At 39.1% G+C, this 1,153,433-nt stretch overlaps 18 protein-coding genes and 4 long non-coding RNA genes across 38 annotated transcripts; 13 read left to right on the top strand and 9 right to left on the bottom strand.

The window, feature by feature from the left end:
• Positions 1–4,303: 4,303 nt before the first annotated feature.
• Positions 4,304–12,364, top strand: LOC143216426 (uncharacterized). The gene is made up of 2 exons (XM_076439454.1): positions 4,304–4,817; positions 6,523–12,364. The coding sequence occupies exons 1-2, from the start codon at positions 4,758–4,760 to the stop codon at positions 7,072–7,074; spliced, it is 612 nt and encodes a 203-aa protein (XP_076295569.1). The 5' UTR covers positions 4,304–4,757; the 3' UTR covers positions 7,075–12,364.
• Positions 12,365–152,566: 140,202 nt separating this feature from the next.
• On the top strand, positions 152,567–166,339 carry LOC143216300 (uncharacterized). 2 transcript variants are annotated; one of them, XR_013010542.1, is made up of 3 exons: positions 152,567–159,462; positions 162,053–162,251; positions 162,840–166,339. It is a non-coding gene; the product is annotated as an uncharacterized LOC143216300 (long non-coding RNA). The 2 variants fall into 2 exon arrangements; XR_013010543.1 differs by having other exon boundaries at positions 152,568–159,433.
• Positions 166,340–177,954: 11,615 nt separating this feature from the next.
• On the bottom strand, positions 177,955–179,582 carry LOC143216299 (uncharacterized). Its single transcript, XM_076439212.1, has 2 exons — positions 179,322–179,582; positions 177,955–178,609 (listed from the first exon to the last, which is right to left on the bottom strand). Exons 1-2 carry the CDS (start codon positions 179,536–179,538, stop codon positions 178,236–178,238), a joined length of 591 nt encoding a protein of 196 aa, XP_076295327.1. The 5' UTR covers positions 179,539–179,582; the 3' UTR covers positions 177,955–178,235.
• A 13,031-nt stretch (positions 179,583–192,613) lies between these two features.
• Positions 192,614–212,066, top strand: LOC143216302 (diacylglycerol lipase-beta). 2 transcript variants are annotated; one of them, XM_076439216.1, is made up of 15 exons: positions 193,390–196,063; positions 196,153–196,241; positions 196,328–196,426; positions 198,654–198,866; positions 201,849–202,165; positions 203,905–204,048; positions 204,388–204,556; positions 205,118–205,241; positions 205,313–205,456; positions 206,022–206,133; positions 206,473–206,565; positions 206,657–206,811; positions 207,939–208,085; positions 209,426–209,550; positions 210,093–212,066. In XM_076439216.1, the coding sequence occupies exons 3-15, from the start codon at positions 196,332–196,334 to the stop codon at positions 210,268–210,270; spliced, it is 2,016 nt and encodes a 671-aa protein (XP_076295331.1). In that variant the 5' UTR covers positions 193,390–196,063; positions 196,153–196,241; positions 196,328–196,331; the 3' UTR covers positions 210,271–212,066. The 2 variants fall into 2 exon arrangements, with proteins under 2 accessions (XP_076295330.1, XP_076295331.1); XM_076439215.1 differs by lacking the exons at positions 193,390–196,063; positions 196,153–196,241 and adding an exon at positions 192,614–193,370 and having other exon boundaries at positions 210,093–212,065.
• Positions 212,067–227,704: 15,638 nt separating this feature from the next.
• LOC143216303 (uncharacterized) lies at positions 227,705–719,171 on the top strand. 11 transcript variants are annotated; one of them, XM_076439218.1, is made up of 8 exons: positions 227,708–228,504; positions 302,766–302,813; positions 362,404–362,466; positions 526,147–526,187; positions 575,456–575,539; positions 608,357–608,377; positions 646,858–646,923; positions 717,504–719,171. In XM_076439218.1, exons 2-8 carry the CDS (start codon positions 302,768–302,770, stop codon positions 719,169–719,171), a joined length of 1,989 nt encoding a protein of 662 aa, XP_076295333.1. In that variant the 5' UTR covers positions 227,708–228,504; positions 302,766–302,767. The 11 variants fall into 11 exon arrangements, with proteins under 11 accessions (XP_076295335.1, XP_076295333.1, XP_076295339.1 ...); XM_076439220.1 differs by lacking the exon at positions 608,357–608,377 and having other exon boundaries at positions 227,705–228,504; XM_076439224.1 differs by lacking the exons at positions 302,766–302,813; positions 526,147–526,187 and adding an exon at positions 301,885–302,057.
• LOC143216308 (uncharacterized) lies at positions 637,258–646,846 on the bottom strand. Of its 2 annotated transcripts, XR_013010545.1 has the most exons (4): positions 641,858–646,846; positions 641,657–641,761; positions 640,300–641,559; positions 637,258–639,789 (listed from the first exon to the last, which is right to left on the bottom strand). It is a non-coding gene; the product is annotated as an uncharacterized LOC143216308 (long non-coding RNA). The 2 variants fall into 2 exon arrangements; XR_013010544.1 differs by having other exon boundaries at positions 637,258–641,559.
• A 111-nt stretch (positions 719,172–719,282) lies between the features above and the next one.
• Positions 719,283–722,670, top strand: LOC143216306 (uncharacterized). The gene has a single exon (XM_076439230.1). It carries the CDS (start codon positions 719,283–719,285, stop codon positions 719,802–719,804), a length of 522 nt encoding a protein of 173 aa, XP_076295345.1. The 3' UTR covers positions 719,805–722,670.
• Positions 722,671–733,851: 11,181 nt separating this feature from the next.
• On the bottom strand, positions 733,852–736,700 carry Fis1 (Mitochondrial fission 1 protein). Its single transcript, XM_076439231.1, has 4 exons — positions 736,510–736,700; positions 735,925–736,134; positions 735,748–735,853; positions 733,852–734,098 (listed from the first exon to the last, which is right to left on the bottom strand). The coding sequence occupies exons 1-4, from the start codon at positions 736,552–736,554 to the stop codon at positions 734,004–734,006; spliced, it is 456 nt and encodes a 151-aa protein (XP_076295346.1). The 5' UTR covers positions 736,555–736,700; the 3' UTR covers positions 733,852–734,003.
• A 160-nt stretch (positions 736,701–736,860) lies between these two features.
• Positions 736,861–738,582, bottom strand: LOC143216305 (dTTP/UTP pyrophosphatase). Its single transcript, XM_076439229.1, has 4 exons — positions 738,351–738,582; positions 737,869–738,110; positions 737,648–737,794; positions 736,861–737,565 (listed from the first exon to the last, which is right to left on the bottom strand). The coding sequence occupies exons 1-4, from the start codon at positions 738,438–738,440 to the stop codon at positions 737,427–737,429; spliced, it is 618 nt and encodes a 205-aa protein (XP_076295344.1). The 5' UTR covers positions 738,441–738,582; the 3' UTR covers positions 736,861–737,426.
• Positions 738,583–746,815: 8,233 nt separating this feature from the next.
• On the top strand, positions 746,816–749,921 carry LOC143216320 (uncharacterized). 2 transcript variants are annotated; one of them, XR_013010550.1, is made up of 4 exons: positions 746,816–747,298; positions 747,553–747,719; positions 749,331–749,587; positions 749,653–749,921. It is a non-coding gene; the product is annotated as an uncharacterized LOC143216320 (long non-coding RNA). The 2 variants fall into 2 exon arrangements; XR_013010549.1 differs by having other exon boundaries at positions 746,816–747,719.
• An 8,374-nt stretch (positions 749,922–758,295) lies between these two features.
• On the top strand, positions 758,296–770,031 carry Cpr14 (cuticular protein 14). The gene is made up of 4 exons (XM_076438867.1): positions 758,296–758,443; positions 766,293–766,426; positions 768,401–768,675; positions 769,627–770,031. The coding sequence occupies exons 1-4, from the start codon at positions 758,429–758,431 to the stop codon at positions 769,629–769,631; spliced, it is 429 nt and encodes a 142-aa protein (XP_076294982.1). The 5' UTR covers positions 758,296–758,428; the 3' UTR covers positions 769,632–770,031.
• Positions 770,032–772,447: 2,416 nt separating this feature from the next.
• Positions 772,448–777,565, top strand: LOC143216541 (uncharacterized). The gene has a single exon (XM_076439691.1). The coding sequence runs from the start codon at positions 772,448–772,450 to the stop codon at positions 777,563–777,565; it is 5,118 nt and encodes a 1,705-aa protein (XP_076295806.1).
• Positions 777,566–781,187: 3,622 nt separating this feature from the next.
• Positions 781,188–783,730, top strand: LOC143216359 (endocuticle structural glycoprotein SgAbd-2). The gene is made up of 2 exons (XM_076439313.1): positions 781,188–781,310; positions 782,937–783,730. Exons 1-2 carry the CDS (start codon positions 781,267–781,269, stop codon positions 783,355–783,357), a joined length of 465 nt encoding a protein of 154 aa, XP_076295428.1. The 5' UTR covers positions 781,188–781,266; the 3' UTR covers positions 783,358–783,730.
• Positions 783,731–793,535: 9,805 nt separating this feature from the next.
• Cpr22 (cuticular protein 22) lies at positions 793,536–798,623 on the bottom strand. The gene is made up of 2 exons (XM_076439145.1): positions 798,480–798,623; positions 793,536–794,276 (listed from the first exon to the last, which is right to left on the bottom strand). The coding sequence occupies exons 1-2, from the start codon at positions 798,492–798,494 to the stop codon at positions 793,890–793,892; spliced, it is 402 nt and encodes a 133-aa protein (XP_076295260.1). The 5' UTR covers positions 798,495–798,623; the 3' UTR covers positions 793,536–793,889.
• Positions 798,624–823,982: 25,359 nt separating this feature from the next.
• Cpr21 (cuticular protein 21) lies at positions 823,983–826,578 on the bottom strand. The gene is made up of 2 exons (XM_076439005.1): positions 826,500–826,578; positions 823,983–825,432 (listed from the first exon to the last, which is right to left on the bottom strand). Exons 1-2 carry the CDS (start codon positions 826,509–826,511, stop codon positions 825,037–825,039), a joined length of 408 nt encoding a protein of 135 aa, XP_076295120.1. The 5' UTR covers positions 826,512–826,578; the 3' UTR covers positions 823,983–825,036.
• Positions 826,579–840,089: 13,511 nt separating this feature from the next.
• Positions 840,090–845,543, top strand: Cpr18 (cuticular protein 18). Its single transcript, XM_076438810.1, has 2 exons — positions 840,090–840,264; positions 841,229–845,543. The coding sequence occupies exons 1-2, from the start codon at positions 840,253–840,255 to the stop codon at positions 841,556–841,558; spliced, it is 342 nt and encodes a 113-aa protein (XP_076294925.1). The 5' UTR covers positions 840,090–840,252; the 3' UTR covers positions 841,559–845,543.
• Cpr17 (cuticular protein 17) lies at positions 841,931–854,620 on the bottom strand. The gene is made up of 2 exons (XM_076438809.1): positions 854,150–854,620; positions 841,931–845,420 (listed from the first exon to the last, which is right to left on the bottom strand). The coding sequence occupies exons 1-2, from the start codon at positions 854,159–854,161 to the stop codon at positions 844,953–844,955; spliced, it is 480 nt and encodes a 159-aa protein (XP_076294924.1). The 5' UTR covers positions 854,162–854,620; the 3' UTR covers positions 841,931–844,952.
• An 8,703-nt stretch (positions 854,621–863,323) lies between these two features.
• Ine (solute carrier family 6 member inebriated) lies at positions 863,324–888,122 on the top strand. Of its 2 annotated transcripts, XM_076438807.1 has the most exons (12): positions 863,324–863,762; positions 864,732–865,566; positions 872,798–872,988; positions 882,562–882,696; positions 883,110–883,335; positions 883,489–883,756; positions 884,729–884,957; positions 885,369–885,481; positions 885,973–886,113; positions 886,189–886,389; positions 887,224–887,400; positions 887,499–888,122. In XM_076438807.1, the coding sequence occupies exons 2-12, from the start codon at positions 864,746–864,748 to the stop codon at positions 887,667–887,669; spliced, it is 2,673 nt and encodes an 890-aa protein (XP_076294922.1). In that variant the 5' UTR covers positions 863,324–863,762; positions 864,732–864,745; the 3' UTR covers positions 887,670–888,122. The 2 variants fall into 2 exon arrangements, with proteins under 2 accessions (XP_076294922.1, XP_076294923.1); XM_076438808.1 differs by lacking the exons at positions 863,324–863,762; positions 864,732–865,566 and adding an exon at positions 866,165–867,187.
• A 3,033-nt stretch (positions 888,123–891,155) lies between these two features.
• LOC143216068 (1-phosphatidylinositol 4,5-bisphosphate phosphodiesterase) lies at positions 891,156–905,115 on the top strand. Of its 2 annotated transcripts, XM_076438806.1 has the most exons (23): positions 891,156–891,876; positions 891,950–892,032; positions 892,796–892,953; positions 893,010–893,291; positions 894,050–894,109; positions 894,455–894,595; positions 894,671–894,750; positions 894,845–894,980; positions 896,607–896,707; positions 897,017–897,183; positions 897,534–897,744; positions 898,252–898,510; positions 899,182–899,358; positions 900,080–900,260; positions 900,372–900,529; positions 900,941–901,144; positions 901,529–901,727; positions 902,131–902,301; positions 902,385–902,525; positions 903,302–903,476; positions 903,573–903,776; positions 904,344–904,590; positions 904,658–905,115. In XM_076438806.1, the coding sequence occupies exons 4-23, from the start codon at positions 893,121–893,123 to the stop codon at positions 904,724–904,726; spliced, it is 3,252 nt and encodes a 1,083-aa protein (XP_076294921.1). In that variant the 5' UTR covers positions 891,156–891,876; positions 891,950–892,032; positions 892,796–892,953; positions 893,010–893,120; the 3' UTR covers positions 904,727–905,115. The 2 variants fall into 2 exon arrangements, with proteins under 2 accessions (XP_076294921.1, XP_076294920.1); XM_076438805.1 differs by having other exon boundaries at positions 892,796–893,291.
• Positions 905,116–1,008,854: 103,739 nt separating this feature from the next.
• On the bottom strand, positions 1,008,855–1,012,409 carry LOC143216540 (uncharacterized). Its single transcript, XM_076439690.1, has one exon. The coding sequence runs from the start codon at positions 1,012,407–1,012,409 to the stop codon at positions 1,008,855–1,008,857; it is 3,555 nt and encodes a 1,184-aa protein (XP_076295805.1).
• Positions 1,012,410–1,014,178: 1,769 nt separating this feature from the next.
• Positions 1,014,179–1,019,734, top strand: LOC143216539 (uncharacterized). Its single transcript, XM_076439689.1, has 3 exons — positions 1,014,179–1,014,257; positions 1,018,462–1,018,592; positions 1,018,917–1,019,734. Exons 1-3 carry the CDS (start codon positions 1,014,179–1,014,181, stop codon positions 1,019,709–1,019,711), a joined length of 1,005 nt encoding a protein of 334 aa, XP_076295804.1. The 3' UTR covers positions 1,019,712–1,019,734.
• Positions 1,019,735–1,068,694: 48,960 nt separating this feature from the next.
• LOC143216319 (uncharacterized) lies at positions 1,068,695–1,070,810 on the bottom strand. Its single transcript, XR_013010548.1, has 3 exons — positions 1,070,590–1,070,810; positions 1,070,453–1,070,521; positions 1,068,695–1,069,842 (listed from the first exon to the last, which is right to left on the bottom strand). It is a non-coding gene; the product is annotated as an uncharacterized LOC143216319 (long non-coding RNA).
• Between the last annotated feature and the right edge of the window lie 82,623 nt (positions 1,070,811–1,153,433).

Genomic DNA, 1,153,433 nt, shown 5'->3' with positions numbered 1-1,153,433 from the left:
ATTTGCATATTTCTAGTTTAGCTAAAAATACTGACATGCATTCTTTTATTTGATTTATTTGGGGGTGAAATTAATATAGAGGTTCGAAAACCTTTTGAGCTCAATAACTCAGAAATTAAGACGCTATTTTTTTATTAATATAATTACTGAATCATTCAGTTGAAAGAGTTTTCGATCCCTCCCTTTCAGGGATAATTTCGCCCCTTAAACCTATTTATCCGTCGATAAAAAATGCGTTGTATTGTACGATAATTGCACATACCAAATTTCTGTAATTTCTTTGGAACAATTGGATTGTTTAGTCTTAAATTATACACATGAAGGCATCTGAGAAAATTTATACAGAATTTCAGAAAGTCCCTAGTACGACACTTCGTATAATCTGAGTAAACACTGTACCACTAAATGGTTAAAAGGCACTATTTATTGGAACAAATTAGGTCTCGAGCGCAGGCGGGCGGTAAAGCTGTGCAGGCAGGGTGCAAGCATTAAGTTAGGGGAGCGTAGTTTGCATCTATCTCGATTTATCCGGCTGTGATGTCGTGTTATCAAATATTCAATTGGCGCTTCGCTCGCTGACCGCTGCCCGCAACGTTTTATCGGTTCCCCGAGTCCAGGACCTTGGGGAACGGGGTAGTAGCAAGTGGGAGGGATTCGGACGGTAGCCGAACCGGGCAGTAAACAGGAGAGGATCACGAGACTCAAAAGGCTACGAGAAGGAGGACCGCAGACGGTTCCCGGAAAGACGCGAAGGAAAGACAAACACAGAACGGCGAAGGCGAAGAGCCGTCACCTTTTCTTAAAACGCGTCCTGCGCTGGCTCCTCCGGCGAATCGTCCTCACACCAGGAGTGTAGCAGATCGCCGAACTCTCTTCGTCGTACCCTTCGTATCCGGCTGCGTGCTCTCATAGGCGCCGAGCGTTGATGAGTCGAGGCAGGAAGACGCGGAGAGGAAACGAGGGCGTGTAGGATACGGGGGAGGGGTAGGAGGGAGGGCGGGTAAAACGGGGGGGGGGCACGAAGAGGGGGTGTCGGGGGGTGGAGATGGTGGTGTGGGTGGAAACGCGCGGAGGAGTTGGAACGACCGCGAAGAGAATGAGAGGGAGCGGGACAAAGAATCAAGGACAGCAGCTAGAAGAAGAAAGAGACCCCGGGCCGGGGTGGAATGAGTGAGAGACGGAGGTGGCGGAGATGGAATTAATGCACGCACCGGGCCACGCACCCAAACCCCTTACAGGCAGCCAGCCTACTTCGTTATACGACAAGTATAAGAGGAGAGCACAGAGACTTTTATTGATCGCCTGGCAAAAACTCAGGAACCCTCATTTCGTGCTCCGTACCCCCGACTCTTACCCAGCAAGCTTCCACCAACCATCCACCCCCTTCCTCCCCCGCTTTCTCGCACCCCCTCCCCCTCTGTACGACGTCCCCCTTTTGAGGAAAAAGTGGGCTGCCGACGTCGTCGTCGCCGTCGTCGTCCTACTCATCGTTGTCGTTGCCTCCGTTGATACCGGTACTCCTCTCTGTCTCCCGATAATCTTTTACGCTCAGGACGTACGTAACCCTTTCCCTTTCGAAAAATCACCCCGCTTACGTGTTGTTCGCCGCCTGCCGACCCCCCTGCACCTTCACTTCTTCAGGTTCTTTCGTACCCGGCCACCGGCCGCAGCACCTATTCACCCCTATTTTGTAGTTTGCTGTCCTCTCCACCCTTTCGCTCTATCGTCTTTCCTTTTCCGCCTTTTCTCTCACAGCCCAGTACCCGGCCGTCACCGTGATCTTTTCGTCTTTCATTTCTGATCCCGTCTCCCTTGATACTTCTTACTCGCGCCATTATCTACCACCTGCGAGGGCCGAAGAATCCCGGGGCTATGAAGCCACGCGGAATTACGTCGACGCGCTCCGCATGGGCCGTCGAGCCACGGGCCGTATACACCAAATTGTAGATTTCTTTCTCCGGATGTATGCAAAGCTTTCCAACTTGCTTTGTTTCTTTCTGCCCCCTCGGTCCCTTGTCCACCCCCTGCCACCCTCCAACACCCTCGGCTTTTTTTTCTACACTATGATCCTTCTGGTAATTCTTTTTTTCTTCGGTCGGGCAACCGGCAACTTATGGAGCACCGGAGACGATAATGCAAGGGGAAGTCGAAAGTTTTCGGGCGGCCGGGCGGAGTTTAAAGTTTATCGTGCCCGATTTAAAGCGAAGCCCCGTAAAAGCGTCGATAGATGGAAATTATGCGACGAGCTTATAGACAATTCGTACTTAGGGTGATTTTCGAATCCTTTGAACGGAACGGCACCGATAACGGCGCGATCGATGATCATTGCTTGCTAAAGACAGATATGCGTTTGTCTCCTGGATTTGAGGTTTTGGCCCTTTATGCGTTCCCAATAAGAATAAATAATGGTATAGTGAGATATCCTAGAATTAATTAATTCTAAAACCTTGTTCGTTATATAGATATGTTTACTTTTTTTATATTTTCTACGTTGCACACAAGTGTAAATTTATAAAGAAATTACAAAGAAGGAGATGAGACAAATCATTAAATCCGCACCTGTTGGATAACATTAACTTTTAAGGATAAACGATAATGAGAACAAAATTACAAAATAGAGTACGAGACATGGCATGTAGTGATGGTGTCTGCAAAAATAAGGAAATAGAACAAAGAAGTTTTTTCAGCTGACGCTTCGTTTACCAAAAAATCGAATTTGAAAATTCGTTGGTTACTCCGCTGTCGAATAGGAATCCTTTCACGCGTCTGACCATGGCCAACCAATTCTACTTCTGGCGAATGCTAGGACACAATGCAAATGATTAACCTTTGCAGCCAGAGATATTTTAACTTGAAAATTAAACATTTCCGACCTAGAATAATTCCATTGCATATGATTTTTTTCATTTGTGGATATGAAATTAATATACTATGTCATATAATACTTAAATGTGTAGTAATTGATTAGATACTAACATATTTAATAATGTAAACAATATTGTGAATAAGAGTCACCCCTCGACTGCTAAGGGTTAATACGACTAATCTGACTAAAACATGGTGCAATATACTAAATAAATTATTGGTTTTTTTTAAATTAAAATGATTTAAAATAATCCACGAACGTAGACGAAAAAATTATAATTTGTTAGAAAATATGAGAAAGAACAGAAAGATGGACAGAGAATAAATGGCGACTGTGTTAAAATGTTTAAACTAAGATCTATAAATGTTAACAAATTTTCAAAATAAGTTGAAGAAATATCTAAATATAAAACGCGATCGATTCCCGAGGAAAAATCGAAATATTCGGGAAGCAAAAAGCTCACGAAATATTCGCCCCGAAAGACACGGTATAAAGCTCGGTGCGATGTAAGATACCGATCGGGGAGAACGTGTTGTTGAAAGAGAGAGGGCGAGACTGTAACAAACAATAGAAAGGTAGTCTTGGCGGACAATAGCTCGTGTGGAACAAACACATCTTACCCGTTCACCGTTTCTTACCCTTCCCCTGTCCGACCGCCCCCACAGCAGCGTCCCCTTGCACACAAACCAGACCATCGTTTCGGGGTACATTCTCCTCTGGACTTCACATACTTACGTTTTTAAGCTTTAAAAGCTCTATTGCCTCTGTGCGTCCTATAGACAACCAGGAACAATAGGATGGACAGGAATTGTACTCACGACAATGTTCCGCCATAATTTTTGTATTTAAACCGGAGATGCGTGAACCGCCGGAGTTTGCAGTTGCGTGCATCCCCGACAATGGGCACTCGTTTTGAGGTTTTTTCACGCTGATTTTCATGCCATTTAGAACATTTATTCTTACGTTAAATGTTTCGAAAAAACATATTGCATACAAAATTACGATAAATATTTCTTTCTCGCTTTTCCTGAACTAACATTGCATAGAAACAGTGGAAAGTTTTTAAAACTGACCCGGTTTTTAAAATTAAGGATTATTTATGCATTTAAAATATTTAGAAGGTTTAAATATACTGTTGTAGTATTTTCAACTTATTCATATGGTTGAGAAGAGAAATAGAGAGACTGTGGATCTTTATGCATGTATGAAGGAATTTGTTGGGTGAAATGTTAAACAGTAAAAGATTTTAAATATTCCAGAATGTTGTATTGTTGCTTTTAATATAACAAAGTCGTTAAGGGATGAAATCAATTTTTATGTTACACCAGCTTTCCACAATCAATACAAAACATTTTTATTTTGCATGAAGATCCGCAGTCTAGAAATAAATGTATTTTTAGACTTATTTTTAAATGTATATTTAAATGTATTTTCAGATAATTTTTATTTTCCATAGAAGTCTACTTTTAAATAGGTACTGTGAAGACATTAGAAGAATTAAGCTATATTGTTACAATATTCTTGACTTACTAAAATTATTACAAGAAGAAACACATGTTTATTTCATTTCTGTGTTTAACATTTGATTTAAAAAATGCGCAGTTTGAGGATCCATAGGCATGAATTTCGGAATCTATGTGCTTTTTAACTTGGGATTTCAAACCTGAAGAGTCCCTAATATATTTTCTCAAATTCTGGTTCTCTTGGCGAGGCTTCCAACAATCCTTTTTTTCGTCCGAGTCTTCAAGTCTCGGTTTACTTAAATTTGAGTCTTCGTGAGTTGTAGATTCGGAAACTCAAGTCTGAGTGATGTGTGCATCGACAGGTCGGAGTAGAATGGAGCTGGTAACAGCGAGTTGAAGAGGACTGAGGTGGACTAAAGCGGTTTGCAATGAACTGGATCGGATTGGTGCGAGTTGAAGCGAGTTGGAGTGGATTGGAGCGAAAGAAGGTAACTCAAAAATTCCAAACTCATTCAGTGCTTTTTGTAGCGAATACGCTGACAATGCTCCCATCGTTCTTTGAACGAACAAAAGGCCTTCTTTAATATTATCTTTGAAATATAGATTTTTAGCGTTTATATTTAGCCAGTAAATTGGCTGACGCGTCTGACCATGATCAGCTAATTCTACTTCTTGTGAACGCTGGGACACGCGAGTCCATCGAACTTTCAAACTCAGTTTTCTTGAAAACGAAGCTTCAATCGACAAAAATGTTGTTCGCACTTTTTTACTTATTTTTGCACATAAAATCATCTCTTGTCCACTTATACCTACTGTCCTGAAACACCCTCTATGTACGCGTTCGTTTACCTGTACTTAAAATGTATGAATACTGTGTTTGTCTATTATGTGATAATAAATATTGCTCATACCGTTCGAGAATAACAGCAAGATTCTAGAGAGGAAATCCTAAACGAAAAAACAGTATTCTTTTTTCTCGACCTATTTGTTCACGTAGATTCACCTCTCTGCGGCTTGTACCACCAGATCGGTGACACTCGGTATAAAAATAATTTAATAAATTCACGGTAAAAACTTTCTACGATCTCTCTCGCCTTATCACGGGCCATCGTAAGAAGCGATTCGGCCGAACCAGAAAAGTCGCGAGTTCCCGGCGTGTGACCGGGAAACTTTGAAAGACGCACGTTGTCTTTCGCCGGAAGTTCTGCTCACGATCAGCGCGGCGTGCACAAGCGTCCCGGTCGTCGTCGCGACCCTACTGCAGATTCTACGTACAGCGTCGAACCACGAATTCCTGGCCGACTAATTACTTAATTTACCGCGGTTGAAGTTCATGGTGTAATTTGATGGTGAACCACGGGGCGAGTGCTTATCTGCGTAGCGTTTACAAATGACAAGCGTCTCCGAAAATCAAACACACAAAGCAAGCCGCGAAAAGCGTTGAAATGCCGGGTAGAGCAGAAACGGGAGGGTAAGAGGAGGTAGTTGGGGGTGGGAAGGCAAGGGGGGTAAGAGCAAAAATGTAGAAAACCACAAAAGATTTCAATCTGTGGGTCTTTGTAGGAGCAAAGCGTTTGCACGTGCACACAGAGTCGGCGTGCTCATTCACGTACGGGACACCCACGCGGCACCGTGCGTACAGAGCGCAACTTGTACCTAGCCGAGCAAAGTACTCTGTCGGTGCTCCTTATTGTCATACACTCGGCTCCCCGGGCTGCTGTAATAATAATTAAAGTTCCGTGCACACAATCATAGTAATGGCCGCCGGTGGCACCGGTGTTGTCCGCCACGGCGTCGACGAACGGCCAGACGCTCGAAACGAGAGGAGCGAACGCGAATAACCCGACGGACGGCGCAGCCCAGTGCCGTCACACTTGAGTGCACGGGCTCACCCCTGCTCTCTCTCTGCCGCGCACCAAACCAAGGAGAACGATGACGACGAAAGGCGCAGGGGTTGAACGTTGTCGACGATAAAGAAAGGAAAAGAGAGATGGACACGGGAGAGAGGCGAAGGTGTAGCTCTGCACCAAGGAGAAGGGATATGGTAGAGGCCACGGAGTGCCGTTCGGCGCGGTGGTGGCGGTGGGACGGGGGGGAGGGCGGGAGGGTGGTAGAGGGGTGGATGCTGGAGGTTGGAGAGGAATACCTCCTGGAAATATTCTAATAAGCAAAATTTTCGCTTTTGTGTTTAAGAAAAGAGAAAGAAGTGGCGGGCGAGCACCGTCGTTCGAGGCCGATGGGAGAAACGGAGCGAGACATAGGAGGTGGGACCGGTGCGAGAAAGAACGAAAGAAAGCTCCGAATGAATCCTGGCGCTCTGGCTGTACTCTTCTGGTAGTCGCGATGTTGATGGTGGTGGATAGCGATACCGGTCTTCAAGGAGTTAGAACGTGGAAGGGGAATAGGAACAAGGAAATGAGAGGCAGAGAAAGGGAGACGGATGGATATAGCGCGGGTAAGAGTTCGACGGATGAAGAAGAGGAAGAAGAAGGCGAAGAAGACGGACCGAGGCAGGGAGTTGAGTTGGTCGTATTGTCTCAGCGGGGTGGTTGCTCGCGGGCCGCGGGGATCGAGGGGACATCGCGGAGAAGCAGGCGAGCGCGCGAGGGGGGTTGGTCGGGTTACCAGAGGGATGAGAACGGGGATGAGGAGGGGCAGGAGGTTAGGCAGCCGAAGGAACGAAGTGGGTGGAAGAAGAAGCAGAGGCAGAAGAAAGAGAAAAGAAGAGGGCGACCGGGAGGGTAGGGTGCGGGGCTTTAGCGGCGAAGGGGGTAAGACGCTGCATGAAGGGTTGGAAATGTAGATAGAATTTCTTCATTTCACGTCCTTCGCCCCACACCCTCCCTGCTCACCCTCGTCGACCGCCACCGCGATCTCTACCCTCCCCCTCCATCCTCTTCACCGCCCTCCTTCTTCGTCTTTTCCTATGCTCCCTTTTCTCTTCTTTCCGCGCCATCCCCTACACACCCGCACCTCCTCGACGCCCTCACCAACCCCCGACCCTCTCCTCTCATTTCACCCATCCCCGCCATTCTTTCTCTTAAGACTCCGCGGCAGAGGAATCGTTAAAATCTGGCCGTACCCTCGGTACCCACCCTACCTTGCTACCCTCCAATGACCTTCTTCTCTCTCGCACTCCGTGCTCATAGGAATTTTTCCTCCTTTCACTCGTTGCCTGCCGACGGAGCTACTGCCGCCCCCCTTTCACCCCCCTCATCCACCCTCCTCCCCCACAGTCGCCAACCCTTGAATGCCGCTCACTCACTACTTACTTTCACGGGTGGTTCAGAGGGATCCGTGGGGGAGGTAGGAGGACCATTGGGTCTCCTGGAGGATAGTGTTCCGGTATTAATCGGATGGAGAGGCTTGTATGGAAATTTTCAAGATATCCTGAACCATTATCTTTCCAAGAGTCGCGTCGATCCGATCGATGATTAGCGATCGGCGTCATTAAACCTCCAACTGCAACTTTCCTCCATATTTTCATATTTTGTGCACGGAATATTCTTCATCTTTCTATTACACTCTCCTCGGAATGCGTAAACTAATGACTAATGGCTTAATTAATGTTACAGCATCATGTAAAAATCATAAAGTCTTTTGCATTACAACATCGTTGACTCTCGTGATAAAGGTTTGAAACAAAAATAAATTCTATTTTGTTGTTGACGTTGTGTGGTCATTCGTGATTGCATATACAATAAAGATAAACTTCTTGCTTCTTCTAAGAAACTATAAAATAAATCGTAGTTCAAGAAGTTGATTTAGGCTCGATAAAAGATAGCTGGAAATTTTATCCAATATTTCTATACTTAAAATATAAGATTTTGATTTCTGGTGTGATTGGCCTTTCATATTTATGTACATTAATTATACAGTTCTCTTTTCAGTAATGGCTGCGACTTCCGTTGTACACTGCACTAAAAATAATTTCATTTAGCTCGTTTGATATGCCAATTATTTGTAAGGTTAGGTGTAACATCGTGATTTAATTAAACTGATAATGTCTCAGGAAATCGAAACGTAACGTAGAACCGCGGGGTAGAATATCTATAAGCAATTACGTAGTGCTAACTTGCCGCGTGCCACCACGTACACTTTCAACACCATTAGAACAAACGACGTCATCAGAGTGCGGAACATTATAATTTTAATTAAGCAGGTTTGCTCTTAGGTGGTTTGAGTTCAACGCGCTGGTTTTCGAAGTAGTAAATCAGTCTCCGAAGTTCACGACGTGGCGCACGGATTTAGGGTCAAAGACGATCGCGTCGTCGGCTCCGCTTCCTCTTTTGCTCCCTCGGAGCAAGGCAAGGGGCAAGGGGTAACCAGAGTGTTTTCGAGCGACGCTCAAGGGTTATTGTTTCGGGTACTGTGAATTTACATTATTTCCTCCGACCGGTCTCATTGTTCGTTCATTTTTGAACATTGCATTCTCAGTCACGAATTCGTCGTTGTTCTTGCGTCTCACGATACATTTGTACAACCGTAATTACTGGTGCGATGCCGTACCGCGTTTTTCGTAATTAAAATCAGTCATCCCCCCCACCTCCCTCTCTCCCTCCCTCCCTCCCGCCCCCCTTCTATCCTTGCGCCCATTTATGCTACTCACATTGTCACGAGCGGAACCTGCTGCCAAATTATCTTTATTATCGCATTCGTTATGTCCTTTAGCGTGAACTGCCTTCGAACGTATTCTTACCGAGGCCTTACCGGGTCTTTTCCAATTTTAGTTACATCCACTTTTCAAGACTTCGCATTTGGAAAATTGGAAATGTGGGTTATCGCGAAAATTTGCATCACTTTTATGCGATAAAAAAATATTCCCATGTAAAAATGAACCAGCCACTGCAATTCGTTAGTTTCAGCTATTTTGCATAAGAAAAGTGTTTTGTTAATGGTCCCAATCTACCGACTTCATCACACAGTGAACAGAATGCTTGTAAAAATATTTATAAGTTTACTCATCTTATTAGAAACGAAGAAAATACAAATTTTATGCTTATGATTTGTTAATTAAGCAAATCATAACATTGGATGCGGTCAATTATACTAAATATGTCTTACCATCGAGTGATGTATAAATTATATTATGTATTTACGACAAAAATGAGTAGCTGCAGGTTGACAGACTATAAGGATTTCAGTTGCATAAAGTGATTAAAGCACGGTAAACATTCTCAAGTGGCTCCTACATAACAAATGCAGAAAACGTTGTAGTTATGAAACATATTGTTTTCAATATACAGACACGTTTCTGCCTTACGTCATAAAACACCGTTCCATTCGATCCGTTTGGTTGGGTTATTTACAACAACGAGTTCCGGCGCAGCGTCACGGTGCAAGCGGGAGGGATGAATAGAAAATAAAAAACGTGTCAAAGTTTGCTATCCCGGCGAGGAACTTGTAAAAGGCTTATTACTTGGCGTAATAAATCAACAACAACTCTCTCGAAACACGTAATCGCCCCGCGAAGAAACCGCCGGCTTTAATATCGCTACAATAAATTTCTGAAGAGCGGATGACATTAATTAAACTCGTCCATGTTCGTAACGCATTCAACAGTCGTCTTTTACATGGGCCAGCCAACAAAAGTGACTTGACGTCGCGTGTAACCCGCGGATGTCGAGATGTCTCGAGCATCTCGCACGACCGATTCTCTCATCTCGGTAGCTGGTGTCCTTTGTCTGAACTTTAACAAAGTCAATTCGCGGTAAAAAGCCTCGGCACCTGTAATTATTTGCGTCTACGCGTGTACAGGCGTTCGCGGAGAGAAAAGAAGATGGCACGACGCGCGAGATCGTGTACAGAGGGTTCAAGGGTGGCGCAGGATTCTCCCTCTCCCGATTTGCGTGAAAAATATGTAAAGTATTGATTGCATTTTATAATTACTTGGGAGTCGTTCGTCTTAGCTACCCTATCCACTCTCGTCCCCCTCGACCTCACCCTCCTTCACGTTCTTGCACCCTTCGCTACCATCCACCCCGTCGATCCTTTTTCTCTCTTTCTCTCTCGCTCTTTCCTTCTCATCCCGGCGTAGCGTTCCCCCTGTCGTGTACTCTTTCAGACGTTTCCTTCTCCTTCGGACAAGCAGAAAACGCGCGCCAACGCTCGCTCGCTCGCTCGCTTGCTCGTTCCTCGTTATATCCGTGTGTACTCTGATGCGTTTATGCCCGAATAAGCGGAGAGATAGTCCTGGCCCCGGCTCCTCTGCTTTCTTAGGTCCGCGTTTCGCGCGGTGCGTGCGTGCGGAGCTCAAGTTAAAGCTGAAGCTCCCCCCGGTGAACCAGAATGTTTGAAAAATCGGGGAGAGCCGCCTTCCAAGCGAGTCGGAAGGCCTGTGCCCGTGTACGTGTAATTAAAACGTTGTTCGCGTGGGCGTTCCGTTCAAGGGCGAGTGTTCCTCCGTACCGTGCTGTCGGCTCGGCATTCCGAGAATCATGCTCCCGCAGATAAAATTACGTTATCACGGCCGATCATTCCGCGAGGGATTCGATCGAGCATTGTTGCCTGCGTTTCGTTTCAAAGCTGCGAACGAAAGTTCACTCTACCTTCCGGCGACGGCGGGGGATTGGATCCGAGCGAGACAAGGACGGAAAGTTCGGCGCAAAGCAGCTCGAAAGGTACAATTAAGATTTATCTAGTAGCGCAAGGCGGACTGATTAAAAGTTGGAATGGTACTTTACAAACACTCCATTAATAAACACGGTTTTAGGAAGACGCCGAGCTCCCGGTAGTTTTTACAGCGCGATCGACGCGCGCGCGCGCCCCTGTCGTTGCACTTGTCAGCCGTTTCGGGTTCGAGAGCTTATTGCGTTTAGCGGGCGCGCGATGGCTGTGCGAAAAATGGTAATGTCTTGGAAGTTCGCTGTGCGTGGTCAGCTGTCTCTCTTCGCGAATTTATAATGAGAATCTCCCGGACAAGCATGTACAATCTATCTACAAAATGTCTATGAAATCTCCGATAGAACGATAACAATAAAATACGATTTTGTTTCAGTTTCATGGAAATTAATAACATACATATATTTAGTAGATTTCGTGCGAAATCCGTATCACGAGTCTGACACGATATTATAGTACTAGGAGTTAGTAGTGATGGAGGGAGGGTTGAGTGTACAACGAATGTAACGTGTGTTGACTATTCATCACTTATTGTGCGAACCATTTCTGTGATACGGAGTTGAAATATTTTTGAATGTGCTGTTTTCTTTGAGGGTGTGTGATGGAAAATGAGGACTCACGTATAACAATTTTATGTCGCATGTAAAATAAATTAATTGATGTTGAACCTGCAAAATTCATTAAATCAATTTCCACAGAATCAATTAAAAACATTTACATATCCAAATGTGTATGTACATGTATTTGTTTGTACCACCGATTACACTAAAATTAGCAAGTTGCGCATAACTTTGGGGTATGATGCCTGCGTACTACCGTTTCCTTATTAATACATTTTGCCCATACATTGTGGGCGATCAATCGGAGTGCAATACAATTCATTAAGGATCGATACAGTCTCATTTCCTCGTTATTTGGCGAGATTCATCGCAAAACCGTGAAACTATAAAACGAGGAGGTCGAGACGGATAATTGAGAGACAGAGCGGGCCCGCGACGGCCGGGCAAATGAATACTAAGTCATTCCCAGGAACAGCTATCGGTGTTAATTACTCGATCACTACGGCGCGGCAGCCCCAATCTTACACGCGGTTATCCAAGTTCCGCGATGGACAACTCCCACCGGGGGGGCCGACGAAGCCGGCGTTCGCCGTGGGGGCGGTCGTCGCGCGCGGAAGAGAACCAGAAACCTATCGCGCGCAATAATTCGTCGCTTCTCCGGGATTTAAGACGAATGAATCTTACGTTTACGCGCGAGACTGCTAGGAGTGGAATATCGGAAAGGTAAGGAAAAGGAGAGAACCGTGGAACAGGAGACAGGAGACGGGAGGGGGTGGGTGAGGGTGGAAGAGAGGAAAGTTGCGGGGGCGGCGGGCAAACGAGAGGAAAGAGAGGAACGAAGCTGCGGGGCGACGCGGCGGAGGGTGAATTCGAGGCGTGAGTAGCGGGCCAGGAGAGTGGCCTCGGGTAGGGGTGCGTGGGGGGCAGGTGCGGGGGAGGAATGGTGGTAGCGAAGGAAAGGGTAGGTAAAGAGGGCCACTGTTTTTACCAACCAACCTGCGACTGCCGCGCACTCATTTACTCTTGGTAAACTAACACCGTCTCACTTGGTCGACGCTCACACCCGTCTATTCCCTCACACGGTTTCCTTGGCAGCGTGCGAGTCGTAGGCCCCTCTGCGAGCCGGGGCTGAGCGCGACCCCCTAACGGAGACAAACGTGGCCACGCATTACGCATCGAATCGGGAGAGATCAACGGTCCAAGTCGCGAAAGTCGAAGTAGAGACCCGGCGGACTGATGGGACCAGCGAAAAGAAGGACCGGATATGCGTCCGAGTGGTTGCGTGGGCGGTCTGGTTGAATGGTCATCGCTCGAATCGTCCGACGGGTACACCTGTCAACGGCATGAGACCAGGTCCGTCGAGGATCCCAGGACTCGTTGGCCCAGGGTTTGTAATGACGCGTACAAGGATAGGCGCAGAGGTTCGCGGACGGGGCGCACAGCGTGTGCTTGTAGCGGGTGGCATCAGGAGGATGTGGGGGTGGAAGGGTGCCGGAAGTAAGAGGAAGAGGCAACGGGAACGCACGTAAGGGTTTTCTCGGTTTCTTACAGCGAAGGAGTGGGAGTTTGGCGGAGGTTGGAGCGCGTGGGGCCAACAGGGGGGCCAAGAGGCGGGCGGGCAAGCGGGCGAGCGGGCTGGCGCGGGGGTGCGGGGTTGCGGAGGGTGGCCAGGGGGGAGAACGAGGGGGTGGGCGAGCGAGTGGGTTGAGGGTAGAGCAGCTCTGCCTAGAAGTTGCGCCCAGCATTTTAATCGATTTCATTTGCGCGCATGTGAGTGAGAGTGAGCGGGCACCGGGGTTGAGACAGAGAACGGAGTCGCGGGCTTTCAAGGGAACGCGAGACGAGTGAGCGGGGCCACGAGCGAGCGAGAAAGAATGAAAGGGAGACAGAGTGAAAGAAAGAGAAAGGGGGAAATAACGGAAAGAGAGAGGGAGAGGAAACGAGCGAATCGAAAGAGCGAGTCTGTTGCCGTACCGAGGGAGACGACGGAAACGAAAGACCGAGGGAAAGAGAGAGCACGCTCGCTCCTCCGGTGTATAAACCTTTCTTTGTTTTGCTTTGCTTGCGTCATTAGGGGTTGGGGATGGATGAGGCGAAGGCGGCGGCCGGGTGGCGGGTGTACCGGTGGGAGGGGGGAGGGGGAGGGGAGAAGGACTCCACGGGAGAGGGCGTGGTTCTTCTGCAATCTACATATAGGCATCCCGTGCAGACGACTTTCGTACGTATGTACGTATGTGTATGTATGTTTGTGGGAATGCACGTGTGTTCCCTCCGTAGGTGCACATGGTATGCCCCGGAATTCCCTGTCCGTGAGACCCGTCGCCATCGCCATCGCCGTCGTCGTCGTTGTTGGCGTGTCCCTACTTATAATTCGCATGATGAGCCGACACACGGTGAAGTTAAAACTTTGCCATGTATCTCGGTGGCTCGAGCGCAGCCAACCCCTCCTTTCCAATTCCTTCTAAAGGTCGTTAGCCATACGAGGGACTCCGCTTCGTATTCGTATTTTGCGTTCGAGGAGAAACTGCGAAACTACAGTCGCGTGTAGTGTTGTCGCCGCGGCACCGTATCCAAATTTATGCCAACTTTTTCCGAGGTTTCGTGCGCGCCCTTGATACACGAGCTGATGAGGATTCGACAAATAAGCGGGATACGTCGGGAACGGCATTCGCTAGCCAGCGAAATTGATCCCGTGACTTCTTACCGATACGCAAACTGCTTTAATAAATCAATATTCGGTTCGGGTCCGATACACCGCAGGCATGCCGGTTTCGGTATATAAGTTGTTCGGTCTCTAACGAGCAGATTGAAATTTTCACTTCATCTTCCGCGACGTCGTGAAACGTTATCTTGTTGGTCCCGCATAAATAGATTGACACTTCGGGGAGTAATATTGCGCGGAGATCCGATTGCGCCGGTAGATTGTAAATAAGTTCGAGTAACTTGTCTGTATTGGATGTCGACGTCGACAGTCTCGGTAAATAGACACCAAACATTAACCCTAATACGAGCGGATAACGGCCGCGGTCTCATAAGTCGCGTACGCGCGTGCCATGGTGCAATTTAAAAATTCAGAACTTCGGAATTAGTCTTCCGCCGCAGGACGCAATCCATCTTCGATCTCTCTGCATAGAACTTCATGTTAGAGTTCACTTCCGCGCCGGGCATAAATTTTCCAATGAAATTTTTCACGAAATTCAAAGTTTTATTCGAGACGTACGACATTCGTGTACATTTGACATTTCATTCATTCATTTATTTCGTTCGCGTAATTGTCTAATCAATCGCGGTAATTACTGTCTTCATATCAAATTGTAACTGCAAGGTTTGTATTGTAGAAGTATTATTTATACGTACGTGGTATTATATAGAAACATGTTGAAATCTTCATCAATCATCTTCTATCTTTCTTTTACTGGAGACCTAACTTTTCACTGTTTTTCTACAATATATAGATTGCCCCTGAATGTTTATTTGCCTTCTTGAGATTTGAAAGCATGTTCACCAAACGCTTTGGCATATGCTGGCAAGGACCCGCTGTACATCTGTCTAAATCCAATATCGGAGGTTAAATGACGCGATACTTAACGCGGAGGAACAACACTCACATCGATGCCGGCGGAAGCATAAGCTGAAGAAGATTAAATGGGAGTGCCGAATAAGTTAGAAAATAGATGTATACTTTCTTTGCGACGTTAATTGGTATATATAGACGTTAACACAAGAATATTAATTGCAATATTAGTAGCTTGATAAGTAAAATTTCCTATTCCATGCGAAACCCGGATTTGCAAATAAACACTGAGAAGAAATGGTTATCCGTATCGAGAATATATTCACATTCGAAAGTACGTAATTTATGTCAACACTATTAATTAACTTTTTTGCTTTCAAAGTTAAGAAGACCGTGATAGGGCATTCCAGAAACTTTCTATCCTAGAGTTCATAGATCTCAAGATTTTCTCGATATAATCATAATAAATGTAAATATGTGTAACTATTTATATTATCATGCAAAATGTTTCATTAAATTTCTTGTATAATCGTGGTGATGAGGTTCTTTACTTGTTAATTTCATTGCACAAGTGATAAACATTTATACAACTCTGCTGTGCATTATAAAATTTCCATAATGATGACAAGTCAATAGTATTTACGTAACACGCTTTCAAACCCAATTGTAATGCCTTATTCATGATTTATTATATTTGTTTGTCCGTTGTATTTCTCTCTCCATATTTCAGCGTTTTTCCCATTACCCACTCTATGTATATTGCTGTTATCATTTATCATGCTAATCGTTTTTTAAAAAATAAAAGTCTGCTGTATGCGTTCTAACTTTCCATAATAGTGTTGATATAAGAAGTAAATACAAAATATCAACAGACTTTAAAAACAATTCCTTGGTGACAAAAGCCAAATAATTGCAGTGATCTCATTAATTTTCTCGTTATGTTAATTAGCAATATTCACCTTATATATTGGAAAGATAAACATTACGTTGTAAAGAATTCAATCACCAAGTAATCGCTAATAAGCTGAGATGTTGATGAAACATATTAATTTCTTATCTTATAATTTACATTGTGATCAAATTCGCAGGAATTATTACTAATCATTTATTAACAATATATATTTATTAACAATATATATTAATAAATTACGTAATCAAGACGATTGCTATTGACATTTGTTTCGGTAGCAGCCTTTATAATCATAGTTACACTGCGGATGTTATGCATTTATGATGAAAGCAGGTGGAATACGAAGTAATGAAAATATCAAAAGAATTTTAAAATATAAAATTCTCAATCTACTAAATTTATTAATGTTGAAAGAAAGTCAATTTTTATCTTACGCTTGTTCGTTACAGTTAAGGGTAGAAAATGTTTACTTTGCATTAAGTTTTTTCAGACCAGTTGTACTAATACAAAATCTTGGTCGCTCATGTCGTTCTGGTAGCGAATCTGTTAACGTAATTATACATTTATCGTAACAGTTTTATATGTACAAGTTTAGAATAGTACCCCACAGCAATTCAAAGAAAAGAATTTAAAGTGTCCACACAGCATCAAGCTAGATATTATGCTTGTGAAAACATAATCTGATTTTTCGATCGTGGTCTTCGCACTATATGTATAGCATCACATATCCCCCTAAAACTATTTTATAATAATTTCTAAGACGCAAAAGAGTTAAAGTAACAATCACTATGAGAAACTTTCTCCTGACCAGGTCTGAAGACCAATTATAGAGACGTATTCAAATAAAATAAATGTCATTAGGATTTCTAGGACGCAAAATATCTGACCAGGTCTGAAGTCTAATTATAGCGACGTAATCTAATAAAATAAATGTTATTAGGATTTCTAGAATGCAAAAGGGTTAAATCAGTAATCGCCATAAGAAATTGTAATTTTGCAGTTTCGGTTTCATCGAGTTGTTGCGAGTCTGTGAGATTTGTTAGGATGGATATCTAACAGTGAACGTGTCAATAACAAATTAATGTAATTGTTGATACCATATAGAATCGCGGTGGCTTCGCGTGGTAGCGGTCAGTGGCGGGAATTCCCGCTCTTTTCGCGGGCCGGTGGAAGAACTCGGGCAAACAGGTAGGTAACGGTCAGCTGACGGGGTAGCACGGGCAGTAGTCACGTGTCGCGTGGCCAGCCGGATCGAGTTGGGTAGCTTATGCCCGGCGAGTGGCCGGCCCACGTGGTGAGGCAGCAAAAACAACGAAAACGAAGAAAGGCTTTCTAACGGGCGAGCGGTGCCCGTGGCGTGGCATGGTTCAGGGGGTGGGAGCGAGGCGGGAGAGTAACGCAGAGATTTTATTGGTGTCGGTGCGGGATGGTCCACTGCGTGGTCAGCTGGCGTCGGCGCGGCATTACGCGCGCGAGTCTCCTCTGACAGGGTGGAGTGCTAGGTGGCCGTGAGAGGGGCTCCTGGGGGTGGGTTGAGAGGGTGCGAGCAGTCGTCGGCACGAAGGGTGGGGCTCGGTCACCACGTGGCTGAGCACGTGGTCTTTACCCTCCGACAAGACCTATCCTTTCTCTTTCGCTCTCCCGTCGCTTCGTTCTCGTCCTCCTCCACCTTTCTCTCTGTCTCTCTTTCGCACTATCGACGATGTCACTCTTTGATACACTTACCTCTGGCCTGTTCGCTCCGCCAGCTCTACTCGTACACCTGTTTCACCTACCTGTATCTTGTTCGCCGGCACACGTACCCACCCGCACCGCGCCGCTTCTTCCTTTGCGTGATCGCCCCTTCCTTTCGTGTCGTTGTTGCGCCCCGATCACAGATCTCGACTTACCGCATCATCGTATGGAAACGTCTCTTTTCTGGTTTTTCGAAGATCCGCGGAAATGAGTCGTGGTTCGGCCGGAACCACTGGCACGAGACGTCGCGTTGCATAACTCTTCTCGGTTTAATGTCTGAGTTGGCGAAGGCCTCCTAGGTGATTAGGAACGATGGGCAATGTTGTTGTTCCTCGTGTAACGGGACTGTTCAACTCTTGTTTTGCTGAAAAAATTGTAGTCATTAGGAAATATTAGAAAGAAGAAAAAGATAAAAAGAGAAACAATCCCGGTGGGATGTGTGCTATAATTTGAGGTAGCGCGCTTCGATAAGAATCTAATCACTTCTATAGAAAGTAGCAGATACTACAATCATGGCAGACACTCAAAGTCACCATTAAAGATTACTGTACCATTAGGCACAATATTGTGCACATTGTTACATATGTTGGTATCTAATCAATTACTAAACATTTAAGTATTGTATGAGTTATTATGTCAATTACATAACTACAAAATTACAAAAATCATATACAATGGAATTATTCTAGGTCGGAAGAAATGTTTAATTTTCAGTTTAATGTTTAGTGAGAAGTTATATGATCGGTAACTTCTGCACGCTACTCCTATTAGAAAGTATGAATAAAAATATACTCTGTCAAAGTACAAAAGACAAAGCATGATCTGTGCACGTGAATCGCAAATAAATTTTAGATTATCTTCTCTATCTGTATTATTGAAGAGACTTGTCATTACTACATGAGTAATAGAAATAATGTGTGAACAATTAGTTCTGGAGCACGATTTACGTATTAATTGCAAGGATCTGACACGTTAAATATTTCACAGCGTGGATATTAATGTTAAGATCGAAAGTATTCTTATTTGAACTCGTGATCGCGCATTATGGGGCGAGTAGACACGCAACGAAGCTAAATGCCGTAGGGAATGATTTGAAGGGTGGAAATCTAACAAAATCCAGCGGCTATAACAGTAAGTCTGACTAATCTCGTACAAAATGTTAAGAATAGAATGTATCTGTAATCTCACGTTGATAAACCCGCGGACAATACAAGAAAAACAAGTCGCAATATTTCAGAACCTGTCAAATTATACTCAACTCTTTCTATTCCAGGGTGATTTTGGCTCACAGCACGCAACAGTTTCCATTCCCAGCGCTGTAATATGTAAATAATATGTCATTAAATATTCATCTACGTCGTCATAGTAAAAATAGTAACAGTTATACATAGTAATGAACGTAGTAATACATTTATGTTTTAATGTAGTCCTTTCAAACAGTCTCCTAGAGCTAAATATTGATAACAAACAAATATAATCGTATTATATTTATGTATCAATATTATGTATATAAAAGGAACGAATAACATAAACATTCAGTAGTTCCTATTCAAAATCTGCAGTACAAGTTTGATTGAATATCATACATATCAAAGGGGTCATCCCCTTGCCTTAAAACGACGTCTCAGAGACGTCATGAGTTTCGTATGCCGAACTTGATCGTTTTTAACCTCTTGTACTATACCATCGAGTCAAACACACGATGATGATTTCGAACACGTTCTACTAAATACGTACGTTATTAATTTCATATATATCGAAATTAAATTCCATTTTGTTGTTGTCGATATATGTGTAGCTCTTGGAGAGAACATAAGCATACAATAAATTTAAACTTCCTTGTCCTTCGAAGAAATTATGAACGAATCACTGTAACCATAAAATATATCGTAGTGCAGGGGTTTAATGGATTTGGCCTGTGAGCGACTCGTTAACTCGGTAGAGTGGGGCGAAAGTAAGGGCAAAATTAAGAGTAAAAGTACGAGCAAGAGCAAGATTAAGAGTAAAAGTAAGAGTAACAGCAAGAGTAGGAGTAAGAGCAAGAGTCAGGGTAAGAGTAAGAGTAAGAGTAAGAGTAAGAGTAAGAGTCAGGGTAAGAGTAAGAGTAAGAGTAAGGTAAGAGTAAGAGTAGTAGTAGAAGTAAGAGTAAGAGTAAGAGTAGGAGATAGGACTAGGCGATGGAGTAGGAGTAAGAGGAAGAGTAAGACTAAGCGTAGAAGGCAAAAGATGGTGAGAGGTGGAGGGCGAGGAAGGTAGGTACACGACATGTCATGCTGTGCCTGGCTCGCCTCCACCTTCTTCCAGCCACCTCAGACCATCGTTCGCCAGCGCTCACCCCTTCCTTCAGAGGCAGAACCTCATCCCCTCGGCGCCGCATCCACTGCCACATCGATCCACCTTAATGAGTGGAAAGAATAAGACAGCCTCCCCTACTGCGAAAGCGGAGTTTCGCCCTCCCCTACGACGGCGAACGAAGTCGTGTATAGGAAAGAAGGGGTCGCGGGAATCGGAGACGGGTGAAGGAAACAGGACTCGAGCCTAGTCGTGGGAAGGCGAGCTGCGGGGGTGGCGCGCGACGCGGGGGGTGGGAAAAGAGCCCGGAGAAAGAGAGAGGGAAAAAGGGAAGGAAAAGAGACTCGAAGAAGAGAGCGAAGGAGAGAGGAGGACCAGAGGGGGCTGAGTTTCAAGAGGTGAGGAGGTGATGGAGTTGGAGGCTGAGGGGTGGTAATGCTCCCGTTGTTTCGCGAGTGAGGGAGGCACGCACGCACCCCCAACTCCCATCTCCTTTTCGTCCAACCGACCCCTTCTTCGTCGGGCCCCCCTCACGGCTCCGAGGAATGTTAATTCCCGGCGCTTTAATTCTTACGAATATTTCCCTCGTGCCTGGGGACGATCGCGGGAAAGCCAGAAAAGACGAGACCCGAAGAGGAACGAGAAGAAGAAGAAGGAGAAGAAGATGATGATGATGAGGAAGTAGCCGAAGAACGAAACGAAGAAGACGGTGCGACGGAGAGAGCACCACCACCAGACAGAGAGAGAGGATTGCGCGAAGAATAAGACGAAGGCGCAGAACCCCTGAAGGCACGTCGTTCCTCACCACTTTGACGTCGGCTTCCTCTCTCTTCTTCCTCTCGGCTGTTCTTCCTTCTCTTTTCACGCGTTTCTATGTTTCCCTGACGCTCATTTTCTATTTTCCACACTCTGCACCCCGATCATTTCGCGCGGATTTTAAGCTTTACGGAAATTTCGGGCGACTAGTCGGCCCGCGGATTTTTCCCTCCGAGTATCGTCATACATACCGCTTGTAGTTCGTTATACTGGCATTCTTCGTTTTCCCATTCGTCTGGCCGGGTATAATTAAGAATTGACTCGGGGAGACAAAGTTTCTGCACTTGCGCATCTTCGGGAATGATTCGAAAATGAAAAAGTTCTGGTGGGAAGGTCTTCAGTAATTAAGTGCCGAGGCAAAGTTCTGCGGCGCGAATTCTACCGGAGTAGATGCGACATTTCTTTGTCCTTATTTAATTTACTGCCACGGCGAAATAGTTATCATTGAACTCGATCATCTTAGCCGGCATTGCGTACTGCGAATATTTCAATTAATATTTGTTCGATATACTTTTTGTTACTACATAAAGTTTTGACGAGTGTGCATCTCTTTCTATTAAAATTACAAATAAATATAATCCATTTTCTTACTCTTATTAGTTTTACTTAATACACCTTTTATCACCACATAAAATTGACGAGTGCACATCTCCTCAGCTTTAACAATAGCTATAATGCACTACATAAATGAGTACACATCTCTTTCCATTAAAACTCCAAATAAAATAATTTTCTTATTTTTATTATACAATAGTTTTGTTTTATTGGAATTGTTTAGCACATTTAACCTCAACAGGTTAGACCAGTCGATCACGTAACATCGGGTAAAAAGATTGCCTCGCTATAATATGTAACAGCACGTAGACGGGTAGGTAATTTCAGGTAAACGTAGGAAGCGCTTTTTTTCTAACGCGATAGAGAAACGATGATCGATTGAACTGGATTTACGGGGAGAGAAGGAAGCCCCCGAGCAAAAACGAAAAATCGGTAAACAGAGATGAATTCCTCGAGGGAGAGGCAAACAGAGAATCCGAGAGAAAAGCGTAACTGCTATGGTTTTTGCGGATTCGTCATATCCGGTCATCTGTCTCTCGTAGCATTTATTCCTCGTCGGGTCATGGCTGAGAGCGTGTTTATTCGGATAAATCATCGATATACTTCGATGCTTCAATATTGCTTTTAATGGTCTCCCTCGCTTCCAATATTGTAATAAACAAATGGCAACGAGGATAGAATTTATTTGGATAATTCTATGGTCCATATAAATGACTACAGATCTAATACATCTGATTAGAATTAAATCAACAAATGACACATACATTTTTTATTTACATTCGTTAAAGAAATATCAGACATCTTGGAGTGTGAATTTGATAGAAAGCAAATGGAACCCCAAGAAATCTATTTCTTCTTTCAATCATTGGAATAAGTTATCTCATTTGATATTTTTACTGTTTTGTGTTTCAACATTTTTTCCACGAATGCATTAAAATCCGCTATATTTATAAGTAACAAAAAAGTAGAATCAAATAATATCCTCAATGGTTTTCATAAGATAATTTGTACGAATCTAAATGTAGGTATATGCATAAAGATCCTAGACGAATGATAAGATGCGAAGGGCAGATTTATGAACATAAATGCGTTCTTTTAACTTTTCGTCTGGGAGCAGCCTGTGCAGAATAAGTCGCAGAAATGTGTCAATGTCACGCATAGAAAGCATTAGGGTCTATTAAGTCAATATTAAAGGGCAGTAAGAAAAGGTTGCAGACTTCATTTGAAGAAAGCAATTCGATCAAATTAGGTTGAAGCATTTCACCAAGAATTTCTTCATATTAACATGATTTCCAATGTGCCTTGTTTCTGCTCGGTTTCCCTTACGGCCGATATTCTAGGTTCCCCTTTATCTTACTCAATTCCACGTCTCGATACATACTCTTACCAGACGAACCAGACCCGCAGTTTTGCGTGATATTAAATTATTAGGGGAAGGCATCCCAGCCTGTTTCACCCTCTAGGGTCGAATCACATATTACATAATCCTTAGTCGTAATTTCCGTTGGAAAGAATTCCGTATGAAAATTTATTGTCGACCATACTGTGATATATTGTTGATTTCGAAATGCTGCTGTTCAATCTTAGTTACCTACTCGGTGTACAAATGCTGAAGCTAACGAATATTAATACCAATACGTAATCACTTTTTATTTAAGTAAAATTGATCTTATATCAGTCCATTTTGTAGCATAAAATACTGTAAAATGGGAGTTAATTTTAATATGTTTAACTATATTTCTTTAGAACAACTGGACCAGTTAGTAATGTTAATTTGCAGCTAAATTAACGTTTAGTTTCCATTTATTTGGCCAACAGTCAATGCTACTGCTATTATAAAATGTGAAAAACGAAGTATTTGTCTGTACTCATTTCTGTCCTCAAGGCACAGTCATAGTTGGCACGAAAAAGTTTTTGCTTATTACGAAATTCTTGTTTGGAAGGTTTAAATGTTAAAAGGATTGAAACAAGAAGAGACGAAAATAATTATAGTAACTACTTGGGGTAACACGAAAGACACTGAATAAATAGAGATTAAACGAAAATAGAAGGCTGATTTGGAATGACATTTCAAGTCTATGCACGATGCGATAATTTTGTAAACCTTGAGGTAAAATTATTGGATATAAGGAATCCTATTTTTATTCACGTTTATGTGATTTTTTACTAATGAAAAATTATAACATATAATGCTGCATAATATTCCAGAACCATTACCCAAATTACAAAGCTTCATTAGAAAGAAGAACTGAAGCGATTGATAACAGTTAACAAAACATCGTAGAATGGGGTACAATTACGGACAATCAGAGATCAGAAAATGGGGCGGAGAACTCGAAAAGCGACAGCTGATCGATGAAAACGGTCGAATTAATTGCTGATGGGGGGCCGAGTACAGAGCGTTCCGTTCGCAAGTGTCTGTCGGCTGGTTGACGGTGTAAATCAAATGGGAAACGGAAAATCGGGAATCTGACGTTAACAATCACGGCGCCGTCATTCTGGCACGCTACCAAGACGCGCGACCGTACCTCGCGCTGACAAACTGGTGTAAAATACCGGCCAGCAATTCGCGTCAGCAGTGAATAGCACCTTAATCTTCGTGCAATCTGGACCATAAACAACGTTGCTCGCGATGCGATGGGCGCACATGCACGGTGAGCGGACACGTTGCACGTATTGAGGGAACGGCCGAGAGGTGCTTGATGCCGTGGCTTGATCTAAAGTCGCTACAGACGATAAATTCAACGAGCGAATAAAATAGATCTCGACTAATTGTGAGAGATTCACGACACACTTGCACGTTTGAACGGTCCTCTCTCTTCCACCACGGGATCGTCTTTGCTTCTCTGCTACCCTTCCACACTATCTTACTCTCTCTTTCTCTTTCTTTCTTTCTCTCTCTCTCTGGACACTTATTTTCGTCTCGTTTCACCTTATCGATCCCTTTCTCTTTCTTTCGTGTACACATCCTACCACCGGTTCCGTCTTCATGCCCTAGAACGTGGTATGCACTCCTTACACTCTATGCTGTCCTATGATGGGGTGGGTGGAGGAGTGCGGGGGATTATAGGGGGAGGTAGGCTTCGATGCTTGGTTAAACCTCTAGGAGATCGGGTTATGCACACCGCAAGTTCGTCTACAGATTTACCGAGTGATGGGTACGAGTGATGAACTAGATATCTGTGATACCTCGCTGGAATGTTTGGGCTGCGGATCTTTGTGCTAATTCCCGTCATGAGCTCCTTCAGAAAAATTAGATTTTGCGAAAAATTTCTTTCACTGGTTAAAAGATTACTTCTAAAGTTCTTGTAGTCGTCAAAAGTGTCTGGACATCTTTCTTGACTCGATTGAAATTCAATAAATATTATATGTTAATGGCATATGTGAAGACAAATTGAAAATTGTTGTGCACGTATCGTTGGTCACTTTGTTTCTTGTTAATGACAGTATTTTCCAAATCTCTCATATTGTGGACCAACAGTTTTAGGAACTTTTTGTTCCATTCCACAAGATAAGAAACTTCGTCCTGAGAATCGGTACTAGGACACATACTATGTGAACAATATTAACCAAATGACTACAATATTAATGCCACCGAAAACAAAATAATAACCATATTAATTAATGTTTAAATCCTGCAGTCCTAATAATTTTGTAATTGGTACATTAAAAAGTAATTGTGAAAGTTCTAAACAGTTGCTTGTAATGTGACTTCATTGTTCATGCTGCCCATAAATGTTCCAAAATATTTCTAGTTTATTAACAAACAAATACAAAATAATAATATATTCATATATCATGATTGCTTAAAATGATTGATTAAAATTGATCGAGTGCGAGCACACCTGTTGAAATACAATTACTTGGTATATCCAAACATTCTCCCAGCAACTTCCAACAACTAGAAAATAATTTTCAGTAGCTAACGTGTTAATATGTTAACATATTATCTACCAGCAATTACTCCATAATTTTTTAAAGTCCGTGGCCCATGGCTAAGGATTTTTTAATAGATCCCTCAGCAGCAATAGCTTCCTCAATCATGAACCAACAAAAAGCACCCTTAGTAACGTAATCTAATAATTTTGTTTGGGATTATTGTGTAAAAGAAGATTTTTAAGCTTCCTTTTGGTACAGCACAATTTTTGGAAAACCTACTAATAGACTTCCGGTAGATAAAGTGTTAAGAACATCCTCTAAACAATCACCAACAAGCAGTACAAAAAAGACAGACTGGTCCCGCTAAGAGTTTGGTGGTAAGGGGCCCGCAAGTGGGCCCCTAGGTCACAGTCGCGGAAAGAGTCACAGTACGAAGAACGAACAAAGCGGAATCTGGACGATGTTCGTAGCCCTCGGTAGGTCTCGTGAGGAACGAGAGATCGCACGAGCGCAAAGATCAAGCAGGATCGTGCGACCCGGACCCCTCGACCTGTGTGCCTCGAACCAAGGAACGAACGAACGAAACGGCCCCCTTTCGCCCTCTTCTGTCCCTGTTGTGTCCGTGTCAGTCGCGGCAGCATCTTGCCCGCTCTCTTACTCTCTCCTTCTTCGTCTCTTAGTTTCTCCCTGTCTTTCTCTCTCGTTCTTTCTCGGGATGGCCACCTTCGTTCGCCTCCCCCGACCACGGCATCCGATGCCTCCTTTGACCACCTCTTTCTCCGTCTCGCGTGGCAGAGATGTGATCCACGCCTGTGATGCAATAGCTTGGATTGTGTTACTTCACCCGGTGTGCCGGAGTCGAATTCTGTCGGATACGGCCCCGCGGTCTCGTATACTTACATTTGTTGCGATCACGTGTCCGCGAGCGCCGAACGAGTCCTCTCCTCTCGCTTCTCCTCTCCGGGATCGGCGAGAGCGGATCGTGGGGACCGGACCCGTCGATAGCGAATCTCGAAAACGGCCTAACCGCTAGCCCACGCCTGGGCCCGTTTAGTAATCATGCCTTGACATTTTTCAAACGGTGTTGTTCGAGGGATATCGACGACCGGGCTGCTGCTCTTCTCGGCTCCTCTACACAAGCTGGGTCAGGAGAGCATCGCGCCGGACTCGATCCTTCAGCATTGATATCTTTTTGCACCGTGATTCATCTTGCTTATGCGCCACGGCAGATAGGATGTGGGATACCGACTGTGACGCAGCCTCCACTATCTCCTCAGGATTTTCCACGTTTCCCGGAGCTGAGAAGTTTCGCCGACGCCACCCCTGCAGTCCGCGATACGTGGGATTAACGTGTACATACGAGCCAACTTCGGATAACGAATGCTAGGCGGGACATGTGTTGCGAGAGTTGCTCGATAAATAAAGGGAAAAAGACAACTGTCGCGTCGTTTTAATACACTGTAATTCACTCCTATAATTTTGCGTCGCCACCAGTCGCTCGACTGTCCTCATTTTGTACAAATAGAAACAATTATTTGCGTTGAAGTCTGAACTCTTTAGGGATGACAAATTTTTTGAAATTTGTTACGCGTGGTCAGATTATTAGATACGATGTGTTTCCGTCTGTTATTTTTGAAGGCGACTATGAAAAGTGTCGGAATGATTATTAATTAACCCTAATGGTTTCTTCTTGAAACAAAATATTTTATTTTTGAAAGCTTCGATATCTCCGTTAAAGTAGCCAATCACACGAAGAAGTGCTCACTGCTGTTTATTATGAAGACCCGTAAAATATCATTTGTTCTTGAACCAACAGTGTCTACCAAACCAAGTAGAGGACGTCACTTCTGTACTACTCGAATCCCTGGTTATTTTCCTGTCCATCATTAAAGCAAAGCAGGCTTCTTCGCTGCACAATAAGAACGCTGCAGATTTCAATAAACCAGCGTTATGTGGTTTCCTTGGTAGACTTAACACCCACCGTGCAGCACGAGCAACATTATTTCGCACAACAATGAAGCGCCTACAATCAGCCACGGATGCAAAACATGTTTCCCGGCTAGTCCTGATGGAAAAGTCCAGGCACACCGGTGAAAATCAACCGAGCAGGAAAAAAAATATTGTCACGCAATTACCGCTAGCTTCAGGGATGTTTCAATTCCTGTGGTTGAAACCAGAACCGTGCAAGTCGCAGCCCCCGGGGCATCGTCGCCTACGTTGCATCTCGCGAATGGCATTAATGCGCTGCAAATATAATCGCTTTTGCAATCTCGTGGGCGAGGGGAGGGAGTGAGCTGGGTAGGTTGGTTCCAGAAGAAGAATAAAAAAAAAAAAGAAGAAAAAGTGTGGTTCGCGCCTCGCAGAACCACCTATTCGGACTCGCCGGCGCGCAGGTACACTTTACGCAGGAGCCCAGAGCAGCAGCAGAAGCAGCACGGGCAGCAGCAGTCGTCACGAGAAGGACGACGATGACGATGAAGAAGAAGGGAAGAAGAGGGGTGGAATGCTGGCAGTAGCGGAAGCTAAGATGGCGTCGTGTTTACTTCGTTAAGGAGTTAATTACTCCTGGAGTCCCGGGTCCTGCCGCTAGCGGAGGACGATGGACGTGGAAGTGGCGGATGGTGGAATTTGATGTAGATGCAGTGAACGTAGGTAGAAGGAGAAAATCTTTCTCTCTTTCCCGGTCTATCTTTCTGCCCCGGCGTCGTTGGAGAAGAGGGTCGCGACTTAAGTGCCCTGCCGCTCGGCAAATCCGATCGAGGCCTTTCCACGGAATCTATTTATCTATTTATCTCGGCCTAGAGGTAATAAGCTGATATTAAAATGAGCAGCTAGGGCAGCGGCGTTCTGATAACTTAGCTAGCCGACGGGAACGCTGCGGAATGATTTGCGGACGTACGCTGCCAATGAGATTTGACGGCGTCGAAGTGGAGCCGAGGCCGATGATAACGCGGACGACCTCGAAACGCGGAGGCACCAGTCTCGTTCGTGCGACTTCCAAACGCTCAGTCAACCTGCGAAATCTTCATCATGGTACGCACAACGTCGAAAAGAATAATGACACTTGCTAACGGATAATTAGATTTTATAAATTCATTGTATTTTGCGGGGATGGAAACGTTAACGGTTTCAAGACTGGTAGCTAAATCGCGAAGGTCATACATATAGCATGGGTATGCTCAGGAGTATGCAGGAGTCTTTCTCAATCGTTCATGGACTTATAATTAGAATGGTTATAATCTTCTACCTTTCCTATTGTTTGTTTGATAACAACGTGTCTAAACAATCAATTTTGTTGTCGACTAGTAATATATACCTTGTATGTTGTGAAAAGATTTAAACTTTTACGTAAATATAATATAATTACATTGATTTTTCATAAGCTAAACCTTAATTCGACATAGGCATTTTGTTCTCTCTCGAGTGTTATATTAGAATCAATCAGGATTAGTGAAAATGTAATAAAAATATAATGAAAAGGATTTATAGAATAAAAGTACGTAAGGTACGAAATATCCGTAAACGTTTAAACAATCTTCTATCGTTTGCAACCTCTGGAGTGATAAATCAAAACTATAATGAGAAAAGTGATTATTCCATTGTCTGAAACCTTCAGTACTATTGTCTCGTGGTTGATTCGGATACCGGTGGGTGTGTGGTGTATTTACTTCGGATCTCTTTGAGAGCGCTCGTTCATGCATAGATCCCACGGCTCCACACGCAGCCGGGGCTTAACCGAGGCGCAAAATTTCACGTTAACGAAATTTTTTCGACATTTCTGAAAGATCTCGAGCTTCCGTCGGTTTTATTTCGGGCTTCGAAAGTCTGCTAACAAGTATATGGCCGCGGTACTTGAAAGTATTTGAAATAAGGAGGCGGAATGCAGCACCTTGTTCACGGACGGGGTAAATGCGGAGGCAAGCGGCAGGAGGGTGTCTGTGCTTCTTATGGATCGTGGTGGTGGTTGCCGGTTGGCGGTGGTGTTGGTGGTGGTGGTGTAGAGCGCACTAGGCACTTCTAGCTTCCATCAGCAAAGTAATTAATTTTTAATGTACTTTGCCTGCTTATTTCTTTCGTATCATGGATTTTTTCCCGTGCCTCCGGGGGTAACGGGGGTGGGCGCCAGTGGTACGGCACGGGGGAGGCGACGGTTATGAATTTCTAATGAGATTCCGCGGAGATCTGCGAGAGATTAGCGTCGCTGGAAGGTGGTACGCCGGAGGTAAAAGTGTGTACCTTGCATGTCTAAGACAGCGGCGACACTAAGGGACTGTTGGACGAAAACAAGATACCGATGATAGCCGCGAAGACTGGTATCAAAGGTGCGAATACCGTCGAATCGTTAAACGCCCGTGCACGGTCGCTGATCCACGCGGAGATACGCTTGTACCCGTTCGAAATCGACTATCTTTCTTCTTCTCCTCCTTTTTATGAAGCTTGCTTTCGCATTTTTATATAATACACCCAATTCCGTGGTCTGCTGCTAGACGCCACCCCAAAGAAATCGTGTGAAACTGTAGTGTGTGTGTGAAGAAGCAAAATGTTTCTTCAAACCGTACAATTTCCATATAGATCATTTTTGTTTTGCAAATACATTATAATAACTATTTACATTGTTTTACAAAACTAACATAAATGTATTTGTTGTCCAACTGGATTTTTCTCGTTGTCCCCTTTTGAGAATAGATTAGTATTACAGAATTAAGTTTATATAGGAACTCTGGACAGATGCCATTTGAACTTTATTAAAATAACCATGTCAATGCGAATGCTTGTGTAAACCGCGTTAAATTAGAATCGTGCAAGAAGATTCGCGTAAAATTATATTTTTTGAAACTTCGTTTTGTGTTGTAATAAGACGATACGAATTTTATGCGCTTATAATTGATGCGACCGAATAAGGCACATTAAAATGTAAACTCTAAGGGAATATAATAGAGGCTACTTTCTTTTATCCCTAATGAACCCATTATCAAAGGAAATAACTTTCTAATTAATTCCTGTCTTCACAAATTAGTCAAGAAGAATTTCAATTTACATTAATCGCTAGAGACTGCTATACCGCGTTAGTCGACATGTACCAAGAACTGTATTAATGTTTGTATTAAGAGATTGATGTACAATAATGTAGATAAATGTACTAAGAACTGTTTCAATGAAACATGTATGTGCACATTTTGGGTTAGGTCATTTACTGATTTATTTATCAATTGTTTAAGCAAATTTGTGAAGTTGAGGGGATTTTCTATTGTGCTGCGTGTCTTTTTATATCTGATTAAAATTGACTACAGTTCTATTTTCTATTTTTTTGTCCTTAAAAGATTGTGGAAAGTCGGAAAATTCCGGCTATAAAAATACATTGATTTTTTAAACCCGACACAGTAGAACCCTTAACAATAACTTTAAATGTGAACCAATTTCCTTGATGTCTAAAAGAAATGAAGTTGATCGCGTTAATTTTAAACATTTTACTCTGTTGTAACCCTCGCAAGGAGTACGCTTTTGTCGATTTAATGGCAACCATGATTAGACCATTTAAATCTTTACTCGTTAATTTAATTTCACGTAATTTTAAACCTCCTTCTTTCGACATTGCCTTTTTTGTTGAGCTAATAGCTGAAGATACGAATTAGCTACTAGAAAATTAGAATTTAGATGCAATGTTGCTAGCTCTGGGTTCAAAAATGAATCCAAGCCTCGCTATTCGAAAATTAAAAGGTGTTCGGACATTAGTCACTGTACCTATATACCTGTCACAATATATATTGTATATGTATATAAATTATGTGCTTCGGTTGGAATGGCAATAAAATCATTATAATAAATCGTAATACTACCGTATAAACAAGCTACCACGCTATACAAAGGCCTTCTCTGATCCTGGACGTTTCGTTCAACAATAGCGAGCTGGAGGTAACAGCCGAATCGTCCGCTCCGTTTGGTTTTCGATCGGTGTGCAGGTGCAAATGACTGTGTCGATGGTCTACAAGCAGAAAGTAACACGCTATAGGAGCACATAGTTACGAGGCCGTGCACTTTGCAGGGTAGTTTCATAAATTTTCTTATTGAACCAGGTAGAAATGCGTCCCGGTGACCACTTGTTCCAGGGAAAGCAGACAGGTAGACGCGCATTTACGGCTGCTCGGTACCTCGCGTAGCGCACGTGCTCACACATCCATCTGCTTGCACACGGATAATAGAGGAGGAAAAGACCTCGGTGTTCCGCCTATGAGAATAACGATGCCTTAAGGATGACCGTCGGTGGTCAGCTGCCCGTGTGTGAGCCCTGGCACCCTGATGGGGCCTAGTCGACCTCTCGACAGGATCCTTGTCGGAGTTTTTCTTCCTGCCACGCCGTTGTTGGTGCAACGTCGTCGAGATGACTCGTGTATTAGGCACTAATTTGTTTGAGTTGATGTATAGTCCGCTTTAACTTGGTTCGTGCGCGTATAAACTGACAACAACGAACACCTGCAATTATATTTTTCTTTTCTTGCAGCCTTCAGGTCTACTCGCTTCAGTTTGCGAATGTCGCTTACTGTACTAGACTTCTTTTAACACTGAAACTACGGGACCTGTTACAAGCATTTTACCTTGCTATTATTCAGATTATAAAGATGTATTTATGAGAGGTTGTTCAATAAACTTATTTTTTAAATATATTTCATGCACAGCGTATGCCGTAATCGAAGCTCTACTGTAATGCGTTTTAACTCCTCGAGTAATTAGGTTGGCGACGAACGCGACAAGTAAATGCAGGACCAGTTGAACTCGCAATTAAATTTATTATAGATTGCGCTCGAGTTTCAATAAGAAGTGGTGCACTCGATTCTGAGTGTGCCTTTATTTATTATACAAAGACTAAATAGTCTGCGGATTTTTATACTAAATAAAAATGTTGTATTTCTTCTCTTGACTTGAAAAGTCAAGCATTGTATAATAAAATGTTTAATTTCCCTTGTGTGAAATCACAGACAAAGCACCGTTTGTTGAATGAAAATTCTAAGAAGCGCACGAAGATTGAACGATGCATTTCTGAGTAATCAAATGTCCAGATTACACTGTCCAACACCAAATTTGATTTCAATATACTGTTGGGTCCTTCTTATAGAGTTTTTTGCGCTGATTCCGAATCTGGTTTTAATTTTTTTCCTATACGTCCAGTTTTTGAGAAAATGGAGTTTTAAAAAAAGACATATTTTTCAACTTTAAACAAATATTGCGATGTTATTATAAAAGATATTGAATTGTTCTTTACAGCAAAAGATTCTGTAGACTTTCCCGAATACAGTGATATCCAATATTAATACATTATGATTGTTTAAACATGTTTAAACAATGATTAAAGACGGAGATGCACCACTTTTGCACCAATTTTTGCGGATATTTTCGAATTTATCTCAAAAAATAAGGGTCCAGCGAAAAATTGAACTATACCACGCGAAAGAGCAGACTTTTATCTTGAGAAACCCCCCTGTGAAGTTTGCATGGTCGACGTTTTTACCGAACCAGAAAGCAAAATATCTTCGCCCGACATGCGTTGACGCCAGTGGTGCTCTTCCACTAGCGCGGTCGTTCGTCGGGATACGGCGCGGCGCGCTGCGGTGAAACGGCGCGTGGCTATAAGCGCGCAATTATGTCAGCTTACTTAAATGTAATATTTTATTAAATGTTATATTATTGTTATTTATTATATATTAGTATATTTATTCTGTATAAATTATTTTATGTATTTTTTAATGTTAGTCTCTCGTTTATAGTATATTTAATACAAAAAATACCTTTTGTAACAAAATAATAATTTATTCACACACTACACTATTACACTATTTACAATGCTAATATATATGTGTACACTATTCAGATATAATACACTATATCGATTTAATATGGAGCAAACTATTTTAATTATGTATTTAAGTCAATAAAAATAGTCCCGTTTATATTGTGTTTGGACTTATTTTACTCGGAAGAATCTCGAGTGTTCATTGGCACTATAATTACAATACATAGATAAGACGACAATTACTGAAAATAAAATTTTTCAGTCATCGCATTGCAGACTTTCCTTACATTGTATGTATTCCGTTGTCCGTAGACCGTCATTTATTTCAAAATATCGTGTTGGTTCTTAAGAAAACTGATGCCAGAGTTCAGTTTCGGCTTTGTGTTTGTTGAAATCAGTCGTGTCAAGCATTTCAAATCTGCATTGCTACGTATAAAACTTCATAAAAAACATTTATAGTTATTTATAGTATTTTAGTTGTTGTGTATATAATATACGTATTTTAGTAGTGTATTATATCTGAATAGTGTACACATATATATTAGCATTGTAAATAGTGTAATAGTGTAGTGTGTGAATAAATTATTATTTTGTTACAAAAGGTATTTTTTGTATTAAATATACTATAAACGAGAGACTAACATTAAAAAATACATAAAATAATTTATACAGAATAAATATACTAATATATAATAAATAACAATAATATAACATTTAATAAAATATTACATTTAAGTAAGCTGACATAATTGCGCGCTTATAGCCACGCGCCGTTTCACCGCAGCGCGCCGCGCCGTATCCCGACGAACGACCGCGCTAGTGGAAGAGCACCACTGGCGTCAACGCATGTCGGGCGAAGATATTTTGCTTTCTGGTTCGGTAAAAACGTCGACCATGCAAACTTCACAGGGGGGTTTCTCAAGATAAAAGTCTGCTCTTTCGCGTGGTATAGTTCAATTTTTCGCTGGACCCTTATTTTTTGAGATAAATTCGAAAATATCCGCAAAAATTGGTGCAAAAGTGGTGCATCTCCGTCTTTAATCATTGTTTAAACATGTTTAAACAATCATAATGTATTAATATTGGATATCACTGTATTCGGGAAAGTCTACAGAATCTTTTGCTGTAAAGAACAATTCAATATCTTTTATAATAACATCGCAATATTTGTTTAAAGTTGAAAAATATGTCTTTTTTTAAAACTCCATTTTCTCAAAAACTGGACGTATAGGAAAAAAATTAAAACCAGATTCGGAATCAGCGCAAAAAACTCTATAAGAAGGACCCAACAGTATATTGAAATCACAAAAAAAGTTGAAATTTGTTGGACAGTGTTATTCATTCGAAGCCGGGAAATTTTCATTTTGTGCATCGCGGGACAGCGATACTTACTTCCCCCCAATAAAAGTGCGCTATTGCGTCTGCAGTCTCATACGACGGGATGGCATTCGAAGGGGGATTTTACGGCAGATAACGAAGAATCTGGTGCAATGAGCAAGCAATTCAGCCTGGCACAAGAGGCTTCCGGTTCTGTTCCGTGAACGTAGGTAAGACGTTGAACATTGGTGATCAGGTGCTCGTGTATGAGTACAAACACCCCAATGGATGCACTCGACCTTTCGTGAGTACTATTCAGCCTCTTCGTCCCTTTACCTGCCCTATTGTTAACCGTGCAACACCGTTACTGCGCCTCCTGCATTAGACACTAATTTTATAATCCTGGTTCCGTCGAGGCATCCATGTGCTTTCTGTTTTTCGTTGTGTCTCCGGTGTATCTCGCCCTCCTGCAGCCAGAGGAAAGCCTGAGAAGTCCTTTACTGCCCAGGCATCATTTCAAATTGTCCACATCTTGCAGCTGTTTACTGACACTGTAGAACCTTCTTGATGAACCTAAAGCTACTTTTTCCTCATTGGAACTGCACACTCGCTTGTATCCAGTGTCATACAAACTCTATAGTATTAGTAATACAAGGAACTGCAAAATATGTATCAGGATGTTTAAGAGTTGAAATGAATAAAAATTTACAGCAAATGATGGAGACAAATAAAAATAAATGATACGTTTAGTGTGTATAAGGTTATTACCTATTACAATCTTTGAAAAATATATAAGTGGAAGTACAATTTGCATTTAATTGTTTTATTAATAGATCTGAAGTCGGATTATCAATATATTTGCTTTGAATTCTCAATTAATAAACTAATATACTTCACAAACTCCCAGTAATAATGAAAGATAAAAAATATCCAAAACCTTTTAAGTTTTGTTATGGTGAATAACAATTTTTACTGCAATCTAATTTTCTATTTTCACTGTGTCTTATTTATGGACAATATGACTGTGGTTCGTTGGCAGCGAACGTGTTAATTCCACAATATTTGAAGCAGATTACGCTCCCAGAAGAGGCCATTACGACTGTGTACAGATCGAATACGCCTCCGTCCGGCCCTTGAACAATCGCAAGTTCGAAGCCAAGACGCGGTGCAGCGAAATTTTCTAATATCCTGAGTTTCTGCCGATCAAACACCAATACCATTCAAGCGGGCAGATAACGATAGACTATGCTTGATGAGAATCATTTATTTCTTCCATCAGGAAACGATCTAGCAATTTCAATGTGCCGCAATACGTCATTCAAATATTTACCGAATACTTGTCCGTATTACGGATGCAATTATCGACGATCTGGAAGAAAAGCGCGTATCATAGCCTCGTCGGTTAGTTTCTCTCCCCTTAGCATCCCCATCCGCCGGCGAAGCATCCTCCTTCTTCGCCGTGAGTCGTTTTTCACGATTCAGCAATTCCAATCTTGCCATTCAGCCTTGCCGATCGGTCAGTCTTCGGGGAACACGTAAACCCTTCCGTTCGTGCGCATTATATGTTTATCCGTCTTTATCCACTTTCCTTTTGTTCTCCCGCACCATTCTCCTCTCCACTCTCTCACCCCTGCCGCCGCCCTTCCGAACGCTGACCAGCCCGACCAAAGCGGCCTTTTCTTGAACGCTCCATCACAGACAAGCAGGTAGTAAGCACGGTTCCGTAGGTACAGGTACAGGTGCATCAACACAAACAGTCGAATACCCCCTCGAGGCGACGGCCTAACCAGAGTGTAGTTCTGTACGCTATTTTTTTTTGTCCCGTTTAGAGGACACGAATCGTTGACGATTTACGAGGAGACGATTCCTCGTTTTCGGAAATGTACTTTATGAGCACCCCTGGCTATGAGGGGTAACGAAGCTGGTAATGTCGTATGGTTTAACCCGTTTAGAGTTTAGACCTGGGAATAATACAGTCGTAATTTTATGGAATTGTCGTAAATGTAATTGAGGACGTTGGAAAAAATATGTTTATATTTGGGGTGCTTGAAACTACCTGTCCCATGTAACGGAACCTGATTAGACGTTGTTTGTACAAAAAATCGATTTTATAGATTTAATTTTCTCAACACTCTAGACATATACGATATTATGTCGAAGTGATCTTTTGCTCGAGATCATATTGTAATAAATAAGAGTAAGCAAATCTCTTCTACGCTGAAGATGTCTGATTTTGTTCGGGAAAACATTTTTCACAAAGTATTTTACAATATATGATTCTAAAATATTTTTAAATATTTTCTAAATTAATTTTTAAAAATTTTTTAACAGGAAGTTTTACTTGTTTTAAATGCATCTGATGTTTTTACTGTTTTCTGCTTGATCTATTCGTTTTCACCATGAATGCATGAAATCCAAAGTTTACTTATCGCACAGATTACTACTTGTAATCAAATTAAATTTTGTAGATATACAAAGAATTGTACAATTGTATTACTCGCATATGACCAACGTGGCACTCAACATGTTGATGATTATGATTACCAAGATTACTCTGAATAGTCAATTACGAAAATAATTACAAAATAATCAATGACTGCCCAACCTTCTTGCTCGGTGTACATCTACTGCTAATGTACGCATATTACAATAAACTGTCACATCCTTACACGATCGCCAAAGGGGTCATTTGCCTTACACGACTCTCGATTCACGGTATTGTAATCGGTCTTGACCTAGACCCCTCTGTATAGGTATCAAAAAACGGCTCGTCAGGTCAGTCGGTTGTAAGAGCACGTCTACGAGAATCGTTGATTACGCTTGCAAGCTAAACAACCAGCGTGGAAGTAACGAGTAGTGAGTACGGGGATGGGGAAGAGAGGAAAAGGAGGACAAGAGGGAACACAGAGCACGAAGAATCGGAGGCAGGGTGTAGGTAGCATGAAATAGGTACAGAGGGGCAATAATTATGAGACATAAAGTGACGAGCTTGGTCAGAGATCGTTCAGGGAATAAGCCTGCCCGCGAGAACGTTGAAAAGATGGACAACGTGCACGCAGAATTCTGGGAAAAGAGCGAAGGGCGAGAGGAGGGCTCGGCTAAGACAATGTTGCGCTTCTCTGAAGGTCCAACAGTCCGAGCCATTAGCGCGAGTTCCATACCGATGGCCGAATGCCAAGTGCCCTTCGTTTCACTAAGCTCTACGAGAGACACGTACCGAGGGAACAAGAGAGAGAGAGAGAGAGAGAGAGAGAGAAAGACAAAAGAAAGAGAGTGACGGAGCTAGGAGGTTAGGGGGAGAGAGATAGAACGATGGCGTAAAACGAAGGCTGAAGAGAAACAAACGGAAGCAGCGAGCAGGAGACGCGATAGACAGAGAGAAGGAAAGAGAAAGAAAGATAGAGGCGTGGGGGGAGAAGAGAAAGTGAAAGAGAGACAGAGAGATTGAGTGCTTAAGGATGGCCCCAAGGCCTCTTGCCTTAACCTTACTCGACGAGGCAATACCTTGCCTCTTCTTTCTTCTTCTGCCTATCCTCCTCTCTTTTTTCCTCCTCCCTTTCCCTTTCGATCGGGGACTTAAATTCCGCGCGCAACGCTTTAAACCCTTTCACGCACTCCTCCACCACGGAAGTCGAGTGGACCCGCGTCGATTCCCCAGAGTTTTTCGAATTCAGATCGTGGGTACTAAGTGGAGAGAGAGAAGTTAATTGTGTATTTAAGTATGCATAATTGCCGAGCTCGCGGGTGAATGGGGATAGCTAATTACCACCAGAGGAGTCTTTTTTACTCTTAAGAATTATATGCGTATTATATGTATAATGCCCTTAATCCGCATGTCCGCGCGGAACCTCCGGCTTCAACATTCCTTTTTCCAGTTTTTTTTATTTACATTCTAGGACTGATGAATCGCGACCATTCAAACGCTCGGCCACGTTACGTGTAGTTAAAGATGTCAGCCAGAAGTATTTGAACGTGTTTGAATGAACCCCCTGGCGGACTGTCTTCTTTGTGAATAAGATGGAAGGCTATTATGAGCTCATTCAACCTTTTAATTTTACGCTTCGTCTGCAATTTGGTCGGTTTTCAGTAATTTTGTATTGTTTATGGAAATCACTCCATTTATTCCTGAAATCGTGTGTTATTTTATTTATCGGCTATTGGGATCCAATTGTATAACTATTTGCCGTAGAGGTGTACTGTGCGTTATTGAAGAATTAATTAACTCATCACACCACGTTTCGTGCCTGATGAAGCCTTTTATGTTTTTCATGAAACTTTCGTAGTAAACCATTGTTCAGTTATACAACTATAAGGTACATACAAGAAAATATTTCTGCAGTTTTTCTGTAAATGCTAAATTTATTTGAATAGATTAGACAAATAGATTTGTAAGTATCAGTTTACAAAACGAGTAACTGAAGAATGGTTTAAGATGTCCCTCTACAGTCAGAGACGAGGAATCGCGTGAACACATGTATTCAAATCCACGTAAAAATATTCAGACGTTATTGGAGTATTCCAGGGTCATATATTCAGGACAAAAACGCGTCTTCCTTCAGTTTTCATAAAATCTTGTTACTGCACTTGTGAACAGGAAAAGTGCACTTGTTTTGCACGACGACACACGGCCCCAGGTTGCCTCTTTAACTCGTCAAAACATAAAAGATGTCGGATAGGAAGTTTTACCACATCTATTTTGTATCCCCTCAGAACTATAACTTATTTGTATGTTCGTCAAACTTCTTCTCAAACAAGCGTTTCGAAGACGACATCGAGCTCACAGCAGCAGTCAGTTTATTGCAAACAAGTTCAATCTTTTTTACACGAACCTACTGTCATCATAAGTTGTTGCGACAATGTGATACATACAGTGAGCCACGAAAGTATTCCAATGCGCTTTAAAACAGAATAACTTTTTTATAATTGTACCAAACGACCTGATTTTTTATAATCAATTAGAAGCATTGATTTGCGAAATGATATGCAACAAAGATTTTCCAAATATTATAATTTACAAGGTTACATGTGAAAAAAATAAGAATGGCATTTTTTAAAACTTTTTTATTTGGGCTCTTAATGAAAATTTAAAATATATGTTTTGTAGAACTATGTTAGTTATACACATGCTAAAAATTTCATCGAAATCTAGATCAGAAACTGATCAAAAGTCGTGTAAAACTACGATATATATTTTCACCATTTTTCTGTGGTTGTCAGGAAGAACGCAGCATGTCGTATACTTTCACTTTCGAGATATTGTCATTTAAAGTTTTCATCACTAATGCTTCGACATACGACATTGGTTAAATTGCATTGTTTTTAAGGCTTTTGAATTTATTTTCATGACTTTTTTCTGGTAAATACGTAAATCCTATACTGTAAAATTCAATTAATGCATAAACTCAAATTTTTTGAAATTGAAACATGCGGCGTTTTTCTTTGAAACCACAGTTTTAACCGCTTGTGGCTCGTGTATGTGTTATTCGATTTCGATGAAATTTTCAGCATGTGTATAACTAACATAGATCTACAAAACAAATATTTTAAATTTTCATTAAGGGACCAAATAAAACAGTTTTAAAAAATGCCTTTTCTATTTTTGCATGTAAGAATCCTTAGAATTACTGCAGTTGGAGGCCGAAAATCGTGAAAAACTGCAATTTTTACCATCATTAAACGTCTGTAGCTCATTACAACGTCGACCGATTTTTATAAAATTTTCAGATATATGTTTGATTGATACGGATCTACGAAACGTGTTTTCTAAATTTTCCATATAAGGCCACATAAAAAGGTTGGAAAATACAGCTTCCAGTATTTTCTCTGCAATTCCGACAACTTGCAGTTTTTTTTCAAAAATTTTTGTCACACTGTGTAGCAAACCAATTGTTCTAACTTCTCAAAAAATTTCAAATCGTATATCCAATATTAAGAAAGTTATGGTCTTTTTAAGAGTGTCCGAATATTAGTGGGAGTCACTTTATGTATAAATAAAAATGAGTAGTATTTTTACTACAAGCAATGTTTCTAAACTTTATTTTTTACCTTTTTGAAAATTAGGTATGGAAATTTTAATTTACATAAAGAATATTTTTAATTAAATAATAGTATTTTTAGTACAGCATAAAACAGATGGAATGAATTCTACGTTTCATTATTTATAATAATAATAATTCATCCTCTATGCATGATGATTTTATCTTACATTGATATTTTAAAAAATCCTACTAAACTTGTGTCATTAGTATCAGATGAAAGTTGTATTCGATATAGAAATATGATACTGGATTATTTATACATCTCTTTTGATCAAATGTGAGAGGTCGAATCGATAGGGAAGCGTTTCTAATTTTCCATACATAATTTATATATACATTTTCTTATCAAAAAGTGTTCTGCATATACTTTTGTGACAGGACATGAAAATAATACGATAATATCAGTGGCTTGCCAATGATTTGAATCGGAGAGAGTAAAATACTTGAATAAAATTTGTATTTCAGACGGTTGAAAATGCAGTGAAACTGTACGAGACGTTATCCAGAAGAACAGAAGAAACGTTGTTTTCGAAAGGTATTATAAGTGAGGTCGCGCAGAATTTTGTAAAAGGTGGTTAGTTTTAGCTGGACGTGTTATTGAATACGATTTACGGTTGTTCGGGCGTCCGCAAGATGCATCTCGCGACAGGTAATGCTGTAAACCAATACAGAGTTTCTTAGAAGGCTGTCCTTCGTGTAAAAGAATTACTTTTGTAGATGTTTGCTCGGCAGACGACAGGGTGTACACGAGGTCGAAAGCGAAAATTTTATGCCCCAATGAGTTTTTGGCGATTTGTAGGTATATACAATACATGCACCTTGCAACGACACACCATAAAATATCCCCTGGGCCTCATTGTTCGACGATTCTTATTTTTAGTTAGGGGTATCGTTTACAGTGGAGTTGCCTCTTTTATACTCGCTGCAAATTATTATGGTGACTTATACACCTGAATATTAATTACTTTATGTTCGATAGCAACAAGTGCATTTTATAGCCGCTCGCAAATTGCCTATAAAAGTCCATCGTGGTGCAACTCCGGATTTGGAGGCTTTGTTGGATTTGAAATCACCGTAAAAAATAACTGTTACACTTACTTGATAAAAATATTAATATATATTTAAATTTTTATATAGATTTAAAAAGGAGCTATAGAAGAAGTAGTACTAAAGAGGGTCTTTCAATAAGAGCGATAGATCTTTCAATTGTCACAGCCGCCATGTTCGTTATTCAATTGTTAGTGTCACATATTATTTGTACAGTAAATGTTCTATAAACGCGAAAATCTTTCAACGATAAACGCGAAAAAAATATCCCCTCCAAACTAATACACTGACTCGACTCGGTATATCGGTGTGAACCACTACAAACGCGACGCGGAGAGTCGCAGTCGTCGGCAGAGTTTAAACGCGCCCGTGAGTCATCATAACGTTACACCACAGTCAAACTTCTTCATTTTCCATGATTCTGTTATGGGATTTTCACTACCTTATTTCTGGCATTTTTCTGATTAGAATGATACCAAACACGATATAATTTAAGCAGAATTTAGTGGTTTCATTGACGTTGAAAGTGTCGAGCGCAAGGAAGGACAGCGTATGTGAAAGAAAGAGACGCAGAGTCGCAGCGCGCCGGCACAGTTCAAACGCCCGTGAGTCATCATAACGTTACACCAACAGTCAAACTTCTTCATTTCCGATGATTCTGTTATGGGACTTTCACTACCTTATTTCTGGCATTTTTCTGATTAAAATGATACCAAACACGATATAATTTGAAAGAATTTAGTGGTTTAATTGACGGTACGTACATATGAAGTGACTTTAGAACATGAAAAAGAAAGAGAAATTGCGATCTCGACGCTATGCAAAGATTAAAAAACGAGAAAAATTACTTTATAAAATATGCTGAACTGTTTTATATTTTTATTATTTAACGTTCGGTTTCGCAAATATAAAGACGCGATGAACTATGACCGATCATGTCGCAAAACCGAACACCGTGTCAAGTCACGCGCGTCGCTCGCTCCATTACAATTTTTTTATAAGAAACAAAATTAAATAAATCTTAAATAAATCTTAAGTACATTACTTAAAACAGTTAAAAAACTACAAAAAGTGTGTCTTTTCCTGACGGATGCAAACGCTCCGATTCGATAGTTTTCCTTCGATGGTATTAAACTGTAGAGGTTTAAATGACGATGGACGTTTCGGGCGCAAGGAAGGATAGCGCGTATAGAAAAGAAAGAGACGCGGAGAGTCGAAGTCGCCGGCACAGTTCAAAGGCCCGCGCGTGGTCTCGCTTTACACGCGCTGTCCTTCTCTACGTTCGGCTCGGCCTTTGAAGCTCGAAAAAAGTAGGACCACGATCGAAAAACGCGAAGAAATCCCCCCGATGCGTTCGCGTTTATAGAACATTTACTGTACTCAGTAATGCTCAGCAAGTCATCATGGATAGATACTCAATGACTCAACGCGTTGAAATTATTAAAATTTATCGCCTTATTGAAATCGAAATTCAACAATAGGATTATATCGAGAAATGCGGCTGTCAATTAGCCTCCAAGATCTTGCGCCTTGACGCTATTAGACTTTTTCTCTTGTGGGGCCATGTTAAGTCTCTTGTTTATTCCAATAAACCACAAACTGTTAATGATCTTAAAGCAAAACATAATTCATGATATCGGTGAGACACGACCTGATTTATGTGCCGGAGTCATCGAAAATTGTGTTTGTCGTATTCACTTCACCAAACGCAATCGTGGTGGTCATTTATATGATACTGTATTTCATGTATAATGACATCGAATATACTTTAAAATAAAGCAGTGAGTACTAGATTATGTGACTTATTTTTCGTTTTATTTCAATTCAAAGTTCTATCGCTCTTATTGAAAGACCCTTTATTACTTTTACACCATTTTACTAAAAATATACAGCATTCATGCACAAGGAAGTCCTATTGAACTTTTACTGTAGCCTCGTCAATAAAATATACATACCTGTAAATACATTTGTATGAAATATTCGAAATAATTTTTCCACTTCTGATCTTGTGTAGCCTTAAATTTGTCTCGACACACGCGCTTCCACTTGATATAAGAAATATATTCCACTTAAACAATTGAAGCTCACCTTCATTTACAAAAGAATAGTTCAAACACAATAAGATTACTGGTTCCTCCTTCGTTTTTTCTAATCATAGACTAAATAGTAATAGCCTGAACACCCTGTATACATCGATTCTCATTGGATGTGAAGTAAGTTTAAAATACTCGATGTTTTAATGATAACCAACCTTTCGTGTCGTCATAATTAAAGGTTGGTATTGGAAATAAATTGATTTGCTATTTCCGAATTCGAGATATTATTTTGGTGACAAAAAACATAGAACTGAATTCAGGATCGAAGAATACGCAATTAATTTCCATTTATTTACGGAAAGAACCGATTAGTACCCACTATAGGTTAGGTAACTCAGATCTCGATTTAGATCCACAGGGGAATAATTAAGTGTACGTAGGTCATCATTATACTAGAAAACGTTGGTCATATTTAGTCAGAATAAGTTTTACATGAACCTCTCTAAGTTCAATAATATTTTTTATTTATTACAGTGTACCCATTTCCAAGTACCGTAAATGTACGAAATCAGTAGTTTGATAATTATCGAATTGATGTGTAAAACACTATCAGAACCTTAGACCATATAATACTTATAGACCCGGCATAGGTATAGGATATGCATAGCACGCTCTGTTCCAAGATAATGGAGTATCTACATCACAAGATAATTCAAAATGATGGATAGCGATATAAAAGTGAGATATGCAAGTATATTTATGCACTGTCTATGCAAAAACATTTCGAAAAATGGTGCAAACTTGTTACTTAAAGAATTGCAAGGAACCACAAATAAGTGATACAAATATGTATATCTTTTCACAAGTATTTTCTACTTAATTTACTTACTAAGTTTAGTAAATTACTTACTAAGTTAGCACTATTGAACATAACAAGAGTAAAGTAAAAAGAACGAGGAATGAAATAAAATCTATATTACAGTTACAGTTTTCATAAATATTAAATTATATAATTATATTAAAAATATAAAAATATTTATGACTTCCCTTTCCCCTCTAACAGTTTAGCTTCGCGGCACCGCGACACAAAGTAATCTTGGAACACAGCATGCTTTCTGATGATATCTGATATCTGGGTCCATAATTATCTATGGTCTAAAATGTGTACCGTGCGGTAGATGGCGCTGCCGTTCGCCGATCGTACAAATCCACAACAGGTGTGTACTAATCTAGCATGTAAATAGTTCTTTGATACGCGCTATTACAGAATTTGATTTTATAATTGTTTTAAATAGTGTGTTACATAAATGTTGATATGATTGGACCAAGTTGACCAGGTAACTCTATCGTGATTCATTTTCCACAATTTTAAACAACTGCTACTCAATTTAGAAATGGTTAAATTTAATTAAATTGCTTTCGAATCCTTAACTATTAATGCGTTATATCCAAAAGATAGTATCAGGTTATTGCATATGAAATGTTAGATTTTAGAATGTCTATAGAATTCCGCCCACATCCGTTATCTGATAGATGAAATAATCTTGGAACGATGAATTAATCTTGAATGGTGTGCAAGTAAACGTAGCAAACAATAGAGAATCAACAAATTAACATTGTCGTTCAAAGCGTCGCTCCGGTGCTATTGTTTAACGGTGCCGACGTGCGTAAGTAGATCAGTATATGTATGTGTTAAACGCTCAGATAGAATGTTCGAGAGAAAATGTAGGGAGGATCATGAATGAACCGTGACAGAACCTCGCGAACTCGACACCGATCCTTGAATGAATCTAACTATTCCTGTGCACGGTTTCACGTAGGTGCAGGATCCGCGTAGCCGTGTTCCATGTATGAATGAACGCAGAAATAGCTCCGCCAGGAAGTGGTGCTATAATAAATACCCCGTCTACCAACTCCTCTCCGGATTTATCCCTTCTCTGTCAACCTAATCATACATCTCCTCTAAATTGAAAGGTTCTTAATAATGATAATAAGGAAGGTCGATCCGTCTCTGTTGAACTCGGCTAATTTAATCGCTCGATTTCCAAGACAGTCTTTCCTTCCCAATCGTTCCCTGGCTGTGTTGTAATAGCTACCGGAGGACTCCAAATATACCCATCAACGAATGACCGTGTTCGAAGCATTGAGATATCGCGACGAGGATCGTTCGCAGGAAACTCGGTTGTTAAAGATTCACGAACCTCAACGCCGCTGGTACAGGTGTATATCTAATGCGTGAACAGTTTATTGTCGGGGACGATTGCGAGCGACGACCTCCGCTGTTCTTTGATATTCAAATCCCAGCCGTCGGAGACTATCTGCAACTTTTACAAGTTTCAATCCAACGACTACCTTTGGCCACTTGATCTTTCTCGAACATAAATATAACATTCTAAGCTATTAAACAGCGAATTACTTGCTCAGCGTAGTGTAAAAATTCAGTTGCACGTTGGATATTTCATTTACCAGGTATAATATTACATCGAAAATGCCTCAAAGTATCGCGTCCTAAATAGATACACTGGATCTAAAAAATAGTACAATATATCTGAACTCATTTTTAAGCTTAGGCACTTTATATTGTATATCCACAAAGTTATTATATAACCCGAAAATGACGAACGGTTTATAGTCATGAACGAAATATCAACGAAATTATGTAATAATTAAAAGTATTTAAAATTTACCAATTAGTTACAGCACGACGCAAGTAAAAACAAAATCAAGAAAACAAAACATAGAAATATCAAATAGATTTGTCTCTATGTGACTTTATCCCATTAAATAAATAATACACTTTAAATTAAAGCTTTAAAAGCTTCTTAAAACTGGACTATATACGTAGAATTATTGTATATTAGCTCCTTTTTTGCCAACCCAACTTCCTGACAGTCAGTTTACATTATTGATTATTTATATTAACCCTGTAATATCAAATGTTTCAAAAGATATTAGGTTGTAATATAAGTTCGGGTGAAAGCATGAAACATGCTCTGATTTTAAGGATTCAGTTATGATTCATTACGCATGTACATAATTGTAATCAACACGAAGCTACTACTAGTGAGTCAGTATACATATAAACGATTGAATATAATTCTGTGCCTAGTTAATACGTAAAAAAGTATGTCGAACACGATTTATTTTTGTACGACCCAATTTTACACCATATCAGACGATTAAATACGGCACACCTTCTTCCACTATTGCATACTTTCTAGAATGTTAAAGTGGTTATAAAACACCTACGTAAAAGTCTACTTAATCAACATAGGGGGACCTGTCCAGTGAATATTAGTATTCACAAATCGTTATGCAACTTCTTGAGTGATATTTCTGTAAAATGGCTGCTCCGTTAAGATTTTACATTCTACAGTATAATTCTAACAGTGTTTGTTCGTTAAAGCTTGTATTTCAAATTTGGCGTAGAAAATTGTTGACTGCGCTGATTACCACTAGGTTTACGGGGCATTAAAAGTGACTATTTTACATTAATTTATAAGAATTTATCTGTCCTAGCCACTTTTTAAGTAGTATACACCCAAAGAAATATGCTGCATCTTTGCAATTTCAATAATCGTGCATTAAAGATATCAAAACCCGTCATTGTACTAGTGTTAAGATCAAGTAGGAGTACGCGACAGAACGTATGTCAGATCGTCGGGGTACGCGTGAGCGTGAAGAATTTCTATTTACACGTCCTCGGGGCAGCAATCTCGGTCCGCGCAACCGGATTCAAGTTACCTTTCAGCGGTTCGTCACCGGACGATCCCGTGACACTAGTTGCCAAGCGAATTTATCGTTCGCAGGACGCCGGGCCGCGCCGGGCCAAGGAGTCGACGGACAGCGGACGGGTTTCTGGGGTATAGTTCCATCGTTAAGGAGCCGGAGTGGTTGTGGGCTGGATAGGGAGATGGTTTAGGGTCCATACATAGAAGGAGCCGGGCACGTATAAGGACGGAACGTGTGGGGTATTGACTAGCCGGCTGGTCCCGGCAAGGGTTGCGGCTAAGACGGAGCAGAAGAGGGACGAAGAGGGCCTGGTGTATCTAAAGGAACGGAAGGAGGTGGACGGTAAGCAAGGGAGAAACACAAGGCGAAAGCGAGAAAGCGAAATCGGAAGAGAAGACCGAGAAGAGGAGGAGGAGGAGGTGAAGGAGGCGGAGAAGGAGGAGGAGGTGGTGGAGATGGAGAAGGAGGAGAACAGCTGGGAGAAGAAGAGGGAGCGAGGAGAGTGATCTCTCTCATTGCTAAAGGTGGTTCTAGGTTGGAGGGATGAGACGCGTAGTATAGGGTGGTCGGGTGGACTACCTAAGACTGATATGGATTGTAGATTATTCTGGACCTCGGGGTGCGGCTTGGCCAAGGGTTAGTATCTCAGAACCCTTGGCGTTTACCTCTACCTCCTCTCTTCTTCTGCCTCTGCCTCGTTCTCATCCCGCGTTACCAAACCTCTCGGCGTCCACTCACACTATCCCTTCAACATCCACCGATCTCTTCGTGCTTCCTACCAACCCTCCGCGCTGTTGCCCACCACCCACCTCGCGGCTTCTCGCAGTAGCAGTTCGTCTGTTCCGACGTGGCTAGGCCTGCGGCCGATTACATGCCTTTCCGTAATCCGATGTTGCGCGAATCCCGCGTTTTAGGTCAATTCCCTGTGTTCTCGAAGATTCAAAACCTACGGAATTTCCGTGGCAGACATTTACTGATAAGATAGCTGCATAACTGATACTGTTGTATATTATATACGGGGTGGCCCATTTTATCCGTTTCCATCGACACTACAGTACCGGACATATGGGGTGTTTGCATTTACTCTTACTCTAACTGTCACAGAAGTTAGAAGTCCGTGCGTTGCGGATTCATGTAGATACAATCATTTTTTCCTTACACAGTGGAACCAGAATGTATTGTATTTAAACACTACATTTCGAATTCTGGATAAATTGTCGATATTTAGACGGGGAACATAGTAATAAATAAATAATTTTTGAAACATCGACGATTTTGTTCGTACATGTTCTTCCGATAAAACATATCTACATAAAAAATTCATTGTTGTGACCTTAATTTCGGCTCGTCATGAATTTTCAACAAGTAATCGATGTATTAAAAGTTTTCCATTATGATCTTAGTCACAAGTTTAGTTACCTAAAAATGTTAAGTCTTCTGAATTATATAGTAATTTTTAAACATACTTTTTTTCTAATGTTTTCCAACGTCACAAAGCCACGAAGATTTTATGGTTTTTGTTAAAGTCACTAATTTTGTGATCTTTATGTCAACTATATAGTTATACTGATTGTAATATGATCATATGAAAACTGTTCATAGAGCAGCATTGTCAAATTATGTTTTAACAAATGTATATATAGCTTATATATTATACATATAGGATTAATAATATTGATAGCATCACTGTATGTAACTTCTCAGAATTTGCTATTTTCATTAAAAAAGTGACTTGCTGTAATGATATAGTATGGTACTGCACATCACCATTATAGGATACACGAAAAGTTTCTATCACAGCAGAATAAAAGATTTTAACCTGTTTTTATAAACTTGGCATCGTTTACATAATTACAGTAGAATGTAACTATGTCACAAGATAGTCAATTGGGACACTGAATTTGTTTTGTTCTCAACTTTCACGACCCGTACATTACATATATCAGTACAAAACAACAGTATACATATACAACGTTCACAATATTTTATGTTCTACGATATTCACTAAGAAACCCTTCTATCTTATTTACCTGTTAAGATCAAGTCTATGGGCATTTGGCTCCCGTTCTTCTGGCTCGCAGCCACTCTAAAGATCCAGTGCTTCAGTTATTGTAATTGAGTAAAAGAAATAGTGTGGACTGTCAAGAGATCTATTAATATTTTTGCATGAGAGACACTCTTGCAGATAATAGAATTTACATATAACCGAGTGCAATCTAATCATAGCATAGCAATAATCGCTGTAGCAGGATAATCCGAATCGAATAAAATCAGAAAATGTATGAACTATTTTAAGATTTATCGGGGGAGAGAGGACAGTAAACTGATATGTCTCAATCTTCATAAATTTCCCTACATAGATTGTCGATACTAAAGTCACCAAAAATTAGATTATTCTTAACCAATGTTTCCGAAAGATGTTCGACCGGTCTGAGGGGCCGCCTAAGGTTATTACGTCGGTTTTCTTTATAGATCACGCATCCCAAGTTCTCCATTTTTACGGTTAGGCCCGCGAAGTAGCGGTGCATTGTTAATGACGGTTGATGACAGTTGTTACAGCTTAGTTGGCGACTATTAGTTTCTCGTGTACCTGGTACGCCTCGGCACACGCTCGGTAATTACGTGTACGTTCCGTCGACCGGTGTTCTAGAACGTAAAGCTGCGTATACACTAGGCAGAACAGGCGGTGGGAGACTTAAGGTAGATGCTTTTTGTTCAAGTAGTGGATGGAATTATCAATGGTTATAAACGAATTATATATTTAACAAAACATATTATGCGTAACACAAACGATGTTCAATCAACGACTGACAAATTTTCATTTCTTCATTTCATTCTATCACTTCATACTAATGGCTTCATACATTCTGCCTCTCACTCATTATGTTTCTTTCTCATTCCCACCACATATATCTACATACTTTTGATAATTTCATGCCTGCCATGGCTTGATTCATGCAAATCTTCACGCGTCAAGTTTTGTTCGCATATTTCTGAACGTATTTCTTGGGATCAATGTTGATCTTCTTATTGGACCTAATATAAATGGCTAGTGATTTGGACTAGCTACTAGGAAATTAGATGTCAATTCGTTAAATTGATGTAATGTAATAATCAATGGTACATTGATATAAGAAATTATAATTTAAATTGAACGTTTGTTATTTGAACCGAACACAGAAGGCTAATGATTTGAACTTTCTACTAAAAAATCACAAGTGGAATTTTTGAAATTATCGATGAAAAGTTCATAGTCTGAAATAAGTACAAAAAGTAAATATACAGAGTGTCCCAAAATTCCTTCAACAGCCGGAAATGGGAGGTTCCTGAGATCATTTGAAGCAACATTTTCCTATGAAAAAATGTTATCTGCGGCTTTGTTTAGCAGTTATTATCAAAAAACACGGACCAATCAGAGCGCGACCTAGACGCGAGTTGGCACACTCGACCAATAGACAGTTGGCTTCAAATGATCTCGGGAACCTCCCATTTCCGACTGTGTAAGGAATTTTGGGACGCCCTGTATATGTATATCATATGTTTCCAAAAACCGAAATCGCAGAATCAAAACTATTTGATCGAATTAGACTTTCAGAATTATTATTCCTTTTTGAATACTTTATCACTTTTAACTCAGGAAGCACTATTCGAGTCACCGTAACTTTATACCAGCCAAGATTCGCACAAAACACTTTACTCGGATTTTAGAGGTATAAGCGCTTCCGTGTATTCTGCAATAGATATACTGGGTGCTTTCTAAATCGTAGTATCATTGGGAAGTCAATGATCTATCATGTTAAAATAAAGTGCAATAGAATCTATTCATACATGCTAATTAATAGGAGTTTGACTGGTGTGTCTGGTCACAAATCACTGTTTCTACTGTAAGTCACAATCCATCCTCAGTTACTAAACTGTATTAAATTTGTTATTATAATGTATGTTAGACTATCGAAATTATATACAAGTTTATAAAACCTATTATTTAGTAATAAGTAGACTGCGGATCTTTATGTATTTATAACAAAATTGAGCTGATGAAATTCAAAATTGTTGGAAAATTAAAAAAATTGAAAATTCCAATAAATGATTTCTACTCCATTAAAATCATTAAGGGAAAAAATAACATTCAATTTGGTTTCTATTTCTTGCAATCGATGCAGACAAGTTTTATTTTGAGTAGTTGTTACTGAGTAGTTGCCATTTAAAACTGTGAAAAAGTTAGAATGATCTAATAACGCCAATCTAGTGTTTGCAGCTTGTTAAGATTATTAAAATGAGAATTAAACGTCTATCTGACTACACTCTTTTGCAAATGATGGAGACAATTTTTATTTCGCAGTCTATTAATAACACACGTGCAGGAACGAAATTGAATTATTCGTGTATTGTATCTTATGTGAAATATTAATGAAAAAAAGTTAGTGGACATTTACTATTGATTGAAAATTGGCATCGCTTTCATTCTTGTGCTACAATTTTTCATGCATGTCAATTTGAATGCACAAATTAAGTGTATGCAAAAACTTTAGTGATCTTTCCAATTTTTGGAATGGATTATTACCATTATATTTCACGAACTATTAAATTAGATTCAAAATTAAGATACAGTCACGTACAAAATGAATCTTGTTTCATTGTATTATGAACAATGATCGTGAACAATGTTCAATGAAACAGTGATCGTCAGCGTGTAAATATTCCCTTTCTGACACAGTACGTCAACTTAGCATTAGACTAAGGTATCGTTTGCATTATACTCTAGTGTGAGCACAGCTTAACGCTCTGGCAAAAGCGGCTCCTGGACGCAGTGACCCGCGTTGTGTACGCCGAATAAAATTAAAAACCGCTTACATAAGACACGGTTTTTTACTTTGCATCCGGGCCCCGCTTGTGCAACATTGTTTGATTTTAGTTTCTTGTCTGTTTCACGTTTAGGCACCACCTCGCGATTCCATTGCAAATTGAATTCCATTGTACGGCTACTTTTACAATTGACACTATTATCAGATCCTCCTGTGCACGACAGTTTTCAAGTATTAGATCGTATCAGGCACTGCGGAACGTTCCCATATCTTTTTGCAGTCAGTTAAGTGGATTTCGCCATTAAAATGATTTCCATTACACTCAACAACCTGTTCCCGGCATCACACGAATCGCATACACTCACCGGCAAAAGTTTAGAAACAAAACAATTTTAACGAATCATACATATCTGTTGACTTTCCCTGAATAGTATGCTCTTGTACATTTCTTTTGTGGAATGATGAGCATACGTGTTTTACTTTTTATTCGAGCGTTCTTCCACGTAAAGAACAAAGGAAAATGTATCATACTAGTGCCTCCTTCAGTACGCTGTGTCTGTACTTCTGACGGAGAATGTATTTGTGCGTGTCTTGACTGCTTGGTTGTAAAGTAATATGTCAAACTACTGAATTGTGGTGTGAATAACGTTCATTTCAGATATTACAGAAGTGACAAGTAGTAATTGTATACCGATAACAGGAAAACTGTTTAAACTCAACCAGAAGGTTAAGAATGATTAGAAGTTTGCAATACGCGTTTGTATAAATATGTTTACCTATTTCATTAGTGACAGTGAAATGTAATATTTGTACAAATATATATGTAATTATCAGACTGCGGATTTTTATGCATTTATGAAGAAATTAACTCGGTGAAATATAAAACATAATATTGTTATGTTGCTTTGAATGTGGAGAGACTATTGAGGGATAAAATTAATTTTTTCTTAACCGTTGCTTTTCTCAAAATCGAATATACTTATTTTGCATGAGGGACCGCAGTCTAATTACTAGACTGCGAATCTTTATGCATTTATGAAGAAATTGGCTAGGTGAAACTAGAAAAATCTAAAAATAGTGTTATGTTGTTTTCAGGTGTGCAAAACTATTAGGGAATGAAATAAATTTTTATTTAACTCCTGCTGCCCACAAGCGCTGATGAACATTTTTATTTTGCATAAAGACCCGCAGTCTAGTAATTACATATTATATTTGCATCTATTTTAATAAAAAAGAAAACCGAGACTCTCATAACAAATCAAGAAATGAATTAGTAAAAGTAAGGGATTAGTGTTCAGGGTTAAATGTTACGCTTAACTATTATGTACATCATTCCAATCAAATTATTTTTTAGACCTATCTGCAATTGATCGTCAGAAGAAAATTTACATAATTCCATTTCTTACAGTAAAAGTTTCCTGTCTGTTTGCAAAACACGTCTTCAATTCAGTCAGCTCACGTATGTCATGAGAATAGACACTGAGAGGTCAGAGTTCAGGGGAGTACCGTTAAAAACCACGTATTAATTTGAAACGTGAAATAACAGAGTACGCGGTTGTCTTAAATCATGTCACAACGCGTTGCAAACTGTATCAAATCCGAATTGTTAACACACATTCATAGCTCCGCGTACACGCTCGTCTGCGGTTAATCGTCGTTTCCAAGTCCACGAAATGAATTAACGTAATCGCTGTATCGCGAAATCATTATTAGGTTCTATCGTGTAGAACGGTGCGCGTACGAGTAATTGTGCATTACATGGTAATCACGCGGGCTCAGCGTACGCGAGGCTATCAATTGGGAGTAAATCCGTGAAAGCCATTATTACTTATCGTGAAATCGTTTATCCTAACCGATTCGTTCCGCCTATAACTCCCTACCAGCGATCCTGGTGTAACAATTACACGTGGCTGTTGCGAATAAAAGATCTACATCACTCAAAGATGCCTGTGTAGAAAGGTTCCGCGCGCGCGCGCGCTCGCGCAGGGTACACACAACAGCGGGTTTACTTTAGCGAGGATTGACCGGCCTAGCACATTGTTACAGGAGATTAATATACTTTAAAAAGGTTGTCGATTAAGAAACACATTGAATGTTAGATACTTATTTATTAATTTATTGGTAATCAATGGAACGAGCTCCGAAACACTCGAGTGACCTCCTTCACGGACTACGGTAAACCATTAGGGGGCTCGGACTCGAAATCGATTGTTTCTACGAGTTATTATTAATCGATGGTCGATTGGTGTATGAGGATCATCTAGAATGGACTCATTTAATTGGTTACTCGAGGCCGAAATAGCTTTTTCTTCTCTTGCGGCACTAACGATTCATTTCCAGTAGTCCTGCACTGTATTATTATGATACTATCGGCTAACTAAATACTCGGGGAATTAATTAAATCTTATCTACGTCGCTTCTGTTAATTATAACTGGCACGCAATTGTTATGATCGTATTGGCGAGGTGCAAATCGCGATTCACTGTTTAAAGACATTTTCTGAAGAGTTAAATAATTTTCTTTTGTGTTATGAGCTCTCTGCTGCACATGTGAATTTTTGTTGATATTTTTAGGTACGATTTTTAAACGATTGATATTTAATTTAGTTAGACAAACAGCTTTCGACAATTATCTTAGATATTCGCGTGAACTGAATTTAAACATTTATTAATCGGCATTTATATGTTAATGGATGCAAGTAATTAGGAAACTATGAGAATCATCAGAGAATTTGTAAATGGAACATTTTCTCGTTTAGTAATTGTGTATTATTAATCCTGCGGATATTGCGGTTCTGAAAATTCATTCTAGTCGACGTGGAACTGAAAGATACATTAATTTGGAATTTGAATTGCAATACTTACCATTCCAGGCAAAATATTTTATTAATATCAAATATATAGAAGGAAGTAGCCTCGAATAACTTGTACCTTCAATTCTTAATAGTTTCATTTTTTAACATTATAATATCCTTTACATATCTATTTCTTCGTGTAACGTTCCAAAACATTTTTTGCATTTCTAAAAAAACTAATGCGAGCCCAGTAAAGTTACATACGCCATTAATAACGATAGTCAAACGTACACGTGTCCGACATGAAGCTACAAACGCTCCTAAATAATCCCAAGATGAATCACGCGGGTAGCAAAGCGATCGAACCTCGAAATGTAAAAAATCCCAAAAACTCGATACCACGTTTCGGAACGTGGAAGTTGCAACCAGGAAGACACACTCAGTCGTGAAACAGCATTGGGACACGAGAGCCAGATAAGGTCGGAGGTAATCCTCGCGTTCGTTCAATTCGAACGAAGGGTTGCTATCCGCGTTCCTGTGCAGAAACGGAGGGGCGAATTTCGCAAGGGTTGAAGTAGCTGAATGCAGCTCGTGAATGGGACAAGAATAGGAAAAGCGTGTTCGGTATCGGCGACTAGGGTGATGCCACGCATGATCGTCGTTCGGAAAACGTTCGAAAGGCCCGTGTGGTTGTACCTGGACGCGGTTCTCACTCTCACGGGGCAATCTTTCACATTCTGCGCATACTTGCGCCCACCCAGGCCATTCTGGCAGATAGGTGGTATAACCGAGAGGCGAGCCTCGAGCCGAGTCAAGTTCGAGCTGCATCGTAGAAGCCTTGGCAGTTTCGCGGAAGCAACAAGCTGTTTATAGCTGCTCCTTGCGCTCCTCCCTCGGCTCCCTCGTTCCCTTCTACGGCCAGCGGACAATGCCGGTGTTGTTGTTGTTGCTGTTGCTCCTTACGCGCAACGTCTTCACAGATCGGTCCTCTTGCACCGACATACTCTCTCTCTCTCTCTCTCTCTCTCTCTCTCTCTCTCTCTCTCTCTCCCTCTCTTTCTGCTAGCTGGAGTACGTTTCAGCGAAAGAGAACGAGGGTAGAAAATAAGGAAGACGGAGTGTCAGGATTGCAGGAGAAGGAGAGCGGAGGGGAGGGATCACGAGGGAGCCCTCCAGGGAGTAACCTTCGGCGCGAACAGCGTGCCAAGTGGCTGTTTACATCAATTTTATCGCCGATTCCTGAACCCCGCTGTCGGGACAGATTTCACGCGCTCACATCTCGTCGCATCGCATAAATTGTCGTGCACGCGCGCGCACAACCGCGTGCCCCAGGAAATACATAGCAGCGACGGTGGGATAAGGATTAATCGCGGTGTGCTAATTGCCGTTAATCAGGTGTTCTATATTTTTGAGCATGGAAAATCGCATTTGAGATTTCACGTTCTCGCAGGATGTTTCTTCCTGGCTTTGTACTATGTGATGACTGGAATGCGGATTTTATGCATGACAGGAATTAATAAATGGAATATAACATTGGGGACAACGGAGAAATTGAAGAATGATGTTAGGGTATATCTGTCTTATTTTAGCCTCAACCCAATAGTAAGCCTTCCTGAAAATAACCTGCTGAAAAATAAATGTTATTGTGAACTGTAAATATTATTTCTGTATCAACGACTTTTACTGTGTTCTAAATTTTGATTAATGAAATATTACTCTTTTCTCATTGTACTATGATTTTACAAATACTCTTTTAAACGTAGATGATAATTGATAAAATTTTTTAAGTAGCATGAGCATTCGACCACGAAAAGGAAAGCAGCGTGTAGCGCGAAGTAGGGATATCTGGTAGTGGGACATAGATCTGTGTGTGGTAGATCCTTCAAGCTTGCATGCTACTTCTTGTCGTGGAAGAATGATGCATACGTTTACTTCTGATAGCTTACGATACCTTCACTCACGAAAGCTATATTACTGCGGTTTTTAAAGTGAGGTTAAATGAAAATGATTTAGAATGCACTGTCATTGACAATTGTGTTACTAGAGAATAGTTTGATTTATTATGCTGAGAGCTTTAACCAACAGAAACTTAGGTTCTCCTTTTATTTTAGTTAGATCGCATTTGAGAATATTTTACCACTCTAATCAACGTTATATTTAGTATATCTTGGCGAATCGCCACATTGCATGACGTATTCAAAGATACGACTCAGATCTGATGTATCTTTTTCTTGGAAAATGTTTTCGTGTCTGGCGATTTGCCCTCGTTCGATTTATTATAGTCATGTTCTGTTTTCAATCTGAGAAGAGTCGCACCCGGTAGAACTTGATTTTAGGACAAAATTTGAGACTTAGGATTATTGAGGACATGGATGATCAAGACCTTGAATTATTGAAATTCGATCTACGTTCTACTGTATCAGATTTAACATATTCGGTATTAAGACTGCTGGTTTTATGCATGTATGATAAGAATGGGCATATGCAATTTCAAACACTAGAATAATTAAACGACTTTGAGAATATTAATATAAATATTATTTTCAATATATTAAAAATATTAATACACATTCCTTCCAGGTCCTGTATCTTACTATTGATATACAAACTTTTTATTTTGCATGAGCAGTTTAGTTATATCTATTTATTTCAGCTACAATTCTCTTAATTCCAAAGCAACTTCTCCATGAATTTATTCTTCAATATCACAACGTGTACTGTTTTTGAATAATATTATGTTCCTAAAATTTATTTGGTTTTCATTCAGATGAATGCGAGATCGCAGTCAGCCAAGAAAATCCACTGTTTAAAAATATTTTAATTCGATAATGCTGCTTCGAAATTATATTTTCTGAACATTTCGCTTACAAATTGATAAAATTAACGAAGTTATAGCCTGCAATAGACGTCTACTCCAGCGGTGTCTATAATAGTGTTTGAGGCCTTAACTGCGTGATTCTCGAAAAGGTGTTCCCAAAATCAGTAAGCAATATTTCTGGAAAGTTAATTAGCCGATTCAAACAAAATGTGACACGTCCTTTATAGACTGATCTAGTTTTCGTCTTCTCAATGAAGGTTTGCAATGAAATTATACTCACATTAATATCTTTATTAATAACATAGATATCTTCACTATCAAACTGAATAATAAAAGATATGTCTTTTTGCACATCGATTTAAATATTAGCAAATGAAACAAAGGTAAACCATCTTCCTTTAGTAATCTGTGTAAATTAAAACTTTCACTATTCGTGCCTGAGAATGATTTTTCCACCCTTACCGTCGTTCTCCCGAACCAGATTGGAAAACATCTTACAGATTAATTGCACGGCTAACATCATTACCCTGAGCTACATGCTAACAGTACGCCAAAAGCGTTCCCGACCGAAATCCGAGTGAAATTTTTAATCTTGTTAGTCCCAATATGCTCTGGTTTCAATCGTGACCTATATAATCGACATTTCAAGCGGTTGCAGGAAATATGTACAACATTCTATAATCTAACTGAATTATCTTATCTCGGATATAGGCAACGTGGACATACGTCCGAATACACGATCCATTCAAAACAATGTTCATCCCTCGCGCGTCATCAGAAAAAGAAAAGTACACAGACAACAATATGTAAGAGAGTCTAGCGAGCCGCATAAAAGGGAGGACGACGTCTTGCGAGGAGACGAAGCCAGAGACAGAGACCGCAGGCCGGGGGTAGATCGTGGATTATTAGTCGCAAAGGAATTCATCCTCCGAAAGGATGAAGCCGGCAGACACGACAATCAAAATCCTTCCCCGAAACTTTATCGATCGGCCGCGCGCCTCGCGTGATTCATGTACTCGACATGCAATTCCAGATCACCCTTGCGGAGTGTCCAGATAACAGAGGGACATGTCCACGGCCGTGGCGTACGGAGAAGCATGCACCGATGACCAGGGAAAGATGATAAAGGGAGACGAAAGGATCGAGGGAAACCGCCGACGGTACGAGCGAGAGGGCCGGCGAGTTTGGTATACGCTCGCATCGCCCGCAACCCGTTGCATCCCTCTATCTCGGAGCTAGTCGCTATCCCCCTAAACCCCCGCTCCCGGCCTGGAACCCGTTGCACCCTGTTTCCACCCCCGCGTACTGCTGCCCGGCCGTTCGTCCTGGTGTACACACCAGCGTCGGGATAGAGGGTTGCTCGGGAGCCGATCTGGGACGTGTGCTGGGCAGAGGCGAATACGAAGGTGGCCGCGTAGCGGGGTAGGTAAGTCGTAAGACGGTGAGCGAGAGGCCAGACCAGGTCCGGAGTGGGACGAGAACAGACGTACAGATATACATGCACACGGTACATATAATAGAGAGACAGAGAAATGGCGAGAAGAAGAGGGACGAGGGAGCGGGGGGGGGGGCGGCCGATGAGACGAATAAGTTGAAGCGAGACGGTATTCCGAAAGACGGCACGGCATGGCATGGGGATCCCGCGGTAAGAGACGGACAAGGAGGAGAGCCCGGCTCGAAGGATGAACGGGAGAAGGAAAGGAGTTGAAGTAGGTGGAGAGAGCGGATCGGCAGAGTAGGAGGACGAGGTGGAGAGGAGGAGGAGGAGGAGGTTGGTGGAGGAGCTGGAGGTTCGGGTAAGAGAGCGAAGGGAGTACCGTTAATTCCCCGATACAATGCTCATATCACCTTCCCCTCTCCCTGACCACCCACCGCCGCCACCTTCGAATCGTCCCTCCCACCTTGCAGGTTCGCCTCGCGGACGTTCCTTGTCTTACTGGCAAACTTAATCGATATTTCACAGTTTCTTACCCCCTCCGGACCCTGATCTGGCATCCTTTGCCTCCTCGGGTCCTTAGACCGGCTCTCCCTCCAGCTCAGCCGCTCTTCGTGTCCGGCCGCAGAAGGCACGAGAAGGAGAACGATACCGTTCGTCGAATAGAGACGGGGCCAGGCATCTTCCTTCCCTCCAATCGCACTTCCGAGAGCAGCATGGGGCAGCGCCGGGCGCGCGGCTGCTGCCTGCGGGAACGCTGTGTACGAGTTGCAAATATCTATCTGCATATTGTATTACACGTCACGATAATGTACGCCCCCGGCTAGGACCTTCCTTCCACCCCCACCCCACCAAACGTCTCCTTTTTCTCCCTCCACCGTTCTTCTTATCTATCCTACACCCTTATCTTTCGTCGCTCTTTTTTCTTTTGTCCAGGCTCCCTTCCCATCCACCGCTGATAGAAATTAGCTCCAGGACTACTGTTAATAAGCTCATCGTCAGTCCTTCCCTATTTTGGTGACGTAAACATAAGGATTTCGTTGCTCTCCGACGTGTTTACCTACGCGGAGGCTGCTAACCCACTGTTGCCCTTTTGGCATGATCAGGTGTACCTCTCGATGAATTTTTAGTCGGGTCTGTGTAGGTGCTGCTTATGTTACAATTGCATCGAGTAGAAACAAAGTGTACTTATGGTACTTTGTAACTAAATTAATCGTCATTTTGTGTTAATTAACCATTTTTTTGCGATCCATTTCACAGTTCAGGCGATTGCAACTTGTTTGTAGTATTTTGCAAAACAATTACTAGCAAGTATTAAGCTAATACTATAGTATATATTTTATGGTTTTGGGTTTCCAATTTATCTATACTTTCTACTAAAAAAAATATAAACAACATTGTTAGTTTTTAAAATTTTATGAATGAATTTATATTTGGAAAACGGGGGAACCTACAATGATGAATGTAGAAATCTACAGTGATGAATGTGCAATGACCAATGTACAATGTAGAAACGTACATTGTGCTTGTTTGAAAATTTAACTTCCTTAATATGAGGGCTAATATCCCGCATTATTTATCTTTCTCTTCTGCCCGATTTCTCCACAGTTTGATATTCAAGTAAGCATAGCATCGTTCATTTAATCGTCAAGAAGGCACGCTTAATTCTTTACTGGTGAACGTAATGACGAGGTTGTCTCATTATCGTAATTGGACGGTACGGGCTCGTGATTGGCCAAATCGGGACGAAGATCAGCATAAAAGGCGGTAATTGATTGTTCTTCAATAGCGAACGCGTTACCCGTTAATAAAATGAATTTCTGATTTATGCGATTCAGGAGTGTTGCGAATTTTTATTTCACTCTTGCTCTGTACATCGTACTCGTTTCTTTCTAAATGGTTTGTAAAGAATAAACAATGAAAGTAAACACAACAAATAAATCGATGACATGTGACTTTACGAAAAATGAAGATTTGATGGTATAAACAAGTTCTATTAGATTAACAAGTTTAGTTCTTGTAAAATCATTTATGAAAGTGAGAATTAATATGAAACTCCACCGTTTATTACTGATTACATTTCACTCAAAATCTGCCTACTTATTTCTAATACAATTACGTAGTATTTATTTCAAATTGTTTTCTTATATTCTGTATACTGTTTTTTTTTTAGAAATTAGAACAGATACATAAGTTCCAGTTCAAATGACAACCATTTGTCAGAAAATAGGAATTTTTAAATTTGGCTTCAGTCGCCTACTTTACAGGAATATTTTGTTCATTTATTCCGGAAGCAATTAACGGAGATATTTTTGGTACCGTGATAAGTTTCCAAAAATCTGTGTCACACGGACCGCTACACCTCAATCATTTTCAGCAATTCTGCCGGGAAACTCGCAAGGATCACTGTTAACAGAGATGACATATATTTCCCTCAGCAACTATTACATTATTATTAATTGAAATATAATTTTCTACATAACAATTCTCCAACTTTATTGTTATTGCTCCAAGATGCAAAACATCGCAACGTCTTTAAATATCGTAAAAATGTAATTTCACGAGGTAATTGTTTAAAGCTGAATAGAAAGGAAAATTCGTTCGCCAGATGAAAGCTCGATGAATAGCAAAACGTGCTGACGGCTAGAAGGGGTTGAACGGCCGATATTCACACCACAGGTTTAATACGCCATTTATAGTATTAAGACATTTAAACGCAATTTCACTCGATTAGCAATATTCCAGAGACGACGTCATATAGGTATTACTAAATATTTCATTGTATTAATGAACACTTCAGTAGACAGACCGCGATATCACCGCTCGTTCTTTAATCAACGTTAATTGAGTTATCATCCGTCAAGAAAATGAAATTCTTATAATGTGTCTTTCGTATTATACCGTTTAACCGATTGTTTTATTTAAATAGTCACTCGTGATACATAGAGCACGGTAAATAAGGCTATTTCGAGCGCACGTGTATTGCGCATTTCAAGGAAGGGGATTAATTGGTCGGACTGCTCGCAGACGTTATCACCGTTTATGTTCAAACATCTTGCGCGCATAGATCAATAGCATTAACAACTCACACTAATGGTCACTAACAGTTTTGTATAAATATTTACGCGTTCTAATCCCTGTAAGCTGCGTTAAACATTATCAGCATTCGCTTGCTCCTGTCGTACGTTACAATGGATGTATCAAGACTGAAAAACATTAAATACGTTCGTAAAGAGATTACATTATTGATTTTAAGAAACTCGATATTTTCATCATGCTCGTCAAATTCCCTTTGGCATTGCGTACAGTATGAATGACTAAACTGGTGTATCTAACGACTAGACTGCGGATTTTTATGCAAAATAAAAATAGTTCCGCAAATCAATTTTAAGAAACCATTAATCTTAACAATTAATATTGGCAAACTGGTTAGAAATAATTAGCATACGTCAATGTTGACTAGACAACGAAGCATTCTTCAACTGAATTTCGTACTGTCGCTACTTTTTAATGGTGCTCGGCAGGTACCGTGCATCGAATGTTTCTGACCAGCAAGCGTCACGGCTGAAATGACCCAATTAACGTATCTACCCGGATCATAGCCGCGTCAGCATGTCAACTTAATTGCGGCTAGCAAATCAATACATCTCGTCGTGTAAAGAACCGGTAACCCAAAAGTTTCCTTATCGGGTAGCACGGTAAAAGTCAAAGTGCTGAACCGTTCCCATTCCGGCGGATTTTGCCGGACACTTAAACGCGGTAGCCTAACTTCAGCGAACTCGGCGATAGAAAGAAACGGAAAGTACAAGGTCCCCGATAGACGTGTCCGTCTAGGCATCCAGCGAACGCGAGAGAAGAAAGACGCAGGACAAGGATGAAGGAGAGAGATGGAGATGGTGGAGAGTGATAGAGAGAGAGAGACAGAGAGAGGGAGGTGGATCGAGATGCGGAAGGGGATGCAAGGGTAGATCCGTTACTGTCAAACAGTGGCGGCCGTCGGTACCGCTTCTACCGAAGCACCTTGTGCACGTGAATCAATAGCATTAACCCATTCCATCCTATCAAAAGGGGTGGGCTGGGTGGTCCGCTGGGCGAAGGAGGAGAGGGTGCAAAGGGGTGGCAATAGTAACAATCCTGAGGTATTTAGCCGCTCGCCCCCAGGACAGCGAGGGAGCCAAGATACCGCTAAGACCGTCCGCGTACTCTGTAGCATCCATCCCATCGCGCAGACCCCTTTCCTCCTTCTCCTTCTCGTTCCTTGTTGCCTCCTCTCTTTCTCCAGCCATCGGTATTTGCTTCTATCTGCCCGGTGGCTCCTTGTCCCACCTCTCTTCCTACACCTCCGCCGACGTATCGTGGTGTATTCTCATACGGACTTACTATCCCTAGGTCTTGGGGAACCGTGTGTTAGATGCACGTAAGTGTGTTCATACCGGGTGATCAGCCGGAAAGCTTGCCCCGGGGCTGGGTCAACGTTTCGAAATTCATGGGAACGTGGTCTGTATTATCAAAATCCCGGACAGAACTTACAGTATTGTTTCGCGTAATTTTCCGAACCGCAATCCCTACGCGATGCGATGCGACGCGACGCGACGGTGCTCCACGACACGACGAAAATCTTGGCTGACCACGGACACTCCTGTCGATTTGCATCCTCTTCGATCGACTCCCGGGAAATTGTATGTTGCGCTATGTGATACGGTCGTTCGCTTTTCTTTATATGAAGATTCCGTACTGATTTGATTTAAAACTTGTTTAATTAAAACGTCAGCTAGGAGTTAAGGATCCAGACATCAACTTCAGAGACGTCTGCCTGCTATACCGAGTCTGAAGAATATTTTGATATTTACTGCACAAGGGGTCATTTTATTAGCTGTAATGTAATCTGAAATTACAATTCTAGAATTTGAACATATGAAAAGTATTAAACGATTTTATGAAGTGTTCTATTTAAGAGAAACGATATTACAATATGTAGTTTTATTATGTGTCACTTGGAGGTATAAAGCTAATCTTTCAACCTCTATCTTCAGTTTCTATTTACATAGTAGTGAGAAAATGAAAATATGTGTATGTTTAATCAAAATATCGTAGTAAATGAACGTCCTCTTAATCAATGACTGAAAGAGCTAAGAAGTGGAAGTGACAATCTCGAAAATGAAGAACGTGAACGACCAAAAAATGTAACTTGTTGACAGAATAATTACAATGGTGCTTGCTTTAATCAATAAGTTTTATTTATAGGAAAGCCACGTTCGTTTCTAATTAACGTTACGAATCGGACATTTCATATGCAACGACCTTCAAAAAGAAATCGATGATCTGCCGCCGTCCCTGAAGGGTTAACGATGCATGTACCACTTTGTTGTACGGCCTTCTGCCGTGTTTTTAGCAACTTAAGTAGTATTGTGTAACGCTTGTGTTTCATGAATTGAAGACATTGTTTTCCTGTTCCAGTGGACCTTTTACGGACTACGGAGCGTTACATCGGTGTTACATCGTGCGACGAGTGACCCTGAACTAGGATAGATATAGGTACAGTGTCTTTGTTACAATGACTATTTTTTTAATATAATTCTCTAAAGAAATCATGGTTCGAAAGATTAACAAATATATTTAACAATTTCTCCTATCTAATTCTCATTCTTTTCTTACTCATTGTGTGTATTATATGATTGCAAAGGAATTTATTCAGCTTTCTTTAAACTCCATAAAATACAGAAGTATATAACGTGTTTAACATTATCCTGTTTACATCTTTATACTTCTTAAATAGACGATTCGAGACGAGCATAATAAATTCCATAAATATCACTCTCGAAAAGGGACAGAAGATTTAGGTCAGAAAACAGAGCGGGCCACTGGACTGGTCGCTCTTGTCTCGTTCATTTTTCATTGAAATTCCGATACAAATGATGGCTGACTTTGACTAAAAAATGAGGTGAAGGTCCGCTCTACCGGTGCCTTATTCACAGACTTTCGCCGAGAGGCGCAACATAAGATGGACAGAAGTTAACATCTGACAGTTTTACTCGACGAAGTTATGTAGTCTTCAACCTTACATTGTCTTAACCCCTCTTCCAGGTGTAGAAAACCTAGCAAAATTAAGCTATAAAAATGGCGAAGACGAAGTAAAAAATTTTACACAGGAAATAGTCAGTTTAAAGATGTTAACATTGTGATAAAGATTTTTTCACAATGTTGCATTTTCGAGATTTCGAATACACTCGTGCTTTGTTCATTTTCAGGACTTTTTTAATGAGTGAGACATTGATAATGTGAAATCGTATTAGACTTTTACGATAATTTAAAAAATACTAGTTCGCTTGATCTCTATTAGAGAAAATAGTCTTCGCGAATTATAGATAAAATACTAAACTTTTACTATTAATACAAATTTACTACTACACTTAAGAATAATAGTGGTTAAGTTATTGAGTTATTCTACCTAAATAACATGTTAGATGTTAGATTGCGCTCTTACAATTAGTTAGATGATTCGCAGCCTCTGTGTTCAACACGACCTTGTTTTTCAGTTACGATTGTTCTTCAGCATACTAACTGCACAGCTATCTATATATTATAGAACAATGCTCTCTATAAACAATAATAAACAATAATTGCATGACTAATTAGAACAAGAAAGATCATTATATTAAGTCGACGAAAGAGAAAAATAAATACAAATGTTTCTGCACACAAGGCAGATTAAAAATAAAAATGATTAAAATAACGAAAAATACTAATGCTTCGCATATCAGAATAAAGCATTGGAACCGTGCACACAAATTTTTGTGCCGGTGGTCGGTCCATTACACCGAGTCGATGAAAAGTAAAAATTGAAACAACGCGAAGCACTAATCAGAATGTTCCCCGTATCACAATAAAGCGTCGAGACCACGCATACAAATTTTTTACGCAAGTTCTACCTCGGGATACCGTGAAATCTCACATCGCTGCTAAAAATATACATCCTCTCGCCGAAAATGTTTCTATCCACAGCCGGCTCGGCTTTTTCGCTGTGGAACGTTATCGAACGTAAAGACAGTCGATTCGCCGAAACGGTTCTCAAAGCGTGGTCTAGAACAAACGGGTAAAAACGCGCGCAGGGAATGAAGGCGATCGTGCAGAATATCGATAATGATAACGCTTCTGATTTTCCCGTCGTTCGGGCCCGGCCCGGCGTCTCGTATCGCGGTTTCCATTAGCGTCGGAGCGGCTCGGCGTTCGCGTACAATTTTTTCGTATCGCGGTTAGTTCGATTTGGATAGAAGGAGCGGTGGAGGGAAAAGCGAGTTAAAAGGAAAACAAGGGGCCAAAGGAAGCAAGAAGGAGGAAACAAGAAAAAAAAGAAGGAAGTGGTAGTGGGAGGAGGAGGAGTAGGAGGAGAGAGAGAGAAAAAAAAGGAAGAAATACTAACGGGACTCGAAAGAATGGGCATTAATGCAGCGATCTGTGCAGTCTGGCAGAGCGCGACGTTTCTGACTGTTGATGCCGCAATACGTTCGCTTTGGTGCGGCCAGTAGAAGCCCGCTATATAGTCGCTTTTGGATTTAACCAAGACCTTCGTTGTTCTGACGAAGTGGAGCCCGCCGGAGCTCAGTAGAGCGCAGTAAAGCGCATAGAGTATTCGGCTCGAGCAAACCACTCGAGTATGACATGAATTTTTTTCACCCTTCCTGTCCCCTAACCCCCCACAGCCCTCCGTCCTCAAACCATCTCCACCTCCACCGTCGGTATGCTGCACTTCTACTGAAAGTATCGCCCGGGCCAACCGTTTTTTTACCTCTCTTGTCGAAAGTTCTCACTCTTTCTTCCTCGACGCGGGTAAACGTCGGAAATTAATTTGCTTTGCTGGCTTTTATTTCCCGCCTTATTGTTCCGCGGAAAAATCGGCTGGTTAATACACAAGATTGACGGAAAAGCGCGGAATGGAACGGCAAATACCGGCGCACCGGCGAAGGAAGCTTCTGCGGTGCACCGTTAGTTGAACAAATTCACCCCCGTATCCCGTTCAACAATCTGCGAAAACGGGCCAAAGATGAATCAACCCCTTGGCGTTCGCATGGCGACTGTGAAACGACACTCGACGGTGCTTGATGCTAGGAGAAACTGTTTTTGCGTTGCTAGGTTTGTCGCTTGTAAAGATTCAGAATAAAGAACACTGTAGGCGACCGTTCTATTATCCGAACACTCACGATCACCGTTCATTCACAATTAGTCATATCAGGACTTGTTAAACCTTGTCATAAAAGTCTACCTCGAAAAGATTTAAATGGAGGTAGACTGGAGAGAAAGTCGATCATCTGTAGTGACACTCGTGAAAAAGGAAAAGTCAGTAGAGGAGATTACGAGGAAAAACAGTGAAAGAAAGTGAGTCGAATGGCATGTGATTTGAAAGGAAAAAATTGTGGAAATGAGAAGAGCAAGAGAAGGAATGAAGAATGTAATTACGAAAAAGGTAAGGAGGACCATTTCCATGCATGCCTCGATTCATGTATGCAAGTGTCATTCCAGCAAGTTGAATGAAAGATCTACATATGTGTAGAGTGTAATAACAGGGCACACGAATACCTGAACAACATGATGTACACGTTTGTCATAATTAAAAAACTCAACGATGATTAGGTAAAAAATAATATACATTTTAAAGAATGTGATTTATATAAAGTATTTCCGTTTTGAAATTTGTTCAAACAAGTCTTCGTTGTCGAGAAAATCAGCTTAAACTTTGTCAGAAGTAGAATTAGTAGGTCATGATCAGACGCACCAGCCGATTGCTACTCAATGCGTTCTTGATAAATCTTGAAATTCTTTTTGGCATAATGTTAATTTTCCTATAATATTTTCCTTGTTTCCTTGTGTAATATTAATTGCATCAGAAAATATTTATGAAAACTGATGAAGAATATTTAGCTGATCCCATAATAGTTTTAAACGCTTCTTCACTGCAAGTAGAAAAGGTCACTAATAGACGAACGGATTAGTCAGTCATATTTCAGTATGATCACTAGTCGAATTGGAATATGCTCAATGTAAACGAACCGAGTAATTTGTTTTCTGTATTTAAAATGAGTTTCTCTGAAAGAAATTGTTTTAAATAATCCAAAACATTAATCAGTTAGCTTAGCATGGTGAATATTATTAAAAAGTACCATAAATTTAATGTTGCTAATTTTCTTTAGAAGCTGAAGTTCCTTTCAGAAGTTCTAGCCAAACACACACCTTTAACGATGTGTAACTCGGAGGAAAGAAAAAGTTTCTGTTCTACAATTACAAAAAGTTTGTTCGTTACTGCGTTTATTAAAATACCCGGGTAAAGTTGTCCATGCGTGTCACTCAAAGCGTGAACATGTAATATAATCTACTGAAACTATGTATGCGCATGAAAATTCAAAGGAAAAATTATGAAAACCTCTCCGCAGTTATCAAATAATTTTCCTTTTACTGAGAGACAAATTCAGAGTTGAATTTAACCTGTGTAATCCATTTTTATTACATATCTTTGAAAGTTACTTTCCACGGTATGCGTAAAAATATTTCATACGCTCTTTATTAATTTATTAAATGTTCTCCACATGTCCTTCATGTACTTCACAAAGTTTCATTCAAGCGTTTATGTTCTAAAGGTGCTTTATAACGTCACGTCAACAAAACCTTATTATAAATTTAATATGTGTGAACGTTTTATAATGACAAACAAAAGCCGATTTTTTAATAGAATAAAAAATATTTATATAAAATTTTTCGGTGCACTTAAAATTTGCAGAACTACAAAAATATGACAAAATAAAAAACCAAACAAATAAAAAAAATAGATTAGTTATAATCTGTACAAACCGCTACAATTTTTCAATTTGTTTAGTATTAATGGGAATACAAAAATATAATAAAATATAGTTAATGAAAAACAGAATAAAAGGACTAAAACAATTAAAATTGGTGTGTAGTGAAAAATATAAATTTCACTATTATTTAGTGTTTCTTTAAAAAATATGATCTCAAACGTTCATCGAACGACTACTTAATTTTACTTTTTTTAGATTAATTTTCACACGTTAATCCTAATATCTAAAACCAGTTTCGAAATTGAATGAAATTGAACCTGTTTTTTAAGAATCAACAAGCTCTACATTTACGGTTTGAAGATAGTAAAAGATGTTTATACAGCTTTGTCCAAAGTATGTAGAACAAATGTAGCATTAAAAAGTCGAAATGATTCATGGCACAAAGGGTTAATTAAAGATTCTCCTGGTGCGTTTGGTATTCTTGGGTAACCAGGCAAATCGAAACGTCCTTGGTTTGAGGAACGCTCTGAAAGTGGACGGATGATAATTCAAGGAAGATGGGAAGGCAGACTATCTGAATTTGCAGGAGACGGTCGATGATGCCGGATGTGGACTGCGGTCTGTGTCATGCATCAGCAATTCACATCTCTCCAGCCTCATTGTTTGTGTCAAGGAAATACTGAAATCCCACGTCTACGATGTTCGTTGCTACTACAAAGAATGCTCTGAGATTCGCCCCATTCCGGAAATGCGTTTTTACGATTTTACTCGTGGACGTCTATTTTCCTTTGTTTCCCGTAATACTTTGTACCCGACATCATCCCCCCCGGTGTAATGCTTGCTCCATAGCTCCACGGTTTCAGCGTTTCGTGCGTGTGGTGTCGATCAAATTCTAAGTAGTGGCGCGTTACCCTATGGGCAACTTGGGCAAATGCCCGGGGCCCCAAAGCAAAAGAGGGCCCCGAACACAAACCAAGATCCAAGATCCAAATTCTACGTTTTTCCCCGGTGCCTCCGAAATTCTACTTTGTCCAAGGCCCCAACTATAACAGTTTTAACGCGCTGAAGTTTAGCAACTTCATTAATATCATTTATTTCGGATATTCTTTTAAAGTGATATTCGTGTTAACGTGAAAATGATTCTTCAATATTAATCTTGAAGGTACACAATGATAATTAATATTTTTAGTACATAATGTTTTTTAATTAATGTCAAAATGATGAATTTTTAAATTTATGGTTATTGAAATTGTAAGGATGTATTTAGGTATATGTATATGTATATGTATGATGTAATGAGAATCAAAATGTACCTTTGTTATTTTTATGTAATAAATAGCAACTTTTAGTGCTCCGTACATCTAAGGGTAAAGAGAAATTAATTAACATTATTATTAACATTATTGTTATTATATGTTGTTAATTGTTGTAACAATTCTAGTTTATATCATTTTTACAATTTGTCTATTTTCTTATAAAGAGATGCAACAATTCTCACTATTGAAGTAAGCAATTGAAGAGCCGATTAAACGGTAATTAAGAGATTTTACACCTGTAAGGCCACGCGTGGGTAGAATTCTGCCCCGAGCGATTTGGTCAAACAAAGATTTTTATGCTTTAGGGGTTCCCTTCTACAAATATTGACATGAAGCTTACTCCGTTAGAGTGTGAATTATATAGATATTGAATTTAATACATATAATAGAACAGAAAAAAGTAGTTAATACTGTTATTAACAATTATTAGTGTTATAACAAAACGTGAAATGAATGAATTAAATTTTGATTGAGATTTCATGCAGGTAATACATGATTATTTACGGCAGTTAAATGAATCTAGATATAGGTTTTATGGAAATGTCATATTATTAATTTCCTGTTTAATGTCTTTTATACGACGTTTTTTGTACCATGGCATTTTGCCCACTGTGCGAGGCGACGGTAAAAGTTTATCCGCGATCTGTGCTGATGCTCACGCATATGGAGTTTCGTGGATTCGTAAACGTAACGAAATTGTGCCGGTTAAACGAACCGAGCAGTGAAATCAAAGTCGGCGAGGAGGTCGGGAAGGTTAATGGTGTACGCATACGTTAAATGTGTAATGGTTGGCACGTAAGCCTGTAAGACTGCCAGCACACGGGCTCCGCAGAGGGGTGAAATTACACGCGAGACGTCGGGTCAGGCACGCGAGGAAACGCTCGCGTGCGTTCATTCTTCGCACATATACGAATTAAAAATCCAGACCGTGCCTTTTGTTCCACCCCGGGGCTAGGCCTTGGCCACACCGATAATTCGATCAATCTCAATCGACCGACAGGGGAGGGCCGCGCGCGATAAAAGACATTCCGAAACCGTGGATACTGTCCAGAGCATTTTCTGAGATTGATCTGCTAACTGTTACGTGGACAACTCGACAATGCGTGTGCAGGACAGGTAAGACTCGTTACATGCTCGAACGAGAAGAAGGTTACCTAAGAGGCATCCGCGTTGAGTGCAGTGCTCGGTAAAATTTATTGGAAAAGTATATCGTAGAATTTTAAGCACAAACAGTTTAAATAACATTGTATATTTTAAACGAAATTTTAGTAAATTAAATGTTTCTAGCTTGACGATTTCAAGTAGTTCAAAACACATTTCTAAAAAAATAGATTACTCTTTGGTAAATTGAATATGTAAATTCTACATCTACATATATCCGGATTCCTACAAAGAAGAATACTGTTGTGACGCCACCATACTTATTATTGGAGCTAGCCACAATTTACAGAAAGTAATAACCACAGTTCTTTTTTTTAAATGAAGTAGGATGTATAACAAAAACTGTGTAAAAAGTAAAGCTGTCTTGGACAGCTGGTGTAGCATTGGAGGCACTGCTATGACCCTGGGCCACCCACGATTCGGAGGTACAGCGAGAATCAGAAAAAGCCCAGTGTAAGAAACTCTAATCCAAAGAAGACAGGACTAAGAAGCTAGAACCGGAACAAGTACGGATCGATGAACTCAAATTAGATCAGCCCAGACCCGATAGACTTTGATCGAGCCAACTTAGAAGTAATAGATTAAATTAGACGAAAGCAGGAACTCAAGTTAGAGCTACCAAAGATTGGGAGACTCAAATTGGGACAAGTCAGGACATAGAAATTGAAATCTGTGTGTGTGTTCGACATGGAACCGAGAGGTCCAAATAGAATAACCTCCAAGGTACTCGTATTAAGTTCTTTCAGGATGGAGATTCTTGAAGCCGTTTACCCTTGAGCTGATCTCAAATAGACAGATATGAGCAAGATCATGACCTAAATAACGTGAATATGGCCGAGGACTTAGGAATCTCAATGACTCTAGTGATACTTTGGCCTGGGGAGAGCAACATTCCTAAGTTCTAGGAGTCTCTGTCTTTATTAACTCTTGAATCTACGTATGCTTAGACATAGCTCCTTAAATTTAGCATTAGATTTGATTTGATATTGAGGACTTCTGACTTGGGTCTTTATGCTGAGAGATCTGCTATACCGAATTCCAGGATCAGTCGACTGGACCCTTCAAACTTTCATTCCACGTGAGCTTCTAAGTTATTTAGTCAGAATTTGAATCTCGAGGTTTGAACTTGGAGATTGGTATAAGATTCTACATTCATATTTCATAATATGTGCGTTATATTTGTTAGAATTGAGTTTGCAAATTGGAAGTTAAGCTTGTTTATTAATCTATTTGGCTTAGCTGTATGATACCTCATAAGCATTAATTTTTAATTTAGAAATCATTTTATAAACTCAAGCCTATGTCATTAAATGAAATTGATTTACAGTTTACTTCCTCAGAATTCATAATATTTTCGAAGCTATTAATTAATAAAGTGTATTTGGCTTGGTATTTCGATTTATAACTTCAAACTTTAAAGCTGGCTTCCTCGAAACAACTTTCTCGCACCTGGTTGATAAACGAAGTATAATTTGCTCTGATTTAAAGTGTACAGTGTACAGCAAAATGAGCGAAACATTATTCTAGGTTCTTTTATGCGACTATTTCTGAGTTGTGTGCGCCGGTTAAAAGCGACATATGGATTTGAAAAACAGTCGAATAATACGTTCAAGATAATGCGAGACACCTGGCTCCGGTATCGAGGAGCAGCGAGAGAACAAATAGCAGATAAAAGATCATTCATTCGACGAATCGCGTGGGATGCGACAGGCACAAGTACCACTTTACTTGCTACACACGTCCGTTACAAGCTTCACACATGCCGTTCATTGTTCCGCAGTACGTTCATGCGGGCATTGTGCATCGGAAAAAACAAGACAACGGTAGAGAAAGAAAAAGGGGGAGGGGGGTACACGTGGAGCCGGTGAAAAGCCGTCACTGGCGAAATTCACGAAAACGTTTCGTGTTTGACGTGGAAAGGTATACGGTTCCCCTCGCATCGTCGGCGTCGGCGCGGTTCCATTTGCGAAATACACATCGACCACGAAATTAAGACGAAGCTGCCGCTCATAAGCCGGGTCCGTCTGCTATTTACGCAATGCTCACGTGTACGCTCCGTAAGTGTTCGAAATACTCATTGTGCCCGGCCTATATTGCAGCGCAAGAAAAGGTAATGGTAGCTTGGGAGGGGGGTTGATGGGGGGTGGACGCGAGTGTACACGTGATGCGTTGCACACTTATGAAATAACCCCCTACTTTCCTCATCCCCTGTTTCGCCTCACCTACCCACGCCAGAAGAAACGTGAAGGGAGAAACGGTTGCTCACGTGCACGCATGTACGTGTACCGACGGATCTCGCGGGGGGTTGAACGGGGAAAACGGTGAGGGCGAAAGGGGGACGAAAGGGGGCGATACAAGGGGTGGGGAAGGGGGACCGAATCGGAGGCGGCGGAAGCGGAGGGAGGGCCAGAGAGGAGCAGGCTGTTTGGCATGAGAAGCGTTCATCAGCCCCGAGGTTTTAAATACGTGGCGAGGAAGGGAACTAAGGAAGAAACCACCCCCGTCTCTACCCTACCAGTGACGGATTGATTAAAAATCTAGGGGGCGAAAATAACATCGGGCGCCTCCCCGGTACAACACGCGCCTCCGCTCTCTTTTCACGGATATCGGATCCGAACATTGCCGCTGTGCACGATTTCCTTGTCTTGTTCTCGATCGGGTGATCCGAGTGTCATCGCGAGCGCTACGGCAAATGTGCCTGCCACTGATTCTTCGTCATCGAGTTCTTCGTCGTGAACGTCGTGTATCGCGTCGATCGCGCGCACAGTTTTCTGTTTTCCGACATATTGTGGAACTCTTCTATCTCATTGTCATTAGCACCTAGCGCCATCGTTTTTCAAACAATGGCGGAACATTGAAATTCTAATAACTTCTTTTAAAAATCAAAATTCTGTTGTATCTGTACTTTGTATAAAGCGTCACTTTTTAATGTATTTTTTAAACAAATTATAACCTAAAATCTGTTTGTGCAGCTGGATTTCTTATTAGAAAAATACACAGCTTTCTCATTTCTTATTTTCTCCAATAGTCTCGGAGATATTCGACCAAATATGATTCCGACCCCAAACTACGAGGGCTGTTTTCACCTCTGCAGTGTGGAGAATGGAAAATAGAGAAATGCGTCCAATATTTTTCTAAGATCTACTTTTCCCGAAAGATTCATCGAAATCATCTTGTATCACATTGCTACGTTCCCTTGTCAGTCAGAAGAGTCTCTGTACACACTGTCACCCTTATGTCTACAAATTGTTCATCTTAGGGTGATCGAACAACGAATCCGATCAAAAATTCTCGAACGCGTCCGTACCACTTCCAGAGTTGTCTTCTCGCCCGCAACAAACTATTGCAGGATATGAATCATTGTTTTTCTTCGGTAACCGCTGCCATTTGCGCGTCTGGAGTCCGTCGGAGAGTAATCGAGGACAGAAGAGAGGGAAAGAAAGAGAGGGGGGAGAGAGGGAAAGAGCAGCGTAACGTCAGTTGAAATAATTACAGCCGTGACACCGGGTGAGTGAACTTCGACGTGTAAAATCAAACGTAGCGTCCAAGATCAAAAGCTTGTAACCGGGGAAAATGGAAAAAGGGAGCGGGGGAGAGGCGAGGGGTGTGGCGGAGCTTACGCAACGGCAACGTGTAATTTTAAATAGTCCGCGCGGGAGCGTGGGTGGACCGAGGCGAAGGCAGGACGAGTATATTCCGCGCTTTCTGGGAACAGGGGTTGATGTGGGTAAGTTGGATGAAGGGCGGGGGGGGGGTGAAGACTAGCAAAGGAACGGGTCTGGTGCACGAGGGAAGTAGAGAGAAAAAGGGCGAAAGAGATAGAGGCCGGAGAGTAGACGACGAGGGCTGTCGGAGATAAGACGCAAACGAACCCCCTTTCGGGTGTCTCGATCGATAGCTCCACACGGAAAATTCGAAAGTAAGATGCAATTAAACAGCGAGCGAGGGTAAGCAAGAAAAGGGGTGAGTTTTCCAGCCCCGTAGGCCCTGTCTTCCCCTCCCACCCCCTCTAGCCACCCTCATCTGCCCCCGTCTGGCTCTGCCTCTCTCTCTGGAAGCCCTCCGACTCCGTTACCACCCCTAAACCGTCCCCCTGCCCCTCGAATCCACCACCTATCCTGCCAAGCTTTCCATCCTCTTTACCTTTCTTCTTCCACGGCATGGCACTGTCCCTCTCTATTGGACAGTGCTCGCGCTGCACTGTCTCTTTTCCATGCTCTCCTCGAGTGTACACGCTCCGGCCTGCGTCGTCGGCCCGAAGGGAAGCAACCCTTTTTCTCAACCCCCTCTAGTATTTATATTGAGCGTCTTAAAGAATCTTCCTCCTTCTCCCCATCCCTCCTTTCCTAGTTTTCTCTCTGTTTCTCTTCTTGTTCGAACAAACCATCCCTAAACCCCCACCCCTCACCTTTTCTCTCATCCTTCTTCTTCTCCTTCTTCTGGTTTCTGCTGTTGCTTCTTCTTCTTCTTCGTCCTCGTCGTCATCCACCTCTTCTTCGTCTCACCCTCGTGACGTCACTTTAAATACTCTTTTCCAGGGTGGTGGGTTGGTGGTTGATGGGTATAATGGAATTGGTAGTCGTTGCCTCCGGAGGAGAGGCAAAATCATTCTGTCTTATTTCTCTTTAGTGTGTTTCTATCTATTCCTTCGCTCCATAGAGATCCTTCACTATGATTCTTTTTCGGTGGACTCTACGGCGTCTCTCGTTCGTCCTGTCTTTTTATTCGTTTTTATTTTCTCTTCTTCGTCTTTCCAATCTCCCCCTTTTTTCCTACTTTGGAGTCTTGGAAAGTACCTGAGTTATAAAACGATTTGTTTAAATAATAGATTAAAAACACCGTTTCTTTGTTAGTATTTCGGACCAATCCACACTTCTGTTCGTTCATGTATGGAAAAACAAATAAGCTAGATTTTGTACTTTTTAATTATACAATGAATTATCATTTCATTTCTCACATAATATGTTTTGGAAATTAAGAATATCAAAAACGTATGAACAATTTTAATTCAATCTTAGAACAGATTATAGTGACAGGTGTATTGAAGACCATTTTTAGATACCATAATCATAGTCAATTTGAAAAGCTTAGTTTTAAATTAAATTAAATTTTTTAATGGTTTAAATGTTTTTAATTAAAATTTAGAAATTTTGGACTGCTGCTTTAAGAATGCTTTTCCGACGCTATCTTTCGAGACAACGCAAAAGACATGCATTTTTCTTAAACTTCTGAAGTAGCCCATCTCCTCGAGTCAACCGGATATTGACATATGTATGAACCACGATATTCTTACCATCGAGTGTTTCGAATGTATCGCTGAATCATACATTTGCAATTTTAAATGAATATGAGGAGTCACTTAAATTAACATAAGGTTGAAAAAAGACTGAGGAAAATATTAAGAAGTATGGATCGACGATCGCCGAGGAGTGGTACGACTGCTCAGGGAGAATATCTTTACTACTGAAAATGTAAATAAAGGTAATCCGTAACAAGATGCATTCATTCTGATGCCGTCTATTAGTTATTCAGATATCGAACACTTGAGATATCGATATTTTACAATATATGTACATAAAGCTGAATAACTGTTAATTCGCGGATCTATGTTTATCACAGTCATTTTAGTTTTTTCTACGAGCCCTCTTCAGGGGTTCCAGAACGATCTACAGTTTGCATTATTAACAATACCTACAAAATTGTTGCGATGTTTATACAAATATTTTTATACAATTAGATAATTGTATACAAGGTGTATAAAAAGTAATTGTCATCCGTCCTAGGGGTGAATATACACCTCTGGATCGTGGTGTACATTTGCAAAAGAAACTTGCCGCAAAATTGTTTATACGAAAGAAAATTGTTCTTAAAGTTTGTTTTTACTTCAACACGTTCTACTCGTCGAGAAGAGAAAATGCGTGAAAGGAGAGAACCATATGTCGCAAACAACTAAAATTTAAATAAAAATTTTTTAGTTATACGTATCGAAAAAATCCCACTACATACTACAGTCTACCTAACCGTGTCGATGAAACAGAACGTAATCGTGTGCGTGCCTCGAGGCAAACGAAATTTAAAGGGACCCTTATATCCATTGTTATACACGAGAATACTAATCCTACATTATAAAATACTAATGTAAAGTATAGGTACTACAAATTTTTCAACATATTTTGCTTGTGGTCGGAGTAACTTCTTCTCGTCCGCTATCAAAATTTCGAAAAGTGTGTTGTGTACGTGTTCGGAACAGGCACAGTTCTTCGGACGTATTCGCGTGAGTAAACAATAGTGGGCTGTGGATCCGACGAAGGAACAGAAGATTCTAAAAAATTTGTAAGTATTTCTCTCATATTTTGCATCTTCAAATTTATTATCTGAATGGCCAGTCGATTACAATGGTACATCGTTGTTTTACAAAGTCCATTTGCTTCCAGTTTTATTAGTTCAATGTCAGATCTTATTGGTATTTGAAATGTATTTTTGATTCATAGTAAATTTTTTCCAAATTAATTTAATTTTGCTAACGCCAACACGATCTTGTTGGACAGACTGTAACTATTCATTTCGATCCCTGAATTTTCGTAATGCATGTGGTTTATGCTAGCTTAGAAAAGGACAAGTTCGGAGCCGGATATAAGCTACTTCTTCACAGCAGTGTCCTTTTATGCACCAATTTCAAGAAGAGAAATCAAGACTGGATAGAGTTAAGTATTTAAATGAAACCGTGTGTCTTTAACGACATGCACTTCGCCGAGCAAAGTCTGCTACAGTTCCGCCTGTAATAGAAGAGTGCCGCGTGCGGTCTGTATTACAGACGCCAGACTCTAACGATAAGAATATTTTCTTTATATTTCTTTCTTAGCCGTTTTGTTACGCGACGGTAATAAATTTATAATTAGACCGCGGTGTACTTTATTGGTCCTAAGTATAGCACTCTCTAAGCATTCTTAATTGCAATGGTGGTCAGGTTAAATTAAAACGGTGAAAGTGTCTCGCTAGACAGAAATAAACTTTTCTAAGTTCCATGCATTTCCCTATATCTTTCATTGGAGTTACGAGTGACTTAAACTTGTTGCATGAAAAGAGTTAGATAGAGTATTTAACGATTATGAACATTGTTTATTCAGAAGGAAAATTATATTTTTCCTGCGTTTGGTAGAACAGAAGACAGATAAATGAATAATGATTAATGGATTTATAGGAAGATGTACAGAGTGTTTCCCAAATAGCGGTAAATTCGGCTGGGTAGTGATTCTAAAAACAAATTGAAGAACAGGAATAAAATGTTTTTGTTTGACGCTCTGTTTTCGAGAAAAAAACGTGGTAAAAATGAGTCCGAAGATCTCGTCGGGTTAGCGTTCTCTAGTATTCGCGGGAAGTAGAACCGGTCGACCATGAACAGACGCATCACTCGAGTCCTATCTTGTAGCATGCGTATTCGAATCTTCAAACTCAATTTTCTCGCAAGCAAGGCGTCAAACAAAACGCACGATATTTCAGAAAACAGAAAATAAAAATCTGCATAACAAAAATTTCATAGAAGTTACTTTGGATTTATATTTTAATAGTTTTTAGAACATTTATTAAAATGGGTTTGTAAGGGAAACATTAGAAACGTTGTCCACCCTGTATAGTTTCCGTTAAAAAGTTTAGTCATAATAACTCCAAAAATTCTCACAAAATAAAAATATTTTAATTAATAAAATTAAACCTAGAAAGTTTATCATAGTAGGTGTGTTAGACTAACCATTTTGCATTCTATAAATGCTATAAAAATTCAATTTGTAAACCTGGTCAAAGTTTAGTGTCGCCTAAATGTTTTTGGCCATTTATTGCATCCTGAAATATTATCATCCGATATTTTTTGGATAACTAAATCATGTAGAATACGCAAACAGTAAAAGCAAAATGTTGTGTATAAAAAATATCGTAAATATGGCACGAAGCATTATAAAATATCGGGAGTATGTATAATAAATTATTCATTTTGCTCCGCAAATGTTTTGAATAAGACGACGATAAGTTAGTTTTAAGTAAGTGCAGTGTATAAAGCTCGATCTATAAAGCCGAAGATCGACGGTTCTTCATTTTCCTTTCCCGCTCGTAAAACTTCTCACGTAAGATCGTAAATGTCTGCCGTCAAAGTGTTACGAAACTTTCCATCGCCATCGATACAAAACTACTGCAGTGTTTTGAACGTGTAATCGGCGATATTTGTTCTGTTTTCGATTCGACATCAACTTGTATACACTTGACATCACAAACAGGGGTAGAATATTAGAAAACATTTTAATCTCCTGCCTGCTTTTACACATAAAATTAATATTCATCATATTACTATAAAAAATAACAATTAAAATGGTAATTGACAAATAATAGGGCAATTTTAATATGACAGTAGAAATCATTTTCAGGCGTTTTTCCGATAACTGTGTTTTTCAAATTTAGTCTCATTCCACGATGCACTCGATCGATTATATCTTCCAGAACTAGTACCATCAGTACACCTGTTGCTGCAGCAGGTATTACAATTTAGTCAAAATGATTTTTTCTCGAATTTTATAGCCCGAGTTAGTTTGAAAATAAAAATGTCACTATTCAATCGTTAATTACCTTAACATGGTATTGGATATAGTATATCCTCATTTTAAATAAAAAACTAGATTATTATTTTATATTACCTAAACAGAATTATATTAATTTTCCCAGACGCATTTGGACTTAATCCGGTTATGAAAACAATTGAAAAGCGTTGTGCTAAATGTTTAAAATGTAGTGGAAACGCGTTTGAGATTCTCCTTGTTGATGCCACTCTTATAAATAATCAGCATAGAAAAACATACAAATTCTTTAAAAACGAAACACCTACTTTGATCCCCGTAAAAATTCCTTAAAGTTAGGTTAAAACATCGTGTCCTAGACCAGAATAGCCTCTGAAAGTGGGGTCCAACGGCGCATCGAGCTAAAGCGATAGCTGTCGTGAAAGATCAACGAAAATCGATCGACATCCGATACGTGGAACTGATTTGCACAAGTTGCGGCACAGCCTGATCCGATTCCCAGTCCCTCTGGCTTCATGGATGACGCGAAAATATCAGCTCAATTGGGATAATACAATGGATCACCCGGCGGAGGGATCGACAGGTTCTCCTTGATCCGTGAAAGTAAACCGTGTGCCCGGGTACAAAAGGTGTAGACCGTAAAGAGCCGAAGACACGCATCGATGTAGGAAGTAAACTCGGTGAATTTTACGATCTGCTACCGGGCTTCTTGATCGACTGCGCAACGCGTATTGCGAACGCGAAACCCGAAGGGGTGAGAGCGAATTCCTCGTTACACGTGCTGTATATTGGGTGAGTGCAAAAGTCCGTGTCCGACTTGAACGTGAAACACAAGCGCTAACAATTTAAAGTGAACAATTTTTAATCGACTATACAGGGTGAGTCACCTGCCGTTAGTACCCCAAATATCTTTGTTGTTTTTGAAGGTATTACGTTAACCCTTTTGGCCATGGCGTCCTCATATGAGGACATACGAAATACATGCTTGGTGTATCTAAATTCGCTAAATTTCATTCTTTGTAAACGTTGTCTTCGCATTGCAAAAAGATAATTCGTGACCGAAAGGGTTAATTGTCTTAAGAACAAAGTTGCCATAAAAATATCAAGGTCACCTTCATTCTCTTTAAATGTCCTTTTCATTATGAATTCAGGGATTATAACTATTCAAGGTCATTCAAGACGTCTGGCGGTCTCGTGTCGGTACTATCTTCCTCTAAAACAAACATCTGTGCCGAATTGCCATGAGGTTTGCGCCACCTCTAAAAATCAAGCACGAACTTTTGCACTCACCCAATACTATACAGCCTCCAGATTCCTTTACCACAGCTCGAACATCGAGACCGTGTTTCCACGCGTATGCCCCAGTAAAATGACGAGGAATGCTTCCCTCTTTCCGGCAGACAGGAGGTATGCGCAAACGTAGTAGCTCTGTTACCTGGTACTCGTGATTTATTCATTCTACATACATAATCGTTCACCCATAAACCGAATGGCAGATACCTCTTGCTTGGCCGCGTACATCCGAAGCGAATAACTTATCCTTCGTAAATCTCTATTTTCTCGGCCGTTTAACCGTCCTACCAGTATATTGGAACCACCGTGTGACTTTTAATAGAACCGCTTCCCTTTTTTTACCAAACGAAAATTACCTTCCTCGATGTAACGCTTCCTAGTGGTTCACTGTACCGATGCTTTACTGCGCCAGACATACATATGTATCTTCATCGTAAAGTTTTTGTTACGTGTATACCTCCTGGCTGCAATGAAAAATTGTAGCGATTGCGAACTTTTAACTAGTCTTCGTGTAATCGCTTTTTATAAAGCTGTGTCTTGGATTTATGTGAATCGATACTTTCTTTTATGGAGTTTAATCAATCGTCGTGTGTCAATGATGAAAAGTCACTTTATTTAGACAAAAAACATTGCATATTATTATTTATCCGTCTAATGGATTGCAGAGCGTTTATATTTTCTTATTTGGTACGTTCTTATATACAAGCTGGTCCATTAGCACATCATTATTTTGAAAATATGAAAAAAACTTTATTAACAAAAGTATCTCAGCACATAAAAGATGATTACAATATGGCAGTAACAGTTCTCTTGTAGGTGAAAGAGTTTCAAAGGTTTCAAGGTCACCTTACTTTTTAAAAATAGAAACATATATTTTTCTATGCATGTTCGATGCAGCTCGTCACTCTCTATGAAAAGTATCAACCTATATGTGTCACAAATGCTTACTTCAACAGATATTTTAACTTTAATTTTGTTGAATTTGAACTTTCAGCATGTGTATCAGAGCTCAGATAGAAGTTTTAAAAAACGTCTTTTTTATTGGTTCATTTTATTGTCTCTTACCGTAGTTCTTACTAATTTCAATTCTTTTAAAATCTTTTTAAAACTGCTTCTAATTGCTAAAAAAAGTCAAGTCGTATAGTGTAATTGTAGAAGTTATATTTTGATTTAATTGATTTATTTAAGGGGGGTTCGATTACTTTGGTGGGCCACTGTGGCACAGTGGGAAGAATGCCCAATCCAGCCGGACAAAAGCTATTTTTCTTATGAAATGAAAAGATACTATAAATTCTTCCACGAGACTTTTTTCCAGCTAGATTGGGCATTTTTCCTACTGTATGCGGTTCGGGAGCGATGTCGGTTTGGGTGCGCAACAAGGACGTCGGACGGGGAGCTGCTCTTTGGCGTGTCGGTGCAAGAAACAAAACGAAACGAATCGGATCGCCGTAGACCGCTCCCACATCAATCATCTTTCGCAGTTTCGTGGTAGAAAGGATCGGTTGCGGAGCAAATCGTTCCATTGGGGGTCAGTCCAGGTTGCGCAACGAGTCAACGTCGGGCCGTTCGGTGAGACGGGATCCGTGGTACCAGCACGAGAGGAATACACCTCGAACGTATAACTGGTCTTGTTGACTTAACGGATCAATTTGATGCAAATCACTCGTTTGCGATATACACGTCTGCTTGTAGCATTCTCGGATCTCTCTATTCGACCTAATGCGGCGCAAAGCGTACCGGGTATAGCTCTGTCTTCGTCATCTATCCTGATCCCCCCTCATTCACCCACCATACCCCCATTGCTTTCCTCCTTGTCGTTGTCGTATCCATGACAGAGCATTTGGAAATTAGCGAATGGGCCAATTATCGGACCGACGACCTGTCTTAGAGTAGGGAGGGCGGCCCCGATTGCGCGAATCGACCGATCGACTCGAGAAACGCGGGACGATCGTGGGTCATGGGGTGACTGTGGGAATCCCCGTAACGCGTCTCGATCGTTTATCGATCGTTACGTCTCCTGATAGTCTGTTAGACGTCGGTGAATCGAGCGAAAATAGCCCTTTTTCGAAAAAAGTCCTTCGGCCATTGATACAGACGAATAATTAACGTCGTAATTAAACTACTGATTTCTAGTTGAATCCCCCTTTTTTATGCGGTATCTTATAGCAAATAGAGTAAGAGAAAATTTATTTCTATTAATAAAACTGCGGATTGTTTTATGTATTTATATGGAAAAAATGAATACGTGAAATTTAACACTGTGGGAAGATCCAAAAAATTCATAAATATTATTATAATATACTCTCTTTGACTTATTAAAATTAACAATAGATCTACAGCTTACTAAAATTGACTGTGTGACATTACTTCGATTTATAAAAACATCACGAATGTGTTTATTCAGATTTAGAAAGATTTGTATCACGATATGTGTCAAAAGCAATAATTTATTAAACAAATTCCCTATAAATGCATCTTTTAAATCTCAATAATAATCGTAAATGAAAAATTTGAATTAGGTCATTTTGATAGGTCTTATTCGATCAGTTAGATGAGAAATTTTTATTGTGTTGATGTTTATGCAAACTAAAATATGTCTACATGCATTGCACGCAGACTAATGATAAAAGAAAAGTAAAAATGCTTGCTAGCTTTATTGATATATGTGCAGCTGTTCCACAAATGCACATGCTATAACTGCATTAAGGTCCGCAGTTTAATCATGATGTTATCATCTTGGAAAAAATTGACAGCGTTCTAAGGTAACATGAGTATTGTTTGAAAAATTTGACAAATTGCAAGGTACGGGTTTTGTTGGTCGAAATATGATTGATGTGTTTATAAAGCAACTAACTTGGTTTATTCAAGATGTAGACGGTTGGCATTACGGTTTCTTTCTAGTGAGACGTCACACAGCTCATATATTTCACTTCATTAATTTAATTTTCATTAAATAACAATTATTGTTTGAAAATTGCTATTACTTTTATTTTAATGAACAATTAATTGTACATTAGTATTGCCCAATCTATTAACTCTGTCGTAAATTCATTTTACACCAAGTCACGTACTCTTATAAAACTTTATAAGAATTATATTTATTTTATTGTATTATAAAACTTTGTAATTATATTGATTTGATTTATCAAATCTATATTTTTTCATGAAATATTATATTCATCACAATAATTTCTTCAATTTTGTGATTATATTGAACTTACTGTCGGAGAAATTTAGTACAGTCGTTATTTCGAAAATTGTTTTTAGAGCTACATAATTTTACTAATTAATTGTCTGAATTAATTTAAGTTATAATTGTGGCAAATGTCAAACACTGTCAGCGAACGTGTTAATTGTCTTCTACCAAAGAGCTTTAGTAGATGAAAAGTCAACCATAAACTCGTCTGTAACGCGTCCCAATAGTTCACTAAAGCAATAAGAGTCCTCAATGCATCATGCTGAACAGGTTACAGTGATCTTTGATCTGACTACAATTTAATCACTCCTGGAGGGGGCTACTTGATCGTTACGATTCGCCTCTACCACATGTCCCCATTTCTATCGTTGCCTTAGGGATCGCGTAAATACAAAAATACACTACACTGAATATGCTATTTGTGTATGTACATTTTACACCGCATATCAAAATTGATCCTCGTACAATTCCAAAAAATGCTAACAGAATATCCAGAGGCATATTTTGCACGTATACTTCAATTTCATACTAAAATTCGACAATTTTGATCAGCTGTAAATTTATATTTTGGAGAAATATATCAATTCCAACAGGTAATTTGACAGTATGTAGAAACAAAAAATAAGGTAATTTTCACCTGAGAGGAGTCTATTCTTTTATCGACTATGACATAGCAGAGTTGGGCATTAATCAATTAAAATTTTAATCAAGATCGATTGATTAATGTGTACGATCCAATCGATTGATGAAGTTAATCGTCAATCGTGGATTAAAAAAGGAAATCATCGAAAAATCGGAGACTGATTTAATCAATTGTTGAAGTTAATCGCCACACGGTCTATCCCAAAATTGTAATGAGGAGGGAGAGAGAGAGACACACAGAGAGCGGAGATGGAGAATTGACAAAAATATATCTCAACAAAAACTCAGTTTATATTTCTTTCAGTATGCATACAGTTTTGATTCCGTATTTCATTTCGAAATTTCAGCAGTTAATCATTAATCAATTATCCGATTGACGATTACAGTGTAATCGTTAACCGCAATTAACGGCTAAAATAGGAATTTAATTGTTAATTGCGATGAACAATTGAAGTAGAAATTTATTCGTCAATCGTTGATTAAATTTTTGCTCAACTCTGTGACATAGTACAATAGTACACTTTTTTTTGTTAAGGACATACGAGATTCCAATAATAATTGTCAACTCGCAAACAACAAAAATTTACAGACATCATTGTCGTATACCTTATTTTATCCGAACATGTTTCGGTCCGCAAAATCGGAATTAAATCGTTGCGCAAGTAGTTAACTTACGTGCTGGGTCATTACACGATGATCGGTCGCGTCCGTGCATCTGCGCCATTTCTGGGCCAGCTGAAAAATGATGTTCATGGCAGAAACAAATGCCACAGAGGGGTGTTTGAGGAAGCTGAACCATCGAAAAGTTAGCCGCGTGTGATGCGAATTCGAAGGTAGTCAGCGCGGCCGAGGAGTATACGAAACGGAGCCGATCCTGAGTGGCCGTGGCGCGGAACAGCGCTCGATGGAGCGGAACTACCAGTCACCTGCTCGCTTCCGGCACGTCGCTGTGGTTGTCCTCCCTCTCTTCTCTGCCTCCTCCGCTATCGCGCGATCCCTCGGACAGTCCTCGAACGTCCCCGCTATTTCCGCTCCCCCTTAACATTGCCTTGTTTTTCCTTCCGCCTCTTAATTTCGACTGATCTCCCGCATTTTCGCGATACAATCCACCCGACTGACCTGTGAATCAATGTGTGCTCATTATTCGAGGAGAAAGTTGCATCTACTGTAGGATGGAGCCACCTTTTTCGATGACCAAAAAATCCTGACAGTGCGGAACAGGTGCCTATCTGGCCCAATAAAACGTTGAACAAATTTCTGCTCGATCGGTTAATTTCTTCTCACCAAAGCGCAAAGGCCCTAATTTTCAAAATTTTAGTAAAAAAGACCGAGAAAGTACAGCTTTCCCAAAGAAACAAGGAAATACTGGTTTCGAAACGACAGAATAACTCTTTCGTGGTAATTTTTTTATCGGCACTTGAAAATATCAAAGCTGCAATTTTTTATTTAATGTGCCGACAAGCCATTCACGCACGTCCAAATCTATGACGAAACAGATCATTTCTGTGATGAAAATTAAAGAAGGCACTGCATAATTTGGAAATTTTGAACATTCACCAAAACTGGTCAATTCTCTTTTTCTACATTCCATTGTTTACACGCATGTCCTATCGTTCGGTCCAATTAATTAGAAAAATTAGTCTAATTCACTCGTGCCACGACGATGCTCACTGGAAACATCCGACAAGCTTGTCACCGTAATCGAACGTGCTAAAAAGTGCTCTAAATTGGAAGAACCAGTTCAATTCAGTAGAAACGATTTCAGAGTTCCAGACTTGACCGCGTTAACAAGAGCACGTTTCCATTATTGCTGTGTCAACAGAAACGAGTAACCGGTTCCTACAAATCAAACTATTTATGTTAATATGCATACCGTATGCGAACACATAAAAAGCATACAAGCGTACAAAATAAAGTTTTATACGGCTCCTGCTTTTACAATTTCAATTGCTCACAGGAAAATTAGCTATTTGTTGCATTATATTTTATTTTGCGGTAACATGGATTGTAACAAATGCAAAATATGCGACTAATATACGCGATGTTCGCTGTCTGTGTCAAAAATGTTTATTTATATTGTATTCTATTTATTCCATAACAGAGTATGATTTGCATACTATTTCCATGGAGTATACCTGCTAAAATATCTGTTCATTGAAAACATTTTTTAAAGAAGTTGTTATGGGTAATTCTTTTGTTATGTATTCCAGAAGAACAGATATTTGATTCAGTAAACTATTATAGATAAATTCAGTCAATCCCTGATTTTAGATTAAAATAACATAACGCACGAAACTAGTGTTCGTTTGGGTCTTCCTATGACGATGCGAAAACACCATATGAGGATTTCTTTCCTATTGTCCTTACGATGAGAAAGGTGGGCGAGGGGTGAACAATGAATCAGATATTCTTAGCGAGCCTTTGTGGTCACATATATAAGTCGTTACGCGAATGAAAAGTTTAACAGGTACGTACCACTACAGAGGTACTCTTACACACGGTGTATACATAGAAATCTCGGTGGCTACACTGCTTGAAGCGTTCCACGCCTGGGAACGTCGAGCATGACTAAGCGTTACGGTTGTTTCGGATCTGGACTGGACAAGCAGATCGAACGATTCGACCGATGGTCGCTCGTTTAATCTGGGTACATTCAAACCCAGCGTATGGAACTTGCGGCTGGCGACGAATACTACCATTTTGGAGGGGCCGTTTACTGTATTCATTGTTCCTCCTCACGGCATTCCTTACCCCAGCTACTAATTAGATCAATTAAACTTGGGGTATGAACAACACTCGCTGGCCAAATCTCCGGAAAATGTAGTTTCCAAGTCCGGAAGAGTGACCTTTTCCACTCTTCTAGAGCGATTAGTACATTGATTTCGAGTGATTCTCGTAAAAGTTTTATTTAGTTGCTTCTAATCACTCGTTAACAACGTTATAGTTAACACATTTCCACTGACTCATTCCAACAAATATTGTTAAAAAAGCTACTTTAACTTCTTAACCAATTAGTATGTATAACTTCCAGAACATCCCTTATAACTAGACAAGATTTCATGCACTTATTATGCATTTAAAGCTTATATTAACGAACTTGTTAATTAATTATTTATTTATCGATGCCATAAACCTAGTTTGGTTTATATAGCATACATAACTATAACGCTTAACGAACTTTGTAGTGATTATTAGACAATTAAAAATTAAAATTTCAAAAGATTATTAGAAAAATGATGGTAGGTGAGGTGTTAAAATGAAAGGAACATTACATTTCGTAAACTGCACTCTGGTAATGCGTATGGGAAATGTCGAACGAATTAAATTACTTTGTGTCGTCTTCCTCTGTTACTAACTGAGTCGTATTATCGACTCATTTATCAAGGAAGGAAAGAACGAGGAACATTTTCCCTGTCCACCCTGTCCTCGTCAAATTATCATGGCGCAGTAAGAATCCGCGCTGTTTCGACCGGTCTTCAATTAGTGGATTTAAATGGAAGGTTTAGGAGGGTTTAAGACAAGAAACAATCTCGTTTAAAGTTTCGGTTTTGCCGACACTAATCTGGAGCTAAGGCTTAACGACTAACCTCCGACTTCCACTCGCCATCCACCTACGTTTATACATATAAATGCAAGCAAATTTTAAATCCAAGAAACGAGAGATTGCTGTGGCGAAAAGATCCAAATCTTAAAAGCTCTTCCTATTTGGACTGTCGGAAGAAGATATGAGGTTGGGATATTTTTAAACGAAACAAATGAGCATATCAAGTTGTGAAGCTTATGGGTTCATTTACTGAAAGTCACAGTGTACCACATCATTGAACTTGTCTTGACACCAGCTACAACACTGTGAAATTAAAAATATTAGATGTGCAAATAAGTTATTTGCCCTTTTTTCTAGATTCATAAAATCAAATACATAAGATATAATAAAATCTTGTCTGGTTGACCCCAATCTTTGCGTCTGGGTCGAATATTCGTTGAGCAATTCCTCTAACTCACCATCATCGAACTTTCTCGGTGCACCCGAACGGTCGTCGTCTTCCAAATTAAAATTTCCGGCTTTAAATCTTTGGTATCACTTTTTGCATGTTCTGTAAGATACACCGTTCTCTCGCAGTGCCGTACAAACCATTTCAGTAGCTTTAACAGCTGATTTCCTAAGCTGGAATGCAAAGAGTAAACAGTGACGCAAATGATGCTTCTCGCACGCCATATTAATGAAATTGTTGCATAGGACTGGAAACTCTTAGAACGCTCATCACGACTCTTCTTAAAACTAAAAGAACGCTCTTTCAGATGGCACCAAAATTGGGGATTAATTCGAATTCAGTCAGAAGTTATGATCGTAGAAAAAAAGAGGAAGGAACTTATTTGCACAACTAATATATGCTGCCATTTAATCACCAGATCTGAAACTTTCGTTTATCCTTCATACTAACAGAGAAATTCAGGTGTTCTGTTTTTCGTGACTCGTCCCGTATACCATTATTATTTAACATAATTATGTTCATTTTTCCAGAAACACCAATCGTTAACTTACTTTCTGTGGCAACTGCGTTGTTGAGAACTCTGCGGTATATCAATCTGATGCAAACGGACGGATAAGTGTTAAGTATTACACGTTGGCACACGTTCGATATCAAACGTTACGATCCGGCGTGCGCGATGCAATTACAAAGTTAGCACGTGCAGCTCGCAGCATGCGTAGGAATTGAGGAACTGTAAAGTGGCGAGCGCGAGGATATTGGGACCTCGGTCTGTATTTCTGCTGGAAGCCCCAAGTAGAGAGGCTAAGGGGCCCATTACGCGGTCGTAAACCTGTAGGCTACGTCTCATGCACTGTTATACGCATCCCGTGCAACCTCCGCAAAAAATACCACATTGTTCTACCCACGACACTCGCATACCTGAAACGGAGAGGGAGAGGGAGAGAGAGAGATAGAGAGGAGAGTGAGGGGCTATTCGGCAAGGGATATTAAGTAAAAAGAAAGGGGCGGGCTTGAGGGACAGGGGGACGAGGGGAAACACACCCGGGGAGTCATCTGCGGAAGCTGCTTCGGGCGTGCTTGATAACTCTTCGAGGATTCTGGAAATCGTGAACCCGCGTAGATTGCTTTGTATCCGTTCGCCTGCTACAGAAGGATGATTCCAGATGCAAAAGAAGAAGATTCGTGAAGGAACGACCTTCTGAGGACGATGCACAGTGATTCACCCGCCCGATCTAGCTGTTCATTTGGTGAAAATCAACGTGATCATATACTGACATTTTTAAAAACACGATAATATTTTTGGAAGTCTATATGCATGGCTCTGGATTTTTTAATAGATCCATCAAAATCAACAGACATTTCAATAATAAACTAACAACGCACCCTCAATAATGTAATGTAATAGTTTCGTTAGGGGTCAATGTGATCCTATTCTGACATTTTTAAAAAGACGATAACATTTTTATCACATTGTCTACCGGCGATATTATTTTTGGAAGTCTATGACACATGGCTCTGGATTTTTTAAAGATCCTTCAAAATGAACAGACACTTTAATAATTAACCAACAATGCACCCTCAATAATGTAATCTAATAATTTCGTTAGGGGTCAACGTGATCCCATTCTGGTATTTTTAAAAAGACGATAACATTTTTATCACATTATCTACCGGCGACATCATTTTTGGAAGTCTTTTAATAGATCCTTCAAAATCACAAAAGACACTTCAATAATTAATCAGCCACGTACCCTCAATAATGTAATCTAATAATTTCATTTGGAATTATTGTGTGAAAGATTTTTAAGCTTCCATTTGGTACAGCACAATTATTGTAAAGTTTATTAACAGGCTTCCGGTAGATAAAATGTTAAGTTTGGACCAAGTAGCATGAAGTTTTTCGAGACGTTAAAAGGATTGGTTCACTAGCCGACGCGTGAAAAGATTGTTTGCATTAATTGCGAAATATAGGTGCTACATAGACGTTTATTTTCTCTTTAAATTATTTTAATGAGTTGATAATAATAGAACAGTGTTTTTCAACTAACTCTTTATAGTTTAACTTAAAACAATGATTTTTCAAAGCCTTTATATTAATCAACAAAACTAAATAGACGCGATAGCCTAAAAATTTGAAATGGGTAAATTTTTTGCGTCACACTCTGTGTATACAAAGAGAAAAATGTCAGTGATTTCGCAACGATTGAGAATCGAGCTTTCTAACTGCTCGTGCACATGTATCACAGAAGGATCAAACGTAGGTTCAAGAGTACGTGTGCACAAAACACGCATCAGATGTTACGCACAATGTAGCATTTTAAGAGCAATGAGAAATATGTGACATTCGAAGCACACAATGCGTCGCGTGGAGCTACACGCGCGTTCCGAATCTGACTAACTACCTGTTAGACGCGTGAAACCGAGGGAGCTTTCGCATTGCCAAGTAACTGACTTCAATCGAAAAAAAACTTTTCTTTTGCCTGTGAAATTAAAAACTTTAATAGTTCGTTTATTTTCTGTACATCTTAAATACATATACAGGTCGATGCTCAATCTTAAAATTATACTCAGAATAAAAAAATGTTCATTTTAACAGATTATACAGTGACTTCAATGTTAAAATAGAATTTACTTTTAAATGAAAAAAGTTATTAAACCGTCAGCTAATTAATTCCAGTCTTTTTACGGTATCCGTGTTATAAACATTAGAAACTTGAAAGATACAAATTCATAAAATTAAAAATGGTAGACTTTGTTACATGAGAAAATGGACTTTGATTTAAAATCTGTTTTACAATTTTTAAATATTATATTTGAGGCTTTCTAATTTGATTTTGCTAGAGCCTATTTATGTAATCCATGACAGTTAATACAACTGTCATTTATTTTGTATGAGATTTACATAATTTCTTATAACGATTCATTACAATGTATTTGTAAAAATAGACTACGAAGAAATATCCAATAACCAAACATACCGATTATTAGGAACTAAGACTTTCTAATTTCATATATCAATTTCGGCAATTTTCCTTAATTAACGTTTCCACTTAATTCCCAGTGGGAGCGGCACGCCGCTTTTACTATTAAAAATATTGTCCAGAGCCCGTGCGCCGAGTCTCCCGAACCGGCAGAAAATGACAAGTGTCGCCGTCGAGGCCGTTCTATCCTAATAATCCAGTGTGAACAATACGTTGAACTGACAATCGCGTCGGTGGCTTTAAAAATATTTTCATTCCCGGCGACGTTCATGTTTCCGGGGCTCGTCGGAAAATTCTGCACCGCTCTTCAAAAACAAAAGCAAATACCTTAATATCAAAAACCTACGACGTTATGCCATGTTAACTCGGGCTATCTCGAATAAAATGATTCCGTCCTCGACGAGAGAGAGAAGATACACAGGGGAGAATGGGGGGTTGGGGCGTATGGGGAGGGTGATGCTGGGAGAGCTGGGCCGAAAGGGAACACGAGGGAAAGAGAGAGAGAGAGAGGGAGAGAAAAAGAGAGACGGCGAATCGGGGGAGAGGAAAGCGAACTGTCGTTGGTAGGGTGCAGGTGCGAGAAAATCGCGGTGCCAGGTATCGCGTTACTAATTCAGCGACCCCTGAAATACATCCATTCATCGGCGCACACCAGGTACGCGGATGTATACAGGAGGAACCGAGGCCTCCTACTTGGATCTCTATTCTATCTCGTCGTCGTCAGCCATGGGGTTCTGGAAACAGAAACGACCCAGTGCAACCGGGACCCACGGAAAAAAGAGGGTTCGCCGTAACGGTGTTTAGGAGAGACGGAGGGAAAAGGAGAGAGAGAGAGAGAGATAGAGAGAGAACACGAATCCGCGAAACCAGCGCCGGCAAGAGAGCAACGCGAAATAGGAGAGAAAGAAATGCGCCTGGGAATAAACCGAGAGGGGACCAACGGAAAAATCGGGGGAAGAAGAGAGAAACAACGTTCCCGTATACGTGGTACACACGTACATAGACACGTGCAAAGAACGAACCGAGCATAGATAGAGACAGAGATCCAGGGATAAATACAGTGCGGAGCGCGAGAGGTGTACGGAAACCGTGGAGAAAGACAGAGGCGTTCATAAACCAGGAAGAAAGGGGTGGAACGAGGAAGGAGAATCGAGTTCGAGATAACAATGCGAGCGACAGAGAGCCGAACCGGAAGCAGAGTCAATGACTCGAGCTTCAAGTCAGTCCATTCGAGGTGACAAGAAAGTGTACGCGCAACTAGACGCCTCCGGGATAAACGCGATGCGGTACGAATTTTATTGGATCAGCCGACGGAAAATAGATCGCAGATTATTTTAACTCTCGAATCTTGACTTTCAAGTAAAGCCAAGATGCTCTGCGTGGGTTTAAGCCGTCCCGAGTGTTAATAACGTTGTCGTTGTTGTTACTATTTATGTCTTATTTGGCTTTTGATCGATAGATTTGCTGTCGTCGCACAGTGTTAACGACTGCTCTTACCAATCCAAAGGGGCGATTTCATTGTATTTATTAATTACTACTAAATCTATCAGTATTGGTCAAATAACCAGTTTCAATAAAATGTTTTTTGTTACATAAAAATTACAAATAATTAATTTGATGTGTTTACAGGAAATTCAATGAATTTCTCAGCTCAATATTATAATACCAACTGGGAAATGTTTAAATAAATTCAATCTTGTCGTTCTCACAAAGCAACACATGCCAGTCACTGATATTCGATATGTTTAGCGTTAAGAGATGTACTTACAATTAGAGTAGTATCAAGTGTGAATAATAATTACTAGATTGAGGATTTTATGCATTTGTGACTAAACCGAGTGGAAGAAACATAAAGCAGTAAAAATATTAGAGAAATCTTAAAATATTGTTCCATTATTTTCAACCTATTAAACTTATCGAAGGAGACAACTTTTACTTCACTCCAGTATGCTGCAATTGAGGTCGAAAGTTTTATTTGCATAGACTAGAACGTTCTCTACAAAATTTTCATTCAGCACACAGCAGAAGTATACATATAACAAAGAAGTAAATAAAAATCATAAAATACTAGAAAGAAAAAGGATAAATAATTCCAACAAGTTGAAAGTCACAGGGAAGAAGCTCTAGATCAAAATCAATTGCATTCCAGCAAGAAAATTCTCGATCAAGCTCGTCGAATCATTCTGATTAGGAGAAAAATGATTGCGTGGAACGTGGAGCGGATGCGACCGGGAAGAAAGAAACGCGAATGGAAGAACGAAAAACTCAAAGGTAATGCGAATTCGTGCACGCAACTTTAGCGGTACTTTATCTCACCACCGATCGATGACCCAACAAGAAACGTAAGCTCCGCCGCGCCGCGCTGCTAAAAATCATCGACTTCCTAACGAAATTAACGATGCTCTGCTGCATCACCTCGAGGAAGAAAGGGATAATCGAAGAATCATCGAAGGAAAATTTAAAAGATGCAGTTTAGCAGCGGGTGCAATTGTTAGCACTACTTAAAGTCAATTTCAACGAGAACAAAGTTTCCGAATGAATATTAACTCGTTTATATTTTTAAATACCAGTTGTATTTCATCAAAAAATCGAAATAGTCGACAATTTCTCGAAAGAAATTTTAAGAAAGGAGGTTCATCATTGAATGCAATTATTAGCACTAGTTAAAGTCCGCGTGGTTAAGATTAAAGCTTTCTAAAACGAAATTAATGGAGATCTGTTTGTTTCACCTATGTAACGAGGTGCAATCGAAGAGTCATCGAAAGAAAATATAAAATGAAAAGTTCAGCAGTGGGTGCAATTATTAGCACAGATTAAAGTCAACCTCGGCGAGATCAAAGCTGAGGATTCACTTGCCGGCGCTGCAGAAAAACTACCGGCGATCGCTTTTGACGCGCAATAATCACGTTTCTACACGGACGTCGATGACTATCACGAGATTTATTTCACGTCAGTTTTCGTCCCGGGCATTTCGCTTCCCACACTTGGCTCGCACGACCTCACATTAACTTCATTCATACCTCGAGGTCCAGTCGAAGATGCGCGACTGATGCGTGTCCAACAGATAGAAGAAGAGAAAGACGCGAGACGAACCATACCGGAATGTATTACAAGAATCGATCCGCTTCCTTCTTGTTCTTCTTCTTCCTCGCCTTCTTCTTTGCCTTCTTCGTCTATCGCGTTCGGACGCCCGAGGATACCTCTTTCTAGCCAACGTATCCTCGCTGAATACTACACTTCGTCGAAACTTCTTGTCCCGTTTGTTTTCTCTGGCCCATCGATACTTTACGCAAATTTTTACCCTGACCGTGGAGAATAGGATTCTTCACTGCGAAAGTGTAGCGAGCCAAACGTATACGCTGCGTGACTGCAAATAATAATTCAGAATTGCAGTCGTTACTGCAACGAGATGTAGAGAAATGTGGAATGAGTACTTTTAACTGCCTCTCATGAATTAATTAATTATTACTAGACTGCGAAGCTTTATGTAAAATAGTAATTTTTTCTGCATCAATTGCAAGAAATGGAAACCAAATAAAATGTTCTTTCTTTATTAATTTGAATAGATGGAGGATATCGATATTCTTAAATTCTTCGAATATTCTTCCGTCTTAAATTTCAATTATTCAATATTGTTATAAATACATAAAAAACCTACAGTCTAGTCATTACTTATTATATGCAATATCTAGCAAGCCTGTTGCAGTCTGTTGTTTTATGCTTTCCAAATTAAATTGAAAAAATAAATACAATAAGCTATATTATTGTTTAAAATGCCTCAATTGTATTCACCTGAATACTTGTATAATTAAATTTCCTATATTTTGTTATTTATGTACATTAATATTAATTTCGAGCTTGAATTAAATAATTCATCATCATATTATAGTCATCATTATCTAATTCCTAGTATAAACTCTTTAAAAGTAGTCATCTGTAAATAGTTTGTAGTAGATTGTTTACATTTTCACCAGTCAGAAACGTTTGTGTTCTCCAAGTTCCACTCCGTTTCAGATACCAAACAGATACTTCGGCTCATGCTACCGGAAGTTCGGGAACGCGGAATAGTTTCCGCGACTTACAGGTGGTACGACTCGCATTTTCTGAGCGTTTAACTCCATAAAAAGGTGGAAAGCTTTGATTTCCTTATCCCTTTGATCTTCGAGCCGAGTACTCGGCTAACTTCGGATCTAGCTTGGACATTTTGCACCGATAACTTGCAGACGACCGATAGTTTCGGCTCTTAAATCCAATCTTTAAAAGTGATCTCATTGAGGCATCCGTTGGTGCCGCGATGACTGATCTAATGAAATCGAAAAAGGAAGAATCGACGAAAACTGAGATCTCGTAGAAAATTGAGAAACCTGCGCGACAGGCTCGCGTTGCGTCTACCTTAATTTGATTAGATGTGTATTTACTTTAACGTGATGCCGTTGCGATGATAAAACTCTTATCGTTGGTTAATGTAATCAAATGAATGTATGAAGAAACCAATAAAATTAAAAGCGATGTATAGACGGTTTTTGTGATTTATTCCATTCTAATACTTAGTCATTGACTTAATTGAAATGTTTGAATTATGTAATTCAGTTACGACGTAATTACAATGTAATTGAGTTAGCACAACTCTGTCTATACATATAGTATCTTACAACGTCATAGGATCTATAATAAGACTATACAATCATTATTAATAATCGAAATGAATAAGTAATACTAGAAAATTAAATTTGCACAAATATTTTATATATAAATATAAAGCGGTACTAATTTTTTTACTAGACCAGCAACTAGAGAAAATGTTGAAAATAGAAAAAACCTGCAAAAGATATGAACTATAAAGGAATTATAGAACGTACAGTTTGTTCGTGCTTCTAGTGATCACAAAAATATTTTCCAAATTACATGTCTCAATTTAATATATTTGTGACCATTTTTCTTTCAAACAACGAAAGAGAGAAGAAGCGCGAATAAAGTAAACTAGAAGCAATAAGGTCCTTTCCATGGTTAACAAGTTAATACCATGCAAGGATCGCGATATAAGTTCTCGTTCGGAATGCGCCAAAACAATCTCGTCCTGATCGAACGATCGATCGAGGAATCCACATGTCCACAAGTGTGAAATTACCCGCTTTCGACGCGCTCCTCCTTTTTTTCGAGCCGCGATTTCACAGTTCGACCACGGGTGTGCGCGTTTGTGCGTATCCCGCACGAATCTACGTAATCGTGACGGATAAAATCCACGGATTCGGCTCACCGTTGCTGCCTGTCAGACCGTGAGAATGTAGAATAAAAACAACCGTGGATATAGATGCATGGGTAGAAGGGGGGAGGCTGAGTTTCTTGTCTTCAGTTCGACGAATCCGCCTACGTTTCAGTGGACACGCAGCTGTCCACGCTCTCCAAACATAAAAGTCTGCGCAGACACCGGAACAAACCGCGTCGACTCGCGTTACACGAAATACACGGGTAAATCACATGTCCTGGTTATTTAATCGTCTAGTCGAGATCCAATAGTGTGAGGTTGCGAACTCTTCTTGATAAAGTTCCTCAAGTTCACATAAAGAGCATAAAGTAAATATTATTGTTTGTACGCTGAACTCACACTTCATTCATGCGCGCGTGTATTGTTCTTTTATTATAAATAAAAAATAATTTATAGAAGGATATATTTTCTATATTTCTGTTGAAATATTTAGGGAATTCTGTCCGAAGTAAGGTAAGAGACAATAATTGTGCATCATGCAATTCCTGTTGAAAAGACAATAAAAATTTCGAAAGAATTATAATAGTGGTCTCCAACGTGTGTGAAACAATGAAAAAAAAATTTCAATGAAAACTCCCATTGTTTAATTTCGAAATACTGCATATATATTATGTTGCACCTTGAAAATTGAATAAGTCTGTTCGGTATTCTTATGAAATCAACTTGCAAATTATTCCACGGTTCTACGGTTTAATTAATGTTGCTCTGTGAATCTCACAGTTTATGCTAGTCCCACCGATAAGACTCGAAACATTTGCGACAACCGTTCACTTTTCGACGATCCGCACACTTTTTCGAAACTCTTCTTCGTTCTGTGTGACTGGATCTCCATTGCTCGCGTTGCAAGTGTTACGATTTTTTGGACAACTGATTGGCTCTTGTAAAGTTTTCGCCTGTAACTTTTTCACGGTTGACCAGCCAGTTTCTCTTTGTCGATTGTTCGGTACAAATGGTACGTGGCACTCGTCGACACGATAACCTAACGATCGAAGAATTGTCTCATGCTTAAAAAAAAGAGCCATTACGTGGACAAAGTTGGAGGAACGGGTTTATATTCGCAGTTCATTAAATCCCGAGTCAGGCAAAGCTGTCGATAAATTGTGAACTACAAACAATGTTCTACACTTTGACTAATAAATGTTTTTCGTAGTTTAAGGTTTTAAACAAACCATCACACCGTATTGATAAACGTTGCTGAACTTCTTGTCTGTTACTAAAGAGTTCAACACTTTACGGGAACATTATAATTGAATTTACTTACAATAAACGTTTAATTACTTTTCATGCTGGGAAATGATTTACAACGAAGTAATTCTTGCGAATTAAGTCGTGAAATAAACTACGAGGCTAGGAGTTCAATGATTTATGTTGTAATCAAGTTTATAAACGTACCATACGAATTTGTGAAGATGATTATATAGGAACTATAAATATTTTTTAATTTATTGTTAACTTCTCTCGAAATTCCTCGTCTTTGATAAGGTACTTTTGAGTTCCAGATAGTGCATTATTACAAATTGTACTATATTCAGTGCACTTTTCCCTATATTATTAATGTTTAAAGCGTATCCATCGCCGCGTCAGGCGGCGTGGCAGGTCGTCATCATTGACACCATGGCGAGATCACAAAGAAGCCATCGGCTGAGTAGGGAACCGAGTTCCGTCATCAGAAGAAAACCACAAAAATGAGAAGTTCGTAGGTAGTCATCCGGCAGAGGATTCTCTGACATGGCAGGGCGTAAGGAGGGAATGAAAGGTTGTAGAAGGAGAGGCAGGACGAGCCGTACAGTTAAATTGTTATGACATAATTAGGGGCGATCCGAGGTACGGTCGGCGGTGGTGGTGATGTTGGTGGAGGCGGTGGTAGTGATGGCGGTGGTGGTAGTGGCCGATGACGGGGCCGAAGACAAGGGCGAGAGAAGAAAAAGAGGATGGCAAAGAAGAAGGACCGCTCGAAGTCGAACTGGAATCGAAACTGCCGGTGCAACCATTCATTCTTCACTCGGCCGTGGTACCATTTGACCAGTTCATTCAGGGATTTAAGACTTTTCCTAGAGCTCGCCCCGTGGTTTTGTTTCATTCCCCGTTTCTTTTTCGTCCACAGATCGCCACTCTCGTTCCTGTCTTGTTCTCTTTCTCTACGCTCTGCTCACAGTGCAGTTACGCTATCCGGGCGTCACGTGAGCGCAATTTTCTGCGCCGATGACGGGTCGTGCAGATCAAGCTACGAACTTCCTTGCATCGCGTTTTACAATCTAGCCGCGCCTTCTCAGAACTTCAGTCTCTCTATCTCTCACTCTCTCTCTCTCTCTCTCTCTCTCTCTCTCTGACTCTCTTTCTCTCTTCTGTCCACCTCCCACCATTTCCCGTAAACACGCCGTCGATATTTTGTTCCCAGTTGGTACCATTTCGTCTGAAACGCGGCCACTGTGTCTTGTGCGACATCAACTCTTAGAAATGTAGAATGGAGGAGAATTTATTGCTTCACAGCAATTCGACGTAAAGGCGGGAAACAATCCTAATCATGACTACATTCTTGTTGCTAATTATATCTGTTCGCGTTAGGAATACTACAAATCGATGCGTCAAGTTAAGGGAGACTGTTCGGTGAAATGCTAGTTATTAATGATGCAGAGTTTTAAATAGTTTAGTTTTACAGAAGGTTAACAATATCTCTCAGAATACCGTCACCTTTAACTCAATTTTTCTTTATTCACGTCTGTATTTTTAATCTTGATATTTATTCTTTAATAATTCTTTATTTCGTTACTCTTTACACAAACTTCACTCTCGCTCCTAATCTTTCACATACACACGGGCATATTCTTAACTTTCGCAAGGTAATGTGGGGTCTCAGAGAACCCAGCTTCAGATTTTTTAAAAGAATTTTTATATGAATAAAATTAAATCTGTTTGTTTACTTTTTATCCTGTGCTATTCTTTATCCCAAATTTATTAAAAACGAGTCTAAGAGACCCCAACTTACTTTTATGTGTTATTAGTAGACAGCGGATCTTTATGCAAAATAAAAATGTTCTTCCTGGATTGCAACAAACTGGAATGAAATAGAAACTTATTTTCTTTCTGAATATGTTTAAATAGGTTGAAAATAATGTAATAGTACTTTATATTCTTCTAATGTTTTTACTGTTTTAAATTATAGCTACTAATTTTTGTCATAAATGCATAAACATCCGCTATCTAGTTATTAGACCTTACCTTGCAAGGGTTAAAAATAACATTTTCATAATATTGGGTTGGCAAATAAGTTCGTTCGGTTTTTGTGATTTATTCCACTGTAAAAAACCCAACGAACTTATTCGCCAACCCAATATTTGCACTCTTACACATCGAGTTTTAAATCTACGTTGGTTTCATCATGATTAGTGAATAAAGACGAACTTTAAAAATTAACTATGTGTACCGCTTACGTCGACAAAATGTAAGCGCAACAAACACAACAAGGTAGCACATGAAACAGTAACAGTGATTGCATTCAGTCCAGCATGTATTCTCTGACGCGCGGTATCCAATGAAAGAAATGACTTGCGCAACGATTACTAAATCCCCCGATGACTGGTAATATGATTGACGATACTGTCGTCGCGCTGATGCGAAAACCACTAACGTCATACTTTCTCTGCACTCTTATCCGTCATTCTACATTGAACATTTTAAAACTTCGGAGAAATAGCGAAGAAAAATGAGCATGGCTTTTTCGTGTGATTTATAAATAAAATGAGACGATGACATTCGATATTATCGATCTTCAACAATATTCTTGCGTGTCATTGTTAAGATCTCCGTATTTCCTTCTCGCAAAATTGAACCCACATTCTCACGCGAGAAAGACGAATTAAGATTCGAATGTGATAATCACTCGGTCTTTTGCTTCGTCACCAATTTCATCTTGGGTAGCGCCATCGTCGCATGAATTAGCTTGCATTATTTTAACCCACAAACATGGGTCGTGACAAAACGCTACAATACCTAGTTTATGTAACTTTTATTTGGTTTTAACTTATTGATTTCACTGTCTCAGAGTGGAGTATTTGGCCCGAAAAGTCGGAAAAAAGTCGATTTCAAAATTTTGCGTAAGTCGTACAATTCGTGCTGTCCGATGTAGTTAACGTAATAGCTTTGGTGCTAATAATATTCATTTGTTACCGTCTTAGTGTCATTAATAGATCGTGAATTTTATGCATTTATGACAGAAATGAATGGGTGAAATTGAAAACGTTAGACTACTGTAATGATTAGACTGCGGCTCTTTATGCATCTGTAGCAAAATTGAGTAGATGAAATTCAAAATTGTTGGAAAATTTTTAAATTGAAAATGTCAATATATAATTTCTCCTCTATTAAAATCATTAAGGGAGAAAATAACATTCAATTTGATTTCTATTTCTTGCAATCGAAGCAGACAATTTTTATTTTGCACAAAGATCCACCCAATCCATTTAAAGGAAGGAATTACTATAATGGTTCTTGTTTCTTACAACTGATACTGAACAGTTTCATTTTGCATAAAGTTTTTTGAGTTAGTCATTACAATATATTAGACTGATTTGTTTGACAAAAATGTTTAGTACAGTTGTCATTGTTGGTCCCGGTGGTATTAACTCTTTTAGTATCGACCGAAAAATTGATTATATTGTTACAAATCTATAAATTAAAATAGAACAATCACTTTTCGCAATGCAACCGACAATGGTACCATACATCGTTGTTCCTCACTGTAAGGATTAAACAATGATACAGCACGACAAACAATCGAAATCAGAATAAACGCATGACTACTGAAGAAAACGTGTACCCTGTCTCGCAGCGAAGTGCCACTTCAGTAACTGAACCAGCATCGAAAGCCATCGGTTGTTTGATTCAAGCTCAATTTGCTCCGAACGCCTAATTATGTATTCTGTTAATTACCGAAAGTTCAAGCTCAACAATCGGTTCGGTTTTTCCTCAATTTAGCCCCTATCACGGCACTCGAAACTTTGGCAAACTCTTTCCTCTCTCTGGCTGCACTCCTCTCCCGCCCCTTTCCGGCGTATTGTGAATTGTGACCCACGCATCGAGACTCGAGATTCGCTTCGCGCGAATCGAGACCGCACAAAAGTCAGTCTCGAAGGTAGCACGGTTGCACGGTTTCAGGGTTGCGCGGAAAAGTCTGCGTTTCGAGCGAAGAGACGAACATCCAAAATCGTAAAATCCCGGACTAAATTCAAATTTTCAATTCCTTTCAAAATTGATGAAGTTGTGGTTACAGATTCCTAAATGTATAATATTATGGTATGCATAAATCTTCCTGTAAGTAACTTAAAATTTGTTGAAAAGCTTTGAATCGGAAACAATGCTCTACAACGTTCATATTTTTTCGAAAGTTGGCACATTCGTGACCTTTTCATTTAATGATGATTTTATCCATTTAAAATTGTCGTATTTATACGCACAAATGTATAATTAGGAGATTTATGGTTTTGGTTAAGGTCTTTACGATTTTCACTGCGCATTGTGCGGCGCAGGGTGACGATAGCGTTGTATTTTATAAATTTACACGCTGCCTAAGCTCTGCCATCGTTAAGCCATCTGCCGAGTCCTCTTTGCATGTAATCACATGGTGAACATCATTGTACGACAAATCGAATCAGATCCGAGGGAGGAAAGAGAAAGAGAGAGAGAGAGAAAACGCTTCTTGGATAGAGGAAGCCGACCGTTAAATAGATAGAGGTGGAGGAACGGGGTGCAAGAAGGCGTATAACTTGGATGAACAGAGATTGTCATCGGAGAAGAGAGAGAGAGGGAGAGGAGAGAAATGATACCTGTTACCAGATTACGGAAGTTTATATAGATTCACATTTTTATAGACAAATTCGTCGAAGCTCAAGTTAAAATTCTATTTTCCGTGAGAATTGTTTTAGTGGTTTAGAAGTGGTATAAGAACCTCACAGATTTTATTGAAATTGCTATTTTATCCCTTCTCGGGGATCTTTATAAGCGATTAATGCATGCAGATTCACTTTCTACTTATTACATATTACTAGATTAGGTTTCATGAATATTCCATGGAAATTAGTAAATGGAAAATGTTACTGTGGAAAATGATTTGTCGACAAGTTGTCAAATTTTCGACACCGTTTCACTAATACATTCAGACTCGTATATATAAAAATTGTTTCATCATGTAGAGACAGAAGTTGAATGAAAATGTTTTTTTTCTTTTAATGATCTTAGTAAATTGAAGAGACTCCAACAATACTCTTAAAATCATCTGATGTTTTTAAAATTTGTCATTTTTATTATAAAATTTGCAGGCTAGTTATTATATGTATTTAAATGAATATCACATTGTCTCTAAACTACATCTACATGTTTATATTCATGCCATGATTTTTAATTTTTAATTCCAAATATTATACAACACGATTTTGGATAATATAGAACCAATTAATTGACTAGTTCAATTTGTATGTACTTAAACGGTACTCATTAGCTAGAAGTGTATCGTCTAATAACGTTTGCGAATAAATATAGTTTAAATACGTTTATGTGCTTAAATATAGCCAAATGTATATTACTGACTTCCTTTGCATTTCGAGCTTCCTAAATAAATTCGTGAACGTATTACTGGCAGCGACCAAATTAATTAATAGCTGTGAGTCATTTATAGTAGTTTATTCGGGAAGACTTAGCAGACATATATTATCAAAATATATATACAGCCATATAAAATATATATTATACATATACAGATAGTCATAAAAGTTTACGTTTTGAATATTTGAACCAAGAAAACCAAATTTTTAACGTTTCATAGACATTAATCAATTATTTAGCTAAAATTCTCCTCATAATTTATTTATTACTATTAATTTTAACTCTAGAAAATTATCTCCTACAGTACTTAGAATTTCTCTCCCTTCGTCATTAAATTTCTTATAGGAAAATTAAGGAAGTAGGAAGTCGTAATAAAACACTATGGAGAGTCAAGAGAACACATATAAAAATGTAATGCAAACCATGTACTTCATAAGAATGCCTCATAAGACGCACTTCACGCGAACATCCGCAGTTTAATTATAAAACAAGAATTTCGGAAGAATCTCGTAAGAATTCCGTTGTTTCCAGAATACGAATGTGGGTTTCACAAGCAATAATTCCTATCAATTCCTCGAAGACATTCGTAGTGATCGAAGGATGTTTAAAAATGATTTAACAACTATGAGCTAAGTATCAAGTAAACGTTATATTGACTGCAATTTTCTCTACATCTAATCGTTTGTCACTCGCGAACTAATTAATCAATTTTGATGAAATTTTCAAAATTCGTATAACTTCGTACAAATTCAAGTCTGATTCATTTATAAAAAGTAATTCTGATTTAAAGCATCAAACCACATCGATGGTTTACACTAAACGTCGGCTTCTGCATTTTTTAACACTAAACCACTGTCGGTCAAATGACCGGTCTTATATCTTTAATTTTATAGTTTTTGAAATTATGACGATGCTCACATGGAAATTGATCCGATAAATTTCTTTACCCAAGCACATATTGTGATCAACATTGCACAAAATCTAAATAAATAGAGCTTTGTCATTTCTGTAAGCTAAAACATCTTAACACTAAACCTACCATCACCGGTCAAAATGACCGGTTCCAGATTTTTTATTTTACGATTATTGATATAATAAAAATAATTCCATAAGAAATGATTGTATAGATATCTTTAGTGCAGCACATATTTCAATAGGAGCTGCACAAAGTCTAAATAAAATCAATCCTGTCATTTTTTTACCACGTTTATACTAGCAATACAATCTTATTTCCGATGTGTACGTATACAGCCTCGCTGTTGTCCGCTGTCGCTCGGGTACACGCTCGAAGGCTGTGAAATCTGAATACGTGCATACGTAGAAGTACCTCTGTGGGGGTCTTTATCGCTGTAATTCGTTTAAAAGGAACTACACGGGCGGGCCGGACCGTGAGTGCCCTCCTAAGTCATGCTACGCGGGCGAATGTGCTTACCTGTGGGCGCGCGCGCGCGCACAAACGTCTGCATGATACACACACACGTGCACGCCCAACACAGAGTATAATTGTACGTCTCACGAGCGGTTCGTGACGCGGTTAAATACATTTTTCGGGCCGGATGATCGATGAAGCCCGATAAGCGTGTTCAATTAGCGTAGCGCCTTTGTACACGAGGGCGACTCACCGAATTTATTTATCACGATGATGCACCGACGCGATCCGAACAGTTATACACGGATGTTTGATATGTCTGTTTAGCGATTATCCAGCGCATCGCTCCCCTTCTTCTTTCCCATTCTCATCGGTAATTGCGAGGTCGGTCAAATATAAACTCGTTCTCTAATTTTGTGAAGGATAGACGGTTAGCCCCAGTCGGTTGAATTAAAGCACAAGAAAAATATATAATCACTAAATTGTAATCATACCTTTCTTTAGAATATAAACGCGAACACTTCTTGATTCACTTTATAGCTAAAAAGAAAACATATTTTTTGAACAATTTTCACAAAAACCATAATGATACACTACAGCCGCATACACCCATTTTATATGATGAACGTGAAGAATCTATGACTGAACATTGTTCATGTCCTCAATATTTACGTTTGCTGCAAGTCTCTTCGAAGATTTCTTCCTAATGATGCATTTGTTTTTCGAGTGAACAAATTTTCTTGCCACTTTGGCCTGCTTATTTTATTTTAAATCCATGTACATGTGATTATGTAAATATTTTATAAATGTTTATAAGCATTTATTATATTTGCCTCATTTAAATGTTTGTCCCTGAGTGCGTTTAAATTCCATCTAGATTAAATAAAGTAACTCGAAAAACTCGCAGCTCGTAAAAGTACTAAATCGCGTACTAAAATCCTCATAACTCTACTTCAGGTTGATTATTTTGAGATCATTATAAAATCATTGAGATCGGATGTCGGCTAGCTTTCTGTGAATGTTCGCTCTCTTTTCTCGGTCCTTTCAAGTCTACATGTCGTTCGTCCGTGGTCTTTCTTTTTTGTCCTTCCATTTACCGATCGATCGACCTAATGAAATGCTAACGATCGTACTGGCGGTAATTAAATTTACACGTGACGATGACGAGTCACCGAACACCGGCGGAATCGTAAATTCGATCCGTCGCGACGCGGTATGGCATGGCGCGCCGCGACGCGACGCAGCGAAACAACCCGCCGAATTTGTATTTGACTCACCGCCGACGGGTTTAATTTACTCTCTCTCCCCCTTTGGTCACCGCAGTGGATCGCAACGAGAGTTGGCGACTCCTGAAGAAAAACTTTGCCTTAGATTTTCCGGCGAAAATAAATATTCACCTGCCACCGCGCTGCGCCGCGCCGCGCCGGGCTGATTTACTCTATCGCAGAATGCGTACGGACTCTCAACGAAAACGGGACGGTGTTAGCCTACTTACCAGAGTTTCTGGCACGCCATCCCTCTTCAATCCTACCCCTCTCATCGAGCATCCAGCCAAATTTCTCTGCACACCGATATTGTCAGTTCGTAACCTGTGATACGGCCTGCTGAACTCTCGTGTCCCTTAGGAGTACAGTAATGTCTCGATACTTAGTCGGGGACAATATTAAGTTCACACCCTTTATATACTTTTTTAAAATTGTACCAATCGACTTGAGCTTTTTTTGAGAAGTTTGAAAAATTAGTTTACTAGGTAATGTATAAAGAAATGAATTAAAAATTACCATTGGTCGAAATTGCGAACAAAAAAATTAAAGGTTGGTCTATTAACTACTATCAACTATTTAATAGCGTCTAATAAGAGAAATTGGTTAAAAATATTTCAAGCAACAGTTCAGTGCTTCTTCATATAGAAGAAATTGGATAAGTTTGTATAACTAAATGAGAATTTATACAATTATTTTGGTGTACAAATGGTTTATTGATAGTAAGAATTTTTGTGCGTTTATTATAAATTATGTTAAGTAATTAAATATGCAACTAGATTTACTGAATCTTATTTGAAGAATTACTATAATCTATCACCAGAAGTTTCTAAAAGAAATGGAACGTATTACAGTGGGAAAAGAAAGTATTCATACACCACTACCTTTTTCCATCAATTGCCACTACAGTTTTTACTATAACACATCCAACCTGAGAGTTATATTCACTGGCCTGTAGAAAGTTATTCATAAAAAGTTAAATTCTTGCGATAAAGTTTAATACAAGTATCTTTACACCGTGTTATAACAAGAACAGCATCGAAAGAAAGAAATAATCGCCGATGTATGAACACTTCCATTACTTACAATAAAAAGAAATAATGTAACAACCGATAAGTTTATTCACGCTAAAAAGCGGAAGCGACATACAATCTCGTCCTGAAGTAACATTTACATCACTAAACGCGAATTAGAACAGACTTGATCTCACGAAATTTTATTTCGTGTTGCAAACAATCTCAAACATTGTTTCACTAATATCTTCGCTAAGTTCAGAAATAACCGAATTGAAATTAATTATGGCAGTCTGACGGCGAATTTCTTAATCCTTTTAGACTAATTTTCCTCTAAACTACTTGTGATCTACTTTAGAAATTTTTCCATGAACTGCGATGTGCTTTTTCACTTTTTTTATCTGATTAGTGGCGCCAATTTTTAACTATAGATGAAATCATTTCTGAAAATATAACACAATCTCAAACTTATAATTACTTATTTATTAAACATAATTCAGACAGTTATTGAAATATAAAATAGTTCATTAAGATTACTCTCTCTGATATTAATATTACTAAGAAATTATTATACATTTGAATGACACAATGATCAGCTTATTTCTGACTTTCCATGTGTGTGTACAGCTTCATGTTTCCACAGTATCAAACATTTAGAAAATAGAGTATTGATGATAACATTACCTAAAATGGCTGACTGGAACAATTATTCTATAGTATAAATTTCAATATCAGGAGGGCATCATAAATGTAACTTTTTCGTTTGATAATACTTATGTGCATTCCTTGACAGGTCACCCTACATAGAGCTGCACAACAATTAATATTTTTTGTAGAGCAACCAAGTGACCGGTGACTCAACGACATAGTCTCGGAATCCCGGATTGAGTTGTCTTCGAGTCTAGAGCAGCGTTGTCTGTATTAATCATCATGGACAGCAGGTGTTATTATCCGTGGCCGGAGAATCGATGCGTAGGCGCAACCTGCATGCAATGAATCGTAAAGTCAGCCATGCTCCGGTAGCGTCGGAACGTGATTACCTCTGATCCTCCAGTCCTCCGAGTTGTTTTTTCACGTTTAAGAGGTATATATTTAGTGACGGGAAGATAGTGACGGAGGCCGAGGAGAAAGAGGATAGGATGACGGCTGTTCCTGATGCGTTAAATTAAAGTTTAACTCCGAAGCAGCTGATGGCTAGGCTGCCGATGGGTTAGAGATGAAATTCGTGATTCCCTCTCTTTCTCCATCTGCGCACACGGTTTTCAAACGATCCGTTTGATGAAGCAGCGCTAGCGACGACGGTGGCAGATGCGAGGAAGTATTTCATGTTTAACTTCATTCATTTTTCTTCGCTCCCCGCCTAGCGAAACGGAACTTCCGCCCGCGAAACGTTTATTTTAATTACTGTTCCAAACGAAGGAACTTTTCGAATTATTGTTCGGGAATTGTTGCTTCTCCTCTCTCCCTGTTACGACCGCCTGGACATCGCGAGCAAATTGTTTCCGTTCAGAGGCGCCGCTGCCTCCGCCGCCGCCGCTGCTCTCCTAGCTTTATCTAGCTACGGCTTTGCAGTGCTTAAAACCAACAAACTCCTCTTCTTTTTTCTCCTTCACCGTCGTACGGACTGTCCAGCATTCGTTCCCTCCGCGGCCTAAGAATCGCGAATCGAAAAAGAGTTCAGCTATCCGAGCAGATTTGCATAATTGAAGTTAATCAGCCGCTTTATATTTGAACGTTCGCGTCCCGTTGGTTTAGAACCGGGAGGGAGGTTCGTACGAAACTTTCAAGTGGCCCGGTTACACATTAACTTCGCATGGAAAATAAATAGTACACGTAAACAGCGAGTCGCGGTGGAACAGTCGGTCTGAAGGACGATACAAGTGGTGGTTCCTTAAATCCATCTATTCAAGCCGGGAGGACGGCACAGCCACAAACAAACATCGTTCCCAGGGAACCGTGGCGGAGTATCGCTTCCGTATTAATCCGGTACTTTGATCATAAAATTTACATTCACGTACCTCGCGCTCCTTCCGTATGCGGCGCGGCATCGTGAAATTCAGCCCCCTCCCCCCTTTTGCCCCCCGCGCGTCCGATCCGGCCGGTTCCGACCGAATCCAGCAGGATCCGACACATCTTACAACCCTTTTCCTTACTTAAATCCAAATAAAGGTTGAGATTCTTGAATCTCCTCTTCCCTGTCCTCCCACCATCCGTCCGACATAGGCGGCGTTCTACGAACCCCTCTGGATCGGAACTGCATCTCCGTCTCTGTTCGTTGCGTTTGCTTTCTAGCCCTTTTCTGCTTTCTCCCCTGTCGCCTCTCTTACTCCCTCCCCTCTTCGTCTTACACCCACCATCTTCCACCTTCCAACTTTTCGTCTCTCTCTCTGTTCCCCTCTTTCTCTCTCTCTCTCTCTCACTCTCTCTCTCTCTTTTTATGCTAACCTCTTGCCGGGGTCTATCCATCTTCGTTCGACTCCCGACCGGCTTCGTCCTTCCCCGGCCGTCTCTTTCCTTCCATCCCTTTCCCGATGGTGCTGGCTCGCTCTCCAGTAACGAGAGGAGAAACACCCTCGCTACTTTTAATCGACCCACGCTTTCTTCTGCTTATACATACCTAGCCAGCCCTGCCCCCACGCCGCCCGTCCTCATCTCCATCCTCCCCGTTCCACGTTCGAGCACTCCCAACCCTCCCCTCCCCCCGTCGCTTCTTACGTCTCATCTTTACCACCAACATCGTATATAAGTACCTAAGGGCGTTGTCTTTGGTCTTTCGCGTATTTTGCGCTCCGTTCACTACGAAATACACGGGGGTAGTTCCAGGATTAAATGCGAAATGAAAGCCTTGCCGAGGAAAAGACGCCGAGACGTTTCCGAAGGATCCATCCTACGATTTTACCGTCTTCGTTTTTGACCACGTAACCCGACCCTTCTCCGCTACCCTCGCGCCCGCCATCCCCTTCACGGAAGCTTTTGCATAATTTCTGCGCAAGGAAACGGATCCCCGGGATACGAATTCACTGATTGCCAGCCTTCCGCGATAGAATTTTAACGTTTATTCGACAGCCGATGCTTATCTCCGATCGGATCTTAAGCGGGGATTAATTATTCTGAAAAACCACGACCATTCGTATTTCAGGAAGAACCCGCCGATGCTTGTGTACGATAATTGCGGATCATTTTCGTGAGGAAACCAATTAGCAGTCGGACTTCATCCGTTTCTGAACGGAAGTACTATATTTGATTGCTAGACCGTATCGGGGATGAGTTTACATTTTTCAGGGACTCGTGTACCATTTTAACCCGGGGTTGCAGACTGTACATTCTGGTATGCGTGACTTTGTAATATTGTTAGTCAGAATTTTGAGGTTTAAGTTTTCGCCGATCTCCTCGAACACGTGCTTCGCTGCTGCGAGACATTAACGATTATATCATCCATGTTATATTCACTCATATCCTTTTAAACACTCCATTTTCTGTTGAAACATGAAATCAATGAAAATGCGTTATAAAAGATTTAGTTTCACATGCAAGAGCTAACCTTTTACGGACGAGGGTTTTTTTGACATTCTTAGGAATGTTTTCCTTGAAAACCTAGATTATGTAGCAGTCTTAAATAATAGGAAAATAAAACTTTCGACACCGTTTCACTTATACATTCAGACTGGTATTTGTAAAAATTGTTCCATCATTTTTTGATGGGCTAAATTCAATAATAATAATCGAATTAAATTTAAATTGATTTTATGTTTGAATCTCCACATGCAAAATAAACATTGAAATGAAACGAAAATATATTTCCTCTTTTAATCATTTCAATAAGTTCAAAAAAGTAAAATAGTAACTTTAACAACTTTTAATGTCGTTGCAAATATATAAATTTACAAAAATTAAGCATTGGGTAAACCGTAATATTTTCTGTATCGTATGTAGCAAGACATATCAAACATTTATAAATTGCACACACAATGAGAAAAAGGGAAAGTAAATGTCATGCTAAGAATTCGTACCTACAGATGTAATTCGCATTACATGATTAAGTACAAATGTCTGGCCTGTAGTCAGACGAAAGAAGGACAGAAGAAACATCAAATGAATCTAATGTTTCTAGTACACACTATTTACAATCTATTAAAATTATTAAGAGAATAAACCAATTTGAGTGTAACTCGTTTTTCTTGAAATTCGAGCAGACAATTTTGATTTTGCATAAAGATTGGCAGTCTATTAGTAGCATACATATTTACTAGATTCTATTCAAAGTCTTCATCAGGAGCATATTATTAGAATGCACTGACGTTGTAACGCAAGGCGTTAATAAAAGAAGTTGTTACAAGAAATAAAACTGCCAATCCGTGTTGGGACTACGCCGAAACATTCAGCCCCGTTACAAAAATCGTTTGTAAACCATAGCTAATGAAAAGCATGCTTTCTAAACTCCGAAAGTCCTGACGATCATCTCGGGGCCTGTTCGCAGTGCCCACAAACGCTTCAGCAGCGCGAATCATCCGATCCTCGAAGTTCCCTGGAAATTATATGATTTCCCGTCTATAAGTGTATACCAATCGAGGAGTTAGAACTCCCACTCTAAAGAAAATAAGCGAAATTATAGCAGGGATCGAGGCAATCAAAACTTCTAACCAGCGAATCCGGCAAATGACTTTCAATCTCGGCGTTGAACCGCGCGATCCGCGTATATACGCGACCCATACCGGAGGACAATGAAACGCTTTGTTTCGATCCTGCGGGACGAAGGAGCCGCGCGCGGCTTCCTTTCTTCTTGCTGCCGCTTCCTTCCTGTATCCAAGAAAACGCCGACGATTCCTATAGACAAAGAAGATTGAGTGCAGGTGCAGGACAGGGGCGGAATACGCAGCCCCGGCCCGCGTATGCAGCGATAGTTTCGCGGTTTATGGCCGATTACCCGGGAAGCCGTAACGTCCCGTATGTACATACGTACGCGCGTAAAGTACATATGTAACGATGTATGTAACAGTTGTTGCACACCAACGAACGCCGGCGAGGATGCATCGCGTTCCTCCGCGCCATCGAACTCGCGCTCGTGCGTGCGCGAATACTGGGCGAATACTGCGCGAGCATGTGCGCGGATACTGCGTGAGCATGTGCGTGTATGCGCCTTGGCGCGGCTCTTCTTCTGCAACAGTCGGCAGGGATACATCACCTTGCACCACACAGACCGTACACTTCAAATACACTGCAAGTCAGTCAGTTAACTCTGAGTCAGACCTTTCACTTCGTGGTCCAGAGAGCACGGTATGGTGCACGATGGTTCCCACAAGTGGAAGCCTTCACCGTCCGATGCTACAGTTTGTTTCTTGTTTCCAAGGAGCACCGAGGAAGGGGGCTGGGACGAGAGTCCATGGACACCCATGGACCATGATGCGCCTGGACCTAGCTCGCCGCCGACGCTATTAGATTCGGTGCGCGACCACCGGTTTATGGATTCGATAATGCCCCTGTAAATATTCAATAGCGAATCTGTTCTTGGGAAAAAGGACGAGTTATTGAACAGATTGTCAATCGGTGAACCACTTTCTATCTGTACTTTAACACTGAATCTACCACGAACGGTCAAATCACCGGTTCTAGATTTTTTATTTTACAATTGTTGAAATTGTGAAGATGCTTTCGTAAGAAGTAATTTAATAAATATCTTTACTGGAGCACATATTATAATAACAACTGTGTAAACTATAAATAAATTAAATCTTGTCACTTTATGAGGCGACACGTGCCTGTTACTTAAAGTGCTACTAAGGAGAAATCATTTCTCGCGGGGAGCGAAGAAGTAGCACATTTTTCTATTACTTCCATTCTTGTGCACTATTACTTTAGGATACGTAACTGAAGAGTGTCTACCAGTTTATGGAAAATATATAGAAACTAATTCCGAAACTACGGAGCAAAATTTTCTCTAATTTTTCTCAATTGCAAGATATAGGAACCGCATAAACGTTTATTTTCTCCGTAATAATATTTCTAAACTTTGCTAATGTTTTTACATTATGTGCATTGAACAAAGTGCATTAAGTGCATTGAACAAAGTCAAGCAAGGTTATTAATAACAGAAGAATTACAAATTTAACAAGGAACTGGTCGAACAACGTACATTTGCATGCCGTGGTTCGGGCATCGTATCGTGATCATGATCATGACGAAAAGCAGGAAACGTTTTCTCTTAATATTCGCGGATCGCATGTGTCGCAACTTGATGGGTTTTTTGCATGATAAATCAGTGGAGAGACAATGACTATGTTATGCCCGGGGTCGTCGAACGATGATGATTCGACGTCGCGAACTGCGAGTTCGTGTCTTAATCATCAGCATGCTAGTTCAGCAGCTAAAGTTCAGCATATTTATGTGCGATCAACCTAAGTGGAGTGAATTTTTCATGCAGCTTCCTTATTCTCTCCTTTCCGAGAAGACGATTGGAAACTGGCCTCGCCGCTAAACCGGAATGTTAACGATCGAATGTGCGTTATATAGGTCAGAATACACAATTTTACGACACACGCCACTCCTCTTATGCTCATGATTATTTATCGATGTATAATAGAAGGCTCGCGGATGGAATGTCGGAAATAATAATTCGAATGAATAAGGATTGCTCGTCGATAAGTTGTGCACGAATAAAGAAACCGCATTCCGATCGATTATTAGTTTCATAATTCATCCTATGAATAAGATATATAGTTGGGCTCTTTATTTCGAACCACGCCGGCGAATATTTTAAAGGAATTTAATATTTCGATTGATCGGCCGACTTCTTGATATAAATATCGAGTACTGGTAATAAAAGTATTGCCCGTACTTTGTTCCTATAACCAATCAAAGACACCGGCACGGCAGTACATGTCTGTATCAAAGATGGATTATTGGCTTTGTGGTCACTTCGATATCCCCCCGATGGTGGTTACACGTAATAAATAAAAAATATCGTTTGAGGTAACCTTTGATGAGTTCAAGCGTCCATTATACAGAGGAACATGATAACCGAAGACAGAGAATAACAGAGGATCATTGTTTATTCTTTTGTAAATTGCGAGCGAATGCATTAAGCCATTAATTAGGATAAATAATTTTATTCAATCCATATTATAGGTTGTTAAGCGTTCCTTCGTTTCACAAAAGGAGCCAATCCGTGTTTCATTTCACTCGATGTAACCAACGTTTATAATAATCAGTTGCGTACGTATCTCAATAGAAATTGCAGTAAATTTTAAATAACAATAATTGCAGTTCAAATGAAACATATTATCTTTCACGCGATTACAATTTTTCACTTAATGTTGTTATTATTATTATTTGATAATAAAACTTACATATTCCAAAAAGTACATTTTTGTAATATTCCAGTTGATATTAAATAAAAAGGAAAATATTTGTGACATGAATAAATACATTTCTGTACAGCCTTGGACAAAGAAAAACAATATGTATAATGAAAATAATAATTTTTCACTCAATATTATCATTATTATTTGATAATAAAACTTACATCTCCCAAAAAATACATTTTCGTAATATTCCAATTGATATTAAATTAAATGCAGCTAAGGAAAATATTTGTGACATTAATGAATACACTTGTGTGCAGCCTTGGAGGAAGAAAAACAATATAACGATGATAATACAATTGTCAATTACATAAATTATAGAGTGCGATACATTGTATCCTCAAGGAGAGTTTCTGCAATATAATGTCTGGTCAGGATCGAAGAACCCGTCAGGAAAGAATCAAGAATGAAGGACGATGATTGCATCGGTCCAGCAAAGAGCAAACATCTACCGATACTTTGTACTTACACGACTTTATGAGCAATCAGCTGGTGCTGGCCAGCGCAAATTGTTTGTTCCCCAAACCCATTTAGCTCCATTCCGTGAAATTCTACTCAAATAATCACAGCTTCAGTTCCTGCCAATTACGTTTTTGCAAGCCACACCGTATACAGCTTGTTACTCATTTCAAAGAAATCTATGCCCTGAACGCGGACACAATACTGTTCGATTCGTCGAAGTTCACCGCTTACGATCTCATTGTTCCATCGCATTTTCGGCTAAATTAATTTCACCTTGGTCATGATTAGATTGCGCATTCTGTGCATCTGTAATAAATATTATTAGACAAAATATACGACGGTGAGAACATTTAAAGGATTTAAAATTCCAGCTCATTAACATTATTGAGAAAAGAAATTATACTTATGTGATCCTTATATCATATATTTTATCGTAGTTTATATACTTGAAAAATAATTATAAACAATCCGGTAACAGCTGTATATAGACAATTAGATTTCCTTTTATATTTACATTGCTATAGCAAATAGGTAATCTATATGCTCGATAAATTTTTGTTTTATAACAATGAAACATTTAAATAATAACTACCTATATCTTATTCAACATTGTATTTAATTTGGACGAAACAAGATTGTCTTAATTACGAAAGTTCCAATTACTCTCAATAATTTTTCAGAAGTCTTTGCTATTAACATGCACTAAGTCTATGTACAATTGAAACAATTTTCATAATAGTGGACATAAATTTTTCAGATTCAAATATTTAGTTTTGACAAATAAAATTGCGAACCATGTCTGGAAGTTTAAAAAAGAGTGATGAAAATGTTAGAATATAAAAATTCACGAATACTACTTGATCTTTTATATTTTTGCAAAATATTGTACAGTTACAATATTTGCTCTTGGACGTATAATACTTGTAGCAAAATAAGCATTTTTACTTGTAGTGTTTCTTCCATTAGGTCTCTGAAAACGCAACAAGTCTCCACAAGCGGAAGTATTACATCGTCTTCAGTAATCTCCTCGTAGTCGGTAATTAAATTTAATCTTATTAATTAGCAGAGTATACGCCTTTGTAGCGTTCAAAATACAAGATGCAACTGAGTAAAGCGCAGCAAGACAGGCTGCACAACCTAACTTTCTCGTTATCTAGTAAACCCACGCATCGATCTGATCTATTTAATTCACGGTTTTACAAATCGCTCCATAAAATACCGAATTACCATGGTCATCCGCGGTCTACTAATTAGATTGTAACAAAGCAAACTGCGATGATTCATCGATACCGAAGCTGTAGTACAGGATCGAAACCATGTGGACCAGAAACAGGTCGATATGTCGGGGATTGAAAGAGTTCTAGAACATTTTAATCGGTCCTATGTAAAACGCGAAAGATGAAACATTTTTTAAAAATTTGATAATCATTTACAAAAAGGCACTCGAGGAACGGAGAAAAAACATTTCTGACTTTAGTAATATACATAAGATGGGCTTTCAATTTCGACATGTTACTGCTGGAATTTCGCATGCGTGGTGGGACACCCTCCCTCCACGACCTAATCACAAGTCGCTCTATTCGCATAATCTTCGCATTGTACCTAACACGTACAAAAGACTGATGTAAAATATAGATAATCCAGACCTAATCCAGAATTAGTCTACGTTCATAACGTTGAAAGCATTTTGAAACCTGTTCTCAAAAATCTATACATCAGCAATAATACGAAAAATGTGACATCATAAAGTGGTAGCAACATGAGACACCGCTAGAATTGAACCAGAGAATGCAAGGGATGCTAGGTGGAATGAAAAAATGCTAGATTAAAAAATAAAATGGGTATTTCATATTGCTACTCTCTCCTCTGAATAGTTGTTCAGCAGTAGAAGGGTTAAACATGGAAAAAAGTCACTGCTCTATCGATTTCGAAGGGTTGGATCCTGATTTAGGACCGGGGACGGCGAAAATACCTGTTGTCCACGGAAAGACGCTGCCGCGAAAAGGGGGAAGGAGCGAGCTCGGCGAAAGAGTAGGCAAGAGACAGTTGGTGGGGATCGATGGGGGAAGCGAAGAGGTGCGAGAGAGGAGAGAGAGGAGAGTCGAGAAAAGAGGAGCTGTCGCGCATTGAAGTCTCCGAAACGGCAGGGTGCTCTCGCCAAGAGTAACACGAACGAACGAACCAACGAACGAACGAATGAACGAACGAACGAACGAACGAACGAACGGACGGACGAACGAACGAACGAACGAACGAACGAACGAACGAACGAACGAACGAACGAACGGACGAACGGAGGAACGAACGAAGTTCAGTCGAAACAACGTATGTGGGGAGGAGACGATGCTTCTTGCGGAGGTGGTTAGAGGGCACGAGGGGTACGGGAAGGTGAAGGGGGACGAGGTTTCCAGGGGGGAAAAAAAGAGGTGGTACGAAGCAGAGCGGAGCGAAGCAGATCGGAGCAAAGCCGAGGCACAGAGCCATTGACCCGTGGAACGAGGGGGTAAGCTGTAGGTACAACAAGAACCCATAGAGGATATATAACACCAACACGTACGTACATGTCCATATAGGATCCATACATATGTAATGTACGTGGTACCGGCGCTGATATTACGGTACAGATAGATCGAGAGCGATTAAGAAATCCGTGACGGCATTGTGTTTGCTCGCTCTCATGACGCCTGTGTCGGAGTCACAAGGACCGCGCTTACAGCTCGACTTACATTCACGTTCTTCTCGTTCACTTGGAACTTCGATGATACACCCGGGATTATTTGACGAGTTCCGAGGGGTACACGAGGCCGCCTACGTCGCCGGGACGCGTTGCACAACGACGAACGTTTCGTCATCGTGTCGCTGGGGGCACCAGGGACGATATTCTTTTTGTTTAACCGTACGATTGCCACGGAACTTTGCGGGAAGCCGGTTGACGTGTTTTAGGCAACGCGATCAGGCAGCTTTTTTAATTTCCCGCCGAAAGATGTTATTATGATGGCGCTTTTCTAGTTAATCAATCGAAATAAGCTACAATGCTTATGACCAGACTGCAGATCTTCGTGTAGAAGAAACCACTCGGTTTAAAGCAATAATAAATGAATGATGAATGATAAAATTGTATGTGAAAACTGTACAAAACAAGAGCCAAAGAGAAATTTAATTCTCTGTTTAATGATCTTGATTAGCTGAAACTGTGTGACACATTGATATGTTCAAGCAGTGTGGATGGAATTATCAATGTTTAAAAACGAACCATGTATTTAGTTCAGAAGAAACAGTGATTTCTTCTTGAACTTCTTGAACTTGATTCTTACGACCCGTTTGGTTTTAACACGATTTGGTGCTCCTTAGTAGCTTTGTATTCCCTAAATAATAATCGGACTGTTAATTATATCTCTTCAAATACGCTTTGTATCGATCGACACCATTTCACTCTGAAATCTTCCATGTAAATAAAAAATGTATCGGTTGCGCTAACTTTTTCGTGACGTCAAGGAGAATCACATTTCTCATCCTTCGGATCACTTTAAATCGCTCGAATAGCTTCGGATTCTTGCTAACTACGTTACCCTTTTTCCATATTCCATGCTAAGAATTACAAGCATAAGTCGTAACAGGGAGTCTATTTTCTGTGATACATTGCGGGTCGCTCATTTAGCACATAATACACTATATCAGTATTGAGAAAGATCAAATGTATCTGAACAACAATCCACGTGCATTGCTCTTACGTTTGTTTCAAAGAATAAATATATTACTATCGTTGAATAGAATATATGTAATTGCAATATAAAATAATTTGTAACTGCATACCAGATAAACAAACAGAATTTAAATTTATTATATAAATTACAAAAATGTTTTTATTACGATTATAATTCATTTTTATTAAACTAAGTGTATAAATGAATCAATCCACCAAATAAATTCTCACGGATGCATTTCTATTTTGTTAATTATTATAATATAAAAGTGGAAATTTAAAATGGAGCAGTTTGACCCCTCTAATAGTTCTAGAATTAATTTGGCTTCTTCATATGTTCCATGTCTATTTTCAGATTCTAGAATGGTCAAAAGTGAATCGACCTAAGACGAGTTAATTCTAACGAGATTTAAGCTCGATCGTGAAAAATCGCTTCGCATAGAAAGGTGGAAATAATTAGTCGTCGAGTAAAAACCAATGGCCAGTTGCCGTACCGATATCAGCTCACACAAATGTGTGTCAATCGTGTGTTCGTGTTCTTACCAGAACGACAATGACAAAATCCATTAACTTTTACCGAATGCACTCCGCTTTCTAAATAACGATAAAATCGACTTTCCTCTGTTCACGGTGCATCAAGCATGAGCCGCGGCGCTCAATAAGCGGAATCAGAACGTAACATATAAATTCGAGCATTGCGGACACTCCAGTGTCGAATTTAAATCTGCGGCGGAGACGGCCTCACAGTGGTCTGGGCGGCCGATCTACCAGTTCATGAAGATTTTAGCACTATTTGAAACTGTTCCAATTTTAAAAAATGCGGAACTATTTGGAACTCAAAAGATGTACCTTGTCAAAGGGAAATAACTTCGCCAACCATCATTAGTCCATTAAGAATTACTTATGTAGTAAATGTCGAACTGTAATTCTACATTTTTGAGGTACGCATTTTCAAGGTAAAGGAAAGCTCTTCATTTCAAAACAAAATTTTTTTAGAAATATTGAATAGGTTCGGCAGGGTTCACACCAAAGAAAATTAGTATTTTTTTCGAACCGAAATCATATTCACAAAATGTCCATTTTTAAATGTTTGTTCTAATCATAATTTTTATTAAATTTCATTAATAGCGACATTTTCGGCATTGATAAACATTTAGAAAGTAACGTAGATGCATTAAATACCGATATAAGTCATTTTTTACCAAATGAACTGCTAGATCGGCCGCTCGGACCACTGTGGGCCTGCCGGCCCACGGATCCGGCGCGATTAAGAAGTCCGTGACGGTACATTGTGTTTCCTTGCTCTTACGAAGCCGCGTGTGGCTTCGGCTTCGGCATCGGTTTATGTTGCTCTTCGAGTGCACGTCGCTTTTGCGGATCGATGCTCGAGAACGAACGTGTGCGTTGCACGTGTGTAGACGGACGAACGTGGATGCAGGCTGCCGCCGTGGTACCGATCTCCGTGGCCGCCCAGGGTCATGCCCTACCCTCTCGCGCTACACAATAATCTTCTTCCTCGTCGTGTGTGCTCTGGTATCTCTACCGCGGACCACTCGATGGGCCCTTCGTTTTTCTTCCCTCCTCGTGCCCCGTCCAGCCTCCTATTGCATCCTCTCAGCACATACGCAAAAGTCCCGTCATCGGTGTTGCGACCGCGTGATTGTCCTTCCATCGTAATTCATCCGATCACCTGCACATTGCTCTGCTCCATAGTGTAGGCATTACTATGCAAGCACTCAGTCGTAATACAAATTTGATCGCTCATCTTCAATATCTTATTTTCATTTATTTATTTATTTATTTTTACTAAGACAACTCCTGGATGGCGGACCACTTTTAGAATTGAACGTTTACAGCGTCTTTGTCAATTTTTTACACCTGTTCTTTAAGGTTATTTATCTAGACGCGTCTTTTATCGATTCGAATGGTACAGTAATTTAACACTAAACATATCACCACCGGTCAGAATGATCGGTTCCAGATTTTTTATTTTACAATTAATGAAATAACAAAAATGATTTCATAAGGAATGGTTGTATAGATATCTTTAGTAGAGCACGTATTAAAATAGGGGCCGCACGAAGTCTAAATAAAATCAATCTTGTAATTTTTATAAGGGAACATGTACCAGTTACTTTTAAGGCCCGGTAGGTTTAGTGTTAAATTACTTACCGCTAACTTAGCAGTGAAACGATTTTTATTTTCTGGGTCAAAATGGACCCAGCCTCGCTGTAGAAGGGTTAAGAGGTGCTTTCTGTGCTCTGCAAGTATACTGTCGAATAATTTAGTTACTTTTAGAAACTTTGATAGATCTTGACGTTTTTTTTTGCCTTCCAAATTGTTCCTGATGATTTCCGTGCAGAAGAATTCAGATGTACATTAGATACATGTCGCAGTTTAATACGAGAATGCCGCAGTAATTTGGCCGCGATGCGTGTCGAGATTTGCAACCTAAATAACTGCATGCATGCTGCGGTCTTCCCTTTTGCAAATCTTACTCAATCGATGCTGCGGCCGTACACTCGCCCCCTTTTCATCCGTTCCGTCCGCTCCATTTCTTTGTTTTTTCGTCCTTCTTGTTTTACAGCCTTGTCTCGATTTTTTGCTTCCGCGGGCAATTTTCTTCGGCAATTCGAACTGTACGTGAGGACGCAATCAGCGGTGAGACGAATGGCACAATTCTGTAAACTATACACACACGTATCAGTGTGTTAATCTACTTTCTGCTGTTTTTCCCCGCGAGCCTCGCCTCGTGCTATTCTTTGTAAATTAACACTGGATCGACGGAACACTAAAAGTGACTATTTTTGTATTATTCTATAAAAATAACAAGAATGTATTTAATTCACATAATACGTGTCGAAAGAAATAAATTGATTGAATAGTTCACAGATTTTTCAAAAGTTTGGAAATATTTTCCTCGGGAAGCTAAATACAATCTAAAATATGTGGGTGTCATTAGACTAATTATATTATTTGTCTGTGCATCGTGAAGATTTAATTATACATGGACCTGATGTTGACAATAGGAGACTGTCAATTTGGTGCAACAAATTCGTAACTTAAGAAAACATTGGACATTGGTATGTCATTTCTTTTTGTCTTATTTAGCATCTTATTTATTAGCATCTTGCCACTGGACCATTCTTTTGATAAAAGACAATATTTCTTAAAACCATTCATATAAATTATTCATTTGATTGTGCTTTTATTTTTCAAAATTAATTCTATGTCACATTTAATGCCACTCTATAGTTTTATATTGTTAGAAACATTATGCTTCTCAGACCTATCCAATTCATCTTCGTGTACAACTGTTTCTTTTCGAGCAGTCTGTTCACATAAAAATTGTTTTTGCAACACTAATAACGATCTACAAGATATAAGCAATACATAATATATGTGAGTTACTTTGGACAATAAATATACGATAGTTTTAATACTTTATAATTAGTATATCCAAGTGTCGTCTCAAAACTTTTTAATGTTAATAATGTTGGCGTAGTAAAACTCCATTTATGGGCACTAATTTTGTCACAGTACCCTGTTTACCCAACATGTAGCTGAGCTCTTATTATCCGAACCCAAGAGGCCACGCGGCGTACCGCTTATGTGAACTCGTGTCTTCACCCCGTACTTAAACATCAAAACAACAGATAGCGTACAAAATAGAGGATACTCAATTTAATTCAATCCTTGCGAATATCGTCAAAATTGTTATCAATACCGAATAATATTTGATACAAAACTTTTTAAATATTTTATATATTATGAATAATTTTGAGGAGCACATAACTCAATGTAAATATCTTTTCGTTGCACGCATGGAAGTCATTTATATAATATAATCATTTATATAATTCAATTATTAAGTACGTAAGATATGTATCACTTATATCACTTCGAAATATCAAAATAAATGTATATTTATAACCGAAATTTTTTTAGCATAATCAGTTCAATATCATCTTATGAAGAATAACGCACTGTATAACTTAAGATAATAAAAACTGAAGAATTTTATATAAAACGCGAAACATAAAACAGGACGTAAAAATTATTTTATATAAACGACAAATTAAAACTAGTGGAAGATAGAATTAGTGGACTCTTATTATTTAAACTCTTCATTCAATTTTCTATAATTCGTTGACAAATTCATTTTCTGAAAATTGTTTTTCAGAAATTTCTAACAACACTTACTCCATACACAATGCTAATGCGTACTTCAAAAATCAAGCTTGTTATCGACGTTAACTGATAAATTATCTTTTTTTCTAATACTAATTTTTGCGCGACAGCACGTAGATTAACTATTATCTTATTAATATTATTATATAGAAATAAATTGCGTACACATTTTCAAGTTTCTTCGTTATCGGTTCGCCTCCCTTTATAGTCCTTTCGCGAATGGTGGCGTACCTTAGAGAGCATTTTTTTTAGATATTCGCTCATAAAACGTTTTTCTTGGGTTAATAAGATGCCGTTAATTATCTCCCTTGATATTTTCGTCCTTTATTATTACAAGATGGCCCGGTCCTTTTAGTCTGTACCACGATTCTTGTAAAGATCCTTTGCTCCTCGTTCATATTTCCCTTTCGCGTACATCTTGTTCTCGGTTCCGTTGAAAAAGTTTTGCTCTGGTAAAAGCCCGTATTGTAACTTGTCTACCTGCAGAGAAGTGCTCTTGTAGATTACGAAAATAATTAGTAGAATAACATTTGTTATAAATTGAACATTCAAACTGTATTGTTCCGTTTAAAGTTGAATACCAACTTATTATGTTTAAAGGTCCTTTTGTTATATTTCAAAGAAGATAAATTATTATTATACATGGAAACACAAAATTGTTGTGAATCACTTTACAATGATTTTTAGAACGAATGAATGAGATTTTTCATATTCATTATACGTAGCAGACATGAAATTGCCAACAAGAATTTAAAAACAATTCCCTTCCTTTCAGAATAGTTAAGGAAATACAATCCGAATCCGACATTTGGACTCCCTCATAACATTGTGAACACCATACGCGTCACCTAACAAATTCAAACTCGAAATAGCTTCTGTAGGATCACGAAAGCAGAGGATGAAAGTTGCCTCAAATCTTCTTGCCCTTTTACAAGGAGATTCTCCCTTGCCGAGTTTCCGGCCGCACGGACACCTTAACAAAGTGGCAGATAAAATCACGGGGGGCGAAAAAAAAGCCTAGCTGCAAAGATCATTGCACCCGTGGATCATCGTTTCACGGATCGCGTCAAATGGAACCGCACGCGGTTCGCCGGGCAGCAGAGACGGGAAGCCGAAACACCCATAGGAGGAGCAGACCGGCTAACTTTGAGGCCTCAAACGAAAAGCAGTTAGATCGTCGCGCGTTGCGGTTTCGCAGATTCGCTGACGCTGCCGCGGAAATTGAGCGGATTCAAGCTTGAACTCACGACGGAATGGAGTTGACAGAGCAAAGGACAGAAGAAAGCGGTGCGGTGCGGCGCGGCGGTCGAAGGAAAAGAAAAAGGAAGAAAGAAGTTGGGAGGAAGAGAACGAAATAGAGAAAGAGAAAAGAATGGCGAGACCGAGTAAACGTCTGGACAGATAGCTGGAGGAACGAGGGGATAAAGACGAGAAACGGATCACGGATGAAGAAGGACGGGCTGGTACGATGGGACAGGGGAAGAAAGAAGAGGCAGCAAACGGCAGAAGCGCTTCAGCAGCCGTCGGTGAAGCGAAAGGGGACACGACGGGCGCCAGCCCAAGAGACACACAGGTGGGCGTGGCGCCTATCCCTACGCGGCGCACCGGGTCGCCAGGATATGAAATTATATACGTTGGTTAAGGGTATATCCCCCTTTTCTTTCTCTCTCTCTTTCCCTCTTTCCCTGGCCGCCTCTTTTTCCTTCGCCGGCGGCTCGCTTCCTCCTCCGTGCGAGCAACTCCCCTGCGTCCGCATTTGGTTGCAGTCGTATTCCGGTTGCAGTCGCAAAGCCAAGCCAGAGTGTGGCCACGGGCACAGTACGAATAAATAAGAAAAGCCCTGTGCGCGCTTGTTCCGTCACGAGCTGCGGTCGACAGGATGGACGCCGCCGTCTCATCTCGCGGCGGCCAATCAGCCTCGTAATCACTGAGCTCTCTGAACGTTCGTTGTTGCCGGTGACTTAGGCTCTACCTACTGGCTTAACGCGCCGCAGCGATGACGGTGGCAGCTCGATGGTCCCCTCTTCCTTATGATCCTCTCCTCTCCTCTGCTATACTATACTCTACTCTACTCTACTCTCCTCTCCTCTCGCGGCTTATCCTATTCGGCTGTTGTCCGATCCGCCGGCGCTACTTGCCCAGAGTGGGTGGAAGATGCAGAAAACTTTGAAAAGTCCTCGTGGCTGTAGAAAAGACTGCTAGAAGGAATATGGGTCTGATTGGTTATCAGAATCACATTACTATGCTGTTGGTCGAAGTGACAATGTCGACGAATCCATCTCTCAACAACTAGGGTCTCCTCTTGCTCCTGTGCCGTCTGTGGAGATGTAGAAAATTTTGAAAGCACTGTCCGTGCCTGTTATGGAGGCAGCTGGAGGTAATGTGGGTCTAATTAGTTATTAAGGACACATTATTTTGCTGTTTGTCGAAGTGACAATGTCGGTGGATCAAATTATGAACCGATAGGGCCTCCTCTTGCCTCTATTCTGTCCTGCCTACTCTTCAGCCACGGACAGTAGAGAGGAATGATCGAGAGAAATCGGCTTCCGTATCGTGACTGTAACTTTCGGTCATGAGGGGTGGTTGTTGACTAGAAGAAGATCCACAGACTGTTCTGAGATGTTGTGGGCAGTGTTGATTTTTATGGAACCTTGGGAATGGAAATTCCTAAAAAATGATGCATTAACTGGATGACTCGATTACAATCGAGAGAAACTAACATAGCGAAGTAACGTAAAAAAAGTATAAGGCACTCGTAAGAAAACTTCCACAATCTGAAAATTTTCAGTGTGTAGTGGAGCTCACAATTGTGCTCTATCCTCGTGAAACAGCTTACGCCCAAACAAGTGAGGCATCTTCGGTGAAGTTCTGATCGAGTTCTCTAGTATTTATGCTAAATAAATTGAATACAGCTTTGTTTTTATATCTGCTAGAAAACGAGTTTAGTAAACAATTGTTGTAAAACTGAATAATAATTATTTCTCTTTCAATGCAAGCATTATTATACAAATTGTATTATTCAGTACGTAAACGCACTTGTTGGAAATACTATAACTAACTTGATTGAATTTCCACGGTTTGTATTTTAAATGAATTCATCAAAATGTATCGTATGCTGTATCAACATGCAATCTTGTAATTTGTATGAAAAACGATGAAATAGCATTCAAAGATCGATCAATAATAAGAAATACGAAAAAGTAATGCAAGCACGAAAATTATAACGTGCAATTTGCATAGTGTGATTCAAGAATAAAATGATTTCGTTTATAAGGTAAAACTTTATCAATAATTACTTTCTTCTTTAATGGTTTTCTGACAAGAGAATGATAACAAACTATTCAGAAATAATTTTTATTTATAAGTTGTCAATACAAATTGTAGTTCTGAAAATGATTTGGTTAAGCAGTTCATTTTAAAATTACTGTTCTTTTAGAGAATTTCAACGGGGGTGTCAACATATCGCCAGAACATGGTAATCAAAATCGAGGCCTTTAAAGTATTCCCCCATACTTTGTACAAATTGATCAGTTAAGAATCTGGGCATAACAACGGTAGTAAAGTCAGGTCGTTGAGTATGCATGCAACCCTATAATAAGTGACGAGAACATACTTGTCATTTCGAGCCTACATAGGTGTTAATTTACGAGCCACTTAACCACAACACTAGAACGAAAAATGTTTAATCTCTGAAAACTAGTCCTCTTGCCAATTAATCTATTACTATTTTCTATCCACTAATTACTGTCGGGTATAATAGTTCTTTGTGCGATAAACAATACATAAAGACAAAATTATTTACTGGTTCGCTCGTAAGAGTGAAATTAATAATAACTGTATCCAAAATGGCAATTATATGTAAAGTAAGCTTTTCTGCTCTAAATTATTGACATTTTTTATAATACCTTCAGAATATTTTAAAGTAGAATGAATAATTGAATATTTGATTTGAGTGTGTGGTGAAAATGTCACTAATGTAGTGACATGATATATTAATTACTAGAACCACTGTGGACGTCAGCGACCGTCACTGACACTTTGGTACGGCTGATTATGTCTGTCATTCGCATTCCTCATCTACTTTGCGTCCGCGTTCAGAATGAAAACCAAAGCACATGTTTATTCTTTTTGATGTGCAGTAGGACCACGATTAACCGGACCCCGATTATAAACAAATATGCGTTTAAATATGATTATATTATGAAGAATAAATTTTAAAAAGTAAAAAATTTATTTTGGAATATAATGTACATTTTAAGTATCTCGTCGGGTCTCTAATTTATCCGGGCTGTTTGTCACCCGATCAAGCCGGTTAATCGAGGTCCTACTGTATTGTTTAGAAATAATTGTGTACTAGTTAAAAAATTTATAACATCATTCGTCACGAGGACAATAAATATTTTTCATACTGTAGTTCTGATAATTTGATCATGTGCTATGATATCAAAATGTAAAACTATTAATAATTGCATATTTCTTATTCTTTCGAAAGTCGTAGTATAATTTAATACCTTCTTCGATAGAATGCCTGTTTGTACGATATTCTTGAATAGGCTGCAGGAAAAGGAAGTTCAATGCACATGAAGTGTGTATTTAATTATTTATCTTCCTCACGTTTTCGTACGGTAATGAAAGTTCACGAGAATAGATGCACCGTGCTATCGATGCTGTAATTGCAGTCTTTAAGCAGTGTTTAAACCGCCTAGTGGAAGCCGCGCCTTTTGCCTTCCGAAAGGAAAACGACCATACCTTCTATCGACACGCAAGTTCTATGTCACGGTCATCTCCTTACAGATTAGGAATAATGTACCTAGTCAATAGAAACTTGCTGTTTTCTAATAATCTAACATTTTACAATAAACAAACTGAATTAGAGTACAATTTTATTACGACATTTTTTAATTTGATATAATCAAGCAGCTGAATATTTTTAATTATTCAGTCTCACATAACTGTCTCATTGTTTTCTAACAATCTAACCTTTTTATAGTAAACAAAAACTGAATAAAAGTACAATTTTATTACAACATTTTTTTAAATCTAATATAATCAAGCAGCTGAATATTTTTAGAATGTTTCCGTCACCGATTTCAGATGTACGTATAAACAATTTAACATAACTATTATACACAAATTGGATAGAAGTACAATTTTATTACAAAATTTTCGAATCTAATATAATCATGTATGCACACGTTATTACTTTTTGAACGTATTAAAGCACTAAATATTTGGCAAAAATATAGAATGAATTTTACATAATCCATCATCGTTCCGCTGAGAGTGCGCCATTTAGAAAAATATACAAGTTCCGAGAAAATTGTACTTGGTCAGGTTTCTGATTATCCTGTAAGCACACCGTGAAAAATACTAATTGCATACTTCGCCGGCGTCACGGCGAGCGTACATTTCGCATCTTTCGTAGGAGAGTTTTCATACGAGCAAGCATTGCTTCATGCTTGGCATGCCATACACTCCTGAAGAGGAAGGCGACAATTAAGGCACTGCGCCTTCTGTCTGCCTGTTTCGCTACTACAAATGTTTAGCGCGTCCCCAATTAACGGTGTTACCTTTTGAAAGGTGCACCTATTGTACCGTATGCATGTGACACAGGAAGAATACGAAAGTGCACGTTGATAGCTGTGGGTGGGTAAGGAAAGAAGAGAGGAAAAACAATAGAGGAAGACGAGCATTCCAGGTGTAATCTGTATGTGAACGCGGCCCAACCCTTGCTCCACCAAGCGAAGCCACCTGCTAAATAGCCTTAGCACAATCGCGATGACCTATGACGTTTGTCAAAATTCTGCAGCTGCGGTTCACCTAACCGAATGCTGTGGTAAGATTTCATTCGTTTTCGCCAATAAGAACGAATTAAATTTGCGAATTCCTACTCGAAATGAAAACACTCTAAGGCAATAGTTTGAAACAAAAATTAAATAAAAATTAATTTTCTCGTCTTCACAAGTTTGTATTTCAGCAATTGATAAATGCATAAAATCAGGTGTCGAAAAATCGAGAAAATTTTATTCTTCAAGTTCTTTTAAAACTATATAAATTTACACAAATGCTTTGATCACTCCATATTACAGATACAAATTGTTATAAAATGGGGTATTAGGTTATAATAAGGAATAATCATGTTCGTAAAAATCATTTTACAACTACTACAGTTAGGAGTAAAACTGATCGCACAGACTTTAAATAACTTTTTTATGAATGGACCAAACGACTTGAATTTACAAAAAATATGTTGAAAAAATGAATTTGATCGGAATTGTGAAAAACAAAAGTAAACATTTATTTTCTCGACTTTTTTAACTGGGCCAATAACGAAAATTTGAAAGATGTAATTGGTCAACTTGTATAAATTATATACGCTCCGAAAATTTCATTGAAATTGGTTAATCGGTTTACGAGTTATAAACGATCAAAAGTGGTAGAAAGGCCGAAAATTTGTAAAATTGCAATTTTTACCACTTTTGATCGTTTATAACTCGTAAACCAATTAACCAATTTCAATGAAATTTTCAGAACGTATATAATTTATACGAGTTGACCAAACACATCTTTTAAATTTTCGTTATTGGCCCAGCCAAAAATGTCGTAAAAATCAATTTTTACTATTGTTTTTCACAATTCCGACCAAATGCATTTTTTTCAACATATTTTTTAGACGTCATTTACTAAACTAATTCTTCTAGCCCTACAGAGAAATTCAAGTCGTTTGATCCATTCATAAAAAGGTTATTCTGCTTTAAAGTGTGTGATCAGTTTTGCTCCTAACTGTATATTAATTCATTTATTTATTGTATTGTATATTTTTAAAATTGCTTTCGAATAAATTTACATGATGTTAAACCATTTTCATTCAACGCATTACGTAAGTTTATTTTCCATTTTCTGGACGTGTCAGCGAAAGAGAGAGAATTTCTTGAAATTTGCCTGGAAGTGTGAAAATTTGCAAAGATTTTCATTGTCTACATATAACTATTCAATCAAGCGAAATCTTCTTTTATCGTCGCATGATTCGCCAACGAATAAATCATTCATTCTATTTGCGACAATACGATACCGGGATGTGGTTCATGTTCGATGAATCCTACGTTCCAGAGATTGGTGTCTACGTAGAACTGCAGCAGAGCTGATATTGAAATAGAATCACGCCCCCGACAGGGCGCCCCCGATCGGGCTACGTTCCATCTCAAGGGTCTTACACGCTTCAAGGTAGCGTACGTACGTGCCGCAGCCACCTCGATTCTTCTATCTACTACCGTGTATTTTCACCGGGTTGCACTCCTTCATTTTCTTGTATGTAGAAGCGCGGGAAGCATCCCCGCAAAAATCAGACTCGTAATTGATACATGCAACCGAGCGGTCGTGCACACCTATTATTTCGGACGATGTCCATGCGTCACGCATTCCATCTACACAGAACCACGAAAGTATTCACCTGAAATCTTTAATACTTTGAATAACGTGTCTACATTACGAATTCCACAATGTGCTCATTCCAGTAGGCAGAGATAAGTGTCGTGATTACACGTGTATAATTTGAAATGTACATGTTTCGACATATGTGAAAAGTTCAGGATTGAAATGTCACTTATGTATTATGTACAGACCCAGTTAAATGTAGGAAAGCGTAAGTAATAAACAAACATCGGGGAGACAGTACTAATCCAGTGATAAATCATTTTTGTTTTTAGTTATTTCTGTACGAAGATTTTGCCGACACAATTGCAACAATATTGTAATTGAAATCACATCAAGTATAGTACAGTTGAGCATAATATGTACATATTTATTTAGAACACGATACTGTAGAACCTCGATTGTCCCTATTAATCAGTGGAACATGAGTGTTCGCATAATGTAACAGTTACCTAGTTACCGTGCTAGATTAAATCGTTACTGATCTGTACAATGAATCGTGTTCTATATGGATCGCTTTAGATTGAACTGTATACATTCAAAACACGTATTCGGATAATGGAGAATTCAGGTATCGTCGGTTCCTATAATCGAGGTTGCACCGAATCGTCAATTGAACATGCAAACATGCTGCGAATTGTGTCATGCTTGGTATCATTTTAATTAGACAAATATCATGATAAATATGTTGGTAAAAGTTTCGTAAGAAAATTATCGAAAACAAAAGAGTTTAGTAAAAAGTGGAGTTGCGTTATTATTGCAGCAAACCCTTAAATTTCAGTTCTGAGCGAAAATCATTTGTTTAATATAAAGAATACAATAATTACAAAAAATCATAACATGAATAATATAAATAAATGTTCTAAACTAGAGTATTACGAAGCTAATCCAGTGTCACTTTAATTTAATAGTATCATCACTTTATTGACCGGGTAATAATGTTGATTTCTTACTGTTAAAAATAGGATGAAAAATGTATATAAATTTTTAACAAATTCTTTGATTTAAACTTTAGAGAAAACAGTAACCGAAAATAGTATTCAATGTGACGGTAGATTGCGGCATCCGTAGATAAAGTGTTAAAAGCTTCTCTAAAGTGCTATGATACTCCCCGATATTATTGCGGTGAGCTTTTGCCGAAGATTTCCCACGTAACAGTCAGGAGACCGTTCGCAATGATTCCACTTACATTTCCACGGTTATTTACATAGACGAAGAACGCGATGGTTTGGTGGGGGCGACTTGTAAATTGCAAGAAGACCGGCAGCCTCGAGTAATTTAAATCAGAGGATACGTGTATTACCATCGATATCGCGCAGATGTGCACCGAGAGATATGCATTCACTTGCGGTGGAAGTTCGTGGTCGCAGCAAATCCTCGCTCAATTTACGATGTTACAGACGAAGATTTTCTGTTATCCCTACCCGCCATTGCTACCTCGCCTTCCCGCCTATTATCTACAACCTTCCCAATCTTTTGCTTTGCTTCATTCCCCCAACCGCGTGAGAAAACGCATCGGAGGTAATACGTGACACGTGGTTTCGAATCGGCTGTAGCGCCAAGAATGCAATTCGATCAAGAGTTACAAGGGGAAGCATTGTCATGGTCGATATACAATTTCGAGACTCCTAGCTTATTACGACCGTCGGAGGTCTCTGGCGGATGTTACAGAACGATAGTGTCGCGTGCTTCCACGGAAATAAAAAGTTAATCAGTTGCTACTAATGCTGCAATTTAGTTTCTAATTTTCTTCGGCTTTAATGAATGCGACATTCTACTGTACACGGTGTATTCGAAGTTCTAGGGTTTGCAGTTGCTGGTGATTCTAAAATTCGAAATATGTCGGCGACAAGGAATAACATGTTTTTTTGTCTGGCACCTCGTTTTCGAGAAAATTGAGTTTGAATATCCAGCGAGTACGCGTGCTAAGTTGTAATTATGCGTCTGTTCGTAACCTACCGAATCTACTTCTTGTGAATAGGCTACTGAAACTTATTTTTATAGGGCTCAAAGTGAACAGTGATATTCTGTTTTTTAAAACATTTTTCCTGTCCCTGCGGAATTTCGATAGAAAGATTTTTAACACTGAAACTTTTCAAAAAAATTCAGTGAACAGAGCATTTTATAATCTGTACAATAAAAGCTCTATAGAAATAATTAAAAGTTCTCCTGTTATTATTATTATCTTTTTTATTTATTTTCGAAGTGTTCCCACACTTTATTTTGCCATTTAATAATTTTTATTATTAAAAGAACATTGGTTACATTATTGTAATAATACAATATGCTGCTCATATTTCGTTTCATGGATCAAAAATTCGATTTTCTGTCACTTGTCCAAATTCAAGTATTAACAGGGCTATATCAGGGACGAAGGTTTCCCACACAGCAATAAAAAGCAATAAAGCAGCAGTGTAATTTCTCTCTGAATATAATTTCTTTTATGACTATGCTGGCGTTTGGGGAAGTAAAATATTTATTTTAGATCGATGGATTTAATGAGCATGGATATAAATTTGATAGTTAGTGGATTGTAAAGCGTTATAAAAATTTATATGACCAATTTCGTTCAAACTTGACAAGAATATTCAGTGAACGAGTAGACGAGTCTCTCTACAGAAAAAGAGCTAGAATTACATTACCTATAAACATTGAACGAAGCAGGTGTCGTCGTTCTTCTAAATGCAAAAGTAGCAACAATCGTATACATACAAAATGTTTGGTTGGTTCCATAAACAATTGAACAAAGTTACATAAAAATATTGTTGAATTATAGTCTCGTATAGACTGTGTCCAGGAATAAAACCGATAGTTTTTATCTACTTTAATACTTTACGTATCGGAAACCCATAAGACATTATTCTATAACGTTACCACAAGAATAATTTATTAGTTCTTTATTGAAGTCGTTACTGGCTAGTGAAAAATAAAAAGACCACAAACGGTGAATAATATATTTTTGGAAATTATTAAATAATTGTCGCAGGCATTGTGTTAACCTTTCATAAGCTCTTCAAGCACAGTCGTATAAAATATTTTCTTATTCTTAACTCCATATTTTAAACAAATGCATTAAATTACAATTCAATTGTAACATTTAAAAAATTTTACGATACGGACAGAGATTGAGGATTGACCCTAGTATGGTAGTAGTAAAACGAGAAAGATATTTTATGTTTAACGTTAGCTAATCCCCATCCTGTACACCCGAAAATCTTTCAAAAAATTATCAAATTCTTCGAAGAAGAATCCACTGCACAAAAAATTAACACCATAACAGAATCTTTGAATACAAAGGAATCCGGATACAGTAATTTCTCGTTCGTTGCGAAACTGCCGGGGGTTTGAGTTCGCAACGAGCAAATAGGGAAGCCTTTTGTGATTTATGACTGCGTCCAGATACACGCCGACCGCGCCGAGCGAGACTTCAATAGGGAGCCGAACATAGAGAAGGACAGAATGAAATACGGATCGGGTGACCGAAGCGTGTCGCCGTCGCCGTCGCCGGCACAATTTAAAGGCCCGTGAGTTCTTACAATGTATGTAATGGCAGTGATGGAATTGTTAATTTTCCAATAGGCTTTTATGGGACTTTCACTAACTCATTTCTGGCATTTTTCTGATTAAAATGATACCAAACACGATATAATTTGGCCAATATTTAGTGGTTTAATCGACGATGAAAGTTTCGAACGCAACGAAGAAGAGCGTATGGGAAAGAAAGGGACAGCGGACAGTCGTTGCCGCCGTGCGGAGCGACTCGGCCGACTCGGCGTTGACAGGCGGTGGAGTGGGTAGGCACGTCGCAACGAGCGCGTAGTACATTATTCGCAACGAACGAGAAATTACTGTAGTAGGGGTGGGCGGGTACCCGGGTTCCCGGCATACCTACCGGATATTATGTGTTCGAATACGAGAGGTTTTGCTAAAAGAAATCGTTGTCCCCTTAGATCCACTTGATTATGAATTAGATTCATCAATTTCTTTTATGAATTAGATTCATCAATTTCGTTTAAGAATTAGATTCATCAATTTCGTTTATGAATTGGATTCATCAATTTCATTAATGAATAAATTACATGTTAGATGACTCACTTTGTACACCTAAAAGAATTTCAATTTTTTATTTTAAGGTTAACATTTCGGGGTTACCATGGGTTCGTCGACAACTCATTTGAACGACACTGTTTTGATCGACACGATTTGACCGACAATAACTTTCGTCGACACCATGTTTTCCTCGACATTGTGAAATCGTCGACAAATGATTTGACCGACACTATGTTTTCGTCGACAACGTAGCATTCGTTCTGTTCATTCAAATTATGTTATTTACACAATTATGTTTGAAATTAAATGAAATATTATGATTTTTGTTCATTTGTGTGTACCTATTAATAAAGTTTGTTTACTTGAAGAAATGCTTTGTACTTCTCTTTATTTTTTATTCTACAAGCAGCTAAATGCGTCTAGAACATAACAGTGATAATAACGATTAGTCAACATTAGCAAATACGAATCAAACCTGTCGCTAAACACGGACTGTCGATGAAAACATAGTGTCGGTCAAATTATTTGTCGACGATTTCACAATGTCGACGAAAGTCACTGTCGGTCAAATCGTGTCGATCAAATGAGTTGTCGACGAACCCATGGTAAGTGGTTGTAAGTGTCCCCTCCCATTAGAATCCGAGTTATCGCATTTCTTAATTTATGAATCAGTAGTGATGGACGGCGTGGCACAGTGCGGTAATAATTTTTATCGTCGCCCGGTTCCATCCGGTGAACACGGGTAAAGGTGATGATTGAGGCCGATAATAATTTTTATCGTCACCAGGCGAGGTAAATTTGTTTGCCAGGTCGGCGCGGCGAGGATGATGATCGCCAGTAGTGTAATCGCCGGGGTAACCGAACGCCGCGTGGAAAGTCCGTGGCAGCCGGGGGGAGAGATGTATGTATAACGTGAGCGTGTATGTCACGCGCCGTCACGACCGCAAATACGGCCTCATCTTTCTCTCCGGATCCGTTCCTCTCTTTCCTTCGCCGCGCCGATTCACCGGCTCCGGCACCGGCGCTGCACTGTACTGCACTGGTGCAACAACATACGGATGCATCTGCCGAGGAGGAGATGCCCGAGCAACCCTGAACAAGCCTGGCAGGCCGGTTGCAACCACACGATCACGTCCGCGTATGTTACGTAGACGAGAACCCCATATGTACGTCCATATACGAACAGTTTAAGGTGTTATGTTACACAAGGCGGACCCGTGATAACCTTTATGGCGGATGAAAGGGTTTTAGAGATCCCTGGCTCTCAGATCCTCCCGGCCAAGTATATTCGCGATTAGCTTCACTCGATTTTTCAAACCCCCGTGATTGATGCATCTGCTATGCTACGGGTCACTGCAACTGTGATCCTTGTTCTTCTTTTCTTGAGGCGGTAGACTCGTTTCCAGGATGGCAAGGGTGCGAGATTCGCCTTCTCATTTCTCGATAATACACTCCTCGACGAAATAATAAGACACCTAGCATATTTTTAAATTTCTTATGTCTAAAGGTAGGAAATGTACACTCCGTTGTATCCTGTATATGTATAACCAAACATTTTTCTGTTAGTGTCTTATATTTTTGTCAAATTAATGGAGGACCGTGTTCACATATCTTTCTCCAATTTTACTACGGCATCCGATACAATCCTAAGATTTTGCGTGTTTACTTTGGAGATAGTAGGGTAAAGTGCCCAAATATGAACCACTTTTTGTTGATGTCATTTCTTGATTATTTTAGAATGCTCTTTTTCGACAAACAAATTACCAGTTGTACATAGATGCATTTCCTCCCTATAAGATTTTGGGGTCAAGTTTGTTAAAAAATTAATACAGCTTGGGAAAAATATATTTTTTTTTGTGGTGTGTCATTTGCAGGTTCCAGCGAAATTGGTTCTTATTATGGTACACCTTAAGTCCCTAATATGACACCTAGTGCCATATTCGGCACCCACACCAAGAATGTCAATATAGCTATACCCATATTAGGGAACCCTTGGTAGTGCCATATTGGGAACTCCACTTGGACTGATATTACTAGCTACTGACAAAGAAAAAATGAATTTCAGCCCAAACCAACAGTTGGCAAACATTAATATAAATAAACTGAAACTACAGATATGTTCAAACATTTCAAAATCACTTACCATCCTAATCAAGATTTTTGGGGTCTACAAATTTCAAGACAAAAAATTTTTTTTTAAATGTTCATTTTATACAAAAATTTAATGTCATCTTTAATTTTTAAAGATCAATATATATTTTTCACTTCGTAATATTGTTGCTGATGTCAATTATGTATGACCGAAAATGAATGTTACTACTGTTATCATATATTATATTATTACCTATACCACGTCTCATTCAGGAACAGACTAGGCTTCACCCCCATTAAGTATAATCATGAAATCCCATAGATTGTTATTAGTTTTCATTACATTTATTAAATCCGCGAGAGGTTTTACCGGCACGAATAGAAATATGACACTGGTAATTGTGCAGTTCATTGTATATGTAATGGCTCAATGTAATCTGGACGTAGATCATTCATACGAACATACATATATGGGTTCAAGGTGTTATGTTACACGTGCCGGGAGCCCGTTTATCGTAGATAAAACCGTTTAGGTGGTGCTGCTGTTTGCTGTGATAAATGATACTGCAGTTTCTACTCATTATTTACATATGTGATGTGCCCACGCAACATCCCGGCGTTGATCTCTCCGAAATACCAGGACCATCATATGCATTTCGCATTAATCATATTCAGAGCTCTTTTTGTCCATGTCGTGCCATAACTAAGCCGATTTTACAGAACCAGTAAATATAGAAACGCATCCATTATGTCTTTGTATTTTGTCTTTGTGACTGGTATTTTGTGCATACCTTCGGTCTTGCCATCTTTGACGAAAGTTCCAAAATCTGTTATGCTGCGTTATCATTTAAAAATGTTTTGTAGAACTTGAAATATATTTAACCAAGTATATTATGTATATCTAACCACGAGATGGATTTTCATTGACACATCATGGTTCAGATAAATGCAGGCACACTTATGAGAGAACACGCAGTATTATTATTAGACTGCGGATCTTTATGCAAAATAAAACTTGTCTGCATCAATTGTAAGAAATAGAAACTAAATTCAATGTTATTTCTTCCCTTAATGATTTTAATAAAGGAGAAATCATATATTGACATCTTCAATTTTTAAAATTTTTCAACAATTTTCAATTTCATCTTCTCAATTCTGCTATAAGTGCATAAAGATCCGCAGTCTAGTTATTACTAACGTCATTTCATTGCGTATAGCAGCTCATACATCATAACTAAAGGGTCTTCCATTAAGAGGTGTCATTTTAAATTTCGCGCTATTTTTATTTGTGAAGATTTGAAATGCCACTCTTCGACACATGGTTAGTAAAATTGCTAATAGAACTGTACGTTGTAAAATATTGTTAATTGTAAAAGAAACAGCGTTTCCGATAATTTATAATAACACTTCTTACAAAGTGGAAGACCCTGTATGTTGGACACATGTAATAATTACCTTCTATTTAACAGTTTTATGGCGGAAGATGTTATATACAAATGTCATTTCATATCTGAAATAGGACATATACATATGTAGATACACAACTTCCTGTTTTTCACTCAGATATCTCAATATCTTCCAAACACCAAACGATTTCACCCTTGATTTACTCACCCCCAAACTTTGTCTCATCGTCGACCTCTGTCTCGGCCGCATCATGCTCGAACCTTATCCTAGTTCGTTATCCTGAAACTCTGACTTCACTGGTACTAGCCCTTACGATTCCTAAACCAAGCCGCTCAAGTTTATTATAGAACCTAACACATATACCGTTTTCCCTCAACTCCAGGAAGCGAATTCTACGAAAGAACTTTTCTGTGATAGCTTTCGTCGTCGACAGTTCAGAAACATGGTCATCCTTTATTCTCCTTTTAACATTATTAGTTTAGACAAACCAAAATTCGAGCAGTAGTCCTCTATTAACACTTTAGAGAAACATTTCAAATGACGTAGAAATAGTGTAGATATTCTCATTTTTATTTTAAATTCATGTTTTAAAATTTAGATATTCTAATAGGTTTTCTATATTTTTTCATTTATTTGTCGTTGACCAAAGTGGAACTTTTTGCCCCTTTCATAACCAAAACATCTAAAAACGTATTGCGCGGTCTTTTCCTTTTTACCACGCTTATATTAGTTGCTGTATGCGTCAAATCTTGTAATAGAATTTTAAACCACTTCCCGATGAACTAGAGACTTGAAACTTTAAACATAGCTCAGAACTGGACGACAATGCAATATTAAAAAACAAATTTAAAAAAAAACTGTGCGCCTAGGAGAAAAAAATTTAAATGTTAACCGTTACACCTCGCCGCGCGACGCTCGGTAGTACATCATCGCGTTCAGCGATCCCCACTCCGCGCGCCAGCGCTCCCTACTCCACTACGCGTTCCCACTTCGACTCATCCCCACTCCACTGATCCACTTCGCACCGAAGGAGCTCAGTAAGTGTGGTGTTCCGTTTATTCAGTTCCATTTTGGACAATTTCGTACTCCATCAAGAGACGTCGTCTCTCGGAGTTTATCTTGCTTCCATATCTTGCGTGTCTATATCTTACTATTTCGTACTAGTATTACTATATCTTGCATTCCATTTAAAAAAGACTAAAAAGTAGAAAATAAAAAAATATATAAAAGGAACTTGTTAAAAACCACGCTTATATTAAAATGCACTAAAAGGAGAAAATAATTTTTTTAGACATTGGTCACTATAAATAAAAGCGTAGAGCGCCCACGAAGATTACGTCAATATAGTTTAGCGCTCCACGCTTTTATTTCTAAGCGTGGTTCTTAAAAAGTTTTTTTTTATATATTTATTTTTATAAATAATGATTGGAACAACTTACCTCGGTAACTTTTAGCCCCGGTCTCCCCTATACTCTCGCGTTCATGTCCAAATATCGTTGAGGCAAAGCATATTTTACGTGTTGTTATAGTATTAGTTTAGGCTAAGATTAAAACATAAGGTGTTCACCTTGCACATTCAAATGGAGAAAGTACTGACTCCGAAGTTATCGAACCGCGTTAAATTCACTAACACCGTTAATTGCGGGTAGCTTTTCGTCGTTTTCCGACACAGTGTACTCGGAGATCGAGTATCTGGCCGGGCGTAAGTCGGAATATTTAAGAAGCGTGCACGCACCCATCTTCAGGTGTTAAGTTACCCCTGCAGGCTCGGTCTTGCTCGCTATCGCAGATAAAAGCTCCGTTTCGCGATGGCTGCCGTAGCGGCGGCGGCGATGCTCGACGCGTAAACGTGCGTAACAGCCCGATGAGATACGCCGACCGTTAAACGCGCACATGATATCCAAATAAAATCAGAGGGGAGCCTATGCGAAATAAATATTACGTAGACGATCCTCCGGGATAAGCGAGGCACGAAGGAGAGGCGGGCCGGACTGGGCCGGGTGTGAGAGGCCTTCAGGTCGTGGCCGCGGGAGATACAAATGATATCAGCTCGAAAACCTGCTCGGAGCCACCTTGCCTCCTGGATAGATATACACGATTCGTGTCTTGTTGATTCTTAGGCAGCTAACTGCGCGTGCAGCCACCAGAAGGATAGACGGATTTTTCTGCGGGAAAACCCCAATGGGACGGGAAAGTAGTGATTGATCTACGTGCACGCTAACCTTTCTGTGCCCCGGTCATTGTGGATAAAGCGACGGAGGATTTCTTTCCCGAAAAAGAATACACCGATTACAAAATTCATGGCTATTGTAACAACGCTCGGAAATAATCTCGCCCGGTGATCTCGACATTCGCGAGATAAATACATGACGCGTCGTGTTTCTGGGAATAGAGGATCGCGTCGAGATACCTCGCGATCGTTCGGGTTTAATTTCTAGATACATACTTCTTTTTCAGAGGTCTCGGTGCACAGGCTCGCCGTGTAATCTGCCTAAACGTCCGTCACTCCTGTGTCCTTTCGTGGGAGTGGAAAGCGAAAGGAATTTCAGAAAATCGCACACCGGCCTAGAGTTCGGTGCAAAACGCTTCGCCAGTAAATAAGGGATATATTGCTTGGGAGGAGAGAGATTACTACTTGCGAACGACGGCAATTTCTTTCGCGGTTATGTGTACCGTCCGCTGATGGCGGGCTTTTTCGTTTCAGCGAACGCGGATTTCCTGTTGCGTTCGTGGATGAACTACTGTTGGTGATTTGCCGATTTTTTGCCTTTTGCATTTTTGTATCCGAGACCGTCTCTCCTGAAAATAAACGCTATTCTTGCGGTATCGTTCCCAATAGAATCAAACGGTTTCAGAAATGTCTTTCTTCTGTAATATACAACATAATCTTCAAATTATTCTATCTCGATATATCCAGAGTAATTCTTGATAATTACAGAGCGGGTATATCCGTGGTTAACGAAGTTGTACGAACCGCTTAATTGTTTCTGCCGGCAAGAAAAGTGAGAACGATTTCTCAATATTTCATTGCGTTTAAATTACTCTTCATTAGATGTGTCCTGGCCCGATGTTATCGCGATTCCTCCGCCCATTATTACATAGCAGAAACATCATTAACCATCGTCAAACCGGCATAAATCATTGTCAGGGTAACCGGGCGAATGTTCTTAACTTACAAAGTAACCCACACGTCCAATTAGCGTGTGATGCCTTGATTACACACCTTGTCGGGGAACTGAAAGCACTCACGACAGGCGATTTTAATGATCCTAATTAATAAATCCTTGAAAGCAACGCGACTGTTTATTCGTGTGAGTCCCCGGCGAAGTCCGAAGTGTCCGGGTTTCTGAAGCGTGCATGAGCCTCGGACCCCACGCTGGCCTGGCATCAACATTTTTTACTCCGTCCCGGGGAATAGGTACGCCGGCACGGCGCTCCAGTAATGATGGATTCGAGCGAGTGCCCATTTCGCGCGATCAAACCCGCGTATCGCGATCTCATCGCCCGATTAAACGGTAATAAACCTAAATCAAAAGGACCACCATTCGACTCACTCCACAAAATAAAAAAACTTTTTCATTGCTGTACTCGTTTCGTGCTTCTTATTGTTCTTTTATATCTCTCGCTGTTCTTGTTGTTCCTATTACTATATTCATCTTTGTGTTCTTCTTGTTGTTCCTTTTGTTGTATTCATCTTTTTGTTCTATTTATCGTTTTATTCATTGTAACCTGCACAATCATGTTTTATCGTTGTGTTGTTTTGTTCTTCTCATTGTTTCAATCCAGTGTATTCATTGTATGTATCTTGAGCATCACGTTTTATTGCTGTATTCCTCTTGTTCTACTTGTTCCTTTTACTGTATTCAAATCTCCGTTCTTCTTATTGTATTAATTTGTCTGTTCCTTTTATTGTATGCATCTTTCTGTGCTTCTTCTTGTTTTTCTTATTGAATTCATTTTTTATCTTTCTTACTGTTCCTTTCAACCAGAAATTTATTTAAAATTGAATTCAATAGCAACATTTCATACTTGTTATTTCATCTTCATCGCCGCTGTATGTTTTCATAATATTAATTTCGATGATCGCATAAATATGATGCTTACATATTTATCCAGTAAAATACAAAATAACTCTACATGAAATCGTCTTAAACGCAAAGGTCAGTACACGAAAATCTATAAACCAGTATTTGTCGCGATATATTTTTACAGGATCTGATCTTACAGGATTCCGTTTCTCAATAACGATAAAAATAATAAATAATCTTCTTACATAGAATCAGATTTAAAGGAGAGTGAGCGTTAAAACTAAAGTTTACAAAGCTTGTTGCGCTCGAGAAGCTAGTCCGTGAGTTAGATACTCGGTTATACGTAGACGCCACCATTGGCACGATTATGTGAGGGTGCCATGTACGTGCACGGCGAAATACACTGAAATAGATGTAACACGGGGGGTATATATCTACTGCCGGTAGATATATACCTGGAGCCTCCAAATACACTTTATGAAATTCCATTTTATGGTATCTCGTCGGAGCCGAGGCCTTCGATTTGGTGCTAAGAACTGAAGCAACAGGTGTGACGCTCTAGCCTTCGCGTCGTTGCTCCCAGAAGCTCATGTAATACGTACGTTGTCGAGGCAAATCATTTTAAGAAATCTTTTATTCACCTTGGTTCGGCGGCATGTATAGCTCCCTGTATCTATTATGCCCCTGCATTCGATATCTTGCGCACTGATTTTATTTACAACCGGAGTATCGGAAATTGCGGGGTTTTAGCTTCACGCGAAGCAAATTTTTCAGATGACCAGACACTATGATACTTTTCAAACAGACACATACGTCAACGAACTTTAAAGAGAAATTTCGTTTTGTTAAAATATGCTTTGCTCTTGTTGCTCATTTTATTCGACAACTTTTTGCCAGCCTTCAGTGCACTGATTCATTTGGTCATTTATAGACTGTGGATCTTTATGCAAAATAAAAATTGCCTGTGCTAATTGCAAGAACTGGGAGTCAAATAAAAGTTTCTCGTCTATTATAATAGTTTCAAATTGATAATGATACATCGATTGTTCTAAATTCTTTAATAAAGTCCACATCCTAGTCATTTATATTAATACAAATATTACATTGAAAAAGAACAAGAAGGTATGTTTTTATAACAAAGATGAGTAAGTAAAATTTAAAACAATAAACAAATAAATAAATACATCATTCTCATCTAAGCAAAATTATTGAACAAGGAAATACATTCCCATGTATCCTCCTGTTTGTAGTAATCAATTCAGAAAATATTGATTTTGCATAAAGATCTACAATCTAATTGTGACACAGAAACTTGTTCAAAGTATAGCAGTAAAACTAGAAGTAAAAATCCTGTACATGAAATAAAATATAACTGCACTACAAAAACTATTTATAAGCAGATACTTAATTCTGTACGAATTACGAATAATTTCCTTAAGATTATCATGTTTCTCATAATTTTCGTATAGTAGTTTCCACCTCAAACAAAATTTTGTTTTCATGTTAGTAGTTTATTTATGGGTAAATCGTAATTTGTTAATTCGTGTAATGCAGCTAGATAGTTTACACTTGATCGTATTGTTCGATCGAGCTTGCGCGATGTCGTGGAGCCATCGCTGTGCTCATGTCTCGGATCTTTTAAGCGGCGGGCAAACCACTCACGCGGCGCAGCGGACCGCGAAATCGACGCTCACATATGAACCGAGTACGAGAGGTCTTCTGTTCTTCTCTTTTGCTTCTTTATCTCAACGTAGGAACGAAGAAAGAACGGCCGAGCCGTGCACATTCTCCACAGCCAGATTTCCACGACCTTTTCCCCGCCTTTTCAAATATATTTTAACGCCCGCTTTCACTTCCGGCCTCCTTTGTGCGCTGAAATCCCATCCTTCGAAATCAAAATTTCGCTTGTTTGAATTATAAAGCCGTTTTGTTCGTAATGGAGCAGGGCAAATTTTATCTGATCGTTACGTGCCACGGAATCGTGACACCCTTCTACTAAGGGGTTACGAAAAACAAATTGCTTTGCCAATATGATTAATTAGAATGGGAAAACGAATCGATATAACCACGACATTGGCATGTTAATGCCTGACTGGAAATAGTGCGAGATTTAACAATATTTCATGTAATTTTGCTTGTGTCTTAATTTAGTGAAATCATTCGGTAGAAATACCAAATTGTTTTATTTAATGTCGGTATCTTTATGTTTGTTCTGTGCGAGTATGTATTAGGTTGTCCCAAAAGTTTCTTTCGAAATGTGCTCCTTTAATATTGCTAAATAGTTATCAGGTTGTCCCAAAAGTTGGTTTTTGATTCGTGCACATAATGCAAATTCATGTTAGGAAGTACTAAAACATTAACATAAAGATTATCGCATTGTTTGTATTTATTTAGTAACATTAAAGGAACACATTCCGAAAGAAACTTTTGGAGCTGAGTCTGTATTATTATGAGCCGAGTTTTCCTATTATATTTATAAGAATTCAAATAATAGATCTAAAAAATGCACACTACTAAATGAACAAAAGCTAAATATTACTCCACAAGAATAACAATTCTTCTCATATAATATCTGACATCTGACATCTTATTTCAACATATGTATTGGGATAAGTAGCCTGTACATTTACAATATACTTAATTATTCTTGCATAAGTTAAGATCAGCTAATGACACAGATGGCAAACAATTTCTGACCTAAAGTTAATATTTTACACGTTCGGAAATTAATTTTATTACGTGTTTTCAGTTTCGTCATCTTAGCACATTTCTGTTTCTATCAATTTACATAGTGATTTTAAACTTTCGATAGTTAGAGAATGTACTTGTGTTTTAATATTAATAGTCCGACAGAATCATCGTTTTATCAGAAGTTTTAATCACTATTTCCAATCAAATTTGCGATGCAATAATACCTCAATTTGATATGTCAAAATTGGTTAAGATAATTAGTATTTCAACTACGATTCCCATTTTTATGTACAAGCAAGTCCTTTTCACTGCTGAATACTTCTAGCATTAAAATCTTTAATGCCCCACAAATTATGCTTACATCCTATAAATATCATTTATTTGTCAGAATGGCAAATATTATTGATGATAAGTGTTATTAATTCAATAATGCTATTTTGAATTTACACTATTATCTAATTAACACTGGAACAGGGGAGCACTAAAAGCGGCCGATATTTATTGCCTTTTAAAAATAACATACCACACATTCATCGAGACAGTGCATACCTTCTACAAACTACATTTGAATAAACAAATGTATCCAGTAAAGTGTCCACAAAGCATTTTTACAATTTCAGTAATTGCAAAATAAAGAATCTAAAATTTGACATTCGGTATAATTTTTCTAAATTTACGATTATTCGGATTGTAAAGGAGCAATTATGGAGAACAATCAATAAACCTATTCCGGAAGAAATAACGTCTTTTAATATTTTTACACAACACTGTAAAATGATCACTGGTACTGGTACTTTACAACTCCCACAAGTCTAAGTTAATAAAAAAGTGAAACAAATAAATATAAAGGAAAAAACCATCTCAATCGTTTTCATGCGACTCACTGGTAGTGATCATCGGTGACATCCGTGAACGTGACGGACTAGAATCGACGCAATTAAAAAAAGAAATGTCCGTGTGAGCATAACGAGGGCAGACAGTCGTCAGTCGCCGAGAAGGAAGTTCATTCGGAAGACACGTATGCGAACGGTTTCATTCGAAAAAGGGGGGAAGAAGATAGATTTATGTTTGAACGCCAGGCACCGCCGTGTTCGTGTCGCCCCTGCAGGGAACAGTGACTAAGAAGAAGGGGTGGAAGCCGAACGGGGGAGAGAGACAAAGAGGGAGTTTTAATGTATGCCTACCGAGAGAGGCTATAAAAATCAATACCTCAAATTACCAGGCAGTACTTAATTTTCTTGGAGCAACCAGCCCCGGCACGCTTCCTCTGTATTCCCCTTTGCCGCCGTCGTAGCCCCCTCCCCCTCCACCCGCCCGCCCACTCCTCCTTCCACGAAACTCTGTTCCGTTAGCAGGGAATCGACAAACGAGACGGATTTCCCTGCATTCACGTGCATTTTACTTCCAGTGGGTCCTGCAATTACGCAGCGCGGAAGCATTTTTAAATTTTAAAGGGGAGAAAGCGGTATTAAAAATGCAGGAACGACGACAAGAGCCACTCCTCTTTCTCCGCCCTTTTTCTCTTTTCACCCCCCCCCCACCCCTTTCCTCTTTTCACTCTTATTTCTTTCTTTTCCTCGCCTTTTTTTGTCTTAATCATTAAATCGCGGGAAAGGCAGACCAGTGGCAAATCTGAATTACTTATAAATAAGTGCCGATCTCGGATGTTCTTAAAACTTGTATTGAAAGGGGCAGGAATTATTGGAGATACGAGTTGAGGACGCTCTCCTCTCTGCCTTATTCAATTACATAAATTAAAGTTCATTTACGCTGGAGCGGTATGATATAATTCATGTATAGCAGAACCGCTGAAAACGCTTCCCGCTGAAACACCCGCTCCCTGTCGTCGTAATCGTGTGTCTCCTTGCAACGTTGCGAGCTCGTATAATGACCACGATTCGCCGTTGATAAAATTTTCACGCGATGAAACTGTGCGCGTCGCTCGTTTCGCATGAATCGAAACGCTACTGGGCCGAACAGCCATTCTGGGTAATGCAACAACAAAGGTTGAATGGTCTTAGAAACGAAAATTTTTTGATTTACGTGTCGGTGATTATCTTCTTAGGGTAAAACAAGCACCTGATGTAAAGGTTTTCCTGTACATACTATGTATAAACACGACAAAAATATTTATTGCGTGTATCTGGAAATACGCAAGTACATAACTATTTTATAGTACTTCCTTTCAAAATTCCTTTCGTGAGCTCTTAATAACAAAAACATAATTTTTATTAGATATATTACAACGGTTCCAATTTTCCAGGTAATATACATAGAAGCTACCATTTTTGTTTGCACTATTTCTATGACTCGTTTCAATTTTTTATCAATCAGAAATAAGCTAGACGGATTTGTAAATAATTAATATGTATACTGGATTTTTTAGTTTCAATATAAACTGGCCCTTGTATAATTTTTAAAAGGGATGCGCGTCCCTCGAGTTTTGCGATTGGTCGTTTTAGCCTGTAATTGAGAATTCAAGTTTTTCAGCTGTCTAGCGATTAGTGCCTTAAATCTGTGGTTGTCAGGAAAAACGCCGCATGTCACAATTTCAAAAAATTTGAGTTTATGCATTAATTCAGCGTTAGAGTATAGGATTTACGTATTTACCAGAAAAGAATCATGAAAACACATTCGAAAGGCTCAGAAAACAATGCAATTTAACCAACGTCCTATGTCAAAGCATTAGTGATTAAAACTTTAAACGGCAATATCTCGGAAGTGAAAGTATGCGACATGCGGCGTTCTTCTCGACAACCACAGAAATAACAACTCTAAAAATCTATTAGTAAATTCAGGGGGGGGGTCCGGTCGTCGTCCCAGAGCTTAAATAGGAAGGTGGAATAAAATCGATCACGCGCGATTCGTTTTCAAATGCCGACGAAAAATTGTGAGAGGGTGGGAGACCTCCCTCTCAACCGAAAAGTTCGAATACACCAATTTTTAAAATCAAAGGCTACGCCTATAGCCCCGTTTTAAGATTTTGGACCACCTTTTTTCGGAAAATCCTGTATTTTACCGAAAATTACCAAGAGAGATTGGCTAATTGATTAGTATAAGTAAAGTGTGCGAATAGTTCAAACAGCATAGATTAAGCGGTAGTACATAAAATAAAATTAGGTTTATGCGATTAAATAAACGGCAAGAAATAATTCCAAGCAAGGCCCTTATATAATTTGGCCCTACTCTTAGGTTGAACCATGTAAAGAATTATTTTGAAAACTATTTTGGTATAAAATCCGCAGTCTAACTGTAAATTATGCCTTTGGTTTAGTTTAGCCGTATACCGTGCAGAAGAAATAACATGTTTGCAGTGCCACAAGTGGCACTAATTGACTATGAATTGTAGATTATGTCCCATCCAGGCGCTGGTCCAAATTTGACTACTCTCACCTCATTCAAGCGACTGTAAATTGCTTAAAAACATTTTCCAAAATAAATAATATGTGCATCGATTACAGGAAGCAGAAACTAAATAAAAAGTTCTGTCTTTCTTCCTAAAAAAGTTGATTAAATTATATTAATCTGCCTCTTGTGTCAAATTGTACCTGCTCATTTTTGTCATAAATGTATAAAATCCGCAAACAATCAATTTATTAATTCCGTAATTGGTTAGATTATACAATGAAACATCATTATATCAAGTAACTAACAGTTGCTATGAATAAAATAAGTGAAACTCGTATGAGACGCACGAAATTCTCGCAGCATTCACCGTGCTAATAAATATGATTTTTTATTAACTAGAATCCGCGTCTGACGTTTTTATCTAGCTACGCAAACGTGAAACTCGTGCACGCGACACGTGTGCGATTTCGCAGCGTAACGCAAATTAATTGCGTTGATCAAAACCGAGAAAAAAATCGGTGAAAATAAAGTCTCGTAGGCCTCGACCCCCTAGTCACAAGCAAGATTACGACTGAACTCCGGCGGAAGGGTTGGAACCCCACCGCTTGATTTTATTGCCCGCCCTCTCTTCCTTATCCACTCTAGCTTCGTCCTCCTGCTTTCCTTCCTTTCCAAGTCGGAGTCCCTCGTTTCTTTTTCTTCCTTTCCCTTTCGTCGAGTATACTGGTTACCGGTGGTAGGAAAGTTTCCTCTTCGTATTCGGTTATGTGAGAGAATCTCCGGTATACGTACGCTCGCGCCTACGTGTTGGTGTCTCCGATCAACTGACCCGCGCAAGACTGACCGAAAGAAAGTGTTTCCGCGCCAAAGGTCAAGGCGCTGCACATCCGAAATTAAATGCTGCTGGGGGCAGCTCCACGAGTACCGACCACATAAAGCTTTTAAAATCGGAATAACTTTTTTAAAATTGCACCAAACGCTTCGACTTCTTTTTAGCAATCAGAAATATTCATTTACTGAATGACGTGCCAAAGAGATTTTGAAAAAATTGCAATTGGTAGATAATTATATGAAAAAAGGCACTTTTGAAAATCTTTTTATTTCATGATTTCTTTATTGAGACCATCATACAAATATACATCCAGTTCAAAAGGTAATAACGCGGACAGATCGGAAATGAAAAATCACTTTTTCATGCACGCTAGTTTACTCGACAGTTTCTAGGTTGACGGTAGCTGTTACAACCACAGAAAGTGATTTATTCTGTTCAAGGACACATGCATATTTTAATTACATTGTCATTAATTTGCGAATAGTGACATTATTCCAAGAAACATAAGGTCCTTTTAATATACATGTAGATTAGTGATAGAGAGACTAAAACCTGAAAAATTGATTTAAGTAAAGGAAGTTGCAATACGTGCATCATATACCCAAAAATGACTGAAGGGGTTATACTTGGAGACTCATATAACCAAATTAAATAAACAAAGAATTTAACACTGTGTTCCCTATAAAAATGACAAGATCGATTTTATGTAGACTTTGTGCAGTTTCTATTATAATACGTGCTCTACGAAAGATATTTACACAATCAATTCTTATAAAATCATTTTTATTATTTCAATAATTGTGAGATAATAAATGTGGAACCAGTCATTTTGACCAGTGGTGGTAGGTTTAGTGTTAAGTTTATCTTTCATAAAATGGCGTTACATTAAACCGTAGTATTAATTCCAGAACGACCGAGTATTAAAAATGACTAATTTGTATTGCCTTTTTAAAACAATTAGATTGCATCTATCGAGACATTGCACTATTATTTCTAGAGAATCTGTGTGAACAAATACGTATCCACAGAAAATAGCGTTACAAGTGTAAAACAAAATCTGCAATTTTAACGACTGCTAGTTCTAATGTTAACCAATTAAAAGTGTAACCAGTTAAGACTTGACCCAACAACATATGTATACATATTGAGGAGTGGCCCTTTCTTCCCCTACAAAGGGCAGCAGTTTTCACGCAGAGCGGCCTCCGTTTAGTGTGCAATGAGTCGAAAAGCAAATGAACTGGTCCCAGCCCGGAGTATATACGAGGCATGATCCTACAACGCGAACTGACCACCACTAGATTGCGCTGGTCATGGTTGTTTCGACTCCCTCTGGTTCCCCCTTCACACTATCCCCCTCTCTTTCTCTCGTTGGGTCGGTGTCCCACCTTTTTCTCTTATTTTACGACGGTCTTTCTTTCTCGCCGCTGCCCTCTTCCTCTCGCAGACTATAACCCCCTTGTTCCCCCTTTTCAGAGAACAGATTCTGGGTTGAAAAAGGAGGAGATCACGGGGGATAGCGAGGGAGAGGGAGAAGGTGGACGACCCGAGAAAAGAGGGAAAACGAGAACGAGGTCCGAGAGGGAAAGTTGTGAGGGTGGGTGATAAATTGATAGTGGACGTGCGCCACGCGCCCTTCTCCAGGCCAACAGACCGACAGACCAGCAGACCGAATGACACCCTCACCCCAATGAACTGCCCCCGACTGTTGATACTCTTCCCGAACTGGAATTAAATGATCTCCACGGTCGTTCGGTCACGTAAGCTATCGCTTTACCGCAGAATCGGGTATATTTGATTGAGAGCATCGTATCCGATAAGGTCGGTCCGTTTTCTTCCAATTGTTGCGCGCCGAGACAACAGAGATGCTTCCGAGTCAATCACATACAATTATTGACACGTTAACTGCTGCACCATAAAATCCTGTCCACAAAAATCGTGCCGTATCACAATTTATTTGACACGTTGAATGCCGCAGGGGTCATTGGTCACCCTCATACGTTCCTTAGGGTGAAAACTCACCCTTGTACGTTCTTTGCATATTGGAAAACAATAATGTGTTAAGTGCCATACTCTAATAGAGGTAGTCACCCATTCTGAAAAATATAATTATTCTACGTAATGTATTCCTTGATATGGCATTTGTGACGGGCAGAAATGTATATTAATTATACTGCGTTATTAGTGTCACGATCAGAATTTCTTCATCTGATTATTTAATTACGTCTATTGACTATGTAACTCAAATATTTCTCCATTAATGTACAAATTAATTGAGTCTAATATTAACAAGTTAGTATCCACAAATATGATTCGTGGTTAAACAATTCTCTTACAAAACTATCTTAGCTTTCTGCACAATAAAATGATTATCGTTCCATATCTCGGTATCTAGTTAATTAATAAAATTCGCGATATAGAGATACGACAAACTTCTATAAACACGTATCGCTTATGCGCACGCAGTGAATTCTATTCGATCGATAAATCGAAAACTTGATCCACCTTAATGGTGCTCGGGACGCGTTGGATTAATCGACCGTGGAAGATCGTAAAATTATGTCGTAAGATGCGTTACGCGTAGAACCAACGAAAGCTGAAGTTTATAGTCAGAAGTAAAGAGGGGTGAACGGGGCTAGAAAGGGAGAGAGAGAAAGTGAATAGTAAATCCGAGCCCAAGTTTCTGACCTTGTTCAGCTTATTTACATAAAGTATCTTCGAACAGGTGTATTATTCACTACGAAATGATTATCACAAACGGAAAGTCGATTATTAATGACAGTTATAGAACTAAAAATGAAACATACGGTAAAATAAAATTTTGCTTGCCTTTTGTCAAGGAAATACTGAAAAGAATCACTGAATTTTGTTCGTAAGATATACTACTGTGCAAAAGAATGATACACCCGGCCATATTTAATAGAAAAGCGTAAAAAATCAAATAAGAACAAGGTAAGTTTTGAGAAAGGATTCCGCTGTTCAATTGAATAGTTCTGAGAATATATGTGTTATTGCGGATTATGTAATACTGTAAATGCAATAAATACATAAAGATATTGTTTGTCATTATATCTTATAATTATACTGGGTGCTTCTTTCTTTTGCACAGTAGTGTATTTCAGAAAGTGTATTGCGAAATTACTGTGTACCTACGATGAGAGACTACTCACGTTTTCATCTGATCGAACAAAATATCCCGTTACGTTGTTGATGCCATTAGAGCTGAAATTACATATGCCTGTGGAGATGTCTCTTGTCTGATATATTTGACTTTTTCTCTCAACGAGATGCAATGACAATTATAGTAACGTATTTAATCATTTGCTTTCCAGCAAAATATTTAATTTGTCTGTATAAGTTTAAGTTTTCTTCTGCAATGTATGAATCAGTAACTTAATCCTTGTGCTTTATGCAGAATTTAAAGTAGATAGAATTCTATTCCTGACAAGGAAGAACTATGTAAAACATAGCCGAGTTGTTAGAATAAATAATCTGCATGTTGACCATTATGCTAATCTGATCGACAATGTAGAAACTAAACATAAAAAAATGACTGATTCCTAATTTTTCCTTTCACAATTACTGAAATTATGAAAATGTTCTCATGAGAAACTATCGAATCAACTTCTCTATTGAAAATTGTACTATGTTTTGCCATGATTACAAAGCAATATACAGGGTGTCTCAGCTGAAGGAGACCACCTAAATATCTCCTTTATTTTTAATGGCACAAAAAAATATTTTTGGCATAATTTAAATGGTATCGAAGGAGGAATATATAGAAGAACAATTTTTTTTGTCCGGTTATTTTTTCATAGCTTTTTCAAGGTCATCGTTATTTTTTATCGGGAAAACTTTATTTATTCCATCTTGTTAATGACTTTAGCATATTCAAATGTATTTTTTCAGCCGCTATAAGATGGAATGAAAAAAAAGGTTTCCCGATAAAAAATAACGATGACCTTGAAAAACCCTGGGTATGAAAAACGTCATTCAATTTCTCAATTTTGTGGCGAATTAATAAAATGATCAGCTGAGGCATTAGGAACAATAAAAAGATTAACATCGGAAGATTGATAAATAAAACAGTGAATGGTCCTAAACATTCTCGATTATACGGGGTGAAAACGGTCGACAACAACTTTGGTACAATTACTTTACAGCTCTCCTTGAATCACGTTATTTTAGCTAACAAAACTTCATGGTCCACCCTGTATATTTATATGAGTGGTCCGCCGTCCGAGCGTTAAGAATAGAAAATGAATATCGTTAATTCGACGCGTTTCTCGACAAGTTAATTAACAGTATATGTAAACTAAACAAAATTATGAGGAAGTGTTATAGGAGATGATCCGCCGTCTCTCCCGAAGAAGAGTATAAATTAAAAAGGAATAAGTACACAGTGGCAAAATATTGAAGTAACCGTGGTAGTAGCGGCCGAATGGAAGACGCGACTTCCGTTTTAATCAGTACGAATCCAAGTTATTAAAATTCCAGCGGAAATTTTCACGGTTGAATAGAGTCGGGCTAGAGGGGGAACGGGGCGGCCGGGCCAGGACCGTGGACGCAGCTACGGCGTCCAAACGAAAAAGAAGCCCATTCATTCCAATTGACGAAAGATACAGAACGCCCGTCTTGGCCGCATCGGACAGAATATCGGCAAACTAAAAACGTTAATTTATTCAATGGCAAAGGGGCATGAAGACATGAGAGTACTGCACCCTAAGAGATGAGCTTGAGAACGAGGAAGAACAGAGAGAACTCCAGAGGAAGGCTGACTGAGGAAGGACTTTCCTGAGGGTGGAACGAGAGGTGGAGAAGGGTGGCTTAAGGGAGAGGGTGAAGGGGGAGTGGGAGCCGATGAAGGGGTGAAGGGACTTTAGAGTCAAACGAAAGCCTCCGGCAGTTTTTCTACTGGCTTCGCCCGAACTCTTGAATTTCGCAAGTTTTTTCTTTCTGATTTTTCTAATTAATTATCGGTATTGATTGGTTCTCGATTTGACTGTGGAACGCCTTTGGCTACAGACCGAAGAGATGGAAATGACCGCATAGAATAACCGTAAAAGGGAGGAGAAGCCAAGCGAATTAACTGTCCATGATTTTCCTGGACTCTTGATTAAAGAGTGGCTTTACACTGAAAGCTAAGGAAAGGATTTTCGATACCCAGCCTTTCTTTCTTCGTCGTTCGTCGTCCTCCCTGCTACTTCGGGGAGAAGCGTTCCAGCTGCGTATAGCCTTCAGATTTATGACTTTGCTTTTCATAAGGCCAATATCGCAATGTATCATTTATACTCGTTAGGCCTCCTGTAGGGGTACATTCAAACTTATTTATATAAACACACTTTACGTGAATCTCTGATGTTTCATTTGAAAACAGTATTTTTAACTCATTAAAACATCATTCAAACATTCTTACAACTGACTTGGACAATTTTCATTTTCGCATACCGAAGTCTACATATTATTATTATTTATTTAAAGTTCTTTTTTAACGTGGTCACATTAACAGCGAGGTCATTAGCGTCCACATTGTCTACACACTAACAACAAGAACATTCAAATCGAAACATTTTTTTTAGAAATATTAAATAGGTTTCGGCAGGGTTCACAAAAGAAAATTAGTATTTTCTTCGATCCAAAATCATATTCACAAAATGTTCAATTTAAATGCTTGTTCTAATTATATAATGTGTAGTAAATTTCATTAATATCGCCATTTACGGCCAAACATCCAGAAAGTAATGTAGATGCATTAAATACCGATATGAGACAAGTGTCATTTTGTACCAAATGAACCGCTAGATCGTCAGCCCGGACCACTGTGCGCCACCCCGTCGCGTCGCGTCGCGTCGTAAAAGTGGAGCGGTCACTTTCCATCACGCACGGGCCTTTCCTTTCGATCGGTCATCGCCGGGACAACGTCGAAACAGAGCAAAATCTAGTGCACGCTATCCAGCGAACCGACGATTAACCATTCACGACTTTTTCCTCAAATCCATCTGGCCGCGAGAGCCCAGTAGAAGTTTCTCGGAAGGTGGTCAGTACGTTGTAAGACAGAGGATTGATTGCCTCCGAGGTTTCACGATGAAGCGGCAGGAAGAGAGAACGAAGAGAACGACGGAAGAACCGTGATGGAAAGCAAGAGAGATAACAACAGAGTTAAGCAGAGGGTAGGGGTGTAAGGAAGGTGTGCCAGAGCGAGAGGAGGATAGGTGAAACGGTTGAAGGGGTGAGTCAAGGGTGAACCATCGGGCTGAGAATGCGGCCAAAGTACGTGAGCAGGGGAATGACTTGTGGTTGTGTGTCGCAAGATAGGGTTGCTATATACCACGTGCTCTGTTCCTGCGTCCGTTGGTCCGTTCGTTTCTCGCCGTACCGTCCGTTCCTAACCACTTCTCTTCTATCCTCTTCCTTTAAGGTCCTTTCCAAGACTGCCCTAGGAGAGGATGGACGAGGCGGTCGAGGGTGGCTTGCAGGGACCAGCGAGATGTTCTTGCACTTCGGACGGTTTAGTTGTGTGTGCGCACTACCGTCCTGGTGAAATTGTGTGTGAACCCGCACGTGCTTCGTGTGAGTAGCTATACGTATGCACATGTGCACGTGCGCACGTGGCTTCACCTTAGGCCCCCGTACCGCGCAAACGTCTGCAAGAAGGACCAAACGCCGGCCAAGGAATTACGTACCACTACATAGCTCCGCCATTTATTTCGAACAAGAACATTAGCGGCAGCGGATCTATCAGGTGGCACGGACTGCTTAAACGCAACCTGCTGACATGGACAGGTACATATTGCACGGGCACACGTGCCAATCCATCTTCACCTATTCAAGCCGTTGAATTTTTACCTGTGGGTCCGTCTTCGCGAGTGTCCTAAATCGATCGTACCTCAAAAGTATTAGAGCTAGCTAATTCGAAAGGTAATTAAACCGCGACTTTCGACTACGCGCACTTTTAATTAGAATGTTTAACACAGTCCGTCGTTGCTTTCGTACCGGTGAATGCGAATGGTTTGCGTCGTCGAACGCGAAGAAGAGGATATAGAGGCGCAGATATAGAGATTGACGAAGAGTTCACGGAATAATCTCCATTCACACGGAACGCGGATCATAGAAAAGCTTTCTCGGTGGATGGACTCGCGGTTACGGTACTGCACAATAAGTTATTCGTATCTGTTCAAGAGGTATAGAAGTTCACTTTACAGGATGACACCCGTTAAATGCCGTGCCTCGCTATAGGGACTATCGGACAAAGCATGTAAGGAACTCGGATATACACGTACAGGATCTTTCGAAGCGTGTATGCGCATTCGCACGCATACCACCGTGCGCGAAATCTCACGACAAATACACACATGTGAGAAGCACAATAATTACTATAGGTAGTAAGGAGGGTACCCCGCGGGGTAGCTTGGCCAGCAATCGATATATACACACACGCATAGGGGACACGCATACACACACACACACACACACACACAGTGCGCTCTCGGTAGTGTGAACACACGCAGCAGTCGAGTGCGCACACCTTTACACGGTTTACATAAGTGAAGTTCCTTGGCCACCACCCTCAGTCACCACCTCTTATATACCCCCTTCCAGCCAGTACCACCCTCTCTCTATCCTCCCACGCTACCCTGGCCCTCTTCCTCCTGCTTTCTGCCCAAGCGTTTCTAATTTGCATTCCCCTCCGTTTGCACTCCTCACCCCTTCTCTCGCTTTCTCTCGCACTCTTACCGGCTCGTTCTCTCTCCCTCTCTCGCGGCTCCCTCTCTATCCATCTCGCTCTGCGTCCCCCTTGCAACCACCCCCGCCTTCTTCTCATCCTACACCTTCAAGCCATCCACCCAACAACCCCGTTGTCCGTCTTGCGAGGTTTCACGCACACGCGTGCTTTCGTTCGTGTACCACGCATACGATGGGAACTCGGAGGGTGAGAAGTGGGGCGGGGGGAGGAGGCGAGACAAAGAGACCACCCTTAACTTCGGGCCAGGGAGTAAGACGGCCAGGGAGTGCGGGCAAGGAGGATGAGGATCGGTCCAGGGCTGCTGCAGTTAGGTTAGGGCTGCCGGTACCTTCTTAATTCCTTTCGTCGGGCTAGCCTGTATACCTATACGCTTTGGATCTTGATCGTTAAAGGTGCCGGGACGACCCGCGTCTTCTATAATTTCCTGGACGGTCCTCGTCGTCCATCCTAATCATATTTTTAACAGAAACACAATCTCCCTTCGAGACGAGATCCTCCCACCCGGTTAATTCGTCGGATACCAAGATTGTATCGATCATTCTGTCGGACGTGTGCCACAACGGCCATACTCCCGAGTTCGTCATCGGACAACGGGTCTACATTCTTCGCGCGACCGGTCTAATATTTCTGATTTCTAATTAGCAAGTCAATTAGCGGGCCGCGAATCGCGCTCTTGTAAATTTATCGCGCTCCCTTTCCGCGGCCTTTTTTGCGCTAACTTCGCCCCCGGATTATGAATACATAGATGGCGAATTTAATAGTAAGAGTTGCATCGCGCGCTGTCCTGCAGCAGTTCTTGATCCGGAGTTGAGATTTATGTTTGCATAAATTAGAAGTTAGCGATTCGAATTATCGTGACAATACCAATCACGAGTCACGAAACACAGCCGAGTGGCATTCTTGAGTGACACTATCTGAGCCGACCTTGCGTCCAGACCAATATTTATACACGCGTGGCTGCTCGTTACGCAGGGAACGAATTAAAAGTCGTATTGCTGACGAATTAGAATTTTCTCCGTTCATGTATCAAATATATTGCTGAAAGTGTATTGTAGGGTAAATGTGCCTTGCTTCAGCCCTTACCCAGTAGTCTATCCTGTAATAAATTATTTGTATACGAGCACACAATGACCAGCAGAGGCTCGCTTCCAATGTGTAACACACACACATACGATACAACATTTATATAAATATATACATATAACAGTAACAAATATAAATTTTCTTTCCTCTTCTGTGAAATGATCAATGAAGAATTTGTAGTGACTGTAGCCTGGGTGAAAATCGTCCGGCAAGTGGTTAACAATAACAACCCTTAAGATGGCTGACTGCTGGCCTCAACCCTTCGAAAACGACGGTCGATCGTTGGCTTTTCTGTGTATGATCAACGTTAACTGTGTATGATGTTAGGCACGTTACCATAACCCATCGGTGATTTGGACTTCGATATTTCTCATAGCTGTGTTCAAACTGTAGGAAGTAACCACTAGCTGACCCTGTATAATCAATTTTTCAATATTCATCGGAGTCAGTATGGTGTGCTGATGTCGATGTTAATTGGCCGAGTATAGGAACGATTACCGTAGTTGAAGGTAAACGAAACAATATCGAGAAACATCCTGTAATTAAAGTAAAACTGATGCACAGTATTGGCCGAATACGGAAGGCCTTCGGATAGGACAATGGCAGCAATGAAGATAAAGAAGGGTCGTGCCGGGCATAATTCCGAAGTGCGTTAAGAGATCCAACTGACTGACGTATCTGTTAGGGATGGATGGCAGTAAGGGTTACGAGCATCACTCATCAGTAGCGGCCATATTGCCTGCCGGTACCCCCAACCCTTCGCGGGGAGCGCGAGCCCTGATAATTCCCCAACCCCCTTGCGCTTTCTATCTCCCTTTCTTGGGGCTGTTCTTCTCGCTCGCTCGGCTGTTCGCTAGCCTGCTCACCCTTAGTGCCTTAGTCTTACCGGTTTCTTCTCCTTTTCTCCCTTCTTCTTCCAGCAACGCTTCTTCTTCTTATTTAAACCCCAGCGCGCGGTGCCCGGGCTGCTTAATGAGAACCTCCACCTCTTCGTACCACCACCACCACCACCACCATCGTCGCCACCACCACCGCTACCACCGCCTCCACCACCGCCGCTCGCCACTCTTGTCCCCTTTCGGCCCCTTTCACCCCCGTTTCAACCCCCGGCAGCCAGCCTTCTCGTTTTCCACCACGCTCTCGTTTCAACCAGTAACGTGGGGTTCACCCAACTCCCGACGTCGAGCTACGACCCTTACACGCGGCCAGCCTGCCACACACGCGAGACATTTTAGACTTTTAATATTGATTATATGATGAAGATGAACGCTTCGACTTGCCAACAATCATGATACACCCGAGCGCGATCATTCCGCGCGGCTTGTCTACTGAGCACTCGGCGAATCCACCGGTCAGCTGACGTTGATGACAGCTACTCAAGCTGATCGATACTGGATCGAAATTTAGTGCGTCCAGACGACGGAATACTTCGAAGATACGTCGATCTCTTCCGAGAACATTCTTCATGCGAGGGAGCAAGAGGGAGCATTTGTTACCATCTTGGACGTTGAGTTAGTGAGGACACTGATGAGTCGAACTTTTGGGAAAATGTCTTGAGTAATGTGAGATTTGATTGTTACTGTTCAGTTTTGTAAGTTTCATGAGCTGCTACGTCTGTTCCAATGTTGTGACTATAATTCTGTTGCTTTACAACCCACTTATGAAGTGTTCATTGTTACCAGCGTGCTGGAGTACATTGTTTTTTGCATATATACCTCAAACTTCAATTACTTGAGCGCAACAGACTAAAGTTTGATGTAGTAATGAGATTGATCTATTGTGGTTGTGGAAGATAGGTTTTGAAAATTCTATGGATATTAATAAGAGTCGCCTTGAATATTTATTATGATTATAATGAATTTAGGCACAACAATACTATATATCTATATTACATAGTATTGTTGTGGTTAAATTCATTATTATCATAATACATATTATAAATATTGAAGAGACATTCAAATATTATCTATTCAACTATATAATATAACTATATATTATATAGTTGCTGAGTTTGAAAACACTTCTTTTAAATTTAAAACTTTACCCTGTGGTTTTGTTTATATTTTTATATAAACAAATGTAACAAACCTCGTACCTTCATTCGAACCTGTTCAATTTTATTAGGCAGCTTAAATCCGTCAAAGTTGCAAAAACATTGGTTTGATTCTTAAAGTTTAGAAATCTTTTGTATCTGAAGCTACTTTTAACCCTTAGCTGTTGAGGGATGGCTCAGAGTCACCACTAAAAATTGCTGTACCATTCTTCACAATATTGTTTACATTACTGAATACGTTTAAGTATTGTGTAAGGTATTTATATCAATTTCATATCCATAAAATGAAAAAGAAACATATACAATGGAATTATTCTAGGTCGGTAGAAATATTTAATTTTCAAGTTAAACTAGCTCCGCGTCTGCAAAGGGTTGACTCTAATAACCAAATACGGAAATTTCATTTCCAATAAAACATTTTATAGAAGAAAATATTGAAATAAATTTCCAATCTAATTGTGTCAATTAATTCTCCAATTGTATAATTGTCTAATTGTGTAATATCAAAATACCTTACGTAAATGCTAGGAGGGAAAGTTCACCGAGAGTTTTAGAAATTAAGCTCGTATCGTATCTCATTTTTGTCGATAACGACCCCATTGCTATGTTCAGCAGGGTGGCGCGTATTTTAAAGAACCGGGATCGTTGACTTTCGGCTTTCGTGATGTATACGACCCCCCTTACGTTAAATTTGGTCTAGGAGGAGTTATTACCGTTTCGTGTGTAGTTAACCAAATCAGAGTTTCAATCTGATTTGTACGTCCTGACCATTGATTACATTTGGACGAATTAGGTCACATGTAAATGAAACACATAAATCTTTCCTTTCCCTTTCTTGACTCTTTTCGAATTGTTTGGGAGCAGAACGTACGGTACCGGCAGACACGACCAAAGTCATTCGCGTTCAACCATTCATTAAGTGCCACATGATAATGGTCATTTGATTTCAATCGTGCATTGGCCTTTTACAACAGAACATGGGCTTTGTTCTCCACATTATATTTAGAATACCCACTACCTATTTTGCATGTGCATTGTTGCACACATAACGCAACAGTTTTACGGTACAAAGTTTTTTAACTTATGAGTAGATGAAATCGAACGTGAGAAACTGATGAAATAATTAAGAGAAAAGGAGAAAACAATGTAACTAGTTATAAGTTATTACCTTTCGTCGCAATTCTGTTTATCTTCTCTCAGTACATTTTATATAAAAACATAGAGATCATTTTTTGAGTAGAAGTTTACCAAAGCGAAATAAAAACCCTAGTCACTAATAAATTAACAAACAAAATATCGCTCATTCTATTTTCAGCGAATCATGAGCTGTCGCGTGATCTAATTGTAAGGCACACTATATACATATATACATATTTTTATAACATACTTATCAGTTGTTACACGTGACGCAAAGTGTATGGTTGCCACTATAGATAAGAGTATAAAATAAGTACTAGTATAAACAAGTCTCGAAGTATAAATATATATTCGTATTATTATCTTATTTTGTATTACATACATTTTTCGGAAGAATGCAAACGTCAAATACTTTTAATTTGCACAGCATAGTAGTTTATTATTCGTATTCAGTATGTAAGTATGTATTCCTACTTTCACTTTACATTTTGAATTAACAAATTAATTTTCATTAACATGTCACGTTTCAAAGAAATACATCTTAGAATACGAACAGAATAAATATTTTACAGTATTTACAACAAGAAAATAAGTGAATGTTTAACCTGAGGAACGTATGAGGATCTTCCTTACAAGATAAGCAAAGCACACGGTTTTTATTATTATTAGCGACACAAATGTATGCTATATAATTATATTCATCTTTACATGATCAATTAAGAAAATCTATTAATGCTTGTTACAAGAATACAGACAAAAATGATACAGTTATGAGAGGAGATAATAGAATAATGTGTACACAGAATAAAAGTTTGACACAGATCTACAGATACAAGAGTCACGAAGAATATCTTTCTCTGTCCACCTACTTGCATAGCACAATATATCTAGGACATATTTACGACTGTTTTCTCTGTTGGCAATTGATCAGCAGGCTAACGGTTCATTGTGTAGCATACCAATAAATAACTAACGTTTTTCCTTGGCTCAGGATCTACCTCTACAATCGTACGAGAAGATTTTCGCTGCAGGAATGTGATCGATGACACGGAGGAACAGTATGAAAGCAGTTATCAGACTTTCGACACGAAAATTTCTGCAAACCGTTTGCTGCCCATAAATCTACTCTCAATTGCTCTAATATGAATCCATCCTACAGAAACAATTCGATTAGGCTACTGCTCTTCACGGTAAGTACATGATGTAACTTGAAATCACTATAATGCCGATGTAATAGATAGCAATGCAACATAATTTTGTCGGTAATACTTGAACTAAGCGATTGAACAACTTACAATTCGCGCGCGAGTAAGTTTTATAAATGAAATAATAATATTTCTGCCGTGTTTATTCATTTTTATTTTAATTAGTTTCTTCATTTAATTTATCAGGGGAACGTGTGTATATTTACATTTTGTTTCCAATGTTACTAGACATTAACAAATAACATAAATTCTCCTACAGTTCTTAATTTTCAATTTTCTCGTATATTTATGTTTACAATTTTGCACCGGAATAAAGTTAAATGTATACATTTTAGAAATGCATCACTCGTTTAACATTAGCACAATAAAAAAAAAAGGATAATATAATAATAGAAAACAACAATTGTGTGAAGGAATTATCGATTGTTTACAGCAATGCGATAACAAAACGAATTATACTGCATTCGTCAAACAGACACGTTCTTTGTCGCCACCCTAACATTCATTGTACCTCCGCGTCGCTTCTGCGAAGAAGCTATTTTCTCCACTGTACATAGACAACTTTTCTCGCAGTTATGTTAATTTTCATTGATTCGCCATGTTACCCGGACAATGGTATCCGTCAGCAACAATGGCATGCGATTCAAACATCTAATTCAACTACGTCGCGAGGACGAAAAATATAAACGATACACAAAGATAATACGAGAGAAGCATGGGGCATCTACAAAGGGTCGTTTGATATGGATTCAGCAGATCGATTCGGATGCAAGATTCAAAAGCCGAGCGGTGAGATCGTTCGTGAGACTTGTCGGGATGCAGAAAAATCGCTAACAAGCAACGGCCGTTTCGCAACGGTCTGCCAAAATCGCGGGAAAACGAGCCGGCCGGGTATAAGCGAGCAATTTACCGTATTAAAATCTGCGTAGCAACATCGTTCTACGTTCGCTTCTGGTCTAATCGCGACGCTAAGGCACCCCCCGTCCGCTAAAAGCCGGTCTCTGCATATATACATACATTCGCAGGCTATTACAGGGACGACATTTGTATTTCTTTGTGTCGGGCAAAGCGAATAATAGAATGAACGTGGATTAAGACTGTACGGATAAGATCGTTTCAAGGATCCACTCGAAAGGCAGGACCATTGTCCCGATCGAAACGATCTACTAACCGATCGTCTCCTCCTCGCTCGTCAACCCTCTCTTCGTTTCCCTCCCCCGACGCAACTCTTTCGCTGTCCTTCTCTCTAGATACCGATAACCACCGTATCCCTCTGCCTATGGTCTCATCTCAGCCGTGCAGTCACGTCTTCAAGGGAGCACGACGAAGAGGGACCGAGAGAGAATCTGAGCCGAGATGAGGAAAAAGAGGGAGTAAGAGAGAAAAATGGAGGGAGATGAAGAGGGCGAGAGCGAGAGAGAAAGAGAGAAAAAGAGAGACAGAGAGACGGAGATAGAGAGGGAAAAGGAGAAAGAACCGACGAAAGCTTAAAGGACAGAAAGAAAGAGTAAAGAAGACAGAGGGATAGACAGAGGATAGTGGACGGGGTGGTAAGGAGCGAAGACAGAGGGGAAAGAAGCGAACCGGAGCGAGAAAGAACGAAGGGGTGGGGGAGTCGCGTTCAGAAGAAGAAGGAAAGACGAACGGCCGGTGGGTCGTTATTTTTGTGCCTGCTTCGTCTTTAATTTCTCCCCTCCTTTTGCGCCACGGCGCGGACGCCGCGACGCCGAGCAGAGGAGCCGTGGCTGGTTGGTGTGCGGTTGTCTTAGTTCGTATGCATATCTCAGTGCCTCACATATTGATTCAGGGCGTCATTACGCGTCTTAGCTCGGCCCACTCCCACCACCGCCTAAACCACCCTCCTCCTCATCCACCTACTCCACAAACCTCCACCTTCACCTCTTCCTCCTTCTTCACCTCCAGTCCTCCTGTGGCTCTCCTTCGCCGACCCAACCACCCACCTACCCTTGCTCGAACCTTTACTACCCCCAGCTGGAAGAATCTTCTTGCAGACCGGTCCTTCCTCCCTCCAACCCTCCTTGCTTAACGACACGCAAATCTCTCTGTCTCCCTCTCTCTTTCTTTCTTTCTTCTCCGCGTCTACGTGTCTTTGGCCCTCCGTTTCTCCTTCCCCTTCTCTCTCACCCTCACCCTGTCTCTCTCACTCTTTCTCGCTCCTTCAATCCCCACCCCCGTCTCTCGCATGTTTGCGTGTTGTATTGTTCTCCCGTACACGTGTCCACGAACACATGTGTGGCCCCCCGCGAAACGCGAACACACGTATCTCGTAAAGGACACGCGGAGCACGGAACGCGGAACCATAATCGATATCCGATTAATTTGGGTCGAGAAGAAATCTCTTAGCCGGAGTTCCTTTCCGTGGCAAAGACGGTGGTTCGTCTTTGGCGACCAGCGAGAAACTCGATCGCTTCTTGGGGCCGCGGATGCATTAGAACAGCGACGAGAGATTGTTGTGCGCTTTTAATATCCGAAGACGACGATGATTACGTATACTAGACACTGCATAGGCTCCCTCCACTTCTTCGCGATAGATTGGAGCTTCTGTTCGGCCGGCTTTGAGGGCTGTGTCAGGTAAGATCGATCGGTGATCCAGGACGAGGGAAAATCTGGGACCGTGTCGTGATCTTCTAGACAGTAGTTCGAAGCTGTAATTGATCAGACCGAGAAAATCGGGACAGTAGATTGCGACGCTAACTGGTTACTCGTCATTCTTGAAGGGTCCTAACAGCAACGAAGTTATTGTAAGTATAGGTATATATACATAGTACATAGACTGCGAATTTTGTACATTTATGACAAAAATGTGTGGACGTAATTTGAGACAGTAGGATGATTAAAAGAATTGAGTAGCATCAATTTTCGACGTACTAAAACTATTAAAGAATGAAAGAAACTTGTATATGGCTAATAAGCCTTGCACTTCGTGCTGCCAATTTTTATTTTCTGTAAATCCGCAGTCTAGTGATTATATAAATAAGTAGACAGCGGATTTTATGCATTTAGGACAAAAATGGATTAGGAGAAACACAGATAAGTAAAAACATTCGAACAATTTAGAACTAGTGTTATGTTATTTTCAACTTATTGAATCTATTACGAAAGGAAATTAATTTGTATTTTATTCTAGATTTCTGCAATCGAGCAGAGAACTTTCATTTTGCATTAAAATCTGCTGTCTAATAACAAGGTGATAATAATATTAAAAAGTTGTAATTAAATTGGATATTTATAGTAGTGTTAGAATTATATTTGGTAAACTAGATTCACATTCGTTTTATTATTCATTAAGAAATATAAATTGTGTGCTAGCAGAGTTATATTGTACCAAGTTAGTAATTTATATTCGGTCTGTTGTTGAGACTATCTACATGATATTTATACGTTAATTATATGAGATTGTGATTCTATAAGTAAATGCAGAAAACAGTACATTGAGATCAATTTGTGTAGATTTACATAGTTGTTTTTAATACTTCGTCCGTTCAATTTAATTTCATCTCCTACGTTTCAATTTAAAGTTGCCACTGGCCTCTGAAGAGTTGTTTACTATGCAAAAATAAACGGTATTATAATTTGTGTTATTTCCGTTTACAGGGAACTTTCTGCCGACATTTTATATAAGCTTCTAACGTAAAAAAGGAGACAGTTTAATGTAAATAGATGATTTACATGTACCATGCACCTAACGCCACCTACCTGCCAATTCCTGCAGTGAAAATACTGTTGAGATGATGGTACATATCGGTATTGTCAGGAATGTAAAATTTTAAAAAAGTCTATTAAAATATGATATTCCGTAAAGAAAAAAAAAGGAAAATTAATTAATTGTTTTACTCGTGTGTGTTTGTTATTTTCGCAAATTAAAAAGAAAACCTATGACACCGACGAGAATCGGAGGAGGTATGAGAGACTCATTTGTAGTGCTGCCACCGACGAGATACTATTAAAGACTGCCAGCTCCTGTCACCGACGAGATACTGTTAAAGACTGCCAGCCTTACGGGAGTTGGCGGGACTCGAATTTTTCGGTGTTCTCTTACGCCCTCTAGGATATATTCTGACTGGAGTGAGAAACAGGAGGCCAACGACGGCAACGACGGCATTTCGTCGGTGCAGAAGACACTGTATTGGTATCGTGTTAGCAACGCGCCCGCGCGCTACACTCACCAGCGTACCTTTACTATATCCGTGTGCGCTGCTTGTGCGAGCCACAATCTATTTTTAGAACTTGCCATGTTGCCATGCTTTACGGCTTACGGAAACGAAACTGAAATTCGACTGTCGAGCCGTCGAGCGTATGAATCGCAATCTGGAGCTAGCCTTCGGGTCCCCGTGCAGCGAGGATTTTTTTTTTATTTTTATTTTTCATTACTTTTTTAATTACATTTTTTAACCTTCCAAAAAATTAAAAATGTTAAAACTATGTTCAGAATATGTATTCATTTTAAATAGAAACGTTTTGTTACTGTCATAATTGCATTAATAAAAATTGGTATATGATCGAGAACAGGTTGATGGTATTTATTTGGACTGATTGGAGAATACGAAAATGCAGGAAGTACTTTTTAGTTTATGAAACAATTTGTAGATTTATTAGTTGTCAAACAAATAATAAAATAAATTGTATAATATATATAAATTGATTTTATACTAGCATACACACAATTTGATCTTCTGTCTTCCTATAATATAAAAATACAGTCATAACTATAATTATAATAGAATTTCATAAAATATTGAGGTTATTGCAAACTCATCTTTTTTCGCGATAATGCTCTAATTTTATTGCTTCTCTCGAATGTCCATTTCCTTCCGAGACAGTGCGTTTCTAAGTGTAAATAAAAAATGTTGATATAAAATGTATCATAATTAAACTACAATTATTCTAATAACGTAGAATGTAGTACATATTAAGTTTTAATTACCAGGATTTTCATCTTCGACGTTAAGCACCTTTTACTGCTTCTCGTAATTTACGTATATGGACATTAGGGTATATCGTAGATATCGTAGTATATCGTAGACGTTATGATATATCGTTGAATTTGTCTATTTTCTCTTTAAGAATCCGTATGTAGCATAAACAGTTGTTGATAGAAAAAACATCCGTGACTTTGAAAACTTGAAATAATTACTTTGAAAAAAAATTTTTTCTCTGATACTATATCCACCTCCTCATATACTACAATTTTTGTTTGAAGAGTTTTTTTATATATACATAACTGACAGAGATATTAAGGGGCGTAATTTGCATTATTCGGAAGCATACAACTGCGCATATAGCTATTTTCATAGCTACATGCTGCCGAATAATGAAAATTACGCCTCGTAATCGAAAAAATAGGACTTTTGAGGCAGATAGCGCCCTAGATCGATGTTTTATCTAGCGTTTTTGACTAGTGAAAAACCCCGTGTTTGTATTATCGAGAAATGAGTAAATGAATATCTTGCAATCCTGGAAGTCTCTCTACTACCTTAACTAAATTCATTAATACGCTCCAATCTACAAAAGAAAAACAGTTAAAATATCGGAAAAAGAAGTTATTATGAATAATAAGTAGACTGACTGAAACATAGACTGAAGGTGGTCAATGATACCGCTGAACGGGGCGTTAAACTAATGGAGGATCATATTAAAATTTTATATAGAAACAAAGTGGAGAAATAATATATACTATACAAACTGTGATGGAATATCGACAGCAGTATCCTGACGCCACAAAACAGATTTGTCACAGGATTTTTAAATATTTTTTAATATAGAGAGAGAAACACCTGATCAATCCCTACATGCGATTAATTGCATTTTTAAGAGGCATTGAAGACAGCTTATTAACTGAGAGTTATTAAAGTTTTCATTTTCCTCAGAGTCAGTAAGTTCTTTATTTTTCTCGGAGTCATTAAGTTTTCCATTTTTCTTGGAGTTATTCAATATTTCATTTTCCTCAGTGTCGTCAAGTTTTTTCGTATAGTCCAGTCGGCAGGTCGAAAAAAGGCGTCTACCTGGAAAGTATTCCGAACTTAATGAAATTTTGACACGTCATTTAGGGGTACTCTGGGGTGTCGAATCTCAGTTTTCGACCTCGAGGACCCTTTGCTAACTTGGGGAGGGGGAAAAAACCACTACTTTTATTACCTTGTTTTGGTTTTTCGCCTATCGGGCTCGAGTCGGGTACGCGATACATCAGACACATCGGGAAGCTTATGACTAGACTGCGGATTTTATGCATGTATGACAAAAATGTACACGTTCAATTTAAAGCAGTGGACATGTTAAAAATATTTAAGGACATCAACGTATTAGTTTCAGCTTAATAGGATAATTAAAAGAAGAATACAATTTATATTTGGCTCATGTGCCGTGCAATCAATGCAAACATTTTTTATTTTGCATAAAGATCCGCAGTGTACTCATGACTCACCTTTGTCGGGCGGCTTCTAAAACAATAGAACAAGATCGCGCGAACGAGTTATCGCGATACCCGAGAATCAACTGTGCGTTCTTATGAAATAGATAATAATAATAATGGTACGTATTTCTTTCATAACTTGTACATAATGTGATTTTTATATAAGTACATTAGGTATATTCGGCAGACATGTGCATGATCGTTATTTGTATTAAAATTTGAAATAATGCACGTTTCACGTGAAAAAATTATAAGAAAATATTTACAACGTGGTATGTAATAAGTTATGATAACTTTTCAGTGGGTGATGTTTTTATTAACTGTTAAGTAACCTACTTAACTATCATTAATCTTACACAAATTCTTAAAAGATAATATATAGTATACAATATAAAATAAAATAGAAATTAACTTAAAATAAAATCATATAAAATAAAAAACTAGAGGGTTATTGTTGCTCGCTCGCTTCGCTCGCTCGCGAGTAGGGTTGTTTTTGCTCGCTCGCTTTGCGAGCTCGCGGATAGGACTGCTCTTGCGAAAGTGTTAGTGGTACGCATGGCTAGTAGTACCTATAGCTATTAATGTTTTTTTTTTATTTGGTGTGTGACTCTCCACGAGCCACACAAAGAACTTCCCGATTCGTTAGTTGCAGTATATTATTACCATTATTAAGTGTACGTTTTAAGAAGATTATACGTTTTCAGGGAAATTCAATAGTTTTCTACTTATCAAAATGTTTGCTATATGGCGTCACATTAAACCAACATCGTATGCTCGTTGCTCGCTTGGTTCCTTGTTATAGCATACTAATGTTGCAAAATAAATTGTCTTAATTAGTTTTTCGTAAACGATACAACTCCTCATTATCCGGGTTTGCAGTAGTGATCTTGGTTTTCTTCGATACTGTTAATTTAAATTGTCCCAAAATATATAAACTGCGCTCAATTTTGAAACTCTGCTCAGTGCTACATACAATATTTGTAAAGTTCGCTTTTCTGATTTTTTAAAATCCAAACATACTTTCTCGTATGTTTGTCCCTGACTTTTATGAATTGTAATCGCTTCAGCAGGAACCACTGGAAATTGACTACGTGTGATTTGATATTTTTCCTCACTCTACATATTTACTTGATTCGATATTCTTATTATTGGTGTAAAATTTTGATCAATATTTGTGTATTTTTCATATAATCACGATAACGAGTTCTTACTTTCACTCCTACTCTGGCCAATTGAAAATCTAACCACAATATAGACGGAATTTTAGTATTTTCTTGAAAAGTAATAAATTTTAATATTCCGCATGTGTGCTCCATTAATCAATCCGTTTTCAACATCAATGTTATTAATAATTATCATATAGTTTATATTAATTTTCAATTTAATCTCAGTTAATAATTCGTTTTGAACTGATTGTTTTTTTAAAGATTGTAATATAAATTTTTTTTTGTACTTTCATCGTTATTCTTTGAAAATGTATTCTCGCGAGTAGAGATGATTAACTCACTCTTGCATTGGGATAATTTTCGATTATTGTAAGCGGAAACATCATCGTAAGGTACAAAAAAAAATTAAAAAAAAATTTTTTTTTTTTAAATTTAAAGTAATCGAAAAAAATTTTTTTGTGTAATTACGTTTGTTTCTTCGGTAAAAACTTTCCGTTCTCTCGTATAAATTGCATTGTTGAATGAACTTCTTTCGAAAAAACTAAAAAACTACTTGACCAAAATGGACCAAAATCTAATCAGCTCTAAGTTACAGCGGGGCATATCGATTGCATCATTCATCATCCTGATCGCGTTGTTACTTTTTCTGAAAACGTTAACGAAAAATTTGATTACATAGAAACGACCATACGCGCGCGCGCACACACACACACACACACACGAACATTTTGCTGAAAATAGTCTAAAATGACTGCAATGACCATGAAACGTGATGATCTGCTAAAAAATCGATTTTCGATTTTCGGGGTCATTACAATAACTTCCCTATAAAATCGGGAAGTTAATTATATAGAGCCTATAGATAATACAGAATAAAATATAAACACGAAATATAATACGTATAATGTTTATATTTATATTTCGTTTTTAATTATTGCCATACTTTACCATATTGTAATCTTCTAGGTGTATTGTATAACTTCCGTAAAGACATTTTAATGATATTATCGATACATATCTAAGTTCATCCGGAGAAAATTCGTTAAAAAGCTAGAAATATTGTCTTTTAAGTTTTTCACATGAAACGTGCATTATTCAAGCTTTAATACAAATAAAGAGCAGGCACGCGTTTGGCGAATATACCTAATGTAGTTATAAAAAAACCAAGTATATTAAAAATCACGTTATAAGTAAAGAAAGAAAACCATTATTACCATTATCTATGTCATAAGAACGCAGAGTATTTGAATCTCGGATAACGCAATAACTCGTCCGCCCGAACTTGTTCGATTCTTTTCGTACCCGCCCGACGAATTCGAAGTCGAATCGAAGGGCCGCCGCGCCGCCGGACTTTCTGCGACCCGACCCGACTCGCACCCGAACATCGAGCGGCCCGCACATCCCTAAATTATTTATAATTATAAATATATTATATTAAATGACCTATATTATAATAACCTACATTAGGTAATTATTATCACACTTTAAATAAGTAAATATGGCTCAAATTATGCCGTATTGAGGCTCATTTTAATTAGAAGGATCTCACAAATACGTTGGTAATTCCGTAAAAAAGATTGAAAAATAAAAAACTTTCCTATGTGCATTGATGTAATCGGTACGCAGCCTTTTGAACTGTGTCGGCTGCCTCGTACCTCAGTCCCTCTTTGTCGTTTACGAGCTGTCGTAAAAAAAGTTCTGGTACATATGTTGATAGTCTAAAAATATGATCAATGCTATTTTTCAATTTCTCTAAAAAACCTGCATTTGTCGAATTTTTGCGTGTTTTTCAGTTTGTGTAATTAACATTTTGAACCAAAAAATCGGGAAAAAATCTCAAATATCAATTTCAATTAAATGCAATTATATGATTAAATTAATGCAAGTAAATGGGGAAAATGGACCGAAAATTGAATGGCACAACGACTGTTTAAATAATTCGAAGGAATATCTCGTCCGGCTAGGCCCTTCATTCCAAATTGTAATATTCCAATATTCCAATATCATTTTAAATATATTCAAGTACTATTTAAAACTATTAATGAGTTTTAACAACAAAATATTTTAAATAGAAAACTAAATTTTGACATATAAGATAAGATTATAGCAAGCTTGCTATAAATGTCGAAAACTCGAGTCTGGCCAGAGACATTCAATTTTCAGGAAACACTATTCTATGATGACGAACGGAGAAAAGGGAAGTGAAGCTCGGGGGCTTCGGTCGCCGTGGAGTGGAGTGAAACATTGTAACATGATACGGGTCGGGTCGGGTATATCGGTGTGAGACTACTAATCAAACAACAAAGCTTAATTATTTATCATTATTTTTTTATAGGATTTTCCTTAACATATTTGGTGAATTTTGTTTCTTTTTATGAAAATGATACCAAAATTATATAATTCCGATGATATTTGCTTACGCAATGAGCGACGCAAGTTTCGGACACAAAGAAGGACAGCGTCGGGAAAAAAGAGACGCGGAGAGTCCTTATTCTTTTAAGATTTCGACTTCGACTTCGTCTGCTAGCTCTTCGTCTCGTCGCACAATGTACTCATAAATGAATCTTGTTTCAGGAAGTGGTTCAATTCAGAATGAAACAAAATAATGTTACACGCACTTTTTAAATAGCGTCATATATGGTGCAAGAAATATTCGTATAGAGTCAAATAGAATTATTTTTTTAGATATCTTCGTACGAAATACTGCCTCTAAATAACATTGTATGGATAGGAGCCCTCGAAAATTAGTTTAATTAGTTAATACTTTTATCTTGTTACTACCTCTACTTTAATAATTGCAGTCAATAATGCTGTCGAGCATTACAAGTATGGGATAAATAAGTAAAAAAATTAATTTTCTGTTTCCTACTAAGGATCTTAATAAGAACGATTGAATTTTGTCATTACACAACATAACAAAATATTTTTTAAGAATCATTATTTTATATATAACGCAATAATGTTCAAATTACTTTTAAATTCCAATACATTTGTAAAATATTACGTAGTAATTACTTCCATTTTTCCTACATCTATAAACTATCGATTATATTGTAAACAATTATTACAATGGTGATAATAAGGAAAATAAGAATGCAATAAGAGAATTATATATAGTATTATAAGGCAATTACAGAATAGGTAATGTCAGCATTCTACTATATCATTCTTCTTCAACTTGACGAATATCTCGTCGATTGTGGAACTTTTACCGCTGTGGTATATCAGATCACTGTAACTTTCCCGTTATCCCCGCGCCCACTCGCGCCCACTTACCGGTCCCGCGGAATAACACAGGGGCTGGCAGTAGGGCTGTTCGAGTACTCGCAAAATGCGAGCCGAGCTAAGCTCGACTCGATTGGTCGAGTCGAGTCGAGTACTCGCACGAAGCGAGCGGCTCGCACGATGCGAGTAGCTCGCATCGATGCAAGCTACCCGCATCGAAGCGAGCTACTCGCGCCGACGTCATCGGCTCGCATCGGTGCGAGTTACTTGCATCGATGCGAGTACTCGACCGGCTCGATCAATCCAGTCGAGCTTAGCTCAGCTCGCACCGATCCACAGTGCGCCGGAATGCCTGTTTCTTGGACAAAATTCAATAACTTTTGTTCTGTTTATGATAGAGACATGAAACAAAGTGGTTTTTTATTTATATTGAGAGCAATCACAATATGATATTATTATAAATATAGTATTTATTTAAACATTAAAAAACGATATTTATAAACAAAATTTTGTTTTATTGGTGGTTTTCAGTAGATATATGAATTCGCAGTTCAGTTCTTCCGAAACTGAAACTTCGTTTTAAATTAAATTTTTTGCATAAATAGCAACTGATCGGAATTGTGGAAGAAATACTAAAAGTTGCATTATACAACTTCTTCATGTGGACCTATATTGAAAATTTAACAAATACGCTTTGTAGATCTGTGTTAATTGAACAACAAACGTCTACTATTTGATCTTCCTAAAATTCGCGTACAGATTCGCTTGTAACTAATTTCCTACTGAATTTTTTAAATCTTTTTCTCAAAAACTGATTTATTTTGACATAGTATGAACATTGTTTTAAATCGATATGAAGCAGTGACTTTTTCGATTTTTGTCAATGGTTCGGCGCACTGTGGCGAGCGTGCGATTCGTACGAAACGAACGGCATGCATGAAGGAATTGATTCGAAATAAATTCAAGCGTAATACGACATTGAAGTTCTCGCCGTGCCACGTTTAAATTATTATATTGTACAAACTTTAAAAAACGCAATACTCTTAAAAAAATAATTTTAAAAATATTTTATTTGTCTATATTTCAATATATGAACAATACTTCCAGCAGATACGATTAGAATCCCACACCGAATGATTTTCTTTTTCGTTAAACACTTTTTTTTCTTCTTTCTTAACCATATAATTGTTGTAGTGATATTTCTCAAATATATTGTCGAAGCAATATTTATATTGCATTTTTACGTTTGTTAAAAATGTTCAATATTACATAATACACATACAGAAGGTAAAGAAATATCGAAAAAGTTGATTTTTATTTTTTTTAAGTACATTGCACTATATATATATATATGGTATATATAAAATTCTGAAAAACATTAAGAAAAATGATTTCGACAATATCCCATTACTGAATTTTTATAAAACTGTTATCTCCCATACTTCAATAGGAAATATGCATTTTTTTCGAATGTTTTAAAATATGCAATTTTTTAAAGACGTTCGCATAATTCGAAAATCTGAAAAGCATATGCATTAATAATCACGATGGGACACAACTAACATATTAATATAAATAAACGAGTTATGTACTCTGGAAACTTTAAAATAAAACTCATTTCACGGCTACACATCAGATACATTGTATACATTGTTCGTTTCGTGTAAGCCGTTCGCTTCGGTGCGAGTAAGCTATCTTCTCGCATCGGTGAGATCGGTGCTTTGAAAAATATATTTAATATATCTCTACAACAATTATATGGTTAACAAAAAAGAAAAAAAGCGGGATTCGATTCGCAGCGGGAGACCTTGCCGTCTGCACTAATTGTATCTGCTGGAAGTATTGTTCATATTAATTGAAATATAGGCAAATAAAATATTTTTAAAATTATTTTTTTAAGAGCATTGCATTTTTTAAAGTTTGTACTTTATTTTTCTGAATACAAGAATGTTCACTATTACATAATACACCTACAAAAGGTAAAGAAATATCGGAAAAGATTATTTTTATTTTTTTTAAGTACGATGCACTACATAAAAAATTCTGGAAAAAATTAAAAACGGTTGTTTTAACAATATCTCATTATTGAATTTTTATATACCTGATATTTCCCAAACTTCAATAGGAAATATGCATTTTTCCGAATTTTTGGTAATTTCCAATTTTTTAAAACCTGTTCGCAAAGTCTGTAAAATCTGAAAAAATATACATTAATAATCATGATAAGACACATCCAACATAATAATTTAAACGTGGCACTGCGAGAACTTCAATGTCGTATTACGTTTGAATTTATTTCGAGTCGATTCCTTCATGCAAGCCGTTCATTTCGTACGAATCACACGCTCGCTGCGAGCCGCGGTAAGCTCGACTGGACTCGCATCGATGCAAGTAACTCGCACCGATGCGAGCCGATGACGTCGACGCGAGTAGCTCGCTTCGATGCGGGTAGCTTGCATCGATGCGAGCTACTCGCATCGTGCGAGCCGCTCGCTTCGTGCGAGTACTCGACTCGGCTCGACCAATCGAGTCTCGACTCGACTCGACCAGTCGAGCTCGAGCTTAGCTCGGCTCGCCTGCAGCCCTAGCTGGCAGTCTTTAATAGTATCTCGTCGGTGCTCCTGTGTTATTCAGCGGGACCGGTAACCGGGCGCGACGGGCACGGGGATAACGTGGAACTTACAGTGATCTGAAATACCACATCGCTAAAAGTTCTACCAACGACGAGATACTCGTCAAGTAGAAGAAGAATGATATAGTATTTACCCATTCTGTAATTGCCTCATAATACTATCACCGACGAAATACTATCCCGTCTCTTTACCTAAATAGAACCAGACGATATATGACATTGTTCACGCCCGGGGCAAATCAGCTTGGATAATACATATATTTTGATCTGAAGGAAGGTAAAATTGCAAAATGTTGTGAAAGACAATAGGTATAGGAATAGAATTTATTGAAAAATCAACATATTTATTAAATGTGCAGCTATTAGCTCGATATTATCCTTTATTCGTAAGACACTAAAAGTTCTTACAAATAAAGGATAATACCGATTGCCCAGGTCTCACCACGAGGAGGTTGCTGCACAAGAGACCCGAAAGGGAGTCAGAACGAATGCAATATTCCTTCTGGCTCCCTTCCTTACAACGACAGACTTAATACTAAATTACGCAAGTATGTCGAGTAATTATCGCGGGGCAAAAGGTGTGAATCGGAGAAGAAGTCTCCAATCCACGGGGGATTAAAGGCAAATCAGGCAGAAGGCTCTGATTCTTTCAAAGTGAGAAACAAAAGCGAACCAGAGCAGAAGGCTCCGGTTCGAAGGTAACGCGGCGCGTACAATGGTTGCAGCCCATCTCCGGTCAGAGCCGATACCCGACGTCTCCTCACCAAGAGGAATGGACAGTGAGAAGTGTTCAAACGTAACACCATCTCTCTGCCAACTACCTGCCACCAGGCAACGCAATGCGTTGAGATGACGTGGGTAGGATGACGAACAGAGAATTTCTCTGCCAACTACCTGCCACCAGGCAACGCAATGCATTGAGGTAACGTGGGTAGGATTACGAACAGAGAGAATGGCAATACGAGTGAACAAGTCTCAATGAACCAACCCTCTCAATGTATCGACGCCGAATACTGGCTCCAACCGGACTGGTACATACAAGCAAGGTCCGACACAGCAGAAGGCTCTGGTCCACCTCTGGTCCACCTCTGGTCCCTCCGGTTCTCCGGGCGCTCCTGGTCCCGCAGCACGTCCGCTCACGCCGGTCCCCCCCGCCCGACTGACGGAGAGCTCTCGCCGAGCCGCCGCACAGTGTCGCAAACCATGGACAAAAATCGAAAAAGTTACATCTTCATATCGATTCAAAACTATGTTCATACTATGTTAAAATGTCCAAATAATCATTTTTTGAAAACAAAAATTTTAATAATGCAGTAGAAAATTAGTTGCAGGGAATCTTGTAAGCGAATATTAGGAAGATCAAATAGTACATCAATTCTCAGCGTAACTTGTTTACGTTGTGATATGAACAAAACACGTTTCTAGGAAATAATTTTTTTAGGAAATAATGGCTAGGGGTTGGCTAATTGTAATTCAACTTTAAAAATTTTGTAATACTTATATGCAACATAATAATTGACCTGAAATGAAACAATAAAATTTTATAGGTTTCCCTAATCTTTACCAGAGGATAAAAAAAAACGTATCCGAACGTATCGGTGATTTTGGTTGTGTCTATTCCTAAGATAGTATATTTTGATATTATATAAGTCTAATTTGCGACTTCCGGCGAACATCAGAGTTATTTAACAAAATATGTAGCAAGTACCGGTCAGCAGCCGAGTACGCGAATATCCTCTTGTAGATATATGAGATTTGACTACGGTTGTTGAATAAATAAAAGAATGTTTATATTACATAAATTACAGATATGATTAAATAAATAAAAATTAATGTTCTAATATCATTGATAATTATTTACAAAAAGGTAACACCCTCTGATCACGCTGATTTTTTAATATGTTGTCCAGGTCAGCACCCCGAATAATGTTGTAATGGTGTTACTCGCTGGTCATTGTTTATAAAAAAGTTATTAACAAAAAAAATTAATCTACTTTTTATATATTTTAAAAACACGTTTCACATTTTCTCCTAGTCAGATAACGTGTGTAAATTTTCCCGCAGTAAAATGAATGTATTATACGCATTCTGGTATCAGGTATGTCGTTCACTTGTAGAAAGCGAAGATTCAGATTCTGATAATTATGAATAATTTATAATTTATAATTGTAAATAAATATAAATATAATTTATAATTTATATGAATAATTTATAATAAAATGAATAATTTAAGGGAAACAGTTGTTTTTTTAATATGTATATTTTCTATTATACTTATATGTATTTATTTTTATCTATTATTTTTATGTATTTATCATTATCTATTATTTTTATGTATTTATTATTATCTATTATACTTATATTTCTATTATACTTACATATTAACTATGATACTTACAAATTGTAAATATCACGTACTAATAACGCGCAAAAAAATTAAATTTTGTTTATTAAAATCGTTTTTTATTGTTTAAATAAATTACTATATTTATAATAATATCATGTTCAGATTGCTTTCAATATAAAGAAGAAAACCCATTTTGTTTCATGTCTCTATCATGAACAGAACGAAAGTTATTGATTTTTGTCCAAAAAACAGGCATTTCGCGACACTGTGCGCCGCGCCGGACTGGAGCGGCGGCCCCCACTCCGCCGAGCTCGAGCAGCGCCCCCCACTCCGCCGAATATCGATCGATGTCGATCGCCGTGGTGTTCACCTCTGGTCCACCTCTGGTCCACCTCTGGTCCACCTCTGGTCCCTCCGGTTCTCCGGGCGCTCCTGGTCCCGCAGCACGTCCGCTCACGCTGGTCCCCCCGCCCGGACTGACTGACTGACGGAGAGCTCGAGCGGCGCCACCCACTCCGCCGAGCTCAAGCGGCGTCCCCCACTCTGCCGAATATCGATCGATGTCGATCGCCGTGACAATTATTGATAAATTTATTATTTCCAGCTGGTTAATGTTTATAACAATTCTATTTTACAGCGATGTCCACAAGCAATCCCTTGGCTATCTGACCACCTAATTTTTTAGTCAAAGTGGATAATAGTATTCGTGATACGGAATAACTTTTAAACCATAATATTCGCTCGCATTAATTTATTCGATACAATTCATAGATAAATTTATTATTTCTGGCTGTTTAATGTTTATAACAATTCCTTTTTCTAATGATGTTAACGAGCACTCCCTTGACCAACTTGCCATCTAATTTTTTCGTAAAAATAGACCATAAAACTCGAAATATAGAATAACTTTTAAACCATGAACATTCGCACGCATTAATTTATTCAAAAAAGTAAAGTCTTTTCAAAATATTTCTGTCCAGATCGATTCTTGGAACATTTATGTATAAAAAAGTGAAAGGTAATAATTCTCGTTTATGAAATGTTTTGAAATTACAAACTGAGGTGTCTCGTATAAAATTTGAAATAGGAATTGTTGATTTTCCTAAAATTATGCTTCAATAATATATTTCTGAGAATTTTTATCCTTGAGTTTTGCTTTCAATATTGAAACCAACGTCGTCTGAAATGTCTGCTCGGTACAGAATGTAACAATTCATGATGATCAATATGTTTCCGTGGCGATTTGCCTTCTCACCGACGAGAATCTCCTCAGTAGCCTTCTGCACCGACGAAATCATGTCAATGGCCTTCTGTTTCTCACTCCAGTCAGAATATATTTTATTGTTAGAGGGCGTAAGAGAATACCGAAATATTCGGGTGACACGAACTCCCATATGGCTGGCACTCTTTATACTCGTCGGTGGTGCTGCCACTATCATACCGTTGTCGAGATCTCGTCGGTGCTGCCACATATTCAACGCGTTTTAAAGTTCCAAAAGATCTATAGTACCGACAGCTTAAAAAGATAGTGATTTTAACGGTTTCTACAATTAACAATGGTGCTTCTTGAATTAAATTTCTAATGACCAGAAGTTACATAAAAATTGCATTCTATCATTTATTAACAGGGAAGAACAAAAAATTATTTCATAAAATAAATTTTCATATACTTTAGAGATCTACTGAGAGTTCGTAAATTTACACAGATTATGTATAACGTAAATATTGTAGAAGCAGCACATAAAATTTTTCCTAATCTTAACAATGCACCCCTGAAACTCTCTCCTTACTATCACTGCCGTATTCTTTTGAACACTTCAATTTCACATACACATTTGATTTCGTTTGAATACCTTCATAAACGGCATTATATGTGTTTATAGTATAATTAAAAATACTTCCCTTATGGTTTCTCTGTACTTATGTAATATAATAACTTGTGTCAAATCACATAGTTTCATAATATCTCAATTCAACTTTCATACTCTTCTCGGGTAAACATTTAACCATTTCGTTTCACATACTGTACAATATCTTATTTTTGTACAATTGTGTTATTCTATGTACTTATTTAAATCATACAATTATAAAAAAGAACATAATCTGTCAAATTAAAATTTTAAACCAAAATATAAAGGAACTCCGATAATTTGCGCAAATACTTCTGAGAATCATATGAGAGATAAAACAAAATTGAATAGTATTGTTTTTAATCTTACCGGTTCCATTAACTCCTTGCACTATAACATCGAGTCGAACTTGTGATGAAAATTCTGAACAGAATCTAATAAGTACGTGTACTGTTTGTTTCCTTTAAACCGAAATAAAATTCTATACTGTTGTTGTTAATGTACAGACATTGTCATTTTTTTTCTAGGAAATTATGAACACACTGCAAAGAAGTTTTAATGACAGCAACTGTGAAATCAACCATACTGCAAGGGGTTAAGTATCCGTGACATCATTGTAGAAATAAGATGCCTCGAAATTTTTTCTGCAATATGTTTCCATATAATTTGCATCCGGTAAAATAAATTTCGAATGAAAGTTGACGGTTCGGTTCGATTTCGCTCGACGCAAAATCTTCAACCTGTTTTGGTCCGTTTCAGTCAATCTTGGATTCGACTCGCTTGGATCCACTTTGCTCAGACCGGCTCTCGTTTGCTTTGGGTCTCTCTCTCTCTCTCTCTCTCTCTCTCTCTTGACTTCTTCAATCTGTTTTAGTATTTTCGAGCTCGTCCTATCAAGCTGCTATTTGCTCGACCCGTTTGTACTCTCTTTAGTCCCTTCATATCTATGCAAACCCGCTGTGGTTCGTTCTTAGAATGTTTTTAGAATAACACTTTATAATCACAGAAGGTAGGAGTTAGTTTTGGTGCACAGGTACAAAGGTCTATGAAACCAAGTTTTAATGATGAGAGATTCTACCCACTCTAGCCTACTTTGATTTACCCGGACCTGGTTCGGTCAGCTCTAGTCCTTCTCCTGCCCACGTCTTCGTACTCTAAACATTTCGGACTTTGGTCAAGAAGTATGGTGGAAATGAACAGCCATTCGACTTCTACTGACAGTTCTCAATATTCCTGATTTGAATGTTATACATTACTACCAAGCATCAACAAAGTAAAATCAAGTACTACCAGATATCAAATTAGTCCTTGGTATCAAGTCCTTTGGTATGAAATTAATGCACTGCTCATAACTAGACTACGGATTCTATGCATTTATGACAAAAATGGGTAAGTGCAATTTAACACGGACAAACATTAGGAGAATTTAGGACCTCGCTGTTAATGCGACCACTTTAAAATAAACTGTAAATAAATAAATAATAAATATTTTCCGGTTGTGTGTGCAATCAATATTATCACATCAACACTATTCCCTTTTAAAATATTGGAATAGATATCCTACGTTGAACAAAAGACATTTAAATAACAATTTTTAAAATCATTTCAGAAACATGTGTATCTGCTGGTTATATACCTTGACACTTTATTAACGCCTAATTTATCGTTGTTCCAAGAATCGAAGTAGAAAAAAGAGTCCAAAGTATATTTAGCGTTTACATTACCATATTTCAAGAATCTTTGTCCATGATCTGATAAGGATACTTCTTTCTTGTTTATCCTGGTCGTGTCTGGAGTTCAGTTTTATTTTCAAAAAATGACATATTTTCGTGCGAAAATTAATAATTATAATATATATATCTGTCTTACGTCAAATATAATCTTGAGACTACAATAGTTCTATTACAGTAGGTAACCTTCTTAATTGTTTATGATCTACAAATACAAAATTCAATACATTCTGAAACTGTTAGTTCGTGGTACTAGAAAGTGTGGCTTACCTGCTGAAATTCAAAACGCAATGAAAGACATAGTCGCTATTGAGGAACAAAATGGCACGAGAATGGTGCACAGTAACTGAAATCGTTGGTATTCTGCCAACTTCGACAGTTTTTTTATGTTTCATAGTTCGCAGAAAGCTATGCCTGTGCATATGTACACGTTTATTATGGTAACGCAAAATGAACCTGATTAGCCTGATTTCAAATGGACCAACCTAGATTCAGTATTTCTCTAGGAATAATTAACTTTGAACAATTTTTGTTTTACAATTGCACCGAATTAGCGTTTGTTTAAACTGTGGTAAACTTTCCTCGATTTACACATGAGAGTTCCTCTTTCCCCCCCCCCACTTCCTTAAATATTTTGTTAATCTCGGGTATGTTTTTTTACTCTTTCTTTCAATCTTGGAATTTTATTTTGTGTCGTCCTACATTCTTCTACCCGATGCTTCATATTTCCTAAATAGGAAGGTTGCAGTGTTCGTATGGAGATACTAACACCAACATCAATCCTGTCTTGCTCCGCGATCCTGTTTTACCTCCTGTCTTCTGCATTATGCACATTTGTTGGCCCTGAAATTATAAATACATGTGAGTATGTAATAAATAAAAAAGAGAGACTGTACAATTCTTTATATTAAAATTTCGCCTCTTTCTCGAATTCACCAAACAAGTTTTACTCTCTTACTTTGAGTAGAAAGATGACTATTAGTATTGACCATCCCTTCTGTCTGCAGCAAATGTGTGCACCATTAATTGTAAAAGATATTACTATGTCTTGAACAAAAAAAAAAGAATATTACTATATTCATCCAATCGTATTTGTTAAATATTATTTAGTTATCCAATACTGCTGTGCATTTTGAATTCTTATTCGATCAAGTAGGTCCAATAGACTCTCACGTTCACTTTTTCTTTAAACAATATGGATTATACTTCCGGGATAAAAAATTTCTGCAGTGATATAGTACGATACCCGAACTTAGTTATTAATCCGTAAGTATAAAATGTTAAAACATTATACATATAAAATTTCGTGTAATCTCTCCAAAAACTTCCAGAAATCTTGTTCCTGAGGTTTCCCGTTTATTTGTAATACACATACTGATACAGCAGTATGTGTGATGTGAATGATATTTTGAGTCCCACGTGGAATAATCAGAAATATGAGACGGTTAGAAAACACGAGGAGAGCGAAATTATAAAATCAAAGAAGTAACTGTGAAGTAATAGCGTATGCAAAAATGGTAATTCAAACATTGCTAATAGAAGAAGGAACGAGCTGTTCCAAGCAAGTATGTTTCCTGCCGCTGGAAGAATACGTCACAAATTTCGCACAAAAAAAGTAAAAATGCAATAACAAGTCTGTGATTATTGCAGAGATAATACATGTAAAAAAAAAGTTACTCCATTAGAATAACATATCAAATGCATTGAGAAAGGTTAAACTTTGATATAATATCGTATGTAATAAAATAGTAAAATTGTACAATAATTTATTTTGTTTCTTTGTGAAAATAAGATTTAAAAAATTGAGAGCATCCATGAATTTATTTTGGAAGAATTTCAACATCCGCGTAGAGTTCATTGGACACTGATTTCACATTCCCGTTGTGTAATAATACCGACAGGGGAAGGGTTACAAAGAGCAGCTTATCGGCTAACTAATTAAAATCTCTGGTTAACGACCATTGACCTACAACATCAACAGGAAACATTTAAAAGTGAAACTTCACACGATTCTCTACTGTGTCAATGTGCCATTCGACCCCTTGATGAAATTAGTTGCGGTGTTAACGACGTGTTACAACGAGGTGTTAAATCTTAATAAAACGACTGAAAAAAATCACCCGTCCATTTTTTTAGTTTTTTTTTTTATGTTGTTGTAGAGGAGAGACTTCAATCTTCAAATCTACGGAAGATTTATGTATGAAAGAAATATTTTAACCCTTTGCACTCGAATGGCGACTCTGAGGCGCCACTAAAAATTGTTATACCATTATTTGAACTATTTTGTATTATACGTTATCAAATTTGTACTTAATAAGTTACTAAACATTTCAAGTATTATAAGTACGTGTAAGTCAGATCAGTTTCATACGCATAAAATAACAAAAATCCTATAAAATGGAAATATTCTAGGTCAGAAGAAAAATTTCCTTCCAGAATGAAAATAACTCCGAGCGCAAAGGGTTAATATTTCTCGAAACGCTCCAACTGGTAACATTTTCGAGAGAAAAGGAGACTTCAGTTTTCCACCTATCACGTCGTGCAAGATTGCTTTAGACAAAAGTGAATGATCAGTGAAAGTAGAAGCTTCCAGCTTTCAAATGAAACGAAATTTATTATTCTACTATTTGTTCAACGAGTAATTATCGTATTTCAAATACTGACAATTTCTCAAGACTCCGATATTGCGACTACTTCTTCGATCCACTGTGCCTATACGTAATAAAAACAAGTGTTGTGAGACTCAAACATTTCTTGTAATGATCTCGTAATACATATAGTTATTCACGTCAATCACCAGAATAATGTAATTATTCCTTAAAATCTACGTGTGTACACATGCGTCGTCGTAGCCTATACTTTGACCTAACGTGCAGACAAATAGACGTCATCAGCATGTACATAAAACAGGTGAACTATGCAAAAAAACATATGACGAGCGTCATTCTTGAACGAGACACTTATGAGTGTTTCGTATGCAGAGAGGTTAAAGAATCTCCGAAGTTTACAAATCGAATTATTTCAAGTAAATTCCGTCCTTTTCTTATGCAGAATGAATAAAACAACGATAAACTGATCACTTGATTTAGACAAGCAAATTGTACAGGATGGATATTATTTGTTTACAGAGAACGTTTCACATCTTTTTGCGCACGGTACATTTCCATTTCAAATACAACACAACCTTCAGATGAGCTTGGAGGTTGAAAGTTGAAGCAGTTGCCTATGCTGTGTCGCCAGATCAATTGACTCGAATTCAGGCGGCAGCGTGGGGGAATAACGACGTAGAAGGGGAAGGCTAAAGTTTGAGACAGTTTAATTTTATATTTTATATCATGTACGCTTTCTTATAAAGCAGAGAATAATAAATGCAATTATATAATCTGTTTTTAGCAAAACATTATAATATTCTTGTTACGTAAAATAAGCGTTTAGAATATGAATACTGTCGCTGAATTATTCATAAAATTGTTTTAACTATTCTTAACACAGCGTACGGTATTCCAAAAATGTTTAATACAATTATCGGATTCAACAAATTTAGATTAGTTATAGATTATTATCAGATTTGAAGCCAAGTGTTCAGTATCTTTGAAATAATAACCTCGCTACCAATTAATAATTATATAATTTATATTTCAAAATGTGTTTTATCGAATATCAATTAGTGCGAAATCTATTTCCTGGTGGCCAGAGTTCCTACAGTGCCTAAGGCACTTTTAGCAGGTTTTATTAACTTCATTGACGTCACATACGAAACATCGATGTTGACCTTCCATGACCTTGATTTTGAGCACATTCCCGCACAGTGAAGATTTAGAAAGGCGACAATGACCTTGATAACTTTGAAAACTTCAGGAATTCGTTGTTTATTACACTTTTTCTTGTATCAACCGGTATATCACGGGAAATTAAACCTTACGCAAGACTTGAGGTCGACAGAATTGATCTATACACTTCAACAAGAAAGTTGTCATACTTTTTTCATTTATGTATATTGATGCTTATACTGTAATAATAGAGTTAGCTAGGTAGAATTAATTGGTGAAGTAAAGTAATATTATTATCTAAAAAATCATTTTTCAATTTATAAGTGTGGTTCCATGATCAATTCAATACTTAAGATGGAAATATATAATTAAGGAACAATATACTTAATTTCAAGATTATCACGTTAACTGATATCTATTTTTTTTGTTTGCAATACATATATGATCTATGTAAAACTATGTATGACTATTAGACACATGTTCATATAATATGCATTTATACGTTCTGTATGCATTAATTTGAATCTAATTTAATTTCTATGTAAGAGTGTGGTTGTCTAATATAGTTTACTAGACACATGTTCATATACTATGCATTTATACATTATGTATGCATTAATTTAAATCTATTGTCATTTACTCACGTCAATCAGTTATTTTATAGTCCATTAACAGCATAATTAAAGGAAATCCTATTCGTGTGAACTTGTAATGTTCAAAAGGTCGAACCGTAATGTAAGACTTCATTTCAGTGGCGAATTATATAAAATGTTCCACAGATTCGAATGTTAGATTTTCCTATTAACAGAATAGAATACATAGAATCAGCAAAGAGAACGAACACGATAATCATGAGGCAAATATGCGAAATGGTAAAGCGGAAATTGAGAAATTTATATATGTACCTCCAAATAGTTGATAAATAAGAAAAATTCAACCATTTATTTGAATAGAAAATTGTGTTTTAAGAAATCATTATTATATGACATTTAAGTAGTATTTGCGGAAAAATTGCAATAAATATCTTGAACTAGCAGGACGTGGCAGAAACCATACATTTTTTCAAAATACAGTAGAAGGAATAGACAACAAAAATATAGTATTTAAAAATGATTAAGGGTGTTAGAGGAACAGGCTTAGTTATGTGTATAATATGAGAGAAAGGAATAAAAGACATGCACTTACTGAGAATCGTGAGGAGAAAGCTTTCACGAGAGTAAGGTAAACATGGATTGTTTAGTATAAATTAGAAGAATGGTTGCTAAGTAAGTGAAAAGTTGTCTTTTGTTTCTGCAGGCAAAGTTAGTATGATATAGTATACATATTGTTGTCTATAATATTGAATTTGATCACGACTTCAGTATATTACATATATCATACAGGGTGTCCCAAAATTCGTGAAAATCCCGAAAGGGGGTGGTCCCTGAGACCATTCTAAGAGACATTTTCCTTTGCACCAATGTCAACTGCGGCTTTGTTTAGGAGTTATTAACGAAAAACACGGACCAATCAGAGCGCGCCCTGGCCCGGCGCGCCACGCCGCGCCGGCAAGCGAGTGTCGGTGGTACGCCGTGACATCGCAACGAACAAGAGTTTCTCGATAATGTGAATCCTCTCCGATTTCGATGAGCTTTGGATACGTTGTCCAGACCATGATTCTGAACAACATTTCTCTTTAGACTTTTTGGCGATCGGCTTTAGTTTACGAGATAATCGTAAAAAAAGAGAAGAAGCAGAAACTGATTGAATTAAAAACTCACGTATTCAGCCGTAAATCCATTTGCTGCTTCGAAATGTGTGTCACTGGGTCACTCGGTGACGAACTGCACAGATGTCTTCAGGTACACGGCAGTACCGAAAGCCAAGGGACGTACGGCCAGGTCGACGAACTGCACAGCCGGTGGTAGAAGGCCTAAGGGATGCGCGGTCAAGTCGACGATCCAGAATTTAACTTTCACTTTCGAATCGATAAATAATTCGTATGTTTATTTTACACAGATGCCTTGAAATTTTTCCACACTCACAATCACTGTTCACATTTGTCAACACATAGTTATGCACTAATAATAATTGCCATATCCCTTGTACTGCTGCACAAATCACAACAATCAGGTAATGCAATCACTAGACTGCGGATTTCATGCATTTGTAGCAAACACGAGTAGGTGCATTTTAATACAGTAGAGAGATTAAAATAATTTCAAAGCACCATAGTATTATTTTCAACTTCTTAAAATGATCACAGTGCGAATCAAATATCTGTCTGGCTCCTGTCCCTTGTAATAGCGGCAGCCAACATTAATTTTGCATAAAGATCCGCAGTCTAGTGATTAGTTTAAATATCAATATCAAAAACACAGCTAATAGCAACCGTTAGTTTTGAATTGACAAGTCTTTGGAGATGTTCTCTCTACCGCGGCTCGAACGACACTGATTTTCCTCAAGATTTTTCTAAAGAATTTAGGAAGGGCATTTAGAGTGTCGAAATTCGAAATGCACGCTGTAGCACGAGAACGACGGGACGGTTAGACGAAAAACAGAATGCGAGAAGGACCGCTGTAAGCTTTGTGGCAAACACATGTTTAGTTTTTCCTGCAGGTTGGTACGTAGAGTCGATGGGTAACTGTTTGAAAACGTCATCCGTCCTTTTACCCAGCAAGGGGTAAAAATGTCAGGTCAGCGTAGCATCCCTATTGTCCTATACCTTCCTTAAGAAACTTTCTAAAAGAAGGACAGACGACGTTTTCGAACGGTTACCCATCGACTCTGCGTACCAATCTACAGGAAAACCTAAACATGTGATTGCCATAAGTCTTAAAGCGGTCCTTCTCGTATCCTGTTTTTCGTTCAACCGTCCCGTCGTTCTCGTGCTACAGCGTGCATTTCGAATTTCGACACTCTAAATGCCCTTCCTAAATTCTTTAGAAAAATCTTGCGGAAAATCAGTGTCGTTCGAGCCGCGGTAGAGAGAACATCTCCAAAGACTTGTAAATTCAAAGCTAACGGTTGCTATGTATTAGCTGTTTTTTTGACTGTGATATTTAAACTAATCACTAGACTGCGAATCTTTATGCAAAATGAATGTTGGCTGCCGCTATTACAAGGGACAGGAGCCAGACAGATATTTGATTCTTACTGTGATCATTTTAAGAATTTGAAAATAATACATTGGTGTTTTGAAATTATTTTAATCTCTCTACTGTATTAAAATGCACCTACTCATGTTTGCTACAAATGCATGAAATCCGCAGTCTAGTGATTGCATTACCTGATTGTTGTGATTTGTGCAGCAGTACAAGGGATATGGCAATTATTATTAGTGCATAACTATGTGTTGACAAATGTGAACAGTGATTGTGAGTGTGGAAAAATTTCAAGGCATCTGTGTAAAATAAACATACGAATTATTTATCGATTCGAAAGTGAAAGTTAAATTCTGGATCGTCGACTTGACCGCGCATCCCTTAGGCCTTCTACCACCGGCTGTGCAGTTCGTCGACCTGGCCGTACGTCCCTTGGCTTTCGGTACTGCCGTGTACCTGAAGACATCTGTGCAGTTCGTCACCGAGTGACCCAGTGACACACATTTCGAAGCAGCAAATGGATTTACGGCTGAATACGTGAGTTTTTAATTCAATCAGTTTCTGCTTCTTCTCTTTTTTTACGATTATCTCGTAAACTAAAGCCGATCGCCAAAAAGTCTAAAGAGAAATGTTGTTCAGAATCATGGTCTGGACAACGTATCCAAAGCTCATCGAAATCGGAGAGGATTCACATTATCGAGAAACTCTTGTTCGTTGCGATGTCACGGCGTACCACCGACACTCGCTTGCCGGCGTGGCGTGGCGCGCCGGGCCAGGGCGCGCTCTGATTGGTCCGTGTTTTTCGTTAATAACTCCTAAACAAAGCCGCAGTTGACATTGGTGCAAAGGAAAATGTCTCTTAGAATGGTCTCAGGAACCACCCCCTTTCGGGATTTTCACGAATTTTGGGACACCCTGTATATTCTATTTATAATATTATATTTATAGTATATTATTTGTACAGTGATTCATAATAATTAATGTACCTTTAAATATGTATAATGAATAAATTAATTTAATAATCAAAAGGAAATTTTTGGAAATGTTTAACGATGAAAGCTGCGTGTTTTATTTCAAAATTTATTTAAAAAAAGCAAAATGTGCTAACAAATGAAGAGTGGCAAAGATCAACAATAAAGAACAACATGAAAATAAGATTGTGAAATTTTCACGACACAGTATTCCCATTTTCCTAGTTCCTCTTGATTTCCATCTTTCTCTGTACTGTGGTATGTATCTATTTTTATCTGTCCGTGCATGCTATTAAACTATGCTAATTCTAGAAATTAATTATTCATTACGTTATGCGCATGCACTGTGAAACAAAGAATACGATATCGGAAGACGCGAACTTTTTTATTACACACATGTATATCCATCATTAGATGGGTTTTATCTATTAATTTCTAATAAACGAAATTGTATCAATTACGAACAAATTACTATCGAAGTTATTCTCGAATATAGTTGCATAAATCAGTCAGAACAGTCAACAATTTATACATTTTATAAAAATATCGATTTCCTTAAGGATTGTTCATGAACCTATAAATGTTCAGTCGTTACTTAATATACAGTGTGTCAATAAGATCTAATCTCTAAAGTAACCCGTAATCTGTTGGTTATGTCAAATAAACGTTCTAATGTTGCGATTAATGTTTAACGTTCAAGGTCGAGTCAAGGTCACCTACTTAGATCTCCGAATTCGTCTTTTTATCGACTTCAAGATAATTGTAGATAAAAATTGAGAGTGACCTTGACATCTTAGAAAATATGAGAGATAAAAAATTTGACTGCATCCATGCAATGAATCTCTTGGAATACAACAATCAAAATAATTTTGTAACACGGATAAAATAGCGTATGGTGAGTGTTGTGGATTTGTTTATATTAATCGGTGCAACATTTTACAAAAGCTTTACGCCATTTATTGTTGATGTCAGCACATTGGACGATGCCTTGAAATCTCTTATGCTAATAACTTGATATCATTGGATAGGTCAATTATGTTACATTGACGATTAAAAACTTTTTCAATGAAACAGACGCACAGTGGTAATTCTACAGTGAAAATAATTTTTCTCAATTATTGAAAAACATATTTAATTGAGAAAATATATATTATTAGACATACTGAACCAAATAATTCTAACAATTATATCTCATTATTTCAGTTTTTTATCCATTAACGACTAGTTGAATGTTCCCAAACTGCGGTGCATTTTTGTGCTGTGCATTAAAAAATGGAAAGTAAGTACATATTAAACTAATTTATATTTTCTCGTTTTAGTTTAAAACTAAAAGGAAGAAGTAAATAAAATGAACCATAATCAAAAGCGTTTTTTTATGAATGAGTTAATAAAGTAAGGTTATACTTTGACTCGAGCATACTCAAGCTGCAATATTTTTGTATATATTATCTATATGAATTACTTAACAATGTCGAAGAAAAATTAACTGCAACAATCTCCTACTTAGTGAGAAATCCGATCCGATTAGATCGCTTAATTATAGTTTGTAATACGAATATTATATGTAATTAAGTTACTATAATTATAATTTTTAAAAAAGTAATCATAATAAAGTCATTTTCTTATATTCACAGACTTTACCTTCTATAAGTCAAAAATATAGAAATATAAGAAAAATATCCGTTTGTTATAATTTTTATGTTCAATTCCTTTATAACAAAAAAATAAATATCATAATAGTAATTATCAAGTATCAAGAGGATATAAATTATTCAAAAATAATTCAGTCCAACTAAAAATGAAACATTTATCACTGTGAGACGATTACATAAGCCTTACAACGTTACCGCGGAAAATTGTTTTAAGAGCAATGAATCACATCACTTAACAAAGTTGTTTACGTTACAGAGGTCATATGAAACTTGTACGTGGTTATTCATGAATTTCCCCAATCATATGATAGCTTTAAGTAAATAGGATTTTTATCTAGTCTTTAAAATCAACTGCAACCCTGTTAAATTGTAAACGTATCATTACTTTGGAAAATTACGTTCTTCAGAAAAAATCGTTGACACTGTCAAATGCAGAAACATTGTTATCACTACAAAACGTTACTCTTTCAACAAACATCTCGTTATAGGTCTATCAGATGTAAACATTGACTACATCTATTTTTATAATATTTCTATTATAACATTAACACTTTATTTAAATTTATTTATTTCATTTAATAAATATCTTCTAAAAATTGTAATGAAGAAATATTTCTAAAAAATCTTTAGTAAAAATGGCTTATATCATATTTCGAAATTCTAGACATGTTTATGATTATTATTCTACAGTATATGTGAAAATGAAATGTAGAAAAAAATTATATATTTTAACATATTTTTCTTATAAATTATAAATATTTTTCCTTATAATATTAGAATAGATAATTAGGCAATTGAAATTTGTAAAAATTTAAGTAACATATTTGGTTTTCAATAAAAATACGCATCAGTTTATGCTTGAAAAGAATTTTTAAATCTCTGTGTTTTCGAAATTTGCATGCCACGACGTTTTTTTTTTGCTGACTAAAGAAGAAAATCTGAATACAGAAGGCACACTTCATCCGCTGATCGAAACCAATTGTTTTATTTCAGTTGAATATCAGCCCATTGTAAAAGTAAAATGAAAAAAAAAACAAGTTATGCTGGAAGCAATGAAGAAGGATGGTTCCAATAATTTTAAGCTCACGCATATAGAGGGAAAGCAAAGCTTCGCAGCCCAGTAATGAAATTATGGAACAAATCCAGAAACTATATGAACGCTCAAAATAAAAATTAGGAGTAATATTTTTAATTTATTGTTTAATATAATCTAGTTTTCTGATAATAAATGTTGCGTTCTATATTTATTAGCTTTGCTACTATTACTATGGGACAGAGGGAATATAAGATAGGAAGTACTGTAGACGCTTTAAATTCCGATATGAGACAAGTTATTTTTTACGAAATGAACCGCTAGATCGGCTACCCAGGCCACTGCGTGACGCGTCCGCCGGTGGCATAGTTCACCGGTGAGCTGAACCTCAGGCACAGCTAATTAAATGAAAATTCTCGGTCCGCGGTTGAGTGGTAGCGGTGGCAACGAGGAGCAACCGTGACCAACGACGCAACGATAATCAGCGGCCAATCTCTTTTCACAATTATCGTGTAAAGTGCAGAGCCGCGGAGGTTGCTGCAACGGGTGGCGTGCAGACGACAGGGGGCACCTATCCGGCTGGTTGCTCCTACCATTGGTTTTTATCCCCGCGAGGAGTCATTACTTTTTTCGTGAGTGGAGGAACGTGTTATCGAGAGGAACGACGAAGGGAAAGTTCTGGCGGCGCTGGACAGTCGCTGGCAACCAGTTTATAAGATTCGACGCAGGGTGCCACGAAACAAGGTGAACGGGTTTTACGATCGCATTGTATGTGCAGCCTGCCGATCAGCGTCGCGGAGCCGATGCAATTTTTCGTCATTCGCTCTCACGGCTACCGGCACTTTCCGACAAAGCGTCTAACTCCACAGCCGGTCATTCGCGGAAAATCAGTCACGAGCCTCTCGAGGTGTGTGTTCACCGCATTCCTTCCGTACTTTTGCTCCTCAGCGATTTTTCGGTGCTGACAGCAGTGCCAGTGCAATCGGCTACGTCGATCGCGAGTATGAGTGTCGGTGCTTTATGAGGCAGCCAACTCAATTGTGCCGAAACCCAACGAAAAACCAGAAGACCTGCCCGCCGTACTTTAAACGGTAAATACTGGCCAGCATCCTGTCCGGCGACGATCGTCGGGGCTAGGAATCGTGCATGCAGAAAACTGGTATCTCGTGAGTGGTTCAGAGTTCCGCCGGGACGCTGAGACGCTTCACCGATCAGGTAAATTCCTCGAACGTAGTCGTGTAAGGCGAAGTGAATCATTTACCGTGCGTGTGCGTTGCTTAATTAATCGTATACGACGGAAAACAGACTCCGAAGATTTTAACAAAAGCTCTTCAATTGCAATATATAAATCGATGGAGAAGTGTACTCGGTGTCAGTTGTTTTCGCGCCCATTTTATCCGTGATTGACTAAAGACTTTAATATTTTTATATAATAATTATATAGAGTGCTTTGTGGAAAATAAAATTTTCTATTACCAGAGACCGGAGCCTAATTCTTTTATAATTCTAGTAATAAATTGAATAGTTTCTACTGTTTCAAATAGTGCCACTCAATTTTTCCATAAATGTATAGAATCCATAGTCTACTCTTTTATTAGTGTGGTGATTAATTAGGCATCTGACACGTTTGTCAGAATCGACGCTGGGAACTGTCATAAGTTTGACAGGAGAAGAATACTGCCATCTTTCTACGACGTTCTAAATTAATATAATAGACTGGGTTTATACATTTATGACAAAAATGGCATGACTGAAAATAGTAAGAAAATTAAGATATGTTGATGTATTACCTTCAACTTATTGAAATGGTTAAAATAAGAAATAAATTAATTTTGCATAAAGCAACGGTCCGCAGTCTAGTGATAACGTTACAAGACTTTGGCTTTGACGTTAAAAGAATAGTGCGAGAACTTGGCTGGTGCACTGCCGTGCACCTAGATTTGAAAATGTTGTCACTATTTTCAATTGATTGAAATTATTAACAGTACAAATACATTTTTATTTAACTACAGCTGCTTACACTTCAGGTACAAAATGTTTATCTTGCACAAAGATCCGCAGTCTACTAATGGACGATTCGTCGATATTTAAACTATGATAATTTCGTTGAAAAGCATAGTACAACAACAAACAGAGTCTCATTTTAAAGCTTGAACCTCCTACTTTCATTAACCGTCATCCATTTTTGTCTAAAGCAATGTTGCACGACATGACAGGTGGAAAACCGAAGTCATGTTTTCTCTCGAAAATGCTACAACTGGAAACTTTCCTAAAGATATTAAAACATTTCTTTCGTATATAAATCTTCCATCGATTTGAATATTGATGTTTCCCCTTTATAATGACATAAAAAAGCTTGACGTACAATTTTTTTTAGTTATTTTGTTAAGGTTTAAATAAATGGTGTAACCAACTTTACTTGATCCTCGTGTTTGCTCGATAAAACAGTGAAAATAAATCTTATATAAATTTCTAAGGTCTCGTTGTAAGGGGAAGGCATCAATCTTTTAATGTGTGGAAGATCCAATCATGACAAAATTTTTTAAATGTTTTTACAGGGGTTGTTATTTATAGCATTTTTGAGGAAAAATGGGTCTTCAGTTTCTCATCTGTTGTATCGCGTAAAAATAGCTTGGAGGAAAATGAATAATGGTGTGCGACAGTAGAATCTTGAAAAATGACTCAGCTTTATGTGTGTACGAATGTTTTTTACGAAATTACAACAGATTGAACATCGTCAATTAAATACTTTTTGGTAAAAGACTTTCGATAGAATTTCAATAACTATCTCCTACAGGTACTAAACTTTAGAATAAGTACAGCATAAACATTTGTAGCTACAAATAGAGCGACAGTTATCTTTTGCAAAAATGGCACGTATCGGTCAAACACCTGTTGCAATGAAGGCTCGGTTCGTTCAACATGACGTGTCTGCATAAAACTGTTCCACATATACTTTATAAGGAAAACGTTCTACATATTAATCTATACGACTACCGTTATTTAAATAAACTGTAAAATTAACCAAATTAATTGCTGTACCAAATATTTATTCAATTTTTATATAAAAGTATAAATTGTCAGGCTGAAGTAACAGAAATGTGTGCAGCATTAAACGATTAAACACTATAAATGATTAGTATATCAAAATTCGAAATGTTTTAAATTTACAAAGACCAAAACGTTATACAAAGTTTAAACGTTCAGTCAGGCAATGATTCACGTTTCCCAGTAACAATTACAAATTGCAACACGACAGACTGCGAATATAGTGTAAAAAGTCTTGATTAGAGATAGCTAATCTTCTCGCGATACAAACGACAACACTGTCTCATATGCAAAAGACGGGTCTAACGCGAGCGTACGTAATCGCGTCGGCGTGAAATTTCATACTGAACAGCGATAAAACATTACTATAGAATCATCAAGAAACGTTCTAGGCTACCGAGCTGTTTAAGATTTCTCGGGAGAGAAGCAACGAGCGTGCCCACCGAGCGTGCAACAAACATTCGATTAGCTCGAGAAACTAACGTGAGATTAATTGAAGAATACTTTTGCCGATTGGCAACGACGACTGGCAAATGACCGCTTCTCCATTCAAGCAGTTTCATTTATGAAACCGGCGAGCACGATTCATGGAAAACGAGAAACGGAAAGAGTAATGTCCGGAGAATGTAGGCCTTCGTAATGGGAGACGTGGCCGCGCGTGAAAGTAATTGTAGAATTCGGTGCAAAAACCGAATCTTTAACATGGTCAGGTCCAGTTATGCGCAATTGCCTAGTCGGCGTGTTATGTCAATACGCCGAGATGTAGGATAGACAAAGACTTTCTCTCAGCGCTTTCTCTGGTCCGTAGTTCACGATCAAAGAACTACGTTCACGGGAATAGAGACCGAGGCTACCTTGTGGTAAGATAGAGTCATAAAAAAATATATCGGAATCCTTCACGTATGTACCGTTAATAATCTCCATTATTGATGAGTCTGTTATTTGCTAGATACACGTAAGAGAACTTCGTCTGCCGATTCGAGTTATAGAAAGTTAAAAATGTGTCGAATGATGTTTTTATTCAATTCTATTGACATGGTATTCGAATGTTGCTAATTTTGTTAAGCATCAACGTCTAGTCAGCTTCACAGAGGAAAGTACATATTCTATTTTATTTATTCCAGGGAAATGCCTGCGATAAAACTTTTCGGACGGAAATGGCTAGCCGCGACCGATGATCTAGTTTATCCGGGCTTGTTCGAAATTTTCATTCGAACAGTATGGTAAGTACCTTTCTTCTTCGCAATCATTCTTTTTATTAACGCAATTTTAATCTCAAGGAAGAAATTACTTTGCAGTACTGTACAGACGTTTCACTACATTATGATACTTTACACAATACAATACTTTACCTTTACAATACTTTACTTTAACTCACAGTCATTCAGAAACGAGTAGGTCTGAAGGGTAGGACATTACATGAGAGCAGAAGAAGAACATGTAGTTTTTGTAAATGCTTGATAAATTTTGACCTCTGATCTTCAAATGTGGGGCATTGCCATAGTTAGCCATAGTACATGGTACATGTTGATATGCAGTAATATGCATTGATATTGTGGATCGTTTATTATTATGTACATAATGTCCTGATATGCATCTGTTTGTTTATTATGAATGTGAATAAAATGCAGTTGCACTTTTCATTTTTCGAAGTACATGAAAGTTTTTCTGTACAAATATTAGCATCGTTTTTTTTTAAATGGGCCAAACGATCTCAGTTTTTCCACCAAGCTAAATGGAGCAGTTTACTACTAGACGATGTGTAATGAAAATTTTGGAAAAATTGTGTTTAGTCTCAATTACGAAAAAAACAGTAGAAGTTGCTTTTTACAACTTTTGTTATTGGAGCATGTAACGAAAAGTCTACATGCTAAAAATGTCATCAAAGTTGATTAAATGGTTTATGAGTTATATACGATTAAAAATGGTGATAAATATAATTGTAGATTACTGTTAATTGTATAAATTAAAATGCAATTAAACGTAATTTAATTTTTTATGACGTCACATTAGAAAACTTGTGATTTAATAAAATTCCATTGCCTTTTACGTTCTTTTGCACGCAACGTAGGAATATGCTCGTGCATGTTGACGTATCTCGTCAAGTCAGTAATCTTTTTTTCTAGAACATGCTATTGATGTTGATTGATTGATAAATTAACGACGTTTATTCTATTCGTACGTGTAGGGAGCGAATATTTATGCTGTATATATAGCACTTCTTAGAGCAGCACTTGTTAGAGCAGAAAATTCTTAAATTTGAAATTTTGATTTTCCATTCAAAATGAAATTCCTTAATAACAGAGAGCAATCGAGAAAAACAACTTTTAAATTCATATTCAAGTTGCTTCAATTTTTCAAACAAGGCCAAACTTACGATTGTACTATTTAAAATTTTCGAGAATCAGAAATAGTATTTTAATAGAATAGACCTGATGCAAAACAGTTTTCGGCAATCAATTTTTCAAAATCACATACGAAATTAATTCTACTAGCATTCTCAACATCGATTAAGTAATTGAGTTTATTATAACGAAATTTTGTGGGATATACGACTAGAAAGCAAGAAGGGAAAGTTGATAACAGACCATAAACAATAATTTCGCTATCGAACTGCAATTATTCCGAACTTGAACTCTGTATTGATACTTTTTGTTTCATTTTATATTCAAACAAAACCGACAAGTTGAAAACATGTGAAAAAGGAGTTGTACACACATTCATCTTCAGAATCATGACCAACTTTCTCGGTATTATTATACCAATTGTTTGAGCAGACACTTATTTCATTACTTGGGCGATCGAGACTTGTAATTTAATGTATATGCATAATTGATGCATAATTACATGCAAAATGTTCTTGTTAATATCACGTGATGTATTTGACAGCTGTCTGATTTTGATGTGTTTAAATGCAAATAAGATCTCCGACATTGTAAATACATACTACTACAATTCCTTTTTTTTGGTATTATAGAAACCGCAATTAGCCAGTATTACTATACAGAGTATCTTACTTAATTGAGACTTCCAGAATATCTTCTATAATATTGACAAAGTAAACAATTTTTAATGTGTAATTTGAATGTTATCAAGTGGTCAATATTCTGCAGGGGTTGTTTGTTTAAATGTTGTTCTTTAAACTCCGAAGATGAAGGTCAAACTTAAATTTCGTTTGCGAGGACAAGGCTTTCCGAAAAATGCTAACACCTGTAAATCTGTAGAAAGTGACTTTCGTAATATTATTAATTAGTTGATTTAATAAATCTAGTGTTCAAATACTTTTTGGATCTACTGTATTTGCAGATATCCTATTTTCTAATTGAATGTCTCATTTACGAATCTATTTGCTGATTCCTTATTACCGATAAAATGTATTGCACTAAGGAAATGTGATCGTAGTACCTGAAATTTCAATCTAATTTGCTATAATTGATTCTGTTTACACAGGTCTATCCTGATTGGCATTGCCTGCGCTCGATACTATCAGTACACATGGAGCTGTCGATTTGGCGGCGATTTGGTTCGCGTGTTCCTTCTGGGACAACTGACATATCTTGTCCTGACCATACTTTTCATGCTTCTAATCGTCAGACACAGTGCGAAAGGATCTATCATGGAAACGAAGGCTCGCAAATACGTGGAACCGCTTCTGACAGTTAAGTGAGTACAACATTTTAATGTGACACGATAATTACCTTATCGAAGACAACGTGAATATATTAACACGTCGGATGTTCACTTAACTTACTTCATGATTCGGGCAATTTATCCGCGGATTAAACGACGTGTCTAGTATTTTCGTTTCACCGAAGCACCGTTGACGAACGATTCGTTAAAAGCACTTTACTCTGCCTTGTTTGTTTCGATTTGTTCCGATGACGCCGAAAATGTTTATTATTATTATAATGTTTATTTTCAAATGAAAATAAAGCTTATTGATTACAGTCAGAGTTGGGCAAAAATTTTTATTCACATAAAATTTTTGGCCAACTCTGATTAGAGTAAGCGTCATTGTATCATCGCAATATTTTGTCAAAAAATGACGAGTTTAATATGTATGAAACATTATCGTTGAATGGTCATTATTAATCGGATACAGGTGATGATTATTGATAAGGTTTTGGGATTATACTGCAGAGTTTTTAAACGAAATTAAAAGCAAAACCAATTATACTAAATGACACCAATACGAATTTGTAGTGCGTTGTTGCGTACTATTTATAATGCAGTCTACAACTATGATTTTCTTAGTGAGATTTTCTTGATGCTCGAGTAATAAGAGTTATAAATTATTGGAAAATTAACTATATTATATATCGGAAAATTAATGTTACCTTTGTATGATTTTGACCATTTTGTATGATGTTCAACATTTCGAGATGCACATAATTTTTGAATAAATCTTCGCTATTTGCTATTTCAATGAAGTTAATGTATCATTTCAACTCTCTTCAAACACATTTCACATTTACTTACAAAATAATCTTAAGCAATTCCATCAATTGTTCATTAGCAACTGTCACAGCAAATTAAAACTTTTCCTCTCCTGAGATCGCGAGACTATGATACATAATTCCATTTAGATTAAGATCTGAATTGCATCTAATTTTTTACTTCTATTTTTTTTTACTTTATTCCCCATTGTGTTTCACAATTAGACAGTTGACTTTACGCATTTATGGAAAAATTGAATAGGTGTATTTAAAACGATAAAAAACCATTAGAGGAGTTGAAAAATATTGTAACATTGTTTTCAAGCTATTAAACATGTTGAGAAAGGAAATGAATTTTTATTTCACTTCAGTTTATTGTACTTCACGTAGAACATTATTTAGCACAAAGATCCGCTGTCTCTATTCATAATTAATAATAATAATTTAATCAACTTCTTCCTCTTTGAAGATTTCTGATTTGAATAATAGATTCAACTGTAATTTACTTCGACGTAATTGGACAATTAGTTGTTCACGGAACTATTTGTTCTATACGACGTTTTACCGTTCCGTATGTGCTTTTGCTTCTTTCGCTGGATGTTTTTATTAATTTCCTTTTTCAAATTACACATTACTTTCCACCTACGTTACAAGATACACGCAAGTTTAGAGGCTAAACAATTTTCTTGCTTTTGATAATCTAATTGTTCGTACTTAACTGTTACTTAACCGGTGTTACGGTCTACTACGTTTAGTGCATAAGATATACGTAATAGGATTAAACAACTATTGAATACATTATTTATACTATGAACAGTTGCACAACACATGGTTAATTCAAAAAGGAAAACTATAGTGTATCATGTAACAGTGACTCTGACCAATTACTAAGGCGAAATTTATTGCCTCAATTTTGCGAAATATCTGTCACTAATATGCTATATCAAAACTAGGTTCTGTGATTAAAAAGCCACCCATTTCTTGCAAAATGTAGGAACCTATTCCATTCCTTTACAAAAACAGTAATTCAGCATGACATAAAGGAATATTTATGTAATAATCCTTACGCAAGATTTGATAAAGGAATATTACACCATTCTAATGTGCATAGATACATATCGTGTGCGTCAGGAATGTGGAATGTAGTGTATAATCGAATCCGGTTAGCTTACGTTTCCGTAAATGTATTTGAACTATTTTCATAAAAGAGGAAGAAAGGGAGAGAAAATATCAAACATTTTCTAATCATTTTCTAATACTGTTACTATTGCTAATCAAGTTCATCACTCGTTGAAAATTTGGAACTCATTCGATCATTATTCAAATTATTAATTACTAACTATTAAATTCTTTTATTATTAACTATTAAATAACTCGTTATATACAATCATGTCATAATTACTAAACTGTGAATTTCGCAAAATAAAAGTTTTCAAGGTCAATTGTAAAAAATAGAAATACTATAAAAATGAACTTTCTCTCTTAATAAATTTAAGAGACTGAAAATATCGTAATAGTGCTCTTAACTTCACCTAATGTCTCCACAGTATGCATTTCACCGATTCAGCTCTATCAAAAATTCATAAAATGTGCAGTCTAATGTTTATACAATGTTATGTAACGATAAATGAATTAGAAAATCATCAAATCCGATTACGATATTCCGTACCATGGATTAATGGCAGCATACGAAAATATGTAAAATTGCATATACATGTTAAAAAAATAGAAGTAACAGTGAAAGGTTTAGTCCTTCGCAATAACCATTATGCTGTAAACGGGGACGGTTGGCAAACGGTGCCAAACTTTTTACCGACAATGTAGCTAACATTAGGTTGATGCAAAGATAATTGCGGTTTTTGTTCTTACATACTCAGGTCAGGTTATATACAGTGAACCACAGTAAAAGGACGATAACTTTTTTTAATATCAGATCATACGACTTGGATTTTTTCGAAAAAAGTTAGAACAATTAATTGACTACATTACGTGCGGAAGAAATTTTGAAAAAATTGAAATTGGTCGGAATTAGAAAGAAAATAATACAAGTTGTTGACAACTTTTTTATATGGGCCAATGTTGAAAATTTAAAAAGTAAAATTTTGTAAAATTTCCTCAAAATCGGTCAGAATTGCTTCAGAAAGATTGCTGACGTTTAAACATTGCAATTCCACTTCCATTGATTGTTTATATTTTCACAATTCCACAGGATATTGCTGCTTCTGCCCGAGATAGCATGGAACGTTTTAGGAAGTATTTGGATGTTCGGTGGTAGCGTAGAATGCGGATATGATCATTACACCATGACCGTTGTTCAAGGATTGGTGCTTTTCGACTGGATCCTCATAGGACTGACTATTTTCGGCCTAGCGTTGATTTTTGATCCACTAGGTTCGATTGAGAACAAAAACCTCGAAAGTTTGGCTGAACACAGTAAGGTGTCCAGCATTTGGTTGCGTAGATTCAAGTTTCTCTGGTGGATGCGAAAAGACGAGAGCGCTAATGAGACCTTACAACATATCGCTGGTGAGACATAGGTACGGCTGGCCTGGAAAGAGTCCTGCCGCATTGGAGTTGTAACAATGTTGCTTCCTAAACCCTCTATGACTCCTCTCGGAATTTGTGGGACTCGAAATGTTACTAACCCTCGGGTGGCGATGCCTACGTTTGTTTGAATGCAATATTTCAAAGAGTATGTCCAGCCAGTCAAAACAGAACAATCTCGAACACCCTCTAAAATGAAGTGTCTTCCATTTAGAAGAGTCATTTTAGATTTCGGTCTGTTTTTTATTTCTGAAGATTAGAGTTGTCACTCTTCGACACGTGGTTAGTAAAATTGTAAAAAATATAACAGTTTTTTTATAATTTCAAATAAAACTTCTTAATGAAAGACCCTGTAGAATAACATATTTAAAATCAGTTCAGATGCAGGTTTCTTTTGAGACGTTAGAAGAATTAGTTTACGTATAAAATTTTGAAAATCGTGAAGTAAACAAACATCGTAATAACTCGTCAAACGTTACCCAATTTCGACGAAACTGTGCATACGAATTTAACCCATAAACATTCAACGTTTGACAACAATTCTTAAATTGATTATAAAAGAATTGGGTAACTAATCATTTCAATTAAATTGTTTTTCATTTGTTCTTCCATCTATAGTATATTAACTTGTTGAATATACTCAATCATAGTATCCACTACGATATAAAAAGAAGTCTATTCAGAGTATTGCACAACGAGCCACGTCTAATCAAGTTTGTTCTTTTATCTTACAATGTAGAGTTAATGCTATTTATTACACGATTCTCGGTATCGCAACTTCCGGTGATGCATAAACCAAGACCTCGTCCGTATTAGAAGGTGAAGTTGTGAGAAACTTGGACTAAACTTCCGACAACATATCGCTTTCAGCATGTGCTTTTAACAATTATTTGGGGAACGCCTTTACTCCATTTTACATACTTTACTGTATGTTTTAACAGAAACATGTGAAGTAATTCTAACCTGTTGCATTTCGAAACCTCGTACTCTATCTTGTAACAACTTCTTCGAAAGCATTAATTGATGCTAGATCCATCGTCATGAGAAAATTCCTGAATATTCTAAATTATGTAAAATTTGCTTCTATATTTGTTAATTCATGAACGACTTGCTACATCTAGTATCATCTTCCATACAAATCGCTAAACGATTTCTGAATATAAGCTATTTCTGTCTTTAGACACATCGATAATTTGCATTAAGAAGAAATGTTCAGGAACAAATCTGTTAGACAGTGAAAGAATTAAAATATGTCATGAATTTTTCCAGTTGATTAATCTCTCTCGCACGCCACGCTCTCAAATATGGAAGTAGCTTTCTTATACATTCCGAATTTCAACAATGATTCTCTATGATGGTTTTTCATCTCATGCATACCATAATATAACATATATTAATACACCAACAATTTCGTAACAGTCACGTAACACTTTCTTCCTTTACATTTCCTTTAAAACTAGCATAGTATCATATAAAACTAATATTATGTGATTAAATATATAAAGAAATATCGATATATGTAATATTAAAACTCTGACAGACTCTTTGAATCCAGCTTTTGTTATTCTTAACATATTTTCTTTTGTATGAACTCATTAAAACCGTTGGTATCCTTTTGTCTCAAAGTGAAATAACTAAATTTTGTTCGTTTTCAATTTTGTTCCATTACGAAAATTAATGATAAACCTATTGATTAATATAATAACGAATTCATTTTTTAGGTTTGATTACTGCTCTGTTCCGAGGAACAGACTTGGTTCCTTCAGACGTAATGGCAGGAGTGATTTTGCTAAGGATACGTCAGAAACGAGAAATCCATGAACTACGTCGACTGAATCTCTTAGTTAATCCAGTAACCACACCAGGTACACATTTTCATTATAGAGTGTATAAATTTAATACCAATCTTTATAGAAAATTGAATTATATTACTAAAGGATTAAACGTGTTAGACATTTTGTTGTCTTTAATGAAACAGCTATTAATTTAAATTAATCGGCCGAAACTAGTTAATATGATAATTTTGATCTGTAACTAAGTAATCTAAATTTTAGATCACTAACAAAATGTGTAAAGATTTACTATCAGAAAGTTTTACCGTTTGCCTTGGACATTTCTTCACGTACGACGTATTGAACAAATGTATATTCGTTTGTTTTGTAGGAAGTGATGACGGTAATTTATATGTTTTTTTTTTATTATAGATGTGTCCGTCATCTTCGCTAATACACCTAGTTGGATGTCCTTGGAGTCCGCTTGTCATTACATGAAGCTATCATCAGCATGTTATGGATGGTTATATGTACTTTATAAACACACATGCACCGGATGGTTTCACATTATACAGAACTTAACCTGTTGCTCCTGTTTTGGGTAAATATGCAAAACGTTCAAAAGTTTTCGATATTACCCAAATTCTCTTCCTACACGCAGCATTTCAAACGACTGCGAATAATGAGTACTTTTGAAGCTATTTCGAGGATTCTCGCTACTGTGGAATTACTTTTCATATTTTTCACATTGTTGAAGGAAATTGCTAATTTGCATTAATTGCCTTCACGTAATATTTCTGTAACAATAACCCTTAAGTGAACCTTCAAAATCTGCTTTAAAAAAGCAATAATTCGATTATATTTAATATTGATCTGTATTGTACTATCGTAAAATTGCACCAAAAATAGTTATATTATTAATAGTTGCACGTTAAATAATTATATTGGCACTAATTTGAGTGGGGCCTCACCAGCCCCGCAATAATTTACTCAATTAAAAATTTAATTTAAAATTAAAAATCACAACTGTCCCCTAACGAAAATTTGTTTGCATTCAATATATCTGCATATATTAAAAATATAAAGCTTAACGCCAGAAAAAAAATTGATTATACTAACCGAGTCAATCGAATACTTGTATCAATTAGCAATTCGATTACAGGCGAAAACGAACTGCGATCACCGGTGATAATTGTTGCTACTGCTACTTAGCCGGTCTGAAATACTTATCAGACTTATCCGTAGACGACATTTTGTATGCCTCATTTAAAAATCATTTATGCGAGGTTGGTATTTACTTTATCCGATTGTAATGCTTTGACTAAAAGGTTATTCCTTTCTGTACAATTATTTCTAGATACCATTCTGTGTCGTCGTAGATCATAAAACAAACAAAATCGTCGTTGTTATACGAGGCACTCTATCATTACGTGATATACTGACGGATATTGCCGCGGATTCAGACGTTTTTGAATGCGAAGGCCTTCCACCGGGATCGATGGTAAATATTAGACTAAGAAAATCAAACATTTATTATTATTAAACAGTTTTCGCACATACTTGGTTATTTGAATACTATTTACACGACTCATCGACATATCTTCGATTCATTTGACAATAATTTAACAAACTAATTGCAAAACATGGGTTATTCCAATGGTATTTAATGAGATTTTATATTCGGTGAATAATAATAAATCGGAGATAATATTAATGCCGCGTCTCACCCTTGATAAAATTAATTTCCTCTTGCAATAATTTAATTTCCACCTACATATTGCGAGTTGTTGTGCCTAACGTACATAATTGTATATCTCTGAATATTTAATTTGTACATGGAAAAGTTGTCCTGGAAAAATTAATTTCTTAATATTTGAAGAACTAGAAGATAGTTTTTAATTGGAACAATTCATTAGTTAAAAAATGGTAATTGCTATTGCGAAATTGAGCAGGTATAATTTTCTCTGTTCAAAAACCCCTTAAGGACATTATTTATTAAAAGGATTTTCACATACTTACTTTAATTATGTAAAACTTTTAACATATCCACAAATGTTTACCCGTAGGGTCACAGAGGTATGATAATAGGAGCAAAGGTAATTTTGAGGCAACTGAAGGAACATAAGATTTTGGAACGAGCATTCAACACGCACCCCAACTATGATCTAATGATTACAGGTAAATTAAAATATTGTTTAGCGACCTTCCGTTACATTTTTCTTTCCTATCTAAATAATTTTACATATTAATAATTTCTCGATTCCAAATGTAAAGTCGAGTATTTAGAAAAGAAATGTTAAAAAATGACTTCTAAAATGATTATAAACGTACATGATACAATACTAGACCTATCAATATATTATGATGTAATGTTCAAATCAGTTCCTCTAAAATGATGTACATTTTATTTGTTTAAAAATACTCGGTAAAGTAAATAATTATGCAACGGAACTATGACAACTACTCTCTCGCCTACAATTATATACTGTTGTTTTAAGTATAGTAAAAACTTTTCAGGTCATAGCCTAGGTGCTGGCATAGGCATTCTCTTAGCGTTTTTATTGAGGCCTCAGTATCCAAACGTGAAGGTCTATGCATTCGCTACACCAGGTAAGCGTACCATGTAATAATCTTAAATTATTGTTACAAATTTCTCGTTGATTTTGAGAATTTTTAACTAGAACGAAACGATTCTCTCTAGCTGGCGTCCTCTCCCGAGAAATTGCCAAAATCTCGGAAGATTTTGTCCTGACAATAGGAGTTGGTGACGATTTCGTGATGAGACTCAGCGTTGATAGTACAGAGAACTTGAGAACATCTTTACTGATGACACTCCGAGCCTGCCGATTACCCAAAGTAATTAACTAGATTACACAGTCACAACTAATCGTAAGATTAGAAAAATATTAGAAAGATTGACAATTTTGTATGCCTCGCCAACGAGAATACATTCTCATTGAATTGTACATTCAGGTCAAAATATTCATTTTTACGTATTATAATCTCATTGGGAAAAAATACCACAGCAAAAAAAGGACACCCGCAGTGATTTACATTTGACATTTTAGTTTAGCATTTGAGATTACAGTGTGTCAAGTACATTTACCCCAAGTAGAATTTTATTTCTTCTTCTACAGAAAATGGGAGCTCGTATGGTAAATAATAGGGGTGTGTGAGATCCCGGTCGGGACAGAATCCCGAGAATATCCAGGATTCCCGAGAATTTTCGAGATTCTCGAAATTCTCGGAATTCCCGAAAATATCTGTGATTCCCAACATTTTGAAGTTTCTCTTCTACTTCCAATAACCACAAGAATCCGAAACCCATTGTGTTCTCGAAGATTACATATCTTATTAGTCAGCTGAAATTTTTAAGAATGACGACACTTTCGGGAATCCCAAATATTATTCTATATATCTCGTAGATTGTCGGGAATCCCGGATATTTTATGAGAATCTCGCACACCCCTATAAATAATACATCATTCGATTAATATATGAAAACGTCATCAGCAATTAAAAGTGTAACGTAGGCTATGAAAATTCATGAAAATTGATTAAAATTCATCTTTGTGGTATATTCCTTGTGGTACATTGTTCGTACATTCCTACAAATCTGGTTTTTATGCAGATTTTTTATAAGCATAATAGCATATGAAAAGAATAAAAAAGCTGTTTTGCAAGTACACTATTCTTTAAAAAAACACGAATTTATGAGAAATAAATGATGTGATAATACATTAATGAGTTCGATTTTGCTACTATGTATGTATGACGTCTTTCATGCGCGTGAAGCGCGGCAGTTTACATTTGCATATGCGTAATCTTTCGTATAAAGGGTAGGGCACAATCGTGAATTTTTCCAACACTTACGTCAACCAGACGAGATGATGTGAATATTTTTAACGTTAAGCTTTAACAATAGTTTAAGAATCTGAATAAATTATTATAATTAACTCATCATGGAACATTTGCTTTTTCAGTATAGGGTGGTCCTGAATGGATTGGGCTATATTTTGTTTGGAATACCAGAAAAGGATCTTGACAAAACTTGGAGTACATGCAATGTAATAACTACATCAGACGGACAATCGCCGTTGCTCAGTGGACGGGAAGCCACGAGAGTTGAGGTAAATATTTTCCCGCCATTTTTCACTACAGTCACTTCTCGACTTACGACGGGGTTTGGTTCCGCAACTTTCGACGTAAGTCGAAATGGTCGTAAGTCGAATTTCACACACATACAAAAATAAATAATATAATTATAATAGACATATTAGTGTCTAAATACTTAGGACCTCGATTAACCGGCTTGATCGGGAGACAAACAGCCCGGATAAATTACATAATTAAAATGTACATTATATTCCAAAGTAAATTTTTTATTTCCCTACATAATATTTAAAAGCGTATTTGTTTATAATCGGGATCCGGTTAATCGAGGTTCTACTGTATATTATAGAATTATATTAAGGAATTATATTATAGAAAACTATAAAAAATTGATACATTTAAAAATTTTTTTTATGAAATTTTTTCGTCGTGTCATTGTGATAAATCGAGAAGTTACTCTATTGTTTCATATTATATTATTCAATGCATTCAAAAAATATTAGGGAAAAGTTGTGAATAGCACAGCAGTTAAGAAATTTTGGAGCCTCGAGGAAAGAGTACTTCTACAAAAAAAGTATACATATATGTATACATAGATGCAATTTTGTTCTAATATTCCATCAAAATAATCTACTTAGAATAAATTATTATTTATATATTGTTTCACATTTTGTAAGTGTCCCAAAAATATAATTTTGGTATCACCGACTATAAATTCTTTTCTACATGTTCTGAAAAAAAAGAAATTTTCAGTTTCTAAATATTTAGTCAGACCATTCAAAAAACTTTTCGATATCTTATAAAATATTTAGTCCCCGATGTATGATCCAAAAAGTGAATATTTAACAATTACGATTGAGGCATTTTTAAAAATTATATTGGGTTGGCAAGAAAGTAATTTTCGGTATTTTAAGGTGAAATAGAGCCCAATGTTTTTATCCAAGCAATGAATTTTAATGAATAAAATATTATCCCTTTTCTTCGATGATCTGTTGCCAAAAAGAATAAATAAGAAAATATGTTATTGATTAAAGTCCATCGTTTGAATAAAAAAATTCGGTTTTTTTCACCTTAAAATACCGAAATTACTTTCTTGCCAACCCAATATTACTTATTACCCAATTGATTACTGTTGCATCAATCTTGTTCGATTTTGTAAATTTAATTTGGAGATTATAAATAGGTTCCTATGAAAAAACTGTTGTATTATACTATGACAACGATAGATTGCAGATAGTTGCAGAAGTTTATCGTCAGATACTGTATGTGCATAATTAATGATTTAAGAGAATTAATTTGGCTACCTTTCTCCATTAAGCACATGAATTTACCGACTAATATTCATATTATCTTGCAGGAAAATAATATTTATGATCAAGACATTACGAGGAGGAGGTTCTCGAAGGTGAGACTGTATGTTGGAGGAAAAATACTTCACGTCACTAGGATCAAGTCGGAAGGAAAAGAGTCGGAAGGAAATAGGTGCGACATTGACTTAATTTTCATAACTGTCTTACAACTTATTTCTTTTTCGACATGCTGATTGCTGTAGTGGTAATCTGTAACCTTCGTCTGTCTCGTCATTGAGATCATGGTGATCACAACTGATCAATAGCATTCATTATAAGTTGGATGTCTGATTAAACAATATTGAATAATGCAAGAAGCTAGATTGTCGTGTAGTATAAAAAAATGACTAGTCGATAATTAATAATTTTAGTTTAGCAACGAGTAGAAGCTACATATATGAAAAAGAAAACTTTTATAGTTTACTGGATTTTACAGTTACATTTTACAAAAATTAGATTTTAGAGAGATATTTTAATAAATATAAGATTTAATTTTTAACTTAAATTTAATAGACAGAAAAGATCCTTAATGGAAATATTTAAATATTTATATTTTAAATATTCATATACTGTAACTAATACAAAACTACAATTAACTAACAATCTCTAAACTTATTGATCTCACATTTTCGTAAGCTTCGAAATGTTACAATATATCACTTATTTTTTTTACAGCAAAAGGGACGGGGAAAAAGAAAAAAAATACGAGATGCGATGGGCGCAACCGGAAGAATTTAATGATATGATAGTAATGCCACGGATGTTGCTAGATCATATGCCAAACTCCATAGAACATGCTATAGAGACCTTATTGAAACAACAAAATGATCTGCCATATTACATTGATCCATGATCGAATCCAAAGAATAAGTTCTTATTGACGAAAGAGACATGAGGAATACATGCTCAAAGATCACCAAAATTTATTTAATTTCATCTAACTTACTTATTTAATTTTTATACGCGTATGTTGTCGATATATTATAATGTAAGCGTCTAATATTTTGCCTTCAAAAGGAATTATATGTGTTGTAATTTATGCTACTTTCTAGACTGCGGTGAAGTAAAGTTTACATTTCTGTATTTCCGCTTTCATAATATATTTGTAAATATTTTTTCTGCAACTCCCTTCAATCTTAAATCAATCATTTCATATTTTGCTTCAATTTGAATGTATTTTTTAAAGTACAGTTCAGAACCAATGTATGTCTCCCGTATAAACACAGCATTTAGCAAAACTTTTATAGAATATATAAAAATAAAAATTCATTTTCTTATTATTGAGACTTAAATAAAAAAATCTGTGTCGAAAACTACTTCAAAATATGGAAAATACACGTTACCACTCGTAGGTATAGTATTTACCTACTGTCAGTGTACTCGCTAGATAACACATCGAATCAACAAAATTTTGCACCTACGAAGTCAGAAACACGCAAACGTAATTAACCTTCGATCGGAGATAATGAATTTGACGGATTTAATGCACCAAAAATTTGAAAATAACCTTTTAATAAAATGTGTTTCTACTTATTTAGCCTACTAAATTATTTTATATTAAACGAAAGAATTTTCATTTTTCAATCTACTAAAAAAGAAGGTACATAATACTAGCATACGCGAGGAATGTTAATACATCAATAACCCAATCAATTTTTCTGTCATATGTTCGTATGGTTGCACAGCCTCATTACCAATTTCGTATCGTGTTCTACATTACTGCAACTCATGAATCTGGGTGTATTATTGAGAATCGACTGTCTGGTATGCTTGATTTCTATTACCAATGTTTCTATTTCTATTTCTATTACCATGTGGCATCTTCGTCGAAGAGGCACAAAGTCTCAGAAAGAAATATTATATCGATAAAAATAATGGAAAACGCAGGATCTCCAACTTTGAATCGATAAATTTTTTTAACATTATATAATATAATGTTAAATTGTTTAAAATATTAACACACCGATTATCCGAGTCTCACCACGTGGTGTTTGCTGCGAGGGTGAGATCCACCCACTCATTATTTTTTTATCGCCTCACCAGACTGTGGAAATTACAAAATTATAAAACACAATTGTAGAATGTATTCTCGTTGGACTTTTGGGACGTTGTGGGCTCAAAATCAAAGGTGGAGGACAGTACTTTATCACAGGTGTAAAGGTAAAAAAGGAAACAAAAGAGCATATCGAAAAATTAATGAAACCCACCCCAGAGAAAATTGTGAATGTTTTCAACAAGAATTTTGTACAAGATATTTTATATATTTCTAATATGAGTAACAAACGTAAAGGTATATAGATATATGCAAAAATCAATAATACCCGATCATCAATATGAACAAAATAGACTCGAATTTTTTTAACTATCGGTAAAGTGGAATGCTACTTAACTCTGCACGGGCATAAACGAAATCCATGTGCCCATAAGGTTCCAGAACTCCATTATCAATTGTGTGTAATGGTCGACCATACCGATTGTAATTAACATTGCATCCCTGCGCTTTTGATAATAAGAATGAAGATAAAAAATTGTTACTATAAATACAATTTTTGTATGACTGAGAATGGATTGAATCTCTCTCACTGGCGATTGTATTGTTAACACAGTAGCAATATCGTATAGTCACAATCTAATAAATTATTTATGTCCCACACTTGCTATTTGACCAACCGTGACCATTCTGCTTGCTGTAATTTCAGAATTCTACGTTCTTCAACATAGAGGGCGCAAGATTAATGATTTTTAGCAACAAATTGGCATTCCACATCGTGTAATGCAAAGCTTCGCGAGCTGATTGTGGTCCACTACACGTGCTATGAACAATCTATGTCTTGGGAGTATTGAATTTTTTCTGAAAGCGATACTTGGAAGCGAATGGGGTCACAGAAAACGAGGAAAGATTTTCTTTAGATTTTTTCGGAGTAGAATTCCCTGAATAGTCATAGTTTCGTTACCCTCGATTTCAACGGAACCACAATAGGGTAATCACTGCTCATACCTGGCATACTTCTACATCTCGTCGATGTAACAACACACCAAGCACAGACATAAAACGCAAACTGCGGACACGAATTACGAAGCACGCATAAAATGGCAAAACATCTAGCATGGGCAGATACCGCGAAACAAGGAATGTAGAACACGATTCATTATAAACAAAGGGATAAGGATGATTAATTAATGTTCAAAAAATATTCGTCATTTTTAAGCAGAATAGAAGTTCTCTAGATTAATTGTACGATACAGAATCCACATAGGCACTTAGTTATTTTCTTAATTGAAAGCAGAACAATGTAACACATACAAAAAGAACAGTATACTCATTTCTACCATAAATGCAGAAAATCCGCAATCTCGTAATAAGATTTCTTCAGCAGAACATCGAATAAGTTATAAAACAGGGTGTCTCTGATACCAATAATTTTCTCAGGTACCTTCCTTCGATGTTGAAAAGATATTCTTATGATATTTAGTCCATTTAGTTTAGACCATGGTATGGTTTTTATTTATGTTTCCAAATCAATTTTAAATTGTAGATTATTTTGAATAATAGAAACGCAACAAAATAGTAGTTACCTACTAATTGATATAGTCCTTATTATTCAATACATACAGTCGCGTCGGTATTTAAGTTGACACTTATCATTTTTATAAAATAGCGGTAAAAGGAAACAATACAAATAAATAAAATACAAAATGTTAACCAAAATAAATTTATTCGGGTCTTAAGTAAATAACGTCATCTTAATAATTAGGTTCATTCGAGTAACAATAGCATTACACAAATATTTTCGAATTAACGTCAATCGGAAAGTAAGTTGACAATGTTTATAAAGTAAATTATAATTCTATAAATAACAATAAAAAAATATTTAATAAGTAGTTTGATATCCTTTCGCTTTTATTACTTCCAGTAAACGATTTGGCATACTGTGTATTAATTTTTTTAACGTTTCGGGCTGTATTTCATTCCATGCCTTTTCTATTGCGGCTATCAATTTTGGTTTTGTATAGCGCTCTGATTTTGGTAGTTTTCGATCGAGTTCGTCCCATAAGTGCTCAATCGGATTCAAATCAGGACTCTGCGGTGGCCAAGAAAGCAGCGATATATTGTTTTCGTTAATAAAGTGTTTAACGATCTTTGCGGTATGTTTCGGATCGTTGTCATGTTGGAATATGTATTCTGTATCTGGCCCAAATTTTTGAATTGATGGAAACAAATTTTCTTTTAGAATATCAATATATTTCGCAGCTGTCAATATACCATCAATAATTTGTAATTTTCCTACTTTTTCATTGTTGAAACAGCCCCATAACATTATAGACCCTCCACCGTGTTTCACTGTGGAGGTAATAACATTTTGTTTAAAAGCTTCTCCTTGCTTTCTCCACACATATTTTCTTCGTTTGTTTGATTGTAATTCAAACTTTGATTCATCACTCCAAATTATGGATTCCCAGAACGCAGTCGGTTTATTAAAATGCTCTTTTGCAAAATTTAAACGTTTGCGAGCATTTGTTTCGGAAATGTGTGGCTTCTTCCTAGATATTCGACCATGCAACCCAGCTTCGTATAAACGGGATTTTATTTGAGTGGTCCCTATTGGTAAATTTAAATCTTCTTTCAGCTGTTTCGCAGTAATAAATGGCTCTTTTTTTGTTATTTTAACGATTTCTCGATCCTGACGAGGAGTTGTTTTTCTCTTTCTTCCCGTTCGAATTGAATTTTCGGGTTTCCCAGTGGTCTCTATCTTTTTACAGATTTTTCGCACCCCTTCCTGTGATATCCCAAAATCTATAGCAATTTGTCGCAAACTTTTGCCTTCTCTCCTTGTTTTAAAAATTAATACTCTTTCAGACTCGTGTAATTCCCGTGTTTTCGGCATTCTACGAGTAAACAATTCTTAACAATAACAATACATTTAGAAAAAGCATTATATAAGAGACTAAATACATTATCAAGTTATTAAATGCGTGTTTAATAGCGAAATTTTATTAATAAAATAGAAACTTGTGTATGTCAACTTACTTTCCGGCGCACCAAATTTAGGAAATATTTTTACAAATGGACTGTTATTTAATTCCACGAGGTGTTTTCACTTTGATACTTACTGGTATACTGAGAAATTTCTCGTACATACTGTAAACAACGTCAGAAACAACGGAAAAACGCGTACAGGTGTTTACATTATGAAACAATGTCGTCAATACAAGAAATACAACAGTGTCAACATAAATACCGACGCGACTGTATACAGTAATTTCTCGTTCGTTGCGAAACTGCCGGGGGTTTGAGTTCGCAACGAGCAAATAGGGAAGCCTTTTGTGATTTATGACTGCGTCCAGATACACGCCGACCGCGCCGAGCGAGACTTCAATAGGGAGCCGAACATAGAGAAGGACAGAATGAAATACGGATCGGGTGACCGAAGCGTGTCGCCGTCGCCGTCGCCGGCACAATTTAAAGGCCCGTGAGTTCTTACAATGTATGTAATGGCAGTGATGGAATTGTTAATTTTCCATTAGGCTTTTATGGGACTTTCACTAACTCATTTCTGGCATTTTTCTGATTAAAATGATACCAAACACGATATAATTTGGCCAATATTTAGTGGTTTAATCGACGATGAAAGTTTCGAACGCAACGAAGAAGAGCGTATGGGAAAGAAAGAGACAGCGGACAGTCGTTGCCGCCGTGCGGAGCGACTCGGCCGACTCGGCGTTGACAGGCAGTGGAGTGGGTAGGCACGTCGCAACGAGCGCGTAGTACATTATTCGCAACGAACGAGAAATTACTGTACACAGTATAGTTACCACGAAAGAAGATTATGCTTCCCTTATATTATTTCGTTACTTACTTTGTAGCTAACCTTGTATTATAATAATGAACTTCGAGAAAATTCAATGCTCCATGGTCACACAAAAGTTGTACTTTACTCATTCCTTTCTAACACAATTGTTCTTCCAAAGTTTTCGTAAAAAATTTTCCTTGTTCTCGAATATTTTAATTTATCAAAGAACCACCCACACTGTATTCGAAGACAGTTTTTAATATCTGAATAACGTAGTAATTAGCAACAATTAATTCACAAGAAACATTGGATTGTTAAACATGCTTTAGAAATGCAATAATGTCCCTGAAAAATTGTTGGGCCCATGACACTTCTGGTAACATGTATTTCTAACTATTTCTCAATGAAATGTTGACTAACATATCTGTAACATTTTTCTTATTAAAATTAGACGAAACATCATTCATTCAATTAACGATTTAGTAGAACCTCGATTATCCCAACGAATGACAGAATTCTCCAATATTCGGATACGTGTTTCACGTGTATACGATTCAATCTAAAGCGATTCATGTTCAAAATGATTCATTGTACAAATCAGACAGATGTAATCTAATACTGTAGCTAGGTTAACTGTTCTGTTAATGTGGTCTAAATTGTGTAGTGTTTGGTGTCGATTCAATTAGAAAAATGTCAGAAATAATATCGATAAGAGTATTCTTACGGATTTAAACAAATCCTTTCGCAGACATATTTTTAAAGATACGTGCTTTAAGATAATGTGAAAAATCGATTTTTTTAAGGTTCTAGATTAGAAGACTCACTTAATGCTCATTGCAAACGACGCGGCGGTGGCAGATACGACGACGGCTCACGAGGAGAATCGTTTGTGAACGATCCTTTCAGAGGTTTATTTACGAGTAGGAACGGTATTGGTATCGGTATCGTTATCACACGATTAAACGCGTTGTTACGAAGTTTCGACGCTCGGGGGAGAACACGCGAAACCCCGTCTATCGGATCGATTGGAAACCTCCAGCCAAATTATATATCGTCTGAAATATTGGACAGTTGGAACGACTATTTGGGTCACTTGATTCGCGACCTGATCATTTTAAAGGGTTCACCGTCGATTGACACATTTCACTGCAGCACCGCGTGATCTCTGTTTGCGCTGCACGCCGTATGGACAGAACAGTTAATATTTTTTTCTGTCCTTCTCGCGACTTCGCCGCGGTATTGTGATGGAACGAAGACGATCGATAAGAGTCTCCTTTGAACATACAATCACAGAAATGCTGTCACTTACCTCGCACCGTCCATACATTTCTGAGATTGAATTTTTTCACGGACCGCCCCGTTGTTTGAAATAAAAACTATCTGCCTATCGATCGAAGAACAGTTAAAATAATTTCCTCGGAACAACTGCCAGTATCTCTCAAGTGCGTACGCGAAGGAAAGCTTCGTTTTGCGGAACCAATCCAATACTGATACATAACTGGATTGTGGATATTTATGAAAATTCTTAGTCTTCTGAGTTAATTGCAAAAAATAGGAGGTGAAAACAAGTGTCTTTCATCCTTTAGTAAAGTAATTTTAGTATGTTGGAAATAATACATTTTTACAATCTTTGAATCTTACAATTAGTACTACAGTAGCACCTCGATTAACCGGATCCCGATTATAAACAAATATGCGTTTAAACATGTATTATGAAGGGAAATAAATTTTGAAAAATAAAACATTTATTTTAATTATTTCCCTCGGGTCTTGATCATCCATCGAGCTTTAATTTATCCGGGCTGTTTGTCTCCCGATCAAGCCGATTAATCGAGGTCCAACTGTACTTTAAATTTCATATTCTCACATTTGTCATAAGTCATAAGTAAACAGCGGATCTTTATGCAAAATAAAAATTTTATACCTGAGTAGCAACAAACTGAAGTGAGGTAGAAATTTATTTTCTTTCTTAATACGTTTAATAGGTGGAAAATAGTATAACAGTATTTTTAAATTCTTCTAACGTTTTCACTGATTTAAATTACATCTTCTCATCTTTGTCATAAATGCAAAAAATCCGCTGTCTAGTCAAGAGTGTATGTATACATGGAAATGAACAGTCTACTCTCTCTCTCTCTCTCTCTCTCTCTCTCTCTCTCTCTCTCTCTCTCTCTAATAACAAGAAAATATTAAAACCGGATCTCGAGAAATTTATGCAATTTCAGTGCAAGTTGAAAATAAAAAATCGAAATTCTTCGCAGACCGGAAACAATTTCATTTGAAAGTGTTCCTTGGGCGAGTACACCAAATGAATTTTCGAGCTACATAATGAATATTACCGGTGTCGCGATAAGTGCTTCGTTTATTAATGGTTTCAGTGGTTTATATTTCCATTATTAGACGAATTATTGAATTTCGTGTGCCTGTTAACGCACACAAATCCCATCCTCGATAAATCAGGCAGTTGCGAATTGTTGCAACGACGCTTTGATGCTTTAATTGCTCGGAAACTTGCATGAAAGTAAATTATGTTGTTTTCTGCAGAAACAAAAATGGTTAATCATGTAATCAGCCTTTGGCTTTACAAGATGGGATGATATCTTCAAATAAAATTTATGAATATTAATCAAATGTAATAATCATCGTCTGACTTTAGCACATTTTTATAAAGGGACATAAATGAACATTGTTATCGATGTAAAAAAAGTAACTAACTGAAAACTCAATTGCCAAAAGATTATTCCAAATCAGTACGGAAAATAAATGACGTCACTGTAGAGTCAATACGCTTATTAAAGACGTATTAAATATGCACTTGTAATGATATTACTAGAAAAGTCTGCTAAAACAATTGTTCTTTTCACAGCACCCTCCCGAACGCATTGAGCATGATCGTAGGAACGATCGTGCATTCACCTCAACGAATTTCAGAAAATATTTCGCAACGATACCGGTTCCTTTCTTATCGCGTGTTTTACCACATCGCCGGATCCGCTGGTTCTAATTAAACCGCGTTGAATATATTTCGGGTAACATGAACGAATCATTAATTTCGTTGATTGCAAGAAGCACAGTAGGCAAAGACAGTTCATATTTCTCTGTGCTAGCCGGCCGGTCGTATCCCCCCTGGTGCGCGATAGTGGCAAGTGACGAAGAAAAGCAGTCGTTAAGAGTGTTCGCGTTTCTTTCTTACTCTTCCCGAGAACGAGCTGGCTACAAAGGCTGAGAATAGGTGGAGGAAGAACAAGAAAGAAGATGAGGGGGAGGAGGAGGAGCTAGGGAAGAAGAAGAAGAAGAAGAAGAAGTGGCGAAGAAGTCGTAAGGGCGGTGGATGAAACAGCAAGTAGGGCGAGTACTGAAACGTGTCTATGTGCGTGGGATACTTATTTAGCAGAAACTCCACCTCGCTGGTCCGTCCGTTCACGTCTCTCATGCTGTCCCTCTTTGTCTCAATGGCTCCGTATATATCTCGGAATACTAATGACGTAGCAAGAAAATCCTGCTGGCGGTAACCTTCGGGATAGCCGGGCATCAGTGCCTAGCGGCAGGGCAGGTAACCTGGAAAGTTTTCCCTTCACGTGCCAACTCCCGAGGTCTTCGTAGCCGCTTCGAACGCGTCTCCGTAAACGGCGTAACGTCCGTAGCGTTTCATAAATTAGAAGGAACATTCCTCCAGAGAGACAAACCCTGCCCCGAAACTCGCCGCAGAAACAGAAGACGTACTCGCCTTACCCTTGGACCGGTTATGGCCGTAGGGGGAATACGATTGTTTCGCGATGGCATACGTAAAACCGGCTACGAACGAACCGCAGAAACATCGCGGCCGCGTACGCGATCCCCTCGTAACGATACACCAAATAGCACCGGCCATCACGACCGCCGCTTTGTATGAGCGGTTCGACCTGCGAATTAATTAACCGCGATACATTTTGCGGCCACGGATGAGAATCGGGATGAGAAATACAACTTGGCCCCGCGAACGTATCTATTGCCCTACTGGGATTCTAGGCTGTGCTAGTTAAACGCTCTGTCAGGAAATATTGCAAAATCTGCAGCGAAGATTAACATTCTATTCGACGGAATTGAAGGGGCTGTTTCAATATGGGTACGGCTCCACTTGCGGGTAATTTAAGCAACAAAAAGTAATTGAAAATTAAGTACTCGACGTAAACGTGTTAGTTTATGTTCAATAAATAATCGTGTTAACTAATTTTCTGACTATTTCAATTAATAATTGATACAATTTTATACGACATAAATTTTGAGCTATTTCAACCAACAAGAAACAGTATTTTTATCTAGAAAAAAAGCTTGAAGGAAATAAAACAGTGCACAATGTATTAAAGATAATATTGTAGTAAACATCAATAAGATTTCTATTTTTATAGTATGGAAAGTTATAATTGAATAATTTTCTTGTTTTTGTTCCATTGTATTTTAGAAAACTTTTATGCACACCCTATAAACACTTTTTTTTAATGCTGGACGGTTTCGAAGACTGTCACGTTTTTGTTTGGCATGGAACAGTAGTTTTGCAAAATTTATACGTATAGTAAGGCCTTACACCTAAATAATGTATATTTTATTGCTACATACATAGCAGCAAGGGTTGCGAACACGGCACAACTTATTAACATGAAACTCGCATAGAACAGAAATTGCGTCATAAACCCTATCATAAACATTAAAATTAAAGTACGTTCGTGAACATAAGTCATCAGAGTGAAATGCACAGCGCAACAGTCGATCGTTAAATAAATGTACCGAATTGCACAGAGACGATGCGTAATAATTCCGAGCATAACATTGTTGCCAGATTAAATTAATGTAAATATTGTGTCAATGAAAACACTAATACAATATCTACATTTAAAATTTCATGATATTTTGCTTTAATTTACCATTACAATTCAATACGCCGTTTATACGATCAATAAAGTTATTATTCAATTGTTTACCTTGTAATTAAGTTACGAGCACCGTTTACTGTACATAGAATGCATTACAATATACAATATACATATAAACATGTATGTACCTGTAGAAGTCAGTTATAAAAATTTACGTTCATTGAAAAATCTGGAATACTAGAAGCCATGAAAAATTAAATTAAATTAAAGCCTTCCTGTTTATCTAATATAATTGATTAGCTATTTTATACATTTATAATAAAAGTAATTATGTGAAATACAAAACTGTGAAGACATTAGAAGAATTTAAAAGTATGATTATATCATATTCAACTTACCAAGCTGATTGAACCAAGAAGAAAATTTTTATTTTGTATCAAGATCTACAGGTAATCGAATTGACAACGTTCATGATCGAATAAAATATTTAATTGATTCAATCGAGGTGATAAAGATTATTAATGATCCTGGAGTGTTTAAAGCTAGTACAGTAAATCCTCTATGTATAGTCGCAAAAAAATATCCCCTCCACTGTAGTAATCTGATCTCGACTCGGGTATATCGGTGTGAACCACTACTAATTCGACGCGGAGAGTCGCAATCGCCGGCACAGTTCAAAGGCCCGTGCGTCCTCACAATGTAATACCAATATAAACATTTTTTTATTATTACTTATGTTTTTATGAAACTTTCACCAACATATTTATGGCATTTTTCTGATTAAAATAATATCAAACACGATATAATTTCAACTGTATTTGCAAGGAAGGGCAGCGTATGAGAAATAAAGAGACGCGGAGAGTCGCAGTCGCTTCGACCGTGCGCAGTCTCTTTTTACACGCACTGTCCTTCTCTACGTTCGGCTCGGTCTTTAAAGCTCAAAAAAATAGTGTCCGTCTACGTACTTTGCAAACGAACCTCCCCGAGACTTTTGCGACTATAGCGGATTTACTGTAAATAGATAAATACAAGTATGATTCTATTGTATTCGGTTTTGATACCATGGTACAGCGCCCCGGATCGATGTTTACGTATATTCATTGCAAGAAGCTCGGCGCTAGATTCGCGTGAAAATTAATGTCATTTGGAAAGTTCTCTAAACCGTACTTAAGAAACGAATTCCGGCGATTCATTCGAAGGAAAGAAAAAGCGTATCTGTTCGGAGGAGCCCTTCGCGATTCCACGTAAGTCGAGTTAACGAAACTATTCGGCCCGGGCGTAGTTAGAAAGTACATGCAGTTCGACATTCAATTTCTGTCCCCGAGACGATTTGTCCATCACCGGGAAAGGGTGGAACGACGACTTCCTCGCTCGGATTCCATATCGTGCCCAACGACTCGTATCTGTTAGGTAAGTTTCGCTTGCCGCGAAAACTAAGTACGAAGTATAAGCGGGCTTTAAAAGCGAGGAATTGAACTCGAGTTGCGATGGGAACCTCTCTCGCCTAGCTTCAGGAAATCTGATACGGTTCTCGCGGTAGGTATCGCAAAAACTTCTCTCCTCTCCAAGTTTTCTACTTGCCCCACCACCAGGGCGAAATACTTTCTATCATCCGAACAAACGTTTCGGGCTACAATCCTGCGCAGAGGCACCCGTAGATAAGGTACCCGGCTCAGCTATTATCTACATTGCTTATTGTCCGAAGCTTCCGCGAAATTAACTGAGAACCCGCCATTCAATCGGTTGATAGCGTAATTGTTTTCCCATTTCTCCTTTCCAATGAGCATTTCCCCCCGTCTCTCCTGTTTATTTTCTTTTTCACGCGATTGATAAGAACAGAAAAAAACGGCAGAGAAACAGATTGCCGTTGATTAAAGTACTCATCCACGGAATCTGCTCGGTACACGCGATAAATCTCATTCGATCAAGTTCAGCTCTTTGCCGAATCTCTATTGTGACCCTTTGGACGGAGGATTCTTCATAAATCATCGTAAGAATGTCCGAAGAACGATCCTAGAATGTGAAAAGTTCCCGTTTTCGTTTGGAGAAAATGATAGTGCAGTTATCCGGGATGCCGGAGTTCTCTCGAAATTCGTGTATCTTCCTGGATACCCGTTTCAGCCTTCATCGCGTCGGCCGAACCATTTCGCCCTACTTAGGGTGCGATCACAAAATAAGAAAATGCGGGTCGTTAAATCTGCACGCGCGGAGATGCATATTCCACTGCAGACCACGCAGATCTAACACGCGAAATGCATAGGGTAACTGTACCTATTACTGCTTCGGATCGATTACTGCGATTCATGCTTCGATCGTACTTTACGTATTTTTTAACCGACTTCGAAAAAGGAGCAGGTTACTCAATTCGATCTGTACGTGTCTTTTTTTGCTTTTTTTCTATAATATGTATGTTCACCGATTACTCCGAGATGGATGGACCAATCAGGATGAAACCTTCTGCATTTTGTAGGGTATGTCTCCCGATTGGTCCCTTGACAACAAATTTTGCATTTTTTCATTCTTTGCGGTTTTTATTGCAAATAACCAATAAGATCGAAAAATCATCCTACGGTGTTCTACAAATTCTGCTCGTTCCTCTAAAAAGTGTGAAATAAAAAAATTGTATAAAAAACGATTAAACCGACTTCGAAAAAACGCACTAAAAGGTATGAAATAATTTCCATTTAATTTATGTGAATACACACGAACTTAAATGCTATACAATCTTTTCGAAGGCGGCGCAAAATTGAAAATTTTCAACGCTGGAAATTACGAAAATCCTTAAATTCTTCTACATGCTTTCACATATTAATGTATCTTCTCTTCCCGCCTACTGATTTCCAAGTTCACCATATTCCAATGGAATCATAATCAGCAACATCTGTCATTTGGAAAATTTTCAATTTTGAGTCGCTTCCGAAAAGATAGTATTGTATTTAAGTTCGTGTACATGAATTAAATGGAAATTATTTCATACTTTTTGGTGCGTCTTTTTATAATCATATCATGAAATAATAATATGTGTAAGCATTTTATGGAAGCATTTTATTTGATTTTAAAGTAAAATCAATTACATTTTGTACGTATTACTGCGGACGAAAAAGAGCCATGTGTGTACCTCGCACGTTTGCCTCCCCAACGAAAATACATTCTCATTGAATTTGCACAAATTTATTCAGGCAAACTATTTATCTTTATGTATTTTAATCTCATTGGGAAAAAATGCCGCAGTAAAACATACACCCACAATAATAGGTACATTTACCCTACACATTTTCAACGATAGCGAATCGATTGAATATTCGCCGCGGTTCTGGCAAGTCACGGTGAACGCAAAGAAAATATGAAAATCCGTAATAACGAGCGGCGTGATTGAGGATCCAAAATTAAAGACACACAACGTGCGCACGCATATGAACATCAAGACTGGAGATCGGGAGGATATTGCTCTGTCTTGTTTGCTGGAAATCGCTAATCAGAGCTGTCCCATGTAAGTGCGTTACCGGGAGGTCAAAGCAGTTTTAATTAAAACACGCCGTACGTTTTCATTAAAGCACCGCGTTCTGCGTGACACGTACGTGGTTTATGCGAGGAAAAAAATGAATATCGCGCAACGGCTACGGTATCCTGTTCGTGATACCGGAATACTGAAAAACGAGGTAAAATTGAGAAATACCTGGAGGGATGATACGTATATGTCAACGTGTTTATTTATGTGTTAGGTCGCGCAATAAGTCGCTCGAATTTTCGTGACACACACACACACGCGCACACAGTAAATGTGAAAGCTTGAAGCGCCGCTTATTGCTGCTCTATTTCAAAAAGCAAACTGAAATTGCTAATAGTAAAAATACCGTCACTGGGAAATCAGAATAATGTAGGAATCAAAGAAATTTGCAAACTATTTGCAATACCATGCGTCATGTCTTCGACGTTTCTTTAATATCGTTAGCTGGGGAAAGTGATCCCTCGTTAAAACGAGTGGAATAAATAAATTTCTCCTTGTTTTAAAAAATGTACCTTGAGTGCGATACTCAGTATGCAAAACACTGGCTAGCCAAGTACAGTAACTTGCATGGCCTTCTTTTAAAGAGATTCGTATCAGGAACTAATGCTGCTAAAATCAGCCTATTTAATCCTTGTTCGCCAATTCTCGAGTTTCTTCGAGCCTAACACAACATATTTTTTATTATACAATGCTATTGTTTATTTATAAAAAATTTTCGGCATAAATATTATTGAATTACATTATCGCCCATTATCTAACATTTACCACTTCTGGTTAGACTTTATTAAAACGTGTGAGCGATGTTATTCCAATTGTTAGCACACGTCTCTTCTTTTCCAATCGTCCATCATGTCCTAACCATCCATTACTCGTATTATCGCGAACTACAGTAGAACCTCAGTTATCCGCACACGTCGGGGAACAAGCCTGTACGGATAATAAAGGCTCCTCCTCCCACCACCGGCTCTTATTTGTTCCGATAACAGAGGTCGACGTTCGGATGGTAGAAGTTTGTTGTTTTCGTACATGAAGGTCGTGTGAGCTTCCGCAACAGTCTGCGTTTTCTCCTTTGTTGGAATCGGTGCATGAAGGTCAGTCATAGATGTACAGGATGTAAAGAAATTATATGTTGTGGCTATCATAGGACGATTCTAAACCCTCGATTTGGTTGAAATTGAACTAAAGTGGCGCTAAATTGACCTTGACCTTGAATATTAAGGTCGGAAGGTCAACTATCTTTTTTTAATTGCATCGTATTTTACTCGTCGCGGTTGAGTTGCGACGTATGGTTCCTTTTGCACTTTTGAACCTCGCGACGAGTAAAATACGATGCAATTAAAAAAAATTGTTGACCTTAAAATTCAAGGTCAAGGTCAATTTTGCGCCACCTTCCTTAGTTTAATTTCAACCAGAATCATCGTATGCTAATCGCGACATATAATTTCTTTACACCCTGTACACAGTATCTCCGTAATTGTATCCTCCGGTCTCAACCGAGCGACAGTTCTAGTAGAGGTGCAAAATTCTTTAAGTGTGCCGAACGCGGAGAAGGATAGCGATTGAACAAGAAATAGGAGATGAAGTTCGACGCTTCGACTCCCTCTCTTTCTCTTTCCTTTTCGTTCACCGACCTCTTTCACGCCCGAAACTTTAATCGCTTATTATACAAGTAATTATGATCGTAACTATATCGTGTTCGGTGTCATATTAATAATAAAAAAAAATTAGAAAAGTTGAAATATTTCGCTTCTCTCGCATGAGTGTGAGTCTCGCCGATACTTGACCCCTCGCTGGTTCAGTAGTCAAGCATGTTTATGACTTGACTGGTTCCAAGAGGGATCTCCCCAGTGGTGGTGATAAAATTTTGACAGTTACCGTGGAGAGCTTTGCGACAGTACCGGAGATAATACTGTACGCGTTCAAATATCTAACACTACGCTGAGCTGCAGTTCGCATAGTAGAGGCTCGGTTAAGAGTTCGTGTGTACGAAGCTCAGTATTAATTGGTTTGTATAAAGGAGGTCCTACTATACCTAAATTTTTTTTATTGAAAACAGTGTTCTTATAAAAATTTCGTCTCTCGTACGAGCCGCGATTTATGACGCCATGTGACCCGAGCAGTTATGGCTGGAGCCGAGAAGAACTGTAAAATACTATGGTTATTTGTGGAAGCGTGCACTCTCGTGCGATTTTTGCCTTCGCCTCTCTGTATACGATTCTTTTTCGCGAAGCCCTCAAAGGCGGAGGGGCTATACGTCTGCCGACGATAGCACGGGATCTGTTCTGTCGGGAACTCTCGGCCGTTCCTCCGCCCCCGAAGTGTATCCCGGCCTCTTTCCGCTTTCGCGTTAACCCTCCGTCCGCTATCACCTAACCGTACCCACCTACATATACTGCAAACCCTCGGCGACCCAACACCAGGATACGCCGCACTATCCAAGGCCAGCCAGGGTCGCCTAGCTAAGTCGCCAAAAGCTTCGGCTCCCTGTGGAATTTAGCTTCCTTCATGCTGAAGACCGGCGTATTGCGTGGCATCCCCTAGTGTCGGCGATGCACTTCGATCCGGTGGGATTGAGCCTCGTAAAATTCGATTTGCGTAGACAGTGTGACACTTCACCGTAACGTGTGGCATTTAAGAACACGCCAATCCTCCAGCGATCATTACATCAGTGATCCTCAACCTTTTTTTCTTCAACTACCACTTCTGATGAGTTACAGTGATGGATCAAGTAGTGAGACTGAGCCTCTGTGAGGCTGAGTCACTCAACTAAACATTGCCCTTCCATTAAGAATTAATCAAAGTATATCACGGTAATTATAATAAGTAAACAAGATTGTTGCTATGATTACCAACAGAAGACTCAAAGTTTCGTGACACAAATCGTCCCATAATAAGGACATTGCAGTGTACCTGAACGTCCAGGTTTACAACTAATTAAAATTTATCGTTTCTTCGTAAATCATAGTGTTCTAATAGAAACGTCCACGGTATCTTTCTCCCCGGATCGCGAAAACAGTGTAACTCGGATTTGGGAATTCGTGCTTGGCATCATCAACCCGACACTGCCCGGTTATTTTATTCTTCGCGCGACAAAACTAGCCTGTTGTTAGTTGCTAATCGCAGCAACAGCTCGGAGAATCGGAGCACAGTGGTTCAGACCCACCCTCGTTTCGGGTGCTTAATCCGAAGACGATTTTGCAACTTTCGCGGTGCTGGGGACAGGGGCGGGAGGGGATTCATTCGTAGTTTCAAAAGTTATAACGAGGACGCTTTGACTTTTGATGAGAATCGCTCGGACAACGCTCCGATCCTGGCCCCCGTTACGAAAATTGAAACGGGCTTTCCGCTAATTTCCATCGTTCCCCGTTCGATCCAATCTTATCATTTTATTCCGATTACCGCCATCGTCTATGTGTCGCCGCTAATTAACTCCCTACGTATGCTGTTCGCAAGTGGCACGGCGAAAAGGGAGGCTGACGGTTCGCGACATGCTCTTAGCGTCAGGGGCGACTTAAGTCCCGTAAAGCTAGCTGCTCCAGCTACCTTCATCTATTATACGTCACCGGTTTTATCATCGTTCGCGTCAGCCCCCGCTCAATAATTTCGATTAACCTGAAACAAAAAGATGACAACCGAACAACACCAATAAAATACAAAGCAAAAGGGAGGAAGGAGCAAAAGCGACACAGCGCGATACAAATGTGCCGGGACAGGGTCGAGAGCGGCGGGGTGCGGCGTGTGCGCTGCGTAAACTCATTTACATGAAAAGAATGTAGATCGTTCAGGACAGAGCAATTTAGACGATCGCTATACATAACTCCGGCGTATCGGGGCGCGTTTTAAAAGTAGACAGCTCGCTCGACTTCCGTTAAATCGCGCTCACAATCAGTCGTTGCAATCGACGAATTGCGGTTGTGCCGCCCCTGGGATACTTTCGGCCTGGGGGCGCAGAGGGGAGTAACCGGTGACTCCCCTCTACAGGCGAGCCAGCTTGTCGGACGGCGAGTTCGCGAAGTTGTATACGTGCATACATCTCTACGAGTTGTCGGCTGTGGAAGTCGAGTGGTCGGTTGGGTGGCCTGTGTGGGTGTGCATCTTCGAATAACCGTGATCAGTGTACAGAGTATACGGATAGAGGACGTTCGAACGTGTGTTGGTGTAGGCGTGTAGTGCACCGATCGGTCGACAGCGGCGTTACAATCGGCCCCATGCGTCTGACGGCACAGACTCCGCGCAGCCGTAGCGCCATCGTGTTTCGCTCTCAGCTACTTTCTCGGCACGGTTGTGTGCGGTGCGGCCCGTGATCAGGCGACGGCGACAGTTTGCCCTCCGTGCCTGGACGGGGCGGGTGTGATTACATTCGTCGTTGCGCCGGACCACGTTCCCGAGGCTCTATCGCGTGAAAAATAAGTGACTCTTGACAGCTCTTGCGCGTTTTGCGTTCGTTCAGATTCCCAACGACCGTAACTCCTCGATCCGTGTTCGAACTCGACACATGAGGAGGAAAGTCGTCGCTACCGGATCGGAAGACGACGACGAAACAACCAGCAGGACCGGCAGCCGATCGAGGAATGAGACCGCGCGATACGACTGTCCGCAATCGCACGTCGGTACGCGCGATACATATGACGCGATGATCCCCGAGGTGTCCCTCCCATCCGTCTTGACAACGTTACACGTGAATTCTCGCCATCCCCTGTCCGGTAGCTGCTAGTGTGTATTGTATACGGTGTGACAGCGAAGTGTCTCGCGAGCCCCGAGCCGAAAGCAAAATATTAAGAGGCGAGCGAAGGGAAGAGGGTTGTTTTGGTTGTTTTGTCACGCGCGCTCGTCGCACGGAAGTCATGGGTGATGTGTGCAAGCTAGTTAGTGACCAGCTCGTGGAGGATACACCCGCGGACAGAAGAAAAATCGACCTGACCACACCGCTCGCCGAGGTAAGTCTCTCGACTTATCTTCTCGTTAGTTACGTTCACGTTCCTCTGTGTTTGTCATTCGTTCATGTACTTACCGCGTCCCATGTCTCCTCCTCTTCTTCTTCTTCTTCTTCCTCTTCTGCTGCTGTTGCTGGAGCCGGAGCCAGTCTCGATCTTGGAAGGTTAAGGATTGGATCACGGCCGCAGGCATAGAGAGAGAGGGGGTGGAGGCAATGCTGGAGGGAACGTAACGGAGGATAAGAGAATGAGAGGAAAAGAGATGAACGCCATTGTGGTGTATCAATGCTTTTCGTTTTCTTCCTATTCTTCGTCGGTGGCTGTCCTTGTCTGGACCCTACCCGCGCTTTCTCCTCGGCTTTGTAGCTATTTCTTCCTTTCACCTAGTTACACTGGATAAAGAAGTTGCTGTCATTTCGCTCGTTTTTCTTTGTACTATTTACCTATATCTCTTTCTCTCTCGGACTCTATCTCTGTCTCTGTCTTGGTCGGGAAGATGACACTACAAATCTCGCGGTGAATCGAAATGTGCGTGCGACTAGCGTGTTCGGATGATGCAGTCGTAGGACACCCCACGTTCCTTTCTGTTTCCATTTGATGGTGTTACAATTCTCGGTTGTAAATCTGCACGAGCGTTAATATTACACGTTGTGAGAAGTCTTCGGTACACAGTATTTGATATAAATAGTTTGTTCAGTGCAAAGAATGTGACAATGAATGGGTGAAATTAATGCGTCCGAAATGGAAACCGCTCTAAAACTACTACATACAAGATAAGTTTTCTATTGCCAAAACTGCTAACTTAAATCGAAGTAGAAACGTAATCAGTAAATGTCTTGAAAATCTACTAAACTATGGCACAGAAAAGGTTCTGGTTGTCCTCCTACGTTGGCTTACCTCAAAAGAAAATTCAAAAAGGATGGGTGGTAGAGCGAAGTTGCGATTTGGGACGGTATAGGCTGCAATGAAAAGCGGATATTAAGTTTATTTGTGACAAAATGAATAATCAGAAACATTTAGACATTATTAAAAATATATAAACATGCCGCTAGAATTACTGCCTTTAATTTCATATTTGATGCCAAGACAATTGTTAACTCTTGACGACTTAAAACAATGCATAAAACAACACTCTGCCCAAAGGAATAGTTTCCGTGATAAAACAATAAAAGAGGCTCTACGAAATATCGAATATTAAAAAAAAAAGAAACTCTTTTTATACATTCTATTTTTTAAACGCATCTTTTTCTAGATGAATCCATGCGAAGCAAAATGTTAGTTTTCCCAACTGAACGACATAAAGAAACTCAATGTTAAACGATGTGTATACAAGAAATTCCAGTTATATATACTAAATAAAAACCAACAAATTAATATGGTGTCCTACCTTTTTGTCCTCGACTGTAATAAAGTTTGACGTGACTCGCGTTTGAATGTTGCGTGCACACGGGTCACAGATTAAGCCCCGGGATCGTCTTTTTTGGCGCGATCGAATTGTCAGTCGCGACGGCGAGAGCGGATCCGTGGGTAAAGACTGCTCGAAAGTGTCAAACTCAGCTGACGGAGAGCGTGCTCGAGATATTCGATACGATTCCATCGATCATTGAAACGAACGGTGTTTCGTAGCTCCGAACAAGGGAACACTCTCCGTTCTTAATTTATTTTTCAAATTGCCTTTTTCCGATGTCTTTGTAAATGTTTTTTCATAAGTTGAGAAGTTGAATAATATGGCATTGTCAAGTGTCCAGAACCTATTTAGTTTGACATTGGTCCCGCGTAATGGAATAGTTATGATTTTTTAATTGTTACCGCGGACTGGCTTTTTAAATTGGTTTGTAAGTCAGTGTATGAAACACCACTTTTGCATTAAACTTCTCAACTAAGGAAGTTGTTGCTATTTAGGAAATGTTTTATGAGCTAATTATAAATTGTAAATCTTAATACTAAACTGGAAGATGAACTGTATGATTTTCACTTAATCTTTAAAGCTGTTAAGTATTGATCCAGGGGTTTCAGTAGTTAAATGTTGAAGTTCCTGTAAAGAGGATTTATAGTATTATAGGATAAACTAATTTATATCCATACATTTTCTCTTTCCAAATCTTCGAGTCATACAAAATAAATTGTTCTTAAGCGAAAGTTAAAGTTCAACGTTTAAAAGAATATTAACTATCAAAAACCTACGAACATCACGAAAATGTAGAGTTATTATCAAAGAGAAGTAGGAGCTAAACGTCAATTTAGTAACATAACGTGAAAGTTGTAAAAAGTCACGTGAATTTATTACGTTCTTCATCACTAGAGTACGGATTTTATGCATCTGCTGCGATCTTGATTGGCTACTACATAATAAAAATCTTGATACTCGTACAATCAAAAATTTACTACACTTCAATAAAGTTCTGATTTAATTTCGACGTTTAAGGAAACTGTTAAAACACGTTTTATTAAATTGTACCTACATATACAAATCCTCTGTCTATCCTTCAATCTCGATACACGTTTATTTTACGAAGACGTAAAATTGTTATGCTTCTTGCCAAATATAAAATACGAAACTGTACACAACAATATAACAAATACAACACTTTTTAATATTTGCAACCGTGAAAATGATAATAGACATTGCCACAAAAATGTTTTGAATGCTTTGGGGCGAATAAACCCTTCCTTGAGACAGTGTTTAATGTCCTCATTCTGTACACTTGTGTACACTATGAAAAAACATTGTATATTAATTTTTATATTTTCTCTGTGAGTTGTTTGATCAAATAATTTTCGCCAGGGGTAGTAGATTTATAGTTGCATCCATAAGGAGCGCTCCAATCTACCCGGAGCGCTTAATAAAAATGTCTTCATCCCCCGTAAAAAGCATGTGACCGACCGTAATTCGGTGTATTTATCGCTCTAATTTAGTAGAATAACAGCGTCGAGGCAATTCGTATCACGGGTGTCGTTTCTCATATTTTCACGGCAGCGATATCATTTACATCTCTCGTCTCCGATCTCCGGGTAGAGTTTCTTAATCGTTCATTCTACAACATTATTCTTCAATCCTTGATTCCCCGCAACAGAGTACATCCCGGCACGCGGTGCATTCGTGACCGGCCGTTCAAAAAGCGATAACTCTCCGGGCAGAGCGTAAAAAGGCATAATATAATAGTTTGCGCTAAGCGATCCGAGATTGCGAGGAGGCATGCAAAGTATCTCAAGTAGCCGGAGTTATTCGAGGCTTACGATTGCGTTTTCAAATGACTGTACTCCGTTTCCTTGGCGTGGTTGTCGCGTGAGCTAAGCGGAGCAGAGGAGCGCGGAGAAGAGAAGAGCAGAGTCGTCGGGGGTGGTCCTGGGGAGATCTTGTTTCTTAACGGCGCATAATAATTATCGTGTTGTCGCATACCGGCGCAGCTTCAAGAAGTTTATTATACCGGCGGAACGGAACACCGGGACTCTCGTTGAATATTCGACCAGGTAGGAGGGTGAGGCTGCATTGTGAATTCCGCGGAGCGATTGTCAAAAATTGGACGGGCAGGAACAACGCATCTCGCCCGTCACTCAGGAACAACCCCGTAATCCTGCCGATCAAATATTAATCTGGATGATGTTCAGTGTTCGGTTAACAATAGCGCGGGATTCGTCTTGCGTTATATCAATATTAATTGCCTCATCACCGTGTTATCGGCACCTCGGAGAGTTCCGCCCGCGGTAGGAAAACGTGTACTCGAAACCTCGGGGCCTCCAGGCCTGGAAGAATGTTAATTACCGGGAGGACGATAAGCATATTCAATCAGCCTCTGTGTGTGCCTGCTTATTCTCTTTTTATTTTTTTTCCCTCGTACGCGCCGATATTCCGAATTAACGAGCGCCCGGGACCGTTTGATCAACGCGAATCGAATATTCTCGGAGGTGTTCGCGTCGAGTGCCTTGTAAAAAAATACAACCAGGCGAAATTTGCGAAGTGCAAATACGTGATCCGTATCTCCGCTACGGCGGCAGCACCCATTTATTCGGCAGAAGTGAACGAGAGCACCGTGTATCGCTTAGTTCGGTGATAAACACGTACGCGCGGTTCTGTTGGACCGTATACAGTGACCAGATAACGATTGACTGGTACGTACGTATCGTATTACCGAGTCTGATACGACTTTTCGGATAGTGATAATATGATCCAGGCTTATTAAGCCGCATTCCCACCGACTAACTCTTTCGCGCGACGCACGGCGCGTTGGAAAGCCCGTTTTTATGCATAAAATTCTGTTACTCGAAAATGATAGGTGGTACGAAAAAATATGATATAAAAGAGAGTAGACGATGATTATGTTTGTTTGACGTTGCAATGACCTTGAATAACTCTGTAGGGTTTACAATTGAAATTTTGAGTGGATATCTATATTTTGGCATAAACTATTAAAGATTTTAATAACTTGAAAATAATATGCCGATGTTCTTAACTTTGCAATGGTATCCTGGGATTTCTCGTGCACGGCACAGTCACACTTACAACGATAATTGTAAATCTCGAGTTTCTTTAAGATCTTCAAAAATTTATTTAGTCTTAAATTGTGTCCGTAATCAATTTTTTAACTAATTCGGTTAGTTGCATTCAAAAGATAACTGTTTGTGCTTCCAAATAAAAACTAGCTTTTTCAATTGGAAGCGTAGTTCGAGTAAGATAAATAGAAATCGTTCTTTTATTTAAATCAAAATTGATTTGCATTCCAACTCCGGCGCAGCTAACGAGAAAAAAAACACTCGCATGACGTTCGTGTAATTAAAACTAGAAAAAATATACGATGACGTACGACTTCAATAGTTTCGACTTACGAGGGAACAACGGGAATTGATAAATCGATATCGCTGAACAAGCCACGGCATGTTACAGCACTTGAGGTACTAAGTAAGGACATAAACATTTTACGGGCTACCTCTTGGGTACAACAGAGAAAACCATCCTCTTAAGTTGACGTTAATCAATCCTATATTGGCGTACACCGTCCTCAAGAGGTGATCATAAAAAGATAATAGACTTTTTAAAAATTGTTTGTATTTATCCATTTCTCTACTGTCGTATAACTGTCAATCATTGATATTGAAAATTGTGAAAAATCTTTCAGAAAATGCGTCTATATTTTAACTTTCCACCACATTTGTGTTTTAATGTTTTTCATTTTGCAATTTTCTGGATCGCTATTTTTATTTGCGGTATTTCGTAACACAAATCAGATTATATATCCGTTGATCTGACGTAAACTCTGAAAGAAACATATACACGAGGATTTAAAACATTTAAATTAAAAAATTCATGTTCTTTTCGCTGAAAAATGGCCACAGCAGAGAGATAGCATCGCGGCCGTAAAAGCTGTAATATACACGTGGTGATAAAAAAAGCAGAATATGTCCGTATTTCCGTATCTTTTACTGTTTTGTTAGAGGCGCTTAATAGATTAAATTTACCACACCCTTCTCGGGAAGTATCGCAAAGAGAAGCGGAATTATGTACGTGTGTTCATAATTTAATTAAGAATATAGAAGCAGCTAACATTTATGACATCATTCAAAAGGAAGAACTTGTATCAAACTCGTATCATAAAGAATTATAGTGCTAAATTGCCTTTCGTGTATTCTCTGGATTGTTCTATCTGATAACGCACTCGTAAAATGTTTTTTGCCTCGCTCATTACTTCCACTACGATAACGTACTATTGACCATTTAGTCTGCCATCGACGTATCAATTCGCTTGGTTCCCTTGTTACTATAATGTCTTAACAAATTTGTCATTTTAATTATCGAATGCACGTAAAAGCTTTTCCAATTCCTCATGCATAATACAGTAATTTCTCGTTCGTTGCGAAACTGCCGGGGGTTTGAGTTCGCAACGAGCAAATAGGGAAGCCTTTTGTGATTTATGACTGCGTCCAGATACACGCCGACCGCGCCGAGCGAGACTTCAATAGGGAGCCGAACATAGAGAAGGACAGAATGAAATACGGATCGGGTGACCGAAGCGTGTCGTCGTCGCCGTCGCCGTCGCCGGCACAATTTAAAGGCCCGTGAGTTCTTACAATGTATGTAATGGCAGTGATGGAATTGTTAATTTTCCATTAGGCTTTTATGGGACTTTCACTAACTCATTTCTGGCATTTTTCTGATTAAAATGATACCAAACACGATATAATTTGGCCAATATTTAGTGGTTTAATCGACGATGAAAGTTTCGAACGCAACGAAGAAGAGCGTATAGGAAAGAAAGAGACAGCGGACAGTCGATGCCGCCGTGCGGAGCGACTCGGCCGACTCGGCGTTGACAGGCAGTGGAGTGGGTAGACACGTCGCAACGAGCGCGTAGTACATTATTCGCAAGGAACGAGAAATTACTGTAACTAGGTCACGATTTGTATGCGTCCAGGTGTTAGCAAAATTGGGTAGATAATGCAAGGATTTAAGAATTTATTTTTATGAATTGACATTTCTTTTTATTCAATTTTTGACTCAGATCATTTTTATTCTTCTAAAAAGTCCATAGTCTCAACTTGTAATCACGTATGAACGTGAGTAATTATAATGGTTACAATCTTCTGTATTTTCGTGCAATTGTTTGTTTGTTAGCAATGTGTCTACATGACCAATTTCATTTTCGACTGACAACCTAATATTTCGTGTGTATAAATAAAATAAAATTGAAGGAAAAACTAAAACTTTCGCACACACCTAACACAACTAAAATCTGATAATCCATTCAGATATAATACGTTCTCATGGTTCTCTGTGGACCATCTGATTACGACACGCGCAAAGCACTAGAGCGATAGAACGAACATCTGTCCTTTATCCGCTTCATTTTCCTTCGTAGATCGGCAGCTGCATAGTTCTCGACTTTTTCTAAACACTACTGTGCTCTGTTCAGCCAACAGCATGATACAAATTCATTTGACAGCTATGGCACAGAGTGAGTATATCAAATAAGTTGACTTGTAACGCGTGAACTTTTCTGCACACCTATTTCCAATTTATGCTGCCAGCCTAGCTTTGGGCTGAATTTCGAAAAAAGTCTTTGGTTAAAATACAGATTACACTTATTAAAAGCACACGAATTATATCAACTCGATCGGTTACTGAGAAAAAGGAACACAAGTGTCCAAAAACGTGATTTTAGGAGAAGATTTTTACTATAATTTTTCTATTCGGTATTCTAAAATTCTGCAATGTAGACTTTGAAGGTGATAGCTGCCGTAGACACCGAGAAAAAGGAGCACAAAGCTTATTTTCTATGTACTGAACAAAATGGTTACTCTCATAAAGCTCGTCGGTAATTAGTATAAATTCCTGGGCAGCAGGCACGCAACATTCAAACCCGTAGAAATCAGCTGCATGATATGAGAGGTCGCTGGAAAAAGTTGCACATGATCAGAAAATCCACTGGCTCGCCTCCGCACAAAAGCGGCGCGGTATGAACGCAGCTTTAGATTTTGAGACGTTTCTTATCAGCTGCCGAAGGCCTCGCGCTTAACCGTGAATTAGGTTAACTGGGACTAATTCCTGCCCCCACACGCTAACGCCCGGGATAATAGAATTAACACATGGGAAGGGCTCCCTTCTTTTTTTCCCGGTTCCCTCCCGGGGGAAAATTACACCTGAACCTCAGGGGTAAATAGAAATGAAATGGAACGAAATGATGGTGTATTATCTCGCATTAACGCACGCAGTGGCACCCCACGGGGCCGGGGTTGGTGCGTATGCCGCGCGCATATGTCACTTATAAGCTTTCCGCATTGAAGATTCCACGTTTAAGACCGCACATGGCGCTCCCGTGATTGTCACTCGTGGGACCTTTGTAGCGCCGGAATCGTAATTTTAATAACGCGCAATTAGACGTCGAGGGTCGGCAGGTTTCCACCCATCTGTTTAAAAGACTTCGAAAAATTACGTTGGCATTTTTATACGAGGAAACCTATTACATTAATAAGCAACGGGTGGCCTATATTGCATTCGTAGAAACTTTTAATTGCGTATAACGTACAACTTAACACTGGAGCTACCGAGCACTAAAAGTGATTAATTTGTACTGACAAGATCGAATTTATCGAGAAAATATGTATATCGGAATAAATAAATGTACACAGAATCTGAAATCCACCATTTTGTCGGGTCTGATTGTTCTAGTTTTAATTGGGCAAACCAGAATGCTCTTATTTTGAAATTTTAACGTCTTTTGGCGTATGAGTATGCATTTTATTCCTGATGCTGTAAATGTATAATTTAATCAGATACAAAATATTAGTGTTTTAAAAAATCCATCAGCAGCGGGCTAATTCACCAATTTACGTTTCTTGAATATTGTAAAACGATTGATTTCTGTGTATCTGTGCTGCGAGATTTAGTCGTTAAAATGTGACGATATAAATGAAGCACAATTTATTGATTTGAACTGTAAAACAAAAATGGGTAAAATATATTATCTTAGGCTCTTTTGTGCAACCATTTCTGAGGAGCGTATGAGGATTATTAAAATAAAGCATGAAAAGTTAAAATGTTTGATAAAGAGATGTAGCATTGAATGAGTATAATAATCCCGTAAAAGTTTAAGAGACTAAATAATAAATCGAGGTACATACTCCAAAGCCCATATATTTTCTAATAATCCCGCTGGCAGCGTTTCCAACGTTTGTCGTGATTAGTTCAACGATTCAGTGACGTAGTGTTATAATTTACGGTTTGAAATGGTGATATAGATACGTTAATAACATGTGTATACACACGGTATTCGACAGCATCGCTACTATTCATCGTTGAAACGTTGCCTGGGGAAGATTACCGATAGTGTATTACGGAGCAGTTTATTGCGAAGTGGCAGTTTAATCGTAAGACTAATTAAATTATCTTACATTAGTTGCTCGTCAACCTACACTCTAATAATTATTCGCATGTGGGTCATAAAAGTGGGTGTGTAATGAGGGAATACACATTAATATTACTCACCGAGTTAAATTAATTTATAATATTTTTCCCAGTTGTGTGTGTGTGCCTTCCGGCATCTATAACGGCTCCAGTGTTTCACCATGCATTTACATATGCTGCAAACCGATATTTGCAGAAATATTAATGATATTGGAAAACTTTTTTTCCAAGCCTCATCGTATAAAGCTACCATTTATTATTTCAATTTTGTTCAATAAAATGTACAGCTACTGTGTAAGTAACTTACTGCTCCCATAGGCTTTATTAAATTAAATAATTGTTTTTCTCAATCACTTCTCTTAATTTCTGAATTAATTGCAAGTGACATACTGATACTTGACACGAAATATCAAAATCCTAAAGTGGAACTAGCAATGGTCAACTGACGGGGTCGTACTGTATTTTTTTATCATGCATCTCCTGATTTATGAGGTATCTTTTATACACGATAAACTATACCTCTGTTTACACAGTACATTTAGAAGGCTTCCCATGTTATTTCAGTTATATACATACCAGTGGTAAATATTTTGATTTGGAAAAATTGTAACCTCGAATTGATTACAAAGAAAACGTTGACTATATTGAAATTCAATACTGGAAAGCGGCAACGAATAAAATTCAACATGGTTTTTTGAATCTCCATTGTTATCGTTATTCCGTCAACACGTGAAATAAATATTTTTATAACATACATGGGGTTTTCTCTTACGTATTTTTTTTCTCCCTGACAGACTTCGCTTGCTCAGTTATCGACCACGTAAAAAAATATCGAATGAATATCATTCTATCATATCAAATATCATTAAATGGACAAACAAATGAACAAAAGCATGAGCCAAGTGCGTTCTTGAACTATCACACAGTTTGTTCGAACTTTCAACGATCTTCAGTCATGTAAAATATTTTAGTAATCATTAGCATTGTTTATTAAACTAGTGGCTAGATTTCTTAGTGGGTCCGATCACTGTTCGCTATGTGTGAAATTTCTATTTGTTACAATATGTGTTGGAAACACCCATAGTCATATGATCCCACATTTATAAATGCGTGAAACATTTTTGTTTAATATGTAATTCATACTGTTGGTAATGTTCCCTTTTAATTTAAAAAACACAATTCCCGGAATGCATCTTGCTGAAACGAATTAATTCACAACCAACTGTTATTCAAGTTGTTTTTATCAATTTTCCATTTGTAATTATTAGACTCCGGATTTTATGCGTTTATAACAAACATGATCAAGCGCAATTTAAAACAGTGAAAATATTAAAAAAGACTGAAAGTATTAATATTCACCACATTAAAATTATTAATAAAGAATATATAAATTTATATTTAGCTTCTGCGTCTTGCAATTGACACACAAACTTTTTATTTTGCATAAACATCCGGAGTCTGGTAATTATAATTCTCTTACGAAATCAATTTTTAATTCTGTACCCTACCTAATATAAATGTTGTATTTCACATATCCTCTTTCTGTGTAAGCTAGAATACGTTTGATGTTAAAGAAAAAGAGTTCGATTACATGTACATACACTTCTAATTAGTGTCGTCATTCCCACGGGTGACAGTTGAGTTATCTGTGGTCGACCCAGCTATCAGGAATTCCTGAAAAAAGGTATGTTCTCTTTCAAGTGAATGACCGCGCATGACCCCTTAAGGGATACAATTACGCGGTCATTGAACAATCTACTCGGCAGCAAGTTAAAAAGCTTACCTTTCCCTTTGGTGTAGCTTTCCATAAATTAGGTGAAAATAGGCAAGCAGGGAATATGTACTACGGTATCCACGGCTGCCAGCAGCGTGCACGCGGCTAAGAGAGTCAGCTCAGCCTACCTACGTGTCGAAGTACTCGGCGAGGACAAGCTAGACCGGTACTACCGCTTTTTCTCCTCTTTCCTCGTTCCTGGGTCTCTGTTCTTCGCACACACAGTACTTCACACACATAACTTCGTACACAGAGAAAAGGCCCGTCCATTCTTTCTTCGGCAGCCAGCTCGGTCTCTTTCTCAATGGGTGCTGTTGCTCAACCAATGTGCAGAAGCTCTCTCGGTCTGTTCAACCGCGTTCCTGCTTACTCCGGGGCACAATAATTATCGCGGAACGACGATTTGGTTATGAGTTCGATATCTCGGATGCACTCCGCTGCACGCGCAACCAATATCGTTGTCCTCCGAGGGACCGTCAAGAGTATACGCGCTTGCTTTCGCTGCTGGTACGCTCAAACTTCGTCTTATCGACTTTGAACGTATCGTCTTTGACCCGTATTCGGAATGCAAGGCTGAGGATGCTGCAAGTTTTGGAACTGTGGCATTATTGCGGTTACCGTTTCAATTAGACGCTATCTTGATTCCAGTCCAATCACGATTTGACCTCGAACTTTTTCTTTGACTGGATTATTCCAATCTCGGGTTCGGGGGGAATCGAGTTTAATTATTAATGCGGTTACGAGGTTCTGTGATCATTGGCCTGCTGATATGCTTCTGGTTAGCTGGTATTCAAATTAGATGTTGCCAAATCGGTTTAGAAACCTTTCGGGTTCCTTTCGCTTGTGTAGATACTGATATTTAAATCAGGCTCTATTGGATCGTTTTACTAACTGGTATGCGTTGCTATTTGCATGATTTTCATTCGATGAAGATGTCCGTGTGTAGAACATTATCTCCGAAAGTGTTTGAAGTAAAACTTTGTTCAGGGAGGATTATTTTATGATTTTTTAGTGACCTTTAATTTTTTAACAAAATTATATTTTCATTCAGCTATGTATTTAGTCCATTCTGATTAAGACTCGTGTCTGGTAAGACTCGAGCGAAGTAAACCAGTAAAGGATTGAAACGACTAAAGAATGTAAAACAACAGAACAAAGGAAAATTGCAATGGTTTAGTCAGCCTGCTTAACACTAGCCAAAAGTGACTATTTTACATTACTTTACAAGAATAACAAGAATGTGTCTAGTCTTTTTAGCCATTCTTTTGACGATAATAATACCGAAAGAAATTTGATGCTCTCATGAATGCATCTTTACAATAATCGTATACATTAAAAACATCGGAACCTGTAAACCCAGTGTTAAAAAATTAGACGTAACTTTCGAAACACCTGAACTGTTTTATAACCGAGGTTCCGAGATACGGGGCGGAATCAAATCCAAGGCGAGTTCCGAAGAACTTATGTTTCTTATATTCCCCGTGGTTACGATAAACTTCGCTAATGGGGAAGCCAATACTGAATGAAGATTTATTGTCGGTGAATATACGAGCCGTCGCGGTCGCGTTTACCCGCATACATATACATATATACGTGGTGGCAGCGAGTCTCGAGACGTCGTCGTACGCCGATAAAAAAAGAAGAATTCGAAAATTTCAGATGGAAGTTATTAGACTTCATCAATATCGAATCCGTTCGTCTGTGTAAAGACTTTGCTTTCTCCCATTTCTATATTGGTTTCCCCCCAGACCCGGCCATTGGCCTGGGGTCTGAGGGCTGTGCGGTCTCATAGCGAGTAGGCAAGAAAGAGCAGTTGAAAAATTTGAATAGCTGAACTCCTGGAGCTCATAAATCTGGAACAATTTCACGATAAAGGAATTCCTTCCTTTTCTTCCTTTTTCCATCGATTCGCCTTTTTCCTTGCTCCACGGCCGGTTTAAGTATGATTCTGGCCGCGCGGACGCGAGGGCATTCAATGCGAGAACTTTCGTTTGTTTTATAATGAACGATTGATTCCGAACCCTCCGTTGCCGGCGATGGTGGTGGCATTTCAATTCCTACTTTCGCTAGGATCTTAATCCCGCCATGAAAATATTTAGTGGCACCTCCCCCCCCCCCTCCCCCGATCACTATTCATCGTCAGTTGAATAGCTTGGCAGTTATCCGTCTCTTTGTTCCGATTTAGTTTTTGGCACGACCGGTTCGGGCCGTCTGGAAAATAAAATGTAACTTCGAGCAGTTAATATAGATTCGAAACGATATTCGATAACGCGGTAGCATTCACGCCACGCGAGAAGACATAAATTCCGAACCTGTGAGCACCCCTCTCGGCGCAATCCCATCCGCGACATCATGAAGAGTATTCACTTTCGGTGTACACATAAATTCTCCGCCGAATATTTCCCTATTTACACCAATTCCCTGCCCTTCCGCCGGTTTAAACGCGCCATATTTACAGCTCTTCCGAATAATCCTGCTGCGAGGGGGCGCGAGAACGCCGTAGGAACGCCGACTGTGCAGCTGCCTAGGGGGGTGCATCTACACGGATCATTGTAATCTCGGATAAACTGCATTTTGATAAACGAGTGTCCATCAGAGGACGAAATACCGTGGCCTTGTAAACGCGCCGGGATTTACGACGAGTCGCGGAAATAAGTCTAAGCACCACCATGATTCCTGGATTAAATCCCTCGATGAGAGACCGTGATCAATGTTGCAGCAGAAACAGAAATCGATCGATCGGATATCGCACCGGTAATCGAGGATTTTTCGATTGTCCGCCGCGACCGATTTGACCATTCTACCCTGCGGTACATCGGTGAAACGTTTTTCGAAAATGTTCAACGCTAAACAAAATAATAAGACATTTTTTGATATCTAAATTTTGGTATCTGACTACAGTGAACCACAGTAACATTTGAACACTTTTAAAAGGACGATAACTTTTGTAACATCAGATCATACGACTAGGATTTTCTTGAGAAGTTGGAACAATTAATTTACTACATGACATGAAAAAGTTGTAGTAAACGAATTGCTCTAACTTCTCAAAAAATATTCATTTTGTATGATCTGATATTAAAAAGGTTATCGTCTTTTTAAAAGTGTCCGAATATTACTGTGGTTCACTGTAAGTTCTCCGCGTATAAAACATTCCATTTCGAACGATTCAATGTACAAAGTAGGGAAATAAGTATTTCCTAACTTTAAATACAATATGAAATACATGAATATGTAAAGTGTCTTATTATTTCGACTAGCGCTGTAATGCAAATTCAAACATAATCGTCGTTGTGCTCTACCGCTTATAGCTTGGCCAGCTTAACACACAATGTGACTGATCTTGACTACACATAAATTCCCGTAGTGCAAATAGTACGAAGATCATCACAAAGGTAATCGTGAAGGTAGTCACAAAGGTACATACAAAGATGGATATTGTAGACATAAGAGCGAATCCCATTTCTGCTTTCTATAAGGTTGAAATCTCTGAGATTGATAGTTTTGATAAACTTTTATTATCATCTGAACATAAATCATTCCTACATAAAAAAAATAACTGGAGACATACAACATGTGTCATCAACTTGTAATTTTTTACTATACGTTTTTTCAATGAATATTTCCATGAACAAACAGAATAAACAGTATTGTTTGAATTAATACTTAATTTGTATTATTTAAGAGATTGAAGGTAGGATAAATATGAAAGAGCAGGCACGTTTTAATTTTTATATAATTTCATTAATCTTTCCAAATCAGAATAAACATTCCTGTTCAACATCGAATTATAACAGATTTTTAAGAATAGAAACTGTTCAATTGTTTATGCAATAACTATAATAACAGTTTCATTCAACCGACTTTTTATACAATTTCAATAAACCGAACAGTTCTTGATTTCAACATCGGTACGATTTTAAACATCTACTTGCCCCAAAATGTCTGGAACAAAAGTTTCCGTTAAAACGTTGCATTTTGTAACAGTTTGTTCGCAATAGAAAATGTAGTAGTCATGAAATTGCAGTTATTTCCTGATCAATTGAAAATTTGAACAGTTCCGTTCGATCCTTATTTTTAACAGATTGTAGAATGGTAGAATTGATTGGACTTTCAATGTCAGGAAGAAAATTGGCACGTTCAATTATAACACAGGTTGTCGATGCGTCTAGTCTGGACGACACGTTTTTTCGGACTATAGCTTCTCTTTTAGCTCACCTTCTCTTTTTCCCCTCTTCTTTCATTTCACCCTTTTCCGGGCAGTGCGGTGCATGGAAGCGCACCTACATACGTACAGTGCGTGCACGTCGTTCTGGGAGCTCATTAATGTTTTCAAGATGGGGACGTGGCCCCTTTGACCTTTTAGAAAACGACTATACAGACGAAAAAGCAAAGCATGAGCAAGTGGAGCCCGAGGAGAAAAGTAAAAGCATGTCTGAAATCTCTGAAGGACACTACACGCCGCACTTTGACCCCGGCGCGCACGCAATGAAAGGGTACGTCTCCTGAAAATACTAATGACCGATGTTGCCTCCTTAATTAAGATGTGTCTCGTTACTGTTCCCGCTCCTGTCTGATAATATTTCGTGGGAAAGTATTGTGTTCAAAGTTCGCGGAACAAAGCGTCAGGTGGATTCGTTTCAGTATCATGTCAGGTGTAGACATTAATTTTGCGTACTTTGAAAATATATTTACCTTCTTTTTTACGGAAATATATTATACATTTTTCAATCCTCAACATTTATTAAAAATATATTATTCCATCTTTTAGGCATCTGATAAATTTTCTTCCAACAAAAACTACGATTTCGAAACCATTACGCAGCTTTTCTAATATTTTAAAATGTGGGAACTTCTCCCAACTTAAGTGACAGATGACATAAAAATTATTCTTGTGGTTTTGCAAGCATGCTTCTTTAATTAGTTTCATTTTATTAATTTTATTCAAATCAAAACTTTCATTTTCAAGAATACTTAACACGTCAACAACTTCACGAACTTTCTCAACACGTGCCGCATGAAAAGGCACACAGAACTAAAAAAAAAGCAATTTTTTTAATAATATTAAAATGGAAAAGATCATGTTCATAATGATTTGAAAAAATCGATTTCCGAGTTAGGTACACAAATTGAGACAGCTGATCTTTGTGCAAAATAAAAATGTCCTGCCTGAATTGCAACAAACTGTTTTAAAGTACACTTACCCATTTTTTTTATAAATACATAAAATCCGCTGTCTGTATATCCCCGACGTTGCATTCAAAGTGTTAAAAAGGTTGGGTATGTAATCAACTTTGATATACCATATTAAAAAGTCGCAGAACATTTTCTAGCCCTGATTCCTTCGCCTAATCATTGAAATTTATCGTGCGCAGGCATTCGTCGTATTTTCCGTGTCATTTGTAAAGTAATCTCCCGACGCGAGCGGGATTCGTTCGTCTTACGTAACATGTTCTGAAGATACGGTGGGAATTCCGTGGGAACACATTTTTCAGCGACCCGGTGCTCGCGATATTAAAGTTCGACAGGATACGGGCGAGTTTTTCGCATCTTTGAATGCCACCCGCTATGACTACGCCATCCAGGTAGGTACTCTGTCGCCGGGACACGTTTATTTGGCTCGGCTGCAAACGAATTTCTCGAATATCTCCTCGCTGATGTCACCCCTTGTGTCTGGATGGCTCGTTCTGTAACCCTGCTTTATGCGCCGGAACCTGGCGTGAGATATCTCGTATTTCGATCTCGAGCGACCGCAAATGTCCCGCAGCGTTGTTATTCCGTTTTCTCGTTCCTTCAATGTTAGTGCCTAGGCGCTTGCAAACACCGGGTCCGGGACCGCGGGATGTCTGGAAAGGATTGCCGGTTCCGATTTTCTTCGACGTACGAAAATAAAGACACCACGAAGCGTTTGTCCGATCCTGTGTGTCCCGCGTATTTCTTCTACACCAGGGAATGACAATACGCGCGTAATTCGGTTATTCGAGCACTTCGAACAGAGCTCTATACTCCCCTGCCATATCGATTTTTCGTTTAACCGGTGCTGCGCTCTCTCTCTCTCTCTCTCTCTCTCTCTCTCTCTCTCTCTCTCTTCTCTCACCCCCCTCTCTCACGCCAGATAAGTCGTGTTTCATGCGCGACGTTCCCTCGATTGCGACGACTGTCGCGTTCCAGCGCGGATTTCCGTGTTGTCGGACGTATATCGTACAAATTAAGCGGTCCATTCGGTGCGCGGATCTTTGAACGTCCGAACAACAGCGTTTCCGGATCGATTATCCAGTTCGCGAGCGGTAACAAGGACTGGCAGTTTGCATCTATCGTTATAACTACGGGGCGCATCGGAAAGCTCTGTACCAGCCGGGAAATCAGTGATCCCGTACGAAAAAATGAGTCGAAAATGTGGAGCTGGACATTTCTGTCCTCGCTTTGAAATTGAATTTTTCATGAAATTGAATTTCTGATTCGTGGGAATTGACCTGTTTTAAACCTTACTGTCATCGATCAATTTTAACATATTATGCTTCTGTCTTGTTTCAGACAGTACGAAATGCATCATTATTTATCAAAAAGTTATAAATAATAAGCATTAACTTCGAAATACTGCAAACAATAATATTCGCCACCTAATGGTAACACAATAATTTATGTTCGCAGCAGGAACGTTAGAGGTTATACCATTTTTATGTTTGAACTGTGCAATGTCTAAAGATGCTTATTGAATGGAATGACAAACAAGAAAATCTTAATCTGCATGTTTCACTTATTTTTGTATATGTATAGGATAATTCCTTGTAGATTGTACCACCTGTGTTTAGTCAAGAGTTAGCCAAAGTGCACGTGTACTCTGCAGATAGTCAAATTTGAACTTCTGGGAAACGAGGTCTCGAAACTTTGGCTTTTTGATACAATCTCCGATATTCTAAACAACGTTCCATACGTTTCACCAAGTTTTAGGAAAACGTTCAATGATGTTCACTGGTCGAATTAACACTAAAAATATAAGACGAATTAAAACGACTTATTCAGAATTTTTTGTTTTATGAGAAATAAAAGAACTGTCTCGAGTTTTACAAGGGAAGGACTCCAAGTGTCCGACTAATCCGACCGATTTTGATAATTTTTTGTGAGTTGATGGTACATGGATCCCTAAATATGTATGCAAAATATTAGGTGTAGTTACTCAATAGTCTTAAAGATATAAACAATTAAAATTTCATATCTGTGAATCACGCAACCTGCTTGCAAGGTATGAAACTTTAATTGTTTATATCTTTAAAACTATTGAGTAACTACACCTAATATTTTGCATATATTATAAAAATTATCAAAATCGAAGTCGGACACTTGGGGTCCTTCCTGGTCCTTCCCTTGTTTAGCGAATCCACTTTCATTCACTTTAACTTTTGCGCCATTTATTTCGCTGATTTACATTACATTCATTGATAATGCCATAATTTCATGGTATGAAATTCAGAATGAAAGATTTAAAGGATGTTATACCGATCCCGAAACCTCTAACCAGCTGAATTGACGATTCGTCTCATCATGTCATGGCTCTTATTATCCCACTTATTACAGACAGAACAATGTCTAAAAAAAACCGCAGAATTTCTTGCTTGCGAAGTCTGGCCGGCATTTGTGAGCAACAATCGTCGGAGGCATCGTAGGTCATCTATGCACTATTATCCTCTGTGAATGGTGTAACGGTTTCAGGTTCGTGATCAGTATCTCAGGTACAGCGGGCGACTGTCTCCGCCTCTGCCGCCGTTCTTTGCTCCCGCTCATTCCACGACTGATTGGGAGCACATGCCACCTATAACACCGCTGTCTCGGCTGTTAACAATTTTGGCACGACTCCCTGGAGGCGGCCCTCGTGTCCAGCTTCTGCCCAGACTCCCTTTTCGTTCATTCGTTTCGTCCGCCTCTACTGTTGCGGTCCGACGTCTACCTCGCTACCCAAGTTTCTCTCGTTCAGCCGGCAATACAAACGTTTGATACGCGTGCAGGTATGTGTGCACACGTGCGTGTGTATGTGTTCCCAGTGTTTACGAGGTGGCTGGGGATGTTTCGAGTAATTTCATGTGTTGTTTCTGGACGTCATCGGGCAGTACGTGAGGAAAATGTTCGAGAAGGGTTATTAACGCTTTCGCAGCTATAAAGAGCAGAACAGAAATAGAGAGAGAGAGAGAGAGAGAGAGGGGGGGGGGAGAGAAAGGGCTGGTGTATCGCGATATCAAGGGACACATTCGGGCAACATTCTGACGTTGTTCAATTAAGGTATTAACTGAACAAGCTCGACGCGCGTTAAAACTTGAACGCGTTTAAAAATTCGGCGCAGTTGTCTACGGAGGAGGAGTCGTGTACGATAATATAATATGCACTTACACGCGAGCATGGCCCCATGTATATGCATAATGAATGTGAAACCTGGCCGGAGTTATGACTCCTTTTTATGCAAACATGAATACACGATAATCTGCATTCATACATTTGCAAGACTCGGCTGCTCATCTTTTTTAATAGAACTATTTGTTTCCTTTACATCGACTAATTAGTTTCGGACATGCGGAAGGATTTCTATTTTTGAAAGTGGTTGGTTAGAGCCGAGACTTTTGCAACAAGTTGGTGTTGCGTTAGTTTTAATAATAAATGGACTCTGCCTGTCAGTTTTATGTTATGTAATGCATATTTATATGTAGACTACGTGAACACGAATTTTTTTCCTTTAATAATTTTAGAAATCGGAGATAGTGTAATATTCTCGAGTTTTTCTTAGCTTAGCCGATTAGCTTAGCTTTCGGTTTTGTAACGTTTGAAAATTGTTTCGAGCAATTAGGTACGGTTTTAGTGGAGATCGAACCATTTTGTGATACCTATCGAACGAAGTTGCGCCGTTTACAGAACCGTGGCATTTGTCCACGTTAATAGTTTCCAAAAATCCTCACGAACTTATAAATTGCGAGATGCAATGAAGTTTAGCGCAGTCTTCCTCTCTGGTCTCAAATCGCTGAAACCAATAACGGAGGGAATGAAGTTCCGTTGAATTTTAGTTTCTTTAAACTGCTCCATAAAGATTTTCAGAAAGTTCCTCAGTCTATGAATCAGAGATCAGCATGGGTTACGAAGTTAACAAAGATCAATGAAATAAGATAACATATGTAATCTCGCGCAGGAATGTATGACTTGTTTCAAGCTTGCGCAACCTACTTATTCGACCGTAACCGATATTCGTATTACGATTCGGTGTAGCAAACACTTGCAGAAAATCACTGGATTAGCATAAAGATCGTTATCGCGAAACAAATTGCAATTTCTGCTGTTTGAACCAACAGAATTTATAGAGCATCTACTTCTGCAACACGGGTTCGCACGGTTCGTTGCACGTTGCTGGAAAGTGTTTCCTAGTTTTCGTTTTTCGATTCAAGTTTCTACACACGGGAGCAGAGTTGCTATTCCCCTTCCGTCGCGGGCCAGTCACGTGACGCGTTCCGTCATACAAGGGTAACTTTTTCCCCTCAATTTGTGGTCCCTTCCCACCCCTGGCCATTCTGCACAGGCGCAGAGTAGAGTTGCGGCCCCGAAAACCTGGCAGAAACTCGAAATAGGAAAATTTAAGAATTCTCGATTAGTGAATTAAAATTGACAATTTTTTTCGACAAAAAACACAAATCATTTTGCATTTTTAATTTCATTGTTTGTCCGACTTTTCGGGTCAAATACCCTACTGTTAGGCGTGCAATTTCTGCGGGCCTTATGTTCGAATCGCTCTGACGCGATTACTGTTTATTCCCAGCAAATAGGAAAGGTATTGTTTACGGTATGATTAATCATAGTAGTGGCAAATATAAGCTGATAAGATAATTGCGGCACGTCTGCAATATCCTCGTGTTGTTTCGATACCTATCCTCGGTATTGTAATTGCAGGGTGTGTTTCTAGGCCGTCGAAATTCACTTGCGTTCCCCGCAAACGCCACCGTTCCGCGATCGCGTTATAAATTAGTTAGCGAAACAATGGAGCCGCGTTTCCAATGGTTCGATCGTTCTTCACTCGCGCGTGCTTCCTTTTTTTTCCCCGTTTTTGAAAATTGCAACGCGAGCTCGGCGGATCCGCCTCGTAACGCGAAATTAAATGGCCGGGGACGGCAGGTTTTACCGTAACTCGCAGTCGACTAAAGTTTCGAGTGATTCATGCTACGGTTCCACAGATAATGCGACTCAAAACCGTCACGTCCATGCATTCCGACGCGTTGATACTCTCAGCTCCCGAGCTACTTTCCATAAGCACGCGAATACTCTCTCTTTCCCTTTCCATCTCGCTCTCTCTCTCTCTCTTTCTCATTCCCTCTCCCGAAAACTTTTTACTCTTCGTCCCCTGGAGTTGAATTTAGTTAAAACTTTGAGACATTAGTCCGGTTTTTGCCGGTGACCCTGCCACCCAATAACTCGTGCGTTTCCAATTCTCTGGCTGAACATTTCATCTTGAAGTAATTTTGTTTAACGATCTCCCGCCAGCAGGAATCTCCAAATTTTCGAGTATTCTTTCGTTCTCTTTCATTCGTTCTTACTTATCATTCGTCGTTCTCGGGAAGCATCGATCTTTACTTGGGGGAAGAACAGTCGTTAACCTTTCGTGGCCTCGAGCGTTTTCGATCTCTTATTTGAAGATCTCCGCAGAAAATATGCAGTTTCATTACTGCCGGACTGCGGATTTTTATGGAAAATGAAAAGGATCTGTATTCGTTGCGAGATACAGGAGTTATGGACATTCTCATTTCTTCTTCTAATAATTTCAATGAGTTGAAAGTAATATTATAGTATTTTAATCCTTTAACTATTCGTTACATTTTATTTTAAGGGATTCATATTAGATGCAATTCAATGAATCCCTTTAAACATCACCCTGAATTAAAATAATAAAATGTTTGTAACTAATTGCCACGATATTTCAAACCAGTTACTTTATATCTTTGGCAGATACCTCCAGTAGATGTGACATTGTCGTTTTAACTAGAACTTCTTTTCAGTGGATATTTTGAATATTATTTGTCTATAATAATGTAGAATAAATCTTTTTCGCATGTTCAAAATTATGTCTGTTTATGACCTACCAGTTCTACTTCCGCTAAATGTTAAGCACTCGTATCTGAAAAATTTTATTCTACATTTTCGACTAATTGTTTTTTTTGTACCGCCAATTGTCGATCAGCCTGTATAATATGAAAAATTGATAATAGACATCATCGCGAGCTTTCGATCACGACTTTGAACGCGTATTTACGTAATCCGAGATGAGAAAAGATCGATCGCGGCTCCCCTTGAGCGAAGCTTAGTTTCGAAATGGGAAATCGTTTTTCGGGCCGTTTGATTAAAAAGTATTGGATTAAAAAGTTTCTTCTCACTTAGCCTGGTATCGATGGAGCGTGCACCGGCGGCGCGGCGCGGCGTTAAGCCACCGAGCGATATAAAGTTGCTGCGTGACCCGATGCAACCGATTCTCCCCCGTTATCTTCCGATACTCTGCTCTCTCCGCATTCTCGAGGTTAGCTGTGATATAACATGCACCATCTACATCTACATAGTAGGTCACTGCCTCTTGTTTTCCACGAATGATATTCGGCGTTACCGTGTCGCTAACCTCGGCCGAAACTGCACGGAATTAGACATTGGCATTGTTCCAGCGTAACGACTTCATCGTTCAGCCGCGCCGCGCAAGAAAATATTAACGACATTACTCTTAACAAGATGACAGTATCTCGACGACAATTTGATCGGTTTTTATCCTCCGGACTTTATTTTCTTTCCAGAAAAAGATGGCCCGGGATCTACCTCGTAGACATTTATAACCGAACTGCGGATCTTTATGGAAATCACCCTTTTCGTAGATTATTTTGCAAAGGATGGAGCCAAGAGAACGCTTATTTTGGTGGCTGGAACGTTCCTTGGATTGCAGTCAAGTGAACATCCTCTTGACTTCTCTTTCGATGTATTTTTCTTGGATTTTACGAAGGATTCTGCTGGTTGATTGATCTGTTGACTGATCGATCCTGCACCATTCTTAGTATTAATATTTACGATTTATTTTGATTTATTAGATCGATTCTTTTGCAATTGTTAATAGTTAAGTCTCTAGGTTGGGGCCTCTCGAACGACTTGCTTCCCCCACCAACCTATCTTTCATGCAGTGCGTCCTTTCTCCATGGTAACGACGCTTACTGGCAGTTACTGGAAGGGTCTTTCAAATTAAATAGCACATGCTATAGCAATGCTATCTCATGTCCGCAAAATGCAGTATACATTATATCTCTCAAAAAACGGGTGAATATACGAATGCAAAGAATTCACAATTACATATAAGTGACACAAACGTTCCTCTTGGAACAAAGAATGCGTTTTACACATGCTCGTCTTTTCTCTCACATTACATCACACGCAACAAGTGTAGGTATGACATAAAGAATAGTTTGGAACCAGAGAGCATGCACACATCTACAAACCATAAAATCTAGTGATCTATTTTTTGGCCACACTTCAAAGAGTTTATTTAGTTGCAGACAAAATATCGTCGACAACGACATAATATTTCTTAAGTAATACATGCAGAGGAGAGATACGATTCGTTTGATTTTTATTGTACGTCGATCACATTGTTTCAATGCCTCTTTTTAATTAAATATAACGGCCGACCGATGCAATCATTACTGACAGGAATGGTTTCCAGTGGCTTCTTCACTGTGATCAAACGAATAATTGGATTGAATTACATGTGGCGTTCTGCGCTCGACACTAAAATTGTAAGTGGAGGGAATACTGTTGCAAACTTTATAAAACATTCAGTTATAAATGTATCCGGAACTGTTAATTGTTAATTGTTAATTTACAAAAGTTCTTTGACATTATGTTATCTACGTTGTAGAATCAAAATTTTTTTGATTCTGCATAATACGAATGCTAAAGAATTAATTAAAGATGGTCACATTGGAATAAATGCATACATATGATGCACATAATTATTTAAAATTGGAATTTTTTGTCCTTTGTATTAACCTTTCTAAAACGACATTTATTCTTAAATAATGTTATAAATTATCATTGAAAATAAAATAAAAAGTGTAGAATATAGAGAGCCAGCGAACACACCCAGGTCAATATTTCCACGGGCGAATAGCGAATGATGATATTCAGCAGGACGATAAGCTAGATTGTTATAAGCCACTTTGTGCCAGTAATTGATGTCGACTGTCACGAGGACGTATGTTATATCAAGATAATCCGAAAGCCAACATTTTTAACAGCTTGCAGCGCGAACGGTAACTGCACACCTTCCTCGCTCTCGTTAATCCCCGGATATATGTTTTTTATTCGTTTAATCGAATAATAACGTAGCTGATTTAACTTTAATATCATTAGACCATCAAGTTTATCATGTCATGCATTACTTCGTATCGAAATCGTCGATTCCTAAATCGCAATTTAAACTCTAAATTCATTCATATTCATGTAGAAATGTAAGTGTTGGATTGTTACATAAATACGTTGGGCTACATTCGGTATCTTTTTTTATTTATCAATGGACCACTGAATTGTATTGGATTAATCCAATCGTCTTTTCATTCACGGTACATTTACAACGAGTCACGACTGAATCGTTGAAATTAGAACAATTTATACTTGCAACCGAACCAATTTATGTTACGAATTTATAATGAGAATCTTGGAATCTAAAAGACACAACTTAATGTATTCGAAACATGTAGCTAGCGATTATCTACGTTTTCCACTTCCTCAGCTTGAACCAGCATTCTAGAAGCGTCATCCTAGTTAGATTACAGGGACTAATCGAATTTGGTGACAGCGTAGTTGGGAGCAATAAAATTAGCGTGGTTGGAAGAAATCCTTTAACGACAGCATGAAAAGGATACTTTAATTAAAAAGTTTACGGAAGATCAGACAGCGTGTTCAATGAAAAACAAATCGCTAATAAATAGATTACGGTCTTGATGCATGATAATAATGAGATCAAATACAGAATAGTGAAAACATTTGAGAAATTAAAAGATACTGTTTTCTCATTTCCAACCCATTAACATATTATTAAGAACAAAAACAAATATTTGTTGCATATAATAGTTCCTATATGCATTGCAATCAATAGATTTCGCATAAAAATTTGCTGTAAATCAAAAATGGACTTACGAATGAATTAACTTTTCACGAACAGAAAGTTACTAGAAATATTCATCAGCGCAAACGGTCTAATCAGAACAATAGCTTGACCGATTCAAACATGCAAATAGATAATCCATTGTAGGACGTAATGAACAAACACTATCTCGCGTAATACATACTAATTCAAAGCGTAAGCTATAGAGGTCGAGTTCTCGGCGGCTAATTCAGTGCAGTTTTCGTAAATTTATTCGGAAGCTTTTCTGCCTTAATGATCGCTGCCATCGCCATTGGAACGCGTTCCGAGCAGTTAATCGTGATAGAAAGGAAATTTGATGAAGACGCTGAAAGAGAGCCACCGATGGCGGGAGGGGTGGGGGTGAGAATGCATCGTATTAAACGACGCTTGCAACGAGCAACAGTCGTGCCGGCAGTATTGCGACGTTGCTTTTCTTGTTTTTCTATTTTCTTTTGTATATTTCATCTTCCGGCGCAAAAAGGAAGCGCGAGAAAGGAAAGTCAGAAGCGGCTGACATTGTTAGCAGGCGTTGTACCGACGCGCGTTTCCCCCGGCAAAAGTAATACGGACGCGCGCGTTCTATTCCATTTACGTATGCTGTATCTCTGTGAACTTCTCGTTTCAAGGTTTCTGTCTCCTCCAGTGCCTCAGATCGCCGCGCCACGGCCTCCGCTATAACTGTGGTTATCAGGAAGAACGCCGCATGTCACATAATTTCAGTTTCGAGATATTGCCGTTTAGAGTTTTGGTCACTAATGCTTTGCCATAGGATATCGGTTCAATTGCATTGTTTTCGAGTCTTTCGAATTCATTTTAATATACAAAAGATGTAAATCCTATACTATAAATCTCAATGCATGAATAAACTGAAATTTTTGGAAATTGTGACATGCGGCGTTTCTCCTTGCAACCACAGATATAGCGTATTGAAAACTTCCGACGACAGTACCACTCTTCCACCACCGCTCTTTGCGTCCTCTCGCACTTTTGCTCGCGTGTACGCGGCTTCGGCCTTGCTCATTATGCACCGATTCTCTCTTCGTTTGCAATCCGGCGGCAAACCTTCCATTCCCTTCGTTCCTGCTCTCGCTCTCTCTCCCGCAGGGGGGTGCGTGTGTCTCTCTTTGCATTTTTCATTTCCCCTACCGCCCGGTGCGGTGCTGCTCCTAACCATCGGACCGCGTGCAAGCTCGTTCTTCTTCCTTTGTTTTCAACTTTCTCTGACTTTCCACCCCCGGCATGCCCCCGCTTCGGTCGGCTTCTCTTTCTCTGTCGTTGGCGTTCTTTGTGGAAAAGCGGCATTAATTACGACTGTGCGGAGAGCCGTAGACGAAAGTCCGTTACGTTACGAGGCGGCGGCGGCATTCCTGTATCCGAAAGTTTGTGCTTTCTGTGCCAGCAATTAACAACACGTCTACGCGGGCAGACTCCCACCGGCCGAGACCAGAAACAAGCAAAGGGTGCGACCGGCGATAGGGGTGCACGCAGAGCATGGCCTTTTTTCGAAATAGGATGTTCACGCTCGTTTACGTGCTCATTTTTCTTTTCTGTTCTTCCCGGTGCGCTTCGCTGCCCCGTTATAATTTGACGACTCGAAACAAATGCGCGACTACTGTTTCCTCAAGAGTTTCTTCGGGCCGACGGATTGGTAGAAGGAGTCCTTCTGAAGAACGCGGAAACTGGGCTGCGTTCTACTTTGCCGACGGTGACTTCCTCGACAATGTTTAGGTTCACAGTATTTCCCCAATATATTATATCTTTCTATCGATACACACCCAATTAATTTTTACGCGGTCCTCTTTGACAGGATTTGTCAAAGATGTGTCATCTAACGTTTGCACTTCAAATGTCTTCGTTGTTTTTAAAATAGAATGGCTCAATGGGGCTCATACGAAGACATGCAAATATCTGTTTTTATATTATACAAACATACACCGGATATACATTGCGAATTTCTATAGAGATACAAACTTTCGTAATATGTCTACGTACACGTTTGTGTGTCTGAATTAGAATATTTCTAATGATAATTTCAATAAATTAATACTTGCTATGCATTGATTCCCATACAACGTAATAATCTGTTTATTTTTTATTGCGTATTGCAGGATGAGGCGCAATCGAGGTCACCAACCGCGTGTCATTTCCCTTAAGTTACCTGGAAAGTATTAACATCGCCGATGTATCATTCGAAGAAAATTACTTGAAAACATTTATGCAATATTTTACTAACAACAAAGCGAACTGGCAAATAAAGGAACGTTTTATTCGAACACACCGTGTACTATTTTCTTTTCATTTTCTCGCATCTCGAATACCACCCGTTTCTTGCCCGGCGAGTCGAGACTACCCCGTTCGAGCAATTTCTTGAAATTAATGGAACGCCTATTTCCGACGAAATCGTTCTTGTACACCGCGCGGGTAGAACAAGGTTACGCTTTCAAGTTATCTAATAATAGGGAACGCGTGGTTGGTGTTTTGCTTTTTACGATTCGACGATATCGTTGCTTGCGGGAACACGTGTCGGCGTTCCTTTGAGCACCTCGAAAAAGCCCAGCGCGAAGTCCGTGGTGTCTGGGCGTTTATATGGGTAGAAAGCGCGAAAAACAAGAACCACGTCGTCCGTGTTTCACTCCCGTGGTCCCCCATCCCTCCCGCCCCTCTCCGAAATGCACTTTCCTCCTATTACTTCTTGTTCCCTTTTTGCGCGACTGCATTCTCGTAATTTGTGCTCGTGCCGGGATATAAACCGTCGTCTCTTTGACTGCTCTGTCGAACGAAACACAGGAAACGGGCGAGGCCTTGAAGTGACGAAAAGTGGAATTCTCGTCGTCTGTTCTGGAGAACGATACGCCTTGAACGCGCGGATTCTTAAACCTCCACGAGCGGAAAACACGCTCGCAGCTACGACGCGCCGCGCCGCGCCACGCGGTGCAACAAGCTTCCCCCCCCCAGCTTTCGAAACTGAAACATCGCTGTAATCTTCGTTCCACGGCAGACGGGATAAAAACGAACACACTGTTTTGCCATCGCCGTTTGCCAACCCCCGCGCAATTATAATTCCTCGCGGCACTCGCAGGAGTCCCGGTCTACTTAGGATTCGCCGACTCTTTTGTTTATGGTATTACACGGTTCTCTTTTGCGCGATCGTAGCGTTGCAATTTTTAAGTATCTCCGAGAAATTGTAAGCCAACTGGATCCTGTGCTGATTGATGCTGAATCTTTTAACTGCTGATTCGAATGGTTCCGTTTGTCTTGTGGGAGTATTCTGGTTTAGAACTTTGAAAATATCGATTTTCTTTTACTTCAGTTTCTTAACACATGTCCGACTGCCTGATTATAATTTGTCGTTTCGTCACTGGTCCGTCATTCACTTTATTAAGTTATAACTAGGATGGAATACAAAACAGTAAAGTTTCAGAGCAATTAACGACAAGGGGAGATCGGGGCTAAAAGTTCCCGAGGTAAGTTCATCATTTATAAATAAAAATAGTAGAAGAACGCGCGAAGAAGATATAGTTAGTATTTTGTAAACTATTTTACAAACTACCCCTTGTCACGGTTTTCGTGTAACAGGTATTGTAAATATTATAATATAAATGCGTATTTTAACGTAATCATTTATCTTTCTAATTATGGTTAAATTCTATAAAACTTAGTTTAGACGTGTCGCAAGTACTGAGATCGTGTTCATGTGAAATTCATATTTGTTGAAGAGAGTTAATGAATTATGTTAAACCGCCCGAGGACTTTAATAAAAATACACATCATCCAACGAATTTTACAGAGTACAACAAAGTAAGTTTACAAAGTAATAATTAAATAAATGTAATGGTGAAGTTTGGATGGATTGATGTTAACCGTAGCATCCTTTATCTATTTGAGAAAGTAGCGGAAAAGCTGCATATTATCACATTACAAAGTGTACTCGCATTTATTAATGTTCATACTCATGTTCATTGCAACATATCCAGGCATTCCTAATTAGCAGAACTCGAGACGAATATTTCTATTAGTTAGGAATATTAGTTAAATCAAGAAAGTTAGATAAACAAAAATCGTTCGCAGAATATTTCATAAGTTCAGTCTTAATTTATTAATTGAACTCCGTCATTTATAAATATGGGGAGTATGCATTAATAATATTTTCTGTAATGCAATCTACAAAATTTTAGCAACATTAATCAAATCAAGAAAATTAGAAAAGAATTGGTCGCGAAATATTCACTAATTTGTATATACAATAACACACAGTAGGGTTTGCATTTTTGACAGTGTAGACTGTAGAGCATCGGGTAATGAGTATTTCTTAATTTCCTTACTGCCAAGTTCCCCGGGATGAACATTCATTTACGAATCTAGGTTTGCGGATATTTATGGAAGGTGGTCTATTTCGTTGAATCAACTGGCACAGTAGACCGAAGAATGCCTCCCATTTTTTCCAGGAGTTAATTTTCAGTCCGTAAAAAACCGCCGCTAGTTTATCAGTCGACACAATGCAATATTGTAAATTACATGCAACCCCGGAAAATGAAAAGAAAATGCTGCGGAAGATTACGGCGACTGAGGGTTTGGGCCGTAATCTAGTTTATGGATTCGGTCTTGTTTGCAGAGGCAAGCTGCCTCACGGAACAATACTCACGGGATGCAAAGTTCTTATGCATCATGCTGAAAGAAAACAGAAAGTTATTCGTCCATATGAATATTCATGACTGTCGTAAGAATAGGAATCTCCGGCGGGAGAAGCGAGAAGCGAGCAGTAGTTAGAAACATTCTGACATTAAAAGCTGAAATTAGCTGCGGGGACCGCGTAGCTCGAACGTAACGTTGAGAAGTAAATAGTTCGCGCAGCCTGTAGAATCGTATAAGAACAAGCATCACCCGGTACTCCAAAGACTGCAGTAAATCATCAAACAGCTTAAGGACTGGCTTCCCTCGGCTGCTGTACATATGAATATAAATTGCTACACAGACGCGCGACCCCTCTTATGCTAGCTCGCGGTATTATTTCCGTACTTTCGGCGACAACGTGTAATCACAATAGCGTCAAATTTAAATATTACTTCTCCGACGTCACTAATTTCCAAATCATAAATTTATTCGCATTGGAAATAAAAATTATATGCACTATAACATCGACTTACTTATTGTTAGACTCATGATGACGAATTCATTTTCTTTTAGTTTATCTACTGCATTTATTGAAGATAAAGTATATTGAACTTCGTTCACTACATTTATCGAAAAACGGAGGATACCGAACTTTCTGTATTCTTGGAATTTATTAGCGGACTGGTGGAGCAGCATATTTTTTCGCGTTCCGGAAGCGTACCGCGGAAAAATTGAAGGGTACCGCATTCCACGCGATCGGCCCTCTGATGCGTTATTATCCTTCTGTTTGCAATGCATACGAATTGTTGTTGTATGCGCATTGTACGTAATATTGCATAATACCGTGACACAGCCAAGGCCGGCCGATAGAGAAGGTTTTTCAGAGCAGATTGTATCGGTTTCTTCTTAGCATATTCCGGTACGCTTCTCGCTACAGTGCACTTCGGTAATTTGCGCGGCGGCGCGAAATCAATAAGAAACAGGAAACTCGAATAGACGACGACTTACCGGGTGTTTTCAACTGTAGCAGTAAGTTCCATTCACGCGTGCTCTTTTTACCCGATATATGTATATATCCCCCTCATAGATTTCATATTCCATCGCCGAGAGCTAGCGGGCGGCAAGAAAGAATTCGGAGCGAACTACATTTTTCCGTCCAACCCTCTCGCCGACACGGATGAAATATATTCCATACCCATATCGGTACGATTCTATTCGTAGTCGATTTCTTCCCGTTAGACTTTTATCAATTATAAATTGTAGTTATGGCCGCGCAACTGTCATTACGCAACGCCGACGTTCTGTATTCTCGTCGCGATCGGGTTCTGTTCACCTGAACACACACGGTCGATCGGTTGAAATTCGAAACCTCACTTATTATCGCTATTTCCATCATTATTAAAGGCAGTAAGTTGCTTTGCTTTTAATTAACCCCTTGGCAGTTAATATCGAGACAGACTCGTGATTATGCATCTAGAAAAATGAATAGATGAAATACTACCCCTGGCAAAAAATATTCGATCAAACAAATCGAGGGTCTATCATTGCAATTATTCAAATTGTCAATGTGGAAAATATTTCTATTAACGATACATGGAACAGCAATGATAAAACTAAATATGTTCGTTTTTTCACATCGTATACAAAGTGGGCACATGAGACACTGACTTAAGGGACGGTTTAATCACCCAGTGATCTTTATCGTGAGAAATGTTAAAGTGTTCTTTAACATTCACAACTTTAATCGAATATTTTCAACCAGGAGTACATAGTACGAAACTGTCAAGATATTAAAAGAATGTCAGGATCGTGTTATAAACAAAAACGAACGATGAATAGCAAAAATAGAGGCTTCAAGACGGGAAATGAGTGTAGTGAGAATTTAGATGGAACGTTTGTAACTGCGGGTCACAACGGTTCTAGATCGTCCGAGGGATGAGATCGCCTGCATTCGAAAGAACCGATCTCCAAGTAAATGTGTTACGTTCTTTATGTATTATTGTACACAGAAGCGCTTGGGGGGTTGGAGCCCGAATTTGAGAACACCCCGTGGAAGGCACGCACGGGTAAATACAGATATTTCAAAAGCTGGGTCCTCCATTTTATTGAACGCCGAACGGAAATGTCTACGGATGCAGCTATTAGAGCCCGCGGCGCGATTTCCTCAATCTCTTCTATCCCGTTCCATTCGCAGTTCGAGCGAGGCTCTGTCAGTGTCTCGTTTACAGATCGCGGCAACAAGACACGTCGAAACTTCTAACCACCATCCGTTCAGAGGAAATAACATTAATTACTCGACAGACAAAACTCCGCGGCGCGATGTACGGAACACGGCGCGGCGGCAGATAGTTTGCGCTTTCTGTTTAGCAATTAACAACATTCGCGCTGGATTCGGTCGCGAGAGGTGAAAGAGAGGGTGAAAGGGTTTAACGATGGGGGCGGAGGCGATGCAACGGGAAACGCGGGGATGGTTGACGCAGGCCGACACATACCTTTCTTCCTTCAAACACGTTTTTATCCTCGTTACTTTTTCTTTTCACGTTTCTTTCCGCGGCGTCTCCGAACCCAGTCCAGAAGCCTCCACCCCCTCTCAACCCCTTTAGCGCCAGTAATTTACCCGTAGCACGAAATAAACCGCCGTTACCTTGACTACTCCCTTGCCGGGTATTTCCGTGAGTTTCCACGGTTGCGTTTTTATCGCATTGTATCGCGCCGTGCCATCGCGACGACGACGACGGCGACGACTGCTACTACCACGTCGAAAACACCGACCAAGAGGGTGGTTTTCGTTCGTTCGTTTGTTTGCTTGTTTGTTTTGGTTTCCTTCCATCGCGACGCACCACCTTTTTGGTGCTCAGCTGAGACGAAGGTGCGCGCGCTCCATTGTACCCCACGATCCACCGGAAGTTTTCATGTTTCCATCTAACCGGAGTTTCAAATGTAGTTCATGTCTCCGTTTAGACCACCGATTTTCTCTTATGATAACGGTAGTGCTTTGTTGTCGAAAATGGATGAACTGCTTGGGAACAATTAAAAGAAGTTTAATGCGCGCGGGTCGCGTGCAATACACATTTTATTACGGAGTATAAATGGCTTCTTACCTCGATAACAGTGGCAAGGGTGTTTGAAGAATAGGGATATTTCAGGACAAGCTGTATTTAGAATCAGAGTTGGGCAAAGATTTTATTCGAATAAAAATTTCGAATAAAGTGGGTTTTTTTCCAAGTGGGTTTTAGACCCACTTTATTCGAAATTTTTATTTAAATGAAGTTTTTGTCCAACTCTGTTTAGAATACGTTCCTGTATATGCAGGGTGTCCGATTGGGAAGTAATTCTACGCGCAAAAGCGAGTCGAAATGCGAAATGTTGGAAAACTAGTTTAAAGTCGGGTTCGCGTGATTTAGTATGGAAGAAGTAGAAACGGTAGGTCATGATCAGACGCATCAGCCGCTTCCTATTGGCACGCGTATTCCCTGAATTTTCGATTTATTCGAAAACGGGGAGAGGCAAATGCAAAAATTTAATTCTTTATTTTCGACACCCTGCACGAAATCACGTTTTGAGAACCAGATAATGTACCTTTTTTCGTAACTTCTTTCTTCATGCTAAAGTTTTTATTTCGTTGACAAAAACTGTTCGTTAGAGCATGCTCCGCTATATTTAATAAATAGTAGCGTAATAATGAAGATATTAAGTAAAGTTCATGCATAATCAAGATAAAACCTTAATAGCCTCGGTGATCATTAGCATAAACTAAAGTGCACCACTTCAAATAATCTTGAAGAAGAGGTGGTTCCGAATACTCTAAAAATTTCAATTAACTTTCTTAATATTACTTGTAAAACAACTTACTGTTTTATTTCAAATTAATATAGCAAATTTTCGAGCTCAATAAAAAAACTGATCAAAATTATAGCTGCACTTTAGACAGAAAATAAATAATATTGTGCATGATGTGTAGTATTTGACAATAGTCAATCGAGTTCACAATATTTATTTTCAAAATATTTTATCCTGTGCAACATCATATCGTCTCATGAAATATAAAAAAATAATTCGTCACAAGAATGTTACAAATTCTCCGAATATAATGCTATGCGTTATACCTAATTTTAAGTACCGACATGCACAAATGTGTGCCGTTAATAGCAATTATCTTAATGGTAATGTACGTTTAAAAAACCTTTCTCTTCAAAAAGTGTTTACTTGCAGCAAGAACAAATTATACGCACGTGGAACGTCAGCGGTACGTCATCTAATTTTTAGCCAACAATCGCATTATCGTCGAAACTGCTCGAGTTTGTGCTGCGAACCGACAAGCAACATAGTTCGAGTCATTGGTCGCAGATTAATCGCGTGGCTTTCTCTTGCTACATTAACAGTCCGGAGGATGCTCTATAGCTACACTGGCTTGTTATCACAAGCGAATAACACGTGAAATTGGAATGTACTCTCGAACTTTGATTTCACAATTCTCGTCGCGCAACTTTAAAATTAATTTGGTCCGCGGCGATTGTTTTAAAACAGGATGCAATTCATTTACGGAGGACAACGGTCGACGAATTGTTGCCTGTTACTTGCGATAAGAATATTCTTGCTCTGGAGGGTTACCTACACCTGGAACGATAAAAGTGTGGTTCCATCTGAGAATTTCTTTTGTGCATACAATTACGTTTCATTGAGGAATGTTGCTTGAAAAGTGATTACTGAAATAAAAATCATCCACATCACAAATCTACAGTACTAAACAATTATAAATAACTGCACAATTTTGTTTGAATATGGTTATTTTGTAACTACACGACACCAGAATCTTATAGTTAGGAAATGCATCTGCAACTGATAATTTTTTGGACAAAAAAGAGCATTCTATCATAAAATAATCAAAAAATGACATCAACAAAAAGTGGTTCACATTTGGGCACTTTACCCTACAGTTCGATTCCGTATTTCGTTTTGAAATTTCAGCATAATTAATCAATTATCCGATTGACGATTACAATTGAAAAGAATGTAATCGTTAACCGCAATTAACGACTAAAGTACGAGTTTAATTTTTAATTGCGATTAACGATTGGAGCAGAAATTTATTCGTCAATCTAACTTCTCAAAAAATATCCAAGTCGTATGATCTAATATTAAAACAGTTATCGTGCTTCTAAAAGTGTCCGAATATTACTGTAGTTCACTGTATTGTCCCGCAACATGCGAATTTAAATGGAACAGGTTTCGGCTGTTAAACGTAAAAGCAGAAGCTCCGAGGATTCCCGGCGAGTTTCGACGCTTGGAGTACAAAGAAATCCAACAATGGTGAGTGATGCGCTGTAACAAAATCTGCGGTTTAATCTGCACATTAAAAAACGGAATTCAGGCATCGCTCGCGTATAGTTGAACGCGTTATCTCGTTAGGGAGAGCTCGGCAACGCTCCGCAAGATGGTTTCCATTGTCATATACGTCCACCGGCAGAATGTACCGCGTACCATTCTTAATCCATTAGCCGCTTAATCTCGCCTCGCAACATTTACATGTTTCCGCGGGACGGGCGAATGTAAAGTTTCGGCGGGTGCTATCGTATTTTCATCAGGCCTGGAAGTAGTCAGTGCTGTCTGTGTCTATCTGTTTCCCTCTGCCTCTGCGAGAGAGACCACGACGAGGACAACGAGGACGACGACGACGACGACAACCTCGGCGACTAGGCGCGACGTCGAGTTTCACATTTGCACAACACATAAATACGTAATTCAAACTGGAGAGACTAGCCTTCGGGCTCTACTTTTGTTAATTCCATCCCGTCTGCGACACTCTAGCCACCGGGAAAACAGCCGCGATCGTGATACCGCAGGTAACATGTGTGCGAATGATCGTTCGCTGTGAATCATTTTAATTTCGTTGATGGAAGCGATTTATAGGATGCTCGAACGGCGAAGCGGTGGTTTGATGTGGAAGACTTCAGCGTCTTCCGTGACGTGAAATAGTTCGCGATATCTTTGTAGGAACCTGCACGCTATGTCTTCTCTCTCGACACTGTCTTCTCGCTGCCGTTTAATTACGCTTTTGTGCACCTAAGTCGATCTGTACTCTACATTTAATTTTATTGCCTGAATCGCCTGCTCTGACGACGTGAGAGATATTTATTCACAAATAACGTCACAACGTTACGATTCGAGGGTGTTTAATTCTGATTTATTTTTCGAAATCTTTTCACTTCAATCCTTTCTCTACAATGTATGTACAGTCTTTAATAAATCCATGATTTCTAATGTCATATGAGTCCAATTTTCTCATATTAATTTGTTTGAACCATAGTGGTTTAGTTTTCTTTTTCTTTTTGTACTTATTATATTGGACGTTATTTTTCCTGTATTTGTTGTTAATAAAAATTGAAGTTGTCTGTTAATAAATATATTTTTCTAAACCTTCGTGTGCACTGGTATTTTTTACAACTAAATTTTAAAGGACCTATTGTTAATTATCATGAGGTGGGACTTACCTTTTTCATTCTTGTGTAACATTAATTTTTAAATAGAGTGTATATGTAGACTGTGGATTTCATGCATTTATGACAAAAATGAGAAATGCAAGGCAGTATAATATTTACAGAGTTTAAAAACCCTATTCCATTATTTCCAATTTTTTTAAAACCATGAAGAACAGAAATTAATGTCTACGTTCACCAATTTTTATTTCATATAAAAATCCACAGTCTGTTTATTAGAGCAATGCATTCATGTTTAATGATTGATCCTCAATCTAAATGTTTGTGGAAATTGAAATATAATTTTTCTGCTGGCGTAACATATTTTGAAACTGCAACGTGTTAATAATGTATATTATAGATCACGTCTTTGTATGGAATGGTGGACACGGATAAACTGGTAAACTCGTTTTTATTGGCTTTATTGTACTTTACTGCGTTCGCGTTTTTCTGAGTTTTGTGTGTTCGTGATCTGATTCTCTTATATTTCTCGTGATCTCGCGAGTTATGTCTTCCGCATCATTGTGATTGGTGTTTCACTAACAATAAGTTCTAGCAGCGTCGCCCCTGTTATTAATTTCATTCTATCCTGATTGATTGTTGTTTGTGAAAAGTATAAAGTGTGTAGGCACGTGTGTTACAATTCTTCAGCTGTAACAATGAGAGTTTAGTCTCGAATAAATACAGAGGCGTTAAATGTCAAAGTTATTTTAGAAAATGTGTTCGACAACCTAATATGTATTGCGACTTAAAATGATGTTAAGTAATAACAAATAGAAAAGCAATGCCATCTCTACACGAAAAACGAAATGATTTTCCGAGCGACCTAATAGTAAGTAAATAACACGAAACTACATTGCCGATGAAAGTACTAGTGGCGGACGAACGGTGGAATACGGATTATTAATGCTTCGAAATAATTATCGTGATAAGATTTTGCGATTTGCGTGCATAAACGCGATTAGGGGAGTTAAATCGGTGCTAATTCAGACAAATCCCTGGTAGCGCGATCAGCTTATTGCCTCTCGAATCACACGGTTTTCATGTGGAGGACAAACCGGCGAATGTACAGAGTGATATATCCTGGTGTACGTGGAACTTGTGTCTGATCAAAGGCCGGAAGGTCGACAGTGGTACTTCGTTTGTTCGATTTAACGACGCTCCGTTAATTAATTCAGTCTCTTCGATGCTAACAAGTACAGAATGTTTGGAGGAACTGTCAGAGAGAGAGAGGGAGGGACAGAGGAGTCCTCCGGCATGCGCAAAATCAAACGGGCGCGACACGTCGGTAGCAAAACTACAATAAAGGTGAAACTACGACGTGAGACCGAAATCGAAAACTGCGGTGGAAATTCAACCCGCCACGGACTGCCGCTGATGCTTTCACTATGACAACTCCGGGATCTCGAATAAACCGAGTTTGAGTCCCCACTCTTGTCCTCTCCCGTTAATGTCATATACAAACTATGGCACTCGAAGACGAAACGCTTGCCATGGTTTCTTGTTAGGAAACAGGTGAATGGTACTGGTTATGATCCGAGCGCCTGCCTTTCACGCGAATCTGCTCTTCAGATCGAGAATCTGTTAATTAATGAATAACTCTCGCAATAAATGCCTCCAAGAAACAAAAATAATTTTTCATGTAAGTTTTCAGTCGCATCAACATATGAGGATATTAGCACATACATTAACACCTCAATTAATAGCCCAACATGCTTCAGATATGTTGCTCAATCTAAGACAATCCATATGCAACATTATTTATATTTATATCTGATGGAACTCGATTAGTTTTAAATTGTGAGTACATTTTAAATGAATTACATTTCTGCAGCAGTTTTCTTTTCGTACAATTATGTAGGGTGTTTTATGATGCATGTTGGAATGGAAACCTAATGAAGATGTCGAGATGATTTTTTTCAAGCGTAATGACGTAAAAGGACCTTTTGTAACGTGTCAACAAAAAGCCGAGTGGCACTCCACGTGGTAGCGACTTCAATTTTTAAGTGAAATGTGCAGTGAATTTCAGAAACAGAAAGTGACTTTTTTAGTTGAAGTATAATACTTTGTGTGATACTTACTAAATTGAGTACTTGTTGCTTTAAATACTTTTCAAGCTTTACCAGTATCTACAGTGTAAATTGAAATATTTCAAGACCCTTTTTCATTAATATCTCTTAATGTCTGTTTAATTTGTATAATTTTTAGAACATTGATATTAATTTATGTATCGAGACTATGGTTTCATAAATTCCGCGGTTGTTCGTACAACAATAAATTTAAACATCATTTTTAATAATGGGATTGAATGGTATTGCCGTATCTTTAAGCAGACAGTTGAGATTTATTTACAAGTCGAAGCTTGCAACTGCAAATGAAAGACTTATTATAAACAATTTTGCGGCAAGTTTCTTTTTTACAAATGCCCATTGATCCAGATGTGTAGATTCGCCCCTAGGATGGATCACCGTTACTTTTTGTAAACCGTGTACCTACCAATCGGAAAAGCAGGCGGGATAAACAGTTGCATTATTTCCCTCGCAGGAATCTATTACCATAAGCGATCGCGGCTGAAACGCCAGCCGGTAGACTCGCAATGGATTGGCATGTACAAGGTTCACTGTAGGTTCACAGGTTGACGCTTGTGTAGAAGCGTTGTTACTTGCACCTAGAATGGCACTGGGAAACGTGTCAGGTATTAAGTGGAAAAAATCGGCAATTCCCTAACGCGTGGAACGACGCACGGTGACTGTTCCGGCGATAACAATTTGCCTCCTCGTGACAAGAATTGGCGTTGGCTGATACTGTGCTGCTGCAACAGGACGCCCCGGACACGAATCACACGGGCACTTGAGTGCGAATTGTTATCACGCGGATAGTTACCGCGGTTGTTATCTAGTTAGCAACAAATCTTTTTCGTTCTTACCGTCGTCTCTGTCGTCTTCGTCGTCGTCCTTGGTATAGATGCAGCCACGTTGCGGCAAACCGCTTCGAAGCGATACATATCTGAAAACGAGTGGGGGCAAGACGTGAGTCGAAAATCGTGTACGGCATAACTCTTCGTATTTACCGTGGAGGATGCAGATATTCACGAGCAAACATACATCAGTTGCGCATACAGAGGAGTACACAGACCTGTGTACGTACAAATATGCACGGGAATCGCCGGTGTTCCGTGGAAATCGGTATCCAGCCTGTATTCTTGACGACTCGATCATTCACCGAAATTCTCATCGTCGTTGTCTGCGATAGCTTAAGGGCACGTCCCAGTTTAGAACGTACCACATTTTCAGCTAACTGCCGCGACCGTTTTTACCGTGAAACTGTACAATTTTAATATTGGAATTTTTCCACTGATTTTTTTTTATGTGATTTATATCTTAATCAAATCTACAGGCTTTTAGACATATCGAAAATCGAAATTGAGCTTGTTGTAGAGACTGAATGAAAATTTTCGATCAAATAACTATTCAATTGTTATCTAACTTATTTACCCTTTTTCAGAAAAGCTTTCCGTAGCTTCTTGCTATAATCACTTATTCCGGTAACAATTTTGTAACAACGAAGAAACGTTGTTGACTTTCTCAATATCATGCTGTGCATCAAAACAAAGGACCAAGCTAAAAGCATAATGAAAGCAGCAACGTTATTAAAATTTCGTTTATAATTAGACTGCGGATCTTTATGCAAAATAAAAATGTTTTGCATTGATTGTGGGAAGCAGAAATAACATAAAAATTGATTTCATCCCTTAACAACTTCGTTATATTAAAAGCAACAATACAACATTCTTGAAGTTTTTAAATCTTTTACTGTTTTATATTTCACCCAACCAATTTCTTCATAAATGCACAAACATCCGCAGTCTATTTATAATAAACGATCGTGTACCGACAAAATTATCATTTGTACAAAACGTGTTATGGGATTTCGGAGATTCTACCCCGCCGGTTAAGGATTAAATAGAATTAATTTGTCCTGACACCGGTAGTGGGCGTGTTAATTGCACCGCGACGGTTTAAATGAAATAAAGGAGAGATAAGAAAAAAAGAATGCACCTCGCAAATAGAGGGTCGAGAGTGCAACTGCTGCAAGTCTGGCGGTAATTTTTCCAAGTGGCGGTATGTAGCGTTGTCTCGCAAATTTAAGAATTTTTAAGCAATCCTCAATAACTCCAGCTAGCGTGCCTCGTTGACCCCCGAACCAGGCAATAAACGTTGACCGTTACCAGCCGACGACATATGAACGTAGCCGCGGTCATTTCGTACCGTAATTTCCAGGAACCGCAGCCTCGTCCACTCCCAACAGTAATTTCAAATCTCGACCAATATGTTCAGACCTCCCAACTGCTAGCGTCAATAATTCGCGAATTCTCACCCGCAGCCCCTTCACCAAACTACAGTTTTTAAGATTTTAAGTGAACGCTCGTGCGCTACGATCAGTATGCGACATGCTGCCTACATGCTGCGACACCGCCTATCCTTCATCGACAAAATAAACGAACTGTAACTTGTACTACGTTGTTGAAAAAATAAATCAGATTACGTAAAATAAAAAAGAATTTTGAATTAAAAAATATCATTTCCTAATAAAAAGATTTTGAACCTGCTTTTTTTTTGTTGTTCTATGTGTAAAATTATAACCCATGTAAATATCTTCGAGTTTGCTGCCAGATCCTTTTCAAAAAAAAGTTTGCCGCCTCTGCTCTCTAGATAACACTGTCCAACAAATTTAAACTTTTTTTATGTTTCCTAATTACTGCTGGGCGGTTCTTATAGAGTTTTTTGCGCTGATTCCGAATCTGTCCTTAATTTTTCTCCTAGGCGCACAGTTTTTGAGAAACATGACTTCGAAAAAAAAAACGTATTTTTCAACTTTAAACAAATATTATGATGTTATTATAAAAGATATTGAATTGCTCGTTACAGCAAAAGATTCTGTAGACTTTCCCGAATACAGTGATATTCAATATTAATACATTATAATACATTATTAATACGGCGAACGCCCGTTCTAGTGGTGAACGCCACTGGCGGCAACTCGTGTCGGGCGAAGATATTTTGCTTTCTGGTTCGAAAAAAAACGTGCACCATGCAAACTTGAAATGGTGATTTCTCAAGATAAAAGTCTGCTCTATCGCGTGGTATAGTTCGATTTTCCGCTGGACCCTTATTTTTTGAGATAAATTGAAAAATATCCTCAAAAATTGGTGCAGAAGTGGTGTCTCTCCGTATTTAATGATTGTTTAAACATGTTTGAACAATCATAATGTATTAATATTGGATACCACTGTATTCGGCAAAGTCTACAGGATCTTTTGCTGTAACGAACAATTCAATATCTTTTAAAATAACATCATAATATTTGTTTAAAGTTGAAAAATATGTTTTCTTTTTCAAAGTCATGTTTCTCAAAAACTGTGCGTCTAGGAGAAAAATTAAGGACAGATTCGGAATCAGCGCAAAAAACCCTATAAGCACCACCCAAAAGTAATTGTGGAACAAATTTGGTGTTGGCAGTATAATCAAAGTATCGTTCCTCTATTTCGACATAGAGCAGATCGGGAATGTCGGGATATGCGATAGAATATCAGTGTCTACGTCAAGGAGAAAAAATATGTTTTGAAGACACGAGATGAAAATCGTGTACGACGCAAGTTTCCGTATCTAGCACGGAAATACGGATATTCCGGCGGGCACATTGCTGCACATGGGACATTAGGTACATAGAAAATATACAGGTAGATCCGCGGAACACGCTCCAAGTTCATCCCTACGGCGTATGTTTCCTAACATGATCATTCTCTTACTGCGAGTGCACCTTCCTCGTCCGTCTTTCCATGCATTTTCTTTGTGCCACGCCGTACGGTTTTCATTCAGATGTTTCCTCTTATCAATGTACATCGATGATATACAGACACCAATGCCTTCAATTTACATTCGAATCGAATTTGAATAGCATCCTGATCAAATCCTTTCCATATATGTTCGTACTCTGTCGACTGCGTGGTTAATATTTGCCATTGTTATTGACATAAATGATCTATCAGCTGTTTGCAACCCTTGTGCGCAAATACAACTTATAGTGACCAATCAAATTGTTAGAATCATCTGCATAAGTGGATTTTACATTAAAGAGACGATTGTATATTGAAACAATCAATTTTTTAAATTTAGCCTAGTTATACTGAATTGTTAATATTTTTGTATTGAGTATTATTGTTCGGAAATTACAACTGAACATTTAGCAGCATGTAGACATGTGGACAATGCCATCACGTAGATGAAAAATATATTTTTCGTATTGTGGCTCTAACAAATTGATTATTATACATATAGTTCATTCTGATTCATTTACTGGTTCATTTACTAATAATCACAATGAAACATAATTTTTTGATTTAAAGTGTAGAACAAAAATGGATGGATCGTTGTCCTTGTCTCTTTTATCCAACTATTAGATGATTGCATAAGTTCGTGCCCGATTTTAAAATAAAATTCAATGGTAAAATTTTAAAGAATACAACTTTATTAATCAATTATACATATAGTCACTATTCTTATAGTCTCAATCTTTCTTATATAGTCTCAATCTTTAACCAAATCTTTAAAATTTAACCATTGAATTGTATTTTCAAATCGGGCATAAACTTCTGCAATCATCTGATATTATTGAAGAATGTTTGAAGGTTTCATATTCAGTGTGGCAGAAAATGAATTACTTGATGTATCGGATGGTCGAATCTCCAGCATAGAGTAAGTTCGAGGGAAGTTTGAATCTAACATAGTAGAAAGTGAAAACCACAGGCCGCGAAACCTGTTTTTCCTGTCGTTTCAAGCGACGCTACCTAATTGATAAGGGTAGTTGTACTTTTGTGTCAAAGATACAGTGCCTGTTCCGTCGGACAACGGGGCTATGTGATGCAGGGGAAGCATTCGAGAGCATGCAATTTAGGGGGACACATAAGGTGCTCGGCAAACAAGTTGCAAACTGCATCACATCGAGTTCGCGCAGTATTTACCATTGAGATGCAGATACCCGTATGCAAACACGCAGAACCTGTAAACAAGATGGAGACACATACGCGAGACTTCGAATTACTGGGTTGGTGACTAGCCCCCATGATGTACTTTTCCTAACTTCGTTATCCTATTCTCATTGCGTCGCTGCACGGCTAACTTCTTCCTACTGATTACGTGATCCGAGGGATTTTGATGCGACAGCGGACCAATAACCAATAGCAATTGCATAATCATTTCTAGCTTGATATCAAGCTACGACATAATCTACACTCTGCCTTACTAAATAGTGCTAATGACACTGCCATCGTGTCTTATTTTTAAATAATTGCTGACAGAGTTTTTGCAGCTGTTCTTATAAATGATATGTATAATTTATTAATTCAAGAAAAATAAGAAAATTTGGCAACTGAGGTTTAGGACAGATGTAATTCAAGTTGTTGTACAACAAAGTAAGTGCGAATAGTTTTAATAAAATTATATCTAGCTGCACGGTGGTGCACCAGCCAAGTTCTCGCACTACCTCCTTTTACACGAAACAACTTAGCCGTTTTTTAGAGGCTTATAACTCGGCACTGGAGGCAGATGGAGAGATGTAATTTTGTACACTTGTTAAATGCTATCATGTCTCAATATTGACAAAACATTTATCTCAAAAATCGCTAAATTTGTCACTGACTGACTGACACATCATCAAAACCTTTTGGGTACTTCTCATTGACCTACAAGCTTGAAATTTGGTACATAGGTCCACCATAACAAACACTCAAAGGAATAATTATCAAAGTTTGAAATTTTACACCTTAAAGGGGTTGTATTGAAAAAGAAACATTACGAAAAAGGTATAAATAGATAGTAAAACGAACATGCATTTATTAATTTACTTAATGTCCACCTTAAAGATAACAAATGTTTAGGATTTAATGAATCAGGGATGCTCAATGATTCATGCAATCCCACCAAAAACATCCTGTAAACAGGGGCCAAGTTCCTATGGCCGTAAAAAGTTGTGAGATCAAACAAAACACGGCCAAGTTCGTTAGCTTAGAAATACCTCTTGCAATACTGAAAAAAGCGTTTGTAAAAATTAGTTTAAAAGAACGCTATTTAATTTTTAAAGAGTTACATGGCGGGCTAAATTATTCAAACTTGGCCGCTACCTAACACCTTTTATGGCCATTGGTTTAAAAAGTAACGGCCTAGTTTGAATAATTTAGCCCTCCATGTAACTCGTTAAAAATTAAATAGCGTTCTTTTAAACTAATTTTTACAAACGCTTTTTTCAGTATTGCAAGAGGTATTTCTAAGCTAACGAACTTGGCCGTATTTTGTTTGATCTCACAACTTTTTACGGCCATAGGAACTTGGCTCCTGTTTACAGGATGTTTTTGTTGGGATTTACTTTTCCATGAGGAGGTAAAATTACAATTTTTGTGTGAATAATTATGATTATTCGATAGTGTGTAATTTCATCTTCGAAATGGGTTACAAGTCACCCTTGTAACTTCATGTATTTTTTTACTATACATACATATTTCACTCGTTAATAATCTTTCTCGTCCTTTTCACTTAGGTAAATAAAAAAATCATCAAATTGGATGGCTCGTCACTGTTTCCCTCCTTTTTAATGGACAAAGGTATACCTATAAGTTCTTGTTCGATCAAACTCTGGGGGTAGTACAAGGCAATATTGGGTAACATGATTTTCAGCCTAATTGAATTCCAGGTAAAGTGGGACTATACGCTCGGAAATTCTGTAACCCTTATTTGTGAAATATTCGGGAACGTATAAATCCGATCAGTTAAATCGAGTTTAATAATTAGGCCGTTTATTCCGATAGCCTAAATGACTAAAAGACTTACAGTGTTTATGAAAGTCTGAGTAATACGATACGAAATTCTACAATTTTATCTTTGTCGAAAATATCGAAAGCATAACCAAATTAATAATGAGCCTGAAGCTTCAGTAATTATATTTTCCTAGATTCAAAATATGACAACTTCAGCATATCACTGTCATTTTATCATTTGATTTATGTATAACGATATACTTTTCCGTTTATATTCAACTACATTGTTAAAATTAAATTAAAATTGCTACTTTCTTATGTAATAAAGAGTTCATGTACTTGTCAAGAATTCATAACGCCGACACCATAAAGCGTGATAGTGTACTCTATTTTCGATGTTGCACTTTTCTAGTAGGAAACATTTCGCAATATCCTTTAATAGCAGCTCTGGAACTTCTGGCGTACTAACCGCACACGAAATGCACATCTGCATGTCCATGATTCAGAAATTGTTTTGGCATTTTGAAGATGGCGAACAGTTATCTCACAAACCAGAGCAAAGCTGAAATTAACTTCATAGTGCATTGTGTAATTTGCGGTTGTACTGAATCATGCGCAAAAATAGCGAACATATCTCGTATCAACGCATAACATAAACATTATGTGTCTCGTTTTATCAGATGTTGAACTCACTATCACAGAGTACGGTGTTATCGTGCTCGTCGCGTATTATATTTTTGTTTCAACGTATTCATGAACCATTTGTGGACTTTTTATTGTAACAAAACATTTTGGTTCTATATAAAATTTCTTCTCTAAAAATACTATATGGCATTTAAAAGCAGTTAAACGTGATCAATTTTTAAACAGATAAATTTTACAAAATATAAGTATTGGAATCTTATCGCATGGAATCGCTGTATAATCCACGAATCTGTATAGTTCTAAAAAAGGTTGTTCCAGCACGTGGTCTTTCCCAATGAACATTTGCATGTATCGTAACAAGGGGGGTATTCATGAACCATTTGTGGACTTTTTATTGTAATAAAACATTTTCGTTCTACATAAAATTTTTCTATATAACTTCTACATGGAATTTAAAAGCGGTTAAACGTATCCATTTTTAAACAGATAAATTTCACAAAATATAAGCATTGGAATCTTATCGCATGGAATCGCTGTATAATCCACGAATCTGTATAGTTCTAAAAAAGGTTGTTCCAGCACGTGGTCTTTCCCAAGGAACATTTGCATGTATCGTAACAAGGGGGTTAATCCGCGGCGCAAATAAATCCGGAGCGGCAAATTGTGGGACGCGAAATTCGACGACTCATCCGTGCAATAATTAGGCGTGTCCGTTGTGTTAAGAAGACCACGTGATACTTGTACGTAACGCTGCGCTCAGTTTCCCCCGTATTTACCCTCGAGATGCAGATACCCTTCCGTGCAAACATGCATCACCGCGGAAACACGGCGAGGGCGAAGGGTGTGGCGGGCGTGCACGTACATCCCAGGCATCCTTTCGAGTTTTCGAATCGCGTTGAAGAGCAGACTCCACGGTGTACTTTTCCTAACTTCATTATACCGCGTCGCGGGCACCGGCGTGCTTGTTTGTGCTCTCGTTACATCGGTTTGCTTGCACCTTTATCCACCCCTATCACGATTTTCGCTCTCTCGTCAGTATGCTAACGCATTCCGTCGTTCGTTCCGCGACCGAAGAGAATGGGTAAAAGGGACGCGGGGCTGGTTTAGACGACACAGAAGCGGGGCGTGGGGGGGGGGGGCGAAAAAAAAGAATTTGTCAAATCGAAGCAGCCCCGCGGCCTGGTATACATAATACATGCGAATAATATTAGTCTGCGCCGACGAAACGACGCTTTTTGACGAGGTCGTTGTTGCGCCGGCGCTCCCATACGCGCATTTTCATGGGGCTTCTTTCCTTTCCGCCTTATTTTCGCAACGCCGCGCCGCGATTTTTCCCTTTTCCCGCGACCGTCAACCGTATTAATTTTCGCGTCCCCGTCGCATGCAAACTTCTACCCTCGCGCACGCGATCTCCGCTGCCGCGCGCGCGCGCGCGCGCTCGGGCTTATCGTTATCGCGGCCTCGCGACTCCCGGCGTCCACTGTGATAGCCCAGCGTGGAAATCAGGGAACTTGTAACTGAAATTACTTTTTATGTTCTCAATACTTGTCGCACGATAGAGTTGCGATTATCGGAACGGTGCACAGTGTTCGTTGTTGTAAACTGTAGAGGATATCAACGCTTTCTTGTAGGACATATTAAGATGCTCGAAGATGATTGATGGAAAAAATACAATTTTGTTTAAAAAGTTTAAATAATCTGAATTTTTTTATTGTAATTTGTTGTCATATAATTACTGAGACACTTTTGTTTCAGGAATTTTTTGTCAGTTTATCGGAAGTGCGTGGGAAGACATTTTGTTTATCAAAGAATAACGTCGCCAGTATGTAACTAACGTACAAGTCGACTTGTTAAATAGTGCAATTCTGTAAACAATAAGATGCATAGATGACATGTGTTGGCAATGAAATTCCCAGTTTTTGCACACAAGTACGGTAACTCTGAATATTGGCACTGTTTCAAGTATCTCACAAGACTTTTAAATGAGTATCGTTAGTTCTAGTCGGGTTTTAAGCACTTTTTAATGACGGCAGTGTTTTAAATTAAGTGGTAGTAAAATAGCATTAGAGGACATACAAGGATTGAAGTTAATACCGATTCTTCTGAAGGTGTTTGCCAAAGAATTAATTTTTCTAAGAAACACCTGCAAACAATCATTTGCATATTTTTTATTGCATATGTTTTACTTGTACGTCCGTGATGGAATAACTTGAGGTTTCACCGATAGCAATAGGAACAATAATTTTATTGTAGTTATTCGTCAAAATTTGGTTAAACTGTAATATAACCTAGTTTTAGTCGTGTCTTCCAACTTCCGTTCATTTTGCAAGCTCTACGCCGGGGTAGAAAGTGTACATCACTTCGCGAAACCCTGCATTTTGTCCGGATAGAGGTGAATGAATGCGAGGAATCGTTTTGCCAGTCGTTACAGTATGAATGGATCGGTAGTTATGATATTACCACGAAGAAAGATTTCTCGGGAACGGTGCTCCCGAGAAATTTTATTGAACGATAGCGTTTATTGCTCGTGTTATTGACAGTGTTATGAAACGAGTCACTGTAACTTAGCGTTTCTCTGCGAGGAATTCGGTCTGAATGCAAGATCGCGCGGGATACGTTTTACGTTCACTTGGAAATAAGCACGTACACATACCGAATAGGGTGGGATTTATTTGACAAAAAACTATTAGGTTGTAAAGGAAGAAATGCAGGATTTTTGTTCCTCTGTTTTAATTGCAATTTTATACATTTGTATAAATCTATATATTTGTATCATCTATATATTTGTATCTTGCAGTAAATAGGCGACTGTTTCTTTAGATCGAAATTAAAATAATCCATGAACATTGACGAAAGGTGATCATAATTTATCAGATAAATATAAGAAATTATAGAGAAAAAATGTCAGTCACATTTGTAATTTCAGATAGTTCCGTTGGTGGTTGACATACTCTATGTATACCAATCTAATACTCTGTTATTAGCGAAAGCTGTAGCGTATAATTATGTATAACAGCCACTAATTGTACATGTTAATAATAGGAAACATAGTTGAACGCTCAAAACCGCGATATGGTCTCCAAATTACAAGTATAATAATTGAATTGTGGAATTTTATACAAATTGATATATACGAATTGATTATTAAATTCTGAGTTCGTTTATTACTGGTTTCAGTAATCAAGTTTCCATGATCAATATTCCATATTACACTATTATATTTAATAAGGTGGATGTAAAAATTACAAATATTATTTAGACATAGCAATATTCCTCGTGTGTATAATACAGAAACCAGAGTACAAGTTTAACACTTCTTCGTAAGGGAGAAATTTTTCACACAAACAGTAGCAGTCCTCTTTCTGGATAAAACAAAGGATTTTGATCTAACGTGACTGGGCTCACAAGAACCGAACTTATTGCGAAACTTGGCATTAATTACGATACGATCAAATACCCGTGTACGCTCTACAGTAGATTCCAAGCTAGCATAGAATTACAGTTGGTCACGAAAGTATGCAAACACTTGCAATCAAACACGATAATGAACATCGCCTGCGACAGAACTTTTTAACATATATAAACCTGGTGTTATGTTACCTTAACGACAATCAAAGTGATTTCATTGAACACTGGCGATTATCGTAATTGGATAGTGTGCTTGCATTGAATTTACAATTTTTCAGTTGTTTAATGGAGAGAAATTCATGCTACATTAATCACATATGTATCACTTCATGGTAATTCTTGATGAGTTTAAACAATGAATTTCAGTAATAGCATAAACATAGAGTTTAAGATTATAAACAGTAATAGCACACATGCAGTGAATTATTTCAGAATTTTTTATTGCAAAATCGATTAACAAAAAGCGCGGAAGCATAAAATTGCCGATTTTTTACTGAAGTTTTCAAAGTAATCACGTTTATATTAGTATGTTAGTTGTGTCTCATCGTGATTATTAATGTGTATTTTGTTCGGATTATGCGAACATGTTGAAAAAATGTCAAACATTCGAAGGAAATGCATATTTCGTATTGAAGTTTTAGAGATGCCAGTTTTATAAAAGTTCAGTAATAAGATATGGTTGGAACCATTGTTCTCAAATTTTTCAGGAATTTTTATTATTATAAAGAATTGAAATTTGAAGTCTTTGCTTTGAATTATTTTTTCACATCGTCACTATTTCACAAGGAGAACCAGTTCGACACGTGAAACAGTTTCAAGGATACAGTAAACATTTCCGCGAACACTGCACGCCAAATCCATCACTGTCTCTGTAGAATCTGATCAATTAATGCTTCCGTATGCACATCTCGGAAAGAAGGAAGATGGAATCCGATGACGCGGCGCGTTAGGCTCTTTGTTACGAAACAGATCGTTCTCATTCTGCTCGTTAACAAGCCTTGGATCCACGTTTCAAGAACGAAATAGCAATACCAGCGCGATTGCCGAGCGATATTCGCGAGCCGTGTGTAGCGTTCTAATCGAATACGTTTTGCATCCCGTGGCATTCTTGCGTAACGATCGTTTGAATCTTTCATCAAAGACTTGGCACCCACGTACTCCCTCCCTTTGACTGGAACAGTTTTACGTGCCATCACTGGCAAACTGTCAGTTCTTTGCCTCGGCGTTAATATCGTGATTTTTATTACGGAAGTGTCTGGCAAATGGAATTTCTGCTATTACCAATGGAGTTTCAAAGTGCCGGATGTTTGCTTTATAAGGATTACTACAGAAACTGATCAAACAGTTCGTTAAGTGATACCTGTACATAGACGCTTGATGAAATATTACATTTTATTTATGAATTCCACACGAACAACTCCGTATGTGCACATAAGAAAGTTGCTGCGTTCGGTTCGCATGTTCCGAAAGTATAAATTGTGTGAAGGAATGAGTGATTCTAAATGATAGACAGCCCTCGCATAGCGCATAAAAATGTTGTGTAAATCGTATTATACAATTCTCAAAATTATTTTAAATTGTTCTAAATTTTTCTTTTGAAATCGTGTGAATACTAGTATATAATTTAAAAAATTATTTTTAAATTATTATTATTATTTATTAAATAATTTCAAGACTGCGTTGTTTGAGTATTGCTTTTTATGGAAATTACTAAATCATTAGTGCACTAAATTCTCATGACGAGTCCTGTGCAGAGCTGGGGAAAATATATAGTATTTTAAATAGTAAATAATAAATATATGTCGCGGCAGAAACATTTTGGCGCGACCCGTGCGCCCCGGCGTTAATACGTTTCATCGTCGCGTGTCGGCTGTCGAGTATTCTGACCGTTTGACTCTGCGGAGACACTGATCTCGATCGTTCGAGCGCTAAACAAAATCTGCCGGCCGGTCTCGGGCCATCGAGGGCCTTGCCTCGCATTTTCCCCACTCCGCAGAGTCACTCCGTCCACGTGCACGCATTCTAAAAGGGAGCCGATTTTGTTTGTCGCAGCCGCTCAAACGTTTCGGCTGCGCGTAAGAGAAACCGATCCCGACTCTTGCGGCCGATCAAACGTCTCGGCCGCGCTACAATGTAAATGCACGCGCGAGCACTCAGCAGCCGACTCCTGCAACTTCCAACGGCCAATCCTTAACCTATGCTTATTCTAAAAACGCGCTTAAATCTACGACATATATATATAATCCTATTTATTTTAAAGTATGTGTACAACTTTGAAAATAAAATATTTTATTTGATGCAGTAATTTTTGGAAATAAAATAATTTATTTGATGCAGTAATTTTTGAAAATAAAATAATTTATTCGAGGCAGTAATTTTTTTGAAGAATATTTAACATATTTGTATTTTTTGTCCTTATTTTCAATTTCAATTTTAAATATTACTGCTGAAAATAATGGTTCGAATTCAATACATTTATGAGTGTTAATCATTTCTTAACGATAAGATAGACTGTATGCTTATGCGGATTCTCATAGTATTATAACAATGCAAAAAGTAAAATATTTTATTTCGTGTTTCAGATTATTAAAGTAGAAATATTTTATTTTCTCGATCACATTGTTGAAATAGAAATATTTTATTTTGAGGTTCATATTGTCAAAATAGAAATATTATATTATATTTTCGAAATTGTATATCTTATTTAAAATACTATTTTCTTTAATCAAAATAAAATCTAAAATACTTAATAGTATTTGAAATATTTATTTCGCCAAATAATGCCCACCTCTGGTCCTGTGGATCGATAGCGGCAAATGAAAATAAATTGTCAGATATTATTAGGATTTTGTCAAGAAATTCAAGCAATCGTTTCCGGAATGTCTATAAAGCCATCGAATGAAATTCATGCTCGCATAGATGACTGCAATCTATCAATGTTCGAAGTACGTATTTGGAGCTTTTCGCCGATTCTCATATATTAAAGAGAATATGTAATTACATACTAAACGCGAGTTGGCGCTGCACGAGCTGCACCCGATGTCACGGCTAAATTAAAATTAAAAAGAAAAATCGAACGGACGCCGATTGTCTGTATCGTGAATGCATGCAAATTCCTCCAATATTAAAACGGTACTTTGAACCGTTGCACTTGCAGCGAATCGAATTGCAGGCTTGTAATAGTATGGTTACCAATTAACCTTCTATTACGCGCAACTGTGCCTTTATACACATCTCTGGCTGTTCGTTAATCAAGTTTTAATAATCTTAATATATGGGCAGTAATGCAACAATATTCTCAAACTCTTCTGATGTTTTCACTACTTCGTGTTTCACTTATCCACTTTTGACATGAGAGCATAAAATTCGCAGTTTAGTTATTATTGAAAAGAATTTACATGATGTAATCGTTTTGACGTATATTATACTTGATTGTTTATTTTTTCGATAATTTATTAAGCTGTGTAAAAGAGATTTTCTAAATGTATTCTTTTTTATTTTCTTACCAAATACACAATAATACCATGCAGCTTCCGTTCCAACTTTTTTAAATATCATTTGTTGGTCTTGAGATATTTTACGACGACGAAAATATGTATCGGAATTTTTTCAAGATCTGATTTCACCCTCTTAATGCGAGAAGTAGCACGAAGAAAATAGGATCGACTGAGGAAATTTACGGTATCGATAACTTCTCGCTTGCAAGAAAAAGTAAAATTCAACAAGTCCAAGTCCATAATATCTTGCTTTCGGTACAATATACGATTATTTAATTCACGTTTTGGGAACTTTTGCACAGCATGGAAACTAAAAACATGATGATGGACACAGATGCTCCTCAATAACACCTGAAACTTATGCGCACGCGATTACCTTCAGAGTCCCGTCTTCATCGAGATTTCACGATGTCCCACATTACTGTTCCATATATTGCTCGCACTTATCCTACGCTTGGCTAAGATATTCATCGCGTTTTTTCCGCTCGTTTGAATTGCTGAAGTGCAAGAAAATTTAATAAACAAACGTCAAGTTTTGAAAACGGTGCGGCAACCTTGTCCCGGTTTCGCGCAAAGCGACCGAGTTCGTCGCGAATTGAATGGCCGCGAAGAAATCCGAGCGCGCCGCTCCGCGTCGGCTCGTCGGCGGTAATGAATAGCTTCTTCGTGTTTCCCGGCGATGAATTAAAAATTAATCCCCCCGCCTCGGACTCCAGTTACTTCCAATGAGGAGCATTATATTTACTGTGAGCGATTATTAACGCGGTAACGATGTTGCGAAACGACCCGGCACACCGGACAGGCAAACTTTTATTCCCCGTTGAAATCTATTCTTCATCCGGTAATATATCGAGGACCCAATAGAATCTTAATTTCGCGACCGTAAATTTCCCATCGTGCGACTCAGTAACTTATCATTTTCCGGTAAGCTCTCCCGTTGTCGTCACTACCTCCATCCCCTGTCGTTTCTTCGAGCACTTCATGCCGCTAATAACATTCTAACAGGCCTCAGTTACGTATCATAAGAACTTACCTTATCGCTCCACTCCACGTTTCTAATCCCGTAACACTCAACCTATTCTCGTAACTTCTAATCTCCACCTTTATTGTCATAGCCCGAGGCTCTGGTCCCAGCCGCAATATATTTTAATAAATTGCCGGTCTCCCTCCCAAAAGCCTTTTCAAATCCTCAGCCCCCGGTTCGGCGATATCGCCAGTTTTGCGAAGGGTTTCGAACGGCCCCCTACCTCCGACAGAAAACAATAGTTAATTCGCCCTTTTGTACAAGTTCCATTTTAATTTGACATGCACGCGGGGTGGGTCTCTTCATTGTACCATCTTAATTTAGTCATGGACTACTTGTATACAGACATTTTTTAATGAAAGTTATTTGACAGCAAACGCGACCTATACGTTATTATTATCTATCTATTTTATAGAAAATTGTAAATATACGGAAAAGATGGCACTGTAAAACGTTGCACTGTTTTTCAATAGTACACAACAATCTGTTATGTTTACAGTATCCTTCGAAACATTGATTAAAGACATTGAAAGTGACCTCGATTTCTCGAAGAATACTGTGAATACAAAAAATTTTTTGGAGCTCTACTATTGTATAATTTTTTAATATTTCATGTCATAAGAAAATATGTATAAATGTGTAACTTTTGACCCTGATGTTTATAAAAATATTGAATGTTGAGTAAAATATTACAATGGTATACGAGGTAAAAAACTAATAAAAAAATTACAGAGATATTCTGTAATTAATCTTTAATGCAAGTAATGATAAAAAAAAATACAATATTCTTCGATACATTGTTGTAAAGTCTACAGTTTTGAAATATCGATATATTATTTCCAGTTTATGAAAATTATTAAAGGAACACTTCTGCTACTTGCAACCGATGTAGAAAATTTGTATTATGCCCACAATTCTGCAGTCTGCTCATCACACTGATGGGCTATTGTTTGCCTATGAACAGATCTACCAGTAAAAATGGCAATTTGAATAATGCATTCTTGTGCATATTTTCATTAAATAATGTGGGAAAATTTATGCATGTTCTAGTAAAATTTCAATCTTCAATGGCTCTGATTGCATTTATTAATCAAATTAGTATGTGCATACATTGATTATTGGCTGTATACATTTACAGAATTGACACGTCTTTTGTAACGTATAATATTAAATCGTTGCCGATCAACGTGATGGGTTCAAACACGCCTGATGTGTTTAACCGTGATTATATAAATTAGGATTATCAATGGGTTAACACCTGTGTATTTAGAGAACGTTAACGTGACACTAAACCAGCGTCAAATTTAGCTAATCTCCGAGGTAGCTTATCAATTTAAATTTGGAGATTTCGAGGAACCATTAACCGAGTTTAAAGAAGTTTGAAATGTTTCTTACTGTTAGCTATTCAGGTCTATGAATGTTTAAAAATGAGATACATCAAAGTTGTTTTTATTTTAAAAAATACTATACTATTATATACTATTAAAAATCAAAAATATTGCAATATTTAATAATTCAATTTTCTATAAAATTTATTAATTTTATAACATTTATCCCTGAGCAATACTACATATTTGGCGAAAAATTTCTTCATGTAGATTAAATTGTCTACACAAAAGGAGTATCTTCATAAAAACTGGAAAACTCAAATAACTGTAAATATCGAACAATACAAATTATTAATAAGATTATGTGAATCATATAAAATGGGAATTAACGCGTATAAAAGTTTTAATGCATGACTGTGCCCCATTGTAGTTTAGAAACATTGTAGACTTGAATTGCACGACTAATGCCAGTTCCGCCCACCAATTGTTGGAATCGTTTAATGTTCCTATCTTTAAGCTCATGTTGTTGTTTTATCTTGGAAACGTACCGGGGTTAGAGAACTGTCTCAACGAACTGTTCTATTATTTTGATTGTCTTGCAGACCGTAAATTTGTATGTCGAATTCAAACGCATCGCGTTTCCTGTAAATGTTATACGAAATTGTACCCTCCGAATGCATTCTGCTTCAGGGAACTAACGATTCCTCCAAATGGAAATTATAAAATCATTGCTTTTGGTACAAAGCTGGTCTTAAAAACATAAAACGTCACTTAATGAAGGGAAATCAGAGAATTTCATTTCAATATTTTTCGTGTACCTGTTTTAATTGTTCGCTACATTATACTGCGGTTAGCGAAATGACAATGTTCCTTTGTTACAAATATTATCGTTTATTATAAGGATTTGAATTGTTATTAGTAGAAACCGATCCAAGATTTTAAATGTTGAAAAATACTGAATTTTTCATTTTGATTTATAATTGTTTACAATTTTTTAGGAACAAAAAGCTCTTTGTCTTCAAAGAGAAAATTTCTTCATTCATACGCTTGGTCTAAGTTTTGATGCATCTTATTATGAAGATAAACGAAGTAGTTATTATGGAAAATCAGAGACAAGAGAATCATTTTTAAATGTTGTTCCTTCCACTAAAGAGAGTGTACGCGAAATTAATTAATTACAGTGTTACTTTATAAACGCACTTTATCAGGATGTGTTTTAGGGCTTTCCATCCAGAAAATTTGATACGCGTGAATCTCGTATGTGCGGTGGCAACGTTCACAGTATTTTCACTCTATTTAATTAATTGTAATTTCTGTGTAGCTCAGGCGGCATTGCTCTCTCTTTCTCTCTTCTGACGTTTGTGCAAAGTGTCAGTATTTTAGCCAGTTCGTTGGAATCTCACTAATTAATTTTATTAAGATATTACTTTAATCTAAAAATTCCAGTGGAATACAGTTTGCCCCAATTTGGTTTCCAGAGTTTAAAGCTCCATCGCCAACTAAACAGTTTTTAACTCCCATACACAGTCCTCAGAAATACTTGCATATGAAATCCTAAAATAATGCTTAATCCATTTTCGTATCAAACTATGTTTCAATATGTGTGTTGTAATAACTAAACTGCAGATTTTATTAATTTGTAGCAAAAATGAATAGGTAACTGTTTTAGACAATGAAAGAATTTAAAAATATCTTTAAACTATCTTAGATTCATGAAATTATTATTAGGTTGTAAAGAAAGAAATGCAGGATTTTTGTTCCTTTGTTTTAATTTCAATTTTATACCAATAAATAGTTACCTTAATTTAATGTGATATATGTCATTTCAAAGCTTGTTTTACGCTCTATTTAATTATACTTTTGATATTTAATTTTATTCAAATTTTTATTAAATTATTTGGCTTTTATTTCAGGATGTCAAAACGCGATTTCGTCAAGCGGTAATAGTTTGATCTCATAAAAAAAATAATGCGAAAATCGCGTTTTGACATCCTGAAATAAAATGTAATTTAATAAAAATTTGAATAAAATTTTCATAACTTTAAAAAAAAGCATAATTAAATAGAGCGTAAAACAAGCTTTAAAATGACATATATCACATTAAATTAAGGTAAATATTTATTCGTATAAAATTTCAATTAAAACAAAGGAACAAAAATCCTGCATTTCTTTCTTTATACAACCCAATAAAAGAAAAATTTCTACTTTTTTTATTTTGTATAAATATCCACGGTCTCGTAACAACAATGTAGATAGTATTGTTTCATCTATCAAACTAATGGCAATAAAAAACTGAATTAACCATCATATTTTCTCTAGACTTCAATGTAGAAATAAACTAAACGCAGCAAGTAGCTGCCCTTCGAAATAAAACAAATTATATTTCTGGAATAACAGATCATTACATTTATGCATTAAAACTGGGACACCCAGTATACATTAAGTATGACAGGAAACGACATGACTTCAGTATGGGATGACCTAACGTTTCTGGGAAGCGCACGTGGACTAAACAGAGATATGAAATGTCTTCGCGACAAGATTTCTATTTATTTACACGTACCCTACAGTTGTGTGGGTACATATTAAGTTACTTCTTTGTTTTTTAGTTCGTGTTTTTTCCTTATTTAATGTTTAGCAATTTTACATCTGTGTCAGGTAAAAGCATACTTTTAAAAAATACTGAGCCACAGCAACGCGTGGCGGGGGAAAACTAGTATTAATATATTATTAAATAAAGAAAGACAATCTTACGTGATTTCTGCTTCTTGCAACTGACGTAGACAATTTTCACCTTGCATCAAGATCCACAGTCTACTATCCTCTGATGAGGTATCGTCATCCAGCTGACTACCGGAATCACTAGAACAATCAGAAAAAGTGTCAGCACATAATTCACTCAAAAGTTTTTCACTGCCGCTTGGAACTTTTGCCATACCAAAAGATGGGTGGAAGAAATCAGAGGTATTGCACATCACGTTTCTGCAGATACTGACCGAACAACTGAGGAAAGGGCACGCGTAGCAAAGAGGAAAAGTATGGACGCCCGGAATAAAAAGCGAGTTGTAAAGTGGATCGTCTTATCTCGCACCTTTTATAATCTGAGCCTAACTAAGATAACTATGAAAAAGAGATCGCGCTTTTAAAACTCTCCGTTAAACTAATGAACTATATGAATTAATGAAAGAGCGCGAATAGTAGTTAACTTGTGACCGGTCAGCAAAGTGTTGATCACTTTTTTATAAAAGTTTTGAATCAGTTTTTGTTAATTAGACTTAGAAGTATGCTTAAATTATGTAAAAGTGGATCGTTGTAGCGGTGAATTAAGTAGCCAATTGCAATGAAAAGAACACAAAGAAACACAAGTTGGTCTCAGGACCAGTCTTTCACATTTCTTTCTCTCCAAGATATTTATTATAAAATCATTATAGAATTTAGTTAATTCAGGCCTACTTCAGTAAGTTGTAATCAAAATTAAAAGATTTGCAATGACCGCTGGATGACGTTCAGCTTTAGTTACGATTCATAGCACCGGCTACAATACTATAACACTAGTTTGAAACCCTACCGCGCGTTTCAAAAGATTGCACGACCTTTGGGAGACGAGAAAGGATTACACCGAGCCGAAACAAATATTACGACTCGCGGAAATACTCCGTTCGAATATTGCTCGGGAAATAAAACGATCGTTGCACAGTCGGATTGAAGCGGCGGTAACAGGAGCTTCTACCTTCGCGAATCCAACGAAACTTGTAACGCTTCTGTGATCGATTTTTTTCCATTGGTCTCGGGTGGAGCGAGAAAGTAGCGCATTGTGGTCTACTCTTGTCAAAAAGAGGATAAAAGAACAATATAGCTTCAAATCTTGTAAAAATATATATTGAATTACCCAAATATTCAAGGGTATGTTTGATCTCATTATTCACACAACTCGAAATCCTTTTTTATTATTTCTCGGATCCAATTTATTAATTATTAATTTTTCCTCGTATCTTTCACGAGTTAAATTCGTTATGCTACAATTATTTAATAAAATGACAGTGCCCAACCGGTGTTACATGACTGCCCCTTATACGTATAAATAAATGTAAATGAACACAAATATTGTCAATCCTATGTTGTAATCTATGATTCAACGAAACTAAATACTTCTGTTGCGCCTGTAAATAACACGATCAATTTTCTGTGTATACAAATGATCATGTGTATAATTCATGGAGTGTTCATGACAAGTGGAACATAAAACACTTAAACAAGATTTTTCATTGTTTTCAATAAATTCTCAAATTTTTCAATAAATTTAGTATGAAATGTATTGACCGTCTACAATGATTTACAGGAATGTATTTCTTTCATAGTTTCGCGTATATCGTATACAGTATTTGGTTTTTGACATTGCATTTCGTTATCAACGTCAATCCACAGCATCTCCGGTGACTGAGCATACCACTTTGTGACGTTCAATTTTTCTTTTTCCAAAAATGTTTGCACAACACGTGCTGTATGCTTTCGGTCGTTATCTATCTGGTAGATTCAATCCCTAGGCATTTTGTTTTCAGCGAATGGAAGAAAAACATTTGTTATTGAAATATAGATAACTCTACACAGCACCGGAAAAATTGCGATGTTACGCGAATTGTTACTGAAAATTCGAACAGATAGCACGCGGTTGGGAACTGTAAGAAATATGTTTATTAAATGTATCAGTAATTGTCGAAGCTTTACATTGGCGTTAATTAATGCAGCTTCGCCACATGTGTCATGTGTTATACCGGCTGTGTCCTCAATTCTCTAACCATGTTAGAACAAAATCGTGTTGAAGGTTGTAGGGACATAGCGTTGTATGGGGTTACCAGCGCGTTAATATATGAATGTGTACTTTTTCCCGACTTTGCAATGCGTTTTAACGCTCCGCGGAACTTGAAAAGGGTCTGACAAATATCTTGCTATTGAAACTACCTAGCCAGTCCAAGTGATTTTAATATTTTACAATCACTCAATTAGAAAGACGCTTTGTGGGAAATTATTGAGTAAACTTATTTTTTATTATATCTGAGTAAATGTAGACTTGTCAATTTTGTAACTTTACTGTTTGATAGCTCTGGTATTAATAATCCTACAACTATCTATCAATAGTATGTAAAAATCCTACAAATATCTATCAATAGTATGTAAAAATCGTACAAACATAATGTATATAGTATAAATAATATTAAAATATAATGTTATATATATATATATATATATATATATATATTTATTTCTATTTTCTTGGACAATGAAACATGGTTACAGAATAAAGCCGTGTGTAATACACGACCTCGCTTCAAAATGGCTAGAGAATTAGGGAAATCCTGCGTATAACAGCGCATTTGTATGGAGAGGATCATAAAACTCAAGGGAGAACTCCATGAAAGTGCGTCGGTGGCCCATAGCGCGAAATTTATAAAGATCTTTCTCGAAAAAGTAAAGAATCGAGTATAACAACCTTCTTGAAATATATGGAGAGCATAGAAATAAAGATGCTGCGGAGATAACCTGGGAAGATGAATATTTTGCAACACAGAAAAACAGTTTCGTACAGCAGTGTTCACCAATGATGGAAAATTAACATGCATTGAAATCTCTCTAGATATCTAAAATGAGTTTAGCCGAATAGCGTTTGACTTCGGAGCATGGCGGATCACACTCGTTCAGTGTGATGTCAATAATTTATGAATGGAAATTGCAAATGGGTTCACAGACGGTCTATAGCACTTAAGGAATATTTTTGTACCAAGATACTACAACTTCGCGAAGACTGTTAGTAGAACAAATGTCGGTAGCAAACCGGTTAAACCGCTGCATCGCTTCCGAAGCATAGTGGCCGATACAGAATGTTCAAAGTTGCGCAGGGAAGTGACTATTTTTCGTTTCCCGTGGTTCGATCCATTTAAGTGCACTCCACGTAACGTGTACGGGCACAGTGTGTCTTCTCCGTTGGCTGCACTTCGCCGTTCTCGACAATGAGCCGTATAGGCGGTGCAAGACTCTGTTACGAGGGAAATATTTAAACGAGAGAAATATTCGGCTGTTCATCGTGCTGCCCGTATGCGTTTCTTTTGCGTCGAGTCTGAGAGCGTAGCTCGTGGTCAAGATAAACTGGCTCGTTCGTCCGTTTGCGTATATTCCTAAGGGACGACGCGACGTTCTCTGGTAATGACTCGCGGCCCTTTCAATGCGCAGCCGTTTCTTAGAATTATTGCCGGTGACGACCTGGCCCCCGGAAGCCCCTTCGGCATCCGCGGCGCCAACCCATTGGAAAGTAATGTATCAGAGTAACTGTTTCTTCAATCGAAGATATACGATTCGAAAGGGTTAAATGGGACTTGGGGATTTGTGTGTAATCGCCGGACGGTAGAGAGCAGTCGCGAGAGATTGGGGTCCGAAAACTTTCCGGGTTACTGCGACAACTTTTCTATTTCCGCGTCTAATAGCTTCGAGGAAGAATTCCGCCTGGCTAGTAAACCAACGCTTCGACTCTGATGCGAGACGGTATCGACGACGCGTCCCTGCGATCGCGAATTGATTTTCGCTTGTTAGTGTCACCGGGAAATGCGATACCCGCTGCTGTTCCCGCTGCTAGCTGAAACCGGATAAACCTCTCCTTCCGCTTGTCGGCCAGAAACGTTTACGACACTTAGATGAACCTACAGAATTATCAAGATAGGACTTATAGATCTCCGACAGTTAACTTACTACAGTCTTATTTTTTCTTCTTTCTTTCCAGATTTTACAAGTTGAGTATTGCCGTTTTGTCAGAAATTGTTAGAATTGACATTCAGGGATCGATTTTTTAAAAAAGTTCAGAGGCGGTCGTTTAAATGAAATTATTTGTAAAACAATTTTTATCAACTAAAAGGAAAAGAGGGTCGAAAAAGTCGCTCAATGTTGTTCCAGGATTGGGCGTAGCTTAAGAGCACCTCGATCAAATTATATGGCGAACTTTTCTACGTAGCAAAGCCATTAATAGACTGCGGATCTTTGTGCACAATAAAAATGTTCTACCTCAATTGCAACAAACTGGAGCAAAATAGAAATTGATTTTCCTCCGTAATAGGCTTACTAGGTTGAACATAATACAATAACAGACAAGAATAGGTTGATACAATTTATAATCGAACAAGAAGTAATTCAAGATGAATTGTGGGAAGTGCAATAAATCAATGAGACGTGATCGTGAAGTAGATAAAACAGAGATTAACTTCACCTATATCTCATCCAAACTTTACTTATCCTAACTCTAACCTAGACAGTCGTGATACCGTAAATTATACATATACATATGTATACATAGCCCAGACGTACTTAAGGTCTTGTGTTTTGTGGCTGGAGAAAAACTTTCTTTAAATCATAGGTAAATGTTATAAAATGGGTGAAATTCCTTTACTTTGTTACTAGTTTAATAAAAACATGAAATAATATTTTAGAACTATGAAACATAAATGTTTCTAGCCAATTACACATTCTCGAGCCTGATCGAAAAACATTTTGCCACGTCACGTATAGTATCGAGACAATTAGATGTTCCTAGAATTGTCGGATGTTACGCCTCTTTGATTGGCTTGCATCTCGAGTGCGTCGGAGACGAGAGTGAGAAATATTAATCCGTTACAATCTCATGACCCATATACATGCCCGTACGATGAATGATGAGTAGAATAAAGAGAAAAAGGTCTAAGAAACAGTTCTGAGAAGCTATGGGAGTGAGCTCATGAATATTTAAACAAGGTACATTTTGATACTGAAATAATATTTGTGAAAATAATTCAGCACGTGGACTGGCACATCACTCATAGATAGAGTGTGCTAAATTTTCTTATGGTCTGTAAAATATACGAGAATTGAAAAAGTGACTACCTTTTTATGTTATCAAATAAATTGATTTGATTTTACCCACTTTTTTTGTGGTCGCCGAGCGTGCGACCAACGTGTTAACTAATTCGTGTAATGTCCTAGCTTTTTGTGTCATATTCTACGATCAGAGTTTAACTTTCCATGTACTCGGTGCTTATACTCCGTAGCATTTAGCCGCACAAGTATACACGTAACTTGTAGAATTTGTAGTACTTAATGGCATTGTGCCTTCATTAGAAATGCAGGCAACAACAAAAGCTACAATTTCAAATGTCGGAGTGCCGCTGCGCATTACTTTCGGAGCAATTTTCCAAATTAAGTTATTCAAGTTCTCGTTATAATTTTGGTTCAACAGAGCAACACATCTCCGTAATAATCCTTCTACGCTCTGCTCTTCCTAAATAGTCGTTGTATCACATGGAAAATTTACAAAGTCCGAACATCTCTCATCAACACTTGGCAACGCGTAGACAATATTCACTAAGCATACTTCGCTTCTGTATAATGTCCGTATTTTCAATATTCCTGTGAATTTCCATCCGAAATTGTAGGATGATACCCTCGACATTGTTACACACACACGTATATATTATATATTCGTCTAGTACCATTGAAATTGGTTGACGTAGAAAAAAATCCAGCTGGAATAGAAATATGCCGTTTTGTAAAACGACAGCCGCTTTATTCATATATTCTGTTCTATGTAATTTAATATCTGGACTGCGAAAGTGTATGCAAAGCTATATTTTCGTAGGCAAATTTGCAAAACGCGAGGTTCAATGAAATTCAATTTCCCACGGAAATGATACCGGTATTATTAAATATTGTACGAGAATGTATGAAATGGTGTTAAACTGTCTACTTAGTTGTCTAATTTTTCATATCTAGACGCTACAAATAGATAAAGTTCCGCAGTTCTCGAGGAAACTACCGGCAACAAATTAAAACCACCGAGTCTCTCGAACTATTTCTAATTACACACGATATGAATCACTTTCGAGCTCTATAAGCCAACTATTCAGCAAAATTAAATGAAGTCCAAATGAAGTCACGCTGAATTATTCACGCCCGAGTACTGTCTAATTAGTGCAATTAAACGAGCTTTTCATGTTAACGAAACTCCCGCTTCTCCCCCTCTCTATCTTCTTTTATTCTAACTAAATTATACAGTAATTAGAAGAACGATCCTTTTTGTAGCAGGCTGCGCGAACCTAACACGCGTACTACTTCAAAGTAAAAATTGCCCAAACACAGGCGAGGGTACACGAACGTATTTAACATAGACTATTTGTAAGGAGGAAATTTTCACTCATTATTTTCCCCTGTCCACCCACCCGTCTATATTCCCACGCAGACCAAACTCATGTTTACAAAGTGCGTACTTATATTTCGAACGGTATCCCTTTCGATCCCCCACTGCTCGGCAACATATTTCCGGGAGAAGAAAATCGATTCCGGACACTTGGGAAACGGCGTCGGTTAGTACTAGAAGAAGTGTCGTAACTCCTAATTCCGAGCAACCATGGGTGGGAACGCACGTAACATCGTATATTTTCTGTGGCGCAGATGCGTTGCCTCTCCTCGGTGTCCCGGTCTCTGCACACGATCTAGCAAGAGGGGGATCCAGCAAAACGGGCTAAGTTTCGCGGCGTGTCTATCGTGCGTCCTCGCGACGCCTCCGCCAGAGAGTACTATAATTGGCCCACGATGGCGCGCGTTATAGCGAATATTAGCGCAAAAGTTTGGGTTTGTAGTGCCTTCTGTTGCTCTCCGTTGTCTTCAGTTTTCGGTGTATGCATTTTGCATGTCTCGTTATATCCTCTAGCTAATTCGTAGATTCATTGTGTATAGAGACATATTCGTTCATCTCGTTAGCGTTGCACAGTGAGAAAAATGCCCAATCTAGCTGGACAGAAGTCATTAATCTCGGGTATTTTTCTCACATAGCAACACATACCAGTAGCTTTCAGTGCTCGGTGGATTTAGTGTTAAAGTATCATGAATAGGAATATGACTTTTCTATTAAAAAACGATTAAGAACAATTCAGTTCCAAGCATTTAGCTCCGAGGAAAATTGTTATTTTCCGGTAAATGGTTAATGAGCAATATTTAGTACCTTTCACATTCTTCCATGATCGGCAAATTGATTATACGCACAATCGCGCAAGACAAGCCACTCGAGCTCGAGCATTGTTACGAATATGAATAAACGCTCGAAACGCCATAGTTCCCATAATTTATCGAGTGGTCCTCGAAGTAACCGACAGCACCTTGCGCAATACTCTGCACCGTGGTGAGGGAGAGAGAGAGAGGGAGAAGTTCGCAGGTGTCGAACGAAAGGTGTGTCATCGGTCGGGGAAATCTTTTCGTTTCTCTCACATGGCTTGGCGACGTAATTGCTGGGGCGCGATGCTTTGATGAATCAATCAGTCGTCTGGTGCAGTCGCGCGCAACTGCAGCCTCTGCAATTCAAATGAGAGTTTTCTTGAGACGCATGTCACCAGCCTGCCGACGGCTATACTCGCGCAGAGGTCAGGTCGCTCTGTGGAATCATTAACTCGCGCGACATCGACACACACGAACGCGAACACGCACGCGTACACACACAGATACACACGAGTCCTGATAAAGCGAGTTCCCGTTATCACGCAGCACGTTTCAGCACGGCGTCTATTAGCGACAAGCTAGAAGCTTCAATTTATGCCATTAACGCTTCTTTTTCGCGCTCCGTTACGATCCAGCAAGCATTTCAGGCAGCCTCTGCCATCCCGACCCGAGTTTACCCTCTGTTGTTGCGAATCATTTATTCCGTTTCAATGGCGAGCACTCGATGCATCGAATTAACTAGGCGAAACGCGGCGACAAAAAGGATTTTAGAGCGGTCCGGGCCGGACCGGGCCCCGTGACACCCCTGTTCATCCGTCTTTTGCCATTTTCGATAAAAGCCTGCGCGTGTCCCTATTGAAAAAAATCATTTCGAGACAAATTGTCAGGCGACGAGAGAGCGCCGGCCAAATTCGATTTCAAGATGGTAATGGCCAACGCGTGTGAAATGCGATTTTTACGCGGCGGCAGTTTCGCCGTGTAAGAAGAGGAGTTTAACGATGTCCATTTGTTGGGTTGTCTGTATCGCGTTGCAAAAGGGGCGAAGAATTTTGAGGGGATGAATGGAAAATCCGTGTTGCTGCGCCGCGATGTGACGTCTCGTGCGTGCGGAATGATTGCAGTAAAAAATACGTATCAAGATTTATAGCAACCAGCTGCACTTTGGTTTGTTACTGCGACCCTCTGCTAACGTTCATACGCGTTCTCATTGTTTGTCCTATAACTTGAATTATTCAAATAAAATTACCTCCTCTTGATAAGGTTTGACGATTTTAAAGATTTACTAAAACATTATAATTTTAAATTAGAATAATAGTAATATTTTATCGGCGCTACGGTTCGATCAGTTTCTACACTAAGTTATAGCTATGTTGTAGTAGGGCATTTTAACGTTTCGATTCGGGGTTTAAATCTGAGAGCAACGTTTTGGATCGGATTGGAATCAGTTAATGTCCTGAGCTATTTTATTGGACGAAATAGCTCTTTTTTCGTCTTTCTTTTCGTCCAATAAAATAGCTTACCACTATCCAATAAAATATTACCACACGCTTTTTCATTGAGAAATAGAGTATAAAGTATAGTATACAGTCTCTGTAGAAGAAAGAAAATAATTGAATAAGGTATGTACATTAAATTTTGTGGCTGTGACAACGGTACTTCGAAAAACATCAAAACTACAGAAAAATTATTTGGACGAAAGTTTTAAGCCACGAAGCAGCACCTAAAAGCCTCAGCTACCTGTGCCTTTGCACAAGCCATTCTCAAGATACGAACTGTCAAAGTTCATGTACAAAGTTCGACCGAACAGCCTTCCTCCGATGTACACGGGGTAATGTTAATGCCTGCGGCATGTCAACTTTGACACTTTATATCTCAAGAATGGCTTGCGCGAAAGATGTAGATAGGTACTATTTCGAAAACGTCTTAATGGCAACTACAAAACTATGGAATAAGTATTAAAAGTTCAACCGAAACCTTTCTAAAACTTTCCGTATCCATTGCAAGATCGACTGAACTTCAGCATGATCTTCTCTGGTACTTACTTCACACTCTATGGTTGTCGTGTAAAATTTCTTTTCTTATTTTACATACCACGTAATATAAACATAATTATTATAAATATATATAATGGATATCAACACAATTATACATGGTAATAAAACTTATTGTTACATACAGCATATTATATTTTGTTACAAAGAATCTGTTTTATCGCTTTGAGTGTAATTCCATTTCACTCCGAACATTATCTGATACACTAGCCATTATTTACGTTCGTACAGTTTCCTACAAATCATTCTTTCAAGTCTTTTTCGGAAACGAACGAGAAGGAGAACGCTTTATCTTGAGTAATTTCCCGAACTAAAACATAAAGTATTTCTTGAAATATTACTGTTGTAGCGAGCACGCATCTTTCTATACCTAGAAAGACGAAGTGACTTACCTTTAAAAAAAGCTTCGCAAAAAAATGTAGTTTCATTTCGAGAAAGACTCGTGCAGCTGCAATTCCAGATATTTCGTTGCAACTCGAATTTATCGAGAAAATAGCTGAATAAAAAGACATTTCTTAGATTGTACGTTGTAATATCAAACTTTTCTCTTTCGTACACATTTCTATCCAACTTCAATTTGGAGTTGGCTTGTGGATTTATCTCCGTTGTGTTGAATACTTTATAACAGTATTCTTTATATAAAGAGTGTCTGGCGTTAGATTTAGAGAGGAAACGCTATTAAAATATTCTGAATTGTGCAATTTACAGAATTGTGAATCTTACAATTTTTAGTAATATCAGTACACTGTAGTTCACAAACATAATGCTTATTCTTTTTTTTTTACCACGCTTATATTAGCTTCAGTTTTATTTGTTCCAACTTCCCAACAATTTTTAGTATTTTCTCTGTAATTCCGACGAATTGAAATTTTTTCAAGTCTTGTAGTAAACTAATTATTCTAACTTCTCAAAAAATGTCCAAGTGGTATGATCTGATATTAAAAAGGTTATCGTCCTTTCGAAAGTGTCCGAATATTATTGTGGTTCACTGTAAATACGTACACTATGACAGAAGCCAAGCTCCGAATCATCCTCACAGAATCACCCGAGTGAGCTGCGCGCCTAAAGCACATATCAGATGACAAAGTTACGCGAAACAGCTCCCATAACGTAACCTTCGTCGTACGCGTTAAGGGCCGAGTCGAATACCATTATGACAGCCGGTGCCATCCGTCGCAATTATGTGACACACCCTCTACACGCCACTTATCTTCCTCATAACTCAATACCTCGGCGCTGAGCGGTGTCTCTCTCGCTGTCATCGTATAAGACGATTACAAGCTCATCCGGGGTTCTCCCAGCGGAGTCACAGGAAGTCGGATCAAAAAGAGCAAGCAAAGAAGAGAAAAAGGATCGGCTCGATCAAAACTATCCCTACGCGAGTGTATATTCTATGGTGGTGCAGAGGAGTGGGAGGGAGGGGGGGGGTGTAGAGAGTTCCGTTCGTCTTGTGCATCTCTAATGCGACGGTACTTCCGAAGTGGGCGTTGCACACGTACGACAAAATTTATGGTGTAAGCTCCTTCGAATCGACGTGCGCTTTGCTGAAATTCTCAAGTGATCAGCGCGTAGGAAGTTCGCCGGATATTCCCGAATCTCTAATGCAATTCACGTAGAGACTAGTGCGCCTGTGGGAAATGTAGCTGGCCGGGGGGCCGCGCTGGTTCTCTGTGTGCGTGCCCGTCGATGTGTTCCGGTGAGAGAGGGAGAGAGGGTTGGTTCACGGCAACCCCCGGCAAGAAAGCTGTAAAGCGAGGAATAATCATTTTCGCGGTAGTGATAGTCCGGGATCCCGCAGTAAAAAAGTTAACCGCGCCAGGACCGAGTTTCCCTCGTTGTTACGATCCCCGTGCTGTACCTTGCCCGCGGAGTTATCGTCGCGAGGCAGTTCCAGAATAAAATACGGGTGGGATCCTGACGAGCTTCCGGGGCGCGATTCGGTAATAGGGTGCTGAAATATTGCTGAACCACTCGAACGAGATAGCGTGTGCACGGTTCCTCCGATAAGCGGAACACTTTTCCTGCTGGATACGAAAGAGAGAACGAACACGCAATTTGAAACGATCAAAACGGGTTTCGGCTGACGTGCCACCATCCAACCCACCCACACCCTACCCTATCGTTCCTGCATCAAGACGAACGTTTGTATTAACGAGAAAATGCGATTCCATTGCCGGAGTCATAAACATCGAATTTCTCTATGGTAACTCTTTAATAGGTTCCTTCATCGCGACTGTTTATGGGTGTGCCCTCTTCAAACCTCGCCTATACCATGCTACACCCTCTTGCCAACAGGAGACGATATTCCCGTTTTCGTATACATAGAGCGCAAACACATGCGGCAGACGTCTATCATCGACTATTAAACTTCGGGCACAGAGTCGCAGCGACGTTTGCAGTAAAGTCGGGATCAGTGCAACTTAACCGAGTCTTACTCGTATAATTTTCTTGCTTGCTGCCTCGTCTTCGGCATTGTCGGTGTATCTAGGTCTCCCGTCTTACCTAACAAACATTCAGGTACCTTTCGCAAATCCCGGATTTCCTACTTATCGCTAACAACGAGATTGTTTCGGTGCACCACTCCAGTGATCGAGACAATCCTGAAAACTCCAATTTTTCATGTAGGAAATCTAAAAAAATGTTTACCGTGAAACATTAGTAATATAATGTAACTGCAATACTACAGCAATGTTTACTAAACATGTGAATTTATCGTTAAAACTGACCTTATTCAAATCAATTTCGCCGATAGTCAATAAATGACAAGTTATTGTACATATTTTTCAAACCTCAGTTTTGTTAATTACACCTGAAATATTGACGATTACCAAGATCTTTCTGGCACAAAGAATAAAATCTTGTTATGTGTAATCCATATTATCCTGTTTAATTGTGTTTACGAATCAGTGACTCTGTTTTCTTTTAAAATTTCTTTTTAAAATGTGCAAGACCTTCAAAATATTAAGATTCTAATATTAATTTTCTCACGATTTAATGTGTCTGCATTTGTAGTAACTAGATTTTCCAGAACATTTGTCTCCATCTTCAAGTAATTAGAAACAAAAATGCATAAATATCGTTCAATATAAGTCTCTAAACTATGAAACTCGATCCTCGGGAACATCAGAACTGTGTACGCGTATATTAAATTAGACGCTCGGTGCGAAACTCCTCGTTTCTCATATGGTCCAGACATCTTTCCTTATTTATGATGAAATAAGAGGCTGTTAACAGGCTTTTTTGTACGCTCTGCCACACAGGAAACAGATGGGTGCCTGAGAAGTACTACTTACGTGAGAATTCGTTTCTTCCTCCACTTTGACACGGCCGGTTTCATATCACAGGAAGCTGGCAGCTAATGAGAAACATTTACTAAGTGTCCGTAGCACTAGTTTCATCAGGGTCCAACCTGTGGTACCATACTTTATAAAATTAGTGTACTTTATTGTAGAAATGAACACCTCTTCTGGTATGTTGTTGAGGTCCAAATTTTACGTCTGTAGCGTTTCGTTATAAAGTATTCCGTTAAGTTATAAATAATTCTCACGAGAGTCCCATTTATTTAATAGTGACTCAACCAAAAAATTAGGTGGCTTTATGCAAAAATAACGTCTCTGTTATTAAATTTTTTCTGATTTATCAAATTGTAAGCCGAGTGAAAAATAGACACATCGTTTTATATTGCTGGAGTGAGCAAATGATACAAAAATCATTTTATACACGTGTGGTATGTGCCTGGTTTTCACAAATCCCCTCAATCTTGAAGGGGTCGAAACAGATCATAATCTTTAAAGGCAAGGTTCGGCGAGTAAGAGGGATAATACAAATCAGTTTTGAATACATTTTACATTTTTAACTACAATCTACCCTTGCTGGCTACTGTTTTAGACTGTTTTATCGTCCAGCACAAAGTAATCACAAGGCCACGAGAATAACAAAAACTTGATTCTACCTGTCTTTCGTTACGTCCTTCTAATAGTTGGAAGGTCAGCCACCTAAATGGTTAACAAAACAATTTTCAAAAACTCACCGATAGCGTTTCGGATTTTCGTTCGGAATGCTCAATTAAAAGGGCGCGACACCGAGTAAAACGCTAACGAGTACCGCTTCAAAGTATCTAGTAAGACAATAGCCGGCTAAAACGAAACAAAACCGTTCGGGTCCTTTAAAGGATACCCGGTCGTTAGTTAAACTGAAAGCACTCGGTGCGTTTCCTGTCGGTTTACTCTGGGAACAGAGGATTTACGGATGCTTTAAGTAGACGATCACGAGGATTCCTTCCGTATCGATTCCCGCGGCTATCATAAAGGATCGAAGAGAAGAGAGACAGAGAGACAGAGTGACAGAGAGAGAGAAAGAGAGAAAGAGAGATATTCTTGGTGCACGCGTATCCGCCGGACGTCGCTCTTGGAACAATCTGTTTGACTGACACGCGGCGGAATTGAGCTTAATGGATTTCGGGTAATTACTTTTCCCTTTGAAAGACGCTGCCTCGTAGGAGAAGGAAAAAAAATGGCGCATAAAGGTCGGTTTACCCGCAAGCGGTTCGAGTGTTATAAAAGCCGTCGAAAGGCAAAAGACAGAGAGAGAGAGAGAGAGGGAGAGAAGAGATTCCATTGGGGCGTGTCTGAAACCGCGAGAACTGGATCCCGTCCCTAGTTACCCTAAAACATCATATGATGGCGGCTTTCAGATGACTAGCCGGGCCCAGGCGACGGGAGTAAAAGGGATCGCCTGCGATGGCCACGCTCGCGCACCCCGCAGAGTGGATATAAAGCGAGAGCACTCAGTGCGTTTCCTGTCGGAGCGCTCCGGAAGCGCAAGACACACATGTCGAGGCGAATACCGGCGTAGATTTCTCGCACGTGTTAGTACCGCGTGGCCGCATAAAAGGCTGTTCGTCCTGGAGCCGTTTGAAAAGTCCTTAAATTTTAATGTATAGCTCTCTAAGTCTCGTTGTTGTGCCCGCTATAAGGGATAAATGGGCGGGGAAAGAGACGAAGGGCGAGGGGCGAGGACGGCCCAGGGGGCGAATGGATACCTTGAGCATTATCCCCGCACGCGGTCTGGTTTGCATTAAACGAGCAATAGTGAATACGACGCACAACGAAAAAAAGAAAAAAATAAAAGCTCCTCAACGGAGGTTGTAAAGCCGGAGGAGATGGGATACTGCTATTGCTATTGCTACTGTTGCAGCCGGAGGAGGGTCGTGCCGACGAAGATGGGGACGCTATGAATGGCGATGAGTGGCGGGTAAAAGTTCGGGATCTTGTAAAATGAAGCCTTGGAAACAGTCCAGACAATTCCTGACCGCGGATTGAGATTTCACCGGAGATGCGTGGAGCACCGTTTGCGAAAACAGCGTAAACAGTACACGTGCCCGACTCGAGATTGCCTCGGCTCCCTGTAGTTTCGCGGGTCTGCGAGAGAAGAAAAATCTTCGCTGCCTTTTGATTTCACTTTTCCACCGTAGACATTTCGGCCAATCATCGAGTATTTCAGTCTTCTCTAATTAAGTTGCTCTCGTCGTTATTTTCGTCCAACGGTCTGCTCGATTTTTAGATCCCGTTTCGCTCGTTGTTAGTTGGACACGATATCAAGGAGAGAGATCGGCCGAGTTCTCTGATACGAATCGTATATTTCATCCAGCTTCAGTCTCGGGAGAAGTCCAACGATGGCGAAATGTCGAGCAGCGAAATATCGTATTCGAACGGGGTCACATCCACCTTTTGCCGTCCCGATAAAATTAAATCCAATGCCAGGACGATTCCAGGATAGATCCAAGTCACTTGAATTCACTGCCCATAAAAATCGCATTCCCGCTAATTCTTACGGATCGGGGGTAACGGAACGGCAAGGAAGAATCCTACGCGAAAAAGAAGCGATCCTCGCGACATTTAGCTCACATTTACGCTCCTTTATGGAGGCGTCTCGGCCCAGGGCGGAGGTATAAAAACTGGGACTTATCTTTATATGGTCTCTGATATCAACACCTCCACCCCGGCCCGTCTGTATAAGCCGATTACGTCCAGCTTTCGCATTCCGCTGCTCAGTTCCATCAATTTTCATTGTCGACCAGCGGAACTCGTACGCTCGTTGGAAACGCCACTCGCGAAGCACCGAAAGCTTTGGCCGTTTGCACGGACATTTACAGTAGTTTCACGTTATGTGTACACAAATCTCCGTCCGTATTATTCCTTTGAAAACAAGCCGAGATAACTCGCCCGGAAGCTTCTTTAATGGTGTTTGAAACACGCGAGGCTTGGTTGATCCACTGAATTAGATTTTTATGTTTATGTTCCAAATGTACAGGATGTTTAAGTGTCACCCATAGAATATCATCTTTAGTTTTGACAAAGTGGACAATTTTTTATGTGTAATTTGATTGGTATCAAGCGGCCAAAATCCCGAAAAGGTTGATTTCTCTCGTAGTTTTCTAGATCACCGATGTGTTGAATTCCGACGACGTAGGTCATACTTAAATTTCGATTGTAAGAAGCATGCAGCACATCATCTTCTTAACTGTGACCATAAATCAACTCGTGTAATACAAATTGGATATTCTTTTAAAAAACGGACACACTTAAAGGTTTAAAATTCTTGCAAAACAATATACACATTCTCAATAAATAAACTATAAAATAGCGGTTATAAAAGATAAATTCGTACGCTACATGTTTCAGGAAACATGCACACTTCTGACGTCCTAGTTCCTGAAGTACAATAGCAATTCCTGTGTCACGAATTTCACGGCGAGACGCAATCCTCAACTGATCTGTTAGGCAAGCGAACCTTTTTGGGCACAATTCCTATGCAGGTCATCCCGTAAAGAATTTTCATCTCGACAGGCATGACGGTAGGCGGTACACCTAATTCCTATCTTGATTGTCTACGTCGAGCAATCCCGATTTACCAAATATGGGTCGTCTAAAATGGTTCTTACTTTTGCATGACCCATCTCATATATGTCATATCTCATATCTCAAATACTGGTTGACATACATTTTTACATGTATTACCTTTGAAGATTTCTTGTTCACCATTCTGCAAGTATTATATGTACAATGATTTTCTTCACGGTACAGATTGTGTTAGTTTCTTTTCCTACATTTTAGCACTGCTTCGCAGTAGTGTACAGTTTCTGAATATAATAGGATTGAAGTATATTTTATACTTGTTCGTGTTTCTTTATTTGTAGTTTTTACAGAAACTTAAAAAATCACCATGCAGACATCTAGTTCGCATAAAGAATGCACACGGAACATTTCTGGGAAGCTGCAGGCATGCTGCTCTTGGCGTAAAACGGGATTTTATTTCTTAGAAAAAAGAGTAGTACAAAGTCAGCGCGTAGGACGCGGCACGAACTGTAGAGACAACTCTGATATGTAAATTTTTAGAACACTTCTATCTAATAAAAAGCGTACGCATGCATAGAAACAGAAAATGCGACATAATTAACGTTCATGTACTTGTCTTAACATGTGCTGAAGAAAAAACCTTGATTTATAATATTGTATATTTTCACAACACTTAATATTACAATCATGTTTCTCTTTATTTGCAGGTATGTCCGCTGTGATCCAATTCGAGTCTCGTATGGTCAAGTGTCTCGGTAACCGTTTTAACAATTTTTAATGTTCCTATTGTGTGTGTGTGCTTGGTTATATCTATTTACGTTTACGAAATAAAGTTACAAAACTTCTATATTGGGTACAAAGGTATTAACACAGATGATTAATTCACAATATACAGGGTGTCTCAGCTGATGGAGGCCACCTAAATGTCTCCTTTATTTTTACTGGCACAAAAAAATATTTGTGGCATAATTTAAATGGTATCGAAGAAGGAGTATCGTAGAAGAATAATTTTCTTTTGTCCGTTTATTCTTTCATAGTTTTTTTAAGGTCATCGTTATTTTTTATCGGAGAAACTTATTTCTTTTTTATTCCATCTTGTTAATGACTTAAGCATATTCAAATGTATTTTTTCAGCCGCTATAAGAAGGAATAAAAGAAAGTTTTCCCGATAAAAAAACAATGATCTTGAAAAAACTATGATAAATAACGAGACATAAGAAACTGTTTTTCTATGATATTCCACCTCCGATACCATTTAAATTAAGTCATGAATATATTTTGTGCCATTAAAAGTAAAGGAGATATTTAGGTGGCCTCCTTCAGCTGAGATACCCGGTATATTTAAATAATATAATTAATATTCTCGAATTTAAATTAACTTTTGTAGCTAACTTTATGTAAACTTCCAACAAACGTTCAACTTTGTAGTGCAGAAGTTGTGAAGTTAAATATGGCGTGAATCATTTCGAAGAGCTCCCTTCGTGTGATTTGCACGATAAAAGATTTCGATCACGTTAAACAATTTATCCAGCACAGTTATCAAAACCACTCCGCATAAAAAGCGTAAGATAACCTTGGCAACTGTGTAAAAGAGCGATGAAAAAACGTAATCGTTTCAAGAGCTGCCTGAACCGCGTGAGTCACCCGCAAAAGGTTTCGATCGGTCGGCTAACAGCGGAATAATTTCCGGCGATTACTTTAGGCGGTTTACCACCCGGTATAGTTATCTAAATAGCGTATCGCGATCTTGCTCATTACGCGGATGTTTCTGAATCCATGCTGAATCGCTGTAACGAGGTAGAACGGTGTATTTAACGACACCGCCGCCAATACATCCGCAAAATCTCGTTTGCCGCCCTTAAACGATCGCGTCCCCCGTGCTCGGTGCTCGCGAACCGCGTATCCGTACTCACGCTCGCCTATCCGCGTCTGGAATCCTTTGTTTCTTGATAGCGGCATATCCGCGCGTATATCTGTGCTACTAGCTTTTGTTACGAAAATGTTAGGCGTCTAGCTGCAGATCTTTTATTCTCTTTTACGAGGATTTCCTGTAGCGTAACGAGCGCGGACGGTTGACGTACGCCGCCCCCGCGCCGTTTCGCCGGTTTATCCAGCGGGATTTTCGTCGGCCCAGCTACGCTTCGCAACTCTTTCGCTCGTATCTGCTGAAATGGGAACACAAGCAGCCGGCCGGCTCTTCTGTACGAATATGCTTGCGTTCGTTTTTAATTTACTGTTTCATCGCCGGCCGCCCTGACCTATCCTCTCGCCCACACATCCCCTCCTCCCGGGCCCTCCACGTTATCGTTTCGGTTGGTTTTTAATTTGGAGAGGATAAGTGGTCTGTTTCATTTGGCGAATTTTGTTATCTCCCCCGACGCGAACTATGTATAAATTGCTTCACTGCCGCGCGGCGTTCCATACTAGTAATTGCTGTATTGAGCAATCGAGTTTCATCATCCCGAATGCTGACGATAATTATTCACTTTGGGGTAGTGTTGCCCTATCTGCGTGCGTCGAACAGTCTGAAGTCACGTCTAGTCCTGTCAACCCAGTCTATGCTCCCGAAATTAGGGAATTAAGTAGTTTCGTTTTTAAACTCTTGATGTAGGAGTTACAGTTTGCCCCACAAAAAAGTGACGAGAAATATGTCTCTGGAAATATTAATTGCCTTGCACTCGAAGCTATTTTGACTCCTGCAGTCGGACATTTTATTAATTTTTTTAATCAACTCATACCAACCTCGAGCATTTAGCAATTTGTTAAGTTCAAGACTAATGTTTTGAATTATAGTAATTTTTGCAAAGGATTAAATAAGTTGTTCTTAAGAAGTATACATTATATTCTTCCTGTATAAGGGAAGTACCTCCTTACTTAACTCTTGCCTCTTGCAATTGATGCAGAAAATGTTTATTTTGCAGGAAGATCTACAGGCTACTAATTACGTTTTCCAATAATTTGTTTTTTCCTTTTTTAATGTGCAAATTTTGTGTTTGAAGCATGTGAATCACGTGTATTTATGAGTCACCGTGTATAAATTAGTTCTCGACCAGGACTAACCGAAGTTGGGTAGATGAAGGATGGACTGACGCGAGGAATTTGATTTCCTGGAAGTGTGATGATCCGTTGGGATTTCTCGAAAAGGACCAGTCATTAAGAACTGCCCCACGGTCGAGACTATCAAATGTACATATGCTGGATTTATGAGAGCCGTGCAGGGACCTACCACCTTTATAAATTAGTCGCTTTGTTAAAATTATTCCAGTCCGTGTACACAGTCAAACAACAATCACTGAACCGGTTTAGCGAGGATTTAAATTCAACCGTCGAGTTATATTTGATAACATTTCACAAATTTTATTTGCGTGCACTGTTTTCTGTAATTATTTTAGTAAATGCCATTGTAAATTGAAAGCCCGTGTTACAAACATAACGAAAAGATCATTCCTGTTGTATTATGTAAATATGCTCCGGACCAATATTTATTAATCAAGAAATCATTTCGGAAGTTTGAATTTCAACAACGCTGTTCTTTCGTTGATTCAATTATGGTATGAAATAATATAAACATCGATGAATTTTTATATTTTTGTGAATGAATAACAAATAATGACTAGAGAATATGAGGATTACTAAATTCATACGAGTTGATTTATGATTATAAATATTGGCTAATGCTAATTTTATTAATCTCGTCAGCGTGTGTTCAAAATTAATTGAACAATTGTAACATGTGTTATATTAACAACACTTTAAATAGCTACATCGTGTTATTAACTTTAGAATATTTGAGTTAATAATTTATCTCTTACTCTCATCATCGGTACATGTTATGGAAATGTTCATTTTGAGAAACATTTTTATTATTAATTTGGTGCATACGAAATGTTCGATTTGATGAAGATCGGAGTGCTGTTGTCCTGCTGATAAAAAGCTTGAAGTTTGTTTAAACAAATCAGATTGGTAAGTGCATGAAGAATTTGGTAATTTTTGTAAGTAACAATAAGGTAATCGAAGGAAAATAAATCAAACAGTAGAAAAAACTCATATTCAGTACAACAGACATTACAAATAATGTTAACGCTATGCTTGGAAAGGAAGACTTTGTTGTTAATCAAAGATTGACGAGACTTGTAAAAATTCACCGTTTCCAAAAAACAGATTTTTTTCAAAAAGCAATAAATGCACTCGTTCCGAGATGGCAGAGATACGTTGATTACGATGGAGCATATTTCCATTAATAAACTGCATTTAATAAAAACATAGTCGCTTTACATCAAAGGATATTTCATATGCATCGACCTATCACACTTATTGGCATATTCAATCGGCAGCTGGTTGAAACTAATCAACAGGAAATTCCTTCTTGTAAATGTCATATGCGAACGATATTATCAAGTTTTCATCATAGAGGCCATCGATAGTCAGTTGAACACATGCATCGCGAGTGAACGTCAGCGCCGAGAGAGTCACGATATCAGGATCAAGTAGTGCTCGTAAAATCGTTGAGTATGTCGATCGTGCCGACGCAAAAATATGCTTCCGTTGCTGGTGACTGCAGTCGACACCTGTACGGAAGCGTACATTGAATGCCTCGGTATTAATATGCAGTCGTACGGACGATTAAACGTGGGTTCATGGCGGCCCAGCCAATAATTATTTGCGGCATAGTTGCGTTGCTCCGATGTCCAAAACCGCATTCGACGCTCCATCGTCAGCTGCATGGTCGCGTCGACGCGCGCCCGATTTGACAGTATTATTCTCTGCGAAATATTTTCGTTGCTCTTCTTTTACACGATCAAATTAAAAATACACTGGCGAACGAAATTATAAAACATCTTCGGAATTTCTAGACTGAAGACTTAACATTTTCTTTGTTAATATAACATGTCTGATTCTAGTCTACAGTCTACAGATTTATCATAGATCATTTCGAGATTCAAAGCTGATTCTCAAAGTCCTATCTTCAATTTTAATTTAGGCGTTCAATTTTCCCTTTAAAGAAAATTAATTTCTTTTTCCTTTTTCTTTTTGATTCATGCAAACTAAAGTCGTGAATTAGCACTAAATAGCTGATTACCCTACACGACTCCACTTGTAGCATGCTTCCTGAATTCAGTATATTGTGTTTTATTAGCACAATATTTGGAGCAGTGGACTAGAATGTGTTCAATAGATATTTATTGTATACACCGCAGATCGTTGGGTTTCATTTGGTGATGCGGAAAGGATGCTTTATATTAGCGTGACCTATTTTTAGCACTGTTAATATTACTTATGCTTTTCAGTTCATAAACACTCATCGGGATGTTATATTTAATAAATAACTAATACTTCGCAAAAATGGTGACCAAGAAATTTTTAATGTATGTAAAAATGATCTGTTTCACTTTAAATTTATAATATTATTAATGAATTTATTGGACACATACTACATGTACAGACATACAAAAGTCTGCCTTACCCACGTGATCAAAGTAATACGAAATAAAATACAATCTACTCATTATAAATATTAAAAATATATTCTGTTTTATCATACACACTTTTTTCTTTATTTTTTAGCAATACTATGCAAATTGTACGATTTTTGTTTAAACTGGAAACTTTCTATAATACATTCAATTTATGAAAACACGGTTTCGTATGGTATGCAATGCCGTTTAACATAAGCGCCGTATTAAGCTGCGTTAATTTTCAAAATGTCTTCTAATATCGTTATTGTATTGTGTCCGCTGCGATTCGCCAGCGAATCATCGCAGTCAGTCAGTATCTTTGTTTCGGTTCGATTCGTCTCGAACAGTCGGCTTTATTTAGTTTCAAATATCTATATCCGCGAGCAAACGCGGAACACCGCCGCGCCGCTTGATAACCATCTGATTCGATTACTTGGGAACGCGCTCGCGCGCGCAAGCCTGCGAGCGCGATTATTCTAAATGACGCGACCGTCGATTTCCATGATAATCGCGTGCGCGTGTCCAAATACCGAGGACGGCGGAACCAGAGAAATACGGAGAACGAGGACAATCATAAAAGCTTTTAATGATCAGAGCCCCTCATTGAAATGCTGGTTTTTCATGTGTTCAGAAATATCGGACGAGGTTCGATGAATTAAAACCGTCCCAGCCCTCGTGTTCCACCGACGTTGTTATAATTTCTTTCCCGTGTTCCGGGACGGCTGCCGCGTAACAAATTATTTTTATCACCAAGTTCCCCTGGTGATGCGTGCCGTACAACTTTATAATTAATCGTTCAAGTACGTTCAACTATCCTTAACGCGTTGATCGGTAACTTACAACCTCCAGAAAATCTAACAAAATCGAAGTAATTTAGTTGATGAAACTAAAACTGGCAAAAGGTAAACTTACTTATAAAAATTGTCTGCGCTAATTGTAAGAAACAGGAGCTAGATAAAATTGTTATTCTTTGTTTAATAATTTGTATAAGATGAGAATAACACGTCGATGTTCTTAAATTCTTTAATTTAATTATTGTTACTATTGTTTAATTAAATATTGATTACACGGACTTACATGAACAATTTCAAATAAAAGCTCGTCTGAAGACACAACACATCTTGAAAGGCAAGGGAGTTCAAAGGCCAAAAATATTTTCTTCTTTATTAAAAAACAGCTTTGAGCCATGGTTTGCTCGTAAGAGTCTCTCTCATAATTTTTTTGTAACCGTCAATCGAAGTATAGCCAAACATTATCTTCTAAATGCTTTAGTTTCTTGTATTGGCATTTTATACATTCCAGAATGTCATTGTAGATTCATTCGAACAAAGTTTATAAGAAGACTGCGGATCTTTATGCAAAATGAAAAATGTTTGCGTTGGTTGTAAGACACAGGAGCCGAATAAAAATTTCTTCTTTTAATTATCTCATTAACGTGAAACTTCTTTTTCATAGGTCCACTATTTAAAATTGTACATACCCATTTTTGTCATAAATGCATAAAATCCACAGTATATTTATTAGTGAATACCTCTTATTTTTAAGAAATTTATTTTCAGAAAGGTTGCTAGTAAGCACTACTTCCAGTAGGATAAGGGCCGAAATACGGCACGTAAAGCTTTCTGCACTACATTAATATTTCATCACAAGTCACAGTGTCCACTGTAATCTCACCTTGTGTAATCAATTTTGAAATATTCGTCAGAGTACCGCGCAGAGACGTCCCTGAGGGGCTAATGAGTGGTCCACGTTGCCGAGGATCCGGCACTACGGATTCGCAAATTCTCCGGCATTATGCCCGCTCGGACCAGTTTTCATCATCTCGTCTAATAGATGTACAATTTCGAGCCACGCCGCATCGCGCGGACAAAGGCCCATCAACTGCGCGTCCCGCCGCACGATTTGCATACAAGGGTTGCAAAAATGACTTCAAAGGGTGGCGGGCGTTCCGCAGGCAGGCAGGCAGGCAGTCAGACCGGCAGTCTCCGGCATTACAAGTCCGCGCGGGGCTAATCCACCCTTAACACATTCCGAAAAAAGGCTTACAGTGTAAACGAGGCAATTAACAAACACCGGCCTCTAATTAGAAGGACTTTAAACCAGTACAGCCCTCCCTCTCCGGTCGCGATACGGGCATTTCATAAACTGCCGGCGTTACTCGATTTAACCGGAAGACTTCGTTTACCCTTTCCCCGGTGCGCGTCACAATTACAAACCCTCTGGCCGATACACCCTCGGCTGGTCCGGCAGCACAGGGTCTCTCTCAGCGAAGGAGAAGAGCGCTGGCAAAAAATTTCTTTAAACGCTCGCTCATTGGTTATGCGCCAATGAGCACTCAAAGAACGGAGAGGCAATCCAGCAGACACTCGTTTCTTCAGGGGGAGACGGCCCCTGTGCCGCGTCGTCGTCGTCGTCGTCGTCGTCGTCTGTCACCTAAAAGAGTACTGAAAGAGGACCGAAAGAAGACCGAGAGGAAGAGGAATCTCCCGCGGAATGTCTCCCGCAGCGAGTTCGACGACGAGGTTTCCTCCTCCTTGTCGTGGCTGCACTCCAGGCAACCATTCCGCGTGTTCTCCCACGGCTTCACGGTGCGACGCCACGCCGTGCAGCGCACCCTGGCTTCCTCGAAGGGATGCTGCCAATGATATCGCTCCTGGTTCCTCCTCCGTGTGTGCGTACGCCACCGTCGACGCTAGGGACGGCGGACAGAGGAGGAGAAGAGGGCAAACGTGGCACGTACTAATGCCCCGACCAGCGACTAAAACGAATGATTTGTGAGGGCGGCTTAAGCTTCGTTACCGCCGCGGCTCGCCCTCGCGGAGAGGTAAATGGAGGTGCGCTGCTAGGTGGTTGCTTTAAAAGCTACCCGTGAGAGCGAGACGGGGAGCTGTGGCCCAACTACGTTCGGTATAATCGAGGAAGCGAGATACACGGGGAGAGAGAGAGAGAGTAGAGGAGGAAAGTCGAGTCGACGATAGCGAAAGAGAGGCTAGGGGGAGGGGGTACACCGGTGAACGGGTATACGCGATAAAAGAGAGATCTGACGATTTTAAACCGAGGAGAGACGGAGAGAACGATTTTAAAGCCTGATAGGGGGCTGCGGGGAGAGAGCTAGAGCGAGAAGCGAAAGGTGACGCGGAGGGAGGGAGAGAAGGTTACAGTCCCGTCTCATCTACTTGATTGCATCGCCCGGATTACAGCCAGGCTTTAACGCATCCCCCTCGGGACGCCTAGCGTGAAAACAAAAAGAGAACCCGACCGAGACACGAAAGGAGAAGGTAGGAAAAAAGAGGAGAGGCCGACGAACGGCTTCTTCTTCTTCGTCTTCTTCTTCTTCCCTAGGCTCTCCGCTCCACGGCAGCGGCGGCGGATGCTTCGGGTGAAATTCCGCGAGAATAATTTTCACTTCCACCTTCAACGCCACCCCTCCACCTCCGCTCCTCTTCGTCTTTTTTCCTGACTCCCCCGCGCTACCTCGCTCATTCGGTTCTTCTTCTTGTCCGCTGGTGTCGTTATCCCCTTTGAATCTCAGGGCTAAACCTTTTTCCCCGAACGGTAAGCAAAATCAGCTGCACGCGAAATCTTGCGGGTGATGCTAATATAATATGCGCGCCCCGAGAAAGCTCTCTTTTCTTCTCGCCCTTTCTCTCGCGAGAGGAAAGTCACCTTCTTCGCCTCTTTCTCTCTCTTTTTCGATCTCCCTTTCTCTTTGTGTGACCATCGGCTGAAGCCCGAGGAAATTTCAAAGTAAATTAATTTTTACTGGCCAGCCCCGGCTAGCCGGCTTCCATCAGTTCACTCTCGAACTTCGCCGCGCCGCGATTACGCGCGCACAAGCCGTTTAAACACCCCCGAATTTCAATTTATCTGTCACGGCCATATGTTTTAATTGTTCTCCTGTTTTCGATCGAAGTGTTAATTGACAGACATGCGTTCTCGGTTAACTTTCCGCGATTTAACGGGTCGAATGCGCACCAAGCAGCTGGCCTGAACAGGTTAAATTACACGTTGTTCCAATTATCGCGGCTCGCGTTCTTAGCGGCGACGACGTGGAAATATTCAATAGAGTCGCGCGTGTGTACTCGTTTTATTCATTTGCAAGCGTCAACGTTTCGGGGAATCTATATGAAAATTGCTTTTTTATTGGGTCTTTTCTTAGAGCAAGAGTATTCTGACAATTCCAAGTTTGTTGAATTTTGTTCGAATTTCTATTAAAGTATGGCTCGTACTGTGATTATCGTTAATAATAATTGTCACTAAATGAAATATTTTGAATACAATGTTATCGTGGCTTATATATAAAGCAAACGTAACTGTCTTCGATATTATTATCCTTTATAATAACTTTCTCTGAAAACCTCAACGTTAATTAACTGTTTTACCTTGCGTCTCTTTTGCATTAAATGGCTCGATTACGAGTCATTAGTGGTTCTTTATGCAAAATAAAAATTTTCCATCTAAATTGCAACAAACTGGAGTGAAATAGAAATTTATTTTCTTTTTTAAAATTATAAAGAAGCTCGACACGGAATTCAGGCTCGATACGGAATTCATAAAGATTCGACACGACGTGTTATTTCGTTGATCGCTCGCAGGGGACTGTCTCTTTTTATTTTTAAACAAAATCACAACGTAAACATTAACAAAATATTAACGCAATCAATAAAAACATATATAACACTTGCAATCAATAAAAACATATATAACATGCACACTTAACATCATTCTTACAATGTTTTTAATAAATTGAAAACAATATGACAGCATTTTTAAATCCTTCTTATTGCTTTACTGTCTCAACGTGCACCAACTCATTTTTGTTATCAAAACCATGAATGATTGAAAAAGATTAAAACTTTTGCGTACACCTAGTAAATGGTTAATTGGTTGTTGCACGTATCAATTAAGTAATCATCGTGTCCAGTTGACGGGCCGAACACGAGTGGAACAAGGCAGCGGAGAATCGACATTTTCACGTTCCCATTCTAGATTTATGCATTTGACCATTCGTGGAATTATAACCGAAGTGTTTCCAGCGTGTGCTCTGGTTCGTGCAAATCTGCCCTCTGTTTACGATCAGGAGCAAAGATTAAAACGCTGTGTCCCTGCCAAGTAGGACGACATGCGCCGCACAATGTCGTACATGCGAGCGAGCAACAGTCTTGCTCGTTCTCCTTCGGATTTCGATGATAACAAGAGTTCGATTGTCGCAGACAGACTCTCGCAATTGCGTCTACGCTCGCGTTAAACTGCTGTTGAATTATCAATGTCCGTGCTACCATTAAATATATATCTGTGAATTCATTTGCGTGTAACAAATTAATTCGATTAGCATGACACGTGTCGATTGTGTTAACTAGGAATAAATAAGAGCACACTAACCTGTCCGAACTGGTGTGCGAACTATGTGTGCAACCACTACTAGAATATGGCCGACTGCTGACGTCCATAAACGCATTTAGGAATTTCCTCTCGTAAAATGTTTATTGTAACGTTTCTTCGAAAAACCCTCGTTAGTTATGTAGAAAGGTTATTTAAGATTACTATGTAATGATAGAAACTTTCTTGAAGCGAGCGAAACGTTTTCGATTATTATATTTTAAAATTTTCTCTCTTGACCAAGCTTCCGTGAGCGGTAGTGTGTGTGTATGTACGTATACTAAATAGTACAATAGAACTGAAAAGAAGAATGCAATGTGGCCAACATAATAGTTTAGTTGGCTAGGGTTATAGTGTCGAAGTTATTGTTTATAAGGGCATCTGACTAACCTAATATGCCTCGTGCAACCAGTTGTACATGGCGAATACATAACAGACTGCGTCTCCAACACATCGGTGGGTAAAATCGTGTTAAGGTCGTCAAGTTCGGTGAATCATCGACCTGTATAATTTGTACGAGAGCGGCTAGTATGCTCTGGTCGATAACCCGATACACCATTCCTCGATGTCATTCTGTAAGCGAGTTCGAATTCCGAAGGAAATGCCAAGGATCGGTCGTTGCAAGTTTAGGAACAGCTGCGCCTGCATCCAACCTAACAACTGGATGAAAGCTTCTGCCAGAACTTAAATACATATATCATGTTCTAACGGGATGATGCACGCGCTTAATTTTATATAAGTGTCTGCCATCGTTCGATTTTACGAGGGCCGTTGAATTTTATACGCCGTGTGTTGTTCTGTTCCAACTTACAAGGAAAGTTCAGCAAGATATTCAAACAAATTTGAAACTGTGCGTACCATTACCGGATATCGTCCATAATGCAACTCTATTTTGCGTTGTTGCTATAAAACAAAGAGAAAGTTTTCTAAAAAGCTGCATTGTTTTATTGTGCCCATTGCACAATAAAAAATTTGATAAACTGGAAAGTCACGGATTTTTAAAATGTTCTTTCCAATACTGTCATTGAAATTCGAGCAATAATGCTATCAGCTAGTGGACTGTATTTATATGAAAATTGAAATCATGGTATTCCTTAATCACGGACAAAATCGGCTAATTTGTTGTAAAGCAGTAGCGAAGAAACAACATTTTCAATTAAAAAACTTTGGTAAGACCCTTTATAAGAAGCACCCATCGATTTTCTTTCAATCATAAAAAAATTAACTTCTTCTGGTAAAGAATTATTGCGCATGAACAGTATTTATGGATCAAACAATTAAAAAGTTATTTATTTGCAAGCAGAACGACGATAACTAATGTAGAAACGGTAATTGTGATAAGTCGATACGACAGAAATTATTTTATAAGAATCATATTTATAAATTGACGAACTGGTGACAAGTTCTTCTTTATTACCACAAAGAATTTTCATAAAATCATGAATTATTTCTACGTGAAGGATTGCACATTTCACAAACGTACTCGAAATTTATTTGGTCTCGGTGAAAGCAAAATTGAGCGTTCATTCAATTGACGCTGCCTGTTTAATTTATAATATTAATGTCAATATTTTAAATCGCGTCGTTTGTTTTCTAGTAGAAATCAATTTGCGTTTTACTATAACGGTAAACAAGCCATTAAAGCGCCGTGTGTGTAGAACTATAATAACAGCTTGTAAACGCAAAATTGAAGTTAAATATACCTCTAAGCGCTTCGTGTTCACGGAACTCTTCTCAAACAAGGAAGGTTCTAACAGCAAGCATTTTCCATGATACCCACTTATTTTGGGACAAATAATTGCGGTTTTAACTTTTACACCACGAATTTTAATCGTGTGAAACTTTCGGTTGCACCGACTGAAACTGAATTTAGCTAGCCACTACGTTTAATTCCTTTGGAAAAGTGTACTTCGACAAACAGTATATTATATTAACATTGTAAAATTATAGAACATTATTATTTGATACTTGTAATCACATAATCATTTAGACTTGACTGTTCCTTCTGAGGCACCACTAAAAATTACTATAGTAACATTCAAAGAACTTTTACATTACTAAATGTCCTTTTTGTTTAATAAACACTTTGGAATTTATACATATAGACATAATAGAAAGGGTTATATGTAACGAAAATATTCTAAATTAATAATTAATGGGCTGGTGTGATGTTCAAATTCTGTAGTCGAAATGGCTTCGAGTGCAGAGGGTTAAAATTTAATTATCATTTGGTGAGGTGGAAGGATGGGTCGACTGCTAGGTCACCGCACGAGCAAGTCTCGATCAGCCCCTCGACAGACCTTTTCAACAAGGCTCACTTACACAATGCCACTTTCCTCACTCTTTTATAGCTTTGACTCCTCGCATGAATCGCAAACTTCGAAGTTTAGCTCGTGCTCGCGAAAGAGCTCCTTGGACTTGACTGACCTAGCACGGTCACTGTGAGAAAGACCTTTTGTACTCTTCGCTAGATACTGTATTTTTACCACGATTTTATTATTTAACTGTCAAATAACGCTTCCTGCATTGATCAGTAGCAAAGATATCTATTTAATACTTCATAAAATATTAATGTTTAATTGCCCAAGTGGATTCTGATGCATCTTTTTTCTTTACAATGCAGTGAAATGTAGTACAACTGTCACATTTTCTATTATATCTATATAAGTACGATCAGAAAGCGCGATACACGATAATTGGTATAGTTACCCCAGCACAAGCCAAGCACAAGCCTAATTTTTCCAGGCAGACAAATCGGCATGGATATCAAAGGTGACTAAAGATATTGTGGAGCGCATAACGCCCGGTTGTTGTGGCTACCATTCTAGAGCAATTCGAGGAGCTCGTTCGCTGGCTCTATTCATAGCAGAAATCACAGGGAGCGAAGGTGGCATTATGCGCGCAACAACGCGTATAATCATTCCTCGGAATCAGTACGTTTCTGTTCAATGTCCTGTGATAAAAATGCGAGGGATCGATCGGTCGCAGGTTCAGCAACAGCTGTGGCTTCGTTTCAGGCTGCCCTGACAGCTGGTGCCGAACCTCTCGCGTGTAGGCACGTGCACGACCGTGTTCGGCTCCTTATGCACGTTTATGGCAGATGGCGAGCCGATCGTCGTGAAATGCGCACCGCTCGATGTCTTCGCCGGTATAAAGTATAAACCACGTTACGATACATAATTCGGTCCCGATACATAATTCGGCGAGCATTCGGCCACCGCACTTCCAACCAGTAGCCTCTGCTGCAACATTTTCGCGAAACCGCCACATGTCGGCGCGATGATGTTACGACATTCCTGAAACGTTTCTGCGTCTGACAACGGGCATTCCTTAACACTTGCGCTCCATTCGGCTGGAATTGATCGGGCACGAAGAGCCAGCATTCGTGACCACTCTTAACCTTCTCCCTGTGTACTGCTATTCTAATGTTAACCGTGTACAGGGCGGTAATTGGACGCCGCATATTTTTGGAGCAAAATGAAAGTGAAATTTTACTGATTTTTTAAAGATAAATATACAATTCTTTAAAAATTTGATACATATCACAGACAGCATTCCTAGGAAAGTTTTAGAAATTTATCATTCAACTTTTTATTTCCGTTTTCGTCAGCCTGGGGTGCATGTGCACAGGGGGAAGGTTAACGCTGCATTCTACTGTTTACTAATAATCTAAGGAGAATGTCCAAAATCATGACTAAACTGTGGATCTTTATGGAAAACATGTTTGGATTGATTGCAAGACGCAGGAGCTAAATACAAATTTCTTTCTTCTTTTAATTGTCTTATTAACACATTATCAATCTGCGATTATTCCATAATTTTTGAAAGTCTACAACAGCTATCCTACAACAGCAACAGGAACTTCAATCATAAACTGACAACTCACCCTCGATAAACGAATCTAATAATTTCGTTTGGGATTATCGTGTAAAAGATTTTTAAGCTTCCATTTGGTACGGCGCAATTATTGAAAAGCTTAGGCTTCCAGTAGAGAAATTGTTAAGTTGAAACTAAGACACTGATTTCCTTAAATCTTTTTAATATGCCCTTTGGATCCATAAAAAATGATTGAATCTTTGTGATTGACACATCACAAGCTACTGAGTTTATGCATTTATGACAAAAATGAGTGGGTGCAATTTAAAACAGTGAAAAGATTAGAATACTGTAAGAGTATGAATATATTATTTTCACTACATTAAAATTATTAGCGAAAAATATACATTTATATTTAGCTCGTGTGTCTGGCAACTAATGCACAAACTTTGTATTTTGCATAAGAACCGGAGTCTAATTATAAGCAAATGCGGTGTATGTACTATTTTCTTGGCTAGAACAGCACGGTATGTATCTGTAATCTGTACAATAACAATGGCGATCAGCTGAACTATAATTTATTATGATATTAAATATCAGAAATACTCGACTGCATCGCGATTTAAATTATTGAGATTTTGAATAATGAATTGCAGACGTACATGTAAGCAATAAATTAAGCTTCGCCCATGAATATTTTAATTTGCAAATGAATAATAAAGTATGCTCACGAAATAAATTTTCTTGGAAAATAGACATGTGTTATTACATAAATTTTTAATCTATTTTCTTTATTGTTTCCTGATGAATAGTCTCTTAATACGTTCTTTATAAAAATTGTTCTATCTCAAGAAAACTTGTTTCGAGTTTTTTAAAAATAATAAAGCGTGCGCGTATAAGAGAAATTTAATGAAATTAAAAATTCTTACGACACGCGGGCAGAGAAAGCAATTTGCCCAACATCTGGACGAAATATGCAGTGAACTCTTTTTCAGACGGACACTTTCAACATATGTACTAATAAAGAATTACTCGTTTGGGCAAGATGTGAAGTTGTAAGCTTCTAGGTAGTGGCATACATGTGAAAATTCAGTTGCATAAATTTCTATAACGAAAGAATTATGAAGTTGGAGCGATAAGATACAAGTACCGGATAGAGTACATTTTATACTAAATGAGTTTCGACCGAGCTTACAAATTTTTATTCTACTAAGTTTTCAGTTCTATTAATCTTTCGTCTCTTTTCTAGGTATTTTGGAAAGAACCTTTCACCTACTTAAACTTTCTTGCTAACTGTGTCGCAAACTTTACAAGTGAAAGAAGTCAGAAGAGCCTGTAATAAATATCGGTTTTTAAAACATTTCTTTCTTTCCAAGTATAAATTCGAACCACCTTTATAAACCTCCAAGGTATCTTATGGATAAGGGACAGTGGTCCTTATATTTCTTTTATAGTTATCCATTGAGTTATCTGGCGAAATATTTACCACGTAAATTGACGATTAAGATAAAAACAATACTTTTAATAAAATGTATTTAGTCTTTTTTTCTCTGAATCTGTCTTGACCAAGGATGAAGAAATAAACAAGTATCTCTGGTGTTTAAAAATATTCTATCCAACTTACACATACATATAATTACAATAAAATACCTGTTGTTATAGATCTTTTATGCAACGAAATATTAATCTTAGAAAATTGTTTTAAATAGTTCTCATGGAATAAATATTTTATGATCTGTATAAAAATGTTCCAATTTGTAGAACATTCATTTAGAAAAATCCCATTAAAGAAATAACGTATTCAAAATGTCCTTACAATAATTCTTTAATATCCTGTAACAGTGTTACAATCATGAATAATCTTCACTATTTGTTACAAAAACTAAAAACTTTCATAAGTTCTATTAAAACATCTACTGTCAACAGCTTTTCTTCATCTTTTCTATTCGAAGTTTGCAATGTAAGCAAGTTTTTTAAAAATGTTTCTGTAAATAGAATCTATTAAAAAGTTCCACAGCTCTGTCGATCCCAGGCTTTGACCTGTAAGCCGTAAAACTGTGTAAATAAATCGTCAAACGCAGGGTAGCGTAACAGTAAGTGGAAGCAATCACATGAAATACCAAAATCCGCGTAGGGGGCGAGCGGTTCTTTCATTTTCAAACTAACCAGCCAACAATTCGTTCTGGTAACCGAGCCAATTAAAATACTCCGACCGTAATTGAAACTATAGAGTGCCAGGAAAATTTCGTAAAACAAAGACATCAAACGTATTACCTAACCCGCGTGTAACACTTTTCCATTTAAAAGAGATAATCGTTGTCCGAGCTTTCCCGAGCCCGTTTAAATATTTATATTGATCTCAACCTATTTCCCAACAGCTGTGATGTTGCTGGGCCATGTTCGCCGACAGGCAGCCTATTTCCGTTGAAAAGGACTATTGCATTTTAAATCCTCGTGGATCTGTCGGCTTGTATAATTCAAGCACGAAAATCTACGGCTCTCGTGTCGATGATTGTACTTTCTGGAATTCGTTTAACCCTCTCGCAGTTTTGTTCGAGGGCGGAAAGATCGCGCATCTGATGTTTCCAGTCTATCGTACAATTCCGTTCGACACGATAGTGGTTAAGAAAAGTTTCAGCGAGTTATAAGAAAAAAATATACGGTGGATCTAAAACGTATTTGAACACTAAATTTAAATTAAAAAAGTAAATTTGTACTCATTTAAGAACTCGAAGCTTCTTCTTTCGAAGGGCATAGCTAATTTTTTTTAAATATTCTCGCATAATATAGCGGGTGGGAAATTGAAGACTTATTTTTTCTCAAAAATTTTATAAATTGACATCTCTGTAAAAACATTGAAAAATTTTTTCGTGGTTGAATTGACCATGAATTCGAAGATTGAAACCTCCCCTTTGTAACGGTGTCTTGAAAATTGTTGTACAATCCTTTTTTCCCTGTTTTATATGCATATTTTTTAATTGTGTATGCAATATTATAATTGTGTTGTGTAACTCACTTTGTAAAAGTATTTCGTGGGTCTGTTTTACACGCACAGTTGGTAACACTGCAATTTCACGTTCGTAATTGAATAAAGAATGCAAGAACAGTTGATGTTTATATTCCATGTAATTGCAGCTGGAGCAAAAACATCATGCGGTCCCTTTCACTTATGATATAAGTGAAAGCAATTTGGGTAATTAAGAAACACACGACTTCTTTAATTAGTACAAGGAAACAAACATTCACGAAACATTCCTTTTTCCTATAAAAACGCGATTATGTTAATAATCTTTATTCATCAAATTTTACTATACTCGTTCATTTTGCTGTATATATTTTTCTATTTTAGTTTCGGAAATACTGCAGTGCTCTTTAAAATTGAAAAACTTGGAAAAAACTTTGGAAAAATTTATATTAACAAATCATTCCTTGCCAATGACACCTATACATATAGAAGGATGTATAAAAAGATATGTTAAAAACTGTTCATTGATTATTTCATTCAATGCTGCTTGAAATAAGTTCGATTGCAAATTGGAGGAAAATTTCCATTTCCAGACTGCAAGGAAAGGCAAATAATATGCGAAACTGTGTCGAAATTTACAGTTTAATTAAATCTCATAGTGCAGTCTGGGATGGCGCTTCAACTGAATGTGGACATAAGGTGTGAGACTTAGTTGGAGATTCAGTTATAGCATAACACTTGATGTGTCTATAACTTAAACAGTAGTTCAGAAACCTAGAATTTCTTAGCACCTTGGAACGATAACGTTGTCAGCTTTAAGTTGAACCTATTAACAAAAGAGGATAAAGTAGCAAGTAATACTAGCATATCTATATGCGAATGTACATGGCACATTCAAAGACATTTATTACGAATTAAAAAGAATAATATTTCTCTCTATTTCATTGTAGGCAATAATTATCAAAAAGAATGCTCTTCAGTTAAGAAGCAACAAAGAAGAACGAAATAGGGTCAACAGGACATCTCGAAGAAGCAAGTCTTTTTCTTTCGAAGAATCATAGCTTTCAATTGTCCAATTAATTTCTCCTTTTTGTTTTCATTCCTCTTCTTCAACAAAATCTTACTAAATCCTTTAATTGGTACATCCTTTTCAAAGAAAACAAAACAAATTCTTAGATGAAAGTCTATCTATACTGGAATTTTCAAAATGTCTGGTATTCACAAAAAGTACATACATAGTGCCATTTAAAAAATAAAGGTGACCTTTTCTAAATTTTTTTCTATTGCATTTTGCCGACTGAAAACTAATTAATTTTGTTCCAAACATTTTTTTATCTGGCCACCGGAAGTGGGACACCGTGTATATGTGTAATAGAGCACTGTAGGCAATATCAACCGGCGGACGACAAATATCTTTCGTAACTCTAATAACTCCATCACCCACTGTGCCTTCGTAAATGACGCAAAAAGCAGGTATTCTCAGACGATTTGGTCAGAAAGTGCCCTTAAATGGCAAAATCCCTCGGGGTGTCGGTGGCGGTGGCCACTCGGAGGAACGTACTATTATAGCAAGCCTGAGATAATCAGTCGAAGGTGTATTTACGATCAGACAAGGGGATCTTAACCCATTTTTCCGTCGATCGGGACGAGCTTTTGGTAGTATGTATGTACGGTATGTACAGTACGTACGTGTGCAGAGATAGCGACGAGTGTTCGTAAGAAAGCAGCAACCAGTCGTAGTTGAGAAAAGCAGCGATTCGGTCTTCGAGGCTTGGAGGGTCCGTCCGCTCCGGTGGAAGATCTTATCGACTAATTGGAGCACCATGCGACCGGCAATAGAGAGTCTCTCTCCCCTTGGCCCCGCCGATTCTCTTTCGAGAACGGTGTCTCCTCAACTTTAATACAACACAGGCGCGGCGCGGCACGGCAGCGTCTTCGTCCATCCTCACGAGAAGCGACAGCTACCTAATTACGATCTCTTCTTTTCGTCGGAATTACCGGTCTAGCCGGATTTACGAGAGAGATAAAGGTATTCGGGCGAGTCGCATCAGCAACGCATATATGCGGGAACATGTCCTTGGTTTATCGTTACTGACGAACTTCTCTCTGTCTTGTCCGTCTCCTGCCCATGTGCTGGATACGAACGGCTTCCTGCGAGATCGTATCGACTAATTAGGGAGTCGGGCGAAGTGTCAGGCGGCTCTAGTGTAAAGAAAACGATACCGAAAGCGTAATTATACCGTGGCGCAATGCTGGTGCATACTATGTATTTCTGGTTCTTCTTCCTTTGCAAGCGCCTGATAGAGATTCTCTTGGAAATTCGAAATGCAATTCCAGATGATCAAGACAGCTATTTATTACAATAATTATTATACTGGGTTCGTGCACGAAAAAACTTAAGATCTAATAACTTTTCTAAAATTTAACGAAACAACTTCACTATTTTCGAGATGGTCGAATTTACGAAGAGCAAGTAAAGATCACGATTTTCGAACCTTTTTAAAATAATTTAGAAAGAGATTGATAGATTTGGATAGTTACAACGTTATAAGTATCGTTTCTCCACCTGCTTTGCAGCAAGCCTCATTTACCACACATTATTATTACTATCGTGATAACAGCAACATGCAATAATAGCATATTAGTACAACCTATATTTTTTAGTACACAGTTCACTGTTATCAAACACAGCATTTACACATAAGCGTTAATAATTTAGATTCAAGAAACTCGTAACTCGCGTTAAATGGTAGGTATTAAATTAGCTAAGTCTTCTTAATGACTGCTGTAATGTCTTGTATCTTTTAATCTCTTTTTTATAATCGGGGTCAGTCTTAACCTTTCGCCTTTTAATAACGAGTTGCGTTCGTGATTGCGATTGCAATCAAAACTTAATTCACTGCTGTTAAGTCGCGTAGTTTACTTTCTTTCTGTGAAATTAGTAACGATAAAATGATAACTGTTGTCCGTGCGGGTATTAAGAATACCGCAAAAGTTTTTTAATAACATTTCTGATTACATTTATTGTTTTTAAATTACTTCTTGGCGAGCGTATAGGTATAACAGTTGCTGGATAAAGCGAGACCAGTGATGGTATCAGGGGCTTTTAAGTTAAACAACGTTTTCTGAAAGAACCAATACCTTATAATTTTTTAATAAATAAAATAATTAAAATAAAAAAATTATATTTTTAGATTCTTCAAACTTCTGTCCTAAACTAAGTGGTTCAATTTATCTTCAGATATGTTATAATAAATGTTTAAAAAGCTAAACTTTGCAAAGTCTTGCAAATTCGGCCAGCAGCCAGAAATGACCCGAGGCAATTTTTAATTTATACTCAAAAGATTGTCAAAGGAAATTTAATTTCCGAAAACTATTAACGAGGCATTAACAGTCTCGAATAATTGCATAGTTGTTTTATGTGTAAAGAAGCCAGTAGTATTTGTGTGACGCATCAGGACATGTCGAAAATTGCTTAATTGTTCCACAGGAGGAATAAGAGTAATCGGTTTATTGCAACTAAATTTTCCGTGCAAAACAGAGGGGCTTCGTTAATGAACAACGTGGTAAGCATGAAATGCGCCCCGGCACAGTTGCCCTCCTTTTCTTTATTTTTTCGCTTGCCCGTACCTGTTCCTCTCGGTGCTCCTCGAATGCAAAAACGACCTCTCCTCGTTCAGGTATTACGAACCGCTTCTTTGTGCGCCTTCCGGAGTAACTTCGTGCATCGGTTTCATTGCCGTAAGTAAACAAACCCGAGGATTATCTCGGGGACTCTGGGAATTTGCACGTCGCTGTTTCTAATTCCGCGCGCTTCTTGGATCGGACATAGTTGCGTGCAAATAAACCTCACGCTAGACTGGCATCACGTATGGATACCTAACGACCAACGATACGGTCATCCACATCGTTGTTTCGTACGTTTGCACAAAGGATTCATTAGGGTTTACCGTGAATTAACCAGTTTGTAGAAGACTTCTATACCTCCCTCTGTAATTCGTACTGCGAACCACGATGACACAGATTAACAAATTACCCTGCACGATCTTCTCTGAACTAACTTCTACGCAAGGCACATCGTTCATTACGTTAAATGTCTTTTTTCTAAATAAACTTAGTGATCAAAGCAAGTATCGTTGTAATCAACGACACTATCAATGATTTACAAGTTCCTTGATTGACGTGCTTCATTTATGTGATTGTCACCTCCATTTTGTAGTTTAGGTAAACTTATCGGTGTGCTACCTCCTCTCAGACTTCAATGATCTTGATATGTGTGGTCAAGGTCGCCATTCTGAACACACAATATACAATAACAGTATACAATATGTAACAATAATAATATGCAACAACAATATTTTAATCAGGGGTTGAATGGTACAAAGGGGACCTATAATTGTTAATAATTTAAAGATCTCCTTAAGTTATAAGAAATTATAAAGCTCTGAGATTTAAAAGATCATTCAATAAAAAATAGCTAATGGGTTTAAACATCATCAATTACCAAGATATTCTTCAAATCGTAGAGTCACATATTGCACATAGTGATCTCTTTATCCTGATAAAAAATGAAGAATAAAAATAATTGAATTGCTGTGTCTAGCAATAGCAAATGTCTAGCAAATGACAGTCAAATGACATAGTACAGATGTACTATTAATTAAATAAATGTTATACGTGGCGTGAAGCTTTTAAACTAGTTGTAGCAATTGAACTTCACATTAGATTCGAGTGGTAGCCCTGGTCGTCATTGATGTTGGGGTGTGCCATGATCTGTGAAGAGAATCTCTGATCTCTGTGTGCTCTTGTCATTTGGTGGTCAGCAACAGCTGATTGCATCTACCCCAATCAGGTGCACCGCTCATGTTCTTTGACTCCTGCCCTCATGTTCCTCTCTCAGTTTCACCGATGTAGACTTTTCCGCATGGGCAGATTATCTTATAAGCTCCTGCTGTTGATAGTTGCAGCTGCGGTCCACAGCCTGTGGATCTTTCGCAGCGATGAGCATCTGTCCAATTTTATATCTACAGGTAGGCTGCTCATCCTTGTTTCGAATTGTATTGGTCGTCGTCAATAATGCTCCTCATTTCAAAGAAGCTCGTAAAAAGCAGTCTTGGCAAAGTCAAGTTATATATTAATTGAATTTATTAATCGATGAATTTTTCAAATGGATAACAACGTTTCCCTGTACGTGTCTGTTGATTTATGTATCTCGGGTTTGTCTATGTTTGATGGAAACCAGCAGGTTTTCTGGTTACCAAAACAACAAAACTATTTCTCTTTTCATGTGTACAGCAGCTGAACTTTTACACACTGTAACTTTTATTTTATTCTACTATGATTTTACTATTGTTTCTATCGCGCACACGTAAATAACGCAAACGATGTTATATATGCATCTATCGTGGCATTCGTTGAATGTTGTGATGGAAAAAATAACATTAAAAAATTATAATATCTCTTGATCTAAACATACATATTTTGACAGAATCATCTGTATGTCGGAATTGGCCAGATTACACCGAATGTAAATGTTATTTCACTTAAAACAGATAAGAAAGTAGGTCACTAGTTGTTCACAGAAAAAGTCAGACTTGTATTATTAGCCCGTTGCTGCACAATATCGAGGAGATAATAAACTCGCGATGCAGAGTTCAGACAGAATCGGTTCAAATATGAATGCTAGTCGCTACTTTTATATCGAAATGAGAGAAATTTTGTTTCGCTGATATGAATATTTAACCTAGACTTAGAGCTTTAACAAACAAAGTTCATAAAATTCATTTGACTAGTTTTAAGTAAATCGCGTCCGTTACATGTGTTCGACTGTATCAAATTATTAACACTTTGAGTGCACAGATTGTAGCAAAAATTGATTTTAATGTGCAAAAAAATATTTCTCCATCATATATGACCGACGTGGCACTCACAAGGGAAGAACCCCAAGTGTGCGACTTCGATTTTGATAATCTTTTGTGAGACGATGGTATATGGATCCCTAATGATGTCTGCAAAATATTGGGTATAGTTACTCAATAGTTTTAAAGATATAAACAATTGAACTTTCACGCAACCTGCTTACACGGCTAATGGTACTTCGAAAACTTGAGCTTTAATTGTTTATATCTTTAAAACTATTGAGTAACTACACCTAATATTTTGCAGACATCATTAGGGATCCATATACCATCGTCTCGCAAAAAATTATCAAAATCGAAGTCGGACACTTGGGGTCCTTACCTTGTCAGTGTTAAGAAAATATATGTATAAACGTCTTTACAACTTTCAATCTTTCATCAAATGCTTACGCATATTATTATTTGGTGATAAATTAGGAATAGTATTAAAATAAAGTACGGTCGAAGCATGATACCACAGTAATGGGAACAGTTACCCTATTGGAACGCAAACCTAGTATTAAGAACCTCGTGAATCGCCAAATGGCCCAATGAAAATATACGAAAGTCGTTGTCTGTCACGTTTCCTTCGAAAAATACTTGTCGATATCATTTTTGAACTGCGGGCTCATTTAAGGAACGTTGGTGTATGAACCATGACTGAGAAAAGTGAGTGACATTCGGTCAGACTGTCATGGGCAACGATTCTGAAGCGCGGACACGTGCGCTCATAAGTCTCAATGCGGCATAAGTACCTATCTACCAGCGATCTTGCTGACCACCATGGAATTCCGGGGAGAGGCTGATATCTCACCCTCGGACATACCTGGGAGGTACATGTAGCCCAGGGAACGATATATGTATAGTACACGAGCACACGCGTCCATATATCTGCCTTACACTCATATAGATTTTTCTTGGCCGTTTTGGAACCAACGGAAAGAGCTCGTGCGAGGCCACTGTGAATTATCCGAGCCATCATAATTTTCCCGTGGTTTTTCCTGTGTTCGCGCCGTATCGATGAGACCATCACCCCCGGTAATTTACAATTACGACCGGAAGTGAAATAAAAACTTTTTCATAAACTCGGTTTCTTAGCGGCGGAACCGATGAATTATTCGCACTGCGAAACCCCCTGATCGCTCATGATAAATTCTGCACGAATATTTCAACACGTGCTTGTACAATTATTTTGAAATATCTGATTAATGTTATCATTAAATAACACACGTAATATTGGGACGTAATATAAATACGATCGGTTATGTTCAGTGTCCCTTTTTATTTATTAATAAATTCCTGACTGAAAGTGGCTTCTCTTTTCAGTCACAATTACATGCAGACTTACAATAAATCATGATTAGAACATATTATATTTATATTTGCAACCGGACGAGTTCATGTTGCAACACAATATTTGAACAAAAAATTGCAATACGTAATTTTCTTGAAGCTTTTTTAGTCGAGTGATTTTTTAAATAATTTTTTCGTGTCGTTTTAAGACTGTAAATTGGAGAATGTATTGCAGTTATATTTCAATTTTTCTGTTTCTCTTTTCTTCATCACCCCTTTCATCTTCGTTGCAATATTGGTTTTCGTCCAGATAATTTTAGAATCTCTTGAACTTTCTTACTTAACGAGTCCTTAGCTGAGTATAGCTAATATTGTTACAGCTCCGCCGCGGTCTAATGGATTTATTATTACATATTTCATTTTGGTTATCCTGCTTTTGTTTCATTACCACGTCGATGCAAACAAAGTAAAACTAATTAACCGAATTTGATTTATAAATATCAACGTCTCGAAAAATATTGATTTATTTTATTTTAAATAATACCCTACTATATTAAATCATTCATAATTTGACCACTATGATAATTATGGACATAAACGATAGATTGCGGGTTTTCGGTTTTCGTGACAAAAATGCATAGGTAAAAGACGAAACTGTAGAACGAAATAAAAATTTGACGATATTGTTGTATTATTTTCACACATATTTTCAACAAGCATTTATTGGATCATAAAATTCAAAAAATTAATAACATTTTTGTTTACATGTGTAATTTTTCATCTTTCACGTCCGTATATAAATAAACTGCCAATTTCAACGATTTACTGAACAAAATAAAATAAATAGAAGTGGAATATGATGAAAAATGTGATTAACTTTTCGAATGGCGGCTCAATTTGAAGCTGACCCAGTATTACCAAGCAAAATTGTATTTAAAGCAAACGAGCTGTGAACTAACAAGTAAAACTATTTGGATAATGAACCAGTCGCTTTTATTTTTCAGATGTTAAGCGAAAGTGCAAACGAATTACGATTATGGCACAATTAAAGTAACATAATCAACCGTGTTACGTTCCTAATGTAGCGACTGCGAGGAACTGCGTGTTAAATACTCGTAAAAATGTTAGGAACACGTGAAACTGTTACAAACTCTTGGAAAGGGTATTCAACGGTTACGACATGCGAAAAATAAACCGGAAATACGAGGAATGCTTTTCGCTAATGTAGTTTTTATGAAGAAACGAATTGAATTGAGAAATGGAGTAAACAATGAAATTTCCGTATGCTTTCCTCTCAAATTATTTTCAGCTTCCCGAAAGTGAATTTCTACACGTACATTTTATAGTGTTTATACAGCAGATTGCATTCTAGTTACCGAATATATGTATAAACATAAACCGTTTTTCTCAGATCTTCGCGCGCGCGTTCACAAGTCTATTTCGTATAATAATGTTAATAACCAAATAAAAATTTAATAAAAAACTAATATAAATAAAATATTTAAAAGAGAATTTAGTATACAAAAGTTACTAATAATAATACGCTAACACTAAATATTATGAAATGTTTCAATTCATACTAGAATAATCGAATAATTAATAAAGTAAAAATGGTTTTAACCATGTATATCAACGTTACTAGGTATTAGTTATCTAATATTAGAAGTCTTCAGTTACCGCATAATTAATTTAATAAAAATTCATTTATTTATAAAATGTATGATTTACCATAATATTTGCACAGTGGTACAGAAAACGAATTGTAAATTTTACAATAATGGATTCCCGTTAAATGTAGATATATTTTTATGAACGAGTGTATACAAAAATCCATTTTCCATGCCATTTGCAAGTAAGTGAAATACTTTTACTCACACACACACACAAATAAAATAATATTTCAAAACTTATTCCACTTCTCTGTTTCACGTACAAGAACATTTGCAAATGTCTGTTAAACATATATGAAAAAAATTCTATCAGATATAATTATTTGGAATAATATTTTTGTTGTAATGAAGAAAAATTGTTTTTACAAAAATTTCATTATACGAACAAGAGCAGGAATATCTATTTCAATCGAAATAAAATCAAACAAATATTTCAAATAGTACAGAAGTAAATAATTATATAAAATTAACCAATGTAACGACGATTTAGGAAATAATCTCTGAAATTTTATTTTGATTTTTCAATTGAAATACCATTTTCCAATACTAGACCGTTATTGCATTTTAGTATTATTTTACTTATTGGCCATCTACGAGCGTTAACATATAATAAATCTACCGTTTGTAAACGATTTACGTTTATTTCAGGCATAAAAATTTATTGCAATTTCAACACGGAATGTTTGAAAGCTGTTTCTACCATAAACCGTTCTCTTTTGTACTGCACACAGTAGAAAATACATATGCAAAGCTTTTAACAGACAGATATGTGTAAAATCAATGTTTTTAAAGCCAATTGGGATTGTTTCATTGTGCGTAAGCTATAAAAACTCGTGACGAAGAATTTATTAGGACTCCAAAAAGGTTAAAATATGTATTATCTCGAATTATAATTGCCAGTTTAACTTCAGAGTAAATAAACAATACAGAATATCTGTTATTATCAATTTAGGTCTCCATTTGTAATTGTTTAGTTCAACTTTACGAAAATTGTCAACACATATTGTAATAGAACTTTAATTTTCTACATGTAGTTACAGGAGTTCAAAGATGAACAATTCTTTGGTTATGACCAAACAACAGTTAAATAAATACATACAGGTCATTCCAAACGCCAAAGAAGTACGTACGGATTTCTTTGATGTTGCATACTTATATGTAAACAATTTTTTACCTTTTTTTCTCTAAAAAATTAAAGCTTTTTCCAAATGTGTACCATTTTTGCAAGAACAATATACAAGGTGAGTTTCGTAACGTGACGATCTCAAATAACTCGTAAATTATTTGATATACGAAAAAAATATTTGGAACAAAAGTTGTGTTCGAAAGTGCTGTAATCTGTTCTTCCTTACTTTGCTTTTTTATCGAGATATGAGGGTCACCTTCACTTTTTTAAATGGAGCATCTAATATTTTTTGTTCTCAAATTCGGATAAATAACGAAATTCTGCGTAAACAAAAAGTATTATATGTAAAAAGTGGGACTGAAATTTCCACAGACGTACAACTTAAGTGGTCATTCATGGGATAGGTCACGCTAACATCATCGAAGCTCACTCGAGTCCCGCTAGATGATTGAAACACGACACGGCGCATCATCGTCGCCCGCGGGGCGCCCGTTTCAAAACAGCTCTCCCCGTTAAGTACTCGAAAGAAGTGAACGACGTCTTCAGCATTGTGTCAGCGACAAAGAGGTGCGAATATCGGGCCTGAACGGCCACGGGAATTCCTCAAAGCCGTAAGAAAAGGCGTCTGCCCCGAGTGCACCGGTGGCATAGCGGAGCCTCGAGTAAGTAACTGACGCGCGTGCGGGCGAGCTCATGCGTCTAGCGAGCGCACGTCAGTTCAGAATGACAAAAGAGGCATTGTGCTCGCACGTGAGATTTCTGCGAGTCGGGGTAACGCCCCAATCACTATATGTATAACCTGCACGTATAGTTCCACCTAAGAGCGTAGAGCGAGGAAGAGAGAGAGATAGAGCAAGATAGACATATATATATGTATAAGGTACGTACTCTCCGGTGAGCCGGTCTCTTGCTTATCGCATCGGGCCACGACATCCGAGCCGGTGCTCACGTCGGAGCACCTTCGCGAGTCCTTCCCGAAATTCTGAAACCTGTTTCTGGCTGATGTCGTCGGCTTGACCCGCTCCTCCAGAAGAGGAACGCGTGCGTGCGTACCGTCGGATTCGCCGGGATCTGTTCGCAGACGAATCAAGTTATTCCAACGCGAGCCGTCCCACCTGCGGGACCCTATTGCGGGCTTCGTAATTACTTGACGACACTTGACCCGGCACGCCGCTGCTGCACCGCTCCAACGGTGCAACGCTGCACAGCTTCGAAAAGTCCGATTCCTCGCGAGAGAGCAGACTCCGTCTTTCGGTTACGTCTCGATTACGGCTACGGGAACGATATTTCTACTGCCTCAACGTGCTCCGGTCACGTGTACCCCGTTAAAAGCGACCTGGGATATTGAAAGACGCTCCGGAGTCTGTACTGTGCTAACGGTACCCGAGCCGGCAAACCCGAGTTGTTGATAATTGAAGTTTTCTTGATAAATGCTTCCTGCGAGTCGCGATTTTTCAACAACCAGGTCATCGGTGCTGCTTGCTCGCGTGATACGCAGTCAATGAAAGTGCGGAGCGGGTGTGGGGGCGAATGGAATGGAAAGGAGAGATACAGGTTTTTCAGGGCTGAAAATCATTCGCCTGGAATGTAAATGTTATTATTGGGTTGTGGATCTTTATGGGAAATAAAACTGTTTTCTTTTACCCTTTTACTACTAAACATCTATTAAAAAAATAGCATGACAATGTGAGTAGATTATTCAAATTATTAATATTTTAATATTCAAAGTTGATTTTATGTGTTTATATTATAGACCTTATAGATTATTTAAAAAAGTATAAATTTCATTTCGTCTTTTTTAAATAACTGCTTATTGTTAGAAGTGTACATTTATGCGTATAATGTGCTAGAATACATTGTCAAATAATACTGTATTTCATAGTGCGATTCTTTTTGTTTCAGGTAAGTGACAAGCAGCAATTATTCCTTTCACTCGTCGTGTAAGTGAGTACTTATTTTTATCTTGCGTTACAAAATGAACATTTCCGATGAGTTAATAAAAATTTACACATAATGGGTGTTGAAAATATACTCTGCATTGTCAGTGTAAATTACCCGTTCGAGAAGCAATAATTTAAGTTCAATAAATGATCAATGGTAGATGAAATTCCAATGTCTATACAGCTTATAAGTAATGTGACGTAATAATTAAAAAATCGACCATTAAAATAGCAGTCGCTTGAGTATACCTCACCTTGAATCAGCCTGCATATCTCGACGTTTCCGATTACTATCTCCACCTTAGTCATCAGGTGAATGAATGGTCATTTCAAAGTCGTCTCTACTTGAATCATCGAGTCCTTCAGTTACATTGTGTTGGATAAATGCTGCATGTACGTGTATGTATACATATAGGGGTGGGTTTCATAAGCACAATATAAAGGGTGCAAAAGTACATCGAATAAAATACTTTTTAGACTTTAATACAAAATGACAAAATCCAAAAATCCAAAATTAAAAGTAATTTTTTATTAATTTGTTTAATTGTTTATACTTTTTTAATGATGAATGAATGTACTAAACTTGTGTTGTCTTCATCCAGTACATATTTTTAGAAAACACAACAAACATTCTTTGATAGAAACCTGCAATATTAAAGGTGGATACAATCTTTGTTAGCACTAGATTGCTTCATACATTTAGGACACTGCAAAGTCATTTTTTCCATATCTCTACTGCAAGGAACTTTTCAGTCCACGAAATAAATTTTCCTTCATTACGACTTTTATAATTTGCGTCCATGAAAACACTGGAATACGTTTTTGTTATAATTAGATAGCGGATCTCTATGCAAAATAAAAATGTTCTGCGTCAGTTACAACAAACGGTAGTGAAACAGAAATTTATTTCCTTTCTTAGCAAGTTTAAAAGATTGAAAATAATATAACAGTATTTTAAAATTCTTCTAACGTTTTTACCGTTTGAAATTACACCTACTAATTTTTTACGTAAATGCATAAAATCCGCAATATAGTTATAACATCTATTGGTCACAGTGGTGTGATTTTAATGATAGATACTGTTCGTTGCATCTCACGGTTCATCACCGAGCCGAACAGATCTTGAACTTCGATCGATACTAATATCCTCCGATCTAATTGTGCTCGTTTACATTCATGCAAAAGCAGTTAAGCAATATGTACAGCAGACAAATACCAGTTCCAAGAACAGATATGCAGTTCATCTTAATTATATGTTACTCGACCAAATACGTGACGTATAACGGAAGGATGCCGTGCAGCATTAAGTTCTAATTCGGTCTAATACTCCCCTTACCCGAATTCCAGCACCGTTCCACAACCGTGGCTAGCAACTGCCGCTTCGAGTTTACGAGAGCGGGTACAGAAGCAATAGTCCCCTGTAATCCTCTGTCTAAAGCTTCTTCAGTCAATATTCTCAATGGTTGGTTAAATAATAAGATTCCAACCCGAACAATAACGTTTCGTAAGTGAGCTCTTGCTATTCGCTCGTAACGACGAGATTGGCAACCGCGTTGCCGTGAGCCCGGCGCGGCGGACCAGCCCGCCATCGGTCTCCTATTCCAGACATTAAGGATCACACTTCACGGTACACTCAAAGTAGAGCTTAAAGTGTTCCTAGCCCCGGGCAAACCGCAACCGGTTACCAGGGGGACGGTAAATCTGCGCGAAGAACTCGCAACAATGCTCGTCCCTACTGGTTCACGCGTGTCAAATGATTAAAGGACAAACTTTCGATTCACCGCGCTCCACAAAATTAATCCTTGTGCACAATTACCGGCTTCAATTTCACCCAGAAACAGACCTTTGCTTTTCATTGTTATCTTTCTTTGCTGAAACACAGGGTGGACCACCTAACGTGAAATTTTTGTTGTTATAGTCCTCCTTCCACTACCACTTAACCCCCCCTTCCAATTCCGAACTGAACTATTTATAATAAATATTGTGCACTGGAGATTTCTCACGTAATATTAACATTTACTGTGCAGATGTGCAACTGAGAAAGAAAAGAAAACACAATGTTCATCTCGTCCCACTTGAGAACTGTAATGTTAAAATAAATGTCTTTCTTTATAACATTTCGTAAAAACGGATACCACGCATAATATTCCGCACAAATTTTTACAATTATGTGTACGAAATAAGTGATTCACTAAAATGTACATTTTAATCCGATATGGATTTTGTCCTTTGACTCTTTCCTCGCAACCAGAAGAATATGCATTCAGTCTTTTTTCGGCAGGAAGGCGCGCGATCGAAACAGCTCATGCGACCGGAAAAAAACTGGCGCGCTATTTGTTCGGCAGTGAGTTGCGTCACGTCCAGGCGTAATATTTGGCCGAGGCCGCCGAAAACTCGTCGCTGTTACGTCGTCGAACGTGTTTTATCCCCCCGCGTGGCGATAAATCACGGCGAATTTAACAAACTTCACCGCGCGGCCCGCAATAATACACATATTCCGCGGCAAAATTTATACCCGCGTATTGCGCTGCGTACTGTCTCACCAGGCTGCCACGAATTCTCCTTTTTTTTTTTTATTTTACCATGGAAAACTGACCCGTCCTCTTTCAGTATTTAATTATTGTTTATCGCGGTTACGCGCGTGACATTCGACGCGATCTCTTCCCGCGCTTTTTCCATCTGCTGCTCCGTTTCGCCGGGACACGCGTGTTCCTGGCCGAGTCAATCATTCAACGATCGTAAAACAGGCATCACGAAGTCCGTGGTAACGTGGATGACAACGGCTTTTCCACCGGGCAGTTCCGCCGCCATTTAATTTTCCATTCCCGTGATTCCCGCAATGTTTGTTCCCGTTTTACGGCGGCGATATTAGCCGCCGACGTCACTCGAAACTTAAACAATTTCACGTCCGCGCAAACATTCGATCGGTGTGTCCCGTCCCATTGTCCCGGATAAGTGGCAGTGCCGCGTCTGTTGAACAATAGTTCGTGATCAATCGTTATTGCATTTTTGTTACTGGCCAATATGCCAGATCGTAGGTGTATTCCTATAGAAATGCACGCGGCGATTCGGGTGACGGCGCGACGCGACGGGTGCATCCAGAGACGTGCAATTCTCCGCGCGCCGCGCCGTATTTTACCCGTTCCGTTTCGCGAGCGTTAGCAACGCTGGCGCTGCTCGGGGGCCCGGGCTTTTTCGTTTTGTTCGCGTTAGTGCGGTTTAAGTGGAAGGCAATTCTCACGCGTCAGTTTTTAGGGTCACGGTCCAATTAGTTGAACGAATTTCAGAACTACACTTGTACCCTTTTTTTCCTGTCTTTGTTCCACAGAACGGCATAGCCGGGCGGAAACGCACCCGCGCGTACGCCTCTATTTTTAATCCCGTTTTGTGCTCGTTCTGCGCTCGTTTTCGATCCTCTTTCGGAGTTTTAATCGGTTTAATTGCTTTGCTTAAAACGCTCGCGGACCAGACTCTGTATCGGACTCCGCACAGCACACCGTTCGGAATATTACGCTTGATTAGGAGATGTCTATTCGCCGCGGATTTTGTTTCCATTTGCGGCGTCGCGTCTACCCTCTGATTGCGTTTCTTAATTACCTTTCGGAAAGACGTCCATTTAAGCGTATCGATAACGGTGAGACACGATAGATTGTCCGATGAATAGCTTAACGATTCTTTCGAGCTTGTTAGACGGTCGCCGGGGATGATCAATAATGTTAGGAAACTCGGTGCATCGACCTTCGATCGGTTAAAAATGCATCGTTGCATATTCAACAAGTTAATTCTATTCCCACTGACTCCGGTCGATACACAGCGTCGCCTTAAACTATTTCACCGGGATAAAAATAACTGCTCTCGCCGTTACAAGCTGTTATAGAAATCAATTGATCAATCCTCGAAGATCACAGTAAAGCCGCCAGCCAATTTGCATCGCCGATGTTGTACTTTGTTCGATCATTCTATTCTAAAAGAGTACGTACACTGAGAAAAAAAAGTAGTTACTTCAATAACACGCGTGTTATTGTAATTTTTTTACTTCGATGAATATCAATGTATTCTTTTCAATAGTATGAAATTTAGAAGCAAATCGTGATGTATTTGAATTGTCTATCATGAAATGATTGGAAATATTATTCGATTCAATACCGTACATTATTATTCGTAATATTTCTCTTTTTCCTTCAATCAGATATGTTGTTAAAAAAATTTGAGAAATGTATTGATTTATACTGGAATTGGTTTGAGGCCGTATCTTATTTTTTTGAAAACATTGATGTCAAGCTATTCGCTTATATAATTGGCGGAAATGAGTTTTGCTATTGAAATTCAATAGTATTAAATATCAAAATAAGTTCATATGATATTGGCACTATTCAATAGTACATCTTATTGAATCAACATATATTTTTTTTGTTTCGACAGGATTTTTTTCTCAGTGTATACGTATAGTATGTGTACATTGTACATACTGTACATTATACATACATACAATATGTGATACATAATAGGATTCTCCTACGCGCGACGTTTTCATTATTCTCTCACCGTAATTAGATAATAATTAGTAATCTGCGTCTTGTATATCGAATAGAAACTCGTTTATTTTATTAAGGAGTTCAGTAATTTAATCTTGTATTTTCAAAAATATATGGAATTTCCATAATTGATCTACTTGCGAAAAAAATTACGTATAATGTTCCGCCAGATTATGTAGCAGAATTAAAATCCCGCGCTAAACCAATTTACTGCGGATATCGTGGTTACGAGGAAATTGAATATTGAAAAACTGTAATTTCAACAAGGCTGCCTAATATGATGATGAAAAAACAGAGGTAGTCTGAAAATTTGTTCGCAAAAAGCTGTTAAATACGAATTACAGGCTTCGTTATTAATGTGCATTTTAAAAATGTATTAAAACTTGCTCATGTCAAAATATTCATGCAATCTGATCATGTAATTTGAAGTAAAATTGAATAATTTGTTGGAAATAGTTTGCTGTTCATATTTATTATTGCCATTTGTTGTTCGAGCACATGAATCTCATCTCGTTTGTTATTATTAACTATATATCTTGTCTATTTCGTCTTGTACGTTTCGTGTGTAAATGTTCCACGTTATAATAATGTCTATTTATTATTAATAGAAGCCCAACAGGAACACGAAGTAGTACTAATTGGTAAACCGTGAATATCATTAGCCAGTACAGCAGGTGTTGAACTTCTTATTATCAGTATTATCGGAAACCGACATTAGGGTCCTATCAAACCAATAATTTCCTCGATGCGGCTCCTTACGCCCCACTGGCACACGTAGTCGCGTGTCTAATTAGAGTACACGCGTATGATTGCATGAACGGCACACGTTGAATCAGTTCCGCGAATGATGCATGTTCACTCGGCCCGTTTGTCGAGTCGCATCGCATGGCATCGTATCGCGGTGACACGAGCCAAGTAATGCCGCATCCTGTTACGCGTTTGATGCACTTTCAAAACAACCCCTTAGTATCTCCACCGGCGGCTCTTACCAGTTAGTCTTCGATTATGCTCCCCAAGGAGCAATCCACGAAATAGCTCTCAGTCGAGATGGTCGAAGTAGCTTGAACGACGGTTAACGGGGTCGTTTACTCGCATTTAAATCGAGCAAAGCATCGTCCGATGACTTGGTAAAGTTCGAGGCTACCGCCGCCACGGCTGCATGTGTTCTGCTTGCCCACGATTTCACCGCTCGGAAGAGTGCACCCATCCGATCAAATTAAATTAACACTTTGGAGACCCTTGAAGCCCGCCAACCGTGATTTCGGGTTCCACGATGATCGCAGTTTAGATTTCGGGGACTGGGTCGCGGCGATCTACTTCCAGAGGTCATCTCCGATTTGGGCTAGTGGAACAAACCTTTCGATCACTAAGTAACCACCTAACGTAACAGCTCTGTACGAACACAGATTTTGGAGCAACTACTCGAAGCAAGTCGCTATTAAATACCACGCCCGCCCGTGCTATAATTGATCTGCAGATTAAAGGCCATGTGATTGACGAAATTAAGGAATATTTAGATAAAACTGTACATAATAATAACAGAGGTTTAATAGAATTGACGTCTAGGGCATCCGGTAAAAAGATTACGTGCCAAAATTATAACGTAAAATATTTTAATAATAATCAAGGTGACTATGTAACGCTACGTAATTCCGATAATACACCTGGTATTTCTGAAAAGTTAATAGCGAAGTTTATGCAAAATAAAAATTTTCTACATTGATTGCAAGAAACAGAAACTAAATTGAATGTCATTTCTTCCCTTAATGATTTTAATAGAAGAGAAATCATCTATGGACCTCTTCAATTTGTTAAATTTTCCAACAATTTTGAATTTCATCTGCTCAATGTTGCTATAAATACATAAAGATCCGAAGTCTAGTTATTGTAAAGGAACTTCGAAACGATCGATATGTTGTACGTGACAGAGATGGTTTTCAACAAACGCAAAAGAAATATCAAGATCTTTCGGAACCAACAAATAAGCGGCCGTAGAAAATGTCAAACTTGGAAGGAGGCAACTCGATGTAATATGCGTAGTAATATGATTACTAGACTGCGGACCTTTATGAAAATAAAAAATGTTTGTATTGATTGCAGGACACAGGGGCCAAATAAAAATTGCATTCTTGCTTTAATTATTCTATCAAGCTGAAACGAGCACATTAATGTACTTAAATATTTTTTACATGTCCACTGCTTTAAATTGTACGTACCCATTTTTCTCATAAATGCATAAAATTATTTTACGCATTTATTGCACTGGTTTTAAATAAACTATCATCCAAATAAGCTTGTTTATCTTGTTACGCTTTGTTCATTTAGACGTGTTATAAACGTTGAGACCTCAGTTTCTAATAATCGGATTGCCACTCAACTTCTTAAAACAAAAATGAATAAATTCCCAAAATTGCTATGACCAATCTAACGTTCCTTTTCATTCTAACGAACTGCGTACAGAAACGTAGACCGATGAACAGTCCGACTTTTTCTCGCACACGTATATCCAAGATTCGTTTCGGAATTTCAGTTTTACACTCGGTACAGTTACAGGAATTCCTGCTGAAATTAACAATCATCCTTCGTAGAAGCTAGTGAAGGGTTCCGCCTTCCTGAACCAATGAACAAAGCTTACGTGTATCTATCGCGTATTACGAGAAGGTTGAATGAACGTTCCGTGACGGCGAATACGGATCAGCTTTAATACCCAAACGATTCTTCGTTAGTCGCTGTGGAATCGGCACACGCGTGCTCGTCCGCCTGCATTTTTTTTCGATCGGCTTGCTAACGAAACGCCATTCAAACAGTTTTTATTTCACTGGTTCTAAGCGCATTATCGAACGTTTATGTGAGGTATTTCTCGGAGATTACCTTGATTTCCTTAGAGAGCTTTCAATTTTAAAGGATTTCCATGCCGAAAGGTTTTACCATTAGTTCTCCGCTTGATCTTCCCTATTCATAGTTGTGTTCCGTTTTGATACTTCTGGGTTTTAGAAGTGGCCGGTACATGTTGCCATATAAAAATAACTAGATTAAATTCTTTTTGAACTTTGTGCGGTTCATATTATAATATCTGCTCTACTAAAAATATGTATTTAATCATTTGCCACGAAAGCATCGTTATAATTTCAATAATGGATAAATTAAAAAACTGGATCCCGTCATTTGACCCCGGTGGTGGTAGGTTTAGTGTTCAAACAATTACTTTGCACATTATCGGATATTATTAACACTTAATAGAATTACCGGACTGGTAAAAATTATATGTGTTTTTCTTGAGATTATAACAGTGGTAGAAATTTTCTAATGAACTTCTTGGGTAAACTTTACTTTACCGGACTCAAAATTAGTACCTTTCTCCTACGAATTATGATGTATTTGGTATGTAATCCAGTAGATTTGTACCCAGCACGGATGCAGATCGAAGTTTCGATCCTCTAGGATCAATAGTTGAGGAGCTATGGTCGCTTAAAGTTGAGCATTTTTGACAGGTAAGGGCGTCGCCATATTGGTTTGTAGTGACGACCTCGAGCCCTTACCTGTCAAAAATGCTCAACTTTAACCGACCATATCTCCTCAACTAATGATCCTAGAGGTTCGAAACTTCGATCTGCATCCGCGCCGGGTACAAATCTGCTTGATTGCATATTGCATACCCAATAACATCATAATTCGTAGGAGAAAGGCACAAATTTTGAGTCCGGTAAAGTAAAGAGCAGCCAACTTCTTTACTGGAGCATATATTATAATGATAATTGAATCAAATCTGAATCAAAGTGATCTTGGCATTAACGAAGCAATATGTATACGTCAGTTGCGTTTAGTATTTGATGGTTTTAGTATTAATGCTATTACAGAATAGATTAATATGCAAAAGGATTGCATAAGAGTAGAGTATTAAATAGATACACATATGTATAATTGGTTGGTGTAATAGAGAATTATAAATACATTGTAATGATTAGTAGGATATTGAAAACTGCGATTTTACAATTTAAAAACTTCAACTTCCTCACCAGTTTTCATGAGAATCATTGCAAAAAGCAGATCTTGTGACTTTACTTTATAACAATTTTTGATACGTATTCATAAATGAGTAGAATCCATTCGCACATTTCCTGCCTCAACACATCGACCTCGAATAGCACGAAAAATAATGGCAAGTCTTCTGAATGGCAAAGTCATAAAACCGTTTCATCTTTCTTTATCATCGTCTGCGTACGTACGATCACTCGAGGGAGATTTAATAATGCACCATCACCCCTTTTGTGCTAGGATCTTCGACACCAGACGTTAGGTAGCTATATGCAAAGCACCAGCACCCGTAACAGCTGGTCGTGTTTGCTGATCACCTGTATGCATTTACATGCACGCATACGTGAAACCACATTGAAAGATTTTGGCAAGGGTTAAACTACTTGCTACCCGAACGAGATTGCACGACGTTGTTTGTGTAAAATTTTAATCATATTGGTACATCTGGTATACTTTCCGAGGCGATTGCTTCCTCGAGGAAACAGTTAAGGTTTATTTTATCCTAGCCATGAATCAGTAGCAACCATTTTATTCATTGTCTCGCTATTGGAATGAACAGCTAACCACAATTTGCATATTGCTCATAGTATTACGAAAAGACATAAATATCTATGTAGTCCCTGTATCTTGCAATTAATGCAAACAATTTTTATTTTGCATTCAGTTTCAATAGCAGTCAATTTTCATAGGTTATCTGTGGTTTGTGACTCACGAAGTATACAAAAATAATAGATTTATTTCACCACATTACGTTCGTAATATTTTCAAAAAATAATAATAATAATTAATCGATAACCAAGCAGGGTCCTCGTGCAGTTGATAAAATGGTTATAAATAATATTTTTATTAAAAAATATCTTGATTACTGTTAAATAAAGGATATTTGTTCGATTGAACCCCTTGAAATGCATGAGAAGCACAAGAAAATCGTATTGCAACTCGTTAATATCTAAATTGTTGTAACTTTGAATCTATTGACACTAATTTAATCAAACTTAGACTGTTAGCGAGCACGTAGCCTGCTATTTGAAACGGTTTTTGTTGCATTACAATACGACGCTTGGTTCTTGAGATATTGTCGTGTAAAGACGAAAGTAATTTTGTATTAGACTATATCCTTCTCTCTTGCATATATGTCTTTCTCTTTCTCGCACTCGTTACTGACCTATCCCTACGCGCCGCAAGATGAGGTAGATCACTTTCTACTATTACTATTAGTGCATACTATTGCATACGCACTTTCAAGAAATTATTTATGAATGGAGCTACCTATTCCATTCATCTCACGTGAAAACTTTAATCACTTATATCTCGTGGACTCGTGGACGAACCGAGATATCGAGCTGGGACAAAATGCATTGGAAATAACATCAACTCCGCTATCTTTTGCACGTATTAACGACGATAACTTCTTTATCTTTACAGTTGTGATATAGTATGGGTCAAACTGTATTAGCATAGGACAAACTTTATTTCAAGAAGCATACACTGTAATATATCACTTACCATACACATTAATCATCATAATTTTTTTGAAACCTACAAACATACATTAACTTTTTATTCCCTTATCATTTCTGTGGCAGAAATAAAGTAAAAATGAATATTTTGTGTATCTCAACGATGAATTCAAAGCAAAAAATTAATTTATTAAATTATAAATTCTCCTATTTCAGCAATAATTGCAGTTTTATTATTTTACTAACTAGCAGTTTTATTCGACATTCATCCGAAATTGACAAATAAAGCCAGATATGGTATATCTAACTCTAAAATTCAAGAACAATATCTTAATTATTTCTGTACCAATTCAATAACTATGTTTTGGAGGTTAGAGTTTTCGCGAGAATTTTATGATCCGTTTCAGTAGTGTACTGTACTTTTTCACTCTACATAGCAACGTAGGGTTCGTCGAACTGCGGAAGTTCGCACACTTCTTATCGGTTCCGGATTGATTACAGCACATTGATTGTTGCAATAATTCTTTGTAGGGTTGTCGGCTTTTCCTGATACACAATATCACTCACTGTTCCCCTCCAAAAAGAAACGAAGCGGTGCGGGGCGAACGAGTTGGCCAGAGAATTGGCTTGCACAACCTAGCCATAGCCATCGATTCAGGAAGATTCTGTTTAGCGTAGCTCTTACTGTCCGTGGATAATATGCCGGGCATCCATCATGCTAGGACTGTACTACTCGGCGAATATTCAGTTGTGCAGCTTCTAATAAAATGCTGAGACTGTTCCACGTGTAATTCTCATATTTTCTACCAGGGTGTCGGGCTTGTGATATATCGTTCGATTATTTTGTCACCTATGATACTGTGACACGAGTTTATTGGCCTGTAATCAATCCGGATGTGATAAGAAATGCACAGACGGCAGCAGCTTGTCGATCCGAGTCTTACGTCAACGCAAATGAAAACCACTCCGATCACTTCTTGTAACAAGATTACTGTTTAACATCTACAACGTGTCACTGAAGTCCTCGTACTTCACCAAATGTTTTAAAAGACATACACACATTTCATGGATTTTAATTAACATGCCAGTCAAAATTAAAATATAATCAAATACTGTTTGAAATGAATTATTAATATATTAATTCTTTTAACTATTATATGGGTCCTCTCACATGAAGGAATAACTGGAAATACACATTCAATACGAAAGAGAAAAAATTAAAGAAGAATGGAATAATATGGAAATCGAAGCCAACAAAAATCTATAACATAATCACACAATTTTTTTCAAGACATCCCACGCGACCACATAAGCAGGAGAGAAAGAATCATTCTCTCCCGCCTGGTCACTGCAAAATAACACATGAATTTCTCATAAAGAAGACAGACCTCCCACCCTCTATTGCGAAATCCCACTCACTGTACAGCACCTTTTGTACGACTGCCAAAAATTTTCTACCCAGCGTCTCAAATTCAAAATCAACTCGAACAGTGCTCCTGCATCCGAAAAGCACACAAGAAATACTATTGAATTCCTTAAAGGAATCAACCACTTCCAGAAAATCTAAAGTCATCATGGAAGTTCCTCGTTAATGACCTAGATGTTGATGCGGGCTGCATGTAATCCAGTAGGTTTGTTCCCGGCGCGAATGCAGATCGAAGTTTCGAATCTCTAGGATCAATAGTTGAGGAGCTATGGTCGCTTAAAGTTGAGCATTTTTGACAGGTAATGGCTCGCGGTCGTCACTACAAACCAATATGGCGACGCCCTTATCTGTCAAAAATGCTCAACTTTAAGCGACCATAGCTCCTCAACTATTGATCCTAGAGGATCGAAACTTCGACCTGTATCCGCGCTGGGTACAAATCTACTGGATTACATATCAAATACATCATAATTCGTAGGAGAAAGGTACTAATTTTGAGTCCGGTAAAGTACAGTTTACCCATGATGCGACGTAAAAAGCCTTATAATAAAAAAAATATTACTCTTTCTAGAAAAGTAATAAATCAAGAATGTTAAATCTTGTTAGGTGTATATCCACTGTTGTAGGATGCCCTTACAGTTTCGTGTTCAAACTACATATTAATTTTTGCCATAAATACATAAAATCCGCAGAGTAACGCGTCCTAAAAAATTATGGTTCTATACGTATACATGTATATATATATATATATATGTATGTATGTATGTAGAATATTAATGAATGAAGTTGTTGTATAACTCTGAAAACGACGAAGATATTGGAAGCAGTCAAAGTTATTACACCGCATAGTCCTTTAAAGTAAAGGAGGGAGGCGAGGTGTTAAATGAGTAATTAATATCGGCTTAATTCTCGCTCACTTCACCACGACTGTCGTCTAACGACGAGTGACTCACCGCCAGTGACTACTATTAAACTCAGACCATACAATCTTATCCTGATAAGCATTTGCACCCACAAGACACACTCGAACCACGTATTCCCCGCACTCGCACGTCGCGTGCATTCTCCGAATCTCAGTCACCCGAAATCCACCCTACACCGTCACACGAAACTCTTCCGCCTTGGTCCAAACACATATCATTCGCACACAACATTCTGATATCTCCTTCACGCGCCGACAATCACTCCTCTCTCTGACTGTTACCATTCACGCTTCTCTACAGTGCCGGAATATTTTTTCAGCAATGTTTGCAATGTCAATACCGTGGCTCAAATATTCGTTGATACTCAATCGGAACGCCGAGTGATTGAAGAATTCTGCCTATACTGTCCTGTCTGCCGTCTTATCGGCGTTCGATTGAATGATAGCTTTGTTTAACCCTTGACAAGGTAGACATTCTCAAAATCCTCGCAAATGCTTCTAATTCTTTTTTCGAAATCATATTGACCAACTTTTTAAAATCCGTTTTTATTTAACAACATTTATAATAGGATAGAAAATACGTTATTGTGTTATATACGAATGAATTTCTTTTGTGAAAATCAGTTTAACCAACCTTTTTAATCCGTTTCCGACCAAACTTCGGTACGCCCACTCTCTGAGGAATATTTCAAAATTGTTTACAGAAGGTAAAATTATTAGATGCGAGGCGTGTTTTCGTGCATTATTGTTCGCTGTCTAGAATTTGAGCATAGCTAGGTCAATTATAAAAAAGTCTAAATTATCGGAAGATTATTGTAACGTATAACGCTGATCAGACAGAAGCAAACTGACAATCGATCGTCGTTCCCGAAGGGTTAAACAACAATGGGAGCATAATCGATCCAGGTTTTTGCTCAGAAATATGTGTGACGATTGTAGCCGGCTCATCGAACACGTACTTCACAGCACGGTGATTGATAAAAAGCTCGGGAATGCTGTACGCGCGAGTTTCTCGCGAGCGTATTAGTATCTCCGCAGGCTCCATTGAGAATTGTTATTTGTTCGTGGAAGCGGAAAAGGGATATCCTTCCCGGTTCCTGGAATCAACGCGTCGATCGTTCGGGTATTTTTCTGGAGAAAATTGAGAAGGAATCATTGAGTCGACGGCGTTCCCTTTGTGTCGCAAGTAGAATATCGTAAAAGTAGTCGAATTATTCATCGCGCTTTCATCCTGTTCCAATGTAGAAGACGGATACCGGCGTTCTGGTGGAAGGGTCGCAGCGCTTGTCCGTCCTCCTGTAGGTTCACAGGAGGGTTCTCACACGTTTACGGTGTCTGTCATCGGTATTCGGGAATTCAAACAGAAAGAGAAGCGAGACGGCTACGACTACGACGACGACGGGCGGAAAGTTTTATTTACTTCAAAAACGCGGCGCCAGGGATCCTTGAGCCAACGCGAAGGGAAAATAAAGTTTTGGCCCGGGGTAGCGAGACGCGGTAAGATGAAGAATCAGAAAAACTGGAGGGAAGAGTAGTCTCGGCGGTTACCGTTCTCGGTTGGCGAGAAGAGGAATGACAAAAAATCGGGAAGAGTTGAAAAAGTCAATTATCGTGGCAATCCGAGTTACTACTCCGGCTCGTAGAAGCTTGCCAGCTTAGCTAGAGCCGTCGAGACGCGTCGCCTCCGCGTGCGACGGCGCGTGCCACGTGAAACCTGCAAAACCCGACGTAGCTCGTCGTTTGCGCACAGCTGAACGTTAAATTATTTCGCCAGGGGCAAGTGGGTTATCCACCAGAGAAGAAGAAGAAGAAGAAGAGAGAAAAAAAGGCAGAAGCGAAGCTAAAAGTGACTTCACTCTTTCTGGGCATATACGGCCGCGAAGCGTTACGAATCTCCATGAAAATTAAGTACCACTCTCTTCCCGTATCTATAATTTACCCCCGAGGCACAGAGGGCCGGTGAGATTCTCCCCGGTGTCGACCAGACGAGCAGTTCCTCTTCCGGCGAAGAGCCTTTCGAATTTCGCAACCGGACGAGCTCCCAGCGAAACTCGTGCTACGCGCTTTTCGCGCATTACCGCTCCCAGACACGGTTTAACGGCTGTAATCCTATTAACCGGGCCATTCCGGTGTGAAACCTTCGAAAATTCAAATTCCTTCGCACATTTTTCCGAAACGAAAAGTACCTTCGTTAACACGCTCGCTGCGCGCTGTCACCCATATTTGCGCGGCGGAAATATTTGTCGAAGTCTCGTTGTCTGCCGCGAGAGAATTTTGTCCGTTTCACGAGTTTCATGTGTTTCGTTCATAGAAACGATCAACGTTATTAGTGACCACTGTTAGTCTATTGATAATGAAGTTTTCGCCTATAATATAGATGATTCGAGTATTAATAAATTGATATTCAGTGGCATTCATTTTATGACAATGATTTTCTGCTGTCCGTACCGGTATTTTACCTATGCAAAAATAAAAAAGTATAATTGCACGAACATATCTTCTCATTGCCCACCTTCAAATTAAAATAATCATCTTTCATCATTTGTAGAACTACAAATAAATAACAGTACATAATAGTGATTTAAAATTGATTGTAATGCATTCTATCTTCCAATCACAAACACTATTCATTGAATGTTTAATATTTGTGAGATTGAGAACTTTGCTCGTGAACAAAATTTTTACATTTTATAAGTTATATTCGAACTAGAACTTAATCTTTGGAGAGGAGCATTGTTTTAGCTTTTCTGATTGAGACTTGTGATTGAGAAAGTATTTTTAAACAATTCTGTGATCAAAAAGCTTCATGGCTCTTTCAGTCTCTGGTTAGATATTGCTACTATTACATTGGGTGTGATTTTGTACGTTTGGATTATTATTGAAATTCAATTTCGTCCTGTTAAATTGCTGAAATATTATATTATATTATAAAGAGGACTACGTATAGCTTGTAAGAAACTGAGTTTCTAATCGTGGACAGGCAGAAAACTGATGCTGCCGCAGGGGTGAAATATACTCTAGACGTGTAGTCGTCTGCAGGGCGACTGGACCCAAGGAGGTCGTTCGGTCGGTAGACCCATCGCCTATCGCGTCACATCTGGAAGTTTATGATACGTCAATCGCTATTAAGCTGGAAGTTAGGACGCTAAAAGCGCACGTGTTTACTGATAACGTGCGGTAATAAATTAACTTTCGGGGGTCTGAGTCCAATATTAAGTTGACGAAAGTTGGAATTACCGCTTGGGCGTGTTATCTCGGGAACACCGGGTTCCAGTTGTCGGTATCATAAACCCGACAGTGTAAAATCTCTAAAGAAGTCGTATTTGCACCGCAGCGGTGCGGTGCACGATTTCGATTCCGAAACCGGTTCTCTGCGGCCGATGTTTATTATACAACGATAAATATTACACTGTTACAGTGAAATTTTTGCGCACGGCTCGCCGAACCACGGGCGGCAACAGACAGTTCGGCTAACAATCGAAACGAAGAGGGAATTTTATTAAAACGCGTTAGAACGCGTATCGAGTGCGCCGGTGAAACCTGCCGGTGGCGGGAGAAATGCATTGAATGGCGTGCACGAAACTCGCGATAAACCATTTTCCAATTTTCCGCTCGAATCTACCGAAACGCTTTCTCTTCCACGGCTGCTCGCAAAAATTCCTTTCCCTAAGTTCGAGTCCGCGGTATCGGCGGGTTTCACTCGCGATACCGCTGCGCCGCGCCGCGCCGGGTTGTAATGCACCAGATGCCACCCCGCTGTAGACGCGTTCGATTTTCCACACAATTTTCGTACCAGCAGCGGACAGATGGCCCGCGAATCGTATCTATTGCCGCTCAACAATATCGGCCGTCTTCCATCGCATTCTCCTTATGGCTCTCGTACTCTCGAAATCCATCAGCGTCGCTGCGGCAATACCGACCCCAGTTCACCTAACTACGAGTCGCGTTGTAAAGAGACTTACACGGAAAGTGTAACAAGAACATTATTTCGTAAAACACGAAAGTAGCAGTAGAGTGAAAATCAGTATGGACCGTCCAAGTTAAATCTTTTTCCCCTAATTCACAAAATTTTCATTTCTTCTTCCAATGGTTACGTTCTTTCGCAAAATCTTTGCTCTTTCGATTACTTTGTTAGCCGAGGTTTCTGCCTCATTTTCAATCGTTGAGTAAACTTACAGATCTGAACATCACAGCAAACACTTCAGACATTTTCAGTGATGCTTCTTGAGCAATTGCGCGTAATGTCAATGTTGAACGCGAGGCAACACGGATAATGGCTTGTCTTCCCAATGTGATAATGTTAGTGGTATTGTATTTTCCGCCCATAATGTGCAGGATCTTTTACCAAATTGTATATTACCTTGCGACTTACTTGCGATATTTAAAATTTCGGAAAATTGTAGAATTTTCAATTCAATAATTTTTGCAGTTTTGATTTCTACGATAGTCTTCGAGAAATTAGGGATAGCATGTGCTATCATTTTATCGAGGAGTGTACCAACAGCGGACAGATGGCCCGCGAATCGTATCTATTGCCGCACAACAATATCGGCCGCCACCCGTCGAGTTCTCCTTATGGCTCTCCTGCTCTCTACTCCACCAGCACCATCCCATCGCCGCCGCAACACCAACCCCCATTCACCTACCCGCGATTCGCATTATACCTTGTATATTGTGGAACTAGCTATATAGAAGCCGGTGCAAATATTTTGTCTGCACGTGCATACACGTACCCCCCGTGCAAGGTGATTACATACATATGTAGATGCCGCGGATCTAATAATGGAAATTATGTCCGGGGTATACCTGCGACGTAACATGGCGATCTACTTGCGCATACAGGCCCGCGGGACACAAAGGAAGTCGCTTCGGAGATTCTGTTTGCGAACTAGTTTTTCATCGAGGCTGCCTCGTGCACCGTACAGAGCTTGCTGTCATTTATTTTTAGTTGGAAAGACTAGTTTTTTGGCATGCTTGTATATAAATTTTGTTGAGAGGAAATAACTGAAATTACCGTCGCTGTACTTGATGATCGTTACTTGTTATTTCTCCGGTGCCCGTTTTGAAATGGTTTCAGTGTGAACGTTTTATCACGTTTCTGGTTATTTGCAACATTATTTCTAAATACACAGCCCCTAGACAATTTATTTTCCATTGCAGTTGACCATATACAAGGTTAACTATTTACGCAAAGATGAGCGTCAAGTCTTCCTCAACATAACACCAGAAAGGGTTAAATTCAGCTACTTAACCTCTGTCTGACCCTCTAACTTACTAGGTCTTCTTAATCCCTTGCTTTAAAATATAAACTCAAACTCGTAGTGGAGATTTTAACCCGAAATAAAATTCTATTTTCAAGTTATTAACATTTAGAATTGTCGATATGAATTATGTGTTAATTAAGACTAACAAAAGAAGTTCTAATCACTCCAACTGCAAAATAAATCATAAGACAAGGGACTAAATGTCGGTCGTCCACCGTGTTTGTCAGAGAAGCACGCCAACCTCCCACAACAGCATAAAGACTCGCAATCCCTTAATGACAACAGCTAAACACTTCACGGCCACCCAGCGCGTGCAACCATACCGTCCAAAACACATTCGTACGTACCCGGACGCGTATTAACATACTAACCTATAGTTATGTATATATTATAATTATGCAATATATATTATATGTACTATGCATACAATACATATGTACACACACAATTACACACGCGCGAGATCGTGGTCCACGAGTATATAAGCATCAGTATATCTAATATCCAAACCTCCGTAAATACATACCTATACGCACGCGGGCAACGGTATTACGTGCACCCACAACCGATATAGGTCGGTTATAGGTGGAGGGTAATATTCGAGGATGCCGAAAGCACGTTCGTGCGATCGATCTCTTAGTCTGGCCTTCCCTCTTAGCGAGTCTTAGTCCAACACAAGCTCTTTCGGTTCGCGGTGCCGCGCCGCGCCGGTTGCATTCGGGGTTACAGACTTCAACGTCGCCGGGAGAGAAGCACGACTTGTTTCAGCGGGAGGATGAGGGTAGGAGAGCAAGGTGAAAAGAGAGAGAGATAGAAATAGGGGAGAGACAGAGTGACAGGGGTTCAGAACGAGGGTGAGAAGGATGGGAAAAGGGGATGTTGGCGCGACGAAGCGAGGGTGAAACGAGGAAAAGGAGAGGGCCGGCTCTCTGAGTAGGTATCTCAACTTACGATTGCCCCGGGGGCGTGCACAGAAGTGCAAAGCAATCGTCTCCTGGTCCCGACCTCGTGGCGGCGACGGAGGCGGCTATAGGTTCTTCTGGAAACGGTAACGTATCGAAATACATGCACCGGAAACGTTCGGCCCGGCGTTACTCTTTACTTTCCACGGAGCTCCCGTTACGCCGACGGAATCCTCAACTCGACGCGAATTCTCCCGTTCCTTTTTCTCTTTCTCTCTTTCTCTCCCACCCCGTCGACTAACGTTTAACAGCCGTTTCGAAAGCACCAGACGTCGGCGCCTCTCTCTTGTTTACCAGCACGATGGATGCACGCGCAATTATAGCGGGAAGAAATTGAAATTGCCCGCTCATTCGCCCGCCCTCCACTACAGATGGCTTAGCCATTCGGTGCCTCCGGGGGATTTAGGTGCGGGAAGGTGCGAAACAGTTGTTCACCGTGGATTTATGATCGGAGATCTGCTGCGGGGGCCGGTTTCCTGTGATATATTGCGCATCGGAAGAGGGCGGCGACAGAAATTAGAAAGGAAAATCGGAGCACCACCACCGTTTCTCGTTCCGGCAAAAATACGATCTTTCTACGGTCAATAGTGTTTCAAATTATTTTGATATTTACTAGTCTGGGACAAAAATATGCAGATCATAATTTAGAGCTAGTTGCATGACGTGTTTGTATGGAAACAATGAACTCTTAACCCTCCAGTGCACAAGTCAAAAGCATTCAATGTTTCCGATTTTGTCTCACATCAAATGACCGTCCTCCTGCAACAGATAATTGAAACAGAAGTGATGTCAATATCTGTCGTGGTTTCAAAGAACACTGTATTTGTTGCACTTGCATTCGCCCTACTATTTTTTCACCCAGTAACCGAGCATTTATAAACACTTCTCACAACAGGAAATCAATTTGCATATTGCAGTTTTAGAAAACTATTTCTATTTTCCCACGGCATGCTAAACTTCCGTCACTGTGCTCGCCAGTTATCTTTCCCTTATCGATACTTCGAATTTGGTATAGAAACTCTAGGAACATGTTCTGAAGATATAGCATCATTGGATATACAGTGGGTGTACAAATTATTCGTACACCTTTTATAAACGAATAACTTTTTCAAAATTGGATCCAACAGCTTGAGTTTTATGTATAAAACTTATATATACCGTGCAAAAGAAAGATGCACCCAGTATAATTGTATAAGATATTGTATAATGACAAACAATATCTTTCTGTAGAAATTGTATTGTACAATGATTGATTTATTGCATTTAAAGTATTGGATAATCCGTAATAACACATATTCTCAGAACTATTCAATTAATAATATCAGCGGAATGCCTTTTCAAATCTTATTGTGTTCTTATCTGATTTTTTAATCTTTTCTATTAACTATGGCCGGGTGCTTCTTTTTACATACTATTACATACAGTGGTTAACGAAAGTATTCGAACGCCCTTTAAAATAGAATAACTTTTTTATAATTGTACCAAACGACCTGATTTTTTATAATCAATTAGAAGTTTTGGTTTATGAAATGATGGGCAAAAAAGATGTTTAAAACTTTTTTATATGGGCCCTTAATGAAAATTTAAAATATGTTAGTTATACACATGCTGAAAATTTCATCGAAATCGGTTGACGCAGGAAAATGTGGATTTTAAGCAGAAACTGATGAAAAATCGTGTAAAACTACGATTTACACCATTTTTAACCGCTTGTAGCTTGTGTGTATGTTAATCGATTTCGATGAAATTTTCAGCATGTGTACAACTAACATGGATCTACAAAAGATATTTTAAATTTTCATTAATGTCCCAGACAAAAAAGTTTTAAAAAATGCATTTTTTGCAGAAATGCAGAAAAATCTTTTTTGCATATCATTTCGTATAAAGCAATGCTTTAAATTGATTATAAAAAATCAGGTCGTTTGGTACAATTATAAAAAAGTTATTTTGTTTTAAAGGGCGTTCGAATTGTATGTCGGCTCCTTTAACATTTACTGAGAAGGTTGAATATAATAGAGAAATAATATTTCATTTTGGATCACCAAAGGGTAGCATAGTATTCACACTTCTCGAAGTCTGCTTAAAATCTTGAGCACGGGTCTGGCACGATATTGTAAAGTGGTTAAAAGTGTCAAACTGAGGGAACATGAGGTTAGCCACTAGTAACTTGTGTCGCAATGTCGTCGAAGTGGATTCAGAGCGCCTGTAGCCAGACTTGAGACGGTCGAATTCTCCAGAGAATTGGAATATCCATTGAATTTAATCTTATTACGGTTACCTTAGTTCGGTCGCAGTAGATACTCGCTGGAAAACAAAGTAATTGTCTGTCGACACAACCCCTTGACTATACGTTCTTCTCGTAACGTATCAGGATACATGGTTGCGAGAGGGGGGAACGAGCCACCGTTATCCTACAGTTTCGGACTCGAATTACAGCCGGTGGATCCACAACTCACGGAATTTACGCAGAGGGCTGTTCCTGCTTTCTTTCGATCGCCCGTTGTTTACAGGATATTTCGTTGCACTTTACGCCGAGTGGGCCGGCGGCACGAGATTTACAACAATAAACTGGGTTAAGTTCAGTTAAATCGAGTTTAGCGGCCTTGTAAAGGAAACGCTGACTAAACGGTAAAGCACCACGCCGAAACTTGTAAACTATTCTTGATAGTTACGTCGCGAGCACTGTTAACCGAGTTGTAGTTCCATCGTTCTCGGTGTCAATTCCTACAATGTAATTGCATGCCTTCTTCGAAAATACTTGAACGCTAAAAATCTCCCGTACGCGTACGACCCCGGAAGTCACTAAACCATTTTCAAATGGAATAACCCTTTTATTTTTTAAACATTTATATTTATTCTCTCTGTTAAGCGCAGTATTATCAAAATTATATGTTTATGGATAAAGAAAATTTATTCAATCATTTTTGACAACAGCATGTCTATCATTTTAATTACTTGTACACACACAGTAAAAGAACTAAATAACTGGTGATGATATTGTACACTTAATATGAGGGAGTACAATTACTTTCTCTATGTTCGGATTGTTAACCTAAAATTAATTATCGTAACGATTTTTCGTTTGAAATTAATTCTCAACGTTTCATTATCCCCGTTCCGCAACATATTCTGTAATTTGCAGATTTTGAATAATAACGGTGAACAGACGCACAAATTAATTGTAGTGCAGAGATGAGTCTGCGCTAATATGTGTATATATGTATATTGTTAACGCTGACGTAAGAGAATTTTGCAAGAGAGATGTGTACTCTAGTAACAATGTATTTGTTTGTTTCTTGCGGGAAAATAGAATGCATCGAGTTTTCGAGGTTTTCATCGTCGAATACATTGGACAGATGATTAATGTTACGTAGTTCACTGCAGACACCCACTATGGCTGTTTTTATGCTTGATACAATCTCAAGGCTTGTTTACTGTCAGGTTTGTCACATGTGCTACCGACATTAACTATCCGTTCCAACTGAACAAGCGACATGTCGCGGCACAGTAACGAAGAGTATATAGATACACTTCTTGCATTAGGAACACGCAGCGATATTGCATGGAAATGCATCTGATGCGGCGCCGCTATTATCGCGAACGATATCTTAATCGTCGCCATCCGGATACGCGAGTTATTACAATAGCTAAAATGGTTGGTTGATTACTGTCACTTGTTATGTTCGCTTCATGCGTATGTGCAAATCTGAAAAGCAAATTAACGAGAGTCGTCAGTCAGGTGCATTCGGCTGATTTCGAAATTCATTTTTCTCGTAGCCAAAGTGCCCAATGCAATTTTGTTGCTCTTGCTATCATCCACATTCTGACCTCAACGAAAGTCATTACAAACAGCATGCATCTGTTTTAACCGTGCAGGTAGTTGAAAAATAAATCTTAACTCTTTCTTGAGGTTAAACATTTACAAAATATGTTTATCATATTACCAGTAACTATAATATTGTGTGCGTCTCTTTATAGTATTTTGCATGTTTATATTATATTTGGTAAAAGATTTTTAAAAATCGGAGTTAGTAGTAATAATATTGTATCTATGTTACTTAAACAATTATAATGATATAATTTGATGTTTATAATTAGGAAAATTAATATGTTCTACAATAAATAATTAGAAGTAAATATACATTTGATAAAAAGAGCTAAATACATTTAAATAAAGATAAATACATTTTAAGTATACAGTCAAATGAGGATATTTCCAACGTGGGTAGTTGAAAAATTATACAATGGGTATGTACTATTATAATACTACACTATACTAAAGAATTCTATTCTGGGCAATTAACCTCATAGCGGTAGACCAATACCGCAAAGTGCAGATGATAATGTAATTCGAGGTAAATTGGCAACAAATACATATTTAATAACGTGAATAGCATAATAATGATTTCCACATCGAATATTAATTAGTGAATAGATTCAAAGTGGTTTCCTGAACAAGAAAAAGGGATAGAACTTTCTGACGAATCAAATAAAGTAAACGGTAAATAATACAAAATGCATAAAGCATGCTCATAGCTGCATATTATGTTGTGCAAAAGATAGACGTTTCACAGAATCCTTTTAGTTGATCCAGCTTCCAGAAGTTTAATTGTACTGCATAAATAGAGAGAACGGGAATTTCGTTGACATGAGTTACGTGAATTTCCTACAGGCAAATGGTTTAAATGCGAGTAATATAATTCAAGAGGAATAAACATTTAATTCGCTCGTAAATAAGTTCATTTACGTGGCACCTGAAACTTGGACTTCCGCAATGCAACGAGTCTCGCGGTTTTACCCCGTGGCTGTTGATCTTCTTGCGAACGCTAATCTTACGGTATATATTAATTCCGGTAATTTCCTGTAGTTTAACAGTAGCTGGAACAGCTAACATCAATTTCACGATGATTGAATCGTGAGTTAACTTATTGCGTTTTTATTGAACCATCTTACTTTATTCGACATTCCAACACCTGTCCACGATGTCCACACACAAAATTTATAATTTCAAAATATGAGAACTACATATGCATTGATTTCCCCTTATAATAATTTGAAAGAGTTACAAATAATACAACAGTATTTTTAGATTCTCTAAATGTTTCTACTTTTCATTGAATATTAAAATTTTTGAAAATAGAAATCTAATGTAACTCGTAATATCTCAAACAAACTACATTTCGATTTGAATTACTACTACTATTATTATTATTATATATAAGAAATAAAATTTCTATAAAATTTGAAAACAACGATACATAAATTTTAAATTCAAGTATATCTTAACGTGGTATATCAATTTGCGTCTTGCATTTTATCTACTCATTTTTGTAATAAATGTATAATTATAACACACTGTGCTAGACACATTACATTTTATAATTTACCGACAACAAATTTACGGTTCTATATAAATATTTTCTGCATTATGTTGTATAAACGGAATTAAATCGTGGTTAATGTTACTTTGCGTTTAACGTTTGATTGACACTCCGCTTTCCACAAGGTAATTAACTTTCTTGTTGCAGTTAATTCGTCGCTTTTCAGACTACAAACGACATACAACAACGACTACAACAACAAATAAAATTATTATTAATACCGTTAATATTGAACAATGTGGCAATTATTTTAAAAGGAGAAACTTTCTACAACGAAATTTTGATTTTGTTTTAAACATTTGTTTTGAAAGAAGATTAATATTTCTAGCGAAGAGGTTAGTCTTGTTTCCGAGTGATATTTAATTGAAAGTAGATACCTTTCCTTGAAAATACCTATTCATACTGGTTTTTGCTGAACGAACAATTGTCGCGTGATCCTTGATACACTAAACGGTTTTAAAACGTAATCCTGCGACAACAGATTATCCTGGAAACCTTAGATGCAGAGATACGTAGGACAAAAGAGGGGATACTCGTTACTTTCTACCCTCTTGCTCGAATTACGAGAAGAAAACATACAATTCGGGGAATCTCTAGAACTGGAATGTCTTCATTCTTTGATTTCTGTTGTTTCTTTGTCTGTATGTACGTTCTAATGTACAGATTAACGAGGGTTTAATGATTTCGTAATCCGCAAACACGTGTAATAAATTTATTTATTTGCATAGAACCTACAGGTCATATTCATTATGAATTTTCTTTAACCTCATTAATTTTCAAATTGTGTTTCAATAAATTTTAAATAAGAAAGAACTTAATTAAGAAAGAATGTCTGTATATGATGTAGTTTTTAATTAAATCGTTGCTACGAAAGTAGGACAGTAAAAAAGTCAACCAAAAGTTAAGTATAAATGAACTCACAAGTACATATTTCATTTATAAAAATATACATAACGTTACTATACATTTATTACGGAAAATCTGGAATTTCTCAAACAAGAACATACGTGGTCCGCGAATATTTAAATAAACTATGGATATACAATTTTTTACAACGATAATGGCAACAATCATAACAATAAAATTTTGTGAATTTTCTGAATTATTTATTAGATCGATGCAAGAATAAATACTGTTTCCATTGCTTAACTTTTATGTTCGTGTTTACTACCATCGTAAAGTACTACTCACTGTATTGATTTGCATAAATGGTTTCTCCTTTCATTGTTTCATAATGTCCATTTAAAGCTGTTGTAGTAAAGATAGAAAAATGCAATTTCAAGGTATTGTTATTGAATGCATTGGAAAAATGTGTTAAAAAATCATAAGACAATCAATATCGTTTTTTAAAAACATTAACAATTCAACCGAATACAGAATTCTATGTATAGCTAACACAATTCTAGAAAGACTTGATCAGCATCGAGGTCGTAGCGCACGTCGGAAACTTTTCATCGCTAACTCACCGCCGAAACGGTAACAAAGAAGACACGTACCAATCGGAGGTTTAGAACAAAACATAGCCCCGGTGGATCAACAGCGCATTTTTATGAGGACATACGTATGTATTGGAAGTAGTTCAACGATCGAAACGTTTCCGGGGCACGCGAGTAATGCGCTTTCGAGACAAGAGCACAGGCGACGTTCCCCCGTTCAATCTTTCGGAGCGATTCGCTGGCAACGAATAGACACTAATAGTCGAAGAGGTTTGGTAAATTCACGGGAATCGGAATCGATCGAATGCCAGTCAGAGGGGAGATCGCCACACCAAAAATCCTCAGATCGTGACTGCTGCCACGCTCTTTCTCCCTCTCTCTCTCTCCCTCTCCTTTAGCCTCTCCCACCCTATATACCGAATACTTCGAATAGAATTCCGGAACATTCTTGACGTCCGTGACGTAGCTACCGAATTAACAGTGTGTACAAGCCCGGTGAAATGGCGGTTCCCTTCCGTTCACCGTAGTTGTCGGTTTCTCTGCGGCAGTTCGCTCCTACATACCTGCGGTGGTGTCAGTTTTGCAGGTTTCTTCGCCAACTATTCCGAACTTCCCCGGCTGGAACAGACTTCCCTCTCGTCGATTGTATCGGCGGCACATCGGTTCCGGTGCTTTCTTTGCACGTGGATTCCGTTGTTGTCACTGTAACGGCCCTGCGCAATGAGCAACATCGGTAAACAGAGGCGCCCTATTCAATGTGTATGGCTCATCGTCCAATGCATGCGCGTTATATCTGATATGTACGTAATAGTACCGATTCAAATAGTATAGTATTGACGATATAATCCATTGACTACGTGGCAATGTCGCCGCTGTATAGTGCCATGGTAAACGGCAGTGTCTTAATAATATGCTGTATAGTACCTGACGTACATAATTCCGATGGTTTGATGGCGCGCGTCACACAGTGGTCCGGACAGCCGATCTATCAGCTCATCAAGATTTTAACACTATTTGGAAGTTTAAGGGTAACAGTGTAGATCGTTGAATTCGTCGTGACATCAGCTACAATATATATTGATCTCTAAAAAATTAAAGGTGGCCTTGAGTTTTTATAGAATAAACATTTTTTAAAAAATTGTATTGAAATTTGTAGACCGCTAAATGTTGATTAACTTTTGTTTAAAACATTTCTTGCCCTCATTGCCGGAATTGCTGAAAAAATCATGCTTGTGTGATTCCAAAAAAAAAAATGTGAAGAGTTAAAATATTTATCGGTCAAATAAATAGTATGGCTAAACACAGGGAAATGAATTCTCCTTTAATTTGTACGTCGTCGAATTATTATAAATACAAATAAAATCACAAACGAAGATCAGAATATCGTGTACAAGATTTGAAAACTCAATTACTCACTCTAGTATTACTCGTAATTAGAAATAACCAGCAAGATTTTATTGTGTATCTTTGACTGTTAATTCGAAGATCTTTGTCGCCCCTCGTACAGCATTCCTTTCAATGTTTAACTTCTTTAATCAAACTCGTAACTTTCGAAAACAATCGTAAATTTTTCAACTTCTCATTTCTATTAGTTACTTTCTTTGCCAGGAAGAGGCAAATGTATCGATCGTCCGAACTTCGGGTTCGGTTTAAACTTTCCTTCCCGGCGTCCGAAAAAAATTTCCATCACCCCGGCCATTGAAGTGCAATCTCTGTTGACTATGGACATTCGAAGAAGTTCGGGCAACTTCTGTAGCCTGTTCTCAGTTCGAAACAATAAATAAACGATAGTAAAAAACGAAGTTTCGTATAGCTGTTATGCGCGCGTTTCATCTTCCCTCTTTTTATTCTTTCTTTTTTCGTAGCTCTCCCGAGTTTCAACAGATCATTCTAAATCCCCCAGAGTAGTCACGAGTCGTTGAAACATGATTCCTAGCACGACGAGTGTTTCTTTGCGCAGAAATTCGACCCTCGAAACGGGGACTCGGCTACATGGAAAGAGAGGCGACAAGCGACAACATCGTCGTGCAGATGTCATAAGAATGATCGTCTGTGGTGTTTTGTACGTCACGATTTTCTGTTCAATTTTTTCAATCGTCGAGTATCCTTGTAGTGGTGATCCTTCACCATTAATCGAGCAGCTTGCACTCCTGACAAACCTGACAGCCACTTTTTTTAACATACTACATACATGCTAACTGCACGACATGTCTCCAAACTTAAAAATTAATTTGTCTGCTAATGTACAAAATGTATTAAAGATTAGAATCTACAAGATGTAAAAATTTATTGCCTTTACTCATTAATATCTATAGTCCTTTCTCATTAACTTTCGATAGAATATTAATCCTATTTAGTCTGAAATTTTATTGTGAACGCTGTAAAAATGAACGTTTATATCACAGATATAAATAAGTGTAGATTATCTAAATAACAAGTATTTGCAATTTTCTCCATGATTCTTGGTATTTAAAAAGAAGTTGAACATGTCACTACATTATTTTTTGTATTGATTAGTGAAGTATTTGTATTTATACATTCGTTTGTATATTTGATTAACGTCGTCTGATAAATTATTTGATCCTCAAGAATTATATAAACTTTATTCTGAACAGTTACATGTATAAAGATGTAATATAGTAAGTTGTAAAGAACTTTGATTAATGTCAGTTGTAAACCTTTAAATATTTTGATTGAAATTTGATATTTAATCGTACGAATACACAGTGTCGCATGTATGAATGAACCATAATTCGTTAGAGAAAACGGTGCCAATTCAAGCAATTATTGCATATATCATGAGAAGTATGTTCAAACGCGGCCCTTTGATTGTCAAAGTTTTTAATAACTGTAACATGGAACTTATAGGCGACTAATTAAATGTACAATTTCCAACGATCGAAAGATAGATTGGCCACTCCTGGAGCAATTACTCTAGCAATATTCTGCAAATTATTGAAATATTATATCGACGACACATTTGATGCGAATAATTGAAATTGCAGCGAAAGAAATATTGATGCAAACTGCATTTGATTGAATCGCCGGTGAATTGAATGTGTGTATTGTAATGGAGATTGAACTATCTTTATTGTAAGATTCCTTTTTGATAAAAATATAATTTAGACATGTTAAGAAATGAACAATGAGTGCACTTGCATGTGTTATTAAAAGCATTCTACAGAAGCCAATATGAATTGAATGATGGATTACAATCAGTTTTATTAATCATAATCCTATAAAATATAATGTAGACTGTTTAAATCTAAAAAGTTTAAGTCCAAAATATGTGTTATATTTACAATGCTTTCGACGAAGTTGTAAAACTCATTTTTATATTAAAACTCGTTTATATTATATTATAAATGAGACTCGAAGACCGTACGTTGCAAAGCGATACAATCAAACATTGAATGTTGGCGAAATTGTTTTATCAAAAGAACAGAGGGACAAATGGAATACCTCAACTTTTGAAATTGTTCTGCTAGGAACATGGAATTTCTTCGAGTCGTGTTTAATTTATCAAATCATTCCTATTTCGTTGAAGGGTGATTTCAAAGGCACACAACAGGTTAGTACAAACTGCACTTGTTGGAGTAAGGATATCTCTATTATTTATACAGAAGGTCTCAATTAACCAGCTTAATTGGGAGATAAACGACTCGGATAAATCGAGACCCAGAGGAAAAGAAATTTTAAATGTTACAAATTAATTATACAGAATAAGCATTCCATTTTAATACTGAAATTACGTTCTTCTTTTCGATACAATTTATATATATCATATATATGTATATATTTATACATACATCACTTCGTTTCAATAATATGTACTTTCTTCTAACATTTTACGGTCGTAATTAATTTATTATTAAATATGGTACTGGATTAAACGAGAATGCATATGATCCTGTACATGCACATGTAATCAGGAAATCATTTTTTCAATTTTATGCATTTAATATTCTCCTTAGCTTTGTTGATTAAGAACAGACATGAGACTGCAATAAATCATTATTATAACATGGGCACGCTGTAATTAATTATTCTGTTGAAAAGAAGATAATGATTCACTTTTCTTAGATGTCGTATACGCATGTCTTCTTCGTTTTTCATTTAAAATACTTTTCACATTAATCGTATACCACTAACCCCTTAAGCATCTAGCTCGTGAGTCATGAACTACCGTGGCTCACTTATGTCACCTCTATGGAATGACATACAGCTTCGTACCTATTCTAAATTTATAGTTCTAAGCCTGTAATACCAAACGTTGCTTCCAATAAGAGAAATCCTATCCTTTATATTCCATTATTACATATTACTTCCTTATGTATGTTGTTACGTCCCACCAGACATTGGATGTTGCGATTCAAATGTGTACATAGTACATATCGTATCCGTGAAAACTGTTGTTATTATTGGCAATTTGCTCTGATTCGACGGTTCGGAACAGATATATCTCGTTTATAAATTGAAACAGGCGCTGTGCAATCACGATTCCTTCATATTTGACTGTTCTCTACATTGATCTTCAAAATATACTTGTGATGTGCAATAATTGATCCACCTGTTATGCAATATGTGTAGCTTTCACTACAGTCGGTTGATTCTCTTGCGATTTTATAACGCAAATATAAATGATTAAATAACGTAAATTATGTTGAAATAATTGAAGTGAATGTAAAAATTTTCAATTCTTACTATTCATTTTCATGAGGAAACATAAGCTGCGACTGTTGTTGCTCATTTCTACCTAAATATTCAATCTGTGCAAATGTAATGATACCAGAGAGAGCACCGGATATTACTCAATGGCGTATCTAAATTGTCAATGGAGTTTCATAATCGTAAAAACACTTCTAGAATGATTCATTATGTTCAAATATTAATAACTGTACTAATTCAGATAATAACGTAATGAAATCTGTGTGAAAGTGTTCTGTGTACCTACTTGAAAAGTTTCTCCAATGCAAGAATTTACAGAATTTTCTTAAACCGATGAAGTAGAGAGTATTTTACGGGTCTACAAATAAAACAAACACATTACTGAAATCTAATTGTTCAGACCTTTAACTACCAAAATTGTAAGACTTGCGGAAAATTGACTTTTTCCCGACTTTTCGGGTCAAATACCCGAGTGTGTGTCGCTCGTGCAAAAAGAAACCGTGAAGCGGGCATGGTGCCCGAGGGGTTGGCGGCTAAAAAATTCTGGGATATTGAGAAACACGGGAGAAGGAGACGCGAATTCCGTCAAAAACCGTAATTGCCTTGCGCTCCCCTCGCGGAGGCATCACGTGCTCCCACTTGAGCGTACGCAACGCCTCGACATCCCTCAGACACGAGACCCAGCTAACAAGCGCGGCCGTGGTTTTGTTTCAGATGAATCACCGGGACTCATTGGCTCAGCTCTCGTCGACCGATTCGTTCGCGATCTCCGCACGGGTAAGTTTCTATTTTGATCTTTGCGGCGGCTATTTAAGTGCGCGTCAGGCACGAAGGGAAGTTTCGGAAGGCTGTGGATATCGAGGCGACGCAAAAGGGGGAGCGGCCAGCGGCGGCGAGGGGTCGAGTTAGTTGACCCCTTAGCGTCTAGCGACCCCATCGTGGCTCGTGTGTCGGATATCTTGAAAATCGCGTGGGTCAGGGCGTGGTGGCGAGGCAGGTCCGCAATCAGACCGGCTGGCTACCATGCTGCACGACCAACTTCCCTCCTAGCCACCAAATGCATCCACTGGCCAGACTCACTCTCCTCTCTCACTCTCTTTCTCTCTCCGCTTCTCCCTTCCACTCGTTGCCCGTCACGTACTGCTCTCAGCCATTCTGATTAGTGGCAAATAATACCCGCAACAATAGCTACTGCTCGATACAGCTTGTTCGTCACACTTATGCCCAACGTTTGTGGTCGCAGCGCGGCGGCCGTGTGCCCATGTGCTTAAAACACGCGTCTGCGTGCGAGTACGTGTGTCCGGTTTATCGCGTATGTCCTTACACGCTTGTGATATATGGTGTCGTGTGTGTGCTCCCTCGCGCACATGCGTCTCTATGATGTATGCGCCTCTACAACGTCGCGCGCACGGATACAGGGTGTTAAGAAAGTAATGGCCGCCTGTGCGGAGGCTTATTCTACACGATGCATGATGTATCTTTTTGATGAAAATTTGATGAGAATTTTTTGTTGAATCAACGCCTTGTACTCTAGAGTACATGAAGTTCTTAACCGTTTTAGCGCTACGGGTATTTGCGCAAATCCTTCTTCTTCTGCTCTTTTTGTTGTGCGCCGATAAACGACTATCTGATGTTCTATCTAAGCTGCAAAGCTCGGGACAGTACATATTTCAGTTTAATATACATCACTTGAAACCGTAAGTCTGAGGACACACTTTGACAAAATCCAAAAGTGTCTAAGTGGAAATGTGCTGGCGCTCTGAGGGACGAAACAGGAGAGACGCGATAAATGCAACGACTTCTCAGAGTGGAACACAGAGTTAAAATCTCGTACAATTTTAGAGATTTACAGATACCTTGTCTTGCAGACCCTGCAGCATTGAAACAGCATAAAGGACCAGCAGGTAAAGGAGTCCCATCGCGCAAAGGACACTGCAATAAGGAAATCACCAGTTTCCATCTGTCAGTACTAACGCGTGTTGCTATCTCTTGGCTTCATAACCCAGTCTCGCGATACCCAACACGCGTTCGCAGTTCTCACTGGGTCATTGACCACAGTGTCCCTAGCTGATGGGCTCCTTTATCGGCGGATCCCTTCTGGCATTTCAACATTGCAATTCTGAGAGAAGGTACCTCTAGTATCTCGCAACTAAAACGACCAAATCTGAATGGCTTATTTTCAGTAACATTTACGGCAGTCGTTGTAGAACTTGTTACCCTCTTGATGAGAGAAGTATTTTTTCAGTGTTATTGCTGTTGAGAACCCATAGTTTCCCGAGTACGACGATGTACCATGCGTGAATAGCACTAAATCACCTTGAATGAGGCCGAAAGTACTATAAGTCAACGAATCTGTACGAAAAACATAGAGTTCCGCATTAAAAAAAAAACGGAGATCACCTTGAAATCTCGAAACAACTGTAGCGTGGGAAATAATTGCGTGCGAAACTTGGAACGTGAGAGCTTCTATTCAACTGATCCTCGTATAAACAAACTCGTGGACGGATCTTTCGGATGTTCGTCAAGTTTCCGCGATCCCGTATATTCAGCGCGACAGTGTGCGCAACGGATCACGCCCGCGCGGGTTACACGTGAATTACCATGCGTAGAACGTGTAGCCGGTATCTGCGTACTGGTCCGTGGCTGTGTTTCGCAGAAACGGAACACATGTTGGTCTCTCTATGTACCCGCGCTGTGTACTTTTGCACGTGACTTACTAAACGGTCGCGTCGTGTGTGCGCACGGCGCTCGGTGCGTAAACCGCGCACGCATACTCACACGTGCGTAGCTATAGACGAGGGGAAAGCAGGCTGGGTGTGCGTAAGGATACGCGCGTGACCCGAGCGTACGGACGATATATCGACGCGACAAGTAAGCGAGCAGCATGGCGTAGCGCGGCTCGGAGCGGCGCGGCGGCCGCGTGTTTACCCGCGCCGCGTCGGACGACCCGACTCGACTCGAGCGACCCGCACGGACTCGCGAGGGCGCGTTCGACGTGTGCGTGATTGCGTGCACGCGTGCATAAGACCCTTTGTACTCGGGACCCGACGAGACTGCCTTTACACTGGCGCCGGAGACACGAGCCAATCAATCCCCATCTGCTTTCGGTTTCCCCATCTGACTACGTGCCTGCTCGCCGCCCCGCCGCATCTACGTCTTCGGAATTTCGATGATCTTCGCCTGGAAACAGATTTATCTCGCCTGCTTTCCTTTCTCTTCGCCAACGGTAGCTTTCGAGTCCGCCTCCTCTCGACCCTTCATCGATTCCGTCGGGTTGTGTTCCTCGATTGCAACCTACAGCCTTACCCCCCCCCCTCCATCTCCCCTGCCCCCTTCTCTATCTCTCTCTCTCTCTATCTCCCTATTTCTCTCTTTTCCTCTCCCCATTTCCACCCTTGCTCTCGCACCCATCCTCCCACCGTCTATCTATCTCGAGGCTGTTCCGTGTGCAGGTAATTTTATTCCACTTGCACCGGATGCCTCGCGCGTTCCGCACCCGCTCCTCTTCGCTTCGATGCTCTTCTCGAAGAAACTGTGCCACGTTCGATTATCGGTTGACGGGCCATTCCCAGTGCAACCGTCGCTCGCTGAAATAAGGATGCGTCTCCCCCCGGTGATATGACCGGGACGGGATACGTACACTCGCTGTGTTCGATAAGTACGCGAGTTCGGGACTCCAGCGAGCGTGTTCGAATCGCGGACACGGAAACGAAACTTCTATCAGGATCTCTAATGCTTGTTGCTTTCCGAATTCGTTGTCTTCGTGCACGGTAGACAGACATATTTCAGCTTTTTCAATCTGATATTTTCATCACAGTTTCATTACAAATCGCTGCGATATTTGAAACCTGATGTAGTGGAAAACAGCGTGTAACAACTGTACACAATCTCGTGAACCGATTACGAACTTAACATTAGCCATCGGCAATGCTTCTTATAGTATTTTGAATTTTGTGGTCCATGGCCAAGGATTTTTTAATAGATCGGATGAGACCGCTTACAGATGCATGCGCACTGCCGATTGGCTATTGAAAAACGCTTCTGTAAGAGTTCTTTATCGCTTCGTCGGTGTGCCACAAAATGTAGAAACCTCATTGCTAGACTAGCAATCGAAAGAAAATGGCGCTGCGTGCTGCATGAGCATTGCTCTGTCATTCACTCTGTGCTGGGGTCATAGTAGACGATGAGAAAGCGAAATAGAAAATGCACAGGGCGAGCGAGCGGCTGTAAGATATAATCTGGCACTTTCGGTTTGATTACCAATCCTGTTTTCGAGCCAAGAAAAACCACAGAGCCACAGTTGAGCACGCTTGCTCTAGAAATGGCTATTGCCAGAAACTCACTAGTTAAAGAACGACCAATCACACGCTCGTTGTCCTCGCTACTCGTCTGTTAGTCACCTCCCTAAAAACCTCTGATTAAAATGAAACCGAACATGACATAATAGACGCTTCAATAGAGCCTCTAATATCGAAACATTACTGCAGTCCATGCAAGCGTGAAGTATTCCTACTTATCGAGTGGGTATTTACCATGTTTTGGGGTGGCCTGCAATCGGGATTCCTTTTCCGGCTGTTAATCAAGTCGCCTAGTTCCAAAGGGCCTCTATCGCGCAGCGCTCTGTCGTTTGTCATCACGTCAACAGCCAATAGAGCCGCCGGCAGCAAACCCCGGTGGCTACTTTTCGAAAAAGTTAAATAGCTTTTTTGCTACTCGACTGTATTATCGGGCTTATCTCGGCGAGGATTTCGAGTTCAAAGGGAAGCGCCGTTAATCTTGGGGAAGCCGGATTGGGGTTACCCGCGGGATGAAGGTGAAGGTCGAAATCTCGGATCGACGGTGGAACACACCGTTCACGGAAAATCGCCTAATTTTCACAGGATACCAGCGGTCTCGATCCCTCCCTTATCTTATCTCTGGTTCGATGGGACGCGACGCGGTCCTTCCGTCGTCGTGGAAAATGTTACCGCCTCTCTGCGCCCCCATCGGGATACCGTCGTCCTCAAAGATCAGAGATAATGACTGAAATTACAAGCGATGTCTGCGTGACCTCGCAGGTGTCTAATTGTCTGCGGTCGCGGCCAACTCGCAGGCTGATGCGCGGTGCACTCGAGTAAACCTGTCACCTGCAGCTTCATCAGCCGCACGGATTCCCGGGAAAAATTAGACAGAGCTATGTCGACTTCCCTTCCGAGGGAATGCTCGCTTTTTGTGGCCCCACGATCTGATTGTACCCTCGTGGATTTAAGTCGCGTTCGTTGCCGCTGAACGTTCCTCGATGTCATTATCGGGCTGCCTTTGTGCCGGAATGACGACCGTGATATGTCGCTAAAAGTTAGTGTATTCAGTAGCCGGCATAAAAAGCTTAAGAATCTTAATATACGATAATTTGATTTAATGAATCTGATGAAGAATATTTCAAAGCAACAATAAATTTTTCATTTCCAGCCCTACACAGTAGTCAGCCTTCAAACTCAAATACATTTGAATAAGAACAATGATCAATTAATTAAAACACTGAAATCTTCTCTTTGATTTCTCTTCTTGAATATTAAGGCCGTACTAATTCATGTCGTGGATCTACTTGTCAGTGACATGTACAGAATCAATGAATTATTCCTCTGATCCTGTGATGACTTTCACCGGAACATTGAATGCATCGATCTGTCCTTCAAAGACGTTTGCAATTGATGAACATGATACACAGTGAGCTCACAAAATTTGTTCTCTGAAGATAAACGTTTCGTATATTGCCACGTCAGGAATCACATGGAAGTCATTTTCAAAATTGAATTTATTTCTCAAGAATATTTTTTTCCGAAGGTCATTTTTTCGGAGTTATCAAGGCCATCGATGTTTTTTGATACATAACTACATTTTTTTTATTGCATCGTGTAACTGATCGAAAAATACATTCAGATATGTATGATAACATGACATTAACCCTGATCTGAAGGTAAAACTTTAATTTTCAGAGATCAAAGTCATTTCAAGGTCATGTTTTTATAAATATATGAATGTATGTTTCGATCAGTTACACGATGCAATAAAAAAAATGTAGTTATGTGTCAAAAAACATCGATGGCCTTGATAACTCCGAAAAAATGGCCTTCTGAAAAAATATTCTTGCCAGATAATTGGTCCATTGACACCATGCACATTTCGTAATAAATATTTTTTGCATCACAATAACCTGAAGAGATATTTAGGTATCCTTATTTAAACGGACCACCGTGTGTAATCACTGAATCCGTAATGAAAGGGACTATCATTGTAGATGTTTCAAAAAGGATGGTTCCATTTTCAAAAATGAAGGTGACCTAGATATCTCCAAAAAATGACACAGAAACAAAAATTTTTTGGTATCGTGCGAGTCATTTAATTTTGTCCTCAACACATTGAATGTGTCTTCGTAGAACACAAAGATATTTGAAGTACAAACGTTAGGTGACTCACCCTGTATAACATTCATTAAAACAATTTAATCACCATTCCAGTTTTAGGTCATACTAGTTAACAATCTGAAAAGCACGCGAAACTAATTTTGGAGTGAAACTGATAGAAGTCAAAATTGAATGGAGCCACAAACCGCAGATTTACGTTGGCTTTGAATTACCCTCAACTGCGACTGGAGGTGTAAATTTCGCGGCGTCCGAAAAAAATGTTGCAAATCCGACACGTTTTGTGCACAAACTGTGCCCGGTGCGGTGGAATGTTCGCTTTATCTCCGTGACTTCTCGAGTTGGAGCTCACAGTTTCCTGGAGGTTTCACTCGGCGCTGGTGTTAATGCCAGTCTGTGGCGAGTATTTAACGAGTCTGAACTCCACATTGTTTTAGATGTATGAAAGCATTATTATACTTTGCGCGAGTTCTCCGAAAATTTGGTTTATTCGGTCGCGGTTTAATGTTTATTCAAAGGACGTTACGGTTCGGTTACAGACCTGTCGATCGACCAGCGCAATATTCGACTGACGAGTGGAAACGTTTCGAGGATCACAAGCATGCAAAATTTTTAATAAATGTCGCGGTTGATGGGCAACGACACGATCCACGTCTCTTGTTAACCTCGTCTCGCGGACAGAATGGATAGAGAAAAGCGACGCGGGCGTCGACTGCGTCAGAAGCGATTCAATTGAAATTTTTCGTATATAGAAGTAAAGTACGTCTTTCGCGGTATCTCGGGGATATTGACGGAGGAAGCTTAAGTCTTCAAGTTTGAAAGGATCAATAATGTTTGGCACGTGAGTGGATGATATTCAGGATTTTTGACGGTATTCTTTCGTCTGGCCTAGATTCTACTCGTCTTTCACTTTATTATCCACACTTCGATTGTACAGTGACGTCTAGGCCACTATGTTATACATAGACTGAGAGGCAATAAGGTGTATTTGGCCTTATTAAATGCACTGGATATCATGCTTCACCTCTGTGCTCACTTTACCAAACGAGATATCGAATGGATGTTGATATCACTGACGGGGTATCTTTATTGACATTCGATCACAATGACTGTTTGCAGATCTCTGTGGAAACGCAGTGGCTATGCAAGATATCTGGGAAGTCATATTAGTAGTAATTGATTCCTCGGCGAGCAACAAATTCGAGTCGATCTGCAGTGTCCAATATTATTTATGCAATAAATGTTGTAAATTATATTACAGTTATTCATTTAGGATGATATATTAATTGAGATAAACTATGTAGAACAAGTGTAGTATTATAATAGTACGAGTACATAGTATACGTATATGTATAATGATATAATAGTATATGTATAACTATTTTAGTATATTCGAAAACGCTACACAAAAATAATCTTATATTTGAGGCTCTGTTTAAAATAAAAATTAATATGGAAAAATCACGAGCAGACTACTAAAGTTAATAGACCTTTGTTTTGAATCAATATTAATTTCCTTCAATCAAATATTGAGAACAGGAACTCAAAAAATGAACAGAAGTTAAAGCACGTGGTAAGGATTTAATCTAAATGTCTTCTCCGAACATACGTCATTACGAGTTCTATCATTTTCCAAAAAACAAAACTTCTGTTACATCTTGCAATAGTTGCATCAATATGCAAACGCTCACATCCAAATCAATCGCGAACATTTTACACAGTCCTTTGTCAAGTGTGCTTACATTTAGCTAAATCTCGACCAAACATGTTTGAAATTTTGTTCGAAAATAACGCATTATATTGCAACATAATATCGTACATTTTTCTCCTATGTATCGCCTCTTTTTAAATGTATATTTGTGAGTTAGTCGAGAGCCCGTATACTCGATGAACATACGAGCTCCATTCAACAAGGCTATAGATGAATAAATTTTGAAATTTCCGACTGTTTTTTTCGCTTTCAGTTTGCACCACGGTTCCCGATGAATCTCGTATATGTATTTAGGTATGTAGATATCAGAAAATATATGGCATTAATAATGTCCACCGACGGAGAGTTATGGGGTTCAAAGAGGTAGCAGATTTGCATATAAATAGTACTTTCTTGGAAACAAATTTTAAGTAAATGTACAGCGAATGTAATAATTGCATGAAAAAGAGTTACTGCAAAATCAACCAAACTATAGTATCTTCGTCAATAAAAACATATAAGAGAATTTATCTTATCAGAGTTTTCAATTACATGTGTGAGGTACTAGACGACATTAGTTATAGATACCCCTGATAAAGGAATTTATTAACATTTAAGTTTAACTTATTATGAATTTAATCTGTAATTAATCTTTAAATGTTAAGTAAAATAACATTCTATACATATAAATATCATGAAACGACATTACGTATGGGTGCCCCTAACAAATGGATATATGAACATATAAACGAGAAAATTAAATTTTTTATTCTGTCTGAATCATTATGAAAGATGTGTTTCATTCGTGATGTTTCATACGAGAAAGCTGTTGAACCATTGTGCGAAAGATGAAAACATATGTACAACGAGAAAGTCACACAATGTAACCTGAAATGTACAATCATACCGAATCATCAATATCGAGCTTATGGTAGGAAAACAGGCAACCAGATTCTGACATCGGGTAGCAGAGCTACACGGTAACCTAGATTTCGCGTGATCACGCCGCAAAAACTTTCCGTGTTTAATCTTCCATCGTTTTGTTTGCGTCTGTAATAATAAATATTAATACGTTCGGCAAATAACAGATTACGGATGAATAATTTACTGTGTCCCAGATAGAGAACAGCGACGGAGAATAGATCAATGCTGCGATAAATGATCCAGAGAACAGCGGGAATCCCGAATTCCAAATGTGAGATAACAAAAAAGAGCGAAACTTTTATGAAAGTTTTATTCGGACGTGATTCGAACATTTATTTCGCTAGGAGCATCTGTACACTGGGGAAAAAATATTCATAACTTCTTTTGGTAAAATTGAAGTACAGTATCATTTCATTACTCGTGTAGAGCACTCGTAAATAGACTGCGGAATTTCATGGAATGTCATTTTAATTCAACCTAATTCCTAAATAATTTTAAAAGGAAATAAAATTGTATCCATCGTTATTTTTAAAATGTAGGAAATTTTTACATAAGGATCTGTTTTATCATATTATCATGTCGTATACATATCTATTTCCAGGTAGTTCATAAGTGAGAATTTTTTATCACTCGCATGCTTTCACAGTATTTATCCAATCCTATTTTTCGCATTCGCCTGTAGGTGGAAGTCTAGATAGCTGTAAGTGCAGAAATTATTTTATGCTTGATGGCTATTAAATACTATTAATCGCAAAATAAACGAGATTACGTGGCTTATAATTGACTATGTAAATCGACTTTGATAGAGAAATCGATTACACTCGCGTTATAAGTTAATCGTTCCTATCGACAGAAATATCTAGTGTTTTAGGTACACGGTTCCCGTTGTCAAAGAAAATGTCGAGTTAATAAAGAACGATGACGGGAAGCGATAGCCTTGTTAGACCCGGTCTTCGATTAATTATCGTTTCGTTTACTGTGAAAGACATTGTCACTATAATACCCTTACAAAATAAATTAGAATAGAAATATTCTGATCAAAAGTTTCACGAGTGAAACTCGATTCACGGTTCATCTGCAATTTTTAATGAAAAGATAGCTGGAGTATTTTTACCAGGACAATTAGACCGTCTAAGTAATTGTGTCCGCGACTAATTAGCTCCGTTGCACTTCATTGTTCCGGTTTATTTTATATTAAAAAATGCCTTCGTGCATCTTTATTTTCTGTTAATTTGCACGCGTCCATCAATTATTTTAGTTCTTTTACTTTTACGGTATTATTCAGAAGGTGATAAATGAGGTAGTAACTGGTAAACAGTGCATTAAATTATAATTAGATTATTATAATGCTGCCAGTGTTTGTACATTTATAGCTGACAAGTGTATTTACCAATTAAATAAACTATGAATAGCAGCATGCTTTTTGTATTTGCAGAAAGAACATAAAATAGTGTTTCTCGATAATAAAAATTTAGTTTTATATAAAATTCTGCGATGTAATTATAATTAATGAGAGCATATTTTACATTTTATATTGCGATATTGTATTTATGCCTTCCACAATTACGTTGCTAGTAATTAAACTGTGAATGTTTATATTAATTCATTTCTGTATAAAGTCATATACAAATGCTGGAATTACTAGATGAGGAAATTAATTCGGAATCTTTTTTGTAAAAGTCATAAATCTTTCAATCCTGAAAATATTTATCTTAAATATTGATAAACTTGTTTCATCTTTCTATACTTTCCTTAATGTTTTAATATCTGTATTAGCTAAACGATATTGAAACAATACGAATTTAATTTAATTGGGGAAAGTCTGATGATAAGTCGTATGAGAGAAAATTGTCTAATTCGCAGAATAGATGACATACAAATAATTTGTATGAGTTTTACAGTATTTTGCAGGATATTAATTATATCATCTGTTTCACATAATTGTAGGTATAGTGCTTCATAAATTAAATTCCAACATGTCAGGAAAATATTGAAATTAAAAATGGCCTATGATTGGAAAATTGAAAAGACATTCATGCAAAACAATAAGTTGCAGCATTATTTATCCAGGATAACTGAAAACCATTAAGCGAACCGTTCACAAAGGAAGAGCATTTCACTGAAGAAGAAATCCCGTCAATCAAACGGGGGCTTTCGGTCCACAAATTTTTCATAAATACATCCAGTCGCATATTCGAAAGCTATTTTTCACGCGAACACACTGCAGGCCATCCATTATGTTTTCCCCGAGCTTTCAAGAAGCATCAAAGAATTTTTAGAAAATCGACTGGGCGCGCGGTGTGGGACGGTGCTCACGGTCGATGGAATCGATTGTACGGCGTCCGGGCCTGATGTAATAACCAACCGGAAACGATAACGCCCGTAAACTTATAACGGGCAAACTGCGTGTTTTCCTCGATGTCATCCTGCGGGTTTAACTTTTTGAGGCAGCAAACAACCCATATTTCCCAACTAAAAGCACGTTGACAACTTTTCCGTCGTTTTTGTTTCGCGAGCTCTTCAAGTAAGAACCAATTGAATCGGCTACATTAGAAATGACATGGGTTAACTTGTTTGTTAAATTGAGACATTAACTGAACTGCTTCTTTCTTCTCAAGCTTTTAAAGTCCCGTCGACTTACATTCAAATATGTCAAATGAAGGGAAACAATTAGAGTTAATAAAGAGAATTTTAGAGCGACAAAAATTCATTGTGCCATTGAAATTTGACTAAAATAAATGAGTGAGGGTATTTATGTTATCACAGTATCTAATAGCGAATCTTTATACAAATTAATAACTTTACAATAATGCATCTTTCTAATAATGCAGTTTTCTCAAATACTTTCAATCTTTTTACTTTTAATTTTCACCTACTCATTTTTGTCATAAATCCATTAAATCCGCAGTCTAATAACTAACATATTTGCGTGATTTAGTAATAAATTTATTATGAAGCAATTATATTTTTATTTAAATAAGTAATCACTCCGGATGTTTATGCAAAATAAAAAGTTTGTGCGTCAACTGCAAGACACAGGAGCTAAATATAAATTTATATTCTTCATTAATAATTTTAATGTGGCGATAATAATATATTAATACTCTTAATCTCTTAATATTTTCACTGGTTTAAATTACCCTTGCTCATTTTTGTTAGAAATGCATAAAATCCAGAGTCTAGTAATTACAGAAAGATTAAAAAAGACCGAGTTAATAAAGAAAATTTAAATATGTTGTACAATTCACTTTAACATTGAAATTTGTATGAATGGAGGAAATAGAGATATTAATGATATGAGTAATTATTATCCGATTAGCATATCCGCGTGTAAGCAATGCTCGTTATGCTGTAATCATTTTCTTATACTGTAGGAAAAACTGAACCCTGGAATGATGGATAATGTAGAACCAATGCAGAATTCGGTTGACCTGCAGTAGAATTTCTATTTTATGAAGCTTCCACATAATTCAATACACGTCATAAACGTACACCATCATCAATATATTAATAGTTTATTTAACAGCAGAAATAATGACGTTTGCTAACGAGCAAACTTGAACTTATATGAGATAAAATACTTTTATTTCGTAATTGCGACCAATAGCAATTAAAAAAAGAATTATTTACGCGTTACCTACTACATTTTAATCTTTCTACCATCTCAAAAAAGCTCAAGCCCAAAACACGTATAATAAATAATCAAATAAATACAAAGTAATTTGTATATCAAATATGAAATATATAAAACGAACAAATAAATAAATTCCATCTTGCCATTTTTATAAGACAACACGTGCCAGTCACTTCCAGTGTTAAGAAATTGTGTAATAAATAATAAAATAAATATAAAATTAATAATATATATATAAAATATAAAACGAATAAACAAATTCCATGTTGTCATTTTTATAAAGCAACACGTGCCAGTCACTTCCAGTGCTCCGCAGCTTCAGCGTTAAAAAAAGTGTCAGGAAATTGGTTCGAGCGCGTGTATTCCATTAGCAGCAGCGTGGTCTCAGTTGACACCGTGCGCTATTCAAGTCTGCACGCAGTCTGAAACGTCAGCCAAGCGCGCGATTACGATCACGGTAGATCGATCTGACACTCCTGACCGAGTTTTCCTCTTTACGGGCCGGAAGGCTGCCGGGCCGGGACGAAGAAATGTGAAAGCTGATTCCGCCCCTGCACCGTAAATCACCACTGGCGGATATATAAAAGCGATTATTGAAAGTTCGCTAATGCGATTTTCCTGCCGTCTGCCCCGGGAATTGCTGCACTGAGCATCAGTCGACGGCTGGCCAGATATAATGGATTGATTAGCGAAACACCCTAATTACACGGATGCCATTATTTACATACACTGCGCTATCGAATTCTGCACTACGTGATGTTGACAGGGACGCCGTACAGTCTATGTATTTAGCGAATGCCTATGCGCCTAAATTTTCACCTGGGCACCGATACAATAAAAGATTTGGAAAATTGAAGAACAAACGATTTTCAAATAACATTAGAATGAAAATCGTAGAAAAGTGTTAAAAATGTTACAGTTCGACTAATAACTTTTGTTTATAAAAGTTACCAGTTTTATTTGCATTAATTTGTGCTAATTGTACAACATTTTAAGCAAATCTGAGGCATAACTCTTCCAAATTGTTAAAATGGAAATTTTAGAAATAATTTGTTTACGTGTTGTTCGAGGATCAGCTTTTCTAACCGTGCTATACGGGATTTTAGTGTAACCTTAATACCATGTTACTCAAGGGTTGCCTACATCTTGATCCTCCTTTTACGATGTGGTAATAAATAGTGGTAACTTCCAGAGTATTGTTTAGAATTTAATCCCTCTCGTTATAACGCACGGTAAGATTTAATAGCCTCGTTATTTAACACTAAACCTACTGAGGAGTCAAATGACCCATTTTAGATTTTTTATTTTACAATTATTGAAATTGGGATTTCATGGGAATTTATCGAATATATTTTTTGACTCCAGTATAAAATACAATATAGTAAAAATCGCACAAAATATAAATAAATTTAATCTCGTTATTTTTATAATACTATACACATCAGTCACTTTTGATGGTCGGTTTAGTGTTAACGATTTATGTATTTCATCGCTGGACCTAATTTCATTATTTATTCACGTCATACTGAATCATGATCACTAAAACTTTTATACAAGCGATATTAAATATTTTATTATTAGACTGCGGAAGCTCATGCAGGTTCCACATGCAGCGCATACGAGAAGTATAATGCAACATGTATGGGAAGAATATGCAACTCAAACCCAGAAAATGTGCACTTTGGCGAACAAGGAAAAGTATAGTGTACTTTTTTAGTTAAAACTTCTTGATAATTGCATAAGTGTCATCTATTTTACCATGATACATTTATTATGCGTAACCGGTAACAAATTCTGTCTGGTGTGTTCATATAATATTGTAAATTTGCAGAATATACAAAATTTTATCCCATTTTGACGATCTATTCGTTCATAAATATGCATTTGCATACACTTCCACAGTCTATTTATTATTATCTAACGACACAGTCCCAATGGAAATTGTTTTATACTTTCATTATTGTAGTAAATTGCTCTCAACAAATGTGTGTTCTCTCTCGCGTAACAACTACAAACGCCTGGGACATTTCTTGAAAAGTAACCGCTTCTTATTTTCACGAAGGTAGTAAAAGATCATCTAACTTATTAATAAGAACAATATCGACACGACATAAAGAGTTTGTATCTTGTGCTGTTATTTAGTCAATGACGCGCTAAATTGCAGTTTCTAACAATTTTATTGCATGGAGAGTCAAAAGGATTTTTTGAAAGCACCACAATCAATTCACTTGCTGCTTCGACTTTTTCACTTTGAGTAACCTACGATGATTATTTCCATTTCGCAATAAGCTAACTGTAGAATGCGATACTCTATGGTGGTATAGTAGATTCAATTGCAGCTATTTATTTTATTTGTTCTTAAACGTACGGCCTCTTCTAAATTGAAAACTCGCATTTACGATACCTTTGTTATTAAATATGGCATTATTATATATAATGATTGCCCTCTCAGCGACCACAAAAAATGGGTAAAAGCAATTTAGTTGATAAAACTGAAATTGAGAGGTTAAGATTCGAGGAGTTAATTACTTTTTCAATCATCTTGCATTTCACAGACCGTGAGCGAACTATTTATTATCACAGAAATGAATGACTAAATTTCAATAAATAATTCGATTATCCAAATCTAGCTCATGTGGCAGTCAACGTGTTAAAAAAGAAAATCTCGTCCATAAAACGCAGAACTAATTTCATTAATTATTAAGTTAATTTTCATTCTCTTCATTTGCATCATTTAATCTCATAAATTTAACATCAATCGTATTAATAATTTCTCTGTATCCCACTTAAAATAAGAACAACGAAGCACACAATTTACTTTATTTTGTGTAAATGAATTTGTGTATCTATGTCTATTTCTAATTCTAGCATACAATAGTAGTGTCAAATATTGTTAAATACTTTAATGAAGTATGCTATGTTTCAATTTCCTCCATAATGTCTGACCTGTACGCTAACTTTCACCAGCATAAATATTACATTCCCTTTATAACTTTAATTTTTATATTTGTCATTACTGTTTTCGTGGTATCAACTTTAAAAACATAGAGCACCCACAAGTTAATTAACTCCCCATCCGCTGTGACACAGTACCGCATACACGCTGCATAGAAATATTGTATGTATACGTTCGTGTATTACGTTTTCTCCACTTACAGTATCCGTATCTACATTTATAAAGTAGTGAACAAGACTTTGGCGTCTTTTTGCAATGTCGAAAAAGTATTGCATATAGCCTGCATAAAACTGCATTCACGCAACACGGTTGAATTCTAACACGGACACAGAATTGAGGATACTCGGTGTACAACAGTGCATGTTCACCGAAAGAAGTAAAACGTAAGGGAGAAGTCCGCAAAACTGCGTCGGTCTATGAGATACATAAAGATCTCTTGAGGAAGAGTAAACGAGCAAAAATAGCAGACATCTTGAAAAAAGCATGGCACAAAAACAAGAATGCTGCATCCCTTCTACGGATTCTCTACAGAGAATTTCAAGATGGGTATTTTGCGACGAACAAAACGATCTCGTTTAATTATGCTCATCGGTGACAAAAGTGTAGTGAGAATCCTTTTATCATTTTGAATGATTTCTTTTATCGAAACTTTTATCAATACATTCGTCAGACAGAACTCGCAAACTTCTGTGAAGAACACTTTTTAGTTAAATCATCCGAAATGCCTAAGAAACCGTACAGGTCAATTGTGTTGAAGTGATCCTGCATAAGGAAGCCTCAAAATTCTCCAAGTCCTTAGAGTCTCTGAAACTCTTAATCCACTGCGTACAATAACTTAAATAATAATGAAGATAATTATATGGAAATTACACCAAATTTTGAAACACATTATCTATAATAACCTGACCATTTTCGATCTCACAAATTGTATAGAATTGATATCTCCGAATGGGAATACCTCGATAAGTAATTGTAGCAAGCTGAGAATGTAACAGAAAAAGATCTCATCTACACAGGGTGAAATCACTCGATCGAACTTCAGACGATCTATATTCGAGGCTGGTGGACAGACGATAAAAATTCAAGCTGGAGCTTCCGTTGTCGACTCGGAGAAAATTGAAGCCAACGAAAGAATCCAAGGGAAAGCGTGGCATCCGGTTGATCAGAAACGGTTCGATTAATTTGTTATTCGCCCTCTAATTTCTCTGGCAGGATGCGGTATCTTGGTGCGACACGGAACGCCGAGAGGAAACCCGATTGGCGTCGACGCCGTCAATCACGTCGCGTCGCGACGCGCCGCACCATGCGACGCCGTGCCGGGTCAAATAAAAATGCGATTGTTCAGACTTGGGCTAACGTAATTTCGCGAACCGAGGCGATACCTCGACCCGTTATCTCCGCTTCGATTACCTGTCAACGATGACCTCTCAATAAAGGGGATAATAGCAAACGGTTATCGTGAAAGGATAGCGAACGCGTCGACAAAATGCACGAGTCTATTCGACGTGGCACGATGTGGCGTGGCGTGGCGTGGCACAGCGAACGAAGAGAAACGGTGTGCTCAGCCATAAGTACGCGGAAGACGGAAGATGAGGGATATAGCCTGCATTAAACATACATATTCATGCGTTCTTCGCCCGAGTTCAAAGCGATGAAAAAGTTCGGCGTTGAATTAAACATATTGTTTCCTTTGCAGAGAAGCATCAAAGACCACACGAAATACTCCCATTGGGAAAATTGATCGTGAACGGGACTATTACGTGTCATTTTTTTATGAGCTATAGCACGCTTTCCTTTAGCACGTTCGGGATTTGCCGATGGCTCCGAGGAAGTAAGATAATTCAATCTTTTATATTTGAGGCACCGGATGAGAACAGAATATCACGCGTTTATTGGAAACAATGGTAATCTTATCGTTTTTACGTAGAACACGACATACCAGCACTTAGGAGATACATTATTTATGGTAACCTTCAGTTCATGTCAATTTGCTAAGACTCGTTCCGAGAACATCAGAAACGAACAACACCGGATTTCAAATTTCACTTTAGTTTCAAAAATTTAAAGAATATTGTCGTAGTACTTAATTTGTTTACTTTAAATTTTCAGAAATTCATTGCAAAGTTTCACAGTTGCAGATTTAAGGTGACAACCCAAGATAAATTTGAATTTATAGAATTATAGAAATCTCATTTTCTTTATGAACTTAAGAGAACTATGCCTCATTTATCAGGATTACAAAGTATGTCATTAACGCCACCATGGAAAAATTCCCTTTCACTTTGATTAATTAAAAATGTCTGCTATAAAAACACGTTAACATTGTTTCAAATAATCTGACACACTTCCCTGATCACAAGTGTTTCAAACTTCTACTAATTTGATGGAGAAGAGATAACGAATAAGAATATTTAATTACAAAGTCGAAACTAATTTAGAAATAATGAGAATATTTAGCTAATTAATAAACCATTCGGAAACGATCTCATGATAATTAACTGCATCCGAGTGAAGCGCAAATGGGCGAAAACAAAAGCTATTTTCGTAAAATGTGGAAGGGTTACACAGTTTCACTTTGAGATCTTGAAAAAGCTGGAGGGTAAAAAGAGCATTGCGTGTTTTCTATAAAATGTAATTAAATTTCGCCAAGACTACTTCATCAAACGAAGTGGCTTCGTTCCAGAAATAGGCCACCAAATAGTTTTGCAGGAAATTGATAGGCAGAGGAACGGCTTAACTCCTTCATACTAATAATTTCCGCAAGCTCGCGAAGATAGAATTTGTACTGCGATAAAGTTCTGCCTCCACGGAAATAGCACCACCTTGAACTGTATTTACTTGCAAATTATGAGGGAAACAGAGAACTGAAAATTTAATTTCCTTCATAATAAATCATTCTTGCTTGTAGACTGGAATATTGGCACGTTCGTTGTGCAATTATGTATTTCTTAGATGAACCCAAAAATGTATCCCTTTATATTTTTAAACATCTATTTCTTTCTATCGTATTAACAGGTTTCTTACTTCCAACTATTAAAAAAATTTTGGTAATTATAGAGGAAAGGGTATACACCTCACCGATTTTGATGAAACTCAAATATGTTGCACAATTCATAATTCTAATCAACTTTTTCGTAATGTATGTAATATGTTGTAGGTCTATACAATTACCAAATTTTGCAAAGTTTTCCGAAGTTTCTACATTTTTAATTTTAGCAGCAACAGTTAACTCGATAAGCGTTCAATCAAGCAGAATCTCTTTGGGTGCACAGATCACTGCTCAAGCAATGTCACGCCGAATTGAATATCGAACTGAACCGTCGCGTCGATCGAGCTATGGCGGTATCGATTTTTCTCTCACAGACACGGGAGTCGCGTTTCCCGCGCTACAACGTGGAAAAACTGATTGTGTCGCAGCTGTCAATCACGAGCGGTGGACATAAAAGCGATTACCGAAACATCACTAATGTAATTTTCCCGGCGAGCAATCTAGCCTTTACGATGTATCAGCGACGTCGCTGACTCTTGCTTCGCTTTGCACAAACGGTGTTTGAGGATATACATTGAAATTCGTCGTATCAGAACGCGAAACAGACGAACCAGAAAGTCAAAAGGAGGATACAAATCAATTGGTTTCTGTTTGGCATGTGAGCGACATCGCCGGCAATGTATCCACAGTACGGATTTACATAAGTGTAACGAATTAACCTTCCGTTTAATCGCTGCTGCCGGGAAAACATTTGCAAAGGTCAATCATACGTAGCACGTCGATTTTACTTAAAATATGTGAACCAGCTTTAGAAAAATATTTGACATTCATCTTCTTTAAATATACTTTGGAGAAACGTATTTCTTTTGATATTTTCAAAACTCCCCGCTGCGGATAAAACAGTGTTTAAATAAAATTGCTTTAATCGCAAATTTAAGCATACTCGAAATATTAGTTCGTTCAAAATATATTCCAGATATTGTAAATTTATTTACATATTTTTCATCAGTGATCAGTCCATTTAATAATTAGGCTATTGTAAGAAATAATAATAAGACTTATTGGAGTTATTAAAAGAAAAAGTACCATTACTATTTAATTTCTCTATTTCATAATTGACTTAAAAAATTTTCATTTTGCATAAATATATACTAATAATACTTTGTAATTCCGTACTCCAAGTGACAAACAATCATTAAAAATACATTCAGCATCGCCGTCATCTTTTCTTTCGAGAATGCTGGTTCCTTTTTCTACGAATGGTAGAATTCTATTGTTTCTTCTTGTTCTGCTTGAAGTTCAGTTTTCTTTTGCAAGAAACTTTTGAATTGTCGTTTCTGAAAGATATTGCTTTTGGAAATATTTCCGTTCCAACTCGGACGTAACATTGAGACTAATTGAACAATAATAGTTTGCATACGAATAGTTCCTGCGGGAATAAACACATTAAAAACTGATCGGTTGGTGTAGAGATTCAAGAAATAAATAGATAGGGTGACCTGTCCTGTGAATGAACATAATTGGTATTAAATGAACAAATTCGTTTTGAATTTTTCATGTAGGCATGAGATAGTTCAATGGTCCAGTGATAAGCTTGTTTGTGTAATTATCATTCATGGAGACATCTATGTTCATTCATTAGAAACTGATGTTCATTCATTTGGCCCATTGTTCGTTTAACACCACACCAGATTTTTAATATAAGCTGTAAACACCAAATATTGTTATCGTTTGCGCGAATAATAATTTCAACAGACATGAACATAACTTAGGCGTTCATTCACTGGACAGGTCAGCCTATACATATGATCACTATGTGAAAAATTAAGCGATGCTATTGTAGAAACTCTAACTTCTTTTACTGACGTTAGAGGCGGGCCAGTTATACGATGATATAATCTTATTTATAGGCAAGTAAGATAGTTACAAGTAACAACAGTATTGCTATAGATTTTCTTCAAATAAATGAGACATTGACACGTGTCGCTATAAGGTTATCTACCCGGGTAAACCGTTCGATATCACAGCGCAAAGATATTAGTTGACAGCTGCATCGCGAGACACACCGTTTAATAATTCCTCAGCATTTGTGTACGTACTGCAATATCAATTGTCACGGTGCACGAGTTCACATTTTTCCAGGGTACGCAAGCTGCCGGGGACGTACATAACGGAAACCGCTTCACGCGGTTTCGATTATACATTAAACGGGAAAGTTCCGAGTTATTCGCAGACCGTAAACTGTTTTTTTTCGAAACGTACCGCGGCTTTTTTCCAGATAGAGTTTCAGCTATGCAAAAACACAGCTTTGAATTGCAAATGTCGTACATTTTAGACTGAACGTCCGGCTAACGTAGCGATAAAAGTTAGTTTGTTTGCGTGTTATTTTCACGTTGTCATTGATGCCGTGCAAATAACACTTATTCCGCGAGATCATTTTTCATATTTGCTGTCTGGAACGGTGGGGTTAGGTAGACCAAAACAATTTTATTTCTCACGAAAAAGTATTCGCAACCTTACCCATGACAATAATTGACAATGCCCCCGTGAGATTGATAGCGACTATGGACAACAGTGGACACAATTCGGCGATCATTTCATTGACGGGCACCATTGTCCTGCTTAGCAAGATTTAAGGTTTTCTATTCTAAGCTCTATGTACATAACTCGGCTGTGGCAGCAAGAAAAGCTTAAAAAATATAATTTGACGGAAAAAACCATATTCTCGTAAATTACCAAGATGGGTATGCAACGAAAGCAGTTAAACAATGGTACGGATGATTTTAAACAATAATATTACAAGTCTCGCTGAATTTATAAGTTCAACAAGACTATCGAAGACGTCGATGACTGTAAAATATGAAATCACTGGTCAACAAAATAGAAATACTAGAGTGCGAATTTTATCCATTTATAAGAAAAATAGACTATATTATATAAAGCAATGATCAAAAGAATAATGAATTGCATAACTAGTTTGTAAATGTTACAATGGTTTGAAAAAATCTGGTATGATTATATTCTAATGTCATATGTACGAATGGTGTTAAATGATAATAAATTACGTCCTACTTCGTACATGATTAGCTACTTTGCTCAAAAAAGTTCAAACATTTTAACTCGTTTGTATGTTTGCCAAAGATGAAAATGTTAAAGTAAAATTGTCGAGTACATACGTACGCGAAACTGTCTAACACCGATAGTCACACGATCAAATACAATACGCCTTATTAAATCGCCCATCTGTAATTAGTACGGCGATCGTTAATTGAAAGCAAGAGCAGGAAATATTCCACTATTACACTGCCGAGTTTCGAGCGTATAACATCCTGTAAATGACATTTACAGAGAATCCCCGATTTGCGTTGGTTCAGCCGGATATACGAGGATTTCGAAAGTAATCACTTAATTATCGTTATCAGTCGCGTCGATTGCCGCTTGTCGAAATAATAATCATAATAGTGGCGGAAGTGTGCGCGGGCATGAAAACTCCTCCGCATGCGAACCGCTCTTGAGCTTATTATTGAGCTTATCGGTGTATTACGTGACGCTTTTATGCCCATAATTATAATTAATTGCAAACGAAGGCAGGGACGGTCGTCATTTGGAAGAGTGGCCATTATTACGGGGGCACCGGGCGCAAACCAGTGTCACTGTCAGTGCGTGCTCGTTGGTAATTGCGCGGCGTTGATAAGCGGCGTCCCGCGCCATTAGGTGATAGATTTTATTGTCCATCAGGACCCACCCCGATTGATAATCATCACGATCACCTATCTTAGCAGGCACGCTCCCCGCTGAAACGTGCGCGCACGTGAACGCCTTGATATCGACGCCAACAATCGCTGTATACGCACCTGTATCGTGTGGTTCTACATGTGGTACACATTATACATAGATATTTTAACCTTCTTAATCCTTAGCACTCGAGTGTTGACTCTGAGCACCACTACACATTGTTACAAGAGATTATCGTAAAGATTAGGGCAAGTTTTGTTTTTTAAAAATTTATACAGTTGAAATGTATAGTTGTCAGCTACATTTTCACTCCAGAAAGTATAATGATAGCGTTAACGGATAAAAAGTTGAAGACAAAAAAAATTTTGCCGAATAATGACACCACAAAACTCTGTTAACTTATTGTTAATACCTTACAGTCGATATATCAGCTTTGTAGGTTTTCCGAAAGATACCTTCAGCCTAATGCCTTCAGCTTATCGGCTTTCCATTTTTAACCCTCGAAGGGAGGACCATTCTTGTTATAATTAATGATGTTTAGGACCATTCACTGCTTTATTTATCAATTTTTTGGAACGTGTTCTTGAAGGTACTTCTTGTAGACACTTTAATCTTTCTATTGTGTCGAGTGCAGTAGCTGTTAATTTAATTAATTCGCCAGAAACCGAGTAATTGAATGACGATTTTGATTCGCTGGATCAAAACAGACCTGGACTCCGCCGTCGGAGGGTTAATATAATTTAACCTTTTAACTGGGCATGTGACGATTTAATTTGTCATTCAAGTTTGCTATCGTCGCGCCTTTCAGAAATTTTTCATTTCTTTCTTCCATTACACTGTATCATGGTCGTCGTTATTTTTGCAGATAATATAAAATATTTTTTATCATTGTATATATTTTGTAAATAGGGCGATAGAACATTCATGAGAATTTCGTGATATGCATTGATTCTTTATATGAAAGAATTATGCACGAAAATTAATGTTGAAAATCTCACTTTTTACTGTAACTTCATTTTTTGTTCTACTAAATATCAACTATGTGGGAGGAAAACATATTACATACTTTTAATTCAACTTGAAGTTTGAAACACGTATAATCCTGTCTCTCTAAACACTGTGGCGTGATTCTAACACCTAGTACAAGAATACGAAAATCAGCAATGACGGAATTCTGGTAGACGCTTCGTTTTCAAATTACTAACTATTGAAGTCCTTCAATAGCGGCGCGTGAATTAGGTCAGTGCCTCGCATGTGGTGACTGTCCTCGCTCTTTTTGACCTAATTCACACACACCACTACTGGTAAATTGGACATATTTTTAAAAGATTTCTTTAGGTTGATAGACAGAATCTCTGATATTTGAAAATTGTTTAAATTGAACTACAAAAAAGCCGCATTAATTATCAATACTAATTAAAATAGTGTGTTACGAGCCAGGGCCGCGAGCAGCACGAGTGGCCGGCGAAGGGTTATTACCCTAGGAATATGATATAAATTTGTTAGTTAAGGAACGCGGACGAACCCAATGCGAAATTGGGGAGCCGCTAGGATTATTGACAGCGAGGACGAACCTGACGCGAAGTCAGGGAGCCTCTAGGAATGGAGTCAAACGCAGACGAACCCGATGCAAAACCGGGGAGCTGCTAGGAGGTTGTATAATAGCACAGACGAACCTGATGCGAAATCAGGGAGCTGTTAGGATGCGGACGAACCCAATGCAAAACTGGGGAGCCGCTAGGTTGGATAAATCTCTGTTCGGACAATTGGAATGTCGCGAAAGAACCTGATGGTTAATCAGAGAATTGCTAGGATAATTAGTAAGCCTCGTAACTAGTATAATTTAATTGATACAATCCGAGCGGTAAGATTGTATCATGTGGGGACGTTCAATTACTTGGTTAGGATATTGGACGATAATTATGGGTTTAATGAATTTGAGTTAATTATCAAAGAAGACAAATATATTCTTACTATAGAGTTTCGTTCTACAAGTGTACTTGTGTCGCGAATGAACTGAATTTAGAATAGGAAAGAAATTGAAAGGTGATATTACCTAAGCTAAGACGCACGGTGTTGACGCACTGGCAATGCGGGGGACTCGGAGCAACCTTGTCACTGCCTAACAGATTTTAGACCGAACTCGCGGAATCTGTACGGTTAAACTTTGATTCAAAAGGAACGAACGTCCGATCTCACTGGTAGTTGACTTCCGAGATGCAGCACGACGCGACACTATTCGTGATTACGACAGTACTAGCCCACGAGAGTAGAAATGTAAGGGCTTATATAGCCCTGCAATGACGGGTGGTACTTGTCAGTACCCTTCAAGTGAACATTCGTATTTTGTCAACGACCAGTTGGTCGTGCGTACGTTTGGGCCCTAAACTAACCTAAACAATTATGTAGATTTATCTAGGGAAAAACTCTGTTCGTTTATCTAGGACGGTTCCTGCCAGAGATGATATTGAACACCTGTTCGTCATCCGTAACAAGTGTATGAAATACAAAGAAAATGTAAACGTAAAAGTAATTTGAATTTTTTATATCTTCAAAGTTAGAAAATCCCTTCATGCGTTAATGACGAGGAAACAAAGCTGACACAACAAATTCGTCATTCTTAATTTTCGGCTTACCTTGACTTCTAGAACCACACCCCGAAATGATTAATAAATTTTTAAACGCACGATCGATCTCGAACAAGAAAATTGTTTTCTTATAGTAGGCAAATATCACGCTTTATGCGGACAGTGTCACGCAACTGCGACTAATTATGTAGTATATCCTTAACACGTTATCAACGTCACGCATGTGTGACGATCACGATCTCGTACTTTGAATAAAGAAAGTCTAATTAATTTTATGCGTGCCGTTGTTTCAAGTCGCAATTTTCTTTGGTTGTATTTACGAAGATATTTAGCAATATGGACGATAATATAGGCATTGTGTTTTAAATTTTAAACATGTGGTTGGTATTGAACGAACGTATTGAAAGGATGAAATGTTATTTCACCGGCTATCCCATAGTCCACTGGACAGGGACTCTAACTCAAACCTTTCGCTCGCTGGACGTCTGCTCTATCCAATTGAGCTCGGCCAGACGGATTCCTTTCCCCTGAGTCTAATATCCAAATGGTGCCGCCCACGCAAGGTCTGCGACATTTATCTTCTTAAATGGTACAACGTATCTTTATCAACGTAATGTCCTAGCCAAAAAAAAAAACAAAGGACTAAGAAATTTGACAGGCCCGCGTAAAGGATGGATAAGAAAATCGGGTTACCAAGTTCCAGTACCGGTATATCATGAATAATATTACTCTTGCATGGCCACCGATACATCTGTTTTCTATTAAGCCTTATGACTTTCTTAAGAGCGACTACATGTGCTCGGTTGATGTATGAGATATCGCAAAAACACAGGTTTGTTGCAATATGTTCGCCGTTCAAGGATATTATGTATGTATCTGCCATTTTGCTATACAAAAGCGCTTAGTTATGTAAAAGAGTTATTGATGTATTGTACTGTTCGGAATATATGCACTCGATGGTATTCTTTCTTGGTTTTATTGCGGGTAAAGTAATGTCCTGGTAACCTCTTTCAGCTCACTGTATCTCGTAGTGTTGCAGTAACGTTAAAAGTCTAATTGGACTCAGTTTCTTTTTTAGATAGACGGTGACGTTCTTTCTCTGTCACGAAACTAAATGGAGTATTAACTCTTTGAGGAATACAGTGAGTGTAAAAAGTATTCGTACGCCCTTTAAAATAGAATAACTTTTTTATGATTCTACCAAATGACAATTCTTCAATCTAAGATCAGTACATATTGTTCATTGTCTCCTATTTAACATTCTAATAGATAATGGAAAATATTCTTAGCATTGTAAAAATTCCTCATCCACTAAGGGTTAATTTCTAATTTGTCATACGTAGACTGCGGGTCTTTATGCAAAATAAAAATTGTCTGCATCGATTACAAGCCAAAGGAACCAAATAAAAGATTCGTTCTTCTTTTAATTATCCTATTAAGCTCAAACTAATACACCGATATTCTTAAATTTTTTTAATATGCCCACTGCTTTAATTGTACGTTTCTATTCTTGTCATAAATGCGTAAAATCCGCAGTTGAGTCTTACGTTTCCTAGTATCTTAAGAATTCATACATACACATGGATAAAGAAAGATTCACAATCTAGTTATAATACATATTTTAAACATGATACCATCAATGCGAATGGGTAACAATAATGTACCAGATTGTTAACGTCTATCACGAATTTTTCTGAAACTAGAAATTCTACAATATATATATTGTGTATGTATATAAATTTTTATAAATAATGTTACTCCCTCAAATAATATTAGACATATAAATTTTCATATATTATTTATAAAAATTTTATATAGAATTTAGTATTGTATAACAGTTTCGTAGGCTCCAATAAACAATGTTGAATGAAAAATTATTTCATTCGTATCTTTAAATGGTTTAAAAGTTGAAGTGAACGTTTAATTTTGTAAAAATACACAGAAGTTATTTTATCAAATGCAAGATTTTGATGTACAGCTTCAATAACGAGCAGGCTAATAAATGTTAATACCAGCTTGATATATTGTCCCTTGCTCTTGAGTTAAATTGTTGTTTAGCGAGAAGGGAACGAGAAACGGGTTTTCCGGTAGCAATTTACGATTACTCAGCACGAATTATGTACAATTTCGTGAGTTCAAGACAGGAGAGTTCCTTCGTAAATGGCAAGCTTGATTATTCGAGAGGGTTTTAGGATTTCCTAATCGAGGGTGCCTATGCATGTAACTCTGCGTGTGCGTGTTCCGGGTGATTTATTACATCCTTCTCCGAATTAAGGAGGGTTGGCCGTGAGATAGGGACATTCGAAACAATTGTGAAATTTTTTTTGTATTGTCTGCATGAAAAACTATATTAATACAGTTTTAATGGCGCGTCCCGAATGTATTCAAAGGGTTAAAACATTTATTTTAAAGTTATACTCTATATTGTAGTTATTTCACTGTAAAGAGTGTGCGAATATTAAGGTCACTGCATGTCGTGCGGCGTTGGCATACTTTTTCCCGGTTTGAATCAAAAATTTTTCACCTGCTTGGTTATGTATTTAGAATGATATGTGTTCTGTTGACGCGGTCGATTCCTCATTATGCGCACGTAAGACAATACGTCGCGAAATGTTTCGGAGCGTTAAATATGGCGGCAGCTCGAATCCAATTATGATAATGTTTCGGTAAATATAAGGAACGTAATTACTACTCAGAGGCATTCAACAGAGTGGAAAGTACATTGCAGTTCATATTTACCCTTATCGTGTCCACGGTGCCCATTAATCATAGGGTCGGGATCGATCATTACCGCTGCAGGAGCGAGGGTTATCACGCATTTCTAATTATAGCCTCCTAATATCTTCCTCATCAGGATAGTAATCATGGTTGCCAAATGTCTCCAGTTGATCGAGATTGTCTCCAATTTCGATACTCCCGCCTGTGTGAGTGTATGTGTGTGTGTGTGCATGCGTGTGTGTGGGTGACAGAAGTAGAGCGACTTTAAGAAGATAAATGATTCGAAAAACGTAGCGATCGTGGAATCGATACACGAAGATTCTCTGACAATGACGGCTACGGGTATCGTAAATACTTATCTCAGTTCTTACTTCCGTTCGATTGGTTCTATAATGAAAAATCTTCATTCCTTATTTTGCGAGGACAATGGAAGATAAATTAATTTATTGCGATAATATTATATGTAGAATTTTCACGGAATTTAAACCAAAGAGTTAATCATCATTTTTCATACCCGAGATTCTAATATCGGGTCAAGCTTGAATAGAAATGAAGTTAATAAATCATGTTAAAATTGGAGTTGAAAGAGCATATCTCCTTTCCTTATCTTTATCTTCCTCGTACTATGTTACTTGGAGTGAACAAAAAACTGCAAACTGAAAGTGTTTGTGACTTTTCTAGCTTCTTCTTTTCGCTCTTCAAGTTTTGGATTTAGGACTTTGGTGCGAAAGCTGAGCCAGTCCACGTTTTACTGAAATTGTATACATTTTTATAAATCACCAATTTTTCGGTGCGAAAATCAGAGAATTTTTAAAATCCCGATCGTTTTTCCAGCGAGGTCTCCAATTATGTATGTATATACAACCTTCATTTTTTTACGGATAAATATTTCTGTTTCCGAAGCAACATTGAATCTGGCAACGTTGAATATTGTTCAAATAAATCGATACTCATTAGTGATGAGTAATTACTAAGAATAATATAAATGTAACGCAATACATCATTATACATATAGTACATTTATATTTCCATAAATACAGAAAGGTTATCAGAGAGATATCGGGTCTTCGAATTTTCATCCGCAATTTTAACAGAATTTCATTAATATTTGTTTGTTATAAATATTGTTTGTCGTTAATATCGATTAAGATTTTAAATGTGTAGAAAATTCGAACAAAAGTTTCACGTATTTTATATACCAAAAATGAACCGCACTTCCTGTTGATAGAATTATTAATTATTGTTATCAATTATTTTTCCATTGTTCTTGGATTAAAATTTTATGCGTGCATAGCGTACTCGTTTAAAGTTCACTCTGGTGAAAAGATAAAACGTCACTACAGTTTCTACTTCGCTTAATACTTAATTTTCGGCGGAGTACAAAAACGTTCAATTAAATTTCTGTTTTATAAACCATTCTATACAATTTTTCAATTATACATGCATACACAGCCCAGCCATTATCACTTATTACAAATAAGTTTAAATGGTTATTATTGTCAAGTTCGTTATTAGTTAAGCAACGGTACAATAATCGGAATAAAGGAATTTTCGTCGTATGTATTATCCATATTAATTTTAATTATACTTATGTACATTGTAAATAATAATAAATATGACCAAGAGTTACTATGTTATTAGTAATTTCCCAGCAGGGAAGCAAACTATTTAATCCGCAGGTGCATTTGTACTCTGAAAGTACAATATTTATCAAACATAAATCAGCATTACCTCTCAACTAGAAGCGTCTGAAAATTATTCAAACTTGTGTTTAATTAAAAATCTTCGTCACTTATCTGACTCGACAAGAAACTTCAGAAAAATCAGAAACAAGTGATTTTGGCCCGTCTGGTATTTCTAGTGTTAAATATGGACAAATAGTGACATCATCCGTACAGGGATGAAATTCTAAAATTTTAGCAGCACATATTTCAAATGCTGTGCTTTCAATGTATGCAAAGAAAAAATCGATTTTTTGAACCTGTCACGTCAGAACACCCCCTTAAAGGAATTGCGTTTTATCGCAGAGAAAGGAGAAGACGTCGCTCGTTCTTCTCGGCCCTGACACCGTCGTTCGAAATCCTACCGTAAATACATCGGGGCTGGTAAACACCCCCATATATCGTTAAGCAAAGGCCTTCGCCACTTTTTCCCCCCGAGGGACAAAGTGCACGGCCTAGAGAACGATTGTGTGCGCGCGTGTCCCTGTTCCACACCCGTATGCTGAATCCAGCCACCGCGGCTGATCCGTGACGTCACTTCCGCCGCTCGCGGTGGTTCCCTCTTTCAAGATCTGACATAGATTGGGGAGCGGGAACGAGCTATTCGTGCATGGGGTTTTACGGTTCGCCTTTGTTTGCCGTCCTAACGGCCGCAAACGATCGAAACGCCGCGTCCCGGCCGTAGATACAGAAGAAAACAGAAACGAATTTCATTTGCAAAAATGAATCGCACTCGTTTCAACTTTCCAACGGTAACCAGCTCGGTTCCTTTTCACTTTATTTCGCGTGGGATCCCGCGCTTTTAAATGAGCTCGCGCGCGGTCAGGAGGTCGAAATAAGGAGATCTTCGGGAACTTCTTTCACGAAAACTGGAAGACTTCATCCTAAAAATGTTTAACCTTTAACTACCCGCGCTGGTGTAAAAAGTGCACCAATATTACGTGAAAATTCAGGGCGCGCGTAGTTAAAGGTAGTTAAAGGTAGTTAAAGGCTTCACGTGTAACGACAGTGAGAGCGTGTGAATTTTAAGAACTTTTTTGCAGACTAACTATTGGATATATGGGTCCATCTGGGGATATAAAGTCTTGAAGTACGAAAAAGACCTTACAGAGGTCGGTAGTAACATTGTGACTAAAAAGATTTTCAACTAAACAAATTATGATACATTTTTACAAACCTATCACTTAAAAATAATTAAAAAATTTAAGAGAAAAACAAGGAGTTATTTGTATCCTTAAAACAAAATGACACATGATTTGTTGAGCAAAGATAAACAGATAAATTTTGTACTGTTTTATGCATTGACAAACTGAGGAGAAATGATCTCTCAGTTTTTTCGTAGAATGGTCCATTCAAAATACGCGTAGAATGGTCGATTCAGAATACGCGTAGAATAGTCGATTCAAGTTTACGTTTCAATATAGAAATGTCGTTGCTGGCGAAAAACTTTCATTCATTTTTATCGCAGTCACCCGTGTTTATAGTATGTGAGCAGTGTGTATGTTTATACGTATGTATGTGTATGGAAGCGATGTAGAATCAACTGGCTTAAGAAGTGGCTTTTATACCGGCTTTTCAAGATTCACCCCAAAAGTAATAAAGAATAACAAATGTCAGAGAATAGTACTCTCCGAAATTACGAGATTTACGATACTTTGATAAAATCACACATTGGTTTCGACGCAAAAGTGAAGTGAAGTATTTGTTTAAATAAATTATAGATTTGCATGAGTAAAGTATTAAATTTCCTCTTTTTCATGTTTAAATGTTTAATATTTCACATGGGTACGTAAACTTTTAATTTCTGATTGTGGAAAATAATAGGATTTTATTAGTTTCCAATTTCATTTCATATACAGAAAGCGGACCTTTCCCTTTTATCGCACCATCGGTAGTTTAAAATTCAGATTACTAAAACATTCGTTGCGGTTGAACGAGGTTTTATTTTATTTCAGCTGTAATAAAACTCACACGCACCAGATTTTTATTCAATTTCAATCCCACAGCTTAATGCACAGAAGTCGTTACATATTTTCCCTACTTGCTCAATAAGGTTCCACGCGTTTTATATATTGTATAACTCAATTATTCACGTTAATCTAACTTTTTCTTGTATAGTCACCCCGAGCATATTGTTACGTCTTTGCTTCTCTTGTCAGTGACTGTATCATCGACCCTTGCAATCCCTTTTGACGTAGACAACAAGCACTCTTTGCCCTGGTAGCGCCCTGGATTACTTCAGGGGGTGATGCTTCGGGGCAAATATGTGATCAAGGAAAGAGACTCAATCTTGTCAGATCGACATCGATGGCGACAGAACGCTATCTATCTTGCTCCCTCTCTCTCTTATTTTCTCTGGTACTGCAGATTGCTTTCAGTAGGCGTGACTTCTTTGCTCCCGATTTTCACGGGGCCACCGCCGTGCTCCACGGAGCAACGCAATCTAACTTTTTACGTTCCTGTACCATGATACAAAATACAAGAATATGTTAATATACTGGGTGAGTCATCTAGCTGTGCCACCTAAATTTACTTGTCAACTGTTTGTTATATGCTTATATGTTATACAGGATGGCCCACGCAACTTGCACACCTATAATAACTTCCAAAGTATACGTTGCACGAAAAAATTTTGTATACAGAAGTTGCATGGTCTGAAGGGATATATTATGTAGTATTAATTGTTTTCTTGTGGGTGGAGTGGTGGAGGAGATCTGAAGGTCAACTTTCTTTTTTTAAATGGAATGTCCTATTTTTTATAACATAGATCGATAGAGTATCAAATTCTGAGTATAAAAGTATTGACCTTCATATGTCCTAAATCTAATAGTTAACGAGATATTATCGAAACAATTTCCTTTCTTCTTTGAATAATATCTTGTTGATTATTAGGTCTACGACATATGAACTTTAGATCAACGCTTTTATACTCAGAATTTGATACTCTATCTATGGTATAGAAAATAGGACGTTCCATTTAAAAAAAAAGAAAGTTGACCTTCAGATCTCCTCCACTACTTCACCCACAAGAAAACAATTAATACTACATATGTACCCCTTCAGACCATGCAACTTCTGTATACAAAACTTTTTCGTGCAACGCATACTTTGCAAGTTATTATAGGTATGCAAGTTGCGTGGACCACCGTGTATGTAGACTGCGGATCTTTATGCAAAATAAAAATGTTTTGCATTGATTGTGAGAAGCAGGAATAACATAAAAATTGATTTCATCCCTTAGCGACTTCGTTACATTGAAAGCAACATTACAACATTCTTGAATTTTTTTAAATCTTTCACTGTTTTATATTTCGCCCAACCAATTTTATATGTATATGTATACATATATCGCACCCGGCAAGAATAGTGACATGACTAAAAAGTGCAGTACTCTCACAAAATAAAGATTTTGAGATAATTATAAAATTTCCATTGAAATAGTACTTACAGCCATTTTTCTTAATCTTTTAGAAAAATATTTTTGGAAGTAAATTCGATAAGGCTCTATAAAATGATACCATGCATATGTACCTCCATAAGCTCTAATGTTTATCCTTAAGAGAGATGAGATCTGTGTGACGTTTTTGTAGCACGTGCAGGCCAACTAAACGCATCGATCACTGTTCCAACTTCAAAATCGTAATTTTTTCAGTTATGTCACTGTTCTTGTTGAACTGCGATAAAATGCATATTTAAGCTGGATATTTGAAAATGTCCAGTCATCCTCGACATACATAGGAGTTCCCATGAATAAAATTGGCGTCGAGTCACATTCGACATAGGAGTGCAAAGGGTTAAAGAAGTTCCTAAGGCTAGCGTTCCTTTCCAAACGACTGCCTCGGGAACAACTATTTTCTTTAATGAAACGTACGAGTTTGGACAAAATTATTTTGGGAACGAAAGCTAACTTGTACTGGATCCGAGTGTACGTCTAAATTCCAAGACCACGACCTAGACAATTTTCCATTTACATTAGAAACTGTGTCGCTCGGTGATCAATACGTACTCGCCGCGATTAAATCGAGAACCCTTAAACGCTGGCCCATAGTCCACCATTTATTTCCTTCCGATGGCCGCGTATCGAGCCATTCGAACGTTCCCGCGAACTTCACGGAAACACGTACAGCAATACGTTCTATCGGGATAATAAAAGAACGGAGTAAAGCGCGCGCGTCCTGTACAGCCGGCGCGGAAACGCAACGATTTTATATCCGCATCTCGAGGTCTAGAAACTTTCCGGTTCCCGTAATAAAACATCGGGAATCGGATAGCGCGAGCGCTAGCTGTTGAATCCGACGATAAAAGTTTTCGACGCGGCCCTGCGTTGCGCGGCACAGTATGGCGCGACGGGCGAAAAATTGGCGAAGGGTCCTCCGAGAGCAAATTGGCGTAGATTGCGTCGATTATTCCCCGCGAAACTTCTTCTGCGAGCTCAGCGCCCGTTGTTCCTAGCTGTTTCCCTTCGTGCAGGCACCGAACACCGGTTGTCGCGGATGTTATGTGCGGAGACTTTTCCGTTCTGAGTTTCGACCCTTCGCGGGAGATGTGTGCCAAAATAAATGGCCTGCTCAAAAATCGGAAGGAACCAGTGTCTCTTGGATGGTGCAATGAGTTAAATCATTCGTAAGAAAGAATATAGCCGGATAAAATAATCGAAGATGCCATTAGACTAATTGTAGAGTGTAATTTTAACCCAGCATTTCTATAGGAAGATAGCTATAGGGTGAAATGAAAAAATCAGTGTTTGACCTGTTTTCTCCATTTAGTTACATGTTCAAACTTTGAACAAAATCTACAGATTTCGCATACGTAGACACACACATATATGGTACTGCAATTTGCTTCGAATGTTTAAACTGAAAGTTCTGGCTGTAAAAAATCGGAAAAATGCAGATCTCTCATTGAAGTTCCAGAGCGGAATCATTTATTTTTACAGATATATATCCTGCAAAAACGTAAATGTGGACACGACATTACAGGTAATCTCTTGTCTGCAGACAACTGTCTGTAAGTTTGTAAAGAGTCGCAAAACAACCGATCCTCGCGCAGACCAGCTTGGCTCTCGTAACATGGAAATACGTGGCCGGTGAATATTTGAAATGTCTCCGGCGAAAGAATTGCGTAATGGCGGTTCGTGGCCCGGTAGAAAATCGGCTGGCCGCCAGCTACGGCGGCGTCGACGTCGGTTGCCGACGTTTACGATACCTTCGCGTCGTTAAACATTTATCGGGGCCTGCCTCGGAGGAGCTCGGTTCTCGTATTAGCGACACTCAACAATTACGTGCCGCTGTTACTATTTGATTATCGTCTCGGGGTACGTTAGCGGACCGATTTTCCTCCGCACGATGTTCAGAGGCTGGGTATCCCTCCGCTAAACGCGGAACGAAGAGCCCCCTCGAGCGCCGGCATTATTCACCGGAGGTAAAGAGTTTAGTCGATCGACCCAATTCCTGTTTTTCTGAGGCTGCGAGATTTGCTTTGCCTCTCTATGCTTTTATCCGGGTAAGAGCATCTCTCTATTCACGGATTAGCGTGGCTTATCGATGTAATTTGTTTGAGGAGAACGGTAATCAGTCCGTGGTAGCGCTCGTTCCCGCTGGTTTTTTATCGCTCCGGCCAATAGTTCACGATACGGCATAACGTTCGGTCGGCTCTGTATGCAGATAGCTTAAACGCGCACCTCTTGTTGTTCCGCAACGGGAAAACACCGGATCCCCCAAGAAATGCTCGAGCTGGAATTCCACTTCGATTCATTTGCGTTTAACCCCTTGCCGGACGATCTTCTTCACGGCTACGGTAATTGAAGCTTCTTCCTGTTTAATAGTTTCTTGAAAGGAAAAAGCAATTTATACTTATTCCATAGATTAAATCATTTAATTAATTAATTGCTTAAATATTGGTTACGGAAGAGTAGAAATTCTTTCGAATGAACTTCACTATTGAAAACATTTTAGATCAATACAGATTTTTAAAAAAGAGTACGCATTTTATCTATCATCTTGTAGATATTGTTTCACCGCGATTTGCAGTAGGATTTACGTAATAGCGATTGCTTCTCTCACAGTGACGGTTGCTCGAGGTGAACAGCTCTTTATCGATATAGAGGATCAAAAACGTTTCTCACCGGGAAAAATGTTGATAGGTTCAGAAATTTCTTCCTTATCTTTATAGAATCGCTGTCAACGTATTGATAAATGGCCTATTCTTCTGCCACGCTAATCCTTAATTAAAGGAGGCGAAGGTGAAACGCTGCTGATTCATTTCTGGGCTGTATCCTATATTCGGGATCTATTATTCACGTCGTGGAAATCAATTTTTAGGTGTTCTCAAATGTTACCATGCTCCAGTAACGATACAAACAATTATCAGATTAAGGGCGTATTTGCACCACGATTCTCTTCTCCTCCGGATTTTTCATTTGAATTGATATTTTATGAATTGCTTGTAATTTTGTTTAAACTTTTAATTTATAAGTCTGAAATCCAAAAGTTTTGACTGGGTACAACCTGTATTGATATTGTAACTCTCATTATAAAGTAAAGTATTTATATAATTTGCAATTGTAGAATGAGAACATTGTGCACGTGCTGATTGTCCTCGACATAGTTAAAAAATTTGCAAATTCTACCAATAAGTTGAAAAGTACCCTGTTGAGGGAAGATATGTATTTGTAGAAGTTTTCTAATGACAAGTATAAAGGTATAATAAATTTCGTTTAGATTCAATCTCGAAGAGGACCTGTCTAACCGGCGGTGACCGAGGCTCGAAAACCGGCCGTCACCGTAATTGGTTCCATTTCACACCTGTCGAATTTATCTCGGAAACACGTAATATCAATGGGTTAATCGTTCGATGGCAGTCGTACAAGTGGGACGAACGATATTCCACTTACAGTTTCGTTCGCTACGTGCCGCCTTATCGGGACAATTTATCAGGCGGGGTCCCGGACAGTACAATCGCCTCTGGCTCCCGCGCAATCGGCATAATTTACTCGCTTATTTTACTATTGGCCCGATACGCGGCTCGCAATTACACTTTTCCTGGAGGCCGGATTAATACGTACACTTTATCGAGAATGATTTATCGGCTGGGACGATTTGATCGCTGCCGAGCCAGTCACGGTGTTCTCGGGACAATCAATTTTGATCGGGATCTACCGCGACTGGTCGTCCATCCTTGTCAGACGGTAATTAACGTAAGCAAAGATCGTTATCTCCTTTGAAGCCGGCCTTCTTCTCTCCGCCTAACCCACCCTTCGCAACACCCTTCTCTCTTTTCTTCCTTGCCCTCGGTTCTTTTCGCCCTCTTGCATACACACCAAAGGCACCCTTCTCTCCCGTTCTGCTTACCATCGCGCCCCATCCTCTTGCGCCTTTACACACCCCAACCAGCCGACACTCTTCGGCCCTTTTAGGCGCCCTCTCTTGCATCGGTCTTCTTCGAACAGTCAACGTCCGTCTGCCCTTTTTCCAATGCATCCCCCGATTCTTCTCCGTCTTTATTTCACGTACCCGTCTATCCCCTATTTACTTCGTTTCTCGCACGCTCCCTGTATATCTGTTCGTCTCTGTGCGATCCACCCTGCTCCCTCGTGCCCGCTTCTTTCTCTCTAAACAGTTCCTGTTTGCGCGCCCGGACCTTCATTCCTTGCGCGGCGTTCCTTTTATCATGAATTTTAATCAAAAACTGAAACCGGGTTTTTCAATTGCGGTAATGTCTCTATAGACGTGAAAGAGATGTGCACGATATTTGCGAGAAATGCATACCCACGGGTGTATCCCTTAAGGAGTTCAGAAAATCGATGACCGTGAAGTGTTAGGTATAGGTTCACAATACGGAATGGATATTTCGGTGAAGAAGTACTAATCCAAACTTCTTTAACATTTTGTCAATATTTGTGAGATTTTTTTGATAAAAACCACTTATATGTCTACAACCCCTAGATATCTGAATACTACCCCTGGCAATAAGTTTTCGACCAAACGCAGTGGTACAATCTTGACAAGAAGTAACTTTGTTTACATAATACGATATGATGTAAACGAAAATCTCAAGGTAATATTCAATTGGTCTAATATAAAGTAGATATACAAAAAAATAATTAGAACATTTCTGTACGAAAAATGATTTGGCCAATGGAAACTCTGGGAAGAAGTGTTCGACGATATAAATTTGCACTTAATTACAAATGAACAATAATTTACTTCTAATTTATAACCAGTTTTTTGCGTCTAGGCATTTTTTTACATAAATTAACCCCGTCCACTTTGAGCTCACCCTTGTACAACGTGCCAGAAATAAATGCAGAGAAAGAACTTTAATTCAAGAGCGCCCATAAAAATGCTAGTAACAAAGCTATGTCTATTTATCGGTTCCTGACAGAAAGCGCATTTTCCGAATTTCTCCAGGCATCCCGCACCCCTGTACAGCCCCCGTGCCGCCGCACGCGATCTTGAATTCATTCCGATGATGCGACCGGAGGAACGGGAATGGCCTCGCACGGATTCGGATTTCCCGAGCATCGTGATTTTCATTGGACCGCAATGAACGCCGCATGCCGTGCGGTTCAACGCGCGGAAAAGTGAACGCAAGTATGCCGGTATTCGGCGGGGGTGGGACCACACCGGATGTTTTTGAAATTTTTACATACGCGCGCGGCTCCGAGCTTCGTTTCGAACGTCCGCTGCAGAAATTAACCACATTCGTTGTCGTATTGTTCCTATCGGTCGGGTACAAGCGTTATACGCATCGCGCAGTCGCTGTGCGCCGTCGGATCGCATGATTTTTCGTTTGCGGACATCGCGGCTGCTCGTCTTGACAAATTTCGACGTTGACTTCGTGGCCCGTAGCGGTGAAATGTTCGCAAACAACAATGGGCTTCGCGTGAAACTGGATTTCAGGTGCGGATTTCTATACGAAATAAAATTTGCTTGTTGCCAACTAGAAATATTGGACGTATTAACCCTCCGGCGCACGTGTCAATGGGACCCATCACAAAAATTGTTCTTTGTTCAACTTTCTGACATTAGGGGACACCGGGGCTGAAAGTTCCCCAGGTAAATTGTTCCGATCATTATTTATAAAAAAGGAGAAGAACGCGCGATTCCGTGGTAGTGTAGCGTGTGTTTTTAACGAAGCTTAGCTATGAACCAAATAAGTAAATATTATTCGAAGTAAATTTTTCAATAATAGCAATACGCAATACTTCATGATGTGATCGTTATAGTCTATAAAACTACCGCGAATAAAACAAACCTGAGCAATTCCAATATAACCGAAAGGGAATTAAAACAGAACTAATTCAGTTCATTGACCTCACAGACCCAACCCACTGCACTGAAGCTTTTAATTCAAGTAGAGGTAACATTGAATTTATCTTTATTTTGTATTTCAATCAATTATTCCATTTCATCAATTTGTGTTTGATAAAAATATTAATACAGATATTGACAGAAATCTTTCTGACAGTTTTATAGGAAAATAAAAAATAGTTGAAGAACGTAATATTAACTTTTGATTATCAAATTGCTGATCTAACCGTTGAAAATCACGTCCCATCGGAAGATCTTCTGCACGTACAGGACTTCCATTATTCCGCGGCGAATTCTGATATAATACCATGAGACAATGTGAGGTTTCCTGGTGCCTACTAGTGCCCTATTTAATAATTTATCACTGTAAATATAAACACTCTGTAAATAAAGCTGTTTTATTCACTATTGAAGCTTTAACAGTAAACTGTGAAATGGCCGTCTTTCATTTGATAATTACTGAAACTATTGTTATAACAAGAATGGTGGAAAATCTGAATAAATTCAATGTTGTGATTTTTACAAGGTAATGTTTATCTATTTCTATTCGATAAATTATTCACACTATACCGAAGGTGTAGAATTACACTACAGTGAATTTTACCAACAACATTTATACACCCTGTACATAAATGTTAGAGTAATAGGTACTAACACGATTAAAGTTCAAAACGGCATGTTTCAGTATGCTCAAATGCTTTCTCATGTGTTAACGCCTGCCCTTTTGTTAAGGGCTATTGGAACATTTCCAAAATGGCGTTGGTAGCGACGTAAATCAAATCTTGTTTTCGCTCGAGACGTCAACATCTGCGAAATTTCCAGTTTAGTGCAAAATATGTGAGAATGGGACTCATATATTGTGCAGTAATTGTGCAATTGAATATACCCCATTTGCGACTTATGTTCATGACGAACGTACGTTCAATTTGATTTATACACTTCCTGTTTGCCTGTTGAGTATGTATTTGTACGCGTGCTTCTTTTCCATTCGCAGATCAGACATTATTTTTGTCTTCAAAAATTTTCTTCAAAAATACAAGACATTGTCTTCAAAAATACATATATTTGCATTACTGAAAATAAAATGTTTATACCCGGTACGTACATACGTAGGTTGTAAACATAAATATTGTTCTTTTTACCGAATATTTTCTCTTTCAAAGTCTCAGCGATGCCACTTTTGCACCAATTTTTGAGGATATTTTTCAATTTATCTCAAAAAATTAGGGTCCAGCGGAAAATCGAACTATACCACGCGATAGAGCAGACTTTTATCTTGAAAAACCCCCGTTTGAAGTTTGCGATATCGACGTTTTTTTCGAACCAGAAAGCAAAATATCTTCGCCCGACCTGAGTTGTCACCAGTGGCGCTCGTGACGGAATACGGAGCAGCGATACGGAGCGGCGAACGGGTTTTGTCGTGTTAATATTAACGCGCGTGCGCGGTGTTAAACTTGCTTAAGATCTTCATTTGACTTCGTTCTGCAGATTAGAAGTCGTTATAAATGCATAAAGAGTCCCGCAACCCAGAAATTAATAATGCTAGTACTACATACATTGTGATGCGTATGGAACAGAAGCGAAGAGAAAGCCCGTAGTTGAATAGCGTCCATTTTTTCCACCCCTCGGACGAGCAATTACCACCTAGCTGCGCATACAGCGTTGAAACCTGATTGCACGTACGTTCGTGTACACAAGAAGGGTGCGCGCAGGGTGTAATGCGTATAAATACAAACAGTCGGGGCCGTCCGCGGCCAGGACGAATCCAATGAATCCATAACGGATATGACAGAAGGGTTACCGTTTTTCCCATTACTCTCCCCCTGTATCAGAATCCGGAAATTACCTGCCGTCGTATTATCATACGAGGGTCAAATCGAGACCTCCGCCTCCCTTCCCAACCGCGTCTCTTCTCCCTTGTCGCCCCTGTTTTTCTCTCTTTCTCTCTCTCTATCTCTGTCTCTCTCCGCGTTACGGTCTTCTCCAGTGCACACACGCGAAATACGAGCTCGTCGTTCGCCAATCAATAGCTTACGTGCCCCGCAATCCGAATTTTCGCTGTTGCTACCGGGAATGAAACAGCCACGGAATGTATCCGCTTGCGTTTAAAATATCTGCCCATCCAGCCGAAGCGTTCTCGAGATCTTGACTGCAGCTTTCACTCAACCGCGACCGAACCTGTGTAATTCCGGTTAATTCCCGATCGAAAATTAATCGGCACTGTGATACCTCTATATGACGATCAAAAATACACAAACACACTGCTCATACCATAAAAATGAATCCTCTCAATCCTTTAATTGCTTGATCGGGATTTGGTGATTGTTGCAAGGTGAATGTAGTTCACGATACATGTAACAGCTTATTTTCATTGAATGGGTGTTCGGTTAATAGAAGTTACCTAGCTGCAGTGCTGGATTAAATCTTTATCGATTTAACTTCACAGATTGAACTGTTTGAATGTGAGTAACAGAAAATACAAATATCGTGAGTTCGGATAGTCGAGGTTTTACTACGTCGTCAATTGAACAAGAAAATATGCTCGGAATTATGTCATGTTGGGTCTCGTTTTAATAAGAAGAACGCCACAAACATGTTAGTAACAGTTTCATAAAAATATAATTAATAACAAAAAGGGTTTGTCGGTGAAGTAGTATTGTTTCAGTGATATATCCCGTATCATATTACACTTCGCAGTTATTGAATTAGTAGGACTCAAGGACTGTACTGCAAGGACTATTGCGGCAGTGGGGATAAATTTGTCACAAATACTGTGCACATCTTTTGATTTGAGGCCCGTTCGAATACGGATGTTCAGATCACTTTTCTTCCCACTGGCTTCCATTAACGCGTATCTGTGACCAAGGCGACAGGTGCAATAGGAACGTGATGTCATGCGCTTCTCGAGAATATTGGCTCAGCGGACCACCAATCCACCATTATCACCTCGACTGTCGAAATAGCAATCATCAAATTCCCCAAACTCAAAGTAATTTGCTTAGGAAAAAGTGAAATGTCAGATGCAATTCTCTCTTGCATCTTTCAAATTCTAGTCTTTATATATCAGCACGGAAGTTAATTAAGTCTAGACAAATATTGAATCACCTACAGTGGATATGGAAACTCTATGCAATATAACAGAGATGAGGTATAAGGTCACGGAAAATTTAAATCCGTTTTTGCAGTTTCTATACAAATAAATGTTTATTACCAGACAAATCGTTAATCTCTTCTACTCAACTAGCTTATTATTATTATTTAGTCGCTACTTCAGCTTTTTTAATAGTAAGTTTATTATCTTCAGCCACACGCAATATTGGATTAAAAGACTAAACATAATAGGTATGTTGTGTATTCATATACAGGATAATCAGTTGCAGTAAATATTTTTTAGTTTGATCAATTATTTAGTGTACAAAATACTCGAAAAAACTACTGAAGACATTTAGACTAGTACAATTTAAAAACTCAGAATAGAAGCATTCCTAAATTCTCTGTTCTTACAATAATATAATATTTTAATGTTATTATCAATATATTATCCTCACTTGTTTTATTGTTCATTATTATTATATTGTTGTTTAACGCATTCGTGATATTTGTTAATGCTGAGTATGGATGCAATAAATACTAGAATAATATCAGCATAAATATTCTGTAAATAAAATTGAAAATTCAGGTGTAACTGTTTTTCATTCACGTGTTATGAACATGCATGTAACACTATTCCTTGAACGTTGTATTCTCATAATTAGATTGTCGTGCAAACACCCTTCTCACATTACATGACTCACGACATCCTTTTTTGCTACATTTCAATTATACTTCGCACAGACGTAAAAGGAAACGGAATTGCACGTGAAACTTTTTAAGGCTGTTGTGAATTGATTCATGCGGTTACCCGAGATAGTATTACATAGTAGAAACATAGTCTTTATCGTGCTCAGTCTTCCGAGAAACTGGATCAATCTCTGGTCTCGGAACTCCACCTTTCTCTGATTAGTATTCATAAGTAGTCCCGATTAGATATACAGCGAGTCACGGTACTCTGCGCTGATAAGAAAAGTGGAAACTCTTTTATCCGTGGAATCGTGCAAAAGAAAGAGGAATGCAAAGATTTATATGAGCAGTCGAAGAAGACTGTGTTAACGAGATGAAGTACAATTATTATGTATTTAAAAGTATGTACTAAACAATTCTGTACAGAGCAGATTGCCAATTTTGAAATATAGATAATAATTAATTCACTTCAGTCTTGAAAATAATCCTAATTATAATCCTAATTATTTGTACACCTAATACGAATGAATTCAAGAAGGATAACATTGAACAACAATTTGATAACTGTACTAGAGTAGCCATTAATATCGAAAAATTATGGCTATACTTTGTTGTAGACTGTGGAAGTTGATGCAAATTCATATTTGCCTAGGAATAAATTAAATAAATGGGATTTCGACGGAAACATATTTCAAGATTAAGAAATTTTCAAAATTTGTGTGCCATAGTAAAATGGCTTATTAATGGCTCATAATTGGCAGAATTGTCAAGCAGTTTTAACGATAAAATTATCAGTAACAATTTTACAAACAAGTGCGTATTTCCTGTATTTATCATGCATGTACTTTGCATACATCGTGCATATACTTTGCATATTCACTGCATATTGCGCCGGCATGAACTTCCGCAGTCTAGCTACAAGTCGACGATCTGTGTAGATGTTCATCCTCACTGATCGGTATACAAAAAAAATCAGAGTAATAAAAATATATATTTCAATCATTAAAACGATAACAGTAGAACTACCAGTGATTTTTTCCTTGCAATTATTTTCATAAGAAATAATTTAATGAACTTCTTTATTCGAGCAAAAATTATAATAAAAATCGTAGGAATTCTGAATGAATTTAATCTTATTATTAGGCTGCGGATTTTTATATGAAGCTATTTTATTTTTATACGAGCTGGATAGATATTTATTTCTTTTTTAAATAACTTTTGGGAGCTGAAAATGATATAACAGTACCTTTAATCACTGTAAATATGTTTACAGCTTTGAATTTGATCTGCTTACTTTTCTTATAAATGCATAAAATCTATTATTATTATAAAGCAATATGCATTTTATGCGTAGAAATATAAATTCTGCAAAATGTGATATATTCTTGCCGTGTACACCATTCTGGTACAGCGTTCAATAAACACGCGATCATTGATACAATCATTTCCGAGAGATTCTCGGATCACTAATATTTAATAAAACGTATCCGCTTATTTCTCTAAACGTTCGTTTGAGCCGCGTGCAGCGATAGAAGGCTTCAAACGCAACGCCTCATGGTCTTTGAATATTTCGAATATCGAGGCGTTACGGGGCACCGAGCATACTCAAAGCGAGTATTTGACGAAGGATGAATCTTCCTCCTCCTCTTCTGCCGCTTCTCTGTTCAGATACTAACAAATACATCTCCTTACATGTTCCCGGATCTAGTTGAATTTCGACAGTTGCAAGAAATTCAGGCTGAAAATGCATGCAACTGCCAAGGCTCGTGTAATTAACGAGGTAACTCACCCAGCCGCATGAAATCTCTCACTTCTTGTTACCGTATCACAATGAGACTGTATGACAAGTATCAGTACGACTGTAGTTGCACTCGCTGATTTTTAGGCAACTTTTCATAATTAATTACTGGACCAGAAGAAGTTTGGCACATTTTGTTAATTCTATTCTGGTACTGTACAAAGAAAACAATATTTCTTACTCTGGTACCCACGTTAAATTTGTTTCTAAATTTTGTGTATGTTGAAAACCTTGCTTCTTGAGCCATTACCTTTTTTTATGTGTAATTTTTAATAACCCAAATGTGGACTGCAGTAACCACTTTTATCTTGTGGAAAATCAAATACGGAATATCTTGATTCAAATTAACACAGAATTAATTCGCGATTAACATTCAACAATTGTATATAAAGTTCAACAATACAACTGTCTTTTCACAGCAATGTGCTATTTCGTGCCCTCCAAATTGATTTAAAGAAACGAGGTAGGACAGTTGTAACTTTTTATTGGTTGTATAATAAGCAATATTTGTAAAACTGCTTTAATCGTATCTCCTTATGCATTAAAAATCTTCCATATATTTTATATCACTTGTGCATTCCTTGCATTGTACATTAATATTCATTTCAATGTTGGCATTTCCTAAATGGCATTGCTACACAGTTTCCTAGATCGTTCCGGAGAGATTTGACGGTCTAACTATTAAGAAACTGAAAACTTTTGCTCTTTTTCATCAGAGCATGTCAAATAGAATGTACAGTCAGTGGAATGAACAGAATCTGCAAATGCAATTAAAGCCTATCGTGATAAAGTATACGTCTTTAACACTTTGATTGCTATGTCACCCGAATTCGGGTGATGCATGAAATTTCTAATGCACCGTGTCACTTGAATTCGGGTGACGGACATGATGGGGCTAAACAGAAATGATTTGGCTATAAGGTGGTATTGGAGGTATAGTCGACAGGGTGTGACAAATAGGCTAATAAAATATGAAAGCTGCATAATCGGAGACTAGAGTAGATTTGTTACAATGTATAAATTAATATTTTAACAGTTATTAAGGGTTTAATCCCTTGATACACGAATTAAATGGAATTCAATATGTCCAACCAATTTGCTGTTAATATTAAACAATATTTTAGGTAAATGTGTACAATAGTATAAAATCACGAGACATATTGGAGACATTATCATACACAGATATACAAAATATATACCCACGTAAAAAGTTGTAAAAAAAACAACTTTCATTGCAATTCCGACCAATTGCAATTTTTCCAAAGTTCTGATTGTACACCAACGAACTAATATTTATTATAAAATAAGCCCAAGTAGTTTGAACTCATTTTGAAAAAATTATTCCGTTTCGAAGTGTGTATGGAAACCATATACAGGGTGTCCCAAGACCCCTTCGACTCCGGGAAATGGGAGGTTCCTTAGGTCATTTGAAGCAACATTTTCCTTTGCACCAATGTCAGCCGGGGCTTTGTTTAGGAGTTATTAACGAAAAACACGGACCAATCAGAGCGCGACCTAGACGCGCGATGGCACGTTCAGCCCGGCGCGCCGGGAGACGAGCGTGGTGTAACGCCGCGATGCCGTAACGAACAAGAGTTTCTCGAGATTATGTGAATCCTCCCCGATTTGGATGAGCTTTGGATATGTTGTCAAGACCATCATTCTGAACAACATTTCCCTTTACAGTTTTTGTCGGCCGGCTTTAGTTTACGAGATAAGTAACTTGTAATTGTAAATCGATCGATAGTACTATCTTCTACCCGATTTCGATGAGCTTTGGATATGTTGTCAAGACCATGATTCTGAACAACATTACCCTTTACAGTTTTTGTCGGTCGGAAAAACTTTACTTGTCCATTCATATGGGTGGATCTCTTTACCCGACTTACGGCAACTTTACCCGAACGAGGGAAAAAGCAGAAACTGATTGTATTAAAACCTCACTTATTCAGCTGTAAATCCATTTGCTGCTTCGAAATGTGTGTCACTGGGTCACTCGGTGACGAACTGCACAGATGTCTTCAGGTATACGACAGTACCGAAAGCTAAGGAACGTACGGCCAGGTCGACGAACTGCACAGCCGGTGGTAAAAGGCCTAAGGGATGCGCGGTCAAGTCGACGATCCAGAATTTCAGTTTCACTTTCGAATCGATAAATAATTCGTATGTTTATTTCACACAGATGCCTTGAAATTTTTCCACACTCACAATCACTGTTCACATTTGTCAACACATAGTTATGCACTAATAATAATTGCCATATCCCTTGTCCTGCTGCACAAATCACAACAATCAGGTAATGCAATCACTAGACTGCGAATTTCATGCATTTGTAGCAAACATGAGTAGGTGCATTTTAAGACACTAGAGAGATTAAAGTAATTTCAGAACACCAATGTATTATTTTCAACTTCTTAAAATGATCACAGTAAGAATCAAATATCTGTCTGGCTCCTGTCCCTTGTAATAGCGGCAGCCAACTTTCATTTTACATAAAGATCCGCAGTCTAGTGATTAGATTAAATAATCGTTTAATTAGTTTAAGCAATTATTATTAGTGCATAACTATGTGTTCACAAATGTGAACAGTGATTGTGAGTGTGGAAAAATTTCAAGGCATCTGTGTGAAATAAACATACGAATTATTTATCGATTCGAAAGTGAAACTGAAATTCTGGATCGTCGACTTGACCGCGCATCCCTTAGGCCTTCTACCACCGGCTGTGCAGTTCGTCGACCTGGCCGTACGTCCCTTAGCTTTCGGTACTGTCGTATACCTGAAGACATCTGTACAGTTCGTCACCGAGTGACCCAGCGACACACATTTCGAAGCAGCAAATCAATTTACGGCTGAATAAGTGAGTTTTCAATACAATCAGTTTCTGCTTCTTCTCTCGTTCGGGTAACGTTGCCGTAAGTCGGGTAAAAAGATCCAACCATATGAATTGACAAGTAAAGTTCTTCCGCGACCGGCAAAAAGTCTAAAGGAAATGTTGTTCAGAATCATGGTCTGGACAACATATCCAAAGCTCATCCAAATCGGGTAAAAGATAGTACAATCGATCGATTTACAATTAAAAGTTTTTATATTTATCGCGTAAACTAAAGCCGGTCGACAAAAACTGTAAAGGGAAATGTTGTTCAGAATCATGGTCTTGACAACATATCCAAAGCTCATCCAAATCGGGGAGGATTCACATGATCTCGAGAAACTCTTGTTCGTTACGGCATCGCGGCGTTACACCACGCTCGTCTCCCGGCGCGCCGGGCTGAACGTGCCATCGCGCGTCTAGGTCGCGCTCTGATTGGTCCGTGTTTTTCGTTAATAACTCCTAAACAAAGCCCCGGCTGACGTTGGTGCAAAGGAAAATGTTGCTTCAAATGACCTAAGGAACCTCCCATTTCCCGGAGTCGAAGGGGTCTTGGGACACCCTGTATAGACTGATTCTATTAAACAAAGTGCTATAATTTTATCGGTCTCTGGAAGAAGGCTACAAAATGGAGCTATTTTTTAGGTCTCTAAATAGGAGTGCAAAGCGAACATCCCTATCGCGTTGACGGAATGCGACCAACAGATTCTCTCGCAACTGTCGAGGTTCTATTGTAGAAGTGTTACCCTTTCCCGAAAACACCGTGAAAAGCATTGCGCGCATACTCTTCCCCCATCCGTGGCCCGTGAAACGCTTAATTGTTCGAGCTGATAATTTTTCACAGGAACCGCGGCGGGTTGCGCGCCCGCGTCACGCTTTTGTTGCGTTCTTTTGACGCCGCCGCACGAGGGAAAAGCATCGGCATCGAGATACGCGCTGGCACCGCGATAAATAACGCGGTTAAGAATGAACGGCGGGAAGGATCGCCGAGAATTTAAGAAATGAGAGCGTTTTAGAGCGAAGAGGAATTGAGAGCCGGCAACGCGCGGCGCGGCGCCACTTTTAGCCGGGAAGAATCGGGGATTCGGTGTTTAGGCGCACTCAACCCAACGTCCTGTTACCGCAGCATCGTTTTCAAACCTGTGCACCGTGTTGCGCTTATGCACGGCAGATAGTTCGCGGGAAAATATTTGCCACGTATTCCCCTATTTTTCTTTTGAACGGCGCACAGTGGAGTATGTATTTCGAAAAGCTGGTCAAAATACGATTTTTTAAATCTTGCGTGAGATGTAAAATTTTGGTTCTCTAATTGGGATATATGATCAGTGTACCAGTCTTATTTTTTTATTTGTTATGCATTGAAAATAAAGTATGTACTCATTTTTCTCTTCACACGTGTCTGATATATATATATATATATATATATGTTGTGTTAATTTTTTCTTTACAGACACATTTTAGACAGGTATACATTCTAGTTTTCAGCAATTTTCACTTCCTTATTGTTCGCTTGTTTAAGATTATTCAATTTTGAAGATGAACTATTACTTACTGCGATATTTCGCATTTGTAGAATTTTCAAGAACAATTTTTAGGCTTCCAAACGAATCCTGATGTTCTTTTTTGCGCCAATAGGAAGGTTTCTGTTGACAATGCAAAACGAATTGGCTGCCAAGATGTGTAATAAGCAAAGTTAAGATTGTTTACGGTACAAAATATGGTTTTCTTCCTTGAGATAATGATATTTGAATTATTTATGAAATTTTGAGAGGAGCAATATTGTTCTACATTTATCGACTTAAGGGTCAGGTGACTTATGAACGTGAGTGTACACCAGAACATCGATATAATAACGTGAGAATATACATCTGATCAGGCGGAACAAAGACCCTTCTCAAAGTAAACAAGGGATCGTTGTAGTGAATGATTTTATAGAATCTTTGAAGTATCAAGTTTGATGGAAAGATCAGTTATACATTTATACCGCTTGTGATTTACAATACATGAACAGTGTATTAGAAGTATAATTGTTTCGTAGAATATTTCTTTTTAAATACAAGGATTAATGGAGACTTATGAAATTCTGTCAGATTTTTCATTCTGTTTGTAATTATTCCTCACTTTTGTATGTACATAATTGCCACATTTGGCAACCAATTCAATTTTTAAATGTATTTATGTATATAATTTTGACCTGTTTAATAACAATTCAATTACAATACATATCTTATTGCATCCCGACCTAGGTATTTATTCGAGGAACCTCGAACCCAATTCTCAACAAAAGTCATGATACTAAATTGTTTGATGAAACATTTTAACAAGGAAACTCAGCAGCAAAACGAATAGTGGTAGTAACGTACTAATAAACGTTTTTAAATAACCAGTTTCCATAGAATCTTTTTAAGGAAGTGATCTCACAAAACAGACACTTTAAAATCCACGTAACAAAAATTCCTAGAGGTAACATTTGTTAAACTAGATATGCAAGAATTCTGTTAAAAATGAAGGACAACTGTTTATTACGATTTCTGTTAATTACCAGTGGCTAGAAAGCTCCAAGATTAATCTGCGCGAGGGAAGAATCTCGTATCCTCCGAAATAAGAAGAATGAAGTAGCGCACGGGGTTTACACAGAATTTCAGAAACGACGGAAACTCTCCGATAGTGGAATGTGTGAAGAGGACGTAAAAATCGATAGTCGACGTACTCGATAGAGCCCCTATCTGTCCGGTAGCTAAGGATAAAGCTCCTTCAAAACGTATCCACTGGGAGGTTAAAATATCTGCGCGTCTACCCTACATCCCTGTTGACGGCCTTTCTGACATCTCTGCGTTTTCCTACTCCCTTCGATCTATGTGTATTGCTCACACGTCTCATCCCTTCTATACAGTGTCCAGTACTAAAGAAACATTCTATGGGGCCAAAATTTCTCAGTGAAAGTCTCTTAACAAATTGAGTATACGGATCTCCTGCTTGCTATTTCCATCGCTTCACATACTATACCATCCGTAAATATTTGGAAAACAAATGCACGTTGGATGGACGATTCGTTGTCATTAAGATGACGAGATCTTTCCATCGAATGTTTGGTTGAATTACTTTCCAACTCGTTTTCTATTGTTTCCTGTTCTTCAGATTTCTACACTTGCCTTAACCTTTCGATGATAATCTCAAACTGTATAATAATTGTATAGTGACAAGTAGATAGCGGATCTCTCTTCATGCAAAATAAAAATTTTTTGGACTGCAACAAATTGCAGTGTAGTAGAAATTTATTTTCTTTTAATATGTTTAATAGGGGTTTAAAATAACATATAACAGTATTTCCAAATTCTTCTAAGGCTTTTACTGTTTGAAATTACACCTACTAATTTTTGTCTGCATTTTTCGTTAGGTCTGCAGATATGTCTAAATATTTTTGAACGATAGTTTACATACAATGAAAACCTAATCGAATGATTTAAGGGTGTCATGAGCACATTGAAAAATATTGGACGATGTGTAAACGAGAGACGAGGAGGAATTTCAAAATCGTAAATTAGAGGAAATGACATGGAGAAGTACGGTTTAAGTGTCTGCGTGGAGACCGGGGCTAGGGGCTCAATGCCTTTGTACTATTCCTCAACTTTTCAGAAATTGATCTACTGGAAGTAATTCAAGAGAGGTAGGCTTTGTACGACCTTAAATAAGATCCCCGGTTCTTTTCTCGTTCATCTTTCTTCTTAGCTACTGATCCCAACAATCAAAACACGCTACCGCTTATGGCTTCATCGAATTTACGTATTGACTGCTTCTCCGCCGTCGATTATGGGATCGAATTCTCTATGCCATGGGAGCTACGAGAACCTCGAAACATGGAAGCAGCAGCTCCAACTACTCGAACTCGAACTCTGACTGACAAGTTTTGATCCTTTCGTGAAACCTTTCATGCCCATTTAGGATAACCTTCTACTTCCGCTGTACAGCTCGTGCTACAACACGCGGGAGATTTTCGGTGATCGAATACTACTTCGAAAGGACGCGGTTCTTTTGAACTATTACATGCATTGATTTCGATTAAGCTTTTTGTGAAGCCAGAAATGCAGTGAAAGAATCTCTGGTAATCGAAATTGGAGAAGTGAAGCTTTAATTTTTGAATCAGTTTAAATATCCTTTCTCTGTTTCTTAAGTTTCCAGTTCCATAAGCAGACATTTTCGTGCACATCACTTTACTTCGTTTTTTATTTTTCTCACTGTTTTTTTCATTACTTTTCGATTTAATTTTTGCCTACCCACTTACGTGTATCGAATAGGTACTTAATCTAAAAGGTTAGGCTGAAGTGAAGCTCGTTTCTCTTCGTAGTTGCAGCTCACACCGCAGTATTAGAGACATTCCTAGTGATTTTTGTGCCGCAGTAATGAGCTCCTCCTTCGCTATAACGTACGTAATGCTAAGGGCTTGATTTTTTTATTAAAAAGGCAAGAGGTTTCTATTTATATTTTTATTGTATTGAAGTAGATATCTAAATAATAATAAAACTTTCTCCAACGCAATTTAAAGCAGTATAAAGAATAGTAGAATCATGTGAACAACTTTTATCAAGAATGATTTTCAAATCCTGAGATTATAAAAATATGAGAATACATTCTCATTGAATTGTACAAGCTTATTTAGAGCAAAATATTTATTTTTATGTATTTTAATCTCATTGAACAAAACGTACCCCCTCAGTAATAGGTACATTTACCCTACCCCCTATTTTTACAAGTAAAATTTTTTTCTCGCTGTCTCATTTGGGGCAATTTTGGACAGCTGTCCGTGAAACCTGATACGGCTAATTTTCCTTGGAACGCGGCAGGATTCATTCATGCGTTAAAGCAGGCAGGAACGTTGCCGTTAAGCTCGCCGGAACCTAACCTTAGTGATGTTTCTCGTTGCATTCAACCACTCGCGAATTTATCGTTTCGCGGTGCGTTTCGCAACGAAGGGAAATGATTCTATCGCAGAACAAACAGGCGGCCGCCCGGCGTGCTCGATGCGGCTCGCGCAACTCGCGTGTACTCGACGAACGCAATCTACGTGGAAACGGTGTTAATTATACCAAAGCGCATTCACGGCGCTCAAAACCCGTACGAACATTAGCGAATATCCGCTAATGCTACGCATCGATTCCAACCAGCCGGTACTCAAATGCGATTAAAAAATCGTAAACGTGCCCGTACAACTAAGCCGCTAAGCGTTAAGTACAGTATTCGGATCTACTAAAGGGTACCCCTATTTCTGCGTAGGAACATCGCCGGCACACACCCGCCGAACCGTAGGATAGGTGCATGCTCGAGCAAAGTGCAATTAAAAGCCCGAAGGCTACGTCGCGAGACCGCTTCGGAGTAGGTGGAAACATTCGATGCTCGACAGTTTCACCTGCTCATCATCTCTCTCTTGCTCTCTCTCTCTCTATTTCTATATCTCTCTTTCTGATACTCCACCTTCTTTCGAGATGTCTACCAGTTTGGAAGTGCATACTTTGAGTAATCAACTTTTTATACCTGTATGTGCATTTGGAGGGCTCAATCAGTATAAGTCTCTGATTTTAAAATTTAGTTGAATTCATATCACGTTTTAGAAGAATAGATTTATCAACAGAGAACATGCAAAGAAATTTTAGTAGAAATAAAATATACAACTAAGTTATTATGGTTCAAACGAAAAACAAAAACAAAATTTTTCAATACTATTATACCTACTAACGAATTGATCATAAATAAATTGTAATAAAATGTTTATTACTTTAGATTTTGATCATTGTGTGGCGGTGAGCAATATGAAAATTACTATTGTACATATAAGTAATCTCTGCATGACAAATATGATACAAAACTAATAATTACCTAGATATTTACAAATAGATTGTTCTGTGTTTACAATCCGACTCGGTTAACTTGACTGTTAGCATGGCGAGCACAACAACTATGTTTACGAAGGTAGGTCATGTTTGTAAACACAATTCTCGTTAGATGTTACACATTATCAATTTGAGATACCCATTAATCTCAGTAAACACTGCATACGAGGAAGGTGATGCATATGAAGGTTTCATGATATTCAGTAACAGTGAAAAGCATGATATGATATGGTAATCGTTCATTGTGTGTACGATGAAAACGCTACAGAGCCTAAAGAAAACAATTCAAAGGAAATGCATTAAATTGCTTACAACAGACTACATCTGGAGTATTAATCAAAATGAAATGTTTCATTAATATCTGGATTACTGTCCTTTAGGTACAATTGAATATAACAGACTTTTTATGCAGCATTTGATATTTTATCGAAAAAAGCATAATTTTTATTTAGAAAATTGAGACTAGTAGAAATCCATTATTTTATCTATGTAGATTGCAGATTTTTGTGCGCTTACTGCACGTGAAAATTAGTAAAAAGTACCATGTGAAAAATTAAAATTGTTATAGGAAAAAATATTACCCTTATTCTAATTTCCATAAAATAGTTCATGAGTTTAGAATTTGCATAAAAGTCCACAGTACTTTTGTTTGAAACACGTTCTCGCACAGCGAATAATTTACAAGTAATTTGAAGTTGTCAAGTTGGGTGCCTCACCCTCTACACTTTACGACAAAAGTTAAGGAAGAAAACAATTAATCACGGACTGTGCAACGTGTATTTTGTGTGTCCCTTGGGTGTATAATTATTTGATTGAATTGCAAAGTGTGTGTAGCAGTAGGAGGTTACCACTTCCTACCCTGCAGGAACGATGACCTCCATCACAACTGTTCTATGTTCTTGGTTTCTGCCAGATAATGCACTATTGTCCATAAATGTCTACATTCTGATATTTTATTTCTTACAATAAGTTTCATTTTTGGTCCAAAACTGGTTCATTTCAATATTCATATTTTTTGCAACAATAGGAGTAAAATTTTAGTGGCCTTTACCTTTACTGCTTTTTGAATTTTTCGTGGTATATACATAAATCCAGGATTCTACAATCTATTTATGTGCAATAGGAAGAATTTGCATAATCGATAAACTCTAAAGATATATGAAATATAAATGAACGAAATTTAATCTAGAAATATTTCCGTCAACCAACATTATTTTTTGTTTGAACACTGTTCTTGCAGTATTGATTCAAATACGCGAGGGCATACTTGATGAACGTCAACGTTGTTATCGCCGCACGCAGATCAGTTGAACGAGACTTGTGCTCCATTCATTCTCGTTATTTTCTTTTATAGCCGACTCCAGCGGCAATCTTGATCTAAATTAGTATCACAGTCAGGTATCGTTATGTACGCTCTTTTACTTCGTGTTGTGCATACAAAGTGTTGCTTGTTTATTCCATCTGCCTTTCTCGTTATGCCCTAACATCGCTTATCTTTGTCGTCGAGTTGACTGACAGTAATCATTGTGGCAATGACAGGTAATAAAATGACCGCAGAATCCTAACCACTACTTGTTGTGGCGACTGTGCTGTGAATCCTTATGCAAAGTACTTTCAGTAGCCATTTTACAAAAATCAGAATAAATGGAACATAAAAATGACCGCAAATTAAAAATGGTCTCCATTAATTGCAAGATACAGGAGCTACGGACATTTATTTCTTTTCTAAATCATTTTAGAGAGTTGAAAATAATGTAATATTACTATTTACTATTTTTGGTTTCTTTCAATGTTTCTTCATACTTTTGTAATAATTTTACGGTATGTATAATTGGTCCAATATAGGCACCCATAAAAAGTTTTAAACAAGAATTTCTAGTATTTTCTCTGTGATTCCGACCGATTGTAATTTTAACAAAAAATTTTTCACGTCTTCTAACAAACTCTAACTTCTTACTCTAACTTCTCAGAACATATCCAAGACGTATGATCTGATATTAAAAGAGTTATTGTCCTTTTAATAGTGTCCGAATATTACTGTGGTTCACTGTATATAAAATGTTGTATCGAATAAAAATTTGGTTGCGACTTGTTCCACATTTCAACGCAAAAATACTAACGAACAATGGCTGAGCGAATCGAGACAGAACATATAGATGGCACAGAAAAATAGAGCAGGGATTGAGAGACAGTGGAATATAGAGGATGAGAGAGAATGATATGCGCTAGCCGAGAGACAGTCGGGGAAAAATTGAAGGAGAAAAATTGTGTGCGACTTATGGCTTACTTCCAGAGCAGTGTGTTTGTCATTTCACTGTGCATTATGCTACACCAGGCTTTTAATAACTATTCGTGGTCACGAAATAAAATATGTCGTGGTCAGTTCCATTCTTTGTTCCAAATACAATCTCATATAAATTATTCGCGACATTGTCACACGCCCCAGAAAGTAATGCAAGAGTTTATTTGCTTCATATCTCCAGTTACTCCATTTTTTTCGCAAAATAATGTGTTAAAATTATTCTCAACTTTCACTGCGACGATTTGATAAAACTAAGGTAACAAACAATATTTTCTGAAACGGGCGCGAACTCCTACACTTTTATCAATGACCCGTAACTTTGCGCGCAGAAAACAACTGTCACATTTAATTAAACTATGTTGCAATTAAGGAAATCGCGTCACAGAGGAGTTCCACAAATATAATAATGGCGGGCGAAGAGGAGTCACAAAACGATACGAACTCGTAATTGCTAAACTTAAAATGAACAGCGTAACGCAATAGTCATCCGAGTGAATGAACTTTTCTATGCTGCGAGTGTGTGCAGCGTTAATTTAGAATAAATCTGTGACGTAAACATAAACATCACGATCGCAGGAAGTTGAACTGGCCGCAGCTGGTTCTAAGCGAATACGGGGACAGTTGTTCCTATAACGTAATATTTTCGATGGGACAGACACGATATGGAATTGCGCATTGTTTTAATGGAATAGTCACATCTTTAAAGTGAATCGTGAAAGCATCGGTGTTTTTAAAGTTGTCGGACAAGGAAATTTTTATGGCAGGCATTATCATAAATCGATAAAACACTTCAATTTTATTCTTGTTTGCTTCAGTTACGCGAAATTGCGGCCACAATGACACATTTTTACTAAATTCCACTACCTACATGCAAAGTCACCAGACCAGGGAAAAAAGTTTTACCCTCTCTCTGCCAGTACTGGATTATAGTATAGTAGCTGAGTAAATGTGATACCACTCAAGGGTTAATATTTCCCTAAATTAAATAAATATATGTGATACCTGTTAACATATTCAAACATTTTTTTAGCATAATCATTTAGAAGTGGTAGGATAAAATAATAAATGGACTGCGGATCTTTATGAAAAGTAAAATTTTTATACAATCAATTGCATTCTATAGGAGTTAATTAGGATATTGTTAAACTCTTTTAATCATTTTACTGTTTTACAATACACCTACCCATTTTTATCATTAGTGCATAAAATCTGCAGTATAATAATGAATTACGGGTGAATTCTTCTCGATCGAAAATTAAATACATAATAAATTTTATGATTTCGGCGCAGGGTTCGATCATTTCTAGAAAACCAGCATATGTGCAAATTAATTAAACATGCTTCTCAACGTTTCAATCCTTATGTAGATCATTCTCAAAGAGACATTTTTTGCGTCTCTTTTGTGTCTCTTTGAGAATGATCCACATAAAGATCGAAACGTCGAGAAGCATGTTTAATTAATTTGCACATATGCTGGTTTTCTAGAAATGATCGAACCCTGCGCCGAAATCATAAAATTTATTAAATAATGAATTACTATTTACACGAAGTCAAAAAGGTAGTTCCATCTGGTTAATATAGATATGAATTATACAAGAAGCTTTTATAGTTCCTGAAAAATATGCCAATGGACTCGCGAGGTCCACTCCAGTGCACAATTTCATTAAAATCAACGTGTCAAACTTGAATGATGCCTATTGTGTGGTTTCAGGTTTCAGACTATTGCATCGACTATGCTAATTCAAACAGTACGAAAACGCTTCAGGATACACGTTTAACACGTTGACTATCTCGAGGGTTGCCAACACGTTACCACAATCATTCCCAGCGATGTCTGCGTGGTCATTGTTGTCCACCCTCGTCGTGTAAATGAACCCTGTTACTGCTGGACGTATGGACGCGATATTAATACACTGGAAAGTTAATGCAAAGTAATTTACTCGTACAATGTACATAACAAAACGCTTCGAATTGTTCTGCCCCAGTTGAGACATTTTCTACTGAATATAAAAACTAACGATAAATTAACATGAATATATTATAAGTATTCACTTACACAGTTTACACTTTATTAATAATATAAACTTTTGCGAGCTGAACGGCGCGGCGGCTTGTCAAGCATTTAAAGTGTTACACTAGCAACTTCGAATAACTATGAGTAATTGTACTCATATAAAAAGAAGTTGGAGAGAAGTTACGACTAAACTGCGGAACTTTACAAATTCATAACAGCTTTAAAAGTTTTAATAAAGTACAAAGTTTAGAAACATTTCATACAACCTAACCTGAATTTTATTTACTGTAACCATTGGTACATTGTATTTTATTTCAAGTTTCTTTAGCACACTGGCTGCCCCATTGGTCACGTATGGATGACACTATTTTTCGACTGGATTTAGCAATTAATTTTTACTAATATGTAATATGTAAATTGATTTTGTTGGATTTTGTGAGAATTGCATTTGCTGAATCTTCCATATTGTTGAAAATATCGACTTGTATTTACTCTTCATTTAATATCGATATAGTTTTATTTAAAATCGTCTGGTAATTCCAAAACTTACTCTTTATAATCGCTTCACAATCATTTAACACTGGAACTACCGATTTTGTTTATACATATACATATTTATATTTTATTCACAAGTTATTTAGAAGTTCATTTACAAATTTCTCATGAGAATAATTTTAGAACTTCAATAATCGCCAAAGAAGGAATCAGAAACGGGTTCGATAATTCTAGTGTTGAAAAATGTATTGGATCTGGCAATTAGTAAATAATCTTTCGTCGACTTGTTAACAAATTTAAATTATTGGAAATAATCAACCGAACTAAGTATGTACACGCGTGAAGGATCATTAACAAGGACTATGAATTCTAGAGCGGAAAAAATGAAAGGTTTAGGACGATATGAACGAATCCTGGAAAATTCGACGGGTTGCAGCGGTGTTGATATGCGTTTGTGAACGATCTAAAGGCACAGGAAACCAATAGGACACTGCATTCGACAAACAGCTAGATAGCGGGCGTATCGTTTCGAAATTAGTTTTATCGGAAGTGAGTTCCGAGTGTCGCGGCATGAAAATAACGATTGAATACAGAGACAATGCGCGGACGGAGTTACGTGGCCGATACCCGGGAAAGTGGTGAAATTGATTTCGATGCTTACTTTATTAAATACACCGCACGGCCAGGAAATCGTCGACTAACTAAATAACATCCTGGCGCTTCCTATCGATTATCCGCCATCGTTCATTCTCAGAGCTCATCGTCTCCGTTATTATCTTCTGAAATTAGTTTAAACGGAAGGAAGAGTTTGGTGGGTGCCTGTTACCCACGAGAAAGGACAATAATTTATGAATAGCTCCTGCGAAATTGGCTGTCGATAGAAATTAAATATGGCGACAACTTTATGAGATTAACAAATAAAGCCGTTAATCTCCTATCCGAGAACAAACAGGAACGCACGAAGGAATTGAGAAATTCCTTTCGCAAAATTTTGGATTGATTTAGGCTCTAGCTGAAACTGCCATTTGGTCTAGTTGCGAATATTTAAGCATTTGTCGCTTCTACAAATATTCGCGAAACAGTAAAATAAGATACTATGAAATTTCCAACTAATTAAAAAATGGCTCTGTAAACATTAAACCTACCGAGCTTTAAACATGTTGCCTCATAAAAATAACCAGATTAAATTTATTTGAACTTTGTGCGGTCCATATTATAATATCTGCGCTACTAAATGTACTTATCTCTTTGATCATTTGCCACGAAAGCATCTTTATAATTACAATATTTATAAAATACAAAATTTGGATCCAGTCATTTGACCGGTGGTGGTAGGTTTAGTGTTAATCCTTAGATATTGAAGTATAATTCACGAAGGATATCGATATTACGCAGATAAAAGTCTGCGTTTTTGGGTTGTTTCAAGCACAAAAGCCAGTTTAAGTATGTTGATCTAGTTGAAATATTAGTACATCAGCACAGATTTTTACGTATAGTATTGAGATTAGATAACGTAACTGTTATTTCGAATGTATCAAATGCTTAAAAAAGGTTCTAAACCAAACAAAAATAGCATCAACTTCAAGAATTTCCAATAAATGACAAATACATTTAATAATTTATTTAAAAATTATGCATATAAGAGTTCATTCTTGCATAATAAATGTGGGGTAATTACGATGCAGCTGTTGCTATATCGATGTATTTATTCAGTTACTTATTTATGCGATACGTAATATGTATATGTATGATATTAAACGTAAATATCGAATACGCTCAATTCCTCTATGCATACGATGGAACCTCTACTGTAAATAAAACTGACTCTGTATTCATTCCAAATGGTCCGTCACATCTGAGGGTTAATTACTTTACTGCCTATAGGAGGAAAATTTAATTAAGACTCGTAAATATTTAATTATAAGTTGCCACATTGTATTGAGTGTAATGTAATTGGCTTTCTTTAAGCAAATTGTGAGATTGCGGTCATCAGACGCATGCAAATATGTGATGCTGATAACGAATATATGTATATACGTATACAACATGTGTTATAATATTATAACCTCATTTTTCAAAGTGAATTCATATTCGTCTATGTTTGCTTTGTATTCGTCTATGTTTAACCAAGTAGCATAATTTTATTACGTCTTTATACCTTTCTATTGATCCTAACTTGATCAATAATGTGCTCTTGTAATAATAAATTCATCAACAATAATGCCTAGATTGACAAAAGTAAGTGTTTATATTTATTGAATAAGTGAACGACTACTAACAATGTCATGTTGTTCCGAAGCATGCATACTTAAGAAGAATATCATACAGGCGGTCACAACAATATTCGGAGACCAGTACAATTCAGACTTCTCCATATTCTATATAACAAATATACAACAAGTAACCAAATATGTTGCACGAAAAATAGTAATCTATACATTTTTACGTACAGTTGTAATAAAATCCAAGTAAGCCCAAAGAACTACGTGCATAATTACGTTCCGAGCGCACAGTGCAACAAACAATGCTGACCACCGGAATTCACCAGTCAGTAGCCCTACGAAACAGTAACAACCCGCGCAACAAAGGAAAAAGTTTCCCAGTGTCGAGAACAACGCAAGAATCTCGAAAGAAGGGTCGCCTTCGAAATCGTTCGGGGAGATTCTCCCCCAGAGTACACAGCACGCGTTTCGACTCCCCAAGTACGCATATCGAATAAAGGTATTCATACGCCGGTGAATATGTAATGTCTCCGCATCTCGAGTCGAGTTATGTCCCGTAATCAAATGTGTTTCGCCATTCGAGAGGCGGGAGCAAGAAGAAGTGAAACGCGGAGAAAAGACGCGAGTGGAAGGATGGTGGTAAAAATTGACGGGAAAAAAAAAGAAAAGACAGCGGTCATACGGGGACCCAGTGAAGTGGGAGAATGACTTCACAGGTTTGAGAGACTACGTCAATGCTATGAAATAGTACTATTTCAGTCGGTCTCGGTATGACCCAGTATCGCCAAATGATGGGAATCGACTCGAGTTGAAGGGAAAACTCCCTCTTTCTGCCAGTACCGGATTAGTCACGTAACAAATAGCGTCGTAGAAGGGGAAGGATATAGTGAGTGACAAGTCTCAACCTGATGACATTGAATATGACCCGCTGACGTTCTTCGTTATCGCCTCCTGCTAATGATGGCGGTAGGGGAGTCTGAATGAAGTGAGACCGTATTCTTCATCTAGCCATCATCTGACGGATGAGCAGGACCTAATATAGCGTATTTCCATCTTTGCGGTATATTTTCGAAGGATTGGTGGTATAAAGCTGACGCGGAAAAGGAGAAAGACAAACGAAGCGACAGTTTGCGAAAGGGCCTCGCGGATGGCACACGTCCTGAAGTTCGAGGGAACGCGTGCCGCCGCTCTTTGTAAATACGACTGCATCCACGCCCTCGCCTTTCGATTCCTACGGGATGCAGGGCCGAGGGCTAGGGAAGGGCTAGGGGCTGGTGGGAAAAGGGGGCAGAGGGCGCGGAAAGCGAAGCGGAATAAAGAAAAGTACGTGTTCTCGCAGACGACGAAGGGGTTGGCACGAAAGGAATATATTGTTCGGTCTCTCGCGCGACACACGAGTTATCGATACCATAACTCGAAAAAGTTGGATGCAGCCGCCGCGCCGCGCGCCGCGCCGCGTCCTCGGCGGCGCGGCTCGGCGACGCGTCCTCCGGATCGTTGTCGTCGCCCTGTGTTGTCCTCTCGCCTTTCCTTCCGCGTTCGCCTCTTGACTGTATAATACTCAAAGCTGAGCAACTTTTTTATTTATCGGCTTCCTCGGAAAATCTCTTGCCCGCCGTTTACTCCTTCGCGCCCTCGACCTCCGCACACTTCCGCGTTCCCCGAGCCACGTTTCCTGTTCTGTCGCAGCCAGCCCTCTTTCCCCGAACCTTTTTCCCCGAGCTGAGCGACAACCTCTCCTTTTGTTCTCCCTGTTTTCACATCTTCATCCCTTTCCTCTTGTTTCCTTTCTCCAGCTTTATTGCCACACTTACCTACCCGACTCTCTTTTCTCTCTCTCTCGTTCCCTCTATTTGTCCCTCTCTTCAGGTTCCCGTTCTCTCTTTCTCTGCCTCGGCTGGTCTTTGCTCTTGTTTTTCCGAGTCATTCTCCGCGCCACCACCACCCTTTGGCTCTTCCTCCATGTCCCACGGACTCTGACGCTGTCTCTTTCCCCGTGAAAGCTAATTGTACTCGTTGCTTCTTGTCGTCGCAGCGAACTCCACGTCGTTCTTAGTTTCCGACCTGGAAACTGGGTCTCTCTTAACTGGGTGGGAGAGTGCAGGGTGCTCGTGTCCGTGTGAGTGCTGCTCGCTGTTTCCTTCGTGGGTGAGGCGTGTGAGGCGCGCGTGGCAGTACGCGCTCCCATACTTACTCGTGATTGTGTATACCCAAACGGGGAGAGGGTGGGACACATTTCAACCAAGAGAGACGGAGAGAGAGAGAGGGTTCAAAGCGGCCGAAGAGGCAACGCGAAGGACCCCAAGCTTACCGTGAATTTAAGCTAACGTCTTCGACTGGAACGCCGCGTGAATTAATCGAGTTAATTGTTGTGTACTCTGCTCCCCACTTGGCCGCTTCTTTGCGCTTAATTAGACGCGTTCGACTACGCGAGGAGAGCAAGTTAAACGGCGTTTAATACGATTTGACAAGGGTGGGAGGAGACCGAAGCCGAGGCCGTGTTTGACTTTCGGTATCGTTCTCGACGTTGATTAAAAATCGGTCACTCGTCCGCGAGAATGCTCGGTGATCCTGTCGCGACGACGACGACGACGACGACGACGGCACCCGATGCTCTCGCGATGTCCGGCCCCTCGGAAATAAGGGGATGAAAGGGAATTACTTTCCCGATTTTAATTCCGAAGAAGACGAAGTGGGCTTTCCGCCGAAGCTAATTTAGTTGGAAAGGCTGCAAACACTTCTCCGCGGCACCCTTTTAAATTCCTAATTTCATGTCTACGACGGAAATACCGCAGACACGTCGGAATTTATGTTCCACTGCGATATTCTTATTATGCTCTGGATGCACGTGGAATCGTTACTACTCCTGGGAGTATTAGAGGATCTTCTTCCTCTACGGTTTCGAAAAGTTCGAACTTTTCTACTCGGATTTTGTTGCGGTTTTAAGATTGAGAAATACAGCCCCAAAATACAATGGAATAGGTTTTGAAATTGTACAACTCACGTACACATTACAACAGTGTATGGAACCTTAACTCTTCAGGGTAAGGAGGTTTGTGCACTATATTGACTCTGATGAACATTTCAAATTGGATTTTTATGCAAAATAAAAATTGTCGAAGACAATTAAAGGGATGGATGGCTAAAGGTGTGAAGTTTGTTGTCTATAAAAGAGTTTTTAACAAAATATGTTGTCCTTTTTTGATGAATGAAGATAATTATTATCTTTTTTTGTATTAGAGATTAACCTTAACAATAAATATATATTTGTAATTGATTGGTGTTATTATCTTCATTCATCAAAAAAGGAGAACATATTTTGTTAAAAACTCTTTTACAGAAAACGAACAATTTGTTACTTGACACCTTTATCCATCCACCCCTTCAATTGTAAGAGACAGAAGTCATGTTTGACAAGTTTCGCAAGAGATTACGAATTTTACTAACAACAGAAGTGCAGAAATTCGAAAGACAAAGAAAATTTGTAACTTTACACAACCGGAATTCATGCGATACCAGAAATCAAATTGATCTTTTGCTGCTGAAAACCTAGATATGAGAACACCTTCCCAAAGAAATCCTGACTTTTCATATTTACCGTGAATATTTTAGGAAACTATATAAAAGAGGAGAAAGTTAACTTAAAAGTTGCAGTGTTTTTACAATCTACATTGTAGATGTCAGAAATATAAAAGAAAATTTTTTTCAAAATTCACCCTCGCCATCAATTTTTCGAAGTTTTATTTTTCGCAACGTAGACCCATAAAAAGCATTGCAACGTTTAATTTAACTTCCTCGCTGTGTCTTATACAACTTCCTAAATATTCTCGATAATATGAAAAGTTAAGATTTCTTTGGGAGGGTGTTCTCACCCCAGGACCGGTTTTCTGCTGGAAAAAAATTGTTTTGAAAGTTCGTTACTTCGTTGTCGAGATTTTACGATGTTCCATATTACGTAGTATTCCATATTACCAACATTCACCCTGATTCCTGTTTTTCTCCCGTGAAACGCCCGGCACTAAACTAATTCTAACAAGCTCAGCGCTGAAAATATCATGAGGCAATAGATCGTCTATGATAAAGTGAATTTATAATTCACAATAATTAGTGATTTCGTGACTTTTTTAGAACTTTTAAACTCCTTTAAACGTCCCGCGTTCACCCGAACTTTGGCCATAAATTTCACTGCAAAGGGTATATGAGAATGAGTAAATCAAAAGCCGGTTAGTTATTCCCGCGCTGGTGGAAGAAAGTGGATTTCCTTGTGTCAACGAACGTCAATAAAGATTGCCCTTTAATCTTCTCCGTAAGCTGCGACGATACATCGTTATTAGCTTGTTCCGTCTCTCCTAGCTTCTCTGGTACAGGGACGTCGAGAGGTAAATCCGGAAAAGTCATTGTGTAAAGGAAAACAGTTCAAATTCCAGGAAAATGTGAAATTTTGTCAGTTTTTACAATAGGGGATGGTATAAAGAATGGAATTACCCGATGCAGTCTTAACCATTTGGACTTAAAGCAATTTTAATTCCAGAATAAAGACATTTCTTTCACAACCCAGATCATTTTTACTCTATATAATTTTTTTTACATTGTGCACATCGAATTGAACCTGTTCTCTCATACGACAGTCGAGGTTTTCACAACTTATAGAATACAAACGAATTTAATAATTCTAAAACTGTTTCGACTAATGGTATGGCAAGTTTTACTGGCGCCTCAGAGTCGCCATTCGAGTGCAAAGGGTTAATTTGGCCACTCTGTCCCTACGGCCCTGTAAAAAAGACGCTATCTGTACTTTCTAACGGGTTCGTCCTCGCTGAGATCTGTCATACGTGTCACAGTGATGCGATGCGATGCTTCTGTGGAGGGAGCAGACGGGGTGAAAGAATAACAGGGAGGAAGAGAAAGTGACAGGCAAACGGCGTGCAAAGAGAGAGGCTGCACACGGGAGCACAGAAACGAGTAACGACACGGACATACAGGGAACGCTTTAGCCGGCTATTAATTTTGTATTTCACTTAAACATGCAACGATGGGACTGCACCAGACGTAAATTCATTTCCAACCTTCCCTCCTTCCCTCGTTCACTTTTCTCACTCTCTCCCTCTCTCTCTCTCTCGCTCTCTCTCTCTCTCTCTCTCTCTCTCTCTCTCTCTCTCTGTATCTTTCTCTTCCTGTATCTCTTCGTTTCTCTCTCGCTCTTACAATTAGTGCACTGAAGCGACCGCGACTCTTATTGGATTCCCAAGCCGAGAGGCCTCGCCCTGCTCTCAGTTACAGAAGCGGGGTTTATCGAAAGTTTAAATTATTTCGCCGCACAACGTCGAACGACCGAGAGCTGTGTGTTTGATTCTCTGTCAGGTTCAGAGCAATAGGCTAAAGCCTCGCGATACACCGGAGACAGAAGGACGGAAGGAGAAAAAGGTGATTAAAGACTGCCTGTGATTGGTGTGCAAATCAAAGAAATACAGTGTTGCATCTGGATTGCGGATATTTACGAATCTTTGCATTTCCTTTGGCGAGCTTGTGGAAAAGGGAATTAAAAAGTGGTTCAGCCAGCTGGATGATTTGGACACTAAACCTACATTAAAGACGATTCCAGACGATTGTCTTATTAAATGACAACACACGCAACTCAATCTGATATAAATGATGCTAGAATAAATAAATTTATTCCGTAATTTCTCGATAAGTATCAAATAAAGGGATGGGTCATTTGATCATGGCAAGGTTAATGTTAAATACTCTACTTATGGGATGCTAAGAATGAACATAAGTTCGGCCGAACACTAAACAATATTTCTATTCTGTCTGTATCTGTTGTTTATATAAATAAAATAAATTATGGAAAACACTTGATCGCATGCCAGATGCATTTATAATGTTCACGAGAAAACTTTTATCTTCAAAAAGATAACGTACAAATGGTTCAGATTAATCGAAAAAGATAATAAATCGTTCAAGAACACGTTAGTTTTGAGATATCCGTCTACAAGATATCCAAATCTACGCGAGAGGTGCATTGCAGCACAATTCCAAAGTACATACCTAATTCACAATAAGAAAGCAACTTCGCTCGTTCTCAGCGTTCGTGAAAACTTCTACAAACAAATAGCACATTGTCCGACGAGGAATAATAAATCCGTACAAATCTTTTCCGCAACGTAATAGAAAAATTGTTTATAAAAAGTCTGGTACCGGGGGGAACAAACGAGGCCTGAGTGAATTAGTCTTGGAGAGGAACAAATGGAAGTGGAGAGTCGGGGGAAAGAAAGGATGGAGAGAAGAAAGAATTTTAAGGATAATAAGGAGTAGCATTAAGAAAAAGGGAAATCAAAAGTTAAGAGAGCCTACGGGAACTGGGGTGAGTCGGCAGAAAGAGAAAGAGGGGAAAAGAGAAAGAGAGAGAGAGAGAGAGAGAGAGTCAAAGCAGGGGTGGCTGCAATAGAGAATTGGAAGAAACAACTGAGGAACACGGAAGGATGCAGAAGAAGGGGCGTAGCGGAAGAAGGGTGGCCGCGCGGGAGAGACTTTCATCAAACGAGCGCGGTTGGTTTCTGCTTTATGTATGCCTCTCTCTGTCTCCCATCTCGGAAAATCGATGTTCTACGACCTGGAACGAAATTCCACGGCAGATTCCAGACGAAAGACCGTTTTCGCAGAAATTCTCGTGAGTTAATCGCGAATAACACTCGCGTTGCCGGGGATGATGCTCGCTCAGCTATTTCGCGGAAGGACGAGTGACTCGACGTATCGTCGACGGGGGTCGGGGATCGGATAACGAGAAAAATGGAAAAGGAAAATTCTCGAATGAGCGAAGCGGTGGGTTGGGGGGGCAGATTCGTAAACGAGGAGTACGGCTACCGGACGTGTAAACAATAAATCGAGTCCGTAGGGCAGGTATAATTATGCCGTTCTATCGGCGGAATTATTGACGTTCGATGCGATTCCTAGCAGCGACGACTTGCGCACGCGGAAACGGAAATTGAATTTTCTCGCTTGACGAATTCGTCGCGGGACCGGACGGGCGTGTTGTCCGCGGAAATTCTCTTGGAGGTTTTTACGCGCCGGGACAAAGGGACTGGGAACCGTAGCGCAGCGATGCATCAGCCGATGCCGACTTGGCCAGACGTTTAATTGATCATTTTCTGCCCGCTGAATGACGTGGAAATTGTTTGTCCGCCCCGGCCGGGAGTTGGTCTCGTTATTGCCCCGGGAATATTGTTATACCCTTGGAACGCGGTCAGCTAATGCGATCTTGATCGTCGTCGCTTTGAACTGGTACGCGTTTGTCCGGCCAAGCCCGTTCAACTGCGGAACAACGCTCCGACACTCGTAGGAATTCGCGTGCTTTCGGCCTTTGCGCTCGGCCAACTGCTGGGGCCCCACTGTTTGTTTAAATCAATTCTACGGACTGCCGGCAATCGATAAAGATACTGTGATTATAGAATTACCCTGCTACGCTCTGCTCTGCGCTGCGCTACGCGCCGCTCGCCACGGAAATTGTTTTTGTACGGCAATACCAGATAGACGGGATATCATTTCGGGGGTTATTCGACGTGTCGCAAGCTGCAGACCAGGTCCCCGAATCGAATTTGCGCCTCGCTCGGAATTGCATTTTTTGCAGATGCTTGTCGGAATTTTTTCTAAGGGAAAATTTATTTTGGTTTAGTTGGTATTGTGTGCGCTGGTGAATTGTAATACTGGGTTATTGATTAAAAATCTAATCCTGTATCCAATTTTGTAGCCTCAATGTTGATTTTATTATTTCATTTCGTGATTTCATGATTTGATTTACATTATATCAATGACTAGATTGAATCACCTGTGTGAGTCAATTTACAAAGATTAAATTTAAACAGTGATTTGATTACGGTAGCAAAGATTGTTTCGAGTTTAAAATTCAAATGAAATTATTATCAATCCTTTTTAAAATGTTTACCATACTGATTTGAAACAATGATGTATGCTTTAAATGCATAGAATCCGCAGTGTAATCATAACGTAACTGGAAAGTTATTTATCATATTCGTAATTACGTATGGTCATAATACGATATGATTAATGTATGTGTATTGTGTAGTAATATCTCTCATCGAGCAGTTCTACATATATTCTGAAAATACTCTGTATAGTTCCTTTTGAGGATGTATGATCATTTAGACATTCTTGTAATATTTTACTTCTATTAAGCAATTGGTACAGTCATTTGGTTTTTGACTGTCTTTACTTTAATCTCGTATTTACCACATGTTTCCCTTTATGCGAGAAAATGTAGAATTTTTGGGACAATATTACATCTTATGACATGTAGTTTCGTCTGTCCCAACCTTTGCCACTCTTGGTTCTACGTTTCGTGAATTTTTCTGTGTAGGTATGTACTCCTGTGCACCTTCAGATGGACTTGTTAGATTATTCACTTCGATGGTTGTATGCTTTCTTGTGACTATCGTGGAATGCTCGGAATTTTCTTTACGTATTATTATATTATTTGCACATTTCTGGCTCTAAATTTAGGTTGTTTGTTCATAATTATTACAGAAATAAATAACTGAATTTAATATTAGGATTATCTGAGAAATAACTGTTTTCGATTTTATCTCGTAAATCAATTGTTTCTTGTTCTCCTACAATTTTTAAATAAACTTCTCAATTCAAACCAGGGATTCATACCGGTATAATACCGGTATAATAACGGTATACAAAATAACGGTATTATACCGGTATTACTCCAATAACCTTTATAGAAACCGAAATACCGGTATGACACCATACCGGTAAATGGAAATACCGGTATATTTCAAGAACTTATACCGGTATTATACCGGTATTTTCGGTTGTACGTTGTACCGAAATACCGGTATGATACTATTTGAAAGTACCGATATATTTTCTCATATTTGCCGGTAATTTTTTTAATTTTCTTATTTTATTTAACAACAACAGACGTCTTGCGACAACGAACAAGCGATACCGTAACGACGCACGGAGACCGCCGCGCTGCGGAGCGCGGAAGGCGGAAATAATTGAATACGTGGCAAGGCCAAAGGCACGTAGGATTTTTGTTTTAATAAAGCAATCTTTCATTTTGTCATTAGCCATCACGAACGACATACGTTTTCTCAGATCCCTCACCACCTCCATTTTTCCTCCGTATATACCACTTTTTCGATATCGGAACGTTATCCGTTATTGTATATATTTAATACTTCATACTTACTTTTTTTAGTGTTGATATTAGAATATTTCTTATTCATTATAGTTCATTAGTGCGTTATTTTAGTTCGGTTTTAGTTTTTTTGCATTAATCTTAGTACAATTAGAGTCAGAGTCAGTGTAAGAAATGGGTCGAAGGAAGATAAATGCTGTTTTTGAATACTTCGAGTATAATTCATCGCAAAATAAATCGACATGCATAATTAATGAGTGTGGTCATGAAATTACAGTAAGTAGTCGTAAATACAGTTACTCCCAGTCGTATTTATACTCTGCATCCCGACTTCTTTATTATGGCTGAAAATTGGAATACTCTACATGGTGAATAAAACAGTAATTCATCCGTCCTAGGATGACATATTAATACTTAAAAATAATAAAATTGATAATTTACAAATTGCTAGTTTATTCATTCTAGTTACTTTAATAGTATCACCAACACAAGTTAGTGTTGAAAATTGGAATACTCTACATGGTGAATATAAAGTAATGGTCATCCGTCCTAGGATGACATATTAATACTTAAAAATAATAAAATTGAAAATTTATAAATTGCTAGTTTATTCATTCTAGTTACTTTAATAGTATCACCAACACAAGTTAGTGTTGAAAATTGGAATACTCTACATGGTGAATATAAAGTAATGGTCATCCGTCCTAGGATGACATATTAATACTTAAAAATAATAAAATTGAAAATTTATAAATTGCTAGTTTAGAACAATAACAATATATTTCTAAACTAGCAATTTATAAATTTTCAATTTTATTATTTTTAAGTATTAATATGTCGTTAACAATTTCATCGGATAAGTTGTAGCGCAATGGTGATAGTATATACTTTAAAGATGAAAACAATCTTTCAACACTAACTTGTGTTGGCGGTACTGCTAAAGCAACTTGTACTAAAGAATATAATTCTGGCATTTGGGATTTTTGGTTATCCCAAAAATCCAAAATTTTCTTTTTAGAATCCAATCGTGGATGCTCTTCGAATCTCCCCAATATATTCATAATCTGTACGGTATGATTATCGCAACTACGCCTTCTAGTACGCTCTAAATCTCGTAACATTTTTTCGACACCGTCAACGTCAACTTCATCTTCGTCTGCAGTTGAAGTACTTGGTGTGTTATTAAATGATAATCTGCATTCTTTATGCAGTTTTTGTTTGTGTTCCCAAGTACTTGCAAGATGAGTTTTAGCTCGCACAATTTGCTCTTGATTCAATACTATGTTGAACCGCACATCGAGAAACATACCTACGAAAAAAACATCGTGATGACCATTGCCTTATACAATACCTTATACTATTGATTTAGAGCTATGTTAAATTGTACATTACGGAATATACATACCTGCCAAGAAAACATCATTATCAAATAAATTCTTCTCTCGAAGTTTCATGGCTGTGACGAGTTTCTCTGCTAATTCAGTTTTTATAGTCGATGTTTCCAATATGCATTGCGACCATATTTTATAAAAATCCCCAATGAGAAGTTGCTCCTCTTGTAGTCTTTTGGTTGCGATGCGAGCTGGAAGCAAAGAACGCACTATGTCGCCTATTTCTATCCACGTCAGTGGATGCAAATAATGATCGTTACTTGTATTGCAACATTCTCTTAGTTCCAAGAGGGCTTCTAGCATGTCTAATGTAGAATGCCAACGCGTAGGACAATCTATGATTGGTTTTTTCTTTTGCAGTGCTTTTAACAAGCTTTTGAAAACTGGTGTCCGCAATTTCTTACAAACCCTCCTTGCGTTGGTTATTATTGCAGCAATATCACTATCCTTTAATACGTCTGTCACAGCTAGCTGCAATGTATGAGCTGCACATCGTACTGATCGAGCCCGGTATTTTTCAATAGTTCCACCCCTTTCATTTGAAATTGTATCTTCGTCATCTGATAATGACAATTGAAATTCCTCGTTATTTCGAGTCCCGCGTAGTTCATCCATAGACAAAGAGTTTGAATTTTCGCTATCACTGTTGTCTTCAATGTCATAGCATTCGAAATCTTCTTGATCATTTTCTACCAGTCACAAGTTTGATCATGTTGGAGCCGTTATCGGTTGTTATTGAATAAATCTGTTTTACAGATATTCCATAAGCGAGGAGTACGTCTTTTAAAATTCTCTGTATATTTACAGCGGTATGACTATTATATATTTCTTTTACCGCTAAGGTATTTAAAACAATTTTTACTCCATCTAGATATTGCACATTGATCCCCAAAAATGAGCGATCCATGCAAGTCGCAGTATCTATTTTTAGTGATAGTAATTTGCCGTTTAATTTTTTATTCAGCATATCTCTAAACAAGTTTGCCTTAATTTTTACAGCATTTCGTACTTCTTGCGATGATATGGGTGAACGTGAAATCGACGGTATCATTTTAATAATATCTTGAAATGCAGTATCGTTTATTAAACTAAAGGGTCGGCCGTGAACGGTAACTAAGTTGACACAGTTATCCAATAGCTTTTCTCTAGTGCGTTTGTTATTATTATTGTTGAGAGAGCTGCTAGTATCTGTCTGCGACGTTGTCGTTTCATCATGTTTCCGTTTTCTATTACGTAGCATGACTAACGTAAATTCAGTCGGATGCGTTGAAGACAAATGCGACTGGAGGTTAGTACCATGATTTCCCTAAAAGTACACATAAAATGTAGTATCGTAGTATGTAAACGAATATGTACAGGGTGTATAAAAAGTAATGGTCATCCGTCCTAGGGGTGAATCTACACCTCTGGATCGGTGGACATTTGTAAGAGAAACTTGTCTCAAAATTGTTTGTAACAAAGGAAATTGTTGTTAAAGTTTTTTTTTACATCAACGCTTTCTACTCATCGAAAAGAGAAAATGTTTGAAAGGAGCCACATGTGCCGCAAACAAATAGTTATTGAGATATGAGCTGCTAAAGTTCTTGCAAAATTTGATTGTGTAGAATTATACGTATAGACAAAAGCCTACTACAGTCCACACGTCCGTGTCGATGAGACAGAACATGATCGTGTGCGTGCCTCGAGCTTGGTACGGGCCTAGCAACGAATGTCCCTTTCGTTTACTCGAGGCACGCACACGATCATGTTCTGTCTCATCGACACGGACGTGTGGACTGTAGTAGTAGGCTTTTATCTATACGTATAATTCCACACAATCAAATTTTGTAAAAACATTAACAGCTAATATATCAATAACTATTTGTTGATGTAAGAGGTGTAGATTCACCCCTAGGACGTATGACCATTACTTTTTATTCACCATGTAGAGTATTCCAATTTTCAGCCATAATAAAGAAGTCGGGATGCAGTGTATAAATACGACTGGGAGTAACTATATTTACGACTACTTACTGTAATTTCGTGACCACACTCATTAATTATGCATGTCGATTTATTTTGCGATGAATTATACTCGAAGTATTCAAAAACAGCATTTATCTTCCTTCGACCCATTTCTTACACTGACTCTGACTCTAATTGTACTAAGATTAATGCAAAAAAACTAAAACCGAACTAAAATAACGCACTAATGAACTATAATGAATAAGAAATATTCTAATATCAACACTAAAAAAAGTAAGTATAAAGTATTAAATATATACAATAACGGATAACGTTCCGATATCGAAAAAGTGGTATATACGGAGGAAAAATGGAGGTGGTGAGGGATCTGAGAAAACGTATGTCGTTCGTGATGGCTAATGACAAAATGAAAGATTGCTTTATTAAAACAAAAATCCTACGTGCCTTTGGCCTTGCCACGTATTCAATTATTTCCGCCTTCCGCGCTCCGCAGCGCGGCGGTCTCCGTGCGTCGTTACGGTATCGCTTGTTCGTTGTCGCAAGACGTCTGTTGTTGTTAAATAAAATAAGAAAATTAAAAAAATTACCGGCAAATATGAGAAAATATATCGGTACTTTCAAATAGTATCATACCGGTATTTCGGTACAACATACAACCGAAAATACCGGTATAATACCGGTATAAGTTCTTGAAATATACCGGTATTTCCATTTACCGGTATGGTGTCATACCGGTAATTCGGTTTCTATAAAGGTTATTGGGGTAATACCGGTATAATACCGTTATTTTGTGTACCGGTATTATACCGGTATTATACCGGTATGAATCCCTGATTCAAACACATATTAATAAATCTTGTAATTATTTTATACAATTCTAACTCTGTGGTTCTAGTGCTAACTAAATATTAAGATCTTTACAACAATGTTGACCTTACAAATATTTTATTTCGAGTACTTAATCGATTTCGTTTTATGAAAAGGCCTATGCAAATTTACATTGAATTAAATGTTTTTCACTGGCAAATAAATCTGAGTTTTACTTGAGCTTACCCAGGGAATATTGATTGCGAACTGAAGTTTCTTTTTCAAAGTGTAAATCGTGTATATGAGTGAATCGTTTTGAAACCATTTTACTTATTGCGGATTTATTTGCACAGTTTCTGTTAATGGAGTCTGTCGTCTAAATCAGATCATCTAAATTAGATGTTATTTCTACATTTTTATTTTTCCTCATAATTATTCTCTTAGTGGAAAACCTATTCACATTCTATGTAAGCCTGAGAGGTCTAGGTCTCTTTGCTTTATAGGATCTTCGTTGTTGATATATGCAGAACCAATATACATATATTTAAGACCGTCCCAAAGCGATGAATATTTCTCGGGTCAGTTGTCTTCCGAACTTGAAGTCCGTTTCCTCTGCTGACGTTTATCGAGAATCAATTACTATCATGAATTCGCAACGTCAATTGCAGCAGGCACTTGCTAGCATGCATTGCAGTTGAAAGAAAAATTTTTCAACTACAATTTTCCCAGCAAAACAGACAGAGAATGCTTCAAACAGATTGACCCATATACATGCCCATTAAACGAATTCCCATGCACTTATTATGCATGGGAAAAATATTGATAAAATAATCCTTTCTGTTTCATAAATCACCGACAAAAATCTTAAAAAATAGTGGGTGAATCCATGAAAGTATTTTCAATTATTCAAAGAAATACAAGCTTCGACACAATCAGTCATAATATTTGTCCAATAAATTTGCTAATTTACCGAAATATTATCGTATTTACTGATTTAAAATTTCATTGGGGACAAATACGGTGGATCCAATAATTATTTGAACATTACATTTCCGATTCTCGAGAAAACGTCAACATTTGAATTGTGACAGTCTTAAAAATTGATAAATTAAAATACTTTTTGGATCCACTGTATACACGTTCCTGTGTTAAAAATCGATTTGACCGTTTGTCGTAGATATACATATAACTTGACTTCAACATTCTTTTTCTCACAAATCTCATTTCACGAAAAAAAAAATTGAATTCCACAAAACCTGGCTGATAGAAGCAGCAGAAAATTTCATAAAACAACAACACCACCACCACGCATTTCATACGAAACAAATCGAACTTGGTCCGCAGCGCGTGAAGAGGTAGTGCGCTATACTACACTATCCGTGGGAAACGGTTAAATTAAGTTAACTTTCATTCAACTCGTGTGATCCAATAGATTTTTTTTTTTTTGCCGAGGCCAGTATAGAACCCGCTTTGAACGGAACATCGGGTAAATCAACCAGAATCTCGGCACGTGCCTAACAGAAACGTATTCGTTGTCTAGTGGTACGGAGTTTCGACGAGTCGTTTTCCGCGAAGGGGGCGAATTACAATTTCTTTTTTTTTTGTTTTTCGTTCGAAATTGTTCCATTATTCGGAGGAAAATCAATCAACGCCGAATCTAGGGAGCAGGCGATTCGGGTGCGTTTGCCGGGTCGTTCAATCGCACCGGGCTCGTAATCGATATTTACACGCGTATCGGTCGAACTGCCAACCGGGGGTACACGCGTGTCGCACGAAATTTCAATGAATAAAGTGACCAGTGTCACCCTAAATTTTCACACTCCGCGCCACGAGAAAGGGAAACCACCCGGTGACATATCCCCTCTGCCCCTGCGAATTATCCCCGTTAGACTTTATGGCTTTAACCCTAATCCCCGGGAAGGTGACACAATATCGTTGTTGGAACAGAATCGCCGGGCGACAGAGGGGATCGTTCAACCCTCGGATCACGGGATTTGGGTCCATTTTGACCCATTGTTGCAAATGTATCATATGTATGACCCTCTCATCATTTAGCAGGCATTTTGAGGGGGTTCGAATGAGAAAAATTTAACTATTTTCCTTATGTATAAAATTATGTTTCTGTAAACGATCAATATGTATTTACGTCGTATTCAATTTAAGTAGTATTTACTGAAATAAGAATTGAGCTAAATATTTTTAACTAGGAGAACGTGGTAGCCATTTTGCCAAAACCACTTCTGCAAAAAAATTATTTTCCCTCGAATTCACTATTTTTGTTAGTGAACTTTTTTAAACGTAAACATTGAAAATAATTAACACAGTACATACTCTCCGCCAGAGGTGAGCATTATTTGGAGAAACAAATATTTCAAATACTATTTAATATTTTAGATTTTATTTTGCGTAAAAAAAATAGTATTTTAAATAAGATATACACAATTTCGAAAATAAAATATTTCTATTTTAACAATCTCTTAAGAACCGCATAAACATACAGTCTATCTTATCGTTGAGAAACGATTTACACTCATAAATGTATTGAATTCGAACCATTATTTTCAGCAATAATATTTAAAATTGAAATTGTGAATGAAGAAAAAATACAAATAATTCCAATATTCTTCAAATAAAATACTATTTGAAATTAACAAATTATTTTGTTTCCAAAAATTACTGCATCAAATAAAATATTTTATTTTCAAAGTTGTACACATACTTTAAAAAATAAATAGGATTATTTATTATTTACTATTTAAAATACTATTTTCCCAGCTCTGCTCTCCACACCTTTTCATTTCGTTTTGATGTTCAAGAGCAATTGAAGGTTAACTTGATATCTCAGAAGATATAAGGCTTGAAAAAATCGAATTGTGTTATCCTAACGAACCCCCTCGAATATAATAAATTTTGCGTTATTTCAAGTGGTAATTTTTATTGACTTGCCCCGTAAACAGCAGAGAAGACACGGTTAGGCTTGACCAACCCTGTAACGAAAAAAAAATTTTTGTAAGAAAAGGGAAGGAAAAAAGCGAACGAAATAAAAAATTTTAATGTCTGAGAAAACAAATTTCGACGTGCGTGGCCCGTCATTTTCCAGGACAAAAAGAAATATTCGGCGTGCGTAGCACGTTACTCCGACGCAAGGGGTTAATCAAGAAGCGAACAGAGCTTTCCGGTGGACGCAATATCTCCTGCTGTCGGCATGGTGCCGTGGTCCTAATCACTGGAAGGATCATTTCGGACGGGTCCCACGTCAAAAGTCGAGCCCGAGATATTTCTTCTAATCCCGGGCTTGATCCTTGTCGTTTAAGGATTTCAGGAAGAAGCCCGCATCCTCTTTAACCGAGCATGTACGACCGCGCCTAAAGATGCTCTCTATATGAAAGGACGCCTATAAATCAGGGACACTTAATGATAGTGCCCAGCAGGGTAATTGTCCGCCGTCATGGCGACGTCGTCGTTCGAAAAAAAAACGAATCTCTCCCGTCCGCCGATATGCGATCAAATTAATAGAACCCGGCCACGTTGATATCGTATTGTATAATACGAGGCCGGCATGAATTATGGTAACCGATATACAGTTATGCACGCATACAATTTCTTAATAAGCGGTTGATAACACCGGACGCGAATAAATCATCGCCAGTAATTGCCGCGTAGCAGCCGGCTCTGTGTACTTAACCGAGCAGAGGAGATTGAAAAGCACGTTTTGTTTTCCGACGCTACGTAAGTGGATCGTGAATCGAGCGAGCGTAAAGAAAATTGTTTGTTTCCCTTTTTCCCCCTCAACCCCCACCCCGCCCTCCTTTCCCTTTTTGCTTGTTTCGTGTTAGGTCAGTCGCCGTGTTTGCACACTTTTGCCGATTTGATGGAAGTTTCCATAAGTCATGAGCAGACTTCGAAACTTTATGCGAGATTCGCATACTTGCGCGCCGAGGAGGAACTGAAATTAAATGAAAATCTATTTTCTTCATGACCAGTTCCGGTAAATTGTATATAACACGGAACTGTGTTACATCCCACATTATGTCAAATCTCCAGTTCATATTTCGAAGATTTTTTCAACGGCATGAAATAAATTAGTTTCTCTTTACGTTCTATCGAAAACCATAGCTATCTAATTTCAGCGCAAAAATATTTTTTATATGCAATGATGTGGCATGGTCTGATTATGTCCAATTTACTGCAGATGACAAAATTTTCATGCAAATCGACAGTTATAATAATGAAATATAATTTGTGACGGAACAAAGTACTACCTTCTACATTGATAATTTTAATAAATTATGATAATAATGTAAAATTGCATTAAACCCCGTGAAATACATATGTAATGTAACATTTCACTGATCAACCATAAATAAAACAAACCATAAATAAAACAAACCATAAATGCATAAAGATTTGCAGTTCATTAAATATTGACGATAGCGTTTTCAACGTGAGTGATTGTAAATCAATAAAGGCTGTAACTTTAATATTCAAGTAATTAACTTGGAATATTCTAGAAAATCCTAAGAATTATTCAATTCGCAGCATTCGTTGTTCGCAGAACAAACAAATTGTTTACCTATGTTGTAAAAAATGATTAAATGATTAAATTAATTGATTAAAAATTTGTGTAGATCGCTGAAAAACTTTCATTTTTATGCATAATGAACATACATATATAAAATGTAAACTTCATTAATCAATGTGTATAAAATTCGTACAATAAATGTGTGAGACCATGCAATATTGTATGAAAAGACGGTAGGCTGATGTGCAGCGTATGTGCATGTGCATTTACACAGAGTAAATCGAATGATACTGCTTGTTCTCGGAAGATATAAATCAAAAATTACGTGAAGCGTACAGAAAGGGGTATTTCATTGTTCCTTCCGCATAGTAAACCTCGGCGGTGTATTAAACACTGCAGCTGGGCCCGCATGGTTCATTTAAAAAACTGTATTTATTAAATTACGCCAACATGATATTTGTCTGTATCAATTATACGGTTCATATCATGTTAGAAAGAATAATTGTGCAAGTATAACAACGGCTTTTTCCCCCGTAACTTGCACACTTACGAGTTAAATTGGTGTTCTGTGAATAAATGAATTTACAACTGCGTTCTACATTGTGCTGTATGTTGGAGAAGGAAGTAAACTCATTTGTTTGGCCTACATTTTCGTTTATAATAATGTGCATTCACAAATATTTCTTCATTCTTCCAACCTCCATATTATACCAATTGTACGCCACACTCTCAGAATTATCTTTAAACTTCAGATTGACAAAAGCCATTTGTGATTATAAATTTCTTGACCATTAGGTTGTACAAAATTTTCGGCAGAGTAATTTATGTAGAAACTTGATTTATATAAAGTATTCATAGAGACTCGAATAAATTTCTTCTGAATAAATAGGTAATACAAAATGTTAAGTAGTTCCGAATTAAATAAAAATCGTACTAAATTGTGTCGACTGTAATGTTCTAGCATTTTCTGAAAATTTTCAGAAGCCATAAATGCATAAATGGTCCGCAGTCTATTTATAATGTAGAATTAATTGTCACAAAGAATTAATGGTTTTATAAATTTCTTAAAGATTGATGGGATATATAAAATTTCAATAGAAGATTAATTGTATATATACAGAATGTGTACAGTGTATTGTGAATCTTCATCGTCCGAAATCGTTGACAGTTTGGAAATGACACAATTTCCGTGGTCGTTGCTCCACGCTTTTAATCGAAATGCCAACCAAATTATGTTATCGGCGCGGCGCAGAGAGTTCATTTTACAATAGCAGATGAAAATATTTTTGTGTATGGCCCGGAGAGCATAAGCAACAATAATAGCAAACGGAACGCGGATTTCAGAGAATCGCGCGTGTAATTATTCCCCCAGATCGGGAGAAATATGAGCAGTTCGAATCGGCGTAATCGAAATTGCATTATCAATTGCAGCGCGATTCACAATCAGGCCAGTTTCCCAAGTTCGGGCAAAACTGGATGGCAGAAATAATTGCAACATCAGCTGACGTTTGCTGTAAATTCCAGACTTTGGTCGCCATCTGTCACGCAAACTTGGCGCCATACGCTCCGGTGGTTTCTTACCAATCTACAGCGTTACCGTGGAAAGTTTTGTCCTTCTGCATCCCTCCCCGGTTCTCAGCATTGTGCACTCGACTGCAGAAAATATCACGGCTTATGTATCATCAACAAATAATTACAGGCCTTACCTTCTTTCATTGCAGAGGCGAGAACTTTTTATCTTGGCGAAAACTTTTAGCGCATAAAGATGATACCGGGAGTTTTCTAAATGGCTACGGGAAACTACGTCATAACGATATTTCAGGCACGTACACGACTCTTCTTCGCAGCCTCGCACCTAAACAGACCCCACCCTTCGAATATCACGCCCTTCCGGTGCAGAAAACTTTTCACTTTTGCAAATTAAAAATACTTGCCTTCGGTACTTACACGGCTCGCTGGAAGATTCAACTTCGCTGACTTACTAAAATAAATACAGTCAGGATATTGTGCTGAACCCTCTTTAAATGATTGTTACCACTACCGCGAATACAAATATTCTGTCATTTATATATAAAACAACCATTTTTTTTCTTGTATTGGGTTGGCAAATAAGTTCGTTCGATTTTTGTGATTTATTCCACTCTAAACAACCGAACGAACTTATTTGCCAACTCAATAGAAAAGAATAAAAAAAATGATTTCTCACGTCAATTATTGACAGACTAAAATTAAATACAATTAAACAGGAATATTGCGCTGTAAAAGGAGAAATGGCTATCCCCTACACTCTCTTTATAAGATTGATACCACTACAACGAATACAAATATTCTGTCATTTGCCATCAATATTCTCTCACATAAATTATTGACAGGCTGAAATTAAATGCTGTGAGAACAGGAATGTTCTGAAGGCAGAAATGACTACCCCTCCATCCTTTACAGAGTTGTACGGCAAATCAGGTATTTAGTGATTAAATGCTTCTTGCTAGATTTCATGGTATTGTGTCAATATTACGATTATTCTGAGAGTACAAAATGTGGCATGAAATTTCACATTTTCATACCATGTTGCGAACCGAGAATATCGAAGATGAATACTGAGAAGTATGCTATGTGCCTTTACTGCGATGTGAATGACAACAAAGCACAAAAGAGCAGAAGTGGGTGCAGTGTTTTATGTGTGAAATGGGGCTACATTGTGACTGTGCCAGTTTTAACTTCGAAGTTACACCTGCGACTACTGCAAGTAAACTGCAAGACATAGAATTGACATTTACCTACCATGGCGTTATTCTTCTACTATAATTTTTGTGTCTAATTAAAATGTATTCATTAGATCACAAGAGAAAAGTAATTTTAATGTACTTGTTTGTTTTTCTTTCTTTTACTTTTATATTTTCTCTAATTTTTTAACAGTCAATTAAAGTGATTCGAATAAGATGAAATTCGATAAGATTAACATTGATCTTAGAAAAGAGTGATGCGTAAGAATTTGAGAATGGAGATCTAGCTATATTTATATATTATTATATTAGATTTATATATTACCGATATTTTGAAGTAAAAATTAAACAATTTTCAAAATCTGGACATACCCGGTTGTTGCACAAACGTTTTCATTTGGTCTTAAGCAGATTTTTATGCATAAAATGGTACTGTTGCGTTAAAATCAACATTACAATGTTCTGAAATTTTTGTACTCTTTTACTATTTTATATTTCACTCAGCCAATTTCCTCATAAACGCACAGAAATCCGCAGTATAGTCACAATTAATCTTAACTAATCTGCAGCACTTTAAATTTGTCTTCGAAGTTCTTAGAGATCTGTAAACTAATTTATATTTAAGGTATGGAAATTTACGCTAAAATTATGAAGATAACAACTACAATATTATTGAACATCGCAAAAGAAGGCTATCTGACGCACGGGTTAAACAAACGGATATCCCAGGAACGCATCGCCTGCTCAAAGAAATCATGTTTCAATTCATCATGCGATCAGGCACAGAGATCTATAATCTTGCTCCCCGGTACAGTGCGCTGTGTGTCATTGCCTGCGATGATTACCGGAGATTATTCCCAGCTGAAAAGCAGACTGATTTGAACGGTGTCCCAGACCCTCGACCTTCTTTCCTTTTTATATCACTTTCATCGACTGATCTCAAAGCCGCGCGAGCTGCCAGGGCTATACACTAAAACGTAGACTGAAGAATCCGGACGTTCCATGAATTTAAAACAGGAGATGCTGTTTCGCTGCTCATCAAGGAGGGGGTTGGGGAGAGACAATTTCTCGAACGCTTCTTCCAATATTTGACGCCTCCCCCGCCTGCCTGCCTGCCTTTCGATTAGTCGTTCCACTCGGTCTCTCAAATCCCATTCCATCGAGGACACTCCTATCGTCCCGCTTATTCGAGCGGTCGTCTGCAGCTGTACGTGTATCGACGACAGCGCGGATGTAATTCGCGTTTTATGATCTACTCGAACCCAGGGCCATTCTCGGAAGATTCATTACGGGACGGGGTCTAATAAAGCAGCTACACGTCCCGCCTTCGTTTCCATTTTCCTTCGTGTTCCGCTCCTTTTTTGCTCTTCTCTCTTCTCGCGAGCGCGAAAATTGCCATACTTTCGGCGCGACGTAAATTGAGCAACGTCGTCGAGATTCGCCGGAGCCGCGGAACACCCTAGTTCTCTCTGTCTCTCTTTCTCGAGGAGAAGGAGACGAACGACAGAAAGTAAGTAGGACGTTCCATGCCAAATCGATCAGCCATTCTGATCAAAGAGAGGGCCCTGAATGTAAGCTGGGCGCTCGCCTCGAGATTGCCAAGGAAAAATCTAATTTGAAACTTAAATGGAAGAATTTGTATCCCATTGCTCTTATGACGACTCCTTACGCGTAGGAAATGAAAATCAACGGGGACGAACGGCAGACGAAACCCGTGACTCTTCCCGCGATTTCCGTTTCGTTCCGTTTGGCCCCACATAGCCCGCCGCAACCCTGCTCCTTCTCTTTTATCGGTCGTCGTCGATTGCATTCGATATGTGCATGCCCTGCATACTCGAAACGCTTCTTCCGAGGACGGTTTCATTTGTTGCATATGTAATGTCCAGTTTTTAACAGTAACGCTAAACAACAGCAACTTTATTCATGTCCGATTTTTAACAGTAACGTTAAACAACCACAACTCTTTTCCAAATAAACTTATTGACCAAAGAAACCACTATTGTAATCAATTTGTGATTAATTTTTTAATTCAATGAAAATTCAATAAAAGGAAGATAGTCGCATTGATTGACGATTGATGATGAGAGCTCAATGATCAACTTTGCACTTTATAAAGTTTGGATTCTGAAACCAGACGCTTAGGTTGGCTTACTACTGGCCTTAAATGGTCGACTAGTGGAACAATAGACCTATATTATAATATAAATCGCATAAAATGTAAATAAATTGATACTTGATATTTTTATAAGATGACAAGTATAGTACGTATATGTATACACGGTATCCTAGAAAGACTGCCGCAGAATGATTTTGTAAAAGTTCCTCGCAAATTGAAATAAATGTTTGAATAATGGCAATAAAAATGATTATGTTAGGCTCTCGAAATAAATAGGTGTGCTCAACAAGAAATGTATTTTTTTAACCATCGTGAAAGATGCGTTTTCATAAATAGCTCAATAAAGGGGTGATTTCATATTTGTTTAAGCGTTGTCCTCGTTAGTGCAATAGATAACAATGGTCTTGTTATGCGCGGAGAATCGCACTGTTCACGCTCTACTGAGGTGAACACGTATCCCAAAACCAATTGCGAATAAAATAGGTATTAAACTCCGAGCGTTACACTGCTGTACAAAAAAAAAGGAAACATGAAATCGACGTGTGTTGCTGTAGTCAGATTTTATGCGCGTTCATGTAAACTGGTCCGTGAGATGAACAGATGAAACGAAACGTTTTACGGGCAATTCCAAATATGCGTGCCGATGTTCTTTCCGGGTTACATTAAAGTTATACAGATCGCACTCGTACTATTTTGATCGACACGAATTCACCTATAACAGACCTGTTCGACAATGCCATAAACGGAGAATGACGTTTGCCAACATATGTGCATAGTGTCTGAATCCTATGATCTAATTTAATTTTATGGATCTTCAATATTTGAACAGTTTTACGATCTTATATGCCACAAGGGGACAAGTCAATTTTGTCTTGTAACTTCTTTAATTTGTAATACCTACATTGCGGATTTTTATGCGAAATGTTCCTCTTTCACCTATTGCTATTTGTTACCATCGACGAACAAAATGAAAACGAAAACATTCATTTTTTACTCCTTGCTTACTACAATCATTAGAAAGTTTTTTGTCCTTAATCATTTCTTAGTAGAAAAAACTCTGTAGTGACCGTATGCGTCTATACATGTTTATACATATATGTCGCGGCAGAAACATTTTGGCGCGACCCGTGCGCCCCGGCGTTAATACGTTTCATCGTCGCGTGTCGGCTGTCGAGTATTCTGACCGTTTGACTCTGCGGAGACACTGATCTCGATCGTTCGAGCGCTAAAGAAAATCTGCCGGCCGCCGGCCGGTCTCGGTCTCGGGCCATCGAGGGCCTTGCCTGGCCTTGCCTCGCATTTTCCCCACTCCGCAGAGTCACTCCGTCCACGTGCACGCATTCTAAAAGGGAGCCGATTTTGTTTGTCGCAGCCGCTCAAACGTTTCGGCTGCGCGTAAGAGAAACCGATCCCGACTCTTGCGGCCGATCAAACGTCTCGGCCGCGCTACAATGTAAATGCACGCGCGATCACTCAGCAGCCGACTCCTGCAACTTCCAACGGCCAATCCTTAACCTATGCTTATTCTAAAAACGCGCTTAAATCTACGACATATATATTGATAATGGAAAAATAAGATTGTCTTTCAATTTTAACCTTTCAACTGACTCTTCGATCATGAGCCTTTAGGAAGACAGAATTTTTGCGTGATCAACGTAAATGCGATGTAGTTCATACTAAGCGTGGACATTTTGACACAATAAAGTGAAAGAGCTATTTGTTGCGTTCAAAAAAGTGACGAGTTAACTCGTCATTCCCAGTTAAAACGTTAAACAAATGAATATTTCGAGAAATCGTTCCCACGAGTCTGGCTCGTTATTAAAGGCAAGAGGTTAAGAACGATTACAATCGTTGGAACTGGCTTACGAACCCCTACCAAAACATTTCATACCACTTTCGATGCCAGGTTTAAACACAAACAAAATCAAAAACCACCAGAGCAAGTGAACCACGGGCAATCAAAATAGTCAGAGTTCAATGTAACTCGTGGCTCGTACATTTGAAAAGCCGCGCCCAGAATCGTATACACCGTACATCCGAACGTGTGTAATGCTCGATGATCGAGCAGCTTGCGAACGGAGCAGCGTAAGTAATATTTTCCCGGTATAGAGCCCGTCGAAATTAGTTCTCCGCGCGTAAAGTGAAGCAGGTTGAATGAAAATTTCCGGTCGTTTCGAAATCGCTCACAATTCGCCGGTTAAACTGCCAGAAACGAGTTAATAACGCAAGAGCGATCCTCTCTTTGAGCCGAATTCGCCGGTAAACTTGGCTCGTTCGTTTTCGACGCGAATCTACGTCCGATTTTGTTGCCGACATCGCGCAACCGGAAACCGGCGCCATCCATCAGCCCCGGTTTTTCACCAAGAGGAACACGATGTTCTGGCGCGCGGAGCTAGACGCAACATTAATGTTACTAATGTCGCGAGACGTTTTGTTAACTCTACCAGCCACTTTGGCGAAACTTCATTTCGCGCATTGGGGTTACACCACCGACATGAATTAATACCGTTATATCCCGGAGGACACGGTCCTGGTTTTGCCCGGCGCAGATCGGGCGAACGACTGAATCCTGCTCGAGGATTAACGCGGCACGCGCGCAAAACGGCAAAACCCTTCGTTGAACGAAGCCGCAAAGTTATTCAACGAGTCGACAGCGGGCCGAATCGAGCTCCCTCTCTTTGTCTATACAACTATCCGATTCTCGTTCTTCTAGCAAAGAGGTATTCGCGTTGTTTTTATTGTCAGAGTCAGCAAGACGTAGGATGCGGTCGCATGTTGCACAACATTATCTTCTGCACTCTCGACACGCGGTCAGACTTGACGTCTTCGAATTCCCTAGTCGTCCTCGGACGCGGAACTTGTTGCTTTCAGCGGAATCGTAACGAACAGGACAGGCGAGAAACACTTCGCCCGTTTAGGGCTTCGTGCTCGTCTGTCAGCCGGAGATGAGCTTACTGGCTCCGCTGGCCCCGAGAAACCGCGCCGGAAACCATTAGGTTTTTGGTATAGAACGTATCGTTTGTTTTCTTCCTTTTCTCTCGATTTTGGTTGTCCGAAATTTAACACTTTGATGACCGCGACTTTTTCTTGTCGAGTTTAGAGGTCATCAATTAAGGTGGAGGAAATGCATTTTCTCTTTAATCATTTGAATCATTTTAAATCATTTCATATGATTTTTATGTGTACATCATTTGAAAGTGGTAAAGAGAATAAAAAAGAAAAAAAGTCACGAACACGTGACAGCAACAGACAAAACGTTTTTAGTTAATTAATGTTGGAATATTCAACTAATACGGTCTCGTATATGTTCATTACTGCCCATTATTTGTATAAAATGTGGAATATTTCAATATTCCGATGAAACTTTTGAACACTAACTTTTACTTCAGGTGAAATTATTAATTTATTTGTATAAAATAACCGAAAAAATATAATTATTCGAACAAAATATTTGAATTAAACGCTAGGTGAGAATTAATTTATCACGTTACTGATAAAATAAAAATAATAATGTTTATAATTCATTACCTGGAATTAATGAATTGTTGTCTTATTTTGAATAAAACGTGGCCAATTCCGATCCTGATTATTATGTGCAATCTCTACAATGTTGAGATACGAACAAAACATCGTTAAATTTTTGCAAAATAAAATCATGCACGTGTATGTATCTCTATCTTGGTGATTGACGGTTTTCAATATAGGCATTGCGCACAACAGATGTATGTATTAACCATCTCATCGGAGAAATTTAATCAAACGATCGAGTGAAATGGAACAATATTAATCGGATTAGAATAAATCTTAATGAATTTTCGACGGCGGAATAACCAATTAAATTAATCTGCTTTACATTCCTCGATTAACGGATGAAATGTAATTTCCGAAGTGTTTAATACCGATATATTTTTCGCGTATTGCAAACAGCTTCGATTTAAAGGAACGCGGCTCGCGCGCGGACGTGAAACATTAAATTTACAATGTACCGGTTTATCAAATATCCACGAGCACACGGAAATTAATCAGTTTTATCTCGATTCCCGTTCTACAGCGTTATACATGCAGGAAATTATTTTTGACACTGTGCTATTGTATCTTTGAAATCAATTGTAAGACACATCGCGCGTTACCACTAATTGATTTCGTCCACATAGCAACTGTTTATTTATTTAACAATGGATTCGTGAACTCGCAGTGTGTAAATATTTCATTTCCCGAAATAACTCGTTCGGATAATTGGTTCAGAATGGATCGGCACCGTGTAATAATTGTCATATTAAGAAGAATTATCATTATCATCATTTGCATTTTCGCTTTTGCATTTTTAAGCGAGAGAAATGATTCCGGGGATATTATTCGGTTGCTTTTATCTCCCGGTGCAATTTTTACATTTAATGAAAACATACGACCGCGCATGCTTACTGCGAATGGTGGTCTGTAAATATTAAATTAAATTGAGAAAAATTTGCATGGCCTCTTTTACACGAACTTGTTCGTGACACAGAATTTTTCTCTGCAAAATATGGGACGTGGTAGACAGCAATTTATGGCCCATCATATATGTTTTTCAACTAATTCCCTACTTATATGTATATTCAAATTCGTTTGTCAGAAATATGTCAATTTATTAACCCTGTCATTTTTTTGTTCCAGGTAAGTGAGCAATATGAAGATCTCTTCTTTACACTTAATTATGTAAGTATGTACTCTGGTGGATGAATTATCTAATATTCAACATATAACAAAAATGATTAATTTTATTTTGTAATATATAAACTTTGTCTGTATACGTTTTACCGTGTAATAAAAAATACAATAAAAATTTATTTCACATATTATAATACCATTAGACTGCGAATTTGATGCATTAAAATGACAAATTTAAAAATGTCTTTATACTATTTTTAACATATCAAAATTGTAGAGGAAAGAGTTAATTTTCTATATGAGTCTCGCTTTTAAAAACAGGTGAATGCAATTATTATTTTGCATAAAATCCACAGTCTTGATTTTATCATATTACTATTATAAAAACAATTATGGTATGCTAAATCACACTACTACAGTGTATACATACATCCCAAATTTTGAATGTGACTTTCATTTTTCACTTTAACTGTTAACTTGAAATCCAACCATTGCAGTATCCGATCTAAAAATATTGCACAACATCGTATGTTACCTCGTTCTGTGTGTTGCGTTTGTTATCAGCCTCAACCACAACAAACCAGTCAAGAACAATTGGATATAACAGTTTTAATTTCGCGTTCTGTCTACAAGCAATTTCACGAATTGTAATTTTCGACGGTGCACAAAAGAATTTTGCTTTTATACAATTCAGGTAACCCGCAAAACATGTTACAGCACGCAATAATAATTAAATACGTCTCGTCAGCAGGCCAACTGCTACGCGATTCGATTTAACGCAGCGTTTGTCTCATCTGTCTGTTGTATTAATTTATTCGGTGTTCGGTAATGCGCGTGACACGAAGCGATTGATAACAGTTGCCCGGAACGTCGCCATTCTATGATAATGTAATTCACCCCATACGATTCTGCTGTAGTATAAACGATTTAATCTTAGTATAACGCTACTAATCTTAAGTTAAGTCCGCATACATTTATACAATAATATCTGACAATGAGGTGAAGATTTGCTCGTATTCAATTTTCTTCCCCGTACACAATGCCGTCAAATCAAGGGAATTGACTCGAATTGAGGGGAAAATCTTTTACATCGTGTAAAAATATCTTAGAGGAAGATGAACGTTGCTTTGCGAAAGTAAAGGTCTTTAAAATGTGTCCAGGCTTATTCAAATATCGACAGTTTCTCCAGAATCGGAATATGTATTTGTTACCAGTATGCAATATGCACACTTTCCGTACCTATTAACTCTGCAGTTTTGCGAATTTCCAAATAACACTTTGGAAGAATATTCCAGAAGGTCTAAAATATACCATTTCCGAAAAAATCAATTGGTTTTATCTTCCCAAAGGTATGCAGCCTTTTAAATTCGAGAAACATTCACACGAAATCTGTAATTGTCCGGATGCGTATAGACGCGTATATTATAAATCAACAATATTTGGACACTTCAAACAGAAACATTGGTGAATTCCAGAATTCGGTGTGAAGCCGCGTAAATAAAATTGACGATTGTCTTGACGCCGCGCCGTTGGGACATTCAGCACCGTGAATCCAGGCTTATCTAATGTATCGACGGCGCGGATCGTAGAAACGCCATTGTTCCTCCGGTCCGATAAGATTATCTACGTGCAAACGAATTCAGGGTGTCAGTGACCGGCTTATCGAGGACACGCGCTCTATTTCGCGGCGCAGTTGCACTGCACCATGGGAATTCGAATGTTTGATCGCATGAAGGGCGTTAATTTTGAAAAGCAGTCGAAAACAAGCGCTCGTTGGCTTAGACGGCCTCGCAAATGCGACATTCCGACTCCCGACCGTAAATTCATCAGCGATATTTACATTCCGATATACATAAATTCGTCATTCGACCTGACCGGACGATATTGATTTTAAAGGCGACTCGTATCTGATGACACTCGTCGAAGACAAACATTGATTTATCGGGGAAGCCCGGTCTTTTGTCCCGGACCAAAAATGTTACGCGTTTGCGTGCACACAGTCTCTCGAGTAGTTTCTATGTGCATACGTACCGGCGCCAATGGTATCAAATTGAAAACGTTCAAAGATTTTTCCGTTCGTTCGTTCAACTTCCTTTTTACTTTCACCCCATCCCCGTTTCCTTCGTTCCCTTTTTTCTAAATCGCGGACGATTCGAGTTACGCACGAGCTGCCATGCGATCCGTCAATTGCAAATCACAGATTCGTTCGATTGTTCGGGCTACGGAATAACATCAATACCGTCTGACAAACATTGATCGCGATGAAGAACGAGGTTAAACGTGTATCCCGCCGATACGAGGCCGACTATGCATTCGGAAACGCTTCTCGTTCCCCGATAACTGCATGGAAGTGTAAAATAGAGATTGAACGAAGAGCATTCTCCTCGAGCCAAACCAGACCAAAGAATTAATTGAAACGAACTGTCGCTATTCCGGGAACGTCGAGCCGTTGAAGACCGTCGATCCTCCGGGAAAAAATTGAAGGGCTTGCAGCAACAACGAAGTTGCTTCACTTTTTACGAATTTTTTATTACACACAAGGAGACGACACAGTATTGGGGTCGTCGATTTTAATAAAACTTTTTCTGATGAATCATTATGCATCAAGTTGCAATATTGTTTCACAGCTGTACGCGATGTAGGGGCAGTGATGCGTACACAAGTTCGTAGGTGCGGTATCGAATTAGTTCACAATTGACTGAGATTTTCGTTTAAACTGTTCAACAGGTGATATTAAAACAACTTTAATCGTATTATATTATGTAAATCCCAAGCACAATTTAAGTGAAGTTAACGAGTAATATTTGCTGGTACTTCAATTCAGTGATAAGTACATGTGTAAATTATTTCGAGATTAAATTTTGCACTCGCAATAATGTGGCTAAATTTCATTAAATATGCTCTACTACATTTTACTTTATACTTGCCACACTTAGTTTCAGTTACGTTTCAAAGTGATGTCTTTCCACACAGTTCCCTTCGACAACGTTTAATTTTTACCCTTAATTGTTGTGAATATTTTCGTAACTATTTTTATTGTTTATCATACTATATTAGATGAATACAAAAATTTTGATGAATTCGTATCTGATTTTAAAATCTAAAATTAAAACTCTTTCCTATTCAAAAGCATTTACATGAACGTTGTATAGTTTTATTGGTTCAATACCGTTTTCAGATGATTATTAATTACAAAACCGTGAATGTGGTGCGAGTCAGGTCACTACGAACACAAATACACAGTGACGAGCTGAAAGTCAGAGGCTTGTCTTGGGATTCGTGATCCAGGTTTGTCCAAGTTTCTGTCCAGACACAGTCCGGCTTATGGGTTTCTCAGTGTCCATATAGGTCAGACATGTGTCCAAGAGCAAACATCCTTACTACCGACAACAAGAGCCAATCATGAAATCTTCAATAATCCACCTTAGAGGTGGACGGCTCATCCATTCCCAGTAGTAGTTGCGTCCTACTTATTTCTAATGGAGATACACCGTAAACGTGGCGGTGCTTCAAAGTGTTATACAGCCCTAAACAAAGTAAACGTTCAAGCAGCTGTTCGAAAGAGTTTTAGCGAGCCAAATACCACAAATTACGTGGTACTAAAATCTCGAAATTAAAACATAGACAAAACACCTTTTTGTTCTACATAATTATTTGCTTGTGAGACTTTTACTTGTGGCATTCTTCTGATTAAGATGAATCCAAACATGATATATTATAATGCGGAGCATATTTGCTTGTTCAATTGACGATTCGGTAGAACCGATGATATTTCTCTATTATTCTTTCGTACACATCAGTCAAGATTTAATCTAGCACTACAGCTGTATTCTACTATCCGAACACTCATGTTCCACTTCCTAATACGGATAATCGAGGTGCTTCTGCATCGTGAATTAAACAAGTTGTGTCACGTTTAGAATCATTTCAATCAAGAAAATGTCACAAATATGTTGGTAAAAGTTGCATAAAAAATCCAGATATACAATATAAACCAAACATTAGTATTATCCGTTCTCTGAATCTCGATCGACAATTGTTTAAACTACAATTAATGTTATCGGCGCACTGGTTCCATCAATTGGAAAATAAGCAAATTTGCAAAAATATCACATGAAATTTAATTCAACGTGTTTCGGTCTCAATTCAGACCATTTTCAAGAATAGAAAATTTCCGTATTGCGTCTGTAAGAATTAATCAAAGACATTTTAAGTGGTTAGGCAACCGTGTTTTCACACGCGCAGAAAGTAAAAGTGTGTAAAAACTCACATGCTTATAAAAAAGTATTAATTTAAATTCTTAAGGGTTATGGAACAACGTGTTGTATTATCCTATCGATACTGGTGACGATGTTTCGTTTCCTCGCCATTTTCTACGTTCGACACGAGATAAAGTGTCTAATAAAAATGATATTTCAATCGTGAAGTTTTCACAGACATCGATACTGTACCGCTGTTCTCACCCTATTATGACGTTGCGTCGCATAACTCGTCGCCTTTTCGATTGGACCGTTTCTGAAGCTCGTAAAAGTCCTACTTGGAGAAAGTTGGTCTAGATTATGAAACCCACGTAGCCAGTAATAATAAGACGCGAATATTAAGGCTAGAGGACCGCCGGGACCTAGGAACTCGTCAGACTAGCGTTGATGGTCTCCTAGGGTTAAGGTGTCCTCGGGTTAGGGCCTCAAGCTACCCAGCGAATGAGAAGGGAAAAGTACTATGGTAGTATAGGGCTGGTCTAGACTATGGATCCCAGGTGTTCGGTAATGAAAAGGGGGAGTATTTCCTGTCGACTATAGTTTGCGTTTACCCGTTGTGACAGTCATTGGACTGGGAGAACATGGGCCAAATTTCATAGAAGACTGAAAAGCGTTACAAACGAGATAAATGGATTATGTAGAAACTAAGGACGAACCAGTGTCAAATGTTCATTACGATAGTGCATAACCAAAGTGAATTATTCCATCAATAATAAGTTACACTTCAACAAACTATGAAATCTAAAACTTGCAAAGGTACTATCTACATTCTAATTTTTTAATAGCCAGTTCAAGTTATTCAAGCGTGTGCGTGTGTTAGGTCTAATAAGACAATTAGCATTCATATTAATGTATGAAAATGTTATTTTGTCCTGTAAGAAATTTATAATTGGTATAATTCGACACTAGCTTTTTAGGTCTAGTTATGTTTCTCACAATCACGTTTCTCACAAATGCATAAAACTCTTACATAATTATAGTTCAGAGGGATTTTTAATAGGCAATAGCGGTGGAACGAAGCAAAAAAGGTTCGAACTACAAGGACGACGATAATATCTCGACTTTGTGCAACGGTGTGCGCATTAAAAGGTAATTTACAAAATTCCCTCACAGCTTACCAGTTTCACATTGCCTTCCAGTCGACGGCGGTGCAATAATCTTTTCTAACGTATACCGTGCGCAGACTCTCGCGCGGCGTACACCCGATATTCCTTAATATAAAATCTCCCGATAAAAAAATCTTTGAAAAAAAGAACGTTGACCGAACCGCGAGCCGCCGAAGACAACGCGAGCTACACGCAAAGGCGTACAAAGAAATGCTTCTCATCCATTTTCTTACCGGGCATTACGTGCAGAAAGCTTTGAAAAATCACTGGACCGCAAGAACAAAGCGACGGAAATTATTTCTTCGACCCCTGTTGGCTGGCAACGTCGTCGATCGAATTCAATGAAAGACCGCGCGGTCGAGCCAGATTCCTCTACCCTAACTTCGTGGAAACCACATAAAGAGCCAGAAGGTAGTGCGGTGCATTCGTACGCGCTTTCTCTGCGGCGACCGCGACCGGAAACACGCGGTTGCACCTCTTCCTCGAGCGGGCCGGGCTCAGTCTAATGTTTCATACTTGACATTACAGCCGGTAACGTAAGTTGACCCCGTTACATTACACAAAAACCTGCGGGATCGTGAATTGTGAACCGGCCACGGAGCGAAGATAAAAGGAGTTGGAAAGAGATGGTATATTCCTGGACAAAATGACAGCGCGTGGTGTCCTTATCTCCTTGAACTACGATTCCCTCTGCTATTACAATGATTCGAATTTGTTGTTCGTAATTTGTTAGAAGAAGAAAAAAGATTATGTTTATTGTATACCTATGCATCCCTTGTTCGAAATCCTCATCACCTCGTGCTCATACCTACGTCGAAATTCTAGAAAGTAAACAATAATAAAGTGTATCGTACCTAACAATCTGATCTTGTGTAGTCAATTCTGAAATACTCATCAGTAGTGTCACACAGTCATTAAGGAATGAAATCAATTTTTATGTTATTCCTGCTTCTCACAATCAATGCAAAACATTTTTATTTTGCATAAAGATCAGCAATCTACTCATCAGTATATTGGAGAGATGTCCCTGAAGGGTCCAGGAGTGTATAATAAATGGTATGAAACGTTAAAACGAACGGTACCTTGTTGCATACGAAGGCAGCAATTGTAGAGGATCGTGCCTCTGAGTGTCAAGTTAGGAACAGCTTGGGTGTGAACGACTGGTACAAGATGCTATCTATGTACAGTTTATTCACTGTTGAAGTTTGCACAATGTTGTCGCGATGTTTAAGCTAGACTATACGGCGTTAAGCTATGTACACACTGACGCAAAAAGGAGCAACTCGTAGTTGATGTTGCATGTCCTTGGAAAGGTCGCCGTTTGTACCGGATAAGAGAAGCTGTCAACAAGAGGCAAGAAAATTATGATTTTCCATGCTCTTTTGTTAATTTTAACTGTGGATTTGTGTTATGATTTTATCGAGGAGTGTAGTTAGGAAGAATCCGAGTCGGAACGTTCATCTGGAGACGTAGATATGTCCATGCAAGCCGTGGGCCATTAATCAAGACCTGGCCCCCGGTGTCGTTCGATATCATTGAAATCAGAACAAACGTATATCCCACGTGCCCAAGTTCCCATATTAAATGCGGATATATCACGCTACAGACAGCATCGAGCGTGTTTCGTTGTTGTTGATTTCTGAGCACCGTGGACGACGTCGCGCCGGTGGGGAGCCAACAGAATTGCTTGCTGCTGAGGGGATATTCCGAGTCTCCAAATGCGTTCGAGAGATAATTACGTCATTTTGTTCGAGCGGCATAATGTGTTGCCGTGGAAATGTGCGGGATCCATTGCCTTGGGAAAATCGACGAATTCTGAAAGTGGCTGGTACGCAGTCATTCAATCAATAATGCTTCTTCCATGGACAGAAATAATTGATTTGTTCTACGTCGAAGACCGCGGCTCTTTTAAAGAGAGTTCATTTTCTCGGCATTCGTTCAATTGAAAGTCGACGAGTTATTAATTTGATCGTTGCGTTGCTTGCCAGGCGAACGAGAAAGGTTTCATTTCCTTGTGTCTCGAAATACAGTTAATATTATTTTAATCTTACTTCTAAACAAATAAGACGTCGGAAATAATAACGGGATAATCTTAAGAAGATAACTACAAAGATTGTAGACATTTTTTGTCGATTGTCTTACGATTTCTGTAATAATTTTGTTAGATTGAAAATATAGACATTCGTGCACTTTATATTTCATCGAATCATTGTTACCATATATGCACAAAACCCGCAGTTCAGTCACCGGTATAACGACAATTGTGGAAGTATCATTTTCCAGTATCTTTTTAACATTTGTTTTAATCGTACGTTAAAAATACAACAATGGCTGCTTTCACATTTTCGATTCACTCCCCAGTGAAAATTCCCTTGCGCGAACATTCACGAAACATCAATTTACAGTTTAATCGCTCACAAAAAGGGGCGGTTATTAATATATTCGCGACAAGCCAATCGTTTATCAACGTCAAAATTTTACTTACGCAATGACAGGTTCCTCGGTACCATTCAACGGATGAACCGATTATGGTCGAATAAAAAATGATACTCCAGTACGAATTTCACGAAGCAACCCTATATCCGAGGCGCGTCCCTTCATCCCCCAATACATACTCACACTAATGGCCGCGCGCGTGTGGAATGACGCATACCAGCGTAAATCTGGGAATAACATAAGGCAACGGGCACTGAAATGTATTTGATAGGAGTAGATACAGTCTGGCGGTTCGAGCAGACTGCCAATATTCTTCTGTCGATCGATTCGATCCGAAAATGCTGAGAAATTCGGTACCCATCTTGGGGGAACGATACAATCCGAAGATAATAAGTGTGATTTACCGGGACCAGTCAGCAGTTCTCCCGTCTCGCCATGAATACACTTCTCGTTAACGCATCGGAATGCATAATGCCGGGAAACGGGGGTCGATATTAGTCGTGAAATGAGGAATACCTTCTTAATTAATGAGCAAATACTTCTCATGAGTAATTATCCGTGCAGTTTCGTTTTTTTTTTCTATCGAAGATGTGTGCATCGAACCGTCCATGCCGAATGACTCGAGTAATTGGTAATTGAGAACCTCCGTTTCAGTGCACGTGCTTTATTGGAATTTTTATTATGTTTCTTACCCTGTTAACCCCGTGTGTTATTATACATTACTGACGTAATTCTTTTAGAAAATCCAGTGTTCCGTTTCGGAACGTAGTGGTTCCAGTTTTTATCGATGCAATTGCATCTTCTGTACCGTTTTGCTTTTACCAAACAATAATATTCATTTATAATTCGAATGGCGAGTCTGAGGCGCCACCAAAAATTGTCCATTCCATTATTCAAAACAGTTTTAACATTCTTCAACTGGTCTGTATTCTATAAATTGTAAAAAGCTCAACTGTTATATATATAAGAAAACAGGTTCAATTTCATGTGCACAATGTAAAAAAGATTACATAGGACACAAATGATCTGGGTTGAAACAAATATCTTGATTTTGGAGTTCAAATTGCTTCACTTGCAAAGGGTTAACACTGTAATATACTGAATATTAACATCGTAATTTCCTGAAATTAGAAGAGTTCTAAAACTGTTTCTACAACAGGAAAATAAATAGGAATACAAATACTGAATACTATTTAATGAATGACAGTACAACAATAATAAATAATTATTATAGTTAAATTGATATTCTGAATGTGTTAGTTATTTGTAATATTAATGTAAATAATTCAGGACTCTAATGAGAATTTTTGGACCTGTATAATGAGAACACCATGAGGACACTTCTTAATTTACTATTATAATAAATGGACACTTCAAGCCATAGCAATATGTATGTATCTAGTATCTATCAAGAGCATAGTTTTCTTTGCGAGGTTTACTAACCATCATTTGTCAAACGGTTCTACTCATTTTCTCTTAATGTCTCACACGAAATGTTATTTTTGCAGACACACACAAAAATATGCATTTGCAATTTTCCCTCGGCTGTCGGCGTAGAAGTTCGGAGGGAATAGACGAAAGATGAAAAGGGCGCGTCAGCGAATCTACTATACGATTTCAGCCGAGTGAAATCAAGCTCAATCTAAGGAATTCTGCGATTGGCTGTACGTTTCGGGCTTCCATTTCTTAGGGTAGCGAAGAAATTTCGTATTCCGTGTAATTCATGATTCAACGTTTGCACGCACACACTTCCCCCGAAGTAATATTCAAATAATTTCGCCACCGTGAACTTGAATTTTATTTAAAGATACCACACAATTACGACCATCTTTGTAAACTGCACCAATTCACATTAATCGACAGTGGAGAGATCAATTTTTAAAAAGCAAAAGTAATCATTTATTTGTAGTATTTTATTGCTTCTATAATAAAATATTTATATTGCTAAACTTGATTAAGGCCCTTGTTTTATTCTGTTTAACAGATTGGAAAAGATTATAAAAATGAAATTGGAGTTTCTTTACAATAGAAGCCTTGCCCTTCACTTGAAAAGGGTCTCGCAAAGAAAATCAATTTTTCTGAAAACATTATCGCAGGAGAAAATGCGTAATAGAAATACGGGGTCAAGGCTGATAGAATTTTAATAAAATTTCTCGAAACAATATTTATTTTATGGATTGAACGACGGGGTGTTTACAGAATTAAAATTTGAATTACACCTACTGGATTTGTCACACAAGTAACACAGACTTAATAACTTCAACGAGCTGCTACTCGGTTCTGATTAAGCGTAGAACTCTAATATCGTACGAGCAAGAAAAAACACGTTCTTCGAGTTCCTCGGAAGCAGGAAGGAAGCAATGTAGCATCCCAGAAATTTCACCACCGAGCACGACTCTTTTTGTAGCTCGTTTTCCCTTTAAGATAAATGGAAATGTCTTTCGCTTCTTTGTGCAATAATGGCGTAATTTCATGGACACTATGAATTCGACCTCATGCCTGGAACAGCTCCATTAGCGTGTCCCCGCTGAAAATAAACATCGACAAGCAAAGGTAGCTTTCAACATGGTCAAACAATCAAGCGCGCACAGCGGAATAGCCATACACAAAAATCGAGCCTTTACCCTACTCGCTCGAATGTACACGTTCCATTTAACGTATTATTTCACGCGATTCGATTATGCCTGTTTTCAATTAACCGTCCCCGTCCCACCGGCCCCGAACCGAAACTTTCATATAAATTTCCATGAGCGTGCATTATTAATCGAATCACGCGCATCCTAATGTGACTCCACGGTTACATATGGCTTTCAATGGCCAATCGATCGCCGTAATCCGTTTACTCGGAAATCACGCCTTGGTTCCATCATCGCCGTGAGTTATTAATCCTCGGCCGTCGATGAAATACAATCCGTTGCACTGCAGTCAAATTTGCCCAAAAACATCGACGAAATTCAGATTTTTGTTACTTATGCTTATTATTATTCATCGCTAGACTGCAAACTCTCGTGCAAAATTTAAATGAAAATTAAATTAAACTTACTTTCATTAATTACTTCAGTAAGTTGAAAATAATAAATACATCAACATTTTTCTTTAAAGATTTTTACCGTTTTAAATTTCCGTGTTTATTTAATTCTTTTGGTTTTTAAGAACGTCATTCAAGGTGTTAAACTTTAAAGCAAATTTAGATATAGAATCAATGTTTTTGTTCTTTTAGGATTAAAGACATATCTATATAGTCTAATTACTGTAGCTGACTAGATAATCCTTCAACAAAGGTTAACTTCCGATGGTCAACTTAGAACTGGAAAATGTCACTCTTAGACATTAAAATTGACAAGAAATTACAATAACTCATGTACTAGTAGGATCACTGAGGTTTCATAAACTTTTCTATCCGTTTTCGCCGACGTTTTGGAGCAAATTGCCCATCACGCATCAAGCGCCGGCCTTCTCTTCGATTTCATCGTCCGCGATCGTGCCACCATCGCTCGATTCTCCGACAAACAAAATTAGCCAATGAACGATTGCCGATCCGTTGAGGCGAGTCGATCGAGATGATCACCTGGGGGACCGGGAGGCGTCCCCCACTGATAGATCCTCGGCCGGAGGTTTTCTCGAGAAAGTGGCCAGTAATTAGGTAATTTATCACTGAGCTGCTACGAGGCTTTCGCTCGCTCGGACACGTTCGATCTCGAGAGGAGAACGAAGAAGGAAGAAAAAAAAAAGAAATGAAAAGAAGAAGCGAGGTACTGTCGTGCACTTTCCGTGATGGTCGCGACTCCCGTCGACGGCCGGTCGCACATTGTCAACTGCGCATAGGCATAAATGCAATCGCAGACCACCATGCATTAGCAATGCATCTGTCCTCCCCTGTCGTTCCGCCGTGTCTGGTTTCTCATTCATGCCCCCTCCATAGTGGTGCCGGTCTCTGTCTCGCAGAGAGCGTGATGCATTCGACGTTAATGCTCGACACTCGACGACTTTCGCTGGTGCTACATCCGCAAAATAGAGGGTTGGTCGTACGTTTCTGTTTATACCTCGATAGATACGAATGGCTGGGCAAAGGATGAAAGAGGCGCACCCTAAAACCATCCCCCGCGGCTCTCTCGTGAATCCGCCCGCTCTCCTCTCCTCTCTCGTCCTCTCTCGCCCCCACTCACCCCCTGACAACCCCCATTGGACCCTTTCCATCCAGCTTCGTGCCATCCGTCTCGCGGAACGACGAGTAGGAAGCGATGGAAAAACGAGAGATTTGTCGGAGGAAGACTCGCGGAGAGCGGGTGAATGGTCGCAGGAAATCGGGGGTGGGAATACGCGCGGCTTAATATGGTGTAAAAAATAATAAAAGAAGGAGACGAGTGGAAGAAAGCCCGGAGAGGGTTGCCGGAAGCAGCGGGATCGGGGAGGACGGGGAACGTCGACCGGGGGTTGTCTGGAACGATATACAAATAGAAAGAAAGATCGACTGGAGGGGGCCGATTGTGGATTAAAATAATACGCAAACCAGCTACGAGGAAAATGTGAAATAAATGGAGGAAACGACTTGGGAGCGAGGCCGAGGGCGGGACTCGCGCGAATCGCGAAAAGGAAGTCGAAAGTAGTAGAACGAAAGTTCGAGGGTGAAAATCGAAAAGTGGCTAATGCGCAACGAGACGAGAAACTGTTGTAGTACGCAGGAGATCTGTACAGGGTGCCGGAGCGGTGGTTGTTTCCCTTCGTTCTTCAGGATCAGTGAATAAGACCGTGAACGAGGCTATCGCGGTGCGCGATGATTGTAGCCAGCACTCGGCCCCCCGCCTATTGCCACGCACATAAATAACAGTAAGAACGTCTGGCTATTATCTGGGATACGGCACACTGTCTGACATGAATGGACATTACTGGAGCCGTACAGCGTTAGATTAACCTATGATTGCCGGTCGTCGGTATTTTAAACTCCGCTGATTAATTATAGATTGAGCGCTGAGATATCCTGTCGCTAGATTCTCTAGCCGGAATAATTAATGAGAGTGAACTTGCTGTGTATACGGGAATCTAGAGCCGAGTTATGGGAACTTTAGAGATTTTCGATATTGCAATCTGCAGACTCTGCATGGGTCGATTAAAGTTTCGATGTTCACATCGCTGTAAAACTGAACACATTCTTATGCGTAAGTAGATTTTATGCATTTCCGATGTGAACTAATAGAATTTAAGAATTATTTAATCGTGGCATTTGCTTTCTTTGGGACAACCTAATATTATCATAGTATAGTGTCACCCAGTTTCCCAGTGACACTCGAACGCCGCCATATATCGTTCCATCGCCTAGAGCGTCAGAAAATTAGATTGAATTCTCCTTTTTTTTTACGACAACAATAAACCATACGAACGCCCCGTAAAACGTCTCGACGAAAGGTGGAGGCACAATAGAATAGATAGGAACGTCGTTCAAGATAGGCGCGAATATGCGTGAACGGAGGGTGGGTCTGGAGATAGAGATATAGATCAGGGACGGTTTTTCTACCGTTTGTCCCCTGGCTAACATACACCCTCGAGTGTAATTGCTCGTGCACAAGAGAAAAACGAAAATGAGATTGTCCTCCGACGCAGACGACGCACCTGGTCCGTTCTTAGTTTTTCCCGGTGTTTCTTTTACCACCGACTCCGCTAAAACCGATTGAAGGATCTTCCACGGAATTGCCAGCAACGGTGTGGCCAATAAAAATTACGGACCGCGTATTTTCTCGCTCGCAAAAACCAATTCGATTATCTTTCTCCCGGCGTTTGCTGATTAAAAAAAGTTACCAGCAATTTGTTGTAACACGGTTCTTCGAATCAAATAGACGGCTATCTCTCGCGGCACGTAACGCGAGTATGATCGATCATAAATTGCCTAGATTTAACGTCGCATCGATTACCACGCGCCGATTTCGCGTTAATATTTCGTATGCAGAGCGTGTTTACACAACGTCCCGCGCGGTTCAACAAACCAGACAGAGGCACATTTCTTTAGAAAATTAATTGAACGGTCGTATTGTTCATTTTACACTGCGCATTTCCAAATTGTTCTAGTCTAGTGAAGCTAACACACATCAATCCGGGAAAGTCATTGCACGAAGGAAGAAGATCAGTGCAAATAGTGATGAGTATAATGATGAAATTACTCGTTGTAGCCTCTGCTACAGTCAGCGAAATTTCCATAGTTCCACCCGATATATTTCGTATAACGTAAATTATTAAATAAATGGGACCAGATTAAGGTAATGGTATATAGAGATACTGGACGTTCTAATAGAGAAATTGCCTTAAAAATAAGCAATAATGCAATGAATAATTTTGCGACATTTTTCGACTTACCACTGATCACTGGTGGCTTATTATTAATTGTTTTGTTTATATTTGCCTTATTAACATATTATTTATGAAACTGCCCGGGAACATTCCGGTTTCCGGTTTGGAAATATCTCTATTGCCAGAGACCGGTTCGCAGATTCCCCAAGTTACACACTTCAGTTCGAGTGCGCACACAGAGCGGTGAATAAGAATATTTCTTCAATTTTCTAATAATAATTGAAATAAATAGCATGCTTGAAACTTTTTAATTGCTCCGGAAACCCTTACGCCGTCGGCGGACGAATTTCAATTTGTCGAGTATTTCACAATCAAACGCACTCCTCCGCCCGTCAAACGCTCCAATTTCTACTATTTGTGTTTAAAAAACAATTTGGCCGATCCTTTCCGACTCCCTCGTTCCCGTTATAATAATAACGATGTTGTTATTTTTGCAACGGTCGCGTGCTACGAGACACATATTATATATAATCCAACAACGGCGAAACGGAACGCGGTACGAGCCACGGCGCAATTTTTCACCGTCGAGATCTAGATGAAAGGTTACCAAGAAGAATCGGCCGTTGCGACCGTAAGAGAAACATATTCGTTAGCGTGTCCTCGCTCGAAAATGTTGAACGGTTTCTCTCTTTCCTAGATATTGATCTACAAACGGTTTGGATCGTGTCGACGGGCTTGCGCTCTCTTCATAGCACGCCCATTGTCCTACCCCCACCCTCCGACTTGTTCTGAATGATCTTCGAAAATTCGTTAGCACGATATTATGAGGCAGTGTCTAGACACGTTAATTACCTCTCCCTATTTACGCTGTTACCGTGTGCACGTGTACCTGGCCGACTGATTAATAGTCTAGGAAGATTACGGATGATCCTGTCGAATAACGAAGAATTTTCACCGAAGGCCTGTCTCTCTCACTCTTCCAGAAAAAGAGCGCCAGACGTGCAAATCCCCCGAAGGATTTACTCTGACTGAATCAAGCGCAAACTGAATGCACACTTGTTCGCGTGCTTTTTGCGTATTCCGTCCGCTTCAAGTCTGCTCGGATTTTTGGTAGCAATTATTTTTCTCGACGCGCGTCGGACGCTTATCATTCCGTGCTGATACTAGTTATGTTCACTTTTACGGTATAAAAACTTTATTTGAGATCTTCCTACCGATAATACTGATTCAAAAAATACTTTTTAACCATATGATAAATAATATTGTCTACAATGCTGCTAAATGTCTATTAATCATTTGCAAACATCGTTGCGTCATAGACAAATGATGATAGCACGACTTTCATTTTAAAAATGATTGTTTTAATATGTTTATATTAATAAGTTCTAATATGTTTATTGCATATGTACTTTGCAGATGTTTATTAGAATGAAAATATATTATTGTAATAAATAATAAAAATAATAAGGAATGCATACGTTAAAAAATCGTTCCGATCAATGAAAAATGAGTAATATTCGATTTAATTAAATTGTGAAAATTTCTCGGCGAGTCTGCTTCGATACGATAAGGCGAGGGATTAAGAATTATCGATGACGAAAATAAACCGTATTCTCTTGGGGTTGCATTCTATTTCGAGAAAGACTAAGAATACGCTGAACCGTAAACAATGAACGGTGTAATTAGTTCGAAAAAATAGAAACTTCTCGCTTCACTATATTCAAAATAAAAATTGTGTAAATCAATTGTGAAGATTGAAAACTAAATGAAAATGTATTTCTTCTTTTATATACCTTGCACATGTCTTATACGTATAAATAGAATAAAATCGTGCGTAAAATTGTCTGTTCACAAACAGAATAAAATCAAGCGCTCGTTTTATCGTAGTACTTAATTGATTTTAAGTGTAGGTATATAAATTTTACTAAAACCGGAGAATTCGTTCGTTCCCATCCGATATAAATCTTGAATTCGTTGAACCCATTTAAAATTTCTTACGCCATCGTCAAGACACGCTCACAAAGACGCGAGTCGAATGCAGATGGAAGAACTCGAAAGAAGAGCGACTACTTTTTCACGAACTTTGTTGGTCCGCGGAATGGAAATGATGGGAAGGATATTGCACGGTTTTTAATCGTTCAAGCGCAATTCGAGCCAATAAAAAAGATCTTCGGCTGGAACTGATGCGACGCAGAGAGAAGAGAAAAGTGTTGAAGAGAAGGCAACCGATTCCGAGGGGAAGATGGAATGGACTGGAGTTTAAAGTAATTAGCAGAGAGTAATTTCGTTTTTCCTGAACTCCGTCGTTGGCATAAATAGAATTTCATTTTGACTTATCCGCGGTTTAATAGGCTCGGCGTAAAAAGTAATCTGGTTAAAGAAAATAAGTTCTCACATAACTTCTGTTGCTTATTTTCCGGAAAATTATTTTCTCCCGATTGAATTAAGTGTTGTCAAAGAGGGATGTGGTTCACTTTTCGTACATCATAATTATAATACGTTTGAAGACGTTTAACTTATTTGTAATGGAATGTAAAACTATTGATTTTCCAAATTCAGTTTGTTTCATCCAAATAATAATTGATTGGTGTTTTAGGTAATTACATTAATTAAAATACATAAAATAGCTATCACCTAATAATAAAACTAAAATGTTATACGGCATTTTATTCATGTTCAGGAACATTTTAACAAAACCATAGAATACAAATGTAAAACGTGAAGTAAACACAGCACGAATGTTCACATCTCAATATGTGCTAATTCTTCCAATTAATTAATCTCTGTGTTTCAAACTTCTCCACATTTAAAGTACCCCATAATTAAAATTCGTTGTATTCATTAAAAGCGCGTAGTAAAAGCACGTATGAAACAACTTTACTGACTGAATTAACTTGTGTACTATAGCGTACGCTTCATAGTTGTGCGTAATTATGTAATCTACAAATGTGGGAAACAGAATGTGAGGACGTGTTAAAACACTGGTAGGACGAAACAAAAGTATATCATTGAAATAATTAAATCAAATACACTGGTAACAAAATACAAAATCACTGTTGATATTTTAGAAACAAAGTATTTGCTTGGTTTGATTTTTGGACTTTGCGTATGCTCATCCTCATTCGCTCTATGTTCCTTTCGTTATCATTTTGAAGCAGTCTGTCTTTCGCGTCTACAACCCACATTCACATTATTACGTTTGCCTATTATCTTCTGACAACAATTCGGAAGGCTCTCCGAGTTCGTTGCTCCCGTCTAATTTGTTTATTTTTCGCACGTTTTTCGGAAAAGAACAGCCTCGACTACATGGGCAAGTTTGCTCCGGTCATTGACACCCTACACCAATACAATGCTTCGTATTTTGACTATAAATTTTTAGTACGGTTTAGTTTATACGTTGCGGTTTATTTTAGCTCTAATTTTACTCGTAGCTGTGAAATGTGTAGGTGATCTGAAGCGCAATTATGTTTTAACTTTGAAAAATGTTAACATTAACCTACCTTCATTTTCAAATAGTTTTATAATGTATATGTACACTATATTATATTATATTATATTATATTATATTTCACGCAGAGCAGCTGCAATTGCGGTGCTACCACTTTTCCACTCGCGTAAGAAGAGTATGCGAAAGTCACGTTGACTCATGTTGGGAAGCAAAAGTCAATATGTCAGGTTAGACGTGCAAACAAAACAAGTGCAAGCCGGATCTGACAAAGGGAGGTCTGCCCATAAAGCTAGCAACACAATATTTCAACGAAGTCACAGAATTCTTTGATAAAACACAATGCAAAGTACTGATAAACCAAAATCGGTCATTTAATATGTTACAAGCTAATAATATAACAATGCTTTACGTCGAACAATTACAATGACGAATCCTTTACATACAATGCCTGCTTTCGATTCGAACCCGAACGAGCTCGATATTTGAGTAATCACCGAAGAAAATAGCCGGCTATTCGAATCTAAGCCGGGATGGTCGAGTAGGTAGATACCTGAATCCAGATTTCGAGACCAGGTTCGAGTTATAACCAGTATTTCGAGTACCCGGATATCCGGCCGGCAAGAGCTCCGCCATGAACAAATATAGAGAGACCAAGAATCAGATGTACTTGTTAGCTTCCCTTTTCGTTTCGGACGATCCTCGCTATATAGTATTCCATGGGTTGATCCCCTCAAAGTAATCCCGGCGGATTTCACGCTGTCTCCCCCACCACTCATAAAGCCGTACTTCGTTTACGGGGCCGGCTTAACAATTCCGATTCGCGGCTTCATATTCCGCGGATAACGAGCCGTTGGATCCTCCGTACGATTACAAGTCAATAAATTACAAGCGTGCCACGCACACTACATAAGTACACATACAATGGTCGTATTCTCTCGCACGCATCGCGACGCTTCTTGCGCGCAAGTCTCTCGACCAAAATTCGCCGTTGATTTTCTGTAATCGTCGCGAACGGGAAAATAATTTCTCTTCAAACATTAGGACCACCTTTCAACCCTGCGGACATTCCTCCCTGTCTCTCTCTCGCTCTCTCGTACCTCCGACCCTAATCCGTGCCAGCCGATCCTTTTCCTCTCTCCTGTCCGGCTGAAATCGAGTTACCTGTCGGCGTCGGTCGAAGTGTACCTACCGACAATTGTGTGTCCCCAGCCTTACCTGGCTCGTTTAATGCGGCCAATGAAATTTCAGGAACGTAATTGCCACGGTAATTACATAATTGTGTAGCAGACTTTACGATCGTTCGACGGTGAATTCGTAACGAAATAATCGCCCTATAAAAGCCGGTCTCTGTAAACGCATTTACGAGCCGGCGCCGGGGGAGAAGAGTTTCTCCGTGTTGATCGGTTCTTACATTGTTCCGCAAGAGGCACGGCCCCCGTTCAAACCCCTGGAACGAGGAAGTAGTTGCATCGAGCGGATTGGTTAGGATACGATTGATTGAATTCACCTGCTTGGCAAATACGGTCCCGGCAATTTCCGGCGCGTTGTTTTTATTAAGTTGCCGCCTGTGCTGGTTTAAACTACCCCCTCCTCGCCCCTTCCTTCCGCTTCTGAATTTTTGGTGTCGCGGCGCGGTCTTTGTCCGTTTTGGACGAGCGATTTCTTTGTCCGAAGAAAGCGCAAGCGGTTCGAATTTGACAAGGAGATTATACATACAGGGTGTTGTCACGCAAACATTAGCGTTGTTATTGCTAATAGTGAACATTAGAAGAAACTGAAAGAGAAAAAGTTACACCATTTTCAATTTTTCAAATGTATTTTTTATGTCATGAAAGCGTGTACCAAAACGAATTCATTTGTGTACGATATAATGACCTTCAAGATCATACAAGGTCAGAATCAAAATTCATTTAAAATCTAAAAACATGCAACCTAGCAGTCATACTTTTAATGCAACCTTTAGTCATACGTTTTTAACGTTGTGAATAAACTGAAGATCCTAAGACTAAAACACGTACAAACGAACCCCAATTAGTGTCTGTATCCTAAAGATAAGATACTATTTCAAAAACATTATACTAAAACTTACATAATATAAAGTAGGTTATTTGTTATTTGAACCAGTATTTTATCCACGTCACTTTAATCCTATTACATAGAAGCGTGCAACAGAAAGCTAAAAAGCACAGATTCAAAGCCTATCAGTCACCGAGCTTGCACGGGAATATTTTCCTAGAAACAAAGGTACAAAAGCAGTGAAAGCGAACAATAATTTTATCAGCATAACACATTCTGTGAGTGAAGTAAGTTACTCATGTCACTGCAAGAGATAATCGCTTTCCACTGGTGCGTCAAACCTGATCCGCTTTTTGATGAAAAAATACGTTTCCTTTGCGCGGAAACAATTTTATCTCTCTCTTTCTACGTTCTATATTTCAACCACCGTTTTAAAGCCGATGCAGTGAACCGGTGCACTCGGTGACATCTAACGTTTCACTGCTTGCGTCCATATTTCTCCAATCAAGTATTCGTTGTTTGAATTTTCACGAAACGAATAGGAAGGAGATTCAGGAATGCCGGCCGCCCGAACATTTACATCCTGCGAACGCGGCAAAGCCGTTTCGACGATATTCGACGGCCGATTGATAGAATTCTCCAATAGCGTAATTGCTCTTTTATCGCGGCGAAAAAACTAAATCCTCAAGGTATTTGCAGAACGATTGGATTCGGTTCATCACGCGTGTATGGATACAACCCGGAGAGGAATACCGTCGGATTATGTCGCAAATTAAACGGATGTCCTGCGTCAACCATTTCTCCCGGTTGATCCAGATATGTACGATGAAATAAAAATCTTTTTCCTTTCAACTCGACTCCCGGGTACACGCAAACTGAGAATAGAAGCTTTTCTACTTTCCCGTCACTCGAACCCCGCGATTTTTCTGCTTTGGGTAGCAAGAAGAATTCAAACACGAGAATACAGACCTTGCTTGACGCGTTCAATTGCTCGTGGCCAACGGTTCACTTTCTTTCTTTTTGCGGTTGCAATCATTCTGTACTTTTTTTACAGTCGAAATAAGTGGAAGGATTTTCTGCTGTGTATGCAAACGTTATGAAACAATTGACATTCCGCCGAGGCTTCTCGAGCGTGGCAAAAGTCGTTAGTATTACATTGCGCCGTACTCGTTAACTGTTGCTAAATATCGCTAAAAATTTTTGGTATCGGTGAAACCATTGAAGTTTAATCACTAATTTTCGGTAGCTTGTAACTGTTTATTTATGACAAGAGTGCTGATTTTATATTTATGTAGCGGATTCATGTAGCAGAAATAATTAGATCAAGTGAGGAGAAATAAAAATTATTAGAATGATTAAGAAAAGAAACTCTACGTAGTTTCTGTAGCTTGAAATTAATGCTGACAATTTTATTATATTATTTTTGACTAATTATTCACAAGGTCAATGCACAAATATTACTGTTAAACACCAGATATATTCTAAATAAAAAAATATGAGAATACAAAAAGTTATAAATTCAATGCATAGAAATGATGACAAAATTCTTACTTGAAGTTAAAAACAGAAACACTCACAATTTGTTATTAAACCAATCAAGGTGTAGCACCGAGTAACCAAATACTCGGAGAATGCGAAGTAATCAATAAACAGCGGTTCATGAATTACAACCAACTGAAGTGAAATAGGAATTTATTTCCTTCCTTAATATGTTTAATAGGTTGAACATAATATAACAGTATCTTTAAATTCTTCTAATGTTTTTACTGTTGTAAATTACACCTACTAATTTTGGCCATAAATGCATAAAATCCGCTGTCTAGTAATCAAGTTGGCGGTAGATTGTAATTTAAATTCGATTTTAATACAATCTGTAGCTGCGTCTCATAATTGTACATAAAATAATAAAGTTACAGCAAGGATGTTTGAAAGAGACACTTCCGCTTCACCTAGTCACTGCTGAAAAACCAGGACTTTCTCAAAACCAGTTCACCCACACCATTATGACTCAAGATTCAACATGTGCCGATCAACGTTGGCAGAACAACTGAACTATTCTTAGATCGTATCACTATTTAGGTAGAGGAGAAACTTCAGTCTCTCGTATGATATTGTTATTATCTCCACGAACCACAGGATTCGTTATGGGAATATAAGATATAATGGGAAATGTTGTGCAATGAAAAAATCATGGTGTATAGGGAGACAACAGAGAACACAAAAGCAGAGCGCAACATGTATGTCAAAACTGATTACACTGGCAGACGTACATACCAACAACTATTATACACACATCAGTGGCACTTCAGCACACGCACACATCAACGAATCCGAAGTACATCATATTACAAATATACATGCGAAAACATACTCGAAAATGTAGATTACGAATTATCCTCGGAGAGATCATTGCGTGCGAATGAAACAGTTACAAATAATAAACCGGGTATCACATACATATAGCAGCAAGGGAAGAAGGGAAACCTTTCTGATTGACATTGCAATAACGAATTATGAAACCATCGAATAAATACAAGGAAGAAGTTCGAAATGTACTGATCCAACAATCGAATTAAAAAAGCTTTACTTACAGACAATATGTATAATGTATATGCATATGTACATACATTAAAATGTGTTTGAATGTACAGAAACATTCAGATTTAAAACGACAGAAATAAGAACTGGTGGAAAAGTATTAATAATTATGAAATATACATAATCACAAAAGAATTTTAGAACAACAAGCAACATTGAGGTTCTTTTTGGTACGATATAATTATTGAAAGTCTTATTAATTTGATTTGGCACATGATTTGGAAATTACATGAACAAATATGTGAATAATTGTAAAATTAACATTACTGACTTCCATCTCCCCAGACCTACCCCAATGTCGAAGAAGTAAATTCCACTAAAACAAAGATAGAACAGTGTCAATAATAACATGCATCAAGAAAGTGGTGTTTGAAGGATCAGCATTACCACTAAGAAATGATTCCAACTTCGGTGACCCAACGTGCAATCACACGAGTATCATGGTTGTAAATAAGAGTCTGAAGGCAGACGACCGTGAGGTAAATTGAATTTTAATCGTCGGTGAATGATCGTTGATCGCCGGCGAAACGCAGGATTTCAGGACGAGCCGTCTCATTGTGCCGGGGTCCTCTTTTGATCTATTTGACCGGATCGATGTAATCGCGCGGGACCTCGATACGCTCTTCCGTGGCGAACAATAAAATTGACGGGGTCGAAATAGTCTGCGCATATGGGGGAGTGCGTGTGTAGGGTCCTGAGGCACGCGCATACGGCCATTACCATGGAAAATACCTTTCCATAAAACGAAGCGTGACAGCATTTCGAGTTACGGCCACGTCCGTAATAATAGTCGCCTATGGCGTAGATGTCGTCTAATCCGATTGATCGAGCGCTAAAGCGCGTTATTATCGCCTTACACATTCCATACTGTGCGTCGATGCGCCCCTCAGACTGGTGTTGTGTACAGCACACGGGGGTTGCGTCAGGATGCGTGAGGGTGCATGTATGTATACCAGTACCCTGGACACGGCAGTCGATCCAACGACCTTCCATCACCCTCTCCTGCCCTCGGTGTCTATCCAAGACACGTCCGCGTGCAATTCTGCCGACGATGTCCCGCCACTATGCGTCAAGTGGCTAGAGTGCCACCCGTGACACCATGGACAATGATCGGGAGTTTTTCGTCGCTTGTTGTGGAAACATTAACCCCTCGCGCCTTATAATGTTCGCCACACTCGCCGTGCAGATTCCAAACCGAATTCGAACACTTCACCGCGAATGACATACACCCCGTACGTCAATTGCTGGCCCTCCCGAATTGAGAGACATGCACAAGTGCTCTGCCAGCCCACGAAATTCGAGCAATTTTGGTGAATGTTCGCGAAAAGGGAGCTATCTCCTATTTTGAGGTTCTTTTTTTAGTGTTGTGTAGGTCATCGTCCTGAATAGGGGCACATCACCCTTGCGAAGGTTTTTCTCGATAAATGAAATCAAAGCGTCAAATAATTAGTAACTGGAAGGCGAAAATTATTTCGTCAAATAATTTTGACATTTTCTACTTTGTAAAATATTATTAATGATACCAATAACCGAAATAATATTAATACGTATTAATTAATGCTATTAATACAGCTGCGCAATAAGTGCAAGCACTCTATCTAAATATTTTATAGTAATCATTTTGAGGAGCAGTTCGCTAGAGAATTGCTTTGGGCGGGTTGGCCACGCGCACCCGTCAATCAACTGCCAGCACACAGGTAGTTAATAAACATAAAAATTATTCATCTCTTTTGAGTCAGAATAAGATATTATTTTCTGATATTAATATCCAGTATTTAGTGCAGATTTATCCCTTTTCATAGCGAATTATGTATTAATATTAGCTCTAATAAATACAATTACGAAAGAAATGGTAAAGGAACACTTTTACTATCTTTGGTAACATTCATAGTCAGGTTAACAACAATCGTCCTTTATATCAAAAGAATATTTTTTTATTTACCATTCATCCCTTCCCACAGAGTTTAACATTTCATACAATTTTTCAGTTAATATCGTGTATAAGCATTTCAACATTTCTCTGAAAGTCAAATAAAGCCCAAGCTAGTGTGCTGAAGCGAATATTAAACGAATGAAATAAAAAAATTACTTAAAAAACATTTCTAACAAAGCTCTCTATGCCCATGCCCGTTCTAATTAATCAAGGATATTTATTTTAAATTGAGTAGTTTTTACTTAAAATTAAACTGGATCTCGGCTTTTAAATATTATACAATTTTATACAATAAGTTTATGCAATAAGTAATAAGTTGATTCAATATTCATTTATAGTATGATTATAATACCGTATAAAATTTTGTTTCAACAATTTATATCTCTGTATTAAACTGTTAATGTCGCTAATTAAATATTTAAGTTCACCTTATGTCAAAATGAAATCTCTCGTTTCCCCATCCGTTCCAAAAGGTATTAGCAAAATTAGCGTTTCTATTATAGTTAAAAATTAATTCCGAGTTGCTGCATATGTTACCAGACAGTATTCTTGTAAGTATGATTACACAGAGTGTAATTAAACATGCGAGCATAACATCGTCGGTGAATTAAGCAGAGTCAAATAATGAAAAAAGTTGGCACGCGCACGTGTCTCATTTAACCTTGTTTCCCCCAGTTACAAGTATTCTTGTATTTCAATAGTCCTCATTGTAACCGTAATTCAGAAATGGGTCAGAGCCATAATACGGGACGGTTGGAACATTTCAAACTTCCATTTTCTAATTTACATTTTTAAGTTAAGCACTTCGGGAACGTGTTCCGTCACACTTTTTTATAAGCATACAGAAGATATTCTTTATTTCCCCGACACGAGGAATTCTCGGTGATACGAACAGAATATGTAAATACTCCTTTAAATCCAAATTCCCACGCATTACCATGGAACAACAGTCGCAGAATTCGTCGGACCAGCTGCGCCTGAATTAAATTGTGTTCGGTTCAATGTCGAACACGATTCAGAATAATATCCATGTTTCAATTAAATTTAATAAAATGCCGACTTCGACACTCTCTCTATCCTCGTTTTAATGTGAACAGGTTTGACGTTCGGTACTTGTTCGCGCGGATGAAAATCAAAATATAGTAGAATGAAGTACGCGAAAGAAAATTGAGTTAAAGAATATTTAGTTTCTATATAATATTTACTAACAAGTCACATGGTATCTAAAAAAAACAAGTTTGTTTCTGTAGAAATCGTACATTCTGAAATAAAATGTTTTATTCTTGTTCGAATGGAAAAATCAATGGGAAATTGATTATGAAAATGCCTGCAGCGAAATTGTAGGAAATATTTACGCCAGCAACTCTGAAAATTTCATTTTGACGAAACATGCTATAAAACTTTTATTTGTTACTTTAGTGCTCCGAGACGAGGATCGCAAATCGGTTCGAAACCCATGGAATTGATGCAATTGCTCTAAATTAGATCCTTGGTCTACAAGCCGAATGTTAACGTGTATTCACTTATATACAGTTTCTTAAAATGCGAAGTAAAAATACAAAAATTTTGTCCGTGATATAAAATTCCTTGCATTTTACATATTATACAATTGCTAATTGATTAATGCAAAGTTTGTACTTTCAAACCTAATAATATAAACAACTTAGTAATAGATAATTCTAATTCGTTCAAACAATGTCACTTATGTTGTTATGTTAATACAATTTTAATGCAACTTTCGTATTTTCTGTTTGTAACGACATATACTTGTGTTGAAGCATAATTTATAATTTTTCACGTGAAGGAAGTAACTTGCAAATTGTTGTAAATAGTTCCAATTGTTTTAGTATGCGATGAATGCATGGCTACATTCCCGAATTCTTTGCAAAGCAATAAACTGTGGTGTGCTAGCACTGTTAGGATTCCGAGTGGACGGTTAGGAGGTAACCATGCCAGAGTGCACCTCTGGAAAATCTGGGTCACGAAATTTCTGCTTACAAATATCAATAAGGGTGCACACATTATTTTTAAAGAACGTAAACATCTATATCTTCTAGACTTGAAAATGGAGCGCTAATTAACACATTGACTGTTGCACCAATGCCCATAAAAATCACATGAAATCAGAACTTATTTTATAACACCAGACCAGAAAAAGCAACATTTTTTAACATTCTCACACCTCGTAGATCTTGACAGATCTACTTAATAGATTGTAGTAAAAATTGTTTTTCAAGTTTGATGAGAAGATTATATCAGATTGCCATGATAAACGTTGCAGTCAAAGTATTAATAAGCCATTAACTTTATGCAAAGCGACAGAAAGTCACACTGTCTCAGTTACACTCTCTTTGTAACGTTCTTGTTATTGTAACACACATGCAATAGTGGCAAATGTGTGAAGCTAAGCAAATGCATAATTAATTTCCGGGCATTAGAAACGTTTACTTGCAGTCAGGGTAGGTAGTAAACTGTACATGTATGTTATTACAACAAAATTAATTGAAATTTGTTGTAGCACTATTCACCATTTTCAACTTAAATATTTGGAGCTTTAACTAAAAGTTATTTTCCTAGAATTACATTAGTATTATTGAAAAATGAATGGTAAATTGTAGACAGTAATGGTATATTTAAATAAAAGTAGTAGATTTTGGAAGTAATCAAAAAAAGTCAAACCACGAGGTAATTAAACGATGACGGGTGTAATATTTTTTAACCCCACGATACTAGTATGTTGTTATCAAACCACATCGTCAGACTATTAAAATAAAATTTGCCGATTTTCCAATTAGTCTAAACGACTGCTCCACAATATACACAACCCTTTTACAGAGTATCCTATTTCAACCAAAAACCGTCTGCCTTTTCCGGTTGTATAAGTTTTATCAGAAAAATGTTTCCACTCATATTTCATTACAACACTTTTATTCAAAAAGAATGTCGATGAACTATTGGAAAAATTATCTTATACACGGATAATCGTTGCTTCTGAAATTAACGATGAACAATCTAGTATTGTACATTATATAAAATGATTGGATTTTCTCTATGAGAAAACACAACTTTTTACAAAATTTTCATACCACAGAGTCCCGAGCAAATTGATACAGTACAATCTCGATTATTATCAAAATATTGATTAACGAAAAATCCGATTGTTAAAACATCAGTGCAGGGAGTATTCAAATATTTAAATAGTGTACCCGCGAAAATGTATCCTTTTCGATTAATTCTTCTCTCTAACGGTAATTTAAAGTATGAACGGAATTCTTTTAAATGAATTAATGAGTTACGAATATATAAAATTACGTTTTCGGAAAAGACTTTCAAACAGTTTCTCCTCCTGGTCATGTTATATAAACACACACACAAACATTTAATAATAATTAACATTTTACTGTATATGAGATAAATGTATATTAAGTTTATATTATATTTATAAATCACTTATCATTTATAACAGTGTGCAACATAACGTAATAAATTACAATTGATACAAATAAGCCTCCGAATATTGATCGCGAAAAATAAAAGATTTCAAGCTATGTATCGGTTGAAGCACATTGAAAATCAGAGTACATAGTTCCGAACTCTAACAACAGCGAAGGTAGTTCGATCCCTAAACTACCATTTGAGAGACCAAGCCTCAAATCTCGCTCTGTTACCGTCGAATTGTATTCAGTTTGTTAGATACAAGTTACACAATTGGTCCGTAGTAGATTTCTCACACCAAACTCGACTTTCCGAATATTTCTCAAGGGTCGAATCGATACTCATTCTATCATCACCGGTATTGTCGTTGAGTACTGTACGAAATAATTAAATCGTCGTCTAGAATGCACCGCTGCCTTTTCGTTTGCCATATAAACACGAATTTCCACGTACCGGTTAAATATTAATTAATGCGTGCGTTCTGAAAGCGTGTCACCGTTCATTTTTCGATAAATATATGGGTTCCCGCCGGAATGCTTTCCAAACTGCTTGGAAACGCGAATTTTCTATTATATTGTTCGACGTTTATAATATTTATTGACGACAAGTAGAATGCTTGATGAACCGTGCGAATCGACGCGTTCGCGAGAAACTTGTACGGACGGAAAGATATTCATCGATCACTGTGCGCAATCAACGTGTTCGCGGTTGTCGAGTGTACGGGGCGAGAAATTGTCGAAGAGTGCAAGAGTTCAATTTGAAGTGGTAAACGTAGTTGATGACAACTTCGAAGGGATCCTCGAGACTTCGACGTTCTCCTAACACAAAATTAATGCCGCTGCACTACAGTTCTAAAATGTTACTTGCAATTTGTTGTCTGCAGTTCGACATTCTCTCTATTCCCGCACTGCTGCTGCTATATTTAATATCCGTATTTCAATTTTGATAATAATTACATTTTCTGTTATTCAATTTCGCTCAGAAATAATTGAGTTGAATTTTTATTCGTCAGTTGTATGTACAAGTGGACCCAAAAAGTATTTGAATACCTGATTCTTGAAAAATTGCCCATATTTAAACTGTGATAATTTCGTAAAAAATTATCACGTAAAATTGCTTATCATTAGAATGCTGATTTTCATACAAAATAAAAATTGTTTGCATAAATTGCCAGATATACAGGAGCTTAGACATTCACTTCTCTTCTGAAGGATTTTAATCGGTCCAAAATAGTGCAATAACATTTTTAAATTGTTTGAATATTTTTACTGTTCTGCATTTAATCTACATTTCCTTCTCATGAATGTGTGGATATGTGTGGTGATATATGAATTTGATAGTGTGAAATAAAGAAATGAGTGTGCACGAAGTAGCGTTTGTTTGAACATTTGTCAGTCGTTGTTTGATCATCGTTTACGTTGCATGTAACATGTTATGTTAAATACATGGTCCGTTGGTTCGTTTATTAACATATTATAACTGCATCCACTGTGTTTGTACAATGAATGCATAAAATCGGCAGTCTACTTATAAAAGCTACAGGAGTTGCATGAACCGGCTGACTCTATAAATAAACAAAACCGACTGGCAGATAAAAATCAGATGATCGCAATGAGATATGATACTGCTAATTGCAGAACCAAAGCGGCGCATTATCGACTGTCTCGGTAGATCAAACAGTGCTTCAGCATTATGAAATAGTTTCCGCAGCACGCGTCGACGTTGTTCCAAAATCAGCAGTTACCATTATTATTATATCTGATTGTGATAATCGATGTGACACGGATGCGCGCGGCAAACGCCGATAGAAAATACGGGCCCATGATACTCTAACAGCTAATACTGGATTAAGTATTCCCCTTTTGATTGAAATCGGTTGAATCTGCAGCCGCCGCATAAATTAGCTGACCGGGGATCGTGCGCGCAAACGAAAATTATATGCGATAGGGTGTTATCGTAATATGAATTTAAACTCGTTGGATATTAACGGGACAGCCCATCGAAAATTCAGTTCCGGTTAAATACGACTTAGGCATTGTGTTTATAAAGTTGTTAATTATAGACGGCGGATTAACCGAATGACAAAATGGTGGGCAAGGTAAGCGGTGGACTAGATAATTCGCCGTGTATTATAACCCATGAACGGCCCAATATTTCTGCGCCTGTCCGACAGCTTCGCCACGGTGCACAAAACTAGAAAAAGGAGAGAGAAAGAGTAAGAGAGAGAGAAACAACGTTACACACCGATCCACCGCTTTTATTTTCCAAACAAACGTTCAATGTTTGGGTTTGCTGAATTTTCGCAGATCCCGAAATACATCCGAAACGAAACTGTCGCTGTCATCGACAAGCACAGTCAGAGGAAAAACCTGTCGAGGGCTTTCGAATTCATCGATAAAATGGCGGGGGTGGAGGGTGGCGAGAGTAGGGCGGTCAGTGCGCACAGGATATAAATGCGACAGGACACCCACTTCTAATTGAAAATGACTTAGAGTCGGTCTTCTGCAAGCGTTGGAAAACTGGTTTCAACTGCTGCAGAAGGAAAACAGCGCAGCGACGCGGCGCGACAGACGGTCGATTCGAGTTAAAATTCAATCTGACTCCGCTGCCGCTGCTACCTATGCACTGGATGCATCTGTGGAATCAGGCCGGGTCCGCACCGGTAACAAAAACTACGAAGAATCTGAAATGTTCAGTATCTCATTGGAAATTTAGTGAATTCCTAAGTGTATTCAATTTGTTCCCACCACATTCCGCTTGATCTAACTAAAGCTCAACCTCGTGCCCGCGCGTTACTGCTGTTTCAATGGAATTTAAACTGTTTCGTTAATACGCCCGACGATCCCTACAATGACACTCATTTATCCAAATTGTTCCTTTCTTTCAACAATTACCTAGTAACCGGCGAATCTAGGGCATTTCAATCCTAGATGAACATATTGTAGTCTGCTCGACTCTAAATATTCTGGCTTGGCAATCAATATCGCGATCGACCACTCGTTTATACGCGTATATGGCCATTCACAAAAAATCTTATGATACAATTTCGGATATTCTTCTAAATTAACGTAACCGGTGAATATTTTAAACTCACCGTTTTAGGATAGTATACATTAAATATTATCCAAATAAAAATACAAAATTAGAAATTTAAACATTAACCACTTGTAATATCGAGACTGGCGATGAAAATATCAGAGTCAAAATATGTATATTTCTGTCAAATTGAAATAAAATTCTATTTTTCTGTTACGAACATTGTGCTACTCGACTAAATGTAGGCATAAGATTTGTATAAGTAGGATTTTAAAAAAATGTTTGGTTCGATTCTACTGCAACTTATTTTTCAAAGAAATTTTGAGGAAAGGTGTAAATACGCTAATTTATATGACGTTTATATCTTATAAATTCATTTTAACACTGATATATGAAGATATCGATGACGTATTTTCGCCTAATCCGTGCCCAAGTAAAAAAAAACTCGAACGACACACGTATGCATCATCCGCCGCCAATGTGCTAATTTGGTTTCTTCAATGCAAAACATGAAATTACGTCACGCTATATGACGTTAGTTCAATAGATTAATATTTGGAGAAGCAATATACTACTCCGTAATACAGTGCTGTGCATAATTATAAACTCACATTTATTTCCCGTATTTTTTTGTTATTATTTCCAAGAATCCACTAAGTAAGGTTTACTACATTTATGATGAGATAGTACGACCTTTTCTATGTTAACAGTTTCTTGCTATCTCTTCTTCGTGCAATATAGTAGAGCTGAACGTTTCGAAACAAGGAGATTTGAGCTGTGAATATTTATAAACTCAGTCGCTGTTCATACCTCATTCAGAACGTTTCTGAAGCTTTTTCAGATGTTCTTAGTGACAGTAATATTACAGAAAGTGTCTAAAAGTAATTTTTTAAGGATCTTTGAAACAATTCTGTACTATACACTATGCCGCGTGGCACGCAATTGAGTAATGTAGGAAAACAATGAATAATCGATTTGAAGAGCTGTGGGAAAAGTCAACGACAAATTGCGACTAAACTAAATACTAAATGAAAGATATTAAAATTAATAATGAGTCTATACTTATTCACAGCTTAAGCCACAATTTTAAGAGCTAATTCCATTTTTTCCAGATTTCTGAGGAACAAAACTATTATTTTTTGTGTGCTCACTTTTATTTTGTATTAGAATATAAAAATGCATACACGGTTTCGTCAATTGTTATTTAAGTACTATGAAAAACGTAAAAATATGGTTGAGTTTATATTTATTCACAGCACTGTATGTCCAGGTAGACGATTTCTATTGTGCATAGATTTAGCGCGATTCCTTTTATCGTGAAGACTCCAGCGTGAAGATCGTTCAAAGAGAAAGATTCGTTGTGGTCTTAACAGCGCCCAGAAACATTTCCCGGGGGAAGCGATTTACTTTCGCCGCTGAACGATCAAAAACTTCGGGGGAGGATATAATTGAAATAGACCGGTAATTGTTCGGTCAATACGCTTCAGGGTATCGCAACACGGTCGACCTTTCTCTCTTCATCGTCAGTCGTTCAGGGGGTTTTCATCAGCATCCGCAGACTGTACATTTCCGGGCGTGCTGGCATTGTCCCCCGTTTATCGTCGACCAAAAAAGAAGAGAAAAAAAAAAGGAAGGACGAGCCGAGATTTCGCCATTCTTCCCGAAGTAAAATCGACTTCTAAACGGTACTCCGGTCGAATCTACTCTCCGGCGCATTACTCATTGTTCTATCTTGACCGTCTAGGCGTCCTCCATTATCTTGCGGCATGGCCGGCGGCCGGATCCGGCAGACAACGACTACAAAGATCCGCTTTAAGGGCGATCCGTGGGCGCTGGCGAAACGAAAAATTGGTTTTCAGTTAAATTACGACAGTATCGTGATTCATGCACTACCACGAAGGAAGCGGCTCCCGGGCGGAGGGAGAGGGTTCGAAATGTAAACGGATCTTATCTCGGTCGATGAAGCACGCCGTTCGATATTCCGATACACCGCCATCGCCGCTAGCTCCAAGGGTATCGAGCCCGGCATAATGGAATTCCTCGTTATATAAATTTCGGCGCACATTTTTCTGGCACCCATCGATCTCCCGGGTCTTCTATTTTCCCGACTTTTCTCTTTTAAAGTCGACGTATGTATATATGTATACTCGACGGGGCCCCGATTCTGACCCTCCCCCCTTCCCCGATCATTTTACCCGGTGCCCCCCGTCTCGTAGGCCGCTTCAAACCCCGTTCTTCAACGCAGTCCTTTCCCCCCGTTTCGTTTCCCGAAAACGTTTTATTCGGTCTCCACCGCCGAATGCCGGGACTCTCTATTCCTCAAACGTTTTTCGAGGTCGAGCTGGAAGAAAACGAAATTCCATCGATAACTGCGAATCCCGCGTCGTTTCTCTAAATGATTTTATCTCGCCGAACAAAATGCTCGGAGCCGATAAAAAGGGATCCTCGTCGATTAACTTCCGCTTCGCTTTTGCCCGGCGTTCGCGACCCACCGAATGCTAGCCGATCATCTCGAATGGTACTTAGGCGAGACCTCGAGTACCCGGATATCCGCGGGGCCGAATATCTGAATGGTGACGTCAATGGTTATCTGTGATATGGTTGTTCCGATACGATCGGATGAGACCTGTAAAACGCCGATCGTATTTGGAATACGTACAGAAGAACACGTATGTGAAAATCCTTCAAATAATCGATTTCCTTTAGTGCCTACGCGCGTTCGGGGTTTCTTCCGACGAATTTTTATACAGTGAACCTCTATTATTCTACCGGGGTGTTCGAAAATGTTCGAAAAATCTATTCGAGATTCATGTGGCACATAGAAGATACTGTGCGAGCAAAAAAGTCTTTGGAAATCCTACTAACTGTGATCAAAGAGTATCTGAATTTCTTGAATGTTTTGTGTTAGCTATTTTCACATATTTCACGTTTTCTCGTATTGGTTGCACTGTCCCTGAGACACGTTTTCAAAATTGTCTTTCGTTTTTACGTAACCTCTTGTTTTGTTAATAATCGAATGTCCTTCTTGCTTGGAATTTTTTCTTGCATATTCATTGCATTACAGTAGATTATCCGAATAAAGGAGGGCAATAGTGTTCGGATAATAGAACAGTTACTTACAATTATCATAGTTACAGTGCTAGGCTAAATCCCTGATAAGTTGTACAATGGAACCGTGTTGTGTGTGGACCGTCTTCGACCGAACTGTTTGCAAGTGGCATGTATCCAGGCAATAAAGAATTCAGATATTGAAGGTTAGGATAATCGAGGTCCGACTGTACCACTTTGTGGGCACCGTTTTGAGTCGAGAGAGGCAATAAAACATGAAATGCTACGCGTTCTGAAGGCTACATGTACCTCCAGAAGAATACATAAAAGGTGTTTCGAGGAATGGTAAAAATTGGCACACGTGTATTTTAGTGGAAGGGGATGTATTACATTGAAGCAGACAAAATAAATTTTGATAAATAAATTTACAGTTTACATTTAATCTAACCAGTCCCGATCTCTTTAGATCACAGTAGTATAGTTCGAGAACTGTTTTAAAGACAGTAATATCTCAATGTGCTTGTGAAAACTTCAAGACCCTGTTTGGATAATTGAGATTCTATCGAATATTCAATTGTGCAAGCAAATAAGCTGTGAATTATGTAATGTTTGTGGTCTTGTTTCAGTAAGAAAAATGTCACAAATATCTTACAAGTGACAGTGTCGTGAAAAAATAATCAGAAATAATAAAGTTTTGTTATTGGATTAGTATTGTGTCCCGTCGATATATCTAATCCCGTATCATGTTACACTTCTCGGTGATCGAGCTTCCGGATCCTTTAGGGAATACACAACACCATAGTGAGGATAAATATCTTATGAAGATCATGTATGTATACATCTTTTTCACATTCTATATTGACACATGACTGTAATCATTTTTTGTTTCATGTTACTGTGTTATCGCGGAAACAGACACTAGAATCGTCGCGTCGATCGATAAGTACAGGCTAATTGCCGATCAAATCTTCTGTTATTATTTATGGAAATTCAATGAGAGTATTCAGAATGCAGTTTATAAACATCGAGGAAATGCTATATGTCGAAGTAGTAAATCATCTCATGCTAACATAAAACAAAAACTGATTACATCGGAACGTCCCTATCAATCTTGAATGGCTTTTTCTTAACATCCTGTAGCGCTCTCTTACTATAATCCCATCCCGGCTGATTTACAATCGATGGTTCCTTTGTTTCCCACGAATTAGCTACCGCTTGAGATTTTATCTATAATGTATAACTGAATTTTTCGGAATGTAGCATACGATATAGGACTATACATATGCGTACTTTTCTTCTAAAATTTAACTTTAACTTTTATCGCTTGAATACATAATTAATTTTATAAAAATTAAGGTAAATGATCTTGATTTCCATCGAATGATGAAATACGGGGTTAGGATGTGGCTCACAATCAGAGACGACAAAACGCACGTATGTGCTACGCGTATTATGTGTGTTCACTTTGACTTTGTTGATTGCAATGAGCCCACGGTCCTTGCGGTCTTTGCGAACGATTGTCACCGATGATTGACTGTTACCAATGATCGGCGGTACATATGCAGCAAGTTTTCGGCCGGGCAGTCCGTGTTTACATGGACTTTTCTACGTTCAGCACCGTCGAAGCTGTCAGAAAAAAATAGTATCTATATGTTACAGGTACAAACCGAGGGGAAAGTGAGGGGTCGATGTCTTTATTAGATTCTGAGAAAACAGTTTGCAACATACTTCATTTGGTACACTTTAATAAATTGCTTCATGAAATATATTCATGAAAATATACATATTTAAAAAAGCCTTGAAAGGGTTCGGGATTTGTGTTGTCGATGAGCAACCACTAGCCTCGAGTGCCCTAAGAATCGTTTTTATTATGTCATAAATAATTTCATTCATGAAAAAAATACCCGAATAGAGAGAGAGGGGGGGGTAGACAACCACCGACAATAATATACTATCCTTACAGGACATCGTGACCTCCCAAAAATTGTAATTTTGCAAATAATTTTTTTATCTTTTATTCGCGGTTTGAAATGTCTATTTCAATAAAAATTTTCCCATCTCTCTGCTCCTACTATGATATTATATTAATTCATCCATTTGATACTCTCTCTCGCTCTTTATTATTCGGAATAGTATATCATAAATAAGCGTTCTCTGTCTTTCAACATTTCTGTTCCCACATTTTTTCCCACATTTCTGTTCCCACATATCTTGTAACTTCTTATACACATACTATACCTATGGCGAGTCTATTAGTATATCTATATGGTCTAAGAGTCGATTAGCATTGTTTATAGTGTATCTTTGGAAAATGTGACGTCACAAATTCAGTTCATCTTTTTTTCAAGGAAAATGATCTGTGGCGTGTCAATAGGTTTATATTCGCCTTCTCACTAGGGCTGTTCGAGTACTCGCAAAATGCGAGCCGAGCTAAGCTCGACTCGATTGGTCGAGTCGAGTCGAGTACTCGCACGAAGCGAGCGGCTCGCACGATGCGAGTAGCTCGCACGATGCGAGTAGCTCGCATCGATGCAAGCTACCCGCATCGAAGCGAGCTACTCGCGCCGACGTCATCGGCTCGCATCGGTGCGAGTTACTTGCATCGATGCGAGTACTCGACCGGCTCGATCAATCCAGTCGAGCTTAGCTCAGCTCGCACCGATCCACAGTGCGCCGGTATGCCTGTTTCTTGGACAAAATTCAATAACTTTTGTTCTGTTTATGATAGAGACATGAAACAAAGTGGTTTTTTATTTATATTGAGAGCAATCACAATATGATATTATTATAAATATAGTATTTATTTAAACATTAAAAAACGATATTTATAAACAAAATTTTGTTTTATTGGTGGTTTTCAGTAGATATATGAATTCGCAGTTCAGTTCTTCCGAAACTGAAACTTCGTTTTAAATTAAATTTTTTTCATAAATAGCAAGTGATCGGAATTGTGGAAGAAATACTAAAAGTTGCATTATACAACTTCTTCATGTGGACCTATATTGAAAACTTAACAAATACGCTTTGTAGATCTGCGTTAATTGAACAACAAACGTCTACTATTTGATCTTCCTAAAATTCGCGTACAGATTCGCTTGTAACTAATTTCCTACTGAATTTTTTAAATCTTTTTCTCAAAAACTGATTTATTTTGACATAGTATGAACATTGTTTTAAATCGATATGAAGCAGTGACTTTTTCGATTTTTGTCAATGGTTCGGCGTACTGTGGCGAGCGTGCGATTCGTACGAAACGAACGGCATGCATGAAGGAATTGATTCGAAATAAATTCAAGCGTAATACGACATTGAAGTTCTCGCCGTGCCACGTTTAAATTATTATATTGTACAAACTTTAAAAAACGCAATACTCTTAAAAAAATAATTTTTAAAATATTTTATTTGTCTATATTTCAATATATGAACAATACTTCCAGCAGATACGATTAGAATCCCACACCGAATGATTTTCTTTTTCGTTAAACACTTTTTTTTCTTCTTTCTTAACCATATAATTGTTGTAGTGATATTTCTCAAATATATTGTCAAAGCAATATTTATATTGCATTTTTACGTTTGTTAAAAATGTTCAATATTACATAATACACATACAAAAGGTAAAGAAATATCGAAAAAGTTGATTTTTATTTTTTTTAAGTACATTGCACTATATATATATATATATATATATATATATATATATATATATATATATGGTATATATAAAATTCTGAAAAACATTAAGAAAAATGATTTCGACAATATCCCATTACTGAATTTTTATAAAACTGTTATCTCCCATACTTCAATAGGAAATATGCATTTTTTTCGAATGTTTTAAAATATGCAATTTTTTAAAGACGTTCGCATAATTCGAAAATCTGAAAAGCATATGCATTAATAATCACGATGGGACACAACTAACATATTAATATAAATAAACGAGTTATGTACTCTGGAAACTTTAAAATAAAACTCATTTCACGGCTACACATCAGATACATTGTATACATTGTTCGTTTCGTGTAAGCCGTTCGCTTCGGTGCGAGTAAGCTATCTTCTCGCATCGGTGAGATCGGTGCTTTGAAAAATATATTTAATATATCTCTACAACAATTATATGGTTAACAAAAAAGAAAAAAAGCGGGATTCGATTCGCAGCGGGAGACCTTGCCGTCTGCACTAATTGTATCTGCTGGAAGTATTGTTCATATTAATTGAAATATAGGCAAATAAAATATTTTTAAAATTATTTTTTTAAGAGCATTGCATTTTTTAAAGTTTGTACTTTATTTTTCTGAATACAAGAATGTTCACTATTACATAATACACCTACAAAAGGTAAAGAAATATCGGAAAAGATTATTTTTATTTTTTTTAAGTACGATGCACTACATAAAAAATACTGGAAAAAATTAAAAACGGTTGTTTTAACAATATCTCATTATTGAATTTTTATATACCTGATATTTCCCAAACTTCAATAGGAAATATGCATTTTTCCGAATTTTTGGTAATTTCCAATTTTTTAAAACCTGTTCGCAAAGTCTGTAAAATCTGAAAAAATATACATTAATAATCATGATAAGACACATCCAACATAATAATTTAAACGTGGCACGGCGTGAACTTCAATGTCGTATTACGTTTGAATTTATTTCGAGTCGATTCCTTCATGCAAGCCGTTCATTTCGTACGAATCACACGCTCGCTGCAAGCCGCGGTAAGCTCGACTGGACTCGCATCGATGCAAGTAACTCGCACCGATGCAAGTAACTCGCACCGATGCGAGCCGATGACGTCGACGCGAGTAGCTCGCATCGATGCGGGTAGCTTGCATCGATGCGAGCTACTCGCATCGTGCGAGCCGCTCGCTTCGTGCGAGTACTCGACTCGGCTCGACCAATCGAGTCTCGACTCGACTCGACCAGTCGAGCTCGAGCTTAGCTCGGCTCGCCTGCAGCCCTACTTCTCACCGACGAGAATCTCCTCAGTGGCCTTCTGTTTATTACTCCAGCCACAATATATCCTAGAGAGTGTAAGAAAACACCGAATTATTTGAGTGACACGATCTCCCGTAAGGCTGGTAGTCTTTAGCAGTATTTGGTCTGTGCCGGTACTTCTGGTTTTCTTTGTTGCGTGCCTCTCGCGTGCAGCCTCAGGATGCGTCGATCAGGGTCGATCTCCCGCATCGATAGATGGCGCTGGTGTCGAGCGATCGCATTGCGTTGGTGTGCGCCGCCATGGACCCGTTACTTGGAACGCGGTTGTCGTGGGGTACGCTTGTTTACTTCTAACAATAAGAAAGTGCTCGTTTCAGTTAGTATCTGCTATCAATGAGTTTGTGTTTCACGTGGATAATCGTTGCACCGGAACGTCAAACTTCTGTGGAATTGATCCAGCTCGTTCACACACCAATCAGGATATACGGGAGATGAGAAAATTCGATCTCAGTGGTCCGCACAGTGTACAGTGTACAACGTCTCCAGCCAGTGTTTTTTTCTTCAAAGTTAAGTTAATTTGTAAAGTGAGTGCAGATAATGAGTGCAGTGGAACACTGTAGTGTCAGTTTCCTACAGCTGTTGATCCCAATCTATTCACGAAGAGCTTACGGTGAGAACTTGTCGGAATTATGTATATTATTAGAAGCAACAAGCTTCGTTTGAAGATTTAGTCGGCACTAAATAAACGATTACATGAACCTTATGGTACCTCTAGAACTCTAGAACCTTAAACGTACCTTTTAAGTTTATAGTTTTGGTTTGAGGAAACGGAGAGAATTTCAGATTTTTTTTTTACCAGAGTGGACAATTTGTATCAATCAGTGCATCAGTGATAGATTTTGTGCAAAAAATATTTTAAAGCAGGCAATGTTGCAATCAAGCAACCAAATACAATTCTTTATATGGTTGATATAACATTATATTGTATCTATTTTTATATATTTGTATATGTATACATAGCATATTATTTTTACAACACAATGGACAAGCCAAATATTTGTAAGCAGACAATCAATGTTATAAAATATATGTTCGTTCAAATACTTATTTTTTGAAATTTCCTAGTTATTCATTATTCATTATTCAACCATATAATTCTTTATATGGTTCATATATTATTATATTATATTTATGTTGCTATATTTGAATATATATTTATGTATACGGTTGATATATGTATAAACTTATATGGTGTTGAATTATAAATAATGTATGATTCCGAAATTTAAAAAAATGATCATGTAAACAAACATCTGTTTCATGACAATGTTTGCTTGTTTGAAAAATATTTTTCTTCCAAATTTTCTGAAGTCATCGAAAACAATGTTTTGGGATTTAGTGTTGGGTAGGTCAACCTGTATATTAGTAAATATACTATACATATACGTAGCATATATGTACATACTATGCAAGCGCACATCAATTTTTACCCGGTTGTCGGCAGCACTAGCTCATACATCATAAAATCTAATTTTGTTGTGAAGGGACACTTGATTTTTGAATTTTCCTCCCTAATCAAATAATCGAAGTCTCGATGCATCATATGCACGTATACGTGAGATTTATCGTCGGAAATCGTACCATACTTCATATGATCCATAAGAACACATCTTTATTTAATCCTGGCAATTAAAACTTTTATTATGTATTCATATAAAATTTGGAAAAACATTACCTATACAAATTCATAGAAAAAGTATTTAATTTTCAAACTCTTGAAGATTTATTTTTCATAATCCCCGTTCCACAAATGTGAATTATCCAGACGGAAATGAACGTCTTTTTAATCTGATATTATACAGCTGAAGAGAGTAAAACCAAATTCAATTTCCACAATGTACAAAATAGATTATATTAAATATTACAAAGCTTCCTCAGGAAACGCATCGGATATCAACTTTACATACATTTTTAAATTGATCCTTCGTTCAGTTTTCTGAATTTAATTACCGTATTTCTTTATTGGGATAGCTCCTACCGGACAGAATAATATTCAAGAAGCATTTTTTATTATACGTGATTAAAGAATTTGATGAAGAATACTTTTCTGAACAGAAATAGCGGTTAATTATCTTATTAAATGTCCAGAGTAATGTCCTTCGACTTTGAAAATTTGTTAAGTCTCTTACGAACATTATCTCGAAAAATTAATGACATTGATGACTTAATCCTCTATATTGAAAATAATTTTCTTATCTCTTTAACCAAGTACAAACAGACCTCGAATATTTAATTGGTTCTGTGATACTTATAATCGTGTCACACTAAAGTTAGAGCTCTCACAAACTTGATGATTACGTTCCGAAACAAATATTTTCTCTTAGAACTCTTAGAAGGGAAACTAGAAACCGTGTAACTCGAGTACTGTGTTATTAAGGGTTTTCTGCACTCTATAATTTAGACACGCCAAGATATTTATCGTAGCATATCGATAAGAACACAAGTAAATCACCGGTCCCTCCGCATCTAACATAGAATTCAGAAAAACAATATGGTTCTTTTGGAACGTACGCCGGCGGTTTTTCATGCAGTCGCAAGATGCTAGACGGCAACATCCTTCAAACTTTTATACTTTGAAAGTTTCATGAATGTCCCCTGAATACTTAACGGATACATTTTACGAACTTGAAACTTCCCGAATATAAAGATAGCGTCATAAACATCGATTTTTTGAAATTCAATCGCGTGAAGAGAAAAGAGTTCTGCTTTTCGTGGAGCGTGCGCGCGCGTATCAAGGTTCTCTCCCACAGAAAAAGCTGAAACGTAAGGAAAGTGATACCGACAGGACAATCGGTGGTATCAGCAGCGGTGATAGAATTTCAGGTTTGCGGAGTGTCCGTTTCGAAATTTATTGGCTGAATGTGCAAACGCACGTCGGCCTCGAAAAAATACACACAGGCGAAAAGGAATAATCAACGAGAACGGAATTGCATTTCGCGTACGTACGGTTATTCCAGCGCTATTTTTCTTTACGTTCTTTGCCTGTCATTCGGACGCGTAGATCCGTATACTCCGCAAACGGAGACAGATGTCGCTTTGTAACTGTACGTTCGCCTATTGGCGAATTTATTGACTTTTTATCGAACACTCGTTGAACTCGTAACGTATTCTTCTATTATGTATCACTCCATTTTATTGGCCACAACGGCTTTTCATGTTACAGATTTCTCGTGATTGTGCCACGAAATCTATCCGCCGTCGCTGTAATTTTCGATCATCTCGAACCTTATGTCAACAAACGGCTACCCGAGCTTTCAACGTACCCGTTCGATCTTTTATATGCTCATGTTGGATCGCCGGAGAGATCCCTAATCTTTGGATAATGTTATGTTGATTCACATTCAAAGTATAATATATGCGAATGGTTCAAGTCCAATTCTCTCATATCAATTTATTTGAACCATACCGATTTAGTTTATCTTTCTTTTTACTTGAGTTTATGTGTAATTTATCTGTCAACAAATTGTGTATTTTTCCAAACCTTTACATACATTTGTATTTTACTTAATTATCTAAATTTGTAGGCTGAAGCACTGATTGGTTTTTGAAATTTTGAACGGTCCGGATTGATTCTCGTATATGGATCATGAAATTATTTGTTGGACTTTATTTTTTCAAGATCAAAAGATTTATTCAATAAATCGCTTTGATTTTATCCAACATTTATGGTAAGATGACGGTCAATTTGTTAATAATATCAATGTTTTTGACTTGACTCGCAAATGAGCAGCGATAGTTTATGTTATTGCAATATTATATCAAATTACAATTGCATTAATACATGAGTATTGGACAGTTTTATTGCTGAATAACATGCAACAACAATTTCGATAATATCCTTCCATTAATAATGATTTTAAAAGTTGTCTGATTACATATTCACTTTTTTAGTAGACTACTTCTTCTTAAGTTTAGTTTGCTATGCTTACGAACAGATTAAGACTAGGATTTTGCTTGTTTTATGTAAAAATAAATTTAAAAAGCAATATAATTTTTTATAATAATGAGAGAACTGGTCACTGATCACAAAATGAGAATATTTCATGGTATATGGTAAAGTTGAGTATGTATCTTTGAAAAAAATTAATGTATTAATTTTAATTTGTATGTGTAGAGGATGATACATATGGTATTTTTGAATTGATATATACATGTCCGCTTACATTTTACATAACAAAAATTCTAAGTATAGAAGATTAAACAACTGTGCATTAATCTCAGATGTGTTGCTCTTAGTTGTCTCAAGATTGTTTGTTATTTCAGTAAAAGTTAGCTACGATGTTAACTATATTATTTCCAGCATTGTTAAAATATTTTTGTTATATTATTTGTAGCTTTTCCGTGTGGCGAAGGTTCGGGGATTTCATTTGTTGGTTGACATGCAGTTTCGCTTGTAGCTTGATCGGTCAATTCGTTACCTGTTATTCCCCGGTGGGATTGTAACCATACAATAGCTACACAGTTGCTAGTATTTTCCAATTCGGTGTAACATTTTCGTATTAGCTCGATTAAATGATCCGTAGTATTTTTATTTTCAATATGAAACTTGTGACACAATGCTACAAACGTTGAGCCACTGCAAATACATAATAGACTTTCGATTCGGCATATTTAAATTGTTTTTAATGTGAGGTATTTCGGTTATTGGTGTAAGGGTTAAATTCGCATGTTCGTCGACGAGGTGAATAGTCTATGTATAATTCTATAAGATGAAAGTTTCATCCGGATGGTATTGAAATTCGATTTCATATTCAACCTTGCCCGAGTTCGATGTAAATCCATCGCATTCGTCCGCCATTATTGAAATTATAATGCGGCCTCTTCGAATTTCAGGAGTCATGGAATTACGCATTGTGTGCATTCACCGATTTTAATTATTCCCGTAGTAGAACGTGAAATCATTTTACAGGATAACGATTTTGCTTCTTGTATGACGGTACCTTTTTATCGCATTTTTGTGCCAGCCCCGCTATAATTTCATATCACTAATTCAGAAGTCCGATGTACCATACACCGCGGTATTTAAAAAGCTGTGAACATTAATACAAATTAATCGTGGCAAACGAATTTCGTGTTTAACGATCGCGACAGTTCTTCGAGTACCGAATCGAGAGAATCGTGCGTTCCGACGTATTTATTCATAGAGTGGAATTAAGCAGCTGGTTTTGTGCTTTCGGATTCATTTTTCACGTTTAAATTATCGACGAAAATTGCATTATTAAAGGTTTCCTGCGACGAGGCTACGTCAGCGAGCTTTTTAAACAATACCTACTCTTCTAAATGTAAAATCGCTATCGGGTGGAATCGGGACCGAAGAAAATGCTGAATGCGCTCCGATAAATTGCGACTGTCGTATTGATTTTGCAATACGTATAAAATGAAATTCAAAAAATATAACAAACTATATCGTTCAGGATACTGTTCCCGAGTAGCGTGAGATAGAAATAGAAAAGTAGACGCGATCGATACAAGAAATTTTGACTGTAATCTATATGTAGGTCTAACGAAATATACAGTGACTCCCACTAATATTCGGACACTCTTAAAAAGACCATAACTTTTTTAATATTGAAGTATACGATTTGAAATTTTTAGAGAAGTTAGAACAATTGATTTGCTACACAGCGTGACAAAATTTTTGAAAAAAACTCCGAGTTTGTCGGAATTGCAGAGAAAATACTGAAAGTTGTATTGTCCAACTTTTTTATATGGGCTTATATGGAGAATTTAGAAAACGCGTTTTGTAGATCTGTGTATCAATTAAACATTGTATCCTGAAAATTTCAAAAAATCGGTCGATGTTGTAATGAGCTACAAACGTTTAAAGATGGTAAAAATAGCAGTTTTTCACGATTTTCGGCCTCCAACTGCAGTAATTCTAAGTATTCTTACATCTTTCAATGCCTGTCGTTTTTTCCCGCATCGATTTCTATGAAACTTTCACAGTGCATATAATTGACACAGATCTACAAAACGTATTTTATAAAATTTCGATATACGCCCGCATAAAAAGGTTGTAAAATCTAACTTTTAGTATTTTCTTTACAATTCTGACTAATTTCAATTTTAAACTAATTACTCGAGCTTCCCAAAAAAGTTCAAATCGCTTAGTCCAATATTAGCAAAGTTCGTATCAAAAGTATCGTTCTTTTTAGATCGTCCAAATATTAATGGGAGTCACTGTTTGTTTTGTTATAATATGATTATATCACATGTGTATAACAAACGTTATCGATCTTTAACCAATTTAGACCTATCGTGGTCGGTGCAACTCAGTAAATGAAAAAATAAGCTGATATAATTTAGCTATCGAGAATACACCAGTCTACTATACATATTATATTATGTATTATACATAGGATAGGTGGTGCCATCAATTCTTGCATGAATCAATACATTAATTATATCATGATGAAAATTTCGTAGAAATTCTAACAGAATTAGCTTCAGCTCATCTTTTGTTTCAAAGTATCACGTGAATAGTCGATACGTAATATCTTTAATGATTGAAAAGATTTACTTATTTCAAAAGAAATGTTCGTGGGATATAAAACAATATTTCCGGTAGAATAGGAGTCTCTCTGAATAAAAAAATTGAACAGAGTCACGATTGAGAAATAAAAACAAGTTCGGTGTAGAAGTTTTCGACGAGTAAGACATTCCGACGAATTGAATATTTCAACCGAGGGTTGTTCCTTGCTCCGACCCCTTAAACGACTTTTGGGCAAAGGTGAAACACGGAATCGATGCCTACTGCGAGCGGTTCTTTTGTAAGAAAGGAAAAGAATCGACCGACGCGACGGATTGTTGGTTTGCCGGACGGCTGGTCCACCAGGTGCACCGTACCCGGCTGGTCGAAAAATTCTTTTTCCCGAAACCTAATATCCGAAAGTGACCGTCGCCGTCGCCTATAGGCCCACCTGACGAAATGGACCCTTCTCGACCACGCTTGTAAACCGAAAAATCGGCATAATACGAAAGCTCTGTGCGTGCAGAGGCGCGAGGACGACGACCATTGTGCACTGCTTCGACCATAAATCATTGCTCTCGGTTCTCTGTATTTTTCTTTTCCCAAGTTACAAAGCACCTTTAACACCCCATTGACGTTTAGTACCGTCTACCGCGACACTTAAATTCCACTTTTGCAGAAATGTTTATTGTAAGAAATGTTCTTCGGCTGTTGAATCTGTACAGCTGGTGTATAAAATGTATTCGTACACCTTTTAACAACGCGAATAACTTTTTAAAGATTGGACTTGTGGGTTTTCTGAGATGTTAGAAGAATTGGTTTACTAGGTAATATGCAAATAATATTTTTCTTGGTCAGCATTGCAAAGTAAAAAGTAACCGTCGTCATTTTTAACTTTTTATCCGTCTCTGTAATGAAAATTTAAAAGCTGCCATTACCAAAAAATTAAACCGAGCCACATCCGTTCACGGTTCAGTTGGTGCGTACGAGGAACGACGTAACTCAATCCGTCTGAATTCCAAAATTTTTTGTCGCATTAATTGCACCACTTGCAGTTTCACATTACCATGCAATAGGATTACATTCCTCTGATTCGTAAGAGTTGCTCTTTCCTCACATTTAGTTTTACTTATTTGTCTACCGTGACAATTTCAGAAAAATATTTTATGAAACAGTCACTATAGATTTGTATTAACTAGAATGTTTTATGATTTGTGCGATGCTCTATATTTAAAATCCATGAAATCAATCAGTGCATGAATGAGATAAACAAATATCAGTAAGCTGTTTATGCTTAAGGAATGTGAGATCGAGTCCGTGCTATATAAACGAATGTCACGTTTATTTATAATTGGCTACATGACTCGAATGCTAAATAGGGTACAGTTTCTCTCTCTATAATAAATCTTTTGCCAAATGAATCACAGTTTCTCTCTCTCTCTCTATATATAATAAATCTGTCGCTAAATGACGAACGTGATTATTAAGCTATATTAGAATCTTTATGATTTTGAATCTTTATTTTTACAACTTTTCTGGGTCAGTATTGAGAATTAAAAAAATGCGTTTTATAGACTCAAATAAATGATATGTATGCATGCTCAAAATTCTATCGATATTGTTACACACATTTCGTAGATTCTGTTCGACATTTTCATAACAAAATTAAGTCGTTATTATAATGCACAATGGGGATTGATAATTGTAAAATGCAGAACATTAAATCCATAATTTCGACGCCAGTTCTAGTGGTGTTTGACTTAAATTAGTCAGAAGAATTACGTGTAGTAACCGCAATTTGGGGTGCAAATCGAATAACTAACCGAGTATTCGGATACTTCAGATTCCGACATTCGAAAATTCGAACAGCAGTAAGAGCGCTAATCAAGAGTGACCTGGTGTAAGCTAAGCGAGGGTTAACGCGATAAACGTCCACCACCACTCATTAATTCTTTAGCACCCCTTCGTTTATTACACGAGCCCTCGTAATTCCAGAGGGAGAAGACCGATACGTCTCTTGTGACCGCATTGGCATGTTTTAAATTCCTTTGTGTATCTGGAATCGTAAAAGTTTAAACCGAGTCTCATTACAGCCTGCGAACGACACACGTTGCCGTGGCCAGTATTTACCATGCTTGTGTGTATTGCTGATGGTTTCGTTTCTTTTCAAACAGAAATATGTGGGAAATTAAATTATTAGAACGTTTCGCCGTCGTGCAATCCCCGTTAACGCCCGTTAACCGCTGTTTGTGAAGCTCGTCAGTTTTTTAACGAAATTAAAACATTTACAAGCTGTAATACGAACGGATTCCACTTTTCATTTAAAGTGGCGAATTTGAAAAATCGGTTTATAAAGAGTGAAAATAAATAATAAAATTAATATCGGCGAATTGTAACGGGAGAAATCAGTAGCAAAACCAGAAATATAATTCTTCATACGTTATTACGGTCATTAGCATTTTATTAATATTCTTTTCGCTTCATCAAAGAGATTTTTATTTAATTGTTTTGAAGAAAATTGTAGCAGTATATTTCTGAAATAAAAATTCCCATAAAAATGTATTGACAAATCATAATCTATTTTTACACGTGATTGGATATTTCAGTATTATATTTTCCATTTTTCCACAGTTTAAGGGTAGTTCGTATTTTGTTACATTCATTGTTCCGCTAGCCAGGAAAATCTGACATTGCTGTCAATTATACACCTCTTTCAATATCGCGTTGAGTCACGTTCAAAAGCTTTTTCACACTTTGTTGAGGCCACAACTGCGCTTTATTAATTGTGCCGGAAGTCGCGGTGTAGATACATATTTCAAAGGTGCACAGAGAGTTTTTTAAAATCATTGCATCAATATTAACTTTGACAAAAAAAAAACACAAAAATGTTTAGCTTTATTTAGACGGACACGATATGTAATCGATAAAAAAGCGTAGACACTGTTTTATGACAGTTCTACCCCAATTTTGGAAAAAAGTATTGGGTCGAAGTTTACATTGACAAATTTTCGGAAACGTGGAATAATAATTTATAAACAGAACGTATCAAAAGTTAGTATAACAGATTAAGTGTATTCTTTTACAGGATACACGATTGGTTTTGAATTAGTTTTTGTTTGAAAGAATAATTTAAAAAGTATAGAGGGAATTATTTTTTCATCATTTTAAAAATAATGTAGTGTATAAATTTCACTTTAGCTGAACGATTGTTTATTATTTACTACAATATTTAGCATTTCAATATTAATTCAATATTTAGACGAGTTCCAAATTTTTGAATCTGAAATTTTTGAGACTGTACATACATGTGCAATTACTCAATAAATTTATTTTGTTGGATATATGCATATTATAACAAAAATCGGAATAAATACATTCTTGCTATTTTTTATCAAATAATACAAAATAGTTTATTTTATGGTCCCGTAGATCTAATGTTAAATAAATATATTAAACTGTAAGATAGTGTCAGAGAGATTGAAACAAAATTCTACGAATTTTTACCCAAGAAGCGTATAAAAGTATTAAAATAAAGGTGTTACAGTACCCAGTTATATAGTAATCGACTAAATTATTCATGAACGAAACCGACTGCGCATCGAAGCGTTTTTAATTTCTTTACTTGCTGTAACATAAACAGGAAATCCGAACAACTTTTTCACATCACTGCATGTAGATCCGGGGCGCAGATCGGAACAATTTAAGTCGTGAACGTGAGATCCCAGCTAATGTTCCCAAACGCTTCGATGGAAGTTTACCGTTCAGGAACTTCCAAACTTTCTTTCAAGCTGTAAAATCTGATGGTTAAAGTTGACTTTGACCATCCGACACGAGGGACACACGGATACGCTACTTTCTAATGATTTTAAATATCGATAGCGATTCAAATAGTACTACCGATAAAATAAGTTTTGCACAGAAGTGCTGTAATGAGATAAGAATTCGTCCGATGCAAATTAGACGGGTTTGTACAGAGCTGGGTTAAAGTTCATGAACAAGTATCTGAAATACTATTTAAGATATTAAATACTGTATGTACTTATAATTCAATATTGAATAGGTAGTGGAAATTCGGCAAATGATATATTCTTATTAATTATCTGAATAAAATTTGAAACTTTCAAACAAGACATAGAAGAAAACGTGTTTAAATACTATTACAAGAACTCAACAAATAAAATGCTTAATATAAAAATGAAGTGGACTATTCATCACTTGAAATAGTATTGTGTTCAACATTGAGGTTTTAATTTGTAATCACATTTAATAAAGCGTAAACTGTTTTCTGTAAGGTGAATTGTAGGTAAGAATCTAGTACGAATGGTTCTCAGTTAAAGTGCTCATCAATGAAAGTTGTAAATTACACGCACCATGTTTACGCTTTCAAATTACATTACATTCAAGTCGTGTTGCATCGATTCACGTCTGCTTTACGCGTTACATTGCCCGAATGTGTGAATCCAGTCTAATTAATTTAACCCTTTTAGGCCCCATGTTGGGGCAGACACGACATCCAATTTTATGCCAATTACTACTCAATGTTACCATCTCAATACTTCTCAAGTGTAATAAATAAATTAGTGGGTTGTCCAACCCTCACAGTTCGTTCACCAAATACATATACAACTTTTATGAAACTGCTCACATACATACTTCCTAGACTGAATAACTGCGATAGTTTAATTGTGGATTTTTATGCAAAATGAAAATTGTATGCATTATTTTCAAGCTGCTAGAGCTACGTAGACACGAATTTTGTTTCCTAATGATCGTAATAAGCTGGAAATAATGTAACAGTATATTTCAATACTGTAAATGTTTTTACGTTGTTGCATTATTTATTTTCGCTATAAATGCATAAAATCCGCAGTCTAGTGACAGCATTAAAGGGTTAAAGGGTAAGTTGGCCAAAGAAAGGGAAATTTACTTTTTCGAACTCAATTCAAGACATAAGAGGTAGACGAATAAAATGACATCAATGCAATTCGAACACTTAGGTCCACAAGGAGGGGGATGAAGTTGAAGGGACGCGTCCAACGGGAAAATAATGTGAAAATTTCAATGGGACTCGCACGACTCGAAGCCGCTTTTTCCGCGCCGGTGTGACGCCCAACAACCATATTTTTCACTTTCCACACCGCCGATTAATTTTTTTGCTCTCGAGGCTCACCTTCCCCGCAAGGGTTCCTAACGTTACGGTTTTTTTCGACCGGAACTCTTTACCAGAAGCGACCAACCGCTTTTCGCGACGCCAGATTTCCTCGATTGCTCGATAAATTTTCTTGGCAAAGGTTTGCTATTTTATGGTTGGTTCCTCGAACGCTTTCATTCCCAGCGGAAAAAGCACGCTTAAGAATGAACGGTAGACAGGGGAGGGAGAGAGGGAGAGAGAGAGAGAGAGAGAGAGATTGGTGGGAGGAGGGGAGGGGGTGGAGAAGAAAAAAAAGATTCTCGTCGATTAATCTTCGTTCCTTTTGCCCGTTGTGCGCGAGCTTTTCCTTTCGAATTCACCCAGGCATATTGTATCCACGGTCGCATCATTTTCTCCTTTGCGGCGAGTTGGTTTCCACCCCCCTTCAACCCCTTAGTCGTCTCTTGTATTATGCATTATGAGTTATTAATTATTTATAAGTGTACTAGCCAGTTGAAAGTTCTTCTCCATTACGCTCGTCTGGGAATATGATTTATCCGTCTACCTGACCTTCTTTACCTTGGAAACTTTTAGTTCGGGGTCGCGTGTAATTCGCGTAATAACGGTACTTCAGCCTATCCGCTAAAGAAGCGCGACTGCTAAAATGAATGACGGTCGTACGCATTTGCATTTATATTATGTAGTGTCTAATAGCTGTCTGGAGTTGTTCAGTGGCTGTTACCCTAATTTTTTATCGAATTAACATCAGAAGATGTCGCAGATTAAATGGGTCTACAGTTTCACTTACGAATACTTCAGAATTTATTGTAATTGATAGATCGAACTAATTTTTTGAATATTTTAGGCCCATTTTACTACGCTATTCGTGTAACTTTAAATATTTTTTTTCTGGAAGGGCCAACTAATAAAAAATGGCACTTACCCAATCCATCCTATGTATTTAAAAATATTAACTGTGTCCCTTTACTCTATCAATACGCCGTATTTTTAACAGTGCTATTTTGAAAGCAGTTTGGGAAAGCTTTGCAATAAAAATGGATTTAAACAATATTGCGTACCAAAAGTAGGTACTGAGAAGAGAACGAATAGTTTTAAAGTTACGGTGATTTGAATGGCAAAAAATGTCAAAAGGCATCTCACTTTTTCGAATTCCGTTAAACGCTTTTACGAGAAATTTTTCGGAAGGTATCGATTTCTGTTAAATGAAAAGAATCGATTTTATGGACCGTTTACATTAGATTAGATTGTCATATATTGTTGTGAAATTATAAAAATTATAGCAGTAAAAAACGACATATTTACCGAAAATATTACACTATATTAATGTTCTATTCTATTTTCTGTTGCAGGTGAGTTTCACACTATGGAGTTTCTTATCAAGGATGCAATTGTTAAGTAGCTAATGAATTAATTTTTTTTTAAAGGTGATTACATTTTTATAACATTCATACGTTCAACTAACTTTGTCAGACTTGATATTTTAAATCACACATATTTGCAGCTATCATTTATTTGCTACTGTACCTGTTTTAAATTTGTTATTCTAAATGTAACATAAGCTCTTTATGAGGTATTTAAAACATGAAAGAAAAAACATTTCTGGTTGAACATCATAAAATGACAATGCACGGGAAATTAATTTGGTTATCTTTACGCACAATACAAAAGCACGGTCATTACTAAACTGCGAAAATGCACGCACGTTACAATATGCAAAGTAAATGCACGATATATGCAAAATGCACAACAACGTATTTAATGTATGCATTTTACACTATATTTCCATTATGTTCGAATCATAATATAAAATGTAAATTTTAATTTATGAAATTGTAGCATTCATAAATTTTAATATGTAATAGTTTAATCGTTAAAACTTCTTAACAATTGTATAAACTACATGCTATTTTACAATGGTATGCTTCTTATGCATAGTAAGAGTTGATATACAATCTGCAATGACGAGACTTTGAGAATGCTATAAAATATACATATTTAATCAAACTAAATATACTAAATTGACAATATGTTTTTGGCATCCTTTGATCATTGTAACATATTTTTGTGAAGACCATTATTCCATTTCAATAAAAATATGCATTTGCTTAAACTTCCGCAGTCCAGTCATTACACATGTAACACAGTTAGCGAGCGTGTTAATCGCTATTAAATTTCGTGAATTCCTTCAACAAACCAATTCTCCTCTTAATATAAAATCACTTATCGCTGCTAGTTGCTGTGTAATATTAAGCTAGATTGCATTAAATGGCTATTGTGCTGTACGTTCGAGATCGTTTAATTTATTCGGCGTGATTTTCATCAGAAGCTACCCGTAATCTCTGCCCGTGTGATTTTTATTCCATAGCGGAAAATGTCGAAGCGCGATAGGACCGAGATTTTTCGAGATTAATTTTCGCCTCTCTGCCGTTCCCCGTTCGCATTAAATTCGCCTCCATTTTCGTGTTCGTCGTCGCCCCGGTGAGCGGCGTTCTCTTGACACATAATTGCACTGAATTGCCCTTTTGTACGTCTTAAATTGTTACAGCGGCGTTAATGTTTTAAATCGACCGTGTTGGGGGGATTCACACTCCATTCATTATTCCAGTATAATCCGTGATTCTCTATTTCTGTTAAACTACATTCCCACTTTAACTGAATCTGATAATAAAATTCGCACAAATAAACTTGCACAAATAAACTTGCACAAATGCACAATGAAAATTTACTGTGCACTTCATTTTATCGGTACTCATTTATTATAAAAGAACGTTGTACTGTTGTAGTATTCTGGTCTCTCACATCACAGAAATGTATAAAATTATTTTAAACATCTCATTAACTACTGTAATCCTGTTTTTTGGAGCCAATAAATGGCAATTACATTCAAGTGAGTCGTACCGATTCTCTTGAATTTAAAATTTAAAGTACGCTATTCCCCACGCTTCCGCCACAGCCTGGTCACGTGACGCGTTCGATCTCTGTCGAACATAACTTTTGCCCCTCAATTCGAGTAAATTCTCCTTATCTGGCTATTCTGGATCTCTGAATTGAAATTGAAACACTTTAAGCTTTTCACGAGACATTCGATAATGAAAAATAAACAGGATTGTCCATATTAAGTCGGATGTAATTGGTAATCGGGTAATCCGACGCATAATTCGAGGAGAAATTCTTTCCACAATGCGGAGCGTTCGACGCCAAGCGAATAATAATTGTTATTTGAAGTTCAGCGTGACCGGTTGTCGCTTTCGATTCCTAATTCCATCGACGACTCCCGTTCCTTCCGATCTGAATTACAAAAGTCGCGGGATTAGGCGGATCGCTTAAAATTTCGGAATATAATATATTATTCATACCCTGATCTGCATACCCCTTCGCACATCTATCCGGGGATAGAAAATACGGTACAAGATGCAAATGTAATTTATGCCTGCTACCATCGCAGGCGCAGACACGCGTATACGTGCACGCTACCAACACAGCAGAGTTGCCTCTTGCATTCGCGTACCTGTGCACGTATAATCGACTCGTTAGCCGGCCATCGATACGCTCGAGATCGTTTCTTCGATGATTTTTATTCCGACGAACCAAACGCGCACGAACACCCACGAAAATAAAAAGAGATTCTCCCCGCCCATTATTTCCGCTTCTTTCTCCTCCACCTCATTCGTGTAAAACGCCTATTTTCAAGTCCACCGAACTGTACTCTGCATTCATTATTGCCTTTCTTTCTGCTCCCTTTACCAGCGCGCGTGTCTCTCGATTACTTTCACGTTCAAACCTGTCGTTCACTGCTTGTCGTATACGGGGTGTCTCACTTTTAACCTTTTCCGCTACGATAACGTGCGAGCCTCTTGATGAAGATCACCAGCTCGATTTAACACGTTCACTGTACAGTAAGGGTAGTCCCTGTTTTGCAGTTTTCGACTTTTCTGCTCTGACACTCTTAAACTGCGAGACTTGGTGAGGAAATGAGATGTGCAAAATTTGGAAACAATCGGACAATGGGATATCATGTCATTTTCAATTGTACTTACTTATTTTGGAGACATCATTAAACATTCTTCAGTAAAAGTCAATGCCTCAGATGAATAGGTATGACTGATGAGATTTGTCACTTTAAAAAACACAATATTTTTAGGTTTGATTTATCATTACATTCAGTGTAGGACGTGCCATTTTTATCGGTCAGCATTCATGTTGGAAGGGTGAAAAAATTGATGAAAATCGGAAGCAAAATATAGCGAGTCGTGATAAAATTATTATAGCCATGTTGCGAAAAATATTGTCCATGTAACGGATAATCTTGCCTAAAAGAATAACAATAATGCAGTATAGCTGCTAGCTTAAACACGTCGATTTATGCATGTATGCAGCTCTAACAGTTTGATAAGAAGCTGTACTTAATTTTTTTCCTGGTACTTATTCTGAATTATTCTATTTCGAACTTTAGTTCTCGAAAGATTCACGAGAGCCTAGTACAATACTTTAGATCGAGATCGAGATAAACGCGAATGGTTGTAAAGTTCTATGGGCGGTTTTATCGCAATTATAGCGTGTGTTATAAATTTTGAAATGTCAAAAATCGAGCGGCACAGACTATGATTTCGTCTGGGTTTGTAATTTACAGAACCGTGTACTTTTTATTCGTCCTTCGTACAATTTTCTGAGGCAGGGAAAATCGAATGTCGCGGCGACGCGACGCGGTAAGCGATTTTACGTTCTCGCTTACCCTCGGGGATGAAATCACAGATTTCTCGTGCGATTTTCCTACCATATGGCTACATTTTCTAGTCATCGTGGTCGTCCTTCAAACGATCTCTATCTCTGCGGACAAAATGCCGGGGGTTGTTGGGGAAAAAAGAGTGGTACCCGCCGATTAATTTCCGTTTCTCTTTCATCCGCCGTTCGTGCGATTCGCGCGCGGCTGTTTTCGAACTCGCTGGAGCGTATTATATTCTCGTTGCGCTATTACTTTTTGTCTCGACCTGCGCCGCTGATATTAAATTACTTCAGACCTTTTCTTCGCGGCGAACACGGATCAAATATTTAACGAATCAAATGTTTATCAGTTTTCGTTTTCAACGGTTTTTGCGGAACCTCGAAACTTTTCAAAGCGTTTGAAACCGACGCGAGCGTTTTATCTTCGAAAAGAACTGTCTCGGTTTTAGATTAGAAGACCTATTGACCGACCGATTCAGTCCCCCAAAAATAATAGAGCGATGGTAGAGATAGTGTTTAATTTGAAAGAACTATGCGTTTTTAACCCTCGGACGGCGGACCGTTCTTACAGCATTATAATCGATGATATTTAACACTAGGTTTACTAATATTATTAATTTGCGATTATTAAGGTTGTAAAGATGCTTCCCTGAGGAATTATTTACCAACTTCATTTCTTTGAGTATATAATACTGGAGAAATGGCCAAAAATTTGGATAGACACACTCTTGTCATGTTTATAAAATAATATGAAATAGTTATTTCTAGAGCTCTCTCCGTAAAACTGGTGTTAAGACTATTCACTGTATTATTTATTCATTTTTGAAAACATATTTTTCGTGGTATTTCTGGTAGCCACGTCTCTTCTATCAAAAATAATACATACATAGAACGGAGATGAATGTGCCGTTTAAAGATTTGAAAAATTATGCATGCTTGAGGAATAGAGATTTTAATTATTGACGCCGAACAAAACGACTTTAAGGCGCGTCAATTATGCGCAAAATTAAACGGTTACAACGAAAACGTATTACTGCCATTTGATATTAAAATGTGTAATACCGATCAATTCCATTCATCCGCGGAGACATTCTCTGCATTGAAATTTTCTCCATTAAAGGATTGACATTTCGCAAAGATAAAAAACCGGTTTTATCGATTGTCAAGCGCATTCACGCCATTGATTCATGCTGCGCGCAAGCATGTTTGTGTAGAATCGGTGAAAAACGATGGAAGTCTAACATTGAAAGTGGTCTCTCAGAATGGAAAATTACGCGCGGTTGAACATAGAAATTTTTCTCTCATCGATCATTCTGTTGCACATTTGTAGCCATTGTTCAATATAATAAAGATTCTGCACCGTGTAATTTATTTTAAAAATATTCCAAGGGCTTCACCACTGTGGAACAAAGGAATAAATGAATGCAATGAATTGAAACTGTTTGGGTGATCTAGCGTGACAAAGCTTAAGAAAAAAATGGACGTATCATAAATAAAGGTGACTACCATTTATTATATACAACTGGTCACTTGTTCTAACGTCGTTAAGTATAAACAATTTATATCTGTGTCAAATTCGAAGCAAGAGCTCCGCGCGTCCGTCAGTCAATATATGAAATGTTTCATCAAGCAGAATGTTGCGTATAAATTTTTATTTTTCAGGCAATCGTAGGCAGATATTTGATTGAGATACACAATTGCATAATGAATAATTTATGATCGAGAGAATGCTTCTGAATAGAAAGCATTATAAAATGTCGGCAATGATGAAACATTCACGTACTTAAAGAAGTATTTATTGAACAATAAAAACGTCACTGTGTTTTATAAATATATGTTCATGAATAGTTTATACAAGGCTTCTAAATTTTGTCGAACTGGTACAGTCAGTCAAAACAGTATCCATACATTCTCTTAAGGAGATGCACGTAACGAAAAATCGAATCAAATATTGATGGTTCTAGACCGGGAGAGTCCGTTTACTTCTGCAAGGATGAACTATTTATACATACAAATTAGAAGACGTTAATTTTGTTTGTGATTATGCACTTTAGGTAATTGATATGTATATTATATTTTAATTGAACCAGACAAAAATGAAAATAATTGAGGAGCTTAGTGGATGGATATGATAACAATTATTTTAAAGCACACCATAACATGTTCTTCTATTCGGAAATTTCCATTTTTTCAAGAATGTCTTCTCAAAATGACCCACTAAGCTCTTGAATCGTGAATGCGTTGGAAAAGGTAACGTCCGTGTGTGTAATTATTATACGTTACACGAAGTAAAATTATATGTAGACGTACGCGTCAGAATCCTTGAAAAGGTTAAAGCGTATACGGCGACTTCTTTGAGCGACTGTATGCCATTTCGCGCGTTTAACTATCTCGTTGGTGGATATAATATTCAAAATGGAATGCTTCTGGGGTCAAACTTGGTATTCCGCCGCAAGCGGCCGCGCATTACATCATCCCTATTCAAGGGATAGGAAATGTCCTTAAGGTTTTATTACTTTCATCGACTACCATGCGCATTATGCGCGTTACCCGGCCGCAGTCCATCTTGGGAATCGAGCGAGCGTTCTCCCCCGGTTTCTTGCCATTCAAATATCGGAACGATACATTCACGACCGAGCTCTTCCCTATCAAACCTTAAACCATTCCCGAGAACAAAATACTGAGAATCGGTTGGGGAAAAAGAAGAGATTTCCGCCGATTAATTTCCGTTTCCCCCCCTCGGTTCCCCGTTCCGTCGGTCGTTCGTGCGAATCGTTCGCGGCCGTTTTCAAGTCCATCGAGGCATATTATATCCTTGAATCATCGTTCTCTTCCACCCCTTCTTTCTCTTTCTCTGTCTGCGTGGCTCTCTGGTCCAATCTACCCTTCCTCGCTTCACCCTCGTCCGGCAATCCCCGAATTCGTTATAACCGAGAGACGGGAACCACGCAACCGTAACTCTGTAGGATACGATATGCGACTGAAGAGAGCAAAGAGAGGGGGACAGAAAGGAACGTATTCCACCCCCGGCACAGCGTCGAACAGAGAAAGATGGCTCAAATCAAATTGACAAACTGCCGTGTGTTTCCCCATTCGCGGCCTCCAACAGTGCCTAAATGGAAAAGCGCATAGCGGGCGGCCTCGGTAAATGCTCGAGCCTCGGGACCGACGACGAGCGTTTAACGAATCGTTGATGAACCACGCTCGCGTTCGGACCGGTAAATGAGAATCAAACGATCATAGTGAACGCTGTTGTCAATGGGAACAAACATGCGACATTCCGCTGTATCGAAAACAAAGATTTCTGTTGAAGGAGTAACTAAAAAGATTTAGTGCATGTGTTCTATTTTTTTAATTTCTGATGACTAGGCTGTGGATTTTGTGAGTGGATAGACTATAAAGCAGCAAAAACATTTATTGAATTTAGAAATACTGTTGTTTTATTTCCATTTGGCTTGACGAGGAAATTAATGTCTATGCTGCCCCTGCATCTTAATGTAGACAACTTTTATTTTGCATAAAAATCCCCAGTTTAGTGGTGACCGGTTCTTAACAAATAGATGATGAGTCAGGCTCGTGTTCTGCTGCACCAAACAGCGAATATTTCTGCAGCTGAAAGTACGATCCCCGTTAAAAAGATGGCACATGTATGCTATTTTTAACGTTCGACTGGCCATGGGGTTTGTAGACTCCAGACAAAGACAGAATATATTTGCGAAAGATGTAGTATCAGTATTTGTTTGGAACATAATCGCGTGTCCTGTCAATTATGTCGCTAGAATATTTTTATGAAATATCTCCTCGCGCCGATTGCAAAACAGTTATACTGGACGCTTGTTACTTTGTCAAACCTTAAAATAAACATATATGCGTAGTTTTCTAATAGAATTACAGTGGAAAAATGGAGGATATGTGAACAAATATTACTGACACCGTAGGTGCCCTTGTCTCGTTAACAAATATAAAATAATGCATTCTGCACTGGCACCTATGCGAAATTTATGAAAGACGATTAACAGGTAGCGTTACCCGATGGCCCTCTGCCGAGTTTGATAAAACTTTTCTGGTTTTTAGAAGAACCATACATAAAGAACACATTTTTATCGGCGGAGGAATAAGTTCACGGACTGAACCGCTCTCTGAAAATTAGCACCCTCCAAGTTACCTCGGTAAATATTAAAGATAAAAATATAGTTTGAATGGCGAAGTTCTGTAGCGTTCGCCTAGTATGACGGATAAATTTTTGACGAAATTAATAATTTAATAAAAAGTATATTCAATTTTCTATCCCTATCATTATGATCATTAAAAACGTTGTTGCAGGGTTTCATAAAAGACAATTTATTATTAAATGGGGCGTATGGAAGTTGCTTAACATCTCCATCTAATGTCTTACAATTAGTAACAACCATATATTACACATAATTGCAGTGTGGAATTGATTCTGAATAATAATAATTATAAGGAGAGCATGATAAAATATTAGAAAACTCTTAACACGACAATAAAAAGTTGCCAACACATTCAAATTGCTATTCATATTTCTGATGTATCTTTCCTGCAGGAGCAAACATTTTTATATTATTTTATTTATGCACCAAAATTGTCGTGCTTGTTCCTGCCAGCAATAAAAATATGTTTCACGTCCGATTAACGTCGGGTTCGATCAAATACTTTTTGCGAGGGGTTGCAGAAACGACAATCGAGCGCATAACAGATATCCCTCGTCATTTTTTCCTCCCATCGAAAGGTATCATTTTTTCAAATATTTTTCACTACGCCGACAGACAGTTCCGAAGTAGATTTCGCGATATTTATTTAATGCGGAGCATGGATGTGCACGCGCGCGGCGATTAACCGAACGCATGGATGGCGAAGGGTAATTGGTTTCAACCAATCAGCGTGCATTCGTCGGAACGTGCCGCTTATAACGCTTCTGTGTTTGTTGTAATTAGGATGTCAACGAATAATGCGTGTCCGGTAATTATCGATGATATCTGACTTTACCGACCTGGACGTTCGGATTAATTTCGATACCGAATTCGACGGGACCCGGTGTGGTAATTAGTTTACTACGTTTGTCGTCGAGCCTGCTTCCCTTTCGGGGGTTGCTCTACGCAGCGCGGGGTAAGATATTGAGCGTTCATCAAGGTCCGCATATTTTAATGAATATTTAATATTGTTTGAAAACCCGATACAGAAATTAAACATGAAGGGGTAGGTGTTATTACGATTGTGTGCGTTCACGGTTATTCAGTTTACTCTTCCAACGAAAATATTTCTTCACTTGCCTATAGTTTATTTCCATGATTTCAATTTTGTTTCTGAAGCACATGTTGTAATAAAAACCGTACGAATGCTAATTGGTCCATTATAAATAATATAATCCATAATAAAACCATTCATTTTTATAAGGTAACAAATACCATTTAACTTCTTTTTTCTTCTTCTGAATTTTTAATACTCTAATTCGAAATATTTTCACAATACGAAATTGAGCGTAAATACTCGTATCACATTTGAATTTTTAGAACGTTATTCATCACTAACAAATCTAGTAATACATTTAAAAATTGTTTTGAATTATGGTGTGATCATTTTTAACGACACCTCAGGGTCGCCATTTGACCAGAGAGGACATGAATTAAAAGATAGGTATGCAATGCATAAGTGAGAATATGAAGAATAGTGTCTCGTAAATTTATTTATAAAAATTTACGATTTTCAAGTATACATGTGTGTAAACTAATCACAATTTGAGTACACACGATCAATGTTATCCCAAGATAACAATCGAAGACGGTCGAACAAATTTTTATCCGTAACCATATTGTCTCAGTATCAATCATAATAAGAGGATTCAATTTTCTATGGGAAATGAATTTTAAGCTTCCGCGGTTGGCAAGTGAAGAATTTCCAAAAAACTTTATGGAAAAAGTCTGGGGCGGAAATTAATTCCGAGACTTAATGAAACTGGTAATGAGCGAAGAAGATTAAGGATATAAAGCAATCGCCTTGAAACTCTATTGTCACGGGATTTTCATATTTTGCACAGTTCCTTCGCTTCTGAGCTCGTTGGGAAAAATTGAGGAGAAAAGTGCGGAATCCGTTTCTACGGAATTTCATTATTATCATTACCAGCTCGCGTATTTATTTTCGTACAATTAACATGTCTTTTCGTGACGAATTACTACGATACAGTATTTAATTAATCGTAATGTGTTCCAGATAAGCACTGATAATATCGGGATAATGTTTTTATTTTTTAAGTTCCAGACTAATAAGTCTTTACTAAAATATTTATCACACAAAAGATGCTTTCCAGGAGAGTTACCAAATTTTGTCAAAAGGCAGTAGGATTTAAACTGAAAGTTAACAAGCTTATATTTAAACAACTGTAAAATATACAGTACAGAAATAAGCTTTATGGGAATACATATATGAAATCTCTCTCTCTCTCTTCGCAGTTCATGCACATCATCTAATAAATTGAGTCTAAAGCTGGAGCATTCCGCGTTTATCAGCGCTGTTTTGCAGTGGTAATCAATATTCACAATTTTCATATTAAATTTGAAATTCTGTTCCGACTAAGAAATTGTTCCCATTTCGAAAACAACTATATGCTATTACTTTTAACGATAATTTTGTGATTGTTGCTGGACAAACTGAAAAATTTGTTTCACTTGAAATTAGATTTCTTTACATTACATTTACATGAATTTCAAATTTGTCTCTATGTATATTTTCCTTATTACATGATCCATATTTTTTTCTCGTTGTACAATTAGTTTATCGCATCTCATTTTCAGTGTATGAAATTCATTTTCAACATATTAATGTTTATTCACAGTCCTTTCTAGTTGCTATCATATACTCAAAACTTGTTTATTTAAAACTTCATAGGTGTTTTTATAGATACCTCAGTTTCACGAAAAATAAATCAATATTTGTACAACTTTACAATTTATTTGTACAATTTTTACAACTGCAAAAATAAAACTGTATCTAGCTGCTTGCTATGACCCAGCGCATGTTGAAGATGAAAAATAAATTCATGAGGCTACTTCAACGCAGACCATAACAATTTTATGACAATTATGAGCATGTCTTGTTATGCAAAACGTTCTGCTTGAACCATCACAATTTTAGATAAAGTACACTATTTTCATACAAACAAGATTTTCATATTTACTGAAGACTGATAAATTTCACCACAAAGTTACAAACTGCTAGTTATTTTTATCTCAGCAAGTCCGCTAAAATTGCACGTTTCATCTACTGTCGAAGTAGGAAGATCTCTTAAAAATGGGAGCATTTGTTTCAATGTTAGACACAGGTTTATTCATAGCAGAGGAATTTTTATCGCTGCTGCATTTTGTTCATTCACAATGTACCTGTAAAACCAGTATACGCGGCTATCCCATAGTATGTGCGCGGAAGGTGTATAACTGCGACTTTTAGTAGGCAGAAAACGTGCCAGCATCGTTACTGCAATAATATCTTGGCGATCATAACGATCTCGTTTTCCAAAAGGCAACAATTTATTTTTGGCGGACTGATTATTTTCCGGGAACTTCATCCGCTCCGGATGGACGTACAGTAAATCCGAAACGTGTTTGACGAGAGAGAAACGCAGACGATCAATGAACACACATTTTCTTTTCTTTTAGGAAATTATAAACGACATAGAAGTTGTAATTGTTGTAGAAGTAAATCGTAGTGCTTGATCCTGGATTAGAAATGTTGCACTGAATTGGAATTTTTTGGCAGCCATATATATTAAGTCTAGATTATATTAACTTCTCCCTAAGGGAGGAATGTTCATGAATGTGCAAAAGAAGATTGATAAATAATGATTTGAGCAACGATTCTTCTAGTTAGTGAGATTCTTAATTACATTTATATCAGTTACTTCTTTGAAAAAAACTCTAGGTGTTCCAGGAAACATGATGTTTTGAAAAACTACTTGAGCAGAATATGTAGTCATATATTCCTGTAATAGGAGCACAAAATAGAAATTGTTTGCATTAATACCAAGATACTGGAGCTACATAAATATTCAGTTAAGTGTCGTAAAAAAGTCAAAGGGTTGAAACCAATACAATAGTACTGTTAAATTCTTTGAATGTCTTCACTGTTTTGCATCTGATCTACTCGTTTTTCTGATAAATGCATAAAATCCGCAGTCAAGTAATCGCAATTTGAATATCGACAATGTCTCGAAATTCAGTGTTCAAATTCTTTTCGGATCCACTGTAGCTGAACGCGGAGACGTAAAAGAAGATAAAAGTGGCATTCGGGGAATGGTTCTACGGAATTCTATCGCGCGCTCATGTCTTGCAGTGTCCGAGGAATCAAACCTGCTGGCCTGCGAAGTCACGGGAGACCTGACCGTCTCTCGGAGCGTTTTAATCCTCGGAAGCAGAAATTGTTTTGCGCGTGCAATGAAAGCCGGTTTCCCTCACGGGTCCTTTGAGGCTGAAATTGCAGTGCGCGAACGAGCGTTCGCTTCTTCCCTGTCTGAAGCACAGAAGCTCGCGTCTTCGGGATGTAAGTAGCTGCGCGAGGTTCATCGCCGGGCTTGTTTTTCTCATTGCCCTACGGAGATCCTGTTTTCCCAGCTCGTTTAGCATACATCATCAGTGCTAGCTCTTGTTTAAACTTGTTATCCGCCAATCTTTCTCTTTTTATCTAGTCGTAGAACTGGTTTCCTGAAATTTTCACGGATGTTAAAATGACGATCTCGCTGCTGGTGGTTTATTAATCGTTATCGTTAATGCAGCGAGAAACTGATCGACGAGGGATTCAGACCCGACGCACAGCTCGACTCGAAATCTGGGTTAAGTCTGGACCAAGGTGATTAACTTGGTTTGTTAATAATTAAGCAGTCTGTTGCGAAAACCGTGGTCCGTTGTTTGTTAATCCGCTAAGCAGCGCTCGATGGAGCGGGATACGAAGTTCACTAGCTTTTTCAGATCGTTGCGAGATCCTCGGCCAGCCAGAAATAGAGATGACGGGGAAATCGACGACGGCGCGGTAGGAAAATTTCGCGGAGGAGAGTCGCGGCGCAGATAATTGTAATTTATCGCTAATTATGGTCGATCTTGCCGTTTCGAGTCGAACGGAGTGATGTAAGATGTTCGATCTTTGCGCGTGATATTCATGTGCATTTTCAACTATTAGGAGAAGTAGGTATTTGTCGTTTGCAACTCCATAATTATACGACGTAACAAGAAACGCTTTAAGCAAATGTAGTTCTGAACTATCTTAAAGAATTGGCATACTATTCCATTAAAAAGAAAGAATGAGGGTCCATCGTTTTAGAAAAATCTGTCGTCTACGAAATGTTGTTCCCATTTAATTTAGAAAACGTTATATGGCTCATTTTGGTTTTTTTAAATGTAATGTTTTGAATTTCGGTGTATTTAAAAATATTTTGTCTGCTATTTTAACATGAAACAAATGTCTAATACGTAGACTAGATAAATTGTTTGAGTTTGTTCTTTGCTTGATTTTCAAATTAAATGCCTAGCACGAAACATCAGTTGTTTGTCCCCAAACGATATGGGAGGTGACAAGGCCACAGTTAATGTTTCGTTAATCTTTATTAATGTAATAAAATCTTCATTGTATTGTCTATTGTCGAGATAATAACTTGTCTTTTTAAACATAGAGCAAGCGTTCTATTTTCAAGCAATCTTGCATCGCATCTCGCTTGTCGCAATTCTGTACACGGTATGTCCTCTGTAAATATGTATGCGTATAATAAACTTAGAAAATAGATAAAGTATCGTTGGTTTATGCAATGGCTGATCAAATTATTAGAATCACAGTACGAAAAATGTATTTTTTAGTCATGTGATGAATAATGTACTTTTCATTGCTGCTAAATTCGCATTTGAAAATATAAAATTATAAGAATTCAGTGTTGCTAGACTTTCATGTAAAAATTGATTGTTTCACTATAAAATCGTCAACTTATGCAAGCATATGTTGCATATAGAAGAAAACAAGAGGAGAATCTATTTCATGCAAACGAGTATCTACTAAAAAATGTGAACCTAATAGAAAAGTCAAGCAGTGTGCTGACGGTTGCAAATTTTAAGTTGAAGCACATTTTAAGAAGTGTTCTCTCGGAGGAAGAGTGCAAGCTCAAAACTGGAGTAATGATATCAGCAGAATTTATATGTATAATACAATAGTTAAATAGATATTATAATGTATATAATAATTGTCGAGTAGAATGGCAATTTTTATTGATTAAACCTAAGAAGCATTTTTAGCAACAATAACAATATCACATATGTTAAGACCGCTAAATGAGAGTGAGACAAATTGAAGAAATCCCTCCATGAAATACGGTTGGACGATAATTGTTGCACTCAGTTCAGCGATGACGAAGACTACGAAACAAAAAGTATACATAAAGATGAATTTTTCTTTCAATTTTTTACAATAAAAAACCGTCTAACTACCTAACCACGCGCAAAGAATTTCAGTAGGATCTTAACGAGGTCATAGAATTTATTACATATACATATATGCAATGGTTGTTGACATAGAAAATGCATTTATTGGATTACTGCGCCATGCTGCAAGCTAATTCTTTGAGTTTTTTTTCTGCAGAAAGAAGATAATCTTTTAAGTACTGTGTGTTCCATAAAATTATATAATGTTTGCTCGTTGCTTGACATTTTTTTAATGTAAAAGGCATTGAAGTTATCAAAGGGTTGAGATGTTTCAAAATTAAAAAATCTAACATTATTTTCGTTAATACATTTCTGGCTGTGCCACTAAAAATGATGCACCAAGAATCATTCAAACAGAAAAGCGTTGACTTTCTGCCTCGTTCCTTAAGACTTTCTTGCTCTGAAAACGTATAACAAATAAACTTTTGTATTCTAAGACTTCTGCGAGATTGCCTTGGCATTCACACAGTGTGTCAACGAGATCCACGGGATTTCCTTGGCAATAAAATGGCGTGTCTGAAGTGACGGAGCCTTGACGGGCGACCTCGCGGTTCTAATTTGTGTCGAAGCACACGATGTCGTCTAATATTCATTACTCACGACGATATTATCTCGGAGCGGTGTTGTTGCTCGGGATTAAGAGAGGAGTCGGACGATAACGACTGCTAAAAAAGTCGAGTCACGAACTGTTCACCAGCGACGTCAGTTTCCCGGCTAATAAGAGTGTATCGCAAAAAAGACGGCGAAAAGAAATTGGAAGCCAGTGGCGAAATGGGGGAGCCGCCGTCGCGATATGGATGCGAATACGAGTGCTTTTCGAGAATCAAGATGAGGGAGCGGCACGAAAGACGTCGTTGTCACGTAGTCCCCCGATGGCTCGGAGAATTCACGGACCTCGACAGGGGCTTTAAAAGGAAGAAATATTAATCCAAGTTAAGCTTACATAACGATGAAACACGACTGTTTCTGCCGCCGAAGTGAAGTTCTCATGGAGACTGTGAACGCGAGTGCACTCTAACTAGACAAAGGCGAGCGCACAGGTCATTTCTGTTTCGTCTTGCCGTCTCTTTCTCTGTAAAGCGTTTCATTCGCGTCCGTGCGCGCACGCCTGTGCGCTCGTATGCGCGCCAGGGACGAAGGGGAAAATTTATTATGCCCTTAGAACGAAATGCGAGCGTGTGTCGCCCGTGCACATACGTATGCAGGTTAATTAGCCTTAAACATACAGCAGCCAAGTAGCAGCGAGCCGGGGAATTTTTGTGACGTGCGTCGAAGATGTCGTCAGAAGTCTCGTTGGTCATTGAGCCCGCGAACACTGGCGGAACAAACTTTGTTATTAATATGCATTAGTGGTGTAGCAGAAGTTTGTTGCAGAAATTTATGGCTGCAGAAGTCTTACCGCCCTTATTACGGGCTTATATATCTTCCTCGGTCTCCGGCATATACCCTGTATGTGTTCATAATTTGGTCTGCATCTTGCATTAAATATGAAATGGCGTGAAAAGTTTGCTTTGTACGCTGCGAATCTGGCACCTCCGTAGCTATTGTCTAATTACCGTCATCATCAGACTGCGGATCTCTGTGCAAAAAGTTTCTGCATCAATTGGAATTTCTTTCTTTCATTAGTGTAGCTTTTTCGTATGTGCATAATTCTATTAATCTTTCTACTGTTTTAAGTTTCACGTACTCATTTTTGTCGTAAATGCATCATACTGTCTAGTCGATATGCATCAATGCAATTTTGTGCTTAAATGTAGAATACTGATAGATTTATTTTACTGAAATCATATTTACCTACAATTAAGAAAAACCATAGTTTTCTCTCTTTTTTTTCTTTTTGATCAAATGTATTTACATTTCTGATTGGCGTGAGAAATTTTGTCAGAATATCGTCGCGCCGATTTATCAATAAATGATTGTTTGTCAATCCAAACCGAGGTTATAGAAACAATAACATGTTGAGTAGTTTACTTAAATATGCATAAAGGCACAAGCGTAAAGAGGACAAGTATTCTAGTCGATAAAAACTGCATGTCATCCGACGTTTATGTGCATGTATTGAATGGAAATAATCACACTATAATAAATATTGAAGAGGTGATTAATTTTGCAACCATGCTGAATTTTTGCAGTCCATGCAAAATAATCGAAGGTAGTTCATGTTGTAATATTAGATGATAGATTATTTCTATGATACACGTTTGATATAAAATAACTTGTAGAATGTATTCTACATTCTCATAAATAATGGAAACTAGAATAACTTCGAAATAATATTCTATCTTTAATACTATTTTCTAGATTGATCGAAGTATCGCGTATCTCATATTTAAATATTATTCATGTTACAGATATAAATACATCACTTGTTTCTTCAAACATTAAATTATCTACTTAACCTGTTGACTGGTTGATTTCTCGCCCACGAATACTTGTGTGGATATAAGTAAAAGGAGATGACAAGGATGAGAGGGCGCTTTATCCGACAATGAGTTAAATTATTATTCAGCTGACAGTCACGTGCAAAAGTACATCTGCCGAATTTCGAGCATTTGAAATGAAGACGGAAACGTCCTGGGCATTAATTAATTTACTATACAGTTAAAATGGATGTTTTACACTTGTTATAAATAGACTGCGGATTTTACGCATTTGTAACAAAAATTGGTACATACGTACAATTTAAGGCAGTGGGCATATTTGAAAAATTTAAGAACATCAGCGTATTAGTTTCAGTTCAATAGAATAATTAAAACAAGAAAGAAATTGTTATGTAACCTCTGTGTCTTGGAACCCCGACGTAGATATTTTTTATTTTGCATAAAGATCCGCAGTCTAGTTATAAATATTCCATGCTTGGACCGTCTTTAAGCTCAGTATATACTATCTTCTTCTCTGTATCGTCCAATTTAGTGTCATGATCCGTCATTCAATATTTTAAGATAACTATTCTTGGTTTTCTGCTTAAGGAAGCTTAAGCTTTCAATAGAGTTGATCTACTCTCACAAAGTAGAAAATTTTGTCCAATCCATTGTCGCAGAGTGGTATGCATAGATGCGACAAACGGACGCGTGCTTCAGAAAGAGGTGTTGAATTGGAGTTCTCGAGCGGTTCGCGCAATCACAGAGCGGTTGAACGGAAAGACGCGGCAAGATAACGCGGAAGATTCGCCGGGGCGGTACGTCAGAGCGGCCGATTTGCATAAATAAGGCGGGCAGCGATGGCGATGGCGGCGGGAGCGTCGGCGGCGGCGTCGGTGGTGGTGGTGTTCCATCAGGTATTATGCTCTCAAAATGCATCGAATACGGAGAGTAGTCATGCATCGGCGATGAATGCACCGGCCCCTCTGCATCCATCCGCGTATGCGTCGCGGTTATCCGACAGCCGCCGCCGCCGCGCCGGTCGTCGGTTGGGAAGAAAGAGAGAAAGAGCGAGGCGAGGGTGGGAACGCGAAATACCTGACCATGATAAATGCTCGACGCACATCACTCTCGCGACGCACGTCGCTCGAAACGGCTACAATGCAGCCTCGTGCCTATTATGCTAAAATGCAATCTCCTGATAACCACAGCGGCGTCATTGCGGAGCTTAATCTCACCTATCTGTACAACCGACGCAGTGAGGAGAGGGAAACAAAATGGGAATGAGAGACCGGGCTCACGGTGATTCGGGATAAAGAGCGGGGGATCGGTGATAGTAGCTGGATGGGAGTTCGTTCCGGGGAGAAACCGAGCGCGGCCATAAGGAGAAAAAGATACCCGGGGCCTGATGGGGAGGAATAGAGAGTGAATGCTTGCAGCGAGAGAGGGAGAGAGAGAAACGGGGGTGGAAAATGCTAGGAGAGATAGAGCCGGACAATGCTGGTAGAGACTGAAGAGATACGAAAAGAAATAAATTCCACGATCGATAAGCGTCCGGTCCAACGTCAAAGCGCGGCTGTGTGGGTGGACAGTGGTGTGCCTCGGATCTTCCGATAAAAAAAGGGAGGAACGGCAATCGACGTATCATTTCGAGGGTGTGGAACCAGTTTCGAATCTTTCTTGCTTACAAGTGGTCGTTTCGGTGTTCCAATCACAGCCAGAGAGAGGGTGTGGGTACGTGTAGCGATTAGAGTAACTAGCTCCCTGGGGAGCGTTGTTGATTGTTTTATCTTGATCACCGCGATAAGACTCCGCGCTAGTTTCAGAGTTCCTTCGAACGACCAGGCGAACGACTTGATAATAGTCATTCCGTCGAATTATTCGATCGATATTCGCCGGATAAATCGTTCTGTAAAATGTTTGTTTTCAACCGCTGCGAGCGGCTTCCTTCGAGTCGATCGAATGCTTAAATATAAAAATTGTCGGCATTCTGAAATTGTTGTTTGCGTCGAATAGTTTATTCGTTAAAGTAGATTTCTCGAGCCCAATTTTAGGGGCTGTTTACATCTCATTACGACGGACGTTTATCACTGTAAAAAAACACGTGTCAAATATTTGTACGAGTTCCGTGTTATACCAAAGGCCCTTAAAAACTGAGGGTATGTTACTTGAGTTGCGTTCTTGTTAGAAAGTAGAGACTAGTATTCATTGAATCGACTCTGTGGTTATGTGTGTAGTTAGTAAATTGGTTAGTAAAGTTAGTAAATTAGTTAATAAATTGTTCAAAAGCGACAGCAACTTCTTTGATAGTCTAACAAATAATATAGATGAATATAATGCAACATCTGAAAATTATCGAGCTTAAATACAGTTCGGTCATTAAAATGTCTATTCGATCGATAAAGTTATGCCTTTGCAAAATGACTGACAGTAACAAGTATGTTTTTCACTGTACGTATAATAAACAATTTTTCGTTGTTCGATTCAGAAAATCCCACAAATGGTTAAAGCCCGTAGCCGCAGCACGAAACTGTCGGTTTGACGAAAAAGTTATTTATTGGTCACTATCCGTCTGCTGCTGTTTAGGACACTTGTTATATTTGCTGTTCCTGTTTCGTCAATGTCTCGCTGGAAATCCAATATAAATCCCCGTTCCGAGCTGCGTCGCCCGAGAAGTCCATTTAAAATCCGCGGGTTTGCAAAATTTATAACGCTATAGCCTTTAAGTCGTTGCATTATTGCGACGGTGGATAAACTCGAAATAAACATGTCTTTCGGCCGGGGTAGTACCGCGGCGGGCCGCACGTGCACCGCAGTTTTTAACGTTTACCTTTGTAAATTGGAAAAATACGCGAGTTCTGCGGCGAACAATCGCGACTTGTAACCTGGTTACGACTGATATATGTCAACAGAATAGTAAATTTCGAAGAACGAAAACGCTCAACAGAGCGTTCGTAATCTTCTTTCAAACATAATAGGCTTAGCCACACATTATTTTGACATTTATACGGAGCTATCTTGGCAAATTTTGTCTACTGGCTATCGGAGTACAAAACGAACGGAGCTTTTGATTTTGAATTTTTCCGGTACAACGACTTGATTATCGTATAATTGTTTTCGATAAAATATCTCCGCGTCGAGAGCAATCAATGTTGAATATACGATGGATTTTGTTCGGCACTGCTCTAAAAACAAGGTAGCTGATAAACGCTTTGTTTATCGCACTTTATAAACGTTCGCCGTGTTTTTATTCGAGGCAAATTTTATATCCAGCAGAATCACTTTCAGTGTTTCTGCGATCGTTATTAAAAAGTTATTTTTTAACGACCCTTATTAGATACTGTCTAAAACAATCAGTACCAACAATATTCGGATTAGTTTGATGCTGCTTTTTGGCAGGCATTATCTGCCGTTTGGTAAAATTTAATATCGCTATTTATTGAACTCCGTGCACTAAATACGGAAGCTCAAAGTACATTTAAGATTTATCAAGATTGAGATGCCAAACACAATTCATGAATCATTCAGGAGTATTTGCTATAGAATTGTTTTCCAACCACTACGCCAGTCATCCGATTTAAATGGCATATATTCTATTGGACGAACGTTATACTAGAATTCACGAAACTTCAATTCACAGTAAACGTGAACCAACAACAAAATTAATCGGAGATTCCATTCATATTTTTGCACCTAATATATTTAAAAATTATAACCATTTTTAAACAACGTCAAAATTTGTGTGCAATAGATACGTTATAACCATCGTCCAAATTGTTAAATCCCTGTATCATGCAGAATCCACAAAAGAATCTTGTTCCACATTATACACATAATCATTTCTAAAGCAACGAATTCAATGAGTAACTCTTTCACTTAATTGTGTTACAGTATCCACATAAACTATGTCACATTTACATCGATAATGCGTGTTTGTCTGTAAGTGTTCACAATTGAAAAATCACAAAGGTTAATGAGGAATTCGCATGATCTTTCTCTTCTCGCTAGCTGCCGAAAAATTTAATTTTCAACAAGAAAAAATGAAAATTGCCTGAAATAAATTTACATTTTTATGTAAACAGAAGAAGAGAAAGGCATTGTCGTCGCTGGCACAAACATTTGTAGGAAACGTCTATTGATAGTCGAAAGTCCAGATACATACGTGTTGAACGGTGTAACTGCAGCGGCGCGGCGCGGCGCGACGCGGCGGTTGAAATTTAGAATGCGTTTCGCCGGTATCGCGGATAAAGAGTCCCAGGCGTACAAAGGCTTTGCATGGAACATTTTTTGTCCCCCGAAATTCAGGCAAAGAGATACCCAAGCGTAGTTACGTTTTTGCTTCATTTCACGGTTGAAACGGACGAGCCGATAAGCACAGTCTTTAGGAGGACTCGGAAAAATTGTATAGTCAACGCGGCTGATCGTCGGAGGGAGAGAGGAGTTAGTCAATGGGTCAAAAGAAGTATTCCTTCTGCCTTCGCAGCTACGGAATCGTTCGACGTTTAGCTCTCTTCGGAAGAACATTCGGAAAGTTTAGATACCTCTTCGGGATCCTCTTCCAGGCGAGCGAATAAGCAGGTATTAAGGGCTTAGACCACAGATCGAATTCGGAGTACCTATACCTGCAATCGTGCATCTCGCCTCTTCGTCCTTCTTTCCAGTTCCTGGTTTCCCGTCATCTCCGTTCCACTAGATCGAGTACGAGGATATCTCCTTCCCTCTTTCTGCATCCTCTATTGCACCCCTCGCTCTCGTCCCTCTTTCTTCCGGTTTCGCTAGCGTTTCTCTCGTTCGCCAACGCCCTAGACGGCAAGCAACCACCACCGAGAATGTAGGGTGGTCGGACTAGGCGAGGTTAAGTATCGAGGATCGTCGAACTGCTCAACCAGCTTCGTGCCAAAAGCGAAAGGGGACTTAATGGAGGATCATCGTCTGATTTCGTGTAAGTTTCATCGGTGAGCGTCTGGCCCCCACCGGAAAGCTTGTAATTACGTCCGCGCGGGATGTTCGATCGGTTTTTCGTTTTCGCTCGATCCAAGTTTTCATTGCGAGAATCGTGTCGGACAACTTGAGCCGTAATTAATTGTGCTCTGCCTTCGGTTCCGGACATTTGGTCACTAATAGAATAATAATGATCATATTATCTACCGGTATAACAGCATATATCGCCATATTGTATACGTTTATGTGAACACAGTAATTGTCACGGGCATTATGCTCATTTTATATGTGTATTAATTTATTCGTAGCTATGCTCATATCAATTATTACGTACTCGATTGTACAATCTCGATTTTAGTATGTTCCTTCGACAGGATTTAGCTACAGTTTTAGAGCAGCTTATTTATTATATGTATGGGGGAAGGGTGGTAGGAGTGAAGAGTGAATTGACGGAGTAATTTTAGGAGTAAAATTAATTTCTAATCTAATTGAAGAAGCGAGAGAGACGACAGTGTGAAAATAAAGAAACATTGAAAAGAGAACGGGATCTCTTTGTATCCCGTAAGGGAGCAAATAAATATACATACATACACTTTATTATATTTATCATACATATATTGTACATTCTGTTGAATAAAAAGTCAAGATACGAATCATACGAAATATCTCTTGCTCTGGAATGTATATTGTTATGTATTATGTAGTCACACAAAATTTGGAGTACATAGGTTGTATATAACTGCGAGCATTCTATACTGACAATGTGGTTTGGGAAAAATGTGATGGCAGCTGGAAAAAACGTTTGAGTTTTCAAAAGCAATAAATATTTCATCCCGCTATGAATTATCGTTTCCAGAACCACAAAATAAATCTTTGGAACTTGAAGGAACCTTGCTGACCAATAATTTATCGAATCTGCATGATGCTCTGGTTTCTTTGTCTACGTTTGATATATCTGCGAATTTCCATCCTGAAATTTTCAACTGTTCTCGATAAAATGTAAAAATGAATATGTACTAGACTCATATCAATTCTAGCTTTGGAAATTATAGGCATAAAAATGAATTTCAAACCAGGCGACCAAAAAAAGGTTTTGGATATTATACTGTTGCATAACATTGTCGTATTAAACATGATAATAACTGAAGAAATAATTCGAAAATTTGGTTTATTTTACGAAAGCGTTACGTACCCACGTGTAAAACCTTTTAATGATGGTAACGTGAGAAAACAGTTCTGGTTTCTGTATCCTCTCTTTTTATTTACCGATCGCGAATACACTCGCGAGCGTGTCAGTTTAATTTCGTGATTTTCGGCGCCAGTCGTTGTGTCTGCATATGTGCGAACATCAAACTCGAATTCGTGCCATACTGACCGAACCTCACTCGACGATCAATGCACCCGCCAGGACAATGGTACAGGATACAGGATGCTCGAAATGATTGAGGTTAAGTGTCGGAGATGGTAAAACTACTCGACCGGCTTCATACCTAAATGGAAAGTGTGTTCATCAAGTATTACGAATCGCATTCAAGTGAAATCTCAAATTATCGAAATCAATCAATTATAAAATTACTAAACTGCGAATGCTGTGTATTGATAACAGAAATAAGTAGATCAACTGCAAACAGTAAAAATATTTAAAGAATGTAAAAATTATTATTAAGTTTGGTAAATATCTACGAAGCTCCTGTATATTGCAATTAATGTTGACAAATTTAATTTTGCATAAAAATCCACAGTCTAGTTGTTACATTATTTTCGACTTTGAAACTATCAGAAGAAGGAATACACTTTCATTTAACTGCTGATCTCCACAATTGACTTGGAAAGTTCTTATTTTGCATAGAGATTTGCAGTCTATTAACAACACAAGCGAATTCGTAATTTAATATACATATAGATTGCAAAGATACGAGAAAACTGAACATTTTCGTCATAGTAGTCCACATTTTAAACCTTATCAATAATTCCCAGTATTTTTCCTGGTCCACAGAGTCCGATTCAAACAGGAATTGCCTTCTACAACAAGAACCCATTTAAACACTGGTCAGCAGTTACCGAGAGCTTCATTATCGTGGACCATTTCCACCGGCGGCTGCAAGAATGCATCCACCGCAATCCAACGTCGAATTAGCCTGTTACCCGGCGATGAGCATCGGCTTAGGCTGATCTCCAAATTTATCATCGTCCGTCCCGGCCATCCCTCTTTTTCCTGCCGCTATCACTTTCCCTTAAACGGCGCATCAATACCTCTCAAATGCGCTTAGCGCGAAATCGTGGCAGGCGTTAAAAGAAGATGGCAGTTCCGCCATGGTGGGATGCAGCTTGGCGACGATAGAGAGGGTGCGAGATACGGATACGGCGAAGGCGGAAAAGGAAGCCGTGTGTTGAAGGGTGAAGTTTAAGACGTGGAACGGAGATGGGTTGCCGGGACGAGGTTACGGTAATCCGCAAAGCTCATCGTGTAATTTCCCATAAGACCACTGGGGGGGAGCTTGTACTTTGCTTTTGTCGAAAGTTTTCCGGGGGTGTGTTTTCGCCCCCTTATATTCGGCCCGGTTTCCGGCGTTCGGGTCGTTGCACAATCCAAAGTGGCCCCGAGTCGCCTCGTGGCTAGGGTGGTCCTCGTTTTTCAACTTCGATTTTTTCTTGTTTTATCCCCGTGAATTGGGGTTACTAATTCGTGCCGTTCTAATTTTTTAATCATCAGCTATTTGTATTAAGTTCCATGGGAAGATCAACGTTGATCTCAGAATGCTACGTTCGAAAATATGTAAAATAAGATTGATGAGTACAGATGATTGCCATGAAATAGAAAGCATTTGCCGTGCGAGGATTGAAGTTTTTAGAGAAGAAAAGTCTTAAAATAAACTTTTAGGTCCCACAGCTAAGGACCATTCTACTCGTGGCGTTGCTCGATTGGCTGCCAGCCGAAAGTGCATTTTTTCCCATTGCAACCCCTTCTGCTGCAATCGTTCCGCCACCGCTGCCACCATCGCCGTGTCACCCCTTTTTCTGTCACCTCTGTTCGCTTTCATCGGGCCACTCTATACGGGTGTCACGGGGCTTAATTAAGCTAATGGATACCCGTAATTGATGCAACGAAACTGTCCACTGGTAGGCCACCATATTAGTTCGACGAACGCACCGGTGCCGTACCCTTCGTGATAAAGATCGATTCGAATTTCCCTTGAGTCTCTGCGCGCGCGTTCTCCCGGCCGTGTAATCGCCTGTGTAATCGATTGGAATGGAATTTCGAAGAAATGTTTCAAGGCTTTAAAAGGATTTCTTTGTTCCGCCCCGCGGAAGCCCTTAAAGAATCCGTTGATTGATGTTTCTCGTCCTATACCGGCCCGACGACAGCCTCGCCGCTGCCGTCTGATAAATAATTGGAGAACGACGATCGTACGAACGCGAAGTATTTTTGCTTGCTTCGGCGTTATTGGATAGTTCGAATAACGCGACGCACTCCTGCCCATTCCTCACGTCAGTTTTAAACAGTGGAATCCTTTGAATTGTGCTACAATCATTTTCACTAGATGCTGACCAAGTTTGATAACTCCACATCATTTACAGTTCCATATCCATCTGACTTCGGGACAGTCTAATGATACGTCCACATTAAAACGGAGGGTTGTTGTGAAGCTTATTATCATAGGTGAGAGTATGTTTAGTTATCAGAAGACAAGGTCGAGAAGACTAAAATCGATGTGTTTTCACCGGAATCAAACCCAGAACCCCATAAATTTTCTTCCCGTGGCCCATGACGCGCAATTTCCGTCGAGGACAACGCGATTAGGACAATTTCCAGACATTGTCCATTGACAATTGCCAGCCATTCCCTAAGTCCAATGAGGTCAATTGTCGAAATTTATGGCTTCCTCAAAAACGGTACTGTAGCACATGGACACGTCATTAACCAAGCATCTAGTTTCAACCCTTATGGTGCGGAGGAATCTCTGGGACACCGAGAACCTATTTAAACAATAATTTATTATTAAAAATAATAATTTCATCTTATTTGTTAATGATAAAGTTTTTTTTTTAATTTACGTAAAAGATCAGTAAAATAGGTTGTTTGTTTTAAAAAAAGTATCAAAACTTTATCATATTAAGAATGAAATTTCACCATGTAAAACATACTCTATCAGACCAGGTGTTAGTAAAAGAAATTAGCACGTTCATATTTACATTTTTCATAATTACAACAGTTATTATATTATAATTTAAATAAAAATTAAAGCAGTGCACAGAGGCACTATTTGTGAATTGATTTTGTGCTGAAAGTGTTCAGATATTTTGATGTTGTCTTGCACACAACATTCATTACCATGCAAGCATGCTAATGATTTATTTTATTTTTTGTTGCAGGTAAGTTTGCTGCTATGCAGTTGCTTATCAGGGCCACAATGGTATGTACGATGATAGTACATAATTGGAACATTGTACTAGGCACCGAAATCTATCGGTTGCTGAACATACCAGTACATCAACAATTAACGATACATGATACATGTGTCTTTCATTGCCAGTATTAAATACAGTACACGCGCAGTATACATATGTATTATAGAATAATAACACTGTCCAACAAATTTCAACTTTTTTTATGATTTCAATATACTGTTGGGTCCTTCTTATAGAGTTTTTTGCGCTGATTCCGAATCTGTCCTTAATTTTTCTCCTATACGCACAGTTTTTGAAAAACATGGCTTTGAAAAAAAAAACATATTTTTTAACTTTAAACAAATATTGTGATATTATTATAAAAGATATTGAATTGTTCTTTACAGCAAAAGATTCTGTAGACTTTCCCGAATACAGTGATATCGAATATTAATACATTATGATTGTTTAAACATGTTTGAACAATGATTAAAGACGGAGAGACACCACTTTTGCACCAATTTTTGAGGATATTTTTCAATTTATCTAAAAAAATTAGGGTCCAGCGGAAAATCGAACTATACCACGCGATAGAGCAGACTTTTATCTTGAGAAACTCCCCTGTGAAGTTTGCATGGTCGACGTTTTTTTCGAACCAGAAAGCAAAATATCTTCGCCCGACATGAGTTTGCGCCAGTGGCGCTCGGACCAGTGATGCCAGAGCTGTGGTACTATGGTACTAAACCATACCCCCACCATAGCCTACTATTGCCCCTACGTTGTTTTCCAACGCGCCCGCGCGCTACACTCACCAGCGTATCACTCTACTGTATTCGTAGAGGTACGCTGGTGAGTGTAGCGCGCGGGCGCGTTGGAAAACAACGTAGGGGCAATAGTAGGCTATGGTGGGGGTATGGTTTAGTACCACAGTACCACAGCTCTGGCATCACTGGCTCGGACGGGATACGGCGCAGCGACGAGATACGGAGCGGCGAACGACCGTTCTGGTGGTGAGCGCCACTGGTGACAATTCATGTCGGGCGCAGATGTTTTGCTTTCTGGTTCGAAAAAAACGTCGACCATGCAAACTTCGAACGGGGGTTTTTCAAGATAAAAGTCTGCTCTATCGCGTGGTATAATTCGATTTTCCGCTGGACCTTAATTTTTTGAGATAAATTGAAAAATATCCTCAAAAATTGGTGCAAAAGTGGCGTCTCTCCGTCTTTAATCATTGTGTAAATATGTTTAAACAATCATAATGTATTAATATTGGATATCACTGTATTCGGGAAAGTCTACAGAATCTTTTGCTGTAAAGAACAATTCAATATCTTTTATAATAACATCACAATATTTGTTTAAAGTTGAAAAATATGTTTTTTTTTTCAAAGCCATGTTTTTCAAAAACTGTGCGTATAGGAGAAAAATTAAGGACAGATTCGGAATCAGCGCAAAAAACTCTATAAGAAGGACCCAACAGTATATTGAAAACAAATTTGGTGTTGGACAGTGTAATACAGAATTTAATAATGTGTAATATTGAATTTGAAATTGAAATCACAAGTGAATTATAGTGGTTCAAATTCTACATCTTTACGACCTGTGTATTTCTTTTAAAATATACATAGAATTCTTCTGTGGAAAGGATATAGTCCACGGTGGCAATTTTCTAAATAATTGCACCGAAGCGAACCAGATTATTTTTGTAATGATTGAAACGCATTAACTCCTAAACCACGCCGACCGCTTCATACGCGTCAGGCATATTTTCCATCTACCCCACGAACCGCGGTTGAACCGCGTGAACCGCATCTAATTTTAGCACGCGATCCGATTTACTGGGTATAGAAGCTGTATAGTGTGAGCAAAATTTGCCTTCAAAAGCAGGTAGAAACGATTAGACAGTTTCTGATAGTCAGTCGGCTAAATAATAGCATTGTCACCCGAATCAAAATTCCACTGTGTGATTTGTCGATTAATCCCATTGTCAAAGCGATGTTCGATATTCAAAATCCGAGTGGATTATATCCCTGATTAGACAATTTGTATAAAAACAGTTTAGAGCTGTACGAAAAATCAAATGTTTCTGAAAGAATGATTTGCCAAAATTAAGAGTGACGCACGCATGCCAGTAAATCATGCTGTAAATAGGTGCCACTCTGACAGGCGAAACTGACGAAACAGCCTGAGAAAGATGTCAGCCAGTTGAAAAATTACATTTCCATTTAAAGTACTGTCCGCCGCGGTTTTCACGGAGCTTGTGTGTCTGCCCACGTTAAACGGAAGAAGCCTCTTTCGCAGAGGAAATGTACCGTGTCGACTATTTAAACACCCACCTTCCGATTTATCCGCACCGAAGTACTAAAGAACTTGCTAATGAAACTTGTTAATGAAATACTATAGTATAAAGAAGAGAATTACTCTAATAGAAGCTACTTTAGAAGACACTTTAATAGAATCATTTGGTGAACCATCCTGTGTCACAAGATCTAATGTTCCGATCGATTAATACGCGACAATGGTTCTTCTTGCATAAAATCTCACTAAATTCTTCGTGCAAGTCTTGTAATGCGGCACGGCGAGTTTCCGTAGCGCAGCAATGCGTTCGTTTAACATATCCACTTGCACCGCAGTATGCAACGCTCGCGGCAATGCGCGAGACAAGAAGATCGTGCTTAGAACAAATAGGGAGGCATCTTGCGCGACAAACCGGGAAAAGGACCTCCATCGCTAGGCGCCCGCAGTTATGGGGAGCACAATGGCGTAAACATATCTCGGTTGGTCTACACACTGCAGATAAGCTTCTGCTGTATTCCTGCGTTCTCGCGTGATCAGCTGGTGAAGTCGTCGCTCGCGGAATCGATAACGAAAACTGCTCATCATATTCTCATCAGCACGACGGAATTCCCGTGCATTCTGTGGATTGTTGTTTGAGAATCGAATGGACATTCGAAGTCATTTTCCCAATAAATAGGTATTACTGACAATGGTAGCTATAATGCTAACAATTGTATCAAGCCATTTTGAGATTTAAGATGCTCCTTTCCAAGTTTTAAAGACGCAAATTAACTATGTTAAAGTACTACATAATTTGTTCTTCTTGTTAGTTGTACTCAAGGTAGTTACCACGATAATAATGAACTCGCTCTGGTTATTGCCGAAAATTTCAAAAGAATATAAATTCTTCTCTTACACTACTTAAATCTTGCTCAAACTGTCAAACATTATCTGCAGACAGTCATCGTGTGTTGAAACTGCTTGGAAAACATAGATACATACAATCCAATTACGTTTTTTAAAGGACTAAAAGATCGCCCTTTATATACTTTGTCCTTTGGTCCTATCATCCTGTCACTTTCTATATCGGATTCATTAAGAATGTTGACGCGGTAATCTAATATTATCCGATATTGTTCTTAGAGTATCCCAAAGACGGAACTTTTGTCTCCTGTTCTTTTTAAACATCTCCCCGTCCATTAGCATCGAGTCGCAGTTTCTGTCGTAGAATTTTTAATACCGACAGAAATTTCTATAATGCATCTTCAATAATAGCACAAGAAATAACAGTTCTGCAGTGAGGAAAAGATTTAGTGCTCGAAACAGGATTTATGTATTTCTAAATGTTTTCAATGTAACGAAATGGTTATTTCAAGCGATCCTTTGTTATGCAGTCCTTTATATTATCGACTGCTTTCAATTTCATAGTCTTGAATGGTTTCAATGCGCCGTGACAAACTGGCAAACGGAGCGAGACCGTCGGTAAATAATTACTACCCTTCCAACGTGTTTATTCGAGGACGATGCAAATAATTGATGAACCTTGGAGATACTTTCCTTAATTGGAAGACATCGGTTCTCGGTTTCACTTTCGTCCCGTTTAACACTCGGAACGAAAAGACTCTGGACAGCTGAAAGGGTTTTAAGTAACGGCGCCTATCGTTTCCTTTAATTGCTCCAATCCTACGCTCGGAATAAAGAAATACCAATAATAAATATTTAGCGGAATTTGTGATCGCGATAACACATTTTTTCTGGGACGCTTTAATGGGAGCATAAAAATATTATCTAAAACGTTGTACCAATATGCAATAAAATTCTCTTCAGAAACACCAGCGCAGATAGAGAAATACAATTAGAAAAATCCTATGTACAATTATGCTTCTATTTACAAACAAAAAAAAGGCAATCTCGCACTTCGTTCCGTGCAATCAGTGTTGTGTACTATATCAATGTTTCAACCATCAATTTTTTTACAAACCCTCGGTACATGTGGAATTGGAACAATCGATTTTAACGGAACTAGAGCAGTCTCTATTTCTTCTCTACTCTGCAGTAAATTGATGGAGGAATCCTGGTTTTTTGGTATTGCTTAGAAGCAAGAATATACACAAAAATTGTTTACATACCAGTGTAGAAACTGGCTCTTCCTTATTAACATGGACAAAAATGTGTATTAAGTCTTACCTTTGTTACCAATGTTTATTTATCACTTTGGATATATCAGATATAATATTTCAGTTTTCCTTTATGCGGTACGTGACATTTTAACATTTTTAAATTAATCTTTAACTTACATATCTGCCATATGGCAATTGTTGCAGCCGAATTAAACTTTATATTTTATTATTATTGACTTGATCTTGTTACTGTTGCTCAGTTATTAAATCAATACGTACATTATAATTGTTTCATCATTTTGTTGCACCTGTTTCCCAAAAATAAAGGCTAACACAATTTCTGAAAAACAACACGAACAGCGTCTGTCCTTTCCTGTGTTATCATCTCGGAGAGCACCGGGATGCAGAAATCGATTTTGGAATAGCCTTAGGTAGAACTTGCATTATACAATACCTGGTGTTAGTATCTAGCCTTCCTTTTTCAAAAAATTTAAATTTAAAGTTTTGCATGCTTCTATGTAGTAACTTGGATATAAAAAGTGGAAGGTAATTGTGCCGCACCAAAAAGGAGTTCTACAGTAATGATTCTGATTTCTAATTCTACCTTATCCAATGTATTTCTTTCCCTTTCTTTTTTAATAAACATGCGTACAAATTAATTCATTGCCATTGCGTCATAAATTTCTACATGACTTTCCTTTTATTCTGTATATTTTACTTAAGTTTTTATACATTTGATTTAATTCTGTATACATTTGCCGGGTAACTATACATTTGGTAAGAATCTATACTGTATTTACGTTGATAATGGTAAAATTTTTGTTATCTTTATTTTACTTCTCTTTCATTACATCTCTCTTCATGTCACTCAGTCAAAAGATTAAAGTTGCAGTTGATGTGATTAACTATGATACTTGTTTCATTCTCCAATAAATGTCATGCTGGCATATCATAATCCTTTGTGTAAAATTTTGGTTCTTGATGCACCCAAGACTTATGGGCATTGCAGCACACGTTCACCATCTAGTGTATGCGTCTAGCAAACATGTTTGCAACGTTTGCTCGAGTAGCCGCACGCCCACGACGATCTACGGATCGTGTTTTTCTTCGTAACGGGGAAAAAGTGAATAAACCAGTCTCGAACAATGGGTCACGAGGGCTAGTTTTTTCGCGGAGGAAAAGCCGCGTCCTCGAACGACGCGGAATTACTGGTTTTGCTTGGCCCGCGTCTGAATAGAAGCTGACAGCACTTCGCAGCTAACGTGCACTCAACTACTTAATAATGTAACAGTCAGCCAACCACTATGCGCCCATTATGCTTCTATGCACGTTGCACAAGAAGCAGAGGTAACAGTCTGGGGGTTGTAATATAGGATTCGCATCCTGTATCGCGCGAGTTGCCCATAGTTGTGTCGGTGAGCTACGGGAAAACACGACGGATTCTCTCCTCCGCCATCCGGCCTCCATCCTGTGACCAGTTCTTGTACATAGACTACCCGATCACGCCCTACCAACTAGGCGGAAAGGGACGGACCGGTTGCGAATGTCTTTGCTCCTCCTTGAGGAATTACCGGCAATCCTCTAACAAGGGAACAGACCGAAACGACACTCGCTGATTTTCATGCAACTTTAACGAATGGCAACTGTTCAAACCATCCGCGTCGAATAACGTAGTATTACGGTAGTCTCTCCGTAACTGTCGGAAAGATCTCTACGTTAATTGTCCACATTTTATCCCCACCACTGAGGAAATTCTCTTTGGCGCCAGTCAAGCGGTAAACACGCTCGACGATCGAAGCAAGGAGTCAAGTATCGGTGAGACTCACACCAATGCAAAGGAAACAAAAGAGTGCAACTTTTCCAATTTTTTAAAACTTTTACCATCGTTTTCGTCACGTTTTTCGAGTCAATCTAATTAATTTACGGTTGTCTTCTTTGTGTTACAATATGATATACATATATCTTTGTTAAAATATCCGACAAAAAATTTGTGACTAATCAATAATCGTATATTTAATACGTTAAATTTTATTGAAAACTAGGGGGGAGTTGTTGCTCGCTCGCTTCGCGAGCTTCGTGAGTAGGGTTAGTGGTACGAATTTTATTTTTGCGAAAATTAACTAGCGAAATTAACTAACTGGCGAATGTTTATAATGTCGATAATGCAAACAGACGTCGATAATGTAAATTTCTATTGAAATATTGATTAAAAGCTACGACGTTCGTTTTTTTGTTGTATTGAAATATGATTCTAAAAGCACTTTTAGTTTTTCCTAAATTTTCATGTTTCCGGGAAACTTCCAATTTTTTTAAATCTAAAAACCTGATTCGGACTACAACGAACATTTAAAAAAAGAAATTAGCCAAATCGGTCCAGCCGTTCTCCCGTGATGTCGTGACCAACGAACAGCATTTGATTTTTATTATACATATGTATAGATGGAAGGCCGGAATATTGACCGGAAACATTTCTCGAGAAATCCGTGGAGCCGGAATATCGTCTCCGAGGTGCTAAAAGGGTTGGCGCTTGCCTTCACGTAATAGACGTAGGAAAAACCGCATTACTTAAGGAATGATCCAATAACAGGGTGCTTTCAGATCACAGACGCTCGAACATAGCTGGTTGGGTATAAGTACCGTGCACCGGCATTCGAAACGGTTCCATTTCCTCCGTTGTGCGTTTTGTTTCATTTCGGCTCTGTCAACTTTCTCCCGACGTGTTCCGCCCCTCCTCCATCATCCGGGATCGCAAAGAATGCGGCAAGAGATTGCCCTTTAAGCGGTCGAGTGACGCGTTCAACCCCTTCCCCATAACTTACGGTTCCGCCACGGGACACGTTCATTCTTCGCTGGTGAAATATAATGGACAGGGGTGGAGGATGATTGATGCACTGCCGCCAGATTGATACAGTCGCGATTAGTCCGTAACCGCTGTCATTCCACGGCTTCTGTGATTGAAGGGTATTTGTTGCTTTTCAAGCTGCGAGCATCGATACCAATGTTGCATTACATACCTTCCACCGTGTGTCCGGAGCCTGTAAAATTAAATGTGTCTGTTAACCCTTTCGACCCCAGTTTTGTTTTATTTGGAGGTTTCTTCTACTTTCAAAAATCGATTTGACATATCTGGGGATGGGTGTATTTCGAATCTGAAACTTCTGTGTTGATGTTTTCTAATTTCCTAATTTTTTGAACGAAAACTTTTTAATAGCTCCTTCAACAGCAGCAGCAATTTCAATCGTAAAGCTACAACTCACCCCCGTTATCTTTACAGGAAATTTATTTTACACCGAGATCATCTCTGTGGAAATACATAATGGGAAATAATTTCAACTTGAAATGCATCGTCAGACCATTTTACCTTATTTTATACGTAATTAAAGGTGAAAATATTCACACATGGTACATTTGTATAAATTTATTTTAACAAAAATAATTTGTCATTAAAATGCATTCTACCTATTTTACCCACTGATTTGATACAAACTTTAGTTCGTTATTACATTTTATTACCGCCCGCACGTACCTATTTTCACTATGCCCGATACGCATCCCGTAATAACACTAATACGTGTTGAGCTAAATTGAGACGTTACTGTATATGTGTTATTAAATTCTAGCATATTAATATGTTGGTGAACCGTGTGATGCTTATGGAAGTGAATAAATGCATTTCCAGCGGAAATATCAAGGTCTGTGTATTGTCCAATTTATGATTTTGCAATAATTAAAATGTTCATTAGTAATAACTAGTCTGCGGATCTTTGTGCGTTTCCGTTATGCTTGTATATGCAAAACACACGTAAACATGTATAACAACAAAATTATTCTGTTATTTTTTAAGGATAAGTTCTACAGCTGTGTCATGAATAAAATAGTTATTTTGAACATATGTTGCTATCGACGCAACATTCAAATGTGTAATTAAAAAGATAATTTTCTGAAAATATGCTTTCCTTAATTTGAAATACATCTGTTGTGAATTTTATTTTACCCATAATTTTCATCTGTTATGGTCGCGTATGCGACACGCATTCGAACAGCTGCCCCGTGTTTTCCGTGGGCGTTGAAAGCATTTCCTGCTCTCATTTTAGATATAGTAAAAACGATCATTCACATTTATTTCAGAAGTAAATCGATTCTGAATCGTTTAAACGTAATGTTTGACATGATTTTTTAAAGTATTGATCGCGAAGAACTTTGTTTTCATCGATGTCATCAGTGCAGAATTTTTACGGTTTCGTTTCACGCTAAACCTACCGAGCGCTAAAAGCGATTCAAATGTTTTTGCTTACAAAAATAACAAGGCTCTATTTATTTAGATTCTGTGCAATTTTTGTAACAATATGTCCGTGGATAATGAAATTTATCGTGTCAATTTCGATGTAAGCAACTTCATAATTTCAATAATCGTAAAATGAAAAATATAAAACCGATCATTTGACCGGCAGTGGTAGGTTTAGTGTTAAAGCCCTCCCATGCGAATTCTTCCGGTACTGTTATTGTGTGTTCTTCCCGAAATAAGAACGATGAATTAGTCGAAACAAGGATACTCGTCTTGTTCGCGAGGAGAATGAAAAATTAACTCGTGTTACCGTTCACGCAATAGCCATCAACGAAGTTGATGCGACACGCGTGTCACCAGCTGTTTTCGTTTTAATTAGAATAAAAATTTAATTAAAATGGGCACTCCGGGGAAACAGTTTTGCTGATTTTATTAGCGCCGACAGCCAATCAATTTTTCAAACAAATTTCCGGCCGCGACCACGGGAACAAGGCCACGGTTTTTAATTGCAGATTTTCCTTTCGAGACGCTCCACAGTGCGCTGAGTGGAGAGGATTTGGTGACAAAAATCTCACTTCGAGTTCTTGAAATTTCTACATATTTCGACGAACTAAAGTAAATTAGGTGTTTTCCTTCAAATTATCGATAAATAATATCACCATATTAGTTAAACATTACTGCATTACAGTCTTCTTCCTCGGTTCGTTAAAAATGTATCATGAGTTATAATACTGCAAATTAAAGACCAGGTTGAGTAGCTAATTTTTTCGCTATGTTTTAAACAAACTTAATCGGAGTTACAGACAAATCAGATCAAATGACTGAATATAAATATAGATATAGATATAGATGAGATATTAGAATAAACATTTTTACTTTTTACATCATGTTTTATCGAAAATTTAAGTTCATAACTGTTTCATAAAAACTCCTGCATTTTTAATACGTTGACTGCCGTCGATGTCCCGAAGGTCGCGATGTTTGCTTGTAAGCAAAATGGTTTTTGTAGTCATGTGAAATTTTTAATATAATTTTATATTTTTTTTGTACTTGACGTGAATAAAAATTCTGTTAACCCACGTCCTACGTGATTTAATATACATGTTACATACATTTAGTATGTTTTGTCTCTGACGCCTACCGTAAATTGTTGCATGCACTTGCTACGGTATTTTCGTGTCTCGTTTTATGCAGAAAAGAGAGACAAACAGATGATTCGTATTTTAGCCCAATTTAATGCTATTGCTATTTGTTGCTGTCTACTTATATAATCGATAAAAGTTGCATCAGTCCTACATGATTATTTAATTCAACTTAGAAAACAACAGATTATTCTACTATATTTATCGCTAGATGTTTATAATAAATAATAAGTAGACTGTGAATCTTTATGCAAAATAAAAATGATTTGCTTTAATTGCAGAATACAAAAATCAAATATGAGTTTAGTTCTCTCTTTTGTGCTTCAATTAGGTTGTAAAATATGTGTTGGTATTCTCAAATTCTTTTAATTGTTTCAGTGTTCTGAACGGGAGCTACCCATTTTTGTCATAGATATGTATAGAATCCGCGGTCTGATAATAAGGAATTAATTCTCGATTTACGTGACCAATGCACATTTGGCAATTTTATGCGATAAAGTTATCAGTTTTTGTCGCACAGATAATGCACCGCAGACTAATAATAAGGAATTAATTCACGATATAAGTGACCAATGCACATTGGGCAATTTTATGCTATAAAGTTGAACAGCACCGTCTCGGAAGCCACTTTAGCAATTTTTGTCACATAGACAATGCACCGCAGGCTTCCGTGAATTTAACGCGCGTCTCATAGTCGATTGCCAGCTAGATCCCTGAATAACGTTCTTTTCTCCGTAGGCCATCGTGAATTTTATTTTCTCGGCACGCTGGCGGAGTGTATGGGCCGATAAAAAAAACTCCTAATAACTCGGCTTTGACTCGGAGCGTGGTTGGAGTTCGTGGCTGGCGGTGGTGGAGAAATCGATCGATCGGTAAATTGAACTTCTAAGATGGGGCTGCGCCTGAAGTGTGTGTACTCTGAAATTCGGGTTAAAATTATCGTCGTTATGTGGACGGTACCTAAAATTGACGTCGTATCGGCCTGAGTAAAAATTGCACAATAAATTTTACGAATGTGGAGTACATCTTAAACCAATCCCTACGAGGGGACGAGTGAACACACACACACAGGCATACACCAACGGGAACCGACTATATTTTCCACGATAAACTTTACGGGTAAAATAATAAAATTTTCTATATCGGTCAGTGCTGTCGGCGAGCGGCAAATAAACTAAGGGATGCAGTCTTCAGGGCGGGCAACGTGCATTAAGTTGAGTTTTTGAATGTAGACGACTATTAAAGTAAGGGTTAATCTGTGCTACTTGCGAAAAGTATATGTATTATATGTGAAGTAATGCAAATAGTATAATAGATAGATATTTTTGTATTTTCACATTTTAGCAAACAGTGAGAAGATTGAACAGAAAATAATTTAATGAAGCATTCATTTTAAAGCATCAGCTACAATAAAATTTGATTTACACTTGTTTTAGAATCAACTTCGATGTTTATTATTCACCAGGATCACGAATCGATCAAGTCGTTGGTCCGTATTCAAGTGTTACGATTTTAAACTAGGCTTTGTTGCGAGAAAATGAATACTGATTGGAATTACTGGAAAACTTTAGTGGCCAATTAACGAAACTGCTGAGCACCTGTTATTTGAACTATTGCCAAGTGTCACTCCAGTTTTACGTCCAACAACTGAGATGCTAGCAGTAGACTATAATTAAGAAAACTTGAATTCGTAAGATCTTCAGGTGAGCTTAATTAGTTTCCCCTGTCATTAATGAAACATGCATTTACAGTATGTACCAAATAAATTTATTTGAACAAGTAATTTATCGCAATGTTTATGTTATACAGATTCCCCATTGTTAATTAAAAATTCGTATTTTATTCATCATTAATTTATTTATTATTTCGTGCTCTGTTAACTGTTCGGTAATTTAATGTTATTATAGTTACTATTCCATTTGACATAGATACATGATAGATAACTTATAACTAAAACAGTATTAATATTTTTATTTGATCCCATTACGTGCAATCGATACAATAAATTTTTATTTTGCATGAAGATCACACACAGCCTACTTATAACTTAATAGTATAAAAGTATAAATAACATATAAATATTTCTGAAATTGAGAAGAACTTGGAAATACTTCTAAAGTTTTTTTTACTTCTTTTTAAACTTGAACTTGTCTCTCCTAATTTAAATTAATTTCACGACGTCGTTACCCGCATACCAGAACGTCAGTTTAAACGAAAGTTATTGATTAAAAAATATGCCGATTATGACCACAGTTACGAATTCATTGGAAAGTTCGGAATAGCAATTAATAAAACGTAGCAACTTCGAAAACATTTCCCTGTTAAATTACCGTCGAACGCTCCCGGCCGTTTTACGGCCTTAATCATAATTAATCAGGCCACGAATACATACTCCTCAAATGAGCCTGCCTGTAGTATTAATACTTCATTCAATTGTTACATAGCCGATGCCTAATATTCGATGATGAATAAACACCGCGTGCTTGTATCGTTTTTTTTCTTTCCCTCGGTACAACCCGCAGAATGCCAGGAAAATTATAAAGCCGGCTTGAAATTTTCATTCGGTGCACCTGCGCCATTTTTTACTGCGGCCAAAATTTAAACACGTTCATGTTGAGTCAATAAAGCTCGGTAGCGAAACATTTTCCACCATCGTTTCTCCGGAAATCTCGTCGTGGGGGCCCCGAGGTTCTCGTGTTTTTCCCTCGAATTAACATATCACTCGATCGATGCTCATCCCTTTGCCGTTGTATGTTTAACTAAAACAAAAAAAAAAGGAAGCCATTTTCGGGAGGCGAGCCGACGATATACGAGCCGATTCGATTGCGTTCCATTAAGTGCGCGTCGTTCAAGCGATCCCCGTGCATTTAAAAAGGGTATAAACGTCATTGTCGATGGGGGCGGACGAATTTCTGGTGACGATCCCTTTCCATATCAGCATGACGCTGTGTGTCTCGTTTCGCGCGCGCGTATGTCGGTATGGCGAATTGTTTCTGTCAATTCGGAAGCTTTTTTTTTACAAGGGTATCGAGTGTGCGTGCGCGGGTCGGTGGAGAAGGGAGGGTGCGAACAGAACGGGGAAAAAATGCGTGTAGACCCTGACACACGGGGAACGGTAAAATAAAGCACGTGTGAACGGTACGCGTAGCATAAAATTCGTAACCGCGTATGGCGAATGTAAATCACGGAGGATTGGACGCGCATGAATTTAACCGGGCCGCATGTAAATTTTGAGTGGCAACAGGGACGAACGGGAGCATAGGGGAAGGCAAAGTGGACGGGTGCATGTAAATTTTATTGCAATCAACTATTGTAAACAGGATTAACGACGATGCGACGCGAAAACTATTTGTCCTCCCGTCTGGCTAGTCACGCCGCGCCGAGCCGCGTCGCGCGCTGCTACGAAAGTTGGTGATTATGCTAACTGGTGTATTACCTGCACCGCGGTGTCACGTGGATTACTTTGCTCGAGATTTTCCCTCGTCCCGGCCCGTGATCTTCGCGGCTGCTGTGAATGTCGCTGAAAATTGTACTGCTGAATGCTACCGAGGTTTCTGGTTCATTAATTTGCTTCACTGTGCGATTAAAATTCAAATTATTTTTCCATTGAATTTTTAGTCACAGCGAGCGAACAAATTAGAGTCGTAGCACAAAAAATGTGTCCATGTGTTAAATGTACATTTGTAGTTAGTAAGTTAATAGTTCGATCAACTTCTGTATAAAATCTTTTGTATGTGACATATTCTGAACAGCATTATCAAACAAATTTACTATTCAATATTAAATAAAATACTTTGACTAGTATATTAATTCTTCTAACATCTCAAAAAAAAAAAAACTCAAACTGTCGAATTTTTACACAGACTGTAGTATTACCGAGTCACCATTAAGTCGCGGGTTTTATGTATTTATAGTAACCGCACGAAATCTGATTAATAAACAGACTGAGTTTTGAGCAATTGTTATCGTTATAAAACAACGCGGGAAAATGTGCATTTGCATATAAAGATCGGCAATCTGGTAATTACATATTGGACATCCGTGAGCCAGAATGTGCAAATCCCGGCATTTTTATGGAAGCCGGCTACAACTTTGGTTATAGTTATTAGCGAGATGCGACTAGGTGTAATTTCAATAACATATCCGCGCGACGCTCGCAGTCGGTTCTGATTTATTTTCATCGTTTACTATGCATGATAGTGGCACGTTTTCATTTTGATGGCCGTTTTGATTATCAATTTCCGCGATTCGAGCCACCGCGACAAACGTTCGAATCCCGGCAAAAACTCCCGATAAGCTCGAACGAATCGACACCCGGCGCGGCCCGCGGTCGATTTTAAAGCCGACGATTTAAAAAATCTGGCGTCTGGCGACCAGACGGCCCATAAATTCGAGACACTTGCATCTAAATTGTTGGGGCTGCCAGCCGCACGCAACTTTATTACGCTCGCGACCACTCGGAAGCGTTTCCTCCTTTTTTTCCCCCGTCTAAGGGACTGGGCGAGCCACCGCAGGGCAGAGAGAGCCTGACCAAGGGCAATCGATGAAATTCTATTACGTTTAAAATTCACGAACGTTTAACCCGCCCCACCGTGTGCAATTTGCATATCTTCCCGCACGGCCATCCACCGGTCCCTTATAATCGCCATAAGTCCGTGACGGTGCACCACGCCGCAGCACAACCGCCAGCGAACTTACTATATTAAGTCCAGAACAAAGGGACTAACAGCAGTTTCTGCTTTCTCCTTTTCCTCTCTTTCTATTCGAGATTTTATAGTCAACTTTCAAAGTAGACCTTTGGCCGTCGAGACTACCCCTCCCATTTAGACCGCGGAACTTTTTTCAATTTCTCCATCTTGGAAATTAGGACGACTTTGAATCTATTAGGTTTCCTCGAATTAGCGTGTTACAAATTGGAAAAGTTCTCTGTTAAGCGTTATCAACGGAACTTCGATATTACTCCGTATACCGGGGAAAAAGTTAATTATTCCACTGTCTGAATGCTAGATCAGTATTCATACGATGCATTGAATAGTAATATTATGGCACGGCTAGCGATTCAGGTAAATACTGGCTCAGTCGATCCCCTACTAGCGATAGCCAAATGCTCGTTGGTAACTTAGTATAGCGGAGCTCGTTAGAAATGGGTGTGATGTATGAATGGCTGAATGAAATGATGCTTGTGTGAAACACGGCTAATCCTTAGGGCAGCGTTTCTCACTATGTACTGCACATTAGCGACGCTTAGGATCTATGTAGATCCTTATTTAACTCCCCGCTGTGTTATTTTCTTCGTAATTATTTGAATTCCCTTATCCTTATCAGTTTCTTAGGAAAACAAAACTTACAGAGGATGGCCAAATTATTATATTGATATTTTGTAAGTTCAAGCGACGGAGTACAGTAGATGTCTTTATAATTAATTATTTTATATAAAAATACAAATTAGATTTGTATCTCCAGTTGTATCCATTCCATTATTTTATATGTATAAAGTAACTGTCGAATAGGATTGTTTTATGTACTTATGTGGAGTTGTATTAAAATTAACATTACTTCTGGTATATCCAATTGAACTATAATTTATGGACGAAGACGTTTTCCCTCGTGTGAGTCATTTAGCAGAATTTAACAGGCATTATTGTTTTCTGTTGAAAAGAGTCCACTCTTTCTGTACTTCTTTTTCAATTCTTGTGGTCTGGTGAATGTGTTCGTCAAACGGTTTTTCAAAATTCGATGAATTGTCGTAGCCACGAGAGCTGCAATATCTCGAAACAACATACAACCGACCCAGAGCTACAAAAAACGTGAATTGTGTTTTTCTCAAAACTAAGTTTTCCAACGCCGCCTGGTAGTTTTTCCGAAAATAGTGAACCGATTGTGTTCTCGTATACATATATATTGCATATTGAAAAACATCTATCGGTGTCTCTATCAGAGCCAAGCCAATATACATTTAAAACTTTCCTAAAAATGAAACAAACGTTTTTCTTATTTTAATTGATCCCAATTTTATTAGAAAGATTTTCTTAATTTATTATCGCAGTAAGTGTAGTCACATCAAAAGTATTTGACTAAATGTCATCACAATAGACTGCAAATCTTGAACTACACTATCGCTCAAAAGTATGTGGATATAAATTTATTTTATTGAACGATAGTTACTTGTAAATGCACAATTTCTATATTAACACTTTACCAACCGGAAGCCTATTAATAGGACTTTCAATAATTGTGCTGTTTCAAAAGAAAGCATAGAAATTTTCTTTTACATTACAATCTCAAAAATGAAACTATTAGATGACGTTATTGAGAGTGATTTGTTAGTTCACAATAAAAATTGCTGTTGCCATTGAAGGTTCCATTAAAAAGTATTTAGCATTGTACCATAGATTTTCCAAAATTATGCAATAATCACCGGTCGGTAATGTGTTAATTGTGTCTACTAATAGTATTAGCATTGTTTATACCCTAGCCCTAGATTGAACTGCAACGTACGCTCAGAAAGAAAAGTAAATTCTAATGTTATTAATTGATTACTAGAATGCGGATTTTTATGCAAAATAAAAATTGTCTGCATCATTTGCAAGAGACTGGAGTAAGATAGAAGTTCAATTCTCACTTTAATAATTTTAACAAGCTGCGAACACTAGATTGGCGTTATTAGATCATTCTAACTTTTTCACTGTTTTAAATGATAACCACTCATTTTTGCCCTAAATGCATAAAATCCGCAGCCTATTGATTACAAACTGTGTTTTAGGTCTAGTTTAGCAATGCGTGAAAAACACTAACAGTGTTATACACAGAGAGAGAGAGAGAAAGTGTCCACATACGTTTGATAACTATGCGCAGTAACTTTCCGCATGAAAAATCCCCGGCCGATCCGATCAAAGATTTCTCAATTACCTGAGAAGATTCTCAATGAAACGATGCTTACGCGTACATTGAAACGTTCGCGTTTCTGGGGCACGGAGACTGGGTTCCCAAGTTCCGCCAGTTTTAATCGGACAATTAAAATCTGTTTGGAACGTTAACATTTTTCAACTCGCCGTTGGAAGCTGTCGGACGCAGCGTATGCACATCCGTTTCATCTCTCGGAATCCTTCGCGCGTATCGCATTAGCTCGTTAAAACTACTGCTCGCAATTTAAAACCAAATTGTGGTAATTCGCATCGTCCGAAATAAATTATTTCGCGGGTTGTTAGCGAAATCACGATCCTAGATCAGTCGTGGGAAAAAGGAGGCCTCTCCCTGGGTTGAGAATTTTCACGAGGTAAAAGATCACGCTCAGAAATCGGTTCGAGCACAATTACCGGGTGGTCCGACAGGATCGTTGAGCAAGGTCTACCTAGTGGTTGGATGCTCGCGATTACCTTTGATTAGACGATTGTTTGTCGCTTCCACGAGTTACTCGCTGCACCAAACAGAGCTGCCTCTGCATTCTAATGCACTGTCCGTTCGCCTCCTCTCTACCTTCCTCTCCCATTCTCTCTCGAAAATCACAAACATTCGAAAAGGAGAGGAGAAAGGAGACCAATTGAAAAATTCCGATTCTCTCGGTAGAGTGCTAGGGAATCAAAAGGGACCCGGGCGCAGAGGAAAGGTGTATCGTTTCACCATGTCAGTCGTAATCCAAGTCACGGTGTATTGTCTTCGTTCTCTTCCCGAAAGTCGCCGATTTTTTCCTTCTTCCTCCCTCCCTCCCCCCTCTCTCTCTCTCTCTCTCTCTCTGTCTCTCTGTTCGTTCGTCTGTCAGTCTATCTCTCTCTTTTTTTGGTATTATCGCACAGAAGACGGATGCAACATTTGTACGGGCAGACAGCAAGGTTCGCCCGTTCAAAGCGCAATAAGTAAGCGAGGCATGTGATCGACTATCTGACAGTAAATCCTCTGTGGTGAATGTACACGGTTCCTCTGTGCCCGTATCGAGCCTCGGTTACCGCTGGATTCCAACTTCGTATTTACTGGTTTCTCTGATATACGCGACGATTGGTAACCGCGTCGTCATCGTGTGTGTACAGCTTGACGCACGATGAGAACACCATCCGGGGGAACTGTTTTCACGTGTGTGCATATCTACGTACGATGGTACGTCAGGGATCGTGATAGGGCGCAGTTATTTCGCAGAGGAACTCGTCGCTATTAATTTACGAAGAGTGTTTGCATTCACGACAACGGACAAAAGAAACTTTCGAGCACAGCGGTACGAATTAAAAATATCGCGATTTTGAAGAAAGGAACTGGTTTGTCTATGGTTAGAGAAGATGGGGTATCTGGATTTTGAGCTCATTTATTGGATGGCGAGATTAATTATTGGACAGCGGATCTCTATGCAAAATAAAAGTGTTCTACCTGCATTGCAACATAATGGAATGAAATAGAAATTGATTTTCTGTCTTAATATGTTTAATTGGTTCAAAGTAATGTAACAGTATTTTAAATTGCACTATTAATACATATTTAATTGCTCTATTAATTATGCTAAGAGACTGTATTGCAGATACATAGATGGAGAAGGATGAACCACTTAACGCTTATCACTAGACTACATATGTGCTTTTATAACAATTTAAATTTTATACTGAATATAATAAATACGACTTCTGGTCCACTTAGAGGCAGCCTCCTAAATATGTCCTTCAGTTGGCATGATATGAAAACCATTTTGTATGCAGTTTGTTGCAAGAGAATTTTTTGAACTTTTCGCTCAAAGATATCTTTTGCAGTATACACTGAATCAACAAACTATTTCGAGATAATTTGCGGAAATTGCATAACTTGACTTTACATTGAAACAATCAATTTCTAAATCAAATACCAGCTACACTGAATTTGTATTATTTTTAGGAGGTATTGGGTATAGGCAACATTAGGGTCATTCGTTTATCGACTTCATTTTTCTAGAAAAAAATGAGTACCTTCTGCCAGGAAAATGTTCGAAACAGCATGGATTAAGATCTTACGTAGCTAATTTCTCTGTTAATTGCACGGACTTCGATAATTACACGTTTATGGATTCTATACCAATTGTATAGGTTGTGTTCGTTTTGCAAGAAAGATAATCGGAAAATTTTAGAATTTCTATGCGACAGGAATATTTTAGTCATCCGCGCGCGGAACACAGAAACAATGGAAATATGGAGATTCTGTCTCGCGACGGAACAGGAACTATATTTTATAGCAACAATGGATTTCTCACAAATGTGCGCATCATACAAAACAATAAACGCAAGCAAATTAGTGCAGGTAGAAATGCGAAAATAGGTGTTTTATTTCAAACAATGGAACACGTGAAAATACTAGCCGGACAAAAATGTAATGAATGGTTTCTGTTGGAAATGTTTGACCGTCTTTGGCACATTATGCTTTCTGTTCAGTAATCTTGAAAATAAAATTAGCACGAGATATATTCTTTTAAAATGTTAATATTCAATAATAACACAATTCAATGACTCATTTATACTCGGTTTTCTCAATGCTTCTTATGAGCAACAAATTTTGAAATTTATTATAAATCATTATCCGAAAAATTAACGAAAGGTGTACTTACAATACAAAGTACACCATGACGGCTTTAAACTTGGTCATCATTTTTGTTCCATAAAACAGTGGAAGAAATGGTACTTCAATTTTTAAGATCTCGTTGTAAAGGGAAGGCTTCAATCTTCAAATTAGTGGAAGATTCAATTTTTCAATGTTTTTACGAAGATTTCAATTTATACCATTCCTCGGGAAATTGTGTCTTCAGTTTCTCATCTGCTGCATGGTGTAAAAATATCTCAGGGTAAAATGAATAATGGTGTGCAAAACTAGAATTTTCAAGCTTTAAAATGAGTCCAAGTTCATTTCTGTACGATTGTTTTTTTTTTAAATGAAATTACAAATGGTTAAATATCGTTAATTTCTCGAGTATCAGAAATTTTATATTGAAATATTTTTTGGATCGATTGTATATTCCACGTGAATGGAGTGGTATAAATAAAATTGTACAGAGTAATCGAAGACTACCAGTGATGATGACCGCGATATAAATTGTTTGGAATGGACGTTATTGCTTATTACATTTAATTAATATGTCATTCACGAAAATGGGTATTTCACTGAAAATGCTGGTAGACGTCCTATCAGAACCAGTTTTAAATCCAATTAAACTTGTAGAACATAACATACTAAGCGACGTGAAAGTGTACATTTGAAGTTGAAAGTTTAGCCCACATTATCTAGCGCGAATTTCGGGAACAGAATTCAAGGCTGCGTGTACAAATAGGACGGGTAAATATTATAAAATTCTTGTTCCGTCGATGATACAACGTGATTAACTTTTAATCTGAAATGCAGAAATAAATTGCGAGCGAGCTCCTATGTATGCACGGGATGTCGTCGGAATGATGTCACGAACGAAACCGTGAAATAAAATTTTTTCGCCCGGAAGCTTCGGTTTCGAGTAAATCGATGTTAAAAATTCATCGGGTGCACGTGCGCTTTAGTACCGTACGGTTCATGTGTCTGACCATTGCTGGTTATTTCCACTTGCATCGATGTTTATAAACAATACCGGCGTGCTACTGTAAAACTAGCCGAGCCAATGGGAAACAGATAACATCGACCGCCATACATGTTTACTATAAATAATACTGATAAATAGATGACTCTTTCGAATTTTTGGGATTAATTCAGTCGAAATGAACATTTTTTCCTCGCGGTTCCTCTTTCGATCATGACAAATGTTTTATCGACGTTTTAAAATAGCTTGTAGATTATATTAGAGATAAATCAAATCACTGCCGGTTCTTGGTCGCTTGTAATTTACATTTCTAAATTACATTCTATAGTTTTAAAACGCCCAACGTCCGAAAAGCGAAATTAAACGTTTTAACAAAGACACGCTATTCGGTTTTCAATATTTACGCTCCATTTCCAAATAATGCAGTACGTTCACACTCGATTTGAAACTGAGTGAAGGCCTGTTTCAACTTTAATCGATTTGGGGGGTGTTCTATTTTTATCAGCCAGCACTGATTTATTTATGCGTTACGCAAGGTTGATGTTCTAAAATTATTCAGAGAATTCGATATTTCCGACAGCGTGAAACGCGATTACTTATAATTGAAAGAATTGCTCGTAGAATCATCGCTAAATGCATCTGCATTATTAATTTATGAGCATCTATAAAAATTAATAAAATGGTAACTATTGTACAGTCCCATTCATCTTTTTATTACTTTAAAAGTACCATTAATGGGGGACGTAAAATTCAATTTTAACCCAGTTTCACGATAGTTGACGATAAAAATGTAAATTTCCATAAATATCGTAAAGTGGCCAGTTAAATAAAGTTTTTAAACACCCTGATCACAATAGAGCCAAGCTACCTCGTACACAGGGGTTAATCACAGACATTGCGCGGGTGCATATTTTGAGTTTAAAACTCGACCAAATTTCGCGGCCGTACGGCGCAGAAAAGTTAATGTATTATTTCGTCGTGTATGTAGTTCCCGTAAAATAGACAGATTTCGCTTTTGCACGGCGAAAGCTCATTAACTGACAGTTTCGGACAAAATGGATTGACCAGTTTACAGAGTTTTCGAGCATGATTTTCATCCTGCCGGCGCAGCGTGGCGGCCCGTTTAACGAAATTCGATCACCCGAAATAAAACTTTATTTGTCGACGTAGCTTATAAGGATTGTCTCATTTCGTGGATAATAGCTTACGGCTCTTCTAATGAAAATTCAGGAATTACAATTCACAGTCAGAAATTGATCAACTAGTTTACGGAAGGTTAAGCCGTTAAAAAATTGTTTCTGGTGGAGATCAATTAGAAGATGTTCATAAATGTTACAAAAACTATGATATAGGTTAAACTATAATTGCGGATTTGATGCATTCCTAACAAAAATTGAGGTATATATCGATATATTAAATTTCAAGGTGGGAAAATGTCTATCAACGGTAAAATTCTGGTTTGTGCATATTTTATACATGGACATGCACACTTTCTGCACTGAAATATTTGGGAAAATAGGTCAATGTTTCACTAGAATAATTTATTAAAAGGTTCTGTATTTTTTTTTATATACTATATGCATAAACAAGTTCACTGGAATTTGTTGCAATTTATTTGGGATTTTATCATACGCAATGCTGCTCCAACTGTGCTTGTTAAGGTATGCAATCAAATATGTATTTTTCATCCCTCATTTATGGTTTTTAATGAGATATTTAACAAGTATTTTTGAAAAAGCGACATTCTACTACAATTCCATGGAAATCGGTGGATGTTATTTCGGTGTGTTTGGTTGTTAATAAAATTCTATTAGAACTTACGTAAACCACTGATATATTTTTATTTTATAAATTGCTCACAAAAATGTGCGAGTGTAATTTCGAACAGTAAAAACGTCCGAATTGTTGCAATTCATTGCAATTTATTGCAATAATGTCGATGGATTATTTCAATTCATTTGCATTTAAACTAGAGTCATTCATTCACTGCAAGACACAAACGACTGACTAATATTATTCATCTTATCATTAGCGATTGGCAGTGAAACGGCTGCCCTTTCACGGAACAGAGTAAAACCCATAAAGTAAAGATCGTTACGAAAATGTAATTACAAGGACGTGGGAGTCGTGGATCGGTTTCTTGCATTGATTCGAGGACGGATCGCAAACGAGCTCGCTATACGAGCGTAATCTCTGTATCGAGAGCGTTGTGGATAGTCATTACGTATTGCCGAGGCGTGTATGCATATATCCGGTGCATAAAACTCGACATTGGAATTGATGATACCGATACGGGGAAGGAGCGGAGGTGGCGCGGACTAATTTATTAAATCCGGTTAGAGCGTTACTGTACACGATAACGCCGGCACAGAGTGAGAGACACGCGGATTTTTGTCCGCTCGTCGATACGAATGCCGGTGGAAAAATGAAACGGTCGGCGGACAATAAAACGACGTGGCAAACGACGTTGGAAGGAAGACTCTACACAGAAGACTTAATGCAATTTTAATCGCCGCGCCGGAGACTCTATATCGGGTCATCAGTCAGCGTATCTGCGACATAAAAGACCGATAGAAATCAGGAGCGCAAAGAAAACGCAGACTAATTTCTATGGAATCGCGGAACGGCTGCCGCGCGCGATAGTTTTTATTCGATATGGTCATCGAGAAACGTTTAATTTCCGATAATAAACGTTTAGATGACATTATCGCCTCGCGAGTATTCGACGCTCTTACAGATTCCTCAAGAGAAATATGGGACAAGTAGAGTTTTTCACTGTATTGCTCCGCGGAAATTAACTTCGGCGATTTCGCCGGTATTTACGAGCGTTTCGTTCCTGTGGAAATACGTGGACAATGGTCCGTATCGCCATTCGAAATTTATTAGACTGATTGCTATAGAGGGAATATAAATTGCGATCTAGTTGCATAGAACGATCTTGCTTTACTGTTTTGTCCTGCAAGTCGGAGATTCCGACTGTATGCTTGCCTATGTACAGTGGGTGTACAAAGTATTCTTTTAGAAACTAATAACTCTTTTATAATTGTACCAAACGACCTGATCTTTTACAATCAATTAGAGGCATTAGTTTACGAACTGATATGCATAAAAGATTTTCCAAAAATTACAATTTACAAGGTTGCATGCAAAAATAAACAAGGCATTTTTTAAAACTTTTTTATTTCGGCTCTTAATGAAAATTTAAAATATACATATGTTTTCTAGATCTATGTTCCTTATACGCATATTGAAAATTTCATCAAAATCGATTGACGCAGGTAAAAACAACAGGCATCGGAAGATGTACGATTCTGTGGATTTCAAGCAGAAACTGATCAAGAGTCGTGTAAAACTACGATTTTCACAATTTTTAACCGCTTGTAGCTCGTGTGTATGTAATCGATTTCAATGAAACTTTCAGCATGTGTATAACTAACATAGATCTACAAAACATATATTTTAAATTTTCATTAAGGACCCAAATAAAAAAGTTTTGAAAACTGCCATTTTTATTTTTGCATTTAACCTTGTAGATTATGATTTTTGAAAAATCTTTTTTGCATATCATTTTGTAAACCAATGCTTCTAATTGATTATAAAAAATCAGGTCGTGTGGTACAATTATAAAAAAGTTATTAGTTTTGAAATAGTGTACGAATACTTTGTACATCCACTGTATGTTTAAGAATTAAATGAGATTACTCGCATGAAAATTTAAAATGTATACAGGGTGATCATAATGTTGTACTTCTTTGGGGTGATTCCTGAGGTCTTCTCAAGTAACTTTTTCTTGTGCGAAAATGTTCCCCGCAGCTTTGTTAAGAAGTTATTAATAAAAAAAACACAGATCAATCAGGGCGTAGCGAGAGCGGATGAATTTCGGCTCGGCCAATCACAACGCCAAGCTCATCATGATTGGTCCGTGTTTTTCGTTAATAAGACTTCTTAACAAAGCTTCGAAGACCATTTTCCCAAAGGAAGAAGTTTCTTCAAATAATTAACCTGAGGAATCACCTTGTTCAAGGAAGCACAACGACTTTTGAAACTTGATGAACACAACATTGTTTCCTTACATTATAAGTCATAAAGAATGCATAGAGAGGGATGAGAGAATTCATTATCATTACCAAAACTCTCTACAAATATTTAACTAACTGTATCATCGCTACTTTTTACTGTAACATTGACATATCCTACTTTATTATATTATGGGCGTGTACGAACATCGGTAGCATAGCTATGTCGATCGTCTTACCGCGAGAAGGATTCGACTAGACGCGATGAACTCTTTCCCAGGAAAATATTGGACTCTGTCGTGAATAACAGTACGGAATGTTTGTCTAGCGGCGAGTTCGATAAAATTCAATCTAGGAAATCACACGTTTCGTGTGACCAGGGGAAGAGGAAAGAGGCGCGCGCGCTGGGGTCGTGGAAATAGACGTGGAAACGATTCGGCACCGTTAAAGGGTAATGGCGAGCCGTTGTGTTCATTTCCCCCGGTAATTTATACGTCGTTTAGTTTCGCGTAATTAACTAGAAGGCATGGCGCTTTTGATTAAACAAATCGCTGGAAAAGAAGATTCGCGCGGCGCGGGCTCGCCGGGTCGAGCACGCCGAGCCGGGTCTCCGACTGCGTTGCAAATTGCCATACAGATTCATTCTTGCAGCTGAAATGAGATTTCATCGGACTTCCAAACACTGAGCACAACCGGAACTTCTTATTCCGTTGAATTAGACGTTTCGTTCCGTCAAATAAGTTTCTGTCCTTATTCGAGGAGGAAGATCGAATAAGGCACTGAGACCTTTAAATATTTATTGGCTCGTTCGCGAATTTACAATTCCACTTAATTGGCAACGCGGAAATATGTCGTAAATCATTAATAGTACATACATACATCATTTTTATCGTGAAATTTGTGTGCCACGGAGTGAGACACTGTATTCGCATTAAAGATCAGATTTGAAGCTCAAATTACCTGTTTTTAAACATAGAATAAATGTTGTATGCCCATATAATAATAAAGGAAGTATCTAATAGCTGGCCCGAATTGTAACTCGGTTCAACAGTTTCTTTTATAGCAACATGAATTAATGAAACAAGATGCATCCTAAAGAAATATAAATAATAAAAATATTACGAGTTAATTCCAACCTGTTTCAAGGAAGTTCTTACTGCTTTGAATTTAATGTACTTGTCTTTGTCATGCGCAGTCCAATTATAAATGTAACAACATAGTTATTCTACTGTACATTCATATTATGATAAATTCCAAGAAAGAGAAGTCAAGGAAAATGTGATTTCCTGTGATTAGAGTTTTGTTGAATATGTAAAATATTCTATGCTTATATTAAATTTTCTTGCATTTTGTCTATTCAATATTGTATCTAACACTACCAGTGAGATTTCAAGAGTAGCTACACTCTTTTACATTGCAACGCAAACATTTACACATTTACATAGCCGTTATTAAACCGTGCAACTGTTGTTTGTCACATGCTGTGAAAAATATTCCACGTATGAGAAGTTATAACAATTTAAATTGCCCGCACTGAATGTCCATTGTAATGCAGGCCAGGGGCGTAGTAATGCCAGGCGTTATCCGCGCGCACTCGTTCCCACGGACAATTGATGAGAGCGAGCGTGTTAAATAATCAAACCGTTTAAAAATATATTCCGAAAGAAACGGACCGTATGGTTTAATTCGAGTGTACGCGGCATTTTATCGGTATCGACGCATGAAAATTTATGCTCGCGCAAATGAATATACGGAACGAGCCGGTAAAGAGCAATAATTTTTCGAAAATTCAGCTCGAGTTGAGGATCAGTGCAGCCGTTTAACACAATATTTCAGGTAGCTTCGCGATTGGTTCATAACAGTCGAATAAGCACGGCTCCGAAATATCTCGTTAAAATAAATTCTCATTAATTTATCGCGTGTTTTTGGAGGAACCGAGCGCGCGGGAAAAACGAAAAAAAAAAGAAATGTACACCGTGACAAACGCGAATATCTCGCGTCGAGAATTTGCATCATTGCGCAAGGAAATTCATGGGTCGGAGGCGTGACAAATCGATACTTTTGTCATACGGCATACGGTAATCCAATTTTGTATGCTTCCTAGTGCGCGTAAACATTATGCGGCCTTTAAAACAGTTATAAAACAAACCGATTGTCAATACAGTTCTATCGAAAATTATAAAAAATTATCCGGCCAGATAAATTCTACTCATTGTTTACTGTTACCATTGTTTACACTCAGTCTCTCTCTCTCTCTCTCGACGGTATTGTCAGCTTTCAAGATGCTTGACGTGTCGATCGTGATTCCCGACGCTTACAACGTGACACGCGATGTTAGACTCGACTGGCATCTACTTCGACACCTTGCATTATGCTCGATTGTCCTGATTCCATCATGCAGTTACCCGTCCACCCTGCTGCTTGATATAATACTTAGCTCCGGTGTATACGAGGGTTCCCGGCTATGTGTCGACTCGTTTCGGTTACACCACAAATTCCATAATATACGGACTTGGTCGGCTTTCCTCGCAAAATATGTTCCTTAACCCTGCATGTCAGCCACGTTCATTTTACAAACGTAGTTACGCACGTGGACGGCGACTCGCACACAATTGAAATAATGGATCTGCACGTATCCTTTGAATTGGTTGTTATGTGCTAATAAGTCTCGGGCGTCGGAGAATGCCGGAGCTAATTCTTGTAGACTGCGGATCTTTATGCAAAATAAAAACTGTCTGCATCCGTTGTAAGAAATGAAAATCAAATTCAATGTTATTTCTTCCTTTAATGATTTTAATAGAGAAATCATATATTGACGTCTTCAATATATTATTTTTTAAATTTTCCAGCAATTTTGAATTTACTCAATTTGGCTATAAATGCGTGAAGATCCGCAGGCTTTATTTTGCAACTCGTTTCAAGCCTTCAGTGACAATGCTCTATCCTCGGTTTCTTTCTGTACAATCGTTTCTTATTTGTGACCTTGTACCTCCTTGTACCACCTTGTACGACCTTGCACGACCTTGTATTACCTTGCACTATCTGTACTACCTTCAAAGTCATTGTATGAGTGGATACCTCTTGATCCACGCTTTCACATGACAGTAAACATACAGTACTTCATTAAAAAGTATTGGAGGTAACTTTCGTCTCTCGAAAAATAATGTAAATATAATAAATCGACATAGATTATCGTTTTGTGTATATTTACGCTTTTGATGTACCAACAAAAGTACTGTATCTTCTGAGAAAATGGTGAAAGTGAAATAAATAAGTTATTAGATGATCTAATAAATTAACAGATTCAGTACCTACTAAACATAACTTTTCACAAGATTTAAATGTTTTGATCGTTATTTTTATAAAAGCTTGATTATGTAGGGCTCACTTGGAGAAAGTGAGCAGTAATTGTTTAGAGAGTATCGTACCTATTAATCTGGCCTCGTATAATAAATTTTAGAATGCTCGTTAGAGTCAGTACGGTGCACAGACGTAGTCCTTGAGGAGTTAATAGAGTCTGAGTCGTAATTTTTATTATACTCAGATCCAAGAGAACAATAAGTTAAGAAACTCCACCTGTGGGGTTAGTTGACCTGACATTTATTTTCAACCATCTTTCATTCTATTGTTTTTATAGTATATTTCTGCTCAATTGTTTTTCTTTTACGTGAACGTTCCGTTTTCTAATGTTTTGTTGCGCAACTGCCTTTGCAAATGGATTCAGAACTCAATATCCTTGCATTTTCATTGAGTTTTTGACACTTTTTTTGCTCACAACTAGTCAATCCTGTCTCAATATGTTAAGGACTACACATACAAAATATTCACGCGTCGGATAAAATAATGTACAGTAAATTATGGCCAGTTTACCACATTTTCTTGAAATATTTATACAGAAATATCAAGCAATATTTAGAGGACAAGTCTTCTTAATCTACTCTACAATGTAATAATTGAACTGATTTTATGCATTCACGACAAAAATGAGAAGATGAAATGCAAAACTAAAGTTATTTAAAAAAGAAAAAAATATCTATGGAGCTCCTTTATTATTACAATTAATGCGGACAATTGTTATTGTGCATAATAATGCGCAGTTTAATAGTAATTAACCAGAGATGAAAATAGACTGTAACGTTTTGTTTTAATGAAATTCTGTTTGTACTTATCTGTTTCATTTAAGAGAGTAGATATTCGTGTGGAATTTTTATGGAATGAAAAGTTACCGCTCGAAACTTCTTTAAGGAACGTTCTCATGCAACAGATATTTTAGAAACTGTGTAATAAATCTTTCACGGAAATAAGTTGTCTAGAACATTTATGAAGAATGGATCCACAAGAGAAACACGAACGAGCTTTGAACTGAGAAATATTTGCATAAATATTTCAAATAAACACCATGTTGTATATCCATTCAACTGTGAGAATTATTTAATATTGTTTTAGTACTACTGCCCATGACAGAAATTATTCAATCAGAATTATGGATAATATTGTTGAACGAATTATTTGAGCGTATATTTAATATTTAGAGTTAATAATATTTTAGGAAAATATTGATAAAATGATACTTTTGCTTTCACGTGCAAATTACGTATAATGAGATTGAAACAACATCATACAGTATTGGAACACTCTCCATATCTCTAACAATGCAGATGGCGATAGACATGCTCATCTATTTGTTAATGTTTTATTATTAGATTCCGGATATTACGCATTTATAACAAAAATAAGCAAGTGCAATTTAAAACAGCGGAAATATTAAAAGAGAGAGACTCTAACAGTATTATTATAATTTATTCAATGCTTTAAAGCAAGTATGGCTTATGGACTCTAATTGTAAGAGTATTAATATATTATTTTCACCGCATTAAAATTATTAATGCAGAATATAGATTTATATTTAGCTTCTGCGTCTTGCAATTGATGCACAAACTTTTTGTTTTGCATAAATATCCGAAGTCCATTTATTATTTTGCAAGTTTTCACTACTTAGAAACTGTTCTAATTTCTACGTACCACTCGAATACGAAATGAATTTGCTAATGATTCGATCCTAACTTCAAATTTATGTGCACCAATCTAACAAATTTTCCTCACGTGGGTGTTAACTTGTTCTGCATCGATCACGTGACCAATTGATCTGGAAACGGTGCACGCAACGCGTCCTAATAGAGCAAACAAAATTAGAAATTGTTTGTTCATTACAGCGGATGTCCCGTTGGGTGCGAATTACGGCAATTGGAATTCTTGTCGGCCGGTGACAAGAATTGACTGAAACTGCGGCAAGGTGTTGGTTAAAAACAGGAATTACGGTGATGAAAGACACGCGGACCAACCCGATAATCGTTTCCGAAGACACCCAGTGTAAAGCTTCTGCGATAACGTCCCGTGAATGGCAAGCAATTCTGACGACGAAGGCACGCTGTCCTTAAGAACGAGTAATCGATCGTATTGCTCGACAGGCTTGCGATGCGCTCCAGGTTCACACCCCGCATCGGCAAATCTATTACATTATCGGCGTTCTGGGTGCTCGACGTGTCGATAGCGAGACTGGAAATTTCAAGCGTGACCCGAGATACGCGAACTCATTCACGTAGATTGATTTATTCCGTTCACCGAGTTTCCCTACATTTGTCTTTGAACAGTCCCGATCCGCGCAAAGACTTCTGCGTGTGTTCCTGACGTTACGCCCGTAAATCTTTGATTGTTGGATTGCATGCAGTGACGCGTTACTTTATGGGCAACTTGAGCAAACGCCCGGACCCTCAAAGCAAAAGTAGGCCCCGAACACAAACCAAGATCCGAATTCTACGTTTCTCCCCGGGAGCACCGAAATTCTATCTTGCCCAAGGCCCCAACTAGTTATAACGCGCTACTGATTGCATGAGAAACTTGCCAATATCACGTATCATTGAACGAAGGAAAACTAAGAGAGACTCTACAATTGATTTTGTATATAAAATTATTTTTCTTCTAAAAAACCGATGTAGGAGGGGTGGCAATGTAGCCATTTATACATATCGCTGCTCCGGAAGTATGACACGACTGCAAAAATTGAAATTTTACAGGACAAGAAAAAGAAAAATAATTCCAATTTATTGTTGTTCCACAAAATTTTACAGTTGCGTCATTATACTTCCGGAGCAGCGATATGTATTTCTTTCTAAAATCTTATTCATAACTTAAATTCGTATGTAATTGATGAAATAAATTACATGTAATGGAAGGTAGAAGTGAAAGAAAAATAATGTCTCTAAATTTAACATTTATTATGAAGATTAGTCATTTTTCGACCTCTTAGAAAACGTGCGGTTAATATGGAACGCTAACAGAAATTGTACGAAATCATTTTCTTTTTGCAACGTCTTGAACAAAATTTTAGAAATTATCTAGAGTAAATTTGTTTCCCCTCATATACATCCAGTAGACATCAAGAAATATCAAAAATTACAGCACTGAAACTGCAGGACCTGTAAAAATGGTTCCAAATTGTTTGACTTACGATTATCGCGATTGTGCAGATGTATTTACCAGGAGTTATCCAATAAAATTTCTTTGGACATATTAAAGATCACTAAAATTTTTAGAATTGGTTCAATGCCAATGTACAGTATTTAACGAAGTATTTAAAGGTTGACTTGAACAACTTTTTTGTCTCAGAAAAAAGTTTCTCAAAAATAGCCAAGCAGCTTGGTCCACTTTTAAAAAAGTTGATTCTCTTTTAAAGAGTGGTGAAATTGCCAGGTGTGTCAATTGCGGGAACGTACGTCGAAAAGTTCGATTATTATAGTTTGGGACGCAATCCGACGCAACAGCAGAATTTAGAGAACGGTGCGAATCTCGAAGCAGCAAACCCGAATCTCATAATCTAGTTCCGTATTGTGATGCAATGTACCAGCGGTGTAGATTGTCCCGTGATGATTGTACTTGCTAAAGGAACGGGGAATGTGTACGCGGATCGAGAATGCGGGAGACATCGAGGTTACGAGGACCGCAAGCAGACAAATAGATGCGTGTTGCGAGTAGTTTAGGGGAACGAGAGGTGTGCGATGAAGTATTGATATTAATTTGCCTCGAAGACAACGTGAATGTCACAATAAACTCCGGCAAATTATACTATCTCGGTACAGGTTTAGAAGTGACTGGAAATTGTTCGTTGCATTTGCTAAAATTTTTATATAAACTCTTACGAAAAGTCTGGGTTAGCTTTCTCATTGTGTATTCATTTCCGATGTTAATTATACAATGAGGAAAAAATTCGTTTTTTTATAAAAGTATCAACTTTACATAGGCCTGAAAGATAAATAGTTAATACATATATCGAAGAGTTCGTGCGCCACATTGAAGAAAATTTTATGAGAAATTCTTCTACAAGATTTAAAGGAAATCAATTGTGTAGTTTCGAAGATTGAAATAGAATCCGACGGAAGTACTTGAATTCTAGTATGAAATTTTATGGTTAGATAGATATTATTTCAATAGATCCTTTTCTTGTGAATAATGCCCCCCATTTCTAAAGAATATGGCAAAACAATGTATGCAAAAATGACGTTCTAAAGGAAACCTACTTGCATATAAAATTGTTTACAAAATAACGTGCAAATAAAATACAAGATTTTCGTACAAAGTTATTAATTAATAATTATATTGCGCAAGCGGTTCACTCTGTGCGAAGATATTTTCCCAATAAATAAGTTCAAGCTACGGTACTTTTTGATCCAATGTTAACTCTTAATTAAAAACATTCTGTCTAAATACAAATTTTCTCGATTCCAATTTAAATTATTAGCTATTTACACTTGTATTAGGTTTGATAAGAGGATCAATGTTAAAAACTAATTAGATACGTAAGATATTTTAAATTATTTAACGTAAAGTTAAATCGTTAAAGATTTTAGTGATCTCAATAATTGTTCCAAAGTATTTTCTATTTATAGTACTTCCGAATTTGCTTCCATCAAGAACATATCCCCAGGCGATTGACCATAATTTTATAGGATAATCAAATTTGGTTAGAAAATTCCATTTTCATTAGCGAGGGATGATCTCCACATTTACCACTTTCGTTCTACATACATGCTTATCTCAAGATTTCTCCTCCGCCGCGTGTTCCAGTGAAACGATTCGTTTTCCACATAAGCGCGCGAAGGTATAACCGAAGAAGAGGGTCGAAAATTTTCTGGAACCAAATCTAACTTACGATAGTCCATTTCGATAGCTTACCGAAGAAGAACATTTTGTACCAAGATCAACTCCTAATCTTGTCCGGGCGGGTAGTAACGGGACCAATCCGATCTTTTCTTATTCAATCTCTGGCAGAAACCGTGAATAGACCCTGGAAAATTTTCCAGATTTTTGTTAAAAACTGGTTGCAAAATTTTTTTACAAAATCTACCGAAAATGCGAATTTCTTCACGAAGTTCTACAAATTAATTGCTAAAATTCGTTTGAAATCTTTCTTTTCCTGGACGTAGTAAATATCTCGCATAATGTGTTCCTCTAAAAATATCATTTTGAATCGTTTATACCTCGTGAACCAATTGAATGCTTCCGACAAAATTTGCAGCATGCATATAACTTATACGAATCTACAAAACACATTTTAAAAATTTTCGTTACGTACTCGAAGTTACCTTTTTCCGTAACTTATAAATTTTCGTTACACGTGTCATCTGGTAAACTATTCCTTCCAGCTTTGCAGAAAAGCTGAAGTCGTTTGTCCCGTGTATAAAAAAATTATTCCGGTTTAAAGTGTGCGCGAGCAATTACGTGACTGACTGTAGGTATACGGTGAATGCCCGTAAATTTATCTTTAAACAATTCGCTATCGCCGGGCACCGGTGACCGCGGTGGCAGTGAACCCGTTAACAATTGAATCGGCGCGATGCGATAAAGCGGGCGGACCGATCGACGGCGTTAGCTGCACCGGGAAATAATATAACTTGGCCGACACGCGTGTTCCGATTGGGAAATTCCGGGGACAGAGGAATATTGCGAAGACGTTGGCACGCGGGTGGCTCCTCTAACAAAAGAACGAGGGAACCAATCGTCGTTACATTTACACGCCGAGCGACAGGCAACGATATAGCCAATCTTAGAACCGTAGAAAATTCGCCTTGTGATCGGCCGCTGACTCCTTCGGCGATAAAGAAGATTTAGATCGATTTAAGATTCCAATTTCCGGAGCTCCTCATGGGAGCCGGGGAGGTACTTGGAGAGACGACGTCGACGAGGGTGGAGATGTGCCGCTGGCATATCGTGATGAAAGGACGAAGAAGCACAAGAATGGTTCCCTGTAGATAGTGCCCAGGTTTCGGTAGTACCTTGGATTCAAAGTAGACGGTCGCTTCAGTCCGAATTACTAGGCTTTCTCTTTCGACCTCTCTTCTCTCCTCTGCACTTATATTCCTTTCTCCTCTCTTTCCCTCTCCCTCTTTCTCTCTCTCCCTCTCTCTCGCTTCCTCTCTTTTTTCCTCTCCCACCTCCTGCTCCTCGAACCTTGCTCTTGTTTTAAATCCTTCCCTCCGGGCTCCTTCCACTATCAAGTTACTTGTACCTCTCCGCTTTCACCCCTCAGTAGCTATATTATTTCTATAATTGGGTTTATACTTATATACCTCTCGTTTCCAACAGACTAGCCGCATTTTTTAGCGTAATCTTGTTAGACAGCTTTATTAAGGATTTCTTTTTATTGAGAAGCCCGGGACCTCCTTGAGCGACCTTATTTGAGAATTTCATTTTACGAGGTAATTCCAGCGGTTGATTCTATTTCTTTCATTATTTTTGGTTAGATACCGAGGTTCCTTATGTATTATATACCGACCGTCCGTAATCCTTGGTGTTCCTCCGCGATCGTGTATCTCTCCGCGCACCGTGCTCCGTCTATTTCTTCTGCTTTCATTCCGCCAGCACATTATTCTTACCCATTCTTTATTCCTGTATCTCTACCAAAGTTCGTCTAGCGTTCTCTACCTATCGTTTCACCTTTTGGCGGTGGCCGTTCTAAAAATAAGCGACGACATTCGGTTGTGCTGCTCGAAGAAAGGCATCTCGGAGGAGAGATACATTCGCGAAAGTCGTTTCTCGATTTCGTGAAACACGGCATGGTTTCGTTGTTATAATATTATGAAATATTTCACAAAACTTTATACTTTTCGTTTAATTTCTAACTTTCAGAAGAGAATTTCTACTTACTTTTTGGAATTATTGTTATGGATTTTCTCTGCAATTACGGGTTAATCGGAAGTACATTAAATGCGTTAAGTACGAAGTACAATTACGGTACTTGTAATTAAAAGAGGAAAAATTATGCATTTATAGTATAACATGTGTATAACATACAACATTTTAAATAATTCTATCAATAATAACCTCACCATTTTTATCTGACAAATTGTCTAAAATTTACGTCTCTAAACTAGAATACCTCCTTAAGTATACAGAGTGTTCCATTTATCTCTGCACCTTTATAATTATTTTCTGTTACTTGCAAAACCACGAGAAAAATATTTCAAGAGAAAGACAATGTATATCAAGGGAGAAACTAGGTTATGAACGTCTCCCTTCCATGTTAAACCCATTAAAAATAACATCCAGAGTTGGGCAACAATTTTATTTCAATAAAAATTTCGAATAAAGTGGATTTTTTTCCAAGTTGGTTTTAAACCCACTTTATTCGAAATAAAATGTTTACCCAACTCTGATAACATCATTCCAAAGTATTTCCAGTATTTGTAAAGTATCTTTACAAAGAAGAATATAACTAAAGGTGTTAGGCTGTATAAATGCTCAAATATGCATTTTCAGTGTTTTCCAGAGAAAGAGGATGATTTCTCGACGAAACGAGTACGTATGCAAATATTTCGAAGGGACAGCGTATTTCTATAATTTCCCTGGTATCGCCTACTTACGCAGAGATTACTACGGAGGCTTTTACAACGGCAAACTACGGTCATGTTAAATTTCTAGCAGCGGCTTGAGTTAAAGTGGTCGACTCGGCCAGTATTACCAGTCTCCATTTTCCCTTCTTTCCACCCCCGTTCCCCTACCGACGAACCCTGTCGCTCTTTTTACTTGTCTTTTCTTTGCTTTTCTCCGAGCCTCGTCTCCGCGGTTCCCTCCTTTTCCACTTTCCGTCCGTCCACCTCCTTTTGTCTAACTGCCTCACTTAAGTGCTATCTGAAAATTCCGCTTCTCCGTTATTACTACTTATTTGAATTTCACTTCCACTCCCATTTACCTCCGTGCCCTCCATACAGCGACGTATTTATACGTTTAACATATTCAACGTCCGAGGACTTTGTAGGTTGCGCTCGATGATGATGGCCGAGCACGCCATCTGCTGCATCGTCCGACCAGGATCTTTCGCTACGAAATAATCTATTGTAGATCAAAACGTATTATCACAAACGTACCTATTACTGCGCGCGTACGTTTTACTACTGTATTTTTGCCCAATGAGATTAAAATACGTAAAAATAAATACGTTGCCCTGAATAAATTTGTACAATTCAATGAGAATGTATTCTCGTTGGCGAGGCAAACAAAATTGACAATCATTTTCATATTTTTATATTCTCAGGATTTGGAAAAATATTCTTCATGAAGGAATGAAATTAAAGCTGGAGAATAATACTTTATCATAGATGTACTTAGGTTGAAAAGCTAACACGAGAGCATATGAAAAAACCAATGATACCTAACTGTTACCCCGAATAAAATTCACTCAATTTTGAAGAGATACTTCGAGACGTCGATTAAATTGTTAATTTAGAAGATTAATGAATAATAGAAGATTAATTACAGTTAGAAGTGTTTTGTAGCTTAGAGTACAACTGAAAATTAGATTACCTAATGAGAAAATGTTAATCTGACACAAAATATATTTAATAAAACATTAATTTGAAACATAGCCTAATATCAATCTTCTGATATTGAAATAAATAATGTTATTAACCCAGACAGATTGTTTCAATTATTTTTAGTTCTGCAATGGAAATTCTTGGTAGGTAAAGTTGTTTTCCTGTTCCATTGCATAGGACAATATGTATGTACATATTAATACGAATGGGAATTTAAATATGAATGAACATGAATGTTTAATATGTATTCAAAGTTATTTCCTTCAAATGGAAATTTTTCGAAGACAAATTTATATGAAAGTTTTATTTCAATTTATTTGTTGCGTCTAGTACCAACTACGGAATCATGCTTATGTGTATAAACTTCGTAAATTACGCGTTCGAAAGAAGTTTTCCATTTATTATTAGTATAGATAATACTTTCGCACCAGTGTAGCAGAATGTATTTTCTGTCTTCTTCAAAAATTTATTATTCATTTTATTCAGGCTGCATTCAAATTGCTGGATTCGCTTGAATTTGCAATTCGTACGTAACTCAAGCACGTTTGATTGTATGTAAATGTGAAACGTTAAGATATTTCTTATTGCTCGTATAATATTTTATTGTTATGTGATCAATGTGTATAAATAGCACTAAGAGGACGTTGTCGATCGTCGATGGCGTCATTCTAGATCCGATTAAATCCGGATTACTATCTGTTTTTCTATTTTTTTTTCACTGAAACATTAGTTACTTATCATTCCACAATAATGTAGGTATTATTTAATTTATGATCGATTGCCTCGCAAATCCTATTCACATACCTTTAGCTTGAACATCGCGGTATAGAAAATTCATTTTACTTACTAATTATTAATCAATCCCCGTCTATGTTTAAAGCAAGCTTATCGATGTGTTATCTATTATTTTCGCTCGCCGAATGATTTACCGGCAAGTCCATCAAAAATTAAAAATGGTGGCTTAAATCGATAAGTCGGATTCTATGAAGTAGGTTTTTCAATTTTATATAAAAACAGTATTGGTACAATTTCGAAAACTCAATACAAATTAATTCAGAGCTTGGATATTCCTCGCGTAGTTCCTATAGGGAACAGTGTCCTAGTCGCAGATATACAAATGAGAAGTCACTATTCCGAAAATTAAATTTCCATAGAGATCCTCGCGAAGCATGTATTGTAATTACATATTCGCTCCCCAATAAATCTTTTTCATGCAGCTTCAACAGTTGATAGGATTATAATTCCCTTCGTTAGCATAAACTCGTAATTTTTCTTCATTCGTTCAACAAACGGTAAAGCATAATGTCCATTTGAAATACTTATTGCCGTCCTTCGTGTCGTAATTACTTCTTTGACAGTAAATGATCAACGGGTAAGTGTCAGAAAGTTCGCGGCTCTAAATTAAGATGAGTAATCACTTCGACCCCGGAATACAAACTTCCCTGTTTCGTGTTCTCTTTCTCTTTTTATCCATTCGGGTCTGTGGAGGTAACTACACCGATGATTGTACGATCCTCTTGTTTCCGTATCGAAGTCAGGATGATTTTCGTTTATTTATTATGCAGGAAACCCCATCTTTCGTTGATCGGACGTTGTTGTTGATCGTTACTGTTCCTCGAGACTCCGTGTCTGGGGCTTGTTATTCCCCGCACGCGACACGAAAAAATTCCCTGCGTGTCCATTCATCTACTCTTATCGTTTCATCTTTTTTCCCCTGTTTCGCTCTGCCAACTTTTAATTCCATCCTCGGCCTGTTCGCTACAACCTCGCCTTGCGAACCCGTGTATTTTACTCTTTCTCTCTTGCGTTCTCTCTCTCTCTCTCTCTCTCTCTCTCCATCTCTCCCTCTCTCCCTCTCTTTCTGTCTCTATATTCGTGTCCGAAACTCACCTCCCCCTTTCTCTTCATTTAATCTCCGTACAAATGGGAGCAGATTAAACGCAGAATATTTCGTGTTTTAATCTGGCTGTTTAAACTTTACGCATCCATCTATCGTTGTAATCTTTTAGTCGATTGTTCATGCGAAGCACGAATGGTTGATCATGCCGGGCCGCTCTACATGGAGCGCTATTCGTCTTGCGACGAACGCCTGCTATTCGGATATTATTTAAATTACCGTACACCCTCCTATGACGCGGTTTTCATATAACGCGGAGCAAAAATTGCATGAAATTTCATTTGTTCCGTTTTTTTGTTCTAATTTTGAATTCCTTATAACGCGGTTTTCATATAACTGGACAAATTAATTGCGTCATAGGAGGGTTGACTGTACTTTAGCATTATTACGAACACGATCGTGAATTAATTTTATAGTATTCTGAAGAGGTAAAGTTCTTATTAAAGTACAAATAATAATGGAATTAAGGGGCCCTAATTATTAAAAGGACTCAAGACAGAAGAGACCCAATTATGAAAGGTATTAAAATTAAAATAAAAGCATGTGAGGTAACAATAGTATTACAAATTTTCCTGGGACTCTTCTTTTTTGAATAATCATATTTAAAGAATTTTATAGCTTCTTATTACGTTTATATTTATTACATTTGTAGTTTCATAGAATCAATTTTATAGTAGCTCGATGTGCCAAGTCATTGATTAATTAATATCAGTATTTTTAAGAGGCGGCTGTTGAAATATAATGTTTGGTTTATTCCGAGATAATATCATCATTGAATGAATTAGTCTCTAGTGCACGTGCAGTACATATAATTTATAATAGGTCGGAAATGGTATCACCCCTTTGATCGTTAAATCTTCCGCTATTCGATATCAATTGATAATACTCGACTACTATCGCTTTTAACCATTCATTTATCTATGATTTCTATTGTAGATAGTCAACTTAAACTTTCAAACAATATTTGTACTATGTACTGGGTTTGCCTGTTTCCTAAAATTTATTATCAAATACATTTATCATCATAGGTGGACTACGAGTATCTATTTGTTGGTAATAATAACAAACCGCGAATAGCTTAAAGAAAACTATTGAATATTTCTCTTAAAGATAAATTTCGAAAATTACGAATACATTTTGAAAAATTGTTTAACCCATGGATTTCAAGAATATGTTATTCGAATACTGCTGGCCATTATCTTAAACTACGCTGGAAGAACGGGGTTTATCTCTTAAGAAATTGCAGAATTCTTTAGTTATCGTTGTTGTGCACTTCACTTTTATCCTGGCTAACTCCCTTAATACAGAGAATTTTTGCAAAACCACTCTGTAAAGACACTCTAAGGATTACAAGGATTAAAAATAGGTAAGGAAAGTCATGTTTTGACCCACATACCGGAAGTTCCCACTATGGCATGAATATTTTAAAGTGCAGTATTTTTCTTTCCTAACGTTGCCTTCCAGCGCTCTTAACTTTTGGAAACGTTCGACCCCTTACTTTTTGATTATCAAACTCTAAAATGTTAAGAAGCGTATACAGTTCTATGCAAAATAAAGCTAGAAGTAAATACTGCCGTGAGGTTGATAATACGATTATAAAAAGCAATAAATATGGTTTTATAGGTGTTCGATAGGTTAGCGGTTTGTTCCCGTAAAAATATTTTCCGACTGGTTTTTAAAACTTTTTGTTTTTTTTTTTATTCTCTTTGCTCGTCCGTTCATATAATCTGCTCACTATTATTTAGCACGGCGAATTGACGGGGATGGTAGTATGGCTGTGAAGAGATTAATATGTCCGCCGTCGCATATTTTGATCAACAATCTCAATAGTGTTGCATACAGATACGGAAAATTGATATAATATCGGTGTTGGTTGTCGAACCAATTTCAAACAACCGCTATTTTCTACACAGTTATAAAGACCCGAAATTGGTGAGGATATCGATTCCGATTACGATGTACAATCTCTTCTTATATTGGTTCTGTATTGCTTGTACGTACACTACCGACCAGAGGATTGAAATCATTTGCCGATTTCGAGTAAAATTGCATTGCGTGGCCAATTTTCCCTTAACTCGGAGCTATGTAATAATCGTAGAAACTTCTGGTGGCTTGTAAATCAATATAATTAATTTTACTCAATGTGAAAAAAATATGTTTCCATTTCCATCGATTCATACACCGGTTGTAAGATTTTAATTGATAACAAAGAAGAGAATATAATTATACCAATACATATATAATTATTACTGTACCAATTATATAAATTATACACAATGATGAAATGTTCAGAATGTCTTTATTTGACACAGATCTCCAAAACGTATTTTTCAAATTTTCATTATAGACTCTCAGGCAAAAAGAACTCCAATTTTCGCAATTCCTGTCAATAACAATTTTCTTTACATTTAGCAAACTAATTTTTCTAAATTCTTGAGAAAACTCAGGTCATGTGGTTCACTTTTAAAGGGTGCATGGAGACTTTGTTGACAATATAATATAGATAACATTAGATATATTAATAATAGATAAATATTAAAACATTTGCAGGGTTTACATAAAAAGGTGATATTGTATGGTTTTGTAAAATCCAGTTTATTATTAATGGAGAAATACAGTTAATATTCGTTTCACAATCTGCAGAGGTACTAACATATGGAAGATGTTTTACATACATCCATTGAACGCTTTCATAATAACTTAGCAAAGATATATCTTCAATCTCAATAGATCGATTGCTTGAATATATTACGCCTCTGCTGTTTCAATTTCAGTCTTTGTTTATATTCTGGAGAAATTGATTAAAGCAGCGCTTTTGTATTGGGTTGGCAAATAAGTTCGTTCGGTTTTTTACATTGGAATAAATCACAAAAACCGAACGGACTTATTTGCCAACCCAATAATATTGCCAATCTGCAGTTAAGAACCATTTCACAACCTCATAGACTGCAGTGTATGAACATTTCATTAAATATTAATCTATTCGTTTTCATTTAAACGGCACTCTTTCGTGGATTGTGCAGATTTTTATGCAAAATAAACTGAATTTTGTATAAACGTATCTATCTCCACTACATGAACAATTTCGACCGAGACGCTTGCCGACAGTGACCGACAACGCGAACAGGAAGTTAGCGTCATTTCTCATTGATTGACACATCGAAGAGCGTGCTAAGAAAGTACGATTGTACAAGATGTTCAGCTACGTGCAGTATATATTTTAAGTGATGATGAATACGACATTTTTACAGTACCAACCTGTTCAAAGTTTATCGTTCTAGAATCAACATTTAATTTTAATAAAATGCCTCAATTCTCTAACGATCTATGAAACTCTTGTAATCGATATTACGACGGTATAGTAAATTCAGCCTTATTTGTAACCCATAATTGTAAATTTATCACTAAATCAACATTTAGAAACTTACCGAAACTTTGTGCTAATTGAAAATACTTGAAATTAAGAATTAACAATTAATGGTAAGATTCAGGTGATACAAATTATTTGTGAAGATAGTTTTCCTAAAAATCGATCAATATGGCAAACTGATGGTCTGCATCTTTCAAACAATTTCGAAGACAAGTCAACAATTACCAAAATCCCTCCAATTTTCATATGGACTACAACATACTTCAATTTCAGCAAAATCTGAAATACTGTGGAAAAAATGTGATTCATTTCACATGGAAAGTACGAGTAAATCTGGTTTAAATGCTGACAATGACGTACAGTGCGAAGGCAGAGAGAAAAACTTTGATTTTCTTGTTATTTTCATGTGTGAAATCACCTCGTAAAGCACGGGATGAATTGCAAGTCTGTAGCATTATTTTGAAGCCTCCATAAATAATTGATTATCAACAGAATAATGAACGACTGTAATAATATATTCTTCTTCATTATTTACGACTTTTTCGTTACAACGTGCAATACAATGGTGTCGTAAAAAGATGTATCTTAAAAAAGAGAACGGTTCCAAACTTACGATACAACCCTTCTACATACACGTAGACGAACACACTCTGTTTACAGGTAATCCTATATTGCAGTAAAAGCAGTGAATCAAGTGAATGGACCAGCACTATAGTAGAAATTTAAGTGTGTTAGGTTCACGTACTTCGGCGGACGTGGTCGAAATGTTGCAATGCTGTTTTCGAGGAAGTCATAAATTTCGCTATTGACCTCTTCTTCAGACTTACGGCACAGCTGGCAATTGCCAACGGCCAGTGTCTGGTAATTGTCCCTGCCATATTGTCCACAATGGCGATGGCAATTGACGTGTCGTGGGCCTACACCTTGGACAATTTATGGATCCTTAGGATCCCTTGCTCGAAAGAAGTGCAATAGTCTTTTTCGTTGCATCAGGCATTCTTTACGACGTGGGTGTGACACACGTAGCAAGCCATAAGTTTCATTGATTCCACCGTAGTCTTACCTAAATTTTCAGAGTGAGTTCACCTTTAAAAACGACGACGTACGATAAACTCCCGTATAAGAAGATTGAAAAATTGTTTAAAAACTCTGTGGTAGTAAATACTGTGGTACAGTGAGTGTACAGTATTTTTAAACAATTTTTCTGTAGAGTGGTTTTATCGAAAACATATCCATGAGAGTAACCTTTTGACGTACCCTCTCTTGTCAATATTCATATTAAAAAATACTCCCTCTGTCCCATAATAATAGTAGCAACTGAATATTTAAATGGGAATTATTAGCGAATGCAGCTGTAAGTTGTGTTGTAGCGCAAAATTGCGAAACCTTCAAACAAAATCAATGTTTCATGACATCTGTCATTTGTTTTGACACATCTTTCAAGTTTTAGGTTAACCTAATTACTACGAATTATAACTATTTTTCTAATTTCATCCGCTGATCGAAATCAATTGTCTTATTTCAGTTGAATATCAACCCATTGTAAAAGTAAGATGAAAAAAACAAGTTAGGCTGGAAGCAATGAAGAACTACGGCTCCAATAATTTTAAGCTCGCGCATATAGGGAAAGCAAAGCTTCGCAGCCAAGGGATCCTACCTACAAGTTTAAAATGCAGTAACGAAATTATTGAAAAGTCCAGAGAGAGAAACTATCTGAACACTCAAAATAAAAATTAGGAGTAATATTTTTAATTTAAGTACTGTTTAATGTAGTCGAGTTTTTTTTGATAATAAATGTTGCGTTCTATATTTATTTTCTTTTGCTACTATTATTATGGAACAAATTAAATTGATCAACTGCTACTATTATTATGGGACAGAGAGAATATCTCCCTTTTATACGGTACATCTAAACACCCACACAAAAAGATAGCACAATCTAAAAATGTGTGTAACATTTTAAAGAAAAATATAATTATACCAATTATATGAATTATACACACGATAAAATGTCCAGAAGTATTTTCTAAATTTTCGTTATAGACTCTAAAAGAAGTTGTAAAATCAAATGCAATTTTTTTTACATTTAGCAAATTAATTTTTCTAAATTCTTGAAAAAACTCGAGTCATGTGGTTCACTTTTAAAGGATATATGTATAGAAACTTTGTTGACTGACTGTGTTTCATTTGATAAATAATCCGCCCTGGCTCTCCGGCAGCTATTTCCTACAGCCTTTTCAAGCTTAATAATTTTTCATTTCCCATTTCACGGAGAAAAATGAAGGAGTGCGGCGATTTCAGAAATGATTTTAAAAATGTCAAGACAAATATCAACTTGGAAGTGGTGGGTTACGAACTGCAGAGGTAGCAGTAATACCTGGGTGCCTTCGTCTGATCTTTCATCCCTCGATCCGACCCTAGCAGTTGCACTCTACTTTCCTTCGTTCCATCTAGCCTCGGATCTTTTTCGGTCCTACATACATAGATCCTGCCATCACATCTTCCGTGCTCTTCCTCTTCGTCTCTCCATCGTACTGTCTCCTTTCGCTCCTGATCGCGCTCCTTCGCTTTCGACATTGGCACGTTCCAACGTAAGGAACGTTGTAATTGGCCCTTCGACCACACCACCCTGCGGAGACAGAGTCGGGTCGGATAGGGTACGATGAAAGGGTCAGAGTCCGGTTGAGTTGGACGGAGATGGCGCAGCCGGAAGCTCGGAAGAAACGAGAAAGAGCCGAACGCGGACGAATTCGAGAAGGAAAAGGAGAATATGCATGAAGTCACGGAGGAATTGTATAAATCAAAGTACAAGGTAAGACAAAGTTTCGTTCGGTAACGAAGGAGCTTCGCGGCGAAGTGACGAGAGAGGATGGCCTGAAAAGGAATTATCTGCATGAATATGAAGACACGAAACGAAATGTTGTAAAACAAGCAGACGGAGAGGAAGATGTGTGGAAATCTGGGGCCGAAGAAACAATGGATCTTCCACAGTTCCGGAAAAATATTTGTTGAAAGTATATTGTTACTCTGCTAATCGTTGTGCATTGATCTAACTCTGTTACATTCAGTTTACTAGTTACTTTATTTCATTATGGTAAACGTGTAAAATAATGATTTGGTGGAGAAATGGTTCCATTGGTTCAGTTTTGCTCCTCCCCGTATACAGGGTGTTCACGCTAATGTCGTATGATTACATAACATTCCATTTAAAATATTGAAGGTTACCTACATTTCTAAACGAAATAATGCAGGTAAAAACATTAGAGACACCATTAAATTGCTTACAAAAGACTGTACATATGGACAATTTAGAAGCAAATTCATCTGTAATAGACTTAACGAATACTTTCAATCGTGTAACTGTGTTGAGAGGAAAATATGCGGTTGAAAAAGTGTACCTACATACGTAAAACATGGAAAGCATGATTTACAAAACCAACAGATAGTACACGAAAGAAACGAATGGAACCAAATATAATAGAAAGCGGATGAAGCGGAAATAGCGTAAATTCGAGAGAAAAACGGGCAACGAATGATACCGTAATTACAAAGATTAGAAAGTGCGGCAAGAACAATGTAAAGCAGAGCGGTAAAAGTGAAAAGATGAAGCACGCCGGGGAAGTGAAAAGCAAACACCGCAAATTAGAAGTTAAGGGAAATTGCGAATGAAAAAATAACCGCGGTGGTTGGCGAAGAGGAAAGGAGATAGCGAGAAAAATATACGCAGCGAGCGAAACACGTGTAAATCGCAAAGCAGAAGGGAGGAGAGGAGTGGGGAGGAGAAGGGGTAACAGTCGGTGGAAAAGCAGTTATGGAAAACTAGATACGGTGCGGGGCGGAGGATAAAGAAAGGTTATGAAGAGTAGTAAAACAAAGGTGTTTATCGACAGAGAAGGAGCTGGAAAAAATACGATAGCGAAGGTTGGAGAGGGGGAAGTGGGGTAGAGTTAAAACACGGAAAGCTGTGCCTAGAGAGAGGGTGCACGGAGAAATAGGACAACAACAAACTGTAATTAGAGAAACGAAAAAAGAAAACCGCTGGTCACGAGGAGAGGAGGGAGGGAGAAACTATATGGACAAATGGGAGCAAGGAAAGTATGAGGTAAAAAAGGAAACTTGCGTTGGCGGAGAAAGGGTAGGACAAATAAAGAGAGGTTGAAACAGAGAAACAGGGAAACGGTGGAACGGAACGCGATTGGAGGGTCGCCGGTGCCGGGACCCGGTGAAACGGGAAGCTGGAGTGTACGGATAGGTGGCGAGGGGGGTGCAGGGGTACCGGCGCGGTCGGAAAAAATAGAAAAGCGAGGAGAAGTGTGTGCCGCGAGAGGAAAGGACGACAAGAGCAGAGAAATAGCCAACCGTAAGAGGGTGAAGAGAGAAATATGGGACACGGGAAATTATGTACTAAAAAAAGGAGGAAAGTCCTCGGGAAGGGAGGTTAAAACTCGACGAAGCACGCGAACAGCGCCGGGTATGAAGAATTAAAGACACTCGAAACTGTATCAACAATATAAACGAGTACTAGAAAAGAGCACGGTATATCAGAGAAAGAGAGGGAGGAAGACGTCAAACTATGGCGGTGAAGAAGGGCAGAGAAAAGGACTACGTGGAACATAAAAAACCAAGAGAAGTAGTAAGAGAGAAGTAGCAAGAGAAGGAGTAGGTGCAGCTAAAAGATAGCTAAAATATTGAAGAAGACAAGAGCTTTCGATGCGCGGGGGAGGAGAGAAGAAAGAAAGTATGTAAAGTAAATACGCGATAAAGAAAAATAGGCCGGACCACCGGGTTCCTAAATTGAGGGTGAGGGCGGGGGATTGGACGACTTCCGCGAGGACTTTACCCTATATCACGGCGGGTTGCGGCAAGTACGAGGGATACGAAGCTTCCTTTCGCCCCCTTGGGAAAGGCGACTGCTCCGACGAGCTGAACTTTAGCCGGGGTGAGATATGCAGAAATTAAATATTCATTTGAGCTAGCAACCCTAGGTCTCCTTCGCCTTCCGCCGGCTCCATTCTCTCGCTCGCCTCCTCTCGGTCTGTCACAGGGCGACGCGGCGGTACGCCCTCACTTTCGTTCTCTCGAAAATAATGCCTTGGCCTGGGGCCAGTTTCGCTGAAGGCTTTCGATGTTCGACCCTTTCCCCCGGCCGCCTAACCGTTGTTTCGCCATGGAGAAAGATGGCGAGTCCTCCGAGTGCACGCTCACCTTATAAAGTAACCCTATTCGCTCGTCCCTCTGCTTCCGCCACTTCATCCTTTGTCCCTCCTTTTTTCACCCGCTAATTCTCGCGACTTACCCCTATCCGGCACTCACCCTATTCCACTTCGAACGCTGTATCGTTTCGGTGGAGTGTACCTGTTGAGCGACCGGGTTCGATGAAATAATGACGAGTAGTTTATGCGCCATTCGACCCGTTGCTCCGCGACCCTGGCCGACGCGGGCGTCGCATAGTGGCCCGAAATCGCAGAACCCAGGACTGAATTCATAAATCTCCTGTTGTGTAAACCAGTTGACTCCTGTCAACTGTAATTACAGTAAGTTCTCGGAAATCGCTGGAACGATTTAACCGCGTAAGTTGACGACTTATTGCAGTTTTGTGTTATTAGAAATTGTGTACTCGGAGGGCAGTGTCCTTCGAAAGGTAAGCACCATAGCGCAAGAGAGAGAGAGAGAGAGAGAGAGAGAGAGAGAGAGAGAGAGAGAGAGAGAAGGAGAGAGAGTGGAGAATACTCTGTATGATGGCGCAGAGTGCCAGTCATCAGGAGGTACCGTTAGGCCTAGGGCGGAAGACCTCCTTGAGCGCCTGACAATGGCCTATTGTGTCTGGAAACGCGCGTGCTAATCAGATGATTTTGGGGGTAAATGGTGGTCGTCATGGCGCAATACAGGGGAAGACTTTCGTATTGCTCCCTCAAGTTTTTGGCACCTGATAATAAGCATTGAAGATAATGAGCATTGTAACTGGGTTGTAATAGCTATTATGACTGAATTTTTTCCATCTTTGACAACATAAATGAAAATTTGAAGTTGGCCACAGAAAGGTACAAAGCTTGAAACACAAATGGCATATGGACTCTTCGTAAGAATTAGGACTCTCCGTTAGCACCATCTGCATCGCTCGAAGAGGAGGAATTTAGGCAGTTGGCATCTCTCCCACACGATATGGGGCAGACACCACTTTACCAGTTTACCTTTTATTTTTATTTTCATTTAACTTTATATAACATTTACCCTATAACAGGTGCCAGAAGCTTGGGTAGAGCAATAGTAAGGTTCAGCCGAATGAAGTTACCGAAGTCGTCGGGAAAAGATGTCAGAAGTCCGGGGTCCGGTACCTTGCTGACTGTAACATCATTTCTCCGCGACCCTGACCGACGCCGACGAGGTCGTCGGGACGCGTTGCATCCTGCGATGCTTCGTACGCGAGCAGAGCATGAGGTCCGCCTACTGCGTAGATGTGGATGTGAATCCGCCACGGTGTTGCGCAACGTACATACGTTACCTTGTGGCGGTTGATGAAGTGTTCTCTCGGCGGGGAATTGCACAGCGCTTCCTTTTGCGCGAACACATCCTCCAGGGCGGTTAGACATAGAGGGCCGAGGGATGCGCGGAGGATAAAAGGATTTGTTCTGGAGCTTTCCTGGCGGGAAAGGGGCCTGTGAGGCGAGGTAGAAGAGCCGAATGAAATTTGAATATCGTCGTTGTTGCCGCACCAGAGTTCCGCGGGTCGAGAGCGTTGTGATAGCGGTTGGGTTAGGGAATACTTTGTACCTTAATCGTTGTATAAATAGTCATTAGACGTTGGGCTAAATATTGCGCGGAAGTATGCGGTCGTTGCGCGCGCGGAAACGCAATTTAATCCTAACTGGGACTACCAGTACTGCGGAAAATTAGCAGTTAATTATTTTGGAATAGTGTACAGACCCGCGGATAAATTCGCCTCTCGCTTTTTAATTTTAATGATGTACGCCGTGCTTGCCCGCCGCCGCCGCGCCGGAAAGAAAGTTTATCGCGCTCGCTCACGTTGTTTGGTTTGCCAGCGGTCTCCGTTGCTGCGATAGGTACTCCACTTTGTTATTAAATGCAATTTTTATGGACGAATTCTAGGGTAGTAGAGCTCATCTATTGAAATCAAATTGGACCTAAATAAAATTTATTTTCATTATTGACACATTGATAAACATGTTAAATAAAATTCGATGAGACTAAAGATACCATTGTTGAACAGTTTTAACAAACTTGAAAATCCATTTTTACTACAATTTATTAAGTATTTCATGGTAAGACTCAAATATAAAACACCAACAGACTTTAAATGAATGTGTTCAGGATTAAACTTTTTCGGATTTTTCATAATCCATGCAGTGAAATTTCGATTTTGTACCGCCACCTTTACGGTAGTATTAATTTCACAATAAGTTATTCAGCGGTAATAGAGCAAGGGGATGAAATACAGATAAAAGGGATCTGCGAGAATCGTTTAGCAACAAAGGTCACGGAGCACGTTCTCTCATGATTTGAATAAAATAAGGCTTAGTATCGCCTTTTGCTCTTTAGTGAGAGCATCTCGAAGGATGAATATAAGAATAGCGGGTGGAATACGGAATGCGGGGGAATAAGCAGATTTGTTTCATTGTTTTCGGTTTAGAGAGGAGCCCAGGATCAAAATAAACATGAAATTTGAATATGACGGTCTTTTGTTCGTCGTTCCGTCGAAACCGGTAAACGATAGGAATTTTGTTAGTTTTGTTTTTTTTTTGTCTGCGTTGCGCCCTTATTCGGAGGTTGACGTTGTTCTCCCTTTTTGTTTCAGGTGCCTGCATCCTGCAGAATAAACACAGCGAGTCGAACCGAGGCAACAGGGATGAAAGGATTTCTTCGGCTGTGTCGGGAAAGGGTAAGACGAGCTCAGAATGTTGTATCGTGCTTCCAAACAGTCCTTTACGTCGTTTTATCGAATCTGCAAGGGATTGTGCGCGAAACACAAGATAGAAAATACAGAAATATTATAATCGTTTCCGTTAAACTCTTTTCAAACGAATCGCGCGCACTATACATACGAATTTTACCAGCGCAAAAGCACCATTTCTATTCTTTCATTTCTGCCTTGACTCTTGCGCAGTGTTTTGGTCCGATTCGACCGAAAAGTATACATTTACATATATCCTGTATCTATAAGTATTACTGCTTTTTTAAGAAGATACAAGACATTCATCTGGGGATCGAAAAAGTATGTCGTTTACATTAAATAGTAGTATCAAAAACAATATACAGTGTGTGTACAAAGTATTCGTACACCTTCTAAAAACTAATAACTTTTTCATAATTGTACCAAACGACCTGGTTTTTTATAATCAATTAGAAGCATTGGTTTACGAAATGATATGCAAAACAGATTTTCCATTAAACCGATGCTTCTAATTGATTATAAAAAACCAGGTCGTTTGGTACAATTATAAAAAAGTTATTAGTTTTTAAAAGGTGTATGAATATTTTGTACACCCACTCTTTCTCTGTACATACATACATAGTATCTGTAGCTCAGGAAAATCTCAAGATCATGTTAGTTGTTCCCCGTAGTGGATATTTTTGAGAGTATATGTGGCTTACTGAAATAAAAATGTTTTCCGAGATTTACTTGCAGCGATTTTAGCCACCTTGCCAGCTTTTCGATAGTATGTACGTACATATGTATATGTATGTACAATACCAGGCTATTACGTAATTTTAAAAAATGTGTGTTACCAATAATAGTCTACAGAACATTATGATTTGGCGTTTGCCTTTTATCATAGCAACAATAAACTTAGGATATTGATGACGACAGGGGATACTTGTAATCTCCTGGACCTGCAAATAAGTTTGTTTTCCTGTGCCCGTTTCTGACATCGACCGATTCTATCAGAGCCAGAGATAAGATCGCGTTTAATTGGAAATTAACGAAAGCTCGTGTCCGCGTTGTATCGTCAGGAAGTCGATCCAATTTACGCTGCGAGCTGATTTGCAATAAAGGAAGACGCGGCGTTACGAAAGTGGTCGGCCAGACCAATTAAGTTAATTAACATTAAAGGACTTTAAAATTTTGACAGGAATACTGTCGCTATCGACCAAACGGTTCTTAATTAATTTTCACGATTGTTGTGCAGATAATTGTATTTTCGGCGGCGGGTTTAATTAACGGCAAGACCTTTTGCTGATTCATGAAAATTCGTCCGAAAGAAATGGTAAACATTTCCTCGAATCTCGCCGTTTCTGTCGCACAGCAACCAATTCGCGGCACTGAGCCAATTAGCTAGCGAGAATTTGTTGCAACGCGACACCAATGTCACGGATTTGATTTTGGTTCTATACTCTCGCTGGGAGGACGCATTTCTCTGACACTTTTTCACGGAAAAATTAATGAGTGAATTTATCATAATTGTATGCATTCCGATCTGAAATTATACTTTGAAATTTCTCGTTAAATATTAATTTGACAATTACCATATTTTAATGGTTTCGGGGAATAATGAGGACGGTCCGATGAAGTGAGAGGAAAATATTTAATTTCGCGCGCCGCGTCCACACCAGTGCATTTCAGTCGAATTATCGTCGATATCCCAAAAAAATTAATGCACTCGAATTTTCGTAGACGTTTTCTCTGTAGACCCGGGCAAGAAAGTTTCTGCCCGTTACGAATTTGAAACTTGCTCGAGTATCGTGAACATTTCTAACACACGCGAACCATGAAACAGAGTAATGTCAAGTGCGAAACTCTAAGTTTATTATATCCCACAAGTATCTCTCTTTCGCTAACAAAACACAGTCTTGAACCTTATGATATTAATGGTTATGAAATATTGCAAGCGACACTGTTTAAAATGGAAGTCAGGAAGTGCTAGTGACACGCTAATACGTTACCAGTAGACTGCGGATTTTAAGCATTTGTGACAAAAGTTAATAAATGACGTACAGAATTAAAAATTTCGACTTATTAAAATGATCACAAGAAAAAATTAATTTTCATTCTAGGCTTTAGAAAAGTTTTATTCTGAATATAAAGATATAAAGACATAAAGACATTAAGAATGTCTGCAATCTGCAACATGAGAAAAAATGCATAACACGCTAATGCAAAAACAAAACAGAGTAAATAACGACGTGAGCCGTTTTGTTTGAAACTGTGATGCAAATCTTGGTCGAAGATGTAAAGGAAACACCCTTCTGACCTAATTATCCTCAACCGCTAATGCCCTAGCCACGTATACGCGTACCAACTAAAAAAAACTATAACCTACTTCTAGCGATTGTTCGAAAATGCACAAAAATGCTCATGGTATGTTAAGAATATTATAGAATGTAAATATTTGTGCTAAATGAAACTTAGTCAAAGAATGTAAATGTACATGCATTTCTTCATTTGTTTACAACATTTACAGATGGACATTAGATTCTATGCACAAAATACATTTCATTCATTAAATAATACTGCATTGCTTTATCATCAATGTTTTTAGAGAAAATACACTAACTTGATCAACTTTCGTAAATAAAAATAGTTTTAAAAAAATTTAAATATTTGTGCATGCCGAATAAAAATTCGAGAAATGTCTATGTACATTTAGCGTGTTGGTTAATAGTGTCATTGCATTACTTTCTATGATTCTATGGAGAAAATATTCATTTTTTTTTCATCTTAGAATTTTAATCCAATATTGCTACAAAATTTGACAGTCTATTCATTCGATGATGCTATGCACCACCTATGTTTTAAACAAATACACTAACTTTACATTCCTGAATTTTCGTTTTGGCCTTATGAAGATCGTACTGTAATCCGTGTCGGTGGAGACTATTCGTGATAGAGAAATCCTGCAAAACACCTCTTTAGGATGCATTGGTTTCAGGATCGCGCAGAACCATGCAAAATTCGACTATAAATAGCTGTATTGTTACCGAAAAAAAATGAGATTTCCTGTGTGCTGGGAAGCGATACGGAAGGAACAGAGGGGAAAAGTTGATAGATGGAGAAGGAAAGGAGAAATTGGCCTGATCCGGAAACGGGTGATCGTCATGAAATTGCGAATATAGGGGAAAAAGATTTGCTGAATAGAGAGAAACTGTCCTGCTTTCGATTCTGCGTAGGATCAACGGCGAAACGTGCGGGGATGTTCATCGTGTCGTTGGATGATCTCGCGTGCGTGTTTCCGGCATATTGTTTCGGTCCCAACTTGAACGCGGGCCAATTTGCGGTATATAACTGCCTGTCAGCCGCTAGTTTCTCCTTTATGAGGCAAATGAACCACGTCGATTCGACCGTAATAGCATCGTATTGACTAATAACGTAACTACAACATATCCGGAAAAGTCATAACCCCTAATTCAAAATCGATCGATTAGCAGATGATAATGGTCAGAATTGTGGTCGCTACACGATGTGATTAAACTGATTGATCCTTCAAAAGTTTATTCTAATAGATCCGGCGCGAGTACAATGCCGAGAGTCAATGGGATTTGTGAACAAAACTCGTATTTCGCGCATTTATTAATTAGTCGGGTAGACTCGTTTTAGATATTTAGAGAGATTTCAATAGAAACTATTTTCTATTTTTCTATTTTCTATTTTCTATTTTCAACGGATCTTTATGCAAAATAAAGAATTTCCTCCAGAATTGCAACAAACTGAAGTGACACACAAATTTATTTCCTTTCTTAATATGTTTATGAGTTTGAAAATAATAGAACAGTATTTTTAAATTCTTCTAATGTTTTTACTGTTTTAAATTACAACTACTCATGTTTGCCATAAATGCATAAAATCCGCTGTCTAATAATAATATTGTAGAAAATATTGATTTCGAGATACTAATAGAAATCATATCATTCATAGACATTTGTATATTACTTAAAATCGATTACAATCGCGATAGAAGTTTTCACTTGTCGTGCGGTTTTATGCGCACAGTTTTCTTCAGAAATTTTAATATTATAAATTTGTCCTGAGCACTTTTAACAGGTTAATCAGATGATTCCTTAATTATGGGTAGTGGCATTAACGTAGATATAAACGCGTAAAAATGTTTTGCAGTGATTCGACCCGTGATGCACGTAAACGCGATCTAATTTATACGGCGGGGTATGCTAGAGCGAACTAATTGGTTCTAGAAGCTCGTTCGTTAGAGCATCTGTTCGTTCTAGCGTATATTGAAATACATGTATTTAGGGGTAATTTGTTCCAGATGCTCAGTTCACGAGCAAAGTTACCACTCAATACGCTGTTTTAAACAAGTGCCATTTAATAAGAAATGGAAATCGTTAGCATTAAAATAACGCGAAACTAGAATTCATTTACTTACATCATTACATTTGAGAAACACGTGCAGAATATTTTTTTTTAATTTTTCAATAGAAATTATGGTGTATGGTAAAGGTTCTGTGAGGTTGCCACTCACAATGCACTGATTTGATTTCGACAAATAACGTGAAATTAAAATTTATTTGTCTACATACATACATATACATGTACATTTGAAAAGCACGAGCAGAATGTTTTTTTTTTAATTTTTCAATGAGATTTGTAGAACTTATTCTATGTATATGTTTTCAAACGATAATAACAATTATTCGATGAAATACAGTACATGAAAATTTTTTAAAATATAACCTTTTATTGCTTCGGTTCATACATTGTATGTAACCTCTCAATTCATTCATCTAATAATTATCCAAGTCACGTTCAGCTAATTGCTATCCTCCTCCAACGAACTAAGGTAGTACTACATAGTAACTACATCTTTTAATTTATGCTTCGTTACCAGCCTGGACAAGCAAAGTAACATACATACATACAACTAGGTACCGACTGCCGAGTTTTTGGAAAAGCTGGACTGTACTATGTACACAGAACGCCAAACGAGTTATATTTTGTTCACTTCTAAAATGCTACATAGAATCCACGCTTTCGTCCTAATTCAATTTATTTTAAAAATGTGAACGTGTTCTGCGATGAGTAGGCGGTGGATTTTGCGAATTTATGACAAAAATGCAATTTTATTAACGCTCAGAATTTGCAACAGAATTATACATTTTATGCCAAAAAAGTATAGCAAATTTTCTAATTGGGATTTTCTTAATAATTGAAGGGGTGGATGGATGAAGGTGTCGTGTAACATTGTTTGTTTTCTGTAAAAGTATTTTTAGCGAGGTATGTTGTCCTTCTTTGATGAATGAAGATAATAACACAAATCAATTACAAATATATATATATATTGTTATGGTTAATTTCTAATACAAAAAAATATAATTATCTTTATTCATCAAAAAAGGACAACATACTTTGTTGAAAACTTTTTTACAGAAAACAAACTTGACACCTTTATCCATCCACCCCTTCAATTAAGGTTTAAAATTAACGCTGGTCATTTTTCTTCATTCAGTCGAATCACGGGTAATTTTAATAAAGATAGCAAGTTTTTTTCATTATACAAAGTATGCTGCAATTACAGAGGAATTTTTGACACGAGGTCGTCTCGCCACCTTCATGTTCAACTGATCTCATGCTTGCGAACTTCCCCCCGTTCTCCCGTCTGAAACGGACTCTAAAAGCACGACGTTTTGCACCGTGAGAGGCGATAATCGAGAAATCGCAGGAGGAGTTAAACTTGATTCCGTCGTCTCTGCTTACTACGCCACCTTCGGAAATTGAAAAGGAAGATTTTCAACGGTGTATAAGATGAAAAGTGGATCGCTTAGAAGATGACGCCGCGCAATTATCACGAATAACACCACTTTAAGCGCTACTTAAATCAGAATGTGTAAATTAAAACTAATATTTCCATTCCCAAAGGAAGTTATCGAAACCGTATATTCAAAAAATTACGAAACTTTACACACAAGTAGGGTGAATTATGCCCAATACAATCATATTTTTTCGTGCTACTGCTCGCATTGAAGGGGTAAAATCAGCCCTTGAAAATATTTCAATACTCTTCGTGAAATATTTCAAGAACAACAAATGATTGGAAAAAAAATTCCAACCAAAGTTGCATGGTATTATTATGTCTACCAAACATAATAATGTAAAAATTGTTTTTTAAATGCATTTTGTTTTTAAGGAATTCATTAAAAAATTTTTTTGCACAGTTCGATAGACACAATAAAATACCATGCAATTTTGGTTCTAATTTTTTTTATATCATTTGTTATTCTCGAGATATTTCACGAAGAATATTGAAATTTTTCTTGTTACTTGGAATTGTATGTTGTATGTTCGAAAGTGTAGGGTACATTTTGGAAAATATTAGGTTCTAAATTACTTGTAACGCCTACGTCTTTTTACACGTATACAAGTATATTGTAGTATATCTTTTTACACGTGTTCTATCAAAGAGTTATCAGGAATGGGGGCACTTCCGAAGAACACTCGCGAGGTAGATATTTTTTCTTTGCAATTTCCGTCGCGACGATTTCACCGTTATCATTTCTTTGATTTTCCTATCACGTTAAACGCGTTCACTAATCGGAGTTTACTGTTCCGAAAATTCGCTATCGTGTCGCCGCCGCCGGTGTACAACGTAAAATAGTAACACGCGCGTGACGTTCGCAGTCACTCTTCCCGGGTTTACTTAAAAAAAAAAAAATAGTGTTTTCTAAAGTGATATTTGTAGAACATATGTCACTGATTACGTCACTGTACGCACAGGACATTCATCACACGAACCGTATCTCTTTAGAAAGTTTCTACACCGCAATGAGAGCGAACGTTTTACCATGAAATTTGCTATTCACTTAGTTATTTATGCACCGTCTCGTTTCCTGTTAAATGATATCGTAAATCGTAGCCAATGTAAGACCCATTCGTGAAATAAATCGATGTAATGATACTAATAATGTCGTCCCGTTTGCATATAAAGGAGCAAGTAATACTTGTTACAGAAGACGAAGAACCTTCAGAATAGGGAAACGCGAGTAAAGTATATTTTATAACACGTAATAAATTTACAATTTTTAAAAAATACACGTGCTCATTGAGTGAAAAATGAAATAATGTTTAATCAAATTATTTAAAAATATGATCGAACACCATAGTAGTTCCTCGGGCATATTGGAGAAACATTTACAAAATTGTCATACATTATAACAGAGGATAAATGTAACTGTAATAGAGGTTTTTAAGATAATCTATAAAAAATATAATGAATTCAATTGTACAATTAATATATTCGATATGAGATACGTCATACGACTAAGTAAATCAATTCATTTGAATATGCGTTCAATAAAATTTTGTCCAATCACTTATGCAATTTATATGGACGGTAATAAAACTTCAAGTAATAAATCAGTTGGATTAGCATGCAGATGCGTTGCATTAAAGGTAAAAGGAAGTATCAATCATAAGATCTCAGTATTCACATCAGAATTTGTTAGGTTGAAGCTTTGGATATTGCACAGGGAATAATTACCAGTTTTATTCGTTCTGATTTCTTAATTGCTTTACAAAGTTAAAAAATTAAAAATATATATTTCAAAACGAATAATTACAATACATAGAAATAATGATGAATAATAAAGTTTTATAAAGTTGTCTTATAAAGGTTTTTCATACGAGTTCATTATTATTTTACTATACATATATCAGAATCGACCAACCGGTTTAGTGATAATAAATTTCAATATTTCAGTTACATAAAAATCATGTAACTTATCAATATTGTCTTCATTGATTACATGTACGAAAACGTAAAATTCAATTGCCCATTTGGAAATGTTTGTTTAATTATATTATATTACTTACTTACTATATTTTATCGATATGGTCGAGCACTGAGAATGTTAAATAATGTAGCAAAAAAGAGAAACGTACTTATGGTCTTGTGGTGTCGTGTCGATCCCTGAATTGGAGGTCGTATCACGACTAGGTTAACGACGAATGAGTGTAGAATCAAAACTCCGGAGAACACATTTCTTTATTTGCCATTTTACAAGATTTTGCTGTCTCCAAGTCAGACTCGGCTGTACTTGGGATTGTTGATAGATCGGTAGTCGAAACAGTTCTGATCTTGTTGTGATCGCGTAGAAACTAGGAAATGCTCGAAGGTATGGGTGGTCTTGGGAAATTCGATATGATTGGCTAGAGTGTGTGTTTAAACGTTGGTGGAAGTAGTGGAAAATTGGGAAGAGTAGGAGTAGAGGTCAGAGTTGGGCATTAATCGATTAAAATTTTAATTATGATTGATTGATTAATGTATACGATTAAAAAAAGAAATCGTCGAAAAATCGGCGATTGATTCAATCGATTGAGGAAGTTAATCGTCAATCGTTGATTAAATTTTTGCCCAACTCTGGTAGATGTATATTCGGTTACGGGCGGCTACGGCTATAAAACTATGACCTCGGTACGCTAACGGTGAAACGGTTCCGCATGTGTTGATCAGCTGCGTGTCCTTACGGTTTGTCGAATATTTTAATATTTTTTGGATGTGCCTTTCGTCCTTTATGGCGATCCTGGTCGTTATGCCGCCAGTAGAGGTAGGCTAACCTCCACGATCGTTCGCTTGTCCCTTCGCAGAGAGTTTTACGACGGAACAGGGCTCAGTCATTCTCACCATGTCAAAGCGTAATTATAATAGTAGGAGACTGTGCTATACATAGTTGTAGTTGGCAAGACAAAATCGGTCGAGCATATCAAAATGTTCGAAACTTTGGACTGATAGCTAACCGAACTCTGTTCTTTGAATAAGTGTTCATAGCATATGATGTAAGCTTAATTATAGGCAGCGGGTTAACCAATTGTGCCGTGGGCACCGATGATCATCAGAACTCCTGTAAAGTCACTGTTCCATAATTATAGAGAGAAGGATACACGCACAGTTAAGCCGCAGTATAGCAATCGTTACGATTGCATTCACAGTGACCGCAAGAATCTTTCACGGCTTCGAGTAATTTGAACGACAACGAGACATATCCAATTTAAAACTTTATTTGTAATTATAATTTTATTTTTACTATTACACGATACTAGAAACTTATTTTTCATTGATATCATTACGATATCCATTGTATACTAATGCTAACAACATAATACATACATATACTCTATCCAAGGAGAGAACAGTACCGTGTGAAGACCAGTTTTCGTTCGTCGCTGCGCATCTTCGCCCTAATTGGTTCAAGAAAGTGGGGAGTGAGAGATGATAGGCTCGCTGCGCCCCACCAACTTCCAAGCTGCGCGCAACGGTACTGTTCTTTCGTTGGATAATGAATACGTGTTAATATATTTTCTTTTCAGTCCCTTTAATGGGACCGACAATCAAATTGCATTTCTTGGAACAATAAGGAAGTGATTGTTGTTTGTGACTGATGTTTTATATTTAATATAAAAATTTGTTAAACAGTACTTGATTTGTAATTGTTGCTTGGTTAGAGTATTGATGAAGTCAAGATAATAATAAAAAATTTCCACAAATAATTATAAATTCAATCAAATGTTTAAAAACCTCTAATAAGGGGGTATCGTTAAAATCAGATAATGAATCTCGGTTATTCTTTCCAATGATTATGGAGGCTAGTTAAATTTGCTAATCTGATGTCATATCTCAAGGAATCACGAGGAATTTTCCAACTATATAAAAATTTATTATTTATAGCTGCTTTTCCACGAATTATTCTTCTGAATAGCGTTATCCACATTATCTCTGCTTAGTCTAGACGCAGCGACGATTATAGTAGAGAGCACAAAATGAACGCGAACCGCTAACCAATGGAGTGATCGCAGAATCATGTCCACTACTCTCCATAATTACGTTGTCAGTACCGAGCGGTGGGATTATAAGCAGAGAACGCTGTATACTGTATAGATCTTTACCGAGCGAATTTGAGATGACGCGTGTGTACGGGCAACGGGAGCAAAAGTAGTAAATACGATCGTTAATTTAATTATTCCTTCAGTAAATTTATAGACTGGAAACATTAGTATTAATTAACGGAAAAAATACAGTGCAAGGTATCCGAGCGTGCGTGAAACTGGATAACTGTTAGTTAGGTAGCAACATGAATGAATTCTGCTTAAAATGGAAAAATAGAACTGTGTGAATATGTGTAATGCGAATGAGAAAGACTACATCGATTGCAAGAAATAGAAACCAAATTGAATGTTGTTTCTTCATTTAATGATTTGAATAGAGGAGAAATCATATACATACTCTGGCTTTTTCAATTTATTAAATTTACGAACAATTTTGAATTTCATCTTCTCATTTTTGCTATAAATGCATAAAGATCCGCGGTCTAATAATGAGTGAAAGGCAACAATGCATGAAGTGAATTTGATGAGTGTGCATGTGTAAAAGAGCGTTTGTTTGAGCACTTGTCAGTCGTTGATTGAACGTCGTTTGTGTTATATGCATGGTTCGTTTATAAACATTGATAATTCCATCCACTGGTAGAACAAGAATTGCCTCTGCATTATACGTATAGCGTTATACATACATATAAGGACAATAAATTTTGATAGATTTTTCACAGTCGAGCGATTGATAGTAGGACTATTCTGTTCCGCGAGGATGAAATTCCGAAGCGCGAAACTAATTTTTCGGCAACACAAGAATATCATTAGCCTGTCAATCAATCCATACCGCTGATCCAATTCCTCGCGTCATCGTCAATTACCGTTTCTCTCGGAAGATGAAAATTCCGCGACCAGAGACAATGTGTGTGTATGTATATTTTCTATCCGAGCAGAAATTGAACACGCACAGCAAAAAAAGGAAATCTGGTGCAATTTGCCGAATGTTATGGTAAAGTAACATTCGGCTACTTCCCATTGTAATACGATCGCGTTCGTGACAATTCTCCCTCGTACGTTGCGGAATCATTCGTTTATTGTGTCGTAACACTTTCCACGGATTTCTGGTTATTCCGAGCAATTCCGTATTGCAAACAGAGGACATTCATCTGTGATTTTAGAGTTCCATCGTTTGGAAAAATTTAAGGAAAATAATCGCAGTTTGGCTAACAATTTTTGCCACCGAAAAATAATATTCCAATAACTTGGTCGAAGAATAGGTTGATAATGAAATACAAATATTCAAATTTAGCAATTCCGTATTTCATTTTATAAAATTTCGATGCAACCAGATAAAATAAATTTGTGTTTTGCACTCATGCTTTCCATGGGAAATTTCTTCCAGTATTTACCATTTAACGTTGCCAAGTTTTATGCACCCAAACATATTTTATTTAGTCTCGAGTCAATAATTACTAGGCTACGAAAGTTCGTGTAAATTTACATTTACGGAGATAAATTTCAAGATATTGGAGTAGAGAAATTACCTTCTCTTCCGTCCTGTGTAAATTGAAAATAAAGTCGAACTTTTAAAGATTCTATTAAGTTTTATGTTATGCGATTTTTAATGATTTTTATACCCCTAGCAATGTCTTGGTATATGTGAGAACTTCGAGACTGAAATGTTATTTCCATCCTCTACAGATTTTCCTTATCTTTTAGAACCAGCATCGAAATAAATTTATTAATGAAATTTTTATCAACATATTCCTCACAATCTTCTGATTGAAGGGGCACCAAACACGACACGATTTGGATTATATTTACCCGTTTAATTCACGATTCAGTAAAACTTCCATTATCTGAATTGATGATATCTAAATTATTTATAAGTATAGTTCAATCTAACGCGATACATCACGATTTACAGTATAATAAAATTTACAGAAAAATTTAATCAGATGACCACGTTTAATTTAACTTCAGATGTCAGTTCGGATAATCGAGCTTCTACTGAATTGTGAATTAAACAAGTCTGTGTAATCCAAATTGTATCTTGTTTGGTAGAAACTCACAAATAGGTCGGTAAAACTTCGATAAAATAATAATTGAAAACACAGAAATTCTGTTATTCGATCTCGTCGTGTTACAAATTTTGGCGTTCGAGCTTCTGAGCCCTTCAAGGTATCTTTCACAAATATCGTGCACATCCCCTTCCCACGTATCTAGACATTACTACACAGACAACATTCCCGATAAAATTCCTCAGTTCAATTACCAAGCGTCAGAATACGAGCTTGCAGAAACATTACACAGTCTAGCGATCAACTTCCGTTTGCTTTCTGTCTGAGGCGGGATCTCTGATAGATCAATGAGGACATCAACTATTTACGAGCACGTTATCCCGTCGTGTACTTCGAATATGCGTGCGGTTCAGCTCGAAGTTTGACATTGCAAAGTGGTTTCCCCAGTTTCTCGACGAAGATCACAATTACGATGTAGAACCCATCGCAGGAAAAAGGTTAGGTTTTTGATTCCACTTGGAGTTCGCCATTTCCGAATACCGATAAAGTCGAAATTATAGGTATACGATGAAAAACTTTCTTCCTACACCACGAAGTTGTTTGTTCTAGAGCAAACATAAGTTCGCTGTTCCCTTTTTATTGTTCCGCCGAAGCGATGGAGTTACGAGTCCATTAAGACTTACTTCGGTTTGTCCAGAGAACGCGATTTTTCCCCGTTAATCACTGAAGTTCTTTCGCTGACAGAACCAAATCTTTCACAGTAATCTATTATGGCCACATATTTTCCGGCAGCGAAAAGTATCATTCATACTACCCGTCTATTCACTCTGACTTATCAATAAACTCAGCGGCTGATCTAGGCATTGGCTTTATGGGTTTCAGTTTAGAGTTCAGGGCCCCCTTCGCTCAAAATTACTATTATACTCAAAATTAATATTTATATCGAAAATAGAAGAAACACAAGAAAAAACGTCACAAGATATTTTAAAAATGTTTTTATACTATTTTCGATTTATTAGATTAGAATTATCAACCCTTAAATGGTATGGTATTTGGTCAGATTACTGGGACCTATCTAAAATTCTGTATACATTTTATTTATTGTATAATAAATTATCGTACAAAATTGAATTTTTATTCGACTCGAGTTCGCTACAATTAAAGAAAACAGTGTTGGACACCATCACTATTTTTAAATGCGAACAAAAATTCAAATCAATATTTATTAGATTATTAATTCTACTTTCGAGGAATTCGCGAAAGTCAATTATCGTGTACCTCGAGCAAATTGAAGGTTTGAAGAGGTCAAGTACGTAGTCTAAATAATTTTGATAAAATGGTCGCCTCTGGTTCAAGAGTATTAACCAGCCGAAATTAGGGGAAATTTTTTAGCAAACGTCTAGGGAGACTCGGTCGTGTAATCATTTGCCTGGCTGAGAGACGACCCAGACAGAAGAAAAAGAAAAGCCCGATTTTCATCTCGAGAGTCGTGCTCGTTCTTCCAAACGGGGTAACACGTTTACCAACGATTTCGGCGTCGGTATCACGTGCATTTTTCGCCGCGTCGGTTTCGAGTTTCAGCTTGAACCGAAGCCAATTCGCGATGCTTCCTTCGCCTCCGCGAAACGACGAATCATCCTGCCGCCATAAGGGCGATCGTTATGGCAATTTACGATCGGATTCTTATGCCGCTGTTTTCGCGTACAAAGTTGAAACGTTCTCCTCGTTTCACACATTCGGCTAACAAAAATTCGCTGGTTGCATACATTAACGACTCAGTGGTCCGAAATCGTAAAAGTTTAAATGTTTTATTTCCCTGAATAACTGGAATATTTTAGTCACAAATTTTTAACGCTACATAACTAACCGTGTGAAAGTTTTTCGTAAAAATGCTATAAATTAAAACGTCTGCAAATACATTGAAAAATTTTTTTCCGGGACAGTTTTACAATGAATTTTACATGGGAGTATTTGTTGAACCTCAATTGCACCAGTGGCATGAAAATTTGCTGCAACAACTTGTAACTGAATAGTATGCGACAACAGAATTTTTTAAACTGTTACAACGACGTAAAAAAGAATCGTACAACAATATACCTAGACTCGTTTTAAGAAGCCTGAAACCTCTACTTTCGTAATACATCATTCATTTTTTTCTATAAGATACTTATTCAAATTATCCTGAGTGGGAAACTGGAGGTATGTTTTTCTTCGAGAATGCTACGAGTTGAAACGTTCTTAATTAAATTAGGAAATTTATTTTGTAAAAACTATACCATTTTTGGTGATTTTATTGACAATATAGTAGTTGATAGCATGCAATTGATACACTATTTGTAAATGTACGTGATTGTTAAGTATTTCCTAGTACAATGTAAAATTTCATACAAGCTGTTTTGTCGACTAGTTCCAGAAATTTTCTACAACTGAATTTTTCTCTCCATTTTGAGACCAGTTGTTTCGATCCTAACCTGTAATTTCGTATCGTTCGATCCGATCACGTTTCCCCACTACGTTATTGTAGATTTCGCAGAAATAGTGCTCGACGGAACATCTTCCGTAAAAATTGTAGCTTACGTTTCGACTAAACCCAGCCAAAATGATTATTGATTTCCTCGAAACCGAGAACGGGCTTCGATGGGAATTACAGTCTTATAGATTACGAATGTTTTTCTAATAAAATGGTTATCTGCACGAGTTGAAGATTTTCGACTAAAGTAGATCAGAATAATAGCTTCCCCTCCTATTTCCGAGAGACAATATCAAACGTAGTTAGTGATTTTAATACGGTAGCTTTGAATCCGAATAATCGAGAATTCGAATAGATGGGTCTCCCCATACCATTAATCAAGGTTGATCGATACTTTTAGGTAGTTGCAGGTTGCGAGAATTCTATTGAAACGAGGTCGCGGAGTTCTACACAGAACTATTTGCTCTAACAATAGATATAGTGTAGAACGAAATTTACTGCACTCAAACCGGTTAAAATAAAGGCTATGCTAACGTTTAATAAAATGGATCGTTTGCCATTGACGTTAACGGAATTGTTGAACGAAAAACCGTTTTCAAATTTTCATTATGTCTTGTCTGTCAAAATTAATTATTCTATAATGTTGATATTATATGTACATATATCATAATATGTATAATTCCTGTTTTTGTAGAAATATTAATATTCATCTGAATGGTTACATATTAATATTTATGCATTGAAATTGTTTCTGGTCATTTTAAAACATATTCTAAAATATTGGAAATAATAAGCTGATGAGTAGTATGTAAGACAGAAATACACACCAATTGACAAGAACGCGATAAGAAGTTTAAGAATGTTTTTTAATCGTGGAGGTAGAATTTTTATTTAAAGAGAAATGCATTGTTCTTCAGTATACAATGTATATGCATAACGTAACAAAAAAGACAATTTATACAATACATTCATTGCTAACTATGTATCCACTGGTTTCAATCGACAATGCTTACTTTTTCAATGTGGCATCCAGTTCAACATTGATTGCACACCCATTCAAAGTTATACCATTAGAGAATGATTTTACATAAATACGTTTTAGCGAACTGTCCTACTGAGATGAACAATCAATGGTTATAAACACTTATTTTAGTCATGGTATACATTTGTATCTTCTTTTATTTTGCAAAGTTAATTCTTTTTAGTGTTATATCGATGCAACATTCGTTTTATTCCAATTCTTACATATTTCACAAAAATTTCGAATAAGATCTGCGAAGTACAAACGTTATTGTTTTCGTTCTAGTGGAATCAAACTTCTGTTTTTTTTTTTAATATCAATATTTGAAATCATTTAGGAAATTAGTAGAAATTAAGAAGTTCTAATCATTATACATAGGCGTGAAGAAGATCGTATGTCAGGAGATTAACTAATTTGATTATATCATAATATTATATTAATGATATTTTTGGTTTAAAAATGACACAACTTATTTTACTTAGGTTAAGACTTGTCTCCCACTCAACCCTTCCCCTTCTACGGCGCTATTCCCTTCCTAAATATTCCCCTCAATTCGAATCGATTCCTCTGATTTGGTAGGGGGTGTTCCAATATTTAGTGTACTTCTAACTCTACTTGTAACTCTAAGTGTACACAATATTTTTCACAATATCTTTTTATCCCGTATAGTGTATGTATGATAGAAAATTCGAGTATTAGAGGTTTAAGATTTCTTTAAAAAATTGGAGAATCATTTTTCTGAATCATCGCTATGATTTTATTAGGCAGCAGACACTCTGCTTTCAGCCATAAGACGATTTTTCCCACTTAAAATCACGGTGGCGGCGCGGCGCCGGAAAATATTCCGTTGCCGCAGCAGCGATCAAACATTACCCAAAAGTCTCGAACAGTCTCCGTCTGCTCAAATACTCAAATATGTAGCAAGAACCATGATATTCTCAAATGGAAATTTCCGTTGCCAAGGAAGGCCTTCGTTCTCCCGTACAGCCGTCGTCCCATGGCGGAAGATGAAACGTGTCGCGTTCGAGTTTAAATAGAACTTACCCGGTATAACGAACGTTCGTCAAATATTTATACCGAATACTTGGCTGTTATAGGGGAACTTCCGAAAACCTATCTCGCCCAACTTGGCCCATTGTTCCCGACGTTCATTCATTCGATAGTATGTCGCCGGGCGAATAAGTAATAACTGAACCTAGACTTGGACTTTCTGAAAATGGGAGAAAGATTCGGTACGTTAACGTGACTTTCTGTTCGTTTGCGGAAAATGGCACCTGTTTGCACGGCTCGTGTAAACTTCACTGTAATCAATATCCAGACACTGGTATTTACAATGGGTTAGTTATTCACATTGTCGCTGCAGTTTATAGGAAAGAGTGGGCTGAGTTCCTATCCTATCACAATGTTATACTTCCGGATTTTTTAAAAATCGAGTTTGCATAAAAAAATTCTGAAATAATTCACTGTTGTGCGTGCTATCAGGTAGAATGTTCAACAATTTTTTCGTAATTTTTTGTCTCTCTCTGAAAAATACACACTGTCACGGCGCTCAATTTTCAGTTCCCCTTCGGACAGCAACCCGCTCGGCGTTTTAGGGCCTCAGAAACCACAAAACTATTTTATATAATAGAAAGATTATCAGTTAGCTGCGAATTTTATGCATTCATGGCAAAAATGAATTAGTAAAATACTCGAAAACAATCAATAGACAGCGGATTTTTATGAATCTACGTCAAAAATGAGTGGGTGTAATTTAAAACAGTAAAACCATTAGAAGAATTTAAAAATACCGTTATATTATTTTCAACCTGTTTAACTTACTAAGAAAAGAAATAAATTTCTATTTCTATAAAGATCCGCGCTGTCTACTAATCAATTACTACTTACGACACGTTTAAGTATTGTATGAGGTATTATATCAATTTCTTGTCCGTAAAATTAAAAAAATCATACACAGGGGAATTATTCTAGGTCGGAAGAAATGTTTAATTTTCAAGTTAAAATAGCTCCGACTGCAAAGGGATAAATATAAAGATTCGTAAACGTTCAATAACGTTCAACAAGAAAGCAGGAGCGAAAAATCGTTCGTCCACCACGAAGACTTTCCACCGCGAATAATTTAGGGAAAAAAATATCGAGCGTAGAACTGGGTCCAAATGCATAGAACTTCTTTTACCGTGGCACATACTTTACGCCGTTACTCGGCCGTATATTCTGATATCCTAGAACTCAACCTTGTTCCCCGCAACCCATTTCAAAGCACTCTTGTGGTTACTTTGGTTCACCCAGCTATACGTGTATTGTGAATTCCGATATTCGCGACCGCAGCCCTCTATCCTCTGAAAACGTATTTGCTCCGAGTATGAACAGTATGAACTTAACCAAAAATCTCCGAAAATTCCTTAGATCGTTGCCCGATCTATTGATCTGTCTATCTGCCTATCTATTTGCTTGTTTATACGGTGTTTTACCGTTACGATCATTTCCACGGTTCCCGGCTTTTTGTGGCGGATGGAAGCAGAGCTACGGTTGTCAAATATTTTACTCTCCTTTGTGTGACGGTAATAGTTGCGTATCCCGCAGTTTGCATTGTTATTAATTCGTTCCGCAACAATTACAAAATGTAAAAACTATTCTAGCTGGAAATGTGTATAATATTTAGCAAAGAATGGCATAATTTTACGCAAAGTGAGTTTTGAAATGTTTCACGTGGACATGGAATAATTTGTTTAATTAAGATTGCTACAATTGGTGTCACTTGATTCTTGGGGTAATAAATGAATTTTAGTGAGTAAAATATGTATATGATCACTGAAGCAGAAATTTAAATGAACGCACAGTGAACAACTTTTGAAATGTATTTACTGCAATTACGTTTTGCAAGGTTCAATTTTCCTCTCGCGAGGATAATAAAGGAATTGTTTTCGTAACATTTACAGAAACAATTTATCGACCAAGGAACGTAACTACACTTCATGTTAATATTCTAGTTATTTAACCGGAATACCTTTCAAGGTAAAGCGACGAAAAGATGGCGCCAAACATGGCGAGAATGTGTCAAAATATCGGCACTGCCACGAGAGCGCGTATGCATTAATTACTGTCGCATCTTTTCGACTAACATATAGCAATTCGGTTGGCATTCGTTCCAGAGACCGTGTTATGTATTAGGATAGTATGCTCGGTTATATGTAGAATTCTCTAACATTAGTGTCTGCAGTGCAGGAAGAAGTGCACGCGAACTGGCGAATCGCATTCTGAAATTCTTTCCAAAAACTCTGAACATTGGGTTTCTCATTTGAAAATGGTGAAAAACATAATACGAGATAAGCTGGAACACAACCCGGTTTCAAACTAGCTTTATGCACTGCAATTATTCGTGGAAGAAATAGAGTCGTTAATTTGCATAAACGTCTGCAATTCATTTATTTGTAAAGAGTAATATTTTAATTCTGTACCATCATGCACAATTATTTCTATATGCTTTTGAACAGATATTAAGTGATGCATATGAGGAACTAAAATTATGAGACACATATTTCAATTAACGTGTCATAATTTTAATGTAATTTCGATATCCTAAATTGTATTAATATAAGAGCTACTTGTATTAATATAAGCGTGCAACTAATTACATAAAGTAGATAATACTTCTTTAAAATTTGATTAGTAATGTATAGACTGCGGATCTTGATGCACAATAAAACTTGTCTGCATCGATTGCAGGGAATAGAAACCAAACAGAATGTTATTTCTTCCCTTAATAATTTTAATAGACGAGAAGTCATACATACCTCTTCAATTTTAAAAGTTTTCCTACAACTTTGAATTTCATCTAATGAATTTTGTTATAAATGCATAAAGATTCGCAGTCTAGTACGGTATTTCTATTCAAAATAGAGAAACTACGAATTTTATATTTTCACCTAACAATTCATTCTGTTATTATTATCATTATAAATTACATTTTAATTACATTATTATCTGAACAAAAATGCATATACATTATAAAACGTATCTACGAAAATATCTTTCGTCCCTGTTTCTAGAAAATAGCAGAACAAACGTTGACGCAAAGATCCATAGGCTAGTAATAATATTTAAAATTTTCAGTCACGATGGATAGTAATATTAAAATCAAAAAAATACTGAATGCCAGGCCGCTTTGTGTAACGCGACGCGACGCAGCACACTATGAAACAAAAGAGCGCTCTCTTGGAAATAATGTTACAAAGTTGGTCAGAATGCGCCCGTTATTGCTTCTGGTTCTGGTGCGTGCCGTGATCCCCTTTCTCGCAACATGTAATTTCAGCAAACAAATTCAGTCGACGTTCGCGAATAAATTTGCAAATCAAGTTAAACATTTTCTCGACTATTTACGGTTTCTTAGTAAGATCATGTTTGCCTAAGAAGCTGTTCCATAGTTTCCTCATTTGGAACGATATCAGTTGGTTTTTCAATTATAACTCACAGTTTCATCATAATTACAAGAATATGTATTCAGAATATTCAGCAAGAACAGAAAAATTTTCTTTTCATCTTAAGCAGGCTGGCAATTTTATATGTTTACTGCAAAAGCTCTATGCGTGGTGAAACATCCAACACAGTTTAACAAGCCTTTTTTTATTTCGTCCTTAATTAAATGTCTACTAGAAAAACCAAATAATGAAATAAAAAATTTTTTTAAATGTAGAGTTTTATATCATATATTTATTTTAAAAAAACGCAACTAATGATAAAATATACATTGTACAGTGGATTCAAACGTATTTGAACACTAAATTTCTTAAATGGAATTGTTACAGTTCAGATGTTGACAATTTTTCATCAGGATACTTTCTTTTGTTAGATTTACTGTAAATTGACATATTTAGATTTTGGTTGGAAGTGTATTTGAGGAGGCCAAAAAATCATCTTCGAAATTTCAATTAAAAATGTTACTTACCAGTATCTTGCTTTGTTAGGACGAGTAAAATTATGTTGCGAAATTAAACGAACGATTCTAAGGAATCATTTGAAGATTTTTAATGAAATTGGTGACAGACCTTCGCAACGTTTGCTGTCTGCCAACGGTTCTTCCGTTGCCTGTTGGAAGACTTTCATTTACGTCCAAGGGTCTCTTGAACTTCGCCATCTAAGTTCAGGAGTTTCACTTTTTAAATTCAAATGTTAATTCCTGCAATTAAGCTTCCTTTTAATTTCGCTGCTATCTCAACGCCATGCCGATTACCGTGTAACGAGAACTCGTTTTTGCAAAAGTATTTGAATTCGTAGGAGCGAAACCATCTTGGATAAAATTGAATAGAACCATGATCATTTGCATGGAGGCTTTATGCCGTCTCGCCCCTACAAAATCATCGCCGCGGAAACGTTCGTTTCATTGCTCGCTAACAAGTTGCAATGCTTCTTTTATCAGCCCTCGTTGGATTGGAAAATTTATTGTCGGAGGGTGTGGACCAAGATGGAGGGTTCGCTCGATGCAATCTGCATAATTAAATAGAAATCGTTCCATTTCCATTTTGCAGTATTATAGCCGACTCTTTACTTCGGCAAAAATGGCGTAACAGATTAAATTGAAAATCTGAATGGAACCATCTATTTACATAGATTTTGTTAAGAATTATGATAAAGTTAAATCTATAAAGAAGTAAAACCTTATTCAATTTCTGTGTATACAATAGGATTTATTAAGAATCATAATAAATTACAATCTATAAAACAGTAGAATTTTTTCAATTTTTATGTACAGAGATAAATGCAGTTATGGTAAAAATGGATAGGTGTAATTTGAAACAGTAAAAACATTAGAAGAATTTACATAGTTATGCTATTTACATAGAAATGATTAAGAATTATGCTAAATTGAAATCTGTAAAGAGGTAGAACGCTTTCATTTCCACTAACAGAGAACTAGAGAATAAAAGATTAAACCTGACTAGGTTTACTAGATGGAACAAGTTTCAGAAGAATGTTAAACATGTTGATCCAGTAACATGCTTCCGTTGTTCTCTAGGAGCGTATATCATTCACGTGCAAGATTTATGGCTGGGAAAGACTCAAATTGCGAACGGCACGTCTGTTCTTACAGTTATTACAGCTACTAAATTGCAGACCGAACGCTGTCAGATGATCTTTAAGAAGAAACTGATAACAGGGAAAGTTGAAAAGTGGACACACGAGCTGAACGGACCCTGTAATAGCTTCCTGGATTTAGACCGTCATAAATCTTGCACAACAGCCACCGAAACCTTGTCCCATTGCCCGAGTCTTCCACTTTTCTCAACTAATTACCCTACATTTTTTATGCCATCTGAACTCTCCGCGTAGCCAATAATCTTCTTCGGTAGTCTTCCCAGGGAACAGCTGGTGGGGTGAAGTTTCTGTCGAACAACATCATTTCGAGCGTGAGAACCACTTTCTCGAAACAGAGTTTCGGTAAAAATAAAATTCATCTTTATCTTTAATTTATAACCATTTGCACACTCGGAGCTATTTTAACTCGAAAATTAAACATTTCTTCCGATCTAGAATATTTCCATTACCTACGATTTTTAAAATTGTATTATTACTTCAAGTTCACTACATCTGGTTAGGTAACAAGTGAAAAGTGTCAAATATTGTTGACAATAAAAATAATAGAATTATTTGCTTTAGAATTGCATGAAATTCAACATTTATGTGTATTTTCAATTTGAGCATGTACTTTTAAGTAGAGAAGTTTAGAAAATGTTCTAAAATTGTCAGTCGCGATTACATAAATCAGTAATTTTCACTTTAAGCTTTCTTATGCAGTACAAGTACTGCATATTTATATCGCGGAGTAAATTGATCATTAGAGAATGCATTATTAATTCCTCGCCAGACCCGTTCAACAAAACACAACAAGTATTTAACGGATCGATATTTCCTATTCGGATTTGAAATATACAGTGTCCAGATTTATCACGTACATACCGTGGCCTCGAGATTTGAATGTTAAATTCACCAGCGCTCGAGCGTTTCGACGAACCTCGCGATTTTCGTTCCGTTCGATTTTTTCGCTCCGTTCGTTCAATCTGGTATTCAAAGCGAGTCCCTCCTCCACGGCTACAACATTTTCGATATCTCTTAACCTTGCGCTCGCAACCCCATTTTCGATCACCTTTTCCATGGCACCCTTGTTCCTTATTGTAGTTTATACTCGTTTGTTCCAATGTTAGCATAACGTATACTTTTCCTCGTTACTGTTTCTTCTCTCTTGTAACTACCAGCAATGCCATCGAGCTCGATGCATACTCATGAATTCGAAACGAATCTAGTGCAGAAGTTTCACTCTAGCGATTCAGTAATTATTCACAAGAAACGATGTGTCGTTTACTGTATTTTAAAAATTTATTCGATTAGAATGGCTCGTTTCCTGTATACATACGGTTACTCGAATTAATATTCGGACGCTCTACAAAAGACGATAACTTTTTTAATATTGTACTATACGATTTGAACTTTTTTGGGAAGCTAGAGCAATTAGTTTACTAAAGGATGTGAAAAGAAATTTTGTCAAAAATTGCAATTGATCGGAATTGTTGAAAAAATACTAAAAGTTGCATTTTGAAACTTTTTTATGTGGGCCTATATTGAAAATTTGAGAAATACCTTTTGTAGATCTGTGTCGATTAAACATATTCCGAAAATTTCGTCAAAATCTTCTCGATTTTCTCGATTTTCGGCCTCCAACTGCAGTGTAATTCAAAGAATTCTTACATCTTTCAATGCCTGTCGTTTTTCCCGCATCAACCGGTTTCGATGAAATTTTCACAGTGCATACAATTGACACAGCTCTACAAAACGTATTTCTTAAAATTTCAATATAGGCTCACATAAAAAAGTTAAAAATTCAACTTTTAGTATTTTTCCAACAATTCCGATCAATTGCAATTTTTGACAAAATTTCTTTTCACATCCTTTAGTAAACTAATTGCTCTAGCTTCCCAAAAAAGTTCAAATCGTATAGTACAATATTAAAAAAGTTATCGTCTTCTTTAGAGCGGTCTTAAACTTTTGTCTGCTACTGCAGTTAGTATTGTATTTAAAAGAATTAAAAACGATCACGAGACACTTCAATATAAAAAAATATTCAATACAAAGGAATATATAGAAATAACCTCCAGATACAAATTAACAACGAAATCATGATGAAACTTTGTTACAATAATATAAGATATTTTTGCCACACCTTGCCTAAAGCCGTACTTTTTAAATTGCTTCCAAAAAAAATTGTATTGAAATAAAATTTTTGTCCAACTCTGCCAGCAAACCTGTGCCCATTTCCGCCAAGGAATCACATTCCCAACAGCGGGTGGCAGTGTCCTTCCGTAAACGTCATTTTTCGTTTGGCGTCTACTACAGCTGAAATCCCAGTACAACCGAAAACTTAACCCTGTTGCCGCGATCCATTTCACGGCTATCCAGTTTATTCTTGTTCAGTTTCCAGCCTGGCGACTCGACCGCTGCGCTTTTCCCAGATAATACGTATACATATAGCCCGGTGTGACAAGTCCATATCGGTGCGACGCGACGTGCTTTGCCTCGCCCTTTAATCCGATAACGCGCATCAGCCCCTGAAACTCTCTCCGAGGGCGAAGGTTTGGTAGAAAATTAGCCAGCCACCTACCGAGTGTCTAGGCTTCATCCGATCCCCACGTGCGCTCACCCTTTACGCTTTGAATTATGTCATTCTTGGTTTTTATTGATATTTCACACGCTTCAATCTACGGAAGCCTGGTGTGAACCGTCGAAACTGAACGACTTTCGGGAATTCATTGTAACTGTGAAGCCAATCTTTTTGAAATTGTAGGCCTGTTTTATTACACTATTCAAGTAGATATAAATATATATTTTTTAGTCGGAACGTGCTGTTTATAAAGAAGTTATAATAGATTATAGGTGGTCGCAAGATCTAAAAGAAAATAATTCTTTCAAAATATATTGTATATAAGAAATAAAATGCAAATCGAGGTTCAATCTCTCGACTGTGATAATTTAAATAAAAGGGGACGTTTTTCGAAAACGAAAAGTATTCTTGATCGGCGGCAACGTTTTAATGGAAATGGAGAGTCGAAGTGCCTGCGGACCGTAAAGAGTTAAAATTGCTAGAAATTTGTATTGCCAGGATGATTACTTCGGGGCAAGTGACGGTCCAATTATGAACTCCGCGGAATACACGTCCTTTGCCTCGGTGTATTTTTGAAAAAACTTTCAATCCGATTCCATTGAAACTTCCTAGTTCGTCCAGGAAAGTTCGGATTAACCAGTAATCAATGATTGCTCCACTTTCTCTAATGTTCGAGAGGAAGAGAAGAGGCACGAGAGAGAGACGATCATTTCAGTCCTATGTACCGTGTAACGAGATTTGTTTCTTATGAGGGCGGAATCTGTTTGTCAAAATAAAAGTATATAAAATCGTGGAAATACATAGGTTGTTATCTCAGTTAAAATTCCTCGGAACTCTTTTTAACAGAACGCAGTAAAACTTCGCGCACGAATAATTACACTGTCCAACAAATTTCAACTTTTTTTGTGATTTCAATATACTGTTGGGTCCTTCTTATAGAGTTTTTTGCGCTGATTCCGAATCTGGTTTTAATTTTTTTCCTATACGTCCAGTTTTTGAAAATCATGGCTTTGAAAAAAAAACATATTTTTCAACTTTAAACAAATATTGTGATGTTATTATAAAAGATATTGAATTGTTGTTTACAGCAAACGATTCTGTAGACTTTCCCGAATACAGTGATATCCAATATTAATACATTATGATTGTTTAAACATGTTTAAACAATGATTAAAGACGGAGATGCACCACTTTTGCACCAATTTTTGCGGATATTTTCGAATTTATCTCAAAAAATAAGGGTCCAGCGAAAAATTGAACTATACCACGCGAAAGAGCAGACTTTTATCTTGAGAAACCCCCCTGTGAAGTTTGCATGGTCGACGTTTTTACCGAACCAGAAAGCAAAATATCTTCGCCCGACATGCGTTGACGCCAGTGGTGCTCTTCCACTAGCGCGGTCGTTCGTCGGGATACGGCGCGGCGCGCTGTGGTGAAACGGCGCGTGGCTATAAGCGCGCAATTATGTCAGCTTACTTAAATGTAATATTTTATTAAATGTGTTATACTATTGTTATTTATTATTTATTAGTATATTTATTCTGTATAAATTATTTTATGTATTTTTTAATGTTAGTCTCTCGTTTATAGTATATTTAATACAAAAAATACCTTTTGTAACAAAAAAATAATTTATTCACACACTACACTATTACACTATTTACAATGCTAATATATATGTGTACACTATTCAGATATAATACACTACTAAAATACATATATTATATACACAACAACTAAAATACTATAAATAACTATAAATGTTTTTTATGAAGTTTTATACGTAGCAATGCAGATTTGAAATGCTTGACACGACTGATTTCAACAAACACAAAGCCGAAACTGAACTCTGGCATCAGTTTTCTTAAGAACCAACACGATATTTTGAAATAAATGACGGTCTACGGACAACGGAATACATACAATGTAAGGAAAGTCTGCAATGCGCTGACTGAAAAATTTTATTTTCAGTAATTGTCGTCTTATCTATGTATTGTAATTATAGTGCCAATGAACACTCGAGATTCTTCCGAGTAAAATAAGTCCAAACACAATATAAACGGGACTATTTTTATTGACTTAAATACATAATTAAAATAGTTTGCTCCATATTAAATCGATATAGTGTATTATATCTGAATAGTGTACACATATATATTAGCATTGTAAATAGTGTAATAGTGTAGTGTGTGAATAAATTATTTTTTTGTTACAAAAGGTATTTTTTGTATTAAATATACTATAAACGAGAGACTAACATTAAAAAATACATAAAATAATTTATACAGAATAAATATACTAATAAATAATAAATAACAATAGTATAACACATTTAATAAAATATTACATTTAAGTAAGCTGACATAATTGCGCGCTTATAGCCACGCGCCGTTTCACCGCAGCGCGCCGCGCCGTATCCCGACGAACGACCGCGCTAGTGGAAGAGCACCACTGGCGTCAACGCATGTCGGGCGAAGATATTTTGCTTTCTGGTTCGGTAAAAACGTCGACCATGCAAACTTCACAGGGGGGTTTCTCAAGATAAAAGTCTGCTCTTTCGCGTGGTATAGTTCAATTTTTCGCTGGAACCTTATTTTTTGAGATAAATTCGAAAATATCCGCAAAAATTGGTGCAAAAGTGGTGCATCTACGTCTTTAATCATTGTTTAAACATGTTTAAACAATCATAATGTATTAATATTGGATATCACTGTATTCGGGAAAGTCTACAGAATCTTTTTCTGTAAACAACAATTCAATATCTTTTATAATAACATCGCAATATTTGTTTAAAGTTGAAAAATATGTCTTTTTTTAAAACTCCATTTTCTCAAAAACTGGACGTATAGGAAAAAAATTAAAACCAGATTCGGAATCAGCGCAAAAAACTCTATAAGAAGGACCCAACAGTATATTGAAATCAAATTTGGTGTTGGACAGTGTTATTTATCGGCTAGCTTGCGGAACTTTCAGAAGAAATTGTTGTTTCTAAGTATCCCGAAATTTGTTGACTTTTGTTAGCGGAACGCTACTTCGTTCTGGGGCTGTGCTCTCGCCGTTCCATTTTTAGGGGTGTTTTCCTGTGTTAAACGCTTCTTCTCCACTAGAGTGTGCACGTTGCACCGGTTTAACAACCTTCCTCTATTTTATTCTAAATACACACATAAATTCTTTTTAAAGCTAAGAAATAGTTGTCTCTCTTTGTATAATAAGATTCTTCCAATTATTTTATGGTCATATACAATTTTTTTGGAATGTCTATGGAAAACATCAGCACGATAATCGGATTAGTTTAGTTATTACAGAGGGTGTCGTAAAAATGTTTAACTTCCTCGAAAGGGGCGATTCCTGAAATAATTTGAAGCAACATTTTCATTTGCAAAAATGTCCGCCTCAATTTTGTTAAGGAATTATTAACGAAAAACCACGGACCAATCAGAGTTCAGCTCGGCGGCAGGTTTCACTGAACGCAGCGTTGGTGTCGCGCCGCGATGAAGCAGTGAACAAGAGAATGAACAAAAATTGATTTAACTACAACTCATTGATCAGATAAAGGTCAGACAAAATCCGAACACGAGAGCGATCGCTTCAAGACTAGAATTGATTGCAATCACATGTTTAGGTTATCCTGCAGATTGAATACGTAGGTAACTGTTCGAAAAAAAGTCTGTCCTTTTACTGAGCATGAGGTAGAAATGTTAAGTGCGTGGCGTTTACGAGTCTCTATTGTTCTATACCACCCTTAAGAAAGTTTCTAAAAAAAGAACAGACGATGTTTTGCCACATGATTGCCATAAACTCTAGTCTTACAGCGGCCCTCTCGTGTCCTGTTGTTTGTCTGACCGCCTAGTCGTTCGACATGCGTAATCCCCTCCCTAAACTCTTCAAAAAAATCTTGCACGAAGTCAGTGTCGTTCGAACAGCGATAGAGTAAACATTTCTAAAGACGTGTCAATTCGAAATTCGCGAGTGTTATCTACCATTAGTTATGCAGTTTGGTGACCTGACCGTATACGTCCGACTGGACGAATCATGAGACAGACGAATGACTCAGTGACATACATTTCGATGTAAATGCATTAAATGCTCCTTCTCTTGTTCATTGCTTCACCGTGGCGCGATACCAACGCTACGCTCGGCTGCACGGTACCTTGGGTAATCCAATAGATTTGAGTGAGAAAATTCCAAAAATTCAAGTTTCAATCCTAGGAGATCAGTGGTTCAAAAGTTGAATGATTAAACTTTTGCGATTTTCAGTGTTTTTGAGTTAAGGGTGCCATCATATTGGTATGTACTCGGAGATCGTCCAATGAGCGGGAGCCGCGAGAAGGTTGGTCAGGATTAAGTTCGTGGGGGGTTCGAAAACTTTTTAAACATGTGTTTCTGTACCATTAGAAGCAATCACAAAAGTAAAAGGACTTTCCAGTTATTATTTATAAATATATTCCATTCGACATTTTATTTGCTTTGTAAATTAATCGTGTTAGATGTGACACGGCGATTGTTTTATTGTCTTTCTTCTTTGTTGTTGCTACAATGGAGGTACGTAATTCTAGTCACAGTAACGAACTGCAATTCTGATTTCCGATTTACTTAACTTTTGTTGTTTAACCAGGAAGCAAAATAAACTTGCATTGTGCTTGTTCTCTTCAAAGAACATTGTCAACGAAAATTTATTGTCGATATGAAATACACTGGTTAATTTTTCGTGTCGGTAAAAAGAAACAACCGGATATTTCGGAAACGAAGTGAATTGGCCTGAATTTAAAACGTTTACGTGCCCAGCGTAAAGAATGCTTCTAGCGATTTATTAAATAGCACATGCAATGTGATTGATTCCTATGACCAAATTTCGAACTCGTTAACTCTATTGCTCTTTATTTCGATAAATATCTAACAATGTCATTAAAGGATTTATCACAAACTAGTCGAAAGGAAATTGTAAAATGAATTCTGAAAAACTGCAGTGATTAAAACGCGTATAAATTTAAAAAAATTCCTAGTCACTAAGTTATGAGACGACGGAGAGCAGTGTGTAGAATGTGCCGGGGTACTAAATACAAGTAGATCCAAAAAGTAAAGGTTAAAGTAACGTATTTGTAACCCTAAGGCGGGCCTAAGGGGAATTAATAAAGCAATGTGTACATACATACATACTAAAGTTTTTCAATTATTTATACATTTCTCAGTGTTGGATACACTTCAGTTCTGTAAAAAAAGATTGTACAACCATAGGCTTGGACTCATTTAAAGCTTGAAGCAAAGCACTGCTCTTTTTCCCCTAATTGTAAGATATTTTTACATTGTATTTATTAAAAATAAAATCCCCCTGGGACAGCTGAATATTTTTACATAATGTAGTAATGCAGTAGATGAGAAACTGAATTTTTCCAAAAAATGCAGCAAACTTAAACGTCTCCAGAATATTACAAAATTTTTGCTGACAAATGAAACCACCATAGATTTGAAGATTAAAGCCTTCCCTTTGCAACAACACCTTAAAAATTGAAATACGATTTTTTTTGCTGTTTTATGGAACAAAAACGAGGAACGCGTTTGGTCATGTGAAGCCCTCATGGCGTAATTTATACTAACTGTAAAGTAGACGGTACACCTATAAGTCAAAGTTCGATAAAACGCCTAGAAAAAATCGCACATAAATTTTTAAGGTACCAGGGCGTTGCAAAGAGAAAGCTTCAATCTTTAAATCTATGGTAATTTTTCTTACAGACGTTCCAATTTGTAACATTTCGGGCCAAAGAAAATGTCTTCAGTTTCCCAGTCGCTGAATTATGAAAAAATATCAAGCTCTAAGCTTTAAAAAATGAGTGGAAATTTATTGTCTTGCGATGCGCAATTTTTCGAGAATCGGGTACGTAGTGTTCAAATACTTTCCCGATTCACTGTATATTAGTCGAAGAATAAAATTGAAAGTTTGAAGACAAAGTGCAAACTACGTATAATAAATTTCTCTCTGATAACCTTTAAAGGAGTGTATAAAGTTAAATGGTGCTACGCTGTTCGGTACAGTTCTATTCTAAAAAAGTTATGCTTGTCTAAAGTGGATGGTACAAAGCCGCGCAAACTTTTCCCGATAGGTAATATTTATGACCGAACCCAGATACATTTCTCGATCATTCGCGGATGATCCGCCGCGAATGCAAAGTAATCATATTCCATAATAAATAGTTAGTCGGTGAAAGATTAAAAGTCCTCGAAAGACGGACTACTTTTCAATCGTCTCTTCGACGATATCAGAGGTTATTTCGTTTGAAGGGTAAATTTCATCGAGGTCTGACGCATAAATTTCACCGGAGCGAAGTCTGAGGCATAAATTTCGCCGAAGTCTGTACTCGCCCTGTTCCACCACCGAGGATCCCCCGGTATCCTAGAACTTAACCTCATTCCCTCAACCTACATCGAAGCACTCTCGTTTATTTTCGTTCGACTTTCCAGACACGCGGGATCCCGCGGCATCCCACGGACTCCTGGGACCGAAAGCTGTTTGTTGGCTCTCAAAGGTCCTTTATCGCGAGCTATTCACGATCATTTCTTTGTTTCGTTAACAAATATTATTTGCTGACAAACGTTTCCTCGTATTTTGCTCCGCATACAAGCTCTTTTCCTTCATACATTTCTTCGTAGTGTGCGAATTTAATTCGAACGTTTTTGCACATGGTCATTCAATCCTTAATGGAAGCTTTCGGTCTTGGAACCTAAAGAAATTGTCATTTTCAGGATTCTTTCTCCAACAAAATAAATGAGATCTGTGATTTTTTGTTACTATGAAGGTCAACAATTATTTTGTAATAAATTTAATAAAAGTAGAAGATAAAAAAATATATAAGAAAAACTTTTTAAAAACCACGCTCATATTAAAATGCAATAAAAAGGAGAAAATAATTTTTTTAGACATTAGTGACTGTAAATAAAAGCGTGGAGCCCCCACGAAGATTACGTCAATATGGTTTAGCGCCCCACGCTTTTATTTATAGTCACGAATGTCTAAAAAATTATTTCCTCCTTTTTATTGCATTTTAATATAAGCGTGGTTTTTAAATTGTTCTTTTTATATATTTTTTTATTTAACTCAATTTTAAACGCATTTAAATCTTTGAATTTTTATCTAAAATTAGTACATAATATGTATAGCGTTTTAATTCACAGTCATATTTTTTATGGTTACTATATTTTTCATTAACAAAACTTATATTATCCGCTACTTTCGTATTAATATTATAAATGACTATTGATTAAAATTTTAATTGTTTACATAGTAATGAACGAAATGCTACCGAAGCTGAACTCCAGTTATCTGCATAATTACTGTGCCCGATCGTAACAGATGCAACTGACTAGAACAGTGTGAAACAAAAACTTGAGCGCCCAGTAAATGGCCGCGGACTTTATTTACTTTATCGCGTAGTAAAGCTATTCGTTGATGTAAGAAGTTTTTATTTCATCCCTTGTTCCATAAATTAGATCGTAAACATGTCTATTGCATTAGCATCTATGTTCTAATGTTTATGCGTCCCATAAAATTGTTACTGTCTCCGCAGTTCACAGACTGTTCAACTTACAGGTCATTTCGGTGGGTTTTAATCATTAATTTACCAGATTATTTCGAACTGTCGAAGCACCGGGGCGAATACCATGCATGATCATATTGCAGATATTCCGATAATTCTCCATTTCGTAAAGTAACGAACAGAATATTTTATTTCCGCAGTTTGCGAATCTAAGTTAATTAATCCTTTTTCTTGCTAATAGTGCTGTCAGTCGAACCAGTTTCAAGTTCCAGTATTTTCACTTTCTTTTTCTAAGAACTATTAAAACAGTGTTCATAAGAAGAAAGCAATTTTTAATTGAATAATGAATTAATTTCTACTAGCTTTTCAAATTACAAATTTAATTTTCCAAATTGACAAATGATCTTTAAAAATCGACAAAGCTTACTAAGACTTTATTAGAGTTCCATCAATTTCTATAATTCCATTCGCAGCTTGATAAAATAAATATTTCTCCATAGATAAACCGACTCGTCAGTTTGTGTTTGGTGTAATATTTCTCGAGACTTGATTCGATTCCCGACGTAAAAGTGTAGATACTGGATATAAATCTCGGAATTCCTAAGGATCTCACGATGTGTGTCCCCAGCCCATATTCCCTTCGCATCATGGGTTTTACTGTACGTATGTGTCACACAGGATTCGAACTATTGGATTACAACAAGGAACATCTGTATGGACGTCAGAACAGACAGTATATCCTCGAAAGAAGCACTCTAGATATATCCGTGTTTCACCAGGCTCACAGTTTTTCTTTTTTTTTTCTTTTAAAGATTCCTTTTAGAATTTCATATTTTTATGGTAACGCGGCGTATATTTACAGTGTATCTACGTACCATTTCCGTTTGCAAGTTTTTGGAGAGATCGCTGAAAACTACGAAAAATATCTTTCGATAAATGCGCCAAATCAAATCTCCCTAATAATATATCTATGGGTATATTAATGAGTTAACGGAAACATTTTTAATTTGTTTTATGTAGACGGCATCAACCAATGGCACAATTCACGAGATCTTTGAGAGATTTGATTTTATTATTACAAAGGTCTAAAATAAAGCTCACGGCTAATATTAGAAAAATGTTTAAAATACAATTTTCGATTAATACTAGAAAATGGTACTTGTTGTCAAATATTCATTTGCATTTAAAAAGTGATAGCATACACAAACTTTCAATGATAGCAATATGGTATTAATAATTTTGTTTTTATTTTGTAGGAGCAAGTGAACGCCCGCCTGGTAAGTTTGCATTCCGATTTAATTTTTAGTATAGTCAATATGGGTAGCGCATTATGTTTTTTTTTGAAATTTTTACGTGTATAAGTACATATTATTCGTGTGCTTTCATTCACTCACTTCATTAAGACGGTTATAGTTTTTTTTTTCATTAAAAAATATCGTTTTCTACTTTAAAATTAGCTTCGAGATACAATAGTTGTCCACAGGAGTATTTGACAGAAAATTACTGCACTTCGTTTCCACTTTTTCACGCTTCACTTATCGCAACATTCTATCGTAATCGATGTTACTCTGCACGTTAATTATTTTAATTGTCATCGTGGCAGTTTCAGCAGTGAGTTAAAAATTAATATAAAACGGAACCTTATAATTGACCATTACAATGTATCGTTAAATAATTTAATCTCTACAAATAGCTGGCAATAGATACTCGAGGATCATCGGCCACGCTACAAATGCGGTGCTAGACAATAGTACTCAACAATTGATGACGTGATAGTGGGCAACGAGAGAATGCCAAGTTAACTAAATAATAGATAATGCGCAAGAGCGGGGCATTCAAATTGTAAACGACTCTCGACAAAACATTATGTTCTAAATAAAATAATGTCACTTTTATTTCGCGTAATGCCGCATCAAAATTTACTATTCTTCCAATGTGTGCATGCATAGTTATACGGATGTTTATGCAAAATAAAAATGTTGCTCATCGATTCTAACAGGGGTCAAGTAAAAAGTTCTTTCTTTAATAATTTTACCGAGTTAAAACTAATATATCGATGTTTTTAAATTCTCTTAAACTTCAAATTATTTTAAATCGGACCTATTTCTTCCTATGTGTGCGTGCATAGTTATGCGGATGTTTATGCAAAATGAAAATGTTGTTCATCGATTCTAACAGGGGCCAAGTAAAATGTTCTTTCTTTAATAATTTTACCGAGTTAAAACGAATATATCGATGTTTTTAAATTCTCTTAAACTTCAGATTATTTGAAATTGGACCCATTTTTGTCATAAATGCATCATAATATCCGCAATCTAGTTATAACTTTTTACCATTTCTATTATGAAGTTAAAATAGCCCTGTGACGAATCATACGAAACTAGTTTAGCATAGTATCCACCGCATCTACTTATGTGCTTCCCGAAGCTATCCGCTAAAACAAGGAATCTTATTTCGAACACTGAACAGTTAGAAGCAAATGTTCCTACAGGATCAACGGAAGCTGTCCAGGAAAATACAAACCGGGACCAGTAATGTTATACCCGTTCTTTTCGAAACTTGTACCTCGGAGTCTCGCTATGTTCTTTGTTGTTTCTTTTCCGATGTCCGTGATCCAGGTCCGATTCATGGACCAATACGATACAAGACTCTGGGAGACTCGAAAGGGATCAAACATGAATTCCGACGGAAATTTTGGCTGGTAAAAGTCTAAATTTCGATGGTAAAAACAGTTTCATCCGAAAAATATTGTTAGATGATCGCGAAACTTTGTGCCTGGTTTAAAAATAAAACAGAAACCACATTTTAAGGTTACAGTACAAGATTAGATTTTAGAACGTAACATTCTGATCAAGTTTTTTATCCATAGAATGTCTTGAAGTTTCTAAAGTGTCTTGTAGCCCTATCTTCAGAATTTATTGATTATTTACAAACATTTAACTACTTGAGTCTACTAATCGTAAGAAACAGTTAATCATATATTATATACCGTATTCAGTTACGTTATAACTTTATTGGTAGTATGATGAAACTCAAGCTTCGAAATTTCGAATTGTACGGTTTCACAATGCCGAAATTGATCAAAAAGTGTAATGATAAAAAAAAAATGGATTCTGAATTTGGAGATATTCATTTACTTGAAAATGGTGATACAGCTACTGGTGATGTTTGCAATAAAGTGGTATGTGATCTACATAGTGATAAATACTAATAATTACTAATAACTAGACTGCGAATCTTTATGCATTTATGGCTCCTCAAGATTTTCACAGCAAACACTATAATATAAAATTCGACACAGAGTTTAGTACGATTTTTATTTGTTTCAGATCTATACAAAGGCTGCTACCACTGAAAACACGATTTTATTTGATATACCGCTTTCTTAAAATTCGTCTACAGAATTTGCAAATTGCATAAACATCCGCAGCCTACTAATAACAGTTGTAATTACCACTTACAAAAATATTTCGTGTGAAGTTCTGAGCACGTAAGAAGTTTTTACTTTAGCTTGTCAAATCTATCTGTGCGGCTGACCAAAACATAGGAATGGGCAAACAAATACAAAGATTTCCCCTTGCGGGGGACATTCAGCCGCACAGCTAGATTTGACAAGCTGTAAATGTGAATCTTTCCCGAAATGACCGTACCTCGTTGAATTGACCAACACCCTAATGCGCCAAGGGCCTAGATTGTCATGAGATCGCAAAGACACAGCCTAGTAAAAGCAACAGATGTCCACGTCATACTCTGAAACAGTGAAAACGCGACAACAATAAAATACTGCCGGTTAGACTGCTGCCGTGGCAACGATTCCATAGTCTTTTAGACGCTGCAGACACTCTTTGCCCTTTGCTTAACCCTGTTTCTACAGGCTAGATCAAATCTTCCGCAGCTGCTACTCAATCCTCGAAAGACAACAGTGTTTATGCTAATCCGCGGATGTACTCGAGTTTCCGTGCTTTTCGGCCACTGCATAACGGAAATCTCGAATTCTGCATTACGTCCGGCGAAGGCTGTTACACTGCGCCAACATGCTACATCACGGTCCGCGTACGATAACACGGAAGTCAATAATACCTTCCGACCAGCGGCGCCGAGACGTTCGACTACCTATCGTGTGCACTGAAAATACCGAATTTTCTTGTCACTTCGTTTTTTTCTCACTTTCTCTTCTCTCTCTCTCTCTCTCTCTCTCTCTCTCTCTCTCTCTCTCTCTCTCTCTGTCTCTCTCCATTTTTATCATCTCTGTTCCTTTTTATCTCTTTCCGTTCCGTCCCCATTATCTTTCCAATAACGGTGGCAGGGATGAAAGTACAGCCGCCGCCACCGCCGCACAGCGCCGCGAGATCTAACATTAACGGGAACCGATAATTACTTTTTGGGCCATCTTAAATTCCCTCCTCTCGATCCGTGATAAACCATGATAACGCGATAACCGAGTTGCCCCTGTCAGTCGAATTTCCCGTCTCTCATTAGCACTTTTAATTAACGCTCTAATATCGATCGTCATCGGGAATCAAATTAATTGTTGTCGTTCTACGATCTAAATATGTCCCCCGGGGTGGGGGCGGGGGGGGGGGGGGGCGAAAGCTTTCCACCTGGACCGAGATTGATTGCGGAGAACGATGTTTCCATCGCGCCTGTTCCCGGTGCTTTTAAGCTCTTGAATCAAGCAAGAATGCTACGCTGATAAGTTCGTGTAAGCGGAAGTGACCTAACATCGAACAGCACTTAATGAGAGACGCTGGTGTTTTATTATGTAATCCAAGTTAATAAAATACTCCCGAAATAAATGGAAGAACTAAAATGAGTATAGATAAAGACGTAAGGACAAATCGAAACTAAACAATTCTGCATGTATTAGGTGTATGCAAAAGTATTAGTACTTTTTGCAATTTTCTTTTATTTATACTATTATTATAAATTATCGTTTATCAACGGCTGCGAATAGATTTTTTTCTGTATAAAATTGTAGAGAAGATTTCAAGATTGATTTCATTTCTTTAAGTGGATTAGAAGTGGCTGATTAAACAAACTACGATATGTTATATATGTATAGACAGCGGATGTTTTTGCAGTTTTCAATTTTTGTAGAGGAATTTTAAGAAAGTGGAATCAAATAAAATCTTGTTTTCAGTGGTAGTAGCCTTTGTAGATCTGAAATAAATAAAAATCGTACGAAACTCTGTTACATTTCATTTTTTGAACATTTTCGGGAGCCATAAATGCATAAAGATCCGCATTTAAGATTTATTTAAATTTTGCATATAGTGGACACCCGCATAACATGATCAAAAAATTGTTTAAAAAAACTGTACAAATGTATGTTCAATAGCAGTAAGTGAACGGTAAGGAGTTTTTGTTAAACAATTTTTTTATAGATTTAAAATACATTCACTGCCACATAAAATTATATGTATACATAGACAGTCTTCTTAAGCAGTTGCATGAATGCGTTATACTTTAATTTATTTTTAAAAACGAAATTAAAACTATATTCTTTAGGTATAAATTTTCATTAGCAAGAAATTGTTACTTACTAGATGCCAGTGTTCCAAATCCATCACGAAGTAGCACACGAGCGTGTACGCGTATTTACAGCTAACAATTAATTTTCATCTGCATACTGAAGCAAGTTGATGCATTCACCGACACGCCGGTAGAAGTTTAGGTGGTTACTGAAGTGGGAAAACTTTGTTATATATTGTTCTTGTTGGGGTTTTCGGGTGTAAGAATTCTTCTGCAAAAATTATTCCAACAATTCGCTAACAATGCTTCAACGAAGTTTTAATGCGCACTAATATTGTATCAGTATCGGTATCCGTGCTGCAGGGTGTGGGTATCGAAAATCTCAACGATCAGAACTACCGAAGAATTCCGATATTTAAAAAGTGAAGATCATCACTCATCGGCAGTGCTCGGCCTGCCTAAAAGAATTCAACAGCTCCGATAGACGAGCAGGAATTGATAAGAGATATTCGAGGTTCTAGGCGAGATTTTTGAGCGGACTATGATATTTTATTTCTTCCGTTGCTTTGATGGTCCATTTTGTGGATCCTTTTCAACGAAAAGAGCTTTGTAAAGCTTTGCACACCTATAAATACATATTGCTGTTAATGTATTGTCAATTTATTAACACTAAACCTACCGAGCCTTAAAAGGTACATGTTCCCTTATAAAAATGACAAGATTGATTTTATTTAGACTTTGTGCGGTTCCTATCGTAATACATGCACTACTAAAGATATCTATGTGTACAATCGTTTCTTATGAAATCAGTTTTATTTTTCTAATTTTAAAATAAAAATTGATATATGCTCTCGGCGCACGGTTTCGATCAGTAATACGGACAAAGGAAATTTGCAATAATTAACTTCTCAACGTTTCGATCCGGGTTTGAATCATTATCAAGAGAATTGCGTCTTGTATAATAAAAGAATATAATGGAAATTTAGCAAGGGAAAAAACACTGATTGTAGTGAAGCTTTTAGAAAAAACATACTTGCTATGTATAAATAACTGTTTAAAAGAGTGTAATTGAGTGACTGTTTTCCATGGTGTGCGCCGAGAGCATATATCAATTTTCATCAAATATTTACGATCGAGAAACAACAAAATAATTTAAAATAAAAAACCTGAAACCGGTCATTTTGACCGGTGTTGGTAGGTTTAGTGTTAACATTTTTAGTGACAAACAGACCTAGCGATATGGGCTCAAAATTTTTGAGAAAAAAATGTATTTATCTCAGAAAAGTGATTTCCAGAGATGTTATACTTAGATTTCACAAAAAAAAATTAAAAGAATTCGCGTTGGGGCGAGTTTTAGATCATCAAAAACGCATTGAAAGTTTAAGTCAGTTCCAGAACTGACGCATTGAAAGTCTTAATGCCTCGCCAGATCGGAGGAATTGACTCGAATTGAGGGGAAATAGTTACCCTCTCTCTGCCAGTACCGGATTAGTCACGTGGCATTGTGATACATATACGACAGAGACGAAACGCGTCACCACGTCACCGGGTCAGTGCGACAGCGTGGGTAATATCCTCGTAGAAGGGGAAGGTAGAGGTAGACAATAATTTTTAATCAACATAAAATAGTAATTAGTTCTTAAACTACAAAAATCAAAACAAGATAGCATATTGATGTTCATCCTTAAACCATTTTGAAAATTATAAACATTAATACAAGTTTATGTATGTGCATTTACCGCAGTTCCGGAGTTGACGACGTATGCACGGAACATACCCCAGAAATTTAAATTTGATTGATTCAATCATTCATGAAATATCGTGCGTAAGTTATCCGAGAGGAATTGCTCGACTCCTCTGGGAATAATTACTCCAATGTTGGTGACGTCAGTCTCTGAAAATTCGTAACTATAGGTCACATGTATAATAGGTTTTGTACGGAGTTTCATAAAGATATGGTTATTTCATTTTTAAAAATTGGTACATGTGTACTAAAAGTTCGAAAAGCAAAGTATACCAAGAGCCTACGATTTGTACAGAGGTCCTGAGCAATATTGCAGCTAATAAAGTATTTGTTAAAGTTTAAAAATATTACTTTTGTTCACATAGATTTTTCTATTAATTTTATATACTTGCCTATAGTTTTCTTGCTTTAATGATTTTATATAAACTGTTGATATTTCTAACAAACATCATTGCTGCTTTGAAATTCCATCACGTAAAACTTGTGGTATCGTATTATTTAAATTTCTTTTTGGCAACTGTGTATACATATTAATGCGAAATAAGAAACCGCACAAACTTATGGACCAACCAAATAGTTACGTGATAACAGAGGTGACTAGGTACTCCTAGAGTCTACTCCATTTTGTGCATCGCCATTGCGTCATGTATACCTAGAAACTAAACCTTATTCCCGTAACCCACGACGAATCTCCCTCGTTTATTTCAGTTCAACTACTCAGGCACGTTACTCCTGTAGCCCCGATTACCCCGAGGGAATTGTCGGTTGTAGGTCCTTCTCAGGGTATACAACTCGCCGTGATCCAATAATAATATCTTGCAGCTTACAAGCCTCTAAGTTTGTCAATTAATTCTTTTCTGGCCGAACCGGCCGAACCGACATGAATACCGTCGACGGAGTTTATCCTGACGGAGCGTGAGAATTTAATAACGTATGTATACTGGTGCACTTCTCAAGGACAATCGACGCTGAATAGCGTACCGTATTAACCGTTTAGGCGAAGCAAGGGTTTTCGTATGTTGCTCGATAAACTAAAGTTACATTTTGCGACATAGAAAACTTTAGATGCCTGCTGCAAATGTTCAATATTAAAACAACATTTAGAAGCAGAGTGGAGCTTAATCACGAACTAAACACCTATGATAAAATATAAAGCACAATAAAAATTCTCTGATTTATTCTGTCCAATTATTAGTTACTTATCCAGTTAATAGAATAATAGAAATTAAAGACTCTTGCGTATATTTAATTCGTGTAATTTGTTCGAACATCCATATGAATTTATTCGTATAAAAATAAATTACATCATTTTTGCTAACAAAGTTGATTCAATGATTTGTACGGTTTGATACAAAAAACATAGTTACTTCTAGAAGTCATAGTTTTTTGTATCAAATAGACCCTTTATCGAATCAATTTGATTCGTAAAAATGTTTTAATGTATCTTTATATTGAAAATCATGAAATTATGAAACCATAGTTTGAATTCATAAATTAATATGAATGTTCTAAAAATTGCGAATTACGTATACACTTGTATTTTTAAAGTCTGTTCGAAACCATGATTTCCAGTAGAAAATCGACTACTCTGTTTTATATAATTTAATAACTTGTAAACGTATGTGAACAACAAGGTTTAAGTATTTTAGGTTGTTATACTGCTTCGTATCCTCACTCGCATAGCTGAAAGCACACGCTCTTCACAGAGAGCTCCTGTGAAAGGGGGCTGTGAGCCAAAAATGATTGGAAAACTATGGACTAGTGAAATATGACTAATACAAGAGTAATACAACGCCGCACCACCCCAAGAAATGTGTTTACTGACGTGGCACGATATTCCCGGCGATTCCGAGAATTGCAGCTATTAACGCATTATTTATCAGTCGACCGGAAACTTTAAATGTACGTTGATTGTTTCCACTTAGAGTTTCCGAACTTATTTTCTACTGGAATCAGCGGAAAGAAACATGAGACTAAAACCAACTGCGCCACGTTTTCGTTGGTAACTATAAAAGTTTCATTGGTTTCACTTGCAACAATGAGCATTGCATCGTTGAAACGCAGCACACATGCTGGATAAAGAAAAAGAAACGGTGAACGATAATTGGGTTAACCTTATTATGTTTAGAAAAATATTCATTCACATTCCATAGCAATATCAAGAAATTGTCTGGGTGAAGAAAAATTTAGGAATGTGGTAACGTTGTTTTTAATGCAACAACATCATTAAGGGATGAAATCAATTTTTATTTTACTCTTGCTGCTCACAATCAATGCAGAACATTTTTATTTTGCATGAAGATCCGCAGTCTAGCGATAAATGAAAATTGGACTGCGCAGAAACTATATTCTATCTCATTTTCAATGAAAGGAACAATCTTTGATTATTTTTATTATTTACCACACCATTTGTATTCAATACAATAATCTCTTATCTAACGTGATACTGGATTAGATACATACATACATACATATATTGGCGAGGCAATACTAATTCAACGACAAGACTTGTCTGTTTTTAATCGTTCTTATAAAACTTTTACTAACCTATTTGTCACATTTTGTTGAGTAATTGACGATTTTTAGAATCCATTTTCTTTAATTGACGATTTAGTAGAACCTCGATTATCCGAACCAGAGTCGCCAAATTAAAACTTGCATCCCCACTACTATCTTCCTCTTTTACGACGCTATCACATGACACGTTTCGTCTCTGTCATGCATGTGTCACGATGCGCCACGTGACTAATCCAGTATTGGGTGCAGAGTGGGTAACTTTTCAATGCTATTTCAAGGTCCCTTCGTGTTTTTTACCCAGAATCCCATATTTTTGTTTTGATATTTGAAAGTGCAGAAAAAAACAAATGACTTTGAATTGAAATAACCTTGATGTAATCCAAAGTTCCAAATTGACCAATTTTTAAAACATGCAAAACATTAGTGCATCAACGTTGTTTCAACTGACGAGTTTGCAGCTTAAATCGTTTTAAAATTGACAAAATGCTGTTGGATTGTACTTGGTGAACTTCTTTCTACAATTTTATCGTGGATTCTAATATAGGAGTATGAAGTGTTCCCGTAATCCACGCAGAATCTCTCTCGTTTATTCTGGTCCAAGTTACCCCACGGCTAGGGCGTGGTACCCATTCCTCTTGGGAATGTATTCTCTTGTAAGTGCTTCAAAGACTACTCGCCGTGATTCAATAATGCCGCTAGACTACCGGGAACGTAATATGAAAGACTTGAATTTCTAATTAATCGTACGGAGTTGCGTTTGTGCGCTGAAAACTCGTGCGTGTAAAGAGAAAGAGAAGAGATCCAGGATGGTTTAGAGACCATTGAAATCGCAGTCTTTTTCCGCGCACGATTTAAACAGGATCAAACTTGCTTTCCTACGCGCCTTCCGCGAAATCGAAGCTACGAAATGCTCGGACAATTAGTTCTAAGATAAAGAAACTATTTGGCTACTTTTTTTGGTTCTCGAAAATGTTAGGTATACATAATGGAAGAAATAAAAATGTGTTTAAAAGTGAGACTCTTCGCCACGGAAATATTATTTTCCTTTATTGAAATTGTACACACACAATAACATAAAGACATTTCTTGTGTTTTTAACAATAAACACAAGCTTGGAATAAATAATTTGTAGAAAGTTTGTGGTGTTGCCTTGATATAAATTATCTATTGACAGAACGATTATAACTGAAAATGTTTACTACATAGTTTATAAAATAAGCAATTAGTGGAACAATGTAATAAATATAAATGTGTTGATCTTATTAGAATTCAGATACAGAACAAGAGTTTCTGAAAAGACAGCGTTAGGCCGTCCACACACGGGTCGATCGTCGATTCGGTCGACGCGATTCCAGTCGCATGCAATTCCCCCCTCCACGTGACTTCCAATGCAAATGAATGGAGAGCCACACACGGGTCGATTCGTAGTCGACTGAAATCGGCTCGACTGAAATCGCGTCCGTCGCATGAACCATCGACACACGGGTCGATCGTCGATTCGGTCGACGTTATTCCAGTTGCATGCGATTCCCCCTCCACGTGATTTCCAATGAAAATAAATGAAGAGCAGCACATTGAAATCGCCGCGATTCTAATCGCGTGCGATCGGCAGCGAAGTTGGAAAATCGCGTGGATCGTACGATTCGCGCGACTCATGGAGGTAAGTTTGTTTAGTTCATGTAATTTAAATGATTTGGCCATTATTTTTTGTAGTTTGAGTGCATTGCACTCTTCGATGTGGTCTATGTATTTAGGTTACATAGGTTATTATTTATTTATTATCTTTTTTTATGTTATTACGCATAGTAATAACATTAAGGTAAGCTTTTTATTTACATAGTTGAATATAATCATGTAGGTTTATGAAAAACAAAAACAAAAGGCAAAATCTTCTCAGGTCGATTTAATCCGGAAGTATTACCACTTGGTATATTGAGCGAAGATTGAGGGAAATCTGTTGAACTTCCACCAACCTCATCTATGAGGAGCAATGCTCATCTGAGGAGTTACAAAAGGAGAGCTTTGCTCCTCATAGATGAGGTTGGTGGAAGTTCAACAGATTTCCCTCAATCTTCGCTCAATATACCAAGTGGTAATACTTCCGGATTAAGTCGACCTGAGAAGACAACTCCCTAAGAACACTCCCACTCCACAGAAAATTGTACAACAGTTTATCAATCCCTGTGACTTCAATTTTTTTTTACTTTGCCTTTTGTTTTTGTTTTTCATAAACCTACATGATTATATTCAATTATGTAAATAAAAAGCTTACTTTAATGTTATTAGTATGCGTAATAACATAAAAAAAGATAATAAATAAATAATAACCTATGTAACCTAAATACACAGACCACATCGAAGAGTGCAATGCACTCAAACTACAAAAAATAATGGCCAAATCATTTAAATTACATGAACTGCACAAACTTACCTCCATGAGTCGCGCGAATCGTACGATCCACGCGATTTTCCAACTTCGCTGCCGATCGCACGCGATTAGAATTGCGGCGATTTCAATGTGCGGCTCTTCATTTATTTTCATTGGAAATCACGTGGAGGGGGAATCGCATGCGACTGTTCATGCCACGGACGCGATTTCAGTCGACCACGAATCGACCCGTGTGTGGCTCTGCATTCATTTGCATTGGAAGTCACGTGGAGGGGAATCGCATGCGACTGGAATTGCGTCGACTAAATCGACGATCGACCCGTGTGTGGACGAAATCGCGTCCGCCGCACGAATCGTACATGACGAGCAAGACGTACGAACTTCACGACGCGATTACAATCGACCCGTGTGTGGACGGCCTTACACAAACTTTTCTTTTTCAAATTCAAGCATTCCGCACTTCACTTTGTTCCTTTGAATCATAAATTCTGGTACAGAGATAGAACCTTTTGTTATGGTGTATACATTGATAGTAACAACAGTGGTTGTAAATGTTATCACATACCTTCTGCTTCTTTTTCAAAGTTATGGTCTGTTTTTGCGAACTGAACGCGCTACAATGGTATCAATAGAATTGATTCTGTTCTAACAATTCGTATTCAGTCATTGTAAGAAATACGTGTGTTGCATCGTATCACTGGTAACTCTATAAAAGAAAGTAATAACTAGCTTCTCTTCTTCTATTTAATCAACCTTTAGTGCCGACGTATTTTGTTGATGCTAATCTGTTCACTTCTAAAATTTTACATCGATAAATGTCAACATTTTTTGCGACAGATGAATAGTTGATATTAAATGAAATTGTTACAATTTCATCTAACATGATTTCAAACCTATATGTTTGCACGTTTTGCAGTTCGTATAAATTCTACTATACCATTGACAATATTTGTTGGAATACTTAAGGAGAAATTTGAAAATGTTCACACAATTTTTTATCAAGGTGCCTACCTTTTTATTTCACGAAGTTCTTTAGATACGATTAAATAACTAAAGTAACGACACAAGTGGAGATACGAAGTATGAGAAATGTATGTTAAATCTGTCGAAAATGGAACGAGTTTAATTTCTGGATTTAATTTAGTTTTGCGCGAGTCTCGCATTCAGTTCTATTCAGATTATATCATGACCCAATAATTTATACTTAACCTCGTCCAAAACAGTAATCGCTGCGGTCCTAAACTGTCCTTTTAAGAAGATTCGGAATAATTGAAACGCTCTTCTCTCGTCTTTCGAGATTTTAATTTCCACCGTGGACGGAGACGATAGATTTATTGCTGTGGAATGCTACTTCATCGTCAGCAATATCTCGTCTGCGCGTAACGTTCTTTTCCTGTTTCCCCGGTATTTTTTTTTTTTCAAAGTATCCCCTCTCCGTATTCCGCAATTAAATTTGTAAATTAAATTCGCCTCGTAAATCCGAGGGTGATGGTACGCGATGTAATTTCCAACGTACATCCTCCGGGGGTAATTTATTAAAATTACGTACTATCGGGAACGCGCGCAGGGAGTCACACCGTAGCCGTTTCGTTTTTCTTCTCGCTGTTATGAAAAAGAAGAAAAATCGCAATCACTTTTTAATCATTCCGATTCGATGCCCTTTAAGGAAAAGCGACCGCCCCTAGGGGACCCGAACGCTGTGCACGCTCGCCATTTATCGACGTTCCGAGGAATACTCGTTAAATCGATGACGCTTCCCGCGGATTTTTTCCAGCCTTCGCCGAATCCACGCTTCACTATTTACGCTTGGCGTGTTTTCAACGGATCGCTGTTTTACTTCGAAATATTGAATTTTTTCTTTTTTCCTTTAGACTCGTTCGATTCTCGTTCTTAATCCCCGTACGTTCACCAGGGAGAAAAGTCACGCAATTCCTATTCGTACATACTACAGGGTTTTCCATTAAGAAGTTTTATTTTGAATTATAAAAACCACTGTTTTTCACAATTTTACAATTTTACTAATCACGCGTGTCGATCAGTTACAACTCTAATCTTGACGAATAAATTGTTTAAATTAAGTTTGTTGGCAACAAATTTGAAAAATGTTTCGGAGTGCTAAGGGTTAAACCTTCTTCTTAAATTATCATGTAATACCACTTGATTATACATTTTTGTTTCTGGTACCGTTTTAATAGTAAACAATACCACTTTTAATGGTCAAGTGATTGGAAATCAACGATTGTTTTCGTTCGTGATAAACAATAATTATATCCTTTTTGAAAATCAAAGTAAGAAGGCGATGCGATAATTGCTTCGATAAATGTGTATCGCGTGGAACATTGATAATCAGCTTATCAGCAAACCTCTTTCAACAAACCGTCGTTAGCAGGTGAAACTGGTAATAATGCACATCACGTGATCAAATAAACGGTCGGCGGAAAATCAATATTTATACGGTGTTTGTATACCCGTCAGAATTTCGATTGAAGTTTGAAAATCGACGGGCAGAAATCCGCTACTTGAAACTGTCAGATAAATTTGTGTTCCTCTTTCCTATCGAATATGGCGAAAATTGTTCTGGCTAACATTTTGGAATAGCGATGCTGCCAGGTAATTTCGCAAATTCATCTGTCCTAGAAACAATACTGCAACAATTACAACATTTTTTTATGTTACTTTGCACTGAGCCAGTGCAAAGAAAAAAAAACAGTTACTATGATTATCAAAATTACAACGCAATTAGCAGACTAATCGCATATTTTACAAAAGACACAAAGCATCGCAGAAACATTTCCGGATTTTTAAGTGAGCACCATTATAATCAGTACATTCCGTTAACAAATAACGAGTTTTTGGATCGTATTAGGTAGAAATGGAATTTTGTGGTCGTTCACGTTTATCATTTACAAGATTGTCATCTCTATCGACGTACAGTGCGTACATTCATCATTACCTTTTGACTAAACGTCACGTAACGTTATCGTAAATACATTATTTTCTCACTCATATAAAAAAAAAATACACGACAATCTCACGTATATTTAATTCGTGTGATTTGTTGGAATATTCATATTAATTTATGGGACGAGACTATGATTTAACAAATTTTATTGCTATAATAATAAATAAACTGCGGGCCTTCATGCATTTATAGAAAATTGAGCAGATGAAATTCGAGATTATTGGAAAATTTGAAACAATGAACATGTCGATATGATTTCTCCTCTATTCAAATCATTAAGGGAAGATATAACATTCAATTTAGTTTCTCTTCCTTGCAATCGATACGGACAATTTTCTTTCCAATAATAAATTAGAACATCATTTTGTCTAACAAATTTTATTCAATGAATTGTACGGTTTGATACAAAAAACATAGTTACCTCTAGACTTAGAATACATTGATTCACATTGAAATAAACTTTATTTGACATTCAAATGAAGTAAATAAAAAATATAAAAATATAAAATAAATAAAACCCGAAGACACAGGACCTTAGAGATTAGCTGTGTACCTCTAAATTGATGTACAATAAACCTGGAGACTGTACTTGATAGCATGTATGTCTTGATCAAAACGGTTCGTAATGTTCCCATTCTAAAATGAAACACTTAACATGCAACAACGTAATATCATCCAGTGATGTGAATGCAACGATGTCGCTTTTAACATTTAAAGAAAAGGTTTCACGTACGAATTCCGGCGAATAAGCCGAAATTCTTAACAAGATTGGGATCCGGTTCCAATTTTCCTTACTTCGCCGGCTTCCTTTTTTCACTTCCTCGGCGTTTCTTCCGGAAGTAACGGCTTCGCAGAGACACATCGAGCAGAGCGGGGGCGTACATGTATTTATATTCGACTTAGCCGAGTTACGTCGGTTCCGCGATACCTTGAGATTCTATTTCCCTCGGGATCCTATAAGCCTAGCGGTCCTTCAAAGTCTGCTTACAGTCTGCTTTCGGCATTACCTGCAGCTCGCGCGCGGATCACCGAGTCAATCTTGTAGTCTCAAAGCTGTATTCTCAATTAATCTCGCGCCGCTCTGTTCTGGAACCGTTGTTTCACCGAGCGTCGGTGTTTTAACGAAGTTAATTTTCTTCGGGACGAACAAAGGTTACCCGGCGCCGCTCGAGGAGAAAATTGAAACGTATATTCTATGACGTTGGTCGCGCGCGAGTTCCTCGTTGTGCGCCGTTCGAATTGTTGCTGCGTTATCAATGATTCCGTCCGAAGAAAATTCATACTACTACAGTCGGGTCTGAATGTGTGTCAACACTTTTGATACAGTGGTTCCAATGCCACAATTAGCTGAACAAAATTTATTTTCGAATTATCAAAAACTAAAATTTAAATAGAATAAAATTTTTATCACTGAATTTAATTATTATGCAAATTAACTATATTCAAATGCACTAGTATGTTATATAAAAATCTTAATGAGGTTTTAATAATATTCCTCCTCTCATATTAAAATTTTGTATGTCAATGTGATCTATGTATAACAACCATATATCCAGACCTTTACACTAAAAAACGTTGAATCTTAATTGATAACATTTACGGATTAGGCAAACTTCGGCAAGTGAACTGGCGCTTGTTCGATCACATCACGATGATCGATAGAAATATCTTCCAAATTTATTAAAATCCACATGCTGATAAAAGTTTCATTAAAAAATGATTAAAAACGAATTCAATAATTTCAGTCTGTTCGGAGGATCCAGCGTTGAATTATAAGCCGCGTCTACTAAAACCGAAAAGTAATGAATTAACTTTTAAGGCTTCAGTGGTTTCGTATCGTAAATTTCACTGTGTAAAAATTTCTAGACCCGTATTTTCATTGCAACATTTTGGACTTGACTTTTCATTAGAGCGCGCTTCTAAACTTTTCCATGTGCAGGAGAACCTGCTGCTTCGGTTGAGCCTGAATTTCAACGAGGAAACCATACCGTCGATTTTCCATTGGAAACTGATCCGTTTTCGAACTGGATAGCGGATACTATTACGAGACCGATAGGAGAAATATTTATAATTGTTAAATATAAAACCGAGCAGCGGATTCATTGCACGCAAACATTCAGCCGCGGTTCAACGGTAAGCTGGCGTGTGCTATTAACAGCTTGATTTTGTTTTAGTTGACATCCAAATAGTTTATAAGCAGTGTTACTGGAAAGGATGAAAGAATGTATGATACCAGATTAGGGATAAGTTCGATCATTCACACAATTTCCATTGACTCAATAGAAGATGTTTGTGTAAAACTGTTTTTACAGTATGGCCATAGACTTGAAGATTGAAGCCTCTTTTTCACGACTTATTAAAGATTGATGTGCAATTTTTTTCACTGTTTTATGGCACAAAAATGGAGTAGAAGTTTGGTTTTGTAAAGCTATCACGGTGAAATTAATATTACTGTAAAGTTGTTGATACTTCTCTCATTCAAAGTTTAGTAAAACCACTGATAAAAATGGTACATCAAGTTTTAAGATATCGTTGTAAAGAGGAAGCTTCAATCTTTAAATCTATGGTAGTTTCAGTCATAAAAAAAAATTTTCAAAAATTTCACACCCGTTTGAATGTACAGCATTTTTTTAGAAAAAACGTGTGGTTAGCTTCCCATTTGTTACATCATGGGAAAAATCAAGCGATAAAATGTGCAACGGGTTATGAAACTAAATGCTTCCAGCTTCAAAATGAGTCCAAATTTAGTGTTCTGCGATTATTTTTTACAAAATTATCACAGTTTAAATACAGGCAATTTTTCGACGGATTCACTGTATACAGTACAATGTGTCTGACCAATGCTTGTCGTTTCTACCTCCACAATATTTTCGATGCATCAAATTAATTATGCCTTATTCTTATTGAACTATGTCTACTATCTATCTTTGACGGTATATTTTTAATAAACGACTGATATTTAAAACAATGTTAACAATGTTACAAAAAATATGAATAAATACGAATAGAAAATAACGAGCTAAGCCATTTGTACGCAGTTTGTGTGAAGTTATGTTTTAAACAAATTTCACAGATTTTTATCGTAACAAGAAGGCGATTCCAATGGCAATTCTGAAGTGCAAACATTATTCCAAGCAGAAATAGCTGGTAGCAAAACCGAATCTCGTAGGTAGCCGTGGAACATTCAAAATCGATTCTCCGGGAAACGAAATCTGATATAGAAGAATATTATTCGATTTATTTTAACAAGAAGAATATTTTTTCAATGGCACTGTAGTGCACGATTGCAGTGTTTTATTAATCACGCGAATATATAGAAAACCCGCGACATGAAAGAAGTAAATTATAAAATCTTATAATATATTTATGGCCAGCTGCATATTTTCATAAACGCCACCGTTTTCATGAACCCCATTATTCATCGTGGAGTTACAAAAGTTCATGACAGTAATTCAAATTTCATTATTCGAAATGAAAATCTTATAAACATTTATGCAAAATGTTAAAATACGATAATAAATTGTACATTTTACGGAGGATTGTACACACTGGGAATCGAGCAGGATATTTCAAAAGCAATGCAACGTTTACCCACATTTTCATTCCGTTCTTTTAAATATTATCGTTCAAAACTCAATATTAGTTTTCCACTGTAGAAATGTATTTCGGAAATCAAACAGGTCAGCTTCCCGATTAATTATTTAATTGTATAATAATGTCTGTTGGAAATGTAAATAAATACAGAGCTGTGTGCATTTGGGGTGAATGCGTTCATGGTGATCGAGCAACAGAACTAAATACCGAATTGTACCTATCACCGCCAGTGTACACTTCTTCGGGCTTTTATAACATAAACAACAAACAATATGTATAGCAAACTGTATCTAACTTTGGAAATATTAGTATTGCAACGCGAGTTTATCAGAAGTTTCTTCCTCTGTCTGTCGAGCAGGTACTGTATCCATCGAGTTCTCCGTTTTTGAACTCTTCTCTTTATTGCATTGTGCAATTGTGCCCAGCAGTGCTCAACAGAGTATTTTAAGTATGGCCTTATTCAATTGGGAGTTCCCCTTGTGCCGGACACATAAGGTTTTTCTGAAATCGATGTCCCAGAAAATGGGATTTTTAGACCCTGAGAGTTTTCACTTCGTAAATATGGACCACTGCATATGCAAAAAAACTATGTATCAAATATTCATTGAGAGAAACTATAGGTATTATCCATTAATCTTAGAAAAATTGTGTTCAACGCGTTCTTACGAAAAATCGTAAGGATTTCAAGATTGAACAAAATATCGAACAGTAATAAATACAACTCCTGGCAAAAATTAAAATTCAACCAAACGAGTTGAAATTTCTTAATATGCGAGAAGACATAGCTTACTAATTAACGGGTAAACGAAATTTTGAAAAAATTACTCGCAGTTGCGAAGGAGAAAGTGAAAGTCATTTTTTCAACTTCTTTATCTGTGCCTGTAACGAAAATTTAAAACACATACTGTACGTAATGGAAGTAAAAATATTACTCGATATCGTCTCGCAGAAAATATCGTATATGTTAACACTAAACCTACCACGAGGGGTCAAATGACCCATTTTAGATTTTCTGTTTGACAATTATTGAAATTGTACAGGTATTCTCGTGGGAATTTATTGAATATATTTTTTGACTCCAGTATATCTATGTATATAAAAACGAAGTCCTGACTCACTCACCTATCAACGCCCAGGCTAAACTCTTGGACCTAGAAAGCTGAAATTTTGTACAGAGGTTTCCTTCATGATCTGTACAAGCGATAAGAAAGGATATTTCGAAATTCAACCCCTAAGGGGGTGAAAAGGGGTTGAAACGGTTGTATGCGGAATATTTTGTTCGTGGTCGGATTTGCTTGAAACTTGGTCTTAATGCTCTTTGATATAATTAATCAAACAACCTGTTTCGGCATTTTAACCTGTTTCACCCTAAGGGATGAAAAGGGGGTTTGAAATCTAAGATGGCGGCATAACATAAAATTAAAACTCTATAGGGGTGAATGGGGGGTTAAAAGGTTTTATGGAGAAACAATATCAATTTCCGAGGGCATTAAACGGTTTTCTATGCGTGCGAAGCCGCGGGCAAAAGCTAGTATTATAGTAAAAATCGCACAAAATATAAATATAATCTTGTTATTTTTATAATACTATCAGTCACTTACATCAGTCACTTTTTATGGTCGGTAGGTTTAGTGTTAAGCCTGTATCATACACGGTACGGACGCGTCGCGACGTTCTGGGCATATTTACCGTGCATATTAGCCCATTTTACGCGTATTCTTGGCTATACTTTCCGCTTCCACGCTTCTTGCATATTTTCCGTGCATAAACATCCTGCAGTGTATTGATAATACCTACAATTAGATGCTCTCGGCAAACCGTGGAATCGTTTCGTTCTTGAAGAGATATCCCCCGGCCGGGAGTGACTCTTGGGAAGTCAAACCCAGCCTCTCTTCCCGGGTACTTTTGTTGTACTTCCGCTTGACTTCGTACGGAGCTATAACGTGTTATTCCCTCGGTGGTCGGGCTTCCCCAAGTGTAACAGTAACGGGCCTTTGGAGTCGCGCCTGCAGCAGTCACTTTCCATCCGCGTCTCCGCACAAATTCAAAGTCTGTCAGTGACGGAACAGAGAGGATGCCCGGGGTCCCAGCGTCACGCCGCCTTTTAGGCTCTATCTCATGCGCGTTAGCCTTGCCCCTGGTCTCCCATGGAAACTAAATTGCCGCGTGCCCCTGATGGAACAGATACATCGTGATTATAAAATGGAGCAGGAGCTAAAGCACCCGTGTCTCTTTTACCGAGGCACAAGAGTCCCCAGACATATTGGTCACGAAGGGTCTCGCGCTTTTCATCCAGGTCTTTCTGAATCATCTTAACACATTACCGACCGGTGATTATTGCATAATTTTGAAAAATCTATGCTTTATGGCTAAACACTTTTTAATGGAACCTTCAACAGCGACAGTCGTTTTCATTGTGAACTCTCAAGTCACCTACGATAACGTCATCTAATACTTTCGTTTAAGATTGTAATGTAAAAGAAAATTTCTATATGCTTTCTTTTGGTACAGCACAACTATTGAAAATCCTATATTAATTGGCTTTAAAGTGTTGAGGAGGTGGACTCGGTTTTCCAGGACTGCAAGGATGCGGGTACGCCTTCTCATTTCTCGGTAATGCAAAGATGGGGTTTTTCAGAAGTCAAAAACGCTAGATAAAAGATCAATCTAGTCCGGGATTGCTATGTAGCTGTTTTCATAAAGCTGCGACAACCACATGCTGCCGAATAATGTAAACTACGCCACGTAAACGTAGAAATAGGACTTTTGAGAGCGATTACTGAGTGATTGAGGGCTTGGGAAAACGCCATCTTTGCATTATCGAGAAATGAGAGGTCACATCTCGCACCCTTACAATCCTGGAAACTAGTCTACCTCCTTAACTCGTTTAACCAAGCAGTGGGCCGTTTCTATAAAATAGGAAAGTATTTTTAATAAGAAGTATTTTAACTAGAAATTAATTAACAAAATTCCCATGTCATAAAATTGGTTTAAACAGTTTAAACTGGGTTTTGTTTGTAAGTCCATGCTTGATTAAGGCAGACTGGAAAGGACACAGACTTATGTGTGATCCCATTTGTTAAATAAATAATAGTCAAGTTATCTCGAGTCTCTCGAAGCTACAAAAGAGGGCGTGATGCAACTAGAGTGTATCAACGTACTCTATGAAAAGCGTCGAAAGGTATCAAAATTTCAGAAACTCCGAAATCGATTTTATAGAATTGCATTATGATAGTTTGATACTTTACGAAGCTGTTGACACCCGTTTGATACCTAATGAAATGATCGATAGCCAAGTGACACTTCATGAAGCTATCAATACCCGTTTGACGCGTAATAAAATGATCGATATTCATGCAATATTTTATGAAATTTGTCGATAGTCATTCCATAAAAATGCGTAATCGATATTTAAAAAATGTGATGTGCAAAGCATCCGATAATTCGTGATTAATTTATGACCAACAAACATTATTAACTTTCGAAATTATAAAGACATTTGAGAAAATGATTTTATTCTGAGATCAGAATAACGTTTTTACAGATGTAAAAGAATGAGTTTAGTAGATAGCCTGCAAATGCAGTCGGAATCGCGAAAGAAATGGTAAAAAGTGTGTTTTGTAAATCATTATACAATTATTTAAACAATTAACCAGTAGCGTTATTTCGAAAGGCATTAAATCAGTGTCGAAACAGGATTCAATTACTTTGCATATCCATCATGCATGCACTCAATTTGCCTTATGGAGCACGTGGCTCCAGTCGAGCTCGCGAATCTTTTCTTTGACGTCATTTGGCCCGCGGCGTTGCCCTCGGGGGCAATCCGGAGCGTTCCAACTGTATGGAACCATTCGTTGCTCGTGTCTGACCTATATACTTGATACTACTTGATACAGTAGCATATTCTGCAGATTGGAATCGACAGTATTGATCCAGCATTATTCCGATCGGTAACCTCGGGGCTCGTCTTTCAAAAACAAGCTGTAGCGACATGTCCCACTCGACGATCTGGTTCGACAGATATTGAAATAGCAGGGTACCGAAGATCCGGCGATCGGTGATCTACATTAGAAGCACGAACGTGTGTCGTTTCCACGAAGAGGTCACGTTCCCGGATCGTTATTACGAATTACCGGATCCCGTGATAGGTCCGTTGAGAAAAATACGTCTCGACGCCAGCGCCGGAGGAGAGACCCCCGTAAAAACCGTAGACGCCGCTACTCGACTGGCCACTCGTTGTCTCCCATCCTCGTTGCGACTCGCTTTTTCCTCCCGACCAGGCCAGACTTGGTTCTTTCCACGAGGATCCGGCCGCTCGTTCCGCAGGATGCACTGCCCGACGCCAAAGTGTCACTCGGAGACTGCGGTCTTCTGTTTCGCGGAACTTTCTCGGCGAAAGTGTTCTCGAGAGGAGAAACAGTTCCACGGTGACCATCGTGAATGCAAATTGAAATCGCCGACACGCCCGACACTCGCAACGCTCAGATTGTTGCTCGAAATTTTTTTCCTTGCTTGTATTAGCGAGCTGCCCGATTGCGGCCGATATTTATGTCCAAGCTGCCTGAACTAGAGACAGCGTAGGGGAGACCGGGGCTAAAAAGTTCCCTGGGTAAGTCGTTCCGATCATTATTTATAATTAGACTGTGAATGTTTATGCATTTTTTCATTTCCGCAGGCAAATTTCCAGAAAGTGGGAACGAATTAAATCTTACTTTCAGTGGTAGTAGCCTTTATAGATCTGAAATTAATAAAAATCGTATCCAATTCTGTGTAATTTCATATTCTAGCATTTTTTGAACATTTTTAGAAGCCATAAATGCATGAAGATCCTCAGTCTATTTATAATAAACGAGAAGAACGCGCGATTCATTTTCAATTGATCTTGTTGTAAAAGTGGGTAGAGACCACTCTGACGTCCATTTTTGTGGCTCCCGCGGTAGTGTAGCCGAAGCGTCCGAAATATCGCAAGTCCGTATACCGAACTTCGCGGGATCGTAAATCCCGTCCTCGGGGCTTTGACGTTGTTATAAGGATAACACCTACTAATTGAAATGAGTTGACTACTTGGAAACTAACACTATATGTATATGTATATATTTTTTCAAACTTAACAATGTACAACAAAAGGATGAGGTTCGAAATAGAAGTAAGAGTAGTTATCGATTCGAGTGATTTTCGTGATCTGCTCTTCGGTGTCGCGTCGTGTATAAAGTCAATTCGGCGTCTTACCTTATTGGTTGTCTTAAAAATGGATGGGAATGATGAAGTGATTACTATTGGTGAGTGGGTGGTGCCTTTTGGTCGTAGGAGTAGGAGTGCTTTGGTAAAACTATGTTACATATGTCAATTATATGCACGGTGAAAGTTTCATAGAAACCAGTTGATGCGGGAAAAACGACAGGCATTGAAAGATGTAAGAATTCTTTGAATTACTGCAGTTGGAGGCCGAAAATCGTGAAAATCTGCGTGAAATTTTTACCATCTTTGAACGTTTGTAGCTCATTGCAACGTCGACCGATTTTGACGAAATTTTCGGAATATGTTTAATTGACACAGATCTACAAAAGGTAGTTCTTAAATTTTCAATATAGGCCCACATAAAAAAGTTTCAAAATTCAACTTTTAGTATTTTTTCAACAATTCCGATCAATTGCAATTTTTGACAAAATTTCTTTTCACATCCTTTAGTAAACTAATTGCTCTAGCTTCCCACAAAAATTCAAATCGTATAGTACAATATTAAAAAAGTTATCGTCTTCGTTAGAGCGGTTTTAAACTTTTGTCTGCTACTGTGTAGTTAGCATTGTATTTAAAAGAATTAAAAACGATCACGAGATACTTCAATATAAAGAAATAGAAAATATTCAATACAAACGAATATACATATAGAAATAACCTCCAGATACAAATTAACAACGAAATCATGATGAAACTTGGTTACAATAATATAAGATATTTTTGCCACACCTTGCCGAAAGACAAATTTGCACTGAAAATATTGATGTATTAATAGTGACTTAAAGTTATACAAAGGATTAAACAGATGTTTAATAATTGATGCGAAACTATTATTTTATGAACTAACCACGACTAAAGCGGTCGAAGTCCATTTACTAGAATCACAAAAGACAAGTCACTGGCGAGGAAAGTGCTTGAGGACTCTTCATCGATCAACGTTAGTGGGAATGCATTCGTTCCCGAGAGTTCGTCGTGAAAAGTACATTATCCCGGCCGAAAGATTTATGTTTCCAAGGATTATCGTTTATATTTCCTCGTTTGCATATTTACTATACTCCTGTCTAATATTATCCTGCGCGGTCATTCACCGGTGGCCCACATCGATTTTCCGTTCGGGTCATTCGATATTTTAGCTACGAAAGAGATAAATAATCGTGGAACATTTTATGACGTCGTGCGTGCGCACATAATTACGGTGCATGTGCGTTCCGATATTCGTACCGATATTCGATCACCACCTTGATCCACAACGGAATGAATCATTAATTACGTCAATTCTCGGAGTGACAGTCTAATTAATGTATAATCAAATTTTTATCTCGATCGCGATATTATACAAATTCTGGAGGAGTCATTTAACTTGAAGCTTTTACGACGGAATATTGGGGATCAATTTTTGATAAACTTGATAACAGTTCGTTCGTTCTGTGAATTTTTTTAACAGAGGCGAACATACAAGTATTGATACGGTGTTTTTGTTAACTTTTAAATATACATGCAGAATCTGAATGAAAAACGAAAAATTCAATTATTTTCGTATGCAATAATATTTTATTTATCGGTACTACTAAAATAATCTTCAGAATAAAAACAGAGTTACTTTTATAGTGAAAAGTATTGTATTTTTAATTTCTACTACAAATCACTTGCACACTTAAAACAATATGGCATCATGGTAAAAGGAACAATTCTAGGTTTTTGGAATGTTATAAATTGAAAATTCATTTTTACCATACTAGTAAACACCTATAGCGATCAAATTTTTTAAAAATGTCTCTTTGGAATTACCGAAAAGAATGAATAACCTCTTGTCAAGAGATGGACATTGAATTTCAACAATAATTTTCCGATGCCTGCTTTTAAAATTGTACACATTTAATTGCTAGAAAATGTAAAGACCGAGCCAATGTTCCACGTTTCAAAAGTAAGTAACTAAAATTAATTTATGAGTAGACCTTTATGCGAGACAAAAATTGTTTGCATCAATTGCAAGAAAGAGGTGCTAAATAGAAATTCCCTTCTTCTTTTAATGATTTAGATAAGCTTATTAATAAGTTGATACCTTGTACAGATTTTTAACGTGTCTACTGCTTTAAATTGCACGTACTCAATTTTGTCGACAATAAATATATAAAATAAGAGAATGGAGGAGTTTCGTTTTACAGTCGAACCAGTCTAGGATCAAGTAATCCCTTTAGGATGAGACGAGACTGTTCTAGGAAATACAAATCGATATCCGTAATTTTGTCCATTCTTTTCGAGAAACTTATACTCCGGAGTCTCCGTAGACAGAGTGTACTTTCTTCACCGATATCCGTCGTTATCCGCGTCTCCGATTCGCGGACAGATACAGCGCAACAAATGGTGTAACGCAATTTCAGTGCATCATCGGTTGGAGACAGAAAAAAAACCGTGGATATTGAGAAACACTCGGGCACCGCGAAGGTAACCACGTACGCTTATAGTTTTACTGGACACGTGTATCGCAATCGTAAACTTTGAAACGCCACTAGGGAATCGTCCGCTCGAAATCGAACTTTTCTTTCAGTTTCCCCTGGTCGATAAACCATTTTACTGGAACTGCAGTCCGATTACGGCGAACCGCTTCTTTCATTGCTTGCAATCGTACCTATTTGCGTACGGGCACTTTATGCGTGCTCACCGTCGATCGAAAATATAGTATAAAGTGCTCGAAAGGGTTCTTCAACTAAATTGAATTCTGAATTTCAAGAATTTCTTTCTGTGATTTTGATATTTTCATTGTTAAACTGTACGCGTTAGACGTGTCTCGGTTGTTTTGCGAAATCCAATTTTGTTACTTTGGAGCCAAATCAATTGAAAGGCTCGGCAAATAATTATAGTTTCATAGATTGATTTCTTTTTTTAGTTAATAAATGTACAATTCGTCCTTTAATTAATTTAATTTGACCGATACCAGGGGCAAAGTGCAAGAAATATTTAGTTTAACAGTTTGAGTATTACTTCATATTATTCAGGTACAATATCCCATTAATATCAATCTTGTCCTATTTTCATTTAAATTCTTTAATCAACTATCTAATATATGTATATGACGGAGACTATTTGTTCGACTAAATTTGCCAAACAATTTTAATGCAATCTGTTAAGTAAACAAAATTTTATTAGTACCTACCACAGATGTGAGAATATTACAAAAATGATTTTTATGCTAAACTTTATCTTTGGTACTCTTGTATTATTATGTAAGCTGTTTTTTTATTTTGTGTGACTTTTACGGGCATTGGCAGTCAACATATTAAACAAACTTGACACGGTAGATGCCAAAATTCAATCACGTCCACCGACACACATTTTGTATTCCCTCCTTCGTAAATATTAGGACATAATTCACTACAGTATTAAAAATGCCAAATTTAGAAACACCGTTTTAAAAGTAATACAATTTTGTTTCAGGTTTCTTTAACTCTCATAGCTCCTCAAGAATAGTTGCATATAAAGAGACTAGGATAATAATTCACCTATGTTTGCTCTACACGTGAAATCAACAAATTCTGTTCCATGTGTAACGTCACTTTTGAAAGAAATACATCTTCACAACATAGACATAAAGGGATCAATGATTTTACAGTATGTAAAAGTAGTAAATGGGTGAATTTTTACCCTGAGGATCGTATAAGGGTTAAAAGTTTGTTCGGAAGCTGTGAAAACGTTGGCACTTACCAAAATATGAAATAAATTCGAAAAACTGTTCCACAGTTACCGAGCGCACCTTAATTAGCGGTACACAAAAAATCAATTGGAAATCCAGGAAGTTGCTGAAAGTCGGAACCTTGCAGATCTTTTGCGATGATTCTCTCGGCCGACACAAGTGAAAATATTCTAGGACCTATCACAGGTACATTTTACCAATGACAAGTATCGAACTTGCAATTTTACAGGAAATTTCGTTGGAAAAGCAACGGTTGCGTGGATAGCTTTTGAAATTCACCGGAATGACCTACAATGTCATTCAACTGTTATGAACCGTCAAATGTAGTTCAAGTATGTACTTTCCTAACGTGCTGCGTTCATAGATGTTTAGGCAAGCGTGATGAAGTCGACTCGGTTTGGACCAGTTTTTACGGATATCGATCGATTTTTCAGTCTTTTCATCGGACCATGTAGCTCTGTGAGGTTTCGAGTCGTTTCGACGACTTTTGAACAGTTTGAAACGGCGTTCCTGTGATTGCGCGCACTTTTAGTCGCGTGTTTAGGAGTTGTCCGTAATTCGGCTGCAGACTTTTCATCGGTGACACGATTCGCGACGCGCTGTTACATTTTTCGAACAGATTCGACGTCGAGATAGGCGACACAGAGGCGACAACTGTCACCAATCACCCAGTATCATTTTCCAGTGGAATGATGGAGCGCACCGCACACGATTTCGCCGAGATTGTTTCTGCCCTTTGTGATGGATTGGTGCGGAATGTTTATGTAAATCGGTTTATTGTGGATTAACATGCAAGGAATGTTATCCGAATGGTCCCTATAATTTTGAAAAATACATACCATTCGTATTTAGGTGAAAAATAGCATCGGAAGCAATTTGGGGTTGCAACCCCATGTTTTCTCGTTTATCTTGGAATCTGGACAAAGTTTGAATTGAATCATTGATCTTCTGTTTCTGAATTGGTCCATGCAGATTCTTCAGAAATTCATTTGTTTAACAATAACAGTACCACGACTCTGATTTCATAATTAAAAATTATTAAATATATTTCTTCATGCAAGCACACTGCAATAAAAATTGCGACAAATCTAAATAAATGTAGTCTTAGAGAAAGAATGATTAATTATTAGAATCAATAATTATAGAATTATCGTTGTTTTTATAGCCCATGCAACTTGGCCTCCTAACATATTCTTATACATATGTATGTATATCTTCTCGATCTTATTCGGATCGAGCAGTTAGATTCCATGCCTGGTATTCAGCGTCGTCATATCAACACACTTGATTCCACTCTATCTTCCCCCTTCTACGATGCCATTGAAATATGTACAAACATTTTATATACGAATCTACAATGAATAAATAAAGACAATTTATAATAATATATAAACGTATCCGCGTATATTGAACCACCAATTTTCCCGAACGTCCGAATTGTCATTGAGTCGTACTACTGAATTTGCGAAAATTTTTCGACCGCCTAGCTTACTTACCGTTGATTTCTACTACTGAATTTCGTGTCGAAAATTTTCGGAAATTCAGTAGTATAACTCAACGATAATTCAGACGGTCGAAAATTTTTCGAAAATCTCGAAAATCAACTTTTGTATTCGGGGAACATAATATCGAAGGAGGTGGCACAAAATTCAGTAGTACAAGTCAACGATAAGTCAGACGACCGAAAATTGTCGAAAATTTTTAAAGGTCTCAAAAATTTAAATTGTATTAGGAGAATATGATATCGAAGGAGATGACACAAATTTCAGTAGTACAAGTCAACCACAAGTCAGACGGCAGAAAATTTTCAGCTTTCTACTAGGAGAATTTTTCTGTTTCAGTTTTGAAGATGTTGATCTAATTCTACTATCAACTATTCATGTTGCAGGGTGGAGAAAAAAGAACGCATTAGATGTTGTAACTAATATTCTTTATTTTTCACCGAACAAATTATAATATTAAACGTGTATCGTGACTAGATGAGAAAGAAGCTCCTGGCAGAGATGCGGTGACGTCAGTACGAAAGCGTGGCCGATTGAATCAGAGTGGCATGTAAAATTCTAAAAATTCATAACTTGTACTTCGAGTTTGACTTCATCATGTACACATTGACTTTTTCATGCATTGAAATGTGTGACAGTTTCTCATATATGTATGTATTTATTAGCTCATAAACGGTATGATTTATATTAGACAATTATATATGTATGCGTATTCATAATGCATATATTAATTTATGGAGGCACATATTAAACGAATGTTTCGCCCCTTATTGTTCTGTCCCGGGACATAAATGTATAGGGCGGGCTGGAAATGGTTGTACAAATAGGGTGAAGGTCACTCTCCGGCTCGCAGGAAACCGCGAAACGGTAACATTAATTCTTGTTACCGGAAATCTAATTTTTGAGAAAAATAATGCATATATATATATATATATATATATATATATATATATATTCAAAATTATTAACACAATAGTTTTTATTTTCCATAAATTATTGAATATTATTTGTTATCAACCAAAAATATATACTTATGATTAGACTGTGGATTTTATGCAGTTATGACAAAAATGAGTAGATGCAATTTAAAATAATAAAAACATTAGAAGAGTTTGAAGATATTACATACATTTCTATTTCACTAGAAAAAGATTTATTCTGTATGAAGATCCGCTGTCTACTTATGATCGAACAGAGTAGGCACAATTTTAAACAATATAAAAATTAAAGAAATTCATTTTATGAGGAGTGTCTATTTAATTTCTATTTTTTGCAACAAACGGAAGCAACGTTTTCGTTGAACGAAGATCCGCAGTATGTACATTAATTTGATCGTCGCAAGACAAGATGACTTACGGGCTCGCGTTCACGCGGCAAGATCTTGTTATCAACGGGACGTTTTGTCGCGAATTCGGGTTAGAATGATCGACGAACGTCCTACGCAACCGGCAGAATAATTTATCCCGCTTAACTATATCGCTAACTAGAAAATATAATTAAGCTTGTTACAAAGATCGTCGTTGTCGGATCACGACTTCCACGTTTCCTCATCCGACACGCGAAACGAACGAAATTAATCTCCGGCGATTATTAAACTCGGCGTCGATCAGAAAGGATGATAAATGCCTCTCGATAATTTTATCAGCTCGTCGCTTCGTACACCGTCGGCGCGTTGATTATAATCGATGCGGTTTTACGTCGCGGGAACACGCTTCCTTCCCTCCTTTCCATATAACGCGGGTTTCGCCTCCCCTGCAGCTTAATCCTCCGATCCTGATGAAAACTCGTGTTGAGTACGTTTTATCGAGGCTAATCTTGTTGGCCGTTTATGAATGATGAAGTAGCGCGATATATCGAGCCTGCTCCGCCAATATTTAAGGCGAGCATAATACGATCTCAATGATGAATGGTAAGCCGCTTAAGATGTGTACTTCTTGCGTCGTCGAGAGCGCAAACGCAAATGCCAAGCACAGACTAGTTCGTCGACTGAATTATCAGCGATAGGGAGAAACTGGGTCCGTGGGAGATCTGTTTCAGCTACGCGGACACCGCACAGTGGTCCGAGCGGCCAGCCAGCAGTTCATTAAGATTTTAGCACTATTTGGGAGTTTAAGGGTATAACATTGATTCATTTTGACATCAGCTACAATATTATGAAGTCAAAAATATATATTTATCGTAGATTTAAGCGCGTTTTTAGAATAAGCATAGGTTAAGGATTGGCCGTTGGAAGTTGCAGGAGTCGGCTGCTGAGTGCTCGCGCGTGCATTTACATTGTAGCGCGGCCGAGACGTTTGATCGGCCGCAAGAGTCGGGATCGGTTTCTCTTACGCGCAGCCGAAACGTTTGAGCGGCTGCGACAAACAAAATCGGCTCCCTTTTAGAATGCGTGCACGTGGACGAAGTGACTCTGCGGAGTGGGGAAAATGCGAGACAAGGCCCTCGATGGCCCGAGACCGAGACCGGCCGGCGGCCGGCAGATTTTCTTTAGCGCTCGAACGATCGAGATCAGTGTCTCCGCAGAGTCAAACGGTCAGAATACTCGACAGCCGACACGCGACGATGAAACGTATTTGTAACGCCGGGGCGCACGGGTCGCGCCAAAATGTTTCTGCCGCAACATATTTATCTTTAAAAATTACAGGTGACCTTGATTGTATATGTATAGAATAAACATTCTTTTTTTTTTAATTTTTTGTATTGAAATTTGTAGACCGCTAAATATTGTGATTAAGTTAGGTTTAAAACATTTTCTGCCTGAAAAAGATTGACGCAAAACGTGAATGGAATTACAGCCAACAGTTTTTTCACACGGTAGATACAGCGATAAGTATTCGAACGGCCTTCAAATCAGAATTTGTTCAAAAATGGACGACCTGACTTCTCTTGAACGATTAGGAGCATTGATCTACTAAATGGAAGAGAGATTTCGAAAAAATTGCATATGGTAGCAACTATACATGAATAAATTAAAAAGGTCGTGTTTAGACCTTTTTTAGTTGAACCCTTAATAAAAATTTAAAATATGTGTTCTCATATGTATATTCCTCATGTAAATATTTCAATAACTTCATGAATTGTAAAAGAAAAAGTCTGAAATTCATCATATTAAGTTTTAATAGGTTGAAAATAATATAACACTGTTTTGAAATTCTTCTAATGATTTTACAGTTTCAAATTACTATTATAGTTAATTACTAATATTACTATATATAAGCGTATTGCTATTAAAACTATTCTATTCAGGAGAGTCTAAAAAGCCGGCGTGGGCAAAGTCTGCCCTGTAGGGCACTGTCCCGATTCCGTCGAAATCGAGAGCAACGGAACCGCGCCTACACAGAGCGCTCTACACACAAACAGAGAGAGAGAGAGAGAGAGAGAGAGAGAGAGAGAGAGGGGGGGAGCAAGATAGGTAGTCTTTTATCTCTTTTTCTGACGTCATTTGTCCTGGAGCATCACTCTGGGGGTAAAGCCAGACCGCTTCCCGAGGCAGAGAACGCTTTCCTGATCTATAGAATCGTTTTCAGCAAGAACCGTTTGTATAGCCTTTACAGATGAAGCACGAGACATTTTTCTAGAGCTGAAAATGCAACAAAATTAGGTGATGGGATGAATTGAATGGCTTCAATACACGCGAAACTTCAACACACTTGCTGGGAAATAGAAAAGAACGAACTGGTAGCCACGAGGTCACATATTTTTTATTATCCAACCGTTCAAACGTGACGGGCACGTTTTTGTTCAATTTTTCATTTAACAGTAGCTAGCGTTTTTTTCTTGCTAGTAGTGAACATTTATATAAAAATGAAAGAGGAAAAAGTTCTTCCATTTCTGACCTTGTACTATCTTGATGGTCATTATGTCGTATGCGAATGAATTTGTTGTGGCACACGTTTTCAAAAAATTGAAGGTAACCTTCATTTCTAACTAACATAATTGCAGATGAAAGAATTACAGACACAATTACATTGCGTGCAAGAACAGCATATTACTTTTTCATTTTTTTGCAGTATTTACTACTTGCGAGGAAAACGTTGGCTAGTGTTAGCGTGAATTCATTGATTTCATTCTACAAACGAGTGTAAAATACCTCGACCAAACACAGCGCCAGTGAACCACAATTCGAAATCCGAAAAAGCTCTGGTTCGTTTAGATCTCCGAATGAGTGGACAACTATCTTGACCAAGCACAGCGTCGGTGAGACATAACTCGCACAGTATTCAACTTGTTAAGGGCACAATCACATTGAAATCCGAAAAAGCCCCGATCCGTTTAAATCATCGAAAGCGTGCTTTTTCCCGGGGAGCAAGTAATCCTATTCGGGCGACGTTAAAGCGTGTGAAATGGGTGGATGAAACTGGAAGTAAAATTCATTAATTTCCCGAATGTCTTGTTGCTTCGTGTCTTCATTGCCGGCTTCTATTCAAGCGATTTTCTTGCGTTCTCGATTTATCTTCGCGGAGGCGAAATGTGCATTAATTTGCCGGTGCGCGATAAACGTAAATATCTTCTGGGTAGCATTTATTAAATCCGGGCGACGACGTGTGTGAAAGAAAGAGAGAGAGAGAGAGAGAGGAACCGTATCGTTACGTTTTCATAAATCAACCGGGAATATTCACAGGCAACCGGAGCCGCTTATTTCTGCTCGCTTCTTTCAAATAAAAACGGGATGATCGCGTTCGGGCGAAAGTTTGACGGTTTCCAGCGCGGAGTATACGGAGCGGCTCGGCTGATAGCGGCGAAATAGTTTCGAAAACCGTTTTTGGGGGGCTGGCCTTTTTCGTCGGAGAAAAAACCCGACGGAAGAACCGAAAAAACGGCGACGGTATCGTCGACCGGGGAACTTTCGGGGGGAAAACTGTCGGGCCGTGCGGATGTCGGCGAAAGCAAACCGGCCAGGTTTCGCGCTGGAAAAATTACGGACGGGGATGAACCGAGCAAATGAACCGGCGCTTTTTACGGCCCTCCTTTCTTGCTTGACCGACTTCGAGGCTCTTCGGAAGCATATATCAGAACGTCTCGAAGAAAAACCTCGATAACGAAGACCTCGGGCTTCAGGGAACAATTCGCGCGGCACTATACCCTCCAATTGTGCTGTGTCACGCCCGCAACGGATGAATAATATGACAGGAGAAAAGATTGCTCTACTGCTGCGTCAATGATAATTCATTGCTAATTATTACGTCATCTGCGTGTGAAGACCTTGGCGTGAAAACCGGCCAAGTCCATTGTTCGAAAGACGTGAGTTTAATTTAGTCAAGGTTCGCGATACGGATGTGACTTCTTTGCTATTAGGTCGTTGCATATGAACTGTTCGATTATTTCCCATTGCATATGTTCGAACAGTCAACTGTAACACAACCAATTCTTCTTTTAATGAGTTTTATCCTACAATTGTTTAAAGATAGGTAAAATCTTAATTTAATTATAATATATGAAAGTCTCACCATGTTCAATTAATTTATGAAATTTTCGATTCTCTCGTAGGCACATTGTAAGAAAGTGAAATCAAATGAAATCTTGTTTTCAGTGGTAGTAGCCTTTTTGTAGATCTGAAATAAATAATATCTTTTATAAAATAATTATAAAAAAATTTTATATTCTCTGAACTCATATCTAAAAAACCTTTTACACCATTTTGTACTTACTCGACGGTAGACTGGTCGATTGGTATACTTGTGTATGTATTTTGTATGCATTAAGAAAGTGTATATTGATACATTTTTGTTATTCAGTTGCTCAGAAATTGCAGCGTTTCATACTAGGAGCTGTTTCATGTTAAGTAGAATTGCCCTAAGTAATAATAGCATGTAATGCTCAGACGCATTAAAAGGGTATTCTGAAACGTGATACTTTAGCCTATGTTCAGGATTTTTTACTGCACAATTATAATACTTTCCTGAATTAAACTTTGATGTATATTTTTTATCTATGTTTTTGGACATAAACAATATAATATATAAACAAAATTGCGATTGATTTGACATAATATGTAATTTAACTTCTCATTCAATATATGCGTGACTGCAAATCTCGCGATAAAAAAAAATGAATGAAATACATTGACGAGATTTTGGAGATTAAACATCAATTTCTTCCCCTGTTTTAAATTTTCACTGGCTATAAAATTGTTATTTGTGTAACATCCTATCTGACATCGTTTACATTTGCACACATCTGTCGGATTTATTGACAATTTATTCGCTGGTATTAGTTTCAATATTCCGTCGAAAATTATAACTGTAATATCAAAAGTCCTTTTTTCATATATTCCCCTTCGCTATTTCACTGTAGTATATCCATGAATATATTGCAGCTGAATCATAACTAAAATACTTTTAAAGCTTCCATGCAGCTAATGTTTAGTTTCCAAGAAAGCATTGGAACTCAGAATTTTATGAGAAGCCATTGAAACTCCAGTGAAATAAAAATTTTCCTACTTCCTGCAGGAAGTCGAAATCACCCATTCCGACGGTATGGAAGTATACTACATCCAAATGTTACACAAAGTACATAGTGGCAATTCTGATACAATCTAGAAGGGTGAAGTGAATTAAAATAATCACTTGATGATATATAATTAATATATAATATACAATTACACTTATACATGTGTAATTGCTAGACTGCGGATGTTTATGCAATTTTCAATTTTTCTTGGCAAATTATAAGAAAGTGGAATCATGTGAAATGTTGTTTTCAGTGGTAGTAGTCTTCGTAGGTCTGAAATAAACAAAAATCGTACTAAATTCTGTGGAATTCCATTTGCTAGTATTTTTTGAAAATTTTGTATAATAATAAAAAATATAATAATATATATTACTAAATAATAATCACTATCAAATAAAAATTTTCATTACTAAAAATTGAGATGCTGAAAAAAACATTTAACTATATTTGTCTTGTAAAAATGCTTTTTTCACAATCTCATAGTCTACAAAACTGAAAATTTGAATAAATCAATGAATCCAATATTTCCTCACTTTCCCACTTGCACAATTTTTTGCATTCACCATTCGATAATTTGCGCTTTAAACCTTTCCTGTATAAATCGTTGAATTGGAAGGTAACTTTGCCCTGGGCTTGGATTACCCCTAAATGCAAATATCTTAATGTATGCTAGAACGAGCAGATGCTATAACGAACAAAGTTCGAGAACCAATTAATTCGTCCTAGTGTAGCCCCACTGCGACCCTTATAAGTAGCACTTACGAAGTATTAAGAGAACACTGCGATCGTCCTGTAAAAAGAATGCTAACTGGCTGATTTGATGAACATTTACGAAGATGTAACGAAAGAAAGGCAAGTAAAATCGAGATATAACCAATATGTATTACATAGATATGCCAAACAATAATGTCATTCAAGCCGTATTTTGTAACACAATGTAAATTACGTTCAGCTATTATAAACTTCACTTAGAGGTCTGGGTAAGCTTAAATAAACACAAAAATAATAAGGTGAAAGAATTATTCATTGAATTAAGAATAAAATATTATAGTGGGAAGGAATTAAAAAAATTGTAAGGGCAATTATAATATTAACACAATTAAATTACGATATGATTGTCTCGCCACGACTTCTTGTTGATACACCCATTCATCTCCCATTTTTTTTATTTCATTCATACATCGCATACATGCAGACGTTCCGCAGCTGCTTACATGTACATAGTGGTGTTAACCCTTTATTAGCCACATTTGTGTATAATTCTTGTATATTTAAGATTATTTTTTGATATTCATTCTGTAGATTTTGTGTTCCTATTATAACACTCAGCAAGCCATTGAAGATGGTTTCAGCACTTTGAGGATTGCCGTTGCCTTTGCACTAAAAATGCTTATCATGTGGAGTATATTGTATACAATTTTCAAGTATACTGTTTTCAAGTAGGTTGATTTCATTCTTCGTGAGGTTTCTGTTTATTATGCTGAGGTTTATACATATGTAGTGGAGATAGAGTTTATACAGTTTGTTGTGAGTACACTGCGGATTGTTATGGAAATTAAAATTTTCATAATTTCAAAGAATAATTAAAATCAGGAAAAAATACCTTCCATTGACTAAAAAAATATACACGGTTTCGTTTTTCCTTCTTGATTCACAATATTCAAAATTACCAAAAAATACAACACTATCTCAACACATCATTTTTGAAAATACAAGAAACCGTGTATATTGATCGAAATTAGTAAATTGTTCATTTCATTTTTACAAGGAATCTTTACTTTCTGAAAAGCGATATGAACGACGAATAAACTCGTTTCGGAGTTGAAAGGTTAATTGTAAATAGTTCTGGAAACGTACGGTCGGCGGTGTACACAAACGGAGAACTGTTTCTTTGTGAATCCGTTGTTTGCCTAGCGACGACAGTTCAAACATATTGTATGGAACTGGAGAATCACGGATTCTAAATATTGCATAACAGTCTAGTCAGCGTGGGGGGATGGTAAACGAAGCACAAATAGTGTAGACGTGAGGGATGGAATAGGAATTACGATGACAGAGTTTCGTTTACTGATACAACATTTAGGTAATAGCAGTTCCGATCGTTCCGTTGCAAAGACTCCACTCGGGGCGTATGGTAATTCCAAGATAAAGCGAAAATGTAGTATGAAAGCGGTCACTCAATTCGTCGTCGAATTACACGGTGTTCAAACCCTCCGCCTGTGCAATTATTGACTTTCGATCGAAACTTCAGCGAATTCGGTTGTACGAAATTGCCGACTGGTCCCGCGGAACAGAAATTGATAGTACGCGCGTGTAAACTAGACGTGCACCGTTTCATCATTCAGAAATTAAAGGGTTGTTGAATACGTGACAAATGTAGTTTCTTTTTACGGGGTCGCGCGGAAATGATTGTTTCAGATCACATTATTTAACGAATACACACTTGTTACTGCACTACCGTGCGGTGGTAGTTTCGAATTACTTTTTTCACACCTTTTATTTCCTGTCTTCGGTCTAAATGGTCTCTCGTGTGCTGCTCGAATCTATTTCAATCGAACCTTTGCTTGTTTCGTCTGTATTCAGCTCAAGAAGAAATCTCTCAAGAGAATTTAAACATGTACAATGGATCCAAAAAGTATCCAGTATTATCTTTACGACTGCTACAGCATACTGGTATTTCAAATAACATTTAATTAAATAAAGAAGCAACTGAGGCACTCCTAGTTGTTGCAGTATTTTAATAAATATGCATTCTAATGATCAAACAGTTTTTATGATTCAGAAAGTTATACTCTTATTGTTCTATTCAAAATATACCTTTAAAGGAGTAATTCAAAATTAAAGTGAAAGAAGTAAACTAACAATTATTGAATTTGTTAATTACATTAAAGACGTAATCGGGAACTATTGTATCAAAAACTGAACAACAATAAGTTTGAAAATTTCCCAAGTATTTACATGTGCTGACAGATACATACATACATAGTTCTCAACTGAATAATAGCAGCGTAATCGACAGAAGATTGTTACTCCACGCGCAAAAATAAGTAAAGCACGCACCGCACAATTTTTCCATTTGGAACCCCGATTTCGAGAAAATTCAATTTGGAAAGTTATCGAGTACGCCTACATTTTGGCTAAATTCCGATAGAACGTGCTGCAACAAGATCTTTTAGAAACTGTTTTCACCTTACTTTTTACCTGAAGTTACTTCATTGCAAATCGTACCACAAGTTCCACGGAAAATTCGCGTGAACAGCAGTATCTAATATTTGAGTGGATTAAAAGGTATGTAAGAATTAGTGCGATGCAACATCAATTTCACAGAAATATTTCAATTTCAATATACCCATACTAACGGCATTAAAAATGGTGTTAAAAATGTTTTTGTAAAATTAATATATTTAAATCTTCAAACACTTTTCTGTCGAAATTGTGTATTGAAAAAAGGTACCCAATATTTCTCTATTTATAATAGACCAGTATAACTGCACCTAGACATACGTTTTTCTTTGAAGCTAACAATAATATTTTTTAATTCAAAGTTCTGCTATTTGTGTTTCATGATACAAATCCTCAAAATCAACTTTAAAAAACCCATTGTTCTATCACTTATTTTACAGCAAGAAAATTTGTTTTGTTTAATAAAAAGTTTTTGGAAATGTTTTTACATACAGTTTGAAATTGAAATGAAACCAAAAATGAAAGTTGTCAAAGGTTTCCCTGTTTTGCCACATCCTAGAAGTATGCAACCATTTAACATAATCACCGAAGCTCCATGTAAGCAAAAACGTTCATGTGAACGGTACAATAAGCCTATACGTCTACAGCCACATGAGCCGTAGAATAATATTGCGTCTACGTGTTTGCGTTAATGTTATGTTACACTACAGTGGTGTGTACACTGCTTTGCATTTCCTCCCCGTCCACTTCGTACAGTAATGAGTTTTCGAAACAATTACAGAGAAAATCTGTATGCAAATCAGTTGCTCATCGGCATTAAGCGATAGTGAAGTAGCGTAACTTAACATAATACATATAAGCACAGTAAACAATAACAACATCGTCACATCGTTCACTTTACCTGGAAATTAACTGAAAAATTGTCTAATTACAGTAAATTAGAGATTATTTAATATTTGGCTATTTTCCATTGAATAATTCTTATCTATATTTATGGTTGATTTGTTATTTACAGGATCAATTTGGAGGCACCACATATGAGGGCAGAAGAGAAGGGAAATATACGTGCAATAAGAAAACTGTGAGTACAACGATTATTCTTATATAAATAATAAATAAATAAACTTCTACTTCTACTCTTCGACTAAAAAACATGTTGCAATACCGACAAATAAAAATAATCGCTAATGAGCTCAAGATATTCCGAAGTTTCCGACCATAATATTAATGTTCGACAACCAGGCTGTGGATCTTTATCCAAATAAAAATCTTTTAAGTCAATTATAATGAATGCCACGGTTCAATAATTTTACTTGTCGAAGATATTCTTGAAATGCATAAAGTTCGCAATAAATTAAAACCATCAGCCTACCTTTTTCCGCGTTCTGCAGTCCCACGTATGTATTTCAAATTAGTACATTGAACATGAAATTTATTGCATCAATTATGTTGTTTACGATACCTCTGATTTAACAAAATTATTTATTCCGATACTATCACACTGGTTTCAAACAATCAAACGGATTGCTGATGCCTTCATGACTGGGTTACTATTAATGGATAGAGTACTTTGTTAAGTTGATCAAAACATGTTGTGCGACCGCTAATCGCAAACGACCCTCGCGATTATCAATGATCCCAATTATATTTGAATGATAATTTCGAAAGCAACAGTTCGTGGGAATTTTCATATTCGTAAACCGATTTGCGAATGCAAAATCTGAACGAAGTGTTCATTAAACATTGCGTGAGTTTCAAATAAAGCTTTCTGAAACTCCCTCGGAGTTGCTTGTATTATTTTATTTTCGTACGCTTCTGAATAATATTCGTTTAATAAAACATTTATGATGTTTTGATTATGAATAAAACATTCCCGTATTCTTTGAAGAATAGATCAAATAATAACTCTAATTAATATAACAAAATACAGAACAAGCATATTATTCAATGGCGATCTGAATTTTACTAATTAAACTTCACGAATCATTTCAATATTCCTAATTCTTGGCAAAGTTTTAACGAGCATCGGCCACAGTAGCGCATTTATGAAAAATGCAAGGGTACAAAATTTCAAATAACTCCTCGCAGTTTTATCTATTCTTATTATATGAAATTCAACTCCTAAGGTTTCGAGACGCAGAAAATCAGCGAAATAACATCAAAAGCTATTCCGCTAGTTTCCCGGTGTACTCGTCGAGGTGCTAGAGAGAGAGAGAGAGAGAGAGAGAGAGAGAGAGAGAGAGAGAGAGAGAGAGAGAGAGAGAGAGAGAGAGAGAGCAGAACTTCGCTCGTTAATTTTCTGTTCTGCGAAGGAATTGTATTTTTTCTTTATTTCCTCCTTTTAGAGCACGCATTAAAGGTGCCTCTCGTATTTATCGTCTCACCGTCCCGTTTCTATTTATTGCATTTTCCACGCAAAATACGAGGCGGCCGTAGTTCATAAATAAACTGGTCCACCAAGTGGCGCACGTTATAAAGATGTTTGGTTAGATTTAATAGGTTACCTCCGACAAAGGAGCCGCGCTCAGTTTCCTTTAATATCGACCTTAAACACAGTTCGGCCACGCGAAAGCCCGACTTCACCCGAAAATACTGCCTGTTGTTCGGCATGTATAAAACCGTGAAAAGTGATTTTTCTGCAAATACATAGCGCGGCCGATGCATGGTGTATTCACACGGGCAAGCAGGCAATACACGCGTTCAGTTATTTATCGCTGAGACTGCGCCGAGAGTTCGATATCGCGTCGTTCTTTAGAACAGCTATAGCAGTCGGGTAAACAGCACTGTTGCGAACTTATTTTTAAAGATCGACGGTAGACTCTGTGAGAAATCACGTTGTTCGTTGGGATCGCTCGATAGCGTTTTTAAATTAAAATTCAAACGATAAAACTCGGATATTTATTCATAGATTTATTCAATAATATATTTTCCATTCTGTAATAACTTTCTGTCATTTTTGAAGTAACATGTTATTGAATAAACCTATGAATAAATATATCCGGTCATTAAGTATGAAACTTGACAAATAAAACACAAATTTCAAACACATTTGTCAAGTTTCATATCTTATGATCTGATATCTTAATTGCACATCTTTGAATTTTAATTTAAAAACCCTACGAACCTTCGTTGTAGCCCGATATTTTTCGGCAAGACTGATTAGGGGCAAGTTGCTGATATTATACCAATTAAAGAATTTTGGATCCCCGAGGAAACTTAGTATTTTTTAAAGAACTACTAAAGTTAGTACTACTAAAGTTTTAATCACGAATATCTCGAGTAATATCGAGTGCCTAATTCTCTAATGGTATATTTTCGTGAATACAACGACGAAATCTAGTATTGTTCGAAGACTCAACTAAATTTGTGACCTGAAGGTAGTCGTGTAGTCCCCTCGTTAGTCTCTCGCACTCCTTCGAGACTACGCACGACCTAAGTCCGTGCTATAAATCCTTCGAAGCCTTGAACAGCACCTTACCCGTCCAACTTCAATTCTGTTCGCTTATTTAGAAGCGTATTTTTCGATTAATTTCCACGTAACAGTAACAATCCACGTGAATTATTTTATAAAAATCAGTACCAAGCAAAAATGTATTTTCTATATCAACGAAAAATGTACAGCACATTACGCACAATACTTCTGTCACGTGTATCTTTTAATGTTAATGTTAACGTTAATAATAATAAAGCATAATTTACACCAAAACTGTGGTTACTGGTACAGTTATGCACCTCGCTGCAACTTACACTCGTTCCTCCGTTTTGTTCCCTGTGAACAAAAATCGTATATTAATTTCTAAGGAGTGGTTGTTAAGAAGAGGCTTCATTCTTCAAATCTGTGGCAGTTTCATTTACATCAAAATTTTTTGAAAGTTCTTGCAGACGTTTCAATTTCAGTTTCCCATCTGCTACGTCATGTAAAAATATCTTCGAAGAAAATGGTCACTACATACTTTGCGAAGGTAACGGCTTCGAGCTTTAAAACGAGTTCAGGCTCATGATTGCACTATGCGTTTGTTTTTACAAAATTATCACAATTTAAATATCGACAACTTTCTATATTGTTTGCATGAAGTTGTGTGGTGAAAATGTATTTGTACACGGACCAGTTCTAGTTTTCGAGCAATATGTTGCATCATATGTTCTACTGATTTGCACAAAAGTGTTCCTCTGTTTTTTTCCGCTGGTAAAAGTTCATGTTTTTCTGCGTTCGCTATAAATCTCTCGGTTTCGAAAAAAAAAATGGGGCACCAGCGACCGAGAGAGCCCTATCCAAAAAATTCGCGACCGGCGTAAAACACACAACGCGACAGTTCATGTTATGGAATTATTACGAGGCATTTGGATTCGTTACGTGTGCGTCCAACTTTGACATCGAGCGTAACGATGCATCACGCTAGAACAACATAAATCGGCTAATCTCGACGTTGACTCGATCTGGGTTACCACGAACCCGTAGAAACACAGCCCCGCTGTAGAAAATCACACATGTACATATTTATACTTTCGTGTTTGTCTGCTCACCCCGCGAGAGTTTGCTGGTTCTCCGCGATACGCCACGGCGAAAAATCGTGTTCCCGAATTCATGGTGATATTTTTACTTGGACGCTGCGCGAAATAACAAATATCAACGCAGAGGACCGTATGCAAAATATCTGCAGGATTATGCACGCCCGATTTACCTAACATTTTGACCATTAACGCAGCCCTGCGAGTGTTAGCAGTGACTGTACGCCTTAATTACTTATCAGACTTTGATTGGAACCTCTTTATTCTTAATAACAGAAGAGAAAAGAAAATTTATAATTATTGTATGGCTACTTTAATGCTTAAATGTTGGTTACAAGATAACGGAATGTTATTCTGTTCCGACAGGAAGACAATAACATAATACGTTACCTCAAACATTCCAGAAAGTAATAGAACAGAATGGACAATATGTGTTGTTAAATAAATATCTTAACTTTATTTCTGTATATTTTCATTTAAAAATGCTACAAACTTTCGTTCTAACCCAATATATTTAATAAAAAATCTTTTCGTCTAATGATGTGTACCACACGTTTGTAATTTACATAACTTTTCTGTCTTTTTAGTTCAATTTTGTTTATTCTTCGCACCATAACTCTGGAAGTATTTCATCAAGTGCGGATATATGCTATTCTCCGGAACATAAAATGAGAACATAAAAATATTATCCATTCCTTTCAAAGTGGAATAAAATTTGTATTTCTCTGTTATCAACTTTTTAGCGTTTAAGTGAGTGTAGACATACGATAAATAGGAATTTACTGTTGCTACTATGAAATTATTAAGGACAAAGAGCATTGTAACAGTCAGAAAAATAAATAAATAAAACTGAACTAAACTAAAATAACTAAAAACCGCTTCAGACATAAGTTAAACGGTATCAGGGGCACGATATGTAGATATCATGTGGAAACATTGAGGTTATATGAAGGTCAACTTTGTTTTTAAATGAAATCGTATATTTTTTAATGCACTACTCGATGTGTGTGTGTGTGTGTGTGTTACTCGTTATTCCCTACGTAAAAGTACTAAATCATGGCGAAAAATCGTTAGTATAGAAGATATTATGATTTTAATCCTTAGACTCGGTGACTCAGAATCATCACTAAAAGTTGAAGTTGTTGTACCATTATTCAAAATATTGTTTACATTATTAAATATATTGGGATCCAACCAATTACTAAACATTTAAGTATTGTTTGAGGTATTATATCAATTTCATATCCATAAAATGAAAAAAACCATATATGTATGAGGTGTGCAAATAAGTTCCTTCCCCTTTTTTCCTACGATCATAACTTCTGACCGAATTCGAATTACTTCCCGATTTTGGTGCCATCTGAAAGAGCGTTCTTTTAGTTTTATGAAGAGTCATGATGAGCGCTGTGAGAGTTTCCAGTCCTAAGCAACTATTTCAAGCAATATGGCGTGCGAGAAGCATCATCATTTGCGTTACTGCTTATTTTTTGCATTCCAGCTTAGGAAATCAGCTGTTGAAGCTGCTGAAATGGTTTGTGCGGCACAGGGGGAGAATGCTGTATCTTACAGAACATGCAAAAAGTGGTACCAAAGATTTAAAGCCGGAAATTTTAATTTGGAAGACGACGATCGTTCAGGTGCACCGAGAAAGTTTGATGACGGTGAGTTAGAGTAATTGCTCAACGAAAATCCGATCCAGACGCAAGAAGAATTGGCAGAAAGATTGAGGGTCACTAGACAAGAGTTTATTACATTTTATGTGGGTAAAATGTAATGAAGAAACAAAGGGGAAAGAACTTATTTGTCCACCTAATAGAATGGAATTATTCTAGGTCGGAAGAAATGTTTAATTTCCGAGATAAAATAGCTCCGCAATGGATTAATATTGTTAGTGCTGTACATCGTCATTGCTCGTTGACAGTGATTACCCTGTTCTCCCGAACGATCTGTGTACGATGCCTGGGACGACGGAATCCATGGAAAATTTCGAGGAAAGTCGAAGAGAGCAGCGGCGACTTGAAAAGTCCGTCGCGGGGAATTGAACGGTGTCGCCGGCATCATTCTCTTACACCTCGTTTGCGTCTAATGAGTCGAACGAACGGTATGTGCTAATTTGTGACCGAATTATGCGGGCCCGTCGCAGAAGGAAAAACGTAGATCGTAGTTAGCGTTAACAGGTCAAGTAGCAGGTTTTATGTAATTAATGAAAGGTTTTCATGTGTGAGCGAAGCCGGTCGACAGACGACGAAACTCAAAGGCTGTGTTCGTATTTTCAGTCTCGCGTGTCCCTCTTCTTTCCCCTCGCTTAGCAGGTGAAATTCCCGGCCTGACGAACAAGAACAATCCCCTCGCTTATTTTCCAGAAGTGCTTTCCGTAAACTCATGAACTGGCATAAATTTCCGGTTAAGAAGCTTCCTAGTGCCGCGTCTAGTTCGCCCTTATGCCCTACGTTATCGCGACGATCGCGCCTAGAAATATATAAGATCGGTGAAAAAGAAAGAACTCTCGGCGAAACTCATTAAAACTTGCTTAATCTGGCGCAATCTTCACCGAGGAAAAAGTAAATAAATAATTTCCACGTCTTTCCGTTTGAAAGCGTTGCTTTCACCTTCATTAAGCCGGTAATATCGCAGGGATTGGCTCAGGCGGTAATTAATTTGGGGGGAATTCAGTACTCTTTCTCGCGATTTCTCTAGATTACATAAAACGAAATCTACTTTACCGATTAACTTCAAATTTTGTAGGTGTATCAATGAAACACGAAATATTAATTGAAGAAAATAGAATATCAGAGTATTTTCTTGGAGCTTCTTCATAGCCCGTGCAAATGCTTGGTTTACTTGGGTTCAGTTCAAGCAACGAAATAGCAATTTTATCATACAAGCGAACCATTCTTGATCAAAATATTGAATATATCTATTTTCGAATATAATTTTTCATTTTATAAATTAAATGTGTGGTAATTGATTAGATACCAACATATTCAATAATATAAACGTGAATAATGGTACAATTTTTAGCGATGACTGTGAGTGCTAAGGGTTGACAAATATACAGATGTTGAACAGAAAAATCATTGGTTGAATCCCGCTGCTCGCTGTGTACTAATTAATTCATGAAACAGCGACTCAGCCTAAAGATCCGCGATAACTTATCGAAGAATTCCGCAACAGTTTCGATGCCCGGTTGCACCATGAGCGTGCCCCAACAAGAACAATGAACAAGAGCATAGGCGAACGACCCAGGGCGGTATCGATTATGTCTATTGAAAAAGTTCCTCCAGACGTTGAACGGCGCGGTGTGCGGTGGTTCGGTAGCTAATAACAGGCGAACCGGAATCGCGGGGCTGACATTCATGGCGATCGGTCATTCATTATCACGCTGGTTCTGGTGCGCGAGAGGGAAACGCCCGGTGCCGAGACTGCCGGAGCTGAATAATACGCGGCCCCGTGATGCATAATTACCTTTCTCAGATTGGTAGCGATTGCGCAGCAACAGTACTTCCAGGTGTAATACCGTAATTTCAATGGGGAAGCGAGAAAGCGAACGGGGATAGGAACGTCGTCTAGGGGTCGTCGGCGGCCCATAATGGGAATCGAGGCGTGGGCGGGAAACCGTGGAAAGGGTGAAGGGAGATGGTAGAAGAGCGCGCAGGGCGGCAAAGGGTGCGGGGGACCTCGAGAAGCAGGACGAAATAAATTAAATCGGCACGATTCAAAGAACGCGGCTGCTGATCGAACGGTACGCCACCCGAACGCCGTGAGGATTAATTAATTAAAACCGATATTGCGACCGCGCCGCCCGTTGTTCGATTCCTCGAAAGTCTCGTAAATATTTATCGGTTCCCCGCTTTATGGCCGCGACGCTTCCATAAACTCTCTTCGCTCGATCGGCGAAATCCCTTTCCTTGACGGCGTGTCGACGCCACTGTTTGCCCCCGAATGATTTTTACCTTTTTGCGCGCGCGGCAGGCGTCGCACACCGATCGATTCGCACTAGAAACTTTTCACGCCGGTTTTCGAATTTCTCTACTTTTGTTGTTTTCTCCGCGTTTCCGCTCGATGTACGTCGGAAATATTAATATGTTGAACGCCATGCCATAGTAGTCATCGGTGACCAGTGATGTGGATTACTTAAAAATTATTGTTATTAGTAGACATCGGAGTTTTATGGTTACAGCTAGACTGCGGATCTTTATGCATTTATGAACACATTGGTTGAGCGAAATATAAATCGGTAGAACATTTTAAAAATTCAAGATTGTTGTAATGTTGCTTTTAATGTAACAACTTCGTTGAGGGTTCAAATCAATTTTTATTTTATTCCTACTGTTCACGGGCAATGCGAAACATTTTTATTTTGCATAAAGATCATCGGTTGTTTTATGGTTATAGCTAAACTGCGGATCTTTATGCATTTATGAAGACATTGGTTGAGCGAAATGTAAATAACTAAAAGATTTTAAAAATTCAAGAATGTTTTAATGTTGCTTTTAATGTAACAACGTCGTTGTGGATTGAAATCAATTTTTATTTTATTCCTGCAGTTCACAATCAATGCGAAACATTTTTATTTTGCATGAAGATTCGCAATCTAGTTATAGCTTATGCCAGTACGATTGAAAATGGGGCAAACATTACGACAACTGACCTCGATGCACTATTTTCATGCCAAAATAGTACATGATACACCAGCATACATAAATTAATCTTTAAAGTCAAGTTAATTTGTCGCCCGTGCGAGTAATGAATTATAGGGGACTGTCACCTGGACAGCATTTAATGCCCATTCATATTTCTATTCACAAAAAATGGTTTAAAAAAAATTCGAGTTTTAGCCAGAAACATGCGTTATTCGCTAGAGCTTGACCGAAAAGTCTGCTCGCTTTTATCGTTTGTATTTATTATAAGCACGAATACATGTGCAGCAAATTTTCAATATCGATTTGTTCGGAAATGAAGCTTTGTACGAAACATTGTATTTTACTTATTCGTTTCGTGTTTCGCATTGAAATTTTTCGGCTGTATCCGGTTTCGTAGAATACATAACAGGGTAAAGGATTATGCTGTTAACAAAAATACGTCGAAAAGAGGGTATAATTTTTTTACTTATTCTTGATTGTCGCAAAACAACGCTGAAATATCTTGTATATAAAATAAGTTGAATTTATTGATATAAATGAACTTGTGTTTTTTTGCAAATTTTGCGAAATAGTCAAATCATTGCAATGAACTGACTGCCGATACAGTGAAATTGCACATTACATTATTCATCGCTATGGACTGTAAAAGGGACTAAAAAATTTAAAAAATCTGTAATAACTTTCAATCATTTCGTGAATCCCATCATGACCTCGGTGATGCCGAGTTAAAATCAACTTTCGCCCGAATAGAAGCTGAACGCGATTGCGAAGTTAATGGCAAACACATTGAAAATTCGGTAGACGTTATTGAAATGAAATTATCGTCGGCTTTTACTTAATAAATTTCGTTGACCGGTGAAAAGTTAAGAGCACTCGAAAATGATGCGCTTAACTCTAATATTGCAAAGCATACTGTGTGGCGAACCTCTTCTCGTTAATCAATGACAGCAAATGAATTCAATGTGCCTGCGTTTACGTTGAAAAATAGCATACCCGTTTTATTTGAATTCTTCAATAATATTTCATTAATGAAAATCGAAATCAAGCTTTCAAAGTTTCACTTTGATCCTCGGATATTCGCAACGGTCACGGATGAATACAATAGTATAAAAGATACGCTCGGATAAGTCAATTGGCTTCCTTTTGATATGTTATATCGTTAGGCGGGTACGCAAGCGTAAAATCGTTATTTAATTACCTCGAGAAGGTATCTAGGATCGTGTGATACACAAGTTTAGTATCGTGAAAAATGATATGGCTCTTGTCTGCAGGAAAAACACCTGAAACGGATAATTATCTGTAATTATTATTTGCCGTGCTCACGGGCTGAAATCTCGCTTTATTCTCAACCACCGTTTGTAATCCGATTTAGACCGGCACAGAATGAGACGAATTTAAAGCCGTAAATGGGAAAATACGAGGATATAGAAAGCACCCTTATCCCCGTCGCTGCCGGGATTACATCACACGACAACGTTTTACATCGTCCGAGAGAACGATTATAAATCCACGCCTTTTCGTCGTTCGTTGTACCCGCGCGCCTGGCAAAAACCAGCCCTAGTTGAAAAATCGTTTCTTTCCCTGTTATCGCGCCATTCCGTTGGCTTTTTGCACGACACTTTTCATAAGGAGGAAATTAAATAATCTGCACACGCGTTTTAATTCCTCCAGCGACATTTCGGCGAGCGATATTACAGAGGACGTTCTAAAACGCGCGTCGCGCAAAAATAATTGTACAATGAATGTTAGGTCGGTGCAAAAACTTCTACGAGTAGGAAATACAAACAATGAGTAGCAATGAATAAATATTTTAATCAAATGGAAATTGTTAATAGCAATGTCACCTATACTTATAAATATGTATGGCTGACGAAATGATTTTGCCAGATTGAAAATTGATTTTTTACACTAATATATTCATTGTTCCAAATATGGTAAAGATTTTGAAAATGCAAGAATATTCACGTACTAATCGGTACCATAAATTTTTATTTTGTTAAATGCATTGCTTTGATTTTGTGGAATTTTCGAGGTTACTGCTGTGACAGTCAAAAAGTGCTAATTATACTGGGCGAAATATTTTACCATTTTCCTTTTACTTTCCACACTATTTCCGACTCGTAGAAAGCAACATTTTGGTGACACATAAAACTGTACTTGACTTTCCCGGCTGTGAATTCTGATAAAAGTGTCCAAGCTCGCCGCGATTTCCACGATCTCGAAGATTTTCGAGCAAGAAACATTTATTCTTATTTCCCCGTGTGAAGTCGCGCCTGAGGTTGCATGACCGAATCGGTAACGCCGAGCACAATTTAATAATCACACGGGGAAGCTCGCGCTGGCATAGTATACGGTCTGCGTGCACAATCTCCTCAATATAACCTGGGCAGAAGAGGTTAGAGCAAGTACTTTTTATCAAAGAACGAGAGACCTCCTTTCGGAATAATCTCAAGTGAAACGTACAGAGCCGAGACACGGGGAAATAGGCCAGCCGTGAAAAATCCTGCGTTTATGGAAAAGGCTTTATCTTTTGATCGTTGAAACGGCGCTCCGTGGCACACAGTGTCGGCAGTAATTGCATGAGGACTCCCCGGGTACAAGATCACGGTCGCCCGATCAAAAATCGTATCGCTGTCACTTCGATGGGATTGGATTGTTGTAAATATTTATTCGCGACCTTTATTGCTAACGATTCTCTGGGCCCGCGGAGCTGGTGTCCCCTGGATCCCAGGGGTTTTTCATTTTGGCGTAGCGAAGTTGATTGAAATCAGTGTCCCGAAAAGGGAGAAGGGTCGAGCGGAAGTTGGACTTTCCGATATCGATAGACCGATGACACGAAGACAACGGATATTCGTTTAACTAGAGAGCTTTACGCTGCTGTAAATAAAATTGCAATACACTACTGTTCGTTGGTTCTCCGATTTCTGCTCTTTCCCCTCTCCGTACAGCCTCTGTACAGCCTGATAGCTCGCAGAGATGGTCGAGAGAGCGGTAATAAAAATGTAATTAAGTTTCCGCGGTTTCGTCGTTTCGACAATGTGTCATGGAAGAGGAAATGTATCTCGGGGAATAATGATCCGCATTGAGTAGCTGTCGGGTTCGAAGAGAATTATTACGGCTCGCGGAACGGTAATTGTAGCGGTAACGAATGGATTTTGTGCCCGCGCATTTCAGTCTTGAAAGTCAGATATGCTCCGATTCCACAGCCCAGCGAAATATACTTTCCACGAACTATTTCATAAAATCGAACGGGTCGCATTTCGAACGTGATAAGTATTCCACGAACATGGCAACAGCACGGATCGAAACAAACAGTTATCTTTTATTCTCGTACAAAAATTCTGTTCGAATTTTAATATCAACTTTTTATTTAGATATCTAATTCTACGGTTCAATCTTAGTCAATGTACTGGTGGCGAATTAATGCACTATTTGTCTATAATAGAAAATGCTAAAAAATGATAGGAAATTGATAACACACTCGAGAAACTTGTAGTTCGTTGACAGGATATGTTGATTACAATGGAGCTTAACTTTGATGAATAAGTAAATTCGTAATTCTATTGATCGTCCATCAGGAGATAGCAGAAATTTTGACAGTGGGGCACGGGGTCCTGATGGACGATCAGTAGAATTACAAATTTACTTATTTATCAAAGTAAGACATTGTAATCAACATGTCCTGTCAACGAATTACAAGTTTCTCAATTGTATTGCCATTTTATTATCAATTTCAAGTATGTCGTCTTAATAAACAAATAGTGCATTGATTCACCACAACATTTTTACACATATCAAGAGAATGCATGATAACTACATTGACTAACATTGGAAAATAGAATCAGAGATGTCTAAATAAAACCTCAAGATAGACCCTCCAATATTATAAACGATATAAATGATGTACAGCATTGAATAACATTGAAAAATAAAGTTAGATGTCTATAAATAGAACCTCAAGATAGACCCCCCAATATTATAAACGATATAAATAATGTACAACATTGAATAACATTGTAAAATAAAATTAGATGTCTAAATAAAACCTCCAGATAGACCCTGCAATATTATAAACAATATAAATGATGTACAACATTGGATAACATTGAAAAATAAAAATAGATGTCTAAATAAAACCTCAAGATAGACCCTCCAATATTATAAATGATATAAATGATGTACAATATTGAATAACATTGAAAAATAAAAATAGATGTCTATAAATAAAACCTCAAGATAGACCCTCCAATATTACAAACGATATACATAAATGATGTACACATTACACTAATTTGAATTTCCTCAATTTGGAAACCGTTCCTCACGAAATAAGAAGGATTAAAACGAACAAAATCACTCTAATCAAATTTGTTTGATCCAGCAATATCTCGTAAATTGATAAGCAGGACTATTTCTATTCCAGAAATGAAACTAACAAGCTTCGAACCTGATCTTATAAAATATACCAATCAACGTAAAATTTTTAAGCCAGAGAAATCGGGTTCCCTCGTTCGCCGTATTGATCATGTACTTAAATCCACGAATTTTATCGATTCGACCGTGTTTCCGGTGAAGCTTCCTCCGCGAAAAAAGCAAACATGGGCGGTGGCTGCAGCCAATGAAATATTTTTTAAATATCGACCTCGACGACAAACGACAAGAAAATTCGAAACGTCCGCGCTCGGGTGCTCTTCGGTTTTTATTAATTAGAAATTCTTGGTACGTTTTTACCACGTTACACCCCCTCCCCCGAATGAAATAACGTTTTTCGTCACTGCAACAAGTCACACGGTGGCTTGCGCCGCTTTAAAAATGCACACCGGGTGGGAAAACAGGTCGATCAAGCGCGCATCGACGTGCATCAACATGCGAACCAATTGTTACAAGTAGGTCAGAATTGAAGAGAATTCATTTATATCGTTGGCTCCTCCCTTCATCAAATTCCGGAAGATTAACTCGCTCGCGACGGACAAAGCGGTCGCTGGAATGTCGAAACGGAGCGCAGTAGAATATCTGGAACAATAGAAAACGGTGTCGAGGTGTATTACTAGTCAAATATCATACAAGTACTTTTCTGTCCGAGCCGCGCGACGCGACGGAAACAAAAACGTCTCTTTCGTGACCGTGTCAGGGAAACTCGCGTGAAAAATTGTGTCAACCTGCGCGGATGAATTAACAATACCGCGACACGACTTGGGCTACTCTCGCGATCGATCCCGACGGTCAGAATCTTCTACAGAATCTTCTACAGAGAAATCCATTTTACACGAATATTTTTATGTGATGGTGCAGTAATACCTATGTGAAAAACGTCAGGGCCGAAATGATCCTTGTGTACTCGGCAGATTTCGACAATGTTTCAGTGCGATGATTATAATCGAATAATAAAACTTTTTCGATTTCTAATGGTTTTTCTATGATACCTTTATCGACATACTGGCGACATTTTTCTGATTAAAACGACACCAAACACGACACACTTTAAATCATACTGACTTGTTTAGTTCACGATAAGGTAGAACCTCCATTATCCGTACTGATTAGTGGAGCAGAAACAGTCATTTAGCTACAATGCTAGATTGAATCTTCACCGCTTTGTACAATAAATTTGTGTACACGGTTCGCTGTAGATTGACAGTAATGAAGAATTTGAGATATCATTGATTCGGATAATCGAGGCTCTACTAAATCGTCAATAGAACCTTCAAATATGCTCCGAATTATGCCGTGTTTCGGCTCACCTTAATCAGAAAAATGTCACGGATATATTGGTACAAGTTTCATAAAAATATTGAAATTGAAATGGCTCCTAAACTATTAAACTTGTCATAACTGATGACAAGCTGATGATGCCATTGATGTATTAAAAAACAATCCATTGAAGAAAACCAAATTGACAAAAGAAAAACCAAATAACACCAAAATATTAAAATTTACCAGCGCCATTTTGATGTGTGGAATCGTCGGCACACAAATTCCAAATTTATTATAACGATGTCGTCTAACTTTTTATCTTCTTTGTTCAAAACTCGTTAACCCGTTATAAAATTCGAAATATTCGGGTGTGACTTCCCCATGTTGAAAGTTTCTACTTTTTTTCGGTGACGCGAGTGCACGATTTGGCAAGTGGAAAAATTTTCCGGCCGAAGCAGTGTAATCCTTTTTGACACGTTGAACATAATATGATTGAAGTACGCTTTATCCTCGGCTCGCACTCTTTCATTTGTATCCTCCGAAAAAAAATAAAAGTGGTACATATATGTATAACTCGCGCGAACGTTTCTGAAAAACTGCAGGCTTCCCCAGGTCAAACGAAATTTTATTTCGAAAAAGAAAAATGATCATGAAGACATTGCCGGGAAACGGCACGAACTTTCTCGACGACCTAAATTTTAAAATCCACGTGTAACACGATGTGTTAAAATATGTATATCATTTTCTGAAAGTCGATTCCGCGAGCTGAATTGATGGAAAAAGTTTCTACGCGCGTGTGTCCGACGAGATTTAATCTTTCAGTTACTATTATTTTCTTTTTTTCAGCGCTGGAGATATCGCGACAGGGTACATCTTTTTATCTACCATTTTTCTCTGACCTGCTACTCCACCATTTTGTCACATACGTGCCGGAAAATACGCTGAACTGAAATGCGAAAAATCATTTGGAAAAATTGCCAATGTTTTTACTGAGTCGTGTGCGTGGTTATTCAATTTTTAGGAAAGTATTCTTTAAAAGTTATTGTAACAAGAGAAGGAACGAGCAAATTGTTGTTGTAAGCCACAAATGCTTAGAAAAATTTAAAATATTATTTTCAACCTATTAAATATATTTATAAAATCAAATTTCTACTATTTTACTCCTTGTAGCAATTCAGTTAGGCAATTTTTATTTTGCACAAAGATCCGCTGTCTAGTAATAACGATAACAATAGAGAGGACCTGTAAATACCCCCTTTAATTTCGAATGTCTTTAAATAATTTTCTAAAGTTCTCAATTCCAATTTCCGTCGTTTTCCATAAAAGAAGCACGTTACATTTGCCATAATCTTTGAACCTCAGGAATTCTAAGCGATCCAGACGATGGCAGCGAAAGTACCAAAAATGATTCACGAAAACGACCTAGTTCCGCGGCCTTGAGGCGGCTAGCCCCTTAAAAGTTTGATTCCTGCGCCGGCTCGTCTTCGATTCCGTATCGGTCGCGCGTCAAATGAAAACTACGTCCGTGTCGCCTTGCGAGATTGCTTATCGGATACTTTTATCGGTCGCGTAGTTCTCCCACGTGGATTGTCCGTAGGCATTATGTTCCGTGTAGTATTCTCGGCCAACATTGTCGGCAAAACTCGGACACCGTGTTCCCAATACTGCTTTGAGCGTCATCCGAAGATGGGGGCGACCCTTCAACGGACGCATTGCACCGGGATAAGACGAGTAATCAGTCGCAATTAGTTGTTCCACTCTTCTAAACCCTGTTTCACCCGTCGGTAGGCTGGTAATCCGATTATTTTCTGCCTGACGGCGGCATAATCGAATCCCGGTGCATCGAACGAAAGCCATTAAGCCTCGCTTAACGAATGCCGGGTCATTCTGACCTGGAACTGAGCGTAATAGATGTTTTTCTGATCGCTTTTACGCAAACAATGATGCGACGAATTCGGCTGCAACGACAGATCAACTCGTTTTCGTATTGGAACAAGTCACTTAACGATTCACATGTGTGCGATAAGCTTGTCCGAGTATACCCGAATAGCGTTTCAGCTTGGAGCGTGACGGATCAGACTCATTCATTGCCCAGCAATTGTGTACGCGATGCGCCTAATGAAGTTTTTACTTAAAAAAAATTTTCGTACACCTTGTTAGGTTTTCTTGAACAGCTCCATATACATCTCATAGAATTTCGAATAGTTTCCGAGGCTTGTATTCGTTTTATTGATTCCATTTTCTTTATTTTATGGGACTGATTAATTTCATTAAATTCTGTGCTTCTATTAATTCTTCATCATTTCAATCATTCATTAATTTATAATACGATGTGTCAAACAAATAATGTTATTCTTTCTTTTCAACTCACTTTTGCGTTATACGTTCTGTATACTTTTATACAGGGTGTCTCAGCCGAAGGAGGCCACCTAAATATCTCCTTTATTTTTAGTGGCACAAAAAATATTTGTGACATAATTTAAATGGTATCGAAGGAGGAATATCATAGAAGAACAATTTCCTTTGTCCCGCTATTTCTTCATAGTTTTTTTCAAGGCTATCGTTATTTTTTATCGGGAAAACTTTTTTTTTCATTCCATCTTATAGCGGTTGGAAAAATACATTTGAATATGCTCAAGTCATTAACAAGATGGAATAAAAAAAGTTTCCCCAATAAAAAATAACGACGACCTTGAAAAAACTATGAAAAAATAACCGGACAAAAAAATTGTTCTTCTATGATAGTCCTCCTTCGATACCATTTAAACTATGCCATAAATATATTTTTTTGTACCATTAACAATAAAGGAGATACATATTTAGGTGATCTCCTTCAGCTGAGACACCCTGTATATTTTGAGAAGGAAAATAAAAAATTTTTGGGCGGTGCTAACCTCTCACCCCGTGTCAATGGAACCGGTATCCATCCTCCCTGTCGCTACCCAGCGTGCATTGTCCAAGGGCTGATCGAGGATCGAACAATATGGTCGCCGTTCGCCGGGGCTTCTTTCTTCGCTGTTATCCCAGTTTCCGTCGTTTTTCCGAAACGCCTAAGAAACTCGTTTGTAATAATGATGTTTGGGGATCGCCGTTGACGAGTGGCTCGGATGTCGTGTTTCGTCGAGTGTGTAACGAAGCAGTGGGCAGGTGGTAGGGCGATGTTGTTGCAAAAGGCAATTCGCTTATGTAAATCGCGAGAGAGCCGGCCTGTAGGTAATAAAATTTAAACTGCGCCCTCTCGACGTGTGCATGGAAATGTACACACTTTGTTTGTTTGCCTGTTTCTTCACTTTCTTATTTCGTCCGCTCCCTATTTTCTTTCTCTCTCTTCTTCTCTGGCGTGCTCCCTTCCTTCCGGGGTAGGTTCCCTATCTTCTTTTTCGACAAGAACCTTCTTCTCCATCGCTCCCCCAGATATACACCGTTACGTAATTGACGTTCTAGAAACCGGTGGAAATATAGGTTTGCGTTACGCGATGAATACCTGTTCCTGAAGGGCCTGACGATATTTTTCAGGGCGAGCTCCGCTTGCCGCAATAATGGAAAAAGTTTGCCCGAGTGCGCGCCGCTTGAAAACGCGCGTCTTTCCTTCGCTCGTTTGAATTCCCTAGGGTCGGCTAATAAGCTACAGAACTGCGCACGGCGACTCCTTCAAACCGGCGTGTTTTTTTTCCCCTCCAGTGTCGTTCAATTACCAATCGGGGCGAATTTGAGAAAAAAAAAACAGCACGTTTGGTATGCTTCGCTCGACGATCCAGACTAGGAATTTAGCTCTAACGTAGACAATTGCGGAACAAGCCAGCTGTAATGCAAGAATAGCGTCCTTAACTCCTTGCCTTGCTATTTCGTTCCATGGTTTTAAAATAGAAAACGTACTATTTCATCTTGGCTGGTGCTCTTTTAAGCATGATTGAAAAATAAAATTTGTATTGTTCAGCAATGTGAGCAATGTGAATTGGTTATCGTGCTATTTCAAATGTTGGTTTGTGACGGAAGATTACGAATAAAACTTCGAATTAAAACTCGTTATTTTATTGTATGGCAATATGCAACGTTTTCAATATTTTCAATTGAATGTTTTAATACAAAATTTTGAGAAATGGAAGTTACATTTTTGTTAACGAAGCTGTAATTACCCACAATTACCGTTACGAGAATGTAATATTTAAACTTAAATAGCTGTTCCATCATTTATGATAACATAAACAAACTTTCAGTATTAAAAATATTTTAGTCGTAATGGTCAACATAACCTCGGAACCTTTTTAAAATAAGAATTGTTATGCCAAATAGATTTGCATGACATCTATAAATTTGCTGTACTATCATACCTAGATTTGCATATACAAACAGCAGCCATATTTAATATTTCTACAACACAATAACTGTAATCAATATAAATACATACCTAACACAGACCTGGTGTGTATACATAGGTCATTCATATTGGTTCAAACCAAATAAACACTGCTGTAATTGATAATAACAAGAACTAATTGAATATTGACATAGTATTGTAATGATAAAAGAACGTATAGTACTAAAAATGAGGAACTATTATATCCTTCTCGTTCGCAAACTTCATTATGAAAATGCTGACTAATTATGTTCACAAACAGTTCTTCCTTTTTCCTGAAAAGCATAGTTTTTTGAGTGTCCAAAAAATGGTAGAGAGTATCTCTGATGAAAATTGCAGAGAAGTAAAAATTGTAGAGTATTCTCTGTTATACTCGGCTAATAATAATCTCCGCGGACATCTTTCACTCGTAAGAACGTCGTTGAACGATGCAGTATAGATCTTCTATTTTGTGTATTCGGGTTAATAACTATTTTAGAAATCACCGGATCTGTGTCCGGATCTCTCGTAATTCAATTCCCAACGTCGAGTTGTGTGAACGACGTTCCGAGATGCGAATTTCAACATCAATTTTAGTAAATTGAGAAGAAAAGCTGAGGGAAATAGGTTTTCATTATTCTTTCACGTGAAAGAGACGGGATCATGATCGCGTCATCTAATTCGAAAAATTCTCAACATGTTAATGCCTTCGCTCTCTGAAGTTCTTCGGATACTTGACTCTGCATCAATTTCGTGCTTGTCGTGGTTAAAAAAAAAAAAGAAAGAACGGAAAACATTCTTCTTGACGGCTCTTGAAATCCAAACGAGGTAGATCCAATTTACCTACCCGGTTCGTCCGACTCGACACTTCCCGTTTCTACGCATCTTTGATTCCGTATTCTGACGTAAAATCTATTTCCTCGTCCGGTCTTTCTGGAATCGTATTTTTTAAAGAAACCTTTCTACTGAAATGTTGACTCTACGCTATTGAACATTCGTTTCTGTAGAATAAATACAACCAACGATAATGCAAAGACAACATTACGTTCTTTACGTTCAAGTCTAGACCTTTCATTCGATACTTCCTTTCGAGCCAGTGTACAGTGGCCTACGGAAGTATTCGAACGGCATATAAATCGGAACAATTTTTAAAAAATGTATCAGACGACTTCAATTTTTGGGGCAATTGGAAAAAGATTTTGAAAAAATTTAATCCGATAGGAATTAGATACGCGAAAAAAATAAAAAAGGCAGTTTTTTAAACTTTTTTAGTTGAGCCCGTAATGGAGATTTAAAATATGCGTCTTGCAAACTTTTGTTAGTTATATAAAAATTTCATTGTGAACCATTTACGTACATAAACATATTTGTTTTTAAAACATTCATGTTATTATAATTTATTTTTTGAGAAAAGAGATTACCATCATATCAATAGCTTTGTATTATTATTTCCCGGTGGACCATAATTATGAACCTGAAGTAATTAGAATGAACAGCTAGTATGGCCATTAGTGTGCCTCAGGTTATTTTAAAAAACAGGCTATAAATGTAGTATGTCTTTCGGGAATCGATTAATGTTCCCAATCGCGCGAACGTTTAGGCAAAGGATGCTGTCGATTAAGGTCATTTCTCATGGACACCATTACCTCGCCCATTATGTTACTAGTTTGTTATCCGCTTTGAGGAAAACATTTAACCTACATTACATTGAATCGACTGAAAACCTTCACATCAAAGTTTTTACATTTTCAATGCAGATAAAAAAGTTGTAAACACCTTTAACATTCTGTCCACTGCCCAATTGCGATTTTTTCAGAAATTCTTCGCGTCAGCTTATGATCCTTCTAACGTCTCGAAAAAATTCAGGTCTTCTGGTCCAATCTTGAAAAAGTTGTCGTTTTTTTTAAAAATGTCCAAATATAATGGCGAGTCACTGTATTTAGAGAAGCACGATAAGTAGACTGCGGATCTTTATCCAGAATAAAAACTGTTTGGATTAATTGCAAGTATGAAAAGATAATTTAAAATTTCTATGACATATTGACGTCCTTAAACTGTTTCAATTTCTTTACTGTGTAAATGTTCATCAATTTCATCGATAAACTTTCGTCTATTCTATTTTTGCTTCTATGCGAAATACACATTACTATTTTTTGTTTTCAACTCGGCTGCATTAGTTTGATGTCTGCAACTTCGATTAGCCTGGTAGATTTTCTGGCAAGGATGGCCTCCTGGGGAAAGTGGGTGAAGATCGGAGGGATCGTCGTCGGGTACTTTCCTTGTCAGTGTTACGCCATTCGCCGTTCAATGTGCGCATACATTTCACTGTTACGCCATAACGGACGTTATCTCGGCGCTCCTGTGGCCACAGCCTAAGGCTACTTCGTGGCATCGCTGGTGGTCACCATCAGGCGCCAGCTTGAGGCTCGCGCCAAATAAGACTGACTTTTTTGCTCGTTTTCGGATTACACAGTTGCCACGACTTTTTCGCTCTGCTTCGACCGCCAAATCGCCCCGACACGCTATTCTCCTCGGTTTCATTTTTAGTCCCCTTTTGAACCGATCGAGTGAAAATCAAATAATTCATTAATTCATTCATTTATGAACAAGTTAGCGTGATGGCGCAGTAATTGGGACAAGTAGCCTAGATTATCAATTCGTAACACAGTGTGGTATGCGTACCGTATGGTTTGCGAGGATATTTGCACATGCATCTGTCTGAAAGCTGTGCATACGTAACGCGAGCGTATTACAAAAATTGTCCATTGCCGCCGCGAGGCGAATCGCAACTCTCGCTTCATTCAACCGGAAAATCGTAAATAGTTCGAAACGACGCGACGCATGGTTCGTTTTTACTCGTACATCAGGCGAATCGTTGAGCGCTCGTTGCCGCCGTTGTTGAGGGCCCATTCAGGTACTTATGAATGAACACTGTCATTCGGGGACCGAATGACCTATAAAGAGGAATCCCTGTTTAATCCAAGCGTGGTCCTGTCTGGATTCGCTTTGTGAAATCCACGGTCGGCGAGTTCGTATACGTGTTCCGAGTATGAAGCCTTCAAATGTTGATTGACTGGGGAATCTAACGGTACCGGCATTTCATCACATACACGTTCTAATTTCGGCTATCATTATCATGAAACCACGGACGGACTCCTACAAATGTTTCTAGGCTAATGTTGAACAATCAAAATCAAGTGGAATTTTTTAAACTTTCACTGTCACGCAAATTTTTGAACATTTTATGCTCGAGCCGTTTCTTTCTGTTTTTATACATATAAGTGACAAACGGTGTTAACTGTTAAATATTCAATATTGTGATTATTATCAACGTCAGTATGACAATAAAATATTTGTATTCGATGGTGTTCATCGTATTGCAATTCGATTTAAACAATTCTGTACATTTAATGTTTATCAACTAGTGACTTCTTCCATGTTATTACAATATTCAAATAAACATTTAAAGTGAAAATAATTTCAATTTTTCATTGCTGGTTATACCAGCAATACATGTAATTAATTATGACTTTCATAATTTACGTTACATTTTTAAGATTTGTTTTAAAATAGTTAGTCGGACTAATGATCTATTAACTACTGTTAACTACTACTAATAAGGTTGAGGAATAAATATTGTATACTTCAATTAACCTGTGCTGCTTAACTGAAGTACCAACACCAACGATGATGTTAATAATTTTATAATTCCGATAAAAATATAGTAAAGAATATAGCTCGTAGAATAATCACATTATTCAAAATTCTACACTACAAAGTAATTTAAATAACAAAGCTCTTGACAACCACTTAATTCAGGAAATCAAGTAGCTTTATAAGTTAGATTAGATAGCTAACAATTAAGCATAGTTAGGTCAGAAATGCGTCAAAAAGAAAATGATGTAGTCTTCATTAAACCACAAGAGAAATTAAGCATGTATCCAAACATCGTGTCGAGGAAACGAATAATTTCATTCGTTCTCTGGGAAACTATTCACAAAACCATCCAAATCGTTCGCCAATTTATTCGTTCAACCTTACTGTTATGTCAATTATAAGTGTGCTAATTACTGTGCTTGTTAATCTTTTTACTTCACTTGTACATTTTGTTCAACGTAACCCAGAAACTCGTTACACGAACTAATTACGTTGTTTAATTTGGTCACTCAACGTGCAATGCAATATTCGTAGGAAACTTTCATACTTTTGATATGCGTATCAGAGTATCTAACAAATTACTTACTATATACATACATTAACAAATCATGAGATTGACTTTATTTTTTCGGACTACATGAACTCTTTATTTAAATTTGAGATCCTAGCCATTCCTTAAAACTGTCTAATTTTCACAGAAATTTTTGTTACGATTAATACGTGTACGTATGTATAAATTAATATTTTCTAGTATATTGATATGTGATTGATACGATGGTTATTTTAACATGTTACGAGTTTAACAAGTTTATGAAAGTTCAAGTCAAATCTGAATCCAAATTAATCTCAAGGATTTATAGGGATATTATTCGTGACAAAAATGAGTAAGTGAAATTTAAAACAGTTTTTTCATTATTATGAACTGATTGAAATGATTGAAACAAAAGAGAAATTTTGACATTTTTCATTTTGCATAAAAATAATAAGTGATGCAGATTACTCTGAAAAGTAGAATGTATATCAGTTTGTAAATAATCAATAAATTAATGAAGGAAAGGCTGAGAATTAATTTGCACACGCCTAACATTACACATAACAATACAAAAGCCCCAAGTCATCTTTACATCTCGATAAAAAAAGCGAACCAAAGCTAATTATCACATTGCATGATCGGTTCGATAACAAACAAATTTTTACACTATTTTACACAAACAGTTACACTTTTGCCACCATGGAACAAAGTCCAGTTATCTGTAACTCACTAATATTCGTCTAAATGTTCTTTTTGTCACAGCAAGTATGTGGTTTTATATTTTTCTTTTTTCCTGAATGGAATTACACGGCTGTGTTACAAGTTTGTTCAAAATATATTATACATATATTATTATTTTTCAGACGCAATAAAAAATGTCTCTTTGGGAATGATCCAGATAAGGATCGAAACGTCGAGAAACATGTTTAAATAATTGCAAATTTGCTAGTTTCTATAAATGATCGAACCTTGCGCCGAAATCATAAAATTTATTATAAACAAATTTTTGTTTCGAACATTTTTTCATGTAGGTATATTTCGATGCGGTCACTGGCTGTGTGACATTGATTTTCTGTCTGTCATGAATCGAGCAGAAATGTTTTATCTCCAAAGAATATCTTCTTGATTTTATACATTAAACGAATAAGATCTATACAGAAGGATGATGGATATTCTTAAAGTGGGGTACATTACGTTTCTCGACTTCCCTGGGAATCAGCTCGATCGAAGGCTCCCTCGATATCGCAAAAAGTTCTCCGCGGAGATGGAAACATCCGATTTCCCCGGTAAAATCGTCTCGCTATTCTCGCGAGGAGCGTCGGATCAACGTTTAATCAGTGCCTTTTAGGCGGTCCATAGATAAGATTCGTAATTAGTTATAGACTTTGCTTTGAAGCAACGCCAATTCAGCCCGCGCGCGCACCACCACCCTCTCAATCCTTGTCGAGGCTTTACCCCAGCCGCGTTTGTACCTAATTCGATTTTCCGGCTAGTGTACGAGCTGTCTGCCGTTGAAAGCTGCTCTGGCCAGGTCGAAGACTACAATATGTCGATCTTGTTTGAATAATTTAGAACGAACCGTGATTCAAGGATTTTTAAAAATCCGATAATTTCTCGTGTAAAAGGGAGAAAGCGTAGAACGAAGGCTCTTTTGTGCCTTATTACATCGTTCAAGCGGATGACTATAAAAACCATTATTGGATGGTAAACGTTGATCAACTGTTACAGCTTCATTGCCTTCCATTCTCTTATCGCTGCGAGTGTCATTTACGCTCAGACACGCTTTAGCGGCAATCACTAGCGTGTATAGTGGATCCAGGAAGTATTTAAACACTAAATATTCCCGAAAAATTGCCTATACCAACATAGATTTAAAGATTGAATCTTCCTCTTTACAATGACACCTTAAAAATTGATGTTGAGAGCATCAATGTACTAGTTTTGTCTAATTAGAACCAATAAAGCAAGAAATAAATTTCTATTTGGCCTCTGTTTATTATAATTGATGCAAACAATTTCTATTTTGAATATAGATCTATACATTACATATAAATATACGTATTACACTAATTTTAATTTCTTTATTGTCAATTTAGAAACCGTATTAATCACTTCTGGAAATATTCCATGTTCGGAACCCACCTTATAAAAAAAACTGTAGGTCCCGTCGCGAAAAAAACCCTGGCAGTTAAGAGCGACGTAAAATAACCAATAAAAAAAAAACCGCATTAATATTAGAAATGTACAGAATTACTGTCTTAAAGTTTGACTTTCAAGATTACCTTCGTTATAACTAGACTGCGGATCTTTATGCGAAATAAAAAATGTTTGCATCGATTGCAAGACACAGGTGACAAATAAAAATTTCTTTCCTCTTTTAATCATCTTATTAACGCGAAACTTACACACTGGTGGCCTTAAATCTTTTTATTAGATCCACTGTTTTAAATTGTACGTACTCATTTTTGTCATAAAAGCATAAAATCCGCAGTCTAGTTGTAGTTATAACACACCCGTAAACCAGTGCTGGGCACGGTTGGGGCCCTTCAAATACTTGTTCCCATCGTTGCGCTATGGTGAGGTCGGTATTGTCCTAATTGCAGTAAACGTGCCCACTACCCTTGTAGAATATAACAATGCTTCTCGATCAAAAGGAATTTTATGTGATTTAACATTCTCTCTGTATACTGCTATTCCCATGTTAACTGTGTACAGGGGGGTGGTAATTGGACCCCATACATTTATGGAGCAAAATGAAAGAAAAAAAATTTGTCAATACTTAAAAAATTTACAGATAACATTCCTAGAAAATTTTTAGAAATTTTTCATTCGTCAACTTTTTATACCCGTCTTTGTCAGTCTGGGGTGCATTTGCACCCTGTACACAGAGAGAAGGTTAACCCTTAAGTGATCCTTAATGTGTAATTGTTAAAATAATATTTGTGGATTTATGTACAATAGATAAAATTTTACTATCTCGTTTCTATTTGCAATTACGATAAAATGAATATTAAAAACCAAGACAGCGAGCTAATAAAAACGTGGTAAAATAATTTGACGAAATCATTGCAATTTTTAAAGTACGTTTTGAAGGTCTACTTAAGGGCCAAAAAAGGCGACATTTATGTTTCTAGGCAATTGAAGAACGGTATCAGTGGCGTACTATTTGCACGACGAATATTAGCACAGTGGCGCGACCGTTTGCACTCCGAATTGCGATTTTTTTCGATCACCAGTATATTCGCCTTGTCTCGCGACCGTATTGCGCGAAATTCGGCGTGAAACCTTCGCTAATTAGGCAAGAATTGGACGGCTAAACGCGCTGTATGTGTTTGAGGAGTGCGGAGCAGGAAACGAGCGGAGCGTATTTTTGTTTCAAGGGCTCGGAAGGGAAAGCTCCGGCTATATACCGCCGGACGGCAAATTTGGGTTAGAATTTGCAAGTGATTTGACGGTGAATTTCACTGGTTCTCTCTCTCTCTTAACCGCAGTCTTCGTTTTCCCGCTTTTGTGAAACGCTGTTCCGTTTTATACACGGCGGACCCGCTTTGACAAGCTGCTGATATGAGAACAGAAAGCGTGAAACTTTTTTAACAATACTCGGCTGTATTTCAACGACGCGGACAGAAATTTTATAGTGCGATATACATATACAATAACGTTATGTGGCTGTCTTGCAGGCCGAAATTATTGTACGATTGCGTTTTATGCGGTACAAAGTGGTACGGCGCTCTTTTTCATCTCTCGTTTAACCAGATAAATTTTTTATTCCTTAGGTGCTTCCAGGTTTTTTTTGCTACGCTAACGGGTTCTAGCAAATCGAATCTTTTTTTATAGGTCTTTTTGCTCGTTTTTAAGGGTTCAAATGAAATGATTTCAAGAATGTCATGGACACTCTGAGAGAATAGCTGTAAATTGTAAAACCGGTTTTTATTTATACGACATTTTTTAAAGCGAGAATGGGAGTTCTCTGCAATGATTAATATCGATCTGAAACTTTTAAAAAAGTGTACATACCTATATTGTGATATGATCAATATTATTTTTCAATTATTCAACTCCTTAAAAAGTCCAGTAAATCGTGTTCAAATTGGTTTAGACCCTCTTTAGTAATGAATTTAATAGGGTTGCATAAGCTTTGCTATAAACCCGTCAATCTTAAAGCCACAGAAATGAATTTTAAATGTATACAAAAAATGGGGAATGTTTTTTGTTGTGCTTGTTCGAATTTATTGTAAATTTATATTGCGAATTTTCTGTAAACCTAAATATATTTTATACGCGCAAATGGCTAGAAGAAAAACATATGTATATCATTGTTGAAACAAATACACCAGTATTTTTGATTGAAAAATATTGGGTGAGTGCGAAAATTTCGACGGGTTCTCAATGGCTGCGTGATCTACATTGTTTCGTGGAAACAATAGTCTATCTTATTCAAGTATTATCTACTCTTGGCAGCGTAGCACGGCCAGTTGTTACAATATTTAAAACAGGAATTGGCAAGCTCTCGCTGGTCATTTTGCTTGAAACACTAAAATCGTACATTGAATGGAGGAAATGGTACTACAGATATAGTGAAAAGCGTTTTTAATGTTGTTTGGAAAAATGGCGTCGTCGACTGATCGATTTTTTTTACCAAAAAGCGTGATAAGCTTTCTATTGACATTGACACCATAAATGGCAACGTGGCAATTAAGAGGGCTACTGTAATGAGAACGCAATTTCAATTAAAAATTAAATACTAAATATTTCAAGCGTGAGATAATAATAAGTTTATGATCAACTAATATTCGAGTTAATAAACTTTTATTATATAATGAATATGAAATTTAACTTTGACTGTTCCATTAAATATAATTTAAATATTAAAGTGACCTTGTTTGTGTGCTAAAGTATTATTAAAGTAATTAATATTTTACATTATAAAAATAACAAGAATATGTCTGCCCAAATTTTTAGCCATTTTTTAGAATAAATAAATAAATTTGTTGTGTGAATAATTCCTCGTCTATGTATCATTACAATCTCAAAACACTCATAAACTAAAAATATTAGAACTCGTAATTTTGACGGGTCCCGTGAACCGAGTGTTTTTGAAAATCCAAAATCACCTCCAAATTATTCATCTGTCATTGAATTATTACTTGGAGTTAACGAATTTTTACTATATCAAGTGAAAACTCAAATTTCTTTAAATGAAGTATTATTGCTGCCAACAATTGACAAGTAGGTTAATTGAAAAATTAATTTGTGTGCTGATGGATCTGCAGAATGTATAATGTATATGGGAAGAGTAGTAATAAATAAGTTTTCAGGTTTTACTTTGTAAAATATATGTTTACTTTTATCATTTTGCAATTTCGAAAAAAATAAAGGAAGAGTGCTACGATGTTGAAGTTGATGGATCGTTTTAGCATGAATGTTATCACTTCGATCGACTGTTTTAGCATGAATGTTATCGCTTCGATCGACCGTTTTAGCATGAATAATTTCGGAATAGTCTTGAATAAGTTAGCAAGCTCATTTAAGGCGAAGCCCATAAAAATGTCTGCACACAAGCCAATATAATGTACATATAATAGCCTGAAATCTCTCGACAACGTCCATCAAAGTATGACGTGTAAAAAGCGAGACAAGCCAGAATTGCATTTCGCGGTACGCTCTATGAATAGCAAAGGCGGAAGTGTCGACAGCGAAGAAAAAACAGACGCTTCCTTATTCGCGTCTTTCGGATACTCGATACACAGACATAAACTCAGTCACGCGAACGGGAATACTGAATATCTTGCCTGTCCCCGTTTCTAAATATGTACATACATATACGACAAATATTTGTTTAATCGTTAACCCCTTGCCGTATTTTGACGAGTCAGAGTCGTGATGAAGATTTTATCCTGTTAGATGGAATAAAATTTGATTCGTTTCTAATCAATATTTAAGCACTAAAATAAACGTAGCCATACAAAAAATATACATTTCCTTTTCCCTTCTACGACATTTTTATGCATAAAGACACTTTAATCACTGTAACTGTAGAGAAAAAGGTACGGCAAGGGGTTAATGATGTTGACAATATTTTGAATAATGGCAGAGCAATTTGTAGTGGTGACTCCGAGTCATCACCCGACTGCTAAAGGGCTAAGTACCTTTACATAATCAATTCAACTTCCTTTTTGTAAACTACGAGATAATGGTGAACTAATACAATTCCCGTTTCGCTTTTCACACCATGAATCATTCCCTTAACGAATTAACTATAATCTTGAACTCTATTTTAGTAGCAATATCTTACGATACAGCGAACGAATGGGAACACCGGTAACAAGTGAATTAGTTCGGAGTAAGTGTAGGAGTAGCGGGCAACAAATCAGTGAGGAGATAAGTGTAATTTTTCATTTGGCCGGTGCGTATAGTCGTCTGCCAGGAGGAAGATCGCCTCGTTTAAATTTCTCCTAAATCGCGAAGCCGCTTCTCGAGACGAGGGAAACTTAGTTTCCAAGTATAAATCGCCTTGATGCCCGCAGTTTTTACCGACAGACGGACGATTGAAAAGACGCCGGGCGCAACTTTCCATCCAGACGTTTTTTCAGTTTGACAAGCCGGCTGTTTAAATTCGGGTTAAGTTGCGGATAAGCATCGGTCCGTCGGCGAAACTTCGTTTTAATTATGCACTATTTTAATAAAGTTCCCTTTTATCGGGGGAGGGCGGTGAAAAGTTAGTTGTCGGCGGGGCGAGTTTTTATCAAAGCGTCTTGGCTCGGCGAAACTCTTGAATCCGGCCGGAGTCTTTTTCGGTGCTGATGCCTCGCCATCTTCTCCATCAATTCTCTCGCGAAAACTCGTATTTCATTTCGCTTCGCGTTTTTTTTTTCTCTCCTTAATGGCGCAGGACGCCGCGCGATGCTCTTCGCGGACGTTTCACATTTTCGCAATTGCTAGCACGGTGTTTTCTAAATTAGCATTAACCCCGGAATAGCTGACTTCCACTTTTCGGCATTCGTAACACCGTGGGATCACGAGAGACTACTAAAAATTGCTGTACTATTATTCAAACTATTGTCAACATTATTAAATATGTTCGTATGTAAGCAATTATTAAAAATTTAAGTATTGTTTGATGTATTCAATCAATTTCATATCCATAAAATGAAAAACATCATATAGAAATGAATTATTCTTGGTCGGAAGAAATGTTCAATTTTCCCGTTAAAATAGCTCCGACTGCAAAGGATTAATATTTAAAGTAGTACTATTTAACTCATTTCTGTTTTAGACGTGAAACATTTACTGTAAAATGTCTTATATCTCTGTAAAATATTCAAGTTTGAATAAGACAGTTAAATTAAAGTGTCAAATGTAAATCGGAATCTTTCTTCGTCAGAGATTATAATTAAAACAATTTTTCGAGTGCTTTATGTTATGTTAATTCGAGTGTTATTATTTACGCGCGAGTGCTGTACTCGACCGAAATTTAAATTGAATTTTCTCGAGAGTAGAGTCTACCAGACCAAAACTGTACCATGAATTATATTAAACACCCTGTATACATTGCTTCATAAAATACATTTGTAAAAAAATATTTAAGAAATAGTTAGAAAGTATTCGGTTTAATCATCGCAATTAACAATATGTTAGAAACTACTATTGTCAAATTTAATCTTCAAATTTATCTTATAATGTTATCTTCAAATTTAATCCAAAGTAAATTAATGATTAATTATGATTCATTTTTCATTAATAGTTGGAAAATGAAATGTTCAATAATGTAAGAGTAAAAGGATGTTAAAACTCTAAATATTTATTGAACACACAACTGAGAATAACAATATAAACGTAAACTCTTTAATAAATATTTGCGTAACCGTAATTCGTGTTCCGTTCCGTAATCGTATCGTTGAACGCGTCTTTCTGAATGTTTTCTCGACGTGATGTTTTGTTTGTCTAACTATTTACATCGTTAGTTACGTAATCAATCGATATTGCATCAATTGACTCACGCACACACGCACATATGTATAATACACACATACAAATATTATTACACGCATACAGAAAACATTGAAAATCTCGCTCCTACAATAACAAAGTTTAATTGGGAAGATATACATATTGTGGTACTCGCGTCATTTCCTGCTTGAAGAAAGCACGATACACGTTCCATCTCGATCTCCGCTATCGATATCGTCTTAGGATCGATGGCTTCTTCTCCCTCGGGCTCTGTGACACAGAGAAAACAAATTCGTTTAATTTATATTTAATGGGAAATAGAAGTAATAGGAAATAAATAATTCAAGTAGAATATAAAATCAAAATTAATTTAAAGCAGAATTAAATAAACTTGATTTCTATCGCACGACACGAATTTAAATACGATTATCGCGAGAAGGCGACATGATCCAAGAATAAATTGAAATCAACGAAAAATAAATAATTCGCTTCAACACAGCATTAATTGGAATAAAAATTATGATAAATAATCTTGATTACTATCAGATGATGAAACAATGAAACGGTACACACCAGGTAAATTTTATGCGCTCGGTGACAAGCGACGCGGTTGACAAGATCAGAGCGGGGCTCGGAGATAACGAAACACACGTGCGGTCACTTTGACTTTCGTAGATTTAATGTGCCGCGGTCGGATCCTGGGATCGCGAGGGTCGGAGTGGGGGGCAAGTCCCTGATATAATCGACGATTGTCCCCGAATTGGGACCAGCGCGGCGCGGCGGCGCGAAGGGGAAGCTCGCGGAACGAAAAACGCAGTTCCCTTCGGTACAATACATGACGTCACGGAGGAGAAACGTCACCAGAACTGTCCCACCAATCTACCTATACATATGTAGACGGGGTGACTAGTGACGTCACTGTCCGTACTGTAAGCGACATCGTACGATTTTAAGAGACATTTGCGAATCAAGTATAGAATGTATTCTCGTTGGAATTTTGGGACATTTAAGGGGATTCAATTATAAGTGCAGGATAGTAGTTTATCATAGGTGTACTTAGGTTGAAAAGGAAACACGAGAGCATATTTAAAAGTCAATGAAACCTGACTGTCACCCCAGACAAAGTTGACTCGATTTTGAAGGGATACTTCGAGACGAGAAATTTTATAATGTTTCCAGCAAGAATTTTTTTAGATGTATAAGGCCTTAAATTAAAGATGGATGGTGAATTTTGCGATAGGAGCAACAAACATAAACGTTCATCTTAAAGTGGTATTTAAAATTTTATAGATTATTTTATGACAGCTGGAATGCAAAAGTAGAATACAAAATTTTGTTGAATAAACATTTTATTCAAACTTCTTCTTGTAATATACATATACATTTACGAACATCATACATGTGTTTAAAGATCCATAGTCAATATCTACATAGTCATAATGAAATTGTGGACTCTTGTGTAAACTCTTATGAGAAAAGTTTTCCAGGAAATACTACGATAGATTCTCCAACATTTACATAATTTGTTGTTTTTTTTTTCATAACTTGTTGCTTCTAGTGTGTTTTGAAATAGTTCTCAATAGGACAATGCAATTAATAATTTCTCAAATAGAATGCTGCAAAGTAACATTTTAAACCATACTAGCATTTCCTGCTATAACGATCGTAACAATTGTATTGAAACGATTTGAACTAATTCTCGTCGTAATAGTTCAGTTTAACGGTAATATGTTCATTAATTTTCTGATGCGTATCAATTTTTGATACTGATTTGTCGTATAATGATTTGCCATCCTCTGCCATTCGCATCATAATTAGATCTATGTAATTAATAATTTAATTACGCTTCATAATGACAACAATTAAGCCGCAAATATTCTAACGCATTGAATATCAATAATTATGTACACTATAAAAATCCTCAAATGTCGCAGGAGTAATACATATATTATACATCTTACTGTTATAATAGAAAGTAACAGATTCCATTAAACTTCTGAATTTTCAGATTAATTAGTATGCAACGTTGCAGACAACCAAACAATACGTCACTGTGTAGATTAAAGATATACAGTATAATTAGAGTATTTACATGTATACGAAATGTAAATTTTCATACCTAAAATATAAAATTCGTTCTCTGAAATATTTTCTTGTTCTTTTAGGGTTTCATAAATGTTTTTTTATTGACATACGAATGAGCCACTTGCCAAATCAATTAACTGCACAAAATAAAAGAGTAGATTCATTTTTAAAAGTTCTTCGAAGCGTGCATTGCCAGTAAAATGTCAAAAAACTAGAACGGTGGTTACATCAATCAATATAATAGAAAGAATCTTCAAGCTGGATTTATACAGTTGTTTAAAATTATTAATTACAGTCTCCTTTGGTTAGTATTTATTTAAAAACGATCAATCAATGTAAATGCATTTTCAGAATTTTTCATAGCATCCAAATGCTCCTTTATCGAAAAATGACTGATATACATAAATGCAATCCGGGGGATGTAATTATGTAGTTGCGAAGGGTCGAACAACAATAGATCGATCGCAAAATTGAAGTTTCGAAGAACAAGCGTTCGGGGCCTTTTACCAGCGACCACAATTCGATATTCAACTTTACGCTCGAATTCCGACGAAACTCTTACGCGAGGGTTAATTTTCAATCGATCGGGATGCGAGACGAAATGAAACGGTTCGATCGAACGGAGAATTTCAATATCCTGACGGCATAAATTTCTCTGTGAAACGTCAAGCTTCCACCCTGTGTGACGGCGTTGAAAACTTTTCGGTAGTTTTCGTCGATAAACCAAATGCCACATCGATAAATCGACGAAGGAATAAAATTCGTTTGAAATCTCCCGTTCAACGCTTTTGTCGAAAGCGAAACGATGCGACGACACTATTTGCCGAAATTTCCAACGAAAACGGGAAGAAGTTGATAGAAATTTTGGAAAAATCCATTTTCTCGAACGTTTCTCGGCCCTGCTTTTTCCCCACTGAAAAGGCAGGAAATTCGCTGGCTCCCGTCTCTCACGGAGACGTATTAGGTTGGTGCAAAAATAATTGCGGTTTTAAAGAAATAGTATAGATATTCTCATTATTCTTATCTCTTATTCTTATATTTTATATTGTAATAGGTTTTTTTAAATGTTTTTTCATGTATTTGTCATTGTGGTCGAAGCGGAACTTTTTAGCCTGTTGTAAGGCAAGTTGTTACTAAAGAATAAAATTTGATAATAATTGACAGTTTAACGAAATAGTTTATTTTTTAATGAAATACAACACTATTATGTAAATAATTTATTCAATAGCTAATTAATTTATTTAGGTTAACAAGAATATGCAATGGTTAACAGAACATCAAAACAATATAATAACTCAAACATTATTTTCTGTATGAAATTACTTTGGCATATGTATATTGCATTCAATTCAATAGCCACTATGAAAGTGAAAACGAAACGCGCGTTCTTCTCCTATTTTATAAATAATGACTTACCCCGGGAACTTTTAGCTCCGGTCTCTCCAACTTATTTTTATCATGCCTGATAAACAAAGGAACTAAAACTTGATCGTACAACAGTTGTTCGACGTTTGGCTGAAATAGACAAATATGGCACAGATAGGTCTAAAATTCAAGAACCGAAACCGCAATTATTTTTCCACCAACCTAGTAGTTCATCTTTAATTCAATACCACGCGATTTCGGATTCAGTTAACCACGAAATGATGCTTGAAAATTATTCCGTCATTTATGGAAGTGTTTCAGCTCGTTGCTCGTAGGCTCCGCGTTGAATCGCTTTAATTGAACGTGATTTGTAACGTTCCAACTTCGATGAACCGCGTAGATCAATTAAAAATCGAGGTTGACAATGCGTTTTATCGCCGTTTCCTCAGTAATTGTTTCACGGTGGACGTGATTTAACATCGTTAAGCCAATTAACGTTATTGTGCCAACAGGTTTTTAATATTCGATTGTAGGCGCAAACCAATGTGTATGTTATCTGTATCGTTTCATTCAACCTGACATTGTAACGAATGCTGTCAGGCTCAGTTATTCAACTTATGTCACTTTTATCTGTTGCATTCAAGATGAGAAACTTATCAAAAAACTGATGTATTGTCAGTTACTTCATTCTTTTCATTCTAATATGTCGTTTAAATCTTATGAAACTTATAAAATAATTCCTATAATATCATTTACATAATTCTTTTCAGTACATGTCGTTTAAATCCGTAGTTGTGAATGCTGTTGAATGTTATTGATTTAAATATAAATCATTTGCAGTATCAATGCAATAATAGGCTTTCTTATTTTTGCTTTTCATCCATGGTTTGAATAAACTCGATTTTTCAGATGCCTCATTCTCATTTCTTTTTAAAATAATTTGAGAAAACAATAGAAGAACATTTCTTTAGAATGTTTTTAATGTTTCACATTCGATTTACCGATTTACCGATTTACCGATTTACCGCATAAAATCCACAGTCGTCAAACTGAACGCTATGGATAGCACAATACATACGATAGATAACAGGGGTGATGTCAAAAAGTGCGAGTCGGACGAGGGATACGCGAAAGGCGAGAGAAAGCTTTCAGACGTACAATGCTCACGGTGTCCTAACACGGTGTTTTAAATAAATCGTCGGCCATCACAGCCACGGATCGAAAGCAAATCTCCCACTTCCAGCTGAAATATACACCGTCTTCCAATCTAGCGACAGTGACTTATCAAAGTGCGGGCGGAATATGTGCCGCGGTAGCGTTTTCCATGGTGGAACGGAAACGGGAATACAAAAGGACCGAGACCCGCAGAGAAAGGGGAGAAAAATACGTTCCACTGTCGGACAAGTTGCGAGCATTCTTTATCAAGATCCCCTTAGATACGGAAAGTATACTATTTTTATTATCCCCGATAGATATCTTTTGCCAATGCTACGAGCATAACTTACCCCGTGTCCCTTTCACAGTTCGTAGTACAAGTCCGGCGACTTGTATCAAAATATATGTATAGTGTCCCGTTTATGGCCGTCTCCGGCCATTTTCTTCTCGGTGGAGGAAGGATACGACCTCCTTCCAGCCCCGTACCCCTCCTGCCACGTTGCTACTCTTTGAGCCGAGGAAATCATCTTTCCTAGGCCGATCGGAATGCAAGCTGAAAGACTGAATAAAGAAGTGATCTGTACGGGGATATACGTAGAATAGGCTCGCGTTTGTGTGGAAACCGCTGCGAGATTCTCTGAATCGTTCCGCTAAGATGTGATCGCCAACATCAAAACCTAATTCGGTAATGCCTCGATCTATGCGAAAAATTTTCATCTTCTACCGCTGGCAAATAGTGAGTAAACAAAAAGAAATTTATTTTCTAATTAGCTGCTTATGCAATTTTTTACCAACGTGTTTGTCACATTTTTCTGCTTGCAACGACCCCAAATACGACACAATTTCGATCATGATACAGTAGAACCTCCGTTATCCGAACTGGTGATACCTGAATTCTTTAGTATCCGAATATACATATGTTTACGTGTAAACAGTTCGATCTAAAGCGAACCGTATCTATTGTACAAATCAGTAGAAATCACAAGATTTAATTAATCGAGGTTCGGATATCGAGTTATGCCATGTTTGGGGTCTCATTTGAATCAGAAAACTGTCAGAAATATCTTCATGTAAAGTAAAAGGTTCATAAAAATAAGAACTAGAGGGTTATTGTTGCTCGCGGGTAGGACTGCTCTTGCGAGAGTGTTAGTGGTACGCAGGGCTAGTAGGGCCTGCAGCTATTAATGTTTTTTATTTCGTGTGTGACTCTCCAAGAGCCACACAAAGAACTTCCCGATTCGTTAGTTGCAGTATATTATTATCATTATTTTTAGTACGTTTTAATAAGATTATACGTTTTCAGGGAAATTCAATAGTTTTCTACTTATCAAAATGTTTGCTATATGGCGTCGCATCAAACCAACATCGTAGGCTCGTTGCTCGCTTGGTTCCTTGTTATAGCATACTAATGTTGCAAAATAAATTGTCTTAATTAGTTTTTCGCAAACGACACAACTCCTCATTATCCGGGTTTGCAGTATTGATCTTGGTTTTCTTCGATACTGTTAATTTAAATTGTCCCAAAATATATAAACTGCTCAATTTTGAAACTCTGCTCAGTTCTACATATGTACAACATTTGTAAAGTTCATTTTTCCGATGTATTAGAATTCGAACATACTTTTTCGTATGTTTCTCCCTGACTTTTATGAATCGTAATCGCTTCAGCAGGAACCACTGGAAATTGACTACGTGCGATTTGATATTTTTCCTCTCTCGACATATTTACTTGATTCGATATTTTTATTATTGGTGTTAAATTTTGATGGATATTTGCATTTTTCATATAATCACGATAACGAGTTCTTACTTTCTCTCCTACTCTGTGGCCAATTGAAAATCTAACCACAATATAGACGGAATTTTAGTATTTTCTTGAAAAGTAATAAATTTTAATATCCCGCATGTGTGTGCTCCATTAACCAATCCGTTTTCAACATTAATGTTATTAATAATTATCATATAGTTTATATTAATTTTCAATTTAATCTCAGTTAATAATTCGTTTTGAACTGATTGTTTTTTTAAAGATTGTAATATAAATTTTTTTTGTACTTTCATCGATATTCTTTGAAAATGTATTCTTGGAAGTAGAGATGATTAACTCACTCTGGCATTGGGATAATTTTCGATTATTGTAAGCGGAAACATTAGCATAAGGTAAATGCATAAAATTAGCCAAAATGACGAGCGCTGTTAGCTTTTACAGCCAACGAAATGATGTCTGGCAATAAAAATTGATAACAGATCGTGTGACAGATCGTGTCACGTGTATAGGAAATTATTAAAAGCAAAGTTCGCATTATCGTCCAGCCCAGCAGCGTGTCAATAGTTGAAAATAGACTTGATTCAGCGGATGCGACAAAATTAACGCGGGTGAAAACACGAATGCGTAAGAACGCGTGCAGCATATCATACATACAGCACACAGATTTTACATTGGACGTATATTATAGAAATGTTTAACAATCGCATCGGCAGATCTCGGTCAGGTTACGTATACAGAATCCACAAACGAGCACACAGATGGGAAGTTACGAGTTGACGAAACCAAAGCGAGACCAATGTTTACATAGAATATTTGCGATAGGAAAAATATACTGAAATTCCGTGGTTCCCATAACGAAAGGGGGAAAAAAGCGTTCATGCGCTTTGCTTGACGTCACGAAACAACGTATGCATGTATACCGTATGCAAGCGTACGTGTATTCTGTTCACACACCGCGACGGAACGTTCTCTTTCTTCCTGTTTCTCCGCTTTCCACGAGACGGCCTGCGAAATGCAATCCTGCTGTCACATATTCTGTCACACTTTGACAACTGGTTGGTATATAAAAGGTGAAACGCGCGTTATACATATAGGCTGTGCCAAAATGCGCACTGCTAGCTGAAAGACAGGCGCGGACCTCTCTTGAGAAAACAAATTGGAAATATGAAATACAATTTTTATAGCCGAGACCGTCTGCTTCTTTATTTACAACGATATCAAATGCGGCCTGGAATTGATCCTCCTGTTCCTGTCAATTTTATTTAAAACGGACATTTGACATTTAGCTTTTCTTTTTGGAAAAACATTTTCTCTTTCGATATTTTTTCATTAATTCTTGTACACTGTTCCAGTGGATTTCACCGGAAATGAACATTTAGTTTCACCTCGTGTCAAAGAAATATTTAAATGGATTCCCTTTATTAATGGTTCATTTTAGCGTGGTCGCATTTTTTGTAACAGCAATCAATGTGGATTGAATGATGGATTTTAATCGGGAGAATATGGTCGTAACTATTATATAAAGAGAGCAGTAAAATAACTCTGGTTATAATTATTGCATGAACAAGACAGTAAAACCAACAGCAAAATAAATCCATAGATTTATCCAGATGTTTTATGTAATTAATTCTTCTTGATTAAAATTTATACAAAAGAATGCAGTTTGTGGAGCATTGCTTGCATCTATTATAATTCATGGCTTCGAGCATTACAAATAGATACGCAAGTTGTTTAAATCAGAAACAACCTTTTTTATTTTCTACTTTTGAAATCATATTTTTGTAGCTGGCATTTCAACGTTCGCAAAGACAATAGCAATAGTAGCCTTTCCCGAGTTTGAAGAATTTACTACGTCGAACCAAATCACCGAGAAATTTAAACATCGGTTCGACTGAGGTTTGGATTCGTTAATTGCGCGAGAGTAACGAACCGGTCCATTTTAAAGCCACTAACAAGAGAAACCGCTCCGGCTCTCATCAGTTTTAATAAAATTTGGCGAGGCGATAAGTCTAGATTTGCAATAAGCGCAACCGTAATTGTAACTGCAGGTATTCAGCCGGTTGCGATGAAAGTACATGAAAAATTTAGGAGAACCGTATGTAGTCAAGTATATGTATTTGAGTAGTGGAACACTTCATTCAATAGCGAACGTAATGTAATAGCATGGAAGAAGCCTTTCAATTTTTTCTGCCGAGCTCGTATTTCGCCACAGTTTTTTTTTACAGTAAAACAATTACGTCACAGGGAAGTGGATATTATTTGATGACATTTTTCTTGAACTAATTCCATCGTTAATAAAATAATTTCACAAGTACGTGCATATTCTAGATCCTTTGTATTCAGACATCTGAATACAATACCACAATAACTAGACCGCGGATTTTATGCATTTATGACAAATGTGAAACGGTAAAAAGCTTGAATAAAATTGAGGGTATTCTTCTATTATTTTCTCAAATTATTTAAAAAAGAAATTAATGTCTAGCTTTTATATCTTGCAACGAATCCAAACAAATTCATTCAAACAAAGGTTTCGAGACGTTTTTAATCCAACGTCAGGCATTTTTTAACACTTTTCAGTGTATGTCGCGCTGATGTGTCCTGTCGGGAAAATTTTTCAACATTTCACTAGCATTACTAGAAGTGCAACTCAGCTTGTTAAAAAGTTCAGGTAGTCTAGCTGCAAAAGTGATACGGGTCCACGAATAACGAAACATAACATACACATTGCATCGTACCTTTTGTAATTAACTTTACGATATACTTTACGTAATGTAGTGCATACATGAAAGAAAAGATAAATATTTCAATTATCTATTCATTTGCATAATTACATTACAGTTGCACTGTACACATACAATTAATTGTATGTGTTAATATAGTTTTGTAATTATATTACGCGTACAGGGTAAGTTCGTTTGATCGTTTAATAATATAAATGTAATTGTATTAATCACATTAATTACAAAATAATTATACGAATGTAAGTAATCAAACATGTAATAATAGATTCAGAGTAATAGACACATTGAATTGCCAGCTGTAATATAATTATACGTCATTCAAACTAACATACAATTATAATAAAATTATTATTATTATGATTATTATTGGTATAATTAATATGTAATTAATGTAATGTATTTGAAAATTTATTCAGGACTGGGTTTATTTTGACATCGGAATTAGTCTACTTTTTTAGCAGTCTGTTTATGTCATTAACTATTTCTATCAAAGCCCTATAATAATATTAACATTGATCTCAAAAAAGCGGATTAAAGAATATATAAAAAAGAATTGATTTTGATTAAACTTGATCAAATTGAACTCAGTGTGTTCCCTGATCATTCATATCAAATTAACGTGATGATAAAAAATTAATATGAAGTGAACATAAAAAATTAAATTTGTTCTTTGAGAATGAAAAACCAAGTAAACATAAGTTTAAAATCTGATTATTAGATTGCGGATGTTCATGCAGTTTTCAATTTTTGTAGACGAATGTTAAGAGAGAAAGCGGAATAAAATAGAATCTTATTTTCGATAGCAGCAGCCTTTTTTTTAGATCTGAAATGAATTAAAATCGTACTAAATTAGGTCATATTTTATATCCTAGCATTTTTTGAAAATTTTTGAAAGTCATAATTGCATAAAGATCCGCAGTCTACCGATTATTCTCGCAGGTCATAATTAACAAAACATAATATTTGTTAACGTATGAAAATTGTCTAAAATATTGCACGTACCTTAAATTGAAATATTTGTCCTACTTGTTGTTAGAAGTGAGTATGGTGTAAATTATCTTTCGTAGCTTGTAAACCAAGTTCTTCATTTGATGCACACAGTAGCCGGTAGTCGCTTGGCGTGAGAACAGCCCGCAAAATTCTTACCGCGCTCTCGTCGCCAAAACTTCTGGAAATATTGAACAGCCTAGACCGTTGGAACGATATTTCGCCTCTCGATGGCACGAGGCGTTGTCATTTGTTTTATCGTTGCCCTCTTCTCTTCTCTTCTCCGTGTCTTCAGACAGGACGAGCTGTCGATAGCCAATCTCTTTGCTCAGTGTCTCCTACTCTTCCTGTCTTAGTACATTTGGCTTCAAGTTTCTTGTCCATTTTTCTCGAAACATTATTATTAGAAAATCATCCACTATGTGTTTGTACAGATTTATGAAATACTTGCTTTCGTGTAGATTCTTCTTTACAAAAATTTGCCTGTTGGGAATAGTATGTATATTGAAAATAATGCTGGTAGCTGGTGTAAAGTTTCTTGCTTGCCAAGATTTCAGTATTCAATATTTATGAAATATATCGCTCGAGGACGAGTAACCTAATTTTCTTGAAACTCGTAAATCAAGTTCTCTTGGATTGACAGAAAAAAACTTACTGAAAATTATTCTACTATTCCTGTCGAATTTTAGACGCATCTGCTTATAGCAAACCTGGCAATCGTGCCTGAACATTAAGAAGATACTGGACTGTCATATTAGTTAACTAAAACAGTAAAATTGTTAACCGTTTTTATTATAAATTCATCTCTTTACTGTTATCAAATAAAAAATTATATTGCAATACTCCGAATGAACGAAGTAAAATTCCATGTGTGTATATCATTGTGAAGTTACATAATTTAAAAGAAATCAAGTATAATGTTTAAGAAACTTCTGTGTTGAATTTCAATCAATCTGGTCCATCAGATTTCGTGAAATATTGGGTACCATTTCTGAAAATACCGTTTCAAGTGACTCCCATGAACTTTGCCTTTATTCGCGACACCGTTTCCAGAAATTTTAAATGAAATTTTCACGGAACAGTCTGCTGAAATTGGGTCAATTTGAACCAAAAAAGAGTCACCAATTTTTTTTCGCTTTTATTAACTTGTCGCTTCAAGAGACATTTTTTCATATCCTGAAATATAATAAACTGGAATTGCAAAAGTTGAATCGTTAAAATAATTTGTAGGTCAATTAAAATTAAATTTACACACTCTCTTGCTTTATACTTGCACATAATATGATATTGATTATTAATTTATATTGTTGTACTTTTAGAAAATCAGTTTTAATGGTTTGTCCAGATGTGTGAATGGAACTCCTTAATAGAAAATTAATATTACGCTAAATTTCGTTTGAAAAGTAATAGTTTTCAATAATTTTGTTATTTAACTCTTACCCCAAAAAATTGTACACTCTTCCCATGGCAGACTTGTCGATTAGTTATGTTATTTAGTTGTCACAATATTGCGGTGTTGCATATTAGTAGCTGTATCATATGTATTAGGTTTTTCTACTCCAAGTAGAAATAGCGCGCAATGGTCAGACACATTGAAGAGGTACATATGTATACATATTAGAACGTGATATTTTAGCCTAACTATAGAATTTTTTAACCTTGAAATTATGATATCTTTCTTAATCAATCTTTTATATAGACTTTTATTTATGTTTTTGCAAAATCCGCAAAAATTGTTAGATATATGAAAAACAAAATTGTAACCGGTTTGATATAAAAACATTTAACTTAGGAGATTTTGATGATTAAATATAAATTTGTTCCCCTCTTTTAAGTCTTTACTAGCTATGAAAGTATTATTTGTGTAACATCCTATTCGACATCTTTGCCTAAGCATTACCTGTAATTAGTGAACTAATTTTTCTGGCATACCAAAAAATCTCAAGTGATCTGGTTCAATTTTCAGAAAACTATGTGGTTTAAATAGTTGAATACTGTTTTTTAGTGGTTGTAGTTACTCTACTTCAAAAGACGGCTTTGATCAAAGTTCTAAGCCGAAGTGTTAAGATTCTAATGCTCAATAACGCTGACATTCGTTTGCATTTGATGTATGGAAGGCAAGACCCCAAGTTTGTGGCTGTTCCACTGCATCGAGGGAAACCTCCAGTTACTAGTTGTTCGAGTGAGTTCGATGCCAATGATCCTTGCGATTCTCGATCAGCGGTGTTAAGTCGTAACTCATGGTTCACCGTGACAAGCTTTCCGGTCTCGACAGTCGGGAAACCAACACTGCGAAACAATCTTTCCGCCGCGAAGAGTTCTGATTCCGCTTGGGACGACGGCGCGGCGCGGCGGCGCAACGCGACACGGTTTGACCTGAAAATTAAACGGCACAATTATTCAATACTCGCGATTACAACTGCGCGGGTAATAACTCCGTTACACTAGCGTGCCACGTCGCACTTATAAATCCAGTTAACGTTCGCCGTTTAATTGCATAATAAATACCGAGTAACAATGCCGGCTTGTCGATACTACGTCATCGCGTTCGCGGGTGTAATTACGGCCGCTATTAATAGAACTCGGAACCGGGGTCGGCCGTTGTAACTCTGCGAACACAAAAATCCTTTCGCGCTAAGCGGTGTCCGGATTACAAAGGCGCCAGGAAGGTGGCGATGGAGCAAACCGGGAAAAAGAGAGCAAGAGTAAGAGGGTGAGAGAGGGGGGTGAGAGAGATCCCGGGGGATGCGACGCAGCAACACATTTCAACTCGTCGCGTGAATTAATAGTCGAAAGTCCGCCGTGGCGTTCAACTGCTTTCTGTCGGGCAAAATTGTAACAGAAAGGACAGCGGGAGGACAGGGCCGAAGGGGATAAAGAGATACAGGGAAAGAGAGACGGAGAGAGAGAGATACGCGGACCCGAGACTTCGCGGAGCAACTGGCAGCGACTTGTCATAACAGAATATGCGAAGACGAGTTCGCGGAGGGCCACTGCCCGAATGTGAAAAGTGCAAGAGTAATGAGAAAAACCGAGGGAGAGCAAAATAAACCCGGAGAAATGAAGATGGAAGGAAATATTTCGAGTAGATTACAATTGAGAGGTCAGTCGTTAATGGATTTATTCAGTCGCTATTGTTTATTTGGATCAGCAATAGCAGGTCCATCGAGCAAGGCTCATCGTTTACTAAATCAATCTACATTCACTGAAGGACTGGTCTGGGTTTAAACATTGAATTCGTACCTTTAATCCTCATGTACTCAGTAGACTGCAGATCTTTATGCATTTATGGCTTCTGAAAATTTTCAAATAATGCCATAATTTAAAATTCGGCACAATTTAGTTCCATACTTATCTACTTTAGATCTACAAAGGCTACTACCACTGAAAATAACATTTTATTGGACTCCACTTTCTTCAAATACGTCTACAAAAATTGAACATTTCATTAACATCACAACAGATCCTAGTAATTATAATAATTCATCCATTTTTGCTCTACCCTTGGAGTCAATAAATTATTTTTATAGCGTCACATTTTAAAGAAATACGTTTCACAACACCAACAAAAAGAGATCTATCATTTCGATCATTTCTGCTCTACACTCTTGGAGTTAATAAATTATTTTTATAGCGTCACATTTTGAAGAAATACGTCTCACAACACCAACAAAAAGAGATCAATCATTTCACGGTATGCAATTGTGAATGGGGGAATTTTCACCCTGAGGAATGTATGAGGGTTAACAACGTATCCTTGAACGATTGAAAAATACGATTAACAATTTTTTTATATGTGAAGTTATGTTTCCTTGCAAGGTCGATATGTGCATCTTATTAGATGTATGATATTTAAGGACTATACATAAGTTTTAAAGCCATTTCTGCGACAACAGTACGCGTCGCTTGAACTAAAATTTCCTAGTAGGGTTATTTAAAAATTAGTAAATTTTGCCTACAATTACGAGTAGGGTCATAGAAAATCTTTTCGTTGTTGATATCTGAGTAAAACTTTTGGCATATTCGCTCTTATTAAAAACACTGGAACATATGGGATAACCAGTTATACGAATATCAGCTCCTATTATACGAACGAATAAACAGTAATGGAAAGGAGAATTAATGGACTCTTATTATCCGAATCGTATTGTCCCCCGACAGCTTCAGATAAATGGAGTCGCATTATGGAGAGGTAGGGGATGGTGGCGCGTATTTAAATAGGAAAAATCGATTTCTGTCGATGTTCAAAGTTGAAAAATGCTTGTTTTCTAGTAAAATAAATACGGATGCGTACATCACAAGCGATAATACACCATGGTTATGATGTCTGCGGCTCACTATTTATTGAAATTTCTATTAGCAAGTGCCCACACGCTTCGTACATTCTGTCAAATAAAGAGAAAGCTGGATCAATGATATATTAATTTTATAAATTTATGTAGTTCTGAGCTGTATTATTTTATTGGTATTTAATAACCAATATTAATGTAACACATTATTTTCGTTTTTAGTTATTCATTCATATTGTTAAAAAAGCATGCAGCTCTTATGGATACTTACATAGTGAATGTTTATTCAAGTTGAAATTTTTGAGTTTTCATTATTAGATAAGAATATACTAAATCTGTGTTTATCTGTGTGGAAAATTTTATTCTACTAAACTTCGTGTCATGTTAGTGTTCCCATAAATCAAGATACGTGGTTTCCACATACAATTACTACATTCATCATATCGCAGATTTTATGGATTTATAGCAAATTCATTTGTCTACAGATTCGCGTATCGAAAAGTTTTTTATGTTTCATAATATTATGCTTCCATTGAAATCCGGATGGAAATTTTATCAGATTAAATCAATTTATATTTAATTTCAGTTAATTGGCCCATGAAAATGGATATTTGCATAAATATTCCCTGCCCTGTTGTGAATATAAAACGTAATAACAATGGGAAATATAAATAAATCTGTAAGTAAAATGATTTTATTTTTAATGATTTTTCAAGGATATTTATTCAGCTGATGTATTCAACATAATTAATGGAAGGTGGAACGGACGTATTGAAATATCATTTTCTCTCATTTACAAGCCTAATTTTTCGATAATTCATTTTCATTGGAGTTCGAAATCATTTTTCGATCCCGTTTAACGAGCAACATTTATCGATTAGGAAAAATTACCTTTAAATTGATGGTCAAAGGCAGGACAGTTAATATTTGACATAATTTTCACGAATCCAAAACGTACGTATAATTTCGGCAACAATTTATAAAATTCCGTAAGTTTCAGCCGTTTGACGCTTTTCCCTAGCAGGAAATAAGTTGTAAATTGGGTTAATTAACTGCTGCGTGAAGGGTGTAATTTTTTTTGAAAGCTTGCGAAAGTTGTCTCCTCTAATTTGTACATTTTGTGTCCAATATGTGAGTTTTAATTAAAACGAAACTGTGAGATGTTCTAGTTTTTACTTTCGACATTCGTTAACTCAAGCTGTGACGTAAATTCGTTGGAAACCATCATTTCTTCCCTTGCGATCATTTTGAACATCGTTATAACCAATACAGTGTCGATCACTGGCTAAACTACCCAGTAACCATAAAAAAATTTAACATCCATCATTTCTACTGTAAAAAAATATTTCTTTTCTACTTTTTGTTATAAAACAATATCTGTACTTTTAATTTCTAAACTGGAAGAATGATTAATTTAAAACTATTGTGTATTTACAAATAGCACGTTGAGGATTCAAAAATTAATTTGATTTATTTCTAATTATTCTGTTTGCACTGAATTTCATTTACAGACTTCGTAAAATTATTTTGTCAAACATTGTTAACTAGAACGATTATTAGAAGTAGAAAGTATTATACATAAAAATTTATTTCTCTGTTAATAATATTGACGTGACGAAAATATTAGATGATTGCATAAGTTCGTGCCTGATTTGTTAAAGGTTTGGTTAAAGATTGGTTAAATTAAAATTAAAAAATAGTTAAATTTTCCATAATTAAAATTAGTATAACATAATTTAAAATTTAACCAATGAATTTTATTTTCAAATCGGGCACGAACTTATGCGATCACCTAATAATTTTTCATTTTTATCATAACTGCATAAAATCCGCGATCTATCGAGAACTAAGTGATCAAATTGCAAAGATCCTACAGACCCAGCAACTCATTAAACACCATCACTTCCACAATTATTATACCTTAACATACAGTAATTTTTCAACAGTCCAATATTGCTGAACAATAAACAATGAACAATAAACAGCTCATGGTCGTTCACAACCGCAGAAAACCACGTCACGGAGCAATAACTTAATCATTTTTTATTATCGTCCAATTTCATTTCGAGAACGAACGATAGAAATTACGCTTCCGCTGGTTATCCGAAATGTTTCATTCAAACGCAGATTCCGTTCATTTCCGATTACGGCCGGGCATACCTCACAAATTGTATAAATTGTCGAGATTTGTTTGCGTGCGTGCCAGTGTCCGGTTCGCGTTATCATCGTGCTCGAAAATGGCGAACGACGTGCGACGTCGACATCGAAGAGAGACGACGAGAACGTTGCGACAGGAACAGAGGGAAAAAATACGAGCTACCATCGGGGAAACATTCGCGTTTAGGTTGTGGTCACAGTGGATGCGTTTTCTGATGACTACAGTAGTCGACAAAATCATAAGAGACCGTAACATGGGCTTATTATTGCTTTTACGAGAGTTGGTCTAATATAAACCGGACTTTTCTCTAATTCTCCATTTCAGTGGAATTTTTCAAAAAGTACCAAGTTATTTTTTCATGTTCTGTAACAGTCTACACAGTTTTTCCACTGGATTGTTTAATTCCACTATCATAGGAAATAGACGATCACTAATTGCATACAGAATGCAATTTTGAAGTTTGTTTTTAAATAAAAATTCGAAGATAAAATCAAGATATTTATTCATAGGTTTGTTCAATAACATGATGAAGTACCTCACAATAGAATAAATCTATGATCTTGATTTCATCTTTGAATTTTAACCCTTTGCCCTTCTTTGTCGAGTGTGACTGTATGTACATCAGAGAAAGAAAAATATAAATAAAACGAGTTTTTATGTGTATTTGAAAAACATATAAAAGCGAATATAACTACTCTGAAAGCAAATATAAATTTCAACAAAGTTTAAGAGCTATATTTCATATAATTAGTAAAAACAATTGTTTAAAATAAGTAGCAGTCAAGGAACTGTCCTTTCAAGTAAATTTCAAGAAAACACTTAAAATTGTAGGGAATTGTTGACAACAAAATTGAAGAATAATTCGGAGTGTAAAGGGTTAATTTGAAAACGAACTTTCGTTCCCACCCAATAACAGAAATAAGGGGGAAAAGTTACCCTGCCTCTGCTAGTAGTACCGGATTGGTCACGTAACATTGTGCCGTGGCGGAAGGGTGGGGGAATAGCGTCGTAGAATGGGAAGGTAGAGTGGGGACACCGATATGGATACTAGGAGATAATTAAGTGAAAGAGTTATTCATTTACGAAGAAATTGGTGATAGGGTTTAGAAGGTTACATGGAATTTTTGTCGAAATAAAAAACGTGTAGTTCTGAGTCAAAACGGACCCGGCATCCGAGGATTAAACAGCAAAGAAAGAAAAAGGCCCGAGGAGGAGGGTGAGAACGCGTCACGGGTGGAAAAGCGGAGCAAGGATATCGTCACCTCGTCTGACAACAATTCAAATGCTTGTCTATTGTTCGAGGCCGCGGGCAACACTCGATGCAGGTACTCCGAATGGAAAAATAGTACTAGTTCGACGAGAAGGACGAGCGTGTACGCGTTGGAAAAGTTCTGAATGCACCCGCAACGGGGAACGTTTCGGAAATTTACGCGCGGCTCCGAGCTAGGATATGTTCGCTCCACGGGTTTCGGACACGTGGACAATCGATGGCTCGTGTTCAATAATCACCGACGAATACGAGCCGCGGATTAGTCGGACAAGAACCGCTGAAAGCGAGCATTATCGGGCCCGTAATGTAAGATTGATAACCAACCTGTCGATTATTTTTCACGAGCCCCCAGTAAATCAGCAATAACTAGACTGCGGATCTTTATGCAAAATTAAAATGTTCCGCATCAATTATGAGGCACTGGAATGAAATAGAAATTTATTTCTTCCTTTAATCATTCTGATAAGATTATCCTTCTACTATTCCATGTCTCGCCGACTCATTTCTGTCATAAATTATTATCGTTCGTTGTATTCGTTGTATTATTGTTCACCGGATATGTGAATTTTAGTCTTACTCATTAGAGACAAACAGATAACAAAACTTCTTAGAATTTGTTAGAAACTGTACAACATTAGAAGCCTGTCAATAGAGTTTTCAATCATTTTTCTGTGCCTAAGGGTAGCTTAATAATCCTTTTTTACATGATAATTTCAACCGAAATTATTAGATTACGTTACTGGGGATAACTTGGATCACGATTGAAATTGTTGTTGCTGTTGAAAGATCTATTCGAAAATCTTTAGCTACGGAATTCCGATAAAAATTATTAAATAATCGCCGCTGGATAATGTGTCGTTATTATATCATCTCACATATGTGTGACAACCAGGATTTTTCATTTGACATTAAGAGAATCAAATTAACGTCATGCATATCATATTATATGTATACTTCATATAATAATTTATAATTATAATAGGGTGTGAAGTGCTCAAATATGGTATAATCGCCTATTATGGCAGTACCTTATATCTTGTAAAGGAGAAGTCGCACTCTAGTGAAGAAATCCTCAAACAATAGTTTACCATGTTTACTCAACAGTTTACTCAACAAAATTCTATAGATTTTAGTATCGATCCTCCGCCAGTTGTGTCTCCACGTGTTGAATATTTTTGTGGTTAGATTTTCGATTGTATCTTTTTCGAGGAAGGTAAGTGATTTTGAAATGTTTGAACATATCTGTAGTTTCAGTTTATTTATATTAACGTTTGCCAACTGTTGGTTTGGGCTGAAATTCATTTTCTCTTTGTCAGTAGCTAGTATTCTCAGTCCGCGTGGAGTTCCCAATATGGCACTATACATTGTATACCAAGGGTTCCCTAATATGGCTATAGCTATTGTCATTCGGTGTGGGTGCCGAATATGCCACTGGTGTCATGTTAGAGACTCAAGGTGTACCATATTAAGAACCCCTTTCGCTGGAACCTGCAAATGACGCACCACAAAAGAAATAAATTGACCCTAGAATCTTATAGGAAGGAAATGCGTCTACAACTGGTAATTTTTTGGTCGAAAAAGGAGCATTCTAAAATGATCAAAAAATGACATCAACAAATAGTCGTTCATATTTGGGCACTTTACCCTATATGTATAAGTACACATTTTGCACAGTTAATAAATTGATATAAGAATGTTGGACTGTTACACCGATTGGTCAATCATTTAGGGGGATTCGTTGTGGAGTACAAACTGTCCACTTAGGGTCAAAAGATTCAAGATTCCAGCCGGATATTCAGAACAAATGCGGCGTATGAGATAAGTCCACAGAATCGGCAGACCGTGGGGTCAATTTGCCGGTTTTTAAAACTCGGAATCAAATGTGTAAATTGCATACACCTGGTATCCATAGAATTCGGTCGCGTTGCAATTTATGCGAATGAAAGCGGAGAGGGGTCGACGGTAAAGGCGAGCCACGTGGAAATACAAGCTACCTTCAGGCAACTCGTCGCGCGCGTAATTAAACATTTCACCGAACCACTTTCCATGAATTCGGCGTTCCGATTGATGCGGTATCGTAAAAAGGTCAATGGAGTGGCGAGCAAACAGTGAATCCCCATTAAACAGAACAGATTTTCGAAATGCTGCGAGGGAGACTCGTTAACCGGATCGACCGGAAGGGAATCAGAAATAGTTGGAGCATACCGTCGCCGCACAAGCACCTGGTATTATCATAATCGTTCAACGAGGATCATTACCGTTAACAATCCGATTAACAACGATACTCGATTTTCCGAGGCAACGCTTTCGGTTTCGTACGTAATTATTTTTCTCTGGATCGTCGTTGCGGTTCTCGCCAGCAGCCGCGCCGCGCCGACAGCCAAGTCCTCGAAACGGATAGGAGCAAACAACGAACCATCATCAGGCCACGGTTGATTTTCGAGAGCGTCGAGGGGATATCGATGGGTAATCGACTGAAGAGAGAGTCCGAATTGACTCGATCCCCCTAACAGCCGATTTAAGGCGATGTTATGATTGTTGATCAGCGCCGAACGAACGTCATCGACGTCCGCCGTTGCGAGAAATAATCGCGTGTTTGTCGAACATATCGGTTCGCAGTTTCGAGTCAATTCTCCCGTTTCAAAAGCTCATACTTGGGGACGCGTTCGCGTAATTGTCTGTAATTGCCAGATCCATACTGAATAAACATTGTCTGTATTTGTTGCAGACTTTGTGCAGTACTTTTAATTATTCTAAGAATGTAAAAATATGTGTATTGATCCTTTTTTTAAATACTTTCAATCTTTTCATTATTTTATCTATTGATTTTCGTCGTAAGTGCATGAAATGCGCAATCTAATCAAAACATCAAAAATGTCTGCGCTGAAAGTAATATGTACATTGATATTTTCAAACGCTCTAAATTGTTGCGAATATTATATTCTTCGTCTGTTGATTTTTGACCAATTCCATAAAATTATTAAACAATACCGAATAATGCAGTTTTAAAAAGAATTACTAGATATAAAATAGTATCACTAGTCACTCAAATTTTAGGCGGTGAATTGTTAAGGAGCCAATAGAAATGCACTGTATTGATATGCTCTAATGACGTCAGGTTATCATTATTTACGTATAAAGTAATTTCAAAACAAGTATCTATAACAGTAAGAATGCTTGTCGTTTATTATAATTTGATCTATAACCACATTTGGATGAATTTTTTACTATTATTGCATATTTTCAACATACTTTATTACACATCTTACATATTTTTTACATATTTCAAGAGGATTAACAACCACAGTCTAATAATTTCGTAATATGTTTTATTGTCGGTGTAATATTACCCATGGGCAGTGAATATTTTTATACATATTAATTTTCATGAGGCATTTCACAGTAAATGAAATGAAATGATATTATTTTACATCGCTGTGCTAGAGTCGACTTTTATTTTACAAAATTAAATCCGGATTAAAATTCGTGAAATTTTTGTTCCCCATAATAATTTGATATACATAGAATAATCATTGAAGATGAAAAGTAACCGGGCGCGTTCGTAAATTAAATGTTCAAGGTATCCTACAGTTTCTAGTGGAATCGAAGAGAATGTAATTTTGTATGTAAAAATAAATGAACCGGATATTTAAAATGCAGAAAATCAGAATGTTGCTGAAAAACACGACGAAGTATTAAACAGATCTATATTATAATACAGAAAAAATGTCTTTTAACGTAATTAAAAGAAAAATGTTGAAGAGATAAGTCATCAACCTGACACTGAGAAATCAAGTATGCAAATTCATTCAATACAAAGATCTTTAAAATTCGGATTACTCGCTAAAGGTTCAATAATCTTGTTAAATTATCGCTTATATAAGAGGGGTAAATATTAAAAGAGACTGGAGCTCACAATGGAAAAAGTAAGATTGAATTGGTGAAATCGAATTGAGCCAACTATGAACTCTGATAACGCGAGAGTATTGCAAGTAGTATCGTCCCGCTTTGATCAGACTGTTCGGAACGCCAAGCTGCATTCAATCGTCCGAGCCTTTTATCAGATAACATCGACGAATACAAATTCCCTTTATAATCTCCACTATCACAAACATGTGGAAAAAATAGCAATACTAAAATTTAAATGAAAATACAATTAAAATATATCCGAGTAACTTCATGCAGGAAACTACATGATCGTATTGTTAGACAAATTATTTTTACTAATACACCATTCAATGTACTGACAAAACGTCACATTGTATATTAATATTCCACATTCGTTCACTATGTTAATTCGACATATTATTCACTGATTAGGAACGAATAATACGACATACACTTCATTAATTTGTCTCGTGTTACTTTAGGTTTTTTGATAGAGAATTAAGCACACAGTAAAACCACTTCTCTTATATTATTTATCAAATAAATATAATAAAGTATTTGAAATGTGTGTGTGTGTGTGTGTGTGTGTGTGATTCATTATTTTAAATGATTGTGTATCACCTTATTTCAACAAATTGTGCCCAACCCTGTTACAGATGCTATCATTAACACTTCTTAATTCAGATTTTCTGATTTTCTCAAAACAATTTTTTATAAACTGAGGTGTACCCAGTACAGTGGCCACACGTCGCACTTAAGTTGGCGAAACAAGAATGTCGACTCATTTTTATCAAGCAAAACATAGCAGCAAACAATACTGTTATATTGGGTTGATAAATATGACAGTTTAAATTGTATGTGTATTTGATCCTGCGAATATATCGTCACCTGACTCTCGGTCTCTTTCAATTACGAGTGCTACAAGATAGGGAGGGACAGACACAGCTTAGAAACGACTCTACCATCCGAGCTAGTTCGAGTTTCAAACCTCAAATGCTCGAGAGAGAAGTACCATTACTGGTGAAGAGATTAAGTTTCAGCGACTGGTTAACCCTGACGTATAATTCTTTCGGGCTTGTGTACGTCTAACGTATTTCGAGTTAAGTTCTAGACTTGTTGCAGCTTAATTAAAGTCTGACGACGTACGAAAAAAAAACACAAACTACAAGTAATCCAGCTATACTAAATCAAAAACGTGTCTTAATTTTCTGGAAACTTTACTTAACTGAACTAAAAAAAAATAGTGATGCTGTTGAGATACCTGAAGAGATACAGTAGTCGATTCAAATTTTAGAGACACTTTCTGAAGTTGGTGATTTTACATGAAAACAATGAATCCTTAAATGGAAGTTGAACTACATTGAGTTCTTATAATTTTTGTAGGAAGTGTTCATATTTGAAAATTAGAAGCACATATTTAGTAGTACTCTAATATATGCTTCTCGTGCTGTGTTTCTAATTATTATTTGGCCACCCACTATAATGTCATACATGTCATACGCATAAGCCAATAAGCCTCTCAAATCTTCAATTTTAAGCGAAATTGTCCAAGACATGTAATTGAAGAGTAATAGTAAATTATCCATCTTTGTTAAATTCCTCATAATTTTAAATATTATTCTCATAATATTGGAATTTGTTATTTAGAAAGTCAATGTTTATGAGACAACAGGAACCCTCATTAGCAAATTTCAGCCGCCGGAAGTGCATCGAATAATTTACTGACAATCCGATTTACTTGTGGATTCGTCCACGCTTTCCAACCTCCTAGCATATCACCTTTCTGCGGCCAGTGGTGTCGGGCAGGCACCACGTCGTCCGCAACTTGCAAAATTAAATCTTCTCATCTTAGATTTAAATGAGTTTGTGAAATTTAACACCGTCTCTTTCCAACGAGCCGAGCCCGTTTATGTCATGGGCATGTACGTTAAAGGTTTGATGTCGCAGCTACCTGTGTCAGATTTTTCGAGCTTTCGGATTTTGTTGGTATTTGCACAAAGGACTACCCTTGATAATGGCGCAGACACAACGCGTTGGAAAGCATTTCTCGCGAAAATATTTTACACACAACTCTGTTTTCCAGTCGAGATTTATGTTGGAAAGGTAATATAATAACAATGCTGGAAATTAAGGGTGAAAAACTACTAGAGATATCGTGTTTGTTTAGTCAATAATTTATAGATGTTTACTAATTTTTAGAGGGCTCGTATTACACTGGCTAGAGTCTATGCAAAAACTAATTTTTTAGGTTGTTAAATTTCACTATTTTGTAAAAAATTCTAACAATTAAGGGTCAAGGAATTTTTGTTCCATCTAATTAATTAAAATACCATTTTATTGGTATTTTGTACTAAACTTCTCACAAACAAATATCGAGAACTGTATTAACATTTCTACAGTTTTTTAAATGTACAAATATTTTTGTTAAATTAATTGTAAGGAACAATCAATAAGAAGATAGAATTATTGATACCAAAATTGACATTTATTAGTACGCTATGAGCTAATGAGTGACGTAAAAAAATAAGGTTGAAGCTACGAGAGTTCTCCTTCGACTGTTTCCTTCCAAGCCCACTTGACCTGGTTACGTTATTTGCTCCCTTGATAGATTTATTTGGGTCTAAGGATGAAAACTTCAAAGTCGCCATGTGTGCCTTCTCATGTAGTAGAAAAATGGGCCACCCTTCTATAGACTTGACGTAAGTTATTGCAGAACTACCCCTACGAAATTCCAATGCTGCAACAACTAGTTGCCTACGTCACTTGTGAGGGATGTTTTCCCAAATCGCTTCCTTCCATTTTAATGAAACATTAGTGTCACATACAATTGGGAAAAATATTGTACATATTATTCTTATAGTATCATTCCATATTTCTCTTATTATCATTATTATTCTAATTTCTTCATGCAGACTTTTGTCCTTTATTTTCGAAAAAAAGGCCTTTCTATTCAGCTTAGGGCTGTATATGTATATGTATAGGGCTGATACTAAATACCTATTGCATTATAACAATTTTAAAATGCTAATAAATTTAAATTTTTAGTTTTAACTTTAATTTAAATTTAGATTTGAACGTGAAAAATACTACCCACATTTTCGGAAAAATGTGTTCCTAAAATTTTCGAGACCGGCCCACATGTAAAGGTTGTAGACAACAATTTTTTATATTTTCTCCGTAATTCCATTTGCAATTTTTCTAAAAATTTTTGCAAGTTTTCAATAAAATCCAAGTTCTATGGTTCGATATTTAAAATGTTATCGTCCTTTCGAGAGTGGCCGAATATTACGTTTCACGCGCGACGTTCCCGAACTTTTCGGATATAGCTCGCATTATCGACAAAGGGCACTGATCAGGTATGATCATTTGGCGAAGGCAGGTTCGTTAGGGGTCCTAGGAAAAGGCGACGGCGCGACGCAACAGCACGGCGGGCCAAACAGGGAAATGCCATCAGACGCGACTGATTTCCGATGCAGACGTGGATATCATTATCCAATCGACTGAGAGAGGTAACCGGGGCGAGCAGTTCGACTGTATCATTGTCGGATGCAGCGAGTAACACTCGGCGCACGGCCGATATACTATAGGGAACGCGTGATTGAACACGACGATTGCCAGACGGACAGGCTCTTAACTGAGCACGAGCCGCTCTTTGATTACATAATGATTGGCCGGCTGCGAAAACGAAGGCACGTACCCTACCTGCAACAGCATTTCGCCATTTCGATCCTGCCAGCCGTTCACGCGATAAAGGACAACCGGCCACCGGAGGTTCGTCTCGATCCGCGTGTTTTTGCGTCCGAACGCCACCGGTACGTGACACGTTTCGAAACACGGGACAATCCCCGGACGATCTGTTTCCCCGCTAGATGAAAAATTGTCCACCGTCTTCTGACCCGGGGCGAGCTTGAATTATTGCCGCGAACTACTCCGACGGAGGTTTCTCGTTCGACCCCGATGAAGAAACTCGATTCATTAGGTTTGTCGAGGAAATTTAAAGCGCTGGATATTTCAGCGGATCCGTCCACCGGCAACTGACGGAAAGAAAGCCTTCGGTTTTCTGCGGTCTTTCGGTCGTAAGAACCTCGGATCGAAATAGACAAGTGTCACGCGTTTTTTAAAAGATTCAGACTTCTACGTTTCGGTTAACTCTTCGTAGAGTTCTTTCTAGTTGATTTTATAATTCTATTATATTCCGACTTTACTAATCCATCTAGAACTGTGGAGAAATAATATTGTTATATTGTTACTGTCTCTCTCAATTGCAAAAGAACTGGAGCCAGATAGATATTTCATTATTATCCCAATAATTTTAATAAAGCTGAGAACAACAATAGATTGGACTTAGGAGTGGCGTTTTTTTCGAAAACACGTTTGCGAACACTTTGAGAAATTTTTTCGGTGTCTGAAACCACCGCAGCATTAAAGATTGGAGCTTTCTGTTTGCAGTATTTTAAATATTGAGGTACGATTTTTTTTTAGTTGCTTTATCGAGATTTGAATGTGCGGTGTTCCGCCAACTTCACACGACTGAACTTTTTCACCATTTTTGTTGCATAAAACAGTGAAATGAAAATCGCGAGGCAATTTTTAAAGATCCGTTGCAAAGAGGAGGCTTCAATCTTTAAATCCGTGGCAGTTTCATTTCCGTGAAAAATTTTTGAAAGTTTCTGGAGACGTTTGAATTTCAGCTTTTAGTAGGAGATGAACTTATTTATATCGATCGTATTATTGTTAATAACAATTGTTGAATGATATCGGCGCTACGGTTCGATCGTTAAATACAAAAAACAAAAATTAACTAAGCAATTTTGCTAATTTTCAAATAATCGACGTTTCGGTCACTAATTTGGACCATTTTCAAGATTGAATTGAATTGCGTCTGTACACTGAGAAAAAAGGTAGTTACTTCAATAACACTCGTGTTATTGTAATTTTTTTACTTCGATGAATATCAATGTATTCTTTTCAATAGTATGAAATTTAGAAGCAAATCGTGATGTATTCGAATTGTCTATCATGAAATGATTGAAAATATTATTCGATTCAATACCGTACATTATTATTCGTAATATTTCTCTTTTTCCTTCAATCAGATATGTTGTTAAAAAAATTTGAGAAATGTATTGATTTATACTGGAATTGGTTTGAGGCCATATCTTATTTTTTTGAAAACATTGATGTCAAGCTATTCGCTTATATGATTGGCGGAAATGAGTTTTGCTATGGAAATTCAATAGTATTAAATATTAAAATAAGTTCATATGATATTGGCACTATTCAATAGTACATCTTATTGAATCAACATATATTTTTTTTTGTTTCGACAGGATTTTTTTCTCAGTGTAAGAAAATAAATATTTTTAGTAGGAGAACCTCGAACTGTGAATTATTTTAAATATCATACATACAGGGTGTCCCAAAATTCGTGAAAATCCCGAAAGGGGGTGGTTCCTGAGGCCATTCTAAGAGACATTTTCCTTTGCACCAATGTCAACTGCGGCTTTGTTTAGGAGTTATTAACGAAAAACACGGACCAATCAGAGCGCGCCCTGGCCCGGCGCGCCAAGCCGCGCCGGCAAGCGAGTGTCGCGGTACGCCGTGACATCGCATCGTGACGGCGCGGCGGCCCAGGGCGCGCTCTGATTGGTCCGTGTTTTTCGTTAATAACTCCTAAACAAAGCCGCAGTTGACATTGGTGCAAAGGAAAATGTCTCTTAGAATGGTCTCAGGAACCACCCCCTTTCGGGATTTTCACGAATTTTGGGACACCCTGTATAATATGTACATATTGAATTTTTAAAGAAACATAATTTTACATTGGAAACAAATTGATGAAATTCATGTTGAAACCGTTCAAGGGTATGTAACCCCTGAGAATGAAATTGAAAAACCTGTCTGAAATCAACGGGCAATCGCGTTAATTATACTCTTACTTGCAGAGCAACCACCGTAAGTGTCATAGTAGTCGGAAAGCAGTGACGCGGAATTGAAAACTTCGAACCCAATTTCGAAGAGAGATGTGTTGCCCCGTGTTGTTATGGCTGGAATGAAATTTTACCTGTCCGTACGGTGGAACTCGTTGGGGCGAATGAATCCAAAAACAAGAAATACAGAATAGTGATATATCGTTTTTGATTGGATGCTCGAAACAATACAAATACACGGCGTTTCTTTTACACGACACAAATTATATTTCCCGTGGATTGAAGCGGGTGTCTTGTTCCGATGGATAAACATTCGTTTCCGGTATGATTGACGGGAATCTTTCAGTGTGAATCGGATTTATCTCATTTATGCATTATGTACGAAATTCCATTTTTATCACACGATGTATACTGCTATTATCGAGATCAATTGTATACTTTTCATTAGCGTTTCACAGAAGTAAAAACGTAATGCATTTTTATCTATGCATTTTCTTCCTTTTAGTTGTTATACAGTGTTGTATCTGGTGGTATAGAAAAGGGGGTGATTCTGCATTAGAAAATGGGTTGAAAATATAGAATAACATTTTTTGCTTTCGAGAAAATCGATTTTGTGCTACGATGACTTTTCGTACTACGATTTTGGCAAGAAAGTAATTTCGGTATTTTAAGGTGAAATACAACCGAATTGCTTTATTCAAACGATGAACATTAATCAATAAAATATTTTCTTATTTATTGTTTTTTGCAAAAGATCATCGAACAAAAGGGAATAGATCTTATTCATTACAGTTCATTGCTTGAATAAAAAAATTGGGCTCTATTTCACCTTAAAATAGCGAAATTACTTTCTTGCCAATCCAATATTAACACTAAACCTACCAACACCGGTCTGGAACTGACCGGTTCCAGGTTTTTTATTTTACAATTAGAAAAATAATAAAATTGATTTCATAAAAAACGATTGTATAGATATTTTTAGTAGTGCACGTATTCGAATAGGAGCCGCACGAAGTCTAAATAAAACCAATCCTGTCGTTTTTATAAGGGAACATGTATGTGCATCTTTTAATGCCAAGAGTGAGAAAGTAAACCAATCGTTGATGTTAAATGAAATGAACCATTATAATGAAAGATCCGCCGCAATATTTCACCGCTCTAACAGCAAGCTTCGAATAAAAAGCCAAAAAGAAAGCAAATCTTTTATGTTAACGGCGAGCATAACATGCCGCGGAGGAATGTCTAATGCCAACGAGCGCTGAAAACGAGACGAGAAGCAAGAGTAAATAGAATCACAAGCCGAGCAAAGCACGCTGATAAGAGAATTAAAGAAACAATGTGGAAAATCTTGTTTATCCGCGGCGCTGTTACATGAAAAAAGCGCAGCTTTCATTTTCCACGGTATTACGGTCCACGTTTGCAAACAGCGAACCCGCGTATTGCAAATGCTGACCGTGTAACGCCGCGCAAAGCTGGATTGGACAGGGCGACCCGCAGTGAAAAGATGACCGAGAAATTATTAAAACCAGCCTAATTTGCAGAAACTTCGATGGCAGAGCTAGTCTGAACGTTGCCGGACCCGGTTGATTTTCTCGTTCCAACTCGGACACGACGCCACGCGAAAACCATTTACCGTGGTCGGACTCTAAATTCTCTCTAAATTAATAATGCGAGTTTCAATTGCATTATCGCGCTGTAACAGATGATAAATCGACCCTATTCCTATCAGGTGTGCGTATTCAATCGTGACCCTCGCGATGAACGAATTGCAATTTTATTTTAAAATGAAACTTTTCATAGAACTACCCCTCCCTTCCGCAAATTCTAAACATGAAAAAAATCATGTAGTTTTGATGATGCTGACAATATTGAAACGTAACATTCAACATAACATTACATATTTTCTATCTATTAAACGTATTAAGAAGGAAAATAAGTATCCACTTCACTTTAATCTTTTACAATTCGAATACAAAATTTTGATTGTGCATAAAGATCCGCTTTCTAAGCATTACTAGGCTGCAGATCTTTATGAAAATTCGAATTTTCATGGATTATTTTATGAGAACCAAAACGAGGAATAAAATTCATTATATCCGCTACAAAATTCCATATAATAAAGATAAGTCTAATAGTACTCCATGATAATAGTACTACATGAAAAGTATAATTGTGAATGAAATTGGTTCCGTATTTCTGTTTAAATAAGGGAAATTAAGTGGTAAAACGATTACGTTTTACCTAACTGGACATTCTTTTAAAGAAAACCCTTTTGTTCCACTATTAATTCGGTTATGGGGCTTTACTGCACTGACCTCTGCTAAATTTCTCTTAAACGCCGCGAAAATGCATAGGTGTGTTTAACAGTTATCGCTTAACAGATTTAGCATCACTAATCCTGCCTGCGTTCTGCTACACGAAATGGATGGACATTTGCGTAGCCTAGAAACAGATAACTATAAGCTTCAAAATAAATTTAAAATGTATAATATCTATACAATACATTTTTACGTGAAAATGCGTTTTCGAAAAATTAAATTAACCCTCGAAGGATGAAATCTGTCATCCTTACCGACTCTAAAGGTGCATTTTCAGTTCGAAGCATGGCTGTGTACTTTTTAGAATTTGCAGATAGCTATGAAAAATATCATAAAGTCCAGATCTCCAATTTATCTCACGTCTAATTAATAACAATTATGTAACGTCTGTAACATCCATACAACGTTGGTTATTCACGAAGAAACTGGTGGTCATACGTCATCCCTGATGTTAATGCTAACGGTTAATGTTAAGTACCAATGAAATATTAATTTTCGAGCTTATTTCGATGCAAATTTGTTTAAATGGAGATTATAATACTGTATTTTCTGTAGCATGTTCCGAATTCAATTTGCCCGTGAATATAATCGATATTTTTAAATATTAGAGATTATTAACGCGTAATGTTCGTGTCTTTAAATTTGATTTTCCTTTTCGTATTTATTCAGAGTAGAAAGAGTGGTACAAAGATTTTATGAATTTATCGAGGTAACCGATATCACGCCGATCCTGCTGAACCAATCAACGGAATGCTCGCGTTTCTTCCGCCGCAATTACTTTATCAGGCAACTCTCGCGAAACGTTTTGTTAAGGGGAAACGATGCCAAGCTTCGATTCCATCACATTTAAAGTTTCCGGTAGCGTCGTTTAATACTTCAGTCGATACGAATGTATAAAGTATCAGTTTCCACGCTCCCCTCTTTTATCCGACTTTACCTTACGGCAGTAAAGTGATATTCAAACATACATTCTCTATATTTCCAGCTTTATACGTGGCCCAGTTTTCGACTAGCTCGCGAACGTGTTAAATGGTCGCAGCTTACGAACGGGTTCGTTCAGTTTTCCCCAATTTTTCGTCGTTCGTCCCCCGAATATTTCGTTCGGAAGATGAAAAAAAAAGAAAAGAACGGTGGAAACGTTGCGCATCCTGACACGAATCACTCCCTTTACCGAAAAGCTTCCCGCAAATCTAACGACATTCGGACCGGAATCCTCCCTGTAACTTTCGGAAGCGTTCCGAGTGGAGAACGACACAGGTATACGTCGAGAGATATCCTGAGGGGAATTTGGGGAGTTTGTTGTGTCGCGAAATCCTTAGGACAATCGTCTTAGTGCTTCACAACTTCGCGCGACAAATTAACTTTGCGTGAATATTTAAGTGGCGGCAGAACAGCGGTAAGCTGCCAAGGACGGACAAAAATTACTTCGAGATGTAATACTTGTTTATCACATGTAAACCGGACTTTATGCATTTATGATAAAAATGAGTAGGTGTGCTTTGAAACGTTAGAAGAATTTTAAAAATATATTAGAAAGACGTTTTTAAAAACCACGCTTATATTAAAATGCACTAAAAAGGAGAAAACAAATGTTTTAGGCATTAGTGACTATAAATAAAAGCGTGGTTGATTGATATTATGACGAAATTTATGACGAAAACGAATTCGCGCAATTTGGGACAATAGACAGATTAAAAGAATTTAAGTGAATTTTCTTACTATGTCGACTTGTTAAAATTATCTGAAAAAAAAAGAGACGACTAAAAGAATTTAGAGACGATTTAAATATAATATAATATAATATAATGAAATATATGAATGATTAAATGACTTTAATTTATCACTAATTCGAAGGAGCTTATTCAAATTTTAATTTTTACACACAAATCCGAACAAAGTGAAATTTTCTGTCTCGCGTTAATGTTTTCGGTAATCAATGATAGTGTTCGGCGCGGTTCCCCCGATTTACGAGCAAAGTTATCACGACAGCGTAAATTTTATGATACGCCACTGCTATTGAGGAACGAGAACTCCGAGTCGTCAAATGCGTGGTAAAATAACTCTCAGAGAGATGACAAGGAAGTTACGGTGACATTGTAATTAGCTTGGCTTCTATGATTTAATATTTTGAAAGTGTTCATTACAAAATGATTTCGAAAGATAACCAAATAATTTCATTGACGATGATAAATATTTCAGAAAGTTTTTGATACGTTACGTTTGAATTATTTAAAAGAATTTCATTATCAATAACGTGACCAGTTCAAGAGAAGAAAATTGTTTAAACAAGTGCATTTTTAAGTACTTAGGATTTGCGAGTCACGACTCTTTTGCAACAGAGTACAGATGAGATAATACAATGAAAAATCTTTTTTGTTTTTAATTATGTCATCGTGAATCCTCTGTTAACATATTTGTGACATTTTTCTGATTAAACCGAAGCCAAACATGTCATAATTCGGAGGATATTTGCTCGTTCGAATGACGATCCAGTAGAGCTTCGATTATCTGAACCGATGATATCTGAATTCCCCATTATCTGAACACGTGTTTCACGTGTAAACAGTTCAATGCGAAGCGATTCGTGTACAACAACGCGATTCGTTGCAGTTGATCTAGCACTGTTGCTAGATAAATAATTGTTCTATTATCCGAACATTCATGTCCCACTGATTAGTACGAATAATCAAGGTTGTACCGTGACATAAACACGTGAATATGATCCAAACTGTGTCGCGCTTGGTGTCACTCTAATCAGACAAAAATGTCGCAGGTACGTTGATAAAAATTTTCTCACTGGAATAATATTGCCTCTATACACTGGTCTCAATCATTTGTTTACTTGTGATCCTGTTCTACATTCAATGCCAGCGAGAAAAAGTCAAGGAACATTGTCTGGAACGATATACGTGACATTCCAGTCCCGAAGTTACATAGGGTAAACTGTAAAATGATTGGCACCCTAAACCAAAATCGTAGTAAAAATCTTTTTATCTTTTTTGGAAATGTTTAAACGAGCTTAACTTGCTATTATTATAAGCTAATAGAGATTTTTCGGCAAAATCGAACAGTTTTACGAGTGATAAATCTTTCATTATAAAATACATTCAGTAAATAACAATCGTATAACAAATAGTACAGTCATTAGCACAGTAAAAAGTAAACGTTAAACAGGCTAATTGTTTTATAATTAAACATACACGGCAATACACGCACTTATTACATCTGTAGTACAGTCCGAAATTAAGTTATAAAGCAATAAAGTATACTTACTCGTAACGAAAATTTTAATAAAACACTATTCACACTGCACTGTGGTCATCCATCGGTCTTACTGCATGGAAATACCAGCGTTGTTAACAGTCACATGTGGAACTCTGTTATGAAAATTTACAACGTTGCTTCGAAATACAAATAAGAAGCAATATAAAATAATTTTCTATACCAGGAATTCTTAATATTTGCCGTTTAAATCAAAAGTGCCAATAACTACTGCAGTGCCAGCAATAGTAGTTTACCCTATGTATATCGAGGCATTACTGTACTTTCAGGATAGTGTAGAATAGTCTTGTTTCAACATTTTTACTCCACTCCGAGACGAGCGCAGCCCTTGTTCATTTATAATGACGACAAAGCAAATCTGGTACGGGTATCGCGACCCCGTTAATGGACAAAAGGGTAATTTGCAATCACTAATTACATCCAGTTAAATCTGACGTGTTCGCCCCGAAACCAGCGCTACGTGTGACGTTATACCCTTCTCTCTCTCTCTCTCTCTCTCTCTCTCTCTCTCTCTCTCTCTCTCTCTCTCTCTCTCTCTCTCTCTCTCTCTCTCCCTCTCTCTCTCTCTCTCCGCCGGGAGTGCAGCCACCCCCGGTCCTAGGCATTTCAGCCTGGACTGCCGGAACCCGGTATGATTAGTGCGAGCGATAAGTCGAGACGTCTGGCGTATTCTCAGCGCGTTATCTGCCTGCAATTAGTTGCGCGTAACGACGTGTAATTAAGACAAAAACCCCTCGAACTGTCCCCTGCACGCAACACCACTGTCTCGGAGACCGCCACGCGTCTTATGTACACAGAAATAAGAACGTTCTACGATTCCCACAAATCATATTAGCAGAAACGTGAAATTCACTTTCCAGCCTATATTTTTTAATGAACATTCTTCACTTCATGAAGATGTTCATCTGTTAATTAGATAAACGATTGTATTATATTTTGTCAGGTGTTCGAGTTAACGCTATGACTGCCAAGTAAATGATCTTAAGTATTCCATAAATTCAAGAGAATTACGTAAAAATTTTCATGTTTTAATCTAAACAAATAATTTCGTCATCCATGTGTAGGTAACACGACAGCCAATGTGTAATTTTTCATTACAGTAAAAACAGTTGAAGTTCGTACAAAAATAGATATGTTCTAATGTTTTGCACAAATTGGGAACAGAGATTAAATGAAAATTTACTTCTCGTTTCGATAATCTTAATAAATCATGTAATAACATGCTTGAATTTGTTTAATGGCTTCTCTATTATTAGAGAATATTTTATTAATTATATTGCTTGTATAGAAAAGAAAGAAGGGGTGGTAACCTCATGTCCATCAATTGCGTTGGTTAACTACAAATGTGTATAACGACGAGAGTGTTCGTAATATCTTCATTAAAATTGTTCATCAAACAGATAACGGCACATATTTGAGCAGCAACGTACATGTCACTGTGGTTTTAATGAACTTATTGTCAATAATTCTCCGGTTTGAAATGCTCTATTAGCATTTCTCAAATATAATTCTCGCATTACAGTGAATTCGTTCCCACAATAAAATTTTTCAATTATCTTTTTAATTACTCTGGTAAAACGTGAATAAATGCTGAACCTTATCTGTCCGCAGTTCGTTGCAAGTAACGACGTGTAATTAAGACAAAAAGCACTCGAACAGGCCCCCGCGCACGCAATAGTGTCTCTATCGCTGTGTCGGAACTCGCCGCATGTCTTTGAAACTCGAGATAGTTACGCACCTAAAGAATTTACCTCCGAACAATTTTCTCACCCGGATATTACACCCTGAAGAATTCCACGAGTTTGTAAATTGTTAACCACAGTACGCCCACGAGAACTTGCATGAGCTACTGAATTGATTTACTAAAAACTCATTTTACGTAAAATTATACTTGCAGGGGACGTTTGGTAAAATGAAGCTATCCGATTACATGTAAAATGTAATGTAAAACTCGAAAATATATTCCTTCAACTTTTATTTTTGTGCTTTATCACTGACTGTATGTGTGCTTCAAACTATAATAGTCATTCGAATTAATTATATCGGTTAAATCTTTTTTATTATTACATATGTTTCTATGAAACTTTCACCAATATATTTGTGGCATTTTTCTGATTAAAATAAGACCAAACACGATATAATTTCAACTGTATTTAGTGATTTAATTGGCGATGAACGTTTCGGGCTCAAAGAAGGACAGCGTATGGGAAAGAAAGAGACGCGGAGAGTCGCAGTCACTTCGCCCGCGCGCGGTCTCTCCTTACACGAGCTGTCCTTCTCTACGTTCGGCTCGGCCTTTGGTGCTCAAAAAGATAGTGTCCCATCTACGATAAATGCAAACGAATCCCCCCAAGGCTTTTGCGTTTCTAGAGGATTTACTGTACTACAGCAGGACCTCGAATAACCGGCTTGATCGGGAGACAAACAGCCCAGATAAATTAAGGCCCGATGGATAATCGAGACCGGAAAAAATAATTAAAATGTACATTATATTCCAAAATAAATATTTCATTTTTGAAAATTTATACCTCTTCATAATACAATCATAATTAAACGCATATTTGTTTATAATCGGGATCCGGTTAATCAAGGCCCCCTTTTCCCCTCCATCAAAAAATTACCCCAAACACATATGTCTGTTTTTCGCTCGATCGGCCAAACTCGGCTTCCCCGAGTTTACCCGAATAACGTTTCACTTCAAAAATTTGTTTGCGTTGAAACTTGAATTTTATGACAACAATTTATAAAAATATGTTGAGAGTACTTGAATTTTTAACAAATCTGTTTGCACTATATTGGATCGAAGTTTACTGAAAAATTAATTTCTACATCAATATTTCAGAGAGCGTGAAGACTCGGTAAAATCCAGTGGAATCGTATTTATGGTAATTTTAAAGTGACAGAATTAATGGTTTTCGATACTGTTTGCCAACCGTGGCAAGAATAACAGGAATTTACACAGACGCGTTTATTATTTTTGCCTCGGTTTAATTTCAGATCAGATATTCATGATAATGTATGTCCGACCATGCGGACGGACATTAATATGAATGACGAGAGCAAACATTCGATGAACTTCATAATAACGCGTAACGAGGCGTTTTCACGGATTCCGTGATTATCACGGAATATGTCCTCTCTTTAAAATCGTTGGGAGAGAAGAGCGAGATGGAAACCATTGAATTCAGACTGTCATTGTATCTTTAAGAATCTCGAAAATATATAATTTCCCTTGATGGACGAATTAATATCGGCGGAAACGTTTCAGCAGGATTTCAAGGAATAACGACTCGCCTGTGTTGCATGAATCTGCTTGTTGATTTATTGAGAATGTGTCGGCTCGTCTGCCGATATTGGATTTTTCTACTCTTTGAGTGGTTGCGTGGAACTGATCTGTCCGGGTCCCCAAGTTTTCCATTAAATTCTCTTTGCATTCTTTACACTTACTTTTTCCAATTTACAATCTTATTTTTATGTAATATAATCAATGAAGAGCACAAATTAAGTTTACGAGCTTTATAAATCATATTGTTCGTATTGTGAACGTATGGCTTTGTGGCATTCAATTTTTAATTAATATCCTATTCTAATTACACAGAAAATATTTGACTAAGTTTACAAGATTGAAAATTGTATACATTATTAATAAAATACTCTTGTCCAACAAAATGTACGGATCATGTTTAGCTTATAAGATACAATGATTCACAGATTTGTTCACGGCAAGCTCTTATTCATGCTAATTGTGTGTGATATTTCCAATGCTATGGTAGATTTAATATGTATAAGTGCGTCATGAGTGAACGTTAAAACAAAAGACAACAGAAACAAACATGTAGACGTCACATAACGATTTCTATACTTTATTAGGAAAGTATATGAACAAATATATGAGTCACCGTATTTGAGATATTTTTTGGAATAATTTTTACTTTGAAAATGTAAATCTCGATGTGTGTAAAAGGGAATATAGCAAAACCATCTCGCGAAAGAAAATTCGAAAATGTATTTTCATATTTACAAAATTAATTTTTCCAGTGTTTACTTCATCAAATAAATCAGTGATCATTAGATCTTTATGCATTTATGAAGAAGTTGGTTGGATGAAATATAAAACAGTAAAGGATTAGAAAAATTTAAGAATATTGTAATGTTGTTTTTATAATGTAACACCACGTCACTAAGGGATGAAATCACTTTTTATTTTGTTCCTTCTTTTCACAATCAATGCAGAACATTTTTGTTTCGCATAAAGATCCACAGTCTAGTGTAATGGTAATTTATCAGATGATAAATCTGGTTTTATTAAGTTTTGTGGGTTGCTAGACGGACAATCAAAGTTTCGATCAAATTGCCACTACAATTTGTTAATATTTTGCACAAACCCGAGTTTATAGCAATGGATGTCGACAGGTAATTGGTCAATGTTGATTTTTACCATTCGCGTTGACCGCGTACGGTCCTGCGGAGCTGTAACGCCGATTACAAACACGAATTTAGATTAACATAAGATATTTTAACCAAACACGGCGGAATAACGTTCTCCGTTGTTTCCGTGACCGAAACAATGCGCTATTAGCATCCCAACGCCATCATAATTATATGCTCGTGAACTCACGCAAGAGCGAGTAACCGTGCCGTTATCTCGGCTAATCCTATTATAATTCGTATTAGGTCAGACTGCAAAACCGCTTTTAGCGAAACGGACGCTCTCGCCGGCCTGTTCCGACCGGCTTGTAAATTTTTATTGACCCGCAATAAAAGCGTCCGTTATCGTTATTAAGTGTCGCAGCTGATTGTCGTCGTTCTGATTGATTAACACGTTACACTCGTGGCTCTTGTTGACCGGTGTCATTAGCATTTGCAACTGCTTCAGCATTGCGGTGTTCGGATAACGTGCTGCTGCGGAGGACTCGGTGACATAGTGAATTCCAAACTGCACGATTTAGTTCTTGGAGCCACTTCACTCCGAGCAAAAACCAGTGTAATCTTCTGGTTCGAGCACTTATTTGCGAAACGCTCATAATACTTACATGACTGATGAATGTATGAAACAATGCAAGTACATATTGCGTAATTTATTATCCCTGTTCTCGTGTCACGATTATTTAAATCATTTGCGTAGAATTTCGTAGCTTGTATATGGAAATAGGAACAGCTCGTTGTAGAACTAAACTAACAGATGCAGAGCATTGCAAAACTGAATTGAAAATTAATTATTAAAATTGATTTAAGGAGGAATTCATTTGCGTATGTCATGAAGCTATAGAATATATTGAAACTGCTCGTGTATTTTAATATTAATTGGCAATTTGTTTTGTCGGGGATGCTATATTAAATAAAATTTGTCCAGAGCAATTTTTACACTCGTTATTATTAAAATTATACAATTTCATGCTAATTAAAAAATGTATACCATGAATAAATAATCGTTATACATTTTCTGTAGAATAAATGGACACCCTGCATACACATATTTAGAAAGGAAAATGGAATGTTAATAACAGCGTATTTGATACCTCTGTAAAAATTCGGGTAGCTGTAGTAAAATAGATGCACATTCAAAAAATTTAATTATTTAAACACAGTAGGCAATATTCTTTATATAAAAACAATATTTGAATAATACTAGTACTAAAAATAAACGATACTGTCTTTATGATACATTCTATAAAAATTGTGTATATACAATACATTGAGTTACACGAAGAGAAACAAACGCGCACGGAAAGTATAATTGTACTCCCGCAAAATAGGCGAGTTCTTTAGAGAAACGTAGTACTACGTGCACCGGTATAAATACCACCGTTCCACTGATTGCACAAGAAGGAAGACAATTAGTTGTAAAATCATGCAGAAACAGTTTACACTCATTAGCCTCGAAAATTCCGGCTTAAATCACGTTCCGAAAGTGGAGGATCAGCTCGCGACCTCTTTGCGAGCAAGACGCCTGCAACATCCCTGAACCAGAAACAAAGAAAAGAAACAGGCAACGCTAAGTAAGGAATAGCCAGGCAAATAAAAACGAGCAGCTGTTGCTCTAAAAATGTCACAATATTTACGCGGATTTAGGGCTTCCCGTAATCGAGCTTAGTTACCGCGGTTGTGTGTCGGGAAATTTATTTAGCGCAGGCGGCCAGCAATTTGCCGGGCGAAGCCTGTTCATGCTCCCGGCAAATATGCAGAAATGCTTGAATAAATAATATCAAAGTATATTCGGAGGACCTTGATTCATTAAATCCCGGCTTGGATCTCTTAATACGGTTGAAATGGAAAATGTGCAATGGGGTCAAGCGTGCCGGTAACCTCGCGGGGGAGTAACTTCGGTATTGCGGGAGAGTGCATAATCCTTTCGTAATGACGTGGCCGTTTTTAGCTTTAATACAGCTGACACGTCGCAATCATTGCCGGGCGAGGAAAATCTATCCCGCGCGCGTGCATACGCTGCTCACGTTTTCGGCTTCGGATTAACATTCGTCCGACATTGCCGGTGAGGTTTCGCAAAATGCCGACTTTGTACTCGCCGGCTTGCGACTGAATCTTTCGGGAACGATTCGATGGAGGTTTTGGATAGCTTGACTTCTCTTCTGACAGAGAGTTAGCCATCGGTCTAATCACATAATCATTGATAAGTGATAATTGTGTTGTGTAGATGAAGTCCTATTTAGCCCTCGCAATATTTTTGAAAACTATTTCTCTTAGATCAGCGTTGGTCTTCTTATTGAACATAATATACACAGATAAAATGATTTAAACCTGCTAGTATAAAATTATCCCACCACACTCAATTCATGCACACATTAAAATTCCTTCGGTAAAGTTGTCTTTTTAATTACTCCTGTATATATCGCGAACAAATTCTGAAACCTTATTTAGCAACCCGCTCTGGGCGGCGCGTCGTAAAAATCAACGACAAATAAAATTTTCCCAGGCATTCAATCTCCCAAAGCGGCAGCAACTTTTCTCATTTTCGCCGGTTCTCCGGTCTCCGTAGAATATAATTTATGTATGGCAATAAACCTAGCATTAATGTAAATTACATTTTACGATAAGCCGCGCTCGGGGAGCCCTCTTAATAAAGAGTTTCTTGCTTATTATTTTCAGACGCCGCGGCACGGTGGAACTATACCAACGACGTTTTACCATCTGCTCGTCCTGGCCGGCATGTTCGCTCTTGGATCGGCAGCGTTCTGTCCAAATGGATGCACCTGCGACGACGACAATCTCGTGGTGTCCTGCATAGGAGCGAATCTGGATGTGATACCGATCGCCCTGAACCCGAGCATCCAACGGATAGTGCTCAAGGAGAACCGGATAAAAATGGTGGACGCGGCGGCGTTTCAATTCTACGGGGACCTGAAAAACGTCGATCTCTCGAGCAACCACCTCTTCATCATTCCCAACGGGAGCTTCGAGGCGCAGAAGCAACTGGTGGAACTCCACCTAAGGCACAACAAGATCTCGGCATTAACCGAGAAAACGTTCCAAGGCCTGAAATCCCTGACGGTGTTGAACTTACGAGACAATTACCTGGAGAATCTGAAGAATGGTCTTTTCGCGTCGCTGTCGAAGCTGGAGGAGCTCGATCTCGGAAAAAATCGTATATCGAAGGTGGAGCCGGGGGCGTTCCAGAAACTAGGCACTCTTCGAGTGTTGCACCTAGACGACAATCAGCTGAGAACAATCCCGTCGCCGGCTTTAGCGCCTTTAAACGCTCTGGCCGAGTTACACATAGGCTGGAACGCGTTTTCCTCGTTGCCCGACGACGCGTTCAAAGGACTGGAGCAATTGACGGTGCTCGACATAACTGGCGCGGGTTTAGAGGACATCAGCGGCGGCGCGTTCCGCGGGTTGAACGCCCTGCGCACGCTGGGTCTCGACGGGAACAAGTTGCGAGAAGTGCCGACGAAACAGCTGGCGATACTTCCTCGGCTCGAGGAGCTCACATTGGGTCAAACCTACTTCACGACGCTGAGGTCGGGCGCGTTCCAGGGCTTGTCCAAGCTGAAAAAACTCGACATATCTGCGGCGAAGCTGTTGACCACGGTGGAACGAGGAGCGTTCTCGGACAACGCTAATTTAGAGACTCTCGTACTGAACAGCAACAAACGACTGACGACGATGGAGGACGGCTCCCTGGCTGGGTTACCGAACCTGAGGCATCTGATGCTCCGCGACAACGCGTTCACCGGATTCTCGGAGTCCCTGGTGGCCTGGAACGAGTTGCGTCGCCTGGATTTAAGCGAGAATCCTTTTGTCTGCGACTGCGGTTTGCTTTGGTTATCCGAGGTCCTGGCCCCAAGGAACTCCAGTCCAGTGATATGCGCGGAACCGCCGGAATCAAAGGGAAAACCAATAAAGGGTATGACGCCGGATGAACTGGGATGCGCTTTTTCCGATCCTCGGAAACAAGCTTTATTGGCTACGGTGTGCGCGGCTGGACTCGCCTTGCTCACCGGCTTAGCTTTGATCCTCTACTACCGATGTCGTAGACGCGTCAGGGACGCGCTCAAGGACTACAAGTGGAAGAACCGTGCCATCTCGCGCAAGGAGCACGAGTACCAGAAGACCTTCTCCGATGACGAGTACATCGTGCGATCGGCGCATCCGCACCACCACCATCATCACCACCAGCCGCAGTCGCAGCAGCTGCCACCTCACCACCACCACCATCATCTACAACAGCAACAACTGCAACAACAGCAACAACAGCAGCAGCAACATTCACAAATCTCGACCAACATCAAGCCTATACCGGTGACGGAACTGTAGCTAGAACTTCGGGCGGCGAGCCCTGGGGTCGGAGGTGTTTGGTTTCTGCCACATGGCAGTACTACCCTTGCTGAAGGTTTCACCTACATCGACGGGGAGACGGCGCGACAGATGCGCCGCCCGGGAACGCTGCCCAACTCCGGTTCATCCGGTCACCGATCTGTCGGTCCTATGGAGGACGGCTCGTCCCCATTGAGTATCGCCGCCGACGGTTGCTCGTCCACCGGCGGCAGATTGCACTACTCGAATCATTCTCTGCGGCGCACGCCCCAGCCGCCGCACCTGCCTACCCGCGACACCGAGAACACCTCCGAGAGAGGGCAGATTGACTCGAGGGTTCAGAACGGCATACCAGGACACCAACACCAGCCACCTCCGCTGCCCTCGAGACACCAAGCCTCCTGCGGCCAGTCGTCCTATCCCACGCTGCCCATGAACGGCCACGCGACCCATCAGTACCACCATTTCCCGCGCGAAAAAGATCGATCGTCCCGCGATCGAAGCCGCGATCGTGACGTCGGAGTGCAGTCCGTCCCCCATCGGTCCGATAAGCATCGGGACGCGCAGATGGAGATGGAGATGGAGATGCACGACGGGATGGACATGGGCGAGATCGGCTCATATCGCGCGTAAACGCCCACCGGGAGAACGGAAGCGAAAGGTGTGTGAACGCGGGCTGGCCGAGTGAATTGAAATCGAAGACTGATTCCGAACGTTGAACACGACACACCATCTGGCAACGAGATTAAGATGGCGGGTGACGACGCGCCGACGTACCGGGCGTGCGCTAGTCCCTGCATCCAGCGAAGACGCCTGGGGACGCCGACGGGGTTGGCGAGTACACTGGTAAATCAAATTGAAGACTGATTAGGACTGGCATCGGTGAACGATATCGACGAGCAATTTACTGATACTGGTACATTCCAATCACCCTATTCACGAGGCCTCGGTGGAACAAATGGACACTGATTCCAAGTGGATATCTCGGTCTTGTAGGATCACGCGCCCTAGATGTCGCTCGTCGACGATACTGTGGTTCGAGTGATCCACACGATACTTAAAAAAGAAAACGGTGCTTCGCCAAGGGAATATGTTATTGACTCGTCTTACGACTAAACAGAACGGCTGGAGTTGTTGCAACGAGGGTATCGATTGATTACACACGGTACCAGACAGCAAAGCTTTCTCGTTCCACCTGATCCGGATATGGACTTTCTGTACGTATACGTGTGCAACACATGCTCCGGAAGCTCCATAACGAATGGACGAAGTTTACGAGGCAAGACGGATCGGACGGGAGATTGCGACGGTGAAACGATCTCGAGGAATCGCGTCAAAGAGGACAACAGTGCAGCATGGTCGTCTTCGTCTTGCCAGCAAAGGCGTGTGTTCGAGACGACGGCGACTTTGAAGCGTGCCCGACGACGAAGCGCGCTCGGAAGAGCGAAACCGGGAGAAGAAAGCGAAGAAGATAAAATGCGCTGCGAAGTTGCGAAAATGTTATCCGCTGAACGAACGTCCCAGTGCACGAGACCCAGGGGCGCATCGTTTGTAAATGTCACACTAGCGCGGCGACAGAGTGGAACTATCGAATCGCAATTCGAGCTGGCGGGAACCCTCTGTCGAGTTTCTACTTACGCTGCGGATCCCAGTCAGGCCGATAATTACCGAAAGCAAACGTCATCCCGACGCAAACACTATGAGTTGCGAAAAACGAAGAGAGAATCGTATTCAGATTACTCTGTCCAGAACGTAATATACACTCTTGTATTTAATTTTTTCGCGTTGAAATTATGTATGTACGGCGTATTTATTAGCAAACGAATTTTTGTTTAATCCTCCATGCTATTCCGTTGTGTCGTCTACCAATCATGTAAACGCCTTTTGTACTCGGGTACGATCTCCGAAGAGAGTACTTAATAACTGTAATTTTTGGGGTATCTCATGTCCTTGCGCGCTGGTGCTAACTTCTACCCAAGTAAATATTTGGCAATGAACCTTACTTCTCTTTCCACGAGATTGTTTATATCTAAGGCAGTTGGTACATTAACATTTTTCCGCGCACTTTTACTAACGTATTCATCGATGCTCACAGGTAAACGTTTTGAAGTTTAGAGAAGTTCAATGAGATGATCTGATGATGTTGTAGGGATCAATTACATCGCCCACGTTCCCACAAAAATTGTCTCCTCGCTAAATTGTTTAACCATCCGACGACGGGGTCCGGGTCTATTTTATTGAATTTCTGGCGAATTAATTGCATGAAAAGCTGCTGTACTGTGGACCTAACCCAGACCTTCTGAAATCTGTTTTAAAAAATTGATAAATAGAGCAGTGGCTGGCCCGAACGTCATCAGTTATATATACAGTTACTAGAACGGCCCGCCGTCCGAGTGATGAACATTCATCCTTTCGGTGCTCAATCTATTTGTCCAACTTTCAGAATCCCATGCATTACTGCAACAATAAATCCAAACCCATGCACTCGAAGCCGTCCACACTGTCCCCAAACGCTTTCCGTTAGAACACCAAGATTTTCCAAACTACGTTCACAGTCATTCATCTAGATCAGGCACGAGCAACCAGCACTCTTTGCCCTGAGAGCGCTCTGAATTGCCCCTGGGAGCAACGGTTAATGACGGAAAGAGGTAGAAGGTTAGAGCAATACAGTCTTCTACTTTGCTTTCCCTGTTTAACCTAAGTGAACGTTACTTTCGACTGCGATGGACCCAGGACTCTATTTACTCTCTCATTTATAACAATCACTCGGTCTCATCGAAAACCCTAAAGTGTCATCGGAAAGTCTCGAAATCAGATTATCCACGAACAATGTTTTTATAGGTTTAACGACATTCGCAATTCATTCTTAATAGGATCCGTAATAAGATGTTCGCGTAGCACCGGCTGACATGGATTCGTGTACATTTAAAACATACATACATCGTAGTCGGCCGCTTAATTATGTCGAGACTGTCAAGTGCGACAGAAAGAGACGACCTCAAGTTTGATGACGCCTCGGTAGCCGAGCCACGTGACAAGTCTGACGGAATTTGCAGACGCGAAAAGCGATCTCAGTGAGTCGACTACCAAGTTTAATTGAATGTCCTAAGTACTGTACTTCGCGAATTAGAAATCGTCTAACGATATTTTTTTCCGTTGGAGGGCTCTTTCGTGGAAATAATTGGTGACTTGAAATTTAAATGTAGCATAGAATCCACGTATCTCATTCATTACGATAATTGTCTGGATAAGATCACAGACCGTTCAGTTTGTCTCTTCTTTTGTACTTTATTTTCAACGTTTATTCACAATCTGCGAAACTTGCTTCTAATTTTGACAATATGCAAATGCTACAGTTTAGTTTAGGTTTTCTAAGTTTACGGTTTAGGACTAGTGGAACATTTGGTAGAATTATATTTATAGTCATTTTTTAAACAAGAATCTTACTTCTAGATATGGAAACAAAGTTCTAATGTACAGGGGCACGATGTGAACTCAATTATTATTATTTAAGTTATCGAAATCGATTATTTTGATACTACGGAAGTTTCTTCGGACGATAAAAGGGCTACAATCGTATAGGAATTTTTTTATGCTAGAAATTGATTTATTTAATCACGTACAAAGAAGATTTGTGGTAAACTCGGGATAAATATGCATTTACGGAACATGCAATTTAAATATAATTATGATGTTTGTTAAAATGTTTCAATTTACCATGTGCAAATATGTACGTTATTACTCCAGAGATTTTTCAATTTTGTAGCAAGTGATCTTTTTTCCGTTTATTCTGTTGGCTAGAGTCATTATCTTTATCAATAAACACATTGTACAATAACGAATATTGGATCTAATTAATTTGCAGACTAGTGGTTGTCCTTCATAAACGAATTAAATCTTTTACCAAACAGGAATAATTAGCGATTGAGCCGGCACAAATTTTTTCGTGAAGTTAACACTTCACGACACATTGATACTCCTGAAAAATTACACTGATTTTCTTTCGATTACATTGATCTGAAATTAACGAACGTTTTCATATCGAATCAACGCGACCTCGGTCGTCCGTATTGTGATGTTAAGTTATTCGATTCCCGCAGAACGCGCGAAATGTACTCGTGAAATCCACAGAACGCGTCTTGTACGGTAACACAATGCCCAATGTAAATAAATTCTTGCAATGTCTCTCGCCATCGCGAGAGAATTGGACATATATTTAAAATCGAAAACACGGCAGCGAAGTGTCGCGCTAGACGACGCGACGTCTCGAAGTTGTAAATAATTATTTTTATTCTTTAAGATTTACGGGAGTTTCTCTTGATTGTAAGACATGTATATATTTTTCACGAGATCGAGAAGCTAATATATCTTTGGTATAAGTCGTATGGTGTAAATCGTAAATTTAAGTGGGTCGCCTTGCCACGGATTGGTCGCTGTGTTCACCACTCGCTAATAAAGCGACTACGATAACGGAATCTGCGGATCGATAAAATTCGTCCGAGAGTTTCCGACAGCGAGTCTTCAAAAAGAAAAACACGATCTCTCTTCTCCGTTTATTATCGGGAGAATTCGACTCTCCGGCGATCGAAGTGCATTAACTTCACCCGTAAATGAACCCGACGTCTCTTAATACCGTCAGAACTCCATTGCGAGGACAGAAATATTTCCATACACCGAGAAATAAACGACGTTTCTTTAAACCTCGATCAGTCGATCTAATACCTGTTGACGCCAAACCGAAAATTTCAACGGCCGTATTAATGCAACGCAAGCTCTTTTAGTTTTGAGTAATCAAATATAATAGCAGTTCTACATATTTTGGTTTATTGTTTATGTATTTGTATGATTATCTTCCGTGCCTACTTTCGACCAGAAAGCTCTAGTAATGGAGGAGTTATAATGCATACATTTAGGAACAATAACAGAAGAGTTTCTCTTTCAGACATTTTGTTACAAAAGAACATTGAATAATACCAATTTTGTTCACACTCAATTGGAAAAATTTCGGAAAATTGTGAGAATGTAGCAATTATAAAGACAGGCAAAATATGACAGATTCTATAAATTTTCATTTAAAATAGTCACATTTTAATACTCGATATAGTCGACTTTGAAAATTCTAATTTTTATAAAAATGTGATAATGGTTATTTGAATTGCATAAAAAATGAATACATATATTATTTCACTCACGTGTCACTAGACAGCGGATCTTCATGCAAAATGAAAACTTTTTGCCTTAGTTAGATTAACCATATAGACATTTTTCTTTTTTCGATAATTTTAACACACAAGTTGAAATAATAAACTTAAATTCTTTTAATCTGTCTATTGTCCGAAATTACATCATGTTGTTTTCGTCATAAATAGTCAGCGGATTTTTCTGCAAAATAAACATTTTCTATCTGAACTGCAATAAACTGGAGTGAAGTAAAAATGTATTTCCTGTCTCAATATACACAATAACAGTATTCTAAAATGTTTCTAATGTTTTTACTGTTTCAAATTACACCTACTCATTTTTGTCATAAATGCATAAAATCCGACACATCACACAGACATTCAGACGTTCCGCAGCTACATACACAAGGGTTAATAATGTCAAAATGGAAAAGGGGTACTTTTCTGGTTACCTGACACGAAGCAAGCGATTGAACCGAGTTATTATATTTTCGAGCTCAGAAACAATCGAATTTCCGTGCTTATCAAATATTTGGCAAATGAGATCGCGGCGAAAGCATCAGGCCAGAGAAGGTTTTCAGCAGCTCCGGGTACGAAGGAGCTAGGAACGGAGAGAAAGATGCGAACCTCGCGCGACGAGATTATTCTTCCGGCCGAGTGTACCCTGTGGAATTCCACGGTCACCCCGACCGAGAAAGGTGACTGCACCTTCAATCGACTTTCCTGCCGTTCCTGTCCGTGCAGGAGAGCTAGCTGAATTCCAGACTCCCCCGACCGGGACGAGCTTCGATTGCGAAATAAGTTCCGAATAGCAACCAGCCACCGATTGTTTGCGGAAAATCGAGAAAATCCTTCCGCGCGGATTGCGATCGAAACGTGCCACTCAATCGGGCGATCGGGTGAATTCGTTGCACCTCCGGAATTTCGCGTCTGTTCTTCGTCGCTCCGTTCTTATGCTGTTTATTTGTTTAATTCCCGACAACGTTGCGTTCGCAATCGATCGAATAATGTTAGCGTGTGAGCCGGGTCGCATGTCGATCACAACTACTTATGTAAACACGATTCAAAGTCTCGTTTAGCGGAGATTACATGAAATGTGTAATCGATTTGCAATATTCTTAACACTAGGTTTACGGACCACCAAAAGTGACTATTTTACATAATGAAAATAACGAGAATGTGTCTATCAAAATGTTTAATCATTTTTTTTCTACCTAAAGAAATAAATTTGTTGAATATTTTATCCTGATGGATGCAATCACAATAATTGTAAATTACAAATATCAGAATCCGTCATTTTAACGGGCTATAAACCTAGTGTTGAACGATAATATTATGTACTTTAGATTGATATCAATATTATAATACCATGGAATGTACAAGAAGTTTTCTGAACGATGAAATTGAAGACGATCCCCGGTTGACAGGTTAATGTTATTGTTAGTATGAATATTATTATTGCTATGGCTACGATTAATAAGATCGCAATAAACAATTACACTGACATTTACACTCGAGTTTTTTCTTTTTGATTTACCATTTGCACTTCTTTTCTGAACGTGACAAAACATGCATGAATATTAAATCATTTTAAATGTCAAGTTTGCATTTATGTTTCCTTTCGGTTCTATTTCAGTCGCTTATAAAGGTAGTTTTAGAAGAGTTACGTTCTTGATCGCAAAATGTCGATTGGTTCATCATCAATATTTAGTGACTGCTTGTAGGATATGTCAGTATCATTTATACCGGTAAAGAATTGATTTTCCGTCATGTATGCTAATTTAATAGACGATTTATATTTCTACGTTTATTTTTATTTAATTTGTATTAGTAAATATAATAACACACAAATACTTCTACAGTCAATATATCAAATTGTATTTCATAGTCTGTGAAAGCCCCGTGATTAATTAACAATCAACAATTATTATTAAAATTACAAATCAAAAGAGTATTGCTATATTTTTAACGTTTTTAATCAAATTATTGTGACGAATTGGAAACAATCGAGATTATTCTGTTTTCGTTAAATTCTTTAAATTATAAATTTAAGTTTCAAGTATTATTATCATTATGACCATTTCAATAAAATATTATTTACTCTGTATTGATTTCCTTCAAGAACTCTCACTATCACTTAATAACTCATATTACACACATCAAGTGCCAATAACATGTATTAATTTAAAATGTAAGTTACAACAAACAATCTGGTCCTAAAAGTTTCCTGCAATATTTGTATTTTAACAATGCCGCACTAAATTTTGAACTAATGTATATTTATCAGTTGTGCTAATTTATCATAGCTAATAAGTATTTAATTAATTTTTATCACGTACGTAATTTGTTTAAGTAATACTTCATTACAAAGAGAAAGACCTTAATTTTTTTTGCGCTGTTACTGAATACTTTCGCCAGTGTTTATATAAATTATTAGGTTTAAATAATTTATAGTATAATACGTTATATTTTAAACGTGTAAAAATTCACACTTTGGCAATTAAAAATCAATTCTAAGAGCTGGTATTTCGCGAACACGAATTGCTTGAGGAAATCACTCCTTGTTTGACAGTCTCTTCTACGTTTGCAACTGGATGTTTGTAACAAACACTCGACAGTCTACATCTGTATACGACTCCGAAAGCATCGCGTGGTAAGCAACAATAAATACAGACCATTGCTTCGTGAGAAATGGACGTTGTTGGTCGATGAAATGAGAGTAACCGAGAAATTTCAATCAGATTGTTACGAATAACCATAAATAGCTAAGTACGGACGAAATATAGATTCTGTTAAACCATTTCGAATTATATTGCAATAAGAAAATTGTTGATACGGTTCAGAATCATTTTTATTAAATAATCCAAAATATTCCAATTTTAAAATTGTTCAAATGATGGTTATTTTTCATATAATATAAATACTCGAATATTTTTAGATATAAACTGAAGTTTGTTACTAGAAAAAAAATCAAAAAAGAAAGAAGAATACATTATCACTTCATCGATAAAATAATACATTACTTGTTGACGAAACGAATGATGTTTATTTACTGTCACACGAACACGTTTTTTAAGAAGCTTCTTACCCCTTTCAATGTTTAAATTACTGTCCAGTAAGAGAGTAATACCTTTCAGAAAAATGTCCTTCATTTTAATTTGATCATCTTGTCGCAAATTAACGACGACCATTTATCTGGAAGCAGTTAATGCGATAACCGGTCAGCGATACAATTAACATTCTAACAGGATCGAAATATTCTGACACCCTCTGTGTTCACAAGAATCGTCATTTCGCAAAACTTTAGGAATAATTTTATCGCAAAATTAACGGTAATCTATCGTTTAAGTAAACAGTGGTGTGTAGTTATTTGAAATCGAAACACCGAAGACCGAAGAGATCAAACGAAATACGAATCATCAAATATATTCAAGGTTTCAAATAATTGCACGCGTTCAAAGCACAAACGATCAACTGCGATTAATACATAGTGTATGGATCTTTGTAAATTGTACATTGCGTAAAAGAAACATTGATCTGTATCATGGGCAGAGTCGCTCGAGGAGGGGAAGAAGTGACCCCCTCTCTGCCAGCACCGAATTAGTCGCATGACATTGCGATACATGCGCCAGAGAAACAATAACGTCGTAGAAGGGGAAGGTAGAGTGGGGACACAAATCTTAATCTGACGACTCTGATCATGGGTGGCCTATTTACATAATGTTCGTTTCAATTTTGAGATCTATGATTTTATTTCTACGTATTCTGCTTATCAAAAAGGGATGTACAAAGCACAGCCAACACAAATACTGCAGTTACGACATTCTCTCGCATAGGGTTGTTAAAAATTTAAATAGTTTCTGTGTCGGACAGTTTTCGATAGGACAATACATATCTTCACTTTGCTTATATTTTATTACTATATTTAACTCTTGCAGTACTAATACAATTGTATTAACGTTTAAATTTAAAACTGTATCGAAGATATTGAGCGCACCATCAATATAAAATTATAAGAGTGAATCAATTTTGTTTTGTATAAACTTCAAACAATTGTATGAAGCTTTTTAAAATTGAAGCGACCATATCTTCTGTACAGTGTCGCGTACGTTTCGAAAACAGTGCTGCAAAATGTACAATGAATTGTACTTAACGTTTTGCGAGAGAACAGCTAATTCGACGTTTCATTTTCTTGTTAAGTGGAATACGTAATATTGAATTAATAATTGATTTAAAGGAGCAGATATTCTCCACATTTTTTACGCTCTGCACACTTCTGAATGTTCTACGCGCCAATTTTTTCGACGATAGAGAGTTCCACGCAAAATCGATCCGAAACCTCTATCTTTTTCACACAAAATGATTTTAAATGATTTTTTATCTACACAGAAATTCCGAGCGTTCTGTTCCCCGCCGCGTGTCGAACTTGTAATGTTTGTAACGAACGTTGTCTTTGAATAAACACGGAGCACACTATTTTTTATCGGCGAGCCTGAAATTCGTTTCGATATTCAGCCTTGGGCGCGGAATGTCCTGTGAAATCCGTTGCACCGTGAGCCTGTTTCATCAATCGATCATACGTCATAACTCTATCAAGGGATCGGCTGAACTTATAATCGGATCCGATGAAACGTGTTCGCGAAACGTACGTTACGTTTCTCGCCGTGTGTGTAATCGAAAAACCGTTTAGTTTTGTCCAACGGAGCCCGAACGAGATGATGCTCGGTGTCGAATCCGAGGGTGACTCGAAAACTTAGCGGTAAGACAGGTTCTAAGTATATCAGATGTTATTTTTTAAGAGACGTAAGAGTTTTCGAATGAAGAGGCGACGTTGCGAGTGGAAATAGAGAACGAAAATGCAGCCGCTGAACCGGCGAGGAGGATCACTAGACTGCGGACTTGATGCATTCATTATAAAAATGAGTAGCTATAATTTAGGTTCTCGCACAAAAACATAACACACGTTAACCCATTCCTGCCTGAAACCGTTAGTTTGTTGTTGTCATTATCAATCATGTGTATATAGGTAACAATATCTACAAATTATTGAAATACGAAGTGGTTTTTTTACTTTTCTAAACTTTCTCTCGTGGTACAACATAAAAGATTGATAGGTACATTATTTTTAATTTTTCCTTACGATGTCAATGGGATAAATTTTACAGAGCTTTAATTTATTTTCACATTGTATCTGAAACGTGTGTCATTAACTATATTTCATGTTCGTACACAGAGTCGCCGGATAAGGGGAGACAGCACGAATTGTGGGGAAAAAGTTACCCTCTCTCTGCCAGTACCGGACACATGCGCGACAAATACGAAACGCATCACGTGACCGGGCCGTGGCGGATACGTGGGGAATAGCGTCGTAGAAGGGGAAGGTAGAGTGGGGACAGAAGTCTTAATCTGGTGACTCTACGTGTACAACTGATGTATCATTTTGTCCCGTTTGAGTACTACAAAATATACATTCGCATTCATAGAATGTTGAAGTGAATATTCTGGACAATATTGAGCATATAGGCATGTCATAAACTGATAATACCATGGAAAATTTTACAGATAATAGAGAAATAAGAAAATAAGGAAGATAAAAACCTCGGTTCGACTCCTGTCCGATGTAATGTATGCAAACAATTTTTGCATAAAAATCCGCAGCCTAGCGATCAACGTCTGCATTTTCGGCGATTGAATCTGCGAATGTTCGTTGCACCGAAGGAACCTAAAATTAAAATATCCGATTGTAATTAAGTGTATCGTACGTGTACATGTTGGGGTCAACTGTCGTAGATAGGGAGAAGAAGAAGAAGAAGAAGAAAAAAAAAGAGTATTACTCTATTACGGTAGGTTCGGCGGAAGAAAATTATATATTTTACGATATGACTGTCGTACTAAGCGATTGCGAGGAAGAATTAATTAATTGCATCGTACCGTATTGCTAGTCAATCGACACACGTGGAACGAGGGGGTGGGGGGTAGGAGTAAAGTGGAGAAGAAGAAAATGCGAGGAATAGTGAGTGTGATCGAGTAAATTAATTACGTCACGAATATTAAATGATTGTACAAAATTTAATGCCGATATAGTTTGTAAGGCCTATCATTTCTCGAAGTCGACTTGTGTTTATATCGTATGTATGTATCTAGTACTATGCGCCGCGGCGCCTAAACTCGTATCTATGCACACGATTCATTCACGTTCCTTTCCCACAGGAGAGGCGGGTTAGAGTTCTCATTGGTTTCGAGATACCTTCAAAGTAGTTTTCTACAAAACCGTCGATCGAAGTGCTTTCCGTTAACGCTGGTCCTCGCTTTTGCAGTCATGGACCGTAGAACTATTTCAACGCAGGCTCGATTCTCTTTTTTCCACTTTCCACTTTCGTTTTTTCTTTTTCTTTTTTTTTACAAGGAAACCAAGTATGTCACGGCAGTTTCGTTCTTCCCTTTTTGTTAACACTTTATCGACTGCGGGGTTCAATTAAAAGTTTTCCCAGCCTAGCGTGTATCCCGGCTGTATCAATTTCTGACTTATTTTCTAATGAGAAAGGCGTTGGCTTCAGAATTTTCTTATATTCTCTCGTTGTCTAGTCTCGATCGAATTTATTCGTAGCGTTTCTGAACAAGTACAATTGCATATATTTTTAGAAAAATATTCGTGAGAGAATGAAGTGCCCCATTAAAAAACTGTTTAAATTCAATTCCATGATTAATTGCTATAATGGATTACTGGCTTGAGTGATAGCTAAAACATATTCAAGGATTGGTAAATAGAAGTTAATTTGTACATAAAATTTTAACAGTAGTATTAATAATGCAACGTTGAATTCAAGTTAAAATTAATATACGGACAAAAATTACAATTATACTGACAAATACGTATTTCGTATAACGATTTTCAACGTTACACAACATCAGACCATTGTTCGTCGTGTTATGAACGCATAACAAGTCCGTTTACAAATTATACGTGATTACCATGAACGATCAATTATGGTGCTCCAGAGATAGTAACAGAAAGACTCTGAAAAACTTGTAATGCTTCCTGAAATATTTTCGAGTAGTGATCACTGAGTGAAGATCAAAATTAAAAGAGTATATTATTTTATAAACATGTAATGACGATAGCTACACGTGTGAACTTCTGATTCGATTGAAATTGAATGAAATTAGCGTAAGCAAAAGCAACCGATAAAGTGTTAAGAAACAATTGAAATTGTACAGAATAGCGCGCGATCGCATAATCAAAATAATTGTCTAAAATGGCGAACTCTAGCTAGCCTCTATAGATATAGTAGTGGTTGACTTCGGTGTCCATTCCAGTTCTTCGATCTTCGAATTCAAAATCGTTTCCAATTTCACAAAGACTAAAAGGACTCACAGGGCTTCACGAAGCTAGCGGCGTAACAGGGGTTGAGCGAGATAACGTGTTTTAAAGAGAAAAAAAATGAAGAAGAGTAAAGACAATTGCAATTTCGGAGCGTCACTCGGCAAAGACCGGAAATATGCTCGATGACACTGTACATTCGTGTAAAGCATAACGGAGCCTTATTGAGAAAGCAATATGCATCCTTAAAAACTGCTTAAAGTATTTTCAAGCTGCTAATTCTACATGAATAATTAATTCCTATACTTAAGTAACGTCGTGGCATCTGAATCCTCGGAAGCTGCGCTCTTCTGGGATTTCGTCGACACGAACCGAGGAGCCTGTGTTCCGAGTATTAACGATACAACCCACGGATAGCATGTCCGATTTTTTCAAATGTATTCTATTGTAACGCACAATCTTCTTACTTGAACCCTCGAATGATTGATAATGTTTATCGATTCTTTCCACTGCCATGTAAACCTTTTAACCGTGCTTACCTACACAGGGGAAACAGCTTTCCTCTTTCGATGATTTCGTCAAAGGATTAAATAACATATCGGTCGAATGTTGCGGTCTATATTTAACGATCTGCCAACGAATTACTTCTTCTCGGTTAAAAGGTGAAAATAAATGTTCCGCAAATGTCTGTTTCTCCTAGCACACTGATAGACGATGGATCTTTATGCATTGTGGGGAACAGAAGAAGGTAACTGAAAATGTAATCCTTCCTCTGACCATTTTAATGAGTCAATGTACTAACTGTATAGTTTTGCCGTTCTCTTATTCATTTCTGTCAGAAGTGCATAAAATCCGCAGTAAAATGACGCCTGCGACATTGAATATTCGGTAATTGTACAAAAAGAAAATCCGAAACGAAGCTACGTCACATAAATTATGTTGGTTTCGTTCGAATAAATGTTGCGTGCGCGTATACCACACAAGGAATCGATGCTATACCGTGGGCGACAAACCAGAGTCTTCTTTGTAAATAGCCTCCCGAAGATAGCGTGTAAGAATCATTCATCGCCTATACGATTTTCTCCCACTTATTGAATCTTTACTATAAAGTATATAATAATGGCGAGCGTGGTCCCGGTTCCAGCGACTTTCTTCCCCTTAACGATTGCAATCGATCGGTAATTGACGGCCGATCGAGACTGTAAATAATAATTGTGGCGAACGGGGGAAAAAGGCCGACAGAAACACGACGCGTTCAAGAAAAAAAAAGTAGCGGCGCTCCGTATTTTGGCGTAAAACAAATAAGCAAATAATGTCGACTCGCGAAACCGAACAGGCAGGTTTCTGGCGAGTCGTCGGGCCATAACATAGGTCATTAAATATAATATGATAATATTATAGGGATATTCCAGCGTTATTTTGTACATAAACAACTTTATCAACGGATATTAAGAAGTCATCAATAAATCTATATATAAAAGGTATATATCTACGTGGTTTTCTCTGTTGCACGTTACCCTCACCACCAACCATCGCATTCTCACAAACGGATGATTCAATATGCATGAATTGACAAGAAACTTAATGCGCTGATTATAATTTGTTTACGGAAACAAGCTGATTACACGTTAACGCGTTCGCCGCCGCGTTTATTTGGAATGACTATTTCCACCGCCGTTGTATGTAATTTTCATTAACAGAAATAATAATAATATACTAAATAATTAAATCTTACTGCTAAACTGGACGGAACTATGACTCACGGGGCATTTAATTTACTGTCAGTCACCGGTGACCGAGGCACGGATTTGGCGTTGATTATCAATGATAGACGCGTTAATACATTTTCACTTTACACGTACACCCAGCACAATCTTCAATCGTCGAACACGAACGTTCCTCTGATAAATCACATTTATTTTGATAAAAATTTTTTGTATCAATACATGTGTTGATCGTACAATAGCTTCAGCTGTATATACAAATAATATAATTATGTGTACTGAGGTTGTAGTGTAAGCAAACGTTTATATGATAAATATTTATTTATATTATATATTTCTTCTTCCGACTAGGTTCCAAATAAATAAGTTTTTTTTAAACTCTCTATACACTAAACATATAAACGACACAAAACATACAACATCGGAATGTCTGTTCCATGAAGTAACGCAATATATTGCTAGGAAAAAGTTACTTTTCTTATTTAAAAACTTAATACACGCATAATTTTATAATACAGAGAATGATATAGTTCTTAAGAAAGTCTGAAACAATAGTATACATATTGGGACAAACGATGTGTGTTATATTTTTGGTTTACGTAAAAATTTATGTCATTTTTTTGGTCATTGCAATACCAAGGCCAAGAATACTTGCAACACCGATAATAACCCCTCCTGCAATGGCTATGCCGTAGAGACCCTCTGTAAAAAAAATACATATAATACTAGTAACAATGTATGACACTCAGATTTTTTTCACTTTGAATATTAAGACATTGCTATTAAATTAAGCACCATAACCAAAATGATTTCCTTTCGTCACACTATTTTTATTAAACGCAAATACTATACAAGAAGAAAGTGGAAAATATATAGTACTAAAAGAATAAAAACACCTGCTCCGATTCTAACATTTAAGCAATAAATATGGATATTAATTTACAATATAAAATACGTACACGTAATATCTCTCTATCTCGTGATATCTCTTATCACATACTAATCTAATCAACTATGTACGCACTATATGAACTTTACGATTTAATGTTAATGCAGTGGTTAGTAACAAAATTGCTATAAACAGTTATTAAAAAAATGTAAGATGCTCTATTTTGTACAAACACATACAGGTGTAAACAATTCTAAAGCTATTCGCATAGCAATCCTAAACTAATTTAAAGCCCAAATGAGCAAACAAACTGAACAATAATTATTCAATAAACTATTCTTGAGCATAAAAGCGTGAGAATATTCGAAGAAGTAACACTAGACTCGGCAATTTCAAACAAGCTATTCATCGAATAACCTGTCATGATCAGTATATGTATATTATAGTTGTATATTAAATTTATATTTATACACCAGCGATCTTTGCCAAGTACGACTGTGATGTTTACTTTATGCTTGACATTATAAATGCAAATCTTTTTAACCACTACAATTGAACTCCAAGGTTCAAATGCGCTATGCGTAGTCATAAACAATGCATCATTGTTTCCTGATGCAGTCATCATTTCCAGATATGTTCAAAAGGTGAGCAGTAATAATACTATTCAGTCGTGAATAAAGAAATTTTTTCTATGAGGACAAAGCATTTTCTTGGTTTGATCGAATGTCCTCAGTATCTCGATCAAAAAATTTAAGCAGATCATAAGTGATGCATTTCACAAAAATCAACGAAGAAGAAGAAATTTGATTTCTAACATTGTTGACATAGCAACCTACAGGAGACATGCTTTATAGATTATGTCTTTTATGTATACTTTAAAACCCCACACTTTAAGTTGCTATGATAGTTGTTGATCATATTGAGAAGGCAGAATTTAGGCTACTCCCTAACTGCCAGGTCTTTGACCATGCTTTGACCATGCATACCTTAACAATTGCGAAAACGCTGGTAGTCATATCTTTGTAATAATGCATATTATTTATTGCATTTTCAAACTGACTTTCCTGTCTTAAATTGCATTAAAGTTGAGGTACAAGAATACAGTATTTGTACTGTACCAAGATGATAAAAATATATCACAAAAGAAATATAATTTATCGTAATACTGCTAATATGTCTCTTAATTCTAGTTAATACAGATATATTGTATATTAAATGACAATGTACAAAGCGCATATTATTTTAAGACAAGAAAAAATTAATTCAGCCATTATTGTGTGTGATCATTCCGAACTAAAAGAAATATAGTAACTACTAACCCACGAAAGTACTAATACAACTAGAAATAATATAAAATAAAATGAATGCCTAGTGATGCTATGTATTGGACGCAGAAGCAGCGAAGCACTTTGCATAATATTTCTTAGTTGTCAAAGCCAATAATAAATTATAAATAGAAAACCTTTTTCCATCTTTTTCCTGATCAGCGTCTCCAGATGTTGCACTTGTTTATTTCCAGGTTCAACTTCAAGAAATGCTCTAACATATTGTAAAGCCTTTGTATATTCCTATAAATATAATAAATGATCGATTAATATTCAATTGTAAATCATATGCCAAATAAGTCAATCAATACTACTTTTATTCTAGCATTTCCAATGGCTAAATAATAAAGGCAATCTCGTCTCTCTGACTCCGAATGATTGTTGTAAAGATCTTCCATCAAAATTATTCCTTTTCGAATATCCGCTGGATATTTACTTCTGACAAGACACCATGCATACTCAAACTGTGCCTTTTGCGTCACAAATGATGAAAGTAATTGTTCATGGTATATGTGTTCAAAAGTCTGGAAAAAAATTTGTATACATATATATGTAATATACATATGTATATATAACATGACTAAATTATTGCATCACGCATCGTGAATCATAGTTCTAAAATATAGTTTATGCATCTAAATAACGTTACTTGAACGCCTTTTACAATTCTATAAAACACAAATGACAATAACAACTTTTAAAGGTTGTGGAATATTAAATTAATCCTACATAACCTCTAAAAATAGTACGCTCTGCCTGGAATTGAAAAATACGGTGAGGAAAGTTACTTAATTTTAATATCGTAATACACTCGATGTTATTATCCTAAAATATATACAGAAAACTTGAACAAGCTAATAATAGTATTCACATATTCATTTTTTATTAGATTGACTTACCTTCAAATCGTCAGAAGAAACAACTTCTTCTAAAACGTCCTCCATTTTCTCATACGAATGTACACGAATTATACGACGTAATAATTTATCCTGTTCTAAATTCTACCTTAAACGCAAAGAACTCATCACAAAACCATCAACTACGTTCCAACAACTCGGACTGTCAAAGGTAAAGAAACAATCAAGTGCTCCGATACATACTTTTCCATTGTAGATACATGGAAAGCCACTCATTGGTGAAGCAGCGCCGCGCCATAATAAGCGCGGTTTAAATGATTGTACAGCCACGTCAGTACTAAACAACTTTTTTTTTAAAAATAAAACTTAACTTTCTTTCTAATAACCCGTTGCACTCCTTTGTCGAGTGTGACTCGACGTCAGAGATAGAAAAATATATACAAAACGGGTTTTTATGTGTATTTGGTTCTTCCTTTATGTGTTAAAAACAAATATAAGTTCCACAAATATAAATTACAACAAAGTTTGAGAGCTGTATTTAATATAATTAGTAAACACAATTGTTTAAAATAAGTAGCAGTCGAGGAACTGTCCTTTCAAGTAAATTTCAAATGAAACACTTCAAATAGTAGGGAGTTGTTGGCAACAAAATTGAAAAATAATTCGGAGTGCAAAGGGTTAAACACAAAATTTTACGATTAATATATACATACAACGATTCAAAGCGAATGCTTGGAAGACAACAATTCATATATCAACTTTATTAATCAGAAAATGATAAAATGTCCGTTTTATTGTTCTTTGCATTCTACTCTTTAAAAATGTTAATTAGTTACATTTAAAAGAAATTCTAAATTTTTTGTGCATAATATGTACAATGGTTAAACTTACATAAACAGTTCTCTCTTTTTTATCAATGTTTATTTTAAAGTAAATTATTAACTTGACAATATTGGATATTAGCTATTGGAGAAAAGTGTATTCAATTGTTTTGTAATTGAATATAAGGGCATGCCCATCACAGTATAATAATCACCGTCAATTCTTTCAATAAGACATCCACCGAGACCTTGCACGCCATATCCTCCAGCTTTGTCGCTGTACATGAAAATTATTATATAGAATATGTAATCATTTCTTCCTAAATAGCGATATGAAACTATAAAGCAATACCACTCACAAAGGCTCTCCTGATTTTATATATGCATCTATTTGTACTGGAGATATATCGCCAAACTTTACTTTTGTAGATTCATAAAAGTTCAACTCTGTCTTTGGTGTTTTCAAACATACTCCTGTATAAACTACATGTTCTCTATTTGCTAGTCTAAAGTACAATGATATTTTTAGTTTTACTCGTGCAAGTACATTAATCATTTACATCTAAATTGTTTTTTTTACCTCGATAACATTTCAAATGCTTGAGGCTTATCTTTTGGTTTTCCATAAATAATATCACCCATCGTAACCATAGTATCGGCACCAATTATTAAAGAAATTGGTTTAGAATCTTCTTTTAGTCTGTTATATACTTCTAATACTTTATACTTTGCTATGTCTTGAACATATTTTCCATAATTTGTATATGTAGATCTATCTAGAGCTTCATCGTATAATGAAGGTACTATCTCTGCGTTAATACCCTGATATCAAATCAGAAACGTTTTCTTAATGACATAGTATGAAAATGTTTTATCCATCTATCTATCTATTACAAATATTCTTATTCCAAGAATTGGCTAATCATAAACTTGATATAAAATAAAAAATTACAATAGTAAGTTACATGTTAACATAATTTCCATAAAAGTATACTTTTAGTTTAACGATAGTTCTCAAAGTGATGACAGTATGTGCATACATAATATTACAAAAAGAATTACCAATTGTTTTATCAGTTCATGCCGTCTGGGAGAGCCACTAGCTAAAATTACTCTACCCATTGCTAAAGTTTGCATAGTTTGTTCCAGCATGATTGTATGTTTCAGAATTCTTAAGAATGTATGCAATCAATTGCATTAATTCTGTGTATTAGATTAATCTTTTATGCCGTTTTTGAGCGCTTCTGAAGTCACGTTTCTGTACACACTTCTGATGCAATAACTATTTAATCATTCTAGATGTCGCTAGGTACAATGGCTCACACACATATTTTATACATATATGCTATACTCAGAGGCAGAGTTGGGCAAAAATTTAATCAACGATTGACGACTAAATTTCTACTTCAATCGTTAATCACAATTAACAATTAATCTCCTCGTTTAGTCGTTAAAATTGTGGTTAACGATTAAATACTTATTAATCGTTAATTGCGATTAACGATTATTAATCGTCAATCGGATAATTGATTAATGATTAACTGCTGAAATTTCGGAATGAAATACGTAATCAGAACTGTATGAATACTGAAAAAAATGTAAACTGAGTTTGTAGGTGTATTGTCATTTGATCCATAATACAAATTCTGTTTACGTGCTTTTATGTTTTTTTTCGACGATTCCTTTTTTTAATCAACGATTGAAATCAATCGATTGAATCAATCGCCGATTTTTTGACGATTTCTTCATTTAATCAACGATTGACGATTAACTTCATCAATCGATTGAATCAATCGCCGATTTTTTGACGATTTCTTTTTTTAATCATATACATATATTAATCAATCAATCATGATTAAAATTTTAATCGATTAATCTCTGCACAGAGGTCGGCAAGTTTTGCTCGTTTCGGCCGTTTTTCGAGGGCTACATCCCCTTATTCGGCCACCCGCCTCGCTTCCCGTGACGGCCCTAATTCGCGAGCCAGCTCAGGCCCGTACCGTTGTATAAACTGCTCGTGTTGCATTAGGGCAACATCCGTATCAATGCGAACAGCGTCGTCCAGCCTTCCATTCGACATTTCGGATTTACTGGGATTTACCAAGCATTGCCCATATTAAAAACTATTTTCAAAATCTTCCGAATTTATTTTTCAAATTTATTATTTTTACCGAAATTATCATGTGCGACATAGTGGAATAGGCTTACAGGGGATACCATTGGCGAAAAAGAAACGCATTTACAATAGTTCCTCTTCGGTAATGGTAATGTGGAAACCTATTGATACGGGTGTCGCCCTAATGCGCCACACGCAGTACATACAGGGTGTCCCAAAATTCGTGAAAATCCCGAAAGGGGGTGGTTCCTGAGACCATTTCAAGCGACATTTTCCTTTGCAAAAATGTTATCCGCGGCTTTGTTTAGGAGTTATTAACGAAAAACACGGACCAATCAGAGCGCGCCCTGGCCCGGCGCGCCAAGCCGCGCCGGCAAGCGAGTGTCGCGGTACGCCGTGACATCGCATCGTGACGGCGCGGCGGCCCAGGGCGCGCTCTGATTGGTCCGTGTTTTTCGTTAATAACTCCTAAACAAAGCCGCAGTTGACTTTGGTGCAAAGGAAAATGTCTCTTAGAATGGTCTCAGGAACCACCCCCTTTCGGGATTTTCACGAATTTTGGGACACCCTGTATAGTGCGGGCCTGAGGTTGCGTAAAAAAGGGACGTAGCCCTCGAAAAACGGCCGAAACGAGCAAAACTTGTCGACCTCTATGATATATGACAAAAATACATATAAATCTACTTGTTTTTAACATTTTTATATATTTCGTATTAAATATTATTATTAGAACAATCACGTGATTTTATTTATATCGTACGAAATTAATATCAATTGGTTAATATTATTAGAAAAAGCGGAATTAATTTTCATTCATAATTTTATAATATAAACCATAAAATATCTGAGCTCATCTTTTATTTCGTAATTTATAATAAATTATTAATGTGCATCGTGCTATCAGCATAAAAATCGACATACGACCATTTTACCTAAAATGTGAAGTTAGAATATGTTACTAGACATAAAAATATATTGATAATCGTAATGCATGGTAATTGACAGGAAAACCCTTGTGGTGGGAAATCGAAATATTTATTTAAGGAAATTATAATCCAGGCCTTTTGATTGAATAATAATTAGACTAATAATAGGATAAAACATTAATTTTAATGTCGAATAATAGAAAATAATAAAAAGATAATATATTTTCTTTGGGATTACAATTTTTGACCATTTTGTACAAAAATGGGTGATGATGCGTAAAAGGTATAAATAAAGAAAGGTGACTGTACCCCGAAAGAATGAACGCGATAACATGCTTGTGGTGCTGGTTCATTATTCACTGTTGCGAAAAATGCAGTGGGGAAGGAAGGAAGCACTGGCGCACAGGACTTGCATTGCAGAAGTGTACAAATATTATTTGTACAATAAATATAGTGTTACATATGAAGCTCTGTATATTGAGCTACTTACATCTGAAGAAGCATGTTAGGGTACTGAAGGTTTCAGACATTGGCGGTTCGGATAATCGAGGTCCTATTGTACCCTGTGCCCAATTCGCGAAACGAATCCCGCCTTTCTACAGTGGACTGATGAAATTAGTGAAAAAGGGTCGCGCATAACGAGCGCTAGCTATACTGTACTGATCTCATTAAAAGCTGGGATCGCCATCAAAGGGCGAATACTTTATCGGGTGCAACCTGGCAGAAGGGGGATGGGACATGTGTTTAGCCTATCTTAAAAATATTAGAGCGAGAAGGAGAACTAGTTTCTAGGTTCAGAAGGCTCTAATACATCGTAATCGGTAAATTACGTAAATGCCGCATGCCATGAACGAACCTAAAGGTCAGTCAGTCCGAGGTCTTACATAATCGCAAGGCGAAAGGTTGACCCATCTTTACACCGCAGCCTTCTTAGCTGAACAAAGATTTCGCGGTATTTTTTGCCATGCCTCGCATTGTTTCGACAGTGCAATGCTCTTAACAGCTGAATTAATTAATTCAGAACGGACTCTCAAAGGAACTTGACACGGCGCATGAGTCTCATTTAACTCGGGACTGTAGGAGGAGGTTTCTGATAACAGCCGGAGAACACGTTCCTTGAAACCTGTTTTTACTTGAGAGATGAAAATAAAGAATTTTGAAATGAATTGTTGAACCTTAAAATCCAATCAACTTGGAAAATAAATTTAGAATGTGAAACCAAGAATACAATATACATTGTTTAATTTGCTTTACAATCCAGATTTATATGTAATTACTTTATTTTCAAAGTTCTCATGGAAATTACTTGATTACAAGGATGTGCATTTATTGTCATAGAATAAGCGTGCATAAATGCACACGTGCAAGAGAGAGTATTGATAAAAAAACGTACAGCAATGCAAAAGACCTCTTCTTATCTTTTTTTCACCCAAGTTAAATTACTGTATCTTAACTATGACATTTGTTTTAAGATGATCCACAATGTCTAAACATTTGTTACTGTTAGACAATAAGAATATACAAATATACATATATTTTGGGTATTCGAACTTGCAGTAAGATGACATTAGAATAATATTTTTGCACAATAAAAATTATTGAAACAAAAAATACAGTTTCATTTAACTTCCATGTCTTATAGTTCACTTAGAAAATTATTATTTTGCATAAAAATCCACAGAGTTGTGATGTGTTAATATTGTATATTAGAAATACTAAAAGTAATAAAACAAAATTGTAGAATAAGAAAATATATAAGACTTATATAATATGAAATGTTCAATACAATATATTTATATATATATATATATTATATTTATATTTATTATATTTATTATATGTACATACATATATTTTACAGTATTTCTAAATGTTCACGTGAAACGTTGCGAATAAAATAATTGCAACTCGTCTGTAGATGCGGCATGCTAACAATCATTGATCAATCGCTCGAGCTATTTCATTGAAGATTTCGTCAAGTTCAAAGCAACAGGAGGTTGCGGAAACATAATTGTTGCAGCTGAAGATGCAAATAACATGGGATTCTCGAAGATTCCGTGGAAACAAGGCGGGTTATCTGAAGATCTACATAATCAGAGTCTATGACGAGCAGGATATTAAAAACCAGTTATTAAAGGGTATTCATAGACAGCCTGCCAAGATAAACGCAGATGATGTATGCTATTGTTATTTCATACCTTCGCCTTTTTTACAGAATCGCTAATTCACAGAAACAGAGATTAGTGAGATCATGAAAGCATTCTTCGAAAGAGCAGGAAGTTCGCTCTAAGGTTAACGTAAACCGCGATACGCGTGTGTACTATGAATTAACTTTCGCAATTTTAATACATGAAAGTTTGTACACAAAACTTTCGAGGAAAAACATTTTTACAAAGTATTCCTTTCCTTGTATTTTCTCAATATCTCTATTTTATTTTTTCTAATACTTTTTCTAAGAATCACAGAAATGCAAGGAATTATTATCGAAATTATATAATTTGAGAAATATATAATTATTCGAGCAAGAATTATTCACTCTTGAAAAATCTAGATTGTTGATTACATGTCTAAATAAAATTTTATATCTAGCCACTAAATACTAAGTATAGCAAATCTTAATATGATGATGCAACTAATTAATTAAATTCTAAGTTAATATCTGCAAGGTTTGTTCATGTTTATAAAATCATCGAAAATCAAAAAACACGATATAGTATGTGGAATAATTAAATTAGATAATTTGAAAAAAATTGTTGCATAGCATGATTAATCAAATATTTCATTGTTACTTTACTCAATGATTTATTCCATCTGATGTAATGATTTCGCTCGTTGTAAATCAAGTCTAACGAATGTGTTTATTCGCATATGGAAATTAGTTTTAACACCTAGACATTTAAACGGTGAAATTGGCGATCTTAGCTAATGTACACAAGTGAAATTGCTGTTATAAGAAGCAACTTCTATTTCCACGTGTGTGATGAAACGTTGCGTGTGGGTATCGTAAAAATTCCAGTGATCCGAGTGACCAAACGTGTTGAGTAATTACAAGGATATTGCATTGCGCATCTGCATCAGACATTACATAATAATATTATGTATCGAGTGTCAAACGTTGTTAATCACGATACAAATTTAATGCGCAGTCGATGATGGTCGGACATTGGGCTCTTCGCAGAAAAAACGCGTGGGAGGATTTCCACATATCGTTGTTAGTTTTATCGCCACTTTTATTTCTCTGTTCCAATTTTTTTGGTGATCATCGATCTTGCGAGAAATCTGAGAAATTTTCTGGCGAGTATTAGTATCCTTTTTTTAATTTTTTTTTTCGCTTTTCGTGATTAGAATTGCTAAGATATTCTATTTTCAAAATGTTGAAATTTCCTATCCTGGTTGACAGATGGTAAAAGGTCTTTAAAATAGTTAATTAATGTCTCTAATATTAACATATATGATAATTAATATATGTATATGACTATCTTTTTACATACTCCAGCTTACATTAGCATAGAAACTATAATGTACAATTCTTATTTGCACTCCTATTTTTAATTAATTTATTAGCAATTATACGTGTAATTTATTGCGGCAGTTTTATTATTTTTTGTTTAATAACTTACTTTTTAAAAGAAGTATATAGTGATTATATCAAATAAATACTTATATTTACTAATTACTAATAACAAATTTTTACGTATACATAGAACATTTTTCAAAAAATTAAGATGACTATTAATTTTTGGGAATGAGGTGGATAATTAAATTTTATAAATGGGGGGGGGGGGAATGCTAGTTTTGCTTGTTTGTCATATGAAAGATCGGGAATGAGAGAAATAATTAAAATATTTATAAAAGCCGGGCACGAGCTGGCATATCGCGTCGTCGATTTTACAAGATCCAAAGACCAATACCGCGAGCAATGTTAACTCACACACATAATAATGGGAGCCATTTAGAACAACGTATGTAGTCACATCAATAAAACACGCTAATACATGCTAAATTACCTTGATTCTCCTATTCCTGATCTTACGTAACGCTAAAGGACATCATTTATCACATGTTTGGATTCGTTTTAACAGCCGCTTTCTATGCCAAACCTCATGTCAAACTTCTTCCTGTCAAAATTCTTAATGAAAGATATTGTAACCATAAAAAATGATTATACATATACTACTGTATTGGTTATAGGACACACCATACAACTTATAACTTACTTCGTCCTGTGCCATTTTTTCCTCATTCCTCATTCCTCATTTTTTCCTTCCTTCATAAATAATACGAACACCCTGTATATACTAATCCTAGAGTAAACTATTATTGGTTACGGGTTATTACAAAAAAAATATTTTATTTCTCGGAATTTAGTGCCTTTAAAATTTATTGACAACAAACATGAATATGTGCAATTCTAGAGTGAGCCAATTAATTTTGATGCTACAAATGATTAAAATAAAAATCTTTTACTTCTTGAAATTTCGTTTTTTATTCACTAGCCACAAAGATGGGTACATGCAATTCTAGATTAAACTATTATACTTTACTTCATGTTATAGTGGAGAACAAAAGGAAGTAAACACAGTGTTCGCGTTGATAAAGTGCTATTCTAATTGAATGGAGAAGAAGATTTTATTGACGTGTACATAAATTACTACCGCTTCTTAGTGTCACTGCATCAGCTCAAGTGTCAACGTTAAATATCTTCATTCTGTAACTTACTCTTAGTGAACGTTCTAAAAATAAGTTAACACTCATAATTTATTAAGTTTTGTCATAGAGAATACGTTGATTTTTTGTTTAGAGATGGATATTTGCAATTCTCGATTTAGCTGTTTTATGACATGCTAGAGATTATTGAAACTAAAAATGTTTTACGAAGAGCCTTTTGCGGGCTTTCTGCGTTTAAAACTTAAGAAAAAATAAATTATACCAAAACTGTTGGTACTTGAGTCAATTTGAGTCAATTCGGTAGGACCCGAAACAGTGTTAGCTCGGGGCCCCAAAATTAAAGATCCGACGCTGATAAATTCGGTCGCTCATTCGCGCGCTCATTAGTTTCGTTGATCGCTGCAAACAAGAAGGTGGGAGTGTGGTTATTTTGCAATAATCGGGCTGCTCGCAGAAATTTGCAATGATTTAGTTCGATGCCGAAGTCATGAAAATTCCCCTGGCGGCGTCCTTTAAGGCGTCACAATGTAAAACCAGGTAAAATCGTGGCCGCCACGCCAAGCCGAGGTGGCGCGGCGGCGGCGGTAATGGCCAGGCCGTCGTTATTAAATGTGATTACACAACTTGAAAAGCGGCTTCAAAGGACGCGCGCGCGCGCATTATGACACTATGGCACATAGCCGTTTCCATGGGGCGCTACGTCATGCCTCCGTGTGTCCGTATTTAGAATTGCAGTTGCAACTTGCAGCTAATACGCCCGCGATCAGGGGCGTATTCGAACGGAACTCAATCCCGGAACACCGAGACCCTCTCTCTCTCTCTCTCTCTCTCTCTCCTTTTATCTGATACAACATTCTTAGACGACAGGAGACCTCAGCCGCCGATCTCTTGGCGACCTTTTAGATTTCCTGCTTATCTGGTTTTTAATGAAACTAGCGCGATATCCCTTTACATCCCTTGTCTACTTTACACGGAGATCCTACTTAAATGCGACGTATCAATTTTCAGAAATAATTTTTCATTTAACTGTACATTGAATACATGTATATTCTTCTAACCGTACCGAGCACTAAACTTGTCTACAAGATTGAATTTACTTAGAGATTCCGCAATTTTTATTACAATATGTGATGGGGTAAAGAAATTTATTCCATAATTTTCAAAAAATATTTACATCAGTTACAAAAAATATAATTTAATAATATTGATGGTAGAACTAATAATAATAATAATGATGATAGAACTAATAATAATAATAATTGGATATGTATATGCAATTCTCGATTCAGCTGTTTTATGATATGCTAGAGATTATCGAAAATAATATTAATAATAGAACTAACAATAATAATGATAGAACTAATAATAATAGTAACTGTAATAACACTTTTAGCTTTTTTGTATCTGATTTATAATCTATACATATGCTATACTATACATATGTATATTATGTTATATTATAATATATATTATGCTATATTATACGGAATTTTATATGCCACACACAGTATACGTATATTACGTTATATTGTATGTATGGTATTTCATACGCTACACTATACAGGGTCATCCGTTTTTAAACGGCCAAATGTTAACCAGCTGTAGAGGACCCCAAATGGAACAACTTTTACCCCTATCACTTTTTTTGTTTCGGCCTTGATTTCCAGATAATTGCAAAAAACCATCATTTTTTGAGTTTACATAAAATTAAATATCTCAAGACTCCAATGATGAATCTTGATGGTTTTTCCTTTGTTTAGTTCAAAATAAGTAGGGGCATCTTTTTTATTCAATAAACTTTTTTGTATGACCTTCGGATCATGGTTTTTTTGGCGTGGGACACACCGCCACTTTCCAACTTATTTCTTTCAGGCTCCACGGTGTGCCCCACGCCAAAAAAATCATGATCCGAAGGTCATACAAAAAAGTTTATTCAATAAAAAAGATGCCCCTACTTATTTTGAACGAAACAAAGGAAAAACCATCAAGATTCATCATTGGAGTCTTGAGATATTTAATTTTATGTAAACTCAAAAAATGATGGTTTTTTGCAATTATCTGGAAATCAAGGCCGAAACAAAAAAAGTGATAGGGGTAAAAGTTGTTCCATTTGGGGTCCTCTACAGCTGGTTAACATTTAGCCGTTTAAAAACGGATGACTCTGTATATTACGTTATATTATACAAATATAGTAATATCGGCTAAATTGATTTCTATAAACTTTATTCTTCATATGACGATAGTAATAGCACTAATAATAATCCTGATATGTTACAGGGAACAGAGGATGTCGGCTTGAGGTAATAGGTCGATCAAATAAATGTCATGAATAATTCACATCGACCGTTTTTGTCCGTGATTTATTACACCAATAGAATTTTACCGATCCCTGTTTGGTATTCGCGAGCCCATAAAATTTTCGCCGATATCGTTTCACGGTTCCTTGAACACGCGGGTCGAGTGTTTTTTCATCATCCTCTCGTTCATGTCCGCCATGATCTATACAAGGTATCTATTCGCGTGCAACTTACGTGATCGTCTCATCTTCCCTCAGCTGACTATAACAGAATTGCATGATTCGTCCCTACTTGCCACACTGTGTTCTGGCAAGCGATACCGCCGCCGAAGCGATGCTTCTTTCATCTATTGGAATGCAAATTGCACTGTTAACAAGCGGAGAAAGATGCAACAGTGAAAGACACGAGATGTTTATACGATTAAGTAAGACAACAATTTTTCCAATTAAACAGTCTCATGCTCATGTGATCATTTTCGTCTTTCCATGATGACGCTGATATTATATTGGTTACACGCTGTCATGATTATTAGAAATTGTCATTACTAGATTGTGGATTTTTATGCATCTATGGAATTCGCAAAATAAGTCAGCCAATAATTTTTACAATTAAACAGTCTCGTACTCATATGATCATATGACGCGAATTGCAACAGAACGTGTTTTTAGCAAAAGTATTAACATTTTTGCTGGTAGTAACTTTCTGTTTGTCGAAAGAAATTTTTTCCTTATTCTTATTATTATAAAGTAAGTCTAGTCATCAGTCTAATCAGTAAAAATGAATTGTCGTACACAATGAGTTGACGTAACTTCATTTAAATAATATCGTCTAACGTACCGTGTGGTCCTCGTCTTATTTTGTAACTTAATCATTCTGCAATTTCGTTGAGAAAATTTTCTCGTCCACTTTGACACTGTTAATGAAGCTTCTGCCCTGTCCACGAATTCCTCTGTTACCGAGATCTTTCTACCTCACATTTTTCATTGTATTTTACGAGAAAGTATATAAAAGCACTTCGTTGAAAAAACCAAGGGAACTCTTGTGTAAAAGCGAAAATGAATCTGCTAAGGTTTGAGTGCAGAAATCGAACTTTTCATACTAAAAGCAAATTTCACGAAGTTCCAGAAGAGTGATGATGCTGAGAGGAGTAGAATGTAAACAAAAATCAGGGTGATAATTAAAGCTCAGTATGTCAAGGATTGAGCACACACCATTTACTTACAGAGCACACGGAATTTAATACGTCCAATTTTGAAATATTATTAAGGCCAACACGTACTTCTTTTGACTTAAGCTATGTTCACACTAAAATAACATCGACAGACTTCTTGTCATCTTTTGTTGTCTTCTTCTCTATTCGGTAAAAGCAGCGAGTTTGTCAAGGTACACGCAACATCGACTAAAAGTTGCTCGTTGTTCAGTGTGGACATAGCTTTACATTTTTAACCCAAGGTAAGGTATAATCAAATGATCCTCCAAATGCTTCAATTAATATACAGGGTGTCCCAAAAATGTTGTATTTCCTTGAAAACGATTCCTAAGGTCATTTGAAATAACTTTTTCCTTTACGAAAATGTTCTCCACGACTTCATTAAGAAGTTATTAACGAAACCGCTGAGAAAATTATCACAAAGGAAAAAATTACTTCAAATGAGCTCAGGAATCGGTTCTTCTGAGGACGTACAACATTTTTGGGACAGCCTTATTCACAAATATAACTGTTACATTTCGCTTATCTTCTTTAGGGGCTAAAGTATTTTTGTTGCTAAATAAGAAGTGTTACATTAATGTGAAAGTCGCATTAATTTTATGGCTTTTATACAAAATAATGTCCTGCATCTACTGCAAGAAATAGGAACGACTCAAGGAATTATTTCTTTGTTTAATAATTTTAGTAGATCGAAAGATATTCATGTTTTCAATTATTTCAAAATGCTCAAAATCCACAGTCTAATGATGCTATTTTTGTTAGTTCTTGTTTTCGCCAAGAACATGATGAAGTTTTCTAATTTGTCTTCTGTTTTCAATGAACAAGACAAGAGCTCCCGAAAGAAGCATGACGAAGCGTAAAAGGGGGATCCGGTGGCAACGCCTCTGAAAGGTAACTTACGCGAAGATCATTCGCGAGATCATTCGCGGGCCCCACGAGCAGCTACGCGACACACCTTCTGTCGCAAGAACGAAAATTTTTCTGACCTTTACGTTGTCATTAAAAAGCAAGAAGAGGCACTGCCGACGCGAAACGGAATTGCAGTTCGAGCAGTTTCAAAGTGGCGATCGATCGCCGTCGAGGTATGAAAACTCTGACATTTCAATCTTGAATGAGATACACTCTTTGTTCCCATTTACTGTTTCAGGGATTAAAGGGAATAACGGCAGGATCGTTCACGAGTTGTGGTACAATAACTCGTAAATTCGTTCGCAAGGAGTTACCATATCTATTTACCCAAAGTCCAAAGTAAATCAGTGCGTTCAAATGTAATTTTGATTGAAAATTATGAATCGATAAAAACATGTTTGTATATGTGAGCCCTTATTTATAATGAAGAATGAAATTTATTGTAATGAAGAATGAAATTTATTGTAATGAAGAATGAAATAAAATTTCTATAAAACACATCGATGTCGAAACACTAAAACTATTACAATTATTTATTTCATTTAATGACTATTGAAGACTCGATGTGTGCTGTTAATCCCTTGCCTTACGATATCGTGTCTCAACAGATTCCGATAAAAATGTATGTTAATAATTTGCCTTTAAACCAAAATAAAATTTTATTTTGCTTTTGTTAATATACAGCTATTGGAGAACATATAGGCACACAATTAATATCAATATTCTCCTTTCTTAGGAAATTACGATGTACAAAAAAAAGTTCTAATCACTGAAACCGTAATATAAATCGTAGGGGGAGGGCTTAAAACAGTCAAACAAATATTGATTATTAATAATAAAAAACTCATTAATAAAATTGCAAAATTCGGAGTGAATTTACGTAGCGCAAAGATGACGAAATTATTTTTTATTCGTTTGAAATCATTCGTGGACAAACATTTCTGAAGAAAGCATCTTTATTGCTTGATAATATCCTCATATAGCCCCCATATTGTGCAAACTCCAGTGGAACTCTATGTACGAAAAGGTAATTAATTTGAGGAGCAATATCATGTGGAATATATGATCACGTACAGAATGTTCTTAGTTTAGAATGACAAACAAATTATGTTATAAATCGTTATAGAGAAGTGTACGAGACTCAAACGAGTTTATGCAATTCTATTAATCTTCTGTTAGTTCTCTTGCACATATATTCTGACACTAATATGTAAAGAAAATGCAAACGCTCAAGATTTTGAAAATGAAACACATACCCCCCCCCCCGAAAATTAATTAAGCGCACAGATACACACTTTCAAAATTAAATAAAACTCTTAAAAGGTTGAATTGAGAATTTTTGTGTGGATAGGTGTTTAATTGATTAAAACTATAATCATTTCAGGATACCAAAGATAATACGTACCAAATTGTAAGAATTAGAGTTCAGCGAGGAAGAATGCGTTTCCTGTCGCAACTTCGGTGAACTTGTTACATTTATTAGGCGCGCTTTCCTCGATTCGTGGAAGGGCAAATTCTTGTCTGAAGGATCGTGCATACTTCACAATGTTCGGAGAGGAGCCGCGCCATGTGAATGATACGCCGTAAATGTCGCTATATAGTCGTGGTGTCCCACGAGAAAGGCTGGATGCATTCGACACAAAGATTAATAACGAATCAGAGCCTCAAACCGGCACTAGATATAATACCACGAACGGGTTTCATCGAAAACTTTGGCCCGATCATTTCCTCTGATACCGGCGCCGATGAATCGGTTAATGTACTTTAATGGATGTTCTCGTTTCGACGTTGCACAATTGGGATTTGTTCGTTCGTTAAAATCGTAAAATCTTAATGCTAGTTATCAATGTGTAATACATCGGCAAGACACGGATTTATCGTCAGTGAAAGTTACGATGATTAATACTGTCTCTATCCTTTAATGAATTCAATGAAATATTCGCGTGCTGTCTTCTATTGAAATTCTTAATATCTCGCGGAGACTTCGGCGTGTTGACATATTCACATATACATATGCAATTTTCAATTATCTGCCCACCATGAAACACGGAATTTGTCATAATTCAAGACGTCGCTGAAAATTTTTGTAAACTTCGTTAACTTAGTTAGGTGGCAGGTGAGTCTACCTATGTTCACGTCACATTAAAAATACATTATTTAATGTAATCTACCCTCCGACTTGACGTTAAACAATGTAAAGACAGACAACTTTAGATTAACTTCGCAGATGAATTTTCAGATATTGTTAGCGCATTGTAATATACTTTCAAATGACGTGTTTAGTATCCTCGTCCGACCATGCTAATTAATCGCGAGAGAGACGTGTGTACGAGATAGACACGTAACATGCCGAGATAAGGTGTGCTAAAGTAGTTACACGTAAAATGTGCATTTGTCGCGAGAATCGGTTTTCTAACTACTGAGGGATAGTGATTCATGATGCAAACTCGTTCACGGCTATCAACCGCGTGACAGGGAACCAGGTTAATTCCATATTAATTGATTTCTTCACTACGAAAATATTGCTTAATAAATTCCCTTTTGACGTTCATTGAATCACAGAATTGAGTCAGCTTATCCCCATGGGAACCAGACAGAAAATAATCAATTCTTTTATATATTTCTGCTGGATATAATTCTGAGAGCTGCTTAACACGTGGAATGCCATAGTGTTTGTAAAAGTCAAGATTTGATTATTTGATAAATTGTAATAATAATTGATCTTTAAGTTCGGTGAAAGAAATTATTTCACCCATGACTGACGCGGCAGTCGAAGCGTATTCTGAACATTTAATTACACTTTGAAATATAATTTACCATTTAAAGGATTTTCTGCGTTTAGACTTGCATAAATTAATGCTATTTTTCAAATTATTTCATTCCAGATCGAGAAATATTGAATGCTACCGGCGACGCAGCAATTCTACGTAAAATGCATTGTCAAAACGAACGATATATATATTTCAATATTAATAATGCAACTAATTCTATACTATTGTAATTATAAGAACTCGGTTTAACCCGATCCAACGTGAAATTAACACAAGCGATTGTATCAAATATTCATCGCACATATATCTCGACCTATCAGTTCCATTTATTATACACACATTCGTGCTCATTCCAATAATTAAGTCGCGAATCGATGGTGGAAGCATTAATTTTCATTACAACGGAACAATACATATAGCTTTCTCTTGTCGCGTGGTCCGCGCCGATGCAAATGCGTCCCGCCGCGTTACCAATAGAAATGGAGGCCGACAAAAATCTGTTAGCTCGTTCGCAGAAAGATTCGTCTTACAATCGACTCTTGTCGTTTTTACAACTGCAAGGATGAATAATAACGCTCTCGCACCGATCACGTAACAAGAAACCAAAGAAGCATCTTGGAGATTACATATGTTATTCAAGGCTGCAATCGACAAACAAAAATATCACTGCATAGAAGTCGCAAATTTATAAACCTTTAATACCCAAACGACTTCCTACTGGAATTATAATAATTGTAGACTCCGAGTCTTCTCGCTAATTTTTATAGAAAAAAACGTACGGATATGTGAACCGGATTAAAATATTTGATTTAGGACGACTTTCAACGAAAAGTTTTTAGTGTACATATTTTGCTTACAATATAATGCATGTAGTATCGTGACATAACAGACGAAGCACAGTTTCAGAAGGGTAGAATAGATTCCATAAAATTATTAAACGATATGGAATACAATTTTAGATATACCTAAAAGTGGTGGAGAAAATATTATTCCAAAATGGAATACAAAATGGAATTTGAAAAGAATCCTTGATGTAAAACAAGATTATTAATTATATAGTCGTAATAATAATAAGATAAATTTAGTTTAAGCAGTGAACGTTATTAATGATCTATACTATAAAATTAATTCTCATACTATAATTTAATGCTATTTTAAAATATTATTAAATTCTCTATAAAATTTTTATGAGCAATATTATTCCTCTATAATAATATTGAATCATATAAAATTTCATAATAATTTTATAGTTAATATAGAAAGTTGTAATCGTATTCAATCATAAACAAAGTTATTATTATATAATTGCATACTTTCGCGTACATATTTATATCTCACATATTTGTTACGTATTACGTTGTTACATCTTTTCATATTTCACATATGTGATATACACAATTCAACATATTTTAAGAGCATAAATATTCATCACATATTGTTCACTTATTTATTATAAAAATGACTTACTATACCAAGTACAACAGCCACATCTTAGCATGAACTGTAATTAGACAACTTCAACTCTAACACTGATCAAATTTCTAATCAATTTAGATGAACCCAGTACGAGCATGATAACCTTTTAAATACTTGCAGAGAGAGAGTGCACTTTCATGGCAATTCATTTAGACAAACGTACATTGGACTTAAAAAATGTTTAAACATTATATTTCCTTATGATTTTGTAAAAATCACGAATTCGTAAAAACAAATGCAACCGTAAGCCTGGACTCAATTTAACTCCAGCAGTCCCTACCCTCGAGTCATCACACGGAGTTTCCTTTTTTACGTATTTCTCCTAAAAAAAATTGTTTCTTTAAAAAAGTTTTGTAATATTTAAGCGTCTGATATTTTATGAACATTTTACAATGTGTTTAGATGTATATTTATTTGTTATTCTTTAGAGATAAGAGGAGCGTTGGAGTCCGCGTCGCGCCATTGCTGCTGTATTGACGCCGCGATGCGTAGTCTGGTTTCCCTATACATAGCAGCAGGGACCTCTTAATAGTAAATTTAACTGTACAAACGACAATAAATAATTTTTTGAGAAATCTTCACCCAAGAAAAATAGTTGTAATTTACAGTTTTCCACCCTGCAAATTCAAACGTTTCCACAAACTCTCGACAATTTTTCTCGCCGATGAAACTGCCATTGACTTGAAGATTGTTGCCCCCTCTTTACAACGATTATTTAAAAATTGTTCGGTCGTGTGAAACCCTCATGATGTAACTGTAACTTATGCTACTGTAAAGTTAGCTGTACTCTGCTCATACAAAGCTTGGCAAAACCACTAAAAAAACGTACATAAATTTTTAAGGCGTCGTTGTATCTTCAAAATCTACATATAGTGGTTTCAGTCACCGAAAAAGTTTTTCAAGATTTTCATAGGCGTATAAATGTACATAGAGCATTTTCTGTAAAATATGGTTTCTCAAGAATCGTGTATTTAGCGCGTTTAAGCACTTCTTGGATCCACTATACCACGAAAAAGATAAGCTTCTAGAACCTCGCAGATTGCGTGCAGTTGTTTGGTCAACATGCTGAATATGATGTCATATGCGCATTTTCTTATATTCCGGAACAACGTGAAAGTAGAAGATAATTCGGGAGTGTTCAAATGAAATTACCGCGACGCCATTTGCAATGAGTGATTCGTTACTTTTTCGGACAATCGAATTTGCAAGCGTGGTATGCAAATTGTCCATAGATGCATGAAAATTGCATTCCACAAGACTTTGATGCATTATCGTCGATTGGAACTCGCGCAGCAAATGTCAGGGTTAAACCGAAGATTGATGCATTAGAACGCTGATGTTCCAATATCGCGGCAAGTCGTATAGTCAATTTTCATTGGGCCACGATTTCGTTCGATTTTCTATGGTTAATGGTAACGACAGGTTCGATGTGTCCGCGTAACTTCGTTTCCGCGGCAGCTGCTTAAATGTCATAATTATGAGAAAACGCGAATGTGGCACTTTTTAAATGTCAGATGACGCATTCTGTAAATACTCTATAACTACCTCATACACATCTGGCGAAGACCGACAAATTTTGTACACTTTCACGACGATTTCATGCATGCGAGATGTTCATCTTTCGGAGACAGATACATCAAATCGCGTTTAAAATACTTCACGCGTTAAATACCCATGAATTTTCTATGATGTGATGAGTTCATGGAAGGAATGTGGAAGTTCGCGTTCCGAGAAACTGCCGATGAATACAAGGTTTAAGTAATCACCTATTATTTAATAACTAGTATGCAGACTGCCGATTTTTTGCATTTATGATTGAAATGGCTACGCACAATTTAAAGCAGTGGTCATATTAAAAAGATTTACGGACATCATTGTATTAGTTTCAGTTTAATAGGATAATTAATTGATGAACAAAATTTTGTATTTGACACCTGTGTCTTGGAAACAGTGCAAACTTTTTTTATTTTGCATAAAGATCCGCTGTCTACTGATAAGCTACGAAATAACTAATATTTCTAATAAGTAGACAGCGGATTTCTTGCATTTATGACAAAAATGAGTAAGTGTAATTTAAAATGTAAAAACTGTAGAAGAATTATACGTATAAAGACAGAAAATAATTTTCTATCATTTCGTAAAGAAACACATGTCGTAAAAATGATAGAAAATTATTTTCTACCATCTTCTTGGCATTTATTTACTTCAACACATTGACATTTACTTTATTGGCAGATTTTCAACGTATTGCCAAGAACCTGTATTTTGTCACATGCACTGTGAAGTAGGAAAATAAACGAAATAAATTTTATAGGACTTTTATTGTTACTTGCGACTAAATTATTTAATTGAAGAAACAATCGCTAGTTCCTTGTGCCATATACTTCAACTAAAGAACTTTGTTTATTAAATGAAGTCAATTTTTTATTCCTCTGATTGCACGAAAAACTATATCGTGACGATATTTTTGTAGAATTTATGTTTAACTTTCTTATCATATTGAAAAATTCTGTTGCACGCCCGAGTTTTTACGTAGCACAGTTAATCATTGTTTTACTATTGTTATAGCGAGAGTATGCTAAAGCAGGAAGACCCTTTGGGAATTTACGTCGGAATTTTCCAGGAAATCGAAACGATATCCAATATATCCGCGCTAGGTGAATGCAACGTTAATAAATGACACCCGTGTAATTCGCATACTTGGACGCACAATACGTGCGTGAGCAAGCGATTCAAGGAAACCACCACACTGAAAACACTACGCAATCGTACGTGACCTAGACACTGCAACCCTTTATGCGACTCGCTATTCAATCGCCGTGCGTTTTATTAGATTTTAGAAAAATTCGAGACAAATATCCGGTAGAACCTTGCACGAACTGCCAATTATCTTCACGCTTCTCCTTCGTTATGTCTGTCTTCATTACACCGCTGCATCGCTGTGCACACTGTACTCTGTTGTATAAAATAGAAATTAAATTGAATGTAACGTTACGATGTAACGCGTTTGTTTCCGTTTCCTCCTTGTTTCCAATATTCTCCAATTTGTTAATTTATGCTTTTTTAATGCAAGCTGTAATTGCAGATTCAATTATTTATTTTGTATTGTCATTTCAATTTTTCGTAGAATACTGTATGTTCTATTGTTATTATTTATTTGTTGCTTTGAACCAAATATGGGTTGCGTGGCATATACAATACATTTACAGGTATTCTAATTTATGTTGTTCATAATGAAAATTTAGTTCGATGATTTCTTTATGCATTATTACGGATCAGATTTTGACAATAGAACTGCATTGCATATGCACATGCACGAACACTATTCAGACTTTAGGCGTATAATTTCTTAGTTGACCCGTAACTTGCTGCTAATTTGCTAATTTAATTACGATTATTAGTGAAGATAGTTGACTTCCATAGGGTATACTTGTATTTGTAATTGAAGCTGACTGCTGGAAAGATTTCTTGGTGAAAGTAGAATTGTTCAAACAACTACAATTATTATATTGCGATTTTTAAATATAGGACAGTAAGCAATATTTAGGCTGCTTTATGCGTTTTTAATTCCTTAACGGCAAGAATATGACGCAAACACCGTGGGTATTTGTGTCACGAACGCGTACTGTAGTTTTCGACATGTTGTCTTCTTTTTAATAATAATTAGACGTAAGGATGGTAGGCAAACCTATAATAATATAAAAAGAATTTAAAAGTACACAAAATTATTAAAATTGTTGAGAAAAGAACTAAATTTGACATTTGATTTCTGTTTCTTGCAGTTAATTTAGAAAATGTTTGCATAATAATCTACAGCTTAATAATAACTAAACTCTGGATCATTATGCAAAATAAAAATATACTACATCAATTGTATGAAATAGGATGTAAACGTGAATATATATTCTCTTTTAATGACTTCAAAATAAATTTATATAATAAATAAATTAGACTTTCTAAGTCAACTGAACTGTAGGAAACAGAAATAAAAATGTATTTTTTATTGTAATAATTCTAATTAGCTGGAGAAATAGTGCAACAATATTCTAAAATTCTTTTACTGTCTTCAAAGATTTCGGATTTGAACTATTCCATTCTGTCACCATAAAGTCCACAGTCTAATAATAACACTCGTAAATCTGACAATAACTATATGAATTTTAAAGATTGCATAAAAATTAGGCAATCCCATGATTCACGAAAAATGGTCGAACCCATAACCGAATAAAATTTGTTTGAAGTCCACCGTGCGTATTACCAATATTACACCAATCACACGTATGTCCAATAAAAAAGAACACGTACGAAAAATGCTGCTCACCTTTGAATTTGTCGAGCATATTAATTGTAGCCCCACCTGAAAGCTGTTTTAGGAAACCCGTCGTCCCAGCCATAATCGGGAGCCACCTACACACGATCCTAGCCTTCGTCCCTCTCTATAGGATGTCTAGATTTCGTGGATTTCCGAGACATTTCCGGGTGGCGAACGATCAAATTCGACCTGCGGAAAACGTTGGACTCGCTTTGGTGTCCATTGGTCGACGAGCGATGAAAAGTCCCTATTCACGATTCATCTGAGAGCATTTTTCCGAAGATGCACTGGTCAGATGAAGTGCATTGTGAAGAGGGCAGGGATGACCCCTTTCACTGTATCACGTTGCTGCGGTCGTGTATATAAAGAGCCGAAGCATCTGACGAAGAAGCACAAGTACCAACCCATCTGCATCCTAACCGCTTCATCGCCGGTGTCCGTGTGACAGAGAGATTATGTTCACTATCAAGGTAGGTGCTCAGTCAGTAAGACACGCGGCTAACAGTAGTCCGCGAGATCTGGCTTTCATCGGCCAGAGAGACAAGTTCTCGGCGAGTTAACGCTGTTAGCACGGGCTCCGTGAGTTATCGTCGGTGTTAGGAGTCCGCGGTATCATTGATTTACGGTGGTCAGGTCGGAAAAATTGGTTGTTCGCCGCGGCTTAGTTTTGTCAACTAGTCAGGTCTCCATCGGTTCCACAGGATAAGCACCGGTAGGAAAATCGTCAGTTTTCTTTCATGATTCTATAGTCTTCCTAGGCACTTCACGCGAATACATTTTCTCTTTCGCTAAATGCGTTTGCAATACTCTTCGATAGATAACGGATTCGCGTGACTACCACGTGCTGATAGTCGACTTTTCACAGTCCATGTTCCAGCTTATCCTGATACCCTGTTTGTGTCTATCAGTCGAGAGATTTGCAAAATTATTAACTTTTCATAGTGCATGTTCCAACTTATTCTGACATCCTGTTTATGTCTATCAATCTACAGAGTTGCGAAACTATTAACTTCTCGCAGTCCACGTACCGACTTATTCTGGCACACTGATGGTGTCTATCAGTCTAGACAGTTGCAAAATTATTAACTTTTCATAGTGCATGTTCCACCTTATCCTGACACCTTGTTTGTATCTACCGGTCTAGAGATTTGCGAAGCTACTAACTTTTATCATAGTCCACGTTCCAACATAATCTGACACCTAGACTAGAAAGTTGCAAAATTATTAAATTTTCACAGTCCATGTTCCAACCTAATCTGAGATACTGTTTGTATCTATCAGTGCAGAGTATTTGCAAAATTATTAACTTTCATAGTCCACGTTCCAACTTATTCTGGGTTTCTATCTGCCAGTCTAGAGATTTGCAAAATTACTAACTTCTCATAGAAAAATGTTTAAAATTTGAACATCTGATTTCATGGTGACATCGGCAGTATGGTGGTGATACTAATTTGAGTGAAAAATTTTTTAATTTCGTTAAGTGAGTGCACTGTAAAAAAAACCATTTGGCATCATCCTTTGAAACACAATATTTGTTACGTTCCTAGCATAATAGTACATATGTTTTTCGTGTTATTTTCTTTTCGATTTTGGGATACGGTTGGCCGAGACAGATCGCATATCGACACCACTTTTTCCCCCGTGCCGTCGCGTATCACGGGGTCGCGTGATACATAAAACTGTCGACTTTTCCCGGCTTTAAAAACATCTAAATCTAATCGTCGCGCCAGATAAGACTTAAATGATGCGTCGAAATGTAATGTCCGGGCGCCCCGCGATTTATCCGTAATCATGTAACACCGCGTTTCATTCCTCCTTTTTTCTCTTCTCATGTCATCGCACTGCGTGCGCGCGATAACGTTTCGCCATGCTCGCAACGTGGCGTCGTATTTGCCAAAATAGAATGCGCGTGATAAATGGGAAACATGAGTTTCCCCGCGTCAACGGAATATTCTTTTTTACCAGAGCACACCGTAAAAAATCCTCGAAATTCGATGCGACTGGCAGAATATTGTTTTTAACGTTCTGCTGAGCTCATACGCTCAATGCTTGGCACGCAATATTAACGTGACAAAGTTACGCGTGCCGATAATCACCCTTCTGTATTACTGATCCGATAATGTGGAACTGATTTACCTTCCTCCCTCGCAATTTGCGAAAAATCTTATCGGAAACTAAATTCTACAGCGTAATCAACGCGCGAACATAATTTAAAAATTCTTAAAATTTATCCATTCCCAATTTTAAATATTGTAAAATCTTGTCTTTGTCCACTATTGTGTTGTAATAACTGTATATACTGTATACAGAATAATTAGACAGCGGATCTGTATGCAAAATAAAAATGTTCTATCTGAATTGCAACAAACTGGAGTGAAATAGAGTCAATATGTTGATAATAATAATTTTCACTGTTTTAAATGGCACCAACTCATTTTTGTCATGAATATGAATGCATAAAATCCACTGTCTAATAATAATATTATTCGAACGAGAGAATCATTCAGTTCTTTTTATTAGCTTTTGTACGTCTCTCGGATGAAAATTCATTTCGTATTTGAAATGCTGCAAAATTGTTCAATCTTCTATGATTGTGTTGCAATTGGATACACTTGACACGATTGATCAAATTAAAGTATAAAACGAAAAGGAATGAAACTACACGAGGATATTTTTTGAAGAGACAAATTGAATTATGATAAATTCAGTAACATTCTTTCCGGAACTCTTTCGAATGTGGACATTTTTCAAAGTGAAACTTATAAAGCAACATTGCAACATTGTAAGCAACATTCATTTCGATTGGTCGTTGAAATTTTTCTTGCGAGTAGTGGGATGTGACATTTTGAAGCAGAAACTGCATTTTGTGACCCAACGATAGTGTTTTCGTGTTTGCTTGCTCGTCGCGCATCTCCGACCTTAAGAAGTACCATTTGCTGTCGAAGTGGCCATCCTTTCGCCATAAACGTGTAGCATTTAAATTACTCAGCATCGCCGCCAGGATAATTCTACGACCAGTCGATAGAATATCGTTATTACCGTTATGTCACATGGCGGGATCGACGTTGTGACATTTCCATTCGCCTCTATCGGTCTCGAAAACAGGAAATTCGAGCTTTCTCAAGATTTCCTGGCGATCGGCCGCAAATAAAATTGTAGGGAACGATATTCTTTTGAAAGAGCGTTACGATGGGATCCTCATTGTTCTTTTCACGTTCGTATCTTTGCGAATCGATCCACGCCGCGCCGCGCCGCGCCGTTCTGTGCGGCGCGGTATTAAAACCGAGGCGTTCGAACACGTTCATTAGCGATGCCGCAGCGATTGCATAAAATCAAAATTAACAGAATTCGAACTGGGAGGCAACATAGGACGGGGCGTGAAATTAAGAATGGAATTATCATAACAATTACGATGAACGATGCGCGATTGCGTCACCGTGTGCTCGTGTCGACACCTTTTTTATGCAGCTAGGACAATCGCGAGGGAATAACGCGCGACACCGATGAGGATCCCGAATACCTTCGTATGCACATGCCCGTTCCGTTCTGAATTCCTATTGTCATATTTTTCGCATCGTTTCGTTTGTTCTGCCATGCCCAATATGCGCCGGTAATTATGAAACTGACCTAAATCGATAATCCGGTGGAATTGAATGCAGCCATATATCTTGTATTTCAACGATTCGCATTATAATAACACGTACATTTTTATACAATCGAGAATTTAAATGCTATGATTACGATTGCAACAATGCAACTGATAGAATTGATGAAATATTTCAAGATGGAAAATAACTTCACTACTTTTTCTTTGCTCATTAAACATGAATATCGAAAATATTACAGAGTTCAAACTCTACTTGAATATATAACAATTTTATCTTTTACGGTCAAGATTGCTATAGTATATGAAATATATTGCAACAGTGTGAAAAGTGCATCGATTTTTCATAGTAAGGAATTTTCCGATACTCGAGAGATTTTTAGTAATGTTATATAAGAGAAAAAACATAGATAGTAGTTGCAAGTGTACATATTTTTATTGCAAGTTTGTAATTCAGTGATGTGCCTGATTCGACATCATTGCGTAAATGAAGCTTATGATTAGAGCTGCATACGATACTGCTAAGTGTGCAGTGTGCATAGTAGCTGCATATTCATGGATACGTAACCAATCGAAGCCTTCACTCTCGAAAGTCCAGTGTTAAGTTGTTGTAGAAATTTGATGTTGCATTCTGCATTTTTTCATTTATGTAATGAGCTGGACTTCTCGTTTTATTATAAATTATTTAGAAATCTGTCTGTCATTTTTTAAAAAATAGTTCTCCAATTTTGATAAATACAATATTAGCTGTTAATAACTAGGCTTCGAAGTTATATACAAAATGAAGATTGTCTGCATTAACGGTAGGATACAGAAGCAGACATTTATTTCTTTTTAAAATAATTTTAGTGAGCATTGCAGCCTAAAATTACACACTTTTTATGCAATCGAATGACATATATAGAGTGCAAGAATGCGGCATCTTGCTTAAACTATTTTGTAAGAGCGACCACAGCGAGTTCACAAGTCTGCGACCGTAGACGATGATGCAAAGCGAAGAAAAAGCCCGCTAGTTCGTAGACAGGAAAACAATTAAACCGGTGTAGAATTTCTAAGACGTCGAACCGAACGAAAAGTCAGCTAACGAAAATGATCGATTATGACCGGTGATCGTTTGACATTATGAATGAAGGAAGACGCGTCGCCGCGTCTCTTTCATAATCCGTCTTATTGCACGTTTCAAAGGACAAGTGGACGCGGCGTCATTACCAGGACTGTAATTTCTCGTTGATTTCGTGCAATACTTGTGAAATTTTGCCGCGCGCTTTTGTCGTGTCTCGTCAGTCGTTGCGGGTAATGACAGGACCCGCCGCGCGATCAATTAGCATTTCAGCGAACAGGTCATGATTCCATTCGGTGATAAGGATTGCGCTCGGAGAAGCATGAAACGATCCGCAGCAGCGTGCTCCCGCGGATCGAGGATCATTCGCGCCTCGAAAGGAGAAAGAACATATCGACAGAGAAAGAGAAGGGAAACGGTTACAAGTGTCAGCTAGAGAATCTTCCCGAGTTGTCCGACTTCTTTCCTTCTCCGACTTCTTCTTCGTCCTAACCGCACGTCGTCGTTTGGCCTTCTGCACCTTCCATTGTCTGAGCGGGTACACGACACGTAGGAAGTGATCGCTTGTTCCAGCTCGGTCATACGGTCAAGGAGAATCGAAATATCGATTACATTGTTACGGGAATGAAATCTTGTCCCGGATAAGGTTCTATTCACGTTCCATCGTTCCCCGTGATTGGCGGTCAGAAACACGTTACATGAGGAACTATGCGGCTGGAATTTAATCCTATTTATAGAAGATAAGCCCTAAGCAGTTACCATTTGCCCGATCAGATTCCCAGCTAAACTTCCCCGATTATTCGAACGAAAACTTTCGTATGATCTGCAACCATTTGTCGCTGCGCCACGGAAACGACTCCCGCGATTAGATTCAGGATCTTCACGCTAAATACACATTTTCTATGTAATTTGTTAACCGTGGATTTTATGCATTTGTGACAAAATTCGGTGGGTGAAATCTGCAACTGTGCAGAAAGTTGGGAAAATTTTAAAATATCGATGCATTACGTACAATTTATTGAAAAGAAGGAACAAAGTCATTAACATGAATAAAAACTTTGGTACGGTCTGCAACCCTTTGTGCCTGCACCACGGAAATGACTCTCGCGATTAGATTCAAGATCTTCATTTCCTATATCATTTGTACAATGAGGATTTTATGTATTTGCGACAAACATCGGTGGGTGAAGTCTGAAACTGCAGAAAGTATAAATACAATTTATTGAGAAGAACTTTAACTTAGATTCTATAAATTCAATCGTAATGTGTTATGTTTGTGTCCATTGAATTTGAATTTAATTTTTTCAAGATAAATTTTATCTTCCCAGTTTAGGTTTCACCAAAATGATTTTCAAATTATTTTGACACTGAGGGCACTTGTTGAGACAGACAATGTGTCAATAGTTTCGACAAATATTTGGATAATTGACAGGCTCCCCGCAAAAGAACAGTAAATTAATTTTAACACTAGAGATTGTATATAAGTTTTTAATATTGACACGAATACAGTATTCAGATCTCGCTTTTTATTTTATACGTGCTCAAAAAGAAATTGATTAAAAACTGTCTCACGAAAATATGTTTGTAATTCCAATAATCGTAGAACTTGTAAAACCCAGTAAAATTTTTTAATCCAAGATCATTGTAAAGCTGCACTCACGAAGAATTAGTCAACGAATTTTTGAATAAATGCAATCTTGTTCTTTAATAAATTATTGTAAAATCGTTAGTGGTCGGAGATCTAATCCAGAATTGTTTAATTTTCAATGATATACTTGAAGATATCTATTTACATAGAATTTCCGGAAGTTGTGATACATTTATAATCTGAGTAAGCACTGTGCCACTTAAGGGTGAAATATCAAGACAGTAAAAAATATTGAAAAAATTCGATTTTCCAAAGATCTAGTTTGTGCGTGAAGTTTTCTCGAAGCGAGTACATTTGCGCATAGCAAGTAGGCACGCCGGAGGCGAATGACGACGAAAAGGTATCGGATCGGCCTGACATTTAGGGCTCGGATTTTTCGCGGGGCAGATTCACGGCTGATGGGGTTCTTGAATGAAATTACACGTTTCACGGACGTGCAGCGAAAAACGAGCACATTACGGCGTACCACTTTCGTTCCAGCATTACACTGTATTTCATAATGTCATTTGCAACTGATGTAACCGCGTCGTGCAGTTTCTAGGCATTATCATCTTCGCTTGCCCTTTGCAGAGACGTTCCACACAGCGCAGAGCCGCCGCCACGCCACCGCGCGAGACGTTACTTTCACGAATTCTATGAATATTTGAACGAAAGGTTTTGCAAACGGCGTTAGGGGTCAGCATCCATTGTCCACGGGTTTCCCAGGCGCTACCTCTCTTTTCAGTCACGGAAACAAAGAGCAAGTTGAAAACTCACGTTCCAATTAAATCTAATTGCCTCGGATAACACGCCCAATGTTGAAGATCAACATTGATTCTATCGTACACTTGATTCTCTGCTGGAGTCGGTCGTTCGGCTGCGACTCACGGGAGGCCTTGACGAATCGCAACCTGCCGTTTCATTAAATCGTTGGCCTATGATTAAGATAATTGCACACGCGGAAGGTACGGCTTAACGCGGCCGACATTGTTGTAGCTGGAATGCTTGAACAGGATCGCCCGGGGATATTCCGAAACTTCTATCCTTCAAGCTTCCGACCATTTCCAAAGCCAATATTTTTTTAGCAAATAGTCTAAACTCTGATCTACTTTCAATCCCTTGCTATACAAATTTTTTCTTTCACTCTAATAATTTTTTAGAGGAGAAAGAAAATTTATATTTATTATATGTCCACACTTACTTGTGCATCGATTGGAACGAACAGGAGATAAATAAAAATTGATTTGAACTTGTAATAATTTTAATAAGTTGATGACACCAGTATAATATCTACAATATAGTTTTAAAGAAAACTCTTTAGGACTTTAGGATTTTTTTAAAATAATAAAATTATAACGCACAGGTATACAAATGTATTTTTCTGTTAACAATTTTAGTAAATCCAAAATAGTACAAGAGCATTCTCAGATTCGTGCAACGTCTCCACAGTTTTGTATTTCTCGTAATCCTTTTGTCATAAATGCATAAAACCCGCAGTCTACTAATCAAGCTTCTCAAGAGATCATAAATCTCTTAGTTACTTTCCTTAGACTCTGTATAAATTTAAGATGACTAATCGTGCTTATTCAGACGAAGAAATTAATATTCATTGCGTATGCGAATATGTAAATGATGATGCGAGATAAAAACCATTTTATCTGTTGAGTGGTACAATAGGTCACAAATCATTAGAAATCACATAAGCATTAAAACTGAAAATTGCTTTTGATATTTTACTTTTATAATAACTTTCACGTCTAGTATATTCTAGCAATTGTCTCCATAGCATTGAAATAATCTGTACATTTTTCAATTGCCGTTGACGTATCCATATCGAGTAGTTGGAACAAGACATTTTCAAACTGGTTTGTCTCGCTTTGAAGTAACGTCGCGTTTAATATGTACTCGCCATAAAATGTTTTCGGGTTAATTCAATTTCTGCTTCAGCGATTCTGTTCCTCGAGGTGTGCCTTAATATTCAGGAGACCTTCCAATTCCCCTTTCTGATGTAAAATAACATGGTTCCAGGTGTTGGTGGCGGTCGTACTCTGTACGACAGGATCATTAGCTGCACCTCAACGACCTTCCGGTGGCGCTGACAAAGATGCGGTGATCACATCCCAACAGCTCGAAGTTAACTTCGATGGCAATTACGTCAATAAGTAAGCTGCTTTTTTATTTTCGCCGAAGTTGATTAAAATAGTCGAAGGAAAGCAAATATACAACAGCAAATGTAACAGTTTTGGAAGTAGGTGTACACTCTTTTGTAGAAAAATAATTTTCTTGGCAATAATACCCGATAAAAATGCAGTGAAAAAAAGCTGAGGACAACAAATGTTCGCTGGATATTTTCTTGTTCAACAAATCGCGGCGTATTGTTTTTATTCATCGGCTGCGGGCAAACTGCAAGCAAAGTAATTACACAAGGTGAAAACAATGGACAGAAAATGATAGGTATCCGAGTCCAGTGGCACCGGCTTATTCACGTGATTCACAATTCTCGCCCACTGTAATTTCTGTTCTGCATAAGTACATTATTATTCGGAGGCTGAACCAATCGCTACTGTGTTTGAGCGTATATTGATGTTTCTACTTTAATTATGTGGCCGCCCTTTCTTGCATAGCGCGCGCAGAATTGTTGATTAATGCCTTCACATTGCCATTCAAATTTTAATAGCGAACTTAATGGAAAATTATGCAGATCGATGAAAGGCAGCCTAACGATGGAAAAACACGCAGAAAAATATTCGAAGTAGTATTTATATGTTTAACATATCTTTTTTATCACGGTGTGCTGTTCAATCACTGCTTCTATGTGGAATTTAGGTTGAACTGTTAAAGTCGAGTGGGTATCAAGATCCACTTCAGTTATTTGCTTAAATAATAATTGCATAGCATAATGATTACTATTGCAAAATATGTAAAAGAGTGTTACATTTCTATAAAATAACTGGCAGTGCCAAATTATTGTGTGCTAATTTTGTTGAACAGTACAGTATCATATGATTCATAAAATTGAAGAAATGGTATAAAACTCGTAACAATAATTTCTCCTATTCTTTTAACTGCGTGTCTTTTCAATTGTGAGCACCCACGAAGACGTAACGCAGGATCAAAATGTTTAATAAGTACAATGTACGAGGTGCAATAAAAAAGAACACAGACCCTGTCACTTCTCTGTACCTGTGTGTACCGGTTTGCCAAATTTCATCTATCTGCAAATGTCTCAATATATATTATAAACAATTCAGCTGAACTGTGTTGTGGCTCATCAAACCATCGGCTTGGAAAGAACAAAGGCTGGACATGAACTTTTCCGTCAAATTGCAAAGATCTGCCACTGAGACATTCCAACTTTAGCACAACTGCTCCTTGTAACTTCTTCTCGTCTTCAAAAGTGAAATCGGAGTTCAAAGAGCTGCCTCACTGTAGAAGAAGTTCGCGTTGCATCGCAACAGACGCTTCACGTGGGAAAACCTGACCTGAAGACCTGAAGAATTTTTTAGAACTTTTTCTTCAGTTAAAACATCCGCAGCTCGATGAAAATTGGCAGAATGATGCACAAGGGCATGGAGAAGTGACTAGCAGAGCCAGCAAAGCCTCAAACGTTGCAAGGAAACACAGTAGAGCCTCGCTCGTTGCACCCTGGTTTACTGCACGGAATCCTCGTTGGTTGCACACTAGCAACTCCCACCACGAGTTGTCTCAAGTTCTGGAACTCGTGGTGGGGATTGTGACGGCTGCGTAGGGGAAATACGGAGCAAAGACGCCTTAAGACTTGTCTCCCACTCTAGCCTTCCCCTTCTACGACGTTTCGTCTCTGCCGGGTTTGTCACAATGTCACGTGACTAACCCAGTACTGGCAGAGAGAGAGAGAGAGAGAGAGAGAGAGAGAGAGAGAGAGAGAGGGGGGGGTAACTTTCCCTCCTCAATTCGAGTCAATTTCCATTAAGTGCAACGAGCGAGGTACTACTGTTCCAATATGGATACCATGACGCGATGAAGCGAGAGAGTTATTCGTTGCATAAGAAAAAGAATGAGAACTTTCTGAAGGAGCAAATGACGAATTAACTCGTCATCCCGAGTTAGAGGTTAAGTTTATTCGATTGTAATCAGTTGTTCGATCATTTTTTCAGCTTCGAGACGAGTAATGGAATCAGTCATCAAGAATCAGGCCAGCCGAAGCAAGTAGACAATGAGACGCCGGTGGTCTCACAGGGTCAGGATGCCTACGTGGCGCCGGATGGTCAGCAAGTGAGCATCTCGTGGGTTGCGGATGAGAATGGTTTCCAAGTACAGGGGTCTCACATCCCAACGGCACCACCAATACCGCCAGAGATCCAAAGGGCGCTCGAGTGGAACGCGGCTCATCCTGAGGAGGACGATGGCGGTCAACGACCACCTGCCCGAGGTTCGTCGTCTTAATCACTAATTGCTCTGTAACTCTTCCACACTTGGTAATTACTGGTTTCTGAACTGGGGCACAAGTCTAACCCCATATTTACACACGTTGGAAATTTTTCCTGGGCGAATGGGGACTTTATCCTTGTATGGTTCTGGAGTAAGTGTTGAGCGGTCAAACGCAGTCCTCTTACCAGAAGATAGCAAAATCCTACAGTACAATGTCTCAATTCTTTTGCCATGGAATTGCCAGGGCTGCTTAGCATTTCCAAGTTTAACTCAATACTATTTATAAACATCTCCGTGCTGAACGACAGGACACCCGACGACAGTTCTGTTTAGTTTCAAACATCCCTGTTCAAGACGTAGGCCAAAATCCTGTCACACATCCTTCGAAAGGCATCCTTTTTGGTTCTCTGGTTCTCTATTTTAGACCCTACTGAGTCTAGTCCGCAAATCCTCTATTCTAGACCCTACTAAGCTCTGATGTTACGGGAGCTGGCGACTTCGATATCACTTTTGATAGTACGATAATTTGAGCCATTTATTAGATCCTTGAATTTAGTACAGTTTAGATCAAACTAGTTTAATCCTCTATAGTCCGGAAAATTAGTTAAATGTGAACTACGAGGAAAGACGAAGGTTAAAAGCTTTCAAAATGTAGAATTCAAAAATGTTCGAAACTTAATCATTCTTTTCAGAACTTGTGCATGATTACTCTTTTTCAATAGATCTTCTTTCCTCCAAATGGTCGCTAAGATTTTGTGATCATTTATTTAGCTAACATTTAGAGAACATAGAGAAACATGAAAGACGCGTTGCATGTTGGGGATGATAATGTCGTTAAGGGTCAATACGATCATGAATGTGAAGGATACAGTTTTCCAGTTTTCTCAAAATAAATTCTTATCAAGAATGGTAGTAAGTACACTTTTCTAACAATGAAATTTCTATTTCACAGGTTAAACAGCCCAACTATACCTCAAACGTGACCTGATTTCGAGCCAGCTTGCCATGGACAGAACCGACCCCAAGCCTCCAATGAAACCATAAAAATAAATATAGAGTGGTATATTAATCTAGGATTATAAATAACAAAAAAAAATTAAGGCGCGAGCCAGCCGATATATAATAACTATATACTTCTGAGATTCTTTATCTTACCTGTATAGACGAAAGTAATGCGCACTGTTCGGTAGTTTACGACAGGATCGTGCTCATGCGCGCACGCTGCTTTCACACGTAAAACGCGAAAAAAGGACGACGCTATCGCAGCTCCGAGGACGCGTATCGAGCGTCGATAGTATATATATTACGTATACTTTAACTTGTGATTTTTGTATATAAATAAAAGCGTTTTGCCGAAGAGATTGCACTGTTCTTAACCGAAACATTTGTCCGCAACCGATTCCCGAATTCTTCTCATTTACCTCTTATATTCACCACATCCAACATCGGTCGTGTGCGTGTGACACTATTCTCGAACCAAGTTTAAAAATTAATTTTTTTTCTTAGGTTTTTAAAGTATATTTCTTGGTCTTTAGCTACTATGTAGTCTATTGCACTAATCTTGCTGTTATATGTTTGAGTAAATCAAAGAAAATCAGAAAAGTTCAAAGTTTTGCCAATTTTGGTTTCCTTAGCTAAATTGCTTCGACTTTGAGAGATTTTTAGGAAGTTGTTATTTTTTTCAAATGACATGCTAAACAACTGACTGAATATAAATTAAAACATTGAAGTAAACTTTTTTATTAATCAATTATGTAGTCACCACCATTTTTTCTACAATTGTTTTGTACAGTATTCGCAAAACCATTGTTCTTGTTTAGAATATTGATAAACACAATATGAGCGTACTTTCTAATTAATAGCAATATTAATTGTCCATTCTACTATTTATGTTGAATCAATGCAGAATACTGAATACGACATAGATTCAAGGAATCCGTTGCGGTTTGCATAAAGCTGAAGACGTTCCTATCCTTCAAGTTAAAGGAATTAAGGAATTAAGGACAAAGCACATTTTCTGTAGTAGAAACGGGAAAGGAATATTTCGTGCTTCTAAGAAAGAATTTGTGGTTACATGTCCATTGTGGTAAACGTTCAGAAAAATAACTTTTATCTTTCAGGATTTTACTGGTTTTCATAACATTTATGTTTTCATAAATAAATTCGATAATACCATCTATATGTATATGTATATGTACCTTCGTATTACGATTATTAAGTAGATAAAAAATTGGGTCAAAGGAAAGCTGCAGGAATGATTCTTGAAATAATTAAACCCTCAACGTCCTCTCCATCTAACCTTTTCAGGCGACTTCCTTTGAAACTTATGCTATTTACATTTCCATAGCGACTAAAATTCCACGAATATTCATGCGATGTTAAGTTTCATAATTTTCAGGATCTTAATATGGAAAAAAGGAATATAAAATAACTTGCAATATGTTTTTATCTGATATTTTCACTTGTTATGACATGCATGGAAAATTCCCTGTAAAATACCGTTAGTCCTCGGGACACTTCTACAAGGGTCTCGAGGAGGCCAGCACTTTCTTATTTTTATGAGGGTTCGAGGCTCAAATTGCACACCCTTGGACCATCGTCTTCGGGACCATCATTAAGCGCAACTCCTTGAGAGTTTCGGATAAATAACTCTGTCTGCCGAGTCCTTGGAAAGTACGTTTTTCAAAGACGCATTGTTCCCGAAGTCGATGGTCGTCGTCCGCGTGAGACCAGGGGTCATAAATTAAACGCACGTGTTGGCCACTTGGGCCTTTCGTTGTTACGCGACTCTGGGTCCGTTGCTAGTACCGTCTTTGTTTGTACATTTGCTTTCCGCGATTGGCTTGAGGTGGGGATGTCCTCCCCCGCCGATAGGGATGCATAGGAATGGCTCCTCCCTCGGGTCAGTCAACGAATGGGATGTTCTTTCCCCCAAAAAATGTACCATTTTCCCCACTTTTCAATCTCACCACCGAGGTGAGGAACGAGCTGACCCAGGGACAGCGAGCAGATACAATTTCTCTCGGAAGATATACAGTCTTCCGCAAAAGATTAACTCGATCCGAGACAGAACTTCCAGTTCATACAAGTGTAAGATATTGTAAATATAGTGAATAAATCCAGAGGTTCGTTAAGGCAAATTAGGTGTCGAGCTGTCGTTCATTGAAATTTACAACGCAGAACCTCTCAAATATATTAAGAGAAGCTGCGAACATAACATTTGGTCCTTCGAGCCGGATCCTCTCCTTGGAAGTACAATTCCATACACATTGACTTGCTAAGTCACTACTTGGATACCGGTAATCATCACCACAGATATCAGTGATATCAACATTGTGGAACATTACCCAACCTGAGGACAGTCAACGCAGAAGCAATAGGACCAAGGAAGTTCGTTTACGGATTCCATCCTACGGAGCGTAGACCGTCTGCAGCAGCAGCAGTCAACGCAGAAGCAATAGGACCACGGAAGTTCGTTTGCGGATTCCATCCTACGAAGCGTGGATCGTCTGCAGCAGCAGCAGTCAACGGGAGGAGCAGCATACAACGTTCAAGTCGGACGAGCAAGCCGACGATCAGGTGCATCCTTCAATTGACCTTCAGTGTTGGAATTGAAGCATCGACATCAGCCAAGCGGATCAAAGCCCACATCGGACTGGAAACATCACACAACTGGCAACCAGATTCGGTTTGTCATCGACTCTGTTAGACCACTACTCGGTGAGTGTAATTACTCCAATTTCCCTTCTTAATATCTCCACAAGGAGTTCAATATGGCAAGTAGGGATACCGCGTTGAAGTCCTTTAAAAGGGTGCGTACCACTATTAAGGGTCAAATCACGCGTGTCCAAACATATGTTTTAGAGACTCAAGATTTGAGTATATACGATTTAGAAGCGCGTATAGCTAAGGTTAAAGAGCTAGTTGTCGCATACGAAGATGTACAAGCCAACATCGAAAATTTAGACGAGGAATCAGATCATGTCAGTGAACGTGATAGTTTCGAACGCAGTGCATTTGCCTTACAAGCGCTGTTAGCATCGCACGCTGATAGACTACGAAGTGTAAGGGAGGCAACTTTGCCTTCGAGACAGGCAAGCACTAGCATAGAATCAACTAATTGTAAGCCAGCTAACAAAATGCTACCGAAAATTCAGATTCCATCATTTGATGGAAATCTCATAAACTGGTTTAGTTTTTACGACACGTTCAAATCGCTTGTACACGAAAACGTAGACTTGCCAAACGTACAGAAATTTCATTATCTGAAAAATTCACTTCGCGGAGAGATCTCTTCAATCGTTGCTTCCCTAAGCGCGTCCTCAGAAAATTATCTAGTCGCGTGGGATATGCTTCAAAAACGTTGTAATAGACCGCGTCAGTTGATACAAGCACACCTGAAACAATTATTCGACTTACCTGAAATTATAAGGGACACTCCCGCTAATTTACGCAAACTAGCTGAACAGGCGCAAGTACACGTTAACGCACTTAAGGGCTTAAATCAACCAATAAATAGTTGGGATCAAATTTTAATATTCATCATTGTCAAGAAAGTAGATAAAACTACCCGCAGGGCGTGGGAACGTAAGTTGGAAAACGACGAGTTACCGACATTTCAAAAGTTTATTGATTTCATTAACACCCAAGCTCGCGGGGAGGAATGGGAATCTGAAAAATCAAACTCTCCATCAGACAATGATACGTCGCGAGTTAAGTCCAAACGTAGTTTTAGTCATTTGACGACAAATAAGAGTGTCAGTTGCGTGATTTGCCAGGACGAACATTACGTTTTCGCTTGTCCAAAATTTCTTGCCATGGAAGTGAAGGATAGATTAAAATCAGCTCAGAAGAGCAAATTATGTTTAAATTGCCTAAAGGTCGGCCACAACACTGTTAGTTGCAAGTGGTCTCATTGTAGAAAATGTGATAAAAAACACAACACACTATTACATTTAAATGCACATAAAATAACACAGGTATCGGTGCAAAGAGCGTCTGAAGATTCAAAGGACACTCAGGTTGAGACCGATGTTACATGCAAAGCATTAATGGCTGTGAACAATTCTGAAGTTTTGTTAGGTACAGCACAAATCACAATTTACGATAACAATAACAAAAGGCACACTTGTCGGGTGTTAGTTGATGGAGGCTCACAATCTAATTATATGACAGAAAGCTTAGCAAATTTATTGCAATTAAAGAAAGAACGGGTGAATATCTCCTCGTCAGGGTTAAGTAATTTAGTTACCTGTGCAAAGTACTGCGTTAATGCAAAAATTCAGTCAAATATTAACAATTTCTCATCAAATTTAAAATTTATTGCATTGCCAACAATTACTGGAACTTTACCAACACGAGCTATTAATCACAAGGAGCTTAAAATACCAAAAAATGTATGTCTAGCTGACCCAGAGTTTTACAAACCTGGATCCATCGATATCCTGCTAGGTAGTACTATTTTTTATAAATTACTCAGTGTAGGACAAATTCAATTGAACAATAATAGAATCATTTTACAAAAAACAAAACTGGGTTGGCTAGTAACAGGCGAAGTAGAGGTAAAGGCCTTTAATAGAAATACTGCTTGTTTTCACTCATTAGACAACCAAATTGCTAAATTTTGGGAAGTAGAAGAACTTCCGAAAAGAATTTTTCTATCAGACGAAGAAGCCACATGCGAGGAACATTACAAACAAAATACAAGGCGTGATCAGTCAGGTCGATATATTGTTCGACTACCGTTTAACGAGAAACGAAGTTTATTAGGTGACTCTCATAAGTTAGCGTTGAAACGATTTTACACATTAGAGAATAAATTAATTAAGAATACTGTGTTGTATGAACAATATAAGGATTTTCTAGCTGAATATGAGTCACTCAATCATATGAGTGAAGTTAGTGCGGATGATCATAATAGCGGATTTTATCTGCCGCATCATGCGGTAATCAAGGCTTCAAGTGCAACTACAAAGGTGCGGGTAGTATTTGACGCATCAGCGAAAAGTTCATCTGGTGTTTCTTTAAATGACACTTTATTAGTCGGTCCAACAATACAAAATACTTTGTTCACCACCCTGATTAAATTCCGTACACATATATGTGTTCTTACTGCTGATATCGAGAAGATGTTTCGGCAAGTGAAGGTTCATGAGGAGGATTCCTACTATCAAAAAATTCTTTGGCGACAGTCAGTGGAACATCCATTAAAGACTTATAAATTAAATACGGTGACTTACGGTACAGCATGTGCACCATTTTTAGCTATACGTTGTCTCAAACAATTAGCTGAGGATGACGCGAAAGGATTTCCTTTAGCCGCTAGGGCATTTGATCAAGATTTCTACGTAGATGATTTATTGACAGGAGCATCTGATTTTAATTCAGCTTTAAAACTACGTAATGAATTGATAGAACTGGCTAAATTAGGCGGTTTTAACTTGAGACAGTGGGTTTCAAATGACAAAAATTTAGTTAACGATCTTGATAATAATCAGGAGAATAAGTCGCTAGGTTTAGACGTTTCAAATACAAAGAAAACTTTAGGAATTTTTTGGAATCCTTCCGAAGATAATATTATTTATAAAACCAATTTGCCCGACAGCAAACCTCGCATAACGAAGCGTTTGATTTTATCAGAAATCGCGCAATTGTTCGACCCGCTTGGGCTATTAGGACCTGTGATTATACAGGCGAAGATTATTATGCAGGAGCTATGGAAAACACATTGCGAATGGGACGAAGTAGTTCCACAGTCCATTTATTATTCTTGGATTAGGTTCAGAGATCAATTGAGAGTTTTAAATCAGTTTTCTATAAGGCGTCCACTTCTCATTAAGAACCACACTGACTGTCAATTGCACGGGTTTTGCGATGCCAGTGAGTCAGCATATGGAGCTTGTATTTTTGTTCGAGTCACGATGGGAAACATGCAGCATTCGGTAAATCTTCTATGTGCGAAATCTCGCGTCGCGCCAATTAAAACACAATCATTACCTAGGCTCGAATTGTGTGCAGCTACACTATTATCAAAACTAGTTTCCGAGGTTATGGAGGCGTTAACACAAATCAAATTTAGTAAGATCAGACTGTGGACAGATTCAACTATTGTATTACATTGGATTAAGACTTCTCCACATCTACTCAAAACTTTCGTGGCAAATCGCGTAAGTGACCTTCAAGCGTCAACTGATGCGAGAGATTGGTTTCACGTTCCGACGCTGGATAATCCAGCAGATTATATATCAAGAGGACAAGATCCACAGCATTTCCCAAATAATATCACATGGACTAGTGGTCCACACTGGCTCTCTAAGGAGGAAAATTGTTGGCCTAATTTATTATTAGAAACAATAGATATTCCGGAGAAACGCAATTTGGTGTCCTTGGTCACGGTTAATGAACCTAATTCAATACTAGTGCGTTTTTCATCCTTTACAACATTGTATAGGGTAGTAGCCTATATGCAAAGATTTTTTAAGAATATTCGTGGAAGTGAAAAATGCACTGGACCACTGACAGCTGTAGAAATACAATCAGCTCGTAACAGAGTCATTCGTCTAGTACAACGAGAATCATTTTCTGAAGATATAAATAGCCTGGAGAAACACAAGGTAGTTAGAAGGGAAAGCAAATTAAGAAATCTAAATCCGTTTTTAGATGAACATGGGTTGCTCAGAGTAGGGGGTAGACTAAAAAATGCTCTTATTAGCTTTTCTCGGAAACATCCCTTAATCTTACCACATTCACATTATGTTACCAATTTGATAGTTAAATATGAGCATGAACGTCACTGGCATGCTGGGGTGCATGCAACCATGAATGCGATTCGTCAAAGGTATTGGCCCATAAGTGTTAAGGGAGTAATAAAGCGAATTATTGGTCAATGTATGCGATGTTATAGGTTGAATCCTAAGACCTCCGCCCCATTAATGGGTGAACTACCTAGTTCTAGAGTCAAGCAATCACGGCCTTTCGAAAATGTGGGCATAGACTATTGCGGTCCATTTTTTATTAAAGAAAAGAAAAATCGCAATAGATTGAAGGTTAAATCCTACGTGGTGGTTTTTATTTGTTTTGTAACTAAAGCCATACATTTAGAACTTGTGACAGATTTAACCACTGAGACATGTTTGGCAGCAATCACAAGATTCTTTTCTCGAAGAGGAAAGGCGAAAAATATATATACAGATAATGGTACAAATTTTGTTGGCTCGCGCAATCAAATCATGGAATTACAAGCACTGATATGGTCTGAGGAATTTAATAATACAATTCAACATACTCTGAGTAATGACAATATAAACTGGCATTTTTCACCTCCGCGATCCCCACATTTTGGTGGACTATGGGAGGCGGCGGTAAAGTCTTTTAAGAGACATCTATTTAGAACAATAGGTGAAACCTTATTCACTTACGAACAGTTTAATAGCTTAATTATTCAGATAGAAGCCATATTGAATTCTCGTCCTATTATCCCAATTTCCTCGGATCCAAACGATCTTATTGCCCTCACTCCTGGACATTTCCTAATAGGAGATTCGCTCACAAATCTACCAGAGTGTGATCTAACAGAAGTCGCTGCAAATAGGTTGTCGTTGTGGCAACACATACAGCAAGTAAAGCAGCACTTTTGGAAAAGATGGCACACAGATTATCTTCATGAGTTGCACACTCGCAATAAATGGCACAGACAGGATTCTTCTCAAATGAAGGTTGGAACGTTAGTAACAATTCAAGAAGACAATGTTCCCCCCATGCATTGGAGGTTGGGCAGAATTGTTATCGTTCATCCTGGCGACGACAATATCGTACGAGTAGTCACAGTTAAGACTGCTCAAGGACTGTATAAACGTAGCACAACTAAATTATCCCCTTTGCCTATTGAATAATTTAGAATGTAGTTATAGCGTATACTGATCATAACGTCAAACCCGCATCAACGTGATGTTATATACACCATCCTTAGTTAGTTAGTTACTCGGTAATATTATCATAATGGTGTTGTAGTTTGTATATGCACTTCTAGTTTATAGAGTACCTATTTCTATCATGTAATCCATTTAGCGTTAATCATTACTATTATTTTGTTATTCTTACGCGTTTTATATCATACGTCACCATAGCTTATGTATACATTCAGTGTTCATTGTTGAACTAATTCGTTCAAGGCCGGCGGGATGTTATGACATGCATGGAAAATTCCCTGTAAAATACCGTTAGTCCTCGGGACACTTCTACAAGGGTCTCGAGGAGGCCAGCACTTTCTTATTTTTATGAGGGTTCGAGGCTCAAATTGCACACCCTTGGACCATCGTCTTCGGGACCATCATTAAGCGCAACTCCTTGAGAGTTTCGGATAAATAACTCTGTCTGCCGAGTCCTTGGAAAGTACGTTTTTCAAAGACGCATTGTTCCCGAAGTCGATGGTCGTCGTCCGCGTGAGACCAGGGGTCATAAATTAAACGCACGTGTTGGCCACTTGGGCCTTTCGTTGTTACGCGACTCTGGGTCCGTTGCTAGTACCGTCTTTGTTTGTACATTTGCTTTCCGCGATTGGCTTGAGGTGGGGATGTCCTCCCCCGCCGATAGGGATGCATAGGAATGGCTCCTCCCTCGGGTCAGTCAACGAATGGGATGTTCTTTCCCCCAAAAAATGTACCATTTTCCCCACTTTTCAATCTCACCACCGAGGTGAGGAACGAGCTGACCCAGGGACAGCGAGCAGATACAATTTCTCTCGGAAGATATACAGTCTTCCGCAAAAGATTAACTCGATCCGAGACAGAACTTCCAGTTCATACAAGTGTAAGATATTGTAAATATAGTGAATAAATCCAGAGGTTCGTTAAGGCAAATTAGGTGTCGAGCTGTCGTTCATTGAAATTTACAACGCAGAACCTCTCAAATATATTAAGAGAAGCTGCGAACATAACATCACTCTTGAAAATTGATTTTATGCATTTATGATGAAAACGAGCTGATATAGTTTATGTAACAATAGAAATATTAAAAGATTTTAACTTTTACTATTTTCACATACTGTAAAATGTTTGATCCCTTTATGACAATGTTGTGAGATTTATTTCTCTAAAATTTGACGTTACAAATGAAACACAATTTGTTGATTTAACGTGTACAATGAAAATGGGTGAATTATTATCCGTCTCTTTCATGCAGATATTCTTCAGAAGCGTATGAGAGTTAAGAATAAATAAGAATATCGATCATATTGCTGTTTTGAATACTCGAATAATTCATAGAATAATATACAGCCAAATCATCCCGTTTCTAGACACTGAGTTAATACGGTATTTGAAACTATAATTAATCTCTGTGAGCTCCTAAATCTAGATTATTAAGATGTTTTTATAGAAGTCAAAGTAAGTTAGATACTGTACCTGGTGCCAAAAACACATAGTGGAGCGCTGTATGAACTCACGAGATGCAATCTCAGCATTCATCATAGTCAGCAAATAAATGAGTCCTGTTTTCTAAGAGAACTATACCTTTAATCGTTTTTAAACTTGATGTATTGGCATTATCTTTTACCAATAGCAAAGTTCAAGTAGTAGATGTTGATAGTAATAATGAGAAATAGTGGTAAATATAACGGTTCTCCCCATAGCTGAATAGCTAATATTTCTTATCCATTATATGTGTAATAGTATAAACGATTCCTATATGTATATCATATATTACATAAATATCAGTAATATAATAATTGTAAGTACAAATCGTAGTAATTTTTTTGTTACAATTCTTCAATACCTATTTTGAAGGCGCGTATGATAATAATTTTCTGAAAATATTCTACACGGACGACATCAAATTTGTAATTAGTTTTAACTTATGAAACCGACAAATTTTTCACTTAGGATTCCAAGAAATAATAAATATAATGATGATGTTTCAATGTACATCATTTTACGATGGAATGGGTTTACACACGTGAATATACTAACATAAGTATACGAAGTGTTGAAGATTAGTTCTCACCAGTTTTTTACTGTATGTATGCCTGCGTGTGACAGTTGATTGAAGCTTAAATAGCGCGTCCCGGAAATAGAATCGTCAATTTTTAACGGTTCGAAAAGAAAGTTTCACCGTGCAAAGTGGTAAAGGCTCTTTCCAACTTAGATTTTATATGTACGTGCCATTAAAAAAAGAATTTGAAAAGTATACCTTATCTAAAATTAAAAGGCAGTCACATAGGTACATAACTTATCCATGAATGTAGTTGAAGTATGTATACAGCTGAGTTTAGTTACCATTGACCCCTCATTATATTGCAGATTTGTAAGGGGATACAGGTTTTTTTTAATTGTCCATCTCTACCGTTTCTAAGTACCATTAAAGTGTGTCGGAAAATAAAGAGATGACTGATGGTACTCGTTGCAGGGAAAGAACTTGGGCAATACTGCGACAGTATAATATCTTGTACGACGTATTCAAAAGTCACTAATTCTGTCCGTGTCCGCCATGCTACCTTTGACAGGTCATTTTTCAGAAGCTACTGAAACGTGAGAAAACATCACTTGAGGCTGCGAGATTAATTGTTTTCACTTATCATTGTTAATTCTTGAGCAGCATTGCAGTGAAAATACATTTGATAAGTAATACAGGATTGTATTATAATTTTTAAACATCGTTTCTTAATTATAAACTGAAACGACTTTTTAAATGAAAGAGCCATCAATTTAATTGAAAAATAAGTAAATCATTCTCACACCAAATAATCAGAAATAAGAATATGAAAGTCTCCAACAAGTGCAATTGTATTAAAAAATGACACTCGAGTTTCGCACCAAGGTTTCTATTTATGCCATCTAAGTTCACATAAAAGGATGTTTCAAATGAAAGCTTGATTTCTGAGATATTCTTTAATTAATCTTTGGGTTCATTGTCATGTATATTAGTTATAAAAAGTACACCACAATTTATATATTTATTATTATACGTTGTTTTAGAAATATATTTTGAGCGGTGTCACTTTTCTTATCAATGAACGATTTCGAAATGATCGATGTTATTAATTTATTGGGTTGGCAAATAAGTTCGTTCGGTTTTTTAGAGTGGAATAAATCACAAAAACCGAACGAACTTATTTGCCAACCCAATAGTAATTTACACTCCGTTGTAGATTATTATCGGAAAGTCGTATTAATCTAACAGTGGAATCGTCTTCGCAGGGATCGACAGACAAAAGAGGAATGAAAATTGTTTGCAACTCAATCGACGAAACGTGTAATTCCGTTAATGAGATGTCATTCACGTTCCTTTTGTAACGCCCATGTAATTCAACGTCTAGTTTAATTTCTTTCAACAAAACGTCTCCGAACTAATCGTCCCGTTTGACAAGTAATTGGTTATTATTTAAAGCCGTGTGTATATTTACAGCACTGGGTAATTGACGACCTAGGTGCGGATTGATTGCAGGTTGCTCGTCCCGCAACCTGGCCGGAAAGGTTTCCTTTAATACGTGATACCGGTCATACGAAGGCTGAACCGGTATCACCGAGTGACATTTGATGGAAAATGTCGGTGATAGCGAAGAGTACTTCTAACTATAAAAGGTGCCGGCGGTAGGCGCATGATCGTCAGTACGATTTTGCACGCGATAACTGGAAAATCGAGGTACATGTAAATCCGCAGCATCACGTCCAACGAAATTGACATTTCTTCGGGAAACTAGTGAACCTTCTACGTTTGCACAAAGAATTTTTTAATTGCCTTGAACATTCTTGTGATTGGTGTTGCCAAGCTCAACGTTTTAAAAATCTAAATTAAGTGTAGCTTACACCATTCGAATATATTAAATACTAATACCAAAGAAAAAATTAATAAGATATTAAATACGAATATATTTTAATATATTAGCAAAAAGAATATTCTTGTGAAAATACATATATATGCTCTCATAATAATGATATACAACACGATTGGTGACGATTTATGTAAAGTGGCAGATCATTTTTGTATCTTTGATTATAATGAGACGTGTCTATTCTCTCGTACTTTACGATTTCATATTTTTGTAATTTACGCACCCAATACAGAATTAATTATTGCATAAATTACACGGTTCATTCTTCGTCAGAGGTAACTGGTGCAGTCGATTCTGGTGATTGTTGCAGAGTAATGTAATGAGTTCAAGTGTTTTTAATTGAACAACTAAATATTGCTCTTTTTGTAGACAATAAAGTTGTTGTATTATTGTCTAAAATTGCTACATATAAAAGAATTAAGTTTTATATCATTAACTTCGTATATCATTAACGTGTTAATAAATAAAATACAAAAGAAGAGTCAATAATGTTAATCAGAATTGTGCAGCAATAACTGGTACATGCACAATCAAAATACAAAGTATTTATATACATAGTTCGCCACCTCCACTTTTGTGAACGTCATCGGTTCGCATAATCAAAGTTCTACCGAGTCGTCAATTGAAAAAGCAAATGTGCATTGAATTGTGTTATGTTTTGACTCACCTTAATCAGAAAAACGTCACAAATACGTTGTCAAAAGATTCATTAAAAAATAATTAAAAACAACAAAGTTTTGCTATTGAACTACTATTGTCTCACTGACATAACCGATCTCGTATTATGTTACGCTTCTGGGCCTTTCAAGCAGAATAGTGCAATAATCAAGTAATATTTAAAAATGACTAATAGACTTTTTGAATGTTAGTCATAGCAAAATAGTCATTAGTAATCAATACTTTTTGATTAGTTAGTGATAACTAAATGGCAAATAGTCAGTTACAGCTCTAAGTAATCGTTAGCTATTGCTTATTAGTGAATGTGTAGTTGATGATCAGTCATCAATCTTTAGTCATCAGTCACTATTGTGCGATTAACATACATTAATATTATTAATTAGTTATCACTAACTAATTAAAAAGTTTTGACTGATGATTATTTTGCTATGACTAACATTAAAAAATACTATGAGTCATTTTTAAATATTAGTTGATTATTGCCCTACTCTGCTTTCAAGTAGTATACCTCGCAATAGTGGAGTTAATAAGTGGATAGTAGAGAAAGGGGGTCTATCCAAATTAACTCAAGGACCAACAATTTTTATATATGATAATTTGTGTTTTCTTAATTTTTATACAAAATTTTCTTTGGCTGAATGGAACCCTAATCTGCAGCCCATAAAGCCCACGCTTAGATCCGCCGCTGATCGTAGAACAGTAATTTCATCGCGTTATCCAAGTGAATACATTACTCTGACAGAAAGGACCTTTTGCAGGAAAGCTTCTCGAGTCCCTGTCATGTGCGTTCGTGCGATCTTCCTTTTGAACATGGTGTGCATGGCGTTAGCGGCGGACAAACCGATTCCAATCGTCAGTCAAAGCCAGGACATCAGCCCGGACGGCAGTTTCTCGACGAAATGGGAGACTGGGAATGGGATCGCCGTTCAAGAGGAAGGTATCTTAAAAAATCCTGGCCAGAAGGACTCGGAGGCCGAAGAGGTTCGTGGCACAGCCTCGTGGACCGCGCCAGACGGCACCAAAATTAACCTCGGTTGGCTGGCCAACGAAAATGGAGCCACTTTCCAGGGCGCGCATTTACCAACGCCGCCCCCGCCCCAACCGATACCGCCGCTCATCCAACGCGCCTTGGACTGGCTGGCCACTCACCCCGACAATGACGAGAAGAATAGATTGTAATTTTGCATGACGTTCCATTTCGGCGAGATAACATTTTACGAACGTATCCAGCGAGATAACATTTTACGGGCGTATCCGGCGCGCGAGCACTCGTCCTTTTCGCGAAACGGTTCGAGAGACTGACCCTTCGGTGTGCTGCCTTCCGAGGAACACACGGCTAGGAATTGTCTGCACCGCGATCCTCGCCAACGAAACCGAATTGAAATTGATATTTATGCTGTGATAGAAATTGTTATCGCAAGGAAAACTTTGCTATTCCACGGAATTCTAGATTTTGTTACTCTGTCCGTACGATAAGTGTTCTTCGTCAATGTAACACTGAAAGTTTACGTACATGTCATGTGCGAGTGAAATAAATTCTTTTATTCCCTTATACTATGTGGTTTTCATTGATTTCTGCATCGCGTTATATGCACTCTTTAGATCTTAGGCTTTCTAGGGAAATTGGTCGGGATGGCGACCTTCACAACATGTTTCAAGGTCATTGTAATCTGAGGGAGGACCCTTGTCTATAAGTTCACCAACCTGAATCTTCCTAGTTTCGAACGCATAATGTGAACGCATAATCAATTATTTCGTAGATCTTTCGTTCTGAATTTGTCGATTACAAACAATCAAAATTTAATAGATAATCTCCGCCACTTTCTATGGAATGCGTTTCAAAGTTATTCAACCATATTTCTAAATAACAATACTTCTCAGATTGATGATAACAAATTGAATAACAGTTCGATTACGAAATTTATTATGAAATAATTGTGTTATTATTATACCTTCACCTAATTTATTCACCTATTGTCCTTTATTTTTCGAGTCGTGTACGAAAAGGGACATGCAATTGTTTGATTTCGACGTTGCAAGATTTGTGTAATTTTATCTCTGAACTGAGCGACAGGAAGGGCACAAAGGGTAAATATTAAGTTGGATGGTTAACATATCAGTGTTTGTTTGCAGACAGACGACCTATGTATCAAAACAATCGCTGTTTACCTTTTTGCTCACCTAGATTCGTGGTATCGATCTCCGTGCGTCGCGTCGGTCGTAATCAAAATCAACGTTTACAATGAACATGTACATATGTATGTCGCTGATGTTTGCCGTAATTAATTTTTTAATATTATCAACAACATATATCGTAACGTACACTTCATCAATTTGGTAGAGATATTTTCTCGTTGAAAATGAGCCATCAAAAATTATTGCTGTAGAAAAATAGTGTTGTCATTAACAGCATTGTAATGCTGTTAAATGTGGATTTGTAATTTTCAACTATTAATATTGTATACCAAAATGATAAGAATTCAGTGTAACGTTTCCTCTGTCTGTGACCTTGAATGACGTTGAATGATTATAGTCACTGAATTCCTAATGAAAGGGAACCTTAAAAAAATTGAAGGTGACCTTGAGATCTCCCATTACATCACTTCAAGATGGAAATTGTGTCTATTGCTAATTATGAAAAATGTTTACATGGACTTGATCTGCATTTTATTTGTAGCCAAACATCTCATGGTATTTGTAACGCGGTAATATCAAAGAGGACAGTTACAGCAAAGGAGATAGAGATTGTCTAAAATGTCTAAATGTTAAAATAGGAAACTTCTAACTTCCTCATTGCAGTAGCTGCCCTCGTTTGTTTGGATTACCAGGCGTCTTGGCGAAGCCGGAAAACCATTTGTCTAGGTAAATAACGTACTTGCATATTTAATATTCAGTGTATTTACACATTACTGCATTAAATTGTTTGGGTTGCTGCGAATCTGAACATGGATTCATACTGGTAAGTTGGTATGTTGGAAATCGCGAAAATAATGAATCCTCTTGTAAAAGGAAGCATAATATACATATACATAAATATGTACATAGCAGGATAGTAATTGATTGATTAAAATAGACATGGGGACAATTGCTAATTTCTCGAAAAGTGAAATTTTGAAAATTGTCGAATGTTTGAACACGTCAAACTTTAACTATGTTACATTCTGTTATTAACCAAAATAAGATGTAATTGAGAAATTATTCAGTTGTTTTTTTTTTAATTTTAAGAATATAAAATTTCTGATGGGATCTCCATCAATTCTTGACCTACTCAAGTACACAGTTCGCCGTTGCTACGAATAATAATTCAATTTGAACGAATTCGCTACGAATTCAGTAAAATAGAGAGGAACGTGCAAAGAGCGTTATTTGCAAACTATAAAAAAATTAACTATCTGTAGCTAGAATTCAGTCATCATAAATGGTGTAACCTGATTATTCATTCTTTTTGTTGATTCTATAAAGGGGCAAACAATAAGCTGATACACTGAAGCATTAAAGAATTCACAAATGCTTGCAGTGTATAACACTCGAATCTTTCAATGGCTTCTATTGACCATTCAAATTACTATCAACGATCGAGGGACACTCTTTATGCAACGTATAAACAAACGATATATGAATCAACGGATTAAAGGAACAAAGAGAGAAACGGATCCTACTGCAGATATGAAATTAAATGGAGGAGTTAGGCAGGGGGAAGAAGACAGAATGATGGGAGAAAGTTGTAGTTTACGATATAGATTGAATGTGACATATTTATGTCGGAACGTGGGTGGCGATCGAATGAAAGAATGAATGAGACCGATAATATTCAATTAAACCGGCGTACGAGACTTATACATACTATTTTCCACACAACTGCAACTGGAACACGATCAAAATATTGCACAATATAAATCTTCTTCTATTAATTTGTTTATAGTAATTCTTCCAATACTTGCATCTATTCCAATTTTTTGTAATCAAGGTCAATTGAAGGGGTCACTAAATTAATGTTGACCTTGACCGTTCTACTGTGAAAACATCAACAACCATGAAGTTTTTAGAATTATAACCACGAGAAGAATTGATCACCATTCATAATATTTGCTCTTTTAAATTATATTGTTTTCCTGCGACGAATATTCGATTATTGAAAACAACCGAGATATTTAAGGTGTCCAACTGAGGAGGGATAAGATATGAATGGCAACTGGTAATTATGTTCGCTAAAAGACTTTCGATCTGTAAACTGATAATTTATAATTTCGTTGAACATCTACTAGGTTAGAACTGAAAATAACATCAGTGGTTTGAAGGGTCAATGCAAGGTATACGGTTAAACATTAGGTAATTCTACTGTAAATAAAAGACATTCCGTGCACTAAAATAGCTATGATGCTGTCACTTGTGAAAGTTCAACGAAAGTTCTTCGAGACAGAATCGGTTTCGTTTCTTGCGAAGATGATCATAGCACTTTAAATTGAAATGGCGCATGTCCTGAAGAAAGTTATATAACAGGATCCACTGTATGTATTATGTATGAAATCCCTTTCTATTAGTCTATCTACATACATATATGTACACACTATAATATTGTTGGAATACTCTATATAACTATTTAATTTTTTTATTAAACCCGGTACTTCATTAACTGTGTATTGTTTAATATGTTTATACTTTAATATGTTTATTAAACACAGATAAAGATAAATTGTGTTAATTTCAACAGAACTTTGAAAGTGAGCCTCAATGGTCGACTTCGTTCTGCAAAATTGCTACTATAAATAATACACTATAAATAATGTATGTTTTTTTATCAGATTAGGTGAATAATTACAGAAATGAATAGTTAGTAAATTATTATGATATTATAATAGTTATCATGAATAGTTAACGTATTTTTTAGTGTACATGTTAAACATGAGGAATAAACTAAAATAAGAAACATAGGGAAGTAATATATTTAATATAATATTATTTTAAGTTTTATATGTATATTTACGTTCCCTTAAACCGTTTTTATTTCTTCACATTTGAACAAACACGCACTTAGAGCATCAGGCTATAACTCAATAGTGATAGATATCATAAATCTCAAGATGCAATTTAAGTTAAGTGTGCACTATTCCTGGGCATAATATCCTTGCAGACGACCAATGGACGATTTTCACTCCCATAAACAGTGCGATAACGATATATTCGTGAAGTGATGGTCCACCATGAGCACCTCGGTTTACGGTTTGTAGACTGTGCATTTTTATTTAGGTACAAGTTCACAAATCGTTTATGTTAACACCGTTAATAACATTTTCACATTATATTTACTACGAGGCATCATTTTGGTTTCCATAAGAATATAAAAACCAATCTTTCAGTGAATATGAAAAATGTATTCGCGTAATCTTTGTTTATTCGATTGGTCTTGCGCTAACTTTATAAGGTTAATTACTCTACAATCTACAACAACATTCAGTGGTTGTGGAGATGATTTAAATCACGAATCGAGGGAACTTTTCGTGTCCAAACTGCGAGGGAAAAGTCAAATAGAACCGTTTGAATTGTGACAAATCTACAGTTTAATCGAATTTCACTGTGCACTCACTGATGGTACTGTTTCAACTGAAAGCAGACACAAAATGAAGGAGTTGGTCAATGACTCCGTTACAGCATACAACCATTTCTTGTGTCTACAATGTGGACAGTGCTTCGAAAGAGTCTCTCGACATGCCTAGAGTTAATTAAGCATTATTGATTAAATGTTATAAGAAGTGAATGACACTTATTGTTGAAAGATATAATTTGTCTTTTGTAAAAAATTCAGGCAATTTTCTTTAATGTATCGAGCATTAGTTTATGCGTAAATATTTATATAATTTAATAAATACTGAACAGTAATTCTAGTTGATGATACCGTGTCATAAGGAATATCCTCCTCTGAAAATAATATCAGACAATAAATAATAGAGAAAATGTAATTTATTGTACTTTACTAGGAACATTACTATGCATCGGTGGATTTTATAGGTTCACTCATCAACATAAGTATAAAAATTAAAATTCTTTCCTTTAAAAACAGTTTTCTCTTTATATGACATTTAGAACTGGAACTTAAAATAATCTATGATACCGTATACTAATAGAACCATATCATTTCCGAAGTATTAAATGACGCAATGCGTGTTACCATAAACAGGTTCATAACATTATATTTATAACCGAAAGCTATTAGCTTAAGAAATAATACAATTTTATTATCTAATAAATCTTTCCACTCCGAATGGAGAATGTAGTATTGAACATAAACTTTAAAAGAGTAAACTACACACTACACTGTATTTGTATACATATACATGTGTACGTACATGTATGTCGTTTAATGTAAAAATGGTGCAAGCCAAAGCAATTAATTTTTTAATTGATTAATTATTGGATAATGTGGAATTAATGTTACGTTTGTTTCATGCAAGCCAGTCTTAAATTATATTGCAATTATTGATTTACACCACTTTTGCACATGCGGCCCAATTGTACAAACATTGTCCTAACATTTGTATACCGGTATTTCGTGCTATTTTGCAATTTCGTGAAACCGGTATTTGCTAAGGTAAAATAGCGGTATTTTCGGTATTAGATATAAATAATAAATATTTTTTGGGGCATTTACTCTTATTTGAAATACGTTCGTGCTGAAATCTGGATTAAGAAACTTCTGATTTTGATTTCGAAGAGAGTAACAATGAAGAAAATAATAATACAATTGTTGAAAGTACCTCATTTGAATATGACGAAGATAATAGTAACGAGGACGAAATATTAACTTACCAAGAATTGCTTCCTATAAGTAAGAAAATTCGAAAAATTGTTAAAATGTTTAAACGTTCCCCTACTAAAAATGCCGTTTTACAAAAAGATATATACTTACTGAAATAAAAAAAGAACTTATACTAATATTAGATTCTAAAACACGCTGGAACAGTTTGTTATTAATGATGAAACGATTTTTGAAATTAAAAAATCCATTTCAGAAAGCATTAATTGACTTAAATTTACAAATTAATTTTTCCGATGGTGAATTCGATTTAATATCAAAAACTGTATCAGCTCTACTTCCAATAAAGCTGGCTGTGGAAGTATTATGTCGGAAGGATTCCTACTTATTCACAGCGAATGCAGCAATAAATTTTATGTTGCAATCACTTAAAGATCAGGACACGCCACTGTCTGAGGAATTATACAGTGCATTGAAAATTCGTATACAGGAAAGGCATAGTGAATTAGAAAATATTTTAAGGTATTTACATAACTATAACGAATTTAAAAAAGAAAACGGAAAGGAAGAAAAGAAGCTAACAAGGTCAAATTTAATTAAGTTCGTCGTCAATTTCCACAAAACATTTATGAAAACCAAACACAAACCTATTCAGAAGAATTCGTTGAAGATGATGTTGATGTTAATATCGAAAAAGAATTGTCTCCCGAGAAGAAATTACAATTAGCTATAAATCAAAAAATTGCCACGAACAATAATACAAGAAAAAATAGATTTATCCAAAACCGTCAGACGAGAGGCCGCGTTGTTAGAAGATGAAGGACATCGAGGCAAATATTTAGAGAAAGTATATCGCTCATTATTAACAGTACCACCAACCAGCGTGGACGCGGAAAGAGCATTTTCAACTGCAGGTAATTTGTGCAGAAAAATACGTTCACAAGGCTTAATGACAGTTCAATAGATGCATTATGTTTTTTACAATCACATTTCAAAAGTATGAAGCCAATAAATTAGTTAATGTTTTTTTCTATTAAACAACTGTGTTTTTGTATCTTCATGAAAATTCCTAATACCGGTATTAATACAGTTATACCAGGTACAACGTTTGAAAAAATACCGGTGTGTGCCGTTTTGACAGATTTTCCGTGAGTCCAGTCAGTCGTCAGAAGGTTAATTTGAACGAGTGACATTTCGATGTGTCAGAGGCAACGAAAGGCTCCCAAAGTTGAATAAGTTTACGCGGCGCATGTGACGCGCATCTCCAAATAAATTACACGAGGACATACTGGCTGTATGGCCGCGGTATCGTGATTGATTAACTATGGCACGACTGATCTACAATGGGCACGTGCTTAAAACGCTGCACTGCCTCGTGCCGGAACTTTCTATCGTAAATCAGCGAGAACTTTACAGAACTAAGAACAGATCAGGTTGCTCCGAGAAATTACGTACCTTTGGGTTGTCAATGAATCTGTGTAGGAGTTGGAAAATCGCCGATACATTATTCTATTTGGGTGGTTGATCTTTCCATGCGCGCTGGAAGTGAGTGACAGATTTCTTGCCTTTGCACGTTCCACGTTAGTGGTGATCGCTCGCTGTAGATGTTGATCGAGTTTTAACGAACAGAATACTTTAGAAAGTGTTTGTCAAGCTCTGAGACATTGAAAGATTCGTGGCAAGATAGACAACGGATGATGATTTAAGATCATGTTTGGTATTAGGGAGAGTTCCCCTAATGCCGGACGTTTAAAGTTTCTCTTAAATAAATACGAAAAAATAATGTTTTAGTCTCTCTTTGTATTCTATATATTATTTATAAGTTAACCCCTTGCCCTACAATATCGTGTCAGACTTGTGACGAAGATCCTGAACAGAGTCTAATAAATATATACAGTGACTCCCATTAATATTCGGACTCTCTCCAAAAAACGATAACTTTGTTAATATTGGACAATGCAATTTGAACATTTTTGGGAAGCTAGAGCAATTAGTTTACTACAGGATGTGGAAAGAAATTTTTTCAAAAATTGCATTTGGTCAGAATTGTAGAGAAAATACTAAAAGTTGCATTTTACAACTTTTTTATGCGGGCCTATATTGAAATTTTAAAAAATACGTTTTGTAGATCTGTGGCAATTATATGCACTGTGAAAGTTTCATAGAAATTGGTTGATGCGGAAAAAAACGACAGGCATTGAAAGATGTAAGAATTCTTAGAATTACTGCAGTTAGAGGCCGAAAATCGTGAAAACTGCAATTTTTACCATCTTTGAACGTTTCTAGCTCATTACTACGTCGACCGATTTTGATGAAATTTTCAGAATATGTTTAATTGATACAGATCTACGAAACGCGTTTTCTAAATTTTCCATATAAGCCCACATAAAATAGTTGAAAAATACAACTTTTAGTATTTTCTCTGCAATTCCGACAACTTGCAGTTTTTTCAAAAAATTTTATGACGTTGTGTAGCAGACCAATCGTTCTAACTTCTCCAAAAATTTCAAGTCGTATATTCCAATATTAAAAAAGTTATGGTGTTTTTAAGAGTGTCTGAATATTAGTGGGAGTCACTGTATGTATGTTATTAATTTCCTTTAAACCGAGATGAAATTCTACTTTGGTTTTGGTAATGTAGAACATGTAGGCATACGATAGATATCATTTTTCTTCTTTTTTAGTATATTACTATTATTTTTAGAAATCCAAACAAAGGAACAAAATAGTCAATATTATAATAATAGTTAACTTAACGCGTTCCACCGGTGGTACACGCTGACATATTTATTTAATGCGCTAAAAACATATTTCATAATAAGTTAAACATTGTAGAATATATTTTCACCAAAAGAATGGGGCATTATAAAAATGCAGTATAGAACAAAGCACATACACTCCGGTCCATAAATCACCGAACACTTACATATCTTCAAGAAAATGGTAATTAAAGAATACAAGCTGTCAGCTTGATTTGATTGTTTTATTTTGATTAGATGTAGCTATTTACACGATAATATTCGAATGCAAAATTAAATATATGTATACACATACTATTTGAATAAATATTGGAAAAAAGCGATTGAGCCCCACTTTAATTAAAAAAATTAGAAAACATAGGAATAATAATTAAAATGTAGAAAAATATAAAATATAAATAATTAATATATATGTATGTATATACTGGTCGTGGTACGGTTAATGTTAAGGCAAGAAACTTGCTAAATGTCGCTGTTAAAAATCGGACATTTGCAACGACCTAATAAAATTGTAAATAGATTTTAAATGCACTCATATTTACTAGACTTTGATGGAAATCTTGGTCACGCGTCTCGTTATTATAAGACCAGGAGTTAAGCTTCCCCGAATAAACCATTGAGTATGTTGATGTAGGGATACAGTATGTATAACCATAGATGAATTGTAAACAAGTATAAAAGAGTTGTTGGCATGCAAAATGCAAGTCGAAGCTCTGCAGTTTACACAACAACTCTGTTGAGCGCAAGCTACGTCCGTAAATGACCCACCCTGACCTACCTTTTGGTAACGTGTTTGTAAACTAGATTTAACTCGATCTGCGTTTCTGTTTGATCTGGTTCAGTTCGTAAATTCAACTTGAACTGGACGAATTCCAAGCCAAAGAATAAATAGGGTCTTGATATAAAGTTACATTGATTAAACTTGGCGTTAACAGATAGTCCAGTTTGCTTTCCCAAACGGGGAGTAAACTGTTGCGTCGATTCACCGTTGGCATCTCGATTGCGGTTGACCGTGATGTTTAACTGGGCTCGCTAGATTTAAAATGGATTTTAAGACTTCGGCTGAGCTTGGGGATCCATTTTTAAATGTTACGTTACACTAGTAGGTGATCAAAGTATCAGAGCCTCTTGCTTAAATTGACGAGTTTATATTAAAATAATAAATTTTTAAACGGAAGTCTAGATATTTTGAATTCTTATAATGGTTCTATAATTTTGGTAAAAAGCTTTTAGTGACGATCGAAAAATTAAACTTGAAAAAGCCTTTATTAGAACAAGATTCTAATATCCCAATGATATTAAAAATCTAAAGATTAGAATAGATTAATCACTTTTCGGAAGCGCAACCTAAAATAAACTTTAACAACAATTTTTGTTTGTGTAAACAATTTTGCGGCAAGTTTCTTTTGCAAATGTCTACCGATCCAGAGGTGTACATTCACCCAATCATAGTGGTTACCACCAAAATAATTTCACATTTTCTGCAGACTATCTTCGTTCAATGCTCGCATTCTCCTAACAAATTCACGAAATAAAATATTTAATCGCGTTCGTTTAGCCTACCTCCATTTTCTTCTCAATACATGTAAAGATACATACCGTGCTGTTCCAGCTAAGAAAATAGTGCATAGACCACATTTTATACGCGAAAAGGTAGGTGGAGGAAAAACGATATGATTCCAACAATATTCATTAATTTTGGATGAATCATGATTTTGGACTTTCGTCCCCCGCGAGATTATCAGTAGACAGATCACTGTGAGTTCCACGAGGCTACGAAACACCCAGGACAGGAAGTCCAGCTGGAAATCATCGCATGGTCGGGTCGCGAAGAATAAATCGATATCTCTCTCTTGAATTGCAACGTTTATTCCGTATGCGCCGCGGCATGTACCCAAGAACGATTACGTAGAACGTCGTAGCTCATGGTAGATGCTCGCGTCCGCACGTGCGACATAATACGCAATACATAATAAACATAGTAATGCACAATACATTGATACAACATACATATCTCCATAAGTATACAATAAATATTTACAACAGATTGAACCAGAGTATATACGCGTTTCGTTAGAGCCGTGGAGGGGAGCGAGAAGCGACGACGACGATGGAGCGACTCATCATGTGAATATTCGTCGGTAGAACAGAATTACAAAAGAAGGTTCGGTGAGATCACTGGACGACGGGCGCCCTATCGTTTACACCTGGTTCTGGTCTTCTTTCGAGGGGTGCGCCGCTATCCATTCGAGTGCTTTTTTGATCAGAGGCGGGATCTCAGGTGTGGTGGGCAGGTGGGCTCCTTGGGGTTGGAATCCGTCAGCATTCGCGACGTATGTCAACGAGATCTGCTGGCCGTCGTCGCCGGGGTAGCTGAAGCTGCCCTCAGCCTTCATCGCTTCGTTCTCCTGGCCCGCGTTCTCCAACTGACCCTCTTCTTGAGCCTTGATCCCGTTCCCAGCCTCGTAGTTCCATTTGTACGAACCGTCCGGGTTAGGACCCTCTTGGCTCTGACTGACAATTGGGATCACCTCATCTGCCGGGGCTGGGGCCGCTGCCACGCAGCTAGCCAACGTGATCACGGCTACCTAAGGATTCACACCAGATCAGCTGCTGACTTTGTACTTTACGTTTACTTCGACTTAGGGCTAAATTGTTTCGCTGAGCGTCGCGCTTTCAGACCGCCCGGACCGTTTGAGAATTTAAACTTCGACGATCTTGAATGAGCCTTCGATCCGACAGCAACCGAGTACTTCACTCTTGAGTAGACCGGTAGAGAGATTAACCCCTTGCACTACTATTTTGTGGTTGCAGTGATTAGAGATTCTTCATCGTTCAGAATTTCGTAGGAAACAAGAATATATCGAAAACAAATATATCGACTACAACAAAATAGAATTTTCTAGGGTAAGGGGTTAACGTTGCCGGATAATCAATTTTTAACATCAATTAAAAGTTGCTCGATATTGATCCAGTTTGGATATAGCTTTAAAAATGTTATTCTCATATGTCTGTGATTCAGAATCTTTGATACTATTCATAACTAGACTGCGGATTTTATGCTTCCCCCAAAATGAGGTAGATCAACCCTTCAAGCTCGACTGCTAGTTTCTTTTGCTACGACCAACGTTGTACGCTGTTACAGACATTAACCATAGTTTCTCATACAACTTTGAAATACTCTTTAAGCGTCATTATGATGCACAGACAACATCTCTGAAGGGTTTAGAGAATTTAGAGACATTGACATATGATTTTCAAATTATTATAATTATCAAAGGAAGAACTTTTTACTTGGTTCTTGTTGCTTGGACTTAACGCAAAAAATGTTTGTTTTGAATTAAAACCTGCAGTCTGCTCACAGCAATGTTCAAATTCTGAAAAGTGATAATCCGATCTTGCGTTATCAATTTTGAAATATTCATCAGACCCAGTATGGCATATAAACGTCATTCCTGAAGGGTTAATCTATCTTTGCTTTCAATCAGACCCATTTCGAGCTGCAATGTACCTTGGTCAATATTCATTTGCAAAGAGAATCGGAAAAATGTACCTTCTCCATTTCTTACTGTTTTTTAGCACATGTAGCATTCATTTGCCAAATCGACTAACTGCAGAAAATAAAATGTAGAGAATATTATAAAATATGGTAATAAATGGTCATTTCTAACAGTGATTTTTGCAAATTTTGTCATTTTTCTAAATATAGTTTGTTAAGCATCAATCAAGTTCTTTGTCAGTAAAAAGAAAAACAAAAGTCTGCGAACAACCCATATAATTCTCATTGAAGACAGAATGTAAAATATATTGAATTGAATCTACACTGTTATTAAGGATAAAGGACATCACCCCCTAGTTGTTGTAATATTTAATAATAATAGATAACTTTTTTCTTTATCTAAACTAGAAATCACAACTCACACATGCCCAATTAACTCAAATTATTCCCCATTTTCCAAATTAAAAACTGAATGAACCGTCCATAATTTAACAAGTTTAAACGCACTTGAACAAAATGAAAATTCGTTTTTGAAGTTATTAAATACCGCTGAAACGCGTCAGTGACCGAGTACGACCCAGTTTTGACTTTTGTTATTTAACCGGAATGTGTATATGGTAATGATAATAATTTCCATCGTGAAAACTGTAATGAAGCTTCGAACAGGCTGTCGGCCATTATTACATCGTTACAGTCGAACAAACCGGCCGCGCAATTCTCGTGGTACACGCGTCATCGTAGATAATCCTCGTTCCTTGTTTACGTTATTGTGTTTAAACGTCTATAAATTACGTCGCGGAAGATCGATTCTCGCGTAATTACGCGTCTGCGGGGTGCGATTTAAACGGTGCATCAGACCGCATATCAATTAAGAAAATCGATTGCAAGACTGCTGCTCGACTCGCGTGGCAGCCGGCTAGCCTCTTTACCGAAAACGGTCGCAAACTCGGCCGCAGTAGCTATTTCGTTTCGAGCCAGCCAGTGGCAGCGGTAGAGCGGCTGTTATTAGGTCAGACATAGTAGATTCTGTTCTGGCTGGACGGTCACCGAGCTAAAAATCATCGACTCTCGTTTAATCTATTCCTACTTATTCTCTTAACCGACGCGTTCCTCGAATTAATACAATCCTCATTCAGCGGGAGTAACCATACGGAAACAATGAGAGTAGGAAAATTGGAAATAGTTCGACTGAACCGTGGAAATCAACAAACATAAAAAACATAACGAGTTCAGAGTAAATAGGACCGATTAAGCGGCAATTACTAGACTGCGGATTTTCTGCATTTGTGGCAGAAATGAGTGAAATTTGGAACAGTGAAATATTTTAAACGATTTACGAATATTGACGTATTATTTTCATTTTGTTGATACTAGTGAAGAGCCAATGGTATTTGCTCTCTTTTCTTATAGTCGACACTTATATTTCAAATAATTGAAAAATTGACTCGGTAGCCACGGAAATGGTACAAAATCAAAGCGATTTATATTAAAAAACAATAATATGGAAAGTTGAAATTTATAATATGAATTGTTCTTTCAATCCTTCTGTGTTTTGTACATTGTAAGCAAATTTCATACACTCGGCAATTAACGTGGTAAAGTATTGAAATATAGTGGAACGATTTTACCTGTGAAAAGAGCAAAGAAAAAATTAACACTATTCAAAAGTCCAACAAAACGAATGAGTCTGAAACAATGGAGGAAAGTAAGAACAATGTATCTCGACACAAATTCTATTCTAGTGGATGTGGCTATCAAAGAAACTATATGTGTAATTTGCTTACAGAGTGATCATTATTGTGATCACTATTAAGCAAAATAAGAATTTTCTGCAACTATTGCAATAGCCAGAAATCAGATAAAATCTTTGGAAAAATTATTTCTAAATCCTATAACTCTTTCTCCTAAATCTTTTAAATCTTCCCAAAAATTCCAATACTTTATCCAACAACTTTTAGGTATAGTTTGAGGCTACAAAATCTAAATTGTTCGGAAGGCACTAAAGAAATTTCAAAATAATTGTCTGTAACACTGTTACAAGAATCAACGTACATACCATTTTACTAGGGGGTCATGAGAGACCCAGGGTACCATTGCAGGGTTTAAATGTTTTAATCTCCTAATGATTTCAAAATTTATCTAATCAATTTCGTGGTAAATGCATAAAACCTCTAGTGATGATTAGACTGCGAAAACATCAAAAGACCTTAGAATTATGGTTGCACTATTTCTTATAATTGAATGGGAACGTTGGCCCTTATTCGAGATTTCCATCCAATTGCTACAGAAAATGTTTATTTTCCATAAAAATGGAAAATGGAAACAAGAATGGATCATGTTCCAGACTGACCAAATAATTAAATAAAAACACTTTGAATAAATGCAACTAATTTTGAAAAATTAACTCGAAAATTAAACATCTCTTCCGACGTAAAATAATTCCATTCCACATGATTTTTTTCATTTTATAGATATGAAATTGATATAACACCTCATACAATACTTAAATGTTTAGTAATTGGTTCGATCCCAATATATTCAATGATATAAACTTTTGAATAATGGTACAGCAATTTTTAGTGTTGACTCTGAGTCACCACTCGAGTGCTAAGGCTTCATATACTCTTCAATAATTATGCTGTACCAAATGGAAGCTTAGAAATCTTCATTCACGCGAGTTACGTTTTACGTTCTATTAAAAAAATCCTCAGCCAAGGGCGTCAAACTTTAAAAAATTCTGGAATAATCGCCGGTATGTATTAAGATCGCAAACCAAAGAATGAAGATGTTGTACGACGTTTGATCTTGTTCGTTTAGACATCTAGAAGGTGGGCATAGTTCCCTCTACTATGGAACCACACAGGTTGTGTTACAGACTGATATTGCCACTGCCGCCCCAAGGTACATTTTGTCTGGTACTGTTTCCAGCCCGTTTGCATTCACCCTACTCACCTCTCCTCGATCACCTCCCGAAACTAGGCGTCACGCGTCGGTGGCAAGCGTACGACCGAACGAGCCGCGAGGAATGAATGGAAATGGAAAAAGAAAGATCGAGATCACAGATAACGTTTGTTCACAGGAGTCCCGGTTATGAATCACGCACAGATATGTAATATCGCGGTCTCGCGGCACTCGACGATTCTCCAAATCGAAAGCTCACTGAAGACCAATCTTCGGCAACGGTCCGCGGGACTTCCGTTCTTCGCGAATCCTGTTTTGCACCCCGGAATCCTCGAAGCCGACTCTTTTTTTTCGTGGAACAGCATTCGCTGGTCCATTTAATTGCGCTTACCAGTGACGTATACATGGTGCAGCAGTAATCGCTGATGGGCAAGTGTTTATCAAACCCCGCAGCGCTCGTCGTATATATACCCCTGGAGGCATCACCAATACGACCGTTTGCCTAAGTAACGATAGCCACTGTGCTCCTAAGAGGACGCACATGGGACACAGAGCGACAGAGAGAAATGGCAAAGGTGGAAAGGCTGGCGGACAGAGTGCGAGAGAGAAAGAGAGAGAGGGGAAGATGGTGACACAGTGGCAGAGGGAACTGAAAGGGGGGGTTACACGGATCCTCATTTAACGCGCACGATGCACTAGGATATGCATGTGTGGGGAAACGTACGGGGACAACAACACACTGTACATCACCCGGAGAGAGACTACCTTCCCGGGGATCAGCATGTCACATTGCGCTAAATGTCATCGGGTCCCCGTTATAGGATGCTTACTCAATTGTCATAATTTCTTTAACCCTCTGACCGCTGCGCCCGGCTACGTTGGAAATCATGTTCCTCTTGGTTTTGTGAGATTTCGTCTGTTGTTATCGCGCTTGCACTTTGGGGTGGCAGAGCTTCGCGCCGTTTCTGCGCCTCGCTAATAGTGACCTCCTTTGTTCTCGCGGTGTCGCACCTATGGTTTCTCGGGTTATAAACACTGATTCAGGGATCGAAAGAAACATTAGCTTCTGCATTTTGGAATATTCTGATCGAACTTGTGGATACTGTTTAACAACATAGTGGAATTTTGACGGAATGTTGTCTTTAGCAACTTCTTCAAAAAGTGTTCTTCACAATAACAATGTTTGAAATGTTGAATGTTTATTTAAAAAGTTGCTGGATTTATTTAACAACGCAGTATCACATAATTCATCAAATTGAGTAAATGGTATGAGAACTACAACAGTAATAATTAATAATTTCAACACAAGAGAATCGAAAAGACTCTTTTGTTATTTTGAATAGAGAACTTATGTAATTAAAATTTTTGTATAACTTTAATGAAACACAACCACGAAAGGAAGTTGCATAATGTAATAATATATGTATTTTTTTTTAAATATGAGTATGCATCTACTTATCATCATGTTATTTAATCCCTTTGCATTAGTAGACAAAATATCCTGTCATACAATATGGTTTATGATTAGGTAAGAAGATATGGTGCAACACAATATCTTCAAACATACTATAAATAAATAAGGTATGCAGAATATTGATTTGGAATATAATCCTTGAATATTGCTCTAATTTCATTTATTAAATAGTATTAATCGGTATTAAATAGTGTTAATTTTATATAAATTTTAATTATACACAAAATTTCGGTTTTCTATTTTATTAGATCGGTTCAATCTTTTGTTTTCAGAAATGTTTCATTTTCTGTTCATAGGGGAATTTATAATATGAAAACTGATAAAAATTTTCCATATCTAATGAATGCCATATAGCTTACAGAAAATTTCCTGAATCATGACTCCAGTACCATTTCTGTACAGTTATTGATATCGACCACATAAAAGCTTACAAGTTCATTCGTATTTCATTTAATTGAAAAAAGCCAATATTATTGGTAATCGCGGAAATATCGGAATGAACTTCTTTTTTCACCGTTCGGTCCATGTTATTTACATTTGGAAGACTCAGTTCAAGACAAGCCAAGGTAAGTTTTTAAAATAGCGAAATAAGGGTATTTATTCACACAATAAGTTGAGAGATTAAATAAAATAGAAATATTATTATTATTATGCATAAATGATAAATTAATGACCATTCACTAGAACGTAAAAAACAGGTGATTCTTCTTTAAAAATGTGACTATTTGAACATAGACATTATTATCATTGTTGTACTTGTTGCTCTTTCCCCCCAACTATCAAAATAAAATAAATTTATATTAAATAAGTGTACTCTTTTCTTTTAGTACAAAATAAACACGTGTCATAAAAATTTCCTTAAAAGTTATGACAAATACTTTTGATAAAAATAATTGCCTATATATTTAGCACATGATTGAAGATACACATATTACAAAAAGATAATGAAAACATTGAGAATTATTCATTTCATGCCAAAAATTGTCTTTATTATTTAGAATAAAAAACGAATATAAAATTACATGCTAGTTTTCGATAATACCAATTTCGTTTTAAAATACGGTATAAATTATCCGTTGCTCATGAGTACAGTGCGGGTCTGTATACAAAATAAGAATTATCGAAGTCAGGTATAAGATATAGAAATTCAATGAACATATATTTCCACGTTTAATCATCTCAATAATTTAAAAATAATATAACAGTATCCTTAAATTTTCCTAATGTCATTGCAGTTTTATAATTGACCTAATCATTTTTGATTTTTCATTGTTATAAGTAGATAAAGGATCTAATAAACAACATAGGATCCAACAAAGGATCTAATAAACAACTCTTAATAAATAACCGATAAAATAAGACAGGAATGTATACGCGAAATAGAAATATTGTCTTCCGTGATTAGAGAGTTAACAGCGCTGTACTGACAATGAGATATCCAGCCTTTTGCTTGGAGAAATGGCTTCTAGTTTGTATTCACTGACGTTAAGCACTACCATTGGCAGAATGTACTTAGTCGAACACTCTGTTATGTTAGTTACATCTGTTACGAAAATGATGGTCTCTACGCAAATAATGTATTAACGTATTAATTAATTAATTTGTAGACTGGGGATCTGTATGAAACCTAAAAAATGTTTTGCAACAATTTTAGGGGGAGCAGGGGTGAAATAAAAATTCACGTCATCCCCCAACAGATTTTTTTTACATTGAAAACATCATAATAATATTCTCAGATTTCTCTAATCTTTTACTGTTTCACATTCTATCCAGCCAATTTCTTCATAAATGCATAAAAAAATTCGCAGTCTATTAATTAATTTAAATAATTTAGATTCAGCGGAAAAGATTTCACTAGATAAATGTTACTCAATTACTAGGAACCATTACAGACGCAGGTTCGTCAATAACGATTTCAATCACTCGACATCTCAGGTTTCGTTACTAACGACCCGATAATCCGTCTAGAATTAACGGCCATCTAAACTTTTCTCGTACCCGGATTCGATGACACTGATACCGATAGCATCAACTGATTTTAAATATCATGAATAGTTAGGTAGCACACAAGCATGCGACGCAGTAGACTCAGCCGCTGACTTGGGAGCAACCTTTCATTAGTAACGTGCAATTGCGGGATACACACAATATCCTGTCAAAGTTCGAACAGTTTACTTTGTTGCCAATTTTCATTTTCGCATGTGAGACGGTTAAATTGACTGTAATCGACGATAATCACAACGTAATTCTGTCTTAATAATAATTATTACATAATGTTCGCCCACGCGATACTTAGCAACTCCATCCGTTTAAGAGTGATTTACCTAACTGCGTTTGCGAGATGTTTATTGCGATTTTATTGCATTAGAGTATTCGTTCAAATAAAATCAACTACTCTTTGCAACGGTAAGGCTTCAGTATTCAGTATACCTTAAGAGAATATTCAAGACGAGAGATTTTGCAACATTGTCCATCCATCTTCTACTCTATTCTGAACATACTTAACGCATTACCTTGAATTAAATATAGACACATAACTGTTTAATCAATAACCAAAGTTACTCGATTGGAATGTTGTACGATCGATTACTCATTCATCAATGGATTGTCGATGGATTATTAAATATTTCATGTAAATGATGACTGGTTTACGCGCACTTACGATATAACCTTTTTAGTATACATAATACATGCGATTCCATGAGTTGTGTCTCTTATAGTCGGCCGCAATAAAAGCCCATTCTTTGTGATGACATTTACTAACAACGCGTCATTAATTGAATAATTGTAGAGTAGAGTGTTGAATCTGTTGATAGTAATTTATGATCGATTTCTTCAATGTATGACAAAAAATCGAGAAACAAGGAAATTGTCATGTAACAATGCAGGATACAGGTGTAAGCACGCTTCGAAAGCACACGATCCTGCCCGATCGCATTAATCATATTTCCTACTCCGCGGAGAAAAGTTTTCATCTTCTGTGTACAATCATCGGTCTTTACTGTAAATGAAGCAACTAATAAATCATCCGGTTAAATCGTGCAGAGAGCGATGAATTATCTCTCCTGGAAGACGCTCGGACCGCTGCTTCTTTTATGGAAAACGCGGAGAATACGTAAAGCGATAATAAATTCTCGTTTCCTCAGGAATGTCAAGTTCCTTGTTAGAAACAACAGTCGCGACTCCGCGTGATTCGCTAATGCACGTCATCGATATCTATGAACAATATTCGCAGAGTCGTTTCTCGATTTATTCGAAGCGCTCCTTCGATATCGTTATCATTTACGTAACCGAGAATCAGATTAATGGAATCGGTTAGCTTGATAAGTATAGTAGTACCTCGACTTTTGGTGATTTTATGACAATTATGGCAATCGTGAATTCAAATCTTTGTGTGCGAATTATTTTACATAATGCTTTAATTTATTGCTTCCAGGCTGATGTTTATCTTCTCATTGGACCCAACTGGAATCTGATTGCTAGATAATTGGAACTTGGATGGAGTATTTTTTACCTTAGGTCAAAATGGATCCAGGTCACACCATATTGTCAAGTGTTCAGTTAATATGAACGGTAAGTTGTAACCAATAAATAAGAATTGAACCAAAAATTTTTGAATGAACGTAGTATATAGCTCTCTCAACAATTTCAAAATCTGCATTTTATATAGTTTACTATTATTTAATATTAGAATTTATTTATTATGTCTCTCTCTCTCTCTCTCTCTCTCTCTCTCTCTCTCTCTCTCTCTCTCTCTCAAAGTGTGAAACCTCGTTGACTGCAAAATAAAAATTTTCATCATCAACTATGAGGAACAGGAATTAAATAAAAATGTGCCTCTTTTATTAAAGTTTTAGTAAATTAAAAATAATGTATTATATAATGTAAATTGCAATTATTGGCAAAAATAATATTGTAGTAAATTGGTGCCTTATTGTACATTATCCATTTTGCAGTTGGTTCATTTTTTAATATAAGGTTTATTTCATTTTTGAAAATTCGGTTTAATAAATTGTAATAAAAATTGATGCTTAGATAGGTACAGAAATTGATCTGCAACTTTTGTCACGGATTTATTGTACTTCAATCAAAAAGTGTGTACTGTTGGCATTAGGATAGCTCAAAGTACAAGTAAATAAGATCGTGAAGACATAATACTCGTCGTTCCTGAAGACACTTGACACACACGTTAGGCACACATATATTCCAAATGCACTGAACACATGCACTAAACGGACACTTTACATACAGTGGGTAACGAAAGTATTCGAACGCCCTTTAAAACAGAATAACTTTTTATAATTGTACCGAACGACCTGATTTTTTATAATCAATTAGAAGTATTGGTTTATGAAATGATGTGCGAAAAAAAGGCATTTTTTAAAACTTTTTTATTTGGGCTCTTAATGAAAATGTAAAATATATGTTTTGTAGATCTATGTTAGTTATACAAATGTTGAAAATTTCATCGAAATCGGTTGACGCAGGAAAAAAGGACACGCATCGAAAGATGTACGATTCTGTGGAAATTTTAAGAAGAAACTGATCGAAAGTCGTGTGAAATTACGATTTTCACCATTTTTAATCGCTTGTAGCTCGTGTGTATGTTAATCTAGGATATATCTACAAAACATATATTTTAAATTTTCTTTAAGGGCCCTAATTAAAATGTTTAAAAAATGCCTTTTTTATTTTTGCATGTAACCTTGTAAATTACAATTTTTTGAAAATCTTGTTTGCATATCATTTCATAAACCAATACTTCTAATTGATTATAAAAAATCAGTCTTTCAATCAGTCTTTAAAAATCTTTCGTTACCCACTGTATATACATTCATCACACGCGAAATAAAAGGATTTAAGAAAGAATATCGAATTATGAAATTTTTATTGAATGTGAAAAATTTCTACTTGATTTCTACCTCTTACAATTTATTGGTTCTGAAAACTTATATTTTGTATGAAGATCTGCAGCAGTCTTGTTATTTTAGTGTCCCTTAAATTTTGTTTGTTTTTTGTCTCTTAAATATAGTTATATCTCCGATATAAAATTAAATTTTACACACTTGCTGTTAAGTAATAAATATATGTATATACTTTCAACGATTGTTTCTAAATCATACATTGCCAATTAAATATTTTTGTACGTACTATAATTATTTCTAACGGTGCTATCCGCTAAAATTTTTTCTGAAAGCAAGTCGCGTTTACTTTTATTCGCTGTACTTCCACTCTTCACTAATTGACACGTTAAGGCACCGAACAAACAGTCACCTGTTCACCGAAGACCAGATTTGCCGTGTGGCAAATGTAGGGGAAAGTCTGTGCAATATGTTTGGGCTTTTAATTAGCTGGATTATGTAATACGAACAGTGCACACAAAAGGCATGCAAATAAATATCACTCGTGAAAGCAGCTGACTGGGTAACATCTTTTCAATGCGTTGTATCTATAGAAAGAACATGGTTCTAGCTTGTCGTTCAAATGGTTGATCGGAACCGCTTGTATCGTGTCATCCATTTATCTCATACTTAATTGTCATACTACCTCAATGGAAATTAATGGTAACTCCAAACGCTTGGATCACGCGGGGCTAGGAAATACTACGAAAATCATGAATAATCAACACTCTCACAATAATATGTGTCGGTAATCATGGTAGTTTTATGCCTAATTTTATAGAAAATTTAATGTATCATATCATTTTTCAATTCACTATATTATTGGTAAATGTAATCGACGTAATAAATAACAAAGAAAAAGATGAAACAATGTTCAAATTAATCTACAATTGACACACATAAAATAAAACCCGCAAGCACAATATCGAAAGCAATATGTATTTGAACGTGGGCAGTGTCGCCAGATTAGAGGAATTGACTTGAGGGAAATGCAGTTACCCTCTCTCTCTGCCAGTACCGGATTAGTCACGTGACATTGTGACACATACGCGACAGAAACGAAACGCGTCACGTGACCGGGCCGCGGCGGAAGCGTGGGGGAATGGTAGAATGGGAGACAAGTCTCCATCTGGCGATATTGCAACAGGATTCCGTGCAATAAACAAGGTTGTAAAATATTGTTTTCTCCTGTAACATTTAAACATGAAAATTATCATACACATACAACAAATATCAATCATCATTGTATTTTAAGAAATTATATGAGGAAAAGAAGTTCCAGTCATTGTAACAGCGAAGAAAATTGTATAGCAAGGCGTTAAAACAAGAAAATTTTGTGGCATGGGGGTAAAGATGATTCTTGTTGATTTTAAGAGCAGGATGGAAAGTCAGAATTAATATCTTTAGGACGAAGCTTTACCAGCAACTGACGTAAACAGCACGTAAATAACAGGTGCATTAAAAATGGTACTTTCTGAATTCCCGAGTGAAAATATTGAAAAACCACTGCGGTGAGTTTAATTTCGTATTCAGTGCGTGCGTCATATCGGCGATTCCCTCATGGAGTGACTACTTTGAGGTTAATATCCATGCTTCGGGGAATTGAATTCATGGTTTGTGAATTCGCGGAATTTGTCGCGGAATGTCAGCCCACGCAGACCGCAGGATAAGCAACGTGTAACCCGCGGATTCGAAAGAGTTCTCGTGAATTTTGGATCCAAGCGTCGAGACGTGGTGATTTTTTCCTTAGTGGGTGATTAAACATTCTTGCTAAGCCCCCGTAAACCAATACCGCTTTCACTTCTCCTTTTTCCTTCTGTCAACATTAATTTCGTCACAAACTGAGTCATCGCGCGCGCGTGAAAACCATCTTTTTATGATGTAGAAGACTCGCATACACAATCTTCCAGTGTTCCTTTCTTTACATCGAAACTGCGAATCATCATTTATGCAAAGATAAGATTTCTAATTTCTATCGGGAATTATTCGGTTAAATATGTGGTAAACATTTTTTTTTTGAAATGCCATCATTTAATTATTTTCTCCAACCATATGTATATCCTTACTAATTAACATGATCTTTCGAAACCTGTCGTGTTTACATCACTAATCCTTTTTTTTCATATGGTACGCATACACGTACAGGATGTTCCATTTAAATCGACCCAGTCGAATATCTCCGAAACTGTTGATGATACTAAAAAATGTTCCAGACAAAAGCTAAACGGTATTAATGGAATCGCATAATTTTTAATGCCTTATTCGATGATACTCGTTATTCCCCACATAAAAGTACTGAAGCACTTATGGTAAAACATCATTAGTTTCGAAGATATTTTGATTTTAATAATGAGTACGGAAGACACGTGTATTCAAATTACTATACATATATGATAGTTGATAAAAATATAATTATTCTTTCCGAAGACTAAAATTCTTCCAGAATTTCTAAACGCAGTTGCATTTATAGTAATTTTCACAAATTGAAATCTTAGATCCATAAATTCTAATTATTCTCTTGGCTTACTGTGCGCAACATTTATTTGTTTGCCTTTTAGCTCAGCAAGATGTAGTTTTATCACATTGTAAGTTTGAGTGTATTTAGGCGTCCTCTGCAAATATGACTTTCATTCGGGATCCTCCAGCATTTCAGCTTTCTCTATGCCTTTATCCTGCTCTTTGCAATTCATAACCGGATAGCCTACAGTTTGTTTTATTATATTTTTTTGCTTTGCATAACATACACATTGTCTCATGTTTCTTTTTCGAGTATTTATGATATTGTAATAGCCATCGTGCTCGTTTATCCCTGGAGACCGCTTCCGCTATTATGCTATGTCCTTCCTCTCTTCTTCCGACCTCGGTCAATGATAACTTCTTCCTGTAGTATTCATTTTCTCTTTCCTCCTTTTTCCATCTCCATTGGATATTTTTTCATCGAATGTTTACGTTCTCTTCCTTATCCTTTCTTTGTTTCTCTTTGTACTCTGAAGCCTGATGTTTTCCAGTTAGACAGACACAGAGTTTCCATTGTAATCGACACATAGAATCATTTTTTCATTCATTTATGTATTATTCTTTTATGTGTTTACTGTTTCTAGTATATTAGTATACCAATGCCAATAATTATGTATTTTCTTTACTGAGACTTCCTAGTTCAATAAAAGATCAAATACTCTCTTTTATCCCATAAAGAACTAACTTTTGAAAATTATATACATCGACAATGTTCGAAAAAATTAATTTAGAATTGATACAGAATAAAACACGCTATCGAAAGCAATGTTTGAACACCTCGTGGTCAGTGTCGCCACATCAGGGAAATTGACTCGAATTGAGGGGAACAGAGTTGCCAAATTCTGTTTCCTCATAGAATGTATATAATACAACAAAAATATCACTCATCTTTGTATTTTAAGAAATAATATGAGACAAAGAAGTAACAGCGAAGAAAATTGTATGGCAAGGAGTAAAGAGTGATTTTCGTTGATTTCAAGAACTTGGTATTGGGAAAGTCCCCTGTTGTTGCTTCAATGTAGACATATCTCACGATTTAAGTCTTCTCCACTACGCAAAGTTTACAAACGAATTATGTTGCGCCTAAAGCAATATTGAGAAAAGCTTGTTCAATGACACTTTTTAATGACACCGTCCAATTTTCTATTTCTCGATTTGTTTGCTTTTCTCTTCCTACGATTCGGCTATATGTACCCCGTTTCTTCCGACAGCCGCGAGAATCGAAATTACGCAAATATTTACTAAACGAAAGATTAAAATTTCAGAACAGAGGGTACGTCGAAAGGTTACACATATCTGCACGTAAACATATAACACTCCACTGATGCAACAGTGCGAGCATTATCTTGTCTTTCATAGGGACAGGTAACGCGTATAGAGTGATCAAATATGCTTCTTGCATCACTATGAGTACTTAACTGCCGTCTCTTCCTTATGACTCGTTGCAGACGCGTTTAATTATTTTCGATCGTCTTTAGTAAATGACGGAATCGGGTTTATATAGGCTAATAAATAATAACGGGAGTCATTTACGGCCTTTAGAATGTATCGTAATTTAGCGAGCGGTGTTGTTGGCTGAATCGCGACGATTTTAGTTCTGGTAAGTTACACCGTGCTCGAATCACTTTCAATTGATCACCGGTGTAGTATCGTTTCCATTGTCGGAAACGTTTCGCGATTTTCATTGCGGTATAGGGTAAATGTACCTATTATTGCGGGTGTACATTTTACTGCGGTATATTTTCCCATAAGATTAAAATACGTAAAAATAATTTGTCCTGAATTTTGTACAATTCAATGAGAATGTATTAGCGAGGCAAACAAAATTGTCAATTATTCTCATATTTTAATAATCTCAGGATTTGAGAAAACATTCGGTAAATATTGACAAAAGGGACCCGGCTCTGATGACCTTCGATCATCTTCACATATGTTGTCAAGGTCAAGATTCCGAACAGCTTTTCCCTGTACATGTACCCGTCGCTCGGGCTTAGAGTGTTTCGGAGATAATTATGAAAAACTTCAGTTTTACAATGAACTTCTCTTCTTGTCAACTATCAGCCGAAAATGCCGTCCTAACTGTTCTGTCCTCGTTCCCGTGATTTCTCTTTCAGACATCATTATCGCGTCCTCGGAATGCACTCGCGCCATACTAAATCTAGCATGTACCTGCTGATTCTGCTAATCTGTGGAGAATCATATCCATTGTTTTGCTTTCTCACACTGAATAATACTATATAGCCAACGTTATTTGCTGGAAAGAGGAGTGTAAGCTTCTAGACAATATAAAACACCAAGGAAGAAACTGAAGTTGGAAATTATGCCACGGCAGATAATTAGAAATATCAGTCTAAAAATTAGCTTCTGTTCCTTGTAACGGAAGCGCAGAATTTTAATTTAGCTTTTATTTTGAAGGTACGCATTTTTTCTAACAATTCAGAGCTTTCCTTTGCAGAATCCTGTTACTGCTACATCGCATAAAGCTGCTCCTAGTAGAACAGAAATTTATTGAGGAATTTCAAGATAATTGAGAAAAGATTAGGACAGCACAACATCAATCATGGATTGAATTTAAAACATTCAAAACATGGATCTTACAGACCCAAGTAATCGAGGATTAATAAATCACTTGGTACGTATACATAGTTATCGATGTGTTCAATAACTGCTCGTACATCCAACGACAATGTGCTATTCATGTTACATCTGGAAAAGTGAAACGTTTTTATCTGATCCTAATTCAATAGTCAGGGATTGTGCATATTCCACAGTACTCATGTTCCGTCAATGCTCTCCACTTTCTACTTAATAGCTTCCTGGGAGCTTCTGTCGGGAGAGACCGTGACCCTAGTCCAGTCCACTCATCAGTGCTAAGCCACTGTTGTGTCATCAGTGGGTGCGCCATTTCTGCACATGGTCGCTTGAATTGATAGTCTACAACACTCTTGAACCTCAAATACCCGCGTCGTTCCATTTGATGGCTTTCTGAGGTCTTCTATCTACGGAGATCATTACTCTAGCTCAATTATATCAGAGCCAAATCAGCGAGCTCCATAGATCTCGGTGGCTCTCCGCGAGAGTAACAGTCCCTCCTCCCCTTTTAACTAATTGAATATTTCATTTCATGTCCACACTACTTTCGCTACCTGCTCTAGCGTGCTAGAATATAAATTATTCCATTCAGGCTCACTGCAAGGTGTAATTTCAGGTAATAACTGTGTAAGAAATGGTTTCACTTGATTTTATACGATGGTTCAAGTTAAGGCAGCCAATGACATTGCATTGTCAGTGGCAGTAGATCTTGTGTTGGATGTTGCTCGCAATATGTAATAAGACTTTAGGCTAACTCTGTTTGGCGACCTACCATATCAATCCAAATCAACTCAAGTATCAACACTTTTTATATAATTTATTTTTTCTTCAGTTCTTACTTTAATTTGTTTTTTTCAATTTTTTTGATCGCGAGAGAGCTCTTTGACTGGACGAGGCCCTGGGCTGCAGCCCAGCTTGCTGTATGCGATCTCTTTTTACTAATTACTGAAGTTCAGAATTAGGTATACATAATTTCTCGCTGTATGTGTTGTGTGTGTGTGTGTGTGTGTGTGTGTGTGTGTGTGGACACTTTTTAACCACAGTTATGTACGTTTACAGTGAGACATAACTGAATCGTTAAAATCAGAATTTATTTATTTTTGCAACCAAACGAATTTATGTTATAACTCAACTCATAATTGTATTGGCTTATTTATTGTGTACAATCAATATAAAAACAGTACAAAACAGATACCGTCGATTGATTAATTGTTTCAGAACAAACCATTCTTCAAATTCAAAATGCTGAATGCTGTTTTGTGTCATGTATACATATATCACATATAAAATATTACATTGCCAAATAATTGCCTTATTGTATAACACACAGTTACCTAATAAAAATAAATACTTTAAACACAAATGGGACAATTCACCGACTGTTCAGTAATACAGAGAAATCGATCCGCAGTGTTCCACAGTTTCCCGCTCTTCTGTCGGCAGATAATTTAAAAAAAACTCGCGACGTTATGGCTAAAGGAATGGTTTAAAATGTCATTCGCGTACGTAGCGGATGAGCGAACCTACTTTATTCACAGATGGTTGGATATCCGCCAGATGAAAATAAATTCTATGAAAAAAGGAATCATACAACCATCCGACACTATGGTTGACTATATTTGGACGTCTTCTGTCTTCATTCACACATTCATTCGATTGTGTTAACACAAAGTTTATATCAGTTTCTTCGTCTGTTCTTTACCTTCACTGCCTCTCCTATTCCAATCGATCTTCTTGCTTGCTCTATCTCACGCTAACGAGGATGTACTATGCGTTCCTTTCTTTGTTCTTCTTGTTCTCATCTCAGTTGCTCACTCTTATATTCTAATCCAGTTTCTTTCTCGTTCATTCGTCGTCGATCTCCTCTTCTCTCTCGTATAGACTGCATAAGACGCTTTTCGTCCTCTTTGTCTGTCTCTCTAACTCCATGCATTGTGGGGCTTTCATTCAGGTACGCATTCTTCAGAATACGCGGGGCTCGTGAGTGCATCCGCGTGTAACCTTTCTGTGAGTATGGAACCTCTATTGCAGCAACCGTGTCGCATATCGTACTTGTAAGGCCGTTGGAAATGCGGCATTACCTTACCTTACGTCTGATATTTCAAATTTCCTTGCTATCCTTCCCTCGCAAAGTTTCTAAAGCGCAGCTTTATTGCTTTGCACAATTTCGTGAAATCGGGAAATTGAACCCATGGCCGCCACTTTTTTTCGTACTCGTTATTTCTCCTTACCGTTCACGTGATTCCGTTCTACACTGCAATACAATTTCGAAAAATGGAGGACCGGTCCAGAGGATATGGAAGAATCACTGACAACAAAAATAACAACATAAAAATGACAAAATGTCATCTGTCCAAATTTTTAGCCAATCCTTTTGTAATATATAAGAAATAAATTTGTTTTTACAATCTCAATAATTATAAATTATAAATTAAAAATCACAGCTTTCATAGTTAGAACCAGTGTTGGGTAAATTTTATTTTAAATAATAAATAATAAATAAACGTGTGATTTTAATTGCAAATAATAACTAAACTTTTTATTTAAATAATTCCAAAAGTGAAAAATTATTTATTATTTGGATTGAGGTGGAGATCGAATAAATAGTTTTTGGTCTCCTCTTATTTCTTGTATTTTGTATATACTTACTATTTATTTGTAAATAACAATTAACTTTATTATTTTAAATAATTCTATTTAGACTTGCTGAAATAAGAAATAATTATTTTTGCTTTGTATTTGAATATCCAAATAACAAATAACTAGTTATTTAAATTTCTATCTAAATACTTATTTATTTAAATAAATTTATTGCCCAACACTGGTTAGAACTAGCTATTTTCTAGTTATTTTCTATTTATTAAAATTATTAAGCAAAGAAGTCCATTTTTCTTTGACTCCCATTTTCTACAATACAATCGAAGCAGAAAACGTGGGTTTCCACTTCCATTTTTGATCCTGTATCACATTATGCTATCGTCGATATCTTCATTTAAATATTTAATTTAAATGCAAACACGACGACCACATTGGTTGACATAAACATTATTGTAACATAAAATTAGTTGCGTAAATCTAATTAAAACTGGTGATAGGACATTACAGATCAGCTGCGTACCGTGAAATCATCTATTGGGTTGAAACAAAAATTTGTAGCATTTATAAATTGATATTAAAATATTCATAGGTTTGTTCAATAACATGATGAGCTACTTCCAAAATGGCAAAATGCAAGAGAACAGCGTGGAAATTAATATTTCTTGATTAAGACACCATCAAATTTACATTCTTAAATCGGACAATAAATTGTCTTCACTCTTCAGATTCTAAAATTGTTGGAGCTCGCAGCGGAGAGGATACAATGGGCAACATCGCCAGAGGACATGAACACAATTCACGATTAATAATCGTCGGCGCGATAGCGATTCTACACGCTTTCCTTCGCGTTAGGAAGGTGAGAGTAAACACAGAAACCGATCGCACGGATTCTCAACGGTACTTTGCGAAGAATCGTCCTCGAGGCACGGCACTCTCGGCGCGGCACCTGCACTGAAGATGAAAGTAAAATTGAATTTGGCGTGCGTTACGTCTTCTAGCCTCCGGGTAGGCGATCTCTTAGAATTCCTGCGGTATATGCTTATATGTCAAGGTCGTCGCCAGCCATAACTTCTTTACCGGTTTACGATTTATTTGCAATGAGTCGGTAACCATGGTTATTACCATGTTCGATTCCCTCGGGCGCATCGTGCCCGCAGAAATCTGTCGGGGATTATTTATATTCGCCATCGATCATCTCGTTAGAAAATTTTCATGCAACATTTTGTTTCGACGAACGGATTCCGAGGCGTGTTCACCAGATTTCAATGGTTGATTATCGTTGTCAAGAGAATCCTGCGATTCCGTAAATTGCAGACCACAGGGAAATGTTAATTACGGATTACGGTCTTGTGAAAGAATACATGTGATCGGTAAAGCTGTGGCTTGCAAGACATAGACAGTTTATTAATTAACAACTTTATAGAATACCGTGACGTTAATGTGATAGACTAGAATTATGATATCGTAATTGCATAAAGTGGATTCAGAGAAAAATGTTAGACTGTTAATTAAGAATATTGAATTTCAAGCAACTTCAGGCGATGGCGCATGCTTTATAACTGACAAACAATCTATTCTATGGGGAGGTGAAGAACGATGGTTTACTTTGTGCATTTCTTTCATTCTCTCTGTATACGTAATCCTCGAATGCCGGTGTTTGGCCCTGCTTTCACTCGGATTCTCAAAAAATCCGTCCAAATTGCTCAGCCGCAGGGTTAACTTAATACAGTGTTGACCTGCTGTCTGCAAAAATAAACATGTGTCGCCAACTATTTTCCTAATTGAATAACCGGCAAACATTAACCAACTTTATGCAAAATGGAAATTGCCTGAGGCAGTTGTAAGAAACAGAAGTTAAATTATATTTTCTCTTCTAATAATTTTAGTAAGTCGAACATAATATATTTTGAAATTCTTCTAATGTTTTTACAGTTCTGTATTGGGTCTATTCATTTTTATTATAAATGCATGAAATTCACAATCTAATAATATATTCTTTCGAAATAATTTTACTAGACAAATCGACTATAATGTTACGTACGGGAATTACATATGTATGTTTAGTTAAGATGCCAGCTCGTTTGCTGTCAACTTCGTGTACAGGCAGCTACTAAATGTACGTAAACCTGACAAATGTCAAATATTTCATGAAAGGAAAGACTGCAGATTTTATAGAGATTTATTTACTTACTCCTTCAAACCTGGAAGCATAGGCAGCCAGAAAAGTCTCCATACACTCCTTAAAACAGAGTAACTTCTTTCAGAATGGACCCAACGAATATTTCTTGAAAAGTTAGTCATCAGTTAATCAGACAGGTAAACAAATTTTTGAAAAATTAGAAATAGTACAACTAGAATGTGAATTAGAATGTGGTAATAATCCATACAATTAGGATTATATACATACGGATAATCACGATATCCGTATCCTAATTAATTAATTTCCACCTCAGTCCAAATAATAAATAATCTTTTTTTTTCAAATAAGAAATACTAAATACATCATTTTTGGAATTATTTAAATAAAAAGTTTAGTTAGTATTTGCAATGAAAATCAGACGTTTATTTATTATTTAAAATAAAATTTCCCCAACACTGGTTCTAATATAGAAGAATTAGTATACATATGTATAGTAGAATTAGTATACATATGTATAGTAGAATTACAATGTGATTCCAATATAGTAGAATTCGTATACATATGTATAGTAAAATTAGAATGTGATTCTAATATAGTAGAATTAGAATGTGATTCTAATATAGTAGAATTAGTATACATATGCATAGTAAAATTAGAATGTGATTCCAATATAGTAGAATTAGTATACATATGTATAGTAGAATTAAAATGTGAGATTCTGACATAGTAGAATTATATTCTTTCTTTTGTTTTATCCGAAGGTCATACAAAAAAGTTTATTTAATAAAAAAGATACCCCTACTTATTTTAAACTAAACAAAGGAAAAACCATCAAGATTCATCATTGGAGTCTTGAGATATTTAATTTTATGTAAACTCAAAAAATGATGGTTTTTTGCAATTATGTGGAAATCAAGGCAGAAACAAAAAAAGTGATAGGGGTAAAAGTTGTTCCATTTGGGGTCCTCTACAGCTGGTTAACGTTTGGCCGTTTAAAAACGGATGACCTTCTGTATAGTAGAATATTAGAATCTCATTTTAATATAGTAGAATAATAAAATTCTATTGTAATGCAGTAGACTTTCAGAATGTCGGAATCTCATTCTAATATTTTAATTGATGTCCTATTCTAATCCGAGGATTCCTGTACAGTATAATAAAGGCATTTTTCGCTGAAGTTTAATTTTCCTGACGGCACTAGAAGAGAGTTAATAAGTAATACAACTGATAGATCATTCCTACGAACGGAGTGACATATAGAACTTATCTAGCAACGTAATATTTCGTGTCGCTGGGGGCAAGTACGTCGGAACGTATTTTACTTAATACGTTCTTATCCCAAAGGAACACGTATGCGCTATCAGCTTTACTACGTGTTCCGCATTTAAACACATAAATCCAAAGATTCAGCGCTCGCATAAAATTGCCCTAAAATTTCTGCTCGTTGGCCAGATATTATCCATGTTCGAGGTGCGAAACGTACATAGCTATCGCGCGGTGCGTTCGTTCTGGCAAAGGAGTCTCGTAACTTTTAAACCTTCGCGTTATTTGCTTTGTTGCATAATGTTACAATAATTTTCTACGTATCTTCGATTACGTAACACAGCTGACAAGCGCCGCGTTGCGACAGAACACTTCGAAGATGTGCGCGAGCTCGTGTAGAAAAATCATGACGCATAAAGGTCTTCTTCCTTTTCTTTTTTCCTCCTCTTTTTCTTCTTCTTTATTGGAGTGTAATCGCTTCGCCAATGAACCTCGTAAAATCCATCAACATTATGCGATGCGCGGTATCAAACTCGGTGGCCCTCAAGATTTATTGCTTGGCATTGTCGAAGAAATTTCGCCGGCTTGTACAACAGCTACGATTAACAAATGGCGTCTGAAAAATTATCCTCGGAGACAACATTATCGCCGTTCTATGATGGCTCATATTATCCATCCGGTGAAAGATACTCCTTTGTATGATTCCCTACGATCGGCTAAATTAACCGCGTTCAATGCTCCCGGGCTGTTACGACAGAATCGTTCGCGTCATTCCCCGAGAGCGTTGCAAAAACCGGAGAATGTGTTAAGGTCAATATTGTGTTAAAGAATTGAAATGTGAAGGGGGATTTCCCGTTTCGGACGTCTTTTTTAAGGACACGTTCCCAGAGACTTTTCTGAGAATATAATATGACGCTCCTGCATATACATATTATTATTAAGACTGTATTATTGAGCATTTTCAGAGTGTGTTAAAATAGATTCAACCTTTTTGGCAAATCGAAACAACGTTGGTGGATTTTTATTAGTTCGACATTGAACAATCAATCGTTATTTTTACTGACACATTTACAGTTACTTAATGTTTCCAATTTTCTTCATATCTTCCAATGTTTCGTTGTTCTAAACAAATATAGTAAATTTTAACGTAACAACAAAATTCTAGTTTCATCATAAGAAGTAAATAATATATTATCAAATGAATTTAATAGTTATTGTTACATGACAAAATACAAAACGTCCAAAAATACTAAGAGAAGCAATTTGATCCAATGTTATTGCCCTTTACTGGTTACTATAGGTATAGGTGAACGTTCCAAAAAATCCTTAAAACTCAGCCGAATCTGTCCCGTCACAAATTCCTCTAATTTCGGCACGCTTTTGAAATTACACGTTTCAGCGTATACGGCGAGTTTGCTACCATCGCTACTTGCGGCCGTCAAACGTCAAACGGTGGATCGCACGGTTTGCAATTACGCTTTAAATGCCTAAATTCCGTCGTATTAGTCGTGCGAATCGAACGAAACGATTTATCTGTCTGCATAAAATCGCGCGCCGAAATTCCGGCGCTGCCGGTCAAGGGGTTAACCGGTTCCATTAGAAGCGTTGCCGAAGCTTGTTCCTAGCGACGTCCTATTATATATCGTTACGCCGAAGAGACTGCGCGGACCGGTATACATACAAGGTGATTCTGGGAACCGGGACAAGTTACTGCTCTTTCTTAAATAGAAATAGAAAAAAATGACAGAGGTAAAAATCATATATCATAATACGTCCTAACTTCCTGTCAGCTTATTTTTTATGTGGATGCGCCGATACAGCCGCCAGGGCAATGGCACTTTATTCTTTACCATTAGGTTTACGGAGCTTTAAAAATAACTATTTCACATAATTTTATAAACATAACAAGAATGTGCCTATTCAAATTTTTGGCCATTTTTACCACGCTTATATTAGCTTGCCGAGTTTTCGATGTTGTTATCGTTGTGTTGTATGCGTCAAATCTTGTAATTGAATTTTAAACCACTTCTCGATGAGCTAGAGATTTGAAACTTGAAACATAGCTAAGAACTGGATGACAATGCAATATTAAAAAACAAATTTTAAAGAGAACTGTGCGTCTAGGACGAAACAAAAAGTTTTGTATTAACCGTCACACCTCCCCGCGCGACGCTCGGTAGTACGGCATCGCGTTCAGCGATCCCCACTCCGCGCGCCAACGCTCCCTACTCCACTACGCGTTCCCTCTCCGACTCATCCCCACTCCACTGACCCACTTCGCACCGAAGGAGCTCAGTGTGGTTATGGTGTTCCGTTCATTCAGTTCCATTTGGGACAATTTCCGACTCAATGAAGAGACGTCGTCTCTCGGACTCGTCCCCTCATATCTTGCGTTTCTATATCTTACTCTTTTATATCAGTATTACTATATCTTGCGTTCCATTTAAAAAAGACTAAAATGTAGAAAATAAGAAAATATATAAAAGAAACTTTTTAAAAACCACGCTTATATTAAAATGCACTAAAAAGGAGAAATACTTTTTTTAGGCATTAATGACTATAAATAAAAGCGTGGAGCACCCACGAAGATTACGTCAATATAGTTTAGCGCTGCACGCTTTTATTTATAGTCACTAATGCCTAAAAAAATTATTTTCTCTTTTTTAGTGCATTTTAATATAAGCGTGGTTTTTAAAAAGTTTTTTTTATATATTTTTTTATTCCGCTAATACACACCCCAAGAAATAAATTTGGTAAATAATTCCTCGCATCTTGACAATCTTAATAATCGCAAATTAAGAATATTTTAGAAGCCGTCATTTTGACGGGTCCCGTAAACCTAGTATAATGCAATCCAATTTTTTTGTTAAACCAACCGATCTAACTCAAACACGCCATTAGTTCTTATATTTTATATCGAGAGTTTGGATACTTCTTGTAGTAGAGTACGTTTCTGTCACAAAACTGTACTTTTATACGTAGGATAATAAAAGGGATCGATTGGCTTGACAAATTAAATTGGGTTGCATTAAAGAATAATGTGCTATTGCACCTTGCGGGTGCATCGGTGCATCCACATAAAAAATAAGCTCATAGGAAGTTAGGTTGTATCATGACACATGATTTTTTCCTCTATAATTTTTTTCTATTATTACTTAAGAAAGAGCTTTTAACTTGTCCCGGTTCCCAGAATCACCCTGTACATCGTGAAACCCGGTCTCTCTCGTACGAAAATATAGTTCTCCCGGAGGAATCCGCGGGCGTCGTGACGAGGAAGAGGCGAACACGAGCTGCATTTGCGGGGCCGTTGAATCCGAGGTTCGTCTCAAAGAGAAAACTTTCTCTATGACCGTGTTGTTGCTGCGATCGAACGATCGCTTCGATACGAGCAATTAGATGCTCTGGTCTAGTTGCGGTTGCGCAATACGGGCATACCGGTTGCTGTACGACCTTTGGGTCTGTCTTGTCTGCGAGATGATGCGACCCCTAGCCGCCACCGCAGCCGCGATGGATACGGGACGATCAGACAACCACGTTCATCAAATATCCCGACCGTTCCTCTTTCAACTTTTTAACTCCGGTTCGATATTTGTGTTCGGACTTTGTCTTGCTACCATTTCGCCAGTTGCGATTTTGAAGTAGACTCGCAGGATAAACGCCATGCTTTTTCAGTAGGAGCCAATAACAACTTTGTTTTTGTAGCAGGGGAGACCAGGGCTAAAAGTTTTTATTTTTTTTTTGAATAAAAAATACTAACTATATAATACTATAACTGTATAATACTTTTTAAAACTAAAACAGAACAAGAATTATACAGGGTGTCCCAAAATTCGTGAACTTCCCGAAAGGGGGTGGTTCCTGAGACCATTCCAAGCGACAGTTTCCTTTGCAAGAATGTTATCCGCGGCTTTGTTTAGGAGTTATTAACGAAAAACACGGACCAATCAGGGCGCGACCTAGACACGAGTTGCCACAGTCGGCCAATAGACAGTTGGCGCGCCTGATTGGTCCGTGTTTTTCGTTAATAACTCCTAAACAAAGCCGCGGTTAACATTTTTGCAAAGGAAACTGTCGCTTGAAATGGTCTCAGGAACCACCCCCTTTCGGGAAATTCACGAATTTTGGGACACCCTGTATACATACACGTATGCGGTGGTACGTAACTAAGCCTTCGTTAAAAACACACGCTCCACTATCGCCGACGCCACAAAAATGGACGACAGTATATCTTAACCCACTTTTATAACAAAACCAACTGAAAACGAATCGCGCGTTCTTCTCCTGTTTTATAAATAATGATCGAAACAACTTATCCCGGGAACTTTTATTCCCGGTTCTTTCTTCTTCTTCTTTCCTTGTTTAACGTCGCACGACATCTTGGTCATTAGCGACGGCTGTGTGTTTTATTGGTTAGATTTCATCCCATATGTCTGTGGACTTTACGATTAATTTTCCCTATAGTTTGATAATGAATTGATGATAAATTTTTCTTATTTCTTGTAATTAAATTGTAGATGGGAATGTAAATTTCCATTTCCATAAACAGTTTTCAAGAAATTGGAAATAAATAGAATTTCATTTCCCGCGGTAATGTATTTCGACGATTAAAAATAACCAGAAACAGTATAATTTTTATTAGGCTTCCTCATGAATTTCTATAAGTTGTACGTAATACTAAGGATGTCCAGTTTAATTACCTGTGATTTCGGTCTGAATTTATCTGTTTATTTGATTTCGCAAACAGTATTTTAGAAGACACACTAATATCTATTTGTAATCAGTGAAACGATCTAACGCGGATACATCCTTTACGTCCATTTTATTAGTATTACTTTGACCACGCCAAGGAGCAATTAAATCAATATACAATATCCAAATGGAATTTGGAGATAAAATTTGACAGAGATTATACTAAAACATGTAAAATATATGGGCATTCATAAAAAGAATATTGAAACGGTTATGAATAAAATCGAGAAAAAATTGTCCAAGACATTTCTGAGAGGCCCAATTTCTGTTTTAGGAATCGAGTATGTCGATCGACCAAATCTGAAGAATTTTGTATTCGAAATTTAAGTGGTTTCAGTGCATTAATTTTGTCAAATTACAAACGAACAAATGTAACGGTAGGAGGCAACGTGTCGTAGTTAATAGACCGATGATTTAATCGCTCCAACAGGCGATAAATTAATTATGGAAACGAGGCGAGGAATATATTAGTTTCAAAGGCGCACTGTACAGACGAACACGATGATCGTATTCAAACATCATATATGTATATATGTCTCTAACAACGTCTACTACCTACGCGTTTAGTATAACAGCTTGCCTCGCATACAGTGCCTTCATAACTGCGTAGGCCATTCCACATTTAACCTTCGTGAAATTTCTTAAACAGCTTAGAGAATATTTGGAGATCATTCAAAAAATTCTTTAATAAATATCTATTTATTTCAAAATTGATTACTACATAGAACCACCGATTTAAAAAGAAATATTGAAAATTGACTTTGTCTCAACAAAAAAATTCTTTGAATCAACTAAATTTTAGACTGAATTATACTGGCGAGCTGTTTCTCTCTTTCTTTTTATTTTGACTTTTTAAAAGATGACTTATCAATAACAATTTCAGAAGTTCTCTGGAAAGTCCCATATTTATACATTATTTATTTGTGGAATTTATTTCTCGTGTGTAAATCAATACAATTATGCAACAAATTCTATTATTCTGTATTATTCAATATAATCATGCTATAAAATGTGAAATACGAAATTTGCAAACATTATACACGTTTAATCTTAAACATTCCATCTTAAAAAACGATGACAAGATAATTTGTTGGCTCGTGTATGTAGAGTTCAAATTCTTTTGTATTTTCAATTCCTCTTTGTCGAATTTGTAAATCGAATCGAAATATCAAGTACACGTTAACATATTCTCTTTCGCAAAGGCGTTTATCCTTTTGTGTATTAATTTTATATTCATATTTATATTGAATTTGGAAAAAACATTCCCTTTCTTCGCGTTCCTAAATTTTTCTTTCGACTGGGTATGTACTACTGCGGAAAATCGAACGTTGGTGGTACATGAATTACGATTTTAGTGATTAACTCGTGTCACGCGGAGCCCATGCGAGCACATTCGTATGTAAATCTCGCTTTTTCTTGCTTGCCGTCCGTGCATCTCTGTCCTTTCACGTGTAATGTATGACAAGCCTGAACTGATGTCGGTCAATGGTTAATGACGTCATAATTCTCGTACACCGAACACGCCCGTAAAATGTACCCATATATCTCACTCGGGTCCCCTTGGTTTCCTTTATCCGTTTCTTTCTCTTTTTTTTTTCGTCTGTCATTCGTGCAGGGCTTCGAGCGATGCACAGGTTCTAACCGAGAAGACTATGGAAGCAACAGTTCGAACGCAGATAACGAGGCGGAACGTGGAACGGGTATGAACGAGGCATCGTGTGCCACGTTACATTAAGATATGTGAGGATATTATTTACGACAATGGAAACGGAGCACCAAGGTTTTCAGTGACAGTCGCGCGTTTGACACGATCCCGTCAACGTATCAGGTTGCAGCATATGAAATGACTAACTTTTTACGTTGACATTGAACCAACATTTTCCTAAACAGATCTTGTTTACCGTAGAAATTGAATTTTTTAACTTTGTGCGCTTATAGTGAACGAAACTCTTTTAAAAAATGATAAAACACATGATTTAGCATTTAAATTCATTTTGAGTTTAGCTAAAGCAAGACCAAGGTGGATGATTTTGACTTTCGTTCGAATATATTAATTTATAAAGGTGTAGATCAGCTAATTTGCATAAACTTTCGCAGATAATGTCAAACAAAAACGTCCAATTTCAATCGTTAAGCTAATGGAAGTGGGCACATACAGTAAGGAGCATAACTGATTCCGCACACTTTAAATCAGAACAACTTTTTTATGAATGCACCAAACGACTTCAATTTCTCTGTAAGGCTAGAAGAAGTTTAGTAAATGATGTGTAAAAAATATGTTTTGAAAAAATGCATTTGGACGGAATTGTGAAAAACAATACTAAAAATTGATTTTTAAAACTTTTTTAGCTGGGCCAATTACGAAAATTTAAAAGATGTGTCTGATCAACTGGTATAAATTATATACGCTCTGAAAATTTCATCGAGATTAGTGCTTTGCGAATTATAAACGATCAAAAGTTGTAAAAATTGCAATTCTTCAAGATTTTCGGCCTTTTTACCACTTTTGATCGTTTATAATTCGTAAACCAATTAACCAATTTCAATGAAATATTCAGAGCGTGGATGTATAATTTATACCAGTTGACAAAACACATTTTTTAAATTTTCGTTATTGGGCCAGCTAAAAAAGTTGTAAAAATCAATTTTTAGTATTGTTTTTCACAATTCCCCCCGACCAAATTCATTTTTTCAACTTATTTATTAGACGTCACTTACTAAACTAATTCTTCTAGCCTTACAGAGAAATTCAAGTCGTTTGGTCCATTCATATAAAAGTTATTCTGATTTAAAGTGTGTGGAATCAGTTATGCTCCTTACTGTACTATTAGGTGTGCAGCGTTCTTTTAGTTTTATGAGGAGTCATGATGAGCACTCTAAAAATTTCGAGCCCTATTTACATACAATTTCAAGCAATATGGCGTGCTAGAAGCATTATTTGCGCCACTGCTTATTCTTTGCATTTCAGCTTAGGAAATCAGCTGTTCAAGCTACTGAAATGGTTTGTGCGGCACTGGGAGAGAACGCTGTATCTTACAGAACATGAAGAAAGTGGTACCAAAGATTTAAAGCTGGTAATTTTAATTTGGAAGACGACGATCGTTCAGGTGCACCGAGAAAGTTTGATGACGGGAAGTTACAGGAATTGGCAGAAAAATTGGAGGTCACCAGAGACAAGATTTTATAATAAAATCTTGAATTTAGAAAAATAAGGGGAAAGAAGTTATTTGCACACACAATACTCCGCGAACATTACAATCCTACGATCAATTTACGAAGAAACTTGTCTCGCAAAGCGCGAGCAATGAAACGAATTGTAAATTTGAGTCAATGACAGATAAAAATATGCACAATGCTATTCTCTCAGTTATCAGTTTGCAAACGTTTTATATTCTGCTCTCGCATAATATTAATTCCCAAGACAACGTGTACCAATCAGTTCTTTGAAAGCAAGATTAATCGGCGCGGATAATCCGGCAGGTTTATCTAATCATGATCATAATTTATTTTACAATTGCGCAATGCGCGTCGCTGTACCGTGATATAATAGCGATTCATTGTTATTAAGAAGGCTTAACCCGATGATCCCATAAACAACGACCAATTTATGGCATAAATAATTAAATCGCATCCACAGTTAATTCGTTATTTATTGAGAACTGTATTATAGATCGTATCAATCACAATACTGCGATACTAAGTAATAAGAAGTTTTAATATGTAGACGGTTTAATAGACAGCGAAGATTTATGGCACAAGTAATTCAATATATCGCGTTAGCAGATCTTTAATTATTCTTCATCAAATCCATACGGATTATATAATTATAATAACAATGAATGATTATAGGGAACGAGAGATCGGGGGTAACGAGCGAGAACGGTGAAAGAGAAGAGGCGGCAGTTTAATTTAAAATACCTAAATTTATTCATCGAGCGTTGTTAACGTTCAATACGTACGTTACATCGGTAATATTACAAATATACAAGCTGATATATCCACGAACGAGTATACACGAGTTTAGATTTGAAGCTGTTACGGATCTATCAATTATAATCGCTACGAGTCACTCGGGTGTTCGAGATAAATATCAACGATAAGAATAAGCGTATACACTTACATCTACAAAATTAGATTCGCGATGGGTCACTAGGTGCCCGATGAACTCGAAGGGACCCACCGCCGCGTCAATCGTGTCCTATTTCTACTGTGCAATCGCGTCGGGCGTTCAAACACTTGCTTCGGTTTTTCCAAAAAATTTCCGTTCGAACAACGAGTAACAAATACTCCAAATTGATTTGTGACTAACGAACACTTCGACATGCCACAAGGCATAGTTCAATAGTAGACTGCGGATCTGTCTGTAAAATTGTCTTTCATTGACAATAATTAATGCAGGATCTACAGGATCGACATAGAATCTGAGCGTTATCACGTCGCTTTATTCCAGATTCGGCCAATAGCCAATAGGAAGAGTAACGTAGAGTGGCGTGGAGTAGGGGGTATCACATGGTCCCTACAAGTTTCTCCTTGCCATATCCTGATGGACGATCAGTATGTATGCGGGCATATTTTCTTTTGCATAAAAATCTGAAGTCTACTTATAAGAATGGTTTGAGCTATTATAGAACGGCTATAAAATTGCTTATCGACTAAATATTCGCTCGAAAGGAAATGATTCGTTATTCTCGAGGCTCGTTTGGACGCGGGCTGTTTAGTTCACCAGATTCGACGTGCTCTGCTCAGGATGCGCAGCGATGTACTCCAAAGCTTTCAGAATTCCAGCCGGGATCGGAGGAGGAGTAGGAAGATGCTCGCCCTTTGGCTGGAAGCCATTCTCGTCAGCGACATAACTCAAGGCTATCGGGGATCCGTCACTGAGAGAATAGCTGTACGATCCTTGAACGGCGATCACCGAGTTCGTCTCGTTCAGCTTCTTCAATTCACCGTGTTCTTCAGCTTTGATGCCGTTCCCGGTTTCGTAGCTGAAGACGTAGGAGCCGTCCGGGTTCGGACCGTCAGCCGTGTACGCCAGAATGCCGACCGGCGTGGATTCCTCCACGGGAGCTGCTGTCGCGGAGACCGCGAACAGGGCGAAGACTGCGCAAGCCTAATCGAAACAAGTTGACGAATAGTTTGACGAATTTGTTGGGTGACTTTTCAATTATGAGCTGTTACGGAAAGATAATGAAAAGCAAATGCATTTATGACAGAAACGAGTAGGTGTAACTTGAAACAGTAAAAATGTTAGGAGAATTTGCACTATTTTCATCCTATTAAACGTATTAAGAAAGAAAACAAATTTCTATTTTACTCCAGTTTGCTGCGATTCAGATAAAACATTTTTATTTTGCTACTTCATCCAACGAAAGCTTAATAAGAATAAATAATAAAGGCTTTAGTACATCCTCGTGGAAACAGAACATAAACTAACAATAACATTTCATTGTAATACATGTATAGGTCTTACATGCATGTAATAGGTCAATTCCACCATTTCATGTAGTTGTTGAGCATTAACGTTTAGAACTATGACTTTACACCAAGAATTACAGTTTGTTCGTAACATTAACATTAACAATAGTAAGACTAATAATAAATTATTCATAAATTATTAATGATTTGTGGATATTGGTCAGTTATGTATTGTTGCATATTTGATTACTACGGACTATTATCTGAGATACTGAAGAAATTTTTAAAATATTCAATGTCTTATGCTCTTGAGATTGATGTAAAATGAAAATAATTGCTTAACCTTGTCTTTCTAGAAACCAGTACAATCTTTAAATAAAGGTTATGCTATCGTAATTTTATATAAACTTCAAGCTATAGTTTCATTGTTGAACACTGTAAAACAGTGAATAAAAGTTTATTCCACTGAATAGTATACAAGCAAAAAATTATACACACTCCACAAAGAAACAATAGTTAGAAAAATTAAAAAATGTATCAACTGGTATTTCTATCGTCAAGATTTATCATAAAGCAAACGTGTACGTTCTGTTATGGTCTTTCGAAGGTGCCGGGAAATAAACTGTGCGCCACGTTATTTAATTAACACATTGCAGCTGTGAAACGCGTTTGCGAGGCCCGGGAAAGGTGATGTTGACAAAATGATGAAAGATTTTTGGTGAGACGTAATGCCAATAATATGTGATCACCGCGGAAACTTACCAAAGTGTTCATGATGATCAGAGTTGTTTTCTCGTTGTAAAGAGCAAGTCTAACGGCCGGGTTTATATACTGCTGCCGAAACCTTGCGAGGTGCGAGGACCTCCCTCTCATTGATAGATTTCTGGCCGAAGCTTAGACACCGGCAAACATTACGAAATTTTCAGGGGGGGTCTAATAGAGGGGCACCTCCGACCACTGACCACAGCACAGACACGCGACGTCCCGTCAACGTGTAACACCGTGTCCCAGCTACTTACATGTTCATGAAATTTCATCGAAACAAAATCGTAGTCGCGCCATTTCGTTTATCTACGATTAAAGAAAGCTCCTGCAACCTTACGTGAGTATGAAACAAAAGATCTGATTTGAAGAAAAATAAATATTCTCATTGTACACAAATTCACACTGAACCTACCATGGTCACATCATAATTGTTGAGATTATAAGACCCTTCCAAATTATTGAATAAAAACCTAACAAAATCTAAGTAAATTCATACTTTTAATCTTTATAACATACACACTAGTCAGTTTTAGTACTCTGTACGTTTAGTGTTCAGTAATCTTGTTATGACTACCGTTTCGTTTGGAGCCGGGAAACTGCAAATGTGTGAAGTAAAGGTTTTAAGCTCTCAAATGAGTTCAGGCATATCGTCTATTTTTTTTATTATCATGGTTCAGATGTGGACAATTTTTCGAGAATCGGAAATTTAGTGTTCAAATACTTTCTGGATCCATTGTGTCTCGTTTAAGAAAATATCTGTCTTTATGGGAATTTTATAGGAAGAAGTAGGTTGCGTATTGCCCTTAGGAACTTTTTTAAAAAATAATTTCATGGAATAAATGTTTCTGGATCTGTATAATAATATATATATAGTATATATGTATAGTATACATACTATATTGTAGTACACAGTATAATATATTATAGTATAGTATCGTATAATATAGTTTAGTATAGTATGTATACTTTTTAATAAGTTCCATGAAAACAAGTTATCTTAAAGCGTTTATAAAAGAGGAATCACAAGAAAAAAACAAAAGAGCTTTGTAAATATTACAAACAAATAGCAGTAACAATACTTTGATATTATTGCCATGCTATTAGTATTAAGTATTTGTGAGAATGGTAGACAGTCTTTTGTCTTACAATAAAAAAAGGAGCTTTCCATTACGAAAAAAATGAAAAATTCTTAAAAAGTGAAACACATTTACAGGAAATTGTGGAAGAAAGTGTACGGCGACCAAATATAGCAATAATAGCTTCTTAAAGCTATAATTAATTATATAACGTTATTTGTGTGATCTCTCCTAATAAATTGAATTTTCGGTGCACATCTTCTTAATTAAATACACAGAGGATTTTCTGCACGAACAAGTTGAGTGTTTAAGGAAAAACCAATTTGTTTGAGAGGTTTAAATGAAAGTTAGTTTTATCAATTTTCGGTCAGTTGATTAAATGTTTCGAACAATTCGGATACACGTCGAAAGGAACTAAATATCCAATTACCTAAAAGTAGTTAATTAAAAATATTCATTAATAAAATAACAAGTGAGAAACGCACGTGTGAATCGTATTGTAAAAGTGGGATAGAAAATTGGATGATACCAGTGGTGAAGAAAAGAAACAGAAGTAAAAGTGTCACTCGTCATACATGTAAATCAATGTTGAAAGCCTGCCAAATATGGAATTCGCTTAAAACGCTTCCATTGACCCGGTGATCCCTTTGCGCGAATTTTCGTATTTCGTGTGTGCTATAAATTCAGCCCTGTAACAAATCTCTGGAGCCTTGGGTACAGCACGCGAACCGAATACATAAGTTAATCTATCTCCACCGTGCAAGGGGACTGACTGCCAAATTTTTTTGCAGGAAGCGTGCATCCGTCGTTCGCTAATTTTTATGCGCCTGGAATCGTTTTACATTTGACTGTCGCGAAGCGTAGACAGACGTCGTCCTTGTTTCTCCGTCTTCGAACTTAAAGTCATTTCAATGGAATATTTCTGTTCATTCTCCGTTCTTCCATCCTTCTGGGAATCCTTGAATACGCTCGGTGCTCGTATAGCACAGTCGAACTTCGCTAAACCGAATTACGAGAGAGCTAACATCTTATACAGGCTTCGTCTCACCAAAGTTTTCAAACGAGAAGGTCCAATAAATGAAAATTCGACTTCTTTCGACAAAGGTGCATAAACTTGTTAAACTTCTCATTAAATCACTCATGCTTTCGACTCTTAAGTGAATCATTAAGGCTGATGTGGCCCCACTAAAATTTATAATAATTATTTGATATTTAATTTATATATTTGATTTAGATGAAATTTTACCACCTCACTATATTTTATCATTTTCATACAGACGAATATTAAATATAATTTAATCACTCGATTGAAACAAAAAATAAATGAAATTTTGCAACTATTATTTAACACTATTTTGCACTATTATTTAAAAAATCATTTTTAGACACACTCAGCTCTTGTTGTGATTATGTAAGTTTTAAAAGATTTTGAAGTGATATATCATGTACGAAAATAATATGCTGATGCAGAAACTTTAATCGTTTACCCTTTAAAAAAAAACTATATAAGAAACGAAAACCTTGTAGAAAAAATTAATGCTGATTTATATACTAATTATACATATAGGAACATCTCGTTCGTACAAAGGCAACAAAAAAGGAAGCATATCAGTGCTTCAATCATTAAAATTTGACTCGTCAGTTTCAATGGCCGAACAATCAAATTCATTAGTAACAAAAATAGAAAGAAATAGTTAAAATTGTCGTAACTAAATATACAGAAATAATTAAACCAGAAATATTACTTTTATCGTTTGAATATTAAACATTTTTCCTGTATTGTTACAATATTACTTGACGTTCTTACATGTATCTAAAGTTACTAAATTAGTTAGTAGTGTGCTAACAATTTCTTGGTACAATATTTCCAAACTAACACATTCTCTATATTTATCTAGATTACACAATCGTTTTTACTGATCGAGTGTGTCAATATTTTTTTAGCCACTGTATATAATACCAGGGAGATATACACTACTGTGCAAAAGAGAGAAGCACCCAGCCATATTTAATAGAAAAGCGTAAAATATCAAGTAAGAACACAGTAAATATCGTAGAGTTGTTAATAAAACATGTATTAATGCTATCGGCGCACTAATTCGATAATTTGATATGTAAAAGCAATTTTGCAAATTATCACATAAACTTCGACGTTTCAATCTTATTTTAGATCATTTTACATATCAAATGATCGAACCAGTGCGCCGATAGCATTAATATAGCATGTTTTATTAAGAACACAGTAAGTTTTGAAAAAGGATTCCACTGTTTAGTTGAATATGTGAATTTAGTTGAGAATATGTGTTATTGTGGATTATCTAATACTTTAAATGCAATAGATCAATCATTGTACAATACAATTTCTACATAAAGATATTGTTTGTTATTATATCTTATAATTATACTGGGTGCTTCTTTCTTTTGGACAGTATAGTGTATGTCATACTTTTAGATTCGAATGTATTTATTAAAATTTCAATAAATTTGTCTAACTTCCCAAAGCCGCGGCAAAACTTGAAACGGTCGACCCCGTAGTCGTTTCATCATACAGTAATAAATCTTCTGGGATAAGGGAAGGGAGATTCAAATGACCTGATGTGGGATGTCCTCAGGAGCCGTGGTAATCAAAGCTTTTCCCAAGACCGATCAAAATTGAAAGTCATCGGATCGGATAAACACAAATAAGGAATACGAATAGAATAGTAGGGGCAACACTTGTCGGCGTAAAATTTAGCAATAGAACAACGCCTCTGGCGGGGTATTTAAGTCCTGACGCATGGAGTTATTAGTGGAGGAAGAAGCTATTTCATATCTTGCAATCGACCATTTTTACGGATAGGAAAGATACCGGACTGTTTTACGAAATTCACCAAATTAATTTCTTCGAACTTGCCCCCCGATTATGTCTGTCGTCTCTTTTCATTTATTCATAAAGTACAGAATTACATTCAATCGTTGATGAATAATATAATCGTTGAAATTAGGACATATTTGTATTTGCAACTGGACGAATGTGTGTTGCAACCCAATATTTGTGTTTATTAAACAAAAATATAATAGTGCTCCAACTTAATTCATAGCCCTATGAATTTGTTGATCATCTATAAATAATCAATGCCGCTTTCTGTGTATTTATTACATCTTATAAATAATTGGAAACTGAATCTTAAACTGAATTTTAAACTGAATCTTCAATTTGTTGGGTGAAAGATTAGGATCTAAAATAATGTTGCGTGAAGGCCACGAATTAATTTGAACACCTAATACCTAGTTTCTGTAATGAGATACATTGAGTAGTGATATCTCAGAGCTTATCCTGAACATAATATGGCACTCTGTACCAATACATGTCAATCTTATAAGCTTATCTAATATTACTTCCAAGGAATTTAAAATAATTTGAAATTCATTGAGATGCTCTCTATACAGGGTGTCCCAAACAAGTGAAAATCCCGAAAGCGGGTGGTTCCTGAGACCATTCTAAGAGACATTTTCCTTTGCACCAATGTCAACTGCGGCTTTGTTTAGGAGTTATTAACGAAAAATACGGACCAATCAGAGCGCGCCCTGGCCCGGCGCGCCAAGCCGCGCCGGCAAGCGAGTGTCGCGGTACGCCGCGCCGTGCCGTGACATCGCATCGTGACGGCGCGGCGCGGCGGCCCAGGGCGCGCTCTGATTGCTCCGTGTTTTTCGTTAATAACTCCTAAACAAAGCCGCAGTTGACTTTGGTGCAAAGGAAAATGTCTCTTAGAATGGTCTCAGGAACCACCCCCTTTCGGGATTTTCACTTGTTTTGGGACACCCTGTATAATAGGAAACTTCAGCGAGTTTTATTCTTGAGGCAAAATTTATTAATTTAGTGACATTTTATTAAAACATCAACTTTTTAATACCCCTATTTAATAAATACATATTATTTATTGAATGTTCATCAACCTCGAGAATGAAGAAATTAGTATAATTTATAGTAAACATTATTATACATATATTATTATATTATTTAGAGAAACATTCATTTTTAAATATTTTTAGTATAAATTTTATTCCGTTATCTTGTATAGTTCAAAAGTTATAGATTCTTCGATTTAGTGAGCGCCGCGATAAATGTGCAATGTGAAATTCATTGAGAAGTATCGTTTTGAGTCATCTGGCAGACTCCGCGTATGATTGTTTGCCAATCTTCCTCTTACTGTCGGTAAGACAGTGTATTAAGCCTGGTTGCGTGTAATAAAGGGGCCTTCTCTTTTTCTGATAAGGAAGCAAAATTCATAATAATTTGTCAAAACTAATCACTTTTATTTGCTTTGGTCTATTCGCAAATAAAACATACCAACATTTCCATGTAATTGATTTAAACATTTGCTGGAAACCCAAATATAATAATTAATATTTATATAAACATTTTTGCAGAAATTGAAAACAAACAAATATCAGTCAATTATTCTATGAAATCGTGAATTGAATTAAAAATGTATTAAACCTTTTTGAATGCTATACAATATAATGCTGTATAAAATAGTTATGGATATAAAATATTTTTTCAAATTTGTTTACAATAGAGATTATTGCATTCAATAATGCTTTGTAATTGCAAGCAATGCTTTTTAAGGTTTTAAACCAGATTCATTCACTATTTATGAAGCTTTTCTATAAACATTCTATACAACAATATTCTATTTAAGAACGTCTGTCACGATCAATAAAAGAATGTATCTCAGTATTAACAATTGTTGCTTTTACTGCTCGTCGACGAACATAACAGGCGTCCAATTGTCTCCATAAAAACCAAGAAGGCATTATCAATTTATTCATGACACTTAGGAAGTGAGCATGTCCCAATTTATATTGTTGTCATCGCCCACAGCGCCATTTACCATTTAAGATAAAATCATTATCTGAAATCCTCCCACACTTCTAACTTTCTTACAATTCGTAATGAAGCTCACAAATTCTTTAACGTCAACGTTGTGCACGACTCCTCTTCAATCCTGACCCATATACGTACGATTGCCAAATGTACAGTGTGTCTTGTATTAATATTACCATACTGTTTCGGATTTATCTTTATATTCTGAAGAGTTCGACATATAAACGATTTTTATTCGAGTATTTATCATCATTATTATGGGCTTCTGAAATGGTGTTCGATGCATTCGCATAACTGATACGACGAATCGTATTAATGGTGACTGTTAAAAATCTGTTGATCTCGTAGAACAAGATGTTAGGACATCAATCCTTGAAATATCTACTAATCTTTTTACTGGAGTAGGTAGCAAAGTCATGTTAGGATAAAAGCATACTCTGAAAAAAGAACACCGACAGCGTTCATTAATTACACGCTACGATTTTACGATAACAAATCAATTCGCAAATTAATTGGGAGTCTTACAAATTATTTAAAACCATTAAGCATGCTCGATCGTACTTTCGGTATTTAACACTTTCGCAAATTAATTCGTATGCATTGAATGATGATGACGATTGAAAAAATTTAAGCATATTATTTATGCATGTTTTATTCAATTTTTGTTTATTCATATTTTTTTTAGACATTTTCACAAATATATTGTTTATTATTTTTACTTCATTATATTATACCAGCTTATTAAATCAAATATATTATCACAAATAGTATTTATTTATTTATTTTGCTACGAATAGAATGGAATTTTTGATTTATACTTTCTTCCTGACCGCTGCTTTTTTTAAGTCATGGTATAATTCCATATTTTTAACCAACAGTATATGTAGATCCACAAAGCGAAATTATCGAGAATGTTAATGCATAATTTTCTCTTTATTATTTTCGTTTGATTGATGTTAAAACTAATTATTATCAATGTAGACGTCACTGTCAACGGCATGGAAAGCAGTGACGTAAAGACAGGAAAAACATACAGATCATATTTAAGAAGATAAAGAAAGGTTAAAAAAATGTTTAATGTGATCTCGTCTTAGCATTATACGTTGCCATGTCTATCGTTCATTTATAATTATTGAATAAATATTTTAACATACATAGTTTTCATACCTATTCAATGATTTTCCAAATGAGGGGAGGAAGCACGCACTGAGGGGAAAACATTTCCTATGTCAATTATTAAAAATACAAAATACTAAATATAGAAACATTTTTCTCTTAATAATTTTAGTGTGTCGAAAATAATGGATGGTGTTTTGACTCTTATCTTTATCATCTACTCATTTTTGTCATAAATGCATAAAATTACTCAACGAGGGAAGACATTGGTTTGCGCTTCAATATTACAAAAGAAAATAAAGTTTTTCCTAAAAATTAAGGACTAGAAAGAAGTTTGCTTCATATTAATGTTTAACATGATCTAAAAACGAGCACATGGATTCTGTTTTTATAGTCAATTCCAAATTGCACAACTTTATTGATGTACGAGCTTGCAAACTTAAAAGGAAGCTTCCGAGATAATGCAACTAAAATTTCTCAGAATTTCCCAGCTTTGCATGAATGTCTATCATTACATTATTAAGTTGTCTCGTTTCTCGTCTTGTTATGGTGACATCGATTAATTTAAACAGTGATGACACATATGATAAGAAAAGAACCAGTGCATGCACGTATTATATGTTGAATTCGATGTACCAATGGCTAATTCAGTGTTTTCTTTGGTAACACAAATAGTTCCTTTTAGTACACGCGTTGAAGACAAATACGAAAGTCTATCATTAACGTAACAAGAACAACGAAATTCCGTGTTTAACGGAGACAGATCGTCCTCCGGTAAACAAGATTCGATTAATTCTACCAGAATTTACGACACCGTTACAATACGAAGATGATCAACCTTTTATGAAGTGTCAATATCTAACGTCCCATCGTTAGGCGGCTATGCAGATTTCGTCCTTCGAGAACGATACGTTATTACCTTTCGTTTCGTGGCGAGGCGGTCTTCAAGATAGTTACAGGGATCATAAAGTTCTATCGTGACGATCTATCGTGATGGGCCAATAAATATCCCCAAGGGGACGTCATACTTCGTTCCCAATCAAACAGTATACACAACCAGACTTCTGGAAATCCCATACACGGATTTTCTGTCTTGCCGCGAATAATTGCAACGACAACGGTCCGTGATGGTCATCCCACGATGAGGACACTGTGTGACCGAGTCATTAACCTTGGGAACAGCCTTCGACTTTATGGCCACTCATTAGCTTTTATAAGTTTCTAATTATATCTACTACGCGGCATCTCCTCATGACTTGGAACAGTGATAAATTTCTCCATGTATATCTCCAGCTGATTAATTTTCCCTAAACGAATTACTCTTTACTATCATTACAGTCGTACCTTCGGACAAGTTGATTCATAATCAGTTTATTGCCATGAAGTTGCGGTTAATATTGTGGACAGAATTTGTGGACGATTGAATAGAAAAAAAGTACTTCTTTTTCTATGATACCTGTATATTTAGAGTCGCGTCACAACAGCACAGGTTACTAGCGACTATTGCATAAATGTGATCTGCGAGTAGCGACAATTCGCGAAATAAAGTTGTGCAGGATTTTATTTGTTTTATATCGTCATTGTAAGAATGTTATAATGATTATACTGCGGGTTTATGCATTTAAAATAGTGGAAACATTAAAAGAATTTAGGACCGTCAACACATTGTTTCTAACCTGTTAAAATTAATGAAGAAGGAAAGAAAGGTCTGCATGGTTACAGTTTCTTGCAATTGATACCAACAATTTTTATTTTGCATAAACTACACTATCGTTCACAAGTTTGGAAGCACTTCAACAAAATTTTGAGAAGATTAATTGCAGATTGTTTATTGCACTTACAATCTTAAATGTAACAAATTAATACAGAATTATGTAAGAGGTTGCCGCTGGTGGTATGTGTGAGGTGTGTGTGAGTGGTTGTTGATCGGTGCACGTTACCGCGACGACTGCTCGAGCCGTTTCGATGTTTGAGAAATAAAAAGCGGGTCTGGAATCCCAGTTGTCAATCGACGACGATAAAATAAACATCATCATTTGATTTCCGTATATTTTCGCTTACAATTACTTGTTTAATTCAAAAATACAACTACTTCCAAACTTTTGAACGACATAAATTATTGATCGGCATTATGTGTATTTTACTGTACGCGAAAGCAAAATACATTTATTATTATTATATGGAGTTTATGTACAGGGTTATTCTGAGAACTGGGACAAGTTACTGCTCTTTTTAAAGTAAAAATAGAAAAAAATGATACAGGAAAAAATCGTCTGTCATTATACGTCCTAACTTCCTATGAGCGTTTCTCGGCCGTCTTCATTACCTAACAGTAGGTAGTACAACATTCCTAAACATTTTAGTGGACTGATACATTAATATCTTTTTCATACTGGAATCAGAATTCAGTACTTACAGTAATTAAACTGTTCCATTTTATTTATCATTAAACAACAAGTGTTTCAATACATTAATATATTTTTCATGCTGGAATGACATCTCAGTACCTACAACAATTAAACTGTTCCATTTTATTAAACATTAAGGAACAAGTGTAACAGAAAGATCTATTTAACAGTTAAAGTAACTTACGTTATATAATTTTGATTAATAACGCAGATCTGTTTGAAATCAAATCTCATAATTTCTAAACTAATTCTGCAAAGCAAATTCAGTCAATTCACAAGAATAACATACAAAATTAACAAATGGAAAATAAGTTAATTCTTTATTATTATACCCTTTCCATTGTAACTCGTAGCCTTTTAAGCCAGTTATTAATTTTTTATATTATCTATACAATATTTTTTTAAATATGTGTCCCAAAAATTAGCATCTCCTGCAAATACATATTAAAACTAGTGTTTAGCAACATCCAATTAAATGAAGATGATGAGAATAGAGCAATTTCTTTATACCGTTTTTAAGTGCGTTGTTTACTGCAATTCTAGAACTGTAAAAGAAAAATACGTTTTATGTGCAGACCAACCATATTTACAATGTTATTATCAATTTTTACGACGTTAATAAAGATGAAAATCGGATCGATACCATCCAAATGAATGTCCCGAACGAAAAATTTACGAACTCCGTCATTTCTCATGTTTGTTGTCTGAAAATTTAATTGCCTCGAGATTTCATTTAACGAATGCTACAAACTTCGTACTTTATACGTATCTCGAAGAATTTCGAAATTAAGGGCTCGGTACGTTGTGAAACTATGATACTGCAAAACAGAGTGCATTCGGTTCTCTTGTTACGCAAGCTCCAAAATGTATCGGCTCCTGCACCTGCAGGATCCGACAGGGCTGTAAATAAAGGCGCGGCCTGCGAGAATATCTGAACATGAGAAACCGCTGTTATCTCGTCTAGTCAGACGTTTTAAGTACATATGTACGCCGTGCGCGATACTTTAATCCGGTAATTATGCAGAAAAGAAACGTAAAACATCTAAAGGCATTCTACCATGATACGACGAAAATAAACCTATTCCTAATCCAGACCTAGCTCAAACCAGACGACAGAGTATGAAAACTATTTTTATAAATATTATAATTATGAATTCTACAACATATTTGTGTTTCATCAACATTGGTGAGGTGTACCCTTCTCTCTATAATTACCCTTTAATTCTTATACAATACTATAATAATAAATTGATATTTTATCCGACGTTAGTCGACTTTAGTGAAAGAAATGTCACCTGCCTTCTCCTGTCCCAGGTTGATTCCTGATGTGGGGGACAATGACAGAAAAATGGAAACATGTACACTCCGCAACAATACTATAAGGAACTACAGTAGTGGACAAAAGTTTAAGGACGCTCTAAAAAAGACGACAACTAATTTTAATATTGTACTATACGATTTGAACTCTTTTGAGAAGCTAGAGCAATTAGTTTACTGCCAAAGGATGTCGAAAGAAATTTTTTCAAAAATTACAATTGATCAGAATTGTTGAAAAAATAATACTAAAAGTTGCATTTTCAACTTCTTTATGTGAGCCCATATTGAAAATTTAAAAAATACGTTTTGTTGATCTGTGTCAATTATATGCACTATGAAAGTTTCATCGAAATCTGTTGATTCGGGGAAAAACGACAGGCATTGGAAGATGTAAGAATCTTTACAAGGGAAGGACCTGAAGTGTCCGACTTCGATTTTGATAATTTTTTGTGAGATGATGATATATGGATCCCTAATTATGTATGCAAAATATCAGGCGTAATATTACACCCCGTGGCAGAATGTTTCGGATCGGAGACATTGATACGGATTTTAGAGAAAACATGCACAATTTAGAAGTATAAAATATTAAAAATAACATAAGCTTCCATTTATTATAACAAAGAAACAATAAAATAAACAAAATTCGATAAAATTCAAGATAAAAGTCTGCTCTATCGAGTGGTATAGTTCGATTTTCCGCTGGACCCTTATTTTTTAAGATAAATTGAAAAATATCCTCAACAATTGGTGCAAAAGTGGTGTCTCTCCATCTTTAACGATTGTTTAAACATGTTTAAACATTCATAATGTATTAATATTGGGTATCACTATCTTTTATAATAACATCACAATATTTGTTTATATTTGAAAAATATGTTTTTTTTTCAAAGTCGAGTTTCTCAAAAACTGTGCGTCTAGGGGAAAAATTAAGGGCAGATTCGGAATCAGCGCAAAAGACTCTATACGAAAATCATCGAACAGTAATTGTTGAACAATTTTGGTGTTGGACAGTGTAAATCGAATCGGAAACTTTCTTCCAGCTGTTCTATTAATCGGAAACTTTTTTCCCTGTAACATTTTGTTTATTTGAATGTTTCTTTGTTATAATAAATGGAAGCTTATGTTATTTTGTTGTTTTTCATTCTTCTTCAATAAGCTCCTTTTCATTTCCCATTAGTTTTAACTCCATAAGTAATATTTTATACTTCTAAATTGTGAATGTTTTCTCTAAAATGCTCTCCAATGCCTCCGATCGGAAATATTCTGCCACGGGTTGTAGGTGTACTTGAGTAATTACACTGAATATTTTGCATACACTGAGAAAAAAATCCTGTCGAAACAAAAAAAATATATGTTGATTCAATAAGATGTACTATTGAATAGTGCCAATATCATATGAACTTATTTTAATATTTAATACTATTGAATTTCAATAGCAAAACTCATTTCCGCCAATCATATAAGCGAATAGCTTGACATCAATGTTTTCAAAAAAATAAGATATGGCCTCAAACCAATTCCAGTATAAATCAATACATTTCTCAAATTTTTTTAACAACATATCTGATTGAAGGAAAAAGAGAAATATTACGAATAATAATGTACGGTATTGAATCGAATAATATTTTCAATCATTTCATGATAGACAATTCAAATACATCACGATTTGCTTCTAAATTTCATACTATTGAAAAGAATACATTGATATTTATCGAAGTAAAAAAATTACAATAACGCGCGTGTTTTTGAAGTAACCACTTTTTTTTCTCAGTGTACATAATTAGGAATCCATATACCATCATCTCACAAAAAATTATCAAAATCGAAGTCGGACACTTGGGGTCCTTCCCTTGTTAGATTTATTGCAGTTAGAGGCCGAAAATCATGAAAATCTGCAATTTTTACCATCTTTAAACGTTTTTAGCTCATTGCAACGTCGACCGATTTTGACGAAATTTTCAGAATATGTTTAATTGACACAGGTTGACAAAACGTATTTCTAAAATTTTCAGTATAGGCACACATAAAAAACTTGAAAATTTTTCTTTTAGTATTTTTTCAACAATTCCGATTAATTGCAATTTTTGGAAAAAGTTCTTTTCACATTCTGTAGTAAACTAATTACTCTAGCTACCCAAAAAAGTTAAAATCATATAGTACAATATTAAAATAGTTATCGTCTTTTTTTAGAGGGTCCTTAAACTTTTGTCCAGTACTGTGTACAAAACCATACAAATCTGTGGTATAAGAAAAATGTTTCCCTCCCATATGCACGATGTCCCTGTAATTACCATAAAAGGGTGATTCTTGACGTGATTATAAGCACCCCTTCCTTCTGCCAACACTCTTTCTATTATACTATTCATTGTTGTACGAATAAACTTTATAATTGTTTTCATATGGTACTCTATTATTGTCACTATAATGATAAATTCTAGTAGGAAACACAGTCTTGAACAAAGCAACCTTTAGTACATTTACTGCCACAGAACATACATATATTCGTTTTTCCCAAGATCCTGTTATACGTTTACTGTATTAGTGCACAGATTAAATACACGTCGTTTAAATATACGTGAAATAATACACGCGACCCATGTTTTTTTCGCGTGTTTTAACATTCGAAACCATGATCTTTATTGTTAGTGTCATGCAGTATTGTCACGGAGTGTACGACCTCACCACGAGGATGCACGATCGACGGCTTTTTTATCATTCCCACAGCTCGCGTGTCCAGATCATTAGTGAAATTCGAAGGTGTTCTTTTACTCCGAGTGGGGGACAAAGGGTGGAGGGGATTAAATAAGACATCGGGCTGCTCGAAATTCGCCGAATATTCGGGTGATCGATATATAAAGGGATCCCGTGCTCGATATTTCGAGTCAGTGCACTAAGAAGCTCTTAGCGGAGTACCACATTTTCCTTTAAACATAAAAACCAAAAAACTCGGGAACGACGCCATCATGATTCGATCGGTGAGTCCGAGAACAGTGTACATACATATATGTAGTCGAGGAATGTCTCTAAACCTTCTCAACGGGTGGTCAATGGGCATCGAGTATCGGGAATCCATGTTATGCCCATAGTGTGCCATTGTGTTTCGCGTAATTGCGCGATGCAAAGCGTTCGAGCCGTTTGATAAATCAGGAATATTGGACTGAAAATTTCGGCGAAGTAATAAGCATGGAATACCAGTCGATAGTAGAATTTCCGTCGACGTATAGTCACTAACGTAAGTTGATCGAGGGATGTTCAATTATTCGAAACTTTCACACATTCGATTTCTAGTGAATGATGCAAGGGGAACTGTAACTTTCTTAGTATTAGGTGATCAAATTTAAAAATCTTTAAATTCTCAATTAGAAATACGATCTACGAATTATATTACATAAACAGTGTTAAACGATTTATATTACTCCAACCCTTAACTCAGTTAATAATTAATTCACAGTTTGTTTTATAAACACAGACAAAAGAGACACATTGAATAGGTCAACTAAATCATTTCTGATGGTAAAAATAAAGGAAAAGTCCAAATTCATTGTTAATATAAACGTTTTCTTGTATTTTATAAAATTGCAAATACCATAGTATTAGACAGCTGCTCTATTTTATGCGAAATATAAATTTTCTACCTGAATTGCTATAAACTGAAGTGAAATAGAAATTAATTTTCATTCTTAATATATTTAATAAGTTGGAAATAATATAACAATATTTTCAAACTCTTTTAATGTTTTTACTGTTTTACTTTTCGATGTAGTATGCATCAGTGACATTTACTTGGTGATTGGTAGCTCTGATGTTAAGAAAAACCGACGGCTCATTTCCAATTCATATGTAGTAGACAAATGAAGTTCAAATAGCCCGTCACTTGATCGTCTTTCGTAAGCATTGGAACTCCAGGATTATCATTGAAATGTGTTGGGAATCTTGCAGGTAATCGTCTTGTGCGTCCTTGCTGCGACAGCATCCGCTATTCCTTTGGACCCAGGGGAGCCACCGATTCCTATTCTAGAAGATGACAGGGGGGGTCCCAATTCAGATGGAACCTACACGTACATGTATCGCACAGCAAACGGCATTCAAGCTGATGAGTTGGGCTACGTTGACGCCAACTCGAAGGTTCTTAATGCTCGGGGCAGCTACAGCTATACTGCACCCAACGGCGAACTCGTCCAGGTGACCTACCTCGCTAACCAGCATGGATTCCAGCCCATTGGTAGCCACATAGCGGATGTGATCTCCGCGAACGCCTTCCGTGAATGAAGAAGTCAAACCGTATGGAATAGTGATAAAGAACATCGGAGTTTCGACGATTAACTTTCCGAGTGAGACACACACACAAAATTCGATTGCCTTACTGTGATAGCTGCTAGAAATTGTCAACACCTTGTTACTCCAAATATCAAGTATCTGTGCAGATAATTGCGATGGTTTTAGAAACTTAACTCGTTTTATGTTTATTTATGCGCGAGTGTTTGTCTGACTGGAATCGTTCAACTGGCTCTTACTTTTAAGACTGAAATTGTTGTTTTAATTTAGTGGTAAGCGACGATAAATTTTGTTTACCGCAATTGTCTGACTGAGAGTACCCATGATCTTTCAAAGGATTTCGGACATTAACGTTACGCTGGATTGTTATTTTTATAATCATCATTGGACCTAGATATTGTGCATTTATTGTTACTATGGTAATACTTTAACTGCCACGTCGCGTCGGTCAGATATGGATGACGATTTCTATATCAAACTTCGACATTAATTTTTATTACAGACATTTTGATTAGTCAGATTTGGTTAAGATCTATGCGACATGAGAAAATTATAAAAGCTGTAATAAATCTTGTCTTTTCTGTTCTTACATTGTTAACCGCTCCGACCAGACATCAATACAGAAAACAATACCAAAATTGATTGGGAGAAGGTCAGATTCTTAGATGCGACGTGTTTTTATGCATTTGTTGCACGCCTTCTAGCACTTGAAGGTAGCTAAGGAAAATATGAGAAAGTCTAAATCATCAATACATATTGTAATATCTGCAAGATGCACAGTATACAAGAATATACTGCACCTATGTACATACATATACCAGAATCCCTGACCAAACTCGAAATATCACTCGTCCCAATCGCTCGACTCATCCTGGAAACTTTCTCTTCCTGCTGGCAATTTCAACAATAAAACAGCTCCGCCCAGTCGAGTAAATCATAAAGTAAGACGGTAACGTATTCAATAAAAAAATAACTGGTTATTGAAAGCGGAGCATTGTAGCACTTTCCAGAAAGGTAGTCTCCATTTCAGTGAAAGTTCACACACGATAAACTAAATAATGAAAATGTGTACACATATCAATCAGTAGAGCCTATGATTAGAGATCTCTATTGGTATTCTGTGCTAATATCTGCTATGTACTATGCTCTAATTTTCAGAAAAAGAATGGCTGAAATCGTAGTAGCTGTCCTCTCCATTTCTACGTTAGGGTACATGTGCCTTATTCGTCAGTAGAGTATTGGCCACTGTTCAGCTCTCCTGAAAGTAAATTGCTAAACTAATATAAATCTATTATACACACAAACTCCTATAGATTTGAACGAACACAACAATCAGCTTCTGTGTATTAATAACAACAACGCTGAAGATGGCTGACTACTGAACAATTATCCTACGAATTATATAAAAATAATTATAAAAATTCTGTTATCTGAACTGTTTCGTAGTGAAACGTGTACACACGGTTGCATATTTATTTATCGTTCGACGATTTTATTAATCAATTTGTAGTTGCCACCATTATCTACAATTTTCGTCCAACATTTTATTGTACAACGTGGTTTTTCCTTAGAGAAGGTTTCGAGGTCTTTAAAAATCGGGCACGAACATTTGCAATCATCTAATACAAGATGGAATGATTTTTCAATATTGTTATAATATTCTACGTAAAACGAAAAATTTCTTTCGACATTTTCTACATTTCGGCACATTAATGAACGCGATCCGTAACATCCGATTAGCTTCCTACATTTATACATGAGATTACAACTGATCAGCCGATGAAGGACCCTCCACAAGCGAAACCGAAACTACTGCGCGTAACAACGTTTAGTAAATGCTATTCGATTCGACTTGATCAAATTTTCTACAAAAATACAAATTTACTCGAAGTTATACTACGTTCTTAACCCCCTGCCTTATAACGTGACGTTGAACCAATAGGTGGTGTTGGTTAAACTCATGGTAACTATAACAAGCCAAAAGAAACAAACGCATGGTTTATCTGTTATAGGCATATTTCTTTTTAGATCAGTTATTTTCAGTCTTGACTACGGACGAGCATAATTATTTGCTCTAGGTATTATATAATTATTTACTATTTGTCCTTTTAATCATTTTAATGATATGAAAGTGTCATTTCATTTAGTGGAATAACAATATTTAAATTTCACTACAAATGCATAAAATCCGCAGTCTAGTAATTATATAAAAATACCTTCACAAGTAAGCATTCTTGCAGAAAATTCGATGTATATAATTTTGCTACTACGTTATTTACTATATGTATTGTTATTTACGAAATTGTGGCTTGCATGCTTAAGAAACTTCTACATTTCTACCACATTTTTGTTTATTCTACTATATTGTAAAGTTTATGTACAAATATGTATGTATAAAAGGTAATAACATTTTCTATTTAGTAAAAGAATTGCTGTGATTTCTTGATATGGGCAGATAAAAACAAAACGTAAAGTAAATGTTCTTTCACCGACTATACAAAAATATGGTTGTTACGTAAAGTAAATATTTGCTCCAGACATTAATTATTGTCATCATCAGTGTTTTATAGATTTACAATAAAAATTGTATTCAGCTCTACTGTATCTACTTTTGTCGAGTACGAAATTCTTGTTAAGAAACACGTTCCTTTTTACACAACTAATAAGTTTATCTTCGATTGTTAACGAATGTATCATTACACGATTGTAAAAACTTTTGTTGTAAGATAAATAGTCTTCAAGAGACATTTATACCTCGTTATTTGACTGCAGATTTTTATACAAAATTCAACTCTTGTATTCAAGAACGAAAAATATTCGACTGAACACAATGCTGTTCTATTATGTAAATTAAAAATAGTACCAATAAGTTTCTGTCTGAAACCATTTTCATTGATCAAAAGTGTTTCTATAAATGTAACGATAAACCCAGCATCAGCAATAAGTGAATTGCGAGCTAAAACACTAAAGACCTAATAATTTCAATTTCGATGCTCAGGGATTGGCTTCTGAACCCTCCAAATATCTTTAACCCTTTGAAGACTATCAATATATTGACTTGCATCAGGATTGTACATGTAATTCCTGAAGTTGCAAACATATCAATTCGATTGTATACGTTACAGAAGACCACTGCATATTTTGTTCAATTTCCCATTATTTAAGACTTTGATGCAAAATCTAGTTCTCCAAGGAAAATATTTTTGGTGTTTGAAAAAATCGTCAAAGGGCTGTTTATCTGATGGACGCGGTCGCTAATGAGGTCATTCACTTTACGGCTGGGTGATCGATTGTTCTATCGCGCAACTGAACTTTCATCTAAAAGTTGATCAAGCGCAGTCACAGAATTGAATCGTAAGGCAAGGGGTTAATGTCTAGAATCGATTGTTCAGTTTCGTTGATTCGGCCGCAACGATTTGAACTGCCTGTTGTTATTCGTCGGGACAGCGTTCTGCTTGCTGGGCGAGTCTTTGCCAGCTTCCGTGGGCTCGGGGGTGGATGGTTGTTTCGCGATCCAGTCGAGGGCCCTTTGGATCGCAGGTGGTATCGGTGGTGGCGTCGGCACGTGAGTACCGGCTACTTGAGTGCCGAATTCGTCGGCAGTCCAGCTGATCGCGATCGGTGTGCCGTCTGGAGCGTTGTACTGCACGGAACCCTGGATCAGCTGAGTCTCTTCCGGCGTGCCGGCGTATTTCCGACTGCCCGTCTCCCTCTGCACAATACCGCCTTCCGTCTCGTATGTGAACGAATAGTGGCCACGATTGTCGCCCAGATCTCTGTCATCGGCGACGATCTTCTCGGGTTGCTTGAAGTAGAGGTCCTGGCACTGGGCCGCTGCGACCAGCGCGAGCAAAATCTAAAAGTTCATAATTATTAGTGTGAGAACTCAGCATATAATAACAATGTATTAGATTAATGTATAACAATGTATGTAATTATGTATTCTCTTTTTCCTAAAATCCTACATTAATATACAGGACTAGAGATTCAGGCATCATTCACTTCTCACTGATGAAGTTTACAAGTGTAGTCTTAGTGGAATTAATTTCCCAACAGTTTGCAATTATTGCAGCTAGCTTTATCAGAGGGTTGAAGAGGGTTGTGCCTTGTGAAGCTACTCTAATATCTGGAGTTGCTCATATTCCGGTTCACCGATCAAAGGGACATTTTCAATTGTTCAGCTGACCGGTGAGTAATGTATCGGAACATGTGAGCAACTCCAGTATATTAGCGTAGCGTCACAAGGCACACACCAGTATCAATGTATCGTCCTCCTGATGAGCCTAGCTGCACTTCCTTTAGGACGCCATTCAAAATTGGGACGGGCCATTTATAATTTGATTTATTACTTTTTAACATTACATAAATTACCTTCGATTAATATACAACAAGTTAGAAACAACTACACATCAGAATCGGATTTTTCTAGTAGACATAATCAAGAAAGTAAAATAAACATACGCCCTTGTGAACAAGATTCATTAATATAATAGTTATTACAAAAAAACATCGTCATTTTTTAATAATGTATCTAATGTTAATTAATAAATAAATAGTATGTAATTCTATAATACAAAACATCCAAGATCATTCTTCTTTCTCAATATTTCAAATTTGTTCGGTCCAGACATTTATAAATTTTACAACAATAGACATTTCTTTTTTGAATTAATTAACAGGATGCTAATTATACGTATTGAGGATGAAACTGGGTCATCGTTTAATTAATTTTATGACTTTTAGGAAAAATGTATTGCTCAATCAAATTTTTAACATTCTGAAAAGAATACATTAAAAAAGGAATACGACAAATTAAACAATTTCATTTTGTTTTTAAATGCGTGTACGTTTGACATTTAGAGGAAACCAGGTTATGAAGTATGACGTTGGGAATAAAAATGGACAAGTACAACAATTGTAGAAAATGGTGGAGACTGTGTAATTGATTAATAAAATTGTTATTGAAAATGTTACCGCTTGTGTTTCATATTGAAATGGGACATGAACTTATTAAAAAGAATAATAGAAATATTAAAAATGAATAATATTATTTTGCTATTTAAAGATTTCTACGGTGTAATTATTGCAAGGTTCGCACCTAACGACGAATCGTTAGAATTTGATGTGTCGGTGCGGTTTCGAAAGGAAAGAATCGCTGAACTCGGTAGCAAGTGGTAAACCCATACGCATGACCGAAGGAATCGGTGATTGATGCAGGCAACTCGGTTACATCATAGATAATGGTGGCTCGAAGAAAGTTGATGGAACGGTCCTACTGATTCAGCGGAATAATAATCTCTGCTGGACATCCGTGATTTCATGGATGCTCTTTTCTGGCGCGTTACCGATTGCTGGAAGATATACAGGGTGTTTACCTACAGGTGGGAGAAAATTTAAGGGGTGGTTCTCGACGATAATATAAGACGAAAATGAAGAATAAAAAAATTGCGATTTCGGCTTCATTATTTAGTTATTAACAATTAAAAATCCGCCTAAAATGCTGCAACACTTCTAACAAAAGTATACGTCGCGTACGTCAGACAGGCGCGCGACAGTCTCGTATCAAGTGACAAACGCATGCATAGCTTGGTTCTCATTTGGGGCCCCAGCGAGGTGAAAATGTTTAAAAAATCGGTGGACGACATTGAACCTATACCTACTCGTTAAAATCCACAAGGGCATTTCTAATATCCGCCCTATGGAATTATCGAGTAGAAGGGGTCAATGCCCTTTCACTTTTAAATTCTTCTCACACATATCCACAAATCCTTATCCTGCACTATAATTGTTCATAACACCGTACTTAGTATACTGGAATAAACGCTCTAGCACTATTTACAATATCATACACACGCACTACGAGTTTACAGAGTCATGCGATTTCTGCGAACGGAAATCTTCGACGCGTGCGAGAAGAATCGTCCGTACAAGCTAGTATCCGTATGCACACTGATTCAAGACAGCTAATGTGATCAATGCACACACATGAGATATTTCGCGGTCACAGACAGAATGAGAAAGAATCACGAAATTCGTGAAAACAGGATAGACAATGTATTGGTATAGCAACGCGCGATGTTTGGGCGGTAGTTTGCTATAGATCTTCATTTGTTTTATCGATCTGGCATCGACCCATCAGCTGTCTTGAATCAGTGTGCATACAGCTGCTAGCTTGTACGGACGATTCTTCTAACATGCGTCGAAGATTTCCGTTCGCAGAGATCACACGACCTCAAGATGTCCGTTCCGTCTGTGAGCGAGTCTCGCGACGTAAATCAAGTTCAATAAAGAGCAGTGTTTCAACATTAAAGGATTACCAGTTCTTCACATTCTCCTCATTCCCCTCAGTAAACTTGTACTCTCTGTAAACTCGTAGTGCGTGTGTATGATATTGTAAATAGTGCTAGAGCGTTTATTCCAGTATACTATGTACGGTGTTATGAACAATTATAGTGCAGGATAAGGATTTGTGGATATTTGTGAGAAGAATTTAAAAGTGAAAGGGCATTGACCCCTTCTACTCGATAATTTCATAGGGCGGATATTAGAAATGCCCTTGTGGATTTTAACGAGTAGGTAGGTTCAATGTCGTCCACCGATTTTTTAAACATTTTCACCTCGCTGGGGCCCCAAATGAGAACCAAGGTATGCATGCGTTTGTCACTTGATACGAGACTGTCGCGCGCCTGTCTGACGTACGCAACGTATACTTTTGTTGGAAGTGTTGCAGCATTTTAGGCGGATTTTTATTTGTTAATAACTAAATAATGAAGCCGAAATCGCAATTTTTTTATTCTTCATTTTCGTCTTATATTATCGTCGAGAACCACCCCTTAAATTTTCTCCCACCGGTAGGTAAACACCCTGTATGTATTCGCGTTCCAACGTGAAGTTTACGACCGTACTAAACCGTAAAATCAACGCTTAATTCATTCCCAAATTACCAAACTCGTAGATATGGATAGTGAATAACTTTGTATATCTATTGATTCATACACTTCTTTCGCACTTGTACCATCGACAAACATTTCAATAATTACACTGACTAATTGTTAACTAGTCTCCGGAATTTTATGCATTTATGAAGAAATTGGGTGAAATGAAACAGTGAAAAATATAAAAAATCCAAGAATATACTGTTATGTTGTTTTCAACATAAAGAAACTAATTTTTATCTAACTATTGCGCCCCACAATCGATACGCAACCTACTATATCTTTTTCGTAATTCAGACTAAACACAATTTTTCCAAAATTTTCATTGCATAGCATCTAGTAAACTAATGCATCTATCTTGGCAAAAAAACTGATAATAAATAATTCAACTGTAACATTATAAGCCCCCTAATATTAAAATTTTCTATAAAATTATTTCAATCTATATAATTAAACTCTTCTAAAATTTAATTTCATTAAAATATCCTCCTATGTAGTTGATGTTTTTGTAGATCTGATTTAAAGTGTGTGCCATTAATTATAAGATTGGATTTCTATTTGTTTTAATCGAAAGCTTTCTACTCCTTATGCGATACAGTGTATACTCTCCAGGAAGTTTTCTCGGAGAACACCAAACCTCGCGGAGAGAAACCTAACTGTCGTAATGAATGTGTGTCCAGAAACCGATCCTTTGAGAACATGTGTAACTGCTTAATTTGTAAATCAATAAATGTAGAAATAGGAATGGATCTTCGTCTATGCGTTAGGCGACCCGTAGAATCAGTATAATCGTGAAACTACAACATGTCGTAAAGTTATAGTTGTCTGCGGAATGTAAATATCTTGTTAACGACGGTTTGAGTGTTTATTACGATGAGTGTTTCCTGTAGTTTATAACGTATCTAGTCTTGAAGAAGACTATTGACTTACAAACGACAAAGCTAATATGGGAGAAACTATGAGGTCTCTAATGTAACATGTACTATGTGTTTAGCAAGATTCATGTACAAATTCCCCAAACTCCAACTTGGTTTCCTGGTTGTCGTCATAAAGATCAGGGGATCTTTATGCAATATTAAAATTTTCTACTTGAATTGTAACAAACTGGAGTGAAATAGAAATTTGTTCTTCATCCTTAATATGTTTAATAAGTTGAAAATGATATAACAATATTTTTTTAAAATCTTCTTATGTTTTTACTGTTTTAAATTACACCTACTCGTTTTCGTCATGAATGCATAAAATCAATTTTAAATAAATTTGGAAAAGTAAATGGTGGGTCATCATTTCACTTGCATTCCTCAAATAGCACTATGGAATTTATGAAGAACGTATACAAACGTATACATATAATACGATGATGAATAAATGATTACAGAAATCCATAAAGTATATATGACAACCAATTTATATAAGCGGGAAATCGTTTGGACATACAGAATCTAGTCATAATCTATGAATACATGAAGTTTATTGAAATTTTGTTACCTAGGGAATATTTCAATTTTACAATAAAAGTCCAATCTTTATAAAAATGTGTAACTGTGGTATTTATCACAACTTCATTGGATGGGGTTTAACCCTGACAGGCAAAGGATCATGGATTTCAAGAAAAATAAATGTTATCCAACAGTTTTTAGCAGTCACTTAATTTTACATATTCATTAAATTAAAAAAAATCAGCATTAGTAATAAAGGGTCTTCCATTCAGAGGTGTCATTTTAGATTTGCACTACTATATTACTTCGACACATGGTTTTTTATAAAACAGTTGTTTTTATAATCTAAAATAACGCTTCTTAATGGAAAACTCTGTATTATAATCGGAAAAAGATCTATCTAATTTTTAAATTTGCAATGTAAGTTTTGAAATAAAAATTTAAAGTAGTAAATGGGGTGTACTATTATCTGAAATTATATGTATAGTACTGTGAATTTTATTTAGGAAATATACAAACGTATAGAAAGCAACGAATTCTAACCAATTGCAGAAACCAATGAGTCATGACAACTAATTTACGTAAACAGGAATTTAGATATCCACAATCTAGCCATAATCTATTCATTCTACAAAAGATGTCGCTTAGGATATGTGTCAATTCTGCCGAGCGGAATCATTAAATTCCATCTAATGGAGATCGGATACTCTAACACCGTAAACGGTCATTCATTTCCCAGCAGTCTCGTATTTTTTATCATTCGTTAACAGTGATGAAACCAGTGGCCTTTGTCCGAAGCACTTAGATCAGAGAAAGGTTTGCTCTATCGTTGTATGTAATGTATCAATCCTTCGATTAAGGCGTAGCTAGACCGTGTAGAAATAAAAGTCGGTACACCGAAGCTTTAATCTTCGTCATGTTCGACCTGTAAATCCGTTGAGATACCTTTCCCCGCAAAAGGTCAGGGCAAGACAGATGTGTGAGTAGGTAGTTCACAATTCTCATCGCAACTGTTGCCGGTAAAAGGAACGTGAATCGAGTGTAACATCGATGCACATGAAACTCCGCAGACATTTCGATTATGTGTCTGTTAACCCTTAACCTTAGTGGTACAGTGTTTACTTACGAACTATCGTACTAGGACCTTTCTAGTATTCTGTATAAATTTTCTCAGATACCTTTAAGTATACGATCATTAATAATTAGTCGAAATGTTCTGAAAAGGTTAAAGAAACTTGATATTTATAATTATCGTACGACACAGTAGCGAAAGTCACTGTATATAAATTTTATTGGGGTCGTGGGAGATCACAGTATAATTTATTGAGGGTTAAGACTCTTTTAAAACTGTAAATTAAACAGAAAGTCTACTTGTAGGGTTGTATTAGATAATTGCTAAAGTTTTACTGAGACCTCAAGACCTTCTCTGAAGAAAAATCGCGTAACTTTTACAAAAACAAATCCACCAACTTGTAAAACGTTGGAAAAATAGTGGCGACTGTTGTAGAATTTGACCAATTACTAATATAATAACAGCAGGATGTTTTTACAAGTGGACGCGTAAAGGCAGTGTGGTCAAATGAGGGGAGGGAGCACGAATTGAGGGAAAAAAGTTACCCCTTCTCTGCCAGTATCGGACACATGCAGGACAGACACGAAACGCATCACATGATCGGACCACGGCGCGGCGGAAGCGTTGGGAATAACGTCGTAGAAGGGGAAGATAGAGTGGAGACGCTGTCGAAAGTGAAGGTCACTTTCGTTTTTTTTTTTTAATGAGATAGCTTAATTTTTATGCTTCCGATAGAATATGGTGAATTCTAAATAAAAAAGTGCTAAGATACATTTGTCCTAAAGATAAAGCTCTCTCTCTCTCTCTGGAGCTGGAGATAAATAAAATTTATTTCTCACGTGAATAATTTCAACCTACTCAGCGGATCTTTTTATGCAAAATACAAATTTTCTACCTGAATTGCAACGAACTGGAGTGAAATGGAAATTTATTTTCATTCTTAATATGTTTAATAGGTTGAAAATGATATAACAATGTTTTCAAAATCTTCTAATGTTTTTACTGTTTTAAATTACACCTACTCAATACCCATCCCCTGTCTCATAACCATGATGGGGCACTTGATGCGTTTTTGATGCGACAGTGACATCATTCAAGCTGCACGTTAAGAACAAACGTTTGCATTTTTGCTTACATACATTCAGTTTACTGTTGTATCCTCAGAGTTTATATTCTTGATCGTTCTTCCACGAGTTTTTTATTATATTGTTGAGAACATCGACACATCATTATGAAGTGTGACCGATGAAGAATAAGCAATAAACCTACTTGTGTACGCACGGAATAGTTCATTACCAATTGAAGTAGATAAAGTATGATCATTTAATGAGTGAAGAAGATTTTTCATGATATTATATTTGTACATTTTTCTTTCGATATCTATAACTTTTATCTATCAAATTACACCATTGACGTAAATCTAATCGAATAAAATTATGAAATATAATGAAAAGTTGTATTGGTTATGTAAGAATATATGTATAATGAGAAATTATAATTGATTTATATTCATGACCGAATGTTATATACGTAAATAAATTGTATATGTTTATTTACAATCTACAACTTTGAGAAACGCAATATTTTTTGGCTATTTGGACAATTACCGAGTGAGATTAGTTGGAATATTAAATGTTGGTATTATTACTTAACGAGAACTCTGAAACTTTGATAGATTTCGCAAAACTCTGTTTCCCATTAGGTTAGTAACTTCGTAACACCCATTATCGTTCTAAACCCGACAAGTTTTTCCAATTTCGTAACTCGCCGATTCAATTAAGTATTCCCGTCGAATGATCTTCGGGCGAATAATCAGTTCAGCGAATCAAATTCCGAAGTTAATGACATTGACCTGAGCGAACCTCCCTCTGTCAGAAAATTCATTACCCAGAAACGAACAGCGTGTCCCACTGAAACTGATTAGTTCGTTTTCTGCCACACAGGTCACCGGCGAACCACAGCTAATTAACGGAGCAACCCTACTTTTCACTGGTACATTAAAACAAAGCGTCAATCGGGGAACGTAAACGAACAATAAAGAAGAAGTAGAAAGGAATTTCAAGCGATCACAATCCTGTTCTTCTAGAGAATTACAATTCAATGCTTCCCCGTATCATTAAATTACCGCCCAACAGGTTGAAATTTCAGACTCGAATCTAGAACACTTGTTTACCGCAAAATATCTCACTTGCAAGAAGAACGGCGTTGGGAGGCGAGTAAATCGCGCGAAGCTTATGAAAAATTAGTTCTTCGCGCCCCCTTTGCGGGCCAACCCCCGGAGGCAGGCTAGGTAAAGGGAGGTTCCGATTTATATCTTCGGGAAGCTCGAATTTTTTACATTTTTCACGCATTACGTTTCTCAACCACCTATTATAGCTTCATTCTTAAATTATACGTCAGACGTGATTTTGAATACAATTTTTATTTATTAACAAACAATTACTATGATAATATCGTAAAAAGCCTCTAGTTCTATAATTCAACGTCCAATTTATTCCAAGATTCACAACTGAAAACGCGTTTCTTCTAAAAAAAATGCTGCATTCAAACAACTGCGCGAACTTTGGAAAATCAGTTAAAAATTAAAGATTGGAGTTTCCTATTGCCAATAGCTCATTCGGAATTGTTTTATCGAGCTTCGAATGGGAGGTATGATGCCAACTTTGCAGTAGCATAAGTTACACGAGGGTTTCACGTGACCAAACTAGTTCTTCATTTTTGATCCATAAAATAGTAGAAACAAATTGTATATCAATTTTCAAGGAGTAAAGTGAATGCTTCCTGCACCTGCTGTATCATGTAAAAATATCTTGGTGAAAAATGAACAGTGATTTGCGAAAGTAGAGGCTTAAGCTTTATAATGGGTCCAGGCTTGTGGTTGTACTATTTGTTTACATCACAATTGAAAATATGAGATGTAGTGTTTAAATATGTTTTGGATCCACTGTGCATAAATCGATTGGAATGATCGTTTAAAGATATTTGATCAGGATCAAAAAATTTCTAACTCTCGAAGTTCTAAATTATGATCAGATTGGCTACAGAAATGAAGAAGAAAGAAGTCGAGGGCGCAACAGGAGAGCCGAAGAAAGGCTTACAAGGCAGAAGAAGAAGACGAAGAAGAAGAAGACACACTTACCAGAGTACGCATGTTGTCGGAACAATGGGGCACACGGTGACGACGGGCTCTATGTAATGATGCGACCACGCTCTCTCGAGAAAGTGCGAAATTCCGGTGCGCGAATGGAGCACGATGGGAACGATAATATAAAGTTTGCGTCTCCCGTCAGGATAAAAAGGCAACGTCACATATAGAGCGTCGGTGTTCCACCGATGCGATGGTTGCCGGCGTGTAGTTCGTGAGCAACTCTTGGACTGTTGGGGGCACTGCCGACCTTTATACCGGCGAGTCTGCACAAGCGAGTCGCGAGCCTCTTTACATAACCCGAGAAAGTTTATTTCGGGACTGCTACGTCTCCCTCTAGAGCAGTTCTAACCGCGAAACGATCCACACCCCCATGGAATTAAAAAGTCGGGGAGACAAAAGCAAGGATAATGATCGGTAACGTCCGAACCGCGCGGTCTTTTTAACGCAATTTCACCGTCCGACTATCCCGACGACGCGCCGATGCTTTTTACATGACAGACAAGCATCGCGAACTTACGTAACCCCACTCCCTCAGCCCCCCAGCCCCCCAGCCCCCGCCCCCCTCCTCCATTCAACTTGCGAAATTACCATGTGGGTAGTGGTGTCGTCTCCTTTTCGGCGAACCTGGATAATGCAAGGATCGACAAGACGCTCATCTCGCCTCGGCTGATGGTTATTGCGGACGCACGAAGTGTGATGCTCGGTAAGGTCTTTTTTTTCTTAGATTCCTCGCGGAAATCGATCGTTGGACTAAATTAATTGATCAGGCCACCACGTTGGTTTTCATTCAGACCTCCTCTATAAATATCATCATTTGAAATATTTTTTCAAATATCATGTAATTTTATTTTATAATTACTACTTCCATGTCTGGAATCTCTTTGAAATAACATTACTTGAAATATTATTACGGCAAGAATGATTGCTAGGGGAAGGTGTGCTAGTCGTCGAAATACTCGATGCACAATCATTGTCATAACTGTCAATACTGTGTACGGGTCAAAACCATGATTTCACATAGTTCTTCACTATGTCATACACACACACGTACCATCTCCTCTACAACTGACATATTTCACTGCAATAAATTGTGGTAGATCAGTGAAAGACATTTGTCTACAACCATGTATATAGTTCAAAAAGGTAATAATAGTTCAACTGATATATGGCAGGTTGCAAATAAATATGATACACCGAGAAAATATTATTATTGCATAAGCAATTCAAATTCAGAGAAATTGGAATTATGGGATCAGTTAATTTCCTCAAAACTTTAGTGTAGAAAGTCGTAGATATAGCCTATTGAATCAATCACAATGTTGGAAATAAATCATTTCGTTTAACGGTAGCATGAAAACAATGTTATTATAAAAAAAAAACTACTGAAAAATAAAAATATTCTACATCGACTGTAATATGAAGAAGATTTAATTAGGAACTTATTTCTTCCTGTAATAATTTTAATAAATTGAAATCTTGCATGAAATGCGCGATCCAGTATATGTATAGCATTTTCTGGTTTTTGTTGAAACTTCTTGAACTTGAAACAATTTATGGACTCCTTTAGATTGAACGCCATCTTTTTATGAAAACATAATTATTACTATTGGACAAATAAAAAATTGTTGCTAGAAACTATAACTACTTTTGAATTTCTCTCTGTCTTGCATAATTTTAGTGTTACTTTGAACCTTTCCATTGTTTCAAATTACAACTTTTTACACGTTTGTTATAAATACATGACGTAGTGAGGTGATCAGAATGGGAATGTATAATCAGAGATAAATCAGAGATTAAATTAATCGCATGTCTACTGCGTAATGCATTGCAAGTGTAATCTATTGAGTTCTGATATCTGGCTTGCATAGAATCATTTACCTTTTTAATTTAGTCACTTCCAAATTCAATACAATTAATTCTGAATATAGTTCAAAAAATATTCCTGAATTCCTTCCTAATTAATTTGTAATTACAAAACAGCTTACTCTTACATAGTAGTTTTATTATTTGCCCTACATTTACAAAATCTTTTCCTTTATAAACGAAATAATTTTGGTTGACTTGGCTGATGAGTCGACTTAAAATTAGAGATTACCTTTTAAATAAATATTCAACGTTATCAATGTTATTCAACAAGACAACCAAATCTGACAAGTTCCAGATTTTCATTTCATTTTTCATTGATAGTATATACTTATATTTATCATTAATCGTTGATTTGACCAAATTTACTAAGTCTCACTTCTCCCAGATGAAAGCTTGGTTTCAATTTCGATGTTACAACATTTGTATAATTTTGGGTCCGTAATGAACCGCAGGAGGGCCATAATGAGTGAATATTAAATTAGATAAAATGAACATTTACCTATGCTAATTTACAGATGAACTAGGAAATACATCATTTGATACGGCATTTGATGTTCATCTTTTTGTTCGCTCACGAAATCAATGAAGACTGTGATAGCATCTTCTCTTGTGTAACTCTTAAATGTTTGAATAAATTTCAAAATCGACTCGCCTAAAATGTATCGCGTAATATGTACTATGTGTGATAAATAAATTGTTAAGACGAGAAAGTAGGTCAAAGAAATTTGTAAATGGTGTGCCGTGTAATCTTATGCATATAATTACCTACAAATAATGAATATGTAAATCAGCTGTTAAACATCGTAGTGAAAAGTTGAACAAATATATTGTATCATGATATTAGCCTAATAGTGACAATTTAGGCATACATACAACGTATTAACACGGTTTCTCTCTTCTGTTGGAGAAACTCATATATGTATATTACTATTTATCAATGTATATATATTTTATTTATATATATTATAACTACTTTAATTGTAAACGACAGTAACATAATTTAATAATCTCGTTTGATATTATTATGTATGAGAAAATTCTTCCTTCTTAGTACAGCATAATTATTTAAAATTGTAGTAGATGAAGTGTTAACTTGCACTCCATTAATTAAACATTATTGACGTCTCAACAATGTCATTCTACTGATAAAAATCGGCATGGACTGCAAACAATAAAAATCTGTAAAAGCATTGCTCACGAAGCAATAAAATTTTATTAATTAATTTGAACTACTTGACACCACACACACACAATAATTCATCGAAATGAAGCCCCTTGTATACCGATTCTCTTTTGAAATTTAAAAAACAATCATTGAGTAGGTACTAGGTACTACTCAGCTAGGTGGGTACTACACCGAGATTTAGGTTTCAAATTGCTGGTAGGCATCATCTGAAATACCTATCATCAACGATTCTTTCTAAGCGACTGACAGCTAGGTTCAGCGTTGAACTTTTCAACAAAATTAATTCGACATGATTGTTGCTGGCAACACCCATAAGTAGATACAGTAACCGTTCCATTGACACCATGAAAATGAATGTGGCTAAACTACACAAATATGCACGTGTGGGTTTGAAAGTCAAATGCAAACGAACCTCTAAGCTCTACACAAGTACGGCTGAACTATTGCTATTGCGGGGTAACCACCTTATTAAAATTGGAATGTAACCAGCCGAGAAGATTACTATGACCGAGGTAACAGATAAACTTTCTCCATGGCTAATTGTGACCTTCATCAATGCCGCACTTATCGTCCTCATCTTCTTTCAATTCTTGTGAGAAGACGTCCGAGGCAAACATTGTAATGTACAGTGACTCTCATCAATATTCGGATACTATTTAACCCATTAAGACCCAAGCAGTGAAATAACACGGTTGTTACATAAATAATTTGTAGTTACCGACGGGAGAGGGTATAAATGTTACCGAACAAATTTTTGGAACCATACTGTTTTTTGGAACGAAATAAATAAACTTAAAGAAAATTACTGATAATAATGTTATAATACATACTGTTATGTTGAAACACAGAGATTGCATTATAATACTGTACTGTATAAATTCTCTATAAATTCACTAAAAGAAATTATTGTTGAGCCTTAATAGGTTAAAACGTTAAACAATAACGTTATTACATTATAAGATAATAACTTTTTTCAAAATTGGACAAAACGAATGGAGATTTCTTGAGAAATTAGAAGGACTATTTACTGGATTACGAGTAAAGAAATTTTCTAAAAATTGCTATTATAATCACTATACTAAAGATTGTTTTAAAAATTTTTTTATTTGATCTTGAATTGAAAACTGAAAAAGTATGTTTTATATGTAGATTAGCATCGATTAGGTAGATTGGAAATGTTTCATCGCATAAAAAGTATCATATTTTCTCTGTGATTCCGATCAATTGCAGCTTTTCAAAATTTCTTTCATGTATCATAGTAAACTAATTCTCTTAATTACTAATTCTTGAGAAAAACTCAAGTCATTTAGTCAATTTTTAAAGAAGTTATTCTCTCCTACAGAGTATCCTAATATTAGTGGGAGTCGTCTTATGTAAATTTCACTTTCAACATGGTTCAACGGCTTGATTTTTCCTTGAAGATATTCATGTCCACTTGGGTTTGATAAGTATCGAAAATTTATTATTATACCGAACACTTACGTCGACTAGGGATCAAATAAATTTTTGGAAAAAGAGAAACGAAACAATTATGGGAATTGGAATATTTAAGTTTGCCATAGGCTAATGGTACCTTTACATTCAAGTCACGGATTTCTGACTAAGGTGGATCGTGTCTTATGGCTGTGATTCTTATGATATTTAGTAAGGTAGTGAATGAGAAGTGATGGCAAGGCCAACTGACAATAAGAATTCCTCGTGAAATTATATATAAAACTTCTGCGATTGTATTTTGTGAAAAGCATTACACAAGAATTCTAATTCTTAATTTTTCAACGAGGAGGCTTCTTTTTAAAAATAAAAAGTACTCTTTAATTCTAAACATTAGAGTGAAATCAAGGGAAAGGTTATTTCCTTAAACAGAGATTGTTAAACTATTTTTATCATCCCTTCTCCCCTATTCATCCTTTCTAGCTAACCAGTAAACTTGCTTTAAAAGAAGTTCCAATCATGCTGACTTGGTTCTAAATGGTCCTAAACTTGCAACAAGTTCCGCAGTCTAGGGATCAAGAACGATTATGATAAAAAATTCAAGAATTGACGAATGAGCCGGTGCGTTATCCTAATGGAGAATCCACCGATTTCCATTCTTCCTCTTCTTGAAACCTTTCCACCCATTTGTAAATATTTATTGGCTCTATAGTTTTAGGATTTCAACCACTTCACTTCACCTTTCCGCGAGTTCCATAAGATATTTCGCATCAATACGTTATCCTTAAAAAGAATCGCCGGACATTTTTCAAGACGTGTACCAACCGAAAGGCACATGGGCATGCTGAAGACATTGCCATAAGCGACTGGCTTGTCCCGGGCTCGTGAAACTTAGTATGTTCGTGGATAAAATTATAAGCATCTACGAAAAAAATCATTCTACGAATTTATTGAACGAAGTAGTACCTACTTAGTGGAAGAAAGGTTACGTTCGATCGTACTTGTTCTTTATCCGAGGATAATGACACCGATGTCTTGAACGACCGTTATCCATTCCTCGGTGGGAATCGAACTCCACAGTCGCGGGTCCTTGGCCCAGTGATCCTACCGATGTGCTATGTGCACAAGTACGCGCGACAAGTTGTGTTCGCAGGATTGCATTAACCGCTACCTAATATATGCGAGTTAATATTTATATTTCAGAGAGGAAGGTTCTTTAGTTGGAAAGGGTGCCCCGTACCTGGCTGGCGGGAATCGCGATTTACGCGAAGACGTCAAGAAACTTTATATTATGCTAACATTCATCTTTCCTGTTACACACTTAACCAGCGTGTTCTATTTATATAATAGCAGGCTCTAGAAGGTGTTAAGAATCGATTGCACATAGCAGTTGCATAGGCAATCCTAACGTGTTTTGATATGGGTCTTTTTGGACCTAATGAACAGACTAAGGACTCTACAGTCAGTGTAAAAAGTATATTTCAAAATGAATAAATTTTTCTAAAATTGAATTCTTTTTGACATGTTAGAAGAATTAGTTTACCAGGTACTGCGTGAATAATTTTTTTGAAAATTGCTATTAGCTGCAATTGAGATGAAAAAGCTAAGCTGAGGATTTTTGCAATTCATGTATAAAAATTGTATTTCGCAAAAAGTCCCGCAGTCTATTAATCCCTTGCAGTACCAGTTTCTTTACGGTTACAGTGATTAAAACGTCTTTATCCCCAAAAATGTCGTAGAAGGGAAAAGAAAAGTTATATTTATAGTATGGCTACATTTATTTTAATGCTTAAATATTCATTACAAATGAGAATTCAGTTTTACTTCATCTAAAAAGAAACACATAACATTCATGTTTGTTAGATTTTGTTAAAATCTTCATGACGAGTCTGACTCGTTAACAAAATATATTTGAGTGGCATTGTTGTACTAAAGTAATTCACTGTGCTGTATTTATTGGAAATGTACACGTTGAAATCGAAAGGTCAGTCAAGTGCGAAGTACGAGTGATAAGATATCCAAGTTTTATTTAAAATGATCATTTTTAGCAGGTTCTATATAATGCGAACTTTGTTCTTAAGGATTATTACGTGTTTCTTCATCCTAAGGGATTTTTAGCCGACTGAAGATTAGAATGGGATTAAGAGATAAAACACATTCTGTACAGGAGTGGTCAAACAGGTTGTCAACGATCTGTTATCATTATGATCCATCATTTTCGTAGCTGTATCAAATAGTAATAAAAAGATTGATTTATATAATAATAAAAATTGCATTCTTACATCCTTTTGTATCATTTACCATACATACGTTGTATAATAAACATTCCAATATCAGTAATGTGTTTAGACATTCTAAAATTTCTAAACGATTTGACTTGTCTATATTTTATCAACTATTATGTCAATAAATACAGGTGAACCTAACCAGTAGCAGACATTTTTCTCATTTTTCTCATTTTTCTGTCGCATTGGTGTCACTGAATTAGTCGTTTCTATCACACTATATTTTATCAGATACAATCATGTAAAATGTAAGCTATCGTAAAATGTAGCGTAAGTAAAAGTTGATTTGTGACAGTGTCCTTCTTTCATTTTACGACTGCATGGATTATTTCGATTAGCATTCTAATAAAAGGTATGTAGTATAAGCTGTAGTGTATTTTTAACTGATATTCGTAGCTGGTGTTTATAGATCTTGATGATGTAATAAAATGTTGTAGTTGTAAAAGAAACCCGTGAGAGCAAAATATGAGTGAAATATCAAGAGTGAAGACTTCTCGGAGATATGCTTATATGAACGCTTATATAAATTCCAATTCTGCGCTGTGTATTACTGTAAGGACTATGATCAAACATATTATAACTAGTCTGCGAATTTTATGCAAAATACAAATTTTTTGCAATAATTGTAAAAAACAAGAGCCATTTTATTTTTACCGCAAATACTTTTAATACGTTGGGAATAGTGTACATATCGTCATTCTTCAATTCTTTAAATTACGTTTTATATTTCGCCTAATCATTTTGTCATAAATGCATAACAAGTGACATAGAATACTAATAATAATGAAAGTGAAATACAGAAACGGAAGAAGTTTTTAACTTTCACGGTTTTAGTTAATTGAATATTCAATTTCCATAATAAACTATAGAATCATTTCAGAATGTTATTAAATACTTGGTTATTCGCTTTCATGAAATTTAATAGTGTTTCATGGAAGAAACTGTGATTTATAACGTCAGATTTGCTTGCACAAGTCTACATTTATAAAAAAATAGCATTTCATAAAAGTATGTAACTCTAAACATTTTTGTTTATTCCCGACCATTTCCGAATTAATACCATAAGAGTTGTTTCACTGTTTGAACACAAATTGCCATAGCTATAAAGAGTTGCAAAACTGTTATTTTTGGTTGCCTTGCAACTCTGAAAAGTTTTATCATGATCGCTGTCTGGCAACTCGTGAATTATCCCCGTCAGTAGATTGTGCCTGTTTAAATCGGCCGGCTCTATTGCTACACTCACAACATCCCAGTAGATTGGGTTGTCTGCGTTCAGGGAGGGATTCTACAGTGTCAGCAGCTGTTGCCAGAATTTAGGAGTAAAACTTGACAATAGTTTTGAAATTAAACTGAGTCTTTAACTGACTTAATGGACCGAGGCAGCAAATTGTACGAACTTGATACAATCAGATATAATTAAGACGGACAGATTTAAGGTCAATATTCACAATGCGTGAAGAAAAATTCAATTTCTCCTAATAATTGGGAATACTTTCAAATTGGCAATTATATGAACTTCAAAAATCAAATTATTCTTGGAATATTCGCCACGTTTATAGTATTTCGAATTTTATATCTTCTACTGATGAAACTGTACAACTATACAAGCATAATGTATGTACAAAGTTTCTAATATTTACCGTTGTAACAAAAGTATCAAATGAAATTTAACAAGTGCATTCACATGCTTATTCTTTAGTGTCAGATGATATTGTCAAGTACATGAATTATTATCAATATTGGACAAAGAATCTCTCGACAGATTCTACATTTTTTCTGTGGTTAGATACTCGAATATTGAATCATACCTGCGTGAATACAATTAGTCACGTATTATGTGATTCATAGCTTACCTACGTTTGTAGCAATTAATGTTTAATGTTCTCATTCCTAAATCTTATTTAGCATTTATGTTTCCAAAGTTTATTTTACCAGGAAGTAACTATACCGAATATATTTCGGTAAAAAGAATTACACACAAGCCACCATATATTTACCTGTCAAAAATCAAGTTCATTGTTTTAAATCACTATTTGTGATTCAGTCGTTGCCCAACAAATTTTTATTCAATACCAGTATCCCTGAAGAAGTTGAGCAATATTAAAAATACAAAATATCAAAAAACGTAAATGGCTCAATTGTCACTCCATCTATACGTAAATATTTCGTCTTCTGAAACCTCGAGAAAAAAAATAGAGTTGCATCACATTCAAAATAAACGGTCCACCATGTTCCCCACGAGGTACCGGTTTGTCCCGTTCGCTTTCACAGACTTTCTTCCGCGTCGGTGCACCCAGTGGATCCATAGATCACGGGGGGACGCGACCGGTCGTGGCATCGGGCACCGATCAGCCTATAATAGAAAATCGTAGGGAAGCTGCGTGCGCGATCGTATGGTAGGGATATTCGGCCTCACGAGCAGACACGAACCGTTCCGACAAGACGATGGCACGGCAGGTCCGAGTCCCAACAATTCTCGTATCACTAGTACCCGCGGTGTCCACAAGAAGGCACTGTCAATTGAAAACGCGATAGTCAGCGGCGGTGCGTGTGTGTTACAGCTGGTGACGTGAGAGATCGGCGTACACAACGTCGACGCGACGCGACGTTGACGTACCGCGAACGCGTGCAGTCGCGGTGAGAACGATCGTGTGCCGATTTATCGCGAGGGTTCCCTTGATCGCTTCAGCAGGACTTCCTTGGAACAGGACCTTGGGAGTCAGGGTTCCACGTGGACCGTTGCGTACACCTGTTATCACCTTGCAATACATCGATGGGTCTGGGTGATTTCACTGGAATGCGATCAATCCGGTCGAGACCCTCTCCGATCTGACAGGTACTCGATCACATGTGATTCTCTTGATCGTCCGACCGGTCGACGAGCGGGTCTGCCAGTTACCGGTCCCTCGCTAATTAACGAAATCCCCCGTGGCCAGTCGCGCGATACCCGATGCGCATGTATGTATAGTACACCATATTATCATACGCGCAACGCTCGATCCCGAGAAATACGGTCCGGCTTCCTTCTGAATGATTCATTGCGTCGACCTGGAGCCCGGCGACTTTCATTCAGTCCGCGCACCTGTGAATTTCACGAAACGATGAGAGCCTCGGTTTTTATGGGTCAATGCTCGGCGGCGTGGTACCGCGACCGATATTCCAATGTGAATCCGTAATGCGTCGGGCCGCTGCTGGCCGTGCAGCTTTATCTCGACGCGGTACGGAGGCTACAGGCACGCACGCACGCACGCACGCACACACGCACGCATGTACGCGCGCTCACGCACTCTGGCCTCGCGCGCGCGCGCACGCATGCACGCGTGTCTAGATAGTAGCACTGTCGCGTCAGATAAGAGAGTAAATTCGTTTTATGGTAATTCGGTTTACCGGGAACGATGTGTCATCGTAATAAGCGATCGTTCACACGGTACTTGCGTTCAAGTGCTTGTCGTACAAATAAGAGATAAGAACGTGCTCGTTATTTTCGTCGCGACGGCCAGTTAAAAATGTCGGGAAACAACCGTGGTAAATATATGAATTAACCGTAAACCCCGGGAATCCAGATAAGTAACGAGCGGTACAAGTGTTTTCGCGCTTCTTTGCACCGACGAGATTACCGGAAGTTCGCTCAAGTATTCTGCGTAAATTCCTCTTCTTTTTTCTCCCTCTTCCCCTCCCCCACCCCCCACCTCTTTGTCTCTGATTCTATCTCTGTCGCTCTGTTTCTCTCTGTCCATCCGTCCCTTCTCTGTGCGCACACCTTCGCTCACGTACGGTCTCTCTTTCTCTTTCTGTCTGTCGCTAGATCGTCAGGCCATCATGAATGCCACGGGCAGCAACAGTGGCGTTAACGTCAACGGCAACGGCAACGACAGCAACAACACGGTCCCGAGCAAGACGAGCCCTCACGGCAACGCCGGCCGTCTCCAGAGCGTGATCGGCAAGCAGAGTGGCTGCGTGCGCAAGATGAGCACGATGCCGGAGGAGGAGGATGTGTCGGACGACATGGATCCTGACGCGGCGAGGACAGGACACCAGCAGCACTATCAGCAGCAACATCCTCATCATCATCATCACCACCACGACGCCGACTCGGACTCGCCATCCGAGGAAAGGGGTCGTCTGCTGAGTGGCAACGAGTCCGGTCGGAAGATCACCATCACCCCAGCCAGCTCGGCGAACCTCCACTGCAACGGAGTGAAAAAGAGCATCCCTCGGAACGACAGCGCCGGTAGCATCCACGAGAAGTCCCGGCTGCAACAGTACAAATCCGGGGAGCAGGTCGGTCCGTTGGAGACCAGACTGTATCGGGACAATCCGCAAGGCGTGTTGAAGTTCAGCCGTGGAATCGACACGCACGGCAGCGGACGACATCGTTGCTCCAGCGTGAGATCCGTGAAATCGAACCCGACCATGGACGAGCACGGGGATCAGCACCAGTATCATCCACCGGCGGCCAGCTGGGCTTCCATTCTCTTCTCCGACGGAAACGGGCAGACCCACGTACGGCCGTTTCCCGATTCCATGTCTATACGTTCTCTAGCATCGATCGGCATGGGCTCTTCCGACGGCCGGAAGCTCACGATACGTAGAGTTCCCACTTCGCCGTCGGAGCTGCTTAACATGGTACATCCGCCGCCGTAAGTGAGCCACATTACCTAACGTGCGCGTCTCGACGAGAAGCGTCAGAAGGAGCGGGCTATGAATCATGTCCCGCGGTTCCTCTTCGCCCGGACAACCATGTCTCTCCGTTCGGTTCGGTTCGGTTTCGGTTTCGTTTAATGTCCTTAGTCCTCGGCGCTTATCCCCGGAGCACGTGTACGCTTCGAGAGACCTACTCGGAATTACGGTTCTTGAGCAGAGGAGGAACCGGCCTGACGGATTCAGAGGATCGCCCGTTGATCGCGACTGATAAGATAGGTGTTATCTCGACCGTTCGGTGGCCTATAATTGAGATGTTGTTCGGTGATAATGGGTAATTGACGATGCCAGTTAAAGATGATTGATTGTTATTGTTTGCTCTCGCATGTAACCGAACGCAGCAGGTGGGAGCAACAGATGCAACAACGGCATTAACTTGCTCTGTTTTCAAGCCTCCGCTTTCGAACCGCTCGACAATGAGCTGCGGGAAATATGCCAAAGATCTGCAATTATCGCGTGAATAGATCGAACTGCAACGAATGCTGCAATCTTTGAAAATAGCTTCGCCTCGAGGTATTGTTTAGATTTGATTCGTTGTTGACTCCGGATGAAAAGCTTTCGGTCAAACACTGTTACACATGCTCATCCGACTAGTTCCACTTGTTATTTGATTAACTACATTGATAAAATGAATAGTATTGCCCGAGCAATGTAGTACACGGTTTATCTCGTCGATCATTCCTAGTCGGCAAGCATGACATCTGTCACGCGACACCAGTGTTCCTTCGGCATCTTGAAAAGAATTAAACTACGATCCGACTATTAACTTTCGTAATATTCCAAGTTATACCAAGAAGTCACGAAATGTCGTAAATCTCAATTGAACATTTTATTGGCGACCACTTGTTATCAACACTTCAGAGATAAGATTAAACTGTCCAATGTTGCACTAACGTCCCATTGAGGATGAAAGTTGACGCGGAATTTCTCTTTCTGTGAAACGAGTATTGGATAGTTGCAAGATTGAATATTGATTAACATAAATTCTTCCTTTGGCGCAGACTTGTTGCACGAACGGTTGCGCTCAAATTGCTGACCAATTGCATAATTATCGTAGCTGTCAAATGCTCATGGAAACATCAGCTTCTTCGGACGCAATCGAAGTCGATCGATGCACGAAGGTTCTCACGTCCACCATATGCTTCACGAACCTGTCTAACGTGCAAAGCAAACAACAGAAGAGCGCGAAATAGCTCGTTCCGTCACCAGAACGCATAAAAATAAGGCCTCCGACAGTGTTTCGTTCAGTCCGTTCTTGAAAGGTGACTAGGAATAGTTCGCGATGATGAAATGGTTTTTTGATATTGAATTACCTTTGAACCGAACGGTTAACTATATCTACGGGAGTTAGCATTAGCTCGGACACATTTGATAAAACGCAACAGGCTTCCTCATCTCGGGAGCAATTGTTTAAAACTCGACGACTGTCGAAATCCGGCTGTTACGCCGGCCTAAGTCGCGATTTGGGTGACGAGAGATGCCGCCGTGTACGTCCAAACTACTTGTGAAGCGTGGTCTCGTCATCCAGGGTCTGCAATTTCAGCGTATTGTCCCAGAGACGTAAGTGGATAATAGCTGTACAATGTAAGACCATACTTTTGTTATAAGTAGGTGTTCACGCGGTACATTGTTGGTAGCCGTCCCGCTTCTTCCATTGAAATCGGAGTGGACCGTTTAAAGGTCCGTAATCATTGCTCCACATTCGATGTTTTTATGTGGCGCTTTAGCGAACTCTATTTAGAACGGCTCGTTTAATTACCTGCCTCGATCGCCTCACCTTTGCAAGGCCATCTCCGGAACAATTGCTCACCGTGTTATCATCAGACTGCCGATCTCTATGCAAAACCAGAATTTCCGGAAGCTAGTCGACGAAACAGGAATGCACAATTTAGCAGTTCTCTTTACAATTCAAACCAGAGACTGAAAGAATTGTGGAACTTTTTGGTGGGGTCTATTTAAAACGTGGGCCATAGAACTTTTTTTAAAAAAAGTATTATAGTGTAAGTTACAATGGGGACCAGATATATAGAAAAGTTCTTGGATGTAAAATTTTTTCATAGAACTTATTACACGTACAAATAAAAATTTGACTATGGACGAACAGACATCTTATTCAACAATATTAACAATATTCTCAATCATTGTCACGAACACTAAATACTATTTAATGAATAAATTGAATTATTTATTTATTACTTTTTAATGCGCGTTCTAAAATGACTTGTTCTTTAGTTTTACAGATTTTTAAATGTTTCTAAACATAATATTCCTTGTGATAAACATTTCATAAGCACATATAGATAATTTCTTAAACGAGACATTTAGTTTGAACTCGGAATTTTTTGAAAACGAAAAATAATTGTTTATTACAATCTCTGATTTAAACAGTTTAGTAGAGAAAACTCAGTTTTTATAGAATTTTATACTGGAAATGTGACAAGCTGCCGCAAAAAATGCAGTTGGTAAATTTAGCTTAAGGTACACACTTTTATACTGTGAAGGAAAATTTGCATGCTTTCTTCAAAAATTAGTAAAATTCTTCCTGTGCAATTTACTAAATTCTCTGAAATTTATTGTCGATAAATCCACGTCTACAAGTATTTTCGTTCCAAATAAACGTGAAATAGTAGCATTTCCAGAAAAATGCTTTTCTATGATGCAGGAAGACATAATAAAGATATGAATAGCATATATAATTTGTTATTGCCACATTAATCTGCTAGGTATGTACTTGCTAGATGAATCGACGACAGCTTCAGTTACTTTCGTAATTATATAATAAATCAATACTGGCTTAATCGGTGACAACCTCAGTTACTTTCGAAATTGTGTATAATAAATCAGTACACCTCCACTGTAATATTATTTACGTTTCAAATGTTCAGAAAACACGATAATTAGTATAATAATTCGCGCGTCTAAGAGACGGAATACCACATTTATGAAGTCTCACAGTTTCTGTTTACATACTATTTTTTCCTCACAATGTCAATTTGTCATATCAGACATAAATTATTCCACATAAATATAGATTAGCCTTGTGCTCCAATTACAAAATTTAATTTATCGCCTACTACGTCTACAAATATAAGTAATGCGCAAGCAGCTGATCTGCTTATCAAAATTACGGGACCGAAATGTTTCTTGATCCCTTATCACTATACAGCGGATCTTTATGCATTTATGAAATATGAGACAGTAAAAGATTAGAAGAATTGAAGAATTTTGTAACGTTGTTTCTCATGTAACAAAGCCAATAAATGCGGAACATTTTTATTTTGCATGAAGATCCGCAATCACGCAAACACGACACAATTCTGATCATATTTACTTGTTCCATTCGCGATAAGGTAGAACCACTATTATCCATACTAATCAGTGGGGTGTTGGTGTTTAGATGATAGAACAGCTGCCCGGCTACAGTTTAAATCTGTTCTGATTTGTACACTTCAGGTTGAACTGTTTACATGGGAAACACGTATGTATTCGGATAATGAGGTCAGATATCATCGGCTTGGATAATAGAGGTTCTACTGAATCGTGAATTAAACAAGCGAATATGCTCAGAATCGTGTCGTGTTTGGTTTCATTTTAACCAGAAAAATGTCACAAACACGTTGGCAGCAGGAGTTTCAGTAAGAAAATAATCTCTATTGCATCAGGTCCCATACATCTGGGAAAACATTTGTGTGACGCTCTGTACGATTTTGCAAAACGATTACTTCTCACGAAGTGTACTTATATTGTACAATGTGCATACTCTCTCTCTCTCTCTCTCTCTACTGCATATATCGAGGCATTACTGTATTTAGAAATTGATTTTTAAGTAGGAACGTCGGCGTTGTATCTCTCTCCGAAATTTAGTCGGCGATAACGCATGGGCGGTGTAATAACTTACTATTGTTGTTCGACCGCACGCGCGGCCATTACGCATTGTTTTCGTATTGTGAAATATCCAGGAATTTGCACAGGTGCGCCGTATTTATTATCCGGCTTTGTCAATTGCCATAACTCTCGCCGTCATAGCGCGACAACGTTTTTACATCTGCCGTGTCGCAAACTCGCGTCGGGGTCGCGATAAACTCGTAAAAATTCTTCTTCATTCCTGCCGCTTATATAATGCCGAGTGTCAAGGTCCTTCGTTTTTGCACTACGTCCCGCGATCGTTAATCATAATAAGGGCGTCCTGCGGCTCGATCTCCTTTTCTCTCTGCTAACGTTTTTATCAGACGCGCGGACGGGCCTTGGTGAATTTTTCACGTCCACCTAACAATTTCAATAAATCACCCCCGGAGATAAGCTTCCGGTTGATTCCGGGGATCCTTAGCTCCGGTGAGAAACCGTGATCAAAGGTAACTAGGGCTTCTTCGTTGATTTCGCAAGTGATATACCCGCGCCCGGGGAAGAAAAATTCGCGTGTCGCCCAAGATGGAAAGCGACGCTACTCGCTTCTCGCGTCTCGATAGAAGATTCCTGGAGGATGGTTCAGCTAAGTGGATCACATAAGTTGCTCGTAAACTATTTGGTGTACAGTTTTCTTTCGATATCAGACGATGGTTTCTTCGCAACAAGAAACTTTCTATCCCCTTTTCTTCTTCCGAAGTTGTCCGCTCGACACCACTAAGTGCCATATTCTTGTTCAAACAGTTGATGGACAAATTTTCCAAATTTTGCACACTCTCATTTCTCATCTCCATCCAGGTGTAACAGTCGCCATGAGTTTCTTTATTGTAAAGGGTGAAGGATAAATTTTAATCTTGTGGTCGAAGCGAGAATTAAATTCTGAATAAAACACGATGGGTGTATGGGATGGAAAACTAATCATTATGACCATTATTGTATACATTGAAAATTCTCACCCCATATTGTCTTATGGTTTTTTAGGGTTCAATTCTCTCTTCAATCACAAAATTAAAATTCACCTTTACTGATTAAGAAACTCAAGGTCACTCCCATATCTTGATAAAGAAGCAAAACAGAAAAAAAACTAATTACTACATTGTATGCCAATCTTGAAACCATACAACTTTCGTTTTAATTCTCTCTTCGATCACAAAATTAACATCGGTGTCAAATTGACACAGTGGTAAAAAAAACCGATAAAACAACAAGGTGATTAGTTATTTTTCGATGTTTTTTAGTCAAATTGATGAGTTAAAATTTACATCTTAGGTTTTTCGGTTATGTGTTCCGCATTAAAAAGATAAAAGTCACGATGTTTCGTCAAATTTATCTACAAACAAAAGAACGGTATAACTTATTTCGAGAAAACCGTGTGAGATTGACACGAGAGACGGACGAGCGTTAAAATTTTATCCTTACTGATTAAGAAACTCAAGATGACTCTTATATCTCGATAAAGACGCAAAATAGGAAACAAATATAATTATTACATTGTATGCCACTCTTGAAACCATACAACTTTTGTTCCAACCATTTTTTCTGTATAACGTGGCCACTGACAGAGATATTTCGATCGGCACGTTTGTTAGACGATTTGTCACTCTAAGGATCGACGGGCAATACGTGTTTTGAGTGCTTGATAAATATGCAATGACTTGCATAATCGTGTTCATAATATGTCGTATGGCAATCCCGCGTTCCTTTAAATATTGGCTCGTCCCACAAGTAATGCGGATTTTTCGAGATGTTCGAGTTTGAGGAACTAGTCGTAGACACGCTTTTCAATTATGCACCTGTTTAATGGGCGTTCGACAGCAAATGGGCACGTTTGGACACACTTGTATCGAAAGTTCACACGGGTAGTAGATTGATGATTCTACATAGCTCTTTGGTAAACTGCGGAACTTTCTATACTTCATAACATATGAAAATGTCGAGGATGTTATAAAGTAGATGATTTAAGAGAATTTCAAATGATCTCGTTTTTAATTTGTCGATGGAAAAAGTTGTACGAGACCCTGCATCCTAATTGTTGCATTATGCTATGAAAATTTGGTAATGGTAACAGCTCAACTGTAGCGATGAGAACTGTGTACAATACCAAAAATTATTTGAAAAATTTTTCAGTAACAAAATTCAATAACAACTATCATAATGTTTATTTTTATCTGATATCTGTACAGAAAAGCGCTCGACTTGTTGCATAATGTATTACATAATATATTAATTCAGCAGTTTCGTCACGTCTCGACCTTAGAAAAACTAAAGTAAAGAATGGTTTCTCAAGTCCATGAGTTAGGAAAAATATTTTTATGCAATATTTAAATAGTAATTTGAAGTGATTTGCAATTTGGATGTAACTGCATATTGCAGCACCAAAAATGCTGTAAAGAAATTAACAAAGTGTCAAGATATGATTGAATTAAGTAATAGGATTGAAAAAGATTAATGACATATTATGATTCAAGAAAACAAACAAAATCGATAACTTTTTTCCAAAGTGTAAAGAAATAATAATAGATAGTGTAATATAATATGAATAGCTAATAATATAAATATAAATAAAAGTGAAGTAGCATTTTCACGAGAAGAAATAATACTGTTCTACTTATTGCAACAAGGTAAACTGTAGCCTTATTTTGTATTGACTGATAATTTTATAATAATAAACATAATAGTGGTAAATAAAAATACATGAATATAAAAATTGATTGTCTTTTGTCGGCATATACTTTCACTATCAAAATGTGCAACGTATGCATTTGTAGTGCATACATTTACATATCAAATTAACATGTGCATACGTTGACTAGTGTAAGCATACGCTTTTGCAGAATTAATGCATCTACTGTAACAAACATAAAATAGACTACAAGATGCAAATTCATATTATATATACTTCTTGTGTAAGGGATGTTGAATAATAATACATAGTGCTGCATAAACTACATCTGCATTGTTAATAACGGTATATCCGAATGAAGTTGTTATTGAACAATAGTTTGGAACATTCAACCATCAGCCAGAAAGAGCAAAGCGATAATAAATGTGGTCTTTAGCTTACAGAACATGTACCGGAACATGTTCGTTTGTGTAACTTCTACGAAACATTTCTTTAAAAAATCTGAGCTTATTCTTCGCAGAATAAATATTCAATCGTTAATTTTATTACAGCGTTGCGATAGCGTTCTATAGATGCGCATGTGTTCACAGTGAACCCGTGATCATATTAACGATCAAAGGTGACCTAAATCGATCTGATTTCAGATCATTCGAGGATGACCTGTCCGTGTGTACCAGCCTCGACGATGCAGATGCCGAGGACCCAGGAGACTACAGACAACCGAGACGACCGCACTGGGCCAACAAAGTGCAATTTGTCCTTGCTTGCATCGGTTACTCTGTTGGCCTCGGTAATGTTTGGAGGTTTCCTTACCTATGCTACAAAAGCGGCGGTGGTGAGTATCCATGTGCATTTATACACCACTAACATTATTCTTAGAGTGTTCCTGATTTTTCACCCCGTAACTTGCAGTAACGCTAGAACTACCTGACGGGTAATAATTACTTTTGTTTCCCATTCTTTTACAATTTAACTGTTTAATGCGAAAATCGAGAAAACTGAAACAGTTAATCAAATAAACAAGATCAAGAATCAAATAACAATTTCATAAAACTCAATAATATCGGAGATCTTATGCAAGTCACGCTAAAATTATACTACTTACAATTATTATACTACACTATTGCCTTAAAGGGGCTCAAAGTGGCATTTTCCTTATTAAAATGACACCAAACACGATATACTTTTAACTGTGATTTCATTTTCTACGTTCGGCGCGGTTGGTGAGGTCACAAACAAATAGTAGCCCTACACGATCTACAGTCGGTCACAAAAATATTGGGACAAAATTGCAATAGATCGGAGTTGTCGAAAAAATACTAAAAGTTGCAGTTCACAACATTTTTATGCGGACCTATATGTATTGAAACTTAAAAAAATACGTTTTGTATTTTTTGTATTGAAAATTTCGTCAAAATAGGTCACGTTGGAATGAGCTACAAACGTTCAAAGATGGTGAAAATAGCAATTTTTCACGATTTTCGGCCTGTAACTGCAATAATTCTAAGGATTCTTACATCTTTCAATGTCTGTCATTTTTTCCCGCATCAACTGATTTCGATGAAACTTTCACAGTGCATTTAATCGACACAGATCTACAAAATGTAATTTTTAAATTTTCAATATAGGTCCACATAAAAAAGCTGAAAATGCAACTTTTAGTATTTTTTCTACAATTCCGATTTATTGCAATTTTTGAAAAAATTTCTTTTCACATCCTGTAGTAAACTCCTGTAGTAAACTAATTGCTCTCGCTTTCCAAAAAAAAAATTCAAATCGTATGATCCAATATTAAAAAAGTTCTCGTCTTTTGAAGAGTGTCCCAATATTTTTGTAACCTACTGTATGTCGGAATACGGATCCGAGGGTCCGACTTCACTGCATCAGAGAGTGTAGACGACTCACATAATTCCTAAGTGTGTGTAGAATCTTATCGTAGTCTGAAATTTAATTGATAACAGCAAAACAAATATGTCTCGCCTTCGATCACTCGCGTTAGTTGAGAAGGTACTCGCCTTACTAACGTCCACGTAACAACACACCAAACAGATGTTTACATATCAAATTTGTACGTGCTAGATATGATGCTGACACGCTTATGTTTGCTACGATTAGTGTATCTACGATAAGAGGCTGTATTTACTCTTTGCATTGTGACTGATTACTACAAGAAAAGAATGGTCTTGATAGGATATAACATCGCTCAAAGAATTACACACATACATTTATACATCGTTACTGTTCCATAAAGATTTTATGTACGCTATAATACTATGTATGTATAGAAAACCACCTACGTAAACTTCCAAGGTAAACATTGCTGTAGTAAAGCCTTCGTTTCCTGAATTCTTTGCTCTTTCAACACTTAATACTTTCGTAGAATGTACAGCACTTTTCAAATTGTGAGAACAATAATCACTATACTGCGGATGTTTATTCAAAGTAAAATGAAATAATAATAAACATAAAGAGAAGCTAAATCCTCAGTGTAATAAAAATCAGAATTGATACAGATACAAAAGCGACACTTCGAACAATTCGTAAATGTAAAAATAATGAGTGACTTATAATTGGATATGTTTTTATTATGATTCGTTATAATTACGTCACCATCAATGTTTTTGAGATCCCTAGTTCACGCGATACTTCGAGTGACACTATCGTGGGACAACATCTAATCATTTCTATGATTAATATTGCACATCTCCATCTTGATACTCTTACTACGCACTTGTGAATACAAGGCTTGGAGTGTCATGTGTTTTTGAGACACAGATTTTGCTGAATACAATATTCCATTATTACTATTTATTCATTGCTTTAAACCAAATAAGGTTTATATGGCATATACGATACATAAACAATTTGGATTCAACAAACAGTACAATATATTCGTATAATGGATGATGTTCTGCAAAAGTTTAAGTAACTACAGGTTCAAACAAAAAATTACAAGTGCAAACCTCCGACCATATGATTAACTATCATTGACTTTAAGTGGAATAAAATAACAGTATTATCAACAGTGAATCTATTATACGTGTACATAATTTACTATGTTTTTATCATATATTGAAAATCAAAGTTATTCTTGTTTGTGTTTGTCTGATTTATTGCAATTTTTCTTCTGGATACTATGATTGAGAGATGAGAAGAGCAATTACATTGAAACATGATACTGCAACAAATTGCTTTCACTTATTAGAGAAAAATGTTAACATTTCACCTACCGGCTTGATAGCTTTATAAAACCCACAATTAAGAAACTGTGTAAAAAGACTATACATTTTATGTGGCAGTAAATGTAAAGAAGTAAGTGCACGAGACATTGTTTAAAAAGATTTTATTACACTTACTGCCACAGAAGACAGAAGATACATGCATCCAGTCGGTTTTAAACAATTGTTTGATCACGTTGTACGGGACGTCTACTGTATGTCACTCGTTATATGTATGAGTTTGCGTTATAGGAAACCATGCTGAATGAGAATTTATCTCGTACAACGAAAATAATATAAAGTAACATGATTGGAATGATCACTGTCATATCAACATTTATTTCGTATGATTTTCTCCCGCGTTTTATTGAGTTTTATTTATAGAGTGCGTTGCAAAACGAAAAATCGTTCACGTATCGAGGTCGCAATATCTTTGGCGAATTACTGCAATCTGCGTTTTGTCGCGTCCACTGTCGTTTGAATTTCCGTTCTGAGATAAACTAATAATTTTAAAATAATAATTTGGAGGATACAGAGTCCGATGGAGAGTCTCTTTGAAAATATCGAACCAGAAGCTTGGTATCGTAAGTTCTATGCGGTATGTATCCATATCGCGTTTCGCGCGTCGCATCCCCTTTGTACGACACATCCTCGAAAATATATCCAGTGCAAGGGCAGACGTTCTCTCTCGATTCGCCAAGCCGTAATACAAGTGCGTATCGTGTTGCCGCTAATTTTCAAAGTCTGAAAGCATCTCGGCGCAGAGAGTCCGGACGTGGCGCAATCTGCTCGCGGAACTTGATACATGACCTTGCCGGAACGTAGCACTACACCAGCGAGCATCGTAAATGATTTCAATGACACCGGTGGAAATAATCGGTCGAGTATCATTTTGACCAACTGTTCGTTAAATTGGACAACCGGAAAACTAGAGCGGCGAGGCACCGCGTGTGATTACACCCGTGATGGACCAACGCACTCTTTTGAATAACAGAGCAGCAACGAATGACGGATAATCGTCCCGTACGCTGCAAACGCTATTCGAGTATCGGTCCAAAACACGTTAGGAGTTTAGAGCAATTGAACCCCGAGGTGAAAGGAATTTATCGTTTGATACAAACTCAGAAAGCAGGCCCGATCCACTAGTCACCATTTTTCAGAGGGTGTGCAACCTTGAGGGTTTTAAACAAATTTTTCTTCCATGTTTTTAAACTTTCAAATATATATGAGATGAAAGGATTTTTCGAAATTCAAATGACAACGAAGTTGTAACATTGAAATTGACTGCATTTTTATCAAGGGTCTTCCATTAAGAGGTACCATTTTAAATTTCGCGCTATTTTTTATTTGTGGTTAGTAAAACTGTTAATTGTAAAGAGAGCAGCGGTTTTTTATAATGGAAAATAACACTTCTTGATGGCAGATCCTGTATTAGAGAGTTGTGAAGTTAAATCTTTAAATACATTTTTTCTCGAAGTGTTTCAATTGACATACAGTTTTAACACATTTTTTATGATATAATATCCAAATAATCTTACGATTTTTTCATATCTCAATTATTTGAATTCTTACAAATATTCGAAGTTGATTTTCTTTAGCGGAACAAAACGTTCTATAAGCCGCCAATGTTCACGTTTCTCAAAATTATTGAAAAATCGTACACTACTTTTAAAGATATATTCTTGTGTAAATTGGTTAAAAATTTTTTATTTTTTAAACTCTAATCATTTTTCTTGCTGAGAGTGCGAGCTTAAAAATATCTACAACTCTGCATTTTGGAATTTTAAAGCAGTAAAAAATCATAAATATAGAATTAACAGGTTGCTTAATATTCCCTACAAAAATTTTGTTTCTTTGCAATATATTTATATGTATACAAAAAAGTTGCTATCAAACCCCCTTATGGGGAGAATTTTTTCTTTTGCATAAAAGATACCGATTTTTAACATTTTTTATTAAAAAAAGAATAAAATAAATCACTATAAACCAACACATAGCAGTTACTCTTAAGGCTCGGTGGGTTTGTTATAAAATATACAACCTATCGTCTTGCTTGAAGTCAAGCAATAATAGAACCACTAAAAGAAAAAGAAATTAATTAAAATTTGAAGTTGATTGGTAGAATACTTTCTTTTTTATATCTTATTAACCAACTCCAAGAAAGTTGTTTGAAGTTTTCAGCATGTACACGGGATATCACTAAAACGAAACCAGACTATCAGTTTCCACGCGATGATATCAGATATGGTTTAATGACTTTGCGGGTCACTTCTCCATGCCCTTGTGTACCAGTCTGCCAATTTTCATCGAGCTGCAAATGCCTTAACGTGAGCTACGAGCAATTTACCAGAAGTGTAATCGCGTGGCTCTGCGATTTGACAATGTGCCTAAAAATAGAAGATGCTATCTTATTAATCGGCCAACTCGAATTCGACTTGCATTACCTTCGTAGTAATGTCCTTCCGAGTTAATATAGCGACTGCATTATATATATTTGTGGACAAATTTTTTTCAACCATGTCATGTGTCTATTGTAATTCTGCTTTTTGAAATAAGATGAAGTTACCAAGAATAGATGATCTGGAATCTGGAATGTCTTCTATGACAGAACTTTGTAATTTGATAAAAATCTTCACGTTCAGTCTTTGTTTTTCCAAGCCTATTGTCAAATTACAGAGCCACATTATCATAATTCTACTGAATTGCTCAAAGCACACGTTGGAATACTCACAGCTTGATGTTGTCAGGCTAATACATAAAGGTACAGAGAAGAGTCCCGCAAAGACATTAAATTATTTATAATATCTAATATTTTAATATATTAATTTAATGGCTAATATATGTATACTATAGTTTTGCTATCGTTCCGGTAACTTATTAAGTTAGACTTCACACAATTTTACCAATCATAACTTAAAACATTTCATGAAATTCTCTGCAAAATTTTTAACCTGGCCCAACATTCGGTGGTCATGACTTTTTTGTATTTTTAACAATAGGTATTACATAATTGGAAAACCGCCATTATCAGATTTCAATCGATATCAAATATGTGTCGCGGAACAATATCAAATATGTGTTGTAATTGGTGGTGACTATTATATATACCATATAATAATTATACTATTATTAGTACTATAATTGCACTGTATTATAATACACTACATATAATATAGAAAAACTGTCGATATTTGAACTGCGATCATTTTGTTATTGACAATTTCTCGAGAACTACAAATTTCAATATTTATCATTTACAATTTTATTTTCATTTCGAAGCGAATGTTACTTAATAAACATTGCATTTCGATCATGAACATAATGCTTGAATCGTCGAATTGCATGTTGGCTACATATTTAAACATTGTTTTCGTCAAGAACGATCAAGTAGATATTTTAAACTTGTTGCTTTAAAATATTCGTTTGAATTTTTCCACCCTTTTTGTATTCCTCGAGGGTATATGAGAATATTACGAGTTGATATAAACATGATACACCCTGGAGGTAGTAAGAACGTTGAAAATAACTTCAAAGCAAATGTCTAAAACCAGTACAAAGTTTCTGTCTTATTGGTAAAATGAACTTTAATCAAGAAATATTTCATTTCGTGAGCTGAAGCTCAGTTTTTATACGGTATACATATGGAAAAACTTAGTTACCAAAAATCGACGTATGAAAGATTCTTTGATGTTGGGGTTCAACTTCGACCTGAGTCTCTTCCACGGGGAATTAGTTTCATAAGAATTCATGAAAGTATAATGTGCCTCTAGAAGTAGTAGAAAAGTTTTAAAAGAATATGTATATATAGCGAATAATAAATAAAATATTCGCGGATATAACATGGTATGTCTGTCTATTAATAAAGATGATAAAGATGGAAGTTCCTTAAAATATAATTCTAATTACTCTATTTAATTCAATTTGTATATGTTGTAATTGTTGAAACTTACATAAAATGTTCAAAACTCACTGTTTTGCATCATGTGTGAATAATTTTTATATAAATCTATAAAAGCTGTTCGAGAATTAACAGTTTTAGAGTAGAGATTTGAAGACTCATTTGAATGAAGCGTGTGACCATCGATGTTATACGACCAGTGTTAATTTACATTTTCGCGGGATAGTCTGTGCTGAAAGGAACGAATGAAATTTCCACAGGAATCAACGTCAGTCCGTCACTCGAAACCTTTATGTATTTCTGTGAAACGTTGAATTCTTATGTAGCACAACTTGCTCCAAATTCAACAATTAATCGCGTCAAATCACTGTGCATAATAAACATTTTACTGCATCTGGGTATAGTGAATAGAAAGAAAAAGAATGTTGCATTACCAATGGCACTGAATTATTGCATATAAAAATGTCGTTTTATAATATATTATACATATTGTTCAGTTTTGTACATACAATTATGTAGAAACGTGATTAATGGTAGATTTCATGTATTTATTATAAAAATAAGTCAACTATAAGACAGTAAAAACATCAGAAGATTTAAAAAATAGTATCATATTATATCCAACTTGATAAAATTGTATAGAAAATATTTTTTTAGAATGTAGGACGTAGTCTAATAATTAATATATTTACACGTTATGATACTCGCAATAAAGTTTGAAGATTTATAATGATGCACGTATACCGTAGAGAAAGATATGGCAAAGGATTTGCAAACCGGAAAAACTGCTGATATCATTAGCATGAAATAACATCTGTCGAAATGGTCGTTTCAATAATTGAGTTATATCGTGCATCACGACGTCAAATCAGTGAATGCTGTTTAATTTGTGCGACTTCCACACTGGGGCATTCATAGAATTAATTTACATATGCGTGAGATGCACCGACGCGGCACAAATTATTTCAGTGTCACAACCGGAAACAACAATCGGTACAATATCTGTGCAATGTGATTCAATTTCAGTATCGAACTCGTTCTAAACTCGCTATGTGCCATTTTTGAATATACATATGGCAGATAGAATTGGAGCACCGCAGATATATTAGGTATTAAAATAATGCTTTTATTAAGCAGGAAGGGATGGCGATTCTCTCACGCTATGACCTAAATCACGCTATCAAATTACTATATCCTACGCGTATTACGCTCGCGTGTCGGTGAACATTTAGAATTTGATAAATGAAACATGCCAGAAGAAGAAATCGAGTAATTCAATGTTCTATACGATCACAGTAGAGAGATCTCGAAAAGACTTTAACGATTAAAAAAGAAATTAAAGATTACTTTAACTGTTCGAGTATCCTAACCATCTCGGTCCCAATTAGTTCAGATAATCGAGGTTCTACTTTACTTGTAACACTAGGTTGTGTGAACACGGTTTCTAATATTATTAATTTGCGATTATAATATTAAAAGAATGACTAAAAATTTTCATAGATACATTCTTGTTATTTTTATAAAGTAATTTTTATAAAGTCAATATTGCAATATTACTGAAAAGAAAAACATAGAAAATCGATATTAGTTACGCTTACATTCGCAACAATGTTTCGAAATTTAAATTACGATGATAGGAGAAATCTGGAATAATTTTATGAGAGAATGTAATATACACGATCCGATCAACACAGAGAACGGATAAACTCGACTCCAGTGATGATTAGGTATGGTACAGTGGAAGTGGACGCACGCATAGGAATAAATAATGGAAAATTATTTGCCGTGTGTCATAAAGAGCAATGTATTTGTACAATTGTAAATGTATTTCTACGATATGGTCGGGCTAAATGCTCGTTCCCAAATTAAGTGGTAATCCACGGGACTGTGATCATCGTTTATTACGAATAAAGAGTTACATCCAGTGACCTTGTTACTGCCCACAGAATGACGATTAACGTTGAGCACTATTACGTACGAGTCGTGTTTAATGCAACCTTTAATAAATCCACATTACAGGCAGATTTAGTAACATTCGCGTTCGTTTTTACCCGTTGAACATGCAGATTCGAATATATATGCATGGATTCAAGGCACTGGTTTCCGAGGGTGACATTATTTGGTACAAAGAAGATAACCAATAGTAGGACACTATACAGGGTGTCTGAACTGAAAAAAACATCTAAATACTTCGTTTGCTTTGAATAATATCAGGAACGTTTAAACTGTTATTTTTTAACCCTTATGCCAATACATAAAAATTTTCTACGACGTTCAGTAGATTCAGCACATCACTTTATGTCCCAAATGGAAATGAATTTTTAATTTCCCAAGAAAGTATAAGTCTATTATAATTTTGCAATTTGTTAACGAGAATATAGAAACATTTTGAGAGGCAAATTGAAAGTTGTTAATGCTGTCAGAAAGAGAATAGCATAGCTTTTTATTAACAGTAAGTTTTGGATCAAACATTTCATAACTTACTTATTGTACAAAGCTCTTGCTTTGAATAACAAACTGTCGCGAAACACTTATCGACATTAATATTCAGTCTGCATTCATCTGAGAACGCACCTTGTACAAATCCTTATGTAGATAAACATCATTTAATTCATTCAACGATTCGCTGCTGTCAAGCTTATCGCCGCTTATAGACACCACTGTAAATATTTATAACATAAACTGTGTATTTACATACCATTTTAACAATGTCTTGGAATTGAATCATATTTTGATGCTCAAGATCATTTCAAGATCATCTCCAAGATATAGTCGAATGCATTATAGTGGGCATAAGACGCAATAGGGAAAAATTGGGAAACACCAAAAGAAATTTTGATTTCACGGCATTTCATCTCTGAAACTATTCAATTTCTGCGCGCGAGTTCCTCCACATATCCATAAAATATTTTAAAAATTAAGAGAAATAATAATAAATCTAATTTTCATCAATCTATTTAATTATCATTAAAAACGAAAGTGAAGAAAATTTGAAACCAAATTGAAATGTAATTTATAGAAAATTTATCTAGGTTTAGTTTATTAGAGAGTTAAATTGTTTTTCGAAACCAAGATAATCAGTATATACATAAATTTCGGATTTATTTAGAGACGTTAAAAATAACTTTTTTTAAAATCATAATTTTGTATTAAGCAAATTCAATGTTACCTGATTATTCTAAACCATTTTTGTCAAACATAAGTGTTCTAATAAACAAGTAAAGCGATAAGTTTCTAGTAAACGCAATAATTGTACACGTCAAGGACTAAATTTTTTGTTGAAATGTTTCAGGTGTGTTCTTGATACCTTACTTCCTAATACTTATAGTCTGTGGAGTACCGCTGTTGTACATGGAACTCAGTATCGGACAATTCACTCGACGAGGACCAATTGGTGCTCTCGGTCAAATTTGTCCCTTATTCAAAGGTACAGAAATATTAAAACACATTACATTACTGCTTCTTTCCAATTGTAAAACGATCACTTTAAGAGTGTTTTACAGTGTATAATGTGACCAGGAATGTGTGATTCTCATTACAATTTTATTCGTTAAACAATAGATTCAAATTAATGTTCTGAAAGAAACAATGCACGTTTAAAATGTTTTACTTCTTGGTGTAAGAAAATGTTAAAATTGCATATATTAGAACCATTGACGATAATGCTATATGAACAAGAGTAAGTTCAAATTTTCTCCTGTTAGTTTATTCAAACCAAGGCGTATTTATTTTTTTGTAAAAGTTTTTGTACAATTAAGTTTTAAAAGACTGAATTATCTCAGTTTCGATGCTCAGGGATTTATACCGATTGGCTTGAAATAATCCTATTTGTTTAAACAGGAGCTGGCTTGTCGTCCGTAGTAATATCGTTTTTGATGTCGACATACCACAATGTGATAATAGCCTACGCTATATACTATTTCTTCGCGGCGTTCAGAGAAAAGCAACCATGGTCCGACTGTGACAACTCATGGAACACTGTGGCTTGCTGGATACCAACCTTCAGTGCCATCGACAATCGTACTCGACCGAATGCATCCAGAACGCCATCAGAAGAATTTTTCGAGTAATTTTTTGACAATTTATCAATTCTAGTTATGATTATGCATTCGTGTTTCAACTTCCAAGAATATTATTTATGAGGTGACCGGACATATTAGTATAGATCTATCCATGAATCTTTGTTATGATTTAGTAACGTATTTTGTTGGTCATTTAGCAACAAAGTACTCCAGATCAGTAAAGGAATCGAAGACTCTGGAGCACTAAGATGGGAGCTCGTAGCCTGCCTAATTACTGCCTGGATTCTGGTGTACTTCTCGGTTTGGAAATCTATCAAATCGTCAGCCCAAGTTAGATACCTCACGGCGACGCTACCGTTTGTTTTAATCGTCGTCTTTCTCACGCGGTCTCTCACCCTCGAAGGTGCTGACAAGGGTCTACAATTCTTTTTTCATCCTCGATGGGAGCTTCTCGGCGACGCAAAGGTGCCACCAGATATTTTATTAATCACTTTATATTATATTTATATTTATTCTACGCCTATGTTTTCTCCGAAGGCTATATCTGTGGTTGTCAGAAAGAACGCCCCATGTCACACATACAAATTTAAAAATTAAAATAATTTACTAATAATTAAAGTAGAGAGGGAAATAATTAAAAGTAAAGCTTTCACTTTCGAGATATTGCCGTTTAAAGTTTTGATCACTAATACTTTGATATAGGACATCGATTAAATTGCATTTATTTTTTTCAGCCTTTCGAACTTATTTTCATGACTTTTTTTCTGGTAAATACATAAATCCTATACTATAGAGCTCAATTAATGTATAAACTCAAATTTTTCGAAATTGTGACATGCGGCGTTTTTCCTTGCAACCACAGATATAATATCGACTACAAAATTTCGGTTTGAAAGACATTAATAACTAGACCGTGGATCTATATACAGAATACAAATTTTCCAAGTCACTTGCAAAGAGATAGGAGCTGCATAAATAATTATTCCTTCTCTTAATAATTTTATTATGCCAGAGGCAATATAAACGTATTTTCCAAATTGTTAGATATTTTCATGTCCTCCCCCAATCATTTTTGTTATAAATGCATACAATTGCAAGCTTTTCAGATCTAAATTATTTTTGTCGGAATAATGAAAAGAAAATGATTAAGTATAGCCACTATTAATAACCCGATTAATCCGAGATTTGGTTCTGTTACAAATAATTCTGCCAAATTCTATTTCAATATAACTTTGGATACTTTCATCCGGATAAGAACGAATGACATATTATAGTTACATTTTTAGAAAAATAACGTAAAATGTATCATTTCTGATAATATCGTATAAAATATTTGATATCTGTTGTATTATTTAAAATTTACAAAATATCGTAAGATTTATCTATTGGATGCAATAACGAATTTATTTCTGTTCGTGTATCATGCGCGACGATTAGGTGTGGATCAACGCAGCTGCTCAAATCTTCAATTCTGTCGGCATAGCGTTTGGCTCTATGATATGTTTCGCCAGTTACAACAAATTCCACAACACCATCTTGGTAGACAGTGTCGCGGTATCGCTTATAAACGCGTTTAGCAGCTTGCTCGTCGGAATATTTTCATTCGCCACCATCGGTAATATCGCCCTCGAACAAAACATGTCAGTGGAAGCTGTTCTTACAGATGGTACGTAGCAATCACAGATTTTACGTTAACAAATTACGTTCTTTACGAATTCTATATTGTCCACTAGCACTTACTTCCGAATGTAATTCAATCCTGCAATGCAGTTCCTAATTTGGTAGTTATTACTACGGAAAATGCAATTACTAGATTGTGAATTCTTATGCATATACAGAAAATAAGATAAAAACATTCACACAGTTTTACTAATTTTTCTAACTACTGATAGCGCTACCAATGCGAAAAGTAAAATTCAATTTCATCTCGATCCCGCGATTTTTAATTCGAAAAATGCAAAGCATGGAAAACCATAGACCAATAATGATAAATACACTTTCACGTCTGAATGGTGTCAATCAATGTCAGATTAACTTCTCCTGCAATTTTATAGACAAATCATAATTTCCGTTCAAGGACCTGGCCTGGTATTCGTCGTTTACCCGCAAGCGTTAGCCAAGATGCCAGCGTCAAAACTGTGGGCCGTGTTATTTTTCTTTATGCTAGTCTGCCTTTCATTGAATAGTCAGGTAGGTGCAGTGAACAATAAACAAACGAGCATTAGATTGTCCAATAATTTAACTGCAAACATTAATTCTCGTACTGTGTTTTTATATACTAAATATTATAATTCAATTAAAAATAAATTTTTCTACTTTGGACACAGTTTTACAAAAATGACAATTATTTGAACGCAATAACGAGATATTAATATAAATCGTACTGACATCGAAAACTCAAGTGTATACGTTCTAAAAAAAGTTTGTAACACTTTTAATATTTAGAATGCATATGTTTGATACAAAAAAATTGCCCCTATTAAACGAAAATTGAATGAATTTTAATAGCAGTTTTACGTACATGTATAATCACAATACGATATAAAGGACACTTTAAATTCACAGACACAAGACACAAACTAACAAAATTGGCAATCAAGTTTCGGACAATCTAATGAACAAAATCACATACCTCGATGTTTGATTTTCTCGTTGATTGATTACTCAATTTGTGATTTCAGTTCGCAGTAGTGGAGGTGGTTGTAACGTCAATTCAAGATGGCTTCCCGAAATGGGTAAAGCGTCATCTCGTGTGTCACGAGATGTTAGTACTTTTAGTATGTGTAATATCATTTTTGTTCGGTCTGCCTAATATTACTCAGGTGCGAAATATTTTTCGATAAATACATGCTCATTGTCCTTAATATTTCGACTGACGAATCTTTTATTATTTCCAGGGCGGTATTTATTTCTTCCAATTGGTAGACCACTACGCAGCATCGATATCGATCATGTTTCTAGCGTTCTTCGAAGTGATCGCGATATCGTGGTTTTATGGCGTGCGACGCCTTTGTAACAATGTGAAAGAAATGACCGGACGAATGCCATCTTCGTATTTCCGGTTCTGCTGGCTGATTGCAGCACCTCTCCTTATCATGGTAAAATCAAGGAATCTTACTTAAGAAACGAAACAATGAATTGTTTCTGTTCTTTATTAAACAGTAAAACATGATTGCTTTTCAGTTACATTGCCATTAAGACAAATTATTAGACTGCAGATGCTTTGGCGAAATAAAAATTTTCCAAGTCAATTATAAGAAACAGAAACCAAATAAAAATAAATGTTGTCTTTTAATAGTTGTATTCACAATCTTCGTGGGCATTAGAATGTTAGTATAACTTTATGTAATGAAAAGTATTTTAATATCATATATAGATTTGTTAGCAAGTCCTAATATTAAACCGAGTTACTGGTACATACGTGCACACATACTTACAATGTACGTTAAAAATTAATGAGCCGAGAATAGTGCAACGGTATTCTTCAATTCTTTTAATGCCTCCAAAGTTTTGGGTTTCATATATTCATTTTTGTCATAAACGCATAAAATCCGCAGTCTATTAATTATTCAGACTGTCTCTCTTAGCATTGTAGCTCCGAAGTGATACAAAATTATTTTTACGAAGATAGAAATGTATGAACATGGTCCTTGCCCAAGGTTCTTGGTCAATGAATGAAGAACAATTGATAAAGAACAATGAATGGAGCAAACGCCACTCATTGACACGAAGATAAAACCGTATTGGTCTTCGGCCAAGATTCTTGGTCAACGAATGAAGAAAAATTAATTTTAAAAAAACTGTTCACTTAAAATTGAAGATCGAGAGAAAGGTGGAGATAAAAGTGTTATGGCGACAATGATTCAATTGAATATGACAAGTAATCGTTAGGTATGTAGCCACACAGTTCTATAAATCATTGACTGTTTCAGGCTGTGTGGGTGTTCAGCTTAATTGATTATGAACCACCGACCTACCACAATGGCGAATACGAGTACCCTCGGTGGGCAGAGGCGATCGGCTGGGGAATAGCTTCTCTTTCCCTCATTTGCATTCCCGCTTTTGCTATCTACGAGTTCATCAAAGCCAGCGGCAACACTTGCGCCGAGGTATGATAACGCGAGAGCACTCGTTTAGATGCCGATTACACTTTAGTTCCCAGACAGGCCCCGCGACAATACCGTAATTCGCCTATTTACTGTTTCAGAAATTATGGAACTCGATCAAGCCGCATTTCGAGGCGTGCAAGATCTGCGGTCAAGAATACTGCACCGAGCCTATGCACACGTTCGAAGAGGACATGATAAAAGAGCCACAGGACCCGAACAGTCCGATACAACTTAACACACAGAGCCTTTTGCCGAAATCCCCGTCATGATCAAACGGGGAACCAACAAAATCGATAACTTTGAGTACCTTTTTTTCCGAACATCGAGCGATCCCGACCAGCGTAGTTAATTATTAATCAAAATGAAAGCCGAGACGTCTTCCTGCTTCAGCGTTTAGACAAATGGGGACACTTTTAGGGTTCGTCTGCGAAAGAAGTATCGATCGGAGCTTCTCTATATTTCACGGGAACTCTTATTAATTATTTATCAAAGTTTTGTGATTCCTGTAGCTAGAAAACTGATACGTGGCTTTAAGACCCACGTGTTCTTGTGCACAGCTTCTTACGAGAAAATGATTCCCTTCGTTAAGCAAACTGAATTCTTGGTTAGTACGAATTCTCAGACATTCTCAGACAACTGTAATTAACAGACTTCATGCAAAATTAAAGTGTTGTGCATCGATTGGAAGACACTGAATAAAAATGTATGTCTTTCGTTAATAATTTTGAGATGTTGAAAATAATAGGTACCCTTCCATTCTTTCAACCTTTCTAAAGTTCTCTATTAATTTTCTCAGATACTTTTAAGTATATCATTTAAAATTAAATAATCCAAATGTTCTAATGGTACAGAAATTTTGTTGGGGTCATGAGAGACCCAGTATACCAGTTAAGCTTCACCTACTCATTTTTGTTAGAAATGCATAAAATCTGCAGTCTAGTAATTAACCTTTTAACTCTGGGATCTACGACTTAACTCGTTATTCATGTTCTTCTTAATTCAACAAATAATTCTTTTACTTGATTGTGTTTTAATGTCTACATTAGTATGAACTATATCGTATTTGTGTTAATTGTGACAACATTTTTGTTATGTCAATTTTATTTGCCTTATTTACATCTCCCTCCTGAATATTCATATTGAAAAGTCACTTAACTAAAAGGTTAATGAAGAAACACAAGTCGAAATATAACAAAGCCTAAAGAAAATATTTAATTTGTATGGGTAACCATAGCCATCTTTAAGATATCCCAAGAAGCGCTAAGCGACAAATATAATCTTCGATGACAAAAGAATTATGCGGTTTTGCATTATTTATATATATATAAGTTATTTAATTATTTATATATAAGTTATGCATTATTTACAGCAACTTGATGAACTGTTACATAATTTCCAACTCTTATTCAAACTCTTGCGACAATAAATAAACTGTTTCCATCGATAGCTTCAAACAATTTTGATCCACGATCTGTTATAACCGAATTTTTTATCAAACATTTAAACGAGTATAAAATCAAGTTGAAATAATTCGTGTGATTGTTTTTTGGACCAAATGAATGACGACAGGCAAGAGCGTTTAGTTTTGATAAACACGCGTATTTGCAGCAATGACGAACCTGTTTATGTGCTTTTGCCGACGAATTTACGACGTGATTACCGTCGTTTTTAATTGTGTGCCGCAACATCCATGTCGACGCACCGAAATACGATACGTAGCACGAGCTTCTCGCAGAGCATGCGTATTTCCTGACCTACGTACGTCACCGACGAGATACTATTAGAAACTGTTAGCCTCTGTGCCATTCAGCGACATAGGCAAGTGGGCACAGGTGAGAGCGGGGATAACGTGGAACTTACAGTGAACTGAAATACCACATCGCTACGCAGAGGAGCAAACCGAATCATTCTTTCGCAACGCTAATCTACAAATAATAAAAAAATATATAAAAAAACTTTTTAAAAACCACGCTTATATTAAAGTGCACTAAAAAGGAGAAAATAACTTTTTTAGACATTAACGACAATAAATAAAAGCGTGGAGCGCTAAACTATATTGACGCAATCTTCGTGGGAACGAAGATTGTTCCGGAGAACTATCCACCAATAATTTTTTTTAGATATTAGCGACAATATATAAATAAAAGCGGGAGCGCTAAACTATATTGACGCAATCTTCGTGGAACACGTAGTGGAGTAGGCAAGCGCTTGCGCGCGGAGTGGGGATCGCTGGCAGCGATGAGGGACTACCGAGCGTCGCGCGGGGAGGTGTAATGGTTAAAATTTTAATAGTTTATATCTCCTAAACGCATAGTTTTTTTTTTTAATTTGTTTTTTAATATTGCATTGTCACCCAGTTCTGAGCTATGTTTAAAGTTTCAAGTCTCTAGCTCATCGGGAAGTGGTTTAAAATTCGATTACAAGATTTGACGCATACAACAACAACAACAACAACAACGACACGGCAAGCTAATATAAGCGTGGTAAAAATACTGTTGTTCATTGACTCACTACTTGTTGGAGGGATGAGAAGCTGCGTTAGAGTCCTGAAATCAAAAAATGAAACAAAAGATATTAAAATCGATTCGTAAAATTCCATTGGGATATGAAAAGATTTTAATGTAAATACTATTTAAATGATTTTCGAAATAAAAAGTGTAGGTGGTACAATTTTTTATTAATACTTTGAAAAGAAAATGTTCAATAATTAAGATTAATTATTAACATATCTTGGTACTTACATTCTCTCCCCCTCGAAGAAATCACGACATGTTGCCCTCTAGCTTTCGATGTCGTCTTTGGTCATAGACATCCTCGGAGTATTCCAACCCTTAGGGCGCTGTAAAGTTATATTGGAAGGTATGTTGGTACTTACACCCTCTCCACCTTGAAGCACGATATGTTGCCTCTCGATCTAGGGCTAGGCTGTCGATATTATACAATATGGTTGGATGTTAGGCTCTGTAACAGAAAAAAATTCATTTAATTTAATCCGATCAACCGTGAAACAATAAATCCGAATCAATAGAAAACGGAAAATAAATCGTTCCAGTTGAATGTAAAATCAAAATGAAATAAACTTGATTTCTATTGGAGGATGAGACACAAATGACAAATTCGATTAAATTATATCGATATCAACCGTCAAACGATATAAATCCGAATTAATAGAAAATAAGGTTAACCTGTACCTCCGAAAACCAGAAATTATTATCTCTTTCTTATGTAATCCTGTAGATTTTGGCGAGAATAATATTAAAAGACCAAGTTTCAATCCTAGGAGATAAGTGGTTCAAAAATTTACGCGTGTTTAAACTTGAGCGATTCTAATCGTCGTTGACAGTTGACAGGTGAATGCACCGCCATGTTGGTATGTAAATACTCAGCTCAGTGTTCCGATATCGTGCAACATTTTTCGTACGATGGATGGCCGCTAGAGGCGCTGCGCGGAAAAACAGTAACGTATCTATGTATAATGACAGGGTAGTGGAGCCTCGAGGTAGTGAAAATTTCAATAATTGTCAAATAAAAAAGAGACCCAAGCTTCAGATTTTTGAAAAGAATTTTTATATGAATAAAATTAAATGTTTGTTTACTTTTTATCCTGTGTTATTCTTTATCCCGAATTTAATAAAAACGAGGCTATTTATGAAATTCATTTGTCAGGGTCTAAGAAATCCCACCTTACTATTTGTGTTATTAGACTTTACCTTGCGCGGGTTAATTTTAAGCACGGAGCCAAATTATTTTCGGACAATCGAACTGGTTAGACGTAATTAAAAATTAACGCTTATTCTGCATACATCTGTACATCATTGTACAAAGTTTTAACGAATCAATCAACTATCGTATCTGTTACTCTTGTTGTTTGTAGACTTATTGTTAGTTGACAAACCTAAAACATCGCTCCTAGTATACGTATACAGGGTGGACCAATAATTTTATCCATAATTTATTCCACAAAACAGTGAAAAATATCGACAATTTTTCGAGAATCGAAATTTGTAGTGTTTAAATCATTTTTGCATCCACTTATGATGTTTTCATATTATTACAGATAAGAATTCAAGATGGTCACTGTAATTGCTCCACCTTGTACATTAATATGTATCGTAACGTAAACGCACCGGTTGAATATAGACGATTAAGGATTGTTTAACGCACTGCGATTAATAACCGATGTATTATATAGACGGCGTTAAGTAGAAGAACGAGTACATATGCTAATATTTTCTCACACTTTTACATTCTTATGAACTAAGTAGCAACGCTGAAGCGACCGTATCGGACACGAGACACGAGCAATGAAGGGTGGCACATAAGCTTATTAAGAGCAACGTGACCGAACACGTGGCGAAACAAATGTCGCTGATACAGAGTTGAATGGTAGATACGTCGTGTATAAAAGTTTGCGGAACTGAAGGACAATGTACAAAGTCAAATTGCCAATAATGAAAGCGTATTGAACAAATTGAGGTGTGTATTCATATGTAATAAATTATTATTACAATTTCATTGCTTTTATCACACCTTCTTCTTCACATCAAAGAAATATGTTAGACGGTTCGTTCGGCGTACGAGTAACGTACAGTAGTGAAATGGTTTCTGACGATAAAACGTTCCGGGTACAAGGTAAGACAACTTTAAATTAAAAAAAAGACAATTTATGTAAATGTTTGCTTTTAATATTTTTCACTAACATCGTCAGCATAAATTGCATTTCTTCTTAATCTTAGGATCAATAATGTCGCTCTATCGCCTTGCCTTTTAAACTAAACTTGTCTAATATATTTTAATATACGTATGCATGTCTGATACAGTTATCTAATAGATCTATAATAAACGCCCACTTTCTTAAACTTTAATAGTATGATTCTACATTATTCATAAAGTACTTGAAATAATTATATCAGTGTCGAAAATGTCGTCTTAAAGTAATATATGTATATATATATATATATATTAGTCGAGTCACAAATGATTTCCACCACAAGCATTGAATGAAACTTCAATTTATTGCATCTGAAAATTACACTGCGGTTTTTATGCATTTATGACAGAAATCTACAGGCGAAACACGAAACTGCGACAACATTACATGAACTTAAGAATATTATCATGTTTTTTTTCATTTATTAAAATTATTAAGAGTGGAGGCATATATTTTAATTTCACACTTTTATTTCTTATGATTAACTCGCAACATTTTTATTTCGCATATACATCCGCAGTCTAATGATTGAGAACGTGAATTCGACGAATATTAATGACTGCAGATTTTATGTGTTTATAATAAAACTGTATTAGACCATGTGCAAAGTTGTACAAATATCGAAAGAAACCAATCAAAAAACTCACATTTTAATCGCGTAAAATATTCAACATTTTCATCTAGAACTCTTCTTTCGCCATTGTCAAAAAGAAAAACCAACGATTAACATTTTCCGAAGCAGCCAAAGGAATGTGGAAGTTTCTGGCGAAATGATGAGGCTAATGAATGATTCATTGTGCACACATTGAACTTATATAATATAAGTGGAAAGGCGGTCGTAGGTGGGTGAATCCTCATACGTTAAATCGGATTCCTCTAATTGCATTATGCGCCCTAGAGCAAAGTTTCGCGACAGAATCGAGTCATTCGAGTCTCATGCAACCCCAAGTTCGCTTCAAGGCAGCTCTTGAAAGCGTCCGTTCGTTAACGAAACCGAGAAAGGGGAAACATGACAAAGAAGTTTGAATTCAATTGGCGGATCGAGGTGCCGGAGCAGTTGAGAAATGGCTCGGTATTCGACCGATGGTTCGAAGACAAGGAAACGTCGGAATTCGAGCCGAGTTGTTTGTTTAAAGTCGACGAGTATGGATTTTTTGTCTATTGGAAGAGCGAGGGCAAGGTACCATTCAGTAAACCCTTTATATAAATATTAATCCCTTGACATATACGAATTCAATGAAATTCGGTGTGTCTAGAGCTACCGTTTACCATTTGTGCAAGCTGACCAATTCATTTTCGTATCAATTCAAAACAGATATAGTCCTAGGATGATAAGAGATTGCTGGCAATATTTGCTGTTAATATTAAACAATATTTTACTTCAATGCGAACAATGAGAAACACATTACGTGTCCGAGACGTCTTTGTACGTCAAGGGGTTAATAAGTTAAAAAATAATGTGAATAATTTGAAAAAATATTTTTTTTATGTAATCATTAAATACGTTTCTGTATTCGTATATTTGTTATAATCGTTTATAGTAGATACATTTTTACTTTGTATTTAATATCCTATTAGTAGCGAAACTTCTTTTGCTAATGGAGAATGAAGAAACACTTTTTATAACGTTAGTTTCAACTTTCGTAATAGAATAATTTATTTTACTTTCTCGCCACTTTCTAATTGTGAAATTAAACAAATGTAATTCAATTTTATCGCAAGTGTTACATAAGAAAGTATGTTGTATTCAAATGATAGAATATTTCGTAAATGCTTTCTAGTAATGAAAATTCTACTTTATAAATATTGATGAAGGACTACTTGAAGAAACGCGTATTTTTACCAAATCAAGAAATTATTAATACGCTAATAACCTATTATGAATTAAGGTAAGGCGTCATTTTTACAACGTTTCATATCAAACATATTTTTGTACAGGACGGTGACGTGATCGAGTTGGCCCAAGTGAGCGATATTCGTTATGGCGGGACGCCAAAGGTAACAATTCTAACAATTATAAAGAACATGGCAAACACATTAAACATAAGAATACTGTATGTTGTTACTAAGATATTTTAATACTTTTGTTCCTACTGGTTTAAAATTCATTGAAATTGATTTTCGAAAAATATCATTGAATTGGCATAACTGTAGCCCCTCTGGGCTAATATTTCGCTTGTTACTTTCAATTACTTTTGTTCGTTAAAAATAATTATAAAAGAATGAATCAAACATTCTTCCCTGATGATGATACACGAATAAATAAAACGGTGACGTTTACAAAGCTAACGAAGTTCGCAATTAATTAATACGGAACATTGTTTATACCATTAAATCTTTTAGGATCCCAAGTTGTGCAATAAAGTGAGTAAACACGGGACCATGGAACAAATAGACGAGAAAAGCTTAACTATATGCTCCGGTATTGATTACACAAATATCCATTACCAACACGTTATATGTGCGGACGCACAAACAGCGAAGGTAATGACAATAACATATATATCAATTGTTTACTGACACCGATTAAAGCTTTCTGAGAAAATTTGATTGCTCCAGGATTGGCAAGCTGGCTTACGAAAGATCACGCATAACACGAAAGCATCGAACGTTTGTCCGACGATTCAATTGATGAAACAGTATGTACAAATCGGCCTCATCGATCCATATAATTTGAATAAAAAATTCTGCGATACTACAAAATTGACTAAAATCCGTTTATTTGTCAACTAGTTGGATGAGATTAAGTTTCCAAGTGGATCCAAAAGGAAAAGTGCCCGTGAAAGTAATATCGAAAACTTTTGCTTCTGGAAAAACTGAGAAACTCGTTTATCAATGTCTGTCGGACCTAGGCTTGCCTAGCGGGAAGGTAAGATTCACTCTCAACTTTTATTATCTCCTTTTTTCTGCTATTTTATAGGCGATGCTAAAAATGCCAAGTATTTCTTGTTAGGCTGAAAGCGGAACGGGATGTTACGTGAAAATGAGACAGAAAATAATGCGTTCTGTAGTTCGTACATTACTATAGCAGTCCCATTCTGTTACCACGTTTTTTTTTTTGTACCATTTCAGACTGTACCGAGAGTGCCAGTTCTCACTGCAGATTTCTTTTTAATTTTTATTCTTTTCTGCAGCAGACTATAATTCAGTACCAGAGTTGCCAGATGAGGCACGAATTAAGGGGAAAAAGTTACCCTCTCTCTGCCAGTACCGGATCAGTCACGTGACGAGCGTCGTAGAAGGGGAAGGTAGAGTGGGGTGTAGCGTCATAGAAGGGGAAAGTAGAGTGGGGACACAAGTCTCAATCTGGCGACTCTGTTCAGAACAGCACAAAAATTAAGATAATTATAATCGAAGAATGTTAATACACTATACTCAACTTGTTAAAATGATTAAAGGAAGAATGAAATGTCTATTTATCTCTTGCAATTAGTTCATAGTACTTTTATTTCGCATAATGATCCGCAGTCAATTCAATTAGTTTTTTATACTCGCGTTATCCCTTGGCTGTGCAGAAAATATAAAGGCGATTACGTGTACTGTAGTCTTAATTTTGTAATTAATGTTTAATCCTGTGGCTATAATTTGAATTTTTAAATAACACGGTCTAAAAAGCTTTATTCGTTTTTCAACATAAACAAAGAACAAGCGTAAAGGATTATGTGCAATGTACGACTGCAGAATGTATCTACGTATACAGTCCCGTGTAATTATAGAAATAAATAAATGGACTCTTTATTGATAAGATCTTATAAATAAGTGACACTTAATAGATGTCATTAGACTGCAGATTTTAAGCATTTATAAAAAAAAAAACAGTAGGAAGATTATAATAAGATTATAAATTATTAGAAGTCTTTGAATTATTGAAATGATTACAGAAGAAAAGAAATTTTTACTTGATTCCTGTTTCGTACAATCGGTGTGAACAATTTTTATTTTGCATAAAAGTCCGCAGTCTTGATATTATGTTACCTGTGCTACTTCTTTAATATTTCATTAGCGAAAGTATGTGCTCAGATGCATGTGAGTATTATACATATTATAACAATGATATAATATTATATATCTATAACATAAACTTAGCTATTATAATGGTATGCTCTGTCTGTGACATTTTCTTTTTCGAAAACCATATCTTTGAATGCACTAACCTTTTACTGTTCTAATACAGGTCCCTGCTTAAATTATGACCAATTGGTTAAAGCAGTGATTTGGTAATGTTGCATATATGTATAGATAAGGAGATCTTATTTTAGTGTACGGAATGTGTAAGAGCTATATTGTGTCATACTAAATATACAATTACTAGATATACACAATTTCATGCATTAAATCGCGTAATAATTTGTCAAAAACTTATTAATTCTTAACCATGTTATTATTGGACTATACTTGCAATAATATTTTAAATTATTTATAAACTATACGTTGTGTATAGAATGAACTCATACAAACATGTAATACTAATTTTTCGATATTTTATTGATTTCAGAGCGACAAAATAGAACCGAAAGACTTCACCTTCGAGAAATTCAAAAAATTATACTTTACAATTTGTCCACGAAACGATATCGAAGAACTGTTCCAATCGATGTAAGAGTTTATTTTGAGGAAACACGTCCATGATTAGTGTCTCACCAGATTAATACTTGTCTCCCACTCTACCCTTCCCCTTCTACGACGCTATTCCCCCACGTTTTCGTCACGACCCGATCACGTGACGCGTTTCGTTTCTGTCATTCATGTGTCACGATATCACGTAACTAATCCGGCACTGGCAGAGAGAAAGAGAGAGAGAGGGTAACCGTATTCCCCTCAATTCGCGTCAATTCCCCTAATCTGGCGACACTGTCAGTGGCTCGCGACGTTTCGATAACAGTATCAAAAAATCCTGTGTTTTAGAACAAAAGGAAAATCGGATACAATCAGCTTATCTCAACTGGTACAGTTCATGAACGAGAAACAGAGAGATCCTAGGCTCAATGAAATTTTGTATCCTCTATACGACGAGAAACGATGTACAGAAATTATTAATGATTATGAAGAAGATGAGAAAGTGAGAAACGCAAGTATGTTGGCACCTTGGATATGAAATAAAATTGTTAAAATTTCTGTTTCACCAAACCTGTTGCAAATTACAAATCCACACTTAGCAGCATTGTAAACAACATTATCCATCACATGATTTGTTTTTTTGCATTTTTACATAACACGACTACATTGCTTGTATATAACATTGATCTATTTAAATTGGTGGGCCTCCATGTGTGTAAATAAAGTTTAAGCAAAATTATTACAACACTCTTCAATGGGTTCCTATACATCAGATTGCAGCTGGTTTAAAATAATACTCTGCATACACTCCAAAATTAGTTAATTTCGTATGAAATTCTAATTACATAAATTGTCCTTCCCGTAGAAACGATCACCAAGGACGGTTTCATTCGTTATTTGATGTCCGACGAAAACGCCCCCGTGTTCTTGGATAAGTTGGAGGAGTGGATGGACATGGATCAGCCCCTTTCCCATTACTATATTAATTCAAGCCATAATACCTACCTAAGCGGCAGACAAATCGGTGGTAAAAGCACTGTTGAGATGTACAGACAAGTGCTGCTAGCTGGCTGCAGGTAACTCTTCGTCTTTTTATTAGAATAAAGTTTTGCACTAAATTATACAGTTCTACACTTTGACGTAAATCAAGCATTTGTTACTTTCTTGTATTGTACTGAGGTTAATATATGACGAACAATAAACACTTCAGTCCTTGAATATTGATTACGAAAGAATAAAATTTTATTTCGTCTAAAAAGAATAGGCAGAGGATTCATATTTGTCAGACTTTGTTTAAAGTCTTCATCGCGAATCTGACCGGTTAAAATACGACAAATGGTTAAAAAATACTGGTTCAAACATAAATATAATACAAAGAATTATTTCCCTTATCATTTCATGAAGTACATTCAACTTAAGCAATTTGTGAACGTTGCTTATGTTGCTGATACGTATGTATTTGAAATGAAACTCCTAATGGTGCATAGACTCTTGAAAACTGATAAACACCTGGTCGAAATATTTTTTTCATAAAACCATTAGAAATCAAAGTGGGGATGTTGATTAGAATGTGTCATTCGCAGATGCGTGGAGCTCGATTGCTGGGACGGGAAGGGAGAAGATGAGGAACCAATCATAACTCACGGCAAAGCCATGTGTACCGATATCCTTTTTAAAGACGTCATATATGCGTTAAGAGACACTGCGTTCGTCACGTCGGAATACCCTATAATTTTGAGTTTCGAAAACCATTGTTGTTTGAAGCAGCAATACAAATTGGCTAAATATTGCGACGATATATTAGGCGACCTATTGATGAAGGAGCCACTGAAGGATTACCCGGTACGTAAACTTTACTTCTGGCTATTATATCAAACTTCAAATCATGGTCTCGCTAGATTATTTAGGGAAAAGTTGCCAATATCGTATCAGTTTTTTGGTCCATTTAAGTAAAACGACCTAGTTATAATGCAAACGGTATCATGGGGTTAATATCGAATAAGAATGTTTTTCTTCAAGGTTCTTTTTTGAGTTTTCAAGATCATATCTTTTTTATTGCGTCGTATAACTAATCAAAAAATACGTTCAGACATCTATAATCACACGACCTTTATCACCAAAAAGTAAAATTTAGAAAAAATAAAAATTACTGTACAAATAAATGATTTGTTTGATCCAATTTGGAGGGCACAAATGAAAAAGCGATCGTATTATACAATCAAGAAACTACAAATACTATATTCATCGCTAAATCATGCACATAATAAATAATAACGAATTAATTCACTTTCTCCTACGTCAATTACTGAACTACGAATAAATTTTACAAATCAGTCTTGTCCTTTTACAAATGAATCTTCTACAGTGCTGAATCTTCATCATTATTTATTAACGTTATAATACGATAACAAGCGTAGAAAATTATCTTGGGGTTAATAATTTCTGACTGTTTTCTCCTGGGGCAAAATGGAAACAGAACTTCATAAATTTTAATCATAAATTAAATGCTACAGCTTGAACCAGGACAACCGCTTCCACCGCCGAGCGCATTGAAGCGCAAAATATTAATTAAGAATAAGAGGCTGAAGCCGGAGGTAGAGAAAGTCGAACTCGAGTTATTCCGCTCCGGACAATTCGAAGCAAAGGATGAAGTGGTTGAAGATCCAAACGCACCTGCGCCACCACCAAAGGTTTATCATTATCATTGTATCTCTCTCATTTAAATCGGTTTTTTTCTGTCTGCTGTCTTGTCGTTACAAGCTTTGATGAAACCATCGTTGACAAGAAGTCATGATATAATTAGTAGACTCCGGATCTTAAATCTCTCCGGATAATAAAAAGTTAGTGCATCAATTGCAAGATACAGGAGCTAAATAAAAATCTACACTTCTCACAAATAATTTCAACGTAGAGAAAATAACATTTTAGAATACTTTAATGAAATTAGAGGGGTAACAATATACATAAAATTTCGAGGGGTCTATAAATATTAAATTCATATTTTCATTAAATGGTTCAGAAAATATTTTGATGGAATTAAATGTTACTGGGGTTAATTATGAATTAAAATAATTTCATAGAAAATTTTAATATTAGAGGGTTAGCTATACATATAATTAAAACTTTATTTATATCATAATTTTTTAAATTGAATAAATAATACTAAGAAATAACGCAGGACCCAGTGTCGCCAGATCAAGACTAGTGTCCCCACTCTATCTTCCCTTTCTAGGACTCTGTACGCATTTTTGCCCTCAATTCGTGCTCCACCCCTCATCTGGCGACACTGCCAGGGTCGTACTGCTTATCAGGGTTACTCATAAAGGTTCCCCCTAAATGATGGGTACCCATTTTTGACGATAGTACACACTATTGAAAAATGACAATGTCACTGAAAATGTGACATTTTAGGAAGAACCACCACCACCCGAGGGTCCTCCACCTGAAGGTGGTGCACCAGCCGAAGGAGGTGCTGAGGGTGAGGCACCACCCATCCAGTACACTGGCAGTACCATGGCCTGCCATCCTTGGCTTTCTTCTATGATCAACTATGCGCAACCGATAAAATTCCAGAGTTTCGAAACTGCAGAAAGTATGTGAGAGAAATCAGTTTTTCTCTTTCGTATTAACAAAATTCAAGTTTCCTCTGCCGTAACAATCTCAATTTATCACAGAAAAAATAGATGCATCGTTATTATTTCAGAAAAGAATATTCACCACAACATGTCCTCGTTTTCGGAAACCGCTGCTCTGAATTATCTGAAAACGCATTCTGTGGAATTCGTCAATTATAACAAACGACAAATGAGTCGAATCTATCCCAAGGGTACGCGTGCTGACTCCTCGAATTACATGCCGCAGGTAAATTATTTAATCGTGGTAAGAAAATGTTTATTCGGAAAACAGGGGTTAATATCAAAATGTAAGATTTGCTTTGTCCGCGTTCATCAAAATTTCCAGCTACCACCTGCCTTTAAAGTATTAAAAACAAAAAACAGAGATATTGAATATTTTATGAATCTTATAATGAGATTTCAAAATATAAATAAAATAAATTAGAAACATATATTTAAAATACATAAACATTGAATGAAGTTCAATATTATATGAATAATTATCACAAGAATTAATTTCGTGTCAAATTTTAACTACCAAGTTAATCAGTTAGTCCACAAAATATCCAAAATTATTGTTTTTCCTTTAAGTATTTGGTATTTAATACTAATTTGAAATTTCAAGTTTAGAATTTTTGCGCATGCTTTCAATGATTAGGTCTTCTGGAACGCCGGCTGTCAGATGGTAGCATTGAACTTCCAAACGCCAGATTTGCCAATGCAGCTAAATCAAGGAAAATTTGAATTCAATGCAACAACCGGATACCTATTGAAGCCGGAATTCATGAGGAGGGCAGACAAAACTTTCGATCCGTTTTCTGAGGACGTGGACGGTGTTATCACTGCTCAATGTTCTGTGCAGGTACTGTCTCATAACTAGTAATAGATAAACACCTTCATTAAAAATTATTAGCTAATGCATAGTGTCAAAAATCATGCAGCATCAATTAATTTTGAAATTTAATACTGAAATAAATGTAAAGTTTATAACATTTTTTTATAGAATCAAATTTATAATGACAAGACATGTCTGATTTACAACTTGTCAATATTAATTTAACAATATTAACTTTAATAATAATAGCTTTTTCACGATTCTTTCAAACGACACGAGAATGAATTCATTTTCGAATTAATTTGGAATAATTGGAATCCAAAAAAGTATTTATTCCAAGGACCACAAAATTGTATGATTACAGGAATCTACTTAAGAAGTGATTTTTAATAAACTTCGTCTGTTTGGTAGGTGATAGCAGGACAATTTCTTTCTGATAAGAAAGTAGGCACTTACGTCGAAGTAGATATGTACGGTCTGCCGGCAGACACCATCAAGAAGGAATTTAGAACGCGAATGGTTCCAGCAAACGGGTTAAATCCAGTTTACAACGAGGAACCATTCCTTTTCCGAAAAGTTGTGCTCCCCGATTTGGCGGTGCTCAGATTAGGTAATATGAAATCTTAAACATTCTAATTATTAGTTCTAGCCAACGAAAACGTGAAAAGAAAAATTAAATTAAAAATAAAAACTGCTCGACAGATTAGGGGTGCCCGTAAGTAATATCATAGACAGCGGATTTTATGCATTTATTATAAAAACGAGTCGATGAAACTTAAAACAATAAGAACATTAGAAGAATATAAAGATATGGAGACATTATTTTCAAACAATTAAAATCATTTAAATAACAAAACAATTTTTATCTAGCACTGCAAACGATGCATCAACATTTTATTTTGCATAAAGATCCGCTGTCTAATTATAATGAACGTATCTTCTATGAAAAGAAATCCAAAGACACGTAATATGTAATTACGTGGAATGTTTATTAATATTTATTGCTAACGCAGGCGTGTACGAAGAGTCCGGTAAGCTGTTGGGTCAACGAATTCTGCCATTGGATGGCCTTCAAGCTGGATATAGGCATATTTCATTAAAGACCGAAGCTAATTTTCCTATGGCATTGCCGATGTTGTTCTGCAACATTGAGCTAAAAATTTACGTACCCGATGGATTCGAAGGTAATAACTTGAGCAAGTTTCCCGAGCAAAAATAGAAATGTGCCGGGATGACTCTGATTCGTGCTCGGTTCCTTCGCTTGCAGACTTCATGTTGATGCTGTCTGATCCGGGCGCATTCGGCAAGGGAGCGGAAAAACAAGCTGAGACGATGAAAGGACTTGGAATCGAGCAAACCGACGCGAAAGCCGAAGCGAAGAAAAAGAAAGAGGAGGAGGCCAAGAAAGGTATACACGGTTTTTGAGTAAATCTCATTCATAACGATCGTGGCCAAGAAAATGCGGTGAATAAATCTTCTTAATTATTCCGAGATGAACCCGCTTTGCCTCGTTTCATACTGGGGTGTTCCGCCGTAAGGTCAGTTAAACATTTGGCGGAGCTTACAATTAGACCGGGCAAGATCGCTTCTTCGTCAATGTAACTCTCTTCACAAGTATTATAGGTTCTTATATAAAAGAAGATAAAATATTACAAACCTTTATGAAAAGAATAAAATATTGAATACATAAATAGCTGATAAAGACACTTGATCCATGAATTTGAAATTATAGGTTGTTGTACGAAAGAAGATGAGACCGAAAATATTATTTATATCACAAATAAAAATTTTAATACATACATAGATAAATAATATAAAAACACGTGATCCACAGATTTTAAATTATATAGATCGCTTGCATAAAAGAAGATAAAAGTGTAAATTACAACATTATAAATCCTTTATATCGGAAATAAAAATTTGAATACATACATGCATAACTGATATAAACACTTGATCCATAGATTTTAAATTATATAGGTTGCTGTATAAACGAAGATAAAAGCGAGGAGTAAAGCATTATAAAAGCTTTATCTTCGATAATCGAGAATAACACTGAACTTATATATGAACTTGCATGTCGGTTAAACAATTAGATTGATCGATACACCTGGTACATTTTAGAGAAGCTTTGCATCGGATTATAGTTTCCGCTCTTGTAGACTCACATGGCACAATTTGCAGAGGAGTTTAAAGCAGAACCTATCACGGTGGATACGTTACGGAGGGAGAAAGCCTTCAAACAGGGGAAGAAGCAGCTAAAGGAATTGGACACGATGCGGAAAAAGCATCTGAAGGAGCGGCAGACGATGCAAAAGAATCACTGCGCCGCCATCGATAAATTGGTGAAAGGGAAAGAGTATGTAATCGTTACGTGGCTCTTACTGATTAGAGATTACTTTAGCTGTTGTTGCGCGTAATCGCGGCTGGCAAATAATGAATCCTGTATTCCCAGCAAAAGCGCGTTACTCCAGGACGCCAATGTGAAAAAAGTAATAGGCGAGCAAACCGCTCAATGGTCCGCCATGGTGGAAAAGCAGCGGAAGGAGGAGTGGGAGCTATTGAAGAATCAGACGGATAGCGCTAGGGAGGAATTTAAAAAATTAATTGTAGTGGTGCAGGAAGCGCAAATGAAGCAAATGCAGGCGAAACATGACAAGTACGTGGATACTGTGCGATTTCTAACGTGAATATCGAATATTAAATCAGTTATGATATCAAGCCTGTTTAAGTAGATGTACGGAAAACAATAAGTTGGTTATATGATATTTTTAATGTAATTATGGAGGTATAAGTTTACTTTATTGTCCATTAATTGTTTTATTTTCTGACTCAATATTAACTGAACACTAATTTTCGTCACTGTATTGCAAATATGTGATTTTTCTTTCAATTCTTTCGATTTTACAGTATTAAATTACACACCTGAAAGAATTCTAGTGTACAAAAGTGTAGAGAAGTCTTCATACTTTGCGGTTAAGATAGAAATGTACAATTTTGTTGCACAAGGAGATGATGCTCAAGGAGTTGATTTTTTCATCACGAAGAAATCAATCCTTATAATTGTGCGTCAATGTCAAGTGGTATATCAAACATGGCGATCACGGGTTTGAACAAGACAAATTTACAGTTGTGAAAGGAAATATGCATAACAATGATTTCTGATCAAAAGCAGTTCGAGAAAAGAGCTCGGTGAAGAAATCACTTTGAAGTTTCATATTTTCAGAGACATAAAGGATATGAACGCGAATCAAGTAAAAGTGTCCGTGGAAACGGCAAAGGAAGTCATGAATGACAAGGCACTGAAGTCAAAGGGTGACAAAGACCGCCGACTTCGCGAGAAGAAAGAGCAAAATATAAAGAAGTTCATGCAGGAAAAGAAAAACTTACAGATCAAACAAGCTCGAGAAAAAGAGAAACTGACGAAAACGCACGAAAAACAAGTAGCTGAGCTGGACGGCGAAATCACCGCGGTAAATTCAATGTTCAACAATGAAACATATTTACAAATTAAGCACACTTCGACCATTTCTGTTGCAGGCTATCGAAATGTACAAGAACGAAGCGATCGAGTACGACCTGTCGTCTAAAGCGGAATTTTATGTATAATTTTAGGCTAATTTTCTATGCATTTTCAACGCGTATTTTCTTTCGATTTTTGGTCCGCACTTTATTCGTTATTTCATTATTTCTTGTTATACAAATTAGTTTTACGAACATACATATATTTATGTACAGGCGATCCGTTTGATATGCTTTTATAAGTTATCAATTTCTGAATAACTTTGCGAGATATTCTGTGATCAGAATTTTCTACGAATGTTTTCAGATTCTATTTATTGTTATTCATATTTTTGATAAATATTTCTTTGTAACGTTTTATATGTATACATTGTAATTGTACACTAACGTTGATCATTACTACTATACTATCTGCAAATGTTATCTTATAACTATAATTATAATGTTTTAGGAATCTTCGAGATAATAAAATACTAATCAGCAATTATAACAGGCTTTGCATTTGTTTGAGTCACAAAAACACACGATAAATTTGCCTAAAAATTATTTATTTCTTTGTACAGTTATAATACATTATGTACATGGTCAATCGTTAAGTATACATACGTACTAGTTCGAGCACAAAGTCTTGTACTATAGCTATCATACCGTGACTTCATGCGAGGATTCAGCCGTTCGCGAGTGGGTGAGCACTTCGAAACCCGTTTGTGCGAAAAAAAACAATCTGTTTCGTAACAATCTGATCGGTGGGAGAAGAAGCACATCCGCGAAAGGAAAGACACGCAGTAGATTGAATAAATAACGAGGAAGAAAAACGTTAGAACACAAACCGTGAAGCTCGCGGCGAAATAAATAATGGAGTCTAGAGCTTAAAGCGTCTTCTCCTTCTGTCGTTGCACGAAGCTTTGAATAGTCGGATGCCTATAAGCTCGTAAAGAGACAATGGACCCGGCACATGCTCCGACCCAATAGACTATCACGTGCTCCATAAAACTAGTCCCCAAACATCCGTATTTCAAAGCGGTAGCCAGTGCTGGATTAAAGTAGCCGCCAGAATAATCAAACGCTGGGAACAGAATGAAAATAGACGAAACATCAGCGAGGACATCGACGTGCATTTACACAAAAGTCAAATTCTTATAGCTGACATTCAGACAATTTCAAAACAATATAATAACATTATTTTGCGTTAATTTGTTAACGAGATATAAACGTTTTAATAAGAGAGCTAGAGAGGAAGCGACCTTTAAGGGACAGGCAGGTCTAAGTAAATTAATTTATAGAAGTAATTAATTAACTATTTAATTAATTCTTAGACGTTTCAGAATGTTTCAAATATTGATTTCTATTATTTACTTTCCGGGTCTCGTGATAGCGAAATCCGATTGACGAGAAAACAGATTTTTCAAATAATTAAGTGTTATTTGAATAGTGATATTACTATAACATCTGAACACCTTCAGAATCAGATATGCGAACAGCACGGGAAATTAATTGATGTAAATCATGAAACAAAGACCGCATTAGGGATTTTAATTTCTAAAATTAAGACAAAATGGCAAAGTGTAAAGAGAACGGAAGATTTCTTTTTTAGAAAGTTTGCTACGTGGCTTAATGTATCTGTTGCATTCCGTATACCTGCAGACAGCGACAATCATGCGAACATCATTGGCCGTCCTTTAGAATTTGAAACCTCCAGCGAAAGATCAAAGCGAAGAAAGACAGCAGATATTCGGGCAAATTTTTCAGATGATGCATTATCGTATGCAACTCAAATGAGTTTCCGAGCATCTTCTTGTGCTTTGTGGTAGCAATACGTACGATACACCTCGGAATGCCAATTTTTTTTTTTTTTTTTTAACAGAAGTAACCATTTTTTAACGTATGCGTTCGCCATATAGGATCCGCCATATTGTTTTTTCGAATTTTGAGTCCAGAAACAAAGCAAAACTGACACAGGTGAGTTAGATATTCTCATCGATGGCACTGATATTAATGCGAGCTGCCCTGTGTAACGGCATGGGAGAGGATGCATTCCGCAGGTTAGTCGAGCAAAAACACGTGCGAGAGGATGCATCCCGCAGGCTAGTCGAGTGAAAAACACGTGCGAGAGGATGCATCCCGCAGGCTAGTCGAGTAAAAACACGTGCGAGAGGATGCATCCAGCAGGCTAGTCGAATAAAAACACGAGCGAGAGGATGCGTCCCGCAGGCTAGTCGAGTAAAAACACGTGCGAGAGGATGCATCCCGCAGGCTAGTCGAGTAAAAACACGTGCGAGAGGATGCATCCCGCAGGCTAGTCGAGTGAAAAACACGTGCGAGAGGATGCGTCCCGCAGGCTAGTCGAGTAAAAACACGTGCGAGAGGATGCGTCCCGCAGACTAGTCGAGTAAAAACACGTGCGAGAGGATGCGTCCCGCAGTCTAGTCGAGTGAAAAACACGTGCGAGAGGATGCATCCCGCAGGCTAGTCGAATAAAAACACGAGCGAGAGGATGCGTCCCGCAGGCTAGTCGAGTAAAAACACGTGCGAGAGGATGCATCCCGCAGGCTAGTCGAGTAAAAACACGTGCGAGAGGATGCATCCCGCAGGCTAGTCGAGTGAAAAACACGTGCGAGAGGATGCGTCCCGCAGGCTAGTCGAGTAAAAACACGTGCGAGAGGATGCGTCCCGCAGACTAGTCGAGTAAAAACACGTGCGAGAGGATGCGTCCCGCAGTCTAGTCGAGTGAAAAACACGTGCGAGAGGATGCATCCCGCAGGCTAGTCGAGTAAAAACACGTGCGAGAGGATGCGTCCCGCAGGCTAGTCGAGTGAAAAACACGTGCGAGAGGATGCATCCCGCAGGCTAGTCGAGTAACAACACGTGCGAGAGGATGCGTCCCGCAGGCTAGTTGAGTAAAAACACGTGCGAGAGGATGCATCCGGCAGGCTAGTCGAGTGAAAAACACGTGCGAGAGGATGCATCCCGCAGGCTAGTCGAGTGAAAAACACGTGCGAGAGGATGCATCCCGCAGGCTAGTCGAGTAAAAACACGTGCGAGAGGATGCATCCCGCAGGCTAGTCGAGTAAAAACACGTGCGAGAGGATGCATCCCGCAGGCTAGTCGAGTGAAAAACACGTGCGAGAGGATGCATCCCGCAGGCTAGTCGAGTAAAAACACGTGCGAGAGGATGCATCCCGCAGGCTAGTCGAGTGAAAAACACGTGCGAGAGGATGCGTCCCGCAGGCTAGTCGAGTAAAAACACGTGCGAGAGGATGCGTCCCGCAGACTAGTCGAGTAAAAACACGTGCGAGAGGATGCGTCCCGCAGTCTAGTCGAGTGAAAAACACGTGCGAGAGGATGCATCCCGCAGGCTAGTCGAATAAAAACACGAGCGAGAGGATGCGTCCCGCAGGCTAGTCGAGTAAAAACACGTGCGAGAGGATGCATCCCGCAGGCTAGTCGAGTAAAAACACGTGCGAGAGGATGCATCCCGCAGGCTAGTCGAGTGAAAAACACGTGCGAGAGGATGCGTCCCGCAGGCTAGTCGAGTAAAAACACGTGCGAGAGGATGCGTCCCGCAGACTAGTCGAGTAAAAACACGTGCGAGAGGATGCGTCCCGCAGTCTAGTCGAGTGAAAAACACGTGCGAGAGGATGCATCCCGCAGGCTAGTCGAGTAAAAACACGTGCGAGAGGATGCGTCCCGCAGGCTAGTCGAGTGAAAAACACGTGCGAGAGGATGCATCCCGCAGGCTAGTCGAGTAACAACACGTGCGAGAGGATGCGTCCCGCAGGCTAGTTGAGTAAAAACACGTGCGAGAGGATGCATCCGGCAGGCTAGTCGAGTGAAAAACACGTGCGAGAGGATGCATCCCGCAGGCTAGTCGAGTGAAAAACACGTGCGAGAGGATGCATCCCGCAGGCTAGTCGAGTAAAAACACGTGCGAGAGGATGCATCCCGCAGGCTAGTCGAGTAAAAACACGTGCGAGAGGATGCATCCCGCAGGCTAGTCGAGTGAAAAACACGTGCGAGAGGATGCATCCCGCAGGCTAGTCGAGTAAAAACACGTGCGAGAGGATGCGTCCCGCAGGCTAGTCGAGTGAAAAACACGTGCGAGAGGATGCGTCCCGCAGGCTAGTCGAGTAAAAACACGTACGAGAGGATGCATCCCGCAGGCTAGTCGAGTAAAAACACGTGCGAGAGGATGCGCCCCGGAGGCTAGTCGAGTGAAAAACACGTGCGAGAGGATGCATCCCGCAGGCTAGTCGAGTAACAACACGTGCGAGAGGATGCGTCCCGCAGGCTAGTCGAGTAAAAACACGTGCGAGAGGATGCATCCGGCAGGCTAGTCGAGTGAAAAACACGTGCGAGAGGATGCATCCCGCAGGCTAGTCGAGTGAAAAACACGTGCGAGAAGATGCATCCCGCAGGCTAGTCGAGTAAAAACACGAGCGAGAGGATGCGTCCCGCAGGCTAGTCGAGTAAAAACACGTGCGAGAGGATGCATCCCGCAGGCTAGTCGAGTAAAAACACGTGCGAGAGGATGCATCCCGCAGGCTAGTCGAGTAAAAACACGAGCGAGAGGATGCGTCCCGCAGGCTAGTCGAGTAAAAACACGTGCGAGAGGATGCATCCCGCAGGCTAGTCGAGTAAAAACACGTGCGAGAGGATGCATCCCGCAGGCTAGTCGAGTGAAAAACACGTGCGAGAGGATGCGTCCCGCAGGCTAGTCGAGTAAAAACACGTGCGAGAGGATGCGTCCCGCAGACTAGTCGAGTAAAAACACGTGCGAGAGGATGCGTCCCGCAGTCTAGTCGAGTGAAAAACACGTGCGAGAGGATGCATCCCGCAGGCTAGTCGAGTAAAAACACGTGCGAGAGGATGCGTCCCGCAGGCTAGTCGAGTGAAAAACACGTGCGAGAGGATGCATCCCGCAGGATAGTCGAGTAACAACACGTGCGAGAGGATGCGTCCCGCAGGCTAGTCGAGTAAAAACACGTGCGAGAGGATGCGCCCCGGAGGCTAGTCGAGTGAAAAACACGTGCGAGAGGATGCATCCCGCAGGCTAGTCGAGTAACAACACGTGCGAGAGGATGCGTCCCGCAGGCTAGTCGAGTAAAAACACGTGCGAGAGGATGCATCACGCAGGCTAGTCGAGTGAAAAACATGTGCGAGAGGATGCATCCCCCAGGCTAGTCGAGTGAAAAACACGTGCGAGAGGATGCATCCCGCAGGCTAGTCGAGTAAAAACACGTGCGAGAGGATGCGCCCCGGAGGCTAGTCGAGTGAAAAACACGTGCGAGAGGATGCATCCCGCAGGCTAGTCGAGTAACAACACGTGCGAGAGGATGCGTCCCGCAGGCTAGTCGAGTAAAAACACGTGCGAGAGGATGCATCACGCAGGCTAGTCGAGTGAAAAACACGTGCGAGAGCATGCATCCCGCAGGCTAGTCGAGTGAAAAACACGTGCGAGAGGATGCATCCCGCAGGCTAGTCGAGTAAAAACACGTGCGAGAGGATGCGTCCCGCAGGCTAGTCGAGTAAAAACACGTGCGAGAGGATGCATCCCGCAGGCTAGTCGAGTAAAAACACGTGCGAGAGGATGCATCCCGCAGGCTAGTCGAGTGAAAAACACGTGCGAGAGGATGCATCCCGCAAGCTAGTCGAGTAAAAACACGTGCGAGAGGATGCGTCCCGCAGGCTAGTCGAGTGAAAAACACGAGCGAGAGGATGCGTCCCGCAGGCTAGTCGAGTAAAAACACGTACGAGAGGATGCATCCCGCAGGCTAGTCGAGTAAAAACACGTGCGAGAGGATGCATCACGCAGGCTAGTCGAGTGAAAAACACGTGCGTGAGGATGCATCCCGCAGGCTAGTCGAGTGAAAAACACGTGCGAGAGGATGCATCCCGCAGGCTAGTCGAGTAAAAACACGTGCGAGAGGATGCGTCCCGCAGGCTAGTCGAGTAAAAACACGTGCGAGAGGATGCATCCCGCAGGCTAGTCGAGTAAAAACACGTGCGAGAGGATGCATGCCGCAGGCTAGTCGAGTGAAAAACACGTGCGAGTGGATGCATCCCGCAGGCTAGTCGAGTAAAAACACGTGCGAGAGGATGCGTCCCGCAGGCTAGTCGAGTGAAAAACACGTGCGAGAGGATGCATCCCGCAGGCTAGTCGAGTAAAAACACGTACGAGAGGATGCATCCCGCAGACTAGTCGAGTAAAAACACGTGCGAGAGGATGCGCCCCGGAGGAAAGTCGAGTGAAAAACACGTGCGAGAGGATGCATCCCGCAGGCTAGTCGAGTAACAACACGTGCGAGAGGATGCGTCCCGCAGGCTAGTCGAGTAAAAACACGTGCGAGAGGATGCATCACGCAGGCTAGTCGAGTAAAAACACGAGCGAGAGGATGCGTCCCGCAGGCTAGTCGAGTAAAAACACGTGCGAGAGGATGCATCCCGCAGGCTAGTCGAGTAAAAACACGTGCGAGAGGATGCGTCCCGCAGGCTAGTCGAGTAAAAACACGTGCGAGAGGATGCGTCCCGCAGGCTAGTCGAGTAAAAACACGTGCGAGAGGATGCATCACGCAGGCTAGTCGAGTAAAAACACGAGCGAGAGGATGCGTCCCGCAGGCTAGTCGAGTAAAAACACGTGCGAGAGGATGCATCCCGCAGGCTAGTCGAGTAAAAACACGTGCGAGAGGATGCATCCCGCAGGCTAGTCGAGTGAAAAACACGTGCGAGAGGATGCATCCCGCAGGCTAGTCGAGTAAAAACACGTGCGAGAGGATGCGTCCCGCAGGCTAGTCGAGTGAAAAACACGTGCGCGAGGATGCGTCCCGCAGGCTAGTCGAGTAAAAACACGTACGAGAGGATGCATCCCGCAGGCTAGTCGAGTAAAAACACGTGCGAGAGGATGCGCCCCGGAGGCTAGTCGAGTGAAAAACACGTGCGAGAGGATGCATCCCGCAGGCTAGTCGAGTAACAACACGTGCGAGAGGATGCGTCCCGCAGGCTAGTCGAGTAAAAACACGTGCGAGAGGATGCATCACGCAGGCTAGTCGAGTAAAAACACGAGCGAGAGGATGCGTCCCGCAGGCTAGTCGAGTAAAAGCACGTGCGAGAGGATGCATCCCGCAGGCTAGTCGAGTAAAAACACGTGCGAGAGGATGCATCCCGCAGGCTAGTCGAGTGAAAAACACGTGCGAGAGGATGCATCCCGCAGGCTAGTCGAGTAAAAACACGTGCGAGAGGATGCGTCCCCCAGGCTAGTCGAGTGAAAAACACGTGCGAGAGGATGCATCCCGCAGGCTAGTCGAGTAAAAACACGTGCGAGAGGATGCGCCCCGGAGGCTAGTCGAGTGAAAAACACGTGCGAGAGGATGCATCCCGCAGGCTAGTCGAGTAACAACACGTGCGAGAGGATGCGTCCCGCAGGCTAGTCGAGTAAAAACACGTGCGAGAGGATGCATCACGCAGGCTAGTCGAGTGAAAAACACGTGCGAGAGCATGCATCCCGCAGGCTAGTCGAGTGAAAAACACGTGCGAGAGGATGCATCCCGCAGGCTAGTCGAGTAAAAACACGTGCGAGAGGATGCGTCCCGCAGGCTAGTCGAGTAAAAACACGTGCGAGAGGATGCATCCCGCAGGCTAGTCGAGTAAAAACACGTGCGAGAGGATGCATCCCGCAGGCTAGTCGAGTGAAAAACACGTGCGAGAGGATGCATCCCGCAAGCTAGTCGAGTAAAAACACGTGCGAGAGGATGCGTCCCGCAGGCTAGTCGAGTGAAAAACACGAGCGAGAGGATGCGTCCCGCAGGCTAGTCGAGTAAAAACACGTACGAGAGGATGCATCCCGCAGGCTAGTCGAGTAAAAACACGTGCGAGAGGATGCATCACGCAGGCTAGTCGAGTGAAAAACACGTGCGTGAGGATGCATCCCGCAGGCTAGTCGAGTGAAAAACACGTGCGAGAGGATGCATCCCGCAGGCTAGTCGAGTAAAAACACGTGCGAGAGGATGCGTCCCGCAGGCTAGTCGAGTAAAAACACGTGCGAGAGGATGCATCCCGCAGGCTAGTCGAGTGAAAAACACGTGCGAGAGGATGCATCCCGCAGGCTAGTCGAGTAAAAACACGTGCGAGAGGATGCATCCCGCAGGCTAGTCGAGTGAAAAACACGTGCGAGAGGATGCGTCCCGCAGGCTAGTCGAGTAAAAACACGTGCGAGAGGATGCGTCCCGCAGACTAGTCGAGTAAAAACACGTGCGAGAGGATGCGTCCCGCAGTCTAGTCGAGTGAAAAACACGTGCGAGAGGATGCATCCCGCAGGCTAGTCGAATAAAAACACGAGCGAGAGGATGCGTCCCGCAGGCTAGTCGAGTAAAAACACGTGCGAGAGGATGCATCCCGCAGGCTAGTCGAGTAAAAACACGTGCGAGAGGATGCATCCCGCAGGCTAGTCGAGTGAAAAACACGTGCGAGAGGATGCGTCCCGCAGGCTAGTCGAGTAAAAACACGTGCGAGAGGATGCGTCCCGCAGACTAGTCGAGTAAAAACACGTGCGAGAGGATGCGTCCCGCAGTCTAGTCGAGTGAAAAACACGTGCGAGAGGATGCATCCCGCAGGCTAGTCGAGTAAAAACACGTGCGAGAGGATGCGTCCCGCAGGCTAGTCGAGTGAAAAACACGTGCGAGAGGATGCATCCCGCAGGCTAGTCGAGTAACAACACGTGCGAGAGGATGCGTCCCGCAGGCTAGTTGAGTAAAAACACGTGCGAGAGGATGCATCCGGCAGGCTAGTCGAGTGAAAAACACGTGCGAGAGGATGCATCCCGCAGGCTAGTCGAGTGAAAAACACGTGCGAGAGGATGCATCCCGCAGGCTAGTCGAGTAAAAACACGTGCGAGAGGATGCATCCCGCAGGCTAGTCGAGTAAAAACACGTGCGAGAGGATGCATCCCGCAGGCTAGTCGAGTGAAAAACACGTGCGAGAGGATGCATCCCGCAGGCTAGTCGAGTAAAAACACGTGCGAGAGGATGCGTCCCGCAGGCTAGTCGAGTGAAAAACACGTGCGAGAGGATGCGTCCCGCAGGCTAGTCGAGTAAAAACACGTACGAGAGGATGCATCCCGCAGGCTAGTCGAGTAAAAACACGTGCGAGAGGATGCGCCCCGGAGGCTAGTCGAGTGAAAAACACGTGCGAGAGGATGCATCCCGCAGGCTAGTCGAGTAACAACACGTGCGAGAGGATGCGTCCCGCAGGCTAGTCGAGTAAAAACACGTGCGAGAGGATGCATCCGGCAGGCTAGTCGAGTGAAAAACACGTGCGAGAGGATGCATCCCGCAGGCTAGTCGAGTGAAAAACACGTGCGAGAAGATGCATCCCGCAGGCTAGTCGAGTAAAAACACGAGCGAGAGGATGCGTCCCGCAGGCTAGTCGAGTAAAAACACGTGCGAGAGGATGCATCCCGCAGGCTAGTCGAGTAAAAACACGTGCGAGAGGATGCATCCCGCAGGCTAGTCGAGTAAAAACACGAGCGAGAGGATGCGTCCCGCAGGCTAGTCGAGTAAAAACACGTGCGAGAGGATGCATCCCGCAGGCTAGTCGAGTAAAAACACGTGCGAGAGGATGCATCCCGCAGGCTAGTCGAGTGAAAAACACGTGCGAGAGGATGCGTCCCGCAGGCTAGTCGAGTAAAAACACGTGCGAGAGGATGCGTCCCGCAGACTAGTCGAGTAAAAACACGTGCGAGAGGATGCGTCCCGCAGTCTAGTCGAGTGAAAAACACGTGCGAGAGGATGCATCCCGCAGGCTAGTCGAGTAAAAACACGTGCGAGAGGATGCGTCCCGCAGGCTAGTCGAGTGAAAAACACGTGCGAGAGGATGCATCCCGCAGGATAGTCGAGTAACAACACGTGCGAGAGGATGCGTCCCGCAGGCTAGTCGAGTAAAAACACGTGCGAGAGGATGCGCCCCGGAGGCTAGTCGAGTGAAAAACACGTGCGAGAGGATGCATCCCGCAGGCTAGTCGAGTAACAACACGTGCGAGAGGATGCGTCCCGCAGGCTAGTCGAGTAAAAACACGTGCGAGAGGATGCATCACGCAGGCTAGTCGAGTGAAAAACATGTGCGAGAGGATGCATCCCCCAGGCTAGTCGAGTGAAAAACACGTGCGAGAGGATGCATCCCGCAGGCTAGTCGAGTAAAAACACGTGCGAGAGGATGCGCCCCGGAGGCTAGTCGAGTGAAAAACACGTGCGAGAGGATGCATCCCGCAGGCTAGTCGAGTAACAACACGTGCGAGAGGATGCGTCCCGCAGGCTAGTCGAGTAAAAACACGTGCGAGAGGATGCATCACGCAGGCTAGTCGAGTGAAAAACACGTGCGAGAGCATGCATCCCGCAGGCTAGTCGAGTGAAAAACACGTGCGAGAGGATGCATCCCGCAGGCTAGTCGAGTAAAAACACGTGCGAGAGGATGCGTCCCGCAGGCTAGTCGAGTAAAAACACGTGCGAGAGGATGCATCCCGCAGGCTAGTCGAGTAAAAACACGTGCGAGAGGATGCATCCCGCAGGCTAGTCGAGTGAAAAACACGTGCGAGAGGATGCATCCCGCAAGCTAGTCGAGTAAAAACACGTGCGAGAGGATGCGTCCCGCAGGCTAGTCGAGTGAAAAACACGAGCGAGAGGATGCGTCCCGCAGGCTAGTCGAGTAAAAACACGTACGAGAGGATGCATCCCGCAGGCTAGTCGAGTAAAAACACGTGCGAGAGGATGCATCACGCAGGCTAGTCGAGTGAAAAACACGTGCGTGAGGATGCATCCCGCAGGCTAGTCGAGTGAAAAACACGTGCGAGAGGATGCATCCCGCAGGCTAGTCGAGTAAAAACACGTGCGAGAGGATGCGTCCCGCAGGCTAGTCGAGTAAAAACACGTGCGAGAGGATGCATCCCGCAGGCTAGTCGAGTAAAAACACGTGCGAGAGGATGCATGCCGCAGGCTAGTCGAGTGAAAAACACGTGCGAGTGGATGCATCCCGCAGGCTAGTCGAGTAAAAACACGTGCGAGAGGATGCGTCCCGCAGGCTAGTCGAGTGAAAAACACGTGCGAGAGGATGCATCCCGCAGGCTAGTCGAGTAAAAACACGTACGAGAGGATGCATCCCGCAGACTAGTCGAGTAAAAACACGTGCGAGAGGATGCGCCCCGGAGGAAAGTCGAGTGAAAAACACGTGCGAGAGGATGCATCCCGCAGGCTAGTCGAGTAACAACACGTGCGAGAGGATGCGTCCCGCAGGCTAGTCGAGTAAAAACACGTGCGAGAGGATGCATCACGCAGGCTAGTCGAGTAAAAACACGAGCGAGAGGATGCGTCCCGCAGGCTAGTCGAGTAAAAACACGTGCGAGAGGATGCATCCCGCAGGCTAGTCGAGTAAAAACACGTGCGAGAGGATGCGTCCCGCAGGCTAGTCGAGTAAAAACACGTGCGAGAGGATGCGTCCCGCAGGCTAGTCGAGTAAAAACACGTGCGAGAGGATGCATCACGCAGGCTAGTCGAGTAAAAACACGAGCGAGAGGATGCGTCCCGCAGGCTAGTCGAGTAAAAACACGTGCGAGAGGATGCATCCCGCAGGCTAGTCGAGTAAAAACACGTGCGAGAGGATGCATCCCGCAGGCTAGTCGAGTGAAAAACACGTGCGAGAGGATGCATCCCGCAGGCTAGTCGAGTAAAAACACGTGCGAGAGGATGCGTCCCGCAGGCTAGTCGAGTGAAAAACACGTGCGCGAGGATGCGTCCCGCAGGCTAGTCGAGTAAAAACACGTACGAGAGGATGCATCCCGCAGGCTAGTCGAGTAAAAACACGTGCGAGAGGATGCGCCCCGGAGGCTAGTCGAGTGAAAAACACGTGCGAGAGGATGCATCCCGCAGGCTAGTCGAGTAACAACACGTGCGAGAGGATGCGTCCCGCAGGCTAGTCGAGTAAAAACACGTGCGAGAGGATGCATCACGCAGGCTAGTCGAGTAAAAACACGAGCGAGAGGATGCGTCCCGCAGGCTAGTCGAGTAAAAGCACGTGCGAGAGGATGCATCCCGCAGGCTAGTCGAGTAAAAACACGTGCGAGAGGATGCATCCCGCAGGCTAGTCGAGTGAAAAACACGTGCGAGAGGATGCATCCCGCAGGCTAGTCGAGTAAAAACACGTGCGAGAGGATGCGTCCCCCAGGCTAGTCGAGTGAAAAACACGTGCGAGAGGATGCATCCCGCAGGCTAGTCGAGTAAAAACACGTGCGAGAGGATGCGCCCCGGAGGCTAGTCGAGTGAAAAACACGTGCGAGAGGATGCATCCCGCAGGCTAGTCGAGTAACAACACGTGCGAGAGGATGCGTCCCGCAGGCTAGTCGAGTAAAAACACGTGCGAGAGGATGCATCACGCAGGCTAGTCGAGTGAAAAACACGTGCGAGAGCATGCATCCCGCAGGCTAGTCGAGTGAAAAACACGTGCGAGAGGATGCATCCCGCAGGCTAGTCGAGTAAAAACACGTGCGAGAGGATGCGTCCCGCAGGCTAGTCGAGTAAAAACACGTGCGAGAGGATGCATCCCGCAGGCTAGTCGAGTAAAAACACGTGCGAGAGGATGCATCCCGCAGGCTAGTCGAGTGAAAAACACGTGCGAGAGGATGCATCCCGCAAGCTAGTCGAGTAAAAACACGTGCGAGAGGATGCGTCCCGCAGGCTAGTCGAGTGAAAAACACGAGCGAGAGGATGCGTCCCGCAGGCTAGTCGAGTAAAAACACGTACGAGAGGATGCATCCCGCAGGCTAGTCGAGTAAAAACACGTGCGAGAGGATGCATCACGCAGGCTAGTCGAGTGAAAAACACGTGCGTGAGGATGCATCCCGCAGGCTAGTCGAGTGAAAAACACGTGCGAGAGGATGCATCCCGCAGGCTAGTCGAGTAAAAACACGTGCGAGAGGATGCGTCCCGCAGGCTAGTCGAGTAAAAACACGTGCGAGAGGATGCATCCCGCAGGCTAGTCGAGTAAAAACACGTGCGAGAGGATGCATGCCGCAGGCTAGTCGAGTGAAAAACACGTGCGAGTGGATGCATCCCGCAGGCTAGTCGAGTAAAAACACGTGCGAGAGGATGCGTCCCGCAGGCTAGTCGAGTGAAAAACACGTGCGAGAGGATGCATCCCGCAGGCTAGTCGAGTAAAAACACGTGCGAGAGGATGCATCCCGCAGGCTAGTCGAGTGAAAAACACGTGCGAGAGGATGCATCACGCAGGCTAGTCGAGTGAAAAACACGTGCGTGAGGATGCATCCCGCAGGCTAGTCGAGTGAAAAACACGTGCGAGAGGATGCATCCCGCAGGCTAGTCGAGTAAAAACACGTGCGAGAGGATGCGTCCCGCAGGCTAGTCGAGTAAAAACACGTGCGAGAGGATGCATCCCGCAGGCTAGTCGAGTAAAAACACGTGCGAGAGGATGCATGCCGCAGGCTAGTCGAGTGAAAAACACGTGCGAGTGGATGCATCCCGCAGGCTAGTCGAGTAAAAACACGTGCGAGAGGATGCGTCCCGCAGGCTAGTCGAGTGAAAAACACGTGCGAGAGGATGCATCCCGCAGGCTAGTCGAGTAAAAACACGTACGAGAGGATGCATCCCGCAGACTAGTCGAGTAAAAACACGTGCGAGAGGATGCGCCCCGGAGGAAAGTCGAGTGAAAAACACGTGCGAGAGGATGCATCCCGCAGGCTAGTCGAGTAACAACACGTGCGAGAGGATGCGTCCCGCAGGCTAGTCGAGTAAAAACACGTGCGAGAGGATGCATCACGCAGGCTAGTCGAGTAAAAACACGAGCGAGAGGATGCGTCCCGCAGGCTAGTCGAGTAAAAACACGTGCGAGAGGATGCATCCCGCAGGCTAGTCGAGTGAAAAACACGTGCGAGAGGATGCATCCCGCAAGCTAGTCGAGTAAAAACACGTGCGAGAGGATGCGTCCCGCAGGCTAGTCGAGTGAAAAACACGAGCGAGAGGATGCGTCCCGCAGGCTAGTCGAGTAAAAACACGTACGAGAGGATGCATCCCGCAGGCTAGTCGAGTAAAAACACGTGCGAGAGGATGCATCACGCAGGCTAGTCGAGTGAAAAACACGTGCGTGAGGATGCATCCCGCAGGCTAGTCGAGTGAAAAACACGTGCGAGAGGATGCATCCCGCAGGCTAGTCGAGTAAAAACACGTGCGAGAGGATGCGTCCCGCAGGCTAGTCGAGTAAAAACACGTGCGAGAGGATGCATCCCGCAGGCTAGTCGAGTAAAAACACGTGCGAGAGGATGCATGCCGCAGGCTAGTCGAGTGAAAAACACGTGCGAGTGGATGCATCCCGCAGGCTAGTCGAGTAAAAACACGTGCGAGAGGATGCGTCCCGCAGGCTAGTCGAGTGAAAAACACGTGCGAGAGGATGCATCCCGCAGGCTAGTCGAGTAAAAACACGTACGAGAGGATGCATCCCGCAGACTAGTCGAGTAAAAACACGTGCGAGAGGATGCGCCCCGGAGGCTAGTCGAGTGAAAAACACGTGCGAGAGGATGCATCCCGCAGGCTAGTCGAGTAACAACACGTGCGAGAGGATGCGTCCCGCAGGCTAGTCGAGTAAAAACACGTGCGAGAGGATGCATCACGCAGGCTAGTCGAGTAAAAACACGAGCGAGAGGATGCGTCCCGCAGGCTAGTCGAGTAAAAACACGTGCGAGAGGATGCATCCCGCAGGCTAGTCGAGTAAAAACACGTGCGAGAGGATGCGTCCCGCAGGCTAGTCGAGTAAAAACACGTGCGAGAGGATGCGTCCCGCAGGCTAGTCGAGTAAAAACACGTGCGAGAGGATGCATCCCGCAGGCTAGTCGAGTAAAAACACGTGCGAGAGGATGCATGCCGCAGGCTAGTCGAGTGAAAAACACGTGCGAGTGGATGCATCCCGCAGGCTAGTCGAGTAAAAACACGTGCGAGAGGATGCGTCCCGCAGGCTAGTCGAGTGAAAAACACGTGCGAGAGGATGCATCCCGCAGGCTAGTCGAGTAACAACACGTGCGAGAGGATGCGTCCCGCAGGCTAGTCGAGTAAAAACACGTGCGAGAGGATGCATCACGCAGGCTAGTCGAGTAAAAACACGAGCGAGAGGATGCGTCCCGCAGGCTAGTCGAGTAAAAACACGTGCGAGAGGATGCATCCCGCAGGCTAGTCGAGTAAAAACACGTGCGAGAGGATGCATCCCGCAGGCTAGTCGAGTGAAAAACACGTGCGAGAGGATGCATCCCGCAGGCTAGTCGAGTAAAAACACGTGCGAGAGGATGCGTCCCGCAGGCTAGTCGAGTGAAAAACACGTGCGAGAGGATGCGTCCCGCAGGCTAGTCGAGTAAAAACACGTACGAGAGGATGCATCCCGCAGGCTAGTCGAGTAAAAACACGTGCGAGAGGATGCGCCCCGGAGGCTAGTCGAGTGAAAAACACGTGCGAGAGGATGCATCCCGCAGGCTAGTCGAGTAACAACACGTGCGAGAGGATGCGTCCCGCAGGCTAGTCGAGTAAAAACACGTGCGAGAGGATGCATCACGCAGGCTAGTCGAGTAAAAACACGAGCGAGAGGATGCGTCCCGCAGGCTAGTCGAGTAAAAGCACGTGCGAGAGGATGCATCCCGCAGGCTAGTCGAGTAAAAACACGTGCGAGAGGATGCATCCCGCAGGCTAGTCGAGTGAAAAACACGTGCGAGAGGATGCATCCCGCAGGCTAGTCGAGTAAAAACACGTGCGAGAGGATGCGTCCCGCAGGCTAGTCGAGTAAAAACACGTGCGAGAGGATGCATCCCGCAGGCTAGTCGAGTAAAAACACGTGCGAGAGGATGCATCCCGCAGGCTAGTCGAGTGAAAAACACGTGCGAGAGGATGCGCCCCGGAGGCTAGTCGAGTGAAAAACACGTGCGAGAGGATGCATCCCGCAGGCTAGTCGAGTAACAACACGTGCGAGAGGATGCGTCCCGCAGGCTAGTCGAGTAAAAACACGTGCGAGAGGATGCATCACGCAGGCTAGTCGAGTGAAAAACACGTGCGAGAGGATGCATCCCCCAGGCTAGTCGAGTGAAAAACACGTGCGAGAGGATGCATCCCGCAGGCTAGTCGAGTAAAAACACGTGCGAGAGGATGCGCCCCGGAGGCTAGTCGAGTGAAAAACACGTGCGAGAGGATGCATCCCGCAGGCTAGTCGAGTAACAACACGTGCGAGAGGATGCGTCCCGCAGGCTAGTCGAGTAAAAACACGTGCGAGAGGATGCATCACGCAGGCTAGTCGAGTGAAAAACACGTGCGAGAGCATGCATCCCGCAGGCTAGTCGAGTGAAAAACACGTGCGAGAGGATGCATCCCGCAGGCTAGTCGAGTAAAAACACGTGCGAGAGGATGCGTCCCGCAGGCTAGTCGAGTAAAAACACGTGCGAGAGGATGCATCCCGCAGGCTAGTCGAGTAAAAACACGTGCGAGAGGATGCATCCCGCAGGCTAGTCGAGTGAAAAACACGTGCGAGAGGATGCATCCCGCAAGCTAGTCGAGTAAAAACACGTGCGAGAGGATGCGTCCCGCAGGCTAGTCGAGTGAAAAACACGTGCGAGAGGATGCGTCCCGCAGGCTAGTCGAGTAAAAACACGTACGAGAGGATGCATCCCGCAGGCTAGTCGAGTAAAAACACGTGCGAGAGGATGCGTCCCGCAGGCTAGTCGAGTGAAAAACACGTGCGAGAGGATGCATCCCGCAGGCTAGTCGAGTAAAAACACGTACGAGAGGATGCATCCCGCAGACTAGTCGAGTAAAAACACGTGCGAGAGGATGCGTCCCGCAGGCTAGTCGAGTAAAAACACGTGCGAGAGGATGCATCCCGCAGGCTAGTCGAGTAAAAACACGTGCGAGAGGATGCATGCCGCAGGCTAGTCGAGTGAAAAACACGTGCGAGTGGATGCATCCCGCAGGCTAGTCGAGTAAAAACACGTGCGAGAGGATGCGTCCCGCAGGCTAGTCGAGTAACAACACGTGCGAGAGGATGCGTCCCGCAGGCTAGTCGAGTAAAAACACGTGCGAGAGGATGCATCACGCAGGCTAGTCGAGTAAAAACACGAGCGAGAGGATGCGTCCCGCAGGCTAGTCGAGTAAAAACACGTGCGAGAGGATGCATCCCGCAGGCTAGTCGAGTAAAAACACGTGCGAGAGGATGCGTCCCGCAGGCTAGTCGAGTAAAAACACGTGCGAGAGGATGCGTCCCGCAGGCTAGTCGAGTAAAAACACGTGCGAGAGGATGCATCCCGCAGGCTAGTCGAGTAAAAACACGTGCGAGAGGATGCATGCCGCAGGCTAGTCGAGTAAAAACACGTGCGAGAGGATGCGTCCCGCAGGCTAGTCGAGTGAAAAACACGTGCGAGAGGATGCATCCCGCAGGCTAGTCGAGTAACAACACGTGCGAGAGGATGCGTCCCGCAGGCTAGTCGAGTAAAAACACGTGCGAGAGGATGCATCACGCAGGCTAGTCGAGTAAAAACACGAGCGAGAGGATGCGTCCCGCAGGCTAGTCGAGTAAAAACACGTGCGAGAGGATGCATCCCGCAGGCTAGTCGAGTAAAAACACGTGCGAGAGGATGCATCCCGCAGGCTAGTCGAGTGAAAAACACGTGCGAGAGGATGCATCCCGCAGGCTAGTCGAGTAAAAACACGTGCGAGAGGATGCGTCCCGCAGGCTAGTCGAGTGAAAAACACGTGCGAGAGGATGCGTCCCGCAGGCTAGTCGAGTAAAAACACGTACGAGAGGATGCATCCCGCAGGCTAGTCGAGTAAAAACACGTGCGAGAGGATGCGCCCCGGAGGCTAGTCGAGTGAAAAACACGTGCGAGAGGATGCATCCCGCAGGCTAGTCGAGTAACAACACGTGCGAGAGGATGCGTCCCGCAGGCTAGTCGAGTAAAAACACGTGCGAGAGGATGCATCACGCAGGCTAGTCGAGTAAAAACACGAGCGAGAGGATGCGTCCCGCAGGCTAGTCGAGTAAAAACACGTGCGAGAGGATGCATCCCGCAGGCTAGTCGAGTAAAAACACGTGCGAGAGGATGCATCCCGCAGGCTAGTCGAGTGAAAAACACGTGCGAGAGGATGCATCCCGCAGGCTAGTCGAGTAAAAACACGTGCGAGAGGATGCGTCCCGCAGGCTAGTCGAGTGAAAAACACGTGCGAGAGGATGCGTCCCGCAGGCTAGTCGAGTAAAAACACGTACGAGAGGATGCATCCCGCAGGCTAGTCGAGTAAAAACACGTGCGAGAGGATGCGCCCCGGAGGCTAGTCGAGTGAAAAACACGTGCGAGAGGATGCATCCCGCAGGCTAGTCGAGTAACAACACGTGCGAGAGGATGCGTCCCGCAGGCTAGTCGAGTAAAAACACGTGCGAGAGGATGCATCACGCAGGCTAGTCGAGTGAAAAACACGTGCGAGAGGATGCATCCCCCAGGCTAGTCGAGTGAAAAACACGTGCGAGAGGATGCATCCCGCAGGCTAGTCGAGTAAAAACACGTGCGAGAGGATGCGCCCCGGAGGCTAGTCGAGTGAAAAACACGTGCGAGAGGATGCATCCCGCAGGCTAGTCGAGTAACAACACGTGCGAGAGGATGCGTCCCGCAGGCTAGTCGAGTGAAAAACACGTGCGAGAGGATGCATCCCGCAGGCTAGTCGAGTAAAAACACGTGCGAGAGGATGCGTCCCGCAGGCTAGTCGAGTAAAAACACGTGCGAGAGGATGCATCCCGCAGGCTAGTCGAGTAAAAACACGTGCGAGAGGATGCATCCCGCAGGCTAGTCGAGTGAAAAACACGTGCGAGAGGATGCATCCCGCAAGCTAGTCGAGTAAAAACACGTGCGAGAGGATGCGTCCCGCAGGCTAGTCGAGTGAAAAACACGTGCGAGAGGATGCGTCCCGCAGGCTAGTCGAGTAAAAACACGTACGAGAGGATGCATCCCGCAGGCTAGTCGAGTAAAAACACGTGCGAGAGGATGCATCACGCAGGCTAGTCGAGTGAAAAACACGTGCGTGAGGATGCATCCCGCAGGCTAGTCGAGTGAAAAACACGTGCGAGAGGATGCATCCCGCAGGCTAGTCGAGTAAAAACACGTGCGAGAGGATGCGTCCCGCAGGCTAGTCGAGTAAAAACACGTGCGAGAGGATGCGTCCCGCAGGCTAGTCGAGTGAAAAACACGTGCGAGAGGATGCATCCCGCAGGCTAGTCGAGTAAAAACACGTACGAGAGGATGCATCCCGCAGACTTGTCGAGTAAAAACACGTGCGAGAGGATGCGCCCCGGAGGCTAGTCGAGTGAAAAACACGTGCGAGAGGATGCATCCCGCAGGCTAGTCGAGTAAAAACACGTGCGAGAGGATGCGCCCCGGAGGCTAGTCGAGTGAAAAACACGTGCGAGAGGATGCATCCCGCAGGCTAGTCGAGTAACAACACGTGCGAGAGGATGCGTCCCGCAGGCTAGTCGAGTAAAAACACGTGCGAGAGGATGCATCACGCAGGCTAGTCGAGTAAAAACACGAGCGAGAGGATGCGTCCCGCAGGCTAGTCGAGTAAAAACACGTGCGAGAGGATGCATCCCGCAGGCTAGTCGAGTAAAAACACGTGCGAGAGGATGCATGCCGCAGGCTAGTCGAGTGAAAAACACGTGCGAGAGGATGCATCCCGCAGGCTAGTCGAGTAAAAACACGTGCGAGAGGATGCATCCCGCAGGCTAGTCGAGTAACAACACGTGCGAGAGGATGCGCCCCGGAGGCTAGTCGAGTGAAAAACACGTGCGAGAGGATGCATCCCGCAGGCTAGTCGAGTAACAACACGTGCGAGAGGATGCGTCCCGCAGGCTAGTCGAGTAAAAACACGTGCGAGAGGATGCATCACGCAGGCTAGTCGAGTGAAAAACACGTGCGAGAGCATGCATCCCGCAGGCTAGTCGAGTGAAAAACACGTGCGAGAGGATGCATCCCGCAGGCTAGTCGAGTAAAAACACGTGCGAGAGGATGCGTCCCGCAGGCTAGTCGAGTAAAAACACGTGCGAGAGGATGCATCCCGCAGGCTAGTCGAGTAAAAACACGTGCGAGAGGATGCATCCCGCAGGCTAGTCGAGTGAAAAACACGTGCGAGAGGATGCATCCCGCAAGCTAGTCGAGTAAAAACACGTGCGAGAGGATGCGCCCCGCAAGCTAGTCGAGTGAAAAACACGTGCGAGAGGATGCGTCCCGCAGGCTAGTCGAGTAAAAACACGTACGAGAGGATGCATCCCGCAGGCTAGTCGAGTAAAAACACGTGCGAGAGGATGCATCACTCAGGCTAGTCGAGTGAAAAACACGTGCGAGAGGATGCATCCCGCAGGCTAGTCGAGTGAAAAACACGTGCGAGAGGATGCATCCCGCAGGCTAGTCGAGTAAAAACACGTGCGAGAGGATGCGTCCCGCAGGCTAGTCGAGTAAAAACACTTGCGAGAGGATGCATCCCGCAGGCTAGTCGAGTAAAAACACGTGCGAGAGGATGCGTCCCGCAGGCTAGTCGAGTGAAAAACACGTGCGAGAGGATGCATCCCGCAGGCTAGTCGAGTAAAAACACGTGCGAGAGGATGCGTCCCGCAGGCTAGTCTAGTGAAAAACACGTGCGAGAGGATGCATCCCGCAGGCTAGTCGAGTAAAAACACGTGCGAGAGGATGCGTCCCGCAGGCTAGTCGAGTGAAAAACACGTGCGAGAGGATGCATCCCGCAGGCTAGTCGAGTAACAACACGTGCGAGAGGATGCATCCCGCAGGCTAGTCGAGTAAAAACACGTGCGAGAGGATGCATCCCGCAGTCTAGTCGAGTAAAAACACGTGCGAGAGGATGCATCCCGCAGGCTAGTCGAGTAAAAACACGTGCGAGAGGATGCGTCCCGCAGGCTAGTCGAGTGAAAAACACGTGCGAGAGGATGCGTCCCGCAGGCTAGTCGAGTAAAAACACGTGCGAGAGGATGCATCCCGCAGGCTAGTCGAGTAAAAACACGTGCGAGAGGATGCGTCCCGCAGGCTAGTCGAGTAAAAACACGTGCGAGAGGATGCGTCCCGCAGGCTAGTCGAGTGAAAAACACGTGCGAGAGGATGCGTCCCGCAGGCTAGTCGAGTGAAAAACACGTGCGAGAGGATGCGTCCCGCAGGCTAGTCGAGTAAAAACACGTACGAGAGGATGCATCCCGCAGGCTAGTCGAGTAAAAACACGTGCGAGAGGATGCGCCCCGGAGGCTAGTCGAGTGAAAAACACGTGCGAGAGGATGCATCCCGCAGGCTAGTCGAGTAACAACACGTGCGAGAGGATGCGCCCCGGAGGCTAGTCGAGTGAAAAACACGTGCGAGAGGATGCATCCCGCAGGCTAGTCGAGTAACAACACGTGCGAGAGGATGCGTCCCGCAGGCTAGTCGAGTAAAAACACGTGCGAGAGGATGCATCACGCAGGCTAGTCGAGTGAAAAACACGTGCGAGAGCATGCATCCCGCAGGCTAGTCGAGTGAAAAACACGTGCGAGAGGATGCATCCCGCAGGCTAGTCGAGTAAAAACACGTGCGAGAAGATGCGCCCCGGAGGCTAGTCGAGTGAAAAACACGTGCGAGAGGATGCATCCCGCAGGCTAGTCGAGTAACAACACGTGCGAGAGGATGCGTCCCGCAGGCTAGTCGAGTAAAAACACGTGCGAGAGGATGCATCACGCAGGCTAGTCGAGTGAAAAACACGTGCGAGAGCATGCATCCCGCAGGCTAGTCGAGTGAAAAACACGTGCGAGAGGATGCATCCCGCAGGCTAGTCGAGTAAAAACACGTGCGAGAGGATGCGTCCCGCAGGCTAGTCGAGTAAAAACACGTGCGAGAGGATGCATCCCGCAGGCTAGTCGAGTAAAAACACGTGCGAGAGGATGCATCCCGCAGGCTAGTCGAGTGAAAAACACGTGCGAGAGGATGCATCCCGCAAGCTAGTCGAGTAAAAACGCGTGCGAGAGGATGCGTCCCGCAGGCTAGTCGAGTGAAAAACACGTGCGAGAGGATGCGTCCCGCAGGCTAGTCGAGTAAAAACACGTGCGAGAGGATGCATGCCGCAGGCTAGTCGAGTGAAAAACACGTGCGAGTGGATGCATCCCGCAGGCTAGTCGAGTAAAAACACGTGCGAGAGGATGCGTCCCGCAGGCTAGTCGAGTGAAAAACACGTGCGAGAGGATGCATCCCGTAGGCTAGTCGAGTAAAAACACGTACGAGAGGATGCATCCCGCAGGCTAGTCGAGTAAAAACACGTGCGAGAGGATGCGCCCCGGAGGCTAGTCGAGTGAAAAACACGTGCGAGAGGATGCATCCCGCAGGCTAGTCGAGTAACAACACGTGCGAGAGGATGCGTCCCGCAGGCTAGTCGAGTAAAAACACGTGCGAGAGGATGCATCACGCAGGCTAGTCGAGTGAAAAACACGTGCGAGAGCATGCATCCCGCAGGCTAGTCGAGTGAAAAACACGTGCGAGAGGATGCATCCCGCAGGCTAGTCGAGTAAAAACACGTGCGAGAGGATGCGTCCCGCAGGCTAGTCGAGTAAAAACACGTGCGAGAGGATGCATCCCGCAGGCTAGTCGAGTAAAAACACGTGCGAGAGGATGCATCCCGCAGGCTAGTCGAGTGAAAAACACGTGCGAGAGGATGCATCCCGCAAGCTAGTCGAGTAAAAACACGTGCGAGAGGATGCGCCCCGCAAGCTAGTCGAGTGAAAAACACGTGCGAGAGGATGCGTCCCGCAGGCTAGTCGAGTAAAAACACGTACGAGAGGATGCATCCCGCAGGCTAGTCGAGTAAAAACACGTGCGAGAGGATGCATCACTCAGGCTAGTCGAGTGAAAAACACGTGCGAGAGGATGCATCCCGCAGGCTAGTCGAGTGAAAAACACGTGCGAGAGGATGCATCCCGCAGGCTAGGCGAGTAAAAACACGTGCGAGAGGATGCGTCCCGCAGGCTAGTCGAGTAAAAACACGTGCGAGAGGATGCATCCCGCAGGCTAGTCGAGTAAAAACACGTGCGAGAGGATGCGTCCCGCAGGCTAGTCGAGTGAAAAACACGTGCGAGAGGATGCATCCCGCAGGCTAGTCGAGTAAAAACACGTGCGAGAGGATGCGTCCCGCAGGCTAGTCTAGTGAAAAACACGTGCGAGAGGATGCATCCCGCAGGCTAGTCGAGTAAAAACACGTGCGAGAGGATGCGTCCCGCAGGCTAGTCGAGTGAAAAACACGTGCGAGAGGATGCATCCCGCAGGCTAGTCGAGTAACAACACGTGCGAGAGGATGCATCCCGCAGGCTAGTCGAGTAAAAACACGTGCGAGAGGATGCATCCCGCAGGCTAGTCGAGTAAAAACACGTGCGAGAGGATGCATCCCGCAGGCTAGTCGAGTGAAAAACACGTGCGAGAGGATGCATCCCGCAGGCTAGTCGAGTAAAAACACGTGCGAGAGGATGCGTCCCGCAGGCTAGTCGAGTGAAAAACACGTGCGAGAGGATGCGTCCCGCAGGCTAGTCGAGTAAAAACACGTGCGAGAGGATGCATCCCGCAGGCTAGTCGAGTAAAAACACGTGCGAGAGGATGCGTCCCGCAGGCTAGTCGAGTAAAAACACGTGCGAGAGGATGCGTCCCGCAGGCTAGTCGAGTGAAAAACACGTGCGAGAGGATGCGTCCCGCAGGCTAGTCGAGTGAAAAACACGTGCGAGAGGATGCGTCCCGCAGGCTAGTCGAGTAAAAACACGTACGAGAGGATGCATCCCGCAGGCTAGTCGAGTAAAAACACGTGCGAGAGGATGCGCCCCGGAGGCTAGTCGAGTGAAAAACACGTGCGAGAGGATGCATCCCGCAGGCTAGTCGAGTAACAACACGTGCGAGAGGATGCGCCCCGGAGGCTAGTCGAGTGAAAAACACGTGCGAGAGGATGCATCCCGCAGGCTAGTCGAGTAACAACACGTGCGAGAGGATGCGTCCCGCAGGCTAGTCGAGTAAAAACACGTGCGAGAGGATGCATCACGCAGGCTAGTCGAGTGAAAAACACGTGCGAGAGCATGCATCCCGCAGGCTAGTCGAGTGAAAAACACGTGCGAGAGGATGCATCCCGCAGGCTAGTCGAGTAAAAACACGTGCGAGAGGATGCATCCCGCAGGCTAGTCGAGTAACAACACGTGCGAGAGGATGCGTCCCGCAGGCTAGTCGAGTAAAAACACGTGCGAGAGGATGCATCACGCAGGCTAGTCGAGTGAAAAACACGTGCGAGAGCATGCATCCCGCAGGCTAGTCGAGTGAAAAACACGTGCGAGAGGATGCATCCCGCAGGCTAGTCGAGTAAAAACACGTGCGAGAGGATGCGTCCCGCAGGCTAGTCGAGTAAAAACACGTGCGAGAGGATGCATCCCGCAGGCTAGTCGAGTAAAAACACGTGCGAGAGGATGCATCCCGCAGGCTAGTCGAGTGAAAAACACGTGCGAGAGGATGCATCCCGCAAGCTAGTCGAGTAAAAACACGTGCGAGAGGATGCGTCCCGCAGGCTAGTCGAGTGAAAAACACGTGCGAGAGGATGCGTCCCGCAGGCTAGTCGAGTAAAAACACGTACGAGAGGATGCATCCCGCAGGCTAGTCGAGTAAAAACACGTGCGAGAGGATGCATCACTCAGGCTAGTCGAGTGAAAAACACGTGCGAGAGGATGCGTCCCGCAGGCTAGTCGAGTAAAAACACGTGCGAGAGGATGCATCCCGCAGGCTAGTCGAGTAAAAACACGTGCGAGAGGATGCATCCCGCAGGCTAGTCGAGTGAAAAACACGTGCGAGAGGATGCGTCCCGCAGGCTAGTCGAGTAAAAACACGTGCGAGAGGATGCGTCCCGCAGACTAGTCGAGTAAAAACACGTGCGAGAGGATGCGTCCCGCTGGCTAGTCGAGTAAAAACACGTGCTAGAGGATGCATCCGGCAGGCTAGTCGAGTAACAACACGTGCGAGAGGATGCATCCCGCAGGCTAGTCGAGTAAAAACACGTGCGAGAGGATGCGCCCCGGAGGCTAGTCGAGTGAAAAACACGTGCGAGAGGATGCATACCGCAGGCTAGTCGAGTAACAACACGTGCGAGAGGATGCGTCCCGCAGGCTAGTCGAGTAAAAACACGTGCGAGAGGATGCATCACGCAGGCTAGTCGAGTGAAAAACACGTGCGAGAGGATGCATCCCCCAGGCTAGTCGAGTGAAAAACACGTGCGAGAGGATGCATCCCGCAGGCTAGTCGAGTAAAAACACGTGCGAGAGGATGCGCCCCGGAGGCTAGTCGAGTGAAAAACACGTGCGAGAGGATGCATCCCGCAGGCTAGTCGAGTAACAACACGTGCGAGAGGATGCGTCCCGCAGGCTAGTCGAGTAAAAACACGTGCGAGAGGATGCATTACGCAGGCTAGTCGAGTGAAAAACACGTGCGAGAGCATGCATCCCGCAGGCTAGTCGAGTGAAAAACACGTGCGAGAGGATGCATCCCGCAGGCTAGTCGAGTAAAAACACGTGCGAGAGGATGCGTCCCGCAGGCTAGTCGAGTAAAAACACGTGCGAGAGGATGCATCCCGCAGGCTAGTCGAGTAAAAACACGTGCGAGAGGATGCATCCCGCAGGCTAGTCGAGTGAAAAACACGTGCGAGAGGATGCATCCCGCAAGCTAGTCGAGTAAAAACGCGTGCGAGAGGATGCGTCCCGCAGGCTAGTCGAGTGAAAAACACGTGCGAGAGGATGCGTCCCGCAGGCTAGTCGAGTAAAAACACGTACGAGAGGATGCATCCCGCAGGCTAGTCGAGTAAAAACACGTGCGAGAGGATGCATCACGCAGGCTAGTCGAGTGAAAAACACGTGCGTGAGGATGCATCCCGCAGGCTAGTCGAGTGAAAAACACGTGCGAGAGGATGCATCCCGCAGGCTAGTCGAGTAAAAACACGTGCGAGAGGATGCGTCCCGCAGGCTAGTCGAGTAAAAACACGTGCGAGAGGATGCATCCCGCAGGCTAGTCGAGTAAAAACACGTACGAGAGGATGCATCCCGCAGACTAGTCGAGTAAAAACACGTGCGAGAGGATGCGCCCCGGAGGCTAGTCGAGTGAAAAACACGTGCGAGAGGATGCATCCCGCAGGCTAGTCGAGTAACAACACGTGCGAGAGGATGCGTCCCGCAGGCTAGTCGAGTAAAAACACGTGCGAGAGGATGCATCACGCAGGCTAGTCGAGTGAAAAACACGTGCGAGAGCATGCATCCCGCAGGCTAGTCGAGTGAAAAACACGTGCGAGAGGATGCATCCCGCAGGTTAGTCGAGTAAAAACACGTGCGAGAGGATGCGTCCCGCAGGCTAGTCGAGTAAAAACACGTGCGAGAGGATGCATCACGCAGGCTAGTCGAGTGAAAAACACGTGCGAGAGGATGCATCCCGCAGGCTAGTCGAGTGAAAAACACGTGCGAGAGGATGCATCCCGCAGGCTAGTCGAGTAAAAACACGTGCGAGAGGATGCGTCCCGCAGGCTAGTCGAGTAAAAACACGTGCGAGAGGATGCGTCCCGCAGGCTAGTCGAGTGAAAAACACGTGCGAGAGGATGCATCCCGCAGGCTAGTCGTGTAAAAACACGTGCGAGAGGATGCGTCCCGCAGGCTAGTCTAGTGAAAAACACGTGCGAGAGGATGCATCCGGCAGGCTAGTCGAGTGAAAAACACGTGCGAGAGGATGCATCCCGCAGGCTAGTCGAGTGAAAAACACGTGCGAGAGGATGCATCCCGCAGGCTAGTCGAGTAAAAACACGTGCGAGAGGATGCATGCCGCAGGCTAGTCGAGTAAAAACACGTACGAGAGGATGCATCCCGCAGGCTAGTCGAGTAAAAACACGTGCGAGAGGATGCGCCCCGGAGGCTAGTCGAGTGAAAAACACGTGCGAGAGGATGCATCCCGCAGGCTAGTCGAGTAACAACACGTGCGAGAGGATGCGTCCCGCAGGCTAGTCGAGTAAAAACACGTGCGAGAGGATGCATCACGCAGGCTAGTCGAGTGAAAAACACGTGCGAGAGCATGCATCCCGCAGGCTAGTCGAGTGAAAAACACGTGCGAGAGGATGCATCCCGCAGGCTAGTCGAGTAAAAACACGTGCGAGAGGATGCGTCCCGCAGGCTAGTCGAGTAAAAACACGTGCGAGAGGATGCATCCCGCAGGCTAGTCGAGTAAAAACACGTGCGAGAGGATGCATCCCGCAGGCTAGTCGAGTGAAAAACACGTGCGAGAGGATGCATCCCGCAAGCTAGTCGAGTAAAAACACGTGCGAGAGGATGCGCCCCGCAAGCTAGTCGAGTGAAAAACACGTGCGAGAGGATGCGTCCCGCAGGCTAGTCGAGTAAAAACACGTACGAGAGGATGCATCCCGCAGGCTAGTCGAGTAAAAACACGTGCGAGAGGATGCATCACTCAGGCTAGTCGAGTGAAAAACACTTGCGAGAGGATGCATCCCGCAGGCTAGTCGAGTGAAAAACACGTGCGAGAGGATGCATCCCGCAGGCTAGTCGAGTAAAAACACGTGCGAGAGGATGCGTCCCGCAGGCTAGTCGAGTGAAAAACACGTGCGAGAGGATGCATCCCGCAGGCTAGTCGAGTAAAAACACGTGCGAGAGGATGCGTCCCGCAGGCTAGTCTAGTGAAAAACACGTGCGAGAGGATGCATCCCGCAGGCTAGTCGAGTAAAAACACGTGCGAGAGGATGCGTCCCGCAGGCTAGTCGAGTGAAAAACACGTGCGAGAGGATGCATCCCGCAGGCTAGTCGAGTAACAACACGTGCGAGAGGATGCATCCCGCAGGCTAGTCGAGTAAAAACACGTGCGAGAGGATGCATCCCGCAGGCTAGTCGAGTAAAAACACGTGCGAGAGGATGCATCCCGCAGGCTAGTCGAGTGAAAAACACGTGCGAGAGGATGCATCCCGCAGGCTAGTCGAGTAAAAACACGTGCGAGAGGATGCATCCCGCAGGCTAGTCGAGTAAAAACACGTGCGAGAGGATGCGTCCCGCAGGCTAGTCGAGTAAAAACACGTGCGAGAGGATGCGTCCCGCAGGCTAGTCGAGTGAAAAACACGTGCGAGAGGATGCGTCCCGCAGGCTAGTCGAGTGAAAAACACGTGCGAGAGGATGCGTCCCGCAGGCTAGTCGAGTAAAAACACGTACGAGAGGATGCATCCCGCAGGCTAGTCGAGTAAAAACACGTGCGAGAGGATGCGCCCCGGAGGCTAGTCGAGTGAAAAACACGTGCGAGAGGATGCATCCCGCAGGCTAGTCGAGTAACAACACGTGCGAGAGGATGCGTCCCGCAGGCTAGTCGAGTAAAAACACGTGCGAGAGGATGCATCACGCAGGCTAGTCGAGTGAAAAACACGTGCGAGAGCATGCATCCCGCAGGCTAGTCGAGTAAAAACACGTACGAGAGGATGCATCCCGCAGGCTAGTCGAGTAAAAACACGTGCGAGAGGATGCGTCCCGCAGGCTAGTCGAGTAAAAACACGTGCGAGAGGATGCGTCCCGCAGGCTAGTCGAGTGAAAAACACGTGCGAGAGGATGCGTCCCGCAGGCTAGTCGAGTGAAAAACACGTGCGAGAGGATGCGTCCCGCAGGCTAGTCGAGTAAAAACACGTACGAGAGGATGCATCCCGCAGGCTAGTCGAGTAAAAACACGTGCGAGAGGATGCGCCCCGGAGGCTAGTCGAGTGAAAAACACGTGCGAGAGGATGCATCCCGCAGGCTAGTCGAGTAACAACACGTGCGAGAGGATGCGTCCCGCAGGCTAGTCGAGTAAAAACACGTGCGAGAGGATGCATCCCGCAGGCTAGTCGAGTAAAAACACGTACGAGAGGATGCATCCCGCAGGCTAGTCGAGTAAAAACACGTGCGAGAGGATGCGCCCCGGAGGCTAGTCGAGTGAAAAACACGTGCGAGAGGATGCATCCCGCAGGCTAGTCGAGTAAAAACACGTGCGAGAGGATGCGTCCCGCAGGCTAGTCGAGTAAAAACACGTGCGAGAGGATGCGTCCCGCAGGCTAGTCGAGTGAAAAACACGTGCGAGAGGATGCATCCCGCAGGCTAGTCGAGTAAAAACACGTGCGAGAGGATGCGTCCCGCAGGCTAGTCTAGTGAAAAACACGTGCGAGAGGATGCATCCGGCAGGCTAGTCGAGTGAAAAACACGTGCGAGAGGATGCATCCCGCAGGCTAGTCGAGTGAAAAACACGTGCGAGAGGATGCATCCCGCAGGCTAGTCGAGTAAAAACACGTGCGAGAGGATGCATGCCGCAGGCTAGTCGAGTGAAAAACACGTGCGAGTGGATGCATCCCGCAGGCTAGTCGAGTAAAAACACGTGCGAGAGGATGCGTCCCGCAGGCTAGTCGAGTGAAAAACACGTGCGAGAGGATGCATCCCGTAGGCTAGTCGAGTAAAAACACGTACGAGAGGATGCATCCCGCAGGCTAGTCGAGTAAAAACACGTGCGAGAGGATGCGCCCCGGAGGCTAGTCGAGTGAAAAACACGTGCGAGAGGATGCATCCCGCAGGCTAGTCGAGTAACAACACGTGCGAGAGGATGCGTCCCGCAGGCTAGTCGAGTAAAAACACGTGCGAGAGGATGCATCACGCTGGCTAGTCGAGTGAAAAACACGTGCGAGAGCATGCATCCCGCAGGCTAGTCGAGTGAAAAACACGTGCGAGAGGATGCATCCCGCAGGCTAGTCGAGTAAAAACACGTGCGAGAGGATGCGTCCCGCAGGCTAGTCGAGTAAAAACACGTGCGAGAGGATGCATCCCGCAGGCTAGTCGAGTAAAAACACGTGCGAGAGGATGCATCCCGCAGGCTAGTCGAGTGAAAAACACGTGCGAGAGGATGCATCCCGCAAGCTAGTCGAGTAAAAACACGTGCGAGAGGATGCGCCCCGCAAGCTAGTCGAGTGAAAAACACGTGCGAGAGGATGCGTCCCGCAGGCTAGTCGAGTAAAAACACGTACGAGAGGATGCATCCCGCAGGCTAGTCGAGTAAAAACACGTGCGAGAGGATGCATCACTCAGGCTAGTCGAGTGAAAAACACGTGCGAGAGGATGCATCCCGCAGGCTAGTCGAGTGAAAAACACGTGCGAGAGGATGCATCCCGCAGGCTAGTCGAGTAAAAACACGTGCGAGAGGATGCGTCCCGCAGGCTAGTCGAGTAAAAACACGTGCGAGAGGATGCATCCCGCAGGCTAGTCGAGTAAAAACACGTGCGAGAGGATGCGTCCCGCAGGCTAGTCGAGTGAAAAACACGTGCGAGAGGATGCATCCCGCAGGCTAGTCGAGTAAAAACACGTGCGAGAGGATGCGTCCCGCAGGCTAGTCTAGTGAAAAACACGTGCGAGAGGATGCATCCCGCAGGCTAGTCGAGTAAAAACACGTGCGAGAGGATGCGTCCCGCAGGCTAGTCGAGTGAAAAACACGTGCGAGAGGATGCATCCCGCAGGCTAGTCGAGTAACAACACGTGCGAGAGGATGCATCCCGCAGGCTAGTCGAGTAAAAACACGTGCGAGAGGATGCATCCCGCAGGCTAGTCGAGTAAAAACACGTGCGAGAGGATGCATCCCGCAGGCTAGTCGAGTGAAAAACACGTGCGAGAGGATGCATCCCGCAGGCTAGTCGAGTAAAAACACGTGCGAGAGGATGCGTCCCGCAGGCTAGTCGAGTGAAAAACACGTGCGAGAGGATGCGTCCCGCAGGCTAGTCGAGTAAAAACACGTGCGAGAGGATGCATCCCGCAGGCTAGTCGAGTAAAAACACGTGCGAGAGGATGCGTCCCGCAGGCTAGTCGAGTAAAAACACGTGCGAGAGGATGCGTCCCGCAGGCTAGTCGAGTGAAAAACACGTGCGAGAGGATGCGTCCCGCAGGCTAGTCGAGTGAAAAACACGTGCGAGAGGATGCGTCCCGCAGGCTAGTCGAGTAAAAACACGTACGAGAGGATGCATCCCGCAGGCTAGTCGAGTAAAAACACGTGCGAGAGGATGCGCCCCGGAGGCTAGTCGAGTGAAAAACACGTGCGAGAGGATGCATCCCGCAGGCTAGTCGAGTAACAACACGTGCGAGAGGATGCGTCCCGCAGGCTAGTCGAGTAAAAACACGTGCGAGAGGATGCATCACGCAGGCTAGTCGAGTGAAAAACACGTGCGAGAGCATGCATCCCGCAGGCTAGTCGAGTAAAAACACGTACGAGAGGATGCATCCCGCAGGCTAGTCGAGTAAAAACACGTGCGAGAGGATGCGCCCCGGAGGCTAGTCGAGTGAAAAACACGTGCGAGAGGATGCATCCCGCAGGCTAGTCGAGTAACAACACGTGCGAGAGGATGCGTCCCGCAGGCTAGTCGAGTAAAAACACGTGCGAGAGGATGCATCACGCAGGCTAGTCGAGTGAAAAACACGTGCGAGAGCATGCATCCCGCAGGCTAGTCGAGTGAAAAACACGTGCCAGAGGATGCATCCCGCAGGCTAGTCGAGTAAAAACACGTGCGAGAGGATGCGTCCCGCAGGCTAGTCGAGTAAAAACACGTGCGAGAGGATGCATCCCGCAGGCTAGTCGAGTAAAAACACGTGCGAGAGGATGCATGCCGCAGGCTAGTCGAGTGAAAAACACGTGCGAGAGGATGCATCCCGCAAGCTAGTCGAGTAAAAACACGTGCGAGAGGATGCGTCCCGCAGGCTAGTCGAGTGAAAAACACGTGCGAGAGGATGCGTCCCGCAGGCTAGTCGAGTAAAAACACGTACGAGAGGATGCATCCCGCAGGCTAGTCGAGTAAAAACACGTGCGAGAGGATGCATCCCGCAGGCTAGTCGAGTGAAAAACACGTGCGAGAGGATGCATCCCGCAGGCTAGTCGAGTAAAAACACGTGCGAGAGGATGCGTCCCGCAGGCTAGTCGAGTAAAAACACGTGCGAGAGGATGCATCCCGCAGGCTAGTCGAGTAAAAACACGTGCGAGAGGATGCATGCCGCAGGCTAGTCGAGTGAAAAACACGTGCGAGTGGATGCATCCCGCAGGCTAGTCGAGTAAAAACACGTGCGAGAGGATGCGTCCCGCAGGCTAGTCGAGTGAAAAACACGTGCGAGAGGATGCATCCCGCAGGCTAGTCGAGTAAAAACACGTACGAGAGGATGCATCCCGCAGGCTAGTCGAGTAAAAACACGTGCGAGAGGATGCGCCCCGGAGGCTAGTCGAGTGAAAAACACGTGCGAGAGGATGCATCCCGCAGGCTAGTCGAGTAACAACACGTGCGAGAGGATGCGTCCCGCAGGCTAGTCGAGTAAAAACACGTGCGAGAGGATGCATCACGCAGGCTAGTCGAGTGAAAAACACGTGCGAGAGCATGCATCCCGCAGGCTAGTCGAGTGAAAAACACGTGCGAGAGGATGCATCCCGCAGGCTAGTCGAGTAAAAACACGTGCGAGAGGATGCGTCCCGCAGGCTAGTCGAGTAAAAACACGTGCGAGAGGATGCATCCCGCAGGCTAGTCGAGTAAAAACACGTGCGAGAGGATGCATCCCGCAGGCTAGTCGAGTGAAAAACACGTGCGAGAGGATGCATCCCGCAAGCTAGTCGAGTAAAAACACGTGCGAGAGGATGCGTCCCGCAGGCTAGTCGAGTGAAAAACACGTGCGAGAGGATGCGTCCCGCAGGCTAGTCGAGTAAAAACACGTACGAGAGGATGCATCCCGCAGGCTAGTCGAGTAAAAACACGTGCGAGAGGATGCATCACGCAGGCTAGTCGAGTGAAAAACACGTGCGAGAGGATGCATCCCGCAGGCTAGTCGAGTGAAAAACACGTGCGAGAGGATGCATCCCGCAGGCTAGTCGAGTAAAAACACGTGCGAGAGGATGCGTCCTGCAGGCTAGTCGAGTAAAAACACGTGCGAGAGGATGCATCCCGCAGGCTAGTCGAGTAAAAACACGTGCGAGAGGATGCATGCCGCAGGCTAGTCGAGTGAAAAACACGTGCGAGTGGATGCATCCCGCAGGCTAGTCGAGTAAAAACACGTGCGAGAGGATGCGTCCCGCAGGCTAGTCGAGTGAAAAACACGTGCTAGAGGATGCATCCGGCAGGCTAGTCGAGTAACAACACGTGCGAGAGGATGCATCCCGCAGGCTAGTCGAGTAAAAACACGTGCGAGAGGATGCGCCCCGGAGGCTAGTCGAGTGAAAAACACGTGCGAGAGGATGCATCCCGCAGGCTAGTCGAGTAACAACACGTGCGAGAGGATGCGTCCCGCAGGCTAGTCGAGTAAAAACACGTGCGAGAGGATGCATCACGCAGGCTAGTCGAGTGAAAAACACGTGCGAGAGGATGCATCCCCCAGGCTAGTCGAGTGAAAAACACGTGCGAGAGGATGCATCCCGCAGGCTAGTCGAGTAAAAACACGTGCGAGAGGATGCGCCCCGGAGGCTAGTCGAGTGAAAAACACGTGCGAGAGGATGCATCCCGCAGGCTAGTCGAGTAACAACACGTGCGAGAGGATGCGTCCCGCAGGCTAGTCGAGTAAAAACACGTGCGAGAGGATGCATCACGCAGGCTAGTCGAGTGAAAAACACGTGCGAGAGCATGCATCCCGCATGCTAGTCGAGTGAAAAACACGTGCGAGAGGATGCATCCCGCAGGCTAGTCGAGTAAAAACACGTGCGAGAGGATGCGTCCCGCAGGCTAGTCGAGTAAAAACACGTGCGAGAGGATGCATCCCGCAGGCTAGTCGAGTAAAAACACGTGCGAGAGGATGCATCCCGCAGGCTAGTCGAGTGAAAAACACGTGCGAGAGGATGCATCCCGCAAGCTAGTCGAGTAAAAACACGTGCGAGAGGATGCGTCCCGCAGGCTAGTCGAGTGAAAAACACGTGCGAGAGGATGCGTCCCGCAGGCTAGTCGAGTAAAAACACGTACGAGAGGATGCATCCCGCAGGCTAGTCGAGTAAAAACACGTGCGAGAGGATGCATCACGCAGGCTAGTCGAGTGAAAAACACGTGCGTGAGGATGCATCCCGCAGGCTAGTCGAGTGAAAAACACGTGCGAGAGGATGCATCCCGCAGGCTAGTCGAGTAAAAACACGTGCGAGAGGATGCGTCCCGCAGGCTAGTCGAGTAAAAACACGTGCGAGAGGATGCATCCCGCAGGCTAGTCGAGTAAAAACACGTGCGAGAGGATGCATGCCGCAGGCTAGTCGAGTGAAAAACACGTGCGAGTGGATGCATCCCGCAGGCTAGTCGAGTAAAAACACGTGCGAGAGGATGCGTCCCGCAGGCTAGTCGAGTGAAAAACACGTGCGAGATGATGCATCCCGCAGGCTAGTCGAGTAAAAACACGTACGAGAGGATGCATCCCGCAGACTAGTCGAGTAAAAACACGTGCGAGAGGATGCGCCCCGGAGGCTAGTCGAGTGAAAAACACGTGCGAGAGGATGCATCCCGCAGGCTAGTCGAGTAACAACACGTGCGAGAGGATGCGTCCCGCAGGCTAGTCGAGTAAAAACACGTGCGAGAGGATGCATCACGCAGGCTAGTCGAGTGAAAAACACGTGCGAGAGCATGCATCCCGCAGGCTAGTCGAGTGAAAAACACGTGCGAGAGGATGCATCCCGCAGGCTAGTCGAGTAAAAACACGTGCGAGAGGATGCGTCCCGCAGGCTAGTCGAGTAAAAACACGTGCGAGAGGATGCATCCCGCAGGCTAGTCGAGTAAAAACACGTGCGAGAGGATGCATCCCGCAGGCTAGTCGAGTGAAAAACACGTGCGAGAGGATGCATCCCGCAAGCTAGTCGAGTAAAAACACGTGCGAGAGGATGCGTCCCGCAGGCTAGTCGAGTGAAAAACACGTGCGAGAGGATGCGTCCCGCAGGCTAGTCGAGTAAAAACACGTACGAGAGGATGCATCCCGCAGGCTAGTCGAGTAAAAACACGTGCGAGAGGATGCATCACGCAGGCTAGTCGAGTGAAAAACACGTGCGAGAGGATGCATCCCGCAGGCTAGTCGAGTGAAAAACACGTGCGAGAGGATGCATCCCGCAGGCTAGTCGAGTAAAAACACGTGCGAGAGGATGCGTCCCGCAGGCTAGTCGAGTAAAAACACGTGCGAGAGGATGCGTCCCGCAGGCTAGTCGAGTGAAAAACACGTGCGAGAGGATGCATCCCGCAGGCTAGTCGAGTAAAAACACGTGCGAGAGGATGCGTCCCGCAGGCTAGTCTAGTGAAAAACACGTGCGAGAGGATGCATCCGGCAGGCTAGTCGAGTGAAAAACACGTGCGAGAGGATGCATCCCGCAGGCTAGTCGAGTGAAAAACACGTGCGAGAGGATGCATCCCGCAGGCTAGTCGAGTAAAAACACGTGTGAGAGGATGCATGCCGCAGGCTAGTCGAGTGAAAAACACGTGCGAGTGGATGCATCCCGCAGGCTAGTCGAGTAAAAACACGTGCGAGAGGATGCGTCCCGCAGGCTAGTCGAGTGAAAAACACGTGCGAGAGGATGCATCCCGTAGGCTAGTCGAGTAAAAACACGTACGAGAGGATGCATCCCGCAGGCTAGTCGAGTAAAAACACGTGCGAGAGGATGCGCCCCGGAGGCTAGTCGAGTGAAAAACACGTGCGAGAGGATGCATCCCGCAGGCTAGTCGAGTAACAACACGTGCGAGAGGATGCGTCCCGCAGGCTAGTCGAGTAAAAACACGTGCGAGAGGATGCATCACGCAGGCTAGTCGAGTGAAAAACACGTGCGAGAGCATGCATCCCGCAGGCTAGTCGAGTGAAAAACACGTGCGAGAGGATGCATCCCGCAGGCTAGTCGAGTAAAAACACGTGCGAGAGGATGCGTCCCGCAGGCTAGTCGAGTAAAAACACGTGCGAGAGGATGCATCCCGCAGGCTAGTCGAGTAAAAACACGTGCGAGAGGATGCATCCCGCAGGCTAGTCGAGTGAAAAACACGTGCGAGAGGATGCATCCCGCAAGCTAGTCGAGTAAAAACACGTGCGAGAGGATGCGCCCCGCAGGCTAGTCGAGTGAAAAACACGTGCGAGAGGATGCGTCCCGCAGGCTAGTCGAGTAAAAACACGTACGAGAGGATGCATCCCGCAGGCTAGTCGAGTAAAAACACGTGCGAGAGGATGCATCACTCAGGCTAGTCGAGTGAAAAACACGTGCGAGAGGATGCATCCCGCAGGCTAGTCGAGTGAAAAACACGTGCGAGAGGATGCATCCCGCAGGCTAGTCGAGTAAAAACACGTGCGAGAGGATGCGTCCCGCAGGCTAGTCGAGTAAAAACACGTGCGAGAGGATGCATCCCGCAGGCTAGTCGAGTAAAAACACGTGCGAGAGGATGCGTCCCGCAGGCTAGTCGAGTGAAAAACACGTGCGAGAGGATGCATCCCGCAGGCTAGTCGAGTAAAAACACGTGCGAGAGGATGCGTCCCGCAGGCTAGTCTAGTGAAAAACACGTGCGAGAGGATGCATCCCGCAGGCTAGTCGAGTAAAAACACGTGCGAGAGGATGCGTCCCGCAGGCTAGTCGAGTGAAAAACACGTGCGAGAGGATGCATCCCGCAGGCTAGTCGAGTAACAACACGTGCGAGAGGATGCATCCCGCAGGCTAGTCGAGTAAAAACACGTGCGAGAGGATGCATCCCGCAGGCTAGTCGAGTAAAAACACGTGCGAGAGGATGCATCCCGCAGGCTAGTCGAGTGAAAAACACGTGCGAGAGGATGCATCCCGCAGGCTAGTCGAGTAAAAACACGTGCGAGAGGATGCGTCCCGCAGGCTAGTCGAGTGAAAAACACGTGCGAGAGGATGCGTCCCGCAGGCTAGTCGAGTAAAAACACGTGCGAGAGGATGCATCCCGCAGGCTAGTCGAGTAAAAACACGTGCGAGAGGATGCGTCCCGCAGGCTAGTCGAGTAAAAACACGTGCGAGAGGATGCGTCCCGCAGGCTAGTCGAGTGAAAAACACGTGCGAGAGGATGCGTCCCGCAGGCTAGTCGAGTGAAAAACACGTGCGAGAGGATGCGTCCCGCAGGCTAGTCGAGTAAAAACACGTACGAGAGGATGCATCCCGCAGGCTAGTCGAGTAAAAACACGTGCGAGAGGATGCGCCCCGGAGGCTAGTCGAGTGAAAAACACGTGCGAGAGGATGCATCCCGCAGGCTAGTCGAGTAACAACACGTGCGAGAGGATGCGTCCCGCAGGCTAGTCGAGTAAAAACACGTGCGAGAGGATGCATCACGCAGGCTAGTCGAGTGAAAAACACGTGCGAGAGCATGCATCCCGCAGGCTAGTCGAGTAAAAACACGTACGAGAGGATGCATCCCGCAGGCTAGTCGAGTAAAAACACGTGCGAGAGGATGCGCCCCGGAGGCTAGTCGAGTGAAAAACACGTGCGAGAGGATGCATCCCGCAGGCTAGTCGAGTAACAACACGTGCGAGAGGATGCGTCCCGCAGGCTAGTCGAGTAAAAACACGTGCGAGAGGATGCATCACGCAGGCTAGTCGAGTGAAAAACACGTGCGAGAGCATGCATCCCGCAGGCTAGTCGAGTGAAAAACACGTGCCAGAGGATGCATCCCGCTGGCTAGTCGAGTAAAAACACGTGCGAGAGGATGCGTCCCGCAGGCTAGTCGAGTAAAAACACGTGCGAGAGGATGCATCCCGCAGGCTAGTCGAGTAAAAACACGTGCGAGAGGATGCATGCCGCAGGCTAGTCGAGTGAAAAACACGTGCGAGAGGATGCATCCCGCAAGCTAGTCGAGTAAAAACACGTGCGAGAGGATGCGTCCCGCAGGCTAGTCGAGTGAAAAACACGTGCGAGAGGATGCGTCCCGCAGGCTAGTCGAGTAAAAACACGTACGAGAGGATGCATCCCGCAGGCTAGTCGAGTAAAAACACGTGCGAGAGGATGCATCCCGCAGGCTAGTCGAGTGAAAAACACGTGCGAGAGGATGCATCCCGCAGGCTAGTCGAGTAAAAACACGTGCGAGAGGATGCGTCCCGCAGGCTAGTCGAGTAAAAACACGTGCGAGAGGATGCATCCCGCAGGCTAGTCGAGTAAAAACACGTGCGAGAGGATGCGTCCCGCAGGCTAGTCGAGTGAAAAACACGTGCGAGAGGATGCATCCCGCAGGCTAGTCGAGTAAAAACACGTGCGAGAGGATGCGTCCCGCAGGCTAGTCTAGTGAAAAACACGTGCGAGAGGATGCATCCCGCAGGCTAGTCGAGTAAAAACACGTGCGAGAGGATGCGTCCCGCAGGCTAGTCGAGTGAAAAACACGTGCGAGAGGATGCATCCCGCAGGCTAGTCGAGTAACAACACGTGCGAGAGGATGCATCCCGCAGGCTAGTCGAGTAAAAACACGTGCGAGAGGATGCATCCCGCAGGCTAGTCGAGTAAAAACACGTGCGAGAGGATGCATCCCGCAGGCTAGTCGAGTGAAAAACACGTGCGAGAGGATGCATCCCGCAGGCTAGTCGAGTAAAAACACGTGCGAGAGGATGCGTCCCGCAGGCTAGTCGAGTGAAAAACACGTGCGAGAGGATGCATCCCGCAGGCTAGTCGAGTAACAACACGTGCGAGAGGATGCGTCCCGCAGGCTAGTCGAGTAAAAACACGTGCGAGAGGATGCATCACGCAGGCTAGTCGAGTGAAAAACACGTGCGAGAGCATGCATCCCGCAGGCTAGTCGAGTAAAAACACGTACGAGAGGATGCATCCCGCAGGCTAGTCGAGTAAAAACACGTGCGGGAGGATGCGCCCCGGAGGCTAGTCGAGTGAAAAACACGTGCGAGAGGATGCATCCCGCAGGCTAGTCGAGTAACAACACGTGCGAGAGGATGCGTCCCGCAGGCTAGTCGAGTAAAAACACGTGCGAGAGGATGCATCACGCAGGCTAGTCGAGTGAAAAACACGTGCGAGAGCATGCATCCCGCAGGCTAGTCGAGTGAAAAACACGTGCCAGAGGATGCATCCCGCAGGCTAGTCGAGTAAAAACACGTGCGAGAGGATGCGTCCCGCAGGCTAGTCGAGTAAAAACACGTGCGAGAGGATGCATCCCGCAGGCTAGTCGAGTAAAAACACGTGCGAGAGGATGCATGCCGCAGGCTAGTCGAGTGAAAAACACGCGCGAGAGGATGCATCCCGCAAGCTAGTCGAGTAAAAACACGTGCGAGAGGATGCGTCCCGCAGGCTAGTCGAGTGAAAAACACGTGCGAGAGGATGCGTCCCGCAGGCTAGTCGAGTAAAAACACGTACGAGAGGATGCATCCCGCAGGCTAGTCGAGTAAAAACACGTGCGAGAGGATGCATCCCGCAGGCTATTCGAGTGAAAAACACGTGCGAGAGGATGCATCCCGCAGGCTAGTCGAGTAAAAACACGTGCGAGAGGATGCGTCCCGCAGGCTAGTCGAGTAAAAACACGTGCGAGAGGATGCATCCCGCAGGCTAGTCGAGTAAAAACACGTGCGAGAGGATGCATGCCGCAGGCTAGTCGAGTGAAAAACACGTGCGAGTGGATGCATCCCGCAGGCTAGTCGAGTAAAAACACGTGCGAGAGGATGCGTCCCGCAGGCTAGTCGAGTGAAAAACACGTGCGAGAGGATGCATCCCGCAGGCTAGTCGAGTAAAAACACGTACGAGAGGATGCATCCCGCAGGCTAGTCGAGTAAAAACACGTGCGAGAGGATGCGCCCCGGAGGCTAGTCGAGTGAAAAACACGTGCGAGAGGATGCATCCCGCAGGCTAGTCGAGTAACAACACGTGCGAGAGGATGCGTCCCGCAGGCTAGTCGAGTAAAAACACGTGCGAGAGGATGCATCACGCAGGCTAGTCGAGTGAAAAACACGTGCGAGAGCATGCATCCCGCAGGCTAGTCGAGTGAAAAACACGTGCGAGAGGATGCATCCCGCAGGCTAGTCGAGTAAAAACACGTGCGAGAGGATGCGTCCCGCAGGCTAGTCGAGTAAAAACACGTGCGAGAGGATGCATCCCGCAGGCTAGTCGAGTAAAAACACGTGCGAGAGGATGCATCCCGCAGGCTAGTCGAGTGAAAAACACGTGCGAGAGGATGCATCCCGCAAGCTAGTCGAGTAAAAACACGTGCGAGAGGATGCGTCCCGCAGGCTAGTCGAGTGAAAAACACGTGCGAGAGGATGCGTCCCGCAGGCTGGTCGAGTAAAAACACGTACGAGAGGATGCATCCCGCAGGCTAGTCGAGTAAAAACACGTGCGAGAGGATGCATCACGCAGGCTAGTCGAGTGAAAAACACGTGCGAGAGGATGCATCCCGCAGGCTAGTCGAGTGAAAAACACGTGCGAGAGGATGCATCCCGCAGACTAGTCGAGTAAAAACACGTGCGAGAGGATGCGTCCCGCAGGCTAGTCTAGTGAAAAACACGTGCGAGAGGATGCATCCGGCAGGCTAGTCGAGTGAAAAACACGTGCGAGAGGATGCATCCCGCAGGCTAGTCGAGTGAAAAACACTTGCGAGAGGATGCATCCCGCAGGCTAGTCGAGTAAAAACACGTGCGAGAGGATGCGTCCCGCAGGCTAGTCGAGTGAAAAACACGTGCGAGAGGATGCATCCCGCAGGCTAGTCGAGTAACAACACGTGCGAGAGGATGCATCCCGCAGGCTAGTCGAGTAAAAACACGTGCGAGAGGATGCATCCCGCAGGCTAGTCGAGTAAAAACACGTGCGAGAGGATGCATCCCGCAGGCTAGTCGAGTAAAAACACGTGCGAGAGGATGCATCCCGCAGGCTAGTCGAGTAAAAACATGTGCGAGAGGATGGATCCCGCAGGCTAGTCGAGAAAAAACACGTGCGAGAGGATGCATCCCGCAGGCTAGTCGAGTAAAAACACGTGCGAGAGGATGCATCCCGCAGGCTAGTCGAGTAAAAACACGTGCGAGAGGATGCATCCGGCAGGCTAGTCGAGAAAAAACACGTGCGAGATGATGCATCCCGCAGGCTAGTCGAGTAAAAACACGTGCGAGAGGATGCATCCCGCAGGCTAGTCGAGTAAAAACACGTGCGAGAGGATGCATCCCGCAGGCTAGTCGAGTAAAAACACGTGCGAGATGATGGATCCCGCAGGCTAGTCGAGAAAAAACACGTGCGAGAGGATGCATCCCGCAGGCTAGTCGAGTAAAAACACGTGCGAGAGGATGCATCCCGCAGGCTAGTCGAGTAAAAACACGTGCGAGAGGATGCATCCCGCAGGCTCGTCGAGTAAAAACACGTGCGAGAGGATGCATCCCGCAGGCTAGTCGAGTAAAAACACGTGCGAGAGGATGCATCACGCAGGCTAGTCGAGTAGAAACACGTGAGAGAGGATGCATCCCGCAGGCTAGTCGAGTAAAAACACGTGCGAGAGGATGCATCCCGCAGGCTAGTCGAGTAAAAACACGTGCGAGAGGATGGATCCCGCAGGCTAGTCGAGAAAAAACACGTGCGAGAGGATGCATCCCGCAGGCTAGTCGAGTAAAAACACGTGCGAGAGGATGCATCCCGCAGGCTAGTCGAGTAAAAACACGTGCGAGAGGATGCATCCCGCAGGCTAGTCGAGCAAAAACACGTGCGAGAGGATGCATCCCGCAGGCTAGTCGAGCAAAAACACGTGCGAGAGGATGCATCCCGCAGGCTAGTCGAGTAAAAACACGTGCGAGAGGATGCGTCCCGCAGGCTAGTCGAGTGAAAAACACGTGCGAGAGGATGCATCCCGCAGGCTAGTCGAGTAAAAACACGTGCGAGAGGATGCATCCCGCAGGCTAGTCGAGTAAAAACACGTGCGGGAGGATGCATCCCGCAGGCTAGTCGAGTAAAAACACGTGCGAGAGGATGCATCCCGCAGGCTAGTCGAGTAAAAACACGTGCGAGAGGATGCATCCCGCAGGCTAGTCGAGTAAAAACACGTGCGAGAGGATGCATCCCGCAGGCTAGTCGAGTAAAAACACGTGCGAGAGGATGCATCCCGCAGGCTAGTCGAGTGAAAAACACGTGCGAGAGGATGCATCCCGCAGGCTAGTCGAGTAAAAACACATGCGAGAGGATGCGTCCCGCAGGCTAGTCGAGTGAAAAACACGTGCGAGAGGATGCGTCCCGCAGGCTAGTCGAGTAAAAACACGTGCGAGAGGATGCATCCCGCAGGCTAGTCGAGTAAAAACACGTGCGAGAGGATGCATCCCGCAGGCTATTCGAGTAAAAACACGTGCGAGAGGATGCATCCCGCAGGCTCGTCGAGTAAAAACACGTGCGAGAGGATGCATCCCGCAGGCTAGTCGAGTAAAAACACGTGCGAGAGGATGCATCACGCAGGCTAGTCGAGTAAAAACACGTGCGAGAGGATGCATGCCGCAGGCTAGTCGAGTGAAAAACACGTGCGAGTGGATGCATCCCGCAGGCTAGTCGAGTAAAAACACGTGCGAGAGGATGCGTCCCGCAGGCTAGTCGAGTGAAAAACACGTGCGAGAGGATGCATCCCGCAGGCTAGTCGAGTAAAAACACGTACGAGAGGATGCATCCCGCAGGCTAGTCGAGTAAAAACACGTGCGAGAGGATGCGCCCCGGAGGCTAGTCGAGTGAAAAACACGTGCGAGAGGATGCATCCCGCAGGCTAGTCGAGTAACAACACGTGCGAGAGGATGCGTCCCGCAGGCTAGTCGAGTAAAAACACGTGCGAGAGGATGCATCACGCAGGCTAGTCGAGTGAAAAACACGTGCGAGAGCATGCATCCCGCAGGCTAGTCGAGTGAAAAACACGTGCGAGAGGATGCATCCCGCAGGCTAGTCGAGTAAAAACACGTGCGAGAGGATGCGTCCCGCAGGCTAGTCGAGTAAAAACACGTGCGAGAGGATGCATCCCGCAGGCTAGTCGAGTAAAAACACGTGCGAGAGGATGCATCCCGCAGGCTAGTCGAGTGAAAAACACGTGCGAGAGGATGCATCCCGCAAGCTAGTCGAGTAAAAACACGTGCGAGAGGATGCATCCCGCAGGCTAGTCGAGTAAAAACACGTGCGAGAGGATGCGTCCCGCAGGCTAGTCGAGTAAAAACACGTGCGAGAGGATGCATCCCGCAGGCTAGTCGAGTAAAAACACGTGCGATAGGATGCATGCCGCAGGCTAGTCGAGTGAAAAACACGTGCGAGAGGATGCGTCCCGCAGGCTAGTCGAGTAAAAACACGTGCGAGAGGATGCGTCCCGCAGGCTAGTCGAGTGAAAAACACGTGCGAGAGGATGCATACCGCAGGCTAGTCGAGTAAAAACACGTGCGAGAGGATGCGTCCCGCAGGCTAGTCGAGTGAAAAACACGTGCGAGAGGATGCATCCCGCAGGCTAGTCGAGTAACAACACGTGCGAGAGGATGCGTCCCGCAGGCTAGTCGAGTAAAAACACGTGCGAGAGGATGCGTCCCGCAGGCTAGTCGAGTGAAAAACACGTGCGAGAGGATGCATCCCGCAGGCTAGTCGAGTAAAAATACGTGCGAGAGGATGCGTCCCGCAGGCTAGTCGAGTGAAAAACACGTGCGAGAGGATGCATCCCGCAGGCTAGTCGAGTAAAAACACGTGCGAGAGGATGCGTCCCGCAGGCTAGTCGAGTGAAAAACACGTGCGAGAGGATGCATCCGGCAGGCTAGTCGAGTGAAAAACACGTGCGAGAGGATGCATCCCGCAGCCTAGTCGAGTGAAAAACACGTGCGAGAGGATGCATCCCGCAGGCTAGTCGAGTAAAAACACGTGCGAGTGGATGCATCCCGCAGGCTAGTCGAGTAAAAACACGTGCGAGAGGATGCGTCCCGCAGGCTAGTCGAGTGAAAAACACGTGCGAGAGGATGCATCCCGCAAGCTAGTCGAGTAAAAACACGTGCGAGAGGATGCGTCCCGCAGGCTAGTCGAGTGAAAAACACGTGCGAGAGGATGCGTCCCGCAGGCTAGTCGAGTAAAAACACGCACGAGAGGATGCATCCCGCAGGCTAGTCGAGTAAAAACACGTGCGAGAGGATGCATCCCGCAGGCTAGTCGAGTGAAAAACACGTGCGAGAGGATGCATCCCGCAGGCTAGTCGAGTAAAAACACGTGCGAGAGGATGCGTCCCGCAGGCTAGTCGAGTAAAAACACGTGCGAGAGGATGCATCCCGCAGGCTAGTCGAGTAAAAACACGTGCGAGAGGATGCATGCCGCAGGATAGTCGAGTGAAAAACACGTGCGAGAGGATGCATCCCGCAGGCTAGTCGAGTAAAAACACGTACGAGAGGATGCATCCCGCAGGCTAGTCGAGTAAAAACACGTGCGAGAGGATGCGCCCCGGAGGCTAGTCGAGTGAAAAACACGTGCGAGAGGATGCATCCCGCAGGCTAGTCGAGTAACAACACGTGCGAGAGGATGCGTCCCGCAGGCTAGTCGAGTAAAAACACGTGCGAGAGGATGCATCACGCAGGCTAGTCGAGTGAAAAACACGTGCGAGAGCATGCATCCCGCAGGCTAGTCGAGTGAAAAACACGTGCGAGAGGATGCATCCCGCAGGCTAGTCGAGTAAAAACACGTGCGAGAGGATGCGTCCCGCAGGCTAGTCGAGTAAAAACACGTGCGAGAGGATGCATCCCGCAGGCTAGTCGAGTAAAAACACGTGCGAGAGGATGCATCCCGCAGGCTAGTCGAGTGAAAAACACGTGCGAGAGGATGCATCCCGCAAGCTAGTCGAGTAAAAACACGTGCGAGAGGATGCGTCCCGCAGGCTAGTCGAGTGAAAAACACGTGCGAGAGGATGCGTCCCGCAGGCTAGTCGAGTAAAAACACGTACGAGAGGATGCATCCCGCAGGCTAGTCGAGTAAAAACACGTGCGAGAGGATGCATCACGCAGGCTAGTCGAGTGAAAAACACGTGCGAGAGGATGCATCCCGCAGGCTAGTCGAGTGAAAAACACGTGCGAGAGGATGCATCCCGCAGGCTAGTCGAGTAAAAACACGTGCGAGAGGATGCGTCCCGCAGGCTAGTCTAGTGAAAAACACGTGCGAGAGGATGCATCCGGCAGGCTAGTCGAGTGAAAAACACGTGCGAGAGGATGCATCCCGCAGGCTAGTCGAGTGAAAAACACTTGCGAGAGGATGCATCCCGCAGGCTAGTCGAGTAAAAACACGTGCGAGAGGATGCGTCCCGCAGGCTAGTCGAGTGAAAAACACGTGCGAGAGGATGCATCCCGCAGGCTAGTCGAGTAACAACACGTGCGAGAGGATGCATCCCGCAGGCTAGTCGAGTAAAAACACGTGCGAGAGGATGCATCCCGCAGGCTAGTCGAGTAAAAACACGTGCGAGAGGATGCATCCCGCAGGCTAGTCGAGTAAAAACACGTGCGAGAGGATGCATCCCGCAGGCTAGTCGAGTAAAAACATGTGCGAGAGGATGGATCCCGCAGGCTAGTCGAGAAAAAACACGTGCGAGAGGATGCATCCCGCAGGCTAGTCGAGTAAAAACACGTGCGAGAGGATGCATCCCGCAGGCTAGTCGAGTAAAAACACGTGCGAGAGGATGCATCCGGCAGGCTAGTCGAGAAAAAACACGTGCGAGATGATGCATCCCGCAGGCTAGTCGAGTAAAAACACGTGCGAGAGGATGCATCCCGCAGGCTAGTCGAGTAAAAACACGTGCGAGAGGATGCATCCCGCAGGCTAGTCGAGTAAAAACACGTGCGAGATGATGGATCCCGCAGGCTAGTCGAGAAAAAACACGTGCGAGAGGATGCATCCCGCAGGCTAGTCGAGTAAAAACACGTGCGAGAGGATGCATCCCGCAGGCTAGTCGAGTAAAAACACGTGCGAGAGGATGCATCCCGCAGGCTCGTCGAGTAAAAACACGTGCGAGAGGATGCATCCCGCAGGCTAGTCGAGTAAAAACACGTGCGAGAGGATGCATCACGCAGGCTAGTCGAGTAGAAACACGTGAGAGAGGATGCATCCCGCAGGCTAGTCGAGTAAAAACACGTGCGAGAGGATGCATCCCGCAGGCTAGTCGAGTAAAAACACGTGCGAGAGGATGGATCCCGCAGGCTAGTCGAGAAAAAACACGTGCGAGAGGATGCATCCCGCAGGCTAGTCGAGTAAAAACACGTGCGAGAGGATGCATACCGCAGGCTAGTCGAGTAAAAACACGTGCGAGAGGATGCATCCCGCAGGCTAGTCGAGCAAAAACACGTGCGAGAGGATGCATCCCGCAGGCTAGTCGAGTAAAAACACGTGCGAGAGGATGCATCCCGCAGGCTAGTCCAGTAAAAACACGTGCGAGAGGATGCATCCCGCAGGCTAGTCGAGTAAAAACACGTGCGAGAGGATGCATCCCGCAGGCTAGTCGAGCAAAAACACGTGCGAGAGGATGCATCCCGCAGGCTAGTCGAGCAAAAACACGTGCGAGAGGATGCATCCCGCAGGCTAGTCGAGTAAAAACACGTGCGAGAGGATGCATCCCGCAGGCTAGTCGAGCAAAAACACGTGCGAGAGGATGCATCCCGCAGGCTAGTCGAGTAAAAACACGTGCGAGAGGATGCATCCCGCAGGCTGGTCGAGTAAAAACACGTGCGAGAGGATGCATCCCGCAGGCTAGTCGAGTAAAAACACGTGCGAGAGGATGCATCCCGCAGGCTAGTCGAGTAAAAACACGTGCGAGAGGATGCATCCCGCAGGCTAGTCGAGTAAAAACACTTGCGAGAGGATGTATCCCGCAGGCTAGTCGAGTAAAAACACGTGCGAGAGGATGCGTCCCGCAGGCTAGTCGAGTGAAAAACACGTGCGAGAGGATGCATCCCGCAGGCTAGTCGAGTAAAAACACGTACGAGAGGATGCATCCCGCAGGCTAGTCGAGTAAAAACACGTGCGAGAGGATGCGCCCCGGAGGCTAGTCGAGTGAAAAACACGTGCGAGAGGATGCATCCCGCAGGCTAGTCGAGTAACAACACGTGCGAGAGGATGCGTCCCGCAGGCTAGTCGAGTAAAAACACGTGCGAGAGGATGCATCACGCAGGCTAGTCGAGTGAAAAACACGTGCGAGAGCATGCATCCCGCAGGCTAGTCGAGTGAAAAACACGTGCGAGAGGATGCATCCCGCAGGCTAGTCGAGTAAAAACACGTACGAGAGGATGCATCCCGCAGGCTAGTCGAGTAAAAACACGTGCGAGAGGATGCGCCCCGGAGGCTAGTCGAGTGAAAAACACGTGCGAGAGGATGCATCCCGCAGGCTAGTCGAGTAACAACACGTGCGAGAGGATGCGTCCCGCAGGCTAGTCGAGTAAAAACACGTGCGAGAGGATGCATCACGCAGGCTAGTCGAGTGAAAAACACGTGCGAGAGCATGCATCCCGCAGGCTAGTCGAGTGAAAAACACGTGCGAGAGGATGCATCCCGCAGGCTAGTCGAGTAAAAACACGTGCGAGAGGATGCGTCCCGCAGGCTAGTCGAGTAAAAACACGTGCGAGAGGATGCATCCCGCAGGCTAGTCGAGTAAAAACACGTGCGAGAGGATGCATCCCGCAGGCTAGTCGAGTGAAAAACACGTGCGAGAGGATGCATCCCGCAAGCTAGTCGAGTAAAAACACGTGCGAGAGGATGCGTCCCGCAGGCTAGTCGAGTGAAAAACACGTGCGAGAGGATGCGTCCCGCAGGCTAGTCGAGTAAAAACACGTACGAGAGGATGCATCCCGCAGGCTAGTCGAGTAAAAACACGTGCGAGAGGATGCATCACGCAGGCTAGTCGAGTGAAAAACACGTGCGAGAGGATGCATCCCGCAGGCTAGTCGAGTGAAAAACACGTGCGAGAGGATGCATCCCGCAGGCTAGTCGAGTAAAAACACGTGCGAGAGGATGCGTCCCGCAGGCTAGTCTAGTGAAAAACACGTGCGAGAGGATGCATCCGGCAGGCTAGTCGAGTGAAAAACACGTGCGAGAGGATGCATCCCGCAGGCTAGTCGAGTGAAAAACACTTGCGAGAGGATGCATCCCGCAGGCTAGTCGAGTAAAAACACGTGCGAGAGGATGCGTCCCGCAGGCTAGTCGAGTGAAAAACACGTGCGAGAGGATGCATCCCGCAGGCTAGTCGAGTAACAACACGTGCGAGAGGATGCATCCCGCAGGCTAGTCGAGTAAAAACACGTGCGAGAGGATGCATCCCGCAGGCTAGTCGAGTAAAAACACGTGCGAGAGGATGCATCCCGCAGGCTAGTCGAGTAAAAACACGTGCGAGAGGATGCATCCCGCAGGCTTGTCGAGTAAAAACATGTGCGAGAGGATGGATCCCGCAGGCTAGTCGAGAAAAAACACGTGCGAGAGGATGCATCCCGCAGGCTAGTCGAGTAAAAACACGTGCGAGAGGATGCATCCCGCAGGCTAGTCGAGTAAAAACACGTGCGAGAGGATGCATCCGGCAGGCTAGTCGAGAAAAAACACGTGCGAGATGTTGCATCCCGCAGGCTAGTCGAGTAAAAACACGTGCGAGAGGATGCATCCCGCAGGCTAGTCGAGTAAAAACACGTGCGAGAGGATGCATCCCGCAGGCTAGTCGAGTAAAAACACGTGCGAGATGATGGATCCCGCAGGCTAGTCGAGAAAAAACACGTGCGAGAGGATGCATCCCGCAGGCTAGTCGAGTAAAAACACGTGCGAGAGGATGCATCCCGCAGGCTAGTCGAGTAAAAACACGTGCGAGAGGATGCATCCCGCAGGCTCGTCGAGTAAAAACACGTGCGAGAGGATGCATCCCGCAGGCTAGTCGAGTAAAAACACGTGCGAGAGGATGCATCACGCAGGCTAGTCGAGTAGAAACACGTGAGAGAGGATGCATCCCGCAGGCTAGTCGAGTAAAAACACGTGCGAGAGGATGCATCCCGCAGGCTAGTCGAGTAAAAACACGTGCGAGAGGATGGATCCCGCAGGCTAGTCGAGAAAAAACACGTGCGAGAGGATGCATCCCGCAGGCTAGTCGAGTAAAAACACGTGCGAGAGGATGCATACCGCAGGCTAGTCGAGTAAAAACACGTGCGAGAGGATGCATCCCGCAGGCTAGTCGAGCAAAAACACGTGCGAGAGGATGCATCCCGCAGGCTAGTCGAGTAAAAACACGTGCGAGAGGATGCATCCCGCAGGCTAGTCCAGTAAAAACACGTGCGAGAGGATGCATCCCGCAGGCTAGTCGAGTAAAAACACGTGCGAGAGGATGCATCCCGCAGGCTAGTCGAGCAAAAACACGTGCGAGAGGATGCATCCCGCAGGCTAGTCGAGCAAAAACACGTGCGAGAGGATGCATCCCGCAGGCTAGTCGAGTAAAAACACGTGCGAGAGGATGCATCCCGCAGGCTAGTCGAGCAAAAACACGTGCGAGAGGATGCATCCCGCAGGCTAGTCGAGTAAAAACACGTGCGAGAGGATGCATCCCGCAGGCTAGTCGAGTAAAAACACGTGCGAGAGGATGCATCCCGCAGGCTAGTCGAGTAAAAACACGTGCGAGAGGATGCATCCCGCAGGCTAGTCGAGTAAAAACACGTGCGAGAGGATGCATCCCGCAGGCTAGTCGAGTAAAAACACTTGCGAGAGGATGTATCCCGCAGGCTAGTCGAGTAAAAACACGTGCGAGAGGATGCGTCCCGCAGGCTAGTCGAGTGAAAAACACGTGCGAGAGGATGCATCCCGCAGGCTAGTCGAGTAAAAACACGTACGAGAGGATGCATCCCGCAGGCTAGTCGAGTAAAAACACGTGCGAGAGGATGCGCCCCGGAGGCTAGTCGAGTGAAAAACACGTGCGAGAGGATGCATCCCGCAGGCTAGTCGAGTAACAACACGTGCGAGAGGATGCGTCCCGCAGGCTAGTCGAGTAAAAACACGTGCGAGAGGATGCATCCCGCAGGCTAGTCGAGTAAAAACACGTGCGAGAGGATGCATCCCGCAGGCTAGTCGAGTGAAAAACACGTGCGAGAGGATGCATCCCGCAAGCTAGTCGAGTAAAAACACGTGCGAGAGGATGCGTCCCGCAGGCTAGTCGAGTGAAAAACACGTGCGAGAGGATGCGTCCCGCAGGCTAGTCGAGTAAAAACACGTACGAGAGGATGCATCCCGCAGGCTAGTCGAGTAAAAACACGTGCGAGAGGATGCATCACGCAGGCTAGTCGAGTGAAAAACACGTGCGAGAGGATGCATCCCGCAGGCTAGTCGAGTGAAAAACACGTGCGAGAGGATGCATCCCGCAGACTAGTCGAGTAAAAACACGTGCGAGAGGATGCGTCCCGCAGGCTAGTCTAGTGAAAAACACGTGCGAGAGGATGCATCCGGCAGGCTAGTCGAGTGAAAAACACGTGCGAGAGGATGCATCCCGCAGGCTAGTCGAGTGAAAAACACTTGCGAGAGGATGCATCCCGCAGGCTAGTCGAGTAAAAACACGTGCGAGAGGATGCGTCCCGCAGGCTAGTCGAGTGAAAAACACGTGCGAGAGGATGCATCCCGCAGGCTAGTCGAGTAACAACACGTGCGAGAGGATGCATCCCGCAGGCTAGTCGAGTAAAAACACGTGCGAGAGGATGCATCCCGCAGGCTAGTCGAGTAAAAACACGTGCGAGAGGATGCATCCCGCAGGCTAGTCGAGTAAAAACACGTGCGAGAGGATGCATCCCGCAGGCTAGTCGAGTAAAAACATGTGCGAGAGGATGGATCCCGCAGGCTAGTCGAGAAAAAACACGTGCGAGAGGATGCGTCCCGCAGGCTAGTCGAGTAAAAACACGTGCGAGAGGATGCGTCCCGCAGGCTAGTCGAGTGAAAAACACGTGCGAGAGGATGCATCCCGCAGGCTAGTCGAGTAAAAACACGTGCGAGAGGATGCGTCCCGCAGGCTAGTCGAGTAAAAACACGTGCGAGAGGATGCGTCCCGCAGGCTAGTCGAGTGAAAAACACGTGCGAGAGGATGCATCCCGCAGGCTAGTCGAGTAAAAATACGTGCGAGAGGATGCATCCCGCAGGCTAGTCGAGTAAAAACACGTGCGAGAGGATGCATCCCGCAGGCTAGTCGAGTAAAAACACGTGCGAGAGGATGCATCCCGCAGGCTAGTCGAGTAAAAACACGTGCGAGAGGATGCGTCCCGCAGGCTAGTCGAGTGAAAAACACGTGCGAGAGGATGCATCCCGCAGGCTAGTCGAGTAACAACACGTGCGAGAGGATGCGTCCCGCAGGCTAGTCGAGTAAAAACACGTGCGAGAGGATGCGTCCCGCAGGCTAGTCGAGTGAAAAACACGTGCGAGAGGATGCATCCCGCAGGCTAGTCGAGTAAAAATACGTGCGAGAGGATGCGTCCCGCAGGCTAGTCGAGTGAAAAACACGTGCGAGAGGATGCATCCCGCAGGCTAGTCGAGTAAAAACACGTGCGAGAGGATGCGTCCCGCAGGCTAGTCGAGTGAAAAACACGTGCGAGAGGATGCATCCGGCAGGCTAGTCGAGTGAAAAACACGTGCGAGAGGATGCATCCCGCAGCCTAGTCGAGTGAAAAACACGTGCGAGAGGATGCATCCCGCAGGCTAGTCGAGTAAAAACACGTGCGAGTGGATGCATCCCGCAGGCTAGTCGAGTAAAAACACGTGCGAGAGGATGCGTCCCGCAGGCTAGTCGAGTGAAAAACACGTGCGAGAGGATGCATCCCGCAAGCTAGTCGAGTAAAAACACGTGCGAGAGGATGCGTCCCGCAGGCTAGTCGAGTGAAAAACACGTGCGAGAGGATGCGTCCCGCAGGCTAGTCGAGTAAAAACACGTACGAGAGGATGCATCCCGCAGGCTAGTCGAGTAAAAACACGTGCGAGAGGATGCATCCCGCAGGCTAGTCGAGTGAAAAACACGTGCGAGAGGATGCATCCCGCAGGCTAGTCGAGTAAAAACACGTGCGAGAGGATGCGTCCCGCAGGCTAGTCGAGTAAAAACACGTGCGAGAGGATGCATCCCGCAGGCTAGTCGAGTAAAAACACGTGCGAGAGGATGCATGCCGCAGGCTAGTCGAGTGAAAAACACGTGCGAGTGGATGCATCCCGCAGGCTAGTCGAGTAAAAACACGTGCGAGAGGATGCGTCCCGCAGGCTAGTCGAGTGAAAAACACGTGCGAGAGGATGCATCCCGCAGGCTAGTCGAGTAAAAACACGTACGAGAGGATGCATCCCGCAGGCTAGTCGAGTAAAAACACGTGCGAGAGGATGCGCCCCGGAGGCTAGTCGAGTGAAAAACACGTGCGAGAGGATGCATCCCGCAGGCTAGTCGAGTAACAACACGTGCGAGAGGATGCGTCCCGCAGGCTAGTCGAGTAAAAACACGTGCGAGAGGATGCATCACGCAGGCTAGTCGAGTGAAAAACACGTGCGAGAGCATGCATCCCGCAGGCTAGTCGAGTGAAAAACACGTGCGAGAGGATGCATCCCGCAGGCTAGTCGAGTAAAAACACGTGCGAGAGGATGCGTCCCGCAGGCTAGTCGAGTAAAAACACGTGCGAGAGGATGCATCCCGCAGGCTAGTCGAGTAAAAACACGTGCGAGAGGATGCATCCCGCAGGCTAGTCGAGTGAAAAACACGTGCGAGAGGATGCATCCCGCAAGCTAGTCGAGTAAAAACACGTGCGAGAGGATGCGTCCCGCAGGCTAGTCGAGTGAAAAACACGTGCGAGAGGATGCGTCCCGCAGGCTAGTCGAGTAAAAACACGTACGAGAGGATGCATCCCGCAGGCTAGTCGAGTAAAAACACGTGCGAGAGGATGCATCACGCAGGCTAGTCGAGTGAAAAACACGTGCGAGAGGATGCATCCCGCAGGCTAGTCGAGTGAAAAACACGTGCGAGAGGATGCATCCCGCAGGCTAGTCGAGTAAAAACACGTGCGAGAGGATGCGTCCCGCAGGCTAGTCTAGTGAAAAACACGTGCGAGAGGATGCATCCGGCAGGCTAGTCGAGTGAAAAACACGTGCGAGAGGATGCATCCCGCAGGCTAGTCGAGTAACAACACGTGCGAGAGGATGCGTCCCGCAGGCTAGTCGAGTAAAAACACGTGCGAGAGGATGCATCACGCAGGCTAGTCGAGTGAAAAACACGTGCGAGAGCATGCATCCCGCAGGCTAGTCGAGTGAAAAACACGTGCGAGAGGATGCATCCCGCAGGCTAGTCGAGTAAAAACACGTGCGAGAGGATGCGTCCCGCAGGCTAGTCGAGTAAAAACACGTGCGAGAGGATGCATCCCGCAGGCTAGTCGAGTAAAAACACGTGCGAGAGGATGCATCCCGCAGGCTAGTCGAGTGAAAAACACGTGCGAGAGGATGCATCCCGCAAGCTAGTCGAGTAAAAACACGTGCGAGAGGATGCGTCCCGCAGGCTAGTCGAGTGAAAAACACGTGCGAGAGGATGCGTCCCGCAGGCTAGTCGAGTAAAAACACGTACGAGAGGATGCATCCCGCAGGCTAGTCGAGTAAAAACACGTGCGAGAGGATGCATCACGCAGGCTAGTCGAGTGAAAAACACGTGCGAGAGGATGCATCCCGCAGGCTAGTCGAGTGAAAAACACGTGCGAGAGGATGCATCCCGCAGACTAGTCGAGTAAAAACACGTGCGAGAGGATGCGTCCCGCAGGCTAGTCTAGTGAAAAACACGTGCGAGAGGATGCATCCGGCAGGCTAGTCGAGTGAAAAACACGTGCGAGAGGATGCATCCCGCAGGCTAGTCGAGTGAAAAACACTTGCGAGAGGATGCATCCCGCAGGCTAGTCGAGTAAAAACACGTGCGAGAGGATGCGTCCCGCAGGCTAGTCGAGTGAAAAACACGTGCGAGAGGATGCATCCCGCAGGCTAGTCGAGTAACAACACGTGCGAGAGGATGCATCCCGCAGGCTAGTCGAGTAAAAACACGTGCGAGAGGATGCATCCCGCAGGCTAGTCGAGTAAAAACACGTGCGAGAGGATGCATCCCGCAGGCTAGTCGAGTAAAAACACGTGCGAGAGGATGCATCCCGCAGGCTAGTCGAGTAAAAAACATGTGCGAGAGGATGGATCCCGCAGGCTAGTCGAGAAAAAACACGTGCGAGAGGATGCATCCCGCAGGCTAGTCGAGTAAAAACACGTGCGAGAGGATGCATCCCGCAGGCTAGTCGAGTAAAAACACGTGCGAGAGGATGCATCCCGCAGGCTAGTCGAGAAAAAACACGTGCGAGATGATGCATCCCGCAGGCTAGTCGAGTAAAAACACGTGCGAGAGGATGCATCCCGCAGGCTAGTCGAGTAAAAACACGTGCGAGAGGATGCATCCCGCAGGCTAGTCGAGTAAAAACACGTGCGAGAGGATGCATCCCGCAGGCTAGTCGAGTAAAAACACGTGCGAGAGGATGGATCCCGCAGGCTAGTCGAGAAAAAACACGTGCGAGAGGATGCATCCCGCAGGCTAGTCGAGTAAAAACACGTGCGAGAGGATGCATCCCGCAGGCTAGTCGAGTAAAAACACGTGCGAGAGGATGCATCCCGCAGGCTCGTCGAGTAAAAACACGTGCGAGAGGATGCATCCCGCAGGCTAGTCGAGTAAAAACACGAACACGTGCGAGAGGATGCATCACGCAGGCTAGTCGAGTAGAAACACGTGAGAGAGGATGCATCCCGCAGGCTAGTCGAGTAAAAACACGTGCGAGAGGATGCATCCCGCAGGCTAGTCGAGTAAAAACACGTGCGAGAGGATGGATCCCGCAGGCTAGTCGAGAAAAAACACGTGCGAGAGGATGCATCCCGCAGGCTAGTCGAGTAAAAACACGTGCGAGAGGATGCATACCGCAGGCTAGTCGAGTAAAAACACGTGCGAGAGGATGCATCCCGCAGGCTAGTCGAGCAAAAACACGTGCGAGAGGATGCATCCCGCAGGCTAGTCGAGTAAAAACACGTGCGAGAGGATGCATCCCGCAGGCTAGTCCAGTAAAAACACGTGCGAGAGGATGCAGTCGAGTAAAAAACACGTGCGACGAGGATCGCATCCCGCAGGCTAGTCGAGCAAAAACACGTGCGAGAGGATGCATCCCGTCAGGCTAGTCGAGCAAAAACACGTGCGAGAGGATGCATCCCGCAGGGCTAGTCGAGTAAAAACACGTGCGAGAGGATGCATCCCGCAGGCTAGTCGAGCAAAAACACGTGCGAGAGGATGCATCCCGCAGGCTAGTCGAGTAAAAACACGTGCGAGAGGATGCATCCCGCAGGCTAGTCGAGTAAAAACACGTGCGAGAGGATGCATCCCGCAGGCTAGTCGAGTCAAAACACGTGCGAGAGGATGCATCCCGCAGGCTAGTCGAGTAAAAACACGTGCGAGAGGATGCATCCCGCAGGCTAGTCGAGTAAAAACACGTGCGAGAGGATGCATCCCGCAGGCTAGTCGAGTAAAAACACGTGCGAGAGGATGCATCCCGCAGGCTAGTCGAGTAAAAACACGTGCGAGAGGATGCATCCCGCAGGCTAGTCGAGTAAAAACACGTGCGAGAGGATGCATCCCGCAGGCTAGTCGAGTAAAAACACGTGCGAGAGGATGCATCCCGCAGGCTAGTCGAGTAAAAACACGTGCGAGAGGATGCATCCCGCAGGCTAGTCGAGTAAAAACACGTGCGAGAGGATGCATCCCGCAGGCTAGTCGAGTAAAAACACGTGCGAGAGGATGCATCCCGCAGGCTAGTCGAGTAAAAACACGTGCGAGAGGATGCATCCCGCAGGCTAGTCGAGTAAAAACCACGTGCGAGAGGATGCATCCCGCAGGCTAGTCGAGTGAAAAACACGTGCGAGAGGATGCATCCCGCAGGCTAGTCGAGTAAAAACACATGCGAGAGGATGCGTCCCGCAGGCTAGTCGAGTGAAAAACACGTGCGAGAGGATGCGTCCCCGCAGGCTAGTCGAGTAAAAACACGTGCGAGAGGATGCATCCCGCAGGCTAGTCGAGTAAAAACACGTGCGAGAGGATGCATCCCGCAGGCTATTCGAGTAAAAACACGTGCGAGAGGATGCATCCCGCAGGCTCGTCGAGTAAAAACACGTGCGAGAGGATGCATCCGCAGGCTAGTCGAGTAAAAACACGTGCGAGAGGATGCATCACGCAGGCTAGTCGAGTAAAAACACGTGCGAGAGGATGCATGCCGCAGGCTAGTCGAGTGAAAAACACGTGCGAGTGGATGCATCCCGCAGGCTAGTCGAGTAAAAACACGTGCGAGAGGATGCGTCCCGCAGGCTAGTCGAGTGAAAAAACACGTGCGAGAGGATGCATCCCGCAGGCTAGTCGAGTAAAAACACGTACGAGAGGATGCATCCCCGCAGGCTAGTCGAGTAAAAACACGTGCGAGAGGATGCGCCCCGGAGGCTAGTCGAGTGAAAAACACGTGCGAGAGGATGCATCCCGCAGGCTAGTCGAGTAACAACACGTGCGAGAGGATGCGTCCCGCAGGCTAGTCGAGTAAAAACACGGTGCGAGAGGATGCGCCCCGGAGGCTAGTCGAGTGAAAAACACGTGCGAGAGGATGCATCCCGCAGGCTAGTCGAGTAACAACACGTGCGAGAGGATGCGTCCCGCAGGCTAGTCGAGTAAAAACACGTGCGAGAGGATGCATCACGCAGGCTAGTCGAGTGAAAAACACGTGCGAGAGCATGCATCCCGCAGGCTAGTCGAGTGAAAAACACGTGCGAGAGGATGCATCCCGCAGGCTAGTCGAGTAAAAACACGTGCGAGAGGATGCGTCCCGCAGGCTAGTCGAGTAAAACACGTGCGAGAGGATGCATCCCGTAGGCTAGTCGAGGTAAAAACACGTGCGAGAGGATGCATCCCGCAGGCTAGTCGAGTGAAAAACACGTGCGAGAGGATGCATCCCGCAAGCTAGTCGAGTAAAAACACGTGCGAGAGGATGCGTCCCGCAGGCTAGTCGAGTGAAAAACACGTGCGAGAGGATGCGTCCCGCAGGCTAGTCGAGTAAAAACACGTACGAGAGGATGCATCCCGCAGGCTAGTCGAGTAAAAACACGTGCGAGAGGATGCATCACGCAGGCTAGTCGAGTGAAAAACACGTGCGAGAGGATGCATCCCGCAGGCTAGTCGAGTGAAAAACACGTGCGAGAGGATGCATCCCGCAGGCTAGTCGAGTAAAAACACGTGCGAGAGGATGCGTCCCGCAGGCTAGTCTAGTGAAAAACACGTGCGAGAGGATGCATCCGGCAGGCTAGTCGAGTGAAAAACACGTGCGAGAGGATGCATCCCGCAGGCTAGTCGAGTGAAAAACACTTGCGAGAGGATGCATCCCGCAGGCTAGTCGAGTAAAAACACGTGCGAGAGGATGCGTCCCGCAGGCTAGTCGAGTGAAAAACACGTGCGAGAGGATGCATCCCGCAGGCTAGTCGAGTAACAACACGTGCGAGAGGATGCATCCCGCAGGCTAGTCGAGTAAAAACACGTGCGAGAGGATGCATCCCGCAGGCTAGTCGAGTAAAAACACGTGCGAGAGGATGCATCCCGCAGGCTAGTCGAGTAAAAACACGTGCGAGAGGATGCATCCCGCAGGCTAGTCGAGTAAAAACATGTGCGAGAGGATGGATCCCGCAGGCTAGTCGAGAAAAAACACGTGCGAGAGGATGCATCCCGCAGGCTAGTCGAGTAAAAACACGTGCGAGAGGATGCGTCCCGCAGGCTAGTCGAGTGAAAAACACGTGCGAGAGGATGCATCCGGCAGGCTAGTCGAGTGAAAAACACGTGCGAGAGGATGCATCCCGCAGCCTAGTCGAGTGAAAAACACGTGCGAGAGGATGCATCCCGCAGGCTAGTCGAGTAAAAACACGTGCGAGAGGATGCATCCCGCAGGCTAGTCGAGTAAAAACACGTGCGAGATGATGGATCCCGCAGGCTAGTCGAGAAAAAACACGTGCGAGAGGATGCATCCCGCAGGCTAGTCGAGTAAAAACACGTGCGAGAGGATGCATCCCGCAGGCTAGTCGAGTAAAAACACGTGCGAGAGGATGCATCCCGCAGGCTCGTCGAGTAAAAACACGTGCGAGAGGATGCATCCCGCAGGCTAGTCGAGTAAAAACACGTGCGAGAGGATGCATCACGCAGGCTAGTCGAGTAGAAACACGTGAGAGAGGATGCATCCCGCAGGCTAGTCGAGTAAAAACACGTGCGAGAGGATGCATCCCGCAGGCTAGTCGAGTAAAAACACGTGCGAGAGGATGGATCCCGCAGGCTAGTCGAGAAAAAACACGTGCGGGAGGATGCATCCCGCAGGCTAGTCGAGTAAAAACACGTGCGAGAGGATGCATACCGCAGGCTAGTCGAGTAAAAACACGTGCGAGAGGATGCATCCCGCAGGCTAGTCGAGCAAAAACACGTGCGAGAGGATGCATCCCGCAGGCTAGTCGAGTAAAAACACGTGCGAGAGGATGCATCCCGCAGGCTAGTCCAGTAAAAACACGTGCGAGAGGATGCATCCCGCAGGCTAGTCGAGTAAAAACACGTGCGAGAGGATGCATCCCGCAGGCTAGTCGAGCAAAAACACGTGCGAGAGGATGCATCCCGCAGGCTAGTCGAGCAAAAACACGTGCGAGAGGATGCATCCCGCAGGCTAGTCGAGTAAAAACACGTGCGAGAGGATGCATCCCGCAGGCTAGTCGAGCAAAAACACGTGCGAGAGGATGCATCCCGCAGGCTAGTCGAGTAAAAACACGTGCGAGAGGATGCATCCCGCAGGCTAGTCGAGTAAAAACACGTGCGAGAGGATGCATCCCGCAGGCTAGTCGAGTAAAAACACGTGCGAGAGGATGCATCCCGCAGGCTAGTCGAGTAAAAACACGTGCGAGAGGATGCATCCCGCAGGCAAGTCGAGTAAAAACACTTGCGAGAGGATGTATCCCGCAGGCTAGTCGAGTAAAAACACGTGCGAGAGGATGCATCCCGCAGGCTAGTCTAGTAAAAACACGTGCGAGAGGATGCATCCCGCAGGCTAGTCGAGTAAAAACACGTGCGAGAGGATGCATCCCGCAGGCTAGTCGAGTAAAAACACGTGCGAGAGGATGCATCCCGCAGGCTCGTCGAGTAAAAACACGTGCGAGAGGATGCATCCCGCAGGCTAGTCGAGTAAAAACACGTGCGAGAGGATGCATCCCGCAGGCTAGTCGAGTAAAAACACGTGCGAGAGGATGCATCCCGCAGGCTAGTCGAGTAAAAACACGTGCGAGAGGATGCATCCCGCAGGCTAGTCGAGTAAAAACACGTGCGAGAGGATGCATCCCGCAGGCTAGTCGAGTAAAAACACGTGCGAGAGGATGCATCCCGCAGGCTAGTCGAGTAAAAACACGTGCGAGAGGATGCATCCCGCAGGCTAGTCGAGTAAAAACACGTGCGAGAGGATGCATCCCGCAGGCTAGTCGAGTAAAAACACGTGCGAGAGGATGCATCCCGCAGGCTATTCGAGTAAAAACACGTGCGAGAGGATGCATCCCGCAGGCTCGTCGAGTAAAAACACGTGCGAGAGGATGCATCCCGCAGGCTAGTCGAGTAAAAACACGTGCGAGAGGATGCATCACGCAGGCTAGTCGAGTAAAAACACGTGCGAGAGGATGCATGCCGCAGGCTAGTCGAGTGAAAAACACGTGCGAGTGGATGCATCCCGCAGGCTAGTCGAGTAAAAACACGTGCGAGAGGATGCGTCCCGCAGGCTAGTCGAGTGAAAAACACGTGCGAGAGGATGCATCCCGCAGGCTAGTCGAGTAAAAACACGTACGAGAGGATGCATCCCGCAGGCTAGTCGAGTAAAAACACGTGCGAGAGGATGCGCCCCGGAGGCTAGTCGAGTGAAAAACACGTGCGAGAGGATGCATCCCGCAGGCTAGTCGAGTAACAACACGTGCGAGAGGATGCATCCCGCAGGCTAGTCGAGTGAAAAACACGTGCGAGAGGATGCATCCCGCAAGCTAGTCGAGTAAAAACACGTGCGAGAGGATGCATCCCGCAGGCTAGTCGAGTAAAAACACGTGCGAGAGGATGCGTCCCGCAGGCTAGTCGAGTAAAAACACGTGCGAGAGGATGCATCCCGCAGGCTAGTCGAGTAAAAACACGTGCGATAGGATGCATGCCGCAGGCTAGTCGAGTGAAAAACACGTGCGAGTGGATGCATCCCGCAGGCTAGTCGAGTAAAAACACGTGCGAGAGGATGCGTCCCGCAGGCTAGTCGAGTGAAAAACACGTGCGAGAGGATGCATCCCGCAGGCTAGTCGAGTAAAAACACGTGCGAGAGGATGCGTCCCGCAGGCTAGTCGAGTGAAAAACACGTGCGAGAGGATGCATCCGGCAGGCTAGTCGAGTGAAAAACACGTGCGAGAGGATGCATCCCGCAGCCTAGTCGAGTGAAAAACACGTGCGAGAGGATGCATCCCGCAGGCTAGTCGAGTAAAAACACGTGCGAGAGGATGCGTCCCGCAGGCTAGTCGAGTGAAAAACACGTGCGAGAGGATGCATCCCGCAGGCTAGTCGAGTAACAACACGTGCGAGAGGATGCGTCCCGCAGCTTAGTCGAGTAAAAACACGTGCGAGAGGATGCGTCCCGCAGGCTAGTCGAGTGAAAAACACGTGCGAGAGGATGCATCCCGCAGGCTAGTCGAGTAAAAATACGTGCGAGAGGATGCATCCCGCAGGCTAGTCGAGTAAAAACACGTGCGAGAGGATGCATCCCGCAGGCTAGTCGAGTAAAAACACGTGCGAGAGGATGCGCCCCGGAGGCTAGTCGAGTGAAAAACACGTGCGAGAGGATGCATCCCGCAGGCTAGTCGAGTAACAACACGTGCGAGAGGATGCGTCCCGCAGGCTAGTCCAGTAAAAACACGTGCGAGAGGATGCATCACGCAGGCTAGTCGAGTGAAAAACACGTGCGAGAGCATGCATCCCGCAGGCTAGTCGAGTGAAAAACACGTGCGAGAGGATGCATCCCGCAGGCTAGTCGAGTAAAAACACGTGCGAGAGGATGCGTCCCGCAGGCTAGTCGAGTAAAAACACGTGCGAGAGGATGCATCCCGCAGGCTAGTCGAGTAAAAACACGTGCGAGAGGATGCATCCCGCAGGCTAGTCGAGTGAAAAACACGTGCGAGAGGATGCATCCCGCAAGCTAGTCGAGTAAAAACACGTGCGAGAGGATGAATCCCGCAGGCTAGTCGAGTAAAAACACGTGCGAGAGGATGCGTCCCGCAGGCTAGTCGAGTAAAAACACGTGCGAGAGGATGCATCCCGCAGGCTAGTCGAGTAAAAACACGTGCGATAGGATGCATGCCGCAGGCTAGTCGAGTGAAAAACACGTGCGAGTGGATGCATCCCGCAGGCTAGTCGAGTAAAAACACGTGCGAGAGGATGCGTCCCGCAGGCTAGTCGAGTGAAAAACACGTGCGAGAGGATGCATCCCGCAGGCTAGTCGAGTAAAAACACGTGCGAGAGGATGCGTCCCGCAGGCTAGTCGAGTGAAAAACACGTGCGAGAGGATGCATCCGGCAGGCTAGTCGAGTGAAAAACACGTGCGAGAGGATGCATCCCGCAGCCTAGTCGAGTGAAAAACACGTGCGAGAGGATGCATCCCGCAGGCTAGTCGAGTAAAAACACGTGCGAGAGGATGCGTCCCGCAGGCTAGTCGAGTGAAAAACACGTGCGAGAGGATGCATCCCGCAGGCTAGTCGAGTAACAACACGTGCGAGAGGATGCGTCCCGCAGGCTAGTCGAGTAAAAACACGTGCGAGAGGATGCGTCCCGCAGGCTAGTCGAGTGAAAAACACGTGCGAGAGGATGCATCCCGCAGGCTAGTCGAGTAAAAATACGTGCGAGAGGATGCATCCCGCAGGCTAGTCGAGTAAAAACACGTGCGAGAGGATGCATCCCGCAGGCTAGTCGAGTAAAAACACGTGCGAGAGGATGCATCCCGCAGGCTAGTCGAGTAAAAACACGTGCGAGAGGATGCATCCCGCAGGCTAGTCGAGTAAAAACACGTGCGAGAGGATGCATCCCGCAGGCTAGTCGAGTAAAAACACGTGCGAGAGGATGCATCCCGCAGGCTAGTCGAGTAAAAACACGTGCGAGAGGATGCATCCCGCAGGCTAGTCGAGTGAAAAACACGTGCGAGAGGATGCATCCCGCAGGCTAGTCGAGTAAAAACACATGCGAGAGGATGCGTCCCGCAGGCTAGTCGAGTGAAAAACACGTGCGAGAGGATGCGTCCCGCAGGCTAGTCGAGTAAAAACACGTGCGAGAGGATGCATCCCGCAGGCTAGTCGAGTAAAAACACGTGCGAGAGGATGCATCCCGCAGGCTCGTCGAGTAAAAACACGTGCGAGAGGATGCATCCCGCAGGCTAGTCGAGTAAAAACACGTGCGAGAGGATGCATCACGCAGGCTAGTCGAGTAAAAACACGTGCGAGAGGATGCATGCCGCAGGCTAGTCGAGTAAAAACACGTGCGAGAGGATGCGTCCCGCAGGCTAGTCGAGTGAAAAACACGTGCGAGAGGATGCATCCCGCAGGCTAGTCGAGTAAAAACACGTGCGAGAGGATGCGTCCCGCAGGCTAGTCGAGTGAAAAACACGTGCGAGAGGATGCATCCCGCAGGCTAGTCGAGTAAAAACACGTACGAGAGGATGCATCCCGCAGGCTAGTCGAGTAAAAACACGTGCGAGAGGATGCGCCCCGGAGGCTAGTCGAGTGAAAAACACGTGCGAGAGGATGCATCCCGCAGGCTAGTCGAGTAACAACACGTGCGAGAGGATGCGTCCCGCAGGCTAGTCGAGTAAAAACACGTGCGAGAGGATGCATCACGCAGGCTAGTCGAGTGAAAAACACGTGCGAGAGCATGCATCCCGCAGGCTAGTCGAGTGAAAAACACGTGCGAGAGGATGCATCCCGCAGGCTAGTCGAGTAAAAACACGTGCGAGAGGATGCGTCCCGCAGGCTAGTCGAGTAAAAACACGTGCGAGAGGATGCATCCCGCAGGCTAGTCGAGTAAAAACACGTGCGAGAGGATGCATCCCGCAGGCTAGTCGAGTGAAAAACACGTGCGAGAGGATGCATCCCGCAAGCTAGTCGAGTAAAAACACGTGCGAGAGGATGCATCCCGCAGGCTAGTCGAGTAAAAACACGTGCGAGAGGATGCGTCCCGCAGGCTAGTCGAGTAAAAACACGTGCGAGAGGATGCATCCCGCAGGCTAGTCGAGTAAAAACACGTGCGATAGGATGCATGCCGCAGGCTAGTCGAGTGAAAAACACGTGCGAGTGGATGCATCCCGCAGGCTAGTCGAGTAAAAACACGTGCGAGAGGATGCGTCCCGCAGGCTAGTCGAGTGAAAAACACGTGCGAGAGGATGCATCCCGCAGGCTAGTCGAGTGAAAAACACGTGCGAGAGGATGCATCCCGCAGCCTAGTCGAGTGAAAAACACGTGCGAGAGGATGCATCCCGCAGGCTAGTCGAGTAAAAACACGTGCGAGAGGATGCGTCCCGCAGGCTAGTCGAGTGAAAAACACGTGCGAGAGGATGCATCCCGCAGGCTAGTCGAGTAACAACACGTGCGAGAGGATGCGTCCCGCAGGCTAGTCGAGTAAAAACACGTGCGAGAGGATGCGTCCCGCAGGCTAGTCGAGTGAAAAACACGTGCGAGAGGATGCATCCCGCAGGCTAGTCGAGTAACAACACGTGCGAGAGGATGCATCCCGCAGGCTAGTCGAGTAAAAACACGTGCGAGAGAATGCATCCCGCAGGCTAGTCGAGTAAAAACACGTGCGAGAGGATGCATCCCGCAGGCTAGTCGAGTGAAAAACACGTGCGAGAGGATGCATCCCGCAGGCTAGTCGAGTAAAAACACGTGCGAGAGGATGCGTCCCGCAGGCTAGTCGAGTGAAAAACACGTGCGAGAGGATGCGTCCCGCAGGCTAGTCGAGTAAAAACACGTGCGAGAGGATGCATCCCGCAGGCTAGTCGAGTAAAAACACGTGCGAGAGGATGCATCCCGCAGGCTAGTCGAGTAAAAACACGTGCGAGAGGATGCGTCCCGCAGGCTAGTCGAGTGAAAAACACGTGCGAGAGGATGCATCCGGCAGGCTAGTCGAGTGAAAAACACGTGCGAGAGGATGCATCCCGCAGCATAGTCGAGTGAAAAACACGTGCGAGAGGATGCATCCCGCAGGCTAGTCGAGTAAAAACACGTGCGAGAGGATGCGTCCCGCAGGCTAGTCGAGTGAAAAACACGTGCGAGAGGATGCATCCCGCAGGCTAGTCGAGTAAAAACACGTGCGAGAGGATGCATCACGCAGGCTAGTCGAGTAGAAACACGTGAGAGAGGATGCATCCCGCAGGCTAGTCGAGTAAAAACACGTGCGAGAGGATGCATCCCGCAGGCTAGTCGAGTAAAAACACGTGTGAGAGGATGGATCCCGCAGGCTAGTCGAGAAAAAACACGTGCGAGAGGATGCATCCCGCAGGCTAGTCGAGTAAAAACACGTGCGAGAGGATGCATCCCGCAGGCTAGTCGAGTAAAAACACGTGCGAGAGGATGCATCCCGCAGGCTAGTCGAGCAAAAACACGTGCGAGGGGATGCATCCCGCAGGCTAGTCGAGTAAACACACGTGCGAGAGGATGCATCCCGCAGGCTAGTCCAGTAAAAACACGTGCGAGAGGATGCATCCCGCAGGCTAGTCGAGTAAAAACACGTGCGAGAGGATGCATCCCGCAGGCTAGTCGAGCAAAAACACGTGCGAGAGGATGCATCCCGCAGGCTAGTCGAGCAAAAACACGTGCGAGAGGATGCATCCCGCAGGCTAGTCGAGTAAAAACACGTGCGAGAGGATGCATCCCGCAGGCTAGTCGAGCAAAAACACGTGCGAGAGGATGCATCCCGCAGGCTAGTCGAGTAAAAACACGTGCGAGAGGATGCATCCCGCAGGCTAGTCGAGTAAAAACACGTGCGAGAGGATGCATCCCGCAGGCTAGTCGAGTAAAAACACGTGCGAGAGGATGCATCCCGCAGGCTACTCGAGTAAAAACACGTGCGAGAGGATGCATCCCGCAGGCTAGTCGAGTAAAAACACTTGCGAGAGGATGCATCCCGCAGGCTAGTCGAGTAAAAACACGTGCGAGAGGATGCATCCCGCAGGCTAGTCGAGTAAAAACACGTGCGAGAGGATGCATCCCGCAGGCTAGTCGAGTAAAAACACGTGCGAGAGGATGCATCCCGCAGGCTAGTCGAGTAAAAACACGTGCGAGAGGATGCATCCCGCAGGCTAGTCGAGTAAAAACACGTGCGAGAGGATGCATCCCGCAGGCTAGTCGAGTAAAAACACGTGCGAGAGGATGCATCCCGCAGGCTACTCGAGTAAAAACACGTGCGAGAGGATGCATCCCGCAGGCTAGTCGAGTAAAAACACGTGCGAGAGGATGCATCCCGCAGGCTAGTCGAGTAAAAACACGTGCGAGAGGATGCATCCCGCAGGCTAGTCGAGTAAAAACACGTGCGAGAGGATGCATCCCGCAGGCTAGTCGAGTAAAAACACGTGCGAGAGGATGCATCCCGCAGACTAGTCGAGTAAAAACACGTGCGAGAGGATGCATCCCGCAGGCTAGTCGAGTAAAAACACGTGCGAGAGGATGCATCCCGCAGGCTCGTCGAGTAAAAACACGTGCGAGAGGATGCATCCCGCAGGCTAGTCGAGTAAAAACACGTGCGAGAGGATGCATCACGCAGGCTAGACGAGTAGAAACACGTGAGAGAGGATGCATCCCGCAGGCTAGTCGAGTAAAAACACGTGCGAGAGGATGCATCCCGCAGGCTAGTCGAGTAAAAACACGTGTGAGAGGATGGATCCCGCAGGCTAGTCGAGAAAAAACACGTGCGAGAGGATGCATCCCGCAGGCTAGTCGAGTAAAAACACGTGCGAGAGGATGCATCCCGCAGGCTAGTCGAGTAAAAACACGTGCGAGAGGATGCATCCCGCAGGCTCGTCGAGTAAAAACACGTGCGAGAGGATGCATCCCGCAGGCTAGTCGAGTAAAAACACGTGCGAGAGGATGCATCACGCAGGCTAGTCGAGTAGAAACACGTGAGAGAGGATGCATCCCGCAGGCTAGTCGAGTAAAAACACGTGCGAGAGGATGCATCCCGCAGGCTAGTCGAGTAAAAACACGTGCGAGAGGATGGATCCCGCAGGCTAGTCGAGAAAAAACACGTGCGAGAGGATGCATCCCGCAGGCTACTCGAGTAAAAACACGTGCGAGAGGATGCATCCCGCAGGCTAGTCGAGTAAAAACACGTGCGAGAGGATGCATCCCGCAGGCTAGTCGAGTAAAAACACGTGCGAGAGGATGCATCCCGCAGGCTAGTCGAGTAAAAACACGTGCGAGAGGATGCATCCCGCAGGCTAGTCGAGTAAAAACACGTGCGAGAGGATGCATCCCGCAGGCTAGTCGAGCAAAAACACGTGCGAGAGGATGCATCCCGCAGGCTAGTCTAGCAAAAACACGTGCGAGAGGATGCATCCCGCAGGCTAGTCGAGCAAAAACACGTGCGAGAGGATGCATCCCGCAGGCAAGTCGAGCAAAAACACGTGCGAGAGGATGCATCCCGCAGGCTAGTCGAGCAAAAACTCGTGCGAGAGGATGGATCCCGCAGGCTAGTCGAGAAAAAACACGTGCGAGAGGATGCATCCAGCAGGCTAGTCGAGTAAAAACACGTGCGAGAGGATTCATCCCGCAGGCTAGTCGAGTAAAAACACGTGCGAGAGGATTCATTCCGCAGGCTAGTCGAGTAAAAACACGTGCGAGAGGATGCATCCCGCAGGCTAGTCGAGCAAAAACACGTGCGAGAGGATGCATCCCGCAGGCTAGTCGAGCAAAAACACGTGCGAGAGGATGCATCCCGCAGGCTCGTCGAGTAAAAACACGTGCGAGAGGATGCATCCCGCAGGCTCGTCGAGTAAACACACGTGCGAGAGGATGCATCCCGCAGGCTAGTCGAGTAAAAACACGTGCGAGAGGATGCATCACGCAGGCTAGTCGAGTAGAAACACGTGAGAGAGGATGCATCCCGCAGGCTAGTCGAGTAAAAACACGTGCGAGAGGATGCATCCCGCAGGCTAGTCGAGTAAAAACACGTGTGAGAGGATGGATCCCGCAGGCTAGTCGAGAAAAAACACGTGCGAGAGGATGCATCCCGCAGGCTAGTCGAGTAAAAACACGTGCGAGAGGATGCATCCCGCAGGCTAGTCGAGTAAAAACACGTGCGAGAGGATGGATCCCGCAGGCTAGTCGAGAAAAAACACGTGCGAGAGGATGCATCCCGCAGGCTACTCGAGTAAAAACACGTGCGAGAGGATGCATCCCGCAGGCTAGTCGAGTAAAAACACGTGCGAGAGGATGCATCCCGCAGGCTAGTCGAGTAAAAACACGTGCGAGAGGATGCATCCCGCAGGCTAGTCGAGTAAAAACACGTGCGAGAGGATGCATCCCGCAGGCTAGTCGAGTAAAAACACGTGCGAGAGGATGCATCCCGCAGGCTAGTCGAGTAAAAACACGTGCGAGAGGATGCATCCCGCAGGCTAGTCGAGTAAAAACACGTGCGAGAGGATGCATCCCGCAGGCTAGTCGAGCAAAAACACGTGCGAGAGGATGCATCCCGCAGGCTAGTCGAGCAAAAACACGTGCGAAAGGATGCATCCCGCAGGCTAGTCGAGCAAAAACACGTGCGAGAGGATGCATCCCGCAGGCTAGTCGAGCAAAAACACGTGCGAGAGGATGCATCCCGCAGGCTACTCGAGTAAAAACACGTGCGAGAGGATGCATCCCGCAGGCTAGTCGAGTAAAAACACGTGCGAGAGGATGCATCCCGCAGGCTAGTCGAGTAAAAACACGTGCGAGAGGATGCATCCCGCAGGCTAGTCGAGTAAAAACACGTGCGAGAGGATGCATCCCGCAGGCTAGTCGAGTAAAAACACGTGCGAGAGGATGCGTCCCGCAGGCTAGTCGAGTGAAAAACACGTGCGAGAGGATGCATCCGGCAGGCTAGTCGAGTGAAAAACACGTGCGAGAGGATGCATCCCGCAGCCTAGTCGAGTGAAAAACACGTGCGAGAGGATGCATCCCGCAGGCTAGTCGAGTAAAAACACGTGCGAGAGGATGCGTCCCGCAGGCTAGTCGAGTGAAAAACACGTGCGAGAGGATGCATCCCGCAGGCTAGTCGAGTAACAACACGTGCGAGAGGATGCGTCCCGCAGGCTAGTCGAGTAAAAACACGTGCGAGAGGATGCGTCCCGCAGGCTAGTCGAGTGAAAAACACGTGCGAGAGGATGCATCCCGCAGGCTAGTCGAGTAAAAATACGTGCGAGAGGATGCATCCCGCAGGCTAGTCGAGTAAAAACACGTGCGAGAGGATGCATCCCGCAGGCTAGTCGAGTAAAAACACGTGCGAGAGGATGCATCCCGCAGGCTAGTCGAGTAAAAACACGTGCGAGAGGATGCATCCCGCAGGCTAGTCGAGTAAAAACACGTGCGAGAGGATGCATCCCGCAGGCTAGTCGAGTAAAAACACGTGCGAGAGGATGCATCCCGCAGGCTAGTCGAGTAAAAACACGTGCGAGAGGATGCATCCCGCAGGCTAGTCGAGTGAAAAACACGTGCGAGAGGATGCATCCCGCAGGCTAGTCGAGTGAAAAACACGTGCGAGAGGATGCATCCCGCAGGCTAGTCGAGTAAAAACACATGCGAGAGGATGCGTCCCGCAGGCTAGTCGAGTGAAAAACACGTGCGAGAGGATGCGTCCCGCAGGCTAGTCGAGTAAAAACACGTGCGAGAGGATGCATCCCGCAGGCTAGTCGAGTAAAAACACGTGCGAGAGGATGCATCCCGCAGGCTAGTCGAGTAAAAACACGTGCGAGAGGATGCATCCCGCAGGCTCGTCGAGTAAAAACACGTGCGAGAGGATGCATCCCGCAGGCTAGTCGAGTAAAAACACGTGCGAGAGGATGCATCACGCAGGCTAGTCGAGTAAAAACACGTGCGAGAGGATGCATGCCGCAGGCTAGTCGAGTAAAAACACGTGCGAGAGGATGCGTCCCGCAGGCTAGTCGAGTGAAAAACACGTGCGAGAGGATGCATCCCGCAGGCTAGTCGAGTAAAAACACGTGCGAGAGGATGCGTCCCGCAGGCTAGTCGAGTGAAAAACACGTGCGAGAGGATGCATCCCGCAGGCTAGTCGAGTAAAAACACGTACGAGAGGATGCATCCCGCAGGCTAGTCGAGTAAAAACACGTGCGAGAGGATGCGCCCCGGAGGCTAGTCGAGTGAAAAACACGTGCGAGAGGATGCATCCCGCAGGCTAGTCGAGTAACAACACGTGCGAGAGGATGCGTCCCGCAGGCTAGTCGAGTAAAAACACGTGCGAGAGGATGCATCACGCAGGCTAGTCGAGTGAAAAACACGTGCGAGAGCATGCATCCCGCAGGCTAGTCGAGTGAAAAACACGTGCGAGAGGATGCATCCCGCAGGCTAGTCGAGTAAAAACACGTGCGAGAGGATGCGTCCCGCAGGCTAGTCGAGTAAAAACACGTGCGAGAGGATGCATCCCGCAGGCTAGTCGAGTAAAAACACGTGCGAGAGGATGCATCCCGCAGGCTAGTCGAGTGAAAAACACGTGCGAGAGGATGCATCCCGCAAGCTAGTCGAGTAAAAACACGTGCGAGAGGATGCATCCCGCAGGCTAGTCGAGTAAAAACACGTGCGAGAGGATGCATCCCGCAGGCTAGTCGAGTAAAAACACGTGCGATAGGATGCATGCCGCAGGCTAGTCGAGTGAAAAACACGTGCGAGTGGATGCATCCCGCAGGCTAGTCGAGTAAAAACACGTGCGAGAGGATGCGTCCCGCAGGCTAGTCGAGTGAAAAACACGTGCGAGAGGATGCATCCCGCAGGCTAGTCGAGTAACAACACGTGCGAGAGGATGCGTCCCGCAGGCTAGTCGAGTAAAAACACGTGCGAGAGGATGCGTCCCGCAGGCTAGTCGAGTGAAAAACACGTGCGAGAGGATGCATCCCGCAGGCTAGTCGAGTAACAACACGTGCGAGAGGATGCATCCCGCAGGCTAGTCGAGTAAAAACACGTGCGAGAGAATGCATCCCGCAGGCTAGTCGAGTAAAAACACGTGCGAGAGGATGCATCCCGCAGGCTAGTCGAGTGAAAAACACGTGCGAGAGGATGCATCCCGCAGGCTAGTCGAGTAAAAACACGTGCGAGAGGATGCGTCCCGCAGGCTAGTCGAGTAAAAACACGTGCGAGAGGATGCATCCCGCAGGCTAGTCGAGTAAAAACACGTGCGAGAGGATGCATCCCGCAGGCTAGTCGAGTAAAAACACGTGCGAGAGGATGCGTCCCGCAGGCTAGTCGAGTGAAAAACACGTGCGTTAGGATGCATCCGGCAGGCTAGTCGAGTGAAAAACACGTGCGAGAGGATGCATCCCGCAGCATAGTCGAGTGAAAAACACGTGCGAGAGGATGCATCCCGCAGGCTAGTCGAGTAAAAACACGTGCGAGAGGATGCGTCCCGCAGGCTAGTCGAGTGAAAAACACGTGCGAGAGGATGCATCCCGCAGGCTAGTCGAGTAAAAACACGTGCGAGAGGATGCATCACGCAGGCTAGTCGAGTAGAAACACGTGAGAGAGGATGCATCCCGCAGGCTAGTCGAGTAAAAACACGTGCGAGAGGATGCATCCCGCAGGCTAGTCGAGTAAAAACACGTGTGAGAGGATGGATCCCGCAGGCTAGTCGAGAAAAAACACGTGCGAGAGGATGCATCCCGCAGGCTAGTCGAGTAAAAACACGTGCGAGAGGATGCATCCCGCAGGCTAGTCGAGTAAAAACACGTGCGAGAGGATGCATCCCGCAGGCTAGTCGAGCAAAAACACGTGCGAGGGGATGCATCCCGCAGGCTAGTCGAGTAAACACACGTGCGAGAGGATGCATCCCGCAGGCTAGTCCAGTAAAAACACGTGCGAGAGGATGCATCCCGCAGGCTAGTCGAGTAAAAACACGTGCGAGAGGATGCATCCCGCAGGCTAGTCGAGCAAAAACACGTGCGAGAGGATGCATCCCGCAGGCTAGTCGAGCAAAAACACGTGCGAGAGGATGCATCCCGCAGGCTAGTCGAGTAAAAACACGTGCGAGAGGATGCATCCCGCAGGCTAGTCGAGCAAAAACACGTGCGAGAGGATGCATCCCGCAGGCTAGTCGAGTAAAAACACGTGCGAGAGGATGCATCCCGCAGGCTAGTCGAGTAAAAACACGTGCGAGAGGATGCATCCCGCAGGCTAGTCGAGTAAAAACACGTGCGAGAGGATGCATCCCGCAGGCTACTCGAGTAAAAACACGTGCGAGAGGATGCATCCCGCAGGCTAGTCGAGTAAAAACACTTGCGAGAGGATGCATCCCGCAGGCTAGTCGAGTAAAAACACGTGCGAGAGGATGCATCCCGCAGGCTAGTCGAGTAAAAACACGTGCGAGAGGATGCATCCCGCAGGCTAGTCGAGTAAAAACACGTGCGAGAGGATGCATCCCGCAGGCTAGTCGAGTAAAAACACGTGCGAGAGGATGCATCCCGCAGGCTAGTCGAGTAAAAACACGTGCGAGAGGATGCATCCCGCAGGCTAGTCGAGTAAAAACACGTGCGAGAGGATGCATCCCGCAGGCTACTCGAGTAAAAACACGTGCGAGAGGATGCATCCCGCAGGCTAGTCGAGTAAAAACACGTGCGAGAGGATGCATCCCGCAGGCTAGTCGAGTAAAAACACGTGCGAGAGGATGCATCCCGCAGGCTAGTCGAGTAAAAACACGTGCGAGAGGATGCATCCCGCAGGCTAGTCGAGTAAAAACACGTGCGAGAGGATGCATCCCGCAGACTAGTCGAGTAAAAACACGTGCGAGAGGATGCATCCCGCAGGCTAGTCGAGTAAAAACACGTGCGAGAGGATGCATCCCGCAGGCTCGTCGAGTAAAAACACGTGCGAGAGGATGCATCCCGCAGGCTAGTCGAGTAAAAACACGTGCGAGAGGATGCATCACGCAGGCTAGACGAGTAGAAACACGTGAGAGAGGATGCATCCCGCAGGCTAGTCGAGTAAAAACACGTGCGAGAGGATGCATCCCGCAGGCTAGTCGAGTAAAAACACGTGTGAGAGGATGGATCCCGCAGGCTAGTCGAGAAAAAACACGTGCGAGAGGATGCATCCCGCAGGCTAGTCGAGTAAAAACACGTGCGAGAGGATGCATCCCGCAGGCTAGTCGAGTAAAAACACGTGCGAGAGGATGCATCCCGCAGGCTCGTCGAGTAAAAACACGTGCGAGAGGATGCATCCCGCAGGCTAGTCGAGTAAAAACACGTGCGAGAGGATGCATCACGCAGGCTAGTCGAGTAGAAACACGTGAGAGAGGATGCATCCCGCAGGCTAGTCGAGTAAAAACACGTGCGAGAGGATGCATCCCGCAGGCTAGTCGAGTAAAAACACGTGCGAGAGGATGGATCCCGCAGGCTAGTCGAGAAAAAACACGTGCGAGAGGATGCATCCCGCAGGCTACTCGAGTAAAAACACGTGCGAGAGGATGCATCCCGCAGGCTAGTCGAGTAAAAACACGTGCGAGAGGATGCATCCCGCAGGCTAGTCGAGTAAAAACACGTGCGAGAGGATGCATCCCGCAGGCTAGTCGAGTAAAAACACGTGCGAGAGGATGCATCCCGCAGGCTAGTCGAGTAAAAACACGTGCGAGAGGATGCATCCCGCAGGCTAGTCGAGCAAAAACACGTGCGAGAGGATGCATCCCGCAGGCTAGTCTAGCAAAAACACGTGCGAGAGGATGCATCCCGCAGGCTAGTCGAGCAAAAACACGTGCGAGAGGATGCATCCCGCAGGCAAGTCGAGCAAAAACACGTGCGAGAGGATGCATCCCGCAGGCTAGTCGAGCAAAAACTCGTGCGAGAGGATGGATCCCGCAGGCTAGTCGAGAAAAAACACGTGCCAGAGGATGCATCCCGCAGGCTAGTCGAGTAAAAACACGTGCGAGAGGATTCATCCCGCAGGCTAGTCGAGTAAAAACACGTGCGAGAGGATTCATTCCGCAGGCTAGTCGAGTAAAAACACGTGCGAGAGGATGCATCCCGCAGGCTAGTCGAGCAAAAACACGTGCGAGAGGATGCATCCCGCAGGCTAGTCGAGCAAAAACACGTGCGAGAGGATGCATCCCGCAGGCTCGTCGAGTAAAAACACGTGCGAGAGGAAGCATCCCGCAGGCTCGTCGAGTAAACACACGTGCGAGAGGATGCATCCCGCAGGCTAGTCGAGTAAAAACACGTGCGAGAGGATGCATCACGCAGGCTAGTCGAGTAGAAACACGTGAGAGAGGATGCATCCCGCAGGCTAGTCGAGTAAAAACACGTGCGAGAGGATGCATCCCGCAGGCTAGTCGAGTAAAAACACGTGTGAGAGGATGGATCCCGCAGGCTAGTCGAGAAAAAACACGTGCGAGAGGATGCATCCCGCAGGCTAGTCGAGTAAAAACACGTGCGAGAGGATGCATCCCGCAGGCTAGTCGAGTAAAAACACGTGCGAGAGGATGGATCCCGCAGGCTAGTCGAGAAAAAACACGTGCGAGAGGATGCATCCCGCAGGCTACTCGAGTAAAAACACGTGCGAGAGGATGCATCCCGCAGGCTAGTCGAGTAAAAACACGTGCGAGAGGATGCATCCCGCAGGCTAGTCGAGTAAAAACACGTGCGAGAGGATGCATCCCGCAGGCTAGTCGAGTAAAAACACGTGCGAGAGGATGCATCCCGCAGGCTAGTCGAGTAAAAACACGTGCGAGAGGATGCATCCCGCAGGCTAGTCGAGCAAAAACACGTGCGAGAGGATGCATCCCGCAGGCTAGTCGAGCAAAAACACGTGCGAAAGGATGCATCCCGCAGGCTAGTCGAGCAAAAACACGTGCGAGAGGATGCATCCCGCAGGCTAGTCGAGTAAAAACTCGTGCGAGAGGATGGATCCCGCAGGCTAGTCGAGAAAAAACACGTGCGAGAGGATGCATCCCGCAGGCTAGTCGAGTAAAAACACGTGCGAGAGGATTCATCCCGCAGGCTAGTCGAGTAAAAACACGTGCGAGAGGATTCATTCCGCAGGCTAGTCGAGTAAAAACACGTGCGAGAGGATGCATCCCGCAGGCTAGTCGAGCAAAAACACGTGCGAGAGGATGCATCCCGCAGGCTAGTCGAGTAAAAACACGTGCGAGAGGATGCATCCCGCAGGCTAGTCGAGTAAAAACACGTGCGAGAGGATGCATCCCGCAGGCTAGTCGAGTAAAAACACGTGCGAGAGGATGCATCCCGCAGGCTAGTCGAGTAAAAACACGTGCGAGAGGATGCATCCCGCAGGCTAGTCGAGTAAAAACACGTGCGAGAGGATGCATCCCGCAGGCTAGTCGAGTAAAAACACGTGCGAGAGGATGCATCCCGCAGGCTCGTCGAGTAAAAACACGTGCGAGAGGATGCATCCCGCAGGCTAGTCGAGTAAAAACACGTGCGAGAGGATGCATCACGCAGGCTAGTCGAGTAGAAACACGTGAGAGAGGATGCATCCCGCAGGCTAGTCGAGTAAAAACACGTGCGAGAGGATGCATCCCGCAGGCTAGTCGAGTAAAAACACGTGCGAGAGGATGCATCCCGCAGGCTAGTCGAGTAAAAACACGTGCGAGAGGATGGATCCCGCAGGCTAGTCGAGAAAAAACACGTGCGAGAGGATGCATCCCGCAGGCTAGTCCAGTAAAAACACGTGCGAGAGGATGCATCCCGCAGGCTAGTCGAGTAAAAACACGTGCGAGAGGATGCATCCCGCAGGCTAGTCGAGCAAAAACACGTGCGAGAGGATGCATCCCGCAGGCTAGTCGAGCAAAAACACGTGCGAGAGGATGCATCCCGCAGGCGAGTCGAGCAAAAACACGTGCGAGAGGATGCATCCCGCAGGCTAGTCGAGCAAAAACTCGTGCGAGAGGATGGATCCCGCAGGCTAGTCGAGAAAAAACACGTGCGAGAGGATGCATCCCGCAGGCTAGTCGAGTAAAAACACGTGCGAGAGGATTCATCCCGCAGGCTAGTCGAGTAAAAACACGTGCGAGAGGATTCATCCCGCAGGCTAGTCGAGTAAAAACACGTGCGAGAGGATGCATCCCGCAGGCTAGTCGAGCAAAAACACGTGCGAGAGGATGCATCCCGCAGGCTAGTCGAGCAAAAACACGTGCGAGAGGATGCATCCCGCAGGCTAGTCGAGTAAAAACACGTGCGAGAGGATGCATCCCGCAGGCTAGTCGAGCAAAAACACGTGCGAGAGGATGCATCCCGCAGGCTAGTCGAGTAAAAACACGTGCGAGAGGATGGATCCCGCAGGCTAGTCGAGTAAAAACACGTGCGAGAGGATGCATCCCGCAGGCTAGTCGAGTAAAAACACGTGCGAGAGGATTCATCCCGCAGGCTAGTCGAGTAAAAACACGTGCGAGAGGATGCATCCCGCAGGCTAGTCGAGAAAAAACACGTGCGAGAGGATGCATCCCGCAGGCTAGTCGAGTAAAAACACGTGCGAGAGGATGCATCCCGCAGGCTAGTCGAGTAAAAACACGTGCGAGAGGATGCATCCCGCAGGCTCGTCGAGTAAAAACACGTGCGAGAGGATGCATCCCGCAGGCTAGTCGAGTAAAAACACGTGCGAGAGGATGCATCACGCAGGCTAGTCGAGTAGAAACACGTGCGAGAGGATGCATCCCGCAGGCTAGTCGAGTAAAAACACGTGCGAGAGGATGCATCCCGCAGGCTAGTCGAGTAAAAACACGTGCGAGAGGATGCATCCCGCAGGCTAGTCGAGTAAAAACACGTGCGAGAGGATGCATCCCGCAGGCTAGTCCAGTAAAAACACGTGCGAGAGGATGCATCCCGCAGGCTAGTTGAGTAAAAACACGTGCGAGAGGATGCATCCCGCAGGCTAGTCGAGCAAAAACACGTGCGAGAGGATGCATCCCGCAGGCTAGTCGAGCAAAAACACGTGCGAGAGGATGCATCCCGCAGGCTAGTCGAGCAAAAACTCGTGCGAGAGGATGGATCCCGCAGGCTAGTCGAGAAAAAACACGTGCGAGAGGATGCATCCCGCAGGCTAGTCGAGTAAAAACACGTGCGAGAGGATTCATCCCGCAGGCTAGTCGAGTAAAAACACGTGCGAGAGGATTCATCCCGCAGGCTAGTCGAGTAAAAACACGTGCGAGAGGATGCATCCCGCAGGCTAGTCGAGCAAAAACACGTGCGAGAGGATGCATCCCGCAGGCTAGTCGAGTAAAAACACGTGCGAGAGGATGCATCCCGCAGGCTAGTGGAGTAAAAACACGTGCGAGAGGATGCATCCCGCAGGCTAGTCGAGCAAAAACACGTGCGAGAGGATGCATCCCGCAGGCTAGTCGAGTAAAAACACGTGCGAGAGGATGGATCCCGCAGGCTAGTCGAGTAAAAACACGTGCGAGAGGATGCATCCCGCAGGCTAGTCGAGTAAAAACACGTGCGAGAGGATTCATCCCGCAGGCTAGTCGAGTAAAAACACGTGCGAGAGGATGCATCCCGCAGGCTAGTCGAGAAAAAACACGTGCGAGAGGATGCATCCCGCAGGCTAGTCGAGCAAAAACACGTGCGAGAGGATGCATCCCGCAGGCTAGTCGAGCAAAAACACGTGCGAGAGGATGCATCCCGCAGGCTAGTCGAGCAAAAACTCGTGCGAGAGGATGGATCCCGCAGGCTAGTCGAGAAAAAACACGTGCGAGAGGATGCATCCCGCAGGCTAGTCGAGTAACAACACGTGCGAGAGGATTCATCCCGCAGGCTAGTCGAGTAAAAACACGTGCGAGAGGATTCATCCCGCAGGCTAGTCGAGTAAAAACACGTGCGAGAGGATTCATCCCGCAGGCTAGTCGAGTAAAAACACGTGCGAGAGGATGCATCCCGCAGGCTAGTCGAGCAAAAACACGTGCGAGAGGATGCATCCCGCAGGCTAGTCGAGTAAAAACACGTGCGAGAGGATGCATCCCGCAGGCTAGTTGAGTAAAAACACGTGCGAGAGGATGCATCCCGCAGGCTAGTCGAGCAAAAACACGTGCGAGAGGATGCATCCCGCAGGCTAGTCGAGTAAAAACACGTGCGAGAGGATGGATCCCGCAGGCTAGTCGAGTAAAAACACGTGCGAGAGGATGCATCCCGCAGGCTAGTCGAGTAAAAACACGTGCGAGAGGATTCATCCCGCAGGCTAGTCGAGTAAAAACACGTGCGAGAGGATGCATCCCGCAGGCTAGTCGAGAAAAAACACGTGCGAGAGGATGCATCCCGCAGGCTAGTCGAGTAAAAACACGTGCGAGAGGATGCATCCCGCAGGCTAGTCGAGTAAAAACACGTGCGAGAGGATGGATCCCGCAGGCTAGTCGAGAAAAAACACGTGCGAGAGGATGCATCCCGCAGGCTAGTCCAGTAAAAACACGTGCGAGAGGATGCATCCCGCAGGCTAGTCGAGTAAAAACACGTGCGAGAGGATGCATCCCGCAGGCTAGTCGAGCAAAAACACGTGCGAGAGGATGCATCCCGCAGGCTAGTCGAGCAAAAACACGTGCGAGAGGATGCATCCCGCAGGCTAGTCGAGCAAAAACACGTGCGAGAGGATGCATCCCGCAGGCTAGTCGAGCAAAAACTCGTGCGAGAGGATGGATCCCGCAGGCTAGTCGAGAAAAAACACGTGCGAGAGGATGCATCCCGCAGGCTAGTCGAGTAAAAACACGTGCGAGAGGATTCATCCCGCAGGCTAGTCGAGTAAAAACACGTGCGAGAGGATTCATCCCGCAGGCTAGTCGAGTAAAAACACGTGCGAGAGGATGCATCCCGCAGGCTAGTCGAGCAAAAACACGTGCGAGAGGATGCATCCCGCAGGCTAGTCGAGCAAAAACACGTGCGAGAGGATGCATCCCGCAGGCTAGTCGAGTAAAAACACGTGCGAGAGGATGCATCCCGCAGGCTAGTCGAGCAAAAACACGTGCGAGAGGATGCATCCCGCAGGCTAGGCGAGTAAAAACACGTGCGAGAGGATGGATCCCGCAGGCTAGTCGAGTAAAAACACGTGCGAGAGGATGCATCCCGCAGGCTAGTCGAGTAAAAACACGTGCGAGAGGATTCATCCCGCAGGCTAGTCGAGTAAAAACACGTGCGAGAGGATGCATCCCGCAGGCTAGTCGAGTAAAAACACGTGCGAGAGGATGCATCCCGCAGGCTAGTCGAGTAAAAACACGTGCGAGAGGATGCATCCCGCAGGCTAGTCGAGTAAAAACACGTGCGAGAGGATGCATCCCGCAGGCTCGTCGAGTAAAAACACGTGCGAGAGGATGCATCCCGCAGGCTAGTCGAGTAAAAACACGTGCGAGAGGATGCATCACGCAGGCTAGACGAGTAGAAACACGTGAGAGAGGATGCATCCCGCAGGCTAGTCGAGTAAAAACACGTGCGAGAGGATGCATCCCGCAGGCTAGTCGAGTAAAAACACGTGTGAGAGGATGGATCCCGCAGGCTAGTCGAGAAAAAACACGTGCGAGAGGATGCATCCCGCAGGCTAGTCGAGTAAAAACACGTGCGAGAGGATGCATCCCGCAGGCTAGTCGAGTAAAAATACGTGCGAGAGGATGCATCCCGCAGGCTCGTCGAGTAAAAACACGTGCGAGAGGATGCATCCCGCAGGCTAGTCGAGTAAAAACACGTGCGAGAGGATGCATCACGCAGGCTAGTCGAGTAGAAACACGTGAGAGAGGATGCATCCCGCAGGCTAGTCGAGTAAAAACACGTGCGAGAGGATGCATCCCGCAGGCTAGTCGAGCAACAACACGTGCGAGAGGATGCATCCCGCAGGCTAGTCGAGCAAAAACACGTGCGAGAGGATGCATCCCGCAGGCTAGTCGAGTAAAAACACGTGCGAGAGGATGCATCCCGCAGGCTAGTCGAGCAAAAACACGTGCGAGAGGATGCATCCCGCAGGCTAGTCGAGTAAAAACACGTGCGAGAGGATGCATCCCGCAGGCTAGTCGAGTAAAAACACGTGCGAGAGGATGCATCCCGCAGGCTAGTCGAGTAAAAACACGTGCGAGAGGATGCATCCCGCAGGCTACTCGAGTAAAAACACGTGCGAGAGGATGCATCCCGCAGGCTAGTCGAGTAAAAACACTTGCGAGAGGATGCATCCCGCAGGCTAGTCGAGTAAAAACACGTGCGAGAGGATGCATCCCGCAGGCTAGTCGAGTAAAAACACGTGCGAGAGGATGCATCCCGCAGGCTAGTCGAGTAAAAACACGTGCGAGAGGATGCATCCCGCAGGCTAGTCGAGTAAAAACACGTGCGAGAGGATGCATCCCGCAGGCTAGTCGAGTAAAAACACGTGCGAGAGGATGCATCCCGCAGGCTAGTCGAGTAAAAACACGTGCGAGAGGATGCATCCCGCAGGCTACTCGAGTAAAAACACGTGCGAGAGGATGCATCCCGCAGGCTAGTCGAGTAAAAACACGTGCGAGAGGATGCATCCCGCAGGCTAGTCGAGTAAAAACACGTGCGAGAGGATGCATCCCGCAGGCTAGTCGAGTAAAAACACGTGCGAGAGGATGCATCCCGCAGGCTAGTCGAGTAAAAACACGTGCGAGAGGATGCATCCCGCAGACTAGTCGAGTAAAAACACGTGCGAGAGGATGCATCCCGCAGGCTAGTCGAGTAAAAACACGTGCGAGAGGATGCATCCCGCAGGCTCGTCGAGTAAAAACACGTGCGAGAGGATGCATCCCGCAGGCTAGTCGAGTAAAAACACGTGCGAGAGGATGCATCACGCAGGCTAGACGAGTAGAAACACGTGAGAGAGGATGCATCCCGCAGGCTAGTCGAGTAAAAACACGTGCGAGAGGATGCATCCCGCAGGCTAGTCGAGTAAAAACACGTGTGAGAGGATGGATCCCGCAGGCTAGTCGAGAAAAAACACGTGCGAGAGGATGCATCCCGCAGGCTAGTCGAGTAAAAACACGTGCGAGAGGATGCATCCCGCAGGCTAGTCGAGTAAAAACACGTGCGAGAGGATGCATCCCGCAGGCTAGTCGAGTAAAAACACGTGCGAGAGGATGCATCCCGCAGGCTAGTCGAGTAAAAACACGTGCGAGAGGATGCATCCCGCAGGCTAGTCGAGTAAAAACACGTGCGAGAGGATGCATCCCGCAGGCTAGTCGAGCAAAAACACGTGCGAGAGGATGCATCCCGCAGGCTAGTCTAGCAAAAACACGTGCGAGAGGATGCATCCCGCAGGCTAGTCGAGCAAAAACACGTGCGAGAGGATGCATCCCGCAGGCAAGTCGAGCAAAAACACGTGCGAGAGGATGCATCCCGCAGGCTAGTCGAGCAAAAACTCGTGCGAGAGGATGGATCCCGCAGGCTAGTCGAGAAAAAACACGTGCGAGAGGATGCATCCCGCAGGCTAGTCGAGTAAAAACACGTGCGAGAGGATTCATCCCGCAGGCTAGTCGAGTAAAAACACGTGCGAGAGGATTCATTCCGCAGGCTAGTCGAGTAAAAACACGTGCGAGAGGATGCATCCCGCAGGCTAGTCGAGCAAAAACACGTGCGAGGGGATGCATCCCGCAGGCTAGTCGAGCAAAAACACGTGCGAGAGGATGCATCCCGCAGGCTCGTCGAGTAAAAACACGTGCGAGAGGATGCATCCCGCAGGCTCGTCGAGTAAAAACACGTGCGAGAGGATGCATCACGCAGGCTAGTCGAGTAGAAACACGTGAGAGAGGATGCATCCCGCAGGCTAGTCGAGTAAAAACACGTGCGAGAGGATGCATCCCGCAGGCTAGTCGAGTAAAAACACGTGTGAGAGGATGGATCCCGCAGGCTAGTCGAGAAAAAACACGTGCGAGAGGATGCATCCCGCAGGCTAGTCGAGCAAAAACACGTGCGAGAGGATGCATCCCGCAGGCTAGTCGAGCAAAAACACGTGCGAGAGGATGCATCCCGCAGGCTCGTCGAGTAAAAACACGTGCGAGAGGATGCATCCCGCAGGCTAGTCGAGTAAAAACACGTGCGAGAGGATGCATCACGCAGGCTAGTCGAGTAGAAACACGTGAGAGAGGATGCATCCCGCAGGCTAGTCGAGTAAAAACACGTGCGAGAGGATGCATCCCGCAGGCTAGTCGAGTAAAAACACGTGTGAGAGGATGGATCCCGCAGGCTAGTCGAGAAAAAACACGTGCGAGAGGATGCATCCCGCAGGCTAGTCGAGTAAAAACACGTGCGAGAGGATGCATCCCGCAGGCTAGTCGAGTAAAAACACGTGCGAGAGGATGGATCCCGCAGGCTAGTCGAGAAAAAACACGTGCGAGAGGATGCATCCCGCAGGCTACTCGAGTAAAAACACGTGCGAGAGGATGCATCCCGCAGGCTAGTCGAGTAAAAACACGTGCGAGAGGATGCATCCCGCAGGCTAGTCGAGTAAAAACACGTGCGAGAGGATGCATCCCGCAGGCTAGTCGAGTAAAAACACGTGCGAGAGGATGCATCCCGCAGGCTAGTCGAGTAAAAACACGTGCGAGAGGATGCATCCCGCAGGCTAGTCGAGCAAAAACACGTGCGAGAGGATGCATCCCGCAGGCTAGTCGAGCAAAAACACGTGCGAAAGGATGCATCCCGCAGGCTAGTCGAGCAAAAACACGTGCGAGCGGATGCATCCCGCAGGCTAGTCGAGCAAAAACACGTGCGAGAGGATGCATCCCGCAGGCTAGTCGAGTAAAAACTCGTGCGAGAGGATGGATCCCGCAGGCTAGTCGAGAAAAAACACGTGCGAGAGGATGCATCCCGCAGGCTAGTCGAGTAAAAACACGTGCGAGAGGATGCATCCCGCAGGCTAGTCGAGTAAAAACACGTGCGAGAGGATGCATCCCGCAGGCTCGTCGAGTAAAAACACGTGCGAGAGGATGCATCACGCAGGCTAGTCGAGTAGAAACACGTGAGAGAGGATGCATCCCGCAGGCTAGTCGAGTAAAAACACGTGCGAGAGGATGCATCCCGCAGGCTAGTCGAGTAAAAACACGTGTGAGAGGATGGATCCCGCAGGCTAGTCGAGAAAAAACACGTGCGAGAGGATGCATCCCGCAGGCTAGTCGAGCAAAAACACGTGCGAGAGGATGCATCCCGCAGGCTAGTCGAGCAAAAACACGTGCGAGAGGATGCATCCCGCAGGCTCGTCGAGTAAAAACACGTGCGAGAGGATGCATCCCGCAGGCTAGTCGAGTAAAAACACGTGCGAGAGGATGCATCACGCAGGCTAGTCGAGTAGAAACACGTGAGAGAGGATGCATCCCGCAGGCTAGTCGAGTAAAAACACGTGCGAGAGGATGCATCCCGCAGGCTAGTCGAGTAAAAACACGTGTGAGAGGATGGATCCCGCAGGCTAGTCGAGAAAAAACACGTGCGAGAGGATGCATCCCGCAGGCTAGTCGAGTAAAAACACGTGCGAGAGGATGCATCCCGCAGGCTAGTCGAGTAAAAACACGTGCGAGAGGATGGATCCCGCAGGCTAGTCGAGAAAAAACACGTGCGAGAGGATGCATCCCGCAGGCTACTCGAGTAAAAACACGTGCGAGAGGATGCATCCCGCAGGCTAGTCGAGTAAAAACACGTGCGAGAGGATGCATCCCGCAGGCTAGTCGAGTAAAAACACGTGCGAGAGGATGCATCCCGCAGGCTAGTCGAGTAAAAACACGTGCGAGAGGATGCATCCCGCAGGCTAGTCGAGTAAAAACACGTGCGAGAGGATGCATCCCGCAGGCTAGTCGAGCAAAAACACGTGCGAGAGGATGCATCCCGCAGGCTAGTCGAGCAAAAACACGTGCGAAAGGATGCATCCCGCAGGCTAGTCGAGCAAAAACACGTGCGAGAGGATGCATCCCGCAGGCTAGTCGAGCAAAAACACGTGCGAGAGGATGCATCCCGCAGGCTAGTCGAGTAAAAACTCGTGCGAGAGGATGGATCCCGCAGGCTAGTCGAGAAAAAACACGTGCGAGAGGATGCATCCCGCAGGCTAGTCGAGTAAAAACACGTGCGAGAGGATTCATCCCGCAGGCTAGTCGAGTAAAAACACGTGCGAGAGGATTCATTCCGCAGGCTAGTCGAGTAAAAACACGTGCGAGAGGATGCATCCCGCAGGCTAGTCGAGCAAAAACACGTGCGAGAGGATGCATCCCGCAGGCTAGTCGAGTAAAAACACGTGCGAGAGGATGCATCCCGCAGGCTAGTCGAGTAAAAACACGTGCGAGAGGATGCATCCCGCAGGCTAGTCGAGTAAAAACACGTGCGAGAGGATGCATCCCGCAGGCTAGTCGAGTAAAAACACGTGCGAGAGGATGCATCCCGCAGGCTAGTCGAGTAAAAACACGTGCGAGAGGATGCATCCCGCAGGCTAGTCGAGTAAAAACACGTGCGAGAGGATGCATCCCGCAGGCTCGTCGAGTAAAAACACGTGCGAGAGGATGCATCCCGCAGGCGAGTCGAGCAAAAACACGTGCGAGAGGATGCATCCCGCAGGCTAGTCGAGCAAAAACTCGTGCGAGAGGATGGATCCCGCAGGCTAGTCGAGAAAAAACACGTGCGAGAGGATGCATCCCGCAGGCTAGTCGAGTAAAAACACGTGCGAGAGGATTCATCCCGCAGGCTAGTCGAGTAAAAACACGTGCGAGAGGATTCATCCCGCAGGCTAGTCGAGTAAAAACACGTGCGAGAGGATGCATCCCGCAGGCTAGTCGAGCAAAAACACGTGCGAGAGGATGCATCCCGCAGGCTAGTCGAGCAAAAACACGTGCGAGAGGATGCATCCCGCAGGCTAGTCGAGTAAAAACACGTGCGAGAGGATGCATCCCGCAGGCTAGTCGAGCAAAAACACGTGCGAGAGGATGCATCCCGCAGGCTAGTCGAGTAAAAACACGTGCGAGAGGATGGATCCCGCAGGCTAGTCGAGTAAAAACACGTGCGAGAGGATGCATCCCGCAGGCTAGTCGAGTAAAAACACGTGCGAGAGGATTCATCCCGCAGGCTAGTCGAGTAAAAACACGTGCGAGAGGATGCATCCCGCAGGCTAGTCGAGAAAAAACACGTGCGAGAGGATGCATCCCGCAGGCTAGTCGAGTAAAAACACGTGCGAGAGGATGCATCCCGCAGGCTAGTCGAGTAAAAACACGTGCGAGAGGATGCATCCCGCAGGCTCGTCGAGTAAAAACACGTGCGAGAGGATGCATCCCGCAGGCTAGTCGAGTAAAAACACGTGCGAGAGGATGCATCACGCAGGCTAGTCGAGTAGAAACACGTGCGAGAGGATGCATCCCGCAGGCTAGTCGAGTAAAAACACGTGCGAGAGGATGCATCCCGCAGGCTAGTCGAGTAAAAACACGTGCGAGAGGATGCATCCCGCAGGCTAGTCGAGTAAAAACACGTGCGAGAGGATGCATCCCGCAGGCTAGTCCAGTAAAAACACGTGCGAGAGGATGCATCCCGCAGGCTAGTCGAGCAAAAACACGTGCGAGAGGATGCATCCCGCAGGCTAGTCGAGTAAAAACACGTGCGAGAGGATTCATCCCGCAGGCTAGTCGAGTAAAAACACGTGCGAGAGGATGCATCCCGCAGGCTAGTCGAGAAAAAACACGTGCGAGAGGATGCATCCCGCAGGCTAGTCGAGCAAAAACACGTGCGAGAGGATGCATCCCGCAGGCTAGTCGAGCAAAAACACGTGCGAGAGGATGCATCCCGCAGGCTAGTCGAGCAAAAACTCGTGCGAGAGGATGGATCCCGCAGGCTAGTCGAGAAAAAACACGTGCGAGAGGATGCATCCCGCAGGCTAGTCGAGTAACAACACGTGCGAGAGGATTCATCCCGCAGGGTAGTCGAGTAAAAACACGTGCGAGAGGATTCATCCCGCAGGCTAGTCGAGTAAAAACACGTGCGAGAGGATGCATCCCGCAGGCTAGTCGAGCAAAAACACGTGCGAGAGGATGCATCCCGCAGGCTAGTCGAGTAAAAACACGTGCGAGAGGATGCATCCCGCAGGCTAGTCGAGTAAAAACACGTGCGAGAGGATGCATCCCGCAGGCTAGTCGAGCAAAAACACGTGCGAGAGGATGCATCCCGCAGGCTAGTCGAGTAAAAACACGTGCGAGAGGATGGATCCCGCAGGCTAGTCGAGTAAAAACACGTGCGAGAGGATGCATCCCGCAGGCTAGTCGAGTAAAAACACGTGCGAGAGGATTCATCCCGCAGGCTAGTCGAGTAAAAACACGTGCGAGAGGATGCATCGCGCAGGCTAGTCGAGAAAAAACACGTGCGAGAGGATGCATCCCGCAGGCTAGTCGAGTAAAAACACGTGCGACAGGATGCATCCCGCAGGCTAGTCGAGTAAAAACACGTGCGAGAGGATTCATCCCGCAGGCTAGTCGAGTAAAAACACGTGCGTGAGGATGCATCCCGCAGGCTAGTCGAGTAAAAACACGTGCGAGAGGATGCATCCCGCAGGCTAGTCGAGTAAAAACACGTGCGAGAGGATGCATCCCGCAGGATAGTCGAGTAAAAACACGTGCGAGAGGATGGATCCCGCAGGCTAGTCGAGAAAAAACACGTGCGAGAGGATGCATCCCGCAGGCTAGTCGAGTAAAAACACGTGCGAGAGGATGCATCCCGCAGGCTAGTCGAGTAAAAACACGTGCGAGAGGATGCATCCCGCAGGCTCGTCGAGTAAAAACACGTGCGAGAGGATGCATCCCGCAGGCTAGTCGAGTAAAAACACGTGCGAGAGGATGCATCCCGCAGGCTAGTCGAGTAAAAACACGTGCGAGAGGATGCATCCCGCAGGCTAGTCGAGTAAAAACACGTGCGAGAGGATGCATCCCGCAGGCTAGTCGAGTAAAAACACGTGCGAGAGGATGCATCCCGCAGGCTAGTCGAGTAAAAACACGTGCGAGAGGATGCATCACGCAGGCTAGTCGAGTAGAAACACGTGCGAGAGGATGCTTCCCGCAGGCTAGTCGAGTAAAAACACGTGCGAGAGGATGCATCCCGCAGGCTAGTCGAGCAAAAACACGTGCGAGAGGATGCATCCCGCAGGCTAGGCGAGTAAAAACACGTGCGAGAGGATGCATCCCGCAGGCTAGTCGAGTAAAAACACGTGCGAGAGGATGCATCCCGCAGGCTAGTCGAGTAAAAACACGTGCGAGAGGATGCATCCCGCAGGCTAGTCGAGTAAAAACACGTGCGAGAGGATGCATCCCGCAGGCTCGTCGAGTAAAAACACGTGCGAGAGGATGCATCCCGCAGGCTAGTCGAGTAAAAACACGTGCGAGAGGATGCATCACGCAGGCTAGTCGAGTAGAAACACGTGAGAGAGGATGCATCCCGCAGGCTAGTCGAGTAAAAACACGTGCGAGAGGATGCATCCCGCAGGCTAGTCGAGTAAAAACACGTGCGAGAGGATGCATCCCGCAGGCTAGTCGAGTAAAAACACGTGCGAGAGGATGGATCCCGCAGGCTAGTCGAGAAAAAACACGTGCGAGAGGATGCATCCCGCAGGCTAGTCGAGTAAAAACACGTGCGAGAGGATGCATCCCGCAGGCTAGTCGAGTAAAAACACGTGCGAGAGGATGCATCCCGCAGGCTCGTCGAGTAAAAACACGTGCGAGAGGATGCATCCCGCAGGCTAGTCGAGTAAAAACACGTGCGAGAGGATGCATCACGCAGGCTAGTCGAGTAGAAACACGTGCGAGAGGATGCATCCCGCAGGCTAGTCGAGTAAAAACACGTGCGAGAGGATGCATCCCGCAGGCTAGTCGAGTAAAAACACGTGCGAGAGGATGCATCCCGCAGGCTAGTCGAGTAAAAACACGTGCGAGAGGATGCATCCCGCAGGCTAGTCCAGTAAAAACACGTGCGAGAGGATGCATCCCGCAGGCTAGTTGAGTAAAAACACGTGCGAGAGGATGCATCCCGCAGGCTAGTCGAGCAAAAACACGTGCGAGAGGATGCATCCCGCAGGCTAGTCGAGCAAAAACACGTGCGAGAGGATGCATCCCGCAGGCTAGTCGAGCAAAAACACGTGCGAGAGGATGCATCCCGCAGGCTAGTGGAGCAAAAACTCGTGCGAGAGGATGGATCCCGCAGGCTAGTCGAGAAAAAACACGTGCGAGAGGATGCATCCCGCAGTCTAGTCGAGTAAAAACACGTGCGAGAGGATTCATCCCGCAGGCTAGTCGAGTAAAAACACGTGCGAGAGGATTCATCCCGCAGGCTAGTCGAGTAAAAACACGTGCGAGAGGATGCATCCCGCAGGCTAGTCGAGCAAAAACACGTGCGAGAGGATGCATCCCGCAGGCTAGTCGAGTAAAAACACGTGCGAGAGGATGCATCCCGCAGGCTAGTTGAGTAAAAACACGTGCGAGAGGATGCATCCCGCAGGCTAGTCGAGCAAAAACACGTGCGAGAGGATGCATCCCGCAGGCTAGTCGAGTAAAAACACGTGCGAGAGGATGGATCCCGCAGGCTAGTCGAGTAAAAACACGTGCAAGAGGATGCATCCCGCAGGCTAGTCGAGTAAAAACACGTGCGAGAGGATTCATCCCGCAGGCTAGTCGAGTAAAAACACGTGCGAGAGGATGCATCCCGCAGGCTAGTCGAGAAAAAACACGTGCGAGAGGATGCATCCCGCAGGCTAGTCGAGCAAAAACACGTGCGAGAGGATGCATCCCGCAGGCTAGTCGAGCAAAAACACGTGCGAGAGGATGCATCCCGCAGGCTAGTCGAGCAAAAACTCGTGCGAGAGGATGGATCCCGCAGGCTAGTCGAGAAAAAACACGTGCGAGAGGATGCATCCCGCAGGCTAGTCGAGTAACAACACGTGCGAGAGGATTCATCCCGCAGGCTAGTCGAGTAAAAACACGTGCGAGGGGATTCATCCCGCAGGCTAGTCGAGTAAAAACACGTGCGAGAGGATGCATCCCGCAGGCTAGTCGAGCAAAAACACGTGCGAGAGGATGCATCCCGCAGGCTAGTCGAGTAAAAACACGTGCGAGAGGATGCATCCCGCAGGCTAGTTGAGTAAAAACACGTGCGAGAGGATGCATCCCGCAGGCTAGTCGAGCAAAAACACGTGCGAGAGGATGCATCCCGCAGGCTAGTCGAGTAAAAACACGTGCGAGAGGATGGATCCCGCAGGCTAGTCGAGTAAAAACACGTGCGAGAGGATGCATCCCGCAGGCTAGTCGAGTAAAAACACGTGCGAGAGGATGCATCCCGCAGGCTAGTCGAGTAAAAACACGTGCGAGAGGATGCATCACGCAGGCTAGTCGAGTAGAAACACGTGCGAGAGGATGCTTCCCGCAGGCTAGTCGAGTAAAAACACGTGCGAGAGGATGCATCCCGCAGGCTAGTCGAGCAAAAACACGTGCGAGAGGATGCATCCCGCAGGCTAGTCGAGCAAAAACACGTGCGAGAGGATGCATCCCGCAGGCTAGTCGAGCAAAAACACGTGCGAGAGGATGCATCCCGCAGGCTAGTCGAGCAAAAACTCGTGCGAGAGGATGGATCCCGCAGGCTAGTCGAGAAAAAACACGTGCGAGAGGATGCATCCCGCAGGCTAGTCGAGTAACAACACGTGCGAGAGGATTCATCCCGCAGGCTAGTCGAGTAAAAACACGTGCGAGAGGATTCATCCCGCAGGCTAGTCGAGTAAAAACACGTGCGAGAGGATGCATCCCGCAGGCTAGTCGAGCAAAAACACGTGCGAGAGGATGCATCCCGCAGGCTAGTCGAGTAAAAACACGTGCGAGAGGATGCATCCCGCAGGCTAGTTGAGTAAAAACACGTGCGAGAGGATGCATCCCGCAGGCTAGTCGAGCAAAAACACGTGCGAGAGGATGCATCCCGCAGGCTAGTCGAGTAAAAACACGTGCGAGAGGATGGATCCCGCAGGCTAGTCGAGTAAAAACACGTGCGAGAGGATGCATCCCGCAGGCTAGTCGAGTAAAAACACGTGCGAGAGGATTCATCCCGCAGGCTAGTCGAGTAAAAACACGTGCGAGAGGATGCATCCCGCAGGCTAGTCGAGAAAAAACACGTGCGAGAGGATGCATCCCGCAGGCTAGTCGAGTAAAAACACGTGCGACAGGATGCATCCCGCAGGCTAGTCGAGTAAAAACACGTGCGAGAGGATTCATCCCGCAGGCTAGTCGAGTAAAAACACGTGCGTGAGGATGCATCCCGCAGGCTAGTCGAGTAGAAACACGTGAGAGAGGATGCATCCCGCAGGCTAGTCGAGTAAAAACACGTGCGAGAGGATGCATCCCGCAGGATAGTCGAGTAAAAACACGTGCGAGAGGATGGATCCCGCAGGCTAGTCGTTAAAAAACACGTGCGAGAGGATGCATCCCGCAGGCTAGTCGAGTAAAAACACGTGCGAGAGGATGCATCCCGCAGGCTAGTCGAGTAAAAACACGTGCGAGAGGATGCATCCCGCAGGCTCGTCGAGTAAAAACACGTGCGAGAGGATGCATCCCGCAGGCTAGTCGAGTAAAAACACGTGCGAGAGGATGCATCCCGCAGGCTAGTCGAGTAAAAACACGTGCGAGAGGATGCATCCCGCAGGCTAGTCGAGTAAAAACACGTGCGAGAGGATGCATCCCGCAGGCTAGTCGAGTAAAAACACGTGCGAGAGGATGCATCCCGCAGGCTAGTCGAGTAAAAACACGTGCGAGAGGATGCATCACGCAGGCTAGTCGAGTAGAAACACGTGCGAGAGGATGCTTCCCGCAGGCTAGTCGAGTAAAAACACGTGCGAGAGGATGCATCCCGCAGGCTAGTCGAGCAAAAACACGTGCGAGAGGATGCATCCCGCAGGCTAGTCGAGCAAAAACACGTGCGAGAGGATGCATCCCGCAGGCTAGTCGAGCAAAAACACGTGCGAGAGGATGCATCCCGCAGGCTAGTCGAGCAAAAACACGTGCGAGAGGATGCATCCCGCAGGCTAGTCGAGCAAAAACACGTGCGAGAGGATGCATCCCGCAGGCTAGTCGAGCAAAAACTCGTGCGAGAGGATGGATCCCGCAGGCTAGTCGAGAAAAAACACGTGCGAGAGGATGCATCCCGCAGGCTAGTCGAGTAAAAACACGTGCGAGAGGATTCATCCCGCAGGCTAGTCGAGTAAAAACACGTGCGAGAGGATTCATCCCGCAGGCTAGTCGAGTAAAAACACGTGCGAGAGGATGCATCCCGCAGGCTAGTCGAGCAAAAACACGTGCGAGAGGATGCATCCCGCAGGCTAGTCGAGCAAAAACACGTGCGAGAGGATGCATCCCGCAGGCTAGTCGAGTAAAAACACGTGCGAGAGGATGCATCCCGCAGGCTAGTCGAGCAAAAACACGTGCGAGAGGATGCATCCCGCAGGCTAGGCGAGTAAAAACACGTGCGAGAGGATGGATCCCGCAGGCTAGTCGAGTAAAAACACGTGCGAGAGGATGCATCCCGCAGGCTAGTCGAGTAAAAACACGTGCGAGAGGATTCATCCCGCAGGCTAGTCGAGTAAAAACACGTGCGAGAGGATGCATCCCGCAGGCTAGTCGAGTAAAAACACGTGCGAGAGGATGCATCCCGCAGGCTAGTCGAGTAAAAACACGTGCGAGAGGATGCATCCCGCAGGCTAGTCGAGTAAAAACACGTGCGAGAGGATGCATCCCGCAGGCTCGTCGAGTAAAAACACGTGCGAGAGGATGCATCCCGCAGGCTAGTCGAGTAAAAACACGTGCGAGAGGATGCATCACGCAGGCTAGTCGAGTAGAAACACGTGAGAGAGGATGCATCCCGCAGGCTAGTCGAGTAAAAACACGTGCGAGAGGATGCATCCCGCAGGCTAGTCGAGTAAAAACACGTGCGAGAGGATGCATCCCGCAGGCTAGTCGAGTAAAAACACGTGCGAGAGGATGGATCCCGCAGGCTAGTCGAGAAAAAACACGTGCGAGAGGATGCATCCCGCAGGCTAGTCGAGTAAAAACACGTGCGAGAGGATGCATCCCGCAGGCTAGTCGAGTAAAAACACGTGCGAGAGGATGCATCCCGCAGGCTCGTCGAGTAAAAACACGTGCGAGAGGATGCATCCCGCAGGCTAGTCGAGTAAAAACACGTGCGAGAGGATGCATCACGCAGGCTAGTCGAGTAGAAACACGTGCGAGAGGATGCATCCCGCAGGCTAGTCGAGTAAAAACACGTGCGAGAGGATGCATCCCGCAGGCTAGTCGAGTAAAAACACGTGCGAGAGGATGCATCCCGCAGGCTAGTCGAGTAAAAACACGTGCGAGAGGATGCATCCCGCAGGCTAGTCCAGTAAAAACACGTGCGAGAGGATGCATCCCGCAGGCTAGTTGAGTAAAAACACGTGCGAGAGGATGCATCCCGCAGGCTAGTCGAGCAAAAACACGTGCGAGAGGATGCATCCCGCAGGCTAGTCGAGCAAAAACACGTGCGAGAGGATGCATCCCGCAGGCTAGTCGAGCAAAAACTCGTGCGAGAGGATGGATCCCGCAGGCTAGTCGAGAAAAAACACGTGCGAGAGGATGCATCCCGCAGGCTAGTCGAGTAAAAACACGTGCGAGAGGATTCATCCCGCAGGCTAGTCGAGTAAAAACACGTGCGAGAGGATTCATCCCGCAGGCTAGTCGAGTAAAAACACGTGCGAGAGGATGCATCCCGCAGGCTAGTCGAGCAAAAACACGTGCGAGAGGATGCATCCCGCAGGCTAGTCGAGTAAAAACACGTGCGAGAGGATGCATCCCGCAGGCTAGTTGAGTAAAAACACGTGCGAGAGGATGCATCCCGCAGGCTAGTCGAGCAAAAACACGTGCGAGAGGATGCATCCCGCAGGCTAGTCGAGTAAAAACACGTGCGAGAGGATGGATCCCGCAGGCTAGTCGAGTAAAAACACGTGCAAGAGGATGCATCCCGCAGGCTAGTCGAGTAAAAACACGTGCGAGAGGATTCATCCCGCAGGCTAGTCGAGTAAAAACACGTGCGAGAGGATGCATCCCGCAGGCTAGTCGAGAAAAAACACGTGCGAGAGGATGCATCCCGCAGGCTAGTCGAGCAAAAACACGTGCGAGAGGATGCATCCCGCAGGCTAGTCGAGAAAAAACACGTGCGAGAGGATGCATCCCGCAGGCTAGTCGAGTAAAAACACGTGCGAGAGGATGCATCCCGCAGGCTCGTCGAGTAAAAACACGTGCGAGAGGATGCATCCCGCAGGCTAGTCGAGTAAAAACACGTGCGAGAGGATGCATCACGCAGGCTAGTCGAGTAGAAACACGTGCGAGAGGATGCATCCCGCAGGCTAGTCGAGTAAAAACACGTGCGAGAGGATGCATCCCGCAGGCTAGTCGAGTAAAAACACGTGCGAGAGGATGCATCCCGCAGGCTAGTCGAGTAAAAACACGTGCGAGAGGATGCATCCCGCAGGCTAGTCCAGTAAAAACACGTGCGAGAGGATGCATCCCGCAGGCTAGTTGAGTAAAAACACGTGCGAGAGGATGCATCCCGCAGGCTAGTCGAGCAAAAACACGTGCGAGAGGATGCATCCCGCAGGCTAGTCGAGCAAAAACACGTGCGAGAGGATGCATCCCGCAGGCTAGTCGAGCAAAAACTCGTGCGAGAGGATGGATCCCGCAGGCTAGTCGAGAAAAAACACGTGCGAGAGGATGCATCCCGCAGGCTAGTCGAGTAAAAACACGTGCGAGAGGATTCATCCCGCAGGCTAGTCGAGTAAAAACACGTGCGAGAGGATTCATCCCGCAGGCTAGTCGAGTAAAAACACGTGCGAGAGGATGCATCCCGCAGGCTAGTCGAGCAAAAACACGTGCGAGAGGATGCATCCCGCAGGCTAGTCGAGTAAAAACACGTGCGAGAGGATGCATCCCGCAGGCTAGTTGAGTAAAAACACGTGCGAGAGGATGCATCCCGCAGGCTAGTCGAGCAAAAACACGTGCGAGAGGATGCATCCCGCAGGCTAGTCGAGTAAAAACACGTGCGAGAGGATGGATCCCGCAGGCTAGTCGAGTAAAAACACGTGCAAGAGGATGCATCCCGCAGGCTAGTCGAGTAAAAACACGTGCGAGAGGATTCATCCCGCAGGCTAGTCGAGTAAAAACACGTGCGAGAGGATGCATCCCGCAGGCTAGTCGAGAAAAAACACGTGCGAGAGGATGCATCCCGCAGGCTAGTCGAGCAAAAACACGTGCGAGAGGATGCATCCCGCAGGCTAGTCGAGCAAAAACACGTGCGAGAGGATGCATCCCGCAGGCTAGTCGAGCAAAAACTCGTGCGAGAGGATGGATCCCGCAGGCTAGTCGAGAAAAAACACGTGCGAGAGGATGCATCCCGCAGGCTAGTCGAGTAACAACACGTGCGAGAGGATTCATCCCGCAGGCTAGTCGAGTAAAAACACGTGCGAGAGGATTCATCCCGCAGGCTAGTCGAGTAAAAACACGTGCGAGAGGATGCATCCCGCAGGCTAGTCGAGCAAAAACACGTGCGAGAGGATGCATCCCGCAGGCTAGTCGAGTAAAAACACGTGCGAGAGGATGCATCCCGCAGGCTAGTTGAGTAAAAACACGTGCGAGAGGATGCATCCCGCAGGCTAGTCGAGCAAAAACACGTGCGAGAGGATGCATCCCGCAGGCTAGTCGAGTAAAAACACGTGCGAGAGGATGGATCCCGCAGGCTAGTCGAGTAAAAACACGTGCGAGAGGATGCATCCCGCAGGCTAGTCGAGTAAAAACACGTGCGACAGGATGCATCCCGCAGGCTAGTCGAGTAAAAACACGTGCGAGAGGATTCATCCCGCAGGCTAGTCGAGTAAAAACACGTGCGTGAGGATGCATCCCGCAGGCTAGTCGAGTAGAAACACGTGAGAGAGGATGCATCCCGCAGGCTAGTCGAGTAAAAACACGTGCGAGAGGATGCATCCCGCAGGATAGTCGAGTAAAAACACGTGCGAGAGGATGGATCCCGCAGGCTAGTCGAGAAAAAACACGTGCGAGAGGATGCATCCCGCAGGCTAGTCGAGTAAAAACACGTGCGAGAGGATGCATCCCGCAGGCTAGTCGAGTAAAAACACGTGCGAGAGGATGCATCCCGCAGGCTCGTCGAGTAAAAACACGTGCGAGAGGATGCATCCCGCAGGCTAGTCGAGTAAAAACACGTGCGAGACGATGCATCCCGCAGGCTAGTCGAGTAAAAACACGTGCGAGAGGATGCATCCCGCAGGCTAGTCGAGTAAAAACACGTGCGAGAGGATGCATCCCGCAGGCTAGTCGAGTAAAAACACGTGCGAGAGGATGCATCCCGCAGGCTAGTCGAGTAAAAACACGTGCGAGAGGATGCATCACGCAGGCTAGTCGAGTAGAAACACGTGCGAGAGGATGCTTCCCGCAGGCTAGTCGAGTAAAAACACGTGCGAGAGGATGCATCCCGCAGGCTAGTCGAGCAAAAACACGTGCGAGAGGATGCATCCCGCAGGCTAGTCGAGCAAAAACACGTGCGAGAGGATGCATCCCGCAGGCTAGTCGAGCAAAAACACGTGCGGGAGGATGCATCCCGCAGGCTAGTCGAGTAAAAACACGTACGAGAGGATGGATCCCGCAGGCTAGTCGAGAAAAAACACGTGCGAGAGGATGCATCCCGCAGGCTAGTCGAGTAAAAACACGTGCGAGAGGATGCATCCCGCAGGCTAGTCGAGCAAAAACACGTGCGAGAGGATGCATCCCGCAGGCTAGTCGAGTAAAAACACGTGCGAGAGGATGCATCCCGCAGGCTAGTCGAGCAAAAACACGTGCGGGAGGATGCATATATATATATATATATATATATATATATAATTAATAATATTTAATATTTATATGAAAAAAAAAAAATAATAATAATAATAAATTATTTATTTGAAAATTTCTTATATTATTTAAAATTAAATTATTGTAAGAAATTTATTTAAAATAATCATTCAAATTAATAATAATAACTTTATTTATTTATTATTTTTAATAAATAATAAAAAATGAGGAAGCTATTTTTAGAATTGAAAATTAATTTTGTATAAAACTTTTATTTAAAATGAATTTTTTTTATATTAAGATTTTAGGATATATTAGTATTGATTAAATTTATATAAATTAATATAATTTTAGAGGGGTTATATTATTTATATAGAATATTATTATAAAATTTAATTATGAGGTTAATATTATTTTAGAGGGGTAATATTAATTAAAGGTATATTAAATAAAAGGCTTAGTATTATAAATGTTATAATATTAAGGTTCCATTTTAAATATTTTGAAAATTATAGGAAACTAGAAAAGTTTATAGTAATTTCATGCATATTCAGTGAAACTAAAAATGAGGGATTTTTACTCAGTAAAAAATTACCTATAAAACTAATAATAATAACTTAATATACGTATTAAAAACACTAAATAATAAAAAATGAGGAAGCTTTTTTTAGAATTGAAAATTAATTTTGTATAAAAATTTTATTTAAAATGAATTTTTTTTATATTAAGATTTTAGGATATATTAGTATTGATTAAATTTATATAAATTAATATAATTTTAGAGGGGTTATATTATTTATATAGAATATTATTATAAAATTTAATTATGAGGTTAATATTATTTTAGAGGGGTAATATTAATTAAAGGCATATTAAATAAAAGGCTTAGTATTATAAATGGTATAATATTGAGGTTTCATTTTAAATATTTTGGAAATTATAGTAAACTAGAAAAGTTTATAGTAATTTTATGCATATTCAGTGAAACTAAAAATGTGGGATTTTTACTCAGTAAAAAATTACCTATAAAACTAATAATAATAACTTAATATACGTATTAAAAACACTAAATAATAAAAAAATGAGAAAGCTTTTTTTAGAATTGAAAATTAATTTTGTATAAAAATTTTATTAAAAATGAATTTTTTTATATTAAGATTTTAGGTTATATTAGTATTCATTAAATTTATATAAATTAATATAATTTTAGAGGGGTTATATTAGTAGTAAATAGATTTATTTTGTTTGCCTTTCGGCCTTAAAATGGGGGGTACATGTGTGTTTGTGTCAGTGTATGTTTATTTGAATATTTTCTAACTTATTCTTCCTTTTTTCTAAAACTCTCCTCATCCACTCTGTGCCTAGAGGGGTTATATTATTTATATAGAATATTATTATAAAATTTAATTATGGGGTTAATATTATTTTAGAGGGGTAATATTAATTAAAGGCATATTAAATAAAAGGCTTAGTATTATAAATGGTATAATATTAAGGTTTCATTTTAAATATTTTGAAAATTATAATAAACTAGAAAAGTTTATAGTAATTTCATGCATATTCAGTGAAACTAAAAATGAGGGATTTTTACTCAGTAAAAAATTACCTATAAAACTAATAATAATAACTTAATATACGTATTAAAAACACTAAATAATAAAAAAATGAGGAAGCTTTTTTTAGAATTGAAAATTAATTTTGTATAAAAATTTTATTTAAAATGAATTTTTTTTATATTAAGATTTTAGGTTATATTAGTATTGATTAAATTTATATAAATTAATATAATTTTAGAGGGGTTATATTATTTATATAGAATATTATTTGTGACGTGGCAAGATTGCCTACGTCACTCGAACTTCCATAACGGATGACCGGGCCACCCTTTGGTCAAGCATCGCGATAAGGGCCGCTGCGAGCGCTCTCCCTGGGCACGAGTGAGACCCAAAAGGGCGCATTCTAATTTTTTGAATGTCGCGCCAAATTGCGCGACGGAAGTTTACAGGACCATATCCGGGTCCCAGGCGGGATCCGGAAGTTCTACTTTCATCGCAGAAGCAACGAGCCTCGAGGATACGCACCTCGAGGCAGGTGAAAGGCAGGATCCCGAAAGGAAATAACGAGAGATCGTCAAGGCCCAGGACTGTCAACCTGGAGGCGCCGACGAGGGCATCCGCTGCTGAGACGATCAACTACTCTGCCCTGTCGTCACCTCGTCCGGGAAGAAGCAGCAGAGCAACCGGATTGGCTGACGCCGATCGTCTCCTCGGGAAGCGGCCAATCGGAAGACAGCGCTGCCGGATATGCCGTGAGACGCCGGAAGCCGAGCGCCGTCGTCTGGGATTCGTCAATGCGAAATTCCGCATTAGCGATAGGTCGAGACGTTGCGCGAAGGAAGTAGAATCGAAAAGTGGGGGACGCCCTGCTTCCGCGTACCCGAGCTACCGCGTGAACGATCACTGCGTCTTTGGAATCGTTAACGAACAGTTGTCGCTTTGAACGATTGCTTATAATTCTTGTATTTTGCGCCTGCTGAGACCATGGGGACTCTAGAGATTCGCTGCCGTTCAACTATTGCCGAATTACCAGTGGTAAGCGCCGATCAGGCTTTCGAGATTAATTATTCGTGAATTTCGTGTTGGCTCGGGTAGCGCGGCGAGGTTAGGTATTCGTGTCGCGAGAGTTAACGGCAAACGAGGCGGACGATATTTGGGTGACACTATTGGTGTCAAATCACGAATCCTTCGTATTGTGAAGGATATCGTTGTCGCGGTACGAATCCGGTCGGATAGCGGGGGGCCGCGTGGCCGCCTTATGGCGGTTGTACGACGCCGATCTAAACGCGAAGTCGCGGATTCGGGATACTATCGCCGCCGCCGTTAATTCTAATTAACCTGCGCTCGTTCCACGGTGTGAAGCCGTCGCGTGTTCGATTCGCGGTCGTAAATTCTGTTCGATCGACGCAAGTCCGAGAGAAATCGCGGAATCCATCTGAGTTCGGCCGGAAATCGGCCTTCGAGGCCTTCCGCGTCGCGAAGTTCCTATCGCTGCCGAATTCTTCGCGAGTTTGTAAAGTACGGGAGAAACAGCGCGTGCGATTTTCATCAGTCGCGATAATACGCGCCGGCTACTTTGTATTCGCTGCCGAGTCGTCGGCAGCCCAGTCGAATCGTTTAATAAACATTTTGCTAGCCGTAACGTTGTTTATTCCTTGTGTGAAAACCTTCCCGTCGCGGGGAACGTCTCGTGTTCTCCCGACGTAGAATCCTGCGTCCTCGCGAGAGCTATTCAGAATTCGTTTGCTACGTCACAGTCTCGAGAGTCCAACCGCGTTCCGCTTTCGTGTTTAGATTACGATTCTTTCGTGTGACACCTTCAGGTGTCTGGCGCCCGAAATTGCATCAAGATTGATTTTCAAATAAAGAGACTGTGAGCGTATTTTGTCCCGAGAGGACCACGCATCGCGCGGCCGAGCGTGGCCCGGCGTCTCGCCTGTAAATTCTCGGTGTCGCTATTCATCGTTCGACCATCCATACGAAAAGTTAAGAAAGCGACGTGACATATTATAAAATTTAATTATGGGGTTAATATTATTTTAGAGGGGTAATATTAATTAAAGGCATATTAAATAAAAGGCTTAGTATTATAAATGGTATAATAATAAGGTTTCATTTTAAATATTTTGAAAATTATAGTGAACTAAAAAAGTTTATAGTAATTTCATGCATATTCAGTGAAACTAAAAATGAGGGATTTTTACTCAGTAAAAAATTACCTATAAAATTAATAATAATAACTTAATATACGTATTAAAAACACTAAATAATAAAAAAATGAGGAAGCTTTTTTTAAAATTGAAAATTAATTTTGTATAAAAATTTTATTAAAAATGAATTTTTTTATATTAAGATTTTAGGTAATATTAGTATTGATTAAATTTATATAAATCAATATAATTTTAGAGGGGTTATATTATTTATATAGAATATTATTATAAAATTTAATTATGGGGTTAATATTATTTTAGAGGGGTGATATTAATTAAAGGCATATTAAATAAAAGGCTTAGTATTATAAATGGTATAATATTAAGGTTTCATTTTAAATATTTTGAAAATTATAGTAAACTAGAAAAGTTTATAGTAATTTCATGCATGTTCAGTGAAACTAAAAATGAGGGATTTTTACTCAGTAAAAAATTACCTATAAAACTAATAATAATAACTTAATATACGTATTAAAAACACTAAATAATAAAAAAAAGAGGAAGCTTTTTTTAGAATTGAAAATTAATTTTATATAAAACTTTTATTTAAAATGAATTTTTTTTATATTAAGATTTTAGGTTATATTAGTATTGATTAAATTTATATAAATTAATATAATTTTAGAGGGGTTATATTATTTATATAGAATATTATTATAAAATTTAATTATGGGGTTAATATTATTTTAGAGGGGTAATATTAATTATAGGCATATTAAATAAAAGGCTTAGTATTATAAATGGTATAATATTAAGGTTTCATTTTAAATATTTTGAAAATTATAGTAAACTAAAAAAGTTTATAGTAATTTCATGCATATTCAGTGAAACTAAAAATGAGGGATTTTTACTCAGTAAAAAATTACCTATAAAACTAATAATAATAACGTAATATACATATTAAAAACACTAAATAATAAAAAAATGAGGAAGCTTTTTTTAGAATTGAAAATTAATTTTGTATAAAAATTTTATTAAAAATGAATTTTTTTTATATTAGATTTTAGGGTATATTAGTATTGATTAAATTTATAAATTAATATAATTTTAGAGGGGTTATATTATTTATATAGAATATTATTATAAAATTTAATTAAGGGGTTAATATTATTTTAGAGGGGTAATATTAATTAAAGGCATATTAAATAAAAGGCTTAGTATTATAAATGGTATAATATTGTTACGGATGACGAACAGGTGTTCAATATCATCTCTGGCAGAAACCGTCCTAGATAAACGAACAGAGCTACCCTAGATAAATCTACATAATTGTTTAGGTTAGTTTAGGGCCCAAACGTACGCACGACCAACTGGTCGTTGACAAAATACGAATGTTCACTTGAAGGGTACTGACAAGTACCACCCGTCATTGCAGGGCTATATAAGCCCTTACATTTCTACTCTCGTGGGCTAGTACTGTCGTAATCACGAATAGTGTCGCGTCGTGCTGCATCTCGGAAGTCAACTACCAGTGAGATCGGACGTTCGTTCCTTTTGAATCAAAGTTTAACCGTACAGATTCCGCGAGTTCGGTCTAAAATCTGTTAGGCAGTGACAAGGTTGCTCCGTGTCCCCCGCATTGCCAGTGCGTCAACACCGTGCGTCTTAGCTTAGGTAATATCACCTTTCAATTTCTTTCCTATTCTAAATTCAGTTCATTCGCGACACAAGTACACTTGTAGAACAAAACTCTATAGCAAGAATATATTTGTCTTCTTTGATAATTAACTCAAATTCATTAAACCCATAATTATCGTCCAATATCCTAACCAAGTAATTGAACGTCCCCACATGATACAATCTTACCGCTCGGATTGTATCAATTAAATTATACTAGTTACGAGGCTTACTAATTATCCTAGCAATTCCCTGATTAACCATCAGGTTCTTTCGCGACATTCCAATTGTCCGAACAGAGATTTATCCAACCTAGCGGCTCCCCAGTTTCGCATTGAGTTCGTCCGCATCCTGACAGCTCCCTGATTTCGCATCAGGTTCGTCTGTGCTATTATACAACCTCCTAGCAGCTCCCCGGTTTTGCATCGGGTTCGTCTGCGTTTGACTCCATTCCTAGAGGCTCCCTGACTTCGCGTCAGGTTCGTCCTCGTTGTCAATAATCCTAGCGGCTCCCCAATTTCGCATTGGGTTCGTCCGCGTTCCTTAACTAACAAATTTATATCATATTCCTAGGGTAATAACCCTTCGCCGGCCACTCGTGCTGCTCGCGGCCCTGGCTCGTAACAATATTAAGGTTTCATTTTAAATACTTTGAAAATTATAGTAAACTAAAAAAGTTTATAGTAATTTCATGCATATTCAGTGAAACTAAAAATGAGGGATTTTTACTCAGTAAAAAATTACCTATAAAACTAATAATAATAACTTAATATACGTATTAAAAACACTAAATAATAAAAAAATGAGGAAGCTTTTTTTATTTAAAATGAATTTTTTTGTATTAAGATTTTAGGGTATATTAATAATGATTAAATTTATATAAATTAATATAATTTTAGAGGGGTGATATTAATTAAAGGCATATTAAATAAAAGGCTTAGAATTATAAATGGTATAATATTAAGGTTTCATTTTAAATATTTTGAAAATTATAGTAAACTAGAAAAGTTTATAGTAATTTCATGCATATTCAGTGAAACTAAAAATGAGGGATTTTTACTCAGTATAAAATTACCTATAAAACTAATAATAATAACTTAATATACGTATTAAAAACACTAAATAATAAAAAAATGAGGAAGCTTTTTTTAGAATTGAAAATTAATTTTATATAAAAATTTTATTTAAAATGAACTTTTTTTATATTAAGATTTTAGGATATATTAGTATTGATTAAATTTATATAAATTAATATAATTTTAGAGGGGTTATACTATTTATATAGAATATTATTATAAAATTTAATTATGAGGTTAATATTATTTTAGAGGGGTAATATTAATTAAAGGCATATTAAATAAAAGGCTTAGTATTATAAATGGTATAATATTAAGGTTTCATTTTAAATATTTTGAAAATTATAGTAAACTAGAAAAGTTTATAGTAATTTCATGCATATTCAGTGAAACTAAAAATGAGGGATTTTTACTCAGTAAAAAATTACCTATAAAACTAATAATAATAACTTCATATACATATTAAAAACACTAAATAATAAAAAAATGAGGAAGCTTTTATTTTTTACTGAGTAATAATCCCTCATTTTTAGTTTCACTGAATATGCATGAAATTACTATAAACTTTTCTAGTTTACTATAATTTTCAAAATATTTAAAATGAAACCTTAATATTATACCATTTATAATACTAAGCCTTTTATTTAATATGCCTTTAATTAATATCACCCCTCTAAAATTATATTAATTTATATAAATTTAATCAATATTAATATACCCTAAAATCTTAATACAAAAAAATTCATTTTAAATAAAATTTTTATATAAAATTAATTTTCAATTCTAAAAAAAGCTTCCTCATTTTTTTATTATTTAGTGTTTTTAATACGTATATTAAGTTATTATTATTAGTTTTATAGGTAATTTTATACTGAGTAAAAATCCCTCATTTTTAGTTTCACTGAATATGCATGAAATTACTATAAACTTTTCTAGTTTACTATAATTTTCAAAATATTTAAAATGAAACCTTAATATTATACCATTTATAATTCTAAGCCTTTTATTTAATATGCCTTTAATTAATATCACCCCTCTAAAATTATATTAATTTATATAAATTTAATCATTATTAATATACCCTAAAATCTTAATACAAAAAAATTCATTTTAAATAAAAAAAGCTTCCTCATTTTTTTATTATTTAGTGTTTTTAATACGTATATTAAGTTATTATTATTAGTTTTATAGGTAATTTTATACTGAGTAAAAATCCCTCATTTTTAGTTTCACTGAATATGCATGAAATTACTATAAACTTTTCTAGTTTACTATAATTTTCAAAATATTTAAAATGAAACCTTAATATTATACCATTTATAATACTAAGCCTTTTATTTAATATGCCTTTAATTAATATCACCCCTCTAAAATTATATTAATTTATATAAATTTAATCAATACTAATATACCCTAAAATCTTAATATAAAAAAAATTCATTTTTAATAAAATTTTTATACAAAATTAATTTTCAATTCTAAAAAAGCTTCCTTATTTTTTTATTATTTAGTGTTTTTAATATGTATATTAAGTTATTATTATTGTTTTCTCGCTTGTGTGCGGGTTCGCGAAGGATCGGTTGTTGCCCGCCAAACTAATCTTGGGCAACTAGTTCTAGGAAGTGGACTGGATTGGTGAGGATTGCGTTTCGTCCCAGACCTGTTGGTGGATTCTTCAGTAAGGCTGGCCCAACAGGTCCTGCCTTATACGCGCGCGGATCTGTGATGCTGATCCGTTTTTGTCACTGCTCGTGTTAGACCTGAAGGGTTTCACTGCTCTGAATCTCTACTTAAAACCGAGGTGCACCGTGTCGTTTGTAGTAAAGTCTACAAGAGAAGGTACTCGGTAGAAGTCTACAGAAGAAGTAAGGTCGCTCCGCTCCAGAAGCTAACACGAGCTGAAAATTTGGGCTTCTCTTGGGGGTAGAGAGGGCGGCCCTTAGGAATTCGGTAGGTGTGCCTCGCTGATTGTTATAATCAGGAAGGTCTTTCGATTGGTTTGGTGCAGTGGTCATTCCCACTCAGGAAGTTGTAACGGTTCAAGTTATCGGTTTGCGTTGTGTGAGGGAGAGTTAGTCCCAAACGAAGATTATAGCGCTACCTGACTCGAGCAAGGACGGATGCCGGTACCTGACGACCGTATGGTCGTCGGGTTTTTTGACTTCAACCGTTTTTCACGAACGCGGTGTTCTTTAGAATTATTTCCGACGGCTGTGCAAGTCATAAAGGGGGAACCGAAATGTAAAGAGCCTGGTACGTTTATGAGGGATTGTCAGAATTAAACTAAGAGTTTAAGTCACCTTCGGAGATATTACTAAAAACGACCGTTGGTCGAGTCTACGAGTGTTTATGAAGGTCCCTTGGTCGTGAATGAATCATAAATATTCAATTGAGGATTTCGGTATAACGATTATTGCACGAGGAAATACGGTTATTTACTGGACTGTGAATTTGTGTAAATGAGATAGGCACAAAGCAAATTCCCCTGAACGATTCCTTTCGCGAGGGTTTACGGATCTTGTCAGGTATGGGTTTCCTCGGACGGAACATACTCCCCCTCGTTGATCGATTCTATCTACCGATCAATTACAAATATGATATGTCTTGACTTACGTTTAAGCTGATGGGTTGACACCGTCTGATTGTGCAGTGTCTCCGTACGGAAGAGGTGCTAGTTTTTTAACGTTTCGCTTATAAACGCCATGTGTGGTTCGAACAGTTACCGCACGTGTGATGCCGTCTGCTCCGGGATGGATTTGAACGATTCGACCCAACTGCCAACACAATGGCGGAAGATTGTCGACCCTTAGAACGACGAGGGTTCCCTGGGTGATGTCGTGGGATCCTTGGGTCCATTTGTGACGAATGTTGAGTTGATTGACATATTCCTTGTACCACCGGGCCCAAAAGTCTTGCTTGACCTTCTGGATATGTTGCCAGGTGGATAAACGGTTTGAAGATGTTGTGCTAAAATCAGTCTCGGCAAGACACGTAAGAGAATCACCGATCAGGAAATGTCCCGGAGTAAGAGCGGGTATGTCGTTTGGGTCTGATGAGAGTGGCGTAAGAGGACGCGAATTCAGAATGGCTTCTATTTCTATTACGAAGGTGGTGAATTGTTCGTACGTAAACAATTCTTCGCCGACGACCCGTTTGACATGGTGTTTAAATGATTTGACCGCTGCTTCCCACAATCCTCCGAAGTGAGGTGATAATGCGGGCATAAAATGCCAGGACATCTCTCTTGATATGAGGAAATGTTTCAATTTCTCATCCTTTGACATTGCCTTGTGATGATCTGTCAGTTCGTTGTTCGCGCCGACAAAGTTTGTACCGTTGTCTGAATATATGTTTTTACAAAGTCCTCGTCGTGCGACAAATCTTTTTAGTGCCGCGATGAACGCTTCAGTCGTTAGGTCGCTTACTACTTCTAAATGTATAGCCTTCGTGGCGAAACAAACAAACACTGCGACATAGACCTTGACGCGGGCTCGGTTCCTAAATCGTCGTTCCTTTATGAAAAAGGGGCCGCAATAATCGACACCGCTGTTAATGAATGGCCTACCTTCGGTGACGCGGGTAGCAGGTAGGTTACCCATGATGTAGTCGACTGTTGGGGGCTTAACCCGGAAACATCTTATACATTGTCGTATAACTTGACGCGTTGTATTCTTTCCGTCGATCGGCCAATATCGTTGTCGTACGTCATACAACGTGGCTGTAATTCCGGCGTGATGGGTTTTAAGATGTGAGTCGCGAATGATGAGCTTTGTTATGTGATGTCCTCGAGGTAAGAGTATTGGATGCCTTTGTTCGAACGGTAGAGCTGAATTATGTAATCGACCCCCTACGCGTAATATTCCCTTGTCGTCGAGGAACGGGCTCAAGGGTTGCAGTCGGCCTCTATTCGACACCTTTCCGATTTTCAAATCATGAATTTCGTCGGCGAACGTGGTGGCTTGAAGTAGCTGTATGATCCGGTTGTTTGATTCGCGTAATTCTTCGATGGACAAGGGTCCTGTGACTCGATGTTTCAATGGGAAGCGTAAGCAATAAGCAACGACTCGTCTGAGCCTTTGGAAACAAGAATAACGCAGAAGGATCTCGTCGGTTTGTGTTTTTAAGCTAACTAGACACGTCACCGTTCTCAATTCTGGCAGCTCGTTGCGTATGGTAAATCTCGCAGCAGGCCATGTTGTTTGGGTTTGAGCGAGCCATTTGGGTCCGTGACCCCAAAGTCTGTTCTTGATGAGTTCTTCTGAAGTTGTTCCTCGGGAAATTAGATCGGCTGGATTGTCCGCTGAGCGGATATATCGCCATGATTGAACATCCGTTTTCCGCTGAATGTCGGCTACGCGATTGGCGACAAAAGTTTTTAATGCAGATGGTGATTTGCGTATCCAGCTCAAAACGACCGTCGAATCGGTCCAGAAAACTACCTTGTCTACGTGATGTATCAACGCGTCTTGTACTGTTCGAAATAATGTGGCTAGCAGTGCGGCACCGCATAATTCCAACCGCGCGAGTGTAATTTGACTTAGTGGCGCGACGCGAGACTTGGCGCAAAGTAAATTCGCGCGAATAGAACCGTCCTGATCTATTGTTCGGACGTATAAACAAGCACCGTAGGCCCTTTCACTCGCATCGCAGAATCCGTGTAGTTCTGTTTGTCTTGCGTTTTTGAGTCTTACGAAGCGAGTGAATTCAATATTGTTCAATACTTGTAAATCTCCTTCAAATTTGGTCCATTCTGTGTGAATGTTTGCCGGAAGTGATTCATCCCAATTAATTTTTAATGCCCATAATCGTTGCATGAAAATTTTTGCAACGATTGTGATGGGTCCCAGTAATCCTAACGGATCATATATCCTAGCGATCGTTGACAATACGCTCCGTTTGGTGACCTCTTTTGTTACCGTTTGTTGGACCGAATACCGAATGGTGTCACGCCGTGCGTCCCATGATACTCCCAATGTTTTCATCGTTGTTGAATCACCTAGTATCTTTGGATGTATTAATTCCTCGTTTAGTCCCGAGAGTAATTCTGGTTCGTTCGACGCCCATTGTCGAATGTTAAGACCGCCTCGCTTCAACAACGTGATAATTTGACGTTGTAACGTTTTGGCGTCTTCGATTGAATCGGTGCCTGTTAGTAAATCGTCTACGTATAAATCTCTTTTGATACGGATTGCCGCCTCAGGGAAATCGCCTTCTTCGTCATTTGCTAGCTGATGGAGGCATCTTATTGCTAAGTATGGAGCCGGTGCGAGTCCGAAAGTGATCGTGGTTAATTCGAATGTCTCGATTTCTCCGTTAGAATTTCGCCATAAAATTCGCTGATAGGCACGATCCTCGGGTCGAACGAGAAACTGGCGGTACATTTTCTCGATGTCTCCAGTGAGGACGTACGTGTGCATTCTAAACCGTAACAGGAGCGATAGAAGGTCGTCTTGTAAGGTAGGACCGATTCTGAGCGTTTCGTTCAATGAAAGATGCGTAGTTGATTTTGCTGAGCCGTCGAAAACCACGCGAGTCTTGGTCGTAGAACTTGACGGTTTGATAACGGCGTGATGCGGTAGATAGAAGCCTGGTGTGTCAATATTTTTTGCTTGTTTCATGTGTCCGAGCTCAAGATATTCTTCCAAGACCTTTGTGTATTGCTCCCTTAACGTTGGATCGCGTTCTAATTTTCGTTCGAGCGCCCAAAAACGCTTCAAGGCGCGTGAGCGTGACTCCCCGAGTTGATCCTTTTTGTCATTAAACGGCAGAGCTACCATGTACCGTCCGGATGTATTACGTTTCACGGTTGCGGCGAAATGATTCTCGCACGCTTGATCGTCACATGAACGAAATTGCTTGACTGTTCCTTCTTCAATTTCCCAGAATTTTTGTAAATCAAAGTGGATGTTCGTGATGAAAGTTTTGTGGCTCGAATGTGATGAGGTGAGAATGTCACCTCCCAAGATCCATCCGAGTTGGGTTTTTTGCAGTACAAGATCATTGCCGCGATGCTTAGACAAATCAATTTGACCGATGCTGAGGCAGGCTAACGTTGGCCCGGCTCCGAGTAGCATATCGATCTTTCCGGGTCGATGAAATTCAGGATCCGCTAGACGAATGTTTGCCGGTATGTGAAGGTTGGATCGGTCTATCTGACGGTCAGGTAACATTCCTGCTATTCGCGGTATTGTGTGGAAGGTCAGTGTACGTTGGTAATTGGTTATTCTTGACTGTACTGTCGCCTTCACGAGATTGTTTGTCTTCGTATTGGTTTGATTTAATGCTTCGATGATTGCTGTTTGTTGGGTAGTCGGAAGTCGTAATTGTTTCGCAAGATCATCTGTGATCAGATTCGCGTTAGAGCAGGTGTCGATTAAGGTTCGACATAATATCGGTTTTTTATCGCGGTCTAAAACGTAGATCTTTGCCGTTGTCAACAAACCGTTTGTCAATCCGTCTGAAAGGAAGGTGCTGTAGTATTGTGATTGACAGTCTGTCGTACCTTGTTCTAGTCATACGTCCGTCTTTTGAACACTTGATGTCGCATCTTGGTGGAGCTGTGTATGATGCTTTTCACCGCAGACGCGACATCGACTTCTGGTGCAATGGTCAAGTTTGTGGTCTGAATCGAGGCAATTCTGGCATAGGTTGGCCGTGCGGACGGCTGCCCATCTATCTAAGATAGACATGCCCCAGAATTTATGACATCTGAAGGCTTTGTGTGCTGTTGACCTGCAGATCTTGCAGGTTGGCCTCGTGGCGTTCGTTACAAACGTTCGTTTTCTCGGTATGGGCGATGACGCCCCCTTTGTGGAACTTGTCGCGGATTTCCACGTTCGTTTCGGGGCTCGCGATCGAGGGTTCGGCGTCGTTTGCTGGGTTTCTGATGATGTTTGGTTCGCTCGGTTTGCGCTTGTCGTCGGTCTGTGTGATTTGCCCTGGTGCGACGCGTTGCGAAGATATTTAAAAAGTTCTGTGATGTTTGGCATGTTCGTATTTGTCAAAGTTTGCTCCCATGCTCCGCGCGTGTCGTCATCCATGCAATTGATCGCGATACTAGTGAGTAGGTCGTTCGCGATGTCCTCCCATGATCGACCGAGCGACTGTAGAGATCGGAGATGTGTCTGCATATGATTGATCAAATCAACTATCGCGTCTGATGAGCGGTTCGGCATCGAGGGCGTCTCCAATAACATTGAGGAGTGGCGTAAAATAAGAGCGCGTTGGTTGTCGTATGTCTCTAACATCTGAGCCCATGCGGCCTTGTAATTTTCCTCGTTTGTCGTAAACGATTCGATCGCGTCTTGAGCCTTTCCGGAGAGAGATAATCGTAGATAATTGAAGCGTTGTATGTCGGTAAGCCCGGTATGTCCTTGTATCAGACTTTTAAACGCGTCCTTAAAGGCTAACCATTTTTCTAGTCGGCCGTCGAAGCGTGGGAGATTGATTTTTGGAAGGTGTACACCTGTGATGCTGGTGGACGTGGATGGCGCGGGTGAGTCGGTCGTGATTCTCTCGGTTTGAACTTGTGTCGGCTGGAAACCTTCCAATAATTGGGTCGCATTTGCTATCGCGTCTTCGTACAAAACGGTCACGGCTTCGCGTTCGGCTTCGGTTTGTTCGAAATCCTCGTGTTGACCCAACTCATCTTGATTTTCGTTGAAATTGTCAAACTGTGTTGTTAGCCGTCCGATTCGTCCGCGAAGTTTCGTACGCGCGATCGGGGAATCTTGATACTCCGTTAGAAAGTTCATGAAAGTCGTGATGTTTAATCTGAATACGCGATGCTTGTGCTTGAGGGCACGGATACGTTGGTTCGCTTTGCTTGCGTTAGCCATTTTGATGCAAGTGGAGCGGGAATTGTTATTAACGTCCTGATCGGTAAATTCAAGTAACGTGCCTACCTTGAGCTGTTGTATTTGTCAGTGGTTGGTCAGCGATGACGGTTGCACGTGGCTGCTTTCGCTGGCGGCTGGTGATCGATGATGGTTGCACGTGGCTGCTTTCGCTGGAGGCTGGTGATCGATGATGGTTGCACGTGGCTGCTTTCGCTGGAGGCTGGCTGAATCCTTTCTTCACTCCGGTCCACAATGCATTGTCTTTACACGCACTGCACTGTAACTAGGCCGCCGATCCGGCTCGAAGGACCATATGTTTTCTCGCTTGTGTGCGGGTTCGCGAAGGATCGGTTGTTGCCCGCCAAACTAATCTTGGGCAACTAGTTCTAGGAAGTGGACTGGATTGGTGAGGATTGCGTTTCGTCCCAGACCTGTTGGTGGATTCTTCAGTAAGGCTGGCCCAACAGGTCCTGCCTTATACGCGCGCGGATCTGTGATGCTGATCCGTTTTTGTCACTGCTCGTGTTAGACCTGAAGGGTTTCACTGCTCTGAATCTCTACTTAAAACCGAGGTGCACCGTGTCGTTTGTAGTAAAGTCTACAAGAGAAGGTACTCGGTAGAAGTCTACAGAAGAAGTAAGGTCGCTCCGCTCCAGAAGCTAACACGAGCTGAAAATTTGGGCTTCTCTTGGGGGTAGAGAGGGCGGCCCTTAGGAATTCGGTAGGTGTGCCTCGCTGATTGTTATAATCAGGAAGGTCTTTCGATTGGTTTGGTGCAGTGGTCATTCCCACTCAGGAAGTTGTAACGGTTCAAGTTATCGGTTTGCGTTGTGTGAGGGAGAGTTAGTCCCAAACGAAGATTATAGCGCTACCTGACTCGAGCAAGGACGGATGCCGGTACCTGACGACCGTATGGTCGTCGGGTTTTTTGACTTCAACCGTTTTTCACGAACGCGGTGTTCTTTAGAATTATTTCCGACGGCTGTGCAAGTCATAAAGGGGGAACCGAAATGTAAAGAGCCTGGTACGTTTATGAGGGATTGTCAGAATTAAACTAAGAGTTTAAGTCACCTTCGGAGATATTACTAAAAACGACCGTTGGTCGAGTCTACGAGTGTTTATGAAGGTCCCTTGGTCGTGAATGAATCATAAATATTCAATTGAGGATTTCGGTATAACGATTATTGCACGAGGAAATACGGTTATTTACTGGACTGTGAATTTGTGTAAATGAGATAGGCACAAAGCAAATTCCCCTGAACGATTCCTTTCGCGAGGGTTTACGGATCTTGTCAGGTATGGGTTTCCTCGGACGGAACAATTATTAGTTTTATAGGTAATTTTTTACTGAGTAAAAATCCCTCATTTATAGTTTCACTGAATATGGATGAAATTACTATAAACTTTTTTAGTTTACTATAATTTTCAAAATATTTAAAATGAAACCTTAATATTATACCATTTATAATACTAAGCCTTTTATTTAATATGCCTTTAATTAATATTACCCCTCTAAAATAATATTAACCCCATAATTAAATTTTATAATAATATTCTATATAAATAATATAACCCCTCTAAAATTATATTAATTTATATAAATTTAATCAATACTAATATAACCTAAAATCTTAATATAAAAAAAATTCATTTTAAATAAAATTTTTATACAAAATTAATTTTCAATTCTAAAAAAAGCTTCCTCATTTTTTTATTATTTAGTGTTTTTAATACGTATATTAAGTTATTATTATTAGTTTTATAGGTAATTTTTTACTGAGTATAAATCCCTCATTTTTAGTTTCACTGAATATGCATGAAATTACTATAAACTTTTCTAGTTTACTATAATTTTCAAAATATTAAAAATGAAACCTTAATATTATACCATTTATAATACTAAGCCTTTTATTTAATATGCCTTTAATTAATATTACCCCTCTAAAATAATATTAACCTCATAATTAAATTTTATAATAATATTCTATATAAATAATATAACCCCTCTAAAATTATATTAATTTATATAAATTTAATCAATACTAATATATCCTAAAATCTTAATATAAAAAAAATTCATTTTAAATAAAATTTTTATATAAAATTAATTTTCAATTCTAAAAAAAGCTTCCTCATTTTTTTATTATTTAGTGTTTTTAATACGTATATTAAGTTATTATTATTAGTTTTATAGGTAATTTTTTACTGAGTTGTTACGGATAGAGAATATATTCCGTTCGTTTCTCACAGGAATCTCTTCCAGATCGTCTCTGGCGGGAAGCGTCCTAGATAACCTTTCGAACCCTTTGATTTAGGACCGAGCTCTGGCTCCGATTTCGTTAGAAGTGACAAAAATGAGAGTCTGGCCCTAAGCCCTAATCTCTAAGCGCGATTAGATAATGAACAAAGTATTCCATTCATTGTAGGGGTATATAAACCCTTAGATTCTCACTCTCGTGGGTTAGTACTGCAGTAGACACGTATCGCGTCACGTCGTGCTGCATTTCGGAAAGTTAACTTCTAACGAGATCGGGCTAAAGTACCTTTCGGATCAAAGTCTAACATTATAGATTCCGTTTGTTCGGTTTATAGTCTATTGGTCAGTGTTGAAGTTGTTTCCGAGTCCCCCGCATTGCCAGTGCGTGAAAACCGAGCACCGTAGTTTAGGTAAATTCTTTCTTTCACATTTCATATCTTTTCCTCTCATTTCCAATCGCGACACATACACACTTGTACTACAGAATAATTATAAGTAGAATATATTTGTGTTATTGGTAATTAGAGCAAGTTCATTGAACCTATAATTATCGTCCAAAATCCTTATATAGTAATTGAACGTTCCCACACGATACAACCTTACCGCTCGGGTTGTATCACTTAGATTATATAAGTTACGAGGTCTACTAACTATCCTAGCGACTCCCTGATTTCGCATCAGGTTCGTTCGCGCCTTACCAATCATCAAATAGAGATTTTTCCTACCTAGTGGCTCCCCGATTTCGCATTGGGTTCGTCCACGAAAACTATACCATCCTAGCGGCTCCCTGATTTCGCATCAGGTTCGTCCGCATCCTAACAGCTCCCTGATTTCGCATCAGGTTCGTCTGTGCTTTTATCCAACCTCCCAGCGGCTCCCCAATCTCGCATTGGGTTCGTCCGCGCTATTCTACAACCTCATAGCAGCTCCCCGGTTTAGCATCGGATTCGTCTGCGCGTCATTTCCTAGTGACTCCCCAATTTCGCATTGGGTTCGTTCACGGAGTTTCACCTTCCCAGCAGCTCCCTGATTTCGCATCAGGTTCGTCTGCGTCTGATTCCATTCCTAGAGGCTCCCTGATTTCGCGTCAGGTTCGTCCTCACTGTCTACATTCCTAGCGGCTCCCCAATTTCGCATTGGGTTCGTCCGCGTACCTTAACTAACAAATTGATACCATATTCCTGGGTTAATAACCCTTCGCCGGCCACTCGTGCTTCTCGCGGCCCTGGCGCGTAACAGAACTGGTGACAGCGGTGGGATAGTTCAATTATTTTAGGATTACTTTAATTGTGGGTTCACTACGTTAAATTACTCGTAGCTGAGTATTGACAATATACTAGTTTTCCTAGTTACGTCTCGATATTATTAGTGATATACTAGTTTTCGCTAGTCACGCTTTTATATCAATAATATACTAGTTTTCCTAGTTACAAGATTTAATATACTAGTTTTCCTAGTTACATTTCTATCAATAATATACTAGTTTTCCTAGTTAAAAGATTTCTATATACTAGTTTTCACTAGTTACCTACTTTTAATTATATACTCGTTTTCTCTAGTTACATTCTTTTAAAAATGCCGAATTCAACTGCAAATACTTCTTCCATTGACATAATGAACTTGACGGTTTCGCTTGCGCATTCTATGTCGCTTTTGACGCAAAAGACATGCTTACAGAATATTACTTCGACAATTCCGACCTTCGACGGGGAAGACCCTTCTTTAACGCGTTTCGCGCAAATTATAGAGGACGGGTTAACTTTGATTCCGGATGGTACGGAGGCCGAGTATCTGGCAATTGTTCTTACTAAACTCGTCGGGCCAGCACGTAGATGTACGTTAGGGCACAAGTTTACTACCACAAAAGCATTGGTTCAGCATTTAAAGAAACGGTTCGCTCCCGGTAAGAGCCTGTCGATTTATCAGGTAGAAATCGCGAGGTTACGCATCCGCGAAGGAGAAAACCTACGACAATACATCGATAGGACAAGCCACTTGGTCCACTGTACGCGCGGAGCCATAAGGGAAAAATACGGGGAAGAACATGCCGAAGAATTTATTGAATTGATGGAAAAAGACGTCATTGAAAACTTTATCGACGGATTACCCGATCGGATTTCCCTGAAGGTGTCGGCATCTCAGGGGGACATAAAAAATTTGGAAGATGCTTACGACGCCGTGCTACAGATAGACAAAAGACTGAGAAACCGACGACAGTCGCCGCGAAACGAATCACCATCGAGGTGGTCTCGCCAAGAGTCATACGATCAGGGTTCTCGTTACCACGAGCGTGAAGTGTCATATTCTCTATCTCCGAACAGATACGATAGACATAGGGACCGACGCTCGAGACCATCTGGTTTCGATGCGGATAGGGAAGGACGAGCGTCCGCTTGGACCTTACGTCATAGGAGCCCTTCTCACTCCCCTTCCTATCGTTCAGATTCGTCAATTGTAAGGGACGGAGAAAAGAAATATACAATTTTAAAGAATAACGATAAGGATCGCATGTCAAAGTCGTATTGTTGGCATTGCGGTACATCCGGACATGATGGAAAATTTTGTAAAAATCGACCACGTAGTCCGCGTTTTCGACGAGATTCACGAGATTCGTCAGTAGAATCGAGCAAGTCTTTAAACTTCGATCACGCTCACCGTACAGGCGACACGATGAGCGAAAACAAAGAAGTTCGCCCTCGAACTGTCCGCTTCGAGGAAAAACCCTCATCAAGGAAGCTCCAGCACCACGAATCAAAGTCAAAATCCCAGAACTGGAATCAGGCACGGGGGAATTTCTAATTGACGGTGGAGCATCCGTAAATTTAGTAGTCCTTGACGTTTTGGGAAAAGGGGCAGAAATTGTTTCACGCGAGGAAATCGAAATAACAGGCCTTACGGCAAATCCAATTCGTACGCTAGGAACTACTATACTTCACATACATGAAGCTCCTGCCTTTTTCTATGTAGTAAAGCACCTTGCAATAGAAGCAGACGGTCTTATAGGAAGTCCATTTTTGAAACAAGAGGAAGCAGAAATTTCTTATTATCATGGGACAATGGTATTAAAAGACAAGCCCACTAGGCCTATTCGTTTTTCAAATTACCAGTTAGAATCAGAGATGCCGACTAAACATCGCATCGATGCCCGATCATCTCAACAGATCGCCATAAGAATAACTAATCCGAAGGTTAAGGAAGGTTATTTGCCGCGTGTGAAGACGCATGAGAAACTCTATATAGGAGAGGCTGCCGTCTTGAACGATAAAGGAAAGTGTCATGTTATGGCAACAAATACTAGTGAAGAAATCCTGGATGTAGAAATTAATCTAACAATTATTATAAAATTTATTATAAAATGTTATAAAATTAATATATGAGATGTAGAAACAGAACCACAATTCATAGAACCGTACGACATTTTAGACTCTTCAGAGGAGGATTGTTACTCAGACATACAACGTCATTGCAATTTCAAGACTAGAGAAGATAGAATACAGGGAATATCCGAATCACTACAGTTAAGTCATTTGAACGAGGAAGAACGGGGCAGTGTTACCGCACTGATAGAGGAATTTCCCGATATATTTTATCTTCCCGGAGATAAATTAGGAAAGGCCTCCAATTTCAAGCATTCTTTACATACTACTGATGAGATTCCGGTTAACACGAGACAGTATCGCTATCCTCCTGTTCACCAAGAGGAAATCAAAAAGCAAATTAATGGTTTATTGTCCGAAGGTATTATTACTCCATCGAATTCTCCGTACAATTCGCCTTTGTGGATTGTACCCAAAAAACCAGATGCGCAGGGTAACAAACGTTGGCGTATGGTAATAGATTTTCGCGCGCTCAATGAGAAAACTATTTCCGATAAGTATCCATTACCTCAAATTACCGAGATATTAGATCGTCTTGGTGGGGCCAAATATTTCTCCATTTTCGATCTCGCCAGCGGATTTCATCAAATAGAGATGGATCCGAAAGACAGACAGAAGACAGCTTTTACGACTCCTAACGGACATTACGAATTTTCGCGAATGCCGTTTGGTTTGAAAAATGCTCCACCTACTTTTCAACGTCTCATGGATCAGGTATTAACTGGGCTCCAGGGGACGGACGTTTTTATTTACCTAGACGATGTTGTAGTTCACGCCTCGTCACTACACGAACACAATATTAAAGTCAGGAAATTGTTGAACCGTTTGCGAGAACATGGTCTAACTCTTCAGACTAATAAATGCGAATTTTTACGGAAGGAAGTTGCGTATCTAGGGCATATTATTTCAAGACAGGGAGTAAGACCCGATCCCCGAAAGTTAAAAGCAGTCAAAGAATTTCCAAAGCCGAAATCACAGAAGAATATCCAGCAATTTTTGGGTCTAGTAGGATATTATCGCAGGTTCGTACCAGATTTCACTACAAAGGCAAAGTCTCTAATTGACCTTTTGGGAAAAGGCAAGAAGTTCAAATGGGCTGAAGAGCAAGAGAATAGCTTCAAACAGTTACGTGACGAACTCTGTCGAGAACCTATTTTGCAATTCCCAGACTTCAACAAACCATTCATTATTACTACAGATGCCTCCGAATATGCTATCGGAGCAGTACTTAGTCAAGGGGAAATAGGAAGCGATTTACCGATTGCTTACGCTTCGCGCAGCCTCAATAAGGCTGAGAGAAATTATTCAGCCACGGAAAAAGAATGTTTAGCAATGGTATACGCCGTCATATATTTCAGACCGTATGTGTACGGAACAAAATTTACACTGGTTACTGATCATCGTCCGTTAGTTTGGTTACATTCTGTAAAAGATCCGACATCGAGACTCATGAAGTGGAAGCTTCGACTCTTAGAGTATGATTATCAGGTTGTTCATAAGTCTGGAAAGATAAATAAAAATGCAGATGCATTATCACGCAATCCTGTTTCCATGTGTTTGCCACTCATACCGAGGGAATTCAAGGACCCCGAGTTTAAGATTCCCGTACCTAAATCAGTCGTTGACACTAATACAATAGGTCAACGTATCAAACAGTTACGTCGGGACCGAGAAAAACGACCCAAGTATCAGGATACAAGCAGTTCAGACGAAATAGGAGAGCCCACCCTGGGTAAGGTACAGCATTCGCCGATAATAAATAGAAACAGATCTCTTCCTAGTCTGTCGCGAGAGGTGACCATGCCTGACGAAAACCAGGACACCCCTCACCATTTTCTACCCGCAGCGAATTCCACAGACATTTTTTCTACGGAAAAGGATACGAGTCTGTCGGGCGATCTAATTTCATTTGACACACCGTTAGAAAACACTGTTATAGAAAATACGAATAATTTACAAGGGGACTCCCCCAATGTACCGCAAATACTATTTCCTGAAACAGGTGGGCTTTTGCAGCCTACTGTAATTGGCTTTCCAAACAATACGGTACGAGAGGCAAGTGTGCGTCAACCTTCTGACCACACAGCAGAGCCTTACCCATTCTTCGATAGCTCTACCGACGGTTCCTCTACCGAAACCGACCTGGAGGCGCCGCCGGAGCCGAAAAAAGAGATTAGAATTTCCTCAGACACCCTCACCGCAGGGGAGGACCACTATGTTCATTTTGTATCAGTTGACTGTAACTTAATAACTCCCGTAGGAAAACTGTTGCTAGACACAGGATCAATAAATAAGCAAGAACTTTTAGCTGCACGAGCAAAAAAGGGACAGGTTGTAGTTTCAAACAATGGGTTATTCAAAACCTTCAGCATAGTAATTTCTGACAACTTTTACGATAAGCCGAAAAGAATAGACGTAGTTAATGGTTTGAACACTCTTCGATCTACTTTAGAAGTAAATAGAAGCAAATCTTTTCGAATATCCGCTACCGGAGATCATCACGAATTATCGGCCAATGAACTTCTTAGAACATTGAAGGAGGTCTTTGTAGATTCGATTTACCGAATTACAATCTGTAACTGCGTTATTACTACGCCTTCTCTAGAAAATAGACAAGAGATTATTCAAGAAGCACACGATAGTTTGATAGGAGGACACAAAGGAGTGACAAAGACTTACAATCGTGTCCGGTCGAGATTTCATTGGCCACACATGCGCAATGAAATCCAGGACTACATTCGAAAATGTAAAAGTTGTCAGGAACAGAAATTGGTCAGAACGAAAACTCGTCAACCGATGTTGATCACTGACACGCCGCGCCGTTGGACGCATTCGACAAAATTTCTTTAGATACCGTTGGGCCATTACCTATCACACCAAGAGGGAAGAGTTGTAAAGGGCAGAGGTACGACGACCAGAGGGACAAAGCGTGTACCAGCCGAGCCTGAGAAGCAGCTACACCACCTCGAATCCTTCGTGGTCACGGACATCCACATACGTGACTGGACTCCAGGGGAACCGTGGAAAAAGAAAACGAGGGTACAATGAAGGCTGAAGAAGTGCATGCACCTTTTCGCTGCGTTGTTGGCGAAGTTGAAGATCCAACACGGCATGGATCACTGCCGAACACCACCCGGAGGAGGTGAGATCATTCTTTAGGGCCTTTTGCAGGCACATGGAGGAGCGCCACCGCCTGTGCGTGCCTCTGCTGACTGCAGTCGGACCGGGCCACCTAGCGGCCGTGCGGAGGGAAGGATCCTGCCGCCGCGTTTCCGCACTCTCCCCTGGCAGGCGATCCGCTTGTGGCTCTCGCAAAGCACGTGATGGGCAACAGAAGGGGTTGCGTCACCAGGATATCGAGGGGCGCCTTCTCCTCGACAGGCTCCCGGGCCAGTCACCCTATGACGTTACCAAAGGATGGCTGCAACTGGGAGACGTGGTCCCGCTTTGAACGATTTCTTAGATTTAAGTATACACTACACATACACTACACTTACTCTACACTCATCATTTGCTTTTAACTTTTACTATTGCGTTTTCTCTTTGTTTTTTTCTCTTTCTTTCTCCGTTCAAAATTTTTTATTATTCACTTCATTTTTGTTTGCTCTCTTAAAAGTCAATAGTATCTAGGACGTTTCCTTCCGAGAAAGCATCACGCGAACCGCGATGTTTCTTCTTGGTGGGGAGATGTTACGGATAGAGAATATATTCCGTTCGTTTCTCACAGGAATCTCTTCCAGATCGTCTCTGGCGGGAAGCGTCCTAGATAACCTTTCGAACCCTTTGATTTAGGACCGAGCTCTGGCTCCGATTTCGTTAGAAGTGACAAAAATGAGAGTCTGGCCCTAAGCCCTAATCTCTAAGCGCGATTAGATAATGAACAAAGTATTCCATTCATTGTAGGGGTATATAAACCCTTAGATTCTCACTCTCGTGGGTTAGTACTGCAGTAGACACGTATCGCGTCACGTCGTGCTGCATTTCGGAAAGTTAACTTCTAACGAGATCGGGCTAAAGTACCTTTCGGATCAAAGTCTAACATTATAGATTCCGTTTGTTCGGTTTATAGTCTATTGGTCAGTGTTGAAGTTGTTTCCGAGTCCCCCGCATTGCCAGTGCGTGAAAACCGAGCACCGTAGTTTAGGTAAATTCTTTCTTTCACATTTCATATCTTTTCCTCTCATTTCCAATCGCGACACATACACACTTGTACTACAGAATAATTATAAGTAGAATATATTTGTGTTATTGGTAATTAGAGCAAGTTCATTGAACCTATAATTATCGTCCAAAATCCTTATATAGTAATTGAACGTTCCCACACGATACAACCTTACCGCTCGGGTTGTATCACTTAGATTATATAAGTTACGAGGTCTACTAACTATCCTAGCGACTCCCTGATTTCGCATCAGGTTCGTTCGCGCCTTACCAATCATCAAATAGAGATTTTTCCTACCTAGTGGCTCCCCGATTTCGCATTGGGTTCGTCCACGAAAACTATACCATCCTAGCGGCTCCCTGATTTCGCATCAGGTTCGTCCGCATCCTAACAGCTCCCTGATTTCGCATCAGGTTCGTCTGTGCTTTTATCCAACCTCCCAGAGGCTCCCCAATCTCGCATTGGGTTCGTTCACGGAGTTTCACCTTCCCAGCAGCTCCCTGATTTCGCATCAGGTTCGTCTGCGTCTGATTCCATTCCTAGAGGCTCCCTGATTTCGCGTCAGGTTCGTCCTCACTGTCTACATTCCTAGCGGCTCCCCAATTTCGCATTGGGTTCGTCCGCGTACCTTAACTAACAAATTGATACCATATTCCTGGGTTAATAACCCTTCGCCGGCCACTCGTGCTTCTCGCGGCCCTGGCGCGTAACAGAGTAAAAATCCCTCATTTTTAGTTTCACTGAATATGCATGAAATTACTATAAACTTTTCTAGTTTACTATAATTTTCAAAATATTTAAAATGAAACCTTAATATTATACCATTTATAATACTAAGCCTTTTATTTAATATGCCTTTAATTAATATCACCCCTCTAAAATTATATTTGTTACGTCCCGCGATCTAAATTTGTTGCTTAAAGCAACAAAGGAGCTCGCGGATCAAGACGCTAATAATTAACTCAGCTTTTGAGTCCACACGGCGAGTCTAACCGTGTCTAACTCGGGTCACGACGCTACGGGTTCCCTACAGTTTACAGATAGCACTCACCGGATCTTGACCTAGACAATAACGATACTAGCCGCCGCTCTCGTAAGATGATCCTTCCGGGCTCCGTTCGCCCTGGGTGAGTCGGGCGTGCCACGCGCTCGGCCGGCAGATAAGAAGATCGGTCTCGAGCGAGGTCGAGGGCCGGACCCTGACCTAGTCAACAGCGATACTGGTCGCCGTTCTCGTAATATGAATCCCCCAGCCTTCGTTAGTCTTGGGGAGCCGGGTAAGCAGCGTGCTCAGCTGACTGATAGGAGGATCGATCTCTGACGAGATCGATAGGCTGCAGCGAAAGTCGAACAGGTGCCCTCCAAGGAATCTGCTCCTTCTGGATCGGAACGATGCGAACTTTCCCTGTGAATGTCGTATCGCGAATGATTATCGGAACTCCGCGCACACCGATGACTCTAGTGAATTCGTCTTTGACGGCCTCTTCGCGGGAGTAGTCGCGGAGGAGCTTCTTCAATTGGTACTTACGCCCGGCGCGACGAGGCATGTGGTATCGTGCGGGTAACAAGCGTGAATTTACGTTAGTGGAAACAATAGCTGGCTTCACACAGAATCCGTAGATTGTACCGAGCTACCTGATGGGCTCTGTCACACAATATATAAAGAATCTGTGTGAAGAATGCAACGAAGGATTCGATACCACATACGACGAGTGTTAGGGAGTCGGAATGATTAGAGGTCGATTTAAATGCAAATGTGAACTTTAATAAAAAGGAACTGAAGAAATATGCCGTTGACGGCTACACAGAATACTTAATGTTAATAACGCAAGAACTAGAACGCGAGATTGAGAAGAGAGGGGATGACTCCAGGTGGAGTCCGGAATGGAACTGCTAAAAAGAATGGGATGCTCCATTGAGCTCCTTAGATTTGGGAGGTGTCAGTGGAGTGGGTAATTAGGAGTGGGAATGGTTGGCAGGTCAGGGAGCGCTAACGCGAGGAGTAGGAATCGCTGGCGCGATGACGTACTACCGAGCGTCGCGTGGCAACAGGGACAGTTGACGGGATTGGGTTTGGAATAAGATTTATGAGTGGAATGGGAAAGGAAAATGAAAGATAGAGCGGAGAATAGGCGGTGCGTGGATCGCTTACGCACGACGGTAACATGCACTTATAACTATTATGTTCGTGTTACAATGGGTGTGTACTTATTGCTAGCAATATATATATATATATATATATATATATATATATATATATGATAATACATGATTATAAAGTCTTATAACTACGCACTTCGTCATCGGACGTAACAATATTAACTTATATAAATTTAATCAATATTAATATACCCTAAAATCTTAATATAAAAAAAATTCATTTTTAATAAAATTTTTATACAAAATTAATTTTCAATTCTAAAAAAAGCTTCCTCATTTTTTTATTATTTAGTGTTTTTAATATGTATATTAAGTTATTATTATTAGTTTTATAGGTCATTTTTTACTGAGTAAAAATCCCTCATTTTTAGTTTCACTGAATATGCATGAAATTACTATAAACTTTTCTAGTTTACTATAATTTTCAAAATATTTAAAATGAAACCTTAATATTATACCATTTATAATACTAAGCCTTTTATTTAATATCACCCCTCTAAAATTATATTAATTTATATAAATTTAATCAATACTAATATACCCTAAAATCTTAATATAAAAAAAATTCATTTTTAATAAAATTTTTATACAAAATTAATTTTCAATTCTAAAAAAAGCTTCCTCATTTTTTTATTATTCAGTGTTTTTAATATGTATATTAAGTTATTATTATTAGTTTTATAGGTAATTTTTTACTGAGTAATAATCCCTCATTTTTAGTTTCACTGAATATGCATGAAATTACTATAAACTTTTCTAGTTTACTATAATTTTCAAAATATTTAAAATGAAACCTTAATATTATACCATTTATAATACTAAGCCTTTTATTTAATATGCCTTTAATTAATATCACCCCTCTAAAATTATATTAATTTATATAAATTTAATCATTATTAATATACCCTAAAATCTTAATACAAAAAAATTCATTTTAAATAAAAAAAGCTTCCTCATTTTTTTATTATTTAGTGTTTTTAATACGTATATTAAGTTATTATTATTAGTTTTATAGGTAATTTTATACTGAGTAAAAATCCCTCATTTTTAGTTTCACTGAATATGCATGAAATTACTATAAACTTTTCTAGTTTACTATAATTTTCAAAATATTTAAAATGAAACCTTAATATTATACCATTTATAATACTAAGCCTTTTATTTAATATGCCTTTAATTAATATCACCCCTGTAAAATTATATTAATTTATATAAATTTAATCAATACTAATATACCCTAAAATCTTAATATAAAAAAAATTCATTTTTAATAAAATTTTTATACAAAATTAATTTTCAATTCTAAAAAAAGCTTCCTTATTTTTTTATTATTTAGTGTTTTTAATGTGTATATTAAGTTATTATTATTAGTTTTATAGGTAATTTTTTACTGAGTAATAATCCCTCATTTTTAGTTTCACTGAATATGCATGAAATTACTATAAACTTTTCTAGTTTACTATAATTTTCAAAATATTTAAAATGAAACCTTAATATTATACCATTTATAATACTAAGCCTTTTATTTAATATGCCTTTAATTAATATCACCCCTCTAAAATTATATTAATTTATATAAATTTAATCATTATTAATATACCCTAAAATCTTAATACAAAAAAATTCATTTTAAATAAAAAAAGCTTCCTCATTTTTTTATTATTTAGTGTTTTTAATACGTATATTAAGTTATTATTATTAGTTTTATAGGTAATTTTATACTGAGTAAAAATCCCTCATTTTTAGTTTCACTGAATATGCATGAAATTACTATAAACTTTTCTAGTTTACTATAATTTTCAAAATATTTAAAATGAAACCTTAATATTATACCATTTATAATACTAAGCCTTTTATTTAATATGCCTTTAATTAATATCACCCCTGTAAAATTATATTAATTTATATAAATTTAATCAATACTAATATACCCTAAAATCTTAATATAAAAAAAATTCATTTTTAATAAAATTTTTATACAAAATTAATTTTCAATTCTAAAAAAAGCTTCCTTATTTTTTTATTATTTAGTGTTTTTAATGTGTATATTAAGTTATTATTATTAGTTTTATAGGTAATTTTTTACTGAGTAAAAATCCCTCATTTATAGTTTCACTGAATATGGATGAAATTACTATAAACTTTTTTAGTTTACTATAATTTTCAAAATATTTAAAATGAAACCTTAATATTATACCATTTATAATACTAAGCCTTTTATTTAATATGCCTTTAATTAATATTACCCCTCTAAAATAATATTAACCCCATAATTAAATTTTATAATAATATTCTATATAAATAATATAACCCCTCTAAAATTATATTAATTTATATAAATTTAATCAATACTAATATAACCTAAAATCTTAATATAAAAAAAATTCATTTTAAATAAAATTTTTATACAAAATTAATTTTCAATTCTAAAAAAAGCTTCCTCATTTTTTTATTATTTAGTGTTTTTAATACGTATATTAAGTTATTATTATTAGTTTTATAGGTAATTTTTTACTGAGTAAAAATCCCTCATTTTTAGTTTCACTGAATATGCATGAAATTACTATAAACTTTTCTAGTTTACTATAATTTTCAAAATATTTAAAATGAAACCTTAATATTATACCATTTATAATACTAAGCCTTTTATTTAATATGCCTTTAATTAATATCACCCCTCTAAAATTATATTAATTTATATAAATTTAATCATTATTAATATACCCTAAAATCTTAATACAAAAAAATTCATTTTAAATAAAAAAAGCTTCCTCATTTTTTTATTATTTAGTGTTTTTAATACGTATATTAAGTTATTATAATTAGTTTTATAGGTAATTTTATACTGAGTAAAAATCCCTCATTTTTAGTTTCACTGAATATGCATGAAATTACTATAAACTTTTCTAGTTTACTATAATTTTCAAAATATTTAAAATGAAACCTTAATATTATACCATTTATAATTCTAAGCCTTTTATTTAATATGCCTTTAATTAATATCACCCCTCTAAAATTATATTAATTTATATAAATTTAATCATTATTAATATACCCTAAAATCTTAATACAAAAAAATTCATTTTAAATAAAAAAAGCTTCCTCATTTTTTTATTATTTAGTGTTTTTAATGCGTATATTAAGTTATTATTATTAGTTTTATAGGTAATTTTATACTGAGTAAAAATCCCTCATTTTTAGTTTCACTGAATATGCATGAAATTACTATAAACTTTTCTAGTTTACTATAATTTTCAAAATATTTAAAATGAAACCTTAATATTATACCATTTATAATACTAAGCCTTTTATTTAATATGCCTTTAATTAATATCACCCCTCTAAAATTATATTAATTTATATAAATTTAATCAATACTAATATACCCTAAAATCTTAATATAAAAAAAATTCATTTTTAATAAAATTTTTATACAAAATTAATTTTCAATTCTAAAAAAAGCTTCCTCATTTTTTTATTATTTAGTGTTTTTAATACGTATATTAAGTTATTATTATTAGTTTTATAGGTAATTTTTTACTGAGTAAAAATCCCTCATTTTTAGTTTCACTGATGTTACGAGCCAGGGCCGCGGGCAGCACGAGTGGCCGGCGAAGGGTTATTACCCTAGGAATATGATATAAATTTGTTAGTTAAGGAACGCGGACGAACCCAATGCGAAATTGGGGAGCCGCTAGGATTATTGACAGCGAGGACGAACCTGACGCGAAGTCAGGGAGCCTCTAGGAATGGAGTCAAACGCAGACGAACCCGATGCAAAACCGGGGAGCTGCTGGGAGGTTGTATAATAGCACAGACGAACCTGATGCGAAATCAGGGAGCTGTTAGGATGCGGACGAACCCAATGCAAAACTGGGGAGCCGCTAGGTTGGATAAATCTCTGTTCGGACAATTGGAATGTCGCGAAAGAACCTGATGGTTAATCAGGGAATTGCTAGGATAATTAGTAAGCCTCGTAACTAGTATAATTTAATTGATACAATCCGAGCGGTAAGATTGTATCATGTGGGGACGTTCAATTACTTGGTTAGGATATTGGACGATAATTATGGGTTTAATGAATTTGAGTTAATTATCAAAAGAAGACAAATATATTCTTACTATAGAGTTTCGTTCTACAAGTGTATTTGTGTCGCGAATGAACTGAATTTAGAATAGGAAAGAAATTGAAAGGTGATATTACCTAAGCTAAGACGCACGGTGTTGACGCACTGGCAATGCGGGGGACTCGGAGCAACCTTGTCACTGCCTAACAGATTTTAGACCGAACTCGCGGAATCTGTACGGTTAAACTTTGATTCAAAAGGAACGAACGTCCGATCTCACTGGTAGTTGACTTCCGAGATGCAGCACGACGCGACACTATTCGTGATTACGACAGTACTAGCCCACGAGAGTAGAAATGTAAGGGCTTATATAGCCCTGCAATGACGGGTGGTACTTGTCAGTACCCTTCAAGTGAACATTCGTATTTTGTCAACGACCAGTTGGTCGTGCGTACGTTTGGGCCCTAAACTAACCTAAACAATTATGTAGATTTATCTAGGGTAGCTCTGTTCGTTTATCTAGGACGGTTTCTGCCAGAGATGATATTGAACACCTGTTCGTCATCCGTAACATACCCTAAAATCTTAATATAAAAAAAATTCATTTTTAATAAAATTTTTATACAAAATTAATTTTCAATTCTAAAAAAAGCTTCCTCATTTTTTTATTATTTAGTGTTTTTAATACGTATATTAAGTTATTATTATTAGTTTTATAGGTAATTTTTTACTGAGTAAAAATCCCTCATTTTTAGTTTCACTGAATATGCATGAAATTACTATAAACTTTTCTAGTTTACTATAATTTTCAAAATATTTAAAATGAAACCTTAATATTATACCATTTATAATACTAAGCCTTTTATTTAATATGCCTTTAATTAATATCACCCCTCTAAAATTATATTAATTTATATAAATTTAATCAATATTAATATACCCTAAAATCTTAATATAAAAAAATTCATTTTAAATAAAATTTTTATATAAAATTAATTTTCAATTCTAAAAAAAGCTTCCTCATTTTTTTATTATTTAGTGTTTTTAATACGTATATTAAGTTATTATTATTAGTTTTATAGGTAATTTATTACTGAGTAAGAATCCCTCATTTTTAGTTTCACTGAATATGCATGAAATTACTATAAACTTTTCTAGTTTCCTATAATTTTCAAAATATTTAAAATGAAACCTTAATATTATACCATTTATAATACTAAGCCTTTTATTTAATATACCTTTAATTAATATTACCCCTCTAAAATAATATTAACCCCATAATTAAATTTTATAATAATATTCTACATAAATAATATAACCCCTCTAAAATTATATTAATTTATATAAATTTAATCAATACTATGTTACGGATGACGAACAGGTGTTCAATATCATCTCTGGCAGAAACCGTCCTAGATAAACGAACAGAGCTACCCTAGATAAATCTACATAATTGTTTAGGTTAGTTTAGGGCCCAAACGTACGCACGACCAACTGGTCGTTGACAAAATACGAATGTTCACTTGAAGGGTACTGACAAGTACCACCCGTCATTGCAGGGCTATATAAGCCCTTACATTTCTACTCTCGTGGGCTAGTACTGTCGTAATCACGAATAGTGTCGCGTCGTGCTGCATCTCGGAAGTCAACTACCAGTGAGATCGGACGTTCGTTCCTTTTGAATCAAAGTTTAACCGTACAGATTCCGCGAGTTCGGTCTAAAATCTGTTAGGCAGTGACAAGGTTGCTCCGAGTCCCCCGCATTGCCAGTGCGTCAACACCGTGCGTCTTAGCTTAGGTAATATCACCTTTCAATTTCTTTCCTATTCTAAATTCAGTTCATTCGCGACACAAATACACTTGTAGAACGAAACTCTATAGTAAGAATATATTTGTCTTCTTTTGATAATTAACTCAAATTCATTAAACCCATAATTATCGTCCAATATCCTAACCAAGTAATTGAACGTCCCCACATGATACAATCTTACCGCTCGGATTGTATCAATTAAATTATACTAGTTACGAGGCTTACTAATTATCCTAGCAATTCCCTGATTAACCATCAGGTTCTTTCGCGACATTCCAATTGTCCGAACAGAGATTTATCCAACCTAGCGGCTCCCCAGTTTTGCATTGGGTTCGTCCGCATCCTAACAGCTCCCTGATTTCGCATCAGGTTCGTCTGTGCTATTATACAACTTCCCAGCAGCTCCCCGGTTTTGCATCGGGTTCGTCTGCGTTTGACTCCATTCCTAGAGGCTCCCTGACTTCGCGTCAGGTTCGTCCTCGCTGTCAGTAATCCTAGCGGCTCCCCAATTTCGCATTGGGTTCGTCCGCGTTCCTTAACTAACAAATTTATATCATATTCTTAGGGTAATAACCCTTCGCCGGCCACTCGTGCTGCTCGCGGCCCTGGCTCGTAACAGAACTGGTGACAGCGGTGGGATTGTTCAATTATTTTAGGATCACTTTAATTTTGAGTTTACTACGTTAAATTACTCGTAGCTGAGTATTGACAATATACTAGTTTTCCTAGTTACGTCTCAATATTATTAGCAATATACTAGTTTTCGCTAGTCACGCTTTTATACCAATAATATACTAGTTTTCCTAGTTAAAAGGTTTCGATAATATACTATTTTTCTCTAGTTACATTCTTTAAAAATTCCGAATTCAGCTGCAAATATTTCTTTCGTTGACATAATGAACTTGACGGTTTCGCTTGCAAACTCTATGTCGCTGTTGACGCAAAAGACATGCTTACAGAATGTTACTTCGACAATTCCGACCTTTAACGGGGAAGACCCCTCTTTGATTCGTTTCGTGCAAACTTTAGAGGACGGGATAACTTTCATTCCGGAGGGTACGGAAACCGAGTATCTGGCAATTGTTCTTACTAAGCTCGTCGGGCCAGCACGTAGATGCACATTAGAGCACAAGTTTACTACCGTAAAAGCGTTAATTCAACATTTGAAGAAACGGTTCGCTCCCGGCAAGAGCCTATCATATTATCAAGTGGAAATCGCGAAACTACATATTCGCGAAGGAGAAAGCCTGCGACAATACATCGATAGGACAAGCCACTTGGTCTACTGTACGCGCGGAGCCATGAGGGAAAAATACGAGGCACATGCTGAAGAATTTATCAAATTGATGGAAAAGGACGTCATTGAAAACTTCATCGATGGATTACCGGATCGGATTTCCCTGAAGGTGTCGGCTATCTTGAAGGATATAAAAAATCTGGAGGATGCTTACGACGCCGTGCTACAGATAGATAAAAGATTAAGAAATCGACGACAGTCGCCTCGGAGTGAATCACCATCAAGGTGGTCCCGCCGAGATTCATATGACCAGGACTCTCGCTACCGCGATCGTGAAGTGTCATATCCCTTATCTCCAAGCAAATATGACCGACACAGGGATCAACGCACGAGACCATCTGGTTTTGAGGTGGAAAGAGAAGGACGAGCGTCTGCCTGGACCTTGCGTCACAGGAGCCCCTCCGGTTCCCTCTCCAACCGTTCGGATTCGTCAATTGTGAGAGACGGAGAGAAACGGTATACAATTTTAAAAAATTCTGATAGGAATCGCATGTCAAAATCGTATTGTTGGCATTGCGGAACATCCGGACACGATGGAAAATTCTGCAAGAATCGACCGCGTAGTCCGCGATTCCAAAGAGATTCGCGAGATTCGTCCGTGGAATCGAACAAATCTTTAAACTTCGATCGCGCTCACCGTACAGGCGACACGATGAGCGAAAACAAAGATGTTCGCCAAAGAACTGTCCGCTTCGAGGAAAAACCCTCATCAAGGAAGCTCCAGCACCACGAATCAAAATCAAAATCCCAGAACTGGAATCAGGCACGGGAGAATTTCTAATTGATGGTGGAGCATCCGTAAATTTAGTAGTTCTTTACGTTTTAGGAGAAGGAGCAGAAATTGTTTCACGCGAAGAAATTGAAATAACTGGTCTTACTACAAATCCAATTCGCACTCTAGGAACTACGATACTTCACATACACGAAGCTCCTGCGTTTTTCTACGTAGTGAAGCGCCTTGCAATAGAAGCAGATGGACTTATAGGAAGCCCATTTTTAAAACAGGAAGAAGCAGAAATTTCTTATTACCATGGGACACTGGTATTAAAAAATAAGCCCATCAGGCCTATTCGATTTTCAAATTACCAGCAGGACTCAGATGTACGGACCAAACATCGCATCGATGCCCGAACATCTCAACAGATTGCCATAAGAATAGCTAATCCAAGGATAAAAGAAGGCTATTTACCACGCATAAAAACACACAAACAACTCTACATAGGAGAAGCCGCCGTCGTGAACGACGGAGGAAAATGTCATGTTATGGCAACCAACACTAGCGAGGAAGCCATAGACGTAGAAATAGAGCCATAAATCGTGGAACCTTACGACATTTTGAGCATATCAGATGAAGATATTTATTCAGGGGTGCGTCAACATTGTAATTTCAAAACTAGAGAAGATAGGATACAGGGAATCTCCGAAACGCTAAATTTGAGTCACCTGAACAAAGAAGAACGGTGTAGCATCACCGCATTGATAAAGGAATTTCCCGATCGATTTTATCTCCCAGGAGATAAATTAGGGAAGGCATCTGATTTCAAGCATTCCTTACATACAACTGATGAGATTCCGATTAACACGAGACAGTATCGCTACCCTCCTGTACACCAAGAGGAAATAAAAAAGCAAATCAATGGCTTAATATCCGATGGTATTATTACTCCGTCGAAATCTCCGTACAATTCACCCTTGTGGATTGTACCCAAAAAACCAGATGTGCAAGGAAACAAACGTTGGCGCATGGTAATAGATTTTCGTGCGCTTAACGAGAAGACCATTTCCGATAAATATCCACTGCCTCAAATTACGGAAATATTGGATCATCTCGGAGGAGCCAAATACTTCTCCGTTTTCGATCTCGCCAGTGGGTTTCACCAAATAGAAATGGATCCGAAAGACAGACAGAAGACAGCTTTCACCACCCCTAATGGACATTATGAATTTTTACGAATGCCGTTTGGTTTGAAAAATGCACCACCTACTTTTCAACGCCTCATGGATCAGGTATTAACTGGACTCCAGGGAACGGACGTTTTCATTTACCTGGATGATATCGTGGTTTACGCTGCGTCTTTACACGAACACAACATTAAAGTCAGGAAATTATTAAACCGTTTGCGAGAACATGGTTTAACTCTTCAAACCAATAAATGCGAATTCTTACGAAAAGAAGTTGCATACCTTGGACATATTATTTCAAGACAGGGAGTAAAACCTGATCCCCGAAAATTAAAGGCTGTCAAGGATTTCCCAACGCCTACCTCACAGAAAAATATACAACAGTTTTTGGGTTTAGTAGGATATTAGCGAAGATTCGTACCAGATTTCACTACAAAAGCAAAATCTTTAATTGACCTTCTAGGAAAGGGCAGAAAATTCAAATGGACTGAAGGACAGGAAAACAGTTTCAAGCAGTTACGTGAAGAACTCTGTCGAGAGCCTATTTTACAATATCCAGATTTCAGCAAACCATTCGTCATTACAACAGACGCCTCTGAATATGCCGTTGGAGCCGTGCTTAGTCAAGGCGAAATAGGAAATGATCTGCCGATCGCTTATGCATCACGCAGCCTCAACAAAGCAGAGAGAAATTATTCAGCCACGGAAAAAGAATGTTTAGCAATGGTATACGCCGTCATATATTTCCGACCATATGTGTACGGAACAAAATTCACATTGGTTACAGATCATCGACCATTAGTTTGGCTACATTCTGTGAAAGATCCGACATCAAGACTCATGAAATGGAAGCTCCGACTATTAGAATATGATTATCAGGTCGTCCATAAATCTGGAAAAACAAATAAGAATGCTGATGCATTGTCACGTAATCCTACTTCCATCTGTTTACCACTCACCCCGAGAGAACTCAAAGACCCCGATTTTAAAATCCAAATACCGAAAACAGCTGTCGACGCTGGTTCAATAGGACAACGCATCAAACAACTACATCGGGACCGAGAAAAACGGCCGAAATATCAACAAACAAGCAGCAGTTCAGATGAGATGGAACAACCCGCCCTGGAAAAGGTCCAACACTCGCCAATAATCAACATAAACAGAACTCTTCCGAGTTTATCAAGAGAGATAGTGATGCCAGATGAGGACCAGGACAATGCACATCATTTTTTACCCGCAGCAAACTCCACTGAAATTTTTTCTACGGATAAGAATACGAGCTTATCTGGTGATTTGATTTCGTTTGAGGAGCCACTGGAAAACACCGTTATAGAGAATAGGAACAATTTACAGGAGGATGTACCCAACATACCGCAGGTACCATTTCCCGAAATAGGTGGAATTTTGCAACCCAACGTAATTCGATTTCCAAACAATATAATACGCGAAGCAAGGGCGCGGCAAATGCCTGATCGCACAGCCGACCCTTACCCATTCTTTGACGCCGATACCGATGGTTCTTCTACCGAAACTGACCTGGAAGCGCCGCCGGAACCGAAACAGAGGATTAGCATTTCTTCAAACACCCTTACCGCAAAGGAAGATCATTATGTACATTTCATATCAGCTGATCGCAACCTAATAACCCCCGTAGGAAAACTGTTACTGGACACGGGATTGATAAATAAGCAGGAACTTTTAGCTGCACGACCGAAAAAGGGACAGGTCATAATTTCAAACAATGGGTTATTTAAAACCTTTAGCATTGTAATTTCTGATAACTTCTATGATAAACCAAACAGATTGGATATAATTAATGGATTGAAAACTCTTCAATCTGCTTTAGAACAAAATAGGAGCAAATCTTTTCGAATATCCGCCACCGGAGATCATCATAAATCATCGCCTGATGAACTTTTCAAAGCATTAAAAGAAGTCTTTACAGATTCAACTTATCAAATTACAATATGTAACTGTGTTATTACTACACCTTCCGTAGAAGACAGGCAAGAAATCATCCATGAAGCACATGATAGCCTAATAGGAGGGCATAAAGGAGTTACAAAAACCTACAATCGCATTCGATCAAGATTTCATTGGCCGCACATGCGCAACGAAATTCAGGATTACATCCGAAAATGTAAAAGTTGTCAGGAGCAAAAATTAGTCAGAACGAAAACTCGACAACCTATGTTGATCACCGACACACCGTTGGACGCATTTGAAAAAATTTCATTAGATACCGTTGGACCATTACCAATTACACCTGGAGGGAACCGATACATTCTCACCATGCAGGACAATCTAACCAAATATTGTATTGCAGTAGCGATACCTAATATCCGAGCCACTACCATCGCAGATGCTTTTGCACGGCATTTTATTGCAATATATGGGACACCTCGAGCCATACTCACGGATAAGGGAACCAGCTTTATTGGAACTCTTATGACAAATCTGTCAGAAATATTCAAGATTAAACAAATCACCACCTCCGGATACCGACCACAAACTAATGGATCATTGGAGCGAAGCCATATTGTTCTTACAGAATACCTCAAACACTATATGGAGAACTACGAGGATTGGGATTTATTAATTCCGTTTGCAATGTTTTCTTATAACACGTCTGTTCATGAAGCTACCAACTTCACACCATATGAATTAATTTTTGGTAAACAGGCTCGAGAGCCAACCTCATTTCCAACCGGTACAATTTTGAAGACATATGGAGACTATTTATCGGAGCTAATAACAAATATAGTCCGAATCCGTAATATAGCAGCAAATGGAAACCATGCATAACGATCTTCTATGGAGCAGGACTACCTCCACCGACAGCAGTCTCTACCTGAGCACCACCTAGCAATAAGTACACTTACACCTACACTACACTCGTTAACAATTTTTTCTCTTCATTTTATTTTTTTTTTCTCTCCACTTTTTTCTTTTTTTTTCTTAAAGTCTATTGTATCTAGGACGTTTCCTTCCTGATGAGAAAGCATCACGGGAACCGCGATGTTTCTTCTTGGTGGGGAGATGTTACGGATGACGAACAGGTGTTCAATATTATCTCTGGCAGGAACCGTCCTAGATAAACGAACAGAGTTTTTCTCCAGATAAACATACATAACTGTTTAGGTTAGTTTAGGGCCCAAACGTACGCACGACCAACTGGTCGTTGACAAAATACGAATGTTCACTTGAAGGGTACTGACAAGTACCACCCGTCATTGCAGGGCTATATAAGCCCTTACATTTCTACTCTCGGGGGCTAGTACTGTCGTAATCACGAATAGTGTCGCGTCGTGCTGCATCTCGGAAGTCAACTACCAGTGAGATCGGACGTTCGTTCCTTTTGAATCAAAGTTTAACCGTACAGATTCCGCGAGTTCGGTCTAAAATCTGTTGGGCAGTGACAAGGTTGCTCCGAGTCCCCCGCATTGCCAGTGCGTCAACACCGTGCGTCTTAGCTTAGGTAATATCACCTTTCAATTTCTTTCCTGTTCTAAATTCAGTTCATTCGCGACACAAATACACTTGTAGAACGAAACTCTATAGTAAGAATATATTTGTCTTCTTTTGATAATTAACTCAAATTCATTAAACCCATAATTATCGTCCAATATCCTAACCAAGTAATTGAACGTCCCCACATGATACAATCTTACCCCGCGGAATGTATCAATTAAATTATACTAGTTACGAGGCTTACTAATTATCCTAGAAATTCCCTGATTAACCATCAGGTTCTTTCGCGACATTCCAATTGTCCGAACAGAGATTTATCCAACCTAGCGGCTCCCCAGTTTCGCATTGGGTTCGTCCGCCTCCTAACAGCTCCCTGATTTAGCATCAGGTTCGTCTGTGCTATTATACAACCTCCTAGCAGCTCCCCGGTTTTGCATCGGGTTCGTCTGCGTTTGACTCCATTCCTAGAGGCTCCCTGACTTCGCGTCAGGTTCGTCCTCGCTGTCAATAATCCTAGCGGCTCCCCAATTTCGCATTGGGTTCGTCCGCGTTCCTTAACTAACAAATTTATATCATATTCCTAGGGTAATAACCCTTCGCCGGCCACTCGTGCTGCTCGCGGCCCTGGCTCGTAACAACTAATATAACCTAAAATCTTAATATAAAAAATTTATTTTTAATAAAATTTTTATACAAAATTAATTTTCAATTCTAAAAAAAGCTTCCTCATTTTTTTATTATTTAGTGTTTTTAATACGTATATTAAGTTATCATTATTAGTTTTATAGGTAATTTTTTACTGAGTAAAAATCCCTCATTTTTAGTTTCACTGAATATGCATGAAATTACTATAAACTTTTCTAGTTTACTATAATTTTCAAAATATTTAAAATGATACCTTAATATTATACCATTTATAATACTAAGCCTTTTATTTAATATGCCTTTAATTAATATCACCCCTCTAAAATTATATTAATTTATATAAATTTAATCATTATTAATATACCCTAAAATCTTAATACAAAAAAATTCATTTTAAATAAAAAAAGCTTCCTCATTTTTTTATTATTTAGTGTTTTTAATACGTATATTAAGTTATTATTATTAGTTTTATAGGTAATTTTTTACTGAGTAAAAATCCCTCATTTTTAGTTTCACTGAATATGCATGAAATTACTATAAACTTTTCTAGTTTACTATAATTTTCAAAATATTTAAAATGATACCTTAATATTATACCATTTATAATACTAAGCCTTTTATTTAATATGCCTTTAATTAATATCACCCCTCTAAAATAATATTAACCCCATAATTAAATTTTATAATAATATTCTATATAAATAATATAACCCCTCTAAAATTATATTGATTTATATAAATTTAATCAATACTAATATTACCTAAAATCTTAATATAAAAAAATTCATTTTTAATAAAATTTTTATACAAAATTAATTTTCAATTTTAAAAAAAGCTTCCTCATTTTTTTATTATTTAGTGTTTTTAATACGTATATTAAGTTATTATTATTAATTTTATAGGTAATTTTTTACTGAGTAAAAATCCCTCATTTTTAGTTTCACTTGTGACGTCGTCCGACGTTGGTTCTGGAGCTTCCTCAGCGGACCCCCCCCCCATATCCAACACGTCGTCAGCAGCATCCGCGTTTCACTGCGTTGCCGCCGGAAAAGTTCGCGCCCCCAAGGGGTAAGGTGTAACGTCGTACCGACGTGTTGCGTCGGTTTTGTTCATATGAGCAAATTCTCGCCGTATATACATATATATATATATTGTCACGTCGTTTCTCGTTTCTCACGAAACGATAGCGACACCGAGTATTTACAAGCGTTACCGCCGGGCCCCGTTCGGCCGCGCGAAACGTGGTCCACTCGGGACAAAAATTGTACGCAGGCTCGTCGTGTCTCAAGGTTTCTTACGTGAAGTTCGGGCGCCAGGCACAGAAGGTGCCACGCGAAAGTCGCTAATAATCACCGAGAGAGACCGACATACGAGCCTGCGACAATCGAAATTACGCGAAGATGTTCACTAATGGTCGCAGGGTTCTACGCGGGTCGAACACGAGGCATTCCCCGCGGCGGGAAGGTTTCTCACGCAATAAACACTCTCGTACGATCTTGGTTAACACAGTTTATTATTCCGATGTTATAATGACGTAGCCGGCAGCGACCGGCAGCGTTTCGAGGTTAACCGACGCGTAACAGGTGTTCGGCAACGACAACTCGTTGTACGCGCGCTTCGACCTTTCCTGGTCCTTTTCTATACGCTACGAATCCGGCAGCACATGATGTTAATGTCGGCGCTCCCGATCTTCGCGTTCTACGCCCGAATTCGGATGGGATACGCGTTATTATTAGCCTCTCGTCGGCAGAACAAGTCGCGGAGATACGACGAGAGCACGTGGCGGCGTCGCACCGTGGGACGACTCGAGGTTCGATTCGAAACACAACAACGACGTGCGAAGTTCGCGAAAAGAAATGTGGCTCGTCTCCGCTAACACCGTCACCGCGACTATCGAGGTCCAGATATCGCGGATCCCTACGTCCGACCTCTGTTGAGACTATTAACGCCCGTAAAACATAATTTCTCCGCACGCCCGTGGACCGACGGGTTTCTCCCGTCCGCGAATGCGACCGAATCCGTCACAAATACCGGCAGCTACAAAACCACGTTGGTGATTCGACGACGCGATCGCGGACACGACACACTACCGAGCCAACGCGAGAAAGATCACTCTATCGAAATGAGAACTGGCGAAAGCTTACCCAGGGCAACGATGGTTCGTCAGCGTTCTCGTCCCTCGAACCGGCAGCTCACTTCGTCAGGTTTACAAAAGATTTGGTATTACGCAGTTGTACAAGATCTATTCGCGACTTTCTATGTCTCGAGCCAACGAAGAAGTGATCCTTCGCTGCGTGTCTCGGGAACGCGGAAGAGAAGCGTCCCCCCCTTGCCGCTCTGATCCCCCCGCACGCAGTTCGACCTATCGCGGATAGATTTTCGGACAGGGCCTAGCCCTGCGTGACGGTCCCTGGCGCTCGGCGATTCGGTGGTTCTCCGGCAGCGTCGCGTAGGTATTGGCTGCTTCCCGCAGAGGTGATCGACAGGAGCCAATCCGGCAGCGATCCGGTTTCTCTCCGGATGAGGCGACGGCAAGACAGCTGAGATTCCTTGCTTGGCATCGTCCGTCCTTGTCGGCGCCTCCAGGTTGATTTTCCTGTGCCCCGTCGATTCCTCTTTCCTCGCGGTGTTGTAATTGTCGCCGGCGCCGGTCTCTGTGTTTTCCTCGGCGGGAGAGGTGCTTCGGGTCCCCCCAGGGGCCCGACTACGGTCCTGCAGATACGCGTCGCGCAATTGGCGCGACGCTCAAAAATATTAGAACTCGCCCATGGGTCTCGTTCGCACCCAGGGCGAGCGCTCGCCACGGCGCCTCTCGCGTATTAGGCTGCCAGAGGGTGACCCGGTCTTCCGATAAACGGCATCGGGTGACGTTGGCAAAACTGCCACGTCACAATATACCCAGACAACCAACTGCTCCGTTCTGCAGCTGTACTGCGCCGCAGCTATGTCGCGTTTTGGATCCCTGCTGCCGCGCCACTGCACGGAGAACGGGGCTCGATTTTGCCTCGCCGTAAGAGGGCAACACGGTCGCGCCAGGTCGCATTAATGTAGGACGTGCTATGTGGTAGATGTCGCTAAAGTAAATGTCTATTATACAAATGTGTAGCAGCAGCAGTCTTTCTTTTTACTGACAAAATTAATATTTTTATTTAAATTACATACTACATACTATCAGGTCGTTCGCAAAGTAATTTCGTTTATCGTGTAGGGATGGCAATGCTTCCGTTTGTCATTACTAGACTGCGAATCTTTCTGCAAAGTACCCAGACAACCAACTGCTCCGTTCTGCAGCTGTACTGCGCCGCAGCTATGTCGCGTTTTGGATCCCTGCTGCCGCGCCACTGCACGGAGAACGGGGCTCGATTTTGCCTCGCCGTAAGAGGGCAACACGGTCGCGCCAGGTCGCATTAATGTAGGACGTGCTATGTGGTAGATGTCGCTAAAGTAAATGTCTATTATACAAATGTGTAGCAGCAGCAGTCTTTCTTTTTACTGACAAAATTAATATTTTTATTTAAATTACATACTACATACTATCAGGTCGTTCGCAAAGTAATTTCGTTTATCGTGTAGGGATGGCAATGCTTCCGTTTGTCATTACTAGACTGCGAATCTTTCTGCAAAGTAGAAATTGACTACATCGATTGCAAGAAATAGAAATCAAATTGAATGTTATTTCTTCAGCAAAGGAGAAAACGAAATGACTTTCCGAACGAGCTAATACATTAACATATTACAATAGGAGAGCTGCATAAAGTCTAAATAAAATCAATCTCATCATTTTCATACAAAGAAACATTTCACAGTTACTTTTAAGGTTCGGTAGGTGTAGAGGGTTGAAACGTCTTCGTGCAAAAAAAATGTGTCGTAGAAGGGAAAAGAAACTTAATTTATAATTTTCGGCTCGAGCGCGTTTCCAGCTACCCGAGTGCATCGGGCTGCCCGGGAGTGTCTCGATCTCGTCGGGCGGGTTCGGAAAGAATCGGACAAGTTCGGGCGAGCGAGTTTTCGCGCTACTCGAGATTCAATTCTGCGTTCGCACGAACTTGTCCGCTTCTGTCTGACGTCTGAACGCGCTCGACGAAGTCGAGCCACTCTCGGGCCACCAGGCCACCCGATGGTGTGTCACGGATAGTCTGCGGATCTTTCTGCAAAATAAAAATTTACTATATCGATTGCAAGAAATAGAAATCAAATTGAATTGAATTGTTTCTTCAGCAAAGGAGAAAACGAAATGACTTTCCGAACGAGCCAATACATTATAACATATTACAAGGAGAGCTGCATAAAGTCTAAATAAAATCAATCTCATCACTTTCATACAAAGAAACATTTACCAGTTACTTTTAAGGTTCGGTAGGTGTAGAGTGTTGAAATTTATAATTTTCGGCTCGAGCGCGTTTCAAGCTACCCGAGTGCATCGGGCTGCCAAGGGGTTTCGAGCTGCCCGGGAGTGTCTCGATCTCGTCGGGCGGGTTCGGAAAGAATCGGACAAGTTCGGGCGAGCGAGTTTTCGCGCTACTCGAGATTCAATTCTGCGTTCGCACGAACTTGTCCGCTTCTGTCTGACGTCTGAACGCGCTCGACGAAGTCGAGCCACTCTCGGGCCACCGGGCCACCCGATGGTGTGTCACGGATAGACTGCGGATCTTTCTGCAAAATAAAAATTTACTATATCGATTGCAAGAAATAGAAATCAAATTGAATTGAATTGTTTCTTCAGCAAAGGAGAAAACGAAATGACTTTCCGAACGAGCTAATACATTAACATATTACAAGGAGAGCTGCATAAAGTCTAAATAAAATGAATCTCATCACTTTCATACAAAGAAACATTTACCAGTTACTTTTAAGGTTCGGTAGGTGTAGAGGGTTGAAACGTCGTCGTGCAAAAAAAATGTGTCGTAGAAGGGAAAAGAAACTTAATTTATAATTTTCGGCTCGAGCGCGTTTCCAGCTACCCGAGTGCATCGGGCTGCCAAGGGGTTTCGAGCTGCCCGGGAGTGTCTCGATCTCGTCGGGCGGGTTCGGAAAGAATCGGACAAGTTCGGGCGAGCGAGTTTTCGCGCTACTCGAGATTCAATTCTGCGTTCGCACGAACTTGTCCGCTTCTGTCTGACGTCTGAACGCGCTCGACGAAGTCGAGCCACTCTCGGGCCACCGGGCCACCCGATGGTGTGTCACGGATAGACTGCGGATCTTTCTGCAAAATAAAAATTTACTATATCGATTGCAAGAAATAGAAATCAAATTGAATTGAATTGTTTCTTCAGCAAAGGAGAAAACGAAATGACTTTCCGAACGAGCTAATACATTAACATATTACAAGGAGAGCTGCATAAAGTCTAAATAAAATGAATCTCATCACTTTCATACAAAGAAACATTTACCAGTTACTTTTAAGGTTCGGTAGGTGTAGAGGGTTGAAACGTCTTCGTGCAAAAAAAATGTGTCGTAGAAGGGAAAAGAAACTTAATTTATAATTTTCGGCTCGAGCGCGTTTCCAGCTACCCGAGTGCATCGGGCTGCCCGGGAGTGTCTCGATCTCGTCGGGCGGGTTCGGAAAGAATCGGACAAGTTCGGGCGAGCGAGTTTTCGCGCTACTCGAGATTCAATTCTGCGTTCGCACGAACTTGTCCGCTTCTGTCTGACGTCTGAACGCGCTCGACGAAGTCGAGCCACTCTCGGGCCACCGGGCCACCCGATGGTGTGTCACGGATAGACTGCGGATCTTTCTGCAAAATAAAAATTTACTATATCGATTGCAAGAAATAGAAATCAAATTGAATTGAATTGTTTCTTCAGCAAAGGAGAAAACGAAATGACTTTCCGAACGAGCCAATACATTATAACATATTACAAGGAGAGCTGCATAAAGTCTAAATAAAATGAATCTCATCACTTTCATACAAAGAAACATTTACCAGTTACTTTTAAGGTTCGGTAGGTGTAGAGGGTTGAAACGTCTTCGTGCAAAAAAAATGTGTCGTAGAAGGGAAAAGAAACTTAATTTATAATTTTCGGCTCGAGCGCGTTTCCAGCTACCCGAGTGCATCGGGCTGCCCGGGAGTGTCTCGATCTCGTCGGGCGGGTTCGGAAAGAATCGGACAAGTTCGGGCGAGCGAGTTTTCGCGCTACTCGAGATTCAATTCTGCGTTCGCACGAACTTGTCCGCTTCTGTCTGACGTCTGAACGCGCTCGACGAAGTCGAGCCACCCTCGGGCCACCAGGCCACCCGATGGTGTGTCACGGATAGTCTGCGGATCTTTCTGCAAAATAAAAATTTACTATATCGATTGCAAGAAATAGAAATCAAATTGAATTGAATTGTTTCTTCAGCAAAGGAGAAAACGAAATGACTTTCCGAACGAGCCAATACATTATAACATATTACAAGGAGAGCTGCATAATGTCTAAATAAAATCAATCTCATCACTTTCATACAAAGAAACATTTACCAGTTACTTTTAAGGTTCGGTAGGTGTAGAGTGTTGAAATTGATAATTTTCGGCTCGAGCGCGTTTCAAGCTACCCGAGTGCATCGGGCTGCCAAGGGGTTTCGAGCTGCCCGGGAGTGTCTCGATCTCGTCGGGCGGGTTCGGAAAGAATCGGACAAGTTCGGGCGAGCGAGTTTTCGCGCTACTCGAGATTCAATTCTGCGTTCGCACGAACTTGTCCGCTTCTGTCTGACGTCTGAACGCGCTCGACGAAGGCGAGCCACTCTCGGGCCACCGGGCCACCCGATGGTGTGTCACGGATAGACTGCGGATCTTCCTGCAAAATAAAAACTTACTATATCGATTGCAAGAAATAGAAATCAAATTGAATTGAATTGTTTCTTCAGCAAAGGAGAAAACGAAATGACTTTCCGAACGAGCTAATACATTAACATATTACAAGGAGAGCTGCATAAAGTCTAAATAAAATCAATCTCATCACTTTCATACAAAGAAACATTTACCAGTTACTTTTAAGGTTCGGTAGGTGTAGAGTGTTGAAATTTATAATTTTCGGCTCGAGCGCGTTTCAAGCTACCCGAGTGCATCGGGCTGCCAAGGGGTTTCGAGCTGCCCGGGAGTGTCTCGATCTCGTCGGGCGGATTCGGAAAGAATCGGACAAGTTCGGGCGAGCGAGTTTTCGCGCTACTCGAGATTCAATTCTGCGTTCGCACGAACTTGTCCGCTTCTGTCTGACGTCTGAACGCGCTCGACGAAGTCGAGCCACTCTCGGGCCACCGGGCCACCTGATAGTGTGTCACGGATAGACTGCGGATCTTTATGCAAAATAAAAAATGTCAGCGTCGATTACAGGAAATAGAAACTAAATTGAATGTCATCTCTTCCCTTAATGATTTTAATAGAGGAGAAACCATATATTGACATCTTCAATTTAAAAAATTTTCCAACAACTATCAATTTCATCTACTCAAGTTTGCTATAAATGCATAAAGATCCGCAGTCTATTCGTGACATATCAAGCGGCCCGAGAGTGGCTCGACTTCGTCGAGTGATTTGAAAATTACAGTCAAAACGTGTTGGTCGAGGAAGTGTCGACTTCCAGCTCAATAGTAATGACCTGTCATAAATCTCCCTGTAGAGAACAGCCCCGGGAACGGCACTGAAAGAAATCGAGTCTACCGGGTTGGGTCTGCCTGGGTCTGCCTAGCCCGACCCCAGCCGCGCGCCCGTAGTCTCAATGTGTTGACTTCGATGGCGCACGCTGCGTAGTATGTGTGACCGCTGTAATAAGTATTTCAATACAGCCGAAAATGCGTGTGAAACGAGTCCTGCCTCCTCCACTCTGATCCAATCGTCCGCGCATTCGCACCTAGACACGTCACCGTAATCCTGCCTGGGAACCTTCTTCTCAGGCTTACACCAAGTACAATGTCACCAGTTCGAATCCATGCGTGTTGGCGTCTTGCCGCCATCCCCTACAATTGCGTAGTATGTAGTGGGCGGTAACGGTATCGTATCCAAACCCACTGCTGTTCCGCTATCGCTCGTACTTACGAGGCAGTGTATTGGATCACTTGTTGGACATAGACAAATCTAAAATGTTTTTTCACTACGTGAATGAAATATGTAATTTCAGGACCGACGCTGTCGATCCTTACGTCAGAAAATGTCTGTTCCAGGGTTGTTACCTTTCACTTAAAAAGGCATCGTTGGTCAAGACTGGTTGCTAATATTATTCTCGAGGTGTAAATGGGGTTATTTAGTCGTATACAGCGTCCGTTGCCAGCTCCTTGTGACGCCAATTTTTATATCTCCATTTCTTTTGAAGGGCTCATTTTACAGTGGAAACTCCAAGGAATATAAACATATTTTGTTCAAAATTTAAATCACTGACGCACAGTGGTCTGGATTGGAAAATCGTGTGCCATTTTGTTATAACTTTTGAACCAGTAGAGATACTGCAATGAAATTTTCACTAAAAATATTTAAAAAATAGTCATTTTTAACTATAGGTAATTAAATATTTTTTGCATTTGTTAAACAATAATTTTTTATAAATTTTCATTGATATTTTTGATTTAAAAAAAAATTTTTGGAATATAATCGTACATACTATTTTTTACTTTCTAAATATGTATTTTTTATATTTATGTTTCACACATGCGTAACGTTTTATGGAATACGTAAAATATAAATTTGAGAAGTCTTGTTGCAATCAACATACACAAAAAAAATTACCGTAAAGGTAAAAACGCATTACAAGCGTGTCAAAGATATTTTTTATAATAATTTATAATGATTAAAAAACGAAACGAGCCTACTACCTTATATCTTTATTTTACTAGAGGTGAGCGAAATATCAGAACGAAACAGAATTGAAAAACTTCTATTATATTTTAATACTAAAGAATTACCTCGGATGCAATATTTAACACTAAAATCTTACATTTTTCGCTATGTGAAGTCATCTGATAATAATTTGTACCAACAATATACCTCGCAAACATTCTATTACCAACTTTAATGGCTTTAAACAATAATAATTTGAGCGGGCGGAGAGGGGCGGAATTAATTTTTTCATGATTATTTAGAAGGAAGGTGTACTAAAAATATTCCAATTAATTAGAAAGCTAAACTCGGCTAAACTTTAAAGATATACCATCTTAAATGGAAAGGACTTCACAAATTTTTCTTACGGCATTGAGCATTATTATATAAATAGAGTATTTACGTTAATAAATAATAGAAAGATATGATTTTTATCACAAAAGTCTGCTCTTCAATATAAAAAAAAAAGCGAGAGATAATATTAAATAGGAACGTCAGGGCACCGCATCACAGAGAAGCAATTTTTCTCGTGAAAAATCCTCCTCTTAAAATGTCCTATTTTCAATGTTTATTGCAACTATTATATTTATTAAATTGTACTATTTTCTTCATTTCCGAGGTCTGTGAACATTTGGGAAGCAATGTTTATAGATATCGATACGAGAAAGTTCGTTTTTGGGCAGAAAGGCACACGATTTTCCAATCCAGACCACTGTGTGACGGCTCATCGAAAAAGACGTAAAAAACGAATTAGTTTAAATTTTTCGACTCCATACAGTTGATGGTCGAGGTTAAAAAAATAATTTTGCAATAGCCCAATCCTTTCCTAATAAAACCACCCAAAAAAAAAGTGTAGCTCAATCGGATTTCAACGAAAATATGATTTCATGATGTTTCGTTGACAAAAAATTCGATTTTTTGGAAAATCCTGAGGTGGTAGACAAATTCTGAGACCAGATTTGAAATAAGCGTGGAAGAATGTACGGGAAATGATGTACAGCATGTTGCAAAAAAGTTTTATTGAAATTGTGCAGGTTTAACGAATTTTGTCAAGGTTAAAAAACGTTCGTACCATCATTTCCCTACTTTCCGCATATTCTGCAAAGTTAGAGCTTTAATTTAAAAAAAAATTCATCGTTCTATCTCTTTTCTATCGAAAGTTATTCGACTTTAACACAGAAACTTGCGGCGACCCGTGCAGCGACCCTTGCAGCGACCCTTGCAGCGACCCAATAGCTGCACGGGTCGCTGCAAGGGTCGCCGCCTGGATCGCGACGGAATGGCCAAAAAAGGTGTGTCACAGCTCTGACCGACCAGTCCTGAACCGCTAGAGGACTCATCAGTAAGGCGGGCCCTGCCCGAGACGCTGCGATATCGGAAGGTGGTTTAAGACTGTATATATAGAGATCGGTGACGGATCAGGTAGCAGCGAGAAAGGTCTTTCTTTGACTATCTGTCCATCTTGTGGCAAATGTAGGAAATTAGCTGCCACAAAAGAGAGCGAGTTATTATTGTCCGCTTCTGTCCGAACGCGCCCGACGAGGTCGACCACGTTCGGGCCACCCGCCCGATGTGTTACGGATAGACAGCGGGTCTGTATGCAAAATAAAAAACGTCAGCGTTGATTACAAGAAATAGAAACTCAAAAGAATGTCATCCCTTTCCTTAATGATTTTAATAAAGGAGAAATCATATATTGACATTTTCAATTTTAAAAATTTTCCAACAACTATCAATTTCATCTGCTCAATTTTGCTATAAATGCATACAGATCCCAAGTCTATCCGTTACACATCGGGCGGCTCGAGAGCGGCTCGACATCGGCGAGTGATTTGAGGAGTTGGTGACAGATGAGTTGGGCATTTAATCGGTCATCCGATTGACGATTGATAATCGTTAGTCGCGATTAACGACTAAAGTAGAAATTTAATCGTTATCCTCAATTAACGATTAATAAGTATTTAATCTTATCCGCAAATATAACGATCAATCGGTATTTATTCGTTAACCACAATTAACGACTAAACGAGGATATTAATTGTTAATCGCGATTAACGATTGAAGTAGAAATTTAGTCGTCAATCGTCGATTGAATTTTTGCACAACACTGGTTAGTGATTTTATTTTTATTCTATTTTCTCGAAAATGAATAAATCCATGAATACTTTCGGCCAACTCGAGGCTACAATGAACACGACCGACGCCCGAGGGTCGAGCACTGAGGCCTGAGCCCAGAACACAATAGTAGTGCAATAAACACGGCCCGACAATCCCCCGGCCAGCCAGGTAGCTCGGCATGAAACCGCTAAGGAGCGAATGCTGAACTTAATTATTTTCCGTGCTGCCCTCACGAAAGTCACACGAGCCAATTCGTGGCGTTCTGCCGATTAAGAAAAGCCTAAACTCGACGGAATTAGGACCGTTTCTAGTGGTTTTATTCATAACGGAGTGTACACTTTCCACCTTTAAATATAAGAAATTTAAAAATATGTGCTAGGTGTCTCTTTTTATTATGTCGAGCACCCTGTATATGAGCACCAAAAACTAATTTTCATCGTTTTGTTAGTGTTTGACACGCGATTGTAAATACGTTCAAAGCATTGTGCTACCGTCTCGTCCCGTGTTATTGTCTTTACCGTTCGCGTTCAATTTGAACGATTTCTAACGAGCTCCCCAGTATGAGAGTATGGTGGGGATGCCCGCGTATTACGCGAGGACCCCGATCCGCAACATTCGAGATTGATGACTGAGAGAGATCTCTGTTCCTCCGAAACGAGAACCGTGAGTCGTTCCTCCGAAACGACATCTCAATTGTCAGTTATTTGTACCGCGTGTTTAAAATTATTATTAAAAGTGATCTTGAAGTCGCAGAAACCCGGCTTCCCTGTTTAAACCAGTGGTTTTAATTCACCCACTTACACTTTCTCCACTACCGGACTGATCCAACCCTTCATACCTGATTTTAAACGAAGTGCTCGTGTCGTGGTAAACAGTTAGTTTGGCCGTTATAATTTAAGGAAAAACTTGTGACACCTCATATTACACGTCCGTAAAACCAACAATTTTCAAGACTTCAAGGAATTGTTTGAGATACGTTTTCTCATATTTCACTAAAGACTGCAACATATCCAAATTTGAACAAAATCCGAAACAGTAGTTCTATTTCGCATGGAAATATGGATACTCGAAAACAATTAAAAATTAAAAATTATAAGAAACTGCGATTTAGATCAATCGTGAGCAGAAAAATTCAAAGATTCTTTTCTTTACATCTTTCAATGCCTACTATGTATATCTGGTTTATGTGTTGACCGTTTTCGATGACATTTCGGGTAATCGGATAGTGTTTTTTCATTTTCTTAGTTTTAAAAATCTTAAGCTTAATAAATATGGATTCGAAAAAATCGTTTGTCCCGCTGTTTCCAAAACCGTTGTTTAAACATGTTTAAACAATCATACTGTATTAATATTAGATATCACTGTATTTGAAAAAGTCTACAGAATCTTTTATATGGCGGGGGTAGCGAGCGCACGGTAACCCCAAGGAATCTGGTTAGACCGATTTGGTCTTTAATGTCTTTATGGTTATTACGGCTATTAACTCCTAAGGGTACGGCTGGTGGCACATTGCAGTTCGGCCATGGCACAACAAAAGCCCAAACTTCGTTTTTCAAGAGCTTTTGCTCGAAAAAGTATATTAACGGTTTCGGTGTTATTTCAGCCACTTGGCATAGTACCGTTACCGGTATTGTTCGGTATGTATATATATTTTACCGAGATTAAGTCCCTGATTTCACACAGTGAATTAAAGTTTCAAAGCGAAATGTTCAGCTCTGTACGAAGCATTAACGACATTAGATTCGAGACTAAAAGACTTGAATTTTTGGAGATGTTATGACATTTCGACGAACATTGCGCCGGACGGCGCACACGGTTTTCGCCGACATTTCACCGACTCCAGATTTGACCGGCAACAAATTTGATCGAATTGATTCAATCGATTGATGAAGTTAATGGCCATACGGTCTATCCATCTGTCACCAACTCCTCAAATCACTCGCCGATGTCGAGCCGCTCTCGAGCCGCCCGATGTGTAACGGATAGACTTGGGATCTGTATGCACTTATAGCAAAATTGAGCAGATGAAATTGATAGTTGTTGGAAAATTTTTAAAATTGAAAATGTCAATATATGATTTCTCCTTTATTAAAATCATTAAGGAAAGGGATGACATTCTTTTGAGTTTCTATTTCTTGTAATCAACGCTGACGTTTTTTATTTTGCATAAAGACCCGCTGTCTATCCGTAACACATCGGGCGGGTGGCCCGAACGTGGTCGACCTCGTCGGGCGCTTTCGGACAGAAGCGGACAATAATAACTCGCTCTCTTTTGTGGCAGCTAATTTCCTACATTTGCCACAAGATGGACAGATAGTCAAAGAAAGACCTTTCTCGCTGCTACCTGATCCGTCACCGATCTCTATATATTGTCACGTTAACCTTTTTCCGACGAGCTGTTAGACCCGCGGAAGCCGGTTACCTTCGGGCCTTGCAGGCGCTGAGACCAGGCCGCGTGCAAGCCGAGTGCACGCGGTCCGCCCGAGACAATACGAGACTCGAAGATTCGACGATTTCCTCACGAAAGCTAAAGGTTCGGGCGCCAGGCACCGCAAGGATGCCACACGAAACGCAAAGCACTGCTCGAGCTCGGAGAAGCCGAGGTCGAGAGCCGAATCTTCGAGATACGCGGATCGAAAATGACGTCGCGACTGGGCCAGATGGTTCGAACACGGGGTGACTAGGACAGCCCTCTCGGCAGGACGGATCTCACAGGGAATCGAATAATTCGACTACGATATGGTCTCGAGCTATTTATTGTAGCAGTCGTTGGTTTACAAAATCAGCGGCCACGTGGCCGCGACCCGAGAGCCCGCGCTCTTCATACAAGATAGCGAAAAGATGGCCGTTCGCCGCGCGGTTGTCCTACCGATTTCGCTCGCAACGATACCGCTGACAATGATCGTCGTTCCGTTCACAACGAACTTCGGAAACGCGAGGCGCAGATGACCGGCGAACTGCGAGACTGCCGCGATGACTTCCGCACGTGAATCGCCCCGGCGCGTACGCTATCGATTACGCGATCGAACGCCGACGGACGGAATACGCGATTCGACAGGAGACACAGGATTCGAGAAACGCGAAGATACCGAATTGAATTACTTTCACGAACGCGACTCCTCGGAAGACACTCTTCCGCACGCAATTTACAGAGGAAAACTCTCCCGAAATATTCCCGAACAATCTCAAAGCATTCCGAGAGGAATGCGAGCGAATTATCGAGGACGGAACGGGAAGCGTTCGTCCTCGCACGACGAAGGTCGAGCCGGCGCGCAACGAAAATACCGAATGGATCACAAGTGCGACTTACCGCTTCTCGTGGCGTTATTGTTCCGTTTTCCGGAGGATAAACGGCTCCCGATAGAGCTGGGCTCGATGGAACTTCGCAGACGCCACGTAATCCTCTCAACGGGACACTTGGTTCGAAACTTCCGATTTCGCGGCGCGATTACACTGTCTGAAACACGTCTCAACGTTGTGATAGCCAGCGCGACAGTGATCCATCGATTTTCGGCCGCCTAGCGGATCGAACTCGGCTCCCCCCACTCGACCGTTTTCCCGAATTGCTTATGGCGTGTTTCCACGGCGTGACTCGGCGGCACAGGAGCGTTCCCTCTTCGCGCCCTAGGGCCCCGGGCAATCACGAAATTGGTCAAGGAGCCTATCGCTCGACTTGACCAGCGGAGGGGCTTCCTCTTCTTGGCTACGAGGGCACCGACCCCGGGGCAGCTCTCCCTTGATGGGGCGAGACGGCGTCAGGGTGTTCCGTTGGTCCGTATCGGACGAGATGTTCGAAGGCTGCTGTCCTGGCGGCGCCTCCGGTTTGCTTGCCGAGTGTCCTCGCACCAAGCTCTAATTTCTCGAAACGGCCATTCGCTTTTCCGTCGGGCGCTTCCTGGCCTTGGGGCGATTGTTCATTTCCCGTGACAATTCGGACGGTCGGTGGTTCCTTCAGCGCGTTCCATATACGGTCCTGAAACTTGCCGTTCTCGGCACGCGCGACAGATGTCATTAGGAGGTCCTCGATAATATCGGGATCTCTTAAAGGAGCGCTCTCGAATCCTGTCTCGGTACGTGTCCCGTTAGAGGGCGGTCCGGTCCTTTATCGCTCTCGAAAATATGCACGAAACAAACGGAGAAGGGACGTCGCAAACGTTGCAACGTCACAACTCCCCCCCCCTTAAAATGGACCGGACCGACACGGTTTCGTCGCCCCCGTGATCCGCGGCTCGACAGGTGAGAGAGCGTTCCTCCCCAAGAGATGTCCTTTACAATCAGAGCCTTCACCACGAAGCGACAACCACGCCCTACGAATACCCTACAACAAACGCAGACAAAACAGACGAACGACAATCCTTGATGGCGACGCCGGAACTTCGGCCGAGCTGCAACCGTCGGTCGACCTGTGGAGGGGTTAGGTGTCTTGAAAGAAAATTTTTCACGCTAATTATTCCTTGTAAGGGAGAACGAAGTTATTTATTTCTGTTCCCTCGGTATCTCCTCACGAGAGGACTACACGTCTGCCACCCGTCTCCCGGGAGCGCTGCTGTTGGCGCTCGTCTTCGCCTCGCGACCGGCGTTACTGCGGCTGCACCCCTTTGTTAGTCGTCTTCCTCCCCTCTTCTTGGGATTTCAGCCACGACCGGCTGCACACCGGACACGTGCGCACGGAGCAGTCAGGCCTGCCGCAGCGGAAACAGTGGGTGCGGGTGTTGCGGGGGCATCTGCGTCGGTCGTGACCGTATTCCCCACAATTCCAGCACGCGTCTGGATCTTTTGGTCTTACCGATCCACGGCCGGTCCACCTCTCAAACTGGCCCCAGCTGGCCGTTCTCTCCTGCCTCGACTTGTCCACCGTGTAGGTGGTTTTTGCTGGGGCAGCTGGGTGCACTGTTACCCGCTTCGGTAGCGGAGCTTGCTCCACGGTTGACGCGTGCTGGTTTGGGGTGCCTTCCTGTTCCCCCTGCGGCGGCCCGAATTCCCCCTCCGGGGCCTTTCCTTCTCCCACCGCTGGTACCTTCTCGGTCGTTGGTTCTTCGGACCCAAGCTCCTGCTCCTGCCGCGGCGGTATGAGGTCCATCACCGGTGCGGTCTTACGGATCTCCGGTGGCGACCGAGGTGGCGTCTGGTCTTCTCGCGGCGTCAATATGGCTGCGACGTGTCCTCTCACCGAGAGGGGCTCCTCCCCGTCCTCCTGTTCCGGTTCCTCGTCCGGCGGTATGCGCAGGTAGTTGGCCAATATCCGCGCGGCCAGGGTGATGCGTTTCAGGTGTTTACGCATCTCCTCGCATTGACGTAGGGCCTCTCCTTGCCCTTCCTCGGGTCTCATGAGGCGGATCGCCTGCTTCAGGTGGACTGCTTCCTCCCTCAGTTCGTCCAACTCCTCCCCGAGTTGGCCCTTCGCTGCCCGAACTTCGCTCGGTTCTCCCTGGTACGACATCTGGAAAAGATTCGGGACCTGGGGGGTTACCGTTTGGCTCGTTGTCGTGCGGCGGAGTGTACGGCTTTAGATCAGATACGTGTGATTTCCCGGCGTCCCTCCCTTCCGGGGTGCTTAGTCGATAAACGACCGACGACAGTACTTTCGCGACTCGGAAAGGGCCGCTGAACTTTGGGCATAATTTGGCCGCGATGTTCTGCGCGGCGGACGAGAGGACGCGCTGTCGACGAAGGACGAGGTCTCCCTCCACGAAACGGATGTCTTTTCGGTGCAGGTTGTAATTTTTCGCCTGCGTCTCGTACGCTCGCTCTAAGTTTTCGGTGACCCAGTGGCGTAATGTGGCCAGGTGCGACATACGCTCTGACCATCCCTCGATAGGCGCTACCTCCAGGTCAACCGGCGATTCCTCGCTCTCGCGAATGCATGACGCTGGTTTCGGTTCGCGTCCGAAATTCAAGAACGCGGGCGAAGCTTGCAGCACTGAGTGGTACGCGGTGTTATACGCGAATCGAAATTTCGCTAAGTGCGCGTCCCACGTACGGTGGTCTTTTTCGATGTAGGATACTATCATCGTTTTTAGTATCCGGTTCACCCTCTCGACAGGATTCGCCTGGGGGTGATACGGGGGTGTCGTCGTGATCGCGATCCCGTAAGTTCGTGCGAGTTCGTGAATCGCTTTATTCACGAATTCGGTACCGTTATCTGTGAGCAATACCTCGGGCGTCCCCCAACGTGAGAAGACAAGGTCTTCCAGCGCGTCCGAAATCTTGGCCCCGGTGGCCTTCCGCAGGGGGCAACACTCGACCCATTTCGTAAAAAGGTCTTGAATTACGAGCAGGTACGAAAACCCTGCACGACTCGGGGGAAGCGGGCCCATAATATCGGTTGCGATAACCATCCACGGCGCGCCTATACGACGCCTTCCCATGAGCCCAGAAGGGAGTGATTGCTCAACCTTCGTTAACTGACACGTGGGGCAGCGTCGCACGTATTCTACGACCGTGCGAAACATTCCCGGCCAATAGTACCGGGTCGCTATTCGATGGTAGGTTTTCTCAACCCCCAAATGACCCGCTTGCACCTCGTCGTGGCTTTCCCTCAAAATTTCAGTTCTTTTCTCGGCCGGTACGACGAGTTTCCACTCGTCTAAATCACCGCCGAGAATTTCGGAGATTAACGGGTCGGTACGACGATGGAAAAGTTGCCCCTCGCGAATGGACCAGTCGGGGTGGCGCTCTGGGCCGCTTTCTACTTCTCGGAATTTCTGATCGAACCACTCGAGTTTCGTCACGGCCGCGGTCACTAATTCGACCCCCCCTTCCCCCGGTTCGACTCCCTCGTACATGCGTGATAACGCGTCCGGTACGCGATTGAGCGCTCCTTTTCGATACTTAATCTCGAAATCGTACTCTAATAATTGGAGCGCCCACCGCGCGAGCCGACCGGAGGGGTTCGACAATTTTCTTAACCACCGTAAACTATTGTGGTCGGTCACGATCGTAAAGTGGTATCCTTCGAGATACGCTCTGTATTTCTCTACGGCCCACACTATCGCGAGGCATTCTAGTTCGGTCGCGGAATATTTTCGTTCAGCCGCGCTAAGCGACCGACTCGCGAACGCGATGACCCTTTCGGTTCCCTCGATCTCTTGTACCAGCACGGCTCCCAGTCCTACCATGCTAGCGTCAGTCTGCAAGGTGAAGGGCACCTCGAAATGTGGGCAGGCCAGGGTTGGGGCGGTCGCGACTAACGTTCGTAATTTTTCGAAAGCGGATTGCTGTTCACGCTCCCACTTCCACTTCGCGTCCTTCCGCAAAAGGATGTTCAGCGGATCCGCGACTGTGGCGAAATCCGGAATGAACCTGCGATACCACGAGGCCATCCCCAGAAATCGCCGCAGTTGTTTTACATTCCGCGGGACCGGAAACGATATTACCGGTGCGACTTTATCGGAATCGACCTTTAACCCTTCCTGGCTGACCACAAATCCGAGGTACCGAACTTCCTCCTTACAGAATTCGCATTTATCCGGGTTTACGAGTAATCCCGCCGATTTTATGCGATCTAGAACCCGTTGGAGCCACTCGAGATGGCCTTCGAACGTGGGTGTCGCGATGATGACGTCATCTAAATACACGAACACGTAAGGCTCCATTTCGGGCCCGATCAACCTGTCTACGAGACGTTGGAAAGTTGCCGGGGCTCCCGTGAGCCCATACGGCATTCTCTTAAATTGGAATAACCCTTTCCCCGGAACGGTAAATGCTGTTATCTCCTTGCTCGATTCTTCGAGCGGAATCTGGAAGTACGCTTGCGAGAGATCGAGGGTCGAGATGTATTTCGCGGCTCGTAATTTATCTAGAATGCTCGACATGATAGGCAGCGGGTACGCGTCTTTCTTAGAAACTTCGTTCACTTTCCGGAAGTCTAAACAAAACCGATATTTGCCGTTCGCTTTCTTTACCATGACGATCGGACTCGACCACTCACTTTCCGACGGCTCGATTATTCCGTTTTCCAGCAGCGAATCCACTTCTCGGTAGATCGCTTGCTGGACGATCGGCGAGACCGGATAGTAACGTTGTTTGATCGGCCTATTATCACCGACATCGATTCGGTGAGCGGTCAGAGTCGTCACGCCAGGCACCCGGTCGAAGCCTTTCATTTCTCGCTCGAGAAATACGCGCAACCGCTCCTTCTGCGATTCGGAAATTCGCTGTAGGCCGCAGCAGAGCGGCTTTTCCGAGATACAACCGAATGAAAATTCTACCTGCGGCCGCGATGCAAAGTGCCATTTCTCCCGATGATATTCGACAACGATACCGAACTGAGCGATCGCGTCGACTCCCAGCAAAACCGGATTTACTAAATTATCGAGGACGTAAGCGAAAATTTCCCCCGTTTGGTCTCTGATTCGTAGCGAAAATCGAGCTTGATCTACGGCGCGATCGACGGCTCCCGTGGCCAGAAGAAAATAACACTCGTTTTCGGCCGTCGTTATCGTGGCGGCCTCCCCCACGACCACAATGGTTTCGCGACTCACGAACGAGAGCGACGAGCCCGAGTCGATCAGTGCGAGCACCCGGTGGAAAGCAATGTGTGCGCCTACGACAAGTAGCGGAGGTTTCGATACGGTTGCTGATCCGAACTCTGTATTCGCTACGCGGGCCGAAATGACTGGGTACGAGGCCGTTCGGGCCCTTACGAGCGGCTTCGGTAGTAGTTTTCCGCCCGCGGAGGGCAACGACGGCAGTCTCTCGCGGTTACCCCGGGTTCCCCGCAACGATAACAATGTCGAGTCTGCGGCTCTGGACATTGGCGCGATCTATGCCCTGGCCGGTGACAATTCCAGCACGTGCTGTCAGCCGCCGGCTGTCTGACCGGCGAAGTGACAGTTCGGCTGGTCTCGGTCGCGGTCGGGTGCGTTCGGCGCGGCTCGTCTCGCGAGCGGTTGAACGGCGGTCGGTTATGACGCGGTTGCTCGGCGATCGGGGGTTCGCGCGGACGAGAGGGGCCCGCACGATACCGCGGTTCCCCTCCTGACGCGTCGACTACCGCGTTAACCCTTTCGTACTCCTTCGGCTTTTCCGGCTCCGCCTCCGCCGCCTTAGCGTATTTCTTCGGGTCGTACGCGAATTCTTTATTCGCAATCGTGTGCACGAGATATTTATCGACGCTTTGCGGCATCGCGAATCGTTCCGCCTCGCGCATTAATGTCGCGAGCTCCGCTACTGACGTAACCGTCCGTTTTTCTATACCGACTCGGCACTCTGCCCTCGCGCCCCAGAAAATGCGGTCGATTTTCATTTGTTCCGACCACGGTCGCTTCAATCGCGCGAACATACTACGCATATTCGCGAGGAAATCGCGAAGCGGTTCTTCGGGTCCTTGCCTTCGAACGAGAATGTCGTGCTCGAGCAGCTGTTGGTAGTCGGGATCGCGGAAATTCTGGTGCCACTCGTATTCGAATTCCTCCCAGGTGGACATCGGAGGGCAGGTGTCAAACCATTTCGCCGCGGTACCGGTGAAACAAATCGGAAGACAGCGTAGGAGGTCGTCATCGCGAACGGTACAGGCTCTTCGCATAACGGAGAGCCTCTTGAAAAATTCCTCCGGGTCTTCCCCGGGTTTCCCTTCAAACGAAAGGTCCCATTTCCGCATGACCTCGTACGCCGTCTTGTTACCCTCAGAGTCGGCCGGAGGGACTGAAGTCGTTACTGCGGCTGGACGCGGTACTGTCGGGGATGGTTTCCATCCCGTCGGTACCTGCAGCATAGTTGGACCAGGGGGGTGGGACTCAGGGTCCTGTTTTATTACAGTCCCGTCGTCCTCACTCCCGTGCGCGCTGTAGTACGATTTGTCGTCCTCCGGCCACTTCGAAACGTAGGTCCTACTACCCTCCGCCATCGCTACCTGAGAGTTATTTACGAGAACCGTACTCGAGAGCGAGACAAAAGATCTTGAAATGTGGCCGGTAACGCCGAAGCTGTTTTTCGAACGCGATGTCTCGACTTGTTTTTCACGCGCGACCGTTACCGAAACTTTACCCGGAGCTGTCGAACTCAAGGACCCTCGACCGCGCGGTGTTTATCCGAACGTCCGGGCACGGCTCGGATTCTTCGCTACGATACGAAACTCGACTTCGAGCTCGACTGGATCGCGGTTGCTAACCGAAATCGCTGTCCTTGAGAATCGAAATATTTTCGTTTTCGAAATCTAACCGCCTCACTCAGTGCTGAAGTCCCGTATTCCCAAATATCTCGCAAGGTCGTTACAGGGGGTATCGCGTCCTTGCTTTGTACGCGTCGATAGTCGTTCGCACACAAAAAAAATACAAAAAAAAAGACTAACTACGCGACGAACACGAGGGAATTTGCCTCTACAGGCGGGGAACAAAAGGAAACACCGAAGACGTACACTCCAACAAGCACAAATTTCAATAAATTAAATAAATTAACAAGAAATACGTGGGCAAGAATTAAGAAAAAAAATTCTTGTCGAGCTGGCTCGCCTCAACAAGTCCTCGTATCGCGAGGAACCTCGAAAGTCACGCGACGGAACGTGGTTGTGCGTGGCTTTCGTTTGATACGTTCGTGAGAGTAATTTCACGAATACGGAGAAATTTTCGTGCGTTGCTTTAATTTTCTCTAATCGCCGAACCCGTGTCTCACAGTTCCCGTCGATTCCCCTAATTCCGCGCGGGTGATCACGGCGTGCCGGAAGGTCGATACGCGATCTGCCCTGTGAGAGTCTTTCGTCAACCCGTGCCTCTCTCCGTGTTCAGGGAAAACCCTTTCGAAAGAGAGGTCCCTGTTCGGGCGCCAATTTGTCACGTTAACCTTTTTCCGACGAGCTGTTAGACCCGCGGAAGCCGGTTACCTTCGGGCCTTGCAGGCGCTGAGACCAGGCCGCGTGCAAGCCGAGTGCACGCGGTCCGCCCGAGACAATACGAGACTCGAAGATTCGACGATTTCCTCACGAAAGCTAAAGGTTCGGGCGCCAGGCACCGCAAGGATGCCACACGAAACGCAAAGCACTGCTCGAGCTCGGAGAAGCCGAGGTCGAGAGCCGAATCTTCGAGATACGCGGATCGAAAATGACGTCGCGACTGGGCCAGATGGTTCGAACACGGGGTGACTAGGACAGCCCTCTCGGCAGGACGGATCTCACAGGGAATCGAATAATTCGACTACGATATGGTCTCGAGCTATTTATTGTAGCAGTCGTTGGTTTACAAAATCAGCGGCCACGTGGCCGCGACCCGAGAGCCCGCGCTCTTCATACAAGATAGCGAAAAGATGGCCGTTCGCCGCGCGGTTGTCCTACCGATTTCGCTCGCAACGATACCGCTGACAATGATCGTCGTTCCGTTCACAACGAACTTCGGAAACGCGAGGCGCAGATGACCGGCGAACTGCGAGACTGCCGCGATGACTTCCGCACGTGAATCGCCCCGGCGCGTACGCTATCGATTACGCGATCGAACGCCGACGGACGGAATACGCGATTCGACAGGAGACACAGGATTCGAGAAACGCGAAGATACCGAATTGAATTACTTTCACGAACGCGACTCCTCGGAAGACACTCTTCCGCACGCAATTTACAGAGGAAAACTCTCCCGAAATATTCCCGAACAATCTCAAAGCATTCCGAGAGGAATGCGAGCGAATTATCGAGGACGGAACGGGAAGCGTTCGTCCTCGCACGACGAAGGTCGAGCCGGCGCGCAACGAAAATACCGAATGGATCACAAGTGCGACTTACCGCTTCTCGTGGCGTTATTGTTCCGTTTTCCGGAGGATAAACGGCTCCCGATAGAGCTGGGCTCGATGGAACTTCGCAGACGCCACGTAATCCTCTCAACGGGACACTTGGTTCGAAACTTCCGATTTCGCGGCGCGATTACACTGTCTGAAACACGTCTCAACGTTGTGATAGCCAGCGCGACAGTGATCCATCGATTTTCGGCCGCCTAGCGGATCGAACTCGGCTCCCCCCACTCGACCGTTTTCCCGAATTGCTTATGGCGTGTTTCCACGGCGTGACTCGGCGGCACAGGAGCGTTCCCTCTTCGCGCCCTAGGGCCCCGGGCAATCACGAAATTGGTCAAGGAGCCTATCGCTCGACTTGACCAGCGGAGGGGCTTCCTCTTCTTGGCTACGAGGGCACCGACCCCGGGGCAGCTCTCCCTTGATGGGGCGAGACGGCGTCAGGGTGTTCCGTTGGTCCGTATCGGACGAGATGTTCGAAGGCTGCTGTCCTGGCGGCGCCTCCGGTTTGCTTGCCGAGTGTCCTCGCACCAAGCTCTAATTTCTCGAAACGGCCATTCGCTTTTCCGTCGGGCGCTTCCTGGCCTTGGGGCGATTGTTCATTTCCCGTGACAATTCGGACGGTCGGTGGTTCCTTCAGCGCGTTCCATATACGGTCCTGAAACTTGCCGTTCTCGGCACGCGCGACAGATGTCATTAGGAGGTCCTCGATAATATCGGGATCTCTTAAAGGAGCGCTCTCGAATCCTGTCTCGGTACGTGTCCCGTTAGAGGGCGGTCCGGTCCTTTATCGCTCTCGAAAATATGCACGAAACAAACGGAGAAGGGACGTCGCAAACGTTGCAACGTCACAATATACAGTCTTAAACCACCTTCCGATATCGCAGCGTCTCGGGCAGGGCCCGCCTTACTGATGAGTCCTCTAGCGGTTCAGGACTGGTCGGTCAGAGCTGTGACACACCTTTTTTGGCCATTCCGTCGCGATCCAGGCGGCGACCCTTGCAGCGACCCGTGCAGCTATTGGGTCGCTGCAAGGGTCGCTGCAAGGGTCGCTGCACGGGTCGCCGCAAGTTTCTGTGTTAAAGTCGAATAACTTTCGATAGAAAAGAGATAGAACGATGAATTTTTTTTTAAATTAAAGCTCTAACTTTGCAGAATATGCGGAAAGTAGGGAAATGATGGTACGAACGTTTTTTAACCTTGACAAAATTCGTTAAACCTGCACAATTTCAATAAAACTTTTTTGCAACATGCTGTACATCATTTCCCGTACATTCTTCCACGCTTATTTCAAATCTGGTCTCAGAATTTGTCTACCACCTCAGGATTTTCCAAAAAATCGAATTTTTTGTCAACGAAACATCATGAAATCATATTTTCGTTGAAATCCGATTGAGCTACACTTTTTTTTTGGGTGGTTTTATTAGGAAAGGATTGGGCTATTGCAAAATTATTTTTTTAACCTCGACCATCAACTGTATGGAGTCGAAAAATTTAAACTAATTCGTTTTTTACGTCTTTTTCGATGAGCCGTCACACAGTGGTCTGGATTGGAAAATCGTGTGCCTTTCTGCCCAAAAACGAACTTTCTCGTATCGATATCTATAAACATTGCTTCCCAAATGTTCACAGACCTCGGAAATGAAGAAAATAGTACAATTTAATAAATATAATAGTTGCAATAAACATTGAAAATAGGACATTTTAAGAGGAGGATTTTTCACGAGAAAAATTGCTTCTCTGTGATGCGGTGCCCTGACGTTCCTATTTAATATTATCTCTCGCTTTTTTTTTTATATTGAAGAGCAGACTTTTGTGATAAAAATCATATCTTTCTATTATTTATTAACGTAAATACTCTATTTATATAATAATGCTCAATGCCGTAAGAAAAATTTGTGAAGTCCTTTCCATTTAAGATGGTATATCTTTAAAGTTTAGCCGAGTTTAGCTTTCTAATTAATTGGAATATTTTTAGTACACCTTCCTTCTAAATAATCATGAAAAAATTAATTCCGCCCCTCTCCGCCCGCTCAAATTATTATTGTTTAAAGCCATTAAAGTTGGTAATAGAATGTTTGCGAGGTATATTGTTGGTACAAATTATTATCAGATGACTTCACATAGCGAAAAATGTAAGATTTTAGTGTTAAATATTGCATCCGAGGTAATTCTTTAGTATTAAAATATAATAGAAGTTTTTCAATTCTGTTTCGTTCTGATATTTCGCTCACCTCTAGTAAAATAAAGATATAAGGTAGTAGGCTCGTTTCGTTTTTTAATCATTATAAATTATTATAAAAAATATCTTTGACACGCTTGTAATGCGTTTTTACCTTTACGGTAATTTTTTTTGTGTATGTTGATTGCAACAAGACTTCTCAAATTTATATTTTACGTATTCCATAAAACGTTACGCATGTGTGAAACATAAATATAAAAAATACATATTTAGAAAGTAAAAAATAGTATGTACGATTATATTCCAAAAATTTTTTTTTAAATCAAAAATATCAATGAAAATTTATAAAAAATTATTGTTTAACAAATGCAAAAAATATTTAATTACCTATAGTTAAAAATGACTATTTTTTAAATATTTTTAGTGAAAATTTCATTGCAGTATCTCTACTGGTTCAAAAGTTATAACAAAATGGCACACGATTTTCCAATCCAGACCACTGTGCGTCAGTGATTTAAATTTTGAACAAAATATGTTTATATTCCTTGGAGTTTCCACTGTAAAATGAGCCCTTCAAAAGAAATGGAGATATAAAAATTGGCGTCACAAGGAGCTGGCAACGGACGCTGTATACGACTAAATAACCCCATTTACACCTCGAGAATAATATTAGCAACCAGTCTTGACCAACGATGCCTTTTTAAGTGAAAGGTAACAACCCTGGAACAGACATTTTCTGACGTAAGGATCGACAGCGTCGGTCCTGAAATTACATATTTCATTCACGTAGTGAAAAAACATTTTAGATTTGTCTATGTCCAACAAGTGATCCAATACACTGCCTCGTAAGTACGAGCGATAGCGGAACAGCAGTGGGTTTGGATACGATACCGTTACCGCCCACTACATACTACGCAATTGTAGGGGATGGCGGCAAGACGCCAACACGCATGGATTCGAACTGGTGACATTGTACTTGGTGTAAGCCTGAGAAGAAGGTTCCCAGGCAGGATTACGGTGACGTGTCTAGGTGCGAATGCGCGGACGATTGGATCAGAGTGGAGGAGGCAGGACTCGTTTCACACGCATTTTCGGCTGTATTGAAATACTTATTACAGCGGTCACACATACTACGCAGCGTGCGCCATCGAAGTCAACACATTGAGACTACGGGCGCGCGGCTGGGGTCGGGCTAGGCAGACCCAGGCAGACCCAACCCGGTAGACTCGATTTCTTTCAGTGCCGTTCCCGGGGCTGTTCTCTACAGGGAGATTTATGACAGGTCATTACTATTGAGCTGGAAGTCGACACTTCCTCGACCAACACGTTTTGACTGTAATTTTCAAATCACTCGACGAAGTCGAGCCACTCTCGGGCCGCTTGATATGTCACGAATAGACTGCGGATCTTTATGCATTTATAGCAAACTTGAGTAGATGAAATTGATAGTTGTTGGAAAATTTTTTAAATTGAAGATGTCAATATATGATTTCTCCTCTATTAAAATCATTAAGGGAAGAGATGACATTCAATTTAGTTTCTATTTCCTGTAATCGACGCTGACATTTTTTATTTTGCATAAAGATCCGCAGTCTATCCGTGACACACTATCAGGTGGCCCGGTGGCCCGAGAGTGGCTCGACTTCGTCGAGCGCGTTCAGACGTCAGACAGAAGCGGACAAGTTCGTGCGAACGCAGAATTGAATCTCGAGTAGCGCGAAAACTCGCTCGCCCGAACTTGTCCGATTCTTTCCGAACCCGCCCGACGAGATCGAGACACTCCCGGGCAGCTCGAAACCCCTTGGCAGCCCGATGCACTCGGGTAGCTTGAAACGCGCTCGAGCCGAAAATTATAAATTTCAACACTCTACACCTACCGAACCTTAAAAGTAACTGGTAAATGTTTCTTTGTATGAAAGTGATGAGATTGATTTTATTTAGACTTTATGCAGCTCTCCTTGTAATATGTTAATGTATTAGCTCGTTCGGAAAGTCATTTCGTTTTCTCCTTTGCTGAAGAAACAATTCAATTCAATTTGATTTCTATTTCTTGCAATCGATATAGTAAGTTTTTATTTTGCAGAAAGATCCGCAGTCTATCCGTGACACACCATCGGGTGGCCCGGTGGCCCGAGAGTGGCTCGCCTTCGTCGAGCGCGTTCAGACGTCAGACAGAAGCGGACAAGTTCGTGCGAACGCAGAATTGAATCTCGAGTAGCGCGAAAACTCGCTCGCCCGAACTTGTCCGATTCTTTCCGAACCCGCCCGACGAGATCGAGACACTCCCGGGCAGCTCGAAACCCCTTGGCAGCCCGATGCACTCGGGTAGCTTGAAACGCGCTCGAGCCGAAAATTATCAATTTCAACACTCTACACCTACCGAACCTTAAAAGTAACTGGTAAATGTTTCTTTGTATGAAAGTGATGAGATTGATTTTATTTAGACTTTATGCAGCTCTCCTTGTAATATGTTATAATGTATTGGCTCGTTCGGAAAGTCATTTCGTTTTCTCCTTTGCTGAAGAAACAATTCAATTCAATTTGATTTCTATTTCTTGCAATCGATATAGTAAATTTTTATTTTGCAGAAAGATCCGCAGACTATCCGTGACACACCATCGGGTGGCCTGGTGGCCCGAGAGTGGCTCGACTTCGTCGAGCGCGTTCAGACGTCAGACAGAAGCGGACAAGTTCGTGCGAACGCAGAATTGAATCTCGAGTAGCGCGAAAACTCGCTCGCCCGAACTTGTCCGATTCTTTCCGAACCCGCCCGACGAGATCGAGACACTCCCGGGCAGCCCGATGCACTCGGGTAGCTGGAAACGCGCTCGAGCCGAAAATTATAAATTAAGTTTCTTTTCCCTTCTACGACACATTTTTTTTGCACGAAGACGTTTCAACCCTCTACACCTACCGAACCTTAAAAGTAACTGGTAAATGTTTCTTTGTATGAAAGTGATGAGATTCATTTTATTTAGACTTTATGCAGCTCTCCTTGTAATATGTTAATGTATTAGCTCGTTCGGAAAGTCATTTCGTTTTCTCCTTTGCTGAAGAAACAATTCAATTCAATTTGATTTCTATTTCTTGCAATCGATATAGTAAATTTTTATTTTGCAGAAAGATCCGCAGTCTATCCGTGACACACCATCGGGTGGCCCGGTGGCCCGAGAGTGGCTCGACTTCGTCGAGCGCGTTCAGACGTCAGACAGAAGCGGACAAGTTCGTGCGAACGCAGAATTGAATCTCGAGTAGCGCGAAAACTCGCTCGCCCGAACTTGTCCGATTCTTTCCGAACCCGCCCGACGAGATCGAGACACTCCCGGGCAGCCCGATGCACTCGGGTAGCTGGAAACGCGCTCGAGCCGAAAATTATAAATTAAGTTTCTTTTCCCTTCTACGACACATTTTTTTTGCACGAAGACGTTTCAACCCTCTACACCTACCGAACCTTAAAAGTAACTGGTAAATGTTTCTTTGTATGAAAGTGATGAGATTCATTTTATTTAGACTTTATGCAGCTCTCCTTGTAATATGTTAATGTATTAGCTCGTTCGGAAAGTCATTTCGTTTTCTCCTTTGCTGAAGAAACAATTCAATTCAATTTGATTTCTATTTCTTGCAATCGATATAGTAAATTTTTATTTTGCAGAAAGATCCGCAGTCTATCCGTGACACACCATCGGGTGGTCCGGTGGCCCGAGAGTGGCTCGACTTCGTCGAGCGCGTTCAGACGTCAGACAGAAGCGGACAAGTTCGTGCGAACGCAGAATTGAATCTCGAGTAGCGCGAAAACTCGCTCGCCCGAACTTGTCCGATTCTTTCCGAACCCGCCCGACGAGATCGAGACACTCCCGGGCAGCTCGAAACCCCTTGGCAGCCCGATGCACTCGGGTAGCTGGAAACGCGCTCGAGCCGAAAATTATAAATTAAGTTTCTTTTCCCTTCTACGACACATTTTTTTTGCACGAAGACGTTTCAACCCTCTACACCTACCGAACCTTAAAAGTAACTGGTAAATGTTTCTTTGTATGAAAGTGATGAGATTCATTTTATTTAGACTTTATGCAGCTCTCCTTGTAATATGTTAATGTATTAGCTCGTTCGGAAAGTCATTTCGTTTTCTCCTTTGCTGAAGAAACAATTCAATTCAATTTGATTTCTATTTCTTGCAATCGATATAGTAAATTTTTATTTTGCAGAAAGATCCGCAGTCTATCCGTGACACACCATCGGGTGGCCCGGTGGCCCGAGAGTGGCTCGACTTCGTCGAGCGCGTTCAGACGTCAGACAGAAGCGGACAAGTTCGTGCGAACGCAGAATTGAATCTCGAGTAGCGCGAAAACTCGCTCGCCCGAACTTGTCCGATTCTTTCCGAACCCGCCCGACGAGATCGAGACACTCCCGGGCAGCTCGAAACCCCTTGGCAGCCCGATGCACTCGGGTAGCTTGAAACGCGCTCGAGCCGAAAATTATAAATTTCAACACTCTACACCTACCGAACCTTAAAAGTAACTGGTAAATGTTTCTTTGTATGAAAGTGATGAGATTGATTTTATTTAGACTTTATGCAGCTCTCCTTGTAATATGTTATAATGTATTGGCTCGTTCGGAAAGCAGAGATGGGCAAAAATGTATCTAAAATTTTCAAATAAAAGATAAATGAAAGTTATCTTTTATTTGTAGTTGTTTTCCTGAAATACATATTCGACACAGTGTATCTGTAAGATACTCTCCAAAAAATTTCATTTGACATCTGTAGGTTATCTGAGCTCGAAGTAACTGCGTATGCGTATTCAACGCCTCTAGCGGCGAGAAGTTATTCAAGAGGCACTATCCGTAAGATACAGCGTGAGAATTTTCAGTGTATCTTTCACAGTTTTTTGAGAGTCGAAGCAGCGCCACCGTGTATCTTGCGGTTGTATCCGTCAGATTTTGGCTATTGGAAATGTATCTGTGAGATTTCAATGGGACGATTTCATCTTAACCTTCAGATGTATTTGAAGCTCGACGTAGCAAGATACTTTATTCAATTTTTTTATTCGTGACGAGTATTTCTCAGAGATGAAATCACATGTATCTTTAATCGTAATTTGTATTTGATTTCAAATACATCTTGATGCGACGTTGCCAAATCGTAACACTAAATGTACAAATGATCGGTTTAAAAACTGTGGAGCTCATAGAACAAGGGGAGCTTGTAGGCTCCTAAAATTTCTTATTTTTGAAGGTTAAACGTTACCACGGTTATGTACGAAATATTGTAAAAGTTGTGAAGTATTGTCAATATTTAATTTTGTACCTCACACCATATAGATGCATTTAACTAAATACATACAAGTCATAAGTAAGGGAAGGAATTGGTAAAAGAAAGAAATAATGTTATTAATAAAGTAATTCAGTTTATATTTGTCAGTAATTTTTAAAACAATTTTTGCTCGTTAAATAACACGATAATTGTAGATTCTATTATAATTTTTGCAGGGTGTATAAATTATCTCTATTTATTTTTATTAATAATTTTTATTCGTTTGAATACATAAATTTTACATTTGTGCATAAATTTATACAATTTATACTAAATTATTAATAATTTAATAAATAACGCAAGGAGTTGTTAAAAGAAAGGAATAATATGTTATTAATGATATGTTTTTATTATAATTTGTGCAGGGTGTATAAATTATTTCTACTTATTTGTGTTAATAATTTGAAACTGTTTTGTTTTTTTCCATGGTCCTCCGCTAATGTAAGTCACATCTGTATGGAAATACTATTTTCTTTCTGATGAACTGATGTTTTGGATATCTTCGCTGCATCTAAAAATTAGAATTTCTTGGTGAAAAGCATTGTCCAATAAACGGGAAGATTTTTAGCATGAATATATTAGGTTGGAGGGAAAGCTATGTCGTATTTTAAATAAACAGGTAATTTTGTTTGTAAATCAAAACACATGTTAACTAGCGAGTCATGGGAAAACAGGAATTGACAGGTTATCTGAGAAATGACAACATATTGTAACAAATAATGGAAATTATATAATTGAATAATATTAAACATGTATTTTTATAAATTGAATCAAATGTTTTCTTTAACGCTAAACCTACCGAGCCTCAAAAGTAACTGGTACACACATGTTCCCTTATAAAAATGATAAGATTGATTTTATTTAGACTTCGTATGGCTCCTATTGTAAAATGTGCACTACTACAGATATCTATACAATTGTTTCTTATGAAATCAGTATTATTAACTTTCTAATTGTAAAATAAAAAATCTGGAACTGGTCATCTTGACCGCTGTTGGTAGGATTAGTGTTAAAGTTAAAATACGCTAGAATTTTCTCTCCAACCTAATAATATTTTTTAATTTTCCTTTTGTCAGTAATGTTTCAATGTCTGAGAAAATAAATATAAAATAAAAACTTACCTGAAATGACAGTGACAAGTTTCACCAACACAATACCAAGTCATCGGAAATCAGGAATTGACAGGTTAACTGAAAATGTCAACATATTGTTACAAATAATGGAAATTATATATCATATCAATAAAATAAAAACTTACCTGTGACAGTGACAAATTTCACCAACACAATCGCGTGACAGGTGGCTGAAGTTACCGAATCACTTACACACGCTTTTTATTAATTGGAATACTCTATTACAAACACGTGCACAAGCATGTGCTAAACTAACTTCACTACACGTAAACTGACGTAAACCCACGGCGATGCAACGCGACGGGCGCTCACCTGTCGCGTAAGCTTATTTGTACGGTCCCCGATATATACATAAATTAATATATTGTAATAAATATATATATATATATATATATATATGTACAAAATAAAAAAATATAAATATTTATATATATTTTTTTAATAAAAATTTATTTGTTTAAACAATTGCTTAAATAATAAACAGTTATTTGTTTAAACATCTGTTTAAATAATAAAATGTATTCGTTTAAACAATCGTCCAAATAATGAAAATCTATTTGTTTAAACATGTGTTTAAATAATAAAAATTTGTTTGATCAAACAATCGTTTAAATAATACAAATGTACTTGTTTAAACAATCGTCCAAATAATGAAACTCTATTTGTTTAAACATGTGTTTAAATAATAAAAATTTGTTTGATTAAACAATCGTTTAAATAATACAAATGTACTTGTTTAAACAATCGTCCAAATAATGAAACTCTATTTGTTTAAACATGTGTTTAAATAATAAAAATTGTTTGTTTAACCAATCGTTTAAATAATACAAATGTATTTGTTTAAACAATTGTTATAGTCCTTATTAGAGTATCCGAATATGGAATAATAATGAAAGTCACTGTAAATGTAAATACGTTCCTCGTATTACATTACATATGTATTACGACGTGGCAACGTCGCATCAAGATCTCAGTGTATTTGAAATCAAATAAAGATATCAAATAAAGATACATGTGATTTTCATCTCTTCCAGTTACTCGTCACAAATACAAGCGTCAAATAAATCGTTTGGCTAAATCCAGCTTCAAATAACGAATACAAGATGACGGATAAATCTCGCGCGACATCTGGGGATTCAAATAATCCATATGATTACGAATCTATTTCTTCAAATAAAATCTGACGGATAACTCTGCAAGCAAGTTAACGACAGATACAACCGTAAGATACATCGTGGCGCTGTATTCGACTCTCAAATACAAGTCGAAGATAACCAGAAAATCGTCGGAGAGACAGATGAATAAACTCTCCAAACCGCAGCGCTCGACAGATGAAGTTACAGATACATTGTGGCGCTGCAATCGACTTCGAATACAAGGCGAAAGATACAGGTTATTTGTATCTAGAACGTATTTGAATAATTTTGTATTTAGATACTGCCCATCTCTGCTAAAAACAACAAAGTTCTGGATAATGATATCCTCATCTACAGACTAGTTCGGATAATCGAGGTTCTACAAAATTGTGGATTAGACGAGTATAAATCTAAACCTAATTGTATCGTGTTTGGGCTCATTTCAATCGGAAAAGAATGACGATTATGTTGGTAAGAGTACCATAAAAGAATCCCTGACAACAACAAAGTTCTGCATAACGATATCCTCGTCTACAGACTAGTTCGAATAATCGAGGTTCTACATTATCGTGGATTAAACGAGTATAAATCTAAACCGAATTGTATCGTGTTGGTTCTCATTTGAATCGGAAAAGAGTGACGATTATGTTGGTAAAAGTTCAATAAAAGAATGTCTAAACTCAACAAAGTTCTGCATAATTATATCCTCACCTACAGACTAGTTCGGATAATCGATGTTTTACTGTATCGTAGATTAAACCGGTATAAATCTAAACCGAATTGTATCGTGTTTGAGCTCATTTGAATCGGAAAAGAATGACGATTATGTTGGCAAAAGTCCCATAAAAGAATCCCAGAAAACAACAATGTTCTGCATAACGATATCCTCGTCTACAGACTAGTTCGGATAATCGAGGTTCTACAAAATCGTGGACTACTCGAGTAATTCCAAACCGAATTGTATCGAGCTTGGACTCGATTTACCCGGTAAAGAAAGACGACTATGTTGGTAAAAGTACCATAACAGAATCCCTAAAAACAACAAAGTTCTGGATAATGATATCCTCATCTACAGACTAGTTCGGATAATCGAGGTTCTACAAAATTGTGGATTAGACGAGTATAAATCTAAACCTAATTGTATCGTGTTTGGGCTCATATCAATCGGAAAAGAGTGACGATTATGTTGCTAAAAGTTCAATAAAAGAATGTCTAAAGTCAACAAAGTTCTGCATAATTATATCTTCGTCTACAGACTAGTTCGGATAATCGAGGTTCTACAAAATCGTGGACTAATCAAGTAATTCTAAACCGAATTGTATCGAGCTTGGACTCGATTTAACCGGAAAAGTGTGACGACTATGTTGGTAAATGTACCATAACAGAATCCCTAAAAACAACAAAGTTCTGCATAACGATATCCTCGTCTACAGACTAGTTCGGATAATCGAGGTTTTACAAAATCGTGGACTACTCGAGTAATTCCAAACCGAATTGTATCGAGCTTGGACTCGACTTAACCGGAAAAGAAAGACGACTATGTTGGTAAAAGTACCATAACAGAATCCCTAAAAACAACAATGTTCTGCATAACGATATCCTCGTCTACTGACTAGTTCGGATAATCGAGGTTCTACAAAATCGTGGATTAGACGAGTATAAATCTAAACCTAATTGTATTGTGTTTGGGCTCATTTCAATCGGAAAAGAATGACGATTATGTTGGTAAGAGTTCCATAAAAGAATCCCTGACAACAACAAAGTTCTGCATAACGATATCCTCGTCTACAGACTAGTTCGGATAATCGAGGTTCTACAAAATCGTTGACTACTCGAGTAATTCCAAACCGAATTGTATCGAGCTTGGACTCGATTTAACCGGAAAAGTGTGACGACTATGTTGGTAAATGTACCATAACAGAATCCCTAAAAACAACAAAGTTCTGCATAACGATATCCTCATCTACAGACTAGTTCGGATAATCGACGTTCTACATTATCGTGGATTAAACGAGTATAAATCTAAACCGACTTGTATCGTGTTTGAGCTCATTTGCATCGGAAAAGAATGACGATTATGTTGGTAAAAGTCCCATAAAAGAATCCCTGAAAACAACAATTTTCTGCATAACGATATCCTCGTCTACAGACTAGTTCGGATAATAGAGGTTCTACATTATCGTGGATTAAACGAGTATAAATCTAAACCGAATTGTTTCGTGGTTGTTCTGATTTGAATCGGAAAAGAGTGACGATTATATTGGTAAAAGTTCAATAAAAGAATGTCTAAACTCAACAAAGTTCTGCATAATTATATCTTCGTCTACAGACTAGTTCGGATAATCGAGGTTCTACAAAATCGTGGACTACTCGAGTAATTCCAAACCGAATTGTATCGAGCTTGGACTCGATTTAACCGGAAAAGTGTGACGACTATGTTGGTAAATGTACCATAACAGAATCCCTAAAAACAACAAAGTTCTGGATAATGATATCCTCATCTACAGACTAGATCGGATAATCGACGTTCTACATTATCGTGGATTAAACGAGTATAAATCTAAACCGACTTGTATCTTGTTTGAGCTCATTTGCATCGGAAAAGAATGACGATTATGTTGGTAAAAGTCCCATAAAAGAATCCCTGAAAACAACAATTTTCTGCATAACGATATCCTCGTCTACAGACTAGTTCGGATAATCGAGGTTCTACAAAATCGTGGACTACTCGAGTAATTCCAAACCGAATTGTATCGAGCTTGGACTCGATTTAACCGGAAAAGTGTGACGACTATGTTGGTAAAAGTACCATAACAGAATTCCTAAAAACAACAAAGTTCTGGATAATGATATCCTCATCTACAGACTAGTTCGGATAATCGAGGTTCTACAAAATCGTTGACTACTCGAGTAATTCCAAACCGAATTGTATCGAGCTTGGACTCGATTTAACCGGAAAAGTGTGACGACTATGTTGGTAAATGTACCATAACAGAATCCCTAAAAACAACAAAGTTCTGCATAACGATATCCTCATCTACAGACTAGTTCGGATAATCGACGTTCTTCAAAATCGTGGATTAGACGAGTATAAATCTAAACCTAATTGTATTGTGTTTGGGCTCATTTCAATCGGAAAAGAATGACGATTATGTTGGTAAGAGTTCCATAAAAGAATCCCTGACAACAACAAAGTTCTGCATAACGATATCCTCGTCTACAGACTAGTTCGGATAATCGAGGTTCTACAAAATCGTTGACTACTCGAGTAATTCCAAACCGAATTGTATCGAGCTTGGACTCGATTTAACCGGAAAAGTGTGACGACTATGTTGGTAAATGTACCATAACAGAATCCCTAAAAACAACAAAGTTCTGCATAACGATATCCTCATCTACAGACTAGTTCGGATAATCGACGTTCTACATTATCGTGGATTAAACGAGTATAAATCTAAACCGACTTGTATCGTGTTTGAGCTCATTTGCATCGGAAAAGAATGACGATTATGTTGGTAAAAGTCCCATAAAAGAATCCCTGAAAACAACAATTTTCTGCATAACGATATCCTCGTCTACAGACTAGTTCGGATAATAGAGGTTCTACATTATCGTGGATTAAACGAGTATAAATCTAAACCGAATTGTTTCGTGGTTGTTCTGATTTGAATCGGAAAAGAGTGACGATTATATTGGTAAAAGTTCAATAAAAGAATGTCTAAACTCAACAAAGTTCTGCATAATTATATCTTCGTCTACAGACTAGTTCGGATAATCGAGGTTCTACAAAATCGTGGACTACTCGAGTAATTCCAAACCGAATTGTATCGAGCTTGGACTCGATTTAACCGGAAAAGTGTGACGACTATGTTGGTAAATGTACCATAACAGAATCCCTAAAAACAACAAAGTTCTGGATAATTGTTCCGTCGTACCGGAATAGAATTCGTAGGTTTCCTTCGGACAGGATTTATGATGCGAACGTGCCTAAATATCCTCCTCAAGGATTAAACAACTAGGGTCATTCGGCGACCAGTCAAGGCATCTGTTTAACGTTCAGTTTTTTCTACACCCTCGAAATTACACGGTGTCATAAATTTTGTTCCTCCGAAGGACCGTCCGCGACCGTTACGCAGGGTCTCGAATTACCTGGAACCGTCGTGTCGTCGACCGAGTAAGATCTCGCCCCACTCCTCCTTCCTAGGGCCTCATTCTGAGCTACGGGAAGGAGGTCCTAGGAGTCAAAGTGTGTACTGATTGGGAAATGCAACTTTCTGCAGGAACCAATCAGTGCATCTTATTTCATATTCGAGAATCCAACGAGCATCGCGCCAGGACTGGAAGACGAAATCGCTCAGTTGAGTTTTACGCTCTAACGCCGTGACATTCTCCAGTCCTCGGGTAGACAAGTACAACGCACGAGCCGTTGTCTTGTCAATCGTTCATAACATGTGCAAAGTTAGCATCACGGTAGTTCGTCGTCCAGTGATCAGGACATCCGACAAACCGGGATCGCGTCGGTCGAAATCCCTCGCGAACCGGATCAAATCAATCGAGATCCCTCGCGTGCGTTCAATTACAAACGCGAATCCTCATATTATCATCTGCGCGCGTATAAGGCAGGGCCTGCTAGATCAGCCTTACTGACGAGTCCACTAGCAGGTCCGGGACGAAACGCTTCCATTAACGTATTCATGCGATATCAAGTCAAGCGAATCAATTATTGTCTTTTGCGATCATTCTATCATTTGAACTAGCTGCCCAAGATTAACTTGGCGGGCAGTGATCCGGAACAGTCGTGAACCCACAGTTCCGCGGCTAAACATTTTGGTCCTTCGAGCCGGATCAGCGGCCTAGTGAGTGCAGTTCGTGCAAAAGACAATCGTGCACAAACAATAATGTACAAGACATTCGAACAGTGGTCTGCAGCATCCGTCAGTTCACGCAACCACGTTAAAGGAAGCAACCAGCCTTAGCCGCAGTAACACACATCGTCGCCGAGAAGCCATTCTAAACAGTCGTCGACGCCGAGACTCATTCGAACACAACATACTATCAGAATCATTCGCATTCGAACCACATCAGTACAAGGTAGACACGTTATTGAATTTACTAATCAGGAACTCTCACACAATTGGCAATTTCTCATATTCACACGCGTTACGAGAATTACAATGGCTAACGCGTACGAAACGAGCCAACGCGAGTATCCGCATTTTAAAGCAGAACGACTTGTCTTTATAGTCACAAATAACGATCATCGCAAACTACCTCGAAGAGTTTCGAGATTCCACCACGGAACGTGACGTGAACAACTTCGCGAACGCGTCAAACGCTGGAGGAAACAATCGGCTTCCTCAACGATATTCAAGACGAATTCGGACATTGCGAAGAATTCAACAAGAACGAAAACGAGACCGAACGCGAAGCCGCGACCGTTTCATACAACGACGTAATCGCGGACACGGCACAATTGTTTGCAACATTAGATTAACCTTCGAATAACATACGCGAAAATCACGAACGACTCGCTCGCGCTGTCTACGTACACCCATAACATCATAAAGTGTATTTCCGTAAAGGCCAAATCAACGATCGAGACATTTACGACTACCGACGAAAACTACAAGCCGTGTAAGCTCATTTGGTGGAAACGTACGACAACCATCGCGCTCTGGTTTACATCACACCTCGCGATTATTAAACGCACCGCCATGCCGGACAATTCGTCGCATTCTCGAAACGATTCAAGTCATCGCACACAATCGCATATCCTATTACGAAATAAGACATCACGAATGATATCCTCACGAGCTTCACGATCGATCGAACTTCCGATACGCGCAATTATATTTGAATCATCCGGACAGCTCTTTTCCTCATTACAATGGACTCTACTTCCCTTTCCTTGTCAAAGGTCAACCTCTTCCTCTGGCGGATTGAGCACTCGAGACGAGGACTGTTAATTCGTTTCTAGCTTTCGAATGGTCGATACCATCGAATCTTCCAAGCAGTCGAATACAGTTCTCAGTCAGTGTTTCAAGCAAGCCGTACTTCTTGTATCTTACAAATACAAGCGAAGTACTACAGACTTCTTGCTCTATAAGACAAGACGAGTCACTAATACAGATCAACACGGATCGCCGTTATCGGGTCCGCACGCATAGTATCAAATGCACGCATACGTTCCAACCAAGATTATCGAAAGGGATCAGCAACCCCTCTTGCGTTCCAAAGATCGCGCCTTTTCGCTTACTTACATTCATACAGACTCGATCAAATTCGAAGGCGATTTACGATCACGGAACAACATCGAGTTCAATCGCCTCGCGAAACTCAACGACGCGAACGAATCAAACGTCATAGACTTCACAACGGGAACAAAGAGCACACGATACCTTTATACACGCGGACACGCGGACCGGCTCAGGTCTATTCACATTAATTTACTTCATGCAAAATACCGCATCGCACTCTTGAATCGAATCATTCTCGCGCACGTGAAATTGCGCGGTGCTGTCCTACTCTCTCGCAGTCGATATCGTGCAAGTCGAAGGCAATACAGATCGACCGAAGATCCGCGCGACCACAAGGCAGGATCTGTTGACAATCTTGCTGTACAATCCTCTAACAGGTCCGGGAGACACGCGATCTCTTCTAATCAGTCGCATTCTTGAATCAGTTGCCCAATCTTCATTTGGCGAGCAACAAACGCAACAACACGCGATCGCGAATGAACAAAAACGCGACAACGCGCGATCGCGGATAAACAAACGCGTGGCCGACATAGTAGGAAACTGACAGTCGAGCAATCTACAGTTAATCAAATTGACATTCAAATCAAGACATTGATCTCGACCACATACTCGATCGACAGACAAATCAAATCAAGTTTACGCATCACGTCAATGCGTCAAATCCACAAACAAATCACACGTCACAAAATTAGCACCGCTTCCAGCCATGGACGATGCACAATCTAGTAGGGCAAACTTATCAGCATAATGTGAGTCAAGATGTGTCATATTCATTATTGATCTGTTCCGTCGCAGAACAGTGTTCATCGCAAGATTCGTATACCTGAGCGAACGAAATAGCAGCTAAGAAATGAAGTCTTACATTCCTTTGTTATATGTTTGTGTCCCTTTAAACGGAAAGGTTTTTGTCGCGAAAAACCATTACACTAAAACTTCCAACGAACCCTCGTTTTTATGATCAGATCACGATAACGGACTTTCATGGATTCAGAATAAAGAGACCTTCCCGAAGGCAAAACACATTATCGGTATTTACCATCCCAGATGTAGGCCCAACGGGCAATTTTGTTTTTTGTATATTTCTACACAAGACTAAAGACTTTCTAGTAACGGTCCCCTTTTATGGCTTGCCTTGGACCAGCCGGACCAAGGGTACACCCTCGCGGATTAAGCACAGTTCGTCTCAAGTCATTCGACCATGTCTCGGATTCCCGGGATGATTGACCTTCATCTTACCTGCGACACCCGTCTTCGAGGGTCGGCCAGTCGTAAACCACCGCGTGGCTTAGTACGGTCATTTTCACGTGAACAAACAACCACTTAAAAATCGGACCAGAAGTAAGATTCACGCGATGATGTTTTACCTACGCTCAACAAAGGTCGTGTACCTAAACATACTTCGCGATTGACCACGAGGTATTAACGGTAACCTTTCGGAATCTTATTCGGTCAACAATACGAATTTCGTCGCTACAAAGGACGGATTATCGGTACAAATGCCGAGTAAACAACTCGTGGCACGTTATTATTCCCAGAAAACGTACCGTCTGCACCAATTGTTAACACATACAATAAATTCGACATTCGACACTCACATACAGTTGAACTCACACTCAACCAACTCACATTCAATTAAACTGACATTCAGTCAAACTAACGTTCAATTGAATTGACACTCAATCTATTTGACATTCCGTCAAACTATACATTCAATCAACAGATAAACCACGTCAAACCGCGTCACGTCGCGTCAAGTCACATCAAAGGGCGTTAAATCACGTCAAGTCACGTCAGTCATATCGACCTACGCGTCAAATATACAAGTCAATTCTACACTAGAATCACGCGTCAAATCATTCGATCATGCGTCAGAGTTGGAGGTTGTTGATTGGGAAATGCACCATTCGGCATTAACCAAGCAATACACATTCTTCTTAACATCCAAGAGACACCCATCTCTTCAGGCCGATTGAGCACTCAGAACGAGTTCGCAACACAGTTCGTCCCAAGCTTTCGAATAGATGTCATCATCAATTCATTCTGTTAAATTATTATATTTGCGTGGAGGTGAGAGGTAGACGCCACGTGCTTAACTTCACAACTTTACATTTTCCTTGATGTACGTTAATACAAGGTAAATAACTGCATCTTTGCAGAACTCTTAACAAAAACACTCTAACTGAAAATACTCCTTTCATATAATATATCGCTTAAGTATTTTCTTCAAGCCTTTTGGACGAAGTAGTCGCAGTTATATCCATACATACAGAGCGTCTGATCGTGAGTGAATATTTCAAACGGCCGACGACTTCTAACGGTTCGTGCGCGACCGCTGATTGGCCACTTTTCCGACTTACTAAATAACGGGCTTGTCACAGCTAAAATCACAGTTGTCATTTTAACACATTCCAAGCAGTCGACCAGCGTTAACTCAGTTCAGTGTTCAATCCAGCGCCACACTCCTTGTATCTTACAAATACAAGCGAAGCTACGCGCGCTGCAGTTCAATCCAGCGCCACACTCCTTGTATCTTACAAATACAAGCGAAGCTACGCGCTCTACAGTTCAATCCAGCGCCACACTCCTTGTATCTTACAAATACAAGCGAAGCTACGCGCGCTGCAGTTCAATCCAGCGCCACACTTCTTGTATCATCCCAATACAAGCGAAGTAAACTGACTTCTTGCGCTCTTAGCCAAGACGAGTGTACAGTACAAACTCGCGACAGGACTGGAAGTCGAATTCACACATTGTGATACTCATCAGTCCGTAGCGCAGTCTATTCTCGACACCTTCTCCCTACAAAGAAGGGCGTCACGAGTCATACGCCCTCTCGCATACAGAGGAGTTCTACAAACTCGCCAGAGGACTCGAAGCCGAATTCATTCATCAGTCCTTAGCGCAGTCCACTTTAACACTCTCAATCGAACTCTGACACATTGATCTCTTGTTTCTCCAACGGGACAAAGCACGTTACAAAACGGGATCTCGTGGCATCAGTCAAGATCCCTCGCGGCCGCTACTATATCGCAGAAACACAGCTAGCGACCTAACCAACGAGGTCTTCATCGCGACTTTCCTACGATTCGTCGCCAAACGTTACACTTTCGAAACATTCATTCGGATAACGGTACGGATTTCAACATCACAGATAACGAACTGATGCAACGAGTCAGCTTTCATTCAAAGACAAGAAATCGCGACACTTTCTCATGTCCTTTAGACTAGATTTCTTCAAAATCTAGTTGCGTTTCACTACCATATCGGTATTATTGGAATCAATTATCAAATCTTCCAAACATCACGACAAACGTGTCGTCGGCAGCCAGTATTCACGTATAACCAATTCACTATGTTGTTAGCAACATTTAAACGTTCGTAAACTGTTCTCGTATATCGATCTCGTCAGATCCGAACAATTCAACAGTCTTACTCATGGCCATTTCCTGATTGGTGATTCTTTAATGTGTATATCTTACCTAAACTGATTTCAGCGGAACACACAATACGCAAATCGAACATCACTGCAGCATTCACGCAGTGATGATCCAAACATCATCATGTTTATACGCGCAACGTTACAATTCGCAATTATTTTATATACAAACCGAGCACAACCGCGCGGTGCTACGCGTTAGCGTCAATTACATGTTTTCTACTAGAATTTAATATTGATCGATCGGATCGATCAACGTGGGGGAGCATGTTCCGTCGTACCGGAATAGAATTCGTAGGTTTCCTTCGGACAGGATTTATGATGCGAACGTGCCTAAATATCCTCCTCAAGGATTAAACAACTAGGGTCATTCGGCGACCAGTCAAGGCATCTGTTTAACGTTCAGTTTTTTCTACACCCTCGAAATTACACGGTGTCATAAATTTTGTTCCTCCGAAGGACCGTCCGCGACCGTTACGCAGGGTCTCGAATTACCTGGAACCGTCGTGTCGTCGACCGAGTAAGATCTCGCCCCACTCCTCCTTCCTAGGGCCTCATTCTGAGCTACGGGAAGGAGGTCCTAGGAGTCAAAGTGTGTACTGATTGGGAAATGCAACTTTCTGCAGGAACCAATCAGTGCATCTTATTTCATATTCGAGAATCCAACGAGCATCGCGCCAGGACTGGAAGACGAAATCGCTCAGTTGAGTTTTACGCTCTAACGCCGTGACATTCTCCAGTCCTCGGGTAGACAAGTACAACGCACGAGCCGTTGTCTTGTCAATCGTTCATAACATGTGCAAAGTTAGCATCACGGTAGTTCGTCGTCCAGTGATCAGGACATCCGACAAACCGGGATCGCGTCGGTCGAAATCCCTCGCGAACCGGATCAAATCAATCGAGATCCCTCGCGTGCGTTCAATTACAAACGCGAATCCTCATATTATCATCTGCGCGCGTATAAGGCAGGGCCTGCTAGATCAGCCTTACTGACGAGTCCACTAGCAGGTCCGGGACGAAACGCTTCCATTAACGTATTCATGCGATATCAAGTCAAGCGAATCAATTATTGTCTTTTGCGATCATTCTATCATTTGAACTAGCTGCCCAAGATTAACTTGGCGGGCAGTGATCCGGAACAGTCGTGAACCCACAGTTCCGCGGCTAAACAATAATGATATCCTCATCTACAGACTAGATCGGATAATCGACGTTCTACATTATCGTGGATTAAACGAGTATAAATCTAAACCGACTTGTATCTTGTTTGAGCTCATTTGCATCGGAAAAGAATGACGATTATGTTGGTAAAAGTCCCATAAAAGAATCCCTGAAAACAACAATTTTCTGCATAACGATATCCTCGTCTACAGACTAGTTCGGATAATCGAGGTTCTACAAAATCGTGGACTACTCGAGTAATTCCAAACCGAATTGTATCGAGCTTGGACTCGATTTAACCGGAAAAGTGTGACGACTATGTTGGTAAAAGTACCATAACAGAATTCCTAAAAACAACAAAGTTCTGGATAATGATATCCTCATCTACAGACTAGTTCGGATAATCGAGGTTCTACAAAATTGTGGATTAGACGAGTATAAATCTAAACCTAATTGTATCGTGTTTGGGCTCATTTCAATCGGAAAAGAATGACGATTATGTTGGTAAAAGTTCAATAAAAGAATGTCTAAACTCAACAAAGTTCTGCATAATTATATCCTCACCTACAGACTAGTTCGGATAATCGATGTTTTACTGTATCGTAGATTAAACCGGTATAAATCTAAACCGAATTGTATCGTGTTTGAGCTCATTTGAATCGGAAAAGAATGACGATTATGTTGGCAAAGTCCCATAAAAGATTCCCAGAAAACAACAATGTTCTGCATAACGATATCCTCGTCTACAGACTAGTTCGGATAATCGAGGTTCTACAAAATCGTGGACTACTCGAGTAATTCCAAACCGAATTGTATCGAGCTTGGACTCGATTTAACCGGAAAAGAAAGACGACTATGTTGGTAAAAGTACCATAACAGAATCCCTAAAAACAACAATGTTCTGCATAACGATATCATCGTCTACTGACTAGTTCGGATAATCGAGGTTCTACAAAATCGTGGATTAGACGAGTATAAATCTAAACCTAATTGTATTGTGTTTGGGCTCATTTCAATCGGAAAAGAATGACGATTATGTTGGTAAGAGTTCCATAAAAGAATCCCTGACAACAACAAAGTTCTGCATAACGATATCCTCGTCTACAGACTAGTTCGGATAATCGAGGTTCTACAAAATCGTTGACTACTCGAGTAATTCCAAACCGAATTGTATCGAGCTTGGACTCGATTTAACCGGAAAAGTGTGACGACTATGTTGGTAAATGTACCATAACAGAATCCCTAAAAACAACAAAGTTCTGGATAATGATATCCTCATCTACAGACTAGTTCGGATAATCGACGTTCTACATTATCGTGGATTAAACGAGTATAAATCTAAACCGACTTGTATCGTGTTTGAGCTCATTTGCATCGGAAAAGAATGACGATTATGTTGGTAAAAGTCCCATAAAAGAATCCCTGAAAACAACAATTTTCTGCATAACGATATCCTCGTCTACAGACTAGTTCGGATAATAGAGGTTCTACATTATCGTGGATTAAACGAGTATAAATCTAAACCGAATTGTTTCGTGGTTGTTCTGATTTGAATCGGAAAAGAGTGACGATTATATTGGTAAAAGTTCAATAAAAGAATGTCTAAACTCAACAAAGTCCTGCATAATTATATCTTCGTCTACAGACTAGTTCGAATAATCGAGGTTCTACATTATCGTGGATTAAACGAGTATAAATCTAAACCGAATTGTATCGTGTTGGTTCTCATTTGAATCGGAAAAGAGTGACGATTATGTTGGTAAAAGTTCAATAAAAGAATGTCTAAACTCAACAAAGTTCTGCATAATTATATCCTCACCTACAGACTAGTTCGGATAATCGATGTTTTACTGTATCGTAGATTAAACCGGTATAAATCTAAACCGAATTGTATCGTGTTTGAGCTCATTTGAATCGGAAAAGAATGACGATTATGTTGGCAAAAGTCCCATAAAAGAATCCCAGAAAACAACAATGTTCTGCATAACGATATCCTCGTCTACAGACTAGTTCGGATAATCGAGGTTCTACAAAATCGTGGACTACTCGAGTAATTCCAAACCGAATTGTATCGAGCTTGGACTCGATTTACCCGGTAAAGAAAGACGACTATGTTGGTAAAAGTACCATAACAGAATCCCTAAAAACAACAAAGTTCTGGATAATGATATCCTCATCTACAGACTAGTTCGGATAATCGAGGTTCCACAAAATTGTGGATTAGACGAGTATAAATCTAAACCTAATTGTATCGTGTTTGGGCTCATATCAATCGGAAAAGAGTGACGATTATGTTGCTAAAAGTTCAATAAAAGAATGTCTAAAGTCAACAAAGTTCTGCATAATTATATCTTCGTCTACAGACTAGTTCGGATAATCGAGGTTCTACAAAATCGTGGACTAATCAAGTAATTCTAAACCGAATTGTATCGAGCTTGGACTCGATTTAACCGGAAAAGTGTGACGACTATGTTGGTAAATGTACCATAACAGAATCCCTAAAAACAACAAAGTTCTGCATAACGATATCCTCGTCTACAGACTAGTTCGGATAATCGAGGTTTTACAAAATCGTGGACTACTCGAGTAATTCCAAACCGAATTGTATCGAGCTTGGACTCGACTTAACCGGAAAAGAAAGACGACTATGTTGGTAAAAGTACCATAACAGAATCCCTAAAAACAACAATGTTCTGCATAACGATATCCTCGTCTACTGACTAGTTCGGATAATCGAGGTTCTACAAAATCGTGGATTAGACGAGTATAAATCTAAACCTAATTGTATTGTGTTTGGGCTCATTTCAATCGGAAAAGAATGACGATTATGTTGGTAAGAGTTCCATAAAAGAATCCCTGACAACAACAAAGTTCTGCATAACGATATCCTCGTCTACAGACTAGTTCGGATAATCGAGGTTCTACAAAATCGTTGACTACTCGAGTAATTCCAAACCGAATTGTATCGAGCTTGGACTCGATTTAACCGGAAAAGTGTGACGACTATGTTGGTAAATGTACCATAACAGAATCCCTAAAAACAACAAAGTTCTGCATAACGATATCCTCATCTACAGACTAGTTCGGATAATCGACGTTCTACATTATCGTGGATTAAACGAGTATAAATCTAAACCGACTTGTATCGTGTTTGAGCTCATTTGCATCGGAAAAGAATGACGATTATGTTGGTAAAAGTCCCATAAAAGAATCCCTGAAAACAACAATTTTCTGCATAACGATATCCTCGTCTACAGACTAGTTCGGATAATAGAGGTTCTACATTATCGTGGATTAAACGAGTATAAATCTAAACCGAATTGTTTCGTGGTTGTTCTGATTTGAATCGGAAAAGAGTGACGATTATATTGGTAAAAGTTCAATAAAAGAATGTCTAAACTCAACAAAGTTCTGCATAATTATATCTTCGTCTACAGACTAGTTCGGATAATCGAGGTTCTACAAAATCGTGGACTACTCGAGTAATTCCAAACCGAATTGTATCGAGCTTGGACTCGATTTAACCGGAAAAGTGTGACGACTATGTTGGTAAATGTACCATAACAGAATCCCTAAAAACAACAAAGTTCTGGATAATGATATCCTCATCTACAGACTAGATCGGATAATCGACGTTCTACATTATCGTGGATTAAACGAGTATAAATCTAAACCGACTTGTATCTTGTTTGAGCTCATTTGCATCGGAAAAGAATGACGATTATGTTGGTAAAAGTCCCATAAAAGAATCCCTGAAAACAACAATTTTCTGCATAACGATATCCTCGTCTACAGACTAGTTCGGATAATCGAGGTTCTACAAAATCGTGGACTACTCGAGTAATTCCAAACCGAATTGTATCGAGCTTGGACTCGATTTAACCGGAAAAGTGTGACGACTATGTTGGTAAAAGTACCATAACAGAATTCCTAAAAACAACAAAGTTCTGGATAATGATATCCTCATCTACAGACTAGTTCGGATAATCGAGGTTCTACAAAATTGTGGATTAGACGAGTATAAATCTAAACCTAATTGTATCGTGTTTGGGCTCATTTCAATCGGAAAAGAATGACGATTATGTTGGTAAAAGTTCAATAAAAGAATGTCTAAACTCAACAAAGTTCTGCATAATTATATCCTCACCTACAGACTAGTTCGGATAATCGATGTTTTACTGTATCGTAGATTAAACCGGTATAAATCTAAACCGAATTGTATCGTGTTTGAGCTCATTTGAATCGGAAAAGAATGACGATTATGTTGGCAAAGTCCCATAAAAGATTCCCAGAAAACAACAATGTTCTGCATAACGATATCCTCGTCTACAGACTAGTTCGGATAATCGAGGTTCTACAAAATCGTGGACTACTCGAGTAATTCCAAACCGAATTGTATCGAGCTTGGACTCGATTTAACCGGAAAAGAAAGACGACTATGTTGGTAAAAGTACCATAACAGAATCCCTAAAAACAACAATGTTCTGCATAACGATATCATCGTCTACTGACTAGTTCGGATAATCGAGGTTCTACAAAATCGTGGATTAGACGAGTATAAATCTAAACCTAATTGTATTGTGTTTGGGCTCATTTCAATCGGAAAAGAATGACGATTATGTTGGTAAGAGTTCCATAAAAGAATCCCTGACAACAACAAAGTTCTGCATAACGATATCCTCGTCTACAGACTAGTTCGGATAATCGAGGTTCTACAAAATCGTTGACTACTCGAGTAATTCCAAACCGAATTGTATCGAGCTTGGACTCGATTTAACCGGAAAAGTGTGACGACTATGTTGGTAAATGTACCATAACAGAATCCCTAAAAACAACAAAGTTCTGGATAATGATATCCTCATCTACAGACTAGTTCGGATAATCGACGTTCTACATTATCGTGGATTAAACGAGTATAAATCTAAACCGACTTGTATCGTGTTTGAGCTCATTTGCATCGGAAAAGAATGACGATTATGTTGGTAAAAGTCCCATAAAAGAATCCCTGAAAACAACAATTTTCTGCATAACGATATCCTCGTCTACAGACTAGTTCGGATAATAGAGGTTCTACATTATCGTGGATTAAACGAGTATAAATCTAAACCGAATTGTTTCGTGGTTGTTCTGATTTGAATCGGAAAAGAGTGACGATTATATTGGTAAAAGTTCAATAAAAGAATGTCTAAACTCAACAAAGTCCTGCATAATTATATCTTCGTCTACAGACTAGTTCGAATAATCGAGGTTCTACATTATCGTGGATTAAACGAGTATAAATCTAAACCGAATTGTATCGTGTTGGTTCTCATTTGAATCGGAAAAGAGTGACGATTATGTTGGTAAAAGTTCAATAAAAGAATGTCTAAACTCAACAAAGTTCTGCATAATTATATCCTCACCTACAGACTAGTTCGGATAATCGATGTTTTACTGTATCGTAGATTAAACCGGTATAAATCTAAACCGAATTGTATCGTGTTTGAGCTCATTTGAATCGGAAAAGAATGACGATTATGTTGGCAAAAGTCCCATAAAAGAATCCCAGAAAACAACAATGTTCTGCATAACGATATCCTCGTCTACAGACTAGTTCGGATAATCGAGGTTCTACAAAATCGTGGACTACTCGAGTAATTCCAAACCGAATTGTATCGAGCTTGGACTCGATTTACCCGGTAAAGAAAGACGACTATGTTGGTAAAAGTACCATAACAGAATCCCTAAAAACAACAAAGTTCTGGATAATGATATCCTCATCTACAGACTAGTTCGGATAATCGAGGTTCTACAAAATTGTGGATTAGACGAGTATAAATCTAAACCTAATTGTATCGTGTTTGGGCTCATATCAATCGGAAAAGAGTGACGATTATGTTGCTAAAAGTTCAATAAAAGAATGTCTAAAGTCAACAAAGTTCTGCATAATTATATCTTCGTCTACAGACTAGTTCGGATAATCGAGGTTCTACAAAATCGTGGACTAATCAAGTAATTCTAAACCGAATTGTATCGAGCTTGGACTCGATTTAACCGGAAAAGTGTTACGACTATGTTGGTAAATGTACCATAACAGAATCCCTAAAAACAACAAAGTTCTGCATAACGATATCCTCGTCTACAGACTAGTTCGGATAATCGAGGTTTTACAAAATCGTGGACTACTCGAGTAATTCCAAACCGAATTGTATCGAGCTTGGACTCGACTTAACCGGAAAAGAAAGACGACTATGTTGGTAAAAGTACCATAACAGAATCCCTAAAAACAACAATGTTCTGCATAACGATATCCTCGTCTACTGACTAGTTCGGATAATCGAGGTTCTACAAAATCGTGGATTAGACGAGTATAAATCTAAACCTAATTGTATTGTGTTTGGGCTCATTTCAATCGGAAAAGAATGACGATTATGTTGGTAAGAGTTCCATAAAAGAATCCCTGACAACAACAAAGTTCTGCATAACGATATCCTCGTCTACAGACTAGTTCGGATAATCGAGGTTCTACAAAATCGTTGACTACTCGAGTAATTCCAAACCGAATTGTATCGAGCTTGGACTCGATTTAACCGGAAAAGTGTGACGACTATGTTGGTAAATGTACCATAACAGAATCCCTAAAAACAACAAAGTTCTGCATAACGATATCCTCATCTACAGACTAGTTCGGATAATCGACGTTCTACATTATCGTGGATTAAACGAGTATAAATCTAAACCGACTTGTATCGTGTTTGAGCTCATTTGCATCGGAAAAGAATGACGATTATGTTGGTAAAAGTCCCATAAAAGAATCCCTGAAAACAACAATTTTCTGCATAACGATATCCTCGTCTACAGACTAGTTCGGATAATAGAGGTTCTACATTATCGTGGATTAAACGAGTATAAATCTAAACCGAATTGTTTCGTGGTTGTTCTGATTTGAATCGGAAAAGAGTGACGATTATATTGGTAAAAGTTCAATAAAAGAATGTCTAAACTCAACAAAGTTCTGCATAATTATATCTTCGTCTACAGACTAGTTCGGATAATCGAGGTTCTACAAAATCGTGGACTACTCGAGTAATTCCAAACCGAATTGTATCGAGCTTGGACTCGATTTAACCGGAAAAGTGTGACGACTATGTTGGTAAATGTACCATAACAGAATCCCTAAAAACAACAAAGTTCTGCATAACGATATCCTCGTCTACAGACTAGTTCGGATAATCGAGGTTTTACAAAATCGTGGACTACTCGAGTAATTCCAACCCGAATTGTATCGAGCTTGGACTCGACTTAACCGGAAAAGAAAGACGACTATGTTGGTAAAAGTACCATAACAGAATCCCTAAAAACAACAATGTTCTGCATAACGATATCCTCGTCTACTGACTAGTTCGGATAATCGAGGTTCTACAAAATCGTGGATTAGACGAGTATAAATCTAAACCTAATTGTATTGTGTTTGGGCTCATTTCAATCGGAAAAGAATGACGATTATGTTGGTAAGAGTTCCATAAAAGAATCCCTGACAACAACAAAGTTCTGCATAACGATATCCTCGTCTACAGACTAGTTCGGATAATCGAGGTTCTACAAAATCGTTGACTACTCGAGTAATTCCAAACCGAATTGTATCGAGCTTGGACTCGATTTAACCGGAAAAGTGTGACGACTATGTTGGTAAATGTACCATAACAGAATCCCTAAAAACAACAAAGTTCTGCATAACGATATCCTCATCTACAGACTAGTTCGGATAATCGACGTTCTACATTATCGTGGATTAAACGAGTATAAATCTAAACCGACTTGTATCGTGTTTGAGCTCATTTGCATCGGAAAAGAATGACGATTATGTTGGTAAAAGTCCCATAAAAGAATCCCTGAAAACAACAATTTTCTGCATAACGATATCCTCGTCTACAGACTAGTTCGGATAATAGAGGTTCTACATTATCGTGGATTAAACGAGTATAAATCTAAACCGAATTGTTTCGTGGTTGTTCTGATTTGAATCGGAAAAGAGTGACGATTATATTGGTAAAAGTTCAATAAAAGAATGTCTAAACTCAACAAAGTTCTGCATAATTATATCTTCGTCTACAGACTAGTTCGGATAATCGAGGTTCTACAAAATCGTGGACTACTCGAGTAATTCCAAACCGAATTGTATCGAGCTTGGACTCGATTTAACCGGAAAAGTGTGACGACTATGTTGGTAAATGTACCATAACAGAATCCCTAAAAACAACAAAGTTCTGGATAATGATATCCTCATCTACAGACTAGATCGGATAATCGACGTTCTACATTATCGTGGATTAAACGAGTATAAATCTAAACCGACTTGTATCTTGTTTGAGCTCATTTGCATCGGAAAGAATGACGATTATGTTGGTAAAAGTCCCATAAAAGAATCCCTGAAAACAACAATTTTCTGCATAACGATATCCTCGTCTACAGACTAGTTCGGATAATCGAGGTTCTACAAAATCGTGGACTACTCGAGTAATTCCAAACCGAATTGTATCGAGCTTGGACTCGATTTAACCGGAAAAGTGTGACGACTATGTTGGTAAAAGTACCATAACAGAATTCCTAAAAACAACAAAGTTCTGGATAATGATATCCTCATCTACAGACTAGTTCGGATAATCGAGGTTCTACAAAATTGTGGATTAGACGAGTATAAATCTAAACCTAATTGTATCGTGTTTGGGCTCATTTCAATCGGAAAAGAATGACGATTATGTTGGTAAAAGTTCAATAAAAGAATGTCTAAACTCAACAAAGTTCTGCATAATTATATCCTCACCTACAGACTAGTTCGGATAATCGATGTTTTACTGTATCGTAGATTAAACCGGTATAAATCTAAACCGAATTGTATCGTGTTTGAGCTCATTTGAATCGGAAAAGAATGACGATTATGTTGGCAAAGTCCCATAAAAGATTCCCAGAAAACAACAATGTTCTGCATAACGATATCCTCGTCTACAGACTAGTTCGGATAATCGAGGTTCTACAAAATCGTGGACTACTCGAGTAATTCCAAACCGAATTGTATCGAGCTTGGACTCGATTTAACCGGAAAAGAAAGACGACTATGTTGGTAAAAGTACCATAACAGAATCCCTAAAAACAACAATGTTCTGCATAACGATATCATCGTCTACTGACTAGTTCGGATAATCGAGGTTCTACAAAATCGTGGATTAGACGAGTATAAATCTAAACCTAATTGTATTGTGTTTGGGCTCATTTCAATCGGAAAAGAATGACGATTATGTTGGTAAGAGTTCCATAAAAGAATCCCTGACAACAACAAAGTTCTGCATAACGATATCCTCGTCTACAGACTAGTTCGGATAATCGAGGTTCTACAAAATCGTTGACTACTCGAGTAATTCCAAACCGAATTGTATCGAGCTTGGACTCGATTTAACCGGAAAAGTGTGACGACTATGTTGGTAAATGTACCATAACAGAATCCCTAAAAACAACAAAGTTCTGGATAATGATATCCTCATCTACAGACTAGTTCGGATAATCGACGTTCTACATTATCGTGGATTAAACGAGTATAAATCTAAACCGACTTGTATCGTGTTTGAGCTCATTTGCATCGGAAAAGAATGACGATTATGTTGGTAAAAGTCCCATAAAAGAATCCCTGAAAACAACAATTTTCTGCATAACGATATCCTCGTCTACAGACTAGTTCGGATAATAGAGGTTCTACATTATCGTGGATTAAACGAGTATAAATCTAAACCGAATTGTTTCGTGGTTGTTCTGATTTGAATCGGAAAAGAGTGACGATTATATTGGTAAAAGTTCAATAAAAGAATGTCTAAACTCAACAAAGTCCTGCATAATTATATCTTCGTCTACAGACTAGTTCGAATAATCGAGGTTCTACATTATCGTGGATTAAACGAGTATAAATCTAAACCGAATTGTATCGTGTTGGTTCTCATTTGAATCGGAAAAGAGTGACGATTATGTTGGTAAAAGTTCAATAAAAGAATGTCTAAACTCAACAAAGTTCTGCATAATTATATCCTCACCTACAGACTAGTTCGGATAATCGATGTTTTACTGTATCGTAGATTAAACCGGTATAAATCTAAACCGAATTGTATCGTGTTTGAGCTCATTTGAATCGGAAAAGAATGACGATTATGTTGGCAAAAGTCCCATAAAAGAATCCCAGAAAACAACAATGTTCTGCATAACGATATCCTCGTCTACAGACTAGTTCGGATAATCGAGGTTCTACAAAATCGTGGACTACTCGAGTAATTCCAAACCGAATTGTATCGAGCTTGGACTCGATTTACCCGGTAAAGAAAGACGACTATGTTGGTAAAAGTACCATAACAGAATCCCTAAAAACAACAAAGTTCTGGATAATGATATCCTCATCTACAGACTAGTTCGGATAATCGAGGTTCTACAAAATTGTGGATTAGACGAGTATAAATCTAAACCTAATTGTATCGTGTTTGGGCTCATATCAATCGGAAAAGAGTGACGATTATGTTGCTAAAAGTTCAATAAAAGAATGTCTAAAGTCAACAAAGTTCTGCATAATTATATCTTCGTCTACAGACTAGTTCGGATAATCGAGGTTCTACAAAATCGTGGACTAATCAAGTAATTCTAAACCGAATTGTATCGAGCTTGGACTCGATTTAACCGGAAAAGTGTGACGACTATGTTGGTAAATGTACCATAACAGAATCCCTAAAAACAACAAAGTTCTGCATAACGATATCCTCGTCTACAGACTAGTTCGGATAATCGAGGTTTTACAAAATCGTGGACTACTCGAGTAATTCCAACCCGAATTGTATCGAGCTTGGACTCGACTTAACCGGAAAAGAAAGACGACTATGTTGGTAAAAGTACCATAACAGAATCCCTAAAAACAACAATGTTCTGCATAACGATATCCTCGTCTACTGACTAGTTCGGATAATCGAGGTTCTACAAAATCGTGGATTAGACGAGTATAAATCTAAACCTAATTGTATTGTGTTTGGGCTCATTTCAATCGGAAAAGAATGACGATTATGTTGGTAAGAGTTCCATAAAAGAATCCCTGACAACAACAAAGTTCTGCATAACGATATCCTCGTCTACAGACTAGTTCGGATAATCGAGGTTCTACAAAATCGTTGACTACTCGAGTAATTCCAAACCGAATTGTATCGAGCTTGGACTCGATTTAACCGGAAAAGTGTGACGACTATGTTGGTAAATGTACCATAACAGAATCCCTAAAAACAACAAAGTTCTGCATAACGATATCCTCATCTACAGACTAGTTCGGATAATCGACGTTCTACATTATCGTGGATTAAACGAGTATAAATCTAAACCGACTTGTATCGTGTTTGAGCTCATTTGCATCGGAAAAGAATGACGATTATGTTGGTAAAAGTCCCATAAAAGAATCCCTGAAAACAACAATTTTCTGCATAACGATATCCTCGTCTACAGACTAGTTCGGATAATAGAGGTTCTACATTATCGTGGATTAAACGAGTATAAATCTAAACCGAATTGTTTCGTGGTTGTTCTGATTTGAATCGGAAAAGAGTGACGATTATATTGGTAAAAGTTCAATAAAAGAATGTCTAAACTCAACAAAGTTCTGCATAATTATATCTTCGTCTACAGACTAGTTCGGATAATCGAGGTTCTACAAAATCGTGGACTACTCGAGTAATTCCAAACCGAATTGTATCGAGCTTGGACTCGATTTAACCGGAAAAGTGTGACGACTATGTTGGTAAATGTACCATAACAGAATCCCTAAAAACAACAAAGTTCTGGATAATGATATCCTCATCTACAGACTAGATCGGATAATCGACGTTCTACATTATCGTGGATTAAACGAGTATAAATCCAAACCGACTTGTATCTTGTTTGAGCTCATTTGCATCGGAAAAGAATGACGATTATGTTGGTAAAAGTCCCATAAAAGAATCCCAGAAAACAACAATGTTCTGCATAACGATATCCTCGTCTACAGACTAGTTCGGATAATCGAGGTTCTACAAAATCGTGGACTACTCGAGTAATTCCAAACCGAATTGTATCGAGCTTGGACTCGATTTACCCGGTAAAGAAAGACGACTATGTTGGTAAAAGTACCATAACAGAATCCCTAAAAACAACAAAGTTCTGGATAATGATATCCTCATCTACAGACTAGTTCGGATAATCGAGGTTCTACAAAATCGTGGATTAGACGAGTATAAATCTAAACCTAATTGTATTGTGTTTGGGCTCATTTCAATCGGAAAAGAATGACGATTATGTTGGTAAGAGTTCCATAAAAGAATCCCTGACAACAACAAAGTTCTGCATAACGATATCCTCGTCTACAGACTAGTTCGGATAATCGAGGTTCTACAAAATCGTTGACTACTCGAGTAATTCCAAACCGAATTGTATCGAGCTTGGACTCGATTTAACCGGAAAAGTGTGACGACTATGTTGGTAAATGTACCATAACAGAATCCCTAAAAACAACAAAGTTCTGCATAACGATATCCTCATCTACAGACTAGTTCGGATAATCGACGTTCTACATTATCGTGGATTAAACGAGTATAAATCTAAACCGACTTGTATCGTGTTTGAGCTCATTTGCATCGGAAAAGAATGACGATTATGTTGGTAAAAGTCCCATAAAAGAATCCCTGAAAACAACAATTTTCTGCATAACGATATCCTCGTCTACAGACTAGTTCGGATAATAGAGGTTCTACATTATCGTGGATTAAACGAGTATAAATCTAAACCGAATTGTTTCGTGGTTGTTCTGATTTGAATCGGAAAAGAGTGACGATTATATTGGTAAAAGTTCAATAAAAGAATGTCTAAACTCAACAAAGTTCTGCATAATTATATCTTCGTCTACAGACTAGTTCGGATAATCGAGGTTCTACAAAATCGTGGACTACTCGAGTAATTCCAAACCGAATTGTATCGTTCTTGGACTCGATTTAACCGGAAAAGTGTGACGACTATGTTGGTAAATGTACCATAACAGAATCCCTAAAAACAACAAAGTTCTGGATAATGATATCCTCATCTACAGACTAGATCGGATAATCGACGTTCTACATTATCGTGGATTAAACGAGTATAAATCTAAACCGACTTGTATCTTGTTTGAGCTCATTTGAATCGGAAAAGAATGACGATTATGTTGGTAAAAGTCCCATAAAAGAATCCCTGAAAACAACAATGTTCTGCATAACGATATCCTCGTCTACAGACTAGTTCGGATAATCGAGGTTCTACAAAATCGTGGACTACTCGAGTAATTCCAAACCGAATTGTATCGAGCTTGGACTCGATTTAACCGGAAAAGTGTGACGACTATGTTGGTAAATGTACCATAACAGAATCCCTAAAAACAACAAAGTTCTGCATAACGATATCCTCATCTACAGACTAGTTCGGATAATCGACGTTCTACATTATCGTGGATTAAACGAGTATAAATCTAAACCGACTTGTATCGTGTTTGAGCTCATTTGCATCGGAAAAGAATGACGATTATGTTGGTAAAAGTCCCATAAAAGAATCCCTGAAAACAACAATTTTCTGCATAACGATATCCTCGTCTACAGACTAGTTCGGATAATAGAGGTTCTACATTATCGTGGATTAAACGAGTATAAATCTAAACCGAATTGTTTCGTGGTTGTTCTGATTTGAATCGGAAAAGAGTGACGATTATATTGGTAAAAGTTCAATAAAAGAATGTCTAAACTCAACAAAGTTCTGCATAATTATATCTTCGTCTACAGACTAGTTCGGATAATCGAGGTTCTACAAAATTGTGGATTAGACGAGTATAAATCTAAACCTAATTGTATCGTGTTTGGGCTCATATCAATCGGAAAAGAGTGACGATTATGTTGCTAAAAGTTCAATAAAAGAATGTCTAAAGTCAACAAAGTTCTGCATAATTATATCTTCGTCTACAGACTAGTTCGGATAATCGAGGTTCTACAAAATCGTGGACTAATCAAGTAATTCTAAACCGAATTGTATCGAGCTTGGACTCGATTTAACCGGAAAAGTGTGACGACTATGTTGGTAAATGTACCATAACAGAATCCCTAAAAACAACAAAGTTCTGGATAATGATATCCTCATCTACAGACTAGTTCGGATAATCGAGGTTCTACAAAATTGTGGATTAGACGAGTATAAATCTAAACCTAATTGTATCGTGTTTGGGCTCATATCAATCGGAAAAGAGTGACGATTATGTTGCTAAAAGTTCAATAAAAGAATGTCTAAAGTCAACAAAGTTCTGCATAATTATATCTTCGTCTACAGACTAGTTCGGATAATCGAGGTTCTACAAAATCGTGGACTAATCAAGTAATTCTAAACCGAATTGTATCGAGCTTGGACTCGATTTAACCGGAAAAGTGTGACGACTATGTTGGTAAATGTACCATAACAGAATCCCTAAAAACAACAAAGTTCTGCATAACGATATCCTCGTCTACAGACTAGTTCGGATAATCGAGGTTTTACAAAATCGTGGACTACTCGAGTAATTCCAAACCGAATTGTATCGAGCTTGGACTCGACTTAACCGGAAAAGAAAGACGACTATGTTGGTAAAAGTACCATAACAGAATCCCTAAAAACAACAATGTTCTGCATAACGATATCCTCGTCTACTGACTAGTTCGGATAATCGAGGTTCTACAAAATCGTGGATTAGACGAGTATAAATCTAAACCTAATTGTATTGTGTTTGGGCTCATTTCAATCGGAAAAGAATGACGATTATGTTGGTAAGAGTTCCATAAAAGAATCCCTGACAACAACAAAGTTCTGCATAACGATATCCTCGTCTACAGACTAGTTCGGATAATCGAGGTTCTACAAAATCGTTGACTACTCGAGTAATTCCAAACCGAATTGTATCGAGCTTGGACTCGATTTAACCGGAAAAGTGTGACGACTATGTTGGTAAATGTACCATAACAGAATCCCTAAAAACAACAAAGTTCTGCATAACGATATCCTCATCTACAGACTAGTTCGGATAATCGACGTTCTACATTATCGTGGATTAAACGAGTATAAATCTAAACCGACTTGTATCGTGTTTGAGCTCATTTGCATCGGAAAAGAATGACGATTATGTTGGTAAAAGTCCCATAAAAGAATCCCTGAAAACAACAATTTTCTGCATAACGATATCCTCGTCTACAGACTAGTTCGGATAATAGAGGTTCTACATTATCGTGGATTAAACGAGTATAAATCTAAACCGAATTGTTTCGTGGTTGTTCTGATTTGAATCGGAAAAGAGTGACGATTATATTGGTAAAAGTTCAATAAAAGAATGTCTAAACTCAACAAAGTTCTGCATAATTATATCTTCGTCTACAGACTAGTTCGGATAATCGAGGTTCTACAAAATCGTGGACTACTCGAGTAATTCCAAACCGAATTGTATCGAGCTTGGACTCGATTTAACCGGAAAAGTGTGACGACTATGTTGGTAAATGTACCATAACAGAATCCCTAAAAACAACAAAGTTCTGGATAATGATATCCTCATCTACAGACTAGATCGGATAATCGACGTTCTACATTATCGTGGATTAAACGAGTATAAATCTAAACCGACTTGTATCTTGTTTGAGCTCATTTGCATCGGAAAAGAATGACGATTATGTTGGTAAAAGTCCCATAAAAGAATCCCTGAAAACAACAATTTTCTGCATAACGATATCCTCGTCTACAGACTAGTTCGGATAATCGAGGTTCTACAAAATCGTGGACTACTCGAGTAATTCCAAACCGAATTGTATCGAGCTTGGACTCGATTTAACCGGAAAAGTGTGACGACTATGTTGGTAAAAGTACCATAACAGAATTCCTAAAAACAACAAAGTTCTGGATAATGATATCCTCATCTACAGACTAGTTCGGATAATCGAGGTTCTACAAAATTGTGGATTAGACGAGTATAAATCTAAACCTAATTGTATCGTGTTTGGGCTCATTTCAATCGGAAAAGAATGACGATTATGTTGGTAAAAGTTCAATAAAAGAATGTCTAAACTCAACAAAGTTCTGCATAATTATATCCTCACCTACAGACTAGTTCGGATAATCGATGTTTTACTGTATCGTAGATTAAACCGGTATAAATCTAAACCGAATTGTATCGTGTTTGAGCTCATTTGAATCGGAAAAGAATGACGATTATGTTGGCAAAGTCCCATAAAAGATTCCCAGAAAACAACAATGTTCTGCATAACGATATCCTCGTCTACAGACTAGTTCGGATAATCGAGGTTCTACAAAATCGTGGACTACTCGAGTAATTCCAAACCGAATTGTATCGAGCTTGGACTCGATTTAACCGGAAAAGAAAGACGACTATGTTGGTAAAAGTACCATAACAGAATCCCTAAAAACAACAATGTTCTGCATAACGATATCATCGTCTACTGACTAGTTCGGATAATCGAGGTTCTACAAAATCGTGGATTAGACGAGTATAAATCTAAACCTAATTGTATTGTGTTTGGGCTCATTTCAATCGGAAAAGAATGACGATTATGTTGGTAAGAGTTCCATAAAAGAATCCCTGACAACAACAAAGTTCTGCATAACGATATCCTCGTCTACAGACTAGTTCGGATAATCGAGGTTCTACAAAATCGTTGACTACTCGAGTAATTCCAAACCGAATTGTATCGAGCTTGGACTCGATTTAACCGGAAAAGTGTGACGACTATGTTGGTAAATGTACCATAACAGAATCCCTAAAAACAACAAAGTTCTGGATAATGATATCCTCATCTACAGACTAGTTCGGATAATCGACGTTCTACATTATCGTGGATTAAACGAGTATAAATCTAAACCGACTTGTATCGTGTTTGAGCTCATTTGCATCGGAAAAGAATGACGATTATGTTGGTAAAAGTCCCATAAAAGAATCCCTGAAAACAACAATTTTCTGCATAACGATATCCTCGTCTACAGACTAGTTCGGATAATAGAGGTTCTACATTATCGTGGATTAAACGAGTATAAATCTAAACCGAATTGTTTCGTGGTTGTTCTGATTTGAATCGGAAAAGAGTGACGATTATATTGGTAAAAGTTCAATAAAAGAATGTCTAAACTCAACAAAGTCCTGCATAATTATATCTTCGTCTACAGACTAGTTCGAATAATCGAGGTTCTACATTATCGTGGATTAAACGAGTATAAATCTAAACCGAATTGTATCGTGTTGGTTCTCATTTGAATCGGAAAAGAGTGACGATTATGTTGGTAAAAGTTCAATAAAAGAATGTCTAAACTCAACAAAGTTCTGCATAATTATATCCTCACCTACAGACTAGTTCGGATAATCGATGTTTTACTGTATCGTAGATTAAACCGGTATAAATCTAAACCGAATTGTATCGTGTTTGAGCTCATTTGAATCGGAAAAGAATGACGATTATGTTGGCAAAAGTCCCATAAAAGAATCCCAGAAAACAACAATGTTCTGCATAACGATATCCTCGTCTACAGACTAGTTCGGATAATCGAGGTTCTACAAAATCGTGGACTACTCGAGTAATTCCAAACCGAATTGTATCGAGCTTGGACTCGATTTACCCGGTAAAGAAAGACGACTATGTTGGTAAAAGTACCATAACAGAATCCCTAAAAACAACAAAGTTCTGGATAATGATATCCTCATCTACAGACTAGTTCGGATAATCGAGGTTCTACAAAATTGTGGATTAGACGAGTATAAATCTAAACCTAATTGTATCGTGTTTGGGCTCATATCAATCGGAAAAGAGTGACGATTATGTTGCTAAAAGTTCAATAAAAGAATGTCTAAAGTCAACAAAGTTCTGCATAATTATATCTTCGTCTACAGACTAGTTCGGATAATCGAGGTTCTACAAAATCGTGGACTAATCAAGTAATTCTAAACCGAATTGTATCGAGCTTGGACTCGATTTAACCGGAAAAGTGTGACGACTATGTTGGTAAATGTACCATAACAGAATCCCTAAAAACAACAAAGTTCTGCATAACGATATCCTCGTCTACAGACTAGTTCGGATAATCGAGGTTTTACAAAATCGTGGACTACTCGAGTAATTCCAACCCGAATTGTATCGAGCTTGGACTCGACTTAACCGGAAAAGAAAGACGACTATGTTGGTAAAAGTACCATAACAGAATCCCTAAAAACAACAATGTTCTGCATAACGATATCCTCGTCTACTGACTAGTTCGGATAATCGAGGTTCTACAAAATCGTGGATTAGACGAGTATAAATCTAAACCTAATTGTATTGTGTTTGGGCTCATTTCAATCGGAAAAGAATGACGATTATGTTGGTAAGAGTTCCATAAAAGAATCCCTGACAACAACAAAGTTCTGCATAACGATATCCTCGTCTACAGACTAGTTCGGATAATCGAGGTTCTACAAAATCGTTGACTACTCGAGTAATTCCAAACCGAATTGTATCGAGCTTGGACTCGATTTAACCGGAAAAGTGTGACGACTATGTTGGTAAATGTACCATAACAGAATCCCTAAAAACAACAAAGTTCTGCATAACGATATCCTCATCTACAGACTAGTTCGGATAATCGACGTTCTACATTATCGTGGATTAAACGAGTATAAATCTAAACCGACTTGTATCGTGTTTGAGCTCATTTGCATCGGAAAAGAATGACGATTATGTTGGTAAAAGTCCCATAAAAGAATCCCTGAAAACAACAATTTTCTGCATAACGATATCCTCGTCTACAGACTAGTTCGGATAATAGAGGTTCTACATTATCGTGGATTAAACGAGTATAAATCTAAACCGAATTGTTTCGTGGTTGTTCTGATTTGAATCGGAAAAGAGTGACGATTATATTGGTAAAAGTTCAATAAAAGAATGTCTAAACTCAACAAAGTTCTGCATAATTATATCTTCGTCTACAGACTAGTTCGGATAATCGAGGTTCTACAAAATCGTGGACTACTCGAGTAATTCCAAACCGAATTGTATCGAGCTTGGACTCGATTTAACCGGAAAAGTGTGACGACTATGTTGGTAAATGTACCATAACAGAATCCCTAAAAACAACAAAGTTCTGGATAATGATATCCTCATCTACAGACTAGATCGGATAATCGACGTTCTACATTATCGTGGATTAAACGAGTATAAATCCAAACCGACTTGTATCTTGTTTGAGCTCATTTGCATCGGAAAAGAATGACGATTATGTTGGTAAAAGTCCCATAAAAGAATCCCAGAAAACAACAATGTTCTGCATAACGATATCCTCGTCTACAGACTAGTTCGGATAATCGAGGTTCTACAAAATCGTGGACTACTCGAGTAATTCCAAACCGAATTGTATCGAGCTTGGACTCGATTTACCCGGTAAAGAAAGACGACTATGTTGGTAAAAGTACCATAACAGAATCCCTAAAAACAACAAAGTTCTGGATAATGATATCCTCATCTACAGACTAGTTCGGATAATCGAGGTTCTACAAAATCGTGGATTAGACGAGTATAAATCTAAACCTAATTGTATTGTGTTTGGGCTCATTTCAATCGGAAAAGAATGACGATTATGTTGGTAAGAGTTCCATAAAAGAATCCCTGACAACAACAAAGTTCTGCATAACGATATCCTCGTCTACAGACTAGTTCGGATAATCGAGGTTCTACAAAATCGTTGACTACTCGAGTAATTCCAAACCGAATTGTATCGAGCTTGGACTCGATTTAACCGGAAAAGTGTGACGACTATGTTGGTAAATGTACCATAACAGAATCCCTAAAAACAACAAAGTTCTGCATAACGATATCCTCATCTACAGACTAGTTCGGATAATCGACGTTCTACATTATCGTGGATTAAACGAGTATAAATCTAAACCGACTTGTATCGTGTTTGAGCTCATTTGCATCGGAAAAGAATGACGATTATGTTGGTAAAAGTCCCATAAAAGAATCCCTGAAAACAACAATTTTCTGCATAACGATATCCTCGTCTACAGACTAGTTCGGATAATAGAGGTTCTACATTATCGTGGATTAAACGAGTATAAATCTAAACCGAATTGTTTCGTGGTTGTTCTGATTTGAATCGGAAAAGAGTGACGATTATATTGGTAAAAGTTCAATAAAAGAATGTCTAAACTCAACAAAGTTCTGCATAATTATATCTTCGTCTACAGACTAGTTCGGATAATCGAGGTTCTACAAAATCGTGGACTACTCGAGTAATTCCAAACCGAATTGTATCGAGCTTGGACTCGATTTAACCGGAAAAGTGTGACGACTATGTTGGTAAATGTACCATAACAGAATCCCTAGAAACAACAAAGTTCTGGATAATGATATCCTCATCTACAGACTAGATCGGATAATCGACGTTCTACATTATCGTGGATTAAACGAGTATAAATCTAAACCGACTTGTATCTTGTTTGAGCTCATTTGCATCGGAAAAGAATGACGATTATGTTGGTAAAAGTCCCATAAAAGAATCCCTGAAAACAACAATTTTCTGCATAACGATATCATCGTCTACTGACTAGTTCGGATAATCGAGGTTCTACAAAATCGTGGATTAGACGAGTATAAATCTAAACCTAATTGTATTGTGTTTGGGCTCATTTCAATCGGAAAAGAATGACGATTATGTTGGTAAGAGTTCCATAAAAGAATCCCTGACAACAACAAAGTTCTGCATAACGATATCCTCGTCTACAGACTAGTTCGGATAATCGAGGTTCTACAAAATCGTTGACTACTCGAGTAATTCCAAACCGAATTGTATCGAGCTTGGACTCGATTTAACCGGAAAAGTGTGACGACTATGTTGGTAAATGTACCATAACAGAATCCCTAAAAACAACAAAGTTCTGGATAATGATATCCTCATCTACAGACTAGTTCGGATAATCGACGTTCTACATTATCGTGGATTAAACGAGTATAAATCTAAACCGACTTGTATCGTGTTTGAGCTCATTTGCATCGGAAAAGAATGACGATTATGTTGGTAAAAGTCCCATAAAAGAATCCCTGAAAACAACAATTTTCTGCATAACGATATCCTCGTCTACAGACTAGTTCGGATAATAGAGGTTCTACATTATCGTGGATTAAACGAGTATAAATCTAAACCGAATTGTTTCGTGGTTGTTCTGATTTGAATCGGAAAAGAGTGACGATTATATTGGTAAAAGTTCAATAAAAGAATGTCTAAACTCAACAAAGTCCTGCATAATTATATCTTCGTCTACAGACTAGTTCGAATAATCGAGGTTCTACATTATCGTGGATTAAACGAGTATAAATCTAAACCGAATTGTATCGTGTTGGTTCTCATTTGAATCGGAAAAGAGTGACGATTATGTTGGTAAAAGTTCAATAAAAGAATGTCTAAACTCAACAAAGTTCTGCATAATTATATCCTCACCTACAGACTAGTTCGGATAATCGATGTTTTACTGTATCGTAGATTAAACCGGTATAAATCTAAACCGAATTGTATCGTGTTTGAGCTCATTTGAATCGGAAAAGAATGACGATTATGTTGGCAAAAGTCCCATAAAAGAATCCCAGAAAACAACAATGTTCTGCATAACGATATCCTCGTCTACAGACTAGTTCGGATAATCGAGGTTCTACAAAATCGTGGACTACTCGAGTAATTCCAAACCGAATTGTATCGAGCTTGGACTCGATTTACCCGGTAAAGAAAGACGACTATGTTGGTAAAAGTACCATAACAGAATCCCTAAAAACAACAAAGTTCTGGATAATGATATCCTCATCTACAGACTAGTTCGGATAATCGAGGTTCTACAAAATTGTGGATTAGACGAGTATAAATCTAAACCTAATTGTATCGTGTTTGGGCTCATATCAATCGGAAAAGAGTGACGATTATGTTGCTAAAAGTTCAATAAAAGAATGTCTAAAGTCAACAAAGTTCTGCATAATTATATCTTCGTCTACAGACTAGTTCGGATAATCGAGGTTCTACAAAATCGTGGACTAATCAAGTAATTCTAAACCGAATTGTATCGAGCTTGGACTCGATTTAACCGGAAAAGTGTGACGACTATGTTGGTAAATGTACCATAACAGAATCCCTAAAAACAACAAAGTTCTGCATAACGATATCCTCGTCTACAGACTAGTTCGGATAATCGAGGTTTTACAAAATCGTGGACTACTCGAGTAATTCCAACCCGAATTGTATCGAGCTTGGACTCGACTTAACCGGAAAAGAAAGACGACTATGTTGGTAAAAGTACCATAACAGAATCCCTAAAAACAACAATGTTCTGCATAACGATATCCTCGTCTACTGACTAGTTCGGATAATCGAGGTTCTACAAAATCGTGGATTAGACGAGTATAAATCTAAACCTAATTGTATTGTGTTTGGGCTCATTTCAATCGGAAAAGAATGACGATTATGTTGGTAAGAGTTCCATAAAAGAATCCCTGACAACAACAAAGTTCTGCATAACGATATCCTCGTCTACAGACTAGTTCGGATAATCGAGGTTCTACAAAATCGTTGACTACTCGAGTAATTCCAAACCGAATTGTATCGAGCTTGGACTCGATTTAACCGGAAAAGTGTGACGACTATGTTGGTAAATGTACCATAACAGAATCCCTAAAAACAACAAAGTTCTGCATAACGATATCCTCATCTACAGACTAGTTCGGATAATCGACGTTCTACATTATCGTGGATTAAACGAGTATAAATCTAAACCGACTTGTATCGTGTTTGAGCTCATTTGCATCGGAAAAGAATGACGATTATGTTGGTAAAAGTCCCATAAAAGAATCCCTGAAAACAACAATTTTCTGCATAACGATATCCTCGTCTACAGACTAGTTCGGATAATAGAGGTTCTACATTATCGTGGATTAAACGAGTATAAATCTAAACCGAATTGTTTCGTGGTTGTTCTGATTTGAATCGGAAAAGAGTGACGATTATATTGGTAAAAGTTCAATAAAAGAATGTCTAAACTCAACAAAGTTCTGCATAATTATATCTTCGTCTACAGACTAGTTCGGATAATCGAGGTTCTACAAAATCGTGGACTACTCGAGTAATTCCAAACCGAATTGTATCGAGCTTGGACTCGATTTAACCGGAAAAGTGTGACGACTATGTTGGTAAATGTACCATAACAGAATCCCTAAAAACAACAAAGTTCTGGATAATGATATCCTCATCTACAGACTAGATCGGATAATCGACGTTCTACATTATCGTGGATTAAACGAGTATAAATCCAAACCGACTTGTATCTTGTTTGAGCTCATTTGCATCGGAAAAGAATGACGATTATGTTGGTAAAAGTCCCATAAAAGAATCCCTGAAAACAACAATTTTCTGCATAACGATATCCTCGTCTACAGACTAGTTCGGATAATCGAGGTTCTACAAAATCGTGGACTACTCGAGTAATTCCAAACCGAATTGTATCGAGCTTGGACTCGATTTAACCGGAAAAGTGTGACGACTATATTGGTAAAAGTACCATAACAGAATTCCTAAAAACAACAAAGTTCTGGATAATGATATCCTCATCTACAGACTAGTTCGGATAATCGAGGTTCTACAAAATTGTGGATTAGACGAGTATAAATCTAAACCTAATTGTATCGTGTTTGGGCTCATTTCAATCGGAAAAGAATGACGATTATGTTGGTAAAAGTTCAATAAAAGAATGTCTAAACTCAACAAAGTTCTGCATAATTATATCCTCACCTACAGACTAGTTCGGATAATCGATGTTTTACTGTATCGTAGATTAAACCGGTATAAATCTAAACCGAATTGTATCGTGTTTGAGCTCATTTGAATCGGAAAAGAATGACGATTATGTTGGCAAAAGTCCCATAAAAGATTCCCAGAAAACAACAATGTTCTGCATAACGATATCCTCGTCTACAGACTAGTTCGGATAATCGAGGTTCTACAAAATCGTGGACACATCAAGTAATTCTAAACCGAATTGTATCGAGCTTGGACTCGATGTAACCGGAAAAGTGTGACGACTATGTTGGTAAATGTACCATAACAGAATCCCTAAAAACAACAAGTTCTGGATAATGATATCCTCATCTACAGACTAGATCGGATAATCGAAGTTCTACTTTATCGTGGATTAAACGAGTATAAATCTAAACCGACTTGTATCTTGTTTGAGCTCATTTGCATCGGAAAAGAATGACGATTATGTTGGTAAAAGTCCCATAAAAGAATCCCTGAAAACAACAATTTTCTGCATAACGATATCCTCGTCTACAGACTAGTTCGGATAATCGAGGTTCTACATTATCGTGGATTAAACGAGTATAAATCTAAACCGAATTGTTTCGTGGTTGTTCTGATTTGAATCGGAAAAGAGTGACGATTATATTGGTAAAAGTTCAATAAAAGAATGTCTAAACTCAACAAAGTTCTGCATAATTATATCTTCGTCTACAGACTAGTTCGGATAATCGAGGTTCTACAAAATCGTGGACTACTCGAGTAATTCCAAACCGAATTGTATCGAGCTTGGACTCGATTTAACCGGAAAAGAAAGACGACTATGTTGGTAAAAGTACCATAACAGAATCCCTAAAAACAACAATGTTCTGCATAACGATATCATCGTCTACTGACTAGTTCGGATAATCGAGGTTCTACAAAATCGTGGATTAGACGAGTATAAATCTAAACCTAATTGTATTGTGTTTGGGCTCATTTCAATCGGAAAAGAATGACGATTATGTTGGTAAGAGTTCCATAAAAGAATCCCTGACAACAACAAAGTTCTGCATAACGATATCCTCGTCTACAGACTAGTTCGGATAATCGAGGTTCTACAAAATCGTTGACTACTCGAGTAATTCCAAACCGAATTGTATCGAGCTTGGACTCGATTTAACCGGAAAAGTGTGACGACTATGTTGGTAAATGTACCATAACAGAATCCCTAAAAACAACAAAGTTCTGGATAATGATATCCTCATCTACAGACTAGTTCGGATAATCGACGTTCTACATTATCGTGGATTAAACGAGTATAAATCTAAACCGACTTGTATCGTGTTTGAGCTCATTTGCATCGGAAAAGAATGACGATTATGTTGGTAAAAGTCCCATAAAAGAATCCCTGAAAACAACAATTTTCTGCATAACGATATCCTCGTCTACAGACTAGTTCGGATAATAGAGGTTCTACATTATCGTGGATTAAACGAGTATAAATCTAAACCGAATTGTTTCGTGGTTGTTCTGATTTGAATCGGAAAAGAGTGACGATTATATTGGTAAAAGTTCAATAAAAGAATGTCTAAACTCAACAAAGTCCTGCATAATTATATCTTCGTCTACAGACTAGTTCGAATAATCGAGGTTCTACATTATCGTGGATTAAACGAGTATAAATCTAAACCGAATTGTATCGTGTTGGTTCTCATTTGAATCGGAAAAGAGTGACGATTATGTTGGTAAAGTTCAATAAAAGAATGTCTAAACTCAACAAAGTTCTGCATAATTATATCCTCACCTACAGACTAGTTCGGATAATCGATGTTTTACTGTATCGTAGATTAAACCGGTATAAATCTAAACCGAATTGTATCGTGTTTGAGCTCATTTGAATCGGAAAAGAATGACGATTATGTTGGCAAAAGTCCCATAAAAGAATCCCAGAAAACAACAATGTTCTGCATAACGATATCCTCGTCTACAGACTAGTTCGGATAATCGAGGTTCTACAAAATCGTGGACTACTCGAGTAATTCCAAACCGAATTGTATCGAGCTTGGACTCGATTTAACCGGTAAAGAAAGACGACTATGTTGGTAAAAGTACCATAACAGAATCCCTAAAAACAACAAAGTTCTGGATAATGATATCCTCATCTACAGACTAGTTCGGATAATCGAGGTTCTACAAAATTGTGGATTAGACGAGTATAAATCTAAACCTAATTGTATCGTGTTTGGGCTCATATCAATCGGAAAAGAGTGACGATTATGTTGCTAAAAGTTCAATAAAAGAATGTCTAAACTCAACAAAGTTCTGCATAATTATATCTTCGTCTACAGACTAGTTCGGATAATCGAGGTTCTACAAAATCGTGGACTAATCAAGTAATTCTAAACCGAATTGTATCGAGCTTGGACTCGATTTAACCGGAAAAGTGTGACGACTATGTTGGTAAATGTACCATAACAGAATCCCTAAAAACAACAAAGTTCTGCATAACGATATCCTCGTCTACAGACTAGTTCGGATAATCGAGGTTTTACAAAATCGTGGACTACTCGAGTAATTCCAACCCGAATTGTATCGAGCTTGGACTCGACTTAACCGGAAAAGAAAGACGACTATGTTGGTAAAAGTACCATAACAGAATCCCTAAAAACAACAATGTTCTGCATAACGATATCCTCGTCTACTGACTAGTTCGGATAATCGAGGTTCTACAAAATCGTGGATTAGACGCGTATAAATCTAAACCTAATTGTATTGTGTTTGGGCTCATTTCAATCGGAAAAGAATGACGATTATGTTGGTAAGAGTTCCATAAAAGAATCCCTGACAACAACAAAGTTCTGCATAACGATATCCTCGTCTACAGACTAGTTCGGATAATCGAGGTTCTACAAAATCGTTGACTACTCGAGTAATTCCAAACCGAATTGTATCGAGCTTGGACTCGATTTAACCGGAAAAGTGTGACGACTATGTTGGTAAATGTACCATAACAGAATCCCTAAAAACAACAAAGTTCTGCATAACGATATCCTCATCTACAGACTAGTTCGGATAATCGACGTTCTACATTATCGTGGATTAAACGAGTATAAATCTAAACCGACTTGTATCGTGTTTGAGCTCATTTGCATCGGAAAAGAATGACGATTATGTTGGTAAAAGTCCCATAAAAGAATCCCTGAAAACAACAATTTTCTGCATAACGATATCCTCGTCTACAGACTAGTTCGGATAATAGAGGTTCTACATTATCGTGGATTAAACGAGTATAAATCTAAACCGAATTGTTTCGTGGTTGTTCTGATTTGAATCGGAAAAGAGTGACGATTATATTGGTAAAAGTTCAATAAAAGAATGTCTAAACTCAACAAAGTTCTGCATAATTATATCTTCGTCTACAGACTAGTTCGGATAATCGAGGTTCTACAAAATCGTGGACTACTCGAGTAATTCCAAACCGAATTGTATCGAGCTTGGACTCGATTTAACCGGAAAAGTGTGACGACTATGTTGGTAAATGTACCATAACAGAATCCCTAAAAACAACAAAGTTCTGGATAATGATATCCTCATCTACAGACTAGATCGGATAATCGACGTTCTACATTATCGTGGATTAAACGAGTATAAATCTAAACCGACTTGTATCTTGTTTGAGCTCATTTGCATCGGAAAAGAATGACGATTATGTTGGTAAAAGTCCCATAAAAGAATCCCTGAAAACAACAATTTTCTGCATAACGATATCCTCGTCTACAGACTAGTTCGGATAATCGAGGTTCTACAAAATTGTGGATTAGACGAGTATAAATCTAAACCTAATTGTATCGTGTTTGGGCTCATTTCAATCGGAAAAGAATGACGATTATGTTGGTAAAAGTTCAATAAAAGAATGTCTAAACTCAACAAAGTTCTGCATAATTATATCCTCACCTACAGACTAGTTCGGATAATCGATGTTTTACTGTATCGTAGATTAAACCGGTATAAATCTAAACCGAATTGTATCGTGTTTGAGCTCATTTGAATCGGAAAAGAATGACGATTATGTTGGCAAAAGTCCCATAAAAGATTCCCAGAAAACAACAATGTTCTGCATAACGATATCCTCGTCTACAGACTAGTTCGGATAATCGAGGTTCTACAAAATCGTGGACACATCAAGTAATTCTAAACCGAATTGTATCGAGCTTGGACTCGATGTAACCGGAAAAGTGTGACGACTATGTTGGTAAATGTACCATAACAGAATCCCTAAAAACAACAAGTTCTGGATAATGATATCCTCATCTACAGACTAGATCGGATAATCGACGTTCTACATTATCGTGGATTAAACGAGTATAAATCTAAACCGACTTGTATCTTGTTTGAGCTCATTTGCATCGGAAAAGAATGACGATTATGTTGGTAAAAGTCCCATAAAAGAATCCCTGAAAACAACAATTTTCTGCATAACGATATCCTCGTCTACAGACTAGTTCGGATAATCGAGGTTCTACATTATCGTGGATTAAACGAGTATAAATCTAAACCGAATTGTTTCGTGTTTGAGCTCATTTGAATCGGAAAAGAATGACGATTATGTTGGCAAAAGTCCCATAAAAGAATCCCAGAAAACAACAATGTTCTGCATAACGATATCCTCGTCTACAGACTAGTTCGGATAATCGAGGTTCTACAAAATCGTGGACTACTCGAGTAATTCCAAACCGAATTGTATCGAGCTTGGACTCGATTTACCCGGTAAAGAAAGACGACTATGTTGGTAAAAGTACCATAACAGAATCCCTAAAAACAACAAAGTTCTGGATAATGATATCCTCATCTACAGACTAGTTCGGATAATCGAGGTTCTACAAAATTGTGGATTAGACGAGTATAAATCTAAACCTAATTGTATCGTGTTTGGGCTCATATCAATCGGAAAAGAGTGACGATTATGTTGCTAAAAGTTCAATAAAAGAACGTCTAAACTCAACAAAGTTCTGCATAATTATATCTTCGTCTACAGACTAGTTCGGATAATCGAGGTTCTACAAAATCGTGGACTAATCAAGTAATTCTAAACCGAATTGTATCGAGCTTGGACTCGATTTAACCGGAAAAGTGTGACGACTATGTTGGTAAATGTACCATAACAGAATCCCTAAAAACAACAAAGTTCTGCATAACGATATCCTCGTCTACAGACTAGTTCGGATAATCGAGGTTCTACAAAATCGTGGACTACTCGAGTAATTCCAAACCGAATTGTATCGAGCTTGGACTCGATTTAACCGGAAAAGAAAGACGACTATGTTGGTAAAAGTACCATAACAGAATCCCTAAAAACAACAATGTTCTGCATAACGATATCCTCGTCTACTGACTAGTTCGGATAATCGAGGTTCTACAAAATCGTGGATTAGACGAGTATAAATCTAAACCTAATTGTATTGTGTTTGGGCTCATTTCAATCGGAAAAGAATGACGATTATGTTGGTAAGAGTTCCATAAAAGAATCCCTGACAACAACAAAGTTCTGCATAACGATATCCTCGTCTACAGACTAGTTCGGATAATCGAGGTTCTACAAAATCGTTGACTACTCGAGTAATTCCAAACCGAATTGTATCGAGCTTGGACTCGATTTAACCGGAAAAGTGTGACGACTATCTTGGTAAATGTACCATAACAGAATCCCTAAAAACAACAAAGTTCTGCATAACGATATCCTCATCTACAGACTAGTTCGGATAATCGACGTTCTACATTATCGTGGATTAAACGAGTATAAATCTAAACCGACTTGTATCGTGTTTGAGCTCATTTGCATCGGAAAAGAATGACGATTATGTTGGTAAAAGTCCCATAAAAGAATCCCTGAAAACAACAATTTTCTGCATAACGATATCCTCGTCTACAGACTAGTTCGGATAATAGAGGTTCTACATTATCGTGGATTAAACGAGTATAAATCTAAACCGAATTGTTTCGTGGTTGTTCTGATTTGAATCGGAAAAGAGTGACGATTATATTGGTAAAAGTTCAATAAAAGAATGTCTAAACTCAACAAAGTTCTGCATAATTATATCTTCGTCTACAGACTAGTTCGGATAATCGAGGTTCTACAAAATCGTGGACTACTCGAGTAATTCCAAACCGAATTGTATCGAGCTTGGACTCGATTTAACCGGAAAAGTGTGACGACTATGTTGGTAAATGTACCATAACAGAATCCCTAAAAACAACAAAGTTCTGGATAATGATATCCTCATCTACAGACTAGATCGGATAATCGACGTTCTACATTATCGTGGATTAAACGAGTATAAATCTAAACCGACTTGTATCTTGTTTGAGCTCATTTGCATCGGAAAAGAATGACGATTATGTTGGTAAAAGTCCCATAAAAGAATCCCTGAAAACAACAATTTTCTGCATAACGATATCCTCGTCTACAGACTAGTTCGGATAATCGAGGTTCTACAAAATCGTGGACTACTCGAGTAATTCCAAACCGAATTGTATCGAGCTTGGACTCGATTTAACCGGAAAAGTGTGACGACTATGTTGGTAAAAGTACCATAACAGAATTCCTAAAAACAACAAAGTTCTGGATAATGATATCCTCATCTACAGACTAGTTCGGATAATCGAGGTTCTACAAAATTGTGGATTAGACGAGTATAAATCTAAACCTAATTGTATCGTGTTTGGGCTCATTTCAATCGGAAAAGAATGACGATTATGTTGGTAAAAGTTCAATAAAAGAATGTCTAAACTCAACAAAGTTCTGCATAATTATATCCTCACCTACAGACTAGTTCGGATAATCGATGTTTTACTGTATCGTAGATTAAACCGGTATAAATCTAAACCGAATTGTATCGTGTTTGAGCTCATTTGAATCGGAAAAGAATGACGATTATGTTGGCAAAAGTCCCATAAAAGATTCCCAGAAAACAACAATGTTCTGCATAACGATATCCTCGTCTACAGACTAGTTCGGATAATCGAGGTTCTACAAAATCGTGGACACATCAAGTAATTCTAAACCGAATTGTATCGAGCTTGGACTCGATGTAACCGGAAAAGTGTGACGACTATGTTGGTAAATGTACCATAACAGAATCCCTAAAAACAACAAGTTCTGGATAATGATATCCTCATCTACAGACTAGATCGGATAATCGACGTTCTACATTATCGTGGATTAAACGAGTATAAATCTAAACCGAATTGTTTCGTGTTTGAGCTCATTTGAATCGGAAAAGAATGACGATTATGTTGGCAAAAGTCCCATAAAAGAATCCCAGAAAACAACAATGTTCTGCATAACGATATCCTCGTCTACAGACTAGTTCGGATAATCGAGGTTCTACAAAATCGTGGACTACTCGAGTAATTCCAAACCGAATTGTATCGAGCTTGGACTCGATTTACCCGGTAAAGAAAGACGACTATGTTGGTAAAAGTACCATAACAGAATCCCTAAAAACAACAAAGTTCTGGATAATGATATCCTCATCTACAGACTAGTTCGGATAATCGAGGTTCTACAAAATTGTGGATTAGACGAGTATAAATCTAAACCTAATTGTATCGTGTTTGGGCTCATATCAATCGGAAAAGAGTGACGATTATGTTGCTAAAAGTTCAATAAAAGAATGTCTAAACTCAACAAAGTTCTGCATAATTATATCTTCGTCTACAGACTAGTTCGGATAATCGAGGTTCTACAAAATCGTGGACTAATCAAGTAATTCTAAACCGAATTGTATCGAGCTTGGACTCGATTTAACCGGAAAAGTGTGACGACTATGTTGGTAAATGTACCATAACAGAATCCCTAAAAACAACAAAGTTCTGCATAACGATATCCTCGTCTACAGACTAGTTCGGATAATCGAGGTTCTACAAAATCGTGGACTACTCGAGTAATTCCAAACCGAATTGTATCGAGCTTGGACTCGATTTAACCGGAAAAGAAAGACGACTATGTTGGTAAAAGTACCATAACAGAATCCCTAAAAACAACAATGTTCTGCATAACGATATCCTCGTCTACTGACTAGTTCGGATAATCGAGGTTCTACAAAATCGTGGATTAGACGAGTATAAATCTAAACCTAATTGTATTGTGTTTGGGCTCATTTCAATCGGAAAAGAATGACGATTATGTTGGTAAGAGTTCCATAAAAGAATCCCTGACAACAACAAAGTTCTGCATAACGATATCCTCGTCTACAGACTAGTTCGGATAATCGAGGTTCTACAAAATCGTTGACTACTCGAGTAATTCCAAACCGAATTGTATCGAGCTTGGACTCGATTTAACCGGAAAAGTGTGACGACTATGTTGGTAAATGTACCATAACAGAATCCCTAAAAACAACAAAGTTCTGGATAATGATATCCTCATCTACAGACTAGTTCGGATAATCGACGTTCTACATTATCGTGGATTAAACGAGTATAAATCTAAACCGACTTGTATCGTGTTTGAGCTCATTTGCATCGGAAAAGAATGACGATTATGTTGGTAAAAGTCCCATAAAAGAATCCCTGAAAACAACAATTTTCTGCATAACGATATCCTCGTCTACAGACTAGTTCGGATAATAGAGGTTCTACATTATCGTGGATTAAACGAGTATAAATCTAAACCGAATTGTTTCGTGGTTGTTCTGATTTGAATCGGAAAAGAGTGACGATTATATTGGTAAAAGTTCAATAAAAGAATGTCTAAACTCAACAAAGTTCTGCATAATTATATCTTCGTCTACAGACTAGTTCGGATAATCGAGGTTCTACAAAATCGTGGACTACTCGAGTAATTCCAAACCGAATTGTATCGAGCTTGGACTCGATTTAACCGGAAAAGTGTGACGACTATGTTGGTAAATGTACCATAACAGAATCCCTAAAAACAACAAAGTTCTGGATAATGATATCCTCATCTACAGACTAGTTCGGATAATCGACGTTCTACATTATCGTGGATTAAACGAGTATAAATCTAAACCGACTTGTATCGTGTTTGAGCTCATTTGCATCGGAAAAGAATGACGATTATGTTGGTAAAAGTCCCATAAAAGAATCCCTGAAAACAACAATTTTCTGCATAACGATATCCTCGTCTACAGACTAGTTCGGATAATAGAGGTTCTACATTATCGTGGATTAAACGAGTATAAATCTAAACCGAATTGTTTCGTGGTTGTTCTGATTTGAATCGGAAAAGAGTGACGATTATATTGGTAAAAGTTCAATAAAAGAATGTCTAAACTCAACAAAGTTCTGCATAATTATATCCTCGTCTACAGACTAGTTCGGATAATAGAGGTTCTACATTATCGTGGATTAAACGAGTATAAATCTAAACCGAATTGTTTCGTGGTTGTTCTGATTTGAATCGGAAAAGAGTGACGATTATATTGGTAAAAGTTCAATAAAAGAATGTCTAAACTCAACAAAGTTCTGCATAATTATATCTTCGTCTACAGACTAGTTCGGATAATCGAGGTTCTACAAAATCGTGGATTAGACGAGTATAAATCTAAACCTAATTGTATTGTGTTTGGGCTCATTTCAATCGGAAAAGAATGACGATTATGTTGGTAAGAGTTCCATAAAAGAATCCCTGACAACAACAAAGTTCTGCATAACGATATCCTCGTCTACAGACTAGTTCGGATAATCGAGGTTCTACAAAATCGTTGACTACTCGAGTAATTCCAAACCGAATTGTATCGAGCTTGGACTCGATTTAACCGGAAAAGTGTGACGACTATGTTGGTAAATGTACCATAACAGAATCCCTAAAAACAACAAAGTTCTGGATAATGATATCCTCATCTACAGACTAGTTCGGATAATCGACGTTCTACATTATCGTGGATTAAACGAGTATAAATCTAAACCGACTTGTATCGTGTTTGAGCTCATTTGCATCGGAAAAGAATGACGATTATGTTGGTAAAAGTCCCATAAAAGAATCCCTGAAAACAACAATTTTCTGCATAACGATATCCTCGTCTACAGACTAGTTCGGATAATAGAGGTTCTACATTATCGTGGATTAAACGAGTATAAATCTAAACCGAATTGTTTCGTGGTTGTTCTGATTTGAATCGGAAAAGAGTGACGATTATATTGGTAAAAGTTCAATAAAAGAATGTCTAAACTCAACAAAGTTCTGCATAATTATATCTTCATCTACAGACTAGTTCGGATAATCGAGGTTCTACAAAATCGTGGACTACTCGAGTAATTCCAAACCGAATTGTATCGAGCTTGGACTCGATTTAACCGGAAAAGAAAGACGACTATGTTGGTAAAAGTACCATAACAGAATCCCTAAAAACAACAATGTTCTGCATAACGATATCCTCGTCTACTGACTAGTTCGGATAATCGAGGTTCTACAAAATCGTGGACTACTCGAGTAATTCCAAACCGAATTGTATCGAGCTTGGACTCGATTTAACCGGAAAAGAAAGACGACTATGTTGGTAAAAGTACCATAACAGAATCCCTAAAAACAACAATGTTCTGCATAACGATATCCTCGTCTACTGACTAGTTCGGATAATCGAGGTTCTACAAAATCGTGGATTAGACGAGTATAAATCTAAACCTAATTGTATTGTGTTTGGGCTCATTTCAATCGGAAAAGAATGACGATTATGTTGGTAAGAGTTCCATAAAAGAATCCCTGACAACAACAAAGTTCTGCATAACGATATCCTCGTCTACAGACTAGTTCGGATAATCGAGGTTCTACAAAATCGTTGACTACTCGAGTAATTCCAAACCGAATTGTATCGAGCTTGGACTCGATTTAACCGGAAAAGTGTGACGACTATGTTGGTAAATGTACCATAACAGAATCCCTAAAAACAACAAAGTTCTGGATAATGATATCCTCATCTACAGACTAGTTCGGATAATCGAGGTTCTACAAAATCGTGGACACATCAAGTAATTCTAAACCGAATTGTATCGAGCTTGGACTCGATTTAACCGGAAAAGTGTGACGACTATGTTGATAAATGTACCATAACAGAATCCCTAAAAACAACAAAGTTCTGGATAATGATATCCTCGTGTACAGACTAGTTCGGATAATCGACGTTCTACATTATCGTGGATTAAACGAGTATAAATCTAAACCTAATTGTATCGTGTTTGAGCTCATTTGAATCGGAAAAGAATGACGATTATGTTGGCAGAAGTCCCATAAACGAATCCCAGAAAACAACAATGTTCTGCATAACGATATCCTCGTCTACAGACTAGTTCGGATAATCGAGGTTCTACAAAATCGTGGACTACTCGAGTAATTCCAAACCGAATTGTATCGAGCTTGGACTCGATTTACCCGGTAAAGAAAGACGACTATGTTGGTAAAAGTACCATAACAGAATCCCTAAAAACAACAAAGTTCTGGATAATGATATCCTCATCTACAGACTAGTTCGGATAATCGAGGTTCTACAAAATTGTGGATTAGACGAGTATAAATCTAAATCTAATTGTATCGTGTTTGGGCTCATTTCAATCGGAAAAGAGTGACGATTATGTTGCTAAAAGTTCAATAAAAGAATGTCTAAACTCAACCAAGTTCTGCATAATTATATCTTCGTCTACAGACTAGTTCGGATAATCGAGGTTCTACAAAATCGTGGACACATCAAGTAATTCTAAACCGAATTGTATCGAGCTTGGACTCGATTTAACCGGAAAAGTGTGACGACTATGTTGGTAAATGTACCATAACAGAATCCCTAAAAACAACAAAGTTCTGGATAATGATATCCTCATCTACAGACTAGTTCGGATAATCGACGTTCTACATTATCGTGGATTAAACGAGTATAAATCTAAACCTAATTGTATCGTGTTTGAGCTCATTTGAATCGGAAAAGAATGACGATTATGTTGGCAGAAGTCCCATAAACGAATCCCAGAAAATAACAATGTTCTGCATAACGATTTCCTCGTCTACACACTAGTTCGGATAATCGAGGTTCTACAAAATCGTGGACTACTCGAGTAATTCCAAACCGAATTGTATCGAGCTTGGACTCGATTTAACCGGAAAAGTGTGACGACTATGTTGGTAAATGTACCATAACAGAATCCCTAAAAACAACAAAGTTCTGGATAATGATATCCTCATCTACAGACTAGTTCGGATAATCGACGTTCTACATTATCGTGGATTAAACGAGTATAAATCTAAACCGACTTGTATCGTGTTTGAGCTCATTTGCATCGGAAAAGAATGACGATTATGTTGGTAAAAGTCCCATAAAAGAATCCCTGAAAACAACAATTTTCTGCATAACGATATCCTCGTCTACAGACTAGTTCGGATAATAGAGGTTGTACATTATCGTGGATTAAACGAGTATAAATCTAAACCGAATTGTTTCGTGGTTGTTCTGATTTGAATCGGAAAAGAGTGACGATTATATTGGTAAAAGTTCAATAAAAGAATGTCTAAACTCAACAAAGTTCTGCATAATTATATCTTCGTCTACAGACTAGTTCGGATAATCGAGGTTCTACAAAATCGTGGACTACTCGAGTAATTCCAAACCGAATTGTATCGAGCTTGGACTCGATTTAACCGGAAAAGTGTGACGACTATGTTGGTAAATGTACCATAACAGAATCCCTAAAAACAACAATGTTCTGCATAACGATATCCTCGTCTACAGACTAGTTCGGATAATCGAGGTTCTACAAAATCGTGGACACATCAAGTAATTCTAAACCGAATTGTATCGAGCTTGGACTCGATTTAACCGGAAAAGTGTGACGACTATGTTGGTAAATGTACCATAACAGAATCCCTAAAAACAACAATGTTCTGCATAACGATATCCTCATCTACAGACTAGTTCGGATAATCGAGGTTCTACAAAATCGTGGACTACTCGAGTAATTCCAAACCGAATTGTATCGAGCTTGGACTCGATTTAACCGGAAAAGTGTGACGACTATGTTGGTAAATGTACCATAACAGAATCCCTAAAAACAACAATGTTCTGCATAACGATATCCTCGTCTACAGACTAGTTCGGATAATCGAGGTTCTACAAAATCGTGGACTACTCGAGTAATTCCAAACCGAATTGTATCGAGCTTGGACTCGATTTACCCGGTAAAGAAAGACGACTATGTTGGTAAAAGTACCATAACAGAATCCCTAAAAACAACAAAGTTCTGGATAATGATATCCTCATCTACAGACTAGTTCGGATAATCGAGGTTCTACAAAATTGTGGATTAGACGAGTATAAATCTAAACCTAATTGTATCGTGTTTGGGCTCATTTCAATCGGAAAAGAGTGACGATTATGTTGCTAAAAGTTCAATAAAAGAATGTCTAAACTCAACAAAGTTCTGCATAATTATATCTTCGTCTACAGACTAGTTCGGATAATCGAGGTTCTACAAAATCGTGGACTAATCAAGTAATTCTAAACCGAATTGTATCGAGCTTGGACTCGATTTAACCGGAAAAGAAAGACGACTATGTTGGTAAAAGTACAATACCAGAATCCCTAAAAACAACAATGTTCTGCATAACGATATCCTCGTCTACAGACTAGTTCGGATAATAGAGGTTCTACATTATCGTGGATTAAACGAGTATAAATCTAAACCGAATTGTTTCGTGGTTGTTCTGATTTGAATCGGAAAAGAGTGACGATTATATTGGTAAAAGTTCAATAAAAGAATGTCTAAACTCAACAAAGTTCTGCATAATTATATCTTCGTCTACAGACTAGTTCGGATAATCGATGTTTTACTGTATCGTAGATTAAACCAGTATAAATCTAAACCGAATTGTTTCGTGGTTGTTCTGATTTGAATCGGAAAAGAGTGACGATTATATTGGTAAAAGTTCAATAAAAGAATGTCTAAACTCAACAAAGTTCTGCATAATTATATCTTCATCTACAGACTAGTTCGGATAATCGAGGTTCTACAAAATCGTGGACTACTCGAGTAATTCCAAACCGAATTGTATCGAGCTTGGACTCGATTTAACCGGAAAAGTGTGACGACTATGTTGGTAAAAGTAAAATAACAGAATTCCAAAAAACAACAAAGTTGTGGATAATGATATCCTCATCTACAGACTAGTTCGGATAATCGAGGTTCTACAAATTTGTGGATTAGACGAGTATAAATCTAAACCTAATTGTATCGTGTTTGGGCTCATTTCAATCGGAAAAGAATGACGATTATGTTGGCAAAAGTCCCATAAAAGAATCCCAGAAAACAACAATGTTCTGCATAACGATATCCTCGTCTACAGACTAGTTCGGATAATCGAGGTTCTACAAAATCGTGGACTACTCGAGTAATTCCAAACCGAATTGTATCGAGCTTGGACTCGATTTACCCGGTAAAGAAAGACGACTATGTTGGTAAAAGTACCATAACAGAATCCCTAAAAACAACAAAGTTCTGGATAATGATATCCTCATCTACAGACTAGTTCGGATAATCGAGGTTCTACAAAATTGTGGATTAGACGAGTATAAATCTAAACCTAATTGTATCGTGTTTGGGCTCATTTCAATCGGAAAAGAGTGACGATTATGTTGCTAAAAGTTCAATAAAAGAATGTCTAAATTCAACAAAGTTCTGCATAATTATATCTTCGTCTACAGACTAGTTCGGATAATCGAGGTTCTACAAAATCGTGGACTAATCAAGTAATTCTAAACCGAATTGTATCGAGCTTGGACTCGATTTAACCGGAAAAGTGTGACGACTATGTTGGTAAATGTACCATAACAGAATCCCTAAAAACAACAAAGTTCTGCATAACGATATCCTCGTCTACAGACTAGTTCGAATAATCGAGGTTCTACATTATCGTGGATTAAACGAGTATAAATCTAAACCGAATTGTATCGTGTTGGTTCTCATTTGAATCGGAAAAGAGTGACGATTATGTTGGTAAAAGTTCAATAAAAGAATGTCTAAACTCAACAAAGTTCTGCATAATTATATCCTCACCTACAGACTAGTTCGGATAATCGATGTTTTACTGTATCGTAGATTAAACCAGTATAAATCTAAACCGAATTGTATCGTGTTTGAGCTCATTTGAATCGGAAAAGAATGACGATTATGTTGGCAAAAGTCCCATAAAAGAATCCCAGAAAACAACAATGTTCTGCATAACGATATCCTCGTCTACAGACTAGTTCGGATAATCGAGGTTCTACAAAATCGTGGACTACTCGAGTAATTCCAAACCGAATTGTATCGAGCTTGGACTCGATTTACCCGGTAAAGAAAGACGACTATGTTGGTAAAAGTACCATAACAGAATCCCTAAAAACAACAAAGTTCTGGATAATGATATCCTCATCTACAGACTAGTTCGGATAATCGAGGTTCTACAAAATTGTGGATTAGACGAGTATAAATCTAAACCTAATTGTATCGTGTTTGGGCTCATTTCAATCGGAAAAGAGTGACGATTATGTTGCTAAAAGTTCAATAAAAGAATGTCTAAACTCAACAAAGTCCTGCATAATTATATCTTCGTCTACAGACTAGTTCGGATAATCGAGGTTCTACAAAATCGTGGACTAATCAAGTAATTCTAAACCGAATTGTATCGAGCTTGGACTCGATTTAACCGGAAAAGTGTGACGACTATGTTGGTAAATGTACCATAACAGAATCCCTAAAAAGAACAAAGTTCTGCATAACGATATCCTCGTCTACAGACTAGTTCGGATAATCGAGGTTCTACAAAATCGTTGACTACTCGAGTAATTCCAAACCGAATTGTATCGAGCTTGGACTCGATTTAACCGGAAAAGTGTGACGACTATGTTGGTAAATGTACCATAACAGAATCCCTAAAAACAACAAAGTTCTGGATAATGATATCCTCATCTACAGACTAGTTCGGATAATCGACGTTCTACATTATCGTGGATTAAACGAGTATAAATCTAAACCTAATTGTATCGTGTTTGAGCTCATTTGAATCGGAAAAGAATGACGATTATGTTGGCAGAAGTCCCATAAACGAATCCCAGAAAACAACAATGTTCTGCATAACGATATCCTCGTCTACAGACTAGTTCGGATAATCGAGGTGCTACATTATCGTGGATTAAACGAGTATAAATCTAAACCGAATTGTATCGTGTTGGTTCTCATTTGAATCGGAAAAGAGTGACGATTATGTTGGTAAAAGTTCAATAAAAGAATGTCTAAACTCAACAAAGTTCTGCATAATTATATCCTCACCTACAGACTAGTTCGGATAATCGATGTTTTACTGTATCGTAGATTAAACCAGTATAAATCTAAACCGAATTGTATCGTGTTTGAGCTCATTTGAATCGGAAAAGAATGACGATTATGTTGGCAAAAGTCCCATAAAAGAATCCCAGAAAACAACAATGTTCTGCATAACGATATCCTCGTCTACAGACTAGTTCGGATAATCGAGGTTCTACAAAATCGTGGACTACTCGAGTAATTCCAAACCGAATTGTATCGAGCTTGGACTCGATTTACCCGGTAAAGAAAGACGACTATGTTGGTAAAAGTACCATAACAGAATCCCTAAAAACAACAAAGTTCTGGATAATGATATCCTCATCTACAGACTAGTTCGGATAATCGAGGTTCTACAAAATTGTGGATTAGACGAGTATAAATCTAAACCTAATTGTATCGTGTTTGGGCTCATTTCAATCGGAAAAGAGTGACGATAATGTTGCTAAAAGTTCAATAAAAGAATGTCTAAACTCAACAAAGTCCTGCATAATTATATCTTCGTCTACAGACTAGTTCGGATAATCGAGGTTCTACAAAATCGTGGACTAATCAAGTAATTCTAAACCGAATTGTATCGAGCTTGGACTCGATTTAACCGGAAAAGTGTGACGACTATGTTGGTAAATGTACCATAACAGAATCCCTAAAAACAACAATGTTCTGCATAACGATATCCTCGTCTACAGACTAGTTCGGATAATCGAGGTTCTACATTAACGTGGATTAAACGAGTATAAATCTAAACCGAATTGTTTCGTGTTTGGGCTCATTTCAATCGGAAAAGAGTGACGATTATGTTGCTAAAAGTTCAATAAAAGAATGTCTAAACTCAACAAAGTTCTGCATAATTATATCCTCGTCTGCAGACTAGTTCGGATAATCGAGGTTCTACAAAATCGTTGACTACTCGAGTAATTCCAAACCGAATTGTATCGAGCTTGGACTCGATTTAACCGGAAAAGTGTGACGACTATGTTGGTAAATGTACCATAACAGAATCCCTAAAAACAACAAAGTTCTGGATAATGATATCCTCATCTACAGACTAGTTCGGATAATCGACGTTCTACATTATCGTGGATTAAACGAGTATAAATCTAAACCGACTTGTATCGTGTTTGAGCTCATTTGCATCGGAAAAGAATGACGATTATGTTGGTAAAAGTCCCATAGAAGAATCCCTGAAAACAACAATTTTCTGCATAACGATATCCTCGTCTACAGACTAGTTCGGATAATAGAGGTTCTACATTATCGTGGATTAAACGAGTATAAATCTAAACCGAATTGTTTCGTGGTTGTTCTGATTTGAATCGGAAAAGAGTGACGATTATATTGGTAAAAGTTCAATAAAAGAATGTCTAAACTCAACAAAGTTCTGCATAATTATATCTTCGTCTACAGACTTGTTCGGATAATCGAGGTTCTACAAAATCGTGGACTACTCGAGTCATTCCAAACCGAATTGTATCGAGCTTGGACTCGATTTAACCGGAAAAGTGTGACGACTATGTTGGTAAATGTACCATAACAGAATCCCTAAATACAACAAAGTTCTGCATAACGATATCCTCGTCTACAGACTAGTTCGGATAATCGAGGTTCTACAAAATTGTGGATTAGACGAGTATAAATCTAAACCTAATTGTATCGTGTTTGGGCTCATTTCAATCGGAAAAGAGTGACGATTATGTTGCTAAAAGTTCAATAAAAGAATGTCTAAACTCAACCAAGTTCTGCATAATTATATCTTCGTCTACAGACTAGTTCGGATAATCGAGGTTCTACAAAATCGTGGACTAATCAAGTAATTCTAAACCGAATTGTATCGAGCTTGGACTCGATTTAACCGGAAAAGTGTGACGACTATGTTGGTAAATGTACCATAACAGAATCCCTAAAAACAACAATGTTCTGCATAACGATATCCTCGTCTACAGACTAGTTCGGATAATCGAGGTTCTACAAAATCGTGGATTAGACGAGTATAAATCTAAACCTAATTGTATTGTGTTTGGGCTCATTTCAATCGGAAAAGAATGACGATTATGTTGGTAAGAGTTCCATAAAAGAATCCCTGACAACAACAAAGTTCTGCATAACGATATCCTCGTCTACAGACTAGTTCGGATAATCGAGGTTCTACATTATCGTGGATTAAACGAGTATAAATCTAAACCGAATTGTTTCGTGGTTGTTCTGATTTGAATCGGAAAAGAGTGACGATTATATTGGTAAAAGTTCAATAAAAGAATGTCTAAACTCAACAAAGTTCTGCATAATTATATCTTCATCTACAGACTAGTTCGGATAATCGAGGTTCTACAAAATCGTGGACTACTCGAGTAATTCCAAACCGAATTGTATCGAGCTTGGACTCGATTTAACCGGAAAAGTGTGACGACTATGTTGGTAAAAGTAAAATAACAGAATTCCAAAAAACAACAAAGTTATGGATAATGATATCCTCATCTACAGACTAGTTCGGATAATCGAGGTTCTACAAATTTGTGGATTAGACGAGTATAAATCTAAACCTAATTGTATCGTGTTTGGGCTCATTTCAATCGGAAAAGAATGACGATTATGTTGGCAAAAGTCCCATAAAAGAATCCCAGAAAACAACAATGTTCTGCATAACGATATCCTCGTCTACAGACTAGTTCGGATAATCGAGGTTCTACAAAATCGTTGACTACTCGAGTAATTCCAAACCGAATTGTATCGAGCTTGGACTCGATTTAACCGGAAAAGTGTGACGACTATGTTGGTAAAAGTAAAATAACAGAATTCCAAAAAACAACAAAGTTATGGATAATGATATCCTCATCTACAGACTAGTTCGGATAATCGACGTTCTACATTATCGTGGATTAAACGAGTATAAATCTAAACCGACTTGTATCTTGTTTGAGCTCATTTGCATCGGAAAAGAATGACGATTATGTTGGTAAAAGTCCCATAAAAGAATCCCTGAAAACAACAATTTTCTGCATAACGATATCCTCGTCTACAGACTAGTTCGGATAATCGAGGTTCTACAAAATCGTTGACTACTCGAGTAATTCCAAACCGAATTGTATCGAGCTTGGACTCGATTTAACCGGAAAAGTGTGACGACTATGTTGGTAAAAGTAAAATAACAGAATTCCAAAAAACAACAAAGTTATGGATAATGATATCCTCATCTACAGACTAGTTCGGATAATCGAGGTGCTACATTATCGTGGATTAAACGAGTATAAATCTAAACCGAATTGTTTCGTGGTTGTTCTGATTTGAATCGGAAAAGAGTGACGATTATGTTGCTAAAAGTTCAATAAAAGAATGTCTAAACTCAACAAAGTCCTGCATAATTATATCTTCGTCTACAGACTAGTTCGGATAATCGAGGTTCTACAAAATCGTGGACTAATCAAGTAATTCTAAACCGAATTGTATCGAGCTTGGACTCGATTTAACCGGAAAAGTGTGACGACTATGTTGGTAAATGTACCATAACAGAATCCCTAAAAACAACAAAGTTCTGCATAACGATATCCTCGTCTACAGACTAGTTCGGATAATCGAGGTTCTACAAAATCGTTGACTACTCGAGTAATTCCAAACCGAATTGTATCGAGCTTGGACTCGATTTAACCGGAAAAGTGTGACGACTATGTTGGTAAATGTACCATAACAGAATCCCTGAAAACAACAATGTTCTGCATAACGATTTCCTCGTCTACAGACTAGTTCGGATAATCGAGGTTCTACAAAATCGTGGACTACTCGAGTAATTCCAAACCGAATTGTATCGAGCTTGGACTCGATCTAACCGGAAAAGTGTGACGACTATGTTGGCAAAAGTCCCATAAAAGAATCCCAGAAAACAACAATGTTCTGCATAACGATTTCCTCGTCTACAGACTAGTTCGGATAATCGAGGTTCTACAAAATCGTGGACACATCGAGTAATTCCAAACCGAATTGTATCGAGCTTGGACTCGATTTAACCGGAAAAGTGTGACGACTATGATGGTAAATGTACCATAACAGAATCCCTAAAAAATAACAAAGTTCTGGATAATGATATCCTCATCTACAGACTAGATCGGATAATCGATGTTTTACTGTAACGTAGATTAAACCAGTATAAATCTAAGCCGAATTGTATCGTGTTTCATCTGATTTGAATGGGAAAAGAGTGACGATTATGTTGCTAAAAGTTCAATAAAAGAATGTCTAAACTCAACAAAGTTCTGCATAATTATATCCTCGTCTGCAGACTAGTTCGGATAATCGAGGTTCTACAAAATCGTTGACTACTCGAGTAATTCCAAACCGAATTGTATCGAGCTTGGACTCGATTTAACCGGAAAAGTGTGACGACTATGTTGGTAAATGTACCATAACAGAATCCCTAAAAACAACAAAGTTCTGGATAATGTTATCCTCATCTACAGACTAGTTCGGATAATCGACGTTCTACATTATCGTGGATTAAACGAGTATAAATCTAAACCGAATTGTATCGTGTTTGTTCTCATTAAGAATCGGAAAAGAGTGACGATTATGTTGGTAAATGTTCAATAAAAGAATCCCCGAAAACAACAAAGTTCTGCTTAACGATATCCTCGGCTACAGACTAGTTCGGATAATCGAGGTTCTACAAAATCGTGGACTACTCGAATAATTCCAAACCGAATTGTATCGAGCTTGGACTCGATTTAACCGGAAAAGTGTGACGACTATGTTTGTAAAAGTACCATAACAGAATCCCTAAAAACAACAAAGTTCTGGATAATGTTATCCTCATCTACAGACTAGTTCGGATAATCGACGTTCTACATTATCGTGGATTAAACGAGTATAAATCTAAACCGAATTGTATCGTGTTTGTTCTCATTTGAATCGGAAAAGAGTGACGATTATGTTGGTAAATGTTCAATAAAAGAATCCCCGAAAACAACAAAGTTCTGCTTAACGATATCCTCGGCTACAGACTAGTTCGGATAATCGAGGTTCTACAAAATCGTGGACTACTCGAGTAATTCCAAACCGAATTGTATCGAGCTTGGACTCGATTTAACCGGAAAAGAGTGACGATTATGTTGGTAAAAGTTCTATAAAAGAATGTCTAAACTCGACAAAGTTCTGCATAATTATATCCTCGTCTGCAGACTAGTTCGGATAATCGATGTTTTACTGTAACGTAGATTAAACCAGTATAAATCTAAGCCGAATTGTATCGTGTTTCATCTGATTTGAATGGGAAAAGAGTGACGATTATGTTGCTAAAAGTTCAATAAAAGAATGTCTAAACTCAACAAAGTTCTGCATAATTATATCCTCGTCTGCAGACTAGTTCGGATAATCGAGGTTCTACAAAATCGTTGACTACTCGAGTAATTCCAAACCGAATTGTATCGAGCTTGGACTCGATTTAACCGGAAAAGTGTGACGACTATGTTGGTAAATGTACCATAACAGAATCCCTAAAAACAACAAAGTTCTGGATAATGATATCCTCATCTACAGACTAGTTCGGATAATCGACGTTCTACATTATCGTGGATTAAACGAGTATAAATCTAAACCGACTTGTATCGTGTTTGAGCTCATTTGCATCGGAAAAGAATGACGATTATGTTGGTAAAAGTCCCGTAGAAGAATCCCTGAAAACAACAATTTTCTGCATAACGATATCCTCGTCTACCGACTAGTTCGGATAATAGAGGTTCTACATTATCGTGGATTAAACGAGTATAAATCTAAACCGAATTGTTTCGTGGTTGTTCTGATTTGAATCGGAAAAGAGTGACGATTATATTGGTAAAAGTTCAATAAAAGAATGTCTAAACTCAACAAAGTTCTGCATAATTATATCTTCGTCTACAGACTAGTTCGGATAATCGAGGTTCTACAAAATCGTGGACTACTCGAGTCATTCCAAACCGAATTGTATCGAGCTTGGACTCGATTTAACCGGAAAAGTGTGACGACTATGTTGGTAAATGTACCATAACAGAATCCCTAAAAACAACAAAGTTCTGGATAATGTTATCCTCATCTACAGACTAGATCGGATAATCGATGTTTTACTGTAACGTAGATTAAACCAGTATAAATCTAAGCCGAATTGTATCGTGTTTCATCTGATTTGAATGGGAAAAGAGTGACGATTATGTTGCTAAAAGTTCAATAAAAGAATGTCTAAACTCAACAAAGTTCTGCATAATTATATCCTCGTCTGCAGACTAGTTCGGATAATCGAGGTTCTACAAAATCGTTGACTACTCGAGTAATTCCAAACCGAATTGTATCGAGCTTGGACTCGATTTAACCGGAAAAGTGTGACGACTATGTTGGTAAATGTACCATAACAGAATCCCTAAAAACAACAAAGTTCTGGATAATGTTATCCTCATCTACAGACTAGTTCGGATAATCGACGTTCTACAAAATCGTGGACTACTCGAGTAATTCCAAACCGAATTGTATCGAGCTTGGACTCGATTTAACCGGAAAAGTGTGACGACTATGTTTGTAAAAGTACCATAACAGAATCCCTAAAAACAACAAAGTTCTGGATAATGTTATCCTCATCTACAGACTAGTTCGGATAATCGACGTTCTACATTATCGTGGATTAAACGAGTATAAATCTAAACCGAATTGTATCGTGTTTGTTCTCATTTGAATCGGAAAAGAGTGACGATTATGTTGGTAAATGTTCAATAAAAGAATCCCCGAAAACAACAAAGTTCTGCTTAACGATATCCTCGGCTACAGACTAGTTCGGATAATCGAGGTTCTACAAAATCGTGGACTACTCGAGTAATTCCAAACCGAATTGTATCGAGCTTGGACTCGATTTAACCGGAAAAGAGTGACGATTATGTTGGTAAAAGTTCTATAAAAGAATGTCTAAACTCGACAAAGTTCTGCATAATTATATCCTCGTCTGCAGACTAGTTCGGATAATCGATGTTTTACTGTAACGTAGATTAAACCAGTATAAATCTAAGCCGAATTGTATCGTGTTTCATCTGATTTGAATGGGAAAAGAGTGACGATTATGTTGCTAAAAGTTCAATAAAAGAATGTCTAAACTCAACAAAGTTCTGCATAATTATATCCTCGTCTGCAGACTAGTTCGGATAATCGAGGTTCTACAAAATCGTTGACTACTCGAGTAATTCCAAACCGAATTGTATCGAGCTTGGACTCGATTTAACCGGAAAAGTGTGACGACTATGTTGGTAAATGTACCATAACAGAATCCCTAAAAACAACAAAGTTCTGGATAATGATATCCTCATCTACAGACTAGTTCGGATAATCGACGTTCTACATTATCGTGGATTAAACGAGTATAAATCTAAACCGACTTGTATCGTGTTTGAGCTCATTTGCATCGGAAAAGAATGACGATTATGTTGGTAAAAGTCCCGTAGAAGAATCCCTGAAAACAACAATTTTCTGCATAACGATATCCTCGTCTACCGACTAGTTCGGATAATCGAGGTTCTACATTAACGTGGATTAAACGAGTATAAATCTAAACCGAATTGTTTCGTGTTTGGGCTCATTTCAATCGGAAAAGAGTGACGATTATGTTGCTAAAAGTTCAATAAAAGAATGTCTAAACTCAACAAAGTTCTGCATAATTATATCCTCGTCTGCAGACTAGTTCGGATAATCGAGGTTCTACAAAATCGTTGACTACTCGAGTAATTCCAAACCGAATTGTATCGAGCTTGGACTCGATTTAACCGGAAAAGTGTGACGACTATGTTGGTAAATGTACCATAACAGAATCCCTAAAAACAACAAAGTTCTGGATAATGATATCCTCATCTACAGACTAGTTCGGATAATCGACGTTCTACATTATCGTGGATTAAACGAGTATAAATCTAAACCGACTTGTATCGTGTTTGAGCTCATTTGCATCGGAAAAGAATGACGATTATGTTGGTAAAAGTCCCATAGAAGAATCCCTGAAAACAACAAAGTTCTGCATAACGATATCCTCGTCTACAGACTAGTTCGGATAATCGAGGTTCTACAAAATTGTGGATTAGACGAGTATAAATCTAAACCAAATTGTATCGTGTTTGGGCTCATTTCAATCGGAAAAGAGTGACGATTATGTTGCTAAAAGTTCAATAAAAGAATGTCTAAACTCATCAAAGTTCTGCATAATTATATCCTCGTCTGCAGACTAGTTCGGATAATCGAGGTTCTACAAAATCGTTGACTACTCGAGTAATTCCAAACCGAATTGTATCGAGCTTGGACTCGATTTAACCGGAAAAGTGTGACGACTATGTTGGTAAATGTACCATAACAGAATCCCTAAAAACAACAAAGTTCTGGATAATGATATCCTCATCTACAGACTAGTTCGGATAATCGACGTTCTACATTATCGTGGATTAAACGAGTATAAATCTAAACCGAATTGTTTCGTGGTTGTTCTGATTTGAATCGGAAAAGAGTGACGATCATATTGGTAAAAGTTCAATAAAAGAATGTCTAAACTCAACAAAGTTCTGCATAATTATATCCTCGTCTGCAGACTAGTTCGGATAATCGAGGTTCTACAAAATCGTTGACTACTCGAGTAATTCCAAACCGAATTGTATCGAGCTTGGACTCGATTTAACCGGAAAAGTGTGACGACTATGTTGGTAAATGTACCATAACAGAATCCCTAAAAACAACAATGTTCTGCATAACGATATCCTCGTCTACAGACTAGTTCGGATAATCGAGGTTCTACATTAACGTGGATTAAACGAGTATAAATCTAAACCGAATTGTTTCGTGTTTGGGCTCATTTCAATCGGAAAAGAGTGACGATTATGTTGCTAAAAGTTCAATAAAAGAATGTCTAAACTCAACAAAGTTCTGCATAATTATATCCTCGTCTGCAGACTAGTTCGGATAATCGAGGTTCTACAAAATCGTTGACTACTCGAGTAATTCCAAACCGAATTGTATCGAGCTTGGACTCGATTTAACCGGAAAAGTGTGACGACTATGTTGGTAAATGTACCATAACAGAATCCCTAAAAACAACAAAGTTCTGGATAATGTTATCCTCATCTACAGACTAGTTCGGATAATCGACGTTCTACATTATCGTGGATTAAACGAGTATAAATCTAAACCGAATTGTATCGTGTTTGTTCTCATTAAGAATCGGAAAAGAGTGACGATTATGTTGGTAAATGTTCAATAAAAGAATCCCCGAAAACAACAAAGTTCTGCTTAACGATATCCTCGGCTACAGACTAGTTCGGATAATCGAGGTTCTACAAAATCGTGGACTACTCGAGTAATTCCAAACCGAATTGTATCGAGCTTGGACTCGATTTAACCGGAAAAGTGTGACGACTATGTTTGTAAAAGTACCATAACAGAATCCCTAAAAACAACAAAGTTCTGGATAATGTTATCCTCATCTACAGACTAGTTCGGATAATCGACGTTCTACATTATCGTGGATTAAACGAGTATAAATCTAAACCGAATTGTATCGTGTTTGTTCTCATTTGAATCGGAAAAGAGTGACGATTATGTTGGTAAATGTTCAATAAAAGAATCCCCGAAAACAACAAAGTTCTGCTTAACGATATCCTCGGCTACAGACTAGTTCGGATAATCGAGGTTCTACAAAATCGTGGACTACTCGAGTAATTCCAAACCGAATTGTATCGAGCTTGGACTCGATTTAACCGGAAAAGAGTGACGATTATGTTGGTAAAAGTTCTATAAAAGAATGTCTAAACTCGACAGAGTTCTGCATAATTATATCCTCGTCTGCAGACTAGTTCGGATAATCGATGTTTTACTGTAACGTAGATTAAACCAGTATAAATCTAAGCCGAATTGTATCGTGTTTCATCTGATTTGAATGGGAAAAGAGTGACGATTATGTTGCTAAAAGTTCAATAAAAGAATGTCTAAACTCAACAAAGTTCTGCATAATTATATCCTCGTCTGCAGACTAGTTCGGATAATCGAGGTTCTACAAAATCGTTGACTACTCGAGTAATTCCAAACCGAATTGTATCGAGCTTGGACTCGATTTAACCGGAAAAGTGTGACGACTATGTTGGTAAATGTACCATAACAGAATCCCTAAAAACAACAAAGTTCTGGATAATGATATCCTCATCTACAGACTAGTTCGGATAATCGACGTTCTACATTATCGTGGATTAAACGAGTATAAATCTAAACCGACTTGTATCGTGTTTGAGCTCATTTGCATCGGAAAAGAATGACGATTATGTTGGTAAAAGTCCCATAGAAGAATCCCTGAAAACAACAATTTTCTGCATAACGATATCCTCGTCTACAGACTAGTTCGGATAATAGAGGTTCTACATTATCGTGGATTAAACGAGTATAAATCTAAACCGAATTGTTTCGTGGTTGTTCTGATTTGAATCGGAAAAGAGTGACGATTATATTGGTAAAAGTTCAATAAAAGAATGTCTAAACTCAACAAAGTTCTGCATAATTATATCTTCGTCTACAGACTAGTTCGGATAATCGAGGTTCTACAAAATCGTGGACTACTCGAGTCATTCCAAACCGAATTGTATCGAGCTTGGACTCGATTTAACCGGAAAAGTGTGACGACTATGTTGGTAAATGTACCATAACAGAATCCCTAAATACAACAAAGTTCTGCATAACGATATCCTCGTCTACAGACTAGTTCGGATAATCGAGGTTCTACAAAATTGTGGATTAGACGAGTATAAATCTAAACCTAATTGTATCGTGTTTGGGCTCATTTCAATCGGAAAAGAGTGACGATTATGTTGCTAAAAGTTCAATAAAAGAATGTCTAAACTCATCAAAGTTCTGCATAATTATATCCTCGTCTGCAGACTAGTTCGGATAATCGAGGTTCTACAATATCGTTGACTACTCGAGTAATTCCAAACCGAATTGTATCGAGCTTGGACTCGATTTAACCGGAAAAGTGTGACGACTATGTTGGTAAATGTACCATAACAGAATCCCTAAAAACAACAAAGTTCTGGATAATGATATCCTCATCTACAGACTAGTTCGGATAATCGACGTTCTACATTATCGTGGATTAAACGAGTATAAATCTAAACCGACTTGTATCGTGTTTGAGCTCATTTGCATCGGAAAAGAATGACGATTATGTTGGTAAAAGTCCCATAGAAGAATCCCTGAAAACAACAATTTTCTGCATAACGATATCCTCGTCTACAGACTAGTTCGGATAATAGAGGTTCTACATTATCGTGGATTAAACGAGTATAAATCTAAACCGAATTGTTTCGTGGTTGTTCTGATTTGAATCGGAAAAGAGTGACGATTATATTGGTAAAAGTTCAATAAAAGAATGTCTAAACTCAACCAAGTTCTGCATAATTATATCTTCGTCTACAGACTAGTTCGGATAATCGAGGTTCTACAAAATCGTGGACTACTCGAGTAATTCCAAACCGAATTGTATCGAGCTTGGACTCGATTTAACCGGAAAAGTGTGACGACTATGTTGGTAAAAGTAAAATAACAGAATTCCAAAAAACAACAAAGTTATGGATAATGATATCCTCATCTACAGACTAGTTCGGATAATCGAGGTTCTACAAATTTGTGGATTAGACGAGTATAAATCTAAACCTAATTGTATCGTGTTTGGGCTCATTTCAATCGGAAAAGAATGACGATTAGGTTGGCAAAAGTCCCATAAAAGAATCCCAGAAAACAACAATGTTCTGCATAACGATATCCTCGTCTACAGACTAGTTCGGATAATCGAGGTTCTACAAAATCGTGGACTACTCGAGTAATTCCAAACCGAATTGTATCGAGCTTGGACTCGATTTAACCGGAAAAGTGTGACGACTATGTTGGTAAATGTACCATAACAGAATCCCTAAAAACAACAAAGTTATGGATAATGATATCCTCATCTACAGACTAGTTCGGATAATCGAGGTTCTACAAAATTGTGGATTAGACGAGTATAAATCTAAACCTAATTGTATCGTGTTTGGGCTCATTTCAATCGGAAAAGAGTGACGATTATGTTGCTAAAAGTTCAATAAAAGAATGTCTAAACTCAACAAAGTTCTGCATAATTATATCTTCGTCTACAGACTAGTTCGGATAATCGAGGTTCTACAAAATCGTGGACTAATCAAGTAATTCTAAACCGAATTGTATCGAGCTTGGACTCGATTTAACCGGAAAAGTGTGACGACTATGTTGGTAAATGTACCATAACAGAATCCCTAAAAACAACAAAGTTCTGCATAACGATATCCTCGTCTACAGACTAGTTCGAATAATCGAGGTTCTACATTATCGTGGATTAAACGAGTATAAATCTAAACCGAATTGTATCGTGTTGGTTCTCATTTGAATCGGAAAAGAGTGACGATTATGTTGGTAAAAGTTCAATAAAAGAATGTCTAAACTCAACAAAGTTCTGCATAATTATATCTTCGTCTACAGACTAGTTCGGATAATCGATGTTTTACTGTATCGTAGATTAAACCAGTATAAATCTAAACCGAATTGTATCGTGTTTGAGCTCATTTGAATCGGAAAAGAATGACGATTATGTTGGCAAAAGTCCCATAAAAGAATCCCAGAAAACAACAATGTTCTGCATAACGATATCCTCGTCTACAGACTAGTTCGGATAATCGAGGTTCTACAAAATCGTGGACTACTCGAGTAATTCCAAACCGAATTGTATCGAGCTTGGACTCGATTTACCCGGTAAAGAAAGACGACTATGTTGGTAAAAGTACCATAACAGAATCCCTAAAAACAACAAAGTTCTGGATAATGATATCCTCATCTACAGACTAGTTCGGATAATCGAGGTTCTACAAAATCGTGGACACATCAAGTAATTCTAAACCGAATTGTATCGAGCTTGGACTCGATTTAACCGGAAAAGTGTGACGACTATGTTGGTAAATGTACCATAACAGAATCCCTAAAAACAACAAAGTTCTGGATAATGATATCCTCATCTACAGACTAGTTAGGATAATCGACGTTCTACATTATCGTGGATTAAACGAGTATAAATCTAAACCGACTTGTATCGTGTTTGAGCTCATTTGCATCGGAAAAGAATGACGATTATGTTGGTGAAAGTCCCGTAGAAGAATCCCTGAAAACAACAATTTTCTGCATAACGATATCCTCGTCTACCGACTAGTTCGGATAATAGAGGTTCTACATTATCGTGGATTAAACGAGTATAAATCTAGACCGAATTGTTTCGTGGTTGTTCTGATTTGAATCGGAAAAGAGTGACGATTATATTGGTAAAAGTTCAATAAAAGAATGTCTAAACTCAACAAAGTTCTGCATAATTATATCTTCGTCTACAGACTAGTTCGGATAATCGAGGTTCTACAAAATCGTGGACTACTCGAGTCATTCCAAACCGAATTGTATCGAGCTTGGACTCGATTTAACCGGAAAAGTGTGACGACTATGTTGGTAAATGTACCATAACAGAATCCCTAAAAACAACAATGTTCTGCATAACGATATCCTCGTCTACAGACTAGTTCGGATAATCGAGGTTCTACATTAACGTGGATTAAACGAGTATAAATCTAAACCGAATTGTTTCGTGTTTGGGCTCATTTCAATCGGAAAAGAGTGACGATTATGTTGCTAAAAGTTCAATAAAAGAATGTCTAAACTCAACAAAGTTCTGCATAATTATATCCTCGTCTGCAGACTAGTTCGGATAATCGAGGTTCTACAAAATCGTTGACTACTCGAGTAATTCCAAACCGAATTGTATCGAGCTTGGACTCGATTTAACCGGAAAAGTGTGACGACTATGTTGGTAAATGTACCATAACAGAATCCCTAAAAACAACAAAGTTCTGGATAATGATATCCTCATCTACAGACTAGTTCGGATAATCGACGTTCTACATTATCGTGGATTAAACGAGTATAAATCTAAACCGACTTGTATCGTGTTTGAGCTCATTTGCATCGGAAAAGAATGACGATTATGTTGGTAAAAGTCCCGTAGAAGAATCCCTGAAAACAACAATTTTCTGCATAACGATATCCTCGTCTACCGACTAGTTCGGATAATAGAGGTTCTACATTATCGTGGATTAAACGAGTATAAATCTAAACCGAATTGTTTCGTGGTTGTTCTGATTTGAATCGGAAAAGAGTGACGATTATATTGGTAAAAGTTCAATAAAAGAATGTCTAAACTCAACAAAGTTCTGCATAATTATATCTTCGTCTACAGACTAGTTCGGATAATCGAGGTTCTACAAAATCGTGGACTACTCGAGTCATTCCAAACCGAATTGTATCGAGCTTGGACTCGATTTAACCGGAAAAGTGTGACGACTATGTTGGTAAATGTACCATAACAGAATCCCTAAAAACAACAATGTTCTGCATAACGATATCCTCGTCTACAGACTAGTTCGGATAATCGAGGTTCTACATTAACGTGGATTAAACGAGTATAAATCTAAACCGAATTGTTTCGTGTTTGGGCTCATTTCAATCGGAAAAGAGTGACGATTATGTTGCTAAAAGTTCAATAAAAGAATGTCTAAACTCAACAAAGTTCTGCATAATTATATCTTCGTCTACAGACTTGTTCGGATAATCGAGGTTCTACAAAATCGTGGACTACTCGAGTCATTCCAAACCGAATTGTATCGAGCTTGGACTCGATTTAACCGGAAAAGTGTGACGACTATGTTGGTAAATGTACCATAACAGAATCCCTAAATACAACAAAGTTCTGCATAACGATATCCTCGTCTACAGACTAGTTCGGATAATAGAGGTTCTACATTATCGTGGATTAAACGAGTATAAATCTAAACCGAATTGTTTCGTGGTTGTTCTGATTTGAATCGGAAAAGAGTGACGATTATATTGGTAAAAGTTCAATAAAAGAATGTCTAAACTCAACAAAGTTCTGCATAATTATATCTTCGTCTACAGACTTGTTCGGATAATCGAGGTTCTACAAAATCGTGGACTACTCGAGTCATTCCAAACCGAATTGTATCGAGCTTGGACTCGATTTAACCGGAAAAGTGTGACGACTATGTTGGTAAATGTACCATAACAGAATCCCTAAATACAACAAAGTTCTGCATAACGATATCCTCGTCTACAGACTAGTTCGGATAATCGAGGTTCTACAAAATTGTGGATTAGACGAGTATAAATCTAAACCTAATTGTATCGTGTTTGGGCTCATTTCAATCGGAAAAGAGTGACGATTATGTTGCTAAAAGTTCAATAAAAGAATGTCTAAACTCAACCAAGTTCTGCATAATTATATCTTCGTCTACAGACTAGTTCGGATAATCGAGGTTCTACAAAATCGTGGACTAATCAAGTAATTCTAAACCGAATTGTATCGAGCTTGGACTCGATTTAACCGGAAAAGTGTGACGACTATGTTGGTAAATGTACCATAACAGAATCCCTAAAAACAACAATGTTCTGCATAACGATATCCTCGTCTACAGACTAGTTCGGATAATCGAGGTTCTACAAAATCGTGGATTAGACGAGTATAAATCTAAACCTAATTGTATTGTGTTTGGGCTCATTTCAATCGGAAAAGAATGACGATTATGTTGGTAAGAGTTCCATAAAAGAATCCCTGACAACAACAGAGTTCTGCATAACGATATCCTCGTCTACAGACTAGTTCGGATAATCGAGGTTCTACATTATCGTGGATTAAACGAGTATAAATCTAAACCGAATTGTTTCGTGGTTGTTCTGATTTGAATCGGAAAAGAGTGACGATTATATTGGTAAAAGTTCAATAAAAGAATGTCTAAACTCAACAAAGTTCTGCATAATTATATCTTCATCTACAGACTAGTTCGGATAATCGAGGTTCTACAAAATCGTGGACTACTCGAGTAATTCCAAACCGAATTGTATCGAGCTTGGACTCGATTTAACCGGAAAAGTGTGACGACTATGTTGGTAAAAGTAAAATAACAGAATTCCAAAAAACAACAAAGTTATGGATAATGATATCCTCATCTACAGACTAGTTCGGATAATCGAGGTTCTACAAATTTGTGGATTAGACGAGTATAAATCTAAACCGAATTGTATCGTGTTTGGGCTCATTTCAATCGGAAAAGAATGACGATTATGTTGGCAAAAGTCCCATAAAAGAATCCCAGAAAACAACAATGTTCTGCATAACGATATCCTCGTCTACAGACTAGTTCGGATAATCGAGGTTCTACAAAATCGTGGACTACTCGAGTAATTCCAAACCGAATTGTATCGAGCTTGGACTCGATTTACCCGGTAAAGAAAGACGACTATGTTGGTAAAAGTACCATAACAGAATCCCTAAAAACAACAAAGTTCTGGATAATGATATCCTCATCTACAGACTAGTTCGGATAATCGAGGTTCTACAAAATTGTGGATTAGACGAGTATAAATCTAAACCTAATTGTATCGTGTTTGGGCTCATTTCAATCGGAAAAGAGTGACGATTATGTTGCTAAAAGTTCAATAAAAGAATGTCTAAACTCAACAAAGTTCTGCATAATTATATCTTCGTCTACAGACTAGTTCGGATAATCGAGGTTCTACAAAATCGTGGACTAATCAAGTAATTCTAAACCGAATTGTATCGAGCTTGGACTCGATTTAACCGGAAAAGTGTGACGACTATGTTGGTAAATGTACCATAACAGAATCCCTAAAAACAACAAAGTTCTGCATAACGATATCCTCGTCTACAGACTAGTTCGAATAATCGAGGTTCTACATTATCGTGGATTAAACGAGTATAAATCTAAACCGAATTGTATCGTGTTGGTTCTCATTTGAATCGGAAAAGAGTGACGATTATGTTGGTAAAAGTTCAATAAAAGAATGTCTAAACTCAACAAAGTTCTGCATAATTATATCTTCGTCTACAGACTAGTTCGGATAATCGATGTTTTACTGTATCGTAGATTAAACCAGTATAAATCTAAACCGAATTGTATCGTGTTTGAGCTCATTTGAATCGGAAAAGAATGACGATTATGTTGGCAAAAGTCCCATAAAAGAATCCCAGAAAACAACAATGTTCTGCATAACGATATCCTCGTCTACAGACTAGTTCGGATAATCGAGGTTCTACAAAATCGTGGACTACTCGAGTAATTCCAAACCGAATTGTATCGAGCTTGGACTCGATTTACCCGGTAAAGAAAGACGACTATGTTGGTAAAAGTACCATAACAGAATCCCTAAAAACAACAAAGTTCTGGATAATGATATCCTCATCTACAGACTAGTTCGGATAATCGAGGTTCTACAAAATCGTGGACACATCAAGTAATTCTAAACCGAATTGTATCGAGCTTGGACTCGATTTAACCGGAAAAGTGTGACGACTATGTTGGTAAATGTACCATAACAGAATCCCTAAAAACAACAAAGTTCTGGATAATGATATCCTCATCTACAGACTAGTTCGGATAATCGAGGTTCTACAAAATCGTGGACACATCAAGTAATTCTAAACCGAATTGTATCGAGCTTGGACTCGATTTAACCGGAAAAGTGTGACGACTATGTTGGTAAATGTACCATAACAGAATCCCTAAAAACAACAAAGTTCTGGATAATGATATCCTCATCTACAGACTAGTTCGGATAATCGAGGTTCTACAAAATTGTGGATTAGACGAGTATAAATCTAAACCTAATTGTATCGTGTTTGGGCTCATTTCAATCGGAAAAGAGTGACGATTATGTTGCTAAAAGTTCAATAAAAGAATGTCTAAACTCAACAAAGTTCTGCATAATTATATCTTCGTCTACAGACTAGTTCGGATAATCGAGGTTCTACAAAATCGTGGACTAATCAAGTAATTCTAAACCGAATTGTATCGAGCTTGGACTCGATTTAACCGGAAAAGTGTGACGACTATGTTGGTAAATGTACCATAACAGAATCCCTAAAAACAACAAAGTTCTGCATAACGATATCCTCGTCTACAGACTAGTTCGAATAATCGAGGTTCTACATTATCGTGGATTAAACGAGTATAAATCTAAACCGAATTGTATCGTGTTGGTTCTCATTTGAATCGGAAAAGAGTGACGATTATGTTGGTAAAAGTTCAATAAAAGAATGTCTAAACTCAACAAAGTTCTGCATAATTATATCCTCACCTACAGACTAGTTCGGATAATCGATGTTTTACTGTATCGTAGATTAAACCAGTATAAATCTAAACCGAATTGTATCGTGTTTGAGCTCATTTGAATCGGAAAAGAATGACGATTATGTTGGCAAAAGTCCCATAAAAGAATTCCAGAAAACAACAATGTTCTGCATAACGATATCGTCGTCTACAGACTAGTTCGGATAATCGAGGTTCTACAAAATCGTGGACTACTCGAGTAATTCCAAACCGAATTGTATCGAGCTTGGACTCGATTTACCCGGTAAAGAAAGACGACTATGTTGGTAAAAGTACCATAACAGAATCCCTAAAAACAACAAAGTTCTGGATAATGATATCCTCATCTACAGACTAGTTCGGATAATCGAGGTTCTACAAAATTGTGGATTAGACGAGTATAAATCTAAACCTAATTGTATCGTGTTTGGGCTCATTTCAATCGGAAAAGAGTGACGATTATGTTGCTAAAAGTTCAATAAAAGAATGTCTAAACTCAACAAAGTCCTGCATAATTATATCTTCGTCTACAGACTAGTTCGGATAATCGAGGTTCTACAAAATCGTGGACTAATCAAGTAATTCTAAACCGAATTGTATCGAGCTTGGACTCGATTTAACCGGAAAAGTGTGACGACTATGTTGGTAAATGTACCATAACAGAATCCCTAAAAACAACAAAGTTCTGCATAACGATATCCTCGTCTACAGACTAGTTCGGATAATCGAGGTTCTACAAAATCGTTGACTACTCGAGTAATTCCAAACCGAATTGTATCGAGCTTGGACTCGATTTAACCGGAAAAGTGTGACGACTATGTTGGTAAATGTACCATAACAGAATCCCTAAAAACAACAAAGTTCTGGATAATGATATCCTCATCTACAGACTAGTTCGGATAATCGACGTTCTACATTATCGTGGATTAAACGAGTATAAATCTAAACCTAATTGTATCGTGTTTGAGCTCATTTGAATCGGAAAAGAATGACGATTATGTTGGCAGAAGTCCCATAAACGAATCCCAGAAAACAACAATGTTCTGCATAACGATTTCCTCGTCTACACACTAGTTCGGATAATCGAGGTTCTACAAAATCGTTGACTACTCGAGTAATTCCCAACCGAATTGTATCGAGCTTGGACTCGATTTAACCGGAAAAGTGTGACGACTATGTTGGTAAATGTACCATAACAGAATCCCTAAAAACAACAAAGTTCTGGATAATGATATCCTCATCTACAGACTAGATCGGATAATCGACGTTCTACATTATCGTGGATTAAACGAGTATAAATCTAAACCGACTTGTATCTTGTTTGAGCTCATTTGCATCGGAAAAGAGTGACGATTATGTTGCTAAAAGTTCAATAAAAGAATGTCTAAACTCAACAAAGTTCTGCATAACGATATCCTCGTCTACAGACTAGTTCGGATAATCGAGGTGCTACATTATCGTGGATTAAACGAGTATAAATCTAAACCGAATTGTATCGTGTTGGTTCTCATTTGAATCGGAAAAGAGTGACGATTATGTTGGTAAATGTTCAATAAAAGAATCCCCGAAAACAACAAAGTTCTGCTTAACGATATCCTCGGCTACAGACTAGTTCGGATAATCGAGGTTCTACAAAATCGTGGACTACTCGAGTAATTCCAAACCGAATTGTATCGAGCTTGGACTCGATTTAACCGGAAAAGAGTGACGATTATGTTGGTAAAAGTTCTATAAAAGAATGTCTAAACTCGACAAAGTTCTGCATAATTATATCCTCGTCTGCAGACTAGTTCGGATAATCGATGTTTTACTGTAACGTAGATTAAACCAGTATAAATCTAAGCCGAATTGTATCGTGTTTCATCTGATTTGAATGGGAAAAGAGTGACGATTATGTTGCTAAAAGTTCAATAAAAGAATGTCTAAACTCAACAAAGTTCTGCATAATTATATCCTCGTCTGCAGACTAGTTCGGATAATCGAGGTTCTACAAAATCGTTGACTACTCGAGTAATTCCAAACCGAATTGTATCGAGCTTGGACTCGATTTAACCGGAAAAGTGTGACGACTATGTTGGTAAATGTACCATAACAGAATCCCTAAAAACAACAATGTTCTGGATAATGATATCCTCATCTACAGACTAGTTCGGATAATCGACGTTCTACATTATCGTGGATTAAACGAGTATAAATCTAAACCGACTTGTATCGTGTTTGAGCTCATTTGCATCGGAAAAGAATGACGATTATGTTGGTAAAAGTCCCATAGAAGAATCCCTGAAAACAACAATTTTCTGCATAACGATATCCTCGTCTACCGACTAGTTCGGATAATAGAGGTTCTACATTATCGTGGATTAAACGAGTATAAATCTAAACCGAATTGTTTCGTGGTTGTTCTGATTTGAATCGGAAAAGAGTGACGATTATATTGGTAAAAGTTCAATAAAAGAATGTCTAAACTCAACAAAGTTCTGTATAATTATATCTTCGTCTACAGACTAGTTCGGATAATCGAGGTTCTACAAAATCGTGGACTACTCGAGTCATTCCAAACCGAATTGTATCGAGCTTGGACTCGATTTAACCGGAAAAGTGTGACGACTATGTTGGTAAATGTACCATAACAGAATCCCTAAAAACAACAATGTTCTGCATAACGATATCCTCGTCTACAGACTAGTTCGGATAATCGAGGTTCTACATTAACGTGGATTAAACGAGTATAAATCTAAACCGAATTGTTTCGTGTTTGGGCTCATTTCAATCGGAAAAGAGTGACGATTATGTTGCTAAAAGTTCAATAAAAGAATGTCTAAACTCAACAAAGTTCTGCATAATTATATCCTCGTCTGCAGACTAGTTCGGATAATCGAGGTTCTACAAAATCGTTGACTACTCGAGTCATTCCAAACCGAATTGTATCGAGCTTGGACTCGACTTAACCGGAAAAGTGTGACGACTATGTTGGTAAATGTACCATAACAGAATCCCTAAATACAACAAAGTTCTGCATAACGATATCCTCGTCTACAGACTAGTTCGGATAATCGAGGTTCTACAAAATTGTGGATTAGACGAGTATAAATCTAAACCTAATTGTATCGTGTTTGGGCTCATTTCAATCGGAAAAGAGTGACGATTATGTTGCTAAAAGTTCAATAAAAGAATGTCTAAACTCAACAAAGTTCTGCATAATTATATCCTCGTCTGCAGACTAGTTCGGATAATCGAGGTTCTACAAAATCGTTGACTACTCGAGTAATTCCAAACCGAATTGTATCGAGCTTGGACTCGATTTAACCGGAAAAGTGTGACGACTATGTTGGTAAATGTACCATAACAGAATCCCTAAAAACAACAAAGTTCTGGATAATGATATCCTCATCTACAGACTAGTTCGGATAATCGACGTTCTACATTATCGTGGATTAAACGAGTATAAATCTAAACCGACTTGTATCGTGTTTGAGCTCATTTGCATCGGAAAAGAATGACGATTATGTTGGTAAAAGTCCCATAGAAGAATCCCTGAAAACAACAATTTTCTGCATAACGATATCCTCGTCTACAGACTAGTTCGGATAATAGAGGTTCTACATTATCGTGGATTAAACGAGTATAAATCTAAACCGAATTGTTTCGTGGTTGTTCTGATTTGAATCGGAAAAGAGTGACGATGTTTAGAGCGTTGTTGAATCCAAAATTGCTGCTGGTTCAAGAGCAATCAACGCTCTGAGTTGCACAAGGATGCGTACACGGATCACACTCGTCATAAGATCTTGGAACGGCCAAGATTCAACAGTTCACAGTTCAAAACACCAGTTCATAGAAAAGTCCATAATAAGAGTTCATGATAACGTTTATAGTAAAAGTTCATAAGTTCACAAGAAAGCTTACGAGACGATTCGTAAGAAAGTTCATAAAAAGTTCACAAGGAAGCTTACGAGACGGTCGTAAGAAAGTTCATAAAAAAGTTCACAAGAAAGCTTACGAGACGGTCGTAAGAAAGTTCATAAAAAGTTCACAAGAAAGCTTACGATACGGTCGTAAGAAAGTTCATAAAAAGTTCACAAGAAAGCTTACGATACGGTCGTAAGAAAGTTCAGAAAAAGTTCACAAGAAAGCTTACGATACGGTCGTAAGAAAGTTCATAAAAAGTTCACAAGAAAGCTTACGATACGGTCGTAAGAAAGTTCATAAAAAGTTCACAAGAAAGCTTACGAGACGGTCGTAAGAAAGTTCAGAAAAAGTTCACAAAAAAGATCGAAAGAAAGTTCATAAAAGTGTTTAGAAGAAAGTTCACAATCCACTTCACAGTTCAAATTCGCAACTCCCGTTCACACTTCAAGTTCGAATCCGAATTAATATCTTCTAATCATACGCTTCGTAACGTTCCACGAATTAATGTAACAAGGTACCAGGTTCGTACGATTCTCTTCAAAAGCCATAAGAAGTCTGCCCGCTATTTCCGCTGCAATCCCCTACCGAAGTTCGGGATGAAAATCGTTTCTTTGGTAGGGGTAACCGAGGGACCAATCACCAGTTCGGGGCGTAATCCCATTATTTGGTACGCCTACTAAAATCGTGATTTTGTTCCTCACGCAAGCCTCGTAAATAAGACAAGCCTATACACAATGGTCCCTTGTTCAGGTATCTGTCCCCAAACTGGTGTCGGCTTTCCGCTGAGTGTGGGCCTGCGATGCGTCAATCGTCATTGCCCGGGGTACGGCTGATTTGCTTTTCCGAACGAAAGAGGACACTCGACTTTCAACCGTACCCTAGTCCGTGACTAATTCTAAGAGCTACGCACGCCAATAAATAACTCTAAACTGACAATGTTCCACTCGATCGCAGCACAGGCCCAGACACAATGTCTAGACTAGAGAATTCTAGACATGCCGCCCGCCTTGAACAATCAACGTTCAAAAAACGCAAAAGCAATGCAAAGAGCACAAGCACACATAACCAAGTATAATTCAAGGGCCATAAAATCAGATTACAATATATTGCTAAGTAAGACATATAAATCAACCATAAGGGCTGTAATTATTCATAAGGAATATTGGAGCTACTAATAGACGACATAATGCTATGAAATATCAAACAATGTGATTGATTCCAAAAGTGCGGTACATAATTCACCGCACCACATGAACAGTATTGTAACTAAAATTATGTAGCGATCCCTTACTTAAATATAAGGAAGAAAGTGAACATACCAATTATAATTAATAGTAAATATAATAGCTATATAACTATAATAACATCATGATGCGATATACTGAAATAATCTAAGTTCTCCTTATTATTATTATCTTTTTTTTATCGTTTACTATTGCTAAGTGATATACAGTGGTTTAGAGAAATACAATACAAAAAAAAAACAAAACAAAATATGAATAGAAAGAGAAACGAAATGAATCCATGAGTGCAAATTAATTCTACTGGTTTAGGACTTGGTTAGTGGTTCTTCTCCTCTGTCCTTTGGAATATTCTTGCCATCTCGTATAATTTCCTTGTCCAGGTTATCCGCAATTGGCAATATGCAGATTTTGGTCAGCGGACGTTTTAAAATTCCGTCCCACGTTCGTACTGACACTACCCGTACGATGTTATCTTTGCCAGGATAAACTTCAGTAATTCTGCCCATCTTCCATTTTAGGGGAGGTGCGTTATCCTCCTTAATCAGAACCAATGTCCCAGGCCCAAAGGATGGACAAGTTTTTGCACGCCATTTTGTCCGCTGCTGTAATTGATGGAAATACTCCTGATGCCAGCGTTTCCAAAAATGCTGTAACATTTGTTGAATATGTTGGTATCGATTTAGTCTGTTAACATTTATGTGTTGGAGATCTGGATGGGGAAGAGCTGTTAATGAGTCGCCAATCAAAAAATGTCCTGGAGTCAAAGGATTAAGGTCGGTAGGATCATCGGATAGAGGGCATAGAGGACGGGAGTTCATGCATGACTCTATCTGTGTTAGTAGCGTGTATAGCTCTTCGTATGTAAGCTTAGCATCTCTAATAGTTCGTTTTAGATGATATTTAACTGACTTTACTGCGCTTTCCCATAACCCGCCAAAATGTGGGGCATGGGGTGGTATCAGATGCCATTGGATTTGCCTTGTGGATAAATGATCAGAAATTGTAGTTTTGAAAGTATCATTTGTCATTAGTATTCCAAGTTCATTTAATTCATTTCTGGCTCCAATAAAGTTGGTGCCGTTGTCAGAATATATACTATGACAATTTCCACGGCGAGCTATGAAGCGTCGCAGACAATTTAAAACCGCTTCTGTAGTTAAGTTTGCAGCTAATTCTAAATGCACTGCTTTTGTTGTAAAGCAGACAAAAACACACAAATACGCCTTTGTGGTAACTTTGCTACGAGTTCTGTCCTTTAATAAAAATGGGCCGGCGTAGTCTACGCCACAGGTATGGAATGGTCGTTGGCAGGTAACTCGTGATGCCGGAAGGTCTCCCATCAGGTGCTCTTGTGTTGTCGGTTTGGCACGGAAGCACCTTACACATTTTCGTATTATGTGTTTGACTGTTGTTCTACACTGTGTTGGCCAATAGAGTCTTCTAAGGGACATCATAACGGCTTGTGTTCCTGCATGTAATAGTCTTTTATGTTCGTATTCAATTAATAATTTCGTGAATGGATGTTTTGACGAAAGAATGAGTGGAAATTTTTCTTCATATGGAAGTTGTGAATTAGAAAGTCGGCCTCCTAGCCGCAGAAATTCCCCTTTATCAATAAATGGATTTAATCCTTGAATTGCACTATTGTTGCTTATGGGTTTTTCCTTATTTAAACATTGTATCTCTTGAGCGAAGGACTGCCTTTGAGATGTTTTCAGCAATATCATCTTTGCATCTTCAATTTCCGATGCAGTTAAAAGTGGAATATGTTTCAGCTCTGAATTTATAATTGGTTGCGTTGAACGATGCAATTTGACCTTACGTATAAATTTTAGACAATAGGCTGTGACTCTAATTAAACGAATTAGATTTGAATATTTTTCAAACAAATGGAAGCTAGTGTTCGTGGTAACTAAGGATACTGTTGTTTCCTTCGTTTCAGGAATATCATTTAAATTAATTGCATTTTTTGGCCAATGTTTGCAGTCGTTCATTAGCCATGTTGGTCCAGTCCACCAAATATTTGTTTTTAATAACATATTCGGAGCAAGTCCTCGCGAAATTGCATCTGCAGGGTTGTCTCCCGACGATACATGATTCCAGTTGCTACTGGTTAGATTTTGTATTTCAGCAGTCCGATTTGCAACAAATGTCTTCCATTTATTGCTAGGAGCCTTTATCCATGCAAGTGCAATCATGGAGTCAGACCAATAATATTCTGCGTTTATCTTTAAGTTTAAGGACGATCTTACCTTTGCTATTAATTGAGCTAAAACTAATGCACTGCAAAGTTCCAAACGTGGCAATGACAATTTTTTTAAAGGTGCGACCCGGCTCTTTGCACATAATAGTTTTACGTCACAATGTCCGGTATCATCCCGTGACTTTACATATATGCATGCCCCATATGCAAGTTCAGAGGCATCGCAAAATCCGTGTAGTTCGATATATTTCGGACAAATGCAAATTACATGACGAGGAATTACAAGTTTATTTAGTTCTGGTAACTCATCGCGAAATTGTATCCATTTAGCAATAAATTCTCGCGGTAATGACTGGTCCCAAGAAAATTTGGACTGCCACAATTGTTGCATAAAAACCTTTGCTAGCATTGTTGTTGGCCCTATTAGACCGAGAGGATCAAATACTCGCGCAATTTCTGACAATATCGTTCGTTTCGTTAATTTCGCCTGTTCCGGTGGTTTAATTAAAAACTTGAGTGTATCTGTATGCGGATTCCACAGTAAGCCTAATGTTTTTGTAACCTTGTCTGAGGCTATGGTTATCGAGTCACTTTGTTCATGAGTAAATTCTGAAATACGGGAATCATTCGAAGCCCATTTATGTAATTGCAACCCAGCTTCATTTAACACATTAGAAACGTCCCTTTTTATTGCTAACGCCTCTTGAAAATTATCTGAACCCGTTAAAAGATCGTCTACATAGAAGTCCTTCATGATAATTCTGCTAGCTATTGGAGAAACAGACACACATTCTTCTCCTATCCTTTGTAGTGTACGTGTTGCCAAGAACGGTGCGGATGCTGTCCCATATGTTATCGTATTTAATTCGTACGTTTTTAATGGCAACGAGTCATCAACTCTCCACAAAATTCGTTGAAATTTACGCTGAAGGGGTGTAATCAAAATCTGTCTATACATCTTTTGTACGTCAGCAGAAATGACGTACTGATGGCTCCGAAATCTTAATAAAATTGAAAATAATTCGTCCTGAACGGTTGGACCAATTCGTTGGGTATCATTAAGAGAGATTCCTGTCGTTGTTTTGGCTGATCCATCAAAAACGACACGAAGTTTGGTGGATGTACTGTCCAATTTTATTACTGCATGATGTGGCAGATAGTAATTTAATTCATTTGTGTCAATTGAAGATGAAATTTCAGTCATGTGACCAAGAGATTCATATTCTGTCATAAATGCTATGTAATCTTGTTTTAAAAATGGTTGCTTATTTAATTTCCGTTCTAGATTATAAAATCGTTTCTCTGCTAGCCATCTCGAATTTCCTAAATTCTCTAGTTTGTCGTTAAATGGAATGTTTACAATGTATCTTCCGCTTGAATCACGCGTAGTTGTGGTTTGATAATGCCTTTCGCATTCGTCATGTTGGTTTACGATTATCGATGTATCATAGCAATGTTCAATTTCCCAAAATTTCTTGATTTCCGATAACAAAATATCATTCGATACCAAATTGCAAGCAAGTTTAAGGTTTTTTGGTGTATTCCGAATTTTAGCATTGTTCAGTTTGCCGGCAAAGATCCATCCTAGTTTTGTGTTTCTGAAGAGGGGGTCAATTCTCCTAGTGCTATTTTGTTCGTTGGTGAATAGATCCCAGAACAGTTCACCGCTAATTAATAAATCGATTTCTCGTGTTTCATCAAAGTTCGGATCTGCAAGCTTTATGTTGTGTGGAATTAAGATTTTCGTTCTATTGATGCAGAAGTTCGGTAAATCTTCTGTGATTTTTGGGATTATAAAACATGAAAGTGACGACGAAAATTCTGTGTTTCGTGAATGTAACTTAATTGCAGTTTTCTGCGATACGCCTCCAATTTTCTGTCCAATTCCCGAAACAATTCCATTTGTCGGAGCAGATGATAATTTTAATCGATTGCAAAAATTTGTGGTTATAAAGCTGGCTTGCGATGCAGGATCTAGAAGTGCTCTGCATTCATGTCCCTTTCCGAATTTATCTTCAACTAATACTATTGCTGTAGCTAAGACAACGTGCGAAAACTGGTGAGGTATTGAAAAATTTGTTTGCGCTAAGCTTATGGTGTTATTGGTTGATGTCGAGGGTTCGCCCGATTTCGATTGTGAGGAATATGAGGTAGCGTCTGTATGTAATAATGTATTATGTTTTTTGTTGCATTTCTTGCAACCGCTACGTGTGCAATTCAAATTCTTATGGCCTGGATGTAAACAATTAAAGCAAATACCAGCCTTTGTGACTTGATCAATTCGTTCCGAGTAAGATGAATTTCGAAATTTCTCACACATATAAACAGGGTGGTTTCCGTTACAAATTTTGCACTCGGTTTTTGAAATTCCTACACATGCAACAGTATTTCTATTAAAGCGCGGCGTATGAGATTCTTCTGTCTTTAATTGATAACGTGGAGTATAAAATCCGTCTGCTCTTATCTGGGGTCTTGAAGAGCCTCCCCTGTCAGTTCCAGATCGTGCTAGATATTTTGATTGTCCTTCTAAGAATTCCAGCATGTCCTTTAATGAGGGGTTTGAGGCACCCTTTATGATTACCTTTTCCCATTCCCGTTTTGTAAAACCATCTAACTTGGTTGATAATAAGTGTATAATTAAGGTATCCCAATACTGCGTCGGTTCTTGCAAAGAGTTAAGAGACTTTAAATGATTAATACAATCATCAATCAACTGGCGAAGAGCACGTGCAGAAGTTTTCATAATTGGTGGAATATCGAATAGTGCCTTTGTATGATAACGAGTTAAACCCTGTGGATCTTCATATCTATTTTTTAATGTTTCCCACGCTATCGCATAGTTGCCTTCGGAAATTCCTAATGCTCTTATGGATCTTGCTGCCTCACCTCTCAAGGTAGAATTCAAGTAATTAAATTTTTGTATGACGTTAATGTTAGCATTTTTGTGAATGAGTGACTCAAATGTATCTCTAAATCTAATCCAGTCACCGTATGCTCCATCGAATGTTGACAATTGTATGACCGGTAATTTTACCGGTAATTCAGTTTCTGTCGATGATGACAGTTGAGATGAAGTTCCAGTTTGTAATGAATTCTGTGGCTGACCGATTCCCAGCCGAGCCTTAACTGAGGTAACGATACAATAATACGACTTGTCAAAGTTGTCCCGTTCGATTTCATGACTAGCATCTTCACCAGAATCCTCAGTATAGATTTCTATTTTGCTTTGTACTTCATCAAATTTATCGGCTAAGGGTAAAAAGCGATCAAATCTTTCTCGTAATTCTGGGATACTGTCGTCAGTTTGATTAGACTCAAAATAATTTTTGAACCGAGTCAGTTTACATTTAATCGATTTACGTTCAGAGAGCAAAACCTTTAGAGAAGCCATCGTTAATCAATCAATGATTCAGGCAAGTAATGTATGGAACGAACTTACAGAAAGATGACGACAATTTATGACAGTTCAGGAGTTCCGTTCAATGAGCGGTATGCTGCAGCAGATGTACAGTAGGTCAGTGCGTGTCAGTGGTTGCAGGGAATGAGCCCAGATCAGCAGGTGGAATTCGACGAAAGTCCCACCTCAGCAGAGTCCTCTAAATGCAGGTGTAACCTCACAGATGTTGGAAAAAATATCCGGCTCGAAGGACCAATGTTTAGAGCGTTGTTGAATCCAAAATTGCTGCTGGTTCAAGAGCAATCAACGCTCTGAGTTGCACAAGGATGCGTACACGGATCACACTCGTCATAAGATCTTGGAACGGCCAAGATTCAACAGTTCACAGTTCAAAACACCAGTTCATAGAAAAGTCCATAATAAGAGTTCATGATAACGTTTATAGTAAAAGTTCATAAGTTCACAAGAAAGCTTACGAGACGATTCGTAAGAAAGTTCATAAAAAGTTCACAAGGAAGCTTACGAGACGGTCGTAAGAAAGTTCATAAAAAAGTTCACAAGAAAGCTTACGAGACGGTCGTAAGAAAGTTCATAAAAAGTTCACAAGAAAGCTTACGATACGGTCGTAAGAAAGTTCATAAAAAGTTCACAAGAAAGCTTACGATACGGTCGTAAGAAAGTTCAGAAAAAGTTCACAAGAAAGCTTACGATACGGTCGTAAGAAAGTTCATAAAAAGTTCACAAGAAAGCTTACGATACGGTCGTAAGAAAGTTCATAAAAAGTTCACAAGAAAGCTTACGAGACGGTCGTAAGAAAGTTCAGAAAAAGTTCACAAAAAAGATCGAAAGAAAGTTCATAAAAGTGTTTAGAAGAAAGTTCACAATCCACTTCACAGTTCAAATTCGCAACTCCCGTTCACACTTCAAGTTCGAATCCGAATTAATATCTTCTAATCATACGCTTCGTAACGTTCCACGAATTAATGTAACAAGGTACCAGGTTCGTACGATTCTCTTCAAAAGCCATAAGAAGTCTGCCCGCTATTTCCGCTGCAATCCCCTACCGAAGTTCGGGATGAAAATCGTTTCTTTGGTAGGGGTAACCGAGGGACCAATCACCAGTTCGGGGCGTAATCCCATTATTTGGTACGCCTACTAAAATCGTGATTTTGTTCCTCACGCAAGCCTCGTAAATAAGACAAGCCTATACACAATGGTCCCTTGTTCAGGTATCTGTCCCCAAACTGGTGTCGGCTTTCCGCTGAGTGTGGGCCTGCGATGCGTCAATCGTCATTGCCCGGGGTACGGCTGATTTGCTTTTCCGAACGAAAGAGGACACTCGACTTTCAACCGTACCCTAGTCCGTGACTAATTCTAAGAGCTACGCACGCCAATAAATAACTCTAAACTGACAATGTTCCACTCGATCGCAGCACAGGCCCAGACACAATGTCTAGACTAGAGAATTCTAGACAGACGATTATATTGGTAAAAGTTCAATAAAAGAATGTCTAAACTCAACAAAGTTCTGCATAATTATATCTTCGTCTACAGACTTGTTCGGATAATCGAGGTTCTACAAAATCGTGGACTACTCGAGTCATTCCAAACCGAATTGTATCGAGCTTGGACTCGATTTAACCGGAAAAGTGTGACGACTATGTTGGTAAATGTACCATAACAGAATCCCTAAATACAACAAAGTTCTGCATAACGATATCCTCGTCTACAGACTAGTTCGGATAATCGAGGTTCTACAAAATTGTGGATTAGACGAGTATAAATCTAAACCTAATTGTATC

Source organism: Lasioglossum baleicum, chromosome 15, assembly GCF_051020765.1.
Source record: "Lasioglossum baleicum chromosome 15, iyLasBale1, whole genome shotgun sequence".
Lineage (NCBI taxonomy): Eukaryota > Metazoa > Arthropoda > Insecta > Hymenoptera > Halictidae > Lasioglossum > Lasioglossum baleicum.
The sequence above is the reverse complement of the archived record's forward strand: the minus strand, read 5'-3'. Positions and strand labels throughout refer to the sequence as shown.

Excerpts from the sequence above, each read along its gene's own strand:
- LOC143216426 (XM_076439454.1), top strand. The coding sequence starts at position 4,758 with ATGAACTGGATCGGATTGGTGCGAGTTGAAGCGAGTTGGAGTGGATTG. Across the intron at positions 4,818-6,522 it reads GTGGATTGGAGCGAAAGAAG|AAAAGAGAAAGAAGTGGCGG; the intron begins GTAACTCAAAAA and ends TTTGTGTTTAAG.
- LOC143216539 (XM_076439689.1), top strand. The coding sequence starts at position 1,014,179 with ATGACGGTTGCACGTGGCTGCTTTCGCTGGCGGCTGGTGATCGATGAT. Across the intron at positions 1,014,258-1,018,461 it reads GCTGCTTTCGCTGGAGGCTG|GTGTCGGCATCTCAGGGGGA; the intron begins GTGATCGATGAT and ends ATTTCCCTGAAG. Across the intron at positions 1,018,593-1,018,916 it reads TCGAGGTGGTCTCGCCAAGA|TCCGCGTTTTCGACGAGATT; the intron begins GTCATACGATCA and ends TCGACCACGTAG.
- LOC143216359 (XM_076439313.1), top strand. The coding sequence starts at position 781,267 with ATGATCGTCAGTACGATTTTGCACGCGATAACTGGAAAATCGAG. Across the intron at positions 781,311-782,936 it reads GCGATAACTGGAAAATCGAG|GAAAGCTTCTCGAGTCCCTG; the intron begins GTACATGTAAAT and ends GACCTTTTGCAG.
- LOC143216306 (XM_076439230.1), top strand. The coding sequence starts at position 719,283 with ATGCGCCGCCCGGGAACGCTGCCCAACTCCGGTTCATCCGGTCACCGA.
- LOC143216305 (XM_076439229.1), bottom strand. The coding sequence starts at position 738,440 with ATGCTGGAACAAACTATGCAAACTTTAGCAATGGGTAGAGTAATTTTA. Across the intron at positions 737,795-737,868 it reads GCATTTGAAATGTTATCGAG|ACTAGCAAATAGAGAACATG; the intron begins GTAAAAAAAACA and ends ATTGTACTTTAG. Across the intron at positions 737,566-737,647 it reads ATAAAATCAGGAGAGCCTTT|CGACAAAGCTGGAGGATATG; the intron begins GTGAGTGGTATT and ends TTTCATGTACAG.
- LOC143216068 (XM_076438806.1), top strand. The coding sequence starts at position 893,121 with ATGACAAAGAAGTTTGAATTCAATTGGCGGATCGAGGTGCCGGAGCAG. Across the intron at positions 893,292-894,049 it reads ATTGGAAGAGCGAGGGCAAG|GACGGTGACGTGATCGAGTT; the intron begins GTACCATTCAGT and ends ATTTTTGTACAG. Across the intron at positions 897,184-897,533 it reads TGAGAAAGTGAGAAACGCAA|AAACGATCACCAAGGACGGT; the intron begins GTATGTTGGCAC and ends TCCTTCCCGTAG.
- LOC143216299 (XM_076439212.1), bottom strand. The coding sequence starts at position 179,538 with ATGTGGCAGCACCGACGAGATCTCGACAACGGTATGATAGTGGCAGCA. Across the intron at positions 178,610-179,321 it reads TACTGAGGAGATTCTCGTCG|AGTGGGGGACGCCGCTTGAG; the intron begins GTGAGAAGGCAA and ends GATATTCGGCAG.
- LOC143216541 (XM_076439691.1), top strand. The coding sequence starts at position 772,448 with ATGGCAAGTAGGGATACCGCGTTGAAGTCCTTTAAAAGGGTGCGTACC.
- Ine (XM_076438807.1), top strand. The coding sequence starts at position 864,746 with ATGAATGCCACGGGCAGCAACAGTGGCGTTAACGTCAACGGCAACGGC. Across the intron at positions 884,958-885,368 it reads GGAAGCTGTTCTTACAGATG|GACCTGGCCTGGTATTCGTC; the intron begins GTACGTAGCAAT and ends TTTCCGTTCAAG. Across the intron at positions 885,482-885,972 it reads GCCTTTCATTGAATAGTCAG|TTCGCAGTAGTGGAGGTGGT; the intron begins GTAGGTGCAGTG and ends TTGTGATTTCAG.
- LOC143216540 (XM_076439690.1), bottom strand. The coding sequence starts at position 1,012,409 with ATGTTACCTGACCGTCAGATAGACCGATCCAACCTTCACATACCGGCA.
- Fis1 (XM_076439231.1), bottom strand. The coding sequence starts at position 736,554 with ATGGAGGACGTTTTAGAAGAAGTTGTTTCTTCTGACGATTTGAAG. Across the intron at positions 735,854-735,924 it reads TTGGAAATGCTAGAATAAAA|GAATATACAAAGGCTTTACA; the intron begins GTAGTATTGATT and ends TTATATTTATAG. Across the intron at positions 734,099-735,747 it reads CAGGAAAAAGATGGAAAAAG|AGGGTCTCTACGGCATAGCC; the intron begins GTTTTCTATTTA and ends TTTTTTTTACAG.
- LOC143216302 (XM_076439216.1), top strand. The coding sequence starts at position 196,332 with ATGCCTGCGATAAAACTTTTCGGACGGAAATGGCTAGCCGCGACCGAT. Across the intron at positions 205,242-205,312 it reads TTAAAAATCATTTATGCGAG|ATACCATTCTGTGTCGTCGT; the intron begins GTTGGTATTTAC and ends AATTATTTCTAG. Across the intron at positions 206,812-207,938 it reads GAGCCTGCCGATTACCCAAA|TATAGGGTGGTCCTGAATGG; the intron begins GTAATTAACTAG and ends TTGCTTTTTCAG.
- LOC143216303 (XM_076439217.1), top strand. The coding sequence starts at position 228,412 with ATGGGTGATGTGTGCAAGCTAGTTAGTGACCAGCTCGTGGAGGATACA. Across the intron at positions 362,467-575,455 it reads CGTTCGCGATCTCCGCACGG|GTGCCTGCATCCTGCAGAAT; the intron begins GTAAGTTTCTAT and ends TTTTTGTTTCAG. Across the intron at positions 608,378-646,857 it reads AGCAAGTGAACGCCCGCCTG|GATCAATTTGGAGGCACCAC; the intron begins GTAAGTTTGCAT and ends TGTTATTTACAG.
- Cpr14 (XM_076438867.1), top strand. Across the intron at positions 766,427-768,400 it reads GATGGCAATTACGTCAATAA|CTTCGAGACGAGTAATGGAA; the intron begins GTAAGCTGCTTT and ends TCATTTTTTCAG.